General features: G+C 40.9%; 4 protein-coding genes, 6 long non-coding RNA genes and 1 pseudogene across 23 annotated transcripts; 5 read left to right on the top strand and 6 right to left on the bottom strand.

The window, feature by feature from the left end:
- Positions 1 to 81,546: 81,546 nt before the first annotated feature.
- On the top strand, positions 81,547 to 82,787 carry LOC119863056 (annotated as a pseudogene).
- Positions 82,788 to 96,838: 14,051 nt separating this feature from the next.
- Positions 96,839 to 100,385, top strand: FOXB1 (forkhead box B1). The gene is made up of 2 exons (XM_038419669.2): positions 96,839 to 97,381; positions 97,738 to 100,385. Exon 2 carries the CDS (start codon positions 97,762 to 97,764, stop codon positions 98,722 to 98,724), a length of 963 nt encoding a protein of 320 aa, XP_038275597.1. The 5' UTR covers positions 96,839 to 97,381; positions 97,738 to 97,761; the 3' UTR covers positions 98,725 to 100,385.
- Positions 100,386 to 180,016: 79,631 nt separating this feature from the next.
- LOC122456152 lies at positions 180,017 to 237,578 on the bottom strand. Of its 2 annotated transcripts, none has more exons than XR_006274842.1 (3): positions 237,476 to 237,578; positions 205,348 to 205,456; positions 180,017 to 180,227 (listed from the first exon to the last, which is right to left on the bottom strand). It is a non-coding gene; the product is annotated as an uncharacterized LOC122456152 (long non-coding RNA). The 2 variants fall into 2 exon arrangements; XR_006274843.1 differs by lacking the exon at positions 180,017 to 180,227 and adding an exon at positions 202,462 to 202,892.
- Positions 237,579 to 265,251: 27,673 nt separating this feature from the next.
- LOC119862811 lies at positions 265,252 to 270,501 on the bottom strand. Of its 2 annotated transcripts, none has more exons than XR_005295386.2 (3): positions 268,535 to 270,501; positions 267,424 to 267,610; positions 265,252 to 265,988 (listed from the first exon to the last, which is right to left on the bottom strand). It is a non-coding gene; the product is annotated as an uncharacterized LOC119862811 (long non-coding RNA). The 2 variants fall into 2 exon arrangements; XR_005295384.2 differs by having other exon boundaries at positions 268,937 to 270,501.
- Positions 270,502 to 313,708: 43,207 nt separating this feature from the next.
- Positions 313,709 to 360,695, bottom strand: ANXA2 (annexin A2). 4 transcript variants are annotated; one of them, XM_038419980.2, is made up of 13 exons: positions 360,579 to 360,695; positions 352,956 to 353,015; positions 347,665 to 347,764; positions 335,856 to 335,950; positions 331,623 to 331,736; positions 323,642 to 323,732; positions 321,916 to 321,995; positions 321,470 to 321,529; positions 320,652 to 320,745; positions 319,792 to 319,887; positions 318,714 to 318,772; positions 316,763 to 316,885; positions 313,709 to 314,077 (listed from the first exon to the last, which is right to left on the bottom strand). In XM_038419980.2, exons 2-13 carry the CDS (start codon positions 353,001 to 353,003, stop codon positions 314,018 to 314,020), a joined length of 1,020 nt encoding a protein of 339 aa, XP_038275908.1. In that variant the 5' UTR covers positions 353,004 to 353,015; positions 360,579 to 360,695; the 3' UTR covers positions 313,709 to 314,017. The 4 variants fall into 4 exon arrangements, with proteins under 4 accessions (XP_038275908.1, XP_038275905.1, XP_038275906.1 ...); XM_038419977.2 differs by lacking the exon at positions 360,579 to 360,695 and adding an exon at positions 360,394 to 360,557; XM_038419978.2 differs by lacking the exon at positions 360,579 to 360,695 and adding an exon at positions 360,073 to 360,156.
- Positions 360,696 to 370,925: 10,230 nt separating this feature from the next.
- On the bottom strand, positions 370,926 to 431,383 carry ICE2 (interactor of little elongation complex ELL subunit 2). 5 transcript variants are annotated; one of them, XM_038420582.2, is made up of 16 exons: positions 431,071 to 431,221; positions 429,004 to 429,108; positions 416,521 to 416,788; positions 414,398 to 414,517; positions 409,994 to 410,128; positions 409,570 to 409,692; positions 407,818 to 407,977; positions 400,879 to 401,063; positions 399,457 to 400,420; positions 394,571 to 394,749; positions 389,015 to 389,144; positions 384,111 to 384,195; positions 383,644 to 383,694; positions 382,211 to 382,469; positions 373,915 to 374,036; positions 370,926 to 372,168 (listed from the first exon to the last, which is right to left on the bottom strand). In XM_038420582.2, the coding sequence occupies exons 1-16, from the start codon at positions 431,097 to 431,099 to the stop codon at positions 372,102 to 372,104; spliced, it is 2,982 nt and encodes a 993-aa protein (XP_038276510.1). In that variant the 5' UTR covers positions 431,100 to 431,221; the 3' UTR covers positions 370,926 to 372,101. The 5 variants fall into 5 exon arrangements, 4 of the variants coding, with proteins under 4 accessions (XP_038276510.1, XP_038276515.1, XP_038276509.1 ...); XR_006274506.1 differs by lacking the exon at positions 370,926 to 372,168 and adding an exon at positions 379,373 to 379,831 and having other exon boundaries at positions 373,909 to 374,036; positions 431,071 to 431,383; XM_038420587.2 differs by lacking the exon at positions 370,926 to 372,168 and having other exon boundaries at positions 372,708 to 374,031.
- On the top strand, positions 431,377 to 440,711 carry LOC122455963. Its single transcript, XR_006274507.1, has 3 exons — positions 431,377 to 431,870; positions 433,681 to 433,813; positions 435,651 to 440,711. It is a non-coding gene; the product is annotated as an uncharacterized LOC122455963 (long non-coding RNA).
- RORA (RAR related orphan receptor A) lies at positions 438,211 to 992,018 on the bottom strand. Of its 5 annotated transcripts, none has more exons than XM_043493174.1 (12): positions 991,695 to 992,018; positions 597,855 to 597,884; positions 480,606 to 480,691; positions 466,638 to 466,779; positions 463,011 to 463,217; positions 458,909 to 459,030; positions 454,673 to 454,805; positions 453,908 to 454,015; positions 451,805 to 451,915; positions 450,823 to 450,935; positions 450,092 to 450,252; positions 438,211 to 439,449 (listed from the first exon to the last, which is right to left on the bottom strand). In XM_043493174.1, the coding sequence occupies exons 1-12, from the start codon at positions 991,864 to 991,866 to the stop codon at positions 439,386 to 439,388; spliced, it is 1,449 nt and encodes a 482-aa protein (XP_043349109.1). In that variant the 5' UTR covers positions 991,867 to 992,018; the 3' UTR covers positions 438,211 to 439,385. The 5 variants fall into 5 exon arrangements, with proteins under 5 accessions (XP_043349109.1, XP_038276521.1, XP_038276520.1 ...); XM_038420591.2 differs by having other exon boundaries at positions 439,312 to 439,449; positions 462,822 to 463,217; XM_038420593.2 differs by lacking the exons at positions 597,855 to 597,884; positions 991,695 to 992,018 and adding an exon at positions 539,028 to 539,389.
- LOC122455964 lies at positions 538,395 to 580,778 on the top strand. Its single transcript, XR_006274508.1, has 3 exons — positions 538,395 to 538,494; positions 547,229 to 547,283; positions 580,668 to 580,778. It is a non-coding gene; the product is annotated as an uncharacterized LOC122455964 (long non-coding RNA).
- A 41,200-nt stretch (positions 992,019 to 1,033,218) lies between the features above and the next one.
- On the bottom strand, positions 1,033,219 to 1,040,128 carry LOC122456085. The gene is made up of 2 exons (XR_006274742.1): positions 1,040,074 to 1,040,128; positions 1,033,219 to 1,033,344 (listed from the first exon to the last, which is right to left on the bottom strand). It is a non-coding gene; the product is annotated as an uncharacterized LOC122456085 (long non-coding RNA).
- A 21,435-nt stretch (positions 1,040,129 to 1,061,563) lies between these two features.
- On the top strand, positions 1,061,564 to 1,077,090 carry LOC119862870. Its single transcript, XR_005295413.2, has 3 exons — positions 1,061,564 to 1,062,135; positions 1,062,797 to 1,062,830; positions 1,076,359 to 1,077,090. It is a non-coding gene; the product is annotated as an uncharacterized LOC119862870 (long non-coding RNA).
- The last annotated feature ends 76,343 nt before the right edge of the window (positions 1,077,091 to 1,153,433 follow it).

The following is a 1,153,433-nucleotide window of genomic DNA, read 5'->3' as shown; positions in this document are numbered from 1 at the left end:
TGCCACCTCATCTATGAAATCCTACACTACAACCACTTTCTTGTTAAGCCACTCATCACTGAGCTACAGAAAAGCAATAACAAACTAATGAACTCAAATTAAAAACTACGTATGTTACTTCAGTAAGCCATGGGTCAAGGAAGACTACAACTATTGCTTTGCAAATGGGGTTCATTCTACAAGTGATTCAGCCCCATACAAACCTCCTGAATTTGACTCTTTCCTTATAACAGCCAGGAGTAATATAAGCTGCTCTAAAGTATACATAGGAGCAAGAGACATATAGCAGAGATTTGATATGCATTTCTACTTTTAACATTGGAAACACAGGTGATATTGTCACATGTTGAACCAAATTTTCAAATGCAGCCTTTACTTTTGCACATCTCCAATTCCACCTACTCCCATTTTGGGGATATGGATCAGACTGATGGGTGATTAGTTACCCAACTAGCATGAGTAAATGCAGATTTTATGCATTCAAAATGGGTCTGTGTCCCCTTTTATGCCTGCAATCTCTTGTAAGCATGAAAAAAAAAGTGAGCATGCCAAATCAGAGGATAGCTTGAAACCAGCTGAAAATGTGGCTGAAGGGTTAAAATCCATTGCTGATGTAATAACCTGGTATATGGATTTGTGTACAGGCCCAAAGTCCAGAGTTTGGTCAAGAGGTCAAAGGCCTAGCAAATAGCGATTAGCTAAGAGAAAGCAGAATAACCAAAGATAACCTTGTTTTTGTTAAGATATGTCTGGTCAGCAAAACGCCAGATGTTGGGGGCAATAATTGTGTCTTATTCAAAGTTGCAAACAGAACAAAGAAGCCCTGTTTCTGTTGTAAAAAAAGAAAAGGAGTACTTGTGACACCTTAAAGACTAACAAATTTATTTGAGCATAAACTTTCGTGAGCTACAGCTGTAGCTCACAAAAGCTTATGCTCAAATAAATTTGTTAGTCTTTAAGGTGCCACAAGTACTCCTTTTCTTTTTTGCGAATACAGACTAACATGGCTGCTACCCTGAAACTTGTTTCTGTTGTTTAGTTTCTCCTGTAGGGAGATGTTCTTCCCACACATCCAACCTTGCGTTTATGAAAGGTTGGAACACGTCAGTAGAAGATACGGCCTCCTCCCACCTCCCTTTCCCAGGAACCAATGCCTACCTTAAAACACAAATAAGCAACTTGAAAGACAATCTTTATTGCCATATACTTTCACTGTTTCTTTGCTTTTACCCCTAGATATGTATCTGTTGGACAATCAAAGGAGCTACTTCATTTCTATGGACCCCAAATTTAATTCAACATATATTCTATACTAATACATTTAAGGTACTAATAAATACTAAATGTTAATTTGTTAACATTGAGACCATGGGCGGAGACATTATGTAATCTTTTGACCATTGGCTACTATGCTATCATGTCTTGCAGCTAGACCAGTCCGGGGGTGTGGAACTGCCTACCCCATCACTTTCCCCGCCCATGGAAAATCCATATATTTCATTGTAATCAATTGATTGACAGTGTCTCTGAGCCTGATAAGCGAGGTGACACTCCGTCAGCACAGTACGTAATAAACTCCTATGCTTGACCTCTACACGGTGTAGATGTCCTTCAGTGCATCCGATGAAGTGAGCTGTAGCTCACAAAAGCTTATGATTAAATAAATTTGTTAGTCTCTAAGGTTCCACAAGTACTCCTTTTCTTAATTCACAGTGAGAGAGTGAACCTCATTGAAGTCTAAAAGATCCTTCCTACAGGCCAGTCCATGTGCTCTGCATCTCCTTATCCACTTGCTTTTCCCCAGTGTTGGCTAGTTAATAGCATCAGGAGGATTTATCCAGAATCTTTCATTTTACACCTACATACACTGACATACACGCACTCAAGTCCTGGAAGCTGCAGAAGATGAATGTTTGGTTTGCCCTCAAGCCTTTTTCCTGCTCCACCCTCTTTCCAGCATTGCTACTTGTACTGAAGGGACTCATCTAGATCCCACCTGGACTGACCAGGCTAGAACACAGGCCACCAATTCCAGTCCCACTTGAGTCCTTGTTTTAAGAAATGGGGCTTCTCCCACAAACTAGCCACCAACTATAGAGGTGATAGTTGGGGCAGATGCCTATTCTATAAAAAGACATCTCCTCTCCCCCCCCACCCCACCAATTCCCAACTACTGGAGAACTTATAGTCCATTCTGTCTCCTCCCTGGAACAGGAACTATTTGAATTCTCACAGGTAGGACACCCCATCAAGCACACGGCTGAAAAGCTAAAAGTTTCTGCTCAGAATGGAATAGTAAAAATCCATATAACCATACCTGAGGAACAGCTTATGCACAAGGGCAAAAGTCAACTTATTCACTTTGTACTACATACCCATGAACCGAGCCACACCAATCCTAGAGACATTATAGATATGTAAAAGTAATCCTGCCACAGAAATCATACCATACAGTCAAGTACTGAATCAAGCAGAAGCCTATCAGCACAACCTTAAGCAAAAAGATGGGAAAAGCAGTAAGCCAGCTTCATGCGGAGGAAAACAGAAGTTATCTTAATAGGGGACCATTTCAAACAGAGCCAGACGGTCAGGTGCCAATCAAAGATACGTACACATAATTGGCAGGCATCATTTTAATGGGAGGAGGGATTCATCTTGTGCATCCCATCCCCTCCACACTCCCAAAACATGGTGCAACTCAAAGTACATGATCTGTTCCCTACCGGCCAATATACTTCACATTTAAATCCAAAATGTTACTTTTCTGCTCCAAAGTCCCAGGTAGTGAAAAACAAAGTGCCAGTGTCTTTTCTGTTGCGTGAAGAGGTTATTTGCCACCAACTGCTCTTAGGAGGCATAAAACCTGCACAGTAGCAGAGTATCAAAATAGTCCTTTCGTTTTATTCTCTATGTAACCTGGCAGAAGGGAGATAGCAGGTCTATTTTGAAGACACTATCTCAAGAGTTAGGCTTTGTTTACACACAGAAGTCACAGTTCTATCAATTTAAAATTGTTTATATTGGTTTTGCTTGTGCCACCACAGAAGTGTGTCCACGCAGAGGTTTGAACTCATTTAACTAACTAAACCGGTTTAAAGCTACACTTTTAAAACCGGGTGCCAGGGTGGATTTGATTTAAATCATGATTTAAATCACTAGTCTGGAAGACTATTTAATCATGGATTTCTACATGAAACTGCATTCTTGTTGGTTGTTATAACCTAAATACATATTTTTCATAACTCAGATATAGATGTAGGTTTCGTTTTTAGAAGGTACACACTATACATTTTTAAGTGATTTATTTTGAAAAAACTTTTCAGATTAGTTTTACAGCTATATCAGAAAATGAATGATTGGTTGGTTAATTCATTTACCAAAGGTAATTGAAACAGACATTCATGAAGTCATTTGGAGGTGAACCATCTCCAATTCAACAGGTTAATCATTAATATTTGGAGGATTTTCTTGCCATGCTCTATTAGGAGGAGAGCATCACCAGACAGACATTTAAATTGCTTTACTTAACTAAAACAACAACAACGTTATGTATTCTGGATTTTTTCTTCAACAGCAAACATAATATTTTAACAAAACAAGCATATGAATTTTTGAATTTAGTTAATCAAGTTTTTTAAAATCAGGTTTTTGTTAAAAGTGTTTTTAACTAAAATAGTTAAATGAAATATTTTTTGAAAAAAAAAATTTAAATAGACTGTCAGCCAGGTCAATATGAGAAACTTTAAAATATTGGTTTCTGCTGCTAACTCAGTCCTCCTCACCTTCATTTTCCTGCTTGTTCCTAATCTGGAAAAGAAAAACAAGCTTTCCTGCTTTTTCAGGGATCAAAGGATTTCTCAATTTGGAATGAGTTAGTCCAAAGGAAGAAAATATTCTTTCTATACCAGCAGAAGAAGCTACTGCTGTTAAAAGGGAGATCATCACTTCAACAGTCTCTGAATCTAAGTGCTTATGTGACTTCCACTAGTTCACTGGTGTGATTCTTCAAATCATCATCAAACATATATTTCTTGAATAGTTCACCCTTAGCTCTGAAGTTTATTATAGTTGGCATTATGGAGGGATGATTGCTGGATGTCTATGTCATAGTCAACTCGTCTTCTTCAGCAGTTAAGGTTTGACCCTGGTACCGAGTATTGAGAATATTTACAAGAAAATGAGCTGGAGATGGTGCTTATCCCATTCGGGTTTTTTTAATGCTTGTAATTTAACTCTGTCATTGCATATTTCTCTAAGATCTCACTCAGTTCCTTCCAAATGTCAACAGCACCAACAGTAAAACAGCTATTTCCCTGCATTTTGTTCAAGGCTACAGAAATAGGCTTCAGGGTACTCAGCACGCGTTCAACATTTCTCTTAAGCCCGATCTTGAGAACTTTGGCTGTGATAGTGCCATCTATATTTTTGCTATTTTGTTCACAAACTCTCATCAGTTCTTGATATAGTGCTCAAAACAGTTCACTACCGAGTTCCATCGCACGTCTTGTTAGCTTGGTTCCTCCCACTTTTTTCAGAGCAGCGGCTGCAAAGTGGTTGTTACAAAAGTATTTTGCAATTTCAACAACATCAGCCTTTATTTCTGGAACACTGAAGTCTTTGGCTAGGAGGTGCATCAAATGAGCACTGAAACTGTATGTTATTAGCTTGGGACTCTCTTCACTCTCTTCTAAATAATTTCTTCTTATCTTGGATACATTTGCAGCATTGTCTGTGATCATGCTGCATACTAGACATTTGAATTTTCCCCCCACAGTTTGTTATAGCTTTTACTGCTACTTCTTGTAAGTATTCTGCTGTGTGTGCGCATTTCCTGATCTATCAATTGTTTCTGTAAGGAAGACATTCCCTTCTTCTGTTGTCACACAAGCAAACACAACAGGATCATTGAGGACACTGCTCCACCCATCAAGACTCAGGTTAATAATTTCACCCTCTAGACCTTTTGCACACTGCTCAATTTCTCTTTCATGCACTTTATCCAGAAATTTGCCTGCGACATCTGCTCTGTTGGGTGGACTGTATCCCGATCTTAATGACTGAACCATGTTAATGAAGTGTGGGTTCTCAATCATACGGAAAGGAGTTTGTTGCATAAACAAACCACACAATTATTTAATCAATTACCTATTTTTGTAATCTGCTAGTTCTCATCACAAATTTATCTATGGTCATTTCTGGATGGAGATTTTTTTTTCCTTTTTGCTACAGGTGATATACTGTGGCTATGTGACATACATGATGTGACTGAAACACCATTGGCAGATAACTCTGAAACTATAGAAAATGATGGTGATCTTGAAGGTGGATAGTCTTCAGAATCCTGTATGTTGAGGATGGATTCTCCTAAACAAAATAAGTCAGTGCAGTTCTTTAATGATTATTACCATACTGCTCATTTAGTATTACTCATTGCATTCACTGACACTCAGCACTACTTTAAAGGTAAAATTGTACAAGGAAGATCTGCCTATTTCAGCTATTTATTTTTTATCACAACATCTAAAATGATAGTACCATAGACTAATAACTATATTTTTTGCTGAAATATGAGAATTCAAGAATAGTCCAAAAGGAAGACAGGCAGTCCTTAAGAAAGAAGTATGAAATAAAAAAGTTTACCAATCTGAAGATCCTGTATGTTCAGACATGTTCCTTTCATCATCTTCAATGCAGCTTCCTCCTGAGAAGGAACACTTCTCATGACATTTCATTTGGGCAACCAGGCCTTGCATTTCTTTGTTGCACTGTTTGCATTTTGCACATGTGCCTGTCTTACCCACAGGTAGAGGAACTTCATTGAAATATTCCCAAACTGGGTCTCTTTTTTACGGCCTGCTGCCATTATAGCTTTTCCCTTCTAGTGAGAGAATGATATGGTAGATCTCAAATCAATGAAGGCTACAGTCAGCAACACCTCAAGACTTCTGGAATATGCTGCTCAGTTTCACTTTTGTTTCTACTGCCTGTCCCTCCCTTCTCACATTTATCTCCAGACTTTTTCTCCTTGTCCAGATCTATTCCGCCCCCAACAAAATCTATTCATTGAACTTTTTGAAATTTTGCATTTTTAGAGAGATAAGGGATTGACTCAGTGTAGACAAATTTTCAGAGGGTTGAAGTCTGTTATTTCTCACCTCTATTTATTATTTATTTATTTTAAAACATTTTTGCTGTTAACAAGCATGTTATCTCTGAAGACACAAATCCACAGTCCGAGAACCACAAAACTAAGCATCTCTGAAGTTATTTTCTAGACTGAGCACCAAGTCCCATTGGGTAAATAGAAAGATTAACCAAAATAATCTATACAGAAGCCCCTGGAGCCCCATAAGATTGGATCCCTAATCCGTGAACTATTGGAACTCATTTACAAAACTTTTCTTAAACATTATAAGAATATATTGTCTCAATATATAGAACTAGAATTATAATCCCTATTCCATGATGAGATAGCTTTGAGCTGTAATGTATCTTTAGATGCTTTTTGAGAAAAAAACCTTATCAAAAAAATCCAATATAAATTAAAAAATCCGATTTAAATTAAAAACGTCTGATTTTTAAAAAAAAAATCGGATTTTTATCCACCCCGAACAGTGCTACTTTGGGTGCAGACTGGGTCTTCATCTCAGAGTACTATCTGACCTACTCTCCTGAATGCTTTGGAGTAATCCTTTTGATGCCTTATTTATGGACATGAGAGAGGTGATACTGACACACCCCATGCTGGGCATGGAGTCATTAGGCTCTGAATGGCATTTTATGGCAGCAAGTGTAATATAATTTCTCATAGTGGCATCGTTTGGAATAGACCCAGGAAAATGCAGTACAAAAAATCACTTCAAGCAGAATAGGATATGTAAGTATTTACAGAGCACTTTGTAAACACAGTGCAATTAAAAACATCTAATGGTGAGCAAACCCACTTTACCATATGGCAAATCATCTTCTGTTAAGGAAAGAATGCCTGAAAGTCTGACAAAGAGGGCTAGAGAGATTGTAAATCCCAAAGACTTGACAGAGACAGGGCCACTAAAATAACTTATCCATAACAGAGTTACAGCAATGACAGGGAAAAAAGTAGCTCTAGGCTTCATATCTTTGTTCTGGGATGCAAAGACACCTGTAAAAATCCTTGCATAGGATCAGTACAACTTACCAGAAAAATAATTGCTTCAAGCAGCAGGAAATCTGAATTGCAGTATTATCCCAGAAATACACAGCCTGTTATAGCTGTCAGGATTTGTATCATGAAATTAATCTCCCTCCATGCAAGCCTTTATTCATGAGTTAGAGCTGCATATGCAAAGTCAGCATGGAGGGGGAGGAGCATCTGATAAATGGAGACCTTGGTATATACCTAGTGAGTAGAATTCCTTTAGCAAAGCACTTTAATTCTTTCAGCTTCCTTTTGATGCAAGGTGGAGAAAAAGATTCCAAATAGAGTCTAACAGAGGCCTTGAAATTCCCTAGGAACGGATGCAACTGTTTTCATATATTTAGAAACAAAAAAGAAAAATATGATGTTTTGGTATTCTTAATAAAAACTGGCTACCGTTTTGTGATCAAGTTTATCATTCATATCTTGCTGACAGTGATCCTTACTACATCTCAAGTTTTGTCATGGAGATGTTCAGCAGAGCAGCAGTTATATGGTTAATCCTCGTGGAACCCCACAGGTGAGAGCTTTTGGGGAAGAGAAGTTATCCATCATTGAACAAGAACTGTTGGATCCATAGTAAGGCTGTTCCATTTATTCCAGCTGTATCATATAAGCAGGCCAGTAGTGTGTTGTGGTTATCTGCAGAAAAAGCTGCAGTGAGGGTAAGTAGCATGAGCACTTTGAAATGCTAAGGCCAGCTTTGTCACCCATGGTACAAGAAGAATGGGACACTCAATTCCACTGGTAGGTAACACAACATGTAACAAATCCATGGAACTCCCTGCTGCAGGATATTGAGGTGATTGCCTCATTGAGATTCAAACATTGATTAGTAATGTCTATGGAAAGATAACAGTAGTTGTATTTACAATAGCAAGAATTACAAGGATTACCAGTACCCATACTTCAAGGTAAATCGCAGGCTGATGCAGGAACATAGTCCCCTCGCTGGTGCAATTGCTGGACCATTAGTCAGTTACAGAGGTGTGCTTATTTTAAAAGAATTCAAAATGGAGGACAGAGAAGATGATTATATAGTAGTTAGGACACGAGTCTGAGACCCAGGAGACCAGGAAATATCCCAGTTTGATGCATACCCCATACCACGCATTGACGAACTGGTTGACTGACTGGGTAGTGCCCGATTCTTGACTACACTGGATCTGAAAAGGGTACTGGCAGATTCCTCTGACCAAAGAAGCTAAAGAAAAGACAGCATTCTCCACCCCGGATGGGCTATTCCAGTACACCATCCTCCCTTTTGGGCTACATGGGGCCTCAGCCACATTCCAGCGCCTCATGGATAAGCTGCTGCGCCCCCATACTAGTTATGCAGCTGCATACCTAGATGATGTCATCATCCATACGCCAGACTGGGGAACCCACTTGGAGAAAGTTGAGGCAGTACTGCGCACCTTAAGGAGGGCTGGCCTCACTGCTAATCCCGCTAAATGTGCCATAGGGCTAGCAGAGGCTAGGTACCTGGGATATATTGTGGGAAGAGGCGTAGTGAAGCCTCAAACGAATAAGCTAGAGGCAATTCAAAACTGGCCCCGGCCGACTCGAAAGAAGCAGGTCTGTGCGTTCCTAGGCGTGGTAGGCTACTACCGACAGTTTATTCCCCACTTCGCCACTAGGGCAAGTCCCCTAATGGACCTGGTGAAGGCCCGAGGTCCAGACATGGTAAAGTGGACTGACGCAGTAGAGGGGGCATTTACAGACCTTCGGATGGCCCTCCATAATGACCCCGTACTCATAGCTCCAGACTTCAATAGGGAATTTGTTTTACAAACAGACGCTTCCGAGGTAGGGTTGGGAGCAGTTCTGTCACAAATGGTGGGAGAAGAGGAACACCCAATCCTCTACCTAAGCAGAAAGCTTCTCCCAAGATAACAGAAATATGCAGTAGTCAAGAGAGAATGCCTTGCTGTCAAATGGGCTATGGAGACATTGCGTTATTACTTCTTAGACCGGCGATTTACTCTTGTGACAGACCATGTACCCCTTCCAGTGGATGCAGCGGAATGAGGAAAAGAATGCAAGGGTCACCAGGTGGTTCTTATCCCTCCAACCATTCCAGTTCCGCATACGGCACAGGGCTGGATGCCAGCATGGCAACGCTGATGGTCTGTCACAAGCACACTACCTGGCGTCCCAAGTTGCCCAACTCTATGGTATTGAGCAAGGGGGCGGGGGGGATATGTGACGAGGCAAGGCCAGATGGTTATGGAAGAGTAGTGGGAGATAGATATATTGGCTCCAGGCTAAACAAATCCCTGGTACCAGGATAAGTGAAATGTGCTTGCTTCAAAAGGGGCCTTCCTTGGGTAGTCGGGTCAGTCCCTTGGCTGTCATCCGTTCTCCTGGTATTTCCACTCATGGAACCTCTGGGCCCTTACCGCTGCCGTCACCCCTGCTCGTGCTAGGATCTCTGCCTTCAGACAGGTATAGTCAGTGGCATCTGTGGCAGGCAAGTCAAAGTAGGCCTTCTGGGCCTCTCCACACAAAAAAGGGGCAAGAATGCTGGCTCACTGCTCCTGGGGCCACGCCTCACGCTGAGCAGTCCTTTTCAATGAGAGGAGATATGCCTCTACGTCATCTCCTGATGTCATCTTTGGCAGACAACCAGTGGCCCTCAGGGTTCGCGTCCCATCGGAGCCCCGGACCTGGGTGGTGAGGATCTTCAGCTGTTCCACCACCTCTCTCAAGAGGGCATGATCTTGGGTCGCCTGGCTCATCAATAATTGATTGGTTTTCTGCTGTAGCCGCATAGACTCCTGTTGTGCCATTGCCTGAACCCGGGTGGCCTCCTGCTGGGCTGCTGTGGCTTGTACCAGAGCTCTTACCACCTCCTCCATTGTGGTATAAAGCAAACAAACAAAAACAAAAAATCCAAAACCCCAGTGCACTTTTTTTTTAAAAAACCTCTTTCTTCTGCTATGCTGTGAATGAAGTCCCATTCCTGACACCAGTTGTGACAAAGCTCTGTACTTGCCTCCATGGGTCCCGCGTTTCCTGGTGGATTTCGTTAGCCTCAGAGGCTCACTGTGACCCTCCATGTAACCCTTCTTTCTCTAGAGACAAGAGTCACAGTCTACTAAGCCATTTCCATCATAAGCCAGCGAGGGAGCTGAGGAGAAGTTATCCTTCCTTGCACAGTCTCTGTTGTCTCCCAGTCTCAGTGATTAATCAGGGGCAAAGGTGAGGGGGGGAGCCGGGCCCACCCACTACTCCGGGCTCCAGCCCAGAGACCCTAATAGTATCAGCTATGGTAGCTGACCTTTTAGAAACATGACATGTACAATTCCCTGGGCTACTTCCCCCACAGCAGCCCTCACTTCCTCAAGCTCCACTTCACCCTTACCTCAGGGCCTCCTTCCTTGTACCTGATATGGTGTGTACTACTCAGCCTCTCCAACCACGCAACTTCTTCCCACAGCTCCTGACATTCACCCCCACCTAACTGACTGGGAGGCTTTTAACTAGTTTCAGCCAGCCCCTGATTGGCTTCAGGTGTCCCAATCAACCTAGCCTTCTCCCTGCCTTCTGGAAAGTTCTTAATTGGCCCCAGGTGTCTTAATTGACTGGGAGCAGCTGCCATTTCACTATCCTGGTACCAGGGATTTGTTTAGCCTGGAGCTAATATATCTATCTCCCACTACTCTTCCATAACCATCTGGCCTTGCCCCGTCACAGACTATGAGGTCTTAATTCAAGAACAGGTTGACTGCATGAACACAAGGGAGGGGACAATGGCTTCACATGGCCACCCATTTACCCACACTTGAGGGAGAATGCCAGAGCCTCTTTCTTGAAGTGCCACCTCCAATACACTACTGAGCTCACTGCTCCAACATGGGAAAGGGGTAAATCCCATTTTGTCACCATGAGGTATCCAAGTCTGGAGAAATTGGAACAGAGAACTTTAGCTGGATTAGAATACAGGTCCTCAATGACAGGGGCAGAGAGACTACTGGGAAACAGACTAATTTCTCGCTGGCTGGGTTAAGATTGGCCTCCTAAAGCTTTATGTAAGAAAGATATATGTACAGGCATTTAATGTTTCAGAGCCCTCCTCTCTTATGCTTTGCCTTGTTCCTACTCTTAAGATTAAACAATACTTTGCTTTAAGAAAGCTGTTTCAAGTCACTTGTATTCACCTCAAGCCACAAGATCTCTAAGGGAAGATCTGCAAGTATCTGAACCCCGTCAGACCTGTTGAGGGTAAGCATGGTTGATCTACAGCAGGGGTGGGCAAACTTTTTGGCCTGAGGGCCATATCTTTGAATAGAAATTGTATGCAGCTCTCATTGGAGCGCCGGTAGGGGGCCATGCCGCTGCTTCTAGGAGCTGCTTGGACCAGTCCCCAACCCTACTCCCTGGCTGGAATGCCGGAGTGGGCCAAGTCCCAGACACTGAACCCCAGCGGGAGCATGAGGGCTGGCTTAAAATGGCTGGCTGGCCAGATTTGGCCCTTGGGCCGTAGTTCGCCCATCCCTGATCTATGGGATATGATAGCCCAGGAGGACCCTGTCTAAGAGGGGAAGAATTGTGAGATTCCTCTAGAGAGAGGCAAAGACATGAGGCTTCATACCTGAGGAGTGTGCGGAAAAAGGTCAGAGATTCAACTAGCCCTGTAACCATGACACCATGTAGCAACTACATGGGTACTGCTTAGAAAGGTTTCTATCTCAGGATTCTGTTACACCACTGATGCAGAGTAAGTCTGGTTTAAGGAGCTCCAGACAGTTGTGTGTACACCATGAGGGTAAAAATTTACTGTCTGTTAAATTGAAGGTGTGTTTAGAGAGAGGGGTCCAAATCATCATCCTCTGAAATCAACGGTAATTTAGTAAAACTCCTAACTTCAGCATTTGGCCAAGAAATAGTTTGTGCTGCTTGCTTCTTTTGTTCTTCCATGGAGAAAACCCATGTGACTTCAGAAAAGACTGCTCAGCTTCAACCAGCTGAGAAAGAGGTAATAAATGACTGAACATACAGGGGAAAAGAAACAGCAGAGCAAGAGTAGAAAGGAGAACTGGTGTTACTGATGCAGTTGTACCTACCAGGGCTTGGGAAGGGAAAATTTCTATTTCTGACAGATGTGCTGAGTACTTGCAACTCCCTTTGACTTCAGCAGGAGTTGTGCGCACTCAGTGCCTGGGGAGAAAAAAAAAAATCAGATACTTGATTTTGTTTTAAATTCCTAGTCTGAATTCTACCATGGAACCCACCTAGACTTATATCAGTTCCTAAGGGTGGTAGCCAAAAAATGGTGCAGCTGAAAGGCCTCAAGGCAACTAACCTTGCATGTTTTTATTTTTACCCCTTGATTTTACTGAAGTATCCATAGTGGCCTTCGCAGAGGAGGTGGGGTTGCCATTGAATATCGTGTCCAGCTCTTTGTAGAGCTTGTGGGCACCGCACCGGAGCAGTGGTTTGCCTCCCATGCCTTGTGGTAGGCATTCTGCAGCTTTTACCTTCAATTTTACTCTATGTTGCAATGTGTCCTGGTCATGGCCCCTTTCTGTCATGCATCGTGAAATCTGTCTGTAGGTATCATAATTCCTATATCTGGAGCGCAGCTGGGACTGCACAGCCTCCTCTCCCCAAATGCTGATGATGTCCAGCAGCTCGGCACTGTTCCAAGCGGGGGATTGCCTGGTGTGTGGAGCAGGCATGGTGACCTGGAAAGATGCGCTGAGAGCACTGCACTCATTACTGAGCAAACAGCAAGGGGACTTTTAAAATTCCCAAGGAATGTAAGGGGTGGGGCTCATGTTGGTCACCTGACGGCAGGGCAGTAGAGTTCAAACTGATGACCAGAGAGGCGAGAACAGGCATTGTGGGACACCTCCCAGAGGCCAATTGCAGCCCTGTAATCGCCACGGTGTCTACACTGGTACAGCGGCGCTGTAGCCCTGGCGCAGAAAGCTGTACGCCTCTCATTGGGGTGTTTTTTTTTACAACGCTGCAACTGCAGTTTCTGTGCACTAAGGAGCTTGGCAGTATGTACACCTCAAGAGTTACAACGCAGAAAGCTGCTTTACTGTGCAGAAACTTGCCAGCGTAGGCAAGGCCTATAGGTCTTACAAAGCAAAGTAATGATTTAATACACTACTGGAAGGCACTCAGTTACTATGGTGATGATTGCAGTCAAATAACCTGAACAGAATGGAAGTGAAGGCCTCAGTATCTTGTAGGACTGGGTCTTCTATCCATTAATTAATTCTAAGTGCCCACTCCACAACACACCAAGAACTATCATCAAGTAGATGCCCACAGTTTTCAATGGCACAACAGTGCAGACAACGTATGTACAGAGGTCACATGAAGTCCAATTTACACTTTACATTGGAGAACACAATGGTAGCATTTAGATATTCATTCGGGCCCAAGCCATGAACCTCTCTCTCACACTGGTGAGTAGTTATACAAGCAGCCCCACTGGAGTCACTGGGACAATTCAGGTGAGTCACAGCTCACCAATGTGTGTAAGAGGTTCACAGTTTGTCCCTTGACTATTATTGACTAAAACTATTATGGATCATCTAACAAGAAAGCTTGATTAGGTTCACTTGACTGAGAGACCGATCAGTTAAATGCTTATAGTAATAATTCTCTTACAGCTATGCATCTCGACCGACACCAGAGATTGTAACTATAATAAAGGTGAAGATCAAAGCTTGGAAATAGATTGTTCTAGCCCAGCTTTTCTACATCTCACTCCACCCAGCAGGTTACACTCACTGGCATGCGTCTCTCTAGCCATCCAAATGATTTTCAGAGTGTAGGTTTCAAAGTTTCCGGTGGATGTTTGGTCCAATTATACCATTTTCCTTTCCACATGCAGGCTTCATGGGAAAAATGTGTCCATTACAAAAACTTCCATTATAGTAAATTTACCGTGTTTTTTGTTTTATATACAAACTGCAGAAAGGAAAAAACCAAACCCTTAAACTTCACATCAACCAGTACTAATAAATTGTCTTGTACTGCTGGTGCAGTTACAGCTGGAGAACAGAGATAGGATTCCTGTTGTTCAACTTGATAATCAGTGACATCGCAGAGGAACATGCAACTACCAATGAACTTCCCACAAAGACAGTTTGCTTCCCATAGATCTCCATATATAACCTTTACTGGTCTCAGTAGGATCATTACATCCATTAGACTGTGGACTCAGCACTGCTTTAGCTCTTAAGTTAATACAACGGAGACTTTTTTTACTCTCCTGTTGGGAAGTAGCATGTGCAATTTTAGTGATTTCTTAGATCATTCCATAAGTAAATCAAATATTCTTTCAAGCCCAGTTATCAAAAAATTGTGTCCTCCGATACCACATCCTCCATCAAACTGCAGTAATCCAGATCAACAAAGTTTAAACCTCTGCTATCTTTCCTAATATCATCCTACTAGATAGAGTAATTAAATTTGTATTTTTTTTATAAGTCGTACTCAATAAATCTGAATAAATTAACACCACATTACTAAGGCTGCTACATTAAATTTGCATAGTGCATTTAATGAATATGCAACTGCAAGTGAAAAGGTCTGCTACTGTGAACCTTCCACATTAGCATAACTACTTCCAGCATGTTTCTTAAATAATGCACTCATTTGCACATCACTGACTTGGCTAATTCTGACTTCAGTCAGGGTAGCCTTGTAATTAAGACTCTTGCTTTAATTTTTAATGAAGTTTATGTTACATCAATCCTGACAGTAATGAGGGGACATGGAAACAAAAAGGCTGCTAATAATTAAATTCACAAACCAGTTTGAGGGATAATAATTCCTGAGGAGAAATTACATGACTAATTATTAATTAAATATTCATACTATTGCAGGGCTGTTTCCCTTAACTGCTCTTCTTGTTGGTAATAATGCTGAGATGTGGATACCTTCCTGCAACCATCCTGATTTTAAGGTCTCTGGTTAATTTTAGTGCACCATTAATCAATATGACACAAAAAATAAAATTGTTTTAATTGGTATCATTTTATTGTGTCTAAATATTACTACAGTTGGTTTAGTTTGTGTAGAATTAATCTAGTTAGTTGGTGCTTTTTTATGGAAACATAAATCCAGTTTATATCCATAAACATCTAATGGCAGGACAACTTGACCTTTTTTTGTAACATTACTGTTTACAGATAATTACACCAACTCTTTAAAAGGTTATTTAATAGCTCTGCATTCATCATATTAAAATGAAAAACATGCAATATTATTTAACTCCAGACTATTCCAAGGAGATCTCCAAGACCCTAATTTACTCCTGCTGAAAAGTAAGCAATATTAATTTGTGTGTTTTTAAGAAATGTATGAGAGCTTTTCTTCAAATGTGTACAAACAGATTTAAAGTGTTTGTGTATGGATCTTTCCTTGTCTCTTACATAATTTAGATTCTATGTTTAATAAAAATAACAGCATCCCAAAGACAACTTTCAGAGACAGGAAAATGACAGGAAGTGATTTTCCTACACAATACAGGGCTTTGAATTGAAAGGCAGGTATTTTCCTATAAAATCTAGTACACAAACACTGTAAATTCACAGAGGAATTAGACTGATTAATCCTAATTTATTTTGACATTCATAGCAGCCAAGAATTCTCCTCTTGAAAGTGGCATAATAAACCTTTAGGATTACATGTTTATTAACAGAAGCTCAGTGTTTGGGGGAAAGTTTAGCAAGAAAAGAAATTATTTAAATGAATCCTGTTAATCACGAAACTCAGCTTGTTTTAACATTTATGTTAGTGCTTTAAAGAGAACGTTTTGCATAGCATAAAATCAAGTCTCAAATTATTAAAAAGAGATAATGCACGTCCTTTTATCCTGAAGGGGCATTTGGAAATTCGGAACCAGGGCAAACATTTCATTTCATTTTTCTAATAATTCAAACCAGTTGATTCATCAAAGTGAAACAAGTCCATCACCATACATGGGGCAATGTTTCCCTTTAGCTAGCTCTTGTCACTTTACTACAATCTGACAGGTTTGTAGGGCATTATTACTGGATCTGATTTGTACCACTCTATCCCTTTTACTAAATCTTAAAAATCTTTTTAACTTTTCTTTTTTCTCTACTTTCTTAAACTAACACCTGAAGGCAATTTCAAAATACTACTCCATAATGAAATACTACTTCAGCTCTCCTGAATTAAGATATTGTTATGAGCCATCTGTTCCTGCTCTCAATTTCTTCCATCAAAGAAATAATTCCAGGCATGAAACATCTCATTGGAGCAACAATCACCTGAATCAGCCAGAGTGGTGTGACACAGAAGTGGTCCTGGCTTGCTGGGAGAATAGCAATTGAAGAAACTTCTCCAATGTTGTAATGAAGCCAATGTCACCGCGTTCAGCAGGGAAGATCTCTTCATTTTGCTTTCCTCTCTCCTTCCTACTTCCTGCAGACACATCTTTTAATTACTTAACATCATCTGCCTAATGTACAGTATGGAGTGTGCAGGGGAAAAACGCACCTCAAGAACTGCCCTGTTTAACTGCCAACTATCTAACACCCATTCAGAAATATCTTATTGATGTGCCAGTTTTCTACTGGAACGCTGACACTCTATATGGAGTGCTCTGGGTTCCACCACACCACAGTGGTAGGCATCATTGACAGTGTTGTACACATATGAAGATGCTGTACCCATATCACACAAGGCTGTGATTTTGTATAGCTCTCACAAACTACGAATGGCTTGGCCTGGTCAGTATTTGGATGGAAAAATGTGATGGAAAAAATACAGTGTTATGGGAAGTGGTGTTGGTGACTCATTAAGGGGCACACTTCCCTCAGAGCTGGAAATAAGTCATGTGTACTAGTATAAGCATTGGTTTCAGAGTGTAAACATTGTGCAATTGGAGGGACCATCTGTTGAATGAGACCCCAAAACAGACTTACGGATAAGGCTCTGAATGGTTACACCAGTTTCTCGGCTGCTCTGAGCTGTGGTGATGTTTTACTCTCATTTTCTGTTGCCCGGGCTCCTAATACCTGAAAGTTATATCTAGCCTTCCCACACTCCTTTCCCCCCCACACATATGCTTCTTTACATAGCTGATGAATCAGGAAGTCACAAGTTATAATCATCTGAGGAAAATCATTCCAGGTTTACTCTCAGATTGGGTCTTTTTCATGGCATGTTTTTGAACATAACATGGGTGAATGTGGTTCTTGATTTCCTCTAAAATTATTGTTCCACAGTAGTGCTACCATGTACAGTTAATAGCTGCTGAATTTTACTGCTAAATATATGCACGCCTACCAGTGCATGTGTATCTATGTTGTTGTAAGGGGGGAAAAATCATGAATTATAAAGTTGACAGGTCAAAATATAAAATGCAGGGAAATGAAAAAGATACACACAGTGTTGCCTATATACTATAATTTTTATAATTTAATATGTTGTTGTGTATGTTTCATGTGCATTATCACACAGACAGAAGGAGCGATGTAGCTAAATTAACAGTACTCTGAGAAATGTAAAGTCAAAGTATGCAAGAGTTATCACTGCAAACTTAATGTTAGATTAATAGTTTTTATACATTTATTTTTTCTTTAAGAAAAAATAAATTGTTGGTGCTTAATGGTAGCATATAAATGGCCCAGTTGGGCTCTGGAAGTCACACATTACTGAGTGAACAGAGGGGAGGGGCTAGGCTGTGATTGGATTTGGGGTATAATAGGGTATGCTCTGCTCCTGCTTTTTCACACCACAGAAAGCAGGATCAGACTCTATTTGTTGTGTGTTCACAGTGCCATTTTTTAGAGTTCCCTCCAGCAACACTACTGCAGTCCCCATGCAACAGTCTATTTACAATTCCTTCTGTGCTTTCGGCCATCTCTTGAGGACCTGAGAGTAGCAGAGGTCTCCCTTTCCTGAGGTCTCAGTGTATGTCTAGAGGAGAATATAAAACTCGCAGCTGGCCCAAGTCAACTGACCGAGGCCAGCCACGGCTGTGCCACAGATCTTTTATCCCTATGTAGACATACCCTGTGAAACTGGGCTCGGCTAGGCCTGTCCCTCTATCCCTGCACTTCCTTCCTGTGTCTCCTCATCCTTCCAGGCTGATGAGCTAATTGGCTCTTTATCTCACCCTAACCACCAGCCTGATTTTCAGACTACCTCAATCAGCTTTCTGCAGGGGAACAAATTTGTGTCTGAGCGACAAGAGTACAGACTCATCTGTTCACTCCCTGCACTTGGTCATAGGTGGCCTGACGCTATTTTGGCACTTCGGAAGAGGGGAAGCAGAGTGGAAGGAGCTGAACACGTGGCCCAATATTTATACTCAGTTGAGCTGATAGAGTTACAGTTCTCCTCCCTGTTGGATATTTTCCCTGACAGCAAACTTACCGCCTTATACTATACTTAAATAAATAGAAGGAAGCTTCTCTGTGTGCTAAATTCCAAAAATAGGCCTTGATCCTGAATTCTCTCATTCTCAGAAGTCCTGTAGACCATGGAGATTTGGATATGCATAGACTTCACTGAGCCATGAGGACTCAGTCCTGCAGTCCTCACTCTAAGAAAACTTCCACTGAAGTCAAGGAAAGTATTGCCTGCATCAGGATAAGACATATAAATGTTAAATTTAGACCTGAACTACACCCCATGCCATGGGATGCCATGTGGTACAAGTGTGAGTAGGATTCATTTGTTGTTGAGTGCCTGGTTCAGGTGAGCCAGTTTGGCAGCTCTGGAGACCAAGTCCTCTGTCAGTGTCTCTAAACAGATATAACATGTATCAGTGTGCCTTAAGTCCATTAATGATTCTCTCATGGTAAGTCCTATAGTTCCATTTCTATATCAATTGATCCTTTGGCCTCTCTATTGAGTTTGCCAACACAGGTGTCAAATGAGATGGTATTTATGCCATTCTCTAGCTCATTTTACATACATCATCATATAGCAACACATTTTGCTAGATTGTCGGCTAGATTGTCAGGCTCAACGGGTAGTGATCAATGGCTCCATGTCTAGTTGGCAGCCGGTGTCAAGTGGAGTGCCCCAGGGGTCGGTCCTGGGGCCCGTTTTGTTCAATATCTTCATAAATGATCTGGAGGATGGTGTGGATTGCACTCTCAGCAAATTTGCGGATGATACTAAACTGGGAGGAGTGGTAGATACGCTGGAGGGGAGGGATAGGATACAGAAGGACCTAGACAAATTGGAAGATTGGGCCAAAAGAAATCTAATGAGGTTCAATAAGGATAAGTGCAGGGTCCTGCACTTAGGATGGAAGAATCCAATGCACCGCTACAGACTAGGGACCGAATGGCTCGGCAGCAGTTCTGCGGAAAAGGACCTAGGGGTGACAGTGGACGAGAAGCTGGATATGAGTCAGCAGTGTGCCCTTGTTGCCAAGAAGGCCAATGGCATTTTGGGATGTATAAGTAGGGGCATAGCGAGCAGATCGAGGGACGTGATCGTTCCCCTCTATTCGACACTGGTGAGGCCTCATCTGGAGTACTGTGTCCAGTTTTGGGCCCCACACTACAAGAAGGATGTGGATAAATTGGAAAGAGTACAGCGAAGGGCAACAAAAATGATTAGGGGTCTAGAGCACATGACTTACGAGGAGAGGCTGAGGGAGCTGGGATTGTTTAGTCTGCAGAAGAGAAGAATGAGGGGGGATTTGATAGCTGCTTTCAACTACCTGAAAGGGGGTTTCAAAGAGGATGGCTCTAGACTGTTCTCAATGGTAGCAGATGACAGAACGAGGAGTAATGGTCTCAAGTTGCAATGGGGGAGATTTAGATTGGATATTAGGAAAAACTTTTTCACTAAGAGGGTGGTGAAACACTGGAATGCGTTACCTAGGGAGGTGGTAGAATCTCCTTCCTTAGAGGTTTTTAAGGTCAGGCTTGACAAAGCCCTGGCTAGGATGATTTAACTGGGACTTGGTCCTGCTTTGAGCAGGGGGTTGGACTAGATGACCTTCTGGGGTCCCTTCCAACCCTGATATTCTATGATTCTATGATTCTATGATTTTGGTAGACTCTAACCTGGGATGGATTTGAATCTGAAAAGGAAAGGTTCTATAGTCCACTTATCAATCCCTGAGCCAGATAGTCTGCACCCTTCCTTTCCAGTATATGCTTTATTATTTCATAAATTACTTTGGTCTACTATGGTTAAAAAAAAATTAAAAAAGTTAAGTGAACTAAACTCAGTTGCTTAGCATTTAGTATGCAAAATACAATAGCAATACAACTAGACCCATTTCAGAGAATTAGAAATATGCACTTCAAGACCCATACAGGTTGAGATGGTTCAAATAAGATGCGACTTGATCTCTAAGAATAGAGATGTGTGGGAACTAAAATTCCCATTTTATTGTAAATTCCACAATTTCAAAATCAGTTTTCATTCCTAATGGGAAGTTTGAAGTTTCCTGCAAAATGAAATTTTTGGAAAACTTTAGTTTCAGATCAATCAAAGTGCTTCATTTCAATAAAATTTAAATGTTTAGATAAAAATCAAACTTTTGATAGTGTTTAGTTTAGATGGCCTTATTTTTATATTTATAATATAAAATATCAAAATGAGCAGTTATATCTAAATGAAAAATTGAAACATTCCATTCCAATAAGGTCAAAACGCTTTGTTTTGATTTTTCCTAAATGAAATTTCATGGAAATAGTCACATTCCCACAGAAAGTTTGATTTCAACAAAATGGCATTTCCAGTGGGAAAATTTTGCTTCTGAACCTTTTCAACCAGTTCTAGTAAAGAAGATAATGCTGTATTTTTCATGCAGAACAAAGTAGCCAAATCCTTACCTTAAGTACAAAATGGAACTCACCTTTAAGACACAACCAGTACCTCCATAACTCAAGATATTAGCTTGAATTTTAATTAAAGCTATAGTAAGAATTGGCAGATATGATTCTGTAATAGCTATTTGGCTTTCTTTTCACAAGGACTCAAATATTATAAGCTAAAATTCACCTTGGTGTTTTTCATTAAGAAAGACTTGTGGTTGTACTTTGTAATGGTAAGGTATCCATCAAGAAACAGTTTTAATAAGCAAAACTGCATAGCCTGCAGTGATGCACCAAACATTTGAGAAATAACTTAGATACCTGTTAGCACTAGGGTGCTCATCTAGTGTGACCAATAATTAATGTTAATGATAGTGATGCAGACATTGAAGAGAGAGTAGACCTCAGATCTGCTACTCATTATTTTACAAAGTAAAAAGTGCCACCTGCATCTTAGACCCTTTTAATCTAAAGCAACTAAGGAAAGATAAAATGAAAGATCAAAGCTAAACAGGAGGCTCTATGGACACTTAAAACAACTTAAATTTTTGAAGTCAAGCATCTGCCAATCCTGTAATCAAATCAGTAACAATATTGTTATGATGTAGGTCTTATCAGGAAAAGTATTTGAAGTGGTTATTTTTTTAAACTTTGCAAGTCTTATTCATGTGTGTCTTCACCCTGTACCACTGAGCTCAGTGGCAACTTTCCCATTGACTTCAGTAGGCGCAGGATGGTGAACCTACTGTAGTCATTGGTTGGAACATGCACTGCAGAACTGGAAGGCGTTGATGTAAAGACAATATTTGATCAGATGGTTTCATTGTATGAAGGAAAACAAAAAACAATTACAATGAAATAAAAACATGCCAAGTACATTATAAAGTCATATTCAGTGCACCATAACACATTAAATTTGTTCACTGCTTTATCCTGTGAAGCTCAGAGAAAAAACTGAATAGAAAAAAAAAGTCATAGGAAATAGATACTCAATATGTAGTATATCAGAGAGAAGACCATCGAGCACTATAAAATCATCATCATGTAACAATGGCATCCATCTCTAATTGTTTCAGCAATAGAGCTCCCTTCATGTATCCCCATTCCATAGTCAGGGGGTCAAATGGTTCTGTACATAAATACTAAATGGCAAACTTGGGGAACTCTTCCTTTTTAATAAAGCTACAATGTCAGTTAACCCACTGTCCCAGTTTTCTACTCTGGGAGATGTAGATGACTCCCAAGGTTAGCATTAGCATCAGACATTTTGCTAACAGTGAGGCTGATAGGATAATGCACTCTGGTGAATCAGTAAGTGAAAGCTTTGAGTTAATGAACCCAGATATAATAATTCTGGGGCAACAAAAGGCCCTAATGTTAAAGTAAATTCCTAATAAACTTTTCCCAAAAGCTCCTAATGTTTTGATGGCTGCTAAACTGTGTAGAAATTACACATCAGATCCTTTACACCTCTAGTTATGCATTTCTTGAATGCTCTACTTCGGATATATAGTTTCTAATCCAATGCATTCATCAAATATTTTGGAAAAGTCATATAATGAGGTCTTTTTGTGCATGACATTCAATATTGTTCCATAGTTTTGAGGTTAAACATATGCCTAATTGCTGGCTCCATTTATGTTCCAGTGCCTCAATACTCCTCTCCCTCTCCCGTCCTGACTTCCCCACCCCCCACCCTGGGTCAATCCCTTCAATAAATTAGTCAATCTTGAAACAGTAAAGTTTTTCCCATAAATTTTGTGAAGTCTGGAGATTCTTGGGCTGCTGTTGGGACACATTGATTAATCAGTGTCTAATCTGTATAATATAACAATTTAAAAGGTGAATTGCAAAACTATAATGAAAACTAAGGTAAGCACAGATCTCTGTACTGACCTTCCTCCATTAGTCAGTGGAAGATGGGTGCATTAAGGATAGAAATATTTTCTTAATTTAATTTTCATTTCAGTTTTACTGGGGGGGTGGGGTTAAGTAGAAGGTAAACTCAAATATTATTTCTGAACCTGAGCATGCCTGGGTTTGGTTTAACACTATTCATTCTCCTCCACACAGGGTCTCATAACTATTTACCAGCTGTCACCTAAAAGCAACATACTACAGAAACCTAATGACATAGGACCATACAGGCAACCTCAAAAAAGCAGTTTCTTTTTTGTGGATGAGCCTTTTTTCTCCCAAGAACCTGTATTTTGGCCAGTCTCCCATTTCCCATACTGCAATCTGTGGATTAACACTAGACTGGCCTGGAATCACCAGAACTTCACTCCTCTCTGAGGACATCAGAAAGTCTGTAGAGTACATATTAACTTCATCCAAGCTCCGCAAATCCCAGATGCTAACACCCTTTCCCATGGATGACAAGACATGACCCCAAGGTTAACAGGGGCACCCCATGACTATTGTGCATCACCTATTCCCTGGTTTCTACACCAGCAGTACCAATTAATGGTAGATGTTGCCCGATACTAACAGCTGTATTGGGAATGGGGTCTCTTATGACAGTAGATCTAAGATGAGAACAGATATAATATACGTCAACAGCAGAGCTTTCCCCCTCTTTATTTAGGCATATCAGTCTTCAGGAAGTTACATTTTAGCCATCTACTGGAACCTTAATATGAAGGGGTCATAACTTTTTCAGCATTTAAGATCCATTATCAAGACACATACACCTCCTTCAAAAGATATCAACATTCCAAATTGTTGGAATCTTCATTGTTCAAATTACCAAGTACAAGGGACATTTAAGTGGGACTTTTTAAATATAGGTGTCATGTTTGGAAACTCAATACTGAATCAGCACTGATAATAACTGAACCAACCAAACACACACACACACACACACACACACACACACACAGAGTAAACTTAGCTCCAGTCCTAGTAACATTTCAGAGCTTCATTCTGTGTTGGAAACCCTGGACATGTCTTTACTCTGTTAAAACAAAACCAAAAAAGCCTTGAAGTGTAAATACTTCCCAATTGACAAAGAAAAATTGTAGCTGCCACTGGTGCACCACACCATGGCAGAGCCTTGCCCAGGGGACCAATGCCCAGTTGTCCAGCATCCACCCGAGGTCTGCTTATGAATGAAGACAATGGAAAGGGCTAATACAGATTCAATTACAGCTGGGACACATGCAGAATTCTCACGCAGCCCACCTGCAACGAAAGTGCACATTAGGGCTGGAAAACTTGTTCAGATTGTAGCCCAAAGATCACAGCGGTAGAGGTTACATTGTTCTTGTTTTCCCAGTAAACATTGCTTTTTCCTGTTTATTAGGTAATAGCAGAGTAGGATTTTTGGTTACTCGTATAGGAGCAAATTCAGGTCCCCTCCCCTGGGAAAGTCCTTTTTCAGCAGAGCCACGGTGTTTCCATTGATAAGGGTGTGGGGGGGGGTATGGGGGGGAAATAGGGGATACAACATCCTGCAGATTTTAGAGGGCTGAGGGAGTCAGCTCTGCATGATTCCTTCATTCTCACTCCACTGGAGAGAGGGCAACATAAGGGATTCAAAGCCCACACCAGAACATCAGTGCAGCTGCCACAGATCATCCTAGGAGCTGCTCCATGCCCTAGGAGATGGAAGGTTCCTTCCACCACACTTCTGCCTATTGCCCACCACAGTTGCTTCATCATACTGTATAAGCAATGGGGATTCTCTGGTTTCCACAGGTCCTGTAAGAAGGAAGGAATCATAATCCCTGAGCTAGTCAGCAAATTTTGACAAAAAACAAATTAAATTTTCCCCATTTTCAGATCACTTCTAGCCCATTCTAGCATCTACATGAGCAGCCACACAGAGATTTTTGTTAACAGGGAAGAGAAATCACAGAAGTATAAATATTGAAATCATTTCCTCATGAAAAACAAGGTGAAAAAAAAAATCAGTAAACAAAGTAGTAAAGAGGCTAACAGAAAATGTTCTTTCCCCCTTACTGATGTTTTCAACTTTTTACTGGAAACTGGAAAAAAAACTGAAAAAACATTGTTTTTCAATTAAATTTTTTCACGGTTGTGGTTTTCCAATGACAAAATCTGAAAATAGTCAAAAAAGCAGATACTTTGAAAATTTTCACTTTGTTGAAAACCCAGTTTCCTATCCAAAAAAGTTTTAACATAAAATTTTCAGCCCTACTAACAATGCATCCTGGATGCAAAGTCAGGAGCATTCTGTAGTACTGATATCCATTAGCATTTCATGAGTCTTCCTTTGTTTACCACAATACAGTATGGGATACAAGTTACTTGGATTTGTCGGATAATACAACCTTCTACTTCTAAATCAGAGGATGAGAGTTTGTTGGCATAACCAAGCTAAGAGTCAATGACTGCAGGTGATTTTGCATATTTAATAGAGCTAGTTGCATAATTGGTAACTAATAAAGAATTAATTGAATGTTGTCTCTTTCGGAATTGCTTTATTTGAAATTTGTCTATAATTTCTGTAAGTGACCCTCTGTAGCTAATTTGTGAGTAGTTCACTGCAAGTGTTTAATAATCCAATATCAGAAATCTGAACTGTTTTCACTGGATGTGTTGTTTACGGGGTAAATTTTTCTTCTCATATGAGATAAGCGTTAACTATTAAAATCAGAAATATACGTGATTACAAAAGGAAATTTGTTTTATTTGAATATTCTGTTGCATTCGCTTACACTTTGCAATTTTAGGGAACGTTCCTGCCAGTGAACCCTTTTTCTGCAAACGTTCTAGAAAATGGAGCTTACTCGAGCCAATTTTTGTCTGAAAATGTGAATAGTAGAAGAGATTTCTTTGTGCTATTTGCCCATCTCTATACAACAAACACCACCAAAATGCACTCACACTGAGGTCTGATTCTGCCATCTGTTATAAGTAGACAGGCCCCTGCATCCGCTGGCTTCAATGGGGTTCTGCATAGGTGCAGAAGTCTGCCCGAACAGCACAACTTGCAGGATGACGAGCCTTAGCATCTAGCTTATTTCTTGATTTCAGCAACAGCCTCACATTATTTTGAATTGTCATCTGTAAAACAGAGCTATCTTCCTTCTTTGTATGTTACTATTCAGTATTTTCATTAATGACTGGACAATGGAATGGAGACTATGCTTATAAAATTTGCAGCTGGCACGAGGCTCGAAGGAATTGCAAGCACTTTGGAGGACAGGATTAAAACAACCTTGACAAATTGGAGAATGGGTCTGAATTTAACAAAATCAAATTCAATAAAGACAAGTGAAAAGGACTTCACTTAGGAAGGAAAAAATCATATGCACAACCACAAAATGGGGAACAACTGGCTAGGTGCTAGAACTACTGAAAAGGATCTCAGGGTTATATAGTGTATCACAAATTGAATGTGAGTCAACAATGTGACACAGCTGTGAAAAAGGATAATATTCTGGGTTATATGAACAGCAATGGTGTACATAAGATGCAGGAGGAAATTGTTCTGTTCTACTCAGCACCGATGAGGCCTCAGTTGGAATACTGTGTCCAATTTTGGATGCCACACTCCAGCAAAGTTGTGGACAAATTAAAGAGAGTCCAGAGGAGAACAACAAAAATGGTAAAAAGTTTTAAAAAAAACTTGACCTACAAGGAAAGGTTAAAAAACCTGGCCTTTAGTCTTTAGAACAGAAGATTAAGGGGGGACCTGACAACAGTCTTCAAATATATGTTAAGGGCTGTTATAAAGAGGACAGTGACCAATTGTTCTCTGTGTGCACTGAAGATAGGACAAGAAGTAGTGGGCTTAATATGCAGGAAAGGAGATTTAGGTTAGCTATTAGGAAAAATTCTCTAACTATAAGGATATAGGCTTCCAAGGGAGTTTTTGAAATCCCCATCACTGGATGTTTTAAAAAACTGGTTGGACAAACACCTGTCAGGGATGGTCTAGGCTAGGTTTCCTTGGTCCTGCTACAGGGCAGAAGGCTGGACTTGATGACTTCTTGCAGTCCCTTCCAGCCCTACATTTCTATGATTCTAAATTCTTAATCTTCCTGGATCTTTTTTTTTAATCCAACATAGCAATCATGAGAATCATTCTGAACCACTGATACTGTATCACCTACTTAAATAAAATCTTTGCATTACATATTACATGGTGCCCCTGCTACACGTGGCATGCCTTACAAAAATCTTTGTCTAATTGTGAAAGACTACTGTTAGAAAACATTTTCATCACTGGCATGTTTAATTGAGCTCCTGAGAGGCAGCATCAGTAAGACTCAGGGATAAATAACCAGTAGTCCCATTGGTCTCACCAAGAATCCATTGATGTTTCATAAATCCTAGTCAGTACAAATCTAATTGAGTTACCATGCTGAATTAGCTTACATCTAAATGGCATTCATGTCTACAAATGGAATAATTAGAGTCTAGAAAATGGGATATATCAAGTGCTATCCCAAGTGACAACAGCAAGACATTTGTATTCATTCAATCAGCTGCTTTAAAAAAGCAGATGTAATACTCGATTTGGGGGTTGATGATTAGACAGTGTTACTGGGTCTAGCAATAATGCTAGACAGAGTGTGCTAACTATTTCTCTATGCTTATCTATTTATATTTACTCTAAGAGATTCTTCACTCTGATTCTTTCAGATTTTTCTTTACGATGCAAAGTAGTTATATGACTAGTTAATCCCTACTTTATTTCCAGGGTGATGAAATCAGCTATACTCATTAGTGATGTTCTTTTCATAGCTAGAATTCTAAGATGAATACCAAATGCACCACTAAATAACAGTTTGAAACATCTTTCATCATCCATTAATATTTTTTAACTCTCAGTGCTGCATGAATCTTTTTACACAGGAGAGCATGCAACTGGTCTATTCATATTGTGATTTGTTTCCTGGCCTTCTTCTATATTAAATATAAAAATATACCACTACTTTTATGGGATAAACTCCAGATCACTGTCCTAGCATTACCTGGAGTGCCAGTAAGTTCTTAGAATATAGAATGAAATGTATTAAATATCTTTAGTTGGTTAGTTAGAAACTTAGGCTTCATTTGAAACCAATATAAACTGTGTCTATATCTTAAATTATATATTAATACTAGCATTGGATGAGCATCTTAGCCATGCTGGATAATGGATTCCTTTAATTCAGAAAGTAGTCTAATTTGCATGCATATTTTATTTATTACACCAATTAAGTTTTGCAAATAGTTTGCAATGAGGTCCCGATGACCTCATAATTCACAATTACTCCTGGGATATCCTGCCCACTTTAGCACGTTTTGAATAATATTGCAATCTCCTTGAGAAAATAATGCATTTTTTACATGATGGATGTATTAAGTACACACACACCTTGTTCTTAACCAATTTTACTCTATGCATGGTTACTGGAGCTACTTCACAGATCTTTGTGGTGTTGCTAATGAATGTGTTTCTTCAACAACCTACTTTTCCTAACACATGAATATTACAGGGCAAACCCATCTCAGTTACACCAAGTAACTTCAGTGGAGTCACTCTGGGTGTATACTGGTACACTAGAGATCAGAATCTGGTTCAAATAAATGCATGTGTTGAACCAAGGGCAGAAATTGACCCAGTGTCCCTCAATTTACATTTCAATATATGCTGGTAATTTGTTCTTTTTTAAAGTCTATTTGGGGAAAAAAAGAAATTACAAGAAATTTTTAATTAATTTGCAATCTGAGAAACCTACACATTTTGCTGTTATTCAGAATAGGACTCAGAATCCTAGACTCTTGGTTATATAACAAACCCCCCCGCCGCCATTATAAATTTCCTCACAACAAACTTCTTTTTTTTTTTGGTAAAGATTAAAATGTTTGGCTTCTAAAGTAGTTTAGGGAGGATGAGATATTTAGCTCAAAATTGGATATCCTCCTATTCTTCACATGTAGCACTGGCAGACAAACTTGACCATCTACATATATTTTTGCAGAACGTACATCAGGTGGGAACAGAAACTCAGTCTGAGAGGAGTGGAGCACACTGAGATGATATTTAGTTGTCATCCTAAATTCTCAGTGAATACTCATATCTCCATTTCCTCTCTCAGAAAACTTATTTAGTGAGATACCCTCACTTACCATAGATACAATTTAGACTATATAAACAGGGGATTCACCATAATGGGAATCTATCTTCTTGCCTCTACTAGATCTTTTGATGTGATAAGTATTCTAGGACATTGCATAGGGGAGAGATGGAAATACCTATCTGGGCATGTAATCCATCCCCATGCCCCTACAGGCAATACATTTGCTACTGTTTTGCCCATTCTAGATTTAAATAGACCAAGTTGTGGAACTTCCCTTGATTTTCTTGAGAGATTATTCCACAGTCTAAAAGATCTTGTTGTAAGCAAGCTTTTCCTGATACTTAACATGAATTTTTTTTTCTTACATTTATCCATTTCTTCTCATTAGACATACTTGTAAGCCTTAAGTAAATGCTTTCCTTGCTTGTTAACACCCTCTGAATATTTGTACGCATATCTCAACCCCAATCTCCATAGGCTTTAGTCACCTTTGTCAAGCTGAGCATCTTTAATCTTTTTTCATAATCTTCCTTTAATCTTTTTTCATAAATCAGTCCCTGCAGCCACCTGATTAACGTTGTTTCCTTTTATTGTCCTTTAGTTTGAAAGCATCTGTTAATCAGATGCTCAGAATTAAATGCAATACTCCAGATTCAGTCACATGAGGGCCTCATACTGAGAGGCTATTTATTGCCGTGTTCCATTACATGATGCCTCTACATATGCAACCTGTAATTGGATTTGTTTAGACAGGACTTGAGGTAGGAGCCTTTCCAGTGACTTCAATTGTGAGTTGACTATACTGCTGTGCAAATGCCTGTCTAGTTTGCTATCCACTATTACCTCTAAGTCTTTCAGCATTCCTGTTTTTTTATTTCTTACTCTTACTGAAAATATTTCTGAATATTTTCCCCATATATTTTAACTAGCTTTTCTCACCCAACTGAATCTGACTGTTATTTTCAACTCACATTTCTATCATCTCTAGATCCCTTTCTCTCTATGCACTGGTGTCCAAAACTCCTGCTAATTGAATATAAAATGAAGTAAACTGAGACCCAAGTGAGCAGTAATTGATTAATCAAAAAAACTGGATCTAATAAGCAAAACTTTTGGATGATTAATTGAATAACCAAACTCACTGGGGCTAGAAACTTTATGAGAATTAGTTTCCTGCCATGAGATTTCTAATACTTGTTTGTTTTGATCAGCTTTAGAAATACTGTAAGAATCACCTTCTATACACAAATGCCAGTGGTGGCTTGGGGACTCAACTATTTTACATAAATATGGATATATGCACAGTTTTATGGGCATTAAAACTTATATGCATATATTTGTGGATGCAAAATTGGATGTGGTTTGAAACCAATGAAAATGTGGTCCTTCCAAACTCGGATATGTACAGATGAAAAAAATTCACCAGATTCTAGTATGAGTAGTGAATTAATACAAGTAACCAGGAATTACTTAAAATATCATGTTAAAACGAGAATGTGAGGACTGTGCCAGGAGTGAGTGTGAACTGGCAATGTTTAAAGCTGAACTATGTTTTCAGTCCACAAGTGACCTGTAGAAAAGCTTTAAAAGCAGAATAATAAGTTTTAGTTGTAAAGGTGCTAAGCTCCCCTAATTCACAGAAGTTAATTAGAACTATAAACTCACCATCCTCAGGAGAAAATCAGGCCAGTCGCTTAAAAGAAAATTTTCTTCAATCTAAAAATGTCTAGCTGCTTCTCTAAAACCAATAAAATATTCAGGAAAGAATACTGTGAGCAAATCTACCTAATTATGGGATTAATGTGATGGTAACTGATCCACATTAGTATGCAAAACAGCAACTCATTCCAGTAAGGAAGAGAAAAGCCCCAAATAATTGTTTACTGTTAAACTGGGTGCCACTTATATGAACTAGAGCTGTGTATTGAGGGTATCTGTTGGATATAAGTGGCTCTGGAGACTAAAATCTTAACTACAGAGTCCATAAACACCCATTTGTTATGTACTATTGTCAATGGCTCCTCAACTACATATGCTCTTCCATGTTTTTATATCTTTTGGGGCTTAATTCATTCAATTCATATACAAAAAAGTGCTGGTAATCTATCAAATTGCAGAAATAATCTTTTTAAACTATCAGTTTTTACCACTTTTATTTCCTATCCTTCCCTCTTTGATGCTGTAATATAGATAAAGGTTATTAACTTAGATGTTTGGTCTATAATCTGACTGAAAAACCCAATAGCAGCTGGTCATCAGACCTTTTGTTAATGGGAAAATATGTTTTTCCAGCAGCAAAACCCATAGAGCCCAGTTCTGTCCTTGGATACAATTCAATTTAAAGCTAATGGAAGTGGATTTCATGAATCTTAGAGGGTGTGTAATCCATAGGATCTTTCACAAGATGGACCACAGATACAGTGCACAAAAGGGCCAGAATCTGCTCTCCATTACATGGTGTATATCAGGAGTAACACTTTACCCTGGGTGTGAATGAGAGTAGAACTTGCCCTTAGTTTGTTGAGATACTGCAAGAGGAGACAGACTGTAGCATATCTACTGTGTAAGACTATGAAAGATGGCAAAGGTACTGTTTGTTGAAAGCTCTTCTTTCAAACCCTGAATTAAATGAAATGCTACCTCCTGATCAACAGAACTTTAAAATAAAGATATTTAGAACCGCACCTAACAACAAAACCTAGAGTACATAAGAAGCATAAATATCAGATGATCCAGATGGAGCCAATGTAAAATCCCAAAGATCTGATATTTTAATAAGTGCAAAATGTTTTGTACCTCCTCAAATTCATTCATACTCTGTCAGATGATGTGCTTTGAAGAACTACATTATTTGTAGTTCATTAGTCGTATACATAAATATTCCATTAACAACTGGCTACTCAAAAGGAACAAAATATGCCAGAAGGTATACTACAGAGAGCAATCTTGCATTGGCAAGGGAATGGAGTAGATGACCCAGTAGATCTATTTCCATTTCTAGGACTCGATTCTCTGTTGCCCTGCACCTAGTGAAAAGTGAACATAAAATGCTACTAGTTTAGCATGGTGGTAGCTTACAGTCTCTTTGCACTAGGATCAATGATTATACAAAGGTGCAGGGTGATAGAGAATCAGACCCTTAATTTCTTGGTTTTGTCAAAGCTGATAATTGGTGACATTAAGCACAAAGAAAGGATGAACCCAGAGACAATTATAGTAGCCAGATGAAGTTAGAAGAGCTAGGTTTTATTATTATTTGACTTGTACTTGATTGGACTACCTTTCCCATCATGCAATATTTAGAAACTGATCTACGGTTTTGGTGGCAATACTTCAGTGGTAAGATACATTTTTTCACTTGTAACATGAATCACAATTGTGTATTATGTGAAACTGCACAATGTAATCTTATTCAAAAGGACACAGCCTAAGATTGTTTATCAGTATACAAAATACAGAGTGAAATTTTCCCAGAGGAGTAGCAGCCTGAATAGTATTAATAGTGTTTTAAACTGTAATGAATTCCCAGCCTAATTCACTATGAGGTTTCAATTTATACCACATTTAGAGTACTCCAGTTCAAGTAATCACTGCAGTAATTAGCTTACTTCCAGTCCTTCAAAATAAACCCACTAATTTTTGCAATCAGCCTTCATTTGGTTAATCACCAGTTTAATTGATTTAATTAGTTTGATCTGCAAAATTAGTCAAGTGTAAATACTGTTTTGTAAACAGAGTTTAGCTCTAAGCAGTAATATAGGGAATTCTAATTCAAAGCTAGAGTTAAAATAATAAAACGAACACATATATGATTTTGTTGCAGTATCCTACAGCTTTAAGTCTGCAAGACATCGAGTTATGTTTTTGTGGATCTTACTGAGTACTCAATAATGTACAAAATGAAGTCTTTGCCTCTAAACGTTTTAGTCCCTATGTGATAATTTCATATCACAACAAAGGACATAAAAGCAGCACTTTTGCCTTTTCTACCTTTCAGAGCAGAAATTTACCTATTTTAATGCTTTTTAAAAATAATTCTTAGAAGTGTTTAATAAGTTATGAAAAACTAATCTAATGAGAACCCCAGCAACTCCCAACTCAAGCATTACTTTATAAAGCAAAGGAATACAAGAAGTGAGTCAGATCACATACCTTGGTGCAGTCCAAACTGTCCAGAAGGAAATAATGACACAAAATGGCAAGTTGGCAACTTAAATAAGATCTGGTCATCGGTAATCCACAACTTAAAGACTAAACTATAATTCTTCACCTCATTCTTATGATACCTTCTGAGCAAGTTCCTCATAAAAGCCTGTTTTTCTTGTGCACCTCAAAATCCCATAAGCAGATTAAGCAGAGTTAGAAGTTTATCACCTAAAAATTTTTCTCACTGGTAAGTTGGGGTTTTGCCAAAAATTATTTGTGGAAAACTGTCATTTTTTATTTTGTCAATGGAAAATTTAGAAATGAAAACTGTTGTTTTGCACTAAGAGTCTCATTTCAGGCCAGTTTAAAAAGTAAATAAATAAAAAATAAATCAGACCTCTCCCCTTTTTTTTTTTATTTGTGCCACTGACTGCAATAAAAAGAATAATATTGAGAGTTCTCCCCCCTCCCCACTTTTTCCTTCCCTCCCCACCACTCACTGTTCTGTAACCTTTCAAAACTTCTTCATCTCTGAAAAATTTACTGTGGCAAAAATAAAAATATAGCAGCGTAACTTTGCCAGAGTACCATTTCAAAATTTCCTGCCCCGTTTTTTTTTTTAATTAAAGCTTGGCAGAGTTACAAAGTTTCATATTTCCTAGGTGGAGGAGTTCTGAACAGTTACAGGATTGGGAAGGGGCATGAAAAACTGAAAGAAAAATCCTTAGACATCACTCATTCTATTGGACAAATGGGTAAACAAAAATTTTATTTTATTTTTTTGTTTTCAAAAACAAACTGAAATGACAATTTCAATTCATTTTGTTTTGAGGCTTTCCTGAAAAAAAAAATAATTCAAAACACTTCCAATAAACACCTTTTGTTCAGAAATCATAATGGGATTTTTTGAAACCAGTCTAGGATAAAGGGGGAGATTCTGAAAAGTTATAAGAACAAATTTCTAAGGGTTTTTATCAACTATTGTCAATATCAGACTAGTCGAGCCCTGGTCAAGAAAGGCAGAGAGATGTTCTTAAGAATTTGACTATTCAACTGTACATCTGAGCACCTGCTAATAGTGGTCTCAATTCTAGCCACTGCTGACATTCCTTCTGCCTACATCCTATCATAAAAATAGATCAGCAACATTTTTAATCTAAGCTAGGAAGTGCATTATTCCACTGAACAAATGCACCATTTGCACAAATTCTTTAACATTTTTTAAATAAGCATATTATTCACATCTTATGATGTGTTAATTTGTGTCATTTGCAAAAACAACCGTGAATCCTATTTTGTGCATGCCGCGCAATTACTACTAAGAGGATTTGGGGTATTCTCATTAAATTGGGTCCCAGATGTTTTTGTGCTTATGATTTGTGTTGATCTGTTCTTTGTCAGTTCTAATTATCAATCAAGATGACTGAATTAAGTCAGCCACTCTGAAAAAGGCCTATTTATGCATATGATCAGGATCACAGCTATAGTACAAAGCCCGAAGAAGTTCCCCAATGCTCCATATTACCTCTGCACAAGGTCTCTTCGCACAAGACACAATCCCGCCTCATCTAACATGGCATTTTAAGTCCATCTCAGTCTCTTTACAGACATTTATGTGAATAAATAACATTTTCTGGGAGGAAAAAAAATAAATCTCTAAAGCGCTGATCTCTGGCAGAACAGTGCCCTGTGGAGTAGATTACAATATTTTAGCATGTTAGTTTCATTTGGTGTTGCCACCAGTGCTCTTTTAACAGTGATACAAACTACCCATTGGGCACTCATTACACTGCACAGGAGAGAGTGGGATACCTTGTAAATATGCATTAAACTGTGGTTATATTTGCCTCTGCTTTGTGCTATGTCTGAACAGAGATACAAGCATGCATACTTTAGAGCAATATTTGGGGTATTTTGCTAGCATTATGCTACTCAGTATGAAATCTGTTTTCTCTACATCTGTTGCTTGTGCTAGTGAGAACAAATTGCCCATCTTTAAAAAAAATAGATATTTTGGATTGGGAATTTATGCTGATAAAGAGATCTTGAAAATCAAGCTTGGAGATTAAGAGAATAAGTGAACAAATCTGAATACAATGCTTTGTTTCTAGTCTTCAGTGAGAGCAAGTCACAAGGGGGAAACAATGTCAACTTTGATAGACAGGATTAATACAATCATTTTAGCAGTGCAGATACTGTGTTTACTATAAGCAAATGCAAAGCATAATTTAACTCTGTGTACATGTGTATATATTCAAATTGTGTATATTTGTAAAAGTGATGCACTACATATGTTAGTTTCATAGGATGAAAGCTAATAGCATATGGAAAGTGCTGTGCAGCAAAGGCTTCATATGTAAAGATGAAAAACAAAAGGGTAATAAAAATATTATTTAAGTCCCTTCATATACAGAGCATAGGAAAGACACTGGATTTTCATTGCCTTAAGAAGATATGAAGGCTTCCCATATTGCCTACCATACTCTTCAAATAGGCAGGTATAGATCTGCTGAAAGAGTTCAAGTACTTATACATGTAGGGTCTCTAAATCATTCAAACAGTCCCTCAGGATATGGACATTGTGGTCCAGCCTGCTCAGTTAAAAAAAGATGCATCCGATGAAGTGAGCTATAGCTCACGAAAGCTTATGCTCTAATAAATGTTAGTCTCTAAGGTGCCACAAGTACTCCTTTTCTTTTTGCGAATACAGACTAACACGGCTGCTACTCTGAAATCTGAAACATGAGACACACATGAAACAGAAATGCCACTGGCAGCTTGCAGAATGGGAAGCATTATTTAATTGCTTAGGTTCAGCCTAATTTCACATCTGAGAAGCCCATAGAGAAGGGAGGGCGGGATGTTAGAGATTTGATGGGGTTTTACCTTTTGAGTTATCTTGCCTTTTCCTCCCCCACTTTTATTACAAAACTTGTACAGATAATATATAATGGACAAGAAGGCAGCAGGTTGAGCACTAGTACAGCACATACATAAAATCCTTGCTAATGTAACAAAACAACACTATGTATATCTTAAATCCATGCTTTGTAATGGTCTATCAATTTATTTTCTCACTTTTAACACTACTACTTATGTGATTAAGCATAACTCAGCATTTACAATGGAAAGGTATTGAGAACATTTTCCATTAATATTTCATTGAATGCGCTTTGGCCAGAATAAACCCCTTTGTATTTCCTTTCTTCAGTGTCTGATCAATTGAGATTTAATAGCATTCATGAGTTACATATGCACATGACACGGAGTTCTCACAAAATGAATTATGAACTCACATTTATTTGAGACAGAACTCCCTCAACCTGGAAACAGAAACAAAATGATGGCCCAGACCCACAAAGATATTAAGGCTCCTAACTTCCACTGAGATCCAAATGCATGTGGATCCAGGCCTTTGTGATTTATCTGTCTCACCACATCCAAACAGCTCAGTTAACATAGCAAATCTCTAACTAGGGAAGATTCACATCACTGTGTGAAATGATTCCATAGTTATAAAAAGAGTTGAGGAAAAGACAGTTATGAGATTTGAGAAATTTGCAATCTGCTCATGATTGTTCTGTGAGCAGAAAGTGAAACCAGATTTCGCAAATAAATTGTTACAGACTAGTCATCCAGCTATTCTCAAAATCATGGCAAACATTCTCATTCCCTAAATATGGATTATTGCGGATTTCCTCCCCCACTCCCTTTCTGGGAGAATACTTAAGTAGTACTACAACTTGTGATAAGGGAGGGAGGGGAAGAGAAAAAAATATAGGAGAACCACAGCGTTAAAGACCACAAAGGAAGAAAAAGAGCTCTCTCACTTACCCATGTCATCTTTGACTATAAGCTCCTGCAGCCCCAACCCCAGCAGGGTCACTTGAGTCCAAGCACAACACAGTTGCAGGTATTAAATAGAATTATTTAGCAGCTCCTGGAAAACTTAACTTATACACCCCGCCCCCTGGATTCTCCATGGGACATTCTCTAGCCTCAGCCCTGCAAATCCAAAACAGTCACTCTCCATGCACTTCTGCTCAATAGTTCTCTCAGCAAAAACATTTGTTTCTCTGTAGAAACAAGGGCTACTCCCACCCCAGACACTTCCTTTTAAAGGCTTGCTTCCCTAATTGGGCCCACCTATTAGCCCTTCCTCCCAAGCCTGGCAGGTCATATATTTCCTTTGGGGCAGGTTGATGTTCTTTTTCCTCTTAAGGGAAACTCACTAACCCCCTCTGTAGATTGCTGGGTTCAGGGCATAGACATCCTGTCAGATAATCTATCTAGCATACACCTTACGTACAATATATAACCCACATTTATCCTTTCTTTCCCCTGCTCCAATCATTGGCTAGAAGGCAGGTGTGAGATTCTTCTTTTCGCCCAGTTTTTCACACTGGAGCTAGAATAAGGCATGATAGAAGATCATAGAATATCAGGGTTGGAAGGGACCTCAGGAGGTCATCTAGTCCAACCCCCTGCTCAAAGCAGGACTAATCCCCAATTTTTGCCCCAGATCCCTAAATGGCCCCCTCAAGGATTGAGCTCACAACCCTGGGTTTAGCAGGCCAATGCTCAAACCACTGAGCTATCCCTCTGCCCCAGATCAGGAGGATAAATAAGAAGAGGGAAGGAGGGAGGAGTTATTTACAAGTCTCCTAGGCCAAAGTTTTGTAAAGTGTTCACTAATTCTGCATGCCCTCTGGGACAGATCTTGGGTTTGATTTCCAGAGCTGAGCATTTAAAGCTCCCATTAACTTCAAATGGAGTGGTGGGACTCATCAATTCAATTCAAATGAGTGGAGGGAATCATCAATTTCCCAGGTGCTTCAAATTAGGAACCCAGACTTGGTGGACACTAATGTTTTGGTTATTGCTGATAAAGCCTCCTGCTCCCAGTGACTGGCAGAAGGAGCTATCAATGGGAGCTTTCTCCTGACATCCCCCATAGTTTAACAGGTGGAAATTCTCTAACCCCTTTAAAATCTGCAATAGTCTTGAAGATGATCTAAGCCATTTGTGGCTCAGTTTTGTTATTGATTTGTTGCACAGCAGCCTGCCATCCTGTATTTAGAAATATAGCATTCAAAAGGACAAATGTAACAGACCAGAGGCTGCTAGATAATGCTTTCAAAAGGAACCTTCGACAGAAATGGGCTGTGATTCTTACATCTCCGTGAACTAGTTATGGTATTCACATTTTCTATTTTAATAATGCCACAACATCATAAAATATTAATTACATCAAATATAATATATTGAATATAATTAATTAAAAGGTTTTTAAAGATAAGTCCAAACAAATCAAAGTCAGACTGAAATGGAATAAAGTCTAAATGAAAAGTACCGTTTTAATTTAAATTGTTTTTGAAATTTTGCCATCAGATTTCATAGAAATCAACACATTCCCACCAAAATGCTTCAGCTTAGATAAAACAGCATTTTCTGAAGGAAAACTGTTCCATTCAAATTGTTTTGATCAGTTCTACTGCTGACAATGTAATTTGAACCTATAGCTCATGTAGTGCTTCTTCAAACGAAGAGATCAGGCCTGGCCAATCTTCCCTTTCTCAAGAAAAAGATGCTAAAGTCCAGAGTCACATATGAGCTCTTGCCAAGTACATAAAAGCTGTTGTGTTCTCCTACACAGTCACTCTTCTACTGGTCTCTAACTTGCCATGTTACATAGTACTTTCAGATATGTTGATTGTAACTATACCAAACCCCATTATATTCTATCCACAGGGACCCAGCATAATTTTCAGTTGAAAGAAGTTCAATAAGTTTATTGAAGAAACTTCAATACGTAAGGTTCAGAACCTACAAACCCTCAGCACAAGCTCAACTTTAAGCACGTTTACCTTCCCCTTATCTTTAATACACAGAAGTGATGCCCAGGCGTAAGTGTTTGAAGGACTGCGGCTTAAAGCTCCTTAACAGCCTGTTGGTAAATTTTCAAGTGTCTAAGTGACTTAGGAACCTAAGTCCCAGTTTTAAAAATTTGACTTATGCACTGGAAAGCCGCTAAGTCTCATTGACTTTCAATGAGGCGTAGGCTCCTAAGTGTTTAGAGGACAGATTTTTCAAAGATATTTAAGCTCCTAAAGATGCAGATAAGCATCTAGTGGCATTTTCAAAGCCACCTAGGCATTCATACACATAGGTGTTTTTGAAAATCCCACTAAGTGTCTGAATACCTTTGAAAATCCCACCTTAAGTCACTTTTGAAATGTGCCCCTATCTGAATACCCACAGCAGTGTAATCTTCCTCAGCTGGCTCTGTAGCAGTGCTATCATCATTCCCATTTGAGTCCTTTGGGATCACAGAAGGCCCTCATCCCAGCAAACATTTTGCCTATTCTACACTTTGGCTCCCTACTTCTTTTCTGAAACAGAGCGAAGCAGTTGTACCAATAAACACTGGCATTCATTTAATGTGGGGTTACCAAAATCTTTCTGCATGCTAAACTCCAGTCAGCCTTTGCAATGTCTCTTTATTTTTTGCCTGGCAACAGTACATATCCCTCTATAGCTCCTGTGAATATTCAAATACTGTAATTGGAGATGATTTACATTGTTATGAATTAACTAAAATTCCATTGTTAAGCACAAACACTGCTTCACTAAATCATCAAGCTTTTAATAGGTCCACATGAGCAGGTTACTGAGCGTGTTAGGATTTATAATGCTCCCAGGGAGCTGACCACTGTATTATGCTTCCTGCTGCTAGGTAATATGCATGACACATTTCTGGACACTAATTCATTTATTTAATAGTAACAGTATGCAAAAACAGAGTTCAAAATGAGGCTGACAAAGAAGATATAAAAGTTTTATTAATCCATAGCTAATCAAAGGCCAGTGGAAGGCATATAATGGTGGCATTTACAGACCATATCGAATGTGAAGAAATTAAATTTTTGTTTCCTAAAATCTTACTAATAGGATGTATTCAGCTTGAAACATTTATACGTTTAATTACAATGGCAGCCAATTTAGAGCAGGTACATATCTGTACTGTACTTAAAACATATAACTTTGCAGCAAGGAGCTATACAAATCCTTCCATCAGCTATTTTTTAAACCTGATCTGCTAGTGCATGCACTGTGTCCATGCCTAGAAATGTTGTTATTTGCTTTCTCCGTCATTTAATTATACAGTGACAGATTTTTTTAAAAGTAAAGTATTTTCTTCAAGTGAGAATTTTTTTAGGGGAAGTTCATCATTGTATACACCAGTGTTTCCCAAACTTGGGATGCTGCTTGTTCAAGGAAAGCCCCTGACGGGCTGGGCCGGTTTGTTTACCTGACGCATCCGCAGGTTCGGCCGATCACAGCTCCCACTGACCGCGGTTCGCTACTGCAGGCCAATGGGAGCTGCGGGAAGCAACGCGGGCTGAGGGACGATGTTTACATTTGAAGTGCCAGTTTTGGCACCTAATCCTACTCTAATACTCAGGTAAAACAATATCCGTTATGTACATTTGTATGTGTGATAAAAGGATGTGAGGAGGCAGACACTCTTCACACAACTGGACTACAGTAATTATGGTAGGGAGAAAATGTTCCTCAGGAGTAGAGCAATGAAGAGTGAACAACTTGCAATGGAAAAACCCCAGTCTGAGTCCAAAAAGAAACAAACTAACACTTGAAAACACAGACAAGACAATTGATTCAGTCATGACACTCTTGAAAAAGGGGCCACCCATTATGCAATAAATCTCACAATGAGCATGGGGCAAATCCACTTACTACTCTAAAAATGGTCCAGGAAATAAAACGAAACAAAAACCCAGAAAATGGGGACCACTTCCTGAAGAACAGGAAGTTAATTAATGATGGGCTTATTCCAACCAATGGGGGAGAGGGAGAGCAGGTGGGAGGAAGAGGGCTTTGCGGAATGATTTCATCTAGGGGAAGTGTTTGAAGTGATGGTCAATATTACAAGGATAACAATGTTTTGCGTAGGAGAGGATTTGTAAGGACCTGCCCACAAAGCACTCACTGACTCCAGTGGAAGCTGCATGACGATGCAGGCACTCAAATGATTCCAGCTGGAGCTGCAGGCTTACATCTAAGGACATAGTTTTCTCCTGTCTCACAATAGGCTGTAGTGGTATGGAAAGGAGAAAAGTCAGAGTTTGCGGGTTTAAAAAGCAAGAGTATAAATAGTTTATTCAGCACGTCATGATGACAATTCCCTTCCAGTATAAACCCTGATTCAGCAAAGAACTTAAGCTTTTCCTAACTTGACATAGGTGAATAGTCCCATTGAAGCTAAAGAGATTACTCATCTGCTTAAATTTAGATACATGTTTAAGTATCTTGCTGAATCAGGGCCACAGAGTTACTGAAACTTAGCCCCAACACACTGGACCACAGCTGCTATATACAGTCCAAAGTCCCACTGAGAGTCTCTTGCTGAGCCAGGAACAGAAGTCCAATCTTTAGACTACCGGGTCTGTGCTTTAATTATTAGACAGTTCTCCTTCCCCTCCTCCAGAAGTGAGGCAGCTTTCCCCATGTTGTCCTTTAAATACGACTCAACCTTGTGCAAAGGAACATTCTCTAGGAAACTCAGTTATCCAGTCTCTAGTCTCACTGAGTCAGTGGTCTCTCACTACAGAGAGTGACACAGTATGGGTGGCAGTTGCAATAGGATGCACAAAATGCATAGGGGAGGCAGTGTGGCCTAGCGGTTGAGGTGCTGGACTGGACCAGGGTTCCAGTAATTTGGTTTCTATTCCTGGCTTTGCTTTACTACTAGATATCAACCTTTCATTTCCCTCTTTGTTGTGTCTATTTATACTGTAAGCTCTTCTATTGTAAGCTCTCTCACTGCATTTGTACAGGGCATAGCATAATGGGCCCTGATGTCAGCTTGAGGTCCCTATTTATGCTGTAGTGTCTTTCTTAGACCATAAAAAAATTATTAATCCTCTTTTAATTGAGATGTGATTGTTGTTGACTTAAACTTTCCCATTTCTTGGGCAATAGTACAAATAATAAACATAGAAATGGGTCTCAGACATCCAGTTGAGCTTCAGGACATCCCTGAAGAGCTTACAGGGGCACAGGGGTGCATTGGCCCCTTCCAGAAGTGGTGTAGGGCCAGGGTAGGCAGGGAGCCTGCTTTAGACTCACTGCACCGCTGACTGGGAGCCACCCAAGGTAAGTGCCACCCGGCAGGAGGCCACACCCCAAGCCCCAACCCTGAGTCTCCTCCCTGAAACAGCACTCCATATACCCTCCTGCACCCCAAGCCCCTGCCCCAGCCTTGACACCCCTCTCAGAGCCAGCATCCCACACCCTCTTCTGCACCCCAACATTCTGTCCCAGACTGAAGCCCCTTCCTGCACCCAAACTCTCTCCCAGAGCCCGCACCCCCTCCTGCACCCCAACACTCTGCCCCAGCCCCCTCCTGCACCCAAACTCCCTCCTAGAGTTTGCACCCCTCACCTTCTCCTGCATCCCAACCCCCTGCCCCAAGCTCAGCCCAGAGCCCTCTCCCACACTGCTAACCCCTTTGCCCCAGCCCAGAGCCCGCATCCCCTCCCGAACCCTAAGCCCCTACCCCAGCTGGTTAAAGTGAGTGAGGGTGGGGGAGAGTGAGCGACGGAGAGAAGGGGGGATGGAGTGAACGGGGAGGGGCTTTGGGGAACGGCGGGGTAGATCCTGGGTTGCCCTTAAATTCAAAAAGTGATTTGGGGAGTAAAAAGGTTGGAGACCACTGTGCTAGGGGAATCCCCAGCTGTCTGCTTAAGGCCTCTACAAATCCCCTCCACGCTAGCCGAGCAAAACTTCAAAAGCTGACTTGAGCCCAATACATATAGCCTGGAAGGATACGGTTTGAATCTACTGCCCCAGCAAAATAGCAGTGAAAAGAGAAAATACAGAAAAAAGTTTGAAAAGAAATTTGTGGTGGTAGATGGAAAACAGCTCCCACTCCACTCTAGATATTACACTCAGGCCTATAGGATTTAGATTGTGAACGGTAGATCTCACAATCCACATGCCCATGACATATTTTTCTGTGCTGCTGTTGCATAGCAGGGCAGTAAATAGCTTCAATATGTATTTTTACATTGAGTTTGTTCTAAAGTGTGAGATTAACGACTGTTCCATCTCTGCAGCTGGGTGAAAATCAGGGATCATAATGGAAAAGTATTGATCCAGAAATTGACACAGAAGATGATTTCACACTGAGTTTGAAAAGTGAAAAAAAACTGCATTTACTAAAACTGCAGGAAAATGTCTGCAAAAGTTCCTTGGATTTACTGAAAAGAAAGAAAGATAGATTATAGAACAAAATTTAAAATTGACATTGAATCTCCTATATCATAGGCCTTGGATAGCTTTAATTAAACAAATATAAAAATATTCTAGAGACTGTAATTTTTATCTTGGAGGCTCTTGTGACATGCAGAAACCACTTGAGCTTTGCTCTCATATAGCCATATGTCAGCATTAAAAGCTGTAGCCAATTGAAATTATACAGGTCAATCTGGGCCACATAAGCCCTGAATGACCGCAGATGCTTGCTAAGCAGTGGCCTGACCTATCCAGAGGAAAGGAAAGGTTTGCTCTGCAAAGATAAATACATGTATGTTCTGCACTGGGGAATTGTGGAGCTGCTCACAGAGCAGAGAATTGGTATTTCAGGAAAATGTGCTCCCCATCTTGCACACATCTGCCACAGCTCCATAACCAGTCACATTCCCTTCCTGCCCTCCACCCTCTGCCTAGAACCAACCATGCTGAGAAAGCTAACACAGGTTCAGGGGAACCCCCTTATGCAGCTCCAATAGTTTGTTTGTTTGTTTTTGAATGACCAGGACTAGATCAGTTGCTGAATAATATTGATGGGCCTTTAGTCCACATATCCAATTATTAGAGAAGAGTTGGAGGCCCTCCCACTTTGTTACTCTGTTATGGCATGCTCCCATGATCATCAGAGGGTGGATTCCCACTGCCTCTTCCACCTTCTCCCTAGTCATGTGTGGTTTGAAGGACTATGAGCAGTTGGGACAACTTAGGCCCATTGAGTCCCTCTCTCTTTTTGACTGAGATCAGTCTTTAATGCAGAGGATGTGAGGGAGATTCCCACATGTAAGCCATTCTTTTTAGGTGGCAAATCTGGGGAACTGTCCCAGACTGAGGCTTTCAATAGAGGAGGGTTTGGAACAAATTGATAAATTAAACAGAAATACATCACCAGGACCAGATTGCATTCACCCAAGAGTTCTGAAGGAACTCAAATATGAAATTGCAAAACTACTAACTGCAGTATGTAACCTATCGCTTAAATCAGCTTCTGTACCAGATGACTAGAAAATAACTAATTAATGCCATTTTTTTTAAAACATTCCAGAGGCAATCCTAGCAATTACAGGCTGGCATGCCTAACTTCAGTACCAGGCAAACCGGCTGAAATCACAAATAACAGAATTTTCAGACACAGATAAACACAATATGTTGGGAAAGTGACAACTCGGCACGTGTAAAGAGAAATCATGCCTCACCAATTTATTAGAATTCTTTGACGGGTTCAGCAATCATATGGACAAGGGTGATTCAGTTTATACAGGTTTCAGAATAGCAGCCGTGTTAGTCTGTATCCGCAAAAAGAAAAGGAGTACTTGTGGCACCTTAGAGACTAACAAATTATGCTCAAATAAATTTGTTAGTCTCTAAGGTGCCACAAATACTCCTTTTCTTTTTTCAGTTTATACAGTATACATGGACTTTCAGAAAGCCTTTGACAAGGTCCCATGCGAAAAGCCCTTAAGTAAAGTAAATAGTCATGGGATAAAAGACGGTCCTCTCATGGATCAGTAATTGGTTAAGAGATAGGAAACAGAGGGCAGGAATAAATGCACAGTTTTCACAGAGGAGACAGGTAAATAGCAGAGTCCCTCAAGGATGTACTGGGACCAGTGCTGTTCAACATATTCATAAATGATCTGGAAATGGAGGTAAACAGTGAGGTGGCAAAGTTTGCAGACAATACACAATTACTCAACATAGTTAAGTCCAAAGCAGACTATAAAGAATAACAAGAGGATTTCACAAAGTGGGGTGACTGGCAACAAAATGGCAGATGAAATTCAATGTTGATAAATGCAAAGTAATTCATGTTGGAAAACATAATCCCAACTATCCGTACAAAATGATGTGGTTTTAATTAGCTGTTACAGTCAAGAAAGAGATCTTGGAGTCATTGTGGATAGTGCTCTGCAAACATCTGCTCAATGTGCAGTGGCAGTCAAAAAAGCTAAAAAAATGTCAGGAACCATTAGAAAAGGGATAGATATAGGTGAAAATGCCAAAATCTAAATCCATATTATACCCATACCTTGAATACTGTGTGCCTTCTGGTTGCCTCATCTCAAAATAAAATTAAATAAATAAATAAATAAATATATTAGAATTGGAAAAAGTGCAAAGGTAGCAAAATTGCTTAGAGGTATGGATCAACTTCCATCTGAGGAGTGATTAAATAGACTGGGACTTCTCATCTTAGAAAAGAGACATTGAGGGGAATATGATAAAGAGCTATACAATTATGACTGCAGTTGAGAAAGTGAATAAGGAGGTGTTATTTACCTCTTCACATAACACAGGAACCAATGGTCACCCAATGAAATTAATAGGCAGCAGGTTTAAAACAAACATAAGGATGTACTTATTCACACTGTCAATCTGTGGAACTTGTTGCCAGAGGATGTTGTGAAGGCCAAAAGTGTAACTGGGTTCAAATAAGAATTTGATACATTTATGGAGGATAGGTCATCAATGGCTGTTAGCTAAGATGGTCAGAGATTCAACCCCATGCTCTGGATGTCCCTAAACCTCCAATGGCCAGAAACTGGGACTGGACTACAGAGGATGGATTACTCAATAATTACCCTGTTCTGTTCATTCCCTCTGAAGCACCTGGCATTGACCACTGTCAGAAGACAGGACAGTGGGCTAGATAGACCCAGGATGGTCGTTCTTATGCTCTTAGATCTGAAATGGAGATCAGTCTTGGAGAAATCACCTGTAGGTCCCACCGTACCTTTAATATTTCTCCTCTGACAGTGTCTAGGAAGAATTCATCCCATCCCCCCATGCACTAAGATCAGGGCATTCCCCCCTAAAGCATTCCTGTGAGCAATATTGACATATTGGGATAACTGATTCACTGAACCTTGGAAAGGGAGACACTTTGTCCACTGCACAGCATCAGTTTAAGGATTTTAGGACCACTTCAAATGGACAGAACCCCTTTGGAACAGGATACAGGGTTCTCCTCTGCACAGCCCGGCAGAATAGAGACCTAATTTTTTCATTAGCACTACAAAAGATAATTTTCAATTGCCAATTGAGTAATTTAATTTATGCAGTAGAGTCTATCTTACATCATTGAAAAAAATATTAATCCTGTTTTAACTGAGCTGTGATTGTTGTTGACTGAAGCTTTTCCATTTACAATATTAGGTTCACATTTTATTCTTTAAAAAATTATGAATGATTATTTGTGCTATCTGAGGGAGCTAAAGTAAGATGGCAAAAACATTAGAAATAATTCAGCCCATATGCAAATATATGTCCAAAAAGACATGACATTTTGATTTTAATGTTCATAAATGAGGTTTAAAATTAACCAAACTAGAAGAAAAATAATCTCGTGCTCATATTATAAATAAAATGTATTAGCCATTAGCCATAATCACTTATAAAATAGTCTGGCTGTGTATGAAGAACAAAAATTGCTGCAGGCTATACTGGAAAAACCTAGGTAATCTCCACAATGGATTTGTTCAGCATTTATGTGTAACAGCAGCCAGTGTCGGAGAGATCAAGTTATCACTGCCCTCAATCCCCAGTCATCTTAACATGCACTTCATAAACCAGCTGGACAAGCAGACAACATGGAAAGCCTAAAGGTTAAGTACATATTATTGACCTCAAGGAGGCTGCCTTCTACAGATCAATAAATATGTTGTGCTCTTCTGATTCTGCTGGTCACAAATGAAAAGTGCCCTGGGAACATTATTTAATGCTTAGATGTTCTACCTACATTTGTGTGACACAAAATCAATACCTTTCCCCAGTCCTTACTTGCTTGGATTATTCTCAGCTATTAACTGCCTTTTAGACCTCAATCAGATTAATCATCTCTTTATCCATGTGTGTCCATGTATATATGACACAGACACACCCACACGCGTAGTAATGCTTCCCTGGTGGGGGTTCCACCCAATTGCCTTTCGGTCATGGAACAGTCTTCCTAAGACTTTAAACTGGAGTCCTGCTTGAACTCTGCCCACGCTCTCCAGGGGGATAATCTGGAGGCAGATTATACATATGCAGTGACTGCACCTTGGGAAACAGTTCCCGCACCCTGAGTGCAGGATTAAGTCCCACTAGGAAAATTCATAAGGAAACCCAGAGTAAGACATTTAATGTAATAGGAACAATGTTATTGTCTAAGCTTCAACCCACAAACCTGCACTATGAAAACACAGGAGGTGGGTCGTCCGCCCTTAGTGACTTTAATCAGACTGACGTTAGTATGGGGCAAATTGCTCTCCTGGGTGTGCCACAAGTACACCTCCTCCCTGCCCTCCTTATGATTTCCTGATACCTGGGAGAGGTTGTTTGGGGACAGGTGGTCAAGCAGGAACAAGCAGTCTGTGCTCCTGATTGCACAAACTGCTCTTGCAAGCAGCCCCGTGCATCTACGTGGAGCTGGCTGAACTTCCTCAGTCAAAACATTTTTTTCTATGAAAAATGTTTTTTTCACCAAAGTATTTCTGTCAAAATTTTCCCCTTTTTCCAACAAAAAAGAGAAACCAAAACCTGACTTTTAGTTGGGTTTTTGTTTGGTTGATTTTTATTTTGATTTACCTAAGAGACTTGGAGAAAAGAAAAGAAAATAGAATATACATTTTTGACAATAGGAGTCTTTAGTTCTTGTCCTTTTAAAGCTGTCAGGCTAGTTTGGGAGTTCAGCCTTTTGTTGACATAGTCATCACAATCCTTAAAAGTTTAGACCAAAATTTTCAAACCCAGATGCCTGAAGTTTGGCACCTAAGGCTCTGTGACAGAGTGCTAGCTTGCTGTCGCACCCTGCTCTTGGAGGTTGCTGCATCACAGCAAAGGCTGGAGCCTTAATTGGAATCAACCTGTTACAGGTGAGGATTACTGACACCTAGTGGCAATTGGTGGGCTAATGAGTAACTGGTTTATAAGTGGAGGCTATAAAACAGGCTAGACAGTGCTGCTCCCAGCTTGACAAAGACCCTATGACATGTGGGGCATTCAGGGCCATCATACCTAAGGGATGTGGGGAAGTGACGAATCCATCACTTCCGGGACCGACCCGTCACTTCCAGGACCGACCACACCGGCCAATAGCACCAGCCTGCAGAGCCCCCCCCCCCCCCAAAGCACAGGGCCTGGAGCGGTCACCCCAATTCACTGTACCTAAGGGACAACTCTGGGGGCACTTGTCCAGGATCTTAACCTTCTCTGTCAAGAGCAGGAGGTTTGAGGGGTGACCTGTGCGAGAGCCAGGGAGCTGGACAAAATGGAGAAGATGCAGTGTTGGTTAAGCCGCAGGCAGAGAGGGTAGTACTTCTGGGCTCGAAAATGGATCAGTGACGGCAGTGGAGTTTATCAAGACACAGTCTCAGGTACAGCAGCTGCTGCTGCTGCAAAGCCCGGTGACTTCCAATGAGGGGACTGGAAGACTGGCTGTGAGCTTGGGACTCGGTATGGTGGCCCCAGGGGATGACCTTGATGCCTTTCTGCTAACTTCTGAGTGGGTGACTACCAAAGGGCAACTGGGCACTACAGCTACCCCCTCACCTGACCAGAGAGACTCAGGCGGCTTATATGGGCAGAGACTTTGATACACTGAAGGCTGCTATTCTGGACAGGATGGGCTTCTCAGCAGAGAAATGCTACCAAAAATTTAGAGCAGCCAGATGGAACGTCAGGACTCATCCCAGGGCATTGGCACCCAGAAAGTGCCAGAGTGGGCCACTTGGTGGATGATGACAAATAGGAAGGACATAGAGGCCCTGATGGACTCAATTATTCTTGAACAGTTTACACACAGAACTTCTCCGACACTAAAAGAGTTTGGGTTCAGAGGCATCAACCAGAATCCTTAGAGCCCACTGTAAAACTAACAGAGGAGTAGGTGGAAGCAGACTTTCCATGAAAAGAGCTCCATACCCCTCCACCAAGAGAAGAGGGAAAAGAAGATTGAGGAAACCCATTTGTTGAAGCCTGGGAGGCAAACAAGGGTGCCCCAACTCCCAAGCAGTGATTTATTACCAAGGTGGGGGCAAAGGTGATATAAAAAGAAAAGACTACACCTACATGGACTGCGGGTTCATAGAGTTCTGTGGGTAGAGGGGCATAAAAGATGGGCCTGGGATAAAGACAATCCCCATCAAAGTGGGCTGGAAAAACACACAGGGTGTTGTGGATTTAGCAGCTGCTTGTTCCCTTGTATGGAGCACCTTGGTTAGATCACAGTCACAACAGAAGAAAATGACGACAACAATTCACTGTGAACATGAGGAAAAGAATACTTACCCCGTGGCAGTTGTTCCACTGGAAGTGGAAGAAAAGTTTAAGTGGCAGAGAGTGGGTGTAGTCAAGTCATTGCCCTACACAGTGATGATAGGAACTGACTGGACTCAATTTCCCTTATGGAAAAAAAGTCACAGACAGAGAGACACGTCCCAATAGTGGGTCCATGTAAAGAAATTTTGACGGTAAGCCCACCAGGTAACCCCAGAGATGCACTGTTTAATTACCCTAGACATATCACATCCAATTCAGTGAGAACTGACATTCTGGAGGACTTTTGGGGGGATAAGAGCCATAATGAGGAGGGACAGAAAGATCCCATTAATGAGGCCTTGGTGAGTGACCTTTCCCAGATAAGTCAGGGGAAGAGAAGGATCCTGATAGCAAGGCTCTGGAGGACACCTGACTAGACTAGATACAAGTCAAGGGCAAAAGAAACTACAGGAAACATCCATGGGGTGCAATGACCTATGGGCTAAGACGGAAATGTGGGGGAAACCTCCACCCTCTGAATGTATTTTTTGTGGGTGGAAAGCAGAAGACTTCACCAGTGGCCCAAGGAAGGCTGGTCTTAAAAGGGCACGAGATGCCCCAGTAGAACCCCAACTCCATAAAGAGGGCAGAACTTGGATGGTGAAGATGACCTCCCCAGAAGACAAGAAGAGGTCTCAGTTGAAATAAGTTGGGGGAGGTATGTGACAGAGTGCTAGTGATAGCACCCTGGTCACTGAGGTTGCTGCAGCACAGAGAAGTCCACAAGCTTAATTGGAATCAACCTGCAACTGGTGGGGATTCCAGACACTTGGTGGCAACTATTGGGCTAATGAGGTAATCAACTTAGTAATGGGGACTAAATAATTGGGAAATACAAATAGTGAGGGGGGGCGGGGAACTCAGAGGGAAAGCTGGGTGGAGGAGAGGCAGCTGTGTGCTGTATTCGTTTGCTACATCTTGCCATGTTAGAAAACTGAGAATTAAAGAAGCATGTGGTGGGAAGGAAACAGACTATATGTTTGTGAATAGGAGATCACAACAACAGGCTAGGCAGCACTGCTCGCAAGGCAGCTTGAGATCCAGGGAGTGGACTGCTATGCCTAGGCTGAGCGCCAGTGAAGTCAAAGAGGCCTGCATGGATGCAGCAGTCCATCTATACGGAGCACGGTACAGGATTGGTGCCTAAGGCATATTCAGGCACCTACATCAAAGAGACCTGGTTTTTAGAAGTGCTGAACACTCCAGCTCCCATTGATGTCAACGAGAGTTGTGAGTGCTCAGCATCTTTGAAAACCAACCCACTTTGAATTAGATGCATGCGATTTTTAAATGTTCAGCCATAAATATATTTCAATTGGCAGTGACAGTTCTATCATTACTCTTTATTTAAAAAATATATTTTAAAAAAATCAAGATTAACTGAACTATGTTAAACCTGTGTTGTTAACCTCTCACAGGGAAAGGAAGGTTAAAACACGCTGCACATGTCTGGAGAAAACATAGAGGTAGCTATAATTTTGGTACTTTGGTGTGAACATGATATAGGCTCAGCAGTTTCAGCATTTAAATTTCCAATAGTCAAACCAGATGCATTTCAAATCTAGTTCTTCTACTCTTTTGGGATTTGCTGTACTTTCCTTATAAAATGACATTTTTAAGTCTTCAGAGTCCCCAAAGGCTCAATGGATATTCCACATTGATTTTATAAAAATACATTGACTCTGCATATTCCCAAAATCGCTGGAGTTTCTAACTAAGAAAATCATATGGAGAACTGAAAACACTGATTGGATGTCAAAAACTTAAAGATACTAAGATCAGCATATAAAGTAGCTTGAGGCGGTATGTTGCTCTGGAAACTAAGGCCTGGTCTACACTGGGGGTGGGGGGAAAATCGATCTAAGATACGCAACTTCAGCTATGAGAATAGTGTAGCTGAAATCAATGTATCTTAGATCGACTTAGAATCACTTACTTCGCATCCTCGCGGCACGGGATAGATGGCCGCCGCTCCCCTGTTGACTACGCTTCCGCCTCTCGCCGTGGTGGAGTTCCGGAGTCGACAGCAGAGCAATCGGGGATCGATTTATCGCGTCTACACTAGACACAATAAATCGATCCCCGATAGATCAATCACTACCCGCTGATCCAGCAGGTAGTGTAGGCATGGCCTTAGGTATGAAATCCAAAGCTATCCACATGACTGAACATGAAAGGGAGTGATCTACCTTTGCAGTCCTCAGTTACAGATCTGAATCATTCTGCATATCCAGAAGAGCCCCTTTTTTCTCACTAAAGATGGTTTGCCACTTTTACCACCAACTTCACAAGTTTTGAGTATGATTTAAGGATTCCTCTGTCCAATAGACATGGCTCAAGTTATTTTTATTAGCCCAAGTCTCACCCATTGTCATTGCCAACCTCTCACCTATTCATAACTGGTGGCAAAGCGGGCTTGATCATTGGGGGGTAGGCCTCAAACAACTTTTGCCACCCAAGTCTTTAATTGTACCTCTGTGAGCAGGTCTGGTCTTGGGACTGTAAGCTGACACAATGCTTCATGCGCACATTCTCCCCTAAGGGCTGGGCCCCTGGGCCAGACTATCTCCCCCATGATGCATTGTGGTGTCCCTTCTGAATTAACTGCCACAGTGCATCATGGAAGTTCCGTGACCATGGCGCATCATGGGAGATGTAGTCCGGCTTGGAAACCTGGCCTATCAAGGAGATGGAGGCACCTCAGCTACAACTCCCATGAAATTCTGTGGCAACTCAGGCAGACAAAACCAATGAGGAGTCCAGTGGCACATTAAAGACTAACAGATTAATTTGGGCATAAGCTTTCATGGGTAAAAACCCCACCTTTTCAGATGCATGGAGTGAAAATTACAGATACAGGCATAAATATACATTGGCACATGAAGAGAAGGGAGTTGCCTTACAAGTGGGGAACCAATGCTGAAGGCCAATTTAGTCAGGGTGAATGTAGTCCACTCCCAATAATTGAAGAGGAGGTGTCAATACCAAGAGAGGGAAAATTGCTTTTGCAGTGAGCCAGCCACTCCCAGTCCCTAATCAAGCCCAGTCCACGGATATAGAAGCTCTTTACGCCAATATTCTACATGAGGATGGACTACAAGCTATCAGGAACAGTATCCCTGATGTAGCCATGGCACACCTGGTGACTGAGGTTTGGGACTTTGTCCTCACCCACAACCATTTCAGATTTGGGGATAACCTAAACCTTCAAGTCAGTGGCACTGCTATGGGTACCCTCATGGCCCCACAGTATGTCAACATTTTTATGGCTGACTTAGAACAACGTTTCCTCAGCTCTCGTCCCCAAACACCCCTCCTCTACTGATGCTACATTGATGATATCTTCATCACAGGAAGGAGGCCCTTGAAGAATTCCACCTGGATTTCAACAATTTCAACCCCACCATCAGCCTCAGCCTGGACCAGTCCACACAAAAGATCCATTCCCTGGACACCACAATGCAAATAAGTGATGGTCACATAAACACCACCCTATACCAGAAGCCTACTGACCTCTATATTTACCTACATGCCTGCAGCTTCCATCCAGGAAACATCACCTGATCCATTGTCTACAGCCAAGCCTTAAGATACAACCGCATTTGCTACAATCCCTCAGACACAGACAAACACCTACAAGATCTCTTTCAAGCATTCTTAAAACTACAATACCCACCTGGGGAAGTGAGGAAACAGACTGACAGAGCGAGATGGGTACCCAGAAATCACCTACTATAGGACAGGCCCAACAAGGAAAATAATAGAACACCACTGGTCGTCACATACAGCCCCCAGCTAAAACCTCTCCAGTGCATCATCAATCATCTACAACCTATACTGGAAAATGATCCCCACTCTCACAAGTCTTGGAGGCAGGCCAATCCTTGCTTACAGACAGCCTCCCCCCAACCTGAAGCAAATACTCACCAGCAACTACACACCATACCACAGAAACACTAACCCAGGAACCAATCCCTGTAGCAAACCCCGTTATCTTCTCTGTCCCCAAATCTACCCAACCATACCATCATAGGACCCAATTACACCATCAGTGTGGCTCATTCACCTGCACATCTACTAAAGTGATATATGCCATCTTGTGCCAGCAATGTCCCTCTGCCATGTACATTGGCCAAACCAGACAGTCTCTACGTAAAAGGATAAATGGACACAAATCAGACATCAGGAAAGGTAACATACAAAAGCCAGTAGCAGAACACTTCAATCTCCCTGGACATTCAATAACACATTTAAAAGTAGTCATCCTTCAACCAAAAAACTTCAAAAACAGACTTCAAAGAGAAAATGCTGAGCTACAATTCATTTGCAAACTTAACACCATTAATTTGGGCTTGAATAGGGACTGAGTGTGGCTGGTTCACTACAAAAGCAATTTTTCCTCTCTTGCTATTGATACCTGCTCATCAATTACTGGGAGTGGACTACATTCACCCTGACTAAATTGGCCTTCAGCATTGGTTCTCCGCTTGTAAGGTAATTCCCTTCTCTTCATGTGCCAATATATATTTATGCCATATCTGTAATTTTCACTCCATGCATCTGAAGAAGTGGGTTTTTTACCCCCGGAAACTTATGCCCAAATAAATCTGTTTGTTAGTCTTTAAGGTGCCACCAGACTCCTCATTGTTTTTGTGGATACAGACTAACACGGCTACCCCTCTGATATTAGGAAGACGGTTCACAATGTCAATCCAAAACTGCTCTCTTTCTTTTGGAGTTTCAACAAAAAACAAAACATTTTGACATTTCCAAATTGAATTTTTTGGACATTTTGTCCCGCCTACTCCTACCCCCCCAAATTGATATTTTAAATTTTTTTTTTTGAAATGCTGGAATTTCCCAGGGGGATGAAAATCCCAATTTTTTATCAGTCCTTCTAATGATCAACAGGATCACTATGACTGATGGAAAAGTCAGCAAGTTGTTCTCTGTGTTAATATGAAATTTAGGGATAGGAAAAGACTCGGGGATTCTACTTGCATGGGTTATCGCTCTTCCTATATTTTTTAAACTTCACAGAATACTGCCAGGAGAAGAGTGGCTGTATATATGATTATAAATGACACTGTGTGGTCCATGGCCATTTACACCAAGCTATCCTGTCAGAGCTGATGGCAAGACGATAAATCATTTGATGCGTGCCTGCTCAAAAAAAGTGTGTGCTTTAAGTGAGTTATAAGTATATTACTTTTTCATACAGGATATCCTAACGCATGGGGGCAGCTGCAGTGGGCCTAGTCTATGTATCTGATCCAGTACAATTTTTAAGTTCCGAGGGGGAAATATTTCTTAGAATTACTAACAGGTTTTTGGGTTTTGATTAGAAATGTTCTCATGGCACTGCTAGACAGCTGTGTCTAATTACATTTTGTGCCATAGTATTGCAAGATCATACATATTTTGTGGAGGACAGCAACAGCTAGGCCAAAGTGTTTACAATTTTTAATTGCTATATGATAGCCTGTTGCAAATTATTCAATACATTTCAAAGTCTAATGCAATGAAAAACCAATTAAAATAATACCAATTTTAAGTATTTCTAAACTATAAATGAGGTAGTAACATATTTTACAAGTGCTTAGATATACCTGTATTAAACATCAGACATATATTTTTAAAATGACTGTTAAATGTTCACTCTATGTGGCAGGTTTGTGACTATTTCCATTAGGGCCAAGTTTTCATCCACCCTTCAGGTTTGTCCACACAATAGACCATGCCTGCAAACAGATGTGCATCCATGTTCCAGTCAGAAAATGGGAGGCTGGTCACCCAACTCCCGAGTTAACATTATCAGTTACTGATTACAATTACTGAATTGGTGTATGCTTATCTGCCTCGCCCCAGGCCAACGTGGATTACTCAGGGCCTCAGGACTGCCTCCAAAATCTCAGCACTTAATGGGTACCACAGACAGCAGATGTCACAGCCATGAAAGTGATGTTCAACAGAATATTCATTGGTTATTTCTATTAGCAGAGCATCTACAAGTGTGTTAGTTGCCATACAGACAAAAAAATCTGAGCAAAGCCATGACAAGATGAGGGAAGAAGAGGAATGTAGAGCAAGAGTTAAAGGCACAAGATACTATGGTGATGAGTGCAGTATAAGAACCTATATAGAGCAGGTTTCAGAGTAGCAGCTGTGTTAGTCTGTATTCGCAAAAAGAAAAGGAGTACTTGTGGCACCTTAGAGACTAACAAATTTATTAGAGCATAAGCTTTCATGAGCTACAGCTCACTTCATCGGATGCATTTGTTGGAAAATACAGTGGGGAGATTTATATATACACAGAGAGAACATGAAACAATGGGTTTTATCATACACACTGTAAGGAGAGTGATCACTTAAGATGAGCCATCAACAGCAGCGGGGGGAAAAGGAGGAAAACCTTTCATGGTGACAAGCAAGGTAGGCCATTTACAGCAGTTAACAAGAACATCTGAGGAATAGTGGAGGGGGGGCGGTGGGGGGGGTAGAAATAAAATGGGGAAATAGTTTTACTTTGTGTAATGACTCATCCATTCCCAGTCTCTATTCAAGCCTAAAGTTAATTGTATCCAGTTTGCAAATTAATTCCAATTCAGCAGTCTCTCGTTGGAGTCTGTTTTTGAAGCTTTTTTGTCGAAGAATAGCCACTCTCAGGTCTGTAATCGAGTGACCAGAGAGATTGAAGTGTTCTCCAACTGGTTTTTGAATGTTATAATTCTTGACGTCTGATTTGTGTCCATTCATTCTTTTACGTAGAGACTGTCCAGTTTGACCAATGTACATGGCAGAGGGGCATTGCTGGCACATGATGGCATATATTACATTGGTAGATGCGCAGGTGAACGAGCCTCTGATAGTGTGGCTGATGTGATTAGGCCCTATGATGGTGTCCCCTGAATAGATATGTGGACAGAGTTGGCAATGGGCTTTGTTGCAAGGATAGGTTCCTGGGTTACTGGTTCTGTTGTGTGGTGTGTGGTTGCTGGTGAGTATTTGCTTCAGGTTGGGGGGGGGCTGTCTGTAAGCAAGGACTGGCCTGTCTCCCAAGATCTGTGAGAGTGATGGGTCGTCCTTCAGGAGAGGTTGTAGATCCTTGATGATGCATTGGAGAGGTTTTAGTTGGGGGCTGAAGGTGATGGCTAGTGGCGTTCTGTTGTTTTCTTTGTTGGGCCTGTCCTGTAGTAGGTGACTTCTGGGTACTCTTCTGGCTCTGTCAATCTGTTTCTTCACTTCAGCAGGTGGGTATTGTAGTTGTAAGAATGCATGATAGAGATCTTGTAGGTGTTTGTCTCTATCTGAGGGGTTGGAGCAAATGCGGTTATATCGTAGAGCTTGGCTGTAGACAATGGATCGTGTGGTGTGATCTGGATGAAAGCTGGAGGCATGTAGGTAGGAATAGCGGTCAGTAGGTTTCCGATATAGGGTGGTGTTTATGTGACCATCGCGTATTAGCACCGTAGTGTCCAGGAAGTGGATCTCTTGTGTGGACTGGTCCAGGCTGAGGTTGATGGTGGGATGGAAATTGTTGAAATCAATGTGGAATTCCTCAAGAGCTTCTTTTGCATGGGTCCAGATGATGAAGATGTCATCAATGTAGCGCAAGTAGAACAGGGGCATTAGGGGGACGAGAGCTGAGGAAGCATTGTTCTAAGTCAGCCATAAAAATGTTGGCATACTGTGGGGCCATGCGGGTACCCATTGCAGTGCCGCTGATTTGAAGGTATACATTGTCCCCAAATGTGAAATAGTTATGGGGGAGGACAAAGTCACAAAGTTCGGCCACCAGGTTAGCCGTGACAGTATCGGGGATACTGTTCCTGACGGCTTGTAGTCCATCTTTGTGTGGAATGTTGGTGTGGAGGGCTTCTACATCCATAGTGGCTAGGATGTGTTTTTAGGAAGATCACCGATGGATTGTAGTTTCCTCAGGAAGTCAGTGGTGTCTCGAAGATAGCTGGGAGTGCTGGTAATGTAGGGCCTGAGGAGGGAGTCTACATAGCCAGACAATCCTGCTGGCAGGGTGCCAATGCCCGAGATGATGGGGTTCCAGGATTTCCAGGTTTATGGATCTTGGGTAGCAGATAGAATACCCCAGGTTGGGGTTCTAGGGGTGTGTCTGTGCGGATTTGTTCTTGTGCTTTTTCAGGGAGTTTCTTGAGCAAATGCTGTAGTTTCTTTTGGTAACCCTCAGTGGGATCAGAGGGTAATGGCTTGTAGAAAGTGGTGTTGGAGAGCTGCCTAGTAGCCTCTTGTTCATATTCCGACCTATTCATGATGACGACAGCACCTCCTTTGTCAGCCTTTTTGATTATGATGTCAGAGTTGTTTCTGAGGCTGTGGATGGCATTGTGTTCTGCACGGCTGAGGTTATGGGGCAAGTGATGCTGCTTTTCCACAATTTCAGCCCGTGCACGTCGACGAAAGCACTCTATATAGAAGTCCAGGCTGCTGTTTCGACCTGCAGGAGGAGTCCACCCAGAATCCTTCTTTTTGTAGTGTTGGTAGGAAGGTCTCTGTGGGTTAATATGTTGGTCAGAGGTGTGTTGGAAATATTCCTTGAGTCGGAGATGTCGAAAATAGGATTCTAGGTCACCACAGAACTGCATCATGTTCGTGGGGGTGGAGGGGCAAAAGGAGAGGCCCAGAGATAGGACAGATTCTTCTGCTGGGTTAAGAGTATAGTTGGATAGATTAACAATATTGCTGGGTGGGTTATGGGAAGCACTGTTGTGGCCCCTGGTGGCATGTAGTAGTTTAGAAAGTTTAGTGTCCTTTTTCTTTTGTAGAGAAGCAAAGTGTGTATTGTAAATGGCTTGTCTAGTTTTTGTAAAGTCCAGCCACAAGGAAGTTTGTGTGGAAAGTTGGTTCTTTATGAGAGTATCCAGTTTTGAGAGCTCATTCTTAATTTTTCCCTGTTTGCTGTAGAGGATGTTGATCAGGTGGTTCCGCAGTTTGAGAGTGTGTGGCACAAGCTGTCATATAGAGCAGATGATGAGTTAGCTTAGTGACACTGCATGCTTGTTTCTATACGAAACTGCATGGTATTTGGTGTAAAGTCACATCAATTGCCATGTGGCCATCCTGGTGGTTCTATTTCATATATAATATGACATTCAGTAGCAATTCATATATTTATATTATGGGGGAAGCTGGTTGTGACCCCTCTATTTAAATTGCTTAACACTTTCCATTATAAAGGATTCTTGTGACCTTTTCTTTGAGAAGCTCTCACACCTATGTTGTTTGCAGCAGGCCTTTGATATTCAGCCCTCATGGTAGTGAGTGCCTTTCCTTTGTCTTCAGAGTAGCAGCCGTGTTAGTCTGTATTCACAAAAAGAAAAGGAGTACTTGTGGCACCTTAGAGACTAACAAATTTATTAGAGCATAAGCTTTCGTGAGCTACAGCTCACTTCATCGGATGCATTCCGATGAAGTGAGCTGTAGCTCACGAAAGCTTATGCTCTAATAAATTTGTTAGTCTCTAAGGTGCCACAAGTACTCCTTTTCTTTTTCCTTTGTCTTGTGAGTCCATTCAGACTTGGCAGAGATATGCAGTGTTAAAAGTCACCATTTCCCTTCTCTCACTTGCTTCCTCAGGAAGATTTCAGCAGCCTGTCAAAAAGCCACTGAAGTTTCTGAAGCTAGGATCCTGCCACCCCCAAAGTAAGAGCAGGGGCAGCAGATACCTCCCTGAGAATACCTGGGAGCTGCCCGAGCAGCTTTGGCAGGAGGGCAAGGAGAGACCTCAGCTTTCCCCCCTGCAACCCATCACCCCACCTCCCGCAGGGGTACCCTATTGGGCAGGAACACCCCCACCTCCTTAGGGGCAGTAGCGAGACTGCCAATTCAAGTTCCTTCTGTATCTTTCTTTGACTCAGTCTATGGTCCCCTCTTCCTAGCATCTGCAGGTGCACCACATATATCTCCCCCACCATACATCTCTGTCTCCTCACCCTTCTGCATTTGAGTAAGCTGTTCCCTCTTTCTCCTCCACACTACCTGCGAGTCAGCAGGAGAACACAGAGCATGCAGTCTCCCTGCTTTCGATTCTGGTGCCAGAGATGTTGATACCTGTGCTGCCTGTAATTATAGATGGGGCTATTTTCATGAGATCTACTGCAGCAGGGAGAAAGTGGGGCAGGGACCGGGGATTGGAGGATGAGTAGGAGCAGAGCAGGACAGAGATAGGCTATGGGCACAGGGGTAGAAGGCTCTATAACCACGTGAGAACACTCCCCTCTGGAACCTGGAATTCAACCCAGGAGTCTTCAGACTCCACATTCCTCTGTTGTCAGCAAATACTTATGGACCCTTCGAGTGACTGGTCCAGATAGAGGATAACAGCCAATGACTGCTACCAGTTACTTCATTAGCTCAAGCAGCAGAGATCTGGGCTGTGCCTCGGAAAATCTGAGCCCTACTGATGACCCAAGTTGGGGATCAAGATGGTCTACACAACCCACTCTGTTTTTTCAGTTTGCTTTTTAAAAAGTTAAGAAATTACATTTTTAAAGAACACATTAAAAGAAACTGAGCTCCAAAAACAGTCACAAATTGCCTTTGCAATCTTAATTTACCCCCACCCCACCCATAGGAACCGCAAAGCAAATCACAAGATTGACGACCACTGTTTTTTAATTCTGAAACTTTGATTTCAATCAATGTAACACTAGTGATGACAAAAACACCTAACGATTTAGCTAGTCTCAACCCGGCTCCAAACATGCTGCTATGTTGCCTCCACATGTCTATCCAGTTTGGCAGGGCTGCTTAAATTAGCTCCTCATCTGCAAGAGCATCCTTGCTGCTCTATCAGAGACCACACCAAGATTGAAGCACAGTACATCACCAGAGCTTTGTACAGAGTGTCATTTTGCTATGCTAGCATTCACGGCCTGTTGGTGATAAGCCTTTATCCTCCTGCATTCCTTCTAGCACAAGCCACAAAAGCATCACACAAGTACAGGATTATTGCACTTTTTTTGTTGACTGGTTTCTGTGATGACAGAAGGCTTCATGGAGAGGAAAACACTTTTCCATATTAAGTATTTGGGGGGTGGGGGCATAATGGTACATATTTTTAAAAATATGGACCCTAATTCAGCAAGCACATCAGCATGTGCTTAAATTTAAGCATACTGTACACAGTTCCACTCACCACCATAGCACCCCTGGTGTCACACCCCAACGGCCCCCTCCCTCAGAGGGTCCCCTGGGGGAGGCAGATCAGCATTGTATGTGCATTGTATATTGCTAACACTGTTGCAAGCATTGCTGGGCATTTTGGGAAGGATCAAAGGTGTAAGTGCGGAGTGGAAGATTCCTTTGCAGGCTGCAAGAGGCCAAAGGTGGAAGGAGGAAGAGAGCAGAAAACGGGTTAACTCAACACTGCAGCTAGCAAGCTCAGTCCAACGATAAGATGTTGGCTCCAGTGCAAGGTCACGGTGCTAGACGAGAAGTCTGCAGCTGCGTTTATCTCTCACCCAGCCACATCCAGCCATAAAAAAAGAAAAAGTACACTGAACCAGGGCTGCAGAAATGGAAAACAAATTCCTGGAGCTGGTGTGTTTTGGAAAAGCAGAAAAGACCACAGAAAGCCTGTTTGGACTGGTACAAAAAGCACCAGGAACAGAGGTCATGGAACGGAACACCCCCAAAGGAACCCAGGACTTAAAACCCTCCTGAGAGCTGAGGCAATTCAGAGATCAACAGTGGACCCTGGACGACCTGTGTGCACAGGACAGAACTCCCGTTCACCCCTCCCCCTCTTCTTCTTACATTACATTACAGGCCTGGCCAGCCTCGGGTAGGGTGGGTGTGAGTATGAAAGTGGGTTAGGGCTTGGGGCACTAATACTTTCTTCCTTCCTCTGAGTGATGTGGGGAATCCCCCCAGCACTCTCTGCTGTTATTTTTTTATTTTATCAATAAAGCTTTAAAACTTAGACACTTTGTGTGTTCCGTCATCTCCCCCCCCAATGATCCTATGACATCAGGCTGATCATCTGACGCCTCAGGCAGTTTGGTAACAGAAATCTGTCACACTGGGTGTCAGGTCATGGCATTCCAGGGTCCACATCTCTAGCACCCCAGGTGAGCACTTCTTTGGCTCTGCGATGACCTGTCTCTGTTTAAAACTTCTGTGGCCCAGCCCTCTGGCCAGTTCAGGTTTATATTCAGTCCCTTTCTGGGGGCAAGGAAAGGCCAACTAAAGAATCCAGATGAATGATCCTTCTGCCTCTCAAACTATGTTGAAACTACCTGCTCCATCCCCCTACTCTTCCATGGGTGCTGCAGAGTTCCTCCTTTCCTCCTCTGGCTGAGCATGGCATCTCGGGGCTTTTTCCCTGTAATCCCTTCTTCCTAGAGAGTTTCGCTGCTGCCTCCCCTCCCTGGGGCTCTGGCAGCTTCTCCCAGGAAATCCCTAGTTTTTACAGGCCCTTTCCCAAGGCCTCCCATGGGAGCCTAACCTGGTCCTTGTTGTTCTCTCCAGCCTACCTTCATGGAGGGAAAGTATCTTCTCCTCTCTCCAGGGTCTCCTCCTAACTGAGTTCTCCTGACTCTCTGTGTAATCATCCCTGACCTTTTTACAGCTGGGATCACTAATGGTAATTAAGCTACCAGATCAGATTCAGCTGGGGAATAGCTGCAAAGTCAAAGGCAAAGCTGAGCCCAGCTCTGTTTAAAGAGCCAGCCAGCCTGTGACACAAGTGCTTAAATCCCATTAAGACAACAGGACTTAGGCATGTGCTTTGCTGAATTGGAGCCACATGTATAAAAACTACTGTGTCATCATATGACATGTTTCTGGGGAAACAGCCACTATGCTACAATTGGCCTGTGGTGAATCCACAAATGAAAGGAAATCAAATAAGAGACAGATATGTGTCCATAGCCTATAATGTGAGGTTCATGAAGCCACTACGTGTGTTGAAAAATAGAATAGAATAGAAAAATGCAGCTTCTTACCGTGCATGACAATACAGGCTGGGTATGGAAGTTACATGCAAGAGTGGAAACATAATTCAGAGCAAAGTTGAGGTATGGATAAAACAAGATAAGGAGCCAGACCTAGTAACTAGGATAACATCTCAGCTTGATTAAAATGTTTACCTAACTCAAGTGCAGTTATGTTGTGGCTCTCTGACATAAAACCATTACATTTTATTCCCTCCAGTTCTTTGTATCTCCCTCTCCTCTTACTTACTTTCTCGTTTATTGGTGGGCCAGCTGGAAGTACCAAAGATAATGTCGACTCAATCAGACCCATATGCACACAGCATGAAAATGCTACAGGTTGAGCATTACCTATAAAGGGTTAAATGCAAGCATAATGCTTCGTAATGTTCTGGATAAGATTTAGATTACTGTCCTTGGAAAATATTCTGAAACCTTAATTTACATTTGTTTTCAGATGCCTGGGTGGCCATTTTTATTGTTGATGAATCATGTTCTTTTGGAGACAGACAGAAGTGAGGTCCTCTAAAATAAATATTAATGGCTTGTGTGAGGCAAGCTTTTCAGTTAAATCTGCCACTCTTGATTTCCAAACCATATTTCAATATATTTATGTTAGGAAGGGATTTATCTTTGCTACTGCACAACCCACACAGTATCTCTGGTTTCTATTTTTTAAAACTATTATAATGTACACACTTAGAAACCATTCATATATTGTTTTACTCCCTTTGCTTATCTTCTGTGTGGGCCTAATTTCTTCCCAATCCCATTTCCATTTTCTCCCCTGTTCTCTTTTACACTATTCCATACTCTCAATCTCCTTCCTTCCACTTCCTCTGTCTCTCAGTCTCTGCCTGCCTATGCTCAGCATTAACACACCCACATGCACTCATCTGCTTCAGCCACCCATACTCACCACTGACTACAAACTCCCAGGCACCAACACAGCCTTGTCCTTCACTCACACTCCTGCCCCCAGCCCTCTGTCATGCACCCACCAGCTCATGTTCCCTCCTGGCCCATCTACCTACTGCCCACACACTGTCTCCAACCCACACACAGACCCATGCACCCACCATTTCTCTGGTTCCCACTCCTGTGTCTCTCAGACCACCAGCAGGGCCTCTCATAGGGCCCTGCCAAGCCTCTGTCTGGGACTCCAGTCCCCCATTCCCCTCTTCCAGGCCCCTTAAGGTACTCCCTCATGGGTATTCCACAGGGTAGGGAGCAGTGGAGTTGGGGACTGGTACAGAGACATCTCTGCTTCTTCTCCCCTGGTCACAATGCCCCACAGAGCACTGGGAGAAGGTGCCAACTCCATCCTTCTCCCTCTCCTGCAGCCAGTGACAGCTCTGGAGAGAGTGGGCAAAGCTTTGGTCACTGACCAGAAGAAGAGGCTAGAAAGGGAGCAGGTGGAAGGAGGAGAGACCTATGGAACAGGAGGTGGGCCTCTCCAGCAAAGGTTTAGGGTCAGGAGCTGCCAGAGTATTCAGCCCTATGGTTTACATTAGCAGCAAGGGGAATCTGTGGGATTTGTAGATGGTCCAGCCTCAAACCATCCTCCATCCCCATTTCTATATGCACTCTGTCTCTTGCTGCTGTGAGCTGAAGCATTGTCATGCCTACACACTGTACTTTATACAAACTGGCTACAGTTAGATATTCAGCAAAAACATGTGATTCACAGATTTTCAGCCTCCATTTCAGGGAAATTAATCCAAATGTGACAACGCAGCTGTTCCCCACTCCCCCAACTAAAGGTCCAAACTTGTTCCCATTGAAGTCCATAGCCAACCTACCAATCAACTTTAATGAGAACAGGATCGGGCCCTAAATAGATTTGTTCATAATTCACCATCTTCCCCCTCTCTCTCCCGTCAGGCCCTCTTCCTCACCATCTGTCTATGCTACTGAGCCCTTCCTTTCTCACAGCTTTCAAGTCTTTTTCTCTGCTCCTCACTAAGTCTTGACTTCAGTGCTTGACCCCATTACCTTATGCAGACTGGCATCTTTGCTGTCAGGATGTTACTAATACAGAGTCAGGCCATTTTGTACAGGATGCACTACCCATGAAGTTCCCAAAGGCCCTTCTGCTTGCCCACTATTTCCTCCCTTGTCTTCATGTGTTCCTGTTGGACCTGCCTTCTCCCACTAAATGCACTGTAGCCTTATGGTCCTGTGCCACTAACTGTTGTATAAAATTGAGTCAATCCATTTCTGTACCTTAATTTTCCTGTCTGCTATGATGGACTAATAATAGTTATCCCCATTGCAGAGTAATTGAGAGAATTAATTAGTTTACATGTAATCATTCGGATAAACCCTTATTCAGGATTCACTCCATCCTCACTGGGGCAAACTACCACTGAAGTCAAACCTGAGCAAGATCAGTGGCATCATTTGCCTGGCTCTTGCTAGAAACTTGGGGTTGCAATAGTGTTCAACAGTGCTATATAAAACACAGACCTTAAAAGCAATGACTATGGTGGGGGACTCAGAAATATATACTCTATGTATGCCCCCAGAGTTCATCCCACCATCCCTACAGAACAGTCCTAAACAGACCCTTTAATTTCAACTCTAAGACAGCCTCTCCTCCACCTGCTTCTATTTATACTAAGCATTAGCCCACTCAGTTGCGAACAGTGTATCTTCCTTTGGAACATGGCAATATTTATTGACTATATTCCTTGTTCGCATCTGTCAGACATGGAAAGTCACCAGTGGTTTACAAGACAATTCGTTTTAAGTAACACCATCCATCACAAAACGGAATGAAGTGAGCAACATTTCCTCAACTGCAATGAATTATACAAGGGTCAGCAAGCTGGAGTCGCGGTTGGCAACGCAAACATTGGCCTCAGGTAGCAAACCCATCTTTCCAGCTGTTCTCATCCATATGGGTTCAATGAACTGCAGAGAGTACAGGCCTTTGCTTATTGAGAGTATCTGCTGTAACTATTTCTTCTAACTGGCATCATAAAGCAACTATGAGATAAGGTGAACGCTATTCATCTAAAACTCAACTGGTAGCCAGCTGCTGACAGAGGGGAAAACAGAGATGTTAGAGAAGCAGACAGATGTGACTGGGAAAATGCAGGTGTTCTTGCATTTGAAAAAAAAATCAAAGATTTAAAGCAGGAGGAAGTGAAGATGATTCACCTGCAATTTGTAAGCATATGGCAACCCCACCAGTGCTCAGCTTCATGCTGAGAAACTTTCCGAGTTATCCCATCCAATTCTTCTCTTGCATAGTACTCTGTTAATGTTCATGCTGCCAAGCAGATTAGTTGCCAAAAAGATAAGATTTTGTATATGGCTTTGAAAAAAAAAACCATGCAGTGAATCCTATGCAGAAATTCTTCCAGAAGAATTGTCTTGTGCCCTTGTCACATCTATTCCTAAATGTAACACAAAAGAGCTGATTCCCTACTAAGGGAATCACTTGTGGAATTTTTGAGATGTTATTTCTAGTACTGGGATCTGTGATATATCAGCTTTACTAAAAAATACTTTCATGCCTCACTATTATCCTGGACTTTGTTTCCCCCTTTGCATCCATTGGTTTAAATCAAACCATTGGTATATTTTTGTAGTTAACATATTGATTGTGCAAATAAATAACAGAATGGTATGAAGCATTTGCCCAACCTACAATGTATTAAATGCATGCAGACACACACATACACACACACAAATTAAAAATCTGTCTTAAACCAACAAAAGCAAGAGATTTCAGCAGTAAGGCTGTCAGCACAGATTGGTTCAGTGCACGAAGAGGACAAAGTAGTTTTATGTTTCCAGTTTCATCCTGACAAGATTTAACTTCACCAACTTACACATTCTTGAGAAAAGTAGTTTATCATAGAAACATTACCAAAGCCAATAGAATGTTAGCAGTTTACATGACAATTGGTTTTAAATTTCATCATCCATTCAGTTCTTTTAACCCGATTTGTTGCAGTTTGTGTTTCGGATTGATTCATACAAAAAGTATCTTTCACTGCAACTATCTTTTTAGATTGGAGATGAACTATATATTAGAGCAAGAAAATTATTCCATCAGATTACACTTCTTCTGGAAACACCAGTTGTCGTCTTGTTATCAAATTAAGTATTTAGAAATGTTTATAGGGAGATTGCAACAACAATTTAAAGATTGGTTTTATGGCTATGGATATAGACTGCATCATTCAATAAGATGTTTCCTAGGATGAATTAAATTATGTAAATATATGTTAACAATGATTCATAATATTTTAATAAAAGCCTTTTCCTTCTCTTCACTTCTCAACAGTGTCATCCCATGCGTCCTTAGAGTGGCAGATGTTTTGTTTTTACCCTTTAACAACACACAAGGTTATACTCTTGGAAAGAAAAGAAGCACAACTATTGATATTTAATGCAGATAATGATGCCAGGTGTCTTTGTACCATATCATTCCCAGTTTTTGCCGGGAGCAGAGTGCATCAACAAAGTGATCTGGTCTCAAGAAGCGGATTCACATTTCCCAAATTCTTTGCCAGCGAGCTACCCTAGGAAAAAGAGCATTTTTGTATTTTTACCTAGTGAAAGATTAAATACTGAAGGTATTTTACAGTTATCAAATCTTGTATTACTAAATGGAATCTAACAGCTCTACCCAAGTCTCATGCCTCAAGTAAACTTATTCATTAAAGTTAAATCTCAGAAGATACTTTTCTCAGCATGGTCTTCCTGTGTGTTCAGGCACTGAAGGTTTATTAAGCTTAAGGTGTCCATATTTTTGAAATAAAATGCCAGGATACTTTAGTTTCATGAAATATTCACATAGAAGACAAAAAGCTCATACTTCATTTTCAGTGTATGGTGGTGTCATTAATGCCAGGCTTCTGACACAACAGGGATTTAGGCATATTTCCGGGACTGGAGGAATTATTTCCAGTAGTGTAGCAATCTGACTGAGTTTATTGGGAAACATTACACAAGTATCGTTGACATTCTCTTGGAGCAAAAAACCAACGATGACAGTGTCTACACTTACTCAACTTTTCACTCCACTGCTGTTCATCACACTGAACATGCATTCCTGTGGAGTCCTTGCTCCTGATAATCACAGTGCACATTCTACTCAGTACAACAATACATCTTAACCAAACATTTCCCAGTAATTAAAAAAATTAAAGTTTCAATGGATTAAATCAGAACCCAAGACATTAAGTGTCCCAAAAGAAATTCCTGGGACATCAGGTTACCATATGGAAAACCAGGACATATTATCTCTTTACTCTCATTGGGCAAATAAGGCTGATCCAACACCCACTGAAGAAAATGGAAAGTATCCCGCTGACTTCAGTAGGCTTTGGATCAGGCTCTTGATCATGAGAAAATTATTGGTGAACTTTTTCTGTGAACTCTGAATCATGTTTTGATTGTTATACACCCACTTTTTTATTTGCTTTCACAAGCACCAACGAGAACCAAGGTTTGTTCACACAAACATTTCTTCAAGGCTTAAAGATCACTATAGAAGAAACACTGTGTAAGGTAGGTGACTAATCACAGTTCAAACAATGAAATCCAAATATCTGATAAACAAATGAGTACTTGTCATAAGCTGTTTCTAAGCAACCAAGAGGCTGCAATTACTTCTTATTAATTATTTGTCAAAGAAATGTATAAAAACAAGTCATAGACACTTAATAAACTATAAAAAGGGTTAATTAGCCAAATAATTGATTAATTGACACCACACATCTTTGCTAACAGACAGTCAGCAGCTTCCTGGGCTCCTGCCCACCCTAGAATATGACCAGCTAAAATCAAGCTATATCTGCAGGAGAAGAAAGATTGAGTTGTCTATACTAGAATCACTACAATGTTACAGCTATGGTGCTATAGCTCTACCACTGTAATACTGTCATGTAGACACTTACAACAGTGATGGAAAGATGCCTTCTGTCATTGTAACAAATCCACCTCTCCAAGCAGCGGTAGCTAAGTCAACAGAAAAAGTCAACCTAGAGGTGTCTACACTGGGGCTCTTAGGTTCACTTAATTACATTGCGCTGGGCATAAAAATTTTCACAGTCCTGAGCAATGTAGTTAACCCGACCTAACTTTGTCGTGTAGACCAGCCCTTAGTAAGATTAGGCACACATTGGATAAACTGAATCTAAACTCAACCACTTTTCCTAATCAAGACAAAGCCTATGTCCACTCAGTCATAGCATTTCTGCTGAGACTGCCAGCATAGATGACAATTAAGTCTAATTAAGGTGGTTTTGCATATGATTTATAATGTGACAACAGGGAACTGGATGGAGATCAACAACTCAGTTCACACAGTCCACTGAACCAGACAACTTTTTGGTCACTATTAACCTGTTCTGGGTTTGAACTATGGGCTAACAGTGAAGGGCCTCATATGTTTGTCATAGACTCATGTCCTAAGCACCTTAATAATGATAGACCTTGGAAATCAGCAGTCTCCCTGGTCTGTCTATCAATGAGACAGGGTTTTCTTTTGCTCTGAGGTCTGCGGATAACTAACTCTCCAGCCTCTTCCTCTGGATGGATGAGAAAGGGCTGCTGATAGGATGGTAGTACTCACTTGAAGATTATGCATCAAAGAGCTGCTTGAAGAGGCTATATTATTAAATACCATTAATTACAATAGTCAACATTTTTGTTCAAAGCATTTCTTTAAACAGAAAACATCCTTCTTTGGATGTGAAAATTTGCATTAAAAATTTTTTTTGAAATGTTCTTTTTTATTTTAAAAAAACTGGGTTTTTTTTTCAGTCATGTCCCCCGCCACACACACCCTTTTTCCTTCCCATTTCCCCGTATTGACTTTCTCTCCCTTTTTTGGTTTTGCCACTGAAAAAGGTAGGAGTGGGTATGGAGAGATAGAATAGAAAAAGAAAGCTGGGAGGAAACCAAATTTAAAAAAAAAATTCAGTTTAAAGATTTTGGTTTTGGTTCTTTTATTTAAAAATCAAAAATTTCTAAATTTTTCACTTAAAATTTTAGGGAAAAGGTCTCTTCACAAACCATAGCTACTATTATCCAACCAGCACTAGAGTAGAACAGTCCAGCAGACTTAAATGTCCTGTAATGAAACGTGGTAATCTTTGTTAAGTCACTTAGGACCCAGGTGCTAACCCTCAGAATATTAGATTGAATGACAAGGGTTCCACCCTGTGCTAGGGGTCTGCCTGGGAAGATTAGGTGCAGGAGTGAGATCAAAACCACCACCCAACTAATGAAACTATACCTACCTATGCTCCCTACCATCCCACTCACCATGTCCCACACACACACAGGCACTTTTTTCTCCTGCATGGTGGGACAGTAGTCACATCCTAGCCTCACTTCATCTTTTTTCTTCCTAGGATTTGGTTCTCCTTTCTACTCTCTTACACTAAGGCTTGATTACAGCTATTATTATTATTATTATTGTAGCTATTTTAAAGCTCACAATAAGTTGTGTGTTTTATTTTAGCTCTGTGCATTTTCATCCATCATGATGTCTTGTACCCCAATAATCAAGAAAAGGGAGTTTCACCATTTTGTCTGCAGGTTGCCAACTCCATGGCTCCCTTCCCCTGGGTCAGCAGAATGGCCACTAGCAGCATTTCTCTTCCAGCAACTCCTAAAACTGCTCTTTGCAGCATGTGGTTAAAATTCATCCATTCAGTATCCAGAGACAAAGAGAGTTTCCGATGGGTAAGCACTCACAAAAAATGAAGAGAGAAAGAAAATTTCAGGGAAAAGTCATATTATATCACAGTCCCATTTAACCATCCTCTGATTCATCCAGTCTCAAGGGAGAAAAAAATATTTCATTTTCCAGAAAAAGGAAAATTACCCCAAAACACAAAGTTTAATGACCACAGGCACACCGGCTCAGACTCTCACGGGTTCCATCCAATCATCTAAAGTTACAGAGATGGTCTAGATGAGAAAATGTTGCATACAGATCCAAATCTCTAGAGTTCAGTGAGGCTCAGATCTTGAGCTCAACTTCACAGACTTTGGAGGGATTTTTTGCGACTAGTGTTTTTGTATTAGATCCAACTCTGGCTTAGGGATGTGCAGTTATTCACAAAATTGTCTCTTCTGCTTTTCTCAGGTTTCATGGGGAAGCAATCCAGAAACCAAAAATAACCAAACTTCTGGAAGATTTGCTTACTGGTTGCCAATTTGAGAAAACTGCTGATATCACTGAACACCCCCCGAAATCCAACTCTCCTTTCCTTTCCCGTTAAACCAACTTGTTGCAGTAACATAATAAAAACCAGAAAACCAGCCATAACATATATTTAGTTTGTTTCTTTGGTTTTCAGTTCAGAACGTGTGCCTGTTACAGCTGCTAAATGCATCTACTTTGGTTATAAACATAGACAAATTAAAGCGCAAAGTGATGCTCTAAGCAGAACTCTTACAGCCATGTGTACTACACTGCAGGATCAGGGCCTAAAACATAACTTACCCAGCAACAGGTCCACTCAAAAACTCTCCTAGCCACAAGAAAACTCAAATTTTCTCCAGTGACACACTGGCAAAAGCTTGAAGACAGTTCTGCTACTGCCCCACATGCAGAACTCCCATTACAGTCAGTAGGAATTCTGCACATGTAGCAGCTATTGGATCAGTCCCTGAGTGTGTAGCAAGTCCTTGCAACATGCCCTGAAGGTCAAGAAAGAGGCTTCATCAGACAAGTGGGGGATCAGAGCCAAAGCCCACTTCCCTCAGTAAAATCACACTGCTTCTAATCCCCTTTCTTTAAAACCTGGGGACTTTCAGGAATAACATTCCAGATGAACTCATCTGTCAAAAGGAAACATGCAGAGAAAGCCACAGATGGGGCTGCTAGGCATTGTGGGATTTGTGACCCTCTAATATAACCTGCATAGTTTCCTACCTGCAGAGATATAAAAATGCGGTAAGGACTATATAGGCCCAAACTTTAAGGCCTTCAGCACAGAAAACATACACAGAATTGAAGCCCAAAATGTGAATATAGCTGTCATTAAAACCTTCTAAAGGTTGTGTGCCACTGACATGATGAAAAACTTGTCAGGTGTCCTTTGTTTTCATATTGTCCAAGAGACCTTGGAAGCTCTATATGTATCTTCTATGGGATGCTGCACTGAGCAGAGCTAGTTTTCTGGTATATTCATTGTCTATCCAGTAGACAGTCAGCCTCAGGAATGTCTGTATAGTGCTGTTGGTGCACTTCTGAAATGCACTTGAAAGCTATTACAGTAGGATTTTATCTCAGCATGCAATCTGGCTACAGGTTTTCTCTTGAAATGAAGGTAATGGACTCAGAACACTGTGTCTCAAGACAATAAATATGGAGCCATGTTATTGACAGGTGTTTCAAGTAAGTACCCAATACTAAACCTTGGTCCAGCAGAAGGAACTTGAGTTGGAAGTTGGCCAGCCCTGTTCTAGAACCCCTGCAAATTCAGAGACAAAATATGCAGAGCACCCTGTCCACAAAAGATGCCAAGAAGAAGGATTCTGAAGAGGGAACTAGAGCTCAAGGGCATGGTCCATGTTTATGGACATTAATCCCCTGATCAGGCAATGACTCCACCCTGCCCCCTTTGTCCCTGAGGACCATTTCACATAGTTCCAGAATTTGTCCCAACATGATCTTAGGTTGCTAACGTACCCTTTCACAGAAACAAAATGGGATAAAAAAAAATAAGAAAACCACTCAAAGCTATTTTGAGAGTCAATGAATGTCCCAGTAAATACTGATCTGTAGGTCTCTTGCTTTAGGCATTAAAATACATTGGTACATCAAAAATGAATGGACATAATGTTAACAGTGCCTCTGATAACTTGACTTGGAAGGAAAATTCCAAATCATCTACTAAAGATCAGATCTCTGTACTGACTAAGACATATTTGCCGAATTTGAACTTTAGGGCCTAATCCTCTTTTTTTTTTTTTAAACACTCAAAACTCCCTCTTTGGACTCCACCTCTAGAAAAACATAAGAACATGCATAATCCTAATCCCACTAACACATATGATTAAAATTATGCACATGCTTAAGTGTTTTGCTGGATCAGAACCTGAGAGTTTTCATTGCTCAAGGAATGTAGAATCAGATCTCTGATGAGGTTTAGAAATTAGCAATGTTTTTCTCTCATTCCAAAAACAGCTTGAATCACTGTGTGTTGGTCTCAACTTGAATGAACCACTCCTGACATAAAGATTCATTATTTCTGGTAGTTATGACCAATATGATTGCCCACCAATTTTGACACTTGTGCAGGAAAATAACATCTGCATGTGTGCTGGGGATGAATACAAAGAGTAATTTTTCTTCTTTTTATTTCATTTTCTTTATTGTTTTCTTTCCTTTCTTTTCTCTTCCTTTATATTTGTGCTTTTGAGCATGGCATTGTCAGGTGCTTCTGCCCATGGCAACTTCCATTCCTTAATAACTATTGCCATTGGATAGTTCTATGTATAGAGAAACTGTTGTTTTCTTACAACATTATTATCTGGAGATGTATTTCTATGTACCTCTTGTTTATTGAGGTTGTGGACTGTACCTTTCTACAGATCTGTTCAGTGGCTAGCACAATGGATGGGACTTTTTGGTGCTACCACAATACAAAGAAGCAAATAATGAATAAAAGTAAATTGGATTTATGTATCTCTTACTATAATATTTGATAAAAATATTAATTAAAAATGTAACAAACATGCATGGCAATGCTACCAAATAACAAAACATGCCCATTTGATTGCTCTGATTTTTTATATATTTATTATAGATGAACTACATTCTGGAACAATGCAGAATGCACAGAGACCATTCAGTGCTGCTCAGGACAAAACTTAAGCATGTACTTAAGTCCCAATGGAATTTAAGCATTTGCTTATAGTTAAGCACATGCTTAAGTGCTGTCAGAAAGAAGGATGGATTCAGCCTGTGCTTAAATATTTCATGATTTGGGTCTAAAGTGGGCACTCACATTTGATGAAGAAACTATTCATGTTTTTCCATCCATACATTCCCATATCCAGTGTGGATTATTTCAGTTAAGAGTATAGGTAATCTGCATGGGTGGGGAGGGGTGTCGGTAAGGGCAACATGCATGGCAGTTATGTATAAACACATGGACCATGCCTCACCAAGGACCTGTAAACAGGTGGTCATTCCATGAAATTCTGGCTAGAATAAATGTGATCAAATTCTACCCTGCTTTCCTACTGCTGGATGCAGGTTTTCTGATGACAATCAGCCTGCGACCCCTTTCATAATTTAGCCCCCATGTAGGTCAGTACCTTGTCAGTATTCAGAAGTAGTTATCTGAACAACAACAAGAAAAGATCAATTGCATATTCCTTTTCCAAATTCAAATAGGATGGATCCGAGGTGCATCAGAACAGGGCTCAGTGCACCTGCGGAGGGAGGTCTTAGCTGGGTTTCCACCACCTTTCTGTCCCTTGTATTGTCAGGACTGTACTAACTTGTGCCAACGGATAACTGGCCCAAAGAGGCCACCCTTCTAGCCAAAAAGCGGGAGTAGATTGTGCTTCAGCCTCACCCAGAATTCCTCATACACTAGGTTGGAATACAGGGCAGAGCATGAGGGGTTGGCTCCTGCACTAGCAATGCAAAGGGAACTCCTAGACAGGGCTGAGGGTCTGGCCCAATATGTCTGACTGTAATGTTTTTAAAAGGCTCTCTGTGGCATAACCCTGAGTGATCCCATCTAATGAAGTGAGCTGTAGCTCACGAAAGCTTATGCTCAAATAAATTTGTTAGTCTCTAAGGTGCCACAAGTACTCCTCTTTTTTTTTTTTTTTGCAGATACAGACTAACACGGCTGCTACTCTGAAACCCATCTAAAATGTTACTTTTAAGAAATGCAGTAACTGCAAATAAAAGAATTGGTGTTATTTTGAACCTTGCCAATGGAGAAAATAAATTTGATTAGCATAATTCACTAGTATCAAACCAGACGTGATTAACACAATTCATTTAGTCTTGCTAAATGTTAATACATCCCAAGGTCTCCTCCTTCTCCCCCTCGGACTCCCTTTCTCTCTTGGAAAAGGATCTCACAGAAAAGCACTTTTCACTCTAACAAGGTCTCTCTTTGGAATAGATTATTTAAATTATTGAAGTACTCATCTGGTAAACAACGTGGTATTTTTAGCATTAAGGTAAAAATTCATGTCGCTTTTTAAACTAATCCCAAAGGAAATGTTGAATTATACAATCTGGTTTATTTTTTAATTGATAACAAGAACTGCTGGAGGAACTCTGTGCATCTTGGCATTACAATTAAAAACAAACTGTTAAATATCTAATTCTGGGGGAAAAGAAATGCCTGCAAAACCCCCCTGCAGTAACTGTTATATACACAGAGGTGCATTTTCCATGGACTAAATGTGATGAAAAAATGAAAAGCTCTGCTTGAAAAAAGTCTGTCCCTTGAGTATAAAGTGACTAACATTCCACCATGTTTTAGAAAATAACACATGTGAAGGAGCCAGCAAGTACAGTTTGTATTTACACCAAGCTTAGCTGGGCAAGACTGGGAATGCCCCACTTTCTCAAATTTCCCCTTAGCAACAGGATGCAACCTAAAGAAGACTTCTAGAACTACAGTGACATTGTGGCATACAAAAGACAGGACCAGGACCCTTACACTAACTGCTTATTTTTCCTAACAAATTCAGGGCCCTAGTTAGGGGAAAATATATATTACTCCAACACTGTAATTACGTATCATTTACTCATCAAAACAGGAACATGCTTATTGTTGTTATTATGCCTGGAATCCCCAACTGAGATCAGATGGCCACATTATGTGAGGAGCTGTAGAGAGTCTGAGACCCAAATTGCTTGCAGTCTAAATAGACCAGACAGACAAAGGATGGGAAGAGAAACAGACATGGAAATCACTGGGTGACAGTTACACAGCAGGTCAGCGGCAGAGCAGGAAACAGAAATAAGGTGTCCTGCCTCTCATGCTGTTTCTATATTGCCCAAACCCTTGTCTGACTCACTGAAGGCCTCTGCTTACCTTTGCACATTTACCTGTGCAGAGAATTTATGTACCACTCAGGTCCCATTTAAGGCCATGGGGCACTGTGTGGTGCATAGGCCTTCCGCTGGCTCTCTAGGCAGGATGCAGAAACTTGGTGCAAAGAGGAGGAAGAGACCCCTGAAAACAAAAAAGGGAAGGCCAATACACACAGCCATGAAAACACACACACTTTATTTCTGTAGAGAGGGAGCCAATCAGTTACTGCTTTCCCAGAGAAAGTAATTTTGTTACCTCTTTATGCAGGTTTATGTGCATTTCTGACGTGGCCAATTTAAAGACCTTTGCTGCAATGGCGGTGTTGGTAAAGGCCTTAACCATAGTTTTTATGATGCTATTAAGTTTTACACATTTGTGGATTTTGCAGTATATGAATACAGTAGATGGCATCTTAATTAAAAGGTCTTGTCATCTGTGCAATTAAAAAGTGAAAATGTACTCTCCTATGAATAGCAAGGAATAAATTGAGTTAGCTGCATTATACACTCTATGTACACAGCAATTTTATGCATCTTCCATTATCAAGTATTTCTCCAGCATTTTAGTACATTCTATTAATCCAGTCTTTATGTGTTAGTGATTTGTAACTGTCAGGGTTCCCTCCCAACTCTGAACTCTGGGGTACAGGTGTGGGGACCCGCATGAAAGACCCCGTAAGCTTATTTCTACCAGCTTAGGTTAAAAACTTCCCCAAGGCACAAATTCTTCCTTGTCCTTGGACAGTATCGCTGCCACCACCAAGTGAGTTAGACAAAGATTCAGAAAAAGGACCACTTGGAATTCCTGTTTCCCCAAAATATCCCCCCCAAGCCACCTCATCCCATTTCCTAGGGAGGCTTGAGAATAATATGCCAACCAAATAGGTAAACAATGTGAGCACAGACCAGACCCTTGGGTTTTTAGGACACTAAAACCCAATCAGGTTCTTAAAAGCAGAAGTTTATTATAAAGAAAAAAGTAAAAGAAGCACCTTTCTAAAATCAGGTTGGAAGGTAATTTTACAGACTAATAAGCTTTAAAACACAGAGAATTTCCCTCTAGGCAAAACTTCAACGTTACAAAAAACAGGAATAAACCTCCCTCTTAGTATAGGGAAAATTCACAAGCTAAAACAAAAGATAATCTAACGCATTTCCTTGCTATTACAATTTTTGTAATTTTGAATGCTTATTTCAAATAGGAGATGTTTTTTTCTGCCCTAGTCCCTCTCTGTCCTGAGAGAACAAAGAGAGCACAAATAAAAAAATCCCTCCCCCCCCCTCAGATTTGAAAGTATCTTCTTTCCCCATTGGTCCTTCTGGTCAGGTGCCAACCAGGTTATTTGAGCTTCTTAGCCCCTTATAGGTAAAGAAGGGATTTTATTCTACCCTGAGCTGGTATGACAGGAACATATTAGAGCCTTGTGATTTTTGATAACTAAGTTAAACAAAGTTCTACTTTACAAATATATATGCATCTTATGTGTGTACAGTGAAAAAGTAAAGCTGGGTAATTTTTCATGATATTTTCATTTAGAGAAGCTGTTGGGGAGGTGGACAGAAAGGCCCTTCTAACTGCACAAGGAATTATCTACATCTAATGTGTAATAAGACAATATGCTAAAATCCAAGCAATGGGAATGCACTAAAATAAATACCACCAAACAACGAGAACAGCTATATTATGGATATGTACATATTTAATTAGACACTTTGCTTATGTGAAAGTAGATAATGCATTATTATAACTGTGTATGTGCTTTATAAATAATAATGGTTTGACCTCAAAAGGATCAGATAAACAATCAAAAATGCAGAAGATTATCTAAACCTTTCTGGCCTGGAAATGTCACAAAACAGAATTTTATTAGGGTTTCTCCTTGAAGCCAAAACATTTGAGTCATCTTCTGTCCCAACCAGCTACCTCTTTACCTCAGTGTCTGCCTTCAAAGAGTCCCACCAGATGGCTGTCACCTGCCAGCTCCAGCCAATTTAGTTTTGTTCAGCAGCATAAAATAGGCACCATTCTCTCAGGCGTAACTCCAGATCAAGACATTTCAAGACAATGAAGCAACAATTGAACTCAAGGTAAACTGCCTCAGTGCCACTGGACTCATGCCCTGCTGAGGACCTCTCCAAATGCTACCTACAGAGTTTCTATGAGTTTCTTCAGTGTGCCCTCCCTTCCCAGAAGCAGTTACTTGGCCAGAGATACTTCCAAGTGTCAGCTACACAAATACCCAACTCACACCATCCAACTAGGTCATCACAGCTGATTAGTTCACGCTACTGCATCTGACTGGCCTCTCTCTTTCCAGAAGGACAACACCTTGGCAACAGGCAGATGCCCTAGGACCAATCAGAGAGCCAAATGGAGTGGACATCTAAGAACTCCCAAGAGTTCCTCAATCTTCTGGATGTACTCCCATTGCTTTTACTTGTTACTTCCCTTCCTGATACTTCTGAAAGCATTGGCAGAAGTAACAATGAATAGAAACGCAAAGTCTTTGACGTAGGACTTCCACTTCCTTGGGAGATAAAGGAGATGAAAGAGACACAAGTTTCTCTACCCTAGTCTAAAACTTAATTAGTGGATAGTATATTTTGTGGGGCAGATCCTCTGCTGTGGTAGTTTCATCGACTTCAAAAGAGCTATGACAATTCACATAAGTTGCGGATCCGCCCGTGGGTGCTTTTCAAACATCTGCTTTCTGTTTTGTGTATGCATCTTGGTCAAGATCAATGGCTAATTAACACTGGACCATTTATATAGGTTGAAGGGACTTGAACATTATGTCAAGGCCTTTTCACATGCCAGTCCTTCCCTGGACATCAGTGTAAAGATGCAAGAGGTAACCCAAACATAACCAGTATGGTTTCCTTACCCCCTTCAGATAAACAGAACCAAATCCAAGTTAATCAGCTGTGTTGAGTTGAGTTAATGGAAAAATAATGTATTGGAATTGAGGCATGTGGTTGGCAACTATAGCCCAGGGGGTTGAAAATGTTACCAGCAGTGGGATACGTATAATGCTTTATTTTCTCTATGTCTGTGAGAAAGATCCTTAGCTCCGACTTACTAAAACATTCTCCATATGGCTGCTGTGACTTCTATAAAGAGCTACAAAACCTACACTGAGGATCCTGGGATGCTGCTTTGACCCCCAAATGCCCACCATGCTGATTCAGAAGAAAAGGCCAGATCTTCTCCTTGAAAGGATCTTCTCCTTTGCATCCAGGCCAGCAGGCACCTTTGGGGCTTAAAGCACCCCAGGGTCCTGTGTTCTGGTTTCTATGAGCCCACATTACCTCCTTTGAAGTACTGCAGACTTTGGAGAGCATCCTGGGGCACTTCTGAGCTGTGCAGACAAACAAGTGCTGCAGCTTACACTAAAGTATGCTTTTAGAGGAGGCAGTGAAGGCACATTACAAATGGGGAAGGACAGAAAATATGAGTGAAAAATGAATGTGGGGGAAGGACAGAAAATATGAGTGAAAAATGAATGTGGAGGAAGGAAAATGAAGGGGAAGGAATCAGGGAGGGAGTAAAGAATTCATCACTTTTTTTTATTTTGTGGGGGAGGGGAAGGCAAAAGAGCAAAGCACAGTCCAATTGGCTGTGACAGGATAACACTGATTGCTAGCCTATTAGTAGTTTATGACAATGAATTATTCACCAGTTAGAAGGGCAGTCATGTAAAACTATAGTAGTCACAAGACACACTCTGGCCAATAAGGTTGTGTTTGACCATCCCAGGGTGAAAGAGAGAATTTCTTGTCTGTGAAATAAACATCATTGATAGGAGGGAAAAAAATCTCACCATGGAAACTCCTAAGAAACTCCAGTTTAGTCTCCTTCTCTTTCTTTTATAGTGGCTGTTTCTGCTTTTGAGCTTACACAGAGCTCTTCTTTAGGTCAAAAGCTTGTCTCTCTCACCAATAGAAGTTGGTCCAATAAAAAATATTAACTCACCCACTTTGTCTTTCTAATGCTCAGGCAATGACATACTCAAAAATGCTCAGTAAATGCCCTGTGATGGGGCGGCTTCCCCTCACTGGCAGAAAAGGGGTTAAAAGCAGCCTTAGGGAGGCTATACCAGAGGCAGCCAATTAGAGAAAGGCTGAAGGGAGCAGCCAAGCAGGGCCAAGTAGGCCCATATAAAAAGGGAGCTGCAGGGAAGAGGAAGGCAGTTCTCTGCTGGCAGCCCAGGAAGGAAGGAAGGAAGGAAGGACGGACTGTGTCTCTGGAGGGCTGAGAGAACTGCCAGCACCCTGGACAGAGAAGTGCTGCTAGCAGGGACCGGGGGAGCAAGGCTGTGGGAGTTTGCCGGCTGAGACCCTGAGGCAAGGGCAAAAACGATGCTGGGGCCATGAGGAAGTGGCTAGACAATTTGCTGCAGTAGCCACTAAGGGAAGTGGCTGAACAGCGGACTGCAGGTCCCCCAGAAAGGGGGAGCACAGTGTGTGGCATGGCCTGAGAGCTGTGTTGCTGAAGAGGATGCAGCGGTCCTTGGAGAGATGTGGTTCCTGGAGCAGGAGTGACGGTAGGAAGGCACCACCCAAAGAGGGCACACTAACATGCTGCTAATTCCTATGACAGCTGGCAGGAGGCACCAGAGTGGTGAGTGAACCTCATTACATGTCCACTCTTTCCATTTGTTTTATCTTTCCATAGGATGAACATACAACACCCTCTGCCAGTGCTGCCCTAGGAAACTGAACTTCTAGGTTGTTTAAAGTCACTTGACCTTCAGTCTTGGTCATTGTAACACCACTGAAGGAGCCAGTTTTTGCTTATTTTACTCAGAGGAGTAGCTACGCTACCATCAGTAGCACTCCCCCTATGAGAAAGGCAAATAGGATTTGGCCCTAGGCAGCAATTGAATTTGGCCAACTCATTGGCTTTGTAAACCAGCGTTTTCCCCCCTGGCAGGTGGCCATCATCTACTCCAAAAGTAAGTTTCACTTTAAAATAAAGAGTTACGTTTCTAGCCATTATGGTTACTAAGAGAACCTATAAAAAGTAAAGTAGCATTGTGATTTCCAGCCAAGTCTTTCAGAAAGCCTTTGACAAGGTACCTCACCAAAGGCTCTTAAGCAAAGTAAATAGTCATGGGATAAGAGGGAAGGTCTTCTCATGGACTGGTTAAAAGATAGGAAACAAAGGATAGAAATAAAAGGTCAGTTTTCAGAATGGAGAGAGATAAAAAGCGGTGTACCCGGGATCTGTACTGGACCATTGCTGTTCAGCATAGTCATATATGATCTGGGAAAAGGGGTAAACAACGAGGTGGCAAAATTTGCAGATGATACAAAACTGCTCAAGATAGTTAAGGCCAAGGGACACTATGAAGAGTTACAAAGGGATCTTGCAAAACTGGGTGACTGGGCAAGAAAATGGCAGGTGAAATTCAATGTTGATAAATTCAAAGTACTGCACACTGGAAAACATAATCTCACTATATATACAAAATGATGGGTTCTAAATTAGCTGTTACCACTCAAAAAAGAGATCTTGGAGTCATTGTGGATAGCTCTCTGAAAACATCCACTCAGTGTGCAGCGGCAGTCAAAAAAAGTTAACAATGTTAGGAACCATTCGGAAAGGGATAGACAATAAGACAGAACATATCATAATGCCACTATATAAGGCTGGGGTCAAAGGCAGCAGTGTGATTAATCTAAAATGGATTTGTGGTGGTACATGTGACAGCCTTTTGGGGACAAGACTGTGGTGAAAATGTTTCATCCACCATCTTCCTATTCCTATGGTGCAGAAACTACCTACATCAACTTCAGGATTCTGAATGAAAATAACACTCAGAGTGTAGATTCATGGTTTGATCTGAAAGCCAGGTCAGAGAACGTCCCTCCTGCAGAGAATGTGGCAACTATCTTGCAGCACAAGTCTACCTTTTCAAAGGCTAATCTTCCACAAGGTGAAAACCATGAGACTGAGAGAGAGAAATGGTGGAGGCAATGTTGAGACCCTGGAATATTTGTTGGTTCTCTGGCAGCCTGGAGAGTCCCTTCAAATGATGCTTCAACTCCTGCTCCTTCAGGAGTTTCTCGAAGTAGGGTATCCAGAAGACTGTCAGCACAACAGAAGAATGCCCAGCAATGCAAACGTCAGGCCAGAGACAAAGCAGAGAGATGCACTGTCACTTCCACCAAAAAGGAAGATGATCCACCCACCAGAAAACATACATCATCAGAGTCCTGCTTGGAGCTGGGTGCTCTAGCAATAGAGAGAAATTTACTGAAGTATTGATGAACAGAGATCACTCGCAGAACACTGAACTCTCCCCAGCCAGACCCAAAGGCAAGCTGACCATGTCTATCATGCCAACAATGCTGAAAAAGAAGAATCTTTCTGGCAAGCTAAAGAGCACGGAGGATCAGGAGCTGGAAAAGATGAAGCAATAGCAGCTGACGATGCAAAAAGACTGAAGAGTCCCTGAAAGCAGCTATTGCTGGCTCAGAAGAAAACTACTGGTCAGGTAACAAAGCCAGTTGACTTCCATTTCTCACAGATGAGAAGATTAAAGCCAACCTGGGAATTAATACAAGGAGCTGGATTTCATAGCAGCACTGAGAAAGTACCCTGCAACTCCGGCACGAGTGGTAAAGGGGCCCACAGTCCCCAAACCTTTCAATCTCTCCCGAGGCAACAAAAGGAAGTTTGAAGACACTTCATCACAGTATGTTCCCCTTGCTTAGAAGATTGAAAACATCAAGAAACACACTCCCTCTCATTACCCTTTGAGGAGCAGGAGGACTGATGAAAGTCCAATTCCAGTAAAGCCACTGAAGATCAGGCTTACACAGCCCAGAACTCCACTGCTTCAAACAAAACAGTACTTGAGACCTGTAACTTGCAAGAATGCAGCTGAGTTGGAGGCAGAGGAAATAGAAAAGCTCCAACAATACAAATTCAAAGCTCAGAAGCTTAATCCAAGGATCGCAGAGGGTGGACCATAGAGGACAACCTGCAGACAGATGAATGGGGAGCTACCACATTGCAGAATTGGCAGCAACAGATCAAAGATGACCTGAAATGACAGAAAGAAGCAGCATGTTTCAAAACTGATCCAAACACCCTTGCGCACTAGAAGCCTTTTGCACCAAAGGAGGATAGCAAGCCAAAAACAGTTCCCAAAAGCTTTGAACTGGCAACAGAGAGCTAACGAGCATCGAAAGTTCAAAAAGCAATTAGCTGAGTTGGAAACTGAAAAAGAGAAGCTTCGAGAAGAGGCCAGACAGCAGGAGGCAGAGTGGGAGAAGGAAGAACTTGCCAGGCTGAGACAAGAACTGGTACACAAGGCAAACCCAGTTCACAATTACCACAGTCTGGAGGTCAAGCCAAGTGACCAGCCCCTGATCATGCCCAAGTCTCCCAACTTCTCAGATAGATTTCGGTGTTGATAGGCACCAACATGTAGATCTGTGTAGGAGCCATTCCTGTGCTCTGGGTATCCCTAGCCTATGACTGCTAGAAGCTGGATATGGACTACAGGGGATGGATCACTTGATGATTGCCTGTTCTAGTTATTCCCTCCGAAGTGCCTGGCACTGGCCACTGTCAGAAGACAAGATATAAGGCTAGATTAACCATTGCTCTGACCTAGTTTGGCCATTCTTATGTATGCAGATATCTTGAAACTACAGGTATGAGTATGTTGTGTTAACTCTGAAGCATAATGATAATGAACAATGTTGACATTTAAACTATTCACAGCTGATCAAATCACAAGAAAGGCAAGAGTTTGTAATATTCTGAAGATACAATGAAGATATTGTGAGATTTTAAAGAGCTTGCTTCTTCCCTGCCTTTCATCTTCCCAGAACCCCTGGCCTAAGATGCACAAACAGCTTAAAACTCACTCAGGTCTTAAATATGCCACCTTCTGTGCATTTCTGCATACATATATATTGGTACACAGGATATGTATGAACTACTAGAAACATATATGTTGGTTTACATTAAAAACTGCAGAGAATATACAATATTTACTGATCAGGTGCTATACTTTATTAGTACTATACTGGATGTGATCCTCTGTAGCATCATAACGTTGCATTGGAGAGAGAGGTTATTGCCGAGTTACCTCTTATTATTATTTCAGGTCACTGGTGGTTTTTCATTTTCTCTAAATTGCGCGGCACTTTCCAGCATTCACTGCAAATCCTTTAATCCTAAATTCGTTTCTAATTCTCCTCCTTGTGCTCTAACCCTGTAAACCTGAATCCAGAAACACAGCAGCAGTTGAGACAGAAAAAGAGAAGCAAGCAGCAAGCCACATGCCATTTAAAGCTAGAGGCTTGTGCCCTGCACTGAGCATTTTAATTATCTTGCTAAGTTAGTGACCCCGTTGTATGATCCTTTCCTTGAAAATGATGAGTTTAGTTCGTTCCTTTCTAGAGAGTGTTGCCTCTTTTGAACTTGAGATGCAGAGCGAGTTTATGAACAGGGCTGCTGTTTTATTTACTCTCAATTAATCATGCTCAACTGTAAACAAAGTGTCTGTTTTAGTTCTGCTGACAATTATCCACTTGTCAACATCTCCCTCAAGTATTTTCAGCATCTGGCAACTGCACAAAACAGCTACATCAAAATGAACATTTTGTCTCAATAAAAAGATCACCATGTGGCAGGTTTTCATCCGTTTTCTATCCCATCAGCAGTCAAGATATATTGTAACTAATGCAGCCAGGGCTCCTTGTCTCGAGCATTTATCCACAGACAGGGGAAAGGATCTTGTGAACTTTAGAGAAAGGCTTTGTTTGTTTTGGTGGTCCTGTGCAGCAGAGTCTGGCCTAATGGGGTCGGGGGGGGGGGGGGTAGAGAGAGATAGGGGAAAAGATCTTCTTTTGACAGTATTCAAGCATTAGAAATTATTCACGAAGGTGGAATATTCTGACATCTTTGCTTAAGTGTCCTGTAAAGGTTCGAACAAGGGGGCCCAGTAACTATTTCTTACCCACTCTTTACACAGTCAGTCCTGCCATTGATTTCACTAGTTTGCCTGAGTAAAAGGGGAAGAGTAGTATTAACTACTTCCTTTCTTCTGTGATGTTCAGTTCATCTCTCTCCCGCTCTCCACCCCACACACAGACTATATCAATCAGATTCCATTCCCTTCCAAATGCACTAGGACAAGCTTTCCATTTCTTATTTTCATGGGATGGGTTTGTTTCAGCCCTCAGAGCTTCCTTGCCGGTTTGAATTCACCCAACCTATCCTTTCAAACAAAAAAATATTATTCCAGCCAGCTCAAAACTCTACCTGTATTTTTAACACATGCCCCCACCCCAGGTAAAATATTTGTATATTCCAAAATATCCATAAGCCAGCAAAACAGCAATCAGCTGGTGACATTCCATAGAGATTAGTGACATCTGTCATTCCGTTACTATTGGAAATGTTGTCCTGTGCTTTCCAGAAAACAAAATATTTGTATTTTCATAAATTCTTACATTGTAAACTCTTCAGGTCAAGGACTGGGTCTGTCTCTGAATTTGCAATGTGCCTCGTACATGTTACTACCCTGTGCTATTACAAGCTAAATAATATAATAAATAACAACAACCATTCATAATAATATGGTTAGAGTTTTTAATCTTAAAACCTGATCCTGCTGCCACTGAAACCAAAGGCCAAGATCTTGCAGGAACACAGTCCATGTGTTGGTTAGTGAATTTGGTTTGTTTATTTTTTGGGAAGATTTAAAAGTCTTTTCTTTGGAAAAAAAGAAAATGAAGGTCTCCTCATTCCAATAGCACAACATTGTATTAGCACAATAGGTTGTATTATGAAATCTTTTATTGTGAAACATGCAGCTATACGGGATGTACTGAATGTTTGTTCTCTTTGTATTTTCAATATCTTTAAATTGAAAATAAGTAAATAAAAGCCTCACGTGAATCACTTTCCCAAAGCAGACTATGATTTTATTTCAAGAGTTTCCAATTATGAGCAATTACTTCAATTGTTTTATCTGTGACTTAGAGACAGAGGCACTGTGTGGAAATATATGCGGTTGACAAATCTCCAAAGCTCCTCTTTCTCAAAAGCATATACATGAAATACTGCAAAATAAGAACAAAACAAAACACTGCTCATTTGGGAGGCAGATATGTGAGTAGTTTGTACAAGCAGGTACAAATATTCCTGGCATTAAAAAAAAAAAATCAGAGGCAGGCTTACAGAGCTGTTTTTTCTGACAAAAGCTAATCAATCTTAAGATGTGTAATTGATTTTAATGAACTAGTTCTTTTTTTCTTCTCGCATTAATGATTGCCTGGAGTCAATGGCAAAATCTGGGCACCCACAGCATCTCTAGCCAGTTTTACTTGGCTACTCCTGGGTACTTCCCCCTTGAGATACAAATGGTCACCAAAAGGGCATCAGATTAGTCCTGCTCAATCTTTCAAGGGGCCAGAGGTGAGACATTTTCTGTTATCAACGCCTCCCCCTTTAACCTTGTAATTTATGCACAATTAATTGAGATATCTTTTATACTTGATATGTTGTAAAATTAATGCCTAATTTATGTAATTAGTCAATTAACCATAATTCCAGCATATGGTTCCAAATGCCCAGAAGGTGTTCTTGTTTCCCAGGTACTTATTTTGATGTCAGAAAATACAGCTAATTAATTTTACATGCATATTAATTTAGGATCTATTTAGCAGTTCCCTTTGTGAAGGCAGTTTTAATATTTGTCTTTCTAACCTTTTTGGGCAAATTCCGCGCTGGATGTTGAAATGAAGGTGACTTTTTAAACACATCTCCACTGGTTTCCCTTTCCTCTCTGGAGTGTCTAATGACACTGGGTCGTTCCCTCTTGTGTGAAGATGCATAGGGGCTGATTATCTATAGCTTTCTGTGCATCTATGTCTGTCGGATGATCCGGCTATTGAATTTATATCCGATGAATATTTAATATTAAACATTTCTAAGGGATTTTTGTTTGTTTTTTGTAAAGCACAATATCCCATGGACATTTAACAAATAGCTGCTCTTAATACAATGATCTTGGAAAAATTACGAGCGTTAAAGTGTTGCCTAATTGAAGAATGAGTGCCAACTTGCAAACCTGAGATTGGTGTATGTATCTTTTGATCAGAAATAGGTTTTTTATTTTGTATGATACAGTTTTGTCAAGCTGTATTCCACTAGTTAAACCGCCAGATCAAGGGTCCCCTCGTCTTCTTGTCCACGTCCTCCAGAAACATCTGGTTTTATTTTGTCCAGAACAGCTACATCAAAATGAACATTTTGTCCAGAAACTTTGTGAAACGATAGAATTTATCTTGGTCCACTTGGTACAGAGATTACCGGGTTAATTGGACGGGGGTGGAGAGGGGCTAGCTGCCTATAGTGTTATAAAAAGACTTAAAGAAGAAACTGTAGCCAATACTTCAAATTCACAGTAATGCCTTTTTATTGGTGTAGCAAAACTAATTGCTGTATTGTACTCTACCTCTTCGGTTACAGAAAACAGATATGTATCTACTGCATAGCCGCAAACTAGCGTGCAAATGCAATACACTTCCCAGGAAGTAAACTCCTCTTCTCATGTGCAAAGGAGTATTTATGAAACGTAGCGCTAGGTAAGTAGACTCAAGTACTGTGTTGATAAATTCCTCCCCAACCATGAAAAATTACTTTCCTACAGGGTAGCAGGGCAGTGCAGAAGTTTGTTTTTCAAGATGTCTACACAAGTGCTGCAGTGTCATAAAACTTTTATCCCTCTTTCTGGACAAATTAATGAGCAATTTAATTAATAAAATCAGAGAGTAGTGTAAGTGCTATAATAATGAAGTTAAATGAGTGCACAATAAAATATTCACTAATCCAGCACATTGGCAAATGCCCCTTTAATTCTGCTTAGCACTAAAAGGGGTTTGAGCATCATAATGAGATTCCTCTGTCTGCTAATTAATTGACACTCTCCTGAATATTCATATGTGCTAGCACCACTACGTTCCTAATTGCACCGTGGAATGGATCTCAGAGGAAAGTAAATCGCCATAGACTTAATTAAAATAATGTATGCCAGATCTAGCACGCTGAAAATGAGACATTTGCCATCAAGCGGTATAAGAAAGTGGCACCTAGTTTGTCGAGAGAAGTGAGTGGGGGGGGGGGATCTTGATTCCTCCCAAGGTGAATACGGGGATGGGTGGAAAGTGCGCAGATTTTCAGCTGTAGAATCCAGAAGCAAAAGAACATATTGTCTTCAATTAAGGATTTCAATAAGTGGTCTCTAACTGCAGCATGGTGTTAGACTGTGAGCCGATGCACAGAATAACCAAGCTCCCCAGTTCAAAGCACTAGAAGCCGAATTGACACTTCTAGGTGGAAGAAATCTGGTCAGGGATGCCCTCTACAGAGGTATGTGGGGGAAATCGTTTGTCTGGAATGCAGAGAGAGCATCCACATCTGTAAACTTTTCCTTGAGGGGAAGCTGGTGTCTTTGAAGCTCAGTCTCCGCCTGAATGGTTCTCCAGACCCATACTAAGAGCTAATATTGTACATTTCAATTGTTGGGGTATTTAAACGCTGGCAAATTCTCACGGAGAAATTAGGGTCTGCTCCTGTCTCCCAGCAGTTCTGAGCCTGACACCACCAAGAAGAAAAGGAGTACTTGTGACACCTTAGAGACTAACAAATTTATTAGAGCATAAGCTTAAGGTTTGTCTCTGATATTTGTTGTTTCCTTAGAACGTTCCTACGTGTCTGTTGTTTTTACCCACAATGCGTCCAAGTGTCTCCACCACGACTGAAAATTGTATTTAAAGCCCATTCGTGGGTCTGTTCCTTTCCCACCCAGCCAGGAAACTAAAAAGAAAATTGGTTTCTCGCAAAAGACAGCTTTTAAAAAACACCACAGGTTAGAAACTAAAAAGAGTTTATTTGAAGACATACAAATGCATATTTATTATACACATGTAGGCATTAACAATGTAAATTACACCGCCAGCACTTGCTGGTTGTTTATTCATTAGATCTTTAGAAAATCTACATTGCCTCCAGATAGCTGGATGATAATGCGAAATACACAAGCAGTTTACACAGCCAGCTCAGCAGAGCTCTGCACTTGATGACAAGGTGTCATCAACAGGTCTGAAGGACCAAAGGAGGCAAGGAAAAGTTACAAATGTGTACGTGATCCCTCCAGCCTACTGGAAGATTGGCTGATTTGGTCTTTCTACGGAAGGACGTAGCTGGTTCTCTTTCTCCTTTCTATATGATTTGTTTAATCTGCTTTGCTGAGGCAGAAAACGTACGTGTGTTAAAATGGAGCAGACTCTCACCGACTAATTCAGAGCACAAACTCTGGCACTCAAACTGTCTTTTAGTCCCAGGTAAAATCTTTACTCTCCAAAGAAAATACTCTATCCTCTTTAGTTGATTAAACGCGGTGCGACTCCACCATCACTAGTAATACAGACTGAGGAAAACATTAAGAAAGAAATCGCTGCGGGGAAATCCTTTTTAGAGAGTCGGATCCAAAGAACTGCCACAAATGAAATATTAAAGAAGGTTAATATGTTTTTTTTTCCTGCAACACTGAGGTTTGACGAAGAGACTGGGGCTTTGCTAACGTTAGTGACGTTAGAGGGAATGGATCTAAAGTGCGCAGAGACTCAACAAATATGAGAACAGCGGTAAATTTGCTAGCCTCTGAAAATCAACCTCCTTTTCATTATCTGACTGGAGATCAAATATTTCCTTTCTGCGTGTGGATGTGTGTTTTGCGGGAGACAGAAGACAGGACACACATCTATTCACATTCTCTTATGAGGAATACATACAGATAAGCCTATTGCACAGCAAGCTGATCCTTCCCTCTACAGATTCATCGCATTGAATGCAGTCAAATTATAACTGTTGCTTATCAAAGGTCGTCAGTGGTGGGAAATTTAACTAGACTCTCTATAGCTCTCTATCCCTCTGAATAATACCACCGTGTCTTCTTTCTTTCTTTCCTTCCTTCCTTCCTTCCTTCCTGTACGCCAGGTCTTTTACTGTTCAGAGAACTAGCCCTAATATTGTTCTTCTGACCAAGGACAGTTCCGGAATTTTCTTTTCGTTACATGAAAGAAACAGAGGTGGTAAGTTTCAAAAGCTTGCTACTTCTCTGGGGGAAAAAACATTAGTCAAGAAAGTTTTGCACGCGACCTATTTAACAGTAAAATTTGCTGTAGTGGTTTTCATGTGAACGATCTCTGGGGTTCTGCTGGAAAGAGATGAATATTCTGCTTTAAGGAAGCAGAAGTATGAGCCTTTCTTGGTTGGCTGGGACTTAGTGATCACTCTGGGATTCCCCCTCCCCCCCCCCTTTTTTTTGGCCAGCTTTGTGGGTGGCAGCCCAGTGGGGTAGGGAGCGGAGTTGGGAGGGGGATGCTGGGAAAGAAAAAGAAAGCTAAGGACACATGTACAAAAAAAAATCAAATAGTTTTAACCTTCCCAAGAACACTTCGAATTTTCTATCTATAAGCTAAAGTTACCATTTAGAAACCTGCTCGTGCCATTAGGAAAAACTACACATATTCAAAGTTCTGACCCTAATTAAACCTTACCTCGTTCAAGTCGCCACACGATGAAAGCAAAAAATCTTTCCCCCTGAAGTTAGTATGAATTCCTTAAACGATCATCCCCTTTGTTTTTTAAAGAGGGGAAATAATTGTGACATGAATTCCGTTATCCCTATGAATTTCGCAATTCGAAATCACAATTGTAAATAACAAAATTATTTCACAATATTTGACCTCTGTGCGCAATAATTCAGTGACTTGAAGGTTCATTAATCAGGAGTTCCAGGATCAAATTCAGAAGTCACTTAAATTTTCTTAAGTGTTTTACCACTACTATTCTAAGGGTGTGGAGGAGACCCTAGTTTTAATTTTTACTTCTGCTTTTGTCCAACCCCCCAAGTCAAGCAGAGGTTGTGGGAGAAATTGCCAGCTAGAAGAATAGGGTTTTTTAAAAAAAAAAAATCTGAAGATTAAAAAAAAGTTATGAAGAAAATTGATTTGGAAAGTAAAGTTTCTTCCTTTAAAGGGAAAAAAGAAAGAAAAGAAAATCAAATTTGCTCCACCCAGCTATTAAACAAAACACAATACCTTTTTCTGGGTGGTACTGCACAGAAGTTGATTCAGTTTTGACAATGTTGTTTAGCTATCATTTGCTATTTTGAATGAATGGGAGCAATCCCCTTTTTTACAACATTTGTTTCCTATTATGGAGAGGTGCAGCAGTTGAGGGCAGACATGTGAAAGTGGCTGTTTGATTCTCTTTTTCATCCCCCTGACCCTGCCTTTGTCCCTCCTCACCCTGGGAATGTCACGCCTCACTACTTCACTTTGAGATGCTCTAGAAAGTGGCTTTGTTATTCCCTTTTAGACATACACGAAATTGTTCTCATTCCCCCTGCTGTAAAAGATACTTCAAATTGGGACTCGGTTCACAAGTGCAATGCAATTTGGCTTAGCTCAACCTTTGTTCTGCTTGTACAAATGACCAAACAGTGCACACATTATACAGTTGATCTACTGCTGCCTTAACACCAGAGTTAGGGGCTGGGAGAAAAGCAAGTTAATTCCCTCAATACTAAGGTGGCATTTTCAATATTTCCTACAATGTGAAAAAAGCGGGGTGGGGGCGGGTTGAAAAACTCTACATATATAAAACAGAGGACACACACACATATACACACCAAGTTTGCCAGGCCTCCCCAGCCCGACGTCCAAATAACTCGTAGACAAATACTCCAGCGAGTCTTGGAATGCTTCGTGTTCCATTCTATTCAAGCGTGTGCATGCCAACCAGGGAAGGCTGCTTCTGTTCTAAACCAAGGGTTTTAAAGCAATAATGTTTAAGCCCTAACTCAAATCCGAAGTAACAAAATAGTATTTATCAAAACAATCGAGAAGAAGCAAGGAAGATGGAGCTGAACGCCAGAGGCGCTTAAAGCAAAGCTACCTCCCTCTCCCCCGGGCCCCCCTCCCCCCAGCAATAAGATTGTAGTGCTCGGGAAGTTGCAAGACTCATACAGCCTCGTGGATCGTCTTCTTGCTGTGGAGAAAGGCTGCATTGCGTCTCTGTGTTCGGAATGGACTCCTTAAAACATTAGGATAATCAGCACGGGGCAGGTATGCAAGCTGCTTCAGCAGGATATTACACATCGAGCCAAATATCAGCCCAATGCACCCCCAGCTCTCAAGGAAGCTTCACATCAGTTCATAGCCAACTCGTAGCTGGAATTTTCTTAGGTTTGGTCACTGCTCTTAGGCATCGGTTCATTTTAACGCAGCAGGTGAATTCGGGTGGGGGAAGGGGAATCCCGCTTTCCAGAGGGAGTTTTGGTCAATAGGAGCAAGATCTGGCCCTAGATTTGTGGGGTTTGTGGGGGGAGATGGGTCCCTATTTTTTTTCTTGCTGTGCCATTGAAGCAGCGCAAGTGGACTTGACCCACTCCTTAGCATTTAACTTGGTCTGTCTTTGAGATGCGTGGTTCCAGACGAGCGTGGCAAAGGTGTTTGAACGTTGTCACCACTCACAGGGCACCGCCCTGCTGATGGCTTTAAATCATAGATCAATTATCGACTATTTCCCACCTCCTTCCGAGGTGAATGAGCACTTGCTACACATGTCCTTCCCAGGGAAGTAAGCAGAAGAGCCCAGTGGTTAGTATGAGGTGAACAAAATGCAGCACGAAAGATTCTTTACGGTGGGATTCCGATGTAGCCTGGAAAGGCCTTTTATTTTTGACAAAGTTAACACTTAGGTCTTGGTACATTTTCCTCCCCAGCACTGTGCTTTAAATTACCATCAAAAGGCCACACACACACAAACTCCAAAACAAACAAAACTCCCGGATGCTGGGCAGAAAACTGAGCAATGGACATTGTTAGCAACTGAAGCTTTAAAGCAGAGTTCAGAAAGTGCATAATGGGCCCGTCACTGTCTTTGTAGGCAGAGCCAGATCCTGCTGCCATTGAAATCAATGGGCGGGGCAGTGCTGGCTTCAACGGCGGGAGGATAGGGCCCATCATTTGTATTGCTTACTGACATTGGGGGGGGGGGAACCTGCGGTTCCTACTCACAGGAGTAATCGCTACTACTGGCACGAATAAAATGGTTGAGGAACAGGCCCTTTACCTTTGACTATGGGAACTTGTTTGAGTGGCTTTGCTCAGATACTTGCAAGCACTGGGAAAGGTAGCCTGTAGGTGTAAGAGGAGTACATTAAAGCCGGTTCACGAGGCTTTGCATGTGCTTTGTTCAGCTAATTAAAATACACTTGGAAAGGACGGGAGACTAAGAGAGCAAACGTTTGCCTCAGCTGAGCCCTGGCACCGTTTACACTGCAAAAGCCTAAACCGCTATTTTGTTATTGCAAATATAGATTTTAGGACATTCACAAGAACAATTTTTAATTCGCCGTTGACAGGCAGGGGGAGTTTGTTTAGTGCTGAATAGGAAGGGAACGAAATCCTTTTGAAAGAAAGCTAAGTAGTTTCACGCCACCAAAGTGGCAGAATAGGTAAGGAATGTCTGGTGGGACAAAGCCCCTGGTGCACGTAGCGCCCCAGTTCCCAGAGGCAGCAAGATCGCTTTGGTAAACTCCAAATCTGGAATTCAAACAAACAGCTAAACCGAAATCCATGAGCTTCCTCTTCCCACCCCTCCCCTCCCAGCCCCCAGTAAGCAAAGAGAGACACAACTTTAAAAAAACAAACTGCGCGAGGCTTAGCTAAAATGTATGTACAACCATCAGCCTGGAGTTGGCTTTCCAAACGGGGGAAGCTTGTTTAGAGCCTGGGATTGTGTTTAGCAACCTAGGAAACCCTAAGAAACCGGTACTTCTCTTCCCCCAGCCCCTCTTGTCCCCACTGTTTTGTAAATATTAACAAGGTTGTGTGAGCTCTTCTCTCACAGTGTGGACTTTTTTCTTTTTTATTCTAGGAAAAGTTCTTCGCTTCCCCCACCCTTTCTCTGCAACCAACACACCTGCCTGCAAACAGAAGGTTTCAAAATCAATATTGTATTTGTCACTTTTCTGTCTCCTTTTTCTCTCTCAACAGCCCCGCTTGCCACTGAAGCGAATTGTGGATTTATGGGGGGAAATTAGCATAAATTATTACCAAATCGGGAAACGTGTGTGGTCCTGCTTGTGGGAAAGGAGGCTATTGCGAACCTTCCATGCAGAAAGGTGGTCCAGGGTGGGCTTCATGGAAACACTGAATGGCTATTGCACGAAATAGATTTCCATTGGGTTTGCACATTGATATAATTGACTTATGTGTATTTTATACAGTTTTCCCAACACTTCCCCTCCGCTCCTTATTTGAATTAGGCTTCAAAAAAGCGTCTGTTTGTTTTGGTTTTCCGCACAATGGGCATTGATTCACTTTGCAAGCAGCCTCTCTCGCCCTCCTCCCCCTTCCCTAATGTTGGTTTTAAACGAGAACCGCACACCCTGTAAATTACACTTAAATCCTTCATTTTGGGGGGGGCGCGGGCGTCTCTTCCAAGTCTAGCATTTGTTTGACACTGAACCTGGGACAAAACTTCTGTTTTAATGAAGGAGATCACTCGCCTACCCCTTATCTCTTCTCCTGTGAGAGCCCTTTACCCTTCAGAAAATCGGGCCACTCAAAAACATACATCATTTGGACTCGGAGCAACACGTGACAGCAGAGGTCGATTTTTCTGGATCTTTATAGGTTTATAGAAAAAAGGGGATCGGCCAAAAATATTTGTCCCCCTTTGGATTTGTGTTTTTAAGGAGTCCGACGTTTCCTCGGAGTAATGATTTTGACAGAGTGTCCCTCTGGGACAAAACCAAACCGTGGATTGTAATAAGAAGAATAAAAAAAATGGTTTTGGAAACTGGGGGGGGGAGGGGGAAGACAGGAATTCTCCGGGGTTGTCCCAAGGGGCTAGAGGAGGAGTTTTGGCTCATTTCACAGGGCAGTTTCTCCCAAGCTCTAGCGAACATTCATCATTACATCTCCTCCCACTCCAAAAAAAAGTTTGGCGCTTGGAAGTTCCCCCCCACACCCCTTCTCCCAATACAATTTAAAGAAGCCATTGAAGAGCTCATAGTTTGTTCATGAAACAAGACGGATTAAGCGTTGAGAACACTAAGAATATTGACTCTGAACAGCCCGTCCCAGAGTTCCCCACAGAGTCTTCTGTAGGGAGGGAAATGACAGCTGGCTTTTTTTTTTTAAAGTAAGGAAATATTACTCTCCTTGAACCCCTAGAAATACAGCTAGTTTTACACTATGCTCTCGTCGGCTTCCAGCCCCAAGAGAAGGGGACTTGTCCAGCCCGATTGGAACTGGGGGAGCACAAACTTAAAAAACTTTGCGTCCAGTTGTAGCGTAAAATGAGCGTTCAACCACTCTTGCAAGTATTCAGGGAGGCTTGCTCGGCGGTAACTTTCCCCCGGACTCAGGATTAGTCATTCCCATGTAGTAGAGAGAAAAGGAGTACTTGTGGCACCTTAGAGACTAACAGATTTATTTGAGCATTTATTTGAGTCTCTAAGGTGCCACAAGTCCTCCTTTTCTTTTTGCGGATACAGACTAACACGGCTGCTACTCTGAAACATGTAGTAATGAGCATCTCTCAGCAGGTCGCAGCGTGCAGACAGACAGACAGCAGGCGCTTCCCCCTCCCCCCTCACTTATTTTTGCTGAATTAAGAAGGTGACCATTTTCTTTTCTTCAAGTACTTCTGTTAATATTGAAAAACGTGCGCTTGCATCTCAAGCGGGCGCGCTCAGACTCCGCAACCATTTCAATATTAATGACATTATTTAATCTCCTAAATTCCTCGTGTTTAAGTTACGTTTTGGTGAGTTATTAACCAGCTCCGAACTGTGTGTGTGTGTGTGTGCGTTTTATACCACAAAGGATCTTTCTCACATAGCCCATGGCTCGCACCTCCTGTGTCCATCTTTTATCATGGCTCAGAGGTGACATACATTATAGACAACTTCCTTAACATATGACAGGCGCCTAGACATTTTTTGGGGGCTGAACCTGCAGCACTAATCTCCTGAGTTCGCCCATGGACTTCAATGCAACGGCATACCTGAGCAAAGTTTCCAGGATCGGGCCCTCAATAGAAGGGACCATGCAACATACTGTAACGGAGTTATTAAGATTTGAATAACACATTGTGTGTGTATATACATCCACATACACGTGTGTGTATAAACATATACGTGCACAATGCACACAGACATCAGCAATTATTTCTCTCTAAATGCACTTTTTCATTACAGAACACTTCGAGTTGTGCTAGCTTGGAGATTAAACCATATTTAACATGTTAACAAAGTAGATGGGATAAATAATCCAGTTCTTAAACAGTACTGCATACATTAGTGTGAAGGTATAATCTGATGTTTGCCTGGTTAGAACAGGAACTATGATTAAACATTGTTTTTACAGTCACAGCTGTTACTTGTATCGCCTGGGATCCAGTAAAATTGCCACAGGTCTGAAATCCAACTGAGAAGCAATTTACATAAATCAGACTCTCCAATATCTAAAATAACCCATGGTGTTTTCTTTTCAGTATGACCACAACTTTGCTAAGACCAAAACGTTGGTGGTAACAAGACAACTCATTTCTAAATTTCAGGGGAAGTAGCTCACAGAGTAATGAAAACTTCGACATGTTTGTTAAGTAAGACCCCAACACCGCATTTTCATCAGCCTAACCCTTTGAAAACCAGGCTTGGGCTCCGTTTGATTTGGCAAAAGAGAAAGTCTCTCGTTAAAGGAAAAAGCCTTGCCTTGAGTTAGCCAACAATACAAATCAGATAACAATGCAGAACAAACAGAATACCCCAGCCAAGCAATTTCCATGTCAAACATCCCACTGCTCAGCAGCTCCATTTGTAAGTGTGAATTGCAGACTAAGCTCCCTGGCAAAGTCCACAGAAAGGTTAGTGCATACCTTCGCACGCACACTGTTACTGGGTGCCATCACACTTCAATTCCGGTTGCTGAGCCTTTTCACCCCTCGCCTTGTCTTCAAATGGAAATGATTCCTATTGGCCCAAGGTGTCCATGTAAATAGGTGTAAATGAAACCAGATTATGCCTTTCTTTCAGCCCACCCTCCTCCCCCTCTCCCTCCTCCCAAGGCGATTGTCATATGATAGCAAAGAAGTGGCACATTAATGAAGCGCCTCTACAGGGGTCTTTTCTGCTCATGTCACCACATAAAACTATCAGATGGTTAGAGGAAGGACATGGAGGCAAGTACTTAGCTCATCTCGGCTGCAGAGAAGCAAGCGAGCCCCTGCTCCGTTCCAGGTGCCGCTGGGGGTGAAACAACCCGATCCCTGATTCCGCCTTCCGAGGAGAAGGGAGGGGAGCGAGAGGATTCCCACAGACCAGCCAGCTCCCTGCTTCCTCAGGACTAAAACTAAGCGGAGCGGCCGGAAAGGGAGCGTGAGAACCGGGAGGGATCGGAAAAGGAGATCAGACTCCCAGCTGCATCCCGGATGCGGACTGTCAACTTCCAGCAACTTTAAGGTGGGCATTGCTGGCGGGGAGGGTCCCCTCCCAGCCCCTTCTCTGCCCTGCTCCAGCGGGGTCCCCAGCCCCTTCTCTGCCCTGCTGCACGGGGTCCCCAGCCGGCGGAGAAACAGCTGAAGTAACTTAGCGGCTGAGCGCGGTGGCGAGCTCGGGAGAGGAGAAGCTCGCTTCCCCCCGTGGGGCTGGAGGGGTTTGGGTGTTCGTACCCCTGGGGGATCAATTCCGATCTGTCTCTTATTAGTGCCCCACACGCCTGCCCTTCCCTTGCCCCCCTCGCGCGCACCCCCCGCCCCCGGCCAGCTTTGAAGCGTAGCCCGCCTGCCCCCCAGCTTACCCCGCTCGCCCCTCCGCAGATCTCGGCGGGTCCCCCAGCGAAGATGCCTCGCCCGGGCAGGAACACGTACAGCGACCAGAAGCCGCCCTACTCCTACATCTCGCTGACGGCCATGGCCATCCAGAGCTCGCCGGAGAAGATGCTGCCCCTGAGCGAGATCTACAAGTTCATCATGGACCGGTTCCCCTACTACCGGGAGAACACGCAGCGCTGGCAGAACTCCCTGCGCCACAACCTCTCCTTCAACGACTGCTTCATCAAGATCCCGCGCCGGCCCGACCAGCCGGGCAAGGGCAGCTTCTGGGCGCTGCACCCGAGCTGCGGCGACATGTTCGAGAACGGCAGCTTCCTGCGGCGCCGCAAGCGCTTCAAGGTGCTCAAGTCCGACCACCTGGCCCCCAGCAAGCCGGCGGACGCGGCCCAGTACCTGCAGCAGCAGGCCAAGCTGCGGCTCAGCGCCCTGGCGGCCGGCGGCCCCCACCTGCCGCAGATGTCCACCTACAGCCTGGGGGTCTCCCAGCCCTCCGGCTTCAAGCACCCCTTCGCCATCGAGAACATCATCGCCCGCGAGTACAAGATGCCGGGCGGGCTGGCCTTCTCCGCCATGCAGCCCGTGCCGGCCGCCTACCCGCTCCCCAACCAGTTGACTACGGTGGGCAGCTCCATTGGCACCGGCTGGCCCCACATGTACAGCCCCGGCATGATAGACACGGCCGCCCCCATCTCCATGGCCAGCGGCGATTACAGTGCCTACGGGGTGCCCCTCAAGCCCCTGTGCCACGGGGGCCAGACTTTGCCAGCCATCCCCGTGCCCATCAAACCCACCCCGGCGGCGGTGCCGGCCCTGCCGGCCCTGCCAGCGCCCATCCCCACCATCCTCTCGAACTCGCCCCCCTCGCTCAGCCCGACCTCGTCCCAAACAGCCACCAGCCAAAGCAGCCCCGCGACGCCCAGCGAGACCCTGACCAGCCCCGCCTCGGCCCTGCACTCGGTAGCCGTGCACTGACACGGCCAGCCCGGCCCGGACGCTCCGCGGCTCGCTCCAAACTTTCCTCGGCCTTTTCTTGCTCCTCGAGAGGAGAGAAAACTGCCGGCGGGAACACTTGAGGTTTGCTATTCATGGGAGCGCTCTGGGGTTTGCCTCTCCGGCGTACCCTCCTTTAATGGCTCGAGCCCGGGGCGGTTCGGGGGGGGTGCGCCTTAACTTAGTTTTAAACCCTCGAAAAGCGTCTAGTTCCCCACCCCCCGCGTGTGTATAAAGTGCCGTTTGCTTCACTAGGTTTCCAAAGGTACTTAAGGCACCTTCCCCCCACTGAAATGAGTGCTGGAGAGTTAGCCAACCCCGGCACCGTTTGCCTCTTTTCCCTCCTTTGTCTGGGAAGAGCAACATTCTTCCACGGGACCTGTCTTAAAAACCATACAGAGTTTGAAGCGGTTGCAGATGGCTTCGTGAAGACAGTTCCTGTTTCCAGTTTCCAAGTGACAAATCAGCTGGATTTTGGAAACACTTAAAAGTTTCCTTTCCAATTTATTTTTTTACACAGAGCTTAAAGATTGCAGGATCTACCCGAACCCCTCGTGAATTACTTTTTAAAACGACACGTACTATATCTAGCTCAGATATCTATCTATCTCCATACCGATTACAGCATTACAATGAAAGTATTAAACAGGTCCCCATAACTTGAGAGATGGCCAGTTACCATCCAATGGCTGAAAAGTTCCACTGGCTTCCGCATAGTTTGTTCTGGGGAAGTTACACAGTGGATACAGATTTGTATACAAGAATGCGTATTAAGTACAAAAGGACAGGAAACCATGCAAATAGCAAGAGATCTGTTCACACTGAAAACGTATATTGTTTACAAAACTGCTGTTCTAATGTAAATACTGAACTTCAATCTGTCCTGTGAATCAAATGAGGTCCTTTTTTGCAGTACCTGTTGTCATATGGATGTTTAATTTTCAGGTGGAAGGGGAGGGGGAGTTAATTTGTCTGTTAACCTTCTAATTATGTCGATTTTTTAAAGCTATTTATTTATGGTTTAAGAAAAGAAAAATAAAAACAAATCCACTACCAAGCAGACAACCTAAGGTAGCTTATGTAAAGCTGCTCAAGTCACTGGTGAAGTATAGGGAAGTACCACAACAGGTTCAGACTATGGGAGGTATTTCTGTTTTCTGTTGGAACTTTTCAGACAAGCTGAAAGGGTGCTGGGGAACACTGTAAATGTCTGTGAATAGGAATGATTATCAAATGTGTAACATGCACTTTTGTTTGCTATATTCCTTTCTAGTTTTAGGTAGTTTGCTAGAAACCGAACTCTTGTGAACCGCTTAAGTTAAGACAAAAACAAAACGTTGTAGTGTTCATCGCAGCTGTAAAGAAATTCCTTTTTAACTTTTTTCCTTGTACAGAATGAGCATGACATTTTAAATATTGATGTTCTTGTTACCAGCATGCGTGTTTTAAGACAAAAGTGAAAAAAAAGAAAGTGTCTACGTTAAATTATGAACCTAGTCGTCCAAATACTATTTTCTCATTAAAATATGTAAATTCAGATTTACTTTCTTATTCGTCTTTTTGAAGAGTTTGTACCAGGAAAATAACAATATTAATTTAGGGGGAAATACAATATTTCAGTTTTTAAATTATCTACATACATTTGTCATAGGAGGAAGATAGTTATCTATAAATATAATTGTTTAATAAAATACAGTAGTTTTCTACATAAGATGGTCATTCTCAAATGACTACCAAATGGAAATCAAGCTACAGTTCATAGACTACACTAGTGTATATAACATATGTAATATATATAATGTGTGTGTACACATACAAACGTGCACTTTTCATACCTATATAGGTGTGTGCATTATATACCTATATACTAAGTATATATTTGTGTGTTTGTATGCACGCATACAATACACACGCATAGATACTTTTTCTCGAATAACTATAACAATAAACGAACCTTTGAAATACTAGATTGCAAATCAGATTTAAAAACATCTTTAAAGGCTAGAAGCATTAGAATTTTGTAATACAAAAGGTAGATCAAAATATTTCCAAACCTTAACATTGCATTCTATTTTATCGTTGAGTTAAACCTCTTAAAAGTATTTTAATTATGTCAGCTATTGTTCTTTCACCTATATTAACTAAACATCTTTTTTTTAAAAAAAAAAAACCACCTAGATTACAAAATGTAATATACAGTGTTATTCTTTTATCTGTAAATCAACAGATAATTATTTTATACAAAGAAAATTAAGGTAAACTACGTTGGAATCTGAATTTCAGAGTTTCCAGTGTGTTTCTTTTTCATTTATTTTTAGGATTTTGCAAGGATTCTACAGAATTATTGAGAATCCATGATTCAAATTTATGAGATAATCTAATAAAACTAGTGTGTTAGCCTTTCAGAGGCGAGACCGTTCAAATCATTTAGTTACATTACAATGAGATACTTAAATACTTATTAAAAAGAAAACAGACATTGTATTCTAATGAACCTACAGGATGCAAGAATACATTGTAAATGATTTTAAAGAGGTACATTTCTAAGGGTCTGTAGATGTAGACATTTGAGAGATAGCGACAACCCCATCTCCCTTAAATACATATAGTAAGGTACTTGAAAAAAGTTTAAGGTTAATGTAGAGTATAATCAATCCAGTTGCGACACTTTTTTTTTTTTTTTTTTTTTTTTTTTAAAAAGAACGGATCCCACACACAGGAAAAAAAAAAGGTGGAAAATACATGAATCATTGGGCTGATTAAAATGCATGAAGCTTCTAAAGCTTGTCAGATGGGGGACAACTGAACTCATTCATCAAGTCCAACTCACGATTATATCAACACGATCAGCTAAAGAAAGCATTCAAAACTTATCACCAGATCAATGGAAACAAAACTCGACAAACTTTTCCTAAACAAGCGATGACCTACATTTTCCTACGAGTTCTTAACAAAAAATAAAAAAAAATCCAACAGTGTGAAAAAAAAAAATCAGAGATGAAATCTGAATTCAACTGAGAAGATGGGACTGCACCTAGTTACACTTGCAGGGTAATTTTAAACCATACAGTAGTTACACCTTTAAAAATTATTCTGTTTTCCATATAATCCCTACTAGAGAAGGAATCTAAAAAAAACCAATCTTTAAAATCATTTCTCTTTCTTATGTTATTCAATGCAATTTTTACATCTGTAAACAATCACTACCACAATTTGCCACATGCGCGGTTTTCTTGGCAATATCCAGCACTGTCTTTCATATTAAGCTACCAGAAAGAGACCATAATGGGTGCTAATTATTTAAATTTTAATAGGAAACTCACAAGGCATTCTTTTTGCTCTTTCATTGGTAAAGGTTTAGATACTTATCTCAAAGGTATGCCAACAAATAAGCAATTCAGAGCGTCCCTTGAATTTACTGCTTTGTCTTGTTAAATCTCTAATGGCTCAAGTCCAAAGTCAATAAACTCAGATCTGAAATAAAACAGCAAAATACAACGGGGGGGGGGGAAGGGGGGAGGAATGAAACACACCACAGGTTCCCGAGCTGGAATCTTGTTTGGAGACTTTACTCAAGGGTGCTTTGCAATTATTTTTGCCACTGATACATTTTAAACTAAGTGTATACTTTGATGTAAGGGGCACGGAATTTCAGACAGACAGAAAGCTTTTTTTTTTCCCTGAGAGAGAGAGAGAGAGAGAGAGTATTCCAACTCCAGAGTGTAAGGCAAGCCAGCAAAAACCCAGTCGTACTTCGCCACTCGGATTTTTGCTTCATTTCAATGCATAAGGTCTGGATACATTCTAGGCGGTATATTTCTTATTTTTGTCGCTGTGAGAGCAGACTTCAACCCAATAGGACTGAGTCACCCTATTGAAAGGAGCCAGGATCCTTCTGACACTAAAGAATATTTATTTTCTTTCCACAGTTTTTAAGTATGGCCTCTGATCATGTCTTGAGCAATCTTGCCAGGTAGCTTGAAAAGAAGCTCACAGCGATCCCTGTAAAGGGATTTTACAAGCAAAATCTTTTTTTTGTTTGTTTTTAAGTGCTCCTTAGCACAGATCGGAAATTTTAGATCTTTGTAAATTTCTGTGCAGGATTATATTTAAATCTTAATATAATTGTCACTTGGTGGATTTAAAAAAAAAAAAGGAATCCAGACTGTGAAGCCTTGGAGAGGCTGTATTTGTTTCTTTTAAACTAACAACAAATTATCTAATTAATATGTTTCAATTATAGCATGAAAAAGAGAGGCTTTGGACCCCCTGCAGTGGGTTTACAATAGTCCCAGAGCCCACGATAGGAATTTACAATAACTTCACATCTGTTTCTTTATTTCCCACTTTTCAAGTCTAAAACTCCTCTCGAGATCACGTCACACCATGGCCCAAGTTATGAAATATGTCCCCCTGCTTAAAAAAAAAGGAGAAAGAAAAAGAACAAAACTTTGCAGATCGAGGCTTCATTTGCAAGCTAGCAAGTGAAAGCCCCATTGAAGAGCATTAAACAAATATATTAGAATTCTGTCACTTTATGCAATTGAGTAGATCAAATAAAGGGTCCCAGGCCACTTCATTCACTCTCATTCACTTGAATAGAAAATGCAAAGAATAGCAAACCTAGACTGGGCCACCGATGTAGATTTAGCCCTTTTTTTCTAAGAGACAAAAAGGCTGAATTTTCACAAACACATAGCTGACTCGGGAACTAGGAAACCAGCTCTGAAACCCCTTTGGAATTTAAATTCATTTTACCTTCCTCTCTCATTTTTGGGGGGTCTGTTTGCACTACAGAGCAAGCTGCACTGGCACGCCCGGTTTGAGAAAAAGGCTCAGGGTTTACAAGCAGGATTTATCATGCTGAGCTATCTACAGTTTTGGAAATACTACTTGTATTTAAAAGGGGAAGGGATGGGGCTGGGGGGCGGGGAGAGGGAAGAGAATCAGCTTCTGGTCCAAAGCTGATTACATGCATCCTGAGAAATACAGCAGTTACATGAGGACATATATTCCATGGGCAATAGTTCAATTCTATAGCTGAAAATCTCAGGATTGCTGTTTTACTTGGCTGAGGATAGTTCATCTTGTGTGTGTATTGTATCTATATACATGTATCCAGATGTGTGTCTATAGATGTTCCTTGCCCTTTGGCTAGACTATACTTTATTACCTCACTGCATCTTCATTCATCAAGTTATAACTCAAATTTGGAAACTGTTGCATGAAAGCCACCTAATATGCAAGAAAGCAAGTGAACAAATACTCAAGGGTCTGACTGTGATCTCACTTATTCTGGATTTATAAGAGGGTAACTTATCACTGGCTTTACATTACTCCTGATTCACACCAGTGCAACTGGTTTTTAGGTTCACCCACATTATTCATATAGCTGTCCTGGCAGGAGTTTGTAAAGAAAATGTTTGCATTGTTTAGCACACTAGAGAAGCCTGTCCTGAAGCATGCATTACAGTCCATAATTAATTGTTATATGCAACACAGTCTGTGAAAAAGTACAGCAAACAGCGTAGAATTTAACTGCCTGCAGGTGTATTTTGTTTCAACTTGTATGACGGGAGTTTGGATGTATTTGGTACTATTTTCTGGATTTATATTGGGTTATTTGTGTGTTGGCGGTGTATGTGATTTATTTTATACTTTCTGAACTGTATTCTCTTGTTTCCCTTACACAAACAGAGGGTTGATACCATTAAATGTCTGATAGAAGATTGACTTAATCTCCAACCATTATGGGATTCAGCTATGTACTTTGAGCTCTTTAAGTTCTAACTAGAAATTCTCTCACTAAAGAGAATAAACTCCATTAAGAGGGCCAAAAAAAGGAGGTACTAATATTATTAAACAATATTTCACTCACATTTTGATTTCCTTAGTTGGTACATAATAAAAACTCAGCTAACAAAGCAAAACTGCGGCAGTTGCAGTTTTCAGAGGAGTAAAACTCAGACCACACGCAAGTGTCTAAAATCTGATTCTTGGAATTTTGCTTTGTGTTTTGCAGCACAGTTTTCTCTTAAATTTGTTTATTTTCTGCACTGTTTCCTTTGCTGGTAGCTTTACAAACCATAGAGCATGAATGGAATTCTGGTCTGATCTGCAAAATATTGACACCCAAGACCAGATGTTATCTCTTTCTCTCACACCACCTCAATAACACATGCCATTGCCAGAGAACGCTCAAGTGTTTGAAAGGTTAACGCATGCCCTCATCTATAGGCACTGCTAAATAAAGGATCTTAATTTTGTGCCATTTAGAAGAGCCTCAGTATTTATTAAGTAGTAACTAGAGTATTTTGTATTAATAAGAGTAACTCCTTAGAGAGACATTACAGCCAAGAATAATTTTACATCACAGGAGAACTGTAAGCACGTTAACTCCTCCCACCAACTAAAATTGCGACAGACAGGAACAACACTGGTCTTATTTGTAAATATTAACTTACATGCTTTTTTTTTTTTTCAAATTATGCAATCAAAACCAACCATATTTATATAGGGCTTGATTTTGCATTCTAGGCACTTAGTTTCAACAGAATGTGGGGGCCTTCTCCTGCTCCCAGTGATGTCAGCAATAAGCTCCTAATGTCTTCAATGTGATCAGACCTTTTGCCACTTTATTTTTTTTAATTAAGATAACAAATTTAGAACCTAACATAATATTAACATTGGAACTTTGGACCAAAACCTGCTCAGTTGAGCAGCTCCACTGGCATCAAAGGGATTCCTTGTAAGCAAGGTAAGGATCTGGTGCTTTATAATCACTCAGCTGCAAAGCAGTGCATGATAGTACAATTTTGCTAAACAATTTGGCCACTGTAGTGATTCATACAATGTTAACTGAAACAAACTTCCTACAGGTAAAAATGGGGTAAATGTCCAAACTTTGGGTCAGATGCTCCTCTACTTAGAAAAAAGGTGCAAAAACGCGAAAGAACCTCCAAAATGCGCTAGAAAAGTGAGCTTCATGCAAGTTACTCCACAGCATGCCATTCAGTCATGAACAAAGGATTGGGCAAAATGGGAAGCATCCCACTACCACACAATGGCAGATTCTGTAGCAAGGAATCATGGCATATGGAAACATTCAGCAAGCTTTTCAGAGAGGTGAAGGTCGCATGCCAACCCCATTTGCTGATGGTACCTGTATCAGAGAGCTGCAAACCCCTCTGTATTTTGCCACATATTTCTGCTGATACCTAGTGAATTCTGGTCAGTGCTGCATTACCTCATAATAAACTACAGTTTGGTTTCTTCCCGACTCCTCCCATATTTCTTCTTTTTCTGGCCTTGGAATGCCTGCGTGGAAAACACTCCACCTGCATAGAGCCAACTGTTCAGGTTCTATGCGGCGGATAATTGAGGAGTTGGGAGGTGAAATCTACCCGATTCTCTCCTCAGCCAGTGAACAAAACTACTGCACAGCCCCTCAAGAATGTTTTCCCACCCTATAGACTGGGCAGCCACAGCCACCTAGGCAGGGTGTTGGAACCAGGGGATCTGCATAAACATGGATCTTGTTGACTGTCCCTGTGAGTTAGGCTGTCTTTGGCCCTTACCACACACCATTATTCAGAGCAGTCCTAAGGCTGCTCTAACATGAGGAAGTTGGGGGACTGGCCTTGCACACAGAGCTTGAGTAGGTAAAAAGGTGAAGTACAAGACGACATCTTTGAATCCTCCCCACCCCTAACTTGTGTCCTGTTCACTTTGGCCCTAGCCAAGTAATTAACCCTTAATAGTGATTGGGTTGAGAATTTTCTTTCAGGGGAAGGGATGTTATTTGATTTTTACCTCTGTTGATGAAGACTAACTGTGCAGGCCATGGAATGTGAATATAAGAGATGTAAAGGTACCCACAGCTTGGAATGGGCATTTATTGAAGATTTCTATATTTAAATAAGTTAAACAAATAAATATAACTGGATCCAAGCTTGAGCCAAAGCCATGGCTCTTCCCCATCTCTTTCACATTTTGACCCATGTCTGGAGCCTCTGGGGAGATGATTTGTCTGGAATTAATTGGGCACAAGGGGTGTCACCTATTGTAAGCTTAATGGAAGACATGTTGTTGTTGTTTTAAACAACAGGATGTAACACTGGCAGACGAGGTACCAGCTCTTTCCTAAGCTTTAGGCTTCAGCTGATCACTGACAAATTCATTGCTGGAAACCAGTCTGTTTCACCTGTGTGTTAGTTTGGTTAAGATAGGTATTGGACTTATAACCATGTGTTTAGTGTTTAGATATGAAATGCTTGTAAATTGCTTCCTGTATTAATCTCACTTATAATCTCTTTATTACTTGCTATACGGTAATATTTAAGTTTTTGCTTTGTAACTATAAATAATGTTTGCTCTGAAACTGGGAACCAAATCAGGAGGGATCATTTCTGCCCATCAAGAAGGCCTAGCAAAACTTAATGAGCCATTGTGGGACATCACAATACAAAGACTTTGTTAATTGCCCTTTACCCCCAGGAAGAGGCTATGTGCAAAAGGGCTCGTCCCATCAGCTTGAATTCTGAAAGAAGGAAATAAAAATAGCCGACAAGAAAATTTTCCACATCTTTTGCTGTTTGGACTCTCCCAGGGCCAGAGCTACAAAACAGAGCAGAGATACCCAGGGTCAAGCTGGGTTAGCCCTACAAGACATTCAGAGCTGACAGATTAGTACAACTCTGTCATCTTTTGGAACCATAAACAGTAACTCATTTGTGTATATATACTTGCCTTCTTTTACCTTGTAATAACTAATTTCTTTTCTTTGTTAATATATCCTTAGATTGTTTTCTCCAGGATTGACTACAAACTTTGGGACTAGGAGTAACTTGAATATTGTTGTGATGTTTGGTGTAAAGCAGCCATCTCTCACCAAGTCCACCTTGCCTGCATGTTAAGATAAGCTGGAATGCCCAAGAGAATGGTTTGTAACTCTATGTTAGATTGCTATAGTGCTTTAAGAGTTCACACTTGTTTCTGGGTTGGTGAAATCTAATTATAGAACATGAAACCAGTTTCAGGTCTCTGCCCTGCTTCTTGACAGTAAGCCTTGAGGTTGGCACTCATGGCTGTGAGCCACTCCAGAGAGTGTGACACAGGCCATTTTCAGTCATTCAGGAGTTGTCACACTTGACCAATAGTTCATCAAACCCAGTACTCTGTACTGGACAGTGACAGGTTTCATATGCTTTACAGGAAGGTATAAAAAAAGCCATAATGAATAATGAAAAGGAGTACTTGCGGCACCTTAGAGACTAACAAATTTATTTGAGCATAAGCTTTCGTGAGCTACATTGGATGAAGTGATAAATTTGTTAGTCTCTAAGGTGCCACAAGTACTCCCTTTCTTTTTGCGAATACAGACTAACAGGGCTGCTACTCTGAAACCTGTCATAATGAATAATGATAGAGAGGAAGAAAGAGCACCAGGTCCACTGTCATCATTTTTAACATGGCTGAGTTCCTCAGTTGGGCAATCAATGGAATATGCTAATATGGTTTCAATACCTGTTGTTACTAAGACTATTCTCAAAGCAGTAAGATAACTTGGCCTATATTTACTGAAGCATACTTGAAAAAGTTCCATACAATAGATATGGACTTCTGGGGTGAAACACTAGCCCCATTGATACCAAATGGAAAATTCCCTTTGGCCCCATTGAGACCAAGATTTAATTCCTGGAGCTTTTCCAGGATGTTCAAATGGTCTTTCAGACAGATCAGACACATATCTTTCAATTAGCTCAAGAGTCATGAATGGTCACTGAGTATGCTGAAGCAACTGTCACACATATTGCATCTGCAGGTTCTTTTGATGCTCAGATACCAGGGTGATAAGTGACAAAGAAGTGCCTACAAATAATTACTACGAAATTTAGCTTCCAAAAAAGTTCTTCATTTTCTCTTCAACTCCATTGAGATTATCAAATAGACTCAAGCACTAAAACATAATGACAAACTAATTTAAGGGCAACATAATCCAATGTTTCAGGGTGCAGGCCTGCACAGGTCAAGTCAGGAAGGAGACTTTTTCCTTCATGCTCAGCACTGCTTAACTGCATAAATGCAGTTTTGTTCTAGTTGCCTTCCTCGAAAGCATCATTTTTTCACCACCCCTGAAATTTAGAACAAAAGAGTTGGTCAACAAGTGGTCTTATTTGGTATGATCAATCCTGTGTTTCTGTAGTTCTCTTAACATTTTACAGACCGAATCCCAGAAAGAGAAAGAGTAGGAATGCAATACTAGGTTTGTCAGGCTGTTTTTCAGCAGGCACGTCCACAGGCTGTCTCAGTGTTGCCAAACCCAAATGTTAAAAACAAACATGAGTCTGGCCCCAGACAATATTGAGATTAGTTTAAAAATAATTAGGGTTTTAAAAATGATATGTCAGGTTCTTTGCCATCTGGTTTCTGTACCTTTAGTGCATACTTGGGTCAGGTTTTAAAGCATTTCCCTGCAACCATGAGGTCTAGAAACTTACTCTTAAAACAAAAAATTCAACCACCCTAAGATTCCTTATGCATCTCCAGGAGCTCCAAGTAAAACATCAAATATTGTGAGACTTGCAATAAAAATCACAAGAGCTGACAATATTGGGGTTGTTTTTCTTCTGAAATCAATGTCTTAGTGATAATGGGCACAAAGAGAGCAGGCAGCAGAGGCGATGATGAGCTCCTAAAGCTGAGGTGGGTTAATGACATTAAACCTGACAATCTTAGACCTGATCCATGCTAGAAACTTTTGCCGGTAGAGCAATTAGGTCAGGGTGTGTGGTTTTATTCCACATTCTATACTGGCAAGTGCAGGTGCAGTTATACAGGCAGGAAAGTGCTTCTCTAGTATAGCTTGGGGAATGAATATAAACTCTCCCGGCAAAAGCTATGTCTTCACTAGAAGGGTTTACCTTATAGCTATACCAGCAAACCTTCTCTAGTATAGTGCTGGCCTTAGGGGCAGGAATCACATGGGTCGGTGCAAGCAATCATTTGCAGACAGTATCAGTAATAACAGGCCAGTGAAGGAGTCTCAGGGTAGGCTTCTGCATCAGATACAGTAAGACTGAGCATGTCCCATCCTCATTCCACATTCAGCAGGCAGCTGGAGAGAAAGCTGAGAAACTCCTGTTCTGCCAGGGTAGGGTCAGAACTGGACAGCACAGCCCAGAAAGTGGATATGACCAGTCAGGGAGCAGGCAGAAGCAGACCATGGAGGAAATGAACTTATTCATTGCATCAGCATCCTAGGGAGACCTAGATGGAGCATAAAGCTGCCCTTCTAATCGTTTGACAGCCCTATCCGAGAAGCAGTATTACCCCCATCTGCTGTCCCCTGGGGTGAATCCCTCCAGTGGAACAGCTGTCTTGCTGCACTTTGCACTTGTGGGGGTTGAATGAAGGCCAATAGCTGTAGACTGCATTACCTGTAAGATGTTTTATGATATTGAAAATCCCACTGCCGTATATTGGTTTTGACTATGCATGCCTTTATGTATCCATTTTGTCTAGGTATATTCACATCACCAGGATCTGATGCCACAGCTCTGCTTTTGAGGATTCTTTTTTTTTTTAAACCAGAAAACATCCACTATCTTTGCTTGTGTTTTACTAAATCTGTCAGTTACTCTGAAATATTTCCATGAACTCAAGATCAGTCATCACAGAGGAATCACCAATGGCATTTACTGAATGTTCAGATGGAGGCACTCTTGGAAACAGGGCTGGATTAAGGCATAAGATAACTAAGCTACATCTGAGTGCCTTGCAATATGTGGGGCCTCTAAAAAAAAGAAAATCTGACTCCATTTCAAATTTTATCAAAATCGGTTGATAAAGGAGATATGGGGGGGAAAGATTCTCTCTAAATATAGACATTTTTGTTCAAATATGACAAAAATTTATACAAATACCCTTATGCTCTCTTACCCTTCACTAATTGTTCATTATTGACGGGCAGGAGGCCAGGGCTGAGAAAAAAATATAATTGCACTTGTAAAATTAGTATTTCTGCTATCAGTCTCCTAATGCAGCATTTTGTTGGCCAGCTATTACTGGTAAAATTCTGACCGTGCCTTCATAATTTATTTAGATAAATAATCTCATTGCCGATAAAACTTGGGAAAAATGTAGGTCGGAGATGGCAGTGTCATGAAGCAATCCTGCCAAGCTCATACTTGTATGGGACTCGTGCTACAAGTGACATCATGTATAGTGTCCCCCTTGGCTGGTAATAGCCGGAAGACCACCATCTTTTGTTTACAATCCAGCATACTCATTTGTATAGTGCCTTCGCTCCTATTTTTCTTTATTTCTTCATTTTCTATTGTTATTCATTATGGCGTTTTTATATCTTAAGTGTTAGTGTGTTCTTTCTTCTTTTGATCTGTACATATATACAGTTGTGTATTTTAGTGTGCACGCCGCTTTTTGTTTTATCCATGCTTCACATGATTGAGTTTGCAGGTGATCGTCTTATGGACGTGGGTCAAGTGGATCTTGAGAAGGATAAATTTGTGTTGGCTTCCCTCTGTCAGTTTCGGGAATCTTCACAGTAAATATCAGAGAGTGCTGATGAAAGGATAAATGGAGGGTTTTTTAGAGAAGTGAAGGAAGTTTATATATCTATACATATATATCAAAATATTCTGAGTGCTTGGTGAGCAAGTTATTTCAAACTATGTGCATATATGATGTTTAGGCTATTAAAGCCTATAACATTCATTATATTTGCATGACTATAGGCTAGTTTTTCTCACTTTCTCAATGCCTGAATAGAGATTACCAGTCTTTTTTTTCCGGTAAATTCTCTTTTGCACATATTGACACATAAAGACTCTGTGTCCGAGGTATTTACTCGAGATTTATTAGTGGTCCTGGGGGAGACAGAGGATAGAGAAGTGAACGTGAAGAGAGATGTCTGCGTAGAAAATGCTGCAAGAAAAACTATCTGCCCTATGTGTGCATGTGTGCTGTGCATTGAGAGTGACAAACTCTGTCGCTTATCATTTGAGGACATCATCAAGGACTTTGCTCTCCAAAAACCAAGAAAGAAAAAGTTTTAAATCTCAGTGTTGAAATTAATGTGATGTGCAAACAGACATACTGCAGGTTGTACTGCTTCCATTAAGTAAACTGGTCTGTGTAACCAACTGCTTTTGTGTTGCTGTAGATATAAAGTTTTCATATCTACTAATTAAGAAATCATAGATGAACATGTTAATTTTAAATTATTTTATAATGCAAACAGGCATATTACAAGACATGTTTTAGTTAGATTATTATTCTATTTTCACAACTTCACCTTTCTATATATGCAAATATAAAGCTTTCGTATTTATATATTCAATGTCCTTTCTGTGAAAATTATACATTTTTTTTTATGTTATGGGGCCTCTTGACATAGCTTATGGCTTCAGAATGTCATAATCCAGCCCTGCTCAGAAAGCAAAACCAGTTCCGCCTGTGGCAGTCAAACTGTGGTCAGCTTTCTCCAGCTGTGATTTAAGTCTCTGAATTGCACATCACAGAACAGAGTTTTCTTCCTAAATGGTGTAAGATATGAATTATAAAACAAAATACATCTCAAAAGTGAAAAAGAACTGGTCTGAGCTCTCAGACTGACTGAATTGTCAGATCAAATGCCCTCCCCAAAACATTACTATGGGGGAAAAAAACCCAGGAGACATACATGCCTCTTGATTTGTGTGTTTAAGGGCCATACATGGGTCTTAAATGGCTGTTTTCTTGTTCTCAAAATATTAGAAATCTCTCTGAGGTTCTCTTCTTTTCTGTAAGATCCTATAACATCAATAGGCCAGCAAATGAGAGATTGTTTCACAGTCAGGCTCAGATTTTTTTTCAAAATAAAGAAACATCTCTCAAGGGAATAGTCTTGGGTTAGTGCCAGTAGGTATTCCTCCATTCCTCAGTCCAAATCAGCTCCTGTGCTCTAAGACAATGGGATGAGGGCTTAGTACTTATGGAAGTGGCATGGCTGAGCAGAGGGCACCTACGGAAGAGGATGAGTACTATCTACTGCAGTTTCCACTCCAAGCTTTTGGGGATACAGCAGTACATGCTAACATTTCTCCCGTCCAAAGGCTTCCTTTTCTGCTTTGGGAACGCCCTTAAGGGTTGTTGGCAAAGTGTGACACTTCCGGGGATACTCAGAATTGTGAGGCACCTCTACTACCTGTCCTTAGCATGAGGAAGTCTAATCTGTGTGTCTGCCATAGGTCAGTTCACCAACTCCACAGCCAACGCTAGCACTCCCCTCTGGGCCTACGCAGGCCCTGCGCTCTCTCTCTACAGGTTAGCAATAGGCAAACTCCAACCCCTGAGCGTCTTCCTGAAGTGTCCAGCTCATTCTGCTGGACACCTGCTGCATTCACAGATTCTCTGCTTCCAAAGAAGCAGTACACTCAAACTCACCAATCACACCTCAGATCACTGCTCTGCTGAACACACCACTTAGGAATGTTTATAGTGAAAACAAATAAAAGTTTATTTTGCAAAGTATAGAGATTCACGTGATAGCGAGTAGAAGGACTGAAAATCAATGGTTACGTATAAAATAAAATCGTAACATGCATTCTAGAAACTAGACGCTTTCATGTCTGACAGAGCAATGCTCAGCCAAAGTCCTTCCAGAGTTTTACAGCCAGGCTTAACTGTGATCTTCCATTCATAAGGCAAGTCACACTGTCAGCTTGCCTCCTTGGTGAAAGATCTCGGGTTTGTCTTGGAACCCTTAGATATATGCAGATGATCCTTTGTTCTTTTCCATAAACAGGATACCCCCCCAATTACATTTTTTCCCCTGGCTTCCCTCTTTTGTCAATTTCACAATCTTTTGATTAGCATCAGGCTCAGTATGCAAATTCACCACCATTGTGAAGTAGACAATTTTCAATGACCAAATAGGGAGATATAAGTCTGCTATCCCCTGCCTGACAGGAATCTGTCCGAGACATGGCATCTCCAGTGTGTCTTAAGAACAATTTTCAGTCTAGACACAACTCCTTTAATATTATCCATACGTACACTTGGCAATGATTATGACAACCAGTATGCTACTGGCTCCTGGAGAAATCCCACATCATTCTTTGGTGAGCTGTTATGCATATATCTCACCTAGGGGATCACTGTAAAATTCTCTGCACCCTCTGTGCACTCCGCCAGTTGGCACCAAGAGGTTCCTGGGTCACAGCCAGTCATGAGGCAAGGGGGTCCTACCAAGGTGTGCAAAAGCTCCAGCCCCATGATGGTGTCTGAGACCTGTGGGATTTCCCTGGCGATCTCTGGACACCTGAGGTCAAAGTCCCCTGCCTCTTATCTGGAAGGGGAGGGGAAAACTATGCAAACCCACCTCTTCCAATAGGAAGACTGAAAGGTAACTGACCTGAAACTTTGTTTCCTAGAAAGAAAACATATGGACCAGGAAATTAATCTGGGTCATGGAGCATTCTCACGTTCTGCCAAAGTATCTACACTGCATACTTTCTTGCTTTCTGTTGTAGAATGAGGAATCCTTGCTCCTAATGAATCTTCTTTCATTCTTCCTGAACTGACTCACCCTCCAAAAGGTCTGCATGGTCAGAGCTGCCTGTTGCTGACCCACATTGATTGTGTGGTAGTGACTCCCCAAAACGGCCATTTTGACCAGAAATAGGTGGGTTGAGCAAACAGTAAACTGCTTAGCAAAACATTCAAGTCCTTCATAAGCTCCTACCTTGACCAAGAGAATGTGGGCTTGTTTCAAGTCATGCAGGACAAGACTGTCAAACAGAGGTGCGTGTATACTGTTGCACACTGCGAAATTACATATGCAAATATCCAATACATGCACTCAAAGTGGAATGCACATAACTTGGTCACAAGCATCTGGGCTTGAAAAGTGTGGCCTTAAAATGTATCCTTTTTTTGCTTGTTTATTTTCCAAATAAACTTGCACTTTTGAGTCCCCCTTGATTCTGATCTCTAGGCAAGGGTGATTTCTACCTACACATACTTTGGAAGTCTCCAAACTATTGCCAATACAAAGTTGTCAACTGTAGATATGAATTGACTGTGTATAAAAATGACAGACTTTTCTTAGCTGCTGTAACCTCATCTTTTGCTTGTTAAATTCATTGTGTAATGGTTTATACCCAATGTTGGAAATCAACTGTCACAATATTGCTGTAAAGGTGCTTTTCAAAGTACTGCAGCTGAAGTCTGACATACTGAAGACATCAAATTCTGTTATCATGAGATCTTTCATTGTCTTCAGTGAGAACAGTATTAGGTCTTAATTTTGTAAGTTCAAAAGTTCCGTTAACTGAGATAAAGTTAGATAAGCATCTCCGATAGGAGCTTCAAAACCGTTCAACATTGTTTTAACTCTGCACTCTCATTTAAGTTAATGGTAAAACTCCCATTGATTTCAGTGGGAGCATAGTTAGCTAACAAGGAGAACTACTGACCAACCCCACCCTGAACTTTTTAGTGCTTTAATTCAAACAAACATTCAAACTTTCTAACATCTGACTATTACCAAGCCTAAGGCTTGCCTAGCACATATTCAGACTGAGCTTGGGAGGGTTTATCAATTTCATTGCTACCTTTAAGCCATTCTTGTAAGCCTATGCTTAGGAAAAACAGACTTTTTTTTTTTTGATGCATCTCAGTGGTGTGATTTTTTTTAAATGTTTTGTTTCTCTGGCTCATTCTGTGTCATAACCGCTTTGGATTCCCTATTTTAATAATAGCACATTAATAATACATCTCACAAGGAAGCACAGAATGAATTTTCATTAGTGCTAACAACTTGGCTCTGGTCTTGCAATGTGAAAATACCATAAGTGAAGGGTGACTTTGATGCCAAATCTTGGACTTACTACATATGAAATCATTTCCTTCAAAGACACCGTCAAAAGTTCCATTAGTTAGTGATAAATCAAACATACTAAAATGATGCAGCAAATCATCTCCTCCCTTTTGTGCACACGCAATCTCTTTGGGACTGGCCTATTTACAACTGCTATGATGTTTCACAGGCTTTGAGAAGAACATGGAATTCCCCTCTTCCCCCCAAAACCCAAAGTGTTCAGAGCTTTTTTGGGGGGGGAGGTTATGTTTTAGTTACTCTTTGCCAACATTTTTCATCTCAAGCTCTTCATCTATTTTTCTTTTTAGCTAAATTTAGACAGAGCTCTTCAAGATCTAGCTGGTAACAAAGAAACAGCTTTAACTCCTATAAGATTCCTCATGGGTTATGGCAAGTCATTTAACATGAAGCTGGGCTTTTGTATAAAACCAAGGCCTTATCTCCTGCCCGCCCCCCCCCATCATCCTTTCTTTGCACATCCATAGCTATTGTGGACTTTGTAAGGCCAACAGACTGTAGCTTCACCGATACTCTTAAATTCCCTTGTTTGGAAGGAAGTCACTCATTTTAATCCCACACAAATTTGCTGTCCTTTCACTTTTATCATTGAAAATGGTTTACATCAGAGAGAGTCATGAAACTGAGAGCTTGTCTACATGAGTTATTGTGCTGCAAGCCAGGGAGTCCATCTACAGCACACCAGCTGGCCGCGGAGTAACATTCCATGCAGGCATTGCTGCAGGACAGCGAAAGTCCTGGAAGCCCACACTTTAGGACTTTGGTATTGTCCACCCTGGCTGTCCCTGTGCTGCAAGCTGGTGCATAACTTGTGGTGTTGATAGGCCCTAGTGTCACAGGATAAGGTGGCCCTTTAAGAGGCTGGGCTCAGCCCTCATCAGTGACTAATTAATTGCCTCCTCGCTGGTGAGATAAAGGCCAACACTACTTATTGGGGAGAACTGCAGGGTATTAGAGACACTCGCAAGAGGCCCTGGCAATTTCCAAGGAGTGCAGTTAGTGTTCAAAAACAAACACAGCTCAAAATCAATCAAGAAAGGTAAGTCAGGGTAAAGCCTTTGCCTCAGAAGATTTGGCTGGAGATACCTGCTGTGTAGGCAGCAGAAACCCTCTGAGGCTTACCTGTCTTGATGATTTTGAACCGTGTGTGTGTTAGAATTCTAAATGCATCTGTTGGAGAAAGGAAAGCAATACTGACATGATGACTTGGCCAGCTGGCTTACACAAGGGGGAGATCCTACGGCAGAGGAAGGGTCTGAGGAGATCTTGTTACACCGCAGTTACAGAAAGTGTTATTTACACAAGAGGAATGAATCTCACAGCAGTTTAAGATTCACATGTGAATATTTTGTGTCTCCCTTATTTTGGGTCTGTGTCACACAAGCCATCTACTTGCCAGGGGCTAAGATTCGTGATGTGACGGAGAGACTGCCGAGACTCATCAAGCCCTCGGATCGCTACCCCTTCCTGCTTCTCCACGTGGGCACCAATGATACTGCCAAGAATGACCTTGAGCGGATCACTGCGGACTACGTGGCTCTGGGAAGAAGGATAAAGGAGTTGGAGGCGCAAGTGGTGTTCTCGTCCATCCTCCCCGTGGAAGGAAAAGGCCTGGGTAGGGACCGTCGAATCGTGGAGGTCAACGAATGGCTACGCAGGTGGTGTCGGAGAGAAGGCTTTGGATTCTTTGACCATGGGATGGTGTTCCATGAAGGAGGAGTGCTGGGCAGAGACGGGCTCCATCTTACGAAGAGAGGGAAGAACATCTTTGCCAGCAGGCTGGCTAACCTAGTGAGGAGGGCTTTAAACTAGGTTCACCGGGGGAAGGAGACCAAAGCCCTGAGGTAAGTGGGAAAGCGGGATACCGGGAGGAAGCACAGGCAGGAATGTCTGTGAGGGGAGGGCTCCTGCCTCATACTGGGAATGAGGGGCGATCAACAGGTTATCTCAAGTGCTTATATACAAATGCACAAAGCCTTGGAAACAAGCAGGGAGAACTGGAGGTCCTGGTGATGTCAAGGAATTATGACGTGATTGGAATAACAGAGACTTGGTGGGATAACTCACATGACTGGAGTACAGTCATGGATGGTTATAAACTGTTCAGGAAGGACAGGCAGGGCAGAAAAGGTGGGGGAGTAGCACTGTATGTAAGGGAGCAGTATGACTGCTCAGAGCTCCGGTACGAAACTGTGGAAAAACCTGAGTGTCTCTGGATTAAGTTTAGAAGTGTGTGCAACAAGAGTGATGTCATGGTGGGAGTCTGCTATAGACCACCGGACCAGGGGGATGAGGTGGATGAGGCTTTCTTCCGGCAACTCACGGAAGCTACTAGATCGCATGCCCTGATTCTCATGGGTGACTTTAATTTTCCTGATATCTGCTGGGAGAGCAATACAGCGGTGCATAGACAATCCAGGAAGTTTTTGGAAAGCGTAGGGGACAATTTCCTGGTGCAAGTGCTAGGGGAGCCAACTAGGGGGAGCGCTTTTCTTGACCTGCTGCTCACAAACCAGGTAGAATTAGTGGGGGAAGCAAAAGTGGATGGGAATCTGGGAGGCAGTGACCATGAGTTGGTTGAGTTCAGGATCCTGACGCAGGGAAGAAAGGTAAGCAGCAGGATATGGACCCTGGACTTCAGGAAAGCAGACTTTGACTCCCTCAGGGAACAGATGGCCAGGATCCCCTGGGGGACTTACATGAAAGGGAAGGGAGTCCAGGAGAGCTGGCTGTATTTCAAGGAATCCCTGTTGAGGTTACAGGGACAAACCATCCCGATGAGTCGAAAGAATAGTAAATATGGCAGGCGACCAGCTTGGCTTAATGGTGAAATCCTAGCGGATCTTAAACATAAAAAAGAAGCTTACAAGAAGTGGAAGGTTGGACATATGACCAGGGAAGAGTATAAAAATATTGCTCGGGCATGTAGGAAAGATATCAGGAGGGCCAAATCGCACCTGGAGCTGCAGCTAGCAAGAGATGTCAAGAGTAACAAGAAGGGTTTCTTCAGGTATGTTGGCAACAAGAAGAAAGCCAAGGAAAGTGTGGGCCCCTTACTGAATGAGGGAGGCAAGCTAGTGACAGAGGATGTGGAAAAAGCTAATGTACTCAATGCTTTTTTTGCCTCTGTTTTCACTAACAAGGTCAGCTCCCAGACTGCTGTGCTGGGCATCACAAAATGGGGAAGAGATGGCCAGCCCTCTGTAGAGATAGAGGTGGTTAGGGACTATTTAGAAAAGCTGGACGTGCACAAGTCCATGGGGCCGGACGAATTGCATCCGAGAGTGCTGAAGGAATTGGCGGCTGTGATTGCAGAGCCCTTGGCCATTATCTTTGAAAACTCGTGGCGAACGGGGGAAGTCCCGGATGACTGGAAAAAGGCTAATGTAGTGCCCATCTTTAAAAAAGGGAAGAAGGAGGATCCTGGGAACTACAGGCCAGTCAGCCTCACCTCAGTCCCTGGAAAAATCATGGAGCAGGTCCTCAAAGAATCAATCCTGAAGCACTTAGAGGAGAGGAAAGTGATCAGGAACAGTCAGCATGGATTCACCAAGGGAAGGTCATGCCTGACTAATCTAATCGCCTTTTATGATGAGATTACTGGTTCTGTGGATGAAGGGAAAGCAGTGGATGTATTGTTTCTTGACTTTAGCAAAGCTTTTGACACGGTCTCCCACAGCATTCTTGTCAGCAAGTTAAGGAAGTATGGGCCGGATGAATGCACTATAAGGTGGGTAGAAAGCTGGCTAGATTGTCGGGCTCAACGGGTAGTGATCAATGGCTCCATGTCTAGTTGGCAGCCGGTGTCAAGTGGAGTGCCCCAGGGGTCGGTCCTGGGGCCCGTTTTGTTCAATATCTTCATAAATGATCTGGAGGATGGTGTGGATTGCACTCTCAGCAAATTTGCGGATGATACTAAACTGGGAGGAGTGGTAGATACGCTGGAGGGGAGGGATAGGATACAGAAGGACCTAGACAAATTGGAGGATTGGGCCAAAAGAAATCTAATGAGGTTCAATAAGGATAAGTGCAGGGTCCTGCACTTAGGATGGAAGAATCCAATGCACCGCTACAGACTAGGGACCGAATGGCTCGGCAGCAGTTCTGCGGAAAAGGACCTAGGGGTGACAGTGGACGAGAAGCTGGATATGAGTCAGCAGTGTGCCCTTGTTGCCAAGAAGGCCAATGGCATTTTGGGATGTATAAGTAGGGGCATAGCGAGCAGATCGAGGGACGTGATCGTTCCCCTCTATTCGACACTGGTGAGGCCTCATCTGGAGTACTGTGTCCAGTTTTGGGCCCCACACTACAAGAAGGATGTGGATAAATTGGAAAGAGTACAGCGAAGGGCAACAAAAATGATTAGGGGTCTAGAGCACATGACTTATGAGGAGAGGCTGAGGGAGCTGGGATTGTTTAGTCTGCAGAAGAGAAGAATGAGGGGGGATTTGATAGCTGCTTTCAACTACCTGAAAGGGGGTTTCAAAGAGGATGGCTCTAGACTGTTCTCAATGGTAGCAGATGACAGAACGAGGAGTAATGGTCTCAAGTTGCAATGGGGGAGGTTTAGATTGGATATTAGGAAAAACTTTTTCACTAAGAGGGTGGTGAAACACTGGAATGCGTTACCTAGGGAGGTGGTAGAATCTCCTTCCTTAGAGGTTTTTAAGGTCAGGCTTGACAAAGCCCTGGCTAGGATGATTTAACTGGGACTTGGTCCTGCTTTGAGCAGGGGGTTGGACTAGATGACCTTCTGGGGTCCCTTCCAACCCTGATATTCTATGATTCTATGATTCTATGATTCTATACACTACTGTGGTAAGTCGACCTAAGTTACGCTTCTCCATCTATGTGAATAATGTAACTGGATGCAACGTAGCTTAGGTTGACTTACTGCGGTATCTACACCATGCTGCGTCAACAGGAGATGCTCTCCCATAGACTTACCTTGCTCTTCTCGTTCTGGTGGAGTACCGGAGTCGACCAGAGAGCACTCTGTGGTCTCTTTAGTGGGTCTTCATCAGATACACTAAATGGACCCCCACTGCATCAATAACAGCAACACTGATCTGCGGTAAGTGTAGATATGGCCACAATGTGTCCTACATTCAGCCCTTGGAAAGTTGAGAATACTCAGATAAACAGGAGAGAAAGGATGAGACCTTAACAACTGGTGCGCAAGTAACCGCTTAGTCAGTATGTGTTACACCTCCTCCTCTGTGCCTGATCCACAAAGGATCAGATTCTGTTGCAGCTTCCAGCTACAGGGCATAGCTCTTTAGTTCAAGCTGTATAGACTTGAGCTTTTAGTTCAGGAGGTCCCAAAGTTCAATCCAGGTGCTGGCCAACTGGCAGCCACCACACAAGGATTCCCTGTGGTCACAGTGAATCACATGATAAATAAGAATGAACTTTGCACGGGGGCACAGGAAGATGGGTGATTGTTCCGCATCAATGTAAAATACACTATGAGACATGTTTATCCAGCAGTCAGAAAAAGAGGTTTCAAAAGATTAAATCTTTCTGAAAAACTAGGTGGATTTTTCACAAAGGAAAGTGTGGGGGGGAAATCCTCTTCAATTAGTTCAATGTGATATAAGAGAATCATAGCCAAAGTCTTTGGAATTTATTCTAAAGTGTCTAAGATGCAAATGTTCTGAATATTTATGACACCAAATACTAGTTATATTTGATGTCTAATGAAGACTCGTGTGTTTCAGTGGAAATAGCTTTCTTGTTTTGTCATGAATATAGATCTAGCCTTATTAATAAAACAAAATATCATAAAGGAAAACAAAATAGAGACAGAAGGTCCTGCTATTTCTTTTAGGGTTTGTGTTCTGCCATCTTATGTACTTATTACTGATGCTCTTCCCTTAAATTATGAGCTTTGGGAAAGAGAAGGAAAAAAACTTGTGTCAAGTTTAAACTGAGTACAAATAAGAGATGTTTGAAGCTGGATTGCCTGGTTTTATTACTTCTCTAGATATGAAAAAAAACCAACAACTTAAGCTACTATACAACACATTTTAGGATCATATACATACTTGATTCATGTGTACAACTTCCAGGGTATGACTCTTACTATAGGTGGGTCCTGTTTATTCCACAACGCGTGGCTGAAGAATTCCAAAAGGCATCTACCACTTGGCAACCCTTTGCCACAGAACTATACTCCAGAATCTAAGATTTCTCTCCTTTTCCCTGCCCCCCGGCTAATTTATGTTTCTAGAGATCATGGTTACAAAAAAGGATGGTGCAGCAGACCTCCTGTGTGACCTTGTGCCTCAGTTCCCCATCTGAAAAACAGTAGTACTTCCCTACCTCACAGAGATGTTGTGAGGATAAATTCATTAAAGACTGTGAAGTGTTCAGACACTACAGTAACATGGGCCATATAAATATCTACAATTACAAAGATAACTTCTTGCAAATGTGAACCCAAGGCTGTAAGCAGCCTGAAACAATAGCATAGAAGGGACATTGATAGGCCATCTAGTCCACCTCCTGCACTCAAGGCAGGTCTAAGTATTATCTAGACCATCCCTGGTGTTTGTTTAACCTGCTCTTAAAAATATTGAATGACAGGGATTCCACAGCCTTCCAATTTATTCCAGTGCTTAACTACCCTGACAGGAAGTTTTTCCTAATGTCCAACTTAAACCTCCCTTTCTGCAATTTAAGACCATTGCTTCTTGTCCTATCCTCAGGAGTTAAACAATTTGTCCCCCTCCTCCTTGTAACAACCTTTTACATACTTGAAAATTGTTATGTCCCCTCTCAGTCTTCTCTTCTCCAGACTAAACAAACCCATTTGTTTCAATCTTCCCCCACAGGTCATGTTTTCTAAACCTTTCGTCAGGTTTGTTGCTCTCCTCCAGACTTTGTCCAATTTGTCCACATCTTTTTGGAAATATGGCACCCAGAACTAGACACATTACTCCAGTTGACTTCTAAACAGCACAGAGTAGAGCAGAAGAATTCTCTTGTATCTTGCTTACAACACTCCTGTTACATCCCAGAATGACGTTTGCTTTTTTTGCAACATTGTTATACTGTTGACTCATATTTAGCTTGTGATCCATTATGACCCCCAGATTCCTTTCCGCAGTACTCCTTAGGCAGTCATTTCCCATTGTGTATGTGTGCAACTGATTGTTCCTTCCTAAGTGGAGTACTTTGCATTTGTCCTTATTGAGTTTTATCCTAATTACTTTACTATGGACCATTTCTCCAGTTTGTCCAGATCATTTTGAATTTTAATCCTATCCTCCAAAGCATTTGCAACCCCTCCCAGCTTCATATCACCCAAAAACTTGTTAAAATGTACTCTTTATGCCATTATCTAAATCACTGATGAAGATATTGAACAGAACCAGACTCGGAACTGATCACTGCTGGACCCCACTTGATATGCCCTTCCAGCTTGACTGTGAACTCCTGATAACTACTCTTTGGGAATGGTTTTCCAACCAGTTATGCACCCAACTTATAGTACCTCCATCAAGGTTATATTTCCCTAGTTTGTTTATGAGAAGGCCATGCAAGACAGAATTAAAAGCCTTACTAAAGTCAAGATATACTACATCTACTGCTTCCCCCATCCACAAGGCTTGTTACTGTGTCAAAGAAAGCTATTAGGTTGGTTTGACATTATTTGTTCTTTATAAATCCATGCTGACTGTTACTTATCACCTTATTATCTTCAAGATGTTTGCAAACTGATCACTTAATTATTTGCTCCATTATCTTTCTGGATACAAAGTTAAGCTGACTGGTCTGTAACTCCCTGGATTGTCCTTATTTCCCCTTTTTATAGATTTGCACAAAATTTTCCCCTTTTCCAGTCCCCTGGAATCTCTCCCACTTCCATCACTTTTCAAAGTGAATCACTAATGGCTCAGATAGCACCTCAGTCAGCTACTTGAGTATTCTAGGATTTATTTAATCAGGTCCTGGTGAAATAAAGGCTGTGGACTTCTCTATTCATCTTAATGTGATCTCAGCTCAGAAACCTAAACACAACTATTTAAATGTTAACTCTTTCACTACTGAAATATCAGAAATATGCATGACTGTTTGGGGAATCTGTCTATGTACAATATAGGAACGCTGATTGACTTACTCGACATATAACTCTAACCCTCAGCATGTATTGAATCAGCCAATTGCTAACAGAGACAGTGTCACATATCACACACCCTATTTCTGGGGAAAGCTATAGGACAATCAAGGAAGCTGTTAACATGGAATGACTATGCGCTGGTAAAGCAATGAATAGTCTAGGACTCCATTCACGTTTAAAAGGTACTGGGCATATTAGTTGGATGTCTGGGCTGTCTTTGGGACATGCATGTATACCTACATGAAATGGTCAAGGTATGCCTAGATTGTAGGGGAACGTTATTGACTCCTTAAAGCTGCAGCTCATTTTCTCTTCCATCATTCTCTGAAGTGCCATTTCTTCCATTCCCCTTAAACATTCTCTAAAATTCCTTTTCTCCTGAAAATTGTAATTTGTTCCTACTAGCAAGGGAAGATCATTATTATTTATCTGTATTAGCATAGCACCTACCAGCCCGAGATTAGGACCCCACTGTGGTAGGCACTGTACAAACAGAGACCAAAAAAAACCCAACCCCTGCTCAAAGAGCTTTCACTCTAAGTATAAGACAAGAAATAACTGGATACAGAGAGAATTGGGAGTACAATATAGATTTGTGGGTGTAGAGAACATGTGAGGCTGTGATGGGATATATGGGACCCTCGAAATCAAAGATCTTTTCCACTTCTGGAAAAGGCTAAGGAAAAAAGAAAATGAAGCCAGAGAGGCAGAGGTGCTTGCGATTCCCATAAGCTAAGCACTGCATGTTTACAGAACTAACAAACATTTGGAGGAAATCCACTGCACTGCAGAGGGCCTGAGCAAAGATCTATGTACCACATAAGGCCAAGAAGAGACCCAATTCTCACCTTGAGTCAAGCCCTAGAGGAATGAGCTAAAGCGGGGAGGGGGAATGGAAAGGCACTATGCTCATGGAGCAGCCCTGCAGAGGTTATTTCAGAACAGTAGCCTTGTGCTCCCCTAATACAACCTCACCACCAGGAGGGGAGGGTAAAGCAGGAAGATCCTCTAATACCATTCACACTGGTTCCACCACCATACACCACCATCTTAGGAACCCACCCAGTGCCAGGCTCTCTGCTGCACAGCTGGTGTATTATTATTCATGTATTATTAGTATTACTATAGTTCCTAAAGGTCCTCAAATGAGATCAAGGCTTCTTGTGCAAACACAGAGTAAGGTTGCAGGTGGAGCTGGGAAAAATACCCTTGAGCAGCCTTCTCCCATCCAGAACAGTTATTTCCGTGCTATGACTTCGGTGTAGATTTATTATTGTACATATTTTATATCTTTTTTCTGTATGTGCGGAGATTTTTTTTGATAGACACATTTATTTATTTATTCCAATTTACACAGAGAGCTTATTTAATTATCCAGGCATAAAGGAAGCATGACAGTTGTTTTATAAGTCATTTTATGAATGAAGTGAAATTCCGGTAACGAAATGTCACACTTGCCATCTACTTACAGTACACTTAGGCTGATGACTTCACTAAGAGCTTATTATCCATTATCTATATTGTAGTCCTTAAAACATACGTAACTGGCCAGTTACATAATGATGGCACAGTTGTACAAACAGAACACATCTAGCTCCTGAGGTCAAATGACAATTTGTTGAGGCAGAGAATGTTATGTTATAGGCCACCTTTTGTACCTGAATTTTCTGTGCATTTTCATAACTGTGGGCTTGATTCTGACACACTGGGCAAAATTCACCCCTTTGAGCAGAGACAACAAAGGCCTATGTGACACTTAAGAACTATTTTGAGGGTTCATGCGGAACTTCAGTGAGGCACAGGCCTTGTGTAGATTCTCTGCCTGGGAGTAAATTTCTCCCTGTAGAAATAAGGGGAGGTTGGAGGGGGGAAGAATCGGGTACTATCGTTTTTAATGATTACAGATTATGGGCATGATAATGATGTAGTTTCATTCCAAAACTCTTTCCATTTACAGCAAATCCTGCAATATTATTTTCCCCTATTATCATTTTTCCCTGTTGCAGAAACCCCAGTGGAAATCTGCTGTTAAGTATAACTGATTGTCAGGAATCATTAAAAGATACCCTAATGTATATGAAACCATATATGTACTAACAGAGCTACAGAGTAATATGCGGTATGAATATGGTAAATTTCTTTAATGTAATGTCTGTTTTCATCTTTGTACTGCTAGAGCTATCTGGGAAGTCATGAATTTATTTATTTATTGGTGGACTGGTCTAAATCAACTTGCTGGGTTTCTTGATTTTGACAGTGCAGAATTCTTACCCCCTCCCCACCCCAAACACACAAAGAGAAGAAAATCGCAGAGAAGAGATTAAGGCTGGATTTTAGTCAGAAGATTCTGAACCCCCATTGCTCCCATTGACCTTAAGGGGAGTTTCTGGCATGGACCACATCTGAAAATCGAGCCCCTAATAGTCTGACCTTACATTCCTGGCACACCACAAACTCCCACTGCAGTCAATGGGAGGGTTCACAGATATAGCCAGGATAAATAGCAGAAATCCAAGCAATCTATATAATCAATAATATGCAGGGCTACAGCCAGGACTCACAGTTGTCAGAAGAAGCTGCAGAAGCCCATTGTCCGAGAGACGACCCACAAGAGAGTTGGAGCTTTGGGGTTTGCAGGGGAACAAGCCTGTGTAGCTCAGGCCCAGCAGGTGGTTCCTAGAAGCTCACAAGTCTTCCTCATTGATGATGGTTCAGTACACTCGCATTTCACTTTGATCATTAAGAGAAAAAAAAATTTTTAGTAAAAATCAGAACAAATGTATCACAAATTAAAGCAGAAGAATATCTATCAAATGGAAGTGGTTACTGGGGTACATTATACTAATGTTTTTTTTTATTGTGAAAATTAGTTCTCTAACCGAGGAGAAAGAGCATTGGGTCAGGTTGTGGACATGCATATCATATAGTCTAGCAATGATTCCAGTGACGGGGAAATGAGAAGCCGTTCCAGTGATGTCTTCAGCACCTCTAGTACTAGAAAATGCATGGGACTAAGTCCCACTCCCAAAAAAATCAATGGGAATTTGTCATTAACTTTGATGGGACCATTATTTGTTGCACCCATCGCCACAACAGCCTCTGGCACTGGGCATAATGAGTTTGGAGGGTCCTTGGCACAGCAGCCACACCTACATACACAGCTTTTGTGAGCCTTCTGCATCTGAGTGAATCGCTCCATCACGGAAAAAGATATTGACTGAAAGGCACAACAGATGGACCTGATCCTACCTTTGCTGGGCTGAAGACAGACTTGGGTTTGCAAGCAATGCCCATGTGGAGCAAAACAAAAATCAGACCTGGGCACATGCAATTTGCTTTGTTTTTATACTGGAAAAATAACTCAACTCCCACACTGAATCAATTTAAAATAGAACAGTGGAAGTGACTTTACTGGTGTATCTTTCTTGTGCATTTGACCAATCAAAACGATAATGTAGACAAACGGTGGACTGTAAACTGCAGTATCTAGCGATATCTCATTACTATGCAAAAAAATCCTATTCACAGCAACTGTCTCATCTATTTATTGTTTGGTTACTCATCTGGAAATTTTAATACTTTCTTCAGGGGCAGGGGCTGGCAATAAAAAAATTGACCTATATATCAAGCCTTTAACTTCCAGCCATCATTGTGTGCCATAATACAGATGAAGTAGCTATCAGCTCTCTTTACTGTGTTGGTTTATTTACTTCAACAAAGAATATAGATTTAAAGAGGATAAAGTACCAAAGTCTTTTTTAAAGCTACAGTTTCCCATTCCAAAGCCCAATTTATTGTAAAAATGGATGGCACATACTAATAAGTATGTGTAATTCATAACTAGTTAATTCACAAAGATTAAAACACAGTATAACCAATTAAGTGTAAAGATATTTTACACCCTGATCCAGCAAAGCACTTAAGCACATGCTTAACTTTAAGCATGTGTGTAGTCCCATGGAAGTTTTCAATAGGAATACTTGTGTGGCTAAAGTTAGTGCTTATGTGAACTGATGCCTCAATGTTGTGACTCAGATGAGTTTGATATCTAGGAATGTGAAATATTTTGGTTCTGTCTATGCCCAACTTTATTCTCATCATTGCTGCCATGAGGTTCAGCTCTTCACTGGTGGCAATAACAGTAAGATGGCTAGTATAGACAGGCCTCCAAGCAGTCACTGGCATTTTAACCACTGTCATCTGTCTGTTTTATGTACCACGTGCTGGGTAATAACATAAGAGGACTCCATGTTTCTAAAACTAAACAGTCTCTTTATTAAGAGAATTATTGACAGCCATACTGCAGCTAGCATTCCAGCCATGTGCAACGACACTGGCCTCCTGGTGTCTACTCCTAATTCTTCCTTCCTGCAACCTTAGCTCCTCCTTCCAAGTTCCAAACAGGTTGCTACAGATACTGAACCTTCACAAAGCGTGGAGCAGGTCCCAAGAGTCCTTGCCACAGCAACTGTGTACCATATAATGATACACAGAAATTGAAGAGCTCCTATGGATGGTCTTGGACTCTCTTAAAGCACCTGCACCTAATTTTTCATAGTGCAGCTAAATCAGATATGCACACATCCTTATGTATTTTTCCTTAGTTGCATACATTATGCACATAGGGCCCCAATCAGCTCAGATCCCTGCATTCAAACAGAGGCAGACTGACTTCAGTAGGACTCTATGCAGTCTCAGAGGGTTTCCCCTGCATAGAGCTCTTTGCAGGATTGGGGTCTTAGTGAGAAACTAAAGGCAGTATCAACTGCTCAAGCACTGCACACAATTTCTGAAGGCTTCTAAGGCAGCAAAATCAAAATATTTTGACCAAAACACACAATCACTTTTCCTTGGTGAAGGCTAGTTCCCGGATACAGATCAACTTTCTATGCTGAAGCCATTCTGACCGTAGAGATGTTAAAAAATAAAGTTACCAAGAATTCCTTTTTACAATGGGCAATGAGAATATTATCCCCCAGATCAGCTCATACTCTAACACAGTTTAATCATTTTGACTCAAACATTCAGAAAACAAAAAACAATACAAACACGTTTTGGCAAAAATCAAGCATGGAAAGTTCAAATGTGAAGAGCAAGCGTTTCAGAAAGCCATAAGCAAATGAAGATAGGGAGCTGCAATGGAAACGGTTATGCAGCCTCAACTTCAGAAGATGCTACTGCTCTTTTAGCTGTAGCGGGAGAGGCTTGTATGTAAGCAGCACAAGTGTTCTGTTCCCCAAGCTACACATCTGTGGTTTAAAATGATCACTGTGTAGTGTTTGCATAGATGCTACCACAAGTCTTCACAACCCTCAGGATCCCTCTCTCTAATTTTATGGCAGTAGCATTTTAGAATGGTCATGTGACCAACATAGAATTTGAAATTTTATAAGCAGTCCTGGAAGATTTCATTTTTTACATGAACTTCAATGGATAGGAATGTAGTTCCACACAATTCATTTTTATCAGGTTGAATTTTTCTACTAGAATAAAACAAAACAAATAAAGCTCCTAATTTTTATCTACTCAAAAGTTACTGACTGTAGAAATTGAAATTTGTACAAGATTCAGAAACAAAATCAAATTTGCAGCATTTTATAAAATTAAGTGCTTGATCCAGGCACCTGCTAATTTCATAGATACTAAGGTCAGAAGGGACCATTCTGATCATCTAGTCCGACCTCCTGCACAATGCAGGCCACAGAATCTCACCCACCCACTCCTACAAAAAACCTCACCTATGTCTGAGCTATTGAAATCCTCAAATTGTGGTTTAAAGACTTCAAGGAGCAGAGAATCCTCCCTCAAGTGACCCCTGCCCCATGCTACAGAGGAAGGCAAAAAACCTCCAGGGCCTCTTCCAATCTGTCCTGGAGGAAAATTCCTTCCCGACCCCAAATACGGCGATCAGCTAAACCCTGAGCATATGGGCAAGATTCACCAGCCAGATACTACAGAAAATTCTTTCCTGGGTAACTCAGATCCCATCCATCTAATATCACATCTCAGGGGATTAGTCCTATTTACCCTGAATATTTAAAGATCAATTAATTACCAAAATCACATTATCCCATCATAACATCTCCTCCATAAACTTATCCAGTAGAATCTTAAAGCCAGATAGATCTTTTGCCCCCACTGCTTCCCTTGGAAGGCTATTCCAAAACTTCACTCTCTGATGGTTAGAAACCTTCATCTAATTTCAAGTCTAAACTTCCTGGTGGCCAGTTTATACCCATTTGTTCTTGTGTCCACATTGGTGCTGAGCTTAAATAATTCCTCTCCCTCTCCTGTATTTATCCCTCTGATATATTTATAGAGAGCAATCATATCCCTCCTCAACCTTCTTTTAGTTAGACTAAACAAGCCAAGCTCCTTAAGTCTCCTTTCATAAGACAAGTTTTCCATTCCTCGGCTCATCCTAGTAGCCCTTCTCTGTACCTGCTCCAGTTTGAATTCATCCTTTTTAAACATGGGAGACCAGACCTGCACACAGTATTCCAGGTGAGGTCTCACTAGTGCCTTGTATAACAGTACTAAAACCTCTCTATCTCTACTGGAAATACCTCTCCTGATGTATCCCAAAACCGCATTAGCTTTTTTCACAGCCATATCACATGGGCAGCTCATAGTCATCCTATGATCAACCAATACTCCAAGGTCCTTCTCCTCTTCTGTTACTTCTAATTGATGCGTCCCCAGCTTATAACTAAAATGTTTGTTATTAATCCCTAAATGTGTAACCTTACACTTCTCACTATTAAATTTCATCCTATTACTATTACAGTTTACAAGGTCATCCAGATCCTCCTGTATGATATCCCAATCCTTCTCTGAATTGGCAATACCTCCCAGCTTTGTATCATCTGCAAACTTTATTAGTACACTCCCACTTTTTGTGCCAAGGTCAGTAATAAAAAGATTAAATAAGATTGATCCCTGAGGAACTCCACTGGTAACCTCCCTCCAGCCTGACAGTTCACCTTTCAGTAGGACCCGTTGTAGTCTCCCCTTTAACCAATTCCTTATCCACCTTTTGATGTTCATATTGATCCCCATCTTTTCCGATTTAACTAATAATTCCCCATGTGGCACGGTATCAAACGCCTTACTGAAATCTAGGTAAATTAGATCCACTGCGTTTCCTTTGTCTAAAAAAATCTGTTACTTTCTCAAAGAAGGAGATCAGGTTGGTTTGGCACGATCTATCTTTTGTAAAACCATGTTGTATTTTGTCCCATTTACCATTGACTTCAATGTCCTTAACTAATTTCTCCTTCAAAATTTTTTCCAGGACCTTGCATACTACAGATGTCAAACTAACTGGCCTGTAGTTACCCGGATCACTTTTTTTTCCTTTCTTAAAAATAAGAACTATATTAGCAATTCTCCAATCATTCGGAACAACTCCTAAGTTTACAGATTTATTAAAAATTCTTGCTAATGGGCTTGCAATTTCAGGTGCCAATTCCTTTAATATTCTTGGATGAAGATTATCTGGGCCCCCCGATTTAGTCCCATTAAGCTGTTTCAGTTTCGCTTCTACCTCAGATACGGTAACCTCCATATCCTCATTCCCATTTGTCATGCTACCATTATCCCTAAGATCCTCTTTAGCCTTATTAAAAACTGAGGCAAAGTATTTGTTTAGATATTGGGCCATGCCTAGACTATCTTTAACCTCCACTCCATCCTCAGTGTTTAGCGGCCCCACTTCTTCTTTCTTAGTTTTCTTCTTATTTATATGGCTATAGAACCTTTTACTATTGGTTTAAATTCCCTTTGCAAGCTCCAACTCTACTTGACTTTTAGCCTGTCTCACTTTATCCCTACATGTTCTGACCTCAATTAGGTAGCTTTCCTTGCTGATCCCTCCCATCTTCCACTCCCTGTATGCTTTCTGCTTCTTCTTAATCACCTCTCTAAGATGCTTGCTCATCCAGCTTGGTCTACAACTCCTTCCTATGAATTTTTTCCCCTTTCTTGGGATACAGGCTTCCGATAGCTTCTGTAGCTTTGCTTTAAAGTAATCCCAGGCCTCCTCTACTTTTAGATCCATAAGTTCTTCAGTCCAATCCACTTCCCTAATTAATTTCTTTAATTTTTGAAAGTCAGCCCTTTTGAAATCAAAAACCCTAGTTGCACATTTATTTTTGTTAATCCTTCCATTCAGTTTGAACTGAATTAGCTCATGATCACTTAAACCAAGATTATCCTCTACAACCATTTCTTCTATGAGGTCCTCACTACTCACCAAAACCAAATCTAAAATGGCATCCCCTCTAGTCTGTTCAGCAATTACTTGATGAAGGAATCCATCAGCTATCGCATCTAGGAAAATCTGAGCCCTATTATTACTACTAGCACCGGTCCTCCAGTCTATATCTGGGAAGTTAAAGTCTCCCATGATCATGCAGTTTCCATTAGTATTTACTTTATTAAAAACATTAAAAAGGGCTCTATCCATATCCAAATTAGATCCCGGCGGTCTATAGCACACCCCAAGCACTATCGTAGGAGAGGCTCTACTAGTTATCCTCCCCAGTGTAATTTTTGCCCAGATGGACTCTGTCTTATCCATTGCATTGCTTCTTATTTCTTTACATTCTACCTCATCATTGATATACAATGCTACTCCACCACCTTTACCTTTATTTCTGTCTTCCCTAAACAGCACATACCCTTCAATACCTGTAGTCCAGTCATGACTACTATTCCACCATAGTTATGCCATGCAAGATTATCCCTGTGTCCACACAGAGCCCCAGTGACACGAACAAGGCTCCATGCAGGTACAAGTGTTTGCTGGCATGGAGTAACTTACAGGACTGGGGCCTTAGTTTTTAAGCTCTGAAGCAGGGTCCATGTCTTCCTCTGTGGTTGGAAGATGGCTAGCACATTTTGGATGCTACTGCAATGTAAATTAGTAATAATTTCTAGGCATAATTAGCAGCATAGAATATGAAATTCCTTGCTAGAGTCACTGACACACACATATTACCTCGAAGCAATTTTTTTTAAAAAACTTTCACTTTCTGCAATTTCCATTAATAATAAACCAGACAGTCACTATGCTCTTGAACGAATTCACACAGAAAAATGATAAAAGAGAAAAACATTCCATCACAAATGGATGAACACTTTTCACAAAACAAACACTCCATATTGACTTCTCCATCCTTGATCTGCACAACACCTTCAAGAGACGAGCCTAAGAGCTTAAATTCATAACTTTACTAGAAACTAAAAATCATGGTCTCAATACAGATACTGGTTTTATGTTTCATTATAACAATTTAAAACATACTAACCCTCCTTTGTCCTATGACTACAGAGATGTTAATTGCCCACTTCAATTTAATTGGTCTCTTGCAACATGTGTTAACCATTTTGGCTTAACAATCTGTTCCACCTTGTATTGATCTGTGACACTCTGGCTATGTCTACACTACGGCTAATGGCAGCATAATTTAGGTTGGTCAGGGGTGCGAATCAACCACCCCCAAGCGACATAAATTACACTGACAGAAGTGCCAGCGTGTACAGCATTATGTTGGTGGAGAGCTTCTCCTGCCGACATAACTACTGCCATTCATGGAGATGGTTTTATTATGACAACAGGAGAGCTGAAATGCTGTATGTGTAGACGTGCCCTCTGAGTACCTTTCCTAGACCTGAAGAGGAGCTCTGTGGAGCTCAAACGATTGTCTCTCTCTCCAACAGAAGTTGGTTCAATAAAAAAAAAATATTACCTCACCCATCTTATCTCTCAATTAACAATAAAGGTACTTACAGGTTTTGGGTGGAGAAAAGTCAATGATTACTGATATTTATCAATTAAAATCTAATGCCTTTCAAGCCTATGTGCAGATATCCTGCTTATGTATTCTGGATGCTGTACTCTAAGAGTAATAGAAGGAAAAAAGAAATCTGCCTTGAGTGAGTCATCTAGACTGGTGGCTTGGGGTCTGGAAAAGTAGTTGTGTGTCTTTAAAAGAAATGGAATAGCATTGTTGAGGATCACCAAATGATTGATTGGGTTATCATCTTGTGCCACTTCTGTTTACCGCCAAATTCATTTCAGGTGTAGTTATTTTTTAACTAACTGTTGGTATTCATTACCCTTTATCCCTATGGATGTAGCTGGAGAACAAGAATAGCTCCTTTAGTTCAGATTCAAGTGGAAAATATTAACGTCCTGATTTTCCACTCGTGATTACTCCCCAACGCATCCCACCTGTACAGGCAAATTCAGCATGCCCAGTGTCTATTTTTACAGAAAGGAAAGAGTGGCACCCATGCAAATGTGCCATATTACCCAGTGTAAATTCCCCTCAACAGGAACCCTTGCTACTCCAATGCAAAATTCAGACCATGAAGATAATTTAGACCCTTATTCAGCAAAGCATCTAAACAAGTGCTTAAGTGCTTTGCTGAATCAGGGCTATAACCTGGAGCCAACTTGATTACCAAGAGATACTTCCAATACCAGCATGAAGAGTAGAAAGAGAACTGAAGTTATACAGTTCTCATCTCAGACTCCTAGCTTTTATACATATCCATGCCAATTAGGGTCATTATACTTGATATTCTAGTAAATATTGAATGCATGTTATATTCTTAGATTTGAGTTGGGGGTGGAGGGGTAGGCTTAATTAGTTTAAAAATAACTAAGGTGTTTTGTATGTGAGAAGAATGGCAACAGCGGTCTTAAGTTGTCCACGCTTATTTTTAATTTTGCTGATGAATGATTATTGAGCTATTATTCTTATGGGATTTTTGTGTGGAACTTTCTACAAGCTGGTGACGCAATATCATCTCAAGACCTTTCCATCTAGATAAGACTATGTCACCTTCCTCAAAAGTGGTCTCAGGAGTCCACTTCTTGATTATTTGGTGAGGGGGGTCTCAGCCTTACAGACTCTGTGGTATGTAAAATACTAGATATTTTGTAAATTATTGATTTAAACAGGACTTTCACAAAATTGGCATTGGCTAAGGATGACCTTATTCTAACCTGACTGGCTCCAAGGTGGGCCTCACACCTGACTTCTTCGAAGATCCCAGAGGGAGGTGATGCAAGTTTGAATAAACTAGTTTACAAACTGTAAGAATCAAGGATAAAGTCAAGAAGCCTTTGCCTCTTGGATCCAGAAGCCACTGGGGGAAAACTGACATTCTGGATTCTCCAAGACCTAGTCACTTTGGGGAGAAGAGATCTGTCAAGATAGCAACAGAAACAGGCTACACCACCAGCTTTTGACCAGTTTCACTCCACCTGAAGATCCCGTAGCAATAAGCAATGGGCCAGATCACCACCATCATCTTTCTCCTCAACTACAGTTCCAGCTCTTATTCCAATAAAGTACAGAAAACTCAGAGCTGAAGAGTACACAAATTCCCCATTATCTTATTTTTCCTTTTATCTATTTTTGTCTTTTGGTTTGTATTAGCTGGGAGACATCCCAGCCTTTTCATATTCAGCTCCAAATTATAGATTTGGTTGACTTTGGTACAATTCTTTAGGGGGATTTATAGCCAGGAGGACAGCCACCTCCTTTGCTCCCTTCTTAGAATTTATAAGGATCAACATTTTTTGGTGTTAATCTGATGGTGTTAATCTTTTGGTGTTAATCTGGGGCTCCTTTCCCACACTGGGCTCTAAGGGGTTAATAGAGCCCAAGGAAGGCTGCGCAGGAGGCAGCCAATCAAAGAAGGGCTGAAGGGAGCAGTAAATCAGGCCAAACAGGCCCACATAAAAAGAGAACTGTAGGACAGAGGAAGGCAGTTCTCTGCTGGCAGCCCAGGAAGGAAGGAAGAAAGGAAGGACGGACTGTGTCGCTGGAGGGCTGAGAGAATTGCCGGCACCCTGGACAGAGCAGTGCTGCTAGCAGGGACTGAAGGAGCAAGAGACAGCTCCTGGCTGGCTGCTGGGGTTTGCAGGCTGAGGTCCTGAGATAAGGGTAAAGAGGATGCTAGGGCCACAAGGAAGTGGTCAGACAATTTGCTGCTGTAGCCACCTAAGGAGCAGGTCCCCTAGAAGGGGGGAGCACAGTGTGTGGCACAGCTGGAGGACTGTGTCACTGAAAAGGCTGTGGCAGTCCTTGGAGAGACGTGGGTCCTAGAGCATGAGTTACGGCGGCGAGGCACCACCCAAAGAGGATGCACAAACGTGCGGAGCTAGTCCCCAAGACAGCCAGCAGGACTCACCAAAGTGGTGAGTGGACCCCGTTACAAACACCAATCTAATACTGAGACTAACCTGTTGATCTATTTATTTGACCTTGCTTTGATTGTTGTATTGCTTTACTTTTACTTATATTAGTTTGGGCAGTATGTTAGCTAATAGCCATACTCGCTAATGGCTAATAGCCATATTCGCTAAGACGATCTGTGTACTAGATTTTAATATAATTTACAAAAAAGATGATACTGAGTCACATTTCTTTTAATAATCAATGTGAGTTCAGAATCCTTAAGGGCCGGGGTGAATACCAGCCCACAGACTGAAAGAGCCTGAGCAGTTCCCCTTAATTAAGGCATAAGAACGACCATACTGGATCAGACAAATGGTCCATCTAGCCCATCATTCTGTCTTCTGACAGCAGCCAATGCCAGGTGCTTCAGTGTTAATGAACAGAAAAGGGTAATTTATCAAGTGATCCATCCCCTGCCATCCAGTCCCAGCTTCTAGGAGTCAGAGGTACACCCAAAGTATGAGGTTTCATCCCTGACTATCTCAGCTTATAGCCTTTAATGGACCTATTCCCCCATGAACTTATCTAGTTCTTTTGTGAACCCAGTTATAGTTTTGGCCTTCACAACATGCTCTGGCAACGAGTTCCACAGGCTCTCTGTGTGTTGCATGTAGTAGTACTTCCTTTTGTGTGTTTTAAACCTGCTGCCTATTAATGTCATTGGGTGATCCCTTGTTTGTATGTTATATGGCGGTGCATTTCCCTATTCACAGTCATGATTTTATAGACCTCTCTCATATTCCTCCTTAGTTGTCCCTCTTCCAAGATGAGCTGTCCCAGGCTTTTTAATCTCTCCTCAAATGGAAGCTGTTCCATCCCCCTAATCATCTTTGTAGCTCTTCTTTGTACTTTTTCCAATTCTAATATATCTTTTTTGAGATTGGGTGACCAGAACTGTACATAGTATTCAAAGTGTGGGTGTACCATGGATTTATACAGAGGCATTATGATATTTTTGTCTTATTTTCTATCCATTCCCTAATGGTTCCTAACATTCGTAGTTTTTTGACTGCTGCTGCACACTGAGTGGCTGTTTTCAGAGAACTATTCATGATGACTCCACAATCTTTTTCTTGAATGGTAACAGCTAATTTAGACATCATCATTTGGATGTATAATTTGGATTACGTTTTCCAATGTGCAGTACTTTGCATTTGTCAACACTGAATTTCATCTGCCATTTTCTTGCCCAGTTACCCGTTTTGTGAGAATTACCCTTTGGTTCTCAAATGCCACCATATCCTTGTATTTCATAGCATTATTATTCCAAGGAAAGATTGTGTGGACACACGTTCTATCACATCTTGCATTATCCTCCTGTAAAGCTGCTTAGCACCAGTGAATACAGCACCACCAAAAGATTGACTGCACATGGCCAAACTATGTCCTGGCATTCCTTTTCCTTCTACCAAAGAGATGCTCATCTACATCCATGTCTAATGAAGAAGGGGTAGCAGCAGAAGCAACAGGAAGCCATCTGCACACTCATATTTGGCATTCAGCAGCCACATGTGAATATTTCCACAGCTGAGCAATGTGCCAGAGCCACAATAAGAGAACCAAAGGGCTGTTCTCTGGACACATGGAGCTAGACAGTGATCAGTGCTATAACCAAGTGCATCAGGTTTGGCTGAACAAAATCCTGTTCTGTGATTCACCTGGGTGAATATGGAGTAACTATTGAGGCCAGTGGAGTTGCTCTGTCTTTACATGGGCAACTGGCAGAACGGCAACCATCTGTCAAACAAGACAGGCTGTCTGGTTCCTCATGTGTGTTCCCATGCACATGCTAATTAGAAGGCTTGGGAGAGAGAGAGTATATATATATATATATTCATTCTTGTTTTCCTTTTCTGCTGGCTAGTGATTTCAATAAGTTGAAAGAAGAGAAATGCGGGGTCTGAACTATGGAATAAGCATGCTGCAAATTAGAAATTCTGCTCCGAGATGCACATGCGTAGCTATCATGGAAGTTATGGGCCAAATTCAGATGTGGCTGGTGTGTAAGGTGGTGGAAGTTACATGCTGAGAAGGAAGTCCAAGCCCATGTAACTTACACACAGGAGAGAGGGAAGAAGTGGCTATTTCAAACACTCACCTTCCTATGAGCTGCTTTTCCTGCTACACACTTCCTGGCTGCCCCTTCAATCTGTAAATTACACCAGCCTAGTCCAATTTACTCTCATTTACTGACAGACAACTTCCACTGCCTTGTATCACATCTGACCACAGCTGATAGGAACAGCACACAATGGTTTGAGCCGTGTTTCTTCAGGCACAGGCCGGAGCCCTGCCAAGCATTATGCCTTACTGAGGCCACAGCCACTGCCCTTTCTGCAGTCTTGTTGGGATTCAGGAGGGCAATAGGGATGGGGAAATGGGGCCATTGTCTCACCCCACCTTGCCATCTCTGGTAGGGTTACCTTATTTTCCCGGATATGTCCGGCTTTTTGATTCTTAAATCGCTGTCTGGGAGGAATTTTTAAATATCTAAAAATGTCCTGGACTTTGCCATTATTATTTTTCCCAAAGAAGAGTTGATCATTCGAGAAAGAAAGTGAATGTTGATCACTCAAGAGAGTGCCCATTTTTCCCCCCTAGCTCCCAGTGCTTGTACCACAAAAAAGCTGTTTCGCATGACTGTGAGGGAGTGGGGAGGAGGGGGAACGTGGCGTGCTCGGGGGAAGAGGTGGGGCCGGGCGGGGATTTGGGGAAGGGGTCCAATGGGGCAGAGACTTTGGGGAAGGGGTTGGAATGGGGGCAGGGAAGTGATGGAGGGGCGCAAGCAAATACCCCCACCCCCAGTGGAGTGTTCTCTTTTTTGAATGTTCAAATATGGTAACCCTAACCTCTGGGGAAACTTTAATCGTCTCCTCATAGATTCCTTGTGCTCCAGCTGTGTCTGGGGCCAGCACAGGGGCCCAAAGGGTGGGAAGAGTCTCTCATAGCCTCTTCCCCTGACCTCATCCACTCCTGCAGATATAGGCAGTGCTGGATACCACTGCACTCCAAATCTTTCATCATTTTATATACTATGTAAGGTTTTATTTTTCTTTAAACTGCATTTCTAAAATACATCCCTTCTTTTGAACAGATCTTTTCTTTCTGTTACTGATTACAGAATCCTATCTCTGGGATCTTAGCACCTATTTTGTCAACTTTTAGACAATTTTCTTACTCATCTGCCAGGCCTTCTAAAGAAACAGCAAAAAAGGGGAGTCTCTCTGGCATCATCTCGCTCTTCACCTTCCTAATCCCAGCACTTCCTTTTGAGAACAGTAACGGTGACATACCCCTTTCACCATTAGATGTGTAAGCACAAGACTCTGAGCTGTTTCCATATTCCCTGCTGACAGTCTTGTCTCCAAATAGCTTTGATGTTCATACCGTGTATTGACTGTTGGCTGCCTCCACTCAGACCCTTATGTTAGCATGGCATTATGCCCAGTCAGGAGGAACTAAACCAGTTTCACTTGGTCCCATGTACCAAATGGGCACCAACATTAGATGTACTAAACACATCAGCAGGAAGTCCCCCTCCTCTGACAGTTATGGCACATTGGGTCCACATGCTTCTTTACACTTAATCACACCTGTTAACACTCATCCACTATGACAAGAATCCCTGACCCAGAGAGAAAGAAAGAAAAAGGGCTTGCGGGCACTTGTAGCTGCCAGAAAGGTAGGTTGTAATGCAGCAGCCACTTGGGAAACCTATTAAGACCAGATGGTGTGTCAAAACATATGTTACATAAGAGCACAGCCTGAAGGCACTCTGTGTAAGGCAAGCCCACAGCAGACAATGGAAATAAGGAACCAGCTCACAAAGGAATCAAAGTGATGCAGACCAAAACATAAGTTGCGGATTCACCAAGGGAACATGCATATTTGATTAACTCTATGGCATGCAAATAGGAAATATACATACATGCAATATTTACATGCCTACAAAATCTATTTTGTTCTATTCCAATCTGGCTCTATCTGTATGGGATGACACTAATTATATTTTTAAATTAAATCATTTTAGCTCCTTTAACAATACCATAGGCGGGGCCTAATTCTGCTCTCTCTTACAATTGTGATACTCAGTGGAAATGCACAGGAAAACTAAGGACAGAATGTGGCCCTTAAAAGTAGTTTGATGCTAAATCCATATTATATTGGACCAGTTCTGTTTATGGTATTTACAGGATTTAACAGTGTATTTTACATGTCTGTATAATCTAGTTGGAAAAATACATGGGAACATTCTTGTTTCCTTATTGCATGGTCTTTCACGGAGGTAGTTCCCTATGCAATTACCGTAGAAGTTGTACTGCGGAAGAATTTGAAGGAGAAAAGAGAGTGGCATTAGGGACTCATTTGGGAAGAGTGTTCCATTCATAAGTAGTGGCGTTAAAAAAATCACAAAGGTATTTGTGGGAGAAGCAGACAAACTGATGACGGAGTGGAGGACATAGGTGGTGATGGTGCACAGTATAAACACTCCAGCTGACTTAAATGGGCTTTGGATCAGGCCCCAAGGGCAGAAAAGTAAGGGGGTGCCAAGCTGTGAAGGGCTTTGGAGATAAGCACAAGAAGTCTGTATTTGGTTTAGTGGAGGAGGGGGAGCTGATGGAGGAATTCAGGTGTGGTGACATGGTCAGAACAATTGACCGGGAAGGTGGTCCCAGCAGTAATGTTTTGCATGGGCCTAAGGGGCAGGTGAGGGGGCATCAAGAAAGTCAGAGAAGGCAACAGCAGAACTCAAGAGGGAAACAACAAAATACTTCGTTTCATAAATATTGTAAAATCTATCCATAGTAATCTACGCTGTTCTCCAACTGAGTGACCAACTTGCATGTCAATCTCCAGCTCATGCAATGATTTCAGTTTTTAAAAACTAAAACAATGGGAAACCACAAATGACCTGACGCTGAAGACAAAAAAGTAGATAAACAGTACAGCAAACTACAGTTTGGGGGGGGGGGCGGCAGAGGGATTTGGAGAGGATATATTTCCTGGTTGGATGACTGGGAACAGAGATCAGATAGTTGAAAAAAGGGAAATTCCATGTCTTTCCCTTTCAAAAAAGAAAAAAAAAAACCCCATCAGTGGATCTGTGCTACTTTTCTGAATTGCAAGTTGTCAGTGTTGTTCATAAGGCCAGAACCGCACCAGTTACAACCGACTCTGATGCATTTGTTTTCATGGCCTGATCATTTTTATTGGGACTAAAATCACTTTAAAACATTTATATATTTTAGGAGCCAATTTGTCTACAGTGAAATGTAGAGTAAGCTGCATGTCAGATGAGAGGATCCATTTGTATTTGTTTTGAAAATTGACAATATTAAACCATTCTCTAATTTCATCCCTTCTCTAATTTCATCTCCTGCCTCCTCCCTCCCTTTTTCTGTGTGTTGCCCTTTGCTTTCCTGGCAGAATCATAACTTTTCATTGAAACATCTAATTTCTTAGAGTTGCTACAGAACAGAAACATTTTTCAAATTTCCCAGTGATAGTGAAGGAGGGCTGCTCTATGTATATACTTAAATGAATTAAACCAAGTTGAATGTGTGATGTCCCCAGACAAAGATGAAGGTTAACATAGTTTAAGGATGAAATATGGACCATCCTGTGCAAAACCACTGTGTTGCAGTTTAATTAAAAGAATTCATTAAAGTGGTGCCCCATCCAAGGTAATTAGTATGCGTAATTTATGCTTTGCCTAATACACAAGGGCAGTAGCCTGAATAATAAACTCAAGTTAACGTTAAGTGGAAGAGATTGAATGGTCAGATGTTTATTTAGCTCAGGTTTGCTCAAGAGCTAAGGTTAAAGAGGTGAAATTCAGTTACAGTTAATTAATTTCTTCTATTTTCTTCATAAAGGTGCTGCCCTGCCCAATGGGGTAAAAGCCTTTTTGAAGATACAAATCTCTTTCTTTTCCCCTTATTGGTTATCAGGAGACAGTCCACAGTGATGCATGTGCAGTTTGCAGCAAGTAAATAAGGGTTTGATTTAAAGGGGGTGAAGGTTTCTTGGGAGGTGGGGGTGGGGCAAGTGGCAAACATAAGAGGCTCCACAAGAACATTCAGTTCAATCCACTTCACCAAGCAAGCATTCTGAACAAACACTTCTAGCTCAAAAAAGCTAACAGAACCAGCTTTAAAAAAAACCAATCCGATTATGAAGCCGGAGCTGCAATTTTGCACATCTTCTGCAATAATCAGCCCCTCCCGGGCCTCATGGGACTTGCTGCACGATACCTTCTTAGGGATATTCATGTATCAAAGCAGAAATTCAAATGTACATGTATCAAAGCAGAATTTGTAATGCCAGGGCCAGTCCTAAGGTTGTGGGTGCTGTGAAAAGACATGTGTATGGATGTCAGGCAGACTTGCACTAAGAGGACCTCAGTTGTATTTGAGTGGAGTGGCAGGGGGAGGATTTCATACCTGGTGGAGGGAATCTTTGGAGGGATGTGTTACCTGGGAAAGGGATTCATTATGCTAGATTGGGTGAGATGGCCAAAGAGCTTCTGGGAGGATTTGGTTAGCAAGGAAAGGGGCAGTTGGAACCCAGGGTCAGCGTGTTGCATCTGCGATAGGCTGGATCCTGAGTTACTCTTTAAGGTATAGAGCAATAGTTCTCAAACTTTTTTCTTCCACGGACCACTTGAAAAATGCTGAGGGTCTTGGCGGATCACTTAATGATCTTTCCAAATGTTGTTTGTACCATTAGCTAATTATTGTAAAGCGCTTTGGATAAAAGCACGATATAAAAAAAGCCTTATTTAAAAATTTTTGTTCTATAAATAAAAAAAGCACACAACTCATACTTTAATATCAGTAGTCTTACCTTTCTAATGCGATGGATGTGCCCTCTCTTCCCCACTGTAGTAGCCCCCGAGCTGGGGCTGGGAAGGAGGGCCATCTCTCCCCGGCAGCCACAGACCTGGAGCTGGGGAAAGACGCTTCTTTCTCTGGCCACAGCAGTCCTGCACATCCCAAATTCCCCCCACGTGCTCGTCTCACCTCACTACCCCTACCCTCCTATTCCCCCCAGGGCCACCACCTCACCTTACATGTGCATCTTCTCCAGGGTCCAGGCACCTAATTAGTGTAGCCAAGCCTGTGTGGCTCCACTAATTCGGTGGGTGGCCCTTCATTCTCTTGTGTGCAGCTGCCCAGGTGCGCACCTTAGAGGGAACTATCCGCAGACCACCTGAATGGAGTTTGCAGACCACTTGATGGTCCACGGATCACAGTTTGAGAACCTCTGGTATAGAGGAAGGAAGCCATGTAAGCTGGGGAGCCTGTGGAGATCATAGCGCATGTTAGAAGGCAGTGCTGATGGAGCAGGGCCCTGAAAACTGTGGAACTTGTAGAGCACTTGCTTAAGGCCAACCCTTATTAAAGCCCTGGACTGTTTCCTCCCCCCCCCCCCCATGGCTTCATTTCTAAGTGTAAGACAGGCATGTTGGCTACAGCCCCATCATCAAAAAAAACCCCCCAAACCTAGCAATACATCACAGAACAGCACAGACAGAGGTGGGGACCATGGGCCAGAATGCAGATTTCACATAGGAACACTGGGTCCCCCTTTCATCCCCACTCATTACTTGCTGCCATATGGGACCATTACCCCACATCTTTTTGTCCTAGAGGATGTGCCACTCCTAACAGCTGCATGACTCCTTGATTCCCCAGCCCTCCACCCAGCCTCCAAAGTCTCCTTCATTATCATTCTAGCAACGTGCTATGAGTTACTTTATTACTGCAACTAAGGGCTGATCTCAAGCCCATTGAAGTCAATGGAAAGACTCACACTGACCTTTGGGCTTTGGATCAGGCCTTAATGCAGGATTGACTGTACGCCATCTTTTGTGTTTGTCTACACTTGAAACACTGCAGCAGCACTGCTGTAGTGCTTCAGTGAAGACCCTACCTATGTCGATGGGAGAGCTTCTGCCGTTGACATACGTAATCCAAGAGGTGATAGCTAAATTGATGGGTGAGTCTCCTGTCAACCTAGTGCTGTCTACAACAAGGGTTAAGTCCATTCGACTGCATCATTCAGGGGTGTGGATTTTTCACACCTGAGTGATGCAGTTATGCTGACCTAATTTCCTAGTGTTGACCAGGCCTCAGATTTCTTTTCTTTCCGTTTTCTCTCTTCTGAAGTCTCTGGTGCCATTGCTGTACATGCTTACATGGCCCTGTCACCATAGTATCTGAACACCTCACAAACATTAATTAACCCTCAAACCCCTGTGAGGCAGGCAAGTGTTGCTATCTCCATTTTACAGAATGGGCACAGAAAAAATAAATGACTTGTCCAAGGTCACACAAGGAGTCTGTGGCAGAGCTAGGAATCGAATCCCAGTCTCCTGAGTCCCAGTCCAGTGTCTTAACCACACAGCATTCTTCCTCTCAAATATACATAAGTGAAAACTCAGTTCAGTATTCTAAACACACTGATGGCAGCACACATAGCTCTGTACCGTTTCTTTCTGGCATGGAATATATAAAGCCATTCTGAGGCATTATATTCAGCGATATCTTCTCTCTCCTGCTTCTGCACAGAAGATCCACAGAAAAGCTCTCAAATGCAGGGAGAATATTGAATTAAATGCACTGTATCGAGCCTGTGCCTCTTTACTCACTCAGTTGTCTTACTAGAGTATCTTTACCCATTTTCTGTTTTATTTACACAACACCAAATAAGCCATCGTCCTCTAAAAAGTGGGTTAACTATTGCTCAGGGAACCCATTTCACAGTTCTAAATGACAGTCCAAATGTAGGAGCAAATAACTTCAACTTCTGCATTCACACTGGGAAGGAGATGAATTAATACGACTCAATTTGGGGAACTAATTGATGTAATATGGAAGGCCAGGGCTCAATCTTACTCAAAGGCTATATTTTGCTCTTAAAGAAATTGAATCTATGTTGATTGAAGTGAGTTCATTAAAGCCACGAAAAATCTCTTGCCTGCTTCTGGATCTGAATACCCAGTTTACATGGGAGTCCTCCAGCTTCTGCTAATATCACTCAGCATCAGCCAGTGCTTGGTCCAATAATCCTCAAGCAGAGAAGAGCACAGAGCTCTGTGCGTCTGTAGGCTTTTTATATTCCTTTGGATATTAGTGCAAGACAAAAGTGCTACCTACTAAAGCATAGCAAATTAAAAAAAAAGCTTGCCATGTTCATTGTTTTGTTCTTTTATGTGTGGTAACAGAGTTTGGTCCCATGAATGTTAGTGGAAAATTAATTTCAAAGTCATGTGCACACACTTGCATGAAATGCATTTTTCAGTTCACACATGAATTTTGCTGAGAGTTCTCACTTTCTAATCGGGGGACAGAAACAGCATCACATGACTTGTGACCAATCACAATTAACCAATCAAGTACTTTGTATTAGAAATACAAGATGAATACTTAGGTATTACTCCATGAAGTTAAAATAATGCTGGGGGAAAAAAACTATTAGGTGATTTGAACAAGTATATTCATAGAAATATTCCATGACAAAGAAAAGTAACTACAGGTCATTGAACAAATTATTCATAGTGAATTCTTCACTCATCTATACTACTAACATTAAATTGAAATCCTACTCAGTACTTCAGAAGCTACAGAGATTGGTACATTAGAGATACAAATTTATCTCACTAGGCTTAATAGTTACTACTAGGCTGTTTTGTAAACCACAAATCCCATAAAAGATTTGTTATCAGAGCAAGTTGAATAAATCAAATAATTTTGCCTCTTCTTTTCACAAAATATTAAATGAAAGTAAACGTTGAATTGCATATTCAATAGTAAGAGCTGACATTCAGCATCTGCACTATGGTCCTGATAAAAAGCCTGCTGATTTCAGTGGGTCTTTGGAGCAAGCCCTAAATTGTTAGTTGCAAAAACCATTTTGACCAGCACAGCACGGTGTTCATAGTTTTCATGTTGAATCTTCACAACTGTTTGCAAGATACTCATATCGGGGGGAAGGAAAAGCTGTAAAAAATACAAATCAAATCTTTGTATAATAAATAGATTTTACAATTTTGTGATCTGCCCTTGATCATTTGAGCTTACATTTTGTGTGAGAGAGTAAAGATAATTCAAGCACAGTGAACTCACAGTGTCACTTCACTGGGCTTTAGTGTGTCAGAAGGTGCTCAGTGTATTAAGCCATATATTTCTACCTCTTTCTTGGAATCTATTTTTAAGTTTAATTAAAAAGGATGCACAAATAGAAGCCTCTATGTATATTCTGTTTAACCAACACATTAATTCTTTCGAGGTAATGAAGTAGTAACTGATACAGCTTCATTAACATTGTAGAAGTGTTCTTCATCCTCTGAGTTTTAGAATTGAAGTACAATCCAAATGAATCATTGTTTTCTTACAATACAATGAAAACACCTATGCACATGCTGAACCTCAAGCATGTGAGCAGTCCCACTGAATTCAATGCTTGGAGATAAGCACACGTGTATGTTTTTCCAGAATCAGGGCCAACTTTATTTACAAACCCTCCACAATGTGAATATGGGAGAAATTCACAACAATTCTATTCACACCAGCTAGTGTCATATTTACCCATATATTTAGCATTCAGTAATGCAGAGTTGAGCTGATTTGAGAAACTGCAGAATAAATATTGATATATTATAACAGTCTATTACTCATTTTCTAAGTAAACCACTGATTTTAATTTACTTACAATTTTGCAGTAGCTTCAGTCCACAGAGAAAATTAGATTTTTACATATCATAGCAAATCACAAAGCCAAAATGTCAACTTCATATATCAGGCAATTACTTGTACTGTTTATTTTTGGGAAAAAATTCTACATATATTTACTCAGAAAACCACCCGGGTCCCTCCAAAATAAATAGGGGCTATAATTCTTGCCAAAAAAACCCACAGTTCCAGAGATCTGCTCATCAATTTCCTGCAGCATTAATGAGGAAAGGCGCTGAGACAGTCATTCATACTGTCTTTATGATAAGACTAACCTACAGGGCAGATCAAGATTAAGGACAAAAGGAAGACAAATGGATGAGAAGCAGATCTAGTTCTGTTTTAAGATGGTAAATAAAAATTTTAAGTGATGGATTAAGTTTGAATGCTATGCTCAAAGTACATATAGAAATTAGATAAGCTCTTCAGGCAAGAAGCTATATAAAAAGGATGATGGAAAGTTTTTGCAGTCCCAGGATTTTTGGATCTTTAATTTTATTTGGTCTGGACAATGAAAGTTTACTGGGCAGTCAAAAATAATGATTCCCATTTTATCTGACTTACAATGAAGGTTTTCAGTGAGATCTTCTGAATTTGTAAATACAAAGTAATTGAATCAACTGTTGGACTTGTTAGTTGTTAACACTTTCACATGATTAGGATGGGACTTCATCCCCAGGTAGTGTGGTCACGAGGGGACAGATATGGAAAGCCCTCCCTTGTTCTGAGTAAGGTGTGGATTTTGCTACTAAGCCATGATTCACAGTAATTTCTAAACACACAGGGCCATTTATGACTTGCAAGTAATTAATGTTGCTAAGTATAGAGAATACTAGACTAACAGTAATTGCTTAACAGCGGTAAATGGCAACATTTTAATGGTGAAACCTGCACACATGTAATATCCTGGAAAAACCCTTCCCAAGTTCTGACTAGAACTGCTGAGAGACCAAAGAAGAGATCACCCCCAAACACCCCCAAGGTTTTACCCAGGACATGTGGAGTAAAAATGAAAGTATTCTAACATCCATATTTGGATTATATTTATACTGAGAGGTCTATTAGATGATATTTGGAAATATTTAGATCTGGAAAAAAAGAGACTGGTGCTAAGAGGAATAAAATGCAGGTTGTGATGGACAGGGACACTAGGACACAGTAGCACAGCTCTCTAGGTACTTATTATAGGCCCTAATCTCCTGTACCTGAGCCCGCCTCAAGACTTGGAAATCTCCCTCTGACCAAATATCTGGACACAAACCTCCAACTACATGACAAGCTAACATCTTCTGTTGGATATTCTGTTGGCTCACCAGCATTCATGCTTTTGGGGAAATTTATTAGCTGGCCCACCTGTCCCTAATGCACGTGCAGGTCTTGGGGAGTAGACATGCTTAATAAAGCTGAATGGTATTTACTCTGTGCTCAGTTCCGCTCCATACAACCCTGTTGGCATTAAAGTTTGGGTAAAATTTAGCCCTTTATTATACTCTCTCTCTGCTATTTCTAAGCTAGTCATTGCCCTGATACCTAGGCATGACTCTACTAAGTCTCATGAAATTTGAGATGTCACAATATGTCCTTTACTCCACTGAGTGTCTTCACCAGGACAAATAGCTTCCCCATTCCTAGAGAAGATGTTTCAACATTAGAAAGATACCTTTTTGCTGGACATACAGTGTAGCTTCCAGTTTCATCACCACTTAGAGGAGCTACTTCTAGATGCAAGGTTGACTTGTGTTTGTTAACAGATGTTCCTGAGATTATACAGGTAGATTGATATTACACACTGCTCTATTCTTGGGTTTTGTTTTCGGTTGCAATACCACTGATGATAATTTTTCACTTCTAATATAACACACTTGACAAACCCTAAGGAATTATTTTAACTTTCCGGTGAGGCAGGTAACTATTTTCCCCATAATAAATATATGGAAACTGAAGCATGGAGCAGTTATGTGAATTACCCAAGGTAACACAGGATGTCTATGGGAAGGCTGGGAATAAACCCCACATATCATCTACATCCCAGTCCTGCATTTTAAATCACAAGACAACCCATTCTCTCTTTAAGAGGGAATTACCCTGCTTAAGTGCCTTGTCAATGCTTTCTGTTGCCTTCTGCCTCTTCTGCTCCATTGTCAAATAGCTCTCATCCTATTTACCTGCCAGTACAATGGAAATTTCTAGCAAATAATAAAATTCATCACTAAGCCCCTCTAAATGTAGCACTAAGCCCTTCAAGTCCTTACTGAGTTAGCAGATTGGCCCAACTGATAACATTTCCTAATCCACATATTGCACATTTGACCCAATGGAATAATCATCACTGAAAAAGATTTAGAGCATACTTAATTTGATTCTCAGGTTTCACTTGCTTTAACCCTATTTCCAGGGTCTGTGTCTTGACTCTTTCTCTTGTGCGCATGCCCACACACGACACCCATACAAGACTGCATACCACTTTACAGGGAAGCTGCCTGCTGAGCTAGCCACTTGTGCCAACTCAGCAATATAGCAACACTTCATTTAAATAAAAAACAACAAAAAAAACCCCTTTCTTAGTTTTCTTTATTCCAAGCAGGTGGAAATCCTTTAATTACAACCACTTTGGGGTTTTTTTTAAATGTATTTATTTCATTTCAGGCTCTGAAACCTCACTGCTTATTATTTTGGTTGCAGTTTGGTATCCACCTGCCAGCACTGAGAGCTACACAGCAGATTGTCAACTGATGTAAGGCTTCTATGAGAGATGCTAGCCCTCTAGCTCATTCATCCCTGTGCCAGATTCTCATTATCCAAAAACAAAAATAAAACAAAATAAAATAAAATCTTCCTTCCAGCCCTCTTCAACTTCTGGCCTAACCAGATGGTGGGGGGGGGGGGGGAAGGACAGAGAAGCAAAAGCAAAAACCTGCTTGTTCTTGCTTAGTAAATGTGCATAAAATTTACTGCCACTATGAGAGTGGGAGGGGGAGTCTAGATATATGCTAACATTTTATACCTGCCAACTTTGAGAGACAGAAAGATGGGACATGCCATTAATCCAGCCTAGGCTCCTGGAGTTCTGCCTGTGGATGGTAGGGAAGGCTGGATGTTCTGAGTGCAATCAGGGGAAGGGATTTTTTGTTTCCTTGGGTGAAGGAAGACCTGACGGCAACCTGCAAGCCTTTCCAAAACACATGGGAGCCTAGGAAGGAGTCTGAAAAAACAAAATGATTCTTAGCAGAAACAGGAAATTTGACATCTCCATCATTCTGCAGCATAACAGCAGCAAACAGGAACCTTGTTTACTTCCTCCAAATAAAGTTCACGTGGGAGTTGGATGCACTTATAGCCTGGCTGTTGATCCTCCTGATTATTCTGTATTGCTAGCAGAGCAGGTGCTAGCTCATGCCAAGGCCCCTAGGCCTCACTGAACACTGACAAATGCACAGCTGGGAACCAGTCTAGTTCACCTGTGTGTTAACATTGTTACAATAGATGTGTTAGCAAAAATGTGTTTAGGGTTTATGAAATGCTTGTAAGTTGCTGCATGCAGCCCTCTCATTTATGATATCTGTATCCCTGGTTATAAGGTAATATTTAAGTGCTTGCTCTGAAACAGGAACCCCCCAAGTCAGGAGAGAAGGATTACCAACTCTGAAATACTAGTTTACCACAGGACATGTTAAAGAAAGCCCATAGATACCAGACAAATCATTGCAGAACATCAGAGGACAAAAGACTTGCATGGGGACTCGATCCATCAGCTTGAACTTTGGGAGAAGAGAATAAAAATCCCTGACAGGAAGAAACCATATCTCTATACTACTTAGACTTGGAGAGCAAGATTTCTAGGCATAAGCAGGAGATCCCCAGCTGCTTAGCCTAGGTTAGTCCTAAGAGGACACAGAAAGCTTGCATATTACAGCAGCCTCTATTGCCTTTTGGAACTCAACTCATTTGTGTGTGTATGTTTACCTGCTTTAACCTTTTAAATAACATTTCTTTTCTTAGTTAATAAATCTTTAGTTCATTTATTATAGGATTGGCTACAAGCCTTGTCTTTGGTGTAGGGATCTAAGGTGCAATTGACCTAGGTTAAGTGACTGGTCCTTTGGGACTGGGAGTAACCTGAATATTATTGTGATTTTTGGAGTAAAGGAGCATCTATCACAAAGGCAAGCTTATGGGAGTGGCAAGATAGATTGGAGTACCCAAGGGGACTGTCTGTGACTCCATGTTTAGGCTGTTCTAGTGCCTGAGGAGTTCACACTTGATACTTGGTTGAGGATGTTTAAATATAGCACTCACAGCCAATTTGGGATATATGCCCTGCGTCTTAACCATCTGCCCTGAGGGTGGTAATCATGCTCCTGAGCCACTCCAGATGCTTGGCAGATGCACGAGGCAGAATAGAATTAGGCCCCTAAGCCCAAAGTTGTGCAGCATTAATGGAAATAAAACCATGACTTGGCCAATAAAGTAAGCTAGTAGATATCATCCATCTCAACTGTCCCATTCAGAGGACACACCCTAGTTTTTGGACACATCACTTCCCATTTTTCCACTCTGGAAAGCTCTCTTTACTCAATGTATTTCAATAACTCAATAGGTTAAAACCTATTTGTCTTGCTTATTTAAAGCAGACCAACCTTGGCAGTTGTCTCTCAAACACACAAGGGCCAACATTTTCAAAAGAGATTTGTGAGTTTGGGTCTCTCAGCTGAGATACTTTAAGGTGCGGGTCAGATTTTCAGAGGGAAAGTGCTCAGCACTTTCTGGGGGAAAAGACGTGTTTAAGCTGTTTCAAGTTGGGCTCCCCAAAAATTGAGGTAACCCAAAGACCAGTTCCTTTTGTAAACTGAGGTCAAGGAGCATGTATGTTAAGTAAGGAGGTGCCTTTCTTTTTTTTTTTAGACATAATTCCTTTTGTGTTATCCACACTAAGGATTATACATAACTGTGCAGCAGTCAAGCAGTCTCTCCTCAAGCCAGCAAGATCTCCATAGGAACCCCACTGGTGGCAGCTGCTATCAGGAGTTAAATCAGTGCATTCCCCAGTCATCCTGACCATGCCGCTCTCTAGCTACCCAATTTTTGCACTGTCCTGGTTTATCTGGCCTTTTGTGGGGGGTAATGCCAATGTTGGGGAGCCCAACTTGAAATGGCTTAAAAGTGTCTGTGTTCCCCCAAAAGTGCTAAGCACTTGCCCTCTGAAAATCTGCCCCCACCTTAAACATGGGCATAGTTTGGGGCGGGGGCATTGCCTGCTCAAATTGCAACCTCAGGCAGGCATGGAATTTGCCCTCCCCATGTGATCCCATTGGCCTGACAGGAGCTGCCCCCCACTCCCAAATATAGAAGTCAAACTAAGCCTATGCCCTTAAAGTGTTTTTGTTACTTTTCATGGAAACAAAACCAAAAACAAAACAAAAAAAGACAGCCTCCAAGAAAACCTGCCATTTCATTCTGAAAGGGTGATCTGCAAGTGAAAATGGAGATCTTTCTGGGGAAAATGATAAAAATTTGCCTTTGGGAAAAGTTAGAGAAATCCATAGTTTTGTGCTTTGCAAATTTTAACAATGTTCATAGTGAAAAGCTGGGTTTTACTGATGGAAATATTCCTTTATCTAGTATATACTTAAGAAAGCCTCTGGATTACATTTGAGTATTTTGCAAAGCGAGAGGTAATAGTTTGACAGATTTATTAACAAGATGAAAGTAGCTGTGGGCCAAACTTTGAACTACCTCAGAGAAAGACAGGTTACTGTAAAATAAGGCCAAGTAAACTGGACCGATAATGGAATGGAAAGCCTACAGGTCTTGAACATGGTCCTGGTGAATAATGACCATGCATCATTTCACCATCTGATGGGAGTTTAGTGGCCTTTACTTAAGTCTGATGGCCTCTCTCCAGTTCCTGTCAGGTGGGTGTCCACATCACAAGTCTATAAGCTACTGTTGGCAGTAACTGGTTTCAGCAGAGTGGTCCAAGATTAGATGGGCACGGAGTCTGAACTCTCATTTCACCATTTGAGTGGCTGCTTTGGGTCAGAGCTGAGGTGCATTAGTGAGGCAGAAGAAGATACTTTCACTAATGTTATCCAGGCTGTATTTGTTATATAGATAAACAGAAGTCTTTAGTTTCTAGGACCAGAGCCAAAACAATTAATCCAGCACTAAATTCACATAAAACATTTTTATAGAAATGCTAAGATAAAAGGTATTAAAACAGTTTTGAAAGCAAGACTATTTCGTGCAGTGATTAAAAAAAAATCTTGAGGGAAAGTCGTCTCTAGAAACCACATTTATACTGCTTTGGAAACAGTCTTTTTAAATACTTTTCTTCCAGCACTTCAGTTTAGCTCAATGGTTCAGTCACTCCTGGGATTTATGATTTGCTAGGGGGAAATAAAGGGCAGTATACCTTTAAATAGTCCCCAGTACTCTTGAAAGAAGGTAGCAACTTCCTCTTTAGGCTGTTGTGAAAACGCCTTGTCTCCCTGATTTACACAGGTACAGAGTGAATGACTCAGAAGCTGAGGCCTGCTCAGCCAAACACCCATGTGTGCATGAAATTAGAATGTCAACATTTGATTCATGCTGCCAGGCTGTGACTGTGAAACAAATTATGTCAGTGGGTGGCAATTGCAATATTAGTCTAAGCAGATAACGTTTAGCTAAAAGGAGGGGCTCAGTCTGCAGTCTTCTCCCTACCAATATGTCAACATCATTAGACCTAGAAGACTAGGAATTTTCTCAGAATGGATAAAATACAGAGGCAAACAAAAATGTTATAGGTTAAGAAAAGGTTTAGCATAAAGCACAAAACAGTGCAATTCTAATAAAGGCCAGGACTTTCATTACAATTTCTTCCCCCCCAGTGCCCTCTCTGAGCACACCAGAAAGTCCCTAAACTTCCTCAACACAAAACTTTAATTTAATGAAGGGTTTTTTAAAAAAAATTCTTGATTGAACACACACTTGAGTGTAAACTTACAACAGTATCAACTCCAGTACGTAAAAAAAAAATGGTCTGCAGGGCAGGAGAAGTGCAATTTACTAATTACATTTTTATAAAGAAAGCCGTGGAAATGTTTGGCTTGAGATATCAAACTTTTTAAATAGAAAGAAAAAGCTAAATTTGGCTTCTTTTCAATTAAAGAGAGTTACAAATTAGTCTTTGGAAGAGAGAGAGAAAACAAGTTTTCAAAAGTTGCTCCTGGCACTTTCAAACCCAAGTCCTTTCACTCCCAGAGATCAACAGTGATATTTGAAAGACATGAAGTCAATATTTTTTAATAAATTAGATCTTAAAAACCTAGCCATGTTTGAAACCAGTTTTGGAGACCTAATACTAGTTGTTTATTTTCGCAGTTTAAAACAACCACAAAAAATGAAAAAACTCCACTCCGAGAAGACAGGTCAGAGTTTCACACGAAACAGTTATTTTCTCCCAACTTTCTCAATTAATCCATAACAGGCCTTTAACTATAAATGAGAATTTTACCATGTAATTGGTCATATATCTAGCTCCATTTTATTAGTCTCACTTATTTTAACTAGCAATATGGCAAAACATCAATTTAAAGTTTTATTCCGTTCTAAACACCCATGTTGTTAAAGTTAATGCTGTGAAAAATCTAACTTGTAACAGTGAAAGGTTTATGGAAGCAGCCATTCATTTAGCTGTAGAATGAGGCAACTGCCATCAGCCACATAGTTAATGTTCAGACAGACAGTATTTTTAGGTGATTCTGCGTAAAAACCTAATCTATCAGTTTTACCTTCCAGAATATAAAAAATTAGCTTTATTTTAGGGATATCTGAAAGCCCCTTGAAGGGAAATGGCTTGCATGCTCCTCCCCTGCTCGTTAGCCATTACTGTACATAACCCAGGGTATTTATACACCTTTGCCAGCACTCTTCTTCACTTTATTTTGATATAACCTTTATTTTGATAGTAACCTGGGGAACACATAAGGCTCAATGTTGCTCCTGCTAAAGACAATGAGTTTTATTACTGGATCAAATGCTAATCACCCTTACTCACTTGAGACATTTCATTGACATTAACAGGCTAAATTAATCACTGGTGTAACTTGAGTAAGGATGAATTTGGTCCAATGAGAGAGTAGGGCTGGGTGCGCTCACTTCAATAGGGAAAAGATAGGAACGTAAAGATAAATTCAAATTATTTACTCTTCATGCTTTGCAAGAATTGATGTCATTTGATTTCAGAACACACATTGTAATAAGGGGTGTCTGTGTGTATATGTAGCCTAACTTCCAATGCACAACCCAAACATACTTAAGTTGTGCTGCAAATGTAGCAATGGCATGTTGCTATAAAGTGCCCTTTAAAGCTTCAGGGTCAAATCTTGCTAGCCTTACTCATGTGAGTAATCCTTCTGAAATCAATGGGCTTGTTCATGGGTATAGAGTGTGTAAGATTTGGACTCAAGGTCCTGCTGAATATAAATAGCTCTAATAGCTCTCATAGTATAGCTTAGATTTGCCACTTAATTGAGACAGGTGATACAATACAGCCTTTAAAAATAAAGATAATCTCCAAAATATTCAGATGTAGAAAATTCAGGATAACAGATTGCAATACTTTACCTACTTCAGGGTAGGCTTTTTTGGAATCTTTTCAAACTAGTTTTTTTCCTTCCAAATCTCTCAGATGGAGTAAAAAGGATTTAAAAAAAACCCCAAGATTATTAAAATACTCTATTAAATTTCCAAAGCTCTAGCAAAAATACTAATTCACACAGAGAATTAAAAGTTACAGATTTGTCAGAAGTTAATGAAAAGATCTTTCTTCAGCTCAGTAAAACCACCACCACCACAAACATATGACAAGCAAAAAATGGGTGATTTAGAACATAATTTTCTTGCATTTGGACAACTCTATTAATAGCTCAAAAATCGTTTGGGAGAATCCCACAGGTTAAAGAACTTTTTTCAAATGTTTTAAAAGCTCAACTTTTTAACACTCTATAAAAATAATTGTATAAACCATCTAAAGCTTTTCAGAAGGTAATTTGGTAATGTTGCTTACAAAAAGAAAAGGGGAAAAAAAGACTGTTCTAAGACTGCAGGAAAGGTTCTTCCTTTATGGAGCAGTGACAGCCTTGTAACTTCTCCATTACGATGAAAACCATAGCATAAAGATTGCATCATCATCTATGGTTAACTGTCAAATTCATTTTAATGCTTTATCTTGGAGAGCTAAGTTAAAAAAAAAAGCAACCCTCTTCATCCTAATCTACCTACCTTTGAGAAAGTAAATACAGCTCATACTTGTGGGTCAGAATGTTGGGAGTTAACTGTACTCTTTCAGCTTCATGTAAATTCCTGAAGATCAGAGAGCTAAGTAAACAATATTTTGATGTAAACAGATTATCAACATGAGAGGAATGACCGTCTGGTCACCCGTAGGGGTTTATTCACTTAACACTTCCACCCCATAAAGACAATTGTGTGCAATCAATGCATATAAGGCCTTTCACTGAGTTGCTAAGTGACATGTAGTGTCAACAGAAAAATGCATGATGTACAGAGAGACTGCTCAACAGCCAAGAGAAAACAACACTCACAGATGATATTTTAAACTTAATTCAGTTCGTTATGAAGACTGTGACAGGCACAGAGGCTGACCAGAATGCCAGTCGCACTTCAAAAATTTGACTTTATAAAGTTCGATCTCCCATGTGTGTAAAGAGTTTAATTTGGTAACAAGTGAATCATGGTGCAGAACAGGAGCTGGTTCAAATAGGAAAAGCCAACTCAGCAGGGAAGCACTGAATATTCATTCAATGGAAGGCACAGCAGTCATTTTACAATCCAGGCTTCAATATATGAGCAGCTCATTTGTCTAAGATTGTATATGCATTCTCTCATTTTCCTCATCTCTGGAAACTATTTTAGTAAAAGCCCAGAAGCTGTTTTCAACCGTTGCTTCAGAATTTCTAAAGAAAGGAAAGAAACTTGAATGGCATCTCATTGCCCCATACAACCATGAAAACCCATTTTGTGGGACATTCTTGAAACCAACCCAGAAAGAAACCCTTAAGAGGTTTTGTATTTATTTACCCATTCTTTCCCCACCAACCACTTGATGGGCTTTATATTCAAATGCAAAATATTTCTGCCCTTGTTCTAAGGATTCACTGTGATTTTTGTTAGATTCACAGAATAATCTTGAGAAATCCAATCTGTTGCCAAATTTTATTTTAAAATAACTTCATGCAAAATACAGAAAAGCTACAATCCCTAAAGCCCATCCTAACTACTTTCAGCTCTATTTCCGCTTAGCACTATGTTCTTTGATTTCTAAAAGCCTATGAGGGCTTGATCAAATATATTGCTCATTGGTCAACCATACCATTTTCTATAGACCATACTTCCTAAACTTGTAAAATGTTTTCCCCAAAACGATGCTGCCCTGTTCTGCATTCCCCAGAGATTACTCTTGACAATCTATGAGCATGCAAGGCTTTGTAGTAGCACACTAGGCAGGATGATGAGACTGAGTGTCTCGACCACAAACTTACTCAGTTTTATCAGACAAGCTTAGCTAAGGTTGCAAAACTCCCAAGACTCAATGGGGCAGATTTTTATTGCATCATTTTTAAACGGTTGTTTTTAAAAGCATCTTGCAATTTCATATTTTAGAATCAGGATTTTTAGATGAAAATAAGAAGAGGTGGCGGGGGGAAAGGGGGGACTGTTTGAAGGCTTAATTCCCTGCCACTGGATTCATGAAGTCAATTTTATGGGGCTGTTATTGTGGTTTCTAAATTACAGGTAGTCAGACTCTGAGCTGTATGGGAGACAAAACTTCACAACAGGATTCGTAGGCCCACAGCCTGCAAACTTATGTGAGATTAACTTTAAGCATGCGATTAGTTCTACTAAATTAAATGGGACAAGGTGAGCGCATTATTATTCTGATAATGCTTAGTGGTCAACCAAGAATGGGGCGTGATTGTGTTAGACACTGTACAAACACAGGATAAGACTGTCTCTGCCTCAAAGAGCTTACAATCTAAATAGACAAGACAGACAAAAAGGACAGGAGAGAGGGATATAAAAAGCAGCAAGCTTGCAGGATCAGGGACTCTGTCAGCATTTCCTTAATAAAATAAAGGTAAGTCTTTCCTTAAGGAGTCATAAAAATACTGAGAAGAAACTAAAGAATCAAACTATTGAGCAAAGATAGATAATTAGGTTTAGGACCTTTACACTCAGTTGACAGAGAAGAGTTATATTCTGAATTTCTGCAAATCCAAAACTTGAAGAATCAATATGGAAATGTTTGCAAAAGGTATCCGGACACTTCTGTGTTTTGAAGGTGATAAAAACCAGTTTCCCAAACCTTCGACCCGCAATGATACTGAACATATTACCAAATGTCTAAGTAGCTGCCATGGATATCTTTGGATTAATAGGTCAGATCTGATCCCTGACTGAGTTTTATTCTCATCCTTGAAGTGAGCTCAAAATGAATGCTCAGTGCTAATAACCTGTAGGGGACAGGCAATCCTACTTGTAAGAATTGACTGCAGGGGTCACAGCTGGTCATTTGCCAAAATGCATCAGAGGAGAGGTTTGGTTTCCACACAGGGATCTCCTAGTGATGTCAAAGGGAGTTTTGTGTGAATAGTGAGGTTAGAATATCCTTCATGTATTTTTTAAACAATATGCTTTGTTGGTTTTCACAACAATAAATATGAACAGCCAACAGAAAAAAATGACACACAATTGTGCAAGCTCCAAAGCATTCGCCTTGCTCCCAGCCATCCTCTCAGTGAAGTAAATAGGACTACTCCAAAGAGTAAGAGTGAAGTGAGCAGGATTCCCCTCCCCCCCCCACCAGTTTTTTTTCACATTTCTACTGATAAAGTTACCTACATGCAAACACTTTACAGGCTGACAGCTGCAGAAGTTCTTCTAAAGAGGCTTTAAATACATACTTATTTTAGAGATGAAAGAACAGTGTAAAATATTAGGCTAGATTTTCCCTATTCCATCCCTCTTCTGCTGCTTGGTTTGGGGGGCATGTCAAGGAAGGGGATCTCACATCATCCCTTATAAGCAATAAACAGTTGTCCTAAATTATAATCTGCTCTAGATTACATTAGGGCGAGGGCAGTTTGAATTTGTGGAAGATGTAACCCAACTCCCTGCTGATCCCTGCACCTCACCTCCTGCTCCAAACATATCTGGAGGGATAAGGTTGTTTTCCTCAAGTAAATAAAGTTCCTTGTCAGTATTAGAAGAAAGCAACTTTCTGTGCTTCTTTAGCATGGTCACACAATACCTGTCAGTCATTCAAAGTATCTGTGCTTGGGAAAGGTTGTATCTAGGGACTGGTCCACTGGGCAAATATTCAGTTGCCTGGTAGCTCACTCTGAACTTGAATATTTAACTTTAGATATTTTAAAAGGGACAATCTCACCAAAATGTAATCAGTTTACAATAAAAAAAGGTATAGGCAGTTTCAGGCTCTGCTTATGCCCCTGTATCTAAACTCCCTGTTTATTTTGGAAGTTTAATAACCATATCTTCCTATCCATACAAATATTTCTCCCTTCCCTCTTTCCATGTGAAAGATCCATTCAAACAACTGGTAGAAATGTGCGATTCAGCATTGGGATCCAGACCCCTCCCGCTTCCTGACAGCATGACTCTTACACAGCTGTGCTCTGATGTTACCTCTGTGGTGCCCCAGAACTCCTTATAAGTAACTCCAACCAGTGCAGGGGGGAGGCAGACATCCTATCTCCAATAGGCCATGGTGATTGGAGGGAAAGGGAAATATGTTTATATAATGTGTCCACCTAGTCCCAGACCCACAGCACAAACCGCATGATCAGAGAGGTTCTAGGTGGCCAGTGAAGGGGGAAAAGATACCATGGAGGTGGCACTTAGAACTAGGGCTGGTCAATAGTTTTTGTTTGAAATGTTTTTGATGAAAAAATGCAGGGTGGGGTTCAAAAAATGAAAGCAATATACACAAAATTTGTTTTATTTTTTAAACCAAAACCCAAACATTTTTCAGTTTTTATTTCTCTTGCCATTTCTAGCTTTTTACTCCAAAGAGAGAGAGAGAGAGAGAGAGCGCGTGCACACACACACACATAGACCCAAGAGAAAAACTTTCAGCAGAAAAACTTCTGAAAAAAATATTTTTGAAATTCTTCACGAAATACATTTGCCATTTTTCATTCAGCTATAACCAGAGTCACAATGCAACAGCTGCTTTTATGTTTTTGTGAAACAAAAGAATGTTCATCCCAGGGCTAAATTAGCTACTGAGTTTTCATATTAAACATTTTTATTTGCTGTTGAATGAGCAGTAATCAGGATGTAATTTTTTTTTCTAATTTGAAAAAAAGGGGCGATAGCAATGGCACAGTAAATAAATGAGCTGCATTATCACCTCTATTGTAGTAGGAGCTGCCATCCGGTTAGCTAAGAATTAAATCCCCAAACATACCTTTTACCTTAGGAGTTATACCACAAATAAAGGGCCTGATTCTGCTTCCATTTAAGTCAACAGGAGTCCATTTGCCACTGACAATAATGGAAACAGGATGGGGTTCAAAAATCAGTTTAAAAATGCATTTGAGTTTTAATTTGATGAGTTCAGCAGTTGATTTCTGTAAATGCCCAACTCTCGGTTAATGCATAATCAGATGGCTATGCACACAGGATTGGTTTAGATTGTGAGACTGCTCAGTATTATCCAAGGTAATCTTTGCAACACATTATATTCTTTATTTAAAATATCAATATTGAAGAAAACAAAAGAAAAGCATTTAGATATTCTCTTTAGAGGCTCAATATAAGTAGCCTGTTGATCTCTGGTATGGTCTCAGAGACTCAAGACAAAGAGCAAAAGCTAATTCGCTGTGACCTCCAAAGGACTTGCTTCCCTGAAAACATTGACAGGACCGGCAATTTGCTACTGCAGCAACTCCTGCCCCACATTCTATGGGTGCAGAAGGCCTGACTGGCAGCAGGATCCACTGTGGTTCCACTTCATTTCAGAGGAGGTCGTTACCAAAAGCCCAGGTAAGAGATCTCCTTTTTCTGTGGAGTACAATTTTTGGGAATTCTCAGCACCACCGTGCTAAGGGCAGTTCCAAGTGCAGATGTCTGTACAATTCATGACTACAGTACAACACCATTCCCATTGCTTCCCTGCCGTCCCCCCTCCACACACACAGTACAGGTTGTAGGCAAGAGAGTTACTGAAGCTCTGAGGATCAGCTCTACTGCCGAGCGAATGATTCTGTTCACATCCCTATGAATCTTCCCAGCCCACATAGTCAGGCTGTGCACCGTCTCCCTTTAGTCAGGTCTAGAGAAGAGTTGCCTGAATAAGGGATGGAGGATTTGACGCATTGCTATCTAAAGGGGACTTCGCAATAAAATAATACTGAGAGTCAAAATCACCTGTGGAATTAAGTTCAGGCTGAATGAAATCCCTGACTGAATCCCATAGCCACCCCAACAAATACAGAGGGATGGATTCTAATCTGAAATACACTTGTGTGTACTTTGAAAAATCCACCTATAACAGAGTTTGGAAGCATTAACTCCCAGACACCATGCACCTAGGGTGACCATACATCCCATTTTGACAAGGACAGATAGTGCCCCTTTTAAGTCCTGCCCCGGACGTCCTGACTTTTTTTTTTCGGGGGGGGGGAGGGGGAGCGCAAAAGTGGGCATTTGTGATCATCAGTTGGCAAGAGCAAAAGGAACAAATGCCCAGTTTTGCAAAAAAAATGGGGTGTCCTCTCTTGAGGGGACAGAAAGGAATGTGCAGGGGGGCAAGTGGCAAGTCTAGCTGTGGAGCGGCATGGGGCTCGGGTGAGCTGCAATACCAGGTGACTCGGGCCAACCATTCACACCAGGGTCGGGGGGGCAGGAAGGAGGGGTAGGCTCAGGTGAGCAGCAATACCAAGCGGTGTCCTGTTTTTACTTTGGGAAGTATCGTCACCCTATACCTACACTCTGAATTCGGCCATTACAGCCCAACTCTGCTCATTTCATAGGGGTCAGTTCCAACAAGTCTGGGGACATTGGTGCCCAAATCATTTACTCCTCTGTCACAGGATGCACTACTGAAGATGTTGAATCAGCAGGAAACAAAAGAAAGGTGGAAGTTTGTAGCAAGCCTATGTCTACAGATTGGGGGGGGCACCACTACTTAAGAGCTTTGAAAGTGTAAAAAGTAGCCAATTTACTGTTATGGTTACACTTAAGTCAATTAAAATGTTTTATTAGCAAGGATCTGAATCTTTACCTTCATTAACATTTAACAGTATATGGGAGAAAAAAGGTAAATAAAATATTATCTGGCTTTTTAAAGGTCATTCCAGACTCAGCATTATAAAAAGGTAGCAGGGAACACAGAATATGGCCCTTTGTGTGGGTATAACACCACTAGTCAGTGCAAAATATTAGTAGGAGAAAGACAGCAAATGAATATTCAGTGGCAGGTAAGTCTAAGCTGCTAGCTTTTAAAATATGCTTTATTGTGGCCACCTTTTTTTTTTTTTTAATCTGACTTGGGATAAGATCCCTCCCCCTGCAGTTAAATCTTACATTATAAATCATTCTGGCCTTACAGCACTTTAACTGATGCCCCTGTTCTCAGCACCTGCTTTTAAACAACCCTAGGCTAATTTCATCAGTTTGGATTACTACATACCTAATAGTCTGCATGCCTTTACCAAAGGAATATTTAGGCTCTTTCTGGAATCTGTGCCCTAGCTAGGCTAGAGGGTGCTTCAGGGGCAACCTCCCACTTATAATTAGAAAGCTATTTTTGGTTGCCACAAAAAGCCTACTAACACCACTATAGTTAAGGGTTTGTCAGCATTTCTATTTATAAAAATAAAAACATTAAAGGATAGCAATAAAATAATTCTGAGATGAATTTCATTTTACAAGGATTTTTATTAGACATTTTTATTTTTAAGTGATTTTATTTCAAAAAGTGGCCATAAAACTAAAGATGGAAGACTACAAAGTGGTTTTAATTTACCATGGCCTAAAGAAATATAGAATATTTCATATTAATGTAGACTAAAATATTAAGTTTATATTTAAAATACTGCTTTCCTTTACCCATTTCAAATAATGCTTTCCTAGTTTCCAAGATTAAAGGGATAATTAAAAAAATAAAATGTGAACCACAGAATTACCATAGCAAAATTACATATAATAAACCAGTTCCCTCATACATAGAAAAGTACTCAGTACATCATCCTCTGCATTGTAAACCTATGTATAAAAGCACAGAGTAAATCAGTTCTTCATCAAACTCAAAGCTTCATATACCATACATTGCAAAACTACATTATCAAAGTGCACTGAAAACCAACTGCAAGTAGAGGGGAAAGTGAAAGCTTGGGAACCTAACAGGTATAAAATATGATTAAGATAAGCATTCACAGGATAGGCTCAGCCAATCAGGAATCCTGTTGAAATAATGTGACCCAAATCAGGTGATGTAATCTAAAGAAATGCTTGAAACTAAAACACAAAATACACAAATATACAAACTAAACTAACCATTGTAAACTAATACACAAAATTGTGTTCTGAAATTTCCATGGTCATTCAGATTGAGTAATTAGTTTTCTTCCCATATTTAAATTAAATTTTCACTGCTACAAACCCTTTAACAGGAATTGCCACATTTTCATGGAAGTTCAAACCCAGAAAATTTGAAGAGTTTTCAAATTTGCAATGGGTATTTCCTGCAGCTCTTCCCCTCTCTATGCAAGCTTTAAAATATATCTGCATATTGCTTGAATGAATATAACCATCTTTAAAAAATAATTAAAATAATAAGAAAGAGCTTTCAGTATTTTTCCATTTGTTTTTTTCTAGTCATTTTAATAGAAGCTGGTATTTATGGTAAGGGTATATAAGCTAATGCACAAGCAAAGTGAATGATATACATTTTCATTGACTAGTAAAGCACTGTAGTGGCATCAATAAAAGTGATGACGCTAGAAACAGTGGCTTTATTTTAAAGATGCTGGTATTCTAACAGTGGCTTATGTTATCAAGCACTCTGTAAAATAAAGCTACTATTTCTCAGTTCATCACTTTCAATGATGAAACAGAAGTACAATGGGATGAATATTTCTGTACTGGCTAGCTGGATGTCTTGGCCAGGTGAGTTGTTACAAAGGGCAAGAATACGAGTTCTGTGCTCTCTTTGCTCTGTTTCTACAGGTACTATGAAAGGCTCCACTCCTGTAAACTAAGAAGGATCAATGCAGGTGCTACTGTCCACCCATGCGCATTTGCTTTCCAGAACAGGGACAGAGTCAATAAGTAAGTACCATAAAAGCTAACACTCTCCAACGCATTTTTAATGATAAATCTGGAGTTTTCTATGGGCTTAAGTTTTGAAGGGGAGGGCAGGTACTGTGATCCAATAATCCATTAGGCAAATTTCTAATGTAGTGGTTCTTTGCATACAACAATTTTATCATGCTTGAAATCAGTGCTAAGTTTTCAGTTTTTCAAAATTGTTTGGTTATGTTTCTGTTAAGTAAATAATTGCATGCATTGTACAAGTCCATTGAACTCTCCAGTCTTGCGAAGCAAATGCTTCTCTCTCGCACAGATTCAGCCAAATAAATTAACTATAAATAAATACGGTTAATCAGCATCATTTACACAGTGGCTAAAAAGTACAGCTATGTAAATATGAAAACCAAGAGAAGGAAAAAAATAGGTATTTCCATATAGATCTAGGAACTGTACATCTAGGATGAAATTCTGGCCTCAGTGATCCTCATAGGGCTAGGATTTCACCTCCAGTGTAGGGTCTAAAGAAAGAGAAAGTATTCTATTTCTTTAAACATTAGGAGGCGTTACTGAGAGAACCGCCAGTGCTACACACCAATTAGCAGCTGCAGAACAAGCTTTCCCATTTTGTCCATTTCTTAAAATCTATTGACAGCTACAATGTTTTTGAATTTTTTTTAAAGGTTTTTTTTCCAGCCCAAACAATCTGATGAATTCGTGAAATATTTCAGTCGGCACGAATCTATATTTTTTGTTTGGGAAAAAGTTTTGGCCAAAAAATGTTGACCAGCTTTACTCAGAACACCCGTAGAGATGGAGAGGTGGGTAAATATTATCCACTTTTTATAGATGGGGAGACAGAGAGAGAAAGGTGCAGTGACTTGCAGAAGACCACAGAGTAAGCCAGTGGCAGAGCCAGGATTAAGATGGGGGAGATCAGTGCACTCCCTTAACCCTCAGAAGTCAAACCTGAAGTCTTCCTGTCACTCTGAGTTGTTAGTGCTAATGCTAGTCCATTAGTAGTGGTAATAAAAATAATCTGTACTGTTCCATATATGTAGAGAGCAAAATACAGATACAATAGGATTTAAATCACCATTATTATATCTAGGCAAGAGGCTGAAGCAATCCATGTTTTCAGACTCATCTCCTGAACAGTGGCCAATGCCTCAGAAGACATGTCTGGGGTAATTAAATGAAAACTTCATCACAGCTCATTGTCTGTCAGTTGAAACACACAGAATTAATTCTCACTATGTTTCAAAGGACAGGGCACAGAATATGTAAGGAAATAGCAAAGCAGGGAAAGAGAATGCTGCATAAGTTTAAGAGCAGATGTTCTAGGCAGAACAAAAATTAATATGAAACACTGGTTTCTACATCAGACGACCTCATTTTGAATTTCATAATTATGTTACATTGCAGCTCATTAATTGCGATGAGAAAAAGCCGCATGCAGGAGTTTCTGCCTGCTGAGACAGCATGACAGAGCAGCCAATTCTCATGAAAAATGGGCACCTGCAGAAGGAACCCATCAGCCTTCACGATAACCGGTATCAAGTGCCAGGTCAGAGACAAACCACAAAGAATTTGCCTCAATGTAATTAGAAGGTTTTAACAGAGCAGGTAATGACCTGAACATCTCAGTCATGTCATTTCCTCCCCCCGAAAAATTAGTATAAAATGCAATAAGTAGGCAAAATTAAAAATTAATACTTTTTCAGGTGACTAACATGATAGGGGGAGTAAAGATTTTATCTGGTTCAACATATTCATGTGTATGTATCTGCACCTCACCACAGCAAGTACTCTGATGAACAAAAGTGCAACTTGGAGGGCAAATGAGGCATGAAACATATTGGCCAATAAACACCACTCAGAAGAAGGTCATACTAAATGTTATTTACCCAACAAATAGGCTAGAAAATTTTGGAGCCAAGCACAGTCTTACAACTGCTCTCTCAGATTGTGCCTTATCTCAGACATAACACATCCTTTGCAAGTGGGATCACAGGTAAAATTACTGTGGTTGCATCCTATCACTTGTGATCATAGTATATAAAATAGGTCTTAAATCCGGGGGCGAGAATTTAAAAGGAGGTTTAGGAAAGCTGATTAATATGGCCAAAATAAAATAGAAGTAGTATAAAACAGAGTGCTGGACTTGGATCATTCTCAATGGCAATACCAGATTAGCAAAAGCAAATAATTTAAAAAAAAAACCTAATTATTAGTAGTGCCTAGAAGTCATAGCCATGGCCCAGGACCTCAAAGAGCTTGCACGCTCAGTATAAGACTAAGGACAACAGATGGATACAGAGAGGGAGCACAAGGAAGCTGCAGTTTGCTTCAATGGGAGTTCCATGCCCATCACAGCAGAAAATAGGGTCCTGTAATAGGAGAGCTCTTGCCTACTGGAAAAAACAACAATTATTTAGAGCAAAGTTTGGATATATTCTACTTTCACCTCCAAACAAATGCTGGCTGTTGCTGCTTTCACACCATTAATTTACCCTTATGTTCTGACCAACCACGAGCCTCGACATAGCTACCCGGAAGAAATAAACTGAGTATGAAATGCATGCGCTGTAGCTGCAGGTGGGTTTTTAGGCCCATGGACACCCCACAATGCTACATCTGATAAAGCTCCTCTTAGCTCAATTTGTGGAGGGCCTGTGGGCTTGGGTGTGTGTAAGATGGGGGGAAAGCCAGGATCAGGGTACAAGAAATGAATCTCATAGGTATTTTCCCTGTTCTGTATAGTGGAAAAGCCAGACAGAATTTGGCCCAATATGAAGTTTACATTGTTTAACAATGTTATTCTTCTAATAATCTCAGAGAGAGAGAGAAAGAAAGAAATGCAGCCCTGGATTATGCCAGCTTCTTATGACAAGCTCCCCTCCACAGCGGGGGCTCTTAGCCAGTCAGTACAGCCCTAAAATTTGAGCAAGCCCTGGCTACGGATTTCAGTCCAACCCCACAGCTGTCTCCACCAGTGGAACTCTCCAGAAGTGTCTTCCCCCAGGATAATGCCAGAGACAGGGCAGCACTGAAAATATCATTGCAGACCCCTGGGGGTGAAGAAAAAAAGTGAGTCATCCAATCAAGAATTGGAATCAATACCACATGACTGACTTGGCCAACTAGACAGCACAAATAAACTCTTGAAGCATCAATGACAGCAAATAGTTTGCAAGCAATCCATAGGCTGGAGTGTTAGCCTAGGACAGTCAAGTAATCTTGAGTATCCAGCAAATTAGTAAAAATTGCACCCCATTGGTTGATACATGGCCAATAGAAAGAAGGGTTAAAATAGCTGGATTCCTTATTCACTACAAAGAGTTCACCTAGCTCTATCCTCCACTATACTATACCCCAATCCTATCACGCCACTAACCCACAGGATTGACAAATGGAGCTAAGAGGAGCTTTATCAGACAGACATTTTTTATTTTGCAGCATTTTTATATGCAGCTCGTGGAAGTGGGAAGAATAGATAGGGCACCAGAGTGGGACTCAAGAGATTTGGATTCACTTCTGGCTCAGTCACAGACTTCCTTTATGACCTTGAGCCAGTCATTTGATCTACTCTATGTCTCATCTATAAAATGGGGTAGTACTTCTCCACCTCACTGAAGTGTCGTTAGGATAAAAATCTATTAATGATTGGATACTACAGCAATGAGGGCCTTATAGGGAGATAGCTAATTTCTCTATATTTCTCAGTTATTCGAAGTCTATAGATATTTGGTCTATTTACATTGCACCCATCACCACAGTATGTGAACGCTTAGTTTTGTACCATATAGTAAAACTATGTGGATTGCTCCACTACCTGTTATCTCTACATACATTATGTTGCCATAGAGAAGACACTGGCTCTCTCAGGTATTAGTAATGAACTTACTATCTTTGGAAACAAGGTGTCTTTATGACCCTGTATCTAGGCAGCAGGAAGACTGACAGCTCTAAACTAACATCTTAGAGATATGATAATCAAGCCCTCCCTTCAAGGCAGGCAGAACTAATAGAGGACTAGTCCTCTATGTTTAATATTCCAAAATACGCATATTTATATCCAACATAAGATAGCCTTTGGACCCATTTCAGTCCAGTTTCATAAATGAATTATGAGTGAAAATGGGAGTTGCACCAGGTTACACCACACGTTAATTTGGGCCCATGCCTGTTGTGCATTGGTAAACTCTTGAATACACAAAGAAATTTGAGTAGAAGAACTATCTTAAAAGTATTATTTGAGTCACACCTTTATTCACCAGCCAGCAGTGGTCCACTCAAATTTTGTCATAAAGACAAACTTGCAGCTGGATACAGATTTTCTAGGTCTGTTTGAACAGCCAGGACCATCCTGAGACTTTGAGCTCAAACCATACATACTGGGGTAAAGACTCCAGGGTCAAGTTGCAGGATATTTTTCTGTTAGTGTCCTTTAGTCCCATTTTCCATTCTAATAAATCCTCAGAAATGAAATGCGACACCCCCACATGTGAACCCAAACAGAGGTGTGCAAACCTGAATCTTACCTAGGGGTTTGTGGCAAGAGCTAACCATTAGAAAACCAGCCTCATCTGAGCCCAAATCTTTTTGAACCTCAGACGCTACAGAAGTTTAAGAAAAACAGTTCTGGCGTAGAGACATTTTCAAACCTGTTTCATGCTCAGCTTGGGAGGGTTTTCTACTTTAATTTGAGGGAACTCATTCTCAGGAGCTCAGGTGTTATAGGAACCAATTCCTCACTCTCATGTGTTATGTCTTGAACAAGCTGGACATAATAAAGTCTTCAAAACACATGAAAGTTCAAAGACTAAACCTGGAGTAAACCAAGGCTCACCAAACCAGGCAATAAGTGTTTGGCATGTACTGACATGGCTATTTTGCTTCAGTAGCTCAATAGTTTCATTATTACTAACATTCATCATGCAAATAGCTGGACAGAATGTTAGAGCTCCTCTAATTTTCAACAAAAATATTGACAAACAGCAACACCATGACCTGACATGACCTCAGTTTTACCTTCTGAATACCTGCAGCAATCAACAAGATCAAACAGAGTAGCAGCAATTTCTTTCAAAATTAAACCTATAATTAGTGCACAGTAAACGTGACGGAGAACAATTTTAGGTTAAAAACCTCTAACAGTTCGCTGACAATTTAACACAATTTAGCAGAGCCATATGGCTCCCTTGATGAACTCCGCTTTAAAGTGCTTTACGAGCATTCATTAAGCCTTCCAATATCCCTCTAAGTATGTTTTGTTATTGGGCCCACTTCATTGGTAGTTAAGCCCAAACCTGAGTCTAAGAAAGGTTAATTGAGTTGAAAAGAAACTTGGAGGCCTGATTCCCAAGTTTCTGCTCTAACTAGTAGACCACCCTGTTCCCCCCCCCAAGTGAGTTTTCATAATCTGACATAGTTTAAATATACTACACAATTTTCTTTATTCTATCATTTCTGTGTCTGTGTTTAAGAAGCAGTTCTAAAGGACTGATGGTACATAGACTATATATAATTGTCATTTTATTCCTATTTAAAGAAAAAAAATGATCACATTAAACCTGAGGTGAGATAATACCAGAGGCACCATACAAAATCACAGCTGATATCTTGACTAGGGAAGAATATTTCACTACGAGGAATCGTCAGAGCTTTGTACTTTTCCATCATATTACAGTTTTGTTTGCAAGACTGAAATCTACTTTTCTCTCATACCTACTCCACACCTTGCACTCAAACACTAAGTCCAGCTCATCTATCCGGTTTTGGAAGAGGACTTCAATTGAGCTTCATTTTTTCATACCTTTATAATTCATCACCTCAGAATATCAATAACTCATTGTGAATATGGGATTTTCATTTATGAAATGAAGAAATCCTTTGCCATTTGCCCTGGCACCCCAATCTTAATACAATGCAAGAAACATAATTTTCCTTTGTCCTGCTTATCTGTATTACATACGTCCTCAGCAAGATTCCTAGGGAAGTTCACAAACTATCTCACTATTGGCTTGAAATATGACCAGTTATATTCATATATATCCAGGGACTCCACTGTACTAACATGCTTTTCTCAGGGTTTTGAAGTGGTATTCAATGGAATTATTAAAGCATAGTGGACCAGATCCTCCTGTCATACTGGTGTAAATAAGGAGTAATTCTAGTACAATCAGTGGAGGAAAAAAGCAGTGCAAGTGAAAGGAGAATCAGACCTGTGTGTTCTTGATATCCTTCTGTGTGCTACATAATCAAACACTCTCTTGAACCTTCTCTTTACTATGATGGCTGTATGTAGAGGGCCCTCACAAAAACGTAGGTAAGTTTTTGTTGTTGTTGTTGTTTTTAAATAAGGTAAAATTTCTTCTGAGGCTTGGCTATCACACACAATGGATGAAACATATACCATCAGATTCTAGTATTAATAGTTCCCTATTACTTATATCTGTGAAAAGATAATTGATTTAACATAGTGTGGCAAATTGCCAGTATGATTATGATGGGTCCCACGCTTCCTCTTCTTGGGGGGGAGGAGGGTTCAGGGTGCAGTTTCCTGCCCCTGAACTAGGGTATTTACTGTCCCACTAGTAACCCAGAGAAGGGTAGGGGAGAGGGAGGGACCCGGGCCCGCCCTCTACTCCAGGTCCCAGCCCAGGGGCCCTAGGGATAGTGGTAAACCACTTGAACTAGTGCTTCCTTCCCCTGGGCTACTTCCCTCTCCTACTCTTCAGCTTGTGGGGCTTCCTGCTCTTTCTCTCTCTGCACAAGCCGGGTGTCTCTTTACCTAGGGTCTTGGTCTTCTAGCCAGCCATGGCACTTCTCCAAACTCTCCTCTACTACAACTCCTTCAAACTGCTCTCTGCTCCAACTCCAAACCACTTTGCTCCAACTCCTTCCCCTGGCTGATTGAAGCAGGAGGTTTTTATCAGGTGACTATCTTCAGGTGCTTTTAATTAATCTATAGAAACCTTTCTTCCCTCTACAGGGAATAAGGCTTCTCCTCATCCTGGGACTTGCATATTTCTCCTCTATCACTCTCCTGCTGTTGACGCCTTTGAGGAGCAGTGGGTGCTGTCCAGGGTTCTCTGCTCGGTGTCCCCATCCAGTTCCCTTCCTTTGACCCTTTGACCACACTCCTGTCCCTGTTGTTTCATTAGTTGTCCCCCGGAATTATTTGGTATCTAGGTCCTGTGGATCCCCTGTTTAGGCTGGGGGGTATCCTTTAGCAGTGGACGGGCTTCGCCCACCCACCTTCCAGATCCCAATAGGATCACTCTCCTGCTGCCTTCTGGTCATGCTGTATCACAATAGTTACAAAATATGGATCCAGATGGGACACCCCAAAATTCATAGTCTGGGGCTTTGATTCTGCCCATTGTAATCATCAGTCAGTTGCAAAATTTGTATCTAGAATTGCTACACTTATATCTGTGGTTGTGTGTCAGGATCCATTATACAGGTCAGTCAAGAAGGACAGATTTTCCCAGAGACCCTTACAGGAAACAAGATGTAATTTTCTACTGATCTAATAATAACCAAGATCTGTTTCATTTGTAGAAATGTAGTGTTGAAAATAGAATTCACTTTAACAGAACAGCCATGCTGTAGGACCCACGGTGAAGCATAGGGAGGAAAGAGAACTTTTTACATCTGCAACATCCTATCTCTGTTACTACAAGGAGGTGAAGCATCAAGAGCTATATGGAGTTGAAAAACTACTCTCCTGACTCAGATAGACAGCTGGACTAATTGGGTCTCATTTCAGAGATAAAAGGTTGATAACCTCTTGGATGAGAAAATCTAGAGGCAGAAGCAAAAGCTTCTGTTGATTCAAGAATTAACAAAACAATTTATTGGGTTTTCAGCTTCATCTCTTATCTAAGCCAGGCTATATAGTATGTATCAGGTAGTTCTCTCTCTCACTTAGATTATGAGCTCCTAACAGAGTCCAGGCTACTTGAGGCAGGGACTGCATCTTTTTCTATATTTTGTACATCACTGACAACAACATGAGTGATCAGCAATTTAATAAGATAAAGGGTGTTTTGTTTAAGCAAAATATGTTCGAGACAAAGACCACCATTAAAAAGAAGTGTGACAGCAAATGATTTGGCAATCCCATTCATAGCTCTTTTCAGGACATTGTGAACCTTCCCAGGAGGAAACAAGCATTTCAATACGTGCCTCATTAATGTCTTTTGCATTTTGTTTACACTACCCCAGTCTAACCCCCTCTAATGATACAGAGTCCCATGATGCTCTAAAATAGTTTGTCTTTCTGCAGATAAAACAAAATTACCACTTCATCCCAAATGCTGTACTATACAATTGCATAACCATTTGTTAGGTCCTGCCTTAAAGCAAATTTCAAACCTTTTCTATGATCTCTTTTCAGAAGTGTCAAAGTCCTAGCAATCTAACTTTTCCAATTTCTTTTAACAATGTATTCTACCGTCTATAGCAAACTCCACTATAACTATCCACAGGTTATAAGATCCTTTGCTCCTCAAATGTACTGCACCTGACCTGCTAATTATCTGTCAAAAGTATGAATGAGGCATAAATCAAACTGGCAAAGAGAATTTGATCTAATCTTTTATTTTTCAATTTCTCAGTGTGTGTGACACATACATCAAGATGAAAAGGAGTACTTGTGGCACCTTAGAGACTAACAAATTTATTAGAGCATAAGCTTTCGTGAGCTACAGCTCACTTCATGTATCTCATTCTGGGACATCACAGCATGTTGGCACATAGCAGCAATTCAAGGCAATGCATCAGAAAGGCTTTAAAAGGCTTTTTATACTGGACAGCCGCCCACTAGCCAAAGAGTAAAAATAATTCAGTCTCAATGTATTGATGCAGATATATACAGTGTTTTCACAGATTGCCTGGTATCCCTGGGCTGGTGATTATCCAGCTATTTCTCAGGTTCAACATTTTTCATTCCAACTTTTTCTCTTAATTTCTCAAGATTTTATTAGAAAAGATTCAAAATATTATTTACATTGCAGTACTGCCCAGAGGCCTCCACAAAATGGAGCCTCATTATACTAGGCATTATATAGACATACAGCAAACTGATTTCAACGGGAATTAGGTGTCTAGGTGCTTTTAAAAATCCCATTAGGTGCCTATGTACATTTTTAGGTGCCTAAATACCTTTATAAATCTAGCTTTGTCTCAAAGGGAGGAATTGCCTCAACAACAGCCACTGGTAGAGTTGCTCCCATCTAACCCTTAGCATAGACAAAGATGCTGTTTTCTCTGGTGTAGCAACAATGGGCTATAATTTGGGGCAAATCCCCAGTTTAAACCAGGCCTAAGAATGACAATTTACAGCTGGTCAGAAAATGCACCTCCCCCATGGAAAAAAATTCTATTTTTAGCAAAAAAAAAAAAAATCAAAGCCCAAAACTGTTTCATCCAAAATCTTCCAACTGAAAACTTCGATTTGGAAGTGCCACTGCAGTGCTTTACGGGAATTGTAATTTGGGTGACTCATGGTCTCATTCTCTGGTATGGGTTGGGCTCCCTGGCCAGACTACATATCCTGTGATGCACCCCGGTTTCCCCTCTTGCTGAAGAACAATGATGCATCATGACAGTTCCTGGTCACTAACGGTGTAGCATGTGAGATGTAGTCTGGCTGAGAAACCTAGTTCATAGAGAAGACAGGTCATGAGGCAACTGAACGACAAGTCCCATGAGTTGCAGCATTTCTGAATGTTTCTGGTGGGGTTTTTTTGTTGTTTTTTTTTGTTTTTTTTTTTAAATGAAAGTCAACCTTTTCCAAGGAAAGCAGACACTTTTCATGGAAATCTGTCTTTAGTTGAAAACCAAAATTTCCCTCAGAAAACAGTGTTGGTGGAACAAACCTCACCACTTTCCTGTCCAAATGCAAGACTCACTTTTTCAACCCTTTCCCCCACACACCAACAGTATTAAGGGAGTGGATATGATTTTAGAAGTGAGCTGTAGCTCACGAAAGCTTATGCTCTAATAAATTTGTTAGTCTCTAAGGTGCCACAAGTACTCCTTTTCTTATTTTTGTGAAATCCTGCAGCCTCCCTGAGAATCCCTACTCCAACTGTGGAGCAGCTCTGTCCCATTTCTTCACTGTGTCAAATGATCCTTAGGATATATTCAATTTATGCAGAGCCAAGACATGCCCTTACTCTCCTGTTCTATTTCGCCTCCAACCCACTTACTTCTGTGTATGATGGCTTGGCCTCTGGCATTTTCACAAACACTAAAGCTTACCTTTTAAAAGAAGGAACTAAAAAGGATTTAGATATTATAAAAAAAAAAACAACAACTAAATGCTCCCATTTCCTGTGGCTTCAAAATACGAATGATCATCTGGATCTGTTACTATGTGCATTTCTACACCAGTGCTGAGAATTTACTACAGCTCCATTTCACTTTATGCTCCCAGGAGAGAGTATGCACAAGGAATTTCAAACCCTAACCCTAACCTATTTCAGGCTGCCATCAAGGAACCTGCCAATGTATAATTTTGGCCAATTATTTGCCATGCTAGAAATGTGTTAGGATAATCACACACTGAAGGATTTCAACGCATTCCGTTTACCCAGAAGCCTTTGTCTAACAAGGTAATTTATGACCTGTTCTGGAATCCAGTCTTTACAAAACAATAAATTCACACTTGTATTCAACTTCAAAGCAACCATTATCAGGAAAGGTGGCAGAAGGCATCAGGCTGCTGAGAGCTACGTCAACAGATAAGTGAGACTTTAATGATTTTCTCCTCTAAGTCTGCTAACAGGACAAAGGCATCTCAGCTGCAGCTGCAGTTCAGCATTTGGCCCTGTTAATTGCAAAAGTTCACCACTGATGTGCTACATCCCCTTTTGTGATATGATAAAGGCTTTACTCACTCCACTGCAAAAAAATCACAGCATTAACCAAGCTTTGAAAGCTATATCAACAACATTTCAGTGCCCATTAAACAGCTAGCACTTTTCTCTGGAAACACTGATATGTAAAAAACAGTTGGTATCTGTGTCCCAGAAAAGAAATCCAACAGAGCAGCAACTGTTTCAATTTTAAAAGCAGTTCACCATTGTAAAATGTATCTAGATATTTGTATGTCACCCATCACTGCAGCATTTGAATGAACAAAAAGTAAGCTTGACCATCACCAAATTCTGCCTAACTCCTCCCCCCAGGTGTAAAAAGAAGGCCAGATTTATTTCTGCTGCCTTTCAAATAAAATCATTGAGATTTGATTTGAAATGCTCATTCTGGCCATCATGGGAATTCGCAGCATGGCGTGATTGGCATTTTTCAAATGATGCCAATTTACTGGAGCAATAGCGGGGAGGGAAAGAAAGCAGGAAGCTGTCCTAGGGTGATTAACGGTTTTGGATATCACCAATCTGCCTGATTAGCCACCCAGACAGCATGGGTTAGATCAGTAGCTGCTGATAAGGGGCAGTTCCTCAGCATGCTCTCTTGTTGACAGTTAAGAGCTCCCTACCAAGCCTTCCATCTCCTTTGGATTAATTAGTTAAATGTTTGCACAGTGCTTTCAAGATGTAGAGTACTGAGTGTGATCATGGCTGCAATGGGCATGGCCTAGAATTTTTGTGAATATTTGCATTTAGGACATACATGGCACTAGTATGGAAGGATGAGAGTACAGCTGAGTTTATAAAGTGATAGTGTCCCACCTTTCCACCAGTAATAAAGACTTGTAGCAGAGAAATGTGGGTAAGTTTCAAAACTGGTTGAGATCTTGGAAAGAGATTAGGAAAAATACAGGTGTTCCTGGACACAGGTACGTGCACTGGAGGGCAGAGCACCATGTTGGTTCATTAGCCTCCAAATGTTACTGTGGACGTCCTATGTTGAGGCTGTGGTGGAATTGAAGAAAGGTGTCTTCTCTTGCACCAAAACATCTGCGTAACCCCAACTAGCAGATGATCTGGAATATTTAGGCTGCTTTAGCACAGGAGCACTATTGAATGTTTTCCCCTGTGAGGAATTGACAATCTACTTTGCAGACAAAATCAATGGGATTCATACCAGTCTGACTGCCTCCATAATGGCAGAACCACTTTCTAGGGGAGAAATACAATCCTCTTCTAGGTTGAGTTTTGAGGGTCTTGCTTCCTGAAGTTCTCTTTGTGTGAAGGAAAATTTAGGCTGCTAGCAGCATATTGGACTCTTATCACTAGTGGGCAATAAAATCCAGCAGAAAATACTGAGTCTGTCTGCTGAGATTATTGATGAGTCCCTCACTGACAGGCTGGGTGCCAGGTTCAATCACATGAGCATTTGTTATATTCCTGCTCAAGAAATCATCTCTTGACACTCTATTATTGCCCTCACTGAAACCTTCCCTTTTGGGGGTAAGGCTCTAAAGTAGTTTTTAGTAGAAATGAATGAATAAATAATGGATCGTTTGTTCCAGGGGCCAAACTAAAAAAAAATATTTCAATTTGCACCAAAACTGATTGATTTTTCATTTCAGTGAGAACAAACAAACAATATTGTTTCAAGTTGAACTAAATGTTTTGTTTGATTAACCAAAATTAGTTCTTTTTTTTGGTAGGTGGTTTTCCCATTTTAAAAAAGTATTTGCAAAACATTTTTGAAACAATTAAATTTCTAAAGAAAATACTTGTTTTGTTTTGGAAATGTCAAAATGTTTCAACATTTCCAATTTTTCTCTCTTTCCACCTGAAACTATTTGCTAAATTCGACCCAAATTCATAAGTAGTTTCAGTGACACAAAATATGCATTTTTCTGGGAACCTGTTATTTCTGGGAACTTGCAGAATTTCTTTGCCCAGTTCTAATTTGCAGCAAAGTAATTCTGATGTCACTTGGAGACCTCAAACATCCTTCATGGCCTGGGTGGGTGCGGGAGCCTGCACTGTCTTTGTTCACAGATGAAGTCTAGAGGTAGAATCCTGGCCTTACTGAAGTCAATGGGAGTTTTGCCATTGACTTCAATAGGGCCAGGACTTTATCCTGGGTGTCTATGCTAATTCTTCATGAAAAACATCTTCATGAGTTGCTCTGCCTGTGCTGGAAAGAAATGAGAGATGCCAACATCATCACTCTCTATAAAAACAAGGGTGACAGGAGTGACTGTAACAACTATCGTGGTATTTCCCTTCCTAGTATTATGGGAAAAGGTTTTGCCCAAGTTGTCCTGAACAGATGCAATCTTGCAAGACTCAGATCTAAAACCAAGACTCAGGAGGCCCTTATCCAACACATCCTCTTTGCCGATGACGCAGCAGTGACAACTCACACAGAAGCTCATCTTCAAAGCCTAATGGACAGTTTTTCCAAAGCCTGCCAAGACTTCGGGCTTACCATAAGCCTAAAAAAGAATAACCATGTGCCAAGGAGTTGAGGAAGCACCCTCCATCACGATCAACAACTATGAACTTGAAGTGAACGAGTTTGCATAACTGGGGTCCACTATCACAGTCAACCTTTCACTTGAAACGGAACTCAACATCCACATTGGAAAAGCCGCTACAACAATGTCTAGACTGAGCGAGAGGGTATGGCAGAACAGCAAACTGACAAAACATACAACAATCTGTGTGTATCGTTCATGTGTTATCAGCACACTTTTATATGGGAGTGCGACATGGACCTTATACTCTCATCAGGAAAAGAGGCTTAACAGCTTTCATATGTATTGCCTTCGTCGAATCTTTGGAATAGCCTGGAGGGACAGAGTCAACACTGAGGTGCTCAAGCAGGCCAGTATACCCAGCATGTAAACACCCAACCAGAGACACCTCCGCTGGCTTAGGCATGTGTGCCGAATGAATGATGGACACAAAGGACATCCTCTACAGCAAATTGGCATCTGGAGAAAAACCCAAAGGATGCCCAAAATTGCATTTGAAGGATGTGTGCAAGCAAGACCTCAAAGAATGGATATAGATGTGGACAACTGGGAAGATCACACTCAAGACCGCAGCCTTTGGGAACAAGAGCTTAACTAAGGTCTCCGGAGTTACAAAAGGTAGCTGTCCAGCTTAGCGGAGGAGAAAAGAGGTCACAGAAGGCAGAGCCCAAAGGGTCAAAACATCACTTTTTAAATGTGCCACATGCAGCAGAGATTGTCTCTCTTGAGTAATGACAGGTTTCAGAGTAGCAGCCGTGTTAGTCTGCTACTCTGAAACCTGTCATTATGCAAGGCACTGAATTTAGCCATATAGAGTGGAAATCTGTTTACAGACTAACACGGCTGCTACTCTGAAATCTCTCTTGAGTGGGTCTCTTCAGCCACAGTTGGGGATGCCATAAAACCAACTGAGTAAATTCTTTACCTCTCAGGGGCAGATACCCCTGGTCTCTCGAGACTGAAGGATGCCTACTATGCTAATTCTGTAGATCTGTCACCACCTTTCATACCACTAAGCAAAACGTTTTGTTCATTCACCTGAGACCCTAGTAAGGCCTACTAAGACAATGTCACAAGGGATACTGTACTTCGCAGAATGACATCACATAACCAGTTAGTGGTAAATGGCTGCTTGAAGCAGTGATATTGTTATCTGAGATACAATGCCACATGAGAAAATGATGGCTTCAATGTTTGATATCACTATTGGGTGAGAAGTACACTGGAAAAACGCACAAGTGCAGCAACTAAGTGGGGGTCTGGCATTTCAGTCACAGCTCATCTTGCATAGAACACAGCTGCGTGTGAAGTTAAGGCTTAAAAAGCTGCATCGGCACAGTGCACAATGCAGCTGTGACACCATAGCACTTAAGTGAAGACACTCCTACACCAACATGAGAGCTTCTTCCATCAGTGTAGTTAACCCACCTTCCCAAGAGGCAGCGGCCTTGTCAACAGGAGATGCTCTCCTGCTGATATAACACGGTCTACATGAGGGGTTAGGTCTACATAACTACGTCACACAGAGGTGTGAATTTTTTACACCCTGAGCAAAGTAATTATACTAATATAGGTCTGTAGTGTAGATCTGGCCTTACTCTTTCCGACAACTTAGTTGCAGTTTTTCCTCTTTATAGTTTAATAATTAATAATGCAGGTGTACTGTTACTGACCCTAGCACCCTATGCCCCTAGGAAAAACACAAGGCATAGCCAGATGTGAATAATAAAGAGCACCAGTAATCCAACAACAACAAACAGCTCTGTGCATCGCAAATGCCTTTTAGCTTGAATACCTCCCTTTGCCTTCTGCCCATGGCTAAATGACATACAATTCAAGAGGAAATTGCTGCTGTGATTTGGAACAAACCTGCAGCAGGCAAGAGGCTGCAACACTTGTTAGTGTGCTGAAATAGACTGGTCGAGGTGATTTGGCCAGTGATCTCCAAGTTGCAGAGATCTAGAGTTCTGCTACATTCAGTTCAGGAATAATTGTTTTTTAGATCCAAACAACAAAAAGACCATGATGACATGCAACAAATCAGCAACAAAAATCACAGACCAATTGGTTGTTCCTTGGGTAGTCATTAAGACTATTTAGGCCCAAGAGATAAGATACGCTGCTATATTTACACTCATCATGACCTACTAACAATGCAACTTAGAATAAGACTATGGAATCACAGAAGTTACAGATTGGAAAGACTTACTTGATCATAATACAAACAAATATAAGCCAGTAGATGATTAGTCCCTATATCATATTTCTCTGGTTTTATTCAATTAATTCCCTTCACATCACCTATGCCCTCCCATTTTTTAAGTTTTGTTGTCTTTTGTGTACTATTTTAAATTATTTTTAGGATGACACAAAGATTTGAGCTGGTCAAAACAGGGGAAGAATTTTATTAAATTAAAAAATATTTTTTTCTAAATTTGAAATTAATATTTTGACTAGTTGGATGAAAAGGGGAACTTGGGAAAAGGGGAGGATACTTGATTAATTTGTACCTTTTATTGAATTATTAATTTTTTCACCGACTCTAATAAATACATTTCACAGTTAGCTTCATACACTGAAGATCACATGCTATCTCACTTTGAGACAGATGAAAAACTTAATTCCCATGATCTTCTCCATAAAGGTCATAGTTCAATTCTCTTTTGACTGGTAGAAAGTTGTTTGGACTTCTTAAAATCCACTTTTTCCCTAGTGCCTGTGAAATAGTTGGATCAGTTTCACACCAGACCTAGAACGTGTTTCAGTATCTTCTCTTATCAGCTCTTTAACAACATACTACATTCAGTTCAGACAACAAAGTATTAATTATCAGACAGAAAAAGTTAGGCCCTATCCTAGCAACAGCAAAATTCTCATTGATTTCAGTGGGAGCAGTATTGAACCCAACATTCATAAGTTACAATGTGAATTTTAACTATCCACCAAACTCTGTCTCTGTTACTGCCCCTTGCCACAGTTTTCGAAGAGTACGCACCATAGATTTTTTTTTTGTAGTTTAGAAAATAAGCCATTATGACTAAAAATGTTGCTACAACTTTCACAATCTTCATTTTTTTTTCCTTTGGATAATGTGTACATTGCAATGACTTACATCTATCTTATTTACAGACTTTCAAATCTGTATCTCATATCTCTATCATATCTAGATAGATACGCATACTGCATCATATATCTTATTTTTCTTACTGATGTGCTTTGCTTATATGATGATGGGCGATCACTCGTTACTGAATATGATCATCTTCCATGGGAGTTATGGGTCCTCGGGTGGCTAATAAGGCCAATCCTTGAACCACAAGTTCTATTACAATCAGAGCAGATGTTTTCAGGCTCAGCAGGAGGCTGTTGACCATGACTGGGAGCCAGTCTCTTCTTCGTCCTGCGCCTTTTGTCCTCTTCGGCTTGTCGGCGAGCAAATTCAAAATGCAGGGGACCATCACATAGGACTTCACTCCATTTTAAGCGATCCTGGGCAAGTGTCTCCCAAGTGTCAAAATCAAATATTACACTTTTTTAGGTTGTCCTTCAGCAAGTCCTTATAACACTTCCATTGTCCACCCACATTATGGTACCCTTCTTCCAGCTAAGAGAACAGGACCTGTTTTGGGAGGCGATGGTCTGGCATCCGGACAAAATGACCAGTCCAGCCGAATTGCTGACAGATGACCATTGCCTCGATACTGGCGGTATTTGCCTCTTCCAGAACACTTAGTGCATAGCTACACTGGAAACTTCAAAGCGCTGTTGTGGGAGCATTCCCACAGCAGTGCTTTGGACTGCAAGTGTGGTCACGCGCAAGCGCTGGGGGAGAGCTCTCCCAGTGCTCCTGGTAATCCACCTCCACGAGGGGATTAGTTCCCAGCGCTCAGAACCGGTTTACACTAGCGCTTTAAACTAGCTCTGTCTTGCTGCGCTCAGGGGGGTGATTTTTCACTCCCCTGAGCCAGCAAGTTAGAGCGCTATAAAATGTAAGTGTAGCCAAGCCCTAATATTGGTGCACTTGTCTTCCCATTTGATTTTCAGAATCTTATGGAGACAACATTGATGGTGCCTCTCATGGACTTTCAAGTGGCGTCTATAGGTTGTCCAAGTTTCAGACTCATACAACAGTGTTGGGAGAATAATGTCTTGCTAAACAAGAAAAGTCCTTTAATTGTATGTCCTGGAACTTCAGAGAGTTCTCACCATTATTGTGCCTTTACCCTTCCAACAGAAAAGCCTGGGAATTGCTACTTGAAATGAAGGTAAAATAGCTGTATTTTGAAAGTAATATTTAGCCATAGCAGGGGCAGGACCCCTCTTGTGAAGATTTCTTTGACTCGAGTTGTTTGGAGGGAATATTACCTGACTAGGAAAAAGCATAAAACTTATTGACTGGATTTACCCTCTCTCAATGAATTGGTGTAATAAATGCAATAATGACATGAACTTAGGCTAGACTTGTATTTAAACAGGTCTGATCACAATGAATACATATATATCACGGTGAAGCAGCTTTATATACTCATATCCATGTAAAAACAGTCTGCTAATGTGGGACTATGCTAGCTTTCCTGGCATACATGGATAGGCAAGACACTTAATCACCTCTTCTACTGCAAGCCATCCTTCCACAAGTACTCCTTTTCTTTTTGCGAATACAGACTAACACGGCTGCTACTCTGAAACATGATAGTAATATCGCACTAGTGCTATATGCTTCCTAGACAATGATGGTATATGATAAAACAGTACTAGACTTTTGAAACATTTGTAATTTTCATTTTCAAACGATAGCTGGTTTCTAGTTTCACAGAACCCATAATACAACTTATGTTGAGAAATAGCTAGCTGATTCCTGTCCTTTCAGGGACAAGCATGGTCTAAAGCCCAGGACTGAGATAGCATAAACTCTGTACGTTCCCTTCTGTGATCCCAAGATGATCTCAAGCTTCACCCTCCCAGACCTTATCATCTACACCAGACGTGACTTAAATAATTCCCCACTTCTGTAAAGAGAAATAGAGCTGTCACCAAGACAATACCAGCAAGCCTCTGTCAGTGGTTTCACAACTGTCCTGTAGCTTTAAATGGTCCTCCACTTCCCACATGACCAAGACAGATGCATTCCTCTCTGTTTCAACCTAATTTTACACTTCTGTAAGTTTCCAGCCCTTCATAATAACTATCGCTGTGTCTTTTGTCCTCTTCCATCTCTTATAACTACTTGTTTTCTCTCTTCTTAGATGTGAGTTATAAGTGCTTTGGGGCATGGATTATCTTTTAGTTATATGTCTGTACAATGTCTAGCATAATAATAACAACAATTATAACAACAGCAGGAATAGAAGAGTGCTACATTACAAGTCACACACCCCAACACCAGAACAAACACATACCCACAATTGTATAATTATCCAGTGTATCTGATACAGAAAAAGGAATCTGTTACTAGTCATATCACAGCTCACAAATAAGCTTTGCAACATGAACAGCACATCAAGGATTATAGATTTACAATACTGCTTGACGTTCATTGCTCCAGCACAAGGAAACATGGATCAGTGGAAAGCTTCTTAGTAGGTAGGCGGCAGAGAGGCCCAGTCTCAGACAGCTCCACCTACTTATGGGGATTATATGGCAACCAGCCAGAAAAGGTACATTTTCATGGTCAATGGGGAGACGTGAATAGACTGCTTTTGAAAATTGTGAGTTAGCTTTCCCTCAATCATCCCCTACCATAGACACCTAACAACACTAGTAATATTAGCCTGGCCACATATCCTAGTGGGGAGTGCTGTAGACAAAGCAGTCTAACTGTTCTCACATTTTGAATTGCATATTTCAGCAAGTAATGGATGAACTCAGATGTCCTAGTTTCAAACTTGCTTATCATTGGTTGAAAATGTGAACTTAAAGGTTACTGGGTATGTGTTCTGTTTAAGGAGGGATATAAGGACAAAGGAGGCAGAGAAAAAAAATCAGCCTACAAAACTGGGGTGAAATGAAGCAGAAAGATATAAACAAATATACAGAGAATTTTGTGGATGGGTAGAAATGGCATAGAATAGTCCTATGCTCCCATTCTGAGAAATAACCAGCAAAGGATAAAGGAAATTGAGTTGCAATATATGGGGTTTCCTGTATTTCTTCCATTGAAGTGAGGAGAGGAAAGGTAGCAGCTAGGGAATAGAAGAAGCTGGGGTTTCTGATCTCTTCATCAGAGTTCAATGGGAGGGCCAGGTCCTGTAAGTTTTGTATATAAATATTATACACTTTTAAATATGCAACTACTGCCTTATCCAAAGCACACTGGCGTCCACAAGAGTCTGCCCATTGACCTCAGTGCGCTTGGATTAGGCCCATACATTAGAGATGGGCCAAAATGGAAGGCCAAACCCACACCCCCACAAACTCTGGGAGAATTCAATCCTGGAACCAGATCCAGTCTGGGTAGGTCAAGGCCAGTAGTAATGAACAGATGCATTTACCATGTGAGTGGAGATTTTGGATCCTATGGCTCTCCCCCTTTTCCCTCATACGTTTCCTTTTTTTAATATTTGTATACTTGACACATTCACAGATTTGTAGGTTATAATGCCAGAGGGGACAATTCTGATCATCTGCCCTCCTGCATGACACAGGCCATAGAGCCGCACCTATAAGCCATCCCCAAGGTGCAAAGTTAGCAAAGGCGGGGGGGGGGGAGAGGGAGGAGGAAAACTCATCCAGCCATCACACCTCCATCCATTTTGAACCATTACAGCCCTATTCAGCACAAAAAGCCCTGCCCAGACTCTGTTCTGTGCAAACCTGCTGCACATGCCGTTTTATTTATTTACTTTGCCGAACTGGGACCCTGATGCTGTCTCCAAGCTGCCCCTCTGCACAGCCTTTCAGTCTCTGAAATCTTTCGGGAGAAGGAAACAGCAGTGTTAACACTCATAAAATGAATGAGTGAATAAGCGAGTAGGCCTGAAAATTGCAAAGCTACATAAAAGAATCACAGGATCTGGTAATTTATTGTTTGTCATTTTCCAGAGGCCCAGGCTTGTGATATAAATATAATTCATTTTGAAGTGAAAGCTTAGTAAAATTAAACTCCTGCTGTAGGCTATCCACTTTCAAGGGTGTTCTAAGGATAGGTGGATGGGTATAAGCCGTACATTCCAACCATAGTGCTAGATGAACCACAAACTGTAGTCTAGCTAAATACTATAAATGTCATAATAAAAAGGAATGCTGTCTAGTTAAATTCAGTTAAATGCATATATATTTTCCCCCACTCGTTGTAGTTTTATATCAAAGGCTTCTTTTAATTTTCATTCCTGCACTGTTCATGCCTGAAGTCTCAGGCTGGGATCAAAGTTTACTGGCAGTTTTAAAACATGATTTTCTATTTATAGAAATAAAAAGACATTTTACCAGTTTCAGTTTTGATTTTTTGCACTTGTGAAACCCAAACTACTGTGTTATAAATAGCTCTGATTAATCCAAAACGTGGGCCATCTTTCTTGGTGTGCAATTTTTTGTTTGGTTTGGTTAATTTGGTGGAGGGAATCACTCGGAGGTTTTAGCCTTTACTAAACCGCAGTTTTACAAAGGGTCCTGTCCAATCCTGTCCTTCTCAATGAGGCAAAACTTCCTTTTCATGTCAACTGGAGTTTAGCTTGTGTCAAGGATGGAAGACTAAGACCACAGGGAGTAACTATTTGCCACAAGGGCTGCCAGGCGTAATTTTTTGTGTGAGTAATGCACAGACAATAGGAACACAGGAATTGCCAGACTGAATCAGATCCTTTGGTCCATTTTATCCAGTATCTTGTCTCTGACAGTGGACAGTCCAGACACTTCAGAAGAAAGTGCAAGAAATCAGGCAACAGGCAGAAGTGGGAAAATCTGGACCTGCCATGAAGGTCTCATCCTAACCCTTAATAGGCTATGTCTACACATGGAGCTAGGGGTGTGATTCCCAGCTCATGTAGATTTTACTCATGCTACCTTTCATCAGAGCTAGCACCCTAAAAAAGTGTAACCATAGTAGGATGAGGAGCAGTGGCCACCCCAAGTACAAACTCACCTGAACCCACAGCTACTGTGGCTGCACTGCTATTTTTAATGTGCTACATCAAATAAGAGCTAGCAAAAGTATGCCTATGCGAGCTGAAAGTCACACCCCTAGTCCACAGTGTCAATATAGTCAGACATTGATTTAAGTCCTGAAGCAGGGATGAGATTTTTTGTTTGGTTGGTTTTACCATCAACAGTATATGCAGATTTATTCCAGTTAAAGTGAGCCAAGTTACATACAAGTATAAAAATGTTCAGGGTCTATAGGCCCAAACCTACAAACTCATACAAATGGGCAGAACCCCATGCGCAGGCAAAGCTGGCTGAAATGCAGGAACAGGGATCCTAAACTTGTCCTTATTACAGAAAAGTATCTCACTAACAAGCCTTTTGAAAATCAGTGTGGAAATTCACCCACAAGAGTAGAATGGCTCCACAAAAGTTATTACAGTCTGTCATATGGCACTACATGTTTTAAAAAAAAAAAAAAAAAAACCACACACAACAACAACAAAAAAACCTATGAACCCAAATTTACCCAAGTCATAAGATTAACCACCCTTGAAACATTTCCTGTACTCATAAAATAATGCACATTTTACCCTCATTCAGGAAAAAGGATTCTCTTTTTTTAAAAAAGCCCATAAATTGTTTTTAAGTGAGCAAATCCCAGGACAATTCAATGATAACAAGACTTCAGGCTCAACTTTAAGCCATTGTGCCTTTTCTTTTCACAAAGCCACGAGTTAAGGTATGGAAGAGCTGTCACCCTTTACATTACATTTCCTTTGGCTGGTTTCAAAGTTAAAAGAAAAATCAATTAAATGATATTTAAAAACTTAGTGATATAATTATTTCAGCCTGGTCTGCACAAAGCAAAATGTATTAATAAACTTAATAGCGGTAACTGCCTGGAATTTTTTTTTAAATCCCCTTTAAAAATAACCAGTTTTACTCTAAAAACTGTCAAGGATATAAGAGGGAAACGGACTATTAAAAATTCCCAGGCTATGGGTTTGTGTCCAGCTATAGCACAGAGCAAAAAAACATAATATATAAAGCTATACAAACTCACAAAGTGTAAGTTCTAAATGCCAAGAGCCGGCATTCAAAGGGTATTAGTGAGAAAAAAGGACCCGAGTAGCACTGTTCTCCTAAAAGAAGTGGGGAAGTTAAGTCTGTTTTTCATGGTTAAAGAGAAAGAAGTTAGGCCTTTCCCCTGGGAGCAGCTGTGATCTGATCACCACCAACAGTTATAATACCAACATCCACAGAATCCCCATTAACAAGCCAATGCATCAGTGCTTCCCACATCTTGTCTGTTAGCTTACTGAGACAGGGGATGCACGCTAAGTGCGTGAGTGCCACAAATCACAAGCTAAAATAGTCTTGCCTCTTCAAAGGGGAAGGAAGAAGATGATGGGGGTGGAGGGGGTAAGAGGGAGGAGAGATGCTTAAAGTGATTTACGACCCCCCTTTGAGAACAAGCCAGACATGGGCAAAGCTTTTTGCACCTGGGCCATTATGAGGCAACAAGGATGATCTCTCAAGGAGCAAAAGACATTCAAATGTACAAGTGGAAGATTGAATCATCCTAATCTTCCCTGGGATCAGTCAAGTTTTAATCAGAGAGAAAGAGAGAGAAAAAAATTATATATATGTACGTGTGTGTGTGTGTGTGTGTGTGTGTGTGTGTGTGTGTGTGTGTATGAGATCTCTATTTCAAAAGAGTGAAAGGGAATGAAGATTAGAAAAAAGGTCTTGTGTATTCAAAGTGCTAATTCAGAGCTTCTCTCTCTAATACACTCATGAAACATTTTAATTGTCCGACTTGCATTCAAAAGCTTTATTTGCAACTCTTAATTGCAGGCAGCTTTGAACAAATAATTGAAATGCATGACTTGTGGGGGCTGCTTAAACAATTATAATGTGCTTTGCCAATAGATGCTGGGTCCCACTATCCTACCCCCATCTTTTTCATAATGAAAAGGAGCTAGCATGATATTTGGAGCCAAGTTAAAACCTTGCTAATTTGCAGTGCTGAGATCTGGGACTGTGACAGTGGCCATACCTATATTACTGCTTGCATCAGCAAAATATGGCTCTAATAGTTCAAATGAATGTTAAGAAGACCTTTTCATTTTCTGCTGAGAGCATCCCTCTGGGAGGTTCTTTTCTAAATACAAATCCTTCATATGTCTGTTAGTTTTGCATCTGCATAAGATTTATGGAGCTGTTTTCCTGTTAATTCTCTTTGTATGGTTTTAGCAGAGTCTCCCGTTAATATATACACTCTTCCCCAGCACACTTGGAATAAGAATTTCCATGAAACTATATAATTTTCAAAAACAGTAAAGTAATCTGTGTCTGTGTTGACATAAAACTCTAGTGAGCAACGTACTCTATTTTTAAATTGGTAGTAATCTGCAAAGATGTGAGGTCTTTTGTAAGGAGGGAAAGGGGGGGGAGGGACTAGGACCAAACTGGCAAACTCATGTAAGTGTGCACATGCATATGCACAATGTTCACAGTATACCAGTAAGAAAAGCAGACTTAATTCAGGTTCCCTTTATGAGGCACAACTAGAGTAATCGCTATATTTCACACAGCTATGTTTGACAGTATCTTTTCCATTTATTGCTGGATGGGAGATAGGAGTTACATTTTGACGCTGACTACACTGAGCCCTAAAATATAAACCATGTTTAAGAACAGAGGCTAAACTCATTTTAAATATTGCCCTACATAAACTGCTTTTTGATAATCAGTGTAGACTGGGCTAAATCATTTACAAAAAAGTTTGTGCTTAGATTCCTACTTCTGCTGCAACACTAGGCAATATCACAGTTAGCAGTACAGACCACTTCATTCACGTTAGCAAAAAGACTTGGAAACCTTTAATTTTGGGAAAATATTAATCTTTAAGAGCATCAAATCTAATGTTATACAGGTTAGAACTGGCCTTTCTATCTGAAAGCCTGCAACAGTGAAAGTTGTAATAAATGCTAGAGTTTTAAAAGCTATGCAGATATGTAGAATCCAGCCCTCTGCCATTCCCAAGCTACTGCAAGGTAAAGACGAAACTTCTAGACCATCTTACTAAGAACTTTGGCAAGATGTTCCTTATGAGCCCAATTCTGAATTCCTTTCTCTAGGTTTTATTCTGCAAGATGCAGACTGTCCTCATTTCCCATAGGCATTGACAGGGATCCACCACCTTGCAGGAATGAACCCTTAAACTATTTACACATGCAAATCTCATTGACTTCAATAAAAGTTTTGCCTTAGTAAGGGCATTAGGACTGGGATCACTGTATGGCCAATATGAGATGCTGAGAATGTTACACCTCTAGCTTAGTTTATTTTCATGCCAAACTCACATGGTTGAGCTAGCCAGGAACTTATCTCTAGTAAGATCACCCAGAAGTTCTGTATTTAGACTGAATATCTGGGTGTAGGGAACTTGTACTATCTATGGAAAACACATGTGTAACTTTACTCACATGAATGGTCTCCTAGATTGCAATGGGACTACCCACCCGAGGACAGTTAGGCACAAGTATTTCAGGATTGGGGCCTAAGTTTGTAACTCATCATGTACATTTATGAAGCTGCATAAAGATTTTATAATAAATGCAATCACAGTCAGGAGATTAATAACTCATGCTGAAAATATTGCCCATATTCACTATACGTTTCAGTGACTACTCAAATTAGTGACCCCTGTTACCTAAGGACAAGGGCAGCCAAGCAACCAAGATACTTGAAAGACTGTCGAGATGATCAAACTATTAAAGCAGATTGGTGTCTGATAATGAAAACAGAAAATTACACACCTGTAACCCTTTCTCATAACAAAGAGGGTAACAGAACAAAACTACACCACAGTTACTCACTTCTGAGGTTCTTTCAATGTGTCATGCAGTATATGCCTGTCAGGGTTGCATTTCATTTGTGGCTTAATCAGCCAACATGGAGCACTCTCAGAACAAAGTGGCTATCATCTCCCTCCCCAATAAGCATTGTAATTGCATCATTTCCATAACAAACTCATCCTTCACCAGCAGGGGACCTGGAAACTTGAGTTCACTCTCAAATTCAGCGTCAGGTCTTTGAGCCAGCTATGTTTAATGCAAAACTTTGTAGCAGGCTAAAAAGGGGCACTTTCATGAGATTTTGGGATTATCCACTGGACAAAGGACTATAAATATTAATTTGAGAATTTTTACAATATAACTCACATTAGTCAGTGAAATTTACCATTCAGAACTGAAAACTCTAAACTTAATAAATAAGATGCAACACATTCTTTAGCACAGAAACTGTGAGTCAAATTCTCTGCTGGCATAACTCTAATGAGGAAAACTGAGTTAATGACAGAAGACATCTTATCTGTCTTTCTAGTTACAAACAGATCACTTTCTTTCTATACCATCTATATTTTAATACATCACACTAGGGTTATCCTCATGGGCAAAATAAATGGGATGTTCTGGCATCTAAACCCCATGACACTAACACATGAGGATATCTGTGTTACAAAAATGTAGCAGTGAACAGGAGAACTAGATTATATCATATAGGTGTGAAGGAGAACTACTGTGTTGGAATATTCTATACTGAGGCAAGCAATAACCTCATAGTCAATATTCTCACACAGCTTTCAGAGTTCAGTTCATGGCCCTCTTGGTGGCTTCCTTCAACCTAATACACAAATCTGCTCTAGCTGTAGGTTCAAAAGGCTAGAATTACACAATAGCACAAGCAGTTGCACGTTTTCACTTAAACACATTTTTTTTTAATTTTAGGCTGGCTAAATATATTAAGCTGAAAGCATTAAAGGATTACCATATGAATTACTTGGTATATACCTAAATTTTCAGAATTGTTTGCACCCAATTTCATGTGAAATTACACAACTGCACAGTTAATTTACCGCATGCAGTTATGTCCGTGCATTCAATTCTGAACATTTGGGCCTCCCATTCCATCTTCACCTTCCCCAGCAGGAACTGCATCAAGCCAGTAATAAGTTTCAAGATTCTAAAATGTGTGCGCAAAAGAGAGAGAGAAAGAGAGACTGAGACAGAGAGAGATCAATACACAGACTTTGGGTACCTCAGGAGCTAGGAGAAACAGAAAGAGTAGAACACAAATGGACAGAATCACATGATTGTCCACTACTCAGCTATCAGACTTCTTGCAAAGAACGTGACAGTTCAGATGTTAGGAGAGCAGCATGAGTGAGTTTAAAAAGAGATAGGGAGGTGAAAATGAAGTGGTTTGAGTGAGCATGCAGCCACCAATATACATTCTATAATAGAGATTTATTGCAATTCAGTATTAGAAACATTAGTGCATCTAACATGGTCTACAATTATTCCAAGGTGTACCTCTGACACATGCAGCTGACAAAAATTACATTGTTCTACATACAAAGATATTTATTAACAGAGGAGGACAGAAATGCAGGTAGGCAAAATTCCTCCAGTGTAACCAACTGCAACAGAGAGATGGCAGAAAACAAGTGACAGTGAGTTAATTGGTCTAATTGCCAACTTTTCACTCCATATCCTTGCTACAGCAACTTTAGCTTCATGTCAATTAAAGTGACTGTTTTAAACACCACAAAAATTAGGTTTAGAATTGAAATACCAACATATACATAAGTACTCAGGTGCCTACAGCAACAGTTATTGCTGAGGTGTTTGAATGGCTTGAGATTTTCTGTTTGATTTTCACATAGGAGTGTGATTTTGGAAGTAACTGGTGCAATCAATGTGCAAATTTGGACACGTTTTGTGTGACAAGCATTATATTTGCAGATCAGCAATAGCACATCTCAGCCACTTTATCAGGGTGTGGGAGAGGAGAAGGGAGAAGGCTTGAGATCATGCTCACAAACAAAGCGATTCTCAGATGCTTTTGTTCCCTGCTTTGTCAAACTCCTGCATTATTTTTAAGTAACAAACTTAGTAGCAATTCCCTGGTGTGAAAGGTTTGGGTGTATAAAGCAGGAGTCAGAATACAAAAAGGGGATAATAAATTATTTAGTGGCTTCCATACTTCAATGGGAAATACATTTCTAACTATCCGACATGACGCCTTACTGTGTGCTAAGGTCTGATTTTCAAGGATCCTGAGCAATTCCAGTTCACACAGAAGTTATTGGGAGAGGCAGGATCTCAACATCTTTGAAAATCAGATCATTCATGAACAGGAAACTGAAATATAGAATACTAAATGCTCTAAACCAGTGGTTGTCAAACTGTGGGTCACAACCCAGTACTGGGCCGAGGAATGCAAGGCACTGGGTCACAGCGGCTCTGGTCAGCACCGCCGACCAGGCTGTTAAAAGTCCCATTGGTGGTGCTGCCCGGTAAGGCAGGCTGGTCCCTACCTGTTCTGAAACCCCGCTGCATCCTGGAAGCAGCCAGCAGCAGGTCTGGCTCCTCGGCTGGAGGACCATGGGGCTCTGCCCGCTGCCCCGAGCACCGGCTCCGCACTCCCATTGGCCGGGAGCTTGGGGGGGTGCCTATAGGCGAGAGCCGTGAGTCAAGTGGAGCCGCTTGCCCCCCTCTGCCTAGGAGTCGGATCTGCTGCTGGCCGCTTCCAGGGCACAGCATGGCCCACGGTGCCAGGAGACGCAGGAAGCCTGCCTTAGCAACCCTGCTGCGCTACTGACCAAGAGCTGCTGTACCCCAACCCCCACCCCAATCCCTTGCCACAGCCCTGAGCTCCCCCCAAACCTGGAGCCCACTTCTGCACCCCAAACCCCTCATCTCCAGCCCCACTCCTGAGCCTGCCATCCCAGGCCAGAGTCCTGACCCCCTCCCACACCCCAACCCCCTGCCCCAGCCATGAGCCCCCCCCCACAACCCGAAGCCCACTCCTGCATCCCAAACTGCTCATCCCGGGCCCCACCCCCGAGCCTGCACCCCCATCCCAGAGCCCTGACACCCTCCTGCACTCCAACCCCCTGCCCCAGCCCTGAGCCCCCTCCTGCACCCAAACCCCCATCCCTTGCCCCACCCCGCAGCCCTCACTCCAACCCTATTCCCCAACCCTGAGCCCCTCCCACACCCCAAAATCCTCATCCCCAGCTCCACTGGGTTGCAGGCATCAACAATTTTCTTCAACTGGGTCACCAGAAAAAAAGTTTGAAAACCACTGCTCTAAACCCTCTAGAATCTGAATCATTTTGGAATGGAGTAAGCAAAGCACTGAAAAGTATACCAAGACAGACCAAATAGTTCCTTCCCACATGCGATGTGTATGGGCCAGATTGTTCCTATCCACAGAAATCCATTGGAGTATAAGCAATCTAGGAAATTCTGCAGGTTTGGTCTTGTGGAGTTTCCACTCTTCTCCTTGTGGGACTCTTCTCCCTTAGAGTAATAATAATAATAGTAATAGTAATAATAATAATAATAACAACAATAATAATGTAACATTAAAATATTAGAATCAGCTAAACTTAGAAGACAGTTAGATGGCAAAATGAATAATATATGCAAGTACAATCTAGAGTTCTGTTTTATGCATACAAGGGGAATAATTAACTGACCTGGAAACATGTAAATGAGAGCTTAAAAGCATTTTCAAAAACAGCACATTCAATTTCAGTTACACACACAAGTTGCTACATTATAATAATTAGATTTTTTTAAACAAGAGATTTATTTATTTTGAATAGGAGTATTAATTATTATACTAATTACTGATTATTTTACTTTGTACCCAGGAAGAAGAATGAATATTCATTAATTCGTAAAGCTAGCAAACCTCAACAGACCAGACAGATTCCAGTATAGCTACTGAGATAAGTATGGAAAACATTTGCTATGAAACCAGACTCATTCCACAAATCACGGCTTTGACTGTTTCACGTGATTAAATGAACTACAAGATACAGACAACAAATTGACCATAACAGTTTTTAAATGTGAATTCTTTTTATGTAATCCCTTCAGGAAGCACTTTCTATTAGTGTTATTTTGGGGAATACAGTAACTATCTAAGGGCTTGTCTACACTGGCAAGTTTCTGTGCAGTAAAGCAGCTTTGTGAGCTGAAACTGCAGACGTGTACACACTGCCAAGCCACTTTGTGAACAGAAACTGCTCAGTTGCAGCGCTGCAAAAAACCCACCTCTGCTCATTGTTTTGAAGTTGGCTGCCCTGGAGGCAGGTGCCTCACCACTTTCAAAGCACCCTTTCTGACAGCGGTTGGGTGCTGTGCTGATCTGCTCCAGGACACAAAGCAAACCATTAACGTTGAATGCTCGTGCTGTTGAACACAGAGGCAGGTAGGAGGTGTGTGTGTGTGTGTGTGTGTGCGTGCGTGCCCCTGCGCTGTGCAGAGAGCCCAGGGAGGGAGCCGGGGCTGATGTCAGGGTTTCCTCCTCCCCCAGGACTGGTTGCTTCCTGCTGCTGTCTGAACTTACAAGACAGTGCGCTGAGACACTCTCTCTCCCCCCCTCCATACACACACACACACACACCCTGTCACACACTCTCCCCACTTCCAGGGCCAGATTAAGGCAGGGGCTTTAGGGGCTGTAGCCCAGGGCCCCAGCTCAGGGGGGGGCCCACAAAAATTAATCACAGGCAGTGATCTCCAACTCTGGGCTGCTAAAAGTCCCACAGCACAGCAGGGGATGCCATGGCCCAAGGCTGCTCCTGTAAGCGGCCAGCTGCTAGCACTTCTCTGCAGCCCCTGGTTGCCGGGGGGAGGCGGCTCCGTGTGCTGCCCCTGCCCCCAGCACCATCCCCACAGCTCCCATTGGCTGGGAACTGGGCAATGGGAGCTACGGGGGTGGCACTTGCAGGCGCGGGCAGCACATGGAGACACACTGTGCCACTCCTCCCAGGGGCCGCAGAGACGTTCTAGCAGCCAGCCGCTTCTGGGAGCGACATGGGGCCACGGCATGCAGGCAGCCTGTCTGAGCCCTGCTGTGCCGCCAGTCAGGAGTCTCCTGTGTAAGCGCCTCCCAGCCACAGCCTGCACCTCGCACACCCTGCTCCACCCCAGCCCTCTGCCCCAGATCAGAATCCCCCTCTTTCACCCGAACTCTCTCCCAGACCCTGCAACCCCTCCTGTACCCCAATCCCCTGCCCTAGCCCCCTCCTGCACCAAAATCCCTTCCAGGAAAAAGACATGTATACAGGGGCCCCACAAAATCTTACAGCCCCAGGCCCACACGAGAGTTAATCTGGCCCTACCCACTTCAGTTGAAAAGCAGCTGGCAATGTAGTAGGATGCCCATGGAACAATGGGATTGGGAAACCTGCATCATGTGATGCTGTGCCTGCTCCATGAAGCACTGCAAACCCTTCCCAAAGCATCCTGCGGCCAGCTGCACAATGGGATAGTTACCACAATGCATTGCTCTCTTTGCCGTTGCAAGAGCTGCTAATGTGGATGCTCTCCAGTGTCACAAGGAGCACAGTGTGGACGAGCAACAGCGGTTTAATTCCAGCGGTTTAATAAAAGTGGCACAGAAATTTATGGCTCAGAAATTTGCCAGTGTAGACATACCCTAACTATAGTACCAAAAGGTAAAATTTCAATATCAGAGCTGGCCTTATGGGTGGGCGATGTAGGCAACTGCCCAGGGTGCTGTGGTCAGGGTAGGTGCCATGGTAAAGTAGTAAGGAGTGCGGTGGGCCTAGGATACAAGGGCAATGCGGGGGAGAGGAAGGAAGAGGCAGCAGGGGCCAAGGAAGATAGGGAAGCAGCAGGGGTTAGGGGCAATGGGGGGTGTGGCGACAAAATACAAGTTTGCCCAAGGTGTCATTTTCCCTAAGGCTGGCCCTGTCCAGTGTATCCTGGAGATATGTAACAATCAAAACATCTTTCATCCATCCATCCATCCATCCATCCGCCCGCCCATCCGCTTTGGACTGCATACTCTAGCATTTATGCAGGCAAACTCTCCATTGACTTCCCTATATCATAGCAACAACAGGGAAAACGTTTTTCTTTCACAAACATAATGGCACATTGCACTCAAAACAATCCATTTTTCAGGAATATTTCCACTTAACTTTCTATCTCAAAGACCTTGAACTCATCCAGATTCTATGCTTTATTTTGGTTACTCACTTGGTAAATCTGGTGAGAGAATTGAGGCCAAGATTTTCAGAAGTGACAAGTAATTTTTGGGTGCCCATGTTTTGGGACCCAACCTGACACAAGACAGAAGAGATTGATTTTTTTCAGAGGATAGGTACGCAACAATTTCTGAACACTGGGTTCATTTAAGGCACTTCAAACTGTGCAGCCAAAATCGCTAGTCCCTTTTGAAGTTCTTGGCTTTAATGTCCAGAAAAGTAACAGGCTACCAGCTTTGGCTAGAGTCTTAGCAAGGTAAATGCTTATCCAAGCTCTGTCCTCCTGCGCCTCATTTCTGCAATGCAACTGACCCCTACAGCCTCTGCGATGGACATCACCTGAACAAAAACTAACCCTCCTTGAGATATGCCACATTTTGTGCTGATTTTGTGAAGGGGACAAACCAAGTCTTAATACTGTGGAAGAAAAAAAGGTGTTTTCATATTGGAAATTACCAGAGCTGGTGGTACTGCTGCAACATGGTCTCATGCTGCTCTGCAGGAGATGCAGATTTCATAAGTGTGACATATAAACAGACAGTTTAACAAAATGTGGAATTAATTCTTCCATTAATGCTTGGACGCTTGATGGGGTGATCCCCAATGCTAACATGCTAAATTCCCATCTAACAGAATCATACCGTAGACGGTAGCGTTCATAGTTGTTGTGACCTTATTTACTGAGAACTCCTTAAATCAAGGTAATTAAATTTGATAGCAAGGTACATAGCACTTGTGTCCCATCTGTGATAGGAGTATCCTCGAAGTATTGACTAAGAAAGATCCCAAAGTCCTTGCTCTGTGTTAGTATAGCACTTAGTACAATGAGATCTTGGTTCATGACCGGAGCTCCTACACGCTATAATAATACAAATAAATAAAATCCATCTGGGTCAGTACAGGTAGATTCTCTCGGACACCTTGGCCCTTTTTGGGAGAAGTAAATTACTGAATTAATTGCATCCTATTTTGTTTACTTAATATTTCTTTATATTTTATTTATTGGGCAGAGTGTCTTTATTATAATGTGTTTTAATTTTAAGGTTCTCAGAGCCTCCCAGGCATGAGAAACTAGAAATTAAGTTTCACTACTATTGAAATATTATTAGGTACATTTGAGTGCAAGGTGCTGTGTGGTATATGTAGCTATGCAAAGTACAATTTTGTCCTCTGTGTGTTACATCTTTGAATTGGAGTCTACCCATAGGTGGATGGGTATACTCCAGGCTCATCTCTAGATGCCAATTTGCCCACAATCTCAGGATGGCCTAAAACAGGTAAGCAACAGAGTAAAAATCTCTGACTAAACAAATGATTTCATTTGATGATTGTGTGGCATTTCACTCCGATTTTCTGTTTGATTAGGTACAGCAGTAACTCCGGGTCTATTGAACTAGGTTACCAATTTCCCAAACTAACAGCTAGAATTTGTTGTAAGTAGTTTGTAGCCACTGTCTCTATAGTCAAAGTTATTAATGTCAGCCCTTCTTTAATTAAAAGTACATAGCTCTATGCCTCAGTTTGTATATTTTTTATTACCCCAAGTAACCACCAACTCTTCCACTTTTCATTGTCAATCAGCTTTATTTTACAGTCATGTATGGATTCTAACTAAATTTGGGTAAAAAGAGTCCAAGTCTTTAATTCCTATATTTTGTTAATTAATATGTTATTAGGCCATAAAGAATGCCTCAGCATGAAATTTGTCTCAATACATTTGTAACATAGGCCAGATTTTATCAAGAAAAGTCATGACCAGAGTTATTACCCTACTCTAAATAATAATTTAGACTCTGAAACCAGTTCTCTTATTTGGATGCATTCAGAAGATGTTGACAGCTCTCATTTGGGACTCAAACTGACAGACATATTAAAAAAGACCATGTTATGCACCTAAATACGGATCTACATATCCAAATTCAGGTTGGAAATTGATCTGTGGAGTATTTAGCTGTGTAACTAAAGCACCTTTTTTTTTAATGCACTGCACCTTTAAATCCAGTTTTACAGAGACATGCAGCCACTGTTTTTATTTTAGTTCACTGTCAGAAGAGAAACACACACATACACCACAAACACAACACACTCTCATAGAGATTTAATATTTACTCCTCTTCACAGCTTTTAATCTAAAATAGTGTTTCTACAAACTGAACTTACACAGCTGCTGCTCCTTGTGTATGGCTAAAACATAATTACAGTGCCCAGCATTTGAAAACTGACCCCCACATGACCTACTGAAAAATTAAGTTTCATTGCAAGTTGTTTCCGAAATTCTGTAGTGAAAGTGCATTAAGGAAAAACAAAATAATCCAATTCCTCACAGCTCCTCCCAGAAAGAACCTAGGTATTGATGTACAAAAGCTACACACGGGCTCAAAACTTACTTCAGCTCCTTTGCCTCTACTGGGAATTGCACATGTGTGTTCCAAGGTGAGAACTGAGCCAAATTTGATTCAGATCTTTTTGCATTGTATTGTCGTTATTGCTAGAAACACCAGGAGATTGAATCCTAGGTTCCAACCACACATTTTCACATGGAGCTCCAGCCATGTTTGAACCAGTCTTAGTTCAACTCAAAGTCTGAACATGTAGAGATGCAGTATTCTGAACGTTCTAGTGAGTGAAAATTAGTTGGCAACCCAAATACTGGTATCCCGGAAAAATAAAGCAGTACCAAATTCTTTATAACAAGCTATCAAACCTGATTCAGGAAAGCTTTCCCAGTCACTACAGCACTTAAATGCATGCTTAAGTTCTTTTGTGAATCTGGGACAAAGTACAGAAGTATATCAAAGTGTCAGACAATTATTTCTACTTAGTCTTTTAGCAGAGATTCTGAAAACTTTCCTTCTTCTCTTTACACCAGTGATGTGGATTTATGGAGTGTCATGATTGGTAGGAAATTATGACATAAAACGCATCATTAATATTTTAAAACCCGGTGTGATTTATATTATGTTATTTATCCATATAAAGAAGCTAATTAAACCAAACCACTGAAGCGTAAATAGCATAAAAACTTATTGTTCTGTAAGCTACTGAAATCAACTAATAATTAAGATACTTGCCATAAAGCAATACTGGTAGGATTGGGTTAAGCAGGCTCTGTGCGTGTATGTAGGGAACACAGGACAGAATTATTTCCATTACTAATTTGTAAGGATTAATACAAAACATGCACTGAAACCTTTTAAAGAAAAATGTCACTATATTAAATGTTAACTACTTGAGTTGGTGGAGGGAAGGCAATTATTTCAATTCTTACAAGAACGACAGGAAGAGAAAGTCTTGATTCACACACTTTGTAATCGGACTAGGAGGATGTTCAAAATTCATTACAGTACATTAAACTTGAACTGAATAGCTTCATTGCAAAATAAATAAATAGCCAATTCGCTTTGATCAGCAGAAATTCTGATAAAATCAGCAAAACACCAATTAAAATGTGAAAAATGTCATATACTGTAGTTATTCTAATGGAACGGGGACATATAGGAAGGAACTGATTCAATGTTTATTTTCATATCAACTGTGACTTCAAACTGTAAATCATTACAGCTCTTACTTCTGTATCTCCTCCATAACCACAGCATTAATCCTATTGATGAACTTACTGTTTAGTACTAGAATAGCATTCACCACAACCACCAGGGTACTAAAGGACTTTAAGCATGTGTATTATAAATTCCTCTATTCAGGGGGCTACAACTGGGTCATAAATATGTGAGCTAGATTGAAAGTTGATGAGTAAGATTTTAGCCTGAAACTTTTTTGGGGGGAGCGCGAGGGGAAGAGATGAGTAGTGGCAGTTTAGTTATAAAATTCTGTTTGGACTATTGTTAGTTTCCAAAACATTTGTATTCTGTAAGGCTCATATCCTGCAAGCATGCACATGCTTAACTTTATAGACCTTTACATTGGAGCTTAAAGTTAAGAATGTGCATAAATGTTTGCAGAATCAGGGCTTTGTATCTACAATATGGGTTCATTTAAAAAAATACACCATATTTGTTGATAGGGCTAGGATGACACTCTCATCCCCTTGATCTATACTCAAGTTATCAAATGACCTATGTCTAGAGAAGGAATGAAATTCTCCTTCATCTGAAAGTCAGCAAGGTGGCTAGTGTTGCTGTTTTCTATCCATGTTCTTTGTCTGGGGCAGCTGCTGGGTTTTGGTTTAAGTTGAGATAGTTTGGATGGATCAGCTCAACTTTTGAGCGTTTAGACTGAACTTTTTAAGTTTGGCCCACCACTTATTTGAAATACTGCATATCACCTGCCAGTCTTGCAAGTCTTTATGGATGTCACCAGAGACATCAGCACTGAAAAAGCATCCTTATAGGCTAAATGATCCCATACACCTAGTTGTTAGGGATGGAAAATTGCAGAACATGAAGGAAAACTCTCTGTGGTACATTGGGTTAAGAGAGGATTAATAGATATACCCTGGCTGGGTTTTCTTTGCCCAAATATTTACTGCACATGTCCAAGGATGGGGGTTGGCCCTACTATGTTCTACTTACTATTGTTGGGCCAAATCCTGAAGTCTTTAATCAAGGAAATCTCATAGTGACTTGAACAGAAACTGAGTGAGAACCTCAGGATTTGGCTCATTATTCATCTATTTATCGATTACCATCAGTGGTGTTCAGCGCCATACAGAGAGGGGAAGACATGGAGTTACAACCTAAACTGTACACAGTACAGTTCTGAAACAATGCCCCAGGTAGTTATGGATTGGATAGTTCAGTCTCAAATGGGTGAAGATACTTCTCTCCGAAAGGTCCTGTGATAGATTAGCATTGACTGGCTTTTTAGCAGACGCTTGTTTTACAGGAGGGATTTGAATGAAAAGAAACCAATCATCTGGAACACAAAGGAATCCTATCAGAGACCAAGTCAGCATAGAGAAGAGAAGGAGAGTTGGGGTAGGCAGCATGGGAAAAGTGAAGGGAATGAGATGAGGAAGTAGTGGCAGAGCTGTGCAGGGCTTTATAGTCAAGGATGAGAAACCCAAACTTGGAGAAAACTTGTGGGAGAGTCAGTGAAGGGACTCAAAAGTAATGACCATTCATAGGTAGGTAATCCACCTCCTTTTCCCACTCAAGTGCCTCCTCTTGCACTAGCAAAGGAAAGAAGCACCCTAACTCCCAGAGATGCAGACACACGCGGACTTTGACACAAGGCTCTGTTTTTCCCTGCCCTACTGAAGCAGTGGTGACTGACTGAACCGTGAGTGAAGCCTATGATTGAAGTCCATGATTCTTTTTTGCAGACTGATAGGGAAAATACAGTGGAGACCTACCTAAGATAAGTGTCCCTGTTGGTTTACTAATAGAGATGAAGTATCTGGATGCAGCAGAAAGTCACCCTAATGTAAATCCAGCAGACAACTTTAAAATCCTTTAACTGGTCTTCTGAAGGATCACTAGCCCAAGAATTAACAGTTAAAATTTTTCTGCTGTAAAATCCAATTACTGAGTGAAATCAGTAGGTAACTCTCTTTTTTTTTTTTTGGACCATGAAGGAAAAAAAGAGTAGGGTTGATTTGCACAGTCCCTTACAAGACATCACAGTATGTCAGAGTAATCCTCACAGTGGCCTAGGTTCTAGGTGAATGGCTTCCCCCAAGGCCCCGCCCTAGACCTCTCCCCTCCCCCCAAGACCACACCCAGACCCTGCCCCCACTCCACCCCTTCCCCCAAAGCAGAACCCTCACCTTGAAGCACCCATGGAGTCAGCACCTATGGTTGTCACTGTGTTGCTTCCAGGATATTAGAGAGAGATAACATGAATGAGTCAATATATTTTATGGGACCAACTTGTGCCCGGGAGAGAAAGACAAGCTTTCAAGCTCCCCAGAGCTCTTAACTCAGGCCTTGTCTACACTGCCACTTTACAGAGCTGAAACTTTCTCACTCGGGGGTCTGAGAAAACACCCCCCTGAGCAATGCAAGTTTCAGCGCTGTAAAGAGACAGTGTAGATCGCGCTCCCAGTGCTGGTAGCTACTCCCCTCGTGGGGGTGAGTTTTTTACAGCGCTGGGAGAGCTAAATACAAGATGGAACAGATTGTTCAGCATAAGCAGTTAACATATATTTCAAGGTGAAGTGGTCTGTTAACACCCCTTCAGACATAGGGAGGAAAGGAAAGAGGGAGAGGAAGCACCTGGGGAGGGTGCTAGTAAGTTACAGATTGTTGTAATAAACCATAAATCCAGCATCTCTATTCAGACCATGATTTTTAGTGTCCAGCAAAGTTATGAATTAAGCCCCCAGGCTCATCTTTTGAATGTGCTGTGCAGGTTTCCTTTGAAGCTGAGGACTAATAGGTCAGATCTAGAGTGACTGCTTTGTGAAAAGTGTTTACTCACAGGTGATAGGGTGTTTTTGTCTTTTATCATTTTCCTGGGCAAGTTCATTCCAGAGTGTAGTGATTGTATGGTTTCACCCTCAGAATTGCTATTCGTCCTTGAAATAAATCTTTCCTGAACCCCCTCTTCAAACAAACAAATTCTCGACCTCTCCAAGCTCACCATCAGAAGCAACCTCGTCACAGACCAGGATACAGAAATACAAAGCAGCAACAGAACAACAGATGCCAAACCTGCAGACATATCTCCACTGCTACAATGATCAACATCCCCCACAGCACACCTTTCGAGATCCATGGGTCCTACACATGCCTCTCAACATGCGGTGTGCCTCATCCAATGCACTAAATGCCCCAATAGCAATGAGCCTTAAATTAACCCTAACTTAAATTCATAATTTTGCTAGACAATAAAAATCTTGCCTGAATAGACACACTTGATCTATGGCCTATTACAACAATCTATAACTGACTAACAACCCTCCCCCCGCCGCTCTATGACTTTATGGGCCACTTCGCCTTGAATAGTCCCTTGAAATGTGTGTTAACTACTTATGCTAAACAAACTGTTTCACCTTGTATTTAGCTGTGACACTCTGAGTAAGTTTCACTGACCTGAAGAAGAGCTCTGTGTATGCTCAAAAGCCTCTCTCTCACCAACAGAAGTTGGTCCAATAAAAAAAAAAAAAAAAAAAAAAAAAAAGATTACCTCATCCACCTTGTCTCTCTTTTCTAGCAGTCATCTATAAAGAGCACACTGCCAAGATGACTCCAAAGGATCTGACTCCTCTCCCTCTCCCATCAATTCTTCCAGGAAATTCTTAACTATGTTAAAAAACAATAAAGAAGGAAACTCATCCAGTTCACATTAACATATACAAAAGCCATCACAGTCTGACGGGAGGCTTAAAATTTGGGTCGGATCCTTAACTTGTATATATCATCACAACTCAGTTAGTTAAAGTTAATGGTGCTTTGACAATTTACACTAGCTGAGGATCTGGTCCGTCATCTTCTACCAACTCCCCTTTGCACATCAAGAAAAATCTCTCTACAGAAATTCAATCCCATGGTTCAGATCACGGTATAGAGATACATGGTGAAATAGATAGGCATAACAGGCAGCAATTAAGGACAGAATCTCAGGCTTAACATTGAATATTCTTGGGTTTATGTCAGCTCTGTAACGTTATTTCAATGGAGCTTTTGTGGTTTAATAATTCATATAAGTTGCCATTGTTTACAACACCACCAGCTTCTGAGACATTCTTACTCAACTAATTCAGTGTTTTCTACCAGTCAGGAAAAAAGAAAGTACTCAAAATGCAATGTTATTTTGAAGTTCAGTAATTTGGATGGAAAGCTGCAGATAAATTGGTAATTGCAAATGGTCTGAAATTTGAATGATTTTTTCACTCCAATTAAATATACTGAGGAGTACACTCCAATAATTAAGAAGTGCTGAAAATAAGCAGTATTTGGAATTAATGGAAGCTATATATTCATCTTGTTGCATTTATTATTTTTAAATTATAGTTCCCACACATGAAGAAATGCAGTGAAGTTAAAATGAAGCAATTTTGTTGCTAAATATTGTCATTTAGATTAAAATATATGCATCTATTGAATCCAAAAGCCAAATGCTGCTGCTGCTTTTACAATTTGTAAAATCTAAAATAAACTGCCAACCAGCAATGAGCAACAACAGGGAAAATAATGAAGCAAAAAATAGCAGGAGCCACAATTTTTCACCCCCCCCCCACCCCACCCATAAACATTTCATTTTCCTGGTGTGGAAAATACTTCATGCAAAATAGAGTATGAACATGGCAAGAGAGATGGACAAAATGAGAAGGTGACACCTTATATTAAGTGTACATTTATAAATAGTCCATGTAGGGTTAATAAATGATTGCTAGATGTATTAATAAGTGATCAACTAATTGTTAGAGAGCCCAAAAGGTAAATAGGTTGCTTACAACAATCTATACCACCTTCTACCAATGTGCTAATTACCATCTTTATTACTTAATATGTGTCTAACATGCTTATAACACTTGCTGATAATTTATTAACCTTTTGTAAACGGATCCATAAAATAAAATGTGACCGATGACAAGTTTCACATTAAGGGAAGACAATTGTTCCTATCCTGCAATGAGTTCCATGGGAGCAGAAACTTGTGTGTGTATATACAGGCCATAGTAGGACTGGGGCCTAACAAGACACTCTGAAAATCTTGTCAAAATCTGTATTGATTTGATGGGAACAAAATTGTGCCCACTATTTAATCCAATAAATAAAGGGAAATAGAACTTACTGTGAGCAGAGAAACTCCTGGACAATTCTTACGGTCCAATTCTCTGAGAAGGTAAGCACTATTTGCAAGGTGTGAAGTGATCTCAACTTCTTTTCTTTAATGGCAACTGTGGGTTCCGAGTAACACACAGGATCAGACCCCTATTGCAGAATGCATCATAGCTCCTAATCAGTGCCCAAAAGAATGATCTTGGATGGGATTATTAATAGTGCTAATGACATGAAGAAAAAAAGAGCCCTAACCCTAGATGCTCAAGAGATTTGGATAGTTCAGATAAGCCTGCAGATGCTTATGCCAGACAAACTTCAGGACATGGTGAGAGTTGCACATCTTCACTAGCAAGGAAATTCTGTTTTATGCTGAGCTAATAAAGGAGTGTTTTCCAAAAGCGCTAAACTTCCTTCTAAAAATCCTACCACTTCACTACATATACTAAAGTTTAACCATGACCAGCATCATTTCCTTCACATTCTGGATAATTCAAGAATCTATTTTATATATTTACATAAGCTTTTACATTTTCCTTCATAATTATATATGAATTCTTATGAGCACTTCAACCACCATTTTTTCCTCATCTTTTCATGGTGTTATCCAGACCTTCTCTGGCTTTTTAATGGTTTCAGCTTGGGGGACTATCAAAGAGTCACCATATTTTTCATGTATTTAAACAAATTGACTAGGATAGCCTTTTTTATTTTTCCAAGAGGTCACCACTGAGTCACCTTTGCTAGCATTTGGCCCTCTTATTTTCATATCTTGGCACTTCCCTCATTTGACCCAGAACTGGAAGAACCAAAATACCACAAGAAAGACAGTTCTTATATTATGTTCAAAACCCAAAAGGAAATACGAGGTTGCAGAAATCCCACAGGAATGCCAGCTGTTAGGTGTCCTCCAGTAGAACAGATCAGAAGATGTCTGAATAGTTTAGACATGAATTTGGAGCACTTACCTGAATGAAGACCTCTAGGATTTGACCATCGCTGTAATCAGCATTGCATTTCCATGTCACTCTCCAATGTCATTGGCTGTTCCGATAGCAGCAGGTCCAAAACAATATGCTGTTAGATAAAAAGTATACAACAGTGAAATGACATTTAAAGAAAAACCCAGGAAAATCAGTGCTAGCTGCCCTTTTTGTAAAGGGAAAGGACATGCTGAAACAGCTTACAAAAAAGTATCAATAATTCTTCAGCAAGTCCATATACATGAACACTGGGAACATCTTTAAAGATATATAATTCATAAGTCAAGAAACAAGGAGCTTTCTTTTTGATGCTATTCAGTTATCTTGCTTATTTCCTAATAGTTCTATATCCATAAAAGGCCAAAGGACTCTGACCTTGGCAAACTAACTAAGCAGGAAAAGGCAATCATGTGTACAAGGTTGTCACCTACCCCACAAATTATGATGAAATATATCTCAGCATTGGAAAAAATAGCTGTATGTCTTCAGTGACATCCACTGTACCACATTTAAGGATTTGAATAGGACAGCAATTTATTTTGCAATAAATTGTTTTATGGTTATCATAAAGCATTATGTCTTCAGAGACTGAAAGGTGATGTTTTTATGGACTCCTGCTTCTTGTTGCATTATCTTCACAGCTCAGAAATTATCTCTTTTTTTAAAAAAGCCCCACATACCCCCGGTTAATAAAGGATATCATACAATGGTTCAATTTAATAAAAGGAAACTCTGTGTTAAACAAAGGGTACAAGGAACATATTTCTAACATAGAAGAGTTTCACAATGAATGATTATCTGGTTAATTAGTGAAATAAATAATAATAATTGGCTGTCCCTCCTCATTAAAGTCTTTGAAAGAAAACAGAGTCCCAGAGCAGACTTTTAGCACTCTTTTGATTTGAAAAATTGGACATTGGTAATTACATTATCACTTTGCCAGAAGGCTAATCTTCCTGCATAAGGTGAGGCTGAGAGGAGGACAGACAGACTGGATGGGTATGTAGAAGGAAAGATCCCCTGTTCTTTTACTATAGAGTGATTGTTTAAGTAAATCGAATAATTGGACCTGGTTGGTTAGTTGTTGATTTATCCCTGCTGTGGTGTCTGAACTACTAGGAAGTGTTAGGTAATCTGCTAATTTGAAGGGTTTCAAGTCTAAGTAAAATGTCAAAGCCCCCTTCCCTTCCAGCACATGTTCTTCAGGCTTTGCCCAACATCACTCTTACACAGGGCTAAAATGCTTGTTCATGCTTCCATCACTTTCTGGTTGCACTATTCTAATTCACGGTTTGCCAGGAATCCCTTAGAACTCTATCTTTAGCACAGAATTTAGAGTACTTGCCAAAGCCAGCACATCCAAATGTATTACTTAATGCTGAAGGAATTTCACTGGCTTCTAATGAGGCAGTGAATTGGCCTTAAGGGATCTAGTATCAATTTGATGCATGCATTAAATGGAGTTACGCACACACATCACAGAGTTAATCAATTTATCTAGGCATTTATGTCACTCTCATCACAGTAGTATCTAAGCACTTTAGAACAAATCCACAGAGGCCTTTGGAGGAGCACCATAGAGAACAGGCCCTGAAAGGTATGTGTACACTGCAATTAAAAACCCATGGCTTTCCAGCGCCAGTTGACTCGGGCCCACAGAGCATGGGGTAACAGACTATTAAATTGCAGCGCAGATGTTCAGGCTCAGGCTGGAGCCCAGGCTCTAGGACCCCGCAAGGTGGGAGGGTTCCAGAGCTCGGGCTGCAATCTGAGCCTGAACATCTGCACTGCAATTACACAGCCCCTTAGTCCAAGCCCAAGTGTGCTGGCACGAGCTAGCCATTGTCTAATTGCAATGTCAATATACCCAACGAGTCTTCTGTTCAGTAAGATGACACTGCACATTTTTTTGCCTCCCAAGTACTTGCAGTATCTCCTTCCCCAGCTCTCAGATGCATGCTATAACACGGCCACAGCAGAAGATAAAGATGCCCCTACCCAGCACAGAAGATTGGGCACAAAAGGCCACTATAAGAGACAACAGGGGTTTTAAAAACAAAATGCAAATGTTTATAACAAACACCACAACCTGCTACTGCCCCCAAAAATGTAGTGTACAAAATCTAAATGACATACCCCAAAGATAAACCCAAAATGAAAGAGTACCCCCTTCACTTGCCAATATATAGCTGGCCTTTGGATTCTCAAAGCAACCACCTGGAGGATTAATCCGTAGAGATTTCTCTGCACTCTCCTACCTAAACGCCTGCCCACTGGCCCCCCCCCCTCTTCTGCTGCCTTCCCTGTTCTCTCTCTCTCTCTACCGGAATGTGGTGAGTATATATTAAAGAGCTCCTGGCTTCTCCCCTTTTGCCAGCATGCTCAACACTTTGTTATGAGTCAGAGGAAGGCCTTCTCTCCCCCTCCATGGATATAAGAGCAGCTCAGACAAACTCTGAGGCTAGTCTACACTACCACTTATGTCAATATAACTTTTGTCACTCAGGGATGTGAATAAACCACGCCCCAGAGCGACATAAGCTACACAAACATAAGCACTGGTGTGGCAGCTTCTCCTGCCAACATAGCTACCGCCGCTTGTTGGGGGTGGATTAATTAAGTTGACGGGAGACCTCTCTCCGGTCGGTTTAGAGCAGCTATACGAAAGAGCTTACAGCGGCACAGTTGCATCAGTGAAGCTGCATTGCTGTAAGCTCTCTAGTGTAGACATCACCCAAGTATCTTAACTTCTCCAACAAGTGCGCCCATTTTGCCAAGAAGGCCAACGGCATTTTGGCCTCTATAAGTAGGAGCATTGCCAGCAGATTGAGAGTTGTGATCGTTCTCCTCTATTCGGCATTGGTGAGGCCTCATCTGGAGTACTGTGTCCAGTTTTGGGCCTCAAACTACAAGAAGGATGTGAAAAAATTGGAAAGTGTCCAGCGGAGGGCACCAAAAATGATTAGGGGACTGGAACACATGACTTATGAAGAGAGGCTGAGGGAACTGGGATTGTTTAGTCTGCGGAAGAGAAGAATGATGGGGGATTTGATAGCTGCTTTCAACTTCCTGAAAGGGGGTTCCAAAGAGGATGAATCTAGACTGTTCTCAGTGATATCAGATGATAGAACAAGGAGCAATGGTCTTAAGTTACAGTGGGGGAGGTTTAGGTTCGATATTAGGATTTCACTAGGAGGGTGGTGCAGCACTGGAATGGGTTACCTAGGGAGGTGGTAGAATCTCCTTCCTTAGAGGTTTTAAGGTCAGGCTTGACAAAGCCCTGGCTGGGATGATTTAGTTGGGGATTGGTCCTGCTCTGAGCAGGGGGTTGGACTAGATGACCTCCTGAGGTCCCTTCCAACCCTGATATTCTATGATCATCATGGAAAGCCGGTTCACTCTATTCCAGGAGCTTCAACCTCCCATTTTCAGCAAATAAGGCAAACTTATATTGTAGACCTTGTCTGTATGCTAAAGTTGCACTGATTTAATTTAAATCAGTTTTTAAACCAATTCAGTGAAAAAAAAGTGCAAACACCTGTGTGGACACTTATTTTGGTTTTAGAGTGGCTTATTGCAGTTTAACTCTGTTCCCAATCAATTTATGCTAAACTGAAATAAGCCTGATTCAAACTGAAATAAGGGGGAGCGTCCACACAACCTTTTGTACAGGTTTAACTAAAGTGGACTAAAAATCACACCTTTAATTAAACTGATGCAACTTTCTCATGTACACAAGCCCATTGCCAAGATTGCTGTTTTTCCTACACTGCATCCCTAAAATTCCCTAAAATTAATGGTAGACTTTTGGACCTTGCTTCTTCTTCTTCTTCTCAGACCATAGTGCATTTAGACTTATAACCGCATCTGAATTAATTTAAGGTATGCAATGTAGAATTTGCAAGTACAGTTTCCTCTATATTTTATCACTGCCATATTTGACACAATATGACAAAACTGTCTAAAATGTTAACATTTTGACTTCTCTGGATTAGACAAAGAATCACTTTAGGCAGGGAGTATCATATGAGCATCTAGAAAGGTAGGATCAATACAACCCTTCTTCAGCAAGCAGCAACATAATGGTGCATAACTTCTTGAATTACATTAAGTTTAAAAAGAATCTCTTTATAACATCAGTCTTGCTCCATCATCAAGCTGTGTTTCCTACTACAAAACTCAAAGGTTATTTTGTAAGCTTACCTTGTATCGTACCTACTTTTGAGCTGCACCCCAAATTTGCCACACACTATTGTTAATTCACAAATGTGTCAGGGAGCTCTACTGGTGTTGCTGGTGAGCCTTTCTTAACAGAGAGGAAAGACTCTTTATTTTTGAATGATGTAGAGGAGTATCTTCACCAGTGACTCATCAGTACAATCACCAATATTTACTTGTGCTCTCTAGCACCTTTGTTTCCTACATCTGTGAGTCTGTATCTACCTGTAGCTTTCCTCTCTGTTCATGATGTAGGTGTTCCCTTGTCATTATAAAGTACTGACTCAAGGCACCAAATCCCAAAGAAAACCACACTGAAATTTTAAGCACTTATTTCCCAAAGAAATGTTTCCTTTTTTTCCCCAGAATCTTTTCCCCCCACTCCTTGCCTATTCACAAGAGTAAATATGCTTTCAAATTAAATATCCAAGTCTGTGTTTCAGCAACATGCGCTCCCATCAACCATCTTTTTAGAACTATCAAGCTTTATTCCTCAGTATCTAGCCGATATGCCCAATTGGGTAGCTGTAGAGTGCCTGGAACTGCCCAGTAAATAAGGAGAGCCCACCCTCCCTCACAGATACTGTAGAACCCAAGCAAACCCTTTGAAAGATCTTCTAGACTAGAATCAAAGGAGACTGGGGATTGCTGCGGCGGAGTACAGATGACTGGATGTAGAAGTCTAATGACACAATTGCACCTACAAATCAGAGAGCAAAATGTTTAGAGCCCATCTGTTTTTCAGGAAAAACAGTTCTCACTGAAAATGTACTTGTTAATGTGTCCAAGTTCTAATCCTATTTGTATCTTATTAGCCCTAGACTGAAGGGATAGGAATTAAACCGAAGTCGCAGATTCTGATGCCAAGAGACTTAGATCTGCGTTTTACAAATAGCCCTTCACTTTATAACAGCCTGATCTAGAAGTTCAGCTCCGAACAACTCCCCATGAACTCTGGAGTGTTCAAAAGCCTGTCTATATATCCATGCCACAGCTGTTGAGTTTGGCTTCGTTTCTAATCCAAGTTAGTGATATCAAACTGAGCTGAATGTGCCTGTTTGCCATTTTAATGTCCAATTAATTCCAGCTTCCCATTCCATGACAATATAATGCAATTTGAATTAACTGGATGATCACGTCATAGTGCCATGGAGGGCTAATATATTTATATTTTAATAGTGAAAAATTTTCATTTCTCTTTAAATTCGTGACTATTTTCTCAAAAGTACTCCTGTTTCTTTCTACCATCCAAGTGGCAAGAATCAAGAGAAACACATATACAAGAACATAAACATCTCTTGGTGTAGATAAAGTTGTAATAAAGAATTCATGTACATCTAAGAAACCACACAGTAAGTGAAGGATCTCTAAAATTCCTTAGTAATGGGAAAAGTTTGGGGTGATTTGTTTGTTTTTTTAAACACAGAGATGCAGTAGACAAGTGGCAATAGTAATTTCTGTCTTCCCTTAATGATTTTGAGTTCAGTTGAAGTTACCAGCCAATGAGTTATGTAAGTTCTGGGTGGGCTGGAACACCATCTTCATGGTAGGTCAGCCCTGTAACACCTTTGCAGCTTCTACTCCATCTCTTGGCTCAAATAAAGAGTTGAAAATCCTGTGCACCCCCAAATTAGGGTTTAGGTCAACTTACCCACTGCCACTGACCACTAACCCCTGACTCTCCCTTGACCCAACTTTAGGGACTTGTTGCATCTGATACGGCACCAGAGGTTCTGCTACTTTAGGAACCTTCTGTGGACTTGAGCATGGTGGCAAGTTTCACCTTTTATTATAGCGAGGTACAAATTAATCAAGTTAATGATTTCTATGAGGTGTATGTATGGGAGAAAAGGACCAGATACTATTTTTATTTCATAATCTTTCCCCAGATATGCACTTTGCAATATAGTACGTCTCCTAGCACATCACATAGCCTAGCCTGGCTCATATCAATTACATATCCAAACAGCATGGAATCAGAGTTATTCAGCTCTGTGATCCTTCTTTTACCTACTACAGTGTCATCTTAAGTCATAACCTGACACTCTGAAATATTCCCATCCTAACTGAAAGCATAACTGCAGAAGATACAGAATACACTTTTCTTTAATACACCTTTACATTTAATACAGATTCACTTCTTACAAATATACTTTTCTACTTCATCTAGCGTATAAACAAAACCAAGAAAGCTCTCTCCAAACAATAAATCTTCATTATTGATCTGACTGGCTGCTCCTTTGGAAATTCTTGGTAGAAAAAGAGACAGAAGTACTGTATTATGTCTTAAAATGGGCACCTCTCAAGTTGAACCCCACAATGAGATCAGATGCTTGCATAAAAGTTGACAGCTGCAAATAAACCCTTTAATACTTGTGCATAACAGTGTGCAACACTTGGGTATAAAGACCAACACCCAGCCTTAAGAGTATAAAATAATCAATACAAAGCCCTTATCCTGCCATTAACAGCATGTGGATGGGCCCAACTTCAATGGCAGAATCAGAGCCTACGTGGAGGCCTGAGCATTGAAAAAGGTTAGGAAAAAGGGTTCCTCACAGCTAGAATCCAGCAAGGACTGAATTAGTAAAGTGAAAACACATGGCTCAGACAGGGCTTCTTTGGCACCAGGCTAGGCCCAGGGCAAAAGATTTATTCCAAGTTCAAACAATTAAAAAATAGGGTTTATTTCAGCCAGTGTTTAGATATCTCAGATGTCCAGGATCTCCTAAGACAAAGATTACTGGAGTCCCCAGATCACACTCCTTTTATGGTGATCTCTAGATTCAGTAACAGCTTAGTCCAGCCACACGTCCAGCATGGCTCAACTATCTGGCAACCTCTGCATTCAGGACAGGCAGCCATGGCAATCTATTTACTGACTGCTGAACACAACTAGCTCCATCTCTCACCCTCCAGCCACAGCTTGCACACTCTGTAGCAGGGAGGTTGAGAACAGAGATGCAAGCTGCCTCTCCACATCCCAGCATGTTCTCTTCAGAGAGGCCATATGAATACGCAAAACCATTTATGTAATTACTGTAGTAGAGGCCAATCCAAAGCCCATTGAAATCAATGGGAGTCTTTCCATGGAGTTCAGTAGGGTTTGGATTAGCCTCTTATAGAGGAAATGCCTCTTACTTAAGCAAGCCAAGATAAAACAACAAAGAAGTGGGTCAGAAGTGGAAATCCTCATTTCTGTGGAGCAAAAGGAATTTCTTCATGGGTAATGACAACCTGGTCCCATTTTTAAGCACATTTATGAATATAAATGAAAAGATTAGCCCCTGCATTCAGATAGTATGTGTCACCGCTTGTAAGTGCTCAAATTTAAACACTGAAAAAAAACCCCACAAAAATTAGTTTAAAACCCAGTTTAATTTGAGAGCAGGGCAGCTATTGGTCTGCTTTTCAAAATGAGAGAAAGCAAACTCCCCTCCAAAAATTAACTATTTCAAAAGATCTCATTAAAAGGTTTTGCTGTTTGGGCTGATTATTATGTAGCGGCAACAAGAATGCCTATAAATCTGACTGAATTAGGTTTTCAGGCCTTTATTCCAGATAATTTCTTCTCCCTATGTAGACTTTCCCAGGAAATGAGATTTAATGAGTCATAGTCCTCACCGATAATCACAGGAGAGCTCATTAGCTTTTTGTCAGATTTGTACCTACTATCTGCCCTCAATATGTCTGTGACTTATTTGAGTTAAATATGATATTACAGAGAGAGTGGGTATTCACCGATGAAGCAACAGAGTGGATTTGAGACACTAGAGATACATATTTCCACTTACATTTACAGCCCATTGAGATCTGAGAAGAGAAAACCCCTCCCCTATTGACAGCATCATTGTCTGGATGACACACATCATTAGAAAGAATTAAGAATGACATTTAGATTTCCTAGACTCATGCAGACCGCCCAGCAGAGAACAGGTCCACAATAATTCCTGATTCACAGCTACGGTCACTAGAATACATTCATGCTCTCTAGAGTACAAAGCTACAGTTTACCATCACTTTGTAGATGCTTTGGGGGCATTGAGATCGCCTGTGCACTGAGACAGGCATTCTACCCCACTCTATTCAGGGTCTGACCCCATGTCCATCACTGAGTGCCCTCCAGTAGTGCATTATGGGCTTGGTTCTGAGTTGATCTATGCACAGGCAAAGGGGAGTAAAGAGCTCCTTAGCACCCCACCCTTCTGCAGCCACAGTGTTGCAGGGGAGCAGCTACTAAAGGGCTGTCCCATATAGGAGGGTGGGAAGCAGGTAGGCAGGGCCTTTTTTCTGCCATCCTCACAATTCACCAGCCAGTACAGCTGAGCTGATGCATTAGGGAGAGTAAGCTGTGTCCATTCTTTTCCTGGCATACCTCACCTCTCCCAGGAAGCAAGGACCAAATTGCGTAAGAACGGCCATTCTGGATCACATCAAAGGTCCATCTAGCCCAGTATCCTGTCTTCCGACAGCGGTCAATGCCAGGTGCTTCAGAGGGAATGAACAGAACAGGTAATCAGCAAGTGATCCATCCCTGGTTGCCCATTCCCAGCATGGCAAACAGAGGCTAGGAACACCATCCCTGCTCATCTAGACTAATAGCCATTGATGGACCTATCCTCCATGAAATTTATCTCCCATGTCTCCTGGGACAGCGCAATTATGTACTGCCTCTTACTTGGGGAAGATTGCAAGGTGCCAATTGAGCCCTGAATGTTGTGACTAGCATCTGCCAGGTGTCCTTTCCTTCCGTCTCTCTGGTCTTTCACCCACAAGGTTTTTCAACAGTCTTATCTTACCAGAAGATGAAAACTTTTACTCTGTTAACAGAATAATAAGGACCTTCAAAACTCCCATAACTTGCCATTCCTCTTCTGTTAGCCTGTAATGTTGCTACCTCAATAATAAGGTGCCAAATCCAGAAGTAAAGCAGCGGTTGGTGCTATTAACTGAACTTTAGCTTGTGCTGAGGCAGAGACTGTGCTGTGCTATACATTGTGTTAGCCAGTCCCTTCTCTCAGTGCTCTAGGGAAAGATCATTCCCCCACTGCTTCTGCTTCCCTTTGCACGGGGCATGATTTCACCCAATTAATGTAAATAGCAGAATATATTTCCAAAATGAAATCCAGTCATATTGTTTCCACAGTGTGTTGCTGTAAAAAGCAGTGATTCTATATTAAGTGTGAGAAGGGAAATGGCAGGGTTTGTTGTTATTTTCTCTACTAACTGCAGGTTGGGAATAAATACCTTAGGGGCATTAAAAATTGCTTTTTTCAGTCTATCCTACCAACCAGCCTGGAGCCCCGAGGACTCATCCAGCATCGTGGGGTTTTGGAGACATGTTGGAGTTGGATGTTAAAAACCTGGTATCCTGCAGTTTGTACAGCTTTACTTTATTTCTGCAGCAGTTAGGGGAGCAGGATGAAGGGAAAAGGAGACAAGATACATTATTTGGTATATTACATATGATTTTATTCTCTGCAAAAAAATTATACATGCAGTTTGTTTATAAATGCAAATTAAATACCTTTCCACTTGGCAAGTGGAGAATTCTCCAGCATTTGGCATCAAGGCAGCTTGTACTCTGCCATCTATTTCTAAAGATACTGGGTGCAGGTTTCTGAAAAAAACTTTTCTGAGTATGAAGGTATTCCCAGTTGAGACAGGCCTAGTAGGTGGTGTCCAGAATATGATCAGGTTCAGGCATGAGGCCTGTTAGAAGGTTCAGGCTTGAGTGAGGAATTGACAGTGCCAGAATATTGCAAACTTCTCTTGAAAGATTTCAGCCCTACTTTGTGCAAGGTCAGCTGGTTCCAGATTTCCACTCTCTTGGGCCCAACCTTTGTGAGAACAGCCAACTCTGCCAAATCTGAATTGTAATAAAAATAAAATAGGCCTCTTCTGATTGGAGATCTGTCCAGGTACCATACCCATTCATGCAGATTTGGATCCAGGAGCCTGCATTTAAACACTGCTCAATTTCAGAGTGATTCACATTCCAGTACCAGCTGCTCCTTTTAGTTTAAAATCTGCATCATAAAATGACATAGCAGTGAGGGAGGGGTGGCACTGATAGGTGGGGTCCATCAGCGGGCAGGAGGTGCTGGGGGGCAGGGTTTTGATATGGTGGCTGCCAATGGGTGCTCAGCACCCACCATTTTTTACCCATGGGTGCTTCAACCCCGGAGTACCCACGGAGTTGGTGCCTATGCTCTCAGATGAACTTGCACAGGAAAATGTTAATAGACAAACACCATATCACCTGTGGGTGAACACTTTTCACAAAGCGATCACTATATAGCTGACCCATCATCCTCAAAGGAAATCTGCACAACACATTCAAAAGACAAGCCTAGGAGCTTAAATCATAACTTTGCTAGACACTGAAAATCATGGACTGAATAGACACTGGATTTATGGTTTATTACAACAATGTATAACACACTAACACACACACACCCCTCCAGCTACTTCCTGCCCCACTCCTTGCGACTGCAGGGGTGTTAATGGGCCACTTTACCTTGAATGGTCCCTTGAAATGTGTTAACGACTTATGCTAAACAATCTGTTCCATGTTGTATTTAGCTGTTGGTTTCAGAGTAGCAGCCCTGTTAGTCTGTATCCGCAAAAAGGAGTACTTCTGGCACCTTAGAGACTAACAAATGTATTTGAGCATAAGCTTTCGTGAGCTACAGCTCACTTCAAGTTTATGCTCAAATACATTTGTTAGTCTCTAAGGTGCCACAAGTCCTCCTTTTCTTTTTGTATTTAGCTGACACACTCCGATTAAGATTCCCGGACCTGAAGAAGAGCTCTGTGTAAACTGAAAACCTTGTCTCCCTTTCATCAACAGAAGTTGGTCCAATACAAGATATTATCTCTCCCACCTTCTCTCTAATATCCCGGGACCAACATGGCTAGAACATTGTGTACAACAATCTCAGGGAAGCTGGGCCTAGCAAGAACTGAGAAATATTCTTATGTTGCTTCAGCCGATTTTAGATGCACTACATTTCTAACAGAGACAAACCAGAATTTGGACTCTTTTTAATAATCAAGAGCCCCTTTTGCTAAGATTATTAATAGGGCAAGCTATACATATTTTTAAAACATGTATAAAGCTATGCACTTAAATAATGGGCACTCTTCTCTCCTCTGCCCTCCCACCATGGTTTGTTTGTTTTTAAGTATAATTCAGGAAAACTGATACACCAGAGACTAGCACAGTGGTGCTGTTCAAGGTCCTGATGTGTCCAGTCCCCACTAGGGTAACTTTATAGCAGGTAAATGAGTTATCACATGATCTGTATTTTAAAGAGGAGAAAGGGTATGAGGATGGAGTAGCCTTATATCCCAGATAAACATTTATGTAAAATCCAGAATATCCTTTATATTCTGGATGTTAATTTTAATTTTGCTCAGTGTTCTCCATATTTACAATATAAAGGAAAACAACCCATGAGACTTACATTTACTGGCCTTTTTCTTTTGAACATATCTGCAGTTAAGACACAATGCTTCATAGCATCTTTCAAAGGGGCTTATATTAAATATTTTATATATTATCCTACATGTATACATAAAAAAAGTATTCTCCGCACATACGTACTTTACATACTCTATGCACACACATGCTGAAATGCTGCCACCCTAGGAGAAGGTGGGGTGGGCAGCAAACCAACCAGTAATTTAAGTTCAAATTCAATCACTAACTGACTTGACCTCATTCACAAGGGATTGATTCGGGTGGCAGTTGACCTACAAGGAGGCTACGTCCCTTTGGGATTTGCCATAACAATTATCATCATTTTATGTTCCCTTTCCAGGAGCGTTCGAGCAATATCCAACAAATTCATGGAGAGAGCCTGTTATGCTCAAATTCTACGGTTATTTATAACATTCAAAATGTTTATTGATTTGTTACATAAGTCAATCCAGTCAGAGAACAGAAACAATATTATATACTGAACCAAAAACAGAGAACAATGTTCAAAGATCAAATATTTGAACAAGTTGTTTGCAAGAAGCTATTCAAACAGGAAACTGTTTTTACATAAAGAAGACAAATTTCAAAATTGAGAATTTCACAAACTGCTTATAAACAGAAAGGTGATAATACAATGAACTCTTCAGATAATTTACTGTGCTACCAACCAGTGTTTTATTATGTTGATGTTAGTTCTTTAATTTATTGACAGATCTACTGAGACAAAGGAATGACTTCAGTGGAGTTACAGAGGGATAAATTTGGCCCATAACATTTTAAATTTATTTATTTCAGTGCTTTCTAGACTGAAGATATACCAAACTGTTTCCCATCAGATCAGATGAAAGTGCATGGGATCCAGACTCCATTGTGTAAAGTTTCAGATCTTAGCCATTTATTTCCCAATGTATTTTTGATTACTTGTTTATTCTCTAAGAAGGGTAGGGCTGCCAATAAGCCAACAAAAGATTGCAAAACAATGCCAGATCATCTCAGTGAAAAGCAGTTTCAAGAAGTATCCATGGCCAGCAAGAAGAAGTAAGGAGAAGGGTAAGATATTTGAACTCGCAGCTTTCTCATCTGAGGCCAGATTTTCAGATCCAGCCTTGGATTTTGCCCACTCACTTTTGCCCGTGCAATTTATTGCACCTACCAACATGAGTACACGCTCATTGTGCACTCATATTTGAGTACCCTCAGCCATCAGTTGGGCTAGCTTTGAATGAGCAAACAAACAGATCGCACCAGCAAAACTGGATAAGTGAGGAATATTTGAGCATGAAACACCAGCAACTGGCATAAAGAGGATAAAATTCCCTTGTGGTCTAAAAATCTTGGGACCTCATACAGCCCCCCATTACAGTGACATCTGAGCACCTCCCAGTCTTTAAGGAATTTATCTTCACAACACCCCTGTGAATAGGGAAGGCCTATTATAGCACTGCACAGATAGGGAATAGAGAAGCCAGCACCCTAACCACTGGAACATCCTTTTTTCCTAAAAGACTCACCCAGCCTTTGAAATGAAATTGAATATGAAAAAAACATTTTCCGTATAGAATTTGCATGCATAGCGATCAGGTCATTTGAGTTGAGTGCAACCCCACTCCCTTTGCCTTCATCTATATCCTAAAGACATTAATGGTTTACAGTATGACCTTGCATTCCTAGAACTACAGTGGAACCAAAGAGCTCAAAAAAATAATACTATCCAAACCCCGGTATGCCTCAGACCTCATGGCTATCTGAACTGAATCTAATTTCTCTGAAGCTGGGAACCCTTTGGATCAAAATGCTTAGTTAGATATACACCCATATTTGGCTTCTCCAAGGAATCTGCAGTGTGGATTGATGGTTGGAGCAACAGAACAATAAACTAGACTCTGCTGCGGATTCATTGTGTAACCTTGGGCAAATCACTGTCTCTGTCTCCCAGTTTCCCTACCTGTAACTGGGGGAAATACCACCTTTGAGAGTGACTAAGATCATCAGATGAAAAGTCTTATGTAAACAAATACTGTTATTGTTACATACTGTGAGGAGATGACAGAACTATTTACTTCCAGGTAAGTTGTGTTTGGGGGTGGGAGGCAGTCCTACAGATCCGTCATCTACTCCGTGTCTCTCCCTTCTCCCAAAAATGCCTCAGATCCCAGCGACTTTCCTTCTGACAAAGAAGTTTGCAGCCCAATAAAAGCTCTTTTTACTTAGCCAGCAGAGAATGCTAGAGAGTGACATGGAGATCCTTTCTCCCCAGGCTATGAGCTTCTTGACCCACAGCCTCCAATTATGATCTCGGCATGTTGTACTGTCACTAGATTTCCAGGCAACCCACAAAATTCTTTCTAACCTTCAGCCCATTTACACATCTTTGTGTTTCTCACCTTTCTACTGCCTTGTCATCTCCACAGTAATAAAAGTGGAAATCAACAGACTTGTGATGCCCCTTTTAAAGTAAATTCATGGTATTAGTTTAAGACCTATTGAAAAAAGGATACAAGAGAAGCACCAGCCTCATTCACTACCACTTCAGGGTTCCAGTGTCAGTCATTAATCACCTGAGCTGCACTTTCTGGGTTTATGATTTTGACAAAACCCCTCCATCTGAGTTATGGCCTTGTGTGCAGCAGTGGGCCATGTATTATACTATATATAATTTTTAAATACAAAGACAAACAGCGTGGAACAATTAGAATCTATGACTTAAAAGTCTAGCCCTCTTACCGCATAGGCAAACATAATGCTCTTCACTTTAGCCTATGGGTTCCACTTCATATGTGGTGTATTTTTCATACATCACAGCTTTTTATAAATATGCTATATAAAAGCACCAGAGCTACTTTGCCAGCAAAATATAAGGAAAACAAATGTGTCAGGGTAATGATGCCAGGACTCTTCCTTATTGAAAAAAAGCAGTTTATTAATATCTTATTGCTACAAGCCAGATCTTATTATCATCTTGGGTCATTTAGAATCTTATTAGGTATTCTAATGGTGGATGAATAATCCTGTGATAAATTCTTTGCCATGTCCTTCACAGTTGTCATAGCAGGATCATAAACAGCATTTATAACAATCTAGCCTAGAGGAAAAGGCTTACAAAGGTCTGTTTAGCATGCAGGAAATATTCAGATTGGCCATGTCTGGTTAGACTTGAGGCCCACAGGAGAGATACCAAAGTTAAATGTAGCATGGGTTTCTCTGAAGATTAGTTTTAAGAAAGGCATTGCGTCAGGGACATGGGGACTAATGCCAGTCATGTGGCCACAAACAGAGTCTCTCTAACAAATGCAATAGCCAGTGTGGACAAAAAATAGTTACAAGCTAGGTCCTTAGGTGAGCCAATAATTGAGCAGCACAGCTCATATTATTCGCAACGTATGATTTGCACTTCAATAATGTATTTCAAAAACTGTTACATGAAAGGAAATATTCACACAAATGGTGGTGATATCCATGTAATAAATTGCAAAGCCATGTGATAACTTACATACATTATGAACTTTGGAAGCCTCACCTGCATTCTGGCTGCTTATCTCCCTCCTTCAAGTTTACTAACCCTCATTTCTAGTTATGCTGGGTCACATGGGATCAAATCTTAAATTATCATTGGTTCAGGACTGAATGTGTCTGTAATGTTAGCAGTGGAGATGGATTAGTGGCTAAAGTGCAAATGAAGAGATCATAAGTGCATTAAAAATGCAATTTTGTAACAACTTTAAAATGGCTAGTAAACATTGCATGTGCTTTTCTCTATCTGCATATGCACATACACACACCTTCTAGCACCATATAATAAATTACTCATGCATGTTGTTTCTTTTGTTTTTAGAGAGATTACCAGTTCTGGCACTAGTCCCTATTTTTTAAGGGCAGAGAATCTCTCAAACCAGCAGACTCTTTCTGAACAAAAGAAACTTTTATACTGCAAATATCTGTATAAATGCTTAGAAGGTCAAACAAAATTTGTTTTATTGGAAATGCTAGGTATACGTTCAGGTAGTTGTATTAAAACTAGGATGGCCTACTGGAGGGGATGCTTTGGGCTGTATGTATATATACACATTTCCCGAAGCAGGTCATTTTCTTGCATTTGCACAAGCACAGGGATTGTGAAAAGTACCAAACTAAAATTTACTTTGCTGTAATTTACTTTTACATATTTTCTTACCACATATGTCAGCTTCATCAAATAAACTAGTTGTACAGCTCCATTCTCCATGAACTTTCAACTAATTGAGTTCTGCTGATATAAACGTTCCCAGAAATTTTAAATTTGCATGCATGAGTATTCAATGCTGAAAATGCATGGACACTCATCCAGCCAACAAATGGAAACAATATTGTCATGAGACTAGTCTGAATCCAAACTAACCAACACAAACACAGTCACTGATGCTGCAGATGCTTATGTGCGTGCTTAATTTTATGAGCAGGAGTAGCCCCAGTGATACCTAGGAGACTACACATGGCAGTCAAGGTAAGCATGTGCCCGAGGGTTTGGAGGATCAATAGAGGCCATAGCCTGAATATCAAATACTCACAGACAATTGTTTGTGATCAGGTCTCAGGTTTGGTTTTTTGGTGTTTTAAAACAAAAAAAACTGCTGAATACTTGTGAACAACAAATAAATGCGGGAATGGCCATCTACCCTGACATACTAGGTGAGCAGAAAGAGAAACTAATTTAGCCTTAACCAATTCAGCTCCCTTAAATGCTGTGCTATGCCCCTTTCCTCTAACCTTTTATCAGCTGGTTGCGAATTCTTTTGGCCAGGCCTGTGTCTCCTTTTATGTTTCTACAGTGCCTAGCACATGGGTGTGCTACTGGGTACTATAGGAATAATTATTGTAATTATGGAGATTAGAAGGATCACTGATGATATTAAGTTTTGAATTATGCGATTCAGAGCACAGACAGACAAAAAGATTGTCTTTTCTAATTCAGAATGGAGAAATAAGAAAAAATAAGATACAAAAATGTTTTAAATTCAAAAGGAAATGGCGTTTTGAAAACTTTTCAAGTAGCTGAGTTAGTTTGTTTCAAATGGGTTCTTGATATGTTTTGTTGAAAAGAATGGTTCTCCTCTAGCAATAACACACCATAAATGCTTATTACCAGACTAATAGACACACCTGAGCCACAATCATGGCAACAAACTGTCAAATCATGCAGCAAACAGTGAGTAGCATATTGGAACACCTAACAAGGTAAATTTATTTATTTTTTTAAATCAGATGCAATTCTGTCCTGAGACTTTTCTAAAAGCCACCTTGATCCTATGTGTAGGGAGCAACAGATTTAAATACCAAACTATTGCATTTTCCACTAGTGATCAGCCTGTGATGTTTCTGTCAGCAATCTACCCATGAAAGGCAAGATTTTGAAAATCATCATTTACAAGAAACAAAATATCACACCTTTTTCTGTAACAAAACCCTCTGTCTGAATTTACTGAACAGCTGTAAAAAAAAAAAAAAAAAAGTACCATATCTGAAAATGTCTCCTGTTTCAGGAGGATACTCCTCACACCAATACTCTCAAAACTGTACTGAAACAGACTGAAAAAGGAGAAATATTAGCGCTGTTAAGATCTCAGGTTAAATGAAAGTCTTCAGAGATTTAAAACTATCGACTATAAATGCACTACATCCCTCCAAGGCTGGCTTGCCTAATATAGTCACCTAGGTATATTAATTTATAGAAAGCTCTCTGCTATTAATACGCTTTAAATTCCAGCATATGTGGTTCTTATTCCTGGGAGTTAGTTTTGTACTGAACATTGGAATATAAATGCAGAAAATATCTGCTCTGCAAGTTAGAGTTTTTCTTAATTCAAAAAAATGAGAAAATATGCTCTTGCCTTAGATTAAGATTGCTTCAGTGCCATCAGATCCCATTTAGCAAGGTACTTCAGGCTGAAGCAGAAGTCAGCATTATGAGGTCAGCTCTGTACGAGACATTATCTCAAATTAATCAGACACACAGGATGAAATCTTTCCCCCTTGAAGTCAATGAGATTTTTGCCATTGAGTTCAGTGGGGCCAGGATTTTACCCATAGGTCTCAGTCTGACCTAATGTACATCAACAAGTTTCACACCAATAAGAAAAGGAGTACTTGTGGCACCTTAGAGACCAACAAATTTATTTGAATATAAGCTTTTGTGAGCTACAGCTCACTTCATCGGATGCAACCGATGAAGCTTTTTCGTGAACTGTAGCTCACGAAAGCTTATGCTCAAATAAATGTGTTAGTCTCTAAGGTGCCACAAGCACTCCTTTTCTTTTTGTGAATACAGACTAACACGGCTGCTACTCTGAAACCTTTCACAGCAATGTAACCCCTTCACTGGCAATTCCTGATTTACACCTGTATGCAATCAGACACAGCCCAATCACGCCACATGTGCTTCATACACAGCATTTTTATAATGTTTTTCAACATAGATTAGAATGACCTGATTGCTATAAATATGCCTTGAGCTAAAAACTTTATATGACTAATGTCATCACATCGTTACTGCATTGTACCCAGCACAATCCAGAGTTACAGGCTTTTGAGCTTCTAATTCACATACTTTAAAAACCCACCTTTTTGGACTTGTATTTATACCAGTTGATGAAGTTTTTCTTTCAGCACTTAGATGTTCAGATCTGTTCTGCAAAATACTTATCTGGGGACATTTTTGGTGCAGCTGGATATAAACCCACTGTGCAACAGCCCCAGTATTTTGTAAAGAGCAATTAATGCTAAGTGCCAATGATAAAATGTGCAAGTATAACCCACAGGTCCCCTATGCTGATCCATAAAGGATGAGAGTTGTTACAGACCCTTCCTACAGAGCCTGGACTCTTTAAGCTGTAGCCAATCATTCTTTTAGCTTTAGGAGTCGCAGGTTCAAGCCCCAGTTGGTATGTCTACACTGCAGTTAAAAACCTGCAGCTGGCCAGTGCCAGCTGAATCAGGCTGCAGAGCTATTTAATTGTAGTGTAGACTTCTGGGCTCAGGCTGGACTCTAGGACGCTGCGAGGTGGGAGGGTCCCAGAGGTTGGACTGCAGCCCAAGCTGGAACATCTATACTGCAATTAAACAGCGTTGCAGCCTAAGTCCCCTGCAAGCCCAAGTCAGCTGACATGGGCCAGTCATGGGTATCTATCTGCAGTTGAGACATACCCAGTGTGTCAGCCACGAAGGCTGCTATCATATTAGAGTCTCTACTCTGCTCCACCAGCAACTAAGCCAGTCTATGGTAAAACACTCCTTGAATGGAGTAGCAATTGAAGGTGCTTAACAGCTTTCAGGATCAGGCACTAATAGCTCCTGATTCCAGGGTCAAAGGTCATATCTGAAATCTTGTTGTAAACCTGGGAAATTACTTTTCAAATGAGAAGTTCACCTCCTACTATTCATTCAGAATTCTTTACATTGTTTATATAGGAAACGACACACATGTGCCATTCATTATCACAAGAAAGGTAGGAACCAAAGTATATCTGCCAAAGAAAGTAGATAAATAATGTCATTATAAAAGTTAATCCAACATTGTCCATTAGGAACAATGAATCAAGTTAGTAACTCCCCAGATGGGATGATTTAGTAACTATTACTAGTAAGTAAGTACTAGTAACTTATGGTAGTGTCCAAGGGTAAGAGTAAGATGTGAAAAACCCTATGTCTCTTACACCAATGCTGAAATGCCTGTGAAGGGGTGAGTCTGCCTTCAATCATTCTACTGAAAGCAAACTGAGTACCAAACAAACAGTCATCTTCCTCTTTGCTGTGTGTGAATGTTGAGGACCTCATGGCACCTGACAGCAGAGTGTCTTCGCTCCAATGTTCTTGACCAAAATTTACACTGACTCCCCACAGCTGGGCAGTATACTATGCAGCTTCAACCTGGATGCTGAACCTGTCCCCAGATTATTTGGGGGGTGATGTCTGTATAGGGTTTGTGAATTATATTTAATTTGTTAATTATCTTTAGGATGGAAGACATTAACATACAAAATAATGAAAATCATGCACATCAATAATGCCAAAGGTAACAGTTTTACAAATGTTTCCAGCTGTGACTTTCATAGAATCATAGAATCATAGAATATCAGGGTTGGAAGGGACCCCAGAAGGTCATCTAGTCCAACCCCCTGCTCAAAGCAGGACCAAGTCCCAGTTAAATCATCCCAGCCAGGGCTTTGTCAAGCCTGACCTTAAAAACCTCTAAGGAAGGAGATTCTACCACCTCCCTAGGTAACGCATTCCAGTGTTTCACCACCCTCTTAGTGAAAAAGTTTTTCCTAATATCCAATCTAAACCTCCCCCATTGCAACTTGAGACCATTACTCCTCGTTCTGTCATCTGCTACCATTGAGAACAGTCTAGAGCCATCCTCTTTGAAACCCCCTTTCAGGTAGTTGAAAGCAGCTATCAAATCCCCCCTCATTCTTCTCTTCTGCAGACTAAACAATCCCAGCTCCCTCAGCCTCTCCTCATAAGTCATGTGCTCTAGACCCCTAATCATTTTTGTTGCCCTTCGTTGTACTCTTTCCAATTTATCCACATCCTTCCTGTAGTGTGGGGCCCAAAACTGGACACAGTACTCCAGATGAGGCCTCACCAGTGTCGAATAGAGGGGAACGATCACGTCCCTCGATCTGCTCGCTTTGTTCCTCCATGCATCAGTGTACACTAGACAAAGACAGTGGATGTGTCTGCTGTGTACCATGCCCCAAGATTCAATCACATATAACATACAAGAAACATTGCAAATAGAAATAATGACTCCCAGTCATTCCAAAGAAACCCACCTGAAACTCTGAATGCATGTATCACTCATTTTCTTCAGCCATGTATTTCAAGCACTGGGTTGGTTTGTTTGGTTTTTGGTTTTTACAAAACTCATTTCAAATTAGAATATACAGTATTAAGTATTGATCACATTTTATTAATCTTCTACTGCAAGCAAGGTGTCCCATTGCCAGGCATGCTGCTTTTACACTTTACTAGGCATTTGTAAATACACTAGTATTTAGTATAGTGTATACACTAAAGCAGGGGTGGGAAACTATGGCCCACGGGCTTAAGCCGGCCCGCAAGCTGCATCACGCTCCTTACCCTTGGACATTACCATAGTTTACTAGTAGTGAATCATCCCATCTGGGGAGTCACGAATTTGATTCATTGTTGCTAATGGACAATGTTGGTAAGAGTGAGAGCTGCAGGGGCAGTGCCTGCAGATTTGGCAGTGTGCAGACCCGCCTGGCCACACCTCTGTGTAGGAGCCTGAGAAGGGACATGCCACTGCTTCCAGGAGCCACTTGAGGTAAGCATCGCTCAGAGCCTGCACCCCCTGAGCTTCTCCCCATGCCCCAACCCCTTGCCCTGATCCCTCTCCCACTCTCCAAACCCCTCGATCCCAGCCCAGAGCACCCTCCTGCACCTAAAGCCTCACATCCCCAGCCCGAGCCCAGAGCCCCCACCCCCAGCCAGAACCTGCATCCCTTCAAGCACCCCTGCCCCAGCCCTGATCCCCCTTCCACCCTCTGAATATCTCGGTCCCAGCCCAGAGCACCCTCCTACACCCCAAACTCCTCATCCCCAGCCCCACCCCAGAGCTCGCATCCCAACCCCAATTTTGTGAGCATTCATGGCCCACCATAAGTTTCCTATTCCCCAATGTGGCCCTCGGGCCAAAAAGTTTGCCCACCCCTGCACTAAAGCAATTGTCCTTTTGTATCAATACCACTCAGCTATGAGTAAATGATCTGGTCAATGGTTTGGCCACTGGAAAGATCTATCACTTCCAGAATTCCCAATGAGTGAATGTTATATTCCCTCACTGCCTGATTTTACAGTGCCCAATTAGAGCTTAAACATCTAATTCACAGAAGTGTTCAGGGTAAACTTGAAAGCTTGTTCCAACAGAATTTGGTCCAGTAAAAGATATTTCCTCACCACCTTGTCTCTGTAATTCACAAGAAATAGACAGAGCCTTCCACTGTTGACTTTGGAGGACTATGACTCCATGTACCATTATCTGCCATTAACTCTACCTGCACAACGCAGTTAGGTCAAATGCATGTGTGACAGAGGCAGGGTGGCACATCAAATGCAAATACTGCCTGAGATGAAATTCATCTATTGTATCTTCATTTCTAGAAGCATGGTCTCTACTAGAATATACAAACAACAGTAAGGACGAGTCAATTATATTTGTATCCATTTATATTTTTTGCTACAGCAATAACCTACTGATTACATCGCTGTGGTGCAACTGCACCTGGAATTACTGCATTCATGCCTGGGCAGCCAAGTACCAGTAATTAATTCATCATGACAAATCTCCACACCCAAGTCCTGCAATTTACTGTGTGCATGTAGACCCCTGAACCTACAGGAAAGCCCACTAATGTTAATTGCACTTGCTTTTAACACGTATTAACTTCATTGTAAAAGATGAAACACAGGCCTTCCTGGATATTTCCCTTTATAACACCACCACACACACACACACACACACACACACACACAGTGGTATTAATACTCTATCCTCAAGAAAAGAGATGGAAAAAAGAGCCGAACAACAGGCTCTCTGACAACATTTACTGGATTCCATTGAGAGTATGAATATTTCACCAATACAGATTACATGTGATTCAGATCAGCTTTAGAGTCTTTAGCTAAACAGCTGTAAATATCTTGATCATGAAATGCAACAGCATTACTCTGCTATTCAAAGCAATTTTATTTCTTGTGTAGGATTAGACCAAACAATTGCCCAAAGCTACAGAAACAAATACAGTTTGGTGCTATCTAAGGTAGAAATCTGCTGAGAAAGATGTTTGAAACTGGCAATGGATGCATGCTCTGCAAATACTTTTTCTGCATAGATGTATGATGCACCAGAGACCAGACCTTATCATAAAAACTACAGTAGCAGATGCTACTGAGATAATATTAGTAACGACATGGACATTCTACAAAAGTCAAGGAGAAAAAAAAAATCTTTTCAGGTATACATGTATGTTGTTAATCATAATTAAGGCAGGTAGGACAGTTTCTTGGCAACAGATACTGAGTTCCCTTTCCTGGCACACAAATCCTGCAGGAATGTTCTCTCTTTCATCATCATTCTTTACACGATTATCATCCACTTGGAGCACGCCAGGTCTCCAAGAAAACTTCAGCTTTGTCAGTTGTTTGTCAGATCATGACATCATTTGCTGAATATAACTTGTGTGTGCGCTAAGGGGTGGGATTTCTCATTAATAAAGAAAGAGGTGTAAAAGCTAGCATACACAAGTGCATACATTTAATATAAATATAGGTTCCTCTGATATATCTGATAAGCGTAAAAAAACAGGTAGTTATTTTTCAATTAAACTAGAGACAACAAAATCTATTTAAAAGGGAAAGAAGATCATCGTTGACAGTGTTATTTGTAACACAATAATAGTGCAATTGCAGAGTAGAGGTGAACCTCTGAAAACAGATGATTTATTTCGCGCGTTTTTTGACCGAAGTATGGATGAAAATGCTAAAAGCCACTAGAGTAAGAAATTAAGTGAATTCTATGGAGAGGACACAGACAAATCTTTTTGAAGATTAAGTGAAACATTTCATTCATTTTATCAAAAATGAGGAGGTCTGTGCTTCGAGATCACCAGTTGATTTGTACTTGTACATGACAGTTTGCAGGCAACCTTTCCAAATGCAGAAACCATTTTGAAAGTATTTTTAACAATATCTGTCACAAATGCTTCTGGTGAACGTTTTTTTCCTGTCTTGAAACGAGTTAAAAATTATTTGCAAAATACAATGAGTCAGAAACATTTGTTCAGCAATACTGACAATTGAAAGTGCCTCTTTACAAAATATTACTTATGATGATGACTTAATTGATTATTTTGTAAAGAAAAAGTGTAGAAAAAAAACTAAATTGAATGAGTTCCTTCAGAAGAAGTAAACTTTTATTTTTCCATTCATGCATCATCTATACTTTTTGTTTTTACACATTTTTCACGTTAGCACAATGCAAATACAAGCTTTCATCTAGACCAGAAGTTCTCAAGCTGTGGTCCGAGAACTCCATTCAGGTGGACCAAGGAAAGGATATGATTTTTTTTTATATAAAGCGTTCTTATCCAAAGCACTTTACAATAGTTAGATAATGGTACAAACAATATTTGGAAAGTTCATTAAGTGGTCCGCTGAGACCTTCAGCACTTTTCAAGGGGTCTGTAAAAAAAAAAAAAAGTTAGACTACAAAAAACAATCAAGGTATCTCACTTTATTTTCATTTACTTCCTATTACTTCTAATATAGGAGGATGAAGAAAAAATGAAAGAAAAACTGGGGAACGGGGGAGATGAGAGAATGTTTTTTTTCTTGGCTGGGTCCCATGGGGGGCCCCAAAAGTGAAGCTGAGCACAGGGCCCCACTAACTCTAAATCCACCACTGCCTTTAAATATTCCCATAAAATACAATTAGGCAATTTAATGTATGAAAAATATCATTTAACTGTAACAGATTTTAACTTTTAAGCACATAAAAAATTGTGAGGCAAACTCAGATACTATGGTTATGGGGATCATAGAAGTATGATAGATTAGACAATTTTTTCACTTGTTTTACACTTATTTTCTCCATAGTGGTTATGCAGAGTCAGGCATTTTGCCACAAGTGAAATGAGACCCCAACCACACCTCTGACTTTACAAAATCAGTGAGGAATAGGCAAAATCGGAGCAAGAGGGAAGAAAGGCAAAGAAAAAATAAAGGTGGGTTTGTGAATAACTTTATACTGTCACGATGGGAAGAATCTCCAGGATCAAAACACTCCAGGGGTTATGTTTTGTAGGGGCAAGAAGATGAAGTGTATACACCACTCGGTGAGCATTCTTGAAGGTATATCAATGAACTAACAACATCTTTGTCTACTAATCTCCATCTTCCATTTTTTCCTGCAGAAATTTAGCCTTTTTTGGTTGAAGTATTTGAAGCCAACTCTTCACAGATAACTAGTAGAGAAATAACTCAATGTTTCATTTGGCTTTCACCATCATCCTACCAATCTCATCTGAGAACTTATATTCTTTCCCCATCTTCCAAGTCTGGTCATTACTTTCTCTTGCTATTTAACTCCATATCTGTTATTAAATTCTGAAAGGCAATTTTAAGTACATATTAAATGAAAGATGTCATACAAAAGAAAGGCATATTGCATTTATTCTTTTTTTCAGGTTAGTCAAGTTTTTAGCTAATACCTAATGCATATGTGAAATGCAACAGTATGTCTGGAGAAGGGTTCATGAAATTGCAATGAACTGTGGAAAAAAGAAAGAAAGACAGACAAAACTACTTTCAGTTAATTATTACATCAACCCTAATTACATTCAAATCTGAATTCACAAGACAAAAACTGCTGATCAGGGAATGACAAAATATTTGAAGAACTATGTAAATACAGATCCACATATACAGATATAGAGTTTAGCTGAGCAGTGACTAATGTTAGAGCACGTTAACAGTCTAAAAATGGCGTAATGGCCAAAGACAGAAAGGAAATGCAGTGTAGTATACAGGGATATAACTGCCAGCAGGGAGACCAAGTTATAAAAGAGGAAATTAAGGCGCAACACCAGCAAAAGCTCCTGCTGATGAGATGTACCATGGGGTGGAATTGTTTCATTAGGGAGGCATGTGGAAGCTACAACACTGGAATATATAAAAATAGAGGGGAAAATGCATTCACAATGTGCTGCACTGTCAGAGAGATGGACTGGTCTTTTCTATGTCCAACCACTACAGTACAAGTCAAGAAATGTGTTTTAAAAGCACCCCCTCTGCTTACTTTTGATTCTGTTGTTTATTCCTGGCTGTATCTCATGTTAGTGAGATCCCATAGGGTTTAGCAATTAGCAGGAGAAAAGCAGTATGATAATCAGAAGAAATTAATGGTTTAAAAACAATCTCACGCTTCCCCCATGATCTGTTCCATGCAACTGGATACTTTAAAAAAAATAAAAAAACAAAACAAAAAAAAAACCCAAACAGGTAATTGATTCTTATTAAAGAGAATTATCTGCCACAGAATGCTATTCACATAGAAAGGACTTTAAATTAAGATGCTCTCAGGGCCAGCTAGAACTTGTCCCTCATAGGGTATCCAAGGGGGAGGGGCTTTTGAACCTCTCTTCCACTTGCCTTTTTCTCCTACACAGAGGGGCTGAACATAAGGGGAGTCTTTGCGAGCAAGAACCATATTTTGCAAAAGAGGTAGGGAGTGATAGGAAAGTGGCAACGCTATTTTTTCCTCAGTCTCTGCCTGCAATGGTCAGCAAGTCAGCCAGCTACAGAGGGGAGCACACACTGCACTCTCTTGAAAATCCTCCATAACCAACACAATAGCTTGTTCAGAAATACTATCAGCAGCCTTTGTTCCTCAGGAGCTGCATTACATTTAACTAAGTTAAATGATAAGGGTAGTTATGTTCTGGAATAGGCCTCCAGAGTTTTTAAGAACAGTTTGGACAAACACCCATCAGGGATTGTCTAGGTATACTTGGTCCTCCCTCAATGCAGGGGGCAGGACTTGACCTCTGAAGGTCCCTTGCATCCATAGATTTCTATGGTTCTACAAGTGCAGAGCACACCTTCCTTTTATGATCTTCTGAAACGATAGATGCAGATTTTTTTAAGGCCAGAAGGGACCCATTAGAGCCTCAAGTCCAACTGCCTGCATAACACAGGCCACAGAATTCCATCCAGTTACCCATGGAAATATCAAGAGACGGAGAATCTATGCTTTCCCTAGGTAGTTTGTTCCAATGCTTAGTGGCTTGAAGGCAAACCAAACTTGAAAATAAACATTAGTTTCTTGGAAATCTATTCCCACCTGGACAAGTGTGGGAAAGATGGAGATTGTGAAAAAATCCCTTAGGAACGATATTTTCAAAACTTCCCCTTTCTCTCCCCCCCCCATTAAAAAATTAGACAAATTTCTACTAGCTCTCTCCAGGATATTACAAGAGAGACTGAATGGGCCAAAGACCACCACTTGTGAGAGCAAATACTATTTTAAGACCCCTAATCTCAAGATAGAATTTGGTCTATATATTCCTTTTTCCAGCATGTTCAGACACCAGTATGCCTACTGGTAGCTAATATCTGGGACTTCGCAGGTCAGCTTTCTAGTGGAAGAGAAATCAATGATTTAAAGGTATACTCTAAGAGTAATTACACACATACTCCAGTCCTGGAGCAGAAAGGGTCAAACAACATTCAGCATCCTTCTGTTAGGAAGCCCCAACACCAGTAACCGGTTTGCCCAGAACAATTCTGCCTAAAGAATTGACTAATTAGAGATCAAGGCAGACAGCAAACTCCTGCTGCTCACACAACTCCCTCTCAAAGGACAAATGCCTCTATAAAGAGCCTTGCTTAACAAAATTTAACAACATTGCATGTCTTCTCAATATTGAATATTAGCAACTAGGAAAAGATCATGCAACACTATGTGTAACAGCGCCACCTAGTGATGCTTGCCATGACTATACTATACCTTTGAACGTTCAGTTGCTTCTTTTCCTTCCCTTTCCCCAATCATATAAATAAGGTTGGGGGGGCAGGGGGAGGAAACCTCAGTGCAAAAGTTCTACAGTTGAGAATTTAAATTAAAAAGTCAACAAGTTCATAATGGAAGGTCCCCATCACAACATGAATGTTGCCATGCTACAGTCAATATACACCAGTCCCTCGCTAGAATGTGTGTCTATATAACGCGAATTCGGATATAATGCGGTCACAGCCATGGATCCCAAATTTAAATACAGTACAATTTTTTTGAGTTTTAAGTGACCTTGGTGTTCATTAAAAGATTTTCGCCTGGGCAGAACTCGCCAAGGTATGTATAAGTTTTTTGTTCTACCATAATCGCCATGCATTAGCATAGTTGCATCGCTGAAATACATGAAGATGGAAGACGTAAGTTTCTCTATGGCATTCCATACTGGAAGATGGAAAAATCATGGCGTCTGAAAGCGGACAATCAAAACAAGGCACACAAATCCCCACCTATTTGTTTTGTTTAGAATCTTATCATGAAGATTGCTTTATCCCTTAGAGTACTGAAAAGCAGTATGTCCCTTTCTAGAGCTCTTCTATTTCTGCTCCTCGACCATATGGATTCCCTTCCACTTTCCGACCCCCTCCAAGTGCTAGAATATTGCCCCAGACTCCCTCAGCCACAAGCCCTGCCTCCCCACTTAGATAGGTTGCTAGCGCCATACTCCAGCTCCCTTTTTCTTACTGGTTCCAAGACATTTGGATTTGGCATTGTGGTAGACAGGTCATGTCACAAGTAGTGGCCAGAAAGAGAAGGGAGTGTACATTCTGGTATGAAGGAAGCAGGCCACCTCAGGAGGGCAGGCCAGGAGAGGTGAGGTGGATAGATAGTGAGAGCCAATTTCTACTTGCTCAGCCTAAGAGTCCCAATCTACACTGCCTTTGAGTGGGCAGAAAACTTCCCTATTCACAGTGAAGAAGAAACCACAGACACACCTCCTGGCAGAGACCAAGGTTGGATAGAGCTTCTTCAGGAGACCATCACAGCCATTCCATGCCTAGGGCAGCGGTGGGAGAGGGCAAGAGTCAGAGCACAACAGGGCCAGAGCTTGAACTAGGTTTTCCAAGAGAATAATCTTGCCTCACACTGTGTTTCCTCCATATATTTTCTGTGTCTTATGGATCTGGCAGCCCTACAATCATGGAAAGTCTTCTCATTTCATCCCTGATCCTGAAAACAACTACATGCTTACCATCATGAACACATATAGTCCCATAGGCTTCAATAAGACTACTCCATCGCTTAGAGTTCGGCGCATGGTTAAGTGCTTTGCAAGATCGAGCCCTCAAATAAAAATGCTTCATTTCTGCTATCTGTCAAAGAGCAGGCACCCGCTCAATCACTGAAATATTATATTAATATCAAATGAGGTCAGAGCAGCTCTTTCCCCCACAGAGACAACGCCTAGCTGTCCTGCTGTTTTTGTCATTCGTACAGTACCGACTCTATTAGGACGTATTTTGTCATGTGATAAATTGCATGCTCAAAATGACTTCTAAGGTCTCAAAGTCCACAATTAACCATTTCATATTCATAATGGTAAACATCAATATAGCTACATCAAGAAACTCTACCATTTGCATAAAATTTAACAAGTAGCAAGCCCCTTATTAATAAGTTAGCTGTATTCTGGTATCATACCCATGACATTTTCTCTTTTAAACCTAACAATACTTGGTACAAAAATTACTGGTGGACATGCAGGTTTAACATTTTTGCAGACTCTAGTACACAAACCAATGTTATTAGGACCATAGGAGAAATGTACCTCATCTTCACAAATAGTTTTCATGAATATCTCCTCTTTTACACTTCAAAACACTCTTCATCCAAGACCATGTAAAGCACATATTGGTTTTACTCATAGATACTTCAGTTTTGTTAATATTTTGCAACTCCTGACCTCACAATCTCACCTCCCAGTGGGAAAAGCCACCGATTCAACCATTATTTTTCCCCTCAACAAAGCTTCTCACCATGGAATTCAACATGCCTAAAAATAAAGCTGTCATATTCCAAAATGCAAACTGTCAAATATCTTATCATGAAATGTTCTGACATCTTTTGTATTTAGGCAGAAAGACTTTTAAAAAGTTGATCAGTGCTGGATCCTTGTAATATTGTTCGCTTATATTCTGTTAAGTTATTGAGAAGTTATCGATGGAAACTTGAGTTATCTGATGCAAACTGTCACAGTTTGTATGATTTTGGGCAGTGGACAGTATATTCAATAAAAAGGATAAATTATTCATGTGCCAGGAAGGAAATAAATTCAGTTATGGAGAACCAGGCACTTTGGGAGGATCTCTCGGGTGCTACTACTCTTGCAGAAAGCATTTAGAAAACAGAAGCATGAGTGGAGACATAAAACTACGGTGATATTAGAAACAAAGATGACCATGTGGTCCATACATGATGGAGATAAAGAACGGGGCAGACACAGATCCGGAAATGTGTTTAGATGTTTGTTGTATGGAGTCAAACTTTTTAATCTTAGAATTACAAAGATTGTTATGTTTAAAAAAATACTCCCATCTCATACAGTATGCTCTATTTGTTAGTCATCCCAGATTAATGCTGCCCAAATAACTCTTTTTTAAACAAAGTGTTCAAGGCTGAAAGTGCATTTCCACTATGGTCAGTGAACACTTAAAAACCTTTATGTTTAACCTTTACTTTACAAAAACAAAAGTACAGATCTACACCTTTTAGAAAAGGTAAGCATCAGAGAGTATTCAAATAAATGGTTTAAGTTACATCCATTTTCCCACTTCCATATAATCTGCTATCTCTACCTCCTCACCCCCACTTCTCCTTTAAAGCCAACACAAAGTTCTGGAATTAGTGGACCAAGCCACTTAGAGGTATGGGGACACAAGTAAAGTTAGGAAACACTTTAAGAGTCAACAACCAAGACATTTTAAAAACATCATGGACAGTATTTTCAAAACTGAGTAGTGGCTTTGGGTCCCCAACTTGAGATATCCTAACAGGACTTTATTTTCAGGGAGCAGGCGCTCAGCACTTCCTGAAAAATCAGGCCACTAAGTTGTCAAGTTGGGTTTGTTAAACTGTACCAACCAAAAATTCTGAGTAACTTGAAAATATTGGCCCATAACTTTAAGATTCCTTCCCTGTTTTTCCCCCAAACTTTAAAGAAAAATGCTATCACGAGAAGAGAGGTGACACATAGAACTTCAGGGGGATTGGAGGCTAAGCTAAGACATATGCGTATGGAAAATTAGGTTTACAATGAGAGTCACCTTTAGCCATAGCTGCAGAGCACACACCACTGCTTCAGAAAGCCAATATTACTCAACCACATAGGGTATTAACTTCAGGCAGTTTGATATTTGTATTATTGCCAACACTCCTATTCGGATCTTTCCAAATGGTACCAAGCGTAAGCAGCAATTTCAAAGGATTAGAGACACATCACTAAACATCTGCCTTTGCCCAACATCTTCTATATCGGATGTTATCTAGTTTGGATTTTTAAGTGAATATAGTATTTAATTAGCAATTTTCTAATCTGCTGTGATTGTGAAATACTGATTAATCTAAATGATCACATAATTATAATGAAATCAGATGCACAGCTGATTGAATACAGGCACAATCTGAAGAAAGTGAAAGACTTTTAAAAAGATGTTGCTCTTGCAATAATAATGCGGAATTGGAAAACATTCTCAATGTTAACATTAAAACTGGGTTTAATGTATAAATATGAACACATACCTCTTTGGAAAAACATAAGAAATAAGAATATTTTAGACAACTGATCCTATTAGTCCTTCTACCTCGATAGTCTCATGCATAAGGGAAAACCAGTTCATTGCAGGATTTTTCACTAATAAGCGTTTTGTTTAGTTCACTTAGTTTTCATACAACTCAAACATTGTGGCTCTTTCACCCCCTCCTGAAATTGCTGGGTTTTTTCCAGTCCTGGTAAAGGAAATTTGTTTCTTACAATGCAGTTTTGCTAACTCGCAAGCCTTCAAAAATCATGAGACAGCCTCCCAAAAATCAGAAGATTAGCTTTAAAATCATGGGGTTTAAAAGAAGTGTGTGGGGAGGGGGAAGAATTGCCTTCTGGGTCTTGAAGCAGTAGAATTCACATTTCTAAGCTTTTCTCCTCCAATCATAAGCATTAGAAATTTACCCTCCCTTTTAAAAATGAAAGCTGAGATTTTTACTTGCTCACATGAATCAAGGAGCTGGGGCTTTAACAAACACATCAAATAACTCATAATACAAAAGTAAGAGTTGGCAGCACTGTAACATCAATTTTCAAAGAGAAATTAATGTTTTGTGGTTTGCACTTTAAAAGTCAATATTACTCCTGTGATAGGAGGGGCAGATCACCCCAGCACACTGGCCTGGCATCGCAGGTGAGCCCCTACCTCAGTCCCACCTGTGGTATGAGCAAGTCCAAGCAGGCCTTTCTAGTATTAAAAAGAACCTTCATCAGAGGGTCTGGTTTATTTAACAGAAAAGGACAACATGAAAACAAAAACAAAAGCTTCTGTCTTCTACTGTACCTGAAACTCTCTACCCCTGGTTGAATCACTCTTATATTCTGCCCCTCTAACCACAGAGTACAGCACACACAGCCCTTATTCTCTCCTTGAAGCTTGAGCCTGTGATAGTCTTTAGCCAGATACCACTCTTCCCCGACAGCATATAGCTGTCTGCTAAACAAGCCCCTAGTAACTTCACAGGAAGTCTTATGCCCTGTTTGTTTGCCTGAGCTGCTCTGGTCCCTGGCCTGGGAGCACTTTTACCTAGAGGACTGTTCCTCTCTCTCTCTCTGAGCCTCTGTTCCCAAGGAGGCACCACTAGGAGTAGCTTCCTACACAGTCCCCCCTGAGGAATCTCTCCCCTCAGAATCTTCCTCAAGTCCTTAGAAGCTTTTGTTAGGCCCAGGTGTTCCTTACCTAATTAATTTCCACCCAGCTTCTTAGGCAATTAACTATCCACTGGTGGCTCTGGGTTGGCTCATTCTCCTCAGGGGAGCCTGCAGCCCCTGCCTGACTTCAACTGGGGCCAGCCCCTGTGACAGCTCCATTTGGTCTACATGTTAGAAACAAGTATTTCATTGGCAAATCTTTTCTTGAAAAATTACTTTGAGATCAAGTATAACCTTCAAAGGCTAAAGATTAACCTGAGAAGCAAAAAGGATCAAACAAACTGATCAATGAAGCAGGTGTTTTGCAAACATAGGTATAAGCTCAGATTTTTTAAAATTGAGCTAGAAAGCATATAGCACTCAAAGAAATGCCTATGGATAATAGTGCTAGTAAAATCACAGGTTTCAGAGTAGCAGCCGTGTTAGTCTGTATTCGCAAAAAGAAAAGGAGTACGTGTGGCACCTTAGAGACTAACAAATTTATTAGAGCATAAGCTTTCGTGAGCTACAGCTCACTTCATCGGATGAAGTGCTGTAGCTCACGAAAGCTTATGCTCTAATAAATTTGTTAGTCTCTAAGGTGCCACACGTACTCCTTTTCTTTTAGTGCTAGTAAAGAACAACTAGGCCCTGTCTTGGTTCCAGGTTACACTGAACATTTCATTCTCCCTTCCCCAATCCCTGTATTTTTACTCAGGCTGTGTGCAATATGAGTAAATAAATTTCAGCTACCTACATTCTCATGTTGATTTAATTGGATATGGTTTTCCTCTCCACTTCTATGCCTTAAATCCTGAAAGCATTATTGGCACTATGGTGATGGTTGCCACATTCCAGCTAGAGGTAACTGAATTGAGATGAAAGTGATACCAGTTATAGATACATGAATAGTTGAGTTACAATGTCCATTCTAACCTCCCTTTTGAGATGCTCATTAGTTATAGTCCCTTGGGGCTTACATATTTCATGCTTTGTCTTAATACAGGAGTTTTTAGTTTGTTGTTTTGTTTTGTTTTCTGATTAACTTAGGTGAAAAAAAAGAATATTTCCCATGTTGGCATTAGCAGTTTTCTACTAACTTAAAAAAATGGCTGAAGACATTTCAAATTTAACTTTTTTATAGATCTGATTGGAAAATTTCAGCTAAGTCATTTTTACATGATGGCTGTTTAAAGTCAGCAGTTATATGCATGGTCATTAAACGTTTCCTATTCATTTTTTGAAACAGAACAGTTTATCACACTGCCAAAACCACCACAATTGTAAGAACTCAACTAGCCAAATACCACTAGTTACTGGATTTACAAAAGACGCAGGCCATATATCTCCATAGAGAGGAATTTACACTGCCAGTTAAGGATGGTTTAGAGGTTACTGAATACTATGACCCAAAGAAAAGAGTTTTTAAGAGAGAAATATTTCTGGAGTCTCTCCTCCAAATAAATCGCTGGTCATATCATTCAGTATCAATAATTGAAGTTCCAAGGACTCCTTGTTGTTTTTGCTGATACAAACTAACACAGCTACCACTCTGAAACCTTCACATTTAGAGTGGATCATTATCCTGATTTCAGTGGACTACACTGAACATTTTCCTTGATTATGTGAAATCAGAGTTATCTGAATTTATCTAGTGTATTCCATAGCATTCAAACTATTAAAGATGTACTGTATTAATTTTACTAATCTTTAATAGATTAAGGCTCTAAAGAGGGTATGCGTGTGTGTAAACAGCAAAATGACAATGATTGGTCAAAAATGAAAGCAGACTGCTTAGTCTAATTACTTCATTAGTTATCTGAATATAACACACATTTTATTTAAAATTGTTTATCTAGAAAAACAAGATTGCCACTGGAAACAAGAAATCCCTTAGCTTTTTTCTTTCCACTGGCAATCTGCTAACAGCAGCAAATTACATTCAAATTACACATCAACTAGTATTAGTATTAATTGTAAACCAACCTCAATTCACTTAATTGTGGGCATAATGAAGTATTACAATTAGCCATAATACATTATTTAAATAAGAAATATCCATATTATTTAGAGCAGGTGCCAATTACAAAAGACAATAAAATATGCTGCAAAAATGCATTTCAACTATAAATTCCATTTTAGCAATGCCAAAGGTCCCTGTTGTTATAGTAAAATGGCTAAGGATACAAGCGGACACAGCTCCTTTTGGGGGGTCTGGGCCAAATTCTGCAACCCCATTGATTTCAAAGGGACTGTATGGGACACGGGAGAGGATTATCGTAGCCAGAATCATAGACTTCTGAAGAATAGAACCTATAATGCAGTATATAATACATACATAAATTAGAGACATCATTAATGACATTTCTCAACAATTCAGGCCTGGCATAAACTGGCACAATGTCGCTGGGTCCAAATTCAATGCCAACTTGCATCCCATGCTCAGTCATTCACAAGCACCAGTACTTAGCTACTCAAGTCAGGGGCTTTGTTTCACATCTAGTTAACAACCACTGTTTGTTTGAGCTTTACTTTCCTGAAGGATATGGTAGAATGGACAACTTGGTTTCGCATGGGGTTGGGCAGCAAGGAATTCTAGGGTAAAATCCTGGCCCCATCGATTTCACTTGAGTTTCTATTTCCAACAACTCACTGCTTGGTCTTGGGCAAAACACAAAGGATTGATTTTTAAAGGCCATGAACATCTAGACGTTGACTTTAATGGGAGATGAAGATGCTCAGCAGTTTTGAAAATCAGGCTCCTAGTGTCTCTGCATTAGTTTCCCTAGGGGGATAAGACTATTCACTGAGAAGACTTACTTTAAACACAATGGGCAAAGTGTTGTAGTTCATGCATTTGCTACAGTTCAGTTTAGTTTGTGGTAGAACAATTGTCCCCACTGAGCTGAATGAGACAATGAAATAACAGGCTGCTGTTGTAAAGCATAAAACATAGGCTAATCAATAAGAATTAACATTATATTGTAGGAAACTGACCCTGGAGCTGCCAAAATCAAAGTCATTGCTTAACATTTCTTACATCAGCCTTTACTATTAAAAGGTAAATGTAACAAATGTCAAGCAGTGAAAGTGTGTGAAAACTTAGATAGGTTTTAGGGTCCCCAACTTTAAAACCATTGACTGTCCTCAATTCCCATTAATCTTCTTGCTAGATATATTCAGTGCTTAGTAATTTTTTCCCCTAAAATTGTTAGCAAAGCTGTCCAATGAATGCTTTCTAACAACAACAATGCTTGGCACTGCTCTAGTGGTTTTTATCTTCAAAGTACTTACAAGCATTAGCCAGCTCCTAATGACACACTGTAGTAACGCAAAGTAAGGAAAAGATTTTGATCTAAGCGAGGAAAAGTTGAAGGGAAGAAACTGCAAGCTGAAATGTGCTGGGAGTGTGCTCAAGTTTCAGCCACAGGCCCACAGTGATAGAACTTTTCTTGCTGTACATTAAGATAATTTCAGCACACTACAATTATGTGCCTAATTAAAATTAAGAAATTAGAACACAGTTAAAAGGAATAATATTTTGCTCACAGCTAATTTCATTAAAGTATTAATGAACAGGACTCATTTTATGGCTAGAGGGCAACTACTTTCTGCAAAGTACTTCCATGCTAGCTAATTTATTCATGCATGAAAAACAATCCAATGAGAAATGAGCGAGCCGGGAACTGCTGGTCCTAATTAAAATATTTAAAACACCATGTCTATTCTGTTCCGTCTAGCCAAATACCTAAGCTAGGAGTCAGCATGATGCCAATTAACATGGAACAAGCAAACACACAACACCCACAGATTCTGATTAAAGTGCATATTATTGTACCATACGATATATTGTTCTACACATATATGTAAATGTTTAATTAACCTGTGTCTAAATCTGCAATATTCAGGAATCGATACTTTATTCCCTAAACAAGTGGCAATCTGACTGCATGGCGCATTCACTTTTATTTATCACCGTGCTTTATTAGCCAAAAATATTTGAAGCCATACTGCAATCCACTTGTTAAAAGTATTTCTGAAGGAGGGAAAGGGGAGTTGGGGGGAAAAGAGCAGAAAAAAGATTTTTGTCTCCATTCTTCAGACTGTGACAAGATTGCTAGTTGCCAAAGGCTTGTAAAAGGAACATAGTGTTGGGTTAGCCTTAGGTAATACAATATTTTTTATTAATTATTGAAAGGAGAACCTGAAACTAAACCCATTTGTCAGTCTTGGATAGCAGCAACAAAAACAGAATAAAAATGCTTCCTTTATCAGCCAAAGAGCTGTTTGGAGTGGAAGAACTCAAGGGATGGCTCCCATTAAAGAACAACACTGAAAAGGCTCATAGAGAAGTTGGAGACTTGCAAACTTAGTATAAAGTAGGATCAGGGAAGCCCTCTAAACTTTAGTTCACATACAGATGAGAAAAATCAGAGTTCAAGGAGTCTTGAAAAAGCTGAAATTTTCCTCAGTTTGCACCAACACAGGTTTTTCTTTTTGAAAAGTTGCTTTTTAAAATTTCATCTTCAAGCAATTCATGAGCAATCTAGCTCCCTACAGAGGTTTTTCTGCATTCTTCCCCCACCAGTTTCATTACCAAGTGCAGCAGAGGAAGGAAATCGCCTGCCCCTTGTTTTTTGGCTGACTGGGCAGGCTTTTTTCCACCCCTCCCTAACTGAATACAGTTTATAATATGATGGCTGAAGTGTCAAAATTAAAAGGACCTAAGACTTGCCAGAAATCCCACTGGAGCAACTTTTATCAAAATTTCCCATTAACAAACCATGGAGATCAGTTAGCACTCTGTACTCATACAAATTAACATGTGATCAGGCCTCACGCATTGGTCACGGAGAGGCAAGTTTGTAAGACATGAGCGTGCTTTTTTTCTGCCTCCTTTGAATTCCTCTGTGTTCATTGCCCTGGACTCAGTCAATGCTTTTGGCACCTTCTTCACACTCATCTGATTCCAGAGAAGATACTGAAAGCTCTGATCCTCCTGAGAGCTGCAGAAGCAGAGATATATGACCAGAAGAAACAGACATAAAGAGCAAGGTTGCTCAGAGAGACAGACTGGGGGATTTGAAAGTCAGATGAAGGACCTGAAAGACCTAGGACGGGAAACTTGAGTGGTTGTAAGGAGCTCCTAGGAATAGGTATTGGCCAGGGGAAATGAACGACATTGGCAAAGGGAGCGGAGAAACATGTCTGGAGGGGAAGAGAACAAACAGAAGATCTGGGAGACAGTGCAGAAGAACAGAAACATGCAGCAGAGGAAAGATAGTGCAAATCTGCTGGAAGCAGACACACATATGCCAGGGAAGCCAGGGGACATGTGGAGGAGCTAAGAGATACAGATGAGGCTGTCAGCAGAACTCAAAGTAGGAAAACACTGATGGTTATATTCAGAGAGATAGGGGCTAGGGGAGCTGAGAGAACTAGATAATGGAAGCTGAGCTGCTCAGTAAAAGTTCAAAGACACAACCTGGTGAGACCAAAATAAGGTATTATTACTAAGGATAGTGACAATTCAGGGTTAAAGTTCAGGGCAACTGTACCTCTATTTCCCTCAAGAGCATCCACTCTAGGGTCCCAGCTCCTCAGCCATCACATCTCTTGGGCACAGACCCATGTCTCTCTCCCTCCTGACTGGGCTTTGTCAGACTGCCTGCCTACACAGTGATATCTCCAGGAAGCCAGACTGCCTCACAGGCCAGCATCTGCAATTTGCTTTCTCTTCTAAGGCTATAAAGACCTGGAATTGCCACCCAGTCACCAATTACCACACAGCTCTTTATAAACAAGCACACTTATTCTTAAGGTGAAAGCATTGTAGAGAAAATATATAAAAACAATAAAAGTTCCTATGTGCACACTAAAATCTTACCATAAGTCATTCATCAGTCTTATGGGGTCTCAGTAGACTAAAGCCCTTCCAACCCTTCCCAGGAAGGACTGGGGCATGGGCCCTTGGACAGCAGGTCCTGTCTGTTTGCTGGATCAGAAAGAAGGCTCTGTCACACTCACTGCTGGTAGGGTTTGGTCTGATGTGCACCTAAGAGTTTGAATGTTTCTCTAACCATTGAGTCTAACAGGGACTCAGGATATCCAAGTTCAATTTCTGGCTCCACCACAGAACAAGTCACTTAATATCTCTCTCTGCCTCAATTCCCCATCTAGAAAGTGAGGATTATAATACTTCCTTACCTGATACCCTTTAGCTGTCTTGTCAATTGGAACTGTGATCTTTTCAAGGTAGGGACTCTCTCACTATATTTGCATGGTACCCAGCACAATTGGGTCTCAATCCAGTTGATACAAATAATAATAATAATAATGAATTTGGGTACACAATAGGAGGTCATTAATAGGGGAGGACGAAGTCTCTTGTGAAGATTTCACCGTAAGTCAAGAATAGCCTTTTTCACAGTAGTTTTGCATTTCCACTTCTAAATATAGTGTCCTACCAAATAGAAATTAATGGGCAAAATAATTAAACTTTACTGAACCGTATCACTTTGGGGATTTTCCTATTTCTTCTATGACAAGTCACCCATCATTAAGCCAGACTGGACTTCAATTTTAAATGTTGAACAGGACTTAAATATCAATATTCTGAACCTACATGAAGTATGGATTTCAACCTTCCCTCTAAACTTGAGGTCCACATGTGTTGCATGAGGAACTTACAATTAAAGCTGGGCAAAACTTCTGTCCAGTAAAAAATGCAGATTCAGGTTGACCAAAACATTTCACAAATTTGTGTCAATTTTGACAAATTGTTTTGGTCGGAAAAACTAAAAGAATTCCCAAAAAGTCAAAATGTTTCACTTCAATATTTTTGAAATGAAATGTTTTGGACTTTTCAATTAGAAATTAATTTTCTGTTTTAAAACTACATTTTAATCTCATTTTAAAACATTTCTGAAAGGAAAAAAAATCTCAAAAATCAAAATGAAATGTTTTGTTTCCGGTCATCTCAGGACAATCTTTAATTAATCTTCATCAATCTCTGAAAGCCACTAATACTAATTACTATGAGACAGAGATATCTGAATTTCTCGAAGACGACTTGTACTAATCCACAACTTGAGCATCCTCCCTGCAAGCAGCCAGCTCACAAAGGGCTGTTACTCAATGTGGAACTCTCAATGAGCCAATGGGAGTTCTGAAAAAAATCAGCCGCAGGATAGGAAAAAGGGCAAAGACTTCTACTTTAAGACTTTGAGTGGAACTTAAGCAGTATCCTCAGGTCCTCTGCATGAGGGTGAATTTCACCCAAAGAAATTACAGGATCATCAAAAAGGGAGCAAACACACAAAATCCTCTTAAGAAAACGTCTCTTCAGACTCTTACTTTGTTTGATCATTTAAATGGCATTGCAAAACAGAACCTGCATGAGAGGCCTGAATTTCTGCATTGAGGGAGGAAAGGGAGATTTAGTTCTTGTTCTAAATAAGCATCTTAGGTAAATTTCAACATTTTCATGTACCAAGAGCAAAAGAGCATGTCAAAGAAGAAGTAACATTTTTATGCATCTTTAGCCAGACAAACATTAGTCCTTCCCCTTAACTGAAGCAGCTATTTTAAAGAATGTTAACTGGATGCTTTCTAAATATGCAGATGTTCTGTTGTCAGACATCCACAAAGCAATGAACAGCTTCTTAATATTTAATAAACCTTGTATGCTGTCCCCAGGCAGGGAGCACAGACTGTTGATAGCCAGCTACTAAATGGCCATTAAAATACAGAATGTCTCTTTAAAATGTGCTTAACAAACAGGTTATATCACCTGCCATGGAATGTGAGTTATGTCAGCTGTAAAAGTAGAACACTCCCATCCCTAAGAAAAGCTGGATGGATCCACAGCAAGAGAAGTTAGCATGTCCAGCACTCAATTCAGGGTCTAAAATAAAACCTCTGCCCTGTGACAGATGCTTTTCCCTAGTGCTATTAGAACTATATAGTATGTTGTGTGGGAATGGGAGAGCGGTTCATAGGACTCACTGTAGTCAAAAAGAAAAGGAGTACTTGTGGCACCTTAGAGACTAACAAATTTATTAGAGCATAAGCTTTCGTGAGCTACAGCTCACTTCATCGGATGCATCCGATGAAGTGAGCTGTAGCTCACGAAAGCTTATGCTCTAATAAATTTGTTAGTCTCTAAGGTGCCACAAGTACTCCTTTTCTTTTTGAGAATACAGACTAACACGGCTGCTACTCTGAAAACTGTAGTCAAAGGAGGCTATAGAGAAGTCGTTTATAATGCAACTTCATGGGAACCTTGTTTGTTGTCTCTTGTGTACAATGAAAGTCCTAATATATTGCAATAATGATGTTCACTAATTGGATTTAGAAGCCATTAATACAGAACAATAATATTTGTGCACTTTGGTACCGGATTTTTATCTCATAAAAACAAAAATTAATGCTAATGTGATCAGATGGAAATAGGAAAATCTTTAATGTAATTAGGGCTAGATATTGCCTTTCTTGTGCTGGCACACCAGGAGTCTGAGAGGAGATAGGAAGCCTCCATCCCTCCATGCATGCAGGAGAGCAGGATCTCTAGCCCAGATTTCCTAGAAATAAAAGAGAAATGATGCAACATAGAAGCATTGACATTCATAAACTTTCCATTTACTTTCTATGAATAAAAAAACTGTGCACTAGAAATTAATATGGAGGGTCAAATTAGTTCAGCTGAACTCTAAGTAAGCTGGCAGAAGAATTTGGCCAAACGTTTATTGGAAATGCATAGATATGAACACAATAGACAATGTGTTTTTAATTGAAAATCATGCACTAGTCTTTAAAACTAGTCTTAACTAGCTCTTTATAAGAACTTTATAGGTTGAAATGGCTTTTTAAAGCTATACTTCTTGATGTCTAATTAACTTAATGCTTGAAGAAAAGGAACAAACATGATTAGAGATGAGTGAATAAGCTTTTAAAATCAGGATCCTCTTTGAAACTTAAAAACAAACTGGATCCAAAAACCTCAGATTGGTTCTTGTGAGGCCAGGGAGCCTTCAAAGAGTTAACTGGGACATAGTTAATGATTTAAATGTTACAGAGTCAAAAACCATTACAAAACATGTCCCTGCTGGAATGCGAGGGATACAATGGGAGTGTGTAATGACTACATATGATTTTATTCAGATATTTCTTCAGGTGGATAATCCATTTTTCTCCTTCTCTGCAGTGGCCTGTGGTCATCCTTTAACTCCATTAAACATATCAGAAATGGAGGAATGTTTTGAAAGGCCTGTACTTCCATAAGCATTTGAGAATCAAAGGAACTAACACAGGGAAAATACCTTTTAAGAAGGCCCATTATATAGAGTAACTAAAACTAGATGCAATATTTGTCATCAAAGAGATACCTTAGCGTGTTGCTGATGCAAATTTTACATGCTTGATTGTGATACTGAAAAGCCATAGAAAGCCTGAATGGTGTTGTCTGCTCTAGATTCTAGAAGGTCCTTGTTGCAGCAGCTACTCATAATGGAGATACAGCTAGAGGGTCAAACTTTTACACTAGGAGGGGGTCTGACACATCTGATTTTAGCCCTGTGTTCTTCTGGGAAATGTAATTTAGCACGTAGATGGCCATTTTTTTTCCTGGTTTCTATGTTTCTAATTGGTTAAATTAAAGAATGTGAGTTTAAGAATTATTATTTTTAAAATCTTAAATAGGGCTGATGAGTAAATATTGGTAAGGGGTTCTTTGTTTTTGATAAAGTGAAGAAGCAGCTTATAATTCTTCTAGGTGAGGGGTTTGTTGTATCCTTGGGGGCAGCAGTTTAGGGTTATGAATGATAATCTCATTTTATAAAATAATTTGAACTGGATGAATCAGGATGGAAGGTCTTCTAGACAATGCTGGAAGGAACATGGAGTCATTTGCAGTGAAGTTCGTAGTGAAAGCATTTAATTGCATTGCAGTAGTTATGTTAATATTTTGCTAAATTTAATCATTTTAAAATAAAGAGCTTTTTGTCTTTCCGAGATATATCTTCCGCTCCTAGTGTACTGCAAGTTTGCCTGCCTACAAAATGAAACTTCACAATAACAAAAAGCACATAGATAGGCAGATGGCTTTTCTAGCATTTTCAACTAGATATGCTATATAGAAGCTTTTTTTCCCAGCTAGGCATACCTATGAACAGACTGATCTTTGCACAATCTCTGGAGTAATGTACCTGCAGTGCTCAGATTGCTTCGGGGAGTTAGAAGAACCATTTGTGGAGTCAGGTGTCACTCAATGTGAGTAAATATATCAGAATCTGGCCCTTAACTGCTCGTCCACCCAGCAATAGAAAAGAATAACTGACTTGGTGGCTTGGGAGTAATGTACTGCATTGTTATGCAGTAAACACAGGTTTGTTTGGCAGTCTATCATTCCCAGGGGTACAAAGCTCTTCAACATTCACATTCAGTCCTTGAGTGGGAAAAGATCATCTTCCATTGTTCAAGAGTAGCCCATCTGGCTAATTGAGTAGCACTGACTGTCTCCAAAGGCCATCCCTTATCCCTTTTTTAAAGACAGTTATATCCCTTTTCTCATATAGTAAGGCTGGTAATGGCACGTTATGGAAGAGAATAGATTCCACCTTTCAACACTGGAAAATAAACACTGAGCATACATCAAAATATTTTCTTTGTAAATCAGAGACTTTGACACCTCAAATCTTGAGCTGGGAATTTAAAAGACTTCCAGTCTGAGCAGATAGTGTAATTAAAATAAATAAGCAAAGATTGTATGTAGAATGAAACAAAACATTGTAGGTGTAGGTAGACTAACATGATTATGACTAAAAGAAAAGGAGTACTTGTGGCACCTTAGAGACTAACAAATTTATTAGAGCATAAGCTTTCGTGAGCTACAGCTCACTTCATCGGATGCATTTGGTGGAAAAAACAGAGTAGAGATTTATATACACACACACAGAGAACATGAAACAATGGGTTTATCATACACACTGTAAGGAGAGTGATCACTTAAGATAAGCCATCACCAACAGCAGGGGGGGGAAGGAGGAAAACCTTTCATGGTGACAAGCAGGTAGGCTAATTCCAGCAGTTAACAAGAATATCAGAGGAACAGTGGGGGGTGGGGTGGGAGGGAGAAATACCATGGGGAAATAGTTTTACTTTGTGTAATGACTCATCCATTCCCAGTCTCTATTCAAGCCTAAGTTAATTGTATCCAGTTTGCAAATTAATTCCAATTCAGCAGTCTCTCGTTGGAGTCTGTTTTTGAAGCTTTTTTGTTGAAGTATAGCCACTCTTAGGTCTGTGATCGAGTGACCAGAGAGATTGAAGTGTTCTCCAACTGGTTTTTGAATGTTATAATTCTTGACGTCTGATTTGTGTCCATTCATTCTTTTACGTAGAGACTGTCCAGTTTGGCCAATGTACATGGCAGAGGGGCATTGCTGGCACATGATGGCATATATCACATTGGTAGATGCGCAGGTGAAGGAGCCTCTGATAGTGTGGCTGATGTGATTAGGCCCTATGATGGTATCCCCTGAATAGATATGTGGACAGAGTTGGCAACGGGCTTTGTTGCAAGGATAGGTTCCTGGGTTAGTGGTTCTGTTGTGTGGTGTGTGGTTGCTGGTGAGTATTTGCTTCAGATTGGGGGGCTGTCTGTAAGCAAGGACTGGTCTATCTCCCAAGATCTGAGAGAGCGATGGCTCGTCCTTCAGGATAGGTTGTAGATCCTTGATGATGCGTTGGAGGGGTTTTAGTTGGGGGCTGAAGGTGATGGCTAGTGGCGTTCTGTTGTTTTCTTTGTTGGGCCTGTCCTGTAGTAGGTGGCTGACTTAGAACAACGCTTCCTCAGCTCTCGTTCCCTAATGCCCCTACTCTACTTGCGCTACATTGATGACATCTTCATCATCTGGACCCATGGAAAAGAAGCTCTTGAGGAATTCCACCATGATTTCAACAATTTCCATCCCACCATCAACCTCAGCCTGGACCAGTCCACACAAGAGATCCACTTCCTGGACACTACGGTGCTAATAAGCGATGGTCACATAAACACCACCCTATATCGGAAACCTACTGACCGCTATTCCTACCTACATGCCTCTAGCTTTCATCCAGATCATACCACTCGATCCATTGTCTACAGCCAAGCGCTACGATATAACCGCATTTGCTCCAACCCCTCAGACAGAGACAAACACCTACAAGATCTCTATCATGCATTCCTACAACTACAGTACCCACCTGCTGAAGTGAAGAAACAGATTGACAGAGCCAGAAGAGTACCCAGACGTCACCTACTACAGGACAGGCCCAACAAAGAAAACAACAGAACGCCACTAGCCATCACCTTCAGCCCCCAACTAAAACCCCTCCAACGCATCATCAAGGATCTACAACCTATCCTGAAGGACGAGCCATCGCTCTCTCAGATCTTGGGAGATAGACCAGTCCTTGCTTACAGACAGCCCCCCAATCTGAAGCAAATACTCACCAGCAACCACACACCACACAACAGAACCACTAACCCAGGAACCTATCCTTGCAACAAAGCCCGTTGCCAACTCTGTCCACATATCTATTCAGGGGATACCATCATAGGGCCTAATCACATCAGCCACACTATCAGAGGCTCCTTCACCTGCGCATCTACCAATGTGATATATGCCATCATGTGCCAGCAATGCCCCTCTGCCATGTACATTGGCCAAACTGGACAGTCTCTACGTAAAAGAATGAATGGACACAAATCAGACGTCAAGAATTATAACATTCAAAAACCAGTTGGAGAACACTTCAATCTCTCTGGTCACTCGATCACAGACCTAAGAGTGGCTATACTTCAACAAAAAAGCTTCAAAAACAGACTCCAACGAGAGACTGCTGAATTGGAATTAATTTGCAAACTGGATACAATTAACTTAGGCTTGAATAGAGACTGGGAATGGATGAGTCATTACACAAAGTAAAACTATTTCCCCATGGTATTTCTCCCTCCCACCCCACCCCCCACTGTTCCTCTGATATTCTTGTTAACTGCTGGAATTAGCCTACCTGCTTGTCACCATGAAAGGTTTTCCTCCTTCCCCCCCCTGCTGTTGGTGATGGCTTATCTTAAGTGATCACTCTCCTTACAGTGTGTATGATAAACCCATTGTTTCATGTTCTCTGTGTGTGTGTATATAAATCTCTACTCTGTTTTTTCCACCAAATGCATCCGATGAAGTGAGCTGTAGCTCACGAAAGCTTATGCTCTAATAAATTTGTTAGTCTCTAAGGTGCCACAAGTACTCCTTTTCTTTTTGAGAATACAGACTAACACGGCTGCTACTCTGAAACCTATGATTATGACTAATTTTAAAAGATTGGATACTGTACCCACATCAACTTTTTGAATATTTCTTGGCTTAATAGTGATCTACAAGTTTTTCCAAGGTATATTCATGTGTAAATTCCTGGCACTAGTTAATTTTTGTTCTCGCATATTGTAGCTAAAAAAAAAAAATCTTTCACACACAAAAAAACTGGTCCAGTTAGCTTTGAAATTGTCTTTCCTATTGATGGAGTTCCATGACACTATGCTTATACCCATAGCTATCTCAATACGTATGGATACAGTTAGGCAACATCTAAGAAGAAGGGTCTTTAAGGCAAAGGAAATAAACTCTAAACACCTAGAACTGAATAACGAATGAAAAGTTTTGAAGCTTCCATGCAAACAGACTGGCTGACTGCCTATGCAAAGCAGAACCTTGAATAAAGAGGCCACTGGTGCTGCATACAGGATCTATCATTTAAAAGCCCTATACAGCACGCATTACACAAGAAAACTCCTCCTAAAGTCATGTTGCTTAAGTCAATGGGAGTTTTCCTGAGTAAGGAGCACTGAATATGGCCCTAATGAGGCAGAGAGTTATTATTCGGAAGGATCAAGGGCATGTTACGAAAAGACGGAAATACTGTGTACTGCAGCCAGCAGCTTGTGGTGCAAATGAGATGTGAAGTTAAGTTGCTTTGGTTTCACTAGTCCAAGTAAAACGTCCATGAAGGAAAAGCCACAAGTAGTTCAGAGAAAGTAGATGGGCTCATGTGAAAGCAGAAAGGAGCAAGGAGAAAAATATTGTGTTCTTTGCCTGAGGGAGAGATTTAAGCTGAGGAAAGAGAGGAAGGAAGAGAGACTGCTCTATCTACTGACAAAGGGAACACTTTCCATTGTGAGTCAGAAGTTAGCCTCTTAGATTACAAATAAAAAAGGAGAAAAATGGAAACTATTTCTAGTGAAAATACATGCACTGGGTATTAGAAAAATTTGGCTTGCTTCTGGCAATCTGCTCCAGAGATGGTTTTGTCAATATTTGCAGTATCCACAGCATGCAATTTCAGGGTGCTTGTGGCAGATCAAAAGGAATTTTCATGTATTTTTAAGGCAGCCCCGAAAAAAAAGACTGATATCCTTCTAAGTACAGAGGAGAAGAGAGGTATCCTCAAAATACAGGCATATTCACCAGTGTTGGACTTGGTGAGTAAAGGCTTCCAGGGACAGGAGAGACGGGCCACTCAAAGTGGTCTGGGTAGTTGTGATTTCAGTGGGTGAGATTTTTCAGCAGAAAGTCTTCTCAGTGAAAATCAAATTCAGCAACATTGAAACATTATGTGAATTCATGTTGGTTTAGCTGAATTGTTGATGTAAAAAAAAAAGTCTGAAAAGTTGAAATAATTTGTTTCAACATTTTTAAAATAATTTTGTGGATTTTTTTTATTCAAATGACTTTTTGGTTCAAAATTTCTTTCATTTTTTAAATAATTCAAAAATGTTAAAACACAGTTTAAATTAAACAAAATATTTTGTTTGATCTACAATTAATTTTTTTCAACTTTTCAATTCACCAACAATTTTTAAAAAGTTTCGGTTTGACCCTAGATCGATTTTTTGGAGTTGCTAGGGGAAATGAACAATCCATTATTCACACAGCTCTCATTGTGACCTACTGTCACTTCGAATGGTAGGATCTGGGGCAATGGGATTCGTTTCTCTACCCCTCAGATAATGCAGTTGGAAGCATCACCATCAGACTGCATGGGTTCTCTGCTGCATCCAGATGTCTCTTAGGTTCACCTGAAACACGTCCCCTCCTCTTTTTTGCTGCCTGAGTTTGCCTCAGATCGTATCCCTTAATGCATAGCCTGGTAGCTTGCTCAATTCAAGCCCGAGACAATCAAAAAGTAACCAGAGCTGCCTCATGGGGCCATCCCACACGATAGATTTGTAATTTAAACTCTCTTGGGCCCTGGGCTCACAGATCTGTGCCTGGTCAGCCGCTGCTACAAAAGTCCTGGGGACCTCCAAGTTCTGGACACCACTCTGGAAATTTGCCTGTATCTCTCTAAACCAGCCTGAGTCTCAATTCAGAGGGGCTCCCATTTTTTCTACTGTTAAAACTGTTGTTGAAAAATTTACGCTAGTGTAAGTGGAATTGGTTTCAGACCAAGGGATTGTACTTTGATACATCTTCTACATAGTGGAACACTTCCCCTGCAGCGTAAGGGATTTGATGAGGATTACCATAGGATAGTTAAATTTGGATATATAGTACCTATTATCCATGTCTCACTATATACCATATAGGAAAGTGAATTGGTGAAAGGGACTCCCCGAGCCTAGTTATTGCTAGAATTTTACTTCATGACTCCCTCTTTCTAGAGAGCCACTTCCAACTCTTTTGCACTTTGGGTGGAGAGAATGAGCCATGTCTGCCACAATGAGTCAACAGAGCTTCAGCAGCTTTATTTCCATGTCTGTGGATGATACTTAGTGCCACAGAGCTCTGATTTCAGCTGGGCCCTGTATGTGCTACTGTAACACAAATAATAAAAATCATAATAACAAGGGACATGCTGATCTCTTAATTCAGGTTTCTGTAGTTGAAAACTAGTCTGTTTTACGAATTCAGGTCCTTTAAAACTTAAAACATTTCATCATCTGCCACTCCGTTCAGGATTCAATAGCTTAAAAAGCTTTAAAGAATTTAACATCTATTTTATTTAATCTTTCATCTTAGTGTGCATCAGCATCCAACCCTGAATGAAGCGCATAACATTTCATTCTCATAAAGCTACCTAATAAGAGGGAGTCTCATTTTTCTTCTTTAATGCAATAACTAATAAGCACTTTCACTTTCTGAATATTCTGGGTCTGATCCAAAGCTCACTGAAGTCAGTGGGAGTCTTTCAATTGATTTCACTGGGCTTTACAGCAGATCCTTTGAGAGGATGGTATTTTAGAACTTCAAAGAATTGCAAATGCTGATTGGTTACTGTTGTGCCAGTCAATGATTCGTTTGGTTACCTTGACATTTCTACCCATTGCTAGATTAGTAAGAAATTAACGAACTGCCCCCATATATAATTACTAAAAACACATAGACTCGTGCTCTAAATAACCCAAAGATATCCTGAATGTTAGTCTAAATAGTAAACAACAGAAAAAATATGTCATTAGAAGAGCCTGCTATCCTTCACCAGCCACATGTGCTGTGCTTTTTTAGTAAATTGGACTAACTTGAAAAAAATAAAACTGCGGCTATGATTTTAAGTAGAAAACAGCTTTTTCATTTGGATATCACCGAAAACAATTATAGACAACCTTCTCCCTCTGAACAAAAAGACTTTATGTATGTACTGTAACTCTTTTCCCATGGGTTTGAAATTACACACAGTAGTGCCAAAGGTAAATCATTTCTAGACATTTATACATTTCTTGGGTTTTGTTTTGTTTTTCCTTTTTCTCCCTCTTGTGGAATATATTTGTGGCCCACAGCAATCACTTTAGACTTTTTAGACATGTCCGGATAGAGATAGATGACACAAGTAATCCACTTATCTTCCTTTTCCATCACCAATAAAAGTGACAGCCTGCCTAATTAAGCCTAATAAAGCAGCAGCCAAGAGAGTGGCACAGCAGTGATCTAAAGAGAAATGGCATTGACCCATAGATACAGGTGCCGCCTTGAGGCAGTACTGGTATTGCTTTATCTCCAACACATTACAGCTAGCTTATACCATATTCAAATGCAAGTAGCATGTTTTTCTCCTCAATTCTTAGATCAAGAACAAAAAAAAAAAATCTCATCTAATCAAAAAAGGCACTGACAATTTTTCAGCCTCACATTAAAAGCAAAGAGTCATTCAGAACAGTGCACTCCATATTCTATTTTATAATATCACTTTAAGCTATTTCTTTGAATCACAGACATTTCTTTGTTAAAAAGGAAAATCAAAAATTCATCAGAAGAAGTTCTCTGGTTTCTTCTTCCTCCCTCCCCCCACATCCCCCCACTCCCACCCCTCCCCAAACAAGGCTGTAGCATTGGTTTTTGAGCTGGAACCAACATTTGTAGAAGTTAGGGGTCCTTAAGCAATTATTAGCGATGAAAGTTTGACACGCTTGAGAGTTGTCAACAACTGACTTTAAACAAAGTGGAAGGAAAGGGAAATAAATGGTGCTCTCAGCAAAATTAACACGGAGCCCTGCAAATTAAAGATGTAGTGTGTATTTTAAACAACTGAAAAAATCGTGAATTTTCCATGAAATGGCATTTTAAGTACATCTTTGCAAAAATCATCAGATTGTCAAATGGCATCAAAGCAAATCAGGTCCATAGCCGTTCATGATATTTCCACATTTGCAAACAAATTTGTATCTTGCTTTATTCTCTTTCTCTGTAGCTCTTATTCACTCCTATTAGCCTAAGAGGGATCCAAGTCGTCTTAGGCTGTTTTTGTTTAATTAGCATTGGAATACTAGCACTTCCAGTGCATCTTGACTGGAGACTTGAATTCACATCATGAAGGGATTCATTTAAATTTACTAATCACATTTCTGTCTTTTGAATGAGATACAAAATAGAAACTCTTTTTGTCATCAACAAAGATCCCACAGTGTTTTGTGAAAAAGTTTGGGTTTTAACTGAAGTGCCCTTGTCAAATTCCAAAGTGCATGAAATTTGTACATCTGTTCTACCTAATATTCCCCAATAGTTTAAACTTGAACAATTTGTTACTTATCCCTCCTGAACAATGTCTCATAATGCCATTCAAAATGGCTCCCACATGGCTGCATTTTAGCACTTAGTGATGGCTTTCAACAAATAAATATTGTTTACACAGCATGCACTATTAGTCTGTGGAACTCATTTCCACAAGACATCACAGAGGCCAAGACCATAGCAAGATTTTAAACAGGACTAGACATAAGAATTTCCATGTATAGGTTTAAAATAAGCAAGCATTCAAAGCATGAACCAACCTCTGATTAATTGTAGTTAGGGAGAAACTCCCCTGCATCCAGGTCATTTCACAGCTGCCTACTGCGGGGTCCACAGTCTTTCCTCTAGTACTAAATTTAACATTTAACATTTCAGTCTCATAAATCCACCTAATGAAAGGTAGTTTCATTTGTCCCCGCCCCCCGCCCCATGACACAATAAGTAAAAAAAACCACTTTCAGTTTCTGAACATTCTGGACCTGATCTAAAGCTCATTGAAGTCAACAGGAGTCTTTTGAGTGGTTTAAAAAGAGACTGCAAATAATGCCCCCACGACATTCCATTACACTTTGGTTATCATCTATTGAATTACTTGATCATTGCTGGTAGGTAAGTCTGTTTTTCACTTTTAGGGCCCTGCAGAGACTAAGGTACCTGAGTAATAGAACAGCTTGGTTCTAACGTACATGTGCCAGTAGCTCTTAGGGTAAGATTCTCAGAGGTGCCCAAGCTTCTTAGGGGTTTATGCCCCATTTTCAAAAACAACTTACTCCCAGCTCCTCAAAGGTGCCTACCCCTCCCAAATCAGGAATTATGCACCTACATGTCTTTGAGGATCTGGGCCTTAGGGGTCTACATTTTATTCGCTTTCCATAGACCTGAGGCTGCTAAGTCACTTTAGTGCTGTAAAAAAGTATACCTTAGGAGCTTCATTCTCCTTTGCCTTGTACTTTGGTTCATCATTTGCACCTATGTATAATGGTAGCCTAACACATACAAATCAGAATGGGATCATTTTCCAGCCATTTTGCCTATCTCCATAAGAAACTCTGGAGAATTAAGCACTAAAGGATGCCAGAAAGCAGTTTTATTTTGAATGAATTAAATGCAACCTTTCAGAATGGTTACGGTTATTATATTTGCAATATAATTGTGTTCGAGAGTTATGTCTCCCTAAAACAGTTTGATTTTCATTCTTTCCCTCTTTGTTTAAATATCTGTATTACTTAAGTGTAAGTGAAATAGTAGGTCTTTTTTTGTGCAATCAGAGGATGAAAGAAATACAGGAAGAAGAAAATGTGAATAAGCAGTCTTCAGGCTCACTAGGTGGGTACGCCCTCATCTGCATGTACAATGTGGGAACTGAAATATAAACAGACACAATCTGCAACAGGACCTAAAGAAACTCGTCAAGGGATGGGAAATAGAAGATTGGTTGTCTTTTCCTGATTTGGCTTCAGAATTGTACCTTTCCCAGTTCTCAGGTTGGGATTGTTGGAATTATGTCTGAACTAGTCGTTCTTGTGCAGATATCATAAACAATAGCTTTTACATTCAAAGAACTGTTATTAGGGCTGGTTTTTAAAAAGGGGGGGGAAATATGAAACTTTTTGTTAAAATTTTCACAAATAATCAGAATTTCAAAATTCAGAAAAAACTGTTAACTTGCTCAACACCAGGTCAAAAAACTGAAGGGGAAAAAATATTTCAAAATATTTTCTCTCCGTTAAAACAAAATCAAATTTCAGAAATTTTCAGCCAGCCCCAATTATTATCATCAACTAAACCAATGATGTTCAAATTACATTGACCTGGAACTGCCACAGATTAGTAATTGGGGGGAGGGGAGGAATGGAAATAAAAATGAAGTTTAAGGGACAACATGCCTTGCAACCCTGCACTTTTATTAACAAAGGATACATGGGCACTACCACAAAATCCTAACCCTCGATGGAAAAAGGTTACAGTCCTTCTAAAAGGTTGTATAATACAAACAAAATGGCAAACACATATAACTACATGATTGGCAAAGTCAGATTCCCCACTTTCTCTTACATGAAAAGACTATTTCAGTTACCTTGTATTTCTCAGGCTGATAGTGCACTATTTTCACCTGCTTTCATAGGCCCCAAGCCTGCTTTGAAGCCCAGAAGATTCAGAGTGCAAAAATGCTCCAGTTACTCCAAGTCTGTCTCCTCCCACTTCTGGCTCCACCCCTCCACCAATAGGATGACAGTGTAGGAATATCTACATCAGCCCTGTTCCACCCATGAGCACATATTAAGCACATGCTTAACTTTACTACTGGGCATAGTCCCTCCGGATCAGGGCCTTAGATCCCAACCAAATAATGAGTTCTGTACACATTGACTTTGGCAGGGCTCTGGAAAGGCCCAGGGATTTCCCTACAGAGAGCTGCAGGATCGGGACCTTGTTTTGTTTTGCTTCCTAGATTACCCTCCCATCTTTTGTTTTCATTGGTCTACTTTGTACCAGTACTTTCACCTTATTACCCATTTTATATTGCTCATCTGGCATTATTCAGTAAAACTCCGAAGTCCTGTTCCGCTTTGCCTCCCCTCCTTTGTACTGACCCCACAGCATAAATGACTCCTATGAGGAGAGCAGAGAAGAGCTCCACCCCTACTGCAGCCATTCATTTTGTGGCATCTGCTGGCTCAGCAGTGCTAACTCAGTATAAACTGGCAATAAACTGAAATAAAACCCTTAACCCTTAATGAAGTGAAATAATGTAATTTAGTGAAAATGCTTGGCCCTTTTTATTATGATTATTTGAAGTAACAGATGGAAGTCAGCTTGGGAACATAAAAGATAAGAACATAAAAGACATTTCTCTGCAGCGCCTTGGTCAAAGCGAATGCACAGTCCTGGGAAGCTACAAAAGTTTGCTTACCTGCCATAGCACCCTATTTATTTATAACACGCTTTCCAGTTCATGCAAATGGAACATTAACAGCATACGTTTTATAACTGTTTGCACTGATGGGCCTTCTAATGCATTAAAAGAATCTAGGCATCTTTAATGAGTTTAAAGAGTTGAGAATGGAAATCTTTTATTTATCCCGGAGACCCAACTTTCATCAGCCAGTGGGCTTTCTTGCAGCCGTGACACATCTCTTGAAAGATATCATGGCTGCAAGAATACAATGCAAGTCACTGCCAAGTCCAGCCGTGAGTCCTCTATGAACATTACTAACCTAATTTTCCAATGTGCTGTATTTCCCATTCACTTTCAGTAGAATTTGGGGGTGTTCAACTCTCTTGACGATCAGGCCACCGGTGATGCATGAACCAGCAGCACTCCACCATCAAAAAGACATTCCCAACACAAATTACAAGCCACAGAGTTACCACACTAAGCTTTAAACTTAGCGAGGCATGTCCCACAGTACCCCTTGCTCTTGGGGTACAAGCAAGGCACAGTGCATCGCTGTCACTCAGAGAGCTACATCACTCCTTTTAGACTCAAACTTAGCCCCATCTCATGCTAAGCTGCTATCTCACTATTTATTCCCATAACTCATTCATGTAAGAAATGAAAAATCTTGGAAATGGGGTCACAAAAAGATACATACATAGAAAGAGAAAGAACTCCCCAATCAACTCAAGTTACCTATTTCTTCATTTGGAGTCTAATTCAAAGTCCACGGAAGTCATCCTTCCATTGACCTCCATGGGCTTTGGATCAGATTCTTAGGCCCCAGTTCAGCAAACCACTAAAGCATGTGCTTAACTTAAAGCAATGTCTAGTTCCATTGACTTTGAAGGGACTAATTTCATGCTTAATGTTAAGCACATGCTTAAACTTTTTGCTGGACTAGGGGCCTGGTTCGTACACCACTGTACTATATATATAGCATACAGTAGTGGAGGGTTAAGAGATCAAGGTAATGCAAAAAAATAATATCAATCTGTACTTCTGTATGGCCACCTCTCCTCTCTCTCTCTCCTTCCCTAAATCCAGGTCAATGTCTGCTATCCTCAAGTAGGTGACATTGACAAGAGATTGCCAAACACCAGTTTCAATGAGGTGTTACTTAAAAATTATATTAAAAATACCATGGAATAGCTGCCAAAATATGAGTTACACCCAAGGAAATAAACATTTACACACACACACACACACAATATGCTTAAATTGTAGAGCCTGGAATAGTGGAGGTCACCCCGCCAAAAATATGTAGTCACATCTTTTTTAATCTATCATGTGTCAGCATTTCCCTCACTTTCTAAAGGATTATGGGAGTTTTCTATAGAGCCAAATCTAATGCAGAATGGCAGATGAAGGGTTAAGCAATGATGTTGCAAAAGAAAAGTTAGATATCGTTGTAAACACTTTGCACACTTTTTATATGGCCTTAGCAATTAGTATATAGTTCTTCACCTCAATTAATAGTCATATGTGGGGGGAGAAATACTAGTGCTCCATAAGTAAATAGAAAATGCTAACCTTAGCATATTCAAAGGAGCATTTTAGCATGCAGCCATTAAGTTATCTCGTAGTTATTTATTTCTTCTGCTTGTTATTAGCTCAGTGAAGAATATTATTCTAATTATGTCAGCCCAATCAGCAGTATTGCATGTCCAGGCTCATTTCCATTAGTTTGAGCTTTGTCTTTCACACTGTGATACTAATTCAATGAGACATCAAACATTTAAATCGACCCAGGATGCCGAGGTCAGGCAGTTTTGCCCTTCCACTCTATTAGCACTCGAGTGTAATTGTGTTTGTCACTCCCCGCATGACTAATAGTATCAGGGTGACTATCAGAGCACAAATGAGCAATGCACTAATACATTATTTTGTTCTATAATATCAATATGTGTTTATTCAGTGGTTGTGTTAGCCAAGTTGAAATGTTCACTTTAATATAGTAACCTTAAACCATTCACTTAAACAGACGCAGTCACTCATACAATTACTTTACAGCAATAGAATTTTGTCCAAGTGAGACAAATGAAAAAGTTGCTTTAAAATAAGCTTTGAGAACTAAACTTCAAGCCCTAAGTTTGATCCCAGGCATCTAAAAAAATCATAAAAGATAAATATATAGAGAAAGAGAAAGCGAGATCCTTTAAACCATTTAAAAAGAGTTTGCTTTTTTAAGGCTAATTGTTTGGTAATTTAAACCAGCAGGATTTATGACAGCATCACTACATGCCCCAGTGAAAAAGAGAGACTATAGGTACATTCAGAGGGTCTCATTCTCTTTTCACTTACTGCAGTCAAGGCCCCCAATTCAAGAATGTACATAAGCATGTGCTTAACTTTAAGCATGTGCATAGTCCACAGGTGGAACTGCTAATGTGCTTAAAACTAGGTATATATTTAAGTACTTTCCTGAATTTGGCACCCTAATCAGGAAATGCTTAAATGGATGTATGCTAAAATGGGTGTAAGTGACTAAAGAGTCAAACCCTGACATTTAAAAAAACTCAGTGTGACAGCTTGACAGCACTAATAGCCAAAATGTCTCTCCCCAGAACTGATACAACATCTGACTCTGAAATGCTGCATTGTTGTTCCATCACATGGGTTGAGAATCATTAAACCTTAAAACGTCGTGCTTATAACTCTCTAATTTGAGAACGACCATATTTCAATAGACCAGTGTCAATGGAAGTGAAGCAAGCCACACAGCACTAGTTTGAAAAGCAAGATACTCAGGCAGTGTGTAACCTCACACTGAACACTTGTTGGCAATGCCAGATAGAGTTGTGTAGTTGTGCCTAGCCAGTGAAACCTGAAGATGGCACAGAATTAATGTGGCCGAGAGCTGCTCAGCGAAAAAGGCCTAAGAGTTCTACATATTCATGCTCTCAGTGTGCCTCAACTATGATTTGGAGGGACCATTTTTAGAGAGAGGAGGGCACCGGAATTGACTCTTCATTCCTATTCATTCCATGCCCTTAGATATCATGGTGCAAGGGAGTTTACAGGTATGTAGACAGATGAAGTTGATAGCACAGAGGCTGAATTCTTGTTCCAAGCTCTCCTCACAAAAGCAGTCTCTTCAGATCATGGTAGAGGTGTAGTGGAAGGTGGTGATGGGGGCAGCTTTTATGATGGAGATACGTAGGAGCATCCCCTCATTTCACACAGGAGAATAGTTCAGTTGGCAATGGTGTCATTCAAGCTTAAAGTTAAGCATGTGCTTACATTTGCTGATTCAGGACCCTAAATTGGTTAGAATCTGTAAGGCTAGAAATTGGCTCTGTGCCAGGAATTCAGATTTAAATTATGATTCCAAGTTTCAAGGGAAACTAAAGCTCTTCAACATCTATGGACTTATCAGCTCCTGCTCCAATTTTCCTATTTCCTGGCACATTTTCACATATGGACAACGTATGTACTTGCAAGTGCAGTTAAGGATGCCAAACCAAAAATGAGTCTCATAACACTTAGGGTAATTTCTTTATTTTGCCTATCGCAAATGGTTTGCCTATGGCAGTAACTGACCTAAATGTTCTTCTGAAATTCAGACTGAGCAGAACTGTTAACATTCAGATAAACTTGACATGATCAAAACCTTTTTCTTGTGGCATGCTTCTGCACTTCCTAATTATCAACAAATAAGAAAAGCAAGCTTTGAGATCTCTAATCTGATAGCTCTAGAACAGAGGTTCAGAAACAGATCAGAGCTTTGGGAGCTCAACCTGAATTTCACATCTGGAGGTTCGCACATCATTAAATGTTGGTGATCTGTGCTCTGCTTAAATTCTCAGCTTGTGATGAATCCTCAGCAGGCTGAGTTTGGCATCTCACCCAATCTAACATATATCTGCTCCAAATCATAAACTTCCTATACTAATGCTTGCCTGTGCACAGATATGCCTTGGAGTGGGGAGACTGCAGGGGAAGGAAGTGGAAGTATAACTCTTCAACCTTTGCAGATAAATTCAACGAATTCAACCAATGTGTGTTAATTGAAAAATTGATCTCTATACATACAGATTAGATTAAAGAGACACATTTAAGTACATTTTAATAGTTTTTAGTTTGACCCTCCCTTATGTGAACCCATTCACTTTTATTTATTGTTTCTAATGGAATCCGTCTGTTTGTGCAGCAGCATTGTTAAGATCAGCACACTTCTCGGATTAATTACATTTTTGCTCTCACTGTTAATTTGCATCGACAACACAAAGTACTTTAGATCTTGTCTACACTGGTGGTGGCATGTAGTATGTGTAGCTACATGCTGCAGTGAAAAGCAGCTACATCAGCATTTCTCAAATGCAGCCACCAGAGACTTTTTTTGAGGCTGCAGCCTCCTGGTCAGCCTTCCTTCCCCCCACCCTCCTTATTCTGTACTCCTCTCCCCATCTAGGATTTAATTTTTCCCTGGGCTTGCCAGGGCTGAGTAATGTTTGTTAATATCACTTTTCACAGCAGACCTAGTAGCTAGCAAGTCTGTCTACATACCTACATACATACATACATTAAAAAAACAAAAAAACAAAAAAGAAACAACAAGAAAAAAGACAAGAACTTGCAAAGCACCTTATTTGTTTCTCTATTCTGTTTAGGTCCAGTAAAGAATCGAGACAACTCTACATTACTTTTATTACTGAGTCTGAAAAAAATAAAAAAAATAAAAAATCCTACATAAATAAATTATGATTTGGACATGTATATGGTGCTCCATTTGTTTTTCCTAAGTTAATTATTTTAGGAAAAATTGTCAGAGTAGCTACAGGCAAGAGTTGGTGACAGCACTCTGAAGCAACCAAAAATTTGTTGCGAGAACTCCTGAATTAGAGACAGCTTTGAAAGAATCTGGCAGTGGTGAGGCAGCAGGACACTACACTGCTAAAAATAGCAGTGTGGTAAATGTATGTATTGAGCATTGTCAGGTATAAACCCTAAAATTCTAGTGCATCTATTCTACTGATCTAACAAGTGTCTCACCATCTACACTGCTATTTAAATCCACATTAAGGAGGGGGAATGCACTGTATGTACTCCACATGCTATCATAAGTGTAGACATAACTTTAGATATTAAGTACAAGATGATGTAGTCCAGTGATTAGCAAGTGAGAATGGAAACCCAGAGCCCAGGTGCTTTAATCTCTCCTCTATCATTGACTTGTAGTGCGGTCTTGGGCGAGTCACTTAAGAATATCTTTGTATCCCATTGAACACAATAGGAATATTCATGGCTGTTGAACAGGATGGAGCCTGTGAAGCACTGACTATTATTAAAGAGAAGCTATTTTGTCTAAAGCATTATTTATCTATGTCAGAGGGGTGGGTTAAAATGGGTCTCTGCCCTCATGTTTGCAGACAAGGGTTTAAAAACCAGTTGAAAAAACAAACACTTTTCTTTTTCATAAAAATGGTCTTTGAAAATAAAATCCAGATTTGCCATCAGAAATTTGACATTTTTGGTCAGTTCTAAAGTGTGTATGCATGTGTATACGTGCACAGACAGTATAAGTATTTAGGGTTTTGTGCTTTCATATTTAAATTTAAAATCTTGTCAAAAATTTCTGTAAGAAAAATCATATCGGCTCAGCTGCTCAGGAATTTTCTATGAAAATGTTTGTTTTTGACAAGGGGGAGAGGGGGAGAAATCTGTTTTCTGCCCAGCTGTAATTACACACCCCCACACACTGTAAATGTATTATTTTGCATACTTTGTTTGCCCAGTTGTGGTAATTAAACCCATGTGTATTAAATTTATTCTCATGTGATCAATCCTTTCATTTGACAGATCAAAAGATTAAACAAATACTTGGTTTCTACATATGCTGTACAATACAAAACTGCTGCCATTGAGTTGTAGCATCTTTGCTTTCCCCTGTAAACACACTGCTGTTATAAGTGATTCCATTTTTGCTGTGTGGAATAGTTCTTTTCCCCAGTTTCCATTTCCAGTCACTCACACTCTGGATCAGCAACAGCTCTGTGGAGGCAGCACACTGAGGCACCTAAGGGCAGGCATGCCACTCACCCTTCAGCAACCTTATAGCTCGTTAAGGGTGGTAGGTGCTGCAGAAGAGGGCCCCAGGGACAAGAGTGGGGTGTGGGGGTTAAATTGGCAAGTCCATATGGATGAAGAGCATTGACCAGCACCTGCTTTACCTCAAGGGGAAACAAATCAAATTCTTTGCATTCACTCTGCTGATTATGTATGCAACGGAACTGTACTTAGAAAGGAATCTCTGCAATTGGAAAGAATTTCTTGACTAGAGAATCCTCTGCAAATTGTATTCCACAGGCACTGGGGACTAGGGATATCTTTCTTCAGCTGTACAGTCAGAGAAAAGTGCAGTACAGGGGAACAGGTAGTGGAGATTCAAAACAAAATTCCCTATAGGTATTCCAGGTTCAAGGGCTACATCTCTATGGTTTCTGCAAACCTCATATGTAAGGGAAGCACCAGGAGGACTATACAAGAGAGGAACCATACTGGGTTTCTTGTCACCTATCCCTAGGGTTTCACTGTATCTAACAGCTATAATACTGTTAGATAAGTAAAGAGATAAGTTAGAAGAAATATCTTTTATGGACCAACTTCTATTGGTGAAAGAGAAGCTTTTGAGGTACACAGGGCTGAAGAAGATCTGTGTAGCTCGAAAGCTTGTCTCTTTCACCAACGGAAGTTGGTCCAAAGAACATACTACCTTGTCTCAAACACCCTAGGACCAACATGGCTACAACACCACCGCACACATATTGTAATGGTCAGAAATTCCCTGTGTGCAGTAAATACATGCATTTGTGATTATAATATTGCATATATTCTGCAGCCAGTGTGGAATGAAGCAAAACCACACACAAACACACAACATTTTTAAAGCTTTCAATAGAAGTGAAGCAAAAAAACCACAGCACCAGTTTGAAAGGCAAGGTACCCAGGCAGCATGTAACCTCACACTGAACACTTGGCAATGCCAAATAGAGTTTTGTAGTTTTGCCTAGCCAGTGAAACCTGAAGATGGCAGAGAATTAATATGGCAGAGAATGGATTAGAGAAGAAGGCCTAAGAGTTCTACATATCCATGTCCTTGGTGTGCCTCAGCCATGATCTGGAGAGACTATTTCTAGAGAGAAAAGGACACCAGAATTGACTCTCCATTCCTATTCATTCCATGACCTTAGATATTATGTACAGGGGAGTTTACAAGTACCTAGATAAGTAAAGTAGATAGACCTCTCTGATAGACAACATGAAGATTGAACTCTTGTTCCAGGCCATTCTCTTTAGATCATGGTAGAGATGTAGCGGAAGGTGATGGGGGTGGTTTTTATGATGGTGATAGTTAGGAGCATCCCTTCATTTCACACAGGACACTAGTTCAGTTGGCAATGGCGTCATTCACTGCTGACCTGCTGCATGCAGAAAGGTAGAAAGAACATCTATTTTGAAATTTGCTGGGAAATTTTATTGAACGTTTTGACAAAAGAAACAATTCTACCCTTTCTACCCCAGTCTATGGAATAGAAAAAAAAATTAACCCTTCCACTGCAAGTTTTGCACAAATGAAAAGCCAAGCAAACAGTACAGCCATCAGCAAGTTGGAGGGAATTGACACAAACAGCACTTTTTTTAATTTGAAACCCCAACTCTGTAGTCTGCAACACGTCTTTAGCATCTCCCGAGTAGAACATGACATTTAGTTCCCGAAAGGCTGTCAGCAGAGTTGTTTCACAGTGGTGAAGTATCTGTTCATCTTCTAGCAGTGATGCTTCCTGCTAGCTGTAGTGCTGCCTACATCTCTTTCAGGGTTTCCAATGGCTTCTGGAACAAGGTAAACTCAAGCACAAAAAGAAAAGGAGTACTTGTGGCACCTAAAAGTACTCCTTTTCTTTTTGCGAATACAGACTAACACGGCTGCTACTCTGAAACCTGTCAAGCACAAAAGCAACTCTGCACTCTCCTAGGTCTTTATTTATCCAGGTATTTCTTTAGTGTTCCTTCCCCCATTTTCCCCATCTACAGGAGAGGGGGAAATCACAAGAACATTTTTTTTTAAAACTACAAATTTTAAAAAGCTGCTGGTAAGGAGGAGAAATTCTATATTAAATCCAAACTGAAGAATAGCCCTACTAGACCAGCTCTATTTATTTCTGTATAATCTCTAGGTAGCAGTTACTTGTTCTAGAAGTCAAGAAATTCATACCTATGGCTCCAGACCACTTTGGCGCCAGGTGCCTTTAATCAGAGAATAGTGCCATGGAATGAGACCATGTCCCCTTTAAGTCAAAAGTGTTTTTGCCATTGATTTGAATGGAGCCAGGATTTCACCCATTGTCTAAGGAGACAACTCATATGATTAAGGGCAGCAGTTTCCATTCAATTATTCTTCACCATAGTATCTGTACAACTTCCAGGAGTACTTTAATCAACGTGATGAACATCTGTCCCATGTAGTTCATTCTATGTGTGGTGAGTGACCTCATTGTGTTTCTCTCCCTCTGCCCCCTCCTGCTGATGCGCTCTATGCATCCATCTACACTACAAGTAAACACCCGCGACGGGCCCAATTCAGCTGACTCAGCCTCACCCTCACAAGGCTAGAGCTGTGGGGTTGTAAAATTGCGATGTAGACATTCAGGCTCAGGCTGGAGCTGCAGTTTGAGTCCCAGTCAGCCGACAAGCCAGCAGGGCGTGTTTAATTGCAGTATAGATATACCCTATGTGTGAAGGTCCCCAAAATGCCTTAAGGTTGTGCTGACAGAGCCAGACATACATCAGTACATTTCACTCTACAAATAAGCCCTGTGATTTTGGGTTTTTCAAACCCTATTTTCCCCATTCACCTACCTCTGAAGTCAGCTCCAGCTTTTAATTCTTTATGTTTCATGTCCCTTTTGGCTTTGAGTTTTTAAAGCATAGAATACGCCCCATGAAGAGTGAACTGCAGAAGCCACAGTTCACAATTAATGTTTCCACATTGTTATTAATTTCAGGTTTAACTTCCAATTACTTTGGTTAGTCATTCCCTAGTTTCCTGCAAAAGAAAAAATGAAACAAAAGTCACGAAAGAACAAGAAGATCAGCTCAAAATAACATTTGACTGCAAGTTCTTCTAAAATACATGCATGCCCAGGGATGTTTTCATAGAATATTTCTAGAAGTACCATGTTCAAGAATTATACATTTGGGAATTAAAGCTTTTCTAAGAAGCCAAAGGGTGTTAGGCACCCAACTCTTACTGAATTCCAATAAGTTTTGGGATCCTAACTCCTTGAGGGCTTTTCTTCACTACCATGCTAGCTCAAGCTGTAAGTCAAATGTTCTCTTCTGGTTCTTACACAAAAATCTCTAGCTCAGATTAACTGGCATAGGCCAACAATAGGTTTTTCTTTGCTGTGCAGCCATACCCTCAGAGGTCTGGTTTAAAGCCAGAGTGCTGCTGAGCGCAAACTAATAATCCATGGGACCTCAGCTGCTCTAGTACTCCTTTTCTTTTTGCAGTTTACTCAGTTACTCTGTGCTGATCAAATGTTGTTTTGCAGTGTGACCAACTTCACTTGAGCTTGGCTAATTTGAGAGGAGTTAACTTGAGCTAACAGAAGCTGTAAGGCTCCTTTGAGGCCCCCAGCCTACATAAATACGAGAGCAGGTACAAGTAGCGAAAACACACACCCTTCCGGTCAACTGCAAGATAGCCCTGTCTTTGGGAGCACATATAGTTTTAAAATAAAGCTGGTTGGCTGTTTCACTAGCCAGGGAATGGAAATAAAGCATCAGGCATTAAGGCCCTTTCCTCAAAAGATAAAAGCAAATCAACTGAAAAAAACTTGGAAATTATTCCCAAAGCATTTCTCTGCTTTAAGTGGAGAGGAGAGGCCATATTATTCCCCCTGCTTTTTATACTCCACCCCAGCAGCCATGTAACAGACAAGGAAGGACTTGCTAGCTAGCCATTTACCAACTGCAATGCTCTTAGCTGGTCATAGACCTCATCTTGTTAAATAATTTGCCTGTTCTTTATGTTTGTACTTGTCCAAAATCAAGCAACACAGCTCCTTTCCTCACACTCCTCCTCCAGACTGAATCACAGGGAAGCTCCATAAGTTAAATATGGCAAACCAAGGGGTGGGGAGAGAGACCCAGAAGATCTCAAACTTCTAGAATTCCATCATTGTATTTTAGAATTGCACATCTGTGGGGCTTTTCAGTGAATTATGATTAATTAAAGATGAAGAAAGAGCAGTTGCCCATGGAAAACTCAATGTGGTGCAGAAGAGTTCTGGGTATTTTGCAAAATGGGTCAGTTTAAAAACCAAACAAAAAGAACAAGGAAATTAAGAGAATACCAGCCCCAAATTACCTTTGAATAATTTTTCAAAGCTTACTCCCATAGTTCAGACACAGCCAGACCTTCCCTTATTGTTTTCTAATACAAACTGGAATTTGTCAGCAGAAAAAGCCATTATAATATGGCTTGCAACTCAAGATGGGTTTTTTTCAAGTAACAATTTATTATACCTGCTTGAAGTGAGACACACAGGTGTGACATCTCAAGGGAAGGACTTGCCTTTATTTAGCAGACAGAATGAAGCAGACACGTCACATTTGCAGCCCTGGCCCTGACTTGAGTTTGTGTGAGAAATGTTGTCCCTTTGTTTGCTGCTGACAAGCGTAAAGAGCCACTTTCACTGCCGATAATAATGGTTAATTTATCACATAGAGCAGTGGCTGACCTTGTGTGTCCCAGCCCCTCCATCACCTTCACACCTGCTCAAGCTAATTGTTAGAGCCAAGTGTAAATGAAAATCAACTGGGCTAATAATGAATGGAGCCCATTACTCGCAACAGCACATTGCTTTACAAAGGTTTATCAAGCAGCATTATAACCAGTCCCTTAGTCACAGGTCCCTGTTTTCTAAATGAGGAGGATCATGCAAACACTTCAAGCCAGTAAATGAAAACAAGCTAATAGGACAAACGCCCAATATTTGGCCCTGATTTTATAGCACCCTGGCAAGCCAAATCATGCCTTAGCATTAGGAAGTATAAATAAAAAAAATAGAGAAAAGTGTTTCTAGAATCCTGGGAAGGGGAAGCAAACTTCATCTTCACCCATGTACCATGCCACTGTTCTGTCCTAAACTCAAGGGAGAAGAGGAGTTAATAGAAATACTAGCTCTAATATAGGGCTTGTCATTAGCAGACCCCAAGACGCTTAATGTACTTGCAAACCTTTATAATATGCAAATCTAACTCAGAAGCCAGAGTTAGATCAACCCAGAGAATTTCCCCATAATAAAGCCAAACAACATGCAACATTTCATGAGCCAAATTTTCAGCTGCTGTAAGCTGCCATTGAATGTCTCAGAGCAGAAATCCAAAATGCAGTAGGTTGGTTTGGATTTTAGGAGTATCTATTCACGGGCATCTCAAACTATTTCCCAAAAGAGAGCTCCATGTAACTCAAAAGTTTGTCTCTCTCACCAACAGAAGTTGATCCTATAAAAAAGATTACCTTGCCCACCTTGTCTCCCCATTATTTCCCTGTGTCACTCTGGCCATGATTAGACAAAGCAAGTTCTTGAAAGATCAATTACTAGGCTAAGGGATTCAGTCACAAACTAACAAGAGATTGCTGAAAGTGTAGCAGAGGATTGGAAATTGAGGACAGAGATATTTACAGGAGACACTGGTGTCTTTTTCATTAGACTCAAGCTCACAAATTCTCTTACATAAGGACAATCCCCAAGTTGCCAATTAAATGTCTTTTAGGGGCTGTTTTGCATTTTTGTTCCCTTTTGGGGTGGGGGGAGGGAACTGTAATTATGGTCCACAAGCCAGTGTATTAATACATGTATGTTTTTATCATGCATGGAGTGCTAACAGGTTGCTTCCAGGTTCATAAAGGGTTTGCTTTAGCTTGCACTGATCTACACTATCGGCCCCCAAAAGCAACAAACAGTAGTAACACATAACAACAACCACTGAAAGCCCACATAAGTAAATATTTGCTTGCTTGTTTTGAGGGGTGATGCCTCAAAGAAAACTGAAGCAGAATAAGAGCCTGGAAATGTGGCATTTGGATACAGCACTTTCCAAACCAGTTGTAACAGCACAGCTTCTTGAATTATACATAGATAAGCTGGCATTTGGGGAAACGTGATGTGGTTTCTGATAAACAGCAGCCAGACTCTCCACGCAGATTTAAAAGATTTGACTGTCCTGCTGCTTGGCTGACTGTGAACTTGGTTCTACATTATCCTGCAAGTGGCGTAGCTCAGTGCTAACCAAAGTGGTGGGTCGCGGACCGGTGCCGGTCTGCGCACACATTGGAAAAAAAATTGCTGGTCCCCCACATCGGATTGCTTGAGCAGCACTGGAGTAGCTAGTCAGACCAGTGCAGATGCTACCATTCTGATTGGGCAGAACTTTGCAGCCTCTTTCCATCAGTCCAAATGACTACAAAAGGCGCAGGCAAACAGAGGTCAGGCCCAACATGAGCAGCCTACACATGCCCCCACACAGAACTTGGGCCAAGCTTACAGACTCTCCTGGTGTTATTTTGCACATCAAAGGGGTGTGCTAACAGCCTGGCCATGGGGAGCATTGTTCAGCTGTTCCCAACTGGACATCATTTTTCCATGTGTCACTCCTAGGAAAAATAGGTTTGCTAGCCCAAATTGTTTAAGAACATCAGAACATTCACACTGGGTCAGACCAAAGGTCCATCTAGCCCAGTATCCTGTCTTCCCACAGTGGCCAATGCCAGATGCCTCAGGGAGAATGAACAGGACAGGTAATCATCAAGTGATCCATCCCCTGTCACCCATTCCTAGCTTCTGGCAAACAGAGGCTAGGGACACCATCTCTGCCCATCCTGGCTAATAGCCACTGATGGACCAATCATCCATGAATTTATCTAGTTCTTTTTTGAACCCTGTTATCATCTTAGCCTTCACAACATCCTCTAGCAAAGAGTTCCACAGGTTGACTGTGCATTTTGTGAAGAAATACTTCCTTTTGCTTGTTTTAAACCTGCTGCCTATTAATTTCATTGGGTGACCCCTAGTTCGTGTGTTGTGAGAAGGAGTAAACAACATTTCTTTATTTTCTCCACGAGTCATGATTTTATAGACCTTTATCATATCCCCCCCTTAGTCGTCTCTTTTGCAAGCTGAAAAGTCCCAGTCTTATTGATCTCTCTTCATACGGAAGCCATTCCATACCCCTAATCTTTTTTGTTGCCCTCTTCTGAACCGTTTCCAATTCCAATATATTTTTTTGAGATGGGGCAACCACATCTGCTCACAGTATTCAAGATGTGGGCATAGCATGTATTTATATAGCAGCAGTATGAAATTTTGTCTTATTATCTATCCCTTTCCTAATGATTCCCAACATGCTGTTCACTTTTTTGACTGCTGCTGCACATTGAGTGGATGTTTTCAGAGAACTAACCACAATGACTCCAAGATCTCTTTCTTGAGTGGTAACAGCTAATTTAGACCCCATCATTTTATATATAAATTGGGATTATGTTTTCCAATGTGCAGTACTTTGCATTTATCAACACTGAATTTCATCTGCCATTTTGTTGCCCAGTCACCCAGTTTTGAGAGATCCTTGTGTAGCTCTTCACAGTTTGCCTAGGACTTAACTATCCTGAGAAGTTTTGAATTATCTTCAAATTTTGCCACCTCACTGTTTACTCCTTTTTCCAGATCATTCAGGAACATGTTGAATAGGACCCAGCCCAGTACAGAGCTCTGTGAGACACTATTATTTACCTCTCTCCATTCTGAAAATTCTCAAAATGAAACTTAAGCAATTATGAACATTAGCAACCAAAAATATCTATTCCCACAGAGTTTGTCCATATTCTCTGCTGATGTCAGTGGGTGCAGTTTAAAGGTTCAATGGAGCCAAAAGATCATGTAACAATCTTTTTTTAAAGTGGTGACTTGTCTTAAGTAGCTGTCAAACATTCAATTAAACACTTGAAAAACATACGTATATAGGGTGACCAGATAGCAAGTCTGAAAAATTGGGACAGAGAGTGGGGGTAAGAGATACCTATGTAAGAAAAAGCCCCAAATATCTGGACTGTCCCTATAAAATCGGGACATCTGGTCACACTATATGTATACAAGCCATGGCTGACCTGCAGTACATCATGCTCATTTGGGTTGGAAGGGATTTGTAGGGGGCCATGTAGTCCATTCTGTGCATTGTAGGAAGATTTAATTTGTCACAGCACTTGAATATTACTAGATTAATGTCTAGTCTAACGGATCTCCAGCAGTTGCTCTTCTACAACCTACATAGGTAGGTTGTTCCTCTCCCTAATTTTATAACTTAATTATATAAACCTACATTGAATTGACATTTTATGTTAGACATGTTAAGTCCCATTTCTTCTTGTTCAGTCTTCACTAACTAATGCAAATAATTTATTTAAGAGGTGGTGGGGAAAAAAGATCCATCCTATCAAGAGTTGCTAGCAAACTCAGTCCTCAGAGATGGGGCACAGGGCTCCACTGACTCAGTGACTTGATCTACAGACTTTACTACAATTAGAGAAATGTGAAATCAAGAAACAAAGCAAATTCACTTAAAAAATTAATTAATTTTTAAAAATAGTCCCCTATGCCATGCTTGGCATAGTGCTTAGTGTAATCACTGACTTCTTGACTGATAACCAAATTGAAAAACATTTCAGGAAAAGCACCATACTTTCCCCGCCTCCCACTCCCAAGATGCAGGCATAGATCACTGGAAAGATGTTCCGATAAACAAAGAGCTGCAGGCTATATCATCAGCCTGAGCCCCTCCTCCTCAGCTCAATTAGAACTATAATATAATTTTTTTTTCTCCTCAGTCCTCTTCCTTTTATCTCGACTGCTCCTTATATTTTTCTGTGGTTTCTCTTTCACGCTCCAGCAGGGGTACAGAATGTTGTTGAGACCAATGCTTCGTTCATGTCCAGAAGGTCATTTGTGGGGTAATTTCTTCAGATGCCACACTCCCAGCCAATTTTGTTCTGGCTACATGCCCAATTAGAGGTTGCTCCATTCCTTGTAAGGATTGGGATACATTCACAGATACCTGGATACCTCCTGTTTTTCAGCACAAGTTCAGCTCTAGCATTCAGTAACCTAAAGAAAGAAAAATGCACCAGCACTGTGGTATCTGAGTAAGGGATTACATTAATCATATTAACTCAGTAACAGAGATCTGTACTATAGTCTGGAAATGGAATAATTCTGGAGATACAAATCTGATTTGTATTTGTAGCTTTTTTAATTGATAAAAAGGCAGTGATATGTTACATACAAAGGCCTATATCACCCATGCTAATAAGCTATTCTAAACTTTCGAAGGAGTAATACAGCTTAAAAAGATAGATTCCCTGATGAGCATTTTATTGCTTGGTTAGGATATCAAAATTAAGTTTTATCTGACAAAGAGAAAAAGGACCTAAAAGAAAACTAACTCAGAAAAATCAAGGGTTCAATTTGCAAACAAATAAGTATTAATAAAACATTGAGATGAATATTTCCAAAATAATTAAAGCAACTAAACAAACTTAGAACAAGGTGCTATGAAAGAATTACATTGTATGAAGGTGCTCATTAAAGAACAACATATAGTCAGATATAAAGGAAGTGAAATGAGCTGGTTGGTTACTGAGATCCGTTCATTAAGGTATTCAATGCATCCAGTAAAAGGAAGCAGCAAAAAGTGGTTGATATAATCAGGATACTCTACACCTCCATTAGGAATGCAGCATTTAAGAAAATTTACAAGCACTAACGTGAACTAGCGTTCCCAGTCTTTACAATTTGTGAGATGAACTCAGCCTTCCACTGACAGAATAAATTATGCTAATAGAAGAAAAACTTTCTAAAAAAAGGCATCCAAATCTAAGAGACCTGCCAGCACTACTGTCATCGATGGAGCGATAACTAGTAAAGAGCAGATATCAAAGGCTGTCTTTTCCTTCCCCTTCATGCTCTGTTCTGTTTGAGCCCATGGTGGTCACAGTTCCTTTAACAATATTTATAATGAAGGAACAACGTTGGAGATGTCAACCTTGATTATTCAGAAAGGCTCCTCCTGCCCAGCTCTCCCTTTAGGCTAACTGTAAAAGTACCTGATTCCCAATTCTCAAACACAAAAGCGCACAGAGCTTGAAAGCGGAGCTGACTAATAAAGTTTGCATATCCCTAAGAACAAGAGCACACAATGAAGAAGAAAAGGAATGGCAAGATTAAACAAAAACAGTAAGCTTGGATGGGAAATAATAAAAATTTTAAGAGGCAAGAACTCAGATTTTTTTTTAAACTCCTGTTCATTTACATTTCAGTGCATCCCGAGAAGCATCCGTTTCATCTCCTAGCTGCTGCAACAAGGTATAATGTAGACCCAAGAAACTTAAATGAGTTTTTTGAGCTGGTATGACTGGAAGAGGTCTTAAGAGCTGTGAATCCTAGCGCACTGAGCTTGAACTCATGCTGCATCTAGAACAAAGAAGAATGCTGGCCCGGTGAAAAGTTTTCTGGTTTAGTGCTTTACTTTGGGGCCTTTGTTTTTTTTCAAGTGTACATAAAGTACTTTCAAACAAACAAAAAGCTGGACTAACACATAATAATTTGCAATGCTGTAGCGCCTCTATGCGTCTCAAAGTGCTTGACAAACACTGCTTAGGGCTAGAATTGTCTCAACCATTGCTCACCCAACCGTGGGAGTGAAAGCGAGTTAGGCTATGCCTCTTCCTCTGCTCAGCCCTTGGCAGGGGCTTTGAAAGATGGCCACCAGTGACCTGGACATGGGCAGTCTGACCTTGCAAGCAGCATGGAGTTCAGGAACCAGAGGCCAACGGGTAGGTCTGGAGTCAGGAGTCAGACAGGAAACAGGACTCAAAGCCATGGGTCAGCACTGAGTTGGAAGCCAAAAAGAGATGTACCATGGGGTCGGCAGTCAGTTACAATGGTTCAGGGACTGGCATGATGCAGAGGGCAGGATCCAGGAACAGGGTAGGGTCAAAACCAGGAGCCAGGAACAAGGCTAGAAGACAGATGGCAGAGTGTGTAGCAGCAGCAAGCCAGGATCCACCTTGTTGCACAGACAGCTTAGCATGGCTATTTCTGGCTTAAATAGTGTACCCAGCCCAATCAGTATGCCAGAGCTCTTCCCACCACGTCCTTGTGCCAGACCATTAGTGGATCAAAAGACCTTAGGGCTCCCAATTCTCCAGTCACTAGTAGAGCTGTTGGGGGGGGAGGTGTTGTGGCTGCTAGTTAAAGAAGAGTTGTGTAAGGAGTGAGGAGGAATGAAATTAATTTGACTCTACCTTTCATACCAATGGACCTTGTTTTATGGCCTCTGTCACAGAATAAGATGTCACAGCATGTGGCTAATTACTGCATCATCATTACTCTAGGAAGGATACACTTCCTAGCGTTTGTAAAAATATTCTTTACAGTTTTTTGTTATGGAGATTAACTTAGGTAAAAACTCTAGAAGATATAATATATTAGAACATACCATCTCAAGGCAACTGCTAACCAACCCGTTAGCAGGCCAGAGCCTCTCCCCAGATAAAGCCACCATAGTTAGTGTTTCGCTGGAGCACATGCATACTTGGCTCCTCACGTCAGTGCTGCGTATACTCATCAGGAACCACTGTGTTGATGCACAATGCAGTGTACCATGGGTGGGTATCCCAGGGTTCCCCTCACTGCCATTCAGAACACTATGTTCTGGGAAGTTTGGCAATGCATGGTGGGGCAGAAGCTAGCCCCACAGGGATGACTTGGGAGAAAGGGTCAAGCTCCCAGCATGCACTGTTCTCCATTCCATAACATTACCTATGTCCCATAATTGTCACACTGTGTGCCAAGCTCACCTCAGACCTTCAGTGCAAGGACACCACAATGAGAGCTGCACCAACAGTGCAGAAGTGAACTGCAATTGCACTATTGAAATGTGCAGTGCTGGAATGCTACCTGTCAGTGAGACATCTTTCTGGAGTTAGAAAATCCATTGTGGAGGCCATTGTCATGCAAGTATGCCGGGTGATTAGCCATTTTGAGTACAGGGGACTGGACTAGATGACCTTTCAAGGTCCCTTCTAGTTGTATGAGTCTATCTCCTACTATACAGCACTAGGACTCAATGTACAAGGCACAGTGGATGGATTTGCGGCAATGCGGTTCTTGAACTGCAGTAGGGCAAAAGACGGCATGTATATCCCTATTTAAGCACAAGACCACCTTGCCACAGAGTGCATCAGCAGAAAAGGCTACTTTTCTGTGATTATGCAAGCATTGATGGATCACCAGGGATGCTTCATCAACAATGGTGGCTGGTCAGGGAAGGTGCATGACATGCATGTCTTTAAGAACACAGGACTTTTCAGAAAACTACAAGCAGGGACTCTTTCCCAACTGATTGATTTCAACAATGCCAGTGGTAATGCCAATAGCAACACTATAAGACCCAGCCCTTGCTCCCGGGGCTCATGAATCCGTAGACTGGCCAGCTCAACAGCACCAAGGAAAGATTCAACTATCAGCTCAGCAGGTGCAGAATGACAGTTGAATGAGTTTCTGGTAGATTGAAGGGACACAGGCATTTTTTACTCACAAGATTGGCTCCCAGTGGAAAAAAACCACCAATAGTTATATCTACCTGCTGTGTCCTGCATAATATCCATGAAGCAAAGAGGGAAAGTTGCTGTCCGGTTGGAGGGCAGAAACAAAACAGCTGCCTGCTGAGTTTGAACAGCCAGACACAAGGGCGATTAGGAAAGCTCAACATGGAGCACTATGGCTCTGGGAGGCTTTGAAAGAGCACTTCAACAGTGAGTCACAGTAATGCATGAGACATATATTGTGCTCTCCCTGGCCCTGCTGTTCTGGGGCCTGTTAGGAATTGTGTGGTGCTTGGTGTACATCTATGAATATAACACTGTCAATGCACCTATTTGTTTCTTGCTGTATATTTATGATTACATGGTCACTGATCCTGTGAGTCATTGAGATACTTGTTACTGTACAGTGTGACAGGAAGTGGGTGCTTTTAGCACTGCTAGGTATTCTGCACCCTATGTTGGGAACCAATAAATGTTATTTTCCAAAAATTGAATTTTATTCAGTAACAAAATCTATGCAAAGAAAAATGTGTGCAGTTGAAAAGTACATTAAAACCTATATATATATATATATATATATATATAAATGGAACTGAGCTTAAGGGGGAAAAAGTGTATTCATATCCATTTTAGCTACACATAAAGCAACTGTGACTCTCAGTTATATGTATGTGAAGCTATGGTTGTCCTTAATGTACTCTGATGGGCAGTAGTTTGTTGCCACATGGGACATTGAGTGTGGGAGGGGAGGTGAAGGGAGATGGTATAATGGAGTTCTCTATGGACTGCAAAAGGAGGCGAGCTCATGATTTTTGAACCTGTAGGTCCACAAGAGTCTGCAGTATCTGTTTGCACTGCTGGAGGAGCAGCATTATGACCTCGTGCATCTCCCTCTTTCCTGCTGGGACTTCTGCACCTTTCTCCTGTCTGCTCTCGCCTTCATACAGTCTGCAATATTCACTCTCCAGGCCCTCTGCTCACAGTCTGATGCAGCACAGCCTTGCAGGATCTCTCTGAACATGTCATCCCAAGTCCTCTTCTTTCTATTCCTTTTCTGGCTTAGGTGTTCCACAGGTGTGGAAAGGGTACCCCTCCAGGCCACAATGGAAGCGGCTGCAAATGAAACAGAGGTACCCTACTCAATATAGTCACACGGGAAACTGAAAGGTAAGAACGCCCTTCCCTTGCTCCCTTAAAGTTTTACACAAGACATGCTTACTGACACCTCTGCTTCAGAGCATTTGTGTATGGCCCCACTCTCAGTAACAGCCAGGTGAGCATGGCCTGCCAGGAGCAAGGGAATTGCTCAGTTACATGAAACTGTAAGTATAGGGCAGGGGTCGGCAACCTTTCAGAAGTGATGTGCTGAATCTTCATTTATTCACTCTAATTTAAGGTTTCACGTGCCAGTAATACATTTTAACATTTTTAGAAGATCTCTTTCTATAAAAGGCTATAACAGGGGTCTCAAACATGTGGCCTGTGGGCCACATGCTCACGCCCAAGCTCATCGCGTGCCCCTTCCCTGTCTCCTCCCCAGCGCACCGTGTCCCCAGCCTACCTCCAGGCCAGGGATGGGCAAACTACGGCCCTGGGCCGGATCAAGCCCCTCAGGGCTTTGGATCTGGCTTGCAGATTTGCCAACACTGCAGTGCTGAGGGCCCCGTGCCACTCCGGGAAGCAGCGGGCACCGTTTCCCTGCAGCCCTGGGGAGAGGGGGAGCAGAGAACTCCGTGAGCTTTTCTTGCCTGTGGTTACCTCCCCTGAAGCTCCCATTGGCCAGGAACGGGGAAGTGCAGCCAATGGGAGTTTCAGGGGAGGGACCCACAGCCAAAACAGCTCACAGCATTCTCTGCTCCCCCTCCCCCAGGGCCGCAGGGACAGGGTGCCCAGCGCTTTCTGGAGCGGAGCAGCACAGGCACGGGGCCAGGGCCAGGGCCAGGGCCGGGGCCGGGGCCTGGAGCCTACCCTGGCTCCGGTGCACGGCCCCTGCCACCCCGGAGCTGCTCAAGGTAAGCGGCGCCGGGCCAGAACCCAAATCACTCCTGCACCCCAACTCCCTGCCCTGAGCCCCCTGCCTGCACTCCAACCCCCTTCCGCACCCCGCACTCCCTCCTGCGCCCTGAGCCCCCTGCCACACCCCAACCTCTTGCCCTGAGTCCCTGCTGCACCCCATGGGCAGGGGTGGAGTGGGAGGGCGGGGGCAGTGGTGATGCGGCCCTCAGGCCAACGTACGAGTCCTCATGTGGCCCTCCTGGTGATTCGAGTTTGAGACCCCTGGTCTATAATATAACTAAACTTTTGCTGTATGTAAAAGTAAATAAGGTTTTTAAAATGTTTAATAAGCTTCATTTAAAATTAAATTAAAATGCCAGTGGCCAGGACCTGGGCAGTGTGAGTGCCACTGAAAATCAGCTCGCGTGTCGCCTTTGGCACGCTTGCCATAGGTGCCTACCCCGGTATAGGCCAATGGGACTGAATACTGACACTATTTCACAGGTGGTGACCATTTTAGCAGATCTCACTCTGGAAGGTGACAAAGGCACAAAGAGCAAAACTGCTGCTGGCATTCCAAAGTCACCCAGGCCTGTATGCTGCTAATCTGTTTCCTGCAATAGTGCCTGCTCAAGTTATCGCTGACTGGGGTGAGAAAGTGTGCTGCCCCATGGAAAGAAATAAGGCTGCCCTCCCTAGAAACCTTCAGGAGCGAGTTGCAGACTACCTCCATTAAACTTTCATTGACATCTCTCAGCAGGATTTAAGGGACATCCCTGGGTATGTAAATTGCTTATAATGCCCCTCACTCTACCTCTGCAGAGGAATAAAAAGCAGATAACTACCTCTTCTAGTAGAGTAATTTAATGAATAGTTGACAGTTGTGTTAAGTTGGGTAGTGCCATCAGTACATCATTGTATTGAGAAATACAATTACACACTTACCTGAGGGTCCTTCCCCTACATTGGGCTCACTGGTGCTCAACTGCCAGAACTGACTGGACTGTGACAGAGACTCAAACAGGTCTTGGCTCACAGAATAGCTGGAACCCTTGATCACACGTCCCTCCTCCTCTTCTCTGTTCAGACCAAGGGCCTGTGACTCAGGCTCCTTGGAAGTACCCAGGTGGTCTGCAGGATGGCCATGGGGTCTCTGCCAAATACGGCATGCAGCTCTTTGTAAAAGCAGCAAGTTAGCAGCTCAGCACTGGATTGATTTGGCCTCCTGATATGCCTGCCACAGTTTCTTCAGTTTCTTGTGGCACTGCTGCTGATCCCTGTCATACCCCTGCTCCTGCAACCCTGTGCAATCTGCTCATAGGATGTCCATATTTCTATGGCTAAACCATAGCTGTACCTGCACGGCCTTGTCTTCCCCACACAGGCCCAGGAGATGCAATATCTCCTGTCTACTCCAGGCCAGAGTGCATCTGGATGTGTAGCCTGTGTGGTCAGCTGGGCAATAGCACACAACAATGGAGAGCTGCTAGGTGTACTCCCAAACCTGGACAATCAGGAAAAGGCATTTCAAAAAATGTGTGGGGTTTTACATTGGGTGGGGGGAAGTGGTCTGGTCTGAGCCTTAGGCAGTGGAGTTCACAATTGTGACTACAGCAGTCAGTGGAACATTGTGGAACAGCTGCTAGAGGACTGTTAGAGTTTACATAGGTAACATGCTGTCTACACCTGGGCTGCATCAAATTCAGTACATCAAGCATGGCTCAACACCACCCAGGAAGGTGGCGTTACCATAAACAGAGAACTTAATATAGGCGGGAGACAAGTGTGTAGACATATGCACAAGTAGGTTGACACAAGGTGGCTTATATCAACCTAACTTTGTAGCACAGAGCAGGCCATAGACACAATGGAACTGTGATCAGGCGATCCTTGTTTTGTTCATTATGTTACTATGGAGTAACTGGCTATTCCATTCAGTAAGAAAACTCCATTTTCACACTGCATCTTTTATACATATAAACATATAGAACTAGTTCAGAAGAGTCCTCCAGAATATACAAACTGTTTCCCAACTGCAGACCAAAAAATATTTCAAATATTGGCCACAGTTCTGTGCATTGCAGAGCATATGGGTGATTGGATGTTTTTATAAGTATCAGTAAAAGTGGCAGCAGCAACAACAACAACAAAAATTCAGTTAAAGCTTAAGGGGCTGTGCAGGTGAGCGAAGAGGAAGCAAAAGAGAACATTGGTAAAATAAATTCCCTTAGTTCAGGCATTGGACACTGGTCACTCTTCCTTCCTAATGCAGTTGCTACCTCTTCACAGCTCTATGCATTCCACCAGGTCATGTCACAATAGAAGTGATGGAGAAGTGGGAGTGGCTAGGAGTGACATGCCATGGAGTTGGCACCTATGCTTCTAGCTGTCTTTTTTGGAGAGTACAGGATGGGGCAAACTTTACTAGTGTATCTTGGCTTAGGACAGTCAGTCTTCCTTTGTTTGTTCACCACCATCTGACCCTGGAGAAACTGAATTGGAAGGAGGAGTCAACACTGTCCATGGGACACAGCAGTTGGGGATATCAGCTTTTTAACATCTGCAGTGATGTGTACTCATGTATCTGACTGGAGGAGCCAGCCCTCAGTTTCTAAGCCAGGCATTCAATTTAGATTTAATAAGACAGTAATTGCACATTAAATACTCATTGATTACCTAAAATGTATTTATTGAGATATAACAGCTATGTAACAGATCTCTCTCATATGTTCTTAGATATGCACATATTGTTACAAAGCTGTTAAATGGCAATAAATGTTTATCTAAAAAATTAGCATTCAGCGAACATAAAATACACAACCTATTAAATCTAATTAAATGCATGCTGAAGACAATTAGAGCTCCTGTATGCTTGCTTGGATTTTCTGGGGAATGGAATGTTTTACATGTCTGTATTGAGTTTGAAATGATCAGTAACTTCATTCTGGGCAATTTCTGCAAGCCCAATGATTTGCTTCCTCCCGTCATCTCTCCCTTCCCCCCCCCCCCCAAAAAAAAACCCTGCTTTTTCCTGTCCAAACAAGTCCAGGTTGGAAATTTTGTTTTGATGTGAGAATTGATCTTAGATAAAAAATTAAAATTAGAAACATCAAGGTATTTGTGTTTGTAAATAAAGCCTTTTCTGAGTGATAAACGAATTATTTGTTGTGTTTTTTTTAAGAAACACCTTACATTTTCAGACCTTTGTCTGAAATTAAACCAATTTCCTTAAATTAGAGCAGAATCCAAAAATCTCATTTAAATTTCAAATTCACTTTATGTCTATTTCATACTGTTCCAGAGGAAGTACAATTGATACAATGATGTGTATGTATAAGTAACTGGTGCAATGGTTCTCTATTTCTGTAATGGCAGAGGTTTTGAGATGTGTCATTCACTGCAGGGCTGAACTAAATCTTAAGAGCATGGGAAAGTTGAACCTGCAAATACTAAAGCACATAAGAAGTCACTCATATGGATAAGTGGTTGCAAGACCAGGCACTAAATAGGTGGTCTAAAACATGTTGTTTCATAAAAATTTGAAGACTAGAAATTATTCTGCCTGTTGTCCATAGGTTGACTTCTGGGGGGCGGGAAGGAGGAGGAGCGCTTTGTACTCGGATAACATCTGTAGTTATGTGAAATACAGTCTGTGATGGCACAGACTGGATTCAAACAAATTAAATATTGCACTGTCAAAGGGAGTTACAGGTGCTCAGCAATTCTGAAAAAAAATAGGCCACTTTGATTTAGGCGCCTAAATATAGATCTAGGAGGTCCAACTTCAGGCATTCAAGCTTGGAAATGGCCTAAGACAATCAAATGAAACCCAGAGCAGTCTGTCTTCAGATTTTTTTCTGAAAATTAAAACCCAAACCCGAACCTAGACTGATTGCCAGTGTCAGATACTAGTATGGAATTAATGTATACCCTAATCTCACTGTTCCCCAAACTCTGAAGTTTTTGAATTCACTCTGGGATTTGGAGATCAGGCCCATAGGGGACCTCTTACCATGCTTCTGTACTACTCCCTTCTGGTAGAATGTCAATTAGGTAATACAGCAGGTCAAAATTTTTGTGATGGAACAGTTTTCCCCCATCACAAAATGCTGATTGCACTACATTTGAACATTTCACAGAAACATCATTTCTATTAAAAAAATGTCACTGGAAATTTGAAATAATATTTCAACATCAAAACCAAAACCACTGGCATTTCATTATTATATTAAAATCAAAATGAGATTTGGGATTTTTCATGAAGATTGATATTTTTTGTCCCAATTTGGAACTAAGCCACATTTCAAGTCCTTGGAATTTCCCCAAGGGACAAAAATTCCAAAATTTTGACCAACTCTAGTCATAGTAGTGGTGTGAGTTGCTGAAAGTCTGACTATGCGACCTCTGCCAGCCTTTTAACTGCTATTTATTATAAGCTGCCACAGAATTAAAAATACTGTGACTGCTAGTAATAATTTTTTGCATTTTTGTAGCAATGCTAATTAAACCTTGCAAAAACTTTGAGGTAAGTAAAACATTAGCACCATTTTATAGATGGGAAAACAGGCACAGAAAGGTTAAATAATTTGTTCTAAAATCTAGATCAATAGGTCAAGGAAATGCTTCCTGACTTTCAGGCATTTGCTCTAGTTACTGGCCCACATGACTGTGATGGCACAGTGAAAAATAACCTTGGCAGTTACTTAACCGACTATTAGAAAACTAGTTCTATGTTCTCTAAAGCTAGAATTAGAATGGCCATTTCATAGCTGCATGATGCATCCCTCACAACTAGCTGGAAGTCATTATTTCCCCCACTTGCCTAGATTGATTTGGAGTAATTTTCTGACCATTGTTCTCAATCCCAACCTTAGCAACAGCAGCAAGAACTGACACAGTGATGGAATGAAACTCCTAGAGCACCTTCTCCTGCACATTGCAGTCCCTCCAACCATAGCTAAGGCACATCATCAGTGTGCCCGCGTAAGAAAACCTGCACTTCCGCTGCCAATTTGGTGATTAAGCAAAGCACTGCTATCAAACAGTATCTCACATAAGAGCTAATTCACTTTTCAATATGAAGCAGATTAAAAAAGACTATTGCTTAATAACGCACAATCTCACTGATAAGCAGAATATTTTTTAGTAAATGGCTCTTTATTAAGCACAAGTCCATTTGGGCTTTCAGAGTAAGGGAAGTAAAAAGAGTGAAGGTTATAAAGTAAAAAACAGAATGTAGCTGTAATGTAGGTGCAGCTAATCATGTAAATTCTGTTTGAAGCCTCACTTGTCTGTTCTATTATGGATTCCATAGACAGCTACTAATTTAGTGCAGCTGTTGCATTTCTAGTACATTAAAAATTCTCTCTGCTGAACTTTTGTAGAGGCTTTTGCATGACAAGTCCCAGCCGTTTCCAATTCACAATCACCAAGCTACAGTATTGCCATTCATATTTGTACTTTAAACTATATCATGTAAAAAAATAGTAGCAATTTGAAACTTGTGGTAGCACTGACTTTCATAGCAAACTACTCTGATCTGTCCAGGGTGGAATTTCCATGACATAGGAGATGTGGAATAGCTGTCAACAAGAAGTTTGGAAAATTTGTTCAGAAATGTATAGCTGTCCAATGCTGTATGTCACACCATTGTATTAGCCAAACAGAACTGAAGACAATAAAAAGATGATCAAATGCTTCTTCAAAATGCTCGTGTTCCATTGTTTTCAACCACATGCTTTAAGAAAATTAAGATACATACCTCGATTATCAGCTAAGGAGGGGTAAAAAAGAATCAGTCCTCAAAAGGGTTAACACCACTAATTGAGCATTTAAAGCTTGTAATAGCAAACCAACCTTAAGTGCCTGACCAAGAACTATACTGATTAAGCCTCTCTAGTCCCAAGTAGGAAAGATGGATTCATTTTACTTCCCCCCTTTCTACCATCTACGTAGACAGTACAGCTTTAGCTTCCATTTAACATAGTGAATTTAGTAGCAGACAAATCAGTCAGGATCTGGCATATTACAAACAAATCCAGTAATTGTGGGGTAGGGATGAGGGGGGAGAATATATTTGGCAGATAAACTCCTTACTTTCCATTTTAAATTTGACTAAGAGAAAATACTAAAAGACACTTATCAAAATAATTGCACTAAGCAATATACTTGGGTTGAAGCATAACTAGTGCTTTTTTTCTTTCCCCCCGCCTCTTTCATTCTCACTTTTTGCCTAGAGCTAACTCTTTTTTGCTTTATATTGTCAACTAGGAACGGAGTTCCTGAGGAGACAAACAGGGGGTAAAGAAGACAAATCTGTCTCCTTTGTGTGAAAGCTGTAGGCCAGAGTTATCAACTCCTCAGCTATTCAAGGCAGATTTGCATATCCAAGGCCACCCGAGGCAGAGAAGGCATTTGGAGTCTGATTTTTCCACAAGAACACATCAGGGAGTGAAGCAAAATAAGAAAACTCCAAAAAGGATCCAAGTAACCACTCAAAAACTTTGAGGGGGAAAAAAAAAGATTCCATTCAAGGACCTCTTTCTTGAGAGACACATTTTATACACAATGGAATTTCCAAATATACTTATTAAAGAAACTTCACAGACAGCAGCGTGGCATGCAAGAACTTCAAGACCACAGTATAAGAGGTTGGCGTCCATTCTGTTTGCAGAGTGTGTGTGTGTGTGTGTATATCTTAATACAACCAGCTTTTCAGAAGGCAAGGATCAGTGAAGGTCATAGCCATAGTGGAAAAAAAAAAGTAGCTTGCTTTATTAAAACAATCTTGTAAAGTATCCACTCCTTGATGATAGGGGAACTCTGTGCATATAGGCACACATACAATATAGTGCCTACATTAGGCATTTATTACTCAGTTACTCCAGGGATTAATTTGGATTTAAGTAAATCCTCCAATCACGTTATTTGATTGCATGATATCAGCAATGTGATATCAGCTCCCCCACCCCCCAAAGTATTCAGTAATATTTTTCTATGCATACTTCTGACACTTCCTGTAACAGTTGCCAGTGGAGAATGCAGCTTCTCCAAGCTGAAGTTAATAAAAACACATCTACGCTCCACAATGACACAGGAGAGGCTGGTCGGCCTTGCAACCATCTCAATAGAGCATGAGCTGGCCCAGACTGTGAACCTTCAGGAAGCAGTTCAAATCTTTGCAACCAAGAATGCACGGAAAGCACCATTTTGATTATTCAAACAGATAAAAATGCCAGTGTTTACTATGTAGACAAGAAAAGTTACATTTACTGTTCAGGTGTTTGAAAGTTAAGTGTTACTTAACATTTTTTAACAAGGCATTTTAAGTTGTTAGTTCTCCTTTATTGGGATAGGTAGCAGAGCAGTACCATGAGAGGAGTAGAACAGGAAGAAGGCAGAATTGAGACCTTTCAAAGTTTTGTCGCAAGCGAGAGGCGTGGGGGCATCATTTGAGCTCCCCGCCTCAGGTGCCAAAATGTGGTGGGCCAGCCCTGCTCCTAAACAAGCAATAAAAGACCAGAAGCCAATAGCAGTTTCTTTTTTTAAACAGATGGTTCTAAATGTTATCAATTTTCCTCAACATTTAGCAGTAACATCAGAAATTAAACACATTATAGAACCATTAGGCCTGGTCCCACCCCTGTTGCTATTCTTGTTGTTTATTAGTGAAATCATATTCCATTAATTTATACATCTTCAGAGGTGACAGGAATTCAATGTTACAAAATTCACCAAACTAGCGGTTGAATTCTGTTTTCTTATCTCATGCCTGCCTGCTGCTGCCACCACCATTTTCCTTTAGGCTTAGAAACTTGGCAAATCAATTTCAAGTTTAAAGGTATAGTCCTTTATTCAGAGGGTTGGCAGCCTTCTGAAACCTAAAACATGTTTCTCCTCTCATTTAGAAGAGTGATGTGGAAGATTAGGTGAGGACTGAGCATGTCTAAGAGGAGGAGAGATAGCAGCAGAATAGTTTAGAAGCTTTGACTAGCTCAGGTTTTTGTTGGTTTCTATGTGGAGATACTTCTTACCATGAATGCTGCTTTATGCACTGCATGTTTGGCAACAACATGACAGGACTCCATGTTTCTAAAAATTAAACTAGCTCTTGAGAAATAATAAAAGATATCACCTCATATACCTTGTCTCACATATCCTAGTACCAACATGGCTACAACACTGCAATCATCATAATGTGTTTAACCTATCCTTACCTACTCTGTAGACAAACTTCATCATCCAGGAAACTCAAGACCTTATTCCCAACTCAAGACCTCTACCCCCTTTGTAATATCCAGAAAGTCATAATATCTGGAAGACTCATTTATTTCAGACACTATAGAACTCTCCCTCTTCAACAAATCAGCCAACAAAAGCAATTAAACACCACTCAGATGAACCTTGGGATCGAGCTCTTTTTGAGGGACAGTGGAAGCAGGGAGCTATATACAACATTTGCTCTACAGATATTTAGCATTTGTTTAGAAGAAAGAATAGAGTATAGCACTAGATGGTAATATACCATGGGTGGCTGGTAAACCAGCTGTTGGGGGAGACTGCCCCAGCCCTGGAGTGGGTTTCTGGTCCCACCCCTGGTGTGTTCTTGAGTCCTGGTGGCACACCCCCACCCAAGCCCCAGCCCCTGACAGCCTGGGCTAGGAAAGAGCAGAAAGGAACTGCAGGAAGGATCTTGGGACAGAGTGTGGGCAGGGCCATGCCTGGTAGTTTGGGGAGGCACAGCCTCCCCCAGCATATGATACCTGCTGCCCATGGTAATATTACACAAGTGCCACAAGCTGTACACCTTGGAGGAACAAAAGACTGTCACAAAACAGATAATATTTAGAGGCAATTTAGCTTGGTTACAAGCACCCAGTTCTTGATATAAATTGAAACAAACTAGAATTTTCAAGTGTAATAAGATTATCTCACTTATTGTATCACTTTCCACTCTAAAGCAGTCTAAGTTCTGTCCATTATATAGCCCAGGACCACTACACCTCAACAGCAAACTATACTTCAGAACAGAAAATCTCCCAGCTTAAAACACGGCTGAAAACCCTAGACCTTGGACCCCAAAAGATGATAGACTACTTGATCTTCTAAATATTTTATTCTTGAGGTTCCTTCAAACCAAATGGAGAGAGGCATCTGCTTTCTCTCCAAAAAGGAGACAGTTACCAACCTTTGATGGCCAGAGGCAAAATGCAATGTTAAAGCAATTAATGGCCTAGCACTCCCAGGAAACTATACAAAACATCAGACAATCCTGTGAAGTTCAACAATCCCATTGTCAAACAAAAGTTAAGTAATATGAACTTATAATCAGTTATGAACTACAGGTAACATTTTCAAAGATGCAAAAGTCACTTTTGAAAATGGAACTTCAAGCCCCTAGATCATTTGAAATACTTTTGAAAATTTTCCCTTACACTACACTAGTCTACGCCTCACTGCATTAGCAAGGCAATAATAAAGAAACCTATTCAACAAACAGTAACTTTCCAGCTATACAGAGTTATTCTTCAAGTCTGGTCTCGGCTAAATACAAGATTTAACAAATAGTTTAGCATCACAAGTACGCCTTGTGAGGTATCATTTGAGAAGTCATATGTTGACTATTACCATCCTGTTAAATTATATGAGTTACTGTTGTATCTGAAGTTATACTATGTATGTTACTGAAATAAGTTGGGTCTGGGAGATGCCCACAGATGGCCTTTCAGTGGTAAAGGAGCAACTAACACCCTCAAGACAAATTTACATTAGGACTAACTGGCCATGTGTAGATGGCCCATTAAAGAGAATCTGGTCTCCTAATGGGCCTCTCCTGAAGCTCATAGACAATGGGGATTGCTTACCTCTTGACTCAGCAGGGGACATAGAACATGTGATCCCTGACTCCATGTTTGAGAAAGTATCTTTCCATGCCCATGGATTGGGGTGGTATAAATTGGAGTCTGGGACATCAGCCCAGGGCCTCCTCTTGTTGCTGTCAGAGTGACTTTGAACTGGGAAGACTGGTCTCAGGCTGAGCAAAGAATTCAGCCTTTTTATTAGGAGCTGTGAACTGCAAAGCCCAGTGGGATGAGAAAAACTGCTGGATTCAAATCTGGCTTAGTCTGATAAAATCAGTCTACATTCTAAAGAAATAAAAATAAAGTTATGTAACCAACTTTCACTCTATGCCTAGTAATTATAATAACTTAAAATCTCTGTAGTTAAAATTTTAATGTTTTATCCTTACCAGTGATTTTGTCTAAAGTTTTTGAGAAATCTGTTCAGATTACGAAGACTGGTGCGTGTCCACTATCCTTTGACAAAGTGGCAAACTAATTAACAAGTTTGCATTGTTCAAGACAAGTTCTTGAGCACTGTAAGATGGTTCATTTCTGGAGTAAAATGCTGAGGGTGGGGGGAGTTGCTAATGTCTCCTTCTGTATGGTTCATGAGTGGTTTGGGGAGCATTCATGCAACTTAGCTGAGTGACAGGTTTCAGAGTAGCAGCCGTGTTAGTCTGTATTCGCAAAAAGAAAAAGAGTACTTGTGGCACCTTAGAGACTAACAAATTTATTAGAGCATAAGCTTTCGTGAGCAAATGCATCCGATGAAGTGAGCTGTAGCTCACGAAAGCTTATGCTCTAATAAATTTGTTAGCCTCTAAGGTGCCACAAGTACAACTTAGCTGAGTGTGTCCCTGAACGTTGGTGGAGTGATCACAGCACCTAGAAGGGTTTGCTACTTATCATTCATCCAGCATTGTGAGAGGCAGCCCAGATTGGAGTGTTAAGGGACAGTGGTCCCACAGTTCCAGGTTGTACCCCAGGTGTGTGTCGCAGCTGAATTCAGGGTGAAGTGGCCCATGAACACCCCTGTAGTCAGAGTGAAAAGGGAGGTAAACAGGCTACAGTTTGTTGTAATAAAGGCACTGGATTTATGGCTTAAGACCATGATTTTTAGTGTCCAACCAAGTTATGGAATTTAGGCACCCCAAACACTAAGAAATTTGTTATCTGAGTTTCTGACTCTAGATACCACAGAATCCAAGGAGAAAAAGGTGTATATTCTGACCTAATATACTCAAATCTGCCTTTATCAAACAGCCACACTCCACTAGAGAAGTGGATTACATCATGGAAGAGGCCATCCAAATACCCCAAGAGAACCTGCATCAATACAGAAATAAACCCCCCCTAGTTGTCCCTCACCACCCCACACTGGAACTCAAATGTAGGGTCACTACACCCCATACTCAATGGGGACCCCATCCTGAAACAAATCTTTCCTGAATCTCCTTTTCAGACCTTCAAACAACCTCCCAACTTCATCAGAAACAAGCTCCCCACAGACCAGGACACCAACACAAAGTGACACCAGACCCTGACAGAATAGATACAAAACACCTCCCACAAAACACTTTTGAGATCCATGGATCCTACAACCACCTGCATACAACAACATGTGGTATAACTTATCTAGCACACTAAATGCCCCGATAATTATGTGGGTGAAACCAGACAATCCCTATGGTCTCAAATGACCTCACACAGAAAAGTGATAACACAAAAACATCACATCACCTGTGGGTGAACACTTCTCAAGGCAATCACTCTGTATCTGACCTATCAATCTTCATCCTCAAAGGAAACCTGCACAACACTTCAAACAAAACAAAAACACACACATGCAAAATAAGCCTGGGAGCTTAAGTTCATAACTTTGTTAGACACTAAAAATCATGGACTGATCAGAGACACTTGATTTATGGCTGATTACAACAATCTGTAAACCACTAACCTGCCTTTTTGTCCTACGAGGAGAGGGGCATTAATCACCACTTCACTTTGAATGGTCCCTTAGTTTAACACAAGTAGTTGGTCCTTATTCTATCTGTTCAATCTTGTATTTAGCTGTGACACTCCAAGTACCTTTCCCGGACCTGAAGAGGAGACCTGTGTTGCTTCAAAACTTCTCACCAACAGAAGTTGGTTTAAAAAAAAAAAAAAAGATATTACCTCACCCATCTTGTCTAACATCCTGAAGCCCACATGGCTACAACACCGCATACAAATTGTTTGACACAGGTGATCACTTTTCTTTTGGATGGAAAAAAAAATAAATAAAAACCACATCCTACCTTTCCCCCTGTGCCTTGTACTGAACACTTCTCTTTAGCGATGGCCTACATTTTCAATTGGTGTCTGAGCCACTGCAAAAAAATCTTTTAAAGACAATAAAATGGGCTCCTGAATTAATTAGTACCTTCAATACGAAGCCAAATAATCCATTATTATACAGTGAGACAGTGCTAGAGTTTTGTGAACAGATTCCTCAGCAGATAAGCTGATGTAGCTCCAGAATCACACTGATTTACATCAGTTGAGAATCTGACCCAATAATTAATTGCCTGTATAGCTTCATAAAAACATTTATCATCTATAAAGAAATTTACTAGAACAATGACAGAAGGATAAGAGATAACAATACTGGAGGGAGGAGGTCTACCACAGATGCATCTGTATTCTCAAAAACTTGCAAACAGTTGATAGTCATTAAATACAATTTTTAAAATTAGCTTTAACTTGGAAACTACAAGATTTAATGCAAACCTGCAGCAGCATCCCATATTCTTCCTTCACAATACAAATATTTTTCCAGTGGTTTGCCTCAACAGCAGTAGTTGAATTTGGCAAGGTGCTGGATAAGTTTGTAGGCATGTATGAAATCAAGATCAGTCAACTGTGGAGTTACTTCAAATATTAAAAGTATGTAGCCAAAGACTGACTTTTTGTTTAATTCGTGTCTTTTCCAAGCACAAATGGATTAGCAGCAGATTTGAGGTAATTAATTATAATTATCAACTTCCAAGGCAATAAGGCATAACAGACTCATTACCAGAAATGTTTCAATTTGGACTATGCTTGGTTCTCTGTTCTAACACAGTATAACATTTGTTAAAATGTTTAGGGCCAGATACATTCCCTCACACTGAACGGCGCCTTTCTCCTCAAAGTAGCTCCATTGACTAAAGAAAACCCACCTGGACTCTTTTAGAGATTTTCAACCTGTAATGGACAAATTCCCTTCCTTCTGGGACAAACATGGTCTTCATTTGAGTATGAGTCAATGGGAGTTTTACTTAAGTAAGGACCATAGAAATTCAGCCTTACAAATCCTTATTGCTGTGTCTTGACTTCCAAACAAAAGAAGACCACCTAGTCTAACACCCACCTCAATTGCATGATAGACTATTGCAAAATTACAATTTGTAAGAGCCACAATTATATTCTTAATCTTCTATTTGATGTTCCTCTAAGTACAGAACTATTTTACGCCCTAAATTCATTACCAGGACATAGTTCAATGACACTCATGAGCCAAGTATGTGGCGAACTCAATACAACCATTAATATACCCAATACATTGAAAACTCCACACTGCTTTAATAAAATTCTACACATAACAGTACACTTGCAGTCTAAACCAGCCCAGCAACATCAAAGCTGCCTTACTGTGCATACTAAAGAGAGAGTGCTCATCACCACTTTGAAAGCAATATTTTAACTATATCAACCAGTTTAAAAATCATTTAAGGAAGTGAAACTTGGTACATTTTTCAAATAAAGTAGCTGTGAAAAAGAGGAATTAAGATAATTAAAACAGAATGTTTATTTATTTTATGGCCCTATGTGCACTCTGAAGGTTCAAAAAGAAAAGGAGTACTTGTGGCACCTTAGAGACTAACAAATTTATTAGAGCATAAGCTTTCGTGAGCTACAGCTCACTTCATCGGATGCATTTGGTGGAAAAAAACTTTTTTTCCACCAAATGCATCCGATGAAGTGAGCTGTAGCTCACGAAAGCTTATGCTCTAATAAATTTGTTAGTCTCTAAGGTGCCACAAGTACTCCTTTTCTTTTTGAGAATACAGACTAACACGGCTGCTACTCTGAAATCTGAAGGTTCAGTTTCTGGCACAAGAGAAATGAAATAACTTTCCAGCTTGTCTGTTTGGCTTAAGGATTATGTAAGATCACAAATAAGGGTGATAGGGATTTCTACCAATTAAGCAATTATCCTCTGGGGGGTGAGGTGGAACCAACGGTTACTTTTGCACACCCTCTGGGCTGCAAAGAGGAATATTACAGACTTGGCTCAGAACAGTCATAAGTCTGAGCCTTTCACATGATTTCAGTAGTGTGTGTATGTCTTAATACCCTGCTATCAGAATGGTGCAGGGCCTCTACATTTTGAAATCCATTTTTACAATCAAGTAGGAGAGCAGAGAGACATAATGGATTAATTAACAATGTTTGTGGATTAGATTCTATTCACTCTTCGCAATTACATGCCACCTAGTGTCCCAAGACATTACTACTCATTTATTAGTAAGGTGGTTAAAAATATACCTTACAGATCACTTCATTTAACTATATTATTTTTATACCATATGCACTTAATGTCTCTACACTGTACACAAACCATCATATTGTCTGGCGTACCTCTGCAACAGTCACCTCTTTGGGTAACTCGAATTTCCCCTCACCAAGTAAACTGACTTTGAGTCTCTGCTTAGTATGTGGCTTAGTAGACTGAGTGCTGAATTTAGCAGATTAGCAATTCACATTGCATCCTATACACACTGCATTGCAATCATGTTTCATCAACCCTTCAGTTTTCACTTTTGGACAATGATGGAGTTTCATTGGATCTCACTGAGAGGAAAAAAACATTATATATGCTCTTTACACAGCTTGTCATTCTCAAATGAGTTGGGGTCACTTATTTGGGATATTCTGGCTCAACTTCAGCGCAATAGGATCAGGAGGCAATGTGTACAGTATCTTGCATTTTTTTTATGGCATGAAAGACCCCAATACAGCAGCACACCCCTTTAATGTTAAGCACATGCTTAAGTCTATCCCTCTTCTGCAATGCATTAAATACATGCTTAAATATAAAAATTAGGCAATATATTAATTTTAAGCATGTTTGGGACTTTGCTGAAACTTATTTTTTCTTTAAACAAGTGTTTGAATCATTCAATTTAGCAAAGCAAGTAAGACTAATGGAGTAAAAGCATCTTCTAGTGATGCAAAACTATTTTAGGATGAATAAGTCTTATACAGAGAGATGATACTAATGATTAAAAGCAAAATTGTGTCCCTCCATTTCATCAGGGAAATTAAGAAAGCAGAGACAGAAACATGGAAGCAGCTACTCAAAACAGGACAGAAGAGGTCAATCTGACACCTAAAATAGCAACAAACACCTTTATCACAAAGTACCTTTCAAAAAAAGTCATGTGAATACATTTCAAAATAAAATGGAGTTTCAAGAAGCCACATAGAAAAGTCTTCTTTTCTAGCCAGTCCACGTTTGTCACAGACTGACAGAAGGTACATGTTCCAGTTACTTTCTTTTGAGGGAAAAAAAATGGAAACGTGTCCATTTTTCCAAAATGAAATATTTCTGCAAAACATTCCATTAAAATAAAACCACCACACAATTTTTCCATTTATTTAATATTTGTAACAGAAACCTTAAAGGATCCAATTTAGCCAGCTCCTTATGTGGAGACATTTTTCTTCTTGTTTTTGTTATTGCCCCATGTGACATTTGATTAGTTACACGGTGGGGCAGAAAAGAAGTTCCATTTTCAAAGTTTTCCGGGAATTAAAAACTGAAACACTAAAATAAATAAGCCACAGACATTTTTGAAAAACCTCAGACCAATACATCCTTTTCACCCTAGGACTTTACAATTTTCCATGTAAAGTGTGCAGCGAGCATTAGTAAAGCTTGTGTTTTTGTATCAAGCTTGTTGCCTGAAGAACCAGAATGACTGTAGTCAGCTGCACCTCAGAGCAGTTTTACTGAGTTTCTAGCTAAAACTAGGCTTTCCTCCAGTTAAACAACAATAATTTGTTTTAGTTCGATAGGTCCTACTAAATAATGGTGTCATCAGTAAACATCTGGCTTCTTCCAAGCAGACGAGGAATCCAATGAGGAAAGTATGTTTATAATTCTAATTTGAAACGCAGCACATTAATATGCTGATTCTCATAATGTTTGCCTTAACCTATTTGGAGAAATTATGACTACAAATATCTTGTACAGAACACCTCTAAACTACCAGCTTGTACAAACAACATAAGAGCCGATGCAGCCTCATACAGATGATTAGAACCACTTCAAAGGCAATCATGATTAGCGCTTTGGCTCAAAGCCATATTTTACACATAAACAAAGCATCTGTTTCTGAGTTCTTGTCCCAAGCCAATAGACCCATCTCCACTATTACTAATAAGCACATTCAAGAGGGCCAGATGGCCCAGCTGAAACAGCCTTGGTTTTTTCCTGAGCGAGGCATACTAGAGCTATAGAGCCAACATTGGCTCCAAATCAGATTTCCTTGGGCTCTAGGTGCCAATAAGACAAGGTGTAAACTGGCTCCACAAAAGAAGAATGCAAATGCTGGGGCCATCCATTATTCAGAATTGGCACTAAGCCAGCTGGGGTTCCTCCTGAGCATCCCTTCACATAGGTACAGTGAAAACAGATGAAGTGCAGTATGCTCCTGCAGGAGTCAGTGTACTGCAATGTAGCTTGCCTCTATGCCTTGCAGGGTTCTGTGGACTCAGCAAATCCCTGCCTGCAGCCAAGCCGTACTGTTCAGCTGTCTTCACTGTATGTTGCACATATTTGACAATCCAAGCAGTGCTGTTGGTACAATCTGTATAGTGGGGATGCCTAGAGCCACTGAACCAAACTGTAAACCCTGGATATGCTAGAAACCACTTCAAACCAGGGGGTGCAGCAGCACCCCTAGTTCCGGCACCAATGAAGTAAAGCATCATATTTAGCTAGTGGAACTGGCCTTTAAAGCGATCTTGGGCTCTGAACAGCAACTGAAAATGAGAGCCACATACAGCTGCACTTGGGTGGCTCTACAGGGAAGCCCAGGACTGACTTGACTCAGGAGGACTAGTGGAGAGAAATCTCTTCACAACTCTTTTGAACAGACAGTTAGGTCATAGTTAATGACAGGGAGAGATCACCGTTCAGGTTCCCTGCACCATATAACTGGGTATTTAGAGAGCTTCCCTTCCCCTCACACCATGATGTACAATATGCTGTGTACACAGCTGACAGAGGTGACGGGGTTTCAGCAGTGTGAATGAACAGAGGGTTGTTAATTATATAATTATAAAGGACAACTCACTGTAAATTGAGTTGCATTGTAACAGAAGCAAATCACTTATTCAAAGACAGTCCCCTCCCACACACACCCCACACTTCACCTTGGGAGTAAGAGCAAGCTTCTTTATCCTTCTGACAATAATGCAGCTGTGGCAAGCCTACCTCCTCTGTGCCACCACTGGGCTGCAGCCAGAGAGTCTTCTGTACTTCTGCCCCTTGGGGAGTGGTAACTTTGGCCTGACCTACGCTACAGAGTTGGTCAACGTAAGGCAGTTTACATAGACCTAACTCAGTAAGCATCCCACTAAAATGTAGCTCCCACCAATGTAATTCGCCCACTACAGCAATTTAGTAACTCCACCTGAGAGGTGCGTAGCGATGTAGTGTCATTGTAGACACTGCATCGCTTACATTGCCTATTGCTGCCTTTCAGAAACCATCCCACAATGCCACACACTGACCATTAAATTGGTGCAAATACTCCTGGTGAGGATGCACATTACCAACACAAGCAGTGCAGTGTGGACACACAAAAGCTATTTAGTTACAGCGGTGGCTGTATCTTAGGTCAACTTAATTTGGTAGTGGAAACTTGCCCTTTGTTTCTCCTCACCAAATGGGAGAAGGTGATAACACAGCACTTAACACCTCTCTGGGGCAAAGCACTCTCCATAAGCAGAGTGACAAATCAGAGGAAAAAGCCCACTGAAATGCACTGACGCAACTCAGGACTTTACTCCCCTTCATTATAAGCAGGTTCCATTGTAGCTTTAAAAGTGCTCCAGGATCTCATGGGATGAAAGGCAAAATAAAAATGTGTAAAATATTATTCTTACTATTTCCCCCTGCTGCTAATCCTATGATCATTACAAGTGCAGACCCTTCACAGCATGGAACTGCAGAAATACTCTATCTGTGGGTGTGCACTGTCCACTGAATGACTCAGACATGGAAACAAAGATCCTGTTGTAATAGATTTAATCCAATGAAGGTGTTTGGAATCCAGTCTATTAATAGAGCCACATTGTAGCAGAAAGGTCTATCAGCTTTTATCACTTGAAGGATTCTATCAGGCAAAGATTATGGAATCGTAGGACTATAGGGCTGGAAGGGACCTCAAGAGGTCATCTAATACAATCGCCCTCCACTAAGGCAGCACTGGAAGGCATTTGTTTAACCTGCTCTTAAAAACCTCCAATGACAGGGATTCCACAAGTTTCCTAAGTAACTATTCCAGAGTTTACCTACCTTAATAGTAAGAAAATCTGCTAATATCTAACCTAAATTTCCCTTACTGCAGTTTAAGCCATTACTTGTTGTCCTATCATCAGTGGACATGGAGAACAATTGATCACCATCCTCTAACAGCCCTTAACATATTTGAAGGATTATCTGCCCCCACCCCAGTCTTCCCCGCTCCCACAAGACTAAACATACCTGGTGGGGAGAGGGGTTGTTTTGTTTTAACCTTTCTTCATAGGTCAGGTTTTCTAAGCTTTTTATCATTGCTGTTGCTCTCCTCTGGACTCGCCCCAATTTATCCACATCTTTCTTAAGGTATGGTGCCCAGAATTGAACACAGTACTCCAGCTGAGGTGTCACCAGTACTGCGTAGAATGGGACAATTACCTCCCATCTCACAAATGATACTCCTATTAATATACCCCAGAACAATATTAGCATTTTCACAACAGCATCACACTGTTGGTTCATATTCAATTTGTGATCCACTATAACCCCAGATCCTTTTCAGCAGTACTGCCACCTAAGCAGTTATTCCCCGTTTAGTAGTTGCGCATTTGAGTTCTCCTTCTTAAGTGCAGTACTTCGCACTTGTCTTTACTGAATTTCATCCTGCTGATTTCAAAATGGAAAATTGATCTGAATTCTAATCCTGTCCTCCAAAGTGCTTGCAACCCGTCCCAGCTTGGCATCTTCTGCAAGTTTTATTTGTCATTAGTGAAAATGTTGACTAGTACTGGACCCACGATCAACCTCTGCAGGACCCCAGTGGATATGCCTTGACAGGCAACCATTGATAATTACTTTGTTTACAGTCTTTCAACCACTTTTTTACATGCCTTATAGCCATTTCATTTACATCACATCCCCTCATTTGCTTAGGATAGAAAACTTGGATCACAAACTGCTTTCTGCATCCTTACTCATAAAAAATGGACCCTATTATACATACTTCAACAGCAACAGACATGGATGATTCCTATCTTCTCCATTTTATGCTTTTAGTTCAAAAGAACTAATAAAGACTGCAGGAGTGGGAGCAGAAGGCCCCTAAACATGACCTGCATTATCACCAATTGCCTTCAATTCCACCAACTGCACAAAAAAAATTGTCCTTTTGATGAGCAAAGCTGTTTTCTTCATCTGTGTCAGCCTTGTGACATTTGTCTAATTAAAAAGAACATTAGTATATTCAACAACACACACCACACGCTAGTCAGGCAGGGTGACTTCTGGGAGAAAAAAAAAAGTTGCCCAGAATGCTAATTAGAATCAAATCCATGAGCAGAAAACTGACCTCCAAAAAGATTGCTGGACAGCTGGAGGTTAAACAAACCTTTAACAATGTGCATCATTTCAAGCATTTCAGTCCCAGATTAGACCAATATGTGTAACTTGAAGCATCTGAGTAATCCTATGTTTAAGTACTTTGTTGGTCAGGGCCTACCTGAATTTGCTGTTTATGGAATGTACAAGACTTGACTTCCATGACCAAGGTTGCCAACCGTATTTTACCAAAGAGACCTCAGACAGACGTCACTTCCCCTTTGAATAAATCTGAACACTGGCATGCTAAATTAATGTCAGACACCGTCTGTCATAGTTCCTCAAATTCAAGATCTTTTGCCTGCATCTTCCACTCCTGGTAAAATGCTAATGCCCAGTTTATTTAACATTTCCCCTGTGCCTTGAATTAGCTAACAACATAGCTCTGGAATCCCTTGTGAGCAAATGTCCCATTTGCACATGTCAAGCATCCGTTCTATTTAGTCCTCTCCCAACTGCTTAATTTCTGCACCAGAAACATCCACTATATTCTTCTTGATCTAAACAGCTGATTTGATACCCCTGAACAAAAGGGGCCTGGTATTTTGGTGAACTCCCATGGGCTTAACTGCCACAAAGAGGGGCTTGTTGAATATACACCGGGGGGAGAAAGAGATAGGAGGCAGGCACTCTGATCTTTATGACCCACTGATTATTTTATCAGTTAGCAGAAATATAAAATATGTCCCCTGACCTAAAAGTACTATTTTACTGGCTATAAAAGAAAAAAAAATAATAGAGTAAAGGGAAATAAAAGATGAAACCTCACTAAACGTTATGTTCTCATCAATATTTTCACTAAATGACAATAAATTTTAAGTTGAACCAATCAGAGTTTGTAGCAGAAGCTGCTGCTACCATGACATTTGTTTGACTTTCTTTCTAAAGCTGTATCACTACCCTTGGTACCACAAAACCCCCCTGGAAACTTTTATATTGAATATGAAGTAGTTTAATCCTCTTATGTTTTAATGGCAAATCAATACACTAGCACAATACAGAGTGCTTCCGTATTTCCTTCAGCAATGAATGGGCGCTGGGGAGCACGAAAAATCTTTCTTTTCTGCTTTTTAGTGCCTGATCCAAAGCCCATTGAAATCTATGACAGCCTTTCCACGGACTTCATATCAGGGCCTTACAGAATTTAACTTGCGCAGAATAAAAATACGGGAAAGTGAAAAGAGCAACACAACCTGGAGAACCATACACAGTACCTGCAACCTAGTTAAATGCAAGATGGCACATTCTTCAGAAAGAACTATGAGGAATAGAGATTGGGCCATATTTTCAGCTGGAGCACGTAAGTGAGAATTAGTACATAGTTCTGTGGCTGCTAACTCGGGCACACAGGATGCTGTCAGGGCCGGCTCTAGGCATCACTAAGTAAGCTGGCGGCAATTCGGCAGCAGCATCTCTCCGTAGTTCCTGTTCTCTCCAGCGGCAGCGTATTCGGCAGGGTTTTTTTTGTTTGTTTGTTTGTTTGTTTTTTGCTGCTTGGGGTGGCAAAAAACATAGAGCCGGCCCTGGATGCTGTGGAAACCTAAGGAAAGTTTGGCCCAATATGTCTATCTAAATTAAAATGACCGACAGATGACCTCATCTTTGCCTAAAAGCATCTTCTAGTCTCCCTCAACCCTTGTTTGAGCTTACGCTTCCCTCTTTGTTCAATAGTACAACCCTTCAGAGGAATTCTACGCCTATTTCCCTATTAGGACACTTCTCCCCTATTTTGCCAAGTAATGCCCATTTTGTGTGGATTAATGCTGCTTGGGTAGACCAGTCATGCCAGTTTCACACCTGATGGTATGAAACAGTGCAGCATAAATTACATTTGTCATGATGATCTCCAACGTGTGCAATGTCAATACAGTGCCAGCTTCCCCATAAAGCCCTGCTCTGGAGGGGTGACCTTTAAGACTTACACGTTCATTCAATTCCTGACCTCTCCGGTGAGACTGCCAACAGGATCACTACTTGGTGCAATTTGTGTTGTTGCTTTTTAAATGCATGGTTCCAAATTTTCAAAATCATATCGAAAGCCCAACTGTGCAAGTTAGGGAGAGTCAGAAATACACACATACCTAGTAGGCATACATTCAAGCATTTATGTCCCTTTAATTGAGACTTGGACTGAGGCTGTAAAACTAATCGTAGAAACAGTTCGAATCAAAAGATGACTGACAGTCATTACAGTTACTATAGACTTTGGCTGGCGCTAAACCTATGACTTGAGAATGAAAGGATATATAAGCCATTATTAACAATTAGCACCATAACTGGAATCAGTTTGATTTGTAAAAAACACTTACTCTGAGACTGCTACAAGCGTCACAAAGACTAACATTATCTAATTTTTTTCACATGGAGCAACTGAGACAGATAGGATAAGTGACTCACCCAAGGTCACATAGCAATCCTTGGGACAAAGTGGGAAATAGACTCCAAGAACCCTGACTCTCAGATGCTTGTTTTAATAAGACCTCGCTACCTCCAAATTGAGGAGTTAACACTGATTATTAGTGTCTAAAACAGTCTTAATACTAAAAGATGTAGTCTTGGTTACACTGGAAGATGTATCCCATTAGTGTGTTAACATGGTACTTTTGCCGACAGTAAAAACCAAGTACAGGTCTACTTTACAATATATTAGCTGGTCAGCCCTCTAGGAAATCAGCTGACATTTTTAGACACAACTTGTCCTGTTATACAAGTGATGCTATGTCATGTTGAACATCACATTAGTTAACATGCTTTCTAACATGATGCATTTCCCCAGTGTAGATATGACTTGTGAGTGTGTTATGCCTACATTTAAGAAGGGGAAAAAATCAAATGCACAATTACAAAATGGGGAATAAATGGCAAGATGGTGGTAGTAGTGCTGAAAACGATCTGGGGGTTATAGTGGGATCACAAATTGAATATGAGCCAACAGTGTTGGAAGGCAACTAATATTCGGCATTATGACTTCTCAAGATTCCTTCCAGCCCTACATTTCTATGGTTCTGTGCCAAAGTGCGCATAGGACAGTAAATATCTCAGTAATTTTAGGAACTAACATACAGATTTGTAAGACCTAAAATACCCAATAAAAGAAGAGAACTATGAACTGACCCAAGTTGCATTCTGTTGCACAAAAGCTGATTCTTGTTCAGACAGTAAAGTTCACAAGAACTGGAGGTTAATTTGCCCATTATAGGAATGAAATAGAGAAAGGATGTGTGTGGCAGAAATATTGCCAAAATAAATACTTGGTTACACACATTTTGGGGTTGGGGGGGGACGACAAAAAAACAAAACAAAACAAAAAAACCACACAATCAGTATTTCTCAGTGCTGGGAAAGAATGTTGCTCAGATTCAGTGATATTTCATCTAGCTCTCTTCTGCACCGTTCATTCCACACACTTATACCAGAAAAAGCCAAAAAGAGACATTTTATCATTTGTATAATTTGAAAATCATTTATATCATTTGTATAACAGGACAATCATGTCTTTTCCAAATCAACAAACATATAGTTATAAAAAACAGAGGTAGGAGGAAAGCTTTTATTTTTGTTTAAGAATCCAGAAAAAATATTTGGAACAGCTAATGTGCATTCTAAACGGCTTATTCATACCAGTTGTAGGAAGGGCTCTAACCTGCCAAGAATGTACGAAAACAAAAGTGACACAATAATAAAACTACTGTTTGAATGGGACAAAATCGTTCAGATTAAGAGCTACTGTTCTGTCCTTTAACTCATACGGCAATTATAGTTTTCATTGTGTTTTATCCGTGCATTAGCATTTGCTCTAGATCTTTGTCAGTACAAGTTCTGTTCTGTAAGAAGTGTTTTTAAATTGCGAGTCCAATCCTGCAAACACTTATGGGAGTTGTACTTAGCATCAAGAGTACACCCTTTAACATAAATGGGATTACAAGGGGTAGAAAATTACATTGCCAGATCCTCCCTACCCAACACAGAAATTTGCACTGGTTTAGATCAACTGCTGTAAACCTCTGTGTGGTTTAACTGAAACCTGTTCCCAATTTACTTCAGTTTAGCTGGATACTAACTTAATTCAGTTTGCCTTTTGTTTTGGTTGAACTAGATCAGTTTAAAATCCCACTTTCAGTTAAATGGGTACCACTCTCTGTATTGATAAGCTCTAATTTATGCAGCATCCAAATGCTTATAGCTTAACAAATAAAACAATGCCTGGGCTAAAAGTATTCTTATCCACACCTTCGTGGGCTTCATTTGTTTATTAAACCACACAAAAATAACCTGCTTTTTCCATTATTAAAACCCCCCCTGTATTGGTGAATGTTCCATTGTTTGTGATTTTAGCTCACTTTTAATCCGATTTCTATCTCAAGAGACGTATCAGAGCAGGTCATTCAGCTAACTCAAGGTTGGCTTCATGGCTTTGACCTGAACTAATCCAGAATACACTAAATATGGGTTTGAATTTTTTTTTTAAAGGCATTCAGGCTAGATCTCACAAGCTCTGTTCTGTTGCCTATATGCATGAGACACAGCAAGTGGGACACTCTCCAATGCAGCTTGTCAGTCCATCCATTAGTTTATTGTAGTTCATTATTTTGAGCCTTTTGGCACCTTTCCAGTTCCTGTAACATGCTTTTAAAAACACTGCATCAGTATCACTTATGATGAGAGGCTGAGGGAACTGGGGTTATTTAGTCTGCAGGAGAGAAGAGTGAGGCAGGATTGGATAGCAGCCTTCAACTATCTGAAGGGGGGTTCCAAACAGGATGGTGCTAGGCTGTTCTCAGTGGTGGCAGATGACAGAACAAGAAGCAATGGTCTCATGTTGCAGTGGGGGAGGTTTAGGTTGGATATTCGGAAACACTATTTCACTAGGAGGATGGTGAAGCACTGGAATGGGTTACCTAGGGAAGTGGTGGAATCTCCATCCTTAAAGATTTTTAAGGCCCCGCTTGACAAAGCCCTGGCTGGGATGATTTCGTTGGGGTTGGTCCTGCTTTGAACAGGGGATTGGACTAGATGACCTCCTGAGGTCTATTCCAACCCTAATATTCTATGATTCTATCACCACTACTTATAGAAAAGCAGTTTTATCCTGAAGTCACTGCTCTTCTGATTCCTCTCCATACCTCCTAGTCTTTTGAGCACAAAACAGTAAAGAGACCAAATCCCACTTTATTAGATTTTCAATCTTTTCCACATGCCACACACACCCCACAATACTACTTGTCACCCAGGCAGGTCTTGCACTGCTGGGCCAACACAGTTCGCTTGTTAAAATAAATTAGTCTAGGAAAGACAGAGGAGGAACAGCTTCCCCTCCTCCCACTTAAAATCTTTTAACATTCAAGCTTTGAATGTAACCAGAAAATATCAACCAACCGGTGGGGTTTTTTTGCTTAAAAACAAAAAACAAAAAAAACCACCCACCAACCCCACAGACCTAGTATTAATTTATCAAGCTGTTATGCTGTCCCCCTGCACTTCCCCCACCCAACCCCTTTCCAGAAAGGGGTATTCTTCTTGAACGTAGAAGATATTAAACCAGCATTTCATTTTGTGATTACGAATATATACACAAACTATAGGTTTGCAATGGGCTTGAGAGCTATCGTTTAGTAATCCGCCAATTGTAATATACGCTGTCAGGAACAACTAAGCAATTTTTTTTAAATTTAAATTAAAAAAAAACCCACTACCTCTCCCTCCCTGCCACACACACACACACATGGGAATACCCTGTTCTACTGGGGACAGACAGTTCAGAATTAGCTGTACAATAAAAAAACCCTCTAACACACCTAGGAGCATTTATCCTTCTAGCACAGATATTTTTTAAATTATAGCATTGTATGGTATATTAAAATGGATATCTGTTGCATTACTGATTTAATTAGAGATATTTATAATAAATGAATTGATAATCTTATTAGATTTATCCCAGTAAGATATAATGTACTGAGTCACATTTTGTAATAACTATGAAAAGCCAAGTTTATATTTTCTGAAAGTAATTAAAATATCTCCACATGCACTAATATTGTACAAGTACTCATTGTTAGGTGTTTGTTTAAAAAAAAAAGTCTACCTTAAAAAAAGGGAGAAAAATTCATTCATAGCTTGGAGGGTGCCGCACCCAAACAGATCATTTGCAAAAAAAAAAAAAAAAAAAAAGCGCAGATCTTCGGGGACAGTTTAATCTGTATGTTCAAAAAATTGATTTGAAGTCTAGTCCTCTTAATACTACCAGCTTACGAGTAAACTATTACCTAAAAATAAGTAGGTATAAAATAGCACGTTCACAGAACTTGGCTGTCTAAATAATTTTGCCAGAAAGCAATTACATTTTTTAGAAAGCCATAGGAAACCACACGGTACACTTAACCTAGCTATACTTTTGAGCAACCTTTTTGAGCTGTGCAATGTGAGTTTCCCATTAAGAAACAAATACAATTATCTTTAAAAAGCCCCAATGAAAAGATGCAGCTCAATGGTATCTTCATTAAGACACTAACCTATATAATCTGGACATAAACAGTTGCTCCACCTAATTAAATGAATTCTTTCTACTAAAAATTTTTAAAAAGGGTTTCCTGAGTGTAAACACATCATTCCGAGTGGGGAGGCATGGCACCCTATCATCTTTAGCAAACTCACTTTAATAGCACACTGCTACTCTGAAACCTTTAATAGCTCATGTGCACATAAATTCTTCTAATTGTTTTATTATCAGTAAAGATTGCAGAAGTGCAAAGGATGTTCAGCGGTTAGCAATTAAACCTTCAACTGCTAATATGAATACAGCAAAAGAGAAGATGTGTTTAATTTCCCACTGAGAAAGCAAGAATGAGAATCCTTTTGAAAGAACCAGTTTCCATCAGCAAGCCTCAAATAATTGTTAGGACCAAAAACATTTCCTCTAAAGACTTCTTGTTGAGGGAGGAGGGGGGGAAAAAGTCTCTTTGTAGCTAGGGCCATTATTAACTTTCTTTTTTAGAGGGATGTTTATAAAACCCTCTTGTTTTTGAACACCACAAAAACGTTTAGAATGAAAGGACTTGTTTGAGCCTCCTAGCCCTGTAATTTGCACTAGAGTCAGAAAGACCAATTATCAATATCTGGGATAATTATTCCCACTAAAGGTGGCTTTAATTTTATATTCTGGGGAAAGTACTAAGTTGAAACAGCATTTTTTTTTTACATTAAGCTTTAGAAAAGATTAGTCAAGAGTCTGAAAATGTAAATGTTTGTGGAGACCCAAGTTCACGATTTATTTATATTTCTTTTTTAAGATAATGAAAGCTTGAAGCTTTCTCTGAGCTCCCTCTTGTGAGCAACTGCTAAAAATGCATCTCCAACGAGTTGCAATTTTGGATCAAGTTGTTTGTGTGTCATGCCTCTAAGGGTCTTGAAAACACCAAGCTATGGTTCCAAGAATATTATTTGAATGTAAATATTTATCCCTAGAGGGAAACAGATCAGTTTTCTTGGGCTCCTGTATATGAATGGGAGAAATCAGTTTCTAGCTGACATTTCTCCTGTGGGGCTCATCAGCTCCCAGTCAGCAAAATCAAACCTGAAGAACTAAGGGGCAAGCAGTGGAAAGCAGCTCCTGCCCACACAGTGCAGAAAAACCCTGCTCCTTCACAACAAGACATAACTTAAACTGCTCGGAGACCCGATAGCAAGAAATGTCTACTTTTGTTCAATGTAAGAAGTAGATGTTGATTTAGGTCAAACTTGTAGCGTAGGCACCAGGGCTCAGAAATCTGGGTCTGGTTCTTGACTAAGCCATTCATGTCTTATCTCCTTACCAAGCCATTCTGGCCCTCTGTGCCTCAGTTTCCCATTTGTAAAATTGGGTTATTACTTCTCTGCCTTACCACGGAATCATGACCATGATTTACTTAGGCCCAGATCTTCAAAAGTATTTAGGCACCTGGACTTGAGGGTCTCAGAAAGTACAAGAACAGGAGCTCTGTAAATACCTACACGGACAAAGCCATGAGCCAGAGAAATAAGCATATTTCTTGTGATGGAGCTCCACTCACTACGCTAGTGCCTCCTGCTGGTCATCTTGGGGATCAACTTCACAGGCCAGCAGTGTCTCACCCACTGTCACTTCTGCTCCTGGACCCACATTGCTCCAAGGACTGTGACATCCTCTTCATGACACAGCCCTCTGGCTGTGCCACAATCTTCTCGCCCCTCTTCCAGAAGCCAGTACTGCAGTCCAACCACTTCCTCAGTGGCAAAGGGCAGGAGAACACCACCCAGATCCCATCCCAGGGACTCTGTAGATGGCAGCTATGTGCTAGATCCCCTCCAACCTCTCAGTACATTTCCCTTAGCCATGGCCCTCGCACCTTCTTCCCCTTTACCTCAGGGCCTCAGAATGCCAGTCTTAGCAGACAGCCAGGAGCTCTCTTTAACCTCTCCAATCTCTACTAGTAGCACTGCCCTGTCCTGTCCTGTCCTGTCCAAGGTGTTGGTGTGCCTTCCTTCTTACTAGGAGCCTGAACTTCCCTCATTGAGCTCCAGGCAGCTACTGGCCCTGCTCTGTCCTCCAGCTCTTCTTAGATGGATCTGCCAGGCCCTGGCAGCACTCCCCCCCGCCCCCATTGGCTGCTTTTCAGGCAGCCTCCCTAAGGCTCCATTAACTCCTTACAGGTCAGTGTGGGGCAAATGCCCCATCACATCTATGTCAAACAGCAGTGACACACCATTGTGATTGGACACTGTCAAGGTTCCTTCCCCACTCTGAACTCTAGGGTACAGATGTGGGGACCTGCATGAAAGACCCCCTAAGCTTATTCTTACCAGTTTAGTTTAAAACTTCCCCAAGGTACAAACTTTTATCTTTTGTCCTTGGACCTTATGCTGCCACCACCAAAGTGTTACACAAAGAACAGGGAAAGAGCCCACTTGGAAATGTCCTTCTCCCCCAAGCCCTACACCCCCTTTCCTGGGAAAGGCTTGATAAAAATCCTCACCAATTTGCATAGGTGAACACAGAACCAAACTCTTGGATCTTAAGAACAATGAAAAAGCAATCAGGTTCTTAAAAGAAGAATTTTAATTAAAGAAAAAGTAAAAGAATCACCTCTGTAAAATCAGGATGGTAACTACCTTACAGGTTAATCAGATTCAAAACTTAGAAAATCCCTCTAGGCAAAACCTTAAGCTACAAAAAGACACAAAAACAGGAATATACATCCTATTCAGCACAACTTATTTTATCAGCCATTGAAACAAAACAGAATCTAACGCATATCTAACTAGATTGCTTACTAACTCTTTACAGGAGTTCTGACCTGCATTCCTGCTTTGGTCCTGGCAAAAGCATCACACAGACAGAGAGGACCCTTTGTTTCTCCTCCTATTACTCCAGCTTTGAAAGTATCTTGTCTCCTCATTGGTCATTTTGGTCAGGTGCCAGTGAGGTTATCTTAGCTTCTTAAACCTTTAGAGGTGAAAGGGTTTTTCCTCTGGCCAGGAGGGAGTTAAAGGCATTTACCCTTCCCTTTATATTTATGACAGACACCAATTAAAAACTTGCAAGTATTTTAGCACTGTTAACCTAACAGCACCCTGAGTAAAGCCTCAGCACTGGGTACCTCACCAGAGAAAGTGGAGATGACCAACAGTGAGCCATTGCAGTAGAATGCTGAAATCAAAGACAGAATGCCTATTGAATACAGGGGAGCTAGACTAGCCCCTAAGATTATAGTGTTACGCACTAACTAGAGCAGTGGTTCCCAAACTGGGGTTCATGAACCCTTGAGGGTTTGTGAAATGTATTAGGGGGTTCTTAGAAAAAAATTCTGTAATGGTGAACAAAGCCATCCATAGGGACCCCAGGTGCAGGGGCCAGCAGCCTGAGCCCCATGACCCTGACTTCCTGGCAGAACAAGTTTAAGCTTTGTTGTAGTTGTGCATTGTTTGCCGGGACTGCTCATGATCCAAATAGTTGTGGGAGGAACTCTTTAATTGAGCTGGCTTCTTAAATACCTTCATGCTGTTTCACGTCTGGTACTCCTTGATATAACATGTTGGAGGCTTAATTGAAGTGATATGAGCTACTAAAGTGAAATCTTGGAAGAGTTTCTGTTTTCATAATGTAATAAAATTAATAATGTAATGATAAATAGTGTGTAATAAATGTGTCATTAAAAAAACCAAATTATTTCCCAGACTGCTGTTTTTATAATTTATCCTCAGGTAAGGGAGAAAATCCCTGGAAATAGTCATTTTTAGAAGGGGGTTTCATGAGATTTGATATTTTCGTGAAAGGGATTCACAGTTTGGGAACCACTGCTCTAGAATCATGTTGACTACACAGCTATATGTCGTCATCATCATTGTTACTATTAAGCATATTACAGTCGCACCCAGAGGCCTGGCAGGACTTGCACACTGCTGTGCTTGGCCCTGTACAAGCACATAAGATGACACCTCTGCCCGAAAGATGTTATAGTCGAAAAGCATTCTGTTGTGTAACAAGCTCTTGAGGACACTATGTGCTGAGAATAGGACATCATGTATTTACCTCAGCTTTAAGAGCGCGGGGAATATTTTAAGCAACGGAACAAGCTACTGGTGGTTGAACCCGCCTGCGAAGGCTTTTATACACTCCTAGAACTCTGCCCGTGTGGTTCGCTCTCTGAGGAACCCTACCACGACTTGTAGGTTGGTTGGTAACTAGTCGTAGATTTGGTACCCACCGATTTCATTCATGAACTTTGGGTCTGGCTTTGTGGACAAAGCACATAATGCAAGACTCTTGAGGAGAATATGATCATTGCGACATAATACATTGTATCATGGTTACAATACACTTGTTTTTCCTGCCCTACATTTCAAATCCATTCATCTGCCCTCCAATTTGGCTGGAGGAGGAGCAGCGTGGTTCACCTCTGGGGTTTTAGGGAAACTGGTATTTTAATTGGAGAGGAAGGCTAGTCCCCTGCACTTAAGGCCCTAACCTAGGACTTCAGAAAGCCAGGTTCAGTTTTCTTTTCCTCTACAGACTTCCTGTGTGACCTTGGGCAAATCACTTAGCTGGTCCGTGCCTCAGTTCCTCTTCAATAAAATGGGGAAACTAGCACTTTCGTACCTTACTGTGAGGATAGACACATTGAAGACTGTTAAGTGCTCAGCTATTATAGTACGATGGTCTGGTAAAGTCTGTGGCTAGCTAGAAGGGTGGATGGCCTTCAGACAAAAGTACAGGACAGAAGGAAGAGCACTAGAGATTTCCTTATCTCTGTTAACCCACTTGCTCTTGGAGGGCTTCAGTTTCCCCACTCATCAAAATCTAACACCACGCAGAAGGTGTTACCTCATTGTGCTGCAGTTTGGGCTCCTCAGACAGATAGCGCTGTTGAAATGGAAATAATTATTAGTTGCTAAGCTAGTGTTTTGGATTCTCTATGGCCTTTATGTACCATTGGGAGGAGAACTACAGCCTGCATGCATTGCTGACTAACTTCTGCAGGCAACGAAAACCAGGCCTTGCCTATGCTTGGGACGGCACACATTTGCAAGGATATATTTTAAATGTCTCTTCCAAGCATAGTCGATGGCAAACGTTGTAGTGGCCATCTTTAGTAAAATAGGACTCGAAACTATACTGTTTCAAAAATTGCAATTCCACTTATACATGTATTTTAGATACTGGCCTTGAAGAGAGTGAAATTTTTAGTGAAGTATTTCAGCATTGCCCAGCCTACAACACTAACTCTCAAATCCCACAGAGGCCTAATCTTGCAGTAAATCCATTATGGGCAGAGACCCACTTTGCACTGGATGGATCAGATGTAGGATGAGGGCCAGATTTTGCAAATTTGTCACTGATGTTGGAGTCTCAACCAAGGAACTGTTGTGAAAGTATGAACAGCATGATTTAAAACAAACATTTTAGGTTTGTACTCAAACATACCTGCATTTAAAAGAAAGCTAAAATATTTGTATATATTTAATTAAAGCTTTTTTATTTAACAGATGTAAAGTCTGACTGTGCTTGGACTCCCCCCTCCCCCATTCAAACATTGAGAAAGGTGCTTTAGGAAAAGAAAACCTGCATTAAACTAAAGATGCTTGGGGCAGTCGGTTCTTGGCCTTTTTGAAATGGGGGTCTCGTTTTCACAACTGCTTTTATTTCTGCTCCATGTTCAGACAAAATGACACTGGCCTTCTAAATCATATAGGTTTATTTAACTTTGCTTCTCATTAACCACTTAAATAGAAATTCCAGAGAGGGGAATTTTGAAGAGGATGTTAGCCATCAAATTCTAGTTGCTCATTCCATTGACTGGAAAAATGTCTGCCATCTGATTTCTTTCATAGGACCGCATTTGAGAAAGCAAAGTTTTTAGAGCTGACTTATGTAATTATATTAAGTTAGTGATTTGCTGTCTCAGCAAGTAGTTTTAATATACAAATCTAGAAGGAAAGGTGTTTTTGTAAACAGGTGTCAATGGCACTGTTCCATCAAGCACTAAATTGGAAGTGGTCCTGAAAAAAAAAAAAAATTACATTTGTGCATTCAGATAGAGAGATTGCAGCTGAATTTTGGCAGTTGCAGATAGTGTTTCCACACCAAATCTTCAGCTCTGCGTAAAGCCAATTGTAGGTCAGCAAGAAAAATTTCATGCTTTAACAGCACCATGAACTGGGCAGCTGTTTGGGCGCATCGTCACCTTTCAGAAAATTTAAGATTTTTTTTTTTTTTTTAAAATCAACCTATCTCCAGGGGGAGAACAGTCTTTGCACTACGGCTACAGGTCAGGTAACATCTGAGGGACACAGCTGCTAAGGGAGGAAGTTAGGTTCCTAGTATTTATATTGCGCACACATACACACACATCAGGCTTGGGCCCCCTCTGCTGAGCAGTGTGTAATTATATACACAACAGCATCCAAAGAGCATACAGGGTTAAACCCTGAACCTGCACAGAGATACATACCAGGGTTCCCCTCCCTTTAGAGCTCCCTGTGGCCACAAGGGGCCCAGTGCATCATTGCCGGGTTGGAGCCCATTGTTTTTGTATCTGTATAACAGGGTGGGTAAGGGCTGTGATTTTTTACCAATATAGTTACGTGGTACTGCTCCCAAGCATAGATGTAGTTATACTGGGTATAAAGGACAAAGGCTCCAGCTGGTAGCAAGAGAAGCATCCAAAGCAAGGAATCATGCCTTGGGGAGGGAAGGATAAAATGAGGCCCAAAGCGAGTCACAAAAACCTTAAACAGTGCTAGAAAATAGCTTTTCTGACCCAAAAGTGTGTGTTTTTAAAATCTGCTACCATGGGCCTTTCCGAGACTGGAAGAGTGCTGTGCCTCTCACTGGGAAGATGGAAATAGCCCCTTTCCAATGGTAAGTAGGAGGGTGGGCCAGAGCCTCAGCTCCTTTTAGGCGTTAGCTCACGTCTGTCATATTCAAGGTGCCGGGAGGCTGTGTTTTGGCCCCCTTACTTTGCACCAGCATTCCCTGCAAACTGCGTGATTGCGCAGCAACCTTCCACATACTGCATGTCACCAGTTGTGCTGCCCAGATCTTCCCTTGTGCCCCCGGGGCAGAGGCTGCGAGCACTAGAGCTGGGCTGATGACTCAGCTGGGCTTGGTTCCACTTTGGGAAAGGGGGTAAAGCCCAGATGTCAGGAGCAGGGCAGCCAATGACCCAAATCCCAGAGGGCCCCCCTCAATGACACACCTCTCTTCTCAAATTACAACTGTGCATCCTGCCAGATGTTTTGCTATGCTTTTCTGGAGTTAGGGCATCAATGTAAGGATCTGAGGTTGGGGTCAGAGCTAAATGAAAGGCGTAGAGAGGGTCTGATCCTGACACAAGTAGTCCTTGCTCCCTGTTTGGAAAAATCTGGCCCAGAATCTCCCTCAGGACTGGAAACCCATTGCACTTATTGACAATTGGGTTTCAACATTGACAGTTTGGAAAATGTTAGAACTGAAATAAAGCAGAGCATGCTGGATGGGGGGAATGAGTTACAAACGTTTATGAAAATGGAGAGGAAATAAAAGAAAGTTAGCTATTAATTAATTACAAGCCAGGTTTGAGAAAAATGTATAGACTAACATGATTTGGTCTCTGATGCCTACTCACTCTGCAGTTTACACTACTGGATTTAATTTTACCACTTCAGGTGTGTCAAAGGGGACCAGAAGGAAGGCCAAAAAGATCCTCCAGATCAAGAATATTAAGGAAATTAACCATTGATTGTAGCTCTGCCAGCAATCCAGTATGAGACAGTTTTTCCCCCTAAATGAATTAAGAATAATCTGAAAAATAGGGCATGCTCCCCTTTAGAGTTAGACATGGACGTGTTAAAAGAGAAAAAGTGCCAAGATTAGACTTATTCAATGAATGCCCCCAGCTCAAGAGGGACATTTGAAACCAAATGAAAAAAACCCTCAGTTTTCATTCCTGCATGACCCTCTGCAGATTGTTGGATCCTGCTCTGAAATATTTACCAGAGCCCTCCTACCCCCCCCCCCCCAATTCACGGTATAAAACTCCTGTTTTTAGATCATCATCATCACGAGATGTTGGATCTCAAACTGCCTCTGATCTAGCAATATTGCTCATTCTGGGTAACATGGAGAAGATTCCACAGAGAGAATAAAGCAGGCAAAGAACAATGGATGTTTACACAACAACCTGCACTATGAAACAAGACATCCAAGAGAAAGACCTGTTTTCTTAAAGTAAAAATTCAGTTTTATTTGTATTTTAAACAGAAACATTATAAGAAGAAGGCAGAGTCTTTCACAAACACATTTCAACTCTTTATCCTTGGAATGGTCATTTCTCTGGCCTTTTGCTTATAAAAACTTTGGTAAAGCCAAGCAATGCACTATCATCTAGAGAAGTACAAGAAAGCAAACAATACCATCAGTCTTGCAAATACAGAGGCAAATTCAGGTTAGCTAGGCAAGTTGAGGATTACACGAGATGAAGAGCAGAAAAGCACATCTGCGGCTATGGATTTGTTTGGTCACCATTTTCAGTCCTCTCCTCCACAGAGGTTCAGCAGCGCCCTCTGGTAGTCGCCCTTTGTATCTTGCTGGAAAATGAGGGAAGAAAAATGAAAAGGAAACTTTATGAAGAAATGAAGGTTTCATGAAGTCCTAGTGTGACTGCACTGTACCATGGACTTGCAGGACAAAGTTCAAGTAGGAGTTTATTTGTAAGCTGAAGTTTTCTATAGTGTTTGGCATGTACCATGATAAAAGTGGGACCAGTAAGGGGAACTTTGGTATAAAATGAACAACCTAAGGGCAGGTTTCAGAGTAGCAGCCGTGTTAGTCTGTATTCACAAAAAAGAAAAGGAGTACTTGTGGCACCTTCGAGACTAACAAATTTATTTGAGCATAAGCTTTCGTGAACTACAGCTCCGATGAAGTGTAGCTCACGAAAGCTTATGCTCAAATAAACCTAAGGGCAGAGAGCAAAGGGACACGGTTCAATTCTGTCCTATGGTTACCATCTATTACCTCTTCTCTGGGGTAGATTTGAATCAGCAATCTCATGGTGGAAAGGCTTCTTTATCAAACCCTCATCTGCCCACCCACTCTCCAATTTGGTTCAATTAAGCAAAACACAAAACATTTCAAATTGCACAGCTCTTCCCTTTTCCTGAATACTGGATAGAGCCCTGATCTTATTTGGAATACACTCAATAAGTAAACAATGCAGTATTCATGAAAGGGGCATGGTTTACACGAGAAAATTAGGTCATTTTAATTGTCAGGTCAGTCAGGGACGTGAAAAATCCATGTCCCTCAGCAGCACAGTTAAGCCAACCTAACTCCCTATGACAGGTTTCAGAGTAGCAGTCGTGTTAGTCTGTGTTCGCAAAAAGAAAAAGGAGTACTTGTGGCACCTTAGAGACTAACAATTTATTAGAGCATAAGCTTTCGTGAGCTACAGCTCACTTCATCAGATGAGCTGTAGCTCACGAAAGCTTATGCTCCAATAAATTTGTTAGTCTCTAAGGTGCCACAAGTACTCCTTTTCTTTTTGCTAATTCCCTATGAGACAGTGCTAGGTCCATGGAAGAATTCTTCCACCAGTTTAGCTACCGCATCTCAGGGAGGTGGATTAACTAAAGCAATGGTGGAATCCATCCTGTCAGAGCTAGCAGTGTCTACTCTGAAGCACTACAGTGGCACAGCTGAGCCACCGTAGCATTTTAAGTGTAGACAAGCCCATAGAATCTAATTGACTATAAGAGCTTTAAGATAGGAACTGATCTTTACTATGCATATGTGAAGTAAGAATCAGTTCCTGTCCCAACACTCTTACAGTCTAAATAGACCAGATGAATAGCAATACCTCCTTTTCTCCCACCCTCTATCTCCCTGGGGAGCAGAGGCACAGAAAAAGTAAGCGACTTGCTTGAGGCAACCCAGTAAGTCTATTGCAGAGCTGGCGAAGCCGAATGATATTTTGGGCCCTATTGTTGGGCTGACATACAATGGTGACCTGAGAGTTCTAGCAGACAATGCTCCCATTGCTATGGGCAGTAAGAATTTTTGTGTGAACCAGTTTAATATCCATCTAGTCCTTAATGGAATACATTGTATGTCACTCCCCAATATAAAGACATGGCCTTTTATTAGGAGGCTCAGAGTAAATGAAAGATGTTTGCTCTCTCTGCCAGTAAAGAGGGACAGGGAAACTCCCCCTGTCTATGAACCAAGAACATAAGATGTAGTCAGCCACATCTCTGCCCACCCTGTAGTGGAAACTGAACAACAAGATGTAAAGAACTACCTGGCCCCAAACTGTCTCCATGGCAGCTCCACAGTTGGGACCGCCACTGCCTACTCTGAGGGGGTACTTCCCCTTTTGGAAACCAGCAGCCACATACTTATTTCAGCTTTATGCTGCCACCAGGACTAACCCTTCCCAAGGGCCAGAGTCTTAGAGAATGCTGTAGGAGAGTGCACTAATACTGCAGGAGTGGCATGGTGGTTGGTGCGTAGCAGAAGTCATCTCAGAAGGAGCCACCTCACCCAGAACTGACATCTTGTTTCAGAATTCAGTCGAGGTAAGAGAATGGGCCTGTTGGACTCAGGATTTTGATTTCAATTCACCCCATTGCCAGGCACCACTCATACAAATATTGGGTTGAGGAAGGAAGTTGAGACTCCTCCATGGTGACGTGCTTGTGTATGTCCATAACGTATCTGGTGATCAGAGGCACTAGCTGCTGCTGCTGTGAGCCAGTAACCAAGGAAACAAAGTCCCCGGTTCTCCATCTAATATTTATGAAGGAAGATAATCTATTCTTATCTTCCCGCACTCCTCATGGGCCACAGACAGCAGTTACTCTAGCATTACGGCTACGGTAACTTCCACAGACAGCACAGCCTGGAATCAGGCAGGAATTTACACAACCTCTTTTTCCCTGGGCAACTCCAGAGCAAGCTGATTTTTTTCCTTCTGTTTGGCTTTCTGGGAAGACCCACCTTTTCCCCAGGGATGTGGACATTTTCCCCACAGACTGGTGCAGTCACCATATGCAGCCTAAAATCTGCATATAAATTTTGCTGGCTAGACTCTCAGGGTGTATAGCAGCTAAAAGCTAAGGGTGGGATTTTCAGAAGTGCTTGGTATTGATCTAACTGCTCCCACTGAAGCCAGTGATAAAATTCCCATTGACTTCAGTGGGTGAAATTAGACCAATGCCGAGTGCTTCTGAAAATCCCATACACTGATTATAACAAGGAGCCTTGTGATTTACCTGGATAAAATAATAGAGGGATTTTCCATATTTCCTCTTGAATTCACTCTTAATTTTCAGCATATCAACCTCTGAGCGGGAGACCATAATCCTGATCAGGATCTTATCACGGGTTCCTTTGCCCTAAAAGCAAATTTACATTGAGAGCTGTAGTATGGTGAAGTGAAAAAACAAGAGAACCAGTGTCTTGTGAGGAGGGAGAGAATCTACTGATGAGCTGTACACTGCTGCAGGAAAAGGTCACAATCAATTACTTCTTTCTGCATTCACAATGCCCTCCTAAAAACCTGAGGAGCAAGCTTATTTTCCAAACAATCCATTTGGCCAATATATTATTGTGCATTTTCCATTACAGCAGAAGCAGTACATTTTACATCTTTAGACACCAGCATTAGGACCCCAGGGGCTGCTGCAGGAACTTGCACTGTAGCAGGGTACTGGCTTTGCTCTCTATTCATTCTAGTCCATACAGTTTTTTACATCACCCTCATCTTATCTAAGCACTTTCCAATAATACAATATACCAAAAGGCTAACATTTATCTCTTGTGGTCTCTCATTCTCTCCCCACAAGGGAGAATAATGCATGTAATTTAGCGCTTTGTTTTAGTAGGGTTTTATTTCTGGGGTGTGGGTGTGTGAGTTTAATTCACAGTTTCTTTGTTCAGTGAAGACTAATTAACGGTTACTCTAGAACCTGCAGAAGCACTCTACTTCAATGTCACCTCCCCAAAATGATGACTGTGATTGTATTTCAGTGCAGCAATTTTAAAAAATATTTAGTCTCTAAAGGGCATCCCCCCAAAGATTATAACAATTTTAAGTTACAGCTGAGTCAGTCTGAATCCTAACCATTTGACAGCGTTCCATTAAAGCAATTTAAAGCACATGGATCAGAGTCCTAAGGTTTAACCATCAGTTCAAAGAGGCTCATCACTAATTTCTTTGGCATCTGGAAAGTTTCACTCATACTTGCTTAACAATTCTCTCTCTAGATAACAGAGTTTTTATAGCCTTCTTACATAAAATAATCTTCCTCTTCTTTTAAACAATCTTGTTTCTTCCTTGGGGACCTTTTCTACAGTATGGTGACTGAACCAGGACACAAAGGTGATCTAATGTGTAATGGTGCTCTAAAACAATTTCTTGTGACTTGTGTTCGCTGCCTGCATTTTTACATCCCAGAATTCTGGTAACTGCGAGGTTGAAGTCATGCATTTTCCAACGTTTCATTACTCCATTCCTGTGCTCACTTTCTCTTGCTATGTGTCCTGTGCATGGTGTCTCTTTTGACTCCTACCTACCTATGGGCCAGACACATTTCTCATTCACTTCAATGGGAATTGGATTTGGATATAGTTGGCACTTAATTTGAGTATCAAGCTTTGTTCTATCTGTTCATCTGCACTTCCAGGTTACCTAAGTAACTTTAGCTTTTGTCACTTTCCTCTACATTAATTGCTGCTTAACCCAGAAACTCCAGACTAAGTTTATTCTGGAAAAAGTGAACACTAATATTTCATCAAGGTATACATTCCTGGCCTAAGGGAAAACATGCACATGAGAGATGGGTGTGGAAAAACTAACTGATGTTCACCATTGCTCTACACTTCGATGACAATAGCAGATTTGAAACAACATTTGTTGTGCGTTCTTACTGTTAGAATTCTCTCTGTTCTACTTTTGGCACAGGTGCCATTAATCTATTATTTTTTGCATTGAATACAGCTGCTGACATGAATGGACAAGATACAGTAGATTAAGTTCTCTATGCATACAATTTTTAAAGCATTCTTTTGAAGAAGGCCAGCCATGGTGCCATCAGCAGGTATTCCAGTGCCATCTAAACAATCATAGACCTAATGGAAACTAAAGATTAAAATGTATTTAGACTATGAAGAGGAGCAAAAAATTCAGTACTAAGAAACAAGGCCTTCTTTAGTCCACCCTACCTTCATGGAGTCATACAATCGGTCAGCAAAATACAACTGCTTGTTCTGAATACACTGGACTGCAAAGTGAAGAACATATTATTGGTTAAACATAGTGCACACACTTGGATCTGCAAACTAAAATGGCTTAGACTCCTCCTTTATAGATCTGATAGTTGAACTAGAAGAGGGTTTTCAAGAAGATATGGCTTCCCACTACCAAAAAAACAAAACCAACCAACAAAAACCCCTGAGACAAATGATTTGTATCTGAAACATTTGTTACCTAGAAGTTAATATATTTAAGTAACTGTACCAAGGAAGGTTTTCAATGTAAACCCAGCTCCCTAAAAATCAAATAAAGTAATTTTTCCTCCTCAAACTGCTATCACGTCTCACTATGGTCCATCCAGGATTCAGTCTTTGATCCATATTCTACTTGTCTAACACAGTCTGGTCACATCCTTTCTGAAAATGTTAATGCAGAGGACACCCAAACAGACTTCCTCTTCATGGTTTTGGCTTTCGTTCATTTCTTGTTTTAAACAAGAGCCTGGCTCTACCATAAATTTCTATCAACTCAGTGTATCTGAAACAAATATCCCACTGCTATAACTTCTCTCCACCAAAATGCCACCACCTCAATCTCATTCCACAAACCTCACATTCACCCTTACATTCCTGTCCATTTCACAGAATACAGTCCCAAATCAACCTCCATTTTCAAGTCTCCAAAATCCACGGACTGGCTTCACCACAACACACACACACACACACACACACACACACCCTTCCAGCCACCCACCTTCTCCAGTCTTTTTCAACCCTCCAGGTTTCCAAAGAATAAACCCCAAGCAAATATTTAATGCATCAGATTAGAGCTGCAATACCCCCCCCCCCCTTTTTTTTTTTTTTTTTAAACAAAGAGCTGAAGGAACAATTCAGTCTCCACTGAAGATTATAAACTGGAGATGAACTAATAGCAGATCATCCACTTTAAACAGCTGGGCTCTGCCTCATCTCAGCCAATAGATTGCAAGAGCCTTGGAAATGTTTCACTGAAAGCCATTCTTAATAACCTTAACGATGGTTTACTTACCAAGATTAAGGAAGGCAACTTCCAAGTCTCCCTTGACCTCCTTCTTGATGCTCTCCAACATATCATAAGGGCTGTAGCTCTTGTACCTCTCAAACACTATAATAAAGAAGAAAACAATTAAAAAGATCAGAAGTGTACCTGAGCTGTACAGACAAATTCAGGGGGTCAGAAAGATTGTGTGCACAAAAAACTGCACAGTGCAACTAGAATGGGGCCAGGGGACATTAAGAAGTTTGACCACCAATATCTAGATACTATGCTCCCTCATTTTCATATCTGTGAATGAATGGCTATATTTCAGGAAGTTCTTAATTAATCAATAATTTGGGAAAATGTCGCTATGTATTAGCTTGGTTTTCTCACTAGGATATATGAAAAATCACTGTGACAGACCATCCATCAGATAGATATTGGTCCAATCTGTATCTACTTCACACTGTGGAATTTAGGCTCTCAAAAATAAAAGAACCTCTCAAAGGAGTTTCCTGGGTGGTGGTTATGTAAACACCAGAGGCCACTCCTGGGATCCACTGACATAAGCTTTACATGCGTGATGTTTACATACGGCAATCGTATGCCTAAATGTAGGCCTTTGCAGGAGTGAATTTAGAGACCAATGTTGAAAGTGTAGCTTTTAAGATCTGCTGCTGGGTGTGTATGCATGCTCAGATAGGGAGATTCATGTATTTACTCTAGAGATACAAATGCATTTCTTTTCAAATAGTCATGGCTCAGCAGATAAACTTTTCACAAACATTGCCCTGTTTCCTGGGTTCTTGCACTTGATTTAATCATTATTGCAACCAAGCAATGACCATCTCCTTCTAACTCCTATGGAATTGTTTTTCTTTGAACAGTACCTTTCTGGAGGTGGGGAATGCTCCTTTCAGTCATAATATTGATCCACTTGGGAACATCAGTTCCCTTCCTCTTCACACCAGCATCATAGAGGTCCTGTGGTTAGAATGAAAAGGGTTATTTTAGCCAGGGGTAAAATGAAGGAGCCATTACAAAGCTATAGGATACTTCAGAAAACAAGTCCTACTAGATCCAAATCAGAGGGGGATGGTTAAACGTAGACACATACTTAACCTAACCATTAAGGGCGATGCATACAGAAGGAATGAACTTGCAGACCCAATTCTCAACCAACATAGGTTTTTACATTACTATAATTCCATTCACATCAGTGAATTTACTCTTGACATCCCAGAGAACAATCAGGTCCTGGATTTAATGGCAACGGGTGAACAGGACATTTACACAAAACTGTCAATAAATGTAATTCATTAACAGAAAGATTTCTCCAGATTCTCTCTTGGAATCATCTGAGCACCATCATTTTTGAATCTCAGCAGAGGACCACTGCCCTATTATGAAACTCCACTAGAAAGTCTCTTTTTGTCAAGGTGTCCATGGAAGCAATAAGACAGCTATGTATGGGTGTCGGTGGGAAAGGGAGCCCCAACATGGAAATGGCTGAGCTCTCATGATCATAAGTGGTACACGCTGAAATCAATATTATGTCCATAACATGCTAGGGAATAGAACATGCACACTCTCTCTATGTGAAAAAGTAAGCAACATTTTTATATGGTCTATTCAGAGTTTTCCAAGATTTATTTTAAGACATAGTACACTTTGGGGAGTTAAGTTACCACTGTTCACCAGCACTTACCCTAGCATCTATGTCAATCAGCTCATAATCAATCACAGAAGAGTCCTCACACCTTTTACCCTTCGAACAAAAACAAACATTTAGCAGATGTATCCAAATTGAAATAGTGTAAGCTGCTATCTACATTTTTTTCCTCTTGGTTCATGTTAGCCAACATTTGACAAATAAGCATTACAACACGTTCCATCTCCATTACAAAGGTCTGTTATGTTAGTTACTTTCTTGTCAAATTGCATTGTCATTCAGCATCGCGTTCTTTCAAATTGTCAGCTATGCAGTGACGATGCACATGAATCCAAACTTGCTATCAGTCAGATGGATGGATTTCTGATACAGCTAGTCACAATCAACGTACGTGCTCTTCCACAGCTGGCAAGTGGACTGAGAAACATGACAGAATAAGGAAAACTAGACAGAGAAAGATGCATACCGACTCAGAATCTTACCCTTGCCAGGGAAACCATCAGCTTGCGGAAGTCACCAGAGGTGTCAGACACAATGTCTTTTTCCAGTTCTGTCTTGTACACTAGAATACAGCAAATACTTTCCTATTTACTGCTGACCCAGTCAACTGGAGGGATGATAACTGCAAGTTACTTTAGATACTGTATTGGGAAGATATACACGAATAACTGGCTGGTCTATTAAAACACAGCAACCCCAGGTTGTACCAATGGTGGCACTGGTAGGATCCCTAATGTAGACAAGGCTCTGCCATCCAGGCTTGTTTTGCCAGCACTTATTATTTAAACACAACCACACCACACCTAAGCTCTTGAGTGAGTGTTTTATTACAGCAGATTCAGATCACCAATCATCAATTTTTTAGACTGCTTGCAGCTAAGAGACAATTTTATGCAAAATAACCAATTTAAATATGTATGCTTAAATACAAGAGTGCTGTCTGTGTTTCTAGCCTGGCACTAAAGCATTTTATTTCTTATTAGATTGCTATAAGGCTGCTACTTTCCCTCTGAAATTCTATAGGTATCTATCCTTGGATCCTTCCATTTTACCATCTACATGGTTTCATCCAATTCATCACTATAATATTATTTTCATCTTATGCCATTAACACACAGCTGTCTTTGTTAATACTTTATTGATTCAGCCACTGCTACTTTACAGAATTGTTTGCAGCTATCAAAGAACAAATATATGACAATTTTCTCCAATTAAAGCCAAATAAAACACTTGTTGCTACCGATGAAAACGCTGGACACCTTTGTTACTGTTTATGATGAATGCAAGTTGAAACATGAAAGGGTCATAAGAAATCTGAAGGAATACTGTTTGATACTGAACTCACATTCAAATCACTTAAATCCAGTTACCATCAACTAAGAAATGCAGCTAGGAATGGATAATATCTTTAAGCAAAGTTGGGGGGGGGGGGGGAAATCCATGCGTTTATCAAGTCTTATCCAGATTTCTTTTTTTGGCAACTCTATCAATTAAGATAATAAAAAGATTTCTTCAATAGATTCCAAATTCAGCTGCTCAACATGGACAGAATCTATGAGTAGGATTTTGCTCTCACTTACTCTGACTCTGTCTTCCTTACAATAAAAGTAGAAAATGGACTATTGTGGCTCTTTTCACCTAAGAGAAATGACTGGTGGATACTAGTTTACTACAAGGCCTGCAGTTGATTCCAAGGCACCAAACCTTGAGACACAAATTTCTTCCTCCATGGAAAATACTTCTGTGACTCAAGTTAATTTCAAGGCAAAAGGGTTAAGTGAAAACAACCTTTGGAAGGCATAATTCCAGCTAGCCACGATGGCACCTTAATTTGTGCATATTTGGTTATTAGAAAGGGAAGGCAGTGGGTGAAATCCTGGGCACCACTGACATCAATGGCACCAGTATTTCACCGTAGAACTCCTCCAGTATCCAAACAGTATGTGTGGGTCCATAAATCATAAAGTGTTAAATACAGTATTTATAGTAGGCAGTTTGATGAAGTTTTCAGAGTAATTGAACGTGACCTAGACAGTTATGCCAACATAAATACCTTTGCCTGTTGTATTTGATCAAAACACTAGGGATAATGAGAATCCCCAGGAAAGCCAATGGTTAAAAGTTTTCCAAACTTTCCCATCACTCATACAAAAGGAGAAAATGGAAGGGCCTAAGTTCACTGTGTTGAAAACACGAACACACACTTACTTTCCTTGTAGACTTTGTTAATTTCACAAAGCTCCTGGTTTGTCCTGGAGCAGATGATCTCAATGAGAGTGTCTTCATCAGTCCCTAAACCCTGAAACACAAGTAAATTTTCATTTGACACTAAAAACGAGCAGACTGCTAGAATGGTTCTGAAACATTTGTAGTACTTTGGTAGTACTCTTTTCTCCCATTCAATCTTAGAGAGCATTCCCACCCCCACGCAGATGTAAAAATTGTAGCTGCTGGTATTTTTGCCAATGGTATTGACCCTGCTGCTGATGGCTCAGCCTCCTTCTTCTCATTAACTAGTTTGCTACTAGGTTAGTGGCACAGCACTGAACACAGTGTGAAAATGACTTCTACTCAATATTTCAGTTGGGACCCAACCAAACACCCCCTGCTCCCTGTCCCCTGACTGCTGCCCCGGGACCCCCCCACTCCGTCCCCTTACCATGCCGGAGCCAGCCATGCCACCGCGCTGCCCGGCAAGAGCAGCGGGCCAGAGTGCTGGCGGCATGGCGCGCTCAGGCTGTAGGGGACAGGAGACAGCATGGGAGCAGCCGGGGGCTAACCTCCCAAGTCGGTAGCTCAGGGGCCGGGCAGGACAGTCCCATGGGCCGTAGTTTGCCCACCTCTGGTCTAGCAACTAGTGTACCGAAGACTAGGGTTCCAGGATGCTATTCCAGCTCTGCCAATGACTAGCTGTTCAACCTTGGGAAAAAGTCCCTAGCTTCTTTGTTCCTCAGCTTGCCTCATCTGTAAAATGGGGCTAATAATACTAGTTATCAACCTCCGAGGGCTGTCATGAAGCTAATTCACACTTTTTTAAAAGGCTTTTAAAAAGCCATGGAAGAGAGGTGTTTAAGTGCCAAGTATTATTCTAATAATCTTGAGATACAGTTAATAATATCAGTGATAAACCACAAGCCAGGAGTATTTCAACACTGATTTGACTGTCTGATTGAGTTTCTAGATGAGGTTAAGGTGTTGCTAGCACTATATATTTCTTTTCAACCTGTCAGTTTAGTGCACTGGATCAAAACTTGACCCCTTTGTGTTAGGGGATGAACTGGTCTCTCTCGTGCACACAAGACAACCCCTGACAGTCAGGTAGCAAAGCTACTATAAACATAAGACTTGGGGTGATATGGACTCGGAGAGCGGTACCTTCTATGCCCCTGATCCAGCAAAGCATTTAAGTGCATTCTTGACTTCAGGCATACTCCTGAATACTCCCCATTTAATTTTCCATTTAAAAAGAAAGACAGACACTATTTTTATTTGATTTATTCTTTCACTGTTAAAGGTATTTGTATCAGAAACCAACAGGTCCTACTGAAAACAACAGTATCTCTTATTTCGTGCTCCTGATCTAGCAAAGCACTTAAGTACATGCTTAACTTGAAGTTACTGGAACTACCCGCATGCTTAAGCTCATGTTAAGAGATTTGCTGAAGCAGCAGATGTAAAGTAAGGACCACTATAATTTTCAAGAGGAATTGTTGGTTTCTGGTGAAAATACCTTTTAACCGTGAGATAATAAGCCATATAAAAATAGTCTCACCTCTACTTAGCTTTATTTAAATCAAAAATTGAGACTAGTATTTTGTACCCACGGAGAACGTTATGCCTCCTGTATATTCTTTAGCTATTTTACAAGAGCAGAAATCAATACTGTAGCCCAAAATATATAGGGAATTGGCAGTATTATCACCCATGTTAATACTAAGGAATAAAAAAGTGTCTTTAGCATGCTAGACTAAATATTCAGATTAATACATACATTTTGAACAAGCTGGATGTGTCGAAAGGACACGATAAAATATGTATTTCAAAGCCTGCTTTTGGGATCAAAGTCAAGATGTAATAATCAGGTTTCTATATTACTTGCCTTTCTGTAGAGCTATAGTAAAAACAAAATGTAGCAGCACTACTTTGAACTATGTTGAATTACAACTGTTTAAAATAGAAATCAATTATTGGTGTTAATACAATATGAAAAGGTGTCAGCTGATAATTAAACTCTATGGGAGTTCAGATGCTCCAAAACAGTGTAGTTCAATCAATATGCTCCTACCCTCAGGCTACTGGTCAATTGTTTATTTCAAAATTTTTATTATCAAAAAGAGAGCCAGAGCTATTTTATGAGCCCAATTCTTTTGCTGACACGGTTTTACAATGCCTCATTAAATCTCAGGTATTTGTTATGCCAAAAACCCCACCTCCGAAATTCCTGACTTTATCAAGGAAAAGCATGTCATCAGCAAGACTGAAGTTATGTAGGTTACTTTTCTTAGATAGGGTAGGAACAATACTCAATTCTGCTTTATGATAAAAGTAAAATGGTGGAAGATGCCTTCCACAAAATGTCCATACAGCTTTTCTGTATTAAAATGTCACCTTAGGGACTGATCCTGAAAACTTACTACCAGGTAGAATGCTACAAAATGAAACCTGAAGGCCTGATCTGGCAAATACTACTGGAGGACTTCAGTGTGACTACCCAAGACAGCTTTTTAAATCTATCCATGATGCCTATAAATTGGGAAACTGTTCTAGCTTGTGGGGGATGCTGCGTCCAACAACAAAAATAGATTAAAACCAAAAAAAGCCCAATCAAGCTTTTTTCCAAGCACCTCCTATGGAGGAGTCATTCAAGTGGTGTGCTTAAGCCAATCATCATCATAGATTGTCAGAGTCAGTTACTGGACAGAAGGCTTCCTATTATGCCTACCATTTTGGGGCTGTTTGTCCATGTAGAACTTGACATATTTTTGCCGGGTTATCTGGTAGTACTGGGCACAGTTCCCAGAACATACCAATGGCCATAACTGGATCAGACCAATGGTCCATTTAGCTCAGTATCCTGTCACTGACTGTCAACTCTCTCCATTGTGAAAATTAACAATTTATTTCTACTCTTAATTTCCTTTCTTTTAACCAGTTTCTGATCAGTAACAGGACCTTCCCTGTTATCCCATGACTACTTAGTTTCCTGAAGAGCCACTGGTGAGGAACCTTGTCAAAGGCTTACTGAAAATCCAAGTACATTATATTTACTGGATCATCCTTGTCCACATGCTTGTTGACACCCTTAAAGAATTCTAGTAGATTGATGAGGCATGATTTCCCTTTACAAAAGCTACGTTGACTCTTTCCCAACAAATCGTGTTCACCTGTGTGTCTGATCATTCTGTTCTTTACTAGAGTTTCTACCAATTTGCCCAGTACTAAAGTAGACTCACCAGCCTATGACTGCTTTTTTAAAAAATTGGCACTACATTAGCTATCATCTGGTACAGAGGCTGGTTTTAGCAATAGGTTATCTACTGCAATTAGTAGCTCTTCAACTTTGTATTAGAATTCCTTCAGATCTCTTGGGTGAATGCCTTCTGGTCCTGGTAACTTATTACCATTTAATATAGCAATCTGTTCTAAAACCTTGTCTACTTCTCTGCAATGGCCTTGTCTTTCTAAAGTGCTCCTTTAACATCTTGGTCATCTAGTGACTTCCTGCTTCTGATAAACTTAAAAAAAAAAATTCTTACCTTTAGTTTCTGCATCTTTAGCAAGTTGCTTCTCAAATTCTATTTTTTACACTGAATCTGCCAGAGTTTGTGCAGCTTCCTATTATTTTCATTAGGATAGAACTTCCAGAATTTTACAGGATGCCTTTTTGCCTCTAACAGCTTCCATTACTTTGCTGCTTAGCTATGGTGGCATGCTTTTGATCCTCTTATTGTCTTTTCTGAGTCGGGGTATACATCCAGCCCAGGGATCGGCAACCTTTGGCACACGGCCCGTCAGTGGAATCCGCAGATGGGCTGGGACGGTTTGTTTACCTCCAGCGTCTGCAGGTTTGGCCGATTGCAGCTCCCACTTGCTGCGGTTTGCCGGTTCAGGCAAATGGGGGCTGCGGAAAGCAGCGGCCAGCACATCCCTCGGCCCACGCCACTTCCTGCAGCCCCGATTGGCCTGGAACGGCAAACCGTGGCCAGTGGGAGCTGCAAACGGACGAACCTGCAGACGCTGCAGGTAAACAAATATCCTGGCCTATCAGCAGATTTCCCTGATGGGCCGTGTGCCAAAGATTGCCAATTCCTGATCTAGCCTGAGCCACACAGAAGAGTCAAAGGCCATCTGTCTACAGGTCAAAACATTATTTTATATCTAAAAAAAAAATGGAGTAAATTATGAAGAAACCCACCATTCTGTAAGTGCTTCTTTAATAATAGTAGGAAGAAGAAGAAAAAAAGAAGAAGAATCTAATACCAAACAATTTACAAAAAGGCTCACACATAATAGAAACAGGAAAATCCCTTCATTAGGTTTGTTCTAATAAATGTCTGGGGAAGGAGTAGCGATTAACAACAAAATACTTATTATATTTTTGTTTTGCTTTCAGATATACGGGGGGGCGGGAGGGGCCCACAATGGAATCGTAATGAATACAATCGTAGTTACCACAAACTAATTCTCAGCATTAGTCTTTTTCCTGGAATAAAACAAGCTGTACATATTAACAGGATTTTTTTCCCCCATTTCAAACTCTCAAGTTCTTTTGAAAAAGTACCCTTAATGCTGAAACTCCAGGAGACTGACTGATGCAAATCTTTAGCCAGTTTAACAAATCACCTTAATTTTTGCTTGCATCCCATTTACGGGTCAAAAAACAAAACAAAAAAATCCCCAAAATCTGCATGTGCCAGCACAAATAAATGAGTTTGAGGCCTCTCTGCCTGATCTGTGCATGTACATGAGCAAACGTGGATTTCATCCATACCAAAAGAGTTGCACTTGCATTTTTAAGGCTAATTTAAATCTAGAATTGAACATTTGGCCCTGTGCATGGTAATTTGTTGATGCTCCTTGTTTACAAGATAGTGATATATTCGAGTCTAAACATATCAAAAGGAGGAGTTTATTAGACCAAGACTGCTTATAATTCTTTGAATGTATTGGAGTATATCTGACCCCAACACATACAAAATGTAAACAAAAATTTCCATGCCAAACCTGTGCCTCTTCATACATTAAGTATTCTCAAAGTAGGATAAAAATCAAGCTTTCCACACTGGTTTTAGCATCCTACCTGTTTTGTTTTGGGGTTTTTTGGCTATAGAAAACCAAAAGTCACTAAAAAAAAAAAAAGCTCATGTGTTACTGGCTTGGTGAAATCTAATTATAGGACACACCACCAATTTGGGTCATCTGCCCTGAGATAGGCACTCACGGTCATGAGCCACTCCAGACAGCATGATAGTTGCATCTGTTCCAGAGATGGAGACAGAAAAGCACATCAAAAATGTGCAAAGTGTAAAAACTTTGCATGTTCAGTACATGTCACCTATTTGTTCAAAGTATTAGGCCATTAATGCCTCTTTAATGTGTTTGCAGTTTTTATGTTTTATTTTATGCAGTTTTATTGTTTCTTTCTATTTTTAATATCTAAACATGGACTCAGTTAGACTCTTACACCTGTACAGTATGTGGCTTATTCTAGAATGTGTTTGATCGAGGAGACAGTTAGCCACCCCAACACAAGTACTCTACAGCGTACTGCTGAATCTAGGAGAGTTTTAACTTGTTCATAGGTTACAACAGTGTCCGTTTTAATTGCATCCCACGTGTTTTTTCCTGTAATTTTGACATAATAGGAGTCTCCAATACCCCAATGCAGAAATAGCTGAGTGATTTTGGTGCAATATGAGGATTAATTCCAAAAATTGCTCTCACCCTCTCTTCTTTTGCAGTAATTTCGCTCTGTGCTAGTCATTATGGGGGATTTTATGTATTTGATTTCCCCATAAATATTTTTCAGTGAACCTGATCATCACTTTTTTATGAATAATTTTTTTGTGGGGATTTCTTCTTTTCTCATCTAAGATTCTCCTTGGATGTAGCTTATTAAGCAAGCTTCAAATAAAAGAAACTAACGAGTGAAGCCAAACTAAAGCCCAATCATGAACGGGCAGCATTTAACAACCATCGCTGAAAACTCTAACAGCAGACTCAGGATGTCAGGCTTTGGATCAATGGAAGAGGTGGACATATGAGCTTATGAAGAGGACACAAGTACTCGATCACCAACTGAAAGTATAACAGCTACACAATGCCACAGGCAGTGGTTCTGGTGAGAGCTTTGCAGCCTGGTCTTCTGACTACCATTACGGGACAGTGACTATCCATAATTGCAGACATATTAAAGACAGAATGAAAAACAAGCGTTATGATGTGGAATAAAATACAGACCGTATCTGTTTCAACCAGCAGAGGGAAGCATTTGATTGTCCAAAAGAACCAACTTTTTGACTACAATTTATTAAATGGTTTTGTTATTACCTGTACCTGAAATTTTTCTATGAGCTAGGATGTCTGTTAACTAGTTCAGTCGCTTGCTGCCAACTTTAATTTAAAAAAAAAAAAAAGTATTTGTGTGAACAATTTATATTAGTGAAAAACAAATTTAAAAAACCCAAAATTTACCTAACCAAGAATAATCAAAAATTTAAGTGAGAAGGTAGGTGAGGTAATATCTTTTGCTGGAACAACTTCTGTTGGTGAGAGAGACAAGCTTTCAAACCACACAAAGCTCTTCTTCAGGTCTAGGAAAGGAACTCCCAGCAAGGTAAGGGACCACTCTACCTTGAATGGTCCCTTACAATAGGTTCTAACTACTTATGCCAAACAAAAATGGTTAGGGGGCTGGAGCACATGACTTATGAGGAAAGGCTGAGGGAACTGGGATTATTTAGTCTGCAGAAGAGAAGAATGAGGGGGGATTTGATCGCTGCTTTCAATTACCTGAAAGGGGGTTCCAAAGAGGATGGATCTAGACTGTTCTCAGTGATACCATATGATAGAACAAGGAGTAATGATCTCAAGTTGCTGTGGGAGAGGTTTAGGTTGGATATTAGGAAAACCTTTTTCATAGGAGGGTGGTGAAGCATTGGAATGGGTTACCTAGGGAGGTGGTGGAATCTCCTTCCCGAGAGGTTTTTAAGGTCAGGCTTGACAGAGCCCTGGCCGAGATGATTTAGTTGGGGATTGATCCTGCTTTGAGCAGGGGATTGGATTAGATGACCTCCTGAGGTCCCTTCCAACCCTGATATTCTATGAATCTGCACCACCTTGCATTTTGCTGTGATGCTGGGAGTTCCTTTCCCGGACCTGAAGAAGAGCTCTGTGTAGCTCAAAAACTTGTCTTTCACCAACAGAAATTGTCCAATAAAAGACATTATCTCACTCATCTTGTCTCTCTAACATCCTGGGACCGACACGGCTACAACTACACTGCATACAAAAATTTAAGTGACATTTAGAAATATGAAAGCCAAAACATGAGTTTTCTTGTAGGATTTTAAAAGCAAATCCTGGCATGGTAGGTGTTCACAATTTTTTTGCATGTGCACAAAGTTAGAGTCTGTTTTCAAAGCCATCCTTTCAGAGGCTCCTAGGGAAATAGGACTTAAGCACCTCCTCGTCTTCAGATTTTACGGAGGGAAAGGACTAGATATGAGACACCCTCTCACAATCAGTGATGTGACCCCATAATTGGAAATTATTTATGTTCTATCACAGGAGTTTTCGGCTCTAGCTAACAAATTCTCTATTTTGTTTTAATATTGGAAACACTTTTTTTAAAAATATGCAGAAATTTAATCAGGAAAGTAGCTTGCTTTCCAAATGCTCTTGTACAGGTGCCTATTCAAAGCAGCTGATCAGTTATGTCCTTAGCTTCATGTTCATTCTTCAAAGTTATTTTAAAAAGTAAGTGACAGACAAACATTTAGATGAAAAATCTCACCTGGCCCAAGAATTTAACTAGTGGATACTGATTTTGGGTGCCTTATGTTGGACACCTGAAAACTGTGGCATTTAAAAATACATGGCCATTTTTTAAGATCATGGCCTTAGGCAGCAATTCTAAAGGATGACATCAGACTTACTTGGAGCAACTTCAATTTCAATTCTCATTTACCTTCATGGCAGCTTTCAGTTCAGAAGCATCATACTGAGCTGGTGTCTTCAACAGGCCCAAGATCACTGCCTCCAGGTGACCTGAGAGAGCTGACTTCAGTGCTGCAGAAAGTTCCTTTAAAAAAAAAAAATAAAAGGAGAAAATGATTAAAGCTCATTTTTGACCTCCAGACAATTCTGCCTTCAGTGGTTGTGAATCTCCAAGATTGTTACTGCTTTTCCTGGAGCGTGGATAAGGAAAAGGAAGACAGGGTCTTTCAGTGAAATCTAGAGAGGAAAAATGGGGCAAGCAGAGTTTCCTTCATGCCTTTAAAAGAAAAGTATCACTAATCTGCACCAACCCCCCACTGTCACTCACTGCTATAGAGAATAATAAATATAGAGGCAGATGTGTCCATTTCCTAGGATGTGGTGAAATTCAGGGAGCTACAGTTTAGAGTTCACATTAAAATAAGACCTGAAAATAAGATAATGACAGATTAGTTGCACTGTCATGCAGTTAAGAAACACCAAATCCTTATAATCCTAAAAATCACTTTTGGACCCAAAGTCAATCAGTAACCTCCCTAATTTGGAGTTCTCAAAAGGACACAGCTGGGTTCATTGCAGCTGTTAGATGTCTCATAAGAGACAAAGAAAGGTCATTATGACCTCAACCAAGTTCTGCAGAAGCTCAGCTCAGACAGTCAGAAAGAGCCAAAACACTTCAGCTCATTTCCACATCTGCTGGCTTGGCTCACAAAAGAAACCATGACACAGATCACTCAAAAACCCTCTTCTGTTTAAGTGCAATTACCCCTGGGCCCAGCCACCCCTGTGACTCCTAGTTGAGACTGATCAAGTGACTATAAAAGCTAGTAAGTGGCTCACTTGGGAGGGCGAGAGCTACACAAAGTAAGTTGGGGCACAACGTAAGAGGCAAGGGTTCTAGTCCCCTGCAGCCTGCTTTGGTCAGGCAAACTGTTTTGTTTTGGTATAAATTGATGAGTTTTATGTTTGAAGACTAAAACTGAGCCCTGAAGGATGGGTCTAGGCCTGAACAGACTTTGGGGGTAGTAATCTGTCTTAGGCTGGGGGAAGACATGGGCCAGCAGTCCTACGCACTGCAAGCTGACCAATGAAAGAAATAATCAATAGGAGTCTTTTGGATGATCTTCTCCTTCAATCTGACAAATTTTTAACTCCACTAGCCATACTTGAGATGCATTAGTCTGTTGTGCGTGCACGAAAACGGCTCTTTCACTTCATATTAAACAGTGCAGAAAATGCACTCCTCTCTAATCCATTCCAGTAGAGCATGATCGATTCCAATTAACTTTTGTGTGAAGTCTAATTTTTGCACTTCAGTGTAAAGGTTAAAGAGCATATAAACCAATGCAATGGGATTAGGGAAAAACAAATAAAAACAGTTTAATTCAAATGAGTTGGGGACCGTTAATTTCTTTCCTCAGCTTTCCAGCTTTGGGCTTGTCTACAGGGCACTGGCAAAACGCACTAGAAGGGCGTGATTTGCAGAATGCTCTAATTTCCCCATGTAGACACTGCTGGTGCACTCTAAAAGGCACCTAGTTTGTGTTGATGGGAATCCAGCTCCAAACAGGATTATACTGACACAAACGAGCACCTATTACAGCACACCAGCAGGTGTTAACACAGGGCAGCTAGAACACACCCCTCCAGTTTGCTTTGCTGCACCATGTACACATGCCCTTAGTTTCCTTTAAACAAATTTCTGCTTCAGTGGTGGAAGCAACAAACCAGGCACGATTTCAGGGTAACACTGACGTGAAGTGCACATCAACACTCCTATGGGGACCAGAGTTAAGTGCATTAACATTTCATTTTATAGCTCTTCTCTCTCTCTCAAAAAAGAGAATCTAATCATCTTCCAGCCATTTTAACACAGGGCTTCAAACCAGTGAGCCAAGTGCAACGATGCCATAAACCTGCACATGCTGTCATCACCAGAATAAGTGGTTGCAAGTACCATGGCTAAGTATATGAAGTGCTAAGAACTAATTCTATCATAAGTGAAGCTCCCTAACCGGATGTAGAGAGAAGTATCAATAATGTTCTATGCTGCTTATAGTAAGTGATCTCTTAGCTCAGGGAGCTTCATTCAATGCTACTGGCATTTCCTGACCAGTGGGGCTCAGGAAAACAGATCATGAGAATAGCTGTGAAGCCAGAGAGTCTCTTTTTTCCAGCAAAAACTGTTATGCACACTGTAGGTGCCAGTTTAAGTGAGTTTACAGAGTCAGAGGTCTCCAGCTAGCTGTTCATCATAGATCCTTTAGGAGAACAGGACAAGTGTTCATTCACTTGAGCCAAAGGTAGATGAGTACAGCCCTGGTTTGGGATAAAATGCTAATGGAAGGGCTGGAAATTACTCTGTCTACATCCTTATTTCTAACTGGAAATTAGATCGGAATTGTGGGGCGACAGTAGTAAGATCTGCTAGCAGCAGCATAATTCCCACATATCCAGCAGGGGAGCCTTCCTGCCACTCTGTGTCACCACTAGAAGTGAACCCAAAAGGGAAACAGCAGGAAGCAAACAAACACTTGCCAAGCTGCTCATTATTAAATCTCACACTTACAACCAGAAGAATGTTCCAAATTAAAATTAGAACATGGCAGCACAATCCCAAACGACTGTTGGCAAACAGATTCCCTATAGGGTTACAATGGGCAGGGCCTGCAGAGCTCTGCGCAAAGACATACACAGGCAAGGCCTTAGGTAGCCTTGCATAACTCCTATAACACATCTGGAAAGGGACAATTTAGCAGCTCATGGGGGAGGGATGCTGGACCCAAAGAGAAAGAGGGTCCAAACATGGTTTGATTTTTCATGAATGGGAAGGGCTGTTTCCTGCTCTCTTAAACACTGACTCATTTGTTTTCACAGTTGCATTGGAAGGTCTGTTCTCTTAGTTTCCATGGTTTCCACAGGCCACTTTACCTTTGGCACCAATACAATCCCATCTCTTAACTGGTATCTTTAGCATATTTGTGGGCTGGGAAAGGGAGGGAAATGAGTGAAGGGAGTCAACGTCTGGATAAAAATTCTCAAGATTGTCTTCATGATCTCAGAACTTTGGCATATTTTTAATCAGAGCTTCAAGTCTTACTATTCAGGGTCCAGCTTATAACCACAGCTATCCTGATGCCCTTGCACAAGATGGGGGTTACACTCAACTCTGTGTGCGTGTGCTCACCCAACTTGCACACACTCAATAGAGTCTGTAGGTACCTAAATCAGGAATGCACAAAAGTTTGTGAATTTCAAAAACATAGCTCTGGATTTGTACTTGGTTTCAGCTGAGATTTCAGGGCTTCTATTTGGTGTCTGACAAATCTGAAAGAGATGCAGCTGTCAGAACCCAATAGGAATCTATGCATGTTTTTCCTTCTTTTACGTGGGCATAAAACTTCAATTAGAGTAATATTTTAAAACTTGTTCAAGAGGACATCTCTCAGCTCCCTGCTAGAAGGCTCATTTTACAGACAGCTATGCATATTTTATATAGTCTCCTTTTCATCAACAGCTTGGTACACTGGATAGTCTTGTCAGGATAATTTAGCCGGTGAGCTGATTTGTTCAGTACCTGCACGATTAAGGGCATAACTGATTGCAGTAGTTATTTAGACAGACTGTGTGAATGAAAGCTGGAAGAGTTTCCTTCCGCTAAGTTACCTGAACATGCATATCTTCCCTCAGTTCCTCTCCTTTTACTGGGTCCCAGGACGTCAGGCATCACTTGAACAAAAAGGATTTTCACATGCTCAAGCACGCATACTGCTACACACACACAATGGACATAGGAGAACATTCCTGGCTGGTGCTAAAACACCGGGTTTGATTTTTTAAGTGTAAAGAACCCCATCTGCAGGGGATTTCAGTTACAGGTGTGCGTGCTTAGCAACCCTGGAAATCTGGCAGGAGAGGCACAGCTATAAAGTTCCAATGGTGTCATAACCTGTCTGCAATAAGGTGGGCTTTAGAGAGATGGTAGCATATCCCCATCAAAAGCATTCTTGGTTCTTTGGAATACCTACAGGAGTAATGCATCAACAGTCACCAGCTATTTCTTAAGCTATCTTGATCCAAGCTCAGCCACAGTAAAAGCAAGTGGACCTCCCAGTGAAATCAATTATAGTTTGATCACTTCAAACCTAAACCACGAATGGGACGAATAGTACCAATCATAAGCCAGTCTTGATGCTCTCGGTACCTTTTTAGTTCTCCTCTGATAGGCAAAGGCGATATCCTGCCTCTGTTCATTGCTGCGGTTTGTCAAAATGTTGAGGATGGTGAGTTCATCCACACCTACAAAGATAGAAGGCAAAGGATTATTGAGAAATCTCCTCTTGCACTGGTCTCTTACTTATTAAAACAGTATCATTTGCTAGAAGTGCACTGTATGCAATACCCACAATGGGCTTCATTACTATCAACAATGTCCTGCCCTCATAGTAAGCGCAGTCAAACACCAGTTTTCAAAACAAGTGCACATATAACATGTGCAAATCTGTCTGTCCACGGACTTAGAAACATAGGTGCACTCAGGCATGCAACTGTTTGAAAAACTGGCCCTGGAACACGGAGATGATGGGCTACTTCTATCTCATGCTTGGTTGAATGTTTGTCACTCAGTCTCCTGCTAGGAAAGTCGTATGAAAGTATTTCCTGTAAAAGTGATGTGAAATGCAATTAATTACAGCCTGCTCATGTGGTTTCAATTGAGCAATTTCAATTAGGCTTCTTAATAAAGCAGTTATTTTTCCAATTCACCCCTGGGCACTTCACAAATATTCCAAACACAGTGATCAGAAGAAAGGCCACTACCTTCCCCTTTTTTTCCCCAGCAACCCCCAGGTTCAAAAGGCTAAGGCCCCTGTATGTCTACACTGCAGTGTAAGCCCAGGGTCAAACTCAGGCTCAAGCCTAACTCCCCTTCCATCTAAACACAAATTACACTAATCCAGGGCTTGGACCCAGGGTCTCAGGACCCTACAGGGGTGGAGGGTCTGAGCCCGAGTCAAGCTGGGACTCGGGGTGCAAGCACTATTGCTCTGCAGTGTAGGTGGGAAGGGTCCCAGAGCTCTAGCTCAAGACCACACCGAAAAGTCTACACCTCAGTTAAATAGCACCATAGCCCGAGCACAGCGAACATGAGTCAACTGACACAGGCCAGACATGGATCTCTAATTGCAGTGTAGATATACCCTACAAGTCCATCAAAAGTATCCCACAATCCCATGGGATGCCTACAAATGCTGCCTCTCTTTTGTCCTCTGGACAGTCAAGTTTTTCCACTCCGTACCACAAAGAGCAAGAGAAGCCACATTTTGGGAAGGCGCTAGGAAGTCTGCGATGTGGATGTCTGGACTCTGGTCCGCATCATGTGGAGCAGATGCTGGAGCCCCAAGTTGGGACCCAAGATTCAACAATTCTTAACCTGGGGTTACAAATGAGCATAAAACACTCAAGCCCTATGTTAACAAACCACAGGTCTGCTCAGCTCTACTAGCCTGGGGCTTACATTGCAGTGTAGATTTGGATACTAATATCTAAATTGTATTCTTAAATTTAATTCTTAATTCTTAAATTCTTAAATTCACCTAAATTTGGGTTATTGCTGATTATGTACTGTATGTATCATATAACTTTTAAAAACAAACTTTGTATTTGTGGATAATCTAGCACTATACCCAGATGTACAGACACTTTTCTCAACCTGTGTATTATATAATTTTAACATTCGCTTTAATAAAATGTTTATACCTTTTGATACCTCCTGGAAGGAGCTATACATACACATTGCTTCATGAAACTGTCACTAGGAGATGCAGGCCGAGGTTTTCCCCTAGAAGATGCTTAGTTATCCAGTGTTTTTTTTAAGCAGTTGAGCTACAAAACAGTGACTTTTTAGTAACATTTGAAATGAAGGTTTCCAGATCAGTGTGTACAATACAGAAGAGAATTTGGATTCATTAACAGCTATGCTACACTTACAGGGCTGGATTCACTGCCTGCCAACAGAATCTACTGTTGGAGGCACCTGGCTTGACCAGCCAACACTCCGTGCTCTGCTAGTAGACCCACAGTGTTAGCATGGAGCCTCACCTTCCCAAAGGGCTCTCACCCCTCTGCCTTGCAAACAGACTCTTATACATCCCAGTCCAAAGCCCAATGAAATGAATTGCCACAGTTCTCATTGACTTCAATGGGCTTAGGATCAGGTCCATAGCCCTTCCCCATAACATCTGAAAAAGGGAGGAGGAGGAAAGCTGAACTGCAGTTAACCCGTTCACCAGAGGCTATGAAGTGTTCCTGCACTTAGACATGCTTTTACGTTGCCAATCAATAGGATTTTAATAATTGATTATTAATATATTCAAATACAATAGATGCCTGGCCACTTCCTGGCATTAATTCTTTGAATACTTCACTCGAACAGAAAAGTCAATATTTACATTTCAGCCACTAAGCACTAACTTTGTCCCAACTAATTTTTTTGGTGGATCTCTTCATGTAAAGATGAAGGTCTCTGTGTGCGCAGTGACCCAACCTCTACAGGACAAAAGAAACAATTGTTTAAAAAAAAAAAAAAAAAAACCAACAACAAACCATTAGGCACCAGTAATCGGGAATAAAAAGAAACAAAAAGTACTGGAGCTGCCAGGGAACAAGGGATTAATGAGATTTGCATGGACAAGAGGGTTGGTGCAGTCACACTTTTGATGCTGAGTGGATCTGAACTGGTCTGTGGAGGTTAGGTTAGTTCAAGGCATTCTGATCAATATGGTAGGCGGTCAAAATTTTCACAAGGCCTGGGGTAAAGATATATTGTTGTTTAAGTGAAACCTTGTTTTCAATTCAGAATTTTGCATCTCTAAGTTAGTTTTCACACTCCACCTCCCTTTAATAAGAATAGCTGGTTTATAGAGGAGAAATAATACTATTTCCACCTGGTTTCAATTGTATGAACAGAAAATATTTACCCAAAATGTCCAACACTCATTTAATTCTGTCTAATACTACAATTCAGCTGCAAATTAGCCCCTAGATAAAAACTGTCCATTTATATCAGATGTACAATACTGATTAAGCATAGCTGTCTGGACCTGCCACTCAAAGAAAGAAGCAGAATGTTACAGTTTTAGGAAATATCCAGATATCAAATTCTTCCAACCAGGAAACAGTAGTATATAGTATATACATGGCCAGACAGCCAGAAAGGGGAGTCAAGAAGGTGGTCAGTGTTATGTTCCAACAACATGCTAAAGTTTTCATTTGATTGAGTTCCAGTGGTAGATTATTTGTTCCTAGTCATGGATGTAATGAAGCCTTTTGTAGCTGTATTATCTCATTGAGAGGCTGGGGCTTAGAAAAAGGCAAAACTATATACAGAGAATCCAATTTTGAAACCCAAGTGTCTAAAACTGGGGCACAGTTCTGCATTTAGACACTCATATCGGATCTGTGATATGTAAAATAGGTATTTATTGGGAGTTACATGTCAATTTGTGAGCCCATATTCAGAACCGGGTTGCTCTCACTTAGATGCCAGGTTTGAAAAATAGAACCAAAGTCTCTACTATGCTCAGTTTTCCAAAACAATATTATAAATAGCTTCCTACATAATTGTGCACATTATGGTGCATGCAATGGTGTCTGTAATACAAATAGGAGAGTACAGAACAGACTGTAATTACATACAGAACACACCCACTCTGGAAAAATCTAGCTTGTAACAATCATTGTCTGAGAGTTCTCTCATAATTACTGACCCAGTAAATACCCACTGAGATGCAGCATCTGACACACGGGGAAAGCCTGAGAAAATAAAATTATACAAATGCTGCCGTCTACAAAAGACAATTAAGAGGAACTTCTACAAGCCAAAACTAACAGGGCACTTTCTTTACTTTTCTCCTGCTTCCATTGTTTTACTTTTAAAAGTTACACTGAAACAACCCACAACATGCCTTGGGAATCCTGCATGTAAATTGTTTTCTCATAGCAGCGCTGTATCTTAGTAACACCACAACGTCCTTGCCTGCCAGCGGAATGCAACTACCTTATCTTTCAGGATTCCTAAGGAGTCAGATTCTTGTGAAAAATAGGTAGCATGAGACGGTTTCCAAACTTTACACACTACTCCATTCACTGACAGTCTAGCTTGAAGGACGACAAAGATAAGGCCCGTCATTGCTAAACTGTCATCTCTGACTACTGTTACCCCACCATCCAACTCCCTAGGATCTCCACTCTGTGCCAGTGGGAGAAGGAAGGCTGCCTTTTCATTTCCAATTCCTGAACTCACCAAGCTCAGTGAAGAGTCCACATTGGAAGTTCATGACGTGTCAACTCTCATTAGATTAGAATTACAGTTCCAGAAAGCCAAAGTGGGTGAGGTAATGGCTCGAAAGCTGGTTTTTCTCACCAGCAAGAGTGGGTCCAAAAAAAGATCTTACCTCCCCTTTTCTCTCCAATATCCTGGGACTGACACGGCTACAACTACACGGCATAGTTTCAGAACGCATTTAACTAATGACCTAACAGAGGAGCTCTTTGACTGACCAAGATGCAAGCACTGCAATCTATACCACCACTTACCCTGCTTGGTGCAGTAATTCAAACTGATCAACCCTGTTTATTCTAAGCCTAACATGTCCCAATAAAAGATTATCTCCGTTCACAGTTCAACCCTGATTATATAATGAAATCCACAAGCTGCATTCCTTACTCACATGTGGAGAAGCTTGCTTCAATAGGGCTCTGAGAAAGCATGATGGTCCATGGTTGCAGATCCCTTTGCAAGATCAGGGTCATAGACTGCTTTCTCCCCTTCTATTTTTAAGTGCATATCCAGGGACAAAAATCCCTGGGAAGTTATCCCTTTGAGGTTCAACTTCCAAGTGAGGCAGGGTACGGCACGCTCCCAGCAGCCTGCCATTAAGGTGAGCTTCAGCAACCTGCTCCACATCAAGTTTAATCACATTAACTTCTTGGTTTGATACATGTGGACAGTCTTGGGTAAGCTCTTTTCAGCTCCTTAAGAGAGAGAACATGCCCCTCCCCCCCACCCACACACAAAAGGCTTTTCTACGTTTTGCTGCAGACCTAAACAATCAGTCTAGTTCAGAGCACTCAAGCTCCTTCTCTCTCTTTTTCCTGACTTCATTTTTTCCCCTCAGGGAAAGAACAAAGATACCAGACTTGCTAAACCGGTGCAATCATTTTCAGATTCCATTATGAGCTAATAGCCCAGGCAGATAAAAATCAGCTCTCGTCCTCTTACTCAGAGAGGCTTTGTGTACATTGGGAAAAATGAGTTGCAGAAAAAAAAAAAAACGTGTTAACACATTTTAACTACCGTTGTTGAAAACCTCTTGGCACGTTGTACAGACAAATACGTACTAAGTGAGTTACCCACAACTAGCCAAACGTGTTTTTAAATGCGACTGGGTCAGTGAGTTGTGATAGGAAACAGTGTAGGAAAAGCACCCTTTCCCGCAACCTCTGCTAGACCAGTAATCACTGTCACAGGGTAGCAAAGGTTAAGCCAAGCTCCCCAGAACCAGAACAGATGAGTCCTATCCAGGCATTTAAAGAGGGCTGGGCTACACCTGGGCCTATAACGGGCTGCTAATAGGCAGCTGGGAGGCTGCACCCTTAGGAGGGAAAGTGACACCACAGTGGAGCTAGTTCTTGTGGTGGGTCCCTGGAGCAAGGGACCAGGGAAGCAGCCTTTGGGCTGGTACTCCAGGAAAGGAGTAGAGCTAACAAACAGGGAAGCTGCCCAGAGTAGGCGTGCCAGAGACCCCTGGGAGGCCTCAGGCTAAGGAGCAAGTTAAAAAGACTGTTGTTCTGTGTGTTTGCCAACCTCAGTTAAGAAAAAGAGCCTCCTTGTAAGACTGGGCATAGCAGCATATGCTTTAAGCTGGGGAGCCCAGCCCGGTGACAGTCATACGCACAACACTATCCACTTCTGCTTAGCCAGTGATTCACTGCAGCACTCAACCAACCTCTAAAACTGTTTAACGAAACAAAGCTTAATTCCTGGCATTTGAAACTGGGAAAATAAAGTCTGCAAGCGTTAGAAAAGTGACAGAACAAAAGCCACAAATATTCACTTTAAAGTTTCCTGTTCACATGCTCTGGAGATGGAAACAAGTCTATTCATTGCTCTGGCATTTCATGGAAAATGCATGCTTGCACTTCAGCACAGGGAAATATGCAGCTAATAACGGCTCTGAACAGGATACTGACTCACATTTGCTAACACAGGGTGGGGCAGAAGGGCTGATCTCACGTTGCTGCTCACTAAAGCTCTGGAAGTTAAAGCTTGTTTCCTTCAATCTTGATTAAAAGCAAACTTATTTTTGCTGAGCATATTTTTCTGGTACATTTCTACCCGTGAATAACGAGCAGAGTTGATAATGTTACTTTTTATATTGTCTTTTTTTCCCCTAGCATGATGACTCCTTCCAGGCTCAGAAAACAGACAGTTAAAATTTCCAACTTGAAAATCTTTTTATGAGGAAAAAAAAAAAATCTACTGAGGATTTTTCTTTCATACAAGCAGGCCTCCTGCTGCCATTGTGACTTCAGCATCATAGCTTAATCAGCAAGAAAGGAGGATGTAAAAAAAATCTCAGCTGTGTAAATGAACAGACTGACTTAATTTGGCCTTTTTGAGGGGGGTAGGGGGGCTTTAAAAAGGACCACTTATGAATGGGCTTATCTTGATAAGCATCTAGGTACCAGAAAAGCCAGCAGATACTTGGATAGCCTCCCAGCAAAAAGTTGTGGGGTGCTTAGAGCAGGAGGTGGCATAAAGTGCATCAGTTTATTTATCATGAATCTTAGTTTTGCCTTTAATTTTCAAGGACAGCCTGGATGGAATGGCAGGGGACTATATCTCAGCAGTCTTGAAGGTAGGTCTTTGAATATAGGACTTTATCCAGGTGTGGTGTTTTAGGCTTACCAGTTTTGACATCAACCCTTCAACTTTTAAGTACTTCAGATTTAAAAAAAAAAAAAAAAAGCACTAGGCTTCGTACAGCTACCCAAACACTGGTTGAATCCACAATTCAATAAAAGTGCTGAGAAGGGACGATTTTTCAGAGAACTGTGCACCCACACTTCTCCGGGGAAAACAAATAAATGGTCTACCCCAGTCAGGGAAACAGTACTCCCAATAACCACCTTGTTTAAACGCAGCCATTCCTACCATGGTTTCAGCTCTCATATGGGTAGGTACAAAGATCTACTTGTTAATGCTAGCTGGATGGGGGAGGGTGGGCAAACAGATAGAGGTGGAAATAAAGAAAGACAAGGTTAGGCAAACGGCTTTAAAAGCTAGGACTGCACTACAGATAGCAACAAGACGGTGCCCAGTTCATGCGATTTCCTAAATAACAGCTATATAAGAATGAGCAATTTTATGTTATAGGAGGATAAGGGAAAATAGGGATGACATTGATAATTGTTAAGGGTAATGGGAACTAATGAGAAAGCTAGTATATTAATGAAGGCACCCAGTGATGCTGTTTTGGCATTAAACTTAAAATGCAATACTGTAAATAAATAAATTCAGGTTTGCAGGTAAGTTGGTGTGAACTATGCCTCCAATGTGTTATTTTGTGACAATCAGATGACTACACCATACAAAGTGCAAGGGAAGCATTACTATTTTGACTGTAGCTTTAGGCACCTAAATATTTTTGTAAATCTGGCCCCAAGGCTCCTTGAACTGTTTTGGGACTATCCAATTTGAATTGTGAGGTGTACAGTTCTATAATTCTTGGGAGAAATCTTGGCCCCATTGAAGTCAATGGAAGTTTTGCCTTTGACTTCACCATGGCCAGGATTTCTCCTGTTGTATTTTCCTTTGTAGGGTTCTCCCTGTGAGGTATGTTACAGCAATGCATCTCTTTGTTGCTACTATTAACACTCTGAACAAATACATTTCTATGCAGTTTTGTAGATTTCAGGAAGTATCTCCCAGAACGCGCTAGGCTGGATTTTCATAAATCCATGTCAAAGGATTTTCCTCTAAGATTTTATTCTCACACATTAATACCACCATTAACATGCACAGGCATGCGGGACTATCCACATATAGAATACAAAAGGGGAAGAAAAAAAAAAAAAAAAAAAAAAAAAACCAACTCCAGTGCCAAAACCACACCCAAGTGTTTCCTCACAGAAGTTGTCAAGCTCTAAGGGAGGTGATCTCAATAGTCCTGCTATGAAATAGTTACAAGATAAAAGGGCATCCCAAGAATTATAAAATGATCATAACATTCTCACAGTAGTACTGTTGTCCAGACACTGGGATCAAAAAGAAAGGTGTGGGTTTAGATGCAATGAATCCTCTTCTGTATGCTCTCAAGCCAGAAACATGACTGGCAATCTCCACTTTAACTTTCCATGCTTTATTGAACTGGACAACATGAGTAGGGCATTTGAATGCTTGGTTACCTACATTATCCAATTGTTTGTTTAGCTATTTATAGCCTCTTATGAAATCTGCAGCTTTCTGCTCATCTTAAAACAATCCAAAAGAGAATATACAGAATTATTCTCTTTCAATTCCATGATCCATTTATACAGCATTTTATACATTCAAAGCACTATACAAACAATAATTACGAGATACATAAATATCAGTGACACTTGATGGAAACAAGTTCATATAGGTGGCTGCAGGTTTTATCAGCATATACATATTGATCAGTCTTTCTTGTTAAAGATCTGGAAAATCCCACAAATATTTTCCATTGTTTGCTTGCAGAAGTAATTCCTAATATTGTTATTACACTGGTTTTTCTATTAGGTCATTTCTTGTCTGGCAGACACACCATGACAAACAAACATATGTTTAGAGAGTTTGCAAATGGAAATTCTACTGATCTTCTGCAGTAAACAAAAGCCCAAGCTCCATATTCAAGTAATCAAACTACAAAGAAATGGAACTTTAAAGAAGGGGTTTTCAGAATTCTTGTACTTTATTTCCCCTTAGGCACGTTCTCTTTGGGTAGTTGTCCTTACAATGGAACAGTCAACATCAAAACCAGAGAGTCTCCATTTACAAGTCCACACATTATTACTGTGAGCGACAACTTCTGGATAACAAAACACAAGCCCAGTCCTACAAAGACTTATACGTATGTTTTCTTATTATTTCTGTATCTGCAGCATCAGGTACTACTTCTGGTACATTTAAACAGGTGTGTCCCCCAGATCTTCCAAACGAATTCAGCAAATTGATTATTGTAGTTGAAAGAAAGAAAGTGAACAAACATTAGCCTGGCTTTTCCTGAGAGGACAAGGCCTTCCATTTCCCAGGATATTTAATGGAAATTACAATAAATTAAACAAACAGTTTAATATGCTAGAGTAAATGTCTTGATACAGAAGGCTTCACAGTACTTTTGGAATGTTTAGAGAGTTGTCCTATAATCAGCATTGCAAAATACTGTTGATTAAAGCTAGACAAAAAACTACACACATACACAGCAGGGCCATGTATCCTTCACCAGCCCTCCCTTGTAAGAAGCTTGCTTTATTTGTTTTAAAAACAAATGTGAATTTCAGATTTAAAAAGCCCACTCCTGCTTTTGTAGAATGAGCTCTTAGAGAAAAGGAAATTATTATTTCTCCCTCTGTGTTGTCGTCTGGTGGCGGTGTTTTATTTTTTATGATAGTTAGTTACAAAATAACCCTTGTAAAAGAAAGCTTCTCTCGCATAGAAATATCATGTTGTGAGGAACAGGCAATGATTTAATGCCATTATGTGTTACGTTTCCTGGACACAACACTGAGGAATAAAAGAGGACTTTATTCAGATTCATAAAACTCAGCATTTCCTTCAGATGATAAGTGGCTCAGCTTTTATTAATACATCTCTGTTCTGGCTTCTTGGTGAAACCTCAGCAATTCCAGCCCAACCCAACTCTATTTTCTGATCCAGAGCGGAGGAGACTCTGGAATATTATCAACAACCTTTCTTTGTTATGAAGGAGGATGAGACGGAGTTGCTGCAGCCCTACATGTCCACGCTATAAAGTATAATGGAGCATTTTTGTAACCAGTTTGGAATGACAGGGTTGACTTGTGTCCAGAAAGCAGTTCTTTCCCACAACAAAAATATCACGCTGCCTAGCTGCATTTGTAAAAAATGCATTCTGTGAAAACCTGGGCAACTCTTCCACAGGGCCTCAGCAGGGATAGAGAGCCTGCAAGACACTGAGAGGCACCAACAGTAGAGGTGGTTGGAAAAAGGTTTTTTCTCTGTGGGAAATGTTGAGTTTTGGTGAAAAGCTGAAAAGTTACTTCAACCAAAAACTGAAATATTTCCAACATTGAAATGCCACTGCAGCACAAGTTGCAGTTCAAGTGCTACATGCTCCCATTCTCCTCTGTAAACTGGAATCTCCAGTGGGACTACTTCTCCCAAAATGCACCTGTCTCCCCGCTTCGTGGAGGGAGATCGCTCATCACCGTATTCAGACGGCCACTGTACGTTATGGGAGATGAAGTGCAGCTGGGGAGCATGGTCCACAGAGAACACTGGCATGAAGCAGCCAAACTACAACTCCCATGAGGCATTACAGATCAAAATATTTTGGTTTCCAGGCCTTTTATTTTTTTGAACAATGATTCTAATTATTCTGCAAAAAGTAGACATTTGTTACACCACCATACACCAGCACTATTGAAAATCCAATTTTCCATTAAAAACAGTTTCAATGGAAAAATTTCAACCAGCCCTAACCAGCAGCCTCGGACACCTTGTTGCACAGAGAGCAGGGAAGACGGAAAACCTGTTGAAGTGGTTACACCGTTAGGTCGCAGCAAAAGAACAGTAATCAATTACTAGAAGACACTCATACTGCAGTGGGCTCTCTAATAAAGAGGACGCATGGCTACCTACCATAGTTAATAGCCAATGCCCTGATCCTGCAATTTATTTAGTTTGTGCATGCCACCACACCCATCAGCAGCGAACTGTAAGACTGGAGTACAACTATTACCCTTGTGGTACATGGACATAAGCCATGGTCTGAGCTAGCCAAACAACAAACTTGTTACTAAGTCAGGTAGAAGTTGGAGTAGCAGCACAGGCAGGGCCTATGATACAGTAACATTTCAGCATCTTGACCATTTGCTATTTACTGCTCTGATTAGGCATGGTCATCTAAAGTTAAAATATCTGAATGGGAAAAGTCCAGTTCAGAGATTTAATTATACTCAGGGATGTGGCAACCACATAAAGGGCCATTTTCAATGCTGTATTATTTTGTAGAGGCAGTGGACACAGCACTAGATTGAGTCACGAGAACAGGGTTCTGTTCCCAGCTCTGTCACAGATCTGCTGTGTGACCTCTTCTTAATTTCGATTGTAAATTCTTTGGGGGCAGAGGCTGTCTCTCACTATACAGTTGTACAGCCCCTAGCACGACTGGGCCCTACAATCAGTTGGGACCACCAGGTGCTAACTGAACGCAAATAATGAATCATCGTAATTATGCAACAATAAAATGATATTGTTTCCATTACTGCATCACACTTTCCAATTGGGTCCCTTTACTTTTACACCCAACATTTCAAAATATTAAACCATTTTTCCATGGGGGGGGGGGGGGAAGGGAAATGAACTCCTTATCCTAGAAGACAAAAGATTTAAATGCACTGTTTAATTGGTTTAATCATTTTTTTTCAAAGTTCAGATTAATCCCTGGGAAGGAAATATGGATTTTTATATAGACTAGCCCAACCTTCCTTTGCTTTCCTTCAGATTTAATTACAGAACTTCATTCTCTTTTTAAAACTGTTCTACTGGCAGTCTTAAGTCTTTTTCTGCCAAGATTCCAATAGTGCAAGTCATGAAGAAGAACACCCAAAATAAATGCCCTGGATTAAGGACATTAAGTGGTAGGTCAAGAAACCCAGCACCTATCCATATTATATCAGCGCTATCATTTGCAAGTATAATGGCAGAGAGAGAGACCCATTTCCCCTACCTTTGGTCTTGATGGCTGTTTCAATGGCTGCAGCATCTCGGTCAGCATCAAAATTGGCATACGCCTTGACAGTGGCATAGGCACTTGGAGGAAGAGAATGCTGAGATTTAAAAAGAGCAAAATGAAAGTCTTACACTTAGCTTGTGGTTAATGTATTATTTCGAAAAGGTAAAGTATCATTGTGCCATATTTCCCCCCCCCCCCCCAACACCCCCACCCAATATGCACATGTGGGCAACCTATTAATATAACTGGAATTCAGCTAAGAGCCACTGAACACCCAAAATGTATTACTGTTCCAGGAATCTGCCCACAGCTGTGCATCTGTCATTAGAGAAAGCACACACAAATGGGCATAACAGCACTGGGGGTAGAAATCGCACTGCAATTCTGAGGACAATTCACCCATTAAAGTTAAAATGTTAAAAACCTTAAACTAATTGTGCTGACTAGAATTCAAAGAAATTCATTCCATAAAGTCAGTATGGAAAAGAGTTGAGTCAAAATGACAAAAGCCAGGAAAATTCAAATTTACAGCTGATATAGTCTGCCTTCGATTCATATCACTCATAACACTATGGTGGAGTAGGAAATCAGAATTAGTAGTGAATGAGTTATGCACAGTGGGCCGAATTCTGTGCTCTACGCAGCTGATGCATTTTACAGGATCAAAAACTTTTTAGCATTATTTTCAGGGTATAGTGCATCTTGAAAGCCCCCCCAGTAATCACACAGGGAGCTTTGACATGCCTGGGGCCTGATTTCTACCCAAATTCACCAGCAGGGGGCTCACATAATAGACAAAGGTTTTCAAACACTTAAGACTTATTTCCTTTGTACCTTCAAATTCTTTTAAGGCAGTGGCTTTCAACCTTTCCATACCACTGTACCCCTTTCAGGAGTTTGGTTTGTCTTGCATACCCCATGTTTCACCTCACTTAAAAAGTGCTTGCTTACAAAATTGGACATAAAAATATAAAAGCAATACAGTATTACTAACAAATTGCTTACTTTCTCACTCTCATTTTTACCATACAATTATAAAATAAATCAACTTGAAAATAAATATTATACTTACATTTCAGCACATAGAGCAGTATAAACAAGTCATTGTATGAAATTTGTACTGACTTCACTAGTGCTTTTTATGTAGCCTGTTGTAACACTGGGCAAATATCTAGATGAGTTGATGTACCCCCTGGAAGACTTCTGCATACCCCTGTGGTACATGTACCCCTGGCTGAGAACCACTGCTTTAAAGGTCAAATTGTTAAAGAAGGGCATGTATTCAAGGCATCCTCAAAAGCATCACAAAAGTTATCCACAGATGCGGTATCTGCACAACTATCTACCCAGGATAAAACAGTGGCATACACACTGTGCCCTCCTTCGAAAATCTGAGCTACACTGCAGAGACAGGGAAACAAAAACATTACGGAAAAGAAACACGCATTGTTGTCCCTACCATTAACAGCCCTTTCAATCAAAGCAGCCAGAATTTGGCCCAGAGCACACCATGGGATGTATGATATTCCAGAATTGATACATTTAACTGCCAACAACAGTAAATGGAAAAGCGTAATGTACTCCTGGAGAAATCAGTGTGCCTGAAAGATTTCTACCACAAAACCCACGTGTTACACAATACAAAATTGAAGGTTTCAACTGATTAACATGGCATAGTTGGATAACCTGGCAAAGCTAACCATATTAGCCCAGGAGAGTTAGAGCTGAAAAAGTAAGGTGAGAGATGGCACTTTGGTATCTCATTCCCTCCCTATGCATTGTATGAGCCATTGGAACTGAATATTAGGCTGACAAATGGTATCTGCAATGTAGAGGGAAAAAATGGTCCCATTTAAGTTTCAGGACTGGTTCTTCCCGAATTGCTCAGGCACTCAAAGCCATATGCTGCCCTTGGATATGCAAGTAGTTCCTACTGTCTTTCTATTGAGTTGACTAGTGTCTTGCTCATGCATCCAAACGTATAATTTCAGCCCTAAAGTGTAAGCAACATGGGCAATTTGAGTAAAACCAGAGCAGAGAATGAAATAATGCTTTTTACTTATACAGTGCCTTTCAGCTGTGGATCACCAAATGCTTCACAAAGGTAGTGCATTACAAAGGGGAAAATGAGGTTTAAGGTCAACATTTCACAAGTGATTCGTGATACTGAGTGCCTCAGTTTTTTGGTGCCCAGATTGAGAAATCTTCAAGGATCCTAATTCTCAGAGCAGGAGGGTGCTCAACACTTGTCAAAAATCAGGGTCTCAAAGATAGCGGACCCTGGGAACCCAAAATCAATAGTCACTTTTGAAAACTGTGGCCTAAACAACTTGCTCAAGGTCACATTCAGTCAGTGGCAGAGCCATAACTAGAATCCAGGTTTCTAGACTCCCAGTGCTCTCCCCTAACCACAAGACAATGCTGCCTCTGAAAACTTTGTGGTAGGACACTGAGACTCTACCAGCAGTCATGGAGTTAACTTCAGCTCAGCCTCCTCCTTCCAGAGCATATTGAGGATGAGACTGAGATACTGCAGGGCTGGAGAGAGCAGCCGAATCAAGTTCCACAGGAGAAATCAGGACCATCCTTAAGATCAGTTGCTTGGGAGATGGGTGTTATGCCTTGGAACAAGGAAGCATCCTCATAGAAGGCTTGTCTATGCAGGGAGTTATTCTGAATAGCTATTCCTAATTAACTCCACATGTGGATGCTCTTACTCCAGAATACAAGTGCCTTATTCCAAATTAGTTTTATGGATTAGGCTAATTTGGAATAAGACATGCTTAGTCTGAAATAAGAGTTTCCACACAGAGTTAATCAGGAACAGTTAATTCACTTTGAAGTCACATTTCCCTTATTCTGGATTAACTTCCATGTATAGAAAAACCTTTTCTCCCTACAGGTCTGCGGCAATAGGCACAAATATCACCATCTGGACCATTCTCTACTGAGGTCTCTACTGAGAGACAGCAATTCACTAGTCATCCTAATCATTGTAAAACATCTGTATGGATAACATTTAAGAAGTTATGTATCTACACTGGAAATTATATTCTTGAAGCCTTGAAATTAGCGGTAGGTCACCAGGAGGTGACGTGCCTTCGACAGGTTCTGTTCTGGCAGGGTGCAGTAGATGTTTATCTTTCTTTCTGGTCATTGTGGCTCACAAGGAGTCTATTTACATACTGAGCCACCAGCTAATCAAGACTGTGAAAATCGATAAGGGATTGTGAAATCTATACAAAGGAGCACAGAGCAAGAGAGTGTCTGGCTGATGAATAAAGATCAAAGGACTGTTTTGGTATACTGAGGGTTGAAAAGAGACACCCAGGAGCCTTCTAATAGGGGACAAGTTGGCAGCATATTTTGTCTCATGAAAAAAAAAAAACCCACCACATTGGAAGGACTTTGGGGTGACCCTTGATCTAAAAGAAATGAAAATATTCATTACATCTAGGTTCTAGAATGCAACCAATGAATTTTACATTTCCATTACTTCTACTTGAGATCATTTGAATTTTTTCCTCTTTATTAAATAAACTGCTGCTTGTTTTCACTATAAAACATACCTAAGTGCAGTGTGTTAAGTGGAGCAGTGATCTGAGTAAGTGATCTCAGTGAAACTGGTAAACTGGAGTATGCTGCTTCTTTGGGAGCAGCAAATCTGTGAATATTGTGGGTAGCCAGTGGACCAGGGGCTGGACGCTCAAGGGAGATGCTCAGAGGGCTCAGGAGTTGGAACATCCTATCAGTAACATGCAAAGAGAAGAGAAGAGAAGAGAAGAGCCTGGGTAGGCTTAGAGGGGAGCGTTGTGTTGACCAAGGCTGGTGGAGTCAGGACTTACCCAGAGCAAGCACAGATAAGGCTCTCTCACACTAAGGGCAGATGGTAGCAAGGTGCCTCACAACCCCAGGAAGTGACACAGTATTCATTACTTGAAATTATCCAATTTTGGGAGGGTCTGGTTGAGGGTTAATTTTAATGTTTGGTTTGACTGGACAATTCTCTGCTATTATTTAGGATTTAAGTTTTATTGGTTAAATGTGAATGGCCAAAGGAAATTTTTTAATGAACTGAATATATTTGCAGTATTAACCCAGCTCTATTGTTTACTTGCATTAGCAGCAAGCTCCAAAAATAGGCAAAAAATTTGTGGTCACCCACAACAGCTCTGCAAGTACCAGCCATGAAAATGTATCCAGCCAGAAGAAGGTAGTCAGAACTGCAGAGCTGGGATTTACTTCCTCCCTGATTACAATCATAGGCAACCACAAATTCATGGCACAATATTCTTCTATTACATTGTGATATCATCATCATGTACCGTTGCAACATCATGGATCATACATAAAGCCACTTGTGACTTCCTGGGACTGCTCCACTAATACCCTAAGACAAATGCAGATATGTGGTAAGCTAGCACAAGTCTGCTAACATCCATGGCCTCATGCTAGACCTGGTAGAATATTATGGGCGGGCAGGGGAGGAGAGAGAAATTGAGGGGTTTTTTGTACAGAAAATTAACTGGGGGGGGGGGGGGAAGAGGAGGAGGACATCTGGTGTTTTGACCAAAAAAAGAAAAACAAAAAACAAAAAAAACCCCACCACAATACCAAAATTTTCAACTTTCAGTAACCAAAAACTGAAAAGTTTCAGGTTTTTCGAATTTGTTTTGTCTTTTTTCCCCCCCCAAACAAAAAACAGAGCATTTCTGACATAAAATGAAAACATTTCCAAATTTCATCAAAAAAATTATGCAGGGAAAAAAGCATTTCCTGAGCAGCTCTAACACACAGCACTTATACACCAACTCTGGAATTGGCCCAATCTCCACCTCTCTTGTTGTTTGGATGGTGTAAACTGGGGGGATGTTTCCCTCCCATTCCTGCTGCTAATCCTCTTGTCCATATGGAGAGGCAGGGAGGAGTCACACCAACTCTTGTCTTAGTCTGTCTGCTCAGTGTTCCCCGCGTTGCCTTTAACGTGTCAAGCAGCATAAGTACCACACCATCAGCTTTGGAGAAGCTTTAATTAAACCCAGGGACTCCTCAAGAGATGTGTGGTGCCCTATGGGTCACACATCTCTCTCGCACCAGAGATGGAGTATCACTGGCCTAGCTTTTAGTCTGGGTCAGTTCAAGTTTGTGGAGTCTTATAGCCTCACCTTACAATCAGTACAGTTCAGGCTCAAGCCTAATAAAGGCATCCTGGAAAGGAAACAAGACAGGCATTTAAGAAAGAGTCATACCAAATCTCTTTTCTAGCTCCTCACAGTGATACTTACATCTCCCTCAAGGCTGAGCTTGCCTAGAATTTCATGGACCGTGGACATCTTGAAAGGAAACTGGAGGGGGGGGGGGGGGGGGGGGGGGGAAGAAGAAGAAGAAGAAAAAAAAAGACTTCATAAACATTTTTCTTTTTTACCAACACGTTACAGAACATTAAACTAGCCCTGTTATACCATCACACCAAAGTTAGGACAATTCAGCAAGAGCTGAAGTAACAAGTAAGCAAGTATCTCAAGAGTATACAGTAAATGGCACACATCACAACTGAATAGGAATTGGTCTTCATTCTCCTATATGTCAGTAGGTGACTATTATTACTCTAATCACTTTTGCTGATCTTTTAAATTTCAGAAAATAAATTTCAGGAATGCACTGATGTTGCCTAAATTCCTCCCATTTACCCCCTTGAAAAAAAATTCTTCTACTCATGATAATTTAGGACCCTCCCAGTCAAACACTACTACTGCCCAGGCAAAGAAACCAGACTTGTCAGGTCTCCAGTGAGTTGAACTCCTACCAAAAAAACCACCACCCAAAAAACCCTCAAACACATTTCAAAATCAATACCACTTATCAACAGAGCCATTTCCTAAAAATCTGAGTCATGACTCTAATTAATGACTGCTTTGCTAGACCACCACCACAGTAAGGATATTACATTAGTGATTTTTTGAACACACAAACACTGATCAACTTTTTTTTTTTTTTTTTTTTTTTTTTTAGAATCAACAAATTTATTTTAGAGAAACTGTACCCTCGGCCCAGACACCTGCCAAAAAGCAATTAAAAACAACTGCTTTAGGCAAATGATCTGCAACTCAGAGGCTAAATTCCTCAATCACAAGTCTTAAAATAACAAATTCAGAGGCCATTTGTATTTTACAGAAGCAGCTGATGTTATTTGATCTGGAACACTTGAGCCAGAACCCTTGCCTAACTTTACTACTTTGCACTTGAGTGGTTAAACAGTTTCTTCTATTGCTACTAAAAAAAATAAAAAAATTACAAGCCGGGGCACAAATAGTGATTAGCAGCATAAGTATCAGATCACAAATAATAAGGACCCCATCAAAATACAGGCCCCAAAAGGAACAATGCAATCGAGTAGGATAATCTGCATCATTGTGGGGGAGTAGCCTCTGTTGCCAAAAAGCTTATCCATCTCACATCACAGCCAAGGCAACAAATTTCCTTCTCAGCAATACTTGGTGATGGAAACTAAGCATGCTGAAATTTTGAAAATTCCAAAGACTATTGGTTTTTAAGCACCTAATGTGATCATACTTCTAAATATATGAAAAATAAGCCTAATGTGCATAGATCCTATAAAACTACAAAAATGAACATGTCAATTGGACAAGCTGATGCCATTATACCATTTTTCCCTGACAAGTTTGGTTTCTTTGCCTGGGCAGTATTATTGTTTGATTGGGAGGGTCCTAAATCATCATGAGTAACAGGAGGAGAATTTTTTCGAGGGGTGTAAATGGGAGGAGTTTGGGCAACATCACTGCATTCCTGAAATTCTGGCAGGAAGGTAGGAGCTCCCGAATTCCACTAGCAAGGAGAGAAATGTAGCCATTTGTGTCACCTTCTGATGGTGCCACTGAAATAAGCAAACAAAACAAAAACAAAAACAAAAAAAAAAAAAAGAGGAGTACTTGGGGCACTTTATTTCAGAGTAGCAGCCGTGTTAGTCTGTATTCGCAAAAAGAAAAAGGAGTACTTGTGGAACCTTAGAGACTAACAAATTTATTTGAGCATAAGCTTTCGTCAGCTACAGCTCACTTCAGGCATAAAGCTTTCATGGGCTAAAACCCACTTCATCGGAAAGAAGTGGGAAGTGGAAAGATACACATACACCATGAAAAAATGGGTATTGCCGTAACAACTGTAATGAGACAATTAATATAATAAATAGTTAACAAACATTAACTATTTCATCAGTTAAAACTGAAGGTTGCCTTCTAAGGACTCCAGCACCAAGAAATCTTGTGGAAATGTCAAACAGGGAAAAGGAACTAGCTAGATTAGACAGAGGCATTTCTGCTAACAAGTGAGAAATGTACCCCTGCTAATACCACTAATCTTAGGCAGTACGCTATGTTAAGGTGTTGGAAACTAGACATTTGAACATTTAAACCAACAGCACTGCCTGTACATCACCCGCATGCACAAATAGGATCAGAATATTTGTCTTCAGTACACTAGACCAAGAAACTGAATGAGTATATTCAACCTCCCTCTGAATTCCTCCCTCCCAGGCCCTCAGCAATGCTCCTCCTGCTGCCAGTTCTCCTCTTCCTCCTCCCCATTACCTCGCTCTCCTGATCCATCTCCCTGCTCCCAGACACCCTACCCTGCCCACGTCCTTTCAGTCAGTCTTTCAACTGCCAGCCTTGCACTCAAGAGTCAGATGGGGAGCCAATAGCTCAGAGGCAGCTCACGTTTGAGGGAGTCTGTGAATTCCAAACAGGAGAGATTTGCGGTGGGACTCCCTCTAGAAGAATTCTCATCCACTTCCCAACTGCTGGAAACTCTCCCTCATCCTTGAGCTAGTATATCCCAATCCCTTACAATACAGTACCCAGTTTCCAAGTGTGCCTCTCTTGAAAGCAGATGAGAGTTCTAAGGAGTCGATACTAAGCAAAGAACAACCCTCTCTGTCACTCAGGGTCATCAAAAGATGGGATGAGAAGATACAATCAGCCAGTGCTGCTAAAGAACATGGTAAACATGCTAAAGAAGATCTTGTCAGGAAAACATTCAAAAGAAAATAAGCATTGGTCCCTAGATAACTTTGCAGTACTATATGGTATTGCTGAAAAAAGGGGCCCGATGTAATACGTTACACAAGGTAAGAAATAAGGCATTATATCTTTTAATACAAAAATAAAACCTACCTCTGCCCATATCCCCCAAGCACCATATTTTTAGCGACAGTATAATATTTGGCTAAGATGACAACATCATGAATGTTTATTTTTCCTTCAGCCCTCCCCCCCTCCCACTTGTCAAATGCTTTTTCTTCTATGTTGCTTGAGTTCAGGATAGAACTGAACATAACTGCCCCAGCTGTTCTACAGCTGTACAGGCTAGATTTGCTTATTGTGGTGGTTACAATTTTGTAAAGGTGAAGAATGATTTTCCTTTCCTACCAAACTTGTCTTACTTCCCATCAATGTCTTTGATAAAACAATAAAACAGACTGGAATGCTGTACAGTATGTACTCCAAATATTGGTCCTTTTTTAATTAGAAAATGTATTCATTGTTATAACAGTAAATAGTAGGAACACTGTTGTATTATTCTACTTAGCATAGCTACTGTAATCTCATCCATATCTAAACTGTCTTAGCTTGTTTTAAGCTTCTGTAAGGCTTGTATGCTTATAAGCCCACAAAACAGTAAGAATCCTTAAATCGTCTGGAACAATCGTGTTGAGAAAAGAACAAAGTTTAAACTCCACTCATTTGCCTATGGAATAATTAAGATATAGTATCTAAGGGAGGAAGTTTGGGATAACATCCACTGCATTGAAATCATCAGTCTTAGGACAGAAATCCAGAACAATCCAGGTCCAACCCTTAAAAAGAGGCAACAGAGAGAAAGATTTAAAGATCTTGCACAAGCCTTAATCACGAGGATTTTGATATGGCCGTTACATTATGAAATCCAAAATACTTGTTATTTCTTAATAAAAAATAAATGTTACAAACAAGGCAATCTTTGTACCGAAGATGCTCTAAAATTGATCATCAAGACATGTGACTAAGAAAACCTTTGGTCTTGCATGCCACAAAGAACTAAAAAGCTCCACTGAAAGCTGAAGTGAATGCATTTGCAGAAAAGTCTTTCACACAGCAACAATCGCCAGACAGCTTTTTGCAAGCCTGCATTTCTAAATCAAATAAAAACCACATTGAATCAGGCTTGTTGGAACAGAAAACTTGAACGGAGTCCAATAACTGAGATAACACACCCTCTTGTACAGTTCAAAACGGTATGTTCATGGAGTTACCAAATAATGCTATAGCAACCAAAAGCCAATCAGAACCAGGTTTAGTGCAGATCAAAAGAAAACTGGCAGCATAATGGGAATTTCTGTAAAATTAAGGTTGCAGATAAAGATCTTCAATTACAGAATAAATGTGAAGATAGTCACAAGTTCCTTCATTAGAATTTTGGCCCCATATCGGTCGAGACACTCGCTGTCCTCAAGTAAACCCCCTTGTTACTGGTGAAGTTCTGACTAATACTGTTTGGATTTGGATGTATTTAAAATAAAAACCACATGTATGGTCTTGCTCGTCTTTAAACTGGAAGGAATCTGGGCCTCTATCCCCAAACCTTTAAAGGCAAGACTTCATACTTTTAGACGAGCCAAAGCAATCTGTTTTTCTTTCAGAAGGCTATCATGTGATCCTGAACCACAATTTCACTATTTCTTTATTTTAATAATACACAGAGAAGTGAGAGATCTCAGTTATTCTTTGCTGAGAGAAGATGCAGTTCAGATACTTGCAGGTCAATTGCCCACACCATTATTGGTCTCTGTCTGATCCCCACCCACATAACAACCATCAGCCAATTTGGTGATAATGCTATAGGAGGTAATGTTGATTTAGACACAGCCTCAGATCTCTTGGTTCCTAAGCACAGTTCAGATGTGTCATGAAAGAAAACATGCATAGGTTCCAGGAAAAAAATTCCAGATGTTGACTGAACAAGCAGCAATCATCATGTGAGAAGGCAGCTAACCTATGGTCCTAGCCTGAAAACGTGGATGACAGGATGTTCCCAGGTGGGGCAAAGAAAGAGAGAATGAAAGAATGGAAGCTCTTACAATCAAAAACCCATATGGTTTAAGACTTCCAACCAAGACAGGGTGTGGCAACAGGGGAGCTTTGCTCAGAGGCTAGGGGGAAAAGCGTGGAGGAGGAAGAAAAGTACCACAAAAAAGTAAAAGGAACAGAATGTCTGAACAAGGACCAAAAGTCATATTTATTTGAACACGACGGTGACTGGAAATACAGCAGGTCAGGCTGTGTCCCCAAGCTGTACCTCAGAGCTTAGGAGGGCAAATGAAGCCCCTGTCTGGGCCATGAATTGATTAAACTTGAAAGGAAAAGGATTCCATACGCCATATCTGAAAAAACATTATTTCGATCCATTAACAATGCACAATATTTTAAGACTCACTCTCTTCCACCAGTCAATACTACATAATCCAGGAGGGGTCGATGTTCCATTTTAGGAATATGCCAATTGCCTATACCATACATGAGTGCTTAACCAACAGTAAAGCTAGGACTTCTCTATATCTATATTTAAAATAGAATATTCCTGAGATCCTGCAGGAAAACCTATTATTAAAAACCAGTCCATAAAAGAGCAACTAGAAAAATACTGAACAGCCCCGGTGAGTGTACCGCCAAATGAAGGGACAGAAGTAACATGCAAATCCTGCAACATCAACCCAAGAAGGAAATCTCTGTCCTACCACAAACCTACCCTGCAGAGCCCACTTAACTTAGGAACTGGACAAGCAGGCAGTGTCCACGTATAGGACTAAGTGCATCTTTCAACTGAACTCTCTCAATGGCATAGAACATTAACCTTGAGTAACTATGTTACCTCCCTTTCAGTCTTCATTTATTTCCACGTACAAAAGTGCTCTTTATTCAGAGTCCTAATGCATACTATTGCAACAGTTTTACAAATAGTGAACCCTAAACCGTCCTGTAACTGTCCAGTAATGAGCCAAATCTGTACATGGCCTCCCTGAAAGCACCCTAGTATTCCTCCAGTTATATTCCTAACTCACCCACAGCAGGGGTGATGCAAAACCTTCCCATCCTGACACTGACGCACAAGGCCACAAGAGCAGCACAACCTCAGCAATTTTGCTAATGGGGGGAATGGGACATAAAACAGAACAGCACCCCAGCCACACTACAATACTCCATGCCAGACAGTACATATATTTGCCTGGTGGGGGGAAGAAGGTATAAGAGGAGAAGTGAGGCTCAGCTATGGACATTCATTATCTAAAGCTACTCGTATAGGAAGACTGCAGGGGCAGAAACTGCTAGAATAGCTACAGTGGCACTGCTCCACCACGCCCTGAGAAAGCAAGAGTGAGTAAGTATTCTATTCTCTGTAACCCAGAGCCCCACACGTGGGGCCCATTTACTCAGGTTGTGGGGGGGAGGTCCACACTTTGTTCTGTTATGTCTAACATTAGCTTAGTTACATCTGAATGAAACTTGCATTTAAAGTGAAAGTTAAAAGCTCAGTGGATTGTCTAAAATAAATCTTCTCTGCAAAGCTTCTGGTTGAAAACTTTCAGAGTAGCAGCCGTGTTAGTCTGTATTCACAAAAAGAAAAAGGAGTACTTGTGGCACCTTAGAGACTAACAAATTTGTTAGAGCATAAGCTTTCGTGAAGTGAGCTGTAGCTCACGAAAGCTTATGCTCTAATAAATTTGTTAGTCTCTAAGGTGCCACAAGTACTCCTTTTCTTTTTGGTTGAAAAGTGAATCTTACCTATGGCAAAAATTGCTCATTCAAAGAGCCCTGATGTACTTTAACAGGGGAGGAAAAGGGAATTAGTTCTTAAATGACTTCTTTTGGGACCAACTCCTCTTGGTAGGGGTTATTAAAGAAACCCCCTTTTGCTCCACTCCAGACAAGGATACTATTGAGATACCAATACAATAGTTTCATACTAACAAGTTTAAAAAACAGGACTTATTTGATCATCTGAAACCACCTGCATGTGCAACAACACACCAAGAACCACCTTAAAAAGGTGGTGGTGGTGGGGGGGGGGGGGAAGAGAACAATGCAATGCAAAAATTTAAAAGAAGAAGAAAAAGATGGGGGGGGTTGGGAGGCACACGCCTCCCTGGAGCCCACACCCAACACGGCAGTCTGGCGAATTCTCCGATTAACAGCCCTGCCATCTAGCAGCCTAGCAAAGATTCTGGCATTTGCAGCCTAAGCAATCGTGTTAGTTGCTTTATTACCGGTTCTAGTTACTGCCTCCCAAGGCCGTTCAACGCGGCCCCTCTCCCCCGGCTCCCCTCCTCTCCCTCGCTCTGGAACTCACCGCCAGCTCCTGGTACCTTAAACCTCCTCCTGGGTTGCGTAAATCAGAGGCGGGGTGCGTCCCCGGCAGAGGAAACGGCTGTGCGTTTCCTAGCCCTACCCAGCCCTGCTCCCCTGCAGATACTCGGCTGGGAAACGGCCTTGCTCCCCGACAGCTTCGCTCAGCGAGTCTCTTTCAAATGCAAACACCACTTGCAAAACCAGCGTCTGCAAAACGAGCCGCCCCGTGCCCCGGGGAGCTTTTCTTCGCGTCGCTAGCGGTGCTAGCCCCCCCAGCCGGCGGCAACGTGGGCAGCCAAGCGGGGGGGGGGGGGGCACTTACCTGGGGCAAAGCACAGGCTGCGCCGGGCTCCTCGGGACTCCGCGAGGATGGGCGATGGCAGCTTGGGTGGGGATTTTGTACAGAGCCACATCTACAGTCTGGCCTAGTCCCCACCCCCCGGCGCTTCCCAGCCTCTCCCGCGCCCCACCCCAGGCTGCCTCTGACTCATCCGCCCTTTGACTCACGCTGGCTGGGCACACCGCGGTTTGGCAGCCTCCGGCGGGGCGGGGGGCAGCTGCCCGCGGAGGGGGGGGGGGGTATTGCACAGCATCGAGCCCTCGCCTCCTGCTGCCCCCGCCCACGGTTCGCTGGAGCTGCCGGGAGTTACGGTCAATTCGCGCCCTTTGTCCCTGAGCTCGCTAGCGATGGGCTGGGAGGCGTCCAGGCTGCACAGCGCCCCTTCCCTCCAAGCGCACTGCAGCCTCCCGCAGGCAGGGCACGTCTCCAACACACGTCAGGGCCCTCGGGCAGTGTCACCCCTCCACCTTCACCTTGCACTGAGCACCCTCCGCTGGGGCCTGCTGTGTGAAGCACAGACGGGGAAGACAGTCTCCCCTCCCCCCCCCCAAGGAGTTCACAAGATAACCAGGCTCTTCTTAATAATACCCAGCCCTTACATAGCGCTTTCCATCCCTAGCTTACAAAGTACTTTATAAAGGATGTCAGGCTAGGGATACCCATTTTACGTATGAGGAAACTGAGGCACAAGTTGGCACTGACTTGCCCAAGGTCACCAGCTCAGCTGGGATATAACCCAGGGCACAATAGTCCCACTCCAGTGCACTAGGCCCCAGGCCACACAGTTGCTAACAGATGATTTGGCTATAGGAGTAACACCTGCTGCATTGTTACCAGCTTTGCCCGTTACTTTGGGGGATGCTCATTTATTAGGGTTACTCTTCTGGGCAGTCTGGGGAGGTTTCTGTCCTATCAATGTACTGCTTGGGTCACTTGTGTTCTCATATGGAGCTCTACTTCTCCCTGCTGCAAGTTCCCTCCCAGTGGACCTATCCTGCAGGACCTAGGTTCCCCAGGGCTGGGTTCTTCCAGCCCCAGAATCAGATGAACACATACACGAGCACTGTAACTCCCGAGGTGTGCACACTGCCAAGCCACTTAGTGCGCAGAAACTGCGCAGATGCAGAGCTCTAAAAAAGCCACCCCGATGAGAGGCATCGAGCTTTCTGTGCTGTGGCTACAGCACTGCAATTGGCCTCTGGGAGGTGTCCCACAGAGGCCTGTTCTCGCCTCTCTGGCCATCGGTTTGAACTCTACTGACCTGCCTTCAGGTGACCAACCATCATCCCCACCCCGTACATTCCTGTGCAAATTTGAAAGACCCCTTCGTGTTTGCTCAGTGATGCGTGCAGTGGTCTCAGCGCATCTTTCCAGGTGGCCATGCCTGCTCCACGCACCAGACAATCCCCTGCTTGGAGCAATGCCGAGCTGCTGGACCTCATCAGCATTTGGGGAGAGGAGGCTGTGCAGCCCCAGCTGCTCTCCAGCCACAGGAATTATGATCCCGACTGACAGATTTCTAGATTCATGATAGAAAAGAGCCACGACGGGGACACACTGCAGTGCAGGGTCAAAGTGATGGAGCTCTGGAACGCTTACCAGAAGGTGCGGGAGGCAAACCGCTGCTCCAGTCCTGCGCCCATGAGCTGCCGGTTCTACAAAGAGCTGGATGCGATACTCGGTGGTGACCCGACCTCCACTACGAAGTCCCCTGTGGATACTTCGTTGTCTTCATTGCCAGTCGAGAGTGGACCGAGCCAGGAGGAGGCAATCTTGGATCAAGAGGGGGAGGGGGACCTAGAGGCAGAGGATGACTTGGAGGCCAGAGTGGCAGGCATTCGGGAGCTCTTTTCTACCCCGGAGGAGCCTAGCCAGTCACAACAGGCGGATATTGGCGAAGCGCAAACAGGAAAGGAGGCCCCTAGTAAGTGGATCTGATTTTGGGAATTGCTAAAGCAAGTTGTTGGGGGCAGGAAGGTTGCAGAGAGCAGGCTTGTCTCCCACCTCATGCCTAGTTTGAGCGACAGAACAGGCTGTTGATACACTCCCTCACTTCTTGAGAATCTCCTTCAGAGATCTCCAGGAAACTCTCATGGAGATACTGGGCAATCCACTCCCACAGGTTCCTCCATTGAGCTGCTTTGTTTCTTGCAAAAAGAAAAGGAGTACTTGTGGCACCTTAGAGACTAACAAATTTATTTGAGCATAAGCTTTCGTGAGCTTATGCTCAAATAAATTTGTTAGTCTCTAAGGTGCCACAAGTACTCCTTTTCTTTTTGCAAATACAGACTAACACGGCTGCTACTCTGCAATTTGTTTCTTACCCCATTAAGGGTAACTTTCCCATGCCACTGTGCCATCATGGGGAGTAAGGGGGACTATAGCTGCACACGGGGAGTCACATAGGGGCCAGGGCGGAAGCCACAGGCTTGGAAAAGACCCTCCCTTGATTCCCTGCTCACCCTCAGAAGCAAGATATCTTCCAAAATGATCACCTCCTGTGGAAAGTGTGGGGACAGGAATGATTATCAGGCCCCCCCTACAGTGCTGGCTCTCCCCAAGTGCCCAAGAGCCACATGCCCAGTATACAGCAGGGTTCAGGAACAGTGATTTACCCTGCCCCTGTGGCTACTCACCATTTTGGGGGTCTTGTGGCTTGTGTGCTTGCCTGGGGTCAGCCAGTTAGTGTCAGGTGTGTGAGTACTGGCTGTGGTTTTAAAGTATTGAAATAGTGTTGTCTGTGTTGCAAACAATACTGCTTCTGTAAAATGTTGCATTTAAACTTCACAGAGATGATCTTGGGAGGCCAGCCTCCTTTATTGGCGGCAGAACAGTTGTGAAGAATTAGAAAGCTTCCAAGAAGAACTAAGGAGGACTTTATGCATGAGGTTATGATGCACTCCGCTACCGAGAAAAAGGAATTGAAGGAGTGGTGGGACAGCGAGAAGAGGGAACGAAAGGAGAAAGCAGCACACCAGAAAGAAGCCACGGAGCAGCTCTTAACAGTTATGGAGCACCGAGCAGACATGCTCCAGGTAATACTAGCTCTTCAAACTGAGCAGCTCCGTTCCCATCCTCTCCTGCAGCCGTTGTCTCAAAACTCTTTCCCATGCGCCCCACACACACACTGCCCCAACACACTCTTATCAACCTCCTGGCTCCACTCTCTGCCTGCAGCATTCCACTCCTCCCTCCTCACAGTCCAGGAGTGTGGACTCCCACTACCCACTGCACTCAACATCCATCCATCTGCAGTTTGGCCCTGCTGAAGTACAGCACCCACTGCATATACTCCAAAGGAGAAGGTTGGGTATGATCCCTGGACATACACAAATCTATAGCCATCCCTGGACCCCTCCTCCTCTTGAGACCTTCCATTCCCCCATTCCTTCCATTCCCCCATCCCCTTCCTTTTCCCTTTTTTCATTTGACTCTCTCCTGTGGTTGTTGTCTTTCAATAAAAGAATTGTGTTTGTTTGAAAGCAATTTTTATTCTATTAACAGAAAGCAAAAAGAGCACTGCAAAGCAACATACAGTTATGTTAAGGCTCCTTCTTGCATCATGTGCACCAATAACCTCCTAGCATTACAAGCACTGCAATCCCGAGCATAGCAACAAATATTAAAAGGAGTACTTGTGGCACCTTAGAGACTAACAAATTTATTTGAGCATAAGCTTTCGTGAGCTACAGCTCACTTCATTGGATGCATTTGGTGGAAAATTCAGAGGGGAGATTGATATACACACACAGAGAACATGATCTCTGTGTGTGTATATCAATCTCCCCTCTGTATTTTCCACCAAATGCATCCGATGAAGTGAGCTGTAGCTCACGAAAGCTTATGCTCAAATACATTTGTTAGTCTCTAAGGTGCCACAAGTACTCCTTTTCTTTTTGCGAATACAGACTAACACGGCTGCTACTCTGAAACCAACAAATATTAGTGGCTTTCAGCTTCAAATTGCTGCCTCAAAGCATCCCTGATCCTTATGGCCTTGCACTGTGCCCGTCTAATAGCCCTGGTCTCCGGCTGTTCAAACTCAGCCTCCAGGCACTGAGCTTCTGTGGTCCAGCCTTGAGTGAAGCTTTCACCCTTCCCTTCACAAATATTATGGAGCATGCGGCTATAAGCACAGGAATATTGTCATCGGCCATGTCCAGCTTCCCATACAGGCATCGCCAGTGAGCTTTTAAACGGCCAAATGCACACTGCACAGTCATTCTGCACTTGCTCAGCCTGTTGTTGAACTGCTCTTTGCTGCTGTAAGGTTGCCCTGTGTATGGCTTCATGAGCTACGGTATTAAGGGGTAGGCAGGGTCTCCCAGGATCACAATGGGCATTTTGACTTCCCCTACGGTGAACTTCTGGTCTGGGAAGAAAGTCCCGGTTTGCAGCTTCTTGAACAGGCCAGTGTTCCGAAAGATGTGTGTGTCATGCACCTTTCCAGACCAGCTTGCGTTAATGTCTGTGAAACGTCCACAGTGATCCACAAGCGCCTGGAGAACCATTGAGAAATATCCCTTGTGATTAATGTACTCGGTGGCTAGGTGGTCTAGTGCCAGAATTGGAATGTGCGTGCCATCTATTGCCCCTCCACAGTTAAGCAAGCCCATTTGTGCAAAGCCATTCACAATCTCATGCACGTTGCCAAGAGTCACGGTCTTTAGGAGCAGGATGTGATTAATGGCCCTGCACACTTGCATTAACACGACTCCAATGGTCTACTTTCCCACTCCAAACTGGTTAGCAACTGATTGGTAGCAGTCTGGAGTAGCTAGCTTCCACAGTGCAATCACCACACACTTCTCCAGCAACAGGGCAGCTGTCATTCAATCCTGCATGTAATAAGTCACTCCACCATAACCAAATGATACACTGTGGTCATGTTGGCCTCTGCTTTTTTCACCCTGGGTGTTTCTGTTCAGTTTGCAGAACTAAGACGAACCTATCACATTCACATCTTTAAGAGAAAGTGAAGCTGTCACCTCAGAATGATGTTTGAGATAAATCTGCTTAGCAAATGAACAGAGGAGTTCAAGCCAAACTGATGTATAACCCAGGGGGACTCAGAGAAAAATACAAATTTGCCACTCTCTTAAACTGATCACAGGCTACACATGAAGTTAAATATAAATGTCAACTCAGGTTCATGTTACTGCCCTTCATTTATCACAAGTATTTAAAGACAGGCTTTATAGTTTTCTGAGCACACTGAATTAGTTCAGTTGGATTTCTAAATTGAAACACCAATGCCCAGCTATTTGGTCTTTCATTATGTAACATGGACCTACTAGTCTCGTCCTATGGAGGTTAGAGGTTGCCTACAAACACAGGCAGAGAGAAATAAAAACACACTTGACAAATACCAAGAACTGATAGTGTAAATGAACTAAGTGTCTACACAGAGTGAATGAAACAATCACATGATACACAAACAAGCATTCCTATTGTGTGTAACCATGTTTCAATGAATTTCCTGAATACAGGAGGATTCCCTAACACTCTGTTCTAAAGCAAAATATCTGGCTGCTTTCAGGGGGCTGGTCCAATCCATTATACCACTTTAAGTATAAAAAGAAAATCAGACACTGAAAGGGGGAAAATTCACCAAGCAGCCTCAGGATGTCATTGGGGGGCAGAGACTAGTTATTCTGCCTGAATCTGAATATTTTTGCTGGCTTGTGTCCCAAAGACACTAGGGACATTTTTTCAAAAATCTTCCACCATTGCTGAGACTGATTCAGCTCTGGTGTTACTACTGTTAGGCATCTCAGGGCTTGGCTACCTCACACTATCCAGCTGCGCTCAAGTCTCTGTGTAGACCTTGCTGCCACACAGGTCTCTAACTGCACTTGAATCTATTCCAGTTTCAAAATGGGACAGATCAAAGCCCATTAGGGAACATTTGTGTGTGGCAGCAGGGCCCACACAGACACTTAGTGCACAGCAGACTAGCGTAAGGTAGATTTACACCCCAGCTTGTGGCAAACTAAGTGTTCATATACACAAGCCCCTAGTGTAGATAGACTACTGCTTCTGCCTGTGTTTTAAGCACCATCACAATTAGGGTGTGAGCAGGATTAAATGACAGAGTACTTAAAATGTTGGCAGCAGCAGCTGTCTGGCTGCGCTAGTGTTCCCCTGGGTTGCTGACACCAGTGTTCGTAACAGTAGGAAATTAGGGAAAAAATGTTCCTAGTGCAAATAGGGCCTTTGGCAATTGTGGTGGAAACAGCATGTGTAACTACTCCACAACTTGCTGTTCCTGGGGAATGGCATAGGATCAACACTAGAAGATGGAAGCTTCAGAAAACTTTTAAGAGATTTTCTCCTTAGAAAGTTGTCACAGAAAATCAGCTCTATTTCTGTACTACTGCTTACCTGCAAGCTACTCTTCCATTTCAGTGACTCACAGTATAGCCAATTTTGTAGTTTGGATAAACAACGGGTCCCTGCCAAAGGGTGGGAAGGTTGTAACACCTACTGATTTGGAGCAATAGTCTTGTAACGTTCAAGGAATGTAGTTAAGTATCAGGTTCAAACTCATTTTAAACAATCCTTAGACAAGACACTCTTTCCCAGTGAAATGAATGAAACAACTATGTATCAGTACCTATGTACTGTAGCAACTATCCTGTATAAATACTTAAGATTGACAGATCTACCTCTAACATGCCCCTTCAAAAAACAAAAACAAAACAAAACACGCACACATGCACACACACACACACACACACATCACGGAGATTAAAAACTCAGCACTGACAAGCAGCACTATAGTATTACAACAAGCAAACCCCTTTAGTGTAAAAATTTTTCACTTTGCTTTTCAGACATAGAGATAGGTTTCTTTTTGGTTTCAAGATCTAGAGGTTTCAGAGTAGCAGCCATGTTAATCTGTATCCGCAAAAAGAAAAGGAGTACTTGTGGCACCTTAGAGACTAACAAATTTATTTGAGCATAAGCTTTCGTGAGCTACAGCTCACTTCATCGGATGCATGATCTAGAGGATATCCCTCAAGAAAAGTAATTGCAAATCAATCATTGTTGAGGCAATACAATGATAACCAGAGCCTAAACTGATGTTGATTAAATACATTCTGTTGAAACTTTTCAGATACAAAGATTGTTGAACTTTTTCTATGACCTCTCTCTGACACACAAACAGGCATGTGCACACCCCCCAAAAACTAAATTACAGAAGGACTTTGTTGCTTTTACTTTCCCAATATATTACTGAAGAGGCTGAGACAAATATAATCAACTTTTGTCCCACTTTTTTTTCCAAAACATTTTTATATACACAAGGAAATCCATATATTTTCAATGGTATAAACGCCACATGAGACAAAACATATGCATCTCACCATCTACACCATGTATACCCTTTCCTGTTCTGTGCTGTACCATATCTGAATAAAAGTAATGCTCAGGTTTTTTATTTATATTGTGGTCATGCCTAGGAGTCCAAATTGTGTACCACATGGAACAGAAAGATGGTCTTGTCCCAAAGAGCTAAAAATTTACAATTCAACAAATAAATATTCCTTTAGCAAACACAGTCACCAAAGCGGTAACTACTTAAACAAGTGTATTCAAATCAGGATTTTAATGTAACAAATTCAAAGAGTACATTATCCTACTAAGTGTCTTCTGTGCCCTTTATCAGAAAAGGTCATTACTCTCTCACTTCCCATATTTTCTACACTTTTTCCACCCTCAATAGAAATTTTAGAAGTCCTTTTCCCTTGGCATCTTTCAAAATCAGGTTCCATATGGATTCAAACCCCTCCACTTCATTGCTGGTTTTGTATATGGCTCATTTAAAAGCTGTTTTATCTAACTATCATGGTTAGAGAGCAGGCTAAAGCTTGGCTTCTTTTAGTCCTTTTTGAGTAGCAAGAAATGCCATGTTAACCAATATCTCCTGATATTTAGCTACTCTACTAACTGATGTCAGTATAACTGCATCGCTCAGGGATGTAGAAAATCCACACCCCTACAGCAACGTTATACTAACTGAGCACAGTCTGCCCCGGGGTTATGTCAACAGGAGGGCTTCTCCCATTGACATAGCTACCGACTCTTGGAGAGGTGGAGTATCTATGCCAATGGGAGAAGCTCTCCTGTTGGCATAAGTAGCATCTTCACTAAGTGCTACAGTAATGCCGCTGCCGCCCTGTAAGTGTAGACAAGCCCTTAGAGGGAAAAGTAGATAGTCAGACATTAGATATTTAGACTGTCAAGGTGCCCATATCCCACCAAAACACAATGGGAGTTGAAAGTGTAACTGTCTTAGGCTCTTTTGAAACTATAACCCCACAATTTCATCATCAATATATGACAAAGTAACTAATAAATATATCACTAAATCAGATGACATACAATCAAAGACAGGCCTAAAACACTTGCCACAAATCTCCGTTTCCTATTTACTATCTCTGATGCCTAGGTCAGGGGTTCTCAACCTTTTTCTTTCTGAGCCCCCCCGCCCCCAACATGCTATAAAAACTCCATAGCCCACCTATGCCACAATGTTTTTCTGCATATAAAAGGCAGGGCCAGCGTTGGGGGGGTAGCAAGCAAGATCAAAGCTGAAGCAAGGTATAGCTAACTTGGTGTCTAAGAAGACAGGGCATTCAGTGAAGGAGGGTAGTAGCAGTTAGCACCATTTCTGTCAGGCAGAGTGAGACCTGCACTTTTGGAGTGGAGGTGCAGTTTTGAGATCTAGCCGAAGCGATTTCTGCCAGATAGTGGGTCAGATAAACTTACAAATTGACTGTAACCTAAGTGCAGGGTTGGAATGAATGAATGAATGTTGCATAGCCTATGTGTAATATTTAACATATTTCATTAGCATCTTCTCTTTTGTAAACCTCTAAGAAATGCTTCTTTTATCTAAGATGGAATGTTTTTGATTGTATCTTGGGGACTGGCTGGTGTTCCCAAAAGGAACTGATTTCTGACCTCTTAAGGGAGGCAGGGAGAGGTGCAAGCGACATTAGATCTACAGGGTGGACATGGAGAGACAGCTGTCATCTTTCCTCTGAAGCTGTCCCAAAGAAAGGCTTGAAGATACTTTTGTGGCCAAAAAAGGCCTAAGGAACCAGCAATTCCAAGGCATGGGTGCAGAGATACAAGCCGTCAAACCAATAGGGATGCAATTGCATACTTAAAAGTCAAAGGACACTGTACCATTCTTTATCCTGTCAGGCTGTGGAGTTGGCATGGAGGGGAACCTTTTATGTTTACATCTGTTCTTTGGATTCACAGACATGAGACATGACATGGGGTACATATCTTAATTGGTGAAGAGAGACAGACAAACTTTGTTTACACACACACACACACACACACACACACACACACACACTCTTAGTGCTTGTGAAACATGCCAAAGTGACAGCTGCTCTGATCACTGATTGGCTTCTTTCTTTCTCCATAGTCCCTCTCTCCCTTTCTCTCTGGTCTGCATGGCTCAGGGACTATCCCTGCCAAAGTTTTGGGTGAGAAATACAGAGACACCAGAGAACAGTGACTGCTCATTAATAATCTGTTATAGCTTCCGCTAAATGCTTTACAGTAGTTCATCAAGATTACAATACAATCACTGATTTTCAGCCATGTGTTGCTTGGGACGATGTCAGAGTGGACTGAAGGCTGGTTTCAGACATGTATCACTGGAGCAGGTGGAGGGGATATTTCCAGGAAGTGGGAATAGGGAGAATCACTGGAAAATTTACCAACCTTGGATTCTGGTTCCTGCAGTGATTCTGGGTCTGCCAGGTAGAAGTGCAGAATCACATGCTCCTCTTTGTCCAGCATGTACATACCCACACCCCTCATGAATGCTAGCTTACTTGTTGTGTGCTCTTCTTCAGCAACATGCTTCATATTTGGTCAATGGGGGGTTATGACACAATGCACATGTAATCATGTACCATGGCAAGTGCAGACAACCTCAGATTTACACTAAGGTGATTCATGTTCCTTTTGTGTAGCTACCAGAATAAACCTGTATACAATGCACACCTATGGTACTGGGTACATTATATATAAAACAATCTGAATTAAAAAGGTGTTTGTATGGTCAGGTGATTCTCAGTGGGGCTACTCTGCATTCTTTGAGCATAAGGAGATGTGGTGGAAGTTACTTTCTGTGCTATTATTTATGTTTGAATTCAAACTGCTATCTAAACTGCATTCCCATAAAAGCTCATCAGGCACCATCTGAGAACACATATTATGGACAGAGCTAGTTGAAAAACTGCTTGAGTCCATGGGAAACATTTTCTCAATTAATTCCTATATTTTGACCTTGAAAGAACAACTCTGCTTGCTCAGAAGTTTGGTAGATGGAGCTCTGCAGGTATTGACATGTTCACTGGTTAGGATGATGTTTATGTAGTTCACAGAGATATGGGATAAATAAACCTTCAAGTCTACAAAGGAGCCATGAATTCATAAATACATAAAATAGAAAGTGATTTATTCACTGCTAGAACAATTATTCTAAAACTGATTTTCAGCCATTATATTTATTTCCAAAGTGTTTATTTATCTTCTTCTTATCCTGTTGATGGTTTTAAATGGGTTCTGGTAAATTGCATTAGGGATATTGATCATAAAGGAAATTTGGCAGCACTCATTAATAGCTGCACTTAAGTATTTGCACTAAATTCAAAAGGCCGTGTTCTCTATCTTCCAAGTAAATGTATGCCAAAGGGGAGAATTTACTAGGGAAAATACAGGATAGCAGAGGGGGACTAGTTATGCTGCATCATCCCACTAAAAACACAGGTTGGGGAGATTGTGAAAGAGCAGGGAGGCATGCACAGCTGAGGTGCCTTGGTACTCTGTGACCTTCTCACCAACATCAACAGCACATCTGGGTCAAACTGCTCTGCTGCCACTGGTTTCTCACTAGTGCTTGTACTCCTGAGAATCCTCAATTGATTGCACTAGCTGTCTAAGAAATGATTAATGACAGCTTACTTGGCCTAACTTCCATGACCTGTGATGTTGCTTTTTCAGAGGAATATTCCACTATCCCTTCTGCACCTCCTCCTTTTAGTTATGCACAGTCCCTTGATTGCATGATCCTCGTAATGCATGCTGGTTGGTGTAGAGCGATTGATTACATCAGCATGGAGGTGTGCAGCATTGCCAACTCCAGCAATTTTATGGAGAGTCTCATAGTTGGTATATTTCTGAAAACCACACTCCTAGAATCCTGTGATTATGTGAGAATCTCAGCTTTCATTTTTAAAGAAGATTCTAGTCCTCAGAGTTGTAGAGAAAAGCCTGAAAACATGACCCTAAAGGCTCAGAACCCAAAAGTAATAAAGAACCTAGATTCCCCTTCCTTTCCTCCCCCAACCTGATGATTTTTCAACATTTTAGGTAAGCATAACACTGGGTATGGGATACTACCACAGCGTTCCTAAGCCCCTTTCTGAACAACTACTACTAATATGGCAGCACCTCAGGGAATGCAGAAATAAAAGCTGCACACTTCAATTTGGAGACCTAGACAGGTTGTATCATGCTCCTAGCTAATTGCACCATCTTATTACAGAAAAATCTCAACTGTATGTGGGAGACTATATAGGCTGATGCTCTGGCACAAGTTTTAATAAAACGGAGATGTTATCATACAGTTCTTGGAATAGCCTTTTTGAATATATCTATAGAGCTGCAGCTGGACCCATGCCATCATCCAAGGGAATGGGGCTGGTTGATTCAGACATATTCCTGGGAAAGAAAATTAGTGTATGGATTCTTTTGACTTACGTGAAAAAGACTATTACTCAACTGAAGATTAAGGAGCCTCCCTCCATTATGTTCTGCACAATATGAAGTACTGAAAGGTACATCTCTAGAACAGGCTATTTGTCAAAAACATTTTGTGAGGAGAGTTGGCTGAATAATGGCTTCTTTTGGTTTGCTAGCAATTCTACAAAACTGGAAAAAAGTTTCACTTCAGGTCAACCAGAATCTCCCCCCAACCCCGAGTTTTTTGGCAAATTGAGAAGGCATAAAACATTTGGAGTCAGATCGAACAAAACATTTTATGAATGATTATGAATGGGTAATGACTGGCACTGAATAGTCATTGGTCCAGGAAAAGAGAAAAGGAGTACTTGTGGCACCTTAGAGACTAACAAATTTATTAGAGCATAAGCTTTCGTGAGCTACAGCTCACTTCACCGATGAAGTGAGCTGTAGCTCACGAAAGCTTATGCTCTAATAAATTTGTTAGTCTCTAAGGTGCCACAAGTACTCCTTTTCTTTTTGCGAATACAGACTAACACGGCTGCTACTCTGAAACCAGGAAAAGAGAGTGAGAGTAACTCTGTAGCCTGGTGATTAGGGCACTCACCTAGCATATAGAAACCCAGTTCAAGTCCCACCTACAATGACTATTTAATTACTTACACCAAGGGGAACAGCTCCTACAAGAGAGGTTGAGGAAGCCCCATTCCAGAATATCCCATAGCCCAGTGACAAGGGCAACCTCCTGCAACATGGGAGATTCAAGTCCAAGCCCTTCTCCATATGAACTGAAGCCCCACATCCAAGGAGAGCGTCGTAACTACTGGCCTAAAAGTTACAAAGCAGGCACGACCACCACTGCTTCATTTCAACACCAACATTTTGATTTTTTGGTTCAGTAGAAATTATTCAGTGTACTGGACACCAATCTGCAAACAGTTTTGGGTCAAATAAAATGGCATCTTTCAACAAATAAACTATTTGCGAAACAAATTCCACCCTGCTCTAATTATGAGCTAATTTACTATATACGAGGAACCAGGGACAAGTAGTTAGATTCTATAGTGAAAAATGTGCCCCTTCCCTTTTCCTCTGATGATGCTATTTCACAGGCTTTACTACCAATCTCAATTTAAAAAATGCCCTGTAGTACAAGAGTAATACATCCTTAGCTGACCATTTAGACTGGTTTTAAGTCTGTTTTGTGCCCCCACATTTGAAATGTAACTTGGATAAAGTATATAGTAATGCACATTTTCAAAAATAATCTAGTAATTCTGGTATAGGTTAGTGGCTGAACTTTCATGGGGAAAAAATCTGAGAATCATCGTGGACAATCGGACAAATACATTTTAGCAAGTTTAAAAACAATAGCAAACGCTATGCTAGTGAGCATTAAGCAAGAAGAAATAAGAGGACATATTTAACAATGACACGTTCTTATGAGATGTACTGTGTTCAATATTGCTTAGAAAAGATATAGGTCATTTAGCAACTTCTCAGAGGGACATTTTAGTGGGATATTACAGATATAGTGGGACTTCTAGAGAATGAGATACTGTAAAAGGTACATTCATTTAGATATGGGAAAAGCTAGAGGAGACTAAAATGGAGGACAGTATTAAATATGCTGAAGGACAGCGTCTGAACTGATTATTTTCTTCTTTTGATAACAAAGGGTTACTTCAACTGGATGGCAAATAAATTGAGAATAAAAGGAAATACCTCTTCAAACAGCACATCATTGAACAGTGGCCTTTACTGTGTGGGAGGTTCCCAAACTGTGATCCCTGGGGAGCTTTCTGGTCATATGGTGCTGGCTCTCCTCCTTGCTTCCAGCAGCTAAACTTGCATTAAAAGACAGTGGAAAAATATTTAAATACTTTCCTAATTTTTTTTTGCACATAAACAATTTCTGTCATTGCCATGGGGATGTTTTGCAATTGCCAAGAGGAAGGGAGGAGCCCTGGACAATCATATATAGGAAAGGAGGAGGTCCATAGTCTCTCCACCAATATGTGGTACATGCTGCGATAATGTTTGATTGCGCTTGTTATTGCAGGAGTTAAAGAGAGGAAATTGCATTTTATGAACAATAGCCATTAGGGTTATGCATGCTAAGAAAGGGGACTTATAAAATCTCATGCTTCCAGATGTAAACCAATAGCCACGCCTCACCCAGCAATGCACAACTGGCCAGCTATGTTACAGGGTATTTTCATCTTGTTCGGAAGCACCAAGTAATAGTCGCTAATGAAGGGAATCTACTGGATTTGAAAGCGCACTGGTCTGACCCAGTATGGCAAAACCTACGTGGTTACGCAATGTGAAAACCTAACCTCATAAATTGGAGGAAGAGAAGGAGTTGGAGGAGAAAAAAAATCTTTTATTGTAAAAAGAAACTGAAGAGGAAGCGCTTACCTATTCATGGGACCTTTCCCACACTAATCAATGACCAAATAGCTCATCATGTGTCTCTGTTTAAAAGACAGAGAACCTCTTTTCTCCAGCTGACCTTGACCTATAAGGTAGTAGCAATCCTGAGGTGGCCAAGGCTAAATGATACATGAATGATTTACTGTTTCAATCTGTCCTAGTGAGGGGCTGCTTAAAAGCCTACCATCCATGAACCATGAACTAAACAGATGCCAGAACACTGAAAAAATCAACTGAAGTTATCAACAGCCCATTGAGGGAGACCCAAACCAATGGAGATACGCAGGTGATGAATGCCATTATAAGAATTTAGATGACATACAGGGAGCGGTAACCAAATGTGAACCCACAAATTGGAGTAATCTAAATTTTATCACACATAACAATAATCTATTCTGGGCACAAAGGTTCAAAATGTAGGACCCTTTCAAAATTTGGCCCTAAAGGTTGTGGCTCACGTTCACAAAGCAAGTCAGTAGTAAAAACCAAGACCTAGAGCTCAGGAGTACTTACTTTCCTTCACTCGCAAATCCCTTCTCTAACCAATAAACACACGGCTTCTCACAACATTCTACTCTGGATTGGGATTTGGAACATGCTTAAGAGTTGGTACTATCTTCACAGAATCAACAAACTTTTCTTTTCATTCATCTTCCCTCCCTACCATGGTTTGGTTACTACCATGAAAAGAGCCCACAGCAGTAGCTGAGTACACAGCTGCATAACCAGTGTGTTTTGGGGTTGGTTGAAAACTATTTTACAAACACTTATTTTCCTGAAGAAATTCTCCTAAACTCTTTCTCTAAAACGTTAAATTGAAACCAGAAACTAGAGCTGAGGCTCGAAGCTCACTTAGGCTTTCAGTTCCTTTTATGTTTGCACTTTGATTAATCTAGTCTAATCTTGAGAGTTATTTTTGTACACAATTTCCTGTAATTAGACAAATAATGATATTATTTCTGAACAATCTACTGTGTAGTCCTCATCAACAATGAATTTTGTGCACACAGGATAAAGTATTGTTCCAATGGACAGAACTTCACTGATACCATAGTGGAGGAAATAGAGTTGAATCTTTACCACAGCCATGACAGAGAATTTTAAAATACTTTTTTGTTAAAGAAATGAATCCATTCTATATTTTCACTGTCCTCCTTTCTTGTTTCATCTTTCACTGGTCATTGATAAACCATAGAAATCTTTACTGTGGATTCTTGAGGGCCAGATCATTTATAGTTGTGGATAGTTGACTATAAATGCCCTAACACAGTGGTTTTCAACCAGGGGTCTGCAGATGCCTGGGGGTCAGCAGACTATGTCTAAGGTGTCCACAAAAAGTTGTCATTACCATAAAACAGTAGTTTTCAACCTATGTCTAAGATACCCGAAAAGGTCTGCACCTGCATTTAAGGTTTTTTTTAGGGGTCTGCAAATAACAAAAGATTGAAAACCACTGCCCTACCAGGCTGCCAGTGCTGCTATCCAAAGGAAGGATGATTTTGCTCCCCAAACAGTTTTGGAATTATTATTTGCCTCACAGTAATTCCTAGATAATCCAGTTGGGGTTGGGATTCCGAAAGTTTTCAATGGACTCCTAGGGAAAATTACAAAACAGGGTTGTTGTTTTTGGTCCTGAAGCCCCCAACGAGGTCACTATGGGTGATCAAGATGGCATTCACGTTGCTTTCTACATTAGTGCAGATCAAGATAGATTCAAAAGTGAACCTACCTGCATAAGTAATGCCCAAGACTACAGGTGCATTACCAAAGGCTGACTCGAGAGTCATGCTGTCCTGGGCCAATGCACCAAATCTCTCCTCTGCCTATATGCTGAAATCCCCAAGATCATCAGTTTTGGCAACTCCAGGAACAAACATGACAGCATCTTTCCTCCCTGGTGGGAAGCTTGTCATGCCATTAGTTGAAGCACTGATACACTAGTGTAATCCCAAATTTCACCCACTATATGGACCACTCAAAGATCGGCATCTCTGGGAAGAGGCACTCCACACATTTAATGCAACTTGCTAAAAGCATGGGTGTGAAAAGAACCAAGGAACACAACTCCCTAATTTAGAGGTGGCCAACCTGTGGCTCTGGAGCCACATGCTGCTCTTCAGAAGTTAATATGCGGCTCCTTGTATAGGCACCTATTCTGGGGCGGAAGCTACAGGCACCAACTTTCCAATGTGCTGGGGGGAGGATGCTCACTGCTCAACCCCTGGCCCTGCCCCCAACTCCACCCCTTCCCACCCCTCCCCTGAGGCTGCCATGCCCTTCCCTCCTCCCCCCCAGAGCCTCCTGCATGCCACGAAACAGCTGATTGGGAGGTGCGGGGAAGGAGGAGGAGGTGCTCATTAGTGGGGCTGACGGGAAACACTGGAAGCAGGGCAGAGGGAGCTGCTGATGTATTACTGTGGCTCTTTGGTATGTACATTGCTAAATTCTGGCTCCTTCTCAGGTTCAGATTGGCCACCCCAACCGAATTCATCATAATCAGAGAGGGCAAACTATACACAGACCCAGTTAATCCGGAACAGTTTGTACAGTCCAAGTTTTATCAGAATCTGAAAATTTAAATGCAACAGTACATACAAATGTGTTACTCATTTAACCTTTAGATTCCTGTCCATTTTACTGTATAATAACTGGGATTACACACATTAATATATTATCAGAGTTGAAAGGTTAAGCCTTTCAGACACACAGAAGGGAGGGATAGCTCAGTGGTTTGAGCACTGGCCTGCTAAACCTAGGGTTGCGAGTTCAATCCCTGAGGGGGCCATTTAGGGATCTGGGGCAAAAATTGGGTATTGGTGCTGCTTTGAGCAGGGGGTTGGATTAGATGACCTCCTGAGATTCCTTCCAACCTTGACATTCTATGATATTAGGGCAAACTCAGCATGAAGTTAACAGGTCTATGTCCAAATATCAAATTTCTTGGTTGTTATAATACAATTTTTTACTTTTATGCTGAAAACTATGCTTTGGATCCCCACCCTCAGTTAGCTGGCACATGACTCATAAGCAAAATACTTCTCCATGGGAGGTCACAAAATGGATTTATGATTTTGAATCAAATATTCATTATTTAGCAAATTACTATCAAATATGTTGCTCCTTGTTAATGTATTGCATCTAAAAGGAACAACTGAAGCAATGTCTGGGGAGTTAACAGAAGATAAATAAAGATATAAATAAAATATAACAATACTGGTAAATTACAAAATATTTTATATTTCACAGAAGATTGGCAAATGTGCATTAAAAACTATCAGCATTGCTTTAAAACCTGTTTCTTTAATATAGCACTAAGTTTTAAAAAATAAATATATATAACCCAATTAACTAAATATTTTATTCATCTTTAAGGGATATTAAAATACATTTGTATACAGTACATTTGAGTATAACAACTTTGAACATAATGGTGCAATTAACTTACATAACATACAGACAAAACATTTTGAACAAACTCATTGCTAACTAAGGCCCTGATCCTGCATGTGAGTACTCTGTGTTCATGAATAGCCCCAGTGAACACAGTCAAGGCCTACAGAAGAGCTCAGGCATTAAAAAAAAGTTTACATTCTTTATCCCGAGTATTCAGGAGTAGCTCATCACCTCTCAGGATGTAACCCATACTAATTAATTATCGGCAGCAATAGAAAAAACCCTTCATAAATAGCATATAATTTAGCAATCATAATTTTTAGTTTTGAAGTGTGACCTGCAAGTTGCCTATTGGATAAAACCTCGAGGGCGCTGTGCAATATAGTAGTCAGAGTGCATAAAAAAACCCTTTCCTTTGACAATAACTTTTATAAATGTATAACATTTATAAATTATTTAAATAACCTATGTATGTTGATAATAAATTCGTGGTGTATTGCAATTTATAATCTAATTTTTTAGCATTTTACAAAATGGCAATTTTACTGATATTCACTCAAACAGAAAACATGTAGTTACACCCATCGCTAGCCAAGAATTTTCCTCTCTGACTCTTTGTATGAACTCACCCCTTTCAGCTTGGCTTCTAAACTACAAGTGAACTACTGAGCCACAGCAAATGTCTGTCTTGTCTCTGTAATAATGACTAAAGCCCATCATCCTGCAACTTGTTACATATGGGCGAAAGTTTCTTTGCTTGCATGGAGCCCTACTGACTTCAACAAGCGTCTGCCTATGAAAAGACACAGGACTGAGGCTGTAGTCATTCAGTACTACATTAACAACATACTGGATCTTGAGGATTTGAAGTTTTGGAAAGAATTTTAATGCCAAAAACTAATCTTGAGAAAACACGGAAGTCAATTTTAACCTTTTTATACTGTGGTATACTGTAATGCTCACTAGGACACTATGCCAACAGGTATATCAATAATGGAATTCAAAAGACACAACGCTTCTGCAAACATAACAAATGTTGCTCATCAAAAGCTGTTAATTACACAACTTTATTCTCAGGGGTAATATTTCCTTTTCAAACTGGGCACAACACACCCTGCTTTTTAATAACATTAACTAATTACATTGAAACTGCTGATGCTGCATTTTACATTTAAAACCAGTACACAATTCAAATAATATCAAAAATACACATCTGCAAAAACTGGAAAAAGAATCAAGACAGTTGGAAAAAGAAAGTACTTTTTTCATCTTTATGTAATATTGGTGTTAATTAATGCTTCTTTTCTCAAAATTATATTTTTAATATAAAAACAAAAGCAGTTATGGTATTTACTTTTGTCCACAGGTCTTAATTGTAGACACTTGACTTTTCTTCTCATGTGCTAACTTAAAATAAGATGTTCACATTTGAGTTGCATTCAGTGAGTTAAGAAAGGGTTAAGGTATCGTAGCATTTCACAACCTTCCTCAATATGGCTGTGCAGCTCTCCTCTGCCAGGGCATTCTGACTTCTCTGAAATATTATGAAAAATAAGCTCTTTGTTTGACTTGTGCTTTTTCCAATCCATGTTTTCTCACTGTGGCTAAGCTCTTCCTGCTTTGCTTGAGTTTGCTTTTATTTCTTTTTCCACTTTTTCATCTTATTTGCTTGTTTGCCATTATTTTTCTTCAGTTTCTTTGCAGCCACACCTTCATTTCTAACAGGCTTAGCTGGCAAGGGATTGCTTTTTGTTTCCATGGATCCTGGCTTTTCATTGTTGGGTGTGTCTGTGTGCACTTTTGCCCAATTCATCTAGAAGCATTGGGGGGGGGGGGGAAAGTATTAGCTATTTCAATCTGCATTAAATTTTAAACCTAAATACAGGCTTATATTCAGAAAATTGCCAGCTACATTTGGTCCACAGAGCAGTCCTTTAGAGCATGTCACAATTATACAATAGATTAATATAAGGAACCTCTTGAAAAAATACAGGAGCAAACTAAGCTACCAGAAATACTGTTTGGATGTTCTTTAATATTTTGTACAAATGCTGTGACATTTTAAAAAGTAAAGTGAACAGTTTGGATTTGTTAGTGGAAATTCTCACAGTTTGCGAAATGCATTGTTTACTCACTGCCCTATAGTTTGGGACTATGACAAATTCCATCAGAGGCTTCTCCAGACCTAGATAATCAGTTCAATATAAATTTAACATTGTGTTACACTAAATCAGTTTACTTGTGATTTAATTTTAGAAGACACGGTCATTTTCGCAGTCTGATAAATTCTTTGGTAAAATTCATTTCTAACAAACTGATTATTAAAATCTATATCTTCATGCTAACTTAGTCTGTGAAGTAACGGAAAACACACACAGTGTGAAGTTGTTCATTTTTACTAGAAGGGAATAAGCCAGTCAAATAAAATTATTTTTATGTCTGAGACATCACAATCATATTTTCCTAAATAAAAGGTAAATCACATGCCTTCAGACAAGGAGTGACATACGGCTCATATTTTAAAAATAGTCTTGTATAAAAATAAAAAGGTAGCCATTTCCATGATTATTTCACTGTTTAAGAGGATATAGTTTAGGAATGAGAATTTGAGTAACATCCTTTACCTCAGGCTCGTCTCAAAAAGCCACCTGACTTGTAATTAGAATATCTTCAAAGGCAATGAAGTTATGTGGGATCAGAAGCAGGCAACAAGCTATTTTATCTGCAATATGTTTATGAGAATTTGTCTCTCTTGATCTTACACACTTCAGGGACTAGGTTGGGGGATTTTTTTTTCTTTGTGGAACAGGAATACTGTTGTTTCTGCACATGCTCTTCATAAAAACACAAACCAGAGTGTATATCCAGAGGCTTTCCCTTCCCAAAAGAAGCAAATCAGGGTTTCAGTGAAATCAAGATGGGAAGAGGAGCAGTTACGTAAACTTTTGTTTAAAAAAAATTCCTCCTGAGATAGTTTGAGGAAAAAAATGCGATCAAAAAGGACAGCACAAAAATCTGCCTCCAGAACTCCATTTGTAGTTCTTACAACTACAATACCCACCTGCTGAAGTGAAGAAACAGATTGACAGAGCCAGAAGAGTACCCAGAAGTCACCTACTACAGGACAGGCCCAACAAAGAAAATAACAGAATGCCACTAGCCATCACCTTCAGCCCCCAACTAAAACCTCTCCAACGCATCAAGGATCTACGACCTATCCTGAAGGATGACCCATCACTCTCAAAGATCTTGGGAGACAGGCCAGTCCTTGCTTACAGACGGCCTCCCAACCTGAAGCAAATACTCACCAGCAACCACACACCACACAATAGAACCATTAACCCAGGAACCTATCCTTGCAACAAAGCCCATTGCCAACTCTGTCCACATATCTATTCAGGGGACACCATCATAGGGCCTAATCACATCAGCCACACAATACCAGAGGCTCATTCACCTGCACATCTACCAATGTGATATATGCCATCATGTGCCAGCAATGCCCCTCTGCCATGTACATTGGCCAAACTGGACAGTCTCTACATAAAAGAATAAATGAACACAAATCAGACGTCAAGAATTATAACATTCAAAAACCAGTTGGAGAACACTTCAATCTCTCCGGTCACTCGATTACAGACCTAAAAGTGGCAATTCTTCAACAAAAAAACTTCAAAAACAGACTCCAAGGAGAGACTACTGAATTGGAATTAATTTGCAAACTGGATATAATTAATTTAGGCTTGAATAGAGACTGGGAGTGGATGGGTCATTACACAAAGTAAAACTATTTCCCCATGTTTATTCCCCCTCCCCCACACCGTTCCTCAGATGTTCTTCTCAACTGCTGGAAATGGCCCACCTTGATTATCACTACAAAAGGTTTCCCCCCCCCCCCACTCTCCTGCTGGTAATAGCTCACCTTAAGTGATCACTCTGGTTACAGTGTGTATGGTAACACCCACTGTTTCAAGTTCTCTATGTATATAAATCTCCCCACTGTATTTTCCACTGAATGCATCCGATGAAGTGAGCTGTAGCTCATGAAAGCTTATGCTCAAATAAATTTGTTAGTCTCTAAGGTGTCACAAGTCCTTCTTTTCTTTTTAGTAAAATATCTGTAATCTATGGAGCAAATTTGCTTATTTCAAATGAGCCAACACATTTATTTGCATTTAGTGTGGTTACTTACCTTCTGTTTTCTCGTAGTTTCTTGGGGTCTAGGTGGAAAGGTGCATGGGACTCTTCCTTTATTAGTGTGATAGGGTAAAGGAAGGTTGGGATCTAATGGTACCCATGGAACGGAGAGGGTGGAAGGTACATTAGGCAGACTGCAGTGAGCTTTATGTAAATTATATGATGCTCTGGTCACTTTCCCAAGACAGCTTTGATAAATTGCAACTGATGAATCTCCTGAAGCATGAGTCAATAAGTAAGAGCCCTCCTGCAAACTAAAGCACAGTCATATCACAAATCAAAATTCAAGACTTACTAAAAAGTAGAGTAAATAAAACAAATCGTATTTTTGCTTCTTAGTCCAACCATTTGATCTGTTCATAATCAGAGATGGTAAAAACAGTAAATGGCTTCTGGTGGATAACGACTTGTTAAAAAAAAAAAAAAGGAGAACATAGCTGACACAGTGGAGCATCTAAGTATCTAATATTTACATTAAATATATTAACACACCTAAATAACGTATATAATCTGCAACCTGTTTATAAACAAAGGAATTAAAAAAATATATGGATGAAAATGCTAATTTATCTTCCATTTGTGTATTATTATCATTAGTTATTTAGGGCCTGATTCAGCTAAGCACTTGAGCACATGCTAAAATCCATCCCTTTTCAGCAAAGCACATAAATCATGAGAAAGCACAATGATGAAAGCATAATAATGAATTCATACACTGGAAGCTTTTTTAATTCACCCAGGATTATGTAGATTTATAGAAAGTAAAGGCTCAACCCATTCACCACCAGAAAAGTCTTAGTTACATGTCAAAGACTGGACCCAAAAACCGTGAATCTCAAAACCTTAAAGTAAGACGCTTCATATACATGCATGGCAAGAAACTGGCTTTTCGAAACAAATTTCATATTTCCAAAGTGGCTAACAGCCTGAGAAAATTTTAGCAGTTAAATAACGCAAAATAAATTAGAGAAAAAAGCCGCAGAGAACTGGTGAAGACATATTGAGAAAAACTGTGCAACTATAAGTAAGGACAAGTGAAGCCCTGCAGGGGGATAAAAAACAACAATCTGTTCCCAGTACAAGCAAAAGGCTAGCAAAGCGTAAATGTTTCCCTGGAAGCACCAATAAACGTTAGGGCCCAATCCTGCAAACTCAGCGACGTGAGAAATGCCAGTGGGATTTATTGTCTGAGGAAGGTCTACTCTTGAGTAAGGGGGCTTGTAGGATCAAACTCTTATTTTGTACCATATCTGTAAAGCATTTAGGGTTACATACTCTTTTGTACATAAAAAGTAACTGTATTATCAAAGTTAAAATAGAAATAGCAGCAGAAGAGTAGACAATCACATTACAAAAGAAAAAAAAGATCTTTGGAGCCTCTGGGTTCTACTGCAACATAAATATTTAACAACAGCAAAAAGTACTTACTCAATCACTTTCTTCAAGATATGTCGAAATATATTTAATGGATTTGCAGGCCTGTGAGTAGAAAATTCACAGAAGGTAAATTTATAAGCCAAGATTTTCAAAAGTGACAAGTGATTTTGGGAACCCTTGAGACACCCTGAAGGGATCGGATTTTCAGTAAGTAATGTTTTGATAATCAGGTCCTTTTATGATGCCTCAAGTTGCTCATCCAATAAACAGAGGCACCCGAAGTCATTAGTTGTGACTGGAAATCTTGGCCATCATACTAAACGCAGCATTTGGGAATCTTATCTAAATTTTAAACTAAAGCAAAAGGATAAAATCATGGTTCCACTTACACTCAGTGAGCGCTTTGCCACTTACAGATTAAGAACTATCATAAGAAATGACTTGGAAAAGGTTTGTTAATTCTGAAGCTGTTTCATCTTGATTTTTTTTTTAAATTGTGGTCAATAAAGTTTACTTACTTAAATAATCCAAATTTTTCTTTTAACCGTTCTGGAGAAATCTCTTCAAGCATAATGAGCTTTGACGTAAAGGCATCAATATGTCCTGAAAAAAAAATTATTAATTGAATCTCTTCAGTAAAGAAATAGCAAGAGAGAACAAACCTGGTAAGAAAAGACTTTATTAAATGTGTGTGTAGAAGCCAAATCCAATTTAAAAGAGAATGTTACAAGTTTTGCTTATCTGAAAGTCAATCAGGTAAAAAGCATTTCTAGCCATTAATGCATTCTGTATAAGTATTTGCAAATGAAACTCTACATTGCTGTAATTTTTCTCTAAATATAGATGTCCATGCTCAGGCCTGTGCTTCCAAATTATGCTGGACAGAAAACAAAATAGAAAAATCTGGACCAGTTAAACAATCTCAGGAGCAGGTGGGCTGCACTTATTAACCAGCCATACCCCATATTCTGCCTCCAAAATCCTGATGGAATTCCCACTGACTGTAACCTTGTTCATTTTTGTAATAGTGTTCTGGGTATTCTGCATTAAACTTATTATTTTTATTATCATAGTGGCTAGGAGCCCCTGTCATGGACCAGGACCTCATTGTACCAGGGGCTGTATAATCATACAACAAAAAGACAGTCCCAGTCCCACTTACCATCTAAGCCCTGGTCTACACTTGGGGGGGGAGGGGGGCGGTGTCGACCTAAGATACACAACTTCAGCTATGTGAATAGGTCAGGAGAATGGTGAGAGTTGGCTAGTGCATCATATCACTGGCCCAAGACAACATATTGAGAGAGTTCCCTCCTGGAAAACCCCTTTCATTCTAGTTTCCACAGGGGAAATCAGAATTTTATTGTTGGAAATTATAAAAAAAAAAAAAAAGTTTACTGCAAACAGAACATCATGAGTAGCAAGAGAAAATATATATTTTGTGGACTTCACAAGCTCATTACAAATCTGCAATTGTAGAACCAATGAATTTTAAAACAACCATTATACTCAAATGGCTTATCCCAGTTATTTTATATTCAATGCCAAACATTAGGTAATTCATTATTTGATGTTGTGGAAGATTACTGAATAAACATCATTATTCTTAATGGATTAGAAACAGGAAGAGGACAACCGGCACAGAGGTGCTCTCATTAGAAAATAGAATATTAGGGTTAGAAGAGACCTCAGGAGGTCATCTAGTCCAATCCCTTGCTCAAAGCAGGACCAATACCAACTAAATCATCCCAGCCAGGGCTTTGTGAAGCCTGACCTTAAAAACCTCTAAGGATGGAGATTCCACAACCTCCCTAGGTAACCCATTCCAGTGCTTCACCATCCTCCTAATGAAATAGTTTTCCTAATATCCAACCCAGACCTCTCCCACTGCAACTTGAGACCATTGTTCCTTGTTGTGTAATCTGCCACCACTGAGAACAGCCTAGCTCCATTCTCCTTGGAACCCCCCTTCAAGTAATTGAAGGCTGCTGTCAAATCCTCCCTCATTCTTCTCTTCTGCAGACTAAATAACCCCAGTTCCCTCAGCCTCTCCTCATAAGTCATGTGCCCCAGCCCCCTAATCATTTTCTTTGCCCTCCGCTGGACTCTCTCCAATTTGTCCACATCCCTTCTGTAGTGGGGGGACCAAAACTGGACGCAATACTCCAGCTGTGGCCCCACCAGTGCCGAATAATCACTTCCCTCGATCTGCTGGCAATGCTCCTACTAATACAGCCCAATATACAGTTGGCCTTCTTGGCAGCAAGGGCACACTGCTCACTAATATCCAGCTTCTTGTCCACTGTAATGCCCAGGTCCTTTTCTGCAGAACTGCTGCTTAGCCAGTCGGTCCCCAGCCTGTAGCGGCGCATGGGATTCTTCCATCCTAAGTGCAGGACTCTGCACTTGTTTTTGTTGAACCTCATCAGATTTCTTTTGTCCCAATCTTCCATTTTGTCTAGGTCACTCTGGACCCTAACTCTACCCTCCAGTGTATCTACTTCTTCCCCCAGCTTAATGTCCTCTGCGAACTTGCTGGGGGTGCAATTCATCCCATCGTCCAGATCGTTAATAAAGATGTTGAACAAAACCGGCCCCAGGACCAACCCCTGGGGCACTCCGCTTGATACTGGCTGCCAACTAGACATTGAGCTGTTGATCACTACCTGCTGAGCCCGACCATCTAGCCAGCTTTCTATCCACCTCATCGTCCATTCATCCAATCCATAGTTCTTAACTTGCTGGCAAGAATAGTAACCTAGTCTTTATTAGCTTTTATCTAGGTACTTATGAAGGCCTGAAAATACCTTAATACGCATAAAGGAATGACAAGAAGGGAGACAACTTAATTTTTTTTAAATCTTTTTATTGGCTGAGAAACAACAGCTCCCATTTTAAACAAAGGGAGCTGATCTCAACTTCATTTACTGTGCTCACAGCAAGCATGAATGTCTTTCTTTGGAAACAAACATGGTACAGAGAGTTTGCTTTGTTGCAAATTTGGAGCAACTGCACAGCAGCATATGTCTATGCAGCCACTGCCATGTATCCCTGGAATAGTGACTGCACAGATTCAATTGACCTCTCTCTGGCCTACCTCAAGGCTCCCCTTCACATAGATGCGAGTTGAAATCCCTCATTCTATGCCATTGATCCATCAATCCCACTCCCCACAGTATAGAGTCCTGTGGGGGGTCAAGGAACATAGAGCCCTTTACATAGGCCTTTGTCAAGGTTCCTTCCCCATTCCGAACTCTAGGGTACAGATGTGGGGACCTGAATGAAAGACCCCCTAAGCTTATTCTTACCAGCTTAGGTTAAAAACTTCCCCAAGGTACAAACTTTGCCTTGTTCTTGAATCCAATGCTGCCACCACCAATCGTGTTAAACAAAGACTAGGGAAAGAGCCCACTTGGAGATGTCTTCCCCCAAAATATCCCCCCGAGCCCTACACCCCCTTTTCTGGGGAAGACTTGATAAAAGTCCTCACCAATTTGTACAGGTGAACACAGACCCAAACCCCTGGATCTTAAGAACAATGAAAAATCAATCAGGTTCTTAAAAGAAGAATTTTAATTAAAGAAAAGGTAAAAGAATCACCTCTGTAAAATCAGGAGGGTAAATACCTTGCAGAGTAATTAGATTCAAAACAGAGTCCCTCTAGGCAAAACCTTAAGTTACAAAAAGACACAAAAACAGGAATATCCATTCCATTCAGCACAGCTTAATTTACCAGCCATTAAACAAAAGGAAATCTAACGCATTTCTAGCTAGATTACTTACTAACTAACAGAAGTTCTGAGACTGCATTCCTGATCTGTTCCCAGCAAAAGCATCACCCAGACAGATAAACCCTTTGTTTCCCCCCCATCCCGATTTGAAAGTATCTTATCTCCTCATTGGTCATTTTGGTCAGGTGCCAGCGAGGTTATCTTAGCTTCTTAACCCATTACAAGTGAAAAGGTTTTGCCTCTTGCCAGGAGGGATTTTATAGCACTGTATACAGAAAGGTGGTTACCCTTCCCTTTATTTTTATGACAGCCTTCAACCTAAGTGAAAGCAAATTTGCAAGTATTTACAGGTAAACAAAGTAATCAGCCTACATCATAGCAGAGTCTTGATAGCACTTAATCATTTTAAGTGCTTATCAACGTTTACATAACTACAAAGCAATAATGTTAATGTTGCCAAGGCATTATGGTTTAGATTTGCATTGAACATGAAGTGCGAATATACTCATCTTTTTCAGGCTGAAACTTCAATTATTTCTCAGCCAACATTACAAAACTGAGCACATTTCATTATGGGAAGAGGCCATGAAGCATGTATACGGAAGGTTTCAAGGGAATCAGTACTCCACATATCAATATATTATATATACCACAAAACTCTAGCTTAAAGTTACCAAAGCCGGCAGACACACGTGTACAATTACGTTGGACATATAAGCTACAAAAAGCAGTCTTTATTGTTCCATTTTATTTGTTTTAAATAGTTACACTAACTGCATTGTGGTTATCCTGGGATACCACGGGGTTCCCATGACACAAAGAGGAAAACTACTGTATCAACTTGCACTGTTTCCCCCCCACAGGAAAGGAAAGGTGAGAATCAACAGCCAACATGCTGGCTTCACTGCCTCTCACACCCCACAAAACTAGAACCCTGCTGAATTTCCATGGAAAAGCTGTGTAGACAGACAGAAGAGGGAAGCATGCTACAGAAAGGGAACTCCCTTATTTCATGGAAGTAAGCATCTTGACATCTTTTATTTTCTGGTATCACTCCCAGGAAGAGGAAGGTTGCCAGTATCATGCTAAAAGAAAAGGAGTACTTGTGGCACCTTAGAGACTAACAAACTTATTTGAGCATAAGCTTTCATGAGCTACAGCTCACTTCATCGGATGCATTTGGTGGAAAATACAGAGGGGGAGATTTATATACACACACAGAGAACATGAAACAATGGGTTTTTATCATACACACTGTAAGGAGAGTGATCACTTAAGATGAGCCATCACCAGCAGCGGGGGGGGGGGGGGAGAAGGAAAACCTTTCATGGTGACAAGCAAGGTAGGCTATTTCCAGCAGTTAAAAAGAACATCTGAGGAACAGTGGGGGGTGGGGTGGGGGGGAGTGGGGAAAGTTTTACTTTGTGTAATGACTCATCCATTCCCAGTCTCTATTCAAGCCTAAGTTAATTGTATCCAGTTTGCAAATTAATTCCAATTCAGCAGTCTCTCCTTGGAGTCTGTTTTTGAAGTTTTTTCGTTGAAAAAACAACAGGTAATAGCAAAGTAATAAACTAAGAGGCCCTAAGTGAATAAATCAGTAACCAAACGAAGAAAACCACCACTCTTGATTAAAATCACAGATACAATACTCAAACATACAAATTGGACAAGAATATATACAAACTTACCGACATAAAATGAGCATTTAGAATGCAACAAGCTCTCTGTCCACAATCGACATATTTCACTTTCTGTAAGAGCTTCTACTCCATAATAGACTTGATATTCTACTTTTGGCAATATGTACACTGGAATATGCTGTAAGTAAATATAATATTAGCCAAAAGGCCATTAATTATCTACAAGTTATTACAGCACCTTAATTACTTTTTAGTATATGACAATCATCACAGGCTTCTAAATATCACTCACTCAAGAAGCAAGAGAAATAATTACACAGGATTTTAGTACAACAGAACATTTTACATGAAACACTGTAAATTTAAACAAATATTATATTAAAGAAAGGTGAAAAATATAAAAAATAGAAAAATGAATTTAAGTAAGCTTTTATGTATAAGCAAACTACAATCTAATAAATTCCTAATTAGGTAAAGTTATTAGACTCTACGATCTGCTGCCACCTTCAAGAATTCAAGAAAAATTAGACAATTGTTCTATTTCTGAATTAACCTATTAGAGGAAAAGGAAAATGCCATACATATTATATACCAAGACCACATTTAAAATCCAAAAATATAATTTCCATTTTAAACACTAACATTTTGTGTTTAAAATACATAGAACATCAGTTTTCCTTTTATCTACAATGAATGGAAAAAGCTTTCCCCCAACCCTAAAATTACTTCAGAAGTGTAGAGTTTGTATGCACAGCTTTAAATTTCAGCAGATGGAAGTACAACTATTAATAAATAACAAAGCTCATAATTATGATTGTGAATGAAAGCAGAAGCCCTGAAGAGCTGACAAAATGAGATGTTAGAAGTCTTTAATCTACATGTTGACCTTCACATGGAAGACTCCTTCACTATTAGTTCAAAGTAATTATTAATTTTTAAGATTTGAAATTGAATGCAAATACTAAAAACCCGTGAATCCCAAAATCAACGCTTACACTTCAAAAATTATCCTTTTTGGGGAAAATGCATTAAAACCTCTGTTAACATAAACCTCCCCACAACACTATTGTCCCTCAGAGCTTGAGGGGAAAATGTGTAATACCCTAGCAACAAGCAAAAAACTGTCATCAGGATTTAAGCAACGTACTAGGTAGTCACTTATGAGCATTTATAAGAAAGGAGCTAGTATCTAAACAGCGATAACTCCTCCAAATAATGTACTGATCAGTGAACCTTGGGGAATAATCAAAGCATAATGGACACTGAATTCTGCATTAATAGAGATAGGCAATATGCTCACATATTCCCAGAGTCTCACAGATTGTATGTGTGTTCAGGCATGAGGTTACATGCTAAATTCATCAAATGAAAGTCTTAGACTAGAGGATCCATCCAAAGCACTGGAATCCCCTGATATTTCAGAGTAAGTTTTTGATTCCCAGCTAGGCAAAGTCTATACTGGAATATTAGGAATTCCCATGCTACTGAGATAGACTTTTGTTTTTCAGGTGCAACCATCTGCTGTGAAACACTTCATAGCAGCTTTTTCAACAGAATGAAGTGGGTCTGTGGGCCTTCTGGAAACAGAGATATGATCTTCTGGCCCACCTGCAAACCAGAATCCTCCTACCATCCCCTTTTGTGTTCTGGGAAACTCTATGGCCACCTCCAGTCCTTCTAGCAGTTTGGGACCATTGATTACCGTTACTTTTGATTGGCAAAGTACAGGGAAAAAAAAGACGTGACAAAGCATTGTAGGAGTGACATGAGAAAATTCCACTTAAAATTTTTCTCCCTACTTCATTTCATTCAATATCACCTAATACATTGGTTCTCAGCCAGGGGTCTGAGGCCCTTAGGAAATCCCCAAGCAGGTCTCAGGGGGTCCGCCAAATAAACCAAAGAGCAGCGCTGGTGTTAAGGCTGAGGGGGTCCAAGGCAGAAAGCCCTGCCATGCGGGGCTGAAGCCAAAGCCTGAGCATCTTAGCTTCATAAAAAGAACAAGAGTACTAGTGGCACCTTAGAGACTAACAAATTCATTAGAGCATAAGCTTTCAAGGGCTACAGCCCACTTCATCGGATGCATAGAATGGAACATACAGTAAGAAGATAGATAGATAGATACATAAACAGAGAAGGTGGAAGAGGCTAATTAATTAAGATGAGCTATTATCAGCAGGAGAAAAAAACTTTCGTAGTGATAATCAAAAGATGGCTCATTTAAGCAGTTGACAAGAAGGTGTGAGGATACTTAACTTCGGGAAATAGATTCAATATGTGTAATGACCTAGGGACCCCTGTGGCATTGTGCCTGGGTAATTCCCCTGCTTGCTACCCACTAACACCAGCCCTGGCTTTTATATGCAGAAAATCAGTTGTGGCACAGGTGGACCGAGGAGTTTTTAATAGCATTTGGGGGGGGGGGGGGGGAGTTCAGAAAGAAAAAGGTTGAGAACCCCTGACCTAATATACCAATATCAAGCAACATGCTTGTACCACCCAGGATTACCTCTACCTCCTCTCCACTTCTAGCTATATAAAGGCTCCTCTGGTACTGCTGCTAGGTCTGTTACGATGCGTTTCATATGCCAGTGCAGTTCTCTCTCTCTCTCTCCTGACCAAGATGCAAAAGGAAGGAGAAGTGAGCATTCTATAGCTTTACATGAGGGATTCTCCATAGCATAAAAAGAGCATGAACAACCCAGATCAGAAGGAGGAATTCCCTGATGTTTTAGTGAAAACCCTACTTCAATTTTAATCACAGGGAAACCAAGGCCCTCTACTGAAATAAATATAGGCAGAGCTAGCAGCAATGCTTATAGTTAAGGTTGCTTAACACTTTCCATTACAAGACCCTGATTTCATTTGCTTATAACTTTGCTGAATTTGAACCATTCACCTGCAATTTTCTGAGTTTGCTTTATGCTGACTTTTCTTTTCAAATTTCAGCATGAACGGTTGAAGCATTTCCAAGAATGGGTTTGGGAGAAAATATGATGTTTTCCCCAAGTTAAAACACACTTGCATATCGATGCTTTGTAGCAGGGACTTGAAATGTGGCAGGCAAGTCACTCTGACGCCTTTTGCTCTCTTCATGAAAATTTTCTTATATTTTGCTAAATTATAAGCTTTTGAAAATCATAATTTGCACATGCTCAGTACAGGTTTGTCTGGTGCTGGCAACAAAGGTGTGTCTCATACTCCCCATCTAGTATCTGTCTCACATAGAGAAGACCCTACTCCTCTCAGTTACTTCATTAGCTGCAGTGGTCAAGATGTTTATGCTGTGGATCTAAAGGTCCCAACCCTGCTGATGACCCATGTGAGGGTCAATATAGTTCCACATCAGGGAATTTCTGGTTGTGGTGTTCTGTTTTGGGGGGAGGGAGTGTTTCAGTTTGCTTTAAAAAAAATGAGTAAATTATATTTTTCATAAAAAGGTAAAAGAATTTTAAAGTTGCAAAGTCAAACGCTAAAAAAGTTAATGCCAGAATTAAGGGGTACCTGCACAACCTTAATTCAGCCCTCTTGTACATACGCAATTCCTAACTTTTGAGTGCTTGATTTTGGAACTTGAACATTGTTCTAATGTAGTTTTTTTGTATGTGATACATAAAATAAGAGTCCTTTGCATTTCTACAAGGAGTCCGTTGGCACCTTAAAGACTAAACAGATTTATAATTTTTACCCACGAACGCTTATGCCCAAATAAATCCGTTAGTCTTTAAGGTGCCACCGGACTCTTCTTTGTTTTTGTGGATACAGACTAAGACGGCTACCCCTCTGATACTCTGCATTTCTACGTCATCATCTTCCTAGGATCTAAATGCAATTTACAAATACTAATATTTCCACAACCTTTGTGAGGCAACTATAATTATTTCCATTTTACGAGTGTGGCAACTGAGTGTACAGTTGAGATTAACTGACTTGCTCAAGGTCACACAAAGTGTGAGAGCACAAGCAATAGAGCGGCGATCTCCTAACTTCTGATCCTATGCTTAAGTCACAAAATTGCCCTTTACTACATTCCCTCCTCATAGCCTACTTGCTCCAACCAGTACAGTGCTTGTACTTAGGGTTTATAGGCATCCTATTTTCGACTGGAACGCCTGGTCAAAAAGGGACCCTAGCAGCTCTAGTCAGCACCACTGACTGGGCTGTTAAAAGTCCGATCAGCGGCGCAGCGGGGGCCCAGGGCTAAGGCAGGCTCCCTGCCTGCTCTGGCTTTGTGAGGCTCGCAGAAGCAGCTGTCAAGTTCCTGCAGCCCCTACGCACATGGTCGGCCAGGGAGGCTCTGTGCGTACAGCCTCTGCCCCAGGAGCCGGCTCCGCAGCTCCCATTGGCCAGGAACTACAACCAATGGGATCTGTGGGGGGAGAACCTGTGGGCAGAGCTTCCCTGGCTGCCCATGCACTAAGGGGCCGCAGAGACCTGACGGCCGCTTCCGGGAGCCACGGTAAGTGCCGCCAGGACTCTGCACTCCCTCCCACACTCCAACCCCCTGCCCTTGCCTGGAGTTCCCGCTTGCAACCGAACTCTCTCCCAGAGCCTGCACCCCAAGCTCCTTATCCCCGGCCCCACCCCAGAGCCCACACCCCTGCAGCTGGAGCCCTCACCCTCCTGCACCTCAACCCTCTGCCCCAGCCTAGAACCCTCTCCCAGAACCCAAACTCCTCATACCTGGTCCCACCCCAGAGCCCGCACCCCCAGCTGGAATCCTCGCCCCTTTGCGCCAGCCTGGTGAAAGTGAGTAAGGGTGGGGGAGAGCGAGTGATCGAGGGAGGGGGATAGAGCAAGTGGGGGCAGGGCCTCAGGGAAGGGGCAAGGCAGGGGGCGTTTGGTTTTGTGCGATTAGAAAGTTGGCAATTCTACTCGTACTCCATATTTGGGAGTATGAGGATGAAAATTTGCAATCACACCAACAAGCAAAAAACAAACATGCAGTTAGCCTAACATCAGTAAAAACTGTAAAGACTCTAGGTTCATAAATCTCAAGAAACAACTGTGTCCTAAATATGAAAATCTGAAAGATCAAAGATGGATAGGTAACACAAAGAACAAAATGAAGTACTTATGGTCATGAAGAACCTCAGAATTACAGGCCTGATCCTGCAAATACTTAAGCATGTACATAGTTTTATTCAAGTGAACAGCCAATTGCCTTTAACTTCACATGAATCATTGTTTGTAGGATGGGGCCTATCTTTCCCAACAGGACATTACATTGCATGCTTTAATGAGACCAAATTCCCATTGTAGGAGTGTCACCACAGTAAGCAGTGAAGGATCAGACCCTAAAGTACTTAACTGCATGAACTAAATGGGGCTACACAAGTCAAAAGTAATCCTTGCCTCTCTCCCTACAGAAAATAATTGCTCATCGGATAGAAATTGGACAGTTACAGAAATGAACAAAATACAAAAGGATGTATTAGTGAGGACTGGTTGAAATACATTAAAGGAATAAGTGTGTGTAAACAATACTGCAGCGCCTGAGGCAATGCCTTTATCTCCTGAGAGCACTTTAAATAAAAGTTTTGTTAATGGAACACGTTTCAGTCAAGCACATATATAAAAGGTGCCAAAAGCAAGATCTTTTACCTTTCTGATTTGTCTTTTATTATAGGATCGTGGCCCTGTCCTTACTTTTTGTACACTGCAACGTATGAGTAACAGCAGGTCATCCAGACTGAACAATTTATATACAAGATTGCCATCCTGAGGAGCTGTGTATTCTGACTGGTCTTCAACAAGCATCTTAAGTTCACTTGGGAGCAATCCTTTTGAAAATAAATAAAAACAGAAAACAGGCTCACATAGTCTTTACAAGAAAGTAATTAGATTTTTTTCCCCTCTCAGAGTAGAACAAACCATTTATTGTATTTTATCTTTTAGTTAGAGGTTTGCAAAATTGTCTTATCAAACCAGAGGGGTCACTTGCTATGAATTTCTAGATAAACCAAACCTAGAAAATTTCATGGACCAATCCTGTGTAATAACTAAAAATAGTATTCTTATGCAGACAGAACACTAGGCTGCTGTTCTTATACAAATGGAGGATCAGAGTCTGACCTCTGTTGCACCAGTGGACACCTGGAATAACTCCACTGAAGATAAAAGTAGTAAATCTGAATCTACACTGCTGTAACATGGCAGATTCTGTCCCAAATACTATGATCATCTGTGGAATCAGAAGAGGTTAGTGAATGTGAATTTAATTCTGTGATTTACTAGGGTATAGAGAGAAAAGATTTAGAATACTGTACACAGCTACAATCATAGTAGTTAGGAGACAAAGCAAATGGCTGGGGACAAGTGCTACAGGCTGAAAAAGACTAAAAGACCTAAAAAAAGTGCCAGGGTTGCATGGGTATGGGAACTCTTATTGTCAGAAGCTCATCGTCAATTTGGTTTAAAATGCATCTACTTGAATTCTAAAATATAGAATTGCAATTTATAAAACTGGATGTCTTTCTTGGACCTATATAGATTTAAAGTAATACATAATTTTTGATGGCTTCAAAACACAGCAACAATGGTGTTTTGGTAGTTGCCATCTCTCAATATAGGACTTCTAGATTAATTGCTTTCATTGCCATCAGTGCATATGATCTGTAGTTCTTTGCCTCTATTTCTTTTTAGGTTTCATATCCAGAATAAAGACATTTTTAGGCTTTTGATCCAGCAGCTACTAAACTAGTGTATAATTTTATGAAACATGTACGTGGCAAGATGTTATTTGATTTTTAACCTATTTATGCTTCAAACTAAGAAAACTGACTTTCGAATGTCTCCCTCACCAACAGAAGTTTGTCCAATAAAAGATATTACCTCACTCACTGTGACGTTCTGTACCTCAGGGGAACACCCAGCACCTCCATGTTCATCCTTGTAAAATGACTGTGTGGTATCCAATGCAAAGTTTGTCATGTTGGGTGTCTTCGGAAGGCTCATGATGCACTGAGCATTGTTGTTAAAGTAATGTTACAGTAACTTATGGGTTTTAATTTCATGTATATAGTTATGATGCTGAAAATGTGTCCTCATGGCTTAAGGTAAGCCCAGGCAAAAACTCCCCAAGACCAGAGGGGCAGTTCACAGGAACAACAACAAAGCATGTTGTGGCCTAGGCAACAACAAAGGATCTGTTGGACTCTCGCATGAGTCACCCCACTTCCTTTGGTCAGTCTGGGACTGCAATGAGGTAATGCTCACCTGACCCTGAAGGGGGGGGCAAAGCCAAGAGGGAAGAAAGAACATGACACAAGGGAGAGACATTTGCCATGATCTTCCTCTCCCTTCCACCTCCATCTACAGCCATCACCACCAAGCGACTGAAGCGCTGATCAAAGGGGAGAGCCTGGCTGAAGGGCAACCAGTCAGCCTGTGGTGAGAAGTATCTAAGTTTGTAAGGGCACTGAAAGTGTTAAGATCAGCTTAGAATGCGTTTTGCTTTTATTTCATTTGACGAAATCCGACTTTTTATGCTTTGACTTATAATCTCTTAAAATATATCTTTATAGTTAAAAAATCTGTTTGTTTGTTCTACCTGAAGCAATGCATTTGGTTTGAAGTGTGTCAGAGATGCCTTTTGGGATAACAAACCTGGTACATATCAATTTCTTTGTTAAATTGACAAACTCATATAAGCTTGCAGCGTCCAGCGGGCATAACTGGACACTGCAAGATGGAGGTTCCTAGGGTTGTGTCTGGGACTGGAGATATTGGCTAGTGTCATTTGGTTGCACAATCCAAGCAGTTTACATGCCAGAGACTGTGCGTGAACAGCCCAGGTGTGGGGGGTTCTCACAGCAGAGGAGGGTAAGGCTGGCTCCCAGAGTCAAGGATTGGAGTGACCTAGCAGATCACTGGTCCAGACAACACTAAAGGAACGTCACACCCACCTTGTCTAAGACTCTGGTACTCACATGACTACAACTATACTGCATATTTCAAATGCTGACATCCTGCATACACTCAGGCCAGACAGTCAGCCCATCCACTGGGGGTACATAAAAGGGCCAAAAAATCTATTTATGATGCCTCCTGAGAGTTACCTCCATGTAACAGCGCTAGATGCTTAACTGACCCCCAAACTGAGGAGCTGTGAGATTATATAAACCTACTTTTGCCCCTGTATCTCTGGGCCAAGTGTATCCTGGATGAATTATCACATCCAATTCTTCAAAATCAAGTTTACACTGATTCCTGTACATTTTAAAGAGATTTTAAAAAGAACCTTTGTTTAAGGACCCATCAGCCTGTTCAGGCCCCAAAACTTAAATTTTAGGTAGGTAAGTAAAACTTCATTCAGCATCTCTTTTATGATGCCTTTGATAGAGTTTAAAAAACAAAAACAGAAATATAAACTTTTCTGGGGTTAAGTATCAATCGTTTATCTGAAGGAGGAGTAACAGATAGGAAAGGTGGAAATATGTGACAATCTTAGAACAAAGCAAAAACTGATATAATACTGTGAAAAACATTAAATCTATATCAACATTAAAGTTATACACACAGTATATACATCCAAAGATAGATATTTCAAAATCACTTATTCCTAGTACATGATCTACCCTGTAACTGAAAAGAATCACAAATTAATCAATAATCTGTGTATCTGCTCCAGGCCTGCTGCCAAAAAAGATACAGAAATGTATGGAGGTTTATCAGAATTATCGTATAATTCTGGATCACTTCAAATGGTTTACTGAACACTTTATGACTGCCATTCTTTCATCTGGCAGCACAACTACCCCAAACTTCTCCAGCAGCATTGGTTTGCTGGCGTAGCTAGAGAAATCAAGGTTCTAAGTGCCAAACACTTGAATTTCATATTATTACTGTGTGAAAGCCAAGATACTAAGAGAACAAATTTGTACCTCTCTGTTTGAGGGCAGGTGTGAACACCTGAGGGTGTAATTCCCAGGTTGAGATGATATACCCACTCTGAGATAGTGTGCTAAAATTAGAAGAGTAGCTGTGGCGGCATGAGGGCTAGCTGCCCCGAGTGTGTACCAGCATCTCTGATACTGCAGCTACACTTCTATTTTTTAGTACCCTAGGCTGATCACAGCTAGCATGGGTATGTCTCCTTGAGTTGGGAATTACATCCTGAGCTGGAAGGGTAAACATACCCTTAGAGTGATGAAAAAAATATTGGATAAAAAAAATGGTGTCAATGAAACTACCTTTTAAACCCTCATTTCAGCTTAATTGAAAGTTTCCCCAGGTTTTCTTCCTTTTACTATTGCCAGCACCACTCAGAGAGCTAACTTTCAACCACTGCCTCCCTCTATCCCTTGCTTCTTAGTTATGGGGTTCCCCATTCAGTATTACTCAGCTGATCCTGGCTTGCTGGCACAATGGCCAGGAGCATTAACACCAAAAGTAAGAAAAGAAAAATGATGTCCTATTGTTTACAAGTTGTACAATGCCCATCTCCTTCTTTGGTCACAAATACCCAAATATCACCATCCATTTATTTTCACCACAAAAGGATTAGACAATTTCTTTGGGACTGAAAAGTAGCACTTGATACTCTAAAGCAAACCTCCTTCTACCATTTTGAATTGAATGGAACATAAAAAGATGAAAGAACACTCTGGAAGTACCTGTTACCTGCCGATGGTTGTTAAGCCAGACCAAAGAAGAGGTGCCCTACCTTAAGGAAAGGGGTGCAGGGATTTAGAGCTGAGACCAGAGGATGGATAGACAAATAATCCCAAAAGAAGCAGAGAACTAAGCCCTATTGGGAGAAAGACTCGTTTGGTTTGCACTGGGACTTCGGACTCTGCTACCCTTAAAGGGGTTTGAACTTTTGGAGTGAGCTGGCTAGATGGCTGAGTCAGATAAACCTCCAAACTGGACTGCAAACTCTGTCAGGAAAACTGAGGCAGAAAAGCTACAGCACTGTGTTCTGCCATAAAAATGCACATGGGGCAGTGATGCAATGACAGGGACCAATTTTCATTTGCATAAATGATAATCAGGCCGTAGATTTTTAGTGAAGATATAAATGAGATAGAGAATAAATGTATTTCAATATATTTTACAAATAATATGGCCATTTTAATGGACCATGAGTGACGATACACAATATTTGGAGTCCCCCCAAAGCTTGAGAAGCTGTTGAAAGACAGGGTCTCTTCTTAGCCTGAAAGCTTAGGTACTGTAACTATTTTTTGCTGGCTCAATAGTAAAATAAGTCAAATAAAATTTTACCTTCTTTATATATTTTCCATCAAGGATCAATATAGCTACAAAGATTTTCTGCACATTTTCTGCATTTAAGTGGAGCATCCAAGATTTTCGTTATCTCTCACACACAACAAAGTGCTGTTCCAAGCTCCATCACCTCTCCTCCACCCTCAAAAATTAACATATTTGCTACCACTACTGCTTTCAACAGGACTGAATTAAGGCTTCTGTGGCTGCCTGATCAAAATTCTCCTTCCAACTTTGCATATCCTGAACACAACACTTACCCTTTGAAGCTCCCTGAAAATGTGAAGTCCATGTAAGTTTAGGTAAGCTGCTTGTATTTGCAGCAGGCTCCACGCTGGAAGCTACAGTGAGTTTTGAAGGTGGTGGCACAAGGCTTGGTGTAGGATTAGAACTTTTATCACAATTTACCAGTGGCTGCTCAGGAGCTTTTGGGGAAGGCGGCTTAAGGAGTTCAGTTTGCATTTTCAAAATTTGTCCAAGAGGGTCAAATTCTTTAGACAGCCTTTTGAAAGGTTTTTTGGAAACAATTTTTTTCTGGTCTGGGCTCTCTGAAGAGTTAGCCAAGCTACTTGATGAAGTTTGTATTGGGGAGGGTGATTTAGGTATATCTGCTCCAGGGTCTGGATTAGAACTGAACACAGCTGCTTTGCAATATTCCGCACTTTTACATTCTGTGTCAATAATCAAACGTTCTTCATCAGTATCACTATTGGAAAAAGAAATGGGAGTCTCATTTACTTCTGTAACTTCAGATTCTCTCTTGAAACTATCAGTTTTAGCCAAAGTATTTAACTTTGTACAACTGTCCAATACTTTGTTTGTGGCCGTACCATGTTGCTCATCATTTAACTCAACTTCATCTGAATCAAGGCCTTTAATGGAGGAATTTTCTTCAGAATCAGTCCACATGACATCACCTATCAACGATGGCAGTAGCGTCTTGTTCACATTCTGCATATTACTACATGCTGAAAATCCCTGCTCATTAACTTTGCTTGTTCCCTCTTCAGCACCATCGCTTACAATAGATACCAACTGTTCCTCTATTTTTAGCTTGTCTGACAGAGTTTTACATACGTTAGCAGGAGGATTTTCTGTTCTGGATATCTTCAGGGGCTTAGATGTTGCTCCAAAGGTCTCCAATTCTGTGACATCGTTGTCAAAGTCTAGATCCCTGTGGTCCAGAGTGTGAGTCCTCCTTAACTGACAAGCATCAGGAGGCATCTTCATATAACAAAGAAAAATTAAAATCAACAATAAAGTGCATCACAGCAAAGTAAAACAAATTGCTAAATCCAATGAAACAGAGATGCACAAAATCTTGTACCCACCAGACATTATTTTGAAGACGCAAAGAAAAATATTTCAGTAATTTATGTATAAAACACCTCTAAATCTAAGAGAGTCACAGGAGCCTTTCAAAATATGAATAAAGGGAAGAAACAATATGAAAACTGCCATCTACATAAGTCACACAAACAAATATATTTAAAGAGGGCCCACATCAGTAATCAGACTAGATTGGATAAAAGCATTTAAGAAAAGAGATACATTCAAAAAACCTCACTCCATAATTCAGTGATAATAATGGAGAGAACCTTGTTTCCCCCCAATATTACTGCAGAACACAAAGATCAAGGAAATAAGCTAGCATATTTTTGAAAAGACAGACAGCTACATACGTCCCACTGAAACATCTTTTCCTCAAATGGATTGTCCATCAATACAGCAGAGACTGGAATAATTGAATTTTTGGATGTCAGAGTATCCAGCGGGATTTCATGAAAAATTTGGTTCTTCTCTCTCACGGTCATCTCTTTTTTTGGGAGTGGTGAGTGAATATAAATCACTTTGACTGGTTTGGCACCTTTTAAGAGAAGGAAAGGGTTTATGTTTCCCATACTCTAAAGAAAAATCATTAGATAATTTAAAATTTAAATATTAAACTAAATATTGACTTGTATTCAAAACCATTTTACAGTCAAATTAAAAAGGGTGAAAAAAAATCATTCGTTTCTATTGCTTATTCGTTGGGGAACAAATACATCTAGGAGAAGTGAATTTTATCAGGTCCCCATGGCAGTAATATACAATATGTTGACAGTTTACTTCAGTTTCACATACTATTTAAAGTGCAGTTCTATCCTGAAAAGTTAATTTGTAAAATTAGCATTTTGCAGTCTCACATTCATTATATCTCACTGATTCCCATATCAAGTATGTTCAGTTTGCAAATAAAAAAGATGTTTTCTCCAACTGCCAGCCTCACAAACTGATCCAAGGCTCTGAGCGTCAAGCTTGTTTTTTTTCCATTTCATGTCTGGGATTACCTGCAAGGAATGTTCAGCAACCTAAACTATATCCTTAGCCACAGTCAGTTGTAATGCCCTCCTATTTTTAGACTTTGCCTTAAGTGCAATATTCATATCATAGACAACTTAATTTGAAGACAATGGAGATACCCTTGAAAATGTAGTTAATTTTACGGGGGGAAAATCAGTGAAATTAATCTTTACAAAATCATTTGAAGGTAAGACACACACTTTAAACAAAAAAAGTATACTGAAGAGTTTGGTTATTCCAGAGAATAAGACCATCCTCTTAATAACATCACACATGATGGGAGCTCTTTAAGTGATAAAGTGTTAATTTAGCATTCTGCAGATTAAAGTGAAAACCATCAAATAGGTATGCATTGAGTCAAACAGTTACAGATTAGACAATTATGCAAATTTCATGTATTTGTATATGAAGCAAATATTTGTATTCACTCCTTCCAATCCCCTCTTGCCAACTCCCTCCCTGGTATGGAATTCCCATTATCACGGCTTGTTTACATGAACACTTATTTTACAGCAAGCTGGGGTGAGAATCTACCCTGCACCCAGCTCATTGCACACTTAAGCTACATACACACTGCAGCTTAAGTCAGTATAAGTTATTCACATCCTTGAGAAACATAAGTCACCTCTCTGAGCGATGTTAAGTTATACTGACCTAAGTGCCAGGAGAAAACTTCTCCCGCTGACATAGTTACTGCCCCTTGTGGGGGCTGGAGTAATTAAGTTGATGGCAGAGCTCTCTCCCTTCAGCTTAGAGCGTCTGCACTAGTAGCGCTACAGCGGCACAGTTACATTGGTACAGCCATGCCACTGTAAGCGCTGTAGTGTAGCCATAGCCTAAGTGTCCATGTGGCGCTACGAACAACACATTCTGCAGTGCACTTTGATCTATCCCACTTTGAAATGGGAGCAGATTAAAGCACATCAAGAAATTTTTAGTGCACAGCACTAGGGTCAACATGAACAGAATGCACAGTAGTCTGCTGTGGGATAGGTTGACACCCCCAGCTTGCTGCGAGCTATGTAAAAGCCCTTGGTTAGCAACTGTAATGGGAGGTGGGACAAAGTATTTCCCTACCCACCTAACTCCCAATTATTTGCCTTGGGTATTCAACAAATACTGAAGAAAATACATTTTTTTTCATTCACACCAAATTTTGAGATTCCATATCACCATCAATTCACAATCCACTGACTCAAGACAACATTTTAACTTCTTTAACCAACTGGAGGAAACAAAGTGAAAAAATTGTCAGAAGGTAATAGACATGTAGAAAAATTGGGAAGCCTACATTCAAACTCCTGCCAGGATTCATCTGCCAACAAAAATATTTGTATTTGCATGACTTAATTGGTTTAGACTAGGGTGATTAATCACAGTTAACTCGGGCGATTAACTCAAAAAAATTAATCGCAATTAAAAAATTAATCACGATTAATAGCAGTTTTGAAATTTATTAAACATTTTGGATGTTTTTCTACATTTTCATTTATATTGTATTTTGTGTTGTAATTGAAATCAAAGTGTATATTATTTTTGAGTATAAATAATTTGCACTGTAAAATGATAAAAAAAATTGGATTTTTCAATTCACCCTATACAAACACAAATACTGGAGTGCAATCTCTATTGTGAAAGTGCAATTTACAAATGTAGATTTTTTTTTGTTACATAACTGCACTCAAAAACAAAACAATGTAAAACTTCAAGAAGTCCACCAGTCCTACTTCTTGTTCAGCCCTCTTATTTACAGTGTCACCAGAAAGTGAGAACAGGCATTTGCATGGCACTTTTGTAGCTGGCATTGCAAAGTATTTACGTGCCAGATATGCTAAACATTCATATGCCCCTTCATGCTTCGACCACCATTCGAGAAGACATGCTTCCATGCTGATGACGCTCGTTAAAAAAAATAATGTGTTAATTAAATTTGTGACTGAACTCCTTGGGGGAGAACTGTATGTCCCCTGCTCTGTTTTACCCGCATTCTGCCATATATTTCATATTATAGCAGTCTCGGATGATGACCCAGCACATGTTGTTCATTTTAAGAATACTTTCACTGCAAATTTGACAAAATGCAAAGAAGATACCAAAATGAAATTTCTAAAGATAGCTACAGCACTCGACCCAAGGTTTAAGAATCTGAAGTGTCTTCCAAAACCTGAGAGGGATGAGGTGTGGAGGATGCTTTCAGAAGTCTTAAAAGAACGCTCTGATGTGGAAACTACAGAACCTGAACCACCAAAAAAGAAAAATCAACCTTCTTCTGGTGGTATCTGACTCAGATAACGAAAGGAACATGCGTCGGTCCGCACTGCTTTGGATTGTTATCGAGCATAGCCCGTCATCAGTATGGATGCATGTCCTCTAGAATGGTGGGTGAAGCATGAAGAGACGTATGAATCTTTAGTACATCTGGCACATATATATCTTGCGACACCGGCTACAACAGTGCCATGAGAATGCTTGTTCTCACTTTCAGATGCCATTGTAAACAAGAAGTGGGGAGCATTATCTTTTGCAAATGTAAACAAACTTGTTTGTCTAAGCCATTGGCTGAACAAGAAGTAGGAATGAGTGGACTTTCAGGCTCTAAAATTTTACATTGTTTTCTACATTTGTAAGTTCATCTTTCATGATAAAAGAGATTGCACTACAGTCCTTGTAGTATTTTTCAATTCACCTACTATTTCTTTTGTTTTTTTAAAGTGCAAATACTTGTAATCAAAAATAAATATAAACTGAGCACTGTACACTTCATATTCTGTGTTGTAACTGAAATCAATATATTTGAAAATGTAGAAAACACCCACAAATATTTAAATAAATGGTATTCTATTATTGTTCAACAGTGCGATTAAAACGCGATTCCTTTTTTTAAAATTGTGTGATTAAGACGCAATTACTTTTTTTTAAAAAAAATCACTTGACCCACCTAGTTTAGACTAAACTACAAGTTTTTTGTGTTTTCTACTGCCAGGAGTTTCTTCTACTAACCTAACTTATTTATAGAACAGTACATTGTAACACTGGCCCTTTCAATTCCAGGAAGTTTTTACTAATTTGTTTTATGAAACTATAGGTGAATGTTTTTCTGAAGCTCTCTTATTATACAGTCAATTCTTCAATACCATCCCTACATTACTATAATTTATAAAATTTGCAAGGAACACATTTACTTACTTCACAAAGAGCACAGCTTACAATTTTAAAACACAAGGAGGGCATTTCATTGCAATAATGTGATATAAAATAACATGTCCAAACTCAATGTTAATTGCAATATCTCCAGAGGTTGTTACTATTCTCACTAACAAGGTAGGACAAGGTCTAAAAAACTATCAGATGACTTTGCTATCAGTTTCTCTCCTTAAGAACAGAGAACTAACTGCAGTAGCTGATTTTTTTAAAGTTTACTTTTTATGATAATTGCAATGAAATTGGACCTTTTTTTCTTTACAAAAAAAGAAATTTCCTTCTCGGTTCATTTCCAGATTATTATAGAAAACTGCCTCATGTTTTCCTTCAATGAATTTATGGAATAAATTAATAACTCCAGCCAAACTACATTAACTGAACTAATTTTTAACTGAAAAGCATAACAACATTGAGCAGAAAGGCCATGATACCTGCATCCTAGATGGCTGCTTCCTAATGAAGCACCAAAATCACAGCTATAAAAATAGCTGAATTTTCATGCTCCCTGACTTTTTTAAAATGAAAGAAAAACCCAAACATGTAGATCATGGTACAACACTGAAAAGTAATTCTGAGACAACTAATGGCTTTATGGGATGGGATGGCATCTTTCAAATAATATCACAAGATTCTTCCCCCCACACCCTTCTGCTTCATCAGAAGGAGTCTTGCTATTCTTTGATATAGTTAATAGCTTTCACTTAATGGAATTACCTGAGATAGGTATTGGTGTATAGTGTTGCTACATTTGATATAGGTCACTATGACAATAATAAATGTTCTATAACCAAAATTAAATAATTCTGTTGTTGATGTGTGAACTAGATTAGAAACCATCTTTGTCTCCCAGGGCTCCAGGGCTAACAGGTGGAAAAACATATTTCAGTCAGAAAAATAAGTACACAGAAAACACACTGGAGATATTAAGGTGTGCCATTTTTACAGTCAGTCAATTTGTTGACAATAACTGCACTTTTACAATTGACAAAAATATATCAGATACACATTAAACCATATTCACTGAAGATGATAGGAGGTGTTAAATCACATCCATGTTTTGTTTTGTTTTTAATCTGGATTATAGTATGTCTGGGTATATTGATTAATCCATTTTCAGTCATTGGTTTTTGCTTTTCAAAATGATCAAACACACTGGAAACACACAATATCTGAGCCAAAAATTCTCAAGTTTTGGAACATCATTTTTGTAGGTGTTCATTTGCAAGGAAGAGCAACATACATACTCTTGAGAAGAGCAAATCCTGTAGACTTTCTAAAGTGACATTGAAATGATAGGTGTGCCACATGTATGAAGTAATCTTTTATTTTAAACCAGTGGTTTGCAACCTTTTTTTTATTAGCAGATCCATAAGAATTTTTTAATGAAGGTGGAAATCTTAGGCAGTCTGTGGACCCCCAAGGTCCACAGACCACAGGCTGAAAACACTGAGATTAAAACAGGCTGTTTTAAACACTGAGATTGGTCATGACAATAGGATCAATTGACTTGCGTTACTTCTAACAGAGTGAGTATAATTGATTTAGGCCTAAACTTTTAAAGGTATTTAGGCATTTAGTGCACACAGCATTGCAACACTTAACTGATTCAGGAGCCTAAGGTATGAATACATTACAAAATTAAGTCAACCTAAGTTACACTGACATACAGTCACCACAGTAATTAAATTGCTTTTGCATGTCCACACTATGCTCCTTGTGTCAGTGATGTATGTGCTCACCAGCAGCGCTTGCACTGATTTAACTGTCAGTGTTGTGCGTTGTGGGGAGGCTTCTGAAATGCAGCATCACTCGACGTAAGCAACGCAGCATCTACACTGACACTGCATCAACCTTACTATATCGACCAAAGCACTACACTTCTCACAGAGGTAGAAGTATTAAATCGTTGTAGGGGGTGAATTACATAGATAGGAGCTACATTTTACTGTGGACACTTACAGAGCTAGGTTGATGTATGTTGCCTTATGTCAACCTAACTGTGTAGTATCAACCAGGGCTCAGTCACATTTTCAAAAAAAGATTTAAACACTTGGAAGTCAAAAAGTGCTTAATTCCTCTTTGAAATTGAGATTTAGGCTCCTAAATCAGTTAGAAAAGCTACTAGAAACTTCCAGAAAGACTGTTGTGAACAGCCTCGTAATTTTCTATGGGACAAGCAAGTCTAAAAACTAGAGTAACCCAAAAGGGCCTAAGCTCATCCCTCTCTCTGCTTTTGTTGGTTTTATTTTGTGTTCATTTTTTCCCTTTTCTTTTCTTTATTTTCTGATGCTAGTCACGAATGCCATGCCTATAGACTTGAAGTCAAGGAATTTCTCAGATTTTACCAATGAACTCTAGGTCATAGACTTGGTTTTGCCTGAACATTCTGATGGCAGTGCCACTGGTTCCTGTCACCAGGAAAGAGGGGGAAACTACATCTAGCTATGAGATTGTATCTCTAATCCACCCTTTCCAATCAGAGAGTTTACATGGACCAGACTCTGTATGCCTAAGGAAAGAGCCATAACCCCATCATGAAACAGTCTAAAATTACTATCCCCATCTACCACCAGACCAGAAGAGGAACACTATTTTCTTATTTTTCCCTTCTCTTGTCTTCTTTTTGTTGGTTGGTGTGTGTTTATGCAAACTGATTTGACAAAATTTAAAAAGCCTGAATGCTCTATCTGAAACACAATTACCATTCCCTCATTAAGAAACAAAGCTGGTTTTGTAACTTGTAAATGTTTCCTACACACTTAGATTAATTAAGTGGAAGGGTTAACATGTATTATGATTACTGAGAAGTTAGATCTGAGACCATTAAAAAGAATCCTAAGCTACAAGATAGCGGTGGGGTGCAAAAGAAACACCTAAGTAATCTTATAACAATGAAAACAGAAGCACATATTTGGCTAATAATTCATAGTGTTACAGGGAATCAATGTATAAGCATAAGTATGCATATGTAGGGAAAGACTATATGGACAATTAGGATTTTGAAATTCTCTACTCTGTGTACCTCTGGAAAGGTGACTATAAAAACCACAAACCCCGTGAACAAAAACATACTGTACCTGCAACAGGGATCATTTTAACAGAAACTGGTATTTCCCACTGTTCCTTGTAGTTTAGTCCATGATTATTCAACAAAGTAAATAATGACTGACTATTTAAAACTACTTGTGGACAATATTTTAAAGCAAGCTTTTCAGCATTTGGATCCAAACTAATGTCCTGAAACAAATTAATAAAAAAAAAAGAAATTAACAAGCAAAAACAAGTTAATTACAATATCCAGGGTTTTTTTTTTAAATTACTGAATAAAAAAATATTTGAAAACAAATATTCAAATACAACATTAATGTTCGAGTTCAGAACCAAAGAAACTTTAAGGCAAGACCCTAGAAGTGTTCTCTGAATCCTATACATAAATATTGTAGCACAAAAAATTACCAGGAAAAAAGGGAACAAAGAAAAGCAATAAACAGCTGCATGACACTTAAGACAAAACAACAACCCACACACACCTCTCTCTCTCTCTCTCACTCACACACACAGAGTTAGAACTTTGAGTCAGATATATCACAAATACAAGCATATAATACAACACATTGAAAAGTCAATTTCAACTAATGGAGCATCACTACTTCTTGTTCATTAGAATATCATAGGATGCTCCGGTATCCTTGACATTCAGAAGAATGTCATCACCTTATGGGCTCAGAAATAGCATTAACAGTTCCCACATAAAAAAATTATGGTGATGTTAAATATGCAGGCACACATCAGTGATCTGAGTAAATATTACCTTTCAAGAACGTTAAACACAAAATCCAAATATGATAAATGCAAGAAATGCAGAATTAAGATTATGAAACTTGCCATGAATTATGAGGATATTGTAATTGGAGGCATGGGGTGATGAGATGACGAGAGCTGGAATGATCAGAATTGGCAATGTGGGGAACTCAAGAGCAGTTCAGGACAGTACAAAAATGTGAAGAAGGAGGAACCACTAGCTATTTCTTCCTTTCTTTCAAGGTTCTTGCCGGTGAACTATATGTAGTTCACAGCAGCAGGACTACCCTTTGATGAACCATGGGACATGTTAATGGTTTCATCCTGACTTCTTTTGCAACTCAGACATTTCCAAGCCCCAACCCTCCAAAATCTCTGGGTCTCTTGAATGGTCAATGCATAACTTATGAACATAGCTCTTATATTAGTGTACAACAAGTTATGTAGAATACATATTTTTTTTTAAAAAAGCCACATCACATGGCATTTGTGATAGGAGACAACTGCTTCTTATCACTTTGTTTATGTAAGGATACTAGCAATAATTTAAGATATCTTTTCAAGAAATAATCTAGCATATAGCCTAATAAACTGTTTAACTCAAACACGGAATTCACATTCTGTGACAAAAATTCCATAGGGAGAAAAAAAATCCTTTGAAAACTAAATTTTTTTGTATAATCAAACTCTTTTTATTACATATATATTGATATTTTAATAAAAAAAGAATTTTTAAAATGAATACAAAACTAGATCCTTAACCAGAGTACTGAAAACAATAGCTCTATCTAAATTCATTAGAGGCTACAGATAGCTGGCATGTCACATTCTAAGGGCCTCATCCAACGTCTATTGAAGTGAACGGAATTTACTGCAGTGAGCATTGGATCAGGCTGTTAGTGCTATTTCAAACTTTAAAAATGGTAGGATGATTGTTGTAACAGAAACGCTACATTGATCATGCACCACTAAAAAGAATTGTGTGAATTACATTATTACATACATTGTAACAACAATAGGTTACTCACATCATGCATAGCAGAAGCTCTCTGTTCTGGAGTTGCAACAGATGCTACAGTTTTATAATCTATGGATAGCTGTAGTTGCGTATGCATGGCAGGTGACAATACTTTAAGAAATCTTGCCTTTCCCTTGAATAAAATAAAGCAGTATCAGACATTTATTGGCATCAGTGTTGGCATTTTGATTGTTTATATAAATTCCCTCTAAAAATGTAAGATTCTCATATTTTAAAAATATTCATATAGAATGGTTACCTTCCAGTTTCCAAGATAATTTAGTTATTACTGAAGCAATGCATCTTGCAAGTTGTAACCTACAGTCCAAGCATGGAAGAATGATCTCAATCAATGTAGCATTACATAATGTAATGCATGTTTAATTTAAGTTATCAGAAAATAATATCTGAACTTAGAGAGAGAGAGATGTTACCAATGCAAGTAGATTTTTCTCCAGCTTTAAGGTCAACTCTGTGCTAAATTTGCCTCCCATGATACTGGTGATTTCATGGAGAAAGTAAAATTCAGGGTACTTCTTCACATGTCCAATACAAGCACTTAAAAATTGCTAAAGGGAAAGAAAAAAAAAAAAAAGGATGTTACAAAGCCTATGTATCAATACCATAACAGTTTCATAAAAATTAGAATGCTGCTCCAAAAGTTACATCTGCCTGTATTTTCAGCTATGAGAAAGAATGCATATTTCATCCATTTCTGCAAATGGATGTTAAAAATATTTCTTTATTCTTTTTTAGAATTCAGTTTAACAGATTGTGATAAGAGAAAAAAGGAAAAATTGAGGTTGGTAGGAGGCTGCTTATTGTTTTTTTTAAAAAGCACTGCCCCAGAAAAGAGGTGTGTAGGCGCTCAAATAACAATGTGATGGAGGAAGAGATAGGAACCTAGCGAGACAAAGGGAATATCTTGTGGTTAAGAGACAGGAATGGAAGTCACAAGATGTAGATTCTATTCTTGGATCTGGCACTGAGTCACTATGTGATCCTTGGCAAATCACTGAGTCCAGATTTTTAAAAATTGGTCTTCAAAAATATCCACAAATTGTGGGCACAAACACAATTAAGGTAATCTGGAAGTCTATGTATTTGATTTTGCCCACAAATCAGGTACTGAAACTACTAAATAACCTTAACTGCACTTACCCATTTTCAGCTACAAAACAGGAGTTTGTATAAGGACCACATTTTCAGGCTTGTCTTAGATTTCTGAGGCCTCAGTTTCTTCAACTGTAAAATGCGCGAGACTACATCATTAATCCCCTGATTTTTCCAAAGCTCTGAAAGGTAGCAGAAAATAAGATGCTACCAGACAAAGGGACATGATTCTCTGCATGGGGTGTATGTGGAAAAGGCTTTGCGATTGTTGAAAGTAGATAATTAAGCCATTATCATTATAAAAGGTGGAAACATACCAAACTTGGAAGAATTACATTCCAAAATTCTGAAGGAAGGAACTAGGAAGGGAATATGAAAGCTTTTACTAAGTTATACACTGGTTTTAAGACTGGAGGCAGTATTAAAAGAACTAATTTAGCTTTCCATATTTAGGAAGGGATCAGGGGAGGATAGAGAAAAATTAAACATCTGCAGGCCTTGTTCCCAAGGGAAAAGATATTGGAAACAATGATAAAGAATTAAAACATCTATAAGTGTGAAAATTATTAAAAGCAGAGCTCAGTATGGGTTTATTTAAGAAAGGATTGTCTAGATCAGTACTCTGAACAATCTAACTAAATTAATCAATTGGCAGAATAGAAGAGAAGAAAGTATATTCTGTAATTTATCATAAAAGCGTTTGGTACTTTACCACATTATAGATTACTCTGATCCAAAAAGCTTGGAAGTATTGTAGAACCAAAGACTACTGGTACAGATGAAATGTTGTTTTAGGGAAATGAAACAGGACTTGATAAGAAAAAACAGTATGGGGTGGAGAAACTTATTCAGTTATGATTTGTATTGTGGTAGCACCTACATGCTCCAATCATGTACCAGGGCCTCAGAATGCGAGGCACTGTACAAACACAAAACAAAGAAGTATAGAATACAAATGTGCTTAATGGGTTTTTTTTTTTTGGTGGTATTTTTTTTTTTGCTCTTGTTTTTCCACTGCATAAAATCCCATGAGTTTATAATTTTAAAAGTGGCTAAAAGTTCCTATAATCTTATTTTGGGGGTTCTGCAGAGGATGAGGAAGGAATAAACAAAAACAGGGAAACAGATAAAGGTGCTCTTCCTATCTCCCACACTTTCTCCCCTAATTTTAAAAGCCTTTAAAAAAATAAATCCGTGTCTTTTTTTTCTTCTTCAAGAAGCCAGCTAAGTCATCTGTGACTGTGGTATTTGAGATCCATAGGTAACGTTTGTTGTTCTGCTGTACTGGAATTAGCACAGAGAGGGAAAAGCTCTCAGAAAACTTTTGGAGTTTTGGGTAGAACACAAATAAATACTTATTACTACTAATACAATAAGTCTATGGAGCTGTAATAATCACTGCTAATACAGTATATGAAGGCATAAGGAGTACTTAAAAGTAAGATTTTTATTCAAACACCAATCTGTAAATACATGTTTGGGCCGATCAGTTTGCACTGAACTAGTTAAGTCTTTCTCTCAGCAAATAAGCAACTTTCTTTGTAGGCTCAGCCTTCTAGTTGGACTCTGAAACACCCTTAATCGTTCCTGTTTCATTGTATCTATTTTATGTAGGCTTCAGATGAAGGATGCAAGGGTAAAGAGTAGGGGAATGTCCCCTGTGGAAACACATTCATTTGCACATGAACCCTGGACGTGGAGACAAATTACATTAGTTTCACATCATGTACTCATGGACTTTAGTAATTCATTACTTGCACCAACTAAAAATTATTCCATTCTTTGTCCACAATTGCTGCTTCAAAGATGACTGGAGGCAAGTAATTTTGTTAAATATAAATCACAGACTAAAGGACATGGAGGAATGAGGCCACATTTTATGACCAGATGTAGGGTCCTCTGTTTAAAAAAAAAAAAAAAAAAAAAAAGACAAACTGCAACAATAGACAATATATAACAAGATATAGAACAAATTAAGGCCAATCTCAATTTTAAACAAATCCATGTTTTTATTCCTTATTGTTTCTTTTCTGAAACAACACTAAAGCTATAATGTAGAACACGATTCTAATAATTGTGTCTATCCAAACTATTTCTCAATTACAGAACAAATCTGTCTTGTGTACGAGAAACTGCAAAGCAAGAAAATGTTAAGGTGAAATAAGGTCAGCCTTATTACCAAATTAAGCTGAAGTAACTACTCACTAAGAAATATTATAATTATTATTATGTATGGACTGAGACAATGCTCTGTGCTATAAGACAGAAAGTAACACATTTTCCATCTGGAAGAGTTTACCATTCTAACACAATAATAGACTATTTCACGTCAAGGTAAGTCACTTCCAGAAATATACACAATTATCAAAATGTTTTATTTGAGTAGTACTTTCTCCACTTCATCACTAACAAATAAAAAACTTCTAATTAAAATTTATATTTGCCAACTTCATATTCAGGGTCCCCCATGTGTCTGCTCCCACTGCAAATTAGTACAGGAATAAGGCCGAAATTCAGATCTTGCCATTCATATTCTTCTGATGCTCTTAGTTAAGTCTTTCTCTCAGCAAATAAGCAACTTTCTTTGTAGGCTCAGCCTTCTAGTTGGACTCTGAAACACCCTTAATCGTTCCTGTTTTTGCCATTCACTATTGAACAGTTTTAAAGGAATATGTACCACTTTAACAGAAAATACCTGGGACCTAACAGAGAGCTGCCTTCATCCTACTTCACTATGACATATGACATCAGATAGATAACATTGCTATACCTCCTTGGACTCACTCGAAATCACTATCATAGAAAAGTGAAGGCAAAGTCTTATCTCATAGTCCTGAGGGAATTCTGCGCCAAAAATTTAAAAATTCTGTGCCAAAAATTAAAATTATATGCACATTTTAAAATTCTGCAAATTTTATTTGTCAATAAATAAATGTGGCTACAGCACGGCAGTGGGGAACACTGGCCACTGGCTGCATTACGGTGGGAGATCACCCTGAAGCTCCCACCTGCTGCAGTACAGGGACTCGGCAGTAAGGCTGCACCTGACCCTGAAACAGTGCAAGGGCTGGGCCTGCCCCAGAAACAACCTGGAGCCCTGCCCCACTGTGCCAGGCACACCAGGTGTGGCTAGGTAGGCTCAGCCCAACAGGATCCAAATATGGAGGGGCTTAGTGTGGGGGGATCCAGGTGTGGAGTGAGAGGTTTCTGGGTGGGGCAATCTGGGTGCGGGAGGCTCAGTGGGAGGTCTGGATACACAGGGGCTCGTTGGGGGGTTCTGGGTGCAGGGGCAATGGGTTTCTGCAGGTGGTTGGGGCTCAGCATAGGGGTCTGGGTTTGGGGAGATAGGATTTGGGGGGGGAGGCTCAGTGCGGGGGGTTCAGTGCTGGGGTCTAGGTGCAGCTGGCTGGGGCTCAGGGAATTGGGTGTGGCGGGCTTGTCAGAGGGGTCCAGGTGTAGGGAGGTAGGGCTTGTCAAGGTGAGGGTGCGATGTGCCTACCTAACGGGGGAGCCCCAGCTGCTGCCAAAGGGACACTGCATGCTTCATTGATGGCAAACTACATTTCTTTATTTATATTCAATTACCTCAGTTTACTGATTTTATACTCTGCACGTCTGCTCATCCCTGGCTAGTATGTTATTCCCCCCACAATATTTTCATCTATTTATTCAATGAATGAATGAATGAATGAATGAATGAATGAATACACAAACATTTCTGTTACCTCAGTATAAAGCAGTGCATCCTCAGAGATGGTATCGTAATCCTGAACGCAACTCTTGGCTGCATTTTGTGCAAACTTCAAAAATTCTGCAATTTCACTGTTCAGAAATTCTTTCATTTGCTGAAACAAGAAAGGAGACCAAAAAAAAAAAAAAAAGACCAATTTTGAAGGTAGCAAGAAAAAACAAAAAATAACCCCCCCATAACATAACTGTAATTGTAAATGTAAACCCTTATTATAAAGAATGAATTTACACATCTCATTGCATATTTACAAAGCATCCAGTAGGTTATTTAAATCACACTGGAAGTGACATGTCTAGAAAGGCAATGCAGGTATCTTAGTGAAGAACTGAAGACATTATGGCCCAGATCTCATTAGATATTCTACACTGCTAGATCCTGGAACACCTCCACTGAAGTCAACTCAAAAGAAGATTACAGAATTGGAGCCTATTTCCTTAAGGAAAGAAGCTTCCTTCCTGCAACAAATATTAGTTTAACCAAGGAGCATGATGCACAGGCATTGTCAGAGCAAGTTGACATGAGCCCTGTCTACATTAGCACTTACACTGCTACTAACAATAGCACACTAGCCCTGTTGCTGAAAAAAATGGGTACTAATTTTTCTAGTGTAGATATATCCATTGTAACCACATAAGAGAATGGAATTGCCATAAATAAGGACCCGCAAGACCATCAATGTAACGGAGCAATAGCCACAGCCAATGAATCAATTAATGCCACTTACAGGACTCAAATCTAATGATGCACCCAGGACTTTGGAGCTGTGCTCCGGCTCTGCTCCAGCTCCAGGCAAAAACCTGCAGCTCCACTGCTGCGGAGCTGCTCCGCACTCCAGCTCCGGGAGCCACTCCAAAGCTCTGGATGCACCCAGCCAGCATGAAAAAGAAATACAGTAGCTCATTGTCTAAAACATTTTTGCTCAGAATAAGAACTAAAAGAGTAAATATTTGTGCATTTCTACTCCAGTGAGTAGACTACTTGCTATAGCAAGTACTGAAGGTCAACATGAAGGTTTCCAATGGTATTAATGAGTGAGTCTTGTATTATGGGATGCAGCATAAGATATAATCAGCATATAGAATCATAGAAATGTGAGCTTGGAAGGAACCTCGAGAGGCAGGATCAAGTACACCTAGACCACCGCGGCAGTGTCTCTAACCTGAAAAACCTCCAATGATGGGAATTCCCATGATGGGGATTTCACAACCTCTCACAGAAGTGCTTAACTATCTTTATGGTTAGAATGTTTTTCCTGATATCAAATCTAAATCTCCCTTGCTACAGATTAAACCCATCATTTCTTGTCCTATCTTCAGTGGACATGGAGAACAATTGATCACCATCCTCTTTATAACAGTCCTTAACATATTTGAAGACTTGCCAGGCTGGAGCTCCTTTGTGTCCTCCCCCCAGCCCTCTGCCAGCATTGCTCTGCCTGAGGTCCTGTAGCTCTCTCAGCCAGCCAGACACACCATCCATTCTCCTCCAGCTCTAGCAAGGAGCTGATCTTGCTCTGGCCCTGCAGCTCTTCTTATACTAGCCTGCTGGGCCCTGATCGGCTGCTTCCCACACAGCCGCTGTAGACAGCTTGAGGGACCTCTCTACTGTCCTTTTTTGGGGCAGGATGTGGCGGGGCCTCCACCACCCTCCACAGAAGGACAGAGCCGTCATGATGCATCTAACTTCTAATACAGTTAAAACATCTGTCCATGATATTATGAAATTCTACATGTGTGTCCTCCACTTACTACTTATTTTATGGTCACTTCATCACTTTCACTTCTCCTATAACTACCATCATAGCAACTGACTTAAGGACAGGAAAGCAGGAGGCATCAAGGCAACTATTCAACTATGTTTTTAGAGTAACAGGACATCAACTATCCTAAAAAAGTCTCAGTAAAACAACAATACACATTTTTAGTTATCTTAAAAAAAATCAAATTTCATTGTTGGGAAGATAAAACATGTCGGAAATTGGAAATGTTTAAGGACTTATAATTATTACAATCACATTTTTATCAAATGACTTTTAGAAAATTTTCCTTGGATTATTACAGCAAGGAATATTAGGAGAAAAACAATTTTAACACTTACCAAATACAGAGAATATTCTTTTTGATATGTTGCAATAAATTGGTAGGATGCAGGGTTTTTTGAAAACTTAGTCATTAGATATAAATACGTTTTCTGCTCCTTCTCAGTTAGACTAGAGACATAAGGATAGGGGATTCTGGGCTCTGGAAAAGGATTATCATCAGCTGTGGGTTTAACTTCCTCCTCAGCTGGAGCTGCAGCCTGTGTGTTAAATGATTTCGCATCTACTACAGAGTTTATTGATGCCTCTACATTTTCTTCTTTATGTCTGAAAGAAAAGTAATAAGTGAAACAATTTACAGTTTTCACATGAAGACTTGTATTTGAGAAAACTGATGCTGACAGTCACGGAAGACCTTAAGATTTCCAATCATTGGACAAAATGCATCATAATTAAGGCTAAATTTTATTCACAGGTACTTTTACTAAAAGTCAAGGACAGGTCCCAGGCAGTAAACAAAAATTCATGGCCCCTGATCTGTCCATGACTGTTACTAAAAATACCCGTGAATAAAAATTGCCGGGGGATGATGCCCAGGGGCCTTGCGGGTGCTGGGGGAGGGCAGCCTGGCTGCGTGCAGGGGAAAGAGGGGGACGGGCAGTGGCTTGCAGCCTGGGATCCCTGCTGGTGCTGGTGGGGCTGGCAGGCTCCCTACCTGGCTCTGCGCCACCCCCAGCAGCAGAGTTTGGGTGTGGGAGGGGACAGAGGGTTGGGGCATGGGACGGGCTCTGGGCAGCGCTTACCTGGGAGGCTCCGGGAACCACGGCCAATGGGCGCTGTGGGAGTGGTGCCTGCAGGTGAAGCTGCCTTGCCACACCTCTGCCTAGCAGCTGAGCATGGGGGATGTTGCTGCTTCTGGGGAGACCCCCAGGTAAGTACTACCCAGAGCCCGCCTCACCCCGTCCTGTGCCCCTACGTCCTGCCCCCTCCCACACTCAAACACTGCTGCTGGGGTGGGGGGTGTGCGGTGGCCTGGGACTGCCCTAGCAGCAACCAGTATACCTGGCGCAGAGGCTGCCTGAGCTTCTCCTGGGCCAGGCACACTGGCCGCTGCAGAAGACATGGAGGTCCCAGAATCCTGACTTCCATAACCTCCATGACAAACTTGCAGCCTTAATCATAATTAATAGAACAATGGTGTTATAACACCATTCCCCCATCTAAATTTAGACAAATCTAAATTTAGTCAAATCGTAGGACTGATGGGAGTTTCACCACTGACTTCAAAAGAAGAAAAATGTGATCATTATTTGTATTGGATCAATTCCACTTTTCCAGGAGATATCACATATAATAACTTGTTACACTTGTTATCTAGATGAGAGAGCCAATCACAAAACACACGTCCTCTTTGTTCTGGAAATGTCTTCACTATGAATGAGGCCTCATTTTCTCATCTGCTGTCTGCTACTTATGTACCCAATGTTGTAGCCATGTTGGTCTCAGGTATTACAGACACAAGATGGGTAAGGTAATATCATTTATTGGACCAACTGCTGTTACTCAGAGAGACAAGCTCTCTAGCTTAGGCCATGTCTATACTATAAAATTATGTTGAATTAACTTACATCGGCACACAGCCACCACAGCTACTAAACTCTTGTGTTTTTGTAAGCTTAACTCCTTGTGTTGACAGTACAATTGATAGAAATGCTCTTGGTGAGGATGCATACTGCCATTGTTGGGCATTGTGGGACAACTCCTGAAGGCCAGTAACAGTCGATGTAAGCAACTCAGCGTCTACATTGACACTGCATCAACCTCATTACATCGACTGACTCTTCAGGCTTGTCTACACTGGCAAGTTTTTCGCCAAAAAGCTGTCTTTTGGTGACAAAACAGCAATAGCGTACACACTGCAATGGGACTTTAGTAAAAAAAAAAAATCAAACAAACGCTCAGTTTTGGCAAAAAAAATATTTCCACCCCCGCAAGAGACTTTTGTCTTTTCCCCTCCCTTTATTGTCGACAAACAGCCAGTGTAGATATAAGGCCTCCCCCCAGCCCCCAATTTTATTGGCCTCCAGAAAGTGTCTGACAATTCCCATGCTGCCGCTCTGGTCAGCGGTTTGAACTCCGCTGCCCTGCAGCCGCCAACCCACCCCTCCCCCTTTCAAGCCCCGGGAATTTTAAATATAATTTCCTCCTTGTGGCTTCCCAGGTAAGCATGGCTTGCCATCCCACCAACCGCACTCCTGCTTGGACCACTGCTAAGCTGTTGGATCTGATCAGTATATGGGGAGAGGACTCTGTTCAGTCGCAGCTGCAAATGACCCATAGGAATCGGGACACATATGGGCAAATTTCTCGAGGCTTTTCTCGAAAAGGGCTATGATCAGGACATGCAGTAGTGCAGAGTGAAGATAAAGGAGCTGAGGCAGGCGTACCATAAGGTGCGGGAGGTGAACCATTGCTCCGGTGGTACACCTAAGACCTGCTGCTTCTATAAGGAGCTGAATGCTATCCTCAGTGGTGACCCCATCTCCATCACCGATAGCCCCGTGGATGCTGCGGAGGCAGCAGAAAGAGCGGGTAACCTGAAGACTGAAATTCTGGATGAAGAAGTGGAGCTCCCAGCGGGGTCGCCCAGTGGGGTAGGCAACCAGTAACTTTTCTCCACTCAAGAAGTGCTCTACAGGGAGCAGGAAGCAGATGAGACACCGGGTAAATTGCTGTGGCTTTTGTAGGGAATCAAAAAGTGGGAGGCAGGTAATGTTTTGTGTGAGCTGGACACTGCCATGTGTAGCTAATCTGCATGGCCAAGCAGGGTGTCAATGGACAGAGACCTGCAGGGAATCCTCCAGAGAGAGGCTCTGGAAAGTTTCCAAGTGGTACTTGTTAATCCTCTGCCACAGATTCCAAGGGATTGCAGCCTTGTTAGTTCCCCCATTGTAGGAAACCGCACCATGCCATACAGCAATCACTGGAGCTGGAACCAAAGCAGCACATAGCTGAGCTGCCTATAGACCGGAGTGAAAGCCGCAAGCATACATTAGTTGTGCTCTGGTTTCCCTGCTCACCCACATCAGTAAGGTGTCAGCAAGCAGGTTGGCTGCCTGTGAAAATGTGTGAGATAATTTTAGAATGAGTTCCCTGAAAAGCTGCCATGCAAGCAGTGACTGTTTTGTCCGTACGCACAACTAACTGCCTTCCCCCCGACTCCCTACACTTATTATGATTGGGGTGCTCGCAGAGCTGTGTGCCTGCCTAGAGTCAGTGAGAAAGTGATTGCTACTACTTGCAAAAGGCCCCACCCCCCTCTATGCCCACACATTCCTTTTCACTTCACAGCACTCCTGAGTTTCCCCATCACTCCATCCCCTTGCAAAATGATAGCTGGAGCTACACACAGTTGTGAGGTTTTACCCTTTTTACCAACAAATAAAGGTACAGAGTTTTTATTCTGTGTTCTACAAAAGCGTATAACAATCAATTCACTCTCGGGAACAGGCTTCTAAAGCGTTTTGTTGCATGGATCTTGGGCCCCAAAATTGTATGTGGATGCACCAGGGAAGCAACTCCAAAGCAGACATGTGTTAGTCCTCCTCATTGTCAAAGTGGTTTCTCAAAGCCTCTCTGATATTAATAGCAGCCCCCTGGGCTCCTCTGACAGCCCTATCATCTGGCTGTTCAAACTGTGCAGCCAAGGACTCTGCCTCAGTGCTCCACACCTGAGCAAACATTTCACCCTTAGATTCACACAGATTACGCGAAGTGCAGCACGAGGCTATGACCATGGGAATATTATCCTCGGTAAGGTCCAGCCTGCCATTGAGACACCACCAGCAAGCTTTCAAATGGCCAAAGGCACATTCAACTACCATGCGGCACCTGCTCAGCCTGTTGTTAAAACGCTCCTTGCTCCGCACTCCATTTCTGCCTTCCCACAACACCTAGTGACAGATGGTATCACCAGGCACTCTGGATACATGTTGTTGACAATGGTGCCCTGAATGTGGACACGATCTGTCGACAGGGAGCAAATGTAAACTCACTTTGGCGACTTTGCTTTTGTCGATTTTTTTATGTCAGTGTTAGTTTCATTGACAAAACTTGCCAGTATAGACAAGCCCTACTTTGCTTCGGGTGGTGGTGTTATTATGTTGACGCAGAGAGGCACTTATGTCAGCGGGACCCAAATTTAAGTGAAGACACTTCCACAGCTAGGTTGATGCAAGGCAGCTTACATCGCCCTTACCATGGAGTAGTGTAGACCAGGCCTTACACAGAGCTCTTCTTCAGGTTTGGGAAACATACTCGCAGTGTCAGAGCTAAATACACAGTGGAATAGATTCTTTAGCATAAGTAATTAACACATTTCAAAGGACCATTCAAAGTGCAGTGGCCCATTAAAATCTCTCTAGTCATAGGAGGGAAAAAAAGCTGAGGGGATGGGGGATTAGTAGGTTATAATTGTTGTTATAAGCCTTAAATCCTGTGTCTCTATTCACTCCATGATTATTAGTGTCTAGAAACATTATGAATTTAAGCCCCCAGGTTTGTCTTTTAAGGTGTTGTGCAGGCTGCCTTTGAGGATGCAAACTGACAGATCAGATATAGAGTGATCACTTTGTGAAAAGCATTTGCCCACAGGTAATATGATGTTTTTGTCTTTTATCATTTTTCTGCGCAAGTTCATTTGAGAGTTTGATGATTGTCTTCTTTCACCCACATAGCTATTATTGGAACACTTAGTGCACTGAATGAGGTACACCACATATTATAGGCATATGTAGGACCCATGGATCTTGAAAGGTGTGTTGTGAAGGGTGCTGATTATCTAGAGTAGCGATACTCAGACCAAGGCTCAGGAGCTGCAAGTGGCTCTTTAATGTATCTCCTATGGCTCTTTGCAGCAGATGAAATTAAAACACTGTGATTTAATTAACAACCAATCTAAGTTATTAACCAGTCAGGATACTTTTATTACATTATTAACCAATTGTAGAATACTTTGTCAGTCATTTTGCTGTGAGAATTATAGATATAACAGTGAATGAAACAATGAATTCACACTACTGTGGCTCTTTTGGGTAATACTGACTGCTAATTTGGCTCCTGAACCACAGAGGTCTGAGTACCATTGGTATACATGTTTTGCATCTGTTGTTCTGGCAGGGTCGGATGCCACTTTGAGTCTGTTACTTATGTTTGTTAAACTGCGTGCCAACAATTTATAATCAACTAGGCCTCGCTTACTCCTGAACCAAAATTACGATAGCAAATGAGAAGTACTCGACACTGAAGCCTCTTTTAAAATGGAAGACATATGATTTTAACAGCAGGGAAGTCCAGATTTCAGAGAAGATTTTTCCCAAGAATTAAGCACACTATTCAGAGCTCCATTTATAATACTAAACAGTACTGGAATCAGTTGCTAAAGCAAGATAACACTGGCTGGACACGACAAGGAGGAGGAAATGGTCCTACCAACAGGAAGCAAGGTATGTGATAAGATTGGTTCTTAAAACAACTTCAGTATAAGAAGGCTTACTAAGTCCTTATGTATTTACAATACCTATGCTTAAAAAAGAGCATATTTAGGTTAACAAAATGAACATTAACTGCTGATCTTGGAAAAAACATATTTTAGAGATTTGATTTCAGCACTAAAAAAAATGTCACAAGAGCTATTCCCACCTTACAGTATCACGTCTGCAACTCTTAATAATACTTCACAGCTGTCTCATTGAATATAAGAATATGTCCATCCTTATGGCACAAACTGGCAAATATAATTAAGCTGCAGCAGCGACAAGATGCCGACTCAGATTTGCCAATGTAGGAATGTCAAAAAATTCTAGCAGTTTAAATTGGCTACATTCAGCACAGTATTAAATGGCAGCACATCAAGATTATTTCACTGTGCAGTACTGTCAAAATCTTCATCAGGGTGTATACCAAAATAATCCAACAGGGCCTTTCCATTCATATTTGCAGTTATACTTTATTTGAGCTGACGCTTTAAAAATTTGCCCTTCATTTTATGCCATCTACCCTCTTCTCAGCTACAGCTTCCATGGAAAGGGAATAGAAGAGTGGCATCTCAGTTAACTATTATCAGGGGTTCCTATATAGAGATTCACAGAGTATCTGGAAAAGAACAGAATATTTCCCATTTGGAATGAGTTATTTCTCCAAAGTCCTGTAAGTCTCATCTCAGTCTCATCCTCTAATACCTCTCCACACACTCCTTCGTCCACCCCACAGCACCAAAATTGTCTTGGCAGTCATTTTAATAAAAATTAAAAATTGAATTTAAGCAAAAAAAAAGTTAGTGAACCGCCTGTCTCAAAAGATTGCTAACTGCATACAGAGTACCATAGATAGTTATTCATTAGTCCATTCATTTATAAGCCGACCCCCCCAAGATGAATAGGTAAAAATGGCAAAAAAATGGTATGACCTTTTCATAAGCCGACCGTATATTTCAGGGGTTGGCAAACTTTGGCTCCCGGCCCATAAGAGTAAGACGCTAGCAGGCCTGGATGTTTTGTTTATCTGGAGCGTTTGCAGGCATGGAGCCCCTGAGCTCCCAGTGGCCGTGGTTCACCATTCCCAAACAATGGGAACTGCGGGAAGTGGCGGCTAGCAAGTCCCTTGGCCTGCGCCGCTTCCAGCAGCTCCCATTGGCTGGGAATGGAAAACCGTAGCTGAGGGGCTCCATGCCTGTGGACACTCCAGGTAAACAGAACGTCCTAACCTGCCAGCAGCTTACCCTGACGGGCTGGGAGCCAAAGTTTGCCGACCCCTGCTATATTTAAAAAGCTGGCATCACAAGAAATACTCAAAAGTTTTGCTAGAATTATTTTAATGTAATCTAACGAAAAACCTGTTGTTATAATAACTGAACAAATATGTATTCACCTTCAAAATTACAGTCAGCCAATGTTTTAAATATCCATTTACTGATTTTAAAGTTTCATATTGTTCTAAGGTACTTATTCAAAAAGTCTTAAAATCCTTCAAAGTCCTAATCAGTCTCCGATTCACCAAACAGTTCATTAAACTTGGCTTCAGTCACAATTGTACCTGCATTGTCATTGTAGATGTTGGCAGTGTCATCTTCAGGCTCGAATTCCTTCTCATCATCAGTCTCTGTTGTGTCATCATCAAATATGGCATCGTCTTCTGACCCGTCAAGCGCATTGCTGATACAGCATTTCCGAAATGATTTTTCTATCATTTCAGAGGGAATGGACTCCCACACGTACTCGACCCACTGGGCGACCAGATTGATTTCGGGCTTCATAAGATTTCTGCCTTTTGTCAACTTCTCCATGCCTTAGCACATCCATTCAGACTACATTTTGTGTGGCCTGTCATTAAAGGGTTTATTCAGACAGACAACAAGCAGTTGTAGAACAGAAGTTAAGCCTCCAGGTATTACAGCCAAAGTAGTTTTCTTTTTTTGGCCACATTTTTCACCTCATCCATCTTGTGTGCCCTGAACATGCCCCAAACTAGCATAGCAGGTTTCTTGAAAAGTGTTCATGGTCTCTGATTCCACATTTTTCCTAGCCATTCAGTAGTCCCACTTTCATTCATCCATCCATCCCTTTACATGTGCATGTACGATGATACCAGCAGAAAATTTCATGTTTTTAGGCAAGGTTTTTCTTTTAAAACTAACAATAGGAGGGAGCTTTGACTCATTGGCCAAACACGATAAAACCACCATAAAATAGATTTTTTCATGGCCAGTGGTTGTAATTAAAACTGTATTTTCATCAACACTGGTTACCGTTCTGTTGCTCGGGAGATCGAATGTCATCGGTGTTTCGTCCATATTTCGTATTTGTGACAGCTCAAATGCATATTCCTTTTGATGTTTTATAATAACCATTTGGAAAGATTTGATTTTTTTCTTCCAGATATCTGTTTGCTGATGAAGACAGAAATCATAACGGTTCAAGAAGCGAGTACACCAACCTGCTGATGCGACAGACGTTGACGGCTTTACTGACTAGTATTTGGCATCTTTCGACATTTGCAGAGCATGAAGACGAATTCCAGTTCTAGTGAAGACATGTGCATTTTGTCGACATTCAACAACCCAATCATTGAGACCTTTCTCCAGCTCAGGAAATGAAGCACACCTCATTGGACATTTTTTCTTGCTTCTTGGCATGTCTTTTAGTGTAGTTTTATTTTTTCGCCATTCTCATACTTGCATCTCATTGATACAAGAATTCACAAGCAGCGGAGCAATTATTGTTTGCTTCTGCACATTCAACAACTTTATTCATATTCAAGTTTGAACGCTGTGTGATAAGCAGACCGTTTTCTTTTTGTTTCACCATTGTTCATTTTAAATACAAGCATGGAAATCTTAGAAAATAATAATTTAGTTATACATTTTTTTAGGACTTTATATAGGAATGTCACCTGCTTTATCACTGTCAAATTATTATTGTTCTTTGTTTATTTCAAAGCAGCCCTGTAGATTGGCATGTCTGTGGCGATAACAGGCTATTTAAATTTTATTACCGATTCCATCAATTCTGTGCATTGTATTTTCAGATTGGCTCGAGATATACATTTTGGTAGAAATGCACGAAGAGATCAAATTACACAGTAGTGGACTGACACCAGTGACATAGTACTATCGTTCATTGTATTTTTCAGATTGGCTTGTAGCATTTTCATTTTAGTATTCATTTCAAGCCAAGCTAGACCACTAAACGAAGCCTTTGCAACTTTAAAAGGCTGCAGTATTGACATCAATAAATGATTTTACCATCAATATAAGTAAGCGCTATAAAAATAGTTATAATATAGTCCTGTAGTAGAACAATACTAGGAAAAACAAACAGCTAGTACTAGGAAAATTGAACTTTAGGGAAGCACATGTTAAGTGCTTTGTTTATATGGACATGAACTGAGAAAAATTGTAGAATCAATATCCATATGTTTTATTTATATTAATACTTCTTTCATCTCAATTATAACATAACAAATATACAATTTAAGTAAAAATAAAATGTTAGCAATTTTTTAAAGATGCGAATCCAGAATTGACGTTCCATCGTTAGTGATCTACAACAGGGGTCGGCAAACTTTGGCTCCCGGCCTGTCAGGGTAAGCCACTGGCAGGTCAGGACATTTTGTTTACCTGGGCTGTCCGTGGGCACGGAGCCCCTCAACTCTCAGTGGCGCACCTTGCTGTTCCCAGCCAATGGGAACTGCAGGAAGCGGCGCGGGCCAAGGGACGTGCTGGCCGCCACTTCCCGCAGCTCCCATTGGCTGGGAATGCCTAACCACGGCCAATGGGAGCTCAGGGGCTCCATGCCTGCAAATACTCCAGATAAACAAAACTACAATGTATTAGATATTCAATTCAACAACTCAATAAAGCTTAATATCATAAAATTTTGGTGTAGACCCGTTGATAATATGACCCCTGCTCTTTGATGCTTCACTTTTTTTTTTTTTACCAAAAAAATTCAGTTTATGAACGAGTATATACGGTATTTCACTGGCGGTCTGTGCTGAATTTCATCCAGGTTTGGGAAATGCAAGTACTGTCCACAGGATGGTTCTATTGGACTGATGCTACCTGTCACAGGCAAAGTCCTACTGGGCAGAGTCACAGCACAACGTAGCGACAGGTCAATGATTGACTAGGACTATTGTACTCCACAAAAGCCACTGTAGGAAGGGAAACCCGAACTCAGGTCTTGACATATACATGTAAATGAAGGAACTGATTTTCAAATGGTTGGTTTACTATCTATTGAGCTGAAATATTTAGACTATACATATTCCTGTAATTATTTGGTTTCTGAAACAGATTCAGTTATTTTAAAAAAATACATTACTTATCCTATAAAAAAAACAAAACAAATAAAAAAAACAGTGTCAGAAGACAAAGAAATGGATTAAAAAACAAAGTGTATACTTAGTTTACCGAAAAGAGGGCACACTGCCTGTCACATTGCCTTAACGTACTAAACACCTCTCAAAACACTGTGACTTCAAATCTGTAATCTATTCATTTAGAATTCAGTGCTCTGACATATAGCAAGAAAACTCCCATAAGCCTTACAAATACTAGTCCTACTTTCAACAGGTGTTAGCAAAACAACAAGAAACAAAAGTTGTGGCATTAATAGCACGTGTAACAATATCGTTGCTGCTTTTTGTTGCAACCCATTTCCTTGCTAAATGTAGTTTGTTTAGCTTAGTTGCTCTTTAAGGCATGACCTTGCCTATAAAGCGCCTAGATACTGCTGGATCTATGTAAATAGGCATAAGAACGGCCATACTGGGTCAGACCTAAGGTCAATTTTGCCCAGTATCCTTTCATCCAACAGCGGCCAATGCCAGGTGCCCCAGAGGGAATGAACTGAACAGGTAATAATTGAGTGATCCATCCCCTGTTGTCCATTCCCACTTCTGGCAAACAGAGGCTAGGGACACCATCCCTGCCCATCCTGGCTAATAGGCATTGATGGACCTATTCTCCATGAATGTATCTAGTTCTTTTTCGAACCCTGTTATAAGTTTATGGAGGGGATGGTTTGATGGGATCACCTAATTTTGGCAATTAATTGATCTTTGACTATTAGCGGTAGATATGCCCAATGCCCTGTGATGGGATGTTAGATGGAGTGGGATCTGAGTTGCTACAGAGAATTCTTTCCTGGGTGTCTGGGTGGTGAGTCTTGCCCACATGCTCAGGGTTTAGCTGATCGCCATATTTGGGGTTGGGAAGAAATTTTCCTCCAGGGCAGATTGGCAGAGGCCTTGGGGTTTTTTTGCCTTCCTCTGCAGCATGGGGCACGGGTCACTTGCTGGAGGATTCTCTGCACCTTGAAGTCTTAAAACCATGATTTGAGGACTTCAATAGCTCAGACATAGGTTAGCGGTTTGTTACAGGAATGGGTGGGCGAGATTCTGTGGCCTGCGTTGTGTAGGAGGTTAGACTAGACGATCATAATGGTCCTTTCTGACCTTAAATTCTATGATTCTATAGTCTTGGCCAGTCCTCTGGCAAAATACTTCCTTTCGTTTGTTTTATACTTACTGCCTATTAATTTCAGTTGGTGACCTCTAGCTCTTGTGTTATGAGACCAAGTAAATAACACTTCCTTATTTACTTTCTCCACACCAGTCATGATTTTATAGACCTCTACCATATCTCCCCCAATCACCTCTTTTGCAAGCTGAGAAGTCCCCGTTTTATTAATCTCTCCTCATACAGCAGCCGTTCCATACCCCTAATCATTTTTGTTGCCCTTTTCTAAGTCTAAAATATCTTTTTTGAGATGGGGCAACCACATCTGCATGCAATGTTCAAGATGTGGGCGTACCATGGATTTATACAGAGGCAATAGGATATTTTCTGTCTTCTTATCTATCCCTTTCTTAACGATTCTCAACATTCTGTTCACTTCTTTGACTGCCACTGCACATTGAGTAGATGATTTCAGAGAACTATCTACAATGACTCCAAGATTTCTTCCTTAAGTGGTAACAGCTAATTTAGGCTCTCATCATTTTGTACGTATAGTCGGGATTATGTTTCCCAATGTGCATTACTTTGCATTTATCAACACCGAATTTCATCTGCCATTTTGTTGCCCAGTCACCCAGTTTTGAGAGATCCTTTTGTAGCTCTTCGCAATCTGCTTCACACTTAACTATCTTGAGTAGCTTTGTATCATCTGCAAATTTTGCCACCACACTGTTTACCCCTCTTTTCAGATCATTTATGAATATGTTGAATATTACTGGTCCCAGTACAGATCCCTGGGGAACACCACTTCTCTCAATTCTGAAAACCGACCATTTATTCCTACCCTTTGTTTCCTATCTTTTAACCAGTTACCAATATATGAGAGGACGTTCCCCCTTAGGCCATGACAGCTTACTTTGTCTAAGAGCCTTTGGTGAGGGACCTAGTCAAAGGCTTTCCAAAAATCTAAGTACACTATATCCACTGAACCACCCTCCCCCCGGTCCACATGCTTGTAGACCCCCTTAAAGAATTCTTTGAGACATGAATAGACATGTGTCAGAAGACAGACAAATAGATTTAGAATCCCATTTATTCATGTCTTTTAACTCAGACAACATCACCAGCCTTCTCCAAATGTGATAAAGATGGAGAGTCAGGGAGTGGGACACAGCCAGCCTCACCAAATATATTGGGTCTCAGGAAGCAGGATCTTTGGAAGTTGCCAGTGAAAGGAGTTTTGCTTAAGTTTTTCTTCTTTGTTATCAGTGAGGAAGCAGAGGATCAGACCACTACTCAAGGCCCCCGGAAGTCTCCTGCTTTACGAGGTCACAAGAAAGAGGACAGAGACCAGTGCATATCTATCAAACCACTGGCTTTCCTCACATGCTGGGTACCAACGTTTTTTTTCCCCCCTTGCTGTTTTGTTTGTCAATTAAAATAACAGAAAAAAAGCATGTTTTGAAAGGAAGCAGACAGACAACACGGAGAATATTCACAACAGCTGAAAGCGAATACATACTTGTTTGACAAAATCCACAGTTCAGAGAGGGTTGGAGACAAAGAATATTTTTCATAAATGTCTCGTGAGAAAAACACTTCAACACCATTTTTTGGTGAAACATTCCTGTTTAAAAAAAAAAAAAGAAAAAGAAAAGAAGACAATATGTACTTGCAATTCAATCTCACAAAACACAGCACTGACTATATGGTTACTGACACCAACCTAAGAACAATATCTAAGTGACCGAACACTCAGAATTTGAAAAATGATTCTTTGAATCACTAAGAAATAAGGTATATAATTCTGTGTTAAAAGGGGGAAAATATTATCTATAATGTTCACACCCTCCTCCTCAGACAGATATAAATAACCCAATGTTTCATTTCAACATTAAAATGAACGTTCCTCGCTATTCAAAAGAAAGCTTACAGATAGGATGGGGTAAATTTCTAGAGCTGGTCAGAGAAAATTTTATGATGCCAAATTTATTGGAATATTGCGATTTGAATCTAAACACTTCACAAAGTTGGGTCAATTTTGCTGGAATTCCATTTAGAAAATAATATGGAAAAAAGTTCTGACAATGTTGAAACTTCCTGCACTGTTGAATAGCCACTGAGAACTTCAGTGTGGCAGTCCTGTCCCGTCCCCCCTCATCCCCCCACTGGTGAGAGTCACTGCTCTGTGCCCTCATGCTGTACTTTAGGATTCTTCTGAATAAAAGTAATGCAAATAATTATAATTTCTTCCTCTCTCCTACACTGTCTGCTAAATAACCATACTGCCTCAAAGATAATTACAATCCACCTACCTAAAATATATCTGGTAATCTCAATCAGATAGGGTATTTTTTCAGTTTTTGTCCTAAACTTTTTGTCTTCTGTGTAGTGTTAATCTGACATATTAAACAGGTCTTATTTTTCATCTTAATGGCGGTTGTATTTCATTAGTGGTTGATTTCTTCATGAAACATAAAATTTGTCATTCTCTACAATAAACAATTGTAGATATGGGCCTTGATCTTGCAAAGGCTTATGAATGTGCTTACAGTTAAGCACTTGTACGAGTCCTTGCAGTGTCAAGAGTGCAAAATGTAAGCTCCTTAGGGAAAGAATCTCATTTTATTTATCTGTAAAAATCACTGGCACATCTATGTGCTGTATTAATGACAACTTAAAACATTATATAAAATTACTACAGGGGCATTAGCATTACAGCATTAGTTCAATTAACTGCTGACCAACCCCCTTTCGTATGTGAAAGATGTGGGTAGAATGAAGGAGAAAAAAATACTATTTTTAATATGTGACCCCAGATGTGTCCAGCACCTATCACAGATCAAGGATAACGTAGGCATTGCTTGAAGCAGAGCCTCTGAATTGATCAGCTCTTAGTCCCATCCCTTGCTAGATTGCACTGCTGTGTCCATAAGCTCCCCCACAGATTTCCCACCACTGCTTCCAAGGGGGAGAGTTATAGTACAGACAGGATGCTGGCATTTTGACTGCTGCATTGCCTGCGCCGCATTGGTGCTTTTCAGTTGTTAATGGCTTCATTTTTTTTTTTGTAGGCGATCGCTGGGACAACAACGAGGCGGCAGCTCCTAGTGCAGGGCATCCGATTTTAATTCGTTCTTAACCAGATCCCTCGCTACACAACGGAGGGGGGGGGTGAGAGCGCGCGGTGGTGCCAGCAATCGCCTCTGCTCCGTCCACACTGGCGGGCCAAGTGCGGGGACCCCCGAGCAGCTGAGCCAGTGGGAAAGGCGATGTGAAGGCAGCGAGCGGGGACTCTCGGCGGCTACAGCTATGGCGCGTTGGTTACACGACCCCAGCAGCAAGGGGATGGAAGACACCGGGTGGCTCGCGGAGGCTCCGAGCTACACAACCCCGCTGCGGCGCGGCGGCCTGTCAGAGGGGCCCCGGCCCCCCAACGCACACACACGCTCGGGACAGTCAGCGCAGCAGCGGTTTGTGCCCCCGCGCTGCACACAGCACCGCGCCGCGGGAGACCCGACCTCAGCAGGGCCCAGACCACAGGGCCTGGGGCCCCCACCAGCCCCGGGGCAGAGCCACACGTACTCACCAGGTGAGCCGCTTCTCACCGGCCTCCATCCCGGCCGCGCTATCCCCCGAGGGAGCCCAGGCCCCTTCTCCCGGCAACGGGCAAACTGTCCCTTCCACGAACCCGGCCACCCTTCCCTCACAGCGCCACCCAATCAGCACCTCGGCGCGCGCTCGACGCGGTCTCACGTGGGTGAGGCAGCCAACCAGAGCCGGAGCTCGAGCAGCCCCTGCGGCTCCGTGAGCGGCCATCTTTGGTGTGGGCAAGAGCGAGCGGCGCCTACATTGCCCACACCGGCCCGGCCAGAGAATTGCAGCCCTTTCCCTCAGGGGGCGCTGCGGGGGCGGGGATTGAGGGGAGGGAGTTCCCGCCCCGAGCAGCCCGTCCCGGCCTGGGAGACAGAGCGGGGCGGGGCGGGGCGGGGCGGCTCTCAGGTGGACTCCGGCCCAAGGCAGCTTGGCCAAGTCTGGGCTTCTTTAGAAGGCGCTTTGGCCGCCAAGGAGTTGCAGGGTTCTGGGCTCCTTTTATTTGGCGGTTGCTTATTTGGGCTGTTTTGTACGGGGTGACTTCAAGGCACAGCTAGTTGCAAAGGGGTGTACCGTGTAGGCGTGGTTTTGGCTCCCTGCACAGGCGCTTCTCCGCCCCCCCCCCCCCTTCCGTTAGGAAAACACACCCGAATTCATGAACTTCGTGGTCCGCCCACGTGCCAGGTTTTTGTCCCACCCTTGGGTTGCGCTTCAACCGTTCAACGCAGGGCTGTGCCACATTCAGGCAAGAGCCCCCGGGGGGTGGAGAGCGGGAGCGTGGCCTTTTTTAGTAGCGTGAGCACACGCGCCTTTATGGTTTTAATATTTGGAATGCGCAACTTACTGTTGCATGCAACCAAATGAGAACGACTGAAAAAATGGAGTTTGTATAAACATCTCCTGCCTTCCCTCTGAAATGTGTCGGGCTTGTTTGGAAAGGTAGTGCCGCGGTTTGTTCTCATGGGACTTGGCAACCCCATGTCCCCCCAGAGCCACTGAGGGGAGACCTGCCTCCACCCCGTCCCGCTCTGAGGAGGGGCTGGGCCCCTTCAGTCTGGGCTGGGCTGTGTGCTTCAGCTGCCCTGGGGGGGCCCCCTGGATCTCAGGGCAAAGGGGGCCTCTGGGCATCCGGCCCGGCCTGGAGGAGAGGAGGGTGGGGGGCAAGCAGGGGAGAGGGGTTGGAGAAGAGGAGGTACCCAGCAGGTGGGGGGGTAAGATGCGGGGAGGAAAGGAGGCAGGCCCACTGACCGCAATTCTGGGCCTCAGGGCAGAATAGTCAATGGGCCCCCGGGACATTTGGGTGGTGCTATGTCTGTGCTGGCTAGTGCCCAGCGATCTGCCGCCTGTGCTGCTGGGTGCACTCTTCTGGCACGGTCAGGGCTTCCATATGCCCGCCCACTAAGGTTGTCAGCTGTCTAAAGGAGAAAACCCAAAGACCCTTGCCCTGCCCCCTGCCTGCCCCTTCCCTGAGACCATGCCCTGTCCCACCCCTTCTCTGAGTCCCCACCCCCTGCTTGCTCCATCCCCCCTCCCTCCGATGCTCTCCCCCACCCTCACTCATTTTCACCAGGCTGAGGCAGAGGGTTGGGTGCAGGAGGGGTGCGGGCTCTGGGATGGAGTTTGGATGAGGGTGAAGGGTGGGGCTCCAGGAGGACATTTGGGTGTGGGAGGAGGTGTGGGGTGCTGGCTCTGGAGGGAGTTTGGGTGCGGGAGGGGGTGAGAGGTTTGGCTCTGGGAGGGAGTTTGGGTGCAGGCTTTAGGTTGGGGCAGGGAGTTGTGGTACAGGAGGGAGTCAGGGGGATGGCACTTACCTTGGACGGCTCCTGAAAGCGATTGGCGCACCCCTCTGGCAACGGTTCCTAGGTGGGGGGCCCATGGAATATCTGGGTGACCGCCCCTGCAGCTCCCATTGGTCGCAGTACAGGCCAATGGGAGCTGTGGAGTTGGCACTCGGGGTGGGGCCGTGCGTGGATTCCCCCCCCCCCAGTGGCCGCAGGGACATGCTGGCTGGGTCCGTGAGCAGCACGGAGCAAGGGTGGGCAGGAAGCCTGCCTTAGCTCCACTGCCAGCGGCAGCCGGCGGCCCCTGCACCCTTTTAAATCGCCCAGGCCCCATGGCAATTGTCCCTTTGACCCCCCATCCCCACCCCTATTGGCAGGCCTGAGAGGAGGGATGGAGCAGGCAGGGAGGCTGAGTGGGGAGGGGGTGGAGTGGAGGAGAGGAGGGACTCACCAGGCAGCAGTGGGAGGGGATGGAGCAGGGATTGGAAGAGGTGGAGTGCAGGCTTATTGTACCCACCACATATGATCCTCTTTCTTCCCTTGACTTCCTTTCAGGGGTGGTGGAATCTTCCTAACAGTGGGAGGCCACCGGCACCCAAACTATTGCCCCATCCCACAGTGCTGCCCCTTCCCCCAAGACCCCTCCCCCCGAAGCCCCATTTCTGCACTGTCTCTTCCTCCCAAGAAACTCTCCCCCCTCGGGTTCATCCTTATGGCCAGTAAAAAGTGGGAGGCCCATGACCCTCTGACCCCCACTGTTCTAGCACCCCTGCTCAGTTTCCTACAAGCACTCCCTAATGCCACTACCTTTTAATTTTTCCCAGAGCCAGCTCAGCAGCCCTCCCTCTAAGAAATCAGCAGGGAATCACCCACTATGCATAGAGAAGAGTGCATCTCTGGCCTAATATTACAGCACTTTGGCTTTGAATAGAGAGAGAATTTTCTGAGAACTTACAGGTAAATTCATTATAGTAGTTTAAATTAATTTTAAATCGGGACCTTTACGAAATTTACCATTCTGTGTCTGCCCATTTCTTTATTAATAATGGAATAATACAACCCTTTCAACTTCCTATGTAGTTAAAACTCACTGCAATCTTGTGCATAAACTAAATTTCAACTTTTTAAAATTAATAGTAATTTTTTTCTATTGTCCTTCAGAACTGAAAGTTTTCTCTTCAGTACAGGCTTAGCAATAACATTCTTCTATACTTGCAGGCGTTCTCAACCATTTTCTTTCTGAGGTTCCTCCCCGACACGCTATAAAACCCCCCTGGCACATCTGGAGTGGTGGGGGAGAGGATGGAGGGGGAATTGGAGTTCTGGCGGGTGGGGGGGCCCTCAGGAACAGGCATAGTTTGACTTCTGTTTTGTTGGGGCAGGGCCAGGCAGGGCTTAGGCTAGCTCCGCACAGCAGGGTCTGGGGAGGGAACGCCACCTAAACCCCACTGACTCAACTCAGCAGGCCACCCAGCCTGGGGGGGAAGGGGAGAGGGGAAAGATTTGAAAACTGCTCAGGGTGAAGGCAGGTAGTTAGGAGCTGTGTGCAGGCAGGGGTGTAGCTCAGGGTGCAGGGAGAAGGTAGCTTGGGGCTGTGTGCAGGCAGGGTGTAACTAGGGCAGGTTTCTCAAATGCCAGGAGTTTCCCTGTGGCCACAACAGCTTCCTGAGCCGTGATGCAGGAGGCCGCAAAGCATCTGCCCCTCCCCCTCCTTCCCTGTTCCTCCTGGATGCGCAGCCCTGCATGGCCCCTGGAGACAGGTATCATGCAAGTATTACTTGTCACAGCCTTCCAGATAGCTATTAAGTGTCATGTGAAAAGTGATTGACATTAACATGTCACTTTTCACAGTAATATTTTTGAGTCTGCAAAAAAACCCCTACATGAATAAATTACAGTGATGTGGATATGTATATGTGCTATTTATTTGTTTTTCCTCAAGTTAATCAAGTATTTTAGGAAGAAGTGTCAGTGCGGCCACCAGCAAGAGTTGGTGGTCGCACTCTGAGGCCGCCAAAAAATTTGTTGTGAGAACCCCTGAACTAGGGGCTGTGTGCATGCAGGAGGTAGCTAGAGGCTCTGTGCAGGCAGGGGTGTAGCTCAGGTTGCAGGGAGGGGCTTAGGGAGGGGCAGTGGGTCAGGAGGCTCCCTCTCTCATGGTTGCTACTCCCCAAGGGCTCTGCCAGCCCCGGAGCCAGGTCTATCTGCCTGGGTGGCTCTTACTGGTTTGAGCAGTCAAAGGGGGCAGGGAGCTGAGGAGCAGCCTCAGTCCTGGACTCCAGGAGACTGGGAGCACCACAGCTGCCCGCTCCATGGCACCAACCAGAGCAGCAGCCACCCTGACCTGACCTAGTCAGAGGAATGTGGCCTCCAAAGAGAGAGGAGGAGGGGTATTTGTGTGGAGCTGCCCTGGGACTGCCCCACGCTGGTTAAGGCACTGCAGTTTGAGGGAGGGCAGGGCCCCTCCATGCCCCTCCCAACTCTGCCCATGGGCTTGCGGCTTCTGCCCCGCTGGGCACTGGTGCTCAGGGCTTACGGCCCCCCGAAACCAGCTGCAGAACCCTGGTTGAGAACTGCTGTTTTATAGTGAATTCCATGAAGAACTGCCCTTTTTAAGAACGGGCTTAATCTTTCCATTATTAATGGGTGTGTGATTACAGGCTGTCCTTTGCAAAAATGTTCTTTCAAAATGACCACCACTTCCCATTATCCCCAGTAGGAGTGAGTGCCCCCATAAAAGATTGAGATCCTCTGACAGCACCTTGTAACCATCAGCTCTTGTCTATACATACAGAGCCAGATAATGAAGAAGACTGGGACACCACCAGACTAATGGAGAGATCAGAGATACAACTCAGAGGAAAGGAAAAGTACATGATTCCAGATCCAGTCTGCCCCTACTCCTGCTGCCAAAAATGGTAGGCTTCAAAGGTACTTGGCTTGTTTGCCTTCCCTCTTCTCTAATATTCCTTAATATATATGGCAGCAAGTACAACTCTGATATACAGGCACTGGCTGTATTCTTCAATACTCTCCCCGCCCCTTTCCCTCACAGTCTCTTCAACTCAGCCTTACTCCATATTTGCCTTTCATATTGTCCCTCCTTCCTCTTCACTGTTCCCTCTTGCCTCACCATCTAGTTTATCCCTGCCTAACTAAACCCACCCAAATGTGAAATAATTGAACTAAGTGACATTTGCTGCTATCACAGTGTATGTGCATTATATCCCTTTCCCTACCCTTCATGTGTCTTTTTTATTTAGACTGTAAACTTTTGAGGGTAAAGACTGTCTACTATTCTGTCCAATGCTTAACACCTTGGACTGCCATTCTTGGTTGTCCCGTAGGAACTACCATAATAAAGCTGATTAAATAATAATAATGGAACAAGGGAACCTGTGAGAGGAAGGACTGCAAGGTGGAGTGGAGAAGCATTCACTAATTCATCCCAGCACAAGGGTGCAGCCAACAGAAATGTTGGGAATCTCTGGCCTACTGCAGAGTGCAGTCTGATCCGTTTATTCTCTGAGCTAGAAATCAGAAATCCTTTTTCAGTTTCAATCTTGTTCAAATCCCCCATAATCATATTTTTTTATTTCAAAAGGCCTGATTTACATCAATTCCTTTCCACAGAGTTATTTCTTTCACTGGAACAACGTGAATTTTGACTCACCTGGATTCTCTTGAATCACAGACTCAGTTAAACCCTCATGCACTTCAGTGATGCAGAATCAGGCACTAATAGCACTAGCTAGAGTAAGTAAATGCCTCAACTGCCAAAGCTTCCCCTACAAAGCTTTGTTATATACATCATATTTTACTTGAACCAGCCTGTTATTTCAGTCTTGGGCCTGGTTGGAGGAAAGATGACCAGCTACTCCACATTTCAACTCTGTGCAACCTATCTTGACCTTCTTGGCCCAGATCTTCAAAGGTGTTTAAGCTCCTAGCTTCTATAGATTTCAATAGAAATTAGGAGCCTCAGTGCTTAGAGGATCTGGGCCCTTGGCCTTGTGTGTATTCATTAGCACAGTCTATAATTCCAGGATCAAATACTATTTTTTGCATAGGACCCTTGTCTCATTCAGTGCACAGAATGGACCTGCTCTGTGAATGAATCAGGGTTATGTAGTGCAGCAGGTTGTTGTCTGTGGTACTCATGCATCATTTGTTCAGAAGTGAAGGTTTGTAATAAATGAGGATTGTACCCAAAAATGGTTAAAGTGATTAAATGCTGGTCTGGAGAGTTAGATTCTATCCTTGCCTCTACCACAGAGTTCCTTGGTGATGCTGGGCAAGCTACTTAAACCAAACTTTTCACAGGTGGTCACAAATGCTTCAGTTTCTTGGTGCCTGGTGCGACACCCTGGGTTCTGATTTGCAGAAGTGCTGAGCACTCACATCTGCAACTGAAGTCTTGGGAGCTGTACTCTGAACATACGAAGTGTGATATGCTAAGTACTTTAAAAAATCATGTCCTAAATGTCTCATAGTAGGCACCCAAAATTAGTAGATATTTCTGACCCTAATCTCTCTGTGCCTCAGTCAGTTCCACAAGTGTAAAAAGGGAGATAATAATATCCTCTCATTTCACAGAAGTGTTGTGAAATAAATACACACACACACATTTTTTGAAGCACAAAGATACTATAAAAAAGCCTATGAGGAAATTAATAATTCTGTCTTCAGAGCAAGGTTTGGATAGTGTGCAGTAAAAAAAGGCATGGCCACACATTATACAAGGAGAAAACTAAATATTGAATAGCATCCATCCTCTGTACTGAATGTGGTTGGGATCCTCTGGGAAAAAATAGTATGAGATCATGTAATTAAAGACAGTATCATAATGGATACACACAAGGGGGCTGAATTAAACTTGCAGAATCAACAGTAATCCTGGCATTTCCAACAGTTCAGTGCTTAACTTAATAATGTTCTTTTAAGGTATTTTTTTGTGTGCAGTGGCTTCTCCACAATGCGATATATATATATACCTGAACCTGGACAGACTATCTCTTCATTACATGCAGTACTGTTCTAGGATAGCAGACCCTTGGATTCCAGTCCTCACAAGTGTTCACTCTCTCACTGCTAACATCTTTGATGTTGTTATTGTTGAGTCTATATGTATCTAGTAAAGACGTGCACCTAGATTCTTTACTATGCCTGTCAGTGTCAAAGGGTTGAATACTAAAAATTGTATAGAGGTTTACTTGTTCAACAAAATCTACCATGATACATCTAGAGCTTGATCAACTTTGTACCTTTGTACAGCCACCAAGGAATAAATTTTACACGTAACACAATGCAGAAAATGAGTATGATCCTAATGTAAAAAAATTATAAGACAAGCGTTTCCATTCGAAGCTGAAACTTTTATTACAGGATAACAGTACATAAAGCACATCTAAAATTGATGTGTTCAATGCACTTAATAAAGGTAATGTAATATTAAAGGTACAAGTTTCTAAGTACAATATAACAACATTCATATTAGAATGAAAATTGGAGTATTTAAAAGACAACATTAAATCTCTTATTTTTACAGTTGTATTTACAAAATGAATCAAAATACTTTTTCAGGACTCAGAGTAAAATAAACTGTTGAATATAAGCAGACTATTGTCAGAATGAGTTTAAAAGAAGATTCAAGAAAGTGAAAAGTTAGGTGATAATGGGTAAAGATCATTAGCAAAGTTTTAATACAATACATTTTAACACTTCTCTTGATGGCTTATACTTTTATTGTGGCTAGAAAAGGAATTTTTACATACTGTACACATTTAAGTGTACAGTATAATTTCATTTAAACTTGCATGTATTTATAGAAAAATGAGTATTACTCAATGAGGTTTGAGAAGTTCATGTGCTTAATCATCAAACCAACACACATTTGTAATCAGCACTTATTCTGGTCTCTTTACTTCAAACATTTAGTTACAGGAGAAAATATTACCAGAGGGTTTTGCATAATTTATATAACAACTAAACTTAAACAATCAGGGAGAACATTTTCCTAGCATAAAGTTTATTACGTTATGTTAGCAGGTAAAAATTTAAGAGATCCTCCATTGATTGCTGTTTGAAAGTATCAAAAGGTGATATAAATCAACAAGGGATTTAGAAATAAAATCATCATAGTTTGTATTTAAATAAGACTAACTCTGAAGGTTTTAAAAGTAATTGTCCTGATAGTGTTTGTAATTAAACTTTCTACTTATGAAAATATACTCATGGTGCAGTAAAGTTTGTATTTATTTTCAGGACAATACTATGTTACTGTAAAAAAAAATATTTTCCTTGGATTGAGGGTACAAAAGCAGTGCATGGAAGCCAAGAATCATGGCTTTAAAATTCACTACCTTCTGTTATCAAAAAGTGCAGTAAACAGAAACATTATCTTTAATAAATTGTTCAAAAATCTTTGCTAAAGATCTTATAAATTCAGTAATATTACAGAAAAATTCTAATAAATATTTAAAAAGGTTAATTACCTCAGATATTTGATATCCATCAATTTTGTAAGAATTTAAATGACAATATTCGTGGGAGGAGAGAGTTGAAGCGAAGAGTAACTCCAAGAAGTATGATTTCTAGATAAACAAATGCATGTATAAAAATTAAGAAAATATCAAGTTCTATGACTGAATGACTTCCACAAATTCCATTTCTGCATTAACTTTAGGTATCAAAGTCCATCCTTGAACATGCATGTGTCGTTTTAATGAGAATCACATATGCATGTATAAGGTCAGAATTTGGACATCAGTGTTTCATGAAAGATTTACAGAACATTCCCATTGACAATAACTGGAATTAGGCATATAGGCATGATCATGTGACTTCTGGAATGGTGAGTGCCCTCAAATCCTGTTAGATTTAGGGGGAAGAAGGAACCCAGCATTTAGCAGGTTTAGGTCTATATCTATATTTCTATATCTCACATGGACTAACTAGAGATCCCTCAAATAACTACCTACTTCAACCCTTAAACTAGACAGCATTTTATACTGGGGAATTGGCTACATATTTTTCGTATGATGTGATATGCAGTGAAAGCATTTTAGCAACCCAATGGATAATAAACAGGACATAGCACATTTATCATAATATGAACATAGAAAAATATTTGATATCAAATATCTATCTGTTGAAGTAATTTTCTCCTCATTAAATATACTACAGAATAATTTATATGATACTATGTATTTAAAGAGAAAAAACATGTCCCAAATCTAGTACTCTGATACAGATACTTGTTGGGCATATGTAGATTTTTATATATATATATATATATATATATATATATATATATATGCGTGTGTGTACACACACACACACACACACACACGCATATATATGTTATAGTCAGTGAAATTAACAAGACCCAAGGTGGTATTGTCTAGGAATAAAAGGGGTTTGTTTTTTTGTTCACAAAAGTAACTTATCTAGCACCACACATCAGAAAAAACACAAAAATAGCACACTCTAGTTCTAAACAGCTATGTCTAAAATAGATTATATAGTAAAACAGATATTATACAGCATAATGTGGTATTTGATAAACAGATAAATATTTGCACTGTGTAGGCTGTTTATAGCATAACTTTATCTATACAGAATGAAAGCAAAAAAGTTAACCGTATAGTGGTGAGCAGAACAACATTAAATATTATGACTCAAAAGCAGAGACAAAGATAAAGTTGAAAGAACAGAGCAAGAGAAAATGTTTACAGGCCATTACAAATCCTTAAATTAGTAGTAAAATAAGGAATTGGTTGCTCAAGTTTAAGAAAGCAGTAAACAAGAGATTGCATTTACATGCAGATGTCTAAAATTTGTATTTCTTTTTAAATCTATGCACAAAAAGTCATTTGTTTTTATTGCTTGACATTCAATTATGGCTAGAGTATTTTTAACCTTCTTTTTGTACTTTGGAAACAAGAATATGTTAAAGGTGCCATAAAAATGGACAACATTGAAATCAGTTTGCAAATAAACCTCCTAACGCTGCAGTTCTTTATACATTTTAAAAAGCCTTGTCTGGGGTTTGTCATATGTTAAATATATTTAAATTGGGAAAATACACTGTAGCTTGAAGCCTCCCATTGGCCCAAACATCCAATACAAAAACACATCTCCATAAAAGGAGCAGGCAGACAATACAGTTACATATAAAGAAGCAGCCAGCTAATGTCCTAATAGTCAAAATATTTACCACTGTTCTTTCTATAAATTGTTTCACAATTAAACACAAAAAATGAGGACAAATTTGGATTTAGAAAGATATTTACAGTACATATGCCTTTTGTGAAATAAAATTCACTGTATTGCTTATGAATTCTCTGCATTTAGGTATCATATAATGAAAGAGATTGCAAGTGCTTGTAAAATTTATACATCTATATTAAGATAGTTTAGGGGGAAATCAGTATATAAACATGGAAAGCATGCGGATATTGCCTAAAAATAATGTCTGATGTCATATATATTATGCCAAGCTAAACAACTTTCTTGTGAAGTGAAGCTCCAGAAGGTAATGAGATTGTGAGGAAAGATATCCAAGTGAATACCGAGGCAGCAAAATCTAAATGTAAAGAGTGTATATTGAGTGCCTGCATAGTCAGAATATTTCATACATTTTTATTTTCACAATGTAAAGAGGCTAAACATTTCATGTGGCATCATGTTTTATTTCATATGTGGTTAGTCTACTTATTGCTCTAGAAGGTTATTGCTATATTCTACCTCTAATAAAGGCCAAAAAACCCAAACCCTCTGTCACTTGTCACTGGCAAGTCCACATATGGAATATAAAGGTAGAATACAGCTTTTATTGTGTTAAAATTCCTTTAAATACCTGAATGAAGTTCAAAGAATGGAGTAGATACTAGCGATTATCCTTTTATTAAATTTATATATTTCCCCCCTTTACCTGGTGTCTTAACAGCATTATATTGGGCTGCTATGGTACACAGTAATGGTAGCTGAGCGAATACTACAGATATTTTTCTATAAATGGTTATTTCAGTTTTTAAAATTAATTTTTTCTGTTGCATTTGGCTTCCTTGTATGTTTGCTTTCCCTGAACATTCCACCAAATAATTTAAGTGGCAGGAATATTCAAGCAAATGTCACACTAATATTCAAACATGTTCATAGAAGGTGAATTTTAAAGTAATAAATATTAATCCTAAAAATCCAATTCTAAGAGGTGCACTCCTCCAATTAGGAAAAAGAAATATACTGTGTGTCCTAGGTGTCACAATCAAAACCAGCCAACACAGCTAAAATTTCAAATATTGAATACTCAGAGAAAACTCCTTATCACTAATTATTTCAGATTATTATACAATAATTTTTCCCTACAACAAATATTGATAAAATCCATTATCTGCCTGTGGGATACAGAGCTAAATACAGAGCTAAACTGTAGAATAAATGATTAATTACAAACTGTGTGCACAGTTTTAGTAGTAACCCGGTTTCTATATCCATTTAAGAGTCCCTAACTCTGACGGCTAGGAAAGGTCTAAGCCAATCATTAATAGAGCTGGACAAATTTTTTTGACCCAAACTTTTTTTTTGAGAAATATGCAGACTTGTTTTTGTGAACTCATGTTGATTTGGTTGCATTGTCTGCTTTGGAATATATATCTATATATATATATATCTATATATATATATATATATATTTAAAATCCAAATACTTTGACATTTCTGAAAAACATTGTCTCAGTTGAAAATGACTTTTGAAATTTGTTTTAATTTTTTTTAAATATTCAAGCATTTTTAAAAATTTTGATTTGCCAAAAATTTCAAATATTTTCATTGTCAGTCTAATCCAAACGATTTTTTCCCCCGACTGCTCAAAATTGCTAATGAATCAAAAAATCCACTGTTTACCCTGTTATCATCAGGGAGTCCAGGAAAATACATGCACCAATGTCTGGGGTAATGAAATATAGAGGTAAAATTTATCTTCTAAACTGTACACATTGAACAGAAGTTGTGAATGATTTGCAAATATGAACAGAAGGATGTCAACCATTTCAATAAATATCTTTAGACCTCTACCTTAGTCTTTACACGTTTAGGATCAGCATTAGGGATTCTCTTCTAACAAAAATAAAAGAGAATAAGATCTGATCAAGAGACCAACCTTCTTAGGCAATTTCCTTTCTTAAAACTAAACCTGCATGCATTAGAAAATCAACTGCATAAGCTTGTAGAGTGGTTACTTTAGACAGATTTCACTAGATTTATTTTTTTACATAAATGTAGAATTGGGATTCGTGTTATACAAGCAAAGAAAAAATGAAAACTCTCAAGAAAATGGAGAAATTATGCTTTTTAAAAGAATAATTTAAATCACATAGGTAAGATTTTGAGAAATCACTCTTCTTGCCCTGATTAAAGAGTCTCAAAATCTTGCCCATTGCATTTGTAATTGTTTACCTTAATCATCTTGTACTTGTTTTTATTTTAGGTACAAAAGAAAGCAAAGCAACTCCATCAATTCTGCAGGGCTTCCAGAACCCAATATAGACATACTGTATTTGAAAAATCTTACACTAAATCCATAGAGTTTTGGCACTGACAGATTAGATTTTTCTGTTTCCTGCTACTACTGCAATTGCCGTAAGACTTAGATGTGGATATGCAAAGATGTAGGTAGCTACAGTGCTTCTTTAAACGACATATTTTTGGTTTACAGTGAAGCACATAGATGCAACAGCAGAGAAGGTCTAATAACTTGTTCTCCTGGTATTCTTCTGGTTTTAATGGTGTTCTATGCTATATGACTCAATGTAAAGATTGAATAATCATAGCATTTCCACGCATATTATAGTGCATATGAAAAACTGAGCTCTCTTTGATAATTATAATTTAAACATTGAAGATTCATTTTTTGTTACAAAACACTTCTATGATTAAAAAATGGTGAACAGTGGGTCCTGAAATGAAATTTGAATAATGATTTGTTTTCCAAGAATGTTTACAAAATTCTGTATGATTTTTAAAGTTCTATTTCTTCCTTTCTTTAATTTTTCATTAAATAAGACTGATGAGCAATGGGCTGGAAATTCAAATGAGGCACACATGGAGAGTTTAGACACGTAAGAGTTCTACACAGTTCACTTGTGCCTTGGAGGGATGATGATATATTTTTCAAAAAGCAATTTGTCCCAGTAGTACTGGCCACCCTGTTGTAGAGTTTTAGTTGATCCCTGAGCACATTAGTTTCTGACTCTTAAACCCAACTCTGAAATAATAGGGCTTCTAGTGTTGATAACAAGATGGATTGTCATTCACAGTTAAGTCAATCATAAGGTGCTTATTTATTTACCCTTTTCGTCACCAATCAGCACAAAGAACTGTCAGAAAATAACTTATTTCTCTTTTTAAATAAAAGGGCACAAAATGATTAAACAATTAATTTTTATGACAGTGGCTTTAGGATTATTATCTGGCTGCCCCTCGACAACAAACAAGTGATTCAATCGACATTCCTTAGGAAAAAAAAAAGTAAAAAAAAAATCCTGTACAAATATGTATTTTTCCCTGAGGGATAAGGTTACACCCGCAAGTGCTCTATGTACATATTGCACTATAGAGGAATGAAGAACATGTGCAAAAAAGCAACAATGATCAAAGCTTACTAATCAATCCTTGTAATCATGATTCTGCTATGTTGTCTCGCATTTTGGAATGTCGTAACACAAATAGCTATATTCCTTTAATTAAAAACATAAAAAAAGGAGGAAATAAAACAAACCCCCCACACCTCTACTATGGCACATTCAATGAAATAAAAAGTTTTCCAAAGACAAATAGACAAATTCCATCAACAAAGTAATACAAAGTTCGTTCATTTGTTTTTTGTTTTTGTTTTTTAGAAAAATTACATTACTTTCTTTCATTGTTTCACATTACAAAATCTTTTTTTTATCTTTACACAAATCACATTTTATTGCAGGAATATTTCAAGTGCCATCAAATATTTATAGAAGGGTTAAAAAAATAGAAGTCTCTCTAAAGTGGTCCAGACAAGGCTTTGTATAGAATAAATCTTTTTTCCACCTTCTATTTTTGAGTTAAGTATTTTGAACACATTTTTTTATTCCACTGACACTTAACAGCCTAGAAGCAGGCACACACACCATTCATGCATGTGTGCACATGTGCATGCACACACGCGCACACACACTTGGTATCCATACTATGATACATAAACTTTATAAAGAAAAACCAAACTTAAGAACAGCATCTCACATCACCTCATCCAATAGTTATTAAAAAGATGAACAGCATCAGTCACAAAAGTACACCAGAGTGGACCAACTGACATTGTACCATAGTACCTCTTCTATAAGAAAGCTTGAGAATGTTTCTTTGCCTTAGAACAGAAAGCTGGATAGATGTCAACAACCCATGACAATTTCTTTACAAATTATAAGAACAGCTCACTTAAGAGGAATAATTATTCCAATATCTTCAGCTATTCTCTGTAATGTCACTTTTTTTTGTGGTAGTGAGGTGGGAAGACTATGAAAGTTTCATATATCTGACATTCATTCACAGAGCATGAATGTGTATTTCAACTTGATATCCTGCTGAACTTCTGGTCTTAGGCCCTACTCTCAGATGTTCTTAACAGACATAAGTCATCTGCCAATGTCCTGTTCCTATACTGTAGATTCATTATGACTAGCTATATTTAGAATCATTCAACATCCCTTCACAAAAAGGCTCTTTGGCAGCAGTAGTCTTTAAGTACATCTACCGCCCTGTTATCCTCAGGAAAAAAAAATCAGCCATCTTGACTACTAACAGTGATTAGGAAAGCACACTTATGTCAGGTGTACACTAATGGCCTGATTTTACAAGGTGCTGAGCACTCAGCAGCTCCCACTAAAGACAGTGAGAGCTGCAAGGTGTGCAACATTTTTGAAAATCAGACCACAAGTTATACGGCTTTCAGTTAGGGCTCTACTTGGCTTCTAAAGCAAATGTAATTGCTCCTGCAATTTTGTGTTCCCAAACAGTTGCATCTAGTAGCTAAATGTCAAATATCCAATCTGTTTGCACTCACAGACCAGGTGAAGTACTATTTACCAGAAAAAAAAGAAGAAGGTAATGACAGAAAAAGGCCCAAAATATTTAGCACGGTTACCGTACTTACTGTCAAAAACAGGGTTTGTCTCTCACTCTCTGGAAAAGGTCAAGTCTTACATTAGCTGACACTGGAATTAAGTTTAGTTGATCTTTAAGGGGCTAGCACCTGAGGCTGGTCACATTCAGAAATCTTATTATAAAAAACCTGCTTTAAATTAAATCCACAAATGCAAAGATCAGAATGGAAATGCCACATCAGACTAGTTATTCCAATAAAGTAAACAATGATTCCAGAAAACGCAAACTAAAAAGAACTGAGAGATGCATTTGACTGTTTTTAGCAGGTACTTTTTTCTGGGTCATTTTAAAGATTAGGGGCTCAATCCAAAGCTCCTTGCTTTGACTGTAAGGGGCTCTGGATCGAATCATTGATGGTGAATGACTCTTGTGGGGGGCATGCAGGAGGGAATGAATGGCGAATGCTATACTCCTCCATGCTCTTTGACAATGCCCACTCATAACTTCAGCATTCATGAAAGTACAGGGACTTCTCCCTAAGTCTCCATGGGCACATCACTGTGAAGCAGGTGTAGAGAAGGTGAAGCATGGTCCCATCTCTGTCAGCTAGCAGAGCAGGGCAGGGACACTAGGGAAGCAGAATGCGCCATCGGAGGCACAATCCATTAGAGTGTAGCAGCTCCATACAGACCCCAGTGTGGATCGCTGGTTAAATGCAATAATTCAAGCCTAAGTGAGAGATGCTCAAATTATAAAAAAGGGAACACTTTATTTTGCCCATAATAACCCATTATCCTAATTCTCCCCTTAAAACAGTTTACATCTGTGTAGCTCCATCTCCCCCAATTACTCCTCAGTTAACACAGTGTGAGAGGAGTATTAGGCCCCATAGATTTAAAGAGACACAGTCAACTTGAAAATCATCTGTCTTGAGAGGTTTTTTTCTTAATAGTTACTGGCAACAACTACAGTGACTACAAATGAAATGTTAGTGAAAAAATATTCCTCTGTCTTATTAGTTTACTTTATCTATGTACAAAAAATGGTCAAATGCACAATTTCACTGTTTTGCATACCCAGTTAGTTTCTACTTTGCTGAAAAGGACCTTATTAACCTTAATGAACAGAGAAGCATAAAGCCTTAAGAATTTTAATAAAACAACAACAGGCAATGCTATTTAAAAATGTACTCTATACAAATGAATTTGAAAGACAAAAAACTTAATTTTATTAACATTCAAGTTGGCAGTGTCCCTTTAACACAATGTGTTGGAATGACTGCTATTAATTGTTAAAGTGCAGAGGCTCCAATTTGTCCAGGTAAATATCATTCCTGCCATTTCAGTTTTAAAGAAAAAAAGTATTAAGTAGGTTTACCTGGGAAGTTGTTTAGATATTTTATATATATACACTTTACTACACAGATTAGTCACACACTAAAATCTTATTTAAATCTCTCTCCCTATCTCCTTCCTACACTAAAAAGAAAAAAAGTGATCATAGGAAAAGGAGCAGGGGCTGGATGGGTAGTGTAAAAACAATTGCAACGTCATCTTATACTCACACCAACCTTAGAAAATAAAGTTATTCATATTTTGGAGCATCCTGCCACTTCACAAGGTCTTTGGGGCATGAGCTGCCCTTTAGTATATCTTTGTACAGTGCCTAGACAGGGCATTGTCAAATATGGTGATAGCCCTTAGGTGCTACTCCAATATGTTAATAACTTTAAGAAACTGTCTATATGGGAAAATGCAAAGTTTCACTTTGTTTCCATATAGCCCCAATTCAACACCCCAGTTGCTTCCAATTCAAAGGAGGCGGTTCCAGCTTTGCAGTGACTATTAAATGCCATTTCTGGCAAGCTACAGCTGCATAACACTTCTAACATGGGCGTAGACAACCGGGGATTAAACATTTAGGGATTGCATTAATAAATAAAGAAAACTGAATTTTGAACAGATTGTACATCTCGCTTTATAATAAGTGGATAAATTTAGTCCAAAATGACTCATTAAAGTGATAGTCAGGGGGTATATTTTGATGTTTTATCTCTGGCTTCCCATATAAAACAGAAGTTGTCTACACTCCTGTCAGGCTTCATCCAATCTCAGAAGTACCATCAGAATGACACTGAGGCAGAAATTGGCTTTCCACTGGCTGACTGAGGGCAGAGTTTGCCAAAGAAGAATTCCTGGATTAACATTCTGATTCAATTGAGCTGGAAGATCAGGCTGCAATCCTAAAACTACTCTTCCAAATAATATGGGGAGGGCTCCCTTCTCATCCAAGCTAGATAATTTACCCTTAATGTTGTTTAATATGGCTCTCTCATTCAGAATTAGTTTAATATTTTTAATTCTGACTTTTCTCCTCCTTTGTGACAAAATTCTGCCATCCATATTCAGGCAAAACTCCTTGTAAAGGGAATGGTAATATGCATAAAAAAAGACTGCAAAATCTGGCCCCTTATTCATATAATGCATGGATCACAATCATTTTTGGAATTACACAATGTATGTTTATCATCTTACTGCTCATTCTATAGTCCACTCATGATTTTCAGGCTTCATGTAGAATATAAAATGCCTGCTTTCTACCAAAAGGATTGTGCCTTTATTTTATTTTTAGTTTGCACTTATTTTATAAGCCTTAGAGAGTGCTTCTCTCCAAATAAACCTAGCTGTTTCTAGAGCCATACATATGTGCTCTAAAAGCAAAGGACTTCTCTGTTGTGCTGTGCTGGAGAAAATTGCTGGATTTTGGAAAACAGCCTGCTGAGGTCAATAATAAAATTCTCAGTGACTTCAGTGGGACTAGGCTTTTGCTTTAAGTGCATTGTTTACCACGTGGAGTTTAAAAGTATGTAACAGTATATATAATATACACAAATATATATGAGTATGTGTATATATTACACTCTGGTCAACGTTTTCAAACATGGGTTCATAGAGTAGGGCATCCATACCCATATTTATACACCACAATTAATGGCCCGATTTTCAAGGGTGCTTCACACTTGCAGCTATGATTGACCTGCAGATGCTCAGCAAATTCTTGGCTGTGGTTGCTTGGCACTTCTGAAAAATCAGGGCTTTTATTTCAGAGGCTAAATATGGATTTAGATGTTCAATTTTAAACATAGATTTGAAACTTTTGGGTTGTGTATAAAAATAAAAGTACCCTGTAAAAAGCAGCTGAAAAGCTAATTTGATTTTAGAAAATGTTCATCGTTTTCAGACTCTAAATATCAATGTCATCATTTCAGGATGTGACCAGCCTGTCTTGAAAAGTAATGTTGAAAACAGCAGCATAAATACCTTCCAATGTATCAGTACCTTCCAAACCTTTTTCAGTTAAACTTGAATTTCTGGTGCACATGCAACACGACAATGAACACGCTAGCATTTAATTTAAAGAAAAAGGTGCAAAAATGAAAGTGCCTTATCAATTCAACAAGAAAAGCTATACCAGTAACTACTTTTTATATTAATTAAAACAATATATAAACAATATCTCTTTTGCTATATATAGTCTTCATGCCCATTTACCCTGTAATATATTATAATGCTATTGTTGCTATTGCTATGGACCCTTTTCGTGCCATTCTGCCTACTGGCAATCAATGGTAGATGAAAAAAATCGTCCTTCATGAAACAATGAGCAAGTTGTGCAAACTGATGCTGAAACCTCTGCAGTACACACCAGTCGCTGGACTCTGCTGTGATCAACAAACTGATTGTTCTGTTGAAAGTCTGTGGGCAGTGAACTACAAGGAAAAAGAAACCTTCTGAGTTTAGTACCCTCATTCTGTGTAAACAGAGGTCAAAGATCGAGAAGTCAAGACAGAAAAAGGGTCCATATTTGTAGGCATAATGGAAATCATATGCATGAGAAAAACAAGTTCAACTTTGTTTCATTGTTTCCCATCCTTTGCCTGACCCTGACCGCCAAAAGATGTGCAGTGTGTTGGCTCCCTAGGTCTGTGCAGGGCCATATAAAGTGTCTTGGTTTTCTTTCTTTTTTTTTTCTTTTCTTTCTTTTCTTTTTAATGTTTGTACTTCAGACATTCTAGAAGTGCTTAAGTGATGTATTTACCCATCAATTTGCATTGCTGGCTCAAATTCTGAAGTGAACAACTCCTTGTACAATGGAGGAAAATGAAGTCGCACAATGTCTGGGTATATTGCTTTAAATGCCATAAGTTTTTCTGTATGTCGTCCACACAGTGCTCTTAAAGTAGACACTTTGCATATTAACTGGAAGAAAAACACACAAGAAAAATACAGTCATACACAAAACAGGGTCTCTTCTCTGATTTTGCTTTTAGGATCAACCACTTCTAGTTTACCTTGACTGTTTTCCTTAAAGATGAATTTTAGCAGCTAAAAGATGCACTTGCTTGTTTGATTCAAAGAGAGGAAATCATTAAACAGCAGGGATTTTTGGGGCCTAATTCCACTTCTGTAGTAGGGCTGAAATAGTAACCTGTGTGGCAGAAACATTCACTGGGGTAGTTGGGGGAACAGAGAGGGAAGGTATAAAGAGAGGAGACACTTGACGGCTTTTCATGAAGCTCAAAGTTAAAATTATATTTCTCTAACCACTCTAGTTCTCTCTCCCCTCTACCTCCACCCTTTCTTCCCCCTTCTGGGTACTCTTAGGAAGTGGTTGACACTAGGCAGGCTGGATTTTGAACAAGCAAGTCTAGAAAAGGAGAGGGATACAAAGGCCAGATGAGAGCTGTTACTCAGACAGTAATTATGCTGCTGTTACTAGTGTAGAATGCTTTCATGTTCAGAGGATAAGGCACAGTTTTTGGTGCTCACCTTTGTTAGAATTCCATCTTCTCGGTGATTTTTCTGCAGGACGTGCTGAAGTGCTAGCTGAATCTTCTGTTGGAGTTTTTCAATTTTTACCTTCTCCTGAAGCCATGAACGATCTAAATGTAAAGGAAGCGAATACTTCTGGTATTGCACACTGGCATCACAATATGCAAAGAAATGTTCTTAGAGCCTATGCTACATTCATCTTTCCTGTTGCCAACCTCCCTTCCATTCCAATGGAGTTTTATACAGGAGGTATAAGAGGATCTCGGCAAGCTTGAACCATATTCGTTAATGTGTCACATGCTGATAAGACTGTATTACAGAATATATAAAATTAAGCTAGCAATATTTTCATCTTGGAGATGACAAGATTATGTGATGAATGACTAACTAAAGGATCGTTGTTGCAAGGTTTTCTTTTTGACATGCAGAAAACAATTGAAACAAATAGTTTTAAGAAAAGCATATTTAAAAGAAATCATTCCTGTGCACTTCTTGGCAACCAGGGAGCATTACATCTGACATCGCCAAGGTGGCAGAACCAAACAATTCTGTGGTTCTTGCACTAAGAAAACACAATACTAAATACTCTTGAGCTGTCAAATGGCATGACAAAGTAGCTACCATTCTGCAAATCAGGGGACACCTGCCACCCTTATTCACATGGTAATACCTTGCTCCTCGAGGAGATCCATTAGTTTCAATGTAACTATTCACAGAGACATGTACTACTCAACAGGAACTAAGGGCAACAAAATTTGGGCATATATTAGGATGACTCATTTGAGCAAAATTACCCTTGCACCCACCTTTAAATATATCTGTAAAAGTAAAATCCAGAGTAGGAAATGATTAGGCATACAAGAAGGTGATTACATTACATGCTTACGCGTTGCTACCAGATTATCATTAAGGCATACTCAATAATAAAACAATCACTAGATTCCATCAAACAAATGTAGAGTGATATTTTACATCTTACCTGCAGACATTAAAACAAATGCAGAAAACAAAGCAATCTCATCTTCTGTCAGGTGCATAGAACATAAGCTCTTTCCAAATTCAAACACAAAACTAATGAAGTCTTCACAACCTGCCAAAAGGAAGGTATGTATCATTCAGGATTTCTGATGAAACTGTGATGGGACAGTTATTTTATTCTGAGGGAGGAGGCTAATGGATGTGAAATACCTAAAAGACCGGGCTCCTCTCTCTTTAAAGAAGTATGGATTGGTGGTAGTTGTATCATAAAGTTGAAGGTAGTAGCCCATTTTGGGCCATTTTTATACACCACCAACTTCCCCCAATCTTTTTCTGGTAAATTTGATAAAAAGCAGATCATTTTATAACTTAAAGTCATTTAATTGACGTGAACTACCACTACACTTTCCAAATAGCTAAACAATTTTTGGCTGACTTGATCTCCATAATGACTTGGCCTAAAATTTTAAAATTGGTTTTGTTTTATTGATGAAGGAAGTGCCTTTGGTATTTTTGGGAGGGGTTGCAGGAAAATGCATAAAGAGACGTTTTAAAGTGTATCAAGAGCAACTGTACTATACATGTTCATAAAAATAAAATGACATCCATCTGACTCCAGCTGCTGGGTGGTGCCAAAGGGTGAGGCAGGAAAAGGAGGAAGGAAGAGAAAGGAGACCGGGGGTGGGGAAACGGGGTGGGGCAGGAGTATGGGAAAAAGCATGAATATAATGGGTTGGGGACCTAGCAGACATGAATTAGGATAGGAGTGGCTCCCATAGAAATGGGACTAGCTCTAGAAGATCCATGAGGAGCAGGAACATGCAGAGAAGACAGGACACTAATGGGGCAGGACAATAGTGATGAAGTGCAGAGGAACACAAAAACATAGAGGGCAAATGAAATAGGATAGAGGAGACAGCCATGGAAGAAGATGCAGGGAACTGAGGGAGGCATATAGGATGTATGCACAGGGAACATAAGGAAAGAAAGGAGGACAGGGAAAAGCAGAGTGCTGAAAGGTTTTAATGTGGATAGGAGCCTCCCCATCTCTTTTTCCTTTCCCTTCCACCCGCATCTGCCATGCAGGTAAAACTCAGATTTTTTTTTTTAAAACCCACCACTATCACACATGCTTCCTACAATCTGTAGGAGGGGAGCCCTGCTTTAGAGGGCCTTGGAGGATTTGTTGGAACTGGGCTTTCCCCCGCAGGTCTTATATACAACCCAGTTTAGACTTTTTGGTGCTCATGGAGAAAAAAATTAAAAAGTTAAGGTTGAAAGTATATTTCAGTGTAGTCCAGCTAGCAGCCCACATACAATATTACTATCTGAACTGTTCATGTCCATACTTTGTACCTTTGGGTGTTTTAAATAGGTGCAGAATATCTGTAAAATGATACAGCCAGTTCTTCACTGCCATATTATCCTTCAGCACTCAATGTTATCTTATCCAGCTTACACCCCATACACAAACTTAATAGTACCTCCCAGATAAAATTGGCAAAAATATACACAAAAGGTCAAAATGGCAAATTACTGTGAAATTGAAAAAAAATTCAATTTTTATTCAAGTGATCTGTTTTCAATAATCTCCCTGCAATGTTATTTTCATCTTTGTGTATATATGTTCTTGAAAGATTAAAAAGAAGACCAGGAGCTTTGAAAGGATAACATTGTGGTGTCCAAATTCACCCAAGAAATTGTTTTTCTGTATAGTTAGAATGTATCAAATATTACTCCAGTTATCAAATCTGGGTGCCTAAACTGGACGCATATTCAAATTAGCACTGACCTGTTTAAAACAGGTATCTGGGTGCCTGATCTGAACACCAAGGGCCCAATTCTGCATTCTGTTACATGATTTCAATTTCCATTGAACTCAACTGGTCCCCAAATTTAGTCAACCAACTTTAAGAAGTGGACCCATATATAGTACCTTACATAATAAGCAATCCAAGACTAGATTTTGAATTACCTTTAAACTTTTCCCTTTGTATGCCTAACACAGTGTTTAAGTCCTAGTCTATTTTTTGTACATGGTCCTCTTTCAGTTTCTAACCTCTTTTCTACTTGTTTTTATACAGAGTTCTTGAGATTTTCTTACCTAATGACTTGAAAACATCTGGGCTAGCATACTTGCCATCAAAGTATACTGTGTTGTTTTGGGAGTCAAAGGCACGGCACATTCTGATAAACACAACCTCTAAAGATCCTAAATGCAAACAATACACAGAGTTGATTATTTTAATAGGGATTTCAGTTACAAAATGGAAGAACTTTTTAAAAAGGGATTTTAAAATGTAATCTAGACTGCATTCAATATAGGTCCAGTACTGTAGTGGTATCTGTAGTTATAACTGATAACTGTTTGATTTACCATGAGCATTAAAAAAAATCTCTAAAAAGTTAGTTACATTAGAATAAATCCAGTGTACCTCCATTGAAGTCAAGGCAATTAAATTGGATTTACACTGGTGAACATATAAGAACTTCTCCATTTATTTGTAAATCACATCATTTCTATAATATCTTCCTTATAACTAAGTCTGAACTTCTACCTTGAAAAGAGCTATTCACTGTTATCAAAACAAATCAGAAATCTATTTTATGTGCTCGACCCAGCCATTTGTACCCACTCAATACTTCAACTGTTTCTAATGGAAGCTCCACACAGATACATACACACACTTCCATCCAGAACATCTAAGATGAACACATGTATCCAAGGAAAGAGCTATAAAACTTGTTAGGTTGTACTGAAAAACACAAGGAAATATCTGAAGTCAAAACTGGCTTCAGTCATTTTACTTGCATAGCATTTCCCTAGGTTAAAAGCTTGTTAGAAGCAGGCCTCAATTCACCAACATACCTGCTTTTAAAAGCACGATTTGATCATTTTGACACAGTTCCATAAAGCCATCAATGCGTTTGGCAAACTCCACGACATACTGTATAGCTTCTGTTATTTTGACTGCACATAATTGCCACATTACCTCCCTCTGCTGTTGAAGAGAAAGGGATAAATCACTATTCAAGCTTGTGTAAGCCACTTTTCATAAAGAAAAATGAAGTTAAAAAGCAAAGCAGAGCTCCCAACCCTCGCCAGCATTCATGAGTACAATTTAGGAGGTGGAGGGGGTAAACAAGCCTCATAGAGGCATATGTATACGTGCAGCACTCATTTACTGTTGGCAGTGAGATCTAGGCTGGGACTTTTTGTCTCAAGAGACAAAATTCTCCCCTCAGATGCCTGGGTACTGCTTCCAATGATTTACACTGGAACTGTATGCGTGCAACAGAAGGCAGAACTGGACTCAACAAACATAACTAAGCTCTCAAAAGCAATTCCATGCTTCTTACCAAGTACTCTGTTTTCTACTGAATTTAAATCAAATAACAAGGAGATCTTCAAATATATATATAATCCCATATTATTTATGGTATTGGTATCCAGTCATTTGGACCACAAATGCCTCAATTTAGAATGAAACTACCTACGTAGTATAAAAACTGGGACTTTTTAATACAATAAACGTTCTGCAGAGAACACACAAAATATTTATCTAAACAATAGTGGGTTTAATAGTACTTCCCAAGAACTGTTTCACTGGTAAGTGCTTTGTGACATTCAGATGGGATGTGCTATGGAAATACAAACACTAATTAAGCATCACAAAACCCCTTTGAGGAGGACAGCATTGTGCTACCCATTGTACAGGTACACTAAGGCACTGTGAAATTAAGTGACTTGTCCACAGTTGCAGAGTGACTCAAAGGCAAAACTTTAAACAGAAACCAGGAATCCTTGCACCCAGTTCTAGGATTTTATTCTCCAAACAGAAATGCACTATCTTAAATAATAATTAACCTTGCACATAACATATTGAACTGCCAGTGCAATTTAGGGGCCAGATTACAGCGTGGCCCTATATTGTCATGCAAGAATGAAAACAGGAATAAGACACTTGCATTCTATTCCCTGGTGCAGCCTCCTTGCACTGTGGCTGGAAGTGCAGAGCACTGGGCAATCCTTCCCTTTCCTCACCCATCAAATGGTGGGCAGAGCCTCTGCTGCACATCCCAAAGCTCTGGCCATTGCAGCTGAGCTGGCAGAAGGGTTGAGTCCTTTACCAAGAGTAAGATGTTCTTTAAGCCATAAAAAAAAAAAGAAAACATGGGAGAAAAAGTGGGACCGCTAAAAACTGAGGATGGGATAGAGATTAAAGAATTTAGATTTGGCCCGACACCTAAATGAATGCTTTGCCTTAGTTTTTAATATGGGTAATGAAGAGCTTGGGGGCAGTGGCAGGGTGGCTAATGGGAACAAGGAGTTGGAAGTAGCAACTACCACATATGAGATGGCAGGCAAACTCAAACAGCATAATGGGACCATATTGGGTAGCCCAGATAATCTCCATCCAAGAATATTAAAGGAACTGGCACAGGAAATTGCAAGCTGAATATCAAGGAATTTTAATCAAAACTGTAGACTATGACAGGAGAATTGCAAATACAGTACCTATATTTGAGAAAGGGGGAAAAAAAAAGTGATCTGGGAAACTACAGGCCCGTTAGTTTGAGCTCCATTATGTGCAAGATCTTGGAACAAATTTGGAAAGAGAGAGTAGTTAAGGACATACAGATAAACAGTAATTGGGATAAAATACAACATGGGTTTACAAAAGGTAGATTGTGCCAGACCAATCTGATCTCTTTCTTTGAGAAGATAACTGATTTTCAAGACAAAGGAAATGCAGTATGTCGAATCTACCTGGATTTCAGTAAAGCATTTGATACAGTTCCACATGGAAAATTATTAGTTAAACTGGAGAAGATGGAGATTAGTACAAGAATCAAAAGGTGGGTAAGGAAATGATTAAAGGAGAGACTACAATGGGTCATGCTGAAAGATGAACTGTCAAGCTAGAAAGGGGTTACTAATGGAAATCCTCACGGATTGGTCTTTTGACTAATATTATTTAACATTTTCATTAAATGATCTTGGCAAAAAAAATGGAAATGAGCTAGTAACATTTGCAGATGACACAAAGTTTTGAGGTATTGCCACTATGGAGGAGGATCAGAATATCATACAAGAAGATTTGGATGACCTAGAAAACAGGAGTAACAGAAATGGGATGAAATTTAATAGTGCGAAGTGCAAGGTCATTTACTTAGGGACTAACAACAACAATTTTTGCTGTAAGCTGAGAATGTATCAGCTGGAAGAGACAGAGGAGGAGAAAGACTTGGCTGTATCAGTCAATCACAGGATGATTATCAGACATGACTATGAAAAAGGCTAATGCGATTCTAGGATGCATCAGGCAAGGTATTTCCAGTAGAGATAGGGAAGTGTTATTACCATTATACAAGGCACTGGTGAGACCTCATCTAGAATACTAAGTCCAGTTCTGGTCTCCCATGTTTAAGAAGATGAATTCAAACTGCAACAGATGCAGAGAAGGACTACTAGGATGATCAGAAGAATGGAGAATCGAACTTACACGAGGAGACTTCAGGAGCTTGCAGGAGGTCAGCCTACATGATCATGATGGTGCCTTCTGGCTGCACAGTCTATGAGTATTATACTACTGGTTAGGGCTAGAAGTAGAATGATTGTCCCCAAGCGTGAGGAGCAGGAACGGAAGTATGACTCAGAAAGCCAGTGTCAAGAATGAGGGCCTGCAGCAGAGCTAGTCTCAAGCCTCCTCATCAGTACAGCTGGCCTGCAGCAGGCTGCTTGATTAGCCACGCAACCTGATTCGCTGTTGAGGCTGGCTTCTAAGCCAGCAGCAGCTCGCTGGCTTTGTAATGCTCATGCCCACCAGTGTGCCTACCCCTGTGTTACAGGGTTTCTGCTGCTCCTGTCTTGCACCTAGTCTTGCCTGAGACTCCAGTTCCTGCTCCAGTTCTTGCCCTCTGATTTGACTCTTGGCTCTGGCTTCTGACTATAAGCTCTGGTTTGACCCACGACTCTGGTGCCCACTTGCTGCCTTCCAGTTGGACCCTTGGCATTGTTTCCTGGCTACTGACTACTAGTTGTGACCCCGACCACTAGGCCTGCTGCCTTCTCCAACAACTAGACTACCCTGCCCTCATTCCAGTTGGCTGATAGCCAGTTTCTTCCCAAGGTTTCTCCCTGGGCAGCACAACTGTACATCTCCCCTTACACAAGGCAGGGACCAAATGCACAAACAAAAAAATACATTACAAAACTGGTTAACACACAAATAAAATGCACAAATACTCTAAAACACATACACTAAAAGAGAATCTGGGAAAGCAGCAATGTTGAAATGGACCCAAGGATAATACCAAATTGCACATCAGTTTGCATGTAGGCTCTTGATTGAGCCTGACCCAGCTAACCTTTTATCCAAACCTCAGCTTTATTAAACAGTATTGCCAACTTTCAAGATTTTAACAGTAGTCTCATGATACTTGATACATTTCTTAAAGCATTAGCTCCTGGAGTCAGGCCATTCTAAGAGAATCTCAGCCTAAAAAAAAAAAAAGTTTCCATCCCTCCAGGTTGTGGAGAAAAGCTTGAAAACATGAAAATGAAACATTCAAAAACCAGAAGAAAAATACCATGACCCAAATCTTATGGTTTTTAAATTAAATTCATGATTTTTTCAGACCTGACTCATGATGTTTGAGCACTTGGGATCTGAAATACAGCATTAAGATACTAGGCCATTTATTGATACAGCTTGATGTCAACATAGGGAAGACAACACTGATTTCAATAATCCAGAGACTCATTCTACCATTTAGGAGTGGCACTCACTGACTCTGTCTTTCTAACCCTTGTTCTTTAAGCATAGGTACTAGGAGTATGTGCCACACCTGTAAAAACCCAGAGATCCAGAGAAATCACTACCCACTTGCGACTTTTCATTCCAGCTTATTACAAATTAAAGGTGTAGGGTATATACTTCTCTCCTGCATACAAACAAACCAAAATTTCCTACTGGAAATAGAAAAAAATGGAAAAAGCTGAATTTAACAGTTAACAGACTGTTATAAGATTAACAACTTTAAAAAACACCAGAAGGCCTAAATACGGTTTTGTTTTGGTTTTTTTGGCATTTTATAATACCTTGTTCTGATAGTTCTCAATTTCTTCCTGCAGAAAAGTCTGCCATGTTATCTGCTGTAGCTCTTCTCTCAAGTACTGGCAAGTTTCCATGTGTGACTTTGAAATATTCTGTGCAAGATGTTCTAAAAGAGAGAGCAAGAAGTGCATGCATTAAAAAAGCAAACCTATCCCTGTGTGATTCCTGTCCATCCGAAGAGTGAACTACAGAAATTACATTAGAAACTTTAGTTATTATGAAAAGAACCTTAATCTATTTTCTGATATTTCCAATAGCTCCTTGGATTGTCCTTTTGAAAAATATTTTATGACATTTGCAAAAAGATACAAGTAAAAAAAAAATCCTGGTCCCTAAGGGTATGTCTATACTGGAGCTAGGAGTAGACCTCCCAGCCCAGATAGACAGGTTCATTCTACCTTTGCTCAAGCTAGCACAGTAAAATTAGCAGGGTGGAGCAGCTCAGGCTAGCCACCCGAGCTGGGACCCAGGGGGTTGGGCAGACTTGGACATAGATGACCACCCCAAGCTCTAGCCCTTGCTGCAACATCCACACTTCTATTTTAGTGCGCTAGCTGAAGCTAGTGCGAGTCTGTCTACCTGGGCTGGGAGGCATGCTCCCTGCTGCAGCGTAGACATACTGTAAGGGGCTATTTATACTGCAACTGGAGGTGTGATTCCAGCACATGTAGACATACCCAATCTAGCTTTAATCTAACTAGTCCAGACACCAGTAACAGTTGAACCATAGCAGCATGGACTTTAGTGCGGGCTAGCCACCTGAGTTAGTACCTAGCATCCTGGGCTGCTGCGGCTTAACTGCTATTGGTATCCAAACTAGCTAGATTAAATCACCCCTGATTTAAGTTAAATTAAATTACACCTGCACTGTATACGTATCCTAATAGCTCTGAGAGTGTTCCCACAGTGGTCGGAGAGCATCCAGTAGGGGGCAGTGTACACCCATTTATGTATGTCACTGGTTCACAAGTGCAGCTATAGGAAATTTTCAATAATGAACAAAAACAGGTAGATTTGCTCTGTTATTAGTTCATTACCAACTTAAAGCTTAGTTAAGACGTCTGAGTGAACCTGGGCTGAAGCAGGCATATTGAGATTTGAAAGAAACAGCTCCTCTCTCCAGGAGCAATGATTGCCAAATAGGTTTTTAGGGAGGAAAATCCATCTGAAACTATGTAAAGGTGAAGCTCCATGGAAACTTGAGAAAGCCTTGTGATCTGCAAACTTACAGTTTCACCTTGCTCTCAATGTAATGTACTGTACTAGCTGGTGGTCTTGGTGTTTTTACTGAGATGGGAACCTGCCTGGGGAACTGAGCAAAAAATTAAACTCCTTACTAGGAGCCACAGAAGAGTGGCCCAGGAGTCAATGGGCGCATCAGTTTAGGATGGAGGCACATTAGTGGAGGTGGGGTGATGTCAGCCCTGCTGGTGCTGTAAGCTGCTTCATGAATAAACAGCACTTCTCGCCAGGGCTGTCAAACTGGCATCTTTCTCAAGAACTAAATCCATGAACATTTGAAATAAGATAAATGTTTTCTTTAAAAAGGAATGTAAGGTATAGAGGACCCATCCTAAGAGATATCAGCTGAGACACTAACATAGAGGCTGCCTCCTTGGGAAAGGCAAGTTTCTTTTCTCTAGGCATGATTTTTTAAAAAGAAATCTTGGTAGCGAATATACTTTTTAGGGAACCAAGATAGAAAATTATACAAATGAAGTCTCAAATTTTCCTTAGTTTTAAAGTAGTAGTGTAGCCATTTTGACATGATGGAAGTTTACATACAATACATTCATTTTAGAGACCATCCTTCTTTTGCCAATATGCTTTGTTAAAACACATTTGAATGGCTTATCAATAACTGATTTGTACATATGTTGGGAAGAGGTTTTTCAAAGGCAGACACCTAAAAAACTCGTCCTTAGATTTGCAACCTACCTCTCTGCCCATCCCTATTTAAGCACATGGAAACAGATCTATCGACGGTCCCCCTACTTGCACAGTTCTGCAATCAATGCTTTCACTGGCTAAACCACCATAAAGCGCTGGCCCTAAAATGTATCTGAATGGTCATCCATAACTCCCCTTTTAAGGCTCCTTGAGTCAGCTTTTCTGTGAAAGCTGTGTTTTCTTGTTTGAAAAATTCTTTAAATAATAAACTCACACCACAAAACAGGTTGTTTCACATCATGCTAAATGGTCTAATGGAAGCCTTTTCTCAAGATCAAGAAAATTCAATAAAGGTTTACATTACAACCTTCAATAAAAGCTGATCATATGCACCATCTAAATTATACAACATAGGGTATAAAGTAATTGTTGCCACCACAGCTTTCATATGCTCCAGCAGCAATTTCATACATATATACACTCAAAAACCAACATTAGAACCTAGTCACAACATCTGACAGCACGGGGAGGGGGATGTATTTGCAAGATACACTGGGCAAGATTTGATAGAGGGGCTAAGCACAAATCGAGGCCTCAATTCAGGAAAGTATTTAATCACTTGCTTACATACTTTCCTGAACAGGGACCCTAGATTGGAAAATACTTAAATACGGTTATTACAGTGTTTGGCCCCGTCCATGTTGGCCAGACAAACCATATTACAAACCAGTTTAAAAGATAACTAATGTAATAAACCACTACTTTAAGCCAGACTCCAAACTCAGCATCTCACTTAGGATGAGCTAGCCTTCAATTCCCTTGCCTTTGTCGGGTTATCCTTTAATAATCACCCATCAAAACACACACACAAAACTATTTGACTGAGACAAAGCTGCTGGCATAGCCTTTATTTTCAGATTTCTTCTTCTCATTTTTACTTCTCTAAGACTCAAATTATTTGAATTGAAACAGGGACATAATTCTCTGGTTGTAATGTCACAACAAACTGCACTCCAGAGAACTGGATTCCAAGCAGAGAAAGAGGACTTCAAACAAAAAAAATAGGGAGCGGGAAATCAAACTTGTGTTATGCTGATTGTCAAAGAATATGATATTTTCAAATAGATTGTTTTACTTTTAGTGATGTTGTAAATGAGTATTTAGCATGAACGTTACAGAAATAAACAAAGCAGGCATTTTAAAACCACTGGTTGCTCAATTAAGCAAACTGGAATTTAAAAACTACTTGTGTAATGCTGGCAAACCACCTTACAAAGCCCTTCTTAACACAAGTCACTAAAGTACTTTTGTGGAGTTCAGGATTCAAGAAGACATTCAGGGAGCAAAATGTAGGGCAGAACATGCTAAGTAAAGCTGTCGTTATAAGGGCTCTAGGGAAATTAACAGAACTTCCTAGAATTCATTCCCTAATGAATTTGGGACCAGATTCTCCTCTACTTCACACTTTCTGGAGTCACCCGAGTAAACTGAGTATAAAAAGCCATCAGATTAGAACAGCATTCTAGACCCACATGTCACAGGTGCAAATGACACCAAAATAGTAGAGAATCAGGCCTATTCATTTTATGCTGGAAAACGGAGTAGAGATGGGAAAAATATCAGGCTGATAATTAAAAAAAAACCGATGCCTTTCTTCATCAAATAAATCACTCAAGGAATATTATTTGCCCAGTTCTAAAAATGATTTTAACTAACTGCCAGCATTCGTGGTTCACCCCACCTCCAACAGGATTCTAAACCACCCAAATCCCACCAGCAAGGAGCCAGTGGGATTTGCTGGTCTGATTCTGTATGGTGCTGAGTGCCATCAACTGCCAACTGAAGTTCAGGGTGCTGAGCGCTTCATGGAACAGTTCTTACAGCTGTATGAAAACAGCAAGGCTGTGTGTAATTTCAGAGCAGCATTCACAGAAGGCTAAATGTGTTACTCTGAATCCAGAGGGTATTATTAAAGCAATTACAATGGAAACTTTTCTCTCTTATTACCTAATTCTGCCATGGACACAGTTGGCGAGGTCTCCCCATTTGTAAAAGAACAATAAGGGAAGAAGCCCGATGCTGGTGTGTAGTCACATATTGGTTCTGGTTTGATTCCATTAATATCAAGACCCGACTGATCTGGAGAAGGTTGTATGTCTAAGTAGAAGCTGCTAACTGCAGAGTCTGCTTTGCTACCTTCAGGGGTATGCCCATCAATGTAATTACTGAGGTCATCATGTAGCTCTGTTAGCCCATTGGTGGTGATACTGTATGTTGGTGTCAGTGGTTCTGCCTCTCCAGGTTGCTGTTGGTGATCTCGCTGTTGCTGCTGCATTCGATGTTTCTGCACCTCTGCATACAAGCTATCCCTCTGTTTTTTTGACATTCGACCAAACTTTACAGCTGAAATACATACACAAAACACACTTTATTTCCATACATCACAACTGCACCATAACCATCCCGAGCACTTAGATACCAGTGATGAACGCATTACGAAAACCTAGATCTGTGCAAGTATCTCCAGGTACTTACAGAAAACTCACAAACTTAACTACCACATTTCCTGCTACATCTTATATTCTTTAAATGGCAATTTTAATAAAACATTTAATTTAACTATTTACTTTTATGGTTATTTTGGTAGTTCATTAGCTCTCCAACTGTATAAATAATAGATCATATTCATTCCAGGTTCACCTGTACAGATGTTAGAGTTACAACATCCAGGCAGTCAAATCTCATCACTGTTGGACGACAATTAAAAATGAAATTTGGTGGTATGACACAAATAGCACAATTCCTATTGCATGTGCACACATAAGTGTAACCAACATATGACTAGGTATAAACTGGTGGGCTCTGTCCAGGAGAGGCTCAAATAGCAAGTTTTATAGAAATCAGGACTGAGGCGCATGAAAAAACTATAAAGCCATCTTGTGACAACAGACATTTATTAGTGTTCCAAGTCTGTCAGTGTGATAAACAAAAACAATTAGTCAATGATTTATAGTAAATAAATCCACAAGATTTATTATCCACTAACAAGGTCAGCTCCCAGACTGCTGTGCTGGGCATCACAAAATGGGGAAGAGATGGCCAGCCCTCTATAGAGATAGAGGTGGTTAGGGACTATTTAGAAAAGCTGGACGTGCACAAGTCCATGGGGCCGGACGAATTGCATCCGAGAGTGCTGAAGGAATTGGCGGCTGTGATTGCAGAGCCCTTGGCCATTATCTTTGAAAACTCGTGGCGAACGGGGGAAGTCCCGGATGACTGGAAAAAGGCTAATGTAGTGCCCATCTTTAAGAAAGGGAAGAAGGAGGATCCTGGGAACTACAGGCCAGTCAGCCTCACCTCAGTCCCTGGAAAAATCATGGAGCAGGTCCTCAAAGAATCAATCCTGAAGCACTTAGAGGAGAGGAAAGTGATCAGGAACAGTCAGCATGGATTCACCAAGGGAAGGTCATGCCTGACTAATCTAATCGCCTTTTATGATGAGATTACTGGTTATGTGGATGAAGGGAAAGCAGTGGATGTATTGTTTCTTGACTTTAGCAAAGCTTTTGACACGGTCTCCCACAGCATTCTTGTCAGCAAGTTAAGGAAGTATGGGCCGGATGAATGCACTATAAGGTGGGTAGAAAGCTGGCTAGATTGTCGGGCTCAACGGGTAGTGATCAATGGCTCCATGTCTAGTTGGCAGCCGGTGTCAAGTGGAGTGCCCCAGGGGTCGGTCCTGGGGCCCGTTTTGTTCAATATCTTCATAAATGATCTGGAGGATGGTGTGGATTGCACTCTCAGCAAATTTGCGGATGATACTAAACTGGGAGGAGTGGTAGATACGCTGGAGGGGAGGGATAGGATACAGAAGGACCTAGACAAATTGGAGGATTGGGCCAAAAGAAATCTAATGAGGTTCAATAAGGATAAGTGCAGGGTCCTGCACTTAGGATGGAAGAATCCAATGCACCGCTACAGACTAGGGACCGAATGGCTCGGCAGCAGTTCTGCGGAAAAGGACCTAGGGGTGACAGTGGACGAGAAGCTGGATATGAGTCAGCAGTGTTCCCTTGTTGCCAAGAAGGCCAATGGCATTTTGGGATGTATAAGTAGGGGCATAGCGAGCAGATCGAGGGACGTGATCGTTCCCCTCTATTCGACACTGGTGAGGCCTCATCTGGAGTACTGTGTCCAGTTTTGGGCCCCACACTACAAGAAGGATGTGGATAAATTGGAAAGAGTACAGCGAAGGGCAACAAAAATGATTAGGGGTCTAGAGCACATGACTTATGAGGAGAGGCTGAGGGAGCTGGGATTGTTTAGTCTGCAGAAGAGAAGAATGAGGGGGGATTTGATAGCTGCTTTCAACTACCTGAAAGGGGGTTTCAAAGAGGATGGCTCTAGACTGTTCTCAATGGTAGCAGATGACAGAACGAGGAGTAATGGTCTCAAGTTGCAATGGGGGAGGTTTAGATTGGATATTAGGAAAAACTTTTTCACTAAGAGGGTGGTGAAACACTGGAATGCGTTACCTAGGGAGGTGGTAGAATCTCCTTCCTTAGAGGTTTTTAAGGTCAGGCTTGACAAAGCCCTGGCTAGGATGATTTAACTGGGACTTGGTCCTGCTTTGAGCAGGGGGTTGGACTAGATGACCTTCTGGGGTCCCTTCCAACCCTGATATTCTATGATTCTAAGATAAATATGCTGCATGAAAAGATATATCCATGAACTTGCACATTAAAATCAGAAGCAAAAGACTTGTGTTGGCTTGGCATCAGAGGTTTTGCATATTACAGCACTTCCTAAGAACATGCTATACATTTTCTGGGACCTATCTCAGCTATAAAGGCTTCATGTTTTTGGGAAGAAGACTATCAACATGTGTGCTTCTGTATCAGGTCAAACACTCAAAGAAACCTAGCCACTTATGAGACCAACCATTAGAGATTTTAAACAACAATCAGGCATTTAATTCCACATAAAAAATAAGTCAAAGGCAGTAGGGTCCTATTTATTATGTGCACAAAGCAGTGCATTGTTTTCAGAACATTTTGGATTATGGACATGGGACATTGCTGACAATACTGACTGAGCCAAATCCTCAGCTGGTCAATGTGGCTGCAGCTCCAGTGAAATCAATGGAGATGCACTCATTTACATCAGTTGCGAATCTGGTCTTGTATTCTGTAATGTCCTTAAAATGTGTTACGTGAAATATTGCCTGTCCATTTTATTGCATACAAGTTGTCATGCATGCATACAAGATGGGTTTAGTATGGAGAGCACTTAACATTTTGTCTTAGGAAGACATTAACTATCATGTTTAAAGGAGGTTATAAGGTTTCTCTCTTTGCCAAGAAAATATATTTTAAGTATTTTCATTCTGCAGCTTTACTCTCCCATTCTCACACATTGTACATATCCAAATATTTGACTCTTTCATGAATTGTAAATAATTCAGGTCTAGACTGATCTAATGATTAGAATCTTACTTTCAACAGTAAGAATCTGGGTGTAAAACACACAGAGCAAATGTTAGGACAGTTAGACTAAAAGTGGCATCTTCATGGGGTGGCCAGGGACAAGCATGTTAGCTGGCAACTATAGCAAATGGTGAGAAAAAAAAAACAAGTAACTGTTTAGCTCTCTGATAGCACTGACAGATTTTCATTATAGAATACAGTACATAAAAGCCACTGGGTATTCTCAGATATAAACATAGCATTCAGTAATTTTGAAGTCCTACATTAGGATTTGTTTGAGCAGGCATTGTACTATATATTATTTTACACATGCCAATCCTGGACTAGCAGCGCTCACCATCTCGAGACATCCCCACAGCAAGGCATTTCTGCAATCGACAGTGTTGGCAGCGGTTTCTACTAGTTCGGTCAATCAAACAGTTCTTCTGACGAGGACAGGAATATGTGGCATTGCTTTGCTGACTCCTCCTGAAAAAGCCCTATGATAGAATTGCAAAATACAAGACGCTATTAGTCACTGGATTCATAGGACACCATAGACAAGATTCTGAATGGTATTCACACTTAACAGAAAATTACATTTAAGAGGAGCCCATTCATTAAATTAAAGAGCTAACTTTTTTCCCCTGAGAAAAATGACTTATTTTCTAAAAAAACAAAAACAAAAAACAAACAAACAAACAAAAACTTTAAATGAAAAAATAATCTGAGGCAGGAAGAGTTTAAACATTTTTTCTTTATTTTCAGAGATACTCTAATATACTTTTGTAACACAAATGTAACAATCCTTTTTGAGTAAGAGAAAGTGTTTCAAGATCAGACTTCCTGGCCAGCCAGTATCCTAGCAGAGGTGTTTTTCACTGCCATGGGAAAATCTAGGTGCCATTCCCTGTTTTTCCTGCTCAGCAGGGGCAGCATGTTCAGACCACAGGGCTGTTGTTCTGACATCCCATTCTGTCCTTTTTAGATGGGAGGATGACAGACCTTGATGTGTAATCACAGGGTAGGTGTGTGTAGCCGAACTGTGTATGCCTGGGCAAGTGTGTGTGTCTAAGGCAGGAAAAAGATGGAGGTAGATGGTCAGAGCTTCCCTCAGTCAGGAAGGCGATTAACTCATTATGGGGAGGGGGAAGAGATGGATTTTCTAGTTTGTTCCTAAAGTAAGTTCTTTCACTCAATGAGGTGTTTTCTGTTCTCCTGAACTCTCTGTAATGGACAGTCACCAGGGTCACATCAGCAAGAAAACATTAAAAACAATGAGAGCCTGGGTAGTGGTTACAACATAGTCCTGGTTATCAGGGCTCTTTGGTTCATTTCCCCACTCTGTCATTGGCTCACCTTGAGATCCTAGCCAGTTCACTTCATCTCTCTGTCTCAGACTTCCCACACAAATGTGCATACATGAGTGTGTAATACCTACTTCACAAGGGTTCTGAGGTGGTGCTGAATGCCATAAAGAGGCATTTCAGATATGTGAACTCAGTATTTTAGTTTCACATTACCACATAATGGACTAACGAACAGTGTTGCAGAGAAAATAATTCCTCAGAAAGGCTAGGCACCCTTTAATTATTATTGGATCTTTACCAATGTTTTATTTATTTGAAGCCCAAATCCTAAAGTATCTTGGCACATGCACCTGGTGTCTAAGCAAGTGAGACAAACAGCACGGAGAAATTCTGCATCACAAGGAAGCAACTTCCCAGGTGGTCTCTTGCAGACAAGAACATGACCCTAAGTCAATGCACAATGCAAAAATCACATGAACCAAACCTACAGAGAGGTGAGGACAGAGTCCTACATCAGTTATTCCCCTTATATCTAAGAGTAGTTGACTGCAGATACTAGGGTGACCAGATAGCAAGTGTGAAAAATTGGGACGGGGGTGGGAGGTAATAGAAGCCCATATAAAAAAAAAGCCCCAAATATCTGGACTGTCCCTATAAAATTGGGACATCTGGTCACCCTAGCACAGGGGTGGGCAAACTTTTTGGCCTGAGGGCCACATCGGGGTGCGAAACTGTATGGAGGGCCAGGTAGGGAAGGCTATGCCTCCCCAAACAGCCTGGCCCCCGCCCCCATCCGCCCCCTCCCATTTCCTGCCCCCCTCAGAACTTCCCACCCATCCAACCCTCCCCTGCTCCTTGTCCCCTGACCGCCCTCCTGGGACCCCTGCTCCTAACCACCCCCGGGACTCCACCCCCCAGAACCTCTGCCCTATCCACCCCCTGTTCCCCAACCCCTGACCAGGACCCCCCACCCCAACCCCACTCCCATCCAATCGCCCCCTGCTGCCTGACTTATCTCCAGGACCCCCTACCCCTTATCCAACCCCCGGCTCCCTTACCATGCCACTCAGAGCAGCATGTCTAGGGGCCGCGCCAGATCCAGACACACTGCTGCGCTGCCCTGCATGAGCACGCAGCCTCGCCGCCCAGAGCACTGCCTGCGCGGGGGACAGCAGGGGAGGGGCTGGGGGCTAGCCTTCCAGGCCAGGAACTCATGGGCTGGGCAGGATTGTCCCGCAGCTGGATGTGGCCCGCGGGCTGTAATTTGCCCACCTCTGCCCTAGCAGATGCCCTAATACTGAAAAAAAAAAGTGGGAGCTGAAGATTCCTTCCCTCAGCCCTGTAGTGTTGTAGTGCTGTTTCTAATCAGCCACGCCTCTCTATTCTGACCCTGATTGTTTCTTCAAGACTGAGCTTTAAGTGACTTTAGTGTTTGTGAACAGTAGAGATGGGTGAACTTTTTCAGCCAAAACCTTTTTGTGTGTGTGTGTGGCAGATTGAGGCTGGCCAAAACATTTTACAAATTTGTGTCAATTTTGGTGAATTGTTTCAGTAAAAAAAAATTGTTTTTTGGGGTGTGGGGAATGTTAAAACAGTTCATTTTAACATTTCCAAAATGAAGTGTTTTGATTTTTCAGATTAAATTTACAATGGATTTATATAACAAACATTTATTGGATCAGGGACTGGAATCTAGGTGTCCTTCTCCCAGGTGAGTGCCTTAACCACTAGGCTATGGAGTCAGTTTTACTCTCTGTCTCCAGCCCAATTAGTATTTAAGTATTTTTGCAAAATGGAACTGCTTCAATGGGAGAGAATGAGAAAGACTAACCTCAAAACATCCAACAGCCCACTGGTGATGCACTCATGTGGGAGTAAGGTTGGGCAGAGACCAGTCCCTGCCCTTCATTTTTGTTGCTTTATATTATACATGTATATATAGTTTTAAAATGCCTAGAAACTAAACAGAAGATTTTGTTTGACCTGAAGAATTTTTTTTTCTGATTTCCAATTCACAGAAAATTCTGAAAAATTTTGGTTTTTAGTTGACACAAAGTTGTTTTTTTTGTGAATTTTCAGAACTGCCAGCAAACCAAAAAATCAGTTATTCACACAGTTGTAATGAATAGTGCTGGACCGACACCACTGGAAACTGCTCTGAAGCCCTTTCATTATCTGAAGGATAGTTGAAGTCCAGGGCCTGACAGTGCAGTGACCAAGAAGATAGCTCAGTCTCCATGCTCACTGGTATTGTTAGTAACATGCCTAGTAAGGATGCAAGTAGATACCTGCCCACTAGGAAACGGGACCAGGACTCCCTGAGCTGGATATCAACTTTACTGGTGACAGATGAAAGGTTCCCCTTCTCCCATTATTGGACCTCTAAACCAGCCAGTTCCCCAAACTGCCCATTCTCATAGGTGCATTAATGTTTGTCCTGGTACATGAACTGTGCTATGTCTTCATCTCCTACTGCCAAACACTGGGATCCTGCAAGGCAACTTAATCATACAACTATGGACGAATTAACACATGAACAAACTAGGCACATGCCTGGGACCCAAATTAGTTGGGAGGGGAGTCCAAACTGAGTGGTGCAGTGACCCCATAAGCCAGGTAACAATACCACTCCATCAAATTCGGCCCAGTCACCCCTCCATCATGACAAATGGGTGGCCAGGCCAAACCTGAGTTGGAAGTGGGGCAGCCAGCATTGCTCCTCCTTGCCACCTCCTTGCACAGGGCGCTTCACTCAGGAGCCTGCCTGGCCTCACCCTGCTTCCAGCAGTCCATGTCCTCACTGCTGCCTGCAGGACTTGCTCAGCAACAGCCCCAAGACCTGTTACAAGTATGCGGAAATGCACACATAGTGAGAGTGTCCACACAGGGGACTCAACTGTAGAAGGGCAGTGGAGAGTCCGGGGGTGGGGGAACAGGGTGGACCTGAAGGAGTTAAATAGGGAAGTGTCTGTGCAGCAGGAGCCAGTCACAAATAGATCTGGATAGGAGAGAGCAACACCTCTGCCAAAGGAGCCCCATGTGCTTGTGTTAACAGATCACTAGCGCAGCTGTGCAGGTCAGGATGGGGTTAATACAAACACATTCCTACTACTGGAGCATCTAGTTTAGCTGTTCACTAGAGAGACCCACAATTGTGTTTTTCTAGGATCCAGTGATGAGATAATTTAGCCCTGCATGCAACTGGAAGAATGATAGCGTTCTTTTGGGTAAATCCTTAATTTGGGCAAGCAATTTGTTGTGGGTGGCTACATTGCCAGTTAGCCTTTTTATATGGGGACAGTCTGTGGATGGCTACTGAGGATCAGTTTCAAGCAGAGGGTTATTTTTCAATATTGTAACTGAGAAACTTACTGGGCTTTTTGCTCTTTCTAGATTTGTCCTAGAGACATATCTGCCCAGTACATTTTTATGTACAATTTATCAATTAAGTTACAGTTTGCAACTAGATTTCAACAGTGCAGCACTGCCTAAAGAACCATGCCATCTACAACTGTGACCTTTAATAGCATTTGCTGTTTACACCTGACGAATGCAGTGTAATGCTTTTAAAGATCAACTGTGCTATACTATGTGTATCTACTGAAAACAACAAGAGCATTTAAAGCTCAGCAAAGCCCAATCACAATTTTCAGAAATGGATCCAAACTTCCCCAGAGCTTAGGAATGTTCCAGTTGGGAGTTTGGGTTGTAATTAATGATGGACAAACCAAAAAAAAAAAAAGCCAAATTTTACGTGAGTGGAATTTTGTTTTTTGTTTAAAAATGACCAGGGTCATTTTTGCTAATTATCTTAGAACTCTTTAACCCTTTGGACTCACATTATTACAAATGTATGTGTGAAAACCCTAACATAGACTCATAGACTCATAGATATTAAGGTCAGAAGGGACCATTATGATCATCTAGTCTGACCTCCTGCACAACGCAGGCCACAGAATCTCACCCACCCACTCCTGCAATAAACCTCTCACCTATGTCTGAGCTATTGAAGTCCTCAAATCATGGTTAAAGAGCTATTACAAGCAATTACAGTTCTTTGGAATTTTCTTTGAAAACAGAACACAACAATATACATTACTCTTGTACAATCTGCAATGTCTTGTCAAAGGTGTTGAGTTTGTCATGATCTTCCTGCAGGGAAAGCAGGGGTATGGGGGAAAAGTAGAATATACATTAACATTTTTGATGGAGGCCAGCTAGAAGCCATATGCTCTCAGAATTACTGTTACTATCATTTATGTTGTGGTGGCTCCTAAACGCCATAGCCAAGTTAGGTCATGTGATGGAGGGTATAAACTCCATCCTGTCACAGCCACCAAAGGGTCAAGAGACAGAGTAGGTAGCTTCTCAGCGGTACCTAATTGGTGGATCATCAACAGCTGGGATAAGAGCCTGCAGACCAAGCAGAAGGAGGCTGGCAGTGAGCGTGGGGGGACTGTATCAGCCACAAACTGGCAGGAAATGGTGTAAAAAGCCAGAACCAGAGGAAGAGCAGTGAGTCTGAGGAAGCAGACCTTAGCTGCTTACTACAGGGTCCCTGGGCTAGAACCTAGAGGAGAGAAGAAAGAGGGCCTGGTTCCCCTACCTGCCCGCAGGAAAAGGGATGTAAAAGCCTCCCTGACTCAAGGGAGAAAGGACTACTGAGCCCAGGGTGAGGCTGAAGACCCAGCCTCAGGCCATTAGACTCTGTTTGCTGGACTCCACTATGCTAGAAAAGGTGTGAACTATAAGTGACCTGGCTGGAGGGCTGAATTGTTAGAAGGGTCAAACAACCACAGTCTTGGAGGGGACTGTCGACAAGGGGCTCCAGGGTCCAAGTGGCTGCTGCACTTTGCTTGGTCATGAGGGGTGCACTAGCTGGTAACTGACCCCTCTACAAGCCCCACTGTGCAAGGCATCATACAAAGATATAAAATAAGTGACAGATCCTGACTCTAAAAGCTCACAATGGTGTCACTGAGAGCACAATTTGGTTCAGGGTTTTCTGGTACTACATAGTTTGCACCAAAGGTGAAATGCGGCCTAGCTGAAGTCAATATAAAACTCCCATCAACTTCAAATGATGCCAGGCTCTCATCCTAAAGTCTCTTTTTGCATACATAGATTAAAATAGTTCTAGCAGAATAGAGAGGAGCAGAATTGAATGTTAGCTTCAACTCTGCCTTTCAAATTCCTATTTATACACAGCACACTGTATGTTTTTTCATAGAGTGCCAAAAAATCAAGTTTTGGAGAAAAAAAAAAGTGTATGGAAACTTTTCATCTGCTTGTCAGCTTGCATACAAGCTTGTTAAAAAAGGAACTTTGAAATGTAAATATCAGTTTTCACCAAACCTATTAATAGTTTCAATAACTTTACTATTTAATGGGTGGGTATTATAGACGTGTTGGTTTAGGTTCCTTCCTTTGGAGGGGAAAAATTCAATTGTGCTTCCCCGATGTCACAAATCTCACTTTATAGGTTCCCTTTCCAGCTAGGCACAGGCTGAAATGCTGATCTCATGTTTTGGTCTTTTGACAATTTTCATTTAATGAATTGATTCCTACAGTTCATTAGCTTACCCTCTTCCACTTCTGTATACACATATGTCTTAATTAGCTGCTTATTGGCTGTTTAATTACAAGAAAACAGCTGACAGCTGCTTTGCTGCATACTAATGGCAGACGTTTTGGAATGATTATACACAAGCCTGTGACAACTAAGATTTATTCATAATCCCATGATTTATGGCTAATCTTAGAGACATCCACGTATCATTACATTTTGCAGTATTCTCAGCGACTAACAATTTTGGGGGAAAATCCTTTCTGATTTTAAACCAAACTCTCTTCAAATTTCTTTTAAAAACATAACAAGAGATAATTGTTACATGAAAAGGATGAAAATATTCCAACTGTACTTGTAACCATTTTATGACAACTAAATTATTTTTTAGCTTTCAAGGGGAAAGATTTTTGTGTAAGTATTTGTTTATAAAGATTAAGGGTTTAACAGCTCTGGAATCAAATGCAAAAAACAAAACTGGTAATTACATTTGAGACAGGTTTTCCTACAGTGTCTACCAGTTTATACAAAGCTCCTAATAAACCCAGTTTATAATATGATTAGGTTCCATCCATAACAGCTCACCAGTTTTTATTGGAAACTGGTTTAGGCAAAACAGTATTTAAAAAAAAAAAGCAGCTTCCAAACAGGATTTAAAGGCAAATATAGCCAAAGTCAATGTGACCCTCAGAATTAAGTTAAAAAAATTTTTTTTTTTATCATCGGAGAACTTAGAACTAGTTGAATTCATGCATAAATTGAAGTCCAAGTGAAAAGAAAAACAAAAGTATTCTCCTTCAAAGCAACAATAGGAATACTCCAGTTGTATTTTTTAATGAAAAAAGACTCTCTCACAGCTTTGAAGAGTGCCAAGAGAGTGAGTGCTGAGTGCCTTTAAACTTCTGAAAATACAAGAAATGCCCTCAAGTGCCCTGTGTGAAAGGTGTTATGAAACTGAATGTATGCATTCAAATAAGGAGTGGCCACACCTATGTATTAACTGGCAAATTAGGCATGAACTTGTCACCACTGAGAGAAGAACCTGAAACTAGTTGTATCCAGAGCTCTAAAGGCATAATTCAGAAGTAGGCATGGCAGAGCTCGATTTTTATTTTTTCATAATTTCAGCAGATATCAATCTTTATTTCTAAGCATTTTTCAATTTAAATTTTAACAGCTGTGGGAAATAATTTGTGTGTTTGTGTGTGTGTGTGAGACAAATATTTAATGACAGATTTTAATTTTAAAAGTTTAAAGCTTTGTAACTGTTAGAACACAAATTGTCAACATCTCACATAAAAATATACAAAGTATTTATTCTTAAATCAAACTCTAAATTCTCAGGCATCATTTTTATCTTATTTTGCTTGTGTAAATTTGGATTATTATCGATGGAAATATTTTTTCAATTTATATGTCTGATGAAATTGGTGTTTACTGATATTTACTGAAAATCTAATCCGTCTAACCCTATTCAAATTCAAAACTTTGTTTCCCAATATCGAAGTATTTCACTATAAGTCCTACAAACTATTCAGGAATTAAAATTTAAAATATCAAGTATTACCTGAAAACAGTTTCTCTGTTTAGGGACAAAGCTGGAGATGATGCACTCAATCACTCTCCCTCTTTTAATGATTGTACCCAGCAGATTTTCAAGGATTGTGTTTACTAATCACAAATGAAAATTCAGTTCTGTCCAATACTGCTCAACAAAGCAAACAATGACAATTGGAAGTATTACAGAGAGAGGTACCTTCTTCCCTTCACCCTCAAACATGTTTTGTACATTAACTCTCACAGAGGACATTAGCAATAGACAGATGAGGAAATTCATTTTTTTTTTGACCAAAAAAGAGGGTTTTTTTTTTAAAAGAGGCATTTAAACCCAAGTAAGAGGCAGGAGGCTTGCAAATGTTCAGTGAGGTTTTTATTTCTTTGTAAAACACAAATAAATATTAAATATAAATCACTAGATTAAGGTAGAACAGCTAAAATCACAAGAAGTTAGGAAATGAAAGATTCCTGAGCAGCATTAACTTGGCTTCATTAAAAATGCCAAAGGATATAATAAAAAAATTGAAACAGAAAACACTACTAAGTATTATTAAATGTAATAATTACAGTGATTAGGGAATTAGACCACGTTAACATTGCTATTGGAATCTTAACTTTTGCTCTTCCAGCTTTTTTGTGGTTTCAAATGTGGAATCTTAATGCTACATCAGCGTAGATGTTTGCATTTAATTTCCTTGTATTTAATAATGTTAGCATTTAAACAATCCTATTTTGGCTTTGAAGTGCCCACCACACTGGGGTGAAAAGAGTGAGTGAGACGAAACCATCCAACTTCGCTGCTGTTATTAGAGATCATTTTCCACAAGACTGGCTTGAAGGGGTAGCAGCACTTCTCTTCACTTAATGATAATTCAGGACCCTGGCTTCACTGGGATTTTGTACTAGTACAAGAGAGTCTATCCGAGAGTCACAGTGCAGGACTGGGACCACTACCTTAATAGCTGCACCATCAAAGGAGAGTGTGAAACAACTCAAATTTAGGGTTTTTTTTTAAATCAAAGGTTAAATTATGTGAAGAGTAGTATAAGAACGTATAAAATTGCAGTGATTACAGCCACAAAAAGCTGGAAAACACACTGTGGGGAAATAGTACCTAACTGTTTCACACTGAGAGAAGCCAAGATGCACCAAGTTGTCTGCCACCCAAAATTGCTCTCTTCAGTGAGACTTTGTTGCTTCTACTGTGAAAGAGTGTAACACAAATAAAATCCTTCTTTTTCTTTATCTATCTGCCACAGCACAGAATTTTAAACCCTTTTAAAGCCATGATCATTTATACTCTGAACGCAGTCATCCCCACCAGCACTCCCATATTTTTCACGAAAATTAGGAAGATTTGAACTCCGTGAGTGCAGTATTACCTTTTTAAAGAAGAGAACTATATGAACACACTCAAAGTGTCAGATACCTAGCAGACACGATATTTCATTTTAACCCCAAAACTAAGAATGAGTGCAGGACATGAATGAGGTAAGCAGGATATTATTCATCTGCTTCAAGTGCATGTAGGCTTAGTTGTCCTGGCTGTGCATAGTTATCATCCTATGGTCCTGATGCTCCAAGAACAGGAGAACATCCCTCACTTTGTTGTTTGGGCCTTTGTTTTATTGGGGTTGGGGTGGAGGTGGGCTTTTGCTTTCCCTGCCATTAGCTTAGCTGACCTGGTGGGATTCTCAAGAGCAGATTAAGTTTTTCATTCTTCACTGCATAGGAGACCAGGGGAAACCATTTGCCTGACCCAAATGGGACTCCATTTACACACCCCACTGTCAGGCTGGCATCCGTCATTATTCTGACTGTTGGAGGTTCAGACAAGGATCTCCTTGTCCTTTGATAAGTGAGGGATTTACATTTGTGAAGGAATAGCCATTCTAATGGAAGGATTCTCAAAGAATGAACTTACGTCTGCTCAGGTGAGTTCCAGTGGTTGATCAGAGGATCTTGCAGAGGAGGAGAAGCAGCATTGCCCAGAGTACTGTCTCCATGCAGATGGCCATGCATCTACTAGCTGAAGGCACTGGTAAAGTGAGACCTGCCAGCTTTGCCAAAAGCTCTTCTTGTGGAGGTTTGCCCAAGAACTCCTAAGTGAATGAGCTTCTCAGACTGGATGGAGGAACAATTCTGGTCATTGACAAAATTGTGAGTTTTGAAGATCTGGACAGTTCTATTCTATCTTGGTTCTCATGCCATCTTCTTTACCATAGTATCTGAGGGCCTTCCCACAGTGCATTAGGCAATGTGACTACTATATTATGTGTGGCTTGTTTGCTTTCATCCTCTTCCCAATGGGAGATTGGACTGTTTGTGCAGTGTGGTGCTTTTTTCATACAGACATGCTGCTACATGTTTATGTTAGAGAAAGTGGGTCAAAGAAATGCACCTTGTACTTGGAATGTGGTGAGGTTTGTGATCATCCTTAGTTCCTGTGGGAATTTGTTCCCAAGTCTGCAACCAGCCCCCAAGGAAGCTCTGTCTCCTGAACACTAGTTTTACCCTTACAGCAGAAAGTTCCATTGAGCCAGAGGAGTGGAATGGTTGACCATAATCTTCAGCCTGGATCTTTAGGTGATTTTTTTAGATATCCTGTGCCCAGACCATTGACAACCTTGAAAATAAGGACAGAGACCTTGTGCTTGACTTGATATTATATAGAAAGCCAAGGTAGAGTGTTGAAGGGCTGCCACTTCACATGAATAAGACTTTGATAAGAAACCATAGATGTACTGGTAAAATGAGATAACCTGTGTCTCAAAGGTGGATGTCAGGATAACCACGCACTTTGGGACAGCTTGAATGGACAATGACTATAACTGGTTGTGGCTTTCTTGACTTCGTATCTCAGGTAGCACTGGGGACATAGGTACACCAGAGTACAGAGACAGACCTTTGTGAGGCTGATCAATCACATGAAGGAGTTTTCTTTTGCATTAGAATAGCCAATGTCTTCATTCAGTAAAAAAAAACCCTTGACTACTGCTGTACTCCATCTGGACAGGACAAATACTGAGCTAAACTAACTGTTTTTTGTTTTTAGTCTTCACCCTCCCTCCAAAAAAACCAAACCAAAACAAAAAAAATAACCCTGCTTTTTCCACTGAAAATGGAATGGACCCTAGGGTGATGACATGTTCCATGGAAATGTCCAGCACTACTTCCCAATTACTGGTGTCCTGAGATGGGAGAAAAGACAAGAGGGATTCTATGCCTAGTCTCTGCTCTCTTAGAAAGCCCATTTGTCTGAAGCAGTACCAACCTGGGAGAAGAAAACATTCGCCAGTCTTCCAAGTGGGTTGTGATCATGAGCCAATAGAACTTCGCAGTTTGGAGGGGAAGCCATCTCAAGGATAGTATCTCTAGTCTGCTGATATATCTGTGATGATTATGATATGATATGATATCTGATATGATATTATGTATCTAAGGAAATGAAGCAGACATCGAGGTCCACGGAGAGTTTGAAAGATTTGTCCAGCTAACTTGGTATGGTTCCTCTACAGCCCTGATGATGGGATCTTTTCTTCTATGTCCTGGAATCCACTGATATTCAGAATCTCCAACAGAGGTTCAAGCACTAGGAAGATGGCTTTGTCCTTCTTCCTATGTTCATGTATAGAGGGTCTATGGTTGTTAGGGTATAGTCAATAAAATTCACAAGCCTCAACTTTTCATACAGGAAAAGGAGACCAGATAAAAGGATGAACATAGATATGGACCCTCTTCAGTTGATGACCTGGATGAATGCTTGGAGTGATTAACAGATCCCCAAGAGATTAAACTCATTATGGCTCTTTCTAGTGTCTCTTCCCTTTTTGGGTTTGGTGTTTTGGAGGTGGGAGGTATCTCTTATCCTCTCCCTGTCCCCACCTCAAGTTGGAACTGCAGAGCAGTGATATCTGGCTGAGAACCTAGGAGTACTGCAGATAGTCAGTACTAATGTGAAGCACATTGACTTTCTTTTAGAATCTCTCTCTGAACTCCTGCAAGACCTTAGACTTTGAGAGATGTGGTTGGAGTCTGGGTGGCAAGCTGTGTAAAGAAATTAGAATGAACCAAGCTAACTGATGCTCTAAATTTCTAGGCCTGGATGATGGGATGGGGAGGATGGTCTTGCACATAGATGAAGATATGAAACACAAAGTCACTTGCTCAGGGTTGCTGGTGTGCATGGGTGTCCCTATCAAAAATAAAGAGGCTGATTTGAATAGAGTAGAGCAACCACCTGGGTTTTCACACTGCACATCTGAGTTGTCCTTTGGCTGAAAATGACTGGCTGATTCCTAAGATAAGTGATGAAGAGGGGCAATGATAACTGACACAGTGAGGCAGTGTTCAGGCATCATGGCTTTGGCCTTCTCCAATATCATATATCTAGGACAAAGTGAACCTGTCAAAGCAGCAGTCTTGGCCAAGGGTATGCGACCCTTCCCTTCTCTCTTATGAAGCTGGCCCTTGAATCCTGAAGCTGCTCAGTGGTGGCAGAAGCTTTATCAGGATAAGATAGATGAAGATATTTTAGCAGAGCCCATTACTAAGGAAGCACTTGAACTTGGGAAATGCCCAGCTTCCATTATGATCCCCTCCCAAGAATCTCTCCCTACCAGGGCTGCTGCTAGATGGATGGGTGAGTCAGAGCAAAAAAATCTAAAATCCTGTCTGGAAGAGCACAGGATGAATCTCTGTCTAGAACAGAGACAGAAGTCTAATCTCTGAAGGTACTTGCAGTATCATGTGCCCAGCAAGGGAAGCAGGCCAGCAGCTTGGGAAAAAAATGGCAAGAATAATCTCTTATCCTGTGAAATGTGGGTTAAAGATGGAAAACCCATCAGTACTCGAGTGACAGCAGAAGGTACTCGCGTGAGAGAATGATGCCCTCAAAGCAAGCCTGCAGCGGGGATGTATAGAATGTGTCAGGACCAAGTTTTGTGTGTGTGTGTGTGTGTGTGTGTGTGTGTGTGTGTGTGTGTGTGTGTGTGTGTGTGTGTGTGTGTGTGTGTGTGTGTGTTTGCAGTATCGCCAGACAGGTGTCAGCATTAATGCTGAATTAATTTAATCTTCGTTGAAAGAAACTGACACAGAACAGAGGGTTAACACTGCTACTGAAATCTTAGTTTAGTGGACTTACTGAAGTTTCAACTTCAGGAAAAAAAAATAAATCCAAGCCTAAACCTCACACGGCAATGAATTGCACCACAGTGAACTTTTTTTTTTTAAACCAGCAGGAGGTTTTTTATATCTTTAATACAAAAAATACACCCTGTACAATTTTTTCATCTCATGCTGTTTTCTATGCAGGATAAAATATGTGTATAAGTCAGTGCAGTAAATTATAAAACACACATTTACAAATGGAAACTTAAAAGCCTGAGATCTCAACTAACACCTTTTCACTAGGTTTCTTTGCAACTTACCAAAAAACCTCCCCCAAAACGCAACCAACCAAACAAAAACAAACCCAAGCATGTATTTTACATTTAAAAAAAAAAAGATATCAAGAAAACCGCAAATTCTATCTAAGTGAATCCATAAAACAGATTCATTGTGGCCTGCTGGAAAGGACTCATCTTTCTACTCCTCTTCTATTCCTTCAGTGTCAGTTTGATAATGAAGTAACCTATCGCATCCATAGCACAACAGAAAGTCCTGTGATTTTGGAAGCTCTCCCAAGGGCTTGGAAAAAAAATCATGTAGGAGCCCAAGCTTATGCTTAAACTGTATTTTAAAACTTGTTCACCAATTTTTTTTATTAGTTTTATCAATCAAACATAATCAACTTCACAGCAAAACAAAATTTGATATTTATAAAATGAAAGAATCAAACTCAAATGGATAAACACAGATGTTTTAAGACTTAATTTTTTTTCCCAAAGCTTACCTTGCAGCCTTCACATGTAATGACACCATAATGGATTCCTGATGATTTGTCTCCACAGATCTTGCATGGAATAATTTCAATTTGAGCTGCAACAGAAGCACGCAACCAGTTAATTACATTTTCTTTTAAACACCTTATAAAAGCGTTCCCTGATCAGCATTTGTACAGTGAAAACTAATAACCTACTAAACATTATACTGCATTAACTATTCATTGCTGAACTGTGAGGGTCCCCCTAGAGCCTTGGACTAAATTATGGCTCCTCGTTATATAATAGCTTTCAGGTTATTAAAATGGGTCATTTGAGAAGGTGTTTAAGAACCCACAAGAAGGCTCGGATCAGCATTTCAAAGCCAAAAAGAACTGGGGAGTTCACATTTTGTCTGAAGAACTAAATACTAAAAGGTTTCCTCCAATCTCCTTTCCTCAAAGTTGTTACAAAAGATATAAAGTTTGTCCTGGCTGAAAATCCATTATATGAATGTAACGCTTTACACATAAGTGTTGTGGCCATCTAGTTTACACTAATGACCAGTTTTATACAGATAAATATGGAAAATACTGGTAGCATTTTAAATGAAGGATCTCGCAAAAAAATTTAGATTGAATGTTTATTATTAATAATTTGTGTATTCACACCCTGAGACTGAAGAAGGGAGGAAAATATGGCAGTACTCTAGGTGCACTGGAGTATATCTTCTCTTCTTTGTATTTCTCTCCCTTTCTTGAGAAAGGACCAAATGAACTCTATGAAAGCACTGCTTCTTTACTGAACTAAGTTTATCATGCTACAAAGCTCTTTCAGCATATATTGAAGATCATAAGGTGCCCACTTGGGCAAGTAACACACATTACCAGGGAGTCTGTTCTGTGTAAGTACCTAGGAATACATCCTCAAACGCCACCATTGTATGTGTTTTGCATCCTTCGAAAGGTTCTATTACTAACAAAGTCTCTTTCCAGGCATGACTTTTCACCAAGTATCAGTAGTGTTTCACAGCTCAGAAGTCCAATCTACTCTGTGTGTGTGCGCGCGCACACATGCATGCATTTTTTAAAAATGGTGTGTACCCGAGTGCTGTTGCCTTGTATGCGGTCTCCAAAATTCTGAGACTGGTTTGTGCAATGTTGTGGGACCAGGCTACATCAATTAAACTGGACTGCTCCATCCATAAGTTTCTCACAATCTCCAATGGAGTTTTTCAAAGATACAGTGGGGTTTCTTACCATAATTTACTATCAGAAGAGCAGTTAATCTCCAATGAGGAGTTAAAAATCCATTAACACATTGTCTGATTACCTCTAAGAGACTTTATATTAACTTTGTTGAATTTATAGCTGTCCAACAGTAAACCTCAAAGTACATTACATCACAATGTTTGTGGGTACCTTAGCCTTTTTTCTCAGCATGAGTTCATATGGTAAATGTGTCTGCTTTTCAGATTAGAGATTGTGTATTGTTCTATGTACTGTTAAGCACTTTGAACACAGATAGTGTGAAATGAATAGTTGTTAAGCAAGCATTGTCAGTTTTTCTTTCTGACCCACTTACATGCAATAGGGAGAGACTCACAGTTTAGGGTCAGGCATGTTATTGTAAGGGCCAGAAAACATTAAATGAACATGTTTTAAATTTATTACAGGCATTTGGCAAATTAGAATGTTCCCCAATCCATATAAAATGCAGTGAACGAAGCAACTACTGAAGAAAAGTGACTTGTTCCCATGATTTGAACACTAGCTACTATGCTAAGCTCAGGAAAGCAGCACCAGCAGCTATGCAGCTACACAGTTTCTTTACTGACATTTCTGTACCAGTGGTTCTCAAACATTTTCACACAGTGGGGCATTGCGTGCAACTGAGTCTATCCTGGGTACCTCCTACTTCCAGACATTTAATCCCACAATTTTCCTGGGGCAGTTATAATGATAGGCTGAAATGAAAGTGTCATATTAGGATTCTTAAGGAGACAGGACCTCTGAAACCTCTGCAGGCTTGCCTGTACCCTCCATACAAGTTCCTTAATTTCACTTTGCTGTTCCGCTCGCACACTGAAAACAACAGGGGAGGAAGCTACCAAGTGTTAATTTATATTATTTTATTAATAGATTATATGCATTAGTAATTACTATAGCATCCAAGTGCCTCACAAATGTTCATGACTGAAGCACCTCACCACAGGGCAAGTCATGCCTGACCAATCTGATTGCCTTCTATGATGAGATAACTGGCTCTGTGGATATGGGGAAAGTGATATATCTTGACTTTAGCAAAGCTTTTGATACAGTCTCCCACAGTATTCTTGCCAGCAAGTTAAAGAAGCATGGATTGGATGAATGGACTATAAGATGGATAGAAAGCTGGCTAGATGGTCAGGCTCAATGGGTAGTGATCAACGGCTCAGTGTCTAGTTGGCAGCCAGTATCAAGCAGAGTGCGCCGGAGTCGGTCCTGGGGCCGGTTTTGTTCAACATCTTTATTAATGATCTGGATGATGGGATGAATTGCACCCTCAGCAAGTTTGCAAGTTTGACTCTAAGATGGGGGGAGAGGTAGATATGCTGGAGGGTAGAGTTAGGGTCCAGAGTGACCTAGACAAATTGGAGGATTGGGACAAAAGAAATCTGATGAGGTTCAACAAGGACAAGTGCAGAGTCCTGCACTTAGGAAGGAAGAATCCCATGCACTGCTATAGGCTGGGGACCGACTGGCTAAGTAGCAGTTCTGCAGAAAAGGATCTGGGGATTACTTTGGACGAGAAGCTGGATATGAGTCAGCAGTGTGCCCTTGCTGCCAAAAAGGCCAACGGCATATTGGGCTGTATTAGTAGGAGCATTGCCAGCAGATCGAGGGAAGTGATTATTCCCCTCTATTCGGCACTGGTGAGGCCACACCTGGAGTATTGTGTCCAGTTTTGGTCCCCCACTACAGAAGGGATGTGGACATATTGGAGAGAGTCCAGCGGAGGGCAACAAAAATGATTAGGGGGCTGGGGCACATGACTTACGAGGAGAGGCTGAGGGAACTGGGGTTATTTAGTCTGCAGAAGAGAAGAGTGAGGGAGGATTTGATAGCAGCCTTCAGCTACCTGATGGGGGTTCCAAAGAGGATGGTGCTAGGCTGCTCTCAGTGGTGGCAGATGACAGAACAATAAGCAATGGTCTCAAGTTGCAGTGGGGGAGGTCTAGGTTTGATATTAGGAAACACTATTTCACTTGGAGGGTGGTGAAGCACTGGAATGGGTTACCTAGGGAGGTGCTGGAATCTCCATCTTTCGCCGTTTTTAAGGCCCAGCTTGACAAAGCCCTGGCTGGGATGATTTAGTTGGTGTTGGTACTACTTTGAGCAGGGGATTGGACTAGATGACCTCCTGAGGTCTCTTCCAACCAAAATATTCTATGATTCTAACAGATGACATAGCATTATCCTTATTTTACAAACAGGAAACAAAGGCATGGATATTAAGCAACTAGCTTAATAACACAGAAATTCTAAGACAACTTCAGGAATAAATCATCCAGCTCCCACTTCTGTACTTGAGACGTAAGACCCACTTTCGTCCCTGCTGTTGTGAGTTAACTCCTGTTGCCAGTCAATAGATAAGATTCAACTGGACAGATAAACCTCAACATATACTTAATACTCCACTTCTGTATATGTAATTGCTGTGTTGTTACATGTAGAAACTAATGTAATAGGCTGTTTATATGTCATGACTAATGCATTCGTTAAAGTCTCATCTGAAGTTTAAGCATGCAATAGTTATTTCTTTACAAATTGTTAAGCAAGAGGACATTTGCAATTTGTTTCTGGAGAAATGTAACATGCCTTCACAATACTGGCCTAAGGCTAAGTTAGGAATAGTCTAAAAAAGGCAATAATTAGCCTAAAATGCATTGTCTGGAATGTCCTACTGCGATGATGAAATGGAATTTACATAAAACACAAGAAGGGAAATAGTTAGACCCTGGGCATGAAAGCATTTACTGATCATTATGGATAAGGGTAGTGGCACCAAATTAGATATGTTTTTAGAACTCTGAACTTGTCATAGAATAGATTATCTTTAGTACACATAGTTTCAATTATCACACAACATTTAATACTTAACATTTACTTTTAACTTTTGAGCTACAATTCAGTGGAAGGATGTTCTGAAGCATAAATTGCTTGGGATTGCCATAACCAATAATTGTATTAAAATTAAAGCAGGGAAAGACAAGATCAGTTATTGCTTTAAGTGGTTGCTTTTGCAAATCATTATTAAAAAAGAGAACCCTGTCACAAGTTCATATACCTTCTCTAAAATTATTAATTATTATTTAATTATTATTAAAATTATTATTACTTTATGGCTAGTGAATGCAAACTTTCTGTACATAAGCTACATGTTTTTCTTATAAGGGTGAAAATATGGTATCTTCTCTCTCATTTTTTAACTTTGACATGTAACTATGCATTTGCTAAAATCCTGTTCACGTGCAAACAAGATAATGGGAAACACTTTTACATGTCAAAAATATGTTACAACTTGAGTTACTCACATTCCCAGTTTCAAAGTTTTCTGCCTATTAATGTTAATTGTATCTGCTTTGTGCTTACAGATATTTATACAGTAGGTTTTTTTTTCCGGGTTATATAAAATACTGCAATTCACATTTTAAGATAGAATTCACCTAAATTATAGTTTACAATTCCAGTCTTCCTGGGTGGTGCTCAGATTGATTTCGGTTCATGCATGAACAAATAATTTCTTTCATATGAATTGGAGAAAAAATAAAACTCTTGTGGTTGCTTAGAAATGGCTATGGATACCAAGGTGACAGACATAGTTTGTACTGGTAGATTAGAATACTAAGAATATTTCATATTGTGGAAAAAAACATGTTCCAGAACCATACTGAAAGTGTCCTGTGCAGAAGAAGGTGGCACACTCCCACCCAGAAACGGAATTAAAAAACCCAAGCCACACACCAAGAATCCCAAATACAGGCTCAAGCTGGCAGTCACCTGAGTAGCACAACAGGCCACTGCAGAAATAACTCTTGAGAACACGAAGTGGCCATTGAGGGAAAGAGGCAGTACTTCTGAATATCTATGGTATTTATACTGTCCCTATCACATTAGTGTCTGAGTACCTCACAGTCTAATGTCTTCATCCTCACAACACCCATGTGAGGTGGCAGTACTATTATCCCTGTTTTACAGTTGGAAAATGGAGGCACAGAGAGGCCAAGTCACTTGTCCAAGATCACACAGAAAATCTGTGGCAGATCAGTGAATTGACCCAGTGTGTCCCAAGTGGTAGGCAAGTGCCCTAACTACTAGAGACTACTTTCCCATCCATCCCTGATATTTTGATTTGGATGTTTTATTGACTGGCTATATTACCTCTTTGACATCTGTTTTGGTTGGTACAGTTTTGTTACATTTGCGTTTTGAAAAATAAAATTATGTTTGTTTTAGCCTAATTCCACTCCCAACAGCCAACCAAAATCAGCACTAATTGGCATCTTTGTGAGCTGCCTATACTCAAAAAGCCTCCCTTCATCTCTTCTCACTCTGTGCTTCATTTCATCCAGGTCTGGAACAGTCTCCCTGCACTTTTCTGCCAAGAACCCTCGCTCACAGTCCCTCCCCAAAACTCATTTCTTATAAGAGCATAAGAATGGCCAGATTGGGACAGACAAAAAGTCCATCTAGCCCAGTATCCTGTCTTCCGACAGGGGCCAATGTCAGCTGCCCCAGAGTGAATGAAAAGAACAGATCATCAAATGATCCATCGCCTGTCACCCATTCCCAGCTTCTGGCAAACAGAGGCTAGGGACACCATCCCTTCCCATCTTGGCTAATAGCCACTGATGGACCAAATATCCATGAATTTATCTAGTTCTTTTTTAAACCCTGTTATACTTTTGGCCTTTGCAACATCCTCTGGCAAGGAGTTCCATAGATTGACTGTGAGTTGTGTGAAAAAATACTTTCTTTTGTTTGTTTTAAATCTGCTGCCTATTTAATTTCATTTGGTGGCCCGTAGTTCTTGTGTTCTGAGATGGAGTAAATAACATTTCCGTATTTACTTTCTCCACACCAGTCATGATTTTATAAACCTCTACCTTATCCCTCCTTAGTCATCTCTTTTCCAAGCTGAAAGGTCCCAGTCATATTAATCGCTTCTCATATGGCAGCCGTTCTACAACCCTAATCATTTTTTTTGCCCTTTTCTGAACCTTTTTGAAGTCCAATATATCTTTTTTGAGATGGGCGACCACATCTGCATGCAGTATTCAAGATGTGGGCATACCATGGATTTATATGGAGGCAATAGGATATTTTCTGTCTTATTATCTATCCATTTCTTAATGATTCCCAACATTATGTTATATGCTTTTTTGACTGCTGCTGCACATTGAGTGCATGTTTTCAGAGAACTATCCATAAGAACATAAGAATGGCCATACTGGGTCAGACCAAAGGTCCATCCAGCCCAGTATCCTGTCTACTGACAGTGGCCAATGCCAGGTGCCCCAGAGGGAGTGAATCTAACAGGTAATGATCAAGTGATCTCTCTCCTGCCATCCATCTCCATCCTCAGACAAACAGAGGCAAGGAACACCATTCCTTACCCATCCTGGCTAATAGCCATTAATGGACTTAACCTCCATAAATTTATGCAGTTCTCTTTTAAACCCTGTTATAGTCCTAGCCTTCACAACCTCCTCGGGCAAGGAGTTCCACAGGTTGACTGTGCACTGTGTGAAGAAGAACTTCCTTTTATTTGTTTTAAACCTGCTGTCCATTAATTTCATTTGGTGGCCCCTAGTTCTTATATTATGGAAACAAGTAAATAACTTTTCTTTATTCACTTTCTCCACACCACTCATGATTTTATATACCTCTACCATATCCCCCCTTAGTCTCCTCTTTTCCAAGCTGAAAAGTCCTAGCCTCTTTAATCTCTCCTCATATGGGACCCATTCCAAACCCCTAATAATTTTAGTTGCCCTTCTCTGAACCTTTTCTAATGCCAGTATATCTTTTTTGAGATGAGGAGACCATATCTGTATGCAGTATTCAAGATGTGGGAGTACCATGGCTTTATATAAGGGCAATAAGATATTCTCTGTCTTATTCTCTATCCCTTTTTTAATGATTCCTAACATCCTGTTTGCTTTTTTGATTGCCGCTGCACACTGCGTGAATGTCTTCAGAGAACTATCCATGATGACTCCAAGATCTTTCTCCTGATTAGTTGTAGCTAAATTAGCCCCCATCATATTGAATGTATAGTTGGGATTATTTTTTTCAGTGTGCATTACTTTACATTTATCCACATTAAATTTCATTTGCTATTTTGTTGCCCAATCACTTAGTTTTGTGAGATCTTTTTGAAGTTCTTTACAGTCTGCTTTGGTCTTAACTATCTTGAGCAGTTTAGTATCATCTGCAAACTTTGCTACCTCACTGTTTATCCCTTTCTCCAGATCATTTATGAATAAGTTGAATAGGATTGGTTCTAGGACTGACTCTTGGGGAACACCACTAGTTACCCCCTCCATTCTGAAAATTTACCATTTATTCCTACCCTTTGTTCCTTGTCTTTTAACCAGTTCTCAAACCAGGAAAGGATCTTCTCTCTTATCCTATGACAACTTAATTTATGTAAGAGCCTTTGGTGAGGGACCTTATCAAAGGCTTTCTGGAAACCGAAGTACACTATGTCCATTGGATCCCCCTTGTCCACATGTTTGTTGACCCCTTCAAAGAACTCTAATAGATTAGTAAGACATGATTTCCCTTTACAGAAACCATGTTGACTCTTGCTGAACAATTTATGTTCTTCTATGTGTCTGACAATTTTATTCTTTACTATTGTTTCAACTAATTTGCCCGGTACTGATGTTAGACTTACCAGTCTGTAATTGCTGGGATCACCTCCAGAGCCCTTTTTAAATATTGGCGTTACATTAGGTATCTTCCAGTCATTGGGTACAGAAGCTGATTTAAAGGACAGAACATTGCTTTGATGCTCTTGGGTCCAAGATCTCTTTCTTGAGTGGTAACAGCTAATTTAGACCCCATCATTTTATATGTACAGTTGGGATTATGTTTTCCAATGTGCAGTACTTTGCATTTATCAACAATGAATTTCATCTTACATTTTGTTGCCCAGTTACCCAGTTTTGAGAGATCCTTTTGTAGCTCTTCGCAGTCTGCCTGGGACTTACCTATCTTGAGTAGTTTTGTATCATCTGCAAATTTTGCCACCTCACTGTTTACCCCTTTTCCCAGAATATGTTAAATAGGACTGGTCCCAGTACAGACCCCTGGGGACACAACTATTTACCTCTCTCCATTCTGAAAACTGACCATTTATTCTTCTCCATGTAATGACCCCTCCCTTATTAATTCTCACATCCTTCCCTCTGGTGAAATATTGTCCTATGCCTTTTCTTGGTCAGATTGTCAACTCTTCAGGGTAGGGAAGGAATCTAACTCTACATTTGTGAAGTGCTGTGTAAATGTACAGTTCTTTACAAGTTTTACAATTTTATTATTTGTGTAATCCTGTGGAGAGTCCCAAGACCAGGGCCTGACTATGCTAGGCTCTGCAAGAGACAGCCCTTGCCCCAAATTCTTACAGTTTAAGACAAGACAGACAAAGGAAGCATTATTCCCTTTTATGAAGAGGAAACTGGGTAACAGATTAAGACTCCGATTCAGCAAAACACCTAAGTATGTTATCAATAGAATCAGTAGAAAGTTTTCTTATTAAAAGTTTTTTTCTGTGGAAAAATGAAGTTTTGTTAAAAACAAAATTTTTCTGCAAGAAATTTAATTTGACAAATTTGTCACTTTCCAAAACTTTTTCAGCACAAAAAATGTAGGGAAACAAATTCCAATTTTTTTCAGAAGTTTTCATTTGAAAATTGTAGGGGCTCCTACACACTTTTTGACTGGTTTCCAACTGGCAAAAGTGAGACAGTCAAAAGTGTTGATCCCAGAGAGAAGGTCACTTTTAAAAGCCATTTCTTTCTCCCCACACACTTACTATTTCCCAACTGTATAGTAACTTGAAAGAATTGGTAAACAAAAATGTAGGAAAATGTTCTCACCCCCAACCCTTCTGCAGAGGTTCAGAATTTCCTGAGGAAAAACAATGTCTGGATGGGAAAAAAAATTTTTTTTTTGGTGGGGGGTGGTGGTGGAGGGAAACCAGTTTTCCCAGCAGTGGTAGTGACTAGTTGTGTGCATATACTCCTGTGGCATTGATTCCTGCTTTGCTGAGTCGAGATGGATTTAAGCACATGCTTAATTGCTTTGTTGAATTGGAGCCTATGCGCTCAATCCTGCAAAGCGCTAAGCACCTTGGCTCTGATCCTGCTATGTTCTTATGCAAGTGCTTTACTTCAAGCACATAAATAGTCCCATTTACATCATTGGGACTGCTCGCATGGTCAAAGTGGCTAGATTGACACTTCTGTGACTTGTTCAAGGCTGCACAAGTAGTTCACAGCAGAATCAGGAACTGAACCCAGATTTCCAAAGTCCCAGTCCAGTGCCGTAGCCAAAAAAGCTTCTTCCTCCCTACATAATAAATATTTAATAATAATGAAAAATCCTTTCCTGCATTTGAGTTAGATGTTTCCTACCTTACAGACCGTGCAGAATTTCCTTACCCCACACATTCAAATAGGGCGTTAAACTAGGTTAAGTATATAAACTGAGCTAACCTGCTCCTGAAAGGCTGCGATTTGTGCTACACATCATTGCTACTGCTGTTTTAGAAGTATATTGATTAAATTAGGAGTCATACATATTCATTGACACAAACAAGCAAGGTACGTGTAATGTGCTGTTTAAAGCAACAAAATCTGAGTAGAAACTGAATTAACAAGGACCAATTTTACTACATAATATTCTAATCCCCCTGCATTTTCAGCTTCATTACCTAAACAATTTGCTCTGTCATGTACCCTAAGTAATTCAACTCAGCTGCTAATTTCTCTCCTCCAAACATCTGCAGTTTCAATAAACCAAAAGCGAGTGGCAGCACAGCTCCACAAATTTCGTCAATATGTTACATTTAGTTAAGTGACCATATGACTGTTCAGATGCATTAAGCTATTTAAAACCTCATTCATTCTAGGACTATGAAAATGGCTAGAACAGCTTTGTTAGAACACATACTATTTGTTTTGACAGAAACTTACTGGGACAAATTCTACTCAGTTACATAGGTACAATTCCACTGAAGACAATGGGTGTGGTAAATGGGTGGACCCAAGAGCATCAAAGCATAAATTAAAAACAAAATATGAGGAAGAAAGGCTCCAGTGCCCGGCTTAAACTCCTTGTGCCTAAACATTGCTGGGACCCTGTCAGAAGGCCACTAAGAGTATTAAAGTATGTAGATGGATAAACAGTATGGGGTAAAATTTTTAGAAGGATGGACTCCTGGCTTCTTCTTCTTTCTGGCATGATTTGGGCCCACAATATTAATTGCTGGAGAAAATTTAAGTCCTTCTGCCTCTAATAGCTTGATTTGAGTGTGCCAGAGGGCAACTATGCTCTTCCATTCAGGTTCTTGTACCATGCCCATCATCCTGGTATCTGTGTGTATTACTCTATATTACACCACAAAATGCTACATACAAATTTTAAGTAGCTCAAGCTTTGTTACTGAATTAAGAAACTTGCTAGAGTAACTGCAGGCTGTATGAAAAATGGTCTGGATTCCATAAGGGTATAATTACTGCTTTTTAAATAAGTTTTTGTTGTGGTGGTGGTGGTGTCTTTTAACTGATCTGTTCAATTGACTAACTGCTGGACAATTTTAAGTTGCCTGAGCATCTGCTAAACATTACAAATGACTAGGCCAATTTTTCTTCTACAAATAATACTTTAAATAATTAAAAAAACAACTGTGTAAAAGCAGATTCTCTTATAAGATAAAGTAGCACAACCTTCTAGAAGAATCACAAACACACAGGGAAGACAAGCAGTTACCTTAATTCAAAATTAAGTGAAAAGCATTTGGTGGGGGGGGGATACAAAGTTCATCCCTTTCCTCATCCTTATAGTCCATAACTAAGCCAACCATGGGTTGACTTGATCTTGAGACACATGCAGTTGTGTGGGCAACACAAAGCAGTTAATAACTACTGAACAAAGTGTTGTGGGAGAACTCATTTGCATGGAGTTTGCTACCTCTCGATAAGCTGTCTAACTGTAAATGATTTCATCTTGCTCCTAGCTCTCCCCATTTCCTTGGTTTTACCTACACTTGAGCTAATTTCTTCCCTCTTGCACCAATGCTACTTTGGTATATCAAGCTTATAATATCAAACACTTGACATCATGCATACATGTGAAAGACACCTTGATTTTTATCCTTATGTTCAGAGACACTTCCATTGGACTTCAAGCCATTCACTGATTTTTATGAACGCAACTGATGGCACTGAGAAAGGATAAAAACATTGTATCTTTTTATGTCTCTGTACAGGTGCCTGTTTGCTTGAAGGCACAGTCAGTTACACACACAAAACTGGACACTGTGGCCGAATATAAGGATTTTTGTATTATGCAGCAGACACCTGTCATGAACTAAACAGCAGTGCCTCTGCCACCCACAGTTGACTGCTGCCATAAGGAGAAAAAAGTGCAATCTAATTTGCATCTGAAAACTAGATGTTCTTCCCAAATGCTTGCAGAGGACATGACAGGTAGAGATGGCTCTTGCATTGAACAGTAGCCACATTATGAAGCCACTTCATTGCAGGCTGGAATACAATACAACAGCCATCAACTAAGTGACAAGTCTATACGTAAGGAAGGATTAGGACTGTCACATCCAGAGAACGTGTAGAACTCTGCTGGGTACATGAACACAGATGTGCAAGGACAGCCAATAATGAAAATGCTGGTACCTAAGGTACACAGGCAAAACAGCTTAAAGCATTAACCATGCATGTTTTAAAAGTTTCCCCCAACTAGCTGTTTATAATGAAGTTTTAGACAATGTTTGTTTTTCTATTGGAAAGACTCAACATTTCTTATTGCTCAAGAGTATTTGAAGTCAATAACGATTTCTTAAAGTGCAGTCATACGTTTGTTTTGGAAAGACCAAGAATGACATGAACTAAACAGATAAGAAAAGATAGTTCACATTTTGGTTTTCCCAACTTAGACAGCAGCATACAAGCAGAGAACACAGCTATTCATAAGAAACACTGGACCAGATCCTCAGCTGATGTAAATCAACCTAGTGCCATTTTAGTCAATGGAATTATGACTGTACACCAGCTGAAGATCTGGCCTGTTATCAAAGCATCTAGCCTTGAATTAAGCCTTCACTTTAAACTTCACTGTCTTGCTGGACACAAAATACATTTGTTTATTTCTACTTTCCATTCATCATGATTTTGTGAAGGACTCTGTGTGTGTGTGTGTGTGTGTGTGTGTGTGTGTGTGTGTGTGTGTGTGTGTGTGTGTGAAAAAGTGTTCCATCAGTTATTTGAAAGCTATTTCCTTGGAAAAAGTCTCTCTTCATTAGGTGTAAAGCATGCTTAAAAAAAAAATCACAGCTTTGTGAAATGCATGAAATTATAGAAGACTGGACATTTAAGAACAATTAATTCTTTAGATTAATCTTTTAGTGTATATTTTAATAACATAGCAAGATGGTATTTAAGGATATTCATCTTGTAACATTCTTTGAGGATAAGACAACATACCAGGCAAACAAAAAATCCAATTACCAGCTGTGATCACAGATTCTGTCCCTCTCCCCGATGGAGAAGATGATGCAATCACCAACCACAGCATGTAGCATAATCATTACTTCACTGTAGTTACAAAATAGATGAACTAAAATGTCTGCAAATGGGAGAGGAGGAAAAGAGCAGAGAAAGGAGAAGGGGAGAGGTCCTCCTATACAAGGCCCTGTAGGTGCCAAAGCCAAGGTATTTTAAGACTGGTCTGACTATTTCAACAAGGTTAGAAAAGGCTTCCAAGTTTAATAAAATGGCAGGATCAGCCTGTAACATGTTGGCTTCTCATACAAGACAGAGCTGGGATCCTTTCTCCAGTACCTGAATAACACACATTTGTGAATCAAACATGTTTAACAATTCTGGCCCTTTCGTTTACTTTTAAATTAACTGTATGGGCCATCCAAGGCATGAATGGGAGTGGAACAGATATGGGGTATGTTCAATATACAGCATGATTCTTAAATACCATTTCAGTAAAACAGGTCTTCATAATCAGAAAAAAATACATTGTACAGTCTCATTTAAGAAATGGAAACAATATGCTTATCCTAAATCAGAGTTAACATTGGCTAGGACATTGGTTCAGGAGATAAGCATTCTATTTCTGATGTCGGTGCTGTTCTGCTGTGTTAATTTGGACATCAGTCTGTGCCTTCATTTCCCTTCCTGTATAATGGAAATGATAATTCTCTACCCCAAATAAATATCTTGAGCCTTAGTCTTTACAGTTAAATTCTATACATGGTTGTCATGGAGGTGTGACTGTCCCGTAGTGCCTGCTACGTGTGGCACTGCAGGTACTCCCTTCCTCATTTTCCTCCTCCTGCCCCAGGGTTTTCTATCTCTTCCAGGGTTAACATTGCTCAGCCATCCAGCAGGGTCACTGAGTTCAATCTCCTTTCAGGATAATAAGTCCAAATAAAAATCCAAAACAAAAGGCTTTTCTGACCTTTGGGATGTCTCTGGAGCCTATCCTCTTCCCAGTCCCCTTTGGGTTACCTTTCAGTCTCTCTAGCCCTGCTTAAATAGGAAGCCCCAGCTCTCCTCCTCAGAGCTGGGTTGTAAGTTAGCCAGCTTCTTTCTCAGCTGGCCCCTTTCCCCAGTTAGTACTCAGAGTGCACAGGACAGTCTTCTCCTGCTAGAGTCTGCCCTGCGGGAGGAAGGAGGAAGGGAGGGAGGGAGGAAGCAGCATTTATGTTCATCCTTCCCCTTCCCAACTCACCCCCATTGTTTGGGTGAATGGACAGTCTCCCCTGCCCTCTCTGCAAGGCTCCGGATCTCAAGGCCTTAAAGTCATAGTGATGGGATTTCCTCCCAAGAATCACTTACTTCCCAGACAACTTCCTCTCTATCAAGATCTCCTAGGTCCTTGTATACATGTCAGACCTTTCAGAATGTTAAAGGGCAACACCTCATCATGGGGAATGGGGTGACTACTAGGCACCACTACCCTTAAGGGGACAGGCTATCCCATCACACTGGTGCATAGCCAGATAAACTGGGACATGCACTAGGTAGTTTTATTGGGGTCAATTTGGAAATGAATTCTCCCCCCAACAGGCTATTTGCCCTTTTCTTGCTTCTAAGGTGCTTTGAGATCCTCAGATTGAACTATCATGGACATGCAAACACTGGTGCAAGGTGTCTGAACTCTAGTATTTCAGCTACCGTGTTAACTATATTTTTTTACATTTAATAAACAAGATTTAAGAACATAATTACATAGCCATAAAATACTGCCATTGACATGGCAATATCAAATATTTAGATGCACAAACACCCCAATTTAAATGTAATGATTTTTTTTAAAATAAACTCAAGTTCAGCTTGTAGTAACAGCACTTAAGAATGGTAAACAGCAGCTTCTCTAAATACAGTTTCTGTCTGAGTTGCTACTGTCTTTATTCAGTAAGCAGCTGGCAAACAAAGTTGACCCGGGCTGGATGATGTTACAGGACTCTAGGGTTCACAGAATTTTTGTCATAACCACTAACCTTGGTCACTTGTGAGGATGAGCACATAGCAGGGATACTTATATGGTCCTATTGTCACATGCTGTACACTAGAGTGTTCTACTGCTAGGAGAGGCCAATCCACATTTTGTATAAAAAAAATCAGCTGGTAGGCCTATGCTCCTGTGCTCTCAGGAGTGGTACCCTGAAGACTTCTGATCTTGAGGGAGTGTGTGTCCCCTTATGGGTCTTTTATCTAGCTGGGGGCTTGTGAAGTTTTCATAGTTGATTTTTCCTTGCACATTTAAAGAAGTAGTACTGAACGGGGTCTGCATACTGATTTCTCTTTTGCTAGAGACAATGGAAAGGGATAGGAAAGCCAAATTTAGCACCTGCAGTGTAAATCTTGAATAATACCATTTGACCAGCTGGTTGGACAATGGTAAGCATTTTTCTTGGAATTTTTTTTTTAAACACAATCCTAATGCTTTCCATTTTTGGATGAAAAACTGAAAAAAAATTTCAATCAAAAACCAGAAATATAGAAATTTCTTTCTTCATTTTGAAGAAGGCTATCCCTCCCGCCTCCAAAAGAAAAAAAAAAAGAAAAAAAAATTTCCATACTTTCATAGATTAACCCAGAGCAGAAGTTATCTCATGTTTCAGGCTAGATTTCCTACCATAAGTTGGTGAAATTCTAATTTCATTACATCCAAATCACTTTCCCCAAGCTTCTTGTCCTCAAACAAACACATTTATTTATAGGAACATTTTTAAATGCTATGTTTTCCTACCGCCTAAAAGAAAAAGCAGAAATGACCAAGTACTTAAAAAATTTTAAGCAAACATTTAACAGATTGGCCAGAAATATCACATCTCACTATACTGACCTTTATTTTAATAGGTTTTTTTAATATGTGGCAAGCAGGCTTCTAAATCATTATATAACTATACTTAAGAAGCAACTGTTGTAGCCTCCATCCAAAAGGTGTACAATCGTGCCATATGCAGGATTATGAAGTTAAATATAGTTGGCAGTTGAATTATGCTTGGTTTGCTTCATAGGGGGTCTTACACCAGCATTTTATAGTGTGGTGGGAAGGGTACTTAAGAGACGAACATTAGACATTTTTTAATTATACAAAACATTAAATATGGCTGCTTTTTCTTCAAAAGAGCCCCATACATTTGTTTCAGAGTAGCAGCCATATTAGTCTGTATTCGCAAAAAGAAAAGGAGTACTTGTGGCACCTTAGAGACTAAGAAATTTATTTGAGCATAAGCTTTTGTGAGCTACAGCTCACTTCATCGGATGCATTCATGAAAGCTTATGCTCAAATAGATTTCTTAGTGTCTAAGGTGCCACAAGTATTCCATACATTTGTGTTATCTGTTTGCAAAATTACACCTCAGTTCAATAGCCTTATTACTATCTGTACTAGCAAAAATCAAGTGACACCTACTATTATTAGAAAAAAGCAGGTGGGAAAGCTAATCAGTTTGCAATATTGTGTCAACATTATTAACAAGTTCAGCTAAATTCATTAATGCTAACAAGGTGACAGTTAGGCTCCTGAATTGTTAAAAGGACACTTGTCAGTATTATTGAGTCTAAAATATGACCCACATTGTCGGTAGTTCCACCTTTTGCATCCTTTGCACATGAACACTTTTATAGTTAATAACACTGCAGAATATTGTTTAAAAAGCTGAGTGTGTTTAACAAACTGTTGCATCCCTCTTCCTCTATCATAACATGTATGCATTAATCTGTTTACACATACCATTAGGCTAAGTCATATACCAGTTTAGTGGTAATTTCCAGAATCCAGAAGGTAAAATTAAACAGATGGGATCACAGTCAAGGTAGTGTCCCTTTAAATAGAGCATTTTATCATGACTTTGCTTTCTCCAGTGCCTTTGCTAGGGCATAGAGACTTCATTGGGGGTTTTGCCTCAGAGAGAATGGCAGAATGTGTTCCTTGGAGCACGCAGAAGTGCTACTTTGAGTGATTAATGTTAAAAGCCTGTCAACCACAGATGGCATATAAGCCACTTCCCCACAAGAGAGCTGAGCTTTGATGAAAAACCACTCTAAAATCTGAATTTACCTTTTATAAAGTAAAGTGAGCAGAGAAACTATCTCACCCAGACAAGGAGTTCTTCTAAACTGAAGTGACTACATCTGCATTTAAAAAATATTTTCCTTTATTTTAGCTGCATGGGAACTTGATGTCATTTAAAAGATTTCCTTTAATGTTGCATGCCAAGTGGCACAATTAGTTTCCTATATAAAGATGTACTCTGTCTAGTTTAAATTTTCATATTAAAGTGATTCATCTAATAGAAGTACAATAACAACCAAACACAGGTTCAAAATATCAGAATAGTCAAAAAGTTTCCACTCACTATCAGTCAACTTCCCTCCCTCAAAACAGATCTTCCTGGGTCCATTTGTGGTAAAAAGGTCTGGGCATTTATTCTGTATGTTGGTCTTCCTATAATACTTGGCTATTAAAAGCTCATCAATGTTAAAAATCATCAACAAATTAAGATCATCAGAGCTGTCTACTCTACCCAAGTCTATGCACCATCTCCTTATATTATTCCCTTTACCAGATCCAGAGAATTATTTTAACCACTAATAAAGATAAAAAAGTGTGTTTTTCATTAGCACCATCTCTAGTGCACCTATGCTGCTTTGCCTTTTCATAGGAAATGTAATCAGGTCTCTTAATTAAATAGCAAGACAACTATTTCACAGGATGCCAAATCCACAGCTATTGCAGTCAGTTACGTACTTAGTTTCTAGTGGCAAGCACCAAAAATGTTGATTATAATAGATGTGTTCTCCATCTGAAGGGAAAGAAAAATGTATCTATAAACTTCTACTGACATCTATAAGCAAGAGGAATAAATGGACACAAATCAGATGTCAAGAATTATAACATTCAAAAACCAGTCGGAGAACACTTCAATCTCTCCGGTCACTCGATTACAGACCTGAGAGTGGCTATCCTTCAACAAAAAAGCTTCAAAAACAGACTCCAACGAGAGACTGCTGAATTGGAATTAATTTGCAAACGGGATACAATTAAATTAGGCTTGAATAGAGACTGGGAGTGGATGAGTCATTACATAAAGTAAAACTATTTCCCCATGTTATTTCTCCCCCCACCCTACCCCCTACTGATCCTCAGGTGTTCTTGTTAACTGCTGGAAATGGCCCACCTTGATTATCACCACAAAAGGTTTTCCTCCTTCCCCCCCTCCTATCTGCTGGTAATAGCTCATCTTAAGTGATCACTCTCCTTACAGTGTGTATGATAAAACCCATTGTTTCATGTTCTCTGTGTGTGTATATAAATCTCCCCACTGTATATTCCACCAAATGCATCCAATGAAGTGAGCTGTAGCTCACAAAAGCTTATGCTCAAATAAATTTGTTAGTCTCTAAGGTGCCACAAGTACTCCTTTTTTTTTTTAAGAGGACAATTTGTAGCTTTTGTGCATTTCTTAACCTGTAGATGTCAGTGCAGTCAATGCGTATTGGACAGTGGGAAGAGAAACTTAAAGCTCATGCCAAACCCGTGGAAAAACCCCCACAGAAATTGGACTTGTTTTTGGCTTAATTGGCTTGCAAGTTACTTGTTGGCTAGTTTTTGGCTTGTAGCTTGTTGCGCCTTTTTTTTTTTATCAGCTCCTGGCAAGCAGAGGCAAGCAGGGGTAAGGGGGGGGAAGAGAGACAGAGTCAGGGGTGCGCAGCAGGCCCACCACAGTCCTAGACTGCATGCTGGGGGGATCTAGTCAGGGGGGTAGCAGTGTTAGTCTGTATCCACAAAAACAATAAGGAGTCCGGTGGCACCTTAAAGACTAACAGATTTCATGCATATGAAGAAGTGTTTTTTTTACCCACGAAAGCTTATGCCCAAATAAATCTGTTAGTCTTTAAGGTGCCACCGGACTCCTTGTTGTTTTTGTGGATACAGACTAACACGGCTACCCCCTGATACTTAAGAACATCTAGCGTTATTATAGTAGAATGTTAAAAACAAACACACAAGGGTTTTGGTAGAGATAAAACCTCAATGCTTCAAGGCACAAGCCAGCCTCTACTTATTGGGTAAGTTATCCCATAACTAGCTATTGCAGGTTTCTTGCATCGTTCTCTGAAGTATTCACTACTGGCACTACCTGTGACAAGATACTGATCTAGATGGACTTTCATCCAGTCTGACAATTCCTAATATATAATTATTAACCTATATACCCAAAATATGCTTATGGAAAGTATAAGAAAATAGTTGTTCTCTTCTTAATAATGGTAGCATTTAAGTAGCTTCAACTGGACTGAAGTTTATACTCCAACTTGCTGAACAGGAGAGCAGAGGGGACAGTTTCTTTGCTACTGATCCTCTTGGTTGGCCATATAGCAATCACAAAGCAAACTGGCAGCAAAGTTAAAAAAAGTAAGGTCTGGTTCTTCATTGTGTTACTCCAGTTTCATGCTGGTGTGACTCCATTAATATGAATGTAGTTACATTAGTATAAAACTGCAGTAACTTAATGGGCAATTGGGTCATTCAACTTTATAAATAAGAGCTTAAAATTTGCAAAATGTTGTGAAATGTATAAAAAGATGCTGAACCATCTGAAGCGGTAGATTCCATTATTTTAATTCATACTCGCAATTTTCTCTCCTCTTGGACATTAATACAATGGATTTTTGTTTGCAGAATATTTCAGTAAGACATTTCAATTTGCCACATGCAAATTTTCCCAGCAATACCCTGAAAGCAGCAGTTCATGGATCTAGGAAATTAGCAGGTAGAAGGTGTAATGTGATACCCAAGTGGATGGGAGTTCCATAGGCTGTGTTTAAAGAAAACTGCTCAGATATTCACTGGGCATGCTCAGATGTAAGTTTTCCATCACTTATAGATTACAGCTCATTTCAGAATGCTTACTTTAAACCATGCACTTGCACAGCTGCCCATTAGAATAATGTCCATGCCAAGATGCAAAATTCAGATGTTTTTGCTGTAGACTTTTTTCTGTGGTTCTCCTCCCCACACTCTACCATATCTCAAAAATGGCTATGTTCAAAGCTGAGTAATCATCTTCTGTGAGAGACCAAGCATGGAAAATTTCATCTCCTCCCCCTCCTAAAAAACAGAATGGTTTAGAAAATTATAAGCCTGTGAAAAAGAGGAGATTCTAATGGAAACTGTTCTGCAACCATAATTAGAGTAGGTGCTACAATCTACCAGTATCCATCATAAATTCTTGTTTTGCACACCCACTTTACAGCATTTAATTTCCTGTCTGTGAATGATAAAACCACCTCAGAGAGTGTGGATAAAACAGATCTGGTTGCTGTTCAATATTAGTTATACTAATGATCTGAATTTGAAAAAAAAAACCATCAACCATACATTTCCAAAGTATTTTCACATATGAATATTTTATGTTGCATCAAAATGTATCTAAGGTCAAATTCTACAGCAGCATGCTAATATATTGCTGAAACTCATGAGAGCCTCACTATTACAGATCCTTAGTCACAGGACATCCGCATTATGTATATAGGTAAACTAAAGTTAAGTTTAACATATTTAACACGAACAAAAAATCTTCAAAATGACAGCGAGATCATAATCTGCTTTAGATACAGAGGTGCCAAGATTAATGATTACATGAGTGTATCTCAGAGCCCGGGAAAAATAATGAGCTCTACTGGTTTTATTTGTGTACATAAATTATTAGAGTCAGCTGACCCTCCAAAATCCAATTTAAAGTTGTTAAAACCCTTTTATGTATTTATTTTAGGTTGGAAGAAAATGGACATACTAATTCCATTCCCTTAGATTTGGCTTAAGGCAAAATGGGTTTCTTTAACAAACATGAAAAATTAAGCCTTGAAATACTGGCTGTAGCAACCATTGTCGAAAAGAACAATACCAATAATTAGCATCTTTCCCAGAGAGACAACTGTGTTGAGTCTGAGGTTTTTAATGACATCAGTCCCCAAATGACCGGTCACTTTTAGCAATGAACCTGCAAGAGAATAAATAATGGGGCTCAGTCTCCAACACAATTATTCACACAACTAGCCCTCCTTATTTAGATAAAGTAGAATTATTTTCATTACCAGACACCGCTCCCTGTGTCTCAACAGCTTTTGGTACAGGAAATAGGAGCTTTCGTTACTGTGAATAGTCCACAATTGCAAATAATCTTATGTCCATAAAAGTTCTACAAATTTCAAAATATTCACCTTTAATTCTAACCAATATAGGATTGAAAACTAAGATTAGAAAAGTGGCTATTAGGAGTGTAAACACTCCCCTTCTGCTGGGCAACATGACAGGAAAAATGGTGGATATAGACCTAGGTTTTTGTCTGGTTTCAAGTAGACAGTCCTGTTTTTAAATGGCTTGTCCCCTGCTCGGTATTGAGAAAACAACAGATGTGGGTTTGGTGGTATCACAGATGGGGGACGTCATTTTGAAGATGTGTCACTCTACCTCCACTGGTGTGACTCACACACAAGCTGTGTGCACACTTTTCAAAATGGCATCCTTCATGTGGCATTACCTCTGGCCGGGGCAGGGTCACCCCATTTTCAGAAGCACTGGAATGTCCATTATTTTGGGGATACATGAATGGCCACCTTATATGTGCCTGCCCTCCCAATCCTACCACACAGGCACATCTAGCCCCTCTGATGCCAATGGTACAAGCTGGACACCGAGCACCTGTGACAGGTGTAGCCAGCCAGCCAAGTGTGCAGTTGGTAAATGGGCACTCTGCACATCAGGTTTCCCTCTCAGGGGAGCAGTTGATCACAAATTTCCTCTGTGGCTTTTACATGCCATGGAAGGCAACAAGGCAGCTACAGATAGCTAGGCTATTTGGGGAGCAAATGATGGCATTTACAGGTGGTTTGAGATCATCTGCAGGATATGATCCTGTTTGCATGGATCTGGGCCTTCTGCTGGCACTGGTAGCTACATGTTCTGGGCATCCCACCAGCCCACTCTGCCTCTACTATTAGGGGAAGCCTGCAGTGTCCCTGGAACCAGGGATCTCTAGAGACAATGGGCCCAATTTAGCACTGTGGCATTCCAGGTTCACTCCAGTTTAGCTCCCTTGATGTCAATGGAATTCTGAGAGAACAGCGGCGAATCAAGCCAAAGGTGTTCATTTATGAGAGTTCTTATATAGAAGAGCCCACATATTGATGCAATGAGATGCTAATTCTGGTGTTCTTGTTTAATAGCCTCAGAATATGGGACTGCTATGGACTAAGTGTAAAAGTTTTTCCTTTATGGCTCTGAAGAGATTTTCTAGTGTTCCCTAAGGTAAAGTCAATTAAGTGATAACTGCATCTGTGCTGAGAGTATTCGAAGCGCTAATATCTCCTCACTGATAAGTCTACAATTTTGCCTGCCTATTTATCACCAGCATTTAGAAATTATTGCTGTGAATGGTCCAGTGCCTTCTCCCATTATCTTTGCGATACTACCTCTTTCTAATAAAAAGGCAGGAAGCACAATGCATAATAGCGTTACCAGTATGACCTCAGCGTGGATTAAAATGACAGCGAGCAATTAAATATCAGCTGATCTATTGCCTAGTTGATGCTAATATGTTCTGATGCTTTCAAAATTACTTCAGTTTTTCATCCCATCTATAGCTTGAGAGGGAATTGCATGTCGCTGAGGACTTGTCTACACTGGAAAATGACATTGTGTTATAAGATATATATCCCCGCTTGGAGTTCGTAGTTCTTGAACTCTGGACTTAGCCTCTGTGGTTCCTACGCTATAAACTACAACTACCTGAGCCCCCAGGTGCCATTTCCCAACATCTCTGGAGCCAGGGGTGGGGATAGAATGGACAAGAAACTCCTGTTGAAACTTATAGGGAGGCTTCTGTATGGGATGCTAAGGACAAGTAGTGTGCTGGATCAATGATGAGTCAGGGTGCTCAGCTCCCTAAGTGGGAGGGGACAGCCTGACTCAGGGGCAGGAGCTGGATTCATTTTCAATTATAGCTTTGAGTTTGGGGAGGACTGGATTGGAGAGAGAAGCAGAGCCCAGGGAATCTGATTAACTCTCCCTCCCCAGAAAGGGAGTCTGAACTGTTGCGTGGCTCAGGCAGTTCTAGCCCTGCAGAGACCAGCATCCAGAGTGTCAGAGATCTGACCAACACCTCCCGCCCTGCCCCATGAAAAGAACTCTGCACCAGGGAGCCAGGAAAGGACCCTGCCCAACCAAGGGGCAAACACATTGTAAGAGCCCTCATTTTTGTTTAAGCTGGCCAACATTCACAGCGCTGCAGCAGTCGTCCCCAGACTCATCCTCAATTTACCATCTGCCTGGGAAGGTCCCAGGAAGGAAGCTGGGGTTGGGAAAAAGTTGTGAGTGTTGTGAAGTGGGGAACTGGTTGATTTATTAATGTTTAGTACTTAGTTAACTAACTCTTTCCTTTCCCACGTCCTATTTTCCTGCTCCAAATAAAGCCCCCCTTTGCTGTATTGTTACTTTGGGGAGTGTCATTCCACAAGCACTGGAACGGGTTACCCAGGGAGGTGGTGGAATCTCCATCCTTAGAGGTTTTTAAGGGCTGGGTTGACAAAGCCCTGGCTGGGATGATTTAGCTGGGGTTGGTCCTGCTTTGAGCAGGGGATTGGTCTAGATGACCTCCTGAGGTCTCTTCCAACCCTAATATTCTGATTCTATGATTTCTTTGCTGGGGTTTGTGTCGATATACTGTATTGTTTCTTGTGCACTGAGTTTTATACTCCTTGCCTGCAGTGGTACCTTTATTCAGCTTCCCCAAGGACAGTACCCCTGGTGTCTCAGGCACAGGGAGGAATCACCTTGGATAGAAGAATCAGAAAAGAACCCAGGTCCCATCCTACGCGAGGAGAGAGGAGAAGCCATTCCATGTAGCAAGTGTCAGGGAGGAGGCTTGAGCCTCACTTCTTGGTAGGGGTTACATGTGTTAACTATCATGATTTAGCACTCTGGATTCAATGGTTATCATGCCAGCTGGTTGTTGGACTTTAGGATTAAAATGTTTTAATTTGCCAATGACAACAAGCACTGACTTTTCTTTTCAAATGGAGGACTCCATTCAAAAAGCACATTCTCATCTCAATATGTGGAGATTTACTTTGCATGACATTGGCCACATACATTAAATATGCCATATTCTAAAACATTAATGCAGCAAAGTGGAAAACACTGGAAGTGAGGCAGAAAGTGAAACATTAAAACTTGAGAATGTGCTACTTTTCTTAAAGCATCACAAATTGAAAGTGTTAATACTTTATTGTTCATATTTTCAGTAAACCATACAATGATATTCTAAGAGGAATTCTGAATCTTAAACACTAAGATGATCCAACTACCTTATGTTTTAAACCAGTGCAAGGCCTCAGGAGAGACGTATCTAGTGGAACAATGAAGAAAATAACCAACTTCTAACTCACAAAACTCAATAGATTGTATCTATTCAAAAACCTCATGAGTTCCTAAAATAATTTTTTTCGAGTAAATTATTGTTTACCAGCCAGATGTCACTAAGCCCATTCTGAAGGTAAATGCTTTAGGAATTGAGTTCAATTTTGTTTCATGTGATCAACACCAAATTAAAAAAAAACTGATACAAATCCAGTTGGATAGAAGTGGATGTTTACTACCTGCATTTGGTTTGTGTTTGCTATAGCAAATGACAACTGATAAAAAGTTAGTAGAGACCAATACAAAATAGTAAGTGCACTACTATAAACCTCCTTTCTATTCAAATACATCAAAGCACCTTACAGTCATTAATGAGCTAAACCTCACTCGGCCAAGGAGGTAAATAATATTATTGCCATTTTACAGCTGGGAAAGTCAAAGTAGTTAAGTAACTTGAAGAAGGTCACACAGTGATTCAGTCAGAGCCAGGAATAAGATCGAGATCTCCTGATTTCCCCATCCTGTTCTTTACCAACTAAACTATATCTTTGTAGGTAAATGTACTCACTATTCTCTTGCTACTTGTTGATGCTTATTTTCCAGCTTGCATTCTACCTTTGCCAGAAGATGAGAGGAGATCAATAAACAATTCAAAATTGTTTGTTTAGAAATGACTTAAACACAGTTGCTACATTATTCTTGATAAAGGACCAAAATGTTTAACTAGAACTCCCACATGCCTCATCTCAAAAAATACTTACAGTGCAACCCTGATTATCCTGAGCTATCAGGGGACAAGTGAAACTTACAGATAGTTGTGGGGGGGGGGGGGGAGACGGGTGCCAGAAGGCATAGTGCAGAAACAAACCTAACAGATGGATTATTGGCAAAGTTCAGGCCTAAAGATTCCTATATTCTTCAATGCAGCATCCATAAGAAAAGTAGACTTGGAATAACCAGGCATGCCAAATCCTAAACTAGGAAAAAACATTTTGAGAAGTAGAGAATTATTGTCTTGCTCAATTTGCCACTTGATTCTCCAAAGAGACAGAGCGCTGTCGCACGTTAATAACCAAATAGTTTAGTTGAAATAACATGCATGGTAATGACCCATCGAAAGCTTCAATGGTTAAGTGCATCAATCTCTTTCAAATCATGATTTTCCTTAATGATACAGGGAAAATATGGAAAAACAGATATTTCACAAACCTTGGTGTATGCGGAAAATCCACCAAAAAAGAAGAAAAAATGTTTTAGGGGCTGTTGGTAACTAACAGAAAAGTTATAGCAGTGTAAATTTGGACTAGCTCCAGTGAAGATAGTGGAGTTACTCTGAATTTACACTGTTCAAATAGATACGAATCTGGTCCTAGACACGGGAATATTGAATAAGAACAAATATGAATCTGTGCTCGCTTACTTAGAGGGGAATAGACAAGTACAGAGGTGCTAAGAAATTAAAACCACAACAAGATGACCCTATTTGCATGATTTCCTCACCAATGGTAGCAAAGTGCAGTGGGAATTGAAACCCTCAGCTAAAAGAAACAGCTGTACCCATTTTTTCCCCTTTATTCGCCTGGCTACATATAAACAGATGCAATTATCTTTGACAGTGCCATGAGTGTAATTTTCAAAACAGAACTATTACCATTGCCTCTCTTCTTTAATAATGCCTATACTACAACCAAATAGCTGCTTCAACTCCTCAGCTGGAGTAAATCAACATAGCTACATTGACTTCAATGGAGGTACAATGATCTATACCAGTGGAGGCTTTAGCCCCTAGTGTCCAATTAGGTTTCAATTATATACCAATTTAAATAAAAGTACCATAGAACATTTGCTGTACAATAAAAGAAAAGGGTACACTATGCTGTTCAGACTCCAGAAAGCCAAACATTTGCAGTGGCATGGTGAGAGTTATGTATCCCTGTTTCAAAGAGCAAGATGAAATTTCGGTATACATTTCTGCTCACAATAACACTTTAAAACCTGTAATTATTTATACTGTACTACTTTAGAAAGACGGTAGTTATTCTGTAAGATCTTGCCAATGTCCAATCTATTTCATAATTGCCAACACTGGCTTCAAAGAAATTAGTGACTGTGTTAAAATTGGTTTCATATTGAGTTATTATTGAAGCAAAGTAATTGCACTGTTATGCTACATGACTATAGTCTGCATCTGCGAGGTGGAGGGGAAGAATCAAAATGTCCAAATCTTAAGCCTCTAGGCAAAAAAAGGGGGGTTGCTAAAAAGACCTATGAGATGATTGAACTTGGGTACCTCTGAAGCTAGTCTGGGACCAGCAACTGTCCTGTATGGGTGGCAGTAGCATTGGAGATAGGCCACTCCCTGCTCCCTCTCTCAACATAGATTTATAGCTACATAGTCCATCTGTCCATGTTCTTGCACTCCCCAAAGAGGCCCTGTGTTTCTTCCACAACTCAGAGACAATGAATTGTGGAGATTTGTCACAAAGACCAGAAGAGTCTCAGGGTCTCCGCTGCTTTAGTCCCACCCCAAATCTTTACAGCTTTTAAATTACTTTTGGCCACAACACATGGAAATTACTTGCGGTGGAAGGAATACTCTCACTGCCTGAAAAATTTTACCTGCCAGATACTGAAAAACATGTTTCATTTTCTCTTAAAGTGGTTTCTTAAATCAGAAAAACACTTTGCTTCTCTTGTAGAGGAAGATATTTGTATTTCCCCTTTCGTCCTTCTTCCTACCCTATTCATAAACAGCAGAGCTGTTAGCAAGTCCGGAATCCCTGCTTACATTTTTTGGTTTATAATTTAATTAGTCTGAGGCCCACATTCTACACTTAGTCTTTAAGTCCTACTCATCTGAAACTGCCATTCAAGTCAAGGAGCAGGGTTCAATATGGCCCTCTGTTTGGTGGCTAAAATACAGATCAGTGTAACAATCTGGAAACTGCCTGTTTTAAACACTACCTTTTAAAGAAAGCTATCAGTAGAACAAAGGGTTTCTCCCTCTAACTGTGACATTTTTATATAAAAGCCACAGCAAGTTAATATTTGTCACCATAGGTAGATACCTTAGGGACATGGGGAAAAATCACTCCTAAACCTCAGACCAGTAGACACTTACACATGCTTAACTTTAGCCATGGGAGCATTTTCCTTGATTTCAGTGAGACTACCCAAGAGCAGAAGTTAGGTGCATGTGTAAGAGCTTGTCAACACGAGAAGTTATACCGGTATCAGATGTTATTTTTAAATAATGGTGTAACTTCCCATGTTGACACTCTTAGGCCTGGTCTGCACTTAAAAGTTAGGTCAACATAGGTTCCGTGCTCAAGGATGTAAAAAATTCATACCCCTGAGTGCTCTAGTTAAACTGACCTAAACCCTACTTAAATGCAGCAAAGTCTCTGTCAATCTAGCTACTACTGCTTTGGGAGTTGGATTATATAGCTAGACAGAAATCCTTATTCTGGTATAATAGGGCCTTTTTCTGCTTTAGCTTATGTCACTCTGGAAGTGATATAAGATAAACTGAAGAAATAAACTCTTATTCTGGAATGAGAATGTCCACACAGGGAGTTATAGCAATTTAACAATACTGGGGTAATTATACTGGTATAACTTTCCATGCAGACAAGCTGTAAGTGTTTGCCAGATCAGGGCCATAGTGTTCCCACAATTTCCTTGAGCTCCGCAAGTCTCAGCTGCCCATCACAGTGCTTGGCCATTCCTTGTGCAGATTTTTTGAACATGGTTAAGAATTCAAAATGTACAGTCCAGACTCCAAACAGTGAGAGAACCAGAAGCAGGGCAGGGTTACTGTAAGGTTTAATCTTGACTTTTTTTTTTTATACATTCCTACAGCATTCTGATAAATTAAACAGTGTGGGGAGATAGGGCAAAAGATAAGCGATTCAAATGGGAAATGTGGCTTTTGTTTGGGGTAACACAAACTGAAGAGGAGGAGGATGGAAGGATGTCTGGAGGCTAAACTACTGGATAGGATGAGGCCTAAATAAGTAACTTGCTAGAATAGATGAGACAGAGCAGTGGCTGGGTAATAGGGAGGGGCAGAGAAGTCAACATGTTGTTTTTGCTGGATTACTTTCTTACATAATGAACCAGCGTAAGTGCTAGTTACTTGACGGTAAGGGACAAAGAGTCCACTGTTAATTTATTTTGTGGGCGGACATCCACATAATCAAATAGCTATGGCCCAATTTCCAGTCACAAACCTCATGTCATGAGGAATTGAAACTAAGTGCCCTGTGTGTGTGCACAAAAGTAACTGCATTGTGGAAAGATATTTGAGCAAATAATTAATTTGGCTTTATAACACTTAACGGACAGATTGTCCCCCTCCGTATCTCTAACTTGATAGGTAAAGCCTTGCAAATCTGCAGGTATCTGCTTTATATCTGTGGACTATTTCTGTGGATGGCAGCGCGGATGCAGATACAAATTTTGTATCCATGCAGGGTTCTGATGGCAAGAGCAGGGCGGGCAGCTGTGAGAAACCATGGCACAGATCATCCACCTGCCCTAGGCAGGGAGCCTGAGGGGTGGGGATTCTGAGCTGGGGGCTTCTTGGGCCCCTTGCCCAGGGCAGGTAGAGGGTCCGCCATGGCTCCTCACAGCTGCCCGCCCAGCTCTTACTGTGGACAGGCTGCAGCTTCAAGCTGCCCCCAGCCAGAGCTGGGTCCGGGAGATCTACGCTGGCTGGAAGCCTGGGCCTCTCCACCTGCCCTGGACAGGGGGCTGGGACACTGGGTGGGGGGCTGCTTGGGCCCCTGGCCCAGGGCAGGTGGAGGGTCCAATGCAGCTCCCCATAGCTGCCAACGCGGCTCTTCCCAACCTGGCTACAGCCAGGGATGGGGGTGGCTTGGAGCTGCAGTCTGGCCACAGTAAGAGCTGGGCGGGCAGCTGTGGGGAGCCACGCGGACCCTCCACCTGCCCCGGGCAGGGGGCCTGAGCAACCCCGGGGAAGCTCCATTGGTCTCCACACTTCCAGGCCAGCATGGAGCCCAGCTGCAGAGCCGTGGTGGACCTTCCATCTGCAGGCAGTGCGGGCGGGGGGAGGGCTGGGGAGGGCTGAGAGCAGCCCCCAGATAGGTCCCCGCACCCCAGGCTCTCCACCCAGCTGAGGGCAGGTGGAGGGTCCACGACTCTGTGCTGCCTGTGGCTCTCCCCGACTGTGCTCCGGCAAGGGGGATGCCTTGGAGCCTCAGCCCAGCCCCCATTGTAGAGCCCTGAAAATCCATGGATATCCGCATAATAATTTTTGCGGATAGCAGATTGGATGCAGATACTCATTTGTGTATCCGCACAGGGTTCTACTGACAGGACACTCATGAACATGGACCTGCTACTGGCTGCATGGCAGAAAATACTACACCTCTTTCCATAAGCAGAGTGGAGGAAACTCCACAAACATCTGAGGAGTGGGCGAGGGCCAGATGAGACATACCTCACTCCTAACAATCAGTGTGATGATTTTAGTATGAGGAAAAGTTTATAGATACATAGATTTTAGACCAGGATGGACCATTATGATCATCTGTCTGACTTTCTGCATAACACAGGCACAGAATTTCACCACCTGCTTCCTGCATCAAGCCTGTAACTACTGGTTATGCGACAGGATCTTTTTTAGAACAACCACCAATCCTGACATAAAGACATCAAGTGACGGAGAATCCATTCCACCCATAGGTCAGTTGTTCCGAAGGTTTGTTACCCTCATGGTTAAAAACCATGTCTTTTATTTCTAATCTGAATTTGTCTAACTTTGTAAAGCAGAATGAGAGGAAGGCTAGTCCAGTGGCTAGAGCACTAATCTAGGATTTGGGAACTCAGGGTCCAATTTCTTGCGCCACCACAGACTTCTTGTGTGACCTTTGGCAAGTCACTTAGCCTCTCTGTGCCTCAGGTCCCCACCCATTGAATGGGGATAACAGCACTTACCTAACTCACAGGGATGTTGGGAGGAAAAATACATTAAGATTATAAGGTGCTCAGATACTGTGGTAATGTGGTTCATATAAACACCTTAAATAGACAGATAGATATTCAGCCACTGGATCTTATTATGCCTTTGTCTGCTAGATTAAAGAGCCCTCCTGGTTGCAGAGGAAAGACAGAAAACATGAACCTTCAGGCTCAAAAACCAGAAGGAAAGTAAGAACCCAATTTGAAAATAAAATTAAAAAAAAAAATCTCGCGTTTGGTGTACCAAGCTTATGATTTTTTGGGGATCTGACTCCTGATTTTGAACTCTTGGGATTGTGACCCAGCAAAGATAATTTAACTAGTCTGTTGCTTTGACCATGTCAATCCTCTCTTTGGATCCCTCCACTGGCTCTCTGGTCTCTATCACATCAAACTTAGTTGCCTGTATTCACTTTCAAGGTCATGCACAGTCACTCCCCACTCTACCTAACAGCTCTCATTCACTCTCAAACTTTCAATGCTGTCTTCTGATCGATCTATAATGTCAGCTCCCTCTGCCCATTTGTTAAATTTTCAAACAAAGCACTTTGGGGATTTCTCCCATGCTGCTCCATATGTTTGTCCCATAAATTTTCATACAAACCCATGTCATTTCTTCAAATCACTCCTCAAAAAACTCTTTTGCCATGATGCCTGCAAAAACCTTACCAGTTAGGCTATTGGTGTGCTGACACCGCGGCCTATCATGCCAACTAATATTGTTCAACTGTTTCCTTGTAGTTCCCAATCTGTCTATACCCATCTGTTGTCTCTTGTTCTACACTTAGGTCTTGTCTACACTAAAGGGAAAAGTTAATCTAAGCTATGCAATTTGAGTTATGTGAATAGCGTAACACAAATAGACATAGCTTAGATCTACTTATTATGGGGTCCACACTACGCAATGTCAACTGGAGACGCTCTCCCATTGACTCCCCTTACTCTTCTTGATCAGTACAGGAGTCGATGGGAGAGCGATCGGCGGTCGATTTAGCGGGTCTTCACTAGACCCACTAAATCGATCGCTGATATATCGATCACCACAGCGTCCATCCTCCGGTAAGTGTAGACAAGCCCTTACATTGTAAATTCTTTGGGGCAGAGGCTGTCTTTTTGTTGTGTGTTTGTACAGCACCTAGCACAATGGGGTTCTGATCTACGACTAGAGCTTGTAGGTGCTATGGTAATACAAATAATATAAATCCCATAAAAAGGAACACACTGGAATCTTCCACTCTCTCTTGCGGGGAAGTAAATATTATTCTGTATATTGCATTGATGGCTAAAACTTAATAGAAATTAAAAGGTATAAGGCCATCGGGATTTGCACTTGATATCACTGAAATACAAGGCAGGCAAGAACTTCATACAGCTATGCAGTCTTTTGTTAAATCAATGGGAATATATAGGTACTATCTGGCTTCTAAAGCAGATCCTTATAATTCCTATGGACAGAAAGGGAGTACAGTTTACAAGCTATTTCAAGACTCAAATTTTTTGTGCTGCCTCTGTTTTTGCTTGGCTTTTATTTTTAATTAATATAAGAGAAGGAAAGTCTTGTAGTTAAGGCAGTGAAATAGGACTCTGAGTTCTAGCTTGGATCACTGGCTTTGCCACAGGCTTCCTGTGTGGCCATAACCAAGTTACTTATTCTGACCCTCCGTCCCCTCTCTCTCAAATAAGGATAATACTCTTGGTGGTGTTGTGCAGATATATTAGTGTGTGTAAGTGAGTTGCTTATATAATCCAGTAACAATTGGAATGCGTGCACACACCCACACACCAACACCACTACTGGATCAAGCACAGAGTATGGAGCCAAAAGATCCTGAGTTCTAGTCTTACCTCTGCCATTCGCTGTCTTTGACATACTTTGCAATTCTATAGCACTTAGAAAACCAGACTCTGCCATTGGCCTGCTTGGGCAGGACACTTCCCTCCCCGTGTCTCAGTTTCCTCATCTTTACAATGGGAATACGAAACTGACCTGCTTTGTAAACCATTTAGAAATCTAAAGATGAAAAGAGCATTACAAGATAGGTATTATATTATTAATTATTATTATTATAATATAATAGTTATATAACTATCTTTATTTTACAGATGGGAAACGGATATTCAGAGATTAAGTTACTTGCCCAAGGTTACACAATAAGTCAGTTAAAAAAAGTGTCTCAACTCTTGCACCTAATTCATAAAGCCCCACCTCGGCATTCAAACCATTCCTGAACCTCAAATCCATAAAATGGGAATCACCAGCATTCTTTTGCATCTTCTTTAAAATCAATATGGAGCCAGCCTAAAAAGTTTGGGGGACATAGATAGGTCAAATTTACATTTTGCAGAAGTAAGCTTTTACAAATTTAAGACCAACAAAAATAGTTCCTTGAAATATTTTTAAAAAAATTAAAATAGTCTATTTAAAATAATCATCACATTCTCCTACAATGATAGCACGACAAACACCAATCTGGAAAGTTTTGTTGCAACATTATGCTGTTGTGTGAAAATCAGAAAGTGAAATTGACTAGAAATAGTATATTTTTGCTTCTGTTTATAGTCTAAAGTGCCTACACTAACTGACTTAGTAAAGACAAAAAACAACCCCGCTCCCATCCATCCCAACAATTGAACAGTGAAAACAAACTACGTAATTGGAATAATTGTTTTTTAAAATTTAAATTATAAGCAAGAACAAATAAGTTTAAATACATGATTTAACTTAAAAGAATGCTGTCCTTTTAAATGTCAACTAATATTCAAACAAAAATCAAAGGGTATAAACAAGTAAAGGATAATTACTAAGTCTGTGGCCACAATATTCAAAGTGACTATATAACTTGAAAGTTAATAGCATGTTATTAAAACATTTGTGCTTGGTTGCAGCATTCTATGCTTTGTTTCTGTTAAGGAAATGTACAAATATTTCCAGTAAACACTAGTTCTACAAAACATATTAGCTTAACTGTTACAGAAACAAAATACTCATTTCCATCTTTAGTTGTAAAAGACACAAACCAAGACTGGCAAATGGTTACAGTAAAGCAATGAATTCACTTTTCCCATTTCATATATCATACTATAAACATTATCATTTCATTGTCCTGCAAATCGCTGAATAATAAGGACAGGTCCTTAGAAGAAATGTGGAACTGCACATTTTTATATTTCTCAAAGCTCAGGAGAGCATGGCCTCTTTTTATTTTGTGTTTGCACAGAGAGGACAGTAAATCATCCTACAATAAGCAGTTCAAAAGATGATGGAGAAGCTTCTGCTGAAATGTTAATGAAACCCTGAAGAGAAACATGTACAGAATTTTTATACTTCCAAGTTTGCTTAAAAACAATAGATTGCCTTTGATTTTATACACAGTAACTTTTGCTTATTTCAGGGGAATAGCACCCTATTACATTTCTACAAATATGTATTCACCTGCACTCTCAGATGATCTCAGATAAGGGACAGAGGATCCCTCACACCAACAGTTTGAATTCCCTTTTCCATATGCAAGAACCTTAGCTCCAATAATTAAAAATTATGAAACAACAACATGAGTGGAACTCTGGTAAAGTACAGGAAAGTACTTGGGGAAAGTACAGTCTAATGTAAAGGGACTCAGTGGCATTTGATTTCAATGGAGCTCTAGCCTGATTACTCCTAGAAGGAATTTGGTCCATCACATTTAATATTTTGTCCTTAAATGCAAAAGATATAAATAATTATAAACCAGAAAGAGAGAGATGTTAGATTTCTCCTACACATCAAGGATAATATTCTTTGATGAAAAAAACTGGATAAAAGCCACTTCTAAAATAGACAGTACAAATTTGTACTGTCTATCCCAAAAATACCCATTAATTTTTTTTCTTGTGATGGTCCAGCCCTGGATTTCTAAAGGTGGCAGGTGCATCACATATCTCAGGCTCTAGTAGGTCCCCTTGCAAAAGGCAACTCTCAAATCATTCAGATTATTTTAAGAACTTAAGAATGGCCATACTGGGTCAGACCAAAAGATCCATCTAGCCCAGTATCCTGTCTTCCAACCGTGGCCAATGCAAGGTGCCCCAGAGGGAATGAACAGAACAGGTAATCATCAAATGATCCATCCCCTGTCACCCATTCCCAGCTTCTGGAAAACAGAGGCTAGGGACACCATCCCTGCCCATCCATGACCGTATCTAGTTCTTTTTTGCTCTGGAGTCACTGAGCTTAGGGGTATAGAAATTTCTGACCATCCACACTTGCATAACTTATGTGGAGGAAGCACAGAAGATTCAAATAAGCCATATGAAGGGAGGAGGCCTTCCTCCATGTAGCCATGCATTCAGACAGAAGTACTCTGTTACTGGACCTCTTTCACACTTCTAGTATGAGGTGTCCTTTTGCTCTCCCATGACTTTATCTTAAAGGTATGGTAAATTTCTAGTTCTTTGGCAAATATTGCCACATTTGTCCAAATATAAATAACCTTATTTGATTATTTAATATGCACAGAGTTCTGATTGAGAGCCTGTTAAGTCAGTGTAAAGGCTCCCATTGATTTCAATGGGATTTGGCTCAAGCTTTAGCCACAAATAGTATATCTTACCTTTATCCCAGTGGTGCATGTATAAACATGATTTGAAAATATCATGGCTCCTTGATATTAGTATTAAAAATCAAGCACGGTGTAAAAACTAAACCTTGCTAAGCTTGTAGCCACTATTCCTAGGGCAACTACCATTTATGTTCTCTTGTCCCACTTTTCTTCACGGTATTGCCAGCACGTAAGCATTCAAAAATCATGCGCAAGACCCCAAAAGTCATGCGACTGGCTTAAAAAAAAGTCATGAGTTTTTAAAAATAAGTTGGAGGGATGTAATTTATTTCCTGTTTTTGAGCTTCTTCAGTTCACATTTCCAAACTTTTCTCTGCAACCATGAGGGCTAGGAACGTTATTTTTTAAATGAAAGCTGAGGTTCTGACATATTCACATGACCCCAGAAGCCGAGGCTTGAAGGAAAAAGGTTCAAGCTTTCCACAAAGTGCTTAGTACAACAGCAAGAAAGAAGGCATGTTTCTGCCAGCAGAGATTATCCTCCCCATGGTGAGGTGGAATATGCAGTTAGATATCATTGATTTGTGATGAGGCCAGCAATAAAATTATGAGAGTTGGCAATACTGCTGTCAGGAGTTACCAATGAAATTTTCTATGACATTTGAGATAAGTCTATCTAATTGGCCAATTTCATGGTAACACTCAGTAGATTTTGGTGGAATACACTAAAAAAAGCCAACAACAAAAAATAAAAACCCATCTTAGAAAACTGTTTCGCCTATTTATACAGTAATGTCAAATCAGAGCAAGATCCTCCATCATACACCAGAACCACTGCCACAAGCACTCCATACCTGTACCCCACTGACTATTCTGTCTGCCTAGCATTTAGGGAAGAGTGAGTTGGTGAAAGTAGAAATGCACCCAACTACACAATCCAAAGATTTAAAAGGGCATATGACCCATTTACATTTGTATCTGCTCCATGTTTCCCATATCCTCACCCATATTAAGTATACAATGAAGCAGATAACACAATAAAAGGTTATCAGATCATGACCACAATTTAAAGGAAGCCAATCTTATGCCAAAATGAAAACTTTTCCTTATTGCAAATGTTCCAGCCTCGGAAGCACTGATTGGTATCAAGCTGCCCAGTCCACTTAAGCACGGGAAGGATAATCTATGTTGGGAGACACATTTCTTTTTGATTTCTGCACTATACTGAGCACTTCATGGAATGTTTCAACCTTTTCCAAAAGAGGAACTGGGATAGATCTGTGAATTCTAAAAGTCTCCCAACTGGCTGGCCCTTTAAGGGGAGTTGGGCCCAGTCTCACCTGTGACTAATCTGCTACCTACCAGGAGAGAATGATCAGGTGATTATAAAAAGCTAACGAGTTGTTCAGTTGGGGTGGAGAGCTATTGCAAGTAGGTTGGCTTTCAGGAAAGTGAAAATCTGTAGGGAACAGATAGGCCCCTGGTTCAGAAAAAAAAACCCTGGGTTTAACCTCAGGAGCTTGTGTTGAACTATTTTATTGTAAAGAAATAAAGCTGAAGCCCTGAGAAAGAGTGCCTGGACCAGACTTTGGGAGTGGTGTCAGTCCTCCCCAGACTGGGGAACCAGGCCAGCAGCCTACAGCTTTGCTTTGAGAACTGCATAATTGTTTCCCAAGAGTTATTTTGATATCCTCTTGATTGATTGATTGATATCTAGTCAATCTTTCTTGGCTACCACATTAAAACATTAGCCAACATTATTAGCACCACCCTGATCCCAGACTACAGAATATTTTAAGGATTACATTAACTTTTTTTGTACGATTTCTTGGGCAAGGGAGAAGAGGAAACAATAGATAGGTCCTACTTACATATATCCTTAGTTTTGTTGTTATTATTATCATGGTAGTGCCTAGGAGCCCTAGGCCCTACCGTGCTAGATGCTGTACAAAACAAAATGGAAATCCTTCACCCAAGGAGCTATAATGGAAATTATATCTTCTTGTGTATTTTTGGTTGTTCCCTGTCATTTTGTGGTTTGTCCAATTCCGATATATAAATGTATGACTTCACTGTAATTATGTTTTTTTTTAATACTGGAAGGCATGAGGGGAACTGTAGCTGTGATTTGTAAAGCAATTTGTTAGAGTGTGTGTGTGTAGCAGACTTTCACCTCATGCTAGTTAATTTTGATAATTCTTCATTTACTTAAGCAGAGTTCTGATAGTCCTGCGTTTACATCTATGTTGCTTCATTCTTAAAAGCAGTTTTTGATTCAGTCATCGAACTAAGTATCTAAATTTTGACCAGATTATTTTGTAGGTACTTAGGGAACTTATCTTTAAAAAATATTGAGGATATTGCAGCAGCTGTGTTCTTTCATGGTAAAATATTTCCACACCTCTTTTCTTCAGCATTCAGAAGCTGAGAGCAACAATTTTTCTGCAAATTAACGGATCATGCAGGAACAAATTTAAGAGCTTATTGAGTGTGCCAGTGAAAGTGTTGATGGTGTCCCCTACAAAAAGTGCCAAAAGGTAGTAATAAAACCAGAATAGTTTTAGGAAACAATGCGGCTCTATGGACCAAATGTGAATTTTGGTACATTGGAAAGACAATTAAAGCCCATCTGGAGAGATGGTTTCCTCCACTTGTCATAACCTTCCAGAGTGCTTAGAGTTATTATATAACACGACTAAAGTAACAAAGACCTCTGTAAGAACTGAGTTAGAAAGGTGATGTCTAGAGAGATGTCCTATACAGCTATCTTTCATTTTCTTTGTTAATATGGTATCAGGATGAAGATGCAAAACATAGCTGGCTATGAAGGGTACATGCTGATCAGGATCGAACAAAGAGCATGAGATGTATACACTCGGTTATTACTCCTACTGATGCTAAAAATGGAATTAAGCAGGGGGACTAGCAGTATGCTTAGAACAGAGACCGACTGTAAGAAGAGTACAAGAAAGTGAATTACAACTGAAGAATGTTAATAGGAATGGGGCGCAAGTGAAAGTGATTGAAAAAGACGTCCCGGAAATCTACACACCAAAGGAAAGGGAACTGCACAACATTTAGGCAAAATGACCATAACATATATCGCATACATATGCCAGAACACACATTAATCTCAATATTGAATGGGATTATTTCAATCCTAGTTGAAAAACAACAACAATTGGGCGTCTTCACGCCCTTGGCTAAGCAACGAGCATGGTTTTAACATCTTGCAAGTTAGAATCTTGAAAACATACAAAGGAATCACGTTAACAGTGGTGCAATAAAGGGCTCAGTACTACAAATCACTTGCTCATGTGACGAGCCCTTTTGCAAGAAGCCATCAGTCATATCATATTAACTGAAAAAGACTGATTTTCAGAGGAGCTGAGCACCGGCATCTCCTACAGCCCGCAACTGGATTGGAGAGTGCACAGCATGTTTAAAAAGCAGGACCTCAATCTATTTTGTTCCCAATATCATCTAACGCAGATGTTTCAAATGGTGGTGCAGTAGTGGTCTACAGAGACCTGTCATATCATAGGGTGATGGTGCCCCTTGCCTCCAGCTACAAACTGCATTACCAGGCAGCTAAAAAATAGATTATTTTCCTAATGTTACCACATAATAATTGCTGTCATTTGCACATATATCATATGCAGTAGCAAGTGGAAGGGGATATGGCCCACAGTTTCAAGGAGAAGACATTTCCGAAATTTAGTCTCACACTTTTCACTCTGGGGCTCAGAACTCCCAGAGTGAGGGTGGGAGGGATAGCTCAGTGGTTTGAACATTGCCCTGCTAAACCCAGGGTTGTGAGTTCAATCCTTCAGGGGGCCATTTAGGGATATGGGGCAAAAATTGTTTGGATGATTTAATTGGGGATTAGGCCTGCTTTGAGCAGGGGGTTAGACTAGATGACCTCCTGAGGTCCCTTCCAACCCAGATAGTCTATGATTCTGTAGTGCAGAGACCCGTGATACATAACTTAATTGATATCTCTTTCAACTGGAGTTTTTGTTACATCAAGATTTTAGTTGTTGTTCATTGCTGCATTAATACTTTATGTTTAGCTTCTTAGACTTTATGTATTAATAGATTTTGGGAGCAGGTGTCAAAGCATTTGATTCTCTTTCTTGCATTAAGCTGCTTGGATGGAGCATGCAAATTATCCCCATTAAAAACACATCTGAGAAAGTTTACCTTGATATTTACCAACCTGACAAGAATTAGTGGATTGGTTATAAAATCTTCTTGTTTTTGTGTACTCAGTAGTATGATTACGGCATCATCAGAGATTCTGTTGCAAAACCAAAACATTGATATAATAAAAGCAAAAAAAAAAGCACTAAGTGCGTTAATCCTTTTTTAAAAAGTTGGTTATCTTTGCAGTGTATCAATACATAATCAAGTTTCCATTAATACCATTGATTGAAAACCACTCACTGTTCATAGCTCAAGAAGCACAAAAACCTCCCCACTAAAAAGTTCTGTTGTCATTTTTATTCAAGGTCATTTGATGCCTCTTTTGTTTAATTATATACAGCTCATCTTAAAAAATGATTACAAATGGAATTAGCGCAATACTATATGGCCATCAGTATTTATATCTTTCTAGTTATAAATCATAACTCAGCTGCATATTGTCAAGTTTCTCTACAGAAAATTCAAATGGTGGACTTCTCTATAACCTGTTCTAAAATCGTCAGTACTTTGAAAAGGACTACAAGCTTTAACGAAACTTTTAATTTTAAAACACACTAACACCAATAGGAATAGACAGACAAGTATCAAAGGGAAAGATTTTTGCCTCCTTTCATGGTTTAGTTTTTGTAAGAACATAAACTGATCTGCAGCTGTTGGAAAAAAACAATCCTCTCTCTCCTAGATAAAAGTCAATACAGCTTCTTAACCCATCATATTGTCACAGTGTCATAATAAACTCACTGTATCAATTTATAACAAGAAGGGAAAACGAGACTGCAAAACCATTATAGAATATCTGTCAGTCTACCATCCCTAACAGATCCCTACACAGACAAATCCTTTTATAATAAAACCAAAGATTTTTTTAAAGCCCTCATTAAATCAAGACGTTTTTGTCTGAAAAAGATAGGCAAGCAAGAATGTACATATAGTTGCCTATTGCTAATGATGTTTTATGTAGGAATGCAACCCCACAAAGGGAGTCTGGCTGCATACTAGATCTAGAATTAATTTTAGGTGGGTTCAGGAACCTAGTGAAAAGAATAAATATTTATATTCACAACCACACATACATAGAGCCTATGCACATAGCAAAGTAATACAGCTTTGTTTTGTTCCTGAATTCTGACTGGGTTGTGCTTCTTATAACAATGAATAAACTCAGGCTCTATAAGGTTTTATTGAAAGTTAATGATTACTTTACTCCTTTGAGTAAAGGGGAGCAAAAATCACATCTGTAAATCACTTCACTGTGGTGAAGAGATGATGTCCCTCAACAGTAGACATCAAATGAAGCTGCAGCTATTAATTGTTTATACTGGGTCTATTTACATAAAGATGAAATTCACGTAGCAGCACATGGTCTGAAGAAGGCCCACAACTCAGTCAGACCAATGTGTTTTGCCAGTGAGAAGTGGACAGCTGATCAGGAAGTTAAGGATGAAGGATTCTACAACCCCTTCCCTCAGTAGAACTGGACCCTTTGCTAGCTCAGTATAGGCCAACTTGGAGGGGGATTGGATGCGGGTGAGAGGATGGGGATGGGCAGGACTATTAGAAGCTGCTCAGGGGTCACAGCTCCTGTTCCCATTCAGAGCCTAGCACAACAGTCAGAGATCGGGTGCAGACTTGTCCTGTGCCCATGGGTTGGGGTGGATTTCTGTCCCCGCATGGCTTCCCACACAAAGCTTGTTTATGCTGGCTTTGTGTGTGGGTGGTGTGGACTTTCACCAATAAACGAACAGAACACAGATGGAAAGCATAATCCCACTCCAGATGATGGCAGGACAGTTATTCAAAACCACACACTGGAGACATATCTTACAAACTGGAGGTTTTTCTCTCATCTAAGACTATTTATGCAACATTCTGTGTTTTAAAACCTTACCATTTATGTCACCTAACAGCTAAGAATATCTAGGTCTAGAGGTTTCTGATAAATTTTATAACCATTGTAATTCACTGCCTCTGTCATTAGAAAATGCAATGATTTCCAGTCAACAATGCTTCAAAATGCTTTAAAATATTTCAAGCTGGTTATTTAACTTGACTGTCCCAATTATTTACAAGTACCTGGACTTTATTTAGTACTCGAGCTAACACATATTTGTCATTTTCATTGTGCAGCAGATATTTTTCCATTTAACATGAAACCCTTCTAATTTCTAAAGTGTATTTAAAATATATTGTACTAGATGTTTCCTGAAAATAAATGAAAACCTTAAAACTAGTTTTCTTCATGGGAGATGCCTTTTAATCCAGCACGTTGTGATAAACTGCCTTGAATTACTGGTATGTTGTTCTTATTCCAGTTTTCAGCATAAAAGGACATAGCCTAAAATGGTGTAAATATGTATGGTTCTATAGATGGCCCTAAATTCTTTACTAGCTTGTGTCCAAAAAAGGAAATAATAAGTTAATTATATTATTAGAGTTGTGGCACATATTACATACCATCCTTGTATGAAGAGGACCATCTTTGGTTCCATGACTGAAGTGTAGATATACCCTTAACTTATGCTCAAAGCACAGGCATACCCTAAGGCCTTGTCTAGCCTGCCACTTTACAGCTCTGCTATTTTCTCACTCAAGGGGTGTGAAAAAACACTCTCCTGAGCACTGCAAGTTTCAGAGCTGTAAAGTGGCAGTGCAGACAGTGAACCAGCACTGGGAACCACACTCCCAGCACTGGTAACTACTCCCCTCATGGAGGTGGTTTTATTACAGCGCTGGGAGACCTCTCTCCCAGTGCTGGTGCTGTGACTACACAGCCACATTAAAGCGCTGCCGCAGCAGTGCTTTAATATTGCTAGTGAAGACATACCCTCAGTGATAGGAACCACCTCCAAGAACTAAAGGAAGTACAGACAAAAGTGAACAGAGGTGCAAGAAAGGGATTTGTGACAACAATTATCTTGTACTTCCCAGGAAAAGAAATTCTTCTGATTTGAGGGCAAGTTGATGATGATTTTAATCCTTTGGAAAAGATTGTGGTACAACAGACAACTTCTGAGAGGGGGATGTAAAATTTGAATGAAGACCTGGTCTGAAGTGCTTTTCCCATTTTTACTGTCGCAGATTCTGAAGTACTGGACATACAAAATGGTTCATTTTTAGAGGAAAGAAGTGAGTGGACACATGCTGGAGCTTAATAAAATCTTAGGGGTCTTCTCCTGATAGTAGCTGTAATGGATTTACTATTAATTGGGCACCTTCCCAATTTGTATCCATCTCAAAAGTATAATTAGCAGTAATTGGAAGGATGGACAATCCTGATGAAAGGCACGGGACTGGCAGCAAGCAAGCTGGGACCTATGCCTTTGACCAAATCACTTGGCCTGCCTGGAGCACAGGTTCTCCATCTCTGAAATGGGTACCAATACTTACCTTTCAGGCTGTTGGGGAACTTGCAACGTTTTCTCAACTGACAAATGATTCTGGGTGCCTCTATTTTTAAGTGCTGACTTTAAGACCTTAAAAGTATCTGATTTTCAGAGGAACAGCACTTCCTGAAAGTCAGTGTCTAAAGACTTCTCAAGGCAGGCACCAAACAAACAAACCAAAACCTCACTAGTCACTTGAGCTTGTTTCATTAACATTTGTTAAATGGGTTGAGATCCTTGGACAAAAGCCACTATGAAAGCTCAGAGTATTACTGATAAATAAAAAATTCAATAAGTGCATTTCCCCCCACAGTATATTTTGTGATTAAGTTCAAAGTCTGGTTCTCTTTGTAATCTGGTTTACCTACGTGCCTTTGCTTTGAAAGAACATAGGGCCATCCAGGATTTCATACTCTCTTTCCACCAAAATAAGCATTTGGTGATTAAAAAATCACTTATATTCAAGGGGCCAAATCTTCAGCAGATGTAGATCAGTGTCACTTTTGATTTCAATCATGTTTTCTTGATTTATGCCAACTAAGGATCTGACCCTACAGCTCTAGCTGTAGCCCCCAGTTTGATAACCTGGACAGCTGAGCATGTTGCCCATTCAATCCGTTTTCACATTTGAATTAGTGTTTTTTATTATAGCACTGCAAGGAGCTCACATTCGTCCTTGGTGAGAAACCTAACTCCACAACAAAAATGAAAAGGAGTACTTGTGGCACCTTAGAGACTAACAAATTTATCTGAGCATTAAGCTACAGCTCACTTCAAAAGATTTTTTCTCTCTCCTGCTGGTAATAGCTCCCCTTACCTGATCACTCTCATTACAGTGCATATGGTAGCACCCATTGCTTCATGTTCTCTGTGTATATAAAACCTCCCCACTGTATTTTCCACTGAATGCATCTGATGAAGTGAGCTGTAGCTCACAAAAGCTTATGCTCAAATAAATTTGTTAGTCTCTACGGTGCCACAAGTACTCCTTTTCTTTTTGCGGATACAGATTAACACGGCTGCTACTCTGAAACAACAAAAATGGTTAACATCACACAATGGGAAATCAAACACAAGAGAAAATGCTAAGCTATGGATTCCTGCATTTATTTTTTCCCCCAGCACTTTCCTAAAGAAGTATTTCACTAGAAAGAAGGGGACCAGTACTGCTCCATCAAAGATTAACTAGACTATCTCAGAACTAGGGTGAAGGATTTTCTTTAAAAACAACATTTTAATGAAAAGAAGTTGTTAAGAATTTTTGTTTTCACTCTGAAATAATAGGGCTAAGAATCTGTCAGGTGAAATACTTAAAAGCCTGGAAAGAGACTCTAGAAAAGTTTTAAAAAATACTTTCAAAAGAGCCTTCGATTTAGCATATAAATTGCATTCACTTAATTAGTTGATCATTCTAAAATGTAAAGCGCCTGCCTCTTTTAACCACATTACATGCTAGCAAGCAGGCCAGGATTTGATGCCCTTCGGTGAAGAAACCTGCACCTACTGGTAACATCCTATGAACATGTCTATAGCTAACTGCTGCATGCCAGGGTACACATATTCTAACCTGAGCATTATGGTCACAGTTTACAAATCAATGATTATAGTTTGTTCAGCTAAGACTCAAAGTGTCAGCTGTTTGGGGGAACCGAAGATACTCAGTACAGTACTTCACAGAAATGCTCAAGCACCTGGCAGGCGTCAAGCCAATTATGCATTATGGTAAAACTGCAATTCACTATATCTGTGTCCATCAACAATTTGCAGACAGATCGAGGCAGTAAGTACATTAGCACTTTACTATTTTGCAAATATACACATATATAAAAAAGAAATAAACCTGTTAAAACAATATATTTGCCACATTTTTCATCAAATAATAAAAAGTAAAATTTTCCTGAATCAAGTTAGTAAGTGACACACATATTCCCTGAGTCAAATGCTTCACTGGCATAAATTCTATAACAATCAATGGAATTACATCAAAGTATTTCACCTAAGGTTTAAAACTCAATAACTGCAGAGCCTCACTCATCCACGTGCCATGTGACCTACATTGATGGTTTCTACCTACATTATAGCTGCACTTTTGCGGGGTCATTTTGCAGACAACCCTGAATGTTGCCAACAGAAATGTTGTTCAGAGGATCTTACTCTGTATTAACTTACAGACTCTTCACAAACAGACAACTATTTGGAGTACGTCAAAGCATCCAAGACAAACAGCAGCACAAATCAAGGACCCTATTCAATATTTCAGAGACAACTTAATTATTAACAAAAAGGTTCATTTTATTTAAAGCATAATACTACCAAACGGAACATTTTAATAGCACTTACTCAATTCTGCTTTTATAAACATGTCAATATAACCCACTACACCCTCTCAAAACCAACATGAAAGTCCTAAAAGATATCATAAACAGTAAAGCTAAGCTTGCCTGCAATTGTTTCATTGCTCACAATATTGTTTCTAAAGTCCAGTCTGAGTCTTGATGTTTCCCCTGGCATCAGTGCCCTTACAGAGAATTTTATGTCCTTTCACCAGATGCAAATGTTGGTTCCTCCTGAGATGCCTTATTGTTATTTCCAAGCCTTGATGTCTTCACACAGTTCCCAACAGTTCTTAGGCTCCTACATGTTTACTGATGAACTATTTTAGTTACTGCACTAGCATATCATTTAATTTCATGGTAGTATTTTTACTCAGGTTTCCCTAGGGTTTTTAAGAGAAACTCTTTGTATTTCTTAATGATGGCATGAAATCTCTTAAGTATTTTTAGTTCTGGAAGAAAAACATTAAATCCAAGAACACCTAAACTTGGGAAATTCATATTTGGATCCAGACCTAAATTTTAGGGCTCAGACGTATCTCTATAGTTCACCAAAAGTCTTCATTGACATGCGGGAAGGAAGAAAGGAGAACTATTTCAAGTGCAGTGATGTAGTTTTTAGGAGGTCCCACTGAAGCTGCTGGCAAAGCTTCCATTGACTTTAATATGAAAACAAAATCAGCTATTTAAAATGGTGCACAGTAGTCAAGCAATGGAGTTTTCATGAAAAAAAATATCTTTGTTATGAAATTGGACCTGTGTTTTTCAATGCACAATATTAGGTCTCCTAAAGCTAGAAAGTCAGGCACTTCTTTATTAATGTAAATACATAAAATACATAAAAAGCCTGAACTTCTTTTTAAATATGATAGATACCAGAAGCTTGAGTCTGCAAAAATTACATCCAGCTTCCATGCTGCAGAACCTCAGAAAAAGAAAAAGTCGGCTTGTGTGGGCTTTTGCGGTATGGAAGCTGGACATATTTTTGGCTGAATTGTGCTTAATATTAGCTGGAATTATAACTAAGAATGCATATAGAAAGCTACTTTTAAATAAAAGCTGCTATTATTTTATACCAAGGAGACATTTAGCAGTAACTTTCATTCATGTACTTTATGTACTTTTTGCCTAATTTCCCCCCATTTATTGCCAATGTCATAATTTAGGTCCCAATCCTGCAGACATATACCCGCTTGAGTAAATTTGCTCATATGAGTTGTACCATTGAAATCCTGTGAGTTAAGTTACTCATACCCATACAAAATGACAGGACTGGACTCTTTGGTTGCGTTCTTCATTTTCTTACTTTATGCACTTTCTTTTTCATAATTCAGAAAAAAAGATGTACCAGGGATATTTTCATGTTATAAAAGGAGCTCTCTGTACTTTTCCACGAGGACATGGATGTAAAGCTATCTGTATAACTATACAGTTTCTTTTGTCCTGTATTTGCTCTTTGATGTGAAAGTCTGACACAAAGTAAGCAGTGATCTCTCTGATGTTGAACTTTTAGACTTTATTGTAACTACATGTTTACAAGAAGAGCTGACAGTCATTTTCACTTCTCAATATTCACATTTCACTATGGCACCAACTTTACAAGCCAGAGTTTTGGGGAAAGTATTAAATTACCACAGTGCACTTCAGAACTGCCATTGTGATATCTGTGTCAGGGTTTTCATTTTAAAGCACATTTTAAAGGGTTTTACCTCAACCATTAAAAAATAATTATTTGGAGACATTCACAAGGTCTCTGCTTTAGAATTAGTCTGTTTTAACTTTAACAAAGCTAAATACTGTTATTTTAGGGGGGGAAATAGAAGTAAAAAACCATTCTGAATAGCCAAACTAACCAGTTTTAAAGTGATATTTGTTAAGTGATTAAACCCATTTTATAACTTAATCATTTGGGTTGTGGAGGAGGGAGAGGAAAGTAAGATGTAAGAAGTTACGTTGCAGATATCACTATGGAAATCTCCAGCAGCGAGACTTCCACTGCACAAAAAACATTTGCCAGTTTAATAATAAAAAATACTAATTACGGCCTTGACCATCTCATGCAGTGGAGAAACCCACAAGAGGAGAGTGGAAATGGGTTAGGTAACTCCTCACTGGTGATGTCATCAAGTTTCCAAAAAACATCCTTTTAAGTGGAATCTGTAGGAGGCAAGGGGATGTCATTTTTATGCCCACGGAATTTGGGGCCCAGTGGAGAAGGGCACAATGGAGAACTGGCCCCCTTCACATAGCTCTTCTCCCACTCTTCACTGCTGCGAGCCACCACATTGCAACACCATGACATCTGTTGCCACTGACCATGGAAAACTGTTGCTCCCACTGCCCTCTACAACCTCAAGTTCCCTGCAGTGCATCTGGAAATTCTCAGGGAGGAAGATGTTGTGCCAGACATGGCAATCCCAACTTCTATTGCCCCTGGGGGAAAGCCTCCCACTCAGAGGCTGCTCAGCTCTTAGATAACAGAGGGCTCATATTTCCGTCTCATTTATCAGATCACGATCCCCAAAAGGAAAATTTATAGCTGTTTATATAACTTGTTTTTTAATTACCTGTTGATGCAATAATCTACCCAGCAATTATAAATGTGCATCGTATTCTCATGTTTTAGCCAAATGTATCTGTTAATACAGCAATGCACTCGCAGTACAAGAAAAATTATCCAGAGTCTGGTACAATGCACCTTATGTAAGTATAAATTGTTGGGACTGTTCCTTTGAACAAAAGCCAAAGATAAATGTAATCCCAGCTATTCTGGAGCTTCTCCCACAATTTGGTCCTCTTTGTGCAGCAGAGCCATTATAATGCGGTTTGGAAGACATTTTCTCCAGATTCCTCGGCACTTCAGGCTGCTGTTTTAAACTCAGTATCAAAGGATAGCTTCTATTTCATTCACGTTCTCCAACAGTCGCTATTAATATAACATCTAACACATGAATATTTCCAAAGTAAATATGAAGGGCCCAATTCAGTGAGAGGAAAAAATGTATTTCTAGGCAAAGGATGTAGAGAAGAAGAGGTTTTATGCAGTGCAGAAGCTTGGTGTATTAATTGCTGAACGAGGCTTGAAGCAATCACAACACATCAGCTAGAAATTTTGTTTTACACAGTAGCGCTCTGTGGCAAATCAAATACAGACAAATAAGTGGAGATTCATTTAACTGAGGGGAAAATGCATCTGTTAATAAACAATACTAATGTTTAAAGTTAATATAGAATGCCAACAGGTCACACCATTTCTTTTAACCCAGTAAAGCAAATCACACTGCTCTAATGAAAGTCAGAATAAAAGCACATTAATTTCTCTGCACTAAATTAATACTTGTGATGACAACAAACAACACACCTTTGTCTGGCTGTCCATTCCCTATCTGGAGTTTGTGCTTCAGGCAAAGTGGAGACTGGAGCATCATGTGCTTAGAGAAGATTCATCCTCCATTGAGAATGGTGGGGACTGAATGCAGTTCACATCACCGCCTCTGGTAGGTTCGGGGGTTGAGGGATGGGAAGAAAATGCTGCCCTCCTTCTCAGGTTAAGGACGAGAACCAAATCAAATGTCGCCTCATGTCTGCAAGTTCCAGGGGTATCTGTCTGAGCATTAAGAGTATAGTATAAACTCTTTAAGGCAAGGATTGCCTTCTAGTTGTGTCTGCATACGCTACTTAGCACAAGGGGACCTTGATCCCCAATTGGCTGCCTCTAGGTTCTAATACAAACAACAACAAATGATACTTGGATTAGGAAAAATATTTGATATGTCAAACTCTGGTTTCAGGGATTTGGTGGGAGGGGTAGAAAATTTGATGCCTCAACTCCTGCCTGTGTGCATGTGTGTGCGCGTGCACACACACACCCTCCCTCTCTTTTCCCTGCTCACCTTCACTTGACCCTCTGTAGAAGTGAAGTGGGGAGGTGGGATGCTTACAGTCCAAGTGATTTAACTCAACTCTGTGAACACTCTTATTTTAGTTTAAGAATGTCTTATTTTGATTTAGCTTAAAACCAGTTTAATAGACTTCAGCTAAACCAAAATAAGCCTGCTTTTAAACTGCAGTAAGCACACCCATCTAGCCTTTGGAACCGCTTTAACAAAATCCATCTATCTCTATGTAGGTGAACCCTAATTCCCTGAGGCTCACCGCTTAGTCTTCAGGGAGAAAAAGAGGCAGAGGTCACACTATAGAATTCAACACCCTGTTCCTTGGCCTCTATAGGTAGGGCCTTACCAAATTCACAGTCCATTTTGGTCAATTTCACAGTCATAGAATAAATTTCATGATTTCAGCTATTTAAATCTGAAATTTCATAGTGGTATAATTGTAGAGGTCCTGACAAAAAAAGGAGTTGTGGGGGAAAAAAAAAATCACAAAGGTTATTGTGTGTGGGTTGGGAGGGTTGCAGTATTGTTACCTTTACTTCTGTACTGCTGCTGGTGGCGGCGCTGCCTTCAGAGCTGGGCAACTGGAGAGTGGCAGCTGCTGGCCAAGAGCCCAGCTCTGAAGCAGCAGCACAGAAGTATGGATGGCCTGGTATAGTATTGCCAACCTTACTTCTGTGCTGCTGCCTGCAGAGCTGGGTCCTCAGTCAGCAGCCAACACTCTTTGGCTGCCCAGCTCTGAAGGAAGCAGTGCAGAACTAAGGGTGGCACGGTATGGTATTGCCACCCGTATTTCTGCACTGCTGCTAGTGGGGTGCCACCTTCAGAGCTGGGCGCCTGGCCACTAGCTGCCGTTCTCTGGCCACTCAGCTTTGAAGGCAGCGCAGAAGAGTGGCAATACTGCAGCCCCCCTAAAATAACATTGTGACCCCTCTGCAACTCTCTTTTGGGTCAGAACCCACAATTTGAGAAACGTTGGTCTCCCCCATGAAATCCATATAATATAGGGTAAAAGATCCCAAAAAACCAGATTTCATGGTCCGTGACACATTTTTCATGGCTGTGAATTTGGTAGGGCCCTTCTATAGCTATAAGCAGCAGCAGCCTTGGCAGTAGCCTGGCACTCAGCTGCATCTTTCCCAGGATTTGTTTGATTTGTTTTCAGTTAAAGAGGCTTTTTTATTATTATAGTTTTATAAATTACATAAATACGCTGAAGGAAAAGGACACCAAACAAAAAGCACATTACTTAAGAATATATGTTTATAAGGCATTCAGATAACCCATGGATCTTTCCCTTATTTTGAGTCATGGTGCAGCAGCTATTTACCAGATATCACGCATGACTGAAAGACTCCATGAGATCTTGTTTGATAGATACAGCTCCATTTTGGTGTCACTTAAATTTGAGAGGATTCATTCTAATGATCAATGTGCAACACTGGTGCAGTTGTAATCAGAGTATCTGATTAATTACATTCTCTGTGACAAGCACCAATTTGAATATATGTCAAGATTACACATGAAGTTTGAGTTGTTTTTGTATTTGAGAATGATCAGTTTCTTCCAAAATTTAAAAATAAAGGCTAATTGGAGCAGTTTTATGAAGAACCTCGTTCCATGTTTCAATGGCAATAAACTGCACCATATTTCTGAGAACACAAACATTACACAATAATTACATGGCAGACACCATATATTATAACCATGCTGAATATTTTACTTGCATTGTTCAATAGTGAAGAGGTTAGACCTATTTACATTTAAGTAGTTTTAATTAAGTTAGAAATCAACATTCTTAAAATGAAGACTGGATTATTATACCTCTCTTGGCATTGATTTTAGCCTAGCTGGCTATGTACATAGCATGACAAAAAGCACAAAGGCTATAGTCACACAACCAGAAGGACTAGTAGTTCCTATGCTACTGTCTATTATGCAACACAGAGGGGAGCCAAAGTCATGGGTTGAATTCCTGACTCCCTTGAATTCAATAGCCAAAGGACCATTGACTTTAACAGGGCCAGGTTTTTACCCCTGCTGTACAGTAATGGGAATCAGCAATGGGTACAGCTGATCATTGCCTGTACAAACCATGACAAACTGTGTCCACCAACAGCTGTTGTCAGCAATGAAAAATTTTGCTAGGTTTGACCAGAATGCAGGTGGAACACTGGCCTGGCTTACCAAAGGGTGATGGAAGCATGCTGCAGAGCTCCTACATACTGATACCATGTGGCGGGAGCTCCAGCAATTTTTGGAGAGGGCTGTTGTAAAGACTGAAGGTTCTGAAACTGGGATGCAGACACACTATGCCTAATGACCCTGCAGACATGCATGTGCAGATGCTAATATTTTTTCTCAGAGCACAGACTTCAACTTTATGCCTTCATCTCCCATATAATGGGTGCAAATGTAGCACGGTGAGCAGTTTGGAAGGGCTAACTTACAATCTCTCAATGCTCTGAAATTTGGGGATGTGGACCTCGAGTTTTCTGTGTATCCATTAGTTCCACACAGTATGGAGACAGTTTTCCACAGCACCAATAAGGAAAGCCATGAAAAGCTCCATTAGTTTCACTGGGTTTTTGAAGAGTGAGGGCAAATAGCTCTAGTTGTAAAAATGGAAACAGGCCCAGGTGGTGTCTGCACCTATGTGCACATACAGGCCCAGATACTCAAAAGGTATTAATTTCCCTGGGAGTTAGGTGCCTAAATACCTTTGAGGATCTGGACCACAATCCCTGTCCTTGAGCTCAGCGAGTGCAAGGACTGCTCAAGGCTAATGCCACTAGCTACACTAGTCTCCCCAAAAGGTAGTGGAGAGGGGTGAGGCCATGGCTCCATCGCTCATTGCATTATCCAATGGAGTTGGTCCAAACTGATTGCTGTACTCTGTAGAGAGGCACAGCAAGAATTGCTCACACCCTTGCTCCCCAACAGTCGTTGTGACTTGCATCTGCCTCACATCTAATGCCTGAAGTAGCTCCTGTTGTGGGGGTGCCTTAAAAGGCAACGTCTAGCCTTAGTATCTAAATCCAAGGCTTAGATTTTAGGGAGAACCGCAACTATATAGAGCACCCCAAACTAATTTCTGCTGGTCTTTCTGTAGCACAAAATAGATAGTCCCCAAGAGGAAGAATAGAAAGCAGACTGCAGCATTTATTAACATCAGTTCAGGACCTCTTTCAAACACAGCATAGTAGAAGAAAACACCAGCCCCCTTGCTAGATATTCTAAGAAGATATTTTACTTAGCTTTTCAGTCCCGTGTTTAAAGAATGATTTGTGCCATTTTGCTCCAATAAGCAGAGGCTGGCATGCAATACATTCACATTTTAGTCTGATAACGTGATTCTCCACAGTGAGATGTACCTAAGGAGGTCTGTCCCAACATGAGGGATCATGCAACATCTTACTTGACACTATTTGGGGCCCAAATATATCCAAACTGACAGTTTCTATTTTTTTTTTAAAGTTAAAACATTAAAACCAGAACTTAAAAAGGGAACAGCTTCAGCACCATCAGTATGTGCAAGTCCCTCAGTCCTTAGATATCAGTCCTCAAAAAAAAGCCAAATCATGAAAGGAGAAAATTAGCCACTTGCTTGATCTCTGGAATTATCAGATGTAATAGCAAATTACAGCTAGAAGATAAATAGGAGAAAGGTGAATATTTAAGTTGTGCTCTCACTGCAAATGAAGATGAGCAAAAGATTTTTTTTTTAAATGCAACTAGACTGACTACTCTTGTAATAATTTAACTGATTTAACTTAATTTTCTTTCAGGAACTTGCCTGGCACATGGAGTTATTTTGCAGCCTACAAAAGCTTATCTCATGAGAATGCAAAGGAAGAACATACTGCATCCCAAGTGTCTCTAACACTAGATAGATAATTTACAAAAAGTCACAGAAGATCAGAACTGCATTTACCTACTGGAGAAAGAGACAAAGAGTAGTCACATCCTCCTTAATGCAGTTTGATTTCTTTTTTATTTTATGAAAAACAATCCTATTTTTGAAATAAACACATCCATATGGAAAAGGAAAAATAAGAATTATCTCTGGTAGTAACAATGAAACACTTTACATTACATTAACACACTTGTTATATAGTGTATTCTATTAACATACAACAATGAACATTTCCAATACTATATTGCTGGTAATATACCCAACACTCCCAGAGAGAGGATTTAAAACTCCAAAGGTGAATTTTTCAAATGCTACATAAAGCCTGAGAAATATGATTCTATATGAAAGTCTTGCATGAGGGGGATAACGGGAGAATGAGAAATGAAAACTACATTGTAATATATTTAGGCATTACTGCAATACAAATAAAATAATAATACAAACAGATACTCATCTATCTACCCTAAGGCCAGGCAACAAAGCTAAATTGCAGTCTCTTTGTGACCAGTTTCCTGGACTACATGCTGCAGTTCCTCACTAACCCCATACCCGGCCACTGGATTTACAACATGAGCTTGCCTCCAAATTGCCCTCTGTGCTGGCATATTGAGTTGGCATGTAGACCACCTCTAAGACTCTTTAGTGCATGGTCCCTGCATTCCCACTTCCCTGCCCATGCTGAATGACATCATTCATTCATATTTGTACAGTATGGAGGTCCCTGCACAGATACCCCATAAACAGGCTGAATTTCATTCTGAACGTTCAGAATAATCCCCAAATCATTATTTTTAAAATGGTGTATTGTCTTTCTACTGTCAGCCAGTTTAAAGAGGCTAATGTTTTTATCATTCACTATCATTCAATAGCCTGATCCTGCAAGAAGATCAGTGCCTGCAATTGTTGTTGACTTCACCAGGAGCCTAGGCTGCTCTGCACCTTGTCGGATCAGTTTTCAAGAGAGATTTGTATGGTGCAAGATGCCTTCTACGAATTTTCCACAAAATTAGGCACACATACAGATTTCACCATCACTATCACCACCAGCTTTTACTGGAAAACTCATATAGTAAGAGAGCCTGAAAATGAAATGTAAAGGACAAACCTCAAGATCAGTCTGGCACTGCCAACATGAGGTAACAAGTATGTTGACTTAGGTAAATGAAGATCCGTCAGAACCGCTAAATTAATTAATATTCCAAGAAAATAGACAAACTCTCAGCTGCCAATTCCACAGGCCTGATCCTGCCACTACGCCACATGTGGCACTCCCATTGATGTCAACAGGAGTTTTGTATTAGAGTGCTCGCTAGAGCAGGCTTTGACTTTCTATTAGCAGTAAAGTTTCATAGCAAATTGAAACAGGCTTAAAAATCTAAAATTAACTCTGTATGTGGTGGTTTACTAGCAAAGAATACATCCTCCTTCCAGAAAGGCCTCATAGTCCGTGGTCAGTGCCAACAAATGTGACTAAGAACTTCTCAAGAGGTCAGACTCGATAGTTTCAGGAAAGCTCAACCACAGTGACCAGTTCAGCTAGCCTACTGGGTCCAATCTTGTGAAACAAAGGGTATTGTACTCAGCAGAAGCAAAGGGTGCTCAGGAATCTCAGGGACATGGGGAACACTAAGATCCTGTCAACAAATGTACACTGTGCTACAACAGAGAGCCACTAAATGAAAACAAACATTGACACTAATAACAAAACCCAGAGGTCTTCAATAAAAGTATTTAAGTGGATAATACGTTAAAATCACTAACAGTACACACGCTCAAAGATATATATATCTTTGCCAGCCAAAATCAGAGCCATAACTTTCCATGGTTAAACTATACACTCTTAACACTTATTTGATTGCTAACAATATTATAACCGATTTAACCCAGAAGTTTTTACTTGTTTGTTTTAAATTCTGCTTTGTATTTTTTATGCCTGAACAGTAAAGATCTGTACCAATAACTCATATGAAGTGCTTCAGTGTTTTGTTACTAATAAATATATGTCCAATACAAAGAAGTTAGAAAAATTATACACTTAATGTCCCACATACCTCTAGGATCCTCTGTTTGTGAATCTCCAATCCAAACCTAGTAAAATACTTCTAGGGTCGTTTTTACTGAAGCTATACTAATTTGTCCAGCGTATAGGATGCTACTATCTAGGGGCCTGACGATACTACCAGCTGAGCACTTTCTGTGGCGAACTAGCACTCTAAATTTCCATTAACACTGGGCCTGATTCACCACTGCCCTGCACCGTAGTCATTTTCACTTGCACAAAGTCATCCCAAAGTGGCTGTAAAAGCCAAATTCATCACAGGTGGCTTATTTGTGCCTTGGGCCCATTCCTAGTTATGGCATTTTGTCAATGAGAGTTTTTAATCTGGTGCAGAGTATTTTACACCCATTCACAGAATTTACTGAGTCCTGCTCCTGTTCAAGTCAACGGCAAAATGCTAATGTACATTGGATCAGGAATAACAAATATTCAGATCCACCCAAGGATTAATCTACTTAGGAAAAGCATGTCTTATTTCTTTTTTTAAACAGAAGTATAAGACAAAACACAAAGCTGCACTCTTTCCTTAAATAAAAAAAAAATACAGCCTGAGTATATTCATACAGAACAAGATTTGCTTAATCAACTTTTACAAGTTTGTGGAAATGCATAAACAAGTAAAAAAAACCCAGTCAATCCACAAAATATTTCCTCTAACATTATGGACAGAAATGTTTCACAACTGCTTATTTCCAAAAATGGAAAGCTTTCCCCTCACACTGAAACCAGAAAATTACATTTCATATAGGGCAACCTGTCTTAATGACATAATCCATCCCCTTTTCATTGGCTGTGCCTGGGCTTACCAGTTCTTTGAATGTACCAGTGGAGCTATCAATATGCTGACAGTTAATCATATTCTTTAAGTCTTTCCAATTCCTATATACATTAGAAATCTCTGTATATTTCTGAATGAAAGAAATTATTTTGACAGAGCATTTGTTTTGCATGAAGAATACAATCACACACAATTCTTTTCATATGAAGTCAAATTGAGTAATCAGAATTGAAGATCAGAAGGGAAGAATTTAATATGTTTCTGCATCACTTTAAAAAAAACTGGTAGGGAAATTTGTAACATTTCACTTTCTCCCAGAAACCATCATTTTCTTCACCTTAACTTCACAGCAACTGTAAACGATCACATACCTCCAAAGTGCTATTACAGCATCAGGAACAAATAAAATATTCTAATCACCTAGACTTATAGTCTGTTTCTCCCATGTGCATTTGAGCTCATACAAAAACTGTATTCCCAGTGCTTCTGGTCTACTTCTCTTAAAGCACAATACTGTGGATCTATTATTTCATGGCAGCCAGAGGTCACCCAAGACAAATGTGTAGGCAAGAGCTATGGGCTTTGGAAGGAGGAAAAAATGGTGATTTTGATTAATCTATTTGTCAGTGTTAATGTGGAACACCACTTTGGTAATAGCAACACAAAAGCAAAATACCTCTGTACACTGAAACCTTCAATACCAAAAGAGTGTAATATTAAAATACATTTCCTATTATTGAAGCTTATCCAACAAACCATACAAAAGTCACTAGTGCAAAACTAAAAGAAAAGGAGTACCTGTGGCACCTTAGAGACTAATAAATTTATATGAGAATAAGCTTTCGTGAAGTGAGCTGTAGCTCATGAAAGCTTATGCTCAAATAAATTTGTTAGTCTCTAAGGTGCCACAAGTACTCCTTTTCTTTTTGCGAATACAGACTAACACAGCTGCTACTCTGAAACTAGTGCAAAACTGTTAAAGTAATGAATACACTTCTTGATAGATAAAAAAAGATTAGTGTGAACTTTCAATGAAACTTACCAGAGAAATAATATGCCTCACATTACAAAAAGAGCAAACATCATCCTAAATAGTTATGAAATAAAACCATTTTATAACCACATTCTGTAAGCACAAAAGCTAAGCATTAACAGTTTGACATCTATATGGAAAATGGCTTAATGAAGCCCCAAAACCAGGGAAGTAGATAACTTTGGAGTTGAGACGTGGAGTTTTTCAAAATCATCTTACTGTCATCTTACAATATTCCAGTATGTTTCTTCCAAAAGCATTCTTAAGTGATTTATACCCTAAGGATATATTCTTCAGTTTTTCCTATTTGGTTACATGTTTGCAGAGGGATACGTAAAAACAGTATTTTGTCAGTACAACTTTCAGAGTTTTGAAGAATTGTTATAATTCCCTATAAATCACACTCAAATTATGCTATTATTATAACAGAAACTAATATTTTGGATCAACCTGGTTACAGTCTATTGTCAACATAATTTAGAGATGCTAATGATTAACGGATAGTACTATCTTTCTACTCACCTAGTCTTCTCTGTTAAAAAGAGAGTGAGAAGCTTAGCAACTATAATTATCATGCTTCCACTGCACACTGATATTGGTGTCTTTCACGTAGTGCATTTGCAAAGTAAAAGACACAACCAAGCAAACATTTCAGTCTCTAGTAGGATCATCATTAAATATTCAATTTCAAATAGTTCCTTTTTTAAACAAGCTCTGTGTACAAAAAAAAGGCTTAGTATTTTAGATGGGAAACTAAATTAATAAATTTACAAAGACTGGATTAGAGAGAAAGAAGGTCCTATTCAAATAGAATGGTTACAATATTTAGATATGTGCTTTTTATGGTTTTCCTGATTTAAAAATATGCAGCAATGCATAGTTTATCTGTGGATCCCATTATATTAGAAAACACCACAAATTATTTGAAAACATACCTTTAAACTTTTGATTTCTCATCAAAAAACTTCCTCTGACTCTTCCCATTGTCCCTCAGGAAGGACTGGGATTTGAAAGCAGAGGAAGTGTCAGATTTTAAAGTGTCATTTCATAATGCTCACTTTTCCTTTCAAACCAAAAACTCTTTAAAAATGTACAGATTCTGAGCCTGCCATTTTTACCCACACAAACTGTCTACAGGACACCGCACACTCTCTCTTTCTATCAGAAGTATGTTTACTGTAAAATTTTAGAGACAGATTTTATTAGGATTATGCAGCACTTCTCTGCTTTATGCAATCCCAGCCACGTTAATCATAACCTCTCCCTCTGCAAATCATGTGGGAAGATAAGCTCTCTCTTATCCTTCAACTTTTATGTAAAAGTATAAAGTATAAGTCTCTAAGCACACAGCTGGTCTGGGCAAAAACAAAAAGGGAACCTCTCCGCACGTGCCTGGTCACTTTCACTACGTGATTAGCTCTAAATCAAACCAAAAGCAAACATCAGAAGAAGCGGTAGATGACACACTCCAGTGTGAGCTACTTCAGCTGCAAGGATTAATAAGAAATAGCCCCTGCCCTGCAGTAGCTGGCCCCGACGGGTGTCCCCCTCGCCGAGAAAGGTAACTGACGAGCCAGTCCAGAAGCAGGGCAGGCGCTAGGGGATATACCCTCCACAGCATGCCGGAATTTGCAGCGATCGCAGATGCGGTCGGCAAGGGGAGACGCCGAGCTAAACCTCTCAGCAAGGTTTGGGGCGCGGGGTCCCAGGGCGGGTCAGAGCGGCAGGGTGAAGCAGCACCAGCTCCACAGGACGGTCACCCCTGAGGAGCCAGCCACGGGCTCGCCGTGCCGAGCAGCACTCTCTGGGCACGGGACTAGCCCCACCAACTCGCCTCCTCCCCCTCAGCCGCCCAGGCCGAGGCAAAGCCCCCGCTCTGCGTCCCGGGCCGCTCTCCCCGAGCCCAGCCGGCCCGGCTCCCAGCGGCACGAACGGGCCTCGGGAAGGGGAACAAGTCACAAGTAACCCGACCACCTGAGCGCTGCCCGTGGCACTCCCCAGCGCACCCGCGCGCCGGCCGGCCCCGTGCGCCAGCTCCCCGGCGGAGCGAGCGCCCATCCCCGGCGCGACGGCTCCCCGCAGGGCTGCGCCTACCTTTCATCGCGGCGATCACAAAACACATCATTTGTCAGGGGCGACGCGGCGGGGAGCAGAGCACCGAGGGCGGGCGGGCGGGATGGGCTGAGCTGAGCTGGGTGCGCGCTGGCCGGGCCCCTCTCCTTGTACCACCGCCTCAGCAGCATCTGCCGCCTGCCACCGCCACCGCCACCGCCTCCTTCCCCCGGCCCATATGAGACTCCATGTGACCCGCTGACATCAAGCCAGCCCCCCCTCCCTCCTTGTTTACACCGCTCGCCTCCTCCCCGCCCTCCCGGGGCTGAGAGGCAGCGTCGCCGGCCAGTCACAGGCAGAGAGGCGGCAGCGCCGCCTCCTCGGCGCTGGGCTGCCGCGGCGGCTCGCTCTATCTCCAACGGCCGCCGCGCGCCCGGCCCCCTCCCCGTGCCCGAGAACACCCGGAGCACGAGCGCTCCCGGGCTCTCCCACCTCAGCAGCCGGCGGACAGCGAGCGAGCGAGCGAGCCGCGCGCCTGCACAGCCAGCTCGCCCCATGCACGGCGGCGACAGCAGCAGGGAGCCCTGCCCTGCGCCAAGACAAGCCGCCCGCACCAACCGCTGGCTTAAGGGGGAGAGCGTCCAACCCACCTCCCTCCCAGCACTGACGGGCCAAGGGCCAGAGCTGGACTCTGGGTCTGCCCCGAAAGAGACTACCCTGGAACTAGGGCTGCTTGAGGGAAAGTGCTTAAGAGAAGGGCTGTGGCAAGCGCCCTTGGCCTTTTAGGACAAGTTACCTCGCACTAAATGTGCTAAAACAAGGAGGGGTCCGCCCAGTGCCACTTGGAAGCCTAACAGATTGATTGGGGCATAAGCTTTCGTGGGTAACCTCCCCCCCCCCCCACTTCTTCAGCTGCATGGAGACTGCATCTGTAATTTTCACTCCATGCAGCGGAAGAATTGGGGTTTTTTACTCACAAAAGTTTATGCCCAATAAATCTGTTAATCTTTAAGATTCCCCCGGACGACTCCTTGTTTTTGTGGATACAAACTAACACGGCTGCCCTTCTGATACTTAAATGCGCTAGTGCCTCCTGCAAACAGCTTCCAAACGAGCCACTTTGGCGTTATGCTGAACGCTGATCATCAACGAAGGGGCACTGCTGAGGATGTCCAGAGCTCTCTCCTCTTTGTGAAACTTAAGTGCTGTACTGTTAAACCAAGACACTGATGGAGGAAAAATGGCCTTTCTCTCTCCCCCACCCGCCCCTTATGAGAAACTAAAAGCAGTAATTATTAGGTTGTGATTGAATGACGTGCAGATGTTCTCAACATAGGGTCTGTGTTTTCGGTTGTGGCAAGCACGTACATAATTGAACAGAACTACATGAAAAAACATCACATCTGAGTACCTGATGGTGTATTTCTAAGCCAAACGCAGCTTGTGCTTGATCTCTGTTTCTGTTTACACTTTTCCACAGGATTGGATTTTGAATTGAAAAATAACATATTAAGAATAGGTCGCACGCAGCATGACATAACTACAGATTTATTGGTTATTGATTAGAGTATGATCTAATTGAACATTTTCATTTTAAGTATATTCTGTGATGGGTTCATATTCCCTCAGAATTTACTGTAAAATGGATGAAGCATAATTCCATCATTGGATTTTTTTCAATATTCTGGATACCAATAGCTGTCACCATACTGTCTATCTGTTCGCATGACTAAATTTTGCAGCTTTGCTATGTACACTCTATACACACACACACACACACACAAATTCAATTTATTCAGGTACACTCTGAAGAAAATTGTATTAGCAAGAATGTTCATTTTGCCTAATCTTGCCCTAGAAACGGGAGCAGAGAAATTCCTAAAATAAGAGTACAGTAGTGCTTTGTGACTTTGTCCTCACCCATAACTATTTCACATTTAAGAAAAGGAGTACTTGTGGCACCTTAGAGACTAACAAATTTATTTGAACATAAGCTTTCTTGAGCTACAGCTCAATGAAGTGAGCTGTAGCTCACGAAAGCTTATGCTCAAATAAATTTGTTAGTCTCTAAGGTGCCACAAGTACTCTTTTCTTTTTTGCGAATACAGACTAACATGGCTGCTACTCTGAAACCTATTTCACATTTGAGGACAATGTATACTTTCAAATCAGCGGCACTGCGATGGGTACCCGCATGGCCCCACAGTATGCCAACATTTTTATGGCTGACTTAGAACAACGCTTCCTCAGCTCTCATCCTACCATCAACCTCAGCCTGGACCAGTCCACACAAGAAATCCACTTCCTGGACACTACTTTGCTAATAAGTGCTGGTCACATAAACACCACCCTATACCGGAAACCTACTGACCGCTATGCCTACCTACATGCCTCCAACTTTCACCCAGATCACACCACACAATCCATTGTCTAAAGCCAAGCTCTACGATACAACCACATTTGCTCCAACCCCTCAGACAGAGACAAACACCTACAAGATCTCTATCAAGCATTCTTACAATTACAATACCCACCTGCTGAAGTGAAGAAACAGACTGACAGAGCCAGAAGAGTACCCGCAAGTCACCTTCTACAGGACAGGCCCAACAAAGAAAATAACAGAACACCACTAGCCATCACTTTCAGCCCCCAATAAAACCTCTCCAACGCATCATCAAGGATCTACAACCTATCCTGAAGGACGACCCATCACTCTCACAGATCTTGGGAGACAGGCCAGTTCTTGCTTACAGACAGCCCCCCAACCTGAAGCAAATACTTACCAACAACCACACAACAGAACCACTAACCCAGGAACCTATCCTTGCAACAAAGCCCGTTGCCAACTCTGTCCACATATCTATTCAAGGGACACCATCATAGGGCCTAATCACATCAGCCACACTATCAGAGGCTCGTTCACCTGCACATCTACCAATGTGATAGATGGCATCATGTGCCAGCAATGCCCCTCTGCCATGTTGGTCAAACTGGACAGTCTCTACGTAAAAGAATAAATGGACACAAATCAGAGGTCAAGAATTATAACATTGAAAAACCAGTCGGAGAATACTTCAATCTCTCTGGTCACTCGATTACACACCTGAGAGTGGCTATTCTTCAACAAAAAAACTTCAAAAACAGACTCCAAGGAGAGACTGCTGAATTGGAATTAATTTGCAAACTGGATACAATTAAGTTAGGCTTGAATAGAGACTGGGAGTGCATGGGTCATTACACAAAGTAAAACTATTTTCCCATGTTATTTCCCCCACCCCCCATCCCCCACTGTTCCTCAGATGTTCTTGTCAACTGCTGGAAATGGGCCACCTTGATTATCACCACAAAAGGTTTTCTTCCTTCCCCCCACCCTCCCTACCTGCTGGTAATAGCTCATCTTAAGTGATTACTCTCCTTACAGTGTGTATGGTAATACCCTTTGTTTCGTGTTCTCTGTGTGTGTATAAATCTCCCCACTGTATTTTCCACTGAATGCATCCGATGAAGTGAGCTGTCGCTCACGAAAGCTTATGCTCAAATAAATTTGTTAGTCTCTAAGGTGCCACAAGTACTCCTTTTCTTTTTGCGAATACAGACTAACACGGCTGCTACTCTGAAACCTGTCATAGTGCATAGATACACTATAACAGGGGTAGGCAAACTACGGCCCACGGGCCTAAGCTGGCCCGCGAGCTCCCGCTGAGGAGTGGGGTCTGGGGCTTGCCCCACTCCGGAGCTCCAGCTGGGCACCAGGTCGGGGCTGCACCGCATGGCTTGGCCCCGCTTTGGCGCTCCAGCCGGGGCGCTGGGTTGGAGGCCGTTCTGGGGCGCAGGGTCGGGGGCTGCTCCATGCAGCTCCTGGAGGCCACATCATGGCTCCGCTCTGGCTCCTATGTGCTCCAATGGCCCCCTCCGGCACTCCAATGGGAGCTGCAGGGGTGGTGCCTGAGGATGGGGCAGCGTGCAGAGTCGCCTGGCAGCGCTTCCGCACAGGAGCCAGAGAAGGGACATGCCACTGCTTCTGGGAGCTGCTTGAGGTAAGCGCCGCTCAGAGTCTGCACCCCTGAGCCTCTCTCCATGCCCCAACCCCGTGCCCCAGCCCTGATCCCCCTCCTGCTCTCCAAATCCCTTGATCTGAACCTGGAGCACCCTCTTGCACCCCAAACCTCTCATCCCCAGCCCCACCCCAGAGCCCGCACCCCCAGCCAGAACCTGCATCCCTTCCCGCACCCCTGCCCCAGCCCCCTTCCTGCCCTCCAAACCCCTCGGTCCCAGCCCAGAGCATCCTCCTACATTCCAAACTCCTCAGCCCCACCCCAGAGCCCGCACCCCCAGCCAGAACCCTCACCCCCTCCTGCACCCCAACCCCAATTTTGTGAGTATTTGTGGCCCGTCATACCATTTCTATTCCCAGATGTCGCCCTCGGGCCAAAAAGTTTGCCCACCCCTGCACTATAATGTATATAATAGAAGAAGAATGACAATAATGAAGCTGTCTGCAGTGTTGTTGTAGCTGTGTGGGTCCCAGGATATTAGAGAGACAAGGTGGGTGAGGTAATATCTTTTATTGGACCACATTCTGTTGATGAGAGAGACCAGCTTTCCTGCTACATAGAGTGCTTGTCTCTCTCACCAACAGAAGTTTGTCCAGTAAAAGGTATTACCTCACCCACCTTGTCTCTTTAATAAGGAAGCTAGCACATACACTTAAAAAATTACATAAAGACACATCACGGGCAAAGGGAACATCTAAATGTTTGAAATAAAGACCTACATTTGAGAGAACATTTAAGAGATGAAGGTATATGCATCAAACTTTTGTAAATGTCCCATAATTGATTATTATTATATAGTTTAATAAGGGGCACAATACATTATGGTATTCTTTACATGTGATTATAAGTCACTCAGGTATTCCTAGCCATTTATCAGCTTGGCCATTCAAGTCACATTAATGCAATGTTTTGACTTTTTATATCTTCATTGTTTAAAAAAAACAAAACTAGAAGAACTGGACTGATACAGTGATGCTAGAATTAGGTTTCCTATCTTTGGCATATATCATTTGATCCATTTTGCCATCCTTACTTTCACTAAGTAGAGCCTTACTTTTCAACAAGCAGAATAAGATACTACTCAATGAGCAAGGGTGGAAGAATACCACCCCAAATTATGTTGTTCTTCATAGTACTTCACCTATAAAACACATGTTTAACTCATGATACACTGAACAGAAATTATACAAGACATGTTGGACTGGATCAAGTTCTGTTGCTATTTTGTTTATAACTTTTCATAAGCTGGAAAATGTTTCTTTTACATTTGGATCAGTTGTTTGATGCCCCCACACTTTGAAATTTAGATGTACTAGGATAACTTACAGTGTAGAAAGAAAGAATGATGTCTTAATGTATTGTAATGTAGAGTTAGACAAACATTTCATTCTGATAGAACAAGTAATGTCAGACCTAGGCTTGAAAAATGTCATAGTCCATTAGCACCAGTCTGGTTGTCAAATATTTAACCTTAAGGTACATAGCCTTACATTATTACTGATCTGTATTTATTTCCAGTCCAACTGAAATGAAACTGATAATCTACAATGACATCTTATGTGCTAAATGGCTCCAATAATAAGTAGTCAACACAGATTTTTATTCCTAGTTTTTACAATATTTGCTTCATATATTTACAGATTAGCCATTAGACATTTTAAATGATGAATATAATAACTGTTCTTATATCTTAAAGCTTTAGAATGTCAATACCACACACCTGAGGGAAGCAGACTTTTTTTCACTATATTCTATACTTTCATATGAAATTCCCATCTAAAACCATCTTCAAAATAGTCAGTGTTTAACCAACACACAGATCCAATTATCTCTGTCTTCCAGATGCCTCATTCCAATTATCCAATCCAAAACTGACTTCTGTTTTTTAACCAAGAGTTTTACAATAATTGTACAGAGCATTACATGAATTTAGTCAACATATGAATAGCAAGAAAAATACCTTATTTGCTGGCATTTTTCATATCCTGTTCCCACAGTGACAGTCATGTAACAGTTAACTCAGCATTACGGTTTACTTGACCAGAATGTGTTCTCACTTTTTCGTATAAGCAATTTGTCAAACCTCAATCAATTAAGTAATATGAAGAATACTTTTTAAGTATCAGAAACTTACATTATGCTTGGATTATGTACTACTTAATGAATTTGAATAAATATTAACATTAAAATATGTAAATATCCATACATTTGTCAGACAGGAGAAATGACACACATGATTAGATGTAATTCATTCATTTGTTTATGGATCCAAAGACCACATGAATATATCGAGACCACATTAATGATCCTGTATATGGTTTACACTAAAGACTGGGAGGAGAGGATGGAGGAGATAAGGAGGGAGACTGTGGATCAGGACTGTTGGGCTCTATTCTAATCCCTCCCACTGATTGTGTACATATGTACAGGTCACTTGGAACTCAGATCTTGCTTTGTAGGTGGTGTGTAGCGGTATTAAGTAGGTGGAGCTCATGAGTGACTCTCCCTCAACCACTGCTGGTACCCTAAAGATGTATATATTGATCAGCACATGCCTTCAAGAGAAGTAACATGACCCCTTCTTTGCAGCTAACCACTTCTGAGGTGGTGTTTGCTGTAAAGGGAGCAAGGAAGGAGCATAACTGAGCCTGGACCTTGCACAGTAGACACCCATTTACAACATGACTTTCTCCTGTGCACCTGAGCAGAGGCCAGCCACAACTTGGCCTTTAACTTTCCTTTGCCTCACTTTATCCATATGTGAACTAGCTATAATATCTACCACACAGGAGTGTTAAGAAGCTAATATTTGTAAACCACTGGGAGATCCATTTACTAAATTCTATAGCAATGCTATCTATATTACAGAATGTAAATCCTCTTGTAATCAAATTACCGCATGCTGCCTCTGTTACATGTAGATGAGAACCTTGCTTATTCCAGAACAACTGTGGTATAAACAGCATTAAATAAAATGGCCCCAGATCTACGTATTTTGGATGTCAGCAGAGAAAAAATTTATGGACTGTGTTTAAAACCCACCTAGAGCTAACTTTTTCTTATGAAAAGTTTTTTTTATTGAAAAACAGTTTGAAGCTTTCATAACAAATTGGTGACATGAATTTTATTTTTCCATTTTTCCTTGATGTATTTTTATTATTAACAAAATTATTAGTTTATTGAAAACCCAGTTTTCAGTAAGAAAAAGAGGTCTTCGGTAAATTAAAAACTTCAGTGATTTCAAAACAAAATGATAAAAATGAAAATAATTTTTTCATAAGAGTATCCAAAAATTGGGCAAAAATGGGCTTCTTTCTACTAGTGAATTGGAAACAATTTGAAATTGCAAACTTTTACAAACATTGTTTCCCCATTTTTAAGCAGCTCTAAACCTAACCACTTTTGGCCAAAACTTTGGGGAGGGGCTATCACTAATGAAGGGTAAATATAAGTAGTTTCTTGCAATAAGCTCTGGCAGAATACTGGTAGATTAGGAGTTTAGTACAGAGAATTCTAGCAACCATTATAATGCATAACTAAGTCCAAACATTGGAAATCCACTTTCTTATATCTTTTGCTCCTTACATAGCACTGATTATGTGAAAAAACAAAACAAAACACATGGGCATAGTGGGGTCCAAATAAACATGTTTATTAAATATACACACATAGAATGCCTAGCTACACTGCTGCTCTCAGTTGTTAGCCCCTTAGTGGTGCTCACTATTTAACGGGATACTACCCAATTCCTATATACCAACAGTCCAAGGCCCCCTGGTGGGCCGCAGGTTTCGGGGGTCCGCGAAGCAGGGCTGGCATTAGACTCACTGGGGCCCAGGACAGAAAACAAAAGCCCCACCTCCCTGAGCCCCACCACCCAGGGGATGAAGCCAAAGCCTGAGCAGCGTAGTTATGTAGGGCCCCCTGAGGTGTGGGACCCTGGGCAATTGCCCTGTTTGCTACCCCCTAATGCCGGCTCTTGTTTTTATATGTAGAAAAACAGTTGTTGTGGCACTTGTGGGCTGTGGAGTTTTTACAGCATGTTGTGGAGGAGGGCCTCAGAAAGAAAAAGGTTGAGAACCCCTGCTATACACTATATACATGGAGGGAGAATGATAGTCTCTAAATCTCAAGATTAATTTCTCTACAGCTTTTGCTAACATTTTAACTCAACTGATTTATTTGCAGCACTACAAGCAGTTAATCAGTGAAGCTGAATATAGCATTGGTCATCCCAGATCAGGTACTTCTTTTGTTATTTATAATGGACACTAGTACTCCTAAACTGCCATACTACCTTGCTTCAAACACAGCATGTCCCAGAGTTCTTATTGGTGCAGTGCGCTTTCATACCACTCCCAATGTGAGACTGGCTATATGTCACAATCAAGCCATTTTGTGAACTCCCCCACTATTTTCATTGAGGTACATTATTATTCACTTCCTTTCTTGAACTATTGCATTGTTGCTGCACTCTGTTAAACAGCTGCTGCAGTTCTGCGGTTGGTGAAATAAAATAAAAACTGGCACAGAGTTTGCAAGTGCTTTGGAATTTTTCTAGATGAAATGTAAGTCTACAAAGTCATTATCATTATAATCAGCTAGATATGATGTTGGCAGTGAAAGGTTTGAGAGATCTAGTCACATTTATTGTCACCCAAACTCCTCCAACTTTGAAAACCCTTGAAAGGACATTGTGTTTCCAAATGTAAAATGACTTCCTAATTACTTTAATTCCAAAGTATACTGAGGTTAAGATTATGACTGATCAGCGGTCACTGATTGCACATCAGACCATGAAATTATAGAGAGATTACTAACAAATGTATCAAGTTGAATTTGATAAGATATATGAGAGCTCTAGGTTGGGGTTAAGATGCAACTAGTATTGGTCACTCTGCTGCACTGCAGAATCCTAGCTTGAGCTCACAGTGTTTCTCTGCTGTGGTTCTGAAGTCAGGAGATTGCTTACCCTTACCAGCAATTAGATCACCTCCCTTCACTCACAATTACACACCATCTCAACAGTCACATGACCTGTGATGCTTGCGGAGAATTGGAAAGGTATACAGGATATTGTTGGAGTTGACTGTTGAATTCCCTCAAAGAAACAATTGTTAGACCCTTTTTCATGGAGTCACCTGTTCACCCAGACTCTCGAAAAAAGCACTCTGCCTCAAAGTTCACACTTTGAAGGAAAATTGAGTAGATTGTAGTGAAGCAATTCCAGAAATTCTGGAATCTTCAAGTCCTTTTGACTCTAGCCACCTTGGTTTGAGGCATGGCTATAGTATGGAAACAACTCTGATAATGTTGGTTGATTATCAATCAACAATCCTTCCGATGATGGATGAAAATAAGTATCCATGCTGAAAAGACATCAGCATGTCTATAATGCATCTGGACTCCTAGCACAAGTCTCTGGAGTAGTTTGAGTGCCTCTGTCCCCTTCTTTCTGAGAGATCCCAGAGTAGTATTGGAGAATTGTTTACCCGCCTGAAGACTCTCTAGCATAGGGTACAGCACAAGATTCTGTGTGGTTGTCCCTTTTTTTCAAGGCATGTATTGGAATGATGAGGGTTAGAGAGGAAGTGACATCTGGTTACAGTGTCTCCAGTACACCAGTGACATTCAGGTCTATATTTACAAACCTGCCTGTGCTACATCTAACAGAGAATGAGATATGGATGAGCATTCGTTAGACAAGACTGAGATAATATACATAGAGCGGGGAAGCAATGGTAGAAATGATATCAGTAGTCTCACTTGATGGAGTTTGCCTGCCATTTTAATCCATGGTTAACAGACAAGGGTGTTACTGTCCCCAGCTGATTCTGTAGGAGCAGTTGCTCAGCATGCTTTTTATCATCTGCCCTTGGCAAAGACATTGCAACGTATGGTTGAATGTGGTTCTCAGTAAAGCTTGGCACTTCATGGTTAGGTTACATAGTGGTACATCTTCAGGCTATTCAGGCATCTAGTTTGAAATCCAGAATCCCAATGATTAAGTAGCATTTCTCTCCAAGAGCACATCATTGCAGTGCTCTGTGATCTGCACTGGCTAGCAACTGAAGTTCAAGGAGTTGGTCTTGACCTGCAAAGCCAAGAAGATTGAAGTCTTGGCAGCTTGAGAGACCACTTCTTTCCTCATATGATAATATACGAGTTGCAATTACCTGAGATGCTAGACGTAACATTTCCTTTCAATGGGAGAGGGCTAGCAGCAAAACATATTCTTACCTTTAGATATGGTGCCAGACACTTGTTTTTCCGTAGGTGAAGGGGAGTGCTGTGGGTGGTGGGAAGTGGAACTGAGCAGAGGGCATCTGCTTTGAACCTGGGATTTTTTAACATACCTGTTTTCAAAATTGTTTGATATATTTAAAAATTGTATCTTTAATTCAATGTGCTTAGATAATTATATAGGTGCAGCTAGAAAGAACTCTGAATAAAAACAAGCAAGGACCTGATTGTGCAACCTTTCTTTGCCCACAGTGAGTAGCACTTACTCACAATAGTCTCACTGAGACTACTCAGGTGAGTAAAGGCTACAGAATCTGCCCCTAAATACACTATATTTGCCCCCTCACTTATTTCCAGTTTGGGCAAATTTAATCTAAACTCTATGCCAGTGTTTTGATTCCCTCAAGTCATGCCTTATCTATCCAGCCATTATAGGTGACCAAAACTCTCCTTATTTTTGATGTGTGATTAAGAACAAGGCTTCATTCGGACAAATCAGCTTTCTCTGCTGTAGCGCTCTGAGAACAAATATGGAAATTATTTTGCTTTCATTGGAAAATAGACGTTTCTGTCCAGTCAAGCAAACTAATCAATTATTCTGCGTTATGAAATTTTTTTTATAATCTTTTTATAACTATTGACATTTCAGTCAGTTGTGCCACATGTCAATAGTGGTTTTACTGCTCACATTTAAACTACAGCTTACCGGACAGGATTCATCTAAGTCTGATCAGCAGCATATTTCCTGCTCCCATGAGCATATACAGTATTTGCATTGAAGAATATTTGTGCTAGGATGAAAATAATTAAGGCATATTTTCATGTTCTGATACAAAACGTAAGTTTAATACCAAATATGCTCTCTAAAGTAATTGAGGTTTAATTTAATGCTCTCCAGCATTATTTTTCAAACCACTTAACATGAGGTTCTAAGCTTCTCTGACTCCCATTCTTCAAGCACAATACTTACGACTGGACACATCTTAGGCACTGCGCATAACTCATTCCCTTCAGTTCCTCCCAGAGATTAATTCTGATCTCTAAAATGTTAATGAATTTTGGCAAGGCTAGAAGTGCCTCTGATGACACACAGTGTTATCACTGTTCATTTGTTCCATCCCTTTCCTCTGTTGGTAACAGGCAAACTGTTTTTCATGGATCAAATACTCCTGCTTTAATAAAACTTCATGCCCAGCCCTGAAGTCTTCATTCAAGACGCCCTCCTATGCCAGACCAGATTTTGTAATTTACAGAAGAAAGCATATTACTGTACATTGCTCTTAATGAAAAATAAAAAATAATTGATAAGCAGATGAAGGTCATACAAGCAGTATTGTATGAAACACTTTCCAAGTGACAGCTTATTATAGCTTTTAAAGCATCAAGGATATAATAAACTTTAATGATTTTATTTTTAAAAAAGCCCCCAAATATTGAATGAAACAAACAAAAGGCTACCTGGCTACATACAATGACAAATAAGCTGCACAAACAATGATACAGTTACTGGGCATGAAATCCATACAGATCATTCCCTTGAATAATTACGATGATCAGACATGATAAAGTCACACTGTTGAAGGATATTAGTCTTTAGTGGATGCAAAATAACAAGATGATTCACTGACAAATGAAGCTAATTATTAGGGAATATTGTTTACCAAGTTCTGAAGAGAATACCTGCATAGTATAACCTTTTTCAGAAAGAAAGAAACATTCTAAGTTGATGCATTTGATTACAAAGCAGGGCTTATAGGGCAGACCACCTACAGTGACTGATGCATTGCTTCATATAAATTATCTGGTTTCACAACTGAAATTTATATTAAGCTAGCTAGAGAAAGCAATTTTTATTTTATGTATTTAGAAACAAGCCATGGAAAATACTCATAAATGTCTCATTTCTTATCTTAATAATTTAGAATGAACTACTGTTGCTTGCTTGATAAGAATCATTCTTAACTCAGGATTTAAAGCTCATTAGCATACCTTTATCTGACAGAATGGAATTTGCCAAGTATTTTTCACATAGGCACATCATTTCTGATTATTTCAATTCAATTTTAAATGATCTTTGACAGGGATACTGAAAGGCTTGTCAGAGAATAGAGAAACATTATGACATTCCTTCCCCGTATCCCTTTCCAGAACATGAAATAGGAGGGGCAGTTAATAGAATCAAGGCTAATTTAAGACACACTTAATCTTCACTTTAAGGCTGTTATAACTTGGGGGGCTGAGAGAAGGTTACCTCTAACACTAGCCAGCTGCACTCTGGCTCACAACTGTATTCAGATTCTAACCCACACCCCAGTATTAAACACAAATACCTTGGTTTCAAAGCAAATGCACTTCAAGGATGTACTTTGCAGACGACTGCTTGTGGAATGCGCTTGGATTTCAAGACATGTTTAAAATGTCCAAATATTATTTAAAATTATATTCAGTCTTTTAAATCTTTCTATTCATTATTAATTGAAGAGTACTGAATTATTTTCATATTATAATAAAAATAGTAACCAAGGTAGCATTTTTTTAGTGCATTTAGTTAAATAACTTATTTGTCCGTCTCCTAGCATGTGCAATTCTACCTGATAAATGAACATGCTTGATTTTCAGTTAGGTGCATCAGAGGACACTGCACACAGTTACCTGATTTGGGCATGTTAACCACATAACACCATCATGTTTGTCTCTCCCGCAGGATCTGATCCAAAAGCCCATGGAAGTCAAAAGAAGCACTCCAATTAAATTCTATGGAATTTGGATCAGGGCCTGGGTGTGGTGTTGAATAAAGGCTTGATCAATATGAATTGGCATGGCTGCTTACTCACAAGTGGCAAATCCTAGAGTAAGTTATGCAGATCATCCCAAATGAATGCCCATAAAAAGTTTATATCACTGCAGACATATATTGTTTTATACTGCATATTTTTCAGGAAAAAATGTTTTATGAATATTTTAGAGGGGTTTTTTTTGTTTGTTTTAAACTGGTACTATGTTTTATATCTCTAAGCCTGTAAAGACAGATTGCCTTATTAACATGATTCCAACTGTATGGGTCTGAAGAGGAAAAGAAAAAATAATGGACAAATATTGAAACCTCTAAAATTCAGAAAATTATATACATAATATTGTTGTAATTATAAGAGTCTATGTTTTACAATCTACCAGGTGTCGAAAGGAGTTGTCCTACTATAAAGGTGGGATTTCCCATTCCACAGTGATATAAAGCACATGTCTTTGTAGCCTTTATGGTTCCATTCATTACTGGACGTTAAACCACACATGGAGAGGGTACATACATAGTGGTACAATCTATGTGACAAATTGTGGAATCATGGTATAAACTGCATTTTTCATGAACTTTTAACAGTTCTACTTGCTCGTTGGCCAAAAACTGAACTCTTACTAACATTAAAATTTCTGAACAGTTTTTGAATGACCACCTGTTTAGTAAAATCCACCAGATAAAAAAATGCTTCCTCACAAGCTCACACTATTTTTAGGTACAGAATGAGTAATGTTCAGTCCTGGATTAGAGATAGCACACACAAACACACACAGTTTCCACTCACAATGTTAAATACATGTTCATCTAACTTGTTCCTTTTTTCTTTCATACCTGCTTTCCACCATTTATACATCAACACTATTTTTAATCCCTGCTACTCCTCCTATGTATGGGATATATTTCTGCTTCAAAGATGAAAATTTCAGAAAGCTGACAGAGTGAAAAAAAAAGGTTTAGATTAAAACTGATTTGCAGCCTTAGCTATCACATACCATCACAGCTGCTATAAAACAGTGTGCTTCTATATATGTTGTATTAAACACAAAATGGTTAAACATAAAACTAATAATTGAAATCAATGATACTACTCCCACGTTTAAGGTAAACAGGATTTGGTTCAGTACGTTGACTCACCTGCACTCCTGAGGACCACATATAAAAGAACCGGGTGTTTTGAAATATGTCGAAAAGTTGAATAATTATCAGGAGAAGCAGAAAGAGGTGCATAAAACAATGAAAAACAAGATTATACAACAAAATGCTTGAGAAAATCATTACCAAAGAAGACAGGAGACATGCCAATAAAAAGTGAATTAGCAGAAAAGGCTTCAGAAGATAAAGATATGTTCAATTTCTACGTTACATGATAGCAGCAAGAAGAACCTCAACAATTCACTGATCAAAGACAAAGTGGTAGACTATCTGCTGTTGAGGAAGAGCTAGAGAAGGGATGGAAATGAACTCTTCTGCAGATGACTGAATGGTTAGAAAGTGCTGAATGAATAGATAACACCATTTCTGAACAAATCCCTGACATGAAAGTGGAAGCTGGATCACTTCCAATAGAAGAACTGAAAAAAGCCATCAAAGGAGTTATTCTCTAACTAAAGTCCAGAGGTAGTGATGAGATCAACATCAAAATGCTAAACTGTTCTAAGGACAAAGCTTTTGAAGCACTACTGAAGATATGCAGCACAATAGGAAAAGAACAGAAATTGCTATCAAATAGGAACAGAAATGCCACTGTGAAACTGCAAAAGAAGGGCAACCTAGCTCAATGTGGAAACTGGAGAGGACTCACCCTATCTGCACCCAGCAGTTTTTTATCAACATTTTTCTTAATCATGCTAAAGATCACATAGAGGAGACACATGGAGAAAAACCAAAGGGGATTTTTACAGAAGCAATTGGTTAGAGATCGCATCTAGCCACAGCACATTATTGAACAATGCAAAGTGCTAAAAGCCTCTCTGAGTCTCAGCTTTATGTGTAAGGAGAGAATATTTGATAAATACTATCAGGACATCTTGGCTCTTCTGAACATCTCCGTTAGATTTGCTAAACGGTACTATGACACACTGCACAGTGAAAAGCAGGCATAAAATAAATGGGAGTCATCAAAATCATGGCACTTTATACTTAAGACCAAGCGACACTACAGGAGCACAGATCAGAGCATTTGGCAGCTGACTCAGCCATTTGCTAAAACTAGACAAATATCGGCAGTTCCCTTCACTATAAGGGTATTTGTCAATCGACTGTGGTCAAGCCACTCCTCAGAGAACTCTGCTCCTGCCTGGTTTATAGTGAAATCTGGATTGTGAGTAGACACCGTTGCGGTTCATCCCACACACAAGCATATTCAGTCAAAAGGCCAACATGGATTAAGAAGACTACGTGTTTTTATGATGATAGAAGGGGGTATAGTGAGAATATGGCGAGTTATCCTGAAGAGACAGTGTATGTAACATTCAAGAATGATGACTGAATTAACCATGGTCTAAATCTTCCCTTTCATCTGTGCAGACAAGGGAATAGGCAATAGGCAGATCTTAGCCTGGGGGCTGAGACATGTACTGCATCTGCTGTACTGCATTTACCTCTCCTGGTCTCCATGGTAAATTCTCCTTGATGCTGTTGATCTATATAAGGGGACCGATGCCTTAAGCCAGGGCCTCCTTAAAACCTGATGTCCTTGGTACTTCCCCATTGGAGGTGGAGAGGGAAGAACTTAAGTTAACACTTAACCTCTGGGTGTGCGTCTAGGCAGTGAGGCTCCAAAGGGACCAGGGGGAAGAAGTACAGAAGCTCAGGCCCTTTTTATGGATGGCGCTGGCCTCCCGTGGCTCCTCTGAGATTTCTTAAAGATCTTTGCAGATGGTGGAGGGGAAAGGAGGGAAACAATGCATCTTGGGGATGGATCCCCTGGTTGTTCCACAAGGGTACGAACAACCACACAGGGAAGGAATGATCTGGTTTAAACTCTGAGGAGAACCTCGAGACATTTCCAGTGCCCTGTGTAGGGTTTTCCCCAAATGTTGGTCTAGACCAGGGATAACAACAGCAACCAAAGGATCTGTGCCAAATCTTCTGGTACCTCTGAGAGAGAACCTTGCAGTCATGATACATCCCCACCATAGCGGTGCCCCTTAGAACAGGGGTTCCCAAACTGTGGGCTGCAGCAAATAAATACCATTGCCAAATACAATGGGGTTTCTGGCAATCCTTATGGATCAGATACGGTTGCTACACATTTTCCAGATGCAGTAGGGGAAAAACCAAATCTTAAAATTACAAATTTGGAAGGAAAATTTCATTTCTCTGAAGAAAGCGTTATGGCCCCAGTCCTGCACTGAGCTCAGAGCAAAAGAAGTCAGCCTGCAGGGAGCTGCTTGCAGAATCTGGGCCTTCAACCTCATCTACATTCGAATTGCAGCCAATGTGTCACTGTCTGAAACTAACTAAAACTGAGATGCTGTCTGCACTAGGTGTTTCCACTATGTGGCTGCACCTATACAGCTGAACGGGATCCTAAAACCTCATTGTAGACCGGGCCTCATTGTAGACCATGCTGCAATAGTGGTATTTTTTTGAAGGTAAACCTGAGTGTCTCCTTGGTTTGGGCATAAATTCCTGCCCCATCACAACTGAACTCTCAATTATACAGATCTAGAGGTATCCACAGATAATACAGTTCTGCCCACTGAAGTACATGGAGATGCACACATGTGACAAAGACAACATTTGGCTGAATGTGTTTGTAGAGTTCTCATCTCAAGTGAAAACACTCAGATAGTTTGTTAGGGATATTCACCTCCCACCCCCAAAAGAATCAAATGTTTCTTTTTGGTTAGCTAGAGAGTCAGACTGTTTCACACCCAGCCACCTAGGTCCTTTAATTTCCATCTTCTCAAGAATGAACGGAAGAGCAAGCTAGAGAAGCCTGTGCTTGGCATTAGCCGGTCCTCAACATAATAATGTCTCATATAAAAATTCTCTTTCATGTAACGCAATACTGGATAAGTAGCAATCCTCCAAAGTTACACAAGCAAGGGCTCTGTCATGTTACAGCTGCTCACTGTTAGTGTATCTGACAGACTCTTGACATGATCCAAAATACAGCAAAGATATACAAACAAACTTAAAGGACAACAGTAACATGAGTAGCTGAATGCTTTCTGTTCTGCATGATGAAGAATCTCACCAGAAATAGAACTAAATTGTTCCCTAAGATGATGGAAATGAAGAAACAAACAGGAAAGTACCAGCAAGGACAGCAAATACACCAGCTACTAACTAGTGATGTGCATGCAAATGCCAGAGTGAAGGGAATCATATTATAGTCCCTCTATACCTTACAGTACCAGATGAGGTATCAACAAAACACTAAACTGAGCAAGAATATTTAAGAGAGTCACAGTCTCTTTTGCATCTTAAAAGAGGTTATTTGTTAAATTCCAGATTATTTTTCTCTATCACAAAGAATTATGTAGTATTAATGTCTCTATTCTCTTATGCTGCAATATACCCTCTTCAGTTTCATACATGTACGTTTTGTTTTAAACTCCGACGCTGTACAATAGAGATGGAAGCAGGAGAGTTTAAGAGTAGAAGGCTGAATCTTATCTAAACGAAATGGTTAATCAATTCTACCTGATGGACATGTGTCCTCTAATGCAGTGCTACTCAAAGTGGTGGTCCGCGGCCTGGTGCCGGTCCGCGAGTCATCGGCTGCCTGTCTGCGCATACATTGGAAAAAAAAATTGCCGGTCTCCCACATCAGATAGCTTGAGAAGCACTGCTCTAATGTAACTGTGTGAAGATGCAACATTAACATCACTTGATTTCTTCAAATGAATTAAGATCTCCTACACTGATCAAACCACCAATGATATTTCCAAAGTGGGATGATTGGTGCTTAGAATTTGTTTTTCCCCATATCCAAAGACTAAGCATATACTGTGTGTCTGGATGACTTGTGTTTAGATTAGGAACACAGTGTGTGTGTGTTTGTCCCTTCTGTATAGGCTGCAGCAACAATGAAGATAAAAATGGGTGGCATCTCTTTAACCAGCCAGATTTTAGAAATGTAAAGGTGTAGTGCACAGAAAACAAGGACATCAGTTGCCTAGTTACAGACACAAAAGCTTTGGAAAAGTGCAAAGTGTTGTGCAATTTTTTAATGGAAAAAATTTCCCATTTTTTAACCAGCTCCTAGTCAGTATAGATGGGAAAGTGCCTTGAGAAATATGGACACTCATTTGCTGTTCAAGGTAAAATGTTTGGTTTGAATATGAGCAGAATATATAGTAGAGGAAGTAACACTTGAGATCAGAAAGGCAATAGTGGAAGCTTGCAGAGTGTTCAGAAGGTAACAAGTGGTCTGCAATGAGATATTGTGGTTCTGAATAGAATTCAAATAGACCTGAGATTGTAAGTTATTCAACAGTGAGTTAACAGGAGAGCTCCTTTATAAAACAAAGGACTACAGAGCGCTTTTATTGAACCACAACATCTTTGAAAGGCACTTGCTGTGGAAACCAAGTTCTGTGAAAAGACACTGGAAAGAAGGGAAACTACAGGTACACTATGTCTGAACCAACTGTCTGGCTGAGGAAATTGGAGTTTTAAATGCTGGGGTGGAGGTGATTGGATAGGTAGATAATCTTTGTTCAACAGAGGCATTGTTTGGTATCCTCTCCTGAGGACAGTAGTTTTATGGTGATAAAGAACAAGCTGTTAAAGTCCTCCTCTATAATGCACTCCATCAGCTGAAGAATATTTTATCAAAGATAATTTTTAAAAGGGTTTGCTAGTTTTAAAGGAATTTTCAGCCACGAACAGGAATAGTAAACTCTGCTTGCTGATCGTTTGCCTAACTGATCCATCCATATAGAGCAGGGCTGGAAGCTACATCCTAGATAGGAAAGTTACATCCCTCAGAGAATGTCTGGGTCAGCCAAAAGTCAAGGAAAGCAGAAACTCTGTTGACAAGGGGTACAAGGAACCTGCAGTGAGATCAGGCAGATCTGCTGAGGCAAGAGGCATCTGGTTGATCTCTGGGGACTCAGAGGCCTATGGCTGAAATCCCGAGCAACTTCTGCAGAAAGGAGGCCCACCTTTCCAAAATAAGATGGTGGCATCTCCAGTGACCCATCAAAATAAACTACAAAAGGGCAAACTGGGTCTTAATTACTGTGCATCCCAAACCCCAGCTCCTAACACTGAAATTTTGCAGATGCATTTTTCTGTCTAAGATATAGTTGGATGTGCCAGTTAGGTAGGTGTGCAATCATTTTAGGCAGCATGTATAAAAAGGCAACTTGCATAAAAATACTTGCTCTTACAGTGCTGCAGGTGCACTTTTACAGAACGAGTCTAGTCTATTCAACATGTACTGGTTTAAAATTCACTTTTACATACAACTAATCCACAAGTAATTTTGCATTTGGTTTTAAGTACATGGTATCTCTTTGTTACATCAAGCTTGTTGCTTACAAAAAAATCCAGGTTTCAGAGTAGCAGCCGTGTTAGTCTGTATTCGCAAAAAGAAAAGGAGTACTTGTGGCACCTTAGAGACTAACAAATTTATTTGAGCATAAGCTTTTGTGATCTGTAGCTCACGAAAAAAAATCCAGTCCTTCATTAAGATTGTACATTTTGAAAACATTCTCATCAATCCCTGTTTCTGCCAGGCTTGTGCTGCACTAATGATCCAAAAGCAGAAGAAAATCCATAGAAAAGTTTTGTTGCTTCACAAAATCATGTCAACAGTTTCAAGTTTGCCGAGCTATAGATTTCCATATTACATATCCACACCCAAATGGTGCACAGTTTGAAAGGGAGTGGACTGAAGAGAACTAGATGTTCGTACTTCAAACTATACCTATTATCTAACAAAGTAGTACAAACATTTCCCATAACATCATCATGCAGGAGCCTCAAAAGCTGCTTGTTTGGCATCCTTGTTGCACTTCATTAAAGTAATAACTGGCATGTTACCTGACTTTGGAATGGAAACAGAGCCATCTTTCTTCCTAATTGTGTAGCCAGAAACGACTCAGAATGCAACTGGTTGAATAACAATCTCTGCCCGGGGGTATTTTAGAACCACACAGCCTGTTTACTTGTATGCCACGAACTAGAGAGTCTGTCTTGCTAATCCTTTACAACCAATATAGTCTTATTGTCATCTACATCAAACAGAACTGTTGGCTAACTTCAGATTCTGGAATCTGTAACTGGTGAAGTTTGCCGTTTGTAGTTAGAAAAATCATTGCTTGGCTTGTGAAGTGAGCAAATGTGAAATTGGGAAATTAGGAAGAAGAAATGCTGTGTTTTGAGTTCCTCCTCAGCTTTACAGGGTATAATGGCACTTTCAGTAAATTTAATATTTCTTCGCTATTTTAATATGGCAAGAGAAAGTAAAAGTAATTTTGTGAAAGTTACCTTTTGCACTGCCATTTTGAACCTGGTATTATTGCAAGCCAAGCCTGCAAAACTGTTCCAGTGTTCAGAAGCCACTTCCTTTAGTATATACACTGCACTCTACCTTGCACTGAGAAGCAGTCATTTCAGTTTGCATCCGAGACAAGCTACCTTGCAGGACCATATCTGCATACTCAACTCTTCAGTTGAGCTCCCAACTACCTGGTTTTAGCAGAAACTATTATGTGCCAGTTTTGGTACCCAAAGGTGGAATCAGCCAGAGCATTTGGAGGTGGGGTAGGAAGTATCTTTCGAACAAAGCCACCAAAAAGAGTAAAAAACTTTCAAAAGGATTTTGTAAGCTACTCAGCTTATACTCAGTGACATACATGCAAAGAACATTGTTAAAAATACTCCATTTCACTTCCTGTCCCAGAAGGCAGTGAAATGAAGCAGGAAAATATTTCAATGCACAAAAAGGCTAGGGGAACCTTCTTATTTTGACTCTTGTGGCATTTCCTTGGGTCAACCCCTGCAGGCAATAGTATAGCACGTCCATGATTACTCAGTCCTATTTAAATTTCCCATATATCAAGCAACTATTGCAGAAAGCTTACCATAGACTCAGTATTTCTCCTTTTATAAATAACGCACAATTTGCTGAATTTATTCCACAAAATGGTAGTGCAGTACATCTGTGGTAACATGGTAAAATAGGTAAATATGCATTATGTTTTGGCTGGTTTATAGCTGCGTTTTGATGGCTACATTTAGTACAGCTGGCACGATTCAATCTGTGCATGTTTACTGGGTATAACATTACTACATTTACATAAACTAATGTATCCAAATATATTTTGGGGAGGGCAAGAAGTTAAGGGAGTGGTGACAGAGTCAGGATCCCACATATTAGGTTTCCATTTGGAATTGAAAAGGAGTACCGGTGGCACCTTAGAGACTAACAAATTTATTAGAGCATAAGCTTTCGTGAGCTACAGCTCACTTCATCGGATGCATTTGGAATTGGTTTCCCTAGATATCTAATTTCACTTGCAGCGCTGCATGTCTGGGGTTTCTCAGTGTCTAACTGATGGAAAATATTATGTCTGTGTTTAAATCCAATTCCTGAATCCATTCATTTTATATTGTTACAAGCATTTTAGGTGGGTATGCCAGACGACACATTTTGGTATTGCCATACCAAAGAAATCATTCTAGATTTTCCAGAAAGGGAGTAAATTCCTTTGGCTACTTGATCTTCACTTTTTAACTATTAACAATATGTCCAACAATACATTCTTTGAGAACTAATCACAAATTGAGACACCAAATATGTGACTAATTCCTTACAGGTTTATAAGGAGAATAATTAACCCTGGGCAAAAGATTTAGTGTTAAAATATAAACCTTGCGGGAAGTGGGAGAAAGAAACACATAAATAACAGGCAATAGCTACAAGCTCGGATTTCGATGTTGTAGGAAGATGGATCACTTGTTAAACACTGAATCAAAGCATTAGGAGGAAAGAGTCATTTAGCCAGGAGCAGAAATGGATGAAGATACCATTCTTCCTTCAATCATAATGGGCCAGATTCACTCGTGATATAATTCCACTGTAATCAGTTGATTTGCAGCAGGAATGAATTTGGCTCTGTGGTTCTAATCCAGCAGTTCCCAAATTGTGATCCCACAGATTACTGGTTGGTGGTCCAAGGACAACTGACTGCTCACATGGTTCTGGCTCTCCTCATTTCCAGTGGAGACTAGCAGGACAGATGTGAGGGGATATAAGATGATAAGCAAAACTAGGTAGGGGGATTCATCCCTCTCCCAAGATGTACAAGTCTCTTAATAGCTTAAATACACAAATGCTTTCTCAGTGTTACTCTTCCATTCTTGGAGCTGTCATAGGGATGTTGCCTGATGGCAAATGGTCCATGAGACAATTTTTCTACTAAAAATATGTCCACATTATGGGATTTCCTGTTCTAATGCATAAAAGGCATAGAGGGGAGAAATTATAGTGAATATGGAAGTAAACAACAACTAACACATAGTAGATAAATTTGGGAAATAATACTGATGAAAGATGCTAAAGCAGAAAAAGAAACAGAAGAGTTGATGCTGCATGTTCAGATGTGGATCCAAAATTCCCCCTTTGGGTCATTTGGCTCCACAGTAGTGGTCTAGCCCATTACATGGTTAGGGGCTAATTGTAACGTTCACATCCTGGCTACCCAGAAGTTGGGCTGTTCAGACCAGAGGTTTTGGTCCTGGCCCATCCCTACTAAAAACCAGGAAAGAAAGAACAAAACTTCAGCCAAAGAGTTCCAGTTGCTATTCAGTTTGCTTAGTGAAAACAAGAATACCACAGATCCAAAAGCAAACATACCTATCACTAAGTGGGCAAAAATTACCTCCGATTTTCATCACACAGAATCTCTAAAAATAACATTCCTGATTCTGGTTCAATATTCACAATGCTCAAGAGATCCATTTTTTACTCTGAGATTGTAATAAGATGATCTTTCATGTTCAAATAGTTATCCTGTATATACATTATATTAATGATTCAGATATGAGTATCTGTATGTTATAACTGGTATTACTGAGTTGAAGCCATGAGGGTAAGATACCCCAGCGTGACTTATTCCTGTTAATATTAGTGGAGTTTACACTTCTGTGGGAGAACAGAATCTCTAGTGTTTAAGCAGCTTTGGTACTTATCATATTGAAAGATCATGAGAATTAGAACCTTAGGGAATTCAAGACTCATTAACGAAGTGTTTGCCTGAGAGTTCAAGAACACTTATTCTAGCAAATGATAACTACATGAAAGGATAATCTTCCACTTACAGCATGGGATGGACAGAATTAAATTAAATCTATGTAAACAAAGCTCCTATGCTTATAAGAACAAAAATGACGATTCATGACCGGGGGAGAGATTAAATCAATACATTTAACCTTTATATTCCACAAGACTGCCAAATCACCTTATTTTGGCAAGGATACTTGTGTAAACAACCATCAATTACATTACAAATCTGGACGATAAATCTAGTTGAATTCCTTCTGGGAATGACTCTTGTAGATGTAAATCAAATAGCAGGAGAGGGAAAGACCTTAATGGTGATCCCTATACATTCAAAGTTTATCACTGTTCCTGCACATCCATATGCCTTGGAAAATTAACTCCATATGAACCAATAGTGTGTTACATTCAAAATGAGAGCATTTAAAGGGACATGCCAAAGAGTTTAAGACCAACTGTATGGGGCAGAGGATGAAATTTTGCTTTGTTATATTTGTAGTTCAATATCCAACTCACCAAAACTTCCTTTGGCCTTGAAGTAGTTGATTCCTATTTTACTCCTGGGGGAATTCTGTGCCACTGCGTGTGCACAGAATTCATGTCCCCTGCAGATTTCTTTGTTCTCCTCCCCCACCCCCCAATGACTTTCTGACAGAGAAGCAAAGGGAAGTTGCAAGAGCAGTCATCCACCACTTCCTAGCTGCACAGGTACATTGTTTCAGGCACCTGGAGCAGCCGGCAAAGAGGTAAATCACCTTAGGGCTGGGGACACCCCAGCCAGTGGCTCCTACCCTGACCCGAGATCAGCTGCTTGTCCCGGCTGGGCTGGAGACAGAAGAGGACAGGACTTCCTCTTCCCCTGCAAGGAGTGGCTAGGGCTGTGTCAGACTCACCCCCAGAAATCTCCCTCAGCTGCAGGAAGCTCAGCATCCTCCCCTGCTTCCTGCCCCCATCACTCCTCAGCTGTGGGGGAAGGGATCACTGTACGGGGAGCTACTCCCCAATCCGCATGCATCTGGGCCTCCCATAGCCAGACACTCCCACTACACCTCACTCCCTACACCCAGAATCCCTTTAGCCCTCCATACCCAAACCCCACCGAATCACAGAATCATAGAACTGGAAGGGACCATGAGAGGTCATCTAGAACAGCCCCATGCACTCAAGGTAGGACTAGATATTATCTAGACCATCCCTGACAGGTGTTTGTCCAACCTGCTCTTAAAAATCCCCAATGACAGAGATTCCACCACTTCCCTAGGAAATTTATTCCAGTGCTTAACCATTCTGACAGTTAGGAAGTTTTTCCTAATGTCCAACCTAAACCACCCTTGTTGCAATTTAAGCCCATTGCTTCTTGTCCTATCCTCAGAGGTTAAGAACAAAAAATTTTCTCCCTCCTCCTTGTAACAACCTTTTATGTATTTGAAAACAGTTATGTCCCCTCTCAGTCTTGTCTTCTCCAGACTAAACAAACCAAATTTTTTCAATCTTGCCTCACAAGTCATGTTTTCAAGACCTTTAATCATTTTTGTTGCTCTTCTCTGGACTTTCTCCAATTTGTCCACCTCTTTCCTGAAATGTGGCGCCCAGAACTGGACAGAATACTCCAGGTGAGGCCTAATGAGCGTGGAGAAGAGCGGAAGAATTACTTCTTGTGTCTTGCTTACAATACTCCTGCTGATACATCCCAGAATAATGTTTGCTTTTTTTTGCAACAGCATTACACTGTTGACTCATATTTAGCTTGTGATCCACTATAACCCCCAGATACCTTTCCGCAGTACTCCTTCCTAGGCAGTCATTTCCCATTTTGTATGTGTGCAACTGATCGTTCCTTCCTAAGTGCAGTCCTTTGCATTTGTCCGTATTGAATTTCATCCTATTTATGTCAGATCATTTCTCCAGTTTGCCCAGATTATTTTGAATTTTAATCCTATCCTTCAAAGCACTTGCAACCCCTTCCAACTTGGTATCGTCCACAAACTTTATAAGTGTATTCTCTATGCCATTATCTAAATCATCGATGAAGATTTTGAACAGAACCGGACCCAGAACCGATCCATGCAGGACCCCACTCGTTATGCCCTTCCAGCATGATCGTGAACCACTGATAACTACTCTCTGGGAACGATTTTCCAACCAGTTATGCATCCACCTTATAGCTTATAGCTCCATCTAGGTTGTATTTCCCTAGTTTGTTTATAAGAAGGTTATGCAAGACAGTATCAAAAGCCTTACTAAAGTCAAGATATACTACATCTATCGCTTCCCCCCATCCACAAGGCTTGTTACCCTGTCAAAGAAAGCTATCAGGTTGGTTTGACACAATTTGTTCTTGACAAATCCATGCTGACTGTTATTTATCACCTTATTATCTTCTAGGTGTTTGCAAATTGATTGCTTAATTATTTGCTCCATTATCTTTCCAGGTACAGAAGTTAAGCTGACTGCTCTGTAATTCCCCAGGTTGTTCTTATTTCCCTTTTTATAGATGGGTAAGATATTTGTCCTTTTCCAGTCTTCTGGAATGTCTCCCGTCTTCCATAACTTTTCAAAGATAATTGCTAATGGCTCAGATATCTCCTAAGTCATCTCCTTGAGTATTCTAGGATGCATTTCATCAGGCCCTGGTGAACCTCAACCTCTGTATCTGGAGCCCCCCTACAACCAGACCCTCTGCCTCTGGCTCCCCATACCTACACATAGACCACCCCCACTGAGCTCCCTGCACTCAAACCCCCACCTGATGAGCCCCACATCCAGACCCCAATGCCACTGACCCCCAACTAGCTGCACCCAGATCCCTACCCCACCCACTCCCACTCCCCCAGCACTCAGACCCCTCTGCTGAGACCCCCCACATCCAGATTCCTCCGCTGACCCCCAACCACTTTCACCTGGAAGCCCTTGCAGTGTCCCATTGCCCCTGCACCTTGAACCCCCCCAACGAGCCTCTGTGCATCCACATCCCCCCAAACCTAGACACCCCCCCACTGAACTGCCTACACCCAGATTGTCCCGCACTGAATCCTCTCACCCCACACCTGAATCCCCCCACACTGAGGTCTTCCACACTTGGAGCCTACCTGCCCCACATCGGGTGTGCCTGGCGCAGGGGGGCTGGGCCTAAGGGTGTTTCTGGGGCAGGCTCAGGCCTTGTGCTGTGTCAGAGTCGGGTGCAGCCTCACCATTGAGTCCATGTCCCGGGGGTAGGAAGGCAGCAGGGTGATCTCCCAGCTTCATATTGGACCAGTGGTTCCCAAACTACAGGCACCGCTTATTCAGGGAAAGCCCCTGGCGGGCCGGGCCAATTTGTTTATCTGCCTTGTCCACAGGTTTGGCCGATCGCAGCTCCCAGTGGCCACGGTTCACCGTTCTCGGCCAATGGGGGCTGTGGGAAGTGGCGTGGGCCAAGGGACGTGCTGGCCGCCCTTCCCACAGCCCCCATTTGCCTGGAGCAGTGAACTGCAGCCAATGGGAGTTGCGATTGGCCGAACCTGCAGACGCAGCAGGTAAACAAACCGGCCCGGCCCGCCAAGGGCTTTACCTGAACAAGCAACGCCCCTAGTTTGGGAACCACTGATATAGCCTGTGTCCCACTGCCATGCTGGAGCCTTTCTGCATTTATTGACAAATAAAACTTGCAGAATTTTAAAATACTGTGTGCAGAATTTTTCGTTTTTTGGCACAGAATGCCCTCAGGAGAATCTTGTATAGCATTTGAAGTGTGCTAGCCAGTTTAAAAACACATCCCTGCCCTGAAGATCTTCCAGTGTAAGTTTAGATACAATGCAGTAAAAGAGGTAACAAGCAATGGGGTAGGGAGAATAAGATGTTCATAAATTTGCTTGTGCTTGTAGTTGAATGGTCCTACACTCAAATGCTTTCTAAAGTATGATGTTCTGCAGAAACCAAGAGAATCCTCTTCCCTCTTATTTCTGCTGCCAGTCCTCTGACCTACAGTGACAAAGCTGGCAGAGAGGACATTTGGGGGCCATTGTATCAAGAGTGGAGATCAAAAGACTAGAGAGTTTTTCCAGACGATCAATGGGGCCACTCTGATGAACAGACCTTTTCCTCTAGGCTTCCTGGCAGTTTGTTGGTTCTTTCCACCAGCCTCCAAGAATGGATCAAGACTGGTCCTCTGCCCTTTTGCAAGATCTGTGCCCCACCTTCAAACTGCTTAAGACAATGGTTGGTCCATGGTAGAAGAGTGATATCTAACTCTTAGCTCATGATTGCAATAGCAGCCTCAGGAGTGTGCCCAGCTGAAAGTGTGGAGCCTACATCCCATTCAGGACAATCCTAATTTGGGGAAAGAACTGTACAGTATAACTTCTTTAGAATTCCTAGTCATTCAAGCCTATGGTTTCCAAGTGCCTCATCTCTACTCTGTCTTGTTTACTTTGTGAACTCTTCAGGGCAAAACAGTATGTTTCTTGTGTCTGGTGCAGCACCAGACTCACTGTCAGCACATAAATAAAGTGTTATCATTGTACACGGTATATTTAACTTCACAATGCTGTTATAAATCCTTGAATTCTTACTCTGGGGGAGATATCTCTGAGTTGGGACATAGGGCCCAATGCTTGCCTTCACCTAGGCAAAAGGAGTGACAGTGGAAGGAGATGGGATGTGAACTCAAGAGAAGGAGCAGCCTCTTTGCTACAAGCTCTTCTGTTCCCTAAACCATACCTTGCACTGTATTTCACATAAACCCCTCCACAGTGTCAAGGCTCAGCAGCTCGTGTGGGCGGATGGCAACGGGCACAGCTCTTTGGGGCAAGCTCATGGTGGAGCCTTGTGGATGTAACGTTAACTCCCATTCCATACCTGTTTTTACCTGTCTAGGAGAGAGGGTAACGTGAAGCCACAGGCAGAATGGGTCAAAAAGGACCAATGCTTCCAAAAGATGTGGGAGACCATGGCCCATTTGTACGGTGGATATGAGGCCCTTTTGTGGGTTTATTTTAACATATCTGGGGTTTGGACCTGACAGAATCTCTTCATGGTTCATTGGCAACTACATTTAACTATTACTCATACGGAATTATAGTTGGGGGTGGTGGTGATGGGAGGGGTTTCAAATATCCAAATAGGTGGGATTCACAAAACATGTCCTCCCATTGGCCAATTGTGGACACGGGTACATGCCATCAGTCCATTTATTCATGCAAAATACTAACTTGTATATGCAAACGCAGGGCGTGTCGAGTACGAAGAGGAGTGCATTCAATCTTCACGCCTTACCCATCAAACAACTTGTGACAATTTGCCCTTTAGTCCCTCATACCGGGGCTGTTGCTTTTATACGTCCATTTCATAGTTGGTGACCATAAGACAACTGGAAACAGATATTCCTTTGACCAAGCTGGAGAAAGGGCTATGGTCAAACATGCTCTCATTAGCTTTTTGGCAGAGATTCTGGAGCTATTGCTTGCCTGTACTTCCTAGAGTACATTATGTTCCTATCACATCTCTGGCTGGAAGCTGTTCAGGTTGTGACATCTGCCATTTCAAATACCCTTTTAAAAGATTACGGTGGGGTTTTTCATAGAAGTCTAAAAGAAATATGCATCCAAATCCCAATGGAATTCAGTGAGTGGGGGACACTATAGATTCCTTTGAAAATTCCAGCTTAAATCATTTTGGCTGTGATTCAAGAAAGTCACTACATGAAGTCAAATCTTGTTCTGGGTCCCTGATAGCCATCTCACTAACTCACTCTTTGCCATATCTCTATGATTAATGCTTTGGTTAGCAGGCGCAGAACCCTTTAGACACCATTTCCTTCCTATGTGTCAAGCAGGTTAACGAAACACACAATGTATTTCATGGCCCCCAGCTTGCTTTTTAATAGTTCCTGTCACCTAGTCATTTGTCTCTACCACTATGACTTTGCAGAACATTGATCGCTTGATGACTTATTGCTTGCTTCAATAATGCAGATGCACAATCACCCCAAAATTGCAATTTCAGAGCTGCTGCTAGGCAAGGGAGATATTTTATTTGTACGTTTCTCTTGAAAATCCCAACTTGGACAATAATGGATAATAAAATACATTAACTTATTTTTAGTGCCAGGGCCATTAAACTTGACTGTGACAGGTGCACATTTCTGATGCATATCCTGATATTTGTCTAGAATACAGGTGTTTAATGCAGGCGGTGGCAGTGGAGGTGGAAGACATAAGATCATTTCCTTGGTTCTCAGAGTTCTTTAAGCTGCTATTAAGGACAACTCCTGTTCTGACCCCGAGTGGCATGGTGCGGTGTGTCCCTTGGCACTGGAACTGGTGCAGTTCTGTTGAGGAAGGAGGGAACGAGACTCAGGGAAGGAGACGGATTCAGAGGATGCAGAGGACCAGTGACTACTCTCTCCACAGAATCCTCTTCCAACGGGAAGCTGCACATCAGCACACAGAGAAGGCAAGGATGCTTAGAACTGGGCTATGGGGAAGGGGAGGATGCTTCACTGTGCGAATCCTCCAGCTCTTCCCCTGATCAGGTTGCCTTTTACTTTTTAATGGCCTTACCATTGCTGGTTAAACAAGAACAAAACGGGCATGACCAAGGGCTTGGCTACACTTACATTTTATAGCGCTCTAACTTGCTGGCCCAGGGGTGTGAAAAATCACCCCCCTGAGCGCAGCAAGTCAGAGCGCTTTAAAGCACTAGTGTAAACAGGCTCCAAGCACTGGGAGCCATGCTCCCAGCGCTCGGAGCTAATCCCCTTGTGGAGGTAGATTACCAGGAGCGCTGGGAGAGCTCTTTCCCAGTGCTCGGAGTGAACGTGACCACACTCACACTTCAAAGCGCTGCTGCGGGAGCACTCCCACGGTAGTGCTTTGAAGTTTCCAGTGTAGCCATGCCCTAAGAAAGGAAGAGTGACCAAATGCAGGAGCTGGGGGTTGGAGCAAGCTGAGGAGGGAATGGATGATGGTATTTAGGCAAACAACAAGTTCTCATGCTCATTATCTCCTACTTAAGTGATGCCCTCTTCCTCACCTGTACTAGTCTTATCCAGCTGCCTACTTCCATTTATCATGCAGCATTCATTAACTGGTTCTAGGGCAGGCACAGCAATTGAGAGTGAAAAATAATTATCTGACTGGCAAAAAGAATAAGGGCCGGAGTCTTAAAGGTGACATTTGAGGGATTTTTTTTTAAAACAGTTGGGCCCTTTTCACTATTTTGTGGTGTATAAAGGACATCTGACTTAAAAGGGAAAAAAGCCTGAATTGGGAAAGCCATGGCTGATTTTGCTGGAGCACATATTGGGGTTTTCAGGAGTTGTATATTGTTAGCTCTCACAGCTGGACTGATGAGTAGAGCATGGTGAGGCTTTAACACAAATGTCCTTTATCCATAAGGTTAGTCAGTCATTGAGGGCATGTAAGTGTCACCAGCTCTATCTCACTAAAAAATCCCTTTTCCCTTAGTTGATCAGCTTCCTTTAGCTTTGCTGTCCAGTTAGTGTCTTCCTGGTTATACCCTGCTACTAGCCACAGCAGTGAATCCTATCATCCTGCCTGCGAGGAAAGGAGTAGGATAAAGAGGAACAGAGGCAAAGCAGTCTATTACACCAATACATAATAATAATACAAGTCTAATTTCTCAAAGTGTTTACTGGTCTTGATCCCCAAAGTCTTTAATACACAGACAAAGGCCTCTTTTCAAGCAGGTGAGTCACTCCAAGCCCCTGCCTGTATATGTTCGCAAGTTTTCCCTCATCAACAGTCCTTTAGAGCAGTGGTCTGGGGCCCACTGGGGGAGCAGGTTTCAGGGGGTCCACCAATCAGGGCTGGCATTAGACTTCCTGGGGCCCAGGGCAGAAAGCCAAAGCCCCACCTCCTGGGCTGAAGGTCAGGGCGCCAGGCCCTCCCACTCAGGGCTGAAGCCGAAGCAACTTAGATTCACAGGGCCCCCTGTGGCATGGGGCCCTGAGCAATTGCCCTACTTACTACCCCCTAAAGCTGGCCTGCTTTTATATGCAGAAAAACAGTTGTTTTGGCACAGATGGGCCGTGGAATTTTTATAGCATGTTGGGGAGGCCTCAGAAAGAAAAAGGTTAAGAATGCCTGCTTTAGACAGCACGTTCTCCGCCCTGGCAACGTCCTCTGAAAAATAAGAAGCACAAGAGCCTGCAATAAAGGGATTCTAGATTTCCCAACATGCTGGCTTCTTTCCCCCCACACTTTTAGCAAAGCAGGATTGCTCCAAGAGCCCATGTTCCAAGTAAGGTTATGGATCCTATGGAATGATGGACTCCTGTTTGGACAGCCACATAATCAGTTTCAGTGATTTTTGTTTCAGGAAACAATGGGTTAATTGAGGCAACAATTATAATCTTACTGTAAAAAGAAAAGGAGTACTTGTGGCACCTTAGAGACTAACAAATTTATTTGAGCATAAGCTTTCGTGAGCTACCGCTCACTTCATCGGATGCCACCAAATGCATCCGATGAAGTGAGCTGTAGCTCACGAAAGCTTATGCTCAAATAAATTTGTTAGTCTCTAAGGTGCTACAAGTACTCCTTTTCTTTTTGCAAATACAGACTAACAGGGCTACTACTCTGAAATCTTACTGTAGAATGAACCTCCTTAGCCCCTCCATTTGTGTTTATCTTTGTCCCTTTTCTTTGTCTCTTTTCATAGTCAGCACTCCAGGTGATGCTTCTTAATGACCCTTTAACGAGTTAATGGAAAGAGGGAGGTAGGGGGTTGGGAAAATCTTTTGTAACACTAAATGGGACCTATATGAACCTACTAAAAATGAGTACTAAACTAAGATCAACCCTTTCTGTAATGGAAGAATAGTTCTGAGATGGGCTTTTAGTAGCTAAACAGAGGGGGTTAAATCATTTGTGGTGTGATCTGGAAATATCAGAGGAAAATTTCAGAATACTGTGTAAATTAAGTCTTGGCAACTATTTTCACTATTATTAGTGCCCTGATATACTCTGTAAATTTTGGATTAACTTCCCATTTGCCTGTACTTGGATCTTTTAAACATTTCATTTGGAAATTACATTGACTTTTTAAGATTTCGAGGAAAGCCTTTTGAAAGGTATTCATTTTCATGTCTCTCCAGTGCTAGCATTCTAAAGTGATCTTAAGCGTAACAGAAGCTGTCAGAGTAATTACATCTTGTCTACACAAACAATTAGATTACAGCAAACTAAGGTGTGAATCTACCTTGCACTAGCCTACCACATTCCTACTGTCCATATGTACCCTGCTGATGCATGTTAACAAGCCCTTAGCTTCATGGAAAACATCCTCTGGAAGTTTCTACAAGCTTGTTTTCTCCCTCAAAAATTGTGCACCTGAGTTGACTTTGGAGAAATCCTTGCACACAATAACACTAGTTTCCTTAAGAGGTGAAGTCTTAGGTACCGACCATTGGGAGTACATATAAAAACTACCATATACAGTAGTGTACATTACCACTTTAGCTTTAGCCTTGTCTACCCTAGATACATTTACAAAAGATTCCTATTGGTGCAGCTACACTGGAGTTAGCCAGGTTGGGAGCCACTCCCATGGCTGCAGTAGTAGAACATGTCCATGGGATTTGCTCTGACTAGGTTTCATTGACAAGATGCTCAAAACAGTGGTGGAGCTTTGTACTAAGGTTGCAACATGGATAACACCTGCACAGTTATAATGGGTTTAGTTTCAGAACACTTGCCTAGCCCAGATAAGGTCAGATCTTGTGGCTACTTCATGTATACAGTTTCCACAGAAAAAGCATTTTTGTAAGATAAACCACAACTATAAAGTCATTTATTTCCTATGCATGGACATCTCGATAGCATCTACTACAGAGGTAGCGTCATGCAGTGCATAGGACCCAAGATCTTTTCCCACATCAGCCACTGACTTGCTGTGTGACCTTGAGCGAGTAAGCTAGCCTCACAGTGCCTCAACTTCCCCATCTGTACAATGGGGGTACAACTTCATTGCCTCCATATAAAACTCTTGGAGACCTAGAGATGAACAAGGGTACAAAAATGAAAACAGCATTAACTATGGCACATTAGTGTGCCTTCTTGAAGTGTAGATAGGCCCTGGTTTTTACAGCAGAGTAATCAGAAAAAAAATCCTATCACATTCTTTGAGGAAATGCTAAGATTAACTGAACAGAGGGGTCAACTTATGGGATAATGGTTTAGAACAAGCAAACTGGCTTATGATTTTAACTTTAGGCTTCTTTTGAAAACATAAACCTGTTCCAGGAAGCAGACAGGGACTTATTTTGGAGCCACTAATATTCAAATAACTGATGCACACTCTAAAGCACCATTACAAATGGCTCAGTGCAGCTGGTAATATGCAGACAAAACTCTGGTTCAGGAGAGATCTTAAGTTCCCTGGTGAATTTGAGCCAGAGAAGGATGGGACTCTGCTAATCACCTCTCTTGCCATACGAAAGAAATGTTCAAAGAACCAAATCCAGATTAGTGAGCCAGTGAATAGTTTCGGAAGTGGGATGGTTTAAGTCTGAGGCTATGTCTACACTACCACTTATGTCAGTATAACTTACGTTGCTCAGGGGTTTGAATAAGCCACACCCCCGAGTGACATAAGTTACAGCGACCTAAGCACCAGTGTGAAGAGCGTTATGTTAGCAGGAGAGCTTCTCCAGCCAACATAGCTGCCGCCCCTCGATGGAGGTAGATTAATTAAGTTGATGGGAGAGCTCTCTCCTCTTGGCTTAGAGTGGCTACACTAGCCTGAGATACCACCAGTAAACAATCAAAGCTGGCATTCATTTATAATGTGGTCCATAGTTTGTGACTGGTGTCCATCATCATACTGGGTGTTGTCTCTCATCTTCCAGTGATGTAAAAGATGACAGCCTCTGCCACATGATGTTCAGAAATGATTCAGTGTGGACCATTGTTTCCAGGGTAGGTTGAAGCTTGAAAGTTCTTTTTGCGGGGTTGGTAATCAGGTGTTTGGTTTGGGACATTAGCATTAGCCCAGAATTTTTTCCAGCGTGCTTCAGGATTGAATGAAGATGCTTTCAGAGTTGCAGTCCGATCTCAGAAAAAGGCTTGGAAGATTTCAGGCGTGCATTTGGAAGGTCTGAGAGTTCTCATGAACTGCTACATTCAAGTGGGCCATGGTTCAATTGTACCCACCAGCTGTATGTCTCTCTCTGGGATTTGGATGGGGGATATATGTGCCAGAGTGGGCAACCATTGAGGGGACTCTGGGGACACTGGTTTTAGAAGGCAAGCAGCAGGTAGACGAAGTGCCCTTGGAGACTACTCATAATTCACTGAGTAGTATCATCAACACAAGTTAATGTTGTCTGATTAATCATCTTTCAGATTCTGCAACTTTGTGGCTAATCGTTCTGCTGTGCCTGATGAGCTACAGAACAATGTGCTCCCACAAACTAGAGTGTCGGGGGGGGGGGGGGAAGGAAAGTAAAATCATGAGCACATGCTGTTTGCCTTCCTGTACGCAGACACAAGTAAGGTGGAGCAGAATCAATGTGCACAAGAGATAGTGTACACAGATGCCTGGGCAATGGGGATGTCCATCAATGGAAACACAACACAGCACACTCAGAGATGGATAAATCTCCGAGTACAACAACTTAGGTATGAAACAATAGGTTTAGTGTAGATAGGCAAACGAGGTTACAATGAATCTTGAGGGAAAGTAGGATCACCTGAGAAGGTTAACTCACATTTAAGAGGTAATTTATTTAGGCAGTAGGTCACAAGAAGTTGACTGCTGGAGTGTGAAATAAAATTGGTACTTTCATTATACATGGAAACACTGTGTTGGTTATCAGGAAAATATTTTTGCCTCTTTGCTGAGAGGTTCAACTGGTTATATCACTGCAATAACAATGTAAAATGAGAGGCTCATCGGCATTGTGCATCAGCTTTTGATGTAGGGTATGGAGAGAGATGGATCCTGGATTCATTTTTGCCATCTGTGTGATCTTGGTCCATTAAATTCTCAGATTCTATGTGAAGTAGAATTACTCTTCCTACTTTTTTACCATTTAACGTCTTCACTTTTGGATTAAATGAATGTACTGTTAAGAAAAGGAAACATAAAAGTCAAACTTAGAGCAGATATCTGCAAGTAAGTATGTAAAACCCAGATGAAAAGACAGCTATTTCCATGTAGCTAGAACTCTGAGAAACATTATATTTCTGTACTTGAGTTTCCCCTCTCAGTTGATCCTTGAATAACCAGACAAAAACTCTTGTGCAGCTCACAATATTCAATAGCTAATAAAATTGATCATGAGGTTTACACAAAGCTCTTGAAGGCTTGATTGAAATCTTCTCCAAGATACATTTTTAAAATGGAATTTGTTTCATACTTTCAGTTTCAGATTGTTATGAATCTGGGTTTCTCTAAGGTAGCTGCAGTAAATTTGGGGTATCAAACACGTACGGTATTTATTAATTTGAGGGTAGTTGACAAATAAATTAGAAAAGTCAGATTTTAGCTCCTGAAATCACAGAAGATAAGAGGAATCAAAATACCTGAGATGTCTCTAGCCTCCTGGCTCACAACTGTTAAATAGGTTTCAGAGTAGCAGCAGTGTTAGTATATATTTGCAAAAAGAAAAGGAGTACTTGTGGCGCCTTAGAGTTTAACAAATTTATTTGAGCATAAGCTTTCGTGAGCTACAGCTCACTTCATCGGATGCATTCGATGCATTGAGCTGTAGCTCACGAAAGCTTACGCTCAAATACATTTGTTAGTCTCTAAGGTGCCACAAGTACCCCTTTTCTTTTTGCTAATACAGACTAACACGGCTGGTACTCTGAAACCTGTCATTATGCAAGGCACTGAATTTAGCCGTAAGGAGTGGAAATCTATCAACTTCTTGAATGCATCTGATGAAGTGAGCTGTAGCTCACGAAAGCTTATGCTCAAATAAATTTGTTAGTCTCTAAGGTGCCACAAGTCCTCCTTTTCTAACTGTTAGATAGTCTTTAATTAAAGACTAACAGAGACCAACACAGTGTCACAAAGTGAACCTTTGCAACAATTATATAGTGTGGTGAAGGAATACAATGTTTAGGACTGAAATGTGTACATGAGAAAATCATGTAATGTCCCTAATTTCAATGGCCATCCTATACCCCAAAGGAAAATGCTTTTTCTATGATACACCAATGACATTAAAATATCCTTTTTTCACAAGTATGCCAATATGCAACTTATGGTAAAATTAATAGGCCTGTGGAAATATCTTTTCACTCCAGCCACTTCTGCTATATTTTGGAGCAAGTTTGGTGTTCTTGTGCCTGATATTCTATACAATAGAAATTCAAAGAAAACAGCAAAGGAGAAAGGATGAAATAACCTGAAATAACAAATTTTGCTCTGGTAAAGTGGTATGCAAAGTGCGTCCTATATGTACCTCTCACCAGGAGTCTTTAATGACAGGTTAATTCTGATCTGAGGCAATATCAATATGATTTTGCAGTTACTCCTCAGAGACTAGTGCCCAGCATAGCATACTAAAGGATTGTTGGACATCTATATAAACTATATCCTTGTTGTCTCCTTTTGTGCAGATGTCATGACACCTCTCAGACTGTCCCATATTTTCACACTGAAAATATGATCAGTTTATTCTAGGGTTACCAGATGTCCCGATTTTATAGGGGCAGTCCTGATTTTGGGGGCTTTTTCTTATATAGGCACCTATTACCTTTGCAAGATTTACACTTGCAATCTGGTCACCCTCGTTTACTTTGTGGGGGAGGAGAGGGAAGGGAGAGACCAGCTTGCTTCTTGCAGGACTATCACTTATTCTGGGCATCAGCTACTATTCACACAAACTGGGTGGTGGTCTTGTGAGCTAGCTCTAAGAGATCAGATCATATGTAGGTGCTTGAAAAAAGCAAGGAGACTTGTGGAAGAAAAAGACAAATGGTAAACAACCATTTCAACCCTATGAAATTTCCAGCCCTATTCAGAGATCACCATCATCTAGACTTCTGGGTGTTTCCATCTGGTACCTTTTAGATTTGTCCATTGCTGATACTAAAGAGTACATTTGAAATGTGCAGCTGGAAGTTAGTGGCACAGCTCCCATTCATGTTAAATGAGAGACACGTTGCTCGATCTCACGATACTTACTCCCAGCCCTTTAGCCAAGGCTAAGAATCCAGGCTTTCACTCTATTATTCTGTCAGACCAAGAAAATCAGCAGCTTTCAGGGAGACAAAGAGGAAAAAGTATTCCACTACTATGTCACCAGTTCAGTTCAGTTCAGTTCAGGTGAGCTTGCCATCCTGGTTCATTATCAAATAATGTATAGTTAGTGATGCCTTAACATTCAGTGATGTTTAATACTGACACATGACACATCCCCTTCCCAAGTTAAACCCAAACACTAATGCTTAAGATCCCAAATACAAACAATTGCAAGAAAGCACCGCCAGTGGAGCCTACTGCATGGTATCCATGGGTATATCTACAGTATATAGTAGTACCATTAAATGAAAAATGGCTGCTAGGCAATGTCTATAAACATTCACTACTCCATCAGAGTTTCAAACACCCATTTCAGTCCCTAAATCTGAAATTGACAAATTTACTATCTGCTTTGTGTTTATGTGTGTAACAATAAATAACCAGCATGTGCCCTGAGGGCTAGGATTTCATGGAACATTAAGTTTGTCAGCAAGGTTGCTGTCTATCATTAACTATGGTTTGAGGTGCCGGGAGATGAACACAAAGACAGAAGTTAAACTTCCAGGGAGTTGTGTTTAAAGATGGTGCTCATGGAAGGGAGTGTAAGGCTCAGATCCTGCAGCTTGTTCCATATGGGTGGAGCTCTGGAGTCATTGGCATCCCTGAGGAAACCAGGGTCCACTTGCATGTAGCCACATGGGCTTCAAGACTCCACTTGGAACTAGTTGCCCAAATGAGGCCCATGAGCCTTGAGTAGGTGCTGAGCAAGCTCTTCATACAAAGCTCTACTCAGTGCACATGAGCTGTGATCTATGTGATTGCAATCCTATGCCTTTTTCCCCCCAGCTATGCTAAATTCTCTTTGGTTTTGTGATGAGGACAAACATCCACTGAATAAAGACAGGAAGATATTACAGACTCTTCATTTGAAGACTTAAAGATTCTATTTAAACCCAGCTCACCAGGGATGAAAAAACATTGATTTGATCCACTGTATTATGGAGAGAAGTGGTGCATAAAATGCCTCATTCAGAAGAAAATGTTTGTACATTTTCTAAGTGAAAATATAGCTCAGTCAATCTGACCATGTGCATGCATAATTCCCCACACAAACAGTAAATGCTCATACAAGCTAATAGCTAGAGCTTTAATTTATATTGCCATGTTCAGGTGGCCATGACTGTATATACAATCACAATATATACATGTGCAATTTATGCATAATCATTTTTGCATGCATTTTCAATACATCCTGTGACAATGTAATCAGACTATTAACATCAGCACTATCAAACAGAGAACAGTTTAAAAAAGAGAGGCTGATTTTAGTTTCTTAATTTCAAAGTAAATATTCTCTTTGCCTTCTCTAGTACCAAAAAAGTCAGTATTGAGGTAAAATGTTATCGCTGCACTTGTAAAAAGGAATACATCGGACACTGAACAATATTAATGCAAAACATATGGCTTTGCTTTATTTTTGTTTGGTGCAAATATTTCCCTTTTTATGGCAGTGAAGACGAAATTTCTCCTTGTTATTCCTCTTGCATGGTCTTTGTTTTATATGCATCTTTTACTTTTCTTACTTACTCTCTAACAATCTGATACTGAAAATATCTGCCAGTGAATTGATGGCAAGCTTTGATATTATTGTAGTTTCCCTATAACAAGGACCAGTTATTGATAACCACAGTTCATTCAGCATGCTCTACCCTACTGACACAGTACTTTGTTGCTAAGAATGTTACCCAGTAGGCTTTCTGTTCTAGCAGACACAAACCACTTTGAAAGTAACTTTTCAGCCTGCTACAGTCTGATCCAAGAACCTGCAGTTACAATTCCCCAGTGGTTAGGCAATGCCAAACCCCTTGCTCCAGACCTTAAAATCAGTCAGCTCCAGTAGCCTACAGTGTGTTGAGTCATGTAGAGCCATTTTCTCCCCAGTTGGCTTTTTTTTAAAAAAGCGATTTCGGTAATGCATGAGCTGAGTGCTGAAGTTAAATGTGCAAAGACAGCTCAAGCTCCACCAGGAAGCACTGATATTTATAGCCAGACCTTAGTAAGCACAAATGAATTATTTGTCTTGACATTGAAGCCACCTCCTTATTGTCTTTTAATGTCTGAGGATATTCAGATTAAGAGCTCCTGTTATCTTAATAGAAGCCTCGTAAACAAACACTTAAATTTCTCGCTGTCTGCTAATTGGAAAGAGCCTTATTTTCCTCCTTAGAGTGTGGCACTTCAGACCTTTTCCTATCTGAATACACGACATGGCAGTTTAAGTTTACATCATAAAATGCTCCAATATAGTTAACTTGCCAATTTCAAGATGACTGTCATGAAAACATAAAATGTTTGCCAATTAATAAGATTGTGTTTTTATAGAAATACAGTGTGTTGTACATGTTTGTTTCCATGAAACACATGGCTGGAATTAAACAGCTTCTCTGTATAACAAGCACACTCGCCAGCAAAATACTTAGTGGGAGTGGAGAAATTCTGCCTTTTACATTTGTGGTGAATCTCCTGAGGGTGTAATAGAACTATCTTTACTTTAAAGAAAATTGGGATAAGGATACTTTTGGAAAGTATTTTGATTTAAAAGCATTTTAGGACAGAAGGGTTGTATGTTATAATGGAAAATATTTAGAGAGAATGCACTATGGAGTGGTGCAATATAAAAGTTGTATCAACACACATTGGGAAGACTGCATTATATTATACACAAATGGCGAACCAGTCCCTACTGCATGAGGTTTTGTTTTTTCTCCTATTCATGATAATTCCTTTAATAAACAGTTTTTTAAAAAAAGTTAATCAGTAACTAAACCAGAGTATGCTAACATGTTAAGGGGTAATTTGTGCTGCCAGGTGAGAAGGTAAGAATAGTAGCTTGCTACTGAGCATGATCCTGCTCTCAGTGAAGTTCTGACAATGACTCCACTGGGCTCATGACTGGGCCTATAGTCTTCCTCTTATCTATATGTCAATCAACATGTCTTTGTCCAACACTTACAAGTATCTTCTTTCTCTAGTGGTAAAATTCTTGTAAGGGAGAACAAAAGTGGATTTCTTGGCACAACCATGAAAATGGGATAGCGGAAAAGTTATATAATAAGTGATAGTGGAATATAAAAAAAACCCAGAGTATTAAGATTATGAAAAATATCTGATATAAATCTACTGTAGCTATTGTTATAGGAAGATTCTTACAGCAGTGCTCTTAGGGTGCTATTCTGCAAGATCCTGAGGGCTTTGGCCCTGATCCAACAAAGCACTTAAGCACATGCTTAACTTTAAGCATGCGAATTAAGTATGGTCTATGTTGTACTTGAGGTTAAGCATGAGCTTAAGTGCTTTGCTGGATCAGGGCCAGAGCACTCAGCACCTTGTAGGATGGAGCCTCTGCTACCTCTCCATTTTTGTTTGGACTTCTTGCTGCATTTAATGATCCCCAGCTGAACCTATTGCTTCTCTCCCTACTTACTGCATGATCAGTGCAAATACAAAGGATCTGCACAAAATATCTAGGCAGATAAAAGGTAAATAAGCTGCAATTCTTCCTTTTTTGGAAGATTTTTTCCCTTTGTCTTTATCACCCTATAGCTCTAAGTTAGTGCAACAAAAGTTGCCTAGAAAAAAAAATTATGAAGACTGATATGAACAAAAGATATGGCAAGTATATTTCTTGATAAAAATCAACCAAAGAGGTTGCCCACTTAATTGCCTTGAGTCAGAAGTTAAAAGTACAAAAGACTAGGTTGTGCTAAAACTATTAAATAGTCAATTAAAAATGTCTGCTGGATTTATCACACAGCTAGATTTTAGCTTTGGATGCACACTGCAAATAGCAGATTCCCTATTCAGGCAAATCTTGCTATGCAGAAAATTTAGTGGAAGCACAAAGCAGAAGCTGCTTAACACTAAGCAGAATACTTCTTACTCCTATTATTATTAACTCTAAAACATTACTTCTACTGGAGGCCTAATCCAAAGTCCATTTAAGTCAAGATGAATCTATCCACAGATTTCAATAGTCTTTGGATCAGGCCCTAAGTGAAGAAGGAATTGAAGAATCATGCAAACTATATATAGTTTCTCTATTACTATTTTGCAAATAAGTAAATTAAACAGGTGGCCTCTTCTCCATAAAGAAAAATGTCTGGATCAACCTATTTCATCCCTGACACAAATTTCACATTAGGCAACCTGGAACCCAGAAAATTTACTAGACAAGTGGATACCATAATGGCCCTTAATTCAAGGTCAGCAACATAGATTATTTTTCCTGTTCAGTCTGAGGGTATGTCTACACTGCAAAAAGAGGGGTCTTCCTAACTCAGGTTACCTAACTCGGGTTAAAATAACAGTGAAGTCTTTTAACTCAGGTTAGCAGCTTTAGTTCAACTCCAGGCTCCACTATAGGCTTTAACATAAGCTGCTAACCAGAGTTAATAGCAGAGTTGTTGCTATTTTCAACCATGTTAGCTAACTCAGGTTAAGAACAAATCTTTTATTTGAAGATGTACCCTGAGAAATCTTTCTCTTCTGTTACATATGCAGGTATGTTGCAAGCTACTCTCTGGTTATTCTGTTTTCTGTTGTTCATCAAATTGAAAAAAATGAATCTAGAGTTATGCATTTGGCGCACAAAGGGAAACACTGCACCAGTGACATCAATGGGACTTGATTATGGTCTTCAACAGGCACTGGATCAGATTCTTTTCTCTAGTGTTTAATAATATACAGACGGGAGAAGCAGTGGGTAACTGAGAGAACAGGCAAGTAGTCCAATAGCCTTTCTCTTTTCATCACAATGGGACAGTGGAGGTGCTGTGCCTGTTATATATGCCCAAGGATAAGAAACCATGTTAATTTCCTTGAGAGGCATTTAGAAGCATGTGTTTTCCTAGACAGCTGCTTAGTGGCAGTAATGCATAGCAAACTTACATAATGGACATTAATGTGACACTCACACTGAAATCATGGGTACAATAATGGAAATGTTTTTTCTAGGAAAAATTAAGAAGCAGATTCATTTTGGTTGCTGAGACTGTTGCATTAAAAAGCAACCATATTACTTCACCATCCACCTGGATTAAAGTGGTGGATAAATCAAGTTACAGATAGTGGTATAGATGCTGATATAAACTGGCAGAGCTTCACTGAAATTAAAGGATCTGGCCCAGTGAATTTTAAAAAATTAAGAGCCATATTCAATTTAGGCACCAATGTCCCAAATGACATTCCGTTCATCAGAGCTTGTTATATTTGATATGGCCTACCACTGATTCTGCTGTTTGCTATTCTATTTTAAACACTTCCATAGCACCTCCCATCTGATAATCTCAAATCACTTTAAATATTTAAGCCTTGTAACACTTGTGTGATAGATAATTATCCCCATTTACACTTGGGGAAACTGAGGGAGAGAGGTTAAGTGGCTTGCCCAACGTCGTTTTGCAAGTTTCTGCCTTACTGGAAATAGAATCCAGATTTTCTGGCCAACAATCATAGAAATCAGAGATGGGAAATGACCAGTTACTGATAGTTTTATTTGTGGATACATGGACTGGATGAGCTGTTCTTTAATGATTGCCCTGGATTTCCTATTATGCTAATAGAGGCAAAATTATGTTACTCTTTTGTTCAGGGCCAAATTACATTTCTTGTACAAACCTCCATCTAAACAGATACAAATCTTAACAATGCTTATTGAAGAGAATTAAGGGAGTGAGTCCTTAACAAAAGAAAAGGAGTACTTGTGGCACCTTAGAGACTAACAAATTTATTTGAGCATAAGCTTTTCTTTTTGTGGATACAGACTAACTGGGCTGCTACTCTGAAACTTAACAAAAGAGTAAAGCCAGACTGTAGCCCCTGAAACAGGAATATAATTCACAATGCTTTAACAAACTCACGAAGGGTGAGCCTCCAAAGTTTTAGAAGATTCTTTATGAGTCAACAAGCACTCAAATATCTGACCATATCATGCCTGTAGAATATGGTTGCAAATCTCATGAGTACTAGGAACCTTACAAGAATTTGCTGTTTTGCTTCTGGTCCTGACTGCAACAAGAGTGCAGAGACACAAAACTGAAAAATAATTAAAAACAAAAACCAAGCTAACTGAAAAGTGTGCGTTGGGGATCAGGGGGAGGATTAAACTGCAAAAGCAGAGTATTATTTTGAGCTGGTTAGCCCATATCTAATAAAAAAGGGGTAGTTCAGATTTAGTTTGGCTATATGGTGTGACAGAGTCAGACCAGATGGCTACAGAAGAGTAATAGAAGGCAGATATATTAGCCCCAGGTTAAGTAGGTCCCTTTTCCCTGGGTAAGGTAACAGGGAAGGTTCCAGAACAATCAGGATCCTTCTGGAGACAATTAAAATGACAGGCTGATTAGAACACCTGCAGCCAATCAAGAAGCTGCTAGAATCAATTAAGGCAGGCTAATTGGGGCACCTGGGTTTAAAAAGAGCTCACTTCAATTTATGGTGCGTGTGTAAGGAGCTGGGAGCAAGAGGCACTAAGAGCTGAGAAGAGAATGCATACTGTTGGAATACTGAGGAGTACAAGCATTATCAGACACTAGGAGGAACAAAAGGTGAGGATAAAGAAGGTGTTGGGAGTAGGCCATGAGGAAGTAGCCCAGGGAGTTGTTGCTGTCGCACAGCTGTTCCAGGAGGCGCTCTAAACAACTGTATTCCACAGGGCCCTGGGCTGGAACCCAGAGTAGAGAGAGGGCCCGGGTTCCCCCCAAACCTCCCAACTCCTGGTCAGACACAGGAGGAGTTGACCTGGACTGTGGGTTCATGAAAATGGCCAAACTGAGGCCTGCTGTGAAGCTCTAAGGTGAGCAAATCCGCCGCCAATAAGTGCAAGACCCACCAAGGTAGAGGAGGAACTTTGCCACAGTGGTTACATGCATTGTGGCTTCTGTAGGCCAAACTCTTTGCACACTCCAGGGGCTCCTTGAATCCCTCCATTTGAAAAAGAAAAGCAGCTGATTTGTAAAACGGAAGCTGAACTCCCACTTTAAACTACCTTGTACAATCTGCAATCCTGTCAAGGGACAACAGCAGATTAACATGGGATGAGGAGAATATTTGATGACAGATGATGTTGTCAAGTGTAAGCTGCTAAATTTGTTTCCCTAAATATTCTTTTAGTTAATATACTATGTTTCTCATCAAGGCATTCAAGCCCACCCTTGTCCTTTAAGGGCAATTAGGATTATATCTTCCCATGTGTCCATTTTCATTCAATTCAAATGGAAGCAAAGCTGGAGTAAGTATGGTAGGCTACATAAATTTCCCATCTGCAAGCAGATAATGGAGGGAGGGGAAAGGAAAAGGGGGCCAGAGGAAGAGATATGTTAAGAGTTGGAACAGGAAGCTTCTCTTATCTGTGAGAGTTGTTTCAACAGTCAGCTAATATCACACCTTCATATCTGTAAAGTAGCAATAACAAAGATAAGGAATCAGCTTCTTCAGATAAACACTTGGGGGGAAGGTTGGTCACTTACTATATCTAGAAGGAAATCTCTGAATGGCTTCAGTCCACATTCTGGTTTTCTGAAACCTGAGAACCCCAGAGTGTTCCCCTGCCTCCATTGAGCACGGTGCATGCAGAGATTAAAAGAGGTTTGATTTGAATTTCTAGAAAACTGCTAGATTAGCACCATTGTTGTATGCAGCCTTTTGAAGTCAGTGGTAAACCTTTCAGAGAGGGGAGGAAGTGTGCTTCGAGGGTGTGTCCATTCTGTTGTTCAGCTGGATAAGTCGTTACAAGTATCTGAAATAACTTACTGCAGCTGACTGTAGATATTCACTTCACAACATGAAACTAGCATTCTAGATGCCTGACCAGAGACCAAAAAAGTCTCAATACATATTATTTATACCAGCTGCAACAATTAGTTATTTTTGTGTGTGGCTCAGTGTAGTTAATGGAAGTATGTGCAAAACTTCCAGTCTCCCCCATCTGAAAAAATACATAAGTTAATATATGATCTACATCAGCAGTTCCCAAACTTGTTCTGCCACTTGTGCAAGGAAAGCCCCTGGCGGGCCAGGCCCATTTGTTTACCTGCCGCATCCGAAGGTTCGGCCGATCGTGGCTCCCAGTGGCCGCGGCTCGCTGCTCCAGCCAATGGGAGCTGCTGGAAGTGGAAGCAGTGGAACAAGTTTGGGAATCACTGATCTATACATTGCACATCTTTATTCCATTGCTTATGCATTCTGGAGTTACTCCTTCGGGGTAACAGGTGGCAGTCTGTATCCCTATGTCCACCCTTTTTCAAGACCATAACAACTTTTGTACAAACTTTGCCTTGCAAAGTATCATCTGAAAACTCAATATTTACTGATTTGTATTGTTCTGGTAAAATATGTATCGCAACATTGTATGTAAAGTTATAAGATTCTACTGTATGATGTTACTAAGACATATTTCAAATCTAGCCACAAACCAGTTCCTCAGAGACAAAAGGCCTCAGCCAGGTGTCACCCAAATCAAATGGACTATCACCTGTTTAAGCAGCCATTCTTTGTCAGGAAAAAGAGTGTGAGCAAGAAATTTACACCTGGGCAAAGAAAGAGTTTGAGATTCCCATCCCCACATAATTTCTGACTCCAAAATCCCAGCTGGAGATGATTCTCAAAGAAAAGGAAAAGGTATAAGAATGGAGAACAGATGCCCCAGGATATCTCTTCTTTCATCTGTACTCATGGCATCAACAACACTTGGAGGACAAAGGAAGCATCATTGGACTGGAGAGGGATCCTAGCAGAAAGGAATTCAGCATGTAAGAGGGTTAAAAAATGAGGTGGGAAAGACTTTTGCTGTGAATTCACCTAGCTTGTTAAATTAGATACTAATTGCACTTTACCTTTTATTTCTTTGAAACCCATTCTGACTTTTATACCTCATTACTTGTAACCACTTAAAATTTATCTTTCTGTAGTTAATAAACTTGTTTTATTGTTTTATTGAGACCAGTGCATTTGGACTGAAATGTGTGGGAAACTCCATCTGAGATAACAAGAATTGTGCATATCATTTTCTAATAATAAATGACGGACACTATACAAGCATGTGTTGTCCAGGAGAGGGCTGGGCAGTACCAGATGCACATTTCTGGGAAAAAGCCTGGGACAAGGAATTTGCTGGTGTTGCTCTGCCATGTAATTCAAGAGTCATGGGCCACAGCTGAGAGTAACTTACATGCAGGAGACTGTGTGTTGAGCAGACCGTGTATAAGCAGACCAGGAGTGGTTGATCTCACAGCAAAGCAGTGTAAAAGGTACCCCAGGCTGGAGAATTGAGGGGACACAGACTGTGCCCTTGGTAATGTCACAGGACCCAATCTTACTCCTCTTGAAAGTCAAGAGTTGTACCATTGACTTCAATGGGAATCAGATGCTCATGACAAGCAGTGTTCCAAAATTCCAGATACAATCCCTTTACCCCCACAAACCTGGTTTTGGTGGGAAGGGGAGCATATTGCTCTTAAAGGTTGCACCAAATTCCAGAACCAGACACCAATGCACTTCATGAAGATGAGCCAAGGTGACCATCTGGGTTTCAGGCCAAATCGGACCTATGGTTTAGGTTCAGGAAAATAAAAAAATCTTGTGAGCTGCTTTTGTGAGGTTTTTTACCTATAATAGGAAGAAATTAGTTGTTGAAGAGTCTTCTAACATTTGTGACCAGAAAATACAACTCCCTCCTGTTCTGGATTCAACCTGGAACAAAAGCTTCAAGGTTTGTTGTTGTACTATGGATTTGAATGTAATGGAATTCAATAATGTTTGTATCAGAAAATCAAATTTTGTAAAATACCCATGTTAATTAAACACAGTATATAATACAATGAAATTTCTTATAGACTTGTACGAACAGCGAGATAATTCATGTAGTCTTCAGACATTGTCTTACATCTCACCGAGGTTGAAAATCAAGGCGATTTTGTTTATTTGCAATACTAGAGCAGCTAATGATTAGTGCAGGAATGGATGTTTTAATACTTAAAAAATGAAGAGAAAATAGCTAGAAAATAAAGCTATAACAAATCATACCACACAGGGAGATCAGTTGATATTCAGAAGGAATCTTATTTCACTATTGTGACTCTATTCTAGAAGTCAGATGAACATGTTATTGATCACCAGCAAAACAACTATATTTTAATTGTGTTTTGCAATTGACCCAAATGGATTTATTATAACACTGCAGAAAAATTAGATTTTGTTTTGTGTGTTTAACACTTAGTTGTCATAACATGAGAACAGCAGTATTTATTCTCCTTCTGCTTTAATGTTAAAGCACTGCTATTAAAATGTCACAGGAAATTAAAGCAATCATCTATACTAAAGTAGCACTGATAGCCATATTTTCTAACAGCAATCAGTATACCTGTGCCCAGAATTTTGCATGCAGTTATCACATATGAGCATGCAGTTTGGGTAAGGAGGTGCCCATCTTCCCAAGTTACATGTTAAATCATGGATGCAAATATAGAAGCCTGTTAGAGGCCCTGTTACAAACTTAGGCCAAAGCATCTGTCACTAACTTTTGATCTATTATTCCTGTCATTTGCCATTCAGAGGCATTCACTGCACCCTTACTGACTGCAGTCTGTACCAAGGCAACACTTTTAAGGGGCTTGCCAAGTTGCCTCAACCAAGAACTCCAAGATATGCACCATTTTCTCCCCAAATGCCTCTCACAAGAGATGAGAAGAATGTACCACAGAGACCTTTTACCTCAAAACCAAAACACTAAAATGGTCTCAAAACAAGAAAGAAAATCAGATTAACACACAAAAAGTCTGTAAAACACATGGCCTAGACACAGCAAGAGCTCTGTAGGCACATCTTGAATCAGTTGTATGGAAGTAACAGCCTTAGGTTTCCAGAGACCATTTTCCTCCTGACTCTTTCAGATGTTCAGCCTATCAAAGACTTGATCCTTTCATAGTTTCCATATCTGACTCTCATTCCTGTTCTTACTTTGCTGGATTGTTTGTGCTGGGTTTATCATTATATACTCCTTTTTATCACTACCCCTCCATGGTGTTTCTGGGGGTCTGTTCCCAGATTCCATCAGGATTGTATAGAGTTTGGTGGCTAAACTATTTCAGTCCCTGTTTTCCTGTTCGTCCTTTGCATTTTCCTACCCAAATACACCCTTCCTAGTCTCCAAGGTTGCCTTCCTTTTGTGCTGGCATTAATACCCTTGCTTTTGACATGTTAATTGTCTTAGTGGGTGATGTAATCATGACCTGTAAAAATTGCTTTTAAAAACAAGGATTTCATATGATTATGTCATTTGTTCTCAATATTAATTCTAGTCTATATTTGATACGAATCATAAGACAGTTTAACTGATCTGTCACAGTGATGCCCTCTAGGTTAGCTTCATAGAGAACGTGTCCCCTGATGAGAACAAAGTTTTAAGTGATTTCAGGTTAATATTTCCAGAGAATGGCTGCAATAGCTTCCAATAGGAGGGTTAGACATCAACATACATTGAAAAAACAACCTGTCAGATTCAATAGCTGTCTCAGAGTGGGGAGGGAGCAAGCATGACGAGTCATCCCTGAGCTGCCCTGAACATGATGAGTCATCCCTGAACCAGAAAGTGTGTTGAATTTTCAGAGGTAACTGCCTGCAGGTCTTGTGATAGGCCCCTCTCTATTCAATCAGGGTTCAGCCAATGCATGGTGAGGACCCACCCAGGTAAACCCAAGGCAGGTATGTAGACTCCTAAGAGGAGCAGTCGCTCCAGTTGTTCAACATCACTGTCTGGCTGGGAGCACTCCCATTGTTTAGTAGTTGTGACAGATTGCTCATGTTCCAGCTGGTCTTTGCTCCTGCTCTTGCTCCAGCCCGTGCCTGTTTCCATGCTAGCCAGCCCCAGCTCCAGCTTGGAAACGCTCCTGCCTCAGCCAACCTCCCAGCAATTCTGACAGTAAGTCTATCGACATACTGCTATATGAAGACAGCCACTGATTTCAGAATTCAGATAATAAAATGTGCTTTTTTTTTGTTCAGAGACCAATCTGGGAGCAGTCTGTCTGACCCGCCTTGTTTGAGAGTCATTATAGTTGAACTTTCATAATCATCCCTGCTCCATCAATGCATAAGGCAGAAATCAAATGGCTCTTGTCATCCCTATCCTGTTGTGCTAGTTTTTCCAGAAGTTTTATAAGTCTAACTTTACTGCAGCAAAATAACCCACAAACAACATAAAGGCAAGTGTTGGAAAAGCCTTTCTTCCCTACTGTGAGTAAATGCACTGTTGTCTTACAAAGAGCAGCTCTTTGAAGGAGCATAAAATTAGAGACAGACCAAGTGCAAGAAACCCTGAGGATGGACAGTTCTCATCCCTTCCACAGAGGATATCAGCAACTCCCACCTACTCCAGTGGCTGTAGCTTGTATTCTGTAGGAGAAGAATCAGTAGGTTTCTGGATCCAAACTTTTTGTCTGGCCCATAATTTTATAATGGACCAAACCCCTTGTGCACTCGGATGTGAGGCGCATGTAACAACTCAGACTCATCCCTACACAACGGTGAAAAAGGAGGCCATGTGAATGGTTTGGTCGACATCCAGTCAGTTTTACATCTGCACTTGAATTCTGTTCCTGCAGCAGTGAAGTCAATGAGAGTTTTGCCATTTACTTGAATGAAACTGGATCAGGCTCATGGAGAACATGAGCATTTTGAGACCATACTGATACATCTGTGTTCAGTGTTGTGGCATTTCTCTGCCTGTGAAGTTAAAGCTACCCAGCATACTTGGGACTATTCAGAACCACAGCATACCATCTTATACTCTGCTCAACCTCCCTCAGCTAGTTACGAAAGCAGCAAGCCACAAACACTGACGCTTCCTATTAGTTTTCACAGTGGTCACACTGCAAAGTAGCAAGAATGCCAAAAAACAGATTTGGAGAATTCCACATTGTCCGTTTACTAGCAAACCCTTCAAGCTGGAAATGGTATTTCAACCCCCGTGACCGCCTGCCACTTGTAAACTCGGGTGTTTTCAGAGTTTGATTAGAATTTTAAGTATATAGAATAGCATCTATGCTGAACTCTGAATTCAACCCTCCCTTCCTCCCAACACACATACTTTTTTTTTTCTAACCACAATACTGAAATTGTGTGTGGTTGTTACTAGTACCAAGTTGGAGACATTCATTTCTATAAGAACAGCATGAAGTCTAAAGCTAGGAGACACTCTTAATTTTTTTAAAAAGTTACCTCCTTGCTGGTGTTTTGGGGGCTGATCCAAGCCCGTTCAAGTCAATGGGAGTCTTTCCAGTGGCTTCAATGGAATTTGGATCAGGCCCTCAGTTTCTTTGCTAGAGTGCAGAGCACAGGATATAAGTGATGTCCAGGCTCCACTTCAATGTGTTTCACATCAAGCAGGCTTCCCTAGGAATTACTGAAACAAAAGGAAGAAGGGGCCAACAGTGTCAGTGCAGTATTTTGAGAGATTACTCTGGCAGACAGGTACCACACAGCCACAATATTGTGCAATGAATGAATGGCCCCTGACTTCTTACAATAGAAACAGTGCTGCTTTTTGGGCAATTGACTACAAAATGGAAGGGATTCCTAAAGCATTTACTACCTAAGGCTGAAGACAGTGTAAAATTAATTCTGTTAGTTGTTTTCTGAACATCTTCCTGAATAATGGCTTCCAGCAGCTTAAGAGTTCACAGCCAGAAGTTATCAGCTAGTTTCTATTGGTCTTTAAAACAGCAGCTCCAAATCCATCCTTTCAATAATAAGACAATATTGAAGAAAAGGCATACACCCATATTATACACTTCACACAGCAGTACAGTGAAATAAATGAAGTGTGAAACAGAAATGGATCTTATTAATTTATAATCCCCATTAGTGTGTATTCGAGTTGAGGAGTGGCTCAGAATTTACCTATGGATAAAATGCTGCACAATTTAGGAGTTTCATTTCACCTGCTTTTCCTGCCTGAATTTCCGTATGTAGCCAAACTGTACCTCTAAGGGACATACTAATACTAATAATTCCTCTGGTAGAAGCTGATTCTCTGAGTCCTGACTTGCCAAACTTCATCTGCATCCCAGTTTGTTAGTCGCTATTCAGCTTACTCTAGTGCATCTGGTGCTCTGCAGACAAGACAAACAAGATCCATGCTATAGAATCCACCAGAGATCCCTGTTATCAGAAAGCACCGTAAGAGGGGGTAGCAAACCAATGTTCAGAGCCAAAAGTCACACATGGCTAAACGCTACTCTATATACCAGCAGAACTGCTGGAGAAGTAAGAAGTGGCTGCACTGTAGCTGGAGTCCCAAGTAGGAATTCTAGCAGACTCAGCCAGAATTCTCCTAGGCCGTGCACAGGGCTTGCCTGATGTGCCACTCTTGCAGAAACTACAAAGTACTTTTAATGTCTGAAGCCAACTCTGCCTGGTGGTGAGGTGGAGTCTAATTAGGAGCTTCCCTCATTCAAACACATAGCAGCTGTGTAGAGAATAGAAGATAGCAGGGTCCCAACACACCTCTGAACGTCTTGCTATCCTTGATGAAAGCCACACATCCAAGCCCAGTTGCTGTCATTGTGCTCCCAGCTTCATGCTTACCAAAAAAATTAATAATCAATCATTTAAATATCCTCTGATTCCACTTCCTTAGCTGGCAGGAGGAATCCTCTGGTAATCAAAAGGCTCAGTTCATGCATGAAGGAGCGTGCTTCACTATTTCTGCCCCAGTATTCAGTGTTTTACCTATTTATGGAGAGAAGACGACTTAGCTTTTACACACACACTGTCTCTTTCTCAACAAACCAACCACTGGCAGGCTACTGTATCTGGGAGAGAATAAAACTGATTGATTACCGGTCAGTGCACTAAAACCAAACATTTCCCTATGACAGCTTCATAAACAACTTAAACTTACATAACCAGTGGGTGAAGAACAGGTGTCCCTTGGCTCCCACAAGAAATCAAAGTCTAGAAAAAAGTTTTAAACCAGGAGAAAAGCCCTAGATAGTTGTCTCTAGGATTCTTCAGCAGGGCAAACAGTGCTTCAAGGACAAATAGGAAAGTAGCTGCTATTTGAGGCAACTTCATTATAAAATCATTTTTAATAAGCATTCTTAACAAAGAGAGGGAGCGTGCTGGCAGAAAAGCCTCCAAGGGCTCTTAAGGCTGCACAGTTAAGTTATTAGGAAGTTACACACAGGGGACCAAACAGCTTTTTTATTGGCCCACGGGACAGGGTTTAGTTTGTCACCTGTTCTCTAGAGGCATAGTTACTAACAGCAGATACTGTTAACCGTCAATTTTCTGCCTGTTCCCACTTTGTGAAGGAAAGGGTATTTTTACTTACTCTAGTTGGCACACAAAAGCACAGTGTAAAGTAAGCAAAAGTGTAATTTATGTACTAGGTATTCATAAGTCTGAGCAGTAAAGATGAATCCTTTGTTCTCTTTTTCCCTTTAGCACAATTACATAATTACTATATTTAAAGAAACAATCATAAGACAGGGAAGTCCACCAATGTTATGACCTGAATGAGGACAGTATGGTAACACGTATAGTATAAGAGGGACACACGGAAGAAGAAAGAGGACTAGAGTCAATAAATTGCCTTACTTTTTGAATCAAACAGAACTGGAAACCTCAGTCTGCTTGTAAAAGTTTGGTGACTATGATTTAAGATTATTTGAATATCTATACAGCTGATGAGCCTGCTGCAAAGCTGTCCTCCCTCACTCTCTGACAAGCCATGCCCTCTTTTTAACATCCTTTGAGGGCTGAAGATATTAAGGACCTGATTCAGGAATGCATCCCTTAAACACATGCTTGAAGTTAAGTATGTGCTTAAATCCTACTGAAGTCAATGCTTAATTGCTTTTCTGAGTCAGAGCCTAATGGAAAACTGGTGTAGGAGTAATGCCAGAACTTATTGTGGGGATGGTACAGGTAAAGCACAGAGAGGCAGCGACTATGGGGCTAGGAAGGAGCTGGGTGGGGAACTCCATCAACTAAACCTTAGGGGTTGATTCACTTCCATCTTTGTTAACCAAACTGCTTTATTGGTTTGTGAACCAAATCCTGTGAGGCTTACATTGTCTTCACCTGATTTAGCTATTGAACAGGAGCTCATGCTCTTTCAAATTAGCCCCCATTCTTTTGAAAATATTCTGCAACTGCCACTGGAAAACTAAGGGCTTATCTACATTTGGAAATCGTTATTCCAGAATAATTATTTCCTAACAAGACCCACTGTAACATTCCTATTCTAGAACACGAGTATCCACATGGGGTCTTGTTAGGAAATAATTATTCTAGAATTATTCTGCAATACATTGCCAAATGTAGACAAGCTCTGACTCTGAACCAATATAGGACAGGCTACTTCACTAAGTAGGCATCACCAACCATGAAAAACTGAGTGGTGGTATGGAGACAACTCAGCAAGTATCTGAACTGTGGCCACTTAAGTAATTTTCACTGAATATGGTTGAGAAGTGAATTCAAGGTGCTGGAGGTGAAATGCTACCATATTCACTTATTACACTTCCATGGCTTGGCTTGAGCCAAAAGGCAGCATTACAAAATGTGTTATGGCGGCCTCTTTTTCTCCAGACTTTCAAGGTTTATTTTTTAAAAGGGGTCTCGAGCTGTTATAGTGATAAGGAAAGTTTTGAAAATGTCAGCTCAGCGTAACAGATGCAGTGATGGCTGTCTGAGTTTCCAAAGAGCCTGAAACTGTAGGTTCTGGGAAATGTGAACTGCCCAGTTCACCTCAGTGGGTGTTAGCTATTATTATTGTCATCTAAGTGAATGCAAGCATTTAGAGTATTTCTTTACTCATAGCATAGAAGAGGATGGACAGACTTTTTGGCCTGAGGGCCACATCTGGTAAAGAAATTGTATGGTGGGCCATCAATGCTCATGAAATTGGGGTTGGGGTGTGGGAGGGGGTGAGGGCTCTGGCTAGGGTACAGGCTCTGGGGTGTAGGAGGGTACTCCAGGCTGGAACCGAGGGTTTCAGAGGGCGGGAGGGGGATCAGGGCTGGGGGAGGGGCTTGGGGCATGGGGGGGTAAGGGCTTTGGGTTGGGGCTGGGGGTGCAGGAGGGGGATCAGGGCTGGGGCAGGGGTTTGAGGCGTGGGGGTGGCTCAGGGGTGCAGGCTCCAGGCAGCGCTTAGCTCAAGCAGCTCCCAGAAGCAGCAGCATGTCCCTCCTCCGGGATCCTATGCAGAGGCGCAGCCAGACGTCTCTGCTGCATGCTGCCCCATCCACAAGCGCTGACCCTGCAGCTCCCATTGGCCGCAGTTCCCAGCCAATGGGGCGGCGGTGTGGTGGAGCCCTCTGGCTGCTCCTATGCATAGAAGCTGGAGGAGGGACATGCTGCTGCTTCCAGGAGCCACGCGGAGCGGCCCCCAACCCTGCTTCCTGGCTGGAGCATCGAAGCACGGAAAGCCCCAGACTCCACTCCCCAGCAGGAGCTCAAGGGCTAGATTAAAATGGCTGGTGGGCCAGATGCAGCCCGCAGGCCGTAGTTTGCCCTCCCTGGCATAGAAGAAGGCAGAGGCAGAGCATTTTATGAAGAGAAGCACAACCTACTCTAAGGGAACTGCCACTTTGGTGCCAATGGGGTTGGGCATGGGGGAGGTTTCAGCAAGTACCATCATCTTTTTCCCTAATCAAGAAAAATCAAAGTCCAGGGAGCCTAGCAGAGGCCAGCAGGGCATACAAGCCCCAAGGAAGAGGAGCCAAGCTCAAGAGGCCGAGACAGTATGCGTCGTCCTGTTTTGAACATCTGCTTAGTCTCCTGAAAGCAGTGCCTCAGTCTCTTGTGTGGACATAGCTTATTCTGTGGGCAAAGCCTGGAAGAACACCACTCTCTTGTAGGGTTTCAAGTATTGTAACTCACAAATTCCCAAAGGACATAATATAAAGATGATATTACAGAAGCTGCCAGAGAGCAACAGTGCATTTTTACTTGGTGAGATATAACCACAGAGCATTACTGACAGGTTGTACGACAAGAGCTTAAATCTCTCAGGTTTCATTCAGCTAATTAAATAGATGGGAGACATAAGGCTCTTCAACAGTATTTTGCATATGCAGGAATACTTGTGTAGGGTTTGATTCAGAAGTGAGTTCAACTAACTAGCTGTCTTTTGCCCAACAGTTAAATTTCACCTAATACAGAATTTATCAAAGACTAATACCAAGAAGACTACCACAAGACTATTTACTCCAACCCAACACAATGGGTGATATACAAACAGAGATAACCTGCTGCCCAAGATGGCTATGTTCCATAAAATCAGCCAAAACTTCCTGGCACGTTTACTAGAATAAGTGACATTACAACACATGACTCTAACTGGGTCAGAAGGTCATTAGAACTCTTCTTCTAAAATCAGTGACCGGCTTTTAGCCAATCAGCAGACTCAAATGCCCCTGTACTTGGAGGAACTTAGTTTGATAGAACTGTGATACCTAAATCCCTTTTTGCTGGATCCCTAAATCGTATCAGATACAGCACCCACATCACATGCTGCTTGTAAGAATGCTTTTGGATTTTCCTTAGAGAAATCCTAATCTATTTAACTTGGCTTATTTTTGTTAAATTTATGCTCATGGTGATGAGCATGCTGTGGATAAATAGATTAAATATACAAATACAATGATTTGGCATGAGTCAATACACAAAATGCTTGTCAGGGAAGAGTGTCATTTTATTTGCATATTATTAGGCTCCATAACAGCTCAGATTTGCTTTGTGATTCTTGCATCTGGGTGCAGACATGAAACTACACTTGTCTGACACTATTGCACAATTGGACATTTTAATCTCTAAACTGTTTTCTGCGCAATTATAGGAAAAAAGACAAACTTAGTGTGCATTATGACAAACTGTTAAGGATGCATAGTCTGAATAAATTCCTGATTTAAGAGAATTAGTCACACTGTTATTTAGTTCTCAAGGAACTTCAATCAAAGTTGAAGGAAAATTCTTGTGTTTATCTGCAAACGGTGACTACACTACAACTATTGTATATTACTCATTTTATTCCGATCCTTGCCTAATGGGTAAACTCATCTTTCCATTGCTCAGACAACTTTCTTGTTATGCTTCCGAGAAGCGCATAGAATCATCTGCTAGGTATGTGCAAAGTGAGAACCACACTCTGCCAATTCTCTTTAAATTACAAACAAGTAGATCTTTCTTCATGTGTATGATGCCACAGAACAGGGCCTCTAATATGTGCTTGAGCTAGTTCATAGGGCGTATGTGTGATTGTTAACAGCACATACATTGTGATTGTGTCTACCGCACATAATAGAACACTTAAACAAAACTTTGCTTTTCTGTAAGCTATGAATCAGAATATCTTTCACTGTTACTGATACAAAACGATACTTTCCCATCATTAGTCAGCACTGTCAACAGAGACTTAGCATAAATCATCCAGTACAACAAATTAGGTTTCCAAAACAAGACTGTTTTCCATAATAGGCCCCAGACGCACAATCCATTAAAGCATAAGTGAGGACAATTCTTTATTAGTCTGACATGGATTAAGAAAGTCTTTCCTACAGTCTTCAGGTCTCTGGCTAATGTATAATTTCGTGTATATATGGCACTACAGAGTGAAAATGGAGAAGTGGCATTCCTGACAGCGGGTCAGTCAAAGGCGCTACCGTATATAAAATATATAGTTTGGTGGTTTCAGCTTATTTCCAGGTGGACTGGAGTCCATGTCACAAACCACCATGTACAGTAAGCACAATCACTAGCCTCTGTGCAAGAGAGGCCCAGGACTGAGCTAGCATAAATTCTGAATTACTTACCACCTCTAGAGAGGGTGGTCCCTCCAGGCCAGGGTTGAGCTCATGGGCAAGGCTGTGCAAGGAAGCTGTCTGTACAATGCCTGGCCTGCGGATATACAGAGGACTTCAGTCTCCTGTACTGGCAATCTCAGTCAGTGTGAGCTCAAATATTCACCAAAAGCTAAGGGCCAAAATTTTCCCTCAGATGCCCATATGTAATTCCCATTTGTGTCAATGGAAACCACATATCTATACATCTAATGGGAGAATGTGACCCTAAAAATGAGTCTTTATTACTACACCCGCCTATGCAGAGGACCGTCATTGTACTCTAAACAAGTTTGTGACATTTAACATTTCAAACAACGTGACATCAGAATGTCTTCTATCAACAAACCATAGACTATAAATCTGTTATTAAATTTGATAAGACATTGTTTAGTGATATATGATTTTAAAGTGTGTTTTTTCTTAACATGGATATTTTAAAATGATGAATGAAATAGGGAGTGAAATTAATGTACGATATTTTATGAAACTGGTTTCACCCTATGAAGCTGTGGTAAACACACCTCTAAGTCTTGTCTTTGTTAAAATACATCCTAACAAGTCTTGCATAGCAGAGTGTATGATTCTTATATGAGGCATTCATCAAATTCTATATCCATTAATTTTTCCTCTTTCTATGGATACGTGAAATGGTGGACAAGTGCAATCACTTCACTCTACCTGACTTCCGTGACATACTGATTTCGGAACATTGCAGTGTATAATATCACTCCCCAGTAACAAATCATAACACTTCTTCAGCTCTGAGCTTTTGGCTCACTATGGAGTAAGAATGTGCACTGATCCCAAAAGTAGCTGTCTGTGACGAGGGGGACTTAGAGTAAATATGTGTTCAGTCAGTGTACACGTCCACATCAGTTTCCACAATGTCATTTACTATGGCTGTGTATATGGATGGCTAACAGAAAAATGTCTAATTTCCAACCAGAATTCTCCTTAAGCACAATCACAACATCATCTCACTTACAGACTAGTGGACAGAAAGGGGGAGGAGATTTAAAATAAAATTAAAAAATAGGTTTTCATTTGAAGCATATCACATATGTAACAGGCACACGAATGAAGGGAGATCAGAAGGTAATTGTCCTCTCCCTTGGCTTCAGGATACGCTAGTTACCAGCCGACTAGAAAGGCACATACATCAGAACCCAGAGCTTTGCCTTGCTTCTTCAAACCCCTTCCCTTCCCTTCCCTTCCCTTCCCTCCCTCTGCCCCAGGACACACACACACACTGCATACTCATTTTGATGAAATTTCATCCCTGGGCTGAACCACTCTGTCTTGGGAAGCACACTAGAGTTTGTAAAGTGGAACTTCCCCAGATCAGACAAGCAGTTAATAGTCTGAAAGGCACATCAGTCAGACTACCGTGAATTCCATTTGTAAGAGAAGACCAAATAAAAAGGTATTACTTACATGTATGCGTCTTCTTTGTTACGGAAATACCTGGAGGGAAGAAATGATACCATTGTTAGGAAAATCACCATTGTGTAAACTCTTTTGATACACATTTCATTGTTCAACTCTTATCACAGACATACGGCTGCCTCTATAGAAGAGGGATGAACATCACATTTATTTCAACATTAGATTCAGGAGTATCTCCCTTCTTTGTGTGCAGGTTTTAATGTTATTTTGTGTCCTCCTTCCCATAAACGAAGGCTCAGCTATGTATCCACTGAGATTTTGTTGTCCAAAAGCCTATTCAAGTTCAAACTGTTTTGAGAAGTGTCTATTCTAAAAGGCACAACACTACGTTCAGAGGGCCCCCACCTTTTATTTCCCATGGTAAAGAATTTTCCCACACTTATACCAACCAATGCACATCAACCTACCTGCACAGAAAAGATCTGAGCAAGACAGAAATTCATTTGCTATGGCCATTAAGTTCAAGTTGTCTTTTTACTGCAAGCTGCAGATCATGCTCATTAAAACCAAATAAACAGCATTATGAATATGGGCATTATTGGCTGCTATTCTAAGCTGGAAGCAAAATAGATACAACCTGTTAAATATATTGTTGAAGTAATAAAGATGTTTTTATGCCAAAGAGGCTTGTGGTGACAATCAGCGGGGAGATTCCAGCTCATGTGAAATTTGAGACATTTTATAAAATGCAACAAAACAAATGGAACTAGGCAAGATACATAATACCAAATAAAGATAATATTAACTCTGTTAAATGTCATCGGAATTCATGCTTGAATATAAACAATGTTGTCTCCACTTTAGTAGATAACTGGTGCTCTACTCTGAGCTCTCATTATTTAAGCTTCACTCTGCTTTGGGGGCATTCTGTGAGAGGGGAAAGAGGCTACTGGAAGTAATAAAAGTATTTGAAATATTTAGTTCATGATTAAGACCTGTAATGAAATCTTGGATTGGCTTTGCTTGCAATGTATGAAAGTAAGGCAGTTCTGTATCTCCTTGACCCCCAAAACAAATTTATACAGAAAGAGTAAGCTTTTATTTTAGCCCTATTGGTTGGTTATGGAACTTCTCAGCAACACAAAGTAGATTCTAAAAATCCACAAAAAAACAGATGATGTCGTTTGTAAATTTATACTTGACCTCTAAAGATGACACTTTCAAAGTGTCCCTATTCTGACACACAAATCAATATTAAATCAAGCATTCAAGAATCATGAGGCACAGGCCTTCTAAAAAAAAAAAATCACAAGAATGGCTTAAAATCACGAGCATTTTTTTTAAAAAGAGTTTTAAATTACCTTATGGTTTTTCAGCCTTTAGGTTTCACATTTTCAAGATTTTCTCCATAACCACAAAGAGTCAAATCTAATTTAAAGGAAAGCTGAGATTCTCACAATAACACACCTCCAGACTTTAACACCAAATATCACAGAAGTTGGCAAAACTGATGACGAGACCTAACTCAGAGGTGCTGAACACTGCAGTAACATTGCAGCCTTACTTACTTGAATTTGAAATTATAGCCCTCATCAAGAACACCCATTTTTCCCCCAAGAGAGAAAGTCTTAGTTATTATTCGTTTTCTTGGTTAATCTACAGAATAGTACACACATATCCTTACAGAAGTCATCACTATGAACTTTCATAGCATTTCCTTGATAGAAGCCCTCATCTCTGCTGTAGCTTATTTGACTAGCCCCTACAATCTTCGGGGTATTCTACTGAATCACAAATGCAGAGAAAAAAAAAGAGTCTTTAATCTGAACACGATTTGCAACTCTCTCTCAGAACTCTAGTGCTAATAAATTGATACATCAGTACTCTTTCAGCATTATGAGAGCCATATGTGTACTCCTCTCAGAAAATAATGCTTTTGGTAAAATCACTTTGAACAGAAAGGGCTTATGCTGTCACTTCTGATTACTCACAGCCTCATCACAATAAGGTTTGCCACAGCACAAAACAGACTTAGCTGTATTTGCTGACCGAGGGACTACTTTCTCCTGACGCATGAAGCACTGATGGAAATATTAACATTTATATCTTTCTACTTAAAATTTTTAAACAAGTGTGGTATATTTAGCGAATCAAACGTATCTGTAATAATTACCGATTAGCAGCCGATAAGGCTTAAGATCTTTTACACACACATTTTTAGATCTGTTTAAAAACATACATCATCTTGATTGCAGTCAATGATTGATTGTGTCTTCTGCAGCATTACACTGGCATTAGCTATGTATAAACCAAAGGTATTAATTTTAATTGAGCCTTTACTGAAACCATTTTTGGTCCAAATGAAATCAATATGAGTTTTGCCATTGATTTCAACAGGACTAGATTAAAATTAACTAGGAATCTTAATTATATTTTTAAAGAAGTATTTTTTAAATTTGTAAATTTAAAGATTCCTCCCACATAAATAATTACACATGGGGAAACTTTGAAAAGCAAAGCTACTGGGACATCCAACCAGTTAATCAGATAGGATACATTATAAACACTGCTTTAACAAAAAATATGCCATGCATTGCTAGGTCATTGTAGCATAATTTGTCTAGTATTACGACAGGAAAACAAAGGCATAGTGATTCTAACCACTTAAGTATAATAATCCCCTAGAAATAGACAATTAAAAGTGTGTTTTGAAGGGAAATGTACAAATAACTCTGAAGAATCTGTCAATATGAGACATATATTAAGCACTGTCATGAATTTTAAATCATTCACAGCAAATGCTAACTCTATTAATGTTCAGATTTCTATTTCTCTTCTATGGGCCATATCTCACTAGTTTTACAGAAGCAGTCAATTCCACTGAAATCAATGGGATCACTTAAGGATCTAAATCTGCAAAGTCTAATGCATATAATCAACTTTACTCACTGATTAGTCCCATTCAGTTTAATGGGATTACTTGTGTACCTAAATATTTGCAGGATTGGATGCTAAATTTGTACAATAGAATAGAAAATGGAATACAATGGAAAATGCATATGGTAAAATGGAAATGGCATGGATGATCCACAACTCAGCATGGGACCAAACTCCAAGATGTGTCTAAAATAAAGCACCAGTTGTTAATTTTGTAAACAAGTGGGAGCATATACAATCCTTTGACCCCATTTAAAAACGTTATTTAAGAAAAACTCAAATTGTTAAATCAGATTACAGTATATTTCACATTACATACATGGGTTCATTTTCAATGTGATTTTCTGAAGTAATGTGTGACAACTTAAAGTGATTATCACGGTCTTAAACTGCCAATTTTTCATTCTAATTTTAAAACAAAACCAAACAGCTTCAGTGTTGCTAATACAGAAAGATTTCATGATTTCAAATGGCCAGACTTCAAAGTAAAGCAAAGAAAATGTCACGAAAATACCACAGCCATGGTTATCAGTGAGTGAAAGGTTCAATATTACACTTATCTCGGTGTTTATCAATTCAGCAGTGTGATTGGACATTCCCAATCAATGCCAAATCCTAGTCAAGTTAACATGTTGCTATGCAATTCTCTATGTGGCAACAAGCAATTTCATTTTGTTTTAAGTGAAAAGAATTTATATGACACTCGTTTTTCCACTCCCACTAAATATACATCATTTGCCATTATGGGTGATATTTACAAAAACAGGTTTCTCTATGGAATAAACTTGAGGAAGAACACCTAGCAACAGGGACAGGATATCATTTTGCAAGCAGTTAGCCATATGACCTTCACTAGCCAACTTCAAACAGAGATAAAAATGTCTTCTGAGAATTAAAAAAAACCCAAACATTTTATACATCATAAGCTATTTCTTGGAGTTGCCCACCCAAATAACATCTAAAAAAGCATAATGAAACATTGTTTAGTCTGTGAACTCGGATCATTACTGCTGTTGTACAATTGTCAACTTTACATATTTCAAGGGGAAAACTTCTGTACTTTGATGTAAAGAATGATAAGTAAAAAGTCCCATCTGGCAGAATTCATTATTCTCTGAAATATTTGCTTGAGTGCAGTAGTTACATATAGTTTTCTTAAACCTCTGAGAAAACTGTTCCAAAAATTTTGTCTTTAGAAAGGCCTGCAGCAATGGCAGACCATGTAACTGGGCATCAGAATGCTTTAACCAGGATAATGTTTTATTTTCTTTGCTTAATATTAATTTAAACTGACTTTAATAATACTAGCTCAGCTCTTTGAGCCAACATTAGTTGATTATCAATGGCATGGTTACAAAAAATCAGGAAGTCAGCACTGTAACTTTGGGAAATTCTGGAATTTAGTGTTTTTATGGCACATTATAAACCTGTCATTATGGAATCAAAAACATTAAAACTTTTTAACTCTAGGCTTCCCACCTGATGTATTATGTAAAATCAGAAAGAAAATGTATTACAATCTTCCGGATCCTACTGTGTTTCTATCCATCACTCCACTTCTCTTTTACTTTATCATTGTTAGAAGCTAGCAATTAAGGTGGTAGATTATACATAACACTTGGGTGCTTGCAGAGAACCTAGAAAAGCAGAATAATAGACTTGAATGTACTCAGACAGGAATACATTCTTTTAGAATGTTTAACAATGGTTTATATAAAGTACATAGGGATCCCTGGCTCAAAGAAGTCACATGATCTTTCTTGGCACTGTTTTTATGATGGTCAAGGTAAAAGCAAAATGCACACATATATTGTAAATGCAGGCTGAGCGGGTCTGACCAAACAAAATGATATTACAAAACTATGTCCTCGTCTAGGACAAAAGAGCTGTTAATGATAATCAGTACATATTACTGAAAGTGCTCCAAGTACTTTTGTTTCAAAAATTGTTAATGGACACTAATGCTTACAGTTCACCCAAAAGAGAAATAAATTATGTGCTAGGGTTGCAAGGACAACATACACTAGACATCAAACAATCAGGAATATAAGAACAATCAAGCATTCTATAATTAAATAAAAGCTTTTTAAAAAAATCACTTTAGAAATTATGAGAATAAAAATATTTTGTAAGGTTTTAGCTTTCCCAAAGCTTGCTCATACAGAAAAGGGGATGTCTAGCTGTTACTGACAGAACAGCAGCTCACCATGGCAAAAACAAAGCTTTTCTATTTTGGGCTAGCTCATACTTTTTTATTATAAAGGAATGTTGTACAGGGGGAACACTCAATGTCTCTTGGGCTCAGATCCTCAAAAGGTACTTAGGTGCCTAACTCCCATTGATTTCAAATGGAGTTAGATGCCTAAATACCACTGAGGATCTAGGCCTTTGACTCCCTGGTTGAACTGGAAATGATGCATATCCTTCCTGGGGCTGGATGAAGGTCTGGGTACTTTCGAGTTTTAAGTTCCTGGGTGATGCAGGAGTTTTAAGTTTTAAGTTCCATTTACTTATTTTAAAGCAAGTTTCTAACCTGCAGAGTTAGGGAGAACAGCTTGGAAATGTGAACCAAGCATAATCATTGCAGTGATGTCAGCAGACAATCTGAAACAATTCCCACCCAAGCAGAGAGAACCCAGCAGTTGAGGTAAGGACTGGGATCCCCCATCCTGCTGTCCCTGCCTCTCCGGAAGAGGAGAAGGGACTCCTGCTTCCAATCCTGGTGGAGAAAGAAGGGAGTTCCAGGCTGCTGTCTATGTCTCCCTTGCAACAAAGAAAGACACCCTGCCACAACTACCCCAGGGTGTGGTCAAGGTCACGATATAAGGGCAGGGCCAGAGCCATGGAGGGAGCCATGTATCTAGGGCCCCTGCTTGCTCTACTCCAGTCCTGATTCTCCCATGTCTATAGCCAGTTCTGTTGACACCCTGCCTTATTTCTACCAATGGAGATCTGTTGTAGTTCTTAAAATTCCAACTATATTTGGAGTACAGATCACCCTTGTGCCCAGACAAGATTCTCCAGACATGTTGTTTAAACTCTGTTCCTCAGCTTCCCCATATGTAAAATGGGGATAGTATGAGACCTACAGATGGAAAAACACTGAGTATTAAAAAGTAGTTTGAGCATCATCCCCATTTTATGACGAGGTTAATAGCCTGATTTGCGAATACAGACTAACACGGCTGCTACTCTGAAGCCTGATTTAAGCAAGTGCTGAGCACCGGACAACACCATCTGACTTCTAGTCAAGTCACTCCTGGTTCGGATACTGATTTACTATGTGATCTGGAAACATCATTTTGTATCTTCATTTTTCATAAAGCTGAACACCTACAACCTCAAAGTGACTTCACCTCTGAAAAAGCCAATAAAACTATTATTGTTCCTCCAGAAACCCAAAATACGCATCAAAAAGAACAAATGTCATTGTCGTTACAAAGGCTATTCTTTCACTTTGTAGAAACCCTAACCCTGAACATTTGCTGATATTTGCTCTCAGCATTCCCACCTCATAAATTCTTACTGTCTCACCTCAGGTGCCAAAATTCCAGAGAGCAAAAGTCTTGACTCTAGAGACAAATTTCACTATCCAACCTTAAATGTTTGGTACTAGAATAATGCGATTATTACACACATGCACTTAGGGATAACCCAAACAGTTTACACTGATGCACAACACCCTTTATTTACCAGAAGAGTTGGCATGCAACGTTCTCCCCAGTATATAACACTGGACAACTGGCCAGCTATATTTAAAAACTCTTCCCATAAAGCATCAGCTATTGGCCACTGCCAGTGTCAGGAGAAACTTCAACACTGGTCAGATCCTGCAGAGAAAAATCTTCTCCTTGTATTGATCATGAAAGCAACATTTCACACTTCTTCACTGCAGTGAAACCCTGATTTTTGCTAGATCTTGACTGAGTTAACTCCTAGTTAACTGAAGGTCAGTTATGTCCCCATGAGTTACTGAGTAAAGCTTTACTCCTGCAGAGCTCCTCTGGAGTGGATTGAACTCTCTGGTTCCCCTTAATGGACACTGCTGGTCTAACTAATTGGGAAAACTGATGAGCTGAGCCCCAATTTTAAGGAAGTTTCTGGTGTCCAGTACTTGTTTTCTTGGACTTGCCTTATCTCAAAGAGGGTCTGACAGACCTTTAAGTATTTTATTTTTCTTCCATAAATAAGTAATGAAATAGATAAGAAAAAACAGATAGACAAAACATATTAAAAAAACTCTACATTTTTATATGGCAACCATCAGTGAAGTATATATTTCTATACAGTTGACCTAAACTTATTTTCCCTCTTTGTACCTAGTGTATTAAAAGTAAAATACAATTTAGAATTGTATCTAAAAAAAAGAGGCTTCATAGGAAAACTTCGAATTAGTTTTGTTTTAATGACTAGTAATTACACAATTGAATGAGCAAACCATGAAGTGAGGATTTAAAAATAGTCTTACAGTGCAACACAATTATGGGGAGTGAATTCAGTTTAATGTACAGCATTCTATAAATCCCCCCACCCCCCACTATTGTTCTTCAGATAAGCTACAAACCATAAAGAAATCGTACATCTCTTAAAAACTGACAGAGGCCTTCTTATTATATATTTTATCCAAACTGTGAGTCTTAGTACAAGCCATCATTTTATATAGTTTTAATTATGACAGTAAAATATTGCCATAAGTGACAATAGCCTATAAGCCCTGTCCCTTTTCCTTGCAGTGACATTCAAAGCACAGAGTCTCCTTCATTTAAAGGAGCTGTCCTATCAGCTCACTAATGGGAACAATTCATTTAACCTGCACTAGATATACAGCCAAGGAGCTCTGTAATGTGTGCAGCTTCCTGGGGGGAATCAGTCCTTACGGTTGGCCCTTCCTGCTATTCGATTCATTGACTAGTTCCACTTTCTTTCCACTTTGTCTGATTTTAGACAAAAAGGACATTCCAGAAAATGTGAATTATTTAACGATTAGCAACATTTTAGCAAGCTCACTGTTTGATATGACCACAAGCAGCTCGATACTATGAAGCAGTGGGAGTTTTTTGATTTCAGACATATTTGTTATATTTTGAACATCCTATAGCCCATATTACTCCTCTGATGGCAGTGTGGGAGTTGCTTCTTCTTGCATCTTGGATTATAAAAGGTTAAGTTTTCCTGACTATTCCCCTGACTTTCTGCATAAAACAAAAATGCCAGCATATATTTTTTAAAAATTATATTTAGAAGCAATACCTTATTTAATTATGTAGTCTAAAGAAGCCTTCCATCAATACACAGAAGAAGTACAGAATGAGTTGAACAAGCATCTCTGCACTGCCCTGTTAATGTACATAGCAGTGCCAACCCCAAGCATTCAAAAGTCTTGAGGCAGGCTGTGACGGGGTCTATAAACCCCACACGGATGAGGAAGGTGCCAGAGAAGCCCTGGTGGTAGGGTTGGCCCTGCCCTTCTGATCCTGTCAATCTTGTATGATAGGGAGAAGGCCTTTAAAATGGAGGAAGCTGCAATGAGCGGGAGGGAAAGGGGGAGGCGCAGGATGCCCTAAGCAGCAAATTGCTGGAATGACTCCTGAAGCCATGGAGAATACAGTGGACTTCCAGAGTAAAACTGGTGATTTTCCCAACTTCCCACCCCCACACGTTGGTGCTGGATCATTGGCATATCAGTTTGACTTCAAGTATCTGGGATCCTTCCTGATGAAAGGCACTCAATATGTATCATGTTGATGTAAAATATCATTTCTCTAGATTCATAAAAACACGCAACATTAATTTATTTAGTCCAATGCATTATGTACATTACAAAATACTTTAAAAAGTCAGAAGAACTGAAGTTTGCTTTAATGCTAGAGAAGACCCCAAATCAAAACCACAGAACGCTTCAGGACTGTGGGGAGGTTCAGCTCCAGATCTATGCAACTAGCTTCAGTCTTTATAAGAGGTTGAATAAAAAATTGGATCAAAAACCATGGTCAGCTTTGCATGTTGAAGCCAACTCTGCAGGTTGGGCTCATCTGTATTAGAAAACTAAGCACTCTCTCTGGATTTAGTCAAATATGCCATGTCCTTGGATTTCTCTAGATTTAATTCTAGGGGTCATGGAGATTGTTATGGTTTCAAGTAAAGGACACACCTTTCATTATCCTACACACATAGCAGCATTACCATTGTTGTTTCCCAAAACAGTCAGAACGCTGAACAGACAGAGGATTTCTCCCCATTCAAATAAGGAAATATGCTCATTTAAAAGAAAAATATTGGTAGGGTCTCTGAAACAGCTTATTTATGGGAAGTCTAATTTGTACAGTGACCATTAAATTGGATTATCAAATACAATTTACTCATGAATTAAAGGGAGACTAATTCTCTTGCATGACATAATACAAATGCTACCTTTTCCGTCCCTTGATGCCAGTGGTTACTGCAAATACTAAACAACTGCAGGCAAAAGGGAGTCCTCCTTGAAATCCAGCACTAAGGCATTAGTATGTTTTTTAAAGGAATCCGCATCAAAATGGTATTTCAGCTTCTGTAGCATTCAAACTGCTGGGCAAAATTAGGATAGTGGGCAAACGTTATAAAATGTTTGAATAAAGCCAGTATTTCTTTACTGGCCACTGAAAGTTCTGTATAAAAATGGAAAATAGCATTGAACATTTTGATTCAAAAGGAGGAGGGGATGCATTGACTATAAAGATGAAACTGGATTTGGCATAGAGTTCAGAATAATGATTGAAACAGTCTTTGAACTAACCTCTGAATTATCTACTGGTTTGGGAATACAGCAAATTGGTAGATGCTGTAAGGTAACCTGTATCTGTAGAATACCACACTATGTCTCTGTACATTTGTTGTGCTGTATGCTGCTAACCTTCTATTTACTAATAATGAATGGCAAGGTGCTTAAGGAACACAGTTAAGATGGTAATGGACAAGATCCACTTTTATGATCAATGTTTGAATTGAAAATAAGGATTATTTCTATGTAGCCTTTATTTGAGCTTCTTGTGGTACTGTTGATTTAGTCCTGGTGCTGTGTTTTTACTGCATGGAGATATAGAGATAATTGTTATCCTTTGTATAGCTTTGTAACACTGCTGAATCACCAGGGTTTTCCTATACTATGGTGCAAAAGGGTGGTTTGCCTGTGGGCTGGAGAGCCTGGGGCTAAAACAGCCCTAATTACAGGACAAGTCACGCTTGGGTTGAACCAGGTGGCCCCAGGGTAAAAAGCTGCAGGGATGGGTCTGCAGAGTGAAGCTGCAGTGGGGGTCTGCAGTGGTTCTCGAGGAAGGCACAGTTTCTCAGGAAGTGGGAGGGGGCTGTGCCCAGCTAAAGCCAGGATAGAAGATTTTTTTGTATTTGTTTGAGAACATTGTTAATTTAATTTTTTTTTAAAAAAAAGATCCTAAGAAGGGCTGTGACTGAAAGAGAGACTCCGGAGCTTGTTGCAAGAGGTCTGGTGAAGAGGAAAACGGGTTGGACACAGCAAAGGCACCCTGGCCATGTTGGGGTGCTCAGGTGGTGGCTGGCCCTATTCACTGGGCCTGAACCAACACACACACTTGGTTGTGGTAGAGGGCAGGGTTCCAACTTCAAATCTCAGAGCTGTCACATCCCTGGAATGAACTAACCAAAGCCCCTCAGCTCAAAACTCTTGAACTTTCAGGGGGGTTAAAATTCACATTGAAATTTTGCAGCCAGAGCCTGGCCCATGTCTAGTATTTCTTGACCTATGTCCATAAATAGTGCTACTTATTCAGATGAAGATACTTCCCAAGTTTAACATACTATTTTCATCTAAGGTTTAACAGAAAAATAATTAGGTTTGTAACATGAGAAACTCAGATTTCTGTCACATATGTATCATTTAGTTAGTGACATACTAACACAGCTAAGAATAGATACATTAGAAAACAATATTTTAAAGAACCAAACAGCGCTCCCATTTGACTTCTATTGACAAGATAAATCTTATCAGGTATTCAATTTTGTTTTCATTAAGTTGTGAGGTTAATGGCTTTACGGTTCAGTCCATGAAAGAAGCAATGTCAGATATTCACCTTGAGAAGTTATCTTAGCAGAACTACATTCAGGCATTAAGCCCATTGTAAAATACAGTACTAGGATGTGTTGTAGAGCTGCATATCAAAAAGACAATTGCATTGCTGGCTGAATTCCAGTTTGGCTTCAGTGAATATTTTCTTCAATTAACCCTGGTGCACACAAATTGCGCATAGGCACAGAAGGATTCCCCATTCTCTTCAAGACCATACATAAGGGAAGACTTCACATAGATGGAAATATTCTCATAAGTTTTGCATAGAAAATCTTTCATCAGCACAGTAGCTAAAGGGCAGAAGAAAAATATTTATACAGCTGAGAGAATGGGTAACTGTCTTAATAGTTTAATCATGGTAATGCCTTGGAGAACAGCAACTTTCTCCCAAATTCTGGTTGTTGCCACCCTCCAAAACCAATATTCAAGCCATTTCTAAGCTTATAATACATATCTTGTTTTCTCAATTGCATGTTTCTCCTTGTCAATACAGGTAAACATAAGAAATGTCTAAGCACTGCTTGGATACCCCTGGTGGCTACGGAAAGCCACCTGCTACATATCTAGCAGTAATACCATACTGTAGAAAATCACTGGCTCCTATGCCTGAGTGGCTTGAACTTGTATATATTACCTGAAAGATGGCACCTCTAACAACCCAATATCAACTAGTACAACACACGTACATTGGTTCAATACTGTCTAAGGAAGAAGTGTACCATCTATTGAGTCACCAGCTCCATTTTAACATTCAAGCAGTCCTTGGAGATCTCCCAAGGAAGTACTGACCCAGTATAGCCCTGCTTAACTTTTGACAAAAAACAGGAATGCAGTAGCAGGTGGTATATTTGCATACTACAATTTTTTTTGCCAATTCCTTATGTAATTTATAATCAAATTATTATTATTATAATTTGCTCCCCATAAGAACTGCATGTAGTGACTGACTAGCAAGTATTTTACCTTTCAGGTGGAGTTGTAACATTTGCAAAGATATGAGCAATGCAGTGAAGGAATTTTATAGTTACATTGAAGCAAATTTGAAAATATGAAGATTTATCCCACATCAGAAAAGTATTCAACTATACAAGGAATGCTTGGTGTGCTCTCCTTGCAGTTAGTGCAGATATAATAATACTTAGCATTTACTTTATTCAGTGTTTTACATCTTCAAAGCACTGTGCAAACATCTCAAAATCCAAGTGTTATCCCCAATTTACAGACAAGAGACGAGACACAAATGTAATTCTAAAAGTTGCTCAAGCCCACAGAGCTGGGATTAAAAAGACATGGGTGCCTGGCTCCTAGCTATAGTCTTCATTAACAAAGTTATGAGAGTAAGGAGTTTCTCACTCTGTCCTCTACCTCAATGACTCCTTCTGCTTATGTGGTGAAATATTTATCTTCTCCCTTTGGCAACCAGTTCATAAGGCATCAGAATGATTGTGATGTCACAAGATAAGCATTCTGACATCACTGAAAAAGGGGGCACAATAATAAAAATAACCACTTGTTTAATCAACAGACATCTTGGATTTGAACACTGGGCCTATGTCCTGGAGATAACTCTCATAATTTTCTAACATCACATCAGGAGTCTCAATTTGGGACATTCCCCAAAAATACAAAGAATGACTCCCAATATCACCAGCATTCCCCCCTCCACCATTTTGCTTTGAATTTTGCATATTTTGTTTTGTAAAATGATGATGGGGAAAATATCCTGATTTATTGGATTTTTTTTTAAAAAGTTGAACCATTGTGACTGCAGCTGGTATATATTTAATCAATATGGGTGCAAAATAATATCAGTGGCCACTGTGAAAGCATGCTAAATCGGAATAAAAAAATTAAGAAATAACCAATGGAAATTAGTCTAAAATTTTATGATTTCATTCTTTATTAAAATCTTTCTATATTTTTTTAAACCTTCCCATAGTATTTAATAGATAATTACAGCCCTGCTACAGAGTTTTCAGTGTTGTTTTTTATAGTCTTACAGAATTTAAAATTCTGTCATTCAAAATCCTACAGGGCTGTTCCATAAGGAAATGTTAGTTCTAATGTGAAATCTTTTTTAAAAACTATGGGGAGAGTTTACTGGACTGAATTGATCTCTGGTGTAACCCCGCTGACTTCCGTATGGTTATAGTATGAATGAATTTGGCCCATTATGTTTCTAATGGAAAAAGCACTGGACATCAACTTCTTATTACAATTGGGGGCTTATTTTAACCCTAATTAAAAGATAATCAATATTCTCTAGCAAGGAATATTTTCTCTTTGCCCAATGGCTCTATTATAGATTCTGAAGAATGGTCTTTTTTCAAGAAGTATTTATGATCTGGAAAGTCAATTTATTGTGTGCTGCTTGATTTATCCCAACCAAATACTATATCACCAATGTGCTTGTAAATTTGACTTTCATTATTCTTCTGAGATTGACTGTCTCAAAAATGGCATCTTTTTAGTACGCTCTTTCCATGATAACTTTTTGACTTTTAAAGACTAGTTCCCTTTCATTTCAAAATACACTGAATTTCAACTTCTCATTGCTTTGCTCTCCTAGGGAAGAGAAGCAGATTCTATTATGTCTTGATCAGCTGTGGATGAATGGCGGGAAATAAGGCAGGGGAAGGAGCTATGCTGAGGACTTATGCAAAAATTGAGACTTGAATATAGCACAAGTAGCACTTCAACACTTCAGACTCCTCTAGTGCAGAGCTCCCTGGAGAGTTCAGTTTAAATCACTAAACTTATTTCAGGAAAGGGGAAAAAACCCTAGAGAAAACTCTGTCGATTCCAGCAAAATTAATAAACTGGTTGCCACTGATGGGAACTACATTTCTTGACAGGAGTTTGACAAATTTGTAATTCCCACTAAGCCATCTTGTGAGCACTGTATTTGTTGCTATTGTTTTTGAACAATCGTTTAACACTACTTTTTTTGCACACAACAGGGGTGATAAAAATTGGGAAGTGCAATGCCATTTCTATAAAGCAAGGCTGTTATGACCAATCTGAAATCCTGTCATCCAAAAAGAGTATTCTTTTCTCATTGTAAAATGTTCATATACTAGAAAAAAAATCACTTTTATTGCTTAATTGATCATCTGAGCTTCTTTCAACACAAATGCATAACATAATGGAAACTGATCTTAAACACAACTCTAGAGAGAATTATAGTTGAATATTATAGTACGTTAGGTCCAACTTTGCAGTTCTGACCCAGGTAAAACTCCCGCTAAAATGAATCTGATATCTCTCCCGCTGTGAACTGGAATTCTCTTATAGGCGACATACACTGACAATATGGGTTAAACTCATCTTTGATCTAACTCTGCTCAAGCCAAGGAGTTACACATGGGGTGAATTTGGCACAATATGTTAATACATGTCTCCTCTCTATACTAGTTTTGTATATTTTGCATTTCTCCTTATCATGAAATGTCATGGCAAATCTTTTACTTTCATATGCCTTTGGATGCAGTTATATTGCAGTGTAAAGTCTGCTACATTGTTATTGTGGTTGGGAATTCATGGCACAGTCAAAATGTCTTCAGATCCCCGTGCACAATGAAACTAGTCAAAAAGATTAACTCTTTTGCTGAGATGATTATCTTCTAGTGCTTAAATCCAGCATGTAAAAAATTACAGTGGTCTGAAAAATACTGCAAGGTGATAATGAAATGTTTTAGCCCTTAAGTATCTTTTTGACCTTTTATAATAAAAAGGTTTCCGAAATATCTGAACTACAATAAATAATTAAATCAAATGTGAACTTAAGAGTGAGTGGTTTTCCTTTTTATACCATCTATAGAAAGGGACATTTGCGGTCTCAGGAAGATCAATATCTACAGACAGAATGAATCAATATCCCAAAAGGTTAATATTTATATTTTCTAAATATAGAGCCTTTTGTATCATTTTAAGTTTTTTTTGGGGGGGTGAAGGGGAATGTTTGTTTGTTTTCATTATTTAGGTTGAATTTGCCACCATCATACAAATGTCATTTTCTCTCGGATTACAGTATAGCTCCAGTGATCCTGCATCCTCATTGCCAGGTTAAAATACCATTGATAATCCTGAATGTACAAGCTCGACACGGTTGCACTGACCCATCGGCACTTTACCAATAAGAATCCATTAGGAAGGTCAAAAGAGTCTGCCATAAAAGCTCTATTTTTAGTAGTGAAATATCTGCATGGGGGATGGGAGCAGTGTTATTTTAAATCAAGTGAAAGTTTGCTGTCCTAAAAATACTACATGTAAAAGTGGGAACAGAAAGGGCTGCAACGCTGGAGCTGGGGACTGTGCATGTGTTCCTCCAGTCCCCCAGTAGATTTATAATCCTATTAATGGCAATTGGGTGGCTATTACTGATTATAATACATGGTAATAAATTTGTGTAACAAATAAAATAGGTCTTATCTTCTGCTCTTGGTATGCACACAGGTTTCACAGTCAAATCAATTGGCTCTGAAGCCAGACTATGGCCCAGGGACTTTGAATTAAATTGCTGGGTTAGTCTTTCAATAGAGCCCACTTATGCTTTTAGCTTTTTAACTTTTTTTAAACTTGAAAAAATTCAGCAGAATCTTTTCAACAAATATTTACATTAAATATGGGGAATATGCAGAACAACTTGGCAAAGAAATAGGCTAATTTTGGTACTAAAGTGAAGGAAACAGCCCAAATCCAACACTCTTTTTCAACTGACTCTGCTCTCTTTTCCTTCTGTGTACTGAACCCTCGGGAGCTTAGCTGTGTTATATATCCCTTTTCTTACACACTACAACCTCAACAGGCTGATATGGTCTACTCAGCATGGTTGAACCTGCCAGATTTAAGTTTTGTGGTTTAAATGTCAACAGTGTATAATTCAAGAATAAGAATGGTTTTGTGGTATGAATAGTTTAGCACTCAGGAGATCTATGTTCAATTCCTTGTTCAGCCAGAGATTTCCTGGATGACCTTTGGCAAGTCATTTAATCTTTTTGTGCCTCAGTTTCTTATCTGTCAAATGGGAATAATATATTCTGGTCCTCTGACCCTGTATCTTGTCTATTTCAATTGTCAGCTATTTAGAACAGGGACTGTCCCTCACTAAGTGTTTGTACTGATTTCAGTTGCAGCCCCTAGGTGCTACTGTTATATTGCTATTCATACCCTATTTGGGCGAACTTCAGTATCTCAGAGTCATTACTAAGGCAAACAACCAATTATGTAGAATCTGAGAAATATGGTTAAAGGAAAAGATTTTTCAATTCATGGCTGCACTTTATACCAACTTCCCTTGCCCCCAGAAGAAGCTGGGATCAATCTCCAATCACCTTTCACTGGCAAAGTGGCTATGGGAACATTTAATTCTTTCCTTAAACTTTCTGATCCCTGTAGACAGCATTCCCCTCAGGAACTCAGAGAGAGCTTTTGCAAATGCTTGGGAGCAATAGGAAGGTACTGTAGCTGCAAAAAGACATGAATATCTCCAAATAATCCCACTCTAGTTATTTTCAGGGCTCCAGGGAAATTAAACAAGGGGTGGGAGGAAGAAATAACCTGGCTGCTTCACATACATATCTCAAATTTACAACATTAGTAATTGGAGCCCAAGAGCAGAATTTTGAGCATTACTCTGTAAATTCATTTTAACGGCATCATATCCAGATCTGACTTGGGGGGAGGAGGGGAGGTGACTTGAGCGTGGGAGGACAAGGCAAGGGATGGGGGAGGAGAGATTTTGTGTTTGAGGCATTTAGATTTAAGGGTGCTCTTCACTGACAAGGTATCTTATCTGAGAGAGGGCTTTGCTCAGCTGCTGTAAAAACCCTCCATATTTACTCAAACTCAGCACATTCCCGGCAGAATCAATGAGCTCAACAAACTCTAAACGTTCTCTGTACTATCTTACAAAAAGGTATTTCCATATAAAAACTTACTCCTTGCAAATACAGGGTGTAGGATGGCTTGTTCTGGGGCCAATTTAAAAAAAAAAACCCACAACTTTTTAATATGTAAATGTAGTGCTGGCAAAAGTTGCTGGATTCACCAGAGTTCTTTTTAATCCACCAAGCCTCAGCAGCGCAAGCCTCCTCGCATTGTTCATTAACTTCATTTCATAGTATGATAGACCCTCTCAAACAGAGAGACTGAGGGAGTTCAGTCTTTAGGCCCATTCATTCAAGGCATTTAAGCAAATACCTCAGTTGAAATATGTGGTTAAACTTTCCAAACTTGAGCCTCAACATTTGACTTCTACTGAAGCTGCCAACATGGGTGCCGATTAGTGCCAAGAAAAATTGATGAAAAAGGTGAACAAAGCTGTTGGGAGACGCTGGTGGAACTACAGGTGAAAGAATTGGTAGGACAATGGCACTGATTTCAGAAGCTTTGTGTGCGCTCAGGTAACTCAAACCCTGTTCTTTAAAAACCTTGGCAGGCTAATAGTCAATATTTGAAGTATTTGGTAGAAGGCAAATATGACCAAGCTTAGAAAATGATTTTACAAGAATTTTGTAAGGATTTTTCATCATTATTTTTTGCACAGCAGATGGAGATTTAAAAGTCCCTAGGCAGCAGCATTGGCTCCCTTGGAATTATTCTTAAAAAGACAGAACACCCAAAGAAGCCCTGTGTTAAGAAAAAATAGTGTTTCAGTTTCAATCTACTAATGCCCCAATCCTGCCTGGTGATCCGTGGAGGTGGAGTGCTACTCCCATGCAGATCACAATGCAGGATTAAGGTCTAGGTCAGGAAATTCAATGGGTAGGATAAAACTATACTCTTAACGTGACATGATCCTCTCCTAAGGCAGGAGATGTAGAACACTGGAGAATCTTACAAGAATCTTGGATATTATAACCAACTTTTAGCATTATTTCTTCTCCCTAACTTGTCTTTAATCAGATTTGGCACTGAGTGATCAAACAGAGTTTTTTTCTGAATTGCTCCCAAGGAGGGTAAAATAGCTGAGGAGTTCCAAAGTACTGCAGGGCCTACTCCTATACTCCTTATGCAAGCAAAACTCCCATTAAATTCAACAGGACCATATAAGGGTTGCAGTATTGTCCCCTGAGCTGTTTGGTACTAATGACATAGTTTGGAATATGCTTTGAAGAATCAACTCACATGGCTTATAGAGCTAAGTTTTAAGCATGGTAGAACCTGGCTGTAGCAGACATTTCTAAGTAAATAGTTAAGTTCTTACTAGTTAAAACATGTAGTAATCAGTTTACGAGAGATAAGGTGAGTGAGATAATATCTTTTATTGCAATAACGTCTGTCCAACTACAACCTATATTCGATGGGGACCCCATCCTGAAAGAAATCTTTCCTGAACCCCCACTTCCGGCCTTCAAACAACCCCCCAACCTGTTACATTTAGCTGTGACACTTCAAGTACCTTTCCCAGACCTGAAGAAGAGCTCTGTGTGGTTCAAAAGCTTCTCTCTCTCACCAGTACAAGATATTACCGCATCTACCTTGTCTCTCTAATATCTTGGGACCGACACAGCTGCAACCCACTACGTACAACAGTGTTTAAGGGCTTGTCTACAGGCAATTTACAGCGCTGCAACTTTCTCGCTCAGGGGTGTGAAAAAACACCTCCCTGAGCGCAGCAAGTTTCAGCGCTGTAAAGCGCCAGTGTAGACAGTGCACCAGCACTGGGAGCTATGCCCCTCGTGGAGGTGGCTTTTTTAGAGCTCTCCCAGCGCTGTGCCGGGACCACACAAGCCATGTCAAAGTGCTGCCATGGCAGCGCTTTACTGTCGCCAGTATAGACTAACCCTTAAGAGACAGTGAGGCTAAGGTGTTCACCCCTCCCCCACATACACACTATACCTAAGCAATGGCTTTACCAATGCTCATTTATAGTCATGTTGTGGGGAAGTCATTTGTATACAAAAACAAAAAGAAGAAAATTCTTGAAGAGACTATAGCCTTCCACGTAACACGAAACACAATACATCCTGAAAATGCCTTTCCAAGAGACCTTGCTTTAAATGTGAACTCAACACAATGGAGAAAAGTCCACTGTGTTACATCAGTGCAACTCAGTGACTTATTGTGTGGTATCCTGGAATGATCCACGTACTCATTCTTTGTCAGTAGACAATGTACCTGGTTTTCCATGGCAAGTTCAGAGTTGGAGAAAGTTAATGAAAGTCATCATAAAAATGTTTTCTTGTCTTTCTGCTCCTCACCTCTGTTGTAAATAAGAAACCCTGAGAAGCTGCAGCTCAGGTTTTAAACACTGTGGAATTCTGTCCCTTCAGTGATGCTGCATGGATGCTACTGCAAGCAGTGCTTGACCCACAAGGTAAGGAAAGATTGCAGAAAGGAAAGTTGAAGAGAAAAAAAGTAACATTTGGGTATTTTCCACTTTCAAAATAAATCAGACGTTTAAAGGCACTACAGAAATTTTCAAAACAGCCCCTCAATTGTATCCATAAAGAAACTCCATGCGCTGGACCCTGCATTTATATGTACACACAGGGAATTTTCATGCACAATAGCGTGTGTGAATTTTTGATTGCACATTTTCCCAAGTGAGTGGGTGATTTTGTAGGCACATTCAGGGCTGGAATTTTGAAAACATGACCCTTTTGCTCATCACTGAGGAAGGATGGTCTTTTTGCTAAGACACTGAACTGGGATTTGGGAGATCTGACTCTACCGTAGATTTCTTGTGTGTCCTTGGGCAAGTCACTCTGTTCCCCACTCTGTTCCCCATCTGACGGATCATGGTGCTCTGCCTCACAAGGATTCTCAGGATAAATGCACTTATGTTTATGAGATGCTCAGATACAACAGGGATCGAGTTCATTGAGTATCCTGATAGATTCCTAACCTGCTGCCATCACAATTTAGCATTTAGTTACCTGTCAGATACTGAATGATAGCCTTGCCAGTCAGCACATTAAAGTTTAAATCAATAATTGATATTCAACTTTTTTTCCATTTTCCAATCAAGTAGTCAGCACTCTGTACATATAATGAAGAAATAGCAATTCAGCCAAGTGGAATTCAGAGATACATTAATTCACAAAGCTCTGTTAGGATCCCTTAGATTTAAACTCACCTGAGCCTCAATGCCCCACCTCCTTCCTACGTCAACTGCAGCACTTGGCAGGGGTCACAAAAGGAAATCTTTAATGTGTTGAAAAGGGGCCTCTTCTAGATATGTGGAAAATGAGCACCATTCATTAATGAACATCATAAAGGAATTGTATAAATATTTACTAGGCTGAAGGAATACAAGGCTCAAGTGCTGGCCAATGCTTTTCACAAATCAACGAAAGGGAGTCTCTAATTAATGAAATCAAAGCTGTAGGGTTTACTAGGCACTTAAGACCAGTTCTGGAAGCTGAATACAAATACCTTTGTTCAGAGACTGCCCACTGGACTCTAGATCTGAGCTGACTACTTGCAAAGTGAGAAAAGGATTAAGGTGGATGGATCACTGCCAAATTATTCCACGGGGGGGGGGGGGGAGGTCCCATAAGTTACTGTTGTTGAATATGTTCCTACAAATTTCTTAGCTACTAGAAAGATATATAAAGCTTCCCCCCGACCCCCAGGAGGAAAAGGATGCCCTACTGCACTGACTACAGCAGGATTATAATCACATGCTCTCACTGAATACAAGTAATAACTAAATAAAAAGCAATAATTAATGACCAAGGCAATGTACATTCCATTAAGTGGAAGCAGCTGTCATAAACATCTTAATTTAAAGAGCTGCTGGTTGGGGAATTATAGCACTGTAAAAAGCTTCTTCCTTCTGCTGCTCCACAGAACTGGAACATATCAGGCCTTTAAATTTTTAAACATGGCTTTCATGTTCTTTAGAGCACAAAAACCTTTGAAAAGTTAGCTTGTTAGGAGATTCACCTTACAGAATCCTACCTTTAGGTCTAGCTAGGGTGCTACAGTGCTTTGAATAGAGATCTTTCTGGTGCATCAGGGTTTTTAATGTTCTTATTGTTTAAGCAGTACAATAGCTTTCTCTATCTGATTTAGTGGGACATTCTGCCTCATTATATATAGAATATATACAAATCTTGCTGTTAAAATGTCATATTCCCTTCCAAAACCATACTGAATCCAAGATCATACTAGCTTTCTCTTCCCACAAAAAAAGGGTATGTCACCATAGTTACAGCCCAGCCCAGCCCAACCCCCCTGGGGCCAGAAATCTTAGAGCCAGGCCATCCTTTGCATTCAGGCTTGGCAAGAAAAATGTCAGGAGAGAGTAAAAACAGCATATTATTAGGCTATATCAGGATATTATCTAAGGAACGAAACAAGCTTTACACATGTCCAAACTTCCATAACAAAGACCGCCCACTGTTATCTGTCCCCATCTTGCAACTATCTCAAGAAGAACAGATCCTTGCACTATTATCCTGTCTAGTAAGCCAAATCACTTTACTTGCTGCACTATATTGAACATGTGTGGTTTTTTACTGTCTCCCCTTGCCAGTAAATACTGACTAATAGCTGTCATTTTGTAATTTCCCAGCTTAGGTGGTTACTATTTTAAACAACCTTCCTTATCTTTATAGGGTATCATTTTGGGGAAAACTGTCTTTTATATTATATTTTCTCCATTTCATGTCTGGTTAACAACTCCTCAGGCCCTAACCATGCCATGGCTGACAGTGGGCTACGAACCATGTTTAAAACTACTACAGGTTTTTACAACACGGTGATAACATGGCTATAAAAAAAATTATCTGTCCACACTGCCAAACAAAACATGACAAAATGTTACTACTTAACTGACTCCCAAATTCCTGGATGAACCATGACAGGAAGCACTGGCTACAGGATATGCTAGCATGCCTATCACAGAAAAGCTTCCCCCCTGCCCCCAGTGGCAAACACCCTACAAAGTCCTTGCCAGCAAGAACACACAGAATTTCAGAAGTTTGTTCCCTAAGTGGACACATGGCTTCAGTGACTATTTTCAATCCCTACGTGTATGCGCTCGTTCCTTTGGGACACAGAGCGATATTTACGGTTGCCAACTTTCTATTTGCAGAAAACTCAACATCCTTGCCCCACCCCTTCACTGAGGACCCGCCCCCGCTCACTCCATCCCCCCTCCCTCTGTCGCTCGCTCTCCCCCACCCTCGCTCACTCACTCATTTTCACCGGGCTGGGGCAGGTGGTTGGGATTTGGGCTCTGGGGTGGGGCCGGAGGTTTGGGGTGCAGGAGGGGGCTCCGGCTGGGGCAAAGGGGTTCGGAGTGTGGGAGTGGGCTCCAGGCTGGGGCAGGGGTTTGGGGAGGGGTATGAGCTCTGTGCTGGGGGTGCAGGTTCTGGAATGGGGCCAGAAATGAGGGGTTCAGGGTGCAGGAGGGGGCTCTGGGCTGGGACAGCGGGGTGGGATTTGGGAGGGGGTCTGGGCTGGGGATGCAGGCTCTGGGGTGGGGCTGAGGATGAGGGGTTTAGCGTGTAGGAGGAGCCTCTAGGCTGGGGCGGGGGGTGGGAAGCAGGAGGGGATTTGGGATGTGCGCTTCGGGTGGCGCTTACCTCAGGCAGCTCCCAGGAAGCTGCTGGCATTTCCCTCTGTCTCCTAGGCAGAGGTGCAGCCACGATGGCTCTGCATGCTGCCCCTGCCTGCAGGCACTGCCCCTGCAGCTCCCATTGGCTGGGGTTCCCAGCCAATGGGAGCTGTGGAGCTGGCACTGAGGGGGTAGCAGTGCACAGAGCCCACATGGCTGCCCCTAAGACTAGTAGCCAGAGGGAGATGCCAGCAGCTTTCTGGGAGCTGCGCGAAGCAGGGCCAGCACCCTGCCTGCCCTGCTGTGGTCGGCCCACCGGACTTTTAACGGCCTGGTCAGCAGTGCTGACCGGAGTTGCCAGTGTCCCTTTTCAACCAGGCGTTCCGGTCGAAAACCAGACACCTGGTAACCCTAGCAATATTAAACATGCACTTTGAAAGTTGCATAAGAGCTTTAGAAGGCCCCTCTGACCCTACCCCACATCACAATGCAGCTGAACTGCTGCAGTAACAGCAAACTGGTGGCTACAGCATAAGCACACATGAAGACTTTGCATCCACCTCTGCAGATCTCATGCCCATCGGGCAGTGTCTTTGACTCCACAATTTTGCTTAATTTTTGGCTACTAACCTCCTTATAGTGGGGTAGAGAAGAGTTGGACCATATGAGCAACTGTGAATCTTCTCCATGCAACTACTCCCCAAAGCTTGTATTGTTCCACTCCATATAGTTTGTTTACAAACCTTCGAGCTCTCCAACTACAATACAGGAGACACATCTGAGGCCAAAGACATTACATTAGCTTTCCTATTTAAAAGGACGAATCAGTACAGACCTCCAGCTAGGGTTGCCAATTTTGGTTAGACATATTCCTGAAGGTTTCATCACATGACATAATCTTTAATTAAAGATTAATCTTTACTTGCTGGAGACTCCGCCACAATTCTGGAGGGTTGGAAAACCTAAGTTATCAGCAACTAAACAACATTGTATAATCACTTGCCTTTCCTGTTAAGTCATGATTATATTCATTTTTACCTTTATAAATGTTTAAATGGTATAAAGAACCTGTAAATGGTTTATTTGCGTTCTTCCAATATGTCTTTTAAAAAGAACACCTAGAGCCCAGTTATTTACTGGGGCTGAATTTGACAGAGTGGCAGAACCTCATTTGTGGATATCAAGTCTTAGAACCTGCTGTGGAGGTGCAGAGCTATTCTGCGGATCCATGCTGACAAGCAAGCCAGGCGGATCTCAGTTCCAACTCAGCAGCATAAAAGGCTTAGGCACCTGGAAGTAGGAACAGTAAACCTCCCTCCCTAGCAGCTCACACTAAAGCCTTATTGCGTAAGGGTTCTATTATTTAAGTTTAAAGGTAAGTAGACAAGGTTTCGCACAGTAACCATACTGTATGTATTGGGAAACATGAAGACCCTATCTGTTCACAGACCACTTAGGAAATTTGCTTCATGTTTTAGTTGGCAGAGTCTAACAAGAACAAAGACCTGAAAATAATGGAAAGATGGTCTCTTTCCTTGTTGGTGCTAATAAAAATGCAGAATCTAAGAAGTGCTTTTGTTTCCATATTTCTTTTTCTGCTTTTTTTGCTGCAGGTGTTTTTTGTAAGTAGGAAAAATGGCAATCATTCATTTTGGAAGCAAGAGAATACGAATAAGTGACTAGGGAGTTCTAGTCCCAAGAAACACAAGTCTGCAAGCTCAGCACATGCAGCTGGTGCCAGTGTATTCCAGGAACAACATGCAATTTTTCCTTCTTCCTGTCAGTTTAAAAAAAATTAATACAAAGGGACCAAAATGTGCTATGACATTGTGAAGCACAAGATGGGAGTGGTAGGGGAGGCTGAGGCGGAAAGCAAGACAAGAGGGCCCTAAACCTGGACTCTGACTAAATTCAGATCCAGAATGCCACAGCTCAGACCAAATTCTAGCTGTGAAATGTTAACAAAGGCAGCACATTATGCCCATCCTTCCCTTGCCAAGCTATTCATTTCCAGAACTCCCCAGATCTCTGCTCTGATGTGTCAAGTGGTGGATAACTTTTTCCAGCAATCAGAAATGTTTCTTTGCCCCTCTCTCCCTAACCTATGCATCTAGGTTTTGAGAGCCTGTGAAAGTCACAGCCACCCCTCAATCTTGTTGGTCTAAAATACTTGGGGGAAAATATTTTAGGAATATTTTCAGTGAGGCAGCCAATAACATGTGCTGTGCATTAGTGTCACCACTCACAGCAGTGAGTCAGGATACCCTGTCTGACACAAAAGGGGTGAGATAAAAAAGAGAAATGAAGCAATTTTCTTCCTCCAAAACAGCGTTTATTTTACCAGTAAACACAATTACTTGCATTTAAACGAGTTCCCAAAAGCATTAAGTGATACTGATCTCTAAATAAGTCTCCAAAATACAACCAAGTGCGCTTTTTTCCACGAAGGATAGCCCTTCCCAGAATCCACCTGTATTTTCTTCCCTGAGTTTCCCTTTCCTTGGAACCCTTGCATAGCAACTCCTTCCTGAACAGTATTCTTCTAAGAACTAACTGTACAGTAGAAGGGCCTGCATTACAAAGGACACAAGACAACCAACTCCCCTTCCCAGCATGCTTTGTTAAAAGGAGATTGACAGGTAAGCTGCCTTTTCCCCACTTTCTCTGTGGAGCATGCTTGCTATGCACCATGCTCTCAGTCTCTTCCCCAGGTAAAGGATCATATGTTAGGATCCGTTTCTGGGGTCTCTTTTCCCTCTGAAACAAGTATGCTACCACTGGGGTAAAAAGAGAGTACTAATCTATTCTTGTCTCTGAATCCTGTCCCTGGGAGAGAACAGAGAGAATAAGACCAGTTTGTTAAAAATCATGGTCTCTTTTTTCTCCATATCTCTTCCCTAATTCCCAGTGTCATGGCTTGTCACCAATATCTACCTGTTGTTTTTTTCTCTACTTAATATTATTACTTTTGCAAATTTCACTTTCACTGAGGGGTCAATAGAGAGACCAAGTACAAGTAGTGTCCACGCGTCTTACCTGTTTCTGGAACAAAGAATAATTTATTACCTTTGTCAGACAGCATAATTCCAATAATCAAGTACTTACAGATGCTCCATTCCATGCTAACATGCATTCACTTCTAGGGGCAGAAGGAGGCAAACATTCTCTATTCTATTCAGGTTCTTATACCTCCAATATTTGCTTCCTGTCACTATTAATTAGATTTTTATTATAACCAACTTATTGCATATAACATTTTAAAGGTACACTATTAATCAGCTAGCCCTCAAATTAGACCTACTTTTGATATGGTATAACGCAAACAAGAAAGTCCTTGTGCTCCTAAACACTTAAACTATTTCATTTTAATTCCTCTACTTTGTCAACTAGTATTTTTAAAAGCCACCATTTTAGCATCATCACACTAAAATGCAATCTGTGCCCTATCAGTTTGATTTTGGCCTGCTGGTCATTAACGAAAACCACCAAAGTCACACCCAGTGTCCTTGTTCCGCTGGCCCATGTACATCCCCACTGATGTACGGAAGCTGACTCTGCACACAGACTGTATCAAAATGCTTCAGTGGAAGAATGCTTATTAATTATTTTATCTGAATTTATGAATTTCTTGTTATTTGTAATCTTGCCTTTGGACTGCACTGAGGACTGACATAATTCAGTTCACTTGCATTATTGACAACGCAAGAAACCACTGACCTTTCTATTAAATATTTAAATGCTAATTAACCTAAGGGGAAAACTTAATGATATTAAGAATAATCTGCAATCTTTAGCCCTTCAAAGAGAATTAAGTGAAAACATGTGCATGTTTCTTTTGTCCAGTGGACTGGATGAAGGAGGGGGACACTGTCTGATAAGATAAGTGTAACCTTGTCTATTTTTCAGACTAGCCCCAGTTCAATAAACTTACTGCAAACCCCAAGTATAGATAAGCAAAGCTGTGATTAGCACCTCCCCAGCTTTCCTGGTTTCAGGCTTAATCAGAGCATATTGCACCTTCCTGGTGCTTATATACTTAAGGTGTTTCACCAGTTGCTGGCCTCCAATGGCTGAATCAAAGTGCTGACAAAGTCTTACTTTACTTGCATACTGAAGTTGAAAGTGAGTTATGTTAAGCTTGGAAAAACCAGACAACATAAAAGTAACCACATCTCAGACAACGTCCTAATGACCACAACTCTAGCTCAAAGATCCTGTCTGAAATGGATATAAGTTAATAAACAGTGATGAACCAATGTCCTCTTTGTTTTAATGAAATGAATGATCAGGGAAGGTACCTTGAATTAATAGGCAGTATGTAGCACGAATGAAGTAAAAGGTAAGTACCGCATTTGAGATGTCATCACAAGACAGCTATATGCGAAACAGAGAGAATTAACAGAATACACCTCAGTTTGTTAATGTAACTCAGGTTTCCCAGGGATAAGCGTATTCGTTGACTACAACAGTAAGTTCAAGGTCATCCTGTGTCATGAGCGGAACACAGGAAATAGGGATCTTGGGATTTTAGGTGCCAGAGAGACAGCCAAACATAATGCTGGACACATCTAGGAGAAGAACAAAAATGGTAGGGAAATAAATTTCAGACAAATAAATAAAATAAAAAATAAATTTTCAAACAAGATTGATGGAGTTTGGCAACCCAGTCTCCTCATGGGAATCCATAGGAGTGGAGTGATTTAAGACCCTTGGAAAAAATCTCAGCCTTTATTCCTAAGGGACACTACATAATAAAAGGAATACTCTTTAAGCTTATAAAGAAAAGGTAATTGATAATGGACATTTAAACTCACATTGCTCATCTTACCACCTAATGGTCTTCTAAGGTGCACTAGATCTCATCTTGCCAAGTAAAAATACATTCAACGTTCTCTGTTCTCTCTCAGCTCATTCTTATGCAGATGACAGATGCTTAGAGATTGCTTCAGGGTAGGCAAAAAGATCCACTGCACAAAAATGCTGGGATCTTAGAGATGGTTTCTGTTGTTAGTGGAGCCGCAAAAGCCATAACACCCTTCTGTTTATTCAGAAAAAAGTAGTTAGCCTCTCACCCTTTCATAAGCAAGAGGTTAACAGTCTGTTTTCTCAAAAAAAAAAAAAAACCTCTAATACTAAAATGTTATTTCTATTGTATTACATTTAGAAGCCCTCAGGGTCACAGGGTAGATAATCAAAAAGGACAAGGAGAAAATTAAAAAAAGAGAGGAAGGCAATCAAAAAGAGCATTGAGGAGGACCATAATCCTCCATAGAAAGAATACTAATTATACTACTGCATCATCTTATAATTAACCCTGATCTCGAGTTCTTTTTTAGCAGTAATAACTTTCACATGTACAATCATTTTGATTGCTAATTGTTCTCAGCATTTCTTGAACAGCTATTTTAGTTTGTGTCGCTTCTTTTCATATAGCAGTTAACTCTCGTTTATAAGAAATAAGACAAAATATTTAGTCTCTTGGATAATTCTGTCATCAGACATTCCAATAAGTGTGCTGGCTTCATTCTATGTTTGAGCCGTGCGTAGGACACATTCTCCTTCTTTCCCAAATAGTCCTCTCTCTCTAGTAGTGAAATGAATCGTTCGTGTATATCTCAGGTAGCACCCTCTCAGGCCAGCAGCTGAAATTGGCCATAGGTCTTTTTAATGACTTCCATCTGCACTTTCATATTTACTTTAATAAATGTGGGATATTATTATACTAAGCACACTGAATTCCCCACATACTTTCCTTCCATAACAGATCCCTACTTGGGCTCATATAGTTCCTGGACAACTGGGCACATGTTGGTATGCTATTTCTAAAGAGTTACAAACAAAACCAAATTATGCCAGATTACATAAAATGGGTGGGGTCCAAAAGAAGAGGCCTTGGTGATTGCTGCTCCATCATTAATGAAATCAATATTCTCAACAAGCTAACCTGAGGTACAGAGACACTATGGAAATGCACCGATGATTTTACAACTGGTACATGGAGTGATATACACAGGGAGCAGGGATATATTATCACTCCGGATGAATGGAAAGGATAGGAAGAGGACTAAGAACAAGCAATTTTGATTCCTCATGAAATTTGCCTTCAGAGCAAGGTATTTACAGCATTCACATTACTCTCAGTGTTTGTTTTCATTCAGCATTGGTTGCATTCTGCTCCTATAAATTCACTCCAATTACAAAACACTGTCTGCTCCCCATCTGTATTTGGATTCTTGATTAAGTAAACCATGGCAAACATTATCTCCCGCTGAATTTTTTGTTCCAGAAGAGACACTAGAGTAATCCCTCTCTTCCCCTTGCTCCCCTCAAATACCCCTCAACTATTTTGTTCCTTGGCTCTAAATGTTCAATTAATTCCCAGACAATTAATGTAAGGAGGGCTTCATTCCAACTAGGCTGAGTCACACTAGGAAAAAAGGTGTGTTGAATAATATATTAAGTAGTGAAGACAAGGCCTGAGAGTTTTGAGCTTTATGTTAAAGGCAGATCAGCTTCTCAGAAATCTAGTGAGTATGCTTCTGTGAACAGCAACTGCTAGCTGGACAAACACACTGCTCCCGTAAAGCAGCACTGTAGGCCACACACGCACCTGGTGATACTTTCCTCCTCTCCCTGGTCAGGTTTACACATCAAAATGTTATCCCCAGAACTGACAGTTTAATCCTGTTTAGATGGCACGTTACTGAATACTCTTTTATCTTGCTCTTCACTCACTGCTAAAACAGACTTCAGCATTATGTCAATTAACAAGATTGCTGGCAACTGTGTAAAGGCACAGTGACATTTTTCAGTGTAGACTTGGCCTCTGGGAGGGTCTCTCAGATCTGAGGGAAATCCTGCCCTTATCACCCAAAATATTTTGAAAAAAGTGTAAATTTATACTGAGCTTTACAATGGGGCTCTTGGAGTTAGGCACTCAACTCCCATTTCAAACCGAAGGCAGTAAACTATCTAACTGCTTTAGGCCCATTTGAAAATCTTAGCCCCACTTTTCATTGTACAATACAAATCTTAATCTGACTGCACATCCTTAACATAAACATATATTACTGTAATGTACACAGTATTATCGTCGCTTCACAGCTAAAAGGCGTGTAATAGCGAATATAATCACTCAATCATTTGATTTGATGGTGGGAGAGCTTAACTTAGATCTCTTAAGCTTGATGATAATTAAACTTCTACAGAAGTTACACCATCAGGCAGCTAAAGTTGGGGATATTCTTACAGTAATTACTTATTCAAGGTATCACTTCCCCACATCTTATTCCAAACCACTTACTGCTGCGGAAGTGATTTCATCATGGGAAATTGCCACACCTGTCAGGTTTTTCTCTTTGCCTGTTATTTTAGGAGGCAGGTAGCAGTGAAGTGAAAGGAGCTCAGTGACCTCGTTAAGGACCTGTCATTCCTAACATTTGCCCACCCTCTCATCATAACAAAACAAACAATAGTAAGCAGCTAATAATCAGAAACAAAATCAAAAGCACAAAAATTGCTATCTCCAAATGACCTTTGGTCAGCTTTGAACCTTGAGTTACACATGTCCCCTAGCATACCCAACCAAGCTTCACAGTATGCAGCCTTCACAGTATGCAGCTAATGAGGTTGAAAGTTTTCCTTATTAAAAGCTGAACAGTTACATTACCACTTTGCACAGTGTTCTTGCCCTGGATCCTCAAGGTGGAACTTGGTTAAGGAGCCGAATGCTTTGAGTTCAGAATATAAACAACAGGGAGTTTTCTGCAACTATGGCTAAATATATCCCTTTTTGTTATCCATCACCAAGAGCCTGACATGAGAGTCTTTTGCTACGATTGGTACAACACAATGTCACATTGACAAAAATAAGAGGATTTCAGCTGCCTTGAAACACTGCATTGATGAAGGTAACACAAACAGCAGTAGCCGTCACCAAACGCTTGCTATTTATTTTTTCCCCTCACAGCCATCAAAAAAGGAACTCCACCATAAAGGGCAGTTATCAATTCCACTCAGAAAATTTGTAAAACCAAAAGGCAAACTGTATTGGGGAAGCAGCTGGAGTTGACAGGGTTAAAACATTGACTTATATAAGTGGAGAAACAAACGTTAAGGGTAATATAGTGCAACACTTTTATGCGTACATATATATTACTGCTGACTAGATTAAGCTTTCCCTTTAAGAAAAGAACTGGGGGATCCTAAATTTTGTCTGCTTGCCTTTGCAACCTAAATAGCACTCTTTTAACAGAGGTCTGGTGGGTGAGGTATTACCTTTTACTGGGCCAACTTCTGTTGATTAAAACATTGACTTATAAGTGGAGGAAAAAGAGTGTAGGGTGATACAGTGTAACATTTTTATGTATATGTATGTATTACCACTTGCTATATTCAATCAGATTCCAGCACGCACTACAGTAGCCTCATTTTTCTAAAAGTGACTTACTCCAGGAGCCAGCAAAGGGACATTTTTAAAGGGTTTACTCCTGCTGGGGAAGCTCCTCATAACTTAATACTTTATTCCTGAGAGAATCAAAGGTGCAGAGACTTGATTATGCCTTCCCCTTCTTTAGTACAGATATACTAAGCCAATTGGGGAAGAGAAACAATTCCTCATGGCTAAGGTAACCTGTCACGTCAGCAATATTGAATAAATGCTGCAAATATAATTTGCAAAAATTTTTCCATGAGACAATCAAATACTTTCAAATCATAAGTGAATTCATGAAAGTCAAAGTCTGTTCGTGGCCAGGAAAATGGGTGAATTGTGTCAAATTACTTGGGGATTTTGTTTAAAAAAACCCCAAACCACCAGAATATCCCTCCAAAAATGAAAATTTCTTGCAAAAATTTCCTTTTTCAAAAAATGCCTTTTTTCTTTTCATGAAAGAATTTGTTCAAAAAATTCAACCATCATGAATTTTCTGCTCTAAAGTTTCCGTCTTGCACTGTGTTGGGGGTGGAGGGAGGCTTCAGTTAACAGATGGCATCACAAACATCTCTGCTGGGCTCATACTCGACTTGGAATTGTACATGTTTGACTAGTCAACGTGTCCTGAGTCAGAGTTCCCCACTCGCACAGTCTCAGTTATCTCATTGGTTACCTAATCTGATGAACTGATGATGGCATTACCTATCCTACTAAAAGGAACCAAGAGATAGGATCATTGCAGATACAATCGACAGACAGTTTCTTGCCATGTAATTCTCTGCTCAAAGTTGCTCATTTCAAGATTATTTCCTCAAATGGGTATACTCCCAACCCAAAGGCAGGTTCTTCTGCTCCCCTTTATGATACCTTTGCATTCCAACTCTTTCCAGTGTTTGGGTGCAAAGTAAATATCACCTCCAATTTTACCAATTTTACTAATTTCACAAGATGCTCATGTTATTGCCCTTTCCTTCCAGTGACTCTTTTCTTCCGTGCTGAGATTAGCTAGGTTTTTCTGCAGGTAGGTGTAATTTATACCCAGCTGTTGATTGATCATTCAGTCAAAACATAGACCTGAAAGTGAAACTCTGCCTGAGGAGAAAGGTTACGATGGAAAATAAAATGAATCAACTACTGTAGCCCTTTTTCGGTAGAGACTATTTGAGACCATGTAAGTGCTCCCTTGTTTAGAATCTATTTTTAAACTACCATCAAGCATTCAAACTTAGGGTCACTAAACTCTATCTCTTTGTAATGTTAAATGCTTAGATTCCCAGAGGAGATGGCAAACCACAACAACATGCAGACTATCAATTCACAAGAAAAATCACCTCACACAAAAGTAGACTAATAAAGCAAAATAGCTCCAGGGGCATGTAAAGTGAAAACTGATATAGTATATGAACTTTGGCCATCCATTTAAAATGCAAAAACTCCAGCCCACTCAAGGCTCAAAGTGTTGTCTGGAAAAGCCATTCATAGCCTTGATGTGAACCGGAGCCTGAGAAATCATTAAAGGCACCAGAAACAATACTGTGAAAGCTTTGTCAAAAGCAGTGTAGCCTCTGTGAAATGGCTCTCTGGAGTGAACTGGAGTAAATAACAGTAATTGCTTTGTTAGACTGCACGCCAGGAATAAAGGCCTTTATATTTTTGCAGCGTAAGAATCAAAACCATGGTGGGAAGACTCTTTTTCAGCATACAGATTGTAATGAAATAATTCTGGTAGTTCTGCTGGCCAGAAGCTACCCCAAGCCTTTGATATGGCAATGTCCTACAATGTACAATAGAAACCTGGTAAATGAAGGCTCTTGTTGCACAAAAAAATTATATTCTTTGAACAGATCCACTTATTTCCCCTAACTGCTTTGCTCTCAAGTGATCTCCATGGTCTCACCTTTGCTTGGTGCTGCCTCAAGCTGTACAGTGCCTCTTTCAGAAGAAGGCTACCACTGATGTAAGGCCCCTACTATTGTAATGGGTTGTTACAGGAGTAGAATCTGATTAATTTGCCTCTTACGAAGGCTTCCTAATCCCAGATGGACTCACAAGACATTTCAGTTTCATTCACAAGCAAGCTGTTTTGTTTTTCTAGTTTATATAATGCTGACCATCCACCCTCTCTGTTCTCTGCTATCCTCTCCACCAACCACTCCTGCCTTCATCTGATCACTGGGCTCCCATGCCCTGGGAGGCCAGGGTTCTTCACCCTAACTGCAGCACCAAACAACCCCAATCTTCACTCGGCTGTGCTCGACTTCTTCCAAAAATGTCCTTACACATAGGGCTGCAATGCAGGTGTTTTGCAGGTCAGCTCACTCTTAAAGTTCCCAGTAGGTATTTGCTTTTTATCCCCATTTCATTTCATTAAGGGAACTAAGCATCCATCAGACAGTAATGATTTTTTGGTCGCTACCAACCTAGGCCAAATACAAGGCAAGTACACTGATAATCCTTCAGCCATGCTACTGGGGAGTATTACATCGCCCAGTTTCTCCCTTAAAGAAGTAGACAAGCTCATCACTCATCAATATACAGTTGGCTCCTGAAAACTCATGCAGGGAGGAAGCACTCGACACTTATTATAGGCTTCCATTTTTCTTTTGCTCAGTTTGCTCCACCTTTAACCCCAACAAGGAAAACTAGAATACCCTGAAACAGAGAACTGGCAAGCAAGGTCACTGGCATTTTTATTTTTCAGATCCAGCCAGTCTGACTTAAAATATTGCTTTAATATTCTATGTCCTGACTTTGCCTTCAATTACCTGGGCAACTCCACTGACTTTAACGGTGCTGATGGCAGTATTTGGCCCTTGGTACATGCAGACAATATGTTGTTCCCAGACAGCCTTGGGATTTTATCTAGCTTCTGGGGAATTTGCTTTTCTGAGGCCTGCTCCTCCTGTCAGTACCACATGGAGAACTTCCATTTAACTCAACTGACAGATGATCAGACATAGTCATAGTCCTGATAGAAAAGTGCTTCCCACTGGGCTCACCTACCACAGACAGCCATGTTTGAAAACTTTTTTAGAGCACTGATCAAAAACAGTTCCCAGCTAAACAGTTCCCACCTAAAAACAGTTCCCTGATCAAAACCAGTTCCCAGTTATTGGGAGCAAAGTTGTTTGCAGGTGTGGCCAGGCGCAAAGTGTATTCAAAATCTCCTGGGGAAATCATGCGCAAGTCTCTGCCCCTACTGTGGCCTGCTCAGCTCTCGTCAATCACACAGGAAATACATGCTGCTTCCAACAGTCTCCTCTCTCCTGCTGTGTTAATGACTGAAGCCGAAAACCTGCCCTAGCTCCCTGATGCATCAGGCAGAGGGAAGGTTTCTGCTTTCCTGGTCATCAGCGCAGGAAAAGCTGAGAATAGCTCGTGGTGGCAAAAAAGGGTTTTCATGTTTCTTTACAGCACCTCAGTCTCTAAGTGAGCGGAGATCTCATTACAAGACATAACCAAATAAATGCCAGCTATCGTTAATAACTGTCCCTTGAGATTCTATAACTGTTCTCCATCTAATGGCTATGCAAGTATTAATTTTTCAGCCAATTTTCCCCAATATTGTAGCAACAACAGTGTCTGCTTTCTGCGAAGTGCATTAGTTGTCATGAATAAATCACAGTTAACCTGCTGCACTTTTTCCACTTGCAAGAGTTGCCTGCTGTTGATTTGGAAGTTTTCTGCCACATTTAAACAACTCCATGGTTTGGCGTCTCCTCTTCTGAGCAGTTTAAAGCCACTCATTTCCTGTGTACCATCGACATTCAGCCAGGAAGAATGAACAGTATGAGAAAAATGTGTAACTTCAGTTTAAAGTCCATCCTGAAAATATCTCAAACTTCAAAACACAATTCTAATGTATGCCCTATGTATGACGTAGGGTTTTTTCTAAATCACACTTAAAAATATATTCCATATCTCTTTGCTGATTTTTCACGTACATCCCCCTAAAACCAACTTTGAATAATTGCCATAAATAAAACTCAGTCATCACAGCACAGCTGATAAACTGCAGGCTGCCAGCAAATGTGGCAATGAAGAATGATATGCACTAAGGCAGGGATTTTTTACTTCTCTTATAAGTCCTTTAAGTGACTGTAATTCGGGTGGAAGGTGTCCAACTAGCAGCCCCTGACTCTGAAATATTTGACCCCATGTGCCTCAATCCTCATCTGGTGGCATCACCTCTAGGACTCGGAGGGCAGTTCTGTATTCCTGGCTCATATAGAGCCTGATCTTGTTCCTGATGAAATCCGTGATTAAAATCTCAATTGACTTCCATGGAAGCAGGATTGGGCCCACAATTCAAGGGCAAACTGTAAAGACTCTGAACAAAGACACTAATTAGTGGCAATTGTGTTGGTGGAAGATTTGATGATGCAGAGAGGGATAATGGAGCAAAGAGTTGAATTAGCGAGTGGCAAACCTGGTGAACAAGGCTGGAAAAAGCTGGGAAGCATTTCCTTCTACAGCTACAAGCAGCCATAGAAATAAAATATGAACATAAGAATATTAGCTGTACATAGATAGGTAACATGTAAAAATGCTAATTTATCAGTTAATCCATAATAGCCTCATGCAGGTGTAAGTCACTGGTGAACATATGTTACAAGCCCCTCTGTGCCACGCCACAGAGGATATGAATTGTTATAGCTCCCAGCTACAAATCTTAAGCTCAAGCTGTAGGAGCTCATGTTTTTAGCTCAAGAGGTCCCCAGTTCAATAGCCAGTGCGTTGACCAAGACGGCAGCTATCGCACGTGCATATCCTGAGCGGCATTTTATACGACAAAGCATTTCTCAAAAGATGCTTGCTTCCTAGGAGGTTAGAACACAGCAAGACAACCCTAACCTATCAAAGTAAGGGCTACATGGCCAATTGTCAGCATGGTGCATCTGCTTCCATGTGCCTGGCCTTTGCGGGTTGTTACATAGGGAGGGCCATGGCCCACTTCCTCCTCAGACCCTCTGGGGAACGTGGTCCCTGGGATGCACTGAGGAAGCAATCTCTGTACTTCCCAGATAGAGGGAGGCCATTAGGAAAGGCCCTTACATGGGGAGCGGAAGTGGTTCCTTAGGCCCATTCCCCAGGCACCCATAGAAGGACCAGACACAATCAGACCCTGCATACCCAGTACTATAACAATAACTACCATCCATTCAAATTCATCACATGAAAACTAATGTTTAATGGCTTTAGTTCCACAATGCTTCATCTCCTTAGAGGCACAGCCATTTCCATCTTAAGTGGTACATTGCTCTGAGCACAAACCTATGGTTAGGAGATTCATTCTAAAATTACTCCTCATTCTAAAGTACAGTAAATGTATTGCTGGTCGCAGGATACCAGCAAAGGGACATTGTGCTAAGCAGCAGCAGCTACCTATTTCTTTCAGCAGCAGAGTAATAATGTAAGAGGCATCCCTTTCAACCTTTTTCTTTTTTAAACTCATCTAGGTAGCCAGGCCTCAGCAGTCACTTTCTGGAGCAACAACAGAAACAGGCTTCTGTTCTAGTGATTTTCCTTTTGTTTTACAATTGATATAGATTTCCCAAAAAAGTCATAAATGATTTAAACATCATCCATATTGCATCTAGCACTTGTTAAAAATTAAAACATTTTGAACAGGCAACACTCTCGACTTCATTTGCAAGAATCTCAGCACGGAAGTAGCATACCTAGAGCTCAGAGAACAGGGGTAGGGGGAGTGTCTCCTGGGTTCTGTTCTTGTCTCTGACCCTGACTCCCCAGGGCAGCTGAAAGAGATGCAGGTAAAGCGACATATTAGTAATAAAAATATCCCCACCTCCAAGGTACCGCATGGGGTGGTGCTGATCATGTGGAGTGATTCCAGGGGAGGCCACAGCAGCCTGCTCTATTCTTCAGGAGATGCAAAGATTCTGGTGTGTTGGGGGGGCATTTCTGGTGGACTCCTCCTCCATTCCAGCTATATTGGGAATCTAAGGGAATGCTCCTGCTGGACACTGTTCCCGCGGCAGTGCTATGTAGGAGATACTTTCGATCTCCCATCTCCTGCCCACACTTGGATCTTCTCTCATAGACAAGAAGAATTTATAAAGCACCTACCACTGCATTCTTTACATAATGCTTAAAAATACAGCAAGAGTTACCCACAAGTAGTTAGTTCAGTGATGTGTTCAGCTCTAGGCATAATGCAACTCTCTGGCTGGGTCTCAGTGGCTTCCTCTTTCAATCCCCAGTTGTAGACCAGCCTCTTTTCATCATCCAGGTTACTAACCACCTCATTTTAATTCAGACACAATCAATGCCATCGGTGTAGAGACGCATGTTGCAATTTCAGTTTCCGTATTCACAGTGTTGAGCGGTATTAGCTGCTGCTCCATTCTTTTTAAAAATTTAAGTATCTTGCACAGTGTTTTGGACAGTCAACATTTTTTCAGAGGCAGTAGAACAGCAACAGCATCCTGTAGGCCAGTCACAGTGAATATATAGCTCTGCTGAGGCCATAACAAAGGTTCTGTTGTGCTGCACACACAGTTCTGTTTGCAAGCTTAACTGTAATGAGTTGCTCTGTACATGGAAAAGTGTTGGCACAGAGGAAATTGATTACAACATTACAGGGTCTTGGGAATGGCAATTGCTGTTCAGCACATACGTGCACTTCCATCCACAAGGTGCCAAGTTGTCCTGGTTTTACATAGCTTCTTCCTCCTCTCCTTGTCCTCTTCCTGAAATTCCCAGATGTTTACCCGTCTCTTTTTCCACCTTGGAAATTTTAGGATAGCTAAGCTGGTAATATAAAGGTCAATAGCCGCAACACACTGCTGCTGCAGGAGAAATTTTCTCAGAAGTAAACCAGGTCTCTCTCACAAGCTCATAGAGTCTGATGCCATGTGACATTTTCTTTGTTTTGTTAACACTTACTCTTGGTTTTATGTCTTGATTCTGTGACAACTTTTGTGGAATATGTCTTATTTCTTCACTGGACTTTCTGCTTATCTGCAATATCTCACCACTTCCTCCACTGTAAATTCATGTGGAGGATTATTTATCTGGATTTCAACCATTTCCTGAGTTCTCCAGCAAGATTCATCCTATACTAAGGGGCCTAGCCTAATGAGGCACGAGAAAGTCCCTTTTTAGTTTTATTTGCACAAGTTAGACTGCACACTTACAAGTAGTAGCGAGCTCTAAGGAACTGTGGTGCTATTGTGGGGATATGACTGAACTGGGCAATAGCAGGTAGAATAGCAACAATGATTTGCTCTTTGGGAGGATCCTTCGAGGAAAAACTCTACTGTGTCGCAGAAGGTTCTGGAGAAATACTGTTCTCGTTATGTCTCTCACTTGCACTCAGATATAGTAGCAATGCCTCAGATGGCCCAAGTAGTGCATTGCTTTTCAGTGTGGGGTATTTTTTAGGATGAGGATTATCAATATGGAGCAAAAAGAGGAAGAACATGTGTGATGCTGCTGTGCAGATCTACACTGGGAATGAGAACAAAGAGGTTCAATGTGTCAGGACTGACAGTACAGAACGTTTCCAATCAAACCTTCAGATTAACTATTTTCTCTTGTAATCTCTCCCTTTCTGTTTAGTTTGCCAGGCAGGTTATGCTAAAGGTGCAGACTACGCATCATAGCTGCTTTCTAGTACCTCTGCCAGGCCATGTCCCCAAATTCATCTCCAAATGTGAGATTTTGCTACAAATTTTCAAGAGGATGAGGTAGCGCTGGGACTAAAGAGAGGAACCATCACTGCATTTTTTTGTGCACCAAAAACTCTCCTATTTTGAGAATGTACAAAAAATGCTGGTCCAGCCTTGAGTAGTGCGGTTCCCCTCAGTGCAGCCTGACCATCTCTATATCACATGCTTCTCCTAGACACCGCATGGGGAGGGTACTGAATTTGGGTTAGGAGTACTGGAGAAGCAGAACTCTGCAAATAGGGGGTAGCATTTCTTACATGACACTCATGCACAGGCAAGAATGCTGACTGTGCCCAGTGATCTTTCCTCCGGGACCTGATACTTGAGGGTTCATTTCAATACTATTGCCAAGGTACTAGATAAAGAGGGTAGTAAGGGTGGGGAAAGAACTACAAAGAAATCTCCTGAGTCCCTGGCAACAGCACAAATCCAAAAGGAATTGGAGAAGGAAACAACAACGGCCCCTTTGTGTATTTTCTCCTTCTTACACATTTGTTTATTTGCTGCCCATGGACTGCACACGAAGAAACACTGGAGTCGGAGAGTTAACTTTGCATCTTGCACTGGATTTTCACAAATGCAGATAAACACATAAAGGACAGGATTCTGCAATGTGCTGCGCCCCCAGGATCCCACTGATTTCATTTGGGACATGTTTCAGAGTAGCAGCCGTGTTAGTCTGTATTCGCAAAAAGAAAAGGAGTACTTGTGGCACCTTAGAGACTAACAAATTTATTAGAGCATAAGCTTTCGTGAGCTACAGCTCACTTCATCGGATGCATTTGGTGGAAAAAACAGAGGAGAGATTTATATACACACACACAGAGAACATGAAACAATGGGTTTATCATACACACTGTAAGGAGAGTGATCACTTAAGATAAGCCATCACCAACAGCAGGGGGGGGAAGGAGGAAAACCTTTCATGGTGACAAGCAGGTAGGCTAATTCCAGCAGTTAACAAGAATATCAGAGGAACAGTGGGGGGTGGGGTGGGAGGGAGAAATACCATGGGGAAATAGAAAAGGAGTACTTGTGGCACCTTAGAGACTAACAAATTTATTAGAGCATAAGCTTTCGTGAGCTACAGCTCACTTCATCGGACGAAAGCTTATGCTCTAATAAATTTGTTAGTCTCTAAGGTGCCACAAGTACTCCTTTTCTTTTTGCGAATACAGACTAACACGGCTGCTACTCTGAAACATGGGGAAATAGTTTTACTTTGTGTAATGACTCATCCATTCCCAGTCTCTATTCAAGCCTAAGTTAATTGTATCCAGTTTGCAAATTAATTCCAATTCAGCAGTCTCTCGTTGGAGTCTGTTTTTGAAGCTTTTTTGTTGAAGTATAGCCACTCTTAGGTCTGTGATCGAGTGACCAGAGAGATTGAAGTGTTCTCCAACTGGTTTTTGAATGTTATAATTCTTGACGTCTGATTTGTGTCCATTCATTCTTTTACGTAGAGACTGTCCAGTTTGGCCAATGTACATGGCAGAGGGGCATTGCTGGCACATGATGGCATATATCACATTGGTAGATGCGCAGGTGAACGAGCCTCTGATAGTGTGGCTGATGTGATTAGGCCCTATGATGGTATCCCCTGAATAGATATGTGGACAGAGTTGGCAACGGGCTTTGTTGCAAGGATAGGTTCCTGGGTTAGTGGTTCTGTTGTGTGGTGTGTGGTTGCTGGTGAGTATTTGCTTCAGATTGGGGGGCTGTCTGTAAGCAAGGACTGGTCTGTCTCCCAAGATCTGAGAGAGCGATGGCTCGTCCTTCAGGATAGGTTGTAGATCCTTGATGATGCGTTGGAGGGGTTTTAGTTGGGGGCTGAAGGTGATGGCTAGTGGCGTTCTGTTGTTTTCTTTGTTGGGCCTGTCCTGTAGTAGGTGTAGTAGGTGACAAAGGAGGTGCTGTCGTCATCATGAATAGGTCAGAGTATGAACAAGAGGCTACTAGGCAGCTCTCCAACACCACTTTCTACAAGCCATTACCCTCTGATCCCACTGAGAGTTACCAAAAGAAACTACAGCATTTGCTCAAGAAACTCCCTGAAAAAGCACAAGAACAAATCCGCACAGACACACCCCTGGAGCCAGGACCTGGGGTATTCTATCTGCTACCCAAGATCCATAAACCTGGAAATCCTGGACGCCCCATCATCTCAGGCATTGGCACCCTGACAGCAGGATTGTCTGGCTATGTAGACTCCCTCCTCAGGCCCTTCGTTACCAGCACTCCCAGCTATCTTCGAGACACCACCGATTTCCTGAGGAAACTACAGTCCATTGGTGATCTTCCTAAAAACACCATCCTAGCCACTATGGATGTAGAAGCCCTCTACACCAACATTCCACACAAAGATGGACTACAAGCCGTCAGGAACAGTATCCCCGATACTGTCACGGCTAACCTGGTGGCAGAACTTTGTGACTTTGTCCTGACCCATAACTATTTCACATTTGGTGACAATGTATACCTTCAAATCAGCGGCACTGCAATGGGTACCCGCATGGCCCCACAGTATGCCAACATTTTTATGGCTGACTTAGAACAACGCTTCCTCAGCTCTCGTTCCCTAATGCCCCCTACTCTACTTGCGCTACATTGATGACATCTTCATCATCTGGACCCATGGAAAAGAAGCTCTTGAGGAATTCCACCATGATTTCAACAATTTCCATCCCACCATCAACCTCAGCCTGAACCAGTCCACACAAGAGATCCACTTCCTGGACACTACGGTGCTAATAAGCGATGGTCACATAAACACCACCCTATATCGGAAACCTACTGACCGCTATTCCTACCTACATGCCTCTAGCTTTCATCCAGATCATACCACTCGATCCATTGTCTACAGCCAAGCGCTACGATATAACCGCATTTGCTCCAACCCCTCAGACAGAGACAAACACCTACAAGATCTTTATCATGCATTCCTACAACTACAGTACCCACCTGCTGAAGTGAAGAAACAGATTGACAGAGCCAGAAGAGTACCCAGAAGTCACCTACTACAGGACAGGCCCAACAAAGAAAACAACAGAACGCCACTAGCCATCACCTTCAGCCCCCAACTAAAACCCCTCCAATGCATCATCAAGGATCTACAACCTATCCTGAAGGACGAGCCATCGCTCTCTCAGATCTTGGGAGACAGACCAGTCCTTGCTTACAGACAGCCCCCCAATCTGAAGCAAATACTCACCAGCAACCACACACCACACAACAGAACCACTAACCCAGGAACCTATCCTTGCAACAAAGCCCGTTGCCAACTCTGTCCACATATCTATTCAGGGGATACCATCATAGGGCCTAATCACATCAGCCACACTATCAGAGGCTCGTTCACCTGCGCATCTACCAATGTGATATATGCCATCATGTGCCAGCAATGCCCCTCTGCCATGTACATTGGCCAAACTGGACAGTCTCTACGTAAAAGAATGAATGGACACAAATCAGACGTCAAGAATTATAACATTCAAAAACCAGTTGGAGAACACTTCAATCTCTCTGGTCACTCGATCACAGACCTAAGAGTGGCTATACTTCAACAAAAAAGCTTCAAAAACAGACTCCAACAAGAGACTGCTGAATTGGAATTAATTTGCAAACTGGATACAATTAACTTAGGCTTGAATAGAGACTGGGAATGGATGAGTCATTACACAAAGTAAAACTATTTCCCCATGGTATTTCTCCCTCCCACCCCACCCCCCACTGTTCCTCTGATATTCTTGTTAACTGCTGGAATTAGCCTACCTGCTTGTCACCATGAAAGGTTTTCCTCCTTCCCCCCCCCCCGCTGTTGGTGATGGCTTATCTTAAGTGATCACTCTCCTTACAGTGTGTATGATAAACCCATTGTTTCATGTTCTCTGTGTGTGTGTATATAAATCTCTCCTCTGTTTTTTCCACCAAATGCATCCGATGAAGTGAGCTGTAGCTCACGAAAGCTTATGCTCTAATAAATTTGTTAGTCTCTAAGGTGCCACAAGTACTCCTTTTCTATTTGGGACATGAGTGTTCAGCACCTTGCAGGATCTGGACCAAAATGCAGATTGATGGAGAAGGAAATAACATGGATAGAATTGTTCATTCCCAGTGAGCTCAAGCCTTCAAACTATTACTCAAATTGCCACATTGACTGTGAGTAAGGACTATCTGCAGGAGCAAGTGTAAGCAGGATTGGGCCTCAGAAGTGCTTCTGCCCTAACTGATCAGTCTATTTTAGTGGCTACCTTTTGCTCTCCAGAATGTTCCTTTCTGTTATTTCTGTCGGCTCCCAACCCTGTGATGTGATTAGAGTGGATGATTACGCTTACATAACAGCATCAAATTAATTTGCAGCCCAGCACAACAGCAGAGGAAATTGTTTGAGTTCTCAAATCTCACCCTCCCCAGTTTATTTTAGTGACATCAAGGGATTAAGGCAAAGTGGGTCAGTAGAGCACTGCTGGGAAAATAACCAAAACGTCAGACCTGACCTTGTAAACTAAAGTGGGAAACAGTAAATAAAGAAAAGAGTTTGTACCAGGTTCTATTAAAAGAGCCATCAGGATGAATCGGCCTCCTAAACACACATTTCTATTTGAAAGTGCCGAGGTGATGGCCGGGCGAAATAAACAGTACAGTCTTTCAATGGAACAGAGTTCCTTTTCCCTGCTGTGCTGTGCTGTGCTGTGCTGTGAAAAGACTTGGAGCACAGACATCATCTGAGGTTTTAGTTTTATTTTCAAGTGGAGGAGGCCTCAAATTTTCCTCTCAGCAGCGCTGCCATAAAGACTCACATAACAGTTTTCACTCCTTTTAACAAAGATGGCATGGGCACCCTTCAAACACTGGTGTAAAGAACATCTTGTGTAGGGCTGGCTGCATGTGTGGTATATTTTAATTCCTCATCAGTATGCTCGATAACTTCAGATTTTTGATTTTTTGTGCGTATGCCTGTAAACTCAGCTTCCCACATGAGGATTCTCAGAAGGGATAACCTCACAGGAGAACAGTCAAATAACTTCGAGAACTCAGGGCACCATTTGGTATGTATCAAAACATGAAATATATAACCACCTTATTAATATTGGTATTTTTGTCATTTAACAGATATGTGAAAGCAACAAATTGTCCCTATGTATTAAACTAATCAGCTGGCTGCAGTGAGCTAGTTGGTTTGCGATCATTGCTGAATGTTTGTTTACCAAGGGAAGTGACTAAATATTAACTCTTCAGTTGAAAAATAGAGAGATGCTTCTTAAAAGGACACTTGGCAGGCACTGTTTGGATAGTGTTAAATTTGGGCCAACCCATTCTGAAATTTGTAAATTACTCCTTTCACTACCCATTACTCCTTTCCCTTCTCTACCTGCGAACAGTGGTTCCTCCTCCCTCCCTCCCAAAGTTTTTGAATGGTTCTGAAATTCAAATAACAATATTAATTTAACAACTTCAGCTTTATAGCACCTAGACATGCCAAAAGAGCATTCTTTGTGACCTGCCAGTTTCATCAACTGAGATCAGCACAATGCTGACAGTAGTGTGTGTTTGGATGCTACTGCTGTGGATTGCACAGAAAGAATGATACCGTGTGTGTTTGGGAGGACTCTGAAACAGGTGGCATTTAAAAAAGAAATCTAGGTATTTAGGATTTGGTAGACTCAAATTATAACACAACAAGTCAAATACTTCCCCCCTCCTATGTAATATGCCCTATAAACAATTTGGATACATTTTCATATATTACATTGGCTTTCACTCTTTGGAGCCAAATTCAGCTCTGGCTTAAGTGGCACAACGTCCAGTATATTCAACTCCCATTATACAATGGGGTTTGGAAGTCAACTGGCATTACACCTACTTAATGTAGGACTGTATTTGGTCCATTGTGTTGAGTCAACACATGGCAATGGACCCAACACACGTCAATGGACCTAACATCCACGTTCCCTCCTCCCCAACACACAAAAAGCCAATCAAAATGCCTGATAGCAACTCTCTATATAAGAATCTTGTCAGAGGATCATGAAGATGAATGGTGAAGATCATACAAAACGTATACTGTTCTGATTTCCCTCCCCCACACCCCAAAATATTTTAAAAGAACCCAACCATAATGTACTGAACTCAGGGTGAAAGTGTAGGCTACAAACCTACTTTTCCTGCTCTACCGGGTTTGTTTTTCTTCTGCATCACCTTCACAATCCTGTGATGAAATGCATATGTATTCACGCCAGATATATTGTAATTTGTTGTGTGTGTTGCCTTTTACCACACTTGTAATTTCTATACAACTAAGACAGCTTGTTGGTACGAATCAGACTTCACAAATCATAAGAAACCTGTTACTCTGTTGATGTAACCCTACAATCATAAAATGTGTTTGTCTTTCATGTGACTGGATTACAATAGTCTAATCTGTGGCCACCTTTATATGTATTGTGTGTACACACAGAGAGATACTGCAAAAATGCTATGTGGAGGATGAAATATCAAGCATTGAAAAGTCTGGAAGCTAATGTTAAGGTTGTTCCTACAATATTGCACATTCCATATACTTTAGTCTATAAATAAGTAACAAACAACAGTAGATTAAGGTTTATGTTTAAGAAGGAAACCAATAGGTTACACTATTTACATTAATATTGTGAGATTATCATTGAAGATTTCCTCAATTTTGAATGCTTGATATTTTAACTTTTAATATTTTATAAATGCTAGTTTTTCCCTATAGTTTTCCTTGGGAGGGGTTTTGGGAGGGGGAGGAGGGTTTAGCAATAGAGATAAATGAAAATATTTGGTTTGGGGATCTTAGACTGTTAATTGCACTAGCATAATTTATACATTCCTTTATTCTGGTTCTATGCTAAGGTCTCCCCTGCAATTTAAAATTCCTTAGGCTCCCGGTCCTCGCAGCTATCAGTGAAGCATTCACATCTTTCATACCAAGGTGTTACATAGAATGGCCTATGGCCAAGATTTTCAAAAGTGACTAGTGATTTTTTCAGTGCCTAAATTTCTGGGTTCCCAACTAGAGCCAATGTAAAGTGGTCTGATTTTCAAAAAGGAAGGTGCTCACCAGTCTGTAAATCAGGCCTCTTTGAGGTGTCATTGTTTGGATATCACATCACTGAGGCACCCCAAATTACTAGTCTTTTAGAAAATCTTGGCCCTAGACTTTACGAATTCCTTGTTATACAACTGTTTGGCCTGCTGATCTTCCAGGCTCCTCCAACTTTGCCTGCAAAGTGTGTAAGATTTTTGCCACATGTCTGTGTTAGTCTTAGAGACTGCAGTATTTTACTGCTTAAACTTGAAGAAGAGATTACAGTGCAGTCTTTTCATCTTCAGGCTCATTAACACTATTACTAGGGCCCCCTTGAGTAAAAGTGAGTCAAAGGTCAATGCTGGTGCTACCATTGTACCAATTAATACAGTGCTAAAAGAAAACAAAAACAAAACCCTGAATCAATTACAGCTGCTATTCCCACAAGTATCTAATGAGCAAGCTCGGTTTTTAATAGCATTAAATATTGGTCTTTCAGTCTGGAGATCGCATTTAGTATGCGCCTGGTTATCCTTGCTCAGACCATTCCACAGACTGTCACTGCTCTCAATTAAACCACTTTAGTGTATCCCTAGAAAAGTGACACCCATACAGTACTATGGATGGCAAGTTGTCTGTCTGCAACTCAATTTATTTAATGTGCTGCCCCTTTAAATTATGGGGCACCTGGGATATATGCATGGGAATGTGGCATGTAACTGACTAGGAGACTTGAACTGTACTAGAGTGAAAGCTCCAGGAAATCTTTAAAAGATGGAAAACAAGAAATGTAGAGGTCCAAACACCAAATGACACATAAAAAGACCCATTTTTTCTTTTACACTTTCAAGATTTTTTTTATGGAGGAGGGAGTACTGACATTCATGATTTTTGAAACCTTGGGATTGGCAATACTGGGTAGCAGAATACAGCTGCCTATACTGTGGTCACCTATACTCACTGGTGCACCTCCAAGCATAAAGAGCTTTTTTTTTTCATTTTTGTGTGTCTGTGTGATGCAAACGTCTGTAAGACAATCTGTTGGTAAATAGCCTTAGAAACACAAATGACAGGAAACAAGATGAAGAGACCATTTTTGCCTCGTTAGCTGTCTTGCTAGCCTATGGATTTAAGAGCATTGGAATAATCCCTATGAGGACGATTTAGGGATCCGATGAAGTGAGCTGTAGTTCATGAAGGCTTATGCTCAAATAAATTTGTTAGTCTCTAAGGTGCCACAAGTACTCCTTTTCTTTTTTAGGGATAGGTAAAGATCTTCTGGCCCAGCCTACTATCATTCCTCCCACCCCTTATCAACATTCCCACTGTTTTGCATAATTAAGGATTAGCCAAAATTGTGCTTCCATCCTTTTTGGGGGTGGGGAATAGATTATTTTGGGAAATGCCTGTAGCATTGTATGCATGGATGGGCAGAATTGAAATGCCACAGTTTTCCACAAGGTATCTTGGCACAGTGTTTTCATTAGGGTTGCACACGTAGCTTTAACTCCTTACATACTCCTTTGATTTGCATTTAGCCTTAGTTCAAAAGCTTAGTAGCAACTATTGTAAGCGCGTCCACAATGCATTTCTCTCCTTTTTGAGTAAGACGAAGGAGTCAGAACTGTTGAGTTCTGTCCCTACTTCTGTCTTGAATTGCTGTGACAAAGTCACTTATATTTGGGCCTCAGATTCCCTACCTGTATAAGAGTGATGATAATTGTCTTCAGCTGCAGTGTGAAAACTTTGTGAAGCACAGTCCAATTTATGTTTGTAAAATACTCTGAGATCCTCAGAGAAGGTCTTGCATAAACGTCTTGTCAGCATTTGAAGGCATTTCATGGAACACAGTAGCATGACAGTGATCTCATACTCATACAGCAGATCTCGGCTAACACAAAAATGAGCATTGTTATAGCACATGACTAAAAGATGCAGAGATTTTTCAAATCTGATATCAGGACCTTAGTCCTGCACTCCTTGTGTACTCCCACTGATTACAACTGGAATGATGAATTTGGCATGAATGCAAAAAAAATGCCACCAAAAACATTCAGGAAGACAGTGCTACAATATTTTACTGCATCCTAATCTGAGTAAAAAGAACAGGAGTACTTGCAGCACCTTAGAGACTAACAAATTTATTTGAGCATAAGCTTTCGTTGGCTACAGCCCACTTCATCGGATGCATAGAATGGAACATATAATAAGAAGAGATAGATAGATAGATAGATTAGATAGATAGATAGATAGAGAACATGAAAAGGTGGAGTAAGAGGCTAATTAATTAAGATGAGCTATTATAAACAGGAGAAAAAAACTTTTGTAGTGATAATCAAGATGGCCCATTTAGACAGTTGACAAGAAGGTGTGAGGATACTTAACATGGGGAAATAGATTCAATATGGGTAATGACCCAGCCACTCCCAGTCTCTATTCGAACCCAAGTTAACGGTATCTAGTTTGCATATTAATTCAAGCTCAGCAGTTTCTCGTTTGAGTCTGCTTTTGAAGTTTTTCTGTTGCAAAATTGCCACCTTTAAATCTTCTACTGAGTGGCCAGAGAGGTTTAAGTGTTCTCCTACCGGTTTTTGAATGTTACGATTCCTGATGTCAGATTTGTGTCCATTTATTCTTTTGTGTAGAGACTGTCTGGTTTGGCCAATGTACATGGCAGAGGGGCATTGCTGGCACATGATGGCATATATCACATTGGTAGATGTGCAGGTGAATGAGCCCCTGATGGTGTGGCTAATGTCCTATGATGGTGTCACGTGAATAAATATGTGGACAGAGTTGGCATCGGACATTGTTGCAAGGATAGGTTCCTGGGTTAGTGTTTTTGTTGTGTGGTCTGTGGTGGCTGGTGAGTATTTGCTTCAGGTTGGGGGGTTGTCTATAAGTGAGGACGGGTCTATCTCCCAAGATCTGTGAGAGTGAGGGATCATTTTCAGGATAGGTTGTAGATCTTTGATGATGCGCTGGAGTGGTTTTAGTTGGAGGCTGAAGGTGATGGCTAGTGGTGTTCTGTTATTTTCTTTGTTGGGCCTATCCTATAGTAGATTACTTCTGGGTACTCTTCTGGCTCTGTCAGTCTGTTTTTTCACTTCAGCAAGTGAGTGTTGTAGTTTTAAGAATGTTTGATAGAGATCTTGTAGGTGTTTTTTTCTCCTGCTGATAATAGCTCATCTTAATTAATTAGCCTCTTACTCCACTTTTTCATGTTCTCTGTATCTATCTATCTTCTTACTATATGTTCCATTCTATGCATCCGATGAAGGGAGCTGTAGCCCACGAAAGCTTATGCTCAAATAAATTTGTTAGTCTCTAAGGTGCCACAAGTACTCCTTTTCTTATTTCATCTGAAGTTTTTGCTCTTTATAATAATATACCTTGCTTTATTCTATAGTCTCTGCAATTTCTCTAACAGCTGACCCATGATTTTGTCTCCAAGAGGGACAATACTGGTGTGTTGTAAACTGCTGCTGTTTCTTCTCTTGCCATTAATGAGTTTAGAAAAGGACATTCAAGATGTAGTTTTGCCAATTAGAGCTGCTGCTACCTGATTCTTGAAGGACATAGCTATGCCTAATTATACGCTCAAACATTTTAAGTAGTTGTTCTCTGCTTCTTGTGCTGAAAGTCTCTTAACCTTCAGAAGAAGAGTCATACAATTGGTAACAGCAACAAACAAAAAAAAATCTACACCCACAGAGGCTAAAGCAGCTAGTTCCAGACTGCATAGGATTTTGACCATTGGATTTCCTGTCCCAAGTCTTTAACAATAGTGCAAAAAATTTACATACCTCATCAAACCCTCAACCTAATAAACACCATAGCAGTCTTCAAAGTAATTGCACACAGGGCAGTGAAAGTGGGAGGCAGAAGGATTTCAGAGCCATGTACTGGGTTTGAAGATTAAGAAAAATGTTATGTATGGGACAGGGAGAAACCAAAATTAGACGTTTTTCTATGTCGCTGCCTAGATTTGTAAATGAAACCAAGTTGTGTTTTCCTTTCAAAATGTGTCTCCTCTAAGCAAATACTAGTGGGCTGATTCTAACTTTTCCTCTGTAGAGGGTGGGAGCTCTGGGTAGGCAGCCATGAGACCAACGCTTGGGACATTCTGACAGTGGATGCCAGCAGCATGTTTAAACAAAGACCATTAGAATTTGCACTGAGAATATGCTACTGCCCCTCTTCCAGTGTCTTGCCCACTCTGTTTGTTCCTTAATTGGTGGGACACTAGGCATACCTCTAACCCACTGACCAAACTCCCTTGGGACTTAGTACACATGACTAGTTAATAACCAGGTAAAACATTTATATTGCTTACTGTGAAGAGATGCCACCTGGCTGCTTATATAGGGTGGGAAGGGAGAAGTGGAGGAATAAGTTGCCGACACCGTACGCTGTTTTAGATGTATCAGTTTGGGCACATGTCGAGCAACTGATAACTCCTTCCTGGAGGTGGGGTGTCAAGGAACCCAGAACCATTCCAGTTTCATTAAATATGTGAGAAAAACAAGGAGCACATAAATAAGAATATATAAGAACATAAGAGCGGCCATACTGGGTCAGACCAAAAGTCCATCTAGCCCAGTATCCTGTCTACCGATAGTGGCCAATGTCAGGTGCTCCAGAGGGAATAAACAGAACAGGTAACCATCAAGTGATCCATCGCCTGTCGCCCCTTCCAGCTTCTGGCAAACAAAGGCTAGGGATACATCCCTGCCCATCCTGGCTAATAGCCATTGATAGACCTATCCTTCATGAATTTATCTAGCTCTTTTTTTACCCCTGTTATAGTCTTGGCCTTCACAACATCCTCTGGTAAGGAGTTCCACAGGTTGACTGTGTGTTGCATGAAAAAATACCTCTTTTTGTTTGTTTTAAACTTACGGCCTATTAATTTCATTTGGTGGCACCTTGTTCTTGTGTTATGAGAAGAAGTAAATAACACTTTCTTATTTACTTTCTCCACACCAGTCATGATTTTATAGACCTCTATCACATCCCCCCTCAGTCGTCTCTTTTCCAAGCTGAAAGTCCCAGTCTTATTAATGGACTATGAACAGGCTATAGAAGTGAGACAGCACCTGCCATAACTAGATCATGCCCCCAAATGCTGCTACTGACCCCTCTTTCATTAGTTAGCATTGGCCCTTCCTTTCCAACCAGGGTCCCAGTCTCTCGTTCTCACCTAGTCGAATGGCTTCACCTCAGAATCCCAATCTCCTACCTGTGTTTTCCCAGCTCTTGAGCTTTTTAATTTTCTGCTGTCTACCTACTGGCAATGGTGCTGCTACACGACCAGCAGGCTTTGTCTGCTACTCCCACCGTGACTGGCATATTATTAATAAAGGGTTGCTGGTGTCTCTCATTACACTTCCAATGAGTGAAAGCACTTCAGAACTCATTTAGCTTTCTCTCGCTGGGGAAGGCATGCTACACCACCAACAAGTTCACTTTTCTGCTGCCTTTAGCAATAAAGAAAGAAATTCTCTTTTTTTGCTTTAACATTAATAAGGTGAGAGAATAGAGAATTTCCCAAAGAAATTAAGAAATGCATAAGATAGATGCAAGTACAGAGGATCCCTTTGAGCAAGTACGGAATCCACTTCAGAGAGTATATATGCCAAAAAAAAAAATAAAAAAAAATAACCAGATATGCAGAGCCAGAAAGAACTCCACAGGCAAACTAGCAATAACAAAGCCTGTGCCTAGTGCAGAGAGTTAAGCAGGTCTCTGGACCATTAAACTTTCTTCCTTGTTTATTAAAGTTATCTGTGGCAACAAATGTGACATTCCTCTGGAACTAAAGAGCCTGGAAATAATTTTGCTCCCCAGGCTGAAAGGGTCAACTAGACTCAGAAATGTACAGCAAGAATAGAAATCTAATTAGAGACCACACTTCACTGGCTAAAAGGAATCAAACTCATAAAGCTTTTATTTGAAAAATATTTTTACAAGACTTTCCTTGAATTACTAATTTATTTACTGATACTGCACTCACTCTATAAGGCTCTGCTATAGCTTTTTACCTGATACAAGCTACTGCATCTCAACTTCCATCTCTATTACATTTGCTATCATTACCTTTTGTTATAATCACTTCTTTTTATTTTACACTTAATTGTCAGCAATGCTATTAAAACAAGGGTGACACTTTGTTTTGTGCCCAGTGACATGGCACCTTCCACAAAGATTAAAAAAGCCAACAGACTAAGACAGTGTGTTATGCCCAGGGCCTGGTTTACACCTTACATGCCCCTAGGCAGAGCATCTTCAGCATCCCCCCCTTCCCCTGCCTACAGCTGACCTTTCTGTTGCACACAGTTTGAGAGAGGTCAGGTGCCCTTAGAATGCTGGCGTCCCTAGGCATGTGCCTAGTGTGACTAATTAGCATTCCAGCCCTGGTCCTGCCCTGCATGTCAGTGGGCAACATGCACATGCACAAAGAGAAGCTGACAGACCACAGGATCAAAGCCCACAGGAATGAAGATCAAGGCAGACACCTATTACCACAGGCATCTAAAGGTTTTCCAGGAATGTACTAGAACTGTCACCTAATCACATTACTTGCACAGGCTAGGATCAATGCCTATCCTCATTTAATGACAGGTTTCAGAGTAGCAGCCGTGTTAGTCTGTATTCGCAAAAAGAAAAGGAGTACTTGTGGCACCTTAGAGACTAACAAATTTATTAGAGCATAAGCTTTCGTGAGCTACAGCTCACTTCAATTTGTTAGTCTCTAAGGTGCCACAAGTACTCCTTTTCTTTATCCTCATTTAAGGGCCCAAACATGCTTTCCTTACTTATGAAAGGAGCCTCATTTAAATTCGTGGGTGTTATTTTCTTTTTACATTATATAGGAGTAAATTTCATGCTCAGAAAAGATAGGGACTAAAAGCATAAAGGACTACCAGCATATAAGCAGTAAGTGTCACAGACTAGCCTGGGCAATCATTATGCAAGCTTCTCAGTGCAGTTGTGCCAATGCACCCCGAAAGCTGGGCAGTCATTGCACTGGGGTCACAAAATGGAATTAGGAGATCAGAAAACATATTTACACACCTGACTTCATCCAGTATTTGAACTACTGCTAGATATAATTTTGCTACAAACCAAAGTATTTTCCAAATTATATTTTACTTAATGTTCATTTTTGCTTATGCAGCTGGGACAGCGTTTTCCATTTCTCATATTGTGCACTAAGCATCAAACACAAAATTAAACCCAGTGGTGATTCAGGTCAGAATTTCTCCCATGAGTGGTAGAAGCCAGCTAAAGTGCCCATAGTTTAACACCCCTCCAATGCCCCCCCCACAAAAAAAACACCCCAAAAACAGTTTAGCAGATCAATCATCAACAAAACCCCCTTAAAAGACTGTGAAATAATCTGGGTACCAAATATACAGGCCAAATGAGTGTATACAATGGATACAGCTAGTAATTGTTATTATCTGTGAAGAAATCACTTCCTATGCCTCCCTAGTACACAACTGTTGCTTGGGAGGATTATTAGCATATGGACTGCAGTGAGAATCTTAGCTACATTATTTACTCATCTGTGACATTTAACTTAATAAACTGTTCCAGAATTAGTTATCTTTGGCTTGATCAGTGCAGTTTATAAAAAAACCCTAGATATTAAAACTTTGATTGCAAGCTACACTAAAATGTGTCTCTATCATTTCAAAGGGCTTCCTACTGTCATACTGAAATGCCCAGATATGTAGACTGCTGTGAAATATGTAGGCGATGCCTGCTGACTGATTTTCAGATGACGAGGAAGCGTTTGAAAGCATCAAAGTTTCCTGTGTGGATGTGTGTACATTAATCCCCTGCCTTTGTGATATCTAGACTTTTTATTGTAACTCACTGTTTAATGGATTGCAAGACTCTGCTCTTCACGCACGGAACCCTAGTTCAGAATGTCCCCGGTCCTGTCAGGCGTCTTACTGATTCTAACTTTCAGACTCTTAACACAATGGCTGCTGAGAGAAAACAGCATTTGAAGGCTGAATTTACACCTCTCTTTCAATTTGTCATCTTCCCTAACACTCCTTTCCTGTGTTGTACTAGAACTGAAGTGCTAGGGGTTCCCCCGCTATCAACTCTATTTAGTGGGAGAAAAGGATGGAAAAGGAGGGAGGAGGTCTTTGAATACAATGCCTGTTCTTTGACACTCCTCACTGGTTAGTCCATCCTTAGTTCTGATTAATGAAAGAGACAAAGCCCAAGGGTCTATTATTTTTAAATAAAACAGCACTGCTCTTAATGAGGACCGAAAGGCAGGAATAGCTGGGCTTAGTTTGATGATGATTACAGGTGTTCAGGTGATGAAGGTCATTAAAGTACCTAGACATATGTTTTATGTCTTAGACCATAAATCCCTAGACAATTTTCCTAGCTGAAAGTTTGGGCTGGCATCTCCCATTCCATTTAATGTGTTGGGCTTCATCCTTCAGGCCCCAGTAAAGTAAGGTATTTTGGCACATGCCTAACTAGAAACACATAAGTATAGTACCATTGGCTTCAGCTGGATTACCTCATGTGCATATAGTTAAGTATGTGCTTAAGAACCTTGCTGACCTGAGTCCTCTGGGCACAAAGGGGAGGCGCTGGTGTGCAGAGCAGGTGCACAGGTACCAACCACAGAGTGTTTAAAGGTGTGCTGCATCCATTCCTGCTGCAGCACCAACAGGTGCATCTGCAGCAGTATGCTGACCCCTCATCAAGCATACAGAAAGGGGTGCTTGCCTTGGACAATGAATACTTCTTACAGAGAGCAGGAACATGTCAGTCCTGAGCTGCTTCACCACTAACCCCCATCAACAGTGAGCAGACCCACACTGAAGTGAGCATCCCTCATATATTAAATGAGCTCAGAAAAAAAAAGCATTTAAATAAAAATTCCGCATTTGCTAGTGTAAATAATGGGTTAAGACTGAGAACATTACTTCATAAGTGACAAAATGTGAGCTTGATTTCATGAGACCTTGCAGATCCAATTTTGCTCTGAGAGAACTGACAGTAGGAATGGGCACTTGCTTACATTGCATTGGGTTCAATCATAACAAATATTCTTAGCAATCTGATTTTACTGTTCATTTGGTATCCTCTTCAGGCCCTTCAGTTCAAGCATTTTACAAAATCAATCACTGCCTTGTTTATTTTAGGACTGTTCCCAACTCTCCTTTAGCTCTCTTCTGGTCCTTCTATACAGTCAGGACATTAATTTACCACAAACACTACTCGTCAAATTTCCCCCATTCTCATTTCCATTTCCCTGCATTTTTCTTGCTCCTTTCATTTTTTTCCCTGTGTGTGCTGATTCCCTAGTTCTTCTACTAAATTATGCTCTATTATTTCCACAGCCTGAAGAATTCACAGCTGAAGCATTATTTCTAACCTTAGTTTGTATTCCTAGCATGTGCTATAATCTGTTTTGAGTTTTATTTGCAGCCAAGATGCTGACATAGCACCAATTTTCTTTTCCTATTTTGATTGGGTAGGAGAGTAATTTACTACGGGCACTGGGGTAAGAACACTCTTAGCTACCCAACACACACACACATTTTCAGATCATCTTATTTTTTACCACACTGTTTGCTATTAATTCTGTAAGTCCTTGGGTATGTCTACACTGCAGATGGCAGCGAGCCTCCCAGCCTAGGGAGACAGACTTGCGCTTGCCGGAGCCTTGCAGTATGGACATTGCAGCTCAGGCTGCAGGTTCAGGCTCTCAAGCCCACCAAAACCCTTATGCTTAAGAGCCTGAGCAGGAACGTTCACACTGCTAATTTTAACATGCTAGTTTGAAACCACCCCCTTGTACGAATCTATCTACCTTGGCTGGGAATCTCTCTGCCAGCTGCCTTATTGACATACCCCATGTTATTAGCGACTTGGGGTGGGGGGATCAATATATTCATGTCAAATATTCTTTTTTCCTATTTTAATTTGGCCACTCATTCCTGAAACCTCCAAGCAGATCAACATACACGACCAACCTACATCAGAAGGTTCCGTAGGTTCAGGGCACGAGACTGCAAAAGTCTTTCAAAAGCAGTATTTATCACTTGAGGCACCTAGATGCTACAGTAATACCAATAAATAAAAATAGAGACTGTTGTGTGCCTTCCCTTCCCACCCGTATTATTAATTCCTAAGTGGGCTGTATAATACTAGATTGCTTGGTTGGACTCCTTTCTCTCTCAAGCAACCATCCACTTCCATGGCATAAGTTACACTGGACACAGTTAGCTACTACATGATGAGCATCCTTCTAGAAAGCTAGCCAGGAGACAATTCTGCACCAAGGGTTTTAGAACTATGTATTAGAAACCCCAAATCTAAACCCCTAGATCCAAATTCCTCTGAATTTTAGGGGAAGACCACAATCCAAACCAGATCTCATTTTTGCAACAGGCCCGTAATAGCTGAACCAACCCTGGAGATCAGGGTACTCAAATTTTTTCCCAGATCTTAACTTTCTGGGTTGGACTTATACAAATCTCCAATTTTTATGACAACTTTGTTCTTAATTTTGCCCCAAATGGGGCACAATAGCAAGCTTGACTAGAGGACATACTTTTTATTTTTTTATTGTATGTACATAGATTGCAAAAATTTAAAATCCCAGACAAAATGTAAATTCAGTATTTTAGAAAAATAGCACATAAGACATTGTTACTATTGATTGTAAATTGCTTCATGCAAACTGAGCATTAAAGAAGCAACCGTTTTATAATTAAGTAAGAATTAACTATAGAAAAACCTGACTAGCTATAGGGCTTAACCCACAGCAACGAAAGAAAGTGATATAAAATGAATCATTTTCAGAACTAACCTAGGTATACAGGCAAGCCAATCTTACCTTGCAAATTTCTGAATAGGAAGAGGTGTGAAGCTAAGGAGATATAGCCAAGGGAGCTGCCATCCTTACCTCAAAAGACAAAAGGATGTGTTACAAAGCAGGAGAATGTATTACTTTAAAAGAGGAAACAGGCTGGGTTTTCTGGCTCCCAGATTCTTTTCAGCAGAACCTAAGTGGTTTCTCAATGACAAATCAGCGTTGCAGGTGCCCTTAAAATGAGTCAGCTTCTCCATAACAAATATGTTCCAAACTTTAAGGGACAAATCACTTCGCGAGACTGGTCTGGGGACTACCAGTTAGCTGTTACTGCCTGGCTGGCTGCCATTAGTTGGGTGAGGTTCAAGAAATTCAACAGTCTTGCTCTACAAATTGAACCCTGAGCAGTAATTTGCACCTGCCATAGTGGTGGAAAGCTTATTAGTTCAATATATCACTAAGTGTCCTTCCAACAGCAGTAAATCTTGGGTCATGTCCACAACATGCTGAAGGAGTACATCTTTTTAAACACACAGGCACTGAATCCTGTGACATGAAGCTTCTTTGTTATCTCTTATAGGATCTGCTATAAGGTTCTCGAGGAGTAGCGAACAGATAAGGCTCCATCATTCAAAGAGGATCCATATGTATGCTTTAACTAAGGGCTGGTAACAATCACCATGAGGGCTACACAAGCTGGGGACTGCCAGAGAATAGCCAGCAATGGTATGCTCCCTACAATGGGGGCCTGTGCTGGCTCTATGCCACCAGGAATTCCCCCATACTGGGAGAATCCTCAGTTTCCCAGTTGTGGCAATTGTATTGCCCCTCTGTGGTGCTTGAGTGGTGCAAAGGGTGTGTGTCAGGGCCACAGGGCCAGCCCGAAGAGTCTTTAGTCCTTTAACACAATTTTTAGAATCTTAATTTATTTTCTTTACCGACACAAAAATGTGTACTCCTGATGTGCCGCATTACCAATCTTCTGCCTGCTCATGGAAATGTATAGATTGAGCAGAAGAATTTATATCATAAGGTATACATGGCAATGGCTCCAATTAGACATTATTTAACATGTCCTGTGATTGTGTGTTAACTACAGTTTAGACTAGCACATTAAGAAGTGTAGTTAGTTACTGTGTATACAATAGTTGCCTTTTAAAGTCTTTGGATCTCAGTCATATTAACTAATTATTAATGGGCTATAATCAGCGTCGCCAACTCTTACAACTTTGTTGTATATCTCATGGTTTATTTTTTAAGGGTCCTCATGAATTTAAATTCTACCTTCAGCTCACAGGGTTTACCTCTTATCTAAAATGGCCACTATCTCACACTGCTTTTAAAGTCACAGGCTCTCTTCAGATAAACTGATAGCATGTCCCTTTAAAATTCATAGATGAAACTGAGGATCCAGTGGAGTTGAAGCTAGCTTGCCCTGAGGAAAATTGGTGGCCATTTGACGGTCAGGCAGGGGAAAGGAGAATGTTGAGGTGCCAAGAATGAGATGTGTGGGGGGCAAGGTATAATGTTGGGAAACAGGGCAAGAAGCTAAGTTAGGGTAATGTGGGGAGCAGGGGGCATATTGAGGAGGTTGCAGGGGAATGGGGCAGCAGGAGGCTGACTGTGGTGAGGCAGAGAGGGAAAATGTGATGAACTGGAGGACAAGGAAAACGGCGGGAAACATGGGAGGTCAAGTGAATGTAAGGGGACTGACTGTGAGAAAGTAAGCAGGGACAATGGGAGTGGGGTACCTGCTCCTCTGCCTAACTAGGGATGAGAATACAGAGGGCTAGAATGATAGATTTCTGTGCCTCAGGGATAAGCGAGGGTGAGTGGAGAGGATACCCTTCTATGGTTGACCAGGAGGGCTTGCATTTGTCTGTGTATATTTAAGGCTGAATTGAATGGTATTACCATATCACTAAGAAGCCCCAGTCATGGACCAGGCCCTTCTATGCTAGGTGCCATGCAAACACAGAATACAATCCCACAAAAGTTGAGGAGATGTGTGACTTTCCCCTAAAAGCTGAAAAAAGCCCAGAAAACTAGTGAAAACCAATAGGAATGAATTTTTTGGGTTCTAGCTATTAATTTTTTAACAGTTGGTGTTGGCAATACTGTTGGAGGTTCAGCTTGGATCCAGAGCATCCCAACGTTTCAATGCTTCTTTGAAGTGCTTTGGCCAGGAGACTTTTATTTCTCCTGTTTTTACCAGGTCTTAAACTACGTCTGTACTTTCAATTCTGCTCCTGACCAAAATCAGGAAGTGCAGTGGCAGCAAAAATTAAACCAACTTTATCGTACCTCGAAAAAGTTTTGAGTTAGTTCAGTTTGAGTTTTTGGTAGCAGGTGAAATCAGATCAACAGGTTTATATGTTTTCTTGTTTACGGGTATTAAAGACTATCCTATATTTGGACTCTTCTTAATGCACACCTCAGTCTAAATGGATATTTCTTTACTCGGGTGCACTGACATCTTTTGATATATGTCACATTAAGACTTAAAATTCTCATGCTAGTAGTCACCATCTTACATTTTTTTTCTAATTTTTTCCACTCCTTTATAGATCTTCTAGTTCTATGTAACAGAAACATTTATTCATGTTCATGGGCTTTCAGTGTTTTTCCAGTTTACTTGAAAAACCCAGGAGCTCCCCCAATACTAACCACAGTCAGGAAGTCCTGTTTAACCTGATTGAACTAAGTCAGCTATAACCTGACTTCTCTTCTCTCTTTTTATGTGGCTTAATTTTCTACCCGTTGGCTCTTCCTTCCTCTCTGACTCACTCCTAGCTCTTATTCTCATTACAATCCCACTGATGCTTATTCTCAGCAACTTCAATTTCCACATCCAACCAATTAGCAGCTCATATCCTTGTTGGAGCTTGAACATTGAATCAACTCTTCCGCTCAACAAAATGGTCACTCACTGGACATCACCTTCACTATACACTGATCACTTTTTGACCACTCAGTTTCCACATTATTCATCTCATATCTTCAACATGGACCAGCTGCAGTTGACAATTCCATGACCTAAAGACACTGATGTCCAAGACCCCTCTAAGAACATAAGAATGGCCACACTGGGTCAGACCAATGGTCCATCTAGACTGGTATCTTGTCTTCCGACAGCAGCTGGTACCAGATGCTTCTGAAAAGAGCTATTTATTGAGTGATCTGTCACCACTCATCCAGTCTCAGCTTCTGGCATTCAGAGGTTTAGGGATACCCAGAGTATGGGGTTGTGTCCCTTACCATCTTGTCTAATAGACATGGATGGACCTATCCTCCACGAATTTATCTAATTCTTTTCTGAACCCAGTTATACTTTTGGACTTCACAATGTCCTCTGGCAATGAGTTCCACAGGTTGGCTGTGCGCTGTCTGAAGAAGTCCTCCATTATGTTAGTTTTAAATATGCTGCCTATTAATTTTATTAGGTGACCACTAGTTCCTATGTTATGTAAAGGAGTAAATAACACTTCCTTATTCCATCTTATCCCATGACTGCTTACTTTGCTTAAGAGCTTTTGGTGAGGGACCTTATCAAAGGCTTTCTGAAAATCCAAGTATACTATATCCACCGGATCACCCTTTTCCACATGCTTATTGACACCCTCAAAGAATTCTAATAGATTGGCGAGGCATGATTTCCCTTTACAAAAGCCATTTTGACTCTTCCCCAATGTATCACGTTCATCTGTGTGTCTGCTAATTCTGTTCTTTACTATAGTTTCAACCAATTTGCTTGGTTGAAACTATAGCCTCTGTCCCTCTCAGGCCACTTCACTCCCCTCTGCTGACTCATTTCTTGACTCTCTCCCACCACAAAGTCTGCCCCTCCAACTCCAATCCTTACTCTACCCCAACATCCACTTCTTCTGCTTTTTCTCCCAGACCTCTGAATACCTTTGAAGAAAGTTGGATAATAATGTTGACATCCTCCACTACAAATATGTTCTCTCCTCCTTCACCTCTGCCATTTTCCTTGCCAAACAAGTTTACTCAATCTCATGTCCCACTACCACGTCTCATTGTCTGTTTGTAGCTATTCACATAAACATCAGGATGCTTCCTCCTTTCCTCCTTTATCCAAAACCCTCCATGAACTGATTCAAAAGGCCATTACCCTATCCTCAAGATGCACCTCAGCCATGATGCTTGTAAAAATCAGGCAGGCTTGAGGAGCACATGGAGATAGTTTGCACTCATTTAAATATTTATTACTCTCAGAGGAAGAAAATTGCATATTATGAAAAAAATTAATTTCACTGTATCCTCTCTCTCTGTCTGATATTTAGCTTTTTAGAGAGTATAATCTTTAAGGCATGGAGCTTATCTTCATATGTCTTTGTACGCAGCCTAGCACAATAAGGCGCTGATCCTGATAGGGAGACTTTGGCTGCTATTGCAAAATAAACAAGTAATTATGATGATGATCATCATCATCATCTCAGTTGTGAGAGAAAATTACTCACTGATACTAACAGGAAACTCTCCAACCTCTCCATGTCTAATAAAATATTCTAAATTGTAGTGGAGGTACCTGAGAACAGATTAGGTTTTATTTCCAGACCGTGTCATTGCATGTTGATTTTTCTTTTATTTAGCTCTATAAATATATAAAACTTGTTCAGGTGTGAAATTCTCTGCTGCTTATCTTCCAATTTGTACAGGAAAAAACAACACCCCCCCAACACTTATGTCAACATAGGAATGGACCAATGGATCAGAGTGAAAATACTCCCAAGAGGAAAGCAATTAATGAACAGTATGTTGTTTCAAACTCATGTAGGCTTTAATTTAATAAACACAAATAGATGAATGTGCTCATGGGATGTCATCTCCTTTAGGCTTGAAATTACTGACACAGAAGAATTGTCATACTTCAGTGCATTCAGTGGTACTCCCTAGACTTTCAAAGCTTGCTTATTATGGCAACAATGAAACATAAAAAGCCAAAATTTGATTTTGTGACTAAGTCTTGCTTCCTTTATTGTGTTTGATTCTTTTGCCTCAGAATGTGGATTGGGGAAATTACTGTATCCTGAATATATATACACTCGGTATGAAGTAAGCCAGTTTGGGTAAAAGGAAGATTAAACCTGACCAGAAACGTTTTGGGAGATTCAAAAGAATAAGGTTAAGTTTGGTCCCCATCCTGCAATTGACTTCAGGCTGATGGACCTATGTTGAGCCCACTGAAGTAAATGCCTGCATGGAGAAAATTTCAGGGTTTTGGTTTGTTCATTTATTTTATTGAATTTATTACATTTTCATGCAACTTGAACACATGAGAGAGCTATTCTTGCAGTATTTCCAATCCAGATAGCAACAGAATTCGCATCCATTCTCATGAGCAAAAAAATAGAGGGTTAGAAATTTCAGATTTTTTACATCTATATCTGAGCCAAAAGAAATCCAACATACAGAGGTTTGTTTATTGCTAATCTGTGGCCTTGTTAGCCTGTCTCCTAGAGTATAAAAACCTTATTGTGCACACTTTTCTTTTAAATATCTTCAGCCTGCAGAGCAGACAAGGGAAAGGGAGAGTAGTGAAACTAGCTAGCTGTATCAAAGTCCAGAGTTTTACTTCTACCAGTGGCTTCTCTAAAGCATTTTGGAGTAGCAGGAATCAAATTGCAATCTCATGTGCATAACAGGACATATAAATATACCAATAATCTCTACCAGCAATGCACATATTTTATTAGAATGGCTTAAAAAGTATCACAACTGTACAAATGGCTTAATGCAGCCAAACAAAAGCACACCTGGAGCGTCGCATCACTCTCATACATCCTTGAATATTGAGCCCACAAAAATAAATGGACTTGAGTTTAATCCAATAGTCAATACAAGATTCTGTTGTGTAGACTATTGACTTAAAACTCAAGTATAGCCTCCAGCAAGAGAAGTTCAACACAAACATACCATGCCACAAAGCTGTATTGATGGATATCACCAGCGTTTGTTCCTTCAAGAAGAAACAATTATCAAGAACTGAATTTTGTGGGAAAAAGGGTAATCCAGAGATCAATACAGTTAATAAAAGCAGACCTATATTTTTCAAGGATTTTTGATCTGTTTTATAGCTTAGCTAACACAAGCTTGTTAATTTAGGTGTGTTGTGAAGTTTCTGTAACAAAGAAGATTATGCTATTATAACACAGAACTTTTCCCAAGGAAGTGTTGTTTTCCAAATTCACATAGAAAATCTACACCTTCCCAAGCACAGAGAAGTGTCTCTTCATCTATTCTTCTTTTATCACTCATTACGGGCTCTATCTTGCAGCCTTTATTCAGGTAAAATTTCCTTTGGACTTCACTGGCAATACTGCCTGAGTAAGAACTGTAGGATAGGTCTCTGATTTAGCAGAGTTGAGTCTAACTCTGTAATGCAGTTTATGCAGACACTTGGTTGCAGACAAGGGCCTGCATTTTGCCATTGTAGTATGAGAGACATCAGGATAAATGAGCAGAGATGGAAATTAAAATCTTATTAAGTTTAATGCTTTAGACATGAACTTCTGCCCCACAGAATTCACAGCAGACTAGCAGAACCATCTCCATGTTTAGACTCCCCTGGAATTTTGGGAAGGCAGAATCAGGTGGAAGAGGGAAGGACTTTCCAAAGCTACATAGTATCGCTTTCCCCTATTGGAGTGTAGGGGTGCATCTCTGCGCCATGCCTAGGAGTCTACAGTCTACACCTTCCCAAACTTGGATGCCATCTTCTCCATTGCACTTCAACAGACTACTGATTTTCACCTTGGTCCTGTCAGGGCATTCATCACATGTAATATCTTAGTACATTAGCAGTTTCACTGCTTGCAGTGCATTCCTTTAAAAGAAGAAATGGCAAAAGGGATCAGAAGCTCACCCGATGGGACACAGATGCTAAAACCTGTCAGACACATTTCTTGTCTCAAGAGGATCTGGCATGTTTCACTAGCTTAGCTCTGCTGAGACAGGAGTGGTAAATCTCCTTGCTTACCATAAGCTGCTGCAATCAGCCACAGAAGGCAAGAAGAGTCGATTGTGGACACCAATAAGTGCAATTTAGAGAAAAAGAGAAAGATTAAAAGGTCAACAAATTAGGTAACCTTTCAACATAAAACCCCTTGGCTGATACCCTAATCCACAAGATGCTTAGAAGGATGAAACTGGTAGTCACTTTGGGTGAAGCTGCACAAGATTTCTTACAAAAACATCTCAAGAAATAGAGCCGTCGCTGACCTTCAAATGATAGCATGCTTTCCTAAAGAACATGGTGCCATTCATTACTGCCCTAAAGTGAAGAATGCCTATGCCTTTCCCGTGCATTAAATTAACCTCACTTCTGCACATATTATGGGTCCCATCCACCACTTGGGCATGTGGCATAGAACTGGGCTCAATGGTAGGCATCTTTCCTTCCACTTCTGAGATCAGAGCAGGGGAGTCTGGACAAGGTAGTCTGTTTCCTGGATAAGGAAATCCTTCTACTCCCAAATTCCCAGTGTTTAATGCTATATGACAGAGGTTGCCAAACTGTGGCTTGCGAGTCACATGTGGCTCTTTTACTGTTAAAGTGCAGCTCTCAGAGCTCACTCCCATTCTCCATCTACCAAACTGTGGGAGGAGGGGAGTGCAGGACCTGTGCCTTGCAGTGGGGTGGTAGGGTCAAGACTTCTGCCCAGTGGGGATGGGGGGAGTCTCAGGGCTTCTGCCCAGCATGGATGTGGGGGGGGGATCTCAGGGCTTCTGCCCTGCGGGGTGCACCTGCTGGAGTGGGGCTGAAGTCCTGAGCCCTGTCAGACACCTTCCATGGGGCTGAAGCCCCAAACCCTGGCAGGTGCCTCTCATGGGGCTGAAACCCTGAGCTCCCACAGGTGTGCCCCATCTCTCAAACTTCTGAAGCTTGTCGTATGCAGCTCGGAGGGTCAGTAAGTTTGGCCACCCCTGCTATATGATATACACATCCCTGTCATGCTTTTATACATGTACATGGCCCCCTTGGTGCAGCAGTGTATACCAAAGAGTGCCCAAGCACACGTGTTACTGAAGGACGAGGGAACATCCTCCAACAGTAAAAAGGTTGTATATTAACAGTCACTAAAAATTTTAACCAACCCTGAGGAAAACCTTTATATACTGTTATTGAAAATGCATCATTTTTGCCTGAATCCACACTTCCTGGATTTGACCAGGTTGGAAGTAAGAAGCACAAAAGAACCTCATCAAGGGGATTTTTGTTTCACAGCACTTCTAGTATGACCAGAAGCAGGAGGTACTGAAAATTTTCTGAAAAAGCCTATTCTTGTGACATTTACAGCTCAGCTTTGCATGTCCAACTCCTGTGGGTCAATATCCACATATCTGGGGCTTTATCCAGATTGAACCCATATATCTAAAGTTTGTACTTATCCTTAATGCCCTATCAAATTCACAGCCATGAAAAATGCATCACAGACCATGAAATCATAGAATCATAGAATATCAGGGTTGGAAGGGACCCCAGAAGGTCATCTAGTCCAACCCCCTGCTCAAAGCAGGACCAAGTCCCAGTTAAATCATCCTAGCCAGGGCTTTGTCAAGCCTGACCTTAAAAACCTCTAAGGAAGGAGATTCTACCACCTCCCTAGGTAACGCATTCCAGTGTTTCACCACCCTCTTAGTGAAAAAGTTTTTCCTAATATCCAATCTAAACCTCCCCCATTGCAACTTGAGACCATTACTCCTCGTTCTGTCATCTGCTACCATTGAGAACAGTCTAGAGCCATCCTCTTTGAAACCCCCTTTCAGGTAGTTGAAAGCAGCTATCAAATCCCCCCTCATTCTTCTCTTCTGCAGACTAAACAATCCCAGCTCCTTCAGCCTCTCCTCATAAGTCATGTGCTCTAGACCCCTAATCATTTTTGTTGCCCTTCGCTGTACTCTTTCCAATTTATCCACATCCTTCTTGTAGTGTGGGGCCCAAAACTGGACACAGTACTCCAGATGAGGCCTCACCAGTGTCGAATAGAGGGGAACGATCACGTCCCTCGATCTGCTCGCTATGCCCCTACTTATACATCCCAAAATGCCATTGGCCTTCTTGGCAACAAGGGCACACTGCTGACTCATATCCAGCTTCTCGTCCACTGTCACCCCTAGGTCCTTTTCCGCAAATCTGGTCTTGTGTGCTTTTACGCTATACTATACAGATTTCACGGCGGAGACCAGCATTTCTCAAATTGAGGTCCTGACCCCAAAAGGAGTTGCAGGGGGTCACAAGGTTATTTTAGGGGTGGTCATGGTATTGTCACCCTTACTTTTGAGCTGCCTTCAGAGCTGGCCAGCTGGAGAGTGGTGACTGTTGGCCAGGTGCCCAGCTCTGAAAGCAGCGCCCCGCCAGCAACAGCACAGACGTAAGGGTGGCAGTACCATACCATACCATGCCACCCTTATTTCTGCGCTACTGCTGGGGGATGGTTCTGTCTCCGCTGCTCTCCAGCTGCCCAGCTCTGAAGGCATAGAAGTAAGGATAGCAGTACTGCAACCCCTCTGCCCCTCCCCACAATACCCTTCTGGCTCCCCAACTCCTTTTTGGATCAGTCATTTCTACCTGAGCAAAATGAATGCTAAATGCTATCAGTGGATAGCATTATACATTCACTTTGTGCCGGGATAAAGGATTATCATAAGGTGCAAGACAGCAAAGATGCAGGACACATTCAAGATGGTCAGATTTCATCTCTGAATTTTCCTAATGATGTTTGTTTAACTCATTTTACAAAAAATTGTGAACATAAAACAGACAAAAAAGGCACTAACCTAATAGTGGTATTTCTATCTGTAACTGTTATATGCTTGAGTGAATCCCATCTCTTACATAGAAGTAAAACTGTCATATATTAATTTTTGTATTGCTGTGAGTCTAAGTCATGATTCCAACTTCTATGGCTGGATTACTGAATATCTGAACTTTTTTTTTCTTTAAATGAGCAAAGCCTTTCATTTGGACTCTATTAGATAGATGTTTGTTATTTTCTTTCTGTGTTTGATTTCATCTGGTACAGTTACCTAGTACCAGGGTACTATGAATTAAGCTTCCTACTGGAAAAAAAAGAGAACCTTCCAACATGGCACATGGACACACACATCCATTTACCTTTCACGTATATGCATTAAAAAAAACTTGTCTCTCCTGTTAACTGAAATATTTTCTATTTAGACTGGCATCATCCAGTAGTTTAGGCCTAATATTTAAGTTATGTATATTAAAATGGTGGTGTTTTAAGAAACCTCATGTGACTAGAAATGTGAAACAGGAAAATATCAGGTTTCAGAGTAGCAGCCGTGTTAGTCTGTATTCGCAAAAAGAAAAGGAGTACTTGTGGCACCTTAGAGACTAACAAATTTATTAGAGCATAAGCTTTCGTGAGCTACAGCTCACTTCATCGGATGCATTTGGTGGAAAAAACAGAGGGGAGATTTATATACACACACAGAGAACATGAAACAATGGGTTTATCATTCACACTGTAAGGAGAGTGATCACTTAAGATAAGCCATCACCAGCAGCAGGGGGGGAAAGGAGGAAAACCTTTCAGGGTGACAAGCAAGGTAGGCTAATTCCAGCAGTTAACAAGAATATCTGAGGAACAGTGGGGGGTGGGGTGGGGGGAGAAATAACATGGGGAAATAGTTTTACTTTGTGTAATGACTCATCCATTCCCAGTCTCTATTCAAGCCTAAGTTAATTGTATCCAGTTTGAAAATTAATTCCAATTCAGCAGTCTCTCGTTGGAGTCTGTTTTTGAAGCTTTTTTGTTGAAGGATAGCTACTCTTAGGTCTGTAATCGAGTGACCAGAGAGATTGAAGTGTTCTCCAACTGGTTTTTGAATGTTATAATTCTTGACGTCTGATTTGTGTCCATTCATTCTTTTACGGAGAGACTGTCCAGTTTGACCAATGTACATGGCAGAGGGGCATTGCTGGCACATGATGGCATCTATCACATTGGTAGATGCGCAGGTGAAAATATAATTGTGCCATAATGTTACACAGGGACAAAACAAGGTACAGAGAAGTTAAGTTCCTCACCGAAGAACATCTGTGAGAGAAACAGGACTAGAACCAGATCTCTGGGTTTGTAAGCAGTGGTGAGCTGGAGCCGGTTCGCACAGGTTCACGCGAACCGGTTGCTAAATTTTGAAGCAGTTTTTAGAAACGGTTGTTAACACGCTTCCCTGCAGGGGGTGCTGGGGCTTTGATGAGCTCTGACCGGGAAGTGATGTAATTCTTCCTCCGGCCGCTGCGCTGCGGGAGCCTTGTGGGCTGCCACCTGGCCCTGGGGCTCCCGATGCTGCCTGATGGGTACCCGGCTGCTCTGTGTCCTGCTGCTCTCCCCATGAGCACCCACCACCCTGCCCGCAGCCAGCCCCCGTCTCCAGCCACCCCCTGCGCCCCTGCCTGCAGCCAGCCCCTGCTGCACGCACCCCCTGCACCCCTTGCCTTCAGCCACCCCTGCACCCCCTGCCTGCAGCCAGCCCCCATCTCCAGCCACCCCCTGCCCTTCCTCCAGTCCCTGCCGCACCCCTTGCCCTGCCTGCAGACAGCCCCTGCCGCACCCCCTGCCCTGCCCACACCAGCCCGTCTCCAGCCACCCCCTGCCCTGCCCACACCAGCCCGTCTCCAGCCACCCTCTACCCTGCCTGCACCAGACCCTGCTGCACCCCCTGCCCTGCCCGCAGCCAGCCCCTGTCTCCAGCCACCCCCGCACTCCCTGCCTGCAGCCAGCCCCTGCCGCACATACCCCCTGCCCTGCCCGCAGCCAGTCCTGTCTCCAGACACCCCCGCACCCCGTGCCCTGCCTACAGCCAGTCCCTGCTGCATCCCCTGCCTGCAGCCAGCCCCGGCGCACCCCCTGCCCTGCCTGCACCAGCCCCTGCCACACCCCCTGCCTGTAGCCAGCCCGTCTCCAGCCACCCCTGCACCCGCTGCCCTGCCTGCAGCCAGCCCCTGCCGCATGCACCCCCTGCCCTGCCCACAGCCAGCCCCTGTCTCCAGTCACCCCTGCACCCTCTGTCCTGTCCGCACCAGCCCATCTCCAGTCACCCCTGCACCCTCTGCCCTGCCTGCACCAGCCCCTGCCACATCCCCTGCCCTGCCCGCAGCCAGCCCGTCTCCAGCCACCCCTGCACCTCCTGCCCGCAGCCAGCCCCTGCTGCACTCTCTGCCCTGCCCTCAGCCAGCCTGTTTCCAGCCAGCCCTGCACCCCCCTGCCCTGCCTGAAGCCAGCCCCTACCTCCAGTCAGCCCCACACCCCTTTGCCTCCAGCCAACCTCGCACCCTCCTTTCTCCAGCCAGCTCTGCACCCCCTGCCCCGCCCACAGCCAGCCCTGTACCCCCTGCTTCCAGCTAGCCCTGCCCCATACCCTTGTCTGCAGCTGGCCCCATGTCCACTGGTGCCCTGCAGTTCCCAGGGCAATAACCCTGCACACCTGCTTCAATGAGGGGGGCAGGAAGCAGCTGGGACCCACACGTGCACCCTAGGGTGATCAGACAGCAAGTGTGAAAAATCAGGACGGGGGTGGGGGGTAATAAGAGCCTATATAAGAAAAAGACCCCAAAATCAGGACTGTCCCTATAAAATCGGGACATCTGGTCACCCTAGCACACCCTCAGGGAATGGCGGGGGCCCACACATGTGAAACGGAGCTCATTTCTAGTTCAGGCCCATCTTTTTAAAAAAGAACTTTAGGCAGGGTTAACATACATCCCTATTTTCCCGGACAGGTCAGGCTTTTTGGTTCTTAAATCGCCATCCGCGAGGAATTTTTAAATACGGATGTATGGTAATATGAAAATACGGATGTATGGTAACCCTGTTGGGACAAAAAATACATACTGGGGCACATCCCTTAAATCAGAACTTTTTATTGGGAACCGGTTGTTAAGATTTTGGCAGCTCATCACTGTTTGTAAGCTTTCTGCTTCAGAAGGATACTTGCCACTGCCTCCAAGAACATGTCATAAGTAAGATGAGGAAAATACTGCTATCTTCAGGATAAATTTTCCCTTAAGTAGACTTGTTAACAGCTTTATTTGCTGGAACTCAGATTTTTCTTAAAGACAAAAATACATCTATGTCTTTGTTACAACAACCACCAAGTTTCTTTTAGAAACAGTATAAAGATTAATCATATTAGTTAATATCAAATACCATATTAGCCAATAAAAGTATGTGGTTATTAAAATGCCTTTTAAACCCAAACCGTTCATCTCTGTTTGTGCCACAGTCCTGCCTGCTCAAATTCATTTTCTGCTCAGAACAATGAGATTGAATGAGGCTGAACTAAACAACTTTGGAGTTTAAGGTTTAAGGCTTTGAAAAAACCCCACACTGCAATTTAGTCACTATGTGGCCACATACTGTTGACTATTTATTGTTAGAAGAGAGTCTGCTGCTTCCATGAGACGAATACTGAGTACAGTAACCTCAACTTATAGTGGCAAGGGCTAAATGCAGTCTGGCAAAGCAGGGCCATTCATTTTACTGATCAGATGCTGTACTCTGCTCAGCATGTTTACCAATACTCCAAACGGCATGAAGTCAGTAACCAACAGCTTAGAGCATTAAATGTAGCTACTCTGTAACACTAAGTCATCTATTTATCCTCTAGCTGTGCTTCTTCAAGCAGTTAGCACCACATTTGTGCAAGTATACTAAGGAGAATTCACACTTCGCTACAGTTCAATAAGCTGAACCCTAATGCTACTGGTAAGTTGGCTGCAGTGTCAAGTCACAGTTATATAACCCACTGAGCTGAATGCCTCCCCATAGGGGAAGGGAGACCCACACAGGAAAAACAAAGATGCAGGAACCTATGTTTCAAAGGCATTATTAACGTAATGCTCAAAAAACAGACTTTGAAGACTTCTCATCAATTGTGATTTTGTAAAGGTTTGTTTCTCATTTTCAACCCTGCAGAGCAACCCTTTCTGAATCTGTTAGATACCTAGTGAAAAAAGTGAAATGAGCTGATCTCAGCTACTTGCCTACTGTAGGCCATACTCTACAAATGTACAATACAGCACAATCCTCTGCATTCACTCAACTGAATGTGATGATTAGGAGTGCGTGAACTAAAATAGTGTCGTGCCCAGCCCAAATCACAGACACCTAACTTACTAAAGAAAGCCCTGAACGTAGGGTTGCCAGGTGTCCAGTTTTTGACTGGAATGCCCGGTCTGGTCGGCAGTGCTGCGGGACTAAGGTAGGCTAGTCCCTATCTTCCTGGTCCAGCTCTTAGGTGGGGGGGCCACAGGGCTCTGCACGCTGCCCCCACTCCGAGCACTGGCTCTGCACTCCCATTGGCCAGTTGGGGTGGGGCTAGAGTGTTCAGTTTTGTGTGCGATTAAAAAGTTGGCAACCCTACCTGAGTGGTATAGCGCAACTGTCACTCACTTGGAGTCTCTGACACTGGGGAATGAAAGAAATTGAATGAAGGCTCTGAGGATTTGTGTTACACTAGTAGCTTCTTGCAACAGTTCACCAGTGATTTCAAGAGAGGTAAGAAATAAAATATCCCTGATGTCTCTTTTGTGAAGATTCAGACCAGCAAAGCTTTGCCCAGAGATGCTCTCTAATGTAGACATTATAATCCTGAGCTAGTGTAAATGAGCATAACTCCACTGACTTCAGCATAAATGTGAAAAATCCACTGTGCCCTATAGATCCTTTAGCCCACAACCATTTTTTGTAGTTTAATTGCTGAACTCCCTGCTAAGGGCTTGTCTCCACAGAGACACTCAGGAAAGTTAATTCAAATTAATGTATAAAGTGCATTAGTTAAGTGGTTCTCAAACTGTGGGTCGTGACCCCAAAGTGGATCGTGACTCCATTTTAATGGGGTCACCAGGGCTGGCATTAGACTTCCTGGGATCCAGGACTAAAGCCCAAGCAACACCACCTGGGGCCAAAGCTGAAGCCAAGGGCTTCAGCCCTGGGTGGCAGGGCTCAGTTACAGGCCTTCTGCCTGCAGCTAAAGCCCTGGGGCTTCAACTTTGGCCCATCTGCACAGGGCGACAGGGTTCGGGCTTTGGCTTTGTCCCCCCGCCCCCACCTGAGGCAGCGGGGCTCAGGTGGGCTCAGGCTTCAGTACCCCTCCTGGGGTCATGTAGTAATTTTTCTCAGAATGGGGTCACAGTGCAATGAAGTTTGAGAACCACACCATTAGTTAAACCACATTAAGAATGTCCAAACAGGGATTTATTAAGAATTTAAATGGCGGTAATTCAGTTTCCAAAGTAAACTAAACTAAACCAAATTAAAGTCACTTTAATCTGAATAACAGCATCCACAAAGGGGTTTAATGTGGGTTAACTAATCCACTTTAAAATTCACACATTCAGTTATTTTGGGCGAGTTTTCCTCAGTGCCATGTGCAGACAAGCCCCGGGACTGCCATAAGTGGTGGAGTTTTGGATCACGGTCACCCAAGAATGGGACTAAAACAAGCAATTTGTTATTTCACACCACTGAACAACAGTTACATTGTAATAAATTTCTGTCACTACTTCTCTGGGTTGCAGTTGACTCATTTTGACATCTGTAAAAGTCTGGCTGCCCATTTACAGCTTTGCACACTGCATTTCGTAAAAAAGAAAAAGAAAAAATTAGCAGTTCGATTCTACCACCAAACAGCTCTGTTTCTTGCGCCCATAGCTGGTTGAATACCTATTCCTTCCTTTTGGAACTCTTGCATATTTCATGGAACTTGGTTGGAAACAAGAGTTGAGGTTCTTCTCTCAGAAAGGTATCCGAACAGCAACCAGATGGTCCTGTTTGGATAATCAGGATGGAGAAGTCTAATATGTTGGACAGAGCATCCTGGAGGTAATGGGCTCTGCAGAACACTGCTGCAAGTCAGTAGACATTTTTTCTGTAGTTTTGGACACGGCAAGGATGTATACAGTTTTGAACAAAGGCGAAGTCCTCCATGCACCAATGACTTGGAATACGGTGAGCTGATCAAATAAGATAAACAGTAACTCTCCAATATTAACTAGTTTAATTGAAGGAGAATCGGTTCTTCCAGCTAATTAGGAGGTAGTCAAAGCCTTCAGTGTCATGATTCTATTTTATTTCAAAGTGATCTAATCTGCGAATCCCAGAAAATGTTCATAGGGACAAGATTAACCATTTCAAATAAAATTAAAGATGGTCCAAATTTTAATCCAAGTCAGTAATTAAATCTGAACTCTGAGGTTCAAAAAAAAATCTGGTAATTTATTTTCCCCAGTTTTGCAAGTGTTTGTGTTGTCTGGTCAAAACCAGAAACAGAAGCATTAAAATACCATGCAAAGGCTATTTTCATGTTACATTAAGAATCATCTGTATTTTCAGAAGCCTATTCAAACTGAACTTCCAGATAGTTTGAGGTTCTAATAACCCATTATTCACTTCAGTTGCAAAAGAAGCAAATCATGAAAAGGAACAAACACACAAGAAACAATTGATCTGGCAATAAGCAGTGTTGGAAAGGAGAAAATACAGCTTGCTACAGTTGATGGGGGCTGATATTCAGTCTCCAATAAGGGAAGTTGCAGAACAGAAGATGGGGTCAAGAGATCTAGGTTTGATTTCTGATTATCTTAGAATCTAGAAACAAATATGAGAAATCCTGACCTCCTTCCTATTTGCACAAGTTCTAACTTACCCTGCATAGAAGGTGCAGCACACATGTAAATTAACTATAAAGAAGACAATATAATGTACCTTATAAAGATTGTGATCCCGCAAAGTGCTTGAGCATCTGCAATTTCCATTGAGGTGAATGGAAATTGAGGGCACTCATCACATTATAGGATGAAACTCATATAACAAAACAAATATATTACAGAATCAGCATTCAGATTCCATTCATTCTGCAGGGTAACTTTATGCATGGCTAGTGCATTAGCTAACATGACCTTTGTCCCCTATAAAAAGAACAGGAGTACTTTAGAGACTACCTTAGAGACTAACAAATTTATTAGAGCATAAGCTTTCATGGGCTACAGCCCACTTCATCGGATGCATAGAATGGAACAAAAAGAAAGTATATATATATATATATATATATATACACACACACACACAGATAAGTTGGAAGTTACCATACAAACTGTGAGAGGCTAATTAGTTAAGATGAGCTATTATTAGCAGGAGAAAAAATACTTTTGTAGTGGTAATCAAGATGGACCACTTAGACAGTTGACAAGAAGGTGTGAGGATACTTAAGGAAATAGATTCAATATGTGTAATGACCCAGCCACTCCCAGTCTCTATTCGAACCCAGGTTAACGATATCTAGTTTGCATATTAGTTCAAGCTCAGCAGTTTCTCGTTGGAGTCTGCTTTTGAAGCTTTTCTGTTGCAAAATTGCCACCTTTAAATCTGCTACTGAGTGGCCAGAGAGGTTTAAGTGTTCTCCTACCGGTTTTTGAATGTTATGATTCCTGATGTCAGATTTGTGTCCATTTATTCTTTTACATAGAGACTGTCCGGTTTGGCCAATGTACATGGCAGAGGCACATGATGGCATATATCACATTGGTAGATATGCAGGTGCACAAGCCCCTGATGGTGTGGCTAATGTCCTATGACGGTGTCACTTGAATAAATATGTGGACAGAATTGGCATCGAACATTGTTGCAAGGATAGGTTCCTGGGTTAGTGTTTTTGTTGTGTGATATGTGATTGCTGGTGAGTATTTGCTTCAGGTTGGGAGGCTGTCTGTAAGTAAGGACTGGTCTATCTCCCAAGATCTGTGAGAGTGAGGGATCATTTTTCAGGATAGGTTGTAGATCTTTGATGATGCGCTGGAGAGGTTTTAGTTGGGGGCTGAAGGTGACAGCTAGTGGCGTTCTGTTATTTTCTTTGTTGGGCTTGTCCTGTAGTAGGTGACTTCTGGGTACTCTTCTGGTTCTGTCAATCTATTTTTTCACTTCAGCTGTTGGGTACTGTAGTTTTAAGAATGCTTGATAGAGATCTTGTAGGTGTTTGTCTTTATCTGAGGGATTGGAGGAAATGCAGTTGTATCTTAGAGTTTTGCTGTAGACCATGGATCGTGTGGTGTGTCCTGGATGGAAGCTAGAGGCATGTAGGTAAGTATAGCAGTCAGTAGGTTTCCGGTATAGGGTGGTGGTTATGTGACCATTGCTTATTAGCACAGTAGTGGCCAGGAAATGGACCGGTGGTGTGGATTGGTCTAGGCTGAGGTTGATGGTGGGATGGAAATTGTTGAAATCATGGTGGAATTCCTCAAGGGCTTCTTTTCCATGGGTCCAGATGATGAAGATGTCATCAATGTAGTGCAAGTAGAGTAGGGGCGTTAGGGGACAAGAGCTAAGGAAGCACTGTTCTAAGTCAGCCATAAAAATGTTGGCATACTGTGGGGCCCTGCGGGTACCCATAGTAATGCTGCTGACTTGAAGGTATATATTCTCCCCAAATGTGAAATAGTTATGGGTGAGGACAAAGTCACATAGGTCAGCCACCAGGTTTGCTGTGACATTATCGGGGATACTGTTCCTGACGGCTTGTAGTTCATCTTTGTGTGGAATGTTGGTGTAGAGGGCTTCTACATCCATAGTGACCAGGAGGGTGTTTTCAGGAAGATCACCAATGGATTGTAGTTTCCTCAGGAAGTCAGTGGTATCTCGAAGATAGCTGGAGTGTTGGTAGCGTAGGGCCTGAGGAGAGAGTCTACATAGCCAGACAGTCCTGCTGTCAGGGTGCCAATGCCTGAGATGATGGGGCGTCCAGGATTCCCAGGTTTATGGATCTTGGGAAGCAGATAGAATACCCCAGGTCGGGGTTCTAGGCATGTGTCTGCACGGATCTGTTCCTGTGCTTTTTCAGGGAGTTTCTTGAGCAGATTGTGTAGTTTCTTTTGGTAATCCTCAGTGGGATCAGAGGATAATGGCCTCTAGAATGTGGAGTTAGAGCCTAGGAGCCTCTTGTTCATATTCCAACTTATTCACAAGTACTCCTGTTCTTTTTGCGGATACAGTCTAACACGGCCTGCTATTCTGAAATTTGTCCCCTATGTACATCTGCGTGGTGGATTTTTTTTTTTTAGTCTGCATGGATCCAAGAATTTTCAGTAAGCAGTTTGCCTTTAGCTGCATGCACATGAGAAATAAACATCAATGTGCATCTCTCTAAAAGAAAAGGAGTACTTTTTAGTCTCTAAGGTGCCACAAGTACTCCTTTTCTTTTTGCGAATACAGACTAACACGGCTGCTACTCTGAAACCCATCTCTCTAAAGGATCTATACTTGCTGTGACACAAAATTATGACACATTCAGGGAAAAGACAGGTTTCAGAGTAGCAGCCGTGTTAGTCTGTATTCGCAAAAAGAAAAAGAGTACTTGTGGCACCTTAGAGACTAACAAATTTATTAGAGCATAAGCGCACCGATGAAGTGAGCTGTAGCTCACGAAAGCTTATGCTCTAATAAATTTGTTAATCTCTAAGGTGCCACAAGTACTCTTTCTTTTCAGGGAAAAGAGCGTGGGTTTTGAAACCAATACAATCTTTCTGCTTCCTTTATCAAGTCTCTGTTGAAAATAGGGTGGGGAATTTCAGTGAAATGTGCTAAATAAATAAATGAATAAGTAAATGGAGTAGGGATTTGGATTTTATCTGCAAATTGCTGAAGCACGAAGAGGCCAAAGCAATGGATGCAAGTGTTGAGACAATCTTCTGCTCCCTCTTATGTACATACACACAGTTTTGAATAAAAGGAACAGCAAAACAGTACTGTATGGAGAACACTATATGACCTTACATTATGTGGACATTCCTTGGTAATACACAGAGCCCTCTGGACCACTTACTCAGATAGCCTGAGTCGAGAAACTTAAGTTCCCTGAATTGTGCCTACAAGTTGCAGTGAGTGTATTGCTCATTGATGGAGAAATTAATGGCAGATGTCAAATCAGCAACTTGATGAGCTTTGTAGCTTAAGTAATGATCATCTCCAGGGGTTCTGCCACTCTATTTTGCAGTTACTCACACCATCAGTGGCTGAATGTTTTGGTATCCCAAATATTTTGTCTCCCTAAGTGACTTTCTGTTCCCCCTGTACCAAGTTTAGCCAGTCTATCAAACGTGATTAACGGGACATCCCTGGGGACACCTGAAGCTTTTGGGGTTGGCCCTGCAGCATTTGAAGTAATCAACCTGAAGAGTAAAAGTCTGAGTACAGACATCAAAGTCTACAGTCTTCAATTATGCATTAATTCTAGGTAACTATTCATAGTTTATGAAAAAAACTCTTGGACTTTACTACATAAAGCCTGCTGTGTCTTGTTTGGGCACTAGACTTTAGAAAGCTGGATGAAAGTCTTCTAACCCTCACTTATCCACAACACCCAAACAGAGTTAGAGAGTGAATCTTTTTTGGATACGTCTTCTTCACACAAACAACATTCTGCTGTTTCTCTTTGAATGTGTACATAAATTTACCCATTTGTGAAAAGGGTACAAGCACTTACTTCACAGCAGAACTGAGGGTGAATGGATGTTTATGGAGCATATTGAGTTCCTTCTGTAAAAGATATAATTGTCAGTGCAAATTATTTTTATTATAGAATAAAATACAGGATACTACACCATTGCTACAAGCCAGGCCAGCTAGGAAGACTAAATAAATGTCTTAAACAACTTTCACTAAAATAACTGTTCTGAATAAAATGTTTTGCGGCTTTATTTGATTTGGCTTACTGATCATTCAAATACTGAACTTTAAAAGTGGTGATGTTTAATGACAATAAGTCAGTGCAAACCATGCGTTAATTCTGATTAATGCACTTCCCAAGCATGCTAGAAGCACTTGGCTTGCCTTGTAGCTTACACTATACACCCAAGGCATGCATTCATCAGCACTACTACTCAGTCTGTCATGTCTTATTGCTTAACTAGTGCACCATTCTCAGTGTGTTTGCTCTGAGCCTGCCTCAGTCCATTTACATTACACCACCCACCCAAACCCACAGTTTTGAGGTTCACCCAGCTCTTGCTGATCAGGGCCCTGTATGTTTAATAATATTTTACTCTGCTAGTCTAATTAACTCCGTCACTGCATCTGCAGTCAGATAAAATGCTCATTTCACACCACATTAATTTTTATCAGTTGAACATTAAGTAACACAAAGCTATCTATGCTTGGTTTAATTTACATACTGACAGAGTTACAAAGCATTACTGCAGTGACTGCAAAGCAAATAAGTAGAACTGGCATCAAACATGGCTCCTTCAAAAAGAAATATTGATTTGCAAGGGTAGCAGTCCTAAGAACATTTAAAAAACAAAAAGAAAAGAAAAGAAAAGAAAAGAAAAGAAAAGAAAAGAAAAGAAAAGAAAAGAAAAGAAAAGAAGAGGCGAAAAAAGGAAAGAGACAATGAGAAATTATTTCCCCCATCTCAGCCCCAGAATAGTATTGTGTGTTGTAACCAATAGCCCCTTACATGCCATAGCTTAAGAGGAGTGCTAAGATTAAAGCTGGTGCTTTGATTGGCTAAACAGAGTCAGGGGCTATATTTCTCATCACTGAGTTTAAAAGAAAAAAGAAAAAGAAAAAAAAAAGAATGACAGCATGTCAGAGAGTACATCAGAAAAGTTCTTCCCACTCACTGCTTTACAGCAGGGAGACCTATCTGGTTGAATTTAATTTGGCAGCAATATTGAGAGTATTCTCTTTTTGCGGGTCGGTGGTCAGAAAGCAAATCTGAAGAGCAGGGTGGTGTGCAAGATACTGGTGTTCCAATATCTGAATAAATAAGCTGGAGGAAAATTCAGTAGACTCAATCACAGCCTAGTGAAAATCTGAAGTCTTCCAGCTCAATTAAGTTTTGTTTTATGACCCCACAGTTCCCAGAGCACCACTTGTATCTATCTAAATAAATATAGCCATCAAGATCAGGTGTTCCCAGCTTTTTAAAGTAATTGTACCAGTTTAATCAGATAAAGACTTTGGTTGCAAAAGCACTAACCCCTATCTTCCACTCAACTGTCCAGGATCAAACCAATGCTAACACCATTTGGATTGCCCACAAATTCAGTGCATCATCATAAATCAGCATAAAATTGCTCAAGAGGTTCGTGAATGGTGGCAAACCCTGGTGTGAATTAAAGTTCCCATCTAAACCAAAAACCAGGTAGGTTTAATATGGCTGTGTTGCAACATTTCCTACAACCTTATAATCCAGGGATGCCACAGTTAAACTGCTGCTTTTCCACCTCAAAGTCATCCTGTATGTTCAAAATAGTATTTTTAATTCTCTATTCCAGTTTCCTCGAGTCTCTGAATGGTTGGTTTTTTTTTTTTAACAGAATGATGTTTTTTTCAAGTTCCTCAGACATTCTAAACATTTAGCAATTGCTTTGCTGAGCGACATAAGATTTTGTTCACAGAAGTGCAAAAGGTCACTGGCACAAGCAACTCCTGTGTAAGTAAGCTCAGAGACCCTGGAGGATGACTACATCATTAATATTCAATGTTTCTTTCCTTTTTTTTTCCCCCCCTGGAAGAGCTTTTGTAAGACTTGAAAGGTTTTCCAGTGATTTGCTAAAGAGATAGGATTTAGGCCCCGTTAAATTGCATGGCTTGCCTGCTTCTCTGTCCGGAAAAGTTGCTACTGGTGCTTTTATAGTTAAAATGCTCTGTGACATTAGAAATTTGTCCCCCTTCCTGCACCACTGCCTTCTGTGCTTCCCTGCCCACTAGATCCAAGTGGGCAGAAGAGGGAATCTACACTTTACTGGTCAAACATGGAATTGCTCCCAGAGGAATCTGGCTGCTGCTGTGAAGTCTTGGTTGCTGTGGAGGACTCCCCTTTCTGAGGAGAGTCCTCAGGCATAGTTGGTAACCTAACAACACTGATGTTCACCTTGAAAGGCAAGTGAAAAATCATTTCAAACCAGGACACAGCATTTAAGCAGTTTCTCTTTTCTGCAGTGTAATTCATTATTGTATTTAAGCAGTCATTGAGCATAACTACATTTGGAAACAAGTCAATTTAAAATGTCACATTAATTATTTGCAAATACTGAAATGAAGATTTGACTGAAATATAACTTGGTTCAGTGCCTAACATTGCTTTCCTAATGAACATAACAGAGAAATGCTGAATAATTTTCTGCTTACTCTGCCACAATCTTCCCTTCTCTTCCTTTCACTGCTACATATAGAAACAAAAACCTCCGATCCAAACACCCCTGAATATTGGAGGTATTATAAATCACAATTAAAACTGGAACCAAACGCTGCCTCTTTCCAATCCTATTGAATTGCCTGATTTATCTTTACAGAAATCCTTCAACATATGTTACAGTTAGCGTCTCAAGGCTGATTCACTTTATTTTTGGCTCCCCTTTGAAATACAAGAAGGAAAATAACCCTAAAAAATGACCCTAACTAAAATCAGTGAGTATTTTGTAATAACTATCAAACATAGACTACAGTGGAGTTGCATCATACGCACATTTAACTTATGCGAATTCAACTATACGCGCTCGGCAAAAAAAAAATATTACAAGAACTATCAGCGGTGGAGTACTGTACAGGAATCGATGGAAGAGTGCTCGGGGGTCGATTTATCGCATCTGGTGCTCAGAAGAAAAAGAGATCTGTTCCAATGCTGAAGATAAAACTGGCTGTGTAGGACTTATTGAGAGACGGTATGTCGGTCTCCAATGTGGCGCGTAAATATGGCCGCAACGAATCTAGCATCTGTGCCATCAAGTTTCGAGAGAGAGAAATTCGTCAAGCCATGGCATCAATTGCTCCAATAACTGCTAAGGTGATGAGCTAGGTGCATGATAAGACTTTAGTCAAGACTGAAAACGCATTAAACTTATGGCTGGAAGACATGAACCGTAAACATGTGCCTATCGATGGCAACACGTTGCGAGAAAAGGCTCTTAGCCTCTATGCGCTGTTCAAATCTCTTGCCAAAGAGGGACAGCCTCCTGATGAGAAGGAATTCAAAGCCAGCCAAGGTTTGCTTAACAGTTTTAGGAACCGCTTCAACCTCAAAAACTTGCAGACTACTGGTAAAGCTGCATCTGTCAATGAAGAGGCAGCAAAAGCTGACCCTGAACAATTAAAGAAAATCATAGAAGAAAAGGGCTATCTTCCGGAACAAGTTTTTAATGCTGACGAGACTGGGCTCTTCTTCAAAAAAATGCCCAACCGCATTTACACTTCGAAATCAGAAAGACAAGCCCCTGGCTTCAAAGGAGCTAAAGACCGTGTGACTGTGTTGTTTTGTGGCAATGCGGCTGGACATTTAATAAAGCCAGGCTTGCTCTACAGGGCTGCAAATCCCCGTGCCCTAAAAGGCAAGAACAAAAATCTCCTGCCTATGTTCTGGCAATCAAATAAAAAGGCTTGGGTGACAACAGCATTATTTCTGGATTGGTTCCACTAGTGTTTCATTCCGGAGGTCGAGCGGTACCTCGAAGAGAAAGGACTTGACTTTAAAGTGTTGCTGATCATAGACAATGCTCCTGGCCATCCTGAGGCACTCTCGTTTGCGCATAACGACGTTGAAGTCGTTTTTCTCCCTTTTTTATTCTTTCATTCTTCTGTCTCTTTCTCACTTTGTCTATACGTGATTTTCGCCTTATGCACTGACTTTAGAACCTAACCCCCGCATAAGATGCGACTCCACTGTATGAACTTTTGATGACATCCTCATCAGGCTGCAATCAGACAGTATTCTAAGCTATTCAACCAACAGGAGCTCAAAGGATAACATGACTTCTAACTCAAGGTAACTGAATGGAAAAAACGTCTGGTACTAATTAGAGCTGTACTGTGAACTAATTTGCATCTCTGTTCTCACTGGTTTTGCAAAAAAAAGGATGGACGAGTGGTTCTTGCCTCACATATTTTGCTTCTTTCCCACACAAAATGGGTAGTTTTTGGCAGGTGAAAAAGCCATTTTGCTGCACACAAAAAAGGCATTGCTTCCTACTGGGACAATTTTGGTCTGTGGCAAAGGAAAATTGCTCTTTGATAGCAAACACTCTGTTTGGTGATAGAAAGGATGGAAATCTGTCCCTTGATTGACGCTAGGCATTCTTGTGTACACACAAACATGCCAGTGTTGCTGTCACAGAAAGTCTCAGAGATACATCTCAGTCATTTCACACCCCCACCCCCATACAGTAAAAGTGCAAGAGAGAAGTTTGTCCATTGTAGAGAGGGACAAATCAAGCCCTCAACATCACTTTAACCCCACCTTGGGGCCGAGTGGAACACCAATTAGCGATGTGGTTGTGCAGAATTGTGTCCACACCCCTCACGTGCTGTGAAAAGGATATCCATAACCTACACGGCAGGGACAATGACGGAGGACAGAAAGTGGAATGGCCAAAGAATCCTCATTTGCCTGGTTCTGGTGCTCCAACATACAGTGGAAGTTGTGTGGAATGGTTGTGGCCTGCCACCTCCCATTTAAGTCGGGGTGTCTATACTGTGGCCCCAAGTCCTGACTCTGTGTTGGGGTGTATTTTACCTCCCCAGTTCTCTCACATTTCAGCTGCATGGACACCAATTATTTTAGCTTTTTTGCAAGTGAAGCTTCACTAGCAATGCAGCATAAATACCAAGAAACCCTCCAAGCCAAGACTGAAATTCCTTTGAAGGTTCAGTACCTTTCCTCCCCTCAGCACCAAACCCAGAACCAGTTCCACTACATTCGAAACAGACTAGAAGGGACTCCCATCCTTTAAATCAAATCTAGCCTTATGTATCAAAAAAGCTTGCTAATGTGAATGCTAATTTTCATCTGTCCCTTGACTTTGTCTCAGGAGTAGGTATAAGCCCATGCCATGGAGCTCAGATCTGGATTTAATTCGACTCCAACCATCCCTAAAGTTTGGGGAAGGGGTGATTCAGATTCAGTACCCACTTCAGGATCATCTCTACATAGCACTGTGACTTCCCCATTTTATTGACTTAGGGGAATCTGATTTTTTCAGATGGAATTTGGAAGGAATCTGAATTTTTAGGTGTTTCCTTGAATAAATCCTCCAAGGAGGTTCACCCATTTCAGAACGTCATTCACTAGTCCCTTCCTTCCCCGATGGGTGATTTCTCTTCAGCCGGTTGAAGCCTGTGAGAACCTTACTTATGTCAGTGAATTTCTCAGCTACTGACTGACACAATCCCCCCACCCCGCTTTTTCCCCTCTGCGCTCTGGTTTTGCTAGCTCTTCATCTGGCTTCTGTCTTTTTATGACTGAAATAGGTAGTTTATTGCTATGCAGGCTTCAAGAGTGAAACATCTCTGGCTGAGAGGGAGCAAGTATTGGTCTTGACAGTTAGGATGCTGCTTCTTTTCTCAGAGATGACTTTTTTGACAGCACCAGAAAGCTTTGCCTACTTTCAAACTCTGAGATATGACAGGGGCTCAGTGTGCAGGATGAGACAGACTATGCCAGGTCAGTGTTTTTGTCTACACGAGCTTATGGTCTCTTTGAATTTATAAGCTAGCTGAGCAAAAAAAGCTCTGGGGAAAATAAAGTATCTCAGCCGCTTGCCACAGCTAAACTTTCCCTGGCCATCTCCTGATCTAGTTGGGGAAAGTATAGAAACTGTATGCTTTTGCTAAGCATTATCTTCTGTGCTTAATTGAGAAATAATTCTTGGTAAGTCCTGCAGAGCTCTTGCACACGAATGGGAAAAAATCATCTCATGGCAACTCATTACTTATTCTTTTCTTTTAAAACAAGAAAAGTGTAAAGAGACGAGACTGAATGAGTTATGTAAGGTTTTCACACATTCAACATAACCTTCGTGCTCACAAGCTAGGGTGCTTAGATTTGGAAATATTCTGTTGTATATAAAAGAAACATGCCTTTTTATTTCTCTCTCACACAGCGTATAAACATTTCCATATCTATATTTAGCAAAGAGGAGCCTCCTCTTTCCTCCCTGATTCTTTCAATACTCGAACAACTGCCATGCAACACATGTTGGTCTCAAGTAAAGCAGTTTACAGTATCTATAAACTGGCTCAGCTGAAGGTGTCGTTGCTGACAAGCAAATTGACCCTTCTGTGTGGTACACTGAAAGCTTAACAACACACATTAAACATTTTAAATCATTAACACTTGTCATGTCATTACTAGAAATGTCATTGCTTCAGAAATCTAGCTCAACAGAATGATCTGTTTGATGGGTTTGGTTTGGGCTTCCAGGAGGAGTCCACATCTTTCCAAAAGTTTTGTCCATTGTAACTAGCAGCAAGTTTCTGGCCTCTCTGAAAAGAGATTACTCTTTGGGAGAGCAAAAAATTAGCAAATCCTTTGTGTACTGCATGTTGATCTTGTCACATATGTTTATACAATTTTTTGTGGGTGCTCACCTACAGAATCAGCAATAGCTATACAACACAAATACCACATAGTTAATCCTAATCACAATTGATACTCTCACTCCAAGTACAGTATAAACTTCCTTTTTACTTGCAGTGGGGTGGGAGGACACTTTCTGGGTTCTCAGCCCCCATGGGTCTCTTCTTTACACTGTCCCTTAAGTAGTACCTACCATCCTTGTAGACAAAAATGACAGGACAGAGCTTGCATACGAGTATTTAATCTTAACACTTATAATCTTCTAGAGAAGTCAGTCTTCTGTGATGTGCAACACTGCTTCCATCAAAGAGGCACAAACTGCACACGGACATATTACCAGGCTCGTCCTGTCATCCTGACACTTCTTTCCTTTTAAAAAATAAGCGGCACATTGAGGCACCCAAAATTATGAGGAACTTCTGAAAAACTTAAGTCAAAGCCAATTTATGCCCAGAATGACATCTTGAAGTGGCCTGATTTTTCAGGCAGTATCAAACACCCAACCTCTAAAAATCAGGGCCTCTTAAAGCAACTCAAGATAAGCCCCCAAACCACTATTTTCTGAAAAAGTCATTTGTAACATGACAGCGTGGCCCTTTCCTTTCCTGAATGTGGAAGCGTACAGCTAGGATGATGTTTTCTATATCACAAATCTGGTCAAAGATAAAGATCGCACAGTAGTAGGATAACTAGTGATAGATAAAGGATTAGAAGCCAGAGACACCCAGAAGTTTTGATTTTAACCTTAACTATTTCAGCCACAAGGAACTGCAAAAATGATTTCAGAAATCTAAGGAGAAACCAGCTTCCTGATGACACTTTCTGGAATTCTTAAAAAAAAACAACGGGGGGAGGGAGGGAAATCTGCTACAAGCTACCAGGATTTGAGGTTCAGAGAGGGAAAGCTTCCCCTCCTGTGAAGAATTAATGTGACTGGATATCAGGACAGAGGAGAGTGCATGCAAAGCACATATTTGCAAGCTCAGCCTTCTTGAAGAGCAGAAATTGCAGGTACCCTAACAATTGTCTAGGGACATAAACTTCCAGTGAAAACTCTGGTTTGCTAAATTTAATAAATTTATTGTAGCATGTTGAAAAGGTTATGTGTAAAAACCTTATCAATTGCCAGACATTCATCAGTGCAGTCATATTGAATGAGATACCTTCTGACAACCCCAGAGAAACAGGTTTGTTCTTCAGAAATTGAGTTGCTTTAATTTATTATGTTCTGGCATTAAGCTACTATGATAAATATGGTATAAACACATAGAACAGACACCAATACATTGACTAGGTAGATAGAGAAGATTAGTTACATGGAAAGAAAAATCTTTATATTATGTAAGGTCTAAAAGAACATGTCACTTCTTCCCCTTGAGTAACTCATCTCAATCTCCTCCTTCCAAATGCAAAATATTTCTTCTAGTTCTTAAATTTCAGTCATTCCAGGTGGCACGAAAACTGCCTCATCCATGGATTGAGGAAGATTATATGGTGTGACGTGGTCGGGCCAGATGGCTACAGGAGAGTGATAGAAGTTATGTATATTAGCCCCAGGTTAAGTAGGTCCCTTTTCCCTGGGTAAGGTAACAGGGAAGGTTCCAGAACAATCAGGAACTTTCTGGAAACAATTAAGGCAGACAGGCTGATTAGAAAACCTGCAGCCAATCAAGAAGTTGCTAGAATCAATTAAGGTGGGCTAATCAGGGCAGCTGGGTTTAAAAAGGAGCTCACCTCAGTTTGTGGCATGCCTGCGAGGAGCTGGGAGCAAGAGGCACAAGAAGCTGAGAGTGAGAAGGCGTACTACTGGAAGACTGAGAAGCACAAGCATTATCAGACATCAGGAGGAAGGTCCTGTGGTGAGAATAAAGAAGGTGTTGGGAGGAGGCCATGGGAAAGTAGCCCAGGGAGTTGTAGCTGTCACACAGCTGTTACAGGAGCCACTGTAGACAGCTGCAATCCACAGGGCCCTGGGCTGGAACCCGGAGTAGAGGGCGGGCCCAGGTTCCCCCCATCCCCCTAACTCTCTACTTGATACCGGAGGAGTTGAACTGGACTGTGGGTTCCATCAGAGGGGAAGGTCTCTGGCCTGTTCCCCGATCCATTAGGTGGATCAGCAGAGACTGAGGGGATTGTCCTTCTTCCTTTTCCCCATGCTGGCCAGTGATGAGGCTAACCGAGTGAATGGCAGATTTGAGCCACGAAAGTGGCCAAACTGAGGGCTGCCGTGAACCTCTGAGGTGAGCAAATCCACCAAAAAGCACAGGGACCCACCAAGGCAGAGGAGGAACTTTGTCACAATAGGTTACTCATTCTATAACTATTAAAAGCATTCTATACATGTCCTCTGCTAGCTACATTATAAACAATTAAAAAATAGAGACATCACTCTGTCCAAGAGGTTTAGCGGTAAGAATCATAGAATCATAGAGCTGGAAGGGACCACAAGAGGTCATCTACTCCAGTCCCCTGCACTTGTGGCAGGACTAATTATCTAGACCATTCCTGACAGGTGTTTGTCTAACCTGCTCTTAAAAATCTCCAGTGATGGAGATTCCACAGCCTCCCTGGGCAATTTATTCCAGTGATTAACCACCCTGACAGTTAGGAAGTTTTTCCTAATGTCTAACCTAAACCTCCCTTGCTGTAATTTAAGCCCATTGCTTCTTGTCCTATCCTCAGAGGTTAAGAAAAACAATTTTTCTTCCTTCTTCTTGTAACAACCTTTTACATACTTGAAAAAATGCATCCGATGAAGTGAGCTGTAGCTCACGAAAGCTTATGCTCTAATAAATTTGTTAGTCTCTAAGGTGCCACAAGTACTCCTTTTCTTTTTGAAAACTGTTATGTCCCCTCTCAGTCTTCTCTTTTCCACACTAAACAAACCCATTTTTTTCAATCTTCCCTCATAGGTCATGTTTTCTAGACCTTTAATCATTTTTGTTGTTCTTCTCTGGACTCTCTCCAATTTGTCGACATCCTTCCTCAAATATGGCGCCCAGAACTGGACACAATACTCCAGTTGAGGCCTAATGACAGTAGAGTAGAATGTAACATCAGTGCAAAAAGGACTCATTCGTTTTCTTCTAAAAACGAAGCAAGGCATTAAGAAAGAAAACAATTTTAGCTGCTTAAATATTTCTGAGTACAAATGGAACCCTGGGGCTCTGAAATACTCTAGTACAGTCTCCAAAAGTCCTATTCCTCGCCCCCCTAACATACTGGAAAATTGTTCAGAATATCATGCCAAATGTAAAAATGAAAAACAAAGGATATGTGGACTGTATCTGAATTACAGATGCCTTAAAAACCTAATGGCATAAAGATGTGAAACCGACTGACCTCAAATGCCCTTATACCCAGCCTGTTTGAAAGTCTCAACTTAATTTCTTTTTTCCTTTTCTAACCTGGCTGGTTGGAAGAGATAGTAAGTATGATATGAGCACTTAAAAAAATCTCAGAACCTCATATTCTTTTGTTCATTTAACAAATCACATGTGTTTCAAACATATACATTCTTAAAAATGCCAGGCAGCTGCCATGTATGTCTCAGGGTTTCAAGAGAGAGAGTTGACCAATAACCACACACAAATCAATACCCTCTTTGGAACACGACAAACTGATGAGACAGGTCTCTCCCTTTCTCTCTCCCCAAATTGTTCAAACTCTAAGTACAGTACTATTCACCTGCAGTTGATAAAACCATATTTGTGTTTCTAAAACCCTTCCAGAAAGAGGCTGAAAAGAGGAATTTGTTGGATAGATACTGGCATCATTTCTAGAGAAGACAGGAAATCTGTCAAGGTTTCATCCCTTGTTTTCTTCACCAGAAACTTGCTATGTGAGAGGGCACATGGAGTAATGATAGATAAAGATTTTCTGTGGTGTAATTCATTTTTACTTTTACAGGAGAAAGGAACAGCCCGCAACTCTCTGGAGCTCTCATGTATTACATTTATCATACACCCTTGATTTCCTCCTTTTAACAATGCTTTTAACAATGGTGTTTTTATTTTGATTAATGGCGGGGTTATCGCTGGGGTTAGTGGAAAACCAAGGCAATTGGGCCTTAATGTTTTTATCAACAAATTCGAGAACTTATCTTTAGAACTGTATCATTTTAATATCTCTCTCTCTCTCTCCATCCATCCCACAGGAGGCCAATAAATTTTCCTCATGAATACAGGGATCTGCACTGCTGGTAATTTTTCATTTTTATTAGGAGTTGGGCCGAAGCCACCTAGTTCTTATGCAGATCCAAACTTCCCTTAAGCCCATCTCTAATTGCTACATAATATCTTAAAGATACACAGGACTTGTCACTTCAAATTGGACCTGGAACAGGGATCCCTTTCTGCCTGTAACTAAAACTATTTGACGACAAAAGAAAAAATAAATCCTGGGAGTAAAAAATGGAAGGGAAGCCATCTGCTGCTCGAGCCTGCTTCCTCACTAGGCCCTTCACTCTGGTCTACTGTATTTCCCCAACCAATGCTGGGCTGAGCCTGGAGTTGTACAGGGGAATGTACTACACAAAACTGATCAAGGATAATGCAGGGCATCATGCTTTAAAAAGCCAGTCTTGGTCACTTGGAATGTGTTCTGTCATATTGGGAGGTCCCCTTGCTTCATTCAGTATGGTCAAAAATTGCCCATAGGCTGCCTTGCACTTATTTCACATTACTAAAATTGGGCCCAAACCAATACTCAAGAGCCAAACACTTTTTGCATTTTGGGCAAGTCCAGAACTGGACTCAAATTTTGCAGCTTGCATACATCCCTTAACTAGGGAAGTTGTAAAACTGACCCAATTTCTTTCTGGACTCCAGCCTTGCTAAGCCCTTTCCTATGTATGTATTTGGGAAAGAGGGAGAATGGGACAATCTGCAGTCAAGCAACTGTTTCTGACAACAACAAAAAATGCTGGATTTACTTAGAGTGCAATAATTATCACACAGTTCAAGTTGTGACCTCTTCCAAAACTATGAATCATTACTTCAACATCATCCTCTGCCTAATATGCAAGTGAGGCTATCCAACTCATGAGAGTCTGTTCTGCTGATTTCCCCTGACACAGTAATTAAACTCTTCCTCTGGCAGCCAAAGGAACACCCGCCTCCACATGGATTACTTCATTATACACAGTAACTTTGACAACAACCCAAATAAAGATACCTCATCTGAATGAGGAACAGCGGTTCCAGTTGAAACTGGACACCAGTTTCCCACCCCTTGCAGCATCCATGATCACGGTGTATAGAGCAAAAGTAGAAAGGTACTCTTTAAAAAAAATCAACACCCTCTTAAGAGCAAAATATAACACAGACAATAATGAGCATCGTGATATTATGGTGATGGTAGGAGAAAACATAAACCATAATCCCCTTCAGTGATGGGAATGAGAAGCGCCACAACTCCTCTCCTTTCACTTGTGAACAGGATTCGAACCCTCCAGCACAGATTTGAATATTTAGCTCTATAGCTCATCTCCAAAGAACCCCAGTTGCAGCCAATGTATCTTTAATAAGCATTTTAGTCAGTGATCTGATGTTTTGAACATTTCCCTTTTCTTAGAAAAGTCAAAACTGTCAGGAGCCTATATCGTCTGTTCTTGATTTTTTCAGTAAGAAACAAAATGTAAAAAAGAAAAAAAGGAGGTGGGGGCACAAGAGAGAAGACAACATGCATAGTACAGCTGGACCTTATTATGAGTACACAGTATTGTGATTTATATTACATGCATAAACCCAACAACAACCCTGTGTTAAAAGAACATTATTCAGGTTGCAAATTCAAGCACTCAAAAGTTAGGAAATGACAGAATTAAGGATGTCTGGGCAACCTTAATTCAGTCCAGTGTGCACATGGATTATGAGACATGTACTATTTTTTCCCACAGGCTCCCCTTCTTTTAAGTGAGAGAGAGTGTGTGTGTGTGTGTGTGTGTGTGTGTGTGTGTGTGTGTGTGTGTGAGAATGTGTGTGAGAGAGATATTTCCTAGGTTTAAAAAAAAATAAAAACTAGAAAAAACCCAACCCCTCAGCAGTTCCATCATGTAACATCCTATTGACACCCGCATGGTTCATCAGCAGGGTTGGAACCTTTAGATCCACCACACAAACCTTTGCCTTTTGTCTAATGGGGTATTTGATAGCAGTAGAAGGTAGTCATCCTCTAAGGGGGAGCAGCACTAAAAGGGGATGGGACACTTCGCCAGTGGGTTTCACAAATATTTGCTGACAGCAGAGAACTGGTGAAACTCAAGAAACTTGGTTTCCAGTCCAGGCTCTGGAGAAGAGTGTGCTCTAGTGGGACAGACTCTTCTGCCCAATTCCCCAAGCCTGATGGCTAATGCCTGTCTCCTCCAATGCATCACTGTCCAAGTTCTGTCTCTTTCCCCTCCCCAAGCTCCCCATTGCAGTCCCATTTCTTCATCTACCCAATCCCAGTTTCCACTCTGCAGGGTTCTCATCCCAGTTTCCCTGTCCAGCAACTCCCAGTCACCCTCATCCCACTTTCCCATTTCCCTCTTCCAGCTGCCAACATCCAATCCTAGTCCCTCCCCTGCCTTCCCAACTCCTTATCCCAATTGACTGCCCCTGCGCTCACAAAAGATCTGGCTCTTATCATCTCTGCATTTGAATCGGACAGCTTTCTCCTCCGTACTGCCTGGGCATCTTCATGGGAAGCCCTGACAGCACAGAGGAGACTGGATCCCTGCTTTCAGTTCTGTAACCAAGCCCCTGCCCACAGCTGCAATTGCTGGATAAATCCTGCTCAGCTACCAGTTTGAGCATGCTCAGGGTGGATAGAATATTAGGAGAATTTAGCTGTTAAAACCTAAGAAGTCTCTACTGAGAAGGTACTAATTGTGATTTTTATAACACGGCCAAATTTGGGCAGATTTTCACAGGGATTGCAAAAGGCACCTCCCTCACACAAAGGCCTCCCCCTGCCAAATTTCTAGTCCCTGCTCCAAACATGGGGGCACTAATGTTTTTTGCAGAAATTTTTTATTGTGGGCAAAACACCATAATTTCCCTAGCCGCATTCTCAGAAATGGTTGAAATGTTTTGGCTGAAAATTTCCAAATAATTCAGCCTGAGGCAATCACCTAGCATGCAAGATTTCAGCTCAAACAGTTATAATTTTGTAAAGTTGTAAGCAATTGGAAACAGGATCTTATAATGGAAAATGTTGGGCAACCTTAATAATAGGTGGTACTACCAGCCCAGTCTATAATACTGAGTATCAGGATAGTGACTTAAGCCAGGCTACAGTAGGAGCACTGTTGGTATTGTCTGGTACCCGAGGAGGAGGGAAACTCTGGGATATTGCCCTGACAATCCTAAGCATTAAAACTTCATGATTATTGTGTTTTAGAATAGATCTAATCACTGACATCACAAACAAGTCATTTTTGTACAGTTTAATGAAGAAATGTAGAGCTAAATGTAGGAAAATCCACGTTGTTCTTCATTTTAATTTAATAAAAGACTGTCAATTATATCTAGTTTTCATGAAGTTTTGCATGGAGGTAGCTCTTGGTATTCAACAAGAAACAAGTCTGCTTGTGAACTGGATAGTTTTCATATTAAATATATTTAGGTTTTTTTTTATTTCTCTGCAGTGATGAGGCAAGACAATTGAGACCAGTAGCTAATGGGAAATTCTAATGGGAAAGGTCATATATGCAGCTTAGCAGATAGCTAAACTGGTCTTGACATCTGACTTTACTTGCCCATTCTAAAGGAATTATTTTTCTAGCATAGTTTGTTTAAATAAGTACCGTGTTTATAATGAGAAACTCAGATAACCTCTTTACATATGGAGTGGTGTAAAGTGCTCCTTAGCATTCTTCTGGGATGGCAGCATGTACTGTGGTCAGCATGACTGTGTGGCTGTTACACACACATGTAGATATCAGTCTAAAATAGAGAACAAGGATTTGGCTTGCATTTCTGTAATGATAAAGGGGACTCTGCTCTTTTGAAGTTGGACTTCTTGCCTTGTTCCTCCTCTACTACTCTTTTTGTTGTGTCGGTTGGTCTCTGTAGGAGTCGACTATCTGTTACATCTAGACGGTGTAGGAGGGAAATAACTAGCAGGCTTTATAACACAATTTGCATTTCCCTTTAGCTGATTTAGGGGCAGGTCACATTTGGGGGAGGGATAACTTTCTGCAATGTGGCTACTTGTCTTACCAAGCAGTTTGCCTCCTGCAAAGGACAGAGGTGCCACACTTTGGTTAGCCTGTTCATCTATCTGCCACAGCTACAGCTTTAAGTGTCTTCTTGGGATTGTATTTACTGCCATGGGTCTGATGGAAAAAAACTGACTTTAGATATAAATGCATCTAAAACAAAGGATGGTGCATTAATGACAGTTTAGTTTGGTATTGAGTCTTGTCTTCATTTCTCTGGTGGTGCATGCTTTATATATTTATATGTATACACTTTCCTTATCTTTATTCAAGCCCCTCGTGACATCAATTAATGGGTAGTGAACACTACAGCCTTCCCTATGGCCAAGTCCTGCAGTGCAGTTCATTATCTCATGCCTAAATATACTGGTGGTTTCACACTTCATTTTTCTACCTCTAGATTTCCCCTCCCTTGGGGGCATTCGATTAAAAAAATGACTCTCCAGCACAGAGCATCCCTATTCTCCATCCTTGTGATTTATGCTGCTGTGTGAACAGTGGTCCTTGAAAGAAATATCATCCCAGCTGTAATGAGGCCGAAGGTTTAGTTAACTAATAAATCCTTCAGGAATTTACTCTGTATCTTGATGAACTTTTCATTAAATTGGGCTATATGTGGAGAAGTTTCCTCAAATATAATGTGTTCCAGACATGTGTCCTCTATGGAATTGAACAACGTACACAACTACTACTTGACAATGAATAAGTTATACATAAAGAGTAACAGTGTGATAGTAAAAAGTTCCTGGGACTTTCTGGAGAACTACTTTCTCCTTCTCTATACAAAGTCAAAAGAAAAGCATGATAGTGATTTAATCAGAACATGCAAATGAGGTCAAGTTTCTTGAAGGGTTGTGGGATTTCCCCAGAGAAATTTACAAAACATCCTAGCTCAGAGATTTTTTTTTTGAGTCACTTACTTTATTTTTGGTGGTTTTATACCATTGTGTAATGCCTCTTTGTCAGTTTGCACTCTCTGCTGAGCATAAATGCTCCAAACAGGTAAGTATAGATTTTAATTTCATTTTGAACACCTTGGAGTATACTAAACTTTAGGAAATAATATAGTTACTGTTTCTTATGTTTAGACATTATTATTATTGTACTAGGTGCTGTATCCAGATAAATATTATTCTCACTAACAATGAAGTCAAACGATAGTGATGACAAATCTTAAAATCATGGTCAAAACAGCTGCTTTTTCCATTATTAGTTAGACTCTGCTTTCTTTCCTTTATTTCCGTCCAAGTGGAAACTGACTTTGCCTCTAGACTGAGGGTGGGGTAAGAACTGTTGCTATTTACAGACTCTCCCCAGAGAAGAGAACCCAGAGTTTCAGTCCAATATCCTGTACCCTGGACTAAGCTCCCTTTGTGTGCATTTGTACCTCAGATCCACCTAGAAGTTACTGTTCTTTTACTTTAAAATTGATTTTTAAAAACAGCAATGTTAAAATGTCTAAGAATTAAATTGTGATATTTTAACATATTTTAACAATTATTAGCAATATTCAGTGTAACTGAACTGCAGAATTTTAAGTGTAAAACTTTCTTCCAAAAATATTATCAGAAAATTAAAAATACATCTGTCGCATTACAAACATCAACATTTTGTCCAGAAGCCTTTGGCAAGGTTTTGGTGAAAGATTGCTGAAAAAATTAATTCACTAATGTGAATGTATCTTCTTGGATGACTAAAGATATTTTAAAATGACAGACATGGTGGATCAAATTGATCTGAAGTCAGTGAAGTACATCTACGAATGACTTTGACCCCATGTTTCTTCCTTGCATGTGGGCAGCAATGGAGTTTCATTACATTATTGAGACAAGGTGGGTGAGGTGATATCTTTTATTGGTCCAATGTCTGTTGGTGAGAGAGACAAGCTGTTGAGTTTATACAGAGCTCTTCTTTAGATCTGACAAATCTACTCCGAGTATCACACCTAAATACAAAGTGGAACAGATTGTTTAGCATAAATAGTTAACACATATTTCAAGGAACCATTCAAGGTGAAGCAGCCTGTAAAGACTCCTCCAGTCATAGGGGGAAAAGGTGGGAGGGGAAAAAAAGGGCCCTCTGACTGGAGGGGTGTTAACGGGCCACATCACCTTGAGTGGTCCCTTGAAATATATGTTAACTACTTACGCTAAACAATCTGTTCTACTTTGTATTTAGCTGTGACACTTTGAGTATGTTCCCCAAATTAGAAGAAGAGCTCCATGTAAGCTTGAAAGTTTGTCTCTCTCTCCAACATAAATTGGTCCAATAAAAGATATTACCACAACCACCTTGTCTATTAACCTGGAATCAACATGGCTACAACAACACTGCCTAGATTATATTACTGAGTAATTCCACAGTCCTAAAAATACTTTGCAAAATTTGGACTCCTGATCATATCTATCATGTAAGGACCCAACAGTCATGTGCCCGTTAATCTTCAATTTGGGCCAGATGTCTAAAAAACAAAGGCTCATTTATACTCATTTTTGTGAATGCGTCTTTGCACATTCCTTTACTGCATGAGCAAAATACCGAGGGATGCTTTTTCGCTCATGCTCACTGAGTAAATCAGAGGCAATTCCGTATACGTCAGTGGAGCAATACCAGTGTACACGAGTAGAGACTGAAACCTCTAATGCTGGCATGCCGTTGCCGTCATGATGTGCGTAAAAGAAATATGCACAAAATATACAGTGATCATGATTGTCTTTTTAAAAATGTGTCCCTTAAATTCATGTCAGATCTAAGCAAGACACGACACATTTCTGTAAAAATCTATTATGGGGGTTAAAACATTACTTGTTAAAAATTGGAAAAATTGCTAGAAATTTAATGGCACAGACCAGATGAAATTATTTTGCTAATTTAGGTTAAATCACAAACGATCATTTTGAAAAAAGAAAAGGAGTACTTGTGGCACCTTAGAGACTAACAAATTTAAATTTAAATTTGTTAGTCTCTAAGGTGCCACAAGTACTCCTTTTCTTTTTGCGAATACAGACTAACACGGCTGCTACTCTGAAACCTGATAATTTTGAAAATGTTCAAGGCTTCTGTTCTTACTTAATAAATAGCAAAACTAGTTGTTAACTAATTTCTTTCATGCTGTTCATATAGTATATCTTCATATTTATTTCACACTACTTTGTGGTATATACCTGTCTTGCAGAGTGCACCTGGGAGCATTACATATAATAATGTTTCATGTTAATTAGTATAACAAAACCCTTAAATTCCACCCTCCACCCCCAACCCTAAAGAAATGGAATTTATCTTGCTCAGTCATCCAGTCTCCAACACTGCTAATGCACAAATACTTATGAACCAGAAACGCAGGGTTCAAAATTGTGCAACTCAAATAATGTCTGACAGGTAGAAATAACTGCAGAACACTGATCATGACTCCACATCTATCTGGAGATTTGTTTAATTTTTTGCCCTAACCTCTCAAGGAGGAAACCTAGGAAAGGAATTCCCTCTAGAGTAGACTCATCTTATATTGTGAGGCTGACAAGTGCAAACTCTCGATTTCAGTGGTTTGATTTACATCCCAGCTTTACCAGGGACACTGGCATGTTAACTCCTGCTATTCAGATTCTAGGTCTGATGATACCTGCACCAGCTTGATGTGCTAAAGGACACTTCTTGTATGCATTACATTTAAATGAAGAAAGAAATTGGCTTATATTTTTAGCAGCTCCAGCACTAAAACTCATTTGACAAAAGCGCCAAAGGGACAGTTAACAGGGAGTATGACTCCCCTCCCCCGCCCATGGAGGAAGACAAGGGTATAATTTATCAGAAACTGACTGGAACTTTCCTGGCCTGGGGACCTAATTTTACTTGATACCTTTTAAAGGGACACTATCATCTTTCTCTTCCCACTATATTTCAACAATAGATATTACTCTTCTTCCTCTAAATACAAGTTATTTGAACTCATATAACACTATTGATCTAAAAGACCTGAAAGGGGTCTCTACATATTAATTAAAACTTGCAGCACTTTTAAACTACCCTAAATGAGCCTATCACTATTATGCTCATTTAACAGATGGACAAACTGAGGCACAAAGATTAACTTGCCCAGTATCATATAGTATGCCGGTGACTGAGCAAAGAGCACTATCCATGAGTTCTGCTTCCCAGTCCTCTTCTCTAATCACAATGTCACGCTAATAAAACAACAGGTCAGAGCCTTACTGCACTTCCATAAATACTGAATAACTACTCTCACTTCATTGAGTCACTCCAGACTTACACAGGAATACATGTGATCAGCATCTGGCACCAAATGTTTAATCAGACTGTGGATGTCAGTTTTCAGCTCAAAGTGATTTCTTACAGCTGAATCATTAGCCCATGAAAATATAGTTTAAAACAGTAGTGCTGACTGACTAGTAGTGGTACATATCTGCAGGGCGATGATTTGATTCTCATACAGTGGGCCTGCTTTTGCTCTTACATTTGAATCACTCCTGATTTAAACCAGGATAAGAGAGAATAGGATCAGTCCCAGGCTATAAAACATTTAGGGCTTCTTTCTGCATGGGACCTGGCCCTGAGCCGGCCAAAAAAGTGAAGAATGTGGGTAGTCCCACCATGATTTCAACAATTTCCATCCCACCATCAACCTCAGCCTGGACCAGTCCACACAAGAGATCCACTTCCTGGTCACTACGGTGCTAATAAGCAATGGTCACATAAACACCATCCTATATCGGAAACCTACTGACCGCTATTCCTACCTACATGCCTCTAGCTTTCATCCAGATCACACCACACGATCCATTGTCTACAGCCAAGCTCTATGATATAACCGCATTTGCTCCAACCCCTCAGACATAGACAAACACCTACAAGATCTCTATCATGCATTCTTACAACTACAATACCCACATGCTGAAGTGAAGAAACAGATTGACAGAGCCAGAAGAGTACCCAGAAGTCACCTACTACAGGACAGGCCCAACAAAGAAAATAACAGAAGCCACTAGCCATCACCTTCAGCCCCCAACTAAAACCTCTCCAACGCATCATCAAGGATCTACAACCTATCCTGAAGGATGACCCATCACTCTCACAGATCTTGGGAGACAGGCCAGTTCTTGCTTACAGACAGCCCCCCAACCTGAAGCAAATACTCACTAGCAACCACACACTACACAACAGAACCACTAATCCAGGAACCTATCCTTGCAACAAAGCTCATTGGCAACTCTGTCCACATATCTATTCAGGGGACACCATCATAGGGCCTAATCACATCAGCCACACTATCAGAGGCTCGTTCACCTGCGCATCTACCAATGTGATATATGCCATCATGTGCCAGCAATGCCCCTCTGCCATGTACATTGGTCAAACTGGACAGTCTCTACGTAAAAGAATAAATGGATACAAATCAGACGTCAAGAATTTTAACATTCAAAAACCAGTCGGAGAACACTTCAATCTCTCCGGTCACTCAATTACAGACCTGAGAGTGGCTATCCTTCAACAAAAAAACTTCAAAAACAGACTCCAGTGAGAGACTGCTGAATTGGAATTAATTTGCAAACTGGATACAATTAACTTAGGCTTGAATAGAGACTGGGAGTGGATGAGTAATTACACAAAGTAAAACTATTTCCCCATGTTATTTCTCTTCCCCACCCCACCCCCCAGTATTCCTCAGACATTCTTGTTAACTGCTGGAAATGGCCCACCTTGCTTGTCACCATGGAAGGTTCACCCCCTACACCCGCTGGTGATGGCTCATCTTAAGTGATCACTCTCCTTACAGTGTGTATGATAAAACCCATTGTTTCATGTTCTCTGTGTGTGTATATAAATCTCCCCACTGTATTTTCCACCGAATACATCCGATGAAGTGAGCTGTAGCTCATGAAAGCTTATGCTCAAATAAATTTGTTAGTCTCTAAGGTGCCACAAGTACTCCTTTTCTTTTTGCGAATACAGACTAACACGGCTGCTACTCTGAAAGGTAGTCCCACTGACTTCAATAGAACTACTCACATGCTTAGAGTTAAACTACTGCTTAAGTGCATTTTTGGATCGGGGTTCTTACATTGTACATGCACATATTCACTGTAAAGACACAATGTTCTGTGATTGCTAGAAAGAATTATTTTCACTGTTTGTGCAGTGATGCTTTTGACTGTAGGTGTACCGTATTCCATGTAAGATCCCATCATAAACTTCAGTCTATATAAAATAAGGAGAATTAGTAGAGGACGTTGCTTAAAGGATAAAACCACAATGCTATTTCTGCCCCAAATCTACAAGTATAGATTAACAAAAAACAGTCATCTGAAATGAATGGCCACTCAAGCAAAATACTTCCAACACTGAAAATATTGAATTATGAAATTCAATTATGATAAAAAACCCCTTCAGATTAAATTAATTGGAACAATAATTTTTTCCTGGCATCAAACTATATTAAGATTAAAGAATAATAGATGAAACAGCCATTAAAATAACAAAGCTGCTAAAACTGTATAGGTCAAATTTTATTCTCAGCTACAGCATCGCAAATCTGAAATCATACCCTAGACTTCAGTGGAGAGGCTCTAGATATACGTTAGTGCAGCTGAGAATACAGCCCAGGCTATAAGACATATAGGGCTCAGACCGGGAAGGTATTGAGTATTCAATCTATATGTGTTATGAAGATTTAAAGCCACATTGCACACATGCATAACTGAGGATGGCAGAAGAGCACAAGTTGCCCTTCTCATCCCTTGTACCATGAACTGGATATAGCAACAATATGGCTGGAGAGTGCAGAGTCTGTGCACGGTGATCTCAGTGGATATTCCAGTAGACTCCTTCAGAATCCTTGAAATGGTTTCTGGTGGGTTTATTGGGAGGGAGGACCAATAGCTTCAAGAACCAATAAACCAAAAGATCCCTTGCTCTTTTCCAAAATCTTATTGGCCCACTGGAACCAGTTTAACTTTTTTATATGGAATTTCCAGTAGGACCTCTGTGGCTGTACTGGCCTCCTTAAAATGTACAAGGAGGCATGGGACAGGCATGGGTTTCTAGCTCAAACCTCATTCTCTGCACCAACTGGGAACAGACAGGGAGGATGTGGAGCTGCCACTGCAGCAATTGGTCCCTGGTAGCAACCAAGAACAACTCTAGCTGAGTCAACTAGAACTCTTCCTAGGGACACCATCTGTAAAACAACCCCTCCAAGTCGCTTTCCTGCATAGCCTGATCAAGGCAGCCTAGAGCCTCAAACGAGAATGAGATTTACACTGTGTTCAAGTTGAAGACAGAGATGTTTCTTGATTTTCTACTTTTCAGCTGTCTTCTTAATCAAACATGTGACGTACTGATCCATAGTTTAATCTATGTTATTTTTTTTTACTGTGATTATTGTACAAAACAATAAAGGAAAGTACAGTCCCTGTCTCAAAGAGCATACAATCTGAGACTTGAGAAGAAAATGCTGAACTGTGCAGCAGTATAATTAACTTCACCTCCTTAGCAGGATTTTGCTATCGCTTTAACTTTAGAGAATGCTGCTAACCTCTGGGCAGCGCACTGATTCTAAGAATGAAGATAACTATCTTTGCTCTGTCACACCACACGAGAGAAAAGAACCCACCCACCTGCCTGTGTAACACTACGAAAAGTTCAAAGAAAATCAAAGACAGTTTAACACCAAAAATAATAGGGGGGAGAAGAGGAAAAAAAATGTAGAGACTTACCAAAGGTGAAGTGATTCATTACGATCTTTGTCTCTGCAAACAATAAGGGGAAAATTCATTTCCCAACTTGTTAGCCTCTGCCAGATTGCAGCCGAAGTAAGCTTCGAAAGAATTTATTCATTCCACCACCCCACGTAGGTAGCTAAGCCCTCCTCTAGTTGCCGTGTAACTGAGGCGTGGCCACTTGCCATTAAAGAAAATAATCAGCACATTGTTGGTGTTTTTACGTTTTAGATGTGTCTGGGATTATAAACCAAAAGCTACAAACAGGAAAAAGAGGAGAAAAACAAGCAAAAAAACCCCAAAACACCAAACCCACAGACACACTCGGAAATAGATGAACACCTTCTGTGTTAGCCAGTAACTTTCCTAGCTGAGGCCCTGGGCAGAGCACAGCACCTGTTTGTGGCACACTTTGGGTTACAGAACACTAGGGGAGGGTGGATGCACTGATGAATCAATCAGAATGATCTTTCTAGGGGTAATACCTAGGAATCTGGAGAGAAAAACAAGGATACCCTTGATGCCTCCAGATATTTGCTGCCAAAGTGAGGGGTGAGGTAGTCTTCACTGCTTGAAATGGAAGTGGGCTAGAGCTACTATTTTCCTTGAACTTTACATCTTGTCAGCAAAGTTTGGGCAAAGTTTTAATCCCTTCTGGGTTGCTGAGCTCTCTTTCTTCCATTCCACTCATTCTCCTCCTCTCCCTGACATGACTGATCCAGCAAAATCTTTTGCCCATTCTCACCCTCTATCGTGTTGCCAACTTTCACAGTTTAATTGTGAGACTCCCATTACTTGCTGTTTTTCTTAAAGCCCAACTTTCAGAATTATATTGTGTCTGTCTGGGCTTTTATTTAAAAAACAGTATATTTCTTGTGGTGGCAAAGAAACACTTGCAAACATAAGCCCCAAAGCTCAATACCGAGAAGGCAAATAAAGACCAAACATTAATTATTACTTAAAAATCTCATGATTTTTGGGTTCCAACATGATTTTTGAATACTTGGGTTAGTAACAATCTTTCCTCACTCAATTTTTATTTTGTCCTGTTGCTCTGTATCAGTAGTAGCAGTTTCATCCAACTTTTTATACTGTCCAACTACTAAAGGGTGACATTCAAGGCCAAGCAATCCACATACTATCGCTCCAGCTGGTTACTGACAGAAGGTATATAGAGATGGCCACTAGAGACCTCACAAATGATTCAAAGCAGTAGTTCCCAAACTTTAACAACCCATGAACCCCTTTCACTAAAATGTCGAGTCTTGCGAACCCACTCCTAAAAATGAATATTTCCAGGGATTTTCTCCTTTACTTGAGTATAAATTATAAAAGCAGTAATATAAAATATAAAATATTGGAAATATAAACTTTGTTTTTATCACATGGTTATTACACACTACTTATTATTAATTATTATTTATCATTACACTATATTTAGTACATTTTGAAAACGGCAACATGCTTCCAAGATCTCACTTTCATAGCTTGTATCACTTTGGAATAAGCCTGTTATAAGACAAGGTTCCTATGTTTCATCAAGGAGTATCAGATGTGAAACAGCATGAAGGTATTTAAAAAGCCAACTCAAAGAGTTCCTCCTGCACAAGCATTCAGGTCTTGAGCAGTCCAGGCAAACAATGCACGTTTCAACAAAGCTTAAACTTGTTCTTCATAATAAATTTAAATACTAGCTGCCTATTTAATTTTAAAAACAGCAAAAACTATCCACCTCCCTTTCCATTTCTTATAAGGAGTCTTGAAGTTTAAATCTCCTCAGTGTGATAGATATGTTTGCTTTGATCTGCTTAGCTCTTGGAAGCCCACAGGCTCCAGGATGCTGGCCCCATGCTGCCCGGGATCCCTAGGGACAGCTCTGTCCACCATTAGGGAATTTTTTTTCCTGAGAATCCCCTGTAACATTTTGCAAACCCCAGTTTGGGAAACACTGATTTAAAGGGATACTACTAAATTCCTATACTCATGATCAGAATTTCATTCCCCACCTAGTTAGCTGGGTTTGGATTATGAATTAGTACACAGTATAGCTCTTTGGAAACAATTATCCTGTAAGAAAATGGCAAACACTATAATGGGCTACTTTACATATAGACCAAAGACTGAGGTATCTGCACTCGAAGGCAATGGAACAAAGGATTCAACACTTATCAGTTGCAATGAGACTTTGCACTCAAGAGTGGAGCACTGTATTGTACAATTGAGCACTACCTCTACCAACACAAAATCCTACAAGAACACATTGAAATTCTGTTACCATACAATAAAAATCGAGAGAGCATTCAACTCCAGTACATCTGAGTGTAAGCTGAAATAAAGCACTCTGCTAGCTCAAAGCACATTCAAAAAGGGGGGGTAATAATTCAGCAATCATGGATCACCATCACGAGGGTCCCACAATCAGGCTCTGTGTTTGCTTAAAATAAAATGTTGCTGTATAAATGTGACTGAAGTTAATATGTTTAATATGTTAATACTAACATATTAGTATGAGCCAGATGTGTACCCAGAAGTCTCCTGCTGCAAGACAAGCCCAAGAAAGAAACCAACAGAACTCCACTGGCCATCACATACAGTCCTCAGCTAAAACCTCTCCAATGCATCATCAGTGATCTACAACCCATCCTGGACAACAATCCCTCACTTTCACAGGCCTTGGGAGGCAGGCCAGTCCTCGCCCACAGACAACCCACCAACCTGAATCATGTTCTCTCCAGCAACTACACACTGCACCATAGTAACTCTAACTCAGGAACCAATCCATGCAACAAACCTCAATGCCAACTCTGCCCACATATCTACACTAGCGACACCATCACAGGACCTAACCAGATCAGCCACACTATCACCGGTTCATTCACCTGCACGTCTACCAATGTAACCTACGCCATCATGTGCCAGCAATGCTCCTCTGCTATGTCCATTGGCCAAATTGCACAGTCCCTACGTAAAAGGATAAATGGACACAAATCAGATATTAGGAATGGCAATATACAAAAACCTGTAGGAGAACACTTCAACCTCCCTGGACACACAATAGCAGATTTGAAGGTAGCCATCCTGCAGCAAAAAAACTTCAGGACCAGACTTCAAAGACAAACTGCTGAGCTTCAGTTCATTTGCAAATTTGACACCATCAGCTCAGGAGTAAACAAAGACTGTGAATGGCTAGTCAACTACAAAAGCAGTTTCTCCTCCCTTGGTGTTCACACCTCAACTGCTAGAAGAGAATCATCCTCCCTGATTGAACTAACCTCATTATCCTTAGCCTGATTCTTGCTTGCATATTTATACCTGCCTCTGGAAATTTCCACTACATGCATCCGACGAAGTGGGTATTCACCCACGAAAGCTCATGCTCCAATATGTCTGTTAGTCTATAAGGTGCCACAGGACTCTTTGCCTGTGTTTACTCAGTTATTTTGGTATGGCTAATCTAAGTTAATGTTAAGGTCCAGAGTTGACTCTAGGGGTGTAATTACATAATGCTGATGCGACAAGTTTTGACTCAGATATCATATTGCCTTTTCTTGGGTTGCAAGGTGCTGCTCTTTCCCTGCAACCTGCTAAGTTGTGTCACACACCAGACACAGGATAACACTCACGGTTTCTTTAACAACATTTTAATGTTCACAAATTAACCACAAACATTCATGTTCATGTCTCAAAATGGGAATGGAAACTTACACTGACTTTTGGGTTATTTTTGTAACAGAGTTTGCATAATTTTATATGAACAATGTGATGTGACTGACACAGGAAGATTTTTGTTTTGTACGCGCAGATATTTACACTCATTTGGATAACACATTGTACCCCTTTTTAAAACTGAATCAACATTAACATGTCACAGGTAGGGAGGAAACCTATGACTTAGAAGACTGGAATTCGGGTATGTTGCCTTTCAGCTCTGGTTTACTGGGCCAAATACATGGCTATCAAATTAACAGCATCTGACAAGTGGTAGGTGGCACATGAGTAAGATGGTCTCAGTACACTTCCCAATGGAAAACTCTCACGGATGCCATCACAGCTGCATTAATTCCCTTGTGGAAATGTTCAATGAAATTTTACAGGGATGAAATCATAACAGTGCTTCATATGTTACTCCAAAAACTTTAAAATGTAATTAAATATCCTTTCTACAATTTTTTAAAATAAATCATTCTACAGAATTCTGTAAGGATACAAAGATTGTGTATTAAATTAATTGGAGAGGTTCAGAAAACACAGAAAACGTATCATTTTTATTAAATTCCATGGGATTTTGCCATAAGGGTTGATAGCATGGTTGGCAGAATCAGAAGAGAAGCCACCTATTGAATGGGCCTGGAGAATGAATCCCCATCTGACCTGTGAGTGGTCCCGTCAGGTGAAGGTGAGTCACACTAAGGAAGCATGAAGAATCTTGCCCTGCCAGTGTCCACACTGTACTTTTTCTGTAGATAAAGAGAGGTCTTTAGAGCTGTCAGTCCATGAATACAAAAGACACACACACACACAAGTGAAGGTCTGGGTATAAAAGCAGCTACAGTGCTCACAAACTTCTGCAAAATTTTATTTGCTTCTATGTAATTAAAGCCTCTCTATGCTTCAGAAGAGGTCTTGTGTTTCTTGCAATTCTCTCTTTCTCTAATAGCATTAAGGGAAAAGGTTGGTTTGTGGGTCAGGCACTGGACAGGGAGATCTAGCACTTTAGAGACCTCAGTTCAATTCCCAGACTACCTGTGTGACCTTGGCGAAGTCACGTAATCAATTTGTGCCTCACTTTCCCATCTGTTAAATAGGGATAATAATATGTCCCTTTACCCACCCTTTCCTTGTTTAGTGTATTTTAACTGTGAGCTCTTTGAGGCAGAGCCTAACTCTGTGTTTGTGGAAAGCCTAACACTACGGGGCCTCTAGGCACTACTGTAGTACAAACAAATGAGACAAGAAATACATTAGATGGAATTTACAATAATTTTACCATTCGGAGCCAAACTGCTTCAGAGATTGAGGTTGATTTTTAAGCTGCCACTTGTGCCTATGGGCTTGACTCCCACTGACTTTCATTACTGCCAATGAGAACTTTACCGATGACCCTGCACTGAAAGTGGAAAAGTTAGAAAGGATAGGTGCAAGCACCTCACCATTTCTTTAGGAGAGGTGGCAGGATCTAGAAAATTGAGCACAGGTGGGGTGTTTGGAACTCCTGAGTGGCTTTGCCACTGCCTCCTTGTGTGGCCCATGGCAAGTTGTTAATAGATCCTGAGCTTCACTTTCCCCATATGTAAAACGGGGATAAGAAATAGTTATCCTGCAGCCCCTCTCAGAGGTGGTGTGAGGATTAATTAATGGTTGCACAGTGCTTTTGCTTTTGGTTACACTGATCCATCCACACCAACTCCTGTGGGGCTGGATGGGTGTGACAGAGCAAGTTTTGGCCCATAATGTGATACAGAAATGGTAGTAGTTGTTATAATGACTGACATGCAGAATGTTGAAGATTTTCTAGGAAGAGGTCTTAGCATCCTCAAATCCCAGACAAGGCTTTGGAATTTTCCAAGACTGCCATGCATTTTAACCACCAACCTGCCTCCTTTAACTTCTGAGCTACTGCTGATTACAAAGTCTATTCCTGCCTCTGAACGACATGTCTCTGACTGTCTAGATTATTACATAGAAGAGGTGGCGGTGACATGGTCTGAAAGAAACTTGCACAAGCAGAAAACAAAAATACTCCAGCACCAGCTTGTCAGATTGTTGATTTAAATCAAAGGAACATTTTAAAGTAAATATTATATGTGTATGAAAATATATTACATATTTAAAAAAAAACTTTTTCCCCTGTAAAGAAAACGCCAGAAACTTTAACATCTAGACTTTCTTTTTATCATTGCAGAAATTTCAATGTAGCAGCAGATTTTTTTTAGCCGCTGGATTAAAATCCAAAAGCAAAATATAAAGCTTCCTTTCAAGTGAAATTTAGAACCTAGATAACCCTGCTATGAAACTCTCCCACCACTAACCAAATGTCATTAGTCATAATGACACTAATCAAAAAATGGCTGTCCAAAATGTTATTTGATTAGTCTTTGCAAAAGATTGCTCATGATCCTCAATCAACCCTCCAGCATAATCATATTGGCATTACCTGCTTCCATTTAATGGAGGAATAAAAATACTACTTTAAGAGTAGCAAAGGGGGAAAAAAGCAATATTTTGGAGAGGTTGAAAGCTGTTCTGCAGGACTCAGCAAGGCATACAAGATCAACATGCTGCACCACTATCACGTGATGATGTGGGTAAACCCAAGCACAAATTACAGCCTGACAATGCTCAGTTAAAATCTAACCACATTTATATTTGAATGAAAGAGATTAGATAATAAAATAAAGATTGCTGGAATCATATTATTGTTACAAGTCAAGATGCAGCTTTTATGGCAGTGATGATTCTCTCTGATAAGTTCAGATATCTGGCTAACCTTTATCGAACTGTTTGTGGCTGAAAGCCTAACCAGATAGTGTCTAAGTGCAGCTGCATGACCCATGCAGGCTGAGGAAATAATACTGCAACACCTACAATCATAATCACCCGTGGGCAGCAGAGAGCAACTCACCTCAGCCAAAATTTTTCAAATTAAAAAAAAAAAAAAAGTGGCTCAAGACTACACCACTTTCAGAACTGTCGCTTTAGATCAGCATCAAGGAGAAAATCATGTTTGTTGCCTGAACTGATTTTAGAATTACATGTTTTTTCCCCCAGGGTCAGATTTTCCAAAGATCTCAGCTCCCATTTCAGCACCAAAATAAGTGGCCAGATTTTCAGAAGCACTCAGCCTGGTGAGCACTGAGCTCTTTGGAAAATCTGACCACAAGGATCACAAAGGCAACTGCTTGGCACTTTTCCATATCTAGCCCCAATGATAGGTGCCAAGGACTTGAAAATCTAAACACAACGTTTTTGAAAAATCTGGCCCATGCTGTAGTCTCTCCTTTTCTTCCAACTCCCCTTAGATGTAAAATCAAGGTCTCCGGTGGTATTCTCTTTACAGTGCTCTGTTACAAAAAACACCATCCGCAGCTACTCTGAACTTCAAGCACTAGCATTAACACCTCACTATAACATTTAAAGGGTCCAACTGGAGCAGGAGCACAGTTGTGGGTTGCGTGGGGTCCTAAGTAGATGATACCTAAAATATGTAGTTGATTATGATGGCATAAAGGGAATTGGGCTGCATGTGAAATATGTCATTTCTTTTGTGTGTGAAAGGAGAAGGTAGGATATATTTATCATTAAAAAGACATGTAAAATGGGCTTATATAGATGGGCTGAGGAAAGCATATTTAGATTCAGATTAGGTTTAGGCTAGAATTTGGTCTGAGGACAAAGGGCTAGATTTAGATTTGACCATAGTTCAACTGTGCTCATGCTGCCAAAATATCACAAGCCGTTATTGTTAAATTTAGGCCCAAATTAGTGGAAATAACTTCAGTTATTCAACTTGGGTTGAAACCTCTGAGAGTGACCATTCTTGTGAGATTTCAATTACATCCCTACCAAAATCAGGCTAAAGCTACTCTAGAAACTTTTGCTGGCACAGATATACCAGCAAGCCTTTTCTAGTGTAGAGCTGGCCTCAAAATATCTATGTCCCTTAAAAACTTCTAGAATGTCTATGCCAAGATTGTAAGTGGGTACACAGATCCAGGGATTTGCCTGATTACAGGGCCACTACTAATTTTAACCATGTTGCAGATAGATCAAGGAAAACAGTATTTTAACTGGGATGCCTAATTCAGTTATACTTATAGTGTAAACTAGGCCTAAAAGTGTATATCTCAGGGGTATATTTTTCCTGGCTAGATCCCTCCTTTGATACTTTTCTATGAAGCACAAGGATAACACCATTACGTGAATACAAAAACAACAAAGATAAAAAAGACCACTTCCTCTGAAGCAGCAAAAAGCTGCTGCTGCTTTTTTTTTTTTTTTTTTTGGCCACAAAGCATCCAAGCACATTTCATTCACTCTGTTCCTGAGTCAGTGGGTGTGAAGATGTGGTACAAACAATGGAAGTAGCAGAATGATATTGTCACATTTCTTGTGAAGCCAGGGGAATTTATATGATGCAGATGGAGCTTCCCTGCAAGCTTTGCTACTTGAATCATCAGGAACAAAAGCGTATAATGCTTTTATAATGGTTCCATGGCAAATAAGGAGAATTTGGACTTGTGAAGTAAATTGAAATAAAAGTACATTTCCTCCCTAATGGAAAGGCAGCCCCTCTCCTGGGCCAAAGTTTATGTGGGATGCTGCAGGAGACGGCTCATTATGGTCAAACTTTCACTTGTCAAATTGTCACTGTAATAGGAAGTTACAACAGAGTGCTTTCTTACATTGTCAACATAAAGTCCCCCATATAGACAGACAAGAGCTAGAGCTTAACATTACAGGGAAACTTACTGAAGGGGCAGACTCCAGAAGGACAATAATATTTGAGACCAAATTCTGTACAAACTTACATTAAAACTTTTCTAACTTCATACTAGGTAACACTCAAAAGGCCTGGAGTATCAGATCAGTTTGGACTAACAGATGAAAACTGTAGATGCTCAGAATCTTTTGAGTCTGGGTTGGGTATCTGAGAACAGGCCTGAAAGGACTGGAAGTGCTTCTTACTTCTGCCTGGGAAACAAAGTCAGAGGAATCTTTATCACAGACCTTTAAACACTTCCACTTTCAGTCTCAGTCACAAGCAGGAAGTACAAAGATAGCCAGGACAAAGGATGTTTTAAAAAAGTAAAATTAATCAGATTCTTTGCATTTTCCAGAAAGGTGTGTGTCCGTATGAATTTTTTGAGAATTTTCAGACCCCATCCTATTTCAACAACGGGCAGGTAGAGTAGGCTTTATGCTCTAATGGGCAGATTGGTGGAATTCTCTGCTCTATCACTGGTCGGCTGTGTGATGCTGGACAAATGATTTCACCTCTATGTGCCTCTGTTTCCCCTTTCATCCTTTGTTTATCTTGCCTATTTAGATTGTAAGCTCTTAATGGTAGGGACTGTCTTTCACTATGCATTTGTACAATATGTGACACAATGAGACTCCAACATGGCCCCAGTTGGGGCCTCTACGATCTACTGTAATTACTCCTGGGGAAATTCTGCACCAAAAAATTAAAAATGCCACACACAATATTTTAAAATTCTGCAAAATTGCATATTCTATTTGTCAAAACAACAGAATATAATCATACCAATTTCAATTATTTTGGTAATTTATACCAAAATATTTGTCAACTACTATGTCTGTAACAATACGGACAACATTCCCCCAGGAACAGAGAGTTAAAGAAACTCCTAACACAACCCAATTCCTGTTTCTCTGTTATGCTTTTGTTGGACGCTTCAGTATGGATATGTCAGATGTGCCAGCTGGACATATCTTGGAGGAAAACTCTGCCCCTCTGGTCTCAGATACTCACACTCCCTAACCACCAGAGCCCGGCATCAGGATGCCCCCCGAGCCCAGACACCCACACTTCCTCCCCCTTCCTTCAGGATGTGCTAGGAACTGCAGCTGCCTGGAACCCTCCAGCTCTCCCTCCCACTCAACAGTGTCCTGTATATGCTAGCAGGAGAGCTGGGCTCTGCTGGATCCAGTAGCCCCTAGTGGTAGCCAATGGCACTGCAGCCCCAATTCTGCAGGGAAAACTGAAATTCTGTGCAGAACATTAATTCTGCGCAAATTCTGCATTGTGCAGTGATGCAGAATATTGTATGTATACTACTACTACTACTAAATATATAAATTAAAAAAGCTGGATTTAAGTGCTCAGACAAAACCACAATGACCATAGAACACCTAGATAGATACAATAGGTCAATAACACTCCACTAGACAAACTTGCTTGATGGGTGGAACGTCGTGCAGAAGTAAATCCCGTCACACACACAAGTATGGGGATAATCTTCCTTTATTAGCAGATCACCAGCAATCTGCTCCACACTTTTACAGCTCTTTCACTAAACTAATTTCCAGAATAGCTGAGGTTCACAAGTTACAGTACAGTTAACCGGAGGGGAGACACCATTAGAAAAGGAGTTTCCTCCATTCATTCCCAACACAGTCCTGCAATGAGCTGACTGCAGGCAGAATGCTGCATTTGGGCAGAGCCCCACTGGCCTTGACAGTCCTATGCACAGGCCACTGTGGCATCAGAGCCTAATATAATAGTGTTCCATCTCATGAGCAATCTCCGACACTTCAATCAAGCAAGGAGTGGCATGGAAGAGACATTTCTAAACTCTGTTGAAAATCTTCCAGTCACCAGTTGTCAGAAATACTGTATTACCAGTAGGGGGAGTTTTGTTCAGTCACAAGGGAGTCCTAAACACTAGTATGCTGATCCAGGAAACAGGTTACAGCAGAAATGCAGAGGGGTCATTAATAGTCACATTGAAAATAGACTCCAGGAGACCAACAGAGGTGGTCAGGAAAACAGCACCATCTAAAAGCCTTTCCTGGCCTAACAGCATCGCACAGGGCCCTGACACCTCCAAAACAGAGTGCAATTTGAGTCTCTTAATAGAGAATGGAAATAAAAGATCTTCTTCTAGCTAGGGTGCTGTGAGGAATCTTCAGAAAGGTAGATTTAATTTTAAGAACATTGGCTTGTTCCAGGGTGGCAAACCTAACAACTGGGGCTGCTATGTACTATGATAATACAAATAGATAAATAAATAAATAATAACCATCAACTACGGTATCAGGTCTCTGACAGTGGCTTGCACCAGATGCCTCAGAGGAACATCACTCCCGCCCCACAGCCCTAGTGCGCATGGTCAGTTGCACTAGTCTATCACAGATGCACTTGGTCTTCTTACTGATCCCAGATGGTGATCACTTATGCTGTGAAGCATGAAAAGGAATGAAGCATGACAAAAATCAAGAAATCAATAAAAGCCTGTTCATTTTTTTTTATCAGTAACATTTAAATGTTTGCCCAAACTCCAACTCCGGATCTGAACACCTCTGGAGTTTTTGGGGGGATGGGAGGAAGGTGAGAGTGTTGCCTCTCGGTTATCTATGGTTTTAAAAATTCAAAGAACCACCAAATTTAGATAACACAAGACAGAAAAGGATACGATCCTCCAAATCAGAGCTCCTTGATGGAGGACTTATCAAATCTTAAAAACTCACCTCACAGTTCATCTGAGCCTCCTTCTCTGTAAAACTCTAAGAAACTTGCATGATGAGTTGGGCCATTCAAGAATGGCTCATTTGTTAAATCCAGTATTCACAGTTAAGATAAGCCTTTAATTCTTTATATCTGCAGAAAGGGCAATTAGTGCAGATATGCAGCATGGTCTTGTGAGCGAGCTCATTTATAACTGCGGTGCTGCCAGACATTTGCACATTACTAACCACTACCAGAGTTCAGGGGTGAAGCTGATTCACACTGTCCATACTTTCAATTAAAAAAAAAGAGTGGCTAAGAATAAAAAGCCAAAATCATGTCACAGAGAATGAACTATCACCGCCCACTTTGGACTGAAAGGTCACTATACCACAACCTGGCCCATTATCTCCAGTTTTAAAGGTCAGAATGATTGCTTAGCTTTATTGTACAGGGTTTGTAGCTTTTAGCCGATCTCTTAAATCATAGATGATTGAAGCTGTTGCACCTAAAGTAGTTAGGGAGCTCTTAATATAACAACAAAATTGGTAAAACACAGAGTGACCCTGACCTTTTCACTTGGTCTCCTTCAGTCTCCATAAAGCAAAGTCACAAGATATAAAACAAGAAGTGTTCATGTTCTACTACAGACTACAAGGTTGCTGACTTAATTGGGCAAGTTACAACCACCTACGCCATCTTCCAGCAAAAAATTAAGCCAGATGCTGAGTGAGAAAGTAATGATGAGGAGCAACGCTCCTATCTAGGGTGAAAAAAACAGCTTATGACAAGAGAAACTGGAAAGACAATTAAGGGCACTAACCATTCATGTCCTCAACCGGTAGTGTCGCTCAGGAGTATTTGTGCCAGCAGGCAGGGACCTGCGGTTGACTCTACAGTGAGTTCTGTTTCAGGAAATGACTCTGTTTTAATGTGAACCCATTTGCTGCATTACAGAGCTCCCACTCTCTATGAAGGCTCCCCTGGGAATCAGGCACACATAGAAATGGATACAATGGACTTAGATGAAGTTGGGAGTGGAGCTGAGAGAGATTTCTACAACAAGATCTGTAAGTAGGCTAGATTTCTTGCTTTCATTCTTCATCACAAACCTGAAACAAAGGCAAGGTTCACTAAGGTGAACCAACCTGAATGAAGCAGAGTTGAGCTCTTAAAGACCCTGGGCCAATCTATAGAAATTGTACAAAGCTAGGTAGGGTTTGCATGCATGAAATCATCCAAAAATCAACAGCTTGGGATATGTTTGAGTTTTTAAGGTCATTTGAATCCCAAATCAAAAATTCACATAAAGCAAAATTGAGAAATTATTTCCAGGTGGCCCTGAAAGTCAAAATCTTTGCACAGTGTTTGCCAGCAGTAATTGGAAAGCAGAGAGATTTCTAGCTGTTATACCTGCCTCCCCTCCCCACTTGTACATTTCAAATTCACTTGCACACTATCCATACACAACATGTAAGTAACATCACTGACAATCTGTGGAGCTGCAGTAGGCTGTCCTCATAACTTGGATACACAGCTTTGCTGTGCTCTTAAAAGTAATTCATAGCATCAATAATAATATGCATAACTGGGAATTACAAATATGTGGGGAGGCAATAGACCACCTATTGGAATCCCATGTGAGAGAGACTTCTGGAGAGAAGTAGAGCCCTGATACAGTCACACTAATAACTAAAGCAAAATTTTATTGCACGTTGGCAGACATGTACAGGATTTAATATAGACTCTATCTGTGGTGTGAGCTACTTCTTGCTTGCTCATGTGTGCTTGGTTCTTCCATTACGTGTGGCAGCGAATTCTTCAGTGGAATGCTACTGGCTGCTGCTATTTTGTTTATAGCATCATCACTTTGGACATGGTACAATTTGTGGCACAGGCCACAGTTCATCAGAGCACTGATGCACTTAAAATGTTCCTTCCAGTTCAGCAAAGCACATGCTTAATTTTAAGCATGTGCATTGCTGAGTAGGGATAGGCTGTTGAATCGGGGCCACAAAAAGGGTAAGATAGCTGCATGCTCCTCCTCCCGTATCTTGGCACACATTCACTCTAAGCCAAAATTCACTATTACCAGAACTGGAGCGCACAAGGATTTGCATTCTCAACTTCGCTATGGTGAAATGCACTAGAATCAGATTCTCTGGTGTATAAATGATGGGTTACGTCCACAGAGTTCTGTGTACCTACGTTTATTTCTACATACTTATTGGCTATCATAATATTTATGCCTGCACTGAAATGATGATATTTTTGAGAAGTAATGTTTATGTGTTCCATATTTGTAATATAAACACAATAAATACAAGGCTTTAATTTATTTCTCTTCTTGGGTATTTTGGATTGGAGAACTGCAGTCCCAGCACTTCAGCTGAGGAAGGAATTCCTCAAGGAATTCTTCAATTCAAAACACAAATTAAATTCCTCACTCTACTAATGACCTGAAAATTATAACCAATCTTTTCCCCCTGCAAAGCTAGAAGACTTTTCTTTGCAACATCTCTCCTATCTATGGTATTTCTAAACAGATTCTATATTGAACAGTTTTCACTGCATATTTCTTTGTGTACACTCAGCTTGCAGCATGGCACACTTAGAACTTGTGTGATTAAGGAAACTATATTCTCCTAGGTTTATATTTGCAGCCACCCACAAGCAACCCTTCTCTATTTTGAAACAAGACCATTAAGGGCTGTCCAAAGGAGCCTATCCTCTCAACCATCTTTTCGTGGTTCACGGAAAAAATCTGCATTAGGACCCTGATTTTGGACAGAGCAGCTGAGCACCCAACTGCCACAATACTGTATGCAATATGGCTGTTTTGCACAGTGAGTAACATGCACAAAAGTGGGGGTGTAAAATTCATCCAGGGCTGGAATATTTAACCATGTCAGCGCAAAAGGGTAAACAAAACACACCAACCCAACCCCAAACAAACAAAAAACATATTTGTATACTGTCAAGTTTGGGCTCAGTCTATTCGTACAGTTGTCTTCCTATGTGTAATGGGAATCACTAGATCACTGCTGCAAATAGTTACACTTTATGATGTCTGGAACTGGTACAACAGGATATAATGAGAATGGTGAAATCTGTGAGACACCTGTTTTCACATTCCTTCCTGCTCCCTGGAGCAAGATGTATCAAAGGAAAACAACAGTGCTTTATGAACTCCTGCCTTCCCTTTCATGTTGTATAAGAAGATAAAGAAGAGCTCCCCAAAGCCAATTGTTATTGCACAGGCTCAGCGACTATATTAACAAATGTATTTATATTTTATTAGAGATATGCTTCAAATGAAAAGTTCAAGAATTTAAGAGATTAGGAGATGATTAACAGAAATGCAACAATTGCGTGCAACAATGTTACAAGGAAATCCAACCAAAATATATTTTATTTATATCTATATATTTTTATTTAATTTATTTATTTATGTGTTTGCTTCCAATAAACAAATTAATTAGGAATACTGTTTGCATGTGCACTATTACTGTACATGCATATTAACATGTGACATCGTTCTAATCAATCAACTCTAGTGATTTGAATACTAAAGTGTACTGTATATACTTATACATGTCATATGTTTATATGTCACTATCACTTATATAAGGTGACACAAGTCAACTCTTAGTGGTGACTCAGCTATAAAATACCTTAACTTGATGTCCCATAATTATTAGTACAGTACCATTAACATAGCTTCCGGGAAACAGTAAAATGTTACCAAATACCATACGTAGGCACACGTGATGTTTTTCATGGAACGAGTACCACACAATCAGGTGTGCAACATGAATGATACCTAAGATCCAGGGCCAAGTGTGAGGCTAAGCCATTTTCAAGCTCAAGATAAATATTCATTCATTCATTCATTCATTCAATTCATCTGTATCATGGAACGTTTTACATCATATTTATGCTATAATAAATTTAAGAAGGTGCCTGAGCATGTCTATGTTATTTAATGACTTGCTTATTGGGTGTAGAAGAAATGCCTTTTTAAAACATACCATAGATAGACACAAAGCCATCAGCCAGAGTGACATCTGCTACACCCTTTGAAAGGCTGAAGCGTGTGTTCCCCCAGTGCACCAGGCCAACTTGACCAGCTATCATGTGGCCCTGCACTCTCTCCTCTTTCCCGACTTTGTAGGAGGTTAGCTCCACCATCAGCACTGGACAGAATCAATCCTTGTATTCCTTGTGGGACAACGAGTCTGATTAGATCCTGGTCATGGTTTCTTGCACTCTCTCCTGACCCTGTGCAAGCTTAGTGACAATCAAGCCCATAGTGTTTAGAAAAGTTAATTTTTAATTATATTTTTTTTACTTTAAAAAATAATAAATCAGGATCTCATGCGGTTAAGCACATTCTGGAGATTTATTAGTCTCATCAGATGGTGATATTGGTGCTTCAACCTTTAGTCATGTATTGCAGCTCTGCTGGCATTTCGGCATGAGTTATAGCAGTTTTAAAGAGACCTCAACTGCAGATCCCACCACACTCAGTCACTCTGTCTGAAGAATTTTCAAAGCTTCTATAAATGATTTATTTTACTCAATAATAACCTGGTTCCTGGACAGTTTATCCACTCAGGTTTCAGAGTAGCAGCCGTGTTAGTCTGTATTCGCAAAAAGAAAAGGAGTACCCGTGGCACCTTAGAGACTAACAAATTTATTAGAGCATAAGCTTTCGTGAGCTACAGCTCACTTCATCGGATGCATTTGGTGGAAATGCATCCGATGAAGTGAGCTGTAGCTCACGAAAGCTTATGCTCTAATAAATTTGTTAGTCTCTAAGGTGCCACGGGTACTCCTTTTCTTTTTATCCACTCAGTAACTGCATTCTATGGCCAGGCATGCCTTCTATTATCCCTTAATTTGAGTCCTTTTGGAATTGTTTCATCACACACATGCAATAAAGCCTTGACCAAAACAAGAAGTGATAACATTATATTCAACTTGTTTATAGTATAACAAGAAATGCACAGCCTGCTTTGGCATTAGTCCAGACATATTTGACTGTGCAAAATCCACAATTGCTTCTTTACCTCCAGTTCTTGCCCTGCCTTTTCCCCATTGAAAAGGGATCCTGTACTGAGAAGTTCATTCATAATGCTTAGTTAATCTGCAAGCTTTGAGAATGACAGTTTTATAATAGAGAAGACAAAAGCAAATTTGATGGCTGTTCCAACTGAGCTAATATATAACGATTAAGCCAAGGCCAAATTGCTTCTGAACTGGCCATGTCTGTAGCCCTGGTTTCTTCGTCTAAAAAAAGCTGAGAGGACACTTCCCTTGCAATGCATACTTAATCCACAATTGGTGTGAACAAAGACTAGCATTCCTTCGAAATCCTGCATACCCATATAACTTAATGCGATACTGAAATCATGTCTAAATGGCAAGGATGGCTGCCAAAAGCATTTTAATTCTGAGCACTACCAAAAATCATGTTCCCATACGAGTGTCTGTATCCACATCACCTTGAACCACTCTTACAATCTTTTCAAGGACAGGGAAATAAATAAGGACTATCCATTCTGCGAAAAGGTTTACTTTATGTCTCAGTGCTGATTTCTTGTAGTATTTGTATTTGTTTCCAATAGAAACATCGGTATTATGTTGGCATGAAAGCATACTGCAGTGCAGCCAAATACGAAACAGACTTGGCCTCTGAATATAGGTTCTGAAATTGAAAACAGGTGACACTGTCCAACTAACAATTTATTCAATACAAGAGACTGAAATGTGATGACAATCAGAGTAAAATTCATTTGCACTTAAGACCCGAAAACACAAATGTATAGGAAGCACTATATAGAAGCTGGTAGTAAGGTGATTTTGAAGAGAATTGCTTTCATGTGCATGAAGACAGATTTGAACCTGCATAACATAACATAAAACAAAGCATTAGCAGTAACTATCCAAGGAGATTGTGACATTTTGGGGTTCAAACCAAACAAGTAAGAGGCTGCCTCACCACCTGCCCTGTAACTCTGGATGCCTTAAAGGTTATGTTGCAGTGGCTCACATCCCTGACACCAACAGTCAGCAGACAACCGTGCAGGTCACACCCTAGCCTCCCCTGCCCTCTTTGCAGGGTGACTTCAACACTCTCCCAGTCCCTAATTTCCCCCAAACCATCTGCTCTGTAGTGTCCAGTCCTCCTGACTGTAGCACTCACAGAACCTTATTAAGTTTCAGAGTAGCAGCCGTGTTAGTCTGTATTCGCAAAAAGAAAAGGAGGACTTGTGGCACCTTAGACTAACAAATTTATTTGAGCATAAGCTTTCGTGAGCTACAGCTCACTTCATCGGATGCATTCAGTGGAAAATACCGTGAGGAGATTTATATACATAGAGAATATGAAACAATGGGTGTAACGCTGGTTACAGCGTGTATGGTAACACCCATTGTTTCATGTTCTCTATGTATATAAATCTCCCCACCGTATTTTCCACTTAATGCATCTGATAAGTGAGCTGTAACTCACAAAAGCTTATGCTCAAATAAATTTGTTAGTCTCTAAGGTGCCACAAGTACTCTTTTTCTTCTTCTTAAGTTTGTTGCTCCTTTAAAGAGTCAACACACTGTAGCTCCTTAATTTAACTGGGATTTGACAAACACTCTTATTTCAATCACAACATTGAATTTGGTTTATAGTACAAGTAAAACAAGTATATTTATTCAAAGAAGAGGTAGGTTTTTAAGTGAGTTCAAGAGATAAAGATAGAAAGGGTAAAAAACAAACAAAAGTAAAAATATGCTTCTTAGAGTAGCATTTAATTTTACCAAGTTACAATTTTGCCTAAGCAGGTTTCTCACCTACATTCAGGTTCCCTGAGACTTCAATCCCCTTGGCTAAAGAACCCACTGTTCTGTGATTTCAAGAGCTTTTTGGACACAACCCATACATATATCACAAAAGATATTAGTTTTCCAATGATATATTACATACCACCTTTTGGTATATAGGATGACAGCTGTGTGTGTGTGTCAGGTCTGACATGAGTTGCTGATTCAAAGTAGTAAACCACCAAATGGGCCTGTGTGTTACAGAGATCGCTTTCCCTTCTTTCACAAAACAGACTAGGAAACCCCATTTCTTTGTCTACCACGTTGTTACTCTGATCCTCCTTGGAGTCATATCTTGGTGACCTAGTTCAGTGACATTCCCCCGCCCCAAAATGGTCTAAGTAATTTGTCGAACTGCAACCTCCCATATTTGCATAGGGTTGTGTGAAAGAATCAGGTGAGGCTCCGTGTGTGATGATATCCAATATAACTCTATGTCAATAATGGGACATCAGAAGCCTCAAAGAAAGAAAGAAAGAAAGAAAGAAAGAAAGAAAGAAAGAAAGAAAGAAAGAAAGAAAGAAAGAAAGGAAAGCCTGTGCGTTATGGCTCATCTATTGCACGCTCTTCTGAAGGTTTTTGGGCTATACTCAGACTGTCTGAAATCAGTTCCTCCTGCTTTCGATTTAATTACAGCAAATAAAAAGGAGAAGAGAAAAGATGATAACTAGTACAATAAACATGAACAAAGCAGGATGATCTAATATTACTGCTATTTAATGGCTATGTCTACATGTGAATTAATGTCATCTATACTTGTAACACCGAGAGCCCATTTCTCCACTGCTTTCGCTCTGTGTAGTCATTTACATATGTAGGAAGTGGGTGTGAAATTTTACCCATCAGATTCTCTTTTCACTAATACTGGGAGTAGTATTTCATACCTGCTTTACACAGCTGTAAATGATTACACCGGGTGCAAGGTGGTGGGGAATCAGGAACTGTAAGCAGCGTGCACTGTAATTATGGTTTATGAATCACATATGGGCAATAAAAATGACTTGAGCCTCAGTGACTCTTGCACAAATACCCTGGGTAAGTTAAAATCCTTACTAGGCATTAATGGCATGCTCCATCCGCAGAGAAATTACCTTCTGCACCAGCTAGACAGGAACCTCACAATGCTCTACCATTACCATAGACTGACACACAAGAATGGGAAAGCAATCACCCAGAGATCCTCTAGGAGCCTAACAATCTAGGGGTGGAGGACTCATCAGGAAGGCAGTGCGGCTTCTGTCAAAGAAGGAAAGAGTGTGCAGCTGCAAGCCTGAGTGATTGCTAAGAAGAAGGGAGCAATGGGTGCCCCCTTCCAGCAATGGGACAGCCAGCCCAGGTGTCCTCCCACTAGGAAATTCCAGGATCCCATTCCCCACCTCCATCGGGGAGTGCAGAAAATGATGAGTGCACAGTTTGGCTCTAGAACGGACATTTTGGGTGAGTGCAGAAAAACGGCAGAGTGCAAAAGGGGAAGCAACTTCAAAGCTGTAAGAAATAGGAGGCCTATTTTGAGGTTGCACTTAGGAGGGCTATCCTATCTTGCCACACCACTGCTTAATGCAGGAGAACTGCAGAACACTGGGCAGCCCTGAGCTCTATGGGCTGGTGAAATGGCACAGAGTCATAATCAATACATAGCGACACCGATTAAGTCTTCCCTATGCTCTTTTGACTTTGGGCTTTTACACATGGTATAATGTATGTCACTCAGGGGTGTGAACAAGACATCTTCCCCCCCCCCCCAGCATTGTAAATTATACCGAGCTAAGCACCAGTGTGGACAGCGCTATGTCAGCAGTGCCAACATAGCCTCTGCCTCTTGTGGAGGTGGAGTTATTATGCCAATGGGAGAACTCTCTCATGTTGGCACAGAGTTTTTTCACCATATGTGCTACAGTGGCATCAGGGCAGCTGCACCAATGTAGTGCTTCTAGTGTAGACTAGCCCTAAGCATCTGATTTCACAGGTGAGCAGAAGAACATGGCCGATAAGATTCACCCTGCACCCTACAATGTAAGAAAAAATCATTCCACCAATGACAAGCTGTGAGTGGAGCAGGGACTGGGGAGAATGAGCCTCCAGGATATGTAACACAGTTTGAGAGCTGGGCATAGTTTATATTCCCGTTAGTTTAGATATTTCCAACTATGTCACTAGTCCACTAGGTGACCTTAGGCAAGTCATTGCACCTCTGTGCCTCAGTTTCCCCAAATGTAAACAGGGATAATGATACTGACCTTCTTTGTAAAACACTTTGAGATCTACTGAACAAAAGCGCTAGGTAAGGGCTAGGTATTATTGTTGTTCTATCACTTTGTCCTCCTCTTAGCACATTGGTCACCAACTGGTCGATCGCGATTGACCGGTCGATCCTGGGGACTCTCCCAGTCGATCACGATCTCTGGTGGTGCAACGGGGCTGCCACTAAGGTAGGCTCTCTGCCTGCCCTGGCCCCATGCTGCTCCAAAAAGTGGCCAGTGCAGCCCCAGAGGAGGAGCGTACAGGGGTCTCCGTGCACTGCTCCTGCCTGCAAGCACCGCCCCCGCAGCTCCCATTGGCCAGGAACGGGGAACTGTGGCCAATGGAAGCTGTGGGGGCGGTGCTTGCAGAGAAGGGTAGCACACGGAGCCGCTTTGGTACCTTCCGGGAGCAGCGTGGGTCTGGGGCCGCCCAAGGTAAGTGCTGCCCCATTCAACGGGCAGGTTCTGAATGGCTCAGCAGCATTAAGACCAGGAGTAGCATGCGTACAGCAGGCCCAGCTATGCTGGACCAGCATTTCTCTTTCACCACCCAACTTGCAGCCTCCTGGAGCCAGTCCCCCATACCTCCTCCTGCACCCCAAGCCCCAACACCAGCCCTGACCCCCCTCCCAGAGCCAGCACCCCATACACCCTCCTGCACATCAATAGACTGCCCCAGTCCGAAGCCCCCTCCTGCACCCAAACTGCCACCCAGAGCTTGCACCCCTCACCCCTTCCTGCACCCTACCATACGCCTTGCCCCAGGCTCACCCCGGAGCCCCCTCCCACACTGTAAACCCCTCAGACCCCACCCAGAGCCAGTTCCCAAACCCCTGCCCCAACCCAGTGAAAGTGAGTGAGGGTGGGGGAGAGCAAGCGACCGGGGGGCGGGGAGGGGTGTGTGGAGTGAGCGGGGCAGGGCTTCAGGGAAGGGGTGGAGCCTTGGAGAAGGAGCAGAGTCGATCCTGGGGTGCCCTTAAATTCAAAAAGTGATCTTGGGCATAAAAAAGGTTGGAGACCACTGCCTTAGCAGATCTACCTCCGCCTTACACCTGAAGGAGGAAGAATTTCTAGCATGCTGTATTAGTTAGGGACAGTGTCAAGAGTGAATAGTCCCAAGAAACATGGAAGAGAAGGAGGAGCTTGTTCGATGATCTATAGCATATTTGCACGGAGAAATATTTTAATAGAAGAATGAATCTAGATGGGAATGTGATGGCGTGAAATGAAATATTTCATACGGCATTTTCTAAAAAAGCTTGTATTGTCTGTATCAACACAGTAAAATAATCAAATACATCTTTAGATTCATTGCATAAATAACTTCAGGAAGGAGCCTTCTTCACTGCAGGGTGCAGCTCAGAGAGCTACAACCAACAATATCTGCACTTTAATGCCTTCAGACCACTAGTTTTAGACACCTGCCTCCAAGAAGATTAAATTGCAGTCCTCTTGGGGACAGCCACAAGAAAATTGCTTTTGCCAATATGTAATCCAATCCCCATCCACGCAGACAGCAAATTCAGTGCTATAATGAAGGCAGTACATTACAGAGAAACTCTAATGCAAAAGGCTCTATACAACAGAGAACTTGGAAAGTGTGACTCCTTGACTGAATTTGTTCAGAAACTATATGATTCTCTTTGGTCTCTGATTGAATTACTGCACATAGCAGTTAATCCAACATTTCTAAATGTACATCTGGTATAAAACATCCAGCTCTTTTCTTTAGAATTTCTCTGTCACAAAAGGGCCAACAAATAAGTTCTGCACAAAATGACGTTGCTGTATTATGCTGGGAGTGGCTGGGTCATTACACATATTGAATCTATTTCCCCGTATTAAGTATCCTCACACCTTCTTGTCAACTGTCTAAATGGGCCATCTTGATTATCACTACAAAAGTTTTTTTCTCCTGCTGATAATAGCTCATCTTAATTAATTAGCCTCTTACTCCACCTTTTCATATGTATGTTCTCTGTATGTATATATATAATCTTCTTACTATATGTTCCGTTCTATGCATCCGATGAAATGGGCTGTGGCCCACGAAAGTTTATGCTCAAATAAATTTGTTAGTCTCTAAGGTGCCACAAGTACTTCTGTTCTTTTTGATGTATTATTAGTCAATTTAAGAATTGAAAGACATTTTTAAATGTAGTCCCAGGGGCTGAGAAAGCAAAGGGTGAGCCTATTTCAGTATAGGATAAAGTATTTTAATTTATTTGTACTGTTTTATTTTTAAAAATTTCAAAATGAAATTGTCTGTCCTTCTTCCCGGGGCACTTGTGCACGCACGCGCACACACACACACACACACACACACACACACACACACACTAACGAATCTCACAAATAAATCTGAAACAGATTATCCTGTTCTATTCATGTTCTTGGCCCTGAGTGCATTCTCTCTCTTTCCCACCGCCTCCATCCTCTTCTTGAAAGCCTGAAGGAATAGAGAGCTTGCAATTCCATGGTACTCTGCAGAGTGACTCTGTCAGACCCAGAGAGGAGGGAGCGCCAGAGAGAAGGGCTCTCCTCTGAAAAACTCCTGCCATCAGTCACCCTTCAAGACGCTGCACTTGAGTGCCTCAACTGATCTCAACTTTGGTGGTACCATATGAGAAGAGAAGCCATTGCGTAGATAGTCAGAAGTCACCCAATTCAGGTAATTACAGATTAAAACCAAATACCTTGAACAGAATCCAGAACTAAAATTAGCTTGCATGGCTAGAACACCTAGGACAGATAGGGACCTCAGTAATAAACTATTGAACTGTTAGCTACATAGATAAAGAAAGATTGCAGGGATGAAAGGAGGGAAACGGGACAAGGCCTCTAGACCCCTGACAACACATAGTCTTGGATGCTCCTAGAATGTCATAAATGCTTTTTCTGCTCAGGAATCCCACAACTACTTTTCCATTACCTAGTTTACATGCTGCGGAGAAATCGTTCTAATGATGTGTTCTCACTCTGTTGGAAAAACACAGTTGTACACTGTAATGCTCAGTCACTGTTGACAGGTTTCAGAGTAGCAGCCGTGTTAGTCTGTATTCGCAAAAAGAAAAGGAGTACTTGTGGCACCTTAGAGACTAACAAATTTATTAGAGCATAAGCTTTCGTGAGCCGATGAAGTGAGCTGTAGCTCATGAAAGCTTATGCTCTAATAAATTTGTTAGTCTCTAAGGTGCCACAAGTACTCCTTTTCTTTTCACTGTTGACAGTTACATTCCTGCTTTATTGTATTAAGCTTTTCTCTTTTCATGCTTCTTATTTGTGCTGCCATTGCCTTCCACCAGGTGAGAGGGACAGTTGCTGTAAAAGGTCAATATTACCATGTATTCAATGGCTATAACAACTATATCCTATAAAAGTACAGCAATTGACCTATGCACTCAGTAATACATTAGTGAACCCTGTGTAATAGAGTCTGTCTTGTTAACCCAGACTCCTTCATACAAACTCTCTTTGATATGCAGTACACCACTCTATTACCATTCTCATAAAGACCTAAACCCCACAGTAACCATTTTCATAGCACGTAGACTTTTTTCTGTACAATAATTTCTAAGTATTTCTAGTATGCAGGCCTGGCACACTTGTGTAAAGCTATGATGATCTATTCTGTTAATAACGCCCAGGATAAACAGCACTCAAGTACCCTTGACATGATGGACGGTAATACTGTCAAAGGAGTCATTAGTGTCTCTCCAAAAATCCATTCTAGAATAAAGTCCTTAGCTGCTGATTTACACACAAGACTACAAATGTGTAACAACAAAGAGATGTAGATGTAAATGACTGACAATCTATCCAGTGGAGTCCATTAGGAAAATCATAATATATACTTGGAAAAAAATGCTTCCTAGCTGTTCATTTAAAAGACTGTCAAAACATTTACATAATAGACCATAACAGAGGTCTACTCTCCATGTGGGTGTGTGAATCCTTGTCATGTTAATGATGCTCTTGCAGCACGTGGACAGGGGATATACACTCATAGCTAGTGCACAAATAGGTGTTTTCAAATTCTGTGGCTTTCACACACACACACACACACACACACACATTCTCTTTTCCTTATCAATGGTAAGCAAAACCAAGGAAATTCATACAAAATCCACACTGATATTGTGTTAAAGGTCCAAGAAATTAGGATTCAAAGTTGAAGTCTGTCCTTAACCAAGTTTGGCATGCCAAAAGAAGTGATTTAGCTGCTGTGGTCTTCTACCAGGTACATTCAAACAGTGATCCTCCATATCCTATTGATGACACACTTAGGCACAGCAGGATGAATTAAGGTTTGCATTTCTATTGGCCTTAACATTGACTTTTCATGACTTTTAGCAGTTAAGTCAAACACTTAACTTTTTTCTTATTTTTTTTCATTATGGGAAAATACCTTTAAGAAGATAAAGAAGCAGAGAAAATTACTCTCTGAACTACTGAAAGTGACCACTGAAGCAAAACAATTATTCTAAGATAAATTAATAATGAATTTCATTTGTAATCTATTATTGAGTCTTGAAGAATAGTTTGTGCTCAAATGGACTAAAATTCTCTCTAGAACCCATTTATTGTATAAGATAAATTTAAAAGGTAGTGTCACAATTTGAAAAATGTTATTTTATTGGCTGCAATTTTTCATGGTAACAGTGGGGACTGGATGACAGCTCAACACTGCAATTGTCCTTCATGTTGATATCCTTTTTTATTTGAAACTGTCCTGGGAATATACTAAATGTGATTTATTTTTCCCTGGACCGGTAAAGGGTTTCAGACAGGTGAAAATGGATGCATGGCTAGTAGGGGAGAAATGGGAGATGAGTCCAGCAACTGACTTATTTAGTGGAAACTAATAACGGTGGGGAATATATAATCTCTTCATATTACAACCACATAAGACTTTTGATGGAATCTTCCCTTCTATGTTCCTACTCAAAGAACCAACCACCCATAATTAGCAGCAATCAGCATATGCTTTGCAGTGTTCTCAGGAGCCAATTGGTACTCTGCATGTGATTGCGTGGCTAATTTTCCAAATGAAATAACCCTGCCATGCTTAATTTTACTAATGGACACTAGTCAGCATTCTCAACTAATGGGCTATACAACTTCAGTTTGAACAAATTATACTAGTTTTGAGTTAATTTGTGTTTGTTACCACCCCTAGCCAAATTTTGCTTAGATACACCAAGGTGAATCTGGATTTATCCTACCAACTTTATCGGTTACTCTGGATTTAACTGGTACAATCAAGATCAGAAATCAGTTCCTCAGCCACAGTAGGCCGGTAGGAAAGAAAAGGTGTCACATTTGAGCTTGGACCAATTACATTCTCATTTTATACACTCCTGAAACCAGGGCATTAGTGAAAAAATGTAGATAGATCCTTAATTTACATAGACTAAGCATTAGCCTCATTTGATGATATTCCTTCCTTTGAATTGGTTAATTGCCCACATCACAGTATGAAGAGTTTCTTTATGCTTTTGACAGGTTTCAGAGTAGCAGCCCTGTATTCGCAAAAAGAAAAGGAGTACTTGTGGCACCTTAGAGACTAACAAATTTATTTGAGCATAAGCTTTCGTGAGCTACAGCTCACTTCCATCAGATGCATTTAGAGGAAAATACAGTGGGGAGATTTATATACCCAGAGAACATGAAACAATGGGTGTTATCATACACACTGTAAGGAGAGTGATCACTTAAGATGAGCTATTACCAGCAGGAGAGACGGGGGGAAGGGGGGGAGAAAACGAGCCTCTGATAGTGTGGCTGATGTGATTAGGCCCTATGATGGTGTCCCCTGAATAGATATGTGGACAGAGTTGGCAACGGGCTTTGTTGCAAGGATAGGTTCCTGGGTTAGTGGTTCTGTTGTGTGGTGTGTGGTTGCTGGGGAGTATTTGCTTCAGGTTGGGGGCCTGTCTGTAAGCAAGGACTGGCCTGTCTCCCAAGATCTGTGAGAGTGATGGGTCGTCCTTCAGGATAGGTTGTAGATCCTTGATGATGCGTTGGAGAGGTTTTACATCAGGCACACTATCAGAAGCTCATTCACCTGCGCATCTACCAATGTGATATATGCCATCATGTGTCAGCAATGCCACTCTGCCATGTACATTGGTCAAACTGGACAGTCTCTACGTAAAAGAATAAATGGACACAAATCAGACGTCAAGAATTATAATATTCAAAAACCAGTCAGAGAACATTTCAATCTCTCTGGTCACTCGATTACAGACCTAAAAGTGGCAATTCTTCAAAAAAAAAAAAACCTTCAGAAACAGACTCCAAGGAGAGACTACTGAATTGGAATTAATTTGCAAACTGGATACAATTAACTTAGGCTTGAATAGAGACTGGGAGTGGATGGGTCATTACACAAAGTAAAACTATTTCCCCATGTTATTTCCCCCACCCACCCCCCACTGTTCCTCAGACATTCTTGTCAACTGCTGGAAATGGCCCACCTTGATTATCACTACAAAAGGTTTTCTTCCCCCCCACCCCTCACCCCCGCTTCTCCTGCTGATAATAGCTCATCTTAAGTGATCACTCTCCTTACAGTGTGTATGGTAACACCCATTGTTTCATGTTCTCTGTGTATATAAATCTCCCCTCTGTATTTTCCACTGAATGCATCCGATGAAGTGAGCTGTAGCTCACAAAAGCTTATGCTCATATAAATTTGTTAGTCTCTAAGGTGCTACAAGTCCTCCTTTTCTTTATGCTTTTGGAATGCACAGCAGACATGTCAAAAAGCTATTGTTTGTGTGCACGATAGTACAGTGTCCATGAGCAGGGTTGTGTATTCTCTTCTGCACTCTGACTCCGCAATTTGTCTCACAAGGGCAGACTGCTGAGCTCTGGATGGATGCAGCAGTCCTCCTCCCCACAACCAATTGCAGGATCAAGGCCTCAGTCAACAAACGGCAACTTTTGAGAAGTCTCCTTAGGTTTGTTTCTTAGCAGTTAATACACTAAATTTGTGTGAGCAAAATCTTCTTCTCGAAGCATGAAACATAAAATGGGTTTCAAGAGATTTTTCTTATTTTGAGGGTGATCTTTAATATTGCACCAACCCTAGATGGAGATTGAATTTACTAGGCAGGTAAGGTATAAAACCTACTTTATACCTCTCAGTCAGCCACAGTTACTATTAACTGGATTATTCTTATGCCAGTGAAGCATCCCCAGCCACACTTCCTTTTTAAATTTATTTTAAATTCTTGTTCTGTAAATTGACCCTGGCAACACAGAGGTTTTGAAACACTGCTCTCAGATATGTATTTCCCATAATATGATGTGTATGATGTAAAATGAAGTAGATTTATTAAGAAGTGGATAGGCTTCAGTTTGAAACAGTAAAATCCCAAACTCACATATGCAGTTAAAGAGCTGTGCATTCCACCTCAAAGGTTGCTGCACTTCAGTAGTAGGTGAAGCCATCCCTATGACATTCATATGCATCACTGAAGCTTCAGGGCGGTTGGGAGACTTAACTTTTTAATGTTTGTTAAGCAATTTGGGTGAAATCCTTGCCCAACTGGGTTCCTTGGATGAGAGGCACTATGGAAGTGCAAAGAATTAATATATTACTAGCCAGAGAGTACCCCAAATTTGAGAATGGCATCACAGTCATTGTGAACAATAAAAGTGTACAACTAGGAAGGACCTTGAGAGATCAGTCCTGTGCCCTGTACTCAAGGCAGGGCTATGTAATAACTAGACCATTCCTAGCAGGTGTATGTCTAACCTACTCTTAAAAACCTCCAATGATGGAGGTTCTCTAGGCAATATATTCCAATGCTTTACTATCCTGACAGTTAGGAAGTTTTTCCTAATATCCAATCTAAACCTCCCTTGCTGCTATGTAAGCCCATTGCCTCATCCTATCCTCGGAGGTTAAAGAGAACAATTTTTCTCGCTCCTCCTTGTAACAACCTTTTATGTACTTGAAAACAGTTATGTTATCCTGTCCTCCCCCAACCCTTTCTTCTCTACATTAATCAAACCTATTTTTTTCAGTCTTCCCTCAGAGGTCATGTTTTCAAGACCTTTAATCATTTTTGTTGCTCTCCCCTGGACTTTCTCCAATTTGTCCACATCTTTCCTGAAATGTGGTGCCCAGAACTGGATACAATATTCCAGCTGAGCCCATGTCAGCGCAAAGTAGATGGGAAGAACTACTTCTCATGTCTTGCTTACAAAACGCCAGCTAATACATCCTGCAATGATGTTTGCTTTTTTTGCAACAGTGTTACACTGTTGACTCATATTTACCTTGTGATCCATTATAACCAGCAGTACTCCTTCCTAAACAGTCATTTCACATTTTGTATGTGTGTGATTGATCCTTCCTAGGGGGAATAATTTGCATTTGTCCTTATTGAATTTCATCCTGTTTACTTCAGTCCATTTCTCCACTCTGTCCAGCTCATTTTTAATTTTAATCCAAAGCATTGCAATCCCTCCCAGCGTGGTATCATCCACAAACTTTATAAGTGTATTCCCTATGCCATTATCTAAATAATTGATGAAGATATTGAACAGAACCAGACCCTCAGGACCCCACTTGATATGCCCTTCCAGCTTGACTGAACTAGTGATAACTACTCTCTGGGAAAGATTTTCCAACCAGTTATGCACCCACATTATAGTAGATCCATTTAGGCTGTATTTTTCTAGTTTGTTTATGAGAAGGTAATGCAAGACAATATCAAAAAGCCTTATTACAGTCAAGACATACCACACACCACTTGCCCCCATCCACTAGCCTTGTTACCCTGTCAAAGAAAGCTATGAGGTTGGTGTGACATGATTTGTGCTTGACAAATCCATGCTGACTGTTACTTACCACCTTATTATCTTCTAGGCGCTTGCAAACTGATTGCTTGATTAATTGTTCTATTATTTTTCCAGGTACTGAAGTTAAGCTGACTGGTGTGTAATTCCTTCTGTTCTTATTTCCCTTTGTATAGACTGGCACCATATTTGCTCTCTTCCAGTCCTCTCAAATCTCTCCCCCACTCTTCTATGAGTTTTCGAAGATAATCACTAATGGCTCAGATATCTCCTCAGTCAGCTCTTTGAGTATTCTAAGACGTATTTCATCAGGCCCTGCCAATTTAAAGACCTCTAACTTGTCTAAGGCATTTTTAACTTGTTCTTTCATTATTTTAGCCTCAGATCCTACCTCATTTTCACTGGCATTCACTATGTTAGACGTCCAATCACTATTAAGCATTTTGGTGAAAACAAATAAAAGGTCATTTAGCACTTCTGCCATTTCCACATTTTCTTTTATTGTCTATCCCCTTCATTAACAGACCTACCCTGTCCTTGGTCTTCCTCTTGCATGAATAAATTCACCAGACTTCTATTAGCATAACACACTGTGAGCATTTTCAGTTAAGTTTATGTGTCCCCTGTTATGAACAAGGTTATTTGCATTTATTTGTGCAGTGTCAAATCTGAAAAATATTATACCATGCACAGTGAGAAAAGGAGGGAGAAACCTACAATGGCTAGGAAAGACTATTTTTTGGTTATCTAACTGTGGTATAACTTTTGTGAGCTAACAGCCTGCTTGTAGCATACTCTGACAGCTCACGAAAGCTTATGCTCAAATAAATTTGTTAGTCTCTAAGGTGCCACAAGTACTCTTCTTCTTTTTGCAAATACAGACTAACACGGCTACTACTCTGAAACCTTGTTTAACCTCGTTACTTTGGTTCATCTCCATAATACAACATTCTCCAGACTTAGATGCCATTCTGAAAATACAGTTTAGATGCTGAAAGCTCATGTTCAGTGGCTGTCAACTTCATGCTAAATTGTTCAATTATGCTTCGTAACATTTTAAAAGTATTTTGATTATGTTGTCTTTCGAAAAGTGTCTCATTTGTGCAGCGGAAAACATATTTTGATTGTAACTATCATGAAATTATTTTCCCTTGGCAACACACTTAGGATATGCCTACGCTGCAATTGGGTGTGTGACTGTGGCTTTCTATTCTATATAGGTTTTTATACTGTGCTCATCAACACTACCTGAGTGCTTTCAAGTAGTGCGTATTAAACTCCATGACTACATATATATCACATGCTGTTTGGTCTCTTATCCTCTCTCCAGAGGGAGAAGCACGTGGAGCGGAGCATCTTGGTTGGTGGGGTTTTTAAATATACCCGTTGCTTTGGGTTTATATTAGGAAAGGCAAGGTCAAAGAAAGGCACCTAGCCCTTAGAGTAGAAAGCGGTGAGGATTGTGATATCCATAGTTCTTGGAAGAGTTCATTTCATAATCTTGGACCACTCCCAGAAAAAGTTTGTCTCCCACCCAGTCAAGCTTTATCCTCATTGTTGGGTGTTCCATTAGAAAATAAAAATGGCCATACTATGTCACACCAATGGTCCATCTAGTTCAGTATCCTGTCTTCTGACAGCAGCCAGATGCTTCAGAGAGAATGACAGAGGATGGATCACTTGATAATTGCCCTGGCCTGAACAGAACAGGGCAATTATCAAGTGATCCATCCTCTGTAATTCACTCCCAGTTTCCTTGTGGCAGAGGAGCGAAGCTGTCATAGTCTTCCTCAGAGAGATTCAAACAGTCTTTTAGGTATCCTGGGCTTCATGCAGGCATACCTGAACTAGCTTTATTCTAGCTAGTTTGGCTAAAATAGCAGTGAAGACACACTGCTATTTTAACTATTGTTAATCTATCCAACTATACTCTTAGCCCAGCGGAAGAATCTGTCCTATCTCGGGGCCTCTCCTTTTGCCCCTCCACCCCCACGAACATGATACAGTTCTGTGGTGACCTAGAATCCTATTTTCGACGTCTCAGACTCAAGGAATATTTCCAACACACCTCTGACCAACATATTAACCCACAGAGACCTTCCTGCCAACACTACAAAAAGAAGGATTCTAGGTGGACTCCTCCTGAAGGTCGAAATAGCAGCCTGGATTTCTACATAGACTGCTTCCGCCGACGTGCACGAGCTGAAATTGTGGAAAAGCAGCATCGCTTACCCCATAACCTCAGCCATGCAGAACACAGTGCCATCCACAGCCTCAGAAACAACTCTGACATCATAATCAAAAAGGCTGACAAAGGAGGTGCTGTCGTCATCATGAATAGGTCAGAGTATGAACAAGAGGCTACTAGGCAGCTCTCCAACACCACTTTCTACAAGCCATTACCCTCTGATCCCACTGAGAGTTACCAAAAGAAACTACAGCATTTGCTCAAGAAACTCCCTGAAAAAGCACAAGAACAAATCCGCACAGACACACCCCTGGAGCCAGGACCTGGGGTATTCTATCTGCTACCCAAGATCCATAAACCTGGAAATCCTGGACGCCCCATCATCTCAGGCATTGGCACCCTGACAGCAGGATTGTCTGGCTATGTAGACTCCCTCCTCAGGCCCTTCGTTACCAGCACTCCCAGCTATCTTCGAGACACCACCGATTTCCTGAGGAAACTACAGTCCATTGGTGATCTTCCTAAAAACACCATCCTAGCCACTATGGATGTAGAAGCCCTCTACACCAACATTCCACACAAAGATGGACTACAAGCCGTCAGGAACAGTATCCCCGATACTGTCACGGCTAACCTGGTGGCAGAACTTTGTGATTTTGTCCTGACCCATAACTATTTCACATTTGGTGACAATGTATACCTTCAAATCAGCGGCACTGCGATGGGTACCCGCATGGCCCCACAGTATGCCAACATTTTTATGGCTGACTTAGAACAACGCTTCCTCAGCTCTCGTTCCCTAATGCCCCTACTCTACTTGCGCTACATTGATGACATCTTCATCATCTGGACCCATGGAAAAGAAGCTCTTGAGGAATTCCACCATGATTTCAACAATTTCCATCCCACCATCAACCTCAGCCTGGACCAGTCCACACAAGAGATCCACTTCCTGGACACTACGGTGCTAATAAGCGATGGTCACATAAACACCACCCTATATCGGAAACCTACTGACCGCTATTCCTACCTACATGCCTCTAGCTTTCATCCAGATCATACCACTCGATCCATTGTCTACAGCCAAGCGCTACGATATAACCGCATTTGCTCCAACCCCTCAGACAGAGACAAACACCTACAAGATCTCTATCATGCATTCCTACAACTACAGTACCCACCTGCTGAAGTGAAGAAACAGATTGACAGAGCCAGAAGAGTACCCAGAAGTCACCTACTACAGGACAGGCCCAACAAAGAAAACAACAGAACGCCACTAGCCATCACCTTCAGCCCCCAACTAAAACCCCTCCAACGCATCATCAAGGATCTACAACCTATCCTGAAGGACGAGCCATCGCTCTCTCAGATCTTGGGAGACAGACCAGTCCTTGCTTACAGACAGCCCCCCAATCTGAAGCAAATACTCACCAGCAACCACACACCACACAACAGAACCACTAACCCAGGAACCTATCCTTGCAACAAAGCCCGTTGCCAACTCTGTCCACATATCTATTCAGGGGATACCATCATAGGGCCTAATCACATCAGCCACACTATCAGAGGCTCCTTCACCTGCGCATCTACCAATGTGATATATGCCATCATGTGCCAGCAATGCCCCTCTGCCATGTACATTGGCCAAACTGGACAGTCTCTACGTAAAAGAATGAATGGACACAAATCAGACGTCAAGAATTATAACATTCAAAAACCAGTTGGAGAACACTTCAATCTCTCTGGTCACTCGATCACAGACCTAAGAGTGGCTATACTTCAACAAAAAAGCTTCAAAAACAGACTCCAACGAGAGACTGCTGAATTGGAATTAATTTGCAAACTGGATACAATTAACTTAGGCTTGAATAGAGACTGGGAATGGATGAGTCATTACACAAAGTAAAACTATTTCCCCATGGTATTTCTCCCTCCCACCCCACCCCCCACTGTTCCTCTGATATTCTTGTTAACTGCTGGAATTAGCCTACCTGCTTGTCACCATGAAAGGTTTTCCTCCTTCCCCCCCTGCTGTTGGTGATGGCTTATCTTAAGTGATCACTCTCCTTACAGTGTGTATGATAAACCCATTGTTTCATGTTCTCTGTGTGTGTGTATATAAATCTCTCCTCTGTTTTTTCCACCAAATGCATCCGATGAAGTGAGCTGTAGCTCACGAAAGCTTATGCTCTAATAAATTTGTTAGTCTCTAAGGTGCCACAAGTACTCCTTTTCTTTTTAGTGAAGACACAGTGGCACACAACCCAGCATATACTAGAAATGAGAGTGCATGCCAATGGTTACAGGAGGGCTTGTACAGCCTGTGCTGAAGCCCACATCCCTGCAGCTTCACTGCTATTTTTTGGAAGCTATCTAGATTAAAACAAGCAAGGGTATGCACACCTGAGCTGAAGTAACACCTCTGATTGCAGTGTAGACATATAGTTAGGTGCTGACTTCAGCCACTGAAATGATGTAGTACATTGGAAAAATTTCCTAAGACATAAAGAACAAATTATTTTATTTTTACTCTTTTAAAAAGTTTGTTATTGTTGTTGTTGTTTTTAATCTAAAATCCCTAATACAGCAAACCCAAAGTATTTTATAAAATAGCAGAACCCGGCAGATATTTAACTCAGTCTTGCAAAGTTCTACTCATCCACAGTTACGTGGCCAAACCCAAGAAGCTGTGCACTTCAGTTACATTCTGAAGACCTGACAGTCTGCACCTAAAGTTTGGGCAAGTAGGTTTTGCATTTGGGATTGTGAATCTTCACAAGATTCAGACCATCCCCTGATGTTATACAGGCTACATATACTCAGAGCCATAAGCAAACAATATTTATTCTGGTAATCAAAATATTCAGAAGGACTGTCATCAAATATAGCAGTATGCACACAGAAATTTCCTGCTCTGCTCGGCCACCTTCAAAATGAGACTAAGGACATTATGTGATTAGACAAGGAAAATGATAAGCATGCAACCATTCCTTGCACCTTCACAATGTAATAAAATACAAAACTAGCCATTTCTTGTCAAATTAACTCTATAGAAGCAGTCACTTGCTGCACTTTCACCAACCCAAGGTATTTTGAACAAAACAGAAAACAGAAGGACTAGGAAGCTTTGGTACAAAACTGATACTTTAAAAATAACACAGAGATAAGGAACGGCAGGGTATTTCCAAACCCCAAGATGGCAAGTGTCTCATATATAAGATGGGTAATAATTTACCTATGCAACTAACTACTCCCAGGTGATTACACTACTGTACTAATGACATTCCTCAGATTCGATATTTGAGCAGTGGAAATGCTGACTGAGGCGCTTGGTTATGATGCTCCCAGAAGCAGCGATTTCTAAAGGCAAAACACTTAGGGAAGGTGTAACATGACACTCTGGTTAATACCTTTAGCTGTTGGTTCTGTCCAATTTTCTGAAGCATGGGGCTATTGTAGGAAATAAAGTTTTAATAATTTAAGAGCTCAGAGTTTGAGTCAACATTGTTCAAGGCCATTGAAGTGGATTTCAGGGAGTTTGCTGCTAAGCTTTTGAGTTCCGCTCTCAAGTGCAATGTGCTCGAAATACATGACCCGCATTGAACCACTGCCCTAGCAAGCTGTAGCTATTATTCACTTCACAATACAAAGTCTATAGTACCAGAAGGCTCGATCTACATGATATATTAACTGCTTTATGAACACTGCTTGCTTTAAGAGACTATGGCCACATAAGCTATGAACAATACCATTTATCAAGTAAACCTCACAAAGGTGTTTTTCAAGTCCTCCACCTCTTTTTCACCCAGATACATTCCTTAAACAGAAAGGGAAGGAAAAAAAAGATCTGGTTTGAGACACAACCCTAGGGTTTTTTTTGCATAAGAGAACTTCTTTCCTTTACTCCCACTCCGTCGCCCAATTAAAGTCCCAGCCCAACACTGTCAGCCTCCATATGTCCTGTGTAATTAATAGCTTATGGACTGACTCGATGCACGGCCAAGTAATTAGTGGTAAAGTGAGAAACATATCTCTAAACAAATGTAACGTTACACCTTTTCTCAAATGCCTTTGCCTTGATCCCAAACAACCTTACAGCTGCAGTATGAACTAATTGTCTGCCCCATTAGAGATTAAGGATAGATTTTGTGGTTTCTTAAGAGAAGCTACGAGTGACACACAATATAATTAGCTAGATCATATTTTTCCCCACTTTTTTTTTTAAACTCATGAGACACTAATGGTCCATTAATTTTACATCTGATGACTGGGCATAGGAGGCCATCTTCTAATGGGAGGGTATTAAACATTAATCGTCTAACAAATACAAAAGAAAAGGTGCAGTTTTGACACACTAGTTTTCTGTATAGTCAGTCTTATGACAGAGTATGCAGCTGAGCTAAACTCTAGCAATGAGATAACAGAGCTCTATTAAGACAGTATCAGATAGGAGGAAGCATATAAAAAGCTGGTCATCACCACTACATGGTGGAAATCACCTTATAAAGGGGGTGAAAATTATAAAAAGTGTATTAGCTGAGGCTGGAGGCATCCATACATGCGCACTTGGAAAACAGATTATTACTTTCACCTCATACAGGAGAAAATACACTTGAACTCAAAAGCTATTAAAAGGATAGCAAATAAAAGAGAAAGGAATCTGAAACTAAACAGCTGATAACTTGTCCTAAATTAAAGGATCACCTGATCTGTTCCAGTCAGGTTAAGACAATTTCTGGAACACGTAGGAGTATATTAGGTTAAAATAAAGAGTGACAAGTGAAGTAATAACAGGGTTGAATTTGGGGAGTTGTTATAAATGAACCTATAGATGGTGGAGTTTGAATGGATCTTCTGGATTATTTATTCCAAGCACTTTGCATTCTTACTGTTATATTTTTCTACCACAAATTCAGCTGATATATTTTCTGTCTAAAATGACTTCAGTAAAACAACCAGAAAGAACAAAAAAAAATCCCCATAAAACATAGCACAGAGTAACATCAGTGTAAGAAGCCACAGAAATTTCAAGAACAAAATGGCTGCTCACATGCGACTGTTGCCAGCTCTTGCATTTAATCACAAGTCTCAAAATATTTGGTGTTTTACTTCAAGCACCAGCTTCTGGAGTTAGGTAATTATGTGAGAATCTCAGCTTTCATTTAAAAAAATTAAGTTTCTAGCCCTCATGGTTGTGGAGAAAAGCTTGAAAATGTGATATAAGTGCACTCTAAAGTCTCAAAACCCAGAAAGCAAATAAAAGAACTCATATTTTATATAAAATCTCATTTTTGGGGAGCCTGAGTCATGATTTTTGAACTCTTAAGACTGGTGAGACTGGAATTTTTAGAAGCGGAAAGGTTCATTACACTAAAAGCCAAAGCCCTAACTTTAGGCAACATATATCACTTACTAATTAGAATTCCAGCACACAAGGAATAACTGCTGTTTATTTTCACATTCCAGTTATAAAAGAAAAATGTTAAATACTAATATTATAAAACAATCACACAGGGGAATCTGATAAACTTCTAAATAGCAAGGAAAGTTAGAGTCACGGTACGTGACATCATCATCCTTTACTCGTTGTTGCTAGATGTGGCAGAGCTCATGATATGTAAGATAAAGGGGTTAAAATATTTAGAGATTCACAGGATGCATTACAGCTAAAACTCCATTGTTTCAAACACTAGAACCAGTATTTCAATTATGTCAACACATTGACATCACCATTCAGGTATTTAGGAGATGTATTCCTCATTAATAATATTTTTAAATGGCCAAATATTACAATGTAATGAATGTGGTGTGTTAACAATGTATAAATATTTAATTAGAAGACCATCAGTATCAATATGCATATCCATGGATATAAATGTTTTCACACAGCTGAAATTAAGAGGTTCAAAGAAGAGCAGTCCTGGATATAGCATACAGCCCTGTATGTTTTGTGACTGGTATTAATTATGGAGAGGGGGAGGAAATGTAAGTAGGGAACATGTTGTAGGCCCCAATTATTAAAGCACAGACATAAAGTTAAATATTATACTTTACAAATCTTTCAGATAAGGATCTTCAAAAGGTTTGCAGTTCCACCATGGTTCAGATAAGCGTGCAAAAGTTTGGATGCTAATGGCTCATCTCATATCTGAACTTGCAAAACTGGTTTGACATTTCTTCAAGAGCAGGCTCTCTCCTGAGATTTCCCATACTTCCTGTCCTGTTTCTGGTTGTTCGTACCATGAGAAGAGTATTACTTGTGATATTTCAGCACTTCTGGAAATGGAAGACACTCTTATCTGAACTAGTGAGAACCTCCAGAAATTTTTGTATTAAATTTTATCCTTAAAAAATGGAAAAAGTTTGGCTCTGCACAGGAATGGATATTCAAAAAAACAGTAATTAAAAAAACCCAAACAAACAATCTTACCCAGTGCCAACACCATTCCTTATTTCTAGAGTCAAAAGCAGCCAGAGGTTTGAAGATTTCCTTACCTACTTTTCCCACTATTTTTCTTCCTGGAACCTGCAGCATTTCTGCCTTGTGACAGAGAATGAAAGCACAAATGTGAAGAACCATGACTAACAGTCTGACTGCAAACAGGGACAGCTGGAAATCTGCTGGGAAACAACATTCTCCTCAGATTTGCAATCAGATCTTGTAGACCAAAGTATAATTACTCAAAATGAACCTGCAAGCATTTTCTGGTTTATCCCTCACTAGAGGCTTCTTGTCAGTCAGGCAGTAAAAAAGATGTAAGAGACCCTTTCCTTCCTTTAGAGTATGTTGCTGAAGGCTACAGTAGCCCAAACAAGTTTCTGAGACTGCAACTATGTCAACTCAAATATCTTTATTTTCCCTAATAACCTCCGATGGCTCTTATTTCTGGACAAGGGCATCTTTTCATACAGGTTGGCTATATTCCAGAAAGAGGAATCAGTTTCCTCAATATGAGGTGACAATAAGGCACTGAAGACAAAATTTATCAAAGAAATGTTATACTTCTACCAGAGTAATCCATAAACTAGGGATATATCAGCATTTCACTTTCTAGCTTATGAGTAATATCCTCAAGTTTTGCAGGTAAGTCATATTCACAAGGTCAGACTTATGTTAGCAACTACTGTGCACTGAAGAATTAACTCATCAAAAAAATACCTAGGCCTGAGTTCATTCTATAAGTCATTAAATTTGCACGTTTGTTCTGGAATGTACAGTGTAATAGCCAAAGAACCAAAGTGAATCCACAAAAGTACCGTGTCACTACTTTTTAAAGTAAAGCAGAAGTACTGTGCAAGAACAAATAAAAATAATGCATCACTTGAGCAAGAGGTAAGTCTACTTGGGTGTATCATGCCAACCTAGTCTTCCACATAGTACATAAGGAAAGAGTACAAAGCGTTCTTTCCAATATTCAAGATAGACAAGTTCTTTATCTGTTTGCAGATTAGGCTCACATGCCAGGAACTTAATATAATATACAGTATTTTTCAACTTAAACATGAATCTTTCCAAGCCAAATGTCAGGTCTCTCTTAAAAAGTCTCATGTTTACCTGTATCATATGCTGACCCGCCAAGTGCACTTTCAACAATTTTACAGTCTCATTTTGGACCAGATCGAGTAAAGTAGACTTCTTTCCCTTAAGTTTTCACATTCCACATCTTTTTTCTTTATGTTTTGATCTGTGGCAGCCAGGAGAGGAAGGTATGAAAATAAATCAGTTGCAATATGGTGTACACCATATGCACAACCTTCCCAAATTCTAGTCTTCCCCCAATTTACAGTGAAAATACATGGGACCTGTTACCAAAGAGCCTTTGGCAACAGTAAAAGAGGTGAGAAGATCTGTCCCAAAGCAAGATTTAAAAGTGACTACAGCTCTTAAATACAGCAAACCCTTTGACAGGTTATACTTCACAATGTGTCTTTTCTGTTCTTATTTGTTTAACTTATAGCTCTCTCTAAAAAGCAGGATACTTTAGTTTCTCTAGTGCTCGCAAGAAACAGTGATTCTGAAGGAGTTAGTGATTTCTTTTAATGATATTATGCGCTTCCAAAGTTCCATATTTCTCTACTTCTTAAGGCTAATCATTAAGCATCATTAAGCAGCTTGTTCCTTCAAGATGATGCTCTCCCAATGATTCATCAAACGGATGTGATTCTCATTTACACTAAGGTTCCTTTACACTGCTGTGGCATGGGCGGCCCTCCTCGCGCCCCCCTGCCCCAGCTCACCTTGCTTCTCAGCACTCCCAGGCATCCCGCGCGAACAGCTGATTCACGGAAAGCCAGGGGTTGGGGGGCGGAGAAGGAGCACGCGTTCAGTGGAGGAGGCGGAGGCGGAGCGGAGATTATCTGGGGTCGGGTGGTGCCCTGCACCCATCAAATCTTCCCCGGGTGTGCTCCAGCCCCGGAGCATCCATGGAATCAGTGCCTAAGGTGCCACTTTTGGCCAGTTGTTAAATTTAGAAGCCATTTTAGAGCCGGTTGTCCCAGCTTCTAAATTTAACAACCGGTTCTAGTAAACCTGTGTGAACCGGCTCCAGCTCACCACAGGTTATAACCACTTTCAAGCCTCTTCACACTCCCAGGAGGGGCATAAACAAGGCCACTGGGTAAATGAGAAATCAGGTCCAAATGTGTTTGGGCTAGAAATACTGGGCCTGTTTCTCATTTATACTAAAGACCTATATGCCACTCTGGCATTGTAAAAGGGTCTCAAAGTGAGTGCAGGCTGCCAAGCACCCAAAGGGGTGTTAGTGCAGATGAGACTAAAGCCCGCTCATGCTAAATGAGTGAATTAGTCTGTGCGGAATGTGGGAAATGACATTCATATACCCCCAAATGAGATGTTTCACATTACATTTTGATTCAGGAAAACTGGGCACATTTTGTGGAAAGCCTGAGAAATTTCAAAGATTTTTGCTGGAAAATGAGATTGGGAGATGGCCCAGAAGTAAAGAATTAATATATTGGTGTGTAGTGGGGTGGCTGCTCCACTCCTGCAGAAAAGGAGTAAAAGCAGCCCTGGAGAGGGATGTGGCTGGGAACAGCTAGACTGATTGGGGGAAGCAGCCACAGCTGGGGCCACACCCCAATCAGGCCACAGCTGGCCCTTATAAGAGGGCTGTGGGCCAGAAGCTGGAGGAGTCTCACTCTAGCCCTGGAGTGGGAAAAGCTAGCTGCCTGAGAGCAAGGTACCTAGAGCCGGAGCAGTGCTGGGGAAGGGCAAAGGGAGCTGGGGAGCTCCAGCCTTGTAAACCTGCAGGCCATGGTAAAGGCCCAGAAAGGTATTGGGGCTGCAGAGGGGCAGCCTGGGAACAGGCAGAGGCAGCTGGTCCTAACCCCTTGCCAGTGATGAGTGGCCATTACACTGCAGTCTGCCCCAGTGAGTGGGGGTCAGATGATGACTGGCAGTAGCCACTGAGGCAAGGTGGGTTGAGAGTGTTGGGGGTTCCCCTGGGAGGGGAGATCCAGAGTGTGGGGGTACTGCTGGGGCAGAACCCTGAGGAAAAGGGGTCAAGGAGGGACATGGGGCCAGTGGCAGGTGAGACACCAGCCAGGGGCAGGCGCTCCGAAGGCTGGAGAGACAACCAGCAGGAGGCGCTGCACCGGTGAGTTGTCGCCGTGCTACACGGTGATATGATCTTGCTATTTTCATGTGGCGCAACTAGTGAAAAAGGGAATAGCTAAATACCAGTGAGTGTTCCTATTCAAAAGAATTCTTCAAAGAGGACCCAGTTCCCTGGGCTTCCAGTAGAGAGAGAATGTCAGATGAGAATTCCATTGATTTAGAAGAGTTTTGCTGCAGCTGAACTCCAGTTTTTTTTCCTGGGATAATCAAACCTTTTGGGGATGAAACTCTCTGGTTTTTGTAGTTTGCATGGTTTTGATCTGAGTAGAGAGTAACAAATTACTCTTGCTGCAGTCAAGGTTACAATGTATGTAAAAAAAAAATCTGCATAAAGTTTTAGGCACAGGCCCTTATTCCCAAGTTAAAACACAAATCTTTATTCTTACATTTAGATTAAAATATTTGATACTGCAATAATATTTCTTCCTGCTTTTTAGTAATGTTGTCCAGTTCTGCCTCCACAGGGGGACTGCAGTAAAAAGATTATAATTATACTGTCTTTCATACAAAGTACATCCCAAATGGTTTTTGAGTAAAAAGATAAGTTACAAAATAATAGCAGGTGGAGAGAGAAATTAAGATTTGAAGAGAAGAGACATTTGTAGGTGAGGTATATGAAAATAGATGGTGTGTTAATATGCAGAGGGAGTCCCAGGTAAGCTGCTTCAGATGGCAGGAGCTGTGGAGTGGAAGGCTCCCTTCAATACTGCTGAGCGTATTTAAAGGGACAAGAGAGCCAGCCAGTGCTAGGTGACTGGAACAGAAGGAACAAAAAAGGTATTAAAACAAAGAGAGTTTAAGTTGCTGAAAGTCAAGACTGTGTAATGTCTGTTCTGTAGCCATTCCTCCCTTCAGTTCTTCATTACAATTGATTTTCCATCTTACAGAAAAACAGTACTCCATTTTAAGAAGGTGTTCTCAAGTGCCCACTCCCACACAGACTGGGTGGGATGTCCAAGCACACAGGTGATCATGACCGCAAATCTGGGATGTGTATCACTGGAGGCCCACTGGAAATTTACTCAAATGCTCTGATCCTGCAAACTCGTGTGAGGAACTTTACACTTGAGCAGCCCCACTGAACATGCACCCGTAGATGTTTGCATGTTCGGGTCTCATTTAGTCACTCAAACGTTGCAGGATCAAGAACTTTACTGATTTTGCATTCTGCTTTGGAGAAAGTATGGATGTAAGACCATGGAACCGAGAGAAAAAATTCTGTATAATACATGCATTTAAATATTATAATGTTTCTTTATTCTTTTCTCTGACCCTATATCCACAGTCTCTACCAAGCAGAATGGGGGAATCCATAAAATTCATGTTGAAATATATATATGGAATCCACTTGCCCTAGTTTAGCTTGGATAGTGTGAAAGTGTTCTTATTCCTCATCAGAAAAATATTAATATGTTTAATCCACAAACATGAAAGAACAGAGGCCATGAGAAATGAATATTTTTTTTCAGAGTTTGGAGACACTTCAAAGAAATTAAAAAGTAATTAGAATGCTATAAATAGTTCTGATATTTATATCTTCTCACCTTAGAGAAATTTGTCCTTCCTGGGTTTGATTCTTTATTGCTCCACTGGAAAGATAGTTCATATAACTGTTGTTCATTCCTCTTTAGTTGTCATATAATTAGTCTTTATTGATTTGCTAGGTAAAAAAAACTTACATTTATTTAGATGCTTACATACCACAATGATCCACACACTTAAAATGCATAGACTGATGTGGCTTTCTTTTCTTTTTGCTTAAATATAATTGAAGAGATTAGATACATATTTAAGAGGCAGTAACACATTAAGAACTAGTATGCAAAATCTGTCTCTTCTCCCTCTTTCTAGTAATTTTTTCACTTAAAAATGCTGCCAAAATAAATGATAAACCAGCCATATCGTGTTGGGGGGGGGGGGGAGTATAAAAATATCAAGAAATTGCTGGACTTGGGAAACTGAGATTGAAAAATAAGACTGGAAAGGTAATCTTTACTCATCTCATGGTATTTTAGGGAAAGAAGTTAAGCTAATGAAATAAAGAACTACTAGTGAAGAATAGCACATCATGTAACAGATGACCACAAGGGTGCTTCAGACAAATTAATTACAGTATTAGAAATGTCACCGAACTCCTCAATCTTATTTTGTCGCCATCATGCTGTGAACACCTGTGACTTGCTGACAGCACATTTATTTGCAGTGTGAGACTTGCAAGTTCAAAACTAACTTCTCAACACAGTTTCCCCAACCATTTTTACATCTATAAATAAGACCAGGAGGAGCAAGCCCCAAATCAACTACACTTGTTAATGGCCTTAGAAACACCACAGGCATCAAAGGCAAAAAGTCATTAGGGAAGAAGATTTCAGACATGATTCTGGACTGCACATGGAAAAGAACTCAGGGGAGGGAGGGGGAGCCTGTACACTGAGTCCTCATCCCTCCTCCTCCCTCCTGAACACCGCAAGCCAGCTGATTGCCACAGGTAGGAGGGGGAAGGCACTGATCCATGGGGTCCACCAGCAGGCAGGAGGTGCTGGGGGGGGCGGCGTAGGGGAGCTGACATCTGTGGACAAAGCAGGCAGCCAAACGACGTTATAGCAAAGTATTACACAACTTTAAATGGAACATGTTCTGTAATTGAGCAGGGATGTAAGAGCGAAACAACGTTAAGCAAGAGGATGTTAAGTGGGAAGTTACTGTCCTAAGAGCTCTGAAGTCTAAGGATTTGAGATAGATATCAGCTTAGTCTCAGAAGACAGAAGATCACCATCAAGGACTAACATATGATTTAGACTCTTATGGACCAATGCCTTACGATGGAGCTGAACAATGAGTTCTTGTTCCACAGATGGAGAGTCAAGGGGCCAGGAGCCAAGTATCAAGGATGTACAGCTTCAAGGCTCTACTGTGACAAATAATTCTCAGTATAGCATTTTCTGATTACATGGAAAAATATATTCCCACAGTTCAGATGTATAAGTTTTGGGAGCAGTATTAGTGATTGTTAATTACAGTTCTCTCTCTAAATTCTACTTCTCCATTTCCTTTTAGGCCATCTTTGGCTGTGCAAGGTTCATAAACATGCTCGGATCCTGCAAGTAGCTCTGTGGGGTTCTGCATGGAGTTGTTTGTAGGGGCACAATTAACGTCATTTTTTTTCTGGTCATTTCCCACTAGGTTTTTCCCCCCACAATACATAATTGCATGTTTCGCTCAAAACCCCAGAAGAGATCGTGTTTGTTCTCCTCACCTGACCACAGTCACTAGAACTGCCTTTTTCCTAGCAGATTAAACAACCACATGCAGTTTCCTTTTAAAATTAAAGTTAACAGGTCTATACTAACTAGTACTACACCCAGGCACCAAAGCTAAGTTGGAACCTACTATGTTCTTCACATCCACAACTTCTTTCAGTACAACAGCTGCTAGCTCATCTCTTTTTTCTATACTTCACCCTAGCTCTTGTCAAACAGCTGAAAGTATGATATATGCACTGCAAAAGTGGTGCTCTGTGGCACTCTCATCACTAAAAACTAACATCTCCAAGCCAGGAGACTTCACCTACTGGAGGAAGGGCATATTTCCATTATCATGTCCTCAGCTATGAGGTTATATAAATCACTGAACAGCAAAGCAGGCTCTTGTCTCTTTTCAGACCTTTCTACCAAGGTGAAAAATAAATCCTTAAACTGCTGTATGAAAACTAATCCTTGTTCTAATAGCTTAGGCAGTTCCCTTCAGTCACAAAGTACATTACCGTTGATTCCTGCAGCTATGCTGCTGTAGTGCTATAGTCTAGACATTTACTACAGCGATGGAAGGGGTGTTTCGATCATTACAGTAAATTAATCCCCTCAAGAGTCAGTAGCTAGTAGACGGAAGAATTCCATCTACAGAGGGGATTAGGTCAATCTAATTGCATCACAAAGGGTGTGACATTTTTCACAGGCCTAACTGATGTAGCTAGGTTGGTCTAAGTTCAGACAAGGCCTGTATGTAACATTCCTTCTGGTGTTGCATGTTGATCCTCCACCTAAGGATCACTCTATCCCACAGAGTAAGATTTTATATATAAACATATAAAGGGTCTAGATTCTCATCAGTTTGAGAGAGAGCTGATAAACATCCAGACCTTTTAGGTGCTTAATTGAACTGAACCTGAGCTTGGAATCTTTTGAGGTTCACCCATCCTAATTTAAAGAAACAACTTTGGAGCAACAAACACCCATGTTATCAGGGTAGCAGAAAAGCTCTATTACCCAGAACTTTTGTGGGAGATGTTCCTTTAGAGCACTGAGTAAGAATCATTTGTCAGGATGAGAGATATGAATACCTCACCCATTGAGTTCCCTGCAAGTTCAGGGACAGGAATGGAGGGAGCCTGAGTGCATCATCTTGTTAAGAAGATCAGCGTTTATTGACTGAGGGGAATAATCATTTCCCTTGGTCTGCTGGCAGTGCTCCTACTAATGCAGCCCAATATGCCGTTAGCCTTCTTGGCAACAAGGGCACACTGCTGACTCGTATTCAGCTTCTCATCCACTGTAATCCCCAGGTCTTTTTCGGCAGAACTGCTGCTTAGCCAGTTGGTCCCCAGCCTGTAGCGGTGCATGGGATTCTTCTGTCCTAAGTGCAGGACTCTGCATTTGTCCTTGTTGAACCTTATCAGATTACTTTTGGCCCAATCCTCCAATTTGTCTAGGTCACTCTGGACCCTATCCTCCAGCATATCTACCTCTCCCCCCACATTACTGTTGTCTGCGAACTTGTGAGGGTGCAATCCATCCCATCATCTAGATAATTAATAAAGATGTTGAACAAAACCAGCCCCAAGACCGACCCTTGGGGCACTCTGCTTAATACTGGCTGCCAACTAGACATTGAGCCGTTGATCACTACCCATTGAGCCTGACAATCTAGCCAGCTTTCTATCCACCTTATAGTCCATTCATCCAATCCATACTTTAACTTGCTGGCAAGAATATTGTGGGAGACCGTATCAAAAGCTTTGCTAAAGTCAAGATATATCACGTCCACTGCTTCTCCCATATCCACAGAGCCAGGTATCTCATCATAGAAGGTAATAAGGTTGATCAGACATGACTTGCCCTTCGTGAATCCATGTTGACTGTTCCTGATCACCTTCCTCTCCTCCAAGTGCTTCAAAATGGTTTCCTTGATTATTCTCCTGTATTCATCACTGGTGAGGCCACACCTGGAGTACTGCATCCAGTTTTGGGCCCCCCACTACAGAAAAGATGTGGACATATTGGTGAGAGTCCAGCAGAGGTCAACAAAAATGAGCAGAGGGCTGGGGCACGTGACTTATGAGGAGAAGCTGAGGGAACTGGGCTTGTTTAGTCTGCAGAAAAGAGTGAGGGGGGATTTGATAGCAGCCTTCAACTACCTGAAGTGGGGTTCCAAAGCAGATGGAGCTTAGCTGTTCTCAGTGGTGGCAGATGACACAACCAGGAGCAATGGTCTCAAGTTGCAGTGGGGTAGATCTAGGTTGGATATTAGGAAACAGTATTTCACTTGGAGGGTGGTAAAGCACTGGAATGGGTTACCAAGGGAGGTGACAGAATCTCCATCCTTAGAGGTTTTTAAGGCCTGGCTTGACAAAGCCCTGGCTGGGATGATTTACTTGGTGGTGGTCCTGCTTTGAGCAGGGGGTTGGACTAGATGACCTCCTAAGGGCTCTTCCAACCCTAATCTTTTATGATTCTGTGAATCTTCTATGTGTCCCTATTTAGCAGCAAGGAAGTCGCTTCCCTTGGAAAAGGGTAAACCCCATGTAACTCCCCAAGTGCTTTCCACGGACGTCCTGGAACTCTTTGGAAGTAAATGTGCTGTGTTTGTTTGGGTTTCAAGGCAAAAACATACTGGCTTTCGTACCACTAGATTTTTCTGTATAGACTTCTTGACTGTGCAACAACCAAAAAGTATATAATTCCCTCACTCTGAGTGGTCATTTTATAAGCTGGCCACATATGCAATCCAATCACAGACCCTCTTGAACGGAGGAGCTGTGCTACTCTCACCAGTGAGACCTCAACCAGCCTCACACAGGCATCTGCTGTGGATCCTGGTCACCATCAGCTACATTGATCCTTTATTTCACCTCCACTATGTTTATTATTACATTTGAAATTTTGAAAAGTAAAGTCACATGGTTCAATTTTCAAATCTTTCTTCTGAAGAAAGGAAGGAAAAAACAATCCAGAGACATTTCCAAAACATTGACATGGTATCTTTAACAGGAATATCCACACTGAAATTAGGGCCTTTCAGTCACCTGTGCAAAAGGGATGGCAGAGAAAATAGCGTGATGCCTATAAAGCATGCACGTATCACAACGCTCATCCCAGAACATAAGAAAATATCTGTCTATTTACACTGCACTTTCTAAATATAAAGTAAGCTTAGTTTCCACTGTCTGCTGAGAAGGCCACATGACACACTAAATGAAATCCAGACTCCCAAATACCCTGAGGGCAAGAAAGAGAACTGAAACTCCAAGAAAATCAGAATGTTCCTGTATTTTCACAGTAAACAATTCTGATTTGATTCTCCTCCTATTTCTGTACATACATGAATTTCATTAATAAACATGCATCAAAAAGGCACTGGAGGACAAATCAGTAATTGTTCTTTTATAGCAAATCAGAAGTTACTGAGAATCTTCTATAAAGGCTCTGTCAAAACAAGTCACTTAAGGATTAGTGGGAGCTAAATCCTCTGGCAGAGAGATTTTTCTCAACAGCAGTAAATGGGTTTTAGTATCTGAAAAATCTTAGAATATATACTATTCTCCCACTCCAAAGGGACACTGCACCCTTTAGAAGCACAGATTCTTTTTCTCCCTCTTTTTGTTTTTTGTATCAGCTCTGCTATTTGTGGCAAATGAAATCAGTCATTTGAAAGAGTTGCCAGCTGCTTAATTTTTTAACTTTTTTTTTTTCCTATACTGCAGGACAGCATCTTTAGGTACCTCAGCCTAGCATGAATTGAAGACAATTAACAAGATTTGAGCTAGTCTAATATAATAGTCTCAATATAATAGCACACCCTATGCCTGGAAAAACACATTTCAAGTTAAATTTCAGTGTTCTCTTTATGGATACAGCCTATAGAGTCCTATTGCTTGACATACAAGTCAATGCTTTTGCTTTCAGTCTCTAGGAAATTTTGTAGGCAATTGGTTTTAAATAGTCAGAATCTTGACACATGTCAAAGCCTTTAAAACTCAGAGTTTTAAGAATTAATATTTAACATGCTGTCAATGAGGAGCCATCACATTTATTGTCTTAAAATCATTTGGACAAGTCTTTCAGTTTGACTTGTCACTTGAATTTATATCACTAGCAGAATGCAGTGTCTGTCTCTGCACACTGAGCTAAGGCAAAGGAAATAACTTTGCAATCAATAAGCATTTAGAAACAATTCAGCATTTTCTCCACACACAGAGGATGGCCCAGTGAAATGTGCCAGCATGATCACATTCACAGCTGCTTCTTGGATTCTAACAATATGCTTGCTTTTCCCAAACATTCTCCTTACTGGAGTTTGCAAACTGGACACTTTGCACTAATCGACAGCAAGATAAACTTACAAGTTTAGTTTATGAATGGACCCCCCCCATATTTGCCAATGTTTCTTTTTTCAAATACCATCTGAACAATTTCCAGCACTCAATTTTCTTTTCATCACAACAATTCCTTTCCAAAGCTGGATATATGAAATCTTTTGGGTCTGCAAATTATGCAAAACCACAATTAATCAACAATGGTTTGGTTTATGTTAGAAGTAGGGCCATTAAAAAAGACACATTTACTGAACCGCAGCATTTTTATTTATGAAAATATTTGTGGCAGTCCCTATATGCAGAATGGAAAATACATCTGATGTAAATTTAACCACTGAGCATTGTAAGTATCCATTTGTTATTGGCACCCACTGTGCACTAGAGCATTACAGTGCTGAGGCAGTTGCCTGTACAGCACATCGCTATATAAAGATACTGTGTAGCTACCTGTCCTGTTAGTTTATTTTTGCACTAATCTTTACATTTACCTGTAAATAGATTTATACCCTTGTTCAGCAAATCACACAAGCACATGAGTAGTGCCAGTGATTTCCCTGGGATTACTCATGTGCTTAAAGTTAAGTACTTAATGTGCTATTTTGCCCTAAAATTCTAACACAAAAAAATAAAGTTTTTAAAAAAAGTGAAAGACCAGTTCCTTTCCTTAGTGGCTCAGAATTCTAAAAGATCCCAAATTCCAACTCTTATTCAATGCCTCTCCAAAGTAGAGCTCAGTGAGTAAATCATTTAGCTTCTTGCTGTTCATGGAAGATTGTGAGTGCCTCGAACTTATTATCCCTAGTTATTCAAATTTTCCTTTTTACAATTTAAAAAACAAAAAAACCCAATAATGGACAGATCACAAACAGCTCACTGAGTTAAGTACTCGAGATTAAAGCTGTGCTGCTTAGCCGTACTAGACTGGTAAGTCACATGGTATTACCATTCTTTGATCCAATGAACAAAGATGCAAGCACTTCTGCAGCAAATGCTCATGGGAGCAATTTTAAAATTTGGTTACCATGAACAACTGAATTCAAAGCTTTATATGTTGTATTGTGCCTTGGCAGCTCACAAATGCGTCTTCTGATGCTTAGTACTATAGCAACGGTGAGCAAACTCAAAGCAAATGCTGTCTCCTGAAAATGTCCTGCTCCTGGAGTTATAGTCACAACAGCTCACAGCAAGAGCACTTCCACTTGTCTCAGTGAGAAGCAGAATGAGGGATTCTTTCAGATTGACAGGTTCTAGAGCAGGGTGGGCAAACTTTTTGGCCTGAGGGCCACATCTGGATATAGAAATTGTATGGCAGGTCATGAATGCTCACGAAATTGGGGTTGGGTTGTGAGGGGGTGCAGGCATTTTCAATCGTTTTTGTAGAGTCGTTAAAATGGAGATAGCCACTTCCATTGAAACCTCAATTGTCCCGAAATCATGCACTTAACACCAGATGAAGCTGCAGCACCAGAATTGTGGAGAGTTTATGCAAATGATGCTATGTCCTAATTTACATACAAAATGGCCCAAATACCAAAACTCACGCTAGAGTTGCAATGTGGAACAACCCCCAGAACCAAGGGGGAGCAGGCTATAGCACTGCCCAGTGTTGCTCAGACTAGCCGTAGCGCCAAGTCTATGGCCCTGGGTGAGTTGGAGCACTCTAATCATAAAGATCCTGTGTAGAGTAGTTTTAGAGTAGGAGCTGTTTGGGGCTGCTAAAATCAGGAAAGATAACAGGTCTGAATTTACCACAAGGTGCCAAAGCCTTTGCTCATTAGAACAGCTTTATACAGAGAAAGCACTGGGTATGTTTGTGTATGACAGCTACTCTGCACCCATTCCCACAGACACTTCTGATATCCCTGTACTCTTCCACATATCCCAGAATGCACTTGTGCAGATGAAAGCAAGTTTGAGGCATGGTCAGGTGGTCATGAACAGGTTCTGGAAAGCTTGCAACCACCCTTCTTTTCTTTACGGGAGGGAGTTCCTGCAACTTTTGTTTTAACTTGGCTTCACAAGATGGAAAAAGGTCAAGAGCTGCAGCTCTGGGGCAAAGGATGGAGCAAATCTGTTTTAATAAATACACAACTGCAAGAAGGAGAGATGATAGAACTATTAGTTTATCTAGAGCTCCTACACATGACTTGTTCTGTCAGCAAAATTAAGCATGTCGGTGGGCATTTTCATAGCTTTAACAAATCTGCTCAAATTCAGCAGTGTAGATTAGAACTGGTTATTTTTATTTATAGATATATTTTTCTGTATCCAGGCACTGCACTTCTACATGATTGTAGGAAGTAAACATACAAATTATCGCTCTGATGGAACTCCCTTGCTAGTGCTGCATTGGCAAAAAAGGATAATTATTTATACCTCACATTTATTTTTTGGGTATATAAAACGTTTTCATACAAATGTCAGTGAAACACTGAAATATTTTAGAAGCATGTCATAAATATAGAAGCAAATCTACAAGTGATTCATCTCCTCTAAAAAGTTATTTTTGCCATAGTCTAAGCCTTTTACTGTGATATCAAAACGACCTGTAAAGATTTTGCAGTGGGCTCTCCTGTTTGGTGTCTTTCCTGTATGAAAAATTCTACCATTCCTCAAATTAAAATGTATTTTCACACTTGAAACATTATGCAGTTACTGAGTGAGGGAAGCTCTACTTTTAAAATAAATAATAAATACATACTGGGCTAGCTAATTCCTGCCTGTAGCCTAAATCATACTGCTGTGATCCCTAGACTTTGAGAATTTTCCCATAGATGCTACAAAATGAACCAGTAAATTTTGAGCTGATGAATTATAAGCATCTTTCATTTCAAGTGTAATCAACAAACCCAAAACTGTCAACTGCAACATTACAGTTTCATTGTAGCTGTAGTGCTGAATGCCAAACCTCAAATGGGGCCCACTTGAAGAAGTTCCCCAGCTGTCTTTCATTTGCATAATACATTTGAAGTGTCATATTCTGCTCCATCCTAAGAAATTCTTCTCTTCAGGCTTCTGTAAACTAAAGGAGATCAACTTAAAGAACAGAACAGGTTAAAGAGCTTTATTGCATATATTGTTAGCCAGTTAAAAGTTCTATCCTTCAGACTTTCTGTTGGAAAACTTGCTAATAAAGGCCTTCATCCAGTGTGCAAATGAGTTCCCAAGCTCAATGCTCAGGATTCACAAAAGCCCTCCAGACTTGCCACTGGATCTTGCCACTGCTCCTATTTGCTGCATAGCAAAGCAGACAAGTTTATAATCCCAAGGTGAGCATTAATTTACCCACAAAGTCCAGAAGGTTTGAGTGATAGGGTGCTGCACACAGTGGCCATCTCAGCTGCTTCATATCCCTAGCTGGCCCCCTCCCATACTGCAGAAGCAGCCCATACAGTGGGGGAAGGATATTGCACAGTGCTGCAGTTCTGCTAGGTTTTGTCCGCTCTGTCTATATAAACTGAGGTGGAACAGAGGATATGGCCTAGAAATACAGCAGTTATTTGCTATTATCTGTACACTGTCATCTTAGACATGTATGCAGTAATTGCCAACTTCTTCACCACTGCTGCCAACGTGTAAGCGTGTGCTATACAATATATTGTACTGTGAGATAAATCCTCCAGGATTAGCATGGAATTACATTTGTGAGTTTTAAGAAAGATCAATTTATGGTCTGGAGCAGGTTACCTCAATCCATTCAATAATCAAATGGCTAACATCACAGAAAAAGAATAGTGCATTATTACTTTGAGCTACTTCATCGCTCCCCAGCCAGGGTACACTGCTGTACCTCAGTTACCCCTCCTTTGTCGCCACGGTAATACTCACACACTACACAATATATGATTCAATTAATATTCCCCCGCATGGGGTCTGATTTATTAAGCCATGAAAGAGAACATAAACAGTTGTCTTGGCCTACCCAAAGAACAGCCAGTTCCTTCCCTGGTTAGCAGGGCTTGGCAGATCAGTCCACATTCCTTCCCAGCACTCATCAGCCCTTCCAACCCCTCAGATTCTCTCCGTTCTTTCTACTCACCTCCTTCCGCCCCAATGCCTTCCAGCAACTGACTTCCTAGAGAGAGTGGGAGGGAGCCCTCCCCTTCCTTTCAGCTATATCCAGCCCCTCCTGAGTGCCTCTGCTGTGGCCCTTCATGGAGAAGGTGGGTTAACAATTTCCCTGCTAGCACAGGGACAGGGTCTACGTGTTCTGCCACACATCTCCATCACAAAAAAGGACAAAGTAATATGAGGATCTCAATTCTGTGATTTAAACCATTAATATATAAGCAAAAAGAAAAGGAGTACTTGTGGCACCTGAGAGACTAACAAATTTATTTGAATATAAGCTTTCGTGAGCTACAGCTCACTTCATCGGATGCATTCAGTGGAAAATACAGTGGGGAGATTTATATACACAGAGAACATAAAACAATGGGTGTTACCATACACACTATAACGAGAGTGATCAGGTAAGGTGAGCTATTACCAGCAGGAGAATGAGGGGGGAAAAAACCTTCTGTATGATGATCAAGGTGGGCCGTTTCCAGCAGTCCACCCAAGAGATCCACTTCCTGGACACTAAGCAATGGTCACATAACCACCACCCTATATCGGAAACCTACTGACTGCTATGCCTACCTACATGCTTCCAGCTTACATCCAGACCACACCACATGATCCATTGTCTACAGCCAAGCTCTAAGATACAACCGCATTTGCTCCAACCCCTCAGACAGAGACAAACACCTACAAGGTCTCTATCAAGCATTCTTAAAACTACAATATCCACCTGCTGAAGTGAAGAAACAGATTGACAGAGCCAGAAGAGTACCCAGAAGTCACCTACTACAGGACAGGCCCAACAAAGAAAATAACAGAATGCCACTAGCCATCACTTTCAGCCCCCAACTAAAACCTCTCCAACGCATCATCAAAGATCTCCAACCCATCCTGAAGGATGACCCATCACTCTCACAGATCTTGGGAGACAGGCCAGTTCTTGCTTACAGACAGCCCGCCAACCTGAAGCAAATACTCCCCAGCAACCACACACCACACAACAGAATCACTAACCCAGGAACCTATCCTTGCAACAAAGCCCGTTGCCAACTCTGTCCACATATCTATTCAGGGGATACCATCATAGGGCCTAATCACATCAGCCACACTATCAGAGGCTCGTTCACCTGCACATCTCTACCAATGTGATATATGCCATCATGTGCCAGCAATGCCCCTCTGCCATGTACATTGGTCAAACTGGACAGTCTCTACATAAAAGAATAAATGGACACAAATCAGACGTCAAGAATGATAACATTCAAAAACCAGTCGGAGAACACTTCAGTCTCTTTGGTCACTCGATTACAGACCTAAAAGTGGCAATTCTTCAACAACAAAAACTTCAAAAACAGACTCCAAGGAGAGACTGCTGAATTGGAATTAATTTGCAAACTGGATACAATTAACTTAGGCTTGAATAAAGACTGGGAGTGGATGGGTCATTACACAAAGTAAAACTATTTCCCCATGTTTATTCCCCTACCTACCCCCACACTGTTCCTCAGATGTTCTTGTCAACTGCTGGAAATGGCCCACCTTGATTATCACTACAAAAGGTTTATTTTCCCCCCGCTTTCCTGCTGGTATTAGCTCACCTTACCTGATCACTCTTGTTACAGTGTGTATGGTAATACACAGAGAACATGAAACAATGAGTATCTAAATCTCCCCACTGTATTTTCCACTGAATGCATCCGATAAAGTGAGCTGTAGCTCACGAAAGCTTATGCTCAAATAAATTTGTTAGTCTCTCAGGTGCCACAAGTACTCCTTTTTCTTTTTGTAAATACAGACTAACACAGGTGCTACTCTGAAACCTGTAACATATAAGCTGTAATGCTGAGCCAGAATGTATTACATTAGGAATCTCTTTTCCCAGCAAAGCTGGGTTTCTTCCTTCCTTGTTAGCGCACAAGCAATATGACAATATGCAGAAGTTTAACAACAAATTCATTGATGTTTAGCAAACTATATTTAGTGCTTGAAAATGCCTTGGTTATTATCAAGCCACAGAGGGTATCGGCCAAGAAGTCATGCAGCTGTGGTAGAGATATACCTTCCAAGATCTATCTGAACTATGAAGGCCCCTCATTAATATTTTCTGAGCTAGAAGTAATTCCTTTGATATTCAAAAAGTAATCTAAAGATGATATACTGTGATACTGAAACCAATGAGGCCATATATTGATATTGATTAACTCTCCAGAATAAATCAGAGGCTATAGATACGTTTCTAAATCATCACTAAATCAACAGACATTTCAGAACATTTGATTACTGGTGATGAACGCACACCAAAAACCTTTGATATATTCAGTAGAACAAGCTTTTAGAAAAATGTCCCCTCAGATCCAGCTTGGAAGTGCAGCATGCAGTGAAAAGTCAGAAAGTAGTTAGTTAATTCACTCACTGTAACTTGGACAACTCGGCTGTCTTTAGCACACCCAAACCTTGCATTTACAGCTGTTTCACAAACCTTTGGACCTCTCTTAGAAGGTATGTCTTCACTGCAGAGTGAGCCCATGAGAATGGACCTGGGTGTGAGAATCTGGGTTGGCATATCCTAGCTGTAAGCAGTCACTGCAAAGTCCTATGCAATTTACTTTATCATGTGTGTCACAAAGACTTCTGGGGGCATATCCCATAGCTACAGTAAGCTGAGCCACTCCCCTCTGTGATTCTTTCCCAGTGATAATTTGTGGGAGAATTTGTCTGTCCTTCCGGCACATGGGGGAAACTGAGAAAGCACTGAAGGACAATCAGCATTGGCATGGTTTACTTTGCACCCTCCCTGCAAAGTGGGTGGGTGAAAATGAAAGTGGAATCCAGGCTCCAGCTTATACCTCAAGCAGGGCGAGCTAGCCCAGGTTGAAAGCACCACTGAACTCTGGCAAGAACATTTTGTGTGTTGACAGGAAGGTGATTAAGGGCAACACCAGGGCCATCTCTAGACATTTTGGTGCCCTACGCAGCCCCCCCACGGAGGGACTGTATGGGGCCCCAAGCCTCCACAGGGATGGGGTGGGCTGGCCCCAGGCCTCCACGGAGGGGGGGAGCAGTGGGGAAACTGCCCTCCAGCAAGCACTGGCGGTGCAGAGCAGGCTGGGGCTGGGTCACTCCACTTCCTGCCGCCCAGTGAGTGCAAGGCAACAGGCCCAACCCCGCACTCGTGGGGCAGCAGGAAGTGGAGTGACCTGGCCCCAGCCTGCTCCGCTCTGCTCCCCTGGCTCCCAGCCTTAGAGAGCAGTGGGGAACCACCTCCCAGCACTCGCCAGCAGAGCGGGAGCAGCCTGGGGCCAGGTCGCTGCACTTACCGCCGACGGTGACTGCAGGGTCAGGCCTGGCTGAGGTTCTCAGGGGAATGGGGCGGAGCTGGGGCAGAGCAGGGGTGGGAAGAGGCTGGGTGGGGGCGGAGCAGGGGCAGGGGCTTTAGGGAAGGCGTGAGTGGGGGCAGGACAGGGGCTGGAGCAGCACACAGCTGCGTAGGGCACCAGGAAATTTGGTGCCTCAAATTTCCTGGTGCCCTTTGCAGCTGCGTACTTTATGTATGGGTAGGGACGGCCCTGGGCAACACCTAAGTAATAGCTGGGCTAACTCTGCAGAGAAGACATACCCTGAGATACCAGATGTTATAAGTGGAAATTCATTATGAGCAATCTCACTTGAAAAAATTTATCTGTTAGAGCTGGGGTTACCATCTATTGAACAAAACAATCTGTTATTAACAAAAATAACACCATTAAACAACTCCGTCTTATGTCCAGAGATCATTAGCCATTTCTGAAACAAAGGTTATATAGCATATTTACCTGGTCTAACTGAACAATAATGCTGCACCTTGCTTGGGTACACATTTTTTAGTGTGTTTATAAAGCTTCTCCAAATGGAAGAATTTAGGACATTAGCAGGGTCTGTGAACCTAGTTATGCTGGTCCGCAGCTCAAACACATTCAGAATTCTTGGTTAAATAAACATAACTGGCTCTTTCATCAGATTTTAAAAAACAAAGGATTATTAGAAGTATAGCACTATAGAGACACCACTGGCAATCTTTAACTATTAGGAAAATACTACCATTGCTGATCAAAAATATTATCTCATAAAACACAGTCAATTAGTGAAAAAAGTATCATACAGAAGTATAGCACATACAGTGTTACAATGACACACTCAGATAACAGTTTTCAGAGTAGCAGCTGTGTTAGTCTGTATTCGCAAAAAGAAAAGGAGTATTTGTGGCACCTTAGAGACTAACAAATTTATTTGAGCATAAGCTTTCGTGAGCTACAGCTCACTTCATCGGATGCATTCAGTGGATGAAGTGAGCTGTAACTCACGAAAGCTTATGCTCAAATATATTTGTTAGTCTCTAAGGTGCCACAAGTACTCCTTTTCTTTTTGCGAATACAGACTAACACGGCTGCTACTCTGAAAACTGTAACCAGAGTGATCACTTAAGGTGAGCTATTACCAGCTGGAGAGCGGGGGGGGGGGGGGAACCTTTTGTAGTGATAATCAAGGTGGGCCATTTCCAGCAGTTGACAAGAACGTCTGAGGAACGGGGGGGGGGGGGGGAATAAACATGGGGAAATAGTTTTACTTTGTGTAATGACCCATCCACTCCCAGTCTCTATTCAAGACTAACTTAATTGTATCCAGTTTGCAAATTAATTCCAATTCAGCAGTCTCTCATTGGAGTCTGTTTCTGAAGTTTTTTTTGTTGAAGAATAGCCACTCAGGTCTGTAATCGAGTGACCAGAGAGACTGAAGTGTTCTCCAACTGGTTTTTGAATGTTATAATTCTTGACGTCTGATTTGTGTCCATTTATTCTTCTACATAGAGACTGTCCAGTGTGACCAATGTACATGGCAGAGGGGCATTGCTGGCACATGATGGCATATATCACATTGGTAGATGTACAGGTGAACGAGCCTCTGATGGTGTGGCTGATGCAATTAGGCCCTTTGATGGTGTCCCCTGAATAGATATGTGAACACAGTTGGCAACAGGCTTTGTTGCAAGGATAGGTTCCTGGGTTAGTGATTCTGTTGTGTGGTTGTTGGTAAGTATTTGCTTCAGGTTGGGGGGCTGTCTGTAAGCAAGAACTGGCCTGTCTCCCAAGATCTGTGAGAGTGATGGGTCGTCCTTCAGGATAGGTTGTAGATCCTTGATGATGCATTGGAGAGGTTTTATTGGGGGCTGAAAGTGATGGCTAGTGGCGTTCTGTTATTTTCTTTGTTGGGCCTGTCCTGTAGAAGGTGACTTCTGGGTACTCTTCTGGCTCTGTCAATCTGTTTCTTCACTTCAGCAGGTGGGTATTGTAGCTGTAAGAATGCTTGATAGAGATCTTGTAGGTGTTTGTCTCTGTCTGAGGGGTTGGAGCAAATGCAGTTGTATCATAGAGCTTGGCTGTAGACAATGGGTGATGTGGTCTGGATGAAAGCTGAAGGCATGTAGGTAGGAACAGCGGTCAGTAGGTTTCCGGTGTAGGGTGGTGTTTATGTGACCATCGCTTATTAGCACCGTAGTGTCCAGGAAGTGGATCTCTTGTGTGGATTGGTCCACGCTGAGGTTGATGGTGGGATGGAAATTGTTTTTTCCCATGAAGGTGATATGCAAATCTACTTGTCTCTCTCACCAACAGAAGTTGGTCCAATAACAGATACTACCTCACCTGCCCTGTCCATACAAATCTATTTGACATTTTTTCAAAGCTCACATTTGAACAGCTGCATTAATCTGTAGCCTTCAGATGCAGAACTGATTTGCAAAGGGAAAAAATAAAGTCAATTTCTTAGCTGCTTACAGTCATATCACCCAGCATACTAATAAAAGTATGATATTCATGGCAGGGCATTATATGTATGTCCGTGGAGCAATATGGATTTTTTTGGGGCAGACATAAGCTTTTATACTCCAATGGACAGCGTCTGTCATTTGAGCTATGGTGACTAATTGGAAGAATACTGAAGTGTCACTGCTTATATTTCTGACCTGATTTACGAGGATCCTTGCATTAAGATTTATCCTAAGATTTGAATATCTCAGCTAACCAAGTAAATTCAAATTGCCTAGGTACTTCTCTGCCTTTTGTGATATTTAGGTTCAATGTTATAGGGAAATTTAGGAAAATAATGAGACACTTGTCCCCTCATTAGTGCCACTAGGAGTTGCTGGTGTAACTTAGTGTTGCAAATAAGAAAAGAACTGATAGTCTGTCTTGGTAACTCTTGAAATGCAAAAGGATTTCAATTTGATTTTCAAAGACTACATTAGCAGTATCAGATTGTGGATGCCCTATGCAGCTGCCACAGAATCATGATATAGCTAATAAACTGTCCATTAAATCTGTAAAATTTTGGGAAACCAGTCAGATGAGACACATCCCTGGGCACAGAAAATACTAATACCTCAGTGTGCTATCAGTCAGGGAGTAACACAGACTGAGCAGAGAAATCTCTTCAGGTAACTACACAGAAATAAATAGTCTCTAGAACAGATAGGCTTTGAAATAGTTCTCTGAGTGCTCCTGAAAAAGAGGAAAGTGATTCTTACAATGAGGCCTTAGGGCTTGTCAACAACATGCAGCTCTTTGTCGGCACTTTGTTGGCACTTGCATCGGCAAAACTTTTGTCTTTTTGCGGGGGGGGGGGGGGGGGATAAAGTACCCGTGAAAGACAAAAGTTTTGTCGACAACTTCACAGTGTAGAAATGGAGTCCTTAGAAATGGAGCAGTTAAAGCAGGAACCCTTGTAAATTTGTAATCAGTGATCACAGACATGTTCAGGCAGGAGTAATTTTAATCTATTTGGATTAGATACTCCAAACTGGTATATGGTGCTGGTACTCAACTGATTTCAAAACTGGAACCTGGGGAAAAAAATTAAACTACCATCAACAGCAGCAACAGTCTGGACTGGTTTAAGACAGTTGGCATTCAAGACGCAAGCAGCTTTTAAAGCAACCCTCCCAAATGAGGACTCTGGCATCTGTACAGCACCACCCTGACATTATATGAGGTTAATAAATAGAGCTGGTTATAAAATTTCAATTTTTTTATGGATAACAGACAAATTTTTCAGAAAAAAGAAAAGGAGTACTTGGGGCACCTTAGAGATTTGAGCATAAGCTTTTTCAGAATAATTCTCATGAATTTTTCTTTTCCTTTTTACCAGCTCTTTTAACAAAAACTAAGTACGACTTTGATGGTCAACAAAGTTTTCTGTAGTAGCAGACAACAGAATCTGCAATAGCACTAACAACAAAGTGCTGTTAGACAACCAACCCAAAGAATTATGCTGGGTTTTTCAGTAAATTGCATATGCCTGATTCAATCCTAGACCATTCTGAGATTAAAAAAGCACCTGGCCAGGCTCAAAACCTGTCTGATTGCTAGACTATATTCATTCATTATAATAACAATGATCAAGAACCCGCAGAAAATTGTTATGAAATATTCCAGTTGTCTAAAGGACACTTGTTTAAAAATATTTCCAACTTCATCTCCTGCAAATTCCTTACTGCTTTTAGAAAATGTTCATCATTTTATTATAAAACATAAAAATATGGTAGAAACCAAGAGAAGTCCTACAGTGTGGACAAATTTAAAACAAAGAGGAAAACAGTAGTCAGAAAATAAACAGGAAAACTATTAATTCTTCTGTGGTTGTTTCATTTTCACTGTTGGAATTTCTAGTATTCTGCCTTTTATTACAAATACAATTTTTTTTCATCCACTCAAGACACGTCAACTTGAAATGGAGACTAAGGCGCACAAATAACACTGAACTTATATGGTGAGAAGGGGCAGTTCTTTAAATATGATCTATGGACCATCAATGACCTATGGAAAGTTGGCAGGGCACATGTGATGCTGGTGCTCCTCATTTCCAGCTGCTAACGATTGTTGAATGAAGTTATAAATCCATTATGGTGAAGGTTATAACTGTACACAGCCCCAGCATGCACCTAACTGAAAATGAAAGGATTATTGTGAATGCTAGGAAATCAGAAGAACTTCAACTGGAACCAACTGCCATTCCTATAAAGTTTTATAAAGCCTTCCAAAGGGTCTCTCCTGGAGACACAAGGGGAAGAAACTTTGAGTAGAACTTGCATCTGAGCTTGTACACCTGTTTGGAAATCCTTCATCTTGCCTAAGAAGGAGGCCACCTAGCTCATGTTGGGATAGGCCTGAGAGACTGGCTGATGTAGACTGTCCCAAAACTTGATAATTACTTTAACTTGGACTTGAGTAAGCCCATTTGTAAGAGATGCACTTGGTCTAGAGCAACTGAAAAATGGCTCTTAAAGGGATAGTACCCATGAGGTATACAGCCACAATTATGTACTTTCCTAATGTGACTTTTACAAGTAAGCAGCTGCTGCACTTTCCACATGGATGTTATTCAACTACCATTGGGAAAGGAGGTGGGTTCATGAGAAAATTTTCTTATTGACATGTGCTCCACCAAATGAAAAAGTGTGAGAACCTCTGTGCTAGAACAATCCTATATGGGATTGGGTAATTAAGGTACTTAGATATAATTAAAAATTATGCATGAAACAAGCATCCCAAACATATTGACTAATTCTGCTACCACTGTGGTTTTAAAAATAGGTTCAGTTGCACAATAAAATCAGTATTCAACATATTCTGGTCACAGCAAGCCACTGGTTTCAGAGCAGAATCCAAAGAATTTTAAACAAAGTACAAGAAGCTAATGCAAACTAGCAAATAAAGCAATACAACAACTTTTTTTTTATTCTGCCACCTGCTGGGACTTAGTGACACTACCTTCCACATTTTGCAAAAAATAAAGAGTGAATAGCCAAGGAAAAATGTAACGCATTTTCCTTTCAATTTACCATCCTCGCTCACCTCCCATATCTGGTTAACGTAATGATTGCTTTCATATGACAAAGCCATTTTCCGTAATAGCTTTGTTTGTAGCTATGGTTACAAGAAGTTTAACAACATTTTTGGAATATACGTCTACCATGTTTCAGCAGTTCTTTATCCATCGAGGACTGATCCTCCCGCTCACCACAGAGTAAGATTAATAGCAACATTAAATTTCTGGCTGATGTAAAGTGTGCTCCTCCTTTCGCAGTTTGACTACATTCTGGAGTGCTTTAGTCCCAGTCTAGTTATGCTATCAAAATTACCTGCTAGTGCTAGTGCACCATTATCTAGCCTTCAGGTTTGTCTTTCTTCTGTTGTTTGTCATACTGAGAGATAAAAGACCAAATGAGGAAAATTAATGTTTCTTACATTTTGTCAATCAGAAAAGAATTACTTCAGGGGTGTTCTGTGAAAGGGACTGTTGAATTTTTGAGAAAGCAGGTGGTTGTTTGACAGGCACCTTCTATATCCCTGTTTTCCCCTCCACTCCTCTACTCCCGCCTGCAACAAAAATCAGATGTAAAAGGAAAAGCTTACACCTGTACCTAGGGAGTAGAACGTGGTCTCTCCAATTATTTTCTCCCACTAACCCTTTTTACCCCTGAATGAACATATTGGGCCTCAGTAAAACTGCAAAACAATGGGGCCTTTCTGTAACACCTTTGATTAAAAATCAGGGATAAAAAACCCCAGGTACTATTTCACAATTGCAGTACCACACACACAAGCACAGTAGCTGGCAATGGTAAAGCACATGATTCAATACAATACTGAATGAATGGGTTTAAAACAACAACAAGTGAGTAACTTTTCCAGAAGCAAGTGTAAGAAAAGAAATAAATGTATCCTTAGGAAGTCTAAACAAGGCATCTGAAAGAGACACACTTTCTCCCACATAACTAGCTAGCTTGGCTGGCCACTTGGAAATCTCATATTACTACTAACTAACCAACCATGTAATTCTAATTTGTTATCACAGAGCAGGTACTGTACATGCTTATTTAGGGAATCCACATGACAGGGTAATTTGTAGTTATATAATTTCATGGTAATTATAGTTGGAATTACTATGTACAAAGTGGGCATTTCTCATGTAATTACCAACAATTGGCTACCTCAGACTCTAATGCTATTGACACAATCAGAGGTGCTCTTACAAAACAAACTATCATGTAAGGCTGTCTTTTTTTCCCTTGATCTCACTTTCCCTCCTTTTCAGTTGGAGAGTTGAAAATCTCAGTAAGCTGGAGTTTTAGGACAAAATTTTCAAACCTAGGTGACTGACATTAAACGTCTAAATCTATACTTAGGCACCTAAATAAAGTGACTTGATTAGAGATGCTGACCTCCCCGCAGCAGCCACTGCTATCAATGAGAACACACATTTGGAAATGTTGTCCCTATGGGAGGATTTTGTTTAGTTTAGTTTTTATTTTAATTGATAGATTCCAGCAAAAGTTAAATGAGGAAGCTAGAGTACCATCTTAGATTTCCCATTTAAATTACATACACATTTACTTGGATGGTTGTGAACATCCTTAGAAGAAGGCCCCATATGTAGTACAAATTAAAAAGATGCCAAAAGCAAAAGGCAGAGCACCTGACTGTTAGTTTCCATTGTTGAGGATTATCATGATCAACATTTGAGAAGACCTAACTGCTGAGAAAACCTGCAACAGTCTCAGCACACCCCAGTCACACTGTTACCAGCAGGTATTACATATGAAGTTGCAGTAAAATAAAGAGACAGGCAAAAGAAAGATATAATTTTTATTTCTTTGTTTTTTTATTTTATTTATTGCTTATTCAGGAAACCAGAGAACAGCAAGAGCTGGAGCAGAAATGTAGAGAATTTACAATACTGAAGTTAATTGATATGTTTTTATTCCTAACAGAAATATCTTTTAAAAGGTTAAAAAATAACTATTTAAATTAACTACCACATTTTCCTGATAAAAATTTAGATACTCTGGGAAGTAGAATAAAGAACAATAAGGTCTAAATGTATTTGCAATAGGCTTTTGGTTAAAGTGATTACTTTTACTTTATACAGAGCAAATTTTGTTAGATGATTACTGAGAGCAACACCATAAAGCCAGAATATTCCCACAGTGTCCAAACTGAGAGTACTACCCTCTATTAACTCTTTTATTATCAGTTCATAGAATAAAAATGAGAGAGAAAAATCAGAAAGGGATCTAATTCTCCTTCTGATGTGGAGTCTGTGTCTCTCATTCATGTTACCAAGAGTTACAAAAATCCTCTGAGAGAAGTATACACTGCACAGTGAGTACAAAGTCTAACTGTAACTGGGGACAAGATGATGCAGGGCACCGATAATGGAATACAAACCCTTTCACCTCTGAGTGAGTCTATATAGATTCAGGCGAAGGTGTGCTTGAGTCCATAGTCACATCTCGCCAAGGTTCAATCATGGCTTTATACCCTGTGTGATTTTATGGCACCTAAAGATTACAGTAAATTGTTCCAAGCAACAGTGGTAGTTGTACAATAGTCATAGCTCCCCAAATAGCATCCCTTAACAAGACTAGTAAAACAGAAATGGTGACATTTGCTGATCGTATAGCGTCATGAAACCCCCCCCCCCATCCAATGCAATGGCATCCAGGTGACTGCACACCCACTACCTGGAGTGAAACTAAACACCAGGTCTTACATAGGCTGGCACAGAGGTGAGCGGGGAGTATAACAAGGGTGTGAACCGTAGACTCCTCCAGTGGGGATGTGCACATCCTGCATCTGCTATTGCAGCCCTGGGACTGGTACAGCTCCAGAATGGGCACAGCCACAGGACTGGATTTTCTTTCCATAGCCCTGCACAAAACCGGCTTGCTAAGACGTTGATTAAGGGGAAGACAGACTTTATTATCCCTACTAAAGAACAACAAACTGAAGCATCAAGAAGTCAAATGACTTGACAAAGACCACAGAACAAGTTACTAGCAGAGTTAGGAATAGAACTTAGGCCTCCTGACTCCCAGCCCCGTTATTCCATACCATGCTGCTAACTAGACATTTCATTCTAATGTGATTTAAGAAACTACTAAATCCACAACTGCAATAAGTGAAAAAAACCCAGACAGAGTGTTTGTGAAGAGTGCTGCAGGTGTGGGGCTATGAGAATATAGTATGAGAAATTCTCATCCAGAGAATCTCAGATACCACCCCATCAACAGACTGACACAAACGGTGATCACAGCATCATGGGAAGAACTTGCATCCTCCCAGTTAGGTAACTGCTACCTCAGTATCCCTTTCTTGGATCCTCCATAATTGCACAGAACCCTGCGAGTCAACTAACCTCCTTTCTTGGCGTATGCTTTGTTATAACATCACTGTTCAACATCAGCTCAGCAGCAAATCTGTAACAGACTCTATAATTCCTTCCCAGAAACAGGATCTGCTGCCTGGCCTTTCCTAAAGCCTCTCCCCTGTTACGGTTTCTATTCCTGCTTCTTGCAGGTACCTTCTGTGTGGCTGCTGCAGAGATAAACTCAACGAGATTCTTCCCTCACCTTGGGTCTCTCTTCTTGGTTTAGACTGGGTCCTTCTTAGAAGAAGTGCCATCTCTGCCTTGCTGTCACATGATTCTTGGTCACCAGACCCAGCTTGCCACAGAGCACTGAATAGGGACACACTCTGGGACACACTCTTACACTCAGCATCTCTGAATTATGTATCTATATCCAGCGAGAGAATAGTCTCGTCTGTCTGTGGGGAAATATCCAATTTCTTTTGCTCTGATGTCATAATTATAACTCTCCACCCATTCTGATGTCAAAATCCCATCACCTGGCAATAAGGGTGTTGCTGGAGCAGCAGAAAGAGCAAAGGAGAAGGAGGAAAGACCTTAGGGAGATGAGCACTATATCCATCTAGGAGACAGGCCACACCTTTTATTGACATGTCAATTTCACTGCTCAGTAACACAAAGGGCAATTCATAGGGAGGTGAGGAGCTAAAGTGGGAGAGGTGAGAAACATACACACTCCTTCTGGAACACTACAGAAGTACACAGGAGAACCCCTGGAAGCCCTGGACTTGTTTACCCCAGCTCTGGACTTTTGCTGCTGTCTCACCCCTTTCATTTCTTTCTCTAACAGTTTCCAGAGTAGACACAAACACGTATTTTCCTTCTCCTTCCCTCCCTCCCCCTTTTTTGTTCTTTGCTTTGAGCACCAACCCACTGGAAAAAGCATTGTACAGTGCCCCTGCTGCGCCTACATGTCTCCTTTTCGGTTCAATTAATGAGCCATAAATAACCTTATGAAGGTGTCAACAAAGAGTGTAATTTATCATTACTTGTCAGAGGGGTGATTCTTGTGAGGAGAATGCTCATTCACAGCCTGGTGGAACATGTTAAGATTTATTCCTTGCCTGGTACCACCTCTCTCCCCCCGGCTCGCCAAAATTTATCTTGTGCTGGAACCCTCACAGGTGTGCTGCTTTGACAAATATGCTGCGAAGTCTGGTATTCATCACAAGCAGGTCTTTGTTGGAAAGGAGGCAGCAAGAAATAAATTTGTTTTAGAAAGAAGGTACTTGTGATTCAGTGTGCTCAGGGGTATAGGGAAAGGCAGACAGGCTCATTATTTTTAACCTCCTTGTGTCTGCAAGAGGAGAAAATGAGGTAATGCAGTTGATGTGACATTACAGTCCCTGACTTCATTACTTACTGCATGGTTAAACAACCATCTAGGTAATTATTACTGCTACACTCTTTCTTAGCCCTCATTTTATGCACCTATTCTGACAGTTATATCCAAAGGGTGGGGTCAAATGAAGGCTACTACTGTCTTTTTTATCAGAGGGATTCTTCTCTTGGACAAACCTCTTAATATAAATTAAATTCCAGCTACTTTAAAGAACAAACAAAATCTTGGCTTTTCATGACAAGGGCTTGTCTCCCACTGTTCTGTCTGAAGTAGCTCAAGTTGTGGGCTGAGACACTGTCATTTGTGTCACCGCTTTGCAAATGATTCATATTTGCATGAGACTAGTGTCATGATAAAAGACTCTAAATGTTGGTGCCACAAAAAACCCAGTCATATTTTTACTGTTGATATCACAATAGCCTTTAACTTGGAAAAGCAACACAGAAGAGACAAAATAATACCATCTTCATCCCACACATTGCCAGAAATTGGCTTCAAAGAAAAACTTGGGGTTCACAGCCATTCAGCAAGTTGGTACTTTATCACTGTGGCTGATATCCTGTGTTCCAGAATCTAGGCACTCTTATTTTAATAATAGTCTCTAGCCTTAATGGCTGCCAAGATAGTTTTCACCAAGTATTCATTTTGAAAGTTAAAGTGATAATGTCTGCCTGAGTTTGTACAGAGCCTTAAACAATACCACCAGTCATCTTAATGGAGAGCGAACAAAGTGTAAATACAATCTTTTTCTCTGAAGATCAAAGCACACAAGGATGGAGAGTGATATCACAATGATCTGCACAGACTTCTGTGATTGATGTCTCAAGTGGTCAGGGTTTGGGAGATTTCCATTGCTTCCTCCATCCAAACTCAAACTTTTCCAAGACTAATTCATATGAGGCCATTGCAATTATCTTTGGACTCTTAATACCATTAAACTATGAATAGAATAAAAGTTAGTTTTCATAAGCCAAAACATGCACACCATAAAACCCAGCTAGTGGGTCAAATTCCACTCTTAATTACACTGGTGTAAAAGTGTGAAATAATTCCATTGCCAACAGTAGAATGACTCCAGAATTTCACCAGTGCAGTTGAGATTAAACCATGGTCCATTATCAATTCATATTTCCCCAAATAATAGGAAAGTTATAACAGTATTTTAGAGAAAGGCCTAAACCAAAACCACACATCCAAACAGTTACAGATCTTTGTGGTACGAATGCTGGTAAAAGGGACGGCAAGCCCACCCTTTACTTGGATTTGAATTTTGCAACTGGGTCTTCTGGCTATAAAGGACTGAACCAATAGCGAAGATCCAATACTTCCAAACACTATGAGGTTTGAAATTCAGATCTGGATCCAAATTTTAAAGCTTGGCCAAGTTCTGTCCATATAGGGACTGGCATGACTCTGGTGGTTTTAAAGTAAGTTAGAGACCAATTTCTAGCAAATGGGCCACTCAAGTTCAGCTGAAATGCACTGATAGTTTCATGTGTAGGACAAACAAAACCAAAGCAAAACTCTGATTCCTAGAACATTACAACAAAGGACTTGACTCTGACATGAAAGAATCATATGCTAGAAAACGACAAAGATTTTTCTACCTATTCATTGCTTCAAAGATCTATTTTTGAGCCACATGAGTTTTTTGCTAAGGAGAGAGAAATCTATTAAGACATGTTCAACAGTATTCAGATTCCATGATGTTCTCCTATCAACATAGCTAAATATTTGATCTCTAGGGAATACATTGTTAAGGAACAAAGAGGGTTAAATTCAGTTTTACTGAATAAATTACATTACTAGTTGTTAAAATGGAAAGGTAAGTAAATTAAAAATTACAGAGTTTCTATGTGCACAGAATGCTGTCACTTCACCACTGGGAACTGGGTGACTATTCTGCTAGGATTGTCTTACAGGAGTAAGACAGAAGAAAGCTCTGACAAGATCAGCACAGCTCCTACTAACGCGGACAGAAGTAAGCTGTTTTGATTCTCCTGGTATAGAAACTGCCTCTGCATAGGGGGGAACCCTCGCTCCAGTCTCCAGCATACGTGGTGACTAAATGCTCCACGAGTTGGCAGACACAGAAATAGATGTTCAGCAGTATTTCTCAAGGTTTTCAGGTTGCTGACCTCTTCTTTGAAGTCAAAAACTTTTAAGATCCCCTTATATTTGCTAAAAAAAGACTAAAAAATTGAGATGTATCAAAGATAACTATAAGAAGGGTATGAAATTCATTTGCATGTGTTTCAAGTTGACAGAATGGAAAAGGTGTGGGGTGAGTGGGGAAGTGAGATTTTCTTCGCTTTGGATTGTAACACAGTTTCAAAGCCTCACAAATCCCTGATTTGCCTGTTGTGACCCCTGTGAGGGCCCCAACCTACTCATTGAGAAACACCGAAACAGAGGATGCAAAAGTTAGAGCTGTTACTGGGCAGAAATAGTATTTGCAGTCTAATCTTTAGAAAGACAGTCTACTTTTGTGAGTGGTTAGCTAGTATGCCTTTATAGCCATTTATTTATTTGGTATACATTTTTTTAAAACCCAGTTTACACCTAGATGAACGGTGCTCTGCTAAGAAAAGCAACGATTACTTATCCAATAGCATACAGAGAGGAAGAGGGGCTCTGGGCATATATAAAACAATGGGTTCTAAGGCTTAGCTCTCAAAAATATCCATATGCTACACATTTAACAACCCATCAATCCCTGGAATACAGGGACATCAGATGCAAACCTCTCCTTATACACCAAATCAAAGCCAGCAGATCTATCAACCTTGAAAATATCCCTATTACAAGATATACGGTTAGGACTAGATGAACCCAGTCGTAACTACGGGCTCTAAAATGAGCTCTTGCACCCTCTACCCCTCATAATTCTTTATTTTCCTCTTTATTTTTCTAGTTTACAAAAACAAGCACACAAAGAACCTCTCCTCACCAAAATTGTCACTTTGCCCTAGGCACCACAAAGCTAATATTTAATACTGTCCGAATAAGACCTTGTCTTCCAGGTCATTTACAGCTGAGCTGATGCCAGTGCAGTGGTTTTCAGATAAAGTAAGAACAAGCACGCTCTGCATGCTTCGTGTAGACTAGAAAAACACATACACAAAGAAAGTCACAGACGGCTTATGGTTTTACACTTTCAGGCAATGTTCATGTCACTTTTCTTCTGAAGTTAAGGAAGGCACATTTGAAACTTGCAACTGACAGCCTCCCTGCTAAAGAAATACCTAATTAGCATAACATCAGCAACACACTAAACAAATTAACTGCTGTAGGTCATAATGGCCTCACGTTGGCACAGTTCCAATCAAAGATTTTTGTTTTGCTTTGTTCTAAAAGGCTGCATTGATCTGTTATAACAAGTTTCTGCTTGTTAACTAGCATCCTACAGGCAGCTACTGCAAAAGCTGCTCCATGCTGAAAATACCTTTCCTAAGAGACGTCTACAATGTTTGGATGCAGCCTGTGAAACTTACATAATGGTGCCATTTAAGGATCAGCTGGTGGAGAAAGTTTCTAGAGAGAGATTGATCTGCTGTTACATAGCCAAGAGCTTACCCTCTTCCAGTGGTAGAGTGAAGAAAAAAAACTCAGTGAGAGGGGAAAAGTGAGTGGATATAGACAGAGAATCTATGTAATTAGCAGCAGTATGTTATAATTGGATGAGGAATACTGGTATCTTGAATAATACAGAAAAAAATCATTTTATTTCTATATGGTAGTACAGCAAGTGAGAAAGGTAAGCAGATCATTCCCTGGATGCATGTATAGAAATCCCATTAATACTAATGGCAACCACATACACACACACACCCTGTCACAACAAAGAGGAGTAAATAACCCCAGTGAATAATCCCACAAGAATTTCATTTTTCACAAACAGTCCACTACAGCAAACTGATCCACTACAATAGAAGCAATTAATCATAAGTATTCATTTATATCATCATTAACATAAGAATAAATCTGATTGAACATATAGAGTTCATGTTAAAGGGATTACAACAGTATAATAATATAACAGTTTTCAGAGTAGCAGCTGTGTTAGTCTGTATTCGCAAAAAGAAAAGGAGTACTTGTGGCACCTTAGAGACTAACATTTATTTGAGCATAAGCTTTCGTGAGCTACAGCTCACTTCATCGGATGCATTCCGGAATGCATCGGATGTACTGAGCTGTAGCTCAAGAAAGCTTATGCTCAGATAAATTTGTTAGTCTCTAAGGTGCCACAAGTACTCCTTATAGTATAACAGTGATATTCACCATAGCTAATAACACTATTGTGTCCATCCATTAATAAGGTTAATGATAAAGCAACATACTCACTATATTTTAATATAACTTTAGTTGTAGTAATTATTTGATAGTTTTATATTATTGTTCATATCATTTCTAAATATATCATGCTCAGTCCCTTCCATTGCATGTGAAATTCTGGCTAAACTGTTTTTTCTTCAACGCTTAGCCAAACAATCGTTCGTTCACCATTTAGTCCATTCCTGTGCGGCTGCAATGGCTTGATGGCCCAACGTCAGAACAGACTTGATGAATCCATGTAAAGGGGAGGTCTGCCTCTGAGCCTCCTCCACCCCTCGGATGGTGGAATTTTATCCCGGATGTTACAACCTACCCAGAGAACAATGTTTACTGGAGTGCCTTGTGGCATTCTCACGACATGTCCAAAAAGCATAAGATGCCATCTGCAGACAATGGCCCCAGTAGTCTGTAGGCGTCTGGGAGCAACCGTAAATATCTGGATGACAAATGAAGTCATTCCACTTTATGCCCAATATACAATGTTGGCATTTTGTGTGGAAAGCCTCCAAATGTTTCACAATTGTACAACAGTATGAAGAGAAAGCTCAAATAGATCCTGAAATTGGTTGTCATGCTGAGATGATGTTAATACTATATTCACTGTAAACAACCCATGGCAGATGCTGTGATACCAATCTGATGGAGACCCTGTGTGTGAGAGTTAGAGAAACTGATTATGGACCTGGTCCTAGATTTTGCAGCTTTGTCTTTGACCAGGAAATATGGAGGCCAACCTTAGCTGACTCCTCCTCCATTTGCTGGAGTGCCTCATGAAACTTGTCAGGGCTCTATACTAGAAGAACAATGTCATCAGCATCATCAAAGGTCTGACAGTGAGAGATAATTGATCTTAATGCCTATGCACCTGATGAAATGCTGCATTATGAAATCCATTGCCTGTCAAAAGAGTGCAGGGGCCAAGACACAGCCCAATCTGACACTAAATACAGATTTAAAAGGTGCCGATATCCAATTCCCCAGAAGTACATGGACAGTGGTTCCATTATGCAGCTCGTAATAGTCACCAGAGTGGTTGGAAAAGCTACACCCTTTAAGTTCTATAGCGCAACTCAATCAACTGAATAAAACGCAACCTTAGATCAACATATGCCATGTGCAGGGGCATCTTGAACTCACAGTGTATCTCCAACAACAAGTGTAGGGCCCAAATGGCGTCTAAGGTGGACCTGTAACGCCTGACTGTCGGGGGCAACATTTCTGATGTAGCCGGGGCTCCAAATGTGCCAGACACAGAACATGCACAAACACTTTCCCTGGCATGGACAACAAGCTCTTACATTCACTGTGCGGTCCCTTGGCCTTATAAAGTATAAAGTGAGATCACAATACTGTCCTTCCAGGCAATTGGCAAGGTTCTAGTTCTCCATACCTGACAAAAGATGACCAGAAGTGATTCCACTACAGGGTTGATAGCACATTTTAGCAGCTCTGGGGGGAGTCCATCAGTGCTGACTGTGCGTCCATTTTTCAGTTTGCACTTCATCCAACATTGGTGCATCAGTACAATGTCTGGGTTCGAAACCACAGTGGCTGCCAAATCGTCTAGCTTTGAACAAGCAGCAGTTGAAGGGTGGTTCTACCCAGAGTGAGAGGATGTTTTCATTCAATTTACATGGATGGCCTTGGCCATCGTTCCGGATGTCATTCGTAGCGACTATCTCTTGCCTGCTGAAATTGTAGAATGCTGGTTTTAAGTCTTCCCTGACTAAGCCAAATTCAACATCTTGGTTATAATATGCCTCAGGATTGCAGAGTGCCAGCATGTTGAACTTTCACTTCAGCTGATTACAAGAGCACTTATCACCTTGCTGGCAGGCTGTGGCATTCAATTTAATGGTCTAGAAGGTCTCCTCCGATAGCCATGGTTGGCGTGCTGGGCACCTATAGCTGATCATCTGCTCAGCGGATTGGTGGAGGATGGAGGTGAAAAGAGACTAGGCAACCTCATCATCATCATCTGGCAGGTCAGCTAGAGCCGAGAATCCATTGCTGATGTCAATACAAAACCTGCTGGCTAAATCCGGCACACAGAGAAGTGCATCAATGTCAAACTTCTTCATCATTGCAGAGGGCTTACTTATTCATCAGAGCATCAACGCCATGCGGGCAACCACTAGGTGATGATCTGTGTTCATGCGCTCCGTTGGAGTGACACCATAATGAGAGATCCATGACATCCAGTGTATGTGTTACTGCTTGAACCGTGACCTGAAAATGGAAAGATTCTGAGAGGGGCAAAATGTGGGCAACCGGCAAGAATTTTTGTTGAGTATACCTAAATATAATGGCCAATGACCTGTTCAAGCTCAATTCACAGGGAGCCAGTAACTGCGTTTAGGTCACCCAGGAGTACGAGATTATCATGTGGAGGGGCGATGCTTACTAGACATTCCAATTGATCGTAGAAATGATCTTTGATTAAATCATCAGATTTGTCTGTTGGCATATAGACTATTATGACATTGAGGTGACCGTGCCGATGTTTAAAACGTGCAATAAGTAATCAAGATGACACAGGTATCCAGGTTGTCATGGAGGATTTGGCCTCACTTCACAATAGTAATACTACCCTATGTAAGTGGTTTGGACCATTGGAATACAGAAGAAATGAATCTTTCACCTCGTGGTGTCAGTCTTGCTTCCGTTAGGCTTGCAACTGATATGCCAAGATAGTCCATTTCACATGAGACAGCAATCTGATGACCACACCTGTGAAGAGATGCAACATTCCAAGTTGCAATTTTGATGGATTGGCGGAGATCCAAGCTATGACAGAATACATTGTCAAGGTTTACTGCAAACATGCCTGCCGACATCAGAAGACACGTGGCCTCGGGGGCTTTTGCACAAGCCTGTCACATTTGTGCCAATGGAAGACAGCAACGGCAGGGCATCTACAGCTAAGAGTAGAGCAGGGTATTTAATCCTGGTGTTGAGTGCTAAATTATCCATGTTGATCAAAACCAAGAGTGAACAATTGTCCCAAAGAATACCTCCTCTCACTGGGATGAGATGGAGGTGCAGTAACACAAACTTCTTCCTGGTCTACCAGTACTGGCCCACTCTGAGTCTTTCTCAGCTAATTCCTTCACCTCAGGTAGCTAGGTGCAGCTGCTGCCCTGCATCTTTGCCGCCTGTGTTAACCATCATTTACAGGGCTCTTGTTGGACCCTGTCTACCTCGTATAATGCCCAAGATGATATTTTGGACCAGCCTTCATGCTGATGGCATAGCTCCAATAAGCAATCCTCTACTTCAATTGTTGCACCCTTCCACCACAATGAGGTACAGGTCAGAGTTGGGGGGCTAATCTTCTTCACACATTAAATATTATTAGTCAGGCTCTTTTTTGCCGAGCTCTGGTTGGCACGGAATAGTGTACATCAGAGAGCTGGTTCCATCCACCTGATTCTGGGTTGAGCCTAGCCCTGGCTACACTTATACTTCCATGCTGTGGAAGATAGATGTAGGACAGATGGCACAGGGTTTGGCAATGACAGTTACCAGAGCAGAGAGTTCCACTCCAATAAAGGAGCTACAGCACCTTTGTTTGCTCCACATGAGCAGCACAAAGAGGCTATCACTCAACAGGGGATCTGTCTCTCTCTCTACACATACATGCCCCGACCCCCTCTCCACACACATATTTATAGCATCACAAGTATACAGTGCATACACTTCATATTTCATCATAATGCAATTGACTGGAATATGTCAGTGTTCTAAGGGGTAAAATCTTTTACAGCTAGGACCTTTCCCCTCAAAACATGGTATCTCTCATCTCAAGTAGAGTTAATGGGAGTGCATGCTTAACACATCCAGGCCTCAAAGTGCTTTGCCCAGCTGTGGAACTGGGAGACAAAAGTAGTTGTAAGCCACTTCTTCTACATCTCCTATTCCTGGATATGGCTGGAGCCCAAACTAAGCCTGGATAGAAGTTGGAGCCGCCAAAGGACTGCTCTAACACAAATCAACATGGAGGACTGCTGAAGTACAGTGTACTCCCTCTCCTCTACTCCCAGAATCATAGAAAGGCAAGGCTGGAAGAGACCTCAAGAGGTCCTCTACTCCATCTCCCCAAACTGAGATGGGATCAAGCAAACCTAGGTCATCTCTGACAGGTGTCTGTCTAATCTGTTCTTAAAAACCTCCACTGATGGGGATTCCACAACCACCTTCCTCCTGTAACCTATTCTAGTACATAACTACCCTTATAATTAAATGTTTTTCCTAATATCTCATCTAAATCTCTGTTACTGAAGATTAAGCTGATTACTCCTTGTTCTTATTTCAGTGGACATGGAGTACAATTGATCATTGTCCTCTTTATAACAGCCCTTAATATATTTTAAGACTTATTGAGTTCTGCCTGCAGTCTTCTTTTTCCTCAAGGCTAAACACCCAGTTTTTGTAACTTGTCCTCAAAGGTCCAAGTTTTCTAAACCTTTTATCATTTCTGTTGCTCTCTTCTGGATTCTCTCCAACTTTTCCACATCTTTCCTTAAGTGTGGTGCCCAGAACTGGACACAGTACTCCAGCTGAGGACTCACCAGTGCCAAGTGGAGCAGACTGTTTACCTTCTGCGTTTTACATACGACATTCCTGTTAATACACTCCAGAATTATAATTAGTCTTTTTGACTACTGCAGAACATTGTTGCCTCATATTCAATTTGTGACCCACTTGTGATCCACAAGATCCTTTTCTACAGTACTACCACTTAGCCAGTTATTCCCAGTTTCATATTTATGCATTTGAGTTTTCCTTCCTAAGTGTGGTACTTTGTTAGTTGTCTTTATTGAATTTCATCTTGTTGATTTCAGACCAATTCTGCAATTTGTCAAGGTCATTTTGAATTTTAATGCTGTCCTCCAAAGCACTTGCGATCCCTGCCAGTTTGGTGTCATCTGCAAATTTCCACTCCATTGTGCAAGTCATTAATGATTATGTTGAATAGCACTGGACTCAAAACACACCCCTGGGGGTTTCTACTAGATATGTCCTTCCAGTTTGAACCATTGATAATTAATCTTTGTGTATGGTCTTTCAACCAGTTATGCAAACCCTGTATAGTAATTTCATCTAGACCACATACCCTAAGTTTTCTTGTGAGAACATCACATAGTACTGTGTCAATAGCATACTAAAATCGAGCTATATCACATCACAACGTCCCCTCTATCTACTAAACCAGTTACACTCCCAAACCCTGCCTCCCATAAGTCCAACCCTCCTTTACATGGTGGAATGGTGGAAATGGGTCAAGTAGGGGATTGCCCTGTAGAAGGTGAAAGATGGTGGCAAGCTTTGCTCTGCAGGCTCCTACAGTAGCCATGAAGGCCTAGAAGTATTCAATCCGAAACACTCTGGCTAATGAGGTTCTTGTTAGTCTGGGTAATTGGGCAACTAGTCTAAGAGATGGTTACTCTGAAAATAAACCAGCTGACAGCAAGTCCTTCAGTTGTCTTAATTCACTTTGCCACTGGAAATGGTCTTGTTAGACAAGAAAGCATGTGAGCTGATGCACAACTGCTCATCCACTATAAACAAAATTCTTGCACAGCCTTGAACATTCTAACAAGTCCTGCAGAAATGTGGGGAGATGGCAAAAGTGACAGGCAATGGACTTTGCTGGAAGTCTCAGTGGTGAACCTGCACACTGGCAAGTCAATATTTTGGTTGATCTGCATTGACCTGGGGTGCACTGTAGTCCAGCAGCATCTTGGTCAACGGAGTCACACAAAGTCCCACTTGTACAAACTATGATTGTCAAAGTTGTCCTCAAAATTGAGGCGACCAGCAATATCACAACCCTGTCAAAGAAAGCAATTATGTTTCCCCCACCCCAACCTGACATGACTCCTGTACATGTAGGGTGCTGGTGGAGAGCTAGCTAAATTAGTTTTATGCCAGCAGAGAACTTCTGCATTCCCATTTCAGCTGGTACAAAGGCACCTTTGCTGGGCCAAGGATCTGTCCCTCAGGCTCCACAAATTCAGAATCTGGTTCTTAGTGGACTCCTCTAACATCTGTACATTGTCTATCTGTATTAGAAAGGCTAAATAGTATTTTCTATCAGCTGCCTTTTTGTCAGACCACAGGCTGTCTCTTAGAACACATTTGCTTGACAAAATCTAGAATGACTTTAAATGAAGGAGGTGCAGGAAAGATATTCTAGGCACTTGCTGTCACAGAGGAACATACACTAAGTTTCTGAAAGAAACTTCAAAATAAATTTGGTTAGCATAAGCAGATTTGGATTAGTTTTGTAAACGTTTGCCTTGGATAAGAGAATTTCTGTTAGCAAGAGTTTGGAACAAACAATCACATTTGGAAGAAAATGTGTGTGAATATATAGCTAATTGTGCAAAGGCTCAGACTACCTCCTACACACATCACCATCATCTTCATTTTGAACTCACTGCATTTGAGCTGATCTGCTGACACTAACACAGCAGGGACAAACACATTTACTTGTAAAACAAAGCAGAGCCTGTTCGGAGGTGGATACAACAATCAATCCAGTTGCCGCAGAGGCAGTAAGTGTTCATTTACCATTAGGTGACCTGTAGCAATAATGTATTATGTCTTTTGCCAGCAGGATCTAAGCCAGCTGCAGTACACCGTGATTTTGTCAGCAATCGGTCACAAATGTCCTTTAGAACCTTTTGTTCGCTGCTCATTAAGGTGAATTATAACAGTAGGATGGAAAAAAATTTCGGTGAGCATCCTTTAGCTCTAAGAGTTAACACATTCCATATTGCTCCAAGTCATCTGTTTCTGTTAAACTCAGAGATTGTCCCATGTATTTCACCTCCTGCACTTCCAGTCCCAAGACAACTTTCTGCACAGTTTTGTCTGAGCAGGAAGGAAACCTGTCAACCACAGACAATCCAAACTAAAACAAAGAGCTGCTGCTGTATTTTGTAAATAAATTAGTAATTAACAGTATGGTCTTCCAACCATATTCAAGAAAGATATTCAAGGCCAATTGTTAGCTAACTAAATTTTCTCATCTTATTATATGAAATATCTCAAGCTTCATTTGTTATAATTCTTATTTTCTAGCTGCTTCTTCCTTTCTCTATCTTGCAATGTTTGTAGCTCTGCAAATTTCAACTCCAGTGGATCCCACCACAAAGACCAGCATCCCACTAAAATAATTGTTAAAAGCAACAATAGCAAAAAAGTAATTTCCATACATCTACAAACCATGTAAATATACAGCAGACAGGACATCTCTCTAGGAGATATGAAATTTATTTTTTGGCTGAGAAGCATCAACACCACAAGTGAGTCATACAATTCACTTCTCTCAAGCAAGATAAATTCCATAGTCCATACTCCAGCTCATCGTTTATTCTATTATGATCATGGGCAAGTAGGGGTGGGGTAGAAAATGTATTTTTACAGCTTCAGTTTGAGGTCAGCTCCATTTAATAGATGAATGCAGCACACTACTTTGCCAATGTCACAAAACTCTCAGAAACCTGATGTGGTACATGTTGAGAACCACTGCGAGAAAGCGTCCCAGGATTTCATGATTATAAGTAGCCTGTAATGATTGTTGTTTATACGCAGAATTCTATTCTGCTCCATCTGTGGTAAAAATAAACCAGAATTCAGTTAGTTCTTAAAAGCATGGAGAACGGAAATTTAATACCAACCACTACTTTCATTATCTCCTCCTTCCACCAAATTCATTTATATTATACTATGATATGAGGGGGCTCTGAGTTCAGTGCCCTTTGGCTTGATGAAGTTTTAAGTGACCATATGCCTCATAATGACACAGAAAAAGATAGTAAATTAGTGGTGGATTTGTTACAACATCTCCCTACTTCACAAGGATGTTGCAAAGACTAAGTATAGTGCTTGTGAGATGCTTTACAGATGGCAAGTACAATAGCAGGTAACATTTTCAAAAGCATCTTTGTCCCATTTACAAAAGTTGTGCAGGAGCCTAATGCCTGGTCTATAGCTAAACATAGGTCAACCTAGCTACATTGCTCAGGACTGTGAAAAATTTTGTGCCCCATGCAATTTAGTTATGTTGACCTAACCCGGTCCCCCAAAGTAGATAAAACTAGGTAGACAGAAGAATTCTGTCGGCCTAGTTACCACCTCTCAGAGAAGTGGATTATCTAAATCAACAGCAATGCCTCAGCTGTGCCACTATACCCACTGTAGTGTAGACATATCCAAGTCCCAGTGGAAGTCAGTGAAACTGAGGGCATATCTACACAGGACACTCAGGAAAGTTCAGTCAAATTGACTGAAGGTATGAATTTAAAATGCATTAGATCACTTTAAACCCCTGTGCGGATGCTGTCATTGAGCAGCAAAGTGGGCTTAGTTCACTTTAACTTAAACAAAAGTAGGGTAGGAGGATGCTGCCATCAGAATAAATCATCATTAAAATAGTAAACAAATTTTAATTTATTATGACTTTAAAAATAATTCAAAATGATTGTACTAAAAAAACCATTAACTATAACAGGTGCAAAAAGAGATCTGGGTGAAACTATTAAGTTGCTGTTAGTTCCCCAGGATATTTCCAAGGATTCTTCAGCTTGTTCTAGTCCTTTTTATTTATTCCAGCAAAAACATAAGCCTTCAGACATTCTGTCCCAAATGTACAAAGATTCAGATTAAAACAGAAAGAAATCAGAACAAAGGTTGACAAAGCTTTTAAGGAAAGCAACTGAATATTGAAAATGGAGATTTAATCAAAAAGAACTGGTAATTACTGGCACTGCACGACAGTTTAGAAGCAAGATTTTTTTTTGCCCTCGTCTGACTTTTTTCTCCCCCTCTTAAAAGAAAATTATTTCACCTGCTGTAAGTGGGGAATAAAAGTAAACAACACATTTCACTCGCTGTTTATTTCCAGAATTAAAACATTCCCAAACGTAATTATTCCTACTATTGCTGCAACAAACTGTGGCCCAGAGAGCCACATGCGGAACGGAAGGGTTTCAGCCATCTTCATAGCAACGTCTCCCCCCTGCTAAAAGAGTTCCATAGGGCTCCCTGTGGGGCTGGGACACACAGGAGGGGAGGGCAGCATGGGCTGAATGGGCTGTGGGGGAAACAGTGTCCCCACAGCAAGTGACTGGATGCACACTGTGTCCCTCGCATGCGGTGGAAACTCCCTGGTAAGATAATACAGGGTGGCATTATCTTTTCCTGAGAGCCCCCTCGGTGATGGTAATTGTTGGCCAAGGGGATCCTGCTAGTGAGGCTCCGTTGAGGCTGTGCTGTCAGGAAGGTGAAGAACCACCATGGCCCAGAGCCAGCATGAAGGTACAGGGCCTGTGTGCAGAGGGCTCTGGCCACCATGGGAACATTGCCCATCTGTAGGGTTTGGAGTAGGGCTCTCCATAACAACTCACAGAGCCAAACCCCAACTCCTTGGCAGATTGACCAGGGATCAGAACTGAGAGGGGATTCTCATTGAGTTTGTCTCCCCTTCCCAAGGATTTAGCCATTGAAGGGCATAATACAGTCTAACCTTTAGGTCTGGGGGCTTGTTTTGTTTTTTGAGATGATCATGTTTTTTTAAAAACACAGAAGTGAATGAATAAATGAATCATCATCATTATCTAAGAATTTTTATGGGGAAGTTCTATGTTATACAGCAGGTCTCAGAATAGATGATCACAATGGTCCCCTATGACTCTATCATGTATCACAGCAGCCCCTGCAGGCTACATGCTCGAGATCTACACCTACAATTTGGAATAGCTGTAGAAGCCCAAGATCACACTCATGTCATTTTCCGCTAGTCAGTTAGGCAACTTATTAAAATGGAAAAAACAAAGGGGCAAATCTGGAAATTTGCCTATCATCTTGAGTGAAAACCAACTGCAAAATAAAAGTGTCAGTGCAAATGGCATACTATAGTATCACATTTTTTGCGTACTTATATTATGGCTTATCCTTATGCTGATGATTTACTGCTTTACTACCTTAGTATGAACACACAACCAAATTAACATACCACCGCACTGACTAGTCTGTTGCATTAAACTCCAGGGATTATTCATTTTATAATTATTAGGGATAGGGGACATTATTTTGCCCAATATTAAAAACCTAGGAGGCCTTAAAACCCCACTCCAGGAGTATTGTTTGCATTCCACTTCGGAGAAAGTAGGAGAAGGAAAGAAAAATACATTGGGACACATAAGATGAGAAATTGAATGTAAAAAAAGCAGAGAAGAAAGAATTAATAAAAGAAGAAAAAATGTTTTCTCTCTCTCCATCCTAATACAAATAAAGTGCAAAATATATACTATGTACGAGCTATTGAATTGTACCAGCCATTTGGGAGGATAGGGGAAGGGGGACAGAATGTTTGTGTATCCTTATTCATCTATTGCTAGACTCTAGCACAAGCTTCCCTTCAAGTAGAAAAGTGTGATAATGTTTTTAATTGAACTGTGCTTGGGTAAAGGAGAGGAAATGCTACTCCACAAAGTTTGCCCATTCTTAATTTTTTTCTTTCCTAGTTGTTATATGCTGCCAGCAAAATCTCTCTTTTGCTTTCAGTACATTTATAAAAGGTTACTTTCTAAACACGGTTTAAAAAAAAGAGAGTTTCTAAATGGAAAGTTTCAGCCCTGAAACGAAATTTTCATGAGCCAGTTATAAACCCCATTTGTAAATGAAGCACTGGCAATATCATCAAGAATAGCACCACATATAGGAAAGAGAATATTAATGAAGTAGATAGTATGTTATTTAAGGTCTGATTCAGTGCAGAACAGGAGTGGTGAGAAATTATATCTTTTACTAGTGGGAAATGTCCTTGAAAATGTGACATCTACATAGGGTGAAGGAAAGTGGAAAGAAAAAGTATAACAAACATTTTAATCCTTCAGTATACACTGTCTACGTGGCAGAGAGAGCTGTGCAGCTCACGCTAATATAAGCAATCACTAATTTGATGGCATAACAAAATATAAATTACATAAACAGCAGGAAAACTCAAGACACCTTTTATCCTGAACTTAAAATCATTAATTGATGCTTTTTCCATTCATACATGTACATATAGGTATGTGTATAAAGACTATCAATTACGTTCAGATATAAGTTACTGCTTTTGTTGTTGCTGCTGTTTTTACCACAACAGTGCTTGAAGTCTGTTACTTATGGGTTTTTTTATATTTATTTATTTTGTAATGAAATCTGCAAGTGTCACTGTTCAAGTGATTAAAATCCCAGTACCCCCACCGCAAACGCAAAAGACTGGCACTTCCTTCGTTGACTGGAGAAAGAGCTGGCAAAGTTAAAGCTTAAGCCAACCTTTTAAGATTTTTCTGATTCCACCCGTTCATTTTTCTCTCTCTCTCTCTCTCTAAATCTTGGAATGAAAGAAGATTAGTGCAGATGAATGAAAATATTCTTCCACTTCAGCATTTGCTGTCACTACAGAGCACTAAGCAGGTTCTCATATGGTTTCACTAGAGAGATGGAAATTCCTACACTTCTCTTAAATATAATCACCTTGCCACAAAGGGAGGAGAAAAAAACACCTCTGGCTGCTTATTTTGGCCTAGATTCCTTGTGATTTATCCAGCATGAGGACCTGTAAACACAGTAACCTCTCAAATTGATGCTTTGCCTTGTATTAAAGTTCAGCTGGCTTCTGCTGCAGCACACTACACCAATCAGTTTCTGGCTCATCGCACCTAGCAAGTAAATTGACCCGGACTGAGGAAAGCCAAAAATATGCAGACAAAGTAATCCGCCTTGCTGAGCACTCAGGCACACAGCTGGATTAATGGCCGGGAGTGGGTGACACTAGCAGCAGGGAAGCCAGGTATCAGTTTGTCCTCTTAGCTCTATCAGCAGATGTCACTACCTGTAAGAGTGGAACAATACTGGATGGGAAACAGAGAGGAGACCAAATAAAAACCAGAGTTAGCCATCTCTTTAAGGTCGCCTTTAGTATCAGATTCACTATTTTGTTACTCCAGTTTCATGCCTATATAACTCCAGAGAGTTATGGCAATATAGAACTAGAGTAATGCAGTAGTGAATCAGGCCCTTTCAAGCCCAATTTTTCCCAAATGTAACTCTCTGAAGTTAAACAGGACTTCATATATACCAGCCCTAAATTTAGTCCATATAGTCCCAGTTTTGGATGTGGGTACCTAAACTGAGCAAGGCAGTGCAGCCTAATGGCTAGAGCACTGGACTGGGATTCAGGAGACCTGAATTCTATTCCTGGCTCTGCCACTAGATTGCAGGGTGGCCGCATCACCTCTCTGTGCCTCAGCTATTCCATTTGGAAAATGGGGATAACAATACTGACCTCCTTTGCAAAGCACTCTGAGATCTGCTAATGAAAATGATTATTGAACATTACACACAAGTCCTATATTTAGGCACTCAAATTAGCACTGACATGGGTAAAAGCCTATTTAACATGGCTAACTGCAAGTTGTGCAGGTCCTGTGCAGAGCAGAATTTAGCCCAGCACTTTTTCCATTACTGCAAAACAGCACAAGAGCAAATAAATATAAAATGGGAGCTCCTGCAAACATCACATTGAGCCTCACAGGGTTGACTTCAGAGAAGACTCTTTTGCAAGCTGCTTGTCAATATGTTCGCTTTTCTAATAAATATTCAAATTACAACAGGGCTCAGTCATAAGCGATCATGTACCATTATAGTACAATAAACAGAGAAGAACATGCATCTTAAGAACTGGATGTATCTGAGTTAAATGCCATAAAATCGCCCTGCTTGTTTCCTGCAGGAAAAATAAAAATAGCTAGCCAGGTATTCATAGAGCACCGATCACTAGAGACTTTAGCAGCTGATCAGTCAAGCATGCCAAGCTGTATCTAGGCTATTTCCACTTTAAGGAGACTTCCTTTGAAAATTAACCATTCTGATTAAAAAATGTTTTCCTAATTTTTCTTAATAAGTTTTAAAAGTACCATGTTTCATATCCCTCCATATGGAAAGCCAAGACTTCCTTAATTCCCATGAGTCTAGCTGATTAAGAAGTAGAATGGAAGGAAGAGAGAAATTGTAACAAACCATTGTAGAAACCTCTAACTTTTCTAAAATAGCTTTCCCATTCATAATCATGTCATTTAATTCTAATATTCCAACATGCCCACCAACGTGACATTGTGCTGGACCCTTTGCCTCAACTGAATAGAGATGTTTAATACCTCTTGGGAGGCATTGAGCACACTGCAGAATTAGGCCCTTAATATGATAACAAAATAACCTGTAGTATCTCATGACTTTCCTTTATTGGCAACAGAGCTAGTTAAACCAGTGGCTTTTTCTGGCACCTGTCTCCTCCCCCAGTGTCATGTCATGATATGAGTCAGGTTTAGTTTTGTTAAACTGTATGGCTTTTACACATAGAACAAGAACCAAAGCTTGTTCCAGAGTCCCCTGCCCTTTCTATTCACAGGACAAAGATACATCAGTAAAGTCATCCTGGACAGCAATCTGAAATAATATTAAACTGAAATGAACTTGAGGTTCTCAATTCAGCAGGAAACCGTGGTCAACAGATACTTCCAAAATCACCCTCAAGCTACAGAATGTCAGGAGATTCATTCATTACTATATCATATTATCTGTACCGACAGGTCAGGGCTGAAGTTCATCATCACTCCAAACCATAGAGAAGATCCACATACCGCTACGAATAACACTATTCCTGGGGAAATTCTGCGCCACTGCAGCACAGCAGAAAAATGCCTCCCCTCTACCTCCCGCAGATTCTCTTTGCTTTCTTGCAGAAAATGGTTTCTGTGGGGAAGCAAAGGGAAGTTGCACCAGTGCTCACTCACCCTTCCCCGAAAGCTAGACACATCTGTTTGAGCATCCCGGGAGAGGTAAATCACTGGGGGAAGGGGGATCTGGGGATGCCCTGTCCCCCCAGGGACAGTGCAGGGAGGAGGAGGAGGAAAATGGAGATGGAGTTCCTCCTTCCTCTGCCCTGCACAGCCAGCCAGGGCTGGGTCAGATCAACCTCCAGAAAGTTCCCTTGACTACAGGAAGCTCTACACCATGGGGAGGGACTTGGCTGGGGAGGAGGGGCGGGTCTGGATGCACAGGGGTTGGGCAGACAGGGGGAGCAACTTTCTGTACAGTGACCCCTCCCCACACCCATGTACCCGGAACTGCCCCGCACTGAACCTTCCCTGCATCAGGAGCTCCCGCAGCAAGAACCCCCCGAGCCTCCTGAACCTTCACACCACCAAGCCTCACCTCCTGCATCAGGAGCTCCCCACACCCAGAAACCCCCCTATTGAGCTCCCCCTGCATCAGGAGCCCCCAGCACCCAGAACCGCCCCACCGAGCCTCCCAAACCCACTCCCCACTGATCCTCACCCCTGCATTGAGAGCCCCCCACACCCAGACCGCCATCCCACTGAGCTTCAAGCAGCTGCACCCTGAACCCCCACCCCACCAAGCCCCACTCCACAGCACTCCCCCACTGAGCCCTAATCACCTTCACCAGGACTCCCCTGCAGAGTCCCATTCCCCCTGCATCCAGAACCCTGCACCGAGCCCCTGTGCATCCAGATTCCCCACAACACCCAGTCCCCCACCCAGATTGCTCCACATAGAACCCTGGTACTCTTGAGGGAATTCTGCACCAAAAAATTTAAAATTCTTCACATTTTGTCAAAACAACACAGAAACACAATAACAATATAATCATACCATTTTCAATTATTTTGGTAATTTATTTCAAAATACCTGTCAGCAAATAATTGAAAATGGTGTGATTATATTGTTATTTTGACAAATGAAATATGTAGAATTTTAAAATGTGTGCAGAATTTTTAATATTTTGGTGCAGAATTTTGAATTTTTTGGTACAGAATTTCCTCATGAGTAATAACACTGACGGGGAAAGTTTCAAAGCAGTGATTGGAGAGGTGTGCAAAGATCCCTTTAACAAATAGTAAGGATTATCTATATATCTTCCATAATTCTCTTTGAAAAGGTGCTGAGTCTCTCAGCCTTCAGCCTTGAAGACTAGGCTCCATTGCGCCTTCTCGCTCACCTTCTGCTAAAAATTTTCACTTAGAAACTTGTTTAACAAATAAATAATGAACTCTAACAGACTGTGAGGCATGAGACTTTAACATTATTCTACTTACAATCGAGGATGTTCCTGTGACCCCCAAGGCCAGATTAAGGAGGGAGTAGTATATGGAATTGAATTTTGTAGGAGTAGACTCTCTAGATTAACAGAAGGAAGGCATCCTTAATAGTTTGGATTCTGATGTAAACTGCAAGCTCAGATGTATTTGTTGGGATTGTTTGGATTTCTACACATTCTACATATGACAATATCCATTGATTTTAGCAATTAGGATCCAGCTATGGCAAATTAACTCTTCAATGACCAAATTACATATGCCAATAATCTCTCCCAGAACTGCTAACTCTAAAATAAATGTTTCTATGTGTTTCACAGCAGAGTCACTGGATCATTTTGGTTATAATTGTGTAGCTCCTGATGTCCATTTTTCTAACCCCTAACTCCAGAAATCCAGTAGTAGATTCAAGGAAGCAAACTGCTCTACAAATCTATTCCGGTTAGTTACATTCAAGTTTGAAAACTGACAGATCATTTTCCATTAGATGAGAGATATTAATCCACAATCTGATAATATCTGTGTCAATTTTAGGAGGTCCTGCTGGATATATATGTTCATCTCCAAGCACCTTATACAGAACTCCAAATTACATCATATGTCAAAAATCTTCCAGGCAATGATGAGAGAGTCAAAAAAATCCCAAATTTTGTATTCAGAAGTCCCACAAAAACCTTTTGGTGCTGGCATTTATTCAGTTAGCATCTTGACGGCTGAATCATAAAAGCAATATGGCTGAGACATATTGTGGTACTTAAACAGATTAGTCAATCAGCATACAGAGACTTCTACCTTGTTTTTGTTACACCTCTGATTTTGGTCATTTGGACATGCCCCATCTGACTTAAGTGGACTGTGAAGCATACCTAGATTCAGTGAGCTGGGAAGGTTGTAGTTTGTACTATAGCCTAGTCCTGTTGAAGCTCAGTTATAATCTCTCATGAGGATGTCATATCTTTCAACTATGATTTTCAGAGGCTTTTGAGAGACAAACTCCAGTACTTGGTATTTTAAGGTCAGCATTAGGGTGACCCAAGACCAAATGTGAAAAATAGGGACGGCAGTAATAGGAGCCTACATAAGAAAAAGACCCAAAAATCAGGACTGTCCCTATAAAATCAGGGCATCTAGTCACCCTAGTTAGCATGGGTCATACCAAAAGGAGAGACTATATAATATTTCCTATGTTCATAAAGCAAAAAAGGTGCCAGTTTCTGGTATAAGACTAACTTATGAAATATATTTGGTAAATAGCCTGATTAAGCATTAAAAAAACCTGGCTAGATGAGAGACCAGAAATGTCAATATTGACAAGATTTGAGATTTTACCTATTTTGCAAAACTTTCCAAATATGCAATATGCTAACCAGAATTTCCAAAACTGATACTCTATTATTTTTCTTTTCAATAAAAGATACTCTTAGATTAATTAAAATGCAATTTCTATGGCCACATATCATATTCACCTTGGAAACACAGGAGTTCATCATGATGAATGAATATCATTAGTTACTAGCAAAGGACTTTTATGCACTAATTAGACTTTACAGAGTTAACACTTATATAGGTATATATCACCATATTGTGCACATATGTATACCTTATAGAGAAAAGAGAGCTCTACAATATTAGCCAGCAGGAAGTTTTACCTGTTGATGACTGCTTGCTTAGGTTTTGGAAAAACAACACTGGCTGAACTAAATTTATTAACTTAGTATTTTTTTGAAATCCCAAGAAATCCTAAACCATTGTTGCTGTCAGTTGTACAACTGCCATATTCTACCCAGATGTATTCTGCCACAGTATAAGTGGTAGGTTCAGTGAGATTTGTTTTGTTCTTAAGAAATACAGATGAGCCCAACTTGCAAACTTTGCATCCAGATTTCAAACCTTTGAATTTCCACTGAATTGTGCCTCTAGATTTTTTAAAATGAATAGTGATGATAGAAATGGAAAGTTTTTCTTTGTTTGAAATTTTAAAATTCTTTAGTGCATGATGTCTCAGTTGACCAAAGAGTTTAAATCCTTGTTCATTTATCTGCCTAAATGCATAAATTAGAGTTAAGGTTAGACTTTGTTGGTTGGAAATTTCAAATATATTGCTGCCAAGTAGTTATTATTTTTATGAAAGTGTGTCCCTTATTGTATTATAAAATATTTCTCTTTCTTCTGTCTGCTTCTATTTTTAGAAGTAAAATCCACCTCTTTAAACCTGAAAGGTGTCAGCTACATATCTGAACATTTCAAAAGATGTTTTTGGTTTGAAAGTCCCCAATAACCCTTCACTGCTTGCTAGGGTTAAAATAAATGGTTGGTAAAACGGTCACAAAAATGTACGTGGAGAGCAGAGCAGGGAAAATTCAAACACACTTTCAAAAAGACTTTCTGGCATGCGCAGCTAAGCCATGAAAAGTTCCTTCTCTGCTATTATTCCAATTGAGATTCTGACCACAGAAAGATGGGATTATATAGTCTGTCGTTGCATATTATTTGGCAGCACCTATTTCTGGAAGTGACGGGGAAAGACAGAAATATTCACTACTCTCACCCACTGTCATAAATGTTTATTTCCCACATATTTTGGGAAGACAATCCATGAGCTAGAATGTTGACTTGTGCCACTGAACTACAGTATGGCTCTAATGCTCTAATGCTATATTTACTGGCACATGGTTTCATACTGTTTTACGTAAAACAAGTATTTATGCTTTTATTTAATAATACTATTTCATAAACATATACTATTAATACTATTTAACAAAGATATTATAATAACAATGCTGTTAATAAATTGTAGTATTTATAGGACTTGACATCTTCAATGGCTCTGCAAATATAAATAAATCCTAACACCCACTGAGGTAAGTAAGGGGTTCTTATACATTCAACCATTTATTCATTCTATGAGATAAACTTTAAGTTTCCCATTGACTATATTATACAGCAGCTTCCTTGGTTACCTTTGTATTATAGAAGTCCCTATATTTTCCCTATATTTTCATTGAGCAGTTGCTTTAAAACCATCCTGTGTTATGATTGGCTAGTAAGTCAATCTTTAATAGCCAATAAATGAGCAATTTTCCACTCCTGCAGTGTGTTAGCAACAAGTTAGGAAAACAAAACTGGAAATACAACATAAACTAGGCTGTCAAATATGTTTTTAAGAGCTAAAATCATTTATTCAAAACTACATCACTACTGGGTAACAAATGATGATTTAGAAAACTCACAGTGTTCAGTTACACCTTGGTTATTAACCAGAAAAATGGCTTATTTACAAATATTTTCCAAAGAAATTTACTGCTTCACTGCCAGAGGTCTGAATATTTTTTAAAACTTATGTGTTTTCGTCATTAATCTCCTGTATGTTAACAGTCAGTTCAAATTTTAGGTTTAAAAAAATGCAGCAGGAACACCTCATTAACTGCTTAACCACTTGAAACCAAAATCATAAAAATTTCCCATTACTCAATAGCAAAACTTAATGGAAAATTGTTAACTAGCCACCAATGCTTCCAACAATACTGAGCTGTACTTCGCAGCTCATAATTCTCTTGGGCTGAGACATTATTTTCCCAGCATTCTTTTTCCCCCCCCTCCACTAACAATTTTACATCTGTAAGTCCCTCAAAAAAATTAAAAATAAAAAGGTGAAATATTGTGTTAAAATAACTGTCAAAGAAAATATTATGTGAATTGTGATTCCTCAGTAATCTACTGACACAAGATATTTTTTAAAATGGTTTTTCATACCTGTTAACATTGATGGCATATGTTTTATTTGTGCTTCGTAGAAGAAATCTGTAACATGTGTCTATTGCTTATTGGTAAAATATCCAGAGAAAGCTCTATTTGTAGATACAATTGCTGTGGCTAACTAAATAAAATAGTTATTAGGAGCCTAAATGAAAGGTGTGTGGAGGCTTTTTAGGTCATGAACCTGACATTTGCACAATAGCCTATCCTGCTCATGCAGAAATAGCTAAGAAATGAATTTCGGTGATGGAGAGAATAAAAAAAAATAACAACCCAAAACAAAAGAACTCTCTACAATTGCTCTTGTTTATAGCTTGATTCCCTTACATTATCAATAAATTTCCATGTTGTTGGTACGAATATTTACAGTGCTTTCCACAGGAGGGAATAACTCTTCCTGGTTACTGCTGTTGTTAACACCAGCTGGAGAGCCAAAAATACCTGAACACACCAACTCTGAATTTGCAGGCACACACCCTTCAAAGAGGTAGATAAAATTCTCACCATATCTTCTCATTGCTTCCCTTGGTGTGTCAGCATAATCTCCATTTTAGCCATAGGTTTCTTCAGCCATCTAACCAATAGCTCTCATTTGTGCCCCAACCCGAACCAGACACTAGAAAAGGCACTAAGCAGCAGTAGATGGGTTGGATGAGACAGAGATATACAATTGGGTGGTATCAATGTACTGAAAGCATTGTGACCTGTGATGTCTCATCAGTAGCCGTCCCAACATCACACATTTACATTGGATGGGAGGGGAAATGAGACAAAGTTGTGTGGCACCACACACCACTCAAGGACAAGCAGAGGCAGAGTGGCCTAGTAGATAGAGCACTGGACAGGGACTTAGGAGACCTGGATTCTATTCCCAGCTCTGCCATGGGCCTGCTGAGTAACCCAACCAACTCACTTACCTTCTATGTGCCTCAGTCTTCCCATCTCTAAAATGGAGGACAGTAGTGCTGGCCTCCTTTGTCAAGTGCTTTGAGATCTACTGATGATAAGTCATAGCTAGATATTTTATTAATTATTATTATTATTGTTCCAAACGATTTTACAAGAAAGAATATCAATCACGCAAGAACATTGCCATGCACTCCCACTAAAGCTCATGCGTAAGTCAACTGCTCCTCGCAACTACTAGCAATATATAGATACGAACACACCGCAGCTAGCAGCTGGCGCAGCTTCAGTATTCTTTGACTCACCACATATCTCATTGCCACCTGGCTGTAGTTCCAGGTGATCCCAGCACTTGCTTCTCAGCTTTTCTGTTGCTGCAGTTTCGTTATTCCTGGAAAAACTTCTTCTGGTGGTGGCCTTTACAGGAATGATTTCGGGAGAAGGGGGAAGAATCATACTCCAAAAAACTTTAGGTAATACAGACATCAAAAGTTCCCAACAGGCAGCAGTGCCAGCTATCTTGGGGTCTTTTCTGCCATATATATGGGTATGGTATTGAAATCATGCAGTACCTTGTAACACCATTGTGCTGGGTGTTTATCCCTTTTTACCCACTCAGGCCTTTTGTGGGATAATCAAAGCTGTGACAGGTTGCACCTAGAAGAGAGTCAGAGCTGAAAAGCTGATTGATGATGAAGCCCAGCGGGGCAGGGACAGACTCAGCTGGCATACAACCAGGAAGTGGACCTTAGGAAGGAACTGTGCAGTTACTCCCTAAAGAAGAGGAGAGTTTGCAAGAGAGAAGAAAGTCATCAAGGGAGAGAGTAAACCTTGGGATCCTGCCTTGGGCTACAGACTCTGGCAAGAGCTTGAGAAGAGTCAAATACCCACAGGAAGCAGAGGAAGTTGCAGTGGTAACGCAGAGGGGGGCCAGAGATAGGGAAGGAATATGAGAAGCAGGCCAGGGAAACAGCAACGGCGTCTGGGATTGCGTAATCCACGGTTGCTAGACATAAGGTCCTGGTATGAATGGAACCCAGAGTAATGGCCGGGCCCAGGTTCCCCTACCAGTCACTGAGGAAGTGGCACAATCTGGGCAGTAGATCAGAAGACTATCTGAGACAGTGAGTCCAAAGAGATATTGATACCCTAGAAAGGGAAAACTATAGTGATCTGGCCAAAGGGCCAAGCCACGAAGGGGGAATGCCCTGAGTTACACAGAGAAGGAGCAAGACCACAGATAACTGACCGAAGGTGGGGGTATCAGACTGGTTGAGAACTAATCCCCCAGTGTGGCCACAAGTCGATGAGTAGTAAACCCTATGACAACCACCTTAGGGCGGTGAAGCCTTTTCAGTGTTGTAACGGCATTATGTTATCAAGGTTGTGTTATCTGAGAGCAAAGGGGCAATGGCTTATTTTAATCAAGGGCTAGAGTAAGAGATGTACAGTCAGGTTGGAGTATCTGTCTGCAAGGAAATATACTGAAAACATTCCCAGAGTTCCAAATAACAAAGGACAACTTGATATAAACAGAGTTTTCCAATAAATAAATAAATAAATAGAAATCAAGAGGAGACGGGTGCAGAGAGGAGAAATGAAGAAGAATAATGACTTGTAAAACCTCTTCTGGTTCTGTACTTCCCTCTTTGAAGAGGCACAGCTGAGCCAATGCAGCAGGCTCCTTGACAAATGTGAAAAAATAAGCCAATTTGAGCTGGTTGTTAGCAGTCAGAATACAGTGTCTCAGATAAATGAGTGTCTGCCTCAGGTATGGCAGCAGATCTTCCTGAACCATTCCAGAGAGACTTGCCAGCACTGCAGCAGGCCTCAGCCATCAAAAGCAGTATGAGAGCTCTCTTCGATCTCCCATCCCCAACTTCGGTAAAAGGTGACCTTGAAAAAGGCTTTTCTTCCCAAAACCCTCCCCTCTTCCTCCTATTCCATCCTTTCCCCTACCTGATAGCTACACACTTTCTAGTAATAATCAGATATTCCCTTCAGCACATTGCTCAAGCTGGTCTGCACGGGATGTCACCCATTTAACTAGGTGAGCCTATCTGTACCTCTGAGCAGTATTTTGATGCTGTTATGTACTCTTGCCAAAAGTCCTATTTTGGCTTGCAGGATCTCCATCTACTGGCCTGTCCCCAGCTGCTGCCTCTTTGCCATGGGAAGAAGAGACTGAGCAGCATTTTCATGACCACTCTCCTACCAGATGAATTTTTAATGCTCCACCTGCTGAGGTTGCTCCATTCCCTATGTTGTTTCCCTATCTGTGACAGAAAAAGGTATCTGGAGACAGAAAGTGGCAAGAAACCTTACTCAGAAACCTTACACAGCTTCTTCAGGCTGTCATGGGTAAAGCAGGAGAGGAAGAGAATGGGGTGACTCTACCCAAGGGTGGAGGGAGACCCCAAAGGCAAAGGGAAAAGGGGTCATAGGTTCAGGTCATAGGAATAAAAGTGGAAAGCTTAGGAAACAGATGGGTCAAAGAAAAGAAAAGATGATATGACCCACAAAGGTTATAGGCAGACCTGCCACTTCTTCTCTAAAAGATACAGGAGGGGGATGTAGGTTTGCCAGTGACTTCTGTCATACCTGATGGGGGTAGCAGGCTTCCTTTCTCTAACCAGGACCTGATTGGGAATTAGGCGTGGCTGGATGTGGAAGGGTCACGGGGACCGCTACTCCACATGTCAGTAAGCATCCACACTTTAAGATCCTTCTTGAAACTGCTTCCCAGCACCAAACATTTAAAGGTTCTCCTGTGGCTTTATATAGAGTACTTTAATAATGTCTCATCATTGTAATAAATATCACATTTTGATGCAACATCACAGTATGCTTTATATGGCAAGAATGGAGGATTTGGTGGGGTTGTTTGCTGGTTTGAGGCTAGTGAAAAAGTAGAAGTTTCTAGGCAGCTTGAAAAGCACATTAATATTGAGTCCATAATTAAGATATTTATATAAACAATAACTTAAAATTCTCCAGCCTATATATATAGCCTGCCAGTGGCCCCCATACAGATTGCTTTTTAAGAGAAGTGTCCTAAGAAAACAGTTTCATTGATGTTAAGACCTACAGGCCCGATCTGTGTTAGGCTCTATCTAGATGAACATATAGTGAGAGAGAATCCTGCCTGAAGGGTTTATAATCTAAGACCTTGTCTACCCAAAAACTTGAACCAGTTCAACTGAAACTGTTTTAAAAACTGACTTAGTTGAACCAGTGCAAATGCCTGGGTGGACAGCTCTTATATCAGTTTAAAACTGGTTATATTGGTTTAGCTTGTGAATTTACTAATTCAAGTGCAATCAATATAAACCAAGTACAAGCCACAAAAGGCTCCAGCTATCTAGGGACAACCAAAGGACTGAAAATACCCCCAGATTAAAATGAGATTTCTGAAGAGGTTTTTCGTTTCTAAATATACAGATCCTGCTTTCCCATTTGTTGGTAACTTCCAAGACGACTTCTGCAAATCTCCTGCTTCTGGGGCAGGATTTGGCTTGTGGCCATAGATTTCACACTTGGCTTCATGAGCAAAATCTAAACAGGTCTAGAATGCTAAGAAAGTTTGGAACAGCTGAGTGAAGATGGACTTTTGTCTTTTTTGTAAGAAATAAAAAAATCCTAACATTTAGAACCACTTAGAGGCTGGAAAAGCAACTTCCTGTAAAATGTTTAATGTTTCGAGCAGTTTACCAGCTGGAATAGCAACCTTTCTGGTGTTAACGATTAACAGTTTGAGCCACTCAACAGATGGAAAATTACAGAATATATTTAATATGTTGAGGTTCTTCACTGGGTAGAAAAATAACTTATAAAATACATTAGTCATCTGGAACCATTCAGAGGTGGAAGGAAGATTTTTTTTAATAAAGCCTGAAAGAATGGTATTGATATTATGAAACTAATGTGTAGTTAATGTTAAATAAATTCTCATCTAACAGACTAAGGGGAATATTAGAAATTAGTCACCGAGCAGTTTCTTTTCACAGGGGGTTGTGTCAGATTCTTTGGTTTTGATCCACATGGGGACATGTCCTGCAAGTTTCCCTTTGTCAAGCCCACATCTCGAAGTTAATTGTAGACTAAACCACAAGAGTTTTCAACCGGTCAAAGCCAGAAATCTAATGAGTTAGTTGGTGGTGAGACAAAATCAAAGCCCCAGAGCTAAATACTCACAAACTTCAGGGAAATCTACATCCACAAATGGCCTCTATCATTTTGAATTCACAACAAAATGCAAAAGAGAGTGAGTTTCAATTAGAACTCAAAGCCATACTTTCCCCAGTTCTGCACAAGACTAAATCCTAAGAATCTCTGAAAGACATAAACTTGAATGCCATCATGTGATGGAACACACCTCTGTATTCATACCCTAAGCACTATTATAATAATTTTTCTACAAAATATGGTATCATTTGAAAATTCATAATTTGCTGGTCAGTATTGTCCTGATAAAATTACTCCTGGGGCAATTCTGTGCCACTGCACATGCACAGAATTCATGTCTCCTGCAGTTTTCTTTGCTTCCCCGCAGAAAAATGACTTTCTGACAAGGAAGCAAAGAGAAGCTGCCAGAGCAGTCTCACAACCCTTCCTAGTAGCACAAGTACATCATTTCAGGCACCTGGAGCAGCCGGCAGAGGTAAATCACCACTGGGCTGGGGACCCCCCAGCTGGTAGCTTCCACCCTGCGCCGGGATCAGCTTCTAGTCCCAGCTGGGCTGGAGAGAATGGGACTTCCTCTTCCCCTGCAAGGAGCAAACAGGGCTGGGTCAGACCCACTCCAAAAACCTCCCCTGTCTGCAGAAAGCTCAGCATCCTCCCCTGCTTCCTGCCCCCATTGCTCCTCTGCCACAGGGGGAGGGGTCACTGTACAGAAAGCTGCTCTCTCATCTGCCCAACCCCCAGGCATTCAGACTCCCTGTACCTAGACCCCCCCCTACCAAGCCTCACCGAGTACACCCAGAACCCCCCCAGCCCTCCATACCCAAACCCCACCCAACTGAACCTCAACCCCTGCATCTGGAGCCCCCTTGCACCCTGCCTCCAGACCCACTTCTGCACCCAGACCACTCTCCACTGAGTCCCCTGCACTCAAACCCCCACCCTAATGAGCCTCACCCCGCTGCACTGGACCACCTGAATGAGCCACTCAACCCCAGCCTACCAAGCCCTATTCCCCCAGAACCAGGACCTCCTTGCGAAGCTCCCCACACCCAGACCCCTCTGCTGAGCCCCAATCACCTTCACCAGGAACCCTCTGCAGAGTCCCATTGCCCCTGCACCTGGAACCCCCTCCCCAATGAGCCTCTGTGCATCCAGCTCCCCCCCATACACCTTGACCCCGCACTGACCCACCCACACCGAGATTGCCCCTCACAGAACCCTCTCACCCCCACATCTGGATCCCCCACATTGAGCCCCTCCACACTTGGATAATGCCTGGTTGAGCCTGCCTGCCCCACACTGGGCACGTCTGGAGTGAAGGGGCAGAGCTCCAGGGTGTTTCTGGGTTGGGTTGCCAACTTTCTACTCAGACAAAACTGAACATCCTTGCCCCGCCCCTCCTCCAAGGCCCTGTCCTCCGCTCACTCCATCCCTCCTCCCTCTGTCGCTTGCTCTCCCCACCCTCACTCACTCACTCATTTTCACCAGGTTGAGGCAGAGGGTTGGAATGCAAGAGGAGGTGAGGGCTCCAGCTGGAAATGCAGGCTCTGGGGTGGGGCCGGGGATGAGGGGCTTGGGGTGCCGGAGGGTGCTCCGGGCTGTAGGGTGGAGCTGAGGGGTTTGGAGTATGGAGTTGAGGTTCCAGGCTGAGGCAAGGGTTTGGAGTAGTGTGGGAAGAAATATGGTGTGCAGAATTTTTAATTTTTGGTGCAGAATTCCCTCAGGAGTATAAAATATGTGTGGCAACATTGTATGTGAAATTATAAGATTCCCCTGTATGATGTTATTAACACATGTTCCAAACCCCACAGTCCTGTCCAGGCAAAGTCTGATTTGTCCCAAACAAAGGAAGGAATGTGTGCTTGCCTTAATTTGCATTTAAGCAGTAAACAGAGTTATCAAGCAGGGAGGGAAAACAAAGGAAATTCGAACAGGTGGAAAAAACCAGCAGGGAATATCCTTCCATTAAGACACTTTGTCTTCTGGATCTCAGCTGGAAATGTTTTTCAAGACGGGGACTGAAACTATAAAAAGGAGGGATAAACACCCCAAAGCTCCCCCCTCTTATCCCCCTGCCCATCACATTCACTGCAGCTGAAGAGACAAAGGAAGCAGCTGTTGGACTCTGCGGGAGGGGTCCAGACGTAAGGAGTTTGGTCAGCAAGACTGCTGAAAGCATGTGGTGAGAAAAACTAAGTTAAGTTCAAAGCAAAGTTAAGTTAGGCCCTAGGAAGCATTTTATCTTTATTTTTCTTGTAACCAGTTCTGACTTTTATGCCTCATTACTAAGGCTAAGATTTTGTCATGGATATTTTTAGTAAAAGTCAGGGACAGGTCACAGGCAATGAAGAAAAATTCATGGAAGCCTGTGACCTGTGCCTGAATTTTACTAAAAATATCTATGATAAAATGAGCAGCCTGGACAGCTGTGAATGGGCTGGTAGCTCCAGAGTTCACTGCCACTGGCAGCTCCAAACTCCAAGGGTTCCCTCTGCTTCCACGGAGACCAGGCGCTCCGAGGGTCCCTGGGCTGCCAGGGTGGTGGGGCGCGGCGGGGGTCCCCCCTGCTGCCCATGGTGGCCATGGGCTACAGGACGGGGAACCCTGCAGCTCCCAGCCAGGGCTGTCTGAAGTCACGGAGGTCTTTGGAAGTCACGAAATACATGACCTCCATGACTAAATCACAGCCTTACTCATTACATGTACTCACTTAAAATCTCTCTTTGTAATTAATAAACTTCTCTATTGTTTTATCTAATTCAGAATGTTCAAGTTGAAGTGTCTGGGTAAAAAGCTGTGCATATTATTCCCTTAAAGGAATAACACTTAATATATTTGTGCTGTCCAGCAGAAGGCTGGGCACTACAGAACATATGTTTGTGGGGGGGAAATTGGGATTGGAAGGATTTGGGGTCACCCTGTCGTAGTCTTAAAGGCTGGTAAGAGCCAAGAAGCGGCTGGCTGGCTGCAGCACACACACAAAGTTGGAAGCAACTTTTAAATGCTGGTGGCTGTTTGTGAGCAATCCAGGTTGGAAGCTACAGCTGCAAAGCATGATAATGGGCACCCTGTGGGGGTGACACAGAGAGTCATTGGTCTGGACTGTACCCTGGTATGTCACCCATGGAAATACTCCAGAATGTAATGGGCTAAAAAACAAGAGGGCATGAACTGAAGCCAAGAAAGAATGCAGCATAACACATCTGTAGCAACATACATCTGATGCAAACAACATTATCACCAATAGAGATTGATCCTTCAATGATCAACACCAAAAACTCAGGGCTCTATCACTTTAACTCAAGGAAAATTTCTTTAATGTGAGAAAGTAGCAAGTTCCTTTCTAGGTAGTCTTTGGGGTTAGCCACTTGAAGGAGACATGATCATACAAACTAGCCCACTGTGTTATCCAGGCAGTAAGGGAGGTTATGTATAACAAATGGGCATTAAGGAGTCATAGAATTAACACAAGGTGCAACTAGAAAAACATTTAAAAAAAAGACAAGAATTTTTTGGGGTAGGAAGGGAACTGACAAAGGGGAGAGGGGGAGTTTCCAGGATACATATGTTGAACAGATAGGTGTGGACATTGCTAGATAGGGCCACGGCCTAGTCCCTTCCCAAAACATCACTGTGTTTCCATGAACATGTTCACATTGCTATACACGACACATGGCCTAATCTTTTCCCAAAGCAGTTCTGTGTTAACAAGAACAAATGGCAAATGAGTTCAATATGCAGACGACCTGAGCCACAAACATGTAGTCACCACACTCTTTGCAAAGCAGCAAGAGAAATCAATACACATTATGGCAAGTTACCGAATGCCTTGGGATCTGAGTTACTAGAGAGAATTCTTTCCTGGATGTCTTGCTAGTGAGTCTTGCCCACATGTTCAGGGTCTAGCTGATCGCCATATTTGGGGTCAGGAAGGAATTTTCCTCCAGGGCAGATTGGCAGAGGCCCTGGGGGGTTTTCACCTTCCTCTGCAGCGTGGGGCATGGGTCACTTGTTGGAAGATTCTCTGCACCTCAGGTTTCACAGTAGCAGCCGTGTTAGTCTGTATTCGCAAAAAGAAAAGGAGTACTTGTGGCACCTTAGAGACTAACAAATTTATTAGAGCATAAGCTTTCGTGAGCTACAGCTCACTTCATTGCATGCATCCGATGAAGTGAGCTGTAGCTCACGAAAGCTTATGCTCTAATAAATTTGTTAGTCTCTAAGGTGCCACAAGTACTCCTTTTCTTTCTGCACCTCAAAGTCTTTAAATCATGAGTTGAGGACTTCAATAGCTCAGACATAGGTTAGGGGTTTGTTACAAGAGTGGGTGTGTGAGATTCTGTGGCCTGTGTTGTGCAGGAGGTCAGACTAGACAATCATAATGGTCCCTTCTGACCTTAAAGTCTATGATTCTATGATTTGCATGTGTGTGCACACACAAAGCAAGAAATCCATATGGGAAGTAATTTCTTACTGATAAAACTGTTGGCTTTTGAGTCATAGTCATCTCACTTTAAAACCATTCTGTCTCCAAATGAAAATATTATGAAGCAAATTACACGTTAGACAGACGCATAGTCTGAACTATTAAAGCCACAAACCAACAGTAAGGAGACAAGTTATAGGGGGAAATAATGTGATCTCAGTGGTATTGCAGCCACATGGCAAGCTTTATTCTGTTAATTTAACAATCAACTCATTATATTATTAACTCAATTCAATAGAAACAGCAGGGGGAATCCTGCTAATTTACTCTTGAGCATTGTAGGGGCCTCTGAATGTGTGAAAACAATGAAATACAGGAGGAATTAGAGGACTGATATCATAAGGGAAGGAAAGTTTCCATTTCCATATAATGTTTATCCTGAATTAACAATTGGTAAGCCTGCTGCTTATGTGAAGTATGGATAAGTCCTATATAGAAGTTGCCATTAGAAAGTCAACATTTGAAAATACTTATCACATATAAGTATCCCTAACACCAAGGTTTCTCCTGTTATAAGGGTAGGAAGTAACTGCAGTCTCACATATCATTGTATAGTTAAAAACTGCTCAGAAATGCTGATTGTCCAATGGTGAGCACGATATACTCCTCATTAGGTTGTAGATGTTTTTATTTATGACAAAGTCTTCTGACTTCAACCCAGGAAGCTGATATTGTACCAGTAAGTCCTGCAGATATGCCAGCAACTGTGACTTCCCTAACTTTCAGACTGGAAGAGCACAATAGGCTGTTGGCTCTATTATTGAATACAGACATGTTCAACACAGGCAAAAAAATGTGAATGTGGATGGTCAAACTACCACAGAGAATATTTGTGTACTTTAGTGCTAGTTTGAGCATTCAAATATCAGATGTTTATGTTCCACTTAGGTAACAAATTTGATAACTGAACTTTGTTTTGCTTTGTGATGCTCATACTCTAGCCACATTTTGCATAAGAACATAGAAAAATCAAAGCGCATAAGAGAAAATGTTCTCAAAATTAGATATCTGGACATTTGCTATTTATAGGAGTTTTATTTATAATTCTAATAATAACTGGAAAAAACAGCTGGACAAAGATGACATAGATCCCCAAAGCAAGACCACAAAGATGCTTTTCAACTCTGGAAACTGTATTAAATCTGGAGTGCATGGGAGATACTCTGACAACTGGCATGTCTGCAACAAAACAGTCTGTCTCTCAAAATGAGAATTAACACAAAGTCAGCTGACTGCACTAAAAATAAAATAAAAAAATCGAACAGTCGACATCAGTATACTGATCCACTCTAAGTTGCAGCTTTGTGAATCGTCTCAATCGTTTAACAGAGGAGAAAATTCAAGTTCGCTGTGGTAGCAGCCATTAGCAAAGGAAAGAAACACAAAGTGCTCTAACTGTTGCATCTTGAGTTCACCATTAATCTTTTTATCAGTGTCATAATTACACTAAACGTTTGTATGAATAGCTGTGCATGTTCATCCTACACCATTAGGATGCGCTTCTCCACAGGCCTGTGGGGTTGGGAAAGAAGCTCAGTAAAAGCAAATACTGACCAGTCTCAGAAGTGAGTAGCTTGCTTCTGTGCATCACTGTGCATACTCGTTCAAATTAACTTCAAACAATATAAAATGGTCAACTTACATAGCAACCTTTATTCTGTTGATCTTAAAGACTTTGAAAACATCAACTAATTAAGCTTCAACACTAGCACAAGGACAGGCAGGTATTACTCAGACATTTTTACAAATGCAGAAACTGCAAGGTATCAAATGCAGACAGAGGTTCAGGACTTTCTCATGGTCACACAGCAAACTTGTGACAGAGCTGTTATTAAAAAACAGGAATCCTGACTCTAACTGCTACATAACACTCCCTAGACAGCAAACTGCTTATCTTGCCTTCTTATATTTGCTGGAGAAGATATTTCTTAAGTAAATGCCTTCAAGGCAACAGTACAGAACTAAGGATATTTCTCAACATTAAGAAGACAGCCCTCATCTTCACAGGCAGCTGATCTGTGGAGTCATTCCCTCAGACTGGCTGTACAAGAAGTGCTCCCATTGCTGGGCTTATGCCATGAGAGCCAGGAAAAACATCAAGCACTCTTTTGAAGAACCTGGCCCTAGCTCCCAAGGGTTGACTGAAAATGGCAGCAGCACAGAATGGCGTCCTGCAGCTGATCAGAGCTCTCTCCTTTATGGCTGGTAGTAGTGCTGTCTCTTCCTGATCAACAAAGGCTGCTCCTCAAACCCTAGCCTCCATAGTTTCTACAGGCTGCTCCTTAGGCATGGGCCCCAGTCTCCACCTTGGGAGAAGTGATTAGAGTGAAGTAGCGTTGCTACTTACTGTGTATGCATGAGGTAGGGTGGGTGCATGTGTGCATAAGGGTGGCATGGAGCGTTCAGGTGAGGGCAGACAGGGAGACATGAGTGCTGTGGAGAGAGGAAGAATGGACAGACAAGATGATCCAATGGGTAGGGCATTAGCCTAGGACTTGAGAGAACTGGCTTCAATTCCCTGCTGCGCCATAGACTTGCAGTGTGACCTTGAGCAAATCACTTTGCCTCTCTGTGCCTTAGTTCCCCATCTGTAAAATAGTAGCTCTTCCCTATCTCACAGTGGTTTGTGATGATAGCTACATGAAAGACTGAGGCGTTCAGATATTATGGTGAGTGGAATCCTACAAGCCCCTTTGCTATATAGAAGGGTAGATTCAGAATGGGGAGAGAAAGGGGGAAAAGGGGAAGAAAAAAGGAATAGCAAAAGGAAAGAGAAAGAGCAAAAGCATTGAAAAATGATAACATAAAACCCATAAAGAAGGTGGTGACAAGGGTATTTAGAGACCAAAGGAAGTTCATAAGAAGAAACAAGGTAGTACATGGAGAAGATAAATAAGATGGAGCTGGTATTAGGGGGAAAAAACAAGGAGTAAACACTGATGTGTTTTTGCACATTTTTTAATAGTGATAAAAATAGAACATGAGAAATATTATGTCCCTGTAAATTAATGGTATTCCCTCACCTTGAATAGTGCATTCAGTCCAGGCTTAAAAATTCAGTAGAAGGAAAACAGATTCTAGGCAGTCAGCGAACATGGTTATAGCCACAGAAATCCTTCCATATGATTGCAAAGACTGGGATTCTTTTGTTTATAGAGGAGATGAACAAGAGGGTACAAAACAGAGGTATATGAAACAATGCATGGTAATCATGCAGTCCTGTTTTCTCCTCTCACAAAGGGAAAGAAAAAGGAACATTCAATGGAACTGAAAGAAAACAGGTTTTAAACTGATGGAAGGAAATATATTTTTACATAACACATAATTAACATGTGGAACTCATTGCCACAAGGTATCACTGAGGGACAGAGCATTACGAAGACTCAAAAATAGGAGATGTTGACATGGATAATAAGAACATCCTCTCTTACTTGAGAGAGGAGAAAATGGATAAGGGGCACATATAACCCCTCATGCTTAAGGGCATAAACCAATCACTAAATGCCAGAGTTTGGGAAGTAACTTCCTATGGTCAATTATTCCACAATTATCATCTACAGGGTTTGGTATCAGAGGGGTAGCCGTGTTTGCTGCTTTTACAGATCCAGACTAAGAGTCCTGTGGCACCTTATAGACTAACAGACAAATTGGAGCATAAGCATTCACCCATGAAAGCTTATGCTCCAATATGTCTGTTAGTCTATAAGGTGCCACAGGACTCTGCCGCTTTTACAGGGTTTGGGGTTTGTTTTGTTTTGTTTTGTTTGCATCTTTCTCTAAAGCTTCTGCTATTGGCTGAATCAGAGACTGATCACTGGACTAGATGGACTACTGGCCCAGTTTGGTGTGGTAATTTCTATGTTCCAATAACATAAAGAAGGGCTCAATAGTTGGTTAACAAGAAAAATAGATGCATTTACCTGCTTTTGACCAGAATGGGGTTACTGTGTGCCTTCTGGATGTTTATGTTTCTGCAACTTCTACTCCCACCCAATATTTTCACCAGATACCCTTGCCCTTATTTATTTGAGCTCCATTCCTGTTGGTTAAAGGTTAGTAGGAAGTCCTTTCTAAAAGAACCTAAAAGATATAAGATACAAGATATGAGATATCATATCTTCTGATGAAGTGAGCTGTAGCTCACGAAAGCTTATGCTCTAATAAATTTGTTAGTCTCTAAGGTGCCACAAGTACTCCTTTTCTTTTTGCGAATACAGACTAACACGGCTGCTACTCTGAAACATATCTTCTTATGTTACAGAACTCCAGTAAAATCCTTATCTTGCAGGACCTCTGCTCACAGATGTCACATGGCATGGCGGAAGAGAGTTTTCTACTTTAAAAAAAACTTCTCAGCCAGGAACTTTGCAGCACAGAAGAATTCCATTTTTTTCTATTTTTGACATTTTCTTCCATGATTTAAATTACTTGTTATGCTCCTGCTCTCTTATTGACAGTGCTGCTTGACAGGGGAAAGATTAATTTACCTTTAAAATATGGAAGACATAAAAACACCCACTAACAATGAGAAATAATGTAGTAAGAAGAATTTCCATTCTTTTAGGGTATGCATGATGATTTTTTTATTTTGTTTTTTAGAGTAAGCCTCTGACCCTTTCTCCTCCTCAAGGGCATTTATGCTTCAACCAAGTCTGGGGTCCCAACAAATGTGTCAATGACCATGACAGCTGGACATAGACATTTTCTCGAATAGTTCCCAAAGGGCAGTGAAAGGTGCAAGGATTCATCAGAGACCTTTAGAGCCAACTCCCAAGTATGCTCTTCTATCAGCTATTGTTTAACAATCCTGATGCCCCAAAAGCCCTTGCAAAACCAAAGTAAATTAGCTGTCTTGCTATAAACTTTGTGCCACTGAGCTTGGGCATCACACAAAAATCCGTCACCTTCTAGAAAATGAGAAAAAGTAGATTAGATCCAGGATAATGGCTCTCATGGTTAAGTGAGGACAAGGTCTTTACCTAATCTCAGTGAGACTAACAGAATGCAAAATTCATGAGCAGAAGTAGATATTTAAAAGAACCCTGTCCTCTGTACACACCTCTGGCTTAACTGCACTAATTTCACTGGCCTTCTACCAGGGCTGAATTTGGCCCCTAACCATCCTCATTACGTAGAAGAAATCCCATTGAAGAGAGTCATTTTGTACTGTTTACCTGTTAACAATCAGGAAAAACTAAATTCCTTTATAGCCATGTCCTCTCCCCCATGGTTTTCAGGCACACTGTCAAAAGACAACCAATAATCCTGTTGCCAGTTTGGGTTTCAGGTTTGTTTGGCTACACATGCTGAAAAACCTGGACAGCAAAGGCTACATCAGGCTATGGTTCCTAGTTGATACTTTGCATCCCCTGGAGAAAGTAACAGAAATAAAGCCGTGCAGATTAACACACCGATTCACTGCAGAAAACTGCTAATTCATCTCCAAATGAAATTTAAGTTATCTCCATTGTGACTAAAGTTTACAGCAAAATGCAAGATATTTTGAGACTCTTCCTCAAAGATCCATAAATGTAATAAACCTACAGATCTATCTCATTTCCTGAATTCAGCTTTAGAAGTCATTTCCTCTCACTGTTAAATTTTAGAACAATTCACTTTTCAATTTTAATTTTAAAAAATCCTAAGAATATCATAATTCAGAGCACTAAGTGGCTAAAAAAACTCAGTAAAAAACACATTTAATGGTCTTATAAAATACACTGCTTAACTTACAATGTACAGGCTGGAAACTATTTACACCGCTCCATGCTTAAGCTGCTTTTATCAGTCAGAGCGTGAATTTAACAGCAAAGCACTTTTGAGCATTCTTTAACTTTCCATTACAACTGTATTCTATGCACTTTCTTAGACTAAAGCTCTCCAGACCCAATCTGGAAGTCTCCTCCTCCTCTCCTCCATTCATAATTCCCAGTGAATTCAATGGAGTTCTACATGTCGTATGTATTGCAATCTGTGCATGGAATCATTCTGCTGAGCAGGGCCGGCTCCAGGCACCAGCTTTCCAAGCAGATGCTTGGGGCAGCATTGAGAATGAGGCGGCAGCCCGTGTCGCGCGGTGGCAATTCTGTGGCAGCTCCACTGCAATTCCGCGGCAGCTGCTTGGGGCGGCACAATTGGTAGAGCCGCCCCTGCTGCTGAGGCCAAGCAAACTTCAGTCGATGTTAGAGATTGTGTGCTAAGTATTGTGAATATATTGTCAACCAGATTTTCAAAAGCTCAGGGATAGGATTTCAATGGCTAAGAACAAGAGCTGGATAAATCCATGAAAAATGCAGTTTTGGTCAAGCTGTAACTACAGTATTTGTGCATTTGACTTGAATAGGTTCAGCCATTCACAAAGTGGCCAGAAGAGGAGGCAGAGGAAATGGAGGTATTGGTGGTGGCACTGCTTCACCCATTATACCCTTTAGTCCAGCAGTTGGAGCATTCACCTGGAATATGAAAGACCCGAGTTCAAAGCCTTGGTCTGGTACAGTCCCAAAATGGACTTTTTCAATTCATCAAAAATTTTGAAAAATTTCAGATTCAGTCCAATCCAAACCTAAGGTGTTTTTTCTCCCACAATTTTTTCAGAACTGCCACCAAACTGAAAAATCAGTTATTTCCCTAATTCTATTCAGCTCCCACAATTGGTACCAGATATTCAAAAAAACCTTAGCTCTCATTTAAAAAACAAATAAGACCAGAATTTCTAAAGAGCCCATCACTCAGCAAGTTGAGTACTTCTGCAAACCTAACCACATATTTAGGTGCCTAAATGGGAGATGTTCTATTCTGAAAATCTGGCCCTATATGTATAAATGAATATCAGTCAGGAAACACAATTATAAAGTGAGACAAGTATTTTCAAAAGGCATCTGTATTATTTTGTTTATCATGTGTAGCCAAGTTATTAACTCTATTTCTTTAGTCATACATTAAGGAATCTATTCTCTTCTTCATTAAGATATGTAGCTGCTTTTAAAGCTAATGGAACTTACAAACATGCAATAAGAGATTGCTCCATTTTTGAGTTTTGACAAATTCCCACAATAAAAAAGTTTTCTTCTTGCTATTAAATGCCAAATATTGTTTAGTAGCAACTATAAACAAAACCCACTCTAATAATTAGACTCAAGCTCAAATAATGTATAATGGTCACAGTTAAATGCCTAATAACTGTTACATACAACTAATCATTCATGGCAAATTATATCTACCAAATGAAAGAAACATTTCATTATATTCAGGGCCTCATGTATTCCCCAATTCTAGGGAATTCACCATTTGGTGCTAAATTGTGCATCAAATCTGAGCTTTCATTTAAAAAGAATTATGCTTCTAGCCCTCTTGATTGCAAAGATAACCTTGAAAATGTGAATCAACTTAAATAAAACCCATGCACTGTTGTCCACCTGAGTCTGCAAACAGCCTTAAACAATATTGGAATGGTGTGACCTGCACCATTTATCTCAATGGGCTGACAACTCTGATATTTAAGGATGACAATTCAAATGCTAAAATAGTTAACTATTTTACTGCTGATCCTTTTAGATAAACGCACAACCTGAAGCTACCTCTTCTCACCTCTCCATATGACAGAAGCCCCAACGATTTCTACTCACCCATTAAATGCTCCAGCATTGTTAATACACAAACACTGGCATCTGAAATCAGAAGTAACTTCTGAAAATGTAGGTTCTCAACATCTAAATAATTTGCGAATACAGACTAACACGGCTGCTACTCTGAATCCTCACATACTGGCATTGATTGAGGTCATATGCGATTCTCTGATGTAAACTATCAGCACATTTGCTGTAAGTCCCTGCTTATGGAATCTGTGTGCAAATAGTTGGCACTCATACTGCCATCCCAGTCCAGAAATCACAACTGTAAACACAAACAATGTTCTCCTCTTCCTTTCTGGGCACTGTCCAGATCAATATAAACCAATATCTGATTATATTACAGCAGTGAAACATCAGGCTCTACTTCCCCTGGACTGCGTGGACCCAACATAGGACAAGGAATGTTCTTGGATTGTAAGCTCTTTGGAGCCAGGACCATTTTTTGCTCTTTGTTCCAACAGCACCTAGCTCAATGGGATACTGGTCCACAACTGAGGACTTGTCTACACTTACCGGGGGATCAACAAGTGGCAATCAATACATCGGCGGTCAATTTAGCAGGTCTTGTGAAGACACGCTAAATCGACCGCAGATCGCTCTCCCGTCGACTCCTGTACTCCACTGGATCGAGAAGAGTAGTGGGAGTCAACGGGAGAGCATCTGTGGACCCCACAGTAAGTAGATCTAAGTTATGTCAATTTGAGTTACACTAGTCATGCAACTCAAATTGTGTAGCTTAGATTGAATTTCCCCTGTATTGTAGACAAGGCCTAAGACTCCTAGGCGCTACTGCCGTATATGTGATCGCCATATTTGGGGTCGGGAAGGAATTTTCCTCCAAGGCAGATTGGAAGAGGCCCTGGAGGTTTTTCGCCGTCCTCTGTAGCATGGGGAACGGGTCACTTGCTGGAGGATTCTCTGCTCCGTAAAGTCTTTAAACCACGATTTGAGGACTTCAATAGCTCAGACATAGGTGAGATTTTTCGCAGAAGTGGGTGGGTGAGATTCTGTGGCCTGCGTTGTGCAGGAGGTCGGACTAGATGATCATAATGGTCCCTTCTGACCTTAGTATCCATGAATCTATGAATCTATAAACAGTAATAATAATAAGGAATTACAGGCCCATTATTGGTAGTATTTCGGGACAGATGGAGAAGAGCTCTCCCCTCTCTCTCTTACCTCCTAATTGTCATAAGCAGCCACACAATCCCTACTGCAGACCTGTTCCTTTTAAGGGTTGTTTCTTCTGCATGTGCCAGAGCACTGAGGAATCAATTTCTTTGGCCTTCCAAGTCATATATGGTCCAGAAGACTGCTGCAATTTTGAGCTGAAAGAGCTCTTAGTGAAAGACAGTGTGTGCATAAGTATGTGTTTTATGTTATTTACAGAACAGGAGATGTAATTAGTCACCAAGGCCTTGATTCAGCAAAGCACCCATACACATGCTTAATTCCCCTATTCAATCAAATACTTAAGTATGTTCTTAAAGTTAAGTTTGTGATGAAATACTTTCCTGAATCAGGACCCCAAAAGTAAACAGTGTGAGATTATGAAAAGGTCACCAAGAACATATTTTATAAAGCAGCAACATCATAACAAATTCTAATAATCAATTACAAACAAAGCATTCTGAGATAGATTTGGATCTCTCTTTTGTTTTCCAATAACATCTGTTTATTATAAGGGTTTTATTAATCTGAAAGATTCTCATTAGTAAAACATTAATTTTTTATGCTCCATTTTCTGCATTATTCTCATGCTTTAGTTTCTTGTGCAGGATCCATAAGCTACCCTCCAGCTTGTTAAACCCCACATAATAGGATATAAGCAGCACATTAATTACCATCATCAAGAGAAATAGTGCATCTATCTGTAAATATTAAAACAGTAATTTTACCTGGTAAAAGAAATCTCCAAATTGGGGTCACTTAAGAATTCATGAATTTCAAAACCGAGCTTACACTTCAGCAAGTACAGAAATATACAGCTAATTTCAGACATTATTTTTAAACAATTCACACAACTTAAAAATGCACTTGAACAGAAAGACAAAGTGGGTGAAGTAATAGGTTATCATGAAAGCATGTCTCTCTCACCAACAGAAGTTGGTCCAATAAAATATATTACCTCACCCACTTTGCCTCTCTTAAACGGAAAAGTTGTTATGATATAAAATGACTTCTTCTAGCAAAAGACTCGTGGGTTCAATTTCAACCACCATTGCATACTACTTGGACATGTGCACTCCTGACAACAATCACTTAACCGCTACATGAATCAGTTTATATAACTGCACAATGAATATAATAGCAATAGTCACCTACCACAGAGGGATCTTTGAAAAAATTAATGTTTTGGAAAAAAGCTCCTTGATATTCTTGGATGAAAAGTTGCTATATAAAAATATGTTTACTATTATGAACCAGGAAGCCAACTACTTACCCACAATGAAGTGATTTTTACAACAGCAAAATCAGAGCTCTTTTCAATCAAACTGATCCCCTGGCACAAAGGAAATATTCTGTATTGAAACAAACCCAGAACCTGAGTTCAACTGCACGGCTGTATACTAGGTTAGCCTTCACAGGCTAAAATGTCAGTTGTAGAGTTCATGTAATTGTTCTATGGATTTCAGAGAGGGAGAGTGGTCTAGAGGAAAGAGCATTAGAGTAGGAGTCAAGGTCCTGCATTCTAATCCTCCCACTACCACTAACTTGCGCTGAGCAACTCTCTAGGTCTCTAAAAGAAAAGGAGTACTTGTGGCACCTTAGAGACTAACAAATTTATTAGAGCATAAGCTTTCGTGAGCTACAGCTCACTTCATCGGATGCATCCGATGAAGTGAGCTGTAGCTCACGAAAGCTTATGCTCTAATAAATTTGTTAGTCTCTAAGGTGCCACAAGTACTCCTTTTCTTTTTGCGAATACAGACTAACACGGCTGCTACTCTGAAACCTCTCTAGGTCTCTGTATCTCTCTCCATCTGTAAAGTGGGGATAATCTTTATTTACCTTCATATTTTTCATAAGACATTTAACATTAGTATTTCAGTAACATTGACAATCCAAAGTACTTTGAAAATACTATGGTTATTAATTATTAGTATTAAAGTTGCACCACTCTGTGCATATAAATCAGCCAAAGTCTTGTCTACACTATAAAGTTTTGCAACTTCAACGACAGAGAGGCAAACCCCACCCTCTACAAGGGTGTTCACAGTTATAAACATGCTTATAACAGTATAAATGCGTATAAGAATCGTATAAGGCACCTTTATACCAGTGTAACTACATCCACATTAAGGCTTATACCAGTATAACTGTAACAGCAAAAAAAAAAAAAAATCACAACCTCCAACTCACGGTTTTACCCATATCACTTTCAAGTATAGACCAGCCTAAATGTGTTAATGGAACTACATTTGGCAGGTATCTTCTCCCACAACTGGAACTGTGCTCTCATTGGAATCGTCCCCCACTAATGGATCAGGAGCAGATGGCTGCTTTGGGCTTCCATTCAACAAGGCACTTAAACATGTGCCTAACTTTAAATATATATGAATAGTCTTAATGATGTCATGGCACAGGGCTTAAGTTATTAGGCATTTCAGGCTACCTTGTCACCAAGCTGGGACAAGGTGGGAGTATATATTACCATCTTGAATAAGCTCAAGAGCACACTGCCTTATACGACTTGAACCTGTTTCTATTTAAGAGAATGGAATCAGTTCGATTCACTTTAATGGTGCAGGATGAAGTGCATATTCACCACACCCTCCAAGTAAACCTCAGACCTGTCTGTTTGTGACAGCTGTCTATAGAACAAATATATAGAAAAAAGGAAATATCAAAGCAGGTAAATGGAGAGAGGCCTTATTATCCATCAGCAGATCAGAAGGAAATTGTAGACGTTTTATTCATTATTAGTAATTTTTCCGATTACTTAACAGCAGAGACATAAATTAATATTTCACTCTATTGGTCTATGTAACTCATGTGGAGTATGAAAGTCACTTTCTAGTTCCAATCAGTAATAGAATCAGATCTGAAGTCTGTCTAAAAAGAATCTGCCTCTTTGTGATCTTTTACTAGCCTAATCACTAGCTGAGTCCAAGCTGTTTTCATGCCTTTTTTATGAGAGTCTGAGATAGTTGACAACATCATCATCAAATAAAAAATGCTGATCCCTTAAGCAAAAAAACAGACATAGTTTTGCTGGGTAAAATACAGGCACTTCTGCCCCAGTGCTCTTTAAATAGACTATTCAAGATGTAAATCTGCATCTTTTGGATTGCATGGCTTTGCATAAACCTAGAAATACAATGATTATTTGTCCTGTTAGGTAATTTGTTCAGTTTCTTTCTCTGACTTCTTGATATGTGTACAATTTTCTCTTGATTTGAGGTGGATAAAAAAAATACAACCAAAGAAATATTCTGAATTTAAATTTTCCCATTTCTATCAATTAGCAGCTCCATATTCTGGAAAAAAGTACTGTAATAAAACTATATCTTTTGTACATATAAAAAACCCAAACAAAATCACACACACAAAGAGCAAACACCACATAAAACCCCCATACGGGCTTGTTTCTTGTAGAAGTTTAGGTCTTACAACCAAACCAAAATGCTGAACCAAAGCCCCAATAAATAATTCCTTTGGAATTTAAATCCAGATTGGAATTTTGTGACCGACATCTGTTCCTGTAGCAGAATGAACACCTTCAAATTTGCGGAAAGTTTTGATCTGGCTCCAAACATTTTGGCTTGTGCCCATCTCCACTCAGTTTGGTGTGGAAGCTATAAGCCTTTAAGATGTTCTTACTACTTTGTTTGATTAACACCAATGATTGTCAGGAAACATCCTAATGAATTACAGCACTAAAAAAAACCCAAATTTCTGAAGACAGAACACCACATGCATTGTGAGTGACACATATTTTCTATGACAGGTTTCAGAGTAGCAGCCGTGTTAGTCTGTATTCTCAAAAAGAAAAGGAGTACTTGTGGCACCTTAGAGACTAACAAATTTATTTGAGCATAAGCTTTCGTGAGCTAGTGAGCTGTAGCTCACTAAAGCTTATGCTCAAATAAATTTGTTAGTCTCTAAGGTGCCACAAGTACTCCTTATATTTTCTATGCTTATTCACAATATTGGCTGTCAATGGTACTCAGTTAAAATAATTATTGCACACAGCATAGCTAACTTTTTAATGTAAATTGCATGCAAATGTATGCAATGCTATCATTAATGCAGATGTAGCAGAAAGTATTAAGATGTGGAGGGCCTAATTAGGTCCTACATCAAAAACTATATATAAAACTTGACTCCAAAGTCTCAGCAAAACAAATTTAAGCTAGAAATCCCAGTATACATTTTTAAGAAGAAAAAAAATCTAATTCTTTCCCCCTCTGACTTCTGCAAGCTGAGGAATGCATAGTACTGAAAATGAATATCTTATTTAATTATTTTTCCTGCAAAACATAGTACCTAACTTTATATTAAGACCAGAATATGAATAACTGCAAAGCTGTTTTATTCTTGTCAGTCCCTTAAGGTTTTAAATGATGAGAGATTGCCACATCATAATATGTGGCAATATCTGAAAGCTAGAAATAGGGACGGATCATTTAATTTCACTGAAATGTGCTGCACCAGGTGAGGTTTGGACTGGGGTGGACAAGTAGAGCAAGAAATATAAGGCTTGGCCTTTTTCAAAAAGGGCCTGGTGAGGCCACTGCGAGTTTGGCCACTGAGTTCATAAAGCAGGGCTGGATTGTAAAAGAGATGGGTTCCTCACTTGTGAGGTGCTAAGCACCTCCTCCAAGGTGCTGAGTGCCTTCAATACCCACTAATCTCAATGAAAAGTAAGGATGCTCAGCAGCTTGCAGGGGCCAGGGGGACTAAGCACTTATCACAGCTTATATCTTTATAAGTGCTAAGTATACTTCAGTGGGAGCTTTACCAGAATCTACACTGATTAGTAACAGCAGGATTTGACCCATGTTGTTATAACCAGATAGGGGCTGTTTACACATTAGCAGTATTAGTATGTGTTTGCATCCCCGATCATATCCACAGTTCTTGTTCTCCTTCCTTCTCTTTTACTCAGAGGGTTCACAATTAGCAATTGTGCATGAGTGAGTACAAATAATTTGCTTGAAACCTTTATATTAATGATAATTGGTGAACCAAACATTATGTAAATATCCAAGTGGGAGTGAGAGAAACATCCACTCACTCCCTCTTCTCTGGAGGAAAGAGGACTGAAGCTCCCTGTCCCCAGTACTTTAGAGCCTGCAGGAGGACAAATGAAGGCCCCACCAGTTATACTCAGGGAAGGGGTATGAATCCACCCCATCTATACCACGTCTTTGGAGGAAAGGGAGATGGAGCTCATGGAACTGGTGCTCGTGCTCTTTGAAGTGATATCATCCCTTTTGTCCCTGGTGTTTACCATCCCAGTGATGCCTGGATGATGCTGAGCCTCGGGCATCTCTATCTAAAAGCTCCTCCCCATTCCCCTTCCCACACACTTATCTGAAGCTGTCTTCTAGGTGGGCTGGCCTGGAGGCCTTTCCCCTCCCTGACCAGAACCTGACTTCAAATACTCCCTTTTCTAAATTAGGGCACACATCTGTGGGATAATCTGGGTATTCAACTGGTATTTGTGCTCTTCAAAAATTTTAGCACTCAGTTCCCATTGTCTCTGGTGACTGCCCAATTTCTCTGACTAAAAGCTTATGAATTCCATACTGTAGAATTTAAAAATTATTTTCAATTTCTTGTTCCCTCTCCATCTTAGCCTATAGTTCCCTTATATCTATTTTGCTAGTACTATGAGGGAAAAAAATGGAATCACCATATCAGCCCAGTCCAAGCCAGACCTAACATCCTGCATACACTGTGCAGGATATTTAAAAAAATGACTTTCATTTCTCTGCCTGGTTAGCAGCTCCACAGAGGCAAACACAGAGTTTACATCTCCAAGAAATGTTGGAAGAGCAGACTTGCTCAGCAGGTGCAAATATCCATCTTTCAAAAACAGAGTGCATGAAAAAGTTATCCGTCAAATTTCAGATGCTTCTTTTATCTTTAAAAACCTTAGAAATATATCATGGACAATGTGTTTCACTAGCTATCAGGTCAAAGGTGGCACATTCATCCACCATGTGTACCACGGCTCTGGACAAAAGAATGCCTGTAAAGTGGACCACTATAATTCCAAGGGACCGCTAGAGATGAGATTATAAAGCACTTATAATTCTCCAGTCTAATAAACTGAAGTTAATATAGGAAATAAATGAATACAGTAGAGGCAGAAAAGAGATCTTCAGAAAACCTGCACCTTTCACTAAACACATCATTGAAACACTTTCTCAGTTGCCTTTGTGCACATAATTTGCCATCCCTGCATTCTTTAAGGCACCAAAGCTATTTTCATAGCCTTGTATTTGAATTAACCAGGCCCAGAGGATAAAACTTTCAAATTAAACACATTCCTACAGGATTTTGGGCTCATTGTGTATGCACCAAGGAAACATAACATCCTAAAAATAATACATGTACAGAAAGAATCACATTTTCCAGACACATTAAAGTGGAATATGAATTATGACTGAGCTCACAGGAATAGACATCTGATTACATGCAAAATGGAGCTTTTGTAAATAATATCATTCTTTGTAAGCTACCATAATTATTATCAGCCATTTAATTTTACTCCTTAGCAACACATCCATCATTGTTAAAATTGTCCACTTTTGCTTCTCCCTCCTGAATCATGAGGCTCCAGATTTTATAAAGTTTAAGGGAGCGCTACGTAGATTACAAATCCAACAGCTAGAGTTCAAAAGGTTTTAAGTCTCCAAATATATGCAGCCTTCTATGTTTGCTGTAACCTACCAGAAAACTGCAAAAATTAGAATTTCAATAATATTATATACTGTATTTTTTTAGACTGTATGTAAGATTTAATTGATGTCAATACTGAATGCTTGTATGTCAGGATCTGAAGAGTGAAGAAATTTACCGTCCCAAAGTATTCAATCTTCCTATCCTTACACAAAAATTAATATGGTATTATTCAGAAATGACTCAGAAAACTGCACTAACTCTACCGTAAGTTCTAATATTTAGGAATACTAACGTAAAATCTTAAGTATTATTTTTTGGGGGGTTGCCTTTTTGATACAGTTGTATAAGGTCCCTAAACTTCAAATAGCTAACTATGACAGAATATTTAAGGGCTTTGTACATTAAGCCCAACCATAAATTCAAAATCCTTGACTGGAATTAGGTATTTAGCCCTAAGCTAATTAGATATGTTATTTCAGTAAAACCACAGTCTTTCAGTTGGCCCTCAGCTTAATTTTACTGATTAAAAAAAAATTAACAGAAGTCATTTTGCTTTGCTATAGTTCCTTTCCTAAAAGTTAGCTGAACTGGTGGAGAAAAACTATGATCTGAACCAAATGAACTGTGAAGTTCAGAAAGGGCCATTCCCCCCACCCCACTTAATTTATTATTTAGCTTATCACTGAACTTCTGGGCTGGAAAAAAGGGTGGGATTTGGGATGATTTTGTGGTGTAGATACTGGACTCAAGGAGACAGGAATTCTCTTCCCTGCTCTGCTAATTCTTCTTTGAATTAGGGCAAGTTACTTATGCCAACAATTTTTTTTATTTGGGTGTTTTAAGTTAGGCACCTAAATAAGTGGTTTGATTTTCAGAGGGGTTGAGCATGCACAATATATGTGAACACAGAGTGAAGTCATCATGAGTGACAAGCTCATGGGCACCCATGACAAGCTTTCCAAACGATGTCCTTTTTGTGCCATGGGAAAAGGACGCCACTTCAGGTAAGATATATGCTGTCAGACTATGGGTGCCCAGCACCACTGAAAATCAAGCCACCTAACTTTAGGCACCTAAATTTGAAAATATATTCTCAGTCTGCTTGTTTCTTAGTTTCCAACTACAAGAATGGGAATAAATTATGATTTCCCACTTTACAGGCATGTTAAGAATATTCGATTCATATACATGAAACAGTCATATACTAAAGTGAAATTATAAATAATGTTACAAAATACTGTGAGAAAGCCTGTTCAAATCAGATTTAGCTACCATTTTGCAGACCAAAGTGTTCCGGACAATCATCAAGGTTTGAGAGGCTGTGTCCAAACCAAATTCAAGCTCAACATTGTCTTTAAAAAGGAAGGTTAGAAACAGAGTGAGAAAGGCCACGATTATCAATCTCAAGAGCTGGTGCTTTGAACAGAGTTCTCATAACAGACCATGCTTACTCCATCAGAGACTCAGCTAAAATGATGTTCTATCAAGGCTAAAGTTGATGTAATTGGGCCCAATCTTGCTCAAAATGAAGTTAACAAGAGTTTTGCCAATGATGTCAATCCATGCAGCAACAAGCCCAGATCTCATCCCATTGCTGACATTAGGAGCATGAGTGCCATTCTACATTTCAACATTATTAATTAGTTCACTGATGATCAAAAGCTCAAAGGAAAGAAGAGGGCATTATGAAGAGCTTATGAAAGTACCTTTTTTTTTGGCCCATATGAATCCATGGGGATGAACCCCATAATCAAGAACACATGAAGACAGTTAAAAGAAATACTAGAACGTATGCTAAATCCTGTATAGTCTATGCACACTATAGCTTTTCATGTGTGACAAAAGTCTCTACGTTCAATTAATGACCAACATTTTTGTATTTCTCCCAAGCACTATAAATATTCTTTCCAGATGTTTTAACTTTGGTATCAGATCTGATTTAGCTGTTGTAGAAAGAAGCATTTCTCCACAAGTAGAGAGTTGCAGAAGGAAAATGATTTTCTAGCTGATTGCTGAAGGTAAAGGCAAAGCTTTCCAAGCAATGTCCTTTTTGTGCCATGGGAAAAGGACGCCACTTCAGGTAGGATATATGCTGTCAGACTTAGCATACTCCATATCCAGGAAGAACAGTTTAGTTAATGGAGAAGTTAACAAAACATACATTTGTAACAGTGCAAAATTCAGAAGAGAATCCCTACAGTGCCTTGCACATCACCTATAACCAATTGTGCCAACCCTTTACAGATAATTAAACAAACGAGCCAAAAAATGCCATAAATAATCTAAAGCAGGGGTGGCCAACCTGTGGCTCCGGAGCCACATGCAGCTCTTCAGCAGTTAACATGCGACTCCTTGTAAAGCACTGACTCTGGGGCTGGAGATACAGGCGCCAACTTTCCAATGTGCCGGGGGGTGCTCATTGCTCAACCCCCAGCTCTGCCACAGGCTCTGCCCCCACTCCACCCCTTCCCGCCCCCTCCCCTGAGCCTGCCGTGCCCTCCTCCCCCTCCATCCCAGAGCCTCCTGCAAACCACAAAACAGCTGATTGGGAGGTTTGGGGAAGGAGGGGGAGGCGCTGATTGGCAGGGCTGCCAGTGGGTGGGAGGTACTGGGAGCGGGGTGGGGAAGCAGAAGGGGGGCTACTGACGTATTACTGTGGCTCTTTGGCAATGTACAGGCTCAGGTTGGCCACCCCGATCTAAAGCAAAGACTGGCGTCACATGCAACACCCAAAGCTCCAAATACACAGAGGGAAGCTTCTAGCTATGACTTACACATAGCTTGGCAATTCTGACTGTGCAGGACAGGCTAATAAGAGCATTTAATATGTCTTGCATCTTGCAAACCTTGGAATAACAATAAATATTGCATTCCCCAAAGGACCGCATGCCCTTGAAGTCAAGACCATACACCATTTATAAAATCACTACCTAGTATGGCATCGTCTACAACACGCACTCAGCCATGCCCTCCAGAACTAACTGAAGGAACATAAACTTCCATTACAGCTGTTGCCTAACATATTAAATCCCGTTCTAACAAGGCTGCATTTGGGTGACTGCTATATAAAATAGTCTCCCATTTCCTTGACACCAGGATTTGGAGATAGGTTTTAATGAAAGAAAACAGTGGTAGGAGTCTCCTTGAGTCTTGTAGTAAATAAATAAATAATCTAAAAATAATATCTAACTCTTATTTAGCTCTTTTCATTAGCAGATCTCAAAGTCCTTTACAAGGATGTAAGTGAATCGTCTCCATTTTATAATTGGGGAAAACAAGGCACAGAGAGGCAAAATGACTTGCCCAGCAGGGGGCAGAATAAAAGCTCTCCAGAGCCCCATTCCATGGGGCTATTCACTAGAATACATTGAGTAATTAATTTTTATGGGGAAATAGGCAAACAAATATCCAAGTACAGTATTCATTAAGACTTCAGCACATTAACCGAGCCTTGCAGTAAAGCCACGGAGATCTGAACTTACTTAAAGCCTGAAATACAAGGCACCAAACTCCTCCAATTCCCACTAACGTCCTCTGGAGACACTCAGTATTTCGCAGAACTGGGCCTTTAAATAGTTAGTCACACGTACAGCAAACTGATTGACTGACACTCCAGAAGATGCGTGGAGTTGCCCACACTAGTACAGAGCCAGAAATAGTGGTTAACTGATTTTTAAACCAGTTTTAATCTCGATTGTTTTGTACAGATCATATAGTGTCTTTTCTTTATGAAAACCTTCTATAATTCAATATATTGCACTACTGTACATTTAGCGCACACCAAGTGCTATATATTTCATTTCCCATTTAAATGCATTACTTTGACTGTTTATGGCATCATGCATGGGCTCACAGTTTTAAACACCACGTAGCGTTTCATCAGCAAAACTGCATTAACATCTTACACTTTTAGTCAAAAAGATTTAATGGAATATATATTCATTGACCTCCTGACTTTTAGTGGAAAACAATACTAGGGAGAGATGTGAAATGTGCACTCTAATAAGTAATATTGTTAATGGTCACTTTTTAAACCAGAGAGGCAACAGCTATCACACTCCAGTCAATATCTGTGATCTACTTACACATACATACTATAGATAGAGAGGAGAGAGAGCGTATGTGTAGCATGAGTTTGTATTTATACACATATATATCCCACAGCGAAGGAAATATTGAATAATTCAATTTTTTTTTAGTAAAACAGATTTTTTAAATTTCTCATGCCTTGGCTGAGTAACCAGAACATCAGCAAATTCCAACTTCAGACTACTGCAATGTAATTTAGGGCAGAATTTAGCCCCATGTATATAGAAGTCTGCATATCCACCCTGTAATCAGAATATAGAGTGGTTACTAAAGATGTGCCAAAGAAACATAGTTCAGATCTAAATTCAAAATTCCCTAACCCCCAAGAGTGCTCAGATCTAGGGTTTGGTTTGGGCCCATCTCTGTTTTTTTAATAGCATGGATTTGCAAATATTCTGTAATGAAGTCAACCATTGATAAGATGGCAGAGTCCTTGTAAATAATGATGCTGAACAACAAGTTAGTCAGGAAAAAATAAAGTAGTTAAGCCAAGGCTTACAAATTTGTTTCTGGAGATTTCACTTCCAGGCAAAGTATAAAAGATAAGTCCAGAAACTAATATCCAGATCTGAAGTCAGCTTGGGACAGTTGAAAATACTGTTTTAACAACAGCTAATTTTTCCCCGCTTCTGTCTGTCATAGAGAACGTGCATGCATACTTTACTGCATTTATTTTTCATTTAATGACCATTGTTCTGGTCTGTCAGAGTAACTACAAACTTCCAAATCTGTAGGCAAATATTTTGACAATGTCGTATGTCTCTTTTTTTTTTGAGAAAGAATAAAAAGAATTTTCACTTTTCAAATAACTTCAGTGGATTTCTTAATTAAAATGCTACAAAGAACCAAATGGCAGATTGAATGTAATTTTCTTGGCAAAATATAGCACGTTTCAGATAGCTTGCTAGCTGTTTATCCATTGCCATCACAGATACTTACAAACATTATAAAGAAAACAACATGCATATCAAATAGAAGGTGTTTTTAGACAGAGATATTGCTATATCCAAGGAGCAGAGTGCTACAAGCAAAATGGTGAGATGGGCTGTTAAAAAAATTAAATTAAATTAAAAAAAATCTTAGATCGGCCCAAGCAACAAAATTAATTTTGCAGTTAAAACCTCTAACAACTGGTGGTGTTTGGAGCTAGGATTTTAGTTTGACCCAAGAAGACAAGGAATTCCTATAAAATCTGAATCTGGGTTAAGATTCTAAACCCCAATTCTAACTCCAAATATCCAAGGATTCAACCCCACCGTTTTGGTTTGGGACCATCTCTTTAGAAGTAGAACTAAACAGTCTCCAGACCAAGTCTTCAGCTCCAGTAAATGAGTGTAGCGCCACTGACACCAATTGACTTCCACCACGTAAGGATCTAGACTCCAGAAAGTAAATACAAGAAGCCAAGAGCACTAATTTAATTGGCAAAGGAAGTTTCTGGACTCTCCCACTCAACATCTTATTTTATCTTTTAGTGACGGAAATGTGAATCATCAACTGAAATTTATGTGGCCTTCTGTGATAGAAATTATGGCCAAAAATGTTACAAGAACTTGATGACTCGGCAAGTTTTCACGGCACACGTGCTCTCTTTCAACTACTCTGTTGCTCCTTTACCCATTCACAACTTCATACCTTCCTCTGTATATCCTTTGTACTTGGGACAAACCTTCCAATAAATGTATCCTAAGTCTTCTTTGAAAACACTCCTGAAGTCCCACCTGTAGCATTCCAGCTGCAAGAGCCTACTTTGCACACACTGTTCTCTATTGCTTTGTTCAGTAGAGCACCTACTCACATCTTTAGTCTGTATGCTTCTAAGGCAGAGGCTATGTTTTTGCACCTTTACACAATGCCATGGCCATCCATAGAGCGCTGATATATATAGATATAAATATATGGAAGATAGTGATAATTATCAGTACTTACTGCAATAAATTCCTTGCAATTAAAAGCATTTTGCATTATATTTAAGTATTTCTCCTTCTGATCTCATATACAAAGCAGGAAAGCACATAGGTTTTTAAACAGAAAAGTTAACCTTGCACTTTGATACTCAAATATAGCTTGGATCACATTCTGGACAAATATCCAGGTCAGATCTTTCTTTATATAGACTATTTGTCTATCTGTCATCAACGTACAGATCGTTTTGCAACTCCCACAACCTCTTCTTCAATTGTCATAGGGTACAGAAATGCCTACTTAAAGGAAAGAAATGTGTTAACACACTATCAGTTATATGACTGGGAGCTCTGAGCAAGCCAGATGCCTTTACAGAAAGACTAACTTTTTAAAGAAAAAATGTAAAGAAAAAACACTGAGATAATGTGATGTATTCTGTCAAAAAGATGATAGGCTTCAGGAATGGATTTTAATTCCTTGGTCTCTGAGGCTGAGCTTATTGATACAACACTAAGTCTGCAGGGACCATGCATGAGGTACTGGAGATTTAATAAAAAGCTATTCTTTTATTCAGATGACAGCTGCTCAGAGGAAACATGCTCATCCCTTTTTATTTTCCTTTTTTATTTTAGGTGAGCAGAGTTAACTTGTGGGGAACAGGCACTCAAAGATCTTTACTGTTTTGAAATTATATATCAAAATCTCTACTGGCTTGTAATTTCACATAGTGCTGTATTCCTTTTGGTGGGGGGAAACCGCAGTTATTAACTGAAGGGAAGATTACCTAGATACTAGAGTACTGCATGTGTAGAGTGGGAGACTCCTTAGAAAAACTCACTCAAGAACTTTGAGCCTCATTTTCTCCTTCTGTGAGATGGGTATAATAATCTCATGCACCTTACAGGAACTGTTGTGAGGAATAATCAGCTAATAATTGTCAAGCACTTTGAAATCCTTGGCAGAAAGTTAAGTAGATAAAAGTTCAAATATATTACCGTAACTTGATCATTTTATATTATTAACATATAAATATCCCTTAGTTACAAATTAGACATCTTGACTTCTAGCAGGTCACTTACACTCATGGAAAAGTCCAATAGAATTGATTAAAAATGATAACCTATATTGTTTTAAACATCCTATTGAATTTAACATATGACAGAATCATAGAAGATTAAAAACATATAGAAGATGACATCCTTTGTATTAAACCCTATTGACTTTTTGACTAAATACTAAATTAGCTTATTAAATTTCTGTATGCTCTCTTCATTTCAACACTATTAAATTCTACTCAAACTTTTTAGTCATGAATCAAACTTTGTGAAACTCTACATTTTAAATGCTTGGCACTAAAGAAAAAAGCAGAACGAACTTAAAAATAATAAGTATCTTTTTTCTCACCTAACCAATTTTTAATAACATCTCCAGACCAGCACAGGAAGTAGGTATCGATCACAGTGCACAATCCAGCTACAGTCACCTGCTACAGCAGGTTGCATCTCCATGGTAACACTATGATAGAATCAATCTGAATTCAATTTCAAGAGTAAAGAGAACAGATAATTTTGCACTCAATCAATCACTGTCAGCAGCTGTTATCAGCCAATCAGTCATTACGTCAGTCAGTCACACTTTCAACAAACTTCTTCCATGGAATGGTCAGGTCAGAAGAGAACATTTTGACATCTAGAAACAAGATCTACTCGACTTCTCTTGCAGGTCTGAGTTTTAAAGGTGCAGCATTCCCTGTGGGCAGTGTGAAAGAGTGAAGATAAAGAATCTGGAGTGAGGAGCCACAGTAGCAGTTACTAACACCTAAGAATGAACAGAACTCATAGATCCTGGCACTACCACTTATTACAATCTAAAAACTTTAGAAACTATGCACATGCACAAATATAACATATAATATCACAGTTTTTAAGGTTCGGGAAACCTTGCTAAATTCCACTAGCCCGCTCTTAGGGAGAGTCATTTTTGGCAAGTGAGCAAAGAATCTTTGGGTTTTCTTTCCTCCCCATCCCTATTATAAAAGGGACAGGTGAATTGATTGTGGCAGCACTGATGACTTCTTGTCTGCTCTCAGCCTTGTCATCCCTGTTCCTTCTTACTTTCTTCCACCGACATGATTGTTGCCAATCTCCTCCATGTTTGACACTTTTGCCCTTTGCTCCCATCACAAGGTCCACCCTGCCAACCCCTGCCCTGGCTAAGCCCCGAAATCTGTTTTCTCCACTCATGCTCTCCCACTGTGGAGCATCTTCAGCAGAAATCCCATGACCAGGCTGACTTCCTCCACTATAAATTTGTGTTCTTTTTTTTCAGGTCTGCCATCTTCCTAGATAAAGAACTCTACTTCTCTAACTTAACTGAATCCTGTGTCCACAATCCCTCCACCGTTTTGCCACCTTTGATTCACTCAAACCCTTCCCTCCTCCTGCCTCTACTTCTCTCTCTGCACAGAATCTTGCTCATTTCTTCCAAGAGAAAACTGGCAAAATATGACATGACCTTCCCCTTGCATCACCTTCTCTTCTCCCCCATCACAGACTACCGTATTTTATTCTCTTTTCTTCTAACCCCTTAATTTGCTCCAGTGACTCCATCCCATCCCATCTCCTAATCTCCCTTGTGCCAAATCTCACTCTTTCCCTTACTCTTCTCCGGCTCTTTCATCTCACTATACAAGCATGTTTTAGTTCTTCCCACCGCTGCCTCTCCAACTACCACCCCCTTTCCCTTCTCCCTGTCATTTCTATGGTCATTCAACACTCTGTTTGAACTCATACTCTGGAGTTCCTCTCTTCCAATTTCTTCCTAAACCCTGTTCACCCCTTGTACTCCACTGAAATCATTCTCATCAAAGTCTCTAATAACCTCTTCCTGGCCAAAAGCTCAGAACCAGTACTCCATCCTCATCCCCTTGACCAATCAGCTGCCTACGACTCCGTCGACCACGCTCCTCCACTTGACATTTTGTCTTCCTCTGACTTCCATGCCTCATCCACAAACATAAGTGCAACGACCATCTCTACACTGAGGACTCACACATCTACCTGTGTACTCCAAACCAGTCTCCTTCTGATCAAGGTAAAATCCCAGCTTCTGTCTCTGATATCTCCCAGTGGATATCTAGCTGCCAGTTCCAGCTCAACATGGTTTTTCATCTTGGTCCCTCTCTGCTACCTTCTTTCTTGAGCACTATGACCACCATGACCATCCTTCTTGCAACCGAGACCTGTAATCTGGGTGTCATCGTCAACTCAGACCTCCCTCCAGATCCTCACATCTAGCCTATGTTTAAAGCTTGCAAATTTTTTCTGCATAACATCTCTTAAGATATAGTCTTTCCTATCCATCTATACTGTTCAGCCTCTCTGGACTCAATATCAGAAGTTTAAAGTTCATACCTCAAATTGTATTTTCTATGCAAGCGTTATCATCCTTAAATACCTTCTTATTCTTCCTCACTTGGCATGATACCTTTATTTTAACCTAAATTATCCTAATTCTATATTAATACATTCTTTCTGAGCTCAAACCAGGACCCAGAATCAAAAGCCCAAACACTGGGAATGTTTAGATCTGGATCCAAATTCTGCAGCATGGGCTCATCTCTAAACAACAGTGCTGATGAGCTGGAAGAGGTTTATAAAGTATGTGGAGTCATTTAATTTTTCTGCCTCTGTTTCACTCCCAGTGCTTGCAAGAAAACTATCTAAAAGCACAAACTTGAACTCTGTCTATCCAAAGGCACTGGTTAGTGCGAGCAGAGATTTAACCATCAACAGAACAACTGAAAAAGTTCTTTAGTGTTAGAAAGTGTGATTTTCAAATATGCAAGATGTGAATATTAGCAGTAGACTTGCAGCTTTAAGTGCCAACCCAAAACTGCGCAAGTCTCAAAGCACATTACAAGGTTGGGTAAAGCATTATTATCCTCATATTATAAACAATGTAGCAGAAGCACAAAGAAGTTAAATGACTTATACAGGGGCACAAAAAACTAGTGACTGAGCTGGAAACAAAACTCAGTGTCTGGACACCCAGTCCTGTGTTCAATGCACTATGTAGGTATCTAGACCCCAATCTCCCAATCAGCATACACAGAGGTTTTTTGCAAACACAAAATCAGAGTTATTCACATGAAATATGATGGACACAATTTTAGAAGCCAGGTTGAGGACCCTTTATGTTGAAACAGAAATGCCAATATAAGAGCATCCCTATCACCAACAGACTGTTTTCCAATATTGAAGCCAGACAATCTGTGTTTCAACTGAAAATTTTAAAAATGCTTTGAGAGGTTCTTTATTTTTAGGCTTTGGGGTAAGGATGGTCATTTTCAGATGGTTTCTGATCAAATCAACCAAGATATAGATGCCAACAGCTATCAAGCTTTGCTGCAATGAGAGAGAGGAAAGGAAGTGCTGCTAGCAATCTCAGATAACTTATTTCTCAAAACTTGTTTTGTACAAAAATAAGTGTGTAATTGGTCAGCCACAAGAAATTAATTTCTCTCTCTCTCTCACTGTCTGGAAGAGATGGTGATAGCTCAGTAATTGGGGATGGAGGCATATAACAGTGCCATTACTGTTTTTCCTCCCTTCTGTTCTGTCTCCTGTAACCTTTTTATGACCTGTTTATTGAATTAGTTGTTAAATATTTTCTCTTTCCCCTCCACTGCCCTGATAGATGGTAAAAGGGATTCTGAATGAAGGGTTTCAAAGATACCCCACAGAAAGATTTCACTTAGTGAAGATCACACATGCTCAAAATATGATTTGGTTTTATTTCCACACACTGAAGGCCTGATGGCTAGAAGACATTTTTCATAATTCTGGTTAACAAACTAAGAGGGGAAATAAAGTGAGCTCACTAGTACAGAGTACACCTTCTAGGTGTCTCTCAGAGCTCACACACCAAAGTGATAGGCAACAGTTGTGAGCTGGAAGAGAAAAAACAGTTACCTACCTTTTTTATAACTATTGTTCTTTGAGATGTGTTGCTCATGTCCATTCCATTCCAGGTGTTTGCACTCCCAAGTGTACAGTTGTTGGAGATTTTTGCCTTAGCAGTATCCGTAGGGTTGGCTGTGGCACAACCTTGAGTGACGCACTCATGCATCAGTATATCAGGCGCCACCGGCCCTGCACCCTCTCAGCTCCCTCTTGCCGGCAACTCTGACAGAGAGGCAGAAGGGCGAGTAATGGAATGGACATGAGCAACGCATCTCGAAGAACAACAGTTACAAAAAAGGTAGATAACCGTTTTTCTTCTTTGAGTGCTTGCTCATGTTGAATCCATTCTAGATGACATGCAAGCAATATCCTCAGAGGTGGGCTCAGAGTTCACTGTCTTGCAGCTTGTAACACTGCTCTACTAAAGCCAGCATTGTCCCAGGCCTGCTGGAAAAGCGCATAACGGGATGTGAACATGTGGACGGATGACCAGCTGGCCACCCTACAGATGTCCTGAATTGGCACTTGGGCTAGGAAAGCTGCCGAAGAGGCTTGTCCCCTGGTTGAATGGGCGGTTATGATCGCCCAAGGTGGCACCTTTGCCTGACCATTGCAGTGAATGCAGGCAGTGATTCAAGAAGAAATTCTTTGAGTGGACACTGGATGACCTTTCATCCTGTCGGCCACCATGATGAACAACAGCATCTATTTGTGGAATGGCTAGTGCCCTTCAGACATCTAGGGAATGCAGCCGACGCTCCTCCTCCAACTTATGCAGCTTTGGAAAAAAGAGAGATAAATAAATGTCTTGCACCATATGAAACTGTGAGACCAACTTGGGCAGGAAGGCCAGGTGTGGCCACAGCTAGACTTTGTCCTTGTAAAAGACTGTTCTGAGGTAAGCGGCCTAATCTCAGAGACCCTGCTGGCTGAAGTTATTGAGACCAAAAATGCGATCTTCCAGGAAAGGAGGAGGAGAGAGCAGAAAGCCAGAGGCTCGAAGGCGGGGTGGGGGTGTCCCATAACTCAGGACAGCACAAGATTCAGGTCCCACGGAGGGATAGGGTCCCTGACGTGTTGGTAGAGGATCTCGAGGCCCTTGATGAAGCTGGCAGTCATGTCTTGGGCGAAAACCGACTTGCCCTCAGGCAGCAGATGGAAGGCCGAAAATAGCAGCCAAATGGACCTTAATAGATGAAAGGGACAGGCCCTGGAGCTTGAGATGCAGAAGGTAGTCCACGATCAACTGCAACAAGGTCCGCTCGGGCCGAATACCTTTATCTGAAGACCAATATGTGACCTGCTTCCCAGGCCATCTAGAGGGCGCCTCTTGCTACTGCTCTGCCTTCCTCCACCAACGTGGTCGTGTGGAAGGGCATCCTTTAACTTGTTTAGGAGTCCCACAGGTTGAAGATGTACCTGCCTAGACACCCGAATTGCAGGCTGGCTGTCTAAATTTTTTTCCTGCCAAACAAGTCCAGCCTCTTGGCATCTTTATTTTTTGGTGTGCCACTCGGCTTGCCCTGCCTGCCCCTCTCGTTGACAGCAGATATGACCAAGGACCCTGCTGGAGGGTGAGTATGTAGGTATTCAAATCCCTTTGCGGGGACATAGTACTTCTCTCCTGCCTTCTTGGAGCTAGGCAGAATGGAAGGGGGGTCTGTCATACTGATTTAGCAATTTTAAGAACCCCTGGGTGGAAGGGCAGCACAACCTGGGCTGGGGTGGTGGAAGATATAATGTTAAAGGGATCGTTGGACTCCTTTGCTAGCTCCTTTACCTCCAACTTCAGATTCGCAGCCACCCTTTTGAGGAGGGCCTGGTGCTCCTTGAAGTCGCCGGGGCGGAGGGGTGTTGCTCGTTTAGGATGGACCCACCACCACTTTGTCCGGAGATGACAATGACGACAGCACTGCAGGGGGAGGGGCAGCTTCCCCTCCTTTTCTGGGAATGGTTCCTTGGATGTTGGAGCCTGCTGTGTTGCCCCCATATTGGATTCAGCACTGTGCTCCAATTCCAGTGCTGGCAGTGGCTTGTCTAATGTGGCCAGGGAGGAATGGTGGGAGTACGGGACCAGCATAACAGGTACGCTCCATGGGTTCCAGTACTGACACTAAGCAAGCAACTGTCTCTGCTGCCGCACCATCCTGCAGAAGCCACACCATTCCTTGGTGAGGGGCTGAACTCCTCCTCCGACTCGGACCATGGCGACCAGGGCGGAGCTGTAGAGGCCTGAGTCTGCCGACTGACCCTCATCGGTGACCGGTAAGGAGAGGGCAAGGATCGGTGCCTGCCTGAAGAGCAGTACCGGGGAGCTGGAGACCGGTGCCGTGACCGCGAACGATCCTGCACCCGAATGGATCAATGCCAGGGAGACCTGCACCGTGGTGACCTGCACCGCGGCAATCTCTGGAGAGAGGTCCGACGGTACCGCGAGTACGGGGATCAGCGCCGTAACTCAGGTGTCCCGTGCCTCGTAGGTAGAGATTGAGGCATGAGAAACACTACAAAAATAAAAATGTCTTGTCTTCCTATACAGCTGTGAGTTGCTTGACATCTAGAAGTAACTTTCAGGGTTAACAAAGAAAACGTTGATGAATGACAGAATGTGAATGGATGTATGAAGAGATGGTGGTTGTGGACAGCTAGTTGGCACTCTTTCCTCTGAGTCACATTTAGCTGAATTTTAGCAAACCTCACAGGATCGTGATAAGTCAAAGCAACAACAACTGGGCTCAGGACAGGTGCTAATGCTGAATTAATGTACTTGCTTGTGTGTAATTCCGCCTCTCAAATGAGAATCATCACGGGAAACACAGAACTGCTTTTTTACATTTTCACTCCAAGGATTCCTCCAGCTGGGTTTTGCAATGTGCTACACAGCACGGCCCACTAGTTTTTAATGTAAGAAGTGGAAGCAGATGGCTCACCTAAACCTGACCACTTCAGTGAAGAGAGTAAAGAAGAAAGGCTGCTTCATCTGGAATAACCTCCCTTTTTCCCTCACCCGCTCAGGGATGCTGTAACAAAACACAGAGGATGATTAGTTGCACTTGGAGTTTTCCTTCTTTTTCCAACTGCACTCTGGCAACACTGAACTGACAATCCAAGTGCCTCTCTTTTCCAGCAGGATCATTTTTAAAGAGTGTTTAACACTTGAATTGTCTGGTGAGCACTGCAAAATGAATTCCTCTGTCTGTTTCTTAATTTTCCATGAGAGAGGGAGAGACAAGGTGGGTGAGGTGATGTCTTTTATTGGACCAATTTCTGTTTGTGAGAGAGACAACCTTTTGAGCCAAAACAGAGCTCTTCCTCAGGCCACTGTAATTTTTCATTCTGTTTGTGGAACGTACTAAGCTTCAATGTGGGAATCATGCTGCCAGAACTGCACCTCTTTAGAGACGACAACAAGACCTGTGGTTAGTACTGGAGACTGGAATCAGAAGCCCTGATCTATATTTCTGAGCTCCCACTGACTTGGTACATGGCTTTGGCACACTACTTTGCATGATCAGATAGGGAAAATTGGACAGAACACTGGTGAGATAGAGGCAAAGGGACATACATGCGATAGCAAAAAGGACCACTAGGTGGTCAATATACCACCAGTGGAAGCACCAACACAAAAAAATCTATTATTGTAGACATATGCTTGATCATTCAACTACAGCGAGAGCAGGAAGACACACAACAAAGTAAGGGGTTCTCCATACTGCATGGGGAAGAGCTGGTCTGAAGACAATTTTCCCTAAGGATGTCTTTATTTTCACACATTGATTTCAGCAAAGCTCTGCCTGCACAAACCTCCTGTACATCACAGCCAAGGAGCCCAACCTACTTCTAATTAGAGTGCCTGACAGGAGAGAACTGCTGGCATGTGGAGTGCTCAGCATTTCTCAGTTCTGTACTATGGGTGGCTGTGATGTCGGTCCCAGCATGAGCCATAAAAATCCCCTTCAACAACTAAACCTCTTCTACATGGGAAACCCACAGAAGCCCTAGGACCTACGATCAGTGTGGGGTCTGGTCTTCATATTCATGACTTAGTTAGGGATGGGTAAGAACCACACAATTTTATTTGGAGCCAATGCTCACTGAATTCAGAAATGTTCAGATTTGGGGTTTCCACTTGGACAGTCTCTCGTTTAGTTAAGAAACAGCTCTCTAGACACAGGACATTAATGATTAGCTAGGAAGACCAGATGGCCTGAAAGTTTGTTACAGCCCCAAGGCAGTTATTAATGCCATTGCCCCCAATATAATTAATGCTATTTTAATTATCTTATAGAATTCATAAGTAATATATGTATGTGTAGAAAGTGTGCAGTTACATGAATTAAACTTCCAGTCCTTTACTAGTTGTGGATAAAAGATCTCCAGTGTCTGAGCCATCAGTATGAGACCTTTCATGGTCACTAGATTCACACATTTCCATTTATTTCTTAAGTTTATTTATTTAAGAAATTTATTTCTTTATTTCTTATTTCTTACAAAATCTACATAAAATATACTTCTGTGCCAATGTGCCAGTATAAAATTGTATTCCTCTGGAGGTAAATCTCACAAAGAAATAGAAACACAATATAACACAGAAATATTAATTGTAAGCTCAAATATGGGTCTCAGATCATCTTAAACGTCTCTGCCTGACCTCCAAGTTGGTTAGTAATACATTCTAAGTACATTAATGTATTCAGATCCCTAATTTATTCTGACATCAAAAGTACACATTCTGTTGTCCAGCATCTCATTACAAATGTTCTCGCTACTGACAATGTTATTCCCATCCGTTTGCTTTGATGTCTCTTTAATATAAGAACTTTGAAACTATTTTAAAAGCAGACATCTGGATTAAAGAAACCAAAACCATCCAGAAAACCTCTCATATGCTCTCTATTTTAACAAAAACTTAGATATATTTCTTCATTCCCAATGACAGGCAAAGAACTGCCCACCTTTATTGGATGCTTAGCATCCAGTTATGAAGAAGAATTAGATAATAAAAGCCAATGATGTTAACTAACTTCATTAGTTAGCTAGTTAACTTCACTGGCTTTTATTTCAAAAAGTTTGTTGTAACATTCCTTTTCCTTGTCAGCATGTGGGTGCCATCACCAATCTTAGGTTCAATCATCCTTATTGTTATTAATCTTAACTATACAATAGTGCATAGGGTTTGACCAAGATCAGGGCCGCATTGTGCTAGGCATTGTACAAAAAGTCTCCACCGTGAAGAGCTTACAGTCTTTTCCAGTACTTTTGTCTGTGTCTTTAAAATATATATACACACACACACACACAGAGTCACACTCATAGCTGCAGTATAACAATTCTTTTTCAAAAAGGTTGTGTGTTCTGTTCAGATTCTGACATTACTGGAAAAAATACTTTTCAATTTGGTAGACTTGGGAAGACTAAGTTCTTTAGTATGTGGGCAGTGTAGGATTTATAATAGTCTTAACTATTCATTTCCTTTTAAGTGCTTGGGTTTTGTAAAGGATATGACAGATAAATTCTTCATTGTCCCCTAGCAATACTGATATATTTAAAAATTAGTTTTTCCATTTTGGGATTTCCCTGTTTTCGTTCAGATTTTTTCTTTAATCACATCTTTTTTTTTTATAATCGGTCAGTGAAGACACTGTTCTAAAATTTTTAATAAATTGGACAGAATGTGCCAGTGGATTATAAAAAAAAAATAAAGCAGTGACTGGTGCTGCCCAAACTAGTGATGGCTCCCAGAGCAGAGTGCACCTGCCAAGACAGCTACACTATGAATATCCAGGTGCTAGCCACTCACACATGGAAAGCACAGGCTATCTTCTTTCCAAAGACTGGTAAAAAGTCTCAGCGAATTAACACCCCAATCCTGAAAACACACATATGTTTAACTTCACACACAAACTAGTAATCCCATTGACTTGCATAAAGATAAGCACAAACAAATATTTCTGTGATCAGAGTCTAAATCTCAGACGCAAGACTAGAATGCACAGTTTCTTAATTCCATAGCCCATGCCTAGCTCATTAGGGTGCAATGCCTCCTCACCTAGTCCCTGAACTTCCCTGAGTATTGGTTACATCACTGGGAAGGAAAAAAAAAGACTATTAATAATGACCTGTACTTATCTACTGCTTTCCCATCTGTAGATCGGAAAGCACTACACAAAGAAGAGTGAGAATTAGGATATTACAATCGTGATTTGAAACAACTTTCACGTGCTCTATTGGATAAGATATGTATCTACTACACTGTATAACAGGACTGTGTGTCCAGCTGTCAGATGATTCCTATGTAACCTCTGGCAAGTTTTCAGCTCTGATCCTGTTACCAATCTAGAGAATGCCAAGCCAAAGGAGCACTTTGATGAAGCATGCTGAAAGGAAGAGTCATTTTATCTGATTCTGAAATTTTCTTTCACTTTTGAAATGGGCTCTGAACTCCATGATGAAAATATTCTCCTCACCAATTTTTCCCCCTTTGTTATTACAATTGACTGAGAATCATGTCTAGTTTTCAAATAATGGCAATCTCTTCAATATCTTACTATCACAACCCTAAAAAATGGCCTCTTACATCATCCAGTGTTGAAAGCTACCCATGGACTCAACCGACTCCAGCAAATCACTTACGCAAGTGCTTAAATTTAAGTATGTGATTGAAGTTCTATTTCCTTGTGTGAATTGATTTTGTTTGGCTGATTGAGGAATAAAAAGAAACATCAGACACTGCAAATATTTCAAAAAGGAAATCAAGAAGCATTTGCTCAAATTTAATGAAGACATTCAGAAAATGTTCCAGTTGTCAATGAGCCTTGAACACTCCGTATTTGAAAATATGAGCATTTCTTTCCCCTCTTTTCAGAGTTACAAGGGGGAATCAGTTCAGCCTTAAAATGGGACTATGGCTGCAACCTTAAACTATGAAGAAGAGATTATTATCTCTCCATCATGTACCTTCACACTCCGGCTGAACTGAGCTTGCAATCCCATCCCTTCACCTCCAACAAACAGGTTCCACCACTTCCTCATAATTAGCCAATCAGATTCTGGGAATATCTTTATTCAGTTGATAGCATCAGGATGGTAAAACTTTTCAAGTCACATGACAACAGTGTTGCAACCCAAACTCACAAGAATTGTAAAGAGCACAGAATCAAAATGTGGAACTGATTAAAATGAAGCTGGCCCACCCTATTGTTGCTCTCCAGGTGAAAAAAAGCCAACTTCAAAGGGTGAAAAGTAAGCTTTTAAAATTCTTTCAGTGTCCATAATATCACGTATTGGAAGGTTGATTTGTTTAAAATATTTCAGTTTTATCTTTAATGTGCCCCCTTAACAAACAGATGTATTAAACTGCATGACTTGCGCAAGATTTCCATTTTTGTCACTACTCACTTGAAAGTTTGTCACTCACTTGTGAACAAATACTGCAAAACCTTCATCGTAAACTCAAGGCCAAAACTGTGTTCTTATTCATGAATATGGGAGATGAGTGCACATATCTGAAAAGTGAACTTGGTTGCACTCTTTCAGACAACTATCTTCTTGCTATGGTGCAAAAATATTTGCAATATGGATCACATTTCAGAGAAACTATTTTAAACAGTAGAAATACCTTATTTTATTCAAATCTATATTTCTAAATAAAGTACTAGTTTAGCATTTAAAAATTACATTTAAATAAAAAACAAGTAAATGTAATTTAGATCCATACACATTTCACATACCATACATCATACACTGTATTTGTACCTCTCTCCCGGTTTCAGAAAGGCAGATTTCCTGACAGAATCAATATAGAAACCATGCCTTATCTTTACATAGAGAAATTTTTCAGTACTATTTTTATTATAAATACATTTTCACTACGGCCCTGATCTAAGAAAACAGTTCAGCTGATGCTTTAACTTGAGGGATGAACTTAAGCATCTTTTTGGTGCTCAAAGCCCTTTATGCATGTGCTTAAAACTTTTAAGTGCTTCCGTCTATGAGTTTATGTGCTGATTCACTCTAGTGAATTTATATGTCATAGCCAGCTTGAAATGTACAACACTTTCCCTAATAATTTTAAAGAAAGAATAAACCTCACTTTTGGTAGAAAGACCTTTTCAATAAATCGTTGGAGAATGCTTTTTCAAGCATGCAAGAAAAGGAAAGAAAAATATTCATTCCTCAGCACTGTTCTCTGTATTAGCTTGTGATGTATTAACAGAAATATGTTGAGTTCAAAAGGCTAGCTCTAACTTTCGTATGACTGCATACACTAGCCTACTTGCTTTTTTCCATTGTAGAGTCAGTCCAGTGATTCTCTGTTAAGAGAGTTTTATGAAGGACCAGAATATACTATCTTTTGAACAGAAATTATTTCAGACTACAGTCAAAGACACAAACAATTGTTACAAGTGCCGTTTAACAAGGATGGTACACCAGGGTGGTTATGCCACCTAGTGATATTTGTTATGTACTGTTCTCATCCCAAAATGAGAACTCATAAGACTGCAATGCTGAACCTGATGTTTAGCATACCTGACAAACATTTAGAATTTAGAAGTTCTCAGCCCTTGAACAGTGGCAGTGTTTACTATTAACAGCAGGAATCATCCAGGCTTATCCTATGGGGAAATTATCTTGTGGAAGAAAGAAGTTTTTAGGAGACACTGGGAAATAAGCCCCTGGAAAAAAGAACGATTGAAGCTCAAGAAAGGTGTCAGCAAAAGACAATTCTCAAAAGATTTTCTTTACATATTGTAGAACCATGTGCATAATTTACTAAACAAACAGCACCAAGAATCTGCTACAGCTCCCCAACGGGGGGAATCTTCGCAGCAGTAGGAATAGCCTTTGAGCTTCAAATAAATCAAAGGCAGAGCTATGGCAGATATGGAGGGCAAATCACAGTCACACAAACAAACAAGAACAAGGATCAAGCTAACACCACTCAGGCAGTTGCTCTGTTTTCTTCAAAAAGGGGGATGTTTCTCCATAAGTAAGTCACCTGTTTATGACTTTGGTTTATTCTCTTTACACTCTGCAGAGATTCTGTCTCACACACAATAAGTTGTCATTTTCTTCTCCATGCATATCAAAAATAGCTCCATCACAAAGGATCCTAATGCGTCTTACAAGGAGATACAGAGTAAAAACTATATTAGAGATATATCCAAAATAAATATGCAGGATCTAAAAACACCCTGTCTTTAAATATGGGTCTGAATTTTCAGGGCTGGGCTCTAAGTCTCCAACTAAACCAAAATCCCACATATAAATACCCTGAACTATACAAAATCTGGGTTCTAACTTTGTAACTGAGGCATATGTCTAAATTATTTCTGAACAGGAATTACTTCAAACAGCACTGGGGTAGAACACAGTAGCTTTTTAACAGTGCACAGAGCCATGACATGACAGTGTTAAGACACGACGGGAAGAATGACTTTTCCCACACTTGAACCTTAATGGGAGGTTTTCAGGCAAACATAAGGATGCTACACAAGTCAGAATACCAGGATCAACAATCCAAACACTTGTGAGAAGTGCCATAGTTTTGGGGAAGTGGGAGGAGGTGAGGGTTAGTAGCCAGAACTGGTTAGGACTTTGTTTTTAATTATTTAAAAGAAACCCATCCAACACTACTGTGCCCCCAAGCACCATATTGCAGCATTCATCACTAATTCACAAGAAGATAACTCCACTTGTTGATTCATTAGCATTACACTTCCTGCAGCAACTTGGTATTCTCTGGAGGTCCTGCATCCAAATACTGACCCATCTGATGAGAGCTCAATATAAATGGTGGTATGATGGCAAGGAAAAGGCAAAAATAAAAGTTGGCAGTACAGAACCTTTTCATGGGTGGTCTAAATAGAAGGTTTGTTGCTGTTCCAAATGCTCAGAATCTCTCCTACTCACTTTCTAAACACTCAGTGAACCTCTTGCAGAACAGGCACAGGACCAATAGGACTTAATTTTCTCCTTAGCAGAAACTACAATAGTATTAGGCTATTGCTCTGCCAACAGCTTCACTGAGCAATCTGCAAATAATTCAAAAGCAAGATGGCTTGTTAGGCATGATGTTGTCAGTCCTAAATTATAGAAGTGTACATGCAATAATATTACTGTTTGCACAGCTATCAACGAAGTTTATATCAGTGCAATTAACACTGTTGGTACTATGAGACTGAAAAGATCAGCCATTACTTCATATGTCATAATAAATGTGACAGATTGGACCATTAATTTTCAGAATTAGAACTTGCAGGTATTTTATTAACTGTCAGATGAAGAGTAAAATAGCAAAGATATGCTACTGTACATATTTTTATATCTTCCTACAAAACCTATATAGATTTTATTAGATAGAAGTGGTAAAAATGATTTTTAAATTGATGAGTTTCATTATGTATTGTGCATGACAACTGCTACCATTTGAACAATAAAATGTGCTCTTTTGCACAATAAAATGTGCTCTTTTGATGATTTATTTCAAATCCTTTATTAGATTGGTTATTTTAAATTAGCATTAGAGAGTATTCACAGTACACCTACCTTCTGGGATGCCATTACATTTTCAAGATACATCTAGACAAAACACCCCATTTAGACAGCTGAATGGATCAAACAGAATAGACCCCTTTTTTCAACTGATTTCAGTGGAATGTAGTAGGCTAAATTGGTAATGTAGGTGACCAACAGTGGAGGAGATCACTCAGTGTACTGGATTAAGCCACAGGAAAACCCAGGGACCAAATTTTGAAAAATGTGTGCAACTTAGGCATTTAGGCTATGTCTATACTGTAGTGTAAACCCAGGGTTTGAACTCTGGCTCAAGCCTAACCCTCATTCCATTTACACACAAATTGCACTAATCCAGGGCTCAGACCCAGGATCTCAGGACTCCACAAGAGTGGAGGGGCCGAGCCTGAGTCAAACTGGGACCCAGAGTTCAAGCCCTATTGCTTTGCAGCATAGATGCACTCCACTGGATTTGTGCTCTGGAATCTACCAAATATATTCCATAATCCTACAGACCGACTTTCTTTGTCCTCTGGACAGCCACATTTTCTCACATTGAATGATGAATAAAGGACCAAAGTGGCCACATTTGGGGAGGGTGCTAAGAAGTCTGGGATGTGGTTGGTTAGATTTGGGTCTCTGTATTCCACTGCAGACTTTGGTGCCCAGGGTTTGAGACCAGGTTAGAAAATTCTTAACCTAGGGTTGACAATCAGTGCAGACACTCAATCCCTTGGTTTTCTAACCCAGGGTCCTCTGACTCGAGTTCCACTAACCCTAGACTTACATTGTGGTATAGACATACCCTTTGAAGCCTAAATCCAAATGACTTGCAATGAGACTTAGGCTCTTAGATCGCTTCTGAAAATTGGACTTACGCTACTAAGGCCTGGTCTACACTGGGGGGAGGGGGGATCTAAGTTATGCAACTTCAGCTATGTCTTCACTCTGGTGAGTCGACAGCTGACACTACCCCATCGACTCCGTCTGCGCCTCTCACTCCCGGAGTCGATGGGAGAGCGCTCGGCGGTCAATTTATCGCATCTAGACTAGACGTGATAAATCGACCCCTGCTGGATCGATTGCTGCCTGCCGATCCTGCAGGTAATGTAGACAAGCCCTAAGTCACTTAGATGTCTGGGAATTTTGGCACAAAACTTTTCTAATTCATCCAGTAAAAATCTGATTTTTTTTCTCTTGTTCTGCCTGAAATGCAGACTGATTTCAAGCTGATCAAAACCACCCAACTGTTCATTCTGTCCTCCAGCTTCATACCCCAATTAAATTACAAGTTGTCTCAACTATGTACCTTCTGTTTTCATATGATCAGGGTTCACACGGGAAAACATAATAGCCTGGTGATTGAGACACTCAATATATTAAAGCGAAAGGAAATATGGTGGATTCGTAAGAACACAGCTTGATGAATCAGGTAACCCTTGCCTCTGATGCAATATAAATGTGATGACACTCATCAGAGTCACCTGATTTTTTGCTGCTCTGTTAGAGAATGGAACAGAAAAGAGCAAGAGAACAAGAGATCAAGTTCACAAAGTACATACCCAGATGTGTTGTAGTGGGGATTTTTGGGGGGGGGGGGAGTGGAAGGACCCTGTCCATTTGTAAGTGCCTTAAACTGCACTTTTTATTTTAATATGGGAAAAATTTTAAATACATTTATTCTTTTAGAAAGAGTTAAAATAAAACAGGATGTAACTTCAAAACATTACCTGCATCTTGCATGGGATGTGCACATCATGCTTTAAACATTTATTCAGAGCACCCCTTAAAGTATATTATTATACTGTCTGATTGACAGAAAATGTATTTTTGCAACAAAAAGTGCTTTCAAATTAAATTTGCTTTTGTAATTTATGTTTTGCGTTCCCATTGCATATATTTTTTGAAAAGGCATTGTTCCTTAGCAAAATCTATTGTATTTCACCTGCCCATGAAAACTATAGCGTGGTTTGTGTATGAAAATGTAGCGTTTCTTCACAATAAGGCTACTCAGAATCAGTTTAATGGGAAGAAAACTAGAATAGCAGAAATTTTCACATTATTCCCCATATTTGTAATAACTTTGTACAAGTCAACACTTAAAAGCAGGGTAGATCTTCAACTGTCCCTGTCTTTCTTAAGATTTAGCCCACATCCTCCTCTCTTATTAAATCTATCCTGCCTTTCTTTGACACTGGTGGGTTTGTTGGGTTTTTTTTTGTTTGTCTTTTGTTTTGTTTTGATGACCACAATGGAACTTAACATGGCTTTATCTGTGCACCGGCATCTTCATTATGGGTTTCTTAGTACAGCAATTCTCCAACCTAATCATTCCAAAGGTCACTCCTTTTAAAAATAATCATCTAATGGAAAACGCTTTTCTCCTAGGGTTCAGAGTAGCAGTCGTGATAGTCTGTATCTACAAAAAGAACAGGAGTGGTAAGGTGCCACAAGAACTCCTGTGCTTTTCTCCTACTCTCTTAGCCTGCCTGGTTCTCAAACTGCTTCATGAAGAGCCATTAATGGGCCATAAACCATAAAAAAAGTGTGGCGTTAATTTGAGCAATATCTGCTGGCTTTCACAGCAGAAACCAAAATAAATTTTTTGTCTTGGTCCTATATAATGGCTAAAAAAGAAAACAAAGTAAGTGTTTGTAAGTAAGTAAGTAACAGTACAGTAGGTATTTTTAATAAGTCTATTTGTAATCCAGATATCAAAGTCAGTCAGTGAGAAAAGTACAAAGGGGGATTGTGGGCAAATCAAGGCCAAGCCAAACTCTGTGAGAAAGGAGAGAACGAGTAGAAGAAGCAAAAGATGTACCAGGACACGTTACTGTAAGTGATTGTTTCAGTCCTATTATAACAAAGTTCTGTTCAGTTCAGCCTCACAAATGAGTGTTCCTGCAAATGCCCTCTAACCCTCCCTTCAGTATAGAATATAAGATGAGCGATCTGGGGCTGGGGGGAGGGATGGCATGAGGCTGTGGTGACAAGGGTACGCGGTTCCATGCACTTAGAGTGTAGGTGTGCAGCAGTGACAAGCAAGAGTGTGATGGTGGGTGGCGTGCTCCTGAGTTCGGCTGCGGGAGCTGTAATGTCGCTATGTGCATTCCTGGGGTGGTGGCATGGCACTGACCATGAGGATACTGGTGGGGGCAGTATAGGGCTGTCAGCATGCTGATGAGGTAATTGCAGTGGTCGTGAGTGTTCATGTGTTGATGGGGGAGTGTGGGGCAATAGGGTAGCATATGCTGTTGGTCAGTCATGCATGCTGGCCATATTGGTGGGGGTGGGGTTGATGTGGGGTGGTGTTTGTGAGTGCCTCTATTGGGTAGGACAGAATATGCATGGTGTTGGTGGCCTGGGCTTTTGAGAGTATTGTGTGCATGCCTGGGGATTGTCGTGTGTGTCTATGTATATGCAGTGGAAACTTACAACTAACCCCTCCTCTCTTTCTTCCAATAATTTTCTGGGTGCATCCTTGAAAAGGCATCAACTTTAATGGAATAAAACTCAACAGGAGTTGAAATTAACCTTTTAGTGAATCTTTCACATTCTATGTGAAATAACAGAGCAGGTTGTTATATGACATTTTTGGAGGTGAAAACATCAAAGGCAGCCCTGACACAGTCTAATCTACCTTTGAACACCCAAGGGTACATGATACTGCCAAGTCTCTGTAGACTAGACAGAGAGAGAGAAAAAAGAAAAAGAATGAGATCTGAGATATTTCACTGTTTAAAGCAAAGTCATTCTAACTAGGATTTAATTCAATCTTTTACACTTTGTTACTGCTGGGGGGGGGGAGATTTAATACACAAGTCAAAAGGGAAATTCAGGATAAAAGGCAAAGAATGTTATTTCTCACTGTCAGGCCATAAGCCATTAAAATTTAACTGGTACCATTTAATCTCTCTCCTCGGCTTCAATGCCTTAGACATATCTTTATTTACAGTTATGCAATAAACAAAAATAAAAGTAAAAAATAAAGATTCCTCCTCTTTGAAGGACGGTGACTGTAGTGCAATAATGTGATTCAAAAGTCTCTCCCTGGTAGCCTAACAATTTGGAGTATTCTCGATCCATTCTCAGACACTGACCATATTTGCACCTTTATTTTGTTTCCTTAATTGTCTCTGGTGAAGATGGATGGTGCATTAATGCAAGAAAGCTTCAAATAAAGATACGAGTCTGGATATAAATCCAACTTCCACAAAGTTCAGGGCAGATCCATTCTGGTGTTCTGATCTAGGTTCATCTCTACTTTGGTTGTAAACATTTTGCATAGTTGCAGTTATGATGCTCGCACTATGCAAATCAGACACAGGACATTTACTACTATCTCACTTGTAGTAAAAATTTCCAAGCACAGTTAGGTAATATTCATCTATGTATAATTTTTTTTAAGTCAGTGGTCTCTTTCTTACAGTGGATTGTCAATTGCAAATTAATAGTTTCCCCTAGATACCACATTTAATGCTAAACAGTTGTAAAATTAGTTTTCTGTTCCTAACTCCTTTCCCCCTGTCCCTTTGCTTTCCTGTTATTCAGTCCTTCTTCCTGATTTTTATTTCTTTAACTACCTGACCTTTTTCAAAGGATGCCCTGCTTTGGAGGACTGGAAAGGACCTAAGACAGATTTCCAGACAGATGGAGTTTTCAAGCTAACCAATTGTTCTGACTTTTACCAAATAAGAAACATCAAATCAAACTGGAGACTGTCTGCATGCAATTTTATAAAGGCATTTAAAAAGCTATATTTTTAATGTGTGATGATTTAATGTTATCACATTGGTAATTTCACAAGGACAATGTTGTCATTAAATAATACTGTGACAAAACACTGCCATGCAACAAACAACAGAATGTGGCCAAACACAAGAAAAAACAAAAAGACTAACAAACCAATTTCAACTACATGTGCACAAGATCACTGCAGAAGGTCAAGCAAAATGGTTCAGACAGGTTTAATTAAAGGATCACCATAAATATATCAATATTCCCTTCTCTTCAATACTCTCAATGTCATCTTCTGAAATAATTACTACCCTCACGCTTTACTGAAATCTCCACTGAAAGTTAGTAAACCCAGTTTGCAGTAGCAGCATGACACTTAGTATGATACCTACCAGTATGTCTGAGAAAATATGAGAGATCAGTCTAGGGTCATCAACTCTGATTGTCTCTCAACAATCAAGCAACAAACCCGCCCCTCCCAGGAGCAATGAATTCTCTACAGGAACTGGAATTCCCCAGCTAGAGCACATGGCTGGAGATCTGCAATTTTTCCTGCTGGCTACGTGACCAAAATGATAAGAGACAATAAATAAGGAAGGCATGGGTGGCATGTGAACCACTACCTGTGGGAGGCTAGCCCCCAGCCCTGCCCCTTCCTCCCAAGGCCCTGCCCCTTCTGTGCCCCCCACTGGAGGCCAGAGGGCCTCAGGCTAGTGGCCCCAGCCCCAGAGTGCCCCCACACCCTTCAATCCCCCCAGCTCCAGAGCATCAGGAGGGCAGATGGCGCAGCCCAGCCTCCCCAGCCCCAGAGTACCAGGAAGGTAGGTAGCGCAGGCGTGGCCTGAGCTGGGGCCACGGAGACTAGTGGAGCCTCGCCAAGCAGGAAGCGGGGTGGGGCTAGGGTGGAATGTGGGCAGGGCCGTGCCTGGCTGTTGGGAGAGGCATATCCTCCTGCAGCCTATGATACTCGCCGCCCATGAAGGAAGGGAGTTCTCCGTGTAAAGGGGACAAACTACCACCATCATGCCAGAAGACTAGGCCACGGAGAAAAGGAATGAAGGGCTGCCTATGGACACTGATCAAACCCAAGACTCACAGGAGCAGTGAGATTACACTCACAAGGGTGCATTCAGGACTGTTCATTGTTTTCCAAACTCTACATAGCTGTTTAAGAGTAAAATGTCTGTGGGTAAGAAATTTCTTTGCTAAGCCTCTAATTCTTTGCTTTCAAGCCTGCCACATTGTCCCTGGAGGGGTTAACTGAGAAGCTCTGAGTGCCCACAGAAATGTGGGACTCTCAGGGAATGTATGTAAGCAACTGAGGGCTCAGGAGGGCTGAGGAATGCGTTCTGGGTTTTCCAGTGGCCAGACTGCAGAGCCCCACATTCCCAGAAAAGGAGGAGACATGGGGTCAGGACCTGGGAGCATGCCTTTGAGACCCAGATTGTTAAGAACAGTGACCTGGCTCTGCCCAGACCCAGTTAGCTTAGGAGCAGGTGGGATCAGCGGTTTGGTCTGCTCACAACAAACTGGTGTCCTTCCAGAGGGGAATGGGGCCCAGCTGTGACACTTGGGTTTTGCTACTGTTTTTTTTCCCCTGGCCCATATAACAATCTAGCTTTCCTCAAGAGACACTGGTGCTTAACATATACAGACTAGTAATATTTATGATCTGCTACTAAATACATTTAAAAAAAACGTACTAGGGGAGGGGATATGTTACATTTGCTGCTATCTTCAAGTTATGCATAGCTTCCTTCACACAGGATAATCCAGTTTCTACCACATCTGAACTTCCTTCATGAAACAAAATCTTAAATAGCCTGCCAGGAATCTCCACAGGGGGACTGTCTCACCTTCTCAAATCCAGAGCATGAGAAATTAAGTAAACCACTTGAAAAAGGAAAGAATTTTTAACTGGTCTCTCTTCTGAATCTACTCAAATGTATTTGAACTTGGCTTCAAAAAAGATCCATGAGATCTCACATTATGGGGAAAATTGTTATATTTCTCAAGTTTCTTTTGCAGCCACTAACAATAGACACAGAGGAAGCAAGAGGGGGGCTCAGAAGCTAGCCAGAGATGCAAGTGCTTAGATGAAGTAGCTAATTCTTACCCCACGTCCTCCCAGCAACAGTGATTCCCCTACCTTGACTTCATTTATCTGGATCAAAAAGCACCCAACTTCAATGGAACAAGAAAGATCTACAGAGCCTCAGCTATCTCATAGTTTGTGTCAGCAGAGTAGTTATCGGGTGTGGTTTCATCCACCAAAAGAAAACATTTAAACCACTCTGCATAGAAAAAACATGGTTGTTTATACATTAAAAACCTCTGCATCAAACAGAACATCTCCTCCCAATTTTTGTTTTTCAGGATTATAAAACAAGAGGAGGAAGGAAAATGCTAAACTCGATGGTGAGATCGTTAACACACAAACACAGAAAAAATAAATATTCTCTATCTTGTCATGTTAAAATCTTAGGCCATATCTACTGTGATAAACCCAGGCCAGTTGGGTACACCACAGTAGCCATATTGGGATCCAGGAAGTGGGTGGGCAAAGCCCGTCCACCGCTAAAGGATCCCCCCCCAGCCTAAGAGGGGGGTCCACAGGACCTGAAAGCCAAATAATTACGGGGGACAACTAATGAACAACAGGGACAGGGGTGCGGTTAAAGGGTCAAACAAAGGGAACCGGACGGGGACACTGAGCAGAGAACCCCGGACAGCGTCCACTTCCCCTTGAAAGTGTCAAGGGAGTCAGCGGACGCCACCCAGAGGAACTCTGCCCGGAGGCATGAATGGACGGAGGATTGGAAATAGGCCCCAGAGTCACAGGAGACTCCATCGGCCAACCTCCTCACCCTGGTTTTATAGATGGCCACTTTAGCCAGGGCCAGGAGGAGGTTGACCAGGAGGCCCCGTGACTTGGTGGGGCCACGGACAGGGAGTGCATAGATAAGAAGGTGAGGGGAAAAGTGCAACCAAAATCTTAACAAAATATTTGTGAGGAGCTGGAATAGGGGCTGCAGCCTGGCGCACTCTAGGTAGACGTGCACCAGGATTTCCCTCACGCCGCAAAAGGGGCAGGTGTCTGGGATTGGGGTGAACCACTTCAAGTACACGCCCATGCTGACAGCCCCATGAAGGAGCCACCAACTGATATCCCTGGCGGGTCTCAGGACCAAGGTGGAATAGAGGCCGGCCCACTGGGGCTCCTCATCCTCTAGGGGTGGCAGGAGGTCCCGCCACTTTGTGTCAGGGCGGGATGCAAGGGTGAGAACGTGAAGGGTGTGGAGCACGAGCCTGTATTACAGCAGAGTATCAGAAGGCAGATTATACTGGCCACTGGATTAACAATTTTCTGTTCCCTGCCTGACCAGAGCAAGGGCTGCGCCAGGCTAATGAGAACACCTGATTCCAATTAACCTGCAAAGAGTCAGGTGAGGCCATTAAGCTAATGTGACCACCTGACTCTAATTACGGCCCCTCTGATAATATAAAAAGGCTCACTCCAGTCAGGTAGAGAGAAGCAAGGGAGCCAGGGAAGAGGAAGAGGAAGTATGGCTGATTAATGAAGACACCCTCAAGTCATTGGTAAAAGAGCCTTAAGGTAAGGGAGAAGCAGGAGAGCTGTGGGGAAGTGGCCCAGGGAAATGTAGCAACTCTGACAGTGAAAGGTTGGCTGCCATTAGGGTCCCTGGCCCAGAACCCTGAGTAGAGGGTGGGCCTGGGTTCCCCCCAACCCACCACTAAAGAAACACCTCCTGGGAGGGGAAAACAGGCCTTGTCAAGACACGAGGCTAAACTGTTTTTGCATGAGGCTGTAGGAGCAACAGAGTCTGTAGGAATTCTCTCACCAACCTCCATTGCTGGCTTATGATGAAAAGGGCTCAGTAGACTGTATCCCTGGCCCTAGAGAGAGAGAGGGGCTATGTGGAGGGTTGCAGTGAGCCTCTGAAGCTAGCATAAATTTCCTGGAAGCGCGGGACCCACAGGGACAAGGTTGGAGCTCTGCTACACTACACTATGGAGACTGTACCAGTATAACTTGTCTCTGTAGCTATGCCAGCATAACCCCATAATGCACATGTCGCCTAATACCCACAAAATGACACTAGCTATGTTGACCAAAGCATTCTTCCATCAGAACAGTTGTGTTCTACACTGGGGATTGGCTCAGCATAGCTTTGTCGGTCAGGGGTGTGTATTTTCACACTGCTGAACAACACAGCTATGTCAACTTACCCAAAGGCTTGATTTACACTTAAAAGTTATGTCTACACTAGAAATGCTCCAGTGGCAGATCTGTGGCATTGCAGCTGTGCGATTGTAGTATAGACACTTACTACAGCAGGGGTCGGCAATCTTTCAGAAGTGGTGTGCCGAGTCTTCATTTATTCACTCTAATTTAAGGTTTTGCATGCCAGTAATACATTTTAATGTTTTTAGAAGATCCCTTTCTCTAAGTCTATAACTAAACTATTGTTGTAAGTATTAAAAAAAAATCTAAATGTTTAAGCTTCATTTAAAATTAAATTAAAATGCAGAGCCCTCTGGACCGGTGGCCAGGACCCGGGCAGTGTGAGTGCCACTGAAAATCAGCTCGCATGCCACCTTTGGCATGTGTGCCATAGGTTGCCTACCCCTGTACTACAGCAACAGATAGCATTCTTCCAGCACTGTCCATATTTGTCACAGCCCTGAGCAATGTAGTAAGTCTGTACCTAACTCAGTAGTGTAGACAAGCCGTTAGTTTCCATATGAGCAGGAGAACCATCTATGATGTTGCACATGATATGATTTTATGAAAACATGCTAATGAGTGTGAATATAATGTAACTGGAATATGTTTCAAGCAAAAGGTCTCTTGTAAGGTATCATTACAAAGCTTATAATCTACTGAGTGCGGTCATCCTATTGGTATAAATGTATCACTCTAGTATCTGAAACTAAAAATATGAAATATAACTCTGAGGTCCATTGTAATTATGCAAAGTGTGGGCCATTACTGGTGTTTTGGAATCTTGATGGCTCCCATCAACTAAGGCAATTGACTGTACATGGCTCTGTTTACTTGTAAGTCTTCCTGTATAAGTGTGTGCTGGAAAGTGGGTAATGAAGTCTTACAGTGACATGTGATCATGTCACCTGAACTGGAATCCATCTTTAACCTGGTGCTTTTCCATTTAGAAGGAGGTGTGGGAACTCAGAGGGACAAAGGATTCCCACCTTGTGCAAAAGGTGTGTGTGTGTGTGTACACACATATGGAGGTGGAACAGAACAAAGGGGGCTGCAGTCATGAGAAATTCCCTAGCTACCACCTGAGCTGGAACAAGGACTGTATCAGGGGAAAGGATTGTGCCCAGACTAGGAAGACACCCAGTCTGTGAAAGAAGCTTATTAAAACATCTCTGAGGGTGAGATTTTATCTGTATTCAGTTTTCTTACTGTATTATGCTTGGACTTGTGTTTTATTTTTGCTTGGTAATTCACTTTGTTCTGTCTGCTATTACTTTGGAAACACCTAAATCCTACTTTTTGTATTTAATAATCACTTTTTACTTTAACCCAGAGCATGTATTAATACCTGGGGAGGGGGAAAACAGCTGTGCATCTCTCTCTATCAGTGTTATAGAGGGCAAACAATTTATGAGTTTACCGTGTATATGCTTTATACAGGGTAAAACTGATTTATTTGAGGTTTGGACCCCTTTGGGATTTGGGTATCAGAGTGCTGGAGACAGGAGCACTTAAGCTGTTTTCAGTTAAGCCTGCAACTTGTGGGGGACGTGGTTCAGACTTGGATCTGTGTTTGCAGCAGGCAAGCGTGTCTGGCTCACACCAGGCAAGGGACTGAAGTCCAAAGCTGGCAGGGAAAACAGGCTCAGAGGTAGTCTAGGCACATCAGGTGGCAGTCCCAAAGGGGTTTCTGTGATCCAACCCATCACACATCCCCTTCTGGAAAAAAGCAAGTGCTAACGGCTTGCACATTACAGGCCATTGATGTATAAGCACTGAGGGTGAAACTCAAAATCTCAACAGAAAGCTAAATATGCCATGCAGTAATCATACACAGAGTCATTAAAGGGTGTTGTGTGGTGACTTAGGGTCTTTGCTGAACTTCCTTTGCATGGAAAAGCAGCTGCACAAAAGGAGGGTAGGTTCACCCTTCCAGGTCATGTGGCCTCTGTGAGCAGCCTTCGACTAGGAGTTTTCCAGGTGAAATATGAAAGGCCTGAGGGAGGAAAATGTCAGTTAAGCAGTCAGATTTATGTGAAGCCCTAGAGAGGGGATGCAGGGGGAACAAGACAACTGCTTCTGGAGACAGAGCAGTGGTGCCTGACCCTTGAAATAGTGTACAATTTATTACCACCCTGGTTCAAGGGAACAGATCCTGTGTACATTTTGTAAATAAAAAAATGACAATTAAAAAAACATGTGACATCTCCAGTTTCTGCCCCAAAGGGGATACTGCTGCATTCTGCTATTGCTCAGCAAAGGTAACAGCCAAGAAACGTGGAATATGATCAGCTCCCAAGTGTCGCTGAGAACAATCACAAAAGAACAGTAAACTAAAAATTTTCCACCTACAAAACTTCAGGCTTGATTCTGCAAGACCATGAGAACTCCATGATGGGACATAGTGCCTTCAAGATCCTTTCACTTTAGCCCTAGTCCTATGCCAAGAAAGGGAGTATGCCTTTTTGCCTTGGACTCCACTATAAGCAAGACTGGGGCCTTCCAATAGGGTTGCCAACTGTCTAATTGCACAAAACCAAACACCCTTGCCCCGCTCCCTGCCCCACCCCTTCTCTGAGGCCCCACCCCTGCTCACTCCATCCCCTCTCCCTCTGTTGTTCACTCTCCCCCACCCTCACTCACTTTCATTGGGATGGGGATTGGGGTGCCAGGAGGTGGGGCTCTGGGGTGAGACAGAGGATGAGGGGTTTGAGGTGTGGGAGGAGGCTCAGGGCTGGGGCAGGGGGTTGGAGTGCAGGAGAGGGTGAGGATGCAGGCTCAGGGAGGGAGTTTGGGTGTGGGAAGGGTTCCAGCCTGGGGTAGGCGTTTGGCAGGCAGATTTCTGTCGGGCGGTGCTTACCTCAGGCGGCTTCCAGAAGCAGCCAGCATGTCCAGCTCTTACGGGGCTCTGCACACTGCCCATGCCTGCAGGCGCCACCCCCACAGCATCCATTGGCCACAACATGAAGCCAGACATGTCAGCCACTTCCGGGAGCCACACACAGGCAAGGAGCCTGCCTCAGTCCTGCTGCACCACCCACCAAACTTTTAACAGCCTGGTCAGCAGTGCTGACCAGAGTGGCCAGGGTCCTTTTTTGACTGGGTGGTCTGGTTGAAAACCAAATACCCCCAACCTTGGAAGTGGGGTTGCCAGGTATTTGGAACTTTGCAAGATTAGGCCCTTCCTCTGGTTATTTTAAGGCTTGAGAGTTCTTATTGCTGGTTTTGATTTCAAGTCCCTTCACCCTTGTCTGGCTTCACTTAGGTGAGCATGCCACATCCCCTTGAACTATACGGGAAGAGGGGTTTGCAGCGGTAGAAAATCTTGTAAAGCCAAAGAAGGAGTCTGCTACTGAGGATGCAGTAGAGGAAGTGACTGTTGTCAGTCTCTGATCCCATGGGCACCTGCATCACCTGTGGGGAAACATCTGCCTCACAACATATGGCTGCCCATGCCTCTTGTAAAGTAGCCAGAGCAACTAGCTGTTCAGTGCCCCATTCCTGACCCTCCAGCGCTGACCATGTTGAGCAAGAGCAACACCACAGTGATGTGAGACTGCTCGTTTGGGTCACCGCCTGCTCCCACTCATAGGGAAGATCCAATACCCACTGTCTTCCTTTGGCAAACACTGGGCCAGAACACCAGGGGAATTCAGTTCCATGTCTCACCTGAAGGCTGCACTAGCAAGGCAGAGTCTGATAGCACAGAATGGCACCAGGTCAGCACAGAGCCCAAGTAATGCTGGGAAATGGGGAGCAGAGGACCTTGTGAGCTAGTAGTGAGAGCATTACCAACTAGCAGAATAACAGTCTGCTAAAAATATATGCAGTGTGACCTGAATAAGTATCATTTTTTTGTTTTTTGTTTGTTGTTGTTTCCACCGATGAAGTGAGCTGTAGCTCACGAAAGCTTATGCTCTAATAAATGTTAGTGTCTAAGGTGCCACAAGTACTCCTTTTCTTTTTGCGAATACAGACTAACACGGCTGCTACTCTGAAACCTAGCATTTATTTAGTAATCATGCAACAGCATCATTAGGAACCCTTTCCTCTCTAAAACACCAATATTTCATGGTGTGCAGTTTAGTTGTAGCTGTGTTGGTCCCCAATACTGGAGAAACAAGGTGGGTGAGGTAATATCTTAAGTTGGTCCAATAAAAGATATTACCTCACCTGCCTTGTTTCTCTAATAATTCACACAAGAATTATTTGAGGTGCACACAAGAGGAGCTAACTACTTTTCTGATGTTACGGATCAAAAATTCTTGATTACTAATAACTGTTTCTGGTGGGTTTGTTTTGTTTTTTTTTTTAAAAAAAAACACTGATGCAGGGTGTGGGGGAGGAAGACATGAAAAAGCCTTTTCTTACATATTAAAAGGTGCCACAATATTTAGTCTAAACATTGGAAATGAACAGATGCCTACAACTCTTTCACACAATACTTTTAAATCTATTTGTCACACTAGAGACTTGGAGAGACTCTGACCAACATGCCAACCTGCAGTGCTACAAATACATGATCTATTGGTGTTTGAAGGTTCAGAAGCAAAGGTCATCCCTTGGACCATACACACAAGTGGAAAAACTCCTCTCTAATTTCACCATTTAAAATACTGTTCACAAGACACCGTTAGAAAACGGGTAGACCATGTACCTCAAGAAGGTTCCTTGTTGGGGACACATTGGCAGAGGAGCTTATACCAAAGTTTCACTGCCACAGGCTATGTCATTTGTGATCTGTAAAAGGTAGAAGTATTCTATGTCATGTCTGCAGTTTTTTATTAGAACTTTAAAGAATGCACTAATTTTTAAACAGGTCAACTAATATCAAGCTGCTGCATTCACTAAGTTCTTTAATACAGGGGGTGAATAATGAAATGCTTCTGCACAAAAGAATTAGGATTGCTTCCTTGTAATACGTGGGGTTTTGTTTTGTTTTTTGTGTTACTGTTTTTAGATCGCTTTACAAACTGTACAGCCCCAGGCTAAGTTATATTAGGTAACCCAAGATGGCTAAACCTCTTTATTTATGCAAAGGGTAAGACGCTTGAACACAACATGGTATCATTTTCATACTACACAAGTCAGTAGAGGAACATTCTCCCTCACAACTAAACAGATGCGATGCAAAACTTGTACATGAATTTATGTATCTACATGCAAATCCATGTCCTCTACAAAGATGCAGGTATTGTATGTTAGCTGTAACAACTCCATTGTAAACTATATAGGGACATACTGCTTTACAAGAAGTGATATAAATGATTGAAGTGAGGTGCATGACAGCACACACCAACTTCCTTAATATGCAAAACGTTACATCTGGATTATTTTGAAATGCTAATATATTGTGATTAAAAATGACTCCTAAATAAATGTAAAAGTATGACACTCCCTCAGTCTTCACTCAGGCAAAACTCATGGAGAGACAAAGTAAGAGTAACAAAGTAAGTAATATCTTATGAACATGGGTAAATGGTGTGCAAATGTGTGACTAGACAACGTACTATCTCCAAATATCATTCCAGATAACTCCATACACTCTTATGTTTAAAATACCAAGAATTTTCACTAATCTGTATACAGCCATTATACGTGTTATCAGCCTATGATGGATAAAAATAGAATAAAATCAATTTTAAACACAGTTTTTAAAGAAACAAACACATTTGAAACTCGCAACCTATATTATGGCCTAAACTTACTATAATCTATCAATTTAAATTTGATACAAAAAAATATTAAGCAGTACATGTTGGCTGCCATGTCCTAAATATAGTCAAACCACTGAACTGGGAGAAGTCACTGATTAAAGCATGTGGAACCAGAGTTGTCTAAGTGCTAAACTAGCTTTTGACAGCAGTAGCGTCTTCTGAAAGTGCAAAGAGATTTCTTCTTTTCAGTTCATCCAAATAGTTCAGTTAAATGACAAGCTCACTCAAAGTTAAGCCAATTGTGAGTTGAAAAAGCAGGAAAGAGTGTTCTACTCTTCCAATCTATGAATAAAAACTAGGTGTGAGGATAAGATAGACTGGTTCTAAAATCTTCATGACCAGAAACAAAACAATTCACTAACTACAGATTATGTCCTTTATTACTAAATCAGTTAGTTTTAAATGCAAAATATATTTTTGATACTTGTTCTTTTGTATCCAGAACTTGTTAGTTTTATTTAACAAAATTAAAACGCTGGTTTGTACATTTTAATTGAATTGTCATCCTAATAAAGCCTGACACAAATCACAAGCAAAAAATAACTAACATTTAACTAGTAAAATGAAAAATGCACCATTTTCAAACCTAATAAAAATGTACCCTGCAAATCAACATGTTTTAATGGTTACCAATCAATGAAAATCACGTTTTCTTTAGGAACGTAACCAAAGTACAAATGTAAAACAAGATTTAAATTCATGGTGGAAATCAAGCTTTCCTTTGTGATTTAAATCATGATTAAAACCCGTGATTTAAATTGCTTGGATTTAAATAACTCCACTTTGTCTCTGCCCAACTCATCCTATCATCATTAACACTGTGACAGTGCCCAAAGACCCTTACTCAGAATCAAGGTGCCATTATATTAGATCTAAAAATACATAGCAAGATCAGTTGCAGCCTAAAAAGTATACACTCCAAGGTCCTGGTCCAGCAGGTGATGTGCACAGAAAGATCTCTGGCTTTCGTTTTCTTTAATGATTTTGGTTTCTACACTTTTGACTGTCGAACTTGAGACACTTTGAATGGAGCCTAATTGTCAGAAAGCTCTGAGGACCTGCCCTCTGAACCCTTTGAGGATGTGTCATGTTGGACAACCCAAACCATTAGCCTCTATTGAAAATTTGGCCTACTGTGCCTGCAAGGAGCCCCCCTCCCTCCTATGAGGCTCCACCAGAGCATGAGTCCTCTCCTACCCCACAGATCTAATTGTGAGACTAGTGTCTAAACAGGGAAGACTGACCAAGAGGTCAGGAATACAACATACAAACAAAGGCATCATGTTTGTGGTTGGCAAACGTCTTGGGAGCTGGTTTTGGTTTTATTTGTTTGATATATCAGAGTTCTCAAAGCTTCAGTGGCAGAGTTGTGGGGATGCCTCAGGTTATAGCTGCAGAAAATAATGCGTAACATTCTGCAGTATCATTAATTTAAACTACACATGTTAAAATAAATTAACCAAGTATGTGGTGATGCATTATCCTTGCCTTTGAATGACTGTTCATTGACTTAATTACTAATTTACCAGGTAATAGTAATTCACAGTGGGTCACATGCTCCAGGTATAACTGATGGCTATATGTGGGGTCAGGAAGGAATTTTCCCCCAGGTCAGATTGGAAGTGACCTTGGGGGTTTTCCACTTCCCCTGCAGCATGTGGGTGCAGATTCCTAGACAGGATTATTGTGGTATATTTCAATCAATTCCCTGCCATTGCAGTGCACTTTGGTCCCTCCTATTTTCTGGCCACAGCACACAGAATAGTCTAGACTCCTTTGGGCTGTAATATTTTGGTGCAATTTCAGTTGTTGGCATTAACGTGCAGGTCTTGGTGGTGTTGGTGGCCTGTGATATGCAGGAGGTCAGCCTGGACCATCGGGTGGTCCCTTCTGGCCTTAAACTCTATGCCTCTGATCCACTGGAGGAAGAAGAGGGGGGGGGGGGACAAAAAAAAACAAAACAAAGCTCTGCTGTGTGAAGTGAATGAGAGCATATATTTCTTCATCTATTCTAAGGCCTGAGCACTTTCAGCAGGTACTTTTGCTGAGATTACTTTTCACTCAGGATGCCAGAGAATGCAATACGAGATCAAGTGTATGATAAACTTAGCTGTATTTAACTAGTGACATCAATATGGCCAAGCTAGACACTTAACATTGTACAGTACACCACACTAAGATTCTGCTTTTCTGTTCCTGCTTGTGTGTGTGGTTAACCACGAAAATAACTAGTAATGAAACTCACTGGGCTAAGAAAGAAAAACAGTATGACATTTGTTAAAATACTATAAACAAAGATTATAAACCACTTAGCAAAGTGAGAAGATATTCATTTAGCCACATAATAGAGTAGAATGGAACCTCCTGCCACTAAATGTTTGCCTGCATTCTATTTCTGCACCACCAAAACTCCAATTCTATGGATGACTTGGTATGAAAGAGTGGTATACATAAGGCAGAACAGAGGGGGGAATATATTCAGAACCTACAGGAATCATTTATGGATCATCTAAATTAGGATGAAAAATATATAGCGAAGAGCATAATGTATGTTCTTGTTACATTTACTTTTCTTTAATCATAAGAAGGGCTAAACTTTCCTTCTGGCTTAGTATAGGATTGTGGTGCGGTGGTGCCCCACCCCCATGCCAGATTGAGCTACAACAAGCCAGAGCAGCTGCCCAGGGTAGCAGCCAATCACGGCTAGGCTAGGCCCCATATAAAGGCTGCCCAGGAAGGGAGCCACCAGTCTCTCCCAGGTCTTCAAAGGGTGAACGTCTGTCTCCTGCATGACAAGACTAGCACCAGGGACAGCGCAGGCTGGGGGAACAGAAGGGAACTCCTGCCGGGCTATGGGCCAGAGGAAAAAGGGCCTAGCCAGTGCAAAGGGGCTGAAGGGAAAATGGCCCAGGGAGAAAAGGAGGGCAGGCAAGAAAGCTGTAGCCAAAGGGTCCCTGGTCAGGACCCAGAGTAGAGGGTGGGCCTGGGTCTCTTTCCCCCTCCCCCCCACCTTGCACTTCCACCGGGCAGTTAGGAGTGGCCATTCCCTGCACCAGACCCCTGTCATAAGGGGTTAGACTTTAGGGTGTGGTTGGCCATTGTGCCCAGGGTGAAGAGAAGGACTGCTGATAACACCAAACCCTGGGAAGTGGGTTAGACTGGAGCAGTGGGCACTGCCAGACGGCAGTGTCCTGAAGAGGAGGCAGTAAGCTGGGAGCAACACAGGTCGAGACGCCAATCTAGGGCAAGAGACGGACAGGACACCACCGGCAGAGGGCGCACCGCATGAACTGAGCTAATTCCCCAAGTGAACAGCAGAAGGCGCTGCAATGATGAGTCCCAACCCCGTCACAAGGATTAATCTTCAACTCTTCTTCCCACCCAACTTTCTGCTTTTGGGGCAACATAATGAGGATAGTGAATTGAATCCTGGTATGGCTGAGGGATAGGAAGAGAAAGTGTATGTATAAGATTTGTCAAAATATTTTGGAGTATAGTTTGTGTAAAACCTATAAGTCCACAGGCTGAGTTGCCAGTATAGTTATGCATTAAGTTATGTGCATTAAGTTATGTGAACAAATACTAGATGTGCATTTATGTCTTCAACAGTTGTCTAGACCTAGATTTGAAAAATCTCTTTCTAAATATTTAAAAATAAATTTACAGGACTTTTGCTGTAGCTTGTTGCAGACTAGTTCAATTGTGATGTCATCAAACCACCCTGTCATGCAATATTAATAGTCATTTCACTTCCTGCTTAGTCAGTGAAGACTTTTAAAAACTGTTAGTAAGGGACTGAGATCCTTGGGGTAGAAACTATTGACATAGTCCAGGCAGACAAATGAGAAAGTAACAGAAGGTAAGCATTATCATCCCATTTCACAGATGGGGAACTGAGGCACAGAGGCAAAGTGACTTGGTCAAAATCACCCAAGAAGCCCATGGCTGGACCAGGAATTGAACCCAAACCTCCTGAGTTCCAGTGTCTAATCCAAAGACACTCTTTCCTCCTCAGCACTGGAGTTTTGTATAGACAGACATTCTTACAGAATGTTCTTAAAGAATGGAGGTGAAAATGGAAATGACGTTCGTCAATGTACAATTATGTACATTTCTTGATCTGTGGTCCATATTTCTGTAAAAAAAAAAATACTAATGTGGCATTATTCTTATCTCACACAATTCTGAATTGCTAAAAATATCATTTATGTAGACCAGTGGTACTTCCTGGGATGCACAATATATTTTATGACAGGTTTCAGAGTAGCAGCCGTGTTAGTCTGTATTTGCAAAAAGAAAAGGAGTACTTGTGGCACCAGTCTCTAAGGTGCCACAAGTACTCCTTTTCTTTTTGCAAATACAGACTAACACGGCTGCTACTCTGAAACCTGTCATTATGCAAGGCACTGAATTTAGCCGTATAGAGTAAATTTGTTAGTCTCTAAGGTGCCACAAGTACTCCTTTTCTTTTTGCAAATATATTTTATGTTCCAATAAATTAATATTTATATACAAAGACACTTGTACAAACTGTTTTCCTATTAAGTTTTAAATATTGTTCAGTTGCCCCAGAAGGCTGTTCTTAGTCCTTGGCTAAAGGATCCTATTCTCAGGTAGAGTTTCATAAGGTTGGAGTATTGGTGCAGAGTCCACGTAGGGATGCTAATTTATCAGTCATTACATTACTTACTGTGATATGCTGTACTATACCCAGCTTACCAAGTTTCAGTATTATATTAAAGTAGCAAAGAGCACCTCCAAATAATGTAGCTGAGCTAAATCCTGTCAGAAGAAAATAGATTGTTAGAAATTTTTAATTTAAGTTTTATATTAGAGGTGGTATATAAACACAGAGCACATGTCCTTTCTCTAGAGGTTTCTGACTTTGCCTCAGTGAAATAATGAAAAATCACCATCACTGCAGCAATTAATGAAACCATGAGCATATTTGAATAGCTATAGCTCCCACCTCACCCTGCCACCCAAATCCCAGTTCTCCAGACTCCAGCATACAAAGAAAGCTGATGCCAGCCTTATTGCATACACGAAGCAGCAAAGACACATCTACCCATCCTCAAAGACCACTGAATCCCCATTCATTTCAGGAACTAGTTTAAAAAAAATGGCTGGAATTTCTTGTTTTAAACATTTTGAGAGGCTTGTACTAACCTACCTCACAAACCTTGCTCCCCTCGATTTTTTTTCCCCTTTCTCTCACATGATTTGGCCTCTGGTGCAAGTGCCTTCACCCCAGCAGTTCTTGCAATGTGACATAACTTTCGTTTACTGCTCTGCTTCATCAACTCTAACTCATGTCACATTTTAGCTAAAGAATACCTTTCTCCTTGGGAAAACTCAGGACTGGAAGAAGGGATGGGATTGCACATCTGGAGTTAATATCACCTGTGTGTGTCATGGAGCAAGAAAGTGGGGTTAAAAATAAAGGAGTCCTAAAACTGAAAACCACTAAAGTGATTTAAGACACTCACCCTCAAAAGTGTATCAACACCTAATAACTCAGCACGCATGGTCTGTTCTTTCTACTAGTCATGCAACTTTCAAGCAATAAGACTGACACCTTAACAGAATGTCTGTTTCTGCTGCAGGAATTGGACATTAGACTGGTTGGTAAAGAGGTAACAACAAAGCCTTGAATGAAACAATAAAATACCTATACAATATATTTCCTTCCATTTCTTTCATCATCCACCTTCAATTTAAAAAAAATCAGAAAAAGGTTATTCAGCCACTTTTGAAGTACAAAAATACCTGCCTCCAAACACTCAGAATTTAATTGTATTCCTTCCAACAAAGCAACCAGTCAATTGCTGTAAAACAAAACAAAGATTAAAATGATGAAGATGGATGTCAGAAAACATTCCCAGAATCGTATTTTTTTTTTTTGAAGGCATGCTGGGAAGATAGAGGACACCAAAGCAGAGAAAAATGCCAGAAAAGAAGATAAATTTGCTTAGCAAAGTCACAATGAAAAAAGGGAGGAGAGAGAGAGGGGGAAAAAGGATGTAGCGTCCAGGGAGGGAAGAAGGGCGAGTGGAAACAGCTGGAATTGTTCAGCTGTGTCAACATTCGGCTGTTTCACAGATTGACTAGCAAAGTGTCATCTGAAACCAATTACATTCCCAAAACCCCAAGGACCCAGTTCATAACATTGATTAATCCACATTGTGAAAATGTCCCCAAGCAAAACTAGAACAGCTGTCAGCCCTTGGAGCTCAAAAACCACATTTGACTTAAAAAGCAACTTTTATACCAATTTTTGTAATTTACAAAATAAGACCTTCTTAAATGTTTAAAAAAAAACTCCATTGCTAGGAAAAGTCTGTTCAACATTAGACCCAGGAGAAAACACATCCCCAAGGATTGAACACTTGCTTCAGAACCAATAATACCTTAAAGATTACTTTCCTTCCCCTAGGGACTGCAATTTAGTTTGTGAAGAAAAGAAACTTTTTGTCCCCATTTCAGGCACACTGAATACCCTCTTCAGGCACATCAGTGGTGTTATTCAGAAATGATCAACTGTTCTTACAAGGCAAAATAATTTACCTAATTCTAGAAACCTATTCATTTATGAAAAAAGTGTCAGGTCAGCCCAGTACTAAACCTATCTTCCTTTTGTGCATTTTTTGTGGTGGTTCTTGACTTTGAAAGAGGTGAATTAATATTGAGGCAATGTCTGTTCTTTAGGAAACAAACACATTAGCAGTCTAACAAATGAATTTATCTTCAGAAGACACTGTGTTGTACAATAATATAAATTCCAGTCTCAAGTAACTGAGCCAGATAGTGAATTGTTTGTTTTTCCCTGTAGGCTATCTTAACAGCCTGAGTCATGGTGCTGAACTCCAATCGCTGTAGACATGGGGCAAATATTGCTGACCTCTACACGCAAATTAAAAGCCACCTCTGCGCTACCACTATAAGGGCCCTCAATGTCCAGGGTGCTACGTTTTATGCGGAGGGTGGGTGAGGGGGGACAAGAGGAGATGATGCACATATCAGAGAACCATCACCCTCACCTCCACCCCTGGAATGCTGAGCTCTGTGCCATTCCCAAAGCACTTTGCAGAACATCCAACCAAAGCTTGCCCATCCCCTTGCACAGCAGAAGCACACCACCTCTTCTGCTTAGGGCTCCTCCTCAGCCCCAAATGCAGAAGAAGAATTTGCACTTTATATTTTATGAGAGAGAGATTAAAGTGGGCACATTCTGATTAAATCTTTCTGGACTGCAGAAACAAATCAGAACAAACAGAAATGCAATGTGGTGCAATTAAGGTGAAGATAACCAAAGAGAAAGTGGGAGAGACAATTGTTTTGTCTTTTATAACTCTGCACAGTACAAGAGAGGTAAAGAAAAAGGAAAATATTTCATTACTATGTTAATCAAAGCACAAATTATAATTTAATTTTATGTGGAGATATAGTCTATTCACGCACAAATAAAAAGCTATTCTAAAATAGTTTTAATGAATATGAAGGCTCTTTCTGCTACTCTCAGAGACCTTGGACTTCAGCTGCAATAGTCCTCCTGCAGTTCCATCAGCAGAAATTGCTGTCAGTATGTAACACTAGGAGAAATTTTGTGCCATGCTGTTGTTTTTGATACTATTTCTAGTTACACGGTTTAGTAAGAGTGACATATGAGCATCAGAACATAAGTCAACACAGCAACATAGTTCAATCACATTGCCATACTGTTCCAAGATACTGTTGAAGTGACAATTCCCTATTCCCAATGAAATGCCTTGTATTTATGTAACTCACTTACCATGCATCTTTTGGACAACAGATAGCTCATAGATTTAACTAGAGATGCACAAGAAGATCTTTGCTTTGCCTCACGGCCCTCTACTAGAATTTAAAGGAATATATTCAACATTTACTTGGTAATTAACTTATCAGATTTCTTATTACTTGCCACAAAGAGACAGTTACCTATACAATGCAGAAGGGTCTGAGGTGGAAATTAAACATACCAGAATTAAAATCTATTTATCCTCCCTCACTCCAGTTTCTTTCCTTTTTGCTACTGGAGATGTTAATTATCATTTATTATTTTAAACATGGGCTCCCCAGCCCTTTTTGAACATTAATATTTTATTGGATGTTCACAAATAAACCAAAAAAATCCCTCCCCACAAAACATGATGCATATGATCAACATCATCAATTCAACACTCAGACACAACTGTAGTCAACTAATGATTTATCCCACTCTCCTAAAATAAATATGAAGCACTAAACCACCTCGTTATATAGTCACAGACTGACCTCATTTTCCAAAGGGAAGGGACAAATGCACGCTTCCAATTCAGCTGGGTGCCAATCAGTATTTCCTTTGGTCTCATCACAACATATTGCAACAATAATTCCTGTGTTATAGAAATTGGATACGTCAAGAATAATACAGACATTTCTTATTTGTATCGCAGTAGACCCCAGAGACAGGTACCAGGTTCAGCACCCTATTATGCTAGGGGCTGTACAAATACTAATTGCAATCTGAATATCAGGCTCCCTATTTTGCTTGATAAATGCAGCCTACCAAGAATAAATCACAAACAATCAAATATTGTCCGAGGCTACAAAATTAAGTAGCCCTTGCAAGTATGCTTAGTATTAACTTTGGACATCCATGAATGCCAGTAATAGGGTTTCCAGTGTATTTATCTCCTCCCCCCACCCCCCTACCACACACATGCAAAAGTACTTCATACATAAGAATTTTGTGATATTTACATGCTGTTCTAGTTTCTCATAAATGTCAGAAATGAAAAATTGCCATTGGCTCAAATAGTTAATATTCGGGAAAGAAAAAAAATTTAGAAAGCCATTAAATACAATTCAAAAATCATAACAACCCAGGAATTGTTGTACTGGATCAGATCAATGGTCCACCAACCAAAATGTCCTGCTTGTAGGAGTGGCCAGTACCTTCACTGAAAAGTAGATGAAAAGGTATAATGCACATGAGTTACTGTGAAAAGTTGAACATGGTGGCATTGAAACTTCCTTCCTGACCTCAGCAGCTATGATCTTATTTTTATAACGCCCTCACACGAGGCTAGATTATTCTTAACATTTGCTTTTATGCATACCAAAGTAAAAGTCAAAAATATTCAGCACTTATTAAAATCCAGCCACAGAATTTGAAGTCATTTCCCCATACATCTTACATGAATCCAGCCCTTCATCCTGTTAAGTGCTTAATAGTGCCTAAAACTGAGAGCACAGCATATGTAATCTTAAACAAACCGTCATTCCAGAAACGCAAAGACTGCAAATGCAGTTGTATAGCATCTACCACTGTTACACATTCATCACGTCATAGACTTTAAAGAGACCAGAACAGACCATTAGATCAGTGGTTCTCAAACCTTTTTTTTCGCAGACCACTTGAAAATTGCTGAGGGTCACGGTGGACCACTTAAATGATCTTTCCAAATGTTGTTTGTATCATTAGCTAACTATTGTAAAGCGCTTTGGATAAAAGTGCTATATAAAAAAAACCTTAATAATAAACATTGTTTTGTTCTACAAAGAAAAGCACACAACTCATATTTTAATATCAGTAGTCTTACCTTTCTAATGCGACAGATATGCCCACTCTGCCCTGCTGCGGCAGCCCCCGAGCTGGGGCTGGGAAGAAGGGGGGGTCCCCCCCCCGCCACAGCAGCCACAGAGCAGAGGCTGGGAAGGAGGGCCATCTCTCCCCAGCAGCCGCAGCCCTGGAGCTGGGGAAAGTCACCTATTTCCCCGGCCACCACAGCCCTGCACATCCCAAATTCCCCCCATCCCCTCTTCTCACCCCAATGCCCGCTCCCACCTACCCCCTATTCCCTCCAAAGCCATCACCTCACCTTACATGTGCATCTTTTCCAGGGTCCAGGCACCTAATTATTGGAGCCACGCCTGCATGGCTCCAATCATTAGGTGGGTGGCCCTTCATTCTTTTGTGTTTTGGCTGCCCAGGCGTGCACCTTACAGGGAAATATCCGTGGACCACAGTTTGAGAACCTCTGCATTAGATCATATAGTCTGACATCCTACGTAACACAGTTCACTAACTCTGATCCAATTACCTCCTGTATAGAGCCCAATAGCTTGTATCTGGCTAAGCAGATCTTTCAAAAAGGCATCCAATCACAATTTGAAAACATCCAGAGATGAAGAATCTACCACTTTCCTTCGTAGTTTGTTCCAGTGGTTAATTAAAAAATTGTGCCTAATTCCTATATGGCACTGGCAGCTAGCTAGCTCAGGTCAAAACCTCAAAGAAGCGTTAAGCGTACCAGTTCACTTGTGTTTGGGTATCAAAGACATGTTAAGTGGACAAGTAGACATAGGCCCATTCACTTGTGCTGATAGGAATCAAAAGAATGCCAAGAATCAGAGGGGTAGCCGTGTTAGTCTGGATCTGTAAAAGCAGCAAAGAGTCCTGGGGTACCTTATAGACTAACAGACCTATTGGAGCATAAGCTTTCGTGGGTGAATACCCACTTTCTCGGTGCCAAGAGACACTCTAATGAGATCAAGCCAATTCACTTATCTGTTAGAATAGTACAAAGAAATGTTAATGCTATTGTCTTCACAGATCTGTAACCTGTTAATTTGCATTATATATGTATATCCTTTGCTTAATTAACCCTAGATCAGAGGTTTCTGTTAGCATTACAGTGAGAATTTGCTTGATGTATAAACTTCCTGAAAACTAATGAATGTTATCTGTCATTTTTTCACTTATCTACTCCTATTGTAATGAATGGCTGGCAATTCCATTATTTAGATCACTGTAACTGGATTACTTGTGTATGCACAGGAAATAGAATGTTAACTTTGAAGCAAGGGTCCTTTCATGTTCAAAAATGGACATTCACAGCCCAATCAGCAGCTGCAACTCATCAAAACCCACGTGGGTAGAGACATACGTCAGCTTGTTTGCTGTGAGCAAGATCTATAAATTCTGGTTTAAAGGGAATATCTTTCATTTCTGGACTGATGACTTCTGACAGGCTGGAGCTCTGAGTATCCTGGGATCCCTAGAGCCATTCTAGGTAACCCACAGAAACTATTGGAAACCAGCAAATTACTACACCTCTGCTATCATATTGGACATACAAACTTTAATTCACCTGTATTTACCTGCTTTAACCTCTCAATAACTCATTTCTCTTCTTAGCTAATAAATCTTTAGTTTAATTTACTATAGAAATTGGCTTCAGTGTTGTCTTTGGTGAGATTTGAAGAATACCTTGACCTACGGTAAGTGACTGGCATTTGGGGCTGGGAGTAACCAGTGTGATGATTTTTGGTTTTAATAACTGTTCATCATTAAGTCCAGTTTGTCTAATATAGGCGGGAGTGTCTTTGGGTACTGGCTGTGGCTCCATAGTAAGTTAGTATAGTGATCCAGGTGCACACATTTGTTGCCGGTTTGGTTAAATCTAATTCTAGAGTATACCACCAGTTTGGAGTGTTTGCCCTGTTTTCTGAGAGTCTGACCTGAGATTGACACTTTCAGTTCTGACCCATTTACAAACACTGTGACATTTGAATTAGTCTGGCTTCAGTTTCCAGCCATTGGTTTGTGTTTTGCCTTTTTCTGCTAGATTAAAAAGTCCTTTAATATCCAGCATTTTCTCCCCCTGAAGATATTTACTTACAAATCAAGTCACCTCTCAATCTTTGTTTTGATAAGTGGCACCCAAGGGAAGAAAGAGAAAGCAAAAAAGGACAAGGAAGAACTTGCAGAAGACAGTGACAGAGGATGCTGAATGCACTGGCATCATCTGGGAAGAATTATCACAACTCGCAAATGAACATAATCAGTGGCGGGACTGGACTCCCTGAAGTGTCAGTGGCGGAGGAGGAACTAAAGTCTAAGGCAAGATTACAAACAGTTTAAGCTCTTTAAGTCTCTCATTCTCTAGCCCTCTAAGCATTTTTTGTAGCTCTTTTCCTCACCCTCTCCAATTTTTCAACATTACTTTTAAAATGTGGACTCCAGAACAGTAAGTAGTATCCAGCATCAGTCTCACTCAGGCTATATACAGAAATAAAATCATCTCCCTACTAATCACTGCTCCCACCTATACATCCAAAAATCACATTAGCCCTTTTTACTACAACATCGCACTGGGAGCTCATGTTGAGCTGCTTGTCTTCTATGATCCCTAGATCCTTTTCAGAGTTGCAGCTGTCCAGGTACAGTCTCCCATTCTGCCTGTGTGGCCTCCATTCCCTATTCCTAGATGTAACTTTGCATTTGTGTCAATGTATTTTGTTTGAATACATGATGGGGCAAATGCTCAAGAAACTCCCTGAAAAAGCACAAGAACAAATCCGCACAGACACACCCCTGGAACCCCAATCTGGGGTATTCTATCTGCTACCCAAGATCCATAAACCTGGAAATCCTGGATGCCCCATCATCTCAGGCATTGGCACCCTGACAGCAGGATTGTCTGGCTATGTAGACTCCCTCCTCAGGCCCTACGTTACCAGCACTCCCAGCTATCTTCGAGACACCACTGACTTCCTGAGGAAACTACAATCCATTGGTGATCTTCCTAAAAACACCATCCTAGCCACTATGGATGTAGAAGCCCTTTACACCAACATTCCACACAAAGATGGACTACAAGCCGTCAGGAACAGTATCCCCAATAATGTCACGGCTAACCTGGTGGCTGAACTTTGACTTTGTCCTCACCCATAACTATTTCACATTTGGGGACAATATATACCTTCAAATCAGAGGCACTGTGATGGGTACTCACATGGCCCCACAGTATGCCAACATTTTTATGGCTGACTTAGAACAACAATTCCTTAACTCTTGTCCCCTACTGTCCCTACTCTACTTGCACTACATTGATGACATCTTCATCATCTGGACCCATGGAAAAGAAGCCCTTGAGGAATTCCACCATGATTTCAACAATTTCCATCCCACCATCAACCTCAGCCTGGACCAGTCCACACAAGAGATCCACTTCCTGGACACTACGGTGCTAATAAGCGATGGTCACATAAACATCACCCTATATTGGAAACCTACTGACCGCTATTCCTACCTACATGCCTCTAGCTTTCATCCAGATCACACCACACGATCCATTGTCTACAGCCAAGCTCTACGATATAACTGCATTTGCTCCAACCCCTCAGACAGAGACAAACACCTACAAGATCTCTATCAAGCATTCTTACAACTACAGTACCCATCTGCTGAAGTGAAGAAACAGATTGACAGAGCCAGAAGAGTACCCGCAAGTCACCTACTACAGGACAGGCCCAACAAAGAAAATAACAGAACGCCACTAGCCATCACCTTCAGCACCCAACTAAAACCTCTCCAATGCATCATCAAGGATCTACAACCTATCCTGATGGACGACCCATCACTCTTACAGATCTTGGGAGACAGGCCAGTCCTTGCTTACAGACAGTCCCGCAACCTGAAGCAGATACTCACCAGCAACCATACACCACACAACAGAACCACTAACCCAGGAACCTATCCTTGCAACAAAGCCCGTTGCCAATTCTGTCCACATATCTATTCAGGGGACACCATCATAGGGCCTAATCACATCAGCCACACTATCAGAGGCTTGTTTACCTGCACATCTACCAATGTGATATATGCCATCATGTGCCAGCAATGCCCCTCTGCCATGTACATTGGCCAAACCAGACAGTATCTACGTAAAAGAATAAATGGACACAAATCAGACGTCAAAAATTATAATATTCAAAAATCAGTCGGAGAACACTTCAGTCTCTCCGGTCACACGATTACAGACCTGAGAGTGGCTAACCTTCAACAAAAAAACTTCAAACACAGACTCCAATGAGAGATTGCTGAATTAGAATTAATTTGCAAACTAGATACAATTAACTTAGGCTTGAATAAAGACTGGGAGTGGATGAGTCATTACATAAAGTAAAACTATTTCCCCATGTTATTTCTCCGCCCACCCCACCCGCCACTGTTCCTCAGAGGTTCTTGTTAACTGCTGGAAATGGCCCATCTTGATTATCACTACAAAAAGTTTTCCTCCCCCCCCCTTCCTGCTGGTAATAGCTCATCTTAAGTGATCACTCTCCTTACAGTGTGTATGATAAAACCCATTGTTTCATGTTCTCTCTCTCTGTGTGTGTATAAATCTCCCCACTGTATTTTCCACCGAATGCAGCTGATGAAGTGAGCTGTAGCTCACGAAAGCTTATGCTCAAATAAATTTGTTAGTCTCTAAGGTGCCACAAGTACTCCTTCTCTTTTTTGCGAATACAGACTAACACAGCTGCTACTCTGAAAAGTGTCAAGGTATAGTAGTGATCCCTGTGGAACCCCCTAAAAATATCCCCATTTGATGATGATTCCCTATTAACTATTTTTTTGAGATCTATCAGTTAGCTAATTCTTAATCCATTTAAACTGTACTGATATTATATAATTTTATTTTTAACCAGAATGTCACAGGGTACAAGTCAAACACCTTACAAAAGTCTAAGTATCTTATACCTTTGCAGTCACCTTCATCAACCACAGGTTGAAAGCCACTGATATACAAGTAATTGTTAAGAGGATCCAGGAATCCATAAGAATGGCTATACTGGGTCAGACCAATGATCCATCTAGCCCAGTATCCCGTCATCCAACAAGGGCTAGTGCCAGATGCTTCAGTTGGAAGACAGGATAATGAGCTAGATGTATCATTGCTCTGTCCCATTATAGCTGTTCTTATAGCAATTCCTACTGCCGTGTTCAGTATCAGGTTTCTTTGTGTCAACGCCTTTGAAAAATATGTAACAGCACAACAGATTGAACTTTAAGGATCAAGTGCTAAAGAGGAGGTATGAAATGGGGGACAAAAATAAGCAATGAAGAACAACAGAAGGGATAGAAATGCTCCCTATATACAGCAATAACCATATATAGTATACTTTTCATAGCTGATAAGTGTTTGATGGCTGTAGCACTTTCATCAACTCTGTCATCAGAAGATATTTCTCACAAAAAGACTTGGTACTGTACCAGTCCCATCAGTTATTTATTTGAATTACTATTGCATCACCACCTGATTTTTCCCTGGAGTGACTGAGATGTGAAAATGCAATAAATTAGCTACATCCCATATTTACTGAAAAATGCTGTATGATATTTTACATAAATTTCAGGGTGACCATGAGAAACCGTGGTAATTATACGGATACCTGTATCACTGTCATGTTATCTCCAGTTAAATGTTTAAACCACCTATATTGTCACAAGTGTCCATCCAGAGGAAAGGAGCTCTGACAATGTCATGCTTCTCAGCTGAGGTCAATCTCATGCATCTGCTACCAGATATTTGGGTGCAGTTACCCAGTTTGCACATGTATGTATTCAGGTATAACAAATATGGATGGTTGCCTATATGTGCATTTTGCCTTCCTTTGAAAACATGACCCTAGGCACTATCAATCACTAATGCACTGAAAGACACCTGCACTGTAGCTACACGGTTGACAGTCACAATAATATGGAAAACCAAAGTTACTGTATGAAGCGACAGTTCTATAGATGGCCTCAGTGACTATGAACTGTCAGACAAGGGTGATTTTATTCAGAAAAAAAAGTAATGCTTAGATCCATTATAAATAGAGAAAAACATGTTTGAGTACAATGAGACTATGGCATATGTAGTAGGAAGAAGGCCTGAAACTTAAGCCCTTGTATTAGAGGCCTGGGCTAAAGAAGTGCTTAAAGCTTTGCTAATATAAAGCAAAGTCAGGCTGTGAGGTAGGCAGGGCCTGCTCACAGAACCTGGCAAGAACAGAGCTGGTTGCAGAAACACACATTCCTAAGAAGTGCTAGGCTCAGGCCATGCATGCACTCATGTTCCAGAAGGGTGGTACCAGAACATCTTGATACCAACATAGTCTGCAAAAGGTAACAGGAACACATTGACCCATCTTAAAGATAAGGTCAGGATGAGAGCATGATGTTTTGACTGAACCAACAAGTATAAGGTAAAGGGTGGTAGTTAGCTACGTCCGAGTGGGCAGTAACTAACCTCTCAGAGAGTGGCACCTACCTACATCAGAGGGGCAGTACATAACTTGTTTGAATTGGCGTATAAAGAGGCATCTCAGAAGGAGCGTCTTTGTCTGGCCTTGGGTGGGTAACAGAAAATCCCACCATTCACTGTGCTGGTCCATTGTAACAGGCATACATGTATTAGTGGTCCTGTAGAGTCTGCAGAATAATAGGACCGTGCCTCATCGACAATAAACCTGGCCAGGTGCCTTCGTACCTTAACAGATCTTGTGGTCATTGGGCAGTTCGCTCAAGGTCTGCCATACCAGCTGTCTGCGCAGAGCTGGGACAGCAAGCTGAAAAAACACATACATGCAGCCAAACATCTAACAGCAACATATACTGAAACACCCCAAGTCACCCAGTTTATAGGTCTTATTTTTTTCAATCTAGAAAATCTCTCAAGACTTCATTTAATACATGCTGAGCTGTATAAGTATTACTCTTCTCATTACATTACAAGTTGCCATGGCATATTGATCTTTTATTCTAAATCATCCTTTGAAGAAAAAACAAAGGGAGCAACTGCCATCCAAGCCTTACATCAGGAAAACAACATGAGTAATTTGATCCAGTTGTCTCCAGAACGCTAACGTCTGTCCCCCTTCTACCACACTTCAGCCACCGGCTTTCATCGAGCTCCAGGAATTTTCATACACGTCAAATTGCAAAGGAACAGCCAGCTTCAAACAGGCCTCATCAAGTGGTTGCATTTATTTTATTTTATGCTCTCCCTTCCCCTACAGAGCAACAGAGAAGGAGTAAGCTTGAACGCAGGAAGCAACTGTTGGCCAAGCTTCTGCCCCATTCCCCAAATTCGTTTTAATTGGTACCAAAATTGGCACTAGAGTTGCCTAACAAAACTTCAGAGTAGCAGCTGTGTTAGTCTGTATCTGTAAAAAGAAAAGGAGTACATGTGGCACCTTAGAGACTAACAAATTTATTAGAGCATAAGCTTTCGTGAGCTACAGCTCACTTCATCGGATGCGTACACACATATATCACAACCAGCACACGGACTAAACCAATGGTTTTTAGACAGTAAAAAATTAACAGGCTGCCTCTCAAACAGAGGTGAGAGCTAAGAAGGAGGCATTAACACCATCAATTTGTTTTTATTCTATTTGCTGTTTTTATAGCAAAGCTACTTCTGTACTGAAGCAGGGAATGTATTATTTCCAGCCTCAGCATATACAAGTTCTACAGTTACCGTTACCCACAGAGCAGTGCCTGTGAATTTAGCCTTGCAACATTCATTAAAGTCAATGAGAGCCAGACTTCTATAACCATATGACTGATTTGGGGTTAGAGCTTTGGGGAAAGAACTCTCAGATCCAACATGCACTGTGATGCAAATTGCACATCCGTACGTCACATTTCTTCCAAGGACCAGTGCTGGAAACTTTTTAGGCAATGCTGACCCATTTTTAAATGGAACATTGCAGCCAGCTTCCACCACTGCAACCACTGCCTTGTAGCCTTTCGACTACTGAATGTCCTTTACCACGGTTTACGTGCTTCTATCACAGCTTTTTATTTACCCAGTATGTGAAAGATCATACTGATTGACTGATGAAATGTTGTAGATGGAGGAGCAAAGGGGGGAAACAGACTGATCACTGTGTATGCAGAATTCAAACTAAAACCGTGATAGATATACATTCTAGGGGTTTTGGAATTCTGTAAGCTTTGCTTCACTGGAAGCTACACATCATCATTAGCCCCACAGCTCTGACATCCTATGTAATCAGTAAAATTTTCTGCAGCATCTTTTTGTCAATATGAAAGAAAATAAACTGAACGCTCCCCATAACTCTGGAAGACAGGCACCAAGGAAGACAGTAAAAGAGGTAAGCTATTTCATGCAATTCCTTTATTCATTCAGCACCAAGCTATACTATGTATATATTTTGCCACTCTGGCTTCTCTCTTGGTCTTAAGCTGGATGGAACAAGCCATTTCACATGAAGAAGTAAGGAATTTGCAGGAATCCTCAAGCAACCCTGAAGTGCCAACATGAAACCACACTCCTAAGTAGAGCAAGATCTATTTGTTTGTTGAGCTTTCAAACCAGGCTGGCTTCCTAGTTTACATTTCAATACAAGCCAGCTTTGGTACATATACAGGGTTTCTAGAGTGTTATTAAACACAGAACTCATATGAGGACTCCAGATTTTGCAATGGTTCTGTTCATCTCATTTTAGATTTAAAAGCACCAGAAAACAGCAATGCCATTCACCCACCCAATTTCTCCTCACCTTGGGCTCATACAGATAGCTGTCATTTGTTAACCCATTAGTACCCGGACTTTGGATTTCACAGTGTCAAAAGTTCATTTCCAACATACTTCACACAGAGAAATGCCAAACTTAAGGGCTCATTTGGACTCATGTAACACTGAAATATACGGTCACATTTAACTACAGTTTTTACCCCTTAAGCTAAGCCACTTTCAAGGGGGAAAATTTTCAGGGAAATGAGAAAAAAATGATCCTTGAAGAAGTTTCTAAAAGCTCTGAAGGTTAAAAAAAACTTAGCCATATTGTTCACTATAAACACATAAATGCTGTTATTTTCAGCACTGATGGAAAAATGTACTTCTATCAACACTTCTAACCACTATACTTGTAATACAAAGATACTGCCCACAGTACACAGACCTTTTATTTTAATCTAACTAATTCCCGAGTAAGTCCTGCAAGAGGAAGGAATCTATTAATGTCCCCATGCCTGAGTGAAATGCCTTCAAAACAGCAGAATTCACTTTGTACCCACTATCACCCTGATGTAAAATATTCTTCTCTTACTATTTTCTTTTTATGCTCATCCTTTCACATTTCTCATGAATCTCTCTCATCCTCATCTGAGTGATTTGGGTCTTTTTTTTTAAATCAAGTTTTAGTTATATAATATGCATATTTGAAGTGAAATCCTGGCTCCATCCATGTCAAGGCCACAGCTTCCATTGACTTCAATTGAGCCAGAATTTCATTCTTGATATCTAATAAAGAAATCAGCTTTGTGCCTTATTCTGTCCCTGGGGTAGACACATACATAAGATCATTGTATAACTTGCGCATTATTGATATGTTCCTTTGCCATATATACCCATACACTATAACAGACCATGCCACCACCAGATTTTGCACCTTGCTATGCAGCCACTGCCAGCTGTTTCAGAGTACAAGTCTCTCCCAATACACCTGTGAATGCTTCCATTGCATGGAATGGTTTGATAAAAGTGATGAGTCGTCGTACAAAAAAGCAATGTATACTGTATGCCTTTCTGGGGAAAGAGATTGAGACATTGGCCAATATTTGTTCACTAATCCCACATTATGTCACCAAGGCAGAGCAAATTTGAACTATGCCTTTCATTCTTGCTTAAATGGATAGCATTATACTGCCAACTTATCATACAACTAACGGAAGGATAGGGGTATGGCAGGAGGTTGACTGTATATATTACCTGCTGTCAACGTTTTGTTCACCAGCGTGAGGAATGGACCTACTGGAAGAAGTTTGGACTGTTCTCGGGGACGGATGTCCGTAGCAGAACAGTTATATTTCAATGAGTTTACAACTTCGTGAAATATATTTAAGCAACTGACCTTTTTGAAACTTACACTACCTTGTCAGCTGCTGGCAGCCTTGGGATGTAATTCTTGCTTGTGTTGGTAAGTATAAGTTCTGGGTTCAAATTCCAGGGAAGCCCTGCAGGTGGAAATAAAAATCTACAGGGTTGATGCAGGAATTACTGAGGGAAACGTTATGGCTGGCATTATGCATGAAGTCAGACTAGATAATCATAATGTTCCCTTCTGGCCTTAAAACCTAAATATATATTAATTTATTCAGAGATTAAAGCACTTTCTCTTCCATACACAACGTTCCTTTTTTGCATTGTTTGTCTTCTGCCAGTAGTTTTAACAATCTGTTTATGGGATTTTTTTCTTCTTCCTGGCTGGCTGAATTATCCCCAAGCCTTTCTAAATCCTCAGCAGCAATTCCCAGTGATTGCACTGACATGATGATAATGGTGGAATGGCGGCTCCGCAGCTGCTAAATTTAGACAGAGATCCTCTGGGACACTACCTTTTAAAAAATGTATTTATTTATTTATTATTGAAGCCACTCCGCTACACAGGGAGGCCAGTCGGATTTTACAGCAGGCAAAGAAGGATTTTACAAGTCAGAAGTAATAGGCGAACTGTTCCTTTCTCCCATTCTGGTCTGCCATCCCATGTGTGGTCAATTTGTAACGAAAGAGGTGCTGGGGCTCAAACAATTAGGAGCTGGGGCTCATGCAATTTTTTTACATTCATAACTGATGCAGCAAGACCTGAGGTGCCAGGGCTATGAACTGCCAAGCCTAGAGATGCTACGGCTCAGCCCTGGCAAGCCGTGGCACAAATTAAGCCCTGTATCCCACATTCTTAACAGAAATTTGTTTCAGCAGCCTTGTGCACTGATGCCACCAATCACATCACTGAACAATCAGTGCCAGAAGCAAGAATTCCTTGTTCATTCCTCAACAGATACTGGTTCTTGGAAGTGCCAGTACAGCATTGGCTGTGACAGGCAAAGTAACTTTCAGTGTCACTTTTCCATTGTAATACATTACGCTAGATTTCCTTTTTTTTAATTAAAGAATATTACATTATTATTTGTAATCTACGACCTTGATTCTCAACTCTTCTACACTGGACATACATAGATAAACTGTCACATCTAGTCAAGATACTTGCATACAAACTTGACATGGCTGTGAAAAGCCAAATGATATAAATCAACAAATAAGCAACTGTTTAGAGATGCACAAGAGATCTCTTCTTTTGGCAGCAATCATTCAGTAGGTGTCAAAGTTCTCAAGGTAATTCAGGTCCATGTAATGTAAAAGGGAAGCAAATATCGCAGCATATGAATATTGCAGAAAGCATTGATACATCAGTACTAATCTTAATTGAAGTACAAAAAATATTTCCTGAACCCCTTCATGGAACAGTTGAAAAAAATAAAAAATATTTCTGTAATATGTCTGCTGTTTTGAAATCCCTTTATAGAACTGGTAAACAAAATTTTAAAATGTAAATATATTCAGAAAAAGGTATCCGACTTTTAAAACTGTGCCCAGTTCTGATAGTAATGTTATACCTATTTCGATGATGCAGGGTGAGATTTTTCAAAGGTGGCTAAATGATTCACAATCACAAATCTCACTGACATTCAATGGAACTTGAGTTCCCAAAATCATTATTTTTGAAAATACTACTTGTAAATAAGTGGGGGGTTTAACTGACAGTCCAGCAAAATATATGAAAAAATCCTGAATCTTGTGACATTAACAAATAGAAGAGCATGTGTGTCACAAAGAGATGTTAGATACTGTAGCTAACTAATTTATTGAATGTGTATTTTTCAGATTCAGTGTGAATGGGGTTGCAGAGCTCTTGCTAATAGCTGAGATTTAACTTATTTATATCACTATTAAGTCATTTTTGTAAACTAAATATCCCCGTATTCAAATCTGAAAAAGTGAAGTCATTTTTTGTCACTGAAGAAATGCAAAAACAAAAAAAACAGCCAACCAGAAACATCAGAACATTTTTTTCTATCCTATAAAATGTCCAAATTCACAAACTTTTTAACCAGGAACAAAACTAACAGCAACAGTAGGCTATAATACAACAATTCAAACCATTCACTTTGTGATCACTCCTAAATACAACATATAGTAGAGGAGCAAAACATTATTCAACATAGACAAAAGAGCTTGTTCACCAGGTTTTACAGCTGGGGGAATTCCGCACCAAAAAATTAAAAATTCTGTGCACAATATTTTAAAATTCTGCATATTTTATTTGTCAAAATAAAGCAATATAATCACACTGGTTTCAATTACTTTGGTAATTTATTTAAAACTACAATTCAGTGGATGGAGAATGGGAGTGGGGAGCACTGGAGGAAATCCCCAAACCCCTTTGTCTAATAGTAATGTAGCTAGGTTGACCCTTTATTTCTAGTTATTACTCAACAAATTTATGCAGCCATATGCTCAGTGTTACATCACAGGCAACTGAAGAGCAAGTGAAGGCTGGGGAATCAAATTCACAATTTATATTGGCTATCAGCCATCTCCAGAAAGGTAACAAACGGTTCATGGAGCACATTTTGATAGGAAATGTTTTTAGTCCAAAAATTTAGACCAGTTCTAATCACAAAAGCACCATAAGTATTTATAAGGCCTTTACACCACTCTGGCATTGGAAAGGAGCCTATTTACACCTGTTTTATACTCCTGGGGGAATTCACAAAGACAATGGGAACAATTCACTAAGCAGGCAGTCTGCTACATTCTGCTCTGCCTCAGGGGACAGAGCCTGCCCAACACCTATGTCCTCAGAAACAACCTGAAGCCCTGCCCCTCCAAGCCAAATGTGCTGTAAGAGCAAGCAAGAGGGACAGAATCTCTCTCTCTCACGCACACAACTGCCCAGCCCCTCCCTGCAGTGATTTATGTCTCTACTGGCTGCTTCAGGCGCTTGAACAGACCTGCCTGAGCTGCTGGGGAGGAGTGCATGACTGTTTTTGTGGCTTCCCTTTCCTTCCCTATCAAAAGTCATTTTTCTGCTGGGAAACAAAGAAATCTGCAGGGGACATGAATTCTGCACATGCACAGTGATGCAGAATTCCCCCAGGAGTAAACAGGTTTATAAATCAGCTGCCTGCTTGAAAACTAGGGGTCTGAATCTTATTTACTGCAGAATTAGCATGGGTAATCAACACCAGCCTAGCTCTGAGCACCAGCCTAGCTCAGATGTGAGCAGTTACACTGCAAAGCCATAGTCAAGTTAGTGTGTTCTCATTGGTTCTGCACTCCTCTGTGTGTATCACTAGGACTTCTGATGGCCTATCCCAAGGTTCTTTGTGCTGTCATATGTTGCAACATTATGAACTCTTTCCAAGTGAATTGTGGGAGGGCACTGAAGGACTATCAGCACTCGAGCGATTCAACTTGCATCTTCACTGGAAAGAGGGAGGGTCACCAGCCTAAATGAAAGCAGAACCAGGGCTCTAATCCACAACCCTAGGTAGCCTGGGTTGAAAGCACCACCCATTTCAGGTAAGATGTTTGTCTGTGTGGACAGGAGAGGGGTTAGAAGGAATACCCAGGTAAGAGCCTAGGCTCTCTCTCAAGTCAAGACAGACCCTCAAACATAAGGCAACTGAATATATCTCTAGCCATGTGAAGGGGCTTTAAATTAACTTTAATGTACTCCCATTTTAAGGCTCATTTACACTGCCACAGCAGTATAAAGTATAAGTGAGAGTAGGGCCCACACGTTTATGACAAAACACTGTTTTTTGCTCATCAGTGCTTTTCTGGTTACCCAGTAGCTATTTCACTTATTAGCTCTTTAATAATGCTTTTGGTAAACAAATCATGCCAAATACTCTCGCCTTAGAATGATCACGGTTGCTTGTCACGTGTGCAGTATGCTACTTGGCGAGGGGAAAAAAAAATATTTCTCCAAGAGAACTGCTGTATGTCCGATTGCTACCATGGGGACAGGACAAAATGAAAGAACTTCAATCTGGTTAGAAAATATATCTGGGCAGCCTTAGGCTGTGCTTCTGCCACTTCCTAACAGGAGGGGCTAGCCAAAACAACAACATAGTTTCTTTCTGCATCTAATATGTCATCTGTCTACATACACACATACACACACAGGCATAGACAGACATATAAATGCACAATTGTCACCTGGCAGGGGGCGTAATTTAAAGAATAATAAAATTAGACATAAACAAGAATAATTGTCACAAGTAAGTCCAAGTAATACAGTTTTTTGTTTATCCTGATCTATTTAAATAATGTGCATCTAAACAAAATTTACTGATATCCAGCAGTGTTGTTTGGGAGATGCCCACTTCACCAGTCAAGACATGCATCAAACAAGTTGCCTGAGAACCACTACTGTACCTGAAAAAAAAATCCCTTTGAAATGTTTTTTGTTTTTGTTTTAAAAGAGAAGTGTCTATTGTTTAAATGATGTAATGTCCTAATGCTCTTAAGAGACTTGGACTTCAAGAGCCAAGCCACCCACAAAGCAGGTTCTGCTCCAATGGATACTGACACTATGGAACACTACTGAGATTTTCTGCGGGACACTTCTTCAATATGAGAGAAGGAAAGAATGCTTTTCTGCTATGGGAGGCTCCAGTTAATATTTCAATATTCTGTCACTAAGAGGAAGGCCATTCTATTGGTAAGCTCATGTAATTTCTCTGGGTCAGGTAGCCACCATCCTTTATTCTTCATGGAGTTTCTCTCTGTGTCTGTACAATTGAATATAAAATATCATTTTGTCTAAGACAAATGCATTTGCATTTGGAGCCTTATTTGGGGCTATAGCTGGCTGTAACACCAGAGTGAACAAAGTAGCCTTGCCTCTAAAGGAAGGCAGTGAATGGAGTTTCAGAGTAGCATACTAGGGCACAGACATGAAGAAGGCTGCTGCCTTCTTCCCCAAACACTGCTGCAGGAGGGCTTGCACTGACCACTATGGTCATTGAGAACACCAAGATTCCAGCCTTGTGCACACTTAGGCACATGAATACCATTAAGCATACAAGAAGTTTCACTGAGCTCAATGGAGCTCTTCCCGTGCATGTTTGCAGGCTGGCAAACAGCCATGACACTACTGTAGTAATAATTATATGGCATTAGTGGCTGAGTGGTGGCTATGGAAACAGATAGCACAAGCTTTAAGCTAGAAGAGATAGATACATAGGAAAGAAAGCAGGACAGAGGGCTGGAGATCAATAAAATGAAACAGCCGAGCTGGGCCAAAAGGTCTCTCTCTGTTCCTGAAGTGTCTTATGTTCTATTAATACTCCCTTTGACACTGTTTCTCTTCGTTTGGTCCTTTATTCCTAATTGCTATGTTAGAGTCACTGGTTTTGTGTTGTAGTTGTAAGTGATAACCAACTGACTGCTACAAATTTATTTATTAATAACCTAATAACAGCAACAACTAATGACTCCCCCTTCCTGCCAAAAGGTAGCTATAAACATGTCCCCATTGTTCTGTACTTTCAAAAAAAAAATTCTCTAGGGAGCTGAAAGAAATAAATTCTCTGGAGAGCTCAGACCAACAGAAATGCAATTTCTGGAATGTGAAAAAAATGCAGCTTAATAAATCATCTGAAGTTGCCATGGCAATGGTAAATGTATAGTCACCTATATTGTTTAGCTCCACACATCCATTCCTGCAGGACTCGGATAATGCTGACTCCCAACTATTAAACCAAACTTGAAATTCCTATTTAACATGAAGGCTAACAGCTCTACCCAAGTGTTAGAACAGAGTGTGCAGCTCATTGTAATCAGACTCAGAACCTGCACTGCTATTTGAGGTGAAGGAACATTTTCTTCATGCAAGTCAGCTATACGTCATCCACTCTGTGTGCTTTTTGCAGAATTTGCTTTCTGCTTCAGATGTCTCTTTAAAGCAAATGGCCAGAGAGCTGTGCTTGCCTTATAAAAGTGTAAACTGTATAGTGGTCAAGTGAGGATTCCAATCCCACCTGCAATGCCATACAGTAAATTATTTTAGCTATCAGTAAATATACATACACACACATTACAAAGATATAACTACATGTATAGATATAGATTTCTTTTTGAGTCAGAGGAAGAGAGACACTATTATACAAAAGAAAGGATGGTGTTTGGTTCCATTATCCAGATGGTTTAGTAGATCTCCCAAAAACTTCCTTGAGCAAGTTGCTTAATACTGCTGTATCTCAGTTTCCCCACATGCAAAATGGGGATAATGCTTCCCTTGCTCACCAAAAAAATTAATTCCTTAGTGTGTGTGGCGGGGGGAGATTTGAGCTCCTAAGGCAGAGGGCACTATAAAAGAGAAAAATGCATTAGCTTTAAAAACTCTCTATTCCCAAGAGGAGTTTGAGAGCATAAAGTTGATGGCAATCCCCAGCGCTGAAGAACACAATCAGTGTTTATAAAACGAAGACAAAGCATTTCCCCTTTTCACAAGGAAAGAAATTGCCTAGTCATACTTCAAGTGCTATAATAAGACAGATGTGTAAATAGACAGTCAAGAAATAAACAAAACTGACAGCAGCACAAGCTGCAGTTACTTACTATAGATGAACAGCTGAAATGCCAGGGAAATAGGAAAAGCCATTGGCTTTCCAATGAAGGGGAAGAGCAGCGAAGCTGAAGGGAGATTTCAATACTCTGAAAATGAATCATGTTTTCCAGACAGTGGTTAGAAATGCTAATTGTTCCATCTCCAAAACAATACCTGTCACTTACACATGCAGTTGGGAAATATGGCTTTTCCCCAGCATAATGGTAACCTGCCTGGTTTCCTAGTGGGGTAACATTTCTAAATGGGCTAGTTCTTCCAAAGAGAATTTTTAATCATTGATGATCAATGATATTTCTCCATTTGCCAAATACCCACACAATAGAATATTATGCACAATTATTTCTAAATCTTTTCTATTTTGATTTCCTATTTCATTTTTAAAAAACGCACAGTGCTCAGGAAAGGTGCCAGAATGACAATGCTAGATAGTGAAGCCCACTACTTATTGACCCAGGACGTATAGCATGAGTAATGGCAGTGCAAGATTCCTTCTTACTGTCCCAATAATGTGCTTCAACTCTGATTTAGAGGAGCCACAATTAGAAATGGAAGGGGCAATCCATTCTACATACCTTTGGATCTTCTGCTGGGACAACCAACTAGGGTTCTGAGTAGTGCCCAGTTATGATTATGGCTCTTGTGATGCCAACACCTGTCCACTAAGAACTGGAGAAAGATAAGGAGCTCATTTCACACAGGGTCATGAATTATGAAATACCTGCTCTCAGTATTTTTAAATGCCTAGTCAAAACCACCCCAAATTAGTGACTTATTTGCATACACTGATTATGAAACCATAATTCCAAAGGTAAAGTAAAATCCCCATGCAACATAATATGAAAACATACTGTACATATTTTTTGTTAAAAGAGTTCTCAGAATGCAGTGTAACAGCTCCAAAATGAGCACGAAGCATGATGAATACAATTCAGTTAGCCCTTCTTGTCTTTACTGTAGTCCCTCAAGGGTCTGCTACTCTTTATGCTGTACATTTATACTAAAACGATAAGATATAAAGTTGGTCTTAACACATTTTTTCTTTTGTAGCTCTTATATGAAATACATAGTAATGCGCTTAGGGTTCAGGAAATATTAAGAGTTTTCAGCAGTAGATAATAGGCCCGCAGTATTTTGTTCTTATCATCGCTTACAGAAGGGGTTGCCACTAAAATCTTCAGTTTTGTCTTTGCACATGGACAGCATTACCGTGCTATTCTGGATCTACCCGCCAGTAATGTTATTGGCTCGCAAAAGCAGTTGGGATGATTTTAATAGTGGCCTACACAAATTAACTTTTAAATGTACAGGGAACGCATTGGCAGACGGGTGGTTCAGTGATATTAAGACACACTGGCATGTGGGGAGGCCCTCTTACAACACTGAACAATGTTGCCCACTCTCGTGTTGGAAGGGTCATTTACCTGAAGTTTATAAACAGCACCCATACCTTGGCAGGCGCTTCAGTGAAGACTGCAGCTCTAGCAGGTCATTTCTCCTTGCTACTGTGCCAATTCCCCCATCTCACTGAAGTGACAGGATGCAGAATTCTAGAGAAAGCCTAATTCCTGCTGTCAACCAGATTGTGACATCCATGAACATAAACCTGGGAGAAATGAGGCCGTTCTCTCTCTACAGCTAGAACTGTACTCTGTCAGAAGAGAGCAATCCTGGATACAGAGTAAGAGCAGAGAAAGAGGAATGAAATATGACATTTCACAAAGCCACAGGTAAAAGGCTCAAGCCACGGGGCGCTGGAACAATTGTATAGTGGGGATGCTGAGAGCCATTGAACCAAACTGTAAATCCTGTAGATGCTGGAAACCACTTCAAGCCAAGGGGTGCAGCAGCACCCCTAGTTTCAGCACCTATGCCTCAAGCTCCCATTGGTCAGAAACTGGACTGTGTTTCCTAACAGGCTCCCCTCCTGCTTGGGTGGTAAAACCACAGGAGAAAGCCAGATGGAAAGTGTGCAGCTAGAGGAGATTTGGATGGCAGCCTCTAAGATCAGGAGCGTGCACAAGGTAATCAGAGATTAAACAAAATGTTAGATTTTCATTATTAACCTTTCAACTCTGGTTTCCCTCCTTTACAGCATATAATTCATATGCCTGAGGTATGCACCAGAGTTCAAAGCTCAACAGTAAACATTTAAAGCTTTGAACAATTACTTGCTGGGGACAGGTGGACGTTAAACAGCATCAGGTAAGTCTATATAATTCAGTGGTCCATCCATTTCTTTGATCAGATAACTAAAGGACTGTTATTGCTTGATGGAACCAACACTGAATACAGCCTTGGCAGCCTAACACTGCAAGTCTGAGCTCCAGATGGAAATATAAATTCATAATAGGTTTAGGGCAGACATCCAAAGTGCCGTCACACCAAGGTTGCATCACAGTGGAAGCAATTTGCAACCTCACTGGAAATACGGTGTAAGGAATCAAAGTGGTCCTTTGAGGACAAAAGCAAGACCAATATTTTGTCTTGTCTACACAGAGCAGTCCACAGCATTATATTAAATATGCAAAAAAGTTAGAGTCAGGACAGTTTCCTTTGAAACCTAGTAATGCTATCCCTTCCTGAGCCCTTTTCTGTCTCTCTATAGAAACCAACATACCAAAAGCCATTTAGATCTCCTACCTGTGCACACACTGTTTTCCTTTAGAGTCAGTTTCTCAGCAAACTCCTAAATTTACAGGTCAAAAAAGAGCCTCTTGAACAAAGAATAAAATAAAATGTTAAGACTTCTCTTTGCCAATGAGTGAAATGTTGCAAAACATGGCCTTCCAAAAGTAGATACCTAACGCTCTGCAAAGCAAACAGGTATGCACACAAAATAAGCACATTGAAATGCTGAGTTAAAACAAACTGAAAATTTAACCCTGGGTGTATCTCTAGAGTACAGATTGTTCAGGAAAGCAGGACTCATGTATGTCGGTCACTGGAGATTTCCAGATAATGGCAAAAAGAAATAGAGGCAACTAAAAGTAACAGAGTTAGAGAATTATATTCTGAGAGGAATTTTTCTGTATTCCTGAACAAGAGTCTTTCCAAGATCTTTGAAGTAACATACAATAAATGTTTTAAAGTATGTTCTATATACCTCAAACTAGATATATCCAAATCTTAACACTCTCTGGAACAGATTATATTCCCCAAGGCTAGTTTTTTTTGGTTAGGTACAGGAGCATTTCCTTGTCAATAAGGTGGCTCTGATACAGGGTACTGCATCTTCAGGAAGCAGTTACACTTTCCTATTATTCCTAGTCCCTCTCTTCACCAACCTACATCTAGATTTCCATGACCCTTTCGTATGTTCTCCAATGTGCTGTGTTGCACAGATGCAGAACATTATAACTCAAAGGGCAGATTAACAGTTATAACCTTTACTTGCTGACTGCATGGTTTGTTACAAATCAGAATAAATTAAAAGGATATAAAAGGATCTTTTTTCTTTTGAAGCATGTGTGTTTGGAGGGGAATCCCACACCATGTGCAAGACAGGGAACTATATCATATGAAATTACTATGTCCTCCCCAACTAGTCACTACCCAGTTTCTGAAGCATTCAAATCTCACGACAGCTCATAAGTAAGAAATCCTAATTCAGGTGAGTACTTTCTTCTGGGTGAAATGTCCTCCTAACCCACCAGTTACATTCTATTGCCGAAAAATAAAACAAAAACTAACACCCTTCTGCATAGTTTTCTTTTTTTAAATTTAGAAAAATATATAAAACACAAAACTGGAAAGGTGTATTTATGACATGCCCCTGGGGGCGCCTCATCTGACCAGACTGTCCTTTCAATCAGAGTACGTCTTTCAGAGATTTCCATCTATATCATCCATTAGGTTGTACACCTACTACAAGGAGTGCCAGCCCCCACAGCATATATTAACCAATTTTATATTGTTAATTTACATGGTGCACTGGATATAGTTCATCTCCTATGCTGCCCCATACAGCAGAGGTATCATCTACTGTAGCCTCATCTTTTCAAAAGGCAACAAGCCACATCCTGCTATTGTACAGAAACTGCAGCAGAGGTCAGCAGAGAAAGGATTAATTAATATAACAGAGCAATTTGGAGTAACACAGGTACTAACAGTGCTCAGTCTTGCAGTATTATCAGACAGTGTGGTGAAATGTGTGTGTGTGTGATTTATTCCATTCTCTTCCTTTTCATCTCCGAAAACTGTCAGCATTGTTGTACCAACAACATACTGTTACAGTGGCATTGTGAATAGCTCTTGGATAGCAAACAAGAAATATTAAGTGAGCTTTGCCAATTACTTACCGTATGTTTTGCTCACAAGCTGACTTATTCCCTTTGAATTTCTATTGTTGGAACATCTACCCTTTTAAAAATAATAAGCACCACTTAAGAGCAATTGTTATTTTAATTGTGAATTGGGATCATAAATCTTTTGTTTAAAAGGCAATTGAATGTTCTGCTGAACTCTTTTGAATGTGCTGGGCTTTAATTCCCTTGCAGGCAACTTCGGTTATAATGAAATTTTTCACTTGCAAATTAGATTTGCTTGTAGCAGGAAACAAAAAGCCATCATCAGAGACAGTAAAAAGGGGCTCATCCTTACCTAGGATGAACAATTAGTTGCAGTGTCTGCCATTAGGAAAGCCTGTTTTTTCAGCTGGATATGTTGCTTTATGAATTCAGGGCAGGACTACGTTACCACTTAAGTCGATCTAACATATGTCGCTCAGAGGTATGAAAAAGACACCCCTCCCCCCCAAGGAGCAATGCAAGTTACAGTGACCTCAGTGCTATCCACACTGGCACTGTGTCAGCGGGAGACGATCTCCTGCCCACATAGTTTCCGCCTCTTGTGGGGGTAATTATGCTGTTGGGAGAGCGCTCTCCCATTGGCACAGAGCATCTTCACCAGACACGCTATATCAGCGCAGATGCATCGGTGCTTCTATTGTAGATCTGCCCTCAGCCTGGATTGAGAAACATGAACTGGCTATGCCTAAACATTATCTACTTAGATATAGTGATTTAAAAAAAAAATCTAGAAATTGAAACCACGCCAAGGTTCCCCCCCCACCAGTCCTTTGCTGAATAAGCTAGCACAATACACACACTATTGCGTCAGTGAACTAATAAAGTCATTGCTTCAAAGAACACCGCTCCCCATCTTGAAATCATTAGGAAATACTGGCACTAAAGTGTAAAATGGCCCCTTCTTCCCCCAAAACCACACCAAAGCCTCTTGCATACCTGCTCCTCTGATCTCCCCTTCTAGTTGAGCGGGATGATCTTTTGAGATAACTTCATAAAAAAACCACCACTTGCACAGTGCAAGTCTTACAATGGAGTCAAGAAAAAGAAATTGCAAGCGAATATGATTGGGGGGTAATTTGTTCTTTAACCAATGAGCTGTTAGTTTCTATTTATTTAGGGCCAGAGCCCCAGCTGATGTAAATCAGTGTAATTCCATTAACTTCTGCGGAGCTAGGCTGATTTACTCTAGCTGAGGAGCTAGCCCACAGTGCCTTGTATCACCCGACTTCACCTGAAAGTGCAGGACACAGGGTACAGACTGGACAGCATGCCAGTGGACATAACTTGTCAAACAGCAGTGGGGATGGGAAATGTGGACCCAGGACATGTCGGTAAACTCCTGCTCTTTGGCACTCCAACTCAGCAACTACTTAAGCACATGCCAAACTCTTTGTGAGTAAAGATCCTTTTGTAACCAGTAAAACTATTCACCTGGCTGCAGTGGGGCATGTGCATAAGCAGCTTGCTAAATGGTGTGTCAAAGGGTTCCATAGGATCTGTAATGAACGGAGCAAACCGGATTTGCTCCTTCAGTCTCTCACTGGAAGAAAATTCAAACTCTTTGTTCCTCCCCCCACCCCCATCTCCTTCAGTTCCACATCCTTTCCTCGGTCTCTTTCCATGTAAATCATGGCTATTGTCAGCAATACATCCAATATCTCATTTACAATCAATTTATCTTCACCGCTCCCCCATGAATTAACAAAGAATTCTCATTCTCATGTTACTTTAAAAAAAATGCCAGGGAACTGAGGCACAGACAGATTAAGCAACTTGTCCCAAGGTCACAAAAGAAGTCTGTTGCAGAGCCAGGATCTCCTGAGTCCCAGCCCAATGCCTTAACCACCAGACCATCCTTCCTTCTATATTATACACACACATTTCTTTACAGAGAATATTGGATCTAATTTAAACTTGAAGTTATGTTTCCTCTGATCTTGTTTAAACTTCCCAGACTTTGTATTTTCTTGAGGCCATAATAATTCTGGCATTGTACAATCAAGTTGTTATTTCAATAACTAAAGCACATGTGAGAGAGAGAAGTACTGTATTTTTAGGCTCGCTGAAGGAAGCATTGTTCATTTTTATCCTTTCACTGGTGATCTTTATCTCTGGCTGCCTTTGGGATTTCTTCTTTTCTTATTCTTTCCCTCCCATTAAAAGAACACCAAAGGCATTTTTACAAAGCTCACCCTAACAAATCCCCATCTCTAGGAACAAGCCACAACTAATTTGGGAAAGTCAGCAGATGCGAGCAGACACGCAGAGGATAATGAACAGACATGAGGAGAATGATCCCCACATTCAAGCAGAAATAGATAAGTAACTGAAAACAGATTCATTTAATGACACTGGCATTAGGCTCAGCCAAGGCTTGAGGCTTTGGAACTTGACAAACTATACAAAGAGAAAGTTCTTCCTCTGCAAAAGAAGAAAATGTCATTTGGGCTTTTTTAGGGGACATAGTTTGACAGCATCTGCTCACAGGGTCATTTCTTTTGATAATGGCAGCAGAGAGGAGCACAGGGATTTGCTCCACTTCAGCTACCCTCTTAAAATCTTACACTGTGGTTTCAGTGTTTTTAATCGGCTCCAAAAGCAATATCTAGACATTTGATCACTAATGGGGGGGAAGGAAGGGTACAGAAGGTCCTTCAGCCCCTTGATCTGGCAGAAGCTAGCTCTGATTTGGGAGCTGCAAGATTTTTGGAATTGTCTTCCTGGAGCTGTGATACAAAACTGTGGGCAAAATGCAGATGAAGACATTGGACTATGACTCTGAACCAGCATGTTTTCAAGCTTAAAAAATTCAAAATTTCTTATTTTGTTTCTTTCTGCCTTCTGTGGTATAATATATCCTGTTGTGGAATAGTTAGGATTATATCCTGACAAATGGGCAACCAACTGGAGTGGAGTGGAGGAACCTAGAATTTGCTAGTCTGAATCAGACCACTGATCCATAAACTCTGTATTCTGCCTTCAGCAGTGTACCATGCCTGAGTCAGAGGAAAATCACCTACACTCCATGATCCACTTTGCCAAGTGTGCAATGCTGTCTCTGTGTGAATGTGTTGGGGCAGTGACGAAGCAGAATAATCTCCCCTCACCCCCCTTGTTCTGGTGAACAATTTAAACCTTTGAAGTTTAGCCAAATCCTCAGCAGTGGTTCATTTAATCCCCTAATACTATTGCCAGCTTTGGAGTCTTACTTCGTAGAGTACTTGCTAAAGGTGCACTGACTACATATATATTTGAACATTATTTTTCCACAGTTATTTTTTGTCAAATACCCCAAACAGTAAAAGGTGTCTAGGAAAGAGAAGCATGTATTCCTACTTTAGTTCAGTCTGGAATAAAGTAGGGTCTTCCACAGGAGACAGAGTTTGCAAGTCAAGGCTACCTGTCTACAAACTCTTTGATGAAGCTGACTGATACATTTATCACTTGTGGGAGCTGCAGACTGATCTTTCAGTTCCAAACAGCTCTCTGGACATTATGCTTGTACCTTTTCTCACACACCACCCCTGAATTACATTTAGTTTGCAAAATGAAAAAAATAAAGAAAGGTTGGCTTAAACTAAAAGGCCCAGTTCCAAATAGACTCCAACTGGGGATCTTTGTATCCAAGCTCCTAGGACATTACGGTAATATAAATAAATAAATAAAATATTTATAGTAAGTTGAACAAAAACGCTGGATCCATAACATCATCCTGAACTTGAGGGAAGTTGGGATGTGAATCTAAAATTTGTGTCCATCTCTGTAAAAATCCAGCCACTCCTGAAACCTGGCAAAGTAAGTTTTAACTAGTTTTGTGCCAGGGAGTTTCTGGGTAAGATGCAGGATTGGGCCTTACAATGAAGTTTCCCACCATCATGTATCATATATATCTACACACCCCCCCCACCCAAATGATCCCATTCCACTACTATTTTGCTTGGCAGCACTCAAATCATCTTTTGTTTTCTTTTCTTACATCATGCTGACTTTTTCCCTATCCTTTATTTATTTTGTGTTTTTTTTAAATCCTTCAAAGCAATTAGTATCCCCAACAATTCCTTGTTGTTGGCATGAAACATCTTTACATCTATCCCTGGAGGGCCCCCCCTCCTGCATCTGTAACGGATTTCTTGAAATCCAGAACTTCCATAATTAAACTGAGAAACACTTTATGTATGGGGTGCATGACACTTAGAGTTATAGTAACAGAGCTCTTGGTTATGTTTTGTTTTTGTTTTAATCTTTAATATTGAACAATATTTCCATCTAGGAAGAACAATGTGAAGTGACGGCTAAATACACTGCTACTTTCCTCCAATTTAGAGACTTGTTGACGCTCTAAACGTTCTGCATGTGTTTGCTGAAGACTATCCTGAATGACTCTCTAGAAGTATAATACTCGGTGCAGTGCATCATGTAGCATATTTCAATTCACTTCACATTTATAAAATACTGGCTCCAGACACCTCGAAAACCTGTGCCCAGAAATCACTGGGACACAAACAGAGGACTCTGCGAACATTGCAACTCCAAATCATTTGCATGCAAGAGGAGATTAAATTCCTTTCATTTAAACTTGCTGAATTTGCCTTGCAACCTCCGTGAAATGCCACTTTGCAAGTACAGTGTGTTTTATGAATCTAAAAAAGGGACAACAACAAGCTCTTAGATCTTAACAAATTTGATGGAAAAGGTGATTTTTTTTCTGTTTTTTCTATTGAACGCTATGCTAATTCATTTCAATTTCTTTTTTAAACTAAGCACAATTATATTCAACCATGCTCTCCATTTTTTAAAAAGCTTATTTCTGCCTAGGAGGAACAAGGAAATATGTACATTTCAAATAATTGCTTTGAAGATTTAGCAGCAGGCAACGAATCCCAGACATTCTACCTTCTTTTCTGTTTACCTGTCAACTTTCTATGCCTCCTAATTTCAAAACCAGCACTCCCTTGTCACGGTCAGCAATGCAAAAAATATCCTTCTGTTCCCCGAGTCAGATTGAAGAACTTCATGCTATGCAGACAGATCACCAAGGGAACCAAGAAAATTAACAAACCCACTTAGGTGATTTCCTCTATGATTAGCCCCACAGCCTGTAGGCTCCGTCAGTTTGCATCCAATATAAACTCTGACAAGCATAGAGAAAACTTCTAACATCTCCAATTTATTTAAATAAATTACCCTTATAATGAGCAAAAATAGTTTTGCCTAAACCAAAACTGTCTACCTGCAGTTGTGAGGTGATGGGGTAACAACTGACCTGCAGGATTAACTAGAGACAGAATGATTTCTCTTTTATTCTTCATTTATTTTTATTTATTTAAAGAAAAGGTTGTTTGTTGCTCTGACTATCAAAAAGGAGTAAGGCCTCCATTGACGCAAAGTCCATATTCTATGAAGCTGGGTGTAGCCAGCCTGTTATTAAACCATGGCCAGGTCCAAGGAAGAATTCCAGTACTTCTCTTGATGCAAGGTCAGATTAAATGGAAATAGCCCATTTTTATAACCCATTACTTCTGGCAAGACAAACCCAACATGAGATCCAAACCTGAGGTGAAATCCTGGCCCTACTGAAATCAATGTGAGTGCTGGCATCAACTTCAATGGGGGTGCCTTAAATAGGGAAAAAAGGTGTGTTCTTACCCCGAGGTAACTAACATCTAATACATTTCTAATAAAGGCAGTTTATAGCTTTCACCCATTTTTAGGCTGGCCTGCTAATATGCATGAAAGCTATAAACTGCTTTGTCTACTACACTTTAGCTAATGTAAGGTAAGAACGGGCCTTTTTTCCTAGTGACAACAAGGCCAAATGGGCCAAGATTTCTACCCCAGATTTTTTGCAAAAACGAAACCTTCATTTATATTACAGCAGCACTGAGAGTCCCCATCTGAGATCAGGCTCCCATTGTGCTAACTTCTGTACAAACATTAGTGAGAAGCAGTCCCTGCCACAAGTTTATAATCTAAACAGATAATGCAAAAGATGGGAAGAGAAATAAAAGGGGCAGAGAGGTGAAGGTCATACAGCAGGTCACCAGCAGAACCCAGGAATAGAACCCCAATGTGCTGACTCAGACATGCTTCCAGAATTCAATTACAAAATTCAGATTAAACTACTTACCCTTCATCCTGTCTTGGTCCCGAAAAAGACAAAGTATCTTTCTAACAACTGCATCATTTTATTTACTATTATACACACAGACAAATCAAAACACATTGAAAGAATGTTAAGGTTCAAAGTCAAGGATTCAGAAGATAGGAAACGCCAAAATTATGGCAGGAGGGGAGCAGGAAGGAAGAGATACTTCACTTGAAAACCTTTGAACCTTTTTTTTCCAGTTATTTTTGGTGAGCAAGCTCAAAGAGCAAAAACCTAAGAGGGGCTGAGCATCTGCAGCTCTAGAAGAAGTCAGTGGGAGTGGAGAGTGCATAGCACCTTTGAAATCCAGAATTTCTGTTCTCTCCTTGCTCATTTTGACTACTGTTTCTATTTATATGTTTGAGCACTTTTGATAAGCTCATTTGATGTAACATAAAAATTGGGCTTTAACTAAGAACCGCTCTGACTCATCAACGTAATAATAAATGCATGAAACCTTTATGAGAACTTCCACCAAACACAGCACACCACCACACAGCCATCTTTAATGGAAGACACATGGCTGATGCTATTGATCTGGCGTCAATCAAAAGATTCCTAGTAAGTGGATGCATTCTATCTTAAAGTTTCAAGATTTCACTTAGGTTTCAAGGTGTTTGCAAACAGTCTAGCCTGTTTTCCCAAAAGAAAAATGCAATATATGTTTATATACTGAGGGATCTAACAAGAGACTGAGGACATTCAAGCCTCACCTGTTAAAGCTTTCCATTGCAGAGAAAAAATGGCACTTGAAAACAAGGTAATAGAGTATCTTATGACCAGGCTAATCTACATCCATCATACATGACACATTTCTCTGATGTTCTAAGACTGAGCAATCATAAAATGATTCAAAACACTTAATGAAACTCCACTGAATTTTAAACAATGGTTAGAGGTTTGTGTGCATCACCTGGCATCTGGTTTGTGCTTTGCCTGCCTTCATTATCAATGCAAGTCAGTCACTGGAAATGCAAAAAGATGTGCTCATCCCACATCTCCTTTCTTATGTAAATAGACTACTTAAAACATATATTTAATATAATAAGGTTCAGTAAGGGCTTGTCTACACTTGGAAACTGACTGGAATATCTATTCTGGAATGAGTGTCCACAGAAGAGTTATTTCAGAACAGCTATTGTCCTTTAAATTCACAACCTAATTTATTCTGGTTTTGCCCTAATTGTGCAGGTCAAACCCTGTGGTTTGCTACAAGAGAAAGTTATTCTGAACTAACGTTAAAACTTAGTATATTCAGAAGACCATGTTTACCAGTAATAGACTCATTACCACCAAGCCATAGGGTTGCCAACCTTCCCAGTTTCGCTGGGAGTCTTCCGGAATAAGGCTCTATCTCCTGGGGGCTACTGAAGCCAACTGGGAGATTTTACGAGCTAAAAGTCCAGCGGCACAGCGGGGCTAAGGCAAGCTTCCTGCCTGCCCTGGCTCCGTGCCACTCCCAGAAGTGGCCGGCATGTCCCTGGATTCCCTGGGAGATGGCAGGGGGTCTCCATGCACTGCCCCCACCCTAAGCGCTGACTCCACAGTTCCCACTGGCCGGGAACTGTGCCCAAAGGCAGGGTGCGGAGACACCCTGCCCCGCTCGCCCCCCTGCCAAGGAGCTGCTGCCAAAGGGATAGGCCAGTTGCTTTCGGGAGCCGCCCAAGATAAGCACCACCTGGCCGGAGCCCACACCTCTCAACCCTCCCTCACCCCAATGCCCTTCCCCAGCCCAGAGCCCTCACCCAACACCCAAACCCTCTCCCAGAGCCAGCACCCCTCACCCCCTCCTGCACCCAAACTCCCTCCCAGAACCCGCACCCCGCCCTGCACTCCAACCCTCTGCCCCAGCCTGGTGAAAGTGAGTGAGGGTGGGGGAGAGCAAGAGACAGAGGGAGGAGGATTGAAGGGAGTGAATGGGGTTAGGGCCTCAGAGAAGGGGCAGGGCAAAGGTGTTTGGGTTTGTGCAATTATACAGTTGGCAACCCTACCAAGCTATGACTCTTCAAACTTCTTTCTAGTTTCACCAGTGGCATTCTCAGAGGCCTGGTCTACACTACCAAGTTAGGTCAATGAAAGCCACCTTGTGTCGACCTAGTTACGCTTGCTTCTACACAATTTTTTCCCCCACTGATGTAAGTGCCCTGTTACGGCTACACAGTAATACGAAATTCCCGAATGGCACTGAGCCATGGTCCATGTGCTGCAGTCGACGCAGTGCAAATGTAGAGGTTGCATTACTTATATCGACCGTCACAGTCCTCCAGCAGCCATCCCACAATGATTGCTCTGTTCAAAATTGTGAAAACCACTTCCCAGGGGTCATAGAGAACAAAAAAATCTCCGCCCATACATACATACACACTTTAAAACCCCACACATATTTCAAATGCTTTTCCTGATTGTCCAGCTTGGCAAGCACCTAATAGCTCTCCACTACTATGCCAGCTCCGTGCTCCAGATGCACTCTGGCCTGAAGTAGCCAGGAGATATCTCCTGAGCCTGTTGATAAGAGGCACTGCAGGCACAGCTATGGACCAGCCATAGAAATGTGCACACCTATGAGCCGATTGCTTGGGGGATATAGGAGAAGGGGTACGACAGGGATCAGCAGCAGGGCTCTGTGAAAGCGAAGGAACTGTGGCAGGCATACTAGAAGGCCAGGGAGGCCAACAGTCAATCCAGTTCTAAGCCACAGACTTGCTGCTTTTACAAAGGAATTCATGCCATACTTGGTGGACCACTGTGGATACAGCGAGGAAAAGGAGGAGAATGAGGAGCATGCGACCGGCAAGTCCCACTATGCTGCAAGCTAGGGACCTGTTTGAGACTCCACCACAGACCAGTCAGTCCTAGCAGTTAAGTACTGCCAAGCCCATTGCAGGGGAAGGCACCTCAGGTAAATGTGTCAATGTATTTCCCATTACAATGATGCCATCTCCGCTTTTGCAGAACAGCACTATTAACTTTTCATTTACTTGTACTAGAAGAGATAGCTGTACAAAGAGAGGTGGAGTTGTTATCTGCTTTTCATTTCCCCATAGGTTGGGGAGCAGTGTTTTTATGTACACAAGGATGTCCCTTGAATACACCTGAGAGATCTCAATGAAACTTTCATGGAGGTACTCTGCTATCCTCTCCTAATCATTTCTAATATTGGCAGCCCTATTTCTTCCTCCAGATGAGGACATTTTCCCATGCCAGTCTGCGACAATTTTAGCAGGCACCATTGCAGTACACAGACTAATGGCGTACAGGCCTGGGCAGCTTCAGGACACCAGCAGCAGCGGTGCTCTCTGTGCCTTTGCTACCTTCAGGAGAGAGATATCAGCTAAAATCACCACCGCCTGTGGAAAATGGTGCCAGTTAGGCAAGCCAGTGCTGTATCAGACCATGAGCAAAGGGACTGGAGGGTGAACATTGCAGACAGCCTTGGAAAGAGAAGGAAAGAGTGGAAAGGAGAAAGAAGCAGGAAAAGGACAGGGAAATGCTCCAGGACATAATGGGGCTTCTACAGCAGTAAAAACAGATGCTGCAGACTCCTGTGCCCCTACAGGTTCAGCAATCCCAGTGTGATGGGTTCCCTGCCAGAGGGCTACTTGGAACTGGGGTACCACTGAACCTGCCTGACCCTCCAGCCTAGGCTCCCCTTTACACTGTGCTGCTGTGACAAGTTGCCAAGCTCTCCAAGCTTGCTTTTTCACCAGCATACACACAGGTAGAGACACATCCACCTGCAGCTATACACACAGATGCTGAGATCAGCTCAGCATGGGAAGGCTCAGCTAAGGAACTACCCAGTACTCAAGTACACCCCCCTTCTACAGGGTAAATCCAAAATTGTACCATCTTGCACTGTACAGGGTTGTAACAGCAGCCTATACAGGGTTAGCTCATGAAATTCACCCCCTCCCTCAATGTGGAGAGGGATATGCACCATTCTCTGCCCCAAAGTTATCATTTCCACATACGCTGGTTTTAGACAAAACAAAATAAGTTAATTAACTACAAAAGGTAGATTTTAAGTAATTATAAGGAATAGCAAACAAATCAAAGCAGATTACCCAGCAAATAAAACAAACAAGCAATCTAAACTTTAAGATACTAAAGAAACTGGTTACAAATAGTAATATCTCACCCTAAATGTTGTTTTAGGCAGATTGCAGAGACTCTTGAAGGCCAGCTGCATTTGGCTGCAGCTTAAAACTTCAGATATTTCATTCACAGGCTAGACAACCTTCTAGTCTGGGCTCAGTCCTTCTCCACTCCTTCAGTTTTTTTCTTAGATGTTTACAGCAGTCATCTTGGGTGGGGATTCAGTGATTATGTCACGGCCCTGCCTTAAATATGTTTTACATATGGCGGGAAACTTTTGTCTTCCAGTGTGATTCTCACCCCCAGTCATTGCAAAAGTACTAATATTATCATCAAGTCCAGTATCAGGTGACTTGATCCCATGACCATGCAACCAGAATGCAAAGGCTGTTTGCAGCATCCCCAAGAAGGCTTGCCTAGGAAGGCTTTCCCAGTGAAAGATTTGCATCTTCTCAGATCTATTGTTCTTCCTAATGGCCCTTTCCAGCCAGCAATCTAGACTGATTGCATTCTGTCTAGTGTATGTTCCCCAGGTGTAAAACCTTTGTAATAGGTGCATAGACAATATTCCTAACTTCAGATACAAAAATGATACATGCATACAAATAGGATAATTGTATTCAGTGAATCATAACCTTTCCAATGATACCTCACATGCCTTATCTTGCACAAAATACATCATAAGTATGCCATACTCATATCATAATATTACTATGCAGAATATGGGGTACAATGCCACACTGGGGCTCACATCCCTTTGCAGTCCATGGAGAACTCCATTTCAGCACTTCCCTTCAACATTCCACGTGACATCAGGGGCCAGATCCTTATACCTACCACTCTACAGTGGGAGACAGTAAGGACAACCACAGCTTCGCATACACTCATCTGGGAGAGCCACGGTTGCTCTATGGACATAACCAAAATGGACATAAATGTTTACTCCCCTTGTTAAGCTCTATTCTATTAATTTATTAAGTTTTTAAATGTATCTGCTTTTAAAATTGCACAGGTTTGTTTTGCACTGGTTTTGTTACTCAATAAAATTATATTTTTTGGAAAATAATTAATCTTTATTAGTTCACAACATATGCTGCAGAATGACTGGCAATATTGGAAGCACTCACTTACTTGTTATTGTATAGTATGACAGAACTCACACACACACACACACACACACATACACACACACACACAGTAACTATCATAAATATACAACATGCACCACATAGTTCCTAACAGGTCCCCAAATTCCAGTTCTAGGCAGAGCACAGTCCATCCACAACACATCATCATGAATCATAGTTAAAGTGCTCTTTCAAGGCCTCCTTCAGCCTCATAACTCTGTGCTAAGCTCTTCTAATAGCCATTGTTTCTGGCTGTTCAAACTCTACAGGCAGCTGCTCCACCTCCGCCCTCAACCCAGCTGTGACTCTTCCCCCTTTGCTTCACAGATATTATGCAGGACAAAGCAATAGCTATGACCACTGGGATTTTTTTCACTGAGATACAATCTTGTGAGTAAACCATGCCAGCGTCCCTTCAACTGACCAAAGCACATTCAGTGGTCATTCTGCAGCTGCTGAGCCAGTAGTTGAATCTTTCCTGGGTGCTGTCAAGGTGGCCGGCGTACAGCTTCACAGCCAAAGGAGCAAGGGGTAGGTGGGTCCCCCAGGATCACTACTGGCATTTCAACATCACCAGTGTTAAGCCACCAGTTGAGAAAGAAAGTCTCTGCTTGTACCTTTCTGAACAGTCCTGTTTTCTTAAAGATATGAGCATCATGCACCTTCTATCACTATCCAACATTGATGTCTGTGAAGCACCTCCAGTGATCCACCACACTTGAATAACCACTGAAAAGTAGCCCTTTCCATTGGCATACTCTGGGTCAAAGTGGACTGGTGCCAAAATAGGGATGTGTGCGCCTTCTATTGACCCCCCACAATTCAGAAACCGCTTTGCTGCAAATCCATCCACTATATCCTGCACATGATCGAGAGTCACAGTCCTGCGTAACAGGAGATGATTAATGGTCCTTAGCACTTGCATGATGACGACTCCCACAGCACATTGTACAACCCTAAAATGATTGCCCACTGACCAACAGCAATCCAGCATTGCAAGTTTAGACAGTATGATTAACACTAGCTTCTCCACTGACAGCGCTGATCTAATTCTGGTGTCCCTGCACTGGAGGGATGGGGCTAGCTCAGTGCACAGATCTGGGAATGTGGCTTGCCCATCTGTAAATTCTACAGACACTGCTTATCATCACAAACCTGAATTATGATGCGATCCCACCAGTCGGTGCTCGTTTCTAAGGCCCAGAAGAGGCACTCTGTGAATGCCAACAACAACTTTGAACTGGTTTTCACTATTTCCCACAGAAATCTGTCTTCCAGGAAATCATCATATCCCCACTGATTCACTTCTCTTTGCAGCTCTGCAAATACTGTGGGATCATGCGTCCTGTGCTTGCAACGCTCATGACAATAGTGCAGAATTGTGCAAGGTTCCATGCTTTTGCCAGAGATGGCAGCCAGCGAGGAAGGCCATGCGAGTGGGTTTTTTAGAAAAGGCATGAGAATTATGGGACGGAGAAAGTCGCATGATGTTAACTTGACCCATTGTGTGACTCGTTTCTGCCCCACAATGCATTGCCAAAACTTCCCAAAAGACAGTGTGCTGGACGGTAGTGAGTTGCACACTGGAATACCTAACCATGGTGCACCACACTGTGTATCAACACAAGCACTCCAGGTGAGCACATGCAGCACCGACGCAAGGAGCCAAGTATGCATGCACAAGAGCAATCTACTAATGATGATGGTTTTATGCCAACATAACTTGCATTGGCCAAAGTTTGTAGTTTAGACATGGCCTTACCCAATGCTAGAGACTGCAACTTACTCAGGACTGTGTAAACTCTCCCAGGGTGAGAAGAGATTTAGGGCAAGTGCCAACATTACTACAAAGGCACAGCCTTTAAGAACAGTGAGTAGGGAGACCCCAACTGAAAAGAAATTGTTTTTTAATAAAAACAAACACACAAACCAATCAGACAGTGACCTTTTAAAGCTACTTCACAGCAAGGTGGTAAATTATTTATCAACAAATACTTATGGATTTTTTTAATTCATTTTGCAAGTGAATACTTAAATGAATATTTCTTTCATCTTGTGTACTAGGGTCCCAATTCAGCAGAGCACTTAAATGTATCTTTGACTAAGCATTTTCTCAAGTCAGTGGACATATGCACATGCTTAAAGTGCTTTGCTGAATCAGGTCATTAGGGCCTAATCCAATGCCAAATTAAATCAATATAGGGCATCCATTCGCTTCAATGGGCATTGGATCTAGTCCCGGAACATCTCATCACCATCATCAAACATACTGGTACCAATTTCAATATATGCAAAAATTTAAAAAGCCACATTGCTCATCTTCACTTCATCTATGCACACTAACATGTTAAACTGACAAATTTATGGAAGAAAAACTGACATACCAAAAAAGCTACTAGTGCTATCAGAGTTTTTTCTTCTTCATTTTTCCTCTCAAAATTTTAACTTTGGGTATTTGACAATGGACAGCATGAAAATGATTTCCCTAGCTTATGATCCATAACATATGCAGGTTATCATAATGTGAATAATGAAATGATGCTTTGCATAGTTTTATTCCTATGGCTATAAAAGAAAAAAGCATTGGCAGTGTCACTGCAAATGGTCCCGGGGTTTCTCACTTGGATTCATGTTAATGAGGAAAAGAACACTCAGACAAAATCTGCTGTTGGCACAGCGTACAGGAAAAAAGTTCACAGAATCCCAAAGAGACAAAGAAGAGAGGGGAAAATAGCAGGCAAATCTCTAATGAATAAAGTAATAGAGTCTCAAAGATCTCTACACGCAATTAAATAGGGGTGGGTGAAGAGACAAAATAAAAGACTATGTAAATGGCTTCATAAAATTTGAAAAGGACCCAAACCTTAATTCAAATTCCCCCTCACCCTTATTTTTGTGTGTCTATCCTCTTTCTGTTTCAGTTTCAGGCAGAAGCAACAACTCATAGACTCATAGATATTAAGGTCACAAGGGACCATTATGATCATCTAGTCTGACCTCCTGCACAATTCAGGCCACAGAATCTCACCCACCCACTCCTACAATAAACCTCTCACCTATGTCTGAGCTATTGAAGTCCTCAAATCATGGTTTAAAGACTTCAACGTGCAGCGAATCCTCCAGCAAGTGACCCATGCCCCATGCTACAGAGGAAGGCGAAAAACCCCCAGGGCCTCTTCCAATCTGCCCTGGAGGAAAATTCCTTCCCAACCCCAAATATGGCGATCAGCTGAACCCTGACCATGTGTGCAAGATTCACCAGCCAGATACCCAGGAAAGAATTCTCTGTAATAACCCAAATCCCACCCCATCTAACATCCCATCACAGACCACTGGGCCTATTTACCATGAATAGTTAAAGATCAATTAATTGCCAAAATCATGTTATCCCATCATACCATCTCCTCCATAAATTTATCGAGTTTAATCTTGAAGCCAGATAGGTCTTTTGCTCCCACTGCTTCCCTTGGAAAGCTATTCCAGAACTTCACTCCTCCGATGGTTAGAAACCTTCGTCTAATTTCAAGTCTAAACTTCCCGATGGCCAGTTTATATCCATTTGTTCTTGTGTCCACATTGGTACTGAGCTAAAATAATTCCTCTCCCTCTCCAGTATTTATCCCTCTGATATATTTATAGAGAGCAATCATATCTCCCCTCAACCTTTTTTTGGTTAGGCTAAACAAGCCAAGCTTCTTGAGTCTCCTTTCATAAGACAGGTTTTCCATTCCTCGGATCATCCTAGTAGCCCTTCTTTGTACCTGCTCCAGTTTGAATTCATCCTTCTTAAACATGGGAGACCAGAACTGCACACAGTATTCCAGGTGAGGTCTCACCAGTGCCTTGTATAACGGTACTAATACCTCCTTATCTCTACTGGAAATACCTCGCCAAATGAATCCCCACACCACATTAGCTTTTTTCACGGCTATATCACATTGGTGGATCATAGTCATCCTGTGGTCAACTAATACTCCAAAGTCCTTCTCCTCCTCCGTTACTTCTAATTGATGCGTCCCCAGCTTATAATTAAAATTCTTGTTATTAATCCCTAAATGCGTGACCTTACACTTCTCACTATTAAATTTCATCCTATTACTATTACTCCAGTTTACAAGGTCATCCAGATCCTCTTGTATGATATCCCAGCCCTTCTAGAAATCGGCAATACCTGCCAGCTTTGTATCATCTGCAAACTTTATTAGCACACTCCCACTTTTTGTGCTAAAGTCAGTAATAAAAAAGATTAAATAAGATTGGTCCCAAAACCAAACCCTGAGGAACTTCACTGGTAACCTCCCTCCAGTTTGACAGTTCACCTTTCAATATGACCCGCTGTAGTCTCCCTTTTAACCAATACCTTATCCACCTTTCAATTTTCATATTGATCCCCATCTTTTCCAATTTAACTAATAATTCCCCATGTGGCACCGTATCAAACGCCTTACTGAAATCTAGACCCACTGTGTTTTCTTTGTCTAAAAAATCTGTTACTTTCTCAAAGAAGGAGATCAGGTTGGTTTGGCACGATCTACCTTTTGTAAAACCATGTTGTATTTTGTCCCATTTACCAATGATCTCAATGTCCTTAACTACTTTCTCCTTCAAAAATTTTTCCAAGACCTTGCATACTACAGATGTCAAACTAACAGGCCTGTAGTTACCCGAATCACTTTTTTTTCCCTTTCTTAAAAATAGGAACTATATTAGCAATTGTCCAGTCATACGGTACAACCCCTGAGTTTACAGATTCATTAAAAATTCTTGCTAATGGGCTTGCAATTTCAGGTGCCAATTCCTTTAATATTCTTGGATGAAGATTATCTGGGCCCCTGATTTAGTCCCATTAAACTGTTTGAGTTTCGCTTCTATCTCAGATATGGTAATATCTACCTCCATATCCTCATTCCCATTTGTCATGCTACCATTATCCCTAAGATCCTATTAAAGATTGAGGCAGAGTATTTGTTTATATATTGAGCCATCATGCCTAGATTATCCTTAACCTCCACTACATCCTCAGTGTTTAGCGGTTCCACTTCTTCTTTCTTTGTTTTCTTCTTATTTATACGGCTGTAGAACCTTTTACTATTGGTTTTAATTCCCTTTGCAAGCTCCAACTCTACTTGACTTTTAGCCTCTCTCACTTTATCCCTACATGTTCTGACCTCAATTAGGTAGCTTTCCTTGCTGATCCCTCCCATCTTCCACTCCTGTATGCTTTCTGCTTTTTCTTAATCACCTCTCTGAGATGCTTGCTCATCCAGCTTGGTCTACAACTCCTGCCTATGAATTTTTTCCCCTTTCTTGGTATGCAGGCTTCCAATAGCTTCTGCAGCTTTGCCTTGAAGTAATCCCAGGCCTCCTCTGCCTTTAGATCCAGAAGTTCTTCAGTCCAATCCACTTTCCTAACTAATTTCCTTAATTTTTGAAAGTCAGCCCTTTTGAAATCAAAAACCTTAGTCGCAGATTTATTTTTGTTGATCCTTCCATTCAGTTTGAACTGAATTAGCTCATGATCACTTGAACCAAGGTTGTCCCCTACAACCATTTCTTCTATGAGGTCCTCACTGCTCACCAAAACCAAATCTAAAATGGCATCCCCTTTAGTCCGTTCAGCAACTACTTGATGAAGGAATCCATCAGCTATCACATCTAGGAAAATCTGAGCCCTATTATTATTACTAGCACTGGTCCTCCAGTCTATATCTGGGAAGTTAAAGTCTCCCATGATCATGCAGTTTCCATTGGTATTTACTTCATTAAAAACATTAAAGAGGGCTCTATCCATATCCAAATTAGATCCCGGTGGTCTGTAGAACACCCCAAGCACTATCACAGGGGAAGCTCTAGTAGTTTTCTTCCCCAATGTGATTTTTGCCCAGACGGACTCTGTCGTATCTATTCCATCGCTTCTTATTTCTTTACATTCCACCTCATCATTGATATACAATGCTACTCCACCACCTTTACCTTTATTTCGGTCTTTCCTAAACAGCACATACCCTTCAATACCTGTAGTCCTGTCATGACTACTTTTCCACCATGTTTCTGTTATCCCTATAATATCTGGTTTCACTTCCTGCACCAGTAGTTCTAGTTCCTCCATTTTGTTACCTAGGCTCCTCGCATTGGTGTACTAACATCTTAATTTTTGCTGTTTGGCCTCACTCACATTCTTTACCCAATTAGGCATGGACATTCTACAGCCAGTCTGACCTATTAGACTGGTATCCATTCTGCCCTTCCTCCTTATGTTCATTCTCTTACCCAGGGCTGTATCCTCTCTTACTTCGTTTTCTTCCCTCTCAGTGCTAAAATCCGGCGTGGAGATTACCTGGACATCTCTCAACCATCTCCCCCAAATTCCTAGTTTAAAGCTCTCTTTATCAGTGGTGCCAGCCTCCATCTTAGAAGTCTATTTCCTTCCCTACTCAGATGAAGTCCATTCCGAGAGAACTGTCCTCTGTCCATGAATGCCTCTCAGTGGCCATACATCCCAAAGCCCTCCTTATAGCACCACTGCCTGAGCCATCTGTTGATAGTCATAATCTTGTCACACCTTTGTTGCCCTTCTCTAGGAACAGGCAGAATCCCACTGGAGATCACCTGAGCCTCGATTTCCTTAAGCGTTTTCCCCAGCCTGGCATAGTCTCCCTCGATATATTCCAATGAGAATCTACCGGTATCATTTGTTCCCACATGAAGCACAATCAGTGGATTCTTTCCTGCTCCCTTTAGGATCCTTTTCAACCTCAGGTCCACATCCCGTATCTTAGCACCTGGAAGACAGCACACCCTTCTATTCTGTGGATCAGCTCTGGTTACAGGTCTGTCTATTCTTCTCAGCAAGGAGTCCCCGATCTTGTAGACCTGCCTTTTCCTGGTGACGGTGCGATTCTCCAGTCTATCCCCTGTTCCCCTTTGGCTGCAAGTTCTTTCCATTCCTATTCTCCCTTGTAATCCTCTTCAACCCATCCTGTATCCTCCTGGGGCTCATATTTGGTGTAGTCTCCATTGACTCTTCCCCTTTTCCTATAGGACTAGCCGCTCTTCTCTTCTTCCTTGCCCTTCCACCTTCAGTGACCACCAGCTGAGCCCCTTCTTCATTTTCCAACCCTACAAACCTGTTCCTAAACTCTATTTCCCCTTCACTAGCCTGTCTTTTCCTCTGCCTGGTTCTCTTAGTCACATGCTTCCACTGTCCATTTTCTTCACCTAGCAGTCTCCCCTCAGAATTCTTCAGTCCTGCTTCCATCTGCAAGTCTGAGCTTTTCCCTTCAGTTGCCTCATGTCTCTGCTCCATAATCTGCTCAAACCCCCTTCTAAACTCAACCAGACTTTCCACCTGCATCTCCAAACCTCGGATCTTTTCCTTCATCAGCTCTATCAGACGGCATTTCATGCAGACAAAACTCTTTCCAGGTACCCCCTCCAGGATCATGTACATACCACAGCTTCCACATCCAGTCATCCTCATTGTGTCTTCCACTACATGGGTCCCTCCCACTGCTGCCTGTATATCTGTCATAGCCTTCCCACCTAAATCCTGTTAATCTGGGAAACACAAACCACACCACAACAAAAACAAACCCCAAACAAGCACCACAATACAAACTCCCACTCAAACTCCCCTGTTTACAGCTCTGTGTGCTGGCTCCTGTGCTGCTGCAGCTGTCTGTGCCACTGCCTGACTGGCTGGCTACCTTTTAGGACCCCTAGTCCGAGAAGCCCCGCCCCCTAATCAGGGCTCAGCTTCTCTCCCAGCACAAAGCCCCTACAAGCCTCTACACATACAAATAATACAAATACAAAACCAAATACAAATATCTTCTCCTCCAACAGAACTCCCAAAAAAGAACAAAAAAGAAAAAAAAAAGCTGTTCTCAGTCCAGCTGAAATCTTTAGAGACATTTGACAGTTTCTTTGGATAAGGAAAGTTAAAATACTAATCTCCGTGTTTTGGCTTGGAATCCGCTGAACTTTAGGCAGGGAAAATGGCAAAACTTTTGAGGCTCAGCCATCACTACTACTAAGTAATGTAATGAATCAGATTGATTAATTGGATTCCCAATAGACTTTCTAAACATTTGTCTCCGATTCATAGACAAATATACATATATGCCACAAACTTGTTAGGTAGATGATTCATAGATATTAAGGTCAGAAGGGAATGATAAATGGATAGAAAAAAATACAGTGTACATATAGCTGTTCTTAGTTGGAATTAGTTGATAGAGCATTTCAAAGATCTTTGGAATTCTTTTGTCACCATCATGTTATTTTCCCCCTCAAAGTTTTGTCCAGTACATGTTGAGTTCCTCGATGAAAACATCGAACTTGAAAACTGCTCAATTTAATCCTATAAAGTTCATCAGCAATCTCATCAAGGGTCGAGAAGTCACTCACTAACTTTACAGATATCTTACTCTGAAAAGGTAAATAAAGTTTACCAGCTAACCTAAAAAACTTTAAAGGGGCAGGCGGGGGTCAGAGGGTAATTGGACACACTCAGTGAAGATGGGATCCCTGCAAGCAATCTCCATAAAAATATTAGCCTGCTTTTCCCTTTTCTTTATCTTTTCTCCTTTCTGCTTCCATGCACTGTCAAGAACGTCCATCTCTATTGGGCAAATTCTGCTTACTGTGCATTAAAACCATGGCCCCAGTCTGGATAAACACTTCAGACAGGAAAACCTCTGTGCCCACTTGTAGCTGTTTGGAGGATTGGAACCCATCCCTATATCTGTTCAAGAACTCTGGGCTGCTGGGGATCAAAGGCACAATTATAAATGCACGTTATGAATATAATGGCAGCCTTGGCCAAAATGTAGGGACAGTTTAACGACGCCAGAGTCATAGATGCTGTATGTTAGAACCAGAAAGACATCTGTAGTGTTTTTATTTGGAATAGGATTTGTTCATTACCTTCCACCGTGGCATTCGTTACACATGAGGACATCGTCCCTCTTTCAGGGAGATCCATTTCATTATCGACAGTACAGCCATGGTATATTTCCTATAAATAAATACATTAAATGACAGTACCAGGAACGTATGCAGTGTTGTAGCTGCATCGGTGCCAGGGCATTAGCGAGGTAATATTAGAGAAGTGGGTGAGGTAATATCTTTTATTGGACCAACTTCTGTTGGTGAGAGAGACTATCTTTTGAGCTTATACAGAGCTTTCTCACTAACAGAAGTGGTCTAATAAAAGATATTACCTCACCCACCTTGTCATTCCCAGGAATGCACATTTTTACCTCTAAAAGCAACAGGTTTAACCCCAACAATATCAAATATGGTTGGTTCATTGTCAGGGGAGTTCTGATAATTAGAACAAGATGGGGAAGAAATTTCATTGTCTTTCCCATTCTGTATCTTCTCTCACTTTGTGACATTCCCTTTCCCTCGTCCCACCCTCACACACAACTTACAGGTGAAAAATAATGGCAAAGATTTTAAATGACAACTCTAACCCAATTACATATTAATTAAATTTCAGTTACAAATTTAAACTCCCCGCTTTAACAAAGGCAGAAAAAAAGGCAGATGGTAACAGCAGGGGGGAAAAAAAGTGCGACCACTGTATTTTACGCCAAAGGAAGGAAGGACTTCTAAGTGACAATATATTTGGTTCACAATCACAGAAACAGAGGCCAAAAACCAGATGGGCCTGTTAACATGTTAACGCCAGTGGGAAACGGGGGCAGAAGGGGTTGCTGCTGCAGCCCAGAGATTCAGCAGTAGGACCATGTGGTTCCACACAGAGAGAGGAGAAGGTAGCAAAACCTGGATGCACTCAAGGAGGACTAAATGGGGGTCTTTCTGCAGTGGGAATACTTCAAGAAAATCATTTTTTTCTCTGACAGAAGTCAAGTATTCTGAGTATCAAAACTTGGTGATGGTTATTTTCCTTCTCTGAAATTCTGGCATTTCCAAACATGGTCCATTTTTCCCTGAGCAATGCTAGCCTCAAACTGTCTGCCAACCATGTCAACATACCAGTGTTTCTTTTAATGAAAGCAGCTATGCACTTGTAGGTGCCTCAGACGACTTGTGTATAAAATGCTACTCAATTGAAATTAATTGCATATTAAATTAATAATAGTTTGCATATTTTTTCCCTTTGATGAAAGCACTATTGGGAAGGAGGTGGTTACTGAATTCTGACCCACAAGATAATGAGATACACAGTATGGAGTGGTTGGAATGCCCATTGATTAATCACTTAACTCTTCATTTTAAGGATGTATTTTTTCCCAAGCAGTAACATTACCCTTGGAAATCACAGTAATTCATCTCCCAGTACAATGCCAAAATATTTCAGCTTAAAAGACTAAAACATTCCTTGGACTCCCATTTGAAGAAAGAGAGTGTACCGTAAAATGTGTTAAAATAGCGGGAACTCTGTATCTCAAAGTGAAATGTTACGGACACAGCATTCTAGTACAGCAGGAATAATTTTCAGAAAAGCAGCCAAGTTTCAGGACTGAAACTTCATGCTACAGTACAAGTTTAGGTGAAATCACAGAATCATAGGACTGGAAGGGACCTTGAGAGGTCATCTAGTCCAGTCCCATGCACTCATGGCAGCACTAAGTATTATTTAGACCATTCCTGACAGGTGTTTGTCTAACCTGCTCTTAAAAATCTCCAATGATGTAGATTCCACAATCTCCCTAGGCAATTTATTTCAGTGCATAACTACCCAGACAGTTAGGAAGTTTTTTCTAATGTCCAATCTAAACCTCCCTTGCTGCAATTTAAGCTGATTGCTTCTTGTCCTATCCTCAGAGGTTAAGAAGAACAATTCTTCTCCCTCCTCCTTGTAACAATCTTTTATGTACTTGAAAACTGTTATGTTCCTCTTTTCCAAACTAAACACACACCCATTTTTTTCCAATCTTCCATTATAGGTCATGTTTTCTAGACCTTTAATCATTTTTGTTGCTCTTCTCTGGACTTTCTCCAGTTTTTCCACATCTTTTCTGAAATGTGGTGCCCACAACTAGACACAATACTCCAGTTGAGGCCTAATCAGCACAGAGTAGAGCGGAAAAATTACTTCTTGTTTTCAACACTCCTGCGAATACAATCCTGCAATTCTCATTGAAGCTGAGGGGAGATTTGACTGACCAAAGTCCAAGTACTGTAGGAATTGGCCCATGGGATAAGTTAATGAGGATGTTGCTTGAAAAAGGAATGCACAGTTTAGGAAATGGAATTTTATCCTGTGCTGGTGTCATGTTCTGTCCTGATGATACTACTCTGACTGGGGCCCAAAAGGACACACATTCAGGTGTTGCTCAAGAAGAAATTTACCTTTAAATCAACTAAATACTATTATCTGAGTTGGGGCTGTCTAGGTCTTCCTCAGATGCACCTTCATGGTCTCTCAATTTCCTGTATGTCAAGCCTCGTTGGGCTTTTTCTTGTTTGCGTTAACAAGGAAAGTACTGAATGTCACTCTTATGAAACAGATTCTCAATTTAATAGACGGCAATATTGATGATGTGGTCACAACCACCAAGAATTTCAAGAGATCTTCTCTCTCCTTAACTTCATCCAATTATACACTATGCATCTACCTACATAAGTAATATTTTATTTGGAGTCTGAGACATCTCAATACTGTGCAATTACTCCTTCAGTACTGGTGAGCTGGAACACTAAGGCCCTTACACTAGCTAGCTAACAGAGTACTGCATGACCCAAGAACTGAAATTCTTGCCTCTTATGAAATAGAACAGCATTTAACAGACACACAGTTCTCTTCTAGTTCCAAGTTGCCCAGTAGTAGTGAGAGGAAAGGACACGAGAAGGGGGAAAAAAACCCTATATCCATTATTTTCTGCTCCTTTCATATTCCCGCTTTATAGTCAATTCCTTTCTGACCAGAGAGTACCTACATTGAAATGAGAAATTGCCACGGTTCTTGTCCAATGTTGGAGTATCTAAACCAGGGGTTTTCAGCCTTTTTCATAACACTATCGTTTATTTTATCCCAGAACCCCTATCCCATTTAGCTGTGACATCACTCCTATTCAGGAACATAGAAAGGTCAGGATGGTCATGACCCAACATCTATTTATGAACTCCCTATGATTAGTCAACTGGGTTTGTACTTTTGATTGTCTCTCATTACAATCCAGGAGACAGTCCTTCAATATATTTAACATCTCAGCAGAGGGAATATACCATTTTGCAAACACAAAATGGGACTCCTATATTTTTTTTCTCCTACTGAAGTTAGAATAGAGATTGCAAACCCTGCTGCATAGACACTGCCACCCAGTCCATACGTTGAACAGACCACATCCACTCTGAACTGTGACCAACTAAAGAGTAAAGTTTCTCTCATTTTCTTGATATCAACTTTTGACGGGATCAATTCCTGTGGTTTCTTCTGCAGACAGGACATTGTGAAATACCTCTTCCCTTTTCCTCACAGTTCTCTTTCAAGTTAAAACCAGGACGGTTGTAAGAACGTCTGATGCCAAGAAAAGGCAGAAAAAGAGTGCATTTGATTTGGGACACACATCCTTGCCAACCACCACTTGTTCAGCTTCTCCCTCCTTGGTAATCTACTGTTCATGAAACAATTGTCTACAGTCCTTCTACTTCAGTTCCAGTTTACAATTTTCACCAGGGCCCTGGCCTCCATTTCCCCTGACTATTGGCCTGTTGACTCCTGAAGAATGCTGAGGGTTTCGCAAGTCTGGCCAGTCACTCTGTACTTCACCAGTTATATTTCATCCAGGAAATCTGACACTGATGAAAGCTCAACTGATTTGTTTCTTTTTTGTTTGTCACTTCATAGGAGTCCAACATTTCTTGGAAAAATCTTTCAACCATTTGTAAGGAGAGATGAAAGCCAGATAACCACTCTCACCAACATTCCCCCACCACACACACACACACGCACACCCTTTTCTTGTGAAATATAGTATCACTGAAATCGGATATTGAAAAAAAATCAGTAGACAATGGACAAGGAAGTTTTGAATTAAAGTTTGTGGTCATTGCAAGAGAGACAGAAAACAGGATGTAGAGGATGTTATTCACACTGTGTGAGAAATGTAGAACTCTTCTTACTGAAGAAAGTTTATTATTACAAAAAATAGTAGCAACTGCTAGCCAGCTTCCAATGGTGTTTGGAATCAAATCCTTTCGTGAAATACCAAGTTGCTTAATTCTTAATATGAACTTTCTGGTTGTTTTGAAAAATCCGAGATCTGCAGTAACATATCTTGAGGAATTACATGAAGGGCCTAATCATTTCCCCAGTAACTTCAAATTGAAAAATGGTCATGCCCTAAATAAATTACTGTATATTTTTCCATCGCTCTTGCAAAACTCCATTTGTTTCCAAATATCAGATTGTCTGTCTATACATACATGTAAGAAAAAGAAATGTGAGTTAATGTTGTTTGTGGAACATACAAACAATCCCAGCCTCAAAGAGCTCACTATCTAAACAGAAAAGACAGACATGGGGCAGAGGAAAGCGATAACACACACATCAGTGAGGCCATAGCATGGCAAAATTCAAAAGGGATTAGACTTTCACAGTTCTGTTACTCAAGATTATGCAAATATGGAAGAGAGATACAACCTCATGCTTCAGGGCATATGCCAGCCTTTATGTGAGGGGAAAGAAATTTCACCCGTGGGCAAGCTATTCCATTACTGGGCCATTTTGGGTTTTCTTGCTCTTGCTTCTGAAAAAGCTGCTACTGGTCGTGGTCAGAGATAAAAATGGGACTGAATGGACCAATGGTCTGCTCCAATATTGTAATTCCCATGTTCCTATGGGACAGTACATGATAATATAGTTGAAGGGTTATCCATCCCTTGCATGGTGAGCATTACAAAAGTATGAATAAAACTGATTCATTCTAAGGCATCTCTGCTCATGTTTCATGCTGAATCAGCAGAATCTTTTTGTTCTTATAAAGGTATTATATATTCCAGTATGTCTTCAATTCATCTTGCTCCGTTTTTCCAGGCTCTTGCATTGCAGCAAGAGCACAGAACAATGAAGTCACACTGCTGACCTAGCCTTTAAAGTGACCTTAGCTTTTCCACTCCTCTGTATTCAGCCAAGCTGAAGAGATGAATAGCTACTTTAATTTCTGTTATCTTTAACTCTGAAAACCAGAGTCTATTTTGGTTCCATCTCACATTTTTCTCACCTTGCCTTGCTTTCTCTCTTCCTACCTTTTTCTCTCTTCCTACCTTTTAATCTCTTCCTGCCTTTTTTTTTTGGCCATTCTCTTCACCTCTCTTATATTTAAAAAAAAATCCCCTATCCCCTAATTTTCACCTTAACCCACATCCCTTACTTAATATCTAACCCAGTCCAATTCTTTAACAGTTTCTTCAATACCCCTTCTCCCAGCTTGGTAATACAAGGGACAGTTTAAGACTACTGGGAAAGTTACACTTTTCCTGCAGTGCTATCCATCACTGGCACCAGACGCATGTTTAAACACAGTTACTGCTAGCACTGTTTCAATCCTAGCATGAAAGGCTTTTATCATGACAATGGTGGCTGATTTCAGAGTAGCAGCCGTGTTAGTCTGTATTCGCAAAAAGAACAGGAGTACTTGTGGCACCTTAGAGACTAACAAATTTATTAGAGCATAAGCTTTCGTGAGCTACAGCTCACTTCATTGGATGCACCAAATGCATTTTCCACCAAATGCATCCGATGAAGTGAGCTGTAGCTCACAAAAGCTTATGCTCTAATAAATTTGTTAGTCTCTAAGGTGCCAATGGTGGCTGAGTATCTCAGAAGAGGGTGATGGGGGAGACTGACTACCTTTTCCCTCTTACTTGAGTTTTCACCCTGTTCCCCAGTCTCAGTTACCAAAAAGCCAAACCTCATCAGCAAGCAAGCCTCACTTCGGACAGTCAGCAAAACCAAAATGCTTCTCTTGCTCTGTTGAAGCCGGATTAGCCATAAGAGTGTCGATTTTCAAAAACTGGTGCCTAATGCTAGGCTCCTGATCTGTATTTAGGCTTCAGAATGTGTGGCCTGATCTTCGTAAGTGATGAGCACCTGGAGTCTTTAATATAGAAGAGTATTAATTAGAGATAAGCCAAAGGACCTAAATTTAGAATCATACCTGAACTCTACCCAAATTTGGAGTGTGTGGATCCAGAGTTTTGATCCTTAGCAATGATGGGGAAAACTTTAAATAAGTCTGATAGGTTTATCCAGAAGGATCTAAATGAAAACAATAATAAATTCATTAACCAGACTACAGAGCTTTGGATAAAGCAATATATTGTTAAAACACAACAGTCCTGCATCCACCCGAGGTAACCCAGCTGGATGCTGGGAAACTCCTCATGAGGGAAGCAGGGGAAAAGATCTCTCCTCACCAAGGCATGCTCTGCAGCCACTAACTCCATCCAGCCTAATAGCAGGAGCTGCCTCCATAAAGGGCAAAGAGAGAATGGAGGAGCCCCAGCATCATGGATCCTCTGCTCCCTCTCCATCTCTACCATAGCTCAACCTCAAACCCCAACAGCATACTGACACACAGAAACCCCTGCAGGGTTAGAATCCATTGCGGTGTGGGGTAGGGTGGGGTGGGAAGGGAGAGTGCACAGTGCCTCATGAAGCAGAACACATCAGTTCCACTGCAAGAGGGCCCCTGCACAAGCAGAGACAGGTTTTATCCCTTGGTTCACTGTCTCAGTGTACTTTCCTGTGTTCTGTATAAATTACCCAGCAAGATGCAGAAGTTCATTTACATCACTGCCCCTTCGGAACTAAAAAATAATAATAATAACAACAAAAAACAGATGACCATTAAAATCCAGCTATAAAAATATTACAGCTTTAGATAACTATCCAGGAAAAGCGTGGCAAGAGGCATTCTCCACACAATAAAATCAGAGTCTCAGACCTGGTATCACGTGACTGTGCCCTCCAACCTCAGGTCTGCACTCAACAAGGCCTTGACTCCGGCCTTCCAGGGTGGCTCCAGGTACCAGATCTGGTTCTCATGACTAAGTAGATTTAATATGACTATTACCAGCCAATTTATTTCAGAAAATGACAAGTGAAGAATATTAAATCTTCATCATTCAAATGATTAAACAAATGAAACTCTGAGTCTGTCACTGATGAAACAGGGATCTACTAAGGATTACAGGCATAAGGTTTTGTCTGATGTGAAGAATATCTTTATAAATGAAAAGAGACACTCCATGTTGCACATTGTACAAGACAGTATGTTCTGGAGTGATAATTGCTAAGGGGATTATCAGGACAGTACTGTATACAAAATCTTCCAAATTCAAACAACCAGCTCCATGTTAATAATTCAAAATAATTCTTTACAGAAGTTAGGACAAAAACAAGTATATATGAGAAAACACGTGAAATATGTCAAATCTTATATAGCTATACCTATTTTCCCCTTTGATTAAGTTTCTGGAAATAATCTATAGAGACAGTAAATTTGATTTTACTTTAATCTGATTTAACATTGTACGCCTTTGACATTTTATAAATTATTTCACAATCTGACAAACAAGACAATAGGGCTTAATGAACACGACTGCTGCCACTTTATGCTTACTTAGTACTTTCTATCATAGGATCTCAAAGCACTTTACAAACATTAATTAACTGACATAACAGGGATAGAGGGATTAAGTGACTTGTCTATGGTAACACATTATGTCTGTGACTGAGGTGGGTACAGAATCCTAATTTCCTACCTCCCACACCTATACATTAACCGCTAAACTCCATGCTTCCTCTTGTATATCAATGTACTTAGGTTGCCAGGCCCAATCCCCAAGATCTATCTAGACAAAAAGGTTTTTTTTATTATTTTTTGGAATTGGGAAAATCTTCACAGATCCATTTATTGAATCCTAATTTTATTTTTAAACATCCAAGCACGAGATACCATCTCACACTCCAAAGGAAGAATCATTCCTACAAAATCAGGATGTTGATTAAATGATCGACAACAACGGGGAAAATTCAAGTGATGATGCTACAAGAAATGCACTGACTTTCAGAGAACCTTGCCATAAGGCAAGTAGCTTTAAAACCGGTTTTGGCTTCATGATTAGTATATATACCAATAGACAGTAAAGGTTATAAGCATGAAGAATATTTGGAGCACAGAGCAAACTCATTTGTGATGCTAACGAATGGGGGAGAAAAGCTAACGAGGCTATCAGGCAGAATTCACATTCACTGGGTTTTTTTAAATCACTTAGCATTATGAATTAAAATGGGTTAAAAAGATACAATGAATAATCTGAGAATTCAGATGTCTCTAACACTAAATGGCTTTCCAGCTGGGCATAAAATCAGAACATACATTTGGCACTTTTACAAATCTTCATGGAAATAATGCAAGTCTATTTTTTCCTCCAGCTCCCAGACAATCCCCCCACCTTAAACGTGAAGAAACTCCTTCAGAAGGATGAAGTGACAATTTATCTCCTTGAGGAAGAAATGGGAGAGATAGGGATAAAAGAACAACTCATAAGAAACGTGAACCGGTTCAGTTAAAGTGAACAAAACTCTTTTTCATGGGAGTAGCTAATTTGAAAGTAAAAACAAACAACAAAGAACCTACAAAGTACTGAACAAATATTAATTACTTCATAACATTTCCATTAGGGAGCTATGTATTTCTACACCCATTTTTATTCTATTGATTCTATGCAAGGTGTCTGACCCTATAAATCCATATTTCCAAAAGAAAACAGTAGTTCACTGAACAAAAATCCATTTTCACTCCAGATAATTTCTCCAAAGATAAAATTCATTCCAATACAGAAGAACTGCACAAGGCCCTCAGTCTCCATGTTAAAGACTGGATTGATGAGGAAGGCCTTACATAAAACTTCTATGCTGGATGCAGGAATGAATTTCAACACAAAATATTATAGTATTTTGTATTTACATCTACAAATCACAGGGGTTTCTTGTTAATGTTTTATATTAAACAACCTCTCTCAACATCAAAGTGCATAAGGTCAAACATTAATACTAATGATAGCACTAAGGAGCTCAGATACAAGCAAAGTCCCAAGTATAGCTTCTCATTCAAATGATGGGGAAATTCCGCACAACTTTGCCTGTTATTTTTCAGTATTTTGCATGAAATTTATCTTCTCTCAAAACATTGTTTAAAAAAATCCTAAAATTATTTCACACAATTCTGAGTATTTATTCTGGGATATATAGACTAAATTGGCCAATTAAAGACTGGGTGGGATATCATACATGAGAAAATGTTGTGGAATGTCATTTAAGAAATGATACTGAATATATCCACTATTGAAAGAATAAGTATCACTATTAGCTGAAGGAGATGATGGTCATATCCAAATTCTGATTAAGCACAGGGCTTGGGGGTTGATGGAGTGCAAAGTCAGGAATAGAGTTCAAGAGTGATTAAGATCTATATGGTGTTCTTGCCAAATTTCAGACCCAAATGGAACAAATCCATTGTTTTTACAATATTTCCACCATCTTGATCTTAAGACACGGAGGAAAAGTTCTCAAAGGACTTTGGCTTCTTCCAAACCAAATTTTAAAAATAGGCCCATTCCATTCCATTCCATTCCATTCTAAGCTAGGTCCACAACTGCATGGGATGGCTCAGATGAAGCAATCAGGGTTCCAGGACCCTTTCTGGCATTGTAAGAACACCTGGTTTATAACATGTGCACGTATATGAGGTGGAAGGGAAAACTTAACTACACCAGCCTACTGGGATCTGTTCTGAGCACTTCTGAGTTAGGTAGGTGCCTACACGTGAGTTTAGGGTAACATTTTCAAAAGCCTTGAAGTCACTTGGGAGCCAAAGCAATACTCTGCTATCTATGCTTTGCCCATGGTCATCAAAAGGATAATGAGCAGATGTAGGTCCTGAAAGTAACAGCTCCCAAAACCAAAGGGTAGACCTTGAAAATAATGCAAAATGCTCTTGTACTGCAAATGATGGAGACCGAATAGACAATCTTCAAGAAAGGAATAATTGATCTGATTTTTGCTCCAGTGGATGACATAATGCAACCACTATCCTGACTCTGCCCTATACACCGCAGTTTATGAAAATAAATACTAACTGTCCAGGCTTCTTCATGGTCTATGTGCTATTGATAGCTCTCAAGATGGTGATTTAAAATTGGTTATTGATTTTACTGTGTAGGAAAAAAATCCTCTCACCTTTTGAGAAAAAACAGCATCAGTAATTATATTACAAAAAAAAAAGAGAAGAGATGGAAAATTAAAAACAAAAATCTATCTGTGATTTACAAGTTGCATTTCATGCTAACGATTCTTACCGGATGAGCACATAGAATTTATTGTCAATAATTTAGGTACCTTTGTCCTCATTGATGATTTAACTCTATTAGAACTTCTGTGTTTCCAGTTTAACCCCAAAAATAGATTTCATACACTTACCCATATTAGACAAAATACTTGTTTGCACGCATCTCCTATAAGATATTGCTTCAAAGAGCTTTCCAAATGGACCTTTAAATCCTTGGGATTTTGCTAATTTCAGGACAATGGGATCAGGCTATACATTTGCAACCTCCTATTATGGATGCAATTCGCTGGTCAACATGAGCAGAGATAGCAACATCCAATTAGAGAGTATCAAAGCTAATAGTTAGATTTGCAGAGAATTGTAAAAGATCTCTATCTTTGAACAAAATTTATTAGTGCTCCATCGGCCATTTGAGCTGTTTTAATGAAGCTGAGGCTTAGCTAAGTCTGCAGTTATTTTACTCTGACTTACTTTGAAGAATATTAATTTTTGAAGCTTTAACATCTTGTAATTAAAAAGAATTCTTAACATATATTTCAAAATAAAATAAAATATAAAAGTAATTTAAATTACAAGTTCTACTTCTCAATTTGGTCTTGATATTTGGCCAAATGCTGTTAACCAATAGGCACTCTTTCATCTATTGCTACTCGCTTCTTTAAGATCGTTAAAGATTTTCTAAGCTTCCTATTCAAAACTATAGCAATACATTTGAAAATTCCTGGTTTTGGCAGCCAGTTTCTCTGCCCACAGTGCCTGCTGCATGCTAACATTTACCTACAGCAATACACATCTATTCAAATGCCAAAGTGCAAGCCCATTCCAAACATGCAAGTTTTATGAAGAGATTAAACACTTATTCTCATTGAGCCTTAAGGCAAAATTAAACTCTATTTGAGCATTTAAACATTTTCTTAAATCTATACTCTTGATCACAAAAACAATTTACATTCTATTAAGTCAGCATAGCAATGGGCTTATACAAAAGTACCCATGATGTGTATCAATGATGATTAAGCTATAGTGACATATGACTTCTAATGTAAACGTAAGATCATTAAATCCTCTAAACAGTAAACAAGAATCTTAATAACTGCAGTTATTGTGCCAATTACCATTTAAGAACAGGATAAAAACAATCACACACTTAATGGGCATCAGTTGATATGAAATAATGGATTTTCAATACATTTCACAACAAATTGGTGAATTCTTAGCCTGGCTAAATTTCACATATTTCGTTTATATTAAGCGACTAAGTACCTCCGGTCACAAATGCTCTTTCAATGGATCATACATCTTACCATGTAACCTTGCATCATTTCAGCATGCAAAAGCCTCAGAAGGCAACATTCCTACTAAATCAGCCAAACAAAAGTATATAAATTATGTTTTTAAATGGAATAACTTGTGGCTTTTATTTTCATTTTAAGAAGTCATTTAGGTTCATAATGTACTCTTCATTAATCACAAAAGGGGACAGAGAGAATCAGAGGACCAATATGGGATGCCTAATAAATGGCAAATTGTTTATGGCCACAAAAACAAAAAGCTTCACATCACCACCACAAACTATTTGCAAATTTCTGTTTTTTAAGGTCTTTGTTGTGGTGTTATACTCTGCAGATCCAGGGCATTTCTACAATTAATTTGTATTGCAGCAATAGTTAGATGCTTCAGTCTGGATTGGGGCAAATCATGCCAGGTACTGTACAAATACACTAGAGAAAGTAAAGAGTTACATTTTGAACATCTGTATACACAAAACACTGGTCTTCCTTTACAACATTTACTAGAGATTTTTTTAAAAGCCCCTTTAGCAAAACCTGCAAAGAGGGACTCCTTCCTGAAAGAGATGTTCTGAAACAATTCTTGGTGAGAATTACCTCCACGTATTGCTACAGTCTATGAAAACATTACAATCAAATAAAGAGTTCATTTCAAGAGCCATCTTAATCTATTACATTTTTCTCTGACCTCAAATCAATGCCACCACTGTATCTTGGTTTATAACTGTGATTACCCAAAAATCATTCAGGATGCCTTAATAGAGGCAGCAGGGCCGCCCCTAGCTATTCTGGGGCCCTAAGCAGCCACTCCCTCGGGGGGGGAGGGGGAAAGGGAGGAAGGCTGGCCCCAGACCTCTGGGGGGGGCGGGGCTGGCTTGGGGAACAGGAGGGAACAGGGGTATTGGCTTGGGGTGGGCAGCAACAGAGCTCTGCCTTCCTGATTACTGAATTCTTTTGTAGGGCAGGATGGGAAATAAATGAGAGAAACGACTGGTGGAAAGAAAGAAACTGTATGATAAAACAACACAAAAACATTTCAGGGAAAATGTTTGCTGCTCCCCCCCATTATTATTATTTTCAGCTCTCAACCTGTGGGGAAATGTTTTGGGCAACATGAGATAGCTCTACGTGAAATGCAAGCTTCTGATGTAGACAAGAAATCTTTTATTCCCCCCAGAATATTTGGCTTGACACTTCAAAGGCTTATTTCTCACATTGCAGTGATTCTTCTATACATATATCTATCTACATGCACACAGAGACTGCAACAAATCTGTGGCCGCACAGGACTTCACAGTCATTATTTATATCAAACACCATGGCCTATAGACCCCACAATCAACAACAGGGAAAAACTCTAGATTGTCCTCTCCAAAAAACACAGGCCCACTCAAATGATCTAATGGAGAATGTTAGATCTAGTCACATGAGGTATTATTATATGGACCAGATATTATTAGTCAATATGGTTAAAGGCATAAAGGTTAAAGGTTAAAGACATTCTATTTTCCACGTAGGGATGCCAACTGCATAATCGCGCAAACCCAAACACCCTTGCCACACCCCCTTCCCCGAGGCCACTCCTCTGCCTTGCCCCTCCTCAGAGGCCCCATCCACCCTCCCTCCATCGCTCGCTCTCCCCGACCCACACTCACTTTCACAGGGCTGAGTGGGGGCTCAGGGCTGGGGCAGGAGTTTGGGTGCGGGAGGGGGTAAGGGGTGTGCGCTCTAGTCAGGTGGTGCTTACCTGAGGCGGCTCCCAGAAGCAACCAGCATGTCTGTCTCCAAGGCTCAGGGGCAGCCAGGCGCCTCTGCGCGCTGCCCCTGCCTGCAGGCACTGCCCCCCAACAGCTCCCATTGGCCATGGTTCCCAGCCAATGGGAGCTGCGGCATCAGCACTCAGGGCAGGGGGCAGCGCTCAGAGACCCCCTGGCTGCCCCCGCACCTAGCAGCCAGAGGGATATGCTGGTCACTTCCCAAAGCCACGCGGAGCCAGAGTAGGTAGGAAGTATGCCTTAGCCCCACTGCGCCTCCATACTTTTAGCAGCCTATTAAAATCTCACAGATTGGTTGCAGGAGACTCCGGGAAATTGAGTCTGATTCCAGGAGACTCCAGGCCAATCCGGGAGAGTTGGCAACCCTATATCTCCAGAAGGCAGTGGTACAAACATACATTAGGCAGTATGCTGCACACACACAAACTGCCCCTCACACATGTCTGATCCAACTACAAGGGTAAATATAACAGACAGGCTGGCAAACAAAGAAGGAATGAAACAGAGAGAATTTTGATATTTTCTAATGAATATATTTCCAGCATTTCCCAACACGCCCTCAATATTTTCGTTGGTTTCTTATTTTCTCAGGGGTTATGGCTTATTAGTGTCTGCTGTCAGTTTATGCCTGAATTACACTATTTAATCTCCCATAATGAATAATAAATGAAAGGAGGCACCACTGAAAATTGTGACAACCTGCTTGTCAATAAAAGCTGTTTTTCACAGAGAGAAACCTTCTGCTCAGAACACCAAACTGTACCTACCTTCATACACAGCATATTCTATTTACGGTATACCTATCTGTTTTTAATCACACCAGATAAGTGTAAATTCTATGGGTAAATCCTTTCATCTTGAAAGCCAAGAGATGTTTCAAAAAGTTATAACCAGTTTCAAAATATTATAGCCACATTTTCAGCTTCCTCACAAAGATGTATTTATAGCATAAAGGAGGGGGGAGTAGTGCAGACTTTCTGAACCAACATTTACAAAAACACCGTATCTACAGTACCACCATCTGAAGTATATTCATTTGCATGATTATGTTAAAATCTTTGATTATTTTTAAAAGGGACTTTTAATAGCCTGGTCTCATTTTTCAGGTTTTGGTTAAAAAAACAAACAAACTATTGTGCGGTGGGGTGGGGGGATGTTTTATCATACTAAGAATACAAATATTTTCATTATTATTTTTAACAACTGAATGAAAAAATGTTTTAGGTACTGGAAATGCAAACTCAGTGGTACTGTGGTAGTGCATAGAAACCTCCTTTACAAACAGAAATGAAATTAACCTATCTACTTTAACTTCCCAGGCAGAGGGTGATATAAACATTAATAAGGAGTTTTAAAGTGTGCCAGTATAATAATTTAAAACACACTGAAAATATTTTAATCTGATTAGTTTAAGTAGTCAATAAATTAGGCTCTAATCCTGCAATGAGTTTTGCATCTACCTAAAGTACTCATATGGCCAGCATTAGCGTAGTATCTGAGAGCTTCACAGTCTTTAACATATTTGTACTCAGAACACCCCGTAAGATAGGGACATGCTATCACCCCATTTTAGAAATGGGGAACTAGGGCACGGAGAGGCTAAGCGACTTGCCCAAGTCTTGGGTGGAGCATGGAACTGAAAACAAAAGTCTCCCAGCTCCTAGGCTAGCGCCCTAACACTGGAGCATCACTTGTCTCAAACCTCTGCCTGGACATAGAAGTCTGCTCACAAGGAGCTGCATGTAGGATCAGTACCTTAGCCAGGACCTTCACCATTCTGTAAACGGTGGAGTGAAGCACGACCACAAGTAAAGTCACAATTACAGATATACACAAATTCACTATTTTCAGTTACCTTGTGTCTTTGTTGATTTCTAAACAAAACATGAACAAAAACAAAGCCCTGACTGTTAATAGCATTCCCCCCGCTACTACAATCCTTACTGTGTCATCTCATTTACTTCTCACTTGCAAGTTGGCCTTTTCCTCAACAGATACAAAACAGATTCCTACATTGTTATATGACAATCTACAGCCTGTTCATTTTATATAGTCTTTCATTTTTCTAAATAAGGCTTAATATTGTTTCCCTGAGGCCACCACTGAGCATCTGGGGCTCTGTTTTCCAGAGACACACCCCCCCCCCGCCATCTTTCCCCGAGCACGTCCAGCCACATTTGTCATCTCTTCACTCCTGAGTGATATCTGTTAGCTCTTCCATCTTCATCTTTCAACTCAACCAGACATGTCTGTTAGTTCTGTTATGATTGATTAAATCTTGACAATTAATAAACATGACACACTTAAGGTTCTGTTACTTATGTACTGGGAATTCCAGGAAAGGGACTGTTTTTAAATGAGATTTCATAGGTAAAATTTCAGCAGAAGCCAAAGGATCTTACATTCAGCCACATTAAGATCTTTACTCACTCCAGCTAAGCCAGTAAGATTCCCTGGCACCACAGTGATGGCACCCCATAAATCCTTCTAACAGACAGTAACCATTTTAGATCTACTTAAATGCACTGCCCTACACTAGAATACACAATCACGATTTGAAAGCTGAGTAACATGGCAACACAGCATTGCAGTTCTTTAGTCTAAGCTACGTAACATGGCTGTTGATTTTATGCCAAGTGAACTCTGGCAATGCATAGTGTAATGTCCTTGCCATTGTAGGGCACAGTTGTTCAAGACAACCAAGGATACAAGGCTCCTCCCCCTCAGGCTAGCTGTCAGGATTGGGAAACAGAGAGAAATCACTGGCCTTCAAGAGCTGGAAACAACCTTGAGTTAGTAACTGGATCTGATGTGCAAAACCATTCCATTCAGTTTGTGTAAGGGTTGTATGTGGCTACATCAGCCACAACTACCAACAGAAGTTCTCACATAAAATTCTTACACAAACTGAATGGAAGTCTGCATTCACTACTGAGTAAGGAGTAAAACCAATGGGAATAAACTGAGTTAACTTGCTCCAAGGATAAAATTCACCTAGGGAGTAGGGACTGCAGAAAGTCCCTGAGGCAGCTTTTCTTTATGGAGATTGGGCATGAACAGGGAGCTGCAAAATGGGCACTGCAAGTGGACTCTGCAACCCCTACCCTGGGCAGATGAGTGTACTGCATCAGCTCTCTGTTGGTCTCCATTGAGAAGTACTTTGGGGGTGGGGCTAATACTGCTACTGCATCCAGGATTACACAGATCCAGATTTCACAACCCCCTGCATAAAGCCATAGAGGCAAAACCAAATAGGCACGGCTGTAGGGAGCACCAGAAGGATATCAGCAAAATACTAGGTTGCCAGGAGGAGACAGGTCTCCTTCACCTCCCCGCCTTGACCCCTGAGAACTCATGGGAGCAACAGCCTCTGCTCCAGTCCAGGGAAAGTTGTGGAAGAACAGCAGAGCTGCTGTGAACCTATCTGCCTTTTAGTCTTTTGCTATGCCCCCATCACTGTAGACCTTGAGTGCCTCACAAACATGAAGTTGCCAATCTCCACATACACACCTTTGTGGTAAGGATCTGCCATTCTTCCCATTAAGTGAAGTTATGTGATTTGCCCCAGTTCACACAGGCAAACTGCGGAAAAGCAGGAAGACTCCAATCGTTGGAGTCCCAAAAAGGCCATCCTCTCATCTCTGGAGTAGAGATGCAGTGGATGTGGGTGGGAAAAGAATAGTTGTACTTCTCCAACTCCACACAGTCCCTTACCCACTTGCCATTTACTTGGGTTTTAAATGAAGGAGGTGAATTTTCCGGGTGCACAGTGATCAAGAAACCTTTTGTTTTTTATCTAAGGACAGGTGGATTTGCAGGGGGCATTTTTTATCATAAGTGTCCCAAAAGAGAACATATTGCTAACAAGGCTAGAGTCCTAGATTTTCTAGAGATTTGTTTCCCAGAGTCCAGATGAAAGAATAAATTGCTGGAGCTTCACTGTCAGTTTATGATGTCATCCAGACCCTTCAGATGAGATTACTTTTGTTGTTCACTCCAGACTATCTGTTAGCCCTCTATAGAAAGGATGTATGCGCACTGATGTTTGTTACTGTACAACAGAAATGCCCTCTTCCTGCACAATATCACCAATTAATTGCTGTTACTTTAAGCTCTAAGGGAGTAACGTGGATCACCACAAACACACACACAGAGGCAGAAAACACTTTCATCTATAATTTAGGAAAATGGATGCAGTTCAGAAACAGTTAAAGATTCATCTCTTATGCTTTTTGTGCATTTACATAATTGATTCATCAGATAATGCACTCTGCTTCCTTATTTAATAAACATGTTAATGATTTCAGACAATTATTCAGAACTGCCTACAAGTGTCTGTCTAAAACACCCAACAAAATAATTAAAATGAAAATACACACCAAAAGGCACATCCTTCATATTACATTACACAAGATATTAAGTCAATATGTCACACTGTCACCAGTCACTTGCTACCTGCTGTTATACATTTATTCAAACTCTAATGTATTAGCTTGGGCTGGGGCACTGGCTAGACACCCATGTGGGCTAAACAGAGAGCTAGAGAATAAAACTGGTGTTCTGTCAAAGGAGAGAGGTTGTGAAACAGAAGGAAAGGAGGAGGGGAAGCAGAGAATACATACTAGATAGAAAAGATTAGAGAAGACATCTCTGTCATGAAGTCTTTTGGGAGCTATAGGGAAAAAATATGGAAAAACCAATCTTGTTCTATTTTTTCCTCCATAGCTTGGAGAAGGCCCAGTAGACAAACTTATCACTTTGAATCTGATACACCAGCACACATTTCAGTCATTCTTTTGATTGTCTTGAAAGCTGTAGAGAGCGGTCTGATCACAGGGCTGGGATTCACAATCACATTCCAAATGTCCAGGGGATTTCAGCTATGGTGAATTGCGAGTTGCCACCAGGAAGGGTGGAAGAGATCTTGCTGTTGCACCTGCACAGAGCCAGGGAAGGCATTTGCAGTCACCCAGGCCAAGTGCTCTTCTTTCCTACCTTTCTATTACAAGTCACATTGAGTATGTATACAAATCCCTTTGGAAGCAGTCGATGATGAATAGAAGCAGCATGGGAGAGAGAAGCCACCAACTAGTTCAATAGCTGGTACCACAATTACAACATAAAAATCTAATGAATTGCACTCACAGTAAATTCCAGCAAAAGGGGCTATGGGTTTTATCTGCTACTTGGCTAAAACATGTCATACAACAAACATCAATTAGATTTTGGAAAATTGGTTAACACGATGTGGTGCATAAGGACATCAACGAAGCTGGCCTGTTGGCTTGACTGCACTTTCTATGCTGAAAAGAAACCCAAAAGGTTGCTACTTGCCACCCTTCCTAGCTGGAGATTAAACTGCTGCAGTAATAGCTTTCATCCAAAAGGATAAAATAAAGGATAAGATAAATTTTCAGCACCCTTTATCTATAGTTTTTAATGCGAACAGGTATTTTCAAAACAGCTATTTCACCCTGTGTGTTGATGTAGCAATTTGGGGTGAGGGAGGAGGGAATTAATAGCAAAATATTATCTGATACCACCATTGGCTCCAGCCAGGCAAGGTTAATGGAAGAGCGTCAGCAAGATGTTTCACTGACTCTAAATAAAGAACTAGAATATACACATTACTGTGCACTAAACTAGAAACAGCACATTATGAAGAGAATGTAAAAAGCCTGTGAGAAATGGATTGGTTTAATTCTGCCATTATAAAAACTTTACAACTGTAGTTTGCAAGTCATCAGCATCTCAATGGTATTACCTATGTAATCTATATCAAGAACAGGGAGTACCATAGCAATATTAATCAGACAAAAACCATAACTGTAAACATTGTCCTATGTGTAGATATATAATACATATTATGTTATCTCTATACTATAAATTATACCAACCTTAACAAGTTGTCAGAGTTTACTAGCCAAACAAAAAATATGGTCATCCATCCATCCTTCATCATGACAACTGATCATGAAAACGCCAATATTTTATTTCTCTGCCTAAATTCCCTGCTCTGGGCAAACAGGCAAGTAGAGTTTTTCAGTACTGACCCAGCCATACATTGCATTGTATGGATGTGTCAGCAGTGCAAAATTCTACAAACTCCTGAAGAGTAATTTTTGACAGATGGGTTTTACACACACACACACACACACACACACACACACACACACACACACACACACACACACACACTCACTCACTCACTCTAAGAAGTTTTTACCAGTTTTAAGGTTTTGACCAGTTCTGTTGGGATTTGGCATTTGACATACAGGAAATCTCTTTCAAATTGGTAAAATCTTTCAAATTGGTGGAAACACTGTGCAATCAGTACGGATGGAATTTGGTTGGGCAAGCAAAATATCAGTCTCTTCAGTATCTGTCATCATGGTGAACTAAACTGATAACTTTGTGAGGCTAGTATAACATCCATGACATTAGCATGTTTTAAAGGTGTTCTGTTAAACTAAAAAGATATTCAGTTTAAACAAATTCTCTACCTCTGGATTTTCATTTGCATTCTATTTCCAAATTATTTAGTAATTGGCAGTATTGTTGTTTACTGCCTTTATTCTCACACTTACTACATGCAGCAACAGTGCACATTAAAGGTTCAAGGTCATTTCTTCATTCTCCTCCTCCTCCTCTGAAAAGCAGCATTCCTCCCCCCCACCACCTCCAACTGCCTATCATTAGCTATTAAGAACATTCACTCTAATTGCTTTGATTGCAATTCCCAACCACATCTCTGCAGCTCACCCCAGTCTAAGAAAGATACATACAGACATGGGCTAAAATACAAATGAAATGTTTCGATCAGGCTATAAATTTGTACTCTGTAGGATACCTGAAAAATAACAGAGGGAGAAAAGCCATAATTAAGATAATTAATTCAGGCCAGAACAGCAGTGAATAATGAACACTTCACACAAAGATCTGTTTGTAAATCTACTCCAAAATTGTGTTAATCTAAAACCAAACTGTAACTGGATCACAAATTTTGGCATATGATTGGCCAAATCCAAGACATTTAATCTGGGGTTTTCTCCACATGCAAAAAAATTTCTCCCCTACCAATTCTTTTTAAAAAAATTTATATATGAAGAGTAATCTGTGAAGATGCCAGATTAAAAAAGAAGTCTCATTTCATTTTACTACAGATCACCCACAAGCCCATTTAGTGCACTTATGTTGTATCTATCATTCAGCAACCAAAGCAATATTCTGCAAGAGACCACTGGGAAACTCATACCACTTAGATGTCCATCAAAGATATTGGTTACTATTTTCTTCTTAGTGTCCTGTGAGGCAAGATTTCAGGATCTTATCAACTCAAATTGGGACAATGAACTCAAACCTGACATTTACTCACCTGGTACTGCATTCATGTAATGAAACCACTTCACATATAATGTTGCTATTCAGTTTTCTTTATGTGGAATCTAGCATATGGCTATCTGTTCAATAGCCTGTCCCTGGAAACGATAACTAAAATACTCCAAAATAAAATAAAATACTAAAACCTTGTTAATATCCCAAATTGGGAAAAAATAGGTATAGTTTTAAAAGGCAAGAGCCTGTTACTGCAACTTTCACTCATGTTATAGGCCAACAGATGTCAAGTCTTATATCTCCCCCTTCACAGTCTATGTAGTCCTAAATTTATGTGAGTAATCCATTGAATACTCATATTTATAAGGACTTGCAGGCCCAGGTTCCTAAGTGGTTTACTGGGAATTCTGGGTGCAGAAAAGATGCCAAATAGGGCCTTCACTTTGTAATCTATTTAAAAAATATACATCATTGAAAGTTTTCTTTAGCCCTCTTCCCTGCACACAACGAAAAGAGGAAAACACACACAAAACTCCAAACCTGAACATTACAATTACTGCCAGCTTTATCCTTCATACGTGGCCTAATTCTGTTCAGCTTCCTCATGCGGAACTTCTATTGACTTCAATGGGAATGTAGTGTGATCAGAGTGCACGGTACTTGGCCTACACAGGTATATGAAATTCCTTTGGTATTTAGTTATTTTACATGCCTCCTGCTGCCATAGACCTTGTGAATTCTCCAAAACTTCAATTTAAAAAAAAAAAAGTAATTTTAAAGAGGAGTTCCTCCTTCACTAAGCTGACATGACCCAAGTTCAATTTTCTTCTGTGGTTCTTCCCCTGTTGGTGATATCACTGTTATCTAAAGCAGTGTAAAGACCATAGCCAATGTAAGTGATGGCATCAGCCATTATAGGGAAATACTGAAACCAGGACTCAGGTCTTAGAGGCAATAGCTAAACCAAAAAGTTGAAGCAAGGACCATTGACAGACAACACATGAACAGTTCCAAATTGCAACGAACAAGTGTTTCAGCCAAACCACAGAACAACACAAAATGACCTAATGACTTTTTTCTATACAAAGAAAAAAAAGCACTGGAGACCAGCAAACAAGTAAGAAGCAAACTTTTGGCAGAACGGCAAGACAGACCATGGATCTGATCAACAGCAATCACCATGAATTATCCCTTCATGTTGTTCCAGGCTCAGTTTTCTTTTACAAGGGAGTCTTAAATAAAAGTTTGCTTCTATTTTTGCATTGTCTGTGTCACTGGCAGTTCTGTTGCAGACACCCTTATGTCAGAAAGAAGTGGAGAGGGAAGGGGCCAGGGTAGGGAAGAATGGAGCAACTCTGATTTTGGGTATTTGGCAGTGCCAATTTAAGGTCAGTACTAAGGTACAGGATCTGTCAGTATATTAGAATAAGAGGAGCAATGCTCATGAAGACTGAAAGGTCAATTTTAAGCAAAGGGCTTAAGTTTATAAGATGTGTTCCTCTCCCCTCACACCCTCTGAGGCCACTCCTCCTTGCTCCTTTCTGCCCCCTTTGGGCCAAAACCTCAGCTGGAATAAAGTGGCATAGCTTTATCAAAGTCAACAGAGTAAACTTAATTACACCAGCTGATCATCTGGTCCAAAGTCTCCTCACAAGCATTATTTCCATGCCACTCATAGTACCTAGAATAGCTTTTCTTCCCAGGTACACTAAAAACATCTCTCCGCTCCTCTCAATCAGCTCACTTATCTCTGCTCTGGGCCTATCTACTCCTAAAAGTAAAAATAGTGACCTTGCTAAAAACAAAAATTCAAAACAAAAAAGTGAACACTGGATCTGCTCTCATGAGAGCTGCACTGCATCTTCCCCTTTCCCCTCACCCTTGTATCTTTTCCATCTGTTCCCTTTGAGCTGTCTTCCTGGTTATCTATTTCATTTAGACTATAAACTCTTTGAAGCAGGAACCTGAATTCTGGTAGGTTGAAAAAGCACCATTGTACACTTAGGACACTCTATTAATAGAGCTATTAATAACTGGCTCTGTTTGCAGGACAAAAGTGAGGGCTCAGTTGTGATGTAAGTATCAGTTCACATTGGTTCTGTCAGCCACTATTGGAGTGACGTGTAGATCAGGCAGCCATTGCCTTTGGGTTTCAGAACCATTTGTGAGTGCCTGGAAGAGGTTTATTTTATTTAAGAAACTGAACTTCTGCAGCAGAAAGTAATCTGCCTTTGTAAGATGAAGTGTTCCACTTATGCAATTCTAATGTTAGGCTTATTGCACATGTTAAATTATACATAGAGCCTGGTGTTAAATTATACATGTAGGAACAGCTCACGTAAGTGAGGTTAAGCCTCTTCAGGTCTTTCCACTTTTCTCTTGCCTAAAAAATAGCCACCACTTGCAGTCAGCAGAATGGAAGGAGTGTTAAATGTAAACACTGGGTTAAATTCCGCTCTTGGGGCTCTAACAAATGCTTAATTCTTCTGGGCCTATCTGAACCGAAGGTGAACTCTGAATTTTCTGGCAGTCATCCCTTCACCAGTAAGGTCATCTCCAACAAACGTGAAGTGTACTTTCTCCCACACATTCCAAAGACTCAAGCATCACTTCTGAGGCTGACAGGATACTGCTGTTTTCCTTTCTCCAGAGGATCAATACCGTGGGTGTTTACCTTGTAGTACTGGTTTTTGACACAACAAAATAATGTGCCAAAGTCAGGGTAATGCCATGTCGGAAGATATCAAGGCGGGGGGGAGAAAGAGAGAGTCAGACAGTATAGGTGAAGAGTGTTACAAAGGATCTCTAACTCACTGCAACCTATCATAACTACTGCTCCTAATATTAGCTAATGTATTTAATCCAGGCATCATTTATCCACTCTATGTTGCTGTCACCCAAGATGGGAAGGAAATCTTCCATATGGGAAAGGTATAACATGAGGAAACAACATAATTATTCATTACCAAGTTGACTGAATGCCAAAAATGTGGCAATTACCAGATTTGGAAGCAATTTATTGTGGGTACACATATTATTACTCTCAACTATGCATTACAATTACTATACAGAAATCATTAGCAAGTACTATAGTGATGCACAGTTTAACTGCCCACTTTTTCTCCTTTCCTGTTGAAGAGCCACCATCTTTCTTGGATTTCTGGTGGGTGCAGTGGTGATCCAAAGCAGGGTACCAGAAAAAACAACTGATCCAAGAGATACAACTGAGCATAGTGTATAGCAATTTTTCCACTGGGGTTTGGAAGCAAATCATCATTTTTTTCTGATCTGTATCTGATGCGATTCTTTTTCAGTACAATACATCTCAAGAGAACACTCATCTAGTGCCCATATGTTGAAAAGCCCTTCAAACTATATTAGCTATAAATATAGCTTACCATATGTGTGCACGTATGCTTGGGTGTGAACTGTGGCCATAAGATGGTCACTGAATCATTTTCTCTAGGCTTGGTTTTATGTAATTTCCCTATATTTTCAGTTGTGGCCCATAAATGTGTGTGGAAGAGTTTGTATGCCTGTCAATTTTGTAAATGCAAATGGATATTTGCGCACACATACTGGAAAGTAGCATCCAGTCACATGATCTGAAGACACCATTGCACATGCATCCAATGCTGTGGATGCAAAATTAGAGGCTCGTTTTAGACCATCTGAAAAAAAAGATCCAAAAGGTTTAAAATTTAGATAAAATGTAAATACATTCATATTTGATTTTATTTTGGTAGCTCTAATGTAACTATCAGTTCATGTAATTTTATTGGTGCTCAGAATCTAAAGCAACAAACAGTCTCAAAGGGCTTTGTTTTCCTCCTTCCCCAACTCCTTATACAGCATCAAAGGTGCATAGCTTGTTTGAGTTTCGAAGAAAGCTTCATTAACTCATCTTCAGACCACTCCTTATAGTTGCTATGGTAGGATGACGTTTGCAAAGAGGCAGGTATAACATTAAATTCAGAGGTGGCAAGAGGTTACGTTGACCTGTGTGGTGGAAGACAATTTCATAGTTGAGCCTCAGCAGCCGAGAAAGCCCTCTTCCTTTACTCCACTGCGAGCTTCATCCTGGGCACCAACAGCTCCAGCACCCTAATAATGCACAGTGGTTCTGCAGAAAGAATCATTGAAATAAATGGGGCCCAGCATCACTGAATATAATTATCAGGATCTTGATTACAATCTGTATCCAAAAGGGCGGCCAATGTCACACAAGTAACATTCAGTGATGTGTTTTTCTCATCTCTGGGCTGCTAAAGGGTGAACCACCTGGAACTCTCTCATCACCTCCCTTTCCATCCCTAGATGAAGTTCAGAGAAGCAGCTGAGCCTGGTTATGATGAACAGATGGACCGACATGGCCACGTTCACAGCAGAAAAGCACAGGCACTGCTTCCTGGACAGCTGAAGAGGGTGAAAAGGCATTGCCATGCACTGCCACTATAGAGGTAGGCAGGAGCAGTTTGGGATGCTGTAAAACTCAGGCTGCATACCACCATCCAGGCCATGAAACAGGAGACACCTTCCAGGGAGAGAGGGGTTATAGCTTTGGCTAGTTCTTCAAGTGTTTTTTCTGTCCCACCAATATGAACTCTGTCTTGCTAGGTTTAGATTTTCCATCCAAGGGTTAATCTCACCCAGGCACTGGGATAGCAGGATGATGGTGCTGTGTGCATTGTTAGCTAACAACGTCTGGGTTGCTTCTTCAGCTGGAAAGAAACAAAATTCAGAATCGTTTCTTCAACAACAATAATGATCAGGAATAAGCAATAATACAGTAATGGCTGAGGATGTGTTTTGAAACCAAGTCAGGGCTCCAAACAAAAATGTTAGAACCACAAGAGATGGCAAGAATCAAGAAAACAGATTTATACCATGGACAGTAGCTCCCCCAGCCCATTCCCATGCGCTTAACTTGATGGGGGTAAGTCCTCCGGAGAACAGCCCCTTAGTAACCTGATCAAGTTGGGTGTCCTCTTCTCTCCCCTTCTCCAAGGATTCTTCCTTCTCCCAGCTATTGATGATCTCCATTTCCACCAACCTGGGGGTTGGGCATCGCAGGACACTGACCTTTTCTGTTCCTTCCAGCTAGGGAGGTGGAATCTGCTTCACCATCTCCTTTTGCCCCTGCACAAGGGTTAGCGGTACAGACAGAAGGGCTAAGAGACGTTCCATAATCTCTAGGAAGGCATCATTATTTTTGTGTCATAGCCTCAAAGCAAATAATTCTTCTCACTATTCAGAATCCTCTCTTGCCCTTTTTCCAACGTTTGATTTTCCCCTCCTCCTTATAGCAGCCACATACAATGGAACTGAAAATCTAAACCCCAGAAAACTGCTTTCATGTTTTTAAATATTACTTTAAACTCTGACTGGCTTTCCCATCAGAAAACCCTTGCAAAAATGCTCTTTGTCGCATGCTAATTTCACTGCAAATACCTGATCTGAATGCTGAGTAATTAGCAAATTAGGTGACCTCTGAGAAGCTGGTCTTTCTTAATATGCATTGTCACAGAGGGTATCTTTAACTCAAGATCCTCTACAGTCTGAAACCCTAATGCTGTGTTCAGTAACACTAGATAATATCCCACTTTTACTTTTTTTTTTTAAGGGAATAATGATCACATTAATTAAATCTCTTCTCTCTATACTGGCTATGGGAAAAGCAGAAGATAGTCATTCTCAGATCATATATATTACACTGATACTGCATCGACCATGCATATTTTCACACATTTATGTGAAGTTTATCCTTCTTTATATTATATTAATATTTTAAAAGAAAACTAACATGGAGCTGCCATAGCTAAGTTTGATTCTTTTTTATGCTGAGATACTGTAATAATGAAAGAGCTCCTTGTTCAATGCCCTTATCGTTGATGCTTAAGTTATATGCAATGAAAGGGAAGGTCTCTAGAATTGCAAAGAGTGTACATTTGACAAATAAAGGCATTTTGCATACATTCCCTCAGTTAAATTAATTATAAGACTTAACTTAGTGAATTTTTACTTTCTTTGCCCCACACCACCCAATAAAAAAAAAAGGCAGTTACACTTGGATGTACTAAATACAAAGCAATCTCCAGTTTATTGTACAACCATGGAATTTATTCAATTGTGTCAAATGCACCATTTAAAAAGTTACATATCTACTGTATTGCCTAGAATATAGGCAGAAAGCAGACATGTTTTTAAACAGCATTAGAAAATCAGGATTTTTTTAATGTATGCATTTAATATGCATGAAAGATACTTAACAAGTAGGAGCCTATAAGTGTTTAAATCTTTACCTAACCCAGGGATTCATGATTCCATGGTGCAAGAACACTTTCCAGGCAACAGGCCAGATATTTAACATGGGATACATTTAAAAAACTAATATTTTAAAACCACTGAATCTATGAAAGAGTTGTTTGGTGTGCCCAGAAATATGTCTCCTTGAAACAGCAAGTCCTCTCTGCACCATATTATATTGAACATTATATTACTAATTAAACCAAAGCTCATATCAAACAATGTTCTTTGGAAGGTGTTCCATGGTAACTATTATCCACAGGCTTAAGCTGTGCTCATTTGAATTGCTCTGCCTTATGTCTTTTAAAAAAGGGGGGGCGAGAATTGTTCCTAAAGGGATAGATCATGTCAGGTGTGCAGAGCCCCGAGAGAGAGCACAACACGAAGCTGCAGCATCCCAGAGGAAGCATGGAGAATCAGTCTGTAGAGTTTCAGAGTAGCAGCCATGTTAGTCTGTATTCGCAAAAAGAAAAGATTACTTGTGGCACCTTAGAGATTAACAAATTTATTTGAGCATAAGCTTTCGTAAGCTTATGCCCATATAAATTTATTAGTCTCTAAGGTGGCACAAGTACTCCTTTTCTTTTTGAGTCTGTAGAGTGCCTCCTTGAACTTCCCAGCACACAAGGGGAGTATGACTTCTATTACATACCTTCATGGGATACAGTCTGCTCCCATATGCAAGCTGGTGCCAGGGGAGTAGGAACTAAACAGTCCCTGATTTCCCCTAAGCACAGGGACTGCATTTCTGCTTGGTTCTTACAAGGGCTAACCTGCACAAGGTAAAAGGGAAGTTTCTCGAGCTCTTCCTGGCCACATTGCACAGTGGCATAAGAGCCAAACAGACTCTGGTTTAGTGCAACCTACCCACATTGCATTGTGTAATATCAGAAAAGCACAGAATCCACAGTGCATACATGGACTTCACCCTCAAAGTTCTGAGTGTAGGAGTGGGAATCTTCCCATCTCTTCCCCTTGGCATTGGGAATGGTCCCTTCACCATCAACCACAGAAAGAGTAATACACAGCACAGAAGTCCCAGGAAGAATGTAATGCAATGCATTTTATTTCCCCCACCTATGTTCTTTACATGCAGAAGAAGAGTCCCACTGTAGACTAAAGAGCAAAGGATATTTTTTATCATGATGTTTAAAGAAGAGAAGTGGCTCACTGTGACGAAGGCCAGGGTGGGGAAGAGAGTGGCAGACGCCACAGAAGGAGCAATATAGAAGACAGACCAAATTGTGGAGAGTAATAAGTGGCTAAAACAACAGCAGCAGAATGAGCAGGTGGGGAAAGTGGACGCAAGCTCTGCTCCAGCTGGGAAGTATTGCTCATGTAAACATTCAAGGTGAAGGGGTTCCAGGAAGCTTAAGTTCAAATTCCAACTGAACTAAAGCTTGCCTCTACCCAGTGAGACACAACCCATCTCTTGCCAAACAGACACAAGTACTGCTGTAATGGTGTAACTCTCAGCATTTACAGCCCACTATTCAAAGGCAATAAAACTGTTCCTATTATTTGACTCTTCTGATGCTTCAGCAAGAGGAGCATCGATGTATCTTACGTAGTTCTATGCTTGCTATTGCCATAGTATGTAAGCACCTCAGACGCTTCAACGTGTTTATCCTTACAATTCCCCTGGGAGGGAGGGAAGGAAGTGGTATTACCCAATTTACAGATGGGGAATCTATCTGAATAACTTTTCCCGTAACAGAACAGCAGCCTGGGAGATGAGCACTGAAGTCTCTCTTTCTCATCATCTTCCTCCTCTCATTTATGGGACTCAGGATTTGAGCTGCAAAATACTAGACACAATTAGAGTTACTCCTTTAATTTCATCCCCGATGAGAAACTGAAGGAGAGAGTTTAGCAAAAGAAGGCAGCAAAAGAAAAAGTTGCCGTAATCTCTCCTAATGGAAGGAGAAAGTGTGATGTCTGAATATCCTTAGTGTTAGACAAAGAACAATGGGATTTGTACACTCTTAGTGGTTGTACAAGTCACAATTCTGAGGACTGCTATTGTGCAAATGGGTGTGCAAGAGATGCACAAAGTTACTGCACAGGCAGCTCCTTAGAACATTTTCAGTCCTTTTATACACATGTTAAGAGCTCAGCAAATAAGAAGTAAAGAGGGATGGAGTGTTATGGAAGATGTTTCAGTCTTAAAAATTTGTTTGCATTTATATCTGGGTTCAAGGCAGAATCTTAATGCCACTTACCTAGATAATCTATATTGTAGGTGACACATATAGACATGATCTTTATCTAAAGATCTAGCAGCAGATCAAGATTCAAAGTTTTATCACACACTAACATTGAGTGTTGAACTTAAAAAATTGCTTCCCCCCTCCGCAAGTATTACATTTAAGTGGATTGTTCAAACAAAGCATATAAAAAGTCCTTACCCAAGTAATTCCTGGTTAAAAATAAAACAAATTGGTAAGCCAATAATCACAGACCTCAAAAAGGCCAGACAAACATAGACAAACATTCTAAAATAGGAAGTCGGAAAGATACATTGGCTTCTTATTGAATCAGTAACCCAAGAAAATTACTTTATAATCAATATGTGACTTCAACAGAGAAAGTTTCATATCTGGAGTGCTGAGATCAAATTCTAGCTTCCCAATTAAATGATAGCACAAGGGCTTGTCTACACGTTACAGTGCTGCAACTGTCTCGCTCAGGGGTGTGTAAAAACACCCCCCCCACACACACACACACCCCTGTTGCTATTCCCCTCATGGAGATGAGTTTTTTATAGCACTGGGAGAGAGCTCTTCCAGTGTTACGCCACATTTTAACATTGCTGGTGAAGACATGCCCTTAGGGAAATCATATTCTGAGAGTTAAATAGTCAACCCTTAAGATGACAAAATAAGAACAAGAACAGTTATGAGCATGTGGCATTTTTATCAAATCATCACTATCTCCCTAAAACGTTTACTGCATCAAAAATCTCTCCCTGGTAACACTTAACCATACAGTACCTCCTCTGGGGAGAGGAAAGAAATGCATTCAAGGAACTCTAACATACTCCTTTCCATTCAGACATGGCAGCTGCCTTCAACCAATTAAAGGGTCTCTCTTTGTAAAAGAGTTCTTAGAACACAACTTTGGATCACATCAACATGACTACACCATTGCAGTGTGGGTATTTAGATATAACCCTGCCTGACTGAAACATGAACATATTAGCATTTCTTGGTTGGCGGCAGATGAGGATTTTAAGCTTTGCACAGGGGACTATTTACAGTGTGTAGCATCTTATGAGAACAATGCAGACTAAAGGATGAAAGATAGAAATGAAAAGATGTGACAGGAACCACAGTAACTTAGTCCAAATTTCTGACAAGGAAACTGAATATTCAGCGTCTGGGGCTTATCTTTAAAAAAATACATTATTTTTATACTCTGCATATTCTGTACAATACTATGCCATATACAAGATGACAAAAAGAATATCTACATATTCCATTATCCCCTTGTTGCAGGAGCGTAAGGATCACCTGTTACCGGAAGTATCAGGAAAACAAATTATCAATTATAAAGTAATTTAAAGTAAATGGATTTATGAAATCAACTCGCTCCCTGGAGTCTTAAGAGACCATTTTTGCACTTTTGTGCAAACTTTACTGAAACTGCAAACAGAAAAGTGTCGTTCAAAAGGCTCTAAATGAGGCTTTACAAACTAGTTAAAAGAACACTACATTAAATGAAATCAACTTATATTGTCATTGACTTTTCTAAGAGCGGGTAAGGCCTATTGCTTAGAGTATATAAACCATTACTTCAAAATGACCCTGATGCATCCTCACAAGGTCCAATCTGCTCACACCTGCTATTTTTAAACTTAATCTCTGCCTCAATATATTGCAGTGGGAAAAATGTAAACATGCAAGGTAATTTGTTAATATAGAAATAGATTTTATTGTCACTTGTTAGTTCAATGTTCCACCCTCATTGAGAACTTGAGTCTCAGATTCACTCTGATGTGAATGAACACTAACTCAGGGCAGGTCTACATTTAAAACATTGCTATTACGTTGATGGGACAAGTCGTCCTGTTGACACAACACTGTCTACACCAGGGGTTAAGTCAACATAATTGCTTCACTCAGGGGTATTCATTTTTCGCACCCCTGAGCAACATATTCATACCGATGTATATTTGTAATGTAGACCAGGCCTCAGTGGATGAAGTCCTGACTCTACTGAAGTCAGTGACAAAACTCCACTGACTTTAGTAGATTCAGTATTTCACCCAATGAGCTTGGCTATATTTTTCAACTGGAATTCACTATCTTCTGTTTATTCCTGTCTGAGGTTTTGGCTAGCATAGTGATAGGGATCTTTACAGAATATCTATTGGACAGAGTCTGTACTGTTATTTAAGTGACCATCCAGAAGCTCAGGTGTTTCACTTCTGTGCAGGCCCATGGAAAGTCCTATATTCAGGAATGAACACTTAACATGGCTGCACGATTCTAAATATTCCTCATGACCTCATGAACTAAAATTGAGGAAGGAATAAGTAAAATTGCAGTTTCTATTTCTGTTTGAAACAAGAATTCGAATTTGTTGGCTCTGAAACCATTCCCATCATCTAATAGATCGAAGTGATCAACGAGTCTTACAAAAATTCTGCATAATGTCCAGTCTTCCTATTTGTCATTATTATTAAATTGAACTCTATACTAACTGGCTCTCCAGACTATTTCCACCTGTCCTAGTCTTTGATAAAATGTCTCTATTCAGTATGATCCTGTTTTTATGTTCCCAGCCCTTTCGTTAGCTAAACGGATAAATTGAAGGGCTTGCGGGTTTTTGTTAGTTTGACTATCTGAACACCCTATTTTAATAGTTTTTTTTATTCTCAGACCTGCTCTGTGGATCTCAAACAGCACTGCAAAATAACACACCACTAGATAACAAAGAGTATAGTACATTCCTTACTGTTCAGGGTTTGCAACCGAAGGCCACAATCCTGCTGTTATGTACACGGATGCTTAAAGTTAACAACAGGGAACGAGGTCCTTAGATAAACAAAGCTAATGCAAAACAAAGAAAAACAGTTCAGAAACAGGAGGATGTAGAGAGGTTATTGGGGAAAAGGAAATTATATGAAGTATTCATGAAAGAATTTGGTTGTAGGATAAAATAGAGTTATTTTCCATATAAATACTGATACAGTTTCTACAGAAAACTAAATATATGATCAAACCCCATATTTTTGGTTAACTTAGTTGAACACTTGCTTTGTTAAACATGCATATTTTTATGATTAGAAGATAAGAGATCAAATGCCAATCAATCGTCATGTAAGTTAGTTATGCTCTGTACTGTTTGGTACGTTTTGTATTGCCATAATGAATCAAGAGCCAAAATACACAGCATACTAAAAACACCATAAAGCTCATATTAAGGTTAACATTTGCTAGTGACCACACAGTAGTATCTGAGATTACTAGAGTTTCCCCTATTCTGAGAATACAAGAGATCCATGTAAATGTGTAATACGGGTTGGCATATGTTGACTTTACTGGCTATTGTCCCTATAATTAACAAGCTAGCATTGTTCACGAAAGGTTAAAATTATTTTAACCTAATAAAATCCAGAGTTACACTAACGTCCTGGAATAATTCCACTGGTGACATCGTTGTGGATCAGTAAGGTATATATTTTGAATCCTAGTCTACAGGACAATTGCATTATATCCAGTATACCGCTAGAGCCAAATGCTAAAGAACTAGAGGTATTGCATGCAAACCGTGTGCTGATAGAGGGAAAGGCCGTCAGATGAAGTGTAAAACAAAAAAGTCCCAACCGTATGTTTCCAAGCTGATTGTTAAAAATCCTTTTTTTACTATTAAAAGGAAGTATAATTCACTGCCCTCAAGCTCAGATATATATCCCCAGTGTCCTGGTCCATACCCTGTCTATCACAAACAATCGATTCACAGACTTGCTGCGTCTTGCTCAGATATTTACAGAAACATACTGCATGAGAAGTTACTGTCAGCATCCAGACATTTTGTGTGTAGATTATTCCATATTATATTTATATGATGCACTTCTGGGAATAACATTATAAATATTACACTGTCCTAGGGTGACTGGCCCCCATTAATGAAGTCAGTCCAGTTCCACTGAGCCAGAGCAGGTACTCCCATTTTGGGCCAATTTAGGAAAGGTAGCAGCTGGGGTCTGTAAAGTTTCAGAGATCCAGTGGGCTGATGTCCCTGAAGGAAGCCAGGAGAAGTCCCAATGAGTCAGAGCAGATGAGAGCTGCCAGAGACCAGGGGCCTGTAGGTGGTCCTGGAAAGAAGCAGATGGCGGTTCTTGGGGGAAGGCTGAAGACAGGACAGCAGCAAGAGGGGTTTGCTGGCTGGCATCCCCAAGCCACATAGCCAGGGTCAGAGGGCTGTAGTAGGGTAGCAGCAGAGGAGCTTCCCCATTGACATTGCTAGGGCCAGAGAGCTGGACCCAGGGGAGCCATGAGAGGGCCAGAGGGGATGAAGGATTTTCACTTGGCTAAAATGCTCCCAGCAGAGAGGCTGGGGGCAGGGGTGTGGTTTCCTGCTGGGTACAGAAGGGTTGCTCTCCAGCTGGAAGGGCTGGTTCGGTTGTACAGGACAGAAGAGGTCTTTGCTGGGAAGCTGGGGCAGGGCGAGGGAGACTGGGGCTGCATGCTGTACATATGGTTTGTGGGAAATCTCAACTAGGGTTGTGGGACTTTTGTAATAAATGAAACCCACAAGGGCTATATTTATACTTGGGGAGCGTCTGGGGACTATTTCTGGGGATTCTAGAGGAAGGAAAACGTAGCAGGTGTCCCTGTAAAGCTGAGACCTACTGCAGGGGAGCACCCCAGATAGGAAATATAGTAATTATTTGACAAATATAAAAAGAAAGCCCAAATTCCCACTATCCCTAGGTCCATGTGAGATCTATGACCTTATTGCAAACTTCAGAAAAATTACATTTCCAGTGGCATATGCCATGACTTTCAACTTGTAGTAATATAAACTACTCAAACATTCAGAATTATATCTTTTTATAGTCTACATTTAACTTTCAAATGATTTATTTTGGGACAAAACCAAACTAGAGATATGATCCTGTGGAGTTTTTATTTGCTATGGAGTCTGAAGAAATGTACCTACTTGATTTATAATCCTGCTACTCAACGTTTCTTCATGAACAACTTATTTAGACAGTACGGATGCACTGTATATTTTAATCATCATCTAATGTAACAGGAGCAAGAACTGTTTTCTCTTTGATGAATGAACCCTACAATGTACCGTAGGCTGAAAGGGATTCTTACAGATAAAATATATGTGTAGAAATCGAAGTCCACACTGCTCCTTCATCAACCAGTGAGTGAACTGCAAAAAATATGAGCTGCATTTTGATTCTCTCTCTCTCAGTGCTATAATTCAATGCAAGTTTAAATTGCAAACGAGTCTCACTGCTGAATAATACTTTTAAGCCTCAAAAAAAGCCAAAAGGGAGTCACTGAAAATCTGCAAGAATTGATACGGTTTCACCAAGAAGTATCAAACTTTAACAGGCATATCTTAATAAGAAAGCTCTGTTTTAATTACTTATTTTCTTTTAATTTGAAATTAAAATTACAATAAAAATAAAACTGACATGGTGATTTTGAATTATACGCCAGCTGGACACACAGACCAGCGTTTCAATTCAATTTTCTACTCTATTTCACCTTTTGGCTCACTGGAAGAGCTGTCTTTCATATTTGTTTTCTTATCAGGTATTCATTTTTAAAGGATTCACTACACTACTGTATACAAGACAATTTTTGTTTGTCATCTTCACCTGAGTAGCCAGTGGCACTATTAGGAATAAAGCAAGCAGGACCTGGCCCTATACTTTTTCCTCTGTGCACAAAAACGTAATTCATCCAAATTCTGTACCTTTTCACAGGCTCATGAGGACTGCACCATAGATACATAGATACTAAGGTCAGAAGGGACCATTCTGATCATCTAGTCTGACCTCCTGCACAACGCATGTCACAGAATCTCACACACCCAGAACATAAGACGCTATCATTTTTTAACTACTAATCATGTACAAATTTATATGCTTTCATATAATTCTCATCATTCTCAAACAACAGGATTTTAAGAATTTAACTGTATCAAAGTTCCTGCTAAAAATTCTGGTTAGAGACATGCATGATATCTGTCTCCTGGGATCCTAATAAGACATGGCATTGGAGTGCTATGCCCACAAGGACATTGTCATTTAGCTGCACTGTTAAACTCAGGCTTTCTACTTTATAAGATATACTCTAAGAAGAGTGCACACCCTGTATGTCAAGATCCATCTAGGACAGTTTTACTACAAAAGGTGCCATTCCATATTCACTGAGTTAAATGGTTAGGAAAAGGACAAACTCCCAAACCAGAAAACACTCTACCTCGCGGATTCTGATACAACATAGGAGGCTTATAATGACTTTGAAAATTTGATTTAAAAATACATGAAAAACCACACCACTCAGTCCAGTACATTCAGATTTATAACTTTACAGAGCAATTTATGAAACAATGTCATTAAAAATACTGTATAGCAAGCAGAGACTGGCCAAAGCCATGACATTCAGACCCAAATATTAACTACCAAAGGTTTGGATCCAGTGTGCCCAACTCTACTACTAAGGTGAGCAAAGCATCCTGAACTCAGTATGGAACCAAAGAAAAGGGCCAAGGAGTCAAGAATCAGAGGCAGTGAGAAAATAATGTCCAAAACCAGCTGTTGAGCAGTGTGAGGATGCAAGTTAGAAAGGCAATGAAGAAAGGAATTAGATAGGCTTGAGAAATCATTGCCAAGTCTAACAGTTTTGCAAATGTCAATCAGACTTTGTCGCCTGGTTTTAAATGACATGTTCATTGCTGATGAACACCACATTTTCATTAGCTAAGCTGAGGAAGAATTTGTATGTTAAGGATAAATGCTGGCAGAGAAGTGGATTAAGTAGGTCATTAAATGCCAAGCCCAAAGAACACTGTTAGAACCATAAAAACAGACCAGGGCCATTCAAATTCAGTAAATGTAAGAGACAGCATCTTAGCAGTTGTACCTTTGGAAATATAGTACTCCTGTAATTGTGATGAGTGTACTCATTTAGGTTTAAATGAGTATTAATTAATATTAGCAGCTCCTCCTCCTAACCACTCTTGAGGCTATCATCCCCTACACTGTTGTGCTCTCATTCTTCCATCACAAAACACCAAAAGTCACTTTCCTCCACTGACTGGGTACACTAGTCCTGAATAGCCCTGTACTAGAAACACCATAGAAAAAGTGATCTCCATTATTTCAGTAATCGTATGTTAAAGATTGAAACTATTGTTTAAATATTAAGAGCCACTCTACTTAAGGCCTAGGGCTTGTCTATACGGCATTGCAGTCTGGACTCTGGGAGTGTGAACTGTAGAGCGCTCTGAAGTATTGCACTGTTAGTACCCTGTGCAGACCCAGCAGGTGCGAACTAAGAGGTGTCGAGTTTGCGCTAACATACTCCCGTTCCAAACAGGACTACATTAGCGCAAACTAAGTGCGCTTTAGTTCACATCAGCTGGGTAATTATTGGGCAACACTTCAAAGCTGCTCTACAATTCATACCCCCACAGTCTGGACTGCAGCGCCGTGTAGATTCTACTACAACTCAGTGTAAATTCTACTACAACACAGTACAATGTAATACAGAATTGAACCATTTGCTTTGTCAGCTTGATCTACCTGAGAATTTTAGTGGAAGTTATTACCAATCCTCTAAAGAGAAACCCAAAGTGAAGCTAGTGATGTCAATACTGTAATGATACTGAGTAATTCATCTGTTTGTTGATGATTTTACACAGAGAGGGATAATGTGCATTTCCTATAAATATTTCTCTCTCACACACACATGAATGTTAACCTCCAACTCTTTTTGAAATAGCATCTTTAATCTGACTGGCATTGTCCTGATACATTTTTTAAATACATTTATAATTTTGGAATTAAGCACTTTGACAGAAAGAGAGAGACTAAGACAATCCAATACATTATAAAATTAATGTAATTTCAATATGGGCAAAATCAAGCCTTGCTACAAGAGCCCCAAGTCCAACTGATGCTCTGGTTCCCACGGTTCCTTTGGCTTCATGAGTCCAGTTCATATAATCCAGCCTACTGAATTTCCCTGGATGTTCCTTAAAACCCTGGTTCACTTTGCCTCCTGCAGTTCCTCCACAGCTGTCCTTCCGGTCCCTCCAGCACAATCAATTCCCTGTTATCAGTCTTTCCAGAACTGATCTCAGACAACCAGTTTCTCCATTTGTTTGCTGGATGACTTGTGACACTAGTGGTAATTCACCGACCACACAGCTCTGGCTTTCATTTATTTACACACTATATTGCTATTGGTTATAATACCTTTAAAGTATTTTTTTTTAACTAATGGACTGTTTGATCACTACCTGGAAAAACTGAACCAGCCCAGATCATAAAGGCTCCCTGGTAGAAAAGGCAGCCCAGCTTAATTATTGCTATGAAAAAAATGACTGTTCAATTTAGAAATGAAAAAAAAAAGTTTGTGTAGAACTGGAATCCCCAAGAGAAAAAACAGAAGACAGAAGAATAAATCTGAAGCAAAATATTGATCACGTACACTGAAAATATAGGGTCAAATCCTGCTTTCCCTACACTCGTGAAAATCAGGGTCCACATGCTACAAGGGGAAAACAGGGAGCTTGCATTCCAAAGAATAAGCAATTGTATATAATGTTATTGTGCAAAAAACTATGTCAAGTAGGGTCTTTTATTAAGTTGAGAACATTACAGGCTTTCAAAAATCATTATGAGATATGTATAGAGGCTCTGGCTGTGTGTGTGTGTGTACACGTACATCAGCTCCACCTCACAGCAGGACAGTGAGTGATCGGACAGGACAATGCACCTCCCAAAATAGGTCTTTACAGAAAAGCCAGACTCAAGTAATGATCAATTATACAACACAGGAAAAGGCAACGATGGGCCAAAAAAGTTAATGGAAAGACATTGAAACAACTGGGGATTTCCCCACCTCAAATATCTATAATGACTGAAGGGGAAAAAACAGCAAACCCTTTTAAAATGGAAAGGGTTTGAAGTCAAAGGCAGCCTGAAACTGAGGGACAGTCTCTAGGAGGGAAGCTGTCCATGAAACAGTGGATCCCCCCCTTTAGCTAGTTGGTACTCTGCAAAACTGTTCAAAAGTAATAAGTAACTTATTTTAGAAAATGGATTTTATCTAATATGGTAGCGTAAAGCCTGAGGTTGAATCTTTATATTTATTTACTGCGTAGCTTGTATGTTTGCTCTCCCTTACTATTTCATCTATGAGTTTTCTATTAAATAAACTGTTTGTTTATTTTTACCCCAAGCAGGTCTCTACTGTGCAAACTATGTGGGGAGCATGCATGCCACAGTGAACTGATAACTGGGGGGCTAGCTTCACGCGTCCAGGGCTGACAGACTGGAGAGGAACGGTACTTAAGAACTTAGGAAGGACAGATCTGGGGAGACTCGGGACTCGCAAGGGCAATTGGTGTTACCCTGAAAGGAGTAACTAGACTGGTGGAAGCCATGGTGAGACTCTGCTTGTTGGCAGGCTATTAGTGTCAGGCATCTGAGCCAGAGCAGCACAACATTAAGGTATCCCAAAGTTACAAGGCAGGCAGTGACAAAACCCCTTAGTAGTCCGGGTAATGCCCAAAACATCCCACTTGTGCATTCTCCCTCACTGCAGAGACCAGGATAGAATGTCGGGAGCAGCTCGCTCAATGCAAGATACATTACCCATTTGGAGAGAAGGAAACTTTTCCTCTTTCATGTCCTTATTCCTGACTAAATTGAGGGAGTTAGCAATACTTGAAAGCTTCTTGAGTAAGAAGGGAGCTGAAGTATCAGTTATGATTCCAGCCACTCTCTTATTTATGCTGGGAAAAGCTATATTTTCTGGGACCATAAGGCTGCCAACTGGCTGTTCTGCTGAAAAAAATTAAGGCATAAAGTCAAGGAGGAGTATTGGAGGAGTGAGACTAGGGAAGAAATATAGCTAAGATTTAGGGACTCATATTTTCTTTTGACAGCATGATATAGAACTTAACACAGCAGTTACTTTTCCAGGACCATTAGAATGTCTGTGTGGATTGCTGCTGTCCTTTCATTCATTTAGTATTTGAACCTTACAAGTTTATTTGGCAACAAAACCAGGAGGCAAATTTTGCTCTCATTTACACTGGTGAAAATCCAAAATAACTTTACTAGAGTCAATGTGATTACTCAAGATCTACATCGGTATAAAAGATTAGAATTTCACTGCAACTGCCTCACCTCTGTTAGCATGTCAATGATAATAAGGACAGCGAGAGCTTTATAGAATGATTGCTTTTTTCCATCTATTTGCCAATGTTTTCCCTCCTGATGACAGAGCCGTTATCGTTAGACTGAAGCGCTCCTTGCCTTTATGTTCTAGAACCTGAACCATGCTAGTTATACCCTCTGGAGCTGTATCACTGGGCATGATGAGAGGTGTGAGGAAAAGTGAAAACAGCCTAGATAATGTATTCCTGTATATTAATCATAGGCCCCCCAAAATTTACCAAAGCTTCACATGTGCACATTATTCACTTCAGCTATCGGATGTTCTTACTGTTGTCATCCTTTTCCACCCCCATCTCAGCATTTGTCACCTCCTCCACTTTTCTTTGCTTAACTTACACAGAAAGTTCCTGCTGGTAGAGAATCCATCTTTGTCAGTGAAGCACCATGCACATTTATGTCACATACATAACACATTATTAATAATGAAATTCAACAAAGACAAATGTACAGTGCTACACTTAGGGAAGTAAAACTAAATGCACAAATACAGAATGGGGGATAAGTGGCTTGGCAGCAGCACTGCTGAGAAGCATCTGGGAGTTGCGGTGGATCACAACATCAAAATGAGTCAACAGACCGATGCTGTTGCAAAAAAAGGCAAATGCAATTTTAGGTTGCATTAAAAGAGGTATAGCATGCAAATCATGGGACATGACAGTACTGCTGTCTAGGTTTCAGCTGGAGTACTCTGTGCAGTTTTGGTCACCAATATACAGAAGGATGTAGAAAAACTGGAAAGGATCCAGAGGTGAGCGACAAAGATGTTCAAAGGGATGGAATGCAAGCCATATGAGCAAAGGCTGAAGGAACTGGGTATGTTTAGTGTGGAAAAGAGGAGATTAAAGGGGGGGGACATGATAGCAGTCTTCAAATACTTGAAAGGCTGCCATAAAAAAGATGGAGGAAAGTTGTTCTCTTGCCACGAAGGGCAAGTCTATAGGCAATGGGTTCAAACTACAGCATAGCAGATTTAAATTAAATCTCAGGAAAAACTGCATAACCATAAGACAATGGAACAGACTAACTAGGGATGTCATGGAAATTCTTTCACTGGAGGTTTTCAAAAGGAGGCTGGATAGCCATCTATCTTGGCAGAGGGTTAGACTCGATGACTCTTGCGGTTCCTTCTAGCCCTATGGTTCTATAATACATGAGAAGTCTCTTATGTTGACAGTAAACTGGTGGGAAAGAAGAGCAAGGAACTCGTATTCTGTACTTGAAGGGACATTAAGATCAGTACAATATGACCCCTACTGTGGATTCTCTTCAGTTCTTCCAACATGCCTGTAACCTTTCCCCTCCGGAAGCATTCAAAAATAAATTCATTTTAAAAATCATCTCCCACCACAATTGGTAGATTCAGTAGAAAGACCAGGGACTGAACTGACAAGGAAGCTTGAGACTTGCATACACAGAGAAGCTTTACGGCTAGAATAGCTCAGAAAATTCAAAGTGGTTGTTTTGCGCGTGCACACACACACACACACACACACACACACACACTCATACAGCTATGTTTTTCATCACAATTTCTTTGACAGAAGTTCTCTGGCCAGCTCCATTTAGAATTGTATTCCCTCTAGCACTGGTCCTTCAGGATTAAGCACACTGGTGGGAGCGATGTCAGGAAAACATCACAGCTGCCCATGCTGGACCTGATAGAGGACTTGAGCCTTCAAAGCTGTCAACCAGTACCACATTCACGTTTTAAAAAAAGATCAGTTGGGGTACAAACATATCTGCAATGACATCCCAGATTGCCAATGCCACTATGGTCTGCTTTTCTGCCAAGAGCAGAAGGACAGCAGAGAAGAGGAATTTGAAGATGAAAAGCATGGTCAGGATAAACAGGTATGTTTTGTGAGTCATATTCAGCTTTTGCCCCATCCTGATGGGGGTGGGGAAAACAAGAAAAGAAACCATAGTTCCTCCCATCTCACAAACATTTCCTTTCTCAGGGCTATGAAGAGGTGATCCTATCTGGTGTGCCTATAGCCTACTTATCTGCTATCTTCGAAATGGCAGGGAATTTGAAAGGCACTTTGTCCAATTAGAAGTGTGGAGAAATATTCATCCTGTCCCTGACTAAGATGAAGCACTTCTTTCAAAGGCTGTAGTGGCACAGTGCCAACTTTAGGGAGTCCAACTATTCTGTATAGAACCAACAGTTATTAATTAGTTTTATTAGTGGCAGGTCCTTAATGTGAAGTGACAGGGAAAGAGAGACTATCCCGTCAATACCGAAATATAAATTGTCCAGATTTCGGTTGTTCTGTTTCATAACATGTACAGGCAGCCAGCCAGGGAAGAGTGAGGAAAAGTGAACACAGCCAAATGTCTATCTTCAGTGTTCCTGTATATTAATGGCATGCTGAAAAGACGAAGTTACCTCAGGTGGCTCTCTGGGGAACTGCTCATGAATTTTAATTATGAGGGAGGGAGCATCATGAAAAATAATGCTCCCTACATGCTAGCATTTAACATAGTCTGAGCTATAGCAGTCATGTCCCATGAGAACAAAAATAGACAAGATTAGGGCGACAAAGCCTGTTCACATTTTTCACTTTAATGGGGCTGCTTGTATGAGTGAAGTGAGCAGGATTTGGCCTCAAAGCTGGAATCAGCATCAAGTGACCACCTTAAAATAACGTTCTAAGGAAGAACCACATTTATTTTTGGGCACACTAATATAGGTGGAAGCAAGGAAATTAGATTGCATGCTTCAGAAAACAGAAGTTATCATTACTGTTATTCCCAAATACAGTCTTGTTCAGTTGACCAGAATCTTAGCATCAGATATTGCCTATTGCCAGCAAATCCTATTGTTCTGTGAATTACAGCTTTTAAAAGGAAGGAGAGAGAGAGAGAATAAAGGTGAGTTGTGGCCATTATTCAAGGTTCTAGGTATGCATGGAATGCCCCGTTTCCTATGGTGTGTCTTAAGTAGGATAAAATTGACCACATTTCATAACCCTAGCACAGATAGGACAAGTTGTATTTTAACACATTAGATGGTTGAAGGGTTCACTTCAACCAGCTAAAATATGATAGAATACAACTTGCCCTGTCTACATGAAGGTTTTCTAATGATTTAGTTAAAACATGTTAGCTAATATGTTTAATAAAACCCCTTTTGTCTTTGTTTAGGCACACTAAGAGATCAAAGAGTAATGTATATACACATGCTGAAAGAATTAATTCCTGCTGAAGTAATTTATCAGTATAATCAGATGATGTGCAATACTATTATCATCATTATTTATTATTTGTATCCAAGTAGTGCAGAGAGGTCACAACGAGGAATTGTGCTAGCCATAGAACAGACAGACAATCCTTGTCCCAAAGAGCATACAAGCTAAACAAAAGTAGACAGACAAAGGATAAGAAGGGAAACCAGGGCATGGAGGTGAAGTGACTCGCCCAAAGTGACATGACAGTTTAGTGGCAGAGCTAGGAACAGAACTCAGATCTCCTGCCTGCAAGTCTGGTGTCATACTCATTTGCATGAAACTGGCAAGTAAATTGGAAGAGGATAACTGCTTCATTTTCCCCCCCTCAAAAAGAAGGGGAAAATTACGTCAGTAAACAAAGATCTTGCATGGTTCCTACAATCAAACCATTAGGAAATTTTTTAAAGGAGAATGAGAGAGAACTCCAGAGACTGGGTCCTTAACTAAACTCCTAAAATACATAGTTATGTCTCCTTTGCAGTACAACTGTCCAGTCAGAACAACACTCTACAATCCAGGCTATACAACTCAGCTATCACATAGTTATCTCAGAGTAACACTGCACCTGCAATAAAAGGACCTGGAAAATATTAATCCGGTAGAAAGCTTTAAAGCACCAATGTTAAACAGAAGACAGCCAAGGCTATCCTCTCAAGTTCTGAAGTAAATAATTTCCCAGTGGAGAAGGATCCCAATAGATCTAACTCAGAAAGAACCCTATGATCAAATGGTAATATTTTAAATTAAAGTCGGCTTTATCAGATCAGCAGGCATGAGGAGATACCCTAAAGAAAACTAACCTTAAAATTAGGGTAAAGAGAGAAAGAAAAGACTATATTTGTTTTCAGAAATCCACAAAATTCAAAGAGCCTGTATTATTATTTCAGGTATAACAACATGAGAGTTACACAGGTAACTTCACATTGTGATTCCTCATAAAGATAACGTAATGACGGTCACCTTGTCAAAAAACAAAACAAAAAAATAACACAACCCAAACCAAACAAAAACAACCCTCCCAACGCTAGCTCTACTTACTCAGCTACAAGACAGTAAAGAACAATTGCACCAATCCCCGGGCACCACATTTTAGAACTCAACATTTGGCTACACACAATTCCATTCTCAGTAACAAATAATAAATGCATTTATTTAGGAGGAAGTGGTTTCACAGGCATAAATAGGAGTTTGTTCTCCATGGAAGTTGTGTGTCTTTTTGTGCCTTAGAAAATCTCCCTTAAGTGCCTCAACGATGCTAAGTGTTACACAGGACACAAAGAGAATCACAGTCTTGGGAAGTTTATAATCTAAACCCCAACATATGCAAGACTCCCTGGAAGAACCAAAAGTGGTGTTACCTTTGAGAATCACATCTCTCTCATACCCTCGAAGAGGGAGCAAGTCCATGACTTATTTCCCCCCTTTGTTTTCCTGCCTTCTTTTGGGAGCAAAATCATGTAATCAATTGATTCTGCTCTTAATGCATTTTGGACTTGAATCTATATTCGAGATGGTACTATTTGGGATGTTTCATTTAAAATCCAAATTGTTCATTATAAATTTTCTCCTGCAGTACTGGATCTGTAAATTTATTAGGTAGAGTTGAACGAGTTTGGACAGACGTAAATGAACAAAAATCTCACTCCAAAGTTAAACAAAACCTTTTATTAGATTCATATAGTTTGGATTAGTTTTTTCCTTTCCATTACTTTTCACTGTTACATTCCCCTGAGTCCAGGTTCTGGCTATGACTGGAACTAGCAATAATGAAATGTCACTAAAAGGCCTACTTACATGGAATTTCATGCTGGAGCACAAGTCATGGTATGAAGCACTGGAAATCTCAGTAAAATCAAAAATCAAAGACAGAATCTAAAGAGTCTGCTGATTCTTTGATTGCTGCATGTGTGCAATGTCTATTAATACGAATGGGTGGGAAAATGTGTGCTCACTGAGAACAGACAGTAAAAGGGAAGCTTACTTATTGTAAGTGGAGTTCTTGGAGATGTGCAATCCCTATATGTACACTGTGGGTACACATGCACTCCAGGCCCCTTGGGACTTGCAAGCAGTGTCTGTTGATCCATGCCTGTGACCCTGCTTTCCTCATGCTCTTCCTTGAGGATATGAGGGGTGGAGTGGACCAACCTCCTCTTCGGTTCTTTCTCTACTGCAAATTGAGTCATAATCCAAGCAGAGGGTAAGGAGGGAAGCTAGCAGAAAAGAGACAGGGCCCCACACATCTCGAAGAACTCCAGTTGCAATAAGGTAAGCAGTGTCCCTTTCGTCTTTGAGTGCTGGTCCCTATGTGTATTCCCATGGTGGGTGATTGACAAGCAGTATTCAGAAAGGAGGAGGGTGTGAGGATACAGGAGGTATAGCTACTTGTAAAACTGCTGTCCCAAATGATGGGTCAGTGGAGGAGTCCAGGACCAAGGCCTAATGTCTCAAGAATCTGAGGCTGGAACTCCAAGTAGATGCCCTGCAAACATCTTAAAAGACCCCTTGTGCCCTTGTAGAGGGAGTCCTCTCCCCATGTTGGGGAGGAAGCTGTATTAATGGATCGATAAGGATACAGCCAAAGGTCCATTTAGAGATACTCAGATGAAATAACTTGACCTTGGACTTGTTCTACTATAGTAACAAACAGTCTCCGTGACTTTATAATTAGTTTATTTCTTTACAAATAAAATGCCAATGTTTGTTGTATATTGAGGAAATGAAGTCTCCTCAGCTTACTAGAGACATGAGGCTTCAGAAGAAATATAGGTAAGTGAATTGACAGTTTTATATGAAAATCTGAAACTAGCTTAGGAGTGAGTTTTGGGTGTAGACAAGGTGAGACTTCATTTTTTATGGGAACATTGCTAATGGCGGATCAGCCATGAGGGACCTATCCTTCCAGCCAAGGTGATGTCTACAGGTAAGTACAAAGGCTGTGAACCATGTGTTCTTTTCCAGGGATGATACTATCAATGCCAACATAACCATATAGAATTTTAGTTTGCAAATAAAAACAGAGTCATCGCAGGTCAAGAATGCGTCTTCATCCTCCCTTCTTTGGAACCAGGAAATATTTTCAATAGAACCCTTGTCCTTCATGTTAGAGAGGCACTGGCTCTATTACTCCCCATTGGAGAAGAGGTTCTGCCTCCTGGAGAAGGATCGACTCATGAAAATAGTCCTTGAAGTGGGACTGGGAAGAGTTTTGGAGGGAGTCGGAAGAGAAACTCGATGGCATAGCCAGAATGGATGATATTCAGCACCACTTGTCCATTGTTATTGTACTCCAGTTGTGGGAAAAAGAGAGTGCTAGACGGTCAGCAAAGGACACATGAGGATTGGGTGGTACTCACAGCAGTTCACAGAACATTGCCTTCAAAGGGAAAGCAAAGAGCAGACACTGACCCAGGGGTCGGCAACCTATGGCAGGCATGCCAAAGATGGCGTGCGAGCTGATTTTTAATGGCACGCTGCTGCCTGCCAAGTCCCAGCCACCGGCCCCGCTCAGCCCGCTGCCGAACCCAGGCCGCAACCCCGGCAGGCAGCAGCGTGCCATTAAAAATCCTGCCCACCCCAGCCCGCTCTTCCTCCCCCGCGACCCGGGCAGGGTGAAGAAGCTTGGTCCTGCCGCTGCTGCTGCAGAGCAGGCAAGTTCCCCCCTCCACCGCCTCTTCCCCCAGCGTGCTGGGTCCTGACCTGCCTCCTCTCCCTCCCTGCCGCCGATCAGCTGATGGCCTTGGCGAAGGATGGGGAGAAGCAGAACCCCGCAGTCCACTCGCTGCTTCGGGGAGGATTCATAGATTCATAGATATTAAGGTCAGAAGGGACCATTCTGATCATCTAGTCCGACCTCCTGCACAGCACAGGCCACAGAATCTCACCCACCCACTCCTACGAAAAACCTCACCTATGTCTGAGCTATTGAAGTCCTCAAATCATGGTTTAAAGACTTCAAGGAGCGGAGAAGCCTCCCTCAAGTGACCCGTGCCCCATGCTACAGAGGAAGGCGAAAAACCTCCAGAGCCTCTCCAATCTTCTCTGGAGGAAGATTCCTTCCAGACCCCAAATATGGCAATCAGCTAAACCCTGAGCATATGGGCAAGATTCACCAGCCAGACACTACAAAAAATTCTTTCCTGGGTAACTCAGATCCCATCCATCTAATATCCCATCTCAGGGGATTAGTCCTATTTACCCTGAATATTTAAAGATCAATTACTTACCAAAAAAATCACATTATCCCATCATACCATCTCCTCCATAAACTTATCGAGTAGAATCTTAAAACCAGACAGATCTTTTGCCCCCACTGCTTCCCTTGGAAGACTATTCCAAAACTTCACTCCTCTGATGGTTAGAAACCTTCGTCTAATTTCAAGTCTAAACTTCCTGGTGGCCAGTTTATACCCATTTGTTCTTGTGTCCACATTGGTGCTGAGCTGAAATAATTCCTCTCCCTCTCCGGGATTTATCCCTCTGATATATTTATAGAGAGCAATCATATCTCCCCTCAACATTCTTTTAGTTAGGCTAAACAAGCCAAGCTCCTTAAATCTCCTTTCATAAAGACAAGTTTTCCATTCCTCGGATCATCCTAGTAGCCCTTCTCTGTACCTGCTCCAGTTTGAATTCATCCTTTTTAAACATGGGAGACCAAAACTGCACACAGTATTCTAAGTGAGGTCTCACCAGTGCCTTGTATAATGGTACTAAAACCTCCTTATCTATACTGGAAATGCCTCTCATGATGCATCCCAAAACCGCATTAGCTTTTTTCACAGCCATATCACATTGGCAGCTCATAGTCATCCTATGATCAACCAATAGTCCAAGGTCCTTCTCCTCTTCTGTTACTTCTAGTTAATGCGTCCCCAACTTATAACTAAAATTCTTGTTATTAATCCCTAAATGCATAACCTTACACTTATCACTATTAAATTTCATCCTATTACTATTACTCCAGTTTACAAGGTCATCCAGATCCTCCTGTATATCCCGATCCTTCTCTGAATTGGCAATACCTCCCAGCTTTGTATCATCTGCAAACTTTATTAGCACACTCCCACTTTTTGTGCCAAGGTCAGTAATAAAAAGATTAAATAAGATTGGACCCAAAACCGATCCCTGAGGAACTCCATTGGTAACCTCCCTCCAACCTGACAGTTCGCCTTTCAGTAGGACCCACTGCAGTCTCCCCTTTAACCAGTTCCTTATCCACCTTTTGATGTTCATATTGATCCCCATCTTCTCCAATTTAACTAATAATTCCCCATGTGGCACAGTATCAAATGCCTTACTGAAATCTAGGTAAATTAGATCCACTGCATTTCCTTTATCTAAAAAATCTGTTACTTTTTCAAAAAAGGAGATTAGGTTGGTTTGGCACGATCTACCTTTTGTAAAACCATGTTGTATTTTGTCCCATTTACCATTGACTTCAATGTCCTTAACTAATTTCTCCTTCAAAATTTTTTCCAGGACCTTGCATACTACTAAACTAACTAATTGGCCTGTAGTTACCCGAATCACTTTTTTTTCCTTTCTTAAAAATAGGAACTATATTAGCAATTCTCCAATCATTCGGTACTACTCCTGATTTTACAGATTCATTAAAAATTCTTGCTAATGGGCTTGCAATTTCAGGTGCCAATTCCTTTAATATTCTTGGATGAAGATTATTTGGGCCCCCGATTTAGTCCCATTAAGCTGTTTGCGTTTCGCTTCTACCTCAGATATGGTAATATCTACCTCCATATCCTCATTCCCATTTGTCATGCTACCATTATCCCTAAGATCCTCTTTAGCCTTATTAAAGACTGAAGCAAAGTATTTGTTTAGATATTGGGCCATGCCTAGATTATCTTTAACCTCCACTCCATCCTCAGAGTTTAGCGGCCCCACTTCTTCTTTCTTAGTTTTCTTCTTATTTATATGGCTATAGAACCTTTTACTATTGGTTTTAATTCCCTTTGCAAGGTCCAACTCTACTCGACTTTTAGCCTGTCTCACTTTATCCCTACATGTTCTGACCTCAATAAGGTAGCTTTCCTTGCTGATCCCTCCCATCTTCCACTCCTGTATGCTTTCTGCTTTTTCTTAATCACCTCTCTAAGATGCTTGCTCATCCAGCTTGGTCTACAACTCCTTCCTATGAATTTTTTCCCCTTTCTTGGGATACAGGCTTCCGATAGCTTCTGCAGCTTTGATTTAAAGTAATCCCCGGCCTCCTCTACCTTTAGATCCAGAAGTTCTTCAGTCCAATCCACTTCCCTAACTAAATTTCTTTAATTTTTGAAAGTCAGCCCTTTTGAAATCAAAAACTCTAGTTGCAGATTTATTTTTGTTAATCTTTCCGTTCAGTTTGAACTGAATTAGCTCATGATCACTCGAGCCAAGATTATCCCCTACAACCATTTCTTTTATGAGGTACTCGCTACTCACCAAAATTAAATCTAAAATGGCATCCCCTCTAGTCGGTTCAGCAACTACTTGATGAAGGAATCCATCAGCTATCACATCTAGGAAAATCTGAGCCCTATTATTATTACTAGCACTGGTCCTCCAGTCTCTATCTGGGAAGTTAAAGTCTCCCATGATCACGCAGTTTCCATTAGTATTTACTTTATTAAAAACATTAAAAAGGGCTCTATCCATATCCAAATTAGATCCCGGAGGTCTATAGCACACCCCAAGCACTATCGTAGGAGAGGCTCTACTAGTTATCCTCCCCAGTGTAATTTTTGCCCAGACGGACTCTGTCTCATCCATTGCATCGCTTCTTATTTCTTTACATTCCACCTCATCATTGATATACAATGCTACTCCACCACCTTTACCTTTATTTCGGTCTTTCCTAAACAGCACATACCCTTCAATACCTGTAGTCCAGTCATGACTACTATTCCACCATGTTTCTGTTAGCCCTATAATATCTGGTTTCACTTCCTGCACCAGTAGCTCTAGTTCCTCCATTTTGTTACCCAGGCTCCTCGCATTGGTGTACAAACATCTTAATTTTTGCTGTTTGGCCTCGCTCACATTTTGTACCCTATTAGGCACAGTCATTCCACAGCCAGTATAACCTATTAGATTAGTATCCACACCGCCCTCGCTCCTTATATACATTCTCCTACCCACGGCTGTATCCTTTCTTACTTCGTCTTCTTCCCTCTCAATGCTAAAATCTGGCATGGAGATTACCTGTCTATTTCCTTCCTTACTCAGATGAAGTCCATCCCGAGAGAACTGTCCTCTGTCCATGAATGCCTCCCAGTGGCCATACATCCCAAAGCCCTCCTTATAGCACCACTGCCTAAGCCATCTGTTGATAGTCATAATCTTGTCACACCTTTGTTGCCCTTCTCTAGGAACAGGAAGGATCCCACTAAAGATAACCTGAGCCTCAATTTCCTTAAGCGTCTTCCCCAGCCTAGCATAGTCTCCCTTAATACTTTCCAGCAAGAATCTAGCCGTATCATTTGTTCCCACATGAAGGATAACTAGGGGATTCTTTCCCACTCCCTTTAGGATCCTTTTCAACCTCAGGTCTACATCCCGTATCTTAGCACCTGGAAGACCACACACCTTTCTATTCTCTGGATCAGCTCCAGTTACAGGCCTGTCTATTCTTCTCAATAAAGAGTCCCCTATCACATAGACCTGCCTTTTCCTGGTGACAGTGCTATTCTCCAGTCTCTCCCCTGTTCCCTCTGGCTGCAAGTTCTTTCCGTTCCTATTTTCCCTTATAATCCTCTTCAACCCATCCTGTATCTTCCTGGGGCTCATATTTGGTGTAGTCTCCCTTGACTCTTCTGCTTTTCCTATAGGACTAGCCTCTCCTCTCTTCTTCCTTACCCTTCCACCTTCAACAAGTACCTGCTGAGCCCCTTCTTCATTTTCCAACTCTGCAAACCTGTTCCTAAGCTCTATTTCCCCTTCACTAGCCCGTCTTTTCCTCTGCCTGGTCCTTTTAGTCACATGCTTCCACTGACCACTTTCCTCACCCAGTCTCCCCTCAAAATTCCCCAGCCCTGCTTCCATCTGCAAGTCTGAGCTTTTCCCTTCAGATACCTCATATCTTTGCTCCATCATCTGCTCAAACCCCTTCCTAAACTCAACCAGACTTTCCACCTGCATCTCCAAACCTCAGATCTTTTCCTCCATCAGCTCTATCAGATGGCATTTCATGCAGAAAAAACTCTTACCAGGTCCCCCCTCCAGGATCATGTACATACCACAGCTTCCACATCCAGTCATCCTCAATGTGTCTTCCACTACAGGAGTCACTCCCACAGCTGCCTCCGTATCTGTCATCGCCTTCCCATCTAAATCCTGTTAATCTGGGAAACACAAGCCATACCAAAAAGACCCCCCCCCAGCAAAAGCAAATCCCAAACCAGCACCACAATACAAACTCCCCTTACAAACTCCCACTCAAACTCCCCTCTTTACAGCTCTGTGTGCTGGCTCCTGTGCTGCTGCAGCTGTCTGTGCCGCTGCACGACTGGCTGGCTACCTTTATAGGACCTCTAGTCAGAAAAGCCCCGCCCCCTAATCGGGGCTCAGCTTCTCTCCCAGCACAAAGCCCCTACAAGCCTCTACACACACACACACACACACACACACACACACACAAATACTAAAAATACAAAACCAAGTACAAATACCTTCTCTTCCAACAGAACTCCCACTCAAACTCCCCTGTTTACAGCTCTGTTTGCTAGCTCCTGTGCCGCTGCCTGACTGGCTGGAGGAGGCGGAGACAAGGTGGGAATGGGGCGGTGGGGAAGGGCAGTGGAATCAGGGCATATCCCCTCCAGCCCCCTGTTGTGAGCCACTCTGGCCAGGGGGCTGGGAGCATCCCCATGACCCCGGCCCACACCCCAGCCCTCTGCCCTGACCCCTGCACCCCCCCCACACACACACCCAGCCCTCTGCCCTGATCTCTGAACCCATCCACGACCCCAGCCCTGACTCCAATACCCCCCACACATATCCAGCCCCCTCACACCCCATGTCCTACTCTTGCACCCCCCACATTCGCACCCCCTACCCTGAGCACCAAACGGGAGATCCTGCACCCTCCCTCCAACCTGCCCCCACATTCCCACCTGCACCCCTTGCACCAAATGGGAGCTGCCCAGGTAAGCACTCCACACCCAAACCCCAACCCTGAGCCCTCTCCCTCATTCTAGCTCCTGGCCAGACCGTACATCCTAACCCCCAGCCTGCTCCTTCACCCCCAGCCCGCTCCTTCACCCCCAGCCCTGTGCTCAGTATACTCCCACCCTCAGCTCAGTGTAGAGAGAGAGGAAGAGAATGGGATAGAAGCAGGGAGAAGGTAGGTACCCACTCTATGTGGGCAAGGCCAGGATCCCAGACCGGCAGCGGGCTGAGCAGGGCCGGCAGCCGGAACCCTGGCTGTCAGGAGCCGGCAGACTGAACCCCAGACCGGCAGCGGGCTGAGCCACTAGCCCACTGTCGACCTGGGGTCCCGGCCGCCAGCCCCGCTCAGCCTGCTGCCAGTATGGGTTTCTAGCTGCCAGCCCCTTGCCAGCCGGGGTCCCCGCCGCAGGCCCCGCTCAGCCTGCTGCCAGCCTAGGTAAACGAAACCCCAGTCTGGCAGAGGACTGAACGGGCCAGCGGCGTAAGATCAGCATTTTAATTTAATTTTAAACCAACCTTCTTAAACATTTTGAAAACCTTGTTTATTTTACATACGACAATCGTTTAGTTATACAATATATAGACTTATAGAGAGAGACCTTCTAAAAAAACGTTAAAATGTATTACTGGCACAACAAACCTTAAATTCAAGTGAATAAATGAAGACTCGGCACACCACTTCTGAAAGGCTGCCAACCCCTGCACTGACCTGTTTAGGCAGTCTGGCTTGCTGGGAGTATCATGGTGTAGGCAGGGAACTGTGCAGCTCTAAAGATTCCCCAGTCAGGAGAGTGCGAGGTGCAGGACTCTGCCCATCAGAAGTCATGGCTAAGGATGCAGGAGTCTAAAGTGGATGTGCTTGGTGGACCACAAGGGGAAAATATAGGTTCAGTGCCCTGAACTGTGACAGTTTCATATTAGTGTTCTCATTAATACAAGTAAAACCAAGACAATAAAAGTCCTGGATGAACGCATTTCTCAAATAGTTATGAGTATACCTTCACTGCATTCACCCGAGAAAGTGGTGCATATATTTTCTGCATTCACTGATCCCTAAATAAAAAGCCTACATGTAAAGGAGAGGTGTATAATGGCTATTAGCTCATAGGTTAACATGTAACATGTTCAGGGTAATTATGTCAATGTATGCTATCCAAGACCAATGCAGGTCTATTTAACTCAACGTTACTTTGTAGGTCCTGTGCACATGATTTGTTAGCAAAAGCAATGTTAATAATGCCTGAATGTTTGACTTTCAGTCATTAATTCCTGTTATTTATGCTTATCAACACAGGTAAATTGTATTTAACTTAACAGTGAGATAACGTTCTGGACATTTCATTGAAGTTTTTCTGAGGTGTCCATTTGCCTGAAGCACCCAACATTGCTTTTGTATACAAAGACAAGCATAAATCTGAGTAGCCAAAGATCGTTTCCAAAATATTAGCGTGCTCCTATCCACTTCGACGTCTGTGTTATGCTGTCAGTCTTATGGAAAACTCCAATAGCCCCACAACTTGGCTTTAAGTTCCCTCCCCTCACCCTCCTGAGACTTCCCCTCATGACACCCAAGACCTATCTCCTAGTGATCGCAGCATGGGAGGTCTTGCCTATGACGGCGTGCCTGCAATTTTACACTGGGCCCCTGACACAGTTGTGCTCAGCTCTCTCTCTCACACTCTGTGGCTTTCTTTATGAAGTTAGCCTAACAGTACTCCGTGCACTAGAGCATGAGAGATTCTAATGGTGCACTGCCAGGCCCCACTGCAGACCATGGGCACATTGCCAGAGATGAGAGACATTGCTCACAGGGGATCATCTAAGGTACAGTCCTTCAGCCTTCAAGCTCTTAATAGCATGGATAGTCTTTATTTTTGTTTCTTGTACAAGTGCCAAGCACAACGTTGGGACAAAACAAATAAAACCACCATCACCAAAGAAGAGTTCAAGGCATCACTGGGGTGAACAAGGCAATTATAAACTCAGCAAGGATGCAGAAATGGAGAAGGAGAAGCCTTACGGAAGAGAAGACAAACCAACCTCAAGCTGCATTAATCCCAAACTCAACTGTGTACACCCCTAGAACATTTCGTCAACATCAGGAGCTCAAGGGAGGGCTCGTCACCTGATTAAACAAATGAGAATTTGGAGGAATAACCTTTTTATTTGATGAAATGCTGCAAACATTCCCACATGGAATTGGGATATGTGCACTCACAAACAGAACTGACCAGCGCACAATCTCAGCAGGGTTCAAAAATTTGAGCCATAACCTATTAATAATAGGCTTCTCAATAGATTATATGACCACCATGATTTCTGAGTACCCAGATTTAACTTCTCGAAGCTGTAGTTCAGGGGTCCTCTTCCCAGCGCTGTTTAGAAACTTCTCCATATGAACAGTGTTAAGAGTAGTCTCACAACAGTATACAAAAGCTGAAGTGCATTTTTTCCTCTTGCAGCACCATAAAGGATCAGGTAATGATATTAAGGGTGTATGGGGGAAGGGACATTACACATTTTTTCATCTGACAGAATAAATTAACAAAATTATGCATCACTAACTTAACAATTAAAACCTTAAATAAGTCACCAGACAGCACAAAATGCATGATAATGGGCATAATTCTGACAATGTAAATGTAAAAAATTAAAAGGCACATTATCCTATCACCTATGTAATTACCTTGAAAACAGACAGCTTTCTCATGGGCTGTTTTATCAGTGTATTTGGATTAGTGCAACATGAAACGCAGCAACTGCTGTTATGTAACTAAACCCTGCGTATACAGTTGTCATTCTGGGTAAATTTAACTCTGCAGGTTTAGGACAGAGTTGTTGCTATAGAAGGCCACATGAAATAACAGAAATTTAAAGACATATCACCCTGTTTGTTTGTGTTGGGGAAGGGCAGAGGTTCCACAGAAAGAATCAGATAGGTCACTCAAACACTGTGTTTTGTAAGGCAACATTCTGCTTGTCACAGAAACACGGTCGCATTAGCCATTCTAATAGCAAGTTTGAGAACAATGAATCCTGACAAGAGCACGGTTGTTCATTTACGAGGTTGGCCACATTTCCCTCCACCTGCATTCAAACAGCAGGCGTTGGCAATATAGATACTTATGGGGGTTTAATACAGTTATGAGCCAAAGTGTAAGCACTTGTACAGAGAATATGTCATAACAGGGAGCTTTATAATGAGAACAGAGTATATTATTAGCATTGTTATGAAACTGCTTTAGCACTTGCAACTAGCGCATCCCTATGGCTGAGAGTTATGGCTAATCTCTGTGAGTCTGTTTTTTTATTTTATTTATTAACAGAAAAAACACTGGGTTACCTTTAATTGAAGTTGGCTAGTTGGCACTTAAATGTACACATGTAGCCCAAACAATAACATTACAGTAAAAAAAAATATACAAGTATGGAGATGAGCATTAAAGGAAAGAAAGTACATATACAAAAATCCCCAGTTGAAATAGTCTTAAACATACATGCACCTGATTCTCACATCATTTTGAGACCTTTTTTTCACTGCTCTAGCAAGGTAATAGGGCCTTAGTGTAAGTGCAGAAACACATAGGATTATAATTCTACCTTAGATGACCAGCTAAGGTGTCCCACAGACATACCTGAGGGCACTTTTCCATCCTTATCTTTTATCCAGTGTTCCAGATCACCGGGGTCCCTTGGACTCTTCCATCAATGAAATACTGCACTGTTCCACTAACACATGCCTTCCCTTTTTCAAGAGCAGTAATGAGTCTTGCCATTAATACAATGTTCTCATATGTGCAGTTTAGAATAGAAAATGCCATGGTATCTTTACATTAATCTGTTCCAAAGCAAATGAATTCCAAGTAACTGTGCTTAAAAAAATTCATAGGCCAAAACCTCCTGATCAAGGCATTATGAAAGAATGTACCAAGGATCTATCTACATATGATTTAGTATATTTTAAAGACAGCCATCCGTGGATGTCCCTTTGCCTATCAGCATGATGATGCACTCTTGAGGCAGGTATGACAGCTTTTCTGGGAGTTGCCACTGGCATTATGGTTTTACCCAACCCAAAAGAAATATCACTATTTTTCTTCCAGAAAATGGAAAAAATCCAAAGTTTTACCAAATGAAATGCAAAACAAAACATGTGCTATGTGATGCAAATATATTTATTATTCAAACAGGTATAAATATTGCCCAAAATGAAAAACCTGCAATTCCATAAATAAAACATAAGTAGACAATAATCAAGTCCTGAGGCTAATAATTAGATAGATTTATTAGAGAGCACTAGGATCTAAAGGCAGACACATGAGTGGTAGGCCTAGATATTGTTTTCAGCAATTAACCTATCATGAAGTTTCAGTCAAACCAAACCCAATGTGTTAAAAACATGTATGTTTGATGAAGAGCTAGCTGGACAATAATGCAGGTTTTCTAAAATTTGACAAAATTATTAATTAAACTCATTTCTTCCTTGTTTTCATTTCTAACATTTTACTACAATGAACTGTGATTCAGTCTCCTTTGGAAAATTTGGGAAAGAAATATGGACCTCTAATGTAAATGCTAGAACAAAAGAAAGGAACTCAGGATTATGTTCAATCAGGCACATTTCAAGTTCTTCAGCCTGTGCTGGGCTCAAATCATTTTCTGCTTTTTGTTTTTAAAATGATCACAAATCCTTACCACTTAATTCATGATAGTCTTACATTTTAACTTGTAGCATTACCTTTTTTCCATTTTATCACTCCATTCCTACCACCTCTTTCAATTTCAGGCATGTTGAATCAGACATTCATATACTGATGATCCATAAGCTACACTGCTCACCGCAGTTACCCAGGATTTCACATTCTCCCCTTTCCTTCAAGGCTTCTCTGATGTTCTCATCACTTCTTCTTTACCTTTCAGAGTAGTTAACATTTTCATTCACTGATTGATATTAAATCTTAATGGCTCTAGTATAAATTTATTTACTGACAAGTTCAAAAACTGTTAAAAAACAAAAGCAAAAAAAATCTTACAGAACTCACGGACTGGGCTTTATTCCGGGAGGAGTCTTTTTTCCCCCTGAACCTTGATTTGAGACCACTCTCCACCATTCAGGATGAGGCCTGAAAGTCACTTGGCATTCATTGGTCTTGATGGAGTCCATCTTAGCCAGGGAGATAGAAGTTTTAAATATATTCCTCCTAACTATTAGAGAGAGATTAAATTTCCTTTATATGATCTACCGTATATATTGTACACTTCTATTTTTTTTCTAGCATATGAACCAGGTTTACTGTAGAGCATGAGAGAAACAGGAAAATGTAATTCCATGAGACAAGAATTCTCAAAGCTGCTACACAGTATATTGGGGAGCTGGCATCAGGCTGACAAATAGGGAGTATCCAAAGAGGAACATTCAAGGTCTCATTCCCCGGTTCATACATTGGTTATATACTGGAGACCTGGATGCCTGTGATACATTGTCAAGTAAGATCTGGAAACAAGTGCTTCAACCTCCCATGTTGAGTAGATATTTTGTTGAAAAATGTTACTGCATTTATAAAATCTTTCCTGGTACATTTTTATAAATATGTATGAAAGGATCCTCTGACTTGAATGGCTACACTGGATTCTCTCAGTCAAATCCTATACCAGCCAGACAAACTTCTCCATTTATAAAAATATGTAGCCCTGCAACCAAATCTGTTTATTGGCCACCATTCTAGGTCATCGCTACAGCCTATGGAAAATTAATAGTCATAAATGTGGCATGAGCAGCATTCTGAGGGAATACAAAATGTGTACTAGAAGATCTTCCCCATCTGATAAAGGCAGCATGAACCCATCCCCTTTCCCCTTGAAGAAATGAGATAACTTTTAAAATAAAATGGCTTTTGCCTTTTCTCATCTGAAATTTCCAGGCAGAGTTGTAGGAGCAACAGCTTGCTTTTTAATTACACAAACTCAACTGCTGTCCATGCTGAATCAGCATACAACATTAATGAGGTAACTATGGTTTGGATAAGCATCCACTAGTATAAATGCTTATTTAATCTTATAACAGTAATTTGACCCACACCCCACTTCAACATCCAGTGACAGTGGATTCCACGCACAAGCCAAGACCCCCACACAGCCCTCACCCCATTTTGAGGCTTCTCTCCTGCAGCCCTTGGTTCTCTCACTTCCCCTAATTTCCTACTCAGCAAGATGACCTCAGCCTTTCCTATGGCAACCTGGAGACAACAGGATCTTCACAGGACAGCAGCTCTTCTTCAATTCAAAGCCAAACAGCTGGCTTCCCCCTTGCTCCACAGCAGCACTTGGCCTACCACTTTATCTGCCAAGTTTCCACTGTTATTCCTCCTAGAGCAAAATCTGGTGTAGAGAACTCAAGACATGAACAGAAGCAGATCCCAGCCGTAAGGCTGACACAATCGCTGATCTGAGAGGGAGGATGTAGGGACTGGACAGTAGAAACCACAAATCCTGGTTTGTGAGAATTGTAAGAATTCTTATTGTAAGAATCAGCACCTGGAAAAAAGATTTTAGTTCGTTTCCAAGGGTCAAGGAAGGCCTGGATTTTAGCTGCATACATCACCGTTTTTGGCTATAATTGCTGGGGAATAAAATTTATTCATCTGGAATCAACTGAAAATTCAAAGACAAGGGACTTAGGTTAAGGACTGTCTGTAACAGCAATAAAAGGATATTAATTATTAAATATTATTATTATTAGCTCATCTTTATGCTCTTGCACCCCAAGGAGTTTGTGCACCCTAACAAAAAATAAACTCTACAAGATAATTAAATTAATCCTGATGTAATTTACTTAAAAGGGCTCAAGAGCAAGTGCAAAAAAATACAACAGAACCCCAACATTCCATACTAGTATGTAACAAATGAAACCAAGAAAGAAAGGTAACAGAAACCCAGGCTTGTTTTATTTTTAGGTGCCTCCTAACATTTCCTTTTTGCATACCAGTGTGCCTTTTTGGCTGGCTGAACTAGTTACTGTAAGCACCTGACAGTTTCAGCTGACTCAAGAAACACATTTAAGCTTTATCAGTGCTGCATAGTTATTTGCATCAACTCAGAGTCTGTTCTTTTGACAGTTGTCTCATTTAATTGAGCAAAAAAAGCTGTCAGGCTAAAGCAACTGAGCCCAAGGTAAACTCACTTTGAACTAACCATCTGCCAGAGCATCTCCCAGGACAGTCAACACTTAAGGATAAGTTGAATCCAGTTCTCTGGATCCCTAATTAAATCATTCCTGAATTAAATCTTCAACAGCCCTAAAAACCAACACATACATTGAAACTATACAGCATAATCCCATTCCTCTGAATATGGGGAGGCGGGAAGAGACAGATACATTTTCTCACTTTGATAGCAATGAAATAAAAAGAAAAACAGTTTCATGGTAAATTATATCCATACTGCAAGCCTCAAAACTAGAATAAATTTTGAAGTGATTCTTCTGCTTTAGATACAGTTTTTCATTGTGAGCGTTATATTGTGGCATAACAGAAGAATGCAGAGCAAATACTATACAACAAGAGAAAGCTGATAATGCTGCCCTCGGTGAAGCTTTAGTTTCAGTTCCCAGCACCACCACAGATTTAGTCTAATTTACCAATTAGAGTGGAGGTGTAGGATGCCATGTGATTGCTGGAAAATTCACAGACTTGTGTTCAATCTATAGTGGTGAAAATGAAAGGTTGCAGAACTAAACTGGTGGATGGATATACATGCAACTCCGTAACCAACCCCGAGTTACCAACGCAGCGTCATACTCACCAATGATTTTCATCACTGGTGCTATGAAGGGGGTGGGGAAAAATAAATAATCCTTGGGTCCAAAGGCAGGGGAGAGAAAAATCCTTAAGATTTCCATATTAACAAGAATATGCAACCAGGTCAGACTGATTTTTGTATCCACATTACAACGCATCAACTGTTTCAACCTCATCATCTTAAATCAAAGGCAAGTGAAACAACTCAAGGCTTTGGGGTTTTCTTAAATGTACTGTGAAGTTACATGTATCTAGTTATCTTTAAGCTTCTCTAAAAGTCAAGTGAGACCATTTATGGGGCTGTAACTAAGCATAGGCAAGTTAAAGATTAATTTAGCTCAGCAAAACAGACAAATTAGCTCTTTTCATCTTTAATCCAGATTACAAGAGTAATTAGTGTCCACTCGGACATGGAAAACAAAAGCTGAAATTCAGGTTAGGAAAAGGTAGTTTGAAAAAACAAACTGATAAGGAGTTTGTTTAAGAGTCTGCATTTGCAGAAGGAGGTGGAAGGCAAGGGAAATAAACTTGTAACAAAATATGGGGCTCTCTTCTCCATCTTTTCATTCCCTTTCCCCTTCATCCTTAGCATCCACACTTACCTAAGTAAACTCTTTGGCAGCTAGCTCAAATCGTAAACCATTGAAAATTAATTCCACAATTGTAGTTTCTTGAACATGTTCTCAAGCCCTTGAAATACACACGGAACTAACCCACATAAAGCAGTCTCTCTTTCAAAGCTACCACCTTTCCCTTGTTTTAAAACAAAGGTGCCAAGTAAATTTAGCAGTCTCAGCTTTACAACTTGCCAGGGCACCTGGTCATGATCTAACAATCTTTAAAGTCGTTCAACCCATGAATGTTTCCAATGCAAAACTATTCATTCTTAGGAGGAACAGAAATAGTGTTAGAAATAGAAAGAGACAAAAGTGGAGAGTTTTGGTGCTTTAAAGGAAACAATGGAAATTTCAAATAGAATAATTATTCTAATTACATAGAAACCACAAACTGTTAAAATATAGTAAATATAAATATTAATCCCCATGACTTGTTTCTACATTATGTGATGATTTGGGGGTCCTCGGTACCACTTCTGAATTGTGGATGATTGCATGAAATTGTACCATGAAATTAGTGTGTCATGGGAAAACTACGTGTAGGTGGACCCACCCTAAATTAGCAGGATTGTGTCATGTCTCTGCCAGGCCAGAGACAATGGTGAGCAATCAACTCACAGCAATCCTCTATTCAAAGTAAAACATCTTGGTCAGTGAGTTTGCTCTAGTTAGGAGAAGACACTTCTTTCTCTTGTCTGAAGAGGGCGGGGTTTGGAAATAATGGAAAGTGATCAGGAGGAGAACAAAAGAAGCAGATAACCCCAGCAGGAGTCTATAAAGGGACTCATGGGGGAAACTGGAGGAGAGAGCTGTTTTGCGCCAGATTAGGATGAGGGAAACTGCTGCAGGGACAGGGTAGGCAAGGGGGCAGAGGACCCTGCAGGCCTGACAGAACACAGATGATCCCCCAAGGACTACCAAGGGAAGGGTGAACTAATGAGGGACGCTGCGGTTAGGATGTTTTGCTGATTTCTCTGATCTGTACTCTCCTGTGTATTATATGAATAAGGATAAAAAAGCATGAAATTGTTATATTGTACCAAGTATGTGTGTGTTAACTCCTTCACAATTGTTGTGTGCCCCTGAGAGAGTTAAACTGTAAACCAGAAGCTTCACACCTTTTTGCTGATGTTCTGGAAGAGGGGTGTGTTTAAGTACTGAAGAGTCTAAAGGATCAATGCTGCCCCCCAGGGGGGCTAGGCAGTGGAACACTGCAACCTGAGAGTGTGCCTAGGGACCCCAAGACTGGGGCAGTGGCTCGACTCTGTTCAGGATCCAGGAATTTAACACACCTCAGAGGATCCAAAACACAGGGCTTGGATTCCCCAAGCAGCAGCCCTAGTGGGTGGCAGGAAGGGGCACTCACTAGCAGCTGTGACACAACATATGGGAATAAAAGGCCATATTTTTCCCTCAAATGTGCATGCATCGACTCTAATGGCAGCTGAACAAGTTTACCTTAACTATGGGTCCTGAAAACCACCATTAGGAATTTAAATTCTCTCTCTCTCTCTCTCATGCACACACACTTACTTACATGTATACAACTGGAAACATGCTTCCATTTTGTTTAATCCAAAATATTTTCCAATACAGAGACATTATTTGAATGAATTGGGGCTGGTGTCTCAGTTTATTTCAGTAATTTCTTTTAGGACCTAAACCAGTTTTTAATCAAAGTCTCCTGAGAAAGGTGTGCCCAGTGCACCCCCCAGACTCTGATGCCATGATTTAATATTGGAGAATTGTGAGAATGATGCGACTGCAAGTACTGTATCAAACCTGTAAGGAATGTCTACCATTTATGAGAAAGGAAGGACTCTGTCTGCATTACCAAGAACTTGATCTTTTGTCACTAAGAGCAAATCAGGAGCAAGTAACTTCACTGGAGTGTTGACAATGCCTAGCGCTTTTGGAAATTCTGCCATTTATTTTGGGACATATACAAGGATCTGGGAGCCTACCTTACAAAGCTAATTTTTATAGCAACACAGGTATACACAGATTACAGTATGCAAAACAAAGACAGATTCCCTGCTCAGAATAGTTTACAACTCAAGACAAGACAAGAACTAAAGAAAGAGACAACATATGAAAGGAACAGTAAAGTAACACAACACAATTTCTTTATTATTATTATTGGTATAATCATTAACACAAAAGATGGATCAGTTTCAAGATACAGTGTTCAGAGAGAGTGCAGGTTCAGTTTGCATAAGCATTGGCAAATACCAGTGCGCACACAAAATTTATCTGAATTATCCCAACACCTTATATCTGCAAAACTTGGGCAGGAAATAACTTGACAACTCTCTCTCTCTTCGTATCTGGCACTTACTGTTTCAGTCTTCTTCTGAACCCAAAAAATGAAAAAGATTTGAGAAAACAGTGAAAAAATAAACTTTTTTAAAAATCTCAGTACAAGTTTGGTTTGGTTTCAATTTAACTTTACGGTGAAGGTTTGTGAGTTGGGGAGAGGAGCCCCACAGATTAGTTCACCTATCTTGAATGTTCAACTATGAACTGACATCACTGTTAGGTGATCTAAATTGCATTCTATAATCGCAATGGGAGAGTATCAAGTATGCATGTCTGAAAAATAGTCTCATTACAGCACCAGGGCTGGCCTTACTATGAGGCGAACTGAGGCGCGTGCCTCAGCTGCCAGACTGTGGGGGGGCGCCACTAGGACCCAGAGTGTAGAAAATTGTGTCTGCTGCTAGTGCACATGTATTCTCTCTGCTCTAGATGCATAGAGAGGGTGGAGTGCTGTGCTGGAGGAAGGAGGGCACATAACAGGCAGGCAGGAGAAAAGGTGAGAGGGAATAACAGAAAGCAGCAGAAGCTGCAGGGAGAGAGAGATGAAAGAGCATCTTATGTACCTCTCTAGCGCCCCCAGGAGCCTGATTAACATCAGCTTCTCAGGGAGCTTCCTGTTTTCTGCTGCTTCCCTGAACCCACTTGAGGAGAACAGGCTGTCAACTGAAGTAGTAGGAGCCAGTTAGACCCTTAAGACACTGATATCTTCCCTCACTCAGGCCCTGCTACCCCTTCAATTGATTGTTGAGAGCCACTATATCTGGCACAGAACAAAAGTCATGAGTGAAAGAAAAAAACGCCCCTCTGGAGCAGCATTCAGAAAAAGAAAGAAAGCAAAGGAAGCTCTTCTGTCAAAGCAAGAAGGAGCTCTCCTGAGATACATAGACACAAATGTTCACAGTGAGCCTTCCAGCCCCAGAGAGGATGAGAGTGGTGAGGAGCAGAGGTGAAAGTAAGCCGGTACGCCCTGGTACAGCGTACCTGGTGTGCCGTACCGAGGTGAATCGGCTTCCCCAGGCGCAATTTAAAGGGCTTGCAGCTCCCAGCAGCGTCTGGAGCCCCCGGCTCTTTAAATTCCTGCCAGAGCCCCGCTGCCGGAGTCCTCGGGTAGTGGTGGCAGCGGGGCAGAGGCAACGATTTAAAGGGCCTGGAGCCCTTTAAATCATCCCCGGAGCTCCACCGCCACTTCCCCAGGGCTCCGGCAGGCTCCGGGGACGATTTAAAGGGTCCGGGGCGGTAGTGGCGGCCGGAGCCCCGTCCCCAGAGCCCTGCTGTCGGAGCCCTGGGGAAGCGGCAGCGGGGCTCCAGGGACAATTTAAAGGGCCTGGGGCTTTGGCCGCCGCTACCACCCAGGGCCCTTTAAACTGCTGCCAGAGCCCCTGGCTGCCGCTGTTGCCCCAGGGAGGGGGAAGGAGGCACTTGCCGGTACAGGGTGGGCCGGGGCTAGCTCTGACCTCCCCCAACCCCACCCCTTCTGCCCGAGGCCCCGCCTCTTCTAGGGGCCAGAGCCAGCCCCAGCCCAGACCCCGTACCGGTAAGTCCCTAGACTTACTTTCACCCCTGGTGAGGAGATGCCTGAGCTTCCAGTTAGTCAGAGTGCAGGTGACCTGGCAGCTACTGCAGCATCCATATCTCCACCTCAATGGATGTAACCATGCACATTTCTGAAGAAAAGTGTAGATCAGATCAGAGAAGAGTGTGATAGAGGTGAAAGAACAGCTGCTGCTGAGTTTAGTTCCTTAAATCTAGATGATCCAGGACTGTGGACGCACTTGAGCAGCAGCCTGAGGTACTCCTTGTACTGCATGGGCCACAGCAAGTGAAAAACTTCATGTTCCCCAAAAACAATGAAAATAGAAGTTTCCATCCAACACATTACTGGCATGAAATCCCCAATGGTGACGAAGTGGAGAGGCCATGGCTTATGTACTCAAAAAACCCAGAATGCTGCATACTGTTTTTGTTGCAAACTCTTCCAGTCTAATGTTCCAGCCACATTGGGTTCTCCAGGAAAAAAAGGACTGGAAAAATCTGGCATGCCATGAGAAGGCAGCAAATCACCAGAGAGCATTCCATAGGTGGAAAGAGCTTGAGATCAGACTAAGGTTAAAAGCCATCATAGATGATCAGCATCAAGGGAAGATTGCATCAGAGTCCCTTTACTGGCAAAATGTTCTGAAAAGGCTTGTTGCCATTGTGAGAATGCTTGCCACCCAAAACCTAGCACTGCGTGGCACTTTAGATCAGCTGCATGTGCCAAACAATGGAAACTGCCTTAAAATTGTGGAGCAGATGGCCGAGTTTGATGCTGTACTCCAGGAGCATCTAAGAAAAGTCACCACCCAAGAAATGTACCCACACCACTACGTTGGAAAAACCATTCAAAATGAGATCATACAGTTACTGGCAACAAAAGTCAAACAGAAGATTGTGGCAGATCTGAAGTCAGCAAGATATTACTCTGTTATTCTGCATTGCACACCCGACATCAGCCATACGGAACAAATGACTTTAATGGTGCGTTTTGTAACAACAACCAAACCTAGTGAAAGTGTCCCTGCAATGGTGACTGTCAGAGAGCATTTTTTAGAATTTATTGACATTGATGATACTACAGGAGCTGGTATGACAAATGTACTTCTTAAAAAGCTGGAAGATACAGGAATTTCAATAGCGACATGAGAGGTCAGGGCTACGATAACGGTGCCAACATAAGAGGAAAGAACAGAGGAGTGCAGACACAGATCCGAGAGTTAAACCCTCGAGCTTTTTTTGTCCCATGCATTTCTCATTCATTGAGCTTGGTGGTCAGTGATGCAGCATCCACTTCTAGTGAGGCTGCTGAATTTTTTAATGTAATTCAAAGCATCTATGTATTTTTCTCTGCATTAACTTATTGACGGCAAATTTTGAAACAACATCTGGGAACATCCTCTCTGACACTGAAACCACTGAGTGCCACATGATGGGAAAGTCGAGTGGAAGCGATAAGGCCTATCAAACACCAAATTGGGAAGATAGATGATTCCATAGTTGCCATTATGGAGGATAATGCTATGATAGGAACTGTTCATGGGAGAACAGTGGCAGAAGAAAATGGAATCACCAGAAACATACGTAACTTCACATTTCTGTGTGGCTTAGTGTTGTGGCATGACATACTGTTTGAAATAAATGTTGTAAGCAAGGCATTAACCTTGATATATCTGGAGCAATGGAACAACTGGACAAAGCAAAGTCATACCTACAGTCTTACCAGTCAGATGAGGGATTTCAAAACGTTCTGAAGAGTGCACAGAAGTTGGCAGACGAACTTCACACTGAAGCTATTTTCCCACCCATTCAAGAATACAAGAGTCACCAAAGAAAACAACATTTTCATTACGAGGCACGGGATAATCCCATAAGAGACCCCAAACAACAATTCAAAGTTGAATTCTTTAACCAGGTGCTAGATTGTGCAATACAGTCAGCTGAAGAACGTTTCATGCAGCTCAAGGAACACAGCAGTATATTTGGGATGTTGTACGATATTCCAAAACTCCTCACTATACCTGAAGAAGACCTACACCAGCAATGCAGGGTACTAGAGACATTGTTGACACATGATGACACGCACAATATTGATGCGAGTGATTTAGGTGATGAACTGAAAGTCCTTTCAATATACATTTCAGCAGGATCAACTCCAAAGGCTGTTCTGGAATATACGTGCACAAATAAGAGAACCACCCTCTTTCCAAATGCTTTTGTTGATCTGCGCATACTTCTAACACTTCCTGTAACAGTTGCCAGTGTAGAACGCAGCTTCTCCACGCTGAAGTTAATAAAAACACATCTACGCTCCACAATGACACAGGAGAGGCTGGTCAGCCTTGCAACCATCTCAATAGAGCATGAGCTGGCCCAGACTGTGGACCTTCAGCAGCAAGCAGTTCAAATCTTTGCAACCAAGAAAGGCACCACTTTGATTATTCAAACAGATAAAAATGCCAGTGTTTACTATGCAGACAAGAACAGTTACATTGGCTGTTCAGGCATTTGAAAGTTAAGTGTTACTTAAAATTTCTGAACAAGGCATTTTAAGTTGTTAGTTCTCCTTTATTGGGGTAGGTACCAGAGGAGGACCATGAGAGGAGAAGAACAGGAAGAAGGCAAAATTGAGACCTTTCAAAATTTTGGCCCAAGCGAGGGGATATGGGGGCAACATTTGAGCTCCCTGCCTCAGGTGCCAAAATTTTGTGGGCCAGCCCTGTACAGCACCCTATGAAAGTTATACTGTGGAAAGTGAAGCATTACAGGGCAAAGTTTATTAGCTTCTATTCCTCTTTACTATGGATACCTTAGAAAGAGGATCCTGGTGAAAATGAATAATACAATAATAGTTTCCTTACAAGCAAACAGGTAAATGATTAGGACTTCATGACTGCTATGGAAGAGGTGGGGATCAGTGCTACTGTAAACCCAGACTTTCTGAGCAGATTAGCAAAAAGTAAAGGAGTACTTGTGGCACCTTAAAGACTAACAAATTTATTTGAGCATAAGCTTTCGTGAGCTACAGCTCATTTCATCGGATGCATTCAGTGGGAAATACAGTGGGGAGATTTATATACACAGAGAACATGAAACAATGGGTGTTATCATACACACTGTAAGGAGAATGATCCCTTAAGATGAGCTATTACCAGTGGGGGGGTGGGGGGGGAAGAGAGGAAGAAAACCTTTTGTAGGCTGACAAAGGAGGTGCTGTCATCATCATGAATAGGTCAGAATATAACAAGAGGCTACTAGGCAGCTCTCCAACACCACTTTCTACAAGCCATTACCCTCTGATCCCACTGAGGGTTAGCAAAAGAAACTACAGCATTTGCTCAAGAAACTCCCTGAAAAAGAACAAGAACAAATCCGCACAGACACACCCTTGGATCCCCGAACTGGGGTATTCTATCTGCTACCCAAGATCCATAAACCTGGAAATCCTGGACGCCCCATCATCTCAGGCATTGGCACCCTGACAGCAGGATTGTCTGGCTATGTAGACTCCCTCCTTAGGCCCTACGCTACCAGCACTCCCAGCTATCTTCGAGACACCACGGACTTTCTGAGGAAACTACAATCCATCGGTGATCTTCCTGAAAACACCATCCTAGCCACTATGGATGTAGAAGCCCTCTACACCAACATTCTACACAAAGATGGACTACAAGCCATCAGGAACAGTATCCCAGATAATGTCACGGCTAACCTGGTGGCTGAACTTTGTCCCCAAATGTGAAATAGTTATGGGTGAGGACAAAGTCACAATGTATACCTTCAAATCAGCGGCACTGCGATGGGTACCCGCATGGCCCCACAGTATGCCAACATTTTTATGGCTGACTTAGAACAACGCTTCCTCAGCTCTCGTCCCCTAATGCCCATACTCTACTTGCGCTACATTGATGACAACTTCATCATCTGGACCAATGGAAAAGAAGACCTTGAGGAATTCCACCATGATTTCAACAATTTCATCCCACAAACAACCTCAGCCTGGACCAGTCCACACAAGAGATCCACTTCCTGGACACTATGGTGTTAATAAGCGATGGTCACATAAACACCACCCTATACCGGAAACCTACTGACTGCTATTCCTACCTACATGCCTCCAGATTTCACCCAGATCACACCACACGATCCATTGTCTACAGCCAAGCTCTACGATACAACAGCATTTGCTCCAAATCCTCAGACAGAGACAAACACCTACAAGATCTCTATCAAGCATTTTTACAACTACAAATACCCACCTGCTGAAGTGAGGAAACAGATTGACAGAGCCAGAAGAGTACCCAGAAGTCACCTACTACAGGACAGGCCCAACAAAGAAAATAACAGAACGCCACTAGCCATCGCCTTCAGCCCCCAAATAAAACCTCTCCAACGCATCATCAAGGATCTACAACCTATCCTGAAGGACAACCCATCACTCTCACAGATCTTGGGAGACAGGCCAGTCCTTGCTTACAGACAGCACCCCAACCTGAAGCAAATACTCACAAGCAACCGCACACCACACAACAGAACCACTAACTCAGGAACCTATCCTTGCAACAAAGCCCGTTGCCAACTCTGTCCACATATCTTTTCAGGGGACACCATCATAGGGCCTAATCACATCAGCCACGCTATCAGAGGCTCGTTCACCTGCACATCTACCAATGTGATATATGCCATCATGTGCCAGCAATGCCCCTCTGCCATGTACATTGGTCAAACTGGACAGTCTCTACGTAAAAGAATAAATGGACACAAATCAGACATCAAGAATTATAACATTCAAAAACCAGTCGGAGAACACTTCAATCTCTCTGGTCACTCGATTACAGACCTGAGAGTGGCTATTCTTCAACAAAAAAAACTTCAAAAACAGACTCCAACGAGAGACTGCTGAATTGGAATTAATTTGCAAACTGGATACAATTAACTGAGGCTTGAATAGAGACTGGGAGTGGATGGGTCATTACACAAAGTAAAACTATTTCCCCAAGTTATTTCTCCCCTCCAACCCCCCACTGTTTCTCAGATGTTCTTGTCAACTGCTAGAAATGCCCACCTTGATTATCACTACAAAAGGTTTTCTTCCTCTCCCCCCACCCCTTGCTGGTAATAGCTCATCTTAAGTGATCGTTCTCCTTACAGTGCGTATGATAACACCTATTGTTTCATGTTCTCTGTGTATATAAATCTCCCCACTGCATTTTCCACTGAATGCATCTGATGAAGTGAGCTGTAGCTCACAAAAGCTTATGCTCAAATAAATTTGTTAGTCTCTAAGGTGCCACAAGTACTCCTTTTCTTTTTGCGAATACAGACTAACATGGCTGCTACTCTGAAACCTGAGCAGATTAGGTGACAGAATAAATCATCTTCAGGGACGCTGGATTTATTTTATCGTGCTTGTGACTCTTAATAAAATATGGCAGTCCAGAGTCATGGGCATATGGCTCACAGTATCTACAGTCAAAATTAAACACTTGAGCAATCTCAAAACCGTAGAGAACATAAAACTCACTCATCTGATTTCCATGCATCAGAAGTCTCCCAGGACAGGTCCTCCCATCTCCGGCTCTTTCCCAACCCATTTTTTGAGTCCCCTTAATTAGCTCATTACTTAGCTGTCACACAAACACCGCTCTCAGACTGCCTTTCCTTAGACTAGAGGGGAACACTTACTGACTCTACAGGATTTATGCTTCATCTACCTAAAATTCAGAAGGACTCTTTCTACTTTCTTTCCAGTAGTATTTGGCTTCGTAGAGATTATACTTCACAATACAATTTACAAAGGATGATGGGGCAATTATCTGGTGTAAAAAGTAGAATGTTTCTGCCCAGGATGGTTCCCATATTGAGTTTTGAAGGACTTGTATGTCCCATATCAGATTAAATCTTCAGCAACTAACTTTGGTTATTAACATTCCCTCTCTAAAAGTGATGAGTGCTCTTTAATTCAGTCCTGATAACTAAGATGATAAGAAGAGAGTCCATATTCAGTGACTTTTTTTAAAACTTTAATAGCAAATATTCTGACATCTAAAACAAAATAGAGTCAGATGCCACATGCACAGCAAGTGTACTAAGAAGTAAGATTTCTTTAAAATAACCTGGCAGTACATTACAGGGTCATGATTTATGATCCTATAATGTGCTAAGGATCGTAGAGAAGCACAGCTTTTGCTATTAAGGAGCTCATTTGAAAGCAATTGTTGATTTTTGCACTATAGGAATCAAGAGGTCTGTCTGTGTTACATTCTATTATTTGTATTTCATTTGTATTTCAAATGTATTTTATAGTGTAATACATTTTGTATATTCAGAGCCATCATTAAAGAAAGGATCTGGTACCACTTTTACTTTTTACAGTTGTCAGAATAAAATGACAAACAAGCGAAAACTAATATGAAATATTCATGGAACTCCTCAGACTCATTGCCATGTTCATTATCATGACTCGTTAAGTCTAGGATGTTCAAGCCAGACTTCATATTCACTCGGCTAAATTCTACTCTGTTTCACCTATGAAATGCCATTGGGCCATAGAATTTAATCCAAAATTGCCTTTTAGAATTATTCTGCATCCAGTACTTACTTTTATGGGGTGTAAAATACAATCTAAGGGATTCTACTACAGAAAAACAGCCTCCCCCCTTCTCCCCGCCCCTATATTGTGAGTCTGTAAAATAGAAAAGAAAAAGCCAATAGGTCAGATCCCCAGCAAAAAAAATCCTAATTGTATGGCCAAGGCATCTTCAAGAAAAATTCCGCTAATAACTCCTGTTATTCAAGTACTGATTGGAGCTCGGGTTGTTTTTCCAAGGAACAGCAGATAATACCTCTTTACTATTCAGAATTGGTAGTGCATACTGCCATTCCATAATCATAGCTTGCTTTTAACAATCAGCCAATGTTACAGTCAATGTTACAGTCAAATCCGTGTGCAAGAAGCACACGGTTGGAGCCTAATTTTGTCTACCCAGAAGGAAGCTTGTTAGGACAGCAGGGAGCAAACCTAAATTTTGTTATACTATCAAGAAGTTTACTCATGCTGAAAGACATCCTTCCCTGTAAATTGGGGAACAAGATGTTTAAGGAATAAATAAATGAGAAACACCTGAGGGTGAGAGAATTGAAATATGAACAGCTAGGAAGAGACAAAACAGGGAAGAGAAACACTACTCCAACACGAGACACAGATAAACATCATAGTCTTTGTTCAAAAAGAAAAGGAGTACTTGTGGCACCTTAGAGACTAACAAATTTATTAGAGCATAAGCTTTCGTGAGCTACAGCTCACTTCATCGGATGCATTAGTCTTTGTTAGTGCACAGTGAAGGGAAATGCTTCGTCTATTAAACTTTCAAATGTATTAACAGAACATGCAACAAATTAGTAAAATAAAGATCTACTAGACTAATATTTGGCTTAGTATCATCACCAGCACTCATCCTCGTGCAAAAAGAACCAAACAAGAACACTTACCAAAAAAACCTGCGCAGCTGTTTGTCTTTCAGAAGCAGCACTACAGTACATCAATTTAGCAATTTGTCAACGTACTTGCATCTGCTCTAGTTGTTTGCCACATCAATTTTCTGAAGCAAAACCTGTTTCCATTAATTGGTCATTACAACATGTTGAACCCAATGGTCCGTCATTTGTTATAATTTTGTCAATTAAAAAAAAAACAGCCTGGAAGATGATCTTTGCTAATAGGACAGCACATCCCTTGCATTTGTTATTTTTCTAAAGCCTTCTTTACTGTTATTAAAATTATTTGATAAAGACTCTTGTTATATGCCAGAGTCCTGCCTTTGAATGGAATCTCTATACATGGGCTCTTTTATTGGCTAATAAATGGAGCATAGTTCTATAATTTGGCACCTCTATCTTCCTTTTCAAAACCTAGCTCTTACATTTTGAAAATAAAATTTGGTACAGATTTTCAAGTGTACTCAGCATCTAGCATTGAGAACAACAGTACCAGTGTACATACCAATAAAGTAGATCTTTACTTTCCTAATACTTCTTTGCCCCCTCTTGCAGGAATAGAAATATTTCACTTAAAACTTGACTTTGAAAACAGTGAGAAGTGCTGAGCTCTTTGGAAAAATCTAACTGAGAATGTTCTGTTATTAGTTTGCAACAAAATATTTTATATATCTTTAATTTAGATGTTAAGAAAATGATTTCACATCCTTTCTGAATGTTTATTTCCTATTATTTTAGGACTGATAAGGGTTAAGATTCTGATCTCCTCCCCTTTATCCAACTCTAATCCTTCCAAAAAAGAAAAAGAGAAATCAATGTACTTTCTCTGCAGATTTAACACATCCTATCTGACAATAGTTTGCATTAGCAAGACCCAGACAGAAAAGAAGCAGAGGCATTTTAAGTCTTTTTCACTCTAGTTCAAAAGGACAAGGTGTTTGTGTGTATTGTAAAAGAGAGAAAACAAGTTTCAGGAAACATTTCTTTTCCAAAAGAAGGGAATTTTAGTTCAGAGAGTAGTTGGAATGAGAGAGAAGATGCAGAAAATATACTGCCAAAAAGATATGCATTGGTTCTCATGAGACTTTTGAGGACTCTTTAATCTACCAGCCAATTCCATTGACTGGAAGTGCACATCAACAAAATTCAAACTGGAAATAATATGCACATTTTAATAGTGAGGTATTAATCATTGGACCAGATTACCCAGGCATGTGGTCAATTCTCCATCACTTAGAGTTTTTAAATTAAGATTGAATGTCTTTCGGCAAGAAAGGATTTATTCCAACTCATGTTGTTGGGCATGATGGAGTAATCACTGGGTAAAATACAGGTGGTCACATTTGATCATATTAATGTCCTTATTTGGCTTTAAAAATCCTTAGGTACAAAATGCAGTTCCTACTTCTCCCACTTCCTTAATGCAAACAAATCCCCTGTCCTTCCAAATGTCATACAATATGTGATCATCAGCCATAATCTGTTAATAATAAATTAAGCTCAGAAGCAGGGTAGGAAGACAATTGAATGTAGAATTCTATTGTCCCCATTCCCAGACTCATCTATTCACAAGCATGATTCACTGGGTTCCTGGGTTCCACCAGCAGAACCTCGGCTGTGGATTTTAGTGGCAGAAAGTCCACTTGGAAGAGTAGATTTAAGCAAATCTGACCCACCTACTCCCAACGCCCCCAGAAAACCAACCCATTCATTCACGGTTCAAAGATTCATCATCTGTTCCAAGCTCTTATACGTTTGGAGTTTTTTTTTTGGGGGGGGGGGGAGAAGAGGAATGGTTTGGAAAGAGTGGAGGAGTTTTCCTGTTTAAAAAGGAGAAAGGAGGGAAACTTGTGACATGCCCAAACTAGGGCCTTGAAAAAGTAGCAGACATCCTGATTCAACAGTGTGTTCGCATTAAACAGAGCTCCCAATAATCACAAAGTCATGCACACTGCATAGCACACCACACTGTAAGAATGTAAGAACTCTACCATTGGTGTGTCCCTAGCAATCTTTTGAAGCGGCAGCAGTCTGATCAAACTGTCTGAGTCTGCCAAGTGGGGACTTGTAACCCTGCAAACGAGGGTTCATATAAAGTAGGGCCATGGCATCTGCAGCTTCCTACAAGAACTGTACCTACAGACAAATCAAATGCTGTAAGTGACTATGCTCAATCCCATCACCAGCCATTAGCAACTTAATTCATTACTGTTGAGCAACCTCAATAATGTTGCTATGAATTTTTAGAAGTGCTTCTCCTGCCCCTTTGTATACAATAACTCTGTGGAAGCCGATTACCCAGAGGATTGAATATGTTGTTCCAGGAAGTGCCCTGCACTCTCTACAGTACCTACATTCACAGTTTCTTCACCATGTGAAGTGTTAAACAAATTTTAAGGAACGGGCACCTTGTCATTTGGAATATTCATGAGCCAAGTCCACTAACGATGCATAACCTGAATTTATGATCATGTCTATATCCTTCTAAGGGCTCTCTCTATTCCTCTGTGTGACCACGTTTTTTTTACACAGGTAAAACACTAAGATGCCATTTGTTAAGGCAGTACCTTAAATACAGTGTGTGTTCCACAGTATGTTTTTATGAAATAACTATTGTGAGCAGAGATATTCGTGCTTAAAACAAAACATTGAAAAATGAAAGCCTTGTAAAAAACAAATGCCAGTCAAAAGTTCTAAGAGAAGTTCTGAGAAAAAAATCTCTCATTGGAAATAACAAATCTATGTTTAGTACCTTGTGTTAATTTCAATTGCTCCGACATTTACACTTATACTCAATTGCAATGCTTCGACATTAGATCAAGGTCACTTCATGATAAAACACACCTTTCTAAGGCCAAGAAAAGTTGGAAAACTACTCCGAAGACCCCACATGGCGATGTTACAAACACACATACAATACACACACACACACACAAAATATACATTGATTTTATTTCCCACACCAGGGGGAGGAGGGAAAGGGGGGAGAGTACAAGAAGAGGAGGGAAAACAAAGTTATCCCCTTGTTAAGAACTGAGGTTAGGAAATGTGCAACCTTAACTCTAACATGCTATCATTACTCTGTCCCCTGCTGTGCATAATATAATAGTATTGGTCTCATAATTGAAACTATTGCTCTAAGGCAATACAAAATTCATTGCATCTTAAATGCCTGCATAATGACTTCAATTTCCTGCCCTCCTTCCCACTACCTGCAGAAATTTCATTATAGCTTGAGACCTTTTTTGTATCAAATACTGTACACAGAGAGGAGTAGCTACAATATAAAAAATGTCGAAGACATTAAAGATCCTTTGAGACACTAACAATAAGATTAGACTAAATCGATGAATATAAAATATCACTGAAAGTAAGATTATATTCTACCCACACCCATAAGCAAAGGGGTAGCACATGGGACAGATCAATTCAAGTAATAGAGTAGCTGGAGTAACATAAATATTGGATTTAGTCTGTAGTTCAGCAGAACCATCTCTTCACTAGGTTTTAAAATGGTTTCTGTTCAGATTTATTCATAGTGCTCTTAAAAACAACAACAAAACATAGCTAGTACTAGGCTCCACTGTACCGTTGAGCACATTTTGGGGGGGGAAGGGGAATTGAGCATGGCCTAATGGAAGAGGATGGATCTGGCCTTAACTTATTGAGAAGGTTCTGAAGAACTACCTGAACTGCTGCCAAAAAAAGCAAAATCTGAAAAGACAGCAAAAAAGTCATCCAACAAGAATCACCCAATCCTAAACCTTTCCCTTTGCTTTAAGAAACACCAGAGAATAAAATAAAAATCTCTTTGAAGGAACCTTGGGGGCTGATCTCAGCTTTTAGGTTACAAAATGCATTAGCTCATAAAGCCGCCTTACAGCACCCTACTGTTAGATCACAACAAAATATTTTCCTAATATTTGCATTGCTCCTGGACCATAAAAACAGCCTTTCAATTTATCTGCTTAACACTCTGTGGGAAAGGGCCTCTAATTTCCCAGCACTGTGATAAGACAAATAATTCATATAAAACGTTAGCACAATATCTACAGTGAAAGCATTTAGTCAGAGCTCATTGGAAACAATGGGGTGCTGGAGCAAAGCTGTAAGAAGCAAGTATTTGAGACCTCATCATGCATTAAAGCACATACTGTTGCACTTCAGAGTAAAGACAAGGTCATCATTTACAAAATGAGAGCTGTGCAGAGGCAATGGATCAATTGAATTTTTTTTTTTTTTAAATATAGATGCTTCAGCTTCTCCAATTCCTTCTGCTTCCCCAGTCAATCCAGTGCCATCTCTATTCCCCCGTCCTCTATGCCAGGGGTTCTAAACCTCTCTCTTTCTGAGCCCTTCCCCTCCCCCGCAACTTGCCATAAAAACTCCATGGCCAGCTGTGCCACAACCACTGCTTTTTCTGCATATAAAAGCCAGGGCCGGTGTAGGGGGTGGTAAGGAGGACAATTGCCCAGGGCCCCACACCACATAGGGAGCACCATGAAGCTAACTTGCTCAGGCTTTGGCTTCAGCCCCAGGTAATGAGGTTTGGGGGCACGGGCTGCAGTCCCACGATGTCTGATTTGTGTCCATTTATTCTTTTACGTAGAGACTGTCCGGTTTGGCCAATGTCCATGGCATTGGGACATTGCTGGCACATGATGACATATATGACATTAGTAGATGTGCAGGTGAATGAGCCTCTGATGGTGTGGCTCATGTGGCTGGGTCCTCTGATGGTGTCACTAGAGCAGATATGGGGACAGAGTAAGCAACAGGGTTTGTTACAGGGATTTGTTCCTGGGTTAGTGTTTCTTTGGTGTGGTGTCTAGTTGCTGGTATTTGCTTCCAGGTTGGGGGGCTGTCTATAAGCAAGCATTGGCCTGCCTCAGACATCAGGAATGATAACATACAAAACCGTAAGAGAACACTTGAATCTCCCTGGACAGTCTAACAGATTTAAAAAGTAGCCATACTTCAACAAAAAAAACTTCAAAAACAGACTTCAAAGAGACACAGCAGAGCTACAATTCATTTGCAAATTTAACACCATTAATTTGGGTTTGAATAGGGACTGGGAGTGGCTGGCTCACTACAAAAGCAATTTTCCCTCTCTTGGTATTTACAGCTCCTCATCAATTATTGGGAGTGGACCACATCCACTCTGATTGAATTGGCCTTGTCAGCACTGATTCTCCACTTGTAAAGTAACTCCCTTCTCTTCATGTGTCAGTATATTTATGCATCCGTAATTTTCACTCCATGCATCTGAAGAAGTGGGTTTTTTACCCACAAAAGCTTCTGCCCAAATAAATCGGTTAGTCTTTAAGGTGCCATGGACTCCTTGTTGTTTTTCCAGTCTAAATAGTTAGTTGTGAAGGGCCCATTAAGAAAAACAGTAGGCCTTAGGAAAAGCTTTTCCCCTTGCTGGTGATCATTCCTGTGGGCAGTTTGGCCAGTCCGTAAGCAAAGGCTGCTATGACTCTCCAAGGGCACATGACCAGCTCACATGACTCTGGACTCCATTTTGAGGGTCTGTGTTTTTCCACAAGCTGGTCTGGGAACTGAGTTTGGAACAAAGGATTCCCACCCTGTGCTAATGCTATATAAGGCAGGGAGTGACATCACTGGTTGTTCTTCACTCCCCCACAACTGAGCACCTCGGAGAAGCTCCAAGAGGAAAGGACTTGGAAGAGGGGTGGGGATCCTGCAAACCAAGTGCAGCTTGTGCCTTGAGAATCTGCAAGTCTGCTTGTATCACTAGTAGGGCTGTCAATTAATCGCAGCTAACTCACACTAATTTTTATTGCAATTAATTTTTGAGTTAATCGCGCTTAACCACACTGTTAAACAATAGAATACCAATTGAAATGTATTAAATAGTTTGGATGTTTTTCTACATTTTCATATATATTGTATTCTGTGTTGTAATTGAAATCAAAGTGTATAATTTTTATTACAAATATTTGCACTGTAAAAATGATAAAAGAAATACTATTTTTCAATTCACCTCATACAAGTACTGTAGTACAATCTCTTTATCATGAACGTGCAACTTACAAATGTAGATTTTTTTATTGTTACATAACTGCACTCAAAAACAACACAATGCAAAACTTTAGAGCCTACAAGTCCACTCAGTCCTACTTCTTGTTTTGCTAAGACAAAAAAGTTGGTTTACATTTATGGGAGATCATGCTGCTCACTTCTTATTTACAGTGTCACCAGAAAGTGAAAACAGGCATTCACATGGCATTTTTGTAGCTGGCATTGCAAGATATTTACATGCCAGATATGCTAAACATTCATATGCTCCTTCATGCTTCAGCCACCATTCCAGAAGACATGCTTCCATGTGGCTGACGCTCGATAAAAAAATAATGTGTTAATTAAATTTGTGACTGAACTCCTTGGGGCAGAATTATATGTCTCTGGCTCTGTTTTACCCGCATTCTGCCATATATTTCATGTTGTAGCAGTCTTGGATGATGACCCAGCACATGTTGTTCATTTTAAGAACACTTTCACTTCAGATCTGACGAAACGCAAAGAAGGTACCAATGTGAGATTACTAATGATAACTACAGCACTCGACCCAAGGTCTGAAGTGCCCTCCAAAATCTGAGAAGGACAAGGTGTGGAGCATGCTTTCAGAAATCTTAAAAAAGCAACACTAATGCAGAAACTACAGAACCTGAACCACCAAAAAAGAAAATCAACCTTCTGCTGGTGGCATCTGAAAATGAACATGCATCAGTCCACACCACTTTGGATTATGTTCGGGCAGAACCAGTCATCAGCATGGACGCATGTCCTCTGGAATGGTGGCTGAAGAATGAAGGGACATATGAATCTTTAGCACATCTGACACGTAAATATTTTGTGATGCTGACTACAACAATGCCATGAGAACACCTGTTCTCACTTCCAGATGACATTGTAAACAAGAAGCAGGCAGCATTATCTCCTGCAAATTGTAACCAAACTTCTTTGTCTGAGTGATTGGCTAAACAAGAAGCAAGACTGAGTGGACTTACAGGCTCTAAAATTTTACATTGTTTTATTTTTGAATGCAGGGTTTTTGTTTTGTTTTTTTACATAATTATTCATAATTCTATAATTGTAAGTTCAACTTTCATGATAAAGAATTGCACTATAGTCCTTGTATTAGGTGAATTGAAAAATACTATTTCTATTTTTTATAGTGCAATTACTTGTAATCAAAAATAAATATAAAGTGAGCACTGTACACTTTGTATTCTGTTATAATTGAAATCAATATATTTTAAAACGTAGAAACATCCAAAAATACTTAAATAAATGGTATTCTATTATTAACAGTATGATTAATCACAATACAATTTTTTAATCACACAATTAATCACGATTAATTTTTTTAATCACTTGACAGCCCTAACCATCAGTCAGGGTGAGAGGTTGTTAATTCAAATCCTATCCTTCTAGTATATTAAGCTTAGTTTGTGTGTTTATTTACTAGGTAATCTGCTTTGATCTGTTTGCTATTACTTAAAATCTATATTGTGTAGTTCATAAACTTGTTTTATGCTTTATCTTAACCAATAAATTTGTAGTGAAGTGCTTGGGAATCTTAGCTCAAAGGGCAGGGGCTGTTGCATTTCCTCTCCACGTTGAGGGAGGGGCGAACTCTGCGAGCTTACATTTTACAAATTCCTGTGCAGTGCAAGATGGTACAATTCTGGGTTTATATTCCAGAGGAGGGGGGTGCATGCCCAGGGAGTTGGGAAATTGGCTGCTGTCTGCTGATTGCACTCAGGTAGCCCAGTTTGGGCGAGTGGCAGCACCTGCTGTAGTGTTGGATGAGAACATGGCCTAGGTGAGGCTGGTTGTGTCCCCAAACCTAGTTGGGTGTCTCAGGGGGGCACAGTGGTTCCCCACAGCTCCCAGATTGCACTCCAGGGGTGACAATCTGTCACACACTGCTCTATACTCTTAGCTTCCTTTGGGCCTTTTCAATACCCTCTCTTGGGTGTCCTGGCTTCTCCAATACCATCCCATGGTTTCCCACAGTCACTCCGTTGCTCTCTCATGATTCCCTTGCCCATAACCCAAGTTTTCCTATTGCTGGCTGTTCTAATCCTCTCTCACCCTTTCAAACGCCTCCAGGATGCCCTGTCTCAAAGCCCTGCCAGGACTGCCACAGGTGGAGACAAGCAGCTCTGCAAATATTTTCTAAGCATCTTTCAGAGGTGCCAGGAAGGCTTGCACATGCCTCTACCCAGTGACTGACCACCCTTTATCTAAGTCCCTGAAGACATTCTAGTTCTGCAGCCTCTGTTGAGAAAAGGAGGAGGTGGCACGATAGGTAGGGGGAGTGCAGAGGAGAGGCAGCAACCGAAAGGTCCCAGGCAAACCACTCTTGCAGTTTCAAGCTTGGCAGAGAAGAATAAGAGATGAGTTGGGAGATGTAAGCCAGCCTGCCTGCCTCTGACACACTTAAGGCTACAGCTGAGAGATGCAATTAAGCCAATCTAAGCCCCAGCATCGACACCCATATACCGCCGATATAGGTAGAGTTCTTCCACCAACCTAGCTACTACCTCTTGAAGTGGTGGATTTACTATAGCAATGGAAAAAAAGCCTTCCACAGCTGTAGTAAGTGTCAGCACAAAGCGGTGTAACTGCAGGGCTGCTAGTGTAGACATAGGCAAAGAGAGAAGCCTGTCAGAGGGGCAAAATGCATCAGTTCAAATTAAAGTAAGCAAATTCTGACAGCCCATATGCCGAGCTGTTCAGTCTGGGTCTGCCTGGTATCTTTATGTCTCCTTCACACTATTGCAATGAGCTTCCCCTCCCCAACCAGCTGCGTTGCAGACAAATGTGGTTTGAGAGAGAAGCTAGAGGAATGGAAATTGAAACCAAAGTGTTCTTTTGAGAGTGGAGTAGCCTATCGCCACACCGATCCAATGGAGCAAGGCTTTGCTGCGTAAGGGCTCTACCTGCATTTGGTTGGATATTTTGACAATGGGATCATGCTTCGTTCCTACAGATAACCTTGTTATAACACTGTTATTCACCCTATCTAGGATTTCCTTGAGACATTGTTCAGTCAGACGTGGTCCTTTTAGTGGGAAGTTATATGGTCAAAAGCATGAACAACTGCAAATAGCTCAAAAACTAGAGACAAACATTTTTAAAAAGATGCAGAGTATGTAATCATACAGATGAGTTTGGAAAAAACAGATCTTTTGAAATAACCCACCCACCCAAAAAAAAGAAAAAGATAAAGCAGAAGCATTTTGTCAGGTTCTGTCCTTAGAACTGTGGATGCCTATGCAAGGGCAGAATTAAGCCCTCCAGGCCAAAACCTGTTGTATGGAGCAAACACTGCACAAGCAAGCTTTGTTCCATGCGGGAAAGTCTGGAGGACCAGAACCCAACTGACGGGTTTGTCTCAGCAGTCAAGTCATTCATGGGGCAATTTTGTATGGAACCTGCTTCCCTTCACTGCCTCCTACACAGCGTTTCAAGCTAATGGACAGATTCACTGGCCATGCCCCCAACCTGCCTGCAAACCCTCCTTGCGTGTTTGAGCTCACAGCACCATTAGGTAACTGCTGCACAGCGCACACAATCCGAGAGGGTGCAGAATCCCTTTGTTCTCTCTGCAGCCTGTCCCTCCAGTCAGAAAAGAGAAACTTTTCAGGACTTCCCTGAAACAAAAAACTGGCCAATACTCAAATACTGTAGCATAAATAGTGTTACACAAGCACAATTCAGGTTCTACATCCTGTACGATTACACAATCCTTCCTTATTGTATAACAATACTCCTAAAGGAGGGGACGTCTTCCATCTCCAGGACCAGAGGCACAGTACTATCTGGGAGGCAGTATTATGGCATGATAACAGTAGGTCCTGCAAAGTCGTTACAAATCCTCAGCCTCTCTCCTGCAAACATCAATGGACATGCTCAACTTTACACATTGTGAGTGGTGCCACTGACTTCAGTGGGGCAACTCACAGGGCATGAAGTTAAGCATGTGCTTAAGCATTTGCAGGATCGGAGCCCTAGTTAGGAATGTAAAACACTCCCAGTCTAGAATCCAAAGCTTGTTTTCATGTTGGTACTGCATGACCAACTATTAACCAGAAGTCCGATCTCCTGCACACTGATTTTCCATGGAAGTAAGGTTAATATAGTTAAGGAAGTACACTGCAATTTCAAATATGAAATAAAATGCCACCACAGACACAGTAATAAAAATCAAGAGGATCTTTAATAGCACATTTTCAAATACTTTTTAAAATTATCCATTGCTTATAAACAGGCTCTTAGATGTACTAAAATAACATCTCTTTTTCTGTTTGTTTTGTACTTTCCTAATAGTCAGCAATTACTTGGAAAGAGAGAGAGAGATAGAGAGTATTTAAGAGAGTTTGAAATTACTGTGCGTTTTTTTCATTTACAATTTTTCTGTGTATCAGCAACAGGGAACAGCCATGGAAATAGGTGCTACATCTGTTTTTAGCTAGATCCAACATAAATTATTATATTTATTGTCTCAGCACACTGTGGTTTAACATCAGATGTTAAAAATCTAGAGTACATTCATTACCAGATTAGAAATTTTAAAAAGATAACTTTTTGGTCGTACATTACTTTCAAGGCCAACTATCTGCAACTTCCATAATCACACTGCAACTGACTAACGAAACTCTTATCTAAAATTGTGCAGCTAAAATATTATGCGTGGAGAAAAGACTTCCTGGTACACCCCATTTTCTTTGGGATTGGTTTCATTTTATTTTTTTAATATACACAGGATTTAGAGAATGTTTTGTGCTGACAGATTTATGACTTCAGGCAAAGTATTAACAAAAGTTGTATATTAGCTTGTCTTAGCAAATGTCGAGTCTTCTTTCAAAGCCATAGTTAAAATAATCTCTCTCCGTCCTTACTTACAGTAGTACGTGGCAATTACAGGTGCACAACTGGCATAGACTATTTTGCCAAGCAAAGTCTATCAGTTTGCAAGTTCCGTATGGATAGCCACTGTTTTCCATTTATAGGTGATCAAGAAGGAAAAATCTCAATTTAAAATATTCTCACACTCATATGATGGGGGTGGGGGTGAGGGTGGAATCCTACAACCTGTGTTTCACAAGCCTTGGCCTTGATTTTATTCTTGACTGTATATCACAGACCTCATACCAGTGTCAAAGCAGTCAAGTAAAACTCCATTAATACATAATTTAATTTTCCCCACCATGTCCACAATTGTATGGGTGTTTTAGCAACCTGTTTATACATTATTGCACAGGTACACAGAAAAACTGCCCTCTAAATGCTGCCAAATCTTAATTTCCATTGGGTAGGTAGGTGATGGCTCGGATAAAGTTGTACTCAAGCATATCCCATATACGCCACTGCATATCAGGGTTTATTTTTTCTCATTGGCCACACACACACACACACACACACTTTTTTTTTCCCAGACAAATTTTTTTTATGGCAACTGGTAAGTTGTAATGTATTTCATTAAGCAGTTAATGCATAGTGAGATCTAAAATATCTAAAAGCATGCTTCTACTAGTGATTCCCACTGTGTGTAATGACATCTACTCTGGGAAGCTATGGAGCTAGGGGCAACAGATCAGATAGTGTGCATGTACCTTCAAAAGCTAGCTCCACATGATCAGATATACATACATTATTCTTTACACAGAGAGACTCTCTTCCTGTGAGAATACTGCTGTATACTGCAAATTCTGACCTTCCCTGGGAAATACAAATTAGAAAAAATTAGTGCTTTCTGCTCAAACCCATTTTAGTATAATATTATGTTCTTACATTATAACTGTATTTCCATTATTGTTATATATTAGATGCCTCCAACATGTTTGAGTGGGCATGGAATTAGAGTGCATAAACATACAGTCAAATTAATATAAAATATCCTACAACTTGTACAAAATAAAATATTTTAAAAACAGCAGCACTGTAGTTTTTCATTCCTGGATCACAACATCTCATGTACCTATGTGTGGTAAATGCATAGTACAACTACAAACTAACATCAATAAAACCTTTAACAAGATTTAATTTGATTCTACAAGGGAGGTTATCAGAATCCAACTCTGCTTTCTCACCTTCTGCTAGCAATTTCTCTCAGCTCCAGTTCAGCCACTAACTTTGTTCTCCATCACACCATCTATTCATGCTGCTATAATACCAGCTCAAACGCTGTTTGTAACAGCACAGCAATTTATCAGAAGTTGCCAGTTTCATAGTGTGCTGCTTTAGAAGTGAATGGAAATTGTTAGATTAAATTACAAATGAAAGACTTTGCAGTAGGGCACCATTACTGGATCATTTATGTACATTTGGCTGAGCGTAAATTTTAACTGTTGTCCCTTAAATGCTGAAGCTTCTGTTTATGTGATTATTTGGGCGGGGTGGGGGAAAGGAGCTTATGTGAGAAGAGGAAATTAAGTAGGTTGGGTAACAGCCACACACTTTCCCCATACCCCAAAAAGAAAAAAATCACATTGCTTTATCAACAACACATGCTTCATGACAAGCTTCTTAAAGCCTCTGGTAATACCAGGGCATTTGGTATCATGCTTTGTAACACATTATTAAAGAAAGTAACTTTGTATAGAAATCTGTTTAATATAGCAACGAAAGCAGGACCTGCAGACATACCGCTTCCAGCTTCAGTTTTGTCAGATCTCAAAACCCAGTGAGGTTTGGGGTTGCTCAGTGAATGAATGCAGATATATCCAAAGAAGCTTACATAACTAGTAGTCATGATTTAGTAGACAGCACTCTTCCATCTGAGACAGCACTGATTACTGATGTTAGTGTGTACCGCGCTGCTGGAAGTTGTGTCTTTCTGGTCAGATGTAATAGCATATACAATCATGGAAGATCGCTAAGACTTATTCCACAGGAATACAACAGTCCATCCCAGTGTTCTGACTGGGTAACTGCATTCTATCTATCTATCTAAACTCCCTCAGTGTTCCAGCCAGTGATGGTATTCTTCACTTGCTGTCCTGTCCTATCTGTGCTATTACACAGCTGTCAAATTCCACACAAGAAATGACTGGATTTCAACAACAGTTTAAGTTGTTTCTGATAGCAGTACAGTGTTTAAAAGTACCCGAGGATCCTTCCAAAGGAAAGATGCTATTAGGACAGGAATAATTATGAGATTTAAACTGTGGTAACACAAGCACACAGAGAAATAGCAACTTCATAAAGACAACATATTTTACATATGTAACTCCTGTTGACATGCACCACTACCTACTGTTCTGAGTTTATCAGCACAGACCAATAACAGGTATGCTGAAGTGCTCAACTGAAGTTCGTAGACAGAGAGAGCAGTGCTCAGTGTGGCAGTTCAGATCTCACAAAAGTTCATGCCAACCTCCTCTTCACTTTCAGTTAGGAAGAGTAGACAACTAGTATTAAAACAAACCCAAAAAATAAAAATATGAAATTTGGTGAGAATTTGCAAGTTTCACCCATTTCACCCATCAGAACTTTGTAAAACTGAATTTTCGCTCAAAACTTGTCCCACGCTAAGTTGAAAAATGCATTAACTTTCTGAAGACATAGGGCTAAGCTTTGAATTTATGTAGTTTTGGGGGAAATTAAGGTTTCACAGAGCTTGGTTAGGGAGACATTGATTCCAACATCATTTACAAATCCCTCTTCTAATGACTTTTTTTCTTGTCCATGGATCAAGTAATTCTGCCATGACACTGCATCAGATATTGCAATACAACAACATTATGAGTAGAGACGCCTGCGTCACAGAGCAGTTTTTATGAATTTGAAACTCTAACAGCACTGCAAGCTAGGTTTCTAGAACAGAATTAAGCCATATCTGGCAGTCCTGTCATGCTTCCTCGCAACCCAGCTGGATCCTCATATATCCACTGGACTGAAGGGATGGCCTACAATTGCTTCTCACTTCCATCAGCAGCAGCAGTTGCCCTAGATCCAAAGAGAGGAAGAGGAGGAGGAGTCATCAGCAAAAGGTGGCAATGGCAGCAGCTGGCAAGGACAGAAGGCAAAGGAACGGACAGAATACTGGCCACCAATTCTTCCACCCAGATACCCTCTTCAGACAGACAAACACCTGCAACTACCCACATAGCTTGGGACCTAATGTCCTGCACCCACCCATCCCAGACATCAGCAACCTTAGCACCTTTCAGACATCCCAGCATCCCTAGCCCCCCAACTATCATACACCCCCACTACCAGGTCCATGCACTAATGCCACTACTTCTCCCCACTCCACACATCCTGCCCCAGTCAATCAGTGACTTCTGTCATTCATGAGAAATGTCACATATGGAGCTGCACACAACTTGGCAGCTGTCAGGTTGACAGGTGTGGCTTCTCTGCTGAGCTTGAATTTCTTATAGGTGACAAAAGGAAATCTCACTTATTTACTGTCCAATTAGAAGGCGCTGGGGAGGAGAGTGGGTTAAATGGACTGACTAAATATTTTTAAAAGACATAAATGATGACTAAGAAGGAGGAATGGAATAGCAGGCAGTGAGAAAAATTGAGGTTCAAATGAAAAAGATGAGAACAAATGGGATGAAAGATATTTTAAAACAGTATCAGGAAAACATGACAGTGTTGAAGAGTTTCCCAAGGTAAATGGTGAAAGCCCCATCATTTGAGAAACTTGAAACAACCTCTAAAATATAACTGCACCACATTAAAATGTACCATATTAAAGTATTTTCAACACATCCAAAATTTATTCAACTTCACTCTATGCTACTAAAAATATAAAGTGAAGCAGCAGCAGAAAGTTCACACCCCAAACAGGTAGCTAAAATTACATTTTCTAACCAAGCAACATTTTGAATTATCTAAATTTCCCCCCCTTTTTTTGGTGAAATATATAGCACCTAGGTCTGAACTTGCCAAAATAATCATTTAAAATATACCTAATGAACTTAAAAAATACAAAGTGATTTTAGGAATTTTATTTCAAAAAGAAACAGTGTTTCCCTTCCTTTTTTCCATTTCAATTGTGTTCAAAATGCAATATACCTATGGTTTTTTAAACCCAGTCCTTACTACAGTCAGCACCAAGCCTAACGTAAAGAAAAATGTATTTTTTTTTAAAAAACTAGTACTTGGAAAAATTATTTCATAATTATTTTAAACTGAAAGACATTTATTCTATTATATAGGTTATGCGTAGGGCAGTTTCCCAAACTTGTTGCTAACTGTCAAAATTAGCAAACAATATTAAAGCAAACTGAAACTTTTAAATTAATTATGTGTGCTGAACTTGGTGGTACCAGTCTCTCTTTCTTTTTCAAATATATTAAATCTATCGTTTATCAACATTTTAATGAACATATTTTAATGAATTTTAATATTTTTCCACAGAGTACTTTCACTTCCCAGTTTTTTGGACCCATTATCTTACAAAACTCAAAATACTCAATCTTAAATATTGATGACAAAATCATTTTAAGGTTAATTTTAGACATTATAAAACCTTAGGGCTAGATTCTTCTCTTCATTGCAGTCGGGTAAATCTGGACTAAATCCATTAACCTCAAGGGAATTACTCCACATTTTTCCAAGGCCAAATTTCCTTACAGTAGGAAACAAACAGTAGAAAAATCAGACAACTTTCAACAGCCAAAACTGTCCTGCCACTCAAATACAGTTCTATAACCTGAGCTATAATAGTCATATTGCCAATTAATCACCTTTTCCAAATGTGTTCTTCACTGGTTTACAGAGCTACAGAGATACTTTTCAAGTCAATAAAATAAAAAGACTAAGTTATGGTTTTATTGCAACAAGGGAACGGGACTGTTCCTGAGAAAACAATGCAAAAGTGGTATTATTGCTCTTATTCTACAAAAGGTTTAAAATTAAAATGATTGGAGTTTTCTTTCAGATGCTTCATAGTACATCTGATTTACCCAACAGGCAAATCTATAGTCCTAATTCAGAAGCAGTGCTTCCAGAACAGTACTCAGTGTGATAAAAATGTTCAGAAAATTTAAAGAAAATACTCAAAACTTGAAAATGCAAAGATCACGCACTAACCTGACAAATTTTGTTATATCACAAATATTCTGTTTAGAATATCTGAAATATTTGCTAAGCGTGCAACTGCAGATGGAGCTGTGGAATAAAGGGTTGATGCCGCTATTCATTGACATTATCATGAAATTACTCACAGCACAGTGCAAAAAAATTAAATAAAATAACAATCAGGAAATAATTAGTCTCAACTGGTGACAACAAAGACCCAAGTCCCAACAAGGGATTGGGAAATGCAAGCAGACACTCAATTCACCAGAAAGACTTCAGGAAACTGTCTCCTATGTGCATGTAGCTTTCTGATCACCCCCACATTTAATACAATGTCCTCCAACAACATGAATGCTGCCTTTAAAATGTTCAACTTTCCTAACAAGATACCTGAAAACTGTATTGGGGGACATGAATAGGAAATTTTACTAAACAATTTCTGTCTCTTCTCTCAACTGAGGGGGATCTTCTTTTTCCCATTTACTGACAATGCAAAAAAACCAAACAAACAGAGTAACGGCCCGAAAAAGAAAAAAATAATGTTTTGCTTTCTAGTCCTCGCTCTCATAGACAGACAGGGGAGAAACTGCAGGACAGTAGAACACAAACCCCTTGGCAACCTTTGGAAAACTACTGCAGCTGACTGACATACTATTGATGACAAAAGGTGAGAAAAAAGCCTAGAGAACAAGAACTTGGCTCCTGAGATTTGGACAACTGATGTTTCAGATTTAAAAAAAATGAAAATGCAACATTTAAGCTTTGATGGGATAACAGAGAGCCCAGTCCAACATTTGTAATCATTTTTTTCAAATATGTTCATTTTTAGAAGGAGATAATAACACTGAGAGTCTTAAACTGTGGTGTGTGGAGCACTTCCTGCTGATCCACAAACAGCTGGCTGGTCACAATTCTGGCTTCTCCTTGTTTCCAGATGCTCAACAATTCATATAATCACACACACACACACACTCTCCCAATATTACTTAACCATGTAAGCAACAGCTGTAGTTGCCTTAGGAATATTCTATGACTACAGATGAAAGTGGAAGAGGTATATGCAATTGTGACTAGAGGGTGCAAAGTAGTCAATGAAGTCAATGCATGCTATGAAGACATCTGAGAATATCTGTACAGTAATTAAACATGTATGGATTAGGGTTTAACCTAATGGAAAACTGGAAATCTACTGTCCGTACATTAAAACAAACAACTAGAGTAGGTGACATCTTTATTTGGAAATATCAGGCTTTTTATCTGACTGTTGGCCACTTTTTTCAACCTAGTATGTCATTCTTCTACACTACTCAATACCACCAGTCCACAGGAGATCTCTCTCTCTCTCTCACTCACCCACACACACACACTTATTAAAAGCATTTGCAAAGCAAGTAGTATTATATATATAAAAGCACAAGAATTAATTGTTATAATAAAGACCAACCTGTTAGAACAAAAGTAAAAATCCCCAACCATTAGCAAAATTAAAAATAAAATAAAGCTATTTAGGGATCTGGCACACCAGATATATAAGCGGTATCAGATACAATATTTCAAATGTTACAGTAATTAAAGCTGCAGTTCAGAATCTAACCTCTCACCATCTTTTTTATTCCCCTAAGACTCATCTACTACCCTTTTCTTCAATTCTTTATTTTCTCAAATTCCCTGCTAAGAACAGCTAGTTTAGCTGCACAGCCCTGGGTACAGATTTGCAATGGTAACAGCTACTAAAATAGATGATACAGAAGAAATATTTCCAGTGTTTTAACTTTATTGATTTAAAAATCAAGGAATGCTTTTCTGGGTACCAATTCTGTAAACTGACCTACATGTGTGTCTGGATCTGCCTGCATGGAGCACATTGCAGGATAAAAACCTAAGAGATTAGTTGATGTGCTGAACATGTACACAAACACATTATTTGGCATTTACCTGTGCTATAGGGCTATTCTTTTCACCTGTACTCATACATGTGATATTCATGCATTGCGAGGTCACCCCAATGTCAAGAAAATTTCCATATATTATATATTCCCTTTATATGAAAAAAGCGTAAAATCAACCTCAGGAATCTTTCAATAAATAAATAACTCACAAGTCGGGGGGCTCAATTTCACCCAATATCTCCATCTAGGTCCTGCTTTCAAACAGGCTAAAAATGTTAATTACAATTCTCTGGTATTTTCTTGCAAAGTTACAGACCTTTGCCTTTTAAATATTAGAAAGGCATAATCACCTAGTGTACAGGTCAATTTATTTTCAACACTGTAATCTATGCAACATTAATCCTGAATGCTGGCTCTAATTTTCTTACTGTTTGCAATCTAGGAGCAGATTTGTATTTCCTACCAATCCCATTACATCATCCCTAAACCCAAGACATTTTCCTTCTTTAAATCATTCCTATCCCTACCCCCACCTCTACAAGGTACAAACAATTATTGTCCCTAAAAAGCATACACTCTCTCAGATATTAAAGACACAATTTCCAGGAGCTTTTGCTTTTGCATTGCTGCATGGATGCCTCCATCACTGACCTTCGTTTTTTCATTCAGATTGTTACATAACCTAGTGCTTGCATGCAGTGTGAGTGTGTGTGTTTTAAACCCCCCCCCCCCATTTAATGCTACACAAAGGGGAGAAGGGACATATGGGTCAGCAGGTTAGCGGTAGCAAAGCCTAAACGATTCAGGATCACGAGCAGATCACCCCCATCATCAGAAATATTGCCTTCTCTTTTTATACATACATACCTACCTTACTAGTAGTCCATTACATAATTTATAAGGTCTAAAAGTTACAACATCGCAAGACTAGTCTGAAGGTTGCCATCCCTCTCTTCCCACCCCCCTAAAAATCCCCATGTGCCAGCAATGACAATTAAAGCAGACTGAAACATATAGACTAATCACCACAAACTACGGCCGCTTTGAAAACATTCAGAAAACTCCTTAGCATTATTAAGGAAATTTTCTCTCGTGTTTCTGATTAACCTTGTTACATAACCGGCTTGCATTCCAAATCCACTGTCTCAAGCTCTAAATATATTCTTTGCAGCCAAAAGCTTTCTGCACACAAAAACCTTCCCCATCCTCCCGTCTTCTCCAGAGCCAGCTCTTCCTCGCCTCCCCCTCTCTCCTGCATTTGCATAACTGCGCGGTCATTATTCGGAAATTGCCTCTAATTAAATGTTTCAGCGTGTGTCATCTTGCTGGCTTTTACTGTACTCGGATTCCCTGAGTGGGAAGCTGCCTGGAAAAGGGGGCGTGGCCAAAATGGGAAAAATACTGTAAAACACAAGCCAACACATGATCAGCCATATTCCAAACAACAACAACAAAAATCACACACTCCGGGAGGAAGCAGGCTTTTCCCCGCACCACCAGAAAATGTTCCCCGACTCCGTGCAATCAGCCGGCAGCTGGCACAGGACCCCGGAGCCATACGAGGACAGTGTGTGCCAGCCTGGCTGTCATTTCTTTAACAGATCAGTATATGTATTTTTATTTGGTTAGTTTCCACCCATCACCCAGTGATCCTACCGAGTCAGTTCCCCCTGGATGATCGCAGCGATTTATAAATTATTAACAGCGGGAATTAAAGCGGCATCTTTATCCCTCTCGCTTTTTGTTTTTTCGCATATAACCTATATATATTTAAAACCCATCGACCTTAACCGCTCCTGTGCAGTGGGAAAAGAGGGGCAGCGGGTCTTTCCCTCCCTCTACAGTAGCAAACAGCTAGCATACAATGCTGCTGAAAGACAGTTAATTTCAGTAAAAGTGGGCAGGTAATGCTATAAACAACGCCGAACTTAAACTGGGACACGTTTCTCGCTGACCCGTACTATTAAACAGGCGGTTTGTATCATGAAAATGCTTAGATCATCATTAAACCAGCAATTAAAGACTTTTTTAAAAAAACTGTTTGCAATATTTTGTGACGGGGTGGGGGAGGAGGAAAATCCATGAGATCAGGAAGATCCTTCTCTGCAAAGTTGTGCACCTTCAAGAAATGCCAGGAGATCAGCCACTCTTGGGACGGATTTTTTTTTTTTAAACACACCGAAGAAACAAATTAAAAAACACAGCATGCGAAAGAGTGGAGCAGTCAATCGCAGATCAGCAACCTCCTAATTAATCAGCGAGATCACATAAAACTTCCCCATTCCCAACAACAAACCTCAGCACGTCAGAGAAGAAACTGTCAAAAGCAGAGAGACAAGGAAAGGGTGGGGGGAGAAGGACCCTGCAGCTTTAAAAGTTTCTTTCCTTGAATTCTAATGATCCCGCTGGGGGGGCTGTTTTGTGTTTTAAGAATGTAATTCCAGGGGCATAGTTCCCATCTGAGTTTTGCAGGCGAGAAACTGGGAAATGGGAAAGCCCCGAGCAGCTCCCTCTCGCTTTCAATATTTTTCCTCGAGCCTGTCCCTCCTCCTGCAGCAATTAAAAGGGGCTGTAAAAGTTTGCCAGGTTGCATGGAGTGGGGAGTTGCTGTTTTGTACCCAATAAATCCCCCGGTGGTTTAATTGCTGCATTTCGCCCTTCTCTCCTACCCCGCTCTCTCTATTCCCACCCTCCCTACCCCAGCGCTCCCCCCTTCCCCAAGTCTCCCTACCTCTGCTGCCGCTGCCGCTGGAGTAGCTCTGTCGGCGGACTGGAGCCGGCGCTTCGCTTTTCCGGGCAGGCTCCAGGTTGACAGGGGTGTCCCTGGCGCCGGCGGCCGGCTCGGAGACGCTGCTGCCCGGCTCGGTGGCGGCTGGATCGGGGGCTGCCGGAGCGGACTCCATGTTTTTCCCGCTGGAGATGGCTTGGAGATGGCGAGCTCCTGCACTCCCTCTATCTTCTGTTTGCAGCGCGACTCTATGGTCGGCGGCAGCGGGGAGAGCGCGAGTCGGAGCCGGATGGGAGGCGAGCGCGCCGGGCTGTGACCACAGGCAGCGCTAGCGAGAGCCCCGCGTCCCCCCGCCTTCGCCGCCACGCGCGGCGCGGGCTGCCCAGCCCCGACATGGGGGGCGGGGGGCTCCCGCTGCACAGCCGGCGGGGACACGCCCAGGCACAGCCGGCGGCCGAGGCACGCGGCTTGGGGGTCAGGGAGCGGGCTTGGTACCACGCGTGTCCCGCCCCCACGGGGCTCGGCCAGCAGTGGCCCCCAGCAAAGCCCCCGCCACCCCCAGGGCTTCAGGCAATTCCCCCAGGGCTGAGGCAGTAGCGGGGTTGAGTGGGGCAGGGGAGGGGAAACCCAGCGCTGGGCATGGTGCCCCCGGCAGCCCCCCTCCGCAGGGCCTGAGCAGGAATAGCCTCCCCTGAGACTTAGGGCCCCAGCTCCCTGCCCGAAGGGCATGAGGGGAGGCTGCAGCAGCTGCCCAGGGAGGGGGCGGGGGATGAAGTCTAATCACCAGGCCCCCCCACCCAGGGACACCGTCTGGGGATCCTGAACAGGGTTGCCCGCTCTTTGTGCCCTCCCTTTTCCAGCCAGGGCCCTTGGAAGAGGAAAAGCCACCTCAACACCAGAAACTTCCTTGCCCCGATAGGTGCTGAAGCAGCAGCAGGGTGTGCCAGGTAGGGCAGGTGCTGCACAACTCATGTGAGACTCTCCCATTTCGCAACTCTGTCACACATCTGCACAACATGCAAAATCTCACACTGTCCCCTTCTCTCACGCACACCAGATTAAGACACTTTCCAGTGAAATACCCTTTAGCCTACTAGGGGAAGGTGACCCCTGTTTGGGAGCCAGAACACCATGAGTTACAGTCTCATTTCTTCTAAAATATGTAAAATATATTTCTGCGGCTCTTCACAACCTTTATTACTGACCAAAGCCTCAAATTCCCCATCCCAGAAAGCAGACAACTATCAATCACCCTCTTTTACAAGATAGCACAAGTTTTACAAAACCACAGTGGCCAGAATTGGGAACAAAATACACCTTGACTATGACAGAAGCAAATCTCAGCCAAACTGCCTTTCAGACGCAAAGTGACATATCTATGTGCTTGGCTATCCTGTTTGTAAGCACTACAACCACTACACCATGCCCTGCATCACAGCCAGGAAAAGAATCCATGATTCCCATATCCAACATTCACAGTCGTCTCACATGTAGTTGTATAACATACTGTCTGACATGTACAGCTCTAGGGCCCTGTTCACAAATTGGACAACATTCTATTCCACTACAGGTTGTTGGTTTAGCTCACGTGTAAAATATCTTGGCTGTGGCTCTGAAGGTCCTGCTAGTCACTGACCACCTATGCAGGGTGGGGAAGTAACCATATCCCAATGCAAACGTACAATTGAGCTGAACTGAGATTTTAGCATATGTTAGGAGGAGACAGAGAGCAGCATAAGATTTTGCCTTTGTGCCCAGAGAATGCATAAGCTCCAGAAGGTCAGAACTTTATTTAATAACCTCACCTTTCATTGCACCGAAAGGCTACAAAGCTTTTTCACTTGCATCACCATTCTGAGACCACCTCAGCTTAGCAGGGATCAGAAGTTGTTCCCATCTAATGGATGTTTGGTGGCCCCTCTATGGTGCGAGTTTAGTGGGTTTGAGTTGCAACTTCCTGTGTCATGACTCTCTTTTTACTAACTGGCAGACTCAGAAGAGAAACCAAGAATTGCAGAAGCCACAGAAACTGAACGACCTGTTTCTCCCACCTCCCAGATCCAGATTGAGGCCTGCTGACAAGGCAATGCGTGTTGGGAAGCTTGCCTTGTTCATTAAAAGAGGACTTCAGTCCTCAAGGCTGTCAAACCAATGTCTTTCACCAGTACTGGAAACAATGGAACTACATGTGAGGGTAAGGATTATGTCCATGAGTGTTTGCAGGACATGATGCTTTTAGAATACCATATACTTTCAGTAATCAGGGGATCTTTGTTCGTTTGTTGCTTTTACATATATATGTGTTTTACATATATATATATACACATACATACATACATACACACTCACAAGCACGCGCACACGCAAACAGAGATTGAATACACTCATGCTATCTATGCATAAATATTTTTACATATATATTAAGGTCAGAAGGGACCATTATGATCATCTAGTCTGACCTCCTGCACAATGCAGGCCACAGAATCTCACCCACCCACTCCTGCAATAAACCTCTCACCTATGTCTGAGCTTATTGAAGTCCTCAAATCATGGTGTAAAGACTTCATGTAGCGTTCATTTTTTCTGCTTGCAAAACAAACAAATCAAAAAGTTATTGTGTTCCTTTTATTAAGGGAGAAAAAAAGAGGAGAGGCGTTGAAGGCTGTGGTAGGACAATGTACAGTAGGGTTTGGTTGTTGGAAAATTAGGTTTCTTCAAAAACTAAAAATAAGGGAAAATAGACCAGAGGAGAAAGTGCTAGTGTTTCTAACAGGGATTTGAATCTGTGCACAAGAGAGATTCTCTCTTAATACCACCGATCCTCCATAATTCACGAGAAGCAAGAATCAGCTAAGGCAGGGCTAGAGCTTAAAGTAACAGCTCAAAAGGCAGTATCTCTTCACTGGAGTGTTTCAGTAACATCCACACAAGAAATGGACAAAGTGGCCCTGTTGCTCAGTAAAAACAGAAGACAAAGCCTCTGGAGAACCTAAATTCTGTGTCAGAGAAACAATAGCAGCAGGAGCTTCCTCACATTTTATATAATTGGGGAGAAACAACTATTATTGCAGTCAGACTATGGGGCATTATGTCAAGGGCACTGAAACAGATTATTGCTCAAATTAGCTCCCTAACTAGGCTGCTATCAAACAGTCCTTGTCGATCTTGCAAGCTCAAGCATGGAGCAAACAAGCAAGCAGCTGAGCCCACTTCACTACCGCATACACAAGGTCAGTGGGAGGCCACAGACACATACACCTCCCCTTTTCCCCAGGAACCCTTAGACACCATTTCCATGCTTCTCTGACCGATTTTGTGACTACCCAAGTGAAGTTGACTGCAACTTCATCATTCTCTAGGGAAGGCTTGAGCTACAGCCAAATATCCTTAAACAAAGCAAAGACCTGAAGGAAGGAGGGCTACATTTTCAGCTGATATTGCACTGGCAGGACCAGTATTATTTCCTCAAGATTAGTGAAAATAATTAGGAACAATAAAAAAGCCTATTTTGGGGTCCCACATAAGTCCCTCTACCAGTAGGGCCAGCAGCACTGGATTTTCAGTGACTGAAAGGAAAGAAGTATTAGGAAAGAAAGGTGGCAATGGAGAAAGAAAAGAAATGGATTTGAAGAGGGAGAAGGGAAGAGGTACATTATTCAAATAAATATTGGCACTACAACATTCCCCCACACTGTCAATCAAGTAAGGTCAAGTGTCCAGCTGGATTTATATATAAGGATATAATGAGAGTTGTTCAGAAATTTCCCAATAAAACAATTGTTTTCTTCCGAAAGTGTCGATTTGCTGAAACAAACTGGCCAAATCTATTATAAATCTGATGAAACTTTAGTAAAAACACAAGCAAATTTCCATTGCCAGTCCCAGATTCCCAGCTGTCCCCACAGATTTTCTTTTGGGAACACCATGTTTCACTGTTTCCGAAATCAAAATGTTCAAGGGTCTTCAGTTCACAAGAAATTTCAAGTCAATTGGCTTTTCTCCTGATTCAGAACAAAAGCAAATTGCAAAATACCAACATTTTTGTGAACTGAAATTCCTTAGTTTCAGCCAGCTCTAGGTACATTAAGTATCACTAGGCCCACAGCCAGCATGAGACCGATCTGACTTATAGATAAGGTGACCATATGTATCGTTTTGGCCAGGACATCCCTTTTTAAAACCGTGTCTTGAATGCCCTGACTTTTTTGGCAAACGTGGGCATTTGTCCCATTTGGTCTCGCCAGTTGCAAGTTGCTCTGCTCAGTTGACAAGAACAAATGGAACAAATGCCCACGTTTGCCCAAAAAGTGGGCTGTTCCCCTTAGGGGGGCGTGGAGGAAGATTTAGGGAGGCCAGTGGCGACGAGGCACTGGGCAGTCAGGCTCAGGCAGTCAGCCCAGGCCAGTGCGGGGCTCAGGCAATTAGCCCCAGTCCCGGGTGGCATGGAGCTTGGGCAAGCAGCAACACCAGGTGGCTCGGGACAGCCATGTATAGGATGGGAGTAATGTACCCTCCTGATGTAAAGGGTAATAGTAACAGCACCAAAGTATTTCTAACGGACCAATAGTCTTTCTCACTGAAGTAAGGCAAATGATTTCTGTCTCCCACAGTTGGCTTTTTCAATACCTTTTTTTTTCACTGCTGTTTTCCTGCAATTTGTTAATAAAATTACTGAATATGTTCCTGCAGGAATCTGAGCAGCTTTATGAGGTTCCATACAATTGCAGACAAGCCTCTTCCTCCCACAAAGTTGAACTAATTGAATTGTGAGGAGCAATACAGCTTGTCGTCAAACCCAAACTATCTGGTGAACAAAGAGAGGCATGGACGAGAAAATCTCCAAGGATGAATTTTTTCTCCTTAGAAGAGGGGAAAATTAGGTATTTTAATGAAGACCAGAAAAAGAGAGGCCATTTCTAAAAAATTTCAGAAAATAATGTAAATTTATCAAAGTAAATAAGAAAAAATTTACATTGATAAACCAACAGTATGTAAAAGCAGAAAGATTAGTGTATATCTCCATCAGTATGCCTAGTCCTGCATATAAGGTAAGGCTGTAAAAATGGTACTTTACATTGTATTGCTCAAAAAACAGCATACAAATATGTAATCAAGGCAGTAATTTCATAGGCCATGTTGTAGTGCATCCACCCAAGGAGGCAGAGTGAAGACTAAATGCTTAGTGGTAGCACTGGTATTTCCTGAATCTAGTGCTTAACTGCACAACCTTAATATTCTCCACAGAATGTATCTGGAATTTCCTAGGCATAAGAAAAGAAAGACTATTAAAAGGAAACAACTGCACTTTTCAACCTACCCGAAGTCACAACCCTGTAGAGCTGTGGCAGAGGGGCTCTTATGGGTTCCTATTGGGGAGGGGGATGATGTTGAAGAGGCAAGCCTGCCCCCTCCTCCCTCCCACTGAGTCCTTTCCATTAACAGTACTTTGTCTTTCAGCTAGCTTAAAACTTTAGAAATTGCATGTCTGAAGCAAAAAATTACACACCCCATCAGTCTCTTAAGCACAAGCACAAAACTGAGATGTTGGGGTTTAGATTTGCATTAAAATTGAATTATGTCACAAAGAGAGAGTTGAAAGCTGCAATTTTAATTTCAATAATTATTCAGCTTTTACATAATATTGGGCTTAATTTATTTAACATGGTAGCTAGTAAAATATTTTTATTTGAAAATAAAAGAAGAAAGCTATCCACTGTGTGCAAAGGTAATCTAGCATGGCAAACGTTATTGAAAATATATATCCTCCATCTATGTAACTTTTAGAGAACTTAACATCAGTACAAAACCAGTACAGTACAAAACCAGAGTGAGGACACAAGGTTAGAGCCAGGGAAAAAATATTAGGGGACTGGAACACATGATTTATGAGGCGAGGCTGAGGAAACTGGGATTGTTTAGTCTGCGGAAGAGAAGAATGAGGGGGGATTTGATAGCTGCTTTCAACTACCTGAAAGGGGGTTCCAAAGAGAATGGATCTAGACTGTTCTCAGTGGTAGCAGATGACAGAACAAGGAGTAATGGTCTCAAGTTGCAGTGGGGGAGTTTTAGGTTGGTTATTAGGAAAAACTTTTTCACTAGGAGGGTGGTAAAACACTGGAATGCGTTACCTAGGGAGGTGGTGGAATATCCTTCCTTAGAAGTTTTTAAGGTCAGGCTTAACAAAGCCCTGGCTGGGATGATTTAGTTGGGGATTGGTCCTGCTTTGAGCAGGGGGTTGTACTAGAGGACCTCCTGAGGTCCCTTCCAACCCTGATATTCTTTGATTCTATTCTATGAAACAGCACATAGGAAGACTGCATCCGAGACATAAAATGGAAAATCCATTCAGTCATTACATTTGCACTGGAAATAAACACATATATTCTTACTTAGTGAGATGCCAAAGTCAAGCAACCGGGCTTCAGCATTTGAGTGATCATGTGATTATTTTCGCTCTAGTTTCACACAGCTGACATGAGCTACAGTATGCAATCAGGTCTTGTTACCAGGCTTTCAGGTAGTTGGAAAACTTTTGTGGGGGTGGGGAGGAGGATGTACTGACAATCTAATGGATCTGCAGGCAGTGCATTACCTATATAAGATAATACTGATGTCAGGGTTCCTTGTGTTTGCTACTTTTAGATGATAAATACATTGCATGCACGTTCCGAGTCTGCAGCATCAGGTAGTGCGTGCATGCATGCGCACGTGCACACACACAAATCTGTGCTTGCAAGGAGGAAGACTCACTCATGATAGATATAATAATTCCAGTGTGTCGAAGGTTTACAAGGCAGGAAAAGAAGGTTATTTTCTCCCATGTATAGAGATGAGTGAGAGGAGAGGAAAGTAGCTACTGACCATACATAACAGTTATAATAGTAAGAAAACAGGCAGGATTCCTGTGATTTATTTTCACCATGATGTTTTCTACATTCCTAGTATGTAATGAAGTATCTAGTGGCTGCTTGATAGCCTACATACAAAGAGTCGGTGACTTCGGTCAAATTCCTAGTAGACATATGTCCACATCATGAAAACCAGACCCCTTATTAATATTCTCAGCATAGGTTCCAAGTCTTTCTTAGAAATCAGGATGCAACTACTTTCTCATCCCTGGAGTTGGTCCTTCAAAGCCTTACAATTCAGAATATGTGCTCTGCAAATTGATGAGCCATAAACAGTAGGCCAGAGTGATGCTGTACAGTTATGGTTCAGACGATGATTTTGGCCCTTAGGAGGTGTCTGGTGGCTCACATCTCTGGGCCAGATCCTCCAGTCTGGCCAAGATGTGCAAAAGTAGCTTTAAGCCATGTTTGTGCCCCTAGAACAAATCTGGATTGGCCCAGGACTCTGCTGTAAATTAGAACAGCACAACAGGCTATTCCAGGGCCAAGCATCCGTGAAACAGAGAAGTTAAGAACACATATCCTATTGACTGAATGCATCTCCTATACTAGGGGCAGTCCAAGGACACCCTTAGGCAGTCTACTGGGCCAGCTGAGCCAGTTTTAGGGATAGAGTGCAGCAAAGCACCTAGCCATACCATTGAATAAATGACAAATTTGTATGTTTAGGGCCATGAAGCCAACACCTATCAGAACAAATGAATAAATAACCAAGTAAAGAATCTTTCTCGGAATAATTATCTAAATGACAATAAACTGTAGAAATCAAAGATAAAGACAAGACAGAAAACAGATGGCAGCTGGTATCTGGTCCCTTCTTTCCCCCATAGCAGTCAAAGGAAAAACTTTAACAAAGACCTCAGGTTTAGTTTTAAATGTTTTCTAGGGTGTGTGGGGTTTTTTTGTTGTTTGTTTTTTTGGTAATCATATATCAACTTTAATTTCAAGTGGCTGGAGAAGGTTGGTAATAAAATAACTATCTTGAGCTACTCATTTGACATTGGACTCTTGATAATCTTGAATTATGCAAATTAAATGTAAAAATAACTCACTGTTTCTTTAAGTCTTTGTTACTCTGTTTCAAAGAGCATAGAGTTCTCTTCAAAATTGTCAGTGTGGGTTTACCACCCTCCACTAAAGAAAAGCAAGTTATATGCAGTAGAAAAATCTTTCCAAGAATACAGTGTCAATGCAGTTAAATAGGAAAGTTAGGTTTCTTTTTTTTCCCCCCTCTGGAGGGAATCATTATTTTTCTTACACCTAAAGTCATTATTTAAAAGTAAAAACAAACTATGCAGAAAACTCACACTAACATATCTCAGACATTCTTATTTAAAAAAGAATAAAAAAAACCCTTCCCTATACAAGTTTGTTTTAGCTTATGTTTGAATACTGTGATAGAGACATTTTAGTGTTATCCATACAGTTGAACTGAACTTGTAAAGGAAAAGCAAGAACCTCAAGATACTCTTCCATTTGAGCTCTTCACAAGTACCAGATTATATGCTATGCTTTTGCTATCCTGTCTTCCATACTGCATGAGAGTCTTTCTGAGTGGGACTTCTAAGCTTACATTGCCTCTACAATGAAGAAGTTTCCCATATTCTATTTGTTTATATTGTAGAAATTTTGCTATCAATCAAAAGGTACTGCAAAGCAGCAGCTCAGGGAAAATCCTTAAAGATAAAAATGCAGAAAATTCTACTCAGGTGACAACTCAATGGGTGAATTAAAGTCAACTCATTACCTATCTAAAGATAGACTCTAATTTTGCCTGTCATCATAAAGCTATAGCCATTGATAAGAATAAGTTAGCCCATGGTTACATTCATAATAAAATAGCCATAGATTTTTTGCCCCAACATCTTTTTGCCCCTGCTCACATAAATTCATCAATACGGACTTTCCATTACTCATGCAAAGAAGTCAAACTTTAATTGCCAGCATTATACTACTGTTCTCACCTTAGCATGGATACCAGTGTTTTCCCTCACCTTCAGATATCCACTACTCTAAACAAATGGTTAAGAAAGTTCAACAGTTGTTAAGCCATTCACTTTACACTGACATCATTTTGCCTTTCCTCATATTGTATATCATCTGTAGACTTTCCCAGTACTTTACACCATTGCGGCCTTCTGTTCAACCTTTCCTGAGCCCTGATTTATAGCTTCATAATACCTTCATGTTGATATTAAATATTCAAGTGAAGGATGAATTATAGCATTGTCACAAAACCATATGAAAATGCATTTTGCATGTGCTCACTGAATAATTTTCAAAGGAAAAAAAATGTTGGCTCACTTTAAGGGCTAATTCCATGCAAGGCTTTGTTGCTTTCAATTAAATTTAGGCGTAATCAATACGTACTTGCAACAACAATGGAAAACACAGATCTACTAAGAGGTTTTCAACAGTTGCATGTTAGAAGATTAAGCTAAATCACAAATATGTTTTAAGTTCTTTTATTCATTTCCCAGAGGTGGTGGTAAAGCTCTTCAGAGATGGACGTGTTTGAAACTCTGATATGTGAATATGTGATGCAGAAAATGTTGGCATCAGTGATTTTACAACCCTCAACAATTGTATTTCTTTGGAATCAGATATTTTCATTTTGAGAATATGTGAAACTTTATTTCAAAAAATCCTGCCTTATGAAATATAGCACATTTTGTCTGTCAGTTTTAAAAGGTTTCAATTTTCAATCCCCCACTTCCAAAATAAGACAAATGTAGTGAAGTTTTGGCAAAATAATCCCATTTTCAATATGCCAAAACACTCAGAATAAGTAATATGCCTTTTGTTGTGAATTTTTCTTGCCCCTCTAATTAAAATGGAGAAGAGGGGGTAAAAAGTATGACATTCTCCTGAAATTAATAGTAGTAGCTAATAAATGATTCCAACTTAATAAACAGGGCAAAGGGGAGTCATTTTGTGCCTGCCACCAAATGACTTAATATTTTTCTACTTGAAAATGTTTTAGTGATTGTGACGGGTTGCATCACAGAAACCGCCTTGGAACTGCCATCTGATGTGCTGAGACTACCTCTGAGTCCATTTTCTCTGGCAGCTTGGAACATCAGTATCCTATTTTGTTGAGCCAGACACGCTAGCCTGCTGCAAACACAGACCCAGGTCTGAAGCATGTCCCCCCAAAGCAGCAGACTTTACTGAAAACAGCTTAGCAAGTGCTCCTGTCTCTAGCACCCAGACACCCAGCTCACAATGGGATCCAAGCCTCAAATAAATCTGTTTTACTCTGTATAAATCTTATCTTATACAGAATAAACTCATAAATTGTCTCACCTCATAACTAGAGAGATATGCACAGCTGTTTGCTCCCCCAGGAATTAATTGCTTACTCTGGGTTAATTAATAAACAAAAGTGATTTTTTTAAGTATAACAAATGGGATTTAAGTGGTTCCAATAATAACATACAGAACAAAGTGAGTTACCAAACAAAATAAAACAAAAACATGCAAGTCTGAGCCTAATACATTTAAGAAACTGAATATAGGTAAATCTCCCCCTCAGAGATATTCCAATAAGCTTCTTTCACCGACTAGACTCCTTTCTAGTCTGGGCCCAATCCATTCCCCTGGTACAGTCCTTGTTCCAGCTCAGGTGGTAGCTAGGGGATTTCTCATGACTGCAACCTCCTTTGTTCTGTTCCACCCCTTTACATATCTTTTGCACAAGGTGGGAATCCTTTGCCTTTGGGTTACCACCCCTCCTTCTCAATGGAAAAGCACCAGGTTAAAGATGGATTCCAGTTCAGGTGACATGATCACATGTCACTGTAAGACTTCATTACCCACTTGTCAGCACACAGGTATACAGGAAGACTTAGAAGTAAAACAGAGCCATCTACAGTCAATTGTCCTGGTTAATGGCAGCCATCAAGAGTCCAAAACCCCATTAATGGCCCACACTTTACGTAATTACAGTAGACCTCAGAGTTACATTTCATATTTCTAGTTTCAGATACAAGAATGAGACATTCATACAAATAGGATGAACACACTCAGTAGATTATAAGGTTTGTAATGATACCTTATAAGAGACCTTTTGCATGAAGCATATTCCAGTTACATTATATTCACACTCATTAGCACATTTTCATATCATATGGAGTGCAACGTCACAGTGATATTCAGGAACCTTGTCTTCCTGTATGTGACGCTATGGGGCCTTCCAATCCTGAATGTGGCTTTTGGGCTTTACCACAATATAAATAAATAATAACCGTTGAAACACAAAATGGACTCTTGCAATGTACTGGTGCTCAAAGTGTCAGCTTTGTGTAATACAAAGTTTATATTTCTTTTTATCTGATCTCATATTCCTCCCCTTCCCTTGGGGAATAAATAGACTCTTGGCCTGGGATGTTGGAATTAAAAATTCCTTATTAATTAATTTTCAGCTTACACAAACCACATCCTTTTTAAGTTCAGTAAGAACTGTAAGTCTGTTCTCCTTGTTTAACCACTTATAATTAAAGATAAATAAATAGCTCAGCTCTGTTTTTGACCCAAATTAATCTGTTGATTACCGTAGTAGGTTTTTCCACAGAACTATGGACTTTGGATAAGAATATCTTTTATGAAGATGCCAATTCCACAAAACCTTATATCCATGAGGAAAGATATGTTGGAATGGGTCCTAAATTGGTCATAAAATCTTTAGGAAAAATTTATTTTTGGAAAGTACATACAGAATTATTAGTGAAGAATCCTTAATTTTTTAAAGAATTGTTGAAAACTGGGTATTTTTAATACACGTGCTCTCTAACATTTCCCTATACTTCATTTTATGTTTTCAAATGAATGTCCTTCTCTCTCAATCTGAGCTCTACATTGCCAAGCCCAAAACTAAGTGCCCTAGGTTTTGCACACCCAGAAACTTGGATTTGTTCGTGAAAAGGTATTTCCTCTCCCAAATCAGGCAAACAGATTGTCTGTGCACCCCATTGGGCCATAAACAATCAATATTTGTGTGCACACACATCTGATTTTGGGGGCATGTAAATAATGTAGGTACCCAAAAATTTGAGGTTAATGGAGTTATGGTGATTTACAGCAGGAGAGAAATAAGACTTTGGTGTGTCCTGTTGAATGCACGCTTTGAGAACCTGCTAAGCAACTTATCCAAAAGATTTACATTGGTTTGTACTTTAAAGGGGTTCAATATTGCCCTTCTTACTTAGGCAAGACTCCATTGATTGGAAAAAAAAAGTTTTGTCTAAATAAGGAGGGAAATTCTGGGTTCACTTTGGCTTAAGAGTTTGTCTTTAGGGAAACATTTTGATCAATCTTGAGAAGATTCAGTCTTTATACAACACAATGGAATGGAACAGAACATTTTACCAATCATTTTAGAATGCTATAGCAATGTATTTGTGCCCTTCTGTTGATGACTGCAGTAGAAAATCATAGAAAATATTTAAATCCTTATTTAGCAAGGTTCTAAACATGTATTATGCTTACTGTATGCATATTTGGTTTAGTTTAATAACAGTGCTATTAGGAAACAAGCAGGAAGGTAACCTAGATACCAGGAGGTTGCTTAAAGATCTGGAGGGTCAGTAAAGGACAATGCCTGAGCTATCAGCTGTGAAGACACTATTTCCATGCACCAGCCACGTTATAAGACTCGGTTGGTCAATGCTGGGAGCAAACAGATCAAAAGGTCCACAAACACTTAAAACCGTTTTTCTCAATGTCTTTTGAATCATGCCCCAGCTTAGCATTTTATTAAAATTACTTGGAGCCTCCCTCTTCTTCCCCAAATCATGATAGAAGGCCAGGCTGCCATTTCAGATTTCACTGGGGGAGGGCAACTTTCAGTGGGAGTCCAGGGGCCACTTACATCCCCCCGGCAGCTCTTTGATATTTACATTTTAAACGTAGAAATCCATCTATTTTAGGAGCATGTGCTGTCATATCCTACACCCTGGATATTCCTGCCCCCCATTCCCCATGCTCCCCCCTCCAATTCACCTGACAGCGCCCTCACACCCAGCAGTGCCCCCACTTCCTAAACTCCTCCCCAGTTCAGCTGGCAGCACCTCCCTCCACTTCCATACTGCCACAGCCCCACCTGGCAGTGCCCCAGCTGCAAATAACCTGGCTGTTCCCCCACTTGGTAGCTTCCTTTGCCCTCAATCATCCATCCATGTCCCCTGCCTCTAGAGACAGTGGAGCAGTCAGAGAGAGGATGAGGAAGGGGAGGCCACATGGAGCAATTCTCCTGGGAGGGGCGACGTTTCCTGTTCTACTAACTGCCCCCTCCAGAACTCCCTTTCCCCACTCACCTGGGTCAGCACTCCCTGTCACAGGCTCACGTGGAGGTCCCTCCGACACAGAGCTACGGTGATTGACAACTCCACAGGCTAAATGTGGCTTTCCTGTGGGGGCGGGGCTCTGTGAAACAGCCCTGGGATCCACTCAGAGCACAAACTGCAGCCTGTCCTCCATCCTCAGGCCAGCAGGCAATTTGGCCTGGCTTGCCACGCCATCCTAGAAAATTTGATACACTTCCCCAGTTGAGAATCTCTGAATTAAAAAGTCTCTCTGTCCAGACATCAGAGAGCTGTCTGTGAGGAACAGACCGACGGATAGACAAACAGCTAGACAGACATACCCACCTGGGGTTGTGAAGAAGATACGTCTTCCTAAGTTTCCAGGGGGTGGGGTAAGCTATTGTTTCTCTTATGTTTTGCGCTGTTCTTAATGTTAAGATTCAACCATACTTTGGTATGGGGGAGGATATTCACCCGGCTCTACTTTCTTAAAGCACTTTCTCCACAAATATAGAAATTCACTAATTAGCCTTCAAGTTATTCGTTAAACTTCTAAAGTAGATAAATAATGAATAAGATCCAGTTTTTCATTAGAATGCAACACCTTAAAATGATCTGTTATCCCTTTTTGATGAATCTGACCCAAGGTTTCTTCTCTCACTGGAGCAGACTGAAATTGTATCTGACAGAATAATGTGCTTTAATTGTAAGGAAATTTACAGAACAAAATTAGTTTACAATCTGAATAGGAATTAAGCTACTTAACAACATCTATCAAAATTCTAGACAAATTTCCCTTAAAGATGTCTTTTGTAGCATGCCAGTGTTGACCCTTTGTAACTAAAGATGCCTAAACAGTATGCAGGCCTTCAGGATGTGGAATAGGCCTTTTTGACTTATTCAGCAGAAACTTGTCTGCCTGACTAATTACTAAGTCAGTTCCATATGGACCCTGAATGGAGATACAAAAAGCGGTGAGGCTCCAGTTGGAACCTCTCTTCTCACCATTACAGGACGTTAATCCTGACTCATCAGTGCCAGGGTTGCTTTGTGGTCACAGAGGATTTCTTTTTCTTTGTTCTTTTATTTTCTTCTTTATTTTATTTCCAATCTCAACTGGAACAGGGATGTCATAGCCCATTATTCAAAGAGGTGGGGTTGACTATTGTGTCAACATTTCTGAATTTAAAGTACCACATTTAACATTTCTATTTTAGCTACACTAATTATGGAGAAGCTGTGAAATTTTACATTGGTTGGTCATTGACTGTGTCACCACTGCAGCTGGTTCTTTGCTTGTCAGAAATCACAACCCTGTTTTAGCAGGATCTTAAAACAGATAGCTCACAAGGTGGTGTATCTGTTTCCATAAGGCATGAGCATCAAGCATTTGTAAGTCCATACTATTATGTTTATAACCACACTAGCACCAGTTGACAAAGGTGGTAAAAATTCAAATATCTAATCACTGAAGGAAAAGCATTCTAGAGCTCAAAGTAGCTGGGGCTACAAAAAGGTAAGTCCATATTTTAGTTAGAAGAAACCTACACAAATATTAAAACACATAAAAAGCACTGAAAAGATGAAGCTAATGAACAAAATTCTGCACTGGCCCAAGTAGTCATGCAAATTACTAGCTGTGTGCAAAGTACAGGTGGGATCATTCAGAGCTGTGCATTTACAGTAGTTCAATTTACATGGCATTTGTCATAATGCCAAGCTTCTGTTCTGTTAGAAAAGATCAAGAGAAAAATTGCAGTTGGCCATGCAAACTTTTCACTGGATTCTTCCTGCTCTACCCCAGAAACCGCAATTTTTGAACGTGTGCACGCTCATAGAGGCTCTTTAACAAAGTAGCTGTTGCTCCCTCTGCCAGTCTCCACTAGTGCCAATCTCCACTTAGACAAACTGTGGAAAGAAACATCCCAACCTTTAGCTGCATGCACCAGAAGAAGGTTGTTATTTCCTTAGATTCACAGAAAATGCTAGAGGATACCTATCTGTGGCATTACTTAATAACACAAAAAAACCTGATACTCAAGCACTACAGCTGAAAAATGCAATGTAACCTATAACTAGCAAACCAGGCAATTTCACAGCTTCAGTTGCTCCCTTCCACTTCAGCAGTTCCCCACCCTTGCAATTCAGAGACTGTTCTCAAATACCCAGGGGCGGAGAGGCTGGCAGGGGAAACGAGTTTTGCAGCAGACCCTGAGAGTCCCCAGTTTGGGAATATTACAAACCAAAGTCTGTGTGGAGAGAGGAATTCCAAAGCTGGGATGGCCTCCCAGAAAACGCACAGAGAGTAGCCCTTCTTACATATCCAGTGGGGGGGCTTCCGCTTGCGCATAGAGTGATGCTGAATGTGGTGGAATGACACAGTGAGAGAAAGAAATCTCAGGTTCGTAGGGCCTAAGCCATAGACAATCTAGGTTTCTATTTGTGGCATTTTGGCAAAGACCCAGACCATTAAGGAGCTGCGTCACCACTTGCAATGTAACTTTGGTTGCCTTAATGCTATGCTGCTATGGCTCGGAGCCCTGACACCAGTAGCCAGCCCACAAGCATCAGGTCCCACCCTGGCTCTCTCCAGCCCAGTTACTCCTTACAGGGGGACCCCAACAACCCTTCCAGTCCCATGTGTCCCCCATATCCGTCTACCCCACGTTCTTTACTACCAGACACTTGCACTTTCCACCTGTGGTTTGTTACCCCCAGAGATGTGAAAATAGCCCCTGGTTATCAGTTCCCTTGGCAGGAGCACTCCACACAGTTTGCCCACCAGCAACCTGCTTGGGGTAAAAATAAACAAAAGGTTTAACAGTCTAGCATACTTTGCACCTTCCCCCTTGATCTGTTTTCACCCTGCCCGATTGCTTCATTGCCCTGTTGTGAGGTGGAGCTGAATGTTGCAGCACAGCTCTAAACATGCACAAATGCATACAATCATAATAACAGTCGTACAACTATCTCCTAGTGACCAAGTACAGAACATTACAAGCTTTCATAAAAGACCTAACTTGACATTTTTATATACATTATCAGTGTATACAACCAGTTGATTCAATTGCTTACTCTTTGGTGTTCAGCCCCTGTTCTCCCCTCGATGTGTCTGGACCCTGATTGTCACACTAATGTTAGAAAAAAATATGCACAGTAACTATGGTCAGCCTAATATTACTGTGGCCTAAGCATTGAATTAAGTCTTTATTTTTGGTATTGTCCAGCCATTTTAAGCTACATATTGATTTATCAAGCTTAAGATGCTGAGGAGCAAAAACTGGTGAATCTGCTGCCTGCCCAATTGATGTTTCACTGGGGACCTGTGCTAATGAGATGGGCTGTGTCCCAGTTGCTGTTTGACAAGTTTTCTGCTACTGAAGCACTCAGAGGGGCAAAGCTGAGCTGCGGTGTTACCCAATTGATCTGCTGCAACTCCCTTTTATGTTTCTGCTTAGGATACTCCAGTTGAGGACTTTCAAGGGTAATTTTGAATCACTATTGGTCTTTAAGAAGTTCTAAGAAAGTATAGGGCTATAGGGATATGGGCTGATAGATGCTTTAGTGATTAGCATATTGCTTTCTATTTTATTTTACTCTACATATATGCTTTTAAGAAGCACTGAATTTAATTACATTACATGAGCTCAAAGGTAGCTCTTTTTCCATACTTTAATTTAGAGTGGGTGTTTTGGATGCTTTCCGCTACTTTTTGTTAAGATGTCTCTAAAAAGATGCCCTAAAAATAAAAAAGCTGAAATAATGGAGAATTTTTATCTCTTGAATATTCACAGGAGGCAAAATCTGCTCTGAAGGCCCACACAAATTCTATGTACCATTTAGGTCCCTGGAAGTGGCAGGTGGGATTTCTGGCTGATCTTAAAAACTTGAAGGGAAAATGGTGGATTTTGGTGCTCACAAAGGAAAAGCAGTTATAATCAAAACAGAGAAAATGGAGAATAGTTTTGGGAGATCATCAAGCATTGTGTCTCCCTAAGAGGAGTAATGGAGATGGTCTCTGTAAAACCTTCACTCTTTTGCTACAATCTCCTTCCTGGAGAAAGAATTATCTGTCTTTGCAGATATCTAATATATTTATGCTTCCTTTTAACTTTGCATCTTTCTCAACATAACCATGCAGTAACTCAACAGTAATTCTGTTCTCAGTTCCATTTGTGTAAATCAGGAATAAATACAGTCAAATCAATGTACTTATGCCACTTGGGTGTAAATGACAATTGGGTAAGGCACAGTGTGTCAACTAAGTCATATATTGCTATTTATTTTGGTCACAATGTAGATCACATTATGAGTAAAGTTTGGATGTATCAGATAAATAGTTTGCATCAAGAGGAGAAAATACTTATTTTCCTAGATATTACTCAAACTACCTAGGCCCAAAGAAAAAGTTGCTCAAAAATGCTCATTTCTTTGGGGGTTAATACTAATATTTTATTTCCTGACAAATTTTGGCTTTTTAAATCAGAAGAGGTTTTTCTTTTCTCCCATCTTGATAATTCTAGACTGCATTGGGACAATCTCTGGCACTAGAAGATCAGGATAAAAATATATTATTTGTGTCGCTCTTGTTAGGAATTAAAACTATAAATTTGTTTTTGGGTGGTGACGGTGATTCTGGTTGTTTGCAAATCATGGAGTAACATTTCCAGAAGTGTCCAAGTCCCATTTCAAAAAAGGCTCCAAAGTCACTTTTGAAAATGGGACTTTGAGACACAATTAAATACAGAATAAAATTTTCAAAAGCACCTAAGTGATTCAGCCTCCACCTATGAGTTAAACTGTTATGGTAGAAGACCGTATGTGAAATAGTTTCACTTTTTTTGCTTATTCAAATTTTGTTTTCTATTAATTTAATAGAAGTTTTATTTAGTAATTCTTTCAGTTCTATTAATTTCTAATTTGCTTTGGTGCAAATAACTTTATATGAATTCATTTTTATTGTGTGTGTAATATTTTTTATTAAATATACTGGTTGAGGGAGAGGCTATGTGCTTTAAAATTTTGTTGCAGAACAAAGGAAGGAGAGTCAGTCACAGTATGCTGAAAAGGAAAGAGGAAGAGTCATTGTGGTTCTGGAGGTACAGTAGACCTTTTCCAGTTAAGGCCAGGTACAAGCAAACCATCCATGACCCTCTGTCAATTCAGATTGAACAGAGTACCTGTGATGGGTTTGTGTCACAGTAACCCTCTTCGGAACTGCCAACTGATGTGCTGAGTCTTACCCGTAAGCTGGTTTCCCCTGGCAGCTTGCGACTTCAGTGTCCTGCCTGGTTTGAACCAGACACGCTAACCTGCTGCAAACCCAGACTCAAGTCTGAACCATGTCCCCCAACAGCTGCAGGCTTAACTGAAAACAGCTTAAGAAGTGTTCCTGTCTCCAACACTCAGATGTCCAACTCCCAATGGGGTCCAAACCCCAAATAAATCTGTTTTACTCTGTATAAAGCTATACAGGGTAAATTCATAAATTGTTCGCCCTCTATAATACTGTTAGAGGGATTTGCACAACTGTTTGCCCCCCCACCCAGGTATTAATGCATACTCTGGGTTAATTAACCCATAAAAAAGTAAAAAGTGATTTTTATTAAATACAAAAAGTAGGATTTAAGTGGTTCCAAGTAATAACAGACAGAACAAAATGAATTATTAAGCAAAATAAAATAAAACATGCAAGCCTATACCTAATACAGTAAGAAAATGATTTTAGATGAAATCTCACCCTCAGAGATGTTCCACTAAGCTACCTTTTACAGACTAGCCTCCTTCTAGTTTGAGTGCAGCAATCAGTCCCACCCCTGTGCTTATTGTCCTTTGTTTCAGTCTTTTTCAGGTATCTTCTGGGGGTGGAGAGGCTAAATCTTGAGTGAGCTGAAGACAAAATGGAGGGGTCTCCCAGGGGCTTAAATAGACTTTCTCTTGTGGGTGGAGACCTGCTCCTCTCTCCTATGCAAAATCCAGCTCCAGGATAGAGTTTTGGAGTCACATGGGCAAGTCACATATCCATATATGACAGGTTTCAGAGTAGCAGCCGTGTTAGTCTGTATTCGCAAAAAGAAAAGGAGTACTTGGGGCACCTTAGAAACTAACAAATTTATTTCGTGAATTAAGCATAAGCTTTCATGAGCTACAGCTCACTTCATCAGATGCATTTGGTGGAAAATACAGTGGGGAGATTTATATACACACACAGAGAACATGAAACAATGGGTTTTATCATACACACTGTAAGGAGAGTGATCACTTAAGATGAGCCATCACCAGCGGGGGGCGAAGGAGGAAAACTTTTCATGGTGACAAGCAAGGTGGGCCATTTCCAGCAGTTAAAAAGAATGTCTGAGGAACAGTGGGGGGTGGGGTGGGGGGGAGAAATAACATGGGGAAATAGTTTTACTTTGTGTAATGACTCTTCCACTCCCAGTCTCTATTCAAGCCTAAGTTAATTGTATTCAGTTTGCAAATTAATTCCAATTCTGCAGTCTCTCACTGGAGTCTGTTTTTGAAGTTTTTTTGTTGAAGGATAGCCACTCTCAGGTCTGTAATCGAGTGACCGGAGAGACTGAAGTGTTCTCCGACTGGTTTTTGGATGTTATAATTCTTGACGTCTGATTTGTGACCATTTATTCTTTTACGTAGAGACTGTCCAGTTTGACCAATGTACTTGGCAGAGGGGCATTGCTGGCACATGATGACATATATCACATTGGTAGATGCGCAGGTGATCGAGCCTCTGATAGTGTGGCTGATGTCATTAGGCCCTATGATGGTGTCCCCTGAAAAGATATATGGACAGAGTTGGCAACGGGCTTTGTTGCAAGGATAGGTTCCTGGGTTAGTGATTCTGTTGTGTGGTGTGTGGTTGCTGGTGAGTATTTGCTTCAGGTTGGGGGGCTGTCTGTAAGCAAGGACTGGCCTGTATCCCAAGATCTGTGAGAGTGATGGTTGTCCTTCAGGATAGGTTGTAGATCCTTGATGATGCGTTGGAGAGGTTTTAGTTGGGGGGGTGAAGGTGATGGCTAGTGGCGTTCTTTTCTTTTCTTTGTTGGGCCTGTCCTGTAGTAGGTGATTTTTGGGTACTCTTCTGGCTCTGTCAATCTGTTTCTTCACTTCAGCAGGTGGGTATTGTAGTTGTAAGAATGCATGATAGAGATCTTGTAGGTGTTTGTCTCTGTCTGAGGGGTTGGAGCAAATGCTGTTGTATCGTAGAGCTTGGCTGTAGATAATGGATCGTGTGGTGTGATCTGGATGAAAGCTAGAGGCATGTAGGTAGGAATAGTGGTCAGTGGTTTTCCAATATAGGGTGGTGTTTATGTGACCATCACTTATTAGCACTGTAGTGTCCAGGAAGTCGATCTCTTAGATTCATAGATACTAAGGTCAGAAGGGACCATTCTGATCATCTAGTCCGACCTCCTGCACAGTGCAAGCCACAGAATCTCACCCACCCACTCCTACGAAAAACCTCACCTATGTCTGAGCTATTGAAGTCCTCAAATCGTGGTTTAAAGACTTCAAGGAGCAGAGAAGCCTCCCTCAAGTGACCCGTGCCCCATGCTACAGAGGAAGGCGAAAAACCTCCAGGGCCTCTCCAATCTGCTCTGGAGGAAAATTCCTTCCCGACCCCAAATATGGCGATCAGCTAAACCCTGAGCATATGGGCAAGATTCACCAGCCAGATACTACAGAAAATTCTTTCCTGGGTAACTCAGATCCCATCCATCTAATATCCCATCTCAGGGGATTAGTCCCATTTACCCTGAATATTCAAAGATCAGTTACTTACCAAAATCACATTATCCCATCATACCATCTCCTCCATAAACTTATCGAGTAGAATCTTAAAACCAGATAGATCTTTTGCCCCCACTGCTTCCCTTGGAAGGTTATTCCAAAACTTCACTCCTCTGATGGTTAGAAACCTTCATCTAATTTCAAGTCTAAACTTCCTGGTGGCCAGTTTATACCCATTTGTTCTTGTGTCCACATTGGTGCTGAGCTTAAATAATTCCTCTCCCTCTCCTGTATTTATCCCTCTGATATATTTATAGAGAGCAATCACATCTCCCCTCAACCTTCTTTTAGTTAGGCTAAACAAGCCAAGCTCCTTAAGTCTCCTTTCATAAGACAAGTTTTCCATTCCTCGGATAGTAGCCCTTCTCTGTACCTGCTCCAGTTTGAATTCATCCTTTTTAAACAGGGGAGACCAGAACTGCACACAGTATTCTAGGTGAGGTCTCACCAGTGCCTTGTATAACGGTACTAAATTACTCTTGAGTGGACTGGTCCAGGCTTAGGTTGATGGTGGGATGGAAATTGTTGAAATCATGTTGGAATTCCTCAAGGGCTCCTTTTTCCGTGGGTCCAGATGATGAAGATGTCATCAATGTAGCTCAAGTAGAGTATGGGCATTAGGGGACGAGAGCTGAGGAAGCGTTGTTCTAAGTCAGCCATAAAAATGTTGGCATACTGTGGGGCCATGCGGGTACCCATCGCAGTGCCCCTGATTTGAAGGTATACATTGTCCCCCAATATGAAATAGTTATGGGTGAGGACAAAGTCACAAAGTTCAGCCACCAGGTTAGCCGTGACATTATCGGGGATACTGTTCCTGACGGCTTGTAGTCCATCTTTGTGTGGAATGTTGGTGTAGAGGGCTTCTACATCCATAGTGGCTAGGATGGTGTTTTTAGGAAGATCACCGATGGATTGTAGTTTCCTCAGGTAGTCGGTGGTGTCTCGAAGATAGCTGGGAGTGCTGGTAACATAGGGCCTGAGGAGGGAGTCTACATAGCCAGACAATCCTGCTGTCAGGGTGCCAATGCCTGAGATGATGGGGCATCCAGGATTTCCAGGTTTATGGGTCTTGGGTAGCAGATAGAATACCCCAGATTGGGGTTCCAGGGGTGTGTCTGTGTGGATTTGTTCTTGTGCTTTTTCAGCAAGTTTCTTGAGCAAATGCTGTAGTTTCTTTTGGTAACCCTCAGTGGGATCAGAGGGTAATGGCTTGTAGAAAGTGGTGTTGGAGAGCTGCCTAGTAGTCTCTTGTTCATATTCCGACCTATTCATGATGACGACAGCACCTCCTTTGTCAGCCTTTTTGATTATGATGTCAGAGTTGTTTCTGAGGCTGTGGATGGCATTGTGTTCTGCATGGCTGAGGTTATGGGGCAAGTGATGCTGCTTTTCCACAATTTCAGCCCGTGCACGTCAGCAGAAGCACTCTATGTAGAAGTCCAGTCTGCTGTTTTGACCTTCAGGAGGAGTCCATCCAGAATCCTTCTTTTTGTAGTGTTGGTAGGAAGGTCTCTGTGGGTTAATATGTTGGTCAGAGGTGTGTTGGAAATATTCCTTGAGTCGGAGACGTCGAAAATAGGATTCTAGGTCACCACAGAACTGTATCATGTTCGTGGGGGTGGAGGGGCAAAAGAAGAGGCCCCGAGATAGGACAGATTCTTCTGCTGGGTTAAGAGTATAGTTGGATAAATTAACAATATTGCTGGATGGGTTACAGGAACCACTGTTGTGGCTCCTTGTGGCATGTAGTAGTTTACAAGACCCAGTTTTTACAGGCAGCAGCCATTGCTCACATGCTTTCTTGAATGTTTCCAGGAAGACTTCTTATGTGGATTGGAGTCTTTCATGATCCATTGCCAGTTAAGTGTTTATTGATTGGGCACTTAATTTGCACATTCCTTTCTCAAGAAGCTGACCAAATGCTTTACTAAGGCTACTTAAACTCAAACAAGTACACAGCCAAAGATGGACTACTTTGTATTGTCTTCGAATACAAAAATGACATATGCATACAAATATGATGACTATATTCAGTAAATCATAACCTTTACAGAGATATGTTACATGGCATATGTAGCATATTTCAGTTATGTCATATTTACATTCATAAGCATATTTCTATAAAGCATTGTGGGGTGCAACGTCACAGTACCATCCACAGTCATACAGGCTAAACATCTATCAGTAGAGACTAGGTCTTAGCTACACATGCAAAATCAGAGAAAGCTTCTCCATAATAAAAGTCAATCAATCAATAGACTTCATTAGGCACTGACCTTGCTTAAACAGCATGAATTGTAATGCAGGGTCATGATCAGATGTCATTCTGCACCCTTGAGAGAAGCTAGCGGACACAGCAGGTGGTAAATTTATGGAATGTCTAATACAGGGCAGCTGCCTAAGGCTCAATTTGGGCAAGGAAATGTGGGATTTGGGAAAAGAAACCAGAAGAAACAACAAAGATGAGCAAGGTATTGCTGCTTACTTGGCTTCACAACTAGGGGATTTTTATGGATTCTAGAAGCTTTGGATGTCCAAATAGCACCAGCTGCAAATAATATTTTTAATCACTGGTGATTTGCAACAAGATTGCAACCTTATCTTTTGGATGTGGACCTTGACACAATTATTCAATATCTTTGTCACTTGGAAGACTGGATTACTGCAGTGTCATGTACATGGGGCTAACTCTTAAAAGCACTAGGAAATTGCAGCTACAGCAAAATACAGCAGGAAAAGCTATATTTAATAAAACAGTAGCTCACAAAGCAGAAAAAAATTGACACAAAAACTCGTGCCTGGATTGTGCTTAGAAAGGTAGAGGTGACGGGGTGATTGCTACTCTGTGCATCGAGTTCTTTATACCAAACAGTCACTATGATATCAAGTTCTACAGAGTAGAGTGGAGCGTTCAAGTTTTAAATTCTGCTCTTATTTTTGCTCATGTGACCACATTGACTTTACTGGGGCTTCATCCATGCAAACCAGGAAGAATTTGGCCCATAATGTTCCTGTGACAGGGTGCTGAGTGAGAAGCACTTAATCAGCCGCTGTCACTCAGCCCCAATAAAGGGGAATGGATTGAGGCTGGTTGGATAGCCCTGTGTCAGCCTGGTAATGGGCAGCACCTGCCAGCCTCATTAGCTAGAGCTATAAAGGCTGGGAGGAAGTCAGAGGGAATGGAGGGAAAAGAAAGGCCAGGCACTGAGGGAGGCAGGAGCCTTCTGGTCTGTTGCTGGTCAAGCCTGCACCTGGCAAAGTTGGCTGTGAAACTTGTACATAGGTGAAGGGAAAACAACTGTAAATAAAGAATGTTAATTCTTTAAATATACCTGTAAATAAGGCGGTGTTGCATCAAGCTGAGGCATTCCTGATTGACTGGAGAAGGCAACAGGGGCCGAAACCGGAGGGGCCCAACGTGTGCCTCACTACAGTTCCCATAGCAAACAGTTTGAAAGATGAGCCACTGTTTTTTGTTTTCTAGGCTCTGATGATGGTAACTGATCATACAATTTATAAATTCTAAAGCCAAAAGGTCCCATTGTGATCGCCTAATCTGGCCTCCTCCATAACACAAGTCTTAGAGCTTCCCCAAGGTAATTTTTGTTTGAAATAGCACAGATATTTTAGAAAAACCTCCAATCTTAATTTAAAAATGGCCAGTGTTGGAGAATCAAGCACACTCCCTCAGTATATTGTTCCAGTGCTTAATAACCCACATGATTAAGCACCTTATTTCCAGTCTGAATTTGTCTCGCTTCAACTTCGAGCCATTTGTCCTTGTTATACCTTTGTCCGCTAGCTTGAAGAGCCCATGATAACATTTTTGTTCCCCATGTCTGTACTTATAGATGGTGATCAAGTCACCCTTTAATCTTCACTTTGTTAAGCTTGAGCTCCTTAAATCTATCATGGGCATGTGTTCCAATCCTTTAGTCATTCTTGGAGCTATTCTCTGGCCACTCCCCCTATATCAACATGAGATGAAAGTTAAAGTTCTCATTGTCTGTGGTCATCAGCAATCCCCAGGGCCTTTTCACAAGCATAGATGGGGGAAGTGTCTAAGCATTAAGGACATTTATACTGCACTTCTTGTGGAATCCAAACATGCCTACTTAGGCATTTGAGTTCCAACACCCTAACTAAAACTCTGATTGGGTAAATGATTCACTTACCCAATATTCCCCTTCAGGGGAAAGCATTGTTCTGTGTCCAAAAGTATTATATATTATTGGTGTACACTGATCGAAGAGTACTGCCAACTTCCATCCCTGGGGCTGCTGCATTTCAGTGATGGGTGAAGTAACTGCTCTATATCAGTGACTCTCAGTCTTTCCAGAATACTGTACCCCTTTCAGGAGTCTGATTTGTCTTGCGTACCCTCAAGTTTCACCTCACTTGAAAACTACTTGTTTACAAAATCAGACATAAAAATACAAAAAAGTGTCACAGCAAACTATTACTGAAAAATTGCTTACTTTCTCATTTTTACCATATAATTTTAAAAGAAAGCAATTGGAATATAAATAAAAATGTTAGTGTATAGTATATAGAGCAGTATAAACAAGTCATTGTTTGTCAGAAATTTTAGTTTGTACTACCTTTGCTAGTGCTTTTTATGTAGCCTGTTGTAAAACTAAGCAAACTGGGAGGGGAGGGATAGCTCAGTGGTTTGAGCGATTGGCCTGCTAAACCCAGGGGTTGTGAGTTCAATCCTTGAGGGGGCCATTTAGGGATCTAGGGCAAAAATTGGGGATTGGTCCTGCTTTGAGCAGGGGGTTGGACTAGAAGACCTCCTGAGGTTCCTGATATTGTATGTTTCTAAATATCTAGATATGTCAATGTACTCCCTGGAAAACATCAGTGTACCCCCATCGCTATGCATACTCCTGGTTGAGAACCACTGTTCTATATCACTTGTAATTGTAATTGTAATTTCTATAGTTATATGGGTGCTTTGGACTCTCATGTGAAAGCTGCTATATAATTTACAATTACTTGCTGATAATGTCATTAATGGTAAACCATAATACTACTTGGAAAAGAACAATTTTTCCCAAAATAAGCTAAATCAATTATAGGGCTGTGACAGGCTGCAGAAGCATGGCTTGGTCCTGGATAACAAGAGACTAACTCCAGCTCAGTACTCCCCTCACATATACCCTCAAAAAAAAACAGATGTAAGAGCGGCAAGAATATTCAAGGGTAAATCTCCAATCCAGAAGCCAACAGACTGAGTTCACTGCTCCACCTTCTACAGTTTTCTGTTCACTTTTTTATTGTCTTACCAATGTCTCGCGCTGACCACTTTTGTTGAAAATGGCTTCCAGAGAAACTTGAAAACAGGTGCTGTTTTCATTGATCTAACAGCAGCGTATGATATGGTATGGTACACTGTCCTGCTCATGAAGGTATTACGGGTCTTGCTACCTTAGGTCACAGGTGTCATTGAACTGTTCCTCCGCAGAGTCCATATGGGGGAGAAGATGAGTGCTTGGAAATGACAGAGCAATGGGTTACCCCAGGGCTCTGTGCTTTCTCCAACCCTGTTCAACCTTTACATCAATGACCTGCCAACAACAGAGTCACAAAAGTTCTTTTACGCAGACGACATCTGTTGCGGTACCCAGGCCTGGACGTTTCACGAGCTTGATGCCACCTTAAACCGGGACATGATAAAGTTAGATGACTACTGTAAGACTTGGCGCCTCCAGCCAAGCTTCATTAAAACAGTCTCCAGTTTGTTCCATCTTCATCACACCAGCGCAACCTGAAAACAGAATGTTTATCTGAATGGTCAGAAGATGAAGCATGAAGTAGAATCGGTCTATTTAGATGTGACTTTAGACCGCACACTGAATTACCATGCCCACCTGAAGAAGAGAGCAGTTAAAGTTAACTGTAATAATCTTCTTAGTAAACTGGCAGGTTCGTCACGGGGTGCCTGTGCTCCCACTTTGCGGCCATCAGCTCTTGCCACCTCATATTCAGTGGGGGAGTAATTTGCACCAGTTTGGAGTTGATCATGACATACCAAATTGATGGATATGCAGTTACATGCTGCCATGTGCATCATCTCTGGCACCCTGCATCCGACTCCACTCCCAGGGCTTCCAGTTCTGAGCAATATTGCTCTTCCGCATATCAGACAAGAGGTTGCCATTGGCAAGTTACTGGAGAAAGCATGCGCCAACCCAAGCCTGCCTCTGCACAATAACCTTTTTAAACCACCAGCTGCATGTTTGCCGTCACGTTGCCCATGGTCTCAGCCGCCACACCAGGATGGTTGGGTGGAAATACTCTGGCGAGAGGAGTGGATATCGGTTATAATCCCCAACCAGTCCCTCGTCGCCGACCCCACAGTCTCCCCCCCTGGTTTTGACCTGACCCATTGTCAATGGTCCCTGTTGAACAGGTTTAAGACTGGGCAAGATCTCTGTGCAGCTAACCAGTATCACTGGGGCTTTCATGGCAGACCTTTGCACAGCTGCGGTGCAACACGGACGATGATGCACATTGTTGATGAATGCCTGCTCACTAGGTTCAGCAGTGGCCTAGAAGAACAGCATCACGCCACTGAAGATGCCATCATTTGGCTAGACAACTATGCACACGCTAAATAAACTGTCTTATTTTCCTTCATTATCAGTATAGATAAACTTTTATTATTCATGTTGTAGTAGCCCCATAAGGCTTCATTGTTAGATATTATATACACATGTAACCAAGATACAGCCCTTACCCCAAATAATTTTTGCCAGAGTCTTGCTCATTGCAGTTGGGTTGTGTTGTTGTGGAGTCTTTCTACCAGTTGACAGCTCTCCATTTACTCCACAGCTACTAAATGGTTACTAACTATTGTATTAGTTACAGCTGAACCTCTGAGCATATATGATAAGGTCCAGCAACCCTAACTGTAGTGATAATAGATCCTGCAGAGTTTAGGCACTGAGTTATGGGGCTGTCTCATCTTAGAATGCCCTTGCTTGTTTCTGGTTTACATTACATCCTAGCCTTATTTTTTTGTACTGACAAATGTTTCTCCCTATAATAATCTCTTTGAGAACGTATAAAAAGTGTGAAGTGCTTCATTTAAAAAAATCTCAATATTTGTCATTTATAACAAGCTGCAAAGTATAAACTTAGCAATTTTATTAACATTTTTAAGACGTCAAGGCCAGCACCACTATTTTTAATAATATAAAGTAGGTTATGCAAGTACATACTTGCTTTAAGTTATCCAGTTAATTTGACTGGCATTCAGGGGATTTTTCACACCTCAGTTTTTACATATATACACAAGAAATAATTTATGCACTTCTGCTGCTTGAAACTGCTTTGAGGCTGAGAGGCTATGTATAGTAGAGAAAGTAACAATGACAAACCTATTTAGAGAGTAGAAGAAGAGAAAAATGAATAATGTAGTTCCTCTCAATTCACCTTATAAATAAAGCTGGGTGTAAATTGCATATCAAAACCAGAAGTAAGCACCATAGTGTATGTTCTAGTATCAACTATTAGTGTCCTTCATGATTGAAGATGCTGCAGATGATGGTATTAGACCTTGCGAGTATAATTGTGCCTAAAGAAGCTGATGTGGAAGTGGTAGTCCTTTCTGGATTGAGTGCATATGGAGCTCAGTATTGAGGAAGGGATAACTGACTCTGCCCACTGAATCTGCAGTTGTTTATGACTCAGCCTTTGTGCCTCAAGAGCCATCCAGTGATTAATCTCAAACTGAATAATCCCATCGTTAACTGCTGCTCGCGAGCCTGATCTATCTCTTGCTGACAACTTCCACCTGTATAAGTCAATGTTGCACTGCTTCACGTTATGCTTCAACTTGTCCTTGAAACATTTCTTCTGCCTGCCTCATGTGTGGGTACCCACTTTCAGTTTGCCATACAGCAACTGCTTTGGCATTCTGGTGTCATCCATCATCAGCACATGACCAGCCCAGCATAGCTGTGATGCAATGAGCATGGCTTCAATCCCTGTGAAGTAGTTGCATTCCAAGCTCTCATTATTGGTAGCTTTATGCTGTTATTTGAGGCATGCAGATGTCATAAATGGACCTTATCTAGAAGCTTGATGTGATACCTGTACTAAGTCTAGGTCTCATACCCATACAACAAATTGGATAGCACTGTACCTTTAAATATAGGAAGTAAGCAGCTGTTGAAAGGGGAAGGTGCTAAAGAGAGAGATTCCACGTTTCCCCTTTGGTTTGTTCTTCTTCCTCATTGTGAACTACAACTCATCCAGACTCAAATTTCTGAGGTCCTCAGCACTCAGTCCCCCCTCAGCTGATTGAAATTGTGGAGCAACAGGTGTGAAAATCATGCCTAAAACACATTGGTGTGTGTGTGTGTGAGAAAATGATACAAGAAGAGTCTGAACTCTGGTAGGAATCATTGACATACATGTACTTCTGTTGGCAACTTACTGTTTTTACCCAGCTCCACAAGAACTCATTGGCTTTGGCCAAGTTTCAGAATTTGAAACTTTAGTTAGAGAATGTAGTGTAAAAGCTGGATCCGGATCCTATTTTAGTCAATGAAACTCCCCTTCACTTCTGAGGAATCCAAATGGAGTCTTCTGAACCGTCTCTGTGAACTAAAGCCACCAGACTTGGCACATCTTCACGTATGACCAAGATGGATTACAAGGTTCTCACTCATGACGCAAGGCTGCAGTGCATTGGTTTGCTGTACACCACCCATCTTATTGGTACCCTGTTTTCCCTGTAGGCTTGTCCCCCCGCCCCTGAAAGGGCGTTTTAGTTTCTCAAGGGCTTGGGTAGCCCAGAAGACTACAAGATCAAGTTCAGCTGTCCACTTTCATTACAAAACCAATATGAAACCATCAACCTCCACCTCTTAAAAATATGCACTCAACCAGGAACAGCAAGAAAACACTCATTTAAAGGGGATGGCACTCATTTTATTTTCTAAGTTACCCATGTGCCACCAAAATGTGTCATTCCCCCACTGTTGAAAATTATAGCTGTAAATTAATAATAAAACTGACATTATATGAGGTTATTTATACTAAGGGAAGGAATCACAACATTTCACATTTTTCAAGTGACTGTTTTTGTTTGCTTCTTGCACTTTGGGTCTGCATCTCACATTTGGGTCTTAGAAGATAGACATGTATGGATTTAAGTTGTGCCAAACATTTATAAGGCCCACTTAGATTCCACCCACCCCCATCTATGAACCCAAAGCTAGCTGATTTTCAGGTGGTTTTTGGGTATCACTGCAAAAGGATCACATAGCTCTAGTTATATATACGGGAGTGTTAGGGCAGTCAGATAATTCATTTTTTTCACGTTGTCCATGTGCAGATTTCAATTTCCTCAAATGCATTTATTATTCTAAAATGTTCACTCTACGATTCCAACAAATAATTATTGGTCTAAGTGAATTGTTTATGCATAAGAGACTATTTGATATCTGAGCTGTGTTGGCTGTAGAAGCTTTCTGATACAAAATCTCATGTATATGCATTCAGTGTTTGATTTTCACAATAGTCTCCAATATTCATGTGTTTTTGTGCATATTCCTGCCAGAAAAATCATCCATAGAAAAATGTATAAAATGAACGAATCTGAAATTTACAAATTTTAACAGTTTTAGATTCCCTATTTTGCACAGAATTCAGCCATGTTTAATATTAAATATTGCTAATACATTTTAAAGGTTTTTAATTTAATTTGTTTCCAAAATTAATATGATCAGTTTTTCTATATTGCTTATAAAACTGGTTTCTCCTTCTTAGGAAGCATCTTTTGTAGGCCTGATCTAGGTGTCTCCTAAATCAACAGTAGCTCTGCAATTAACTTTAATGGGAATATAACTAGACCCAAACATTAATTAAGTAAATGCGTTTTCCTTTTGGTATCTTACCAATTTGCAACTAGCCCTATATGATAAAGAATTCTTATTCAGGGAGGAATGACTCTAAAATGTTTCTAGTTGGAAACTACAAAGAATCAACATACTTTTATATATTATATTATATTATATTATATTATATTATATTATATTATATATATAGTTAATGTTCTGCAAGATCCTAACACTTTACAATGGAAACATTTCATGAGAAACTCAACTTTGTCTCCTGCAATTGGTCTTGACCTTGCTGCTTTTCTTCCTGATGCTGACGCTGCCTGCTATATTTTTTCTTAATTCATTCCTGCCTGATACAGTTGCCTTGGAGAGAACTACTTCTGGGAGTGCTTCATGCATTAAGATGCAACATTTTTTCAAGGAGTCACAGTCAAAATGCAAATGAATAAGGAATTGCTCAAGTATATCCTACATCACTGTACATGGCTTAAGTTACCTCATTGACATTCAATCCAATCTTAGAAATAGAGATTGGGGTCAATCCTGGAGCTGAACACCTTCAGCTCCTACTGAATTAATGGGAGTTGAGGACTCAGAACCGTACAAACTTGGACACCACTTTTTTTTAATACCACAAATCTCAAATTCATGAAGCATCAAAAAACAGCACAACATATAATACAAAACACACTAAACTGCCCAGTCCCAATCCATACTTCAACATTCAAGTTAAATTCCTTGTTCTTTCCAAATTTAAGATAATAAATACCCAGACTAGTTCAGATAGTTTATTCCTATCCCTAATGGGATGAAGCAAAACCTTTGAACATCCCCACCCCCAAACTTTTTGGATCTGAATTTTCCCTAGCTTCCTGATTCAAGTTTACCTACTTAAAACAGGTTTCAGAGTAGCAGCCGTGTTAGTCTGTATTCGCAAAAAGAAAAGGAGTACTTGTGGCACCTTAGAGACTAACAAATTTATTAGAGCATAAGCTTTCATGAGCTACAGCTCAATATGCCAATCAGTCTATTTCCCATTCCTTTTAAAACGTTCAAGATTATGAACACTGTAAAATCTTGTCTAAAATTCTCTTCAGAGAACTGTAGAAAAAACAGCACTCCTTGCATTCATCTCTCAGGGCGTTGTGGTTTTGTTTCTTTTTCCTTGTGTAGGTTATTAGTCCACTTTGTATTCCCAAGAATGGTAAAATGTATTATCCTTTCCATAGAACTTTGATTTGGTAGGCAAGCAGTACTTTGCACATTTCTGTTTTAGAGCACCTCATGCACATACAGGTGGCTGGGATGTTCTATAATGCAAAACATTCTCATCACAGCCTCATCTCACCCCATTTCGTGTTATAAAAGCAAGTTGCTCCTGTGACATTTGCAGTCCTTTACATGGATAACAAACCAGGAAGAACTTTATAAAGTATACTACAAGGTGCTTCAGTTTTCAGACGAATATAAAATATCAAAAGTAAAAGCTCACTTACATCTCAAGTTGAAGCACTCAGTCAGCTAACATAATTCATACAGTAACATTAATTCTGGCTGTTAGTTGTCTTGCACTGTCTCTACCAGATAATATTCTGAAGAAAGTTTCTTGATTTACCAAATTTAATACAAGTTTGAATACACTAAGGCCTTAAACCTCATGAACATGTTCAAAAATGGACAAGGATCTTGCAAGAGAAAGAATGGTAATATATCTTCTGAAATCAGACAGGAACTGAAACTTTTTAAAGGCATTAAAAACACTGGATATTAATTATTTTTAACCACATACCTGCACTTCTGAGTTCTACCCAGAAGCACTGAATTACGTTAAGAAAGGTTCTTTTCTCTGTATTACCAACGCAACCAAAAGCAAGAAGTACCACAAGTTCCATGGCACTTTGTTTTGTTAGTTGTAATGCATTCAAATACTCAATATAAAAACCAGTGGCATAAATCCTTGCTCAGAGGAGGTAGTCCTGTTAAGAAGTACTCACATGAATGAGGGTTTACAGGGTCGGCCCCACCTAATGTAAATTAAAGGCACCAAATTCTGCACTGGGTGGACCTCAGCACCTGCTCCACGAAGCATGGAAGATTTTTAAAAATCAACTTTACTTTTCACTATTTATTCATCTTGGACATTTAGGCCTGGTCTACACAGTTCTTATACCACTATCATGTCAGGTAGGGGTGTAATTTTTTTTAACCATACAGTATAAAGCTACACATACCACTATAATTGCATCCACTCTAGGGGGTCTGTACCTCTTTACTAGACAAGTACAGGTAAAGTATTAGAACTTTTGTGTTTAGAGAGTTCCTTAGTCAAAATTTCAAGTATGGTTATTGTTCATTTCAAAGTTCTTAGTACTGTCATGTCTGGATTGCAAACACTGTAGAAAACTTTTAAAAACAGTCTTTCAATAGGAATTTTGAAAGGAATCATGCATTTTAGGTTTTATAAAAGCTTCTTTTAGCAAAAACCGTAATTTGGGGGCACATTTTAATTGACACAGTGTTCCTCTACTGTACAACCTTTTTGCTACTGATCAGATTTTTAGTCCACAATTAAGGTGATATTAAACAACCAACCACCCAAAAACAAACCAAAACAGTTAAAAGAGTAAAAAGAAAAGGAGTACTTGTGGCACCTTAGAGACTAACAAATTTATTAGAACACTAGAACGCTACAGCTCACTTCATCGGATGCATTTACTGAAGTGAGCTGTAACTCACGAAAGCTTATGCTCTAATCAATTTGTTAGTCTCTAAGGTGCCACAATTACTCCTTTTCTTTTTGCGAATACAGACTAACACGGCTGCTACTCTGAAACCAGTTAAAAGAGTGTAAGGTTGCAAAGTCAAGCACTCAAAAGTGGGGAAATGCCACTTAATTCAGCCCCCCTTGTTTGTGTGATACTGACTTTAGCTACACATGACTTCTTTTCACTGGACCGCTGAGTCATTTCATATTTCTTTTTATTCTTATTATTCAGTGTGTGCCATCAGACCTTATTTGCTGTATGCCATTTGAACCCTGTACTGAATGCAGAATTATTAATTATCTTAACAGCGTGTGCCGTCAGACCTTATTTGCTGTATGCCATTTAAAACCTGCATTGAATGCAGAATTATTAATTTCCTTATGGATTTTTGTATGGTGCTCGTTAATGAATTTATCTTCACAACACCCCGGTGAAGGAATATGGTATTATTATCCCATTTTACAGATGGGACCTGAGGCACAAAGAGATTAATGACAAAATTGTCAAACGTTAGTTTACTTTGGGTTCCCATTTTGAGATACCTACAATGTGATTTTTCAGAGTACTCAGCACATTTTATATTCAAAGTGCAGTTCCCTTTCATTTCAATTGCAGTTTTTAGGGTTTAGCACCTCAGGCGTGAGATGTCCCAAAAAGTTGGGCACCTAGAACATGAGGAACATGTACTAAGTGACCACCCATGAAGAGTTTGGTTTAAATGACTTGTCTAGCATCACACAGGAGTTCTGTAGCACAGGCAAGGATAGAGTTCAGTTTCCCAGGGCAGCATTCAATTATCTTAACCGTGAGACTCTACTTTCTCTTCCTCCAGTCCTCTACCTTATTCACTATACACCTTCCAACTTCTGGAACAAATGAGGCAAGGGTCTTACTGACAGCCTCCTTCACTACATAACCCAGAGCAGATCTATACTGTGCACAGTATGAGGCAGGGATCTTGTGATCATGGAATTAAAGACTGTCTCATAATGCACTCGCACAAGGGGGGGAGTGAATAAAAATTGTATGGGTAACCGTATGTTCTTTTAACAGTTGTTTGTATGTGATTTCTGAAATTTTTATAAACTGAATCCCACTCCCCACAAAATTCTATCATGGGGAATCATATTGCCCCTCAGCATGGGTCATAAGCAGGGTTGCAGCCTTTAGATCCACAGCGTAGACCTTTTGTCTGCTTGACTTAATGGAGTAATTGGCAGTAGTAGCAAGTTTCTCTCTATTTGGACCACCCACTAGAGGGGGAATAAGACAATTTTGCCAGTTGGTTTCAAAGATACATGCAGGCTTCAGAGGAATTTGAGATGCAGGAATCCTGGATTCATTTCTAGGCTCTGGAGGAGAGTTTGCTCTAGTGCCGGGGTCGGCAGCCTTTCAGAAGTGGTGTGCCGAGTCTTCAATTATTCACTTCAATTTAAGGTTTCTTGGGCCAGTAATACATTTTAACGTTTTTTAGAAGGTCTCTCTCTATAAGTCTATATATTATATAACTAAACTATTATTGTATGTAAAGTAAACAAGGCTTTCAAAATGTTTAAGAAGCTTCATCTAAAATTAAATTAAAATGCTGATCTTATGCCACCAGCGCGCTCAGCCCGCTGCCAGCCTGGGGTTCCGTTCACCTAGGCCGGCAGCAGGCTGAGCGGGGCCTGCGGCCGGGACGCCAGCTGGCAAGGGGCAGGCAGCCAGAACCCCAGACCGTCAGCGGGCTGAGCAGGGCTGGCGGCTGGGACCCCAGACTGGCAGTGGGCTGAGCGGCTCAGCCCACTGTCACTCAGCCCGCTGCCAGTCTGGGGTTCAGTCCGCCGGCTCCTAACAGCCAGGATTCCGGCTGCTGGCCCCGCTCAGCCCGCTGCCGGTCTGGGATCCCGGCCTTGCCCTATAGAGTGGGTACCTACCTTCTCCCTGGTTCTAGCCCATTCTCTTCCTCTCTCTCTCTCTCTCTCTCTCTGCACTGAGCTGAGGGTGGGAGTGCACTGAGCACAGGGCTGGGGGTGAAGGAGCAGGCTGGGGGTTGGGGTGTAGGGTCTGGCCAAGAGCTAGAATGAGGGAGGGGGCTCAGGGTTGGGGTTTGGGTGTGAAGTGTGGAGTGCTTACCTGGGCAGCTCCCATTTGGTGCGAGGGGTGCAGGTGGGAATGTGGGGGGTGGGAGTGCAGGAGCTCCCATTTGGTGCTCTGTGTGGGGGTGCAAATGTGGGAGGTGCAAGAGTCAGGACATGGGGTGTGAGGGGGCTGGGTATGCGTTGGGGGTGCAGGAGTCAGGCATAGGGTGTGGGGGGGCTGGGTATGTGTGGGGGGTACTGGAGTAAGGGCTGGGGTCGTGGGGGATGCAGGGGTCAGGGCAGGAGGCTGGGGTGTCGGGGGGGTGCAGAGATCAGGGCAGAGGGCTGGGTGTGTGTGAGGGGGATGCAGGGGTCAGGGCAGAGGTCTGGAGGTATGAGCTGGGGTCGTGGGGGTGCTCCCAGCCCCCTGGCCAGAGAGGCTCACAGCAGGGGGCTGGAGGGGATATGCCCTGATTCCACCCCCCTTCCCCACCACCCCATCCCCACCTCGTCTCCGCCTCCTCCCTGGAGCAATGAGCGCTGTGCGGCTCTGCTTCTCCCCCTCCCTTGGAAGGGCCATCAGCTGGCAGCGAGGGAGAGGAGGAGGGGCAGGAACACACCACGTTGGGGGAAGAGGCGGGGGAGGGGGGGAGCTTGCTTGCCCTACAGCAGCCCCAGGGGGATGGAGGGCAGAGACAAGCGGGCAGGATTTTTAATGGCACGCAGCTGTCTGCCAGGGTCCTGGCCTGGGTTCGGCAGCGGGCTGAGCGGGGCCGGTGGCTGGGACTCAGCAGGCAGCAGCGTGCTATTAAAAATCAGCTCGTGAGCTATCTTTGGCACACGTGCCATAGGTTGCCGACCCCTGCTCTACCGGTTGCAGATCCTTCTGCCCCATCTCTTCTAGCATATTCCTCTTCTCTCTCTCTCTCACCCACCTTCTATTCTCCCTCTTAACCTTTTCTGTTCCCCACCTCTCTGCTTTCCCCGAAGGTTGTCCTTTCTTCTTTATGCTACCTGCTCATCAGTTGGGGGATCATTAAGAACACAGCAGAGGCAGCGTCTTTGCTCTCAATTCCTGTGTCCAGCAGCACCTGGCACTTAGAAGAATCAACTTCAGGGAAAGTCCCACTCTCTATACCATATTCACCAAATTCTCTGAGGTTGGAGCACACTCAACACAGAAAGAATCTTAGGGGGAATTTTGCTGATCAACTCCAACAAGCCCCTACCAAACATGTGCAAATAGTAATTTTCTGAGACTTGTATTATAGCCAGATTTGAGTGGATTTTTATGGAAACAACAAAAGACCTTTGCTAGAAATTCCCAGCAAAACCATAAGAATACACCTGAGCAAATAAATATATTTGTTCCCTACATCATTCTTAGAAATGACAATCATTTTGCTGAAAGTTTGCCAAAAAAAATCTGAGAGAGAGATGAGCATGGAAAATTTCAACCTTAATAATTAATGTTTGGTGAATAATAGAAAGTGTTAGTCAACCTTAACTTGAGCATTACTGCCAGCTCTGTCTATAAACACACACAGAGGATATACATAAGCAACCAAGCAGGTTGTATCTGGGGCAGGAAGCAGGTCAGGTCAGGTCCAGCAAAATTATCATTTATTCATAGATTCAAAAACAGGTTTGCTATAATATAACATCTCAGTTAAGATGAAAGTTTTTTTTCTCAGCTCTAATTCTTTTCTCTCCTCTCATCCTCATTTCTTCTGTATCTTGATAGATCTTTCATCTTTCTGTGCCCTTTATTTCCTACAGACTAAGGGTTAGTCTACACAGTTAGTCTACCGATGTGCTACATCGGTGCAGCTGCACCCTATGCAAATGGGAGAGAGCTCTCCTGTCAGCATAATAAAACTACCTCCACGAGAAGTGGTATCTATGTTGGTAGAAGAAGCTCTCAAAGGAAGATATGCTGCCAGGATTTTATGCTGTCCCATGAAAGATAAAATTTAAATCTGTATTTCCAGTGGTAACTTCAGGCTGAAATAATGCTTTGTAATGGGGTCCACTCACTGATGATGGCACCTCATCCTGGTCGCTTTGGGGATTAGCTCTGGCCAAGCACTGTGCCCTCCTCTTGCAGTGTCTCTCCCATTGTCCTCTCACTCTCTAGACACCTCTTACTCTAGGAACTGTAGCCTTCTCTTCATGACTCAGCCCTCCGGCTAGGTCTCTACATAGTTCCTCCTTGGGGGGGGGGGTGAAGATGGTTAAAGTCTTTCCAGAACAAATCATCCCAGGCAGTCCACTGTCCTCTGCTTGGTCTGTGCCACATCCCTGGTGGCTGGTTGGGGAACCCAAGCCTACCCTCTACTCTGGGTTCCAGTTCAGGGGTTCTCTAATCAGCCGCCAACATCTGCACTCCTTTTCCTTGCTGCTTTTCCTCTGAGCCTTCTCCTACCTTCTTGGCTTCCCCCATCTTTGGGTTTGCCAGCCTCCCAACTCCCTCCTCACAGGGAGTAACTGTGCACTGCCCTCTATAGTCCCAACACACCTTCCTTCATCCCCTTCAGCTGCCAGTGACTTGGCTTTATACAGGCCCCTCCTGCTCCTGTCCAGCTGAGCCTCTTGTCTGATTAATCAATCCCTGTTCCCTGGGTGGCAACAATAGGTTAATTGGGCTTAATTTATTTTCTCAGGGCCAGTGTGGGGAGTACATCCCAACACATGACTACTTACTTCCAGAATGTTGGAATGCATGGTAAAATTAAAAAGCAAGCATAATTGTAAGTGTATTTACGTATTATGTAAAACAGACTCCTTGATTTATTGCTATGTAATTGCAGTTCTAACGTCCATCCATCTAGTTATTAACTTCCCAAGTCATTATGCATTATCTCAGATACAGACCCATCCTTGGCTCTTCAAGATCTCAAAGGATCGATTCACTTGAATGCTACAGTTTTTTTAAAATCAATTTTTGGATGCAGCACATGGGCAAACCTGAGCATATCATCACCAGACATGCTCAGGCCCAACTCTACTTCCTCCCCCTCCCCTCCCCCCCCCGTCTGCGAACACACCTATCTTCAAAGTTCCAGCTTTGCTGAATGTTACTTGGAACACCCTCTCTTCCTAGGCCTGAGGAAAAACATGCAGGGAAGCTCCCCCCAAAGTAGTGTATGAGAATGATGCAAATTGACAAGCCAGTGAAAGAGCCATAATCTTAGGAGCTGTGTGTAACAATTGCAATTACAAAATGGTTCCAATGGAAATTTGATTTACAAGCTGACTGTTCTTTTAAGTGTGAAAGAATCTACATCTACACAAAGTTACATAGAAACACAAAGCAGTTGTTTGAGTCAAGGCTAGTCCTCAGAAAACGTTTATTCATCATTTTGGAGTGAATAATTCTGGTGGAGTTATATTAGGATCAGTTTGCATTATTCAGCATAGAACAACTCCCTTGCCAATTCCAAGATTGATTTTCTTGCAATAGTTTCTACATTATACATCAGTTACTATAAATTTTATTGAGTAATATCTAAGTCATTAGAGAGATATCTTATAGAGTAGTTAATCTTCAGTGAGAGTTTTTTAGTCACTTCTAGATGTTTGCCTTGTTGGTTATACTAAATAATTATTTAGTGTTGCTGTCTATTCCTCATACCCTCAGACCAAACACGTATAAAATTCTAATAATAATTCTCCAAACAGTGGCCAGAAGGGTCTGATCGTTGCATTAGATGGAACTTCCACTTTTAAAAACACTCTGAACAAGGATGAAAAATCACGTTACAAACAACAAAATATTAAAAGAAACATTTTCAAGAAGGGTTTTTTATCTGTGTCATCCAGATAACAAGGATAATAAATTGCCCAAATGCTCAGCCCAAAAGCCAGCACAGAATGGAGGCCACCAGAACTGATATTTTTTTTCTTGACTCTGCAGTTGCTGATACCCAAGTGAATCCTGAGAGGAACTTCCTTTCTCAGCCCAAAGAAGTTGTTTGGTGATGAACACGTTACAGTAAGAGAGAGGAAATCCATGTCAGATTCCAGCAGGGAGGTGGGTGAGTCACTAAGCAGGCAGTGTACAGAGATTGCCTATCTCTAATACTTGTGTTCTAATTCTTATAGACATATACGCCATGTAACATGAGTGCTAGCATCATACTTGGTGGATGTCCAGTCCATGGCATCAGATCTTCCTTGAAACTTATCTGGACAACACAGATATGCTGCTTCTCAGCTGTGAAGTTCATAGAAGCTTTTTTCTTCACCGAACAATTCTTCAGTTTGCAATCAAGTTATTTTCTCAGTCGTCAAAAATGTTTGAGATTCATGTTAGACCTTTGAGAAGTATTTCATCTCCACAGCGAGATCATCTTGCTACCATTTGAAAAGGCCATTGCCAAGCAGTTGTCATTTCCATCTCAGGAAACTTTGAAAAGGCAATTTACACTTTCGTCTTTTCCTTCAGGATTAGATTACTGTAATTCTTTATTGGCTGGTTTGCATAACAGGGCTCTGCAAAGTCTCCAGCTGGTACAGGCTGCTGCTTCATTTTTGTTGAGAAAGTAATGATCTGAACATATTTTGCTGATTGCAAAGTCTTTCCATCAGTTACAACAAAGTCAATGAATAGATTAAAAAATTGCTGTTTACTTGTAGCACAAATCAGGGACATACAGTAATGGTCTGGCACATTTTACCAATATTTTAAGTATTCCTGTCCCTGGTTGTATTCTATACTATGTAGGATCACATCTTCTCCCTGTCCCAGAGTTTGCCTGAAAGATGCATGAAGCAAAAGCCTTCAGCAGCCATATTTTAAGTGTTAAACGCCTCCATCACTGAGGCACCACGTGCTGTTTAAACTGCATCTTCTTAAAATTAAGGTTGAAATCTCTCTCTTCTTGGCAGCTCATGTTGCTAAAATTGATTTTATGATAGGTTACTTTACTTCAGTACTGATTTTTCTATCTTGTTTTATTAGCTGTATTTTTGATAGCTTGCTTTATTAGTTTTAGCCTTCCAGACTTTGATTATTTACTGTTCTTTCTTTTGTTAAGAAGGATAAAATAGTCATTGCCTTTAACATACAGGCTTCTTCATCCAGCTTCTTGTAAATTTGAACTATCACCTCTTGGGCCTTACATACTTTAGCAATCCCTTTAATACTTCGTTTACTGCTATGAGGCACTGACCTATGTTAGCTCAATTTATGGTGTAGAGCAATTTGCTTACCTACCTAATCTTAAATTGCAGCTGGCCAACATTATTGTCCCCAAACAGATGTTTAAAATCTTCTGGTTATCAAATTGAGTTATCTTTATTATTGTTTATTCTGTTAAGTGTAATAAGGCTTTCAAGAATTATACATGACTAATGAAAAGCTACATCTACTGGACCCACAAGAGTTTAAGTATGGAATAACATAAATGATTTACAGATTTAAACAGGTATTGGACTAACAGAAGAGAATCAAGCCCATTCTCTTAAACACAGTCCTAGCCATGTGCTCAGCCATCAGATTCTCTGACTAGGTTCTTCACAGGATGTTACTATCCCTTTATCCATCAGTGATTCCTATTCCTTCAATAGCTTCCTTTCCCTCTCCGGTGTGCCAGGCTGGTTAGTGACCTTCTTAAGTTGCACCTAGAATAATTTATTTTGGCTTTCTCTCCTCTCTGGTACTAACAGTCTTCGACTACTCTCTTCCTTCAATACCAGTTATAAATATATATTATAAAATATTATTAAAGATACACTGGAGGTACAACACATGACAAAAATAATCCAGGCATGTCACATACCTGAAACATGCCTTCCCTCACCCCTCAGTCTGTTTTTTTCGTCTCATTTAGATTTTAAGCAGGGTCCTTGTCTTAGTCATATGAGTGAAGACCCAAGCATCCATAGCAATGGAGAAACATAATTGCACTTTGAATGGTTTCTTGAGACATTTATAGTGGGACTTCTCTGCAATGTAATATTCTCAGTGTCATTTACTTCCACTGGTCCTAGACTCCAAGTACCATCCTAGTGTTACTTTAATGCCTATTGAGTTGATTAGTCAGATTACCTCTCTGGAGCTGCCTTGTTAGTACAATCATATTTGTTCCCAGCCACACCTAGAGTTCTGTATTGTAGTAAGAGAGCATATATTAGAGAGAACTGAAAACTTTCTTTAGAACAAATTCCAAGATAGTTTGAGCTTGTTCATCTGAAATGAACCCAAACACAAATATCCACTTGATGTTTTTCCTCTCCAATTTTTTATTTGTGCATTCCTGTCCCTACTTGCTTTTTCCTGCCTTTTTGGTGGCACCTTTTGTTAATGCTTTGTTTAATTCTCCTTTGAAATACTGTGATGTTACTATACTTTGTTTCAGAAGCCTTCCTTAAAACCAAGTGTGACTGAGGATCAATACTCTATTTGACAACCTCTTCCTATCCTTTCTATGAAGCATACCAAGATCCATACTATACAGTAACAGGATCATTAAGTTTATATATCCTTAAACCAGAAGAATACCCAAAACACCAAGGAGACTAGAAAGATGCTCTTCCTCTCTACCTCTAAAGAGGTGGTGAATTCCATTTTGATACTGTATCAGCAGCTTTACACAATGAGGCAAGTGAAGAATACATTTCCCAATGAAATTTAAAAAGGATTTTTTTCTGTAGACAGAATGTTACTCACTGCCCATGATAGATTTTGATTATGCTGGAAGTGTGCAAAATATTAATGAGGAAAAATATGAAACTAGCCAAAATGGAAGATTTTTTTCCTTATGCAAAATTTGACTCACTTCTGAAGAAATTACATCTAACAGACTCATTTTCTGAAAGAAGATGGTTTTCGCATAACTTGCATGAAATCTGTTTATAATTTTGATGTGCAAGTAACATCTCAAAATTGCAAGTAAAGCAGAAATTAGAGTTGCAAGAGTTTCATGAAAAGAAAGCATTGAATACTGCAAAAAAATCTACTAAACCAAAATTTCCAAATTTCCATTATTCTAATGAACACTCCTGATCCTGTACTTGGGCTTAAAACTCACCCACCGGACAGAAACGACTTTGTGAAGTGCATCACAAGATTCAGAGGTTAGTATTTAGTTCCCAAAAAAGTAGCAGAACTGTTATAAATAGTTAAGATGGCAAGGACTTACCCAAAGCTTCATGACTGGATTGCATTACCTTCTGGATATCCCTTTTTGGCAGATAAAGGAGAATTTTTTACAACCCTAATTTATATGTTTTCAGGCTGTTTTCATGTATTTTGGAGAATTTTTAAAAGAGAGATGATCAATGGAGAACTTTAAACAGAAGATCATTTCATTTGAAGGTGAAGTAGAAACTGGGTTGGTGTCCAAATGTTCCACCAAACTCAGCTAATACTACTGGAGCTCTGGAGATCACAAGAGTCTTTCAAATGAAAAAGTAAATTGGGGAAACCTACCTAGGACATTTGATAAAGAATATTAGCTATTTAGAAAACTAAATAGAAAAAATGTATTTAAAGGATGTTAGGTGCTTAGGAAAGAATTACCCTGTTGTATCTCTAAGACCCAAGAAGACTATTAGAATATTAAAAGAGATGGTGGGGCAGATTATTTCCTACACCTGAACTCCACTCAATGTGCAGGCAAATAGGAGAAAGATGGGGGCATCCAATAGCTGGTTACATCTCCCTGTGTCTGAAACTCGTCTGCATTGGCCCAACATGGAGTTAGAGTAGCCATAAGGCTGCTCAAATTTATGTATCAGCATAAGATCCCAAAAGAACTATTTGTCAGTTGAGGATCAATAAAGTGGAGCTCAGCTCCATCCACTCATGCCTCCCCCTTCCCTTGACTAACCCTCTATGCTGAGGCAATGCTTAGCTGTGCTTATGCTGAGGCAATGCTTAGCTCCTTTGCAGGCCTGCCGATGGTGGGTGGGGCAAAGTGGGTGTCAAGGTTCCTTCCCCACTCTGAACTCTAGGGTACAGATGTGGGGACCTGCATGAAAACCCCCTAAGCTTATTTTTACCAGCTTAGGTTAAAACTTTCCCAAGGTACAAACTATTTTACCTTTTGCCCTTGGACTTTATTGCTGCCATCACCAAGCATCTAACAGATATATAACCACGAAAGAGCCCGATTGGAAGTGTCTTTCCCTCCAAAATCCTCCCCAAACCCTACACCCCCTTTCCTGGGGAAGGCTTGATAAAAATCCTCACCAATTTGCATAGGTGAACACAGACCCAAACCCTAGGATCTTAAGAACAATGAAAAAGCAATCAGGTTCTTAAAAGAAGAATTTTAATTGAAGAAAAAAATAAAAGAATCACCTCTGTAAAATCAGGATGGTAAATACCTTACAGGATAATCAGATTCAAAGCATAGAGAATCCCTCTAGGCAAAACCTTAAGTTACAAAAAGACACAAAAACAGGAATATCCATTCCATTCAGCACAGCTCATTTTATCAGCCATTTAAACAAAACAGAATCTAACGCATATCTAGCTAGATTATGTACTAAGTTCTAAGACTCCATTCCTTTTCTGTTCTTGGCAAAAGCATCACCCAGACAGAGAGACCCTTTGTTTCTCCCCCTGCTCCAGCTTTGAAAGTATCTTGTCTCCTCATTGGTCATTGTGATCAGGTGCCAGCGAGGTTATCCTGGCTTCTTAACCCTTTACAGGTGAAAGGGTTTTTCCTCTGGCCAGGAGGGATTTCAAAGGTGTTTACCCTTCCCTTTATATTTATGACAGGGGGTAATTGCCATGGGGCCCGTGTGATTTAAAAGTGCCTGGGGGCCCCGACTGCTGCCGCTGCAGCACAGGCGGGACATTAAAAAAAAGGGGAGAGGGGGGAGCAGAAGAAGCTCTCCTTGACTCTTGCCCCTCCCCACTGCCTGCTCCTCTTGGCCCACCCACTGGCTGGCTGAGGGCCGGGAGGGCTTCTTTCCACCCCCAGGGAGATAAACAAGGTAGGAGCTGGCATGGGGCAGTGGGTGCTGGGAGAGACTGGGAGCCATGCAGATTAATGCATGGGCCAATGGGGCCCATGCACAGGGTGCCCCTGGCCAATTTGGGGCCCCCCAAAAATGGGCACCCCAGCATACATACAGCCCAAGCCGTGGGGTGGAAGATGCCCCAAGCTCGCCTGGGTGCCCCAGCAGAAGCCGCGCCAGACAGGTGCGTAGGCGGGTGAGGGAAAGCCCTGGCTCAGGCAGATGCCACAGGGCAGGGTGGGGGTAGGGGTGGGGGTGGGGCGGAGGGAAGCCCTGAGCCCCAGTAGAAGCCATGCCGGGCAGAGAAGCCCTGAAGCCTTGGAGAAGCTGTTCCAGGACAACTGTTCCAGGACAAACAATTCCCATTGATTTCAAAGGAGATTTGGTCCTGAGTAAAGAATGCAGGCATGAAGGAAACAGATTAGTTCTAGCCTCCCCACTTTTTCTTTGTGTGTGGGAGGAAGGTGTTAAATATGAAACTGGAAGAAAGGTGATGAGGAAGAAATGGCATTTGTCAGTCCTCTCCTGTTTCTGCTTCCTAGCAATTGTATTAATAAGAATAAATATTAATATAATTGGCTCTGAGGCTGAACCTGAATTCAGCAAAGGATACATGGGGAGCGTAGAAGTTCCACTTCTTTATGTGGGCAGCCCTTTTCTAAGAGCTCAGTTGTGAGCTGCCTACATTGTGCCCACAGTGAGAAGTAAGAGATCAGAAAGGCATCACCGTACAATGCTGCACATGAAGAGAGAGAAAGGGGAGTCCAGGGCAGGCAGCATGTTTGGAGGAAGTAAATTGTGCCAGAATATGGGCAGGTTCCCCCAGTGGAGCAAAAGGGAGGGGGGGGAAAAGACCAAATAGTGGTGGAGTCACAATTCAGTACCTGATATGAACATGAGGAAGCACAACTATGTGCTGTCCCTCACTCAGGGTGGCTTATAAGGTGATGTTATTAACTAAGTGACATTATTAATTATGTAAGTGTATGAAACCAGGACCTGCAGATCTTCCTCTGGAAAATAGAAATAGAGCAAGGACCTAATGGGAAGCAGTTGTTTTAAGTTCAAGGGAACAGGAAGAAGCAACTCTGTGTGTGTGTGTTTAGTGACACAGAAACTTACATCTCTGTGCTGTGGGAGTTGTGTTTCCATCTTGGTACCCTATGTAGCTGGTCAGTGTAGATGCTCCTTGTAGTGTTAAGCCCGGGGGTCGGGGGAGGAGTTGGGCAAAATCTGAAATGGGAGCTACCCCCCAAGCCCATGAGCCTGTATACCCAGCTCCTCCCAGGAGCTCCAGCCTCCCCAGCTCTACTCCTTGCATTACCTCTCCTTGCTGGTGACCCTCATAGTGGAGGGTCCAGGAGTCGCCACAGTGGCCTAGACTCTGTGGGCAGGCCTTGCTGTGGCCCAGATCTGTGTGTGTTGGGGTGCTAGGGAATGGGGGTTCTGTGTGGGGTGCTGGGCAGCTGTGGTGGGGCTGTGGGAAGGGGTGGTGTTGTGCAGGATGCAGAAAAGGCAGTGGGGATTACAGTGGACGAGAAGCTGGATATGAGTCAACAGTGTGCCCTGGTTGCCCAAGAAGGCCAACAGCATACTGGGCTGCATTAGTAGGAGCATTGCCAGCAGATCGAGAGAAATGATTATTCCCTTCTATTGAGCCCTGGTGAGGCCACACCTGGAGTACTGTGTCCAGTTTTGCCCCCACCCCTCTCCACTACAGAAGGGATGTAGACAAATTGGAGAGAGTCCAGTGGAGGACAACAAAAATGATCAGGGGGCTGGGGCACATGACTTATTAGGAGAGACTGAGGGAACTGGGCTTATTTAGTCTGCAGAAGAGAAGAATGAGGGGGGGATTTGATAGCAGTGTTCAACTACCTGAAGAGGGGTTCCAAAGAGGATGGAGCTAGGCTGTTCTCAGTGGTGGCAGATGACAGAACAAGAAGCAGTGGTCTCAAGTTGCAGTAGGGGAAGACTAGGTTGGATATTTGGAAACACTATTTCACTAGGAGGGTGGTGAAGCACTGGAATGGGATACCTAGGGAGGTGGTGGAATCTACATCCTTCAAGGTTTTTAAGGCCCGGTTTGACAAAACCCTGGCTGGGATGATTTAGTTGGGGTTGGTCCTGCTTTGAGCAGGGGATTGGTCTAGATGACCTCCTGAGGTTGCTTCCAACCCTAATCTTCTATGATTCTATGATAAGGTTCTGTGCATTTGTGGTTTTGGGGTCTGTGGGTGGGGGGGATGTCTCTGGGCGGGGGACTGCTGTCAATAGGGAGTTGGGGGCTTTTAGGTGTGGGGAGGGGGCTGTGTGGGACGGCCCCTGAGGGAAGGGCATACTGACAGCATGCTTGGCCAGGTGGGCCAGTTGCATTTGGCAGCTGCTGATTTGTAAACAGTGCCCTCGCACTGGGCTGGGTGGACCGGGACTGGCCCCTCCATGCCATGCCCTGCCCCATTGCCCCAGCCAGCCCCTCGCTCCAGGTACTGACCTCTCCATGCCGTGCTCCATTGCCCCATGGGGGCCCACAAATATGTTTGGCGCCGGGCCCACAAAAAGTTAATCCAGCCCTGGCTGGAAGAGCGCGCCCAACAGTGCAGCTGGCAGCTCACTGGGCACCACCCAAATCTCTGGTGGACCATGTCCATGCAGGCACAGCTTGTGTGTGTGTGTGTGCACCAGCTGCCGCACATGGTCCAGTTCTGTGCCCATATGGCGATGCCACGCCGGGCCATCCCTTTCTATGGGGCCCATTGACTGTTCTGCCTTTGGGGCCCAGAATTGCTGTCAGCAGGCCTGCTCCTTTGCACCACTCAGGCAGCTCGAAGTGCCAGATTGTGATAGAGGATCTGACCCACTGTGTAGATTTACCTCCTACACCTGAGATTTCATATTATGGTACCAGGGTGATTTTCTATTATTATTATTATTACAAAACGTTTATATAGCACTGTATTTATGTAACACTTTACAAACTTAAGTGTGGCCTGACCTCTGCCCTGAAGAAAAGGCAAGACTGGAAAACAGCTTGGAGGAGGCGTGGCACAAGGACTGTTAGTGATCAGAAGGGAGGAGGGATTGTTTGCAGAGGTTCCAAGGAGGAGAGAGGAGGCCACCTGAAGACTGAGAGAATAGTGGGTTCCATGCATGGTGGGCAGCATGGTAGGAAACAAAGACAAGGGTGGGATACTGAGGTGAAGGAAGACTTGCGAAGAACCTAGAGACTGAGCACCTGGAGAAACAAGGACAGAGATATAGATGGGAGCAAGGTAATTTAAAGTTTTGTTTGTTCTAAACTTTCATTTATAGAAAAACTCTGTCCCCAATCTGATTCTCCTTTCTCACGAAGAGAGGCAGGATTTATGACAGTATGTTCCATTTTCTTTCTAGGATTCTCCATATCCATCTATTTTTATTGCATTTCTACAGCATCATCAACCATTGTGTCACATGCTGAATTAGACGTACCTATTCAAGATTAGGACTAAGATTTTCAAGTGAGCCTAAGGGAGTTAGACACTCAAGTACCATTCAAGATCAATATGAGTTAAGGTTCAGTTCAGACAACAGCTTATTGAATTACTTGTTTCCAATAAGTTTCTTATGGAATTTAACTTTTTTTTCTGTTCCCAGACTGATACTGCTTACCTCAACATATGTTAGTTATTCCTAACTATTTACTAAAGATTTTGAATATTTTACAGCTTTACGGGTTATTCCTGGAGCATTCCCAGAGACTGTTTGTGCTGCACATGTTTGACATCTGGGTCACAAAGCATTGTTTCTCCTCTCTGGCTGGATCACTGAAACAATTTAAATACGAGAATAAGAAATGACGAACAACAAATGGCAAAGAAACTCTCTCTCTCGTGCACAGTACTGTTTATGTACAAATACAGCCATTCATACAAAGTATCGTCATTTCCCATATAGTCAGATAAACGCAAACCTGTTCTCACAAGTGTCCATAAACAGAGTCACATTCACAGTCTAAGCAGCTAACAGTGGTTCAGAATACAGACACTTGCAAACGCAATTTGTGCTGTAATAGACAAGTTCCTTTAAGGGTTGCAAGCATAATACATCTTCAGAGTGGCTTCTTTTAAATACCAGTAGCAAGGTGACTTTTGTTAATGGATACCTCAAATCAATTTGCAGTATAAAGAAATTCACTATGTCAATCACAAGCACTACAGAAAAAGTCATTTTGGTGTTTTGTGCAAGTCTTCATTATGGATTAATTATAGTGCTGATACATAGTCTGGAATTCATATAAACAATGCAAAAAATTATTAACGCACCTGGACTCCATTTAAAGTTTTGTAATTTAGTTTAAATTTTTAATATAGAACTCAATTACTGTATATTGTGCAGAATGTCATTAAACATTGATGTCCAAACTCTAATCTTGATAACTCCACCCTCGAGATTATTGCAGAATGTTTCAGAGTATTAAGCATTTAGAAAGGAATCTTCTCTTGCATTCAGAGTGGTTCTAGCTGCATACAAGTAGAGAGAAAGAATAGTCTTGTGGCTAAGTTACTGGGCTGGCACTGAAGATCTAGGTCCAGTTCTCAGCTCTGACACAGAGCTCTTGTGTGCCTCCGTTTGCCATCTGAGAAAATAGAGAGAACCTTTCTCCTACCCCTTGTTAGCCTTGTTTATTTAGACTTTAAGCCCTATCTCTTGCCATGTGTTTGTACATTGCCTCACACACTGGGGCCCCTAATTTCTAGATCGGGGTGGGCAAACTATGGCCTGCGGGCCAGATCCGGCCCATCAGGGCTTTGGATCCGGCCCGTGGGATTGCCCCCTTGCAGTACCGCAGGCCCCGGACCGCTCTCAGAAGTGGCTGGCACCGCATCCCTGTGGCCTGGGTGGGGGGCAGCAGAGGGCTCTGTGCATTGCTCTTGCCTCCAGGCACTGCCCCCCGCAGCTCCCATTGGCCAGGAACAGGGAACCGCGGCCAATGGGAGCTTCGGGGGAGGTACCTGGAGGCGTGGCAAGGGCAGCGCGCGGAGCCCTGTGTCTCCCTCCAGGGTCTGTGCAGGGACATGGTAAGCGGCACAGCACAGCGCGGGGCCAGGGCAGACTCCCTGCCTGCCTGCACCGCTGCCACCCTGGAACCACTTTAGGTAAGCGGTGCCAGGCCAGAACCTGAACCCCTCCTGCCCCTCAACTCCCTGCCCTAAGCCCCCTGCCTGCACCTTGCACCCCTCCTGCACCCCAACTCCCTGCCCTGAGCCCCCTGCTGCACCCCACGCCCCTCCTGCACCCCAACTCCCACCCTGAGCCCCCATTGCACCCCACACCCCTCCTGCACCCCAACCCCCTGCCCTGAGCTCCCTTCTGCAGTCCACCGCCCTCCTGCACCACTGCCCTGTGCCCCCTCCTGCATGCTGCATCCCTCCTGCACCCCAATCCCCTTCCCTGTGCCCCCTCATACATGCCGCACCCCTCCTCTGCCCCAATTCCTTGCACTGAGCCCGTTCCTGCACACCGCACCCCCTCCCACAGCCTGCACTCCCTCCCACACCCCAACCCCCTGCCCCGGCCCTGCATACAATTTCCCCACCCAGATGTGGCCCTTGGCCCAAAAAGTTTCCCCACCCCTCCTCTAGGTGATACTGTAATACAATAATAATAAAGTGCCTTAATTAGAACTCCTATTTAGTCTAAAAGTCATTATTTACTAATGATGTGTAAAGCTTGGAGTATGTACTGTGAATGAGCATCCCGACATCTTGACAAGTCTTTGGATATTTGAGAAGGCCTTCTCCTGAGCCCTTCTTTCTGCATGTGTGTGTGTGCGTACACACACACACACACACACACACACACACACACACACACACACACACACACACTTTGCAATAGTGGAGTCTTCCTCTCTGTCTCCCCAGGGAGTAACACCCTGGAGATGAGAGGTTAGGCATTGCCATTTGCTTAAGGCTTTAAAGGTAGGTTCTGTGTCCTCCACCCACTATGAAAGTATTTCATCATAGTTTTGGCTATTTGGGTTGGTTAGACTATCTCTCTGCAACCCTTTCAGCAGGAGTCTGAGGCTGACTCTGTTCTCTCTTCCATTCTGTCAGCAGAGACAGTGCTGAGTCTACTATTTTTGGCTATTTTGAATTTGGTAGCCCTGGGAAATCTGATGTGGCAATGACCCAGAACATGCAGCATGCCCTGGAAATCCTCCTGGTATGTAGTTTGGAGCTTAACAAGCACACTGCACTCTAAGGTACCTCTAATGGGTACTAGAGGTACTTACCAACAGGTAAGAACGCACAAGGCAAAAGATGTGTGATGTAATAGGGAGAAGTTAACTCAACAGCTGTCAGATCTTCACTACACCTCTTGCTAGGAGCTGATTGAATTTTCTTTAGCGGATTAACCAAGCTAGAAGTTATCTTTGTGGCTAGTTACCAATACTCCTTCAGCTTTTCCATGATAGGGGCATGAGGGGAAGATTGGGAGATGGGGCTACCTGCATCATGACTCAGATCATTTCATTGTGTAACCTTGCCTTGCTCAGCATTCATCTGAGCATTCTCATTTTGGCGGTACGAAGTAGTTGTTTTTCCCTCTTCCTCACTGGCCAGCATTCTGACCCATACATCATGGCTAGAGTAATCTTGATCTTATACACTTTGATCTTTAGTTTAGTTGGCATATTCTTATCACAGAGAATTCCAATCAATTCTCTCCATTTACATCAAACGCTCTTCATTTGGCTACTAATATCCATATTCCCATTCCCATTATGGTTCAATGCTGAACTGAGGTATATAAATTGTGGCACGGACCTTAACTCTATACCATCTAGTTTTCTGGCTTCTTATTGACCCTCTCCAAGAAGCATCACATGTAGTCCATCTTTTGTCAGCTGATTCTTAAGCCATAGATTGTATTCTAAAACCACAAATATAAATGTTGGAAACAGGACTACAGAGATGCAAACCACACCACACTGGGGAGCTCATTTGCCCCACAACGTGCCATACACTGAGTAACAAACAGGCAAGGTATGTCTATACTGCAACCTCAGGTGGTGATTGCAGTTCATGTCGGCATCCCTGGGCTAGCTTTAATCTAACAGGCTTGAGTACTGGCAGCACTGAAGCCACACCAGCATGGGCTGTACAAGCCTACCTGGAACCCGGGTAACTACTCAGGTGGCTAGCCCATGCTGAAGTCTGTAGGGTCATTGTTACCAATACCCAAGCTAGCTTGATTAAAGCAAGCATGAACAGGACTACATGAGCTGCAATCACATCCTGCAACTGCAGTGTAGACAAACTCTCAGAGAAACACAGTGGACCAAATTCAGCTCAGTTACACTGCTAGTTGATAATGGCAAAGAGGCTGGCTGAATGAGGGGAGTACATGGCCTGTCTATGCAAAACAAGATGTTTTTACTATTAACCTCATATTGCAGTTATATCTTGTCCTCAGCCAAGATTGGAGTAAGGACTTCTTAACTGCACATCTGTCCAGTGCTCAGCACACTGGGGCTCCAAATCCTTGATTAGCACTTCTAGGCACTACAGTAATAAAAATAGCATAAACAACAACAGTGACGTTCATGAAACCCCACTGACATAAATGCAGTGCCCTCAATTTAAACTACGATTTGAGGACTTCAATAGCTCAGACATAGGTGAGGTTTTTCACAGGAGTGGGTGGGTAAGATTCTGTGGCCAGCGTTGTGCAGGAGGTCGGACTAGATGATCAGAATGGTCCCTTCTGACCTTAGTATCTATGAATTTATATCTGTGTAATTCAAAAGGGATTGAACACGGTTTAGTGACATGAAAGGGCAAGCCCACTTAGCAAAAAGATGAGCCAGTTTGTATTTTTGTTTTTTACATTTGACTGATACTGTGAGATTTAACAAGGATGCATCGTATTTTCCATCTTCAGATTCTTCCCATGGTCATATTGGTCATATTTTGGATGGTCCCAAATCTGACTGTGGTAAATAATAAAATAAGACAGTTTTAAAATCAGACAGGAGGATTGTTGTTGTTTAGGGAAAGCATGTAATATAAAACTTGAGACTTAGTGGAGGAGTTCAGATTTTTCTCAAAAAGTCTCTTTTCTGCTATTTGAATATTATCAAAGCTAAAATCATTCTAGTGTGCCTCCATATAGCTGGCCTGCTGCCCTGGGGTCTTAGCCTCACTTAAGGTGCAAGAGACTCTAAGTTAAAATCCCAGGGAAATCTCAGAGAGATTAATATTTCTAACATTGGGCTCATTTCTGTGAAATGCTGCACTCCTCCTGAAAGGTCTGGAGTGCTGGCTGCTATATTCTGAACTCCTTGTCTTTTTTATATGACCATAAAGTGAAAAGCACACCTGAAGGAATAAATACATTCAATTTCAGATAAAATAGCATTTAAAATGATTGAGATTAAGGATCACTGAAGATTGGTAATTTGTGGTAGAAGTGCTATTCCCTATTCTGAAGTTTCTTCCTCAATGGATGTTTGGCCAAGGTCTCCCATTTTGTCCCTGAGCAGAGACTGTAAAATGTAGACAGAATTCAATCTGTGGAGAAGTAAAAGGGCTTTAGTTTTTGTAATTTAGCTTCTCAGGAACACTGTTCTCAAGATTAAGCATATCCATTGAGTTCAATTGTCATTTACAATCTGATTAGGAACCCGTGTCCTTGAAAATGAGAATCTTTACACTGCCACTGCCTGCGCTGAATTAGTTGAATTGATAAAAGATACTTCAGGCCATTTAGAATGGGCATCTAATGCAATCAAAAACATTTGCCCCATAAGTAGTCCAGCATAGTAACTAAGTGGATGTGCTCCTATGGGATAGTTGGCCACTCTTCTGTACACCCTTTTAATATGACTCTCCATATTATTTAATCAAGTACATCTAGTACCAAATGCGGCTGCAATTTTGACTAGCACCAAAGAAGTCTAACTACAGTTCTACCTTGATGAATTACTGGATGCCAGTCAGATTGATGGAGCTTTTCTTGTTTTACATTTGGAATTTTGGTCTAAACTACAATCTCTTATTTTCTGGCCACTCTTTCTGTTCTTATGCCTTAAATGAGGCCATTTAATATTAGCTTGTTTGTCTGACCAGTATCTAAACATAAGTCTTGGGCACCATTTAGCATAATCTTTCTGCAGTTCCCTGCACAAAAACGTTCCTCTGTTCTTTAAACCTAAGCAGAAGACATTCATTTCCCTTTCTGCTTTCAGTCATTAGCTTGACACCCTGGGAAATATATAGTATTAAATTATTGTACCTCTTGATACATCAGACTTAATATTAAAGCTTGGTAGATTGAGGAGCAAGGTCAAGTGGTTTGTCCAAAATCAGAGTCAGAAACTGAACCCAAATGATTCTTCCTACTTTATTGGACCAATTTGGTTCCAGAAAATAGCCAGTGAAGTTGCTTATGACTTTCTGCCAAACATTTGTATTCTCAGGACAAAATTTCCAAAAGGACTCACCATAAACTTTGTCCACTGCAGCAATCTTGAGGAAGACAGATATAAGGGAAAACAAGTACCTTAAGGATGATTTTTGGGGAAGGACCAGAAGTCAGTGAAGACAAAACAGTGATGAAATTTCCTCATTGCCCTCCAGGTCTCACTGAATGTTTTCTCTCTGACTTATGTGGAAAGTCATGAAAAACCTGGCAGACTTGCAGACTTCATTTAGAGAGAGTCAATTAAGCCACTTTAAAAGGTTAATTGATATGTGTGAGTTACTGTATGCTCCTCATCTTCAAGGTTAAAGACTGTTTACCAGAACCCTGCCAAATTCCAGTTATCTGAAGGGAATCAGAAATCATTTCTGTTGATGACAGACCTCTGAGCAGATGGTAAGTAAATCACGGTCTGGATGTGAAATGTTAAAGCTTTTATACAGGAAAAAACTGTTAAAGTATTATCCAGGCTAAATCAGATATGGTATAATCCCGGTTTACTAGTAGTCAGGCATGAAGACTTTCAGTGAGGAAATCTGCAAGCTTTACAGTCACTGTGATGGAGTATGGAACCACGCATAAGTTAAAAAAAGTCACAGATGCAGCCATGCTAACAAAGCTATACCCATATCTTCCCACCTGGAGGTTAAGTAACATGACTGAGGATGGTTTACTCATTTAAAATATAATTTCTATTCTTGTAGTTGAGTTAGAACCATCCTGTATCACTCACATGGAAATATTTCATGGATAAACCTCACTAAAAAAAAATCAACTAGCGAGGCAACATCTGAATGGGAATTCCCTCAAGGTTACCACTTGGATATGCCAAGGTGAACTTTACAGTTTAGAGAGATTTTATTGAGAAGGTAGTCTTGAAATGTGAATCATCATTTTAAGATATCCAGAGTATAAGACAGTTGGAAAGGACTAAGTACACTGCAAGTCATGGGTAAATAGCACCTTGTGTTTTGAGGTGGTGGTTTCGATGACCATCTTCTCAAAGCAAGCACTGGACTTGCATGGGAAGATTGGGAAAAGGGGAACAAGTAGTTTTTTAATGCTAAGAGTGAGGCTTAGAACCAAATTCATTTAACAGAATAAGAAAGGGTCATAATCCTTCTCCAGCTGACAATGCTTCTAGCATGTTGACAGCTAAAATTACATATAGAACCGTTTGGCATAGTATCACAGCATCTACACTTTAGACAACATTCAGAGGTCTGTAGATTTGGTAACATTGTATAATTTTTGGTGAGGCTGTATAATTTTTAAAACATTTTCTCTAAAATCAAAACAGAATATAAGTAATATAAAAGCAGTTCATGATTGAAAAACATGCAATGGGTATTAGAAGACCATATTCTGGCATATGACCTAATTTATATATCTAATTCTTTTGTAGTCTGCAATGATTAGTTAATATTTTCTACAACATTAGCATTCTTTATGTCATCAATATTTCAGAAGGATGATTTCTCAGGGGGAAGTACTGACTGTAAAATGTTCTGGGGCTACAGAGTAATTTAATTTGTTATAGGAAAACTTGTTTTTTCTTCTTGAATTTTCCAGTAATTTTCCAGGGACAAAGAGAAGATTTGGATTTTAATTAGTTATGTAAAAAAACTGAATGAAATATTCAACACACACAGTCTTCATGTTGTGCCATTAGGAGACCGGTTTCAGCATAGCAGCTAACGCCATCTGGGATCCCTGATTTTTTTACATTTGCCCTACTTGCCAGAGGAGATGCAAGTATCATGTCACACTGTCATGGTGATGAGCGAGGTCATTCAGTTCAGACTCTACAATCATAGATATATTGACCATCGATTCCTAGATCCAAGCCCTCTTGGGGTCTGTCATTGAAACTACAGATTAAGATCAGGCAAAGGGTCCATAAATATGGTCTGAACTCTGCCAAAAGACTTACTGTATTAACATTTCAATAGATGGACCCTTTTTCTCTCTAGTGGATAGGGGATAGTGAAAGAAAAAGGGGGCACTTCCAACATTAATCACCTCTGAGTGAGGTGGGGGTGCTGGTCAGGAGAATGCAATACCATTCCTTTCCTTCCCTTATGTAATAGGAGGTGGAAAGAACAGAGGAATGAGCTACCTATTCCAGAGGGCTAGGTGGAGGGTGTGGTGAAAGAGACTAATAGAGCAGATGGCCTTGACACACCTTTGGGTGAAGGGAAAGCCACTGAAAGGGAGGTTAAGAAAATGCAAAGACAGGGAGATCGATCGTGGCTCCAGCTTTTTCTATGTCCTAGAGAAAAGGAGGGGGGCCAAGAAACATGTCACCTGCCTCCTGGCAGGGGACAGGACCCCCCTCACAGATCCTGTGGAGATACAGGGCAGGGCCAGGGCCTTCTAAGTCAGCTACTTCTCCCTGGCTCTGACCAATGCCGATGCCTGCGGGATGCTCTGAGACAGATTCCCAACAGTCAGCGCTGGCAACCGGTACTTGGCTGAGTTCTCAGAAGCCCTCTGTCTGATGCCCACCAATAAATCAGATGGGCTGAGCGTGGAGATCTACTATGCATTCTTGGACACCCTTGGCTGTGACCTCACCGTTGTCTGGACTGAGTCTTCAGGGAGTGGGATGCTGCTCCTGTCATGCAGGCAAGCCATGCTTACCTTGCTGCCCAAGTTGGGGGACCTCTGTGACCTTTGGAATTGGTGTTCTATCTCGCTCCTCCGCACAGACTACAAGGTTGTAGCGAAGGTCATCTTGCTGCATCTGGGGTCGGTGCTGGCAGACGTGGTTCATCCCAACCAGACCTACACTATCTCAGGCTGTAAAGATTATCTTTGATCATCTTTATTGCGTCAGGGATCTCCTACACTCAGATATAGGGATAGTCTGTTGTCCCTGGACCAGGAGAAGGCATTTGACAGGGTGGACCATGGATATCTCCTAGATACTCTGTGGGCATTCAGCTCTGATTTGTGGGCTTTCTTCAGGTGCTGAACACTTCCATGGAGTATTTGGTCAAGCTCAACTGCATCTTAAATGAACCTGTCAGCCTCAGACAAGGGGTGCGTCAGAGCTGTCCGCTGTCAGGCCAACTGTATGCTCTGGCTATCGAGCTCTTCCTCTGTCTTCTCAACAGGAAGTTGATGGGGTTGGTGCTCCATGAGCCACAGTAATGGGTGTTCCTGTCAGCGTATGCCAATAACATGCTCATCATGGTCCGAGACCTGGCGCATACTCCAGGAGATGAGGGCAGCCTTACCACCTGCCTCTCATGTCTTCCTTGAGCGGGTCCTATGGGAGGGTGCTCCCTGCCTGCCTCTTACCCCTGGCCCTCTGGAACTTGTCATTAGGCTCCTGCCTCCTGATTCTAAGCTGATTCCAAGGGACCTCCTACCACCTGTGGAAGGTGAGGAACCCTGGTGGGCCAGTATGTATTCCACCCTGCTCCCACAGCCTGCTGGGGATATTAGTTGATGGTTCCTTCATGGAGCTGTGAGCACGGACATGTACCTGGTGCTGTTTACCCCCCTCCTTGATGCCTGCCCCTTCTGAGGCATAAGGGATACCCAGGCACACGTCTACCTTGAGATTGCAGCCCCTTTTCTGGCTCCTCCAGAGCCTTCTCCTTAGGTTCTGGCTGCACTTTTCCCTGCACCTTTGGATTTATGCAAACCCCATCCATGACCCTCTGAAGTCGTGAGAACCTCCTCGTCAACCTCCTCCTGATGCTGGCCAAGGTGGCTATCTATCATACCAGTAGGAGGATGCTGGACAGGGAGGTGCTTTGTGACTGTGGGGCCTATATCCTTCGTCCCTTGCCTCATGTATCCAGGCAGAATTCATCTGGGCTGCATTGCTGGCTCCCTGGATGCCTCTGAGGAGCAGTGAGTGCTGTCTGGGGTTCTCTGCTCGGTGTCCCCTTCTGGATCCCTGATTTTGAACCTGTGACCCTCACTCCCATGCCTGTTTTTCATTGGTTGTCCCCCAATTCTAGTTAAGAGCTAGGTTCAGTGCTCCTCTCCTTAGGCTTGGGGAGGGGCCTTTAGATGAGGGCAGGCTTGCACTCACCCTTCCCCAGCTTCTCAATAGGTACTCACTCCTTACAAACTGTCACAGGGGCCTTTCAGGATCTTCCCTGTCTCACTGTCAGTCTGGAAATTACCTAACCCTTACTAGGGCATTTAGGGAAGCTCTGAGCAAGTTCATTTCCAAAAGAAGGGGGAAGCACTGAAGAGGTTCATAGGGGAGAGGCAATGACCTCGTCTTTGTGTGGTGTCTGAAAAGGAAAGACCCTTCAAAATACTGAGCAACAGCTTTTTCTGTGGAGCCAAGGAGACCACCAACTACGGCATGCTTGAAATAAATTATCAGCTAAAACAGCAGTTTCTCTACTGTAGCACCATGTATAGAGTGGATAGGGAGCTAAACTGTGAAGCTGGGATTTTCCAAGGAGCCTTGGGGAGGTAGGCATCCATATCCCCTTGAAATCCTAGGCTCCTTGAAAATCTCACCCTCTGAAATTAAATTGTGTGCTTTCAATGAGAAACATACACATGAATTTTGCACACTGATGTTTCAGTGGGGTCAAGGCTTATTAACATCCATTCTTGTCTAATAGCTCTGGTTAGTGGTTATCCCATGAAGCTAAACAAGTCATGCGAGAGATCACAACTGTGAATACTTAGAGAGCTGCACTATACAGTTCAAAAACAGAAAAGTAGTAGTGTATGCATTATAATGTGGCTGACCCCTATAAATGAAGTAGGTCCAGCACCCCTGTGCCAGAACAGGTGCTCCCACTTGGCCAGTTAAGAGAGCAGGGCAACACCTGGGGCTATAAAATGATATGGGAGAGAAGGTGGGGGGGCACAGCAAGTGATCAGAGCTGCCTGAGTGAGAATCAGGAAGGACAGAGGAGCTGCTGGAGCTGGAAGGTGTTTACTGGGGGACTTCTGAAGGCAAGGAGAGCAGGAAGGGGGTTTGCTGGCTGAAATCCCCAAGGTAGAGACCCAAGGCTGGAGGCAGGAGCAGCAGCAGAGTGAAATGCCTACTGGCTCTAAGTCAGAGAGCTGAAGCTGAGGGCTGTAGAGGGCTGAAGGCAGGGGAGCAGTGGAGGGGCTTAAACACTGACTTCTCCATGGCAGAGAGCAGGACCCAGGGGAACAGTGAGGGATGCTACAAGGATGAGCTCCCAGCAGCAAGGCTGTGAAGGTTCCTGCAGGGAAAAGGGGATTTAATCTCAGCTGGAAGCACTGTCCCAGCAAAGGGACAGAAGAGGACTGATAAAGAACCAAGGTGTGGCAGAAGACACTGGACTGTGGTATGGAAGAACTTCCAGTAGAGGCTGGTTGGGATGTCCACTGAGAAGAATGGGGTTTTGAGGACTATCTCCATTGGGTGTGGGAAATAGACTATGTCTGGGTCTTTTGTTGATGATTCAATGAACTTTTTGGTAATAAACCAGCCTCATGGAGAGGCATTAGTTAAGCAAGAGATCATGAAGTAGATTTACAAGGGGAAACCCCTCAAAGGGGCAACTGAGGCAGGCATGCTTGTTATGCTATGACCTGCAGCAGGAGGGCACTCCAGTTGGGGTCACTATGTGTATGTGGACAGGCTTATGTTCAGAAGTATCCAGAATCCTTCCCCATCTCTTCAACACACTGAACTAGATGGATTTCAGTCACAAGCCTTTAGTCAAAATTGTTTAACAAAAAGCCCAGGCCCTGATATTCAGAAAAATATCTAAAGTAAAACAAAGATTGTAGAGAAATCATTGTTCCCTTATGTTTACTGTTCCCATGTAAGTTCATATGTTGAAATTTCCTTTAAGCAACACTGAGATTTATTTAAAGCACTCTGGGGCCTGATAACAATAATCAGTAGCTTAAAAAGGAGAAAAATTTTACTCACTGTTTTGGGATGGTCTCCAATAATGATGGTCTCCTGTACAAACTGCATTGTGTTTCAGCTAATGCATGGTGAAGAATCATTTCTTTGGTAAAAAAAAAGGTAATGTGGAAATTAAGTAAAAAAAAAACTCAAACAACTAACAACTCTACAACTATTATTAAACTCAAACATTCATTCACCTGTCATCAGTTTTCTTTACTTATATCTCTACCAAGTTTGTTAGAGATTGGCCCAAATCCCGGATCCAAACACCCCTGAGCTCTGTTGAAGCACCCAGTTCCCCAAATGATTTATCCAACCTCCTAAGCCATTGTTATAGAAAATTCAGAGTCATCTTTGAATTAATGAACTTGAGTTAATTCTAAACAGGGAAGTTTGAGAGGGGAAGAAGGAGATCCCTCTGCTGAATGAACAAGGTGCAAGTACTAACTTTGGGGTGAGTGAGTTTGTTTGGCTGTTTGCGTGTTTCATTCTCTTTCAGGTTATTTCAGTCATTTCAGTTACTGGATCAGTTGGGATTGTGTGTCTTGGGACTGTTTGAGCCTTTGTTCCCTGGATCATCCTTGATCATCTTTGATCAGCCTCAATCAGCCTTATGATCACCATCCCCCTCTGTGATTGATAAGGGGGTAGGGCTGACCTAGGAGAGAAGGCCTTAAAAGCCAGAGGCTCAGTGACCAAGGGGAGCTAGTGAACGGGGGACCGCAAACAGGGGAGTTGGAAGGAGGGAGTTGTAATATAATCGCTATGGTTAGGAAGGGCCGCATCGCCAGTGCCAGCATGGCTCCTGTCTTCTCCACCTGCGCCTGTATCCAGACAGACAGCCTAATCATGGTTGCCTCTACCCAGATCCTGGTGTGGATTTGCAGAGACTGTGGCCTGCATTCCTCACTCTCAGAAAGTCAGCTGGGAGGACCATCCAGGGTGAAAGGTGCCTGCTGGTAGAGTCTCTCAAGAAGCAGGTGCGAGAGCTACAGGAGGAGGTGGCTAGGCTGAGGAGCATCCATGCCCATAAGGAATTCCTCAAGAGTATTCACATGGAGATATCCAAGGCCGAGAATGTTATCCAGCTAGAGAGGACTGCTGTCACATCACCGGGGGAAGAGGATAAGGCTCTGTCACAGGGACAACACTGGCAGCTGATTACTTCTGGCAGCAGGCAGTGTTCCACTCTTACTCCCAATCCACCCACCATGGTGATGGAAAACTGATATGCTGCCTTGGCAACGAGCGATGAGGAATCACCCCCAAAGGAGGAGGAGAAGCCATGTACCCCCAAGACTGGGACGATCACAGCCACCACTCCCAGGAGGAAAAGCAGAGTCGTGGTGGTTGATGACTCTCTTCTGAGGGGGAAGGAGGCACCCATCTGTCGCCCTGACATGAGGTATACTGCCTGCCAGGGGCCCATATCCGAGATGTTACGGAGGGATTGTTGAGGATCATCCAGCCCTCTGACTACTACCCCATGATACTCATACATGTGAGCACTAATGATACTGCAAGATAAGACCCTCAGTAGATGAAAAGTGATTACAGGGCTCTGGGAGTACGAGTGAAGGAGTTTGGAGCATAGGTGGTGTTCTCTTCAATATTTCCGGTCAAGAGTATGGGCTCAGGCAGAGACAGATGCATCCTGGAGGTGAATACCTGGCCGTGAAGATGGTTTTCGTCAGGAGGGCTTCGGCTTCCTTGACTATGGAATGCTATTCCAGGAAGAAGGACAGCTAAGCAGAGATAGGGTCCACTATCGAGGAAGGGGAAAAACATATTTGAATACAGACTGGCTAATCTAGTGAGGAGGGCTTTAAACTAGCTTAGAAGGGGACAGGTGACCAAAGCCCACAGGTAAGTCAAGAACATGGAGACATGGGAGTAGGTTTGGAACTTGGGGGGAGCATGGGCTGTTATAGCAGGGATAAAGGAGAGCCAAGACAGAATTGGAGGGGGAAATCAAATCAGTATCTTAGATGTCTGTATACTAAGGTGAGAAGTATGGGGAACAAGCAGGAAGAACTCGAAATGCTAGTAAATGAAGACAACTGTGACATAGTTGGTATCACAGAGACCTGGTGGGATAATACGCATGACTGGAATATTGGTATAAAAGGGTAGAGCTTGCTCAGGAAGGACAGACAGGCTAAAACAGGAGGAGGTGTTGCCTTATATATTAAAAATGTATACACTCAGACTGAGGTTGAGATGGAAATAGGAGATAGACTTGTTGAAAGTCTCTAGGTAAGGATAAAAGGGGTAAAAAACAAGGATGATGTCAAGGGGTCTACTACAGACCATCTAACCAGGAAGAAGAGGTGGATAAAGCTTTTTTTTAAACAACTAAGAAAATCATCCAAAGCACAGGACTTGGTGGTGATGGGGGAATTCAGCTACCCAGACATCTGTTGGGAAAATAACAGATTATCCAATAAGTTCTTGGAATGTATTGGAGACAATTTTTTATTTCAGAAGGTGGAGACATCTACTAGGGGAAAGGCTGTTCTAGATTTGATTTTGACAAATAGGAAGGAACTGGTTGAGAATTTGAAAGTGGAAGGCAACCTGGGTGAAAGTGATCATGAAATGATAAGAGTTCATGATTCTAAGGAATGGTCGGAAGAACAGCAAAATAAAGACAATGGATTTCAAGAAGGCAGACTTTAGGAAACTCAGGAAGTTGGTAGGTAAGAGCCCATGGGAAGCAAGTCTAAGGGGAAAAACAATAGAAGAGAGTTGGCAGTTTTTCAAAGAGACATTATTAAGGGCACAAGAGCATACTATCCCACTGCATAGGAAAGATAGGAAGTATGGCAAGAGACTACCCTGGCTTAACCAGAAGATCTTCAATGATCTAAAAATCAAAAAAGAGTCCTACAAAAAGTGGAAACTAGGTCAAATTACAAAGGTTGAATATAAATAAACAACACAAGTATGTAGGGACAAAATTAGAAAGGCCACGGCACAAAATGAGATCAAACTAGTTAGAGACATAAAGGGTAACTAGAAAACATTCTACAAATACATTAAAAAGAAAAGGAGTACTTGTGGCACCTTAGAGACTAACAAATTTATTGCTCAAATAAATGTGTTAGTCTCTAAGGTGCCACAAGTACTCTTTTTCTTTTTGCGGATACAGACTAACACGGCTGCTACTCTGAAACCTACAAATACATTAGAAGCAAGAGGAAGACCAAGGACAGGATTGGCCCGTTACTCAATGAGGGGGAAAAAATAATAACAGAAAATGTTAAAATGGCAGAGCTACTTAATGACTTTTTTGTTTCAGTTTTCACCAAGAAGGTTGGTGGTGATTGGACATCTAACATAGCAAATGACAGTGAAAATGAGGTAGGATCAAAAGAGGCTAAAATAGGGAAAGAACAAGTTAAAAATTACTTGGATAAATTAGATGTCTTCATGTCACCGGAGCCTGATGAAATGCATCCTACAATACTCAAAGAGCTGACAGAGGAGATATCTGAGCCATTAGCGATTATCTTTGAAAAGTCATGGAAGACAGGAAAGATTCCAGAAGAGTGGAAAAGGGCAAATATAGTGCCAGTCTATAAAAAGGGAAATAAGGACAACCTGCGGAATTACAGACCAGTCAGCTTAACTTCTGTACCCGGAAAGATAATGGTGCAAATAATTAAGCAATCAATTTGCAAACACCTAGAATATAAATAACAGTCAGCATGGATTTGTCAAGAACAAATTGTGTCAAACCAACCTGACAGCTTTCTTTGACAGGGTAACAAGTCTTATGGATAGGGGGGAAGCAGTAAATGTCGTATATCTTGACTTTAGTAAGGCTTTTGATACTGTCTCGCATGACCTTCTTATAAACAAACTAGGGAAATGCAACCTAGATGGAGCTACTATAAGATGTGTGCCAAACTGGTTGGAAAACCATTCCCAGAGAGTAGTTTTCAGTGGTTCACAGTCATGCTGGAAGGGCATAATGAGTGGGGTCTCGCAGGGACCAGTTCTGGGTCCAGTTCTGTTCAATATCTTCATCAATGATTTAGATAATGGCATACAGAATAAACTTATAAAGTTTGCAGACAATACCAAACTGGGAGGGGTTGCAAGTGCTTTGGAAGATAGTGTAGGAAGATCTCAGTTGGTCCGCCGAGCCGCGGCAGGGGAGTTACTGCCTCGCCAAAAGGCCTTGGTCACACCTTTCTGTCGACAGGGAATTAGCAGAAAGAGGTGTACTGTTGTAATTGGCACGACACAAGAGTACCGGCCAGAGTCCATGATACACCCCTCAAGCCAGGGAGTGCTGGCAAGAGTCAGTGACGTGCCCCTCAGGCAGGGGAGCTCTGGCAAGAGTCCTTAGCTTTTTTGGGGGGTTCTGCTACCCGACTCCACTGCATTCCCGCCCAGGGCCCTGACAGTGGCAGAGGGTCCTGCCATTGGGTCAGTAGGGATCCATCTGCAACATGCTGACCAAATACTGACTCACTGCACTGTCCAGTTCTGTCCCTGGGCTACTTCTCTCGAGTGGATCCCTCTGGTTCCTCCAACTCATCGGGATATTCAGCTGCTGGTAGCCCCGGTAGCTCCAGCTCGCCCTCAGCATCGGGCTCACTTGGGCTCAGGTCGCTGCCCGGCTCCTCCTGTTCCTTGGGGTACTCTGTGGCTGGCAGTCCTGGTAGCCTGAGTCCTTCCTCAAGGTCAGGTTTCCGCTGGTCCAGGGCCTCCGCTGGCTTGGCAGCAGGGTCTGCAGGGAACAGCTAGCAGTCTGTGCCTGTCTCCCTCCCTGGTGCTGCTCTGACTGGGCTAAGGGCCCCGCCTTTTGTACTTTCTCTTCCACCCTATCCCTTCCAGGGGATGCAGTAAGCTTGGCCTGGCCCCGCCCACTCAGGCTGAGAGAGTGGCTCTTTACCCTCTGGTTCGGAGGGAGGCCACCCTGGCTCCCTACAGACAGGATTAAAATTCAAAATGATCTGGACAAACTGGAGAAATGGTCTGAAGTAGATCGGATGAAATTCAATAAGGAAATTCAATTTAGGAAGGAACAATCAGTGGCACACATACAAAATGGGGAAATGACTGCCTAGGAGGGAGTACTGTGGAAAGAGATCTGGGGGTCATAGTGGACCACAAACTAAATATGAGTCAACAGTGTAACACTGTTGCAAAAAAAGCAAACATAATTCTGGAATGTATTAGCAGGAATGTTGTAAGCAAGACTCAAGAAGTAATTCTTGCACTCTACTCCACCCTGACTAGGCATCCGCTAGAGTACTGTGTCCAGTTCTGTGTGCCACATTTCAGGAAGGATGTGGACAAATTAGAGAGAGTCCAGAGAAGAACGACAAAAATGATTAAAGGTCTTGAAAACACGACCTATGCAGGAAGATTGAAAAAAGTGGGTTTGTTTAGTCTGGAAAAGAGAAGACTGAGAGGGGACACGATAACTGTTTTCAAGCATGTAAAAGTTTGTTACAAGGAGGAGGAAGAAAAATTGTCTTTCTTAATCTCAGAGGATAGGACAAGAAGCAATGGGTTGGACATTAGGAAAAACGTAAGCACTGGAATAAATTACCTAGGGAGGTTGTGGAATCTCCATCATTGGAGATTTTTAAGAGTGGGTTAGACAAACACCTGTCAGGAATGGTCTAGATAATACATAGTCCTGCCTTGAGTGTAGGGAACTGGACTAAATAATCTTTCGAGGTCCCTTCCAGTTCTATGATTCTATGATTAGTAGTGAAACCGGATTCTAATTTATTTTCTTTTAGACAGGCAAAGAAAGCACATACGATGTGACATATATGTCCAGTCAAAACCAGCCCATACAGTTTCAGAGGTGGGAATGACTTTCAATGGGATCTTCTGCTTCCAATTGCTATGGTGCTTTTGAAAATATCACCCCAAATTGCTAATGTTGGACTCTCACAATGAAGTGCTCACAAGCCACCTGCAATCTAAGAATTATTCACAGAAAGTATTCAGATAATTTTGATTAATTAATAAATTCAAGAAAATCATAAGCTGCTGGAAGGCACTTTTTGAACTATAATAAGGAAAATTAGTGGAATATGTTATTTGCTATGAATTCTATCTAGGCATTTATGTTACATTCTATTATTTGCCCCGCTCTAGAAACTACTTAGTACACCCCCTTAATAGCACAGAAAGCTCTGTCACTGAATTATACTCATTATCCAGTAGGAAGCACTAGTTCAGTGGTGCATTTAAACCTCCATACCCTGCTGTCAGGAGCAGGCTCCCTCCCCCACTATGAACATGAAGATCCATAATCTCTGTGCTAATGCTTTCATTGTCCTGTAACTTCTGGAGCCATTTCCAGCTTACCCTCCAAGGGGTGGGAGGTGGGGAAGAGTACAATTTGACAAAGACCCTAAGTGATGAATACAGCTTTAAGGGAAAGAGATTTGCCCCCTAACCCTTTAGTCTTTTCATTCACTCTCCAAATGCATTGAGATTAATAATTCCCCTAGGCCATTGTATGCAAATCTCCACTGTGCATGCACAGAAAAGATTATAATTGAATACCCTATTACGATGGGGAAAAAAGACAGACAAGGCTCAAAGGCTGAATTGGCCTGGTTTGGCGTTGAGCCAACAGCACCTACAATTATTCTGCAATGATTTTTATTTATCTGTTTAGTGTTCCCACTAGGCAGGGAAAGACTCTAGTCATAATTTAGTGCTCATGGTTAGGCAGAGAGCTCTAAATTGAAAAACTTATTCAGATGGATAATGAAATGTGGCTGGACTCCTAATGTCCCACTCAGAATGAAAATAGCAGAAATCATAGGCCTTTTCACATGGTTTACAGTGTGTTAGTGATGAGTTTACGGGAGGATTTTGCTACCTTATATTTTATAAAACACATCTAAAGGAGCAGTACTAGACTTTTATACTTACATAGATGATCAATAGCTAAAATTGCTGAGCATTCCTTCAGTTGATATAAAAAGTAGAGGAAAAAAAGACAACCTAGAATGAGTAAATTACCTGGAGCCACAGTGAAATCTATTGAAGGAAACAGTACGGAGCCTCCAGAACTATTTCTTCATGACACCTACCCCAGAACTGCTGTTAATATCAAAAGCCTAGGTATCTATATATGATTTTAGTTTAAGTGTTTTGCATCACCCAGTGCCCATAAGGAAAACATCACATATCAAAGTAATACAGGGGCAACAAGCCTCGTTGTTATATGTTGTAAGTCAAAGCCACAAGGAATCTGCCCCTACCAGCAGGCAAAAACATAGACTGAATAATGAGCTTGTTCAGCATATATAAGTGGAGTTCCATGCAGAAGAATTGAGGACATTGGACCAAATTCTAATCTCCGTTAGACTATCAAAAATCCAGAGTATTCCCATCAAAAATCCAAGTCTGGTCCAGTATATGGCTCTTAATTTGAATTAATACTGGTTTTCTGTGTTATTTGAAGCCAAGATATTATGATTTGTACTTAAGTAAGTTAAATTAGAGCTACTAATAATTTTTAAGAAAATAGGCAATGTTGTTGGATTCATTTTAATTATTTTATAAGGCTTTTCCAGAAAAAAAATATGAAAAAAATTTATATGAACACAGCATGAACAAATTCAAAGTGACAACAGCATGGAGTCTATGACAGAAAATGTTTTAAATATTAAAGCAAACCTTCTTAATATTAACAATTAAATGCACTGGAGAGGCGGTTGTTGCTCAATGGAAGTACAATTTGAAGTCTAAAATAAATTCAACAAATCTAAGAATCAAGTTTAGCTTACATGGAAGGCTAGCACTATATTCCAGAATATAATCAATTTATTATCTTATCTACATAATCATTGCCTTTTCAGAAAGATACCAACTCCCACCATTGCTTAGCACAGTACAATTTATATCTAAGACTTTGGAAAGCAAATAACACAAAAATATGGATTAAAATGATAAAATAATTCCACACATGATTAGATTCACTGTGTTGTGTAGCCTGCACAGCAGGTGGGGAATCCTCAAAAAAGAATTAGGGAAAGGTTTAGGGAAAGCAGATTAATGGGGAAAAGATTAAATGTGTTTCAAAAGCAGGACAAAACATATTTTTAAAATGACAATCTGTCTACGAGCAATGTTAAGGGATACTCCTGAATGCAAAACATACATGCTTCATAGAAATACAAGTGCTTCCTGCTAATACAATTTTCGAGTGCACTACGGTCCTTTATATCATATGATGGAGAAGCATTTGACATTAAGTGGTGCAAGTGACCTGACTTCTTAGTTGCAGAATAGTCACTTGTTTTGGGGGCAAATTAGATAAGGGTCTATTCTCTCCTTCATATACACATGCAATACTGCATAATAATTTAACTTCAGTTACAAGACCTTCACTTTGAGAGAAGGATCAACCAGCTGTGTATTTTCAAATCCAGTAGCATGTTACAGTAGAAAACTAAAATGTAGCACTCAAACACCTAGAAAAATTTATCGGCACATATTGATATTGGTACCAAAGGCTTAAGTAGTTTACAGAGCCTTTAAAGGCAGCTCTGTATTTAACCTAGAATCAAACCATGGTGGTAAGGGACTGATTCTATAACCCAGGGATCTCAGTGAGCACTCTTCAAGTACAGAATGAAGCTGCACTGATATCAAAAGGCACCTGAAACATCTGTTGGTGCCAAAGGTACAACACTGTGAAAAAGTGCAAGCAGCAAAGCAAACATGTGTGGCCATTTTCATCCAATCCAAATGGGTGCCCCTGTATGTGACAATCAAGCAACACCCAAAAGGAGTGTTGCCAGCCCCAAGCATTAAAAAATCACGAGATTAAAAAAGCATATGTATATATTTTAGATTAGTTTTATTTACCTTCTGTTTTGTGAATCTTTGTGATATTCTTGGGTCAGATTTTCCTAGCTTTTCTCTGAAACCTTGAAGGCTAAAATTTATTTTAAAAAAACGCAACGTGAGACTGTCACCTAATCACACAACTCTTTAAAAACTGAGGGAATACACCAAATATCATGAGGCTCATGATAAAATCACAGAACTGGCAACATTGCAAAAGAATTCTGCTTGCAGAAGAGGGATTACAGATGCTTCCACAGGCCACGTGTATAACTGATCTGATCACCAGCCAATTTATTTCTTCTATGCTAGATATCTCAGAGTAATCTGGAAAAGGAACATCATTTACAGGGTAATTTTCTAACTCCAAGGCTCGAGAAATCTGAGGATACCAAGGGTAGGTCTGAACTAGAGGGGAACCAAGGACAAGACTCCACTTAGCAGCCTCCCCTGCCCCATTCAATGGGCGGGAGCTCTTGCCAAGGTCAGCATGTGGGGGTGAAGCCATGAATCTTTGGGGAAGCCATGAATCTTCAGAGCTCTTTCACTAAAGCGGCCAGCACTAGCTACAAAGTTAGATGGGATAAATCAGGGAATTCCAGCTCTACCCAGACTCAGAGTGGCTTTCAGAACCTCCAGATATCATATTCAGCCAATTTTAAATCTAGGACTCTGGACTTTTTTCTCATTTGCTCTACTGCCATTGATGGATGATCTTCCTTCATCCTACAACTTTTCTATCACTGTGGTCCCTCAGCTGCCCAACCTCACTACATCCTGGTCTATTCTGTTTCTCACTGTAGTGGGGTGGCTGCCCCACTCCTATCCTAGATGGGGCTTCAGCAGGCCAGGGAGGTGGTGCAGGTGGGCTGCCAATCAGAGAAGGCCTGCTAGGGAGCCAATCAGAGGCTGAGTTAGAGACAGCCAATCAGAGCCAGTCTCAGCCATATATAAAGGCTGCCCGAGAAGGGAGTGGGTAGTCTCTCCTTGGGGGTCAAGGGAGGAGGACTGGTTCTGGAGCTGGAAGGTAGCACCTTGGACAGAGCAGTGCTGGGGAAGGGTAGAAGGAGCTGCAGCCAAGGAAAACCCCAGGCTGCTGGCATAGGCCAGGCAGGTGCATAGGGCTGAAGGGGAAGTGGCCCAGGGACAATAGCAGGGCAAGAGAAGATAAGGAGGGCAGAGAGGCTGCTGCTAAAGGGTCCCTGGGTTGGGACCCAGAGAAGTGGGTGGGCCTGGGTCCCCCCCTTTCCCTTGTGCTACACCTGGCTGAAGAGGAGTGTGGCCTGATCCAGGCTGTGGCTGGTCTCTGTGACAAGGGGCTAGACTTAGAGGCTGCAGCTGGCCACTACAGCAGGTGCAGATTGTGGACTGCTGATAACACCAAACCCCTGGAAGGGGGTGAGACTGGAGCAGTGGGCACTGCCAGAGGGCAGTGTCCTGAAGAGGATGTTGCTGAGTGGGGAGCAATGAGGCTCCCCAAAGCAGAAGAGCAGATGAAGGGCAAGGCACCATGTGCAAAAGGTGCCCCATGACTGGACAGAGCTAATTCCTGGAGCAACCAGTGGGAGGTGCTGGCAGTGGTGAGTCCTAACCCCGTCACACTCTCCTATCTCCTAATTCACTTTTTTAATTTTGCAAAGGCCACAGTAGCTAAAAAACACTCTTGTCAAACAAAATTCAGAACTTGTATATTGAGATGTGTACATCACTCTCAAAGCAATCAAATGATGTTGTAACCATGTGCTTTATTCACTCAACCCACCTCCTTTGTTCTCTTGCATTCATTTCTTTTGTAATGTGTTTATTTAGGTTATAATCTCTTCAGGGCAAGCATGTCTCGTGTATGTTTTGGGAAGTGCCTTTCCATACTATATAGCAGCAATAATCAGACCTCTGTTTCCCCATTTGTAAACTAGCAATGCAAATGCAGTATTTCTCAACCTCACAGGGGAGATATCGGGCTAAATTTGTTAATGATTGTCAAGCTTGTGGAGGTCCTTTCATGGAGAACTCTACAGAAGTGCAAAGCATTGTTATAGGTCAAAAAATCAAACCATTTTAACTATGGAGAAACTAGCGTCGCTCCATAATTAAAGAGGGGCTCAACTGAACAGTAAAAGCATTATTTATAGTTTTAGCATGTTAACTTGGAAGTACCAAAGGGAGGCACTTACTGAGCACTCTGGGATCATGCAGAGAGATGAACAAAAATGTTTCCTTCTCCTTTGTTTTATTTAATAGTTCAGCATGAAAAAGGGGCCTGTCAGGATGTCAAGTAAGTAGCAACCACAGAAAAACAGGTTTCTAATTTAATGTTCATAATAAGAAAGCTAGTATTTTCCACCTTCTTCCGCCCTAAACTGCCAACCAACTGCATAATACTTAAGCATGTAGAAAGGAGTGTTGTTTATATGTAAGATTTTTTCAGTTAGCTTCCCTCTGATTTTATTGGAGGTTTTTTATAATAGATTTGAAAGTGCTCAACATGGTATTTCCTTAAATTTTTCATAAGAATTTTGGAACTGTTTGGAATATATTCAAACTGATTTCAAACTCATTACATCAGTGCCTCTTGGTGGTAACTATTCAATCACATTTATGGTAAGTTCAGGCTCCTATATTTCTCTTTCCAATTCTGATTTTGGTATTGGCAAATCATAACTTTACAAGAAAGAAATCAATCCAACTTCATCATCATTTCTATTCAACTTTTAATTGGCAACAAGGTTGCTAAGAGGGAGAATGCTGTTTTCAAGTAGCCTGCAGTATATGCACATAAAAATTCAATCTGGGTTGGAGAGGTCATGAGCTTTAAGAGGATTCATTATACTTATAATGGAGAATACCAGTAGATTCAGGTATCTCTGGGGCTTTTTAAGCATTCTCACTGGAAACTTCATTTTATCACTCTATAAAATACAGTATTTTTGTTCCCTGATACCTTAGGGAAATGTCTGTTTTTAAATGATACCCAGAGCTCAAGCTGGGGGCATACAATTAGCCTTCCATTACCTCTTTATACAGTACTGTAGGAATGCAATAAAGCTGTAGCATAACCCATACATCAAGATTCACAAAACAATAACACACATTTAGGGCTGATACCGGTTCTCTGCTACACTGATGTGCAAGGGGTAAAGGAGTTGTTCCCCCACCCCACAGGCAGTTAGGTAGAATTCCTCTATGGTAACACACCTTTGTGCACTGGGAGCCATACCTGGCTAATTCACCAAGGAACAGACTATAAGCCCAAAGGAAAAGTGATACATTAGTAGAAGGATGTATATTCCTGTCCACTTGCTAAACTGTTCCATCAAACTATAGGACAAACGCATGGTATTTTATGGGTATTTTATGGATTATTCCCATCATCTAGGATACCTAGAACCATATATCCAGTGTGATGGGTTGGATCACAGAAACCCCCTGGGGGCTGCCACCTGATGTGCCAAGACTACTTCTGCCCCTACTTTCCCTGCCCTTCCAGCTTGGGACTTCAGTGCCCTGCCTGGTTTGAGCCAGACCCGCTAGCCTGCTGCAAACCCAGACCCAGGTCTGAACCATGTCCCCTACCAGCTGTAGGATTAAACTAAAAGCATCTTAATGTGTTCTTGTCTTTAACACGCAGATGTTCAACTCCAAATGGGGTCCAAACCCCAAATAAATCCATTTAACTCTGTATAAAGCTTATACAAGGTAAACTCATAAATTGTTTGCCCTCTATAACACTATTAAAGATGTGCACAGTTGCTTACCCTCCCAGGTATTAACGCATAACCTGGGTTAATTAGTAAAAAGTGATTTTATTAAATACAGAAAGTAGGATTTAAGTGGTTCCAAATAACAGACAGAAAAAAGTGAATTACCAAGCAAAATAAAATAGAACACCCAAGTCTATGTCTAATAGTAAAAAGACTGAATACAGATAAAAACCTCAACCTCAAGAATTCCAGTAAGCTTCCTTTTATAGACTAGTCTCCTCTAGTCTGGGTCCAGCAATCACTCACACCCCTGTAGTTACTGTCCTTTGTTCCTGTTATCCTGGGAGGTGGAGAGGCTCTTTAGCCAGCTGAAGACAAAATGGAGGGGTCTCCCATGGGCTTAAATAGACTCCCTTGAGGGTGGAGACCCTCCTCTCTCCAATGCAAAGTCCAGCTCGAAGACTGAGTTTTGGAGTCACCTGGGCACGTCACATGTCCATGCATGACTCAGTTTTTACAGGCAGCAGCCATTGTTTGCATGCTACCTTGAACGTCCTCATGTAGACTTCTTCTGTGGATTGGAGCCTTCCAAGATCCATTGTGCGTTAAGTGCTTCTTGACTGGACACTTAATTTGCACATTGCTTTCTCAAGAAACTGACCAAATGCTTTACTAAGGCTACTTAAAAATCAAGCAAGTACATGGCCAATATTCATAACTTCGAATACAAAAATGATACATGCATACAAATAGGATGAATAGATTCAGTAGATCATAACCTTTACAGAGATGTTACATGGCATATGTAGCATAAAACATATTCCAGTTATGTCATCTATACATTCATAAGCATATTTCCATAAAGCCTTATGGGGGGTCACAGTCACATCCACCTCATAAGAGAAACTCATATGATGTATACATTAGTTCTATATGATGTAATCCTCATTTCCATACTCAACAGATTGCTTGTCCTGCTTTGCTGTCTTATGTCCTGCCTATGTAGCCTGTGAGATCCATTTTGCCAGGGGGTGGAGTGGGGGAGGACAAACAAGTTTGCTGTGAGTAAATAGTTACTATTAATCCAAATAGCTCTACAAAAGTGGTATTGCTTAGAACTCAACCCAAGATGAGCTCTTCAACGTCTGTCACTGATTTTTGACAAGCCAGGTGACAGTCAGTGTCTCTAACACTTGTGTGTGCATCTCTCCATTTGTCCTCATTTGAATTTGCCACTTCCTGGGACAACTGTCCAAGTTGTTTAACAGTCTTCTTGAAATGTCAGTGAAGAGCCTCATGGAGTAATATGAAAAGCCACTTGATTCTTAGCATTCTATAGCACCTTAGGTTTTTGACATGCCTTACAAGCTAATTAGCATGGCTCTGTGGTAAACATATTTTCCTGTTTCACTTAGGATGGCTTCACGCTCCCAAACTGGAACTTTGTCATGAAGTTTCAGACAGTGGCTCGTTCTCTCTCTCACTTGTGAAGAAAAAAGAGATGGTTTTTCCTTCAAATATGCTCATAGATATTAGAGCAGCTGTGCATTCTCTAGCTTTTAAGACAGGAATAATTATATAAACAATTATATTTGGCTGGCCTCGAACAAAGCAGGCTAACTGCTGTCCTGCACCATACACAGTCCAGTGTCTGAGGCCTCTCAGGGAGGAGAGCTGGGCACCCACTCGTTGATCATCTGCCTCAGACTGCAAAAGATTATCACACAGTATGTGGCATCCTGAAGTTGCATATGCACAGCCGGGCATCCTGCCCTGGAGTACTAACCCTCCTCCTCTTCTCTTTGAGTTTCCTCCTTCAAAGATAACCCACTGGGTATGCACATGTTTAGAGACAATAATTCAACAACTTTGTCCACCTGCCTGTTGTGATCATCAAGAGAGAGTACATTCCCCACGTCTGCACCACAGTGAAAGCTACCAGAAGTTTGTGTCAGAAGTTTTCCAAAAATACAAGTACTCCTTTTCTTTTTTTTTTTGGTTGAATAACTTTTGAAAATCAGCCAACTCCAGTGCTCCTTCTTGCCATTGCTAACTGCTCTGTAACAGTGTGCTTATGTACCAGTGTTTCCAGACACAGTGGCAACAGCAGCCACCTCATAATCCCGGCAACAACTTGTACCAGTCTCTTGGTCAGGCATGTAAATTGCTGGCTGGCTGATCATCCTGGTTAACTATAGTCAATTGGTTTGGGATTCTTGAGCTGAACCTCTTTGAGACGAGCAGAACTGTGTGCTTGAGAAGTGGACAGCATGATGCGATATCTTGATAATGGTGACTTTTGCAGAGAAAATAGTTGTGCAAGACAGTGTGTGACTAGAGGCTATTGCTATGCTATTCACCCTCCTTTTTGTGAGGAGTCTCCCTCCTGCCTCAGTTTAAGAGAAGAGAACTCTGGTATTTCTCAGGGGACTGAGTTCAAATGTCCATTGTGGTAATAAGCAGCAGCACATTTCATTTTAGAATCTAATACTAAAAAGGAAACCTCAATAAGTAGAGGAAGTCTCAATCAGTTCCCTGTCTGAAAATCAAGGGGATTAAACCAAGGCAATAAACTTCATTCAATTAGTTCCCTCAACTCAAGGGGGAATTAAGCAAGACTGTGGCCAGTCAGGCCTCAATTATGTACTGTTAGACACACACAAAGACCAGATTCACTCTGCCTGGCATAGGTGCCAATCAAAGCTTTGAACCAAAAAGATCCTACCCACTGAATGAGGAATTCAGTCCTTCAGAGTTTGTGCTACAAGTTGGTAAGAGCCTCACTGTTCTTGAACCCTCTCTTCTGGCCTTCGAACAACTCCCTCCCCCCAACCTCTCCAAGCTCATCAGAAGTAAGCTCCCTACAGACAGGACACACCAACTCAAAGCAGCACCAGACCCTCCGAGAACAGATGGAAAACCTGCAGACATATCTCCACTGCCACAATGATCAACACCCCTCACAACACACCTTTCAAGATCCATGGATCCTGCACAGACCTATCACAACATGTGGTGTACCTCATCCAATACACTAAATTCCCCAATAACAACTATATGGGTGAAACAAGACAATCACTATGCTCTTGAATGAATTCACACAGGAAAATGAAAAAAGACAAACATCCCATCACCTGTGGGTGAAGACTTTTCACAAAAAGCAACCACTCTGTTTCTGACCTATCAGTCCTCATCCTCAAAAGAAACCTGCACAAGGCTTTCAAAAGACAAGCCTGGGAGTTTAAATTCATAAGCTTTGCTAGATGCTAAAAATAATGGTCTTAATAAGACACTGGATTTATGGCTTATTACAACAATCTGCAAGCAACTAACCCCCATTTTTTTCCTATGACTGCAGTGGTGTTAATGGGCCACTTCACCTTGAATAGTCCTGTAGAATGTGTGTAAACTTCTGACACTAAACTATTCGTTTGATCTTGTAGTAAGCTGTGACACTCTTATTACCTTTCCCAGACCTGAAGAAGAGCTCTGTGTAGCTCGAAAGCTTGTCTCTCTCACCCATAGAAGTTGATCCAATAGAAGGTATTACTCCACCCGCTGTGTCTTTCTAAGGAGTCAGTCAGCACATTGCTCCCCTGGCTACGTCACTTGCCAGACAAGAAATTGCTGCAATTTTGTACTGAAACAGTCTCCTCCAGGAGGATTTCCTACTTTGGTGGCCCAGCACCTGGATTTGTAGTGATCTGGTGGGCAAATCTGGCCCCAAAGTCTGAGTAGTACAGGTAGAACAGCTTAGTTATCCCTGTTAACACCCTTTACTACAAGTGACTGAACAAATAATAGAGAGAATATGTTTTAAACACTGTGGCTAGGATTTCTAAGGGGGTAGGGAGTGGCCCAATTGCCAGTGAAAGTCGGTGGGAGTTGGATGCTTGTGAAAAAAAACAGTGGGATTTTGGAAAAAAGTTTTGCAAACCTAAGAGAAATATTTAACATGTTTTCAGTTTAGTTGCAAATATTTCACTCTGCTCTGCAAGCAGAAGCATTCACTGTCCATAGCTTCTTTCTTGCCTTCTTTAATGTAAATGCCAACTAAGCATTGGGTGGTTTTTTTTTTCCTGCAATAACTCAGACATTTCACGCTCTCTCTTTTTTTGGCCATTGTGCTATACAAAACCAAGGACCGACTGAGCATCAGAAATCATGTTTCTCCTTTTATTCCTCACATTGTAGCTCATTCTGCTAGAAGATCTGTATTAATACAGCTGCCTTCTATTTGCCAATCCTTTTGTGTCTGATTCAATAGTTTTCCAATATTCCTCTTTTCCTTCCAATTACATGTCTACAAACCATCTCTTCAGTCATTTATAAAGAGTTGATATTCAGATATTTAATATAGGTCTCATTAGTATATAATACTTTTTTAGTATGAAAAATTGCCATTCTTCAAGCTGTCCTTCCCCGAAGGACAAGCCCTTTCAGATATAATAAATATGTCAAGATATCCATCAGGATGTATTAGAAATCCGGTCTAAACTTTTGGGACAAGTTTACAGAAACTTCATTAATGTACTGGTGATCACAAAGGTCCCTCCAGGCCTTGGAATCGATGAATCTAGATGTTATTGGCATACCTCCATGGCATGAGAGCTATGCAGCACAGAGAAGGGGTAGTCTTCCCTGGATCCTGAGTCAGACCCCTGAACTAGTTCTCGCAACCTGTTTATGCCTAACATAATGCTGTATCTGTAGCAGAAGTGTGATTAATGCCTATACCCCTCAGACTTCTAAATGATATTGTATTATTCTCATTGTATTCAATCCTAAGTAAATATGGCCATATTCCAGTTATTTAAACAAATACATGTTCAAAAATAAAATAGCTATTTATGACACACATTACTCCGGCAAAAAGTGCACCAAAAACAAAATTTCCCTGTTTGAGGATTCCCTATAGTTTATCAACCAAACCAGCACCCCTAATAATATCCATTTGTAGTAACAATTTGTAACCCCATCCCTATGATCTTCATGTAGGTTCAGATTTCTTGTAGGGACTAGTATCCCTGAATTTGAGTTGCTAACGTAATAGGGCTATACCCAAATACAGTCACAGGGCTTTCTCTTTACTTTACTTTTCTTGTAGCAGGTCACCTCGCTGCTCAAAAGACAAACTGTAGGCCCTCGGTGAGGACCTACAAACTAACTGTGACGTGACACAGCCTCCTGGCAGGCCAGAGCCCCAGAAGTCAGACGCATAACATAACTGTTACTTGATTGGCCACAAAATGTTGCCACCTCCCTTTTCAGTTTGGATTCACTATTTCCACTCTGTTCGCTTTTCTCAAGTGAGATGCTCCAAAAACAGGTCAAAAGTCAAATTCATTCTAATGCACGTTTCCTAGAAACCTGCAATTTCCAAGTTCATGCAAAATTCTTTGCTGCCCTATATACTTCAGTTGACACACACTCAAATGGTTCTCTTGTGAAATTTCACTACTGGCTTGAAAATGTACACTAGTTTCAGTTTCCAAAGAATGAAACATACAGGAGTGGGATTATTTCTGTCATCCACTGCCAAAATAATATTTTGCTTATGGAATTAAAATTTCAGGGGCTTTCCCAAATCCACATAATGCTTTTGAGTGCATTAGGTCATTTACATTAGCACATATGTGTTAAAGACACATCTTGGCAGCCAGCTTCTATTGGTTACTCATCCACAGCTGCTCCAGAGCATTACTCCACCTAAAGCGAGGATTAACATATGCTCCTGAAACAGACTTCAATTACAGGAAGAGGTTTTCTTCAGCTAAGTGGCTTTTCCCATCTACTCTTAGTATCAGGACTGCAAACATCTCTCCGATGTCCACCTGGCTACAATTATCTATGCATTCCCAATTCTTCCTTCCCTGCTCCCACCCCCCCTACCGGATTGCTGCACTGTGCTCTACAGGCACTATCCCATAAAACCTTGAAACTTCATCTGGTGCAGAATGCCCACCTTCTCAGCAGAGTGGGCCGCAGTCAGAACCTTGTATATTTTATAATGAAAGAATCCAGCCTTTGCCACAGATTGCACACCAGAATGCGAGCACACAAAAACTAGTTCTATATTAGGAGCACTTCACAGATGTGGAGAACTTTGAAATGTTTGTAATATTTTATGAACAAGCCGAGTGACTCAGTTTACCCACTCAGTCTGTATTGCCACCAAGTGTGAAGGGGTTAATTTCTCCTCTGGGACACAGGGAATAAGAGATGGCTTTTTTTAATCATGTAGGCAAGGGTGTGCCTCGGTGGGATACAAATGCACCATGAAGAACTGAATGGAATCAACTCACATGAATGGGGCATCCTTAAGAAACAATGGAAGATCCAAAGACCAGACACTGACGTCAGCCAAGGAAGGTGTACCTCCGCCCCCACCCACTGAAATAAGATATATCTGCAAATACACAGTTTTTCTGGTATAACTATGTCTGCAGAAGGGGCTTTCACTAGCACAGTTATGTCAATCAGAAATAATCCCTTGTCAACAACCCGGATACACATAGGCATACTGGCAAAAAAAAAAAAAAGAAAAAAAAATGTGTGCGCACCTGGCCTAGTTTTTCCTGGTTGCAAAGATAACCTTTAAAACATTAAATAAGTGGAAACCCATGCTCTGTTCTCTTCCAAGGCTGTAGACTGCCTGAAACAATAGCACTGATCAGTATGAACTATCCATAGATTTCAGTGGGCTGTTAAGCCTGAAACCTGTATTGTTAACTATTTCCGTGTTTATAGCGGAAACATCTAGCTAATGCGCTTACTCCAGAATCCCAAATTATTCCCTACACCACTACAAGTGCTGGTAAGTCCGCAAATGCTCTCTGCTCAGCTGCCAGAATATTTCACCATGGTAATTTCTACATTGCAGTGATCTGTCCATTGTGGACATCAGTCTGTGTCATATCAAAAACCGAGAACAAAAGGACCATGTGAAATAAACTTCAGGTACTATCCAAATAAGACATGGGGCTACTGCTCTAATTGGCTGTTCATTTGCATACTTTATTTAAAAAACCCTCCCATTGTTTGTTTAATTTAAAGGAAGCTGCTGAAAAATTTCAAATCTACTAAAAATTCACCACAAGAATTTCAAATCTGCTACAAACTCAAGTCCATGGCCAAAGGGGGAACGTTATATCAGTACACCATAGATTGCACTATCTTCCTATTTACTTTCAGGTACAGTTAATATTCCTCTGTAAAGGGCCTTATGGTTTTTGGCTTTGTCACTGTCAACTCACCATTGTCATATATAGAAAAGGAGTACTTGTGGCACCTTAGAGACTAAAATTATTTGAGCATAAGCTTTCGTGAGCTACAGCTCACTTCATTGGATGCATTCAGTGGAAAATACAGTGGGGAGATTTATATACATAGAGAACATAAATCAGACGTCCAAGAATTATAACATTCAAAAACCAGTTGGAGAACACTTCAATCTCTCCGGTCACTCGATTACAGACCTAAAAGTGGCAATTCTTCAACAAAAAAACTTCAAAAACAGACACCAAGGAGAGACGCTGAATTGGAATTAATTTGCAAACTGGATACAATTAACTTAGGCTTGAATAGAGACTGGGAGTGGATGGTTATTACATAAAGTATAACTATTTCCCCATGTTTATACCCCCCCCCCCACCCTCACTGTTCCTCAGATGTTCTTGTCAACTACTGGAAATGGCCCACCTTGATTATCACTACAAAAGGTTTTTTCCCCTCCGCTCTCCTGCTGGTAATAGCTCACCTTAAGTGATCACTCTGGTTACAGTGTGTATGGTAACACCCATTGTTTCATGTTCTCTATGTATATAAATCTCCTCACTGTATTTTCCACTGAATGCATCTGATGAAGTGATTTGTACCTCATGAAAGCTTATGCTCAAATACATTTGTTAGTCTCTAAGGTGCCACAAGTCCTCCTTTTCTTTTTGCAAATACAGACTAACATGGCCGCTACTCCTGAAAATTGTCAGATATGAATGAACTTTCTTCCTGCACTGCACTGATGGAGCCAGATTTGGCTGGTCCTCAGTGGTCTCCAAATGCTGCCACAGCAACTCCACTCACTCACCCCATTTCAGAGAGAAACTGTGGTCTGGTAAGTGGGCTACAAAGGCCTTTGTGCTCCAGCTCAGTGCCAACTCACACATAGCTGCCAGGATTCCCATTCCAACAGCTCACAGATAGGCTCATTCCCCTATTCAGTTTACTTGCTTGTCCTTTTCCAACCATTTAACCTGCTTTTTTCCTTGTCCCACTCACTTGTCATGTTCAAACCTAAAATCAGATTGCAGGCTCTCAGGCAAACCAAACTCTATGGTCTGTAAAGCACTGATTGATTTTAAATAAACCATAATGTCCAGTAAGGACTCTGACTATTGGAAGGGGAAGTCACGTTCAATCTCCCATTTATTTAGAGTGGTAATTGTAAACTTGAGTTTTGCAATGGTTAGTTAGGCGTCTCTAGCCACACCATTCTCCCTTTTGGAATTTGGAATTTTGGAATTCCAGCCTCTGAATTACACAATTTTCACTGAATTTAGCTGTATAGAGTGGAAATCTGTCAACTTCATGAAAAAATTCGTACAGATACAGACAGACGTCAGATGAAGTGAGCTGTAGCTCACGAAAGCTTATGCTCTAATAAATTTGTTAGTCTCTAAGGTGCCACAAGTACTGAATTACACAAGACACTCTTAAAGGGAATTCAGAGAGGTTTGGGAGGCTTGCAGAATCTTTCAGACACATGGTCAACTCCAGCAGGCCAGACTTGAAACCAATGAGATTGTTCATTTGAGTAAGGCAAAAAGGATTTGGTCCTCCTAAATTAAATGTTTTGGACTCGTGTCAAAACTTCACTTCAATTCCCTCTCAGGAATAAACCAATCCATGTCTAAAGGCACATTTGGTCTCAAAGCATTTGCCTGGTAAATCAGTATTGAAATCCAGTTCCATCAACACATTTCTCCATTTTTGTCCAAACTCACACACTCCCGCCCTCAAAGTTCCCCTTGTTGGGAGTGTAAGCGCTGCTACTTGAGTGGATATTGATTCAGACCATGACATTGGTTCACATCATATAGAATTTATTCTGTGACAGTCTGAGTGCCTGTTGCACTCCAGGTCACAAAGCCGGGGCATAGGTATGGGTGGGTCACTTAGCATCCCAGCCCACTCAAATTTGAGCAGGGGACACCTGGCAGCCTGCATCCTTCCCTCCTCGCCAATGACTTTCAATTCACCTTCAGGCGGGTTGGACGGGAGCGGTGCGGTGCCCTCCTGGCAGGCAGTGGAACAGCACAGTGGGAGAAGCCGAGCTCTCAGGCTGGAGGAAACCCCGGCCATCCCTTCCTCTCTCTTCCCCTCCCCATCCCCCTTTTTCCCCCCTTGCCAGAGCGCACACTCTGCTCACCTGGGCTGCTCTATAGCTCTCCCCGGGACTGCAGTCATGTCACCAACATCCCCACCCTCACAGCAGGGAGAGGGAGGGGGGTGAGCTGCCAAGAAAGTGGCACCAAAAGTTTGATACTATCCGCCCTCAACCTGCAAAATGGTCAATGCTGCAATGTAACAGATTTCTCCTTTTAGGTTCCCAAAGTCTGCAAAATATCAATAAAAAGTTGCTGGTTTTTGTTTTGGAGGGGTGGGAGTGGGGGGTTAATTTGCCCCACCCTGTGCATACAGTGGCAGAGGGAAGCCCTGGATGCACACGTGCATGACCTAGTCCTACCCATCCCCCTCCCTGCTTCCATGCTTGCCTCTGTCCGGCTCCCTTCCCCCGGCCGCCAGGCCCCTGCCTGTAGGCCGGTGGCATAGCTAGGAGTGGAGATTTGGGTGGTAGGCACAGCCTGTCATTGCCCACCTGCCCGAAAGTCAGGGCCCACTCAAATTTCCACTCCTAGCTCTGCTACCACCACAAACATTGTTCTGGTTAGCAAAAACTTTGAAGGTTCCATTTTTCTGAAACAAGTACAAAGCCCATTCTCACAGATACTGAGGTCAGCGTATAGTTAAACCAGAGTCCAATTTCAGACTAATAATAATGGGCCATATTTTCAAAATCATAAGCACACAACTGCATGTTCATGTTTGATTTAGGCCAATGTTTATTTTTAATCTCATTCCTCATGCATCTGTAGATGGGTGCGGATACAACATTGTGTTTGCAGAAAAACCATAGATATTTACATGCCTATGCAAGTATACACAGTTTTGTAAATTTATTCCAAAGTATCATTTCATAATAAGCAAAAAAATCTTGAATTCCTAATCAAAATCCTCTGCTCATTTGTTATCAATAATTTGGATTTTAGTTTACAAGTAAATCTTCTGATCAACTGCTGTTTACCTCCTCAGGGTATGTAGTTTCTCCCCACTTTCTCTGGATAGCACTCAGAGGCTCTGAATGCCATTCTGCAGAAGACCTTTTAGTAGCAACGTTTTCCTCCTTGGTAGACTCCTCAAGCGGCTTTGAACTCGCCTGTGGATCTGTCACATGACTATTTTGCTGATGGGGTCTCTGGGCTTTTCCTGGATACCATTTTCTATTGGCTTGTCTCAGATTTTGAGGGACACAAATTTGTAACAATCTGGATTTCTATCCCTCAGAAAAATTTTATGTAAAGTTTCTGTGTAGCTGTTTCACCTACGAGTACTGTGCCCACATTTATTCTACATGTTACACTTTGTTTTGTATTCTTTTGGGTTGAGAACTTGTTGAACAGGTTTTAACAGAGTTTATAAACACCTTAGCAACACAGTAGACAGATCCTTAAACCACCAAAGCTATAATAAAGGTCACATTTGCGTTTGCTCCCTTATGTTTTATGAACCACATACTTGTCCTCCATTTTTTTTGGTCTTGATCATTCATATTTGATGTGAGGGATACTTGACCTTTTAACTCGTATTCATTCTTTATTCTGCATCACAAACACATTCTCCAACATCCTGCTTTCTAAAGACTCATTACTATCTGAATTGATTGAACTTTGTCATCTATTAATAAGGCTTTAAACGGGCTTCTGACCTGTACATGTACTCTGCTGTTTTGTTTCATAAATTATTCAGTGCTACTGCTCTTCCATCATCCATCTCTGGTTGGCTCTATTCTTCCCTTTCTGATGAGTTCTTGACTTATGAATTGAATTGCCAGTTATTTTGTCTTGCGTGTCACACTTTGCAATTAATTAATTAATAATGTGGATTTTTGTCCAATATGCTTTGTTATGCTGTAATGTTAAGGTTGTTTTCCTTCCAAACTTTATATAGTACTCATAATCTTCTGTAAGCACCGGGTGGTTATCAAATACACCGGACCATTGCTAGAACATGGGATTTGCAATCCATTCACGGTACCACGTTAACGTGGGGACCGCGTTATAGCGGGGACTGCATTAAAATGAATTGCAATTAAAGTAATGAAATTTGGGATCCATGGCCACGACTGCGTTATATGCGAATTTACGCTATATAGATGCGCATTCTAGTGAGGGTCTGGTGTACTATATATTTTACCCGCTGCTAACCTTACAGGGTATATCTAGCCAAGTAAATTGTATGTACCAGCAACCATGCACCCAAGTGCAAACCCCAACCCTGATGTCTAGCCATAATTTTCTAAGGCTGATGCATTTAAACATGTAGCAGAATGTTACTAATAATTTGTGTGAAGAACCAAATAACCTGTTACAGCCTTGAAAGAAATGTTGACTTATGACACTAAAATTATATTAGCTGCTTAGATATAATAAGTAGACTTTGACAAATACTGTTTGCAAGAATGTTTTGTGAGCACACTTGTACTCACAAACATTCACAACCCATACCGTGAGAGTGTGCATATCTTTTATTAGACCAACTTCTGTTGGTGAGAGAGATACGCTTTTGAGCTTACCGAGAATTCAAGTTGTTTAAGCTTGAAAACTTGTCTCTTTTACCAACAGAAGAGTCCACTTCCAAAGCAGAAGTGTCAATAATTATATCTTGTGTAAAACTTTAGGGGAGTAAGGAAAGGGTGTTGTGAACCTTAACTTTCGTTTCCCAATGGAACGACACTGACATTACCTCTGTGCTTTTTATCTGTAGCTGTGCCATTGCGGTCTTCAGGAGCGCCCCCACCACATCCTTGGAACACCTGAACCAGATGAGGAGGAGAAAACAGAGAACTTGGGATGACATTCAGTGGGATCCTGCAAGCCAGTGCTGTATAACACTGTGACCAAAGGGCCTAGAAGGTAAACACTGCAGTCTATATGGAGAAAGAAAAAGCAGGCAGGAGAAAGTCCCAGCAGGAAAAGAAGAGAGAGATGCGCCAGGACATAATGGGGCTTATCCAGCAGCAAACACAGATGCTGCAGACTTGTCTGGTCCTACAGGTTCAACGATCACAGACTCACCTCCCTTTGCAGTCCAGAGACAACTCCGTTACAGCATCTCCCTTCAGCCCCACCCACTCAACATTCCATGTAGCATCAGGGGCCACATTCCTCTCCCAACCACTCCACACTAGGGAATGCTAAGGGCAACCACAGTTTCACTTAAACAGACCTGTGAAACACATGGTTTCTGTATGTTTGGCTAAAATGGACATGAATTGTCTTTCCCCTTCTTAAATTCTGTTCCATTACTATATAAAGTTTATAATGTACTTTTGCTTTTAAATTGAACAGATTTTTGCACTGGTTTTGTTACTGAATAAAATTCTATTTGGAAAATATTTCATCTTTATAATTCCCAACACATGTTGCAGAGTGCCTAGCAGTTCTCAAAGCACCCACTTACTTGTTATTTTACAGAGCGACTCAACTCATATGATCAGTGACAAACAGTGTAATAATAATAAATGTACAGCAAGCATCACAAAATTAATCAGTGCATTGACAATGTTATATTCATAGATGTGCACCAAGCACCATACAATTCCTAACAAAGCCCAAAAGCAGCAGGGCCAGGTAGAGCACAGTACACCACAGCCCATTACTGTGGCTCACTGTTAAAATGCTCTTTCAAAGTATCCCAGAGCTTTGGTCCATATCGAGCTCTGATAATGGCCCGTTATTTAAATCATTGTTCAAACTCAGCAGACAGCCACTCCACCTCCACCCTCCACCAGTTAGCAACTTTCCCCTCTGTGCTTCATGAATATTATATTATGCAGGATACAGCAGGCAGCTACAATCATTGGGATGTTCCCCCCCGCCCCCACTGAAATCTTATGAGTAAACAGTGCCAGTATCCCTTCAATCGAGCAGAAGCTCATTCAGCTCTCATTCTGCACCTGCTGAACCAGCAGTTGAATCTTTCCTTGGTGCTATCGAGGTGGCTGGTGTACAATTTCCTGAGAGGGGAGAAGGTTGGACAGCAAGGAGGTCTGTGTGGATTCATGGGATTTTTTAAAGAGGCACAAAAGTTATGGGATCTAGATGACATCGGATGGAGACAGTTGCACTCTGGGAAGCTGAGCCCTTGCTTCTAGTCACCCCTGTGCAACTCCTTTCTGCCTCACCAAGCATTGCCAAAACAGTGTGCTGGACGATGGTGGGCTTCCAGTTTGCTGGATGACTGGGGTACTGTGCTGTACATTAATACAAGCACTCCTGGTAAGTATGTGGAGCATGGAAGCAAGGAGCCAAGTATGCAGGCACGCAAGCATTGTACTAACTGCAGCAGCTTTATGCTGACATAACTTGTGTCAGCCAAAGTTTGTAGTTCAAACAGGGCCTTGATTTGATGACTATTCATAGCAACAATTACATTCAAGATGCCCGACACAAACTTTCCCCCAAATATTTACATGTCTTACATGAATTTACAAGTAATTGCAAAATTCTCTTTCCAGAAGTATTCTTGCAAACAAAAAATCACTCATATAATTGTTTGTGTGAAGTGAATAGAAGATGCTGTGAATACCATCAAAGAAAATGCACAACTTATTTGGACAAATGGTCATGAATGCTTTTTCCAGTATTAACTTCCATTAATAATAGTTTCACTATGCACTAATATAGACCTTTGAAATCATCTTGATTCTAACGTGCTTCTTCAGAGCACAGGACATAATGAAACATGTTCTTTTAGACTCACACTGACTAGACAATTTTATTTCCACCATAAAATAATGTATAACCGTGACCTGAGAGGAGCCTTATGAAAATCTGAAATAAATTTTAAAACAGCTGTTTAATACATGAAAACTTCTATAGTAGATTTGCTGCAAAGCCCTTTAATAGCATCTTCACTCCAATGATATATTACCTCTAAGACACCAGAAGTCAGGATTCTTCCATTGAAGCTGATGAATGACGATAGCTATGAGCTTGAAAAATTGGTCTCCATTGGAGATGTTACAGTTCAAGTAGCCCTCCATACTTTCCCCAGGGGCATAATCAGGAAGGCCAGGATAATAAGAGATTACCTTCATAAGGGAAAAAACTGTTCATTTTTTTCTAAGAATGAGTTTTATTGTTTTCTATAATGCCCCTCCCAAAAATAACAACCCCCCCCAACAACCCACTATCCTTCGAAATGTGAGAGTGACAAAAATGGGAAAGAGAAGAGGCAATTAGGCATGTGGCAGAGAATTCAAAATAAAAGTAATTCATTAAAGCAGTTAAAATTTCTTAGCATGTTTGAACCACAACATTTTCAGACTTCTTTGAGCTGGTGATTAGATTTATCAATCCCCAAATGTGATAATTAATGCTGTTATTTCAGAGAGGTTTTGTTGTTGTTATTTCAAGGGACCCCCTCAGACAGCTTCTCCAACTTTTCTCTGGATCTGAGAATCAGGAGGCTGGGAGTGGATTCCTGATACCCCAGGCAGTGCCTTAGCACAGGAGATAACTTGTCTCATTATTTCCTGACTCAGTATTTTCAGTTCTCCAAAACCAAACACCACTGTTGCCTTGAAACACCTTCCCTCCCTGCCCAGAATGACCAGAATTTGTCTATAGAATGTGCACAAATAGATGCTGTGCCCCTTCTAAGCCTGTCAATGTGACTTTGAGTCTAAACAGAAAAACTGCACTGGAAAAAACATTCCTTCCTGCAACTTCCCTCCATTGATAGAGCTCACAACTCCAACATTATTATACTCCGGGTTGTGCATCCACTATGCCAGCCTATGCAAAAATTAGACACAATACATGCAAGTTTCAACATAAATCAAAATGCTTAACTGGGGTGGAGGGGGGTAATCTATTGTGTAATAGTGGTAGTCTTACTCTGCGAATACTAGAAACTGGAACTAGGCTTCCAAGAGATATAGGTAACAACTGGCAATGCAGATATTTGGGAAAGACGCGTATCTCAGTGTGATGCACATCCCAGACAAGCCCCACTTGCCCACTATAGTCTGTTGCTCTTTTATTGTGCTTCAGTCTAACTGGAAAAAGCTATTCCCTCAGAGCAGGGATCCTATCTTCATTCTTGTTTATAAAGCATCATGTGCACTTATGTGGCTAACCAAATAATAAGGCAGTTGTGTTGTCAGAGGGTGTCTGGGATATTTGTGGCTTATATTCCAAGTTTGTCACAGCTCACTATTTTAATGTAGATGCACAAAATGTAGTATGGCTCTATTTATACTGGCAATTGTTTTTAATTACAGAATTCAGTATGTATACGCACAGTGCTTAGCTCATAGGAGCTGAATATTGCTTTACATTACAGAACAGTACCATTTAAAACAGACATGAATACATTTCACCTTTCACCTACATTTACAGTGAATCTAAAATAGGATCAAAATTTAATACCCCTTTCACAAACTCGGGCCATCCTGATTCCATTGGGGATAGCACAAATTTCAAGTTATGACAGATGACTTTCTTGCAGTCATGCAGACTATTTCTTGTCATTCTACTTTCAGAAGTTTATTCTTTGTAAGTAATAATGAAATATCCCAGGACTCATTACCCCTTCTTGAGTAGTTTGGAGTTTAAGCTGTGACACGCTCACACCCCTTATTCACCACTGTCATATAATTAGGATACGTTTTGCACCAAACATGCCTTGTGAAGCATCATTCTAAAAGTCTTGACCTGTGAGAAATTAATAGCGTGCTGGATCGTATGTGCTATTGTTGTGCGTGAAGTTATGAAGTTTAGCTACATATGTGTTACTGAAACATGTTGTGTGGTTGAAAACACCCATAAGCAGTAAAAAGGCCAAACAATATTACTGGCTTATTGAGGAAATGCACACAAGCACAAGGATTACCCCCGAAACAGTGTACAATAGAAGATATAGCCCTACACAATGGGAACTGTTTGACCCAGGTCACAGCAAAAGAGCTTTCCAGCAAGTGGGAAGAAGATATAAAAGGGGGAAAATAACATCATGATGGTACCTCACTCTCCCTGCAACAACGCACCTGGAAACATCTGGTAGCCAGCCAGTCAGGCAGCGGCACAGACAGCTGCAGTGGCACAGGAGCCAGCACACAGAGCTGTAAACAGGGGACCTTGAGTGGGAATTTGTAAGGAGAGTTTGTATTGTGCTGCTTGTTTGGGGTTTGTTTTTTTTTGTGGGTGGGGGGGTTGTGGTGTGGTTTGTGTTTCCCAGATTAACAGGATTTAGGTGGGAAGGCTATGACAGATACAGAAGCAGCAGTGGGGGGGACCCATGTAGTGGAAGACACAATGAAGATGACTGGATGTGGAAGCCGTGGTATGTACATGATCCTGGAGGGGGGACCTGGTAAGAGTTTTGTCTGCATGAAATGCCGTCTGATAGAGCTGATGGAGGAAAAGATCCGAGGTTTGGAGATGCAGGTGGAAAGTCTGGTTGAGTTTAGAAGGGGGTTTGAGCAGATTATGGAGCAGAGGTATCTGAAGGGAAAAGCTCAGACTTGCAGATGGAAGCAGGACTGAGGAATTCTGAGGGGAGACTGGGTGAGGAAAGTGGTCAATGGAAGCATGTGACTAAGAGAACCAGGCAGAGGAAAAGACGGGCTAGTGAAGGAGAAATAGAGCTCAAGATCAGATTTGCAGAGTTGGAAAATGAAGAAAGGGCTCAGCAGGTAGTCGCTGAAGGTGGAAGGGCAAGGAAGAAGTGAAGAGTGGCTAGTCCTATAGGAAAAGGGGAAGAGTCAATGGAGACTACACCAAATATGAGCCCCAGGAGGATACAGGATGGGGTGAAGAGGGAGAATAGGAATGGAAAGAACTTGCAGGCAGAGGGAACAGGTATAGACTGGAGAATAGCACTGTCACCAGGAAAAGGCAGGTCTATGTGATCGGGGACTCTTTACTGAGAAGAATAGACAGGCCTGTAACCAGAGCTGATCCAGAGAATAGAAGGGTGTGCTGTCTTCCAGGTGCTAAGATATGGGATGTAGACCTGAGGTTGAAAAGGATCCTAAAGGGAGCGGGAAAGAATCCACTGATTGTGCTTCATGTAGGAACAAATGATACAGCTAGATTCTCGCTGGAAAGTATTAAGGGAGACTATGCTAGGCTGGGGAAGACACTTAAGGAAATCGAGGCTCAGGTGATCTTTAGTGGGATTCTGCCTGTTCCTAGAGAAGGGCAACAAAGGTGTGACAAGATTATGACTATCAACAGATGGCTTAGGCAGTGGTACTATAAGGCGTGGTGCTTTGGGATGTATGGCCACTGGGAGGCATTCATGGACAGAGGACAATTCTCTCGGAATGGACTTCATCGGAGTAGGGAAGGAAATAAACTTCTAAGATGGAGAATGATAAAGAGAGCTTTAAACTAGGAATTTGGGGGAGATGGTTGGGAGATGTCCAGGTAATCTCCACACCGGATTTTAGCATTGAGAGGGAAGAAAACGAAGTAAGAGAGGATACAGCTGTGGGTAGGAGAATGAAGGAGGAAGGCCAGAGTGGATACCAGTCTAATAGATTATACTGGCTGGAGAATGACTGTGCCTAATAGGGGTACAGAATGTGAGCGAGGCCAAACAGCAAAAATTAAGATGTTTGTACACCAATGTGAGGAGCCTAGGTAACAAAATGGAGGAACTAGAGCTACTGGTACAGGAAGTGAAACCAGATATTATAGGGATAACAGAAACATGGTGGAAAAGTAGTCATGACTGGACTACAGGTATTGAAGAGTATGTGCTCTTTAGGAAAGACCGAAATAAAGGTAAAGGTGGTGGAGTAGCATTGTATATCAATGATGAGGTAAAAAGAAAAGGAGTACTTGTGGCACCTTAGAGACTAACAAATTTATCTGAGCATAAGCTTTCGTGAGCTACAGCTCACTTCATCGGATGCATTTGGTGGAAAAAGCAGAGGAGAGATTTATACACACACACACACACACAGAGTTTGTGTGTGTGTGTGTATATAAATCTCTCCTCTGCTTTTTCCACCAAATGCATCCGATGAAGTGAGCTGTAGCTCACGAAAGCTTATGCTCTAATAAATTTGTTAGTCTCTAAGGTGCCACAAGTACTCCTTTTCTTTTTGCGAATACAGACTAACACGGCTGCTACTCTGAAACCTGTAATGATGAGGTAGAATGTAAAGAAATAAGAAGCGATGGAATGGATAAGACAGAGTCTGTCTGGGCAAAAATTACATTGAGGAAGAAAACTAGTAGAGCCTCCCCTGGGATAGTGCTTGGGGTGTGCTATAGACCACCGGGATCTAATTTGGATATGGATAGAGCCCTCTTTAATGTTTTTAATAAAGTAAATACTAATGGAAACTGCTTTCAGAGTAGCAGCTGTGTTAGTCTGTATTCACAAAAAGAAAAGGAGTACTTGTGGCACCCTAGAGACTAACAAATTTATTTGAGCATAAGCTTTACTGTAGCTCACGAAAGATAAGGATAAGGAATTGGTTAAAGGGGAGACTACAACAGGTCCTACTGAAAGGGGAACTGTCAGGCTAGAGGGAGGTTACCAGTGGAGTAGGATCAGTTTTGGGACCAATCCTATTTAATCTTTTTATTACTGACCTCGGGACAAAAAGTGGGAGTGTGCTAATAAAGTTTGCAGATGATACAAAGCTGGGAGGTATTGCCGATTTAGAGAAGGACTGGGATATCATACAGGAGGATGTTGATGACCTTGTAAACTGGAGTAATAGTAATAGGATGAAATTTAATAGTGAGAAGTGTAAGGTCACGCATTTAGGGATTAATAACAAGAATTTTAGTTATAAACTGGGGACGCATCAATTAGAAGTAACGGACGAGGAGAAGGACCTTGGAGTATTGGTTGACCATAGGATGACTATGAGCCACCAATGTGAGATGGCTGTGAAAAAGGCTAATGTGATATTGGGATGCATTTGGCGAGGTATTTCCAATAGAGATAAGGAGGTGTTAGTACCGTTATACAAGGCACTGGTGAGACCTCACCTAGAATACTGTGTGCAGTTCTGGTCTCCCATGTTTAAAAAGGATGAATTCAAACTGGAACAGGTACAGAGAAGGGCTACTAGGGTGATCCAAGGAATGGAAAACTTGTCTTATGAAAGGAGACTCAAGGAGCTTGGCTTGGTTAGCCTAACTAAAAGAAGGTAGAGGGGAGATATGATTGCTCTCTATAAATATATCAGAGGGATAAATACCGGAGAGGGAGAGGAGTTATTTAAGCTCAGTACCAATGTGGACACAAGAACAAATGGATATAAACTGGTCATTGGGAAGTTTAGACTTTAAATTAGACAAAGGTTTCTAACCATCAGAGGAGTGAAGTTTTGGAATAGCCTTCCAAGGGAAGCAGTGGGGGCAAAAGATCTATCTGGCTTTAAGATTAAACTCGATAAGTTTATGGAGGAGATAATATGATGGGATAATGTGATTTTGGTAATTAATTGATCTTTAAATATTCATGGTAAATAGGCCAAATCCCCTGAGATGGGATATTAGATGGGTGGGATCTGAGTTACCAGGAAAGAATATTCTGTAGTATCTGGCTGGTGAATCTTGCCCATATGCTCAGGGTTTAGCTGATCGCCATATTTGGGGTTGGGAAAAAATTTTCCTCCAGGGCAGATTGGAAGAGGCCCTGGAGGTTTTTCACCTTCCTCTGTAGCATGGGGCACAGGTCACTTGCTGGAGGATTCTCTGCTCCTTGAAGTCTTTAAACCACGATTTGAGGACTTCAATAGCTCAGACATAGGTGAGAGGTTTTCCGCAGGAATGGGTGGGTAAGATTCTGTGGCCTGCGTTGTGCAGGAGGTCAGACTAGATGATCATAATGGTCCCTTCTGACCTTAGTATCTATGAATCTGAGGAACAAAGACTGAACTTCAGGAAGTGATGGCCCCAGGCTAAAGAGATTTCTAGCCTGTGTATGAAAACTTGAGAAACCCAAGCTGCGAAGCAAAGGCAGCTTGTGCCTTAAGCATGGGTGGTGGGTATAATAGGCAAGGGGAGGCTTTGGCTCCCCTAATGCAGCCATCTCTGCTGCCTGACTCCTGGGCCATCATGCCTGGCCCCCACTCTGACCCTTCCCCGAGACTCCCACAGCTTGCTGCTGCCACCTGGTGAGTCTTCCTCCTCTCCTCTCCTCGACGCCACTCCAACCCCCTCCCTCTTCGTTGGTCCATTCAGCTGCTGGCCACATCCCTCCTCCTCACTCCCCAGTCCTGCCATGGGGTGTGTGTGACAGGGGGCGGGGAGAGAATGGGCATGAGGAATCGAGGCAAGGGGATCGATGAGTAACTTTACACAAGTGAAAAAGCCTTCCAGAAACCTAGTAGCACTGTTAAGGGGCCATTAAAGTGGCAATGAAGCCATTTAACAGTCATTTGCCAATGCCTAGGAAGCCTTTGGCCACATTCAGCTGACTTTTATATTGTAGGAAAGTGTGTTATTGGGGTTAAGAGGAGTTTACAAATGACCCATCAGTCTCTGTACCCAGCAGAAGTATTTTTGGCTAACCTCGCTCAAGGGGAGCTGACATAGCCAGTGAGTTTATTTCTTGATCTAGTTATTTCATTCAAACCCAGTTTAAGTAAACGAGTCTGGCAGGGAATGCTGTGTAAGAAAGGTTAATAAACTACTGCCTTAATACAGGCTGTCAATGACAAACACTTTTTCAAAAAGAGAGATTAGGCTTCAGTTTGGTGCAGGTTGCCTGGCTTCTCATCTCTCTCTGTACAGTATACACTGAACTCCCTGCCACGCAGGGAAGAATCCATCTGGTAATTTATCTATAGCTGTTGCCTGTTCAGTTCCCTTGGGGAATGTCATTAGTGCTTTGGGGGCGGGGGAGGGTCTCGCAGGGCCAGGAGCAGGATGAGGAGGTAAGCCAGCTGCACAGCAGGTGCGGTGGGGGTCTTGTGGTGGGCAGGGGTGAGGAGGCGAGTGGAGGGGGGACCTCAGGAAGGTGTGTGTGAAAAGGCAAGTGGCGAGTCAGCAGCAGGTACGGGCGTGGCCTGGGGAGGAGCAGGGGTGGAGTGTGGGTAGGGCTGTGGACAGAAGAGGCAAGACAATGAGCTAGCCTCCCCCAGGAGAAGTTTCACCCCTTAAGAATCCGCCAGCCTGTTTATCACTCAGAGTAAGAATTTGATAATTCATCTAGTATGTTAAGATCAGTTTGCGTTTTTGTTTATTTACTAGGTAATCTGCTTTGATCTGTTTGCTATCACTTATAATCACTTAAAATCTATATCTTGTAGTTAATAAACTTATTTTATGTTTTAATCCAAACCAGTGTGTGTTTGACTAAGTCTGGGGAAAATCTCAGCTTGGTTACCACAAATATGCATGGTCCTCTTCACATTGAGGGAGACGCAGACTGGGTCTTAAACCCACATGTTACGGGTTCGGTCACAGAGACCCCCTTGGGACTGTCACCTGACATGATGGAATTACCTCTGAGCCTGTTTTCCCTGATGTCTTGGGACTTCAGAACCCTGCCTTGTTGAGCCAGACACGCCAGTCTGCTGCAACACAGACCCAAGACTGAACCACGCCCCCAAAGTTGCAGGCTTTAATTGAAAACCACGCAGCAGGTTATCTATCTCCAGCACCCAGACATCCAACTCCCAATGGGATCCAAACCCCAGATAAATCCATTTTACTCTCTATAAAGCTAATACAGGGTAAAACTCATAAATTGTCCACCCTCTATAACACTAAAAGAGATGGTAAATGGTAATTTTTCAGAATGGAGAGGGGTAATTAGTGGAGTTCCCCAAGGGTCAGTCCTAGAACCAATCCTATTCAACTTATTCATAAATGATCTGGAGAAAGGGGTAAACAGTGAGGTGGCAAAGTTTGCAGATGATATTAAAACTGCTCAAGATAGTTAAGACCAAAGCAGACTCTGAAGAACTTCAAAAAGATTTCACAAAACTAAGTGATTGGGCAACAAAATGGCAAATGAAATTTAATATGGATAAATGTAAAGTAATGCACATTGGAAAAAATAACCCCAACTATACATACAATATGTTGGAGGCTAATTTAGCTACAACTAATCAGGAGAAAGATCTTGGAGTCATCATGGATAGTTCTCTGAAGACGTCCACGCAATGTGCAGCGGCAGTCAAAAAAGCAAAAGGGATGTTAGGAATCATTAAAAAAGGGATAGAGAATAAGATGGAGAATATCTTATTGCCCTTATATAAATCCATGGTACGCCCACATCTTGAATACTGAGTACAGATGTGGTCCCCTCATCTCAAAAAAGATATACTGGCATTAGAAAAGGTTCAGAAAAGGGCAACTAAAATGGTTAGGGGTTTGGAATGTGTCCCATATGAGGAGAGATTAAAGAGGCTAGGACTTTTCAGCTTGGAAAAGAGGAGTCTAAGGGGGGATATGATAGAGGTATATAAAATCATGAGTGGTGTGGAGAAAGTGAATAAGGAAAAGTTATTTACTTGATCCCACAATATAAGAACTAGGGGCCACCAAAGGAAATTAATGGGTAGCAGGTTTAAAACAAATAAAAGGAAGTTCTTCTTCACTCAGCGCACAGTCAACCTGTGGAACTCCTTGCCAGAGGAAGTTGTGAAGGCTAGGACTATAAGAGGGTTTAAAAGAGAACTGGATAAATTCATGGAGGTTAAGTCCATTAATGGCTATTAGCCAGGATGGGTAAGGAATGGTGTCTCTAACCTCTATTTGTCAGAGGGTGGAGTTGGGTGGCAGGAGAGAGATCACTTGATCATTACCTGTTAGGTTCACTCCCTCTGGGGCACCTGGCATTGGCCACTGTCGGTAGACAGGATACTGGGCTGGATGGACCTTTGGTCTGACCCAGTATGGCCATTCTTATGTAGAGATATGCACAGCTGTTTGCTCCCCCAGGTATTAATCACTTACTCTGGATTAAATAATAAACAAAAGTGATTTTATTAAGTATAAAAATTTAAGTGGTTTCAAGAAATAACAGACAGAACAAAATAAGTTACCAAGCAAAAGAATACAAAACATGCAAGTCTAAGCCTAATACATTTAAGAAACTGAATACAGGTAAATCTCACCCTCAGAGATGTTCACAGACTAGCCTTCTTCTTAGTCTGGGCCCAATCCTTTCACCTGGTACAGTTCTTGTTAGTTCCAGCTCAAGTGGTAACTAGGGGATTTCTCAGTACTGCAGCCCCCTTTTTTCTGCTCCACCCCCTTTTATAGCTTTGGCCCAAGGCGGGAATCTTTTGTCTCTCTGGGTTCCCACCCCTCCTTCTAAATGGAAAAGAATCAGGTTTAAGATGTCCTGTGAGACCCCAAGCCTTCATTCTTTCTGACCTGACTCACAGGAACACAGGAAGGCTTACAAGTAAACAGAGCCATTTACAAGCAATTGTCCTAGTTAATGGGAGCCATCAAGATTCCAAGCCACCATTAATGGCCCACACTTCGGATAATTACAATAGGACCTCAGAATTAACTTCATATTTCTAGTTTTAGATACAAGAATGATACATGCATACAAATAGGATGAATACACTCATTAGATTATAAGTTTTGTAACGGTATCGTACAAGAGACCTTTTGCATAAAACATATTCCAGTTAGATTATATTCACATTCCAAGCATACTTTCATAAAGCATATGGAGTTCAACATCACACCATATACTGGCTAGATTTGAGCAGGGCAGGATGGTGCTGCTCTGGGGTCCTAGCCTGGGAGGCTGGTGGTTACAGTGCCTGCATGTAACTGCAACTGGGTGTGTCCCTACCTGTGTGAATGCTGCTGAAAATGCAAGCTTAGAGGGCTTTGCAGCTTGTCACAGCAGCACAGTGTGAGAGGGAGGGAGCCCAGGCTGGTGGGTCAAAGGGCTCAGTGGTACCCTAGTTCCAGGTGGTAACCTGGGGGCAACCCATCACATAAGCCTCCACTATTCTGGGTTTCTGACTTTGAAAGACTGCTCTGAGGAGCCAGCCCTGAGGCCCCTAAAAGAAGGACTATGTCATAAAAGTTGGGAGAAGTGGCAGCCCTATGCTCACTCTATGGTTTCCCTGCCGTGCTGTTCAACTAGAAGCAGAAAAGTAACAAGTAACCAACAGCGTGCTGTCCAAACTGCTACCACAGAAACCTCTGAGATAGTAAGTACAGTGAATTACTTCCATATTGCCTCTGCTAACCATGTACACGGTAAAATGGAGAACATTGGGAAACAATGCAGAAATGGGAGGAGCAGGGTGAGAAAAAGAGCTCAAATATCTAGGAGCTAGGGCCATTACCAGACTTCAGACATCGCTGGATTTATTTTCTATTACACCAATATCCTGATATACACTCACTATGCAGCAATGAGAGCTTAGTACTTCAATGCCAAGGTATGACCCTTGTCCTTATGAGGTCCTTTTGTCTCTATACACAGGTTATACACCTTGTGATACAACTCTTCCTCCCATTCCTCATTATCCTGTTAGTTTCTCTCTCTTGGTTTTATGGTTATGGTCTGCCACATCTTCATTTTTTGTCTGAGATCATCCACATGGCCCCCATCTCCAGATAACTGATTTTTAATGGGGGAGAGGGAAAGAGAAGAAAATCCACCCCTCCAACACATCAGTGAGGTTTTGTGACTGTTTCTGCTATTGCAAAGTTCCTTCTCTGATAGGTGTACCTTGGTTGAAAATGACATCCTTTTTTTCTGGTAGTTTTCTTAAGAATTTATGTGAGCCATTCCAGAGAGGGCAATTTATATTTCTGAGTGCTGACACGCAGCAGGAATATGCTTCTGAATTTCAAGTGTGATTACAAATGTATGTTTGATGAGCTATAAATGCCATTTGTTCTACAAATAAACACCCCCAGTAGTTGCACAAAGCAATAGGGTTCTTTCATATGTGCCATGATGTCTACAAAATTGCTTACACTGGGACGAAAAAAACAATGCATACATTTCTAAAGTTATTTAATTGAAAAATAACATATATCACCAAGATTTCAGGGTGGAATTAAGTTGTACTTATCAGTGGAAAGATGTTATTAGCTATATCTGTGAACTGTTTACAGTGTAATAGGTGCTTTAGAGACAAAAATACCCCTTCAGGGTCTCTGTCCCAAAGAGTTTGCAATTGAAATGGACACATATAAAAATGCAGGAAATGGGGTGGAAACAGATTAAGAGAACCTCCTCCTCCCCCAGTTTGTCATATGTAATCGGCCAAGTTACATAAGAGCTGAAGGATCAGGACCATGAACTTCACCAATGTAATATCTTGGAGAAAAATTCTATTCTATCACCATGCACAAAATATCACTGCTCACAATACATATTTCTTTACTAGCACTTTGATGACCGAACCTTGAAGACAAGGTTCTCGACTCAAAGATTCTACAGATACATTGTGCAGAGTTTAGATAATAGTTTAGATAATACATGAAATTTAGTAATCCTAAATATTATGAATCGCAGTGATTTCAAGCATTATTTGAATCTTTAGGAAGAAAGTTGAATGAATAAAGTGTGTGTGTGTATTATCAGTATTTTAAAAACAAATCAAAACGTCTCTTCGCTCAGGAATTCCAGCTACAGAATTTATTTCAGTTTAAAAACTAATCTATTGTAATGAAATATAAACCAGAAATAATTTATTAGAGAGAAATTGGTAGTCACCAGATTATAAACTTTATTCAGAAGAATTATTTTATAATTCAAGTAATGATTTTAGATTTTGCAATACAAAATTCTGCTATAGGTCAGGAATATATACAATATATATATGCCAAGCTAAACTAGCATCTTGTTATGAGTAGCTGCAAATGAAATGGAACAAACAGGGGCTAGAGGCATGCTGTGCTCTGCAGAATACTCTTTTTGTCTACTGTTTTGCTTATACAGAGATCCATCTTGAATCTAGTTATCTAATAATTAAAACTGTGCAATATTCACCATTTTTTCCCCCAGAGATGAGCTGCAATTTATGTCCCATGCTTTCACTTTACGGAAATTATGCTTTATTTCCCATTACTACAAAATGGATAGTTCATAATGTATTTTTGCATTTCAAGTATTCAGACACGTTTATTGTCATGTGTATTTGGTGCAAAAAACATTTATTCTTGAAAAATGGGTCCATTTTTACCTCCAGAGTTGGCCAATTCACTAAATATTAGTTAGCTTGATTTTTTTGAGAATTTGCACATCAGCACTACTGCAAAAGTTTCCCACTTGAATCATTTGTAAATTAACATGAAAAACCTTTGAATTCTGAGTAGCATTTTGTTATGAATAATTCACACCACTCCACTGAACTTGCAATTAAACTGACATTTCTTTAATTCCTTTTATTATACTCTCAATCATACTAAACATAAACCAAAAATGTTATGTTGTTTTTCCTAAGGGTTAGCTTATTAATGATATTGCATTGATTTTATATTTGTAATTCTAAATATGGACTTTCATTACAGTTCAATGGTAAGAAAAGTCCCTCTGTCTTTTAAAAGTCAACATTTAAAATTAAATAAAAATCAACTGGAACTTATTTCTAAGTGCAAACTAAATATTCTTGTTATATACAATTCAACAACAGAAAATTAAGATGGACATCTTTCTCTCATATAAAGAAGAGGGTAAAAGAAAGAGGAGGGCAGTGGTTTTCAAAGATCAGTTGAAATACAGTTGTCTAAAGAACTGATGGAAAGTGAAAATGCAGAGCGAAGTTTCACAAGAAGGCAAAATCTGCCTGAGTTTTTCAGCCTTAAAGCAGCATGCACAGTTGCTTAATGCTGCAAGGATGGGAGCTAAATGTCAAAGGACAAGTTCTGCTTGTGAGATATATTTTTTGTTTGCAGCCAGGATTGGAACGGAAAGTGCCAAAATACTAGGAGAAAAAGCTTTTTCTAAGAATGACAGGAAACACTGAAAATAATTCAGAAAGCCAGTTTTATATCCCAGTTTTACAGGCTTAAATGTGTTGAATACTTTAATTAGATATTATATCGAACCCTATGAATGCTCAAACCACACCTATCTCCCAACCTTTGGAAGTTCCCCTTCCTAGTAATCAGCAAAAGCTTGGAAAGAGTTTCAAGCTAAATTTGTTTCTATGGCTCATTCTCTTCCCTGTCTTTGTTGTAGGGTGAAGTTTCATTTCAGATTTTTATTTGGTGAAATATCAGGAAGTTTTCCAGTTCATGCATAGTTTTCATTAATAAAGCAAAACACAAAGATTTCACCCTGCCAGCTTGTGAGCACCTTCCTGTTCTACTCCAAATTTAAAATGTCAGCCAATCACAGGCTAAAGTATTATCAATGAAGTTTGGGTTCAGAACCACAGCTGGGCTTCAGGGCCACCTGCCAAATTTTTAAGTGGCATTATGTAAGCAGAATTTTCACAGTGAATTAACATTTGCAAATACATTGTGTGTGAAGCCATGGAAAGTAAAACTCCATTTAGGGATGGACTACACAATTCAGATAAAGAACCCCACACTTTTTCCCAGTACCAAACTGAGTCTTTTAAAAGGTGATACATTTATTTTTTTGCAGTTTTTTTACTTGTTTCCGAGTTCCGTCAGTACAAGCGTGAGAAAGACTTCACATAGTAAGGGGACTATAATTAGGAAGGCCAAAAAAGAATGTGAAGAGTAACTAGCCAAAGATTCAAAAACTAACAGCAAATTTTTTGTTAAATATATCAGAAGCAGGAAGACTGACAAACAACCAGTGGGGCCATTGGATGATCAAGGTGCTAAAAGAGCACTCAAGGAAGATAAGGCCATTGTGGAGAAGCTAAATTAATTATTTGCATCAGTCTTCACTGCAGAGGATGAGAGGGAGATTCCCATACATGAACCATTCTTTTTAGGTGACAAATCTGAGGAAATGTCCCAGATTGAGGTATCAGTAGAGGAGATTTTGGAACAAATTGATAAATTAAATAGTAATAAATCACCAGGGCCAGATGGTATTCAGTCAAGAGTTCTGAATGAACTGAAATATGAAATTGCAGCACTACCAACTATGTTATATAACCTATCATTTAAATCAGCTGCTGTACCAGATGACTGGAGGATAGCTAATGCGATACCAATTGTTTTAAAAAAGACTTCAGAAACAATACAAGATACAAAATTACTCAAGATAGTTAACTCTAAAGCAGACTGCGAAGAGTCACAAAACTGGGTGACTGGGCAACAAAATGGCAGACGAAATTCAGTGTTGATAGATGCAACATTGGAAAACAATCTCAAGTATACACGCAAAATGATGGGGTCTAACTTAGCTGTTACCACACAAGAAAGGGGTCTTGGAGTCATTGTGGATAATTCTCTGAAAATATCCACTCAGTGTGCAGCAGCAGTCAAAAAAAGCTAAGAATATTAGGAACCATTAGGAAAGGAATAGATAATAAGAAATGATACTAATGTCACTATATAAATCCATGGTACGCCCACACCTTGAATACAGAATGCAGTTTTGGTCACCCTATCTCAAAAAAGATACCCTTCTCTGTACCTTTTCCATTTCTAATGTAACGAAAATGATGAAGGATAATGTACAGCTTCTATATGAGGAGAGATTAAAAAGACTGGGTCTTTCCAGTTTGGAAGAGAGAAAACTAAGAAGTGAATATGATAGAGGTCTATAAAATCATGAGTAGTGTGGAGCAAGTAAATAAGGAAGTGTTATTTACCCCTTCACATAACACTAGAACCAAGGGTCACCCAATTAATTTATTACACAGCAGGTTTAAAACAAACAAAAGAAAGTAATTATTCACATAATACACAGTTAACCTCATTACCAGGGGATGTTGTGAAGGCCAAAACTATTATGGGATTCAAAAAAAAGGACTAGATAAATTCATGGAGGATAGGTCCATCAATGGCTGTTAGCCCAGATGGTCAGGCATGCAACCCTATGGTCTGGGTGTCCCTGGCCTCTGATTGCCGAAGCTGAAATGGACAACAGGGAATGGATCACTTGATGACTGCCTGGTACCTAAACTCTGCAGAATTTGACACATGCATGGTTCTCCAGAATCTTGTCGGTGTAAATAGTTCTCGAGATGATATATTGCATAAACATCTACTTTGCTTGAGGTATTTATCAACTCTGAGCATCACCAGCAGAGATTTTAAATGGAACAGAAGATCTTTGCATCTGCATTTCCAAACTTTCAGTCTGCTCTTTGAAATAAAAAGTGGTAAGGTGAAAGGGTTTTAGATGGAAGAAGAGAAGGCCAGATTTTCAGATCTCAGGACCCAACAACTTCTGTTGTTCCCAGTGAGAGCTGCTGAGCACGTCTGTAAATCTGTCCACTTGATTTAATTGCTTAAATGAATGCTTTCAATCGCTTAAGAGGAGCTCAGCTCCTTTGAAAATCTATCCATTGAGTTCATAATTCTACCTTACATTGGTCCTCACAATAAGTCAGCATTAACCAGTTGTTACCCACTAACTACTAAAAGTATTCTCTATTATTAATATTGGGACATACCGTAATATCAGACATACTACTGTGATATAATGGCCAGCAAAGGTTGACTTTTTTATGTTTATCACTGCAGTATTTATTCTATTTGTGTAACATTCACACAATTATTAAACTATTCTTACAGTGGTTCTACTGCTATTCAGTACTTTTCTTTTGCAAAGTAAAGTTTTGAAGTTCCATACTTGTCATGAAGAAGCCAGCCAACTTAACAAGATATTCTTAGTGTGAACTGAAAAGGAGGACTTGTGGCACCTTAGAGACTAACAAATTTATTTGAGCATAAGCTTTCGTGAGCTACAGCTCACTTCATCGGATACATTTGGTGGAAAAAAAAAGTGTAATGTGAACTACACTTCTCAGGTACTGCAATTATCACTGTAGTCAATCAGTTTCAATTAAAACCATATTGATAACTTAGAGAGAGTCAGGAAAAGCTTGGGAAGATAATAAGAACAAAAGGGATTGTACCGACATTAAATTCAAACTGTTACATTCAATTACTGTATTTCAGAAGGAGAATATTGTAAATAGCTGGTGCTGTCTGAGTCCCACAGAACGGTAAAACTTACAGTATATTTGTAATTTGTAAAGCAACAAACAGTTGCTGTTGTAACATTTCTCTCAGCAGAGATAATGGGGCAAAGCAAGAGCTACTTATTTTCTGTAAGTTGAGCTCTCGAAAGGTTCTGTTACCTATTATCATGAGTCCAAAGGGAGCAAGTTCACAATAGTGATAGGTGAACCTCAAAAGTAGAGATGGATCTGGTTTTCCAGTTCAGCTGTGAGTCCTTAAGATCAGCTCAGGTCTGAATTCAAACATTTTGGCTCAGGCTCATCTCTGCGAGGGAAATCCTAACAAGAATGACAATTTACAACTCCACTTAATTTTGTATAAATTGAGATTTGGATCCAAACCCCTCTGATTCAGGACAGTTTCCTGAGTTGACCTCAGCATTTTTGGGTGAGCGGCCTAATTTTTTTTCTCCAGGCAGCACTTTTCCCCTCCCGTCCCCCTAAAGCCACCTAGAATACCAACATATTACATGATCAGCACCCAGCCAATAATCTAGCTGCTTTTCTGAAACCCCTGACTCTTTTTTCTCCAAAATTGACCTAAAAGTCTAATTAGCGGGGAAACAAACAAACAAACCAAGATTCCCTAATGACATTCTTTGTACCTTTCCCAGTACCTGCTTTCTTGATATTTTGACATCTCAAGGTTCACAAAAAACCAAAATCAACAGAACAAACAAAAGTTTGAACCTTAAAAACTATAGTTTGATCTGGATGACATTTCAGGCAGGGTTCTTATTTTATATGACCTGTTTCCCTTATTCCTAATTCATATCTAAAAGCATTTGGCTTTTGAAATATCTGTGTTCACACACTTATCTACCTAGGTTTTTAAGTCACCTGTCACCGTAGAAATCCAAATAGACTATTATACACACACATTTGGAGTTATGTACACATTCACACTGATCATATCCAGTACCTTACTCAGAATTTTGATATAGGCTCTAAGAAAGAAATGTGAATAATTGGAATGATTTCATTTGCTAATGTTGCATAAGGAAAGTGTAATTACTTCAGTAACAGGGAAGGAGACAGAAGGATTATCCCTGGTAATCATAAAGTTACATGTCGGTTAAATAGTCTTTCTTGTTACTTACAGCCAATGAATGGTCAGCCTTTGGTAAGGCACTACCCAAAACTACAAAGCCCTCATTTCCCTGTTTTATGCCCCTTTCCCTTTCTATACCAGAGAAGCTTATCCCCTTCTCTATCTCTTGCATACGTCTGGTCAAAAACATATAGTATGTCCAAGTTCAACAGTGAAATAATCAGGACAGACAGACATCTAATACCTTTCCAAAGCGCCCTTTCTTTAGCCAAAATTTCTGCCTTGTCCATGCTGTCAGTGCCATCTGCCAGCAGCCTCCTCAGCTCACAATACCATCTGCCAGTCACTGACCTATCGTTTTGTCTGTTCTTAATGCCATGCTCGCCTAAGCTTTTGCATTTCCAGATCTCTCTCAATACTCCTGCACCCCTCACATACACCAACCCCCAGATTTACAGATTCAGACAAATATTACTAAGCCAACAAGAATGGAAGGCATTGAGTACTGATAGTCTATCCTCTGTTAAAAAATAAAATAAAAATGTCACCCTTTTTTCCAGTAATTCCTAGGAAGAATAGATTTGTTCTATGGACTATGAACTTTCAATTGTTCTCCAATAAGAAATGACAACACTATTAGAATAATTGACAATTCCACATAATCATAAATGAGGTGATTTCAATACACGCTACGTATTGACAAACATAAAATAAAATTAAGAAAATGGAAAGTTTTCTATTGCATTATTACACATTGTACTTCTTGTAAAGTTACTCATATATCTGACAAACCTTCACTTGGTGGAATTTTAATCTCTTTAGAGTCAATGAAAATAAATGGTATTTTATCTTAATATATTGCCTTTCATTTTGAATGATCACAAAGCACTAGAGAAAATATTGTTTCTATTGATACAGAAGTACTGATATAGAGCCATCTCTGGGTTGCAATTCAACCCAAATGGACTGAAGTGAAATTCTGTTCCATGAAAAGTGGACAAATCTAGATGCATATTAAAAGAGCTATGGAAATCTCCCATGTCCATGCAGAGCAGACAGGATCTCATGATTAAACTCTCCACTGTATGACTTCCAACCCATAAGACAAAATCCCTGGGATTCAATTCATTTGTCTTGAAAGGGCAGAGATTTCATATTGCAGAAAAACATATCTAATGTTAATACCTTTGACTTATGCCCTCCCTATTACACTCCAATCCCTGGTGGCTCCACCGCGTACCCTCACCAAATCAAGACAACCACATCCCAGGTATGTCTGACCCTCCCAACACTTTGGCATCCTGTTTTCCCCCCCTACAGCAGTAGGAGCTCCAGCAGAGCTACTTGAACCAGTGCCTCCAGTATCAATGCAGCTCTGCCGGAATGTTCTGCAGAACATGCTTATCCCAAGAGTTGTCCTCCTCACTTTCTTTTTAAATAAAATGCAGATGAATTGGTATCACAGGATCTTTATATTAGCCTTTCTGGCACTTAAATATGCTAGGCACATATTTCCCAGAATTTGTTTGCTTTAAAACACATTGGTGCAAGTTCCTCCCCCTTCCCCCAACTGTGAAATCGTTCATGTTTTAATTGTTTCCCCATGTTTTTCCTTGGGAAATATCAGCCTGCCATTCTGGTAAGCTTTGTGTCACTTGTTTGAAATGCTGCTTTATTTTTTTCTGTAGAGCCCTCTTGTTTTTTTCCCCTCTCTCAGTTATAGGGCAGACAAGAATCTATGTACAGCAACAGCAAAAGCCAAAAAGAGAATTGCCTGGGAGAACGATGTAAGTTGAGCGGTAGGAACAAAAACTTCATTCGCAATGCAGAGAACAAACAGAAATCTCACGCTCGCTGAGTGCCCAGATCTCCAGTACAGCTGGTTTGCATGCAATTACGACCAAACGTAGGGAGGAATAGAGTCCAGACTCACTGTTCAACAAGTTTAGAACCACCATGGCCACCAAACATGTTGAACAGCAAAAGTCTGGGCAGCTTTCATAGAAACATGGACTCTTCCTGTGCAGAGTATGTCACTCTTATTTTTCTATGGATCAGAACTACAGCCTTTACATTGCTTTTGGCCCTGGTGCAGGAAATGCCTCGGACACTTGATCCACAGTCAACTCAGATAATAAAGCTCAGATACTGAAAAGGCATGAAGATCCCCAATTATACAAATGAACTGCAAAGAACAAATCACAATTCCAGTTAGCATAGCTCCATTGACAGTCACAGTTCTCATCTGTGTGTGGGGAGAGGGAATGGATTTCATGAGAAGAGGCTTCCATTCTAAATATTTTTATATTAAAATGGAAGAAGTGCTGCCGAGTAGCTAGAGAAATGAACTGGGACTTAGGAGGTCTCGAGTCTATTCCCATCTCTGCTATTGGCCTGCTGAGTGACCTTGGGCAAGTCACTTTGCTTCTCTGGGCCTCAATTTCTCCACCTATAAAATAGGGGTAAAGATACTAACTTCCTTTGTAATGTGCTTTCACACCTACTGATGAAAAGTGCTATATAGAAGTCAGGAGTGATACATGAGATATTTTACATTACATAGTTTACAGTCCCTGGATAATAAGTAATTCCATAGATAATTAATACTTTCCTTTCCCTGCTTGTTTTAAATCACTAATACCAAGCGTGAATGGTAGTGATATTTCATACTCTCTTTTTGGCACTTATTTTTTAAGATATTTTATTTTTGGCTATACCAAGTTTTTTCCTCCAAAGAGCACTAGAAAGGCTCTTATGCACTTCTTTTAAAATACATACACAGAAAAGTTTTCCTGTAGTATGTCCCATAGGTTTTGGGTTTTTAAATTTTTTTTAAATCATAAATCCTAAAGGAGACAATTGTTAAGGCAAACCTGGGAATCCTTGTCTAACTGCTTAATGCAGGAACTCTACCCCATACCCCGAGAGCCTGTTAGCAACACAGAGATCCTCTCATGGGACCCATCTCTCCTCTGAACACACCAGTCTGCCACTGTCAGGTTGGTTCACCAAATGTATCATTTTGTGGACCATTATGCATGGCTTTACAGAGCATCAGTGCACTAAGGGTACATCTGTACTGCAATTCAAAATCTGCTGCTGGCCTGTACCAGCTGACTCAGGCTTGAGGGGCTTGTGCTATCAGGCTGTTTAATTGCGGTGCAGACAGTCGGACTTATGCTCGAGCCTGGGCTCTAGGACCCTGCAAGGTGAGAGGGTCCCAGAGCCCAGGCTGCAGCCTGAGCCCCAACGTCTACATCACAGTTAAAAAGCCCCTTAGTTCAAGTCCCTCAATCCCCAGCCAGCTGGCACAGGCCAGCCATAGGTGTCTAATTGCAGTGTAGACATACTCTAAGAATCATAGCTGGAGAATCTGTGGCTCATTGGCTTCCTTTGTCCCATGTCATCTGGTATTTGTTGCTCAGTACAATTTTCAGGGTTCAGTATGTACTTACAGAGTAGCATTTTTGTGTTGGAATTTAGAAGCTTTAGTATTTTAACATGCTATTAAAGCCTGCAACTCAGGAGATTGTAGTCTATGTATTGTATTGTCTATGCACTGTACTCCAGCCTTGCAAAAGTACTAGTAACAAACATTTATTAGGTGATCGAGACATTCATTTTATCAACCATCATCAAGAAGTAGGACAGAATATTGTGTGTCTGGGCTGGTACATTTTCCAAGACAATTTTGCATAGATGTCACAGGAGTTTTGCACAAAAGAAATATGGACCAGTAAAACAGAGAGTTTCCAAAATCCATGAAGTACAAACAAAGCTCAAAAAGTCAAAACTTCAGAGTAGAAGAGAACTAAAGTAAGATGAGGATACAGCATCATGTAAGCTGGTAACAACTGGATTTAGAATAGAGAGTTAACCTTAATGACTCTATGAATGTCTCCTGCCAAATATTTTTAACAACAACTCTGTTTAGTGAATTCTATTTAGTATTTTCTTTTGATTTTTCTTTCAAGGCCTACATGACCTTGCCTGCCACATTTCCCTAGCTGTGACACTGAGCTCTGGTAATCAATGTCACTGCATAGCAAATTGAATTCCATCTTTAACCTGCATCTCTATCACTGATGCACTTTCTACTATGAAAGTAAAAAAAAGTCATCACCACCACCATCAACAATGAAAGTATTTGCCTGAGGCGAAGTTGGCAAAGTTGACCCAAGTGATAGGTGAATTCTTCTGCTTGGAAATGAAAATGACAAAAAGGCAAATTGTACTATATATATTTAACTATTCCTTTCTTGAAATGTCTTCTAGGTTACATGGCACAAACTTTTACATAATAGCTGTATAATAAAATTAACTAGACCTGAGGGAATAATAGAATAAATGTGGCCCCTCTTTGCAAAAATAACCACAAGCAGACCACAATTTCCTTGATTTTTTTCATTACTGAAAATGATTCAATTATTTGTAGACTATTTTTCTCAAATCTGGATTATTCAAGTTTTAGTGTTACATGTTCACTAATCAAGCTGTGTTGATTAGTTGCTATTCAGCAGTCAAGTCCCAGGATTTTGGTTTTTGACCTGATTTGATGAGTGTGTAAGCACTTCTGATGCAAACCCTTATACATGTGGATGTAATATACTTGTTAACATGAAGTTAAAATTCTCCCCAGTAAAACTGTCACTTCAAGTAAGGTGAACGTATGGAATGTAGAAGTATTGGTGAATTCATCTCAATTTCTGACTGGATAGCTACAAAGAAGATGAAGAGTGACTTGGGGAAAAAAAGCTCATGTCCAAATTGGCTACGATCATTAGAGTGATCCAAGGGCATAATGGCTTTATTTCTTAGAGGCATCAGAAACCCAGCCAAACCCAATAGCCTACAAATAGCAATAGAAAATCAGCAAAGATGCTTTCGTTCAGTGGCAGCTACGCATGTAAGGGTACAGTTACTACCTACTGAGGTGATGATTTCTCCCCCCGACCATTGGGGCTATGACAGTGATACACTAAGAGACAACATTTTAAGGAAGATTTGTAAAACTACTTCCATATAAAGGCAGCTAAAATTTAACTTTTTTAGTTTTGAAAGTGCTGCAGCGGCATCTCCCAAAAGGTAGAAACTGTAAAAGTATTCCCAGTCTCATCTAGCACAGGACATTGGAATATGATTAAGTCCACATGCTGTAGGATATACCCCAGCCCCCCCAAAAGCACATACAAAGGGCACAAAGTGGCATCTTGAGCTCTCAGGAATTGTGTATTCTAAAACAAGATGGCTCCCAGAGACTATCAATCACAGAAGCCACATGAAGCTAGCTCATCTACAAACCACAGTGTATTAAGGCTTTGGATGAGCAACACACAGAGAATAATGTTCTCTTAAATATGAGGATAGTTGATGTTGGAAAGACTTCTGGAGCATCTTCTGCTTGTTTCTATGCCCATCATATGATCACAGATCTGTAAAACAAAAAACAAAAAAACACACTGTCTCAAAGAGCTGACTATTATAGTTGGCAAAAGGGAAAAATCGATATGAGCAGATGGTGAAAACTGTAGGTGCCCTAGGAAAGACAGATTACCAGGACTTTACGAAATGGTAATTCAGTTTCTCTGAGTCATAGCAATGAATCTACATTTTTAGATTGAATGCTCATTCTATGTCTTATGCTCAAAATAGGTCAGGTTGGAACACTCAGTACATATAAATTAAAAGCTGGAGCCCGACAAAAGGCCCTGATTTAAGAACCTGAGGGCCAAAACTGTGTTGTAAAAAAAATTCTCTCTTTTCAGACATGGAGTTAAATCTATATTTAAGTATTGTCATTTAGCATCAACCTTACTAGAAAACAGCTGTAACAAACAACTGAAGTAATATCTAACTGGATTTAAAAGAAAAAACAGAACATTAATGAAGTGACATGAAAATTTGAGTAAAATAATGACTCCAGATCATAGACTTCTCTACCCCAAGATCCATGTGTCTAGAACACAGAGCAGTGTGGCCTAGTGGAAAGAGTACTGGACTGGGACTCATGAAACATGGGTTTTATTCCTGGCTTCACCACTTGTTGTCTGGGTGACCATGGGCAAGTAATTGCCGTATTCTGTGCCTCAGTTTCCATAGCTGTAGATAGCCCTTTCATAGCCGTTTGAGATCTGCTCATGAAAAGTGCTAAACAAGAACTGTCAACAACAAAAAAAGTACACAGATACAGTATGCACAGCATGTGGGAGTGAAGGGATGGATAGTTAAGACAGAAATTATCTTTCTGGATCAGATTACTGGTCCATCTGCTCTACTATCCTGTTTTGACAGTGGCCACTGGCTAGGGCAAACTCCTCTACAATCACCCCTGCCAGTTATGCAGTGCTCTACAGAAGGAGCAGGGTTCTTACGTAAACTATGAAAGTCATCATCTGATGCCCTGCAGCATTAGTGCTATTAACATATTACCTTCTTCATAATCTTAGCTTGAATAGTAACAAAACATTCCTATCACTAGACTCCTGCATCTGTGAATTTTGCAACTGGAAATGTAAATTCACTATAGTAACTAAGAGGAGATTAGGGATTATGTAATGTCAATCTTTCTGGCAGTTAGTCTCTGACTTATAGCATACAGTGAGTAGTAACACATAGAACCTAGATGTATGCGTAGCTTATGTGAAGAAATCTGCCTTCTTGGCTTCCAATAAAACAGTTGGAAAATTTGCTACCCACGCCATCCAGCTGCTGCAATGCAATTACAGCAAAATTTTGTTCCTATTTAAGTCAATGGCAAAACTCCCATTGACTTCAATGGGATCAGGATTTGCCCCTTAGAGATTTAAGTTTTTTTCTTCTCATTAGTGCATTACTGGAAGAAACATTCACTTTTGGTCAAAGAATCTAATACAGATACACCCAAACCAGATGCTTTCAAAATTCCATTCACCCAAGAATTTAGTGCTGCTTTTTAAAGACTCAACATTGTTTTCTGAGCTGAGCAAGTAATTCACAGCAAGTAACTTATTCATTGAATTCAGCCTCTTCCACTTCATAGACTACCAATGAAAAGATCATTATTCCCTTAAATATAGTCCTTATTCGAATGTGATGAATATCTTATCACATATTTCTGTGGATGCTAAATAATCTAACTCTGAGCTGTGTTACTTAGCTGTGATTTGTCAGATATGTCAAATGATATTTGCTGTTTGATCAGGTGAGCATGCAATACACTTTCAAATACAATAGAAAGCTTTAAAATGTATGTGCCAACAGTGCCACTACAATTTGTGACATTCAAACTGATAACTCAAATGACAGAGGAAAATTACACTAAAAAGGTACCAACTCCAAAGTGAATCAATTTGGAAAACTGAAATATTCAATAAAGATTTTGCCCATTACTTGCCTGGCTGTAAAAGTTATAAGCAATATTTGATTATTGTTTCTGAGATCTTGTTTTTGTCTAAATAGGTAGTGAAAAACGATGCTCTAATGAGACAATACCGATTCAGAATGTAGAGGTCATTTTTCAAAGGCACAACAGGCTAAGTTAAGTACCTAACTGTGTCTTTGAAAATTTCCACTTTAATAATGCTGTATTTGTGTCAACATTTGATACCTTTTAGGAGTTAGCCATAGTTAGTGTGATCTAATACATTTAGATTCAGATACTCTAGAAACCCAGGCCAGAGCCTGTTAAATCATTACGTTTTGTGAACCATTTAGTAAAGAACTATTCTTATAGATTTTAAAGGAATATGGTAATACCAGCCTCCAAAACTGAAAATCACTACCCAAAACTAGCTGTAGTCATAAACACTGCCCTTATTATTATATATTTGAAATCTTTAATCAAAAGAAAGAACAGATGCCAAAACACAGCCACACATTTTAATTATAGCTGCAAATGAGTATGATTTTATTTTATCTGACAGAAAATCTAACTTGAGTGGGAAGTTACTGAGCGGAATCCTCAATTCCATACCTCTGGCTAAAGAAATAAATTCCCTATAGAATGTGTCAAAGTCTGAGTTGAGAGAATGAGACATTTTGATGATAATTCAATACTTGTCTCAAAACATTCTGTTGCTTTTAAGTAATTGGTGGTAGGAGATAAGCTATTAATGCTGAATTTATTTGAAAGGGGTTGTATCTTATTCATAAGAACTTCACCTCCCATCCTCCGATATTGCTCTGAATATTGTTGGCAAGACACTGTACATTTAAATCAATGACTGGAGCCAAGACTGGGTACACAACTATTAATATAATTCAGTGTGCCTCTTTAGTAGATCAGAGGAGATGAACCTACACGTTTCTGAGACTTTCAGAATTAGCTATGAAGGTGTTAATTACCCTCTCATTTGTGAAGGTCCTTTCTTCAAGGAATGGGAGAACTCATTGTCAGGGCAATGTCAGCTTGCATTGTGTTTACTCAAGATATACATGGTATGAGGACAAACTGCCAGACCTAATTCTCATCACTGTCCAATATGAGACTGAAGGAGAGTTCCTTTGAGTGGCATTCACCAATTCCCTACATTATCTCTCAGAGCAATGGGTGTTGTCTGAGCTTCTCTGCTTTGTGTCTCCTTTATGTCCCCTGATTTTGAATTTATAACCTGTATTTCAATCCCTGTTTGTGCATTCTCTCTCTCCCTGTAATTAGTCTTGGTCTTTCATAGACCTTGTTTTCTTGAGACATGGGGCTCCACCCATTCCTAGAGAGATCAAATAGGCTGGCTTCTTTGGACAATATTAGTTACATGAGAAAATAATCCTAAAATCAGAGATGGAAAAAATCACTTTAAAAATAATTTGAGAAGATTAAGACTGAATTAAACTCATTTCTAAAACATCAAAAAAGGATCTTTGCAGTAAGAATAAACTACTGGGAGAAGAATAGGACAGAGGAAGCATTGAAATCATATGAAGGAAGTTTAGCATGCCCTATGATTTCTGATTTCTTTCTTCCATTTGCTGCTGATAAAAAATGTGCTTTGCTGAAATCTAACAACATCCATATTGTTAAGGAACAAAAGAACAATCCAACATGGAGAGAGAAAGATTTTTTCCTACTGATTTACTGAAAGATATCTCCCATAATAGTGATGTTCAAACTATGTTACCTACATCTGATCACAATCCCATCCATCTGATCACAGCTACTTGGACAGCATAATTAATGACAGCCTGGAAATCAGAATTGTTGCCAAGGATGCAATCCAAATAATTATGAAATATCCAGAAGGTTATAGCTTATGGCGTAATACGTAAGAAACTCAAGTGGTGGGGGTAGCCATTACAAGAAGATGAATTGTTTATTTAAAGAAAGAAATGATGGTTTTTTACTTTTGCTGTTGATCATTCTTAAACTGTTCAAATTAATGTAATGACTAGAGGGTCTCTCACCTGGAAGAACAAGGGAAATTTTATGTCAACATGAGTGATTGCCTAAGCATACAGACAACATAGGGAGATATACATACATAGTTGGAGCTAGAAATCAGGCTTTATAAGCCTTGCACAACTGACAGCCACAATCAAAGGTTACTAAAAAGGGAAAACAGTACCAGGAAAGCATGGTGGAGCAGCTATTTGCTATTATGCAGTGCTCAGCAGGACACCGTGTCTTCAGGTGGTTTCAAAATATTGATGGTAATTGTTCCCCATCTAATAGAACTTGTCAACAAATTTGAGCCATTTTTAAAAAACGAGCAGAAGATGACAAAAGGCCTCAATGAAGTTTCAGGTTATGGGCTAAGAATAAGATTACAGGATGAAAGAGAGCACGTTTGGGACTGCTCATGTACTAATAGGGCTGGGGCCATCAACTTTCCAAAACTACAATCTGACTGGTCAAGTTGAGCCTTTTTGAAATCACTGTGATGCACCACCTCCCAATGGGACCTTACTAAACTAAAACATTTTCAGAAAATACCAGCAGCTATTTGTGAGGGAAAATATTGACCATTACTGATTATTAGTGTGACTAAAACAAAGCAGCCTAATACATGCTGGGTTTCAGTGTATCCTACATTACTGAGAATCATTCCCTTTAAAAACTTATTGGGTTCTTCTGTTTGTTTGCTGTTGCAAAAGCTGAAATTTTAGTTGCTGTGGACCAGGACATCACACTATTATGTGTGCATGCTGTTTAAGCTTGGGAGTGTGCTTCAGCTGGTGAGAAGCAGCAAAGTTCCTGTAGAAACTTCATGATCAGCTTTTTCCCAGTGCCCGAATAAGTCAGCCAGAATCCCTTTTAAGGCTCTGAGGAAGCACTCAATTCTTAATTTTGCCACCCTGTGAAAACGTGCTCTCTCCTACTATGAGTTCAGTTCTAATGGTCAAGGACAGGGAGGAGGAAGAGCTGGGCTCTGACTGCATCCCCACTGTACTTCCTTTGGGTGTATTGGGAGCTACCAGAACCAGCTCTTACACTCAGGAAACACAAGGGTTCTGATTGTGCAATACAAGATGCAAGGTGGGTAAAGATCCTTGTGCCTTCTCCTCCCCTTATACTATAGCACAGGGACAAGTCACAGATTAGCAAGTCCCAATACATGTACTTGCACTCTGTCAGGCAGCACAGTTTAACAACTGGTCCCTCAAGTATGTAGCAGGGGTAACCCACATCCACTCAGTGTGGTGCTGTGTCCCACTCTAGTGTGGTTGAGCCACAGACAGAGGTCGATGAGGCTGCTTCAGTCTTGGCTATTTACACAGCCAGCTTGTGTACAAACAACTAAAGATTTGCTCAAGTAGTATCTATCTCACAAACCATTATAAATCGGATGAGGAAAGTTACAGAAGGCCGAAGACAAACAGCCCAGGGGATAGCAAAGATCTCAGTTCACCAGACCTCAAATTCTGCACAGACACATCTAGCCATTTGCTGGGTTTGAAAAACTCTCACTCAAATAACACTTCATACTGCTGTCAGTCTTGACAAACACTAAGCAAGCAGGATGCCAGCAAGCTTAACAATTACATTGTCTCAGCGAGAGACACCTGTGCAATTCCTTTGTCACCGTCTGGCTGTGATATGAAAAGGAAAATGGGTATTATTTAAAAAAACTGAGTTTTATTAAAACCAAAAACAAATAAATAAATAAAAAATATTTCTACAAACACAAAATGAAAATCTGCAATAGGTTTTTCTGTTTCTAGATCTGAAAGTGTATAGTACGGGGAGACAGCTGATGCAAATGGAACCACAGCAGTCCTTTAAAGGACAAAGCAATGCCATGTTCTATCACAGGGTCACCATGAGAACAGGCCAGAAAATGGAAATCCCTTGCCTTGAAAAAATCTCAGATTTTTTAAAAAAAAGTTGTCCCAAACCAGGCTAAAAAAATGTCAAGACTGCAAAATGTTTCATAGGAAGGGATTTCAAGAAAATAATCCATCTTTGGAGTCCCGAAAATGGAATTCGCTGGTTTCCCAGCTACCCGCTGGTCTACTCCTGTCAGTTTCACTTTGACTGCTGGAGAAGCAGAGAGCAGGCGTGCTCAGCCTCTTCCGCCCCAGAGCTGGAGATGGGGAAAGAGGGAGGAGGAGCACCCTGTCTCTCTCTCTCTCTAGCCCCTGAGAATGAGGGAGGCAAAGAGTCAGGGGACTAAGTCTTGGCAGCCCTCCTGAAGACTTCTGTCCATCTCACTTTCTGACTGTAAACAGGAAGTGAAGTTGACAAGACCTTCTCCGTTTGGACAGCTGAGGAACCCAGCATTTTGATTTTCCTGAAAATTGCAATATTTTGATATGGAAAATTCAGATTTTGCAAAAAAGGCATTTTCTCTCAGAAAAATCATTCCAACAATAATTTCCTGACCAGATCTAGGCACTGTGACTGTGGTAAGTTTAGATAGCCATGGTGCACATTGCTAGGGCCTTGATGCGGACACAAAACCTGGGGCTACCTGACAATTAAACCAAGACAAGAACAAAACAGGCAATAATTATTTGCCAACACCAAAAAGGGAGAGAAATTGTTGAAGAAAGTGACTTGTCCAAGATCATACAACAGATCAGTGGCAGAGCCAGTGACAGAACCTAGGACTTCTGACTTCTAATCCAGCACCCCATCCACAAGAAAATACTCACAAGGCAAGCTCCCGCTGACTTCAATATGAGTAAAGTGAACCTTGCGTCTTCTAATGCTGCCTTTCCTACCTCATTAAAGTCAAACCAGCTGTTTCAAGTATTTCCTTTTGAACTTCCTTCCCCTTAAAGCTAAGGATCATGCTTTAACTTTGTTTTGGATTTTGTTACTTTATAAAAGAGTTTAGGTATCTATTTTCTTCGCCCTTTAAAACAGGTATCTGCAGAAGTGTTAAAGTGGTAGGTGAGACACGCAGAGAGATATACCCGATCACTGACAGGCAAAGCTTGAAATGAACTGGTTCAGTTTAGATAAGCATCCAACAGGTCAGATGCTTACTCCAACTATATAAATCTTTTGAGATTAAGAAATTAGGCTGTAATCTTAGGAGAGCAGGCTCCTTTACAGCCAGAAACTGGAAGCAAAAGAATATTCCCTCCAAACTTGTCTAAACTTTTTAAAAAATTGACTGAACTTTGGTTTTAGAAATGGGTAATGGTTCAGCATCTGATCAGTGCACAGGAAGGTTGTGGTGGGGGTTAGGGCAGTGAGATAAAATAGGTGAAGACTGTGCATATTTGTTTTTGAAGAACTATTCAGGTATGAACATTATGGCAGGTGGAAAATTTTCCATCAGATTTTTTGGGACTAAATGACACATTTCACAAAAACAGTCCCTTCTTCAGAACATGAACTTTTCATCAAAAAACTAACACCCCTCCCCCAAACTGAAAAGTGTTTGTTTTTCATCTGAAACACAGTAGCTTTTGGCCCAAAAGCAAAAATCTTTCTTCAGAAATGCCCCCAGCATTGGCAGAAATGCTTAAATAGAATGTTTCTGAAGTGTCACTGGGGTGCCTCTTGGGAGTTGAAGTTTGGGCAATACATGCCCCCATTCTCCTCCATGAGTGGGCTTCCTAGCCGAACTACATCTCTTATGATGACTCACCATTGCACCTCAGCAAGAGGGGAGACATCATGGAAGCTCAGCCCACAGAGGAAAATGGGGAATCAGACCCCCAACTACAACTCCCGTGAGGCACCACAACATTTCCAAAATAAAACGTTATTCTTGTTTTCATTTGTCAGTCTTTTATTTTTTGTCAAGAAGTCCACATTTTTCATAGAAAATTTTGAATAAGCCTTTTTAAAATTTTTGTCAACGTTTTCAGCAGAAAAAAATAATTTTCCATCCAGTGCTAACAACCATCTATACAAAACATTTTGAGATTGGTCTAATGTTATGTAACATTGGGTTTTTTAAATTTCTCTCCTCTATATACTTTCTCCCCATCTTTCCACTCATTGCATGTTAAAAAAGATGTGCGTGGGGTGGGAGTGAGGGCGGGAAGGAAGCTGGTAAGATTGCCCCTCCCCAATGTCAGCATGGAACTCCCATCAGCAAGCCCTGAACCTTGCAACGGGCTATTTAACTGCAACACAAATGCAGTGGTACCAACTCTCATGATTTTATTGTAATATTTGGGCTCCTGGAGTGATGTGAAAATGCTCGGATTTCAGTTTTCATTTTAAAAAATGCTCAAGTTTATCGCCATTATTATTGTGGAGAAAAGCTTGAAAATGCCATCCCAATGCACAACAGATACCAGAAGGTAAGTAAAGGAAATAAAAAATGTATTGTTTTTTTATTTCAAGATTTTTAAACCAATTTCATGATTTTTGGGGCCTGGTTCATGATATTTAAACACTCTGGATTGTCAGTATTGACAATGACTAGCCAGGGCTCTAAGTACCCATATTGTTCTTAATACAACATCAAACAAAAGGTCATTACAAAGCCAAGACAGTAGCTCTTTTCTCCCCTTCCCACAACCACCACCAGTCAATACGTTTCCCAGATGTCTGTGTGTGTTAAGTACTTTCCTCCGTGCCCAAACCACATAGTATGATGTTGACAATAACTAATATTACAGTCATATCTTTTTACATTATTATGCCCGTGACCCTCCTTCTACCTCTCTCAGCTTCCTTATTGTTAGCACATGAGCGAACTAAGCAATATCTGGAATTATATTGTAAGGACTCTGAAGTTGGGACCATGTCTTCCTGTGTATTAGCACAATGGGGCCTTTGGCTATTAACAAAATCCCAATAAATAATAACATCAGTCAAGTCTCCCTTACAAGAATCATTTGCATTACAAAGACACCAATTTAACCCTGGATGGATAACTTACTTTGATAACCTACATTAATCTTCAAGATAACCCTGATTGTTATCTAAATACGTTCTTACATCTCGTTCTGTTCAGATCAACAGAGCTTTACTGTCTTTTTTCCATGCATTTCAGGAGAGCCCTGTTACACCAATTGCTTGGGTTGGTTTGGCAAATTCAGCCTTACGGAGTGCCAAATTTTGTGCACAGATGTATGTGCCTGGCTGTCACTGAAACAGAAATCAAAGGCTTTGACTTCCTTCTTTTCTATTTCCCCCCTGGTACGGAGGACAGTCCATCAATCATAACCAAACTGAAAATGATTTATACACACTCCCCACCCCATGGCTTTATATACAAAAGAAAACTGGGCCATTTGCATTTAGAAGTGCTTTTATGAATTGGGCATTTAGTAACTGCATTTACAGCTGGTGTTTGGGAGATGTATTCAGGAATGGCATCCACAGTACTGAATACAACACTGGCAACTAAATAAAGGCTTGCAGCAACAAGTGCCTCATTCTGCAGATGGGTGGTAGTAGCTTTTGGGCCAATTCACCACACCATGGGGACTGGACACTGCTATTTCCTCGCCGCCCCCACCCCCCACTATAGTTTCAATTTTGGCTCCTTTAACATGCTCAAGGGCTTCTGTGTGGCATGGCACAAGAAAGGAGAAAGAGAAAAGCAGCACCAGACAAGGAACACAATTAAAAAAATTAATGCTCTTCTTCCCCCCATCCCCCTGCCCCACAGCAGAGCTGGAGAGAGTGGCTTGAAAGCATTCAGTTATGGGCTTTAGCCAAGCCTTCATTCTTGGCTGCCTTCTCAGCCTTTTTTTACCCCCGACACCCACAATTTGGCCAACATCAATGTACCTTACAACATCTGCAGTCAGGAGGATGGAACACCCCCCATTATTTCACAAACTCAGTCCTTCTCAAAGGATGAGAAGAAAAGCAGAATCAACAGCATGCTATATGCCAGGAGGGTTATCTTTACCATACACTAGTATCCACTACAAGAATGAGTGTGTTACGGTCGCTCCTGGCCACATGGCAACCTAGAGAACAGATACTGCAACAGACCTTCTCCTCAGGCAGAACATTCTTTCCCCCATGCCTTCAAAAAGGAGATTAGCCTTTAAGAGATAGGTTCACTAGGCTTAAAAAACTGCTGCTTAAATACCAAATACATCTGTTAGGAATTTATCTTTTAAATTTACAATGCCACCAGCCTGCATTGGTGCAACATTTTCTATTGAAAAAAGAAAAGGAGGACTTGTGGCACCTTAGAGACTAACAAATCTATTTGAGCATAAGCTTTCGTGAGCTACAGCTCACTTCATCGGATGCATTCGGTGGAAAATACAGCGGGGAGATTTATATACACACACACACACACACACACACACACAGAGAACATGAAACAATGGGTGTTACCATACACACTGTAAGGAGAGTGATCAGGTAAGGTGAGTTATTACCAGCCGGAGAGCGGGGGGTGGGGAAGGAAACCTTTTGTAGTGATAATCAAAATGGTCCATTTCCAGCCGTTGACAAGAACGTCTGAGGAACAGCGGAGGGGGGAATAAACATGGAGAAATAGTTTTACTTTGTGTAATGACCCATCCACTCCCAGTCTCTTTTCAAGCCTCAGTTAATTGTATCCAGTTTGCAAATTAATTCCAATTCTGCAATCTCTCGTTGGAGTCTGTTTTTGAAGTTTTGTTGTTGAAAAATTGCCACTTTTAGGTCTGTAATCGAGTGACCAAAGAGATTGAAGTGTTCTCCGACTGGTTTTTGAATGTTATAATTCTTGACGTCTGATTTGTGTCCATTTATTCTTTTATGTAGAGACTGTCCGGTTTGGCCAATGTACATGGCAGAGGGGCATTGCTGGCACATGATGGCATAGATCACATTGGTAGATGTGCAGGTGAACGAGCCTCTGATAGCGTGGCTGATGTGATTAGGCCCTATGATGGTGTCCCCTGAATAGATATGTGGACAGAGTTGGCAACAGGCTTTGTTGCAAGGATAGGTTCCTGGGTTAGTGGTTCTGTTGTGTGGTGTGTGGTTGCTGGTGAGTATTTGCTTCAGGTAAGGGGGCCGTCTGTAAGCAAGGACTGGCCTGTCTCCCAAGATCTGTGAGAGTGATGGATCGTCCTTCAGGTTAGGTTGTAGATCCTTGATGATGCATTGGAGAGGTTTTAGTTGGAGGCTGAAGGTGATGGCTAGTGGCGTTCTGTTATTTTCTTTGTTGGGCCTGTCCTGTAGTAGGTGATTTCTGGTTACTCTTCTGGCTTTGTCAATCAGTTTCTTCACTTCAGCAGGTGGGTATTGTAGTTGTAAGAACGCTTGATAGAGATCTTGTAGGTGTTTGTCTCTGTCTGAGGGGTTGGAGTAAATGCGGTTGTATTTTAGAGCTTGGCTGTAGACAATGGATCATGTGGTGTGGTCCTCACCCATAACTACTTCACATTTGGGGACAATGTATACCTTCAAATCAGTGGCACAGCTATGGGTACAGCCTATCCTGAAGGACGACCCATCACTCTCACAGATCTTGGGAGACACGGCCAGTCCTTGCTTACAGACGGCCCCCTAACCTGAAGCAAACCCCACCCCCCAGCTGTTCCTCAGACGTTCTTGTCAACTGCTGGAAATGGCCCACTTTGATTATCACTACAAAAGGTTTCCTCCCCCCACTCTCCTGCTGGTAATAGCTCACCTTACCTGATCACTCTCCTCACATTGTGTATGGTAACACCCATTGTTTCATGTTCTCTGTGTATATAAATCTCCCCAATGTATTTTCCACTGAATGCATCCGATGAAATGAGTTGTAGCTCATGAAAGCTTATGCTCAAATACATTTGTTAGTCTCTAAGGTGCCACAAGTCCTCCCTTTCTTTTTGCGGATACAGACTAACACGGCTGCTACTCTGAAACCTGTCATTTTCTATTGAGTGTCATTTTGGAGGCTGACCCTGCAATTTCATGTTAACTAGCTCCTATAGAAGTTTTGGGAAAGCAAAAAAAAAGAAAGACTGAGCATGCATTAGTGGTCTCTTGATACAGAATATTTACTAAATGTTACTGTTTCTTCATAAAAATTAGTGTAGAATTAGGGTTTTATTGTGTGTAGTCGGGGAAGGAAGATACACAGGTATGCTTTGTTGCATAAGTTATTTGATTAAGTACAATTTTAAAATTGGCCATTTTATATCTGATAATCTAAAGTCATCCTTAGAACTATAGCCAAAATGGCCAGGATATATTTTTAAAATCATTATTATGTGGTGAGGGGGACACAAAAGGATCTAAATATGGTTTTCACTGTTTAATTTCATGTGTATTAAAAAGATTAATATTTTATGGTCTTCTCTTTGGTCAAAAATAATTTTGTGCATGGCATTTCAGCATTCCCATAGATCATTTACAGCTTACTGATTTTTAAACAGAGAAATAACGTTGTTGTTGAATATAATACACAATACCACAATGATATGAATATACCTTTCCAATCTCCTATATTCATTTTAAGGACATTCCTGTTAGAGGCTCAACATTCTTTTCCCCTTTTCACTGTGTTGGTCTTTAATGAAGCACCCACACTTTTCTTGCTCCAGAAATGCCAAATATAGTTGAAAATATTCTTTGATATCATGTTTTTGCTAAAAACTACTTATATTAATAGATTCCTGACAGTTTGCTTCATTTTGATACAGTCTTTCCCCATTTAGTATGCTGTTTCTAATTTTTTTAAAAAGCCTTATTTTTGATTTTGGATTCAGAAAAACAAGAGCTCTAATCAGAAAAAGAAATATAACTACATAAAATACTTACTCTGTGTACACAAGTACATTTAAATGGCCTTGAATCATTTTAAAAGGAGAACAAAATATACAACAGATTAAGCTGTAAAATCCAGCCTAGCACGGTTTCATACTTTGCTGCTTCAAGCAGTGTCTATCAGCTTATTATCTTTGAGTAGGAAATGGGAAGAAAGATTTGCTCTTTGTGTACAGCCATTGCTGAACATTTCTTTAAGATTAAGAATATGTTTCTTGAAGACTGGAAGTACATAATGAAAGAGAAAATGAACCTGAGCATCAGAAAGACCAAGAAACATATTTACTCCTCCTCATGATCATTATTGCTTTATCATAAGTGCAGCTGGAGATTAAGAATATGTGACAAACAGCTAGTGAAAAAGTGATATAAACTAAAGCAGATAAGCTGGTGGTAAAAACAAAGCAAATTACAACATAGCCCAAAAGTTGAAGACATAAAATCTGCAGTTTACACTACATTTGCTTGCATCTGTTTTAGTGATCTGTAAAATAATGTATAAAGATTCAGGATTAAGCATGTTTAAATGTCACTTGAATTGGAGTGAGAATAATTGTTAATGTTATAATACATCTGTATGCAGTACTACATACGATAGTATTCCATTAAATATTTTTGAGCTTCCATAAGAATATTCATTAGGGCCAATGCTACACATTTTAGGGCCTCTCTAAAAAATATCTTATTGCAGCAGCCTATAGTCTTTCCAGGAATAGTAAATGTACAAAAATACTAATACTTGTTTTATCTACTAAATTTACTTTGGGCTTATTCTCTGCTTTGAAAGGTATACAGTAAAGGAGTACATTGCTGGTGCTTATCTTTCCCAATCATTTACATAGTTAAAAAAATTGTAATATTTAGCCCATTCCCTGCAGCTTGCTTTATCTTTCTTGTACGTGGGGTCTTACATAATATAGGGCCTGTAGGGATTACCATTTTAATATTGGTGTAAATACTATCTGGATTATATCCTTGGGGTAACTGTGCAACATGTTGCATCCTAATGGCTAGTCCACCTAGAGCATGAAGGCCCACTACTGCTAACACCTACTGGAGTTCCTAATTTATTTCCAGTGAAAGAGTCCCACACCTTAAAATGCCCTGTATTCTATTACACTATACACTGTCTCCTTCCCATTCATCTAATGGTAGTGATGGCCAAAAAGGTAGCTATGTAAAACTGACACAATCTCACACACCCTATCTGTTGACTTTACTGAGTCAATAGTTCCTTGCATTATAAATGACATTTACCTCCTTTGCAAAGCATTGTGACATGTATTGATGAAAACTGCTATAAAAGAGCTTGGCATCATCACTATTATTGCAGAGCCAAGTCAGCTCGATAAGAGCCTGATGGGTTTTATTGGGCAACGCATACCAGTAACATAATTGTCCACTGAATTCTGAAGGAAAGACCAGTAATACTAGGGAGGACATTGGGAGGCAAAAAAGGCGTGGATTGATGGTCAATCATCAGTCCAGTTTGATGAGCTTATGTGTGACCCCCACATTGTTTGAACAGACACCCTTTACTCAGATTTAAATGTTTAAATTTTAGTTCTGCTGTTATTATGTTCTGTATTACAGTAGCACATAGGGCCCTGGCAGGTCAGGTCCCATTGTGCTACATGCTTTACGTATGTAGTAAGAAACTGTTCCTGTGCCAAAGAGCTTAGAATTTAAACAGCTAAGGCTTACACTAGGAGATTAAGTGACTTGCCCAAGGTCACAAAAGGAGACTGTGTTGAGTGAGGAACTGAACTCAAATCTCCTGACTCCAAGTGCAGTGCCATAACCACAAGACTATGCTTCCTATCATTTTCTCTCTTCCCCTTTCTCATTAAAGATATAAGCCTGGCTTTTGTACAGCTGCAGGTAAATGGGACTGTATCAGGGTAAGAATCTTAGCCAAGGTATCTAGCAAATGATTGCTGAATTACATTTGAAATTAGTAAGAGAAATAAAGAGCTTCCCAAGTCCACACAGCTAATTTCGTCACATGTCATGGACACACACACACACACATATAGGTACCCTGGAGTCACCAGTGGGGATCAAACCCAGGAACTTCAGCAGCAAGAACATAGGCTTCTAATATGTGAGTAATTTAACTCCTTTATCTATGAGATACAGTAGCACTAAACCGTTCAGTCACTGGAGTCACCCAGAAGGGGGAAAAAGTCATTATGTGATTTGTAAAGTGAACAGAACTGACAAAATCATTAAGAAAAAATAAGTGTGGAACCCCATGATGCTTTATTTTAAGTCACTTTTCAGAGGATAACTGTACTTCAGTTGGTTTTCCAGCCTTTGTAATACCCTTTGCTGCTGCCACCATGCTCAGCAGACTATTAAGTTTAAATATTAGCTGGACCAGGTGGGACACCTCATATTGTAAAACATGACTGTGAAGGGACTCCAGCAGAGTCAAATCAAAATCTCAGAAAAAACAAGCTAATGTAGGAGTTCACAATGGAAAGTTCTTGGACCAATCAGAACCCAAGTCCAACAAAGAAGGAAATAAAAGAGAACGTTAGCTTTTAAAATAAAATGAAAATGAAAAAGAAGGAGAACTGAAGAGTGAGAGAGAGTTCATTGGTTTAGTCAGAGAACAAATGGAAGGAATGCATAGAGAATGATGAAACAGGACAAGCATGAGACTAGACTCCATGTTACATGGAGACATGGAGAACAAACAGGGCTCATGAGTTACCTGGACCATCTCCACTCAATTCCTAGGTCTTTCTAAGTCAGGACTGACAGCTAGGGGAAGCATTAGCTCTTAGTCCTGTGTTCTGTTGTATAAGCATTGTAGCCCATAGGATAAAACCAGCTTTTGGAAACTTTTGGAAAGAACATCCAACTGCAAGAGGGCTATGGCAACTAATTGATGTATATGATAATAAATTAATATATTAACCTATCGAAGGACGAAACCTCAACATTATAGGATGAGGAAATACAAATAAGGAAGAGGGGAGAGACCCTTACTGAATATGCATTATCCATAGTGGTGTCAGTGTAACATATTATAAAGTTGCATCCCAGCCTGTGGGCGGTAGAAGAGAGAGATGTAGCCTTTGGGAGGTGCCAGAATGATGGCCGCTAATGATGATGAGAAAGGTGATGGTGAAGAGGAAGATAATGGCTAACATTTCATGTTCTGCAAGGGATGGTGAGAGTATGGATGTTTAGATGTACATTCTATATTATTTCTATTTACCTTATTGAGTTGGAGTGTTTGTGACTTTGCTAAATGTATTAATACATTATTGTAAATATAGACGAGTTCCTGTAGTATGAATTTTGCAATCATGCACATCGGGGTTCCCAACTATATAGTAATTTTAATAATACTGGACCTGATCTTGGGACAAGAACCTATCAATGCTCAAAAGTGATAACTGGGAATTCTTAAGTAATCAATATAATCAATGCATAATCTATAGGTCAGGCTACATCATTAAATATAAATAGCCCTATATGATGCAGTATTACTGTAAATTGTGCTCTTTTAGACAACTACTGCAGAACACAGTAATGTGTATACACACAGAGACACACACAAACACACAGACGCGTATATCTAGACACACTATTACTGATGCAGGATAAATAATCACTTCTGAAGTCTTCTGCTCCTCAAGCTCAAGGGAGATGGATTTAGGTGCTTTGGGAATACAGTATTATGAACGAGCAAGTAAGGCAGAGAGAAACGTAGGTAATGATGTGTGCATAGTTTCAACATTTAGTAAAGTTCAAAGAAAAAGATATAACTTGCAACAGAAGATTCACATAGTAGCTACCAAGCAAGATATGATACCCACAAGCAAGTCTGCACTGTCCAATGGTTAGAGCATGGCAATGGAAACAAGGCCAGTTTGGGATTCTAACTGCATCTGATTTCTATCTTGCTCTGAGATCTTAAAGGGGTCATAACTTCCTGCATGGCAGCCAACTCACTTGAGAAAGAGCAAAAGGCAGCAGCTCCCAGAAAATTCAAACATCAGGTCTGTCAAAAGGTTTTGTGTGATTGTTTTGATTCTTTCCTCAAGGGTTCTGAAGTCTGGAGATGAACTTCTTGGACTATATCAAAAATTAGAGTTCAGAGTATTAATCCTTTTAAGTGAGATTTTAAATGATAATGGATGCAGTGAATCAAATAAGAAAGACAGAATAGGACAGCTACAGGTATTAACAAATGTGCAGATAGTGTAATAAATCACAGTATAGACTGCAGATTAATTGACCTATAACCTCATTATTAGGCAGAATACTTTAAAAGGACATATTTTTGGTATTAAAATATGAAAGTTATTGCAAAGATTTTTCAGCAAAATCAAATTGTTACAGGTTTGCATGATGAAATGAGAGTTATGTCCTAATATGGAAATACATGCTCATTTCTGGGTGATGCCAGTATTTTACTAAATACTATCATGATAGAGGCCATTTAAGAACCTATACAGGCAGGATTTGTGCCTATATTTTACCACAGCTGAATGCTATTTTCTTCTCATGACATAAAACCATTCCTAGAGGCACCACATTCTAAAAAAACAGGTGATGTAGAATGCTTCAACTCAGAAATCAGCAGACAAACAAGTGAAAGAAACAGGAACTGAATTCTGAGTCAAGAACTGGTCCACATAACCAGCCTTTCTGCAGAAAGGAAGTCAATACCTACTAGCAGACAAAAGAAATTTGTTCACCATTTTGTTATCTATAGAACTCCTCGTGTAAGACATAGAGACATTAAAATATGTGCTTCCCTTAATTCTTCTTATTAGTGGTTATTCTTGTCCCTAGCAGTCATCATATTTATGGAACGTAGAATTCATCCTATTCAGGTTATCAGATGACCAATTAAAAACCTTTATCAGACTAATTTGAAAATATGTTCTTTCCATTTTTTATAAAGATTGGCCACACTCTGCCTGTGCCCTTGTAGTCCCATTGAAGTCAACTGTTATCTTTATGAAATAAAGACCTGATCCTGTTAAGTGCTGCGTACCTATAATTCTCATTCCTCAGTCAGAGCTGCAAGTACTCACCAACTCACTGGATCAGGCCTTAGGTCTTCTATTACCTGCTATTTCTCAGGAAAATCACGAGAGGAATTTGGGGATTTTACAATTACCCTATGTGTGATATATGACTATTTTATACAGCAAGCGAGTTTCAATAGCAGATATTTCACTAGCCAGTTACCATGATGTGTATGATGAGAACTAAAAAACAACAAACAACAACTAAAACAAAACAGGACAAAAAACCCACCTATGAAGCAATAAAATGTAAAAGGGAAAGGCAGAGGACTAAAATGTGAGGCTACTCTGAACAATTCCAGAAAATCCCACCATTCCTCCCTTAAAAAAATAAATAAATAAAATCACTGTGACCTTTTCACGGATCATGTGCTTTTTGTACTTGCCAGCACAAATGTATACTGTATTTAGTAACTCACTGAAAGGTTTACATCTATTACATTGACACAGAATACAAATGAGATATTTTAAGTAGCATTTTCTGATTATGTTATAAGATAAATTGCCATATCCGTTTGAATTCCTGTTTTAGCATATTCATCCTCCAATGTCTCCCCTCTTTGAGACTTTCCCCTCCTTATCTCTACACAATTACTAGCTGGAAGCTTGTGTATATACAGCTTAATTGTAACTTGCCATCCATTCGATTAAATTGAGATATTGTTCCTGTAACAAGGCAGAATAGTGCAGTGGCAGTCTTCTCAGATAATGTCAGTTTAATCAATTATTTTTAAATACCGGCCGGTGCGAAGCATAAAAGTGCTCAGATCTGGTATATAGAAGACTGTCAGGGTTCCTTCCCCACTCTGAACTCTAGGGTACAGATGTGGGGACCCACATGAAAGACCCCCTAAGCTTATTCTTACCAGCTTAGGTTAAAAACTTCCCCAAGGTACAAACTTTGCCTTGTCCTTGAACAGTATGCTGCCACCACCAAGCGTTTTAAACAAATAATAGGAAAAGAGACCACTTGGAGACTTCTTCCCCCCAAAATATCCCCCCAAACCCTACACACCCCCTTTCCTGGGGAGGCTTGAAAATAATATCCTAACCAATTGGTTACAAAATCATCAAAACCCAAACCCCTGGATCTTGGAACAATAGAAAAATCAGTCAGGTTCTTAAAAGAAGGATTTTATTAAAAAAAAGAAAAGAAAAGTAAAAATCATCTCTGTAAAATCAGGATGGAAAATACTTTACAGGGCATTCAGATTCAAAACACAGAGGATCCCCCTCTGGGCAAAACCTTAAAGTTACAGAAAACAGGAATAAACCTCCCTCTTGACACAGGGAAAATTCACATAAAACAAAAGATAAACTAATCTGCCTTGCCTGGCTTACCTATACTGGTTGCAATATTGGAGACTGGGATTCGGATGGGTTGGAGAAGATGGATTTCTGTCTGGCCTCTCTCAGTCCCAAGAGAGAACAACCACTTAAACAAAGAGTACAAACAAAAGCCTTCCCCCCACCAAAATTTGAAAGTATCTTGTCCCCTTATTGATCCTTTGGGTCAGGTGCCAGCCAGGTTAGCTGAGCTTTTTAACTCTTTACAGGTAACAGGATGTTGCCTCTGGCTGGGAGGGATTTTATAGCACTGTATACTGAAAGCTGGTTACCTTTCCCTTTATATTTATGACAAAGACGCTTTAAATGCTTGAGGTATAATTCATCACACACCTTAACCACGGTACCACCAGTATTAATTTTGCCCTCACACTTCAAGTAATATTAGTATATCACATTATATGCACACATTGACAATACTTTTTGTATCATTCAGGTTGCGGAACACTTACCCCCAGCCTCTCCCCCCACAAAAAAAAAGGTGTGGAGGGGGAACAGTTAGTTTCATTTCTTTGCAATTAAACAGCAAAGGCAAAGAAGCTTTACATTCTTCATTTAATACTTTACTTCCTAACATGTGGAATTCATTAAAAAGAAATTAATCAAGCACTTAATAGCCATCAGTTATTCCAAAAGCATGGCACAAGAAGTACTGCATCTATGTACCTTCTTCTTTCAATCTTGTACCAAAATCTGTAGACAACTACTGATCATATAATGATGTGATATGTCCTTTAATATATGGTCAGCTGTCTTTTTGTTAATATCAAGTGGAAAAGAACGTTCAGCTTTTCAATAGTATATTTATTGAATATTATATTGTAACACAGTGTACAGTAAAGGAACACACTGTATGATTCACCTAGAAGTCCTATAATCCTATCACAGTTGGTTGCCAACCTATTACTGTGCATCAGAGGCTAAAAATGGCATAGCATTGTTATAAGAAGCTCACCTTTTGAACCTGACCACCTGATGCCAGGAGCAACCCTCCACTGGATGGATGTTATGAGCATCAGGTTCTTAACAGTTCCTATTTTCTTTGCCAAATGCTCATGTCAGACTCACAGTGCAGCTGAATGGAAAACAGACAGCTTGAATGTCACTTCAGCCCAGCACAAGAGATAGACAACTGTCAGCCTGCAGTTTCTTTTGGCCATGATGAACTGAGGCCTAGGAAAGTAAAACCCTATGCAATCAGAAAACCCATATAATCTATGAATTCAAGGTTTTCCTGAAGACCTCCCTCCAGAGAAAGACAGAAGCTCAGTTTTCACTAAAAAGAACAAGTTACAGCCATTCCCATTGAGAAGATGGCAAACATTTCTTTTTGCATTTGCAACAGAACAGACTTTAAAACAGTGTTACATAGAAAAGTGCCTTGACCTCCCATTCTTTGCTTTAGCATGTCAACTTTGAAGCCTATACATAAACTACTTCAAGGCCAAAATTGTTAACCACTTCACATCTAGCCGCCACCATCAATCTAATCTGCTTGTCTAGGGCAGTGGCTCTCAACCTTTCCAGACTACTGTACCCTTTTCAGGAGTTTGATTTGTCTTGTGTAACCCCCAAGTTTCATCTCACCTAAAAACTAATTGCTAATAAAATCAGACATAAAAATACAAAAGTGTCCCAGCACACTAGTACTGAAAAATTGCTTACTTTCTCATTTTCCATATAATTATAAAATAAATCAATTGGGATATAAATATTGTACTTACATTTCAGTGTATAGTATATAGAGCAGTAGAAATAATTCAATGTCTGTATGAAATTTTAGTTTGTACTGTCTTTGCTAGTGCTTTCATGTAGCCTGTTGTAAAAGATACGCATACCCCTGGCAGAGAATACACAGCAATTGACACCCATAAGTGGCCTTTGTCAGTTAACTTGGGCTTGTGGGGTTTGGGCTATGGGGATGTTTAATTGTAGTGTAGGCATTTGGGCTTGGGCTGGAGCCCAAGGTCTAGAACCCCACATCGGGGAGGTCTCAGAGCCCAAACACCTACACAGCAATGTTTAGACCCACAGTCCCAGCCCCATGATCCTGAGTCAGCTGACCCAGACGAGGGGCAGCTGTGCTGCAGGTCTCTCATTCCAGTGTAACTGTACCATCAGTGTGTCTACTTTCTTCTTATCCAAGCACACTCCAAAGAGCAGCAAAGAGAATACCACTGGTTTTCTGTTCAGTGCTTCTCTTTTTTATTAATCAAGTAAAACTAATTATATATATAGCTGGATTGTATGATGTTACTCTTTCAGGGCTGGCAGATCTATTATGAAGACATACAGGAATGTTTATAAAAGTAGATTTAGCTTTATATTAAAATCAAAACCTTACTTGGTAACTTTGTGAGCAGTTTATTTTAATGTTACATATATATATATGCTACCCTCAAAAGTATTATTTGAAACTGTTTACCAACTCCCTCTGTTTTTATTGTGAGTTGTGTACTATTTGAAATTTCTTGAAGCCCCAGCTACTGGAATCCTGTAATTATGAGAGAATCTCAGCTTTTATCTAAAAGAAAAGTTTCTAGGCCTTCTGTCATGGAGAAAGCTTGACAATTTGAACCCTAAACCTGAAACAACAGAGGCAAATAAACCCATTTCTTTTAAAATCACATGATTTAAGCCAATCATGATTTTGTGGGGCATAACTCATTATTTTTGAGCATTTAGAACTGGTTTATTATTTTTTTCATTGCATGTTAAAGTTTATAGATCTAGGGTCTATGGTCTACAAGTGAGGCACATTTCTGGCAAACTCAGAAGTCAAGTTTGCTGCTGAGGCTAGGCTATCAGATATTCAATGTTTGATTATGATTGAGTACTAAGAGGTGATTTAACTTCATTACTTTCAAATTCAAGCAACTCCCACTTGTTTTTAAGTATAAAATTATCCACTACTCTCGAGAAAATTTGGGTGAAAGATATTTAAATCACAAGCTTGGTTTGTTTGTTTTTATTAATTTTGTGACAATTTTATAATTTCAATCCAGGTTCAAATGTTTAATGGCATTCAGATTTTAAAAAAAGGAAAGCAAGAAAGACATTTGCACCATTCCTCAATAACATCAAAGCACCTAAATACACCTGTATTAAACCACCATTGTTTGATTGCAGCTTATTCATATAATTCAGTACAACCAGATACCAAACATTCTGTCTCATAGTAGGGTATCATTAAGGTATATGCACCATGAAGAAAAAAATTGAAAGGCTCTTCCTATCTGCTTTCTGTGTATGATTTTTCAGGCTAGTAATATATCTGCATGTTTCTGAAAGTCAGACATTTACTGGGTAAAAACATGCACTATTTAATGTGAAGAATATCAGTGAAGAACTATAACTGTCGTCTTTGGAGTTTGTGCTCTTTTAGTTCCTTTCCTCATTGGTGCTTTTAAGTTCCTTTTCTCAGTAATAATTACATGCATCATTTGTAATTAACTAACTATATTAACAATGCTTGTAACTAATAGCATTCCTAGGAATATTTACTATTTGCTGTTCCATTTTGAAAGCAATCAGTGTATGGGCCCTGATTCAGGGCTGCATTCTGAGCTCTTTATGCCACTCCTCTTGGAAGGCAGGAACCAAGAACTCTCCTAGTGCAGGTGCATTTTCCTGGTGTAGAGCTATGGTAATAGTCCTATGCTGGTCACCGCTCCAATCCAGTTTTACTGAGGAGGGAAAGGTATGTGACGGGAGTGCTCTGCATTTCAGATATCCTGGACTGCTAGTTGATCCACTGGGGACTGTTGCAGTTTGGAGTCAAGAGTTGTATAACCTCCGCAGCTCAAAATCCTGGGAGGTGCATAGCTCAGATTAAGCCATCTTGACCCTGCCCTCCTGAGCTGTACAACAGAGTTGAGATCATAGATTACTAGCACTTTTCCCCATAAAACCACAGTTTAGTACCTACTGAGCCAAAACCTGTTAAATTTGGCTGAGTAAAATTAAACCTGCTGTGTTTAGTGGAAAAAACCCACAAAAGCTTTATATGGATTGCCTATAAAAGCTTAAACATGAATATTTCATTCAGAATGTTGTCTAGATTCATTTTCAAAAACATCGTCACTTATGCATTGGGCAATTTTATCTCAAGGAGAATAAGACTACAAATGCAACTCTCCTTCTATTCATTCTGATCAATTGTACCAAAATCAAATATTTTTTAAAAAATATAAAACATGTCAAAATAACAATTGTAATGGGTTGGAGGTTTTTTTAATTGTAAAGATGTAAATGAAAAGTAGACGAGAACTCCCATAAATGATGCTTTCTAATGGATGAAATAAATGGTTGCATTTTTTTCGCAGTACTTTTAGAATTAATACCCAATACTATCTAACCACTCTAATGGATGTATAGTAAGATAATATCCAATGAGGGATGAGAGCTATTCACTCTAAAGCTTCTCTGTAGATTATTTTACTGAAGGTAGCATTGAGATACAACTACCATGTGTATCAGAAACTGAACAGGACAATAGAGGAGGAAAAAGCAAGCTAAATTTACAAGCATCTTCCCTTCCTGTTGTCAGTATTCAAGACAGTACCAGTTTGCACTGTACAGCTACAAAACAAGTACAACTCCCATGAGACTCGGTAATGCCATTGGTAACTAATTTCTGGAGTGAATCTACATATGTATAAATGAATTACTGGGCTAAGATTCCATTGAGTGACATGGGTGTCACAGTCTTCTTCCCTTTGTCCGACCCAATCCCTCTCCCTGTATCTCCTAACACAAAGTCTGGATGATTTAAGAAGGTACGCTTACCTGTGGCACCCTTAGACCAATGCAGTTGTATAGGCCCCACACTCTAACACACCTGTCTCTTCAGGGTGCCATCTCCCACAACCCTCACCTTAGATTTCGACAGCTCCATTCCCTGGCTTCCTCAATCATGCAGGGGAATCACCAGAGACTGAAAAGCTATGCAGATAACTAGGCTGTGGCAAATTCCCTCCGTGCATTATGATGGTTGCAGGTAGGGAAGACAAAGCTAGAGGAAATCAAGGGTTTGTAGAGATGGGGGAAACTAGTGATTCACAGCAAGAGCACATACTGGATTTCTATATATATGTGCTTATGCTTCTCCTAGGATCAAAAGCCCTAAGGCCATTCCCAATACTAACCTAACCTGCTTTCTAGCACTTTTCTCTGGGCACAACACAGCTATCTGAAATCCCTTAAAAATGTGACAAAATCCTTCTAGCAATCTCCTCCTATCAATTCATGATGCTTCATAACTATGTGTACAGAGAGGTAAGCCCTAAAACCGTTTGCCTGAAGCTAGATTTGGATATTGAGCAAGATAAGTGTAAGTCACACCAGCACCATCTGTTGGCAGCTCAGAATGCTTGTACTGCATACACAATACATTACAACTATATTAACCTAAAAGTTTCATACTGTGTCAGTATGATGCATGCTCTAAGCATGAAATACTTCGTAGCTGGGTAAAATATCATCCATAGACAGGGTTCAACATTTTTGAAGTGCTTCAGTTTGGTTCAAATGACAGAATTAAAAATATTTCTGAATTGCTTTATACTTGTAAAAGGCTTCGTACAAGAAAGCCATGTCAGTTCAGAAACTTTCGGATACCATGGTGATGAGTCAAGTATAGCTGATAGCTAATAATTGTGGTGCTGTGACATGCAGTATTACCTTGTAAACAGGCACTCACAAAAATTGCTGCCCTTAGTCTGTGATAATCATGCAGTAGGGGTGTGTCTGTGTGCTAACCAAAAAGGAGTACAGGAATGATTCTTCAATTCATTTGCTTTAATATTTAAGGAAAAAAATATCTTAGCTTGGCCCATTCACAACTCCTGCTCTGAAGAGCTTCACACTTTGAGGTTTTCAGAATCTGTATCCAAATTTGGTGGCGTTTGAGGCTAATCAAAACTGTAACCTTTTGCTGGAAGTATTTGGTTCCCAAAAAGTAAACTGGAGGTTTTTAAAGTAGAACAATAAGCAGGGGAAAGCAAGATCTTGTAGGAGGGCGGCGTGGTTAAACACAATTCTGGAAGTTTGGGGAAAATGGTTTTAAAATACCTGACTCTTGGTCAAACCTCGTGCATTCCAACAACCAAAAATTATATTTTACAAGTACTGGAAGAAACCCAGAACTAAGTTTACTTTGGAAGGGCTGATTTAAGAATATCTAGACAGGACAATCCCATCAGAGGCCAGGAAATCATCCACAAACTTCAAGTTACATGGCAAAGTTTTAATAACAAGCAACAAAACAACACTTCAAAATGCTTAATCTATACAACCTATGTATTCCAATTAATAAAGCTAATAAGCCAAGTTTTTTCCACTACAATCCCCAAATTTTCTTCAAATTGTAGGTCAGAGATTTTCCTCTGTTCGAGTTCTATCTCTTATGATTCTGAGTGCAGCTGATCACATCAGTAAGAGTCAGCTGTTTTTTTTTAAAAAGGCATTATACTTCTGCTGCTCCTTACTATGCTCTTATTTTGGAGTAATTTTGTTAAGCAGGATGGCTATTAAAGTGTGCGTGCTGTGTTTCATTACTGTGAAACTTGAAACTGCTCTGTATTTTTTAAAAAAGTTAGTGTGAAGAGCAGGAGGCAGTTTGCCTCTGTTTCTTCTACTTAACATATGTGAGCTCAAATTTAAAAAGCCCAACCTCCCTTCTGGAGCCTGCACTTTGCATAAATAAATAGTTGTGCGTGCAGTTTATACCTTTTAGATAGCTGTCTGAGCCTGTATTTCAGATAGCTAGCTCAATCAACGCTAATTTGTGCCTGAAAAATGGCAGTCACCAAAAGTGAGGCTGGGATTCCAACCAGGCTGGAAATCAAATACAAAATGGTTGTGTATTGGCTCTAAATACATGGCTCAAAAGAAATTTTGTGCTGTTAAAACATTAAGGAGAGTACGAGTTCAACATGACCAGCAAGGATTTTTGTTTTTTTTTAAAGGTAACTAAATATATGGGCAAGTTTTATGTGCTCCTTTATTCCAGACATCAGGGGTCAGGAAAAACCTGCAGATACTGGACCTAGAAGGGATGTGGGTTTCCTCCACACAAGACAAACAGGTTTCATGGAGGTCCATGATTGGGAAAGGTTTGGGTCACTTCATGCAATTTTTGAAATTGAAGATCCTTGGTATGCTCTCCTGCAATCATAGGAAGGTTGGGGAAGGGAGTTAACAGCAATAGCTTCCTGGCCTGGAGAGAGGGTTTCCAAAAGTAGGGAATCTCCTAAATTACTCTACCAAAAAAAAAAAAAAGCTTATTATGAACTTTAAAAAATACTTTTAAAAATTATTTACAGAGAAAGGCTGAAGAAGTCAACACTCCATCCTAGACTACAAGCAGTAAGAAAGAACTAAGACGATAGTGGTCCAGCAGCCCCCTTTATTCCCTCAGTGCAGAACATGAGATGAGCGGGTATGCATGTGCAGACCAGACACACACTGTGAGGGAAAAATCTCTGGCCTTGGGGCATGGAGCACATGCACAACCTGAAGTGCACTACATATAGGGACAATGACTCAAAGCAGAACTAAAAGTTTGTTCTATTTTGTTTTTTTAAGTATATTACAATGCACAGTCCTTCAAGTTTTCCTGTATTATTTCATTTTGAAGCAGGATTGGGACAAATACTTCATCAGCAGAGCCCGCAACTACAATTTTGGCCATGTACATTGGCTGGTAGCATGGTTCTACATTCTTCCTTTTCAAAAGGAGTGAACTCCAGAAATGGTTGCTTTGGTAAACGGAAGGTTTATTTGTCTTATTTGAAAGCTAACAAGTATGTTCAACTGTTCACAAGAGAATTGCAGAAATCAATTGGTAAGTATTTCTGTGCTGAGCTAAGAAATAATCATTTCCCCATATTGTACTGGTAGGGAAATATTAAAGTTTGGTTCCCTAACACAGAGAGCCACTACTGGGATTCACTGAGTACTGTTTTCAGTATCTTATTTAGGACCTAATTCTTCCCCACTGAATTGACTGAAAATTTCCATCATCTTCAATAACAGCAGGACTCCTTTGTCAATTCCCTTAAGAAATAATATTTCTCATCATTCCCAGAAAGCACAACTTTTCCATCTTAATTCTGTAGCAAACTGTATTTCTGAAAACAACTCTTCGCATTTATTTGTTGCGTGCATTCTGAGTTTGTATGCTACCTCTGCAAGCTGTGCATTATCTTTTTGAGAGTAAAATGAAGAGCTTTACTTTTGCAGTTAAACAGTATTCACAACTAGATATTAGAAACAGGTGAGTTCCATTTGAAGATCAAATGCAAAAGTAAGATACATTTATAACACATGCACAATATTTTGTGTTTTGATGAATATTCACACGTGGCCTAAATTTTCAAAGTGACTAATGATTTTGGGTGTACAAGCTGTGACACCTTAAAGGGGGCTAGTTTTCAGAGGTCAAGTGGTTCAGCAATTTTGGAAAAGGAAGCCCCTTTAAGGCGTTTCAACTTGAACACCCAAAATCACTAGTCACTTTGAGAGTCTGGGCCATGTGGTCTTAAGTGTGTATTTGTCCCCTTACAGAATAAGCTCTACTACAAGCACGTGCCATTGAAAAGAGGGCAAATACCACATGTAGCCAGTTTGTAGTTGGCAGCTGGGTGGATGTACAAGGTAAGCAGAGAATGCATGAAGTGTCCTCCAGCCATAAATCACAGACCTCGCACCCTTCCAATCATAGGAACCACCCATTGCTAATGTCCTGCGGTAAAAGACTCCAAGAAAGTAAGGCATGAAGAAGGCACAATCCCCTTGCTCCTGCTGACATCACACAGGTTCACCCTTGTCTCCAGCCAGAGCCATAGCTAAGAGTCACAATACAATCCTATAATAGGAAGGTACTTTGACCATGGTGTAGTCAATGATTACTTTGTATTAACATCTACTGTTTATCAACTGTATGATGGAGAAGACTAGATTATTACACACTAGCTGGGCCAGTTTGCCATATTTTTAAGAATCCTATATTTACAACATGATGAAACATTTACTAATAATTAAAAAAAAATAGAGAGAGGGCTTGTCTACATGGAAAAGTTTCAACAGTTATTATAATACTGGTCAGATTACCTGCGTGGACATTCTTATTCTAGAATATGAATGGCTTTTTGCAGCTTACTTTAAATTGCTTCCAAAAGTGACATAGGCTAAATTGAAAAAAAGAAAAGTCAGTCATGCCAAAGTATGAGTATCTACCCAGTGGGTTAACTTTTTTAATTATGGTGGTTTAAAATTCACACTTGACCTTATAATGAGATAACATGTACAAAAGCCCTGATTTGCAATATAACCCCCCCCCCCACCACTAACCACCTGCACTACTTGTATCATGGCATTCGTTGCATTTATGCCAGGAAAATTTAGGTTACTACATACAACAAGCTCTATTGTTTATCCAAAAACTGGGATCACATCTGTGCCGAATGGCAGCTAGGCACAGCCATCTGTCATTTTGGGGTATCCTAATGGGATCTGGCACAGAAAGATGAGGTTCTGTAACCAGGTAGGGATCAAGGGATGCTGATAACAGCCTCAAGGCTTCAATTGCCTACAACTTCACATTGTGCTGCCTTTGTAAATCTGTTACTGGGAACCACGTTAAGTGCAATTCACTGATGCTTATGTTTCATAGTTGCAGTTTTTGGAACAGAATATTATGTGAAAGTGGAAGCCTTAGTCCTATCACTGGGGAAGGGGTAAAAAAATAATTGAATTTCATTGTTTGATATTCATGAATTTGGCCCAATGTCATCATAATTTAGTTACCGTTGACAAGTCCTTTATTCCCAGGTACTGATCTGTATTTATAGCTTTTATATTGTTCATTTTGTCCTCCTTGTGCATGTCTTTACATTTTGTGGCTCTCCTTGTCATCCCAATGTAATGTTCCAATATAGTGAAAATGCCTTGTGGACCCTGCTTCAGCAAACTACAGTTCAGCTGTGTGCTTTGATGTACTTCTATAGGAACTTTCAGTGCGCTATTACAAGTTCCATGTGTCCAGTGAGGCTGCAGCAAGCTAGTGCACTGTAGAGTCACACCCTGGCTTGCCATGCACTAACTTGCTGTGTAGACAAGCCTTAAGTCTCTCATTGTAAGTTGTTTTCTCCAGACGCACAGTTTTTGTGCTTCTTCTTTGCACCTGCTCCAATTTTTCAATATTTTTTAAAAGCGTGGTCACCAGTACTGGATGCAGTATTCTAATATGGTCTCACCAATGCCATATACAGAGGTAAAAATCAACTCTCTATTTCCCTATTTATACATCCAATAATTGCAGTGGTCCTTTTTGCCACAGTATTACACTGGAGCTCACGTTCAGTTGTTTGTCCAATATAACCCCTAAAGCCTTTTCAGAGCTGCAGCTATCCAGGATAGTCCCCCTCTCTATAGGTTTGGCCTGCATTCCTTGTTCCTAGATGTTTAAACGTCCAACCAAACGTGTTTTAATACAATCAAATGTAAATAGGCCCAATTTACTGAGAGATCCAGATCATCCTCTGTACGCTTCATTATTTACCACTGAACCAATCTGTGTGTCATCTGCATGTTTAATTAGTAGTGATTTTATACTTACTTCCAGATCATTAATAAAAATGCTCAATAGCGTCAGGCCTCTTACTGATCCCTGCAGAACCCCACTAGAAACATCCCCATTCAATGATGATTCCCCATTGACAACTACCTTTAAAGATTTATCAGTCCAGTACTTAATCCATTTAATATGTGCTCTATTAATATTCTATAGGGCTATTTTTTTAATCAGAATGTCAGGCAGTATTAAGTCAAACACCTTACTAAAATCTATGTATATTACATCTACACAATTACCTTTAATAACCAAACACAATCTCATCAAAGAATGAAAACAGGTTTGACAAGATCTGTTTTCCATAAAACCGTGTTGACTGGCATCAGTTGAATGCTGTATGAGTTTCTCCATTATTTGCCCAGGACTGATGTCAAGTTAACCAGCGTATAATTACCCTGGTCATCCTGCTTGTCCTTTCAGAATATTGGTACAACATTAGCACTCTTCTAGTCTTCTGGAATTTCCCAGACATTCCAAGATTTATTACAAATCAGCAGGCCCGAGATCCTCTGAGAGAACTCTTTGGTGGAATCTTTCTGGGCCTGCTGATTTAAAAATGTTTAGCCCTAGTATATGTGGTCTAACATCCTTTTCTGTTATTAATGGGCTGCAAAGTACTTCATCAGCCTCACAGAATTCCAGTATATCATCCTGTTTCCTTCCATATACTGAACAGAAATATTGGTAGAACATTGCTGTCTTTTCTACATCATTATTAACAGTTTTATCATCTCCATCTAATAATGGGTCGATTCCATTGCTAGGATTTCTTTTGTTCCTAATATATTTTAAAAACTCCTTATTGTCCCTGGCTCTGCCAGCCAGGGATTTTTCCCTGATGTCCTTAACTTCCCTTATAAATTGGAAGTTATGAAGTGCAGAAAATTGATATCAATTGCTATCTTTTTTTTCTATTTGTTATATCGCTGTTCGTTAGAACGCTCACTTGGTTAAATAGCAGCACATTATGTAATGGAAAGAAATAATAGGCTCAAGGACATTGGGGCTAGAGATATTTGGTGAGCCTGTGGTTTTTAATCTCTAATATCAATTCTGTGTAACCTTAAGAGAACTTAAAAAGACAGGACAGGATAAAGAAAAAATAAAAACATCTGATTAGCTATTCTCCTTTGCACTCACCATAGTGGGCAACTCAAAATGATACACATGGCACTACTAATTTTTTTTTTAAAATACATCCTTACTTGAACAACAGTCCCTGCACATAGAAGCAACAGAACTGCCTCGTGCTTCTAAGCTCCTTTTTAGAGCTGCAGTATCTGAAACTGCTGTCTAATAGCATAGCATGTCTTCTGGCCTCTAACATTATGAATAGAACAATGCAACAGTGACACATAGCAAGACTACACAAACATAAAAAATAAAAAAAAAATAAAGGAGAAAGTTTAAAACTTGATGCCAGGGTTCAGTTAAGCTTATCAGTGTAACTCAACCTGCATTGACAATCTACATAAGTTACCCCAGTAAGATAGCAAAGTCTCAGAAAATAACATTTTTCTTCCTTTGAACCTGATAAAAAATGTGATGGACTCAATGTCGTAGCAAAGAGGAGCACACATCACCAGCTGAGCTTTTCTTTGGGATTTAAATATTCTTTTTTCCAAACATAAAAAAGCTGCATTGTTCATAAAATTTAATGCTTTAACTTGTCCAGTTTCAGGAGGCAAATCCTAAAAGGCTCAGTGTGGCATTTTTAAAGAACTGCCATGACAAATCTCTGGAATTTTGTGTCTAACCTTGCTTTTAAGTGCTCGCATGACTAATAAAGTGTGACATTGCTGAGATTTGCTAGCCTTCTTTTCTGTAGCATAGTTTCTAGCTGACAAAATATGGCTAAATTTAGGTACCTGCATCAAACAAGAACCTTCAAAACAAAAAGTAGCTTAAGGATTAAAATTAGCTGTGACATGTGTGTGCTCCAACATACGTAAATTCATATAACCCCTTGTCTGCTGCCCCATTCACAAAGTGAAAAATAGTTTGCTGAATTCTAGACAAACAGTGTTACCTATTCGGATTGCTGTTGCTGTTCCGCTAGGTTTCACCACTCTGGCAGATGGGGCTCAGTGGGTCTTTCATCTAAAAATAAAATGCCATTTCACTAAAAAAAATGGACAGAAAAATATTCACTCTGAAGATACAAGAACTGATTGAAGAGATTCTCAGAAATACAGTGAAAATACCAAAAATGCATCCGATGAAGTGAGCTGTAGCTCACAAAAGCTTATGCTCTAATAAATTTGTTAGTCTCTAAGGTGCCACAAGTACTCCTTTTCTTTTTGCGAATACAGACTAACACGGCTGCTACTCTGAAACCAGTGAAAATACCGTGAGGCAGAATCTCCATACTGTAAATGCATGCCATTAACATACTGTAGTTTTCTCCTTCTCAATTTACTGCATGCCTTTTAAAATATGAGAATGCAGCCGAGTCCGTAACTGTTTCCTTATTGAAATCCTCCCAGATTGTTTTTTATTTTAAAAAAAGAGCCCCCTCAATATTAGTAATAAATGTGAGTCATCTGATGTTTCCTATGAAAAGATGATTTACAATGGGAATAAAGCATGGGGAAATGACATAAAATAGGAACGTGGATGTTTAAATCTTCTGGCTTAGTCTCAAGATCTCAGTTTTGTTTTATTTTATTTTTTTGTTTTATTTTGATTTTTTTGCATCAAATGGACACCATAGAAACTGAATAAAGATGATTTAATACCCACAAGCATGTTGGCCTTATAGTAGTACTCTTGCTGGTAGATTTAGTCCCATTATTTAAAAGTAAGTTCATCTTTAAGTACTTGCAAAAAGAAATGTCTTTAAAAAAGAAAAACTGAAGGACCATTGAAAATTTGAATTTTCAAGCCATTAACTTTATCTGACTAATCCAGTTAGCATATTGAACGGTTGCTAGATGTTCTAATAACAATATCACTTTCTCTAGTTCAGGCATTTTATTGCACTTGCAACAGACAAAACTTAAATATACATAAACCACAGATAATACACATGCAGTAAGAGAAAGTTTAATTTTTTTCCCCAATATTCTTCACAAGGAGTGGTGAATTTATGTCATCCAAAAGATAACTATAATGTGGAATGACTACTATCACAACCCCAAAGACCAGTAAGATTGATATGGTTTTTTGCAAATTTGTACATATTCAATGTAGAGAATACTCACTGGTTCAACTATATTTCTGAATCCTCTTACCAATGCAGAAAGACCCGTTTAAAAGACACTTATCAGTGAATTTAGCAACAATTTTAGGTCCTGGTCCTGCTATGAACAGAATGTGCAGCTCCATGTGGAACTCATAGCAGCTTTAAGGGCCATACATTCCAGTTAAATTGTTCACAAAGTCCGTGGACCAAATTCATACCTGATGTAAATTCACTGAAGTCAGGGGAGTTACTCTAGGGATAACATTGAACTTTGAAGACCGAAGTTAACAGTAATCAACTAACAGTATTTTCTATTAGAGAAATTATCTTTTGATGATATGTAAAAGGTTCAAACATATAATTTTCATCATGAGAAGGATTAAAAAACCCCCATATATCTGTTATACCAAACCATCTTTATGCAATTTTGTTGACCCAACTGGCTTTAAATAAGACAAAACTAACTCCAAATATTTGAGAGAGAGTCAGAAGGTTTACTCCATTCTTTCATATTTAATTCACAATGAATTATTTTTTCATATGTGATAACTTAGCGTCTTGTTAGCTTGGGCTATTATTTTAGGATAAACAACCCAGAAACATGGTTTAACCAACAGCCAACTTCCTTATCAAATATGCATTAACTGGCAAAACAAGAAAAAAATTGCTTTTACTGTTAGTGGATTGGGATGATACAAGATAACATTGGAATGACCACAAGACTTTAGACACTCTAGCACTAGAAAATGCTAGAACTCATCACATTTGGTGATGGAAACTATCTTGTAATAGGACATAATCCTGGTTACATTTTTCTTTTTGAAGATGTATTATTCGGTGACTGAATTTTTCAGTATTGTCTGTGCATGTTTGATAGTTGTTCTTAAAATTCAATAACATTTTCTGAGCAAAAGATAAATAAATAGAGGGTGGAGTGGGCAGAGAACACACTGCCTATTCTGCAGTGGTATCTAAATGAGGTTTCATGTGATTCTGGTTTTAATCTGTCTTTCCTTTGTGAATTCCACAGCACCCACTTAGCTCAAGTGTCTCAGGTATGACCTCCAATCCCTTTATCAGGATGATTGCAATATTAATAGTACTGCCACATTAATTGTCTTTAGCTAACAAAAGCTCTAACAGAGGTGGAAGGTTACTCACTCTTCTACTCTACACTGGGGCCACATGCAGCCAACCCAAAAGGGATTAGCAGAGGCAATAACACCATAGATGCCAAGTGGGAGCATGACCCCCAGCAACGTATGCTGCTATGACTCTGTCTGTTCTAATGGTCCAAGAGCTCTACATTAACTCTTTCCCCATTTCTCCCTTAGTAGCATGAAAACACACAGCATAAAGACACACAGCATGACAACCACTGCATAATCATGCCTCACAAAAGAACTCAGAGTTCTCTGTAGCTCCTGTGATCCCCAGTGTCATAAGAGACTTCTGGCAGTATGGTGCCTGAAGCTTGAATACCCATTTAGTGCTTCAAGGAAAAGTGCCAAGGGCCACTAAAGGGCAATGGAAAACAGGAGAGTCACAGAGAAAGGTACTTTGTCCTATAATGCAACCCCACCTGGGAAGAACAGAAAGACATAAAAGGAGAAGTACTGCTAAAAATATCAAGAGGAGGGAAGAGGTGCCACACAAAGCTTTAGAGATCCTGATGCCACAATATTATACATTCCGCTAATTTTAATGAGAGTTCATTGAAACACGTTAAATATATTTTGTGGTAATGATTTCCCTCCCCAAGTTTTCCATTCATATTTTCTGGGTTGGGTGATTTCCCTCCTTCTCCACTTCGTTCTCCACACCTCTTTTTGGTGTTCTGTTTTGCCACTAGAAGAGGAGTATGTGTGGGGGTTGGGTGGGCATTGAAAGAAAGGAGGGAGATCCCATTAAAAAACCCTCAACTTTTTCATTACAAAATAGAACATTTTGAAAGAAATTGAAATGTTCATTTAAAATTGATATATTGGGGGAGGGAGAAAGAGATAAGCAATTTTTCATCAAAACACCCGGAGATGAAAAATTTCAGCCACCTCTAATTTTAATCAACTTTTAGATAAAAGATTATAATGTCATTGACCTGATATATTATTCTGTTTTTAAGTCCTGAATTTATCAGTAGTGAGACAGAATACAAACAGCAAAAAGAACTTCTTTGTACCACAAAACATCATCCTGGGCAACCACAAGGAACAAGCACCCCACAACATATCAGGAAACCTAACTCAGCTCCTTGATGAAATAGGGGAACAACAAAGCTATTTAAAGCGCAATCTTCTGCTGCAGGAATTGGGAACAAACCCCAAAGCTTCAGACTGTGATTCAGATACTGAAGTCAGCCAGGCTAAAATTGGGTTTTAGAGGAAACAGCAGTAACGTGCAAGGTAACGAGAAGCAAACCTTCAAATTAACAAAGATTAAAAAATCCACCAATCAAATATTTTACTGCTTCGGATGGGCGGGGGACTTCTAGAGAGGCACACTCAAACTCTTAAAGTTTGGATATTCAGCCTGACAACCAGGAAAGAGAGAGACAAGGTGGGTGAGGTAATATCTTTTATTTGACCAGAAGGTAAAACACAAGGATCTGTTCCAGCTTGTATTTAGCTGTGATACTCTGAGTACCTTTCCCAAACCCAAAGAAGAGCTCTGTGGAGCTTGAAAGTTTGTCTCTGAGTTTTTCCACCAACAGAAGTTGATCCAATAAAAGATATGATCTCATCTATCTTTTTTCTCACGTATCTTAGGAACAACATGGCTACAAGAGAAATGCTAACAACCAGAAAGTGTCTAACTTGATCCAATTCATGGACAGGGTGATGTCTTAAATCTCAAAAATACTAGATCCTTTACTAAGAAATGTAACTACACATTTGACAAAGGCATTCTCTGGATATCCATATCACCTGCAACCATGGAAAAAAGCACCCCGGTTTGTTTTATTTTTTTAATTTGGGTCTCAGGACTTTTTAGGACTTACAGCATTGGGATGTGTTAGATAGGGCTGTATTTGCTTTAAGGAAAACTGTTTCCATACCTTAAATTGGGATTAATACCAGGCCAGGGTGATTTTTGGTGCTGTGGTATGTTTTAAATGTTGCCCAGTTTATAGTGGTTGTCTGAAAACCACCAACCACCATTTTACTTGTCTTCCTAGAACATAGGATTGTGGAGTAGGGCATGGAAAGCAGGCCACACCCTTTGATTGTCAATCAATGGCACTGTTCCTCAAAGACAGTAGCATCTTAATCTTAATCTTGCAACAGCACCAGGATTGGCTGACTGGGTGGTAAAGCAATATTCATCAATATCCATGTGCGTTCCTGCTTGACATTAAATGGATTATTCTGTTATTATTCCAGGGTCTTAACACTATTATACCATTACTTTTTATACATTTTACAGCTTTATCTTACTCAGGGACCATGTGGTGTGGTGGGGAGCCAGCTTGAAGCATATATTATTGGAGCAAGAGGGGATATTTCCAGGGAGTGTGTGGGACTATTGTAACTTAATGGCTTTGGAATCTGTTTCCAGCTCAGTATCATCTTCAGGCTCCTTAGGGGGCTGTCCTCAATCACGCCCATCAGTAGAAGTACAGAATAATGTACTCCTCTTCTTCCGGATCTCCCAGGACTTCCTCTGGGACTTCCTCCAAGATTCCAGCTGTCTCCTCACTCTGCTCCTCATTGGTGTCCCACCACATGAGGAGGCCAGCAGGTTTGAGGAGAAGGTCATGAGTCATTTCAGACTCAGTACTCACAACCCCAGTCTCTTGCTGGAGTGATTGGTAGAGTTGTTCACCCTTCAGCACAGCATCCTGAGATCAGATGGAGTCCAGTGAGTGCTTGCCTCCTCCACCTTCCATGCACTCTCCTGCTATAGGGGTATGTTCCTTCTGGTATGGGTGAAGTCATGGAGGACAGTGCACTCGGGCCACATACTGATCAGCACCCAGGTGTGCTCTACAGACCAGGAGGCAGCTTTTGGAACATAATCCATGATTGCTGGTGCTCATCCATATAGTTAAAGGAAGAACTGATCTTCAATGCTCAGTTCAGGTCTCTACTACCATTGGCAATGGTTTGTGTGTGTGTGTGTGTGTGTGGGGAGGGACCTTTATAACTTTGGGTAAGGGTCAGGCAGCAAAGAGTTCAGTGCATTATGGGGATGGCCCTGGAGGACTATCGATACGTGTAACACAATACACATCCCTTGTTCCTGTCCACATTTCACTATGAAATAGATATGGGGTCATGTACATACTGTGACAGGGTCAGACCAGATGGCTACAGGAGAGTGATAAAAGGCAGATATATTAGCCCCAGATTAAGCAGATCCCTTTATCCTGGGCAAGGTAATGGGGCAGTTCCAGAACAATCAGGAACTTGCTGGAACCAATTAAGGCAGGCAGGCTAATTACAACACCTGGAGCCAATTAAGAAGCTGCTAGAATCAATTAAGACAGGCAGGCTAATCAGGGCACCTGGTTTAAAAAGGACCTAACTTCAGTCAGTGAGGGGCATGCAAGGAGCTGAGAGTGAGAGGGTGTGCTGCTGGAGGACTGAGGAATACAAATGCTATCTGGCATCAGGAAGAAGGTCCTGTAGTGAGGATAAAGAAGATGTTGGGAGGAGGCTGTGGGGAAATAGCCCAGGGAGTTGTAGCTGTCTCACAGCTGTTACAAAAAACCCTGTAGACAGGTGTGATCCACAGGGCCCTGGGCTGGAATCCAGAGTAGAGGGTTGGCCATTCCTCCATCCCCCTCCCCCATATTGGAAATAAGAGGAATGGACCTGGACTTTGGATCCCGACAGAGGAGGTCCCAGGCCTGTCCTCTTATCCACTAGGTGGATCAGCAGAGACTGTGGGGATTGTTCTCCTTCCTTTTCCCCATGCTGGCCAGTGATGAAGTTAGCTGAGTGAACGGCAGGTTTGAGCCACTAGCAAAAGTGGCCAAACTGAGGGCTGCTGGGAATCTCTGAGGTGAGCAAATCTGCCAATAAGCACAGGACCACCAAAGTGGAGGAGGAACTTTGTCACAATACTCACACCCCTCATGCTAGCTTTCCCACACTACACTGTCCTTCAGTGCTACAGATGTGGACAATAGGAGGGTTATGGCAGAACAGCACACATGCAATCATGTACACTCACAAATGTGTAGATGTAGCCTGAGTGTGTCAGAGGCAGACAGCCAGGATGGGTAGTGACCCTGAGAGGAAGCAGAGACACAGAATTTTGGTAGTATAGAGCTCATTGGAGGGGCAAATATGGGGATTTCTGAGCAAGGACATTGCCTGCTTCTTTTTGTTTCCATGTGTTCAGGCAAACAGGACTTTATGTACATTTTTTGTAAATAAACAAGTTTATACCTAGAATAGGCCTGGCCCACATAATTGATTTCTCACCCTAATGGAAACATCTCTTCCAGGCCTGAATTCTGGCTAACTGCTGCAGCCAAAATGGGCTTAGGTTTAGTCTTAAATGTGAACCAAAGGCTTAGTCTCCGAAATCTTTATTCACAGGAGCAGTCCTACTGACTCCAGTGAGTAAAGATTACTCACAAGTGAATAAAGATTGCAGGATCAGGCTCTGAGTGATGTGAAGAAACTAGAAAAACACTCATTATGCTGGGGAAATGATGTTTTTCATCTCTTACCTGACAAAATTCATACTATCGTTCAGAAGACCACCTGCCAACTTATTCTTAGCTTAGACATACTGCTTCTAATTTATAAATTATGTCTTCTCAGGAAAAAAAACAACCCTCAGTTCTGACAGTTATATTTTGTCTTTGTTTTTTAATTACCACCATCAAAGAGAAACTGCTTTAATATCAAGTGAAATGTGCACAATTCTTCTACCCCAAAGAAATTCATCAATGTACAGCACAATAACGTGTAATTAATAGTTTTGCTTAAGAAGTCAAGCTAGGCTTAAAGTAGTTGTTTGCCAACACATATACATTGGTTCTGCTGTACACAATATATTTTACCTATTGTTTTTGTTAGTCTCTCAGCTGGGTGAATCTGTGAATAGAGACCAATGTAAAGAGATGGTGTGGCGTGACCAGAAACAATAGGATTCTCTAGACTCTCTTTCCATTATGAATGCTCACTTAACAGGAGAGTTACATGGGAAAGACTAACAAAACAAACCCTCTACTAATCTAGGGTGCTCAACTTTTATTGCATAACTGCCAGGCTCATTTTCTCTTAATTCAGAACATAATGAATTTTTGTTCATGGCTCATGCTTGTTTTTCAAGTGCGGATCACAGATCTGACCCCTTATTTTCAAATTGCTTTTCACTGTCAGCCTCTTATTTTAAAACACTCTGAGGTGAAATTTTCAAATTGAAGTTCCTAAAGTTTAGTACCTGATTAACAAAAGTTGTTAAGCACCCATAACTCACTGTAACTTTAAGAGGAAGTTGCAGGTGCTCAGTTCCAGTGGCCCCATATTTAGGTGTCTAAGTATGGATGTGTATCTGACTTTAAGAATCCATGGTTGAAAATGTTGATCTTTGATTATTATAGTAATAGCTTTAGATGTTCACGGCTTTACTGGAGTTGTGATATAAGAAATCAGTTTGTGACTGTCCTGCTTTAATATGATGATAATGAGCAGAACCACATTAGAAGCTGAGCTGTAGTATCCAAGTGTCTGTAAATAGCATAGGAGATTAACAAACAGCTAAATAAAATGATAGTGAAGCTGAGAAGTGGAAGCAGCAGGCTAGTTATGTATTTCAAGCTGCGACAAAATCCTAGATAAGTATTTAGACACTATATTTACATGTGCATCATTATCTGCATTCACTTCTTTAATTACTCTGCAGAGATGAAGAGAAGGTTCAAGTCAGAGATTCTCCAAGGCCTCTGAGATCACAAATCTTGGGCATCACCTATGATCAACCTACTTAATGACTCTGCCTGGAGGAATTATTGTAGATAAATATAAGCATGCAACAAGCTGGCAGTGTTCTCCTGAAATACCAGTGCCTGTTAGTTGTTGTTGATCCTGCAGGGAAAGTGTTAAGTAGGTTCTGCTGACACACTAGCATAGCTGAAAGAAAAGGAGTACTTGTGGCACCTTAGAGACTAACAAATTTATTAGAGCATAAGCTTTCGTGAGCTACAGCTCACTTCATCGGATGCATTTGGTGGAAAAAACAGAGGAGAGATTTATATACACACACACAGAGAACATGAAACAATGGGTTTATCATACACACTGTAAGGAGAGTGATCACTTAAGATAAGCCATCACCAACAGCAGGGGGGGGGAAGGAGGAAAACCTTTCATGGTGACAAGCAGGTAGGCTAATTCCAGCAGTTAACAAGAATATCAGAGGAACAGTGGCGGGTGGGGTGGGAGGGAGAAATACCATGGGGAAATAGTTTTACTTTGTGTAATGACTCATCCATTCCCAGTCTCTATTCAAGCCTAAGTTAATTGTATCCAATTTGCAAATTAATTCCAATTCAGCAGTCTCTCGTTGGAGTCTGTTTTTGAAGCTTTTTTGTTGAAGTATAGCCACTCTTAGGTCTGTGATCGAGTGACCAGAGAGATTGAAGTGTTCTCCAACTGGTTTTTGAATGTTATAATTCTTGACGTCTGATTTGTGTCCATTCATTCTTTTACGTAGAGACTGTCCAGTTTGGCCAATGTACATGGCAGAGGGGCATTGCTGGCACATGATGGCATATATCACATTGGTAGATGCGCAGGTGAACGAGCCTCTGATAGTGTGGCTGATGTGATTAGGCCCTATGATGGTATCCCCTGAATAGATATGTGGACAGAGTTGGCAACGGGCTTTGTTGCAAGGATAGGTTCCTGGGTTAGTGGTTCTGTTGTGTGGTGTGTGGTTGCTGGTGAGTATTTGCTTCAGATTGGGGGGCTGTCTGTAAGCAAGGACTGGTCTGTCTCCCAAGATCTGAGAGAGCGATGGCTCGTCCTTCAGGATAGGTTGTAGATCCTTGATGATGCGTTGGAGAGGTTTTAGTTGGGGGCTGAAGGTGATGGCTAGTGGCGTTCTGTTGTTTTCTTTGTTGGGCCTGTCCTGTAGTAGGTGACTTCTGGGTACTCTTCTGGCTCTGTCAATCTGTTTCTTCACTTCAGCAGGTGGGTATTGTAGTTGTAGGAATGCATGATAGAGATCTTGTAGGTGTTTGTCTCTGTCTGAGGGGTTGGAGCAAATGCGGTTATATCGTAGCGCTTGGCTGTAGACAATGGATCGAGTGGTATGATCTGGATGAAAGCTAGAGGCATGTAGGTAGGAATAGCGGTCAGTAGGTTTCCGATATAGGGTGGTGTTTATGTGACCATTGCTTATTAGCACCGTAGTGTCCAGGAAGTGGATCTCTTGTGTGGACTGGTCCAGGCTGAGGTTGATGCTAGCATAGCTGGTGTGCTATCACACGTTGATATAAATGAGGTGGGAGCATCCTTCATAGAGATGGGGAAAAAACCTAGGGTTTAGGACAAGCAGATCTTGGGGGAACAAACCCTAGGAGCTGCAAAACTTGAAGGGAAAGCTTAGGCTGGAGCTTCCGGTAGTATTTTTATTAATAAACCAAAATCCAGAAAGCATGACTTTCTTTGGTTTGATGAGTGGGTAGTTCAGAATTGTAGTAGGAACTCCAGTGATTTCAAAGCTACTAGCCCAGGAAACAGAAAAACCTTAAATTAATGGTTAAATTAAGCCTTAGCTGTTATCTCGTGATCCTGTCTGTCTGTACCAGCTGTTGTATTATGCTTACTTTGTAAGCTTTTTGGGGCAGGGACCCTTTTTGTCCTGTATTTGTATAGCTCCTAACACAATGGAGACCTGGATTTCTTAGATGCTTCTGCAATATAATTAATAGTAAAACCCCTGACATATGGGCACAACACTAGGGACAATAACCAGCGGTTTCTCTTATAGCCAGAGAAGACATGATCACTTCCACTTTCAGGAGGATGAAGCCTTTACTCTGAGTCCTCCCCTGCAAGATGCTGGGCCATTGCTATTGATCTTCAGAGAAGAACAGGGTGGACGTCACCTTGGAGGATTGGCGAGCTGACTTATTTTGGGAAGTGTGTCAGGTTGTGTGACTGATTGAATTCAAACAGCCATATTGAGATTGAACAACTTTTATGGTGAGAAGTCAAGACAGTGATTTTGATTTCATCTGCTAGCCTCTCATTTTAGAAAGCATGAACCCAACAACTCTAGGAAGGGAACACATAGACATATAAACAAGGGAAGGAGAATACAAGGTGGGGCTGCAAATGCAGCACCATTCATCTTGGTCTTTTCTGCTCTGTTTTAAAGGTACTACACAGACCATAGTGACAGTACTATTACTAAAAAAGAAAAGGAGTACTTGTGGCACCTTAGAGACTAACAAATTTATTAGAGCATAAGCTTTCGTGAGCTACAGCTCACTCCAAATGCATCCGATGAAGTGAGCTGTAGCTCATGAAAGCTTATGCTCTAATAAATTTGTTAGTCTCTAAGGTGCCACAAGTACTCCTTTTCTTTTTGCGAATACAGACTAACACGGCTGCTACTCTGAAACCAGTACTATTACTAACGCACTGCTCCCTGCCAGTTCTGCCTTCAGAGGGGAGAACACATGAATATAGTGAAAGGGTGGCAGAGAATGCAGGGAACAGTGACTCAATGACTTAGCCTTTCCTTCCTGGATCCCATGAAAGTCTCCCACACCCATCGTGCACTGGAAGATTGAGACCTTAAACATCCAAAGGGAATATAGTGAGGATGGAAGGGTGCCCATACTCTCTCTTTTCCATACAACAGGCTAGCTATTCCCTTGGAGGCCTGCTGCCCTGAGGGAGGGTGGTGGATGCACTTTGAGAGCTTAGGTCCCTTCCTATTTTATCTTTGGGCAATAATCACATCTAACGGAATCTGTAAGATACTTCAATGGACTGGTTGCATCTCAGTTTGTGCTCAGATGCTAGAATGATCAATCTGCTGTATATACTGCTGAGTGGGAAGAGAGATCCCTCTAGCTTCCATGAATGATGAGATGTAGACACAGGAAATGTTTTGAAACCAATATTTTGAAACCAATCTCTATGGCATTTGACAGTGTGATTAAGGGTACAGCAGAGATGTCTAAAGACCTTCCTTCAGCACTAGTCACAGTAGGGAAAAGGAGGCTAAACGTGACAAACTTTGTTTTCTCTCCTCTCCTAACAAAAGGCATTGTTAGACTTAGGGCATATCTACATTTTAAATGCTGCATCAGCACTACTGTAGTGCTTAAGTGAAGATACTCCTATGACAATGGGATAGAGCTCTCCCATTGGTGTAGTTAATCTGCCTATGTGAGAGATGGTAGCCAACATAGTGTTGCCCACATGGAGGGTTAGGTTGGTATAACTGTCGCACATGGGTGTGGATTATACTGATATAAATTTGTCATGTAGACCTGACCTTCAGCTCATCTATCTGGAACATTTTCTACTGGGAGAGCAGTCCTCTCTCATCCCACCAGCTGCACAAGTCACCAGGTTTTGAAGAGAGACAGTAAAGAGACTAGTTCAGCAATAGTGAAGACACAAAAATCCCAGCCTGCTGGAAGTACCTACTGCATCTCATCCTTAGCCTTTCCTTCTTATGGATTAAGAGGGGTTGAGAGCACCTTTTATAGCCTTACAAGACTCACACAATTAGACTTTGACCTTATGTTTTCTCTTGGAAAATCTACCCCCCACTCAGTTGTGGATTTAAAAAACCCTCTATCTTAATAAAGCATTTGTTTATTAGAGGAAGTTGTACGATAATAAATTATTAAAAGTCACTTGTCATACCTCATGCTGATTGTTTGCTATTTATATTTCACTCTGCTTCAAACACCAAAATAGGTAAGTGAGTTTGGATCTTGTGCACCATGCTGGTTGGCATGCAGGGAAAAGTTTAAATGCCTACAAATACTACTTCAACTTGTTTTTTTGCAATTATGCAAACTTTTTAAATACAAAACCTGGGTACATTCTGCTCTCCCAGACTTACGCCTAGGTAACTGACCAGAGTTCAGCCTTCTCACTTTGACAGTTTTCCTTAACTATAGGGAAGTCTATGCAAAAAGTATACCGTCAAGCAAGTATGTTTGTTGGCAGGTGTCAGTGTGACAAACCATTCAGAGAGCTCTATAGACATGAATGTACTGCATCCAAAGTCCATATATAGAAACCACAGTTGCCAACTGTCACATAATAAATAAGCATCCTAACTTTCACAATGAGCCAAAAATTAAGCTAATTTCAAAACAAGCCAATCCCTAAGAACCAACACTCCGTAACTAGATCCCCGTGGCATGCAGTCTGGGACCCCTGTGCACCGCTGACTCTCTTCCCCCCTTTGCCCCTGCTTGCCTCCCCTTGCCGGGAGCCGATCAAAAAAAAAGAAGCTACAAGCCAAAAACTAGCCAACAAGCAACTCTCAAGCCAACTGAACCAAAAACAAGCCCAATTTCTCCATTTTTTTCCTCGCAGGTTTGGCATGTCTGATAGAAACTGGTATCTTGTGTGTAGGGCTGATCTAGAATTATATATGCACCTTCACTCAGAAAAACCAGGAGTGTTGTGCTTCTCTCAAGCTACCTCATACAGTGACACTAGTGGCTTTGGCCTGAGTCCCTGACAGGGGCCTCTGTCTGCCTTGTCTTAAGCTGCCCTATTCACCCCTTTCTTAATGGAAGAGAGGTAAATCTGTGCATGGGGGCTCCCTCCATGCCCAGATCTGGAGGCCACAATTCCCCCATAACACACCTGTCACTAAATATGATCTGCTTAGAAAGAGAGGGCGTGTGTCAATTTATCTACTGGAGATTGTACATTCACAGATAGGGGGCACTACCTGAAATAAGTCAACTCTTGAAAGGTGGTAGATCTAGCCAAAGCAGAACAGTGAGGGGATTCAGAGTAAGAGAGGATTCAGAGTAGCAGCCGTGTTAGTCTGTATTCGCAAAAAGAAAAGGAGTACTTGTGGCACCTTAGATGTGGGCATGTGCACATATGCATCCCTACACTATGATGCATGTGTGTAACTAATAGTATTATTTATTTACAATTTGTTTTTATATGAACTCCACAACCAAAGGGAGCACTCTGGGCACTCTTGATATATACTCAGAAACACAAGAGCATAGGAAATTGTAGTGCAGCGGAATGGCTTCCCATGGACCTGGAGGGGGAGGAACCCCTCACTGAGCCTTGGTGGGCAGAGCCAGGCCATGCTCAGCCTTCCCACCGGAAGTCTGTGGATAGGACAGGAAGTATAAAAGGCAGGTCTGAAAGCTTAGTTGGGCTGTAGCTGCTGGAGGAGCCAGATGCCTCCTGCTTGCTCCCGAGCTGCGAGACTGCTGCCAGCCTGAGGACTGGCCAGATCCATATGCTGACCTGACCGCAGAGGAGCTGCCAGCGCTACCACAGGCCTTCTACCCAGATGATCTGGACAGCCCTGTACAGACACAGGTACAACCCAAGGGGGAGTTAGGAAGTGGCCTTGTCTGGCTTCAGCACTGCCTGAGCATATGTCAGCGTGTTGTGGTCAGGATCCCCGCTGACCCAGTGGCAAATCCCGCGGCCACTGTTAGATCCCTGGGCTGGGGTGCAGTGGAGTGGGTGGGCCTGCACCCCCCATTCCACCCCAACCCTGGAGTGCCAGTCTCCCCCTCTCTAGGCAAAGGAGCCAGTGTTTGTCAGCCATCTGTCAAAGCTAGGATGCCCGAATCCCTAGACTGTTGCCCCATTCTGACTGAGGGCCTGGGCTACTTAATTGAGTCTGCTGCTTGGCCCTGAACACAGGCCTGTTTATAGTTGGTGTTGGTCTTGCTTTGAGCAGGGGATTGGACTAGATGACCTCCTGAGGTCTCTTCCAACCCTGATATTCTATGATTCATAGACCTTTGTTGCCCCGCCCTGCCTGAGGGCCTGGGCTATCTAACTGTGTTTGCTGCTCAGCGCTGAAGCAGGCTTGAGCTCTAGACTCATTGCCCCACCATGCCTAAGGGCTTGGGCTATCTAACTGTGTTTATTGATTGGCCCCTGACTATTGGCCCGAGCTAGAGACTCTTACTGTGCTGCTAATTCTCCACGATAAGCAACGTCCAGAGATGTAGTGAGGCAGACACGGACCCGGAGGGGGAGGAACCCTTTTGCTGAACCACTACAAAAATGCATCATTTCACTACTAGGGATGTGACCAATACAGTTTCAATTCCCCGTTGTACTTTCCCACTAGAGAAAAATGCTATGTTCAGCTACTTCTGCCAATGCCTGCCCAGTTAGATCTATTACTCACAACTCTATAGTACGCAGGTTAATATATACACTCACAGACACAGCAAACTTGTATTTCTGTAGGGTTGTTTTTCTTTCATAGAGATAGCAGAGGAGGTTGATATTGATTAGGATCTTTTCTCTCTGCCGTCTGTTACTCACTTTGATCCACTGCAGAGCTGAGACACCATATGACCTCCACTGAGGCTTCATGAGAATTCTCACTCATGAGTGTAAAAATTAAATATTCTGACTATATTAGTGGATGCCCTTTCTGGGAGATACACATCTGTTTCAGTGCCAATTGCTTTCTATGAATCTCTATGATTAGAGAGAACGTATGGACCCCATTCATGCATAGGGTATTGGTGGTTGCAAGGGGGTGTCTACAAATGCTTCTAAACATAGTGGTCTTGTACACATTTATCTTTTTAAGATCAGATCCTGTGAGGTACTCAGCTCCTTCGATTCCCATTTACTTCAATAGAAGAAGTGGCTCAGCACTGTGCAGGATTGGACCATGAGGGCTGAATGCTGAGAGGTACTGAACATTCCCAAATCCCAGTGTCTTCCTGGGGGAGTTGAGGGTGCTCAGCCTCACAGAACTAGGTTCAAAGCCTTAAAATATTTATTTCACTTTCCATATTCAATGCTGATCTTACATTTTACAGTTGACAAATTACTGCACTAGATGAAACAAACAGTTCAATTATTCACTTGTATCATGGTGTTAGGGCCTGATTTTCAGAGGTGCTGAATACCCAGACCACCAGCTGAGGTCCACGGGAGCCGTAGGTGCTAAGCACCAGCGCAAGTCAGGCCCTTAGATGGTAAGCCATTGCTCTGTACAGGATTAGGTAAGTGGGAGAAATTTTTAGCATTTCCCCAGGAGGCTGACTACAGCTAGTGCAGTTTCTTAAGCTAACTCACACTCTTAGGAGGCTGTTTAAACAAAATGTATATTATGTACTCACTAGGTTGGAATCTAATCACTCATGAACCATACACCAGATCCTCAGCTGGGAAAAATCAGCCTAGCTTCATTGAAGTCAACAGAGATAGGAGGATTTTCACCAGCGGAGTATCTTTAATCCAGTTAGTACACAAACTGTATATGCTGCATCTTATTAAATTGCTAGATCAGTCTCCATTTATTCAGGACATATTACCTTTAGAAAAGTCCTTAAGAAAAAGTATATTACACTTAGAATTGCCTTAAAAACCGAAAGGTGACCATGATATACCGCTGCAGTATTTTTTTTAGGACATAGTGCAACCAGGTCAATGCCACAGATGGTATCTTATGACAATGGCACAGGTAGTAGGCCCAAGTCAGTGGGAAATAAGGGCATTCAGGACCTCTCAGGCCCAGGCCATCTGTGTTACTGATTTGTAAAGCATGATGTCAGGATTTGACATGGATAGGTAAGTTATTGTATTGCTAGCTTGCAAAATTTCACTTTGTACATTAAAATTACTAAATATGCCAGTAGTTCCCAAACTTGTTCTGCCCCTTGTGCAAGGAAAGCCCCTGGCGGGCTGGGCCGGTTTGTTTACCTGCCGTGTCTGCAGGTTTGGCCGATCGTGGCTCCCAGTGGCTGCGATTCGCTGCTCCAGGCCAATGGGAGCTGCTGGAAGCGGCGGCCAGTACGTTCCTCGGCCCGCGCTGCTTCCAGCAGCTCCCGTTGGCACACTGAAGTATGCAAATGTCCAAGTAAGGCTTAAGCTTTATTCATCCATAATGGGCCTGAATCTGCAGCACATTGTTATCTGCCACTTGGAGATGGCAGAGCCCCTGTCCAGCAGATGGGTCTTGGCAGCTGTGTAGGACCAAAATCAGAATTACATAGCCACATTGCAGCTCCCAGAGTGTCTGCAGGGTACGCAGCCATCGAGACAATGAGGGCTTTAATTTGGTAGTTTCTGACTTCCTAGCTTATGAACAGGCTTATTATATGACAAGGATGGGCCTGAACCCCAAACTCCAGATTGGAACAAGTCTGAGTTTTGGGTCTGAATTTACAGGTCAAATCAATGATATTCTATAAAGGGCCAGACTTGGTCACTGACTTTGAATACTCTACAATATTTGCAAAGGTTAGTTTGACATCTAAAATTCAAACTGCCAAATTCTGGAGTGTCCAGAGCCAGTGTTCTGCCTGCTATACAGGTCTGAGATACAAATACATGGATTCAGCATTTGTTTCTAGAGTTTTAATTTGGTCTCACTCTACAGTGTGCTGCTTTATTCGAACTGTTTATATTCTAAGACGTGCATCAGATGTGAAACACTTGCATTCATACATCCAACCATGCAGCTAAGGTCTATGGGCCAGGTTTTCAAAAGAACCCCCTTAAATGCACTGGCAACATATGCAAGAACAACCCCTCAGTCATATTCACAAATAAAGTGAGTCCCGGTCTACTTATTTGCATGTAAAACTACCGGATTAGCATATCTAGGGCAGTCTTTGAAAATGTGGCTCTATGTAGCAGCACTTAGCCTAGCGTAGATTTGTATCCACTCCCCATCTCTGAAAGTAACTGTCCCCAAAATAAATCCCTTAGGTGAAACAGACTGCAAATGAAAGATTATGGAGTTTTTAAAGAGTTCTAATGCCTATCACTTAGTAAAATGATCTACAAATGCAAAGCATGTTGTACTGCTAGTGGGAATTGCATGAGGAGAGGGAACATTTTCTAAGACATCTGGAGGGAATATTTTACAAATTGAAGTATGTTTTTCCTTAGGGGACTATTTCATCATTTCATTTGATTATCCATGATGTTTTAAAGGTTTTTCATAAAAATGAAATTCTGAATCAAGCGGCTATGAAATCCCAAAGGGGGAAATGTTTTACTTAGGTAGCCAACCGTGAGATATAGGAATTAAAATGGAAGTGGGGAAGATAAATCAGTCTATGCAAAGATTAAACAGACTGAAAAAAAGGTAAGGAAAAATAATGCTAGCAAATAAATCAGTAATTTGAGGTTTATTTTGTTTCATTGAGACACATTTAGAGTAACAAATTAAACAAAAAACAATAATGGCAAGAAACATTGAAAAATTCTACATGTACTCCAAGTCTGATTGTCCTCTCAGGTACAGCACTGTCAAGCCAGTGTAACTGGTCTGAACCTGAAATGTCTGCTGTTGATTTTTTTGTGGTTATCACTACAGCTGGGCAAAATTATTTTGGGCAACAGTAAGTTCACCAAAATATGCATTTTTGGGGCACCAGAACCATTTGAGAATTTGGGACAAATCTGGTAAATAATTTTGCCCAAAACTAACCAACCAACCAAAAAACCCCTCAAAAACACCCCAGAAAACAATTTTAGAAAATGTCAAATCAGTCCATATAGGAAATGTCAATTCAAACTGACATTCAAAAATTTTGTTTGACTCAAACAACCTTTTCCCCCCAATTTTTTCTTTTGTAAACTTAAACATTCTGTTTTCATTTGAAAAAATGCTGAACCGAAAAATAAATTATTTGCTCAGCTCTGGTAATTACCTATCATTTGAGGTGGTATAATAAATGCAAGAGTTTTGTTCCAATTACCTACACTGGCGTAAGTCAGAAGTAATTCACAGTACGTGGAGCTACAATGGTCTAAAGCTAGTTTAAGGGAGGTCAGAATGCGACAATGTAGTCTTGCCTGGGGTATAAAATTTCCTCCTATTGCTAACCACCATTTCACTTATCACTGGTCATATCAACAGCAGTCGTGCCAGCATAGACAGGGCTCCAGACAGCTGCTAGAATTTTAATCACCATACTGCGTAAATTTGCTGTGATGAGGGTTAGACAACACAGTGCTGTGATTGCCTAGAACCTAGTCTACTTTAGCATTCCCAATTTTACCAGAGGAGTTGAAAGATTGGTAACCTTGCTTGGATATATTAGCACAAGTACGCAAAGGTAGACACAGACATTGTGTTTGGAGTTTATTATGGGTGGATTATTCTTGCATTTTGCTTCCAGTTTACATAGTTGTACAACTGGAGACACAATCATAGAAATGTAGGGTTGGAAGTGACCTCAAGAGATAATACTAAACAAATGGTAATCCATATTGCTATTCAGTGCTTCTCTGAAATCTATGATAGAGGATCCCCAAGCCAGCGAAACTGGCATGATAGCATTAGTTTTATAAAACTAGTGGTGGCAATAAGTTGAAATATTTACAGCGTAATTGGGTAGAGATGTTCCAAACAGCTGGATTTGGTTTCACTACTGAGGGAGGACCAATCCAGGAAAAGGCGGAGAGAAACCAACTCCCACTGAAATTAATACCAGTCAAGGGTGTTCAGCATCTCAACTCCTGTCCCTAACTACAAGGCAGTCTACTCTAGAATGCTTTGCTATGCTTCCACTGTGCAAGGGGAATGGGCAGAATTTGGGCAGGGGAGGACTACAGATGCCCCCAATTGGTCCTGAGTTTACCAAGGATCCCCCACATCTCTCTTAGGACCATGTCATGAACCTTGAAATATGCAGTTAGGCTATATCCCCTGCAACTTGCCTACAGCAAACAGAAACCATAACTAAATTATGCTGCCTGTGATTTCTATATTAACTACAAATGAAAGCACCTTAATACAGTGACAGATGATCCACAGTTCACATTATGCTATCATTCAAAAACTTGCTCTGGAAGAAGTAGACATGAGGAGCAAAACAAATATCCAGCCAATAAAAAAAGAAAAGGGACCGAGCTGCAGAAAACTGGGATATTCAGTTGCACAGCAAAGAAAATGTACAGACTTCACTGGATAACTCATGGAATTCCAGATATTTTTACACTCCAAGCAACAGTAACTGAGAGGCTGAGAATGCAAAGTAAAAAGGAACCTTCTTGCCACTATGCATGTATATAATGGCTCACTTGAGGTCATTTAACTCACAATTTAAGCAATATTTCCACACTAGAATGCACGTGGGATAATACTGAAGGATTTATTTGCCCCTAATCATCACTGATGTCTGAGATACTGAAGGAGAGATATAGCCAACCAACTCAATTTGTGATTTTTATACTGGGTTTTTAATTCTGTTTGGTTTTGGCTGGATAACTCAAAATTCACTTGTAAGATTGGAGACATGAGTGACCAACCTAAGCAATTTTTTATTCTCTACATTAAAAAAAATGTGGTTAGATGTGACATAAGGATGCAGTATGCTTTTTTTGTTAAGCATACACATTTTTACTTTCTTACACCCCAGCTTCCCAAACGGTAAGAACAACCTAGCTTTCGTGATAGCTTAACTTCGCTGCTCTTAGTTCAAAGCCATATTTAAGTGGAAGATGGGTAGCCATTCTTATTTAAGTTTGAGATCTATTCATTCAGGCCACTATTCAGGAAAGCATCCCTGTTCAGGAAAGCACTTCAAAACATGCTTTAAGTTCTTCTGAAGTCAATGGGCTCCAGCACATCTTTCAAGTTAAGCATGTGCTTCAGTCCTTTGCTAAAATGGGGGCTTGAAGCTGGATAATCCCTTCCATGTAGAAACCCGCTCCAGTTCTTATGGCTCTGATTCTGGAAAGTGTTTCAGCAGAGAGGCACAGAAACGGCTGGCCGGTGTCAGAGTGTCCTGGCAAATTGTCCAGGAGGTGGGAGAGGTTTCAGGTTGTCGAGTGAGGAAGGGGCACAATCTGCCACACCTGTGGAACTGCAATGAACCCTTTCCCCTGATGCTCAAGAAGCTAACTCATCCATTCCCAGTCTCTATTCAAGCCTAATAGGCTTAGGCTTGAATAGAGACTGGGAATGGATGAGTCATTACACAAAGTAAAACTATTTCCCCATGGTATTTCTCCCTCCCACCCCACCCCCCACTGTTCCTCTGATATTCTTGTTAACTGCTGGAATTAGCCTACCTTGCTTGTCACCATGAAAGGTTTTCCTTCTTTCCCCCCCCCCCCCCCCCCCCCGCTGCTGGTGATGGCTTATCTTAAGTGATCACTCTCCTTACAGTGTGTATGATAAACCCATTGTTTCATGTTCTCTGTGTGTGTGTGTATATAAATCTCTCCTCTGTTTT

The sequence above is a fragment of the Dermochelys coriacea genome, chromosome 10 (assembly GCF_009764565.3).
Source record: "Dermochelys coriacea isolate rDerCor1 chromosome 10, rDerCor1.pri.v4, whole genome shotgun sequence".
NCBI classification, from domain to species: Eukaryota; Metazoa; Chordata; order Testudines; family Dermochelyidae; genus Dermochelys; species Dermochelys coriacea.
The sequence above is the reverse complement of the archived record's forward strand: the minus strand, read 5'-3'. Positions and strand labels throughout refer to the sequence as shown.

What these genes read in the sequence shown, in the direction of transcription:
- ICE2 (XM_038420581.2), bottom strand. Translation starts at nt 431,300, where the DNA reads ATGGCCGCTCACGGAGCCGCAGGGGCTGCTCGAGCTCCGGCTCTGGTT. An exon ending in ATAAAAGACAAATCAGAAAG is followed by an intron (nt 389,145 to 394,570) that starts GTAAAAGATCTT and finishes ATTTACTTACAG; the next exon opens with CATATTCCAGTGTACATATT. An exon ending in AAACTACGAGAAAACAGAAG is followed by an intron (nt 379,832 to 382,210) that starts GTAAGTAACCAC and finishes CAATGCTTCTAG; the next exon opens with ATGAATTGGGCAAAAGTGCA.
- FOXB1 (XM_038419669.2), top strand. Translation starts at nt 97,762, where the DNA reads ATGCCTCGCCCGGGCAGGAACACGTACAGCGACCAGAAGCCGCCCTAC.
- RORA (XM_038420591.2), bottom strand. Translation starts at nt 991,866, where the DNA reads ATGGAGTCCGCTCCGGCAGCCCCCGATCCAGCCGCCACCGAGCCGGGC. An exon ending in CAGCGGCAGCGGCAGCAGAG is followed by an intron (nt 597,885 to 991,694) that starts GTAGGGAGACTT and finishes TCTTCCCTCCAG; the next exon opens with GTATTTCCGTAACAAAGAAG. An exon ending in TGTGTCCATGGCAGAATTAG is followed by an intron (nt 459,031 to 462,821) that starts GTAATAAGAGAG and finishes TCTCTCTTTTAG; the next exon opens with AACATCTTGCACAGAATATT.
- ANXA2 (XM_038419981.2), bottom strand. Translation starts at nt 353,003, where the DNA reads ATGTCCACGGTCCATGAAATTCTAGGCAAGCTCAGCCTTGAGGGAGAT. An exon ending in AGCTCAGCCTTGAGGGAGAT is followed by an intron (nt 347,765 to 352,955) that starts GTAAGTATCACT and finishes TTTAAATCTCAG; the next exon opens with CATTCTCTTCCTCCAAGTGC. An exon ending in GATTGTATGACTCCATGAAG is followed by an intron (nt 316,886 to 318,713) that starts GTAGGGTGGACT and finishes ATTTGCTTTTAG; the next exon opens with GGCAAAGGAACCCGTGATAA.